The 1153433-nt window shown below is 42.9% G+C and overlaps 5 protein-coding genes and 1 pseudogene across 9 annotated transcripts; 3 read left to right on the top strand and 3 right to left on the bottom strand.

Annotated features, from left to right (window-relative positions):
• Window positions 1–109959: 109959 nt before the first annotated feature.
• LOC111172617 (cytochrome b-c1 complex subunit 8 pseudogene) lies at window positions 109960–110922 on the top strand (annotated as a pseudogene).
• Window positions 110923–205378: 94456 nt separating this feature from the next.
• SORCS3 (sortilin related VPS10 domain containing receptor 3) lies at window positions 205379–793177 on the bottom strand. Its single transcript, XM_022568819.3, has 27 exons — window positions 792527–793177; window positions 618623–618690; window positions 539458–539557; window positions 487343–487501; window positions 420296–420369; window positions 357381–357445; window positions 343870–343988; window positions 313514–313603; window positions 304520–304699; window positions 294789–294935; window positions 293144–293246; window positions 287609–287685; window positions 284622–284713; window positions 274015–274122; window positions 252135–252252; window positions 250993–251126; window positions 239980–240093; window positions 236589–236760; window positions 234097–234283; window positions 228948–229081; window positions 220569–220692; window positions 218828–218940; window positions 214958–215089; window positions 213113–213212; window positions 212030–212135; window positions 206329–206489; window positions 205379–205557 (listed from the first exon to the last, which is right to left on the bottom strand). The coding sequence occupies exons 1-27, from the start codon at window positions 793151–793153 to the stop codon at window positions 205493–205495; spliced, it is 3669 nt and encodes a 1222-aa protein (XP_022424527.1). The 5' UTR covers window positions 793154–793177; the 3' UTR covers window positions 205379–205492.
• A 176621-nt stretch (window positions 793178–969798) lies between these two features.
• On the bottom strand, window positions 969799–1081437 carry CFAP58 (cilia and flagella associated protein 58). Its single transcript, XM_022568821.3, has 18 exons — window positions 1081414–1081437; window positions 1075395–1075676; window positions 1073202–1073350; window positions 1070672–1070828; window positions 1069559–1069753; window positions 1067374–1067511; window positions 1065150–1065309; window positions 1061480–1061562; window positions 1057495–1057686; window positions 1045547–1045708; window positions 1044740–1044886; window positions 1038612–1038752; window positions 1037638–1037861; window positions 1035081–1035192; window positions 1032750–1032854; window positions 976965–977084; window positions 973997–974130; window positions 969799–970348 (listed from the first exon to the last, which is right to left on the bottom strand). Exons 1-18 carry the CDS (start codon window positions 1081420–1081422, stop codon window positions 970237–970239), a joined length of 2622 nt encoding a protein of 873 aa, XP_022424529.1. The 5' UTR covers window positions 1081423–1081437; the 3' UTR covers window positions 969799–970236.
• A 13979-nt stretch (window positions 1081438–1095416) lies between these two features.
• ITPRIP (inositol 1,4,5-trisphosphate receptor interacting protein) lies at window positions 1095417–1141544 on the top strand. Of its 5 annotated transcripts, XM_022568822.3 has the most exons (3): window positions 1095689–1096066; window positions 1116015–1120880; window positions 1127276–1141544. In XM_022568822.3, the coding sequence occupies exons 1-2, from the start codon at window positions 1095747–1095749 to the stop codon at window positions 1117696–1117698; spliced, it is 2004 nt and encodes a 667-aa protein (XP_022424530.1). In that variant the 5' UTR covers window positions 1095689–1095746; the 3' UTR covers window positions 1117699–1120880; window positions 1127276–1141544. The 5 variants fall into 5 exon arrangements, with proteins under 5 accessions (XP_022424531.1, XP_022424530.1, XP_022424533.1 ...); XM_022568823.3 differs by lacking the exons at window positions 1095689–1096066; window positions 1127276–1141544 and adding an exon at window positions 1095417–1095650 and having other exon boundaries at window positions 1116015–1119822; XM_022568825.3 differs by lacking the exons at window positions 1095689–1096066; window positions 1127276–1141544 and adding an exon at window positions 1104535–1104949 and having other exon boundaries at window positions 1116015–1119822.
• Window positions 1120879–1127269, top strand: LOC149747313 (late cornified envelope protein 6A-like). The gene is given in 2 exon segments (XM_089898152.1): window positions 1120879–1123034; window positions 1123037–1127269. Coding segments are annotated over 2 exon segments (249 nt in total). The 5' UTR covers window positions 1120879–1122985; the 3' UTR covers window positions 1123237–1127269.
• On the bottom strand, window positions 1131314–1149501 carry GSTO2 (glutathione S-transferase omega 2). The gene is made up of 6 exons (XM_022568831.3): window positions 1149285–1149501; window positions 1148908–1149016; window positions 1147018–1147240; window positions 1145966–1146067; window positions 1134557–1134663; window positions 1131314–1133120 (listed from the first exon to the last, which is right to left on the bottom strand). Exons 2-6 carry the CDS (start codon window positions 1148964–1148966, stop codon window positions 1132961–1132963), a joined length of 651 nt encoding a protein of 216 aa, XP_022424539.1. The 5' UTR covers window positions 1148967–1149016; window positions 1149285–1149501; the 3' UTR covers window positions 1131314–1132960.
• Window positions 1149502–1153433: the final 3932 nt, after the last annotated feature.

The following is a 1153433-nucleotide window of genomic DNA, read 5'->3' as shown; positions in this document are numbered from 1 at the left end:
ACAAGACAATTTTGCCCACTCTCACCACTCTTATTCAACATAGTTTTGGAAGTTTTAGCCACAGCAATCAAAGAAGAAAAAGAAATAAAAGGAACCCAAATTGGAAAAGAAGAAGTAAAGCTGTCACTGTTTGCAGATGACATGATACCATAAACAGAGAATCCTAAAGATGCTACCAGAAAACTACTAGAGCTAATCAATGAATTTGATAGAGTGGCAGGATACAAAATTAATGCACAGAAATCTCTTGCATTCCTATACACTAATGATGAAAAATCTGAAAATGAAATTAAGAAAACACTCCCATTTACCATTGCAACAAAAAGAATAAAATATCTAGGAATAAACCTACCTAAGGAGACAAAAGACCTGTATGCAGAAAATTATAAGACATTGATGAAAGAAATTAAAGATGATACAAATAGATGGAGAGATATACCATGTTCCTGGATTAGAAGAATCAACATTGTGAAAATGACTCTACTACCCAAAGCAATCTACAGATTCAATGCAATCCCTATCAAACTACCACTGGCATTTTTCACAGAACTAGAGCAAAGCATTTCACAATGTGTATGGAAACACAAAAGACCCCGAGTAGCCCAAGCAATCTTGAGAAAGAAAAACAGAGCTGGAGGAATCAGGCTCCCTGACTTCAGACTATACTACAAAGCTACAGTAATCAAGACAGTATGGTACTGGCACAAAAACAGAAATATAGATCAATGGAACAGGATAGAAAGCCCAGAGATAAACCCACACACACATGGTCACCTTATCTTTGATAAAGGAGGCAAGAATATACAGTGGAGAAAAGACAGCCTCTTTAATAAGTGGTGCTGGGAAAACTGGACAGCTACATGTAAAAGAATGAAATTAGAATACTCCCTAGCACCATACACAAAAATAAACTCCAAATGGATTAAAGACCTAAATGTAAGGCCAGACACCATCAAACTCTTAGAGGAAAACATAGGCAGAACACTCTATGACATAAATCACAGCAAGATCCTTTTTGACCCACCTCCTAGAGAAATGGAAATAAAAACAAAAATAAACAGGTGGGACCTAATGAAACTTCAAAGCTTTTGCACAGCAAAGGAAATCATAAACAAGACAAAAAGACAACCCTCAGAATGGGAGAAAATACTTGCAAATGAAGCAACTGACAAAGGATTAATCTCCAAAACATATAAGCAACTCATGCAGCTCAATATCAAAGAAACAAACAACCCAATCCAAAAATGGGCAGAAGACCTAAATAGACATTTCTCCAAAGAAGATATACAGATTGCCAACAAACACATGAAAGAATGCTCAACATCATTAATCATTAGAGAAATGCAAATCAAAACTACAATGAGATATCATCTCATACTGGTCAGCATGGCCATCATCAGAAAATCTAGAAACAATTAATGCTGGAGAGGGTGGGAGAAAAGCGAACCCTCTTGCACTGCTGGTGGGAATGTAAATTGATACAGCCACTAGGGAGAACAGTATGGAGGTTCCTTAAAAAACTACAAATAGAACTACCATATGACCCAGCAATCCCACTACTGGGCATATACCCTGAGAAAACCATAATTCAAATAGAATCATGTACCAAAATGTTCATCACATCTCTGTTTACAATAGCCAGGACATGGAAGCAACCTAAGTGTCCATCAACAGATGAATTGATAAAGACGATGTGGCACATATATACAATGGAATATTACTCAGCCATAAAAAGGAATGAAACGGAGTTATTTGTAGTGAGATGGATGGACCTAGAGGCTGTCATACAGAGTGATGTAAGTCAGAAAGAGAAAAACAAATACCGTATGCTAACACATATATATGGAATCTAAAAAAAAAAGAAAAGAAAATGGGCAGAAGAACCGAGGGGCAAGACGGGAATAAAGATGCAGACCTACTAGCGAAGGGACTTGAGGATACGGGGAAGGGTAAGGGTAAGCTGGGATAAAGTGAGAGAGTGGCATGGACATATATACACTACCAAACGTAAAATAGATAGCTAGTGGGAAGCAGCCGCATAGCACAGGGAGATCAGCTCGGTGCTTTGTGATCACCTAGAGGGGTGGGTTAGGGAGGGTGGGAGGGAGGGAGATGCAAGAGGGAAGAGATATGGGGACATACGTATCTGTATAACTGATTCACTTTGTTATAAAGCAGAAACTGACACACCATTGTAAAGCAATTATATTCTAATAACAATGTAAAAAAAAAAATCTCTTTGATGGACCAGTTTCCTTCCTGCCACAGGACCTTTGCATATAATATTGCTTTTACCCCTAGATGCCACTCACCTCCTTTATCTAATCAAACTTTGTTGTTTTTACTGACGTGGTGCAATAGGCAGTAGCCAGCATGACCTATGCTATACTTTACACACACCCCCAAAAACGAAATCAAACCTTAGTTTTATCAAGCTCTAGATCTAATTAATAATTTATAGAAAATACAGAGATAGACTAACTTGTTCTATAATTCCACAGGAATGTCCTCAGTCAAATCTAGACTGTAGGAAGCTCTATAAGATTCTCTACAGGAAATTATATAGAATTCAGGTCCTTTAACGTAAAATTTGCACGGGAAAAAGAAAACAGGGGAGGGACTGTTACAGAGCAAACTATATAATGACCATTAACCAAGTGCAGTGTGTACAGTCTTATTTGAATGAACCAACCATAAAAAAAGTCATTATCAAAATACTGAAAGATAACAGGTGTTGGAGAGGATGTGGAGAAATTAGAATCCTTGTACATTTTTGGTGGAAATGTAAAACGGTACAGCCTCTATGAAAACAGTATGGAGGTTTCTCAAGATATTAAAAATAGAACTACCATATGATCGAGCAATCCCACTCCTGGGCATATAACCAAAAGAACTGATGAGATATGTGCACTTCCATGTTTACTTCAGTGTTAGTCACAACAGCCAAGATATGGAAACAACCTCAGTGTCCATCAACAGGTGAATGGATAAAGCAAATATCATATATGCGCACAATGGAATATTATCAGCCTTGACAAAGAAGGAAATTCTGCAACATGTGACAATATGGATTAACCTGGAGGACAACACACTAACTGAAATAAGCCAGTCAAAGAAGGACACATACACATGATTCCACCTATATGAGATATCTAAACTAGTCAAACTCACAGAGATAGAGTGGAACGGTGGTTGCCAGGGATTTGGGGGAGGGGAAAATGGTGGGTTGCTATTCAACAGGTATAGTTTCTTTTTTTTTTTTTTTTTTTTGCGGTACGCGGGCCTCTCACTGTTGTGGTCTCTCCCGTTGCGGAGCACAGGCTCCGGACGCGCAGGCTCAGCGGCCATGGCTCACGGGCCCAGCCGCTCCGCGGCATGTGGGATCTTCCCAGACCGGGGCACGAACCCGTGTCCCCTGCATTGGCAGGCGGACTCTCAACCACTGCGCCACCAGGGAAGCCCCCTTGTTTTTTTTTTAAAAGCAATTTATCTTCCATTCTTTGTTAAAATTATTCTCAATAGCTTGTTTTCCCCCTTTTAATGGTAACTCTGTCAGACTAGCTCAAATTTTGCCCATTGTTTCAAGAAATGAAGCCATGATGTGGAATTGGAGCTGGCAGCATTGATGTCAGGACAGGTTCAAATGACAGCCATCACTTGAGTAAAAATTTATAGCTCTGCCTGTGCTGTGCGGTGCTCTGTGTTTCAGTTCAGGGCCGATAAGAGATTTATCAATGGAAGGTAACAAGATGTACGGGAATAGCAGGTAAGGTTTTGAAAGGCATTATGAACTAGAGTAAATCTTGAAACTTTGGGTTTAATCTTTGAAAGTTGGACTTCCAGGTATAATTACAGGTTAACACTTGACATATTGTGTAGGTGAAAAAAAGTAAGACACTGGGAAAGCATGTCTCTAATGAAGCCAAGAAGTTCCCATTACCTGATACATGCATGTAAGTACCTATGGGATCCAAAACAATACCATTACTAGGATGGCAATTAGCCACCAGCAATCAGGCAAGAAGTGGATCATGGGCTTTTTCAGGAAGGCACCCCCAGGTGTTCAGTTCCAGCCAGTGGTTGCCATGCTGAAACTCAGGTCTTTTGTGCACATTTTCTGAGACATTTTAAGAGCAGCCAAAAACTTAGATGATTATGTGAAATCTCCTGGTTACATAATGTTGGCAAATCGTTCAAATTTATGAAGTCTTTGTGGGCCAGTTCTATGTCTACCAAACAAAGCTAAACTACAGCCCTCATTCTGCCTGAAGCTATCATGTTTACAAACTCTGATCTACACCCATCCTTTTTTTTAATCTCTTTCCTCCTATTTTTTTTTTTTTCATATTTAACTTGGTTCAGGGCAAGCTGCAATATTTGTTCCTTGTTGAATTTATTTTCTTGGACCTTTACTGTTGTTCCAGATTTTTTTTCAATGCTGTTTTTGAATCCTTCTTCATTTTGTTTGTTAAATATTTTTCCACAGAGTATAAAATAATGAACATCAATGGGGAAAGAGCTGGTGGGGAGAAACTGTGGACTAATCTATAAGAGGTACTTTTTCTTGGGCAGATTAGAGTTTGGTGCTAATAAAACCCAGCTTAAAAGTTTCACTTTTATAATGAATTTTCAAAGAATAAACAATATGTCTTTCTAACCAGAGCTGAAAAGATTGTGAATCACCATGTATAACGTATACTTTTGACAAAATTAACCTAAGATGGTTACCTTAGTTTAATTGGTTAGCTAATGATGTTTACCGTAAGATGGCAACACAGATATCACTGATTTTAAATTTTGGCCTAACTGGTCATGTAAGTGAAACATTTGGAAGTAAATCTGGCAATGCCTTGGTGATTATTTATTGAGTCTGCAAGGCCACAATGATATAAAGCGGGAGACCCACAAATGCATGGGGAGACAGGATGTTAGGGAGAGTGGACTGGTCTGGGACTTGGAAATGAAGTTCCGGAAGTGAAGTTTCAGTGTCAGCTCTGCTGCCAACAAGGTGTAAAAACCTCTCTGCTCCTAGGTTAATTATTTATTTACTATTTATACCTTGCCTATTTCCAAAACAGACTGCAGGTGGCTTTCAATAAAAACCACTAATGTATCAGAACTCTTTTACGAGGTAATAACCCGACATTAAAAAAAAGAGATAGTTATAGCCGCAAATCTAAGCTAAGGGAATACACTGTAATGGAGCACGAAATGCTGCTAGGAGTTCTGTGGCTACAGAGTAAAGCAGGAAACAAGTTGTGCCACTGTTATAATCAATGGGTCTCAGTTTTGTTATTTACAAAATGGGTGGGAAATGAGAGTTAGATTAAATCACTTTTTAGGTCTTCTCCGACTGGGTTCAGATGTTTCTGTTACAATGTGATAAGCACATTTCTGAAAAGAATTCCTCACATTCTGCAGGATCAAGCACCAACAGCAGAAATTTGGAGTCAGGTGGCTCACTCATAACCTATGTAACTTTGTAACCAGAGAACAATAAGAATAAGTAACAATGCTAATGAAAATACTGGTAAAATTCTAAATAAAGAAAGAAAAACTATAATACTTGAAAGACTTTACCAAGAGCAGGTCTGAATGTGGGCTGATGTAACCCTGTGTAGGGAAAGGTTGAGACTATGTAGAGAGATGGTTCAAGGACAAAATACGCACAGATAAGGCAACATGTGCAATTAGAACTTCAAGATGATGCGTAAGGCCGACCTGAGTCAAGACAAAGAACATGGGGCTAGAAACAGAACGTGGTACCACATTCCTCAGAAGACTGCTCATGTACTTTGAGTTCAGTCAGAGAAGTATCTGTAAGTGGGAACTGATCACTCTCAGATGACCTGTGTTTCTATGAAGATGTGTTACAGTTTCTGTGTTGGACCAGACACAGCTGAAAGGTTCCATCAAACATAATATTGATTTGGCTGCCATTGTGTAGAGAAGGACTAAAAGGCTAGTCAGTTGTAACCAAAAAAAACCAAGAAAAGCTATAGGAGGAATATGGCTACAAGGAAATTATAATCTTAAATGATGATTGCGAGAAAGAATGTGGGATAATTTCGAAAAAGAATCATGAAAATGGCATTAGAAAATGGAGAAGAAAATTATCAATAAGTTCATGGTGGCTTGTGGCAGCAAACTGAATAAAGAAAACCTGTTTGGCCAAAAAAGAATTCATGAAAGCATTGAGAAAAATGGAAGGAGTTGTCCAACCATTCCCATTTTGGGAGAATAAAATTCCTTTAAACCAGTGTTTCTCAGACAGGGGCAATTTTGTTCCTCAAGGGGCATTTAGCAATGTCTGGAGATGTTTTTGGTTGTTGCAATTGGGGAGGTCCTATTGGCATATGATGGATAGAAGTCAGGTATGCAATGGAAGGACAGGCCCCTACAACACAGAGTTATCTGACCTGAAATGTTAATAGTGCTATGATTGAGAATCCCTACATTAAACAAAGATAGGGTCAATTTTTCAGTCTAGAATCACTGCTTTAAACATAACTAACAAGTTCTTCTTTTCTTGAGGCAATTTACCATGACCCATTCTGCTTCCCATGACCTAAGTGGAAGTTGTACAGGTTTTCTCCAGTCCCTTACGTGATGGCCTTGAGACCCATTTGCTCCCACCGACCTGATCCTTGGAGCCTTAAGATGAAGCTTGACTCAACCTTAATCCACATCCGATGTCTTTTAAAATGTTCCCATTTTAATTATTTTCTGCTCTTTTCTTTGCTTTAGTTCTTTGGACCCCTAACGGATTGGTGTTCTGACTTGTGGGGTAATGACCTTCTGATCCTGGTTATAACTTTTTCTCTTTCTTTAGTTTGACTCCTTTTCTGATGCCCTGAGTTTTACTGCTCTCAAACAGTATTCATCATGGTCAATTACATGGAAAAAAACGAATCAGAGCATTTTTAGTGTGCAGTCAAGTTTCTGAATATTGGACGGCCCCTCTGTGCTTCTCAGGGCACTGCCTTCATGCCAACTATAGTCTTCACTGCTAAAATTACTGAAATAGTCCTTAGATTACTAATACTTGTCTTGAAGGAGATGAAGTGAATCAGATGAAAACAAAAGAAGTAGAATCAAATGCCTTGCTTCTAAGAAAGCAGAAGAAGTATGCGCTTGTATTCACAAGAGGAAGAAGCTCTTGACACACACAGCTGACTTTGGCATCTCTTTCTTTCCTAGGATTTAGCACAAATGGCTGCAGGCTTGAAGTTTACTTAGCTTAGACTCTTCAGTTTGGAAATCAGTAGGGGAACTCAATCACACATTTTAGGATACCTTGTATGCCTATATTGGATCTGATTTGAATGGAACATTATTACAGGAAAATCTGCCCTTTGCCAGCTGTTTCAAATGCCAATGCCACCTGAGGCTTCTTCTATAAGGGAACATAACACCTTTTTCTGACATTTCCCCTCATGATTGACATTCACCAGAAATTTCTCCTTAGCCATTGGTTTCATTAACATTATTATTGCTTCTGGTTGGCACTCTGCTCTCTACATAATCCTGTAAAGATCAGATAGCATTTTGTTCCAAATATAAAATTCTTTCTCATACATGCATTCACCACACAAGAAGCCCACAGGAGCATGTGGACACAGCCTACTGTAGATCAAGTAGACTCCAAGAGAGTGTGTTCTCCCAAAACCCAGGCGGAGGGAGGTGTTTGCCGTGATAGTCTATACTCCTCACAAATGTTCCAGAACAGGGGAAAAAGAGGAAATGCTTTCATCTCTGTACCCTAAGTGTTCCTCATTCTGAGGACAATAAAGAGAGATTCATGGGTAGCACATCTACCCTACTCTAGGCTAAATGGAAAGCAGCATCACACAGTTAACTAAAAATTGTGTCTAGAAAGGTTCATTACAGCACAAGGAAAGAAAATTAGAGTAATTTCTTACCTGGTTTCTTAGCGTATGTGCATATGCGAGCGATTGCATGCAAGTCTGTATGCACACAGAAAAAGAATGCATCTCACTGTTTTTGCTCTTCACAGTGGGTCCTGAATTGCAGGATTTATGAGCTGTCAGAATTTCAGTAAGTGAGAATGTCATCCTACTTCTAATGATATATTTGATTAAACCATGCAGATATGTAATAGACATTCTTCAGGAGCTTATTGAGACCAGTCAGTACATAAAATGCCTTCTCTGCTGGTAACCAAGATTTACTAAATGCCTCCTATGTGTATCAGACACTCTGCCAAGGGTTCTACACGTGTTATTTTATTTAATTCTCTGGTGTCTTCGAATTATGTGTTCACCAAATCATTCCTTTTAAGAGAAATGTATTTTCCAGCACCCCTGAAGTTAGATCGGATCATGGGACTAAGTTATGGTCAAAAAAACGTGGGCAGGAGTAATGCATGCCATTTTCAGAGCTTACCCTTGAAAACTCTCACATGCTCCTTTGCATGTACACTCTCAATCTCCTTCTTTTCTCATTGGTTAGCTGGAGGGAGAGGATGCAGAGGAGGGTTTTTTTGGCTTATGAGAACCAGTGGATGAAGACAGCCTGGATTCCGTGGAGGAAAGCCACTCAGGAAGGCCGATGGTGACTATATGAACTGATAAATTTTCATGAGGAATACATAAAGTTAAACAATGCTAAGGGACTCAGATTTCATCGCTGTCACTGCAGAAGCTAGTATTATTTAGCCTGCCTTATACAGCAATCGTTAACTAGGAAAAGGGTGCTGCTGTAATATAAAATTTAAAGATGCAGTATTTGCCTTAAAAGTCTGGTGATACGTGGTAAATGAGACTGATAATAGAGGCTCAAAAGATGGGAACTCATGTCATTCGGTGGCAACGTATTTGGTATACCCTCACCCACAAAAGCGTAGACAGCCAACCACACGCCTTCTGAGCCAGCAGCTTCACTGGCAAGAATTAGAAGCATCAAACTGTTAGTGTATGTTGGATACTGTTGGCTGCTTTGACAAGGCATTGCAAGAAAGAGATGAACTCAGGAAAAACCTGGCTAGTTTTCAAGTAGCAATGAAAGGGAATAGAGAAAGTCAGAAAGGTAGGGCCTTATTTCTAGAAAAGCCATTTGCGTCTTGACACAAACAATAAAACACGGAATTTTAAAAAGGTTTTAAGGGTCAGTGACCTAACAAAACTTAGATGAGTAAAATGTCTAAAGACAACTATCAAATTAAATTACCAAATGTGGCTTCTCATTCAAGACTGACAGCTGTCATTATCTTGAGAGAGGAAAGCATAAGTTTGAGGAAACAACAAAATATGGCATATGTGAAATTAAATTTAGAACTTTCAATGGGGATGTTGGCATAAGGAAATAACTATAATCAAAAGATCATATACAGTGCTATGGGCTGAATTGTGTCTCCCTAAATTCATTTGTTGGCATCCTAACTTCTACTACCTCAGAATGTAACCTTATTTGATATAGGGTATATACAGAGGTAATCAAGTTAAACTAAGGTCCTTAGGGTGAGTCCTAATCCAATATGATGGGTGTTCTTATAGGAAGAGGACATCTTGTCACAGACTGGTACAGAAGGAAGACCATGTGAAGACACAGGGAGAAGACAGCAAAGTGAATCAGTGAATTCTCTGTGCTTTCCTTCTCTAATTTTCCAAATGGCAGCATCACTGTGGTTAGCCTGCCCCTGCTCTACCATTGTATATTAAGTGTGTGGGGAGGGAGGAAATAGCTTGTCTCTTTAAGTCATAGGTATTAGACCAAGAAGAGCCACGTCTAGTGAGATGGAGAAAGTAGCTCATTACCCAGAGATCCTGCTGGATGCAGTGTCTAGATAGAACTCTGGGGTGTCTCCTTTGGGTGGTGCTAAATATGTTCCATGCATGGGAAAAGCGTAGGTGAGACACTGCTCTGTACTATCCATACCTTTTCATTTCCTCTTGGGCACGTGGATAAACTACCTTTGCAAGTTGCCTTACAGGAGGTAAGGCAATGTGACTCAGGTGTGGTTAAGAAATGTCAGTATAATGACATGCTTCCTCCAATAATGGCCTCTAAAATCTCTTACAGAATCTCTCTCTCTCTCTTACAGAATTCCTCTGCTCTCTTCTCCTCTCCTCCCCTTCCCTCCTCCAATTTGGCTAGACAGGTGAAGGGATCCAGGGAAGAACTCCAAAGATATAGGGGAGCCCAGAATTCCTAGAGTAGATGAAAGGATCCCAGATCCCACAGTCCCTGCTTTACAAGGCTGCCAAGGAAACTGCCCAATCTAGAACATTCTCATTGGACTTTATGGGAGCCAGAATTAATTAACTCTAATTTGCTTAAGCCATGAAATTTTCAAGTTTACTTGTTATTGAAGCAGCTGGTATTACTAATCCTGACTCATGCACTTCCCAATAATCCAGAAAAATAACAATAGCAATAGCTTTTTGGAAGAGTCTCTCGAATATTACTAAATTGCTCAAGAGTATACAGTAAATAAGCCAGTATGTGGTGGGTTAATCAAGTCAAAGTGGTTTAGTTTTAGCCCCAGAATGAAAATTGAAGTAACTTTAATATTACTTCACTGTACAAACACATAGAATAGGGATCTTCCCGAACCAAGACAGATATATAAATTTGATCTGTCAATAGCGTATGCACAAACACACACACAGATACCCCAAACTTTAATTAAATTCTTTCTGCAACCATGTAATAAATTACAATGATTCAAATGAATTAAGAATGAGGGGAAATCACCAATGGCAGAAAAAAACAGGAATTGACCCTTATCCCTGCCAATTTATAGCAAGTATAATGGAGTCTGAACATGAGGAAAAAAAGGGGGGGATAAGTCACTGCAGTGTTAAGTGGCAGTTGCTATAGAATATGTCTGAATAGGAAAATTACTAACGAGGCAGTGTCAGTCTCAAACTAGCTATCCAAATGCCAAGTATAAGTGAAACAGTGCCACAGATCAGTGTGTCAGTGACAACACGAACACCAGTGACCAGACTTGCGGGACCACAAAAAGAGCTGAACGACTGAAGCGGGTTACCTGGAGATGGAAGCATTAGCCTCTCAGAGTTCACAACATGCATTAATATCCTAATGAAAAACCTAATCCCAAGCTACTTGCCTAGTGATTATTTCCCGGGATGACTAATCACAGACAGAATTAAGAAATGAAATACGTTAGAATTAGCGTCATTATGGACATCAAATTGTACTTGTCGAAGAAGGAAAAAGTAACAACCAGAAGCTATTTTTTTAACCAGGAGTTCTGCATAGATTTATTGACTACTTTTCTTTGAAGGTTAAAGTTATATTCAATTTTGCTGGCGATGTATTGTGATCAGACAGAATTGGATTTTTCCTTTCTATTCAGACATGATGAGGTGCTGAATACAGACATGAACAATAGACAGTGGGTAACAAATGGCCCCAAAGTCACAAGAGAGAAGAACCAGAGACCTATGACTCTAATTCCCATAGGTATTCAACAAAGCCTGATTTTGTCATGACACAGGGACTAGGGCTGTATGTATGGTCTCTGCATGCCCTGACAAGATAGCTCAGCTAATAAGATATTATTCTGATATCATGGCAATCTTTTAGTGTTCTGCTGAATCTTTTTCTCTCCCTCCCTCTCTTCCTTCCTTCTTAACAGATGTGGCCTACATTACAGTTGATCTTAAAAATACTTCAAATGATCAGAGGCACTGTGGACACTTTTTGTTTTGCAAAGATAACTCAAGGTTACCAGCGGGGAAGCGGGGGGGGGGGGGGGGGCGGGGGCAGGGAACAGTCAGGGAGTTTGGGATTGATATATACACACCACTGTATTTAAAATAGGTAACCAACAAGAACCTACTGTATAGCACAGGGAACTCTGCTCAATATTATGTAACAACCTAAATGGGAAAGAATTTGAAAAAGAATAGATACGTATATATATATATATATATATATATAACTGAGTCACTTTGCTGTACACCTGAAACTAACACAACACTGTTAATCAACTATACTCCAGTATAAAATTAAAAAAAATAAATCACATATGATTGCTTAAAAAAATCATCTTTCATATCATTCTAGGACAAGAGGACAAGGCACAGAAGCACTGGGAAAAATAACAAGGATATGCCCGCCCCAGCCAGTTCCCCTCAGTATCATCTTCCTCTCACTCTCATCCTCCATCCTCCCTTTCCTTCCTCTACTCGTCCCTAACATGTTATTTCTCCTCCCATTCTTTGTTCTTGTCGTGGTTCCAGCGGTACACCTAGGCAGTTTCTATTTCTTCCCATAAACTCCCAGTGAGCTAGCAGGAGATATTTTCCCCCTTGTTTGGATAAAGTTCTCTCAAAGCCCACAAACTAGGTCTTTTCTGACTTTAGAAAGTCCTTCCTACAGACACAGAAGATGTCTTCACCTATACCCAATGCTGTCTGCCTGGCACTGCAGAGGCAGCGAAGGTAGCAAAGATGGACTTTGTTTCACGCAAATCTGGGTTAAATCCCAAATCTGCCATAAATTTCCTGTCCTTAGACAAAGTTCTTCGTTCTGAATCTCCACCTACTCATCTACAAAACAAGGGTAATAACACCTATCTTTCAACTGAACAGCACATTACAGGTCTATATGTTATAGAATATGATACATAGGAATTGTCTAATTACAGATTGTGGCATACTGTAGGCACCCAGTAAATATTAGCATCTTAGCAGCCAAAACTTTCTTCTCAACCTTGCTATTAAGAGCCATCATACAGGTTTTTAAATTATTTCTCCCCATAACTTCTTAGCTCATCAGCTGGGGACTCTCCTCTCTGTGTTGCCTTAGATTTAGGTACAGGCTCTTGCACGCCCAGGAGAGTGGGTAAAAACAACTTCCTTCTGTTTGCCTGGCTAACAAGGATAAATGACTCTATCTCTGTGGTTTATGTTGAATGCTTGATAATGCATCACCAAGAGAAGCACTTAGCAAGAACACTCATAAATAAGGCTATGATGTTTATTCAAACTACTCTATTTGCAAAGCCAAGTATACAAATGAAAGATGAAAACAGAAAAAATGGGTCACTAAAATTAGCCTGCACTGTTTGTGAGGCAGATAATAATAATCCAGTGTGTTGTCTTTTAGAGCCTGTGCTCCAAGGAGCTTTAGTTACAGAAGAAAGATTTATTGAAAGAATTAGAAATGTATTCCATCTTAATGTGATATCTGCTGGTCTGGGAATACAAGTCACAGAGCTGTATTGCTAAAAGTGTACTCTTTGGAAGGTTCTTTGCCTCCCAAACCTTGATAGTTGAATATTACAGAAAGTCCAGCTATATTCCTTAATCATACACAAACACTGCATCTCTTTCCCTTAGCACTTTCACAATCATGTCCTACAGGAATGGAATAGAACTCAAGAGCTATTAACCATTAATAAGAGAGAAATAAAAGAGAATGACTGTCTGATCATGAAAGAGGAACCCAACTTAATCCATGTGGATCCAGAGCTGGATGGAGGACAAATGATTGAGGTACAAGAAGGCAGCTTTTGCCTCAACAGAAGAAAGGGAAGAAAAAAACCCCATAATATTAAGTACCCATTATGTGTGAACAGCTGTACTTAAAATTTTGAAATTTTATCTCATTCACGTGCCCTTAGAAGTTGCCATTTTACACTTGGGGAAAAAATTAAAGTATTTATGGGGTTTGCTGTGGCCACTCAGCTAGTGAACGGTGTAACTGACATTCATGTCAATCTGTGACTGACTCTAAGACTTACACTCTTCTCTTCCTACCATTCTATCTCTGTAAGCTCCAAGAACAATTTCACACCGAGAGCTGCTGAAAAATTCAATCAGTGAGTGAATGGGTGAAAAGCTCTTGATCACCAGAAATGGTGCCCAGAGCCTGCAGGAGCAGTGCTTGAAGAGAAGCCCCCAGCGGGAGGAGGCTGAACTTCTCCGGAAGCTTTCATATCTGTGTCCCGTGTTCGTCTCCTTTCTTGCTACTGTTGTTGTGGGTTAGGTCACGTGCACCTGTTTCAAACAGCAACACCAGCAGTTGCCTCTATTCTTCCTCATCGGTGGCTTGCTCAGTATTTTATAAACCTGACCACACTTAGTCCTTAACATTTTCCTGAAAGGTTGTTTTATTGTCCCGTTTTTCAGGTGAGGAAAATTAATTAAGAGAGGAAATGAAACACACAGGGAGGACATTTTAAAGCTGGGATTCTAATCTGGATGTATTTTATTCAGATGCAGGTCCAACACTTGGATCAAGATGTCAAAGACCTTAAAACACTTGGGAAAAAAAATTTTACAGTAGAAAAAAAATAATCCCTTCCACGTGAGCAATCTGCCTGACTCAAAATAATATCTTATATGAGTTAGCTTACAGGATGACGGGGCTGCTGAACCTGGCCTTGCTGGTTTTCCTGCCTGCCATTAGTTTTACACATTTTCCTATTGCTTAGCATCCCACAAGGGCTGTCCTTTTCCATTCGTCAGTTTGTCAAGGTTTCCCGGCTTCTATTGAGAAATATGACAGGGAGTTATCACCCTGCTTCTGTCCATCAAGCTAAAGAATTGATTAGAGCTGCTGGAGGAAAACAATGGACTTGTCTACTCTACACACATCCTTATCACCCTCCTGACCTTTGAGGGAATAGGTATCATTGTCACATGCAACTTCATTTAGATTGGGTTCCTTGATATATAAATGAATGCATAAACACAGGAATAAATAAACAAATAAGTAAATAAATCATCGGAACCTCAGAATATTTCCTTTGCTTCCATCCCCAAATGGGCATCAGTGAAAGGAAAGCCATGGAATGACTTTCACCTATGGAAACTTCTGCTTGATTCTCATATCCTCTAGGGTTGCAGGGAGAGGTGGTCTGATATCCTACACCTCGGGCTCAAGTAGAACTGTTTATAGGTGAACAGAAATTTTTAACAGACATGGCTCTTTTGGGGGGAGGTCTCATGGTCTCTTCTAACCCTCTTGCTGCCTTAATCTGTTTACAAGCCAAAAGCTCTGGGTATGGATATCTCATCTCTGATCTTCTTGTTTTGAAAAGAAAGAGTGGTCATAGGTTCAAATCTAGCAAAATTGTGCACCTGTAACATCTTTGTGACCACATATAAGGCGATCTTTACATCTTATTTGCCTTCAAGTTAGCTACTGACTTTCTGCATAGGAATGAGCTAGACCCTCTACTAGGTAAACTGGCTGTAATTAAAAGTGTCTTCACAGTTATTCCTACTGCCTGGTATGTCCACCTCCCCATCTCTCAGTCTGTGTGTCTTAGCTAGTAACTCAGAAGGAAAGAGATGGCACTCTCACAATGGAATAATTCAAGGAGAATTGACTAAAGAGACTATTTACAAATATGTGGGCAACGTTTAGCGAAATCACAGGAGGCAGTGATAATCTGCCCCACCTCTGTCACCATTTCTAGGTGAAAAGGGAGAAGGGAGGGAGTGGTCCTGAAAGCCAACTGGAGAGAGAGAGAGTGGAGAGGAAGTCTGTAAAAGAAGCTGGGATCTCTGGGAAGAAAGCTACCAAGTGCGATTTTAAAAGGAGAGGGAACACAAGTACCCAACTTCACACTCCTTCCCTCTGATCTCCTTGTGGAGCTCCTCATTGGACAAAGGCCATAGGAGGCTGGAAGGTAAAGGAGCTCATTAATGTGATCTAAACAGATCAGCCCCTTGCAGTAGAGAAGCAGAGGAAGAAGAGTGAATCTGGAGGGGCAAATACAATATTCACCCACACCTGGCCTTCAAATTATATCCAGCAGGCCCACATACACCATGGAACACTTCTAGCCCCTCTTTCCTTGGACTACTGCAACAAGAAAGAAATTTCTCCCCACTCTATTGCAGACCGATCATACATATTCTTACCCATTGCGTTTGTTTCATATATGGCTGATTTTCCCATTAGATTAGACACTCCTGGAAGGGCTGGGGCTACATCTAATCTCTTGGTCAGTCTAATGGAACGTGAAATAACCAAACTCCGTATATTTCTTTACCTCAAGTGTATAAATGAAATGTCAATGGACTTTAGCAAATTGCCTAAAGTTTCACAGTGAATGAAGTTGAGAAAACACTTAGATTTATTCCAGATTTTATGCATTTAGATTTTGTTGCTTCAGTTTGCAATTAGAACACCTTCCTTCCTTCCTCCCTCCCTCTCCTTCTCTCTCTCTCTTTTCTCTCCCTCTCTTACACACACACACACACACACACACATACACACAGGCTTAAATTTGGGCATCATGTCTCTGGGTTAAGATCATTTTTGGAAAGGCAGTGTTCATCTTCTATAAGGATTCACGTGGGAGAGGCGATATCCTGCATAAATGTAGCAGAAAATAATAATAACCTTAACCTGCCTTTTATTTTGAGTCTTCCTACCTTCTCGCTCCCTCTAAATCACCAAGTAATCAATCTGAAGCAGCAACAGGCAACACCATTAAAATTACAGATGTTTGGAGATGGAATTAGTCTACTCACTCGTTATTCTTGATTAACAGAAAATTATCCTGCTAACATTTACTGTGCTGTTCATTTGTTATTCGGAAGTGATTAGCCACAAATAACAGTTTAGAACCAGCCAGTTTTGTAGTTTCAGCCACAGCTGCAATTACCTCCCCAGTGCCTCTGCCTTCAGACACGCCTTCCTCACTTGAAAATATTGGGCTGCCAAAAAGTTCGTTCGGGTTTGTCCATACGATGTTATGAAAAACCCGAATGAACTTTTTGGCCAACCCAATAGCTCATGCCCTTCCTTCAACACTACCTCCCTCTCAGATATCAGCTTTTTTTTTTTTTTTTCCTCTCTCAACCATAGTGAAATTAGTGGCCCCAGTCACATTCACCCCATCCGTGAAGACCTGAAAACCATCAGGGAAGAATTTTAACTTTTTGCCCAAAGCTGGGAAATCTCGGGGCCCAGATGATTCTGTTTCCCAAATTCCCCATTAGCTGCATCAGCCTCCAATGCATTTCTCATTCATATTACTTTCCTCCAAGAAGGAACCTGAGGGTCTCAGGTCAGACAGTGACCTAGCCTCACTGTTAACCTCTGATATCTTCACCCTTTTTCCTTACTTCCTCTTTCTCTCATTTAAACACCTCCTTACCTGGACTTTCTTTTCTGTAGAAATCTACATTTTAACAAATTCTTACGGCTCTGGGGATGACCAGTGTTACCTTAGGCATTACCAGATTGTCCACCTTAAGTTCTCCCATTAAAATTTCCTTTTTTCTGTTTTTCATTCCCATAGGAAACCAGCTTCACCAGGCTGTTAATGAATGAATGAATTTGCCCTCAGGTGTTAACAACGACTTAAAATTGAACATTGGTGTTTGTCATCCGAGGATATCTACATTTTGTAATTCTCAGCAAAAACTGCCCATTATCAGCATTTCAGAAGCCTTTCTAAAATGCCTGGAACCCATGTCAGAGTTTCTCATATAACACATAGAGCGGAGTCTGAACCTAAGAATTGGCTCTTACTGGAATTTTAGGAATCTGTAACAAGACAATGAGGGATTGGTTGATTGACTGAGGTTCAGCTGGCCAACATAGTGCCCTTAAATTCATGGTTCTATCTCTAAGTCTGAATCTTTTGCCTACTTCTACAACTCAACCAATTTTTTAAAACTTGTTCCAAAAAAATCATCCAGTATGAGGGTGCTTATTCCTGTACCCTATTCCAAACTTCTGCATTAGAACCTGTAGAAATCTACATTTTAACAAATTCTTAAGAAAAACAAAAAACAAATTCTTATGACACACTAACACACACTCAAGTTTGAGAACTACTCGTTGTGTTGGGCAAAGCCAAGATCCAGACCTACCAGGTTTAGAAGCTGATTTGATTCAGGGTTTACTTATTCTTTCTTTTAGTTACCTTGCAGTGGATCATTGGCCCCAGACATCAAACTATATACTCCAATGAATCTTTGACTTAACCTAAAGAATATCTTTCTTTTTTCTTTTAAATAGGATACATTCAATGAATTGTTTGACATGACATTTACTATATGTCCAGACATGTTTTATTCATCTCACCATCTGATTTGTTGTGCATAAGGCACCATCTAGCATACATGACTACATAGCAAAGAATAAAATCAGATTCATTTCCCTCAGGGAGCTTGGAGTCAGGGAGAATGATATGAATTCAATTAACACAAGACAGAAGGTAATAAATGAAAATCAGAATCTAGAACAGGAATAAGCATAAGTGTATTCTAAAAGACCTCATATGAAGGAGATAGCAGATGAGTTGAACTTTGAAGAATGGGCTAGTTTACAACAGGCACTTAGGGCCCAAAAGCAGACAGACTGATGATAACCATTCATGCTGTTTCCCTCTTCCCAAGGGCCTTTCACACATCAGGTCCTTTGGGTGAATTCTTATTTATCCTCTAAAGCCTTGCTCTGGCTCCACTGACCCTATGAAGTCTCCTTGCTCCCCTCAGGGCTAAGCTCATCATCCCTCCTTTGTTCCTCTGCTTAGTTTGCAACTGCTGCTATGCTGAAAGCATCATGCTAATCTCTGTTGTAGGGAATGATTTATTTATATAACTGAATCCACACTAGATTGTGATCGACTTGGTAGCAGAAAACATGACATTCATCTTTGATTCATCTTTGAACATTTAGCAGACCACCTGGCATGTAGAAAGTGTACAATGCATGTTTGCTCATTTAACATTTACACTGTAGTAGTTAACAGCCAAAGTGACCAGTTTGTGTCCTGACTACAACCTGATATCAGTGTGACATTACTAAAGTTATTTAATCTTTCTGTGTCTGTTTCCTCATCAGTGAAATGGGAGAAAACAATTTTCTAATACATTACAGATACTATTTTTAAATAATAAACGCTGCTAGTATTGATATTTGGATAAAATGAGTTAATACAAGTGAAGTGTACAGGAGAGTCTGGTGCATTATAAGTGTTCAATAATTATTTACTGATAGTTTTATTAGTAGTAAAGTTGAATAGATTCTTCTTCCCTACATCACTATCCTTGGAATTCTGCTGACAAGTTGAGGTGTTTGGGCAGGTGGCTATAGCCGTGAATACATCTGTGACACCTTACTGTGATATAAGACTCCCATTCCCAGCACTTACCCTTTTATGGATATTGTCTTGCATCGTTACATGGCATTAGGCATCTTACAGACACTGACACAGACAACTCTGAGACATTTTTGCAAGTCACCCAATGAATCAGAGGAACAGACAAACCAGACTCCAGACTTTTAGGTCAAGGCCCCCCATTCCATACTAAGGATTGAGAGTCTGGCACATCAGGTCTTAACTTCTAAACCACATGCTTCCCAAGCAGATATGCCCATCATGTCAATTTCAACTTTCTACACTAATTGAGTTTCTCTCAGCCTGGGATATTGGGCAAGTTATTTTATGTTTCCTCTTCTGTTGCTGAAGAAAAGCTCTGAAGCAGTGGCTAGCTTGAGCTGTCTTGCAGAGGGCATTGTTGGTTCCACCAGTTTCAACCTCCAAAATTCTTTACCCTGGGTGGTTTTCCCCTACCTGGAGACATTTAGCAATATCTGGAGAGATGTTTGGTTATCACAGCTCAAGGATGCTACCGGTATCTACTGCGTAGAGCTCAGGGTTGCTATTAACCATCCTACATGTGCAGAACAGCCCTGACAGCAAATAATGATGCTGCCCAAAATATCAATTGTGCCATGGTTGACAAACTATGCTCTAGAGCCAGGTCACCACTTAAGCACGGCTTTAAAGAAATGGTATAAATTTTAAACATCCCATATGCTGGCTCAGTTTGGGGTAGTAAAACTCATGGGAAGAAAAGATTAAACAAAGTAGAAGGTGAAGATGATAAAAAGGGCAAAGAGACCTGCTTCTGACAATAGCACTGTCTCTATTTGGATGCTTTAAGCTTTCTACATCCCAGCAAACCAATTTACTACCTTTTTCTGGCAACAGATATGCTGCACAGTTATTTGGTTTCAATGGTAATGATACCCAGCAAGAACACTGAGCCTTAAGAGCAGCTTTGTGGATTCTGTGGTCTGACCCACTGCCCTTTAATAAGACTAAGTTCCCTTTGTGACTTCTCAGTTGGAGGAGATCGGGGTACTGGGAGCAAAAGCCTCGTTTGATTCATTTTACCCTTCAGTTTTCTTTAAAATTGCACACATCACAAAGGAGGGTCCCAGGTGAGAAGAAAAGAAGCAGGCATCAAATTGGATAAAATAATAAAGCAACTAGAGTCACAGCCTCTCTTCTCCCCAGCTACCTTCCTGCAATATTCACTTGGTTTTCTGTCTGTAAAGCAAAATCATGAGATGCTCCCTAAACCACTTCCAATTTAACATGCATGTCACACTTTACTAATTATTCATAATTTCAAAAAAGCTATCATATCTTTTTATAGGGAGGTTATTTCAGCCTTCTAATCCCAAAGTCAATGAGTTAGAGTTGTATGGATAAGTTATTTGTGTTCATGCATTGGTGCTTCAAAGGAATTTGTTAAGAAAAGACAGAATATTTTGTTCTCGCAGTTAATCCCTTCGCAATATTCCAAATTTATGATATTAAAGATTTACCCAGTTTAAAATCTTATCCAACCTAAAATGAGTTATTACTCCGCAGAGATATTTAAATTTGACTCTGGAATTTGTTTTTAATAGATAATTGAAGGTATGAGTTTCCATAAGTAAATTGTGATCTTTCCCTAGCAAGATATACAGTTGACCCTTGAACAACATGGGTTTGAACTGCACAGGTCCATTTATCCGTGGATTTCTTTCAAAAAATGAGTGTCACAGAACTACACAGTCAGCAACTGGCTGAATCCAGGGATGCAGAACTGAGGTTATGGAGGAACCTCGGATACCAAAGACCAACTGTGAAGTTACACCTAGATTTTTGACTGGGCAGAGAGTAGACACCCCTAACCCCCATGTTGTTCAAGGGTCAACTGTATTTTTTTCTTGTGACTTACCTGGTGCTCTATAATGCAATTTTATGGCTACATGTTGGAGTTTTGTTCTGCCAAAAGGTTTGCCGATCTTTACATGGATTTCCTTCCTACATAATCTTTTCCTGTGAGCCCAGTGGACTTTGAGGGTGACTGCAGGTACGGTATTTCCCATTTGCTCCTCAATCTCTTTCAAATCCCAGGACCGAAAGTCTGTGCTGCTGGGCACAGCCAGGGGCACAAGACAAACTACCCTGCAACACACCAATTAAAAAAGAAAAAGTCTGTCAAAGATATGGAGGCAAGCTCTCCTTACCAGTGATTTGCTTTTGGTTCAAAACCATATAAAGGGTGTCTCAGTTAAGAATTTTTGATGTACTCTAAGTAGAAAGCACAATCTCATGTTAACCTAATCAAAGAAATGGAAAATATTGGCTTCTTTAGAACAAGCCACCCTGTTAAAACTTAAACAGTTCATGTCATTCCTTTGCTCAAAATGATCCAATCCCTTTCTAATACTTTCAGATTAAAATAGGAGAGTTTATTATGATTATAAAATTGCACATCATCTAGCATACCATCCATCTCTCTGATCTCATCACCTATTCACCCTACTTCCTCCTTTACTCCATCCCATCCTTGAAAGTGGGCTCCTGAACTTGTCCTAGCTTGAAGCTCATTCCCTTCATGTCACTCCAATATCACCTTCTCACTGAGGCCTTAACTAGGCACCTAACCAAAATCGAACCTCCACCCATGACACTTCCTACCACACTTAATTTTCTCTTAGAATTTATCATTATCTACCACCCTGTAGATTTTAACCTTTTACCTTGTTTATTTTGTATTTCCCACATTTGCAATATAAACTTCAGAAGGGCAGGGATTTTCATTAATTTGTTTCACAGCTGCATCCACAGTGTCTAGAATAGTACCTAGGACACAGCAGATGCTCAGTAAGTAATTATTGAAATAAAGAATCAAGTTAAAATCAAGTTCCATGGAACTTAAAAGCAAGACATTAATCTGTGAGTCACAAAGGACTAGGAAGCTCTCAGGAACTTTGAAAGCTTCCCTTTATGGATTCATAGGTTCTCTTACATGATCTTCTTTTCCTCTTTCTGGGTCAGTTATCTCACCATCTCTGCAGCCTCATTTGCACTGATCCAGTGTGTGATCATTGAGCTGTCATTACCTCAGTTCCAGCAAAGAGCTCTACTAGACTCTCTGGACCTCCAAATTTCTGGAGGAGAGAATGTGATTGGCCAACATTGGCATAAGGTGCTCCCAGCCTCTCATGGGCAATTAATCACAGCCAAAGGAAAGGGGTCACATAAGGCAAAACAGGGCCACCAGGGGTTCACTGTTAAGGATGTGGGGGAGGGTTTATTTCTTAAATTTCAAGGTATTTTCAAAGCTCACATTTATACCCTTTCGTTACAATATAAAGATAAGCAGCAAATAAGGACAAGTTTAACAGAAAAGTAAGATGGTTCTCATTGCTCTGGCCTTGTTTAAACGAGTAGAACACTGTTCTGTGTTATGAGAAAAAATCAAATTCTGTGTAGACACACCCTGTGTGCTTACAGTCTGAAGGAACAATATTTATTACTGGCAACCAATTTTCAATGTCTTGAGAGAATGTCTTTCAACATTTTACGTGTGTGTCCTTTCTCCTTTAATTTTCAAAACTTCATGGATACCACCCCCATGGTATAGTCATAATTGTATTAGCCATTGAATGGAAAAATAAGTAATATGGAGGAAAAGTAATATCCTCCATTAGGCACTGTATCCTCAAACCCAGCAAGTGACAGGGACATTGAGTTCAGATGTCAAGACATGGGGTGACAAGGGGAAGAAAGAGTCTTAATGAAGCACAGCCCTGGAGGAAAGTAAGGATGATTCAGCTTGTCAGTGAATGAGGACAGGGATTCTACTTTCCAGGCTAAGCCAAAGGGCACAATTAGATAACCACAGCTGGATTGGAAAGCTCTTGTTATGAAATAGTAGACAATGAGATGAAAACATGGTTATTGGTCACCTTGGGGATGATTTTCAACATCAGACTAAGAGAAATTCAACTCAAAGTCAATGAGAGTTATTTATGGTTGTGGCTAAGGTGGGATTAGCCCTGAGTGGGAAGCAACCAACGACGTGGCCTTCAGCACCAACTCTCCCCAACCCACCCTCCTCTTTTCTCTCCACTTCCACCTGGACAAGGCTGATAAACATGGCCAGAGGCTGCCTTTAGGACAATGTGAAGGTAGGTCACTTACTGCTGGCCCTTCTACCAAGTCCACCAGGTTTGTAGTGGCCTTATACTGCCCAGGGGCCCCTCTGGGCACTTCCCACACCCCTGTGCTTTCTCACCAGTTGAACTCCAACCAAACTTATCTGTCCTGAAGCTTCCACTTGGCCTCAAACTTGCCTTCCTAAGACTGTAGTTAGTTAGATCAATAAAATGATTCAGTTAATGGCTACTAATGAATTCAAAACTGAAATCAAGGAAACAATCCCATTCACCATCTCCTCAAAAAGAATAAAATACCTAGGAATAAACCTACCTAGGGAAGCAAAAGACCTATACTCAGAAAACTATAAAATACTGATGAAAGAAATCAAAGATGACATAAACAGATAGGGAGATATACCATGTTCTTGGATTAGAAGAATCAATATTGTGAAAATGACTATACTACCCAAAGCAATCTACAGATTCAATGAAATCCCTATCAAATTACCAATGGCCTTTTTCACAGAATTAGAACAAAAAATTTTACAATTTGTATGGAAAGACAAAAGACCACAAATAGCCAAAGCAATCTTGAGAAAGAAGAATGGAGCTGGAGGAATCAGGCTTCCTGACTTCAGATTATACTGTGAAGCTACAGTCATCAAGCAGTATGGTACTGGCACAAAAACAGAAATATATATTAATGGATCAGGATAGAAAGCCCAGAGATAAACCCACGCACCTATGGTCACCTAATCTATGACAAAGGAGGCAAGGATATACAATGGAGAAAGAGAGTCCCTTCAGTAAGTGGTGCTGGGAAAACTGAACAACTACATGTAAAAAAATGAAATTAGAACACTCCCTAACACCATACACAAAAATAAACTCAAAATGGGCTAAAGACCTAAATGTAAGGCTGGATACTATAAAACTCTTAGAGGAAAACATAGACAGAACACTCCTTGACATAAATCACAGCAAGATCTTTTCTGACCCACCTCCTAGAGTAATGACAGCAAAACCAAAAATAAACAAATGGGACCTAATGAAACTTAAAAGCTTTTGTACAGCAAGGGAAACCATAAACAAAATGAAAAGATAACCCTCAGAATGGGAGAAAATATTTGCAAACAAAGCAACCGACAAGGGATTAATCTCCAAAACATACAAAGACCTCATGCAACTCAATATCAAAAAAATAAACAACCCAATCAAAAAATGGGTGGAAGATCAAATAGACATTTCTCCAAAGAAGACATACAGATGGCTAAAAAGCACAAGAAAAGATGCTCACATCACTAATTATTAGAGAAATGCAAATCCAAACTACAATGAGGTATCACCTCACACCAGTCAGAAAATCTACAAACAATAAATGCTGGAGAGGGTGTGGAGAAAATGGAGAACAGTATGGAGGTTCCCTATAAAACTAAAAATAGAGCTACCATATGATCCAGCAATCCCACTCCTGTGCATATATCCAGAGAAAACAATAATTCAAAAAGATACATGCACCCCAGTGTTCATTGCAGCGCTATTTACTATAGCCAAGACATGGAAGCAACCTAAATGTCCATTAACAGAGGAATGGATAAAGAAGATGTGGTATATATATACAATGGAATATTACTCAGCCATAAAAAAGAACAAAATAATGCCATTTGCAGCAACATGGATAAACCTAGAGATTGTCATACTGAGTGAAGTAAGTCAGATAGGAAATACAAATATCATATGGTATTGCTTACATGTGAAATCTAAAAAAAAAAAAAGGTACAAATGAACTTATCTACACAACAGAAATAGAGTTACAAATGTAGAAAACAAACTTATGGCTACCAGGGGGTAAGGGAAGGGAGGGAAAAAATGGGAGATTGGGATTGACATATACACGCTACTATATATAGAATAGGTAACTAATAAGGACCTACTGTAGAGCACAGGGAACTCTACTCAATACTCTGTAATAGCCTATATGGGAAAAGAATCTAAAAAACAGTGGGTATATGTATAACTGATTCACTTTGCTGTACACCTGAAACTAACACAAAGTTATAAATCAACTATACTCCAGGGTGGGGGTCCCCAACACGTGGGCCGTGGACCACTACCAGTCTGCAGCCTGTTGGGAACGGGCCTTACAACAGGAGGTGAGCGGCAGGCCAGTGAGCAAAGCTTCATCTGCTGCTCTCCATCGCTCGCATTACCGCCTGAAGCATGCCCCTCCCCTCCCCTGCGGTCCATGGAATAATTGTCTTCCATGAAACCGGTCCCTGGTGCCAAAAATGTTGGGGACTGCTGCTCCAGGGGACTTCCCTTGTGGTCCAGTGGATAAGACTCCATGCTTCCACTGCAGGGGGCCTGGGTTCTATCCCTGGTCGGGGAACTAAGATCCCACATGCCTCGCGGCTCTACCAAAAACAAAACAAAGCAAAACAACAACAGAAAAACCTTATACTCCAATAAAAATTAGAAAAAAATAAAATAAAGTTTAAAGAAACAACAATAAGAAAAAAAAGTGAGTGTTAGACCTCCCACACATTTAGACATTAGATGTCAGTTTTGATTCTGGTCATTGGAAGTAGTTCCTTTGCACAAATCCAAAGGGGTGATCCTAATAGTGAGAAATGCCAGACAGGGCAGGGGAAATAAGAGACGGCACCGCCTTTGAGTTCACCTGCAGCTGATCACAACTGGCATTCTCCTCATGCTGTACCCTCAGCTGGGAAATCTTTCCCACACCTGCCTCCCTATTAAAAACACTACCCTTTTTCAAAGGTCAACTAAAATGTCACCACCCTGAAATACCTTCCCCAGCCCCGCTTCATAAGCGAACACCTAATATTAACTGAGTGCTTGTTCCTCAGATCATCTTCCAGAAAACCATTCTCTTATCTCCAATTTACAAGGAAATCAAGGTTTAGAGTAGTCAAAGACTTATTCGAAGTTACACAACTAATAAGTGGTTAGAAACATGGGGTCAAAATGCTTAATGCAACCAGCTAATCCATTCAAATTATATTTATTCCTCCTCTGTGCCCCTGTAAGCATGTTGTTTGTATTTTTATTAAAATAAAAACTAGCACAGTCTACTCTGTACTATGGTAAAGTGTATACTCCACAGTCAGCCTCAATAAATTATGAACTCCTTGAGTTTAAGTGCCATAACTTATTCATCATTTTATCACCCGTAGCACCCGGTGAGTGCCTGATGAAAAGAATATGCTTAATAAATTTTATTCGAATTATAGAAAATAAGTGAAGAGAAAGTGTGACAAAAATGTCCTTAAAGTTATTTTTGCTTATATTTTTCCACTTTTACCTGGTGTGTGTGTGTGTGTGTGTGTGTGTGTGTGAAGTTCAAGGAAAATGTCAGCCTAAATTCACGTTGAATGCCTATGTTTTTGCCTCCTGTGAATGGTGTGGAGGTGGTAGATATAGCAGAAATGGGTACAGGAAGCCACTGCTATCATTTTATAGAGGAAAAAACCCACCAAATATCTATCGGCTATATCCATAGAACTCCCAGATAAAAAGGTAATGAAATTTCTAATGTGCATTCCTAACAGAATCCCCTGCACATTTATTATTTGGTATAAATTGTAAGGTGATTTTTTGTTTTTTAGCTTTCTCTCCCCTGGCTTCAGCTTTGAGATAAAAAGCATTTCATCCCTGGCTCTAGTAGCTCTCAGCAAGCTGTAGGGATTTTAGAGGAATTTTAGCTTCCCTTTCTTTTTCTTTAGTGGTAAGGACTAGACAGATACGTTTTTCATGATGGAAACACATCCTGATCCAGGATCAAGAGAGTGGTGCCCTTCTTCAAAACTCAGTGAAGGAAAATAATCTTGAAAGGATGTCTCAAGCCTTTCCTTGGTCCCAACTGCCAATCCAGACAGACATTCACTTTCTAAGATCAAACCCTGAGCCAGACACCATTTGGCAGCCTCTTGGCTGGATGCTAAGTTTATTCCACAACACCCTCAGCTGGAAAATTGTTCTGAATCATTTTCTAAAAGTATAACGGCCCCACTTCCACCAGGAGTTCTCTGACTCATCTCTCTTAAAAAGTATAGCAATACGCTTAGCACACTGTAGGTTTTCAGATGAGTCGTGGCCACACTTTATTTCTTTTAAGCAGGTAAACAATGCACCAAATGTGTGTCACCTTCCAGAGAAGCAAAATGGAGGCAAAATCCATTTTTTATTACTACTCACTCTGCCTCTGTCCAATTCAGGACCCACGCATCCTTGACTCCTATGTATCCCAGGGTAATAAGTAACACGGAGATCTTTCAGTGCACAGGATTGAAGGTAAAACAACTTGGATAAAGTCCTAGCTCTGCAATGCAGTAACTTGATAACATAAGACAGTTTCCTGACCTGAGTCTAGTTTTATAAAAGGCACACAATAGAGTCTGCCTCATGCAGTGGTTGTGGGGATTAAAAGCAATGATGCCAAAGAAGATATACAGATTGCCAACAAACACATGAAAGAATGCTCAACATCATTAATCATTAGAGAAATGCAAATCAAAACTACAATGAGATATCATCTCACACCAGTCAGAATGGCCATCATCAAAAAATCCAGAAACAATAAATGCTGCAGAGGGTGTGGAGAAAAGGGAACACTCCTGCACTGCTGGTGGGAATGTAAATTGATACAGCCACTGTGGAGAACAGTATGGAGGTTCCTTAAAAAACTACAAATAGAACTACCATATGACCCAGCAATCCCACTACTGGGCATATACCCTAAGAAAACCATAATTCAAAAAGAGTTATATACCAAAATGTTCATCGCAGCTCTATCTACAATAGCCAGGACATGGAAGCAACCTAAGTGTCCATCAACAGACGAATGGATAAAGAAGATGTGGCACATATATACAATGGAATATTACTCAGCCATAAAAAGGAAAGAAGCTGAGTTATTTGTAGTAAGGTGGGTGGACCTCGAGACTGTCATACAGAGTGAAGTAAGTCAGAAAGAGAAAAACAAATACCGTATGCTAATACATATATGTGGAATCTAAAAAAAAAAAAGAAAATGGTCAGAAGAACCTAGGGGCAAGACGGGAATAAAGATGCAGACCTACTAGAGAATGGACTTGAGGATACGGGGAGGGGAAGGGTAAGCTGGGACAAAGTGAGAGAGTGGCATGGACATATATACACTACCAAACGTAAAATAGATAGCTAGTGGGAAGCAGCCGCATAGCACAGGGAGATCAGCTGGGTGCTTTGTGACCACCTAAGGGGTGGGATAGGGAGTGTGGGAGGGAGGGAGATGCAAGAGGGAAGAGATATGGGGACATATGTATATGTATAACTGATTCACTTTGTTATAAGCAGAAACTGACACACCATTGTAAAGCAATTATACTCTAATAAAAATGTTAAAAAAAAAGAAAGATGGCCCTCACCAAGACAAAAAAAATAAAAAAAAAAAATAAAAAATAAATAAAAGCAATGATGACAATAAAGCGTTTAGCATAATACTTGTTATATAAGTTTGAGTTGTCTCATAGTGCTCTTTTTTTTTTATTATTGGAGTATAATTGCTTTACAATGTTGTGTTAGCTTCTGCTGTACAATGAAGTGAATCAACTATATGTATAAATATATCCCCTCCCTCTTGGACCTCCCTCCCACCACCACCCCCATCCCACCCATCCAGGTCATCACAGAGCACTGAGTTGAGCTTCCTATGCTTTATAGAAGGTTCCCGCTAGCTATCTATTTCACACATGGTAGTGTATATATGTCAGTCCTAATCTCCCATTTCGCCCCACCCTCCTCTTCCCCCCTCCCATTATAATAATCAAGTTTCTCCCACCAGTATGTCAAAGTGAAAAGGCAGAATGGACTGGATTCAAGTCCTCATTTTACTGCATAACAGACGTGTGGGCTCAGGCAAGTTTGCTAATATCTCAGTTTCTCATCCTCTCATCTCTAAAACTAGGCTAATAATAATAACCACTTCGTTGCGCAGTTGTAAGCATTAAGCACTAATGCAAGTAAAACCCTTAGCACAGAGTCTGACTACAGTAATGCCCTTAATAAATAGTAGCATTAAAATTTATTAATAGGAATAGGAGTATTATTATTATTTCTATTGTTATTATTAGTCAATTGTATGCTTTTGAAACAAGAATAGACTTCTCTGGAGCATCTTTGTCTGGCTTTCCTTAACCGTCCAAGTGGTTTCAGCCAATCCTGATGCTGAGCTCCTAAAGCAACAGATCAGGTGACATTATTTTCCCACTGGGAAAAACATGCCACTGTGTCAGCAGAGCGGTCAGCCATGCGGCTGAGAAGAATATTTTCATGGAAATTCATAACTGTGCTTCTCAGTCTTGACTTGTTCTCCCTCCTCCCTTCCTCTTTCTCTCTCTCTCACTCATTGGGTACATAGGTGTTCGTTATTAATAATAGGAACTTTGATCCTAGGTTTGCACAATCCCCATTTACCTTTCCTTCCAAGAGTTTAGTTTCTCTCCCTAACTGAGTCGTGTTGGCAAGAATAGACCCCCTACTCTGACTACAGCCCTGTGGTAGGCGCCTCTTGTTTGTTACATACCACTTAGAGAGAAAAGGGACATCTGTACTCATTCACTCTGCTCGCTCATCTTCTGTTTGCTCCTCAACAAGCAAATGTCTTATAACCCTCACTCCCAATGTGCGCACCCACATAGAATCCTCTTTCCTCAAATACCCTCTTTCCTGGAAGCTGTGACAACATGTTCTTCTGCTTTAGCTCCTGCCTCTTTGGCGGTTCCTTCTCGGTCTCTTTTGTGACCTCCTCTATCTCATCCTTATGGGAGATCCTCAAAGTTCTACTTTTCTCTTCATGAATGTATGCCTCCTCCAGGGTTCCTGGTCTCCATGAATAGGTTCACCCGTTTCCTCAAGCCGGTAATCTGGACTGCATCCTTAAAGTCTTATTCTTCTTAATCAAAAATGACCCCTCCCCCCACCAAAAAAAACACTTAAGTTCCATTGATTTTACAGTCTTATCATTTCTTGACTCCAGATACATTTCTTTTCCCTATTTCTATTGTCCTTGTTTGGGCCACCATATCACTTACTTGAATTACTACAAAAGCTTCTTTATTTCCTGCTATCGCTAAACTTGCTCCGCATTCTTCAAATTCATTTTCCATACTATAGCTAAGGTGATCTTCCTAGAATTTAAGTGTGATCGTGACAGCAACACTTAAGACCTATCAATGCTTGCCCTACCTCTCTAACCTTGATCTATCTCCAACCAACCCTCCATGCTCTCGCCATAACGATGATGTCAAGATCCCAGCATACATCTAGGATCTCCTGTTTCCATACACGCTATGTGCTCTTCTTTAAAAATCTCCTTTTCCTCACTTTCACACACAACATAACTAATTTCTCATTCTGTAAGTTTTGGCACAGAAGTTGCTTCCTCCAGAAAACCTAACCCATACATCCAAGTTTGGATATGGTAACTCTCCTATGTGCTCACTGCCTTGCCCCATGAGAGATTCATTGAAATTGTAATTGCCGACTTTGTGTTCTTCACTATACGATTATTCATGACCAACAGGCAAAGAGGACCTGCATCATTCATATTCATATATGTGCCCCCAGCACTGTCATTGGTTCCTGCTCAGTGATGGAGGGAAAGAGGGAAGGAAGAAAGGGAAATGGTAGAAGAAACCTAATTTGACCTCACGAATAGATGAAGGGAAGGATGCTGTTACAACTTCTCAGCACAGAATATCTCCAGAGAAATAACTCATTGGTATCTAGGTGAGTTTTATGCCTGGAAATTCACTGCTGTTTGGTCTCCTTTATCATGCCCATGTTTTACTTTTTGTTTCCTTCCTGTGTTTAATTGCCTACTGACTTCTTTACTCCAAACAAGTAAGTAGATTTGCAGTTGAATAAAGTTGAAATTTCAAGCATACCTGTAAACAACATTAAATGCCTTTCTGTTTACAGAAAATAACACAAACTTTTGCCCCTCACATTTTTTGTATTTTTTGTTGCTTTACTCAACACACTGACCAAACTCTGAACCACATGTTCCAATCATCCTGTCCTTGCATCTCAAAAAGCACTAACTCCTACCTGTTCAATTGCAATTACATCCTATCAGCATAAGTGTCCTAACTTTGAATCACTGTTTTTTCAGTCCCTAATTATAAAATGGAAGGAAAAAAAGAAACACATAACGCAAAGCCAACAACAAAATGAATTCGAATTCAGGCAACCTCCAGAAGTTAAAGATCATCATCAAAAAGATGATCGTCGACCCAAGTTAGTTACGTCAGTGTGCTTAACTGAAAAAGAGGTGATGGCTAATAATGACAATTCTGATGATGACAATGATGGTCATGACATGCATGACAAGGATAATCCATATTTTGTAAACTCCTATAGTATACCAGGCGGGTTGATAAGTCTTTTTACATAGATCATTTTATCTCATTATTATGATAAGCCCAAAGGAGAGATACTATTAGTATTACTACAATTTCTATCTTACAGGTAAGAAAACTGAGGTTTAAATTGTTAACTAATTTGCCAAAGATCTTGTAGTTAATCGATGGGCAGGCCAGATTTCAAATTCAGGCTATTAAACACAAAAGACCTTATGTTTAACCTCAGGCCAAGGAAATTCTATCCGTGTGAGCTTAATACTGGTGAAGCCTTAGCATTATCTCTTAGGTTTGCAGGGTTTAGCAGGCAGAATTACTTATTTCATATTTTGGTATTTTGCTCACTATTAGGATATATTATGAGACTTCATCACTAGGTTGGATCTGGGGAAGAAATTAGCAGTTTCCACTCATTGCCTTTCTTATTTCAAAAAATTAGAACTCTTCATTTAAAAACTCAAGCATAGTCTTTTTCAAAAGTATCTTTTCAGGTGCCCTGCATAACACATGATAAACATTAAGTGAGACTTCTGAAATATAAATACTTAGGTATAATTTAGTTTTACTTATAAATTCTTAATTTGTATTAGCAAAGTCAGAATTTCTCATCAGTCTTCTACAAATTATATAACCTCTTTATGTCTCCATATTCTGATTTGTATAATAACATTATCAAACTCATTGGGTTATTATAAATGTTTACAGATATAATTTAAGTAAAGCACAGTGCCTGGAATATAGTAGGTACTCAGTAAAAGCCAATCGTTGTTATCATTAGAGTTTACAGACTAGAAACTCCTTTTACAATTGACTCTACATAGACTCACTCTATAAGTTGGTTTCAAAGCTAGAAAGCAGCTTATTGATAAAATTCCTCTTGACGGCTTATCGTACATCTCAATGAACCACAGCCAAATTGTTTCCCTAGAAGATTTGTAAGTTTAAGTAAAGGGTAAGTCTGGCTTTGCTTTCCTAGTTTCTAATTAACTATAAAGGTCTACTTTTCCTGTTGCCTGCCTTGTTCATTCACCCACGTGGCAGAGAACAGAAAGCTACAAGTAGATAAGTTTCTACAGCAGCAGCATGAATTCCATGACAATTTTTTAAACTGTGTTTCTCATTCTTTTCTTTTTTCTTTTCCTTTTTTTCATGGCTTTTCTGCCATAGGGTACATGTCAATTTTCTATGCTTAGTGTGTATAGGACACAAATGCACACACACAAATACATAAGCATGGCTTTTGCCTATTTGGATGCTGTGTGAGAGCCAGAGTATGACCAGACTTCAACCTAGCTGGGTCCCAGCTTCAACTGTTTTCATCAGAAATTTTAATCTACAACCCTGGACTTCACTAGGTGATGCTTGGCTTCCTTGTCTCTCTGTCTCTACATAGATATGGGATGGTTACAAAAAGTCAGAAGCGCTGGCAGAGGTGGTAAGACTCACCGACATTCTTCTTCCAGCTAGGCAGGTTCTGTCACTATTTCTGGACGGTGTGCTGAAAGAGGAGGTGATATGTATCACTGCCAGGCTGACCCAATGGAAGCTCATGTTCAAACCTTCCCAGTATTGTTTTACCTGCAACATTGACAAAAGAGGCCATAAGTCCTGGATGGTGCCGCTCTGAGACGGAATGTTTAATCCAACTGGATACTTGAGTCACCACATGGAGAGCTGCTTGCAACTACAGTGGACTTGGTGTGCAAGATAAATACAGAAATAAATCTTTGATATGTTTATCCAATGATTTGGGGGATTTTTGTGGCCATGACATAAACCTATCCTCTCCTAACTAAAGTGAAGAATATCAGCCTTATAGTTTACAAATCCTGGAGCAAGAGAATGTTTCTCCCAATAGTTTTGGCAATGTCTTGGATAGGATTCTTTTTTTTTTTTTAGTAGAGAAAGAATACAGTTTTATTACTGTATGGGTATTAAACCAGAGTGTGATACACATCACAGGCAACCTACTAAGAGATCACAAAGACAGAAAGAAAGCTGCCCCTTTTATAAAGTCAAGCAGGTACAACCCATTACGTACATGTTTTCAAGGTAAACAGTAAGTAATCCTCAGGTCAGAGGACTTGATAGCACCATCTGTCACACAGTTCACCGTGAATTTTCCTGGTAATTGAGGTGACCATCTATGTTAGCTAATTAGCTTTATCCAGAGGAAAAACAAATTCTGATGCCTTTATGACAGAAAGTGGCTTTTACAGCTTGGAGTTCAGTGTTCACTGACGTTGGATAGGATTCTTATAGTCCCATTTGAGTCAAATGACCATTCCTGAACCATCACTGTGCCCACTGTGATTAACGTAACTGGCTAGTCCTATCCTATGTCATGACCTATAATCTAGATGGAGAAGAAAGGAGCAGAATATACCCAACATCATCATCTGGACTGAAAATGACCACTAGGGAATGATGGAGGAATGGCTCTCCAAAGTACACTGTATTTATACAGTGGGATGTTGATAGCTTCAGAGACTCATCTCTTGCTGACATGTAGTCATCTTGCTATAAAGACTGTTGTCCAGAGGAGTCACATTTGCTTCTCTCAAGTGCTTAAGTGGCAATTTGGCTTTTTACTTCTGTTGTCATCACTTTACGAAGAAAGTGAACCCACATGGTTGGGAGTAGAGAAAGCTGTGAAAACCTAAGAATTAGACCTGATCTTTTATTTCCTTCTATCAGCTCTATGCAGTGTCTCCCCTCCAATTCAATTCAACAAAGCCATACAGAAATGCTGAGGAGGCAGCCAGCGGGACAGAGTACGGGAACAATCTGCTTAGTCTAAGTGGGAACCTGGAACAAGGAGTAGTTCTGATTTTCAAAAGCAGGAAAAAATTGCTGGGGACGATGGCGGAAGAGTAAGACACGGAGATCACCTTCCTCCCCACAGATACACCAGAAATACATCTACACGTGGAACAACTCCTACAGAACACCTACTGAATGCTGGCAGAAGACCTCAGACCTCCCAAAAGGCAAGAAAGTCCCCACGTACCTGGGTAGGGCAAAAGAAAAAAGAATAAACAGAGACAAAGAATAGGGACGGGACCTGCACCAGTGGGAGGGAGCTGTGAAGGAGGAAAGGTTTGCACTCACTAGGAAGCCCCTTCGCGGGCGGAGACTGCGGGAGGCGGAGGGGGGAAGCTTCGGAGCCGCGGAGGAGAGCACAGCAACAGGGGTGCGGAGGGCAAAGCGGAGAGATTCCCGCACAGAGGATCGGTGCCGACCGGCACTCACCAGGCCGAGAGGCTTGTCTGCTCACCTGCCGGGGCGGGCGGGGCTGGGAGTTGAGGCTAGGCTTAGGTCGGAGCGCCGGGAGAGGACTGGGGTTGGTGGCGTGAACACAGCCGGAAGGGGTTAGTGCGCCACGGCTAGCCGGGAGGGAGTCCGGGGGAAAAGTCTGGAACTGCCGAAGACGCAAGAGACTTTTTCTTCCCTCTTTGTTTCCTGGTGCGCGAGGACAGGGGATTAAGAGCGCTGCTTAAAGGAGCTCCAGAGACGGGCGCGAGCCGCGGCAAAAAGCGCGGACCCCAGAGACGGGCATGGGATGCTAAGGCTGCTGCTTCAGCCACCGAAAAGCCTGTGTGCGAACACAGGTCCCTATCCACACCCCTCTTCCAGGGAGCCTGTGCAGCCCACCACTGCCAGGGTCCCGGGATCCAGGGACAACTCCCCCGGAAGAACGCACGGCGTGCCTCAGGCTGGTGCAACGTCATGCCGGCCTCTGCCGCCGCAGGCCCGCCCCGCACTCCGTGCCCCTCCCTCCCCCCAGCCTGAGTGACGCAGAGCCCCCGAATCAGCGGCTCCTTTAACCCTGTCCTGTCTGAGCGAAGAACAGACGCCCTCCGGTGACGTACACGCAGAGGCGGGGCCAAACCCAAAGCTGAGCCCCTGTGAGCCGTGAGAACAAAGAAGAGAAAGGGAAATCTCTCCCAGCAGCCTCAGGAGCAGCGGATTAAAGCTCCACAATCAATCTGATGTACCCTGCATCTGTGGGATACATGAATAGACACGCATCATTCCAAATTAAGGAGGTGGACTCTGAGAGGAAGATTTATGATTTTTTTCCCCATTTCCTCTTTTTCTGAGTGTGTATGTGTATGCTTCTGTGAGAGATTTTGTCTGTATAGCTTTGCTTCCACCATCTGTCCTAGGGTTCTATCCGTCCGTTTTTTTTTATTCTTGTTTTTTTTTAAATTTTTTTCTTAATAATTATATTTTAGTTTGATAACTTTATTTTATTTTACCTTTTTTCTTTCTTTCTTTCTTTCCCTCCTTCCCTCCTTTAGACAACGAATCATCCCAAATTGAGGAGGTGGACTTTGAAAGCAAGATTTATGATTTTTTCCCCTTTCCCTCTTTTTATGCTTCTGTGTGAGATTTTCTCTGTATAGCTTTGCTTCCACCATTTGGCCTAGGGTTCTATCCATCCATTTTGGTTTTTTTTTTTAAATTTTTTTTCTTTTTTTCTCTTAAAAATTACTTTTTTATTTCAATAACTTTATTATATTTTATCTTTATTTTATTTCACTTTATCTTCTTTCTTTCTTTTTTTCCTTCCCTCCTTCCATCCTCCCTCCCTCCTCCTTTCTTTCTTTCTTTCTTTTTTTTCTTTCTTTCTTTCTACTTCTACTAATTCTTTCTTTCTACTTTATCTCCCTTTTATTCTGAGCCGAGTGGATGAAAGGCTCTTGGTGCTGCAGCCAGAAGTCAGTGCTGTGCCTCTGAGGTGGGAGAGCCAACTTCAGGACACTGGTCCACAAGAGACCTCCCAGCTCCACATAATATCAAACAGGGAAAATCTCCCAGAGCTCTCCATCTCAACACCAGCACCCAGCTACACTCAACGACCATCAAGCTACAGTGCTGGATATCCGATGCCAAACAACTAGCAAGACAGGAACACAACCCCACCCATTAGCAGAAAGGCTGCCTAAAATCATAAAAAGTCCACAGGCACCCCAAAACACACCACCAGACGTGGACCTGCCCAACAGAAAGACGAGATCCAGCCTCATCCACTAGAACACAGGCACTAGTCCCCTCCACCAGGAAGCCTACATAACCCAGTGAACCAAACTTACCACTGGGGACAGACACCAAAAACAACGGCAACTACGAACCTGCAGCCTGCAAAAAGGAGACCCCAAACACAGTAAGATAAGCAAAATGAGAAGACAGAAAAACACACAGCAGATGAAGGAGCAAGATAAAAACCCACCAGACCTAACAAATGAAGAGGAAATAGGCAGTCTACCTGAAAAAGAATTCAGAATAATGATAGTAAAGATGATCCAGAATCTTGGAAATAGAATAGACAAAATGCAAGAAACATTTAACAAGGACCTAGAAGAACTAAAGAGGAAACAGACAACGATGAACAACACAATAAATGATATTAAAAATACTCTAGATGGGATCAATAGCAGAATAACTGAGGCAGAAGAATGGATAACTGACCTGGAAGATAAAATAGTGGAAATAACTACTGCAGAGCAGAATAAAGAAAAAGAATGAAAAGAACTGAGGACAGTCTCAGAGACCTCTGGGACAACATTAAACGCACCAACATTCAAATTATAGGGGTTCCAGAAGAAGAAGAGAAAAAGAAAGGGACTGAGAAAATATTTGAAGAGATTATAGTTGAAAACTTCCCTAATATGGGAAAGGAAATAGTTAATCAAGTCCAGGAAGCACAGAGAGTACCATACAGGATAAATCCAAGGAGAAATACACCAAGACACATATTAATCAAACTGTCAAAAATTAAATACAAAGAAAACATAGTAAAAGCAGCAAGGGAAAAACAACAAATAACACACAAGGGAATCCCCATAAGGTTAACAGCTGATCTTTCAGTAGAAACTCTGCAAGCCAGAAGGGAGTGGCAGGACATATTTAAAGTGATGAAGGAGAAAAACCTGCAACCAAGATTACTCTACCCAGCAAGGATCTCATTCAGACTTGATGGAGAAATTGAAAACTTTACAGACAAGCAAAAGCTCAGAGAGTTCAGCACCACCAAACCAGCTTTACAACAAATGCTAAAGGAACTTCGCTAGGCAAGAAACACAAGAGAAGGAAAAGACCTACAATAACGAACCCAAAACAATTAAGAAAATGGAAATAGGAACATACATATCGATAATTACCTTAAATGTAAATGGACTAAATGCTCCCACCAAAAGACACAGATTGGCTGAATGGATACAAAAACAAGACCCATGTATTTGCTGTCTAAAAGAGACCCACTTCAGACCTAGACACACATACAGACTGAAAGTAAGGGGGTGGAAAAAGATATTTCATGCAAATGGAAACCAAAAGAAAGCCGGAGTAGCAGTACTCATATCAGACAAAATAGACTTTAAAATAAAAACTATTCGAAGAGACAAAGAAGGACACTACATAATGATCAAGGGATCGATCTAAGAAGATATAACAATTGTAAATATTTATGCACCCAATGTAGGAGCACCTCAATACATAAGGCAAATACTAACAGCCATAAAAGGGGAAATCGACAGTAACACATTCATAGTAGGGGACTTTAACACCCCAATGGACAGATCATCCAAAATGAAAATAAATAACGAAACACAAGCTCTAAATGATACATGAAACGAGATGGACTTAATTGATATTTATAGGACATTCCATCCAAAAACAACAGAATACACATTCTTCTGAAGTGCTCATGGAACATTCTCCAGGATAGATCATATCTTGGGTCACAAATCAAGCCTTGGTAAATTTAAGAAAATTGAAATTGTATCAAGTATCTTTTCTGACCACAACGCTATGAGACTACATGTCAATTACAGGAAAAGATCTGTAAAAAGTACAAACACATGGAGGCTAAACAATACACTACTTAATAACGAAGTGATCACTGAAGAAATCAGAGAGGAAATCAAAAAATACCTAGAAACAAATGACAATGGAGACACGAAGACCCAAAATCTATGGGATTCAGCAAAAGCAGTTCTAAGAGGGAAGTTTATAGCAATACAATCCTACCTTAAGAAACAGGAAACATCTCAAATAAACAACCTAACTTTACACCTAAAGCAATTACAGAAAGAAGAACAAAAAAACCCCAAAGTTAGCAGAAGGAAAGAAATCATAAAAATCAGATCAGAAATAAATGAAAAAGAAATAAAGGAAATGATAGCAAAGATCAATAAATCTAAAAGCTGGTTCTTTGAGAAGATAAACCAAATTGATAAACCATTAGCCAGACTCATCAAGAAAAAAAGGGAGAAGACTCAAATCAATACAATTAGAAATGAAAAAGGAGAAGTAACAACCACTGCAGAAATACAAAAGATCATGAGAGATTACTACAAGCAACTCTACGCCAATAAAATGGACAACCTGGAAGAAATGGACAAATTCTTAGAAATGTACAACCTGCCAAGACTGAATCAGGAAGAAATAGAAAATATGAACAGACCAATCACAAGCACTGAAATTGAAACTGTGATTAAAAATCTTCCAACAAACAAAAGCCCAGGCCCAGATTCGGCTTCACAGGCGAATTCTATCAAACATTTAGAGAAGAGCTAACACCTATCCCTCTCAAACTCTTCCAGAATACAGCAGAGGGAGGAACACTCCCAAACTCATTCTACAAGGCCACCATCACCCTGATACCAAAACCAGACAAGGATGTCACAAAGAAAGAAAACTACAGGCCAATATCACTGATGAACATAGATGCAAAAATCCTCAACAAAATACTAGCAAACAGAATCCAACAGCACATTAAACGGATCATACATCATGATCAAGTGGGGTTTATTCCAGGAATGCAAGGATTCTTCAATATACGCAAATCAATCAACGTAATACACCATATTAACAAATTGAAGGAGGAAAACCATATGATCATCTCAATAGATGCAGAGAAAGCTTTTGACAAAATTCAACCCCCATTTATGATAAAAACCTTGCAGAAAGTAGGCATAGAGGGAACTTTCCTCAACATAATAAAGGCCATATATGACAAACCCACAGCCAACATTGTCCTCAATGGTGAAAAACTGAAACCATTTCCACTAAGATCAGGAACAAGACAAGGTTGCCCACTCTCACCACTCTCATTCAACATAGTTTTGGAAGTTTTAGCCACAGCAATCAGAGAAGAAAAGGAAATAAAAGGAATCCAAATTGGAAAAGAAGAAGTAAAGCTGTCACTGTTTGCAGATGACATGATACTATATACATAGAGAATCCTAAAGATCCTACCAGAAAACTCCTAGAGCTAATCAATGAATTTGGTAAAGTAGCAGGATACAAAATTAATGCACAGAAATCTCTGGCATTCCTATACGCTAATGATGAAAAATCTGAAAGTAAAATCAAGAAAACACTCCCATTTACCATTGCAACAAAAAGAATAAAATATCTAGGAATAAACCTACCTAAGGAGACAAAAGACCTGTATGCAGAAAATTATAAGACACTGATGAAAGAAATTAAAGATGATACAAATAGATGGAGAGATATACCATGTTCCTGGAGTGGAAGAATCAACATTATGAAAATGACTCTACTACCCAAAGCAATCTACAGATTCAATGCAATCCCTATCAAACTACCAATGGCATTTTTTACAGAACTAGAACAAAACATTTCACAATTTGTATGGAAACACAAAAGGCCCCGAATAGCCAAAGCAATCTTGAGAATGAAAAACGGAGCTGGAGGAATCAGGCTCCCTGACTTCAGACTATACTACAAAGCTACAGTAATCAAGACAGTATGGTACTGGCACGAAAGCAGAAAGATAGATCAATGGAACAGGATAGAAGCCCAGAGATAAACCCACGCACATATGGTCACCTTATCTTTGATAAAGGAGGCAGGAATGTACAGTGGAGAAAGGACAGCCTCTTCAATAAGTGGTGCTGGGAAAACTGGACAGCTACATGTAAAAGTATGAGATTAGATCACTCCCTAACACCATACACAAAAATAAGCTCAAAATGGATTAAAGACCTAAATGTAAGGCCAGAAACTATCAAACTCTTAGAGGAAAACCTAGGCAGAACACTCTATGACATAAATCACAGCAAGATCCTTTTTGACCCACCTCCTAGAGAAATGGAAGTAAAAACAAAAATAAACAAATGGGATCTAATGAAACTTCAAAGCTTTTACACAGCAAAGGAAACCATAAACAAGACCAAAAAACAACCCTCAGAGTGGGAGAAAATATTTGCAAATGAAGCAACTGACAAAGGATTAATCTCCAAAGTTTATAAGCAGCTCATGCAACTCAATAACAAAAAAACAAACAACCCAGTCCAACAATGGACAGAAGACCTAAATAGACATTTCTCCAAAGATATACAGTCTGCCAACAAACACATGAAAGAATGCTGAACATCATTAATCATTAGAGAAATGCAAATCAAAAGTACAATGAGATATCATCTCACACCAGTCAGAATAGCCATCATCAAAAAATCCAGAAACAATAAATGCTGCAGAGGGTGTACAGAAAAGGGAACCCTCTTGCACTGCTGGTGGGAATGTAAATTGGTACAGCCACTGTGGAGAACAGTATGGAGGTTCCTTAAAAAACTACAAATAGAACTACCATATGACCCAGCAATCCCACTACTGGGCATATACCCCAAGAAAACCATAATTCAAAAAGAGTCATGTACCAAAATGTTCATTGCAGCTCTATTTACAATAGCCTGGAGATGGAAACAACCTAAGTGTCCATCAACAGATGAATGGATAAAGAAGATGTGGCACAGATATACAATGGAATATTACTCAGCCATAAAAAGAAACGAAATTGAGCTATTTGTAATGAGGTGGATAGACCTAGAGTCTGTCATACAGAGTGAAGTAAGTCAGAAAGAGAAAGACAAATACCGTATGCTAACACATATATATGGAATTTAAGGGGGAAAAATGTCATGAAGAACCTGGGGGTAAGACAGGAATTAAGACACAGACCTACTAGAGAATGGACTTGAGGATATGGGGTGGGGGAAGGGTAAGCTGTGACAAAGTGAGAGAGAGGCATGGACATATATACACTACCAAATATAATGTAGATAGCTAGTGGGAAGGAGCCGCATAGCACAGGGAGATCAGGTTGGTGCTTTGTGACCACCTAGAGGGGTGGGATAGGGAGAGTGGGAGGGAGGGAGATGCAAGAGGGAAGAGATATGGGGACATATGTATATGTATAACTGATTCACTTTGTTATAAAGCAGAAACTAACACACCATTGTAAAGCAATTATACTCCAATAAAGATGTAAAAAAAAAAAAAAAAAAGAAGCAGGAAAAATTGAAAGGAAAAAGCAGCAGTCAGAATGGGTCTGGAATGATTATGAGGATGCCTATGGTTAGAAAAGAAATGAAATGGCATTCCAGCCTCAGAGACCAGCATGAAGAAAGAAGGGAAAATTTGTGTGGTCGCTGGGATGGTAAGGTATAGAGTCAACAGGCATGGTCCTAGCAGGAAACAAATGATAGGCTTGTTCAAAAGCAAAATTCAACCAAGGAAACTTAAGATTTAATTGACTTTATTCAACGATATCAAGAATCGGGCAGGATCCAATCCAGCAAACTGAAACGATCTCTAAGGAGTTATGCAAAATCAAAGGCTTTTATAGACAGAAGGGGGTAGAGCCAAGGAATAAGGAGATTACTTCATCTTTCTTTGGGGAGTGGAAGGGGTGTGTCAGGTAGGTTACCTCAGTACTGCTGACCAGGAAATTCCACACTGACTGGGTAAGGCTACATTCCTGGTAGAAGTTGAAATTTGCAATTAGGTTAGGTTTTAAGTATTGGTTTGCTGATGTGGGGCTCAGCACAAGTGTCTTCATTTGGGGCCTATTGTTTCTTTTATCAGGCTAAAAAGAATGACTGAAGAGAGTCTAATGGGGACTTTTGCAACGTATTTGGAAGGGTTACATGAAATTGTGGAACACACCATGGCAGCAATAGTAGGAAGCAGTTAAGACAGGAAGAGGCAAGGCGAACAAAACCTAGAGAAATGTATAGCTGTAGAGGAAGGCCACCTGACAGGAGTTTTGGCCTTTCATAGAGAAATGATCCCATTGCCAGCACAGCCTGGCAAAGACAGACGGCTCAGGGAATAATGACCCCAGCCTCCAGTACTCTGACTCTGGTATTTCTCTGCTGTCTCCCATTGGCCAAACACAGTGGGAAGCTCAGCTGGGATCCTCTGTGGAGATGAGCCTCCTGAGTCCCGGAGCAGGATAGACAAGATGGAGATGTGCAGGGATGAGAGCGAATTGCAGCACAGAAGAAGAGAAGGGTGGAGTTCGAGATGAGCCTGGAAAGGTAGTTTGCAGCAAGAAAACAGAAGGGGGCAACCTATTATGAAAAAGAGGCACCCTAGATTTTGATCACTCTGGAAAAAGTACAAGATATACATGGCACACAGTATTTCTGGAAAGCTCTCTTATAGGACTGTTCTCTCAAATATTACCAATTGTTATACGTTTAAAAAGACCCTGAAGTCAGATAATCTGTGGCAACATTAACACAAGTTAATTAGGTATTATAAGAAAGTTTCTTAGGTCTTTTAATACACTAATGTACACCATGAATGTGAAAAAGTGAAATATAATAATGTAGTATTTCCAAAATACATTTAAGCATTAAACTTTTAAAAACAGAACATCTCTTGGTAATACCTAGAGCTCAGTAGTGCCAACTGAGAAATTACAACTTGGCATAAACTTGCTTACTCTGTTGTGCTTTATGATATATTTTATACTTAACTATCTATCTTTTCAGTTATTTGAGGACAGGAAGGTGACTTCTAAACCTTTTCAATCTGAAGCACTTTGCATATTGCTAGGGGGTTGGAGATGGTGAGTAGAGAAGAGACCTCTATCTGAAAATGATTAAAGAGTCAAAGTGGAGAATTGAGACATGCAGGTAAGTCTGTAGTGTACGTAGGAGGGTCATGGAAGAACAGTGGTCGGGGAGGTGCATGGTACTTTTCAAAAGAGCAAGCCACAGGGAGGAATAAATTTGGGAATTAAAGTTGTACAGACCTTCAAAACGGCACGGAAGCCACACAGGGAGGAATTGTGGCCAGTTTGCCAAAGCTGTAAGCATTTCTATGGGACAGAGAACAAAGACATCCATGAGGATGAATAAAATTCATTCCCCCAAAAGCATGTCCCTTTTTAAGTCCCAGGCTCCTTCACCCGTGTTCATTTGTTTTTTATTCTAAACGTATATGAGTGTTGTGCTTAGGATCGATTTCCTGCAAAGCCACTTTAACTAGTGAAGATTCAACAGTCATGTTCCACTGATTGAAGGATGATGGAATAATTTATCAGTATATTACTCAATGATTCAATGAAAAAAAATATGTACGAAGTACCTACTATTTACACAGAATCATGTTGTCTAATCGCGTCCCCCATATTCTGGAAATGAAAAGAGTAAAATAGAGTCTGCACAATGCCAGAAAAGTTTCCAAATGAATGAACCAGGAAGGCAGAGAGGAGAGACACTGTTTGGAATACATACAGTTAGAACAGGACATACGTACCTTGTCTGCCTATGTCCCATGTGCAAAGCACAGACAGTGTACACACAGCCAGTAAATATCTGTCCTCTCACCACTTACCCTGTTCCAACCCCAGCTCAGGGAACCTGCTGTAGCCAATCAACAGCTTATCTGCAAGAGTCTGCGGGGTTCTAGAACTGCCATTCCAAGGGCTAAATGAGAATGCATTTGGATTACTGCAAAGAGTAACCTTGGGTTTGAAGGACCATTCTGTAATTTTCCGGGGGTAAGGGGATGGGGAGGATATTGCCTGGCGAGCATGCAAGTTTTAAACATCATGCCAATTTCACTAGAATTGCTTAGAACCTCAGCTCTGGTGAGGTGCGGATGAGAGCACTTCACACCGTTAACAGGAGAGGGGGCTTCTTTAGGAACTGCGCTGACCTTGAGATGACTGAAGGTTTGGAGTAAAAGTCTTGATGCAGTTCATCAAATTGGATTCAAATGAAAAGTCTAATGTAGCGCCACTTTAATATCACACAAAGAACTCGTCCCTGAATTCGGGGAAATAAAAGCAGGGGGCACATGTCAGACTCAGAAAGAGCCGGGGGTATAAGGGGTGGGGGGTGGAAAGGAGAGTGTTTTGTTCTCATTGTATTTATTTTTCTCCTTAATAGAGAATAGAAGGGGGATGGCTTGATGTCTGAGATAATGCAGTGTTTCCTCAATTCAGAGATGGTCATTTGTTCTTGTTTCAAATTTGAAAATCTTAAAAATTCAGGGTGAAATCTTATATTTTCTATAAGCTATGGAAGGTCAGAGTGGTGGCTGCCATTGCCTGGGCACGGACAAACTTGGTTGTAATTCCTTATGACGTGACTAGACCCCTTGACATTTCAGTCAACAAACTGTTTAAGGATCTTTTGGGAAGGAATATATTGTTGTTGGCTTTCCAACAAACGGTTATTGTCTAAAAACCTTCCATTGTCACTTTCTAGTAATGCACCAGTGCCAGAATTTACTGAACAGGTATTAGCAGCACAGAAAAATCTGGAAGACAATCATGGAGCACTGTTGATTAACACATTTAATGGCACAAAGAAGATATTGTGGAGAAAAAAATATGGATGTTGATGACTCTGAGTCAAAGAGTGATTCCTGGAGACTGACATAAAGCTGCAGAAAAAATGGACAGAATTGTACAATGAGCTAACTTTGCTACTGTTATTTGAAAGGTTTCAGGAAAAACTTGTTGATATCTAGAGAAGAAGAAATGTGTCTGAAGCATATACTGTTTAATGCTTTTGATAAAAAATGGGAAATTCAGCTCTTTAAGGCTATCTTACTGGCAATTTTAAGCTGTAGACCTGTTGAGAAACAATTTTATGTGTTTAGTTATTTCCTCAGTGAATAGGTCAGCAATCTATTATTTGTTGCGTGTCTCTTAGGGTGGCATGATCTGAATAATTAAGTCTTTACATCATAGAGCAGTAAAAACCTTTAAATCTATAGCTGACCCATGGGAACAATAATTTAAAATGTATAAAATGTCCCTGCCTTAGTTAAGAGTTTAAATGGATCATAATTTCACTTTTCATTGATGATTGCATCATTACCCACATAAATTCTTGTATATCCATGAGGAAATTGCTACTCTTCTCCAGCCCTTGGTTTCCTCATCTGCGCAATAAGGAAGGGAAGGGTTAACTTACTGGGCAATTTTAAGGTCATTTTATGCCTTGAATGTTTATGCTTTTCTTGTATTAAAATCGTTAACATTTTAGGCTGAGATTGGGTCATTGATCTTCTCTATCTATGTGAAAACTCCAACCTAGAGTGTATTTCTAGGTGCAGTGGAAAGAACAGCACAGCTAGATCCGGCATCTATGTGACCTAGGCCAATTACCAGTTCTGGGCCACAGTTTCCTCATCTGTAAGAGGAGGAACCATACGAAGGGTCCATGAAGCTCTACTATGATTTTTAAAAAACATAAGTTTAAGCACACAGAGGTTGGTGGAAAATTGGAGACAGACTCTCAGGATTTTTGGCTTACTCTTGTGGAAAATAACTCTAAAGTCAAATCTCAACTTATTTTCTAAGCAAACTTCAATTGTGGGATACACATAGTAAAATTTCTGCCGTTGTATTCGCTGCTGCCCTTTCAATGGCTATCCTCTTAGACTTCTCCTACCGTCTGCATCAATGAACTCATCCATTAGTAAATATACACCATGTGCCTATTTTATGCAAGGCATAATTTTAGGAGTTGGCTTTCCTAGCCTAAAGGGACCCAATCTGATCAATTTATTCAAACTAAGGTTAGGGACTCCTAGGAATCCTTGCTGGTTTCTCTCTGGGAAACAGTTAAAAACACAGATGACCCTGCTGGTAGTCTGACCTCTGCTCCCTCGGTGATTAACAATCCAATTAACAATGCTAGTTTAGTATTTAGTAGAGAATTACTTGCAGGTGCAAGTATTTGTGAAGATAATTATAAGCCGGATCGGTTTTTGCCTCCTCAGGAGTAATCATATATTTGTGCTTTTCAGTTTCTCTTGTGGGACCACTGAGGGCACAAAAATGTTACTTAAATTCCCAGGATACTTGAAGCCAACAAACAAAATGATTTTTAAAAAATACAGCACCCAAACTTTCTACTGTTTTCAGATCAAAGGAATATTTAGAAACTTCCTACATATTATCATTTTGCCACTTTTGATTTCTTCTTCTCCAGCCATATAAATATTCTAAGTTATATAACCCCATAAATACGATATTTCTACTTCCACTTTTGAGTTTAATCACTTAGTATTCATGTGGCACATAGGATTTGTAAATCGCTTCATAATAATTAACTTGTTGAAGAAAAACACAGATGGATATTTTGGTATTCAAATTATATTGAACCCTGGTATTTCCTTTAAATATGTATAAATATATATACCTATGACACCTATTATTGCCAAAATGTTTTATAATTATGAAAATTACAGTGATTTTTTTAAATCTGACTTTCTGTTTCTGTATTCCAAAACTCTTATCATTCTAATCTTCCAATTTTGGTGTATTTTGGAAAATAAAAAATTAATTCCTATTTATAAATCTCTTAGCATCGTGGAGATTGGTCTAAAGGCATTTTGATACAACTTTCCACCAAGGGGTTTAGACTTATCTGGCATTTAAGAAGACCCCCTTGAACAAATAAAGAATAAGCACATTATTTTTCCTAATGCTTTATTCCATTTTTACATTGCTGTATGTTCCTGTGGGTTATCTTTCCACATCTCTGAACCAGGCATTCCTGAACAGTTATAATGTTATATCTCCATCTGTGTCCGCCCCCTTCATCCTCCCTCTCCTTTAAATACAGATATCAGGGTAACTATTGTAAATCTCATAAAATTAAGTCAGTGACACTACAAATCTAATCATAAGAGAGCTTAGCTTAGAACAATAGAAAATAAATACCATTTTATGTTTGTTCAGTAGACATGTATAGTAGAACATGTACATACAAAAATGTTCATTAAAATCATTTAAAAATAAAGCAAAAATTAGTGATATGGATTATATATTTCAAAATAAAACTGGGACATCTGATCCAACCCCCAAAAATGGTTTGAGAGAGAAAAAAGGGAAAGAGAACATGAAATAATAACATTATAAATAATAAAGAAAATATGACGGCAGATACATAAGCTGTTTGAAAAATTATAAGTAAATACTGAATGATACTTTATAGTCTAGAAAATCTAGAGAATATATTGCAATAGTAGAAACCTGAATGGATATATGTAGAGATATCACAGAGATAGTTATAATTTTAGCACCCTCCATCAAAAGGAACTAGGCCCAGTTTGTTTTACTAGAGATTTGCAACACCCACCATAAGGATGACCTGATTTTTGTATTATTTAAAATTATATCAATAGTAACTGAGTAAAATTCATAAAGCACTTCAGTCAAAAATAAGCCTGAAAACAAACATATGAACATAGTAACATATGAATCTCTTTTAAGAAAAGTAAGTCTTGCAGACCCATGTTTTGATTTACATATTACTTATATATGTACAAGCTAAAAGTAGGTTAAAATTCCACATTAGTTATAGCTGTACTTTAAACCCTAAAACAAATGCACACAAATTAGATGCATACTTATAAAAAATGATAGAATATAGAATATATTTCTAGCCACCCAATGTCAACCATCACATTAAGTTAAATAAGTGGTATAGGATTTGATGGAGAAAAGGCCTATTTTTCTATTTTTAAGTGTCTAAGCTTAATAAAACCGATAATGAGTATGCCTGGTCATATACATATTTTTTAAAAGAATTACTAGTAAGTTCAAGGTTTGGTTTACAAGGTTTAGTTACAAATCATCAGAACTCAATTTTTCAAAAATCCTGCTAATGAGCAATCTTGCACTCTTCAAACACCAATTTTAATCAGGTACCATACAACAAATCTGCAGATATGCCAATTCACGTGAAAATAAATTAGCATTGTGGTACTTTGAAAGCAGGAATTAAATGGCTATTTTACTTTTATTGCTGGAATAGGAGTAGATAAAATCTTCATTACTTATTTATAGCATCATTTATTTTTACAAATTAATATACTGAGGCAAAGTCTACGTCTGTGCTTCTCATTTCTGGCTGCACTTTAGAAACATTTGTAAAGATTTTTTTTAAAGTTACTGATGTCCAAGCCCCAACTTTATGGATTCTGATTTACTTAATCTAGAGTTAGGCCCAAGACTGTATAGGAAGTGCTGGGGACTTCTGAGCCACACAATGTATATACATGCAACTTTAAGACATTATTAACTGCCGTGATTAAATTCTTCTGGGCTTGGTATGCCCATATTAATGTGTTCTTTAATAATGACCCAATTCTCACTTTTTTCTATCCCTTGTTGTCTGTACACCTTGTCATTTTCTGATCGAAACTTGGTGAGAATGCCGCCTTAAGCACAAAGGCAAAGTAGGACATTGGACCTGATATAAGTCCTCAGTTGTAGGGTGGTGACCCACATTTTCAAGATTATGCTTAGATGTGTATAATTTTAGAAGATCATCAAAATAGAACACAATATGGAAGTATCTTACGATGAGACTAAATCTACAGAATACGTGTGTCCTTGGGTTTCAGTTTGAGAAATATAGTTAGAAACCAATATAACATATAAATACATATGCAAATATTCTAGATAACTAATATAAAATTGAGTCCAACTGTACTTTAAAGAAGTGACATATAACGATTAATAAGGATTTTTTACTAGGAAAGTAAATATAGCTTACCATTAGCAAATCTATTAGTACAATTCACAGCACTAATGATTAAAAGAAAGGGAACACAAGACAATCCAAACAATATTAAAACTTTTTTGATGAAATTCACCCATTTTTAGTAAACTAGGAACAGAAAAAAACACTATTAACTTAATAATTTCTTCCTTAAATCTAGAGCAAACATCACATTTAACAGTGAAATGTTAAAGTCATTGGACTTTAAAATCAAGGACAATATTTTAATTGCCCAAAACTATTATTATTCAACAATAACAATCTTGTCGATGAAACAAAAGGTGAGATAATATTTTTGGAAATTAAGTAACAATATGTGTATTCTGCCAGTAATATTAACTATCACCCTGGAAAATCTAAGAGGATCACTTGAGAAATTCTGGGAATAATGAAAGTTTACTTTGGTAAGCTACCCAGATATAAAGGTAACACATGAAAATGAATAGTCTTTCCTTTATGCCAGTAATAACAAATCAGGGAGCATAATGGAAAAAAAGAGTTCTTATTCACAATAAAACAAGAGATATAAAATAACTAGACATCAGCCAAAGAAGTATTCAAGGTATTCAAAAGAATAAATTGTAATTCTAGTTTCTAGCCAAGATGAGGTTAACTGGAACTGGATTTATCCAATTGCCTTAGCCAGATAATAAAAACTGGAAAAAACAAATTGGACAAAGGTTTTCAAGTTTTGGAAAACAGGCAGTGCAGGATCCCCAGGAGAGGAACAGCAAATGAGGTAAGGCGTATAGTTGCCCCTCAGCTTACACCCAGAGAGTGTTTCTAGGCTGAGGTGCAGGAAAGAGGAACCTCAGTGACGACTGTTGATCTCCTTGAGTTCAGCACTGATGTTGCTTTTCCAAGGAAGCCAATACAGTAAGATTAATCATAAGAAAGAGTACCATGGAGGAGAGAGATGCAGAGAGAGAGAGAGAACCACATTCTGAGATATACAGATCCCCCACCTCCCACTTTCAAGTCTTCAGGTGAGTACCAGTCAGAGCATGTATATGAAGCAACTGCTCAAGGCTCAGAAAAGTACATTCAGTAAAAAGCAGGCAGAGAAATCTACAGCACTCACAAAGGGAGAGGAATAATTTGTGTTCCAACCAGCCATATTATCAAATTCTCAAAACACATTGGGCATTACGTAGAATACTCAGAAGAATACTCCCTCCCTATGAAGATATAATTAGTTCAAGACTATAGGTTGCTGTGATGCCACTATAAAAAGCTTAAAAGCAAACCTCATAAGTCATTCTCCAAATAGCTTGACTACATTCCAGAATAAACCTCAAAAATATTTGAATAAGTGCAAAAATAGCCAGGACCCAACAATGTAAAATTCATTATACCATCCATAAAAAATTACCAGGCATGAAAAGACGCAGGAGAATACAAGCCATAAACAGGAGAAAAATATACCAATGAAAACTGACCTAGAAATAACACATATGATAAAATTAATGCAGAAGCACATTAAAATAGTTACATAACTATATACTGTATATAAAAGAAGGTAAAGGACTATGTGAACAGGTTAAGGACATACATGAATATAAAATAAAATGTCCAAACTGAACTTCTGCAGATGAAAATACAATGTCAGAAATGACAAGTACATTGGAATAAGTGAAAAGCAAAGAAGAGAAGCACTGAAGAAGAAAAGATGAATGAACTTGCATACATAGCAATAGGAACTATCCAAAATAAAACACACAGAATAAAAAGACACTTAAAAATGGACAGGACAGGGCTTCCCTGGTGGCGCAGTGGTTGAGAGTCTGCCTGCCGATGCAGGGGACACGGGTTCGTGCCCCGGTCCGGGAAGATCCCACGTGCCACAGAGCGGCTGGGCCCGTGAGCCTGTGCATCCGGAGCCTGTGCTCCGCAACGGGAGAGGCCACAACAGTGAGAGGCCTGCGTACTGCAAAAAAAAAAAAAAAAAAAATGGACAGAACATCAATAAAGCGTGGGGCAATTTCAAGCATCCCAAAGTGTATAATTGACATCCAAGAGGGAGACCAGAAAAGGATTCGAAAATAAAATTTAATTCCAAAGTTTTCCCAAAACTGATAGAAAATATAAACTCACAGAATCAAGTTTAAGGAACTCCAAGCAAAAGAAACACGAAGAAAACTACACAAGGGAACTATACCAGGGAACATCATAATCTATTTGCTTTAAACCAGTAATGAAGAGAAAATCTTAATCAGATCCAGAGAAAAATGACACATATGTACTAAAGAACACAGATGCAAATGACAACACACTTCTCATTGGAAACAACGCAAGCCAGAAGACAGTAGAGAACAATTTTAAAGTTCTGCAGGAAAAGAAACAAAAAAACCTCTGAACCTAGAATTCTAAGAGTTCTATACCAAGGTGAATACATTTTCAGACATGCAAAAGCTTAAAGAATTTAACAGATTTTACTACAAGAAATATTAAAGGAACTCCTTAAGGCAAAAGAAAAGTGAAAGAGCACCAGAAATGGTAAATTTGTAACTATATCATTTCTCTCTTATTTTTACACAATATCATTAAATGTCTAAAGCAAAAATTGTGATAATGCATTGTTCGTTTTATAATAAATAAAAAAGTAAACGAAACCTAGACATCTGGTCTCAGAGAAAATGACATAGACTCATTTTTCCGTCCCAGATCCTGTCCTTTGCCCAACCACTTCAAGTAGCCCACTCCACCTGCACCAGCAGAGCAAGAACTTGCCAGAAAGGAATTCCATCCCCCAAATTCCTGCCAAAGTGGGAGTAGGTAGGCCTGCTCTACTTGCACTGGAAACAGCAGACGCCCAGTGTTTCCCATCCTTACACGTTGCGTCAGAAGGAGACAGAAGATTGACATCCCCTTGCCATCCACCTAAGAACAGAATATGACCCAGGACCAACATCTTCTGACATTCCCACCTCCAAAAGAAAGAGACTCAAGTAAGCACCTTCTGTCCCAGCAGTTGACACCAGCAGAGGTCCAGTGCAAATCTCATGAGCACTAGGCAGGCTGGAGGACTGACCCAAGAAAGCAGTCATTGAACCATAGGTGAGGCACCTCCTATCCCTCACCTGGCAGCACCTAGGCACAGGGAAGTGCACTTTGCCTCTGCAGGCAGCATCAGCTGGGATGGAGCAGAAGCCCCAGTGGCACCAGGTGAACAGAGCAGACCATGATAGCATTGCAAGATTTCAAAACCAAATTGTCATTGAAACAATAGATCACAAAAGTGGGACAGCACACCTGCTAAAGCTAAATGAGATTGCTTCTTGCTAAAACAGAAGATTTAAACAGGATTTAGAATCTCCTAACATAAACTCCAAAACGTCCAGGATTCAATTGAAAAATCATTCATCATAACCAGACATAAATGAGAAAAGTATATTCTGACTGTAATGGAAATAAATTAGAAATCAATAACAATACTGTCTGAAAAATCCATCAAATATGGAAACTAAATCAAATATCTCTATATATCCATTGAGTCAAAAAGGAAATTAAAATAGATGTTATTTTGAACTAAATGAAATTGAAAACACAACATATCAAAATTTGTGAGATGCAAGTAAAGAATTAGAGAAAATTTTATAACACTAATTGCCTATTGTATAAAGTAGGACTGCAAAGCAATGAGCTAATCTTCCACTTTAAGAAATTAGAGAAAATTAATCCCAAAGTAAGGAACACAACGATAAATTAAAGGTAAGAGCGGAAATAAATGAAAACAGAAAAACAGAGACAAATGAAAGAAACCAAAAGTATGTCTTTGAGAAAGATCAATACAGTGGATAAACTTAGATCCAGACTGATGAAGAATTAAAAAAAAAAAAAAAAAGACCGACAATACAAATTATCAATATCAACGTAAAAGTGAAAGGGGAGGGATATTACTAAAGAGCCTTAGGACATTGAAAGGATAATAAAACAATATTATAAATAACCTATGAGAATAAAATGACAAACTTAGATGAAATGGACAAATTCACTGAAAGATATAAACTACCAAAACTCAGTCAAGAAGAAATAAACTAATAGCCCTATACCTAGTAAATAAATTGAATTAATAGTTAAAAACCTTTCCACAATGAAAACGTTGGGCACAGATGGTGTCATTCTTGAATTGTAACAAATATTTAAGGAGAAAAAATGACAATCTAGATAAGTTATTCTCCAAACTAGAGTTTAAAACACTTTCCAACTCATTTAATGAGACCAGAATTATCCTGATATTACAAAGATATAAGAAAGCTGTATACAAACGCCCCTCATGAACGTAGACTCAATAATTCTCTTTTAAAATCTAGCAAATCAATTCCAACAATATATAAAAATTATAATACGCCATGACTAAGCGGGAGGCTATCCTGGGAAGGCAAGTTTGGTTTAATATACAATTCACCTTTATCACCAAGATAAAGAAATGCCATAGGATCATCTCAATAGATTCAGAAAGAAAATATTTGGCAAACTCCAACATTCATTCTGATAAAACTTCTCAGAAAACTAGGAATAAAGAGGACCTATCTCAACTTGATAGAATACATCTCCAAAAACTCTACAGCTAACATTATAACATTTAAAGACAATGTTTTCCTGCATGATCAAAAACAAGTCAAGAAATTAAGAGTAATAGAGCTTCAGAGAAGGCTGAATTCTCAATCCTATAAAGTCTCTGATACCAATATCAACACTCTAATAGCAACAGGAGATGAAGTTCAGAGCCTTTGACTCTAGGATTACCCTCAATCTGCAGGGTCTTCTGAAGCAGTTCTCTCTCTTTTGTTAAAAGACAGGAGACTCACTTTCCTTGAAGAATAAGGAGAGGCTTTATTTAGACAAGGTGCTTTATAATCCATCACTGATGGTAGAAGACAGCAAAAGTCTCAGAGAAGTGGCCATTCTAGGTTGAATGCAGTCATCCCTGGGTATCCGTGGGGGATTGGTTCTAGGACCCCTGCAGATACCAAAAGCCCCTTATATAAAATGGCATAGCATTCGCATATAACCTAAGCACATCCTCCCCTATATTTTAAACCATCTCTATGTTACTTATAATACCTAATAGGATGTAAATACTATGTAAATAATTGTTAATACAATTTAAATGCTATGTAAATCGTTTCAAGCATGTGTCAAATTTAAGTTTTGCTTTTTGGAACTTTCTGGAATTTTTTTTCCTACTATTTTTGATCTGTGGTTGGTTGACTCTGCAGGTGTGGAACCTGTGGATACAGAGGGCCAACTGTACACTACACCGGCAGGTGATATTCTATAGGAAAGTTCAGCAGATGCATTCTTTACCAAAGTAATAAGGAATGTGCTGATGAGAGGGGTGCCAGCATCACTGAGAATCGCACTGGTGGCAGAGCAGCTGGTATGATTCTGTTATAGAACTGGGCACCCTGATTGCAGTAGAACATGACAAAGTCCCCAAATAACAGAGGCTAGGTAGCAGTGCCTTACCATCTAAATCAAGTGGGTACAATGATCTCAGTAATCACCAATATCAGTGGCACAGAGGCCCAACCTACAAAGAGCTATGGAGATGATTAGAGAACATGGTATCCCTAGAGGCAACATAGATGGCCATCCAATGAGGATACTGCTTAATTTATACAATCCAATGAAATCAAGAATGGATGAACTTAAGGTTGAGGATGGACACACCAATAAAATAATATGATCCCTTAACCAGTGTCCAGCCCTGAGCCATTTTTCATACCCAGAACCCACAGAATGAAGAAGATATAGGATCTTTTTAAAGGTCTCTGAAATAGTGCTACAAGTTAATTCAGTAATAATTTCTCAGAGAACTTTTTGGTCAATTAGGTGAACATAGATAAAGAGAAATATTCAGGATTATGAGTATTAGACATATGGATTTTTAGACACATGATCTGAATTGACATTGATACCTATGACCTCCAGTCAGAGTGGGAGCATATGGGATGCAGGTAACAAATGAAGTTCTGGCCCAGGCCTGATTCACAATGGATCCCCTGTGTCCACACACAAACTTGGTTTTTCTTGGTCTCTAAAAGTATTTTTGGAATGGACATACTTGTAGTTGTCAGAATCCTAACATTGGTTTCTAGACTTAGGGTAAGAACTATTGTATTGGGGGTAGAGTAAATGGATACTTTGGAGATACGTCGCCACCCACTCACCCACCAAAAAAAGATAATAATTAAAAAACAATAAATAGTGTTAACAAACCAGGTTCATCTTACCGTATGCACAACAAGCCAAGACGCTGAGACGCTGAGGTTCGCAGCAAAAAAAAGGTTTATTGGCAAGGTAGCCAAGCGTAGAGAGGGGAGAACAACCTCAAATCTGCTTCCCGGAAGGCAAGTGGCTTGGAGTATTTATGGGCTAACGAATAAAGAAGCAGGGCGGTCTGAAGCGTGGGGAACGGGGGCGGCATGGGGAAAAGTGATTGGGAAAAGGTGTGGTAATTGTTCTGCGCAGGCCTAACTAAGCTACAGGGCTCTGCACATTCAAAAGGTCACCCAGAGGACACCGGCACATGCCCAGTTGAAGGGTCAGTGGTCCTATTCAGTATTAACCAGCTTAGCTTGAACCAGACGCAGCTGACTCCAAGTTCCTAGAAAACAACTCAGGCAAACATCTTATTGTTTAGACTACGGGCTACTTGGAGGACATGCAAATCTTAAAACAACCTTATTAGTGAAGCTGGTGAAGTGGATTTGTCTAATCATTTTGCACAGCTTCAAGAGGTGAAATGACACATACAGTGCCACCCTCAAATACATAAAGAAGGAAGTCAGTCCCTGTCATATCTTCATTTAATTCACCACTATGGCCCCCAAAATAACATATGGATCATAGGATGGGGAAAAATGTAACTGTAGAATTAAGCAAGTAGTAACTCCAGCTGAGATTGATCATTGCCACCTGCGTGTGGAATGTGGCCATGACCTGGTGCATCACAGCATAGCCTTCCGTGGTTGTCAACAAATCAGAGAACTACACACTGTTCAAAATGCACAAGGCATGCTACTAGACCCTGATAGACATTGAGTTTTTGAACACGAGACATCAAATGATGATACGGCCACAGCTGCCCATTATGAACTGAATTCTTTCAGACCAACCAAATCATAAGACTAGGTGGGCCAAGCAGCACTCTTGTAATAGGAAAGTGGCATAGATTTCCTAGAAATCTACAAAAATAAAACTAAATAAGTTCACAGGATATGAACTCAACATACAAAAATCATTTATTTCTATATACTAATAATGAACATGTGAAAACTGTAATTTAAAACATATTACCATTTATAATCACTCAAAATATGAACTAGTTGGGTATAAATCTAATAAAGCATGTATAGTACTTACATGGTGAAAACTAAAAAATATTGATGAAAGCTACCAAAGATAGCTTGGAAAGACATATTATATTTATGGAGAGACATTATATTTATGGATTGGAAGACTCAACCTAGAAAAGATGTTAAATTCTCCCCAAATTGATATGCAGGTTTAATGCAATTCCCATAAAAATATAAGCGATATTTTTATGGACATAAGATCATTCTAAAATATTTTTGGAAAGACAAAGGAGCTACAACAGCTAAAACAATTCTGGAGAAAAATGTAAATAAAGTGGGAGGACTCACTCTACCCAATTTCAGGACTTCTTATATAGCTACAGTAATCAAGACTGAAGAATTGGTGAACAGACACAGAGACATCAATAGACAGAATAGAGAACTAACAAATAGTGCCACACAGGTATGGTCACCTGATCTTCGACAAAGTTGCAAAACAATTCATTGAAAGAATGATAGTCTTTTGGCAAAAGTTATTAGAGCAATTGGAAATTCAATGATATGCTAATAGTAATAATAATAATAAATCCTAACTTAAACCTTACACTTTACCCAAAGATTAACTCAAAATGGATCATAGATTTAAATGTAGGATGTAGAATTATACAACTTTTAGAAGATCACATAGGAGAAAATCTTTAGGAATTAGGATTTGCTAGAGTTCTTAGACAAAGCACTGAAAACCCAATGTATAAAAGCAAAAAAAGCTAATTTGTACTTCATCAAAAGTTAAAACTACTGATTCACTTTGTTATAAAGCAGAAACTAACACACCATTGTAAAGCAATTATACCCCAATAAAGATGTTTAAAAAAAAAACAAAAAACAAAACAAAAAAAAAAAGTTAAAACTTTTGTTCTTATAAAAACCATGTTAAGAGAATGAAAAGACAAGTTACAGACTTGGAAAAAATATTTGCAAACCACATCTCTGACAATGGATTTATACCTAAAATATATAATGAACTCTCAAAATTCAACATAAAAATACAAATAGTTCCATTAGAAATGGGGCAAAAAATATGAAGACGATATATGGAGGCAAATAGGTACATGAAAAATTATTCAATGTCACTAACTATTAGGCAGATGCAAGTAAGAATATGTTGAAATATTGCTACATACATTTTAGAACAACACATATAAAAGAAACAAAACGTATAAAACATAGTGACAATACAAATGCTGATGCTAAGGAGGAGAAATTTAACCTCTTATAAACTGTTGGCGAGAATTTATGGTACCCCTATTCTAGAAAATATTTCGGCAGTTTCTAAATAATAATAATACTAATAAAACTAGCTAAACTAAACTAAATATACACTTACAAGATAACCCAGCAATCACACTTCTGGGCATTTGTCCTAGAGATGAAAACTTATTTCTGTACAAAAACCTGTACACTACTGTTCATAGAACTTTTATTTATAACAGAGTAAAACTGAAAATAACCAAAAAAATCCCTTAGGTGAATGGTTAACCCGTGGCTCATGTAATATGTAACACTACATGATTAAAATTAGCATGTAATATTACTCATCAATAAAAAAAGAATGAACACTTCATACATGCAAAAACTTATATGGATTTTAAAGGCACTATTGAGAGAAAAAAGTCAATCTCAAAGGTCACGTACTATATGAATACATCTACTTAACCATTCTCAAAATGACAAAATTACAGACGTGGAAAAAAGATTAGTGGTTGCCAGGGGTTAGGGCAACCCAACTATAAATTATATAGGAGCAGAGTGAGGGAGGTCACTGTGGCCATGGAATACTTCTGTATCTTTATTGCAGTGGTGGTTACACAAGACTGCACGTGATAAAACGACACTTGCATTATACCAATGTCACTTTCATGGTTTGGATATTGTGCTATAATTAGCTAAGATATAGTAACCATGGGGAGGAACTGGGTGAAGGATAGGTGGGGGCTTTCTTACTATTCTTCAACTTCCTGTGAATCTATAATTATTTCAAATAAAAAAGTTTTCAGAACTCAAACAGTGCTGGGTTTTTCCTCTGACATTGGAATTGAAACTGTTTGAGAACAAGTACGGTAGTTAAATTTTATGCTAGTTTGTATGAATAAAATGTTTCTTTTATAATAATAATAATAGAATAGGAATAATATTCTATTCTGGAATATAATAATATTATAATATTATTCTGGAATAATAATAATATTCTGGAATAATAGATAGGGTAGAGGGACCTTCACTCTACCAAATTCCATGGGAATGGACACAGAGTAGATTCACATTCACAAAATCATATGCAATCTGGGCCATAACTGAATGATGAGCGTTGAGTGCACTAGTAGGCAAAGTTGCTCAGTTTGAATTTTCTCTTAATGTTTGCCCTGGCTCCTTCATTACTAGGCTAATATAGGTGAGTCTGTGTATGTTCCATGCACATTTTTGGTGACCTCATATTCCAAAGTTGCTTAATCATTATCGTCTGTACAGACAGAGAGGTGTGCTGCTTAATTAAAGGCTCTTTCTTCTCATAAGTGGATACCGAGAGCAATATGTTAGCGTCGTCTACAGCCCAGATGGAGAACTGCTGCTCTCTCTTTCTGGGTGGTGTGGTTATAGAAAATATAGGGGAAAACGACAAAAAAACATGATGATGATTATGTATGACACTTATTTTCAGAAAAAATGAAATGTTATTTTTAACATCTTAAAATGGTGTCTTAAAAATAGAGCAGTATTGTGATGTATTGAGAATGAAGGCTCTTGAGATGGGCAGTTCAGGTTAAAATCTGCACTCTGCCAGTGACCAGCCCTATGACTTAGGACAACTTCTTTTACCTCTTTGTGACCCAGTGTAAAGAAATTGTAATGGATTCCTTTTTTACAGAGCAGTATGAATGTATTGAGGTAACAATATCAAAAAAATGTGAATATATTTGCCACATAGCAATTTCCCTATAAATGCTATTTTAAATATTTCTCACAATCAAAATCTACAATCATTCTCTTTTTCTCTTGCTCACAAAAGAAATGGGTTGTGTGTGTGTGTGTGTGTGTGTGTGTGTGTGTGCTTGCCATTTTATCCCATATGCCACTAATATAATTTCATTTTATTAACCAGAATCATTTCTGGCTATTCTAGGCATAACCACATGAATGTGATTTTTTCCAAGAAGACAGCACAGTGTAGAGCTAACAGAAAAGGAGTGAAGATTCCAGCTCTTGGAGGTTGACCCAATCATTTTTCTTGTCTGAGCCTCAGTTTCCTTATCTATGAAATGGAGTTTGTGGTAGCTGCTCTTCCTAAAGTCCATGGGTAGTGAAAAGCTCAAGCAATTCTATGGTGCTAAAGAATAAATACAACTTACAAAATGTGCCAAGGAGGCTGAAAATCCAGCTCTATCGTCTATGACTGTATGTCTCTATTCCGTCAATAGCCAAAGTAAAGGGACACATCACTAGCTATTTCAAGGTGGTCGGCCAGTTTCCTTGGTAGATTATTTCTCTGGCCTTGGACATTCTTCTGTTAGATGACAAAACAAAACAAAACAACAAACAAACAAACCCATAATCACCTTGTTTAAGGTGTGTGTATGATAATGATGCTGAATCATCTTAGCTGAATGAGTTATGGTTTGATCAGTCCCTGAAGTGAAACGTGGATCAGCTCTACCACCTCCTTTTCTTGGCCATGTATTGAAAAACAGTAAAAAAATAAAAAATAAAATAAAATAAAAAAACAAAAACAGTGGCTGCTCATTGGCTCATGATTGAATAATAAGAGACCATTGATTCAGAACCTGTTATAGACTAGGTGCTTATATACATGACCTCTAATTTTTACCACACCTCAAAGTTTTTTGAGAGTTCAAGGTGAAGTTCAAAGATGTTCAGAGACTCTTATCCCTATTCCTTTCCAGGGTTCAGGCTAACAGAGTATATACACATGGAACTGAGTGAAATAGGGATTAAAATACCAATTTTAATAAAAGTAATATTGGATTTGGAAAGTGTGGCTTTGTGCTGAGGCTAAAAGAGGCTTCTTATCCCTTCCTCCTAGATTCAAAAAAGCCAGACTTGCAGAGTGGAGCCAATCAGACTTAACCCTCAGTTGTAGACCGAAATGCTGAAGGAAATACTGGGTCTGCCTATTGTCAAGCTCCTTGGGCTTCAGGCACAAGACTAGGAGACTGCAAGAAAGAGACAAGTAGGTGCTTAACGTTTAAAGAAACTACTGGTTTATTGGGTGACAACTCACCTTCCCAGGGAAGGAGAAGGGAGCTATGAAAGAGTGACCATAAAGTGATGTCTCCAATACCTACCCTGCTCCTTCCTGGGTCAGGAAAAGAGGCTGAGAAACAGATATTTCGTCTCCTCTTTGGAAATATAAGGCGCTGAAGGGACGTGCAGTGAGATGATACATGACGTTCACTGGCAACATAAGTGGCTTCTATGGGCGGGGGGTGGGCAAAGTGCTTTATGGCACTCATTTCATTTAATCCTCCAAACAACCTACAAAGAGGGTGGTTGAATTACTGCAATTTAAATTTGAAGAAATTGTTCCTTGGAGAGGTGAAATGCTTAATACCTGCTTGCACTTCAACACTGGGCAAAGTTAGGATCCAAACTGGAATCTGAGTCTCCGTACATCACACTTCCCAAGCTCTATGAATGAGTGTATCCTGCCTGAAGATAACTCAGTTATCAGATATGGGGACCATCAGCACAGACCGATATACGGTTCCTAACGCACGCAATCACCGTGGGAACCTGGGTCTGGATTATAGGGACTGCTGCTAAGAAAGTCCAGGTAAACACAACTTCTCCTGATAACAGAGTGAGTTGAGCCTATTTTCTTGTATTATTTAGAGTTTTCTTCGAAGGTGCTTTGTATGTATATAACACATGCAATGTCTTTGTTTGGGCTGCTGTAACAAAGTACCATAGACTTGGTGGCTTATAAATAACCTAACTTTATTTCTGACAGTTCTGGAGGCTGGAGTCCAAAATCATGGTACCATCACGATCAGGTTGTAAAGGCTCTCTTCCGGGTAGCAAATAGTTGACTTATTGCATCCTCACATGGTGGAAACAGAGCTAACTAGCTTTCTGGCCTCTTCTTATCAGGCTACTAAGCCCACTCATGCAGGCTCCCCCCCACGATCTAATTACCTCCTAGAGGCCTCACCTCCAAAACCCATCACATTGGCATTGTGGCTTCAGCATGAATTTGGTGGGGGCAGTGGGACACAAATATTCAATCCACTGCATGAATAAATGCAGACACCCCTGAACCCAGTTCAGTCATAAAAATTTTTGTTTGTGCATGTATCTGAAAGAAGAAACAACATTTATAGATTAGTTTATATGCATTCTCCTGGTTCACACTTGGAACTTTTCTTCTGCCTCTGGGCCTGGTGTTCTGGGTATCTGGCAGGGATTCAGCTTCCTAATGGACTGACTTTCTATGACATACACAGCATTGAATGCAAGGTTTTATGAAAAGGAAGATAAAGATGGGGGAGAGAGGGAACAATTGTCTCATTAAACAGATGATAATTGCAATTATTCACCAAGAATTATGAATCACAGTTGAGGATTGCAGAGTCAACTGGGAAACAATTTGGCTATAAATACTCATATTAAGCAGCCTAATGAAATCTGCTTTGCTTTAGAAACTTCCACTCTTGTTTTCGTCAAGTGCTTTGTAGAAGTGCAAATCTTGATAAATTATTCCTGTCTCCAGCAATGCAGAAAAAAGAAGTAATGTTCTATAATAAGCATGTTGACGGTTGTGAGATCTTCTAATGGTAATAATATCACCTACAATTCAATTGCAAAGGGTTTTCAGGTTTCCCACTCAAAATCAATATTTCATGTGGTGCTCATGACGCCACATAATATCAGGCAAGGGAAATATGCCATTACAAATTTACAGCAAAGGAGAATGTATTATAGGAAGTCATAATGATTACCCCAAGGTCACACAGTCAGTTGCTAGAGCAGAATCTGGGTCTGATGGGAATTCCTGCCCCTAAATCATATTGCTTCTATTATCAGTTTCAACGCTTTTAGTTTCACATAACTGAAACTTGAATTCAAATGGACTTGAACAATAACAGAATTCATCAGTTTATGTACATAGTAAGTTCAAACGTAGATAGGGAGGTATGATGGTTGGTTGGTTGGTTGGTTTGATATAGTAGTTCAGAAATACTAACTGATTTTTCTCTATCTCTTCACTCTCTTTTTGTAACTTTTTTTTGTCTTAAGAACGGCTCACACTATGTCACAGCATAACTATTAACAGCTTCTGGGAGAGAAAGATAGCCACAAGAAAAGAGGAAAGAAAAAACAGTGTAGAGAGAAAGTTACAAACACAAGTCCTGGACTTAGTTCTGATGGGTCAATGTAATTTAAATGCACTTTCCATACCCAAGCGCTATGACTAAGGCAATACCATGTACTGATTAGTTTCAACTAGTGTTGATGTCCATTTTTTACCAATCACCAGGGCAAATAAACTACTGTTGATTGCATGAGAACAATCAGAGTCCAGTTCTGAAGTCAGCATAGCATAAATCCTACCCAAACGCAAACCACATAAGTGCTAAACAATGATGTGGGGAGATCATTCCTCAAAGGAAAATCTGACTGGTATTGAAAATGGAGGTGGGTGGAAATATGAGCTGGAAAGGTCACAAATGAATGTCTACTCTACCTCCAAATGTGCCAGTCATTGAACAAAAATGAGCAGAGCCTAGAGGCTGCTATACATAGATCGAGAACATGGAAGATACAGTCTATAGTTGGGGATTAAGAGGGTTGTAAATGTACATTAGTTCTCATATAAACGTGAGATTTGAAATGGGATGGAGAATGGGAATCCAGGCAAGAAGCAGTCTGAAATAAATCAATGAGGCCAGCGGTCTCATCTTTGGTGAGCTTTCATGTTCTACCTACACCCACTTTCTCATTTTGCTCCATTTTTGTGTCTCGGCTTTCTCCTAATATTAGATAGAAGTGGTAGTTAAAATGCTCACTGACAGGGCTTCCCTGGTGGCACAGTGGTTGAGAGTCCGCCTGCCGATGCACGGGACGCGGGTTCGTTCCCCGGTCCGGGAAGATCCCACATGCCGCGGAGCGGCTGGGCCCGTGAGCCATAGCCGCTGAGCCTGCACGTCCGGAGCCTGTGCTCCGCAACGGGAGAGGCCACAACAGTGAGAGGCCCGCATACTGCAAAAAAAAAAAAAAAAAAAAATGCCCACTGACAGTTGATCCAATCTAAATCCATCTAGCTGCAACCCCAGCTGTGTGACCTTATAAAAAGTATTTGACTTCTCTGGGCTTCCGTTTTCTCTTCTATATGATTAATGGTTTTATAAAATCAGACATAAAACACTTCATAATATTGAAGGTCCCTTCCAGTTTTAATATTCCAGTAATTCCCCTGCTCTAGAGATGGATTCATTTAGCTTGAACATTATATTTAATTCTGCATGTATGAGGGAGAAATGGAGGAAGAGTTGGGCTTGAAACCTCTATTTCTCATTTTATCGTACATTAAACGGACTTGCTCCAGTCGGGGGAAATTAAAAGACTCCTTGTGCTTTGAAATAGATCCTGTTTTCCTCCTTCCAGATGGTGGCAGGCAAAAGATTACATACCAATACATTTCCACTTTCCTATCTAAGCCTCAGTTTAGTTTTTGCCATAACATTTGGTAGCCTAACCTAAACAATGGCTGCTGTTTTAATTGAAAACTGCTTCAGGAATTATTCACTTTCAAAAACTCTTGGATTAACAATTTAATCACCATCTCCAACTCTGTATCTAAACTTTTGCTATTACTAATACTTCTTTAATAATTAGGATTTATATTTTTATCGTCTTAGGAATAGATTCCTAAAAGTGGCATCAACAGGTCAAAGAGGAAATAGATATGTTATATTGCTAGATATTGTCAAATTTCTGACCATAATAAGTATTGTACCATTTTGCATCATCATCAGCATAACCTCAAAAATAGAGTATTCTGGGCTTCCCTGGTGGCGCAGTGGTTGGGAGTCCGCCTGCCGATGCAGCGGACACGGGTTCGTGCCCCGGTCCGGGAAGATCCCACATGCCGCGGAGCGGCTGGGCCCGTGAGCCATGGCCGCTGAGCCTGCGCATCCGGAGCCTGTGCTCCGCAACGGGAGAGGCCACAAGAGTGAGAGGCCCGCGTACCGCAAAAAAAATAGAGTATTCTGGCAAACTTTAGAATTCTGGCCAATAGATGAGAAATTCCATCACACTGAAGTTTAATTTGCATTTCCTTTAGGTAAGTAAGGTTGAGCACAGTTTCCTGTGATTAGGAGTTATTTGCAGTTTGTTTTTTCCTATGAACTCTTTATTTCTTTAGCTCATCATCCTATGGGGTAAACTTTTCCTTTTGTCTTTTTAGAAGTTCTTTAAATATTAACTCTTATCTATGACAAAAGTTGCCAATGTTTGTTTTTTTTCACTACGTCATCTGTTTTTTTGCTTTGGTTATATGAATTTTTCTTGGAGGTATTTTTCATTATGATGAAATCAAATTTGCATTTATTTATTTAGAAGCTATTTTAAATAAGGTGCTGAGGGAATATCTCTCTGGGGAAGTGACATTAAGTCTGACAGACCTGAATGTAGGGTGACCAATCACCCAGGTTGACTCAGGACTAAGGTGTTTCTAGGGAGAGGGGATACTGAGTGCTAAAACTGGTACAGTCCCAGGCAAACGAGAATGAGTTGATCACTCTACGTAAAAGTTGAGCTGAGTTGATCACCTGGGGAAGCCAGCAAGGAGTGTTTGGGGGAGAGTGAACTTCAAGGACAAAGCTCTAAAGCAGAAAAAATCAAACACTTCCTAAGAAGTGCCATAAGAACACTGTAGAAGGAGCACAGGAGAGAGAAAGACAGTAGCCTAATTAGATGACTGGCTAGAAGGGCCAGATCATGCGAGATCATTACACCATGGGTGGAGTGGAGGTAACTTGCATTTATTCTAAAAGCTTTAATAAAATTAATTAAATTTAATTAATTAAATTTAATAAAATTTAATTAAAGCTGTCCTATTGACAGCTTTAATAAAAGAGTGGCATGATCCGCTCATGCCATTTGGAACTTGTTTATTGGTCACTGACTGAGTGTTGGCTTTGGTTCAGTTTTGAATCTCTGGACTCGAATCTTTCCATATGAGAGGCTTCTTCTCCTATACTGAACCTCTTCCTCCTCACTTCAACATGCAGAGCCAGGGCCCACACAGAGAGTGATGAAAAATCTTTGTTGGATAAACAAATGGCAGATGGATTGAAAAGTGGCCCACGCTCTCCTAACATCAATCCTATAAAGGGCCTTCTCCAGGGAAACAGCTGGTGGGAAAGCTTTTAAAGGCCAGAACAACACTCCAATGTAATACAGAGCCTTTAAATTTACATCACCTCCATTTTTCTATATCTTTTCTTAAGGCTCAAGGGGAAGTATTTATAGGTTTACCTGATACTGGATATTTCCCATTTTACTGAACATTTTGAACTTTAAGTGTAAAAATAAAATGCTTTAATTACTCTTTTTTTATTCCCTGTGTTTAACCACAGTCTGTCAAACCACTCCTTTTGATTCCTTAACAATATGTTAGGCAGATACCATAGCTTTACAATCACTTTAGGTTATTAGAAAAATCACTCAGCCAAGAAGGATTTAAGACTTCTGTCTCAAACACAATTCAATGGCAATTCCTCCCTCCCCTGCAATGGGCCTCACTATGAGTGGAACATGTGGTTTGATCTTGGACCCTCACATTCCAACACTTTAGAAGGATAGGGGTTAGCTGGTCTGGTTCTGGAATACTCCTCTCTCCTCCCACCTCTGTGTCCAGCCCCTCCATGCAGGGGGAGGGGACAGGAAGGAGCAGGAAAGAAGGAAGGGTGTCAGTGGTAGGAAGGTATCCATGGTCTTACCATGACTCAGCTAATTCCATTTGTTGCTGATGTAATATCCACCAATGCGGTGATATCTGCAAACATGCGAGTGGTTTCCTTGAGGCAGAAGTTGCATTTCACTCTGGCTCCTCCAATACTGAGGGTGCAGAGAGGAACAGCTGTATCTTGTTTCAGCTCTGAGATTTAGACACACCCACTCCTCTTTCTAGGTCAGTTGCCCCTGCCTTGGAAGCCAAGTAAGCCTCCTCACATTCCTTGCCTTTGCTCTATTCCAGATTTTTTCACTTCCCTTGAGGGCACGAGGGGCCTCAGAGATGTCGTTCCAAACCCTACAGGTGTAGGACTCTGGCACTCTCCCTGGCATTCATTCCTACCCAGATTCACTTGCTGACATCACCCAGGTTTTCCTATGGGAATCAACTCCTCCCACATCGTTGTGTAGCACCTATGTGCTTTGAGTTTGGGTAGGATTTGCTCTCTCTGCCTTAGAACTGAACTGTGATTGGTTTAAGTTAATTAACCTTTATTTAACTCTTTTCCATGAGAATTCAGCTGGGTGTGAGTCCCCATCCACTTCATACTAAGCACACTATCCAATAATGCCAACTTGCTCTATTGCTCTGGGTGACTCTACCTTCAAACATCTCCAGATGAGAAGCAATCCCTCATCTCTTTGGGAATTCTCCCCAACTCCAGGGAGAAAGTGTCAGGCTCTACCAAAAATTTAAAACTCATTTCTATTCCTTTCCACTGTCTTCAGAGTCTACAACTGAACAATCTACCACTATGGGAGTGAGATACCAGCGTGTTCTCATGTAGACATTCTACTCGTTCGTAGAGTTTGGAGCCCTCTCTCACTTTGGAGCCCTCTCTCACCTTCTCCATGGGGAAGAAAAGTATATTAGATGCTCTTTCCTTTCCCCAAGTAGGGGGCAGGTATGCATTAATAAATGATGGGAAGGAACAGGGTGCAAAGAGATGCGGTGACAGGAAGCACTAAGACAGATGCTGCTCATATGGCTCCTTCCAAGAACCGGAGAAAGGATTTCCACTCTGGGAGGATGTAGCCTGTGTGCACTCAGCCAGGTTAGCAGGGTGCAGGCTGGATTTCAGTCCTCATTACTCTCTTGGCTGTGCACATTTGAACAATAAAAAACCTACAACACCAAACAACTCTGGGCTGTAGTCCTGGCACTGCAGTGATAATCAGAGAGAACAGGGTTGGTTTGGCTATAGCCTAACAAATACTGGAGAATGGGTCTGGTCTCAGCTTGTATTTGCTCTGTGCCAGCTGTGTCATGAAAATGAGAGGCCAAGGAAAATTACCATCAAACTTCCACACTACTGGACATTGTGCTCAGTGACTTAGACTGTTGCTTGGAAAAATTGTTTTAAAATCATATCCAAGGGCAATTTGGAAAAGAAGCTATTGCTCATAATGATTGAGAGGAACTAGGCACCTAAAAAAAATTAAACTATAATTTAAGCCCCATATCTTTACCTAAAATACTCAAAATAGCAGGAACATGTTTCAGTTAAGACAACCAAACTCTGGAACCAAATATGAAATGAGGTGACAAAATCATGAAAAAAAATTAGCTTGCCTTCACCCTAATGAGAAATGTGATGTGACCAAATTCCCTTAATTTACTTTTTCTTTGGTTTGTTCATTTGAAAGAGTTTTCTATTTTCTTTTTCTTTTTAAACAGGACAAATGAGGGCTTCCCTGGTGGCGCAGTGGTTGAGAGTCTGCCTGCCGATGCAGGAGACACGGGTTCGTGCCCCAGTCCGGGAAGATCCCACATGCCGCGGAGCGGCTGGGCCAGTGAGCCATGGCCACTGAGCCTGCACGTCCGGAGCCTGTGCTCCGCAACGGGAGAGGCCACAACAGTGAGAGGCACGCGTACCGCAATAAATAAATAAATAAACAGGACAAATGAAAAACTACTCATATTCTTTATGCCAGAACACTCCCATCTTTGGATCCTCCATTTTTTACTTCTTTTTTTTCCCCATGTGTCCTCATTCTAAATAGCATTTTTCTTCCAGCTACAGGCCACTATTTTAATGGGTTTTAAATATATCTATACATTTGTATATAACTTTGTAAAATGCATGCATTTAGGGGATATTTTTAAACTTTAATTATTTTTATTTAAAAATATTTTATTTTTATATTTATATACTTAATTTCTATATTTTTCATTTTATATGTATTTTTAATGTTTATCATATAATAGAATTATTTCTATTTATTAGTTTTTTACTCTCAGCCCTGTTTTTAAGATAATTCACCTTTATTGTGTATGCATGACTGTGTGTATATGATTTTTTGCTTCTACTTGCCACAGAATATTCCACAGTTTGCATTCACCACACTACGATTGTCCTTTCTTTAAATGATGGATTGCTTCCAACGCTAAATATACTGATTCATATCTCCATATGAATCTGTATAAAACATGGATTGTTGTGTCATGGGATATCTGTACATTTAATTTCATGAAGTACTGCCATGATGCTCTCCAGAATGGCCACAGTGTTCTACACTCTCACCCCAGTGAATTATGGGCTCCCTACTTTTGCCAACAAATATTACCTTTACAACTGGCTTGCCTTGACTGCCTCAAGGGGATACACAGAAGACTGAATCTACTTAATGCAAATAGGCTTCACATAGTCTCAGACATCAGTGTGAAGAAACTGGGGTGGAGACAGCTGTAAGATGTGTGGATGCAGAGAGGATATTATAATTATTAATGAGGCTGATGAAAATCAGATAAGCTAAATAGATGGTTAGTTAACACTATGAAGAGGGCCTCATTCTCTTACTTTCTCTTTTCTTTTTCCACATTAAAAATAAATTTATTGGGCTTCCCTGGTGGCGCAGTTGTTGAGAGTCCGCCTGCTGATGCAGGGGACAAGGGTTCGTGCCCCGGTCCGGGAGGATCCCACATGCCGCGGAGCAGCTGGGCCCGTGAGCCATGGCCGCTGAGCCTGCGCGTCCGGAGCCTGTGCTCCACAATGGGAGAGGCCACAACAGTGAGAGGCCCGCGTACCACAAAATAAATAAATAAATAAATAAATTTATTGCAAATGTCTCAAATGATTATGGAAAAACACTTTTACGATGACATTAAAAAAGAAAAATAATTGGAAAAGTTGTTTTGTTTGTTCTATACACATGTGTCTTTACATAGTGCTTTTCATTTTTCATTATTGTGGTAAGGAAACACTTAGCATGCGATCTACCCTCTTAACCAATTGTTAAATGTACAGTATACTATTGTTAACTATAAACACAAATGTTGTACAGCAGATCTCTAGAACTTTTCATCTTGCATGACTGAAACTTCATATCCATTGAATAACATCTCCTGTTTCCCCATCCTCCAATCCCCGGCAATCACCCATTCCACTTTCTACTACTCTTTTATTCTCTTTTAAAACTATTTTTTGATTATCACAATTATATATGTTTATTACAGGCATCGGGAAACTGTAGACAAGTACAACAATGTCAAAGATAAAATTTTATACACTCTTCTTTATTCAGAGTCAATTAGTCTGTTCTATAATTTTAAAACATGTTTGAGATTTTATAGTATATTACATTTCCTACACTTTACCCAAAATATGTTTCAATTTTAAGCTGGTATAATTTGAACATTTTCTTCAAACATCATTTTAAAAAGTAACTTAGTTTGTCACATTGTATAGATAAATGCAGACTTCTTAATTTCAAAGTCACTTTTGGATTTATAATTTGAAGTTGTGGTGATGATTATAAATCCCTGAAATAGATAATTTACTATACTATATGTAAAAACAAAAAAGATTTTGGCCCCTCGTATCACTGCCTGATATCTCCCCTAGTCCAAAAATAAAGACAATTTCAATTCTTAACCTATATTCTAGCATTTCAGTTCAAATTACAGTTGATATCTAGGTGGATTTTTTTATTGCTTTCTCTAAAGAGAACATAATTTAAAATGAAACATCAGGAAATCATGGCAGGGTTAGGGGATGAATCTCTAAATTTCACCTTATAGCACTATTAGAAAAATAATGTTATTACAGAAGGTCCAGGGCAGTTGAAAGAAAGTAGAAGGACTACTGAAATTTTCCTTTGGCATTAGAAAGCGGAGAGGAATGTCAGCTTGTTTTAGTCTAAACTTCCCAATGAGAAAAATATATATAGCTTGGACAATTTTTTTTTAACTTTTTGGAGTTATAGGGGAGCTATCAAGAAGTCAAAAGTTTAGCGTCAACTTTTCAGAAAGCAGGGAAGCCCAGAATGGTGAGTCCAACATTCAGTACTACTTTTCTCTGAGGCATTTGCTGATTTAAAAGGCAGCAGCTGAGTAGCTAAAGATCTGAGCATAAAGTAAAAGCTAAAATGATTGGCAGTCTCACAGGTCTGGGGGCAAAATTGGAGTCCAGGAGCCATCAAAAATGAGGGGCTCTTACTTACAAATGAGAACTTTAATTGGGAACTTGAAAAGCTGCCTTGTAAACTTAAGTGTGAACCAGATATAGACCCGCTGCTGTAGGAGTGAAGTTCAGCTTTGAATCAGCTCAAATCCTGATTAAAGTAGCTCCTCTAGCAAAAGTCCTCCTTGGTCTTTTATCTCTAAGCTATGCAATGCCAAATATCTAGTATCCATTAAAAAAACAACAACAAAGAATATCAGTAAGAGTTCACTCGGGAAGCAGAAACCATACAATGCATTTCAGTAGAAATAATTTAAAATAAAGAGTTTTTCAATGGAAATTGAAAAACTGGAAGGCAGAAGGGAGGATATCAAAATGTCACAAAGGTAGCAAATATGGACACAGCCATCTCATTTACAACTGAACAGGAGAAAGAAGTTAGAAATATTTCAACAAATCTTAGAAGAGAGGTCCCTCAAAAATAAAAACCAAGACATTAAGGGAGGGGTTGCTTCTTCACTAGTAACCTCTCTGAGCTTGGCGGAGGATTCTTATGGGACCAAGACCAGACTTCTTAGGAGGTAATGATGCCTGGCCAGAGCTGGAGTCTCTGAGCAGTAATGTTAAGGCCGGTTCTTTGTTTGTCTGAAGAATTAGAAACTGGAACTAATTGCTGCTACTTAAACAAACACCTGCTCTGAGGTGAAGAAATTTAGGTATGATGATACTGATTGAAACAAGAAGCAAATCTGCAGGAAAAAGTCCCTTCTTCTCCCTCTAGGGTCCTGTATAGGCAGAGCCTAATCCCTTACTATCTCCCTCTAGGGTCCTGTATAGGCAGAGCCTAATGGGAAGTCAGTGGGCAAATCAGCAATGTTTTCTGCAGATTCCCTCCTCAGAGCAGAATACAGAATGGTGGACTTGAGGCTGAGAAATTATAGCCCAATAACTGCTATAACAAGTGTGTAAAAAACATGATTGACCAAGAGCAAGTGAAAAAGCAGACAATAGTATAGAACCAGAGGGGATCCAGATACTGGAGCTGTCAAACACTTATTTTAAAATAACTGTGATTTTTTAATTTTAAAATTACTGCTCAAGAATTTAAATGGAAAAATGGAGAGCATTTATGCAGATAACTGGCAACTATAAAACCAAATGAAATGGAAGCTAAAAAAGCATAATAACTGAAATTAAGAACTCAACGAAAGTTCAACTTCTGATTAGGAAGTAGAAGATTAAAGACATTTACTCTCACCAAACTGTCAAGAAATCAACAGAAAAAAAAAACTAGCACCTTTCTTTAGAGCCATTGAAGATCAGAGGGCAAAAAGAATCTAAAACACTGAAATCTGGAATGATAAACTCTTCCTAGGTGAACAAGACAAAGGACATTTTCATGCTTGGGGTGAGTTACTAATGTTGTGGAGGTGCAGGGGAAGGGAAAGTCTGTACCCAACTGAACTGTTGATGAACACATGTATTAACCTGTAGAATTTTAATCAAACACACGAAAGAATTCACTCTGCCGAGTAATTATCATACAAGGGAATTTTTTTGTTTGTTTGTTTGTTTTGTTTTTTTGGTGGGTGGGTAAGCAAATGTGAAGGCAAGACTAAAAAGTAGAAGTAGGGCTCTGACTCTTACCTCCAGAGCTGCAAATTCTCATAATCTCAAAGTCTTGCTGTCTTGCAGATTTACACTCTCACAATTTCACAGACTCAGAATCTCATGGTTTGGAAGTCTCACATTCCATGGTATTGCAATATTAAAGGTTCCAGGAATCTGTCTTATGGTCTGATGACCTCTAAACTTTGCAAATTCATGGTATCCAAATCTAGAAGTCTCACAGTTTCATAAAGACTCAAGTTCTAGAAGTCTAAGACTCTAGGAGTTTTACAGTTTTTAAATCTACCATACTTGAAGGCTCACAGTTTTGAGGTCTAGAAGGCTCTACTAGAGGGAGAAGTCTGAAACACATTCAAAGTATTTGAAGCCAGAGATGAAATTAGTCTTAACCAAACTGTAAACAAACCTCCTTCAAATTCAACTACTTTTAAAACTGTTTATAAATTATCAGCCTATGGCAATGCAAGTTGAGAGCTGGACTGATAGCAAAAAGAGATATACTTAGAACAAATATATACAGGATAAATAGAAAATTAATAGCAAAATGGTAAATTTAAACACAATTATATCAATAATTATGTTAAATGCAAATAGATTCATATAAAAAGCAGATTATCAGACCAGAGGAAAAACCAGCTACATGGGTAAAATTCTCAGACTGAACATAAAAGCAGAAAGCAGTACTTTCAATATGACAGCAGTTGAACGTGAATGAAAGAGAAAGATAAACCATGACAGTACTAAGTATAAGAAATTGGGCATATTTCAAGACAAGAAGTATTACCAGAGATAAAATGGATATTTCATAAATATAGAAGTGTCAATTGCTCAAGAAGGCATAACAAATCTAAATGTGTATGCACCAAGTAACAGAGCTTAAAATATGAAAAGTAAAAGTTGGAAAAACCAGTGAGAGAAACAGACAAATTTATAATTATAAATAGATCTGTAATATATTTTCCCTTGTAATTGATAGAACAATAACTCAATGAGAATATTGAAGTTTTGAACAAAACTATCAACTAAAATGAACTAACTGACATTCATAGATCACTACACCTAACTGCTAAAGAATAAACATACTTTTTGCATACACATGAAATATTCACCAATAAAGACCATGTAAAAAGAAACAAAGGAGCCATAAAACAAGTCTTAAATTTTTTCAAAGAACTGAACCTTTATACTGGACATTCTTTAATCACAGTGAAATTAAATTAGAAAACAATAACAGAAAGAACTCTGGAATATCTCCAATGCTGCAACAAAGCGACACAATTATAAATGATTCATCAATGAAAGAAGAAATAAAAAAGAAAATTGGAAAACACTTTGAATTGAGTAATAAAAACACAACATATCAAAATTTGTGAGATGCATTTGAAACAGTTCTTAGAGAAAAAATATAGTTTTAATGATTTTATCAGAAAATAGGAAAGAACTACACTCAACGATCCAAACTTTGACCTTAAGGAAGGAGAACAAAGATAAACTTAAATAAATGAAAGCAAATACATTTTAGAGCAGAAATCAATGAGACGAAAGGGAGACAAATACCAGATAAAATTAAAAAGCCAAGTTTTTTTTTTTTTTTTAAGGATGAATAAAATTGATACCCCGTAGCTACACTGGTCAACAAAAATGAGAAAACATGAGTTAGAATCAAGAATAGAAGATACAACATCACTACCCATCTTATAGCTATTTAAAGGAAAATTAGATTATATTAAGAATATTTTGCCAATAAGTTTGACAATTCAGATGAAATGAGAAAATTTATTTTTTTAAAACAACTATTGAGGTACAATGATATACCAAAAAAAAGCTGCACATAATTAATATATACAATTTGATGACTTTGAACATAGACAAACATGCGTGAAACCAACTCCAAAGCAAACTAATGAACATATCCGTCACCTCAAAAGTTTTCTTGTAGTTCTTTGGGTTTTTCGTTTCATTTTGTTTTCTTGTAGTTCTTTGGTTTGGTTTAGTTCGGTTGTTGTAAGAACACTTAACATGAGCTCTGCCCTTTTAACAAAAGTTTAAGTATTCAATACATTAACTACAGGCATTGCGCTGAGCAGCAGGTCTCTAGAACTTACTCATTTGCATAACTGAAACTTTATACCCATTCTGTCTTTTTGGCATATTTTGCTTAGAACTCCAGGCATTTGTTATAATGTTTTATGGCTCCTAATATACGGACAGAAATACTGAAACAGTAAACGTTTATTCATATTTGTTAACAATTTCTCATTTATCCCTAAGGCCAAGTACAAGTTTTGTCCCAAGAAAGCATTTATTAAAGATATGAACTGAGTACAAAGTGTTGAAATAGAAAGAAAATTAAATTTATAGACCTGGCATAAGGAAGATAGAGGAAGAGAGCTGACATTTTTTGAGATCCCACAAAATACCTGGCACTGGGCAAAGTGGTTGTGTACATTAAGTGTTTTGGAGTTTTATGAGGATTGAATGACAACTTACTTCCCACACCTAAAGGAGGAGTATATGCAATACCAATATACTTAAGTTGTAAAGTGCTTTGCAGTTGCTTCTATGCCTTTGATAGATGCCTATGCTTATTTTTCTGGTACTGCTTTCTCCCTCTAATAATGGAACAGTAACAGCATGGTGTAAATGGTATTAAAATAACCTTCTAAGACTTTCTTTCATCTGAATACAAATCCCCATATAGACGGGTGACATAACCTCTCTCTATCTCTACTACCTTCTTTGAAAACTATTACATTATAGAGTAGTCAGGAAAATTTGAGATAACATATGTAATGTGCTTTTTACAATGTCTGGCATCTAGAATATACTTAAAATGTTTCTTCTTATTATTATTATCATCATCATTATCATGATTATTAGAAGGAAAGCAGCAAAAGACACAGTGTTATCTGTAGCAAAGCTTGTGGTCTCTCAGGATATTAGTTTCCAAATCGGTAAAGAGAGTATCTTGACTTGGAATTCTTAACACCCGTATTGAGCTAAAGCTTGTTTATGTACCTGTTTATACACCATGTATATATCACTGGTTATTATCTGAAATGATACAATTCACATTTTAAATTTTCATTTTCATGTATCTGATTATCTTCAGGGTGTTTTGTCAGCTTGGGCTCAACATAGTAAAACTCTAGTAAAAATGATCGCGGGGGATAAATTAGGAGTATGGGGCTTCCCTGGTGGCGCAGTGGTTGAGAGTCCGCCTGCCGATGCAGGGGACACGGTTCGTGCCCCGGTCCGGGAAGATCCCACGTGCCATGGAGCGGCTGGGCCCATGAGCCATGGCCGCTGAGCCTGCGTGTCCGGAGCCTGTGCTCCGCAACAGGAGAGGCCACAACAGTGAGAGGCCCGCGTACCGCAAAAATAAATAAATAAATAAATAAATTAATTTATGATTTGTGCCTAACAAATATTTGTTCCCAACAAACTTCTGTGGAACGTGTGAGGACAGAGAAAAGGGCATGAAGATAGATAGATGGCTGGATTGAGTCAAAGCTTATACTTGGGGAGAAAAATTTCTCACCCAAATCTGTACTAAAAACTTTAAATAAGTTCCAGAGACTTCATAAAAAAAAGAAAAAAAGCATACAACCCCTGAATTAGTTTAAATAATATTGATCAAGTGGTTGGTTCAACTTAGGTTATTATTTTATACTACAAAATCTAGAATTCTACACACTGCATTAAAATCATTTACTTATTTCTTAGCTTTGTGGAAATAAAGGATTTCTCTTTCCTTCTAGCTTGGATCATGCTAAGTCAAGAAGCTTCAGAATGGTATTATACACAACTTTTAAAATAAGATGTTTTTTAAAAAAGAACTTAAAAATAACTTATTAGTAGTTATATTGTCTATGTTTGCTTTATCTTGGTCATTACATAATTTTCACTGGGGTCAGGACCATATATTCTTAATATTTTGACTAGAATATTATAGATAATTGGTAAATATATGCTGGAAAAACACTACAGAAAAAAGTGAAAGCTACAGATATTTTGATTTTTGAAAGCAGAACAGAGAGGATGTCTGAGGTTTGGGGGGAAAATGCACTTATTATTCCATTAAGATATACAGATAATAGGACCAGGCTAATCAAGAAAATCCAAGAATAATCATAACTGAGATTTCCAGTAACCAATAAAATCTGGTAGATCCAGAAAGTTGAGTCCAAGATAAATATCCAAGACAAGCAAGGCCAACTCTTCAGAAGTTCCCAGTATCCAGAAAGTCATAGAGTTAGCAAGCTAATTAATGTACATTAATTAATGTACAACCAAGGTATTATTTTTACTTTTGTTCATACTGTCTGCTGAGTGAAAGTATCTTGGGTCAACGAGTATTCATCCATGCATCCAACCACCCATTCATTTTTTGAATAAGTTTTTGCTGAATATATACCAAGGGATAGGAACTAGGTACCAGAGACCTAGGGGATGATAATGGAGATATATGACTGCCTTCAGGAGCTTAAAGGCTAGAAGAGAAATAAATCAATTAAATTATCAGTAACAGTAAACCATGATAGGGGCTAGATATGGATGAAAGAAGCATGCTACTTATTCTAGAGAGTATCGAAAAGGAGTCCTAGAGGAAGCTTTAGAACTCAGTTCTAAAAGATAAGCAGGAATTTTTTAGCTTAAGAGAAAATAGTGAGAAAATGTTTCAGATAGATGGAACAGCAGTGGATGACTTCAAGAAGATGATCAACAGCCTAAAGTGAAGGCTTTCTTTTATTTAGCAGTTAAAAGAGTACCTAAGGTCACCCCAAGACCCTTACCAAATGGAAATACTGATGCAGCTGGTAGAAGGCTATTTCACCTTCCTATTATTTATGATTAACAAGAAGTCAAGGAAGTTCATCATAAGCATGAACACTGACAGCAGCACTCTATCAATAAAGGCAAGTGAAAACATGTGAAATGATTAAATACCGCTGAGTACTCAAGTCAACTGAGAACTCAAGACAATTCGAAACAAATTTGGGGCATGTAAATAGGTTCTTTTATGTAAGAAGGATTATGGAACAAAAGAATCAAGGTACATAAAATTAAGCTCCAGGATAGGTGGCATTTATTTTGGATATGCTATATAATTGAGTGTCCTGATTTTTCTAACTGTCCAAGCCAATAGACACAATGGAGACAGCACTAACTGAGGCAGCCATAAATGTACTGGCTGCCAAAGATCCCCTGACTCCTTGAGTTTGTCTTCCTCAAACACATGGATCAGGAAAAAATACCTTATTCCAAGACATCTCACAATCCTATTGATTTCTGATGACAGCATCAGAACTCTATGAATCTACGCATTCTTATTCTCAGAGGCTCACAGCTACTCTTAGCCATTTGATAAAATAATCCAGTAACCCAAGACTTCTGCTTGCCTCAGAACTCTTCTGTTATCTCTGAAGACCTTCCTTGTAAACACAAGAATTATGGTATCATGTCAGGAATTATTTTCCCAGTCGGTTCAGAGTCAGCCTGTGCAGCTACCCAAACATTCTTCCATGCCTAGTTTGGGCTTAAACCTTTGTCTGGAGTTTCTCTGTTCTGAATGAGCCTGAACAAGGTGGTGTCAAATCCTGCAGCAGTGATAAGGACACCAGGCTCTTACATCTGGTTCTTCTCCGCACCACACTGAGGTATTGTGATGTTTGTTCCCTTCATTTCCAGCAGCTTCAGGTTAGCACGTATAAAATAAATATAATAGTACCTTGCAAGGATGTTGGAAGCTAGAAATTTAATATTTTTTATTAAAAATATTATTTTTAAGAATATTTTAAGGAGCTTAGAAAAAAGACATAAGCAAAAAATATTATTAATAATGAAAGTGAAGAGAGATGAAACTGTAAATAGCACAGCTCCTTTGAGAGGGCTAGCTCAAGCCCACCTCATTTAAATATATTTTTACCACTTATTTTCAGGGCATTGAATCAAACTAAATGCTCTTCTATTTATATAACACTGAAGATATTAAAACAATTCCACTACATCTGAAGATACCAAAGGACATTAATTAGTGCTACTTGACTACTTGACTACATGTAAAACGAAATGCTTTAGGGTACTGTGCTCCAGACTTTTTTTTTTTTGGTAAATGTATAATAGGCGTTAGTCTAAGAAAAAAGACATAGTTTTTGGCTTTTTAGCTTGCTTATTTGTTAAAAATTCATTTATTGTTTTAAATTCTCTGCTTCACTTGGAATCTTTTAGTCTATCTCTTCTAAGTGCCTCCCATTTATTGGTTACTGGACTATTACAACTATGATATTCTCATTTTGGATTTCCCACCCATAATCAAGGAAAGTTGTAACCTGTTCAGATTCTTCACATAAGATCCTCCTAATGTATTTATTTACCTCCAGTAATAATATTCAACTACTCCCACAAGTATCATTTACCTTAGAGGTAGAGGCATTGGAAGGTATTTGTGTAGATAACTCACTTTTAGAGTCTGGTTTAAAAAAATACAAGGAACTATCCACCCACATAGTCCATATAGGCGTAAGATATGGTAAAGACAAATTTGGTTAAGAACAGTGTACCAGATTTTCTAGGAATCTTGGCATATAATATGGAATTGACCTGTTTAATCAACCATCAAGTATTTTATGGGTGCCTGTTATAGGTACGGGACCATATTGAAAATTGTCGAAATTACAATAAATCACAAGACTTTGTCCTGGAAGTACCCATGATAAAGTAGAGAAAGAAACACACAAATATTTTTAAAGTTTTAAAAAAACAAAACAAAATAAAAAGCAAGAGACACAAGCCCACATTGCTTGTTCAAAGCAGAAAATTGGAAAAGATATTTCTTCCAATTCTGATCTCTGTGATTAAGAATGAACAACTGGGGCTCGCTTCAGCAGCACATATACTAAAACTGGAAGAATGAACAACTGGTATAGAAAATGCATATTTCTGAGCTTTTAATTTTTCTGCTGTTGTGTTTCCTTAGGCATCTTTTTCTGTAATTGTACAAAATTTATATTTAATTACCACCTATATGCTAATAATTACTAAATATATATATTTTAACCTATATATCAGTCATAACACCTAGCTTCATCTCTTACCAGTTGCATAATGCCAGGATAAAATGGGTGTATTTGGTGAATAAGTTATCTGTTACATAAATGAGTTAGCTGCCACTTCCCTCATAATTTTGCTGAACAAGAAAGAACAAGCTGGTGATTCAGAGGTAGGTATGGTATTTTGAGAAAGTACCTTAAAAAGCCAAGAAAGAAACTAAAGAAGGAGACAGATCTATGTCTCAACATGTGGTAAAAGCAGATTTCAACATATTCAAGAGAAAGTAAAATAGTAATCTATAGACAGAGACCATTAAAGGAAAGGATTCTGTTGAATCCACAACCACTCTCCACCTCTAGAGGAGACCCTCCAACACTAGCAGCCGTGTGGCTGACAGGGTCCTTGTGCTCCAGCTGGGTGTCAGGACTGAGCCTCGGAGACAGGAGAGCTGAGTTCAGGACATTGGACCACCAGAGACCTCCTGGCCCCACATAATATCAATCAGCAAGAGATCTCTCAGAGATCTCTGTCTCAACGCTAACACCCAGCTCCACTCAATGACCAGCAAGTTCCAGTGCTGGACACCTCATACCGAAAAACTAGCAAGACAGGAACACAACCCCACCCAATAGCAGAGAGGCTGCCTAAAATCATAATAAGTTCAAAGACACCCAAAAACACACCACTGGACTCGGTCCTGCCCACCAGAAAAACAAGATCCAGCCTCATCCACCAGAACACAGGCAACCATCCCCTCCACCAGAAAGCCTACACAAACCACTGAATCAACCTTACCCACTGGGGGCAGACAAGAAAAATAATGCAATCTACGAACTTGCAGCCTGAGAAAAGGAGAGCCCAAACACAGTAAGTTAAGCAAAATGAGAAGACAGAGAAACACACAGCAGATGAAGGAGCAAGGTAAAAACCCACTAGACAAAACAAATGAAGAGGAAATAGGCAGTCTACCTGAAAAAGAATTCAGAGTAATGATAGTAAAGATGATCCAAAATCTTGGAAATAGAATCGAGAAAATACAAGAAATGTTGAACAAGGACCTAGAAGAACTAAAGAGCAAACAAACAATGATGAACAACACAAGAAATGAAATTAAAAATTCTCTACAAGGAATCAATAGCAGAATAACTGAGGCAGAAGAACGGATAAGTGACCTGGAAGACAAAAGAATGGAAATAACTACTGCAGAGCAGAATAATGAAAAAAGAATGAAAAGAATTGAGGACTGTGTCAGAGACATCTGAGACAACATTAAATGCAACAACATTCGAATTATAGGGGTCCCAGAAGAAGAAGAGAAAAAGAAAGGGACTGAGAAAATATTTGAAGAGATTATAGTTGAAAACTTCCCTAATATGGGAAAGGAAATAGTCAAGTCCAAGAAGTATAGAGAGTCCCTTACAGGATAAATCGAAGGAGAAACACCCCAAGACACATATTAATCAAACTATCAAAAATTAAATACAAAGAAAAAATATTAAAAGCAGCAAGGGAAAAGCAACAAATAACATACAAGGGAATCCCGATAAGGTTAACAGCTGGTCTTTCAGCAGAAACTCTGCAGACCAAAAGGGAGTGGCAGGACATATTTAAAGTGATGAAAGGGAAAAAGCTACAACCAAGATTACTCTAACCAGCAAGGATCTCATTCAGATTCAACAGAGAAATTAAAATCTTTACAGACAAGCAAAAGCTCAGAGAATTCAGCACCACCAAACCAGCTCTAGAGCAAATGCTAAAGGAACTTTTCTAGGCAGGGAACACAAGAGAAGAAGAGACCTACAATAACAAACCCAAAGCAATTAAGAAGATGGTAGTAGGGACACACATATGGATAATTACCTTAAATGTAAATGGATTAAATGCTCCAACCAGAAGACATAGACTGGCTGAATGGATACAAAAACAAGACCCATATAAATGCTGTCTACAAGAGACCCACATCAGACCTAGGGACGCATACAGACCAAAAGTGAGGGGATGGAAAAAGACAGACCATGCAAATGGAAATCAAAAGAAAGTTGCAGTAGCAATTCTCATATCTGACCAAATAGACCTTAAAATAAAGACTATTACAAGAGACAAAGAAGGACACTACAGAATGATCAAGGGATCAATCCAAGAAGAAGATATAACAATTGTAAATATTTATGCACCCAACATAGGAGCACTTCAGTACATAAGGCAAGTGCTAACAGCCATAAAAGGGGAAATCAACAGTAACACAATAATAGTAGGTAACGTTAACACCCCACTTTCACCAATGGAGAGGTCAACCAAAATGAAAATAAATAAGGAAACACAAGCTTTAAATGACACATTAAACAAGATGGACTTAATTGATATTTATAGGACATTCCATCCAAAAACAACAGAATACACTTTCTTCTCAAGTGTTCATGGAACATTCTCCAGGATAGATTATATCATGGATCACAAATCAAGCCTTGGTAAATATAAGAAAACTGAAATCTTATCAAGTATTTTTTTCTGACAACAACACTGTGAGACTACATATCAATTACAGGAAAAAACCTGTCAAAAACTACAAACACATGGAGACTAGACCATATGCTACTAAATAACCAAGAGATCACTGAAGAAATCAAAGAGGAAATCAAAAAATACCTAGAAACAATTGAAAATGAAAACATGACAACCCTAAAACTATGGGATACAGCAAAAGCAGTTCTAAGAGGGAAGTTTATAGCATTACAATCCTACCTCAAGAAACAAGAAAAATCTCAAATAAACAATCTAACCTTAAACCTAAAGCAATCAGAGAAGGAAGAACAACAACAAAAACCCCAAAGTTAGCAGAAGGAAAGAAATCATAAAGATCAGACCGGAAATAAATGAAAAAGAAATGAAGGAAATGATAGCAAAGATCAATAAAACTAAAAGCTGGCTCTTTGAGAAGATAAACAAAATTGATAATCCATTAGCCAGACTCCTCAGGGAAAAAAGGGAGAAGACTCAACAGAATTAGAAATGAAAAAGGAGAAGTAACAACTGACACTACAGAAATACAAAGGATCATGAGAGATTACTACAAGCAACTATATGCCAATAAAATGGACAACCTGGAAGAAATGGACAAATTCTTAGAAAAGCACAATCTTCTGAGACTGAACCAGGAAGAAATAGAAAATATAAACAGACCAATCACAAGCACTGAAATTGAAACTGTGATTAAAAATCTTCCAACAAACAAATGTCCAGTAGCAGATGGCTCCACAGGCGAATTCTATCAAACATCCGGAGAAGAGCTAACACCCACCTCCTCAAACTCTTCCAAAATATAGCAGAGGGAGGAACACACTCAAACTCATTCTACGAGGCCACCATCACCCTGATACCAAAACCAGACAAAGATGTCACAAAAAAAGAAAACTACAGGCCAATATCACTGATGAACATAGATGTGAAAATCCTCAACAAAATAAGAGCAAACAGTATCCAGCAGCACATTAAAAGGATCATACACTGTGATCAAGTGGTGTTTATCCCAGGAATGCAAGAACTCTTCAATATACGTAAATCAATCAACGTGATACACCATATTAGCAAATTGAAGGAGAAAAACCATGATAATCTAAACAGATGCAGAAAAAGCTTTAGACAAAATTCTACACCAATCTATGATAAAAACTCTCCAGAAAGTAGGCATAGAGGGAAGTTACCTCAACATAATGAAGGCCATATATGACAAACCCAAAGCTAACATTGTTCTCAATGGTGAAAAACTGAAACCGTTTCCACTAAGATCAGGAAGAAGACAAGGTTGCCCACTCTCACCACTATTATTCAACATAGTTTTGGAAGTTTTAGCCATAGCCATCAGAGAGGAAGAAGAAATTAAAGGAATCTAAATTGGAAAAGAAGAAGTAAAGCTGTCACTGTTTGCAGATGACATGTTACTATACATAGAGAATCCTACAGATGCCACCAGAAAACTACTAGAGCTAATCAATGAATTTGGTAAAGTAGCAGGATACAAAATTAATGCACAGAAATCTCTTGCATTCCTATACACTAATGATAAAAAATCTGAAAGAGAAATTAAGGAAAGACTCCCATTTACCACTGCAACAAAAAGAATAAAGTATCTAGGAATAAAGCTACCTAAGGAGTCAAAAGACCTGTATGCAGAAAGCTATAAGACACTGATGAAAGAAATTAAAGATGATACAAACAGATGGAGAGATATACCACGCTCTTGGATTGGAAGAATCAACATTGTGAAAATAACTCTACTACCCAAAGCAATCTACAGATTCAATGCAATCCCTATCAAACTACCGCTGGCATTTTTCACAGAACCAGAACAAAACATTTCACAATTTGTATGGAAACACAAAAGACCCCGAATAGCCAAAGCAATCGTGAGAAACAAAAAAGGAGCTGGAGGAATCAGGCTCCCTGACTTCAGACTATACTATAAAGCTACAGTAATCAAGGCAATGTGGTACTGGCACAAAAACAGAAATATAGATCAATGGAACAGGATAGAAAGCCCAGAGATAAACCCACGCACACATGGGCACCTTATCTTTGATAAAGGAGGCAAGAATATACAATGGAGAAAGATAGCCTCTTCAATAAGTGGTGCTGGGAAAACTGGACAGCTACATGTAAAAGAATGAAATTAGAACACTCCCTAGCACCATACACAAAAATAAACTCAAAATGGATTAAAGACCTAAATGTAAGGCCAGATACCATAAAACTCTTAGAGGAAAACCTAGGCAGAACACTCTATGACATAAATCACAGCAAGGTCTTTTTTTGACCCACCTGCTAGAGAAATGGAAATGAAAACAAAAATAAACAAATGGGACCTAATGAAACTTAAAAGCTTTTGCACAGCAAAGGAAACCATAAATAAGACCAAAAGGCAGCCCTCAGAATGGGAGAAAATATTTGCAAATGAAGCAACTGACAAAAGATTAATCTCCAAAATTTACAAGCAGCTCACGCAGCTCAATATCAAAAGAACAAACAACCCAATCCAAAAATGGGCAGAAGACCTAAATAGACATTTCTCCAAAGAAGATATACAGATTGCCAACAAACACATGAAAGGATGCTCAACATCACTAATCATTAGAGCAATGCAAATCAAAACTACAATGAGGTATCACCTCACATCGGTCACAATGGCCATCTTTAAAAAATCTACATACAATAAATGCTGGAGAGGGTGTGGAGAAAAGGGAACCCTCTTGCACTGTTGGTGGGAATGTAAATTGATACAGCCACTACGGAGAACAGTATGGAGTTTCCTTGTAAAACTAAAAATAGAACTACCATACAACCCAGCAATCCTACTACTGGGCATATACCCTGATAAAACCATAATTCAAAAAGAGTCATGTACCATAATGTCCATTGCAGAACTATTTACAATAGCCAGGACATGGAACCAACCTAAGTGTCAATTGAAAGATGAATTGTTAAAGAAGATGTGGCACATATATACAATGGAATATTACTCAGTCATAAAAAGAAATGAGATTGAGTTATGTGTAGTGAGGTGGATAGACCTAGAGTCTGTCATACAGAGTGAAGTAAGTTAGAAAGAGAAAAACAAATACCGTATGCTAACATATTTATATGGAATCTAAAAGAAAAGAAAAAAAAGGTTCTGAAGAACCTAGGGGCAGGACAAGAATAAAGACGTAGACGTAGAGAATGAACTTAAGGATATGGGGAGGGGGAATGGTAAGCTGGGATGAAGTGAGTGAGTGGCATTGACATATATACACTACCAAATGTAAAATAGCTACCTTGTGGAGGCAACCACATAGCACAGGGTGACCAGCTTGGTGCTCTGTGACCACCTAGAGGGGTGGGATAGGGAGGGTGGGAGGGAGATGCAAGAGGGAGGGGATATGGGGATATATGTATACGTATAGCTGATTCACTTATATAGCAGATACTAACACAACAATGTAAAGCAATTATACTCCAATAAAAATGGAGTATAAAAGGGGGGGGTAGGGAGGACTGACTAAACTGAGATATTTAGTAGCTATTGTAAAATATATGTGCTAGTTTCCTTGTAGTAAAAAAAAAAAAAAATTGCCAGGGTAAGAGTGAAACCTCGCAGATAAAGACTGCACCTGTTTAAGCGATTTAAATCATTATCCTAATGGTGGAAACAAGCATCCTTGAGGAGACAGAAGAAAAGAGGGAGAGGTCCAGAGAAGCACAGTCCTATTCACAAATGTAGAGCGAGCAGAGAGGATCAAAGAGAAGATGCAAGAGAAATGACATTTGAGTAGCTAAGGGACACACTATGGGACTGGTCAACAAAAGGAAGGCCCGGTTTCTGGTAAATGGACACCACGGCTTTGGCTAATTTTTCCTCATTCTTGTTTCTCAGCTTACTCATTACCTCTCTGGAAAACCTGAGTTATTTGTTTCTTCAGTCAGAAGCCTGACTTTGTTCTCTTAGAAATTATCAGTAGAATGTAGTAGTTAAGGGGGTGGCCGTGGTACCCGATAATCCTCAGTTTTAATCTCAACATCATCATTTACAATTAAATGCGACTTTGGCTAAAATAAAACTGCTGCGCCTCAGTTTGTTTACCTGTAAAATGAGGTTAATAGTACTATAACATTAGTTCAAAATAAGGGCTAAACAAGGTAACACAATGAGCACAAATTGAACCCTTAGGAAAATGTCCGATAATTAATCATTGCTCAAGAAATGCCTACCATTGTTATGACTAGTCTTATAACTCATTTTCTTGTTCATATTCCTCATAGTAAGTTGATGAAGGCATCAGTTTAGATGTTCACTATTGCAGGGCTGCTGAAAACTTAGCAGGCATACCAATCCCTTGAGGATATTGTTAAGCGCAGATTCTGTTTCAGTAGAGGTAAGGTGGGATCTAAGCTTCTGTATTTCTAATAAGCTCTCAGGTGATGAACTGTCCATCTAGTTAAGATTAACAACACAGTAAAAACCAGAAGTACTTGGCAGCTAGGAATCCAGGTCCTGGAAGATTTGGCCAGCACTGCAATCCTCTACTCTCTTTTACTTTGGTTCCGTGAAATAACTTTACCTCTATTTGAAGATTCACTTCCTATTTCCACGCCTGAAATGAGTCCCATAGATACGTAAAGTCAGTGCCACTGGGAAAATAGAATATTGAATTAGTTTCTTGGCATAGTGGGTTTCCCAGACTCCTATTCCAGCATCTACTTAGTTCATCAGGCTGCCAGAGATGTAGGGAGAGACACTTTACTCTGTGAGGTGTAGCCAGCCTGATCTTCATCACTTCTGCTTCAGAGAATAAATGGAAAACTGAGCAGTGGCTGAAAAGCTGGTTCTCTATCAGGGAAGCAGGCACACCTGTTGGTCATACATGAGGACCTTTATATGGGCCATGAAAACTATTTAGTCTGAGGGTTCAAGGAACATCACTTGGCCTACAGGCCATATTTTTCCAGGTTCTTTTTTTTTTTTTTTTTTTGCGGTACGCGGGCCTCTCACTGTTGGGGCCCCTCCCGTTGCGGAGAACAGGCTCCGGACGCGCAAGCCCAGCAGCCACGGTTCACGGGCCCAGCCGCTCCGCGGCATGTGGGATCTTCCCGGACCGGGGCACGAACCCATGTCCCCTGCATCGGCAGGTGGACTCTCAACCACTGCACCACCAGGGAAGCCCCCAGGTTCTTATTTGATGGCTTGAGAGTATACTTTTCTTTCGGTGTTTGCTTTATGGGGCTAGGTAATACTGACTCTATAATGATCAGGTGTGCACAGTAACTTGCACAGATAGATAGTTAAACATGTCTGGTTGATTGCAATGGCAATATACTGTGCAGGAACAAGAGCGAGCATGGCTGCCTTTGCAAAAGTCCTTCCGGAGGGCTTCCTTGATTACTAACTATAATCCTTAGCATCTTCTTTCTCTAAATTCATATTACTAAAATAGTCAAAATAATTAAAATTTGGCATTTGATTACCATTTTTAATTTCTCACTGCTTTCTACTGTTTTCATTTTGTTGAAACCTGGTTTCCATGACTGTACTGTAACTCACTGAGTGAATAAAAGAGCCCTTGCCTGTCTTACCATCTATTAATGCGCTCAGCGCATTGCTGGACACCCAAAGCATTCAGTGAAGAGCTGCTGGAATTTGGAAATGAGTTATAACCTTCCTTCGGGACGTTGACAGCAACTACTTGATGAAGCAACTGAGACTGGACTCTTCAAACATTTTCTATCTTTAAGTTAAAATTAAAGCCTTTAGAGTATGGTACAAATACTGAATTGGACCAGCCTCCAAGGGAGCTTTTCCATTTAGGAAAATCCAGTTGCCTAAGGCTTCTTTCTCTAGGAATTTAAGACTCTTTCTTAACATATATGACAGATGATGATAAAGGAATTCTGTGGCTTTGAAAATGCCCTCTGAGAATTTAATAAAACATACTGGGTAAATTGCACGCTGCTTTTGTGTTTGCATGTGAGAAGGGGGAGAGAGAGAGACTCAGAGAGAAAGATAGAGACAGAAGGTAACAGAGGAGTTCACATGTGTGGACACTTCTTATACACACACACACAGACATATAATATATAAAATAATTATATATTTACATATGCATTATATATATAATATATATAACTCTTTCTTCAAGTCCAAAGGGACAGTATGCAAATGTATCGGTATGATTAATAGGTTAATTGATAGGAAGATTAACCCTGTACTTAGAGTACCAGTAAAACAGGAATATGAAATAAATGAGGAAAAGATGGAAACAATATGATATTTAATATTTTTAAGCATCAAAATTGTCCTGGAGAAGCTTAGGTCTACATTGGCCTTTCATCTAATTTTATGGTTTAGTTTTATCTTTGTTTTGAATTAGTTATGGCCCTATGCCTGAAGTTCTCAATAGAGTCCTGGGCAAACTAGGAATTGTAGGTTAGCAGATGCGAGTAATGAGAGGCATAAAAACCTGTTCAGGCCACGCACAAGGATTTTGCATCTTGGATCCAAACTTCTTAACTGATACTATCAAATGTGATATCATACAAATCATTTCACATTTTACAGTCTTATTTTTTTATCAGCAATTAAATAACAATACCAATACTGACCTCCTATATAACAGGAAAGATTTGAGACAAAAATAGGGTAGAAGTTGTCATAAAAATGATTTGAAAAAAAGTTTCTGTACAAACAAAAGCTCTTGGTTAGTGATGGGATGTAAGAGACTAGAGAAAGAGAGGAAATAAAAATAACTTTGTGATTTCCTACTTTAGTCATGGGAGGGGAGTAATGTCATTACACAGAACAAGACAGCAGACTCATTAGAGAGAATAGAGAGGATTGTGCTGGGCTGGAGGTGACAGGGAATACCCAAGTAATGTTCTGAACTTTACACAATAGGAATCTTACACATCTTCATTCCTAGAAAACAATCAATGTTTATACACTACTTCCATTGCATTGTAAAGCCTTCTGATGACAGAAACTATCTTAGATAAAAATTTTTGGCAGTTGTCCAGGGACAAGCTCTCAAAATCTGCAATATTTGCTTGAATCTGTCTATTTCCCATCACCTCAGATGCTAGTCCACTTTATCTTTCTTTCTTCTTGATTCACTGTCTGGGCATTGTGCTTGGGCCTCTGATTTAGACAAGAAAGCAGCCTAGTCCCCGTATCTAAAGGAGTTTCTGTCTATAGGGTCAAAAGATTTATATCAGTAAACATTTTTTACTGATATAAATAAACACTATTTTATAGTTTTTAGTAACAATTTTTATACTTTTTTTAGTAGCAATTTTTATACTTTCTAGTAACAAGTACTAAATGTATAGGACTATGAATTTTCCTCTGAATAAAATTTTGGCTGCTTATCATTTGGCTGCATTTTGAATCATATAATTTTGAATTTTAGTCTTGAGAAATCACATGGATCAACAAGCTCATTTTTAAAGAAAAAAATTAGGAAAACATAGCCAGAAAGTGACTTGGCAAACATTACAGAGTAGTTTCCAAAGTATATATACAATTATGCTTGGTGAAAATAAACCAGGAAAAAAAATCTTCTTTAAGCTGTCTTTTGACTATATTTTGCAGGATCTAATGTGTATGTAAATCTCTGAGATTATAGCCAACTTAATTTTTGCTATTTTCAAGGAAGTTCTTCCTTAACCAAATAACAATGAAAAATCAAGCAAATAAAAATGGAAAATTTCACCTTCATGATGTCCAAATGGATATTAATTTTGTAAATTCTAATAAAAGCCAAAATTTTTAAATTACCTGAATAATTATTCCACTTTCAAAATGATTTTGGCAGTATAGATCTAAGCCTTCCTATATTATATAAGGAAGGAAGCCTTGAACAATTTTAGTGCTTTAATTTCATTCCTTAAATATCAATTCTAAGGAGAAACTGCTGCCTAGTTATAAATTCACAGCTAGAAATTGGTACTGAAAAATCTTCAGCCACTCTATGATAATTCATTCCATTTTTGTTATATAATCATTATCACTATTATTGGCATGGTATTCAGGGTTTTCCCTTTGGAAAGCTTCAAGAAACCCAGAGACTAACTATGCAGAGTTTATATGCCCTTTACAAAGTCTACATTAGGTGTCTCATTCGGAAACTATGAACCAGATGAACAAAGTACAGGTTTAATTTTGTTTCATTAGATTGTGAAGAGACCAACATGAATTAATTAGTGTTAACTACAACACGCTTCACTAACATCCTGCCAACACAAAGATTTGCTACAGTGCCAAGATGAGAGACACGTTCAGGATGATAGGAGAGAAATGTAAGTGGGTTGGTGCAACTATTATTACATTTATTGCTGCAAGGAGTTCTAATTGATAGGGGATTTTGCATTTGGGGGGTAATAAGCTCTCTTAAGATCTGGGGCTAGACATTTAATTTAGTTTTGATGGCATCATTTTAAGTTAAATGGCTTAAAATTAATTATTAAGGCATATTTATTATGATTATTCATACAGAAAACAACATCGTAAAATGACAATTAGGAACTTTTGAAGGTAACCCAGCCACACAGTCCCTCATTGGGTTGAAGTGACCATGAATTGAGAAGAAGTCTCGGATACAGTAAGTGGCCATTTATGTGGTGAGGGAGAGGCTCTGTCCACCTCAGAGATATGGCGTTGCCTTCAGGTTATGGTTCTGGTCATTTAAGCTAGAGCACCTCTTGTTATTAAAACACCTGTTGTACAAATGATGCCTTTTCTCAACACTTTGAAGACTGATCTCACTTTATGTATTGCAACATAAATCACAGTAATGTTAGCAAATCAGTGGTAACGTTTTGTCCTCCGGGTTTCCTACAGAGCAAAATACACATACAGATGGAACAAAGGCACAATGCAAACTAGCTGCAGTGTTAAACAATGGATACTTATGGCACACACATAAAAAATTACACATTGCAGTGATTTCTAACGATTATCCTGTGCCTCATAACTATACCCACAAAGTAATGCAATTCAGCTCTAACCCCTGGCAAGCGCTCTCTGCTCTACTTCTAGGTGTCACTCAAAGGTTGCAGCAACTTAAACGGCAGAGAGAAGTTAAGCAGCCCTCTACACACACACATTCCATACACGTATACTATACACACAAAGCCTTTAAATATTTCCTGATAGTATTTGTCTAACACATACTCAACCCTTCAGAAAACAAGGGCGATCTCCATGGCTTGGAAATGATAGGGGGTTGGAGGTGACGTCCACATTTTAATGAGACAGTGAACAGAAAGAAATCTTCATACGGAGGAGTAACAGATAATAAGATCAGATGGGTGGGGTTCCGACCTTGAGTTACTTTGGTGGCAGATAGGAAGGCACCAATGCCTGAGGAATAACATGCATACTGTGATATTATGAAAATATTTTGTCTAATGTCTCATTCAGAGCACAGTCACCTTCTGGAAGAAATGAAGCTTTACTAAAAGCAAGGCATTGCCAAGACAGACCCGGCCTTCCAAGCACTGGTACATCCTAAGGTAAAATCTCCAAGAATTTTTCATCTAAGCTTCAGAGTAAATTTCTAAACCTGCTTTCCCTGAAGGAGGGTGACATGGAGCAAACTATTTTTATGAAGAACTAATTGCAGATTAATATGGTTTGTACATCACTAGAGAAAGAATTTGAAAAGATCTGGATTGGTGCTGCTTGGAAAATGGTAGGGGGCTTTCACCATCACATGATACCGTCACCACTGCCTTCCCTTTACAAGCCAAATATCAACACTGCAATTCTCAAAATTCTGTCCTTTGGGTGATGGCCGATTGTGTGAAACCATTTACACCCATGGATGCTAATAATAAAATGAGTCTTTAGTCCTAAGATCCTAAAAATTCTAAAAGATGAGATGACTGCCCCATGAGAAAAGAACTTTATCTTCATGACTGTGCACACTATAGAACATTTTAGAAAATGGGAAAACATTTTGTTTTTCTCCTTTAAAATTATGAAAATAATAACTATTTACAGATTTTAAATTCAGGGAAAAGTTAAAATATGTTTAAAAATAAATTTTCACAATACTTGTTCACTTTGTGTGCCAAAATTTTATTTATTTTTACTTTATTGGTTGGAGTAGTGGTTGCTGTTCTTTGCTGGCTTTTCTCCCCCAGGAAATGGGCAATATTAGGCAAGTATCACACATGTGATATTATCTTACCTCTGTCACTTAAAACTTTGACAAATTTCAAAATTTTATGTTGTTTCAGGACCTTCTTCTCCCTCAACTGATCATGTGTTAGAAAAATATATTTACTGCTTTTCTTTTTAATAAATGAAGGTTTCTATTCCTTACTATGTTTTTAGAACTGATGATGGAAGATGTTATGATTTTCAAAAGTGAATTAATTGGCTATTTACCTGTGGAACTACCCATTTTTGTTGTTGTTCCCCATAGAAACCCTCTCCTTGCAAGGTTAGTTCTTAGTGGAAAAGATATGTATTCTGCGAGTCTTGTAACTAGCTCCCTAACCAGATGAATAATGGTTAGAATTAGTACCCCCACGTGATTTGTAAGCACATTTCGCATCCTAGTCTTAAGATAGAAACTGACTTCCTCATGCAAAGTAAGTATCTGCTAGAATCAACTCATTTTCATTACCCATAAATAGCCTTATTAAAGGCAGAAAAGGGTTTTCCTATCCTCTGTGTGTGCAAATTATAAGCTGACAGAGTCAGGAAATGGATATGAATTCCCAGAATTGCCATGTGGAGGGCAGAGAGAGGACACAGTTCCCACGGCTGACGCTGGCCCCTTCGTTCTGGCTGTGCGCTTCCTTTGGCTGTTTGTGGTCACAAAGGGTCAGAAGCTGAAGTTAGCTTCTGAGTGTAATGTCTGTGCCTCTCTTACCACCGTTCACTCACCAAGACAAATGGGACCCAGTCAGGCTCACTGTATTCTGAACCCATTCCTGGTGGTTTGCATCACTTTGTTCTTTGACCGAAAGTGTAACTCTGAATATATATCTGTCAGGATACACTTCTACAGAGATGCTACAAATTTAACCCTAAATTTGGTACATGCTAGAAATAGAATTATGACATAAATTAAATAAATGCATTTTATGATGTTAAATCCTAATTTTCCCCCTTTAAGAAGAATCGTTGACTTGTCAGTCTGTAAGCAGTGTGTCTATGCCCTGAACTTCATGCCACTCAGATTGCTCTAAGTTTCTTCAACTACAAATCCTTAGTCCATAAGCCATTAATTTATACATGTCCTTCCCTTCTGTGTGTGCGTCTTTCTTTCTGTATTAGAAGCTCTTCTAGGATATGGATTCTATCCTGACTGCCATATGCCTTCTGATGCCCTAATCCTTCTTAACCCTCCCTGTCTTTCCCCCCACTTCACCTTATGAAAGATGTCTTTTTAAATTCATCCATTTTATAAGCATTAATAGATCTCCTCATTTATTCTGTTTTCTAATTACAGTGTTTGAAGTGTTTATTTGCTTATATAAATGAGAAATATAGAGGTATGGAATAATCTCATCTATGGCTGCATACAGGGTATTGAAGAAAAAGCTCAAATGGCCTTCCCTCTCTCTCTCTCTCTTTCTCTCTCTCTTAACTCCTGTGATTGTAGGTTCCATTTCTTTTGGAGTATTGGCCTCAGTGTCTTCTTAAAGATGATTTTCTCCATTCAGAAGGGGTAGATAGCCATCAGATGTTCAGCTTGGATGTCCTTAGAGCTTTGGACTCTAAAAGAGGAGAACATCTTTCCCAAAGCTCTTTCGTAACAGTCTTGGGGAGGCTACTGATTATCCTGGCCTGGGCTTATGTCCATCACTAAATTTAAAGGGCCCTAGATCAGACACACCAGAATCATATAAAATGATACCTATGTGATTTCTGAAAGAAAGGGTTCTATTCTAGGCAACACACTACACAAATGGACAAGTCATTATATTAGACATTGGGCATACAGAGGTGAAAGACATGCCTATAAGGAACTTGTAGCTAGTGAAGGAAGCAGACACAAGACAATTCTAGTTTGATGTGATAATTACTGAATATCCTTAAGCTCAGGGTGTTCTTGGAGCACAGATGAAGGCCAATCAGAGGAGTGTTACCTAAAGGATTCCTGGAGGAGCTAAATCTTGCAGGATGCTTAGGGGTTGGCAAATGAAGAAGACTGATGTGCATGTTGCAAATAACTGTACAAGCATGAGGACAACGTTAGACAAGAGGGCCTGCTGCAGTCTACGATCTGTAAGTAGTTCTGGTGACAAAGAGGAAGGTGCATGAGAGGGAGGACAGAGAAACTTGAAGATGCGTAGGTACAAAGGCTAGATCCTCAAGACTAAAATTTAAGACCATAAAAATGGCCTGTTATAGGAAAATATTAAAAGCTATAACATAATCATATTTATATATTAATAAATATAAGTCTAGGAACAGTAGGAAGAATGAGTGTGGAGATAGGGGAATGGAGGGCATGGAGAATTGTCAAAAGGCATCTGCACTGACCTCAGTGAAAGTCTAAAGGGAGGAGCAGCAGTGGGGAGGGTACCTGAACTGAAGAGCTTTGGAGGAGCTCAAAGGGATAAAACTGAGTGACAAACTGGATAGGTTGATAGAATACCTAAATTGATTTCAAGTTTTCTGATCTGGATGAAGAGAGGAATGACAGATTAGAATCAAGATATAGAAGGCTGTGGGAGGAATATTAATCCATTATTTATTGTAAGTCTACTCTACAAACCAGCTGGTCTTCCAGCATTACAGAATTTTAAGGATGATTTTCTGAAGGTAGTTGATATCTCATTTTTTCCTTAATCTTCTGAAGATTATGAAATTCAATATTATGACCCTCAAAAATCTCAGTTTGACTAGACCTAATCTAAAACTAAGACCTAAGCTAAAAGTAAGGTTAAGTCCAAAAAAATCAGTGCCACCTAAAATGGTGTGATCCGTTAAGTGGTCTGATTTTAATCCTGGGTCTGATGGAGAGGTTTGATTGAGAGATCCTGACAAAAAAGCTCCTGCAGGCATGACAGAAGCAAACTTGAGGCGCTGGCAGGAGAGACCATGCAGTTTAAGTTGGCTCACAGGCAAAGATACAGAAGGGCACCATTGATTTACAAAAGAAATTAGAAAAATGTGAAACAATCCACCTTTAGATTATGGATTCACTTGTTAATTCACTTGACCACCTTTAATATACATTTCTCTTTGCTTTCTTTGAAAACGCTTCTTCCTTTCCCAAAACTTCTCATCTCAAAGTTTTGGGTTTCTCAATGAAAAGTGAAAGACATGAACTTCTAATCTTCTTTAAGAAATAAACATGCTTGAAATAAATAATGCCAAGAGTTTGTTAAACTTTTCTTTCTCTCATTGTTTTTATCCCTGCCTCTCCTGCACTTCTCTCTCTCTCTCAATCCCTCTCTCAATCTTCTAGATCAAGATATTGGCTTTCTTTACATAATAAACAAACTGAAATCCTCATATTCTGACATCGTTCCTTGATATTCTACAGATAAAAACAGGTTGTATATCATGGAGCTGAGTTACCTCAAGGTAAGCAAGAAGAAAAGGAAAGATTTATAAGATAATAGATCATTGTCACTGATTTCTGCCCAGGAATCGCACAGTTCACGGAAAGTACCATGTGAGCTAAGGCTGCACAGATAAGGCTAATCTTCAGATGACATTCTCAGAGTGAAAACTAAGACCCCTAAGGCAAACCAGCATCCTCAGCACCCACGGTCTAAATAAAGTCTTCCTCTAGACTTCTGACTCTCTGGACCAGATTCTGACCTTGCTACTTCATTTATACTTAGCTCTTCTTGAGGTATCCACATGCTAGCTTCCTCAAACTGCCTCCCATTGATTATGTCAACTGGTTCCTTTCTTCTCACCATATTCTTTGGTCAAGGCCAGGCTCAGGGTTCACCCCCTTCAAGCAATGATCTCCAATCCATTGCATCCTATAATAAAAACTTCTCCAGTCAAATATACTTTGAGATTTTATAATGTAAAACCACATCTTTCTATGTACAGCTATTTGTCTACTGTTCTGCCTTATAGTTCTAGCTCATTCATTCCACAGCCGTTAAACTAAACACTTGCATATGCATACAAACTCTGTGTTGATTACAGATACATGTAAATGATATACGCTCCCAGATCTCAAGGAATTCTGAATAAACTGACAATGTCGATCCAGCAGGAGAAGTTCTAGCTGGAGATATTTAGAGGATGCTATGAGAACACAGAAGAGATGCATGGGCTTCAGACTGGGGAGGCAAGACAGGCTTTCCTGGAGGATATGGGGCCTCAGCTAAGTTTGTGAGCAACATGAAGAATTACCTGCTTGGGAGATATGGTGGGACTTCCCAGAAGACTTGAAACAGTCTGAGGTATTAGAGACATTTTGAGCAGGTTAGGATGTTTGTGCAGAAAATGCATGCAATCAGTGGTGGGAAACAGGCCAGAGAAAATCTCAAATAGAAGGTCTCAAATTTTGATATACATCAAAATCACATAGGGAATTTACAAAGGAAGAGATTTCTGTCCAGATCCAGGAAAGCTGATTCAGTGAGGCCCAGTAATCTACATGTTTAATAAACTCTTTTTACAAAGCATGAAGAGCAAATGCTAAGCAAAGACATTTGAAAGGGACCTTGAAAGATTCAGGGAGCTATTGAAGGGTCTTAAGTAGAAGAAGGACAAGGTCCACTTGTTGAGAAGAAGTTGCCTGTTTGGGGGCTGTTTAGAAGGCAGTTTCAGGAATACACTTATTACATTTATACACACAAGATTTATATTATATTGTTTTATTTTAATCCCCCAGAGCAGTGTTTCTAAAACACATCATACCATGATGATCTGGCATATTGACAAGTAAAAATTCCTGGGCTTCCTTCCTTACATACTAGATCAGAATCCCTGGAGTGGGACCCAGCAACCTATAGTTTAACAAGTTTCTCAAGTGAGTCTTATGTGCCACAAAGAGCAAAGTATCTCCAGAGCATCTCGGAGAAAACTGGGTCTGTACCTTTCGGACCAAACCTTTGGGTTGCCACGATGGGTTCTAATCTGAATGCATTCCAGCATCTCAAACACAGAATTCATAATATGCGGCATCAGCCCTAAAACAATATTTTGTCAGAACAGGAGTTTCTGGTATTTCCAAGAAGCACTTCCTATCTCCACAGCAGTTAAAAAACAAAACAAAAGGTCCTCATGCAAGCTTTTTAGGCTCACGCTGAAGGAACTGCAGCTTCTACAAGTCACGTGGAAATAACCACGTATTAAGATGTATCTTTAAAAAAAAGCTGCCAATACTTCTGCGAAGCTTAAGGAGCTCTTCCTTAAAAGAAATCAGGTAGGGCTTCCCTTGTGGCACAGTGGTTGAGAGTCCGCCTGCCGATGCAGGGGACACGGTTCGTGCCCTGGTCCGGAAAGATCCCACATGCCACGGAGCAGCTGGGCCTGTGAGCCATGGCCGCTGAGCCTGCGCGTCCGGAGCCTGTGCTCCGCAACGGGAGAGGCCACAACAGTGAGAGGCCCGAGTACCGCAAAAAAAAAAAAAAAAAAAAGAAAAGAAATCAGGTTATTCGTTTTGAATTAAAGTTAAGCACTTGGCTTAGTTCTCTTTCATTTTTCTTCTTGTAAATCTCCAACTAAATTAATTAAGCTGGTGTTTAAAGCTGGCAGCCAACCTGACACAGGAAGCCATGTGGCAAGCTGGGCGTCAGTGGTGAAATTAGAACAAAAGTTAGAATCAGCTGCGCGGAAGGAGCTGGCCTGCTTTTCTTCTGTCCCCTCCTCCACCCCTCAACATACACAGGACTAGCTGCCAAGACCTTCCTTGTTGGATGCCTTATCCCTGAGTCCCACAGCTGACTTTTTTTTTCCTGTTATATAAAACTTATGACAAACGCATGAGCAATAAAAAGGAAGCTTGGCCATTTTCCACTCAGAAGCCGAACAGCATGAACAGCTGCAGCTCATCTCATCATCCAAAACCAGATTAAGGCAGGGCCTCCAGGCCAATGACAGCAGAGACACCTGCCCGCATCACGAGGAGAGGTGGTCCTGAGCTGCCATTAACATCAGCTATGATGGCTAATTTCATGTGTCAACTTCTCCTGGACTAAGGGATGCCCACGGAGCTGGTAAAACATTTTTTCTGGGTGTGTCTGAGAGGGTGTTTCAGGAAGAGATTAGCATATGGATCAGTAGACTGAGAAAAGAAGATCCACATCACCGGCATCCATCAATAAACTGGATGGTGGGCATCGTCCAATTCATTGAGGGACTGAAGAGAATAACAAGGCAGAGGAAGGACACATTTGCTCTTGTTGCTTGGACTCGGACATCCATCCTTTTTTGGCCCTCAGACTTGGGCACTCCTCGTTCTTGGACCTTCAGGTTCGGACTGGGACTTATACTACCAGCTCTCCTGGTCTCAGGTCTTTGGACTTGGACTGAATTATACTACTTTTTTTTTTCTGATTCTCCAGTTCACACACAACAGATTGTGGGACTTCTTGGCCTCTATAATCAAGTGAGCCAATTCTTACAATAAATCTCATATATTTCTATGTATGGATATATCCCACTGGTTCCGTTTCTCTGAAAAACCTTGACTTACACACCAGGCACTAAAGCAAAAATGCAAATGTGCATTTCTCTTCCTTCCTACCTCCTCTCTTCCTCCCCATCTTCTTTCTTTCCTTCCTTCCTCTCACCCTCTTTTTTACCCTTCTGTCCTTCCTTCCTTTACCCCTTTCTTCCACTTCACTTAAATATTAATTGAGCACCTACCACAGGCTCGGCCCTGATCAATCAGTGGTGAAGAATACAGGCAAATGCCCTGCCCCCTTAGGGAGCTTGCATCCTAGTGGAGGAAACAGATCACACGCAATTAGAACAATTAATAAAGAAAATAAATATTGGGACACATCCTCTACCACAGAGGATAAGACAGGGGCACTAGACAGGGTGGAGATGGTGAGGAGTGCTTTGGAATTTAGATATGCGGCCTGAGAAGGAGCCTAGAGAGCTGGAGAAAGTGGTCCTGGAAGAAAGGCTCCTGGGATGGGGCTCCAAGAATTTGAGTGGAACTTATTTGTCTCTTGGAGATCACTGTCTCTATTCTTCGTCATTCCTTTCAATAAGAAATCACATTTTCGAAGAGTTCTAAGTAGAAATTTCACAGAGCTCTGTAAGGGAATCTCTGAAATGAAGAGGTTGCTTTCAAAGTGACTCATTTATCCTCTTTTCTTGTAAGTTTAAGACACGAGTAGCTTGAGTGCACACGGATCAAGGCACCTAACAAAAAACACCAGTGGAAAAGCACTCCGTGGGAGCAAAGCTGTTCCCCTACCTTAATTAACCTTCGTTCTAAGTTTGACATTCAGCCCACTTCCTCCTAGAGTCGGCTACCGAAAAGAGGAAGACATCTGCGGTAATTATATGGGCTCAGTTGTTTGAGTCCCTGAAATCTGTTTGACCTGAAGATTAAGGCAATTTAAAGCAAAATTTGTTTTGGTTCTGAAGCTTGGGGGTTGGGGGGGGGGGCTCAATGCTAAATTGTGGCAACTCTGAAATACCAGCTGGACCCTGGCAGGGCAGAAACGGGGACAAGCCTGGGCCGCTCTGATGTGTGCCTGTCTCCACAATGCGAGGTGATGTGATTTGACATCAATTAGCTGTTGTGCAAGAAAGTCATCACTTACCCCAGTTAGCGGTAACCATAGGGTATCATGCACCTCTTCAAACATGACAAGCAGCACACACGGCATTGCCTTTGTTGATGCTCATCAAGAATGGCAGGCCGTGAGTTACGGAGAGGTGCTGAAGAAGCAGAAAATGTGACTGGCCACAAACAGCATTGGGGAGGATAAAACCTCCTGATGTTTGGACCAGGTGAAATAACCAGGCAAACTCTAAGTGTATTATGGCCTCAAAGCATGAACTCAGAAGGTGTCTGTAAACATCCTGGACATCTCAGGGGACTCATTGGTCCAGGAAGAGGGAAGACGCTTCCCAGAAGAATCCCCAGGCTGAACTCTGTCTAGTAGAAAAGACTGACATGTTAGCTAACTTTCAGGGAACATGGAAGTTTGTAACCTTCCAATGTTTTTGAAAACAGAGCATTCTCCCAAACAAGAAACAGACAAAAACTTAAGTGTGACTTTGACGGCCATCATTTCACAATTTATAACTGTGTTTACTTATTTTAAAAATGACGATCCTCAGTGCATAAAAGGATGAACAGGCATCATAAAAAACGTTATTTCATCACACCTCTCACTGCCAGAACTGGTCTAAAACTCTGCTGCTTGATGCTTTGTGACAGCTTAGGAATTATTGGTGACTCCCATTTCCTATAAAAATCTCAAAAGTCCTCAACCCAGAATTTTATTCAATTCATACCTCCCTATGCAAACTTCTCTTTATGAAATCATGCTTTATAGTTCCACGGGTCCTCTTTTTTCCATGATCAAAAGACAGACAGAGGGCTTCCCTGGTGGCGCAGCGGTTGAGGGTCCACCTGCTGATGCAGGGGACGTGGATTTGTGCCCTGGTCCGGAAGGATCCCACATGCCGCGGAGCGGCTGGGCCCGTGAGCCATGGCCGCCGAGCCTGCGCGTCGGGAGCCTGTGCTCCGCAACGGGAGAGGCCACAACAGTGAGAGGCCGCGTACCACAAAAAAAAAAAAAAAAAAAAAAAAAAAAGACAAAGACAAAGAAAGATCCACAGGAAATATTTTAAGGTACAAAAGCCAAGTATAGAAAGATATATACCATACAATTCTGTTATTTTTTTTTCTAAACTACATGTTTATATACTCATTCAATTAAAGGAATGGACAGAAAAAATATAAGGCCGAATTAAAAGGAAAGTTTCCTTTTTTACCTTTTTTTCTTTTGTATACTTCAAAATTTGGGATTTTTTTACAATTAGCATATGTGTGCATGTATTCATGGCATAAACTTATATAGATGTATATCATTAACATGGAACATTAAAGTGCGGTAATGGTATCTCACAGTTCCATAAGATTCCACCAAAATCCCAGAGAACACAGGGGGAAAAGAAAGTGATTTACAAATCTAACCCAAACCAGTTTGTTGGTTTAAAATGATATAGATTAGTCAATGACACATCTTCCTCAGTTTCTTCAATATTTACAGGAAAATGTCAATCACTTCTTCCAACTAGGCTGAGAAATGAGATGTTTAACTGGAGTCAGACTGCAGCTGTGCCCAAACCCTAAATTCAAACTCAAAATCTCAGTTGATAGAAACAATATTTATGACCAATTGCCTGGAGGAAGTGCAAATCTGTCACCTCCTTCAATCAGCGTTTCCTAAGTGTGTCTTTTGGGACATATATCTACAAGATGTCCAGTGAAGAAAGAATTCTTTGGTCAATCAAGTTTGGCAAATTATTATGTATATTACCGTCCATTGATTCAGAATACAAAAGGGTGTACAAAAATATCTGAGAATTTGTGAAGTAGAGAAAAACGCATCAATTTATTAACCTAGAATTTTCCCAATCTATTTGGTAAGGAACCATTTTTACACAAAACCCAATGTAGTATACTCACGGCAATGTTGCTCCAGCTGCTCCCATATATGCTCCTAGGTTATACCTCCAAAACTTCTTACCCAATCCTGTTGTGTTGCCCAGCCTCCTGCTACTCTGTAGAACTGCAGTTACTGAACCGAAAGCCTTTTCAACACTATCACTTCATATCAATGCACTTTGAATCATGTTATTTTGATTAGTGAAAATTGTGAAAAATTTTGCTTACGTTAAAAATAAACTCACTAGGGCCTCCCTGGTGGCGCAGTGGTTGAGAGTCCGCCTGCCGATGCAGAGGACACGGGTTCGTGCCCCAGTCCGGGAGGATCCCACATGCCACGGAGCGGCTGGGCCCGTGAGCCATGGCCACTGAACCTGCGCGTCCGGAGCCTGTGCTCTGCAACGGGAGAGGCCACAACAGTGAGAGGCCCGTGTACCGCAAAAAAATAAAAATAAAAAATAAACTCACTAAGTTTTAGCTACTATTATGAACAAGCATAATGCTGAACTCCTTTCATGGACTATTCAACATAATCCTCAAAACAATCCTATGAGGCTATAGCGCTGTTGTTACAAATTAGTGATGAGCAGAAGAGCCTGAAGGGGTTTGGAGAGTCTTGCCCAAGACAACACAGTGAGGAAATGTCAGGTTGGTTTCAAACCCAAGCAGCGTGGCTCCTGGGCTCACATTTGTAACCATCCCATGAACTCGATGTCTAAAATAACCCATGATGAATAATTCTTGGTGTTTCTTTACTAGAAATAACTTGATTCCTAAACACTTTCGTTTTTGTTTTAATACTTTATTCACTATGTTGTATGAAATGGTTTTGTTTTCCTTTTCCCATTGATGCCCAAACAGCTCCATCCCTGGCTCAGCAGATGTGAAGAAGGCATGCATGTGGTAGACCAACCTTAGAGTGGCTCCATATGACATTTTTACTTATTTTCCTTTTGACTCATTTTGCGTCATTTTGCGTCTCATCAGTTTCAATTGTTTTGTATTGGTATGCTGTGCATATGTTATACAAATATAAGGTAGCATGGTAAAAACACAGTGCACCTCTGGCACTTCCTATACATTCCCTATCTGCCGCAGACCTTTTTTCTCCAGCTGCATCATCATAAAATATCATGATGAAAATGAGCCAGAATTGAGTTCCAGTCATAAACGTACCTTCTTTACTAGAGAGCTCTAAGCCTAGCTGGCTATTAGCATACAGTGCATTGCAGGGGAGAAGATTTGTCAGGAGTCCAGTTTGTCATCGACAGATAAGTTAAAGGTAGTTAATGTAAACTGCATTTCCAAAATTCATTCCACTTAGCATGGCTCAGGAAGGACCTTGAGACGGCAATCTAGAGATTGCTATGAGTGAGTAATGCGATGGCCACTTTCCATTTACATGAGCATTTCTCTCCAGAGAGCACTTTGCAGTTGTCCTATTTACTCTCCTCCTTGCTACACTTGTCCGGTTGTTCAGGTGTGTGAAAACTTGAGCAACCAGTAGTAGCAGCCCCCCAGAGCACAAGGCTTAAACTGTGCTGAGAGATCTGGTTCATACCAAGCTCGTGCAAGTACCTCTTGCCTTGTGTGGGAAAGGTGTCTATTTCAAAGATGGCTGACCATGTGAGGAGCTGATCTGATTCATCTGGGTGGCCGTATCCCAGCAACCGCATTGTCCATCAGTTTCAGTTATGGGGATGATGGAATCTAAGCTCAAACTTTGGGTTCAACTATTTAACCAGTTGTTTTGCAACAACAACAAAATCGATTTTTTTAAAGACTTGCAACAACAATAAAACTTCACTACAGAAAATGTTTAAAATATGGATATACAAAAAGAAAAAAATACATAGCACCAAAATTGTTCACTGGGCCATGGGAATGTGAATTATTTCCATACTTGGATACACACACGCACACACACACACACACACACACACACTAACTCACTCTACATATGCGTGTGTGTATGTATATATGTGTAGTTTCACAAATCAAGCCCCAGTAAGGATTCCAAACTTCCATTTAACTACCTGGTAGACTGTATTACCACTTACCATGATCTAGTTCCTCTTTTTGCAGGAAGATTTTACTTTCCTGACACCTTGAATTCAGTTTTGACTGTGTCACTTGCTTCAGCCAATAAAATACAAGGAAACAGATGTGAGATACCCCCTGTGTGGAAGTGTTAAGGGCTGGTGCATGAAAATAGACATGGCTTTTTTCCCCCAAAAGAATTAGGGTGGCATGTACTTTAAAGAACAGTGGAAACTATAGAAAATTTTAAAAAGGAAATATATATGAATTTCTGCCAGTTAACTATGCTAGACTGACTTCGTTGGTATAGATTCATCCTTTTCTCTATGCAGAAGTTTTACCTAGTTGTAGTCACACTGCTTTTGTAATTTTATATCACTCTCCCACTTATCATAACCTAATAAGAATTTTTTCATGCTATTATACTTTTTTCATAGCCAACATTTTTAATGGCTGCATAAACTCCTTTGATTGGTGATACTGTCATTTGTTAACCACTTCTCTACCTTGTACTTTCTAAATTTGCGTAGCTTTCTTGCTACGCAATAGAGCAGTGTCTCTATTGTTTCACCAATTGATGCTGTTTTTCAGGAGTTTTCTTCTCATATATTAGACTGCATTTTCACTTTCTCCCAGCTACTCCTTTTCTCTCATGCCCTTTCTGCCTCCTAACATAGCTTGGAATGCCCTATGACAAGCATTTGATTTGATTTTCCCCTTGTTACAAAGCACCTTCTAATCTGTCAGGAAAGCTCAGGCTTCCATCGCTTACCCCATGAGCTGAAGCCGAGGGAGGCATCAGTGATTGTCAAACACGTCATAAGCAGCATAAAGATGAGCCCAGAGGGCGTTAATTCAGAGAGAGGGAGAGAGGAAGAGAGACAGAGCAGGAGTAACTCCTGTGTAAAAGAGGGAAAGAGTGATGATAAAGGGAAGTGGAAGGGAAGCTTTGGTTTCTAGAAGAAACGTTCTGCCGTGAGAAATGCCTAGGAATAAAATTGACCTCCATGATGGATTATTACACGTTGATAAGAGAGACCAGGAAAACGGCATCGGTTAAACACCACTATCCATTCACTGCATTAATGAGACAGCTTTCAGAATTCACTTGTGTCAAGAGGGCTATCAATACCGGAGAAATCCAGAGGTACTGTGGCAGATTAGAACAGGATGAATATTTGCTAAGGGGATGAGGATTTCTCATTCTGTTTCTCATTTTCCGGCACACCACCATCAAAACTCAGCCATGCCCAGAAGTCTGAGAAATCCAGCCTCATGCTTGTAATGCTGCATGATAATTTCATTGTACTAAATGCGGAAAACACTGGTGGGTCATTCACTCTGGTCAGCTTTCAAAGCTAACTTGGCATTCTGGTGATACAAGCTCCACAAAGCTCTTGGAGTCAATACATTTTATTGCTCAAACAGATGTCCAAAGACCACAATGCTTTTGATTGGGAAGTTTTTTTGTTGTTGTTACTGTATTATATTAATAAACAATAGGCATTCATTTATTGTTACCCAACTAAAGCCCAAATTCTCTAATAGGTTCTTTATAACACTGTCTTACTGAGAAACCCCACTGGTCCCATGGTGTATGTTTTTGCTCAGGGCAACGAGTAATAAACAAGACTTTTTTCAACTACCATTGTGTTTAGGATGGGCTCTAGCTGGAGGGCATTGATACTATGGAGTTCTTTCTAGACTGAGTAGAGACAATTCTCCATGTGAACAAGAGTCACTTTTATTTTACAATAAATAGAGCATGACTTGGATGAGGAGTCCTTCAGCTTGAACACCATGTCCAGTACAATTAAGATATACTTGCTTCGTCCATCATGATTAAGAAGTTGGGTTCAGATTCACACTGTCAGATTTCAAATTCTGGCCCCGCTGCTTACTATTTTTCTAGTCCCTGAATCTCCCTTAGTTGTCTCATCCTAAGGCTTGGATAATATTAGTTCCATCCCCACACGGTTGCCATGACCACTGAAGAGATGATGGCCATAAAGGACCAAGCACAGTGCCTGGCACATTTCAGGTCTCAACAAATCTTCATCATTATTAACATCACCTTTTACCCATAATGAAATCATTTTGCATGAGGAAGTTTAAGTGCATAGAAGAGAGTGTTATTTTAAGGTCTTTAAAAAATGTCCAGCATGTAGTAGACATTCAATGAATATTTTTGAATGAATGGGTACAACTTATTTGGTAATTTTCTTTCCCTGTAAAGTTGAGCATCAGTGAAGTTATTAAAAAGTGAAAACATACTCGGTATATTCCAAGTTGCCTTTTGGTATATTATTATTTAATGTGAATAACCAAAATTTGGGGATTTACTTTTAACTTCAGGGTTTCTTTGTTTTTTAGCACGAGGGGTGTATCTGGAGTATTATCAACCACTGAATTTTTTAGAGTAATGATGTATGATCTAACAAATTTCTTTAAACTATATCGCTTTTGCTTAAAATTGGACAAACATTCACCCTGATGAGATGCTACAATCTTTTTTAAAGACGAAACTCCCGATACGATTTTTCACGGGTCTTACCAGTAGGTGGAATATTTTCACACAAGCCCACCCACTAAAGTATCACTTGTTTCTAAATAAAGGTATCATTTACGCTTTGAAAAGAATAGGTCCATCTATCATTCTTTTGAGGTTTAGGGAGGAAGATGCAAAAGCCAGCAAGATTCACCCTGGCAGCCATGATTTAGAACATATTGAAACAATCAAATTTGACGTTGTTAACAATTTATCTGGCTCAACCTTAATTCTGATGTACTGACAAGTGAAAATCTGGCAGAAACTCAGTGAACAAATTCCCTAATGTTTCAAGTATTCTGTGACACTTCCTTCCAAAATCCTTCAACTCAAGCCACACCCTAACTCTACCTTGGAACAATCTCTCACAGGCTTTCAACTTTGTTTTGTTATTGTCACGCAAGAATCAAGACAGGAGTTAAAAGGATTTAAATTGATCTATATGTCTTTGTGTTTGTACATATATATGTTTACTTTTTTTTTTCTGTCAGAAATATTCCTAGTAAAATCTCAGTGATGGATTTTTTAAATTTTTTGATTTATGCAATATCTTGGCTGAAATGCTGCTTTTGATTAATGCACGAAAAAAAAGTTCCCAACCAAATTAATCCACAGCAGCAGTTCTCAAACTTCTCTGTATATTAGAATAAACTAGTTCATTTTACAAGTTTGGAGGCTGAGGCTGCATCCCATTCCAATGAAACCTCTGAGAGTGAAAACTAATCACCCATATTTCTGAAGCCCCCTCCCAAGTTGGTTCTAGTGTGTAGCCAAGTTTGGGATCAGTGATCCAACCTGGTAACTCATAGCGTCGTATGTGGTAAATAGCACTGGTACTAGCACTGGGAGCTTGTCAGAAATGCCGAGGGCTGGGTCCCTTCCTAGACCTACTGATTCAGAATCTGATCTAGACCACTGCTTCCCAAACTTTAATGCGCCTTCCAGTATAACATTGGATTTCTTGTCAAAACGCAGATTTGAATTCAGTTGTTAAGTCATAGAGCCTAAGACTCTGCATTTCTAATAAGCTCTCAGAGGACACCCATGGTTCTGGTCCTAGACTAGTCTTTGAGAAGGATCTAGCTGGTAAAGTCTTTGAGTCATCTTCCTTGGGTCACAATCATCACAGCCTCCAATCTAACAAGGATAATAACAGCTATGGCTTTTAGGCAACTACCACATACCAGACTATGGGTTAAGAGCTTCTTTTTTATACAAGCTCTATGAGAAAGAATTATGATAATTTATATTTAAAAAATAAATTATGGTTCAGAGGGGTATAGTGTGGCTCAAAGCTGCTCAGCTACCTCTATATCAAGGGCTCTCAGACTTCAGAGTGATTATGAATCCCTCAATGTGCTCAGTACATACGTAAATTATAAACTGCTTCAGTGTGGTTGAGGTGAGGGGACTCAATAATCTATCATCACCCTCAGAGATGGTCTGAGTCCCTTCCTAAGTTTCAACTGATGACATACAGACAACAGGATAGGACTATAAAGTGATGCTCAATGAACATGCCAAACTAACCCTAAAGGACTTCTACTTACTGACACTTTATAAGTGTTGTACTTAAACTTGCAAGACATACGATTGAAATGAATTTTTCAAGAGATGGGCTTCTTAGGTTTCTAATAAATGTGGGGATACCATCATTGGGCTTACCACTCTGGGACGTTCAAAATAAGTGTAATACACAGCACGTTTATGAAAACCATATTTAGAGGAGACATATAAACTAACACAAGGTGGCATATGGTAGACGCCAAATGGGTGACAGAGGCAGTGCTCATGATGAAAGTAGCTACCACTTATTGAATAACTATTATGTGGCAGATGTTTTATATAAATTGCCTCATTCTATCACTACAATCAAAGTAAGGTTATAATTAATACTTCTATTTTACAGATAAGGAAAAGGAAGCTCAAGGCGTTATGAAATTTTCCCAAGGACTCACCAATATTAAAAGCCAAACTGGGATTCCAACCACAGCTCTGTGTGACCCCAAATGCAATTCTATTTCTAGAATACCTAGATACCTACACCATCCTACCTCCTCTGTATTCTTGGAGGTCGGTGAAGGAAAACATGCAGCAACAGAGCAAGGTTTGTGAGGAGATTTTTACATGAGCTGTTTTTATAAAGACTGCTGAGAATCTGATAAGCCGAGAAGGGGCAGGAAGAGAAATTGAACCAGGAAAAGAGATTGGTCAGGGAGCAGTATCAGGAAACAAAGGGCTGTTGAAGTTTGATAAGAAATGATTTGTTTGGGGAAGAAGTGTGGGGTGAAGTGCATAAGCTAAGAACGTTATAAAGGACCTTAACAATCCTCTCAGGGATACTGGTCTAAGGACAGTGTGGTCTGACAGAAGTTTTCAGGAGAGGGAGAGAAATGATAATCCTAGAGTTTTCATAACACGTGTAAGACCCCAGTGTACTGAATGGTTTGTAGGCTAAGGAAGGAAGGATTTTGTGAAGGACTCTAATAAGCCTCACTGAAGTTCCAAAGGAATAGTAAAACGAGCAGATTTGTGGATGGGGGCGGGGCAGAGGGGTTCCTTATGGAACCTGGAAACATAAAGCAGTGATGTCTTGACAGTTCCAAATTGCAGAGTTCTAAGGGATTTGGAATTTTCTCCAGGCAGTGGAAAGCCATTATGAAGATCAGTCTAGGAGAGACTGGAAACAGGAGGACTTCTCGGAAAACAATAAAGTTTTGATTTGAGGTGTTGAAAAGAAAGTATAAATAATAGGAACCAAGAATCTATAGGAGATCAGGAAACACAGGGTGACTGGAACGTTGGCATTCTGAGGAAATTCAGAATGATGAGAAGGTGGTAACGCCTGGAAGAATGTGAGTTGGTCATCTATTTACCCCTACTTAAAATCTGGACTTTGAAGTTATAGTGTAAAGGAAACAAATACCGAGTAGGATGCATTTTCCTTTCAAAAAACCCTTGGTGACAATAATAATAGCTTATGTCTATACACTTTGTTTTTTATTTATATGTTTTATTATTTTATTCAAAGGACTCTTAAATAAATTACCTAATTGAAATCTCACTTATCCATGAAGAAGTTAGGGTAGAAATTATCACCCACATTTTCTACGTCAGGAAAGCAAGGCAGAGAGAGGTTCAGTCATTTACTTGAGGCCACTCAGAGTATAAATGGCCAAGGCAGAACTGGTCCCGTGGTTGTGTTTCAAGTCCACGATCAGTCTCCTACAGCAAAGACAGCGAATCCTAGGCAGGAGAAAGCTGAGCTGAATGGGGATGAGCACATGGGTTTGTGTAGCAGTGCGTCATTCCTTGAATTAGTCCATAAAGCAGAAGACAATTCAATAAAAGTAGGCAATGACTTTGCACTTTGTCATTAGGCTTAAATTACAGAGGTACTTCTCATCAGTTTCCAGGAAAGCGAGAGAGCAAGAGGAATAAAAGTTGGTTAAAGGTGAGGGTTTTTTCTCTCTTTTTTGAAGTGCGTGTTATCTGTGTCTAAATGTGGAATGGGAGGCCGGTGGATTCTGCGCTGCAGAGGGAGAGGCGACCTCGGCGCTGCAGCGACCATGGGCCGCGAGTTTGGGCATCTGATGCGGGTGCGGCCTGTGATCACCTACAGCTTGTCGCCCTTGGAGCAGCGCGCCTTCCCGCACTGCTTCAGCAAGGGCATGCCCAACATGCTGCACCGCACTCAGGCGTGCATCCTTCGCGTCGTGCCGCCACTTGTAGTGTTTTATTTTGTCTACACATGGGGAACACAGGAGTTTGAGAAATCCAAGAGGAAGAATCCAGCTGCCTATGAAAATGACAAATGAACATCTCATCTGGATAATGGTCCCTTGTCTCTGAAAGACTCTTCTCTGGGAGAGGAGTCTACATTGTAGTGTCTCGAAGACACAATAAACTTATTAGAGGCCGCAAAAAAAAAAAAATGTGGAACTCTTTGCGTGAATCATTGACCCCTTAATTACTGAGTTCTAAAGCTATTCACCTGCCTGATGAGAAGAAGCCCACTCCAAATGAGGGCTCTTGGAGTCAACAACTCTCAGATACTGATCGTGACCCAAAGCAGGCATGGAGGTTATTTAAAGTTTCTCACACTCCAACTGGGCAGGGAGGTGATGAACCTTAAGATTGCCTATGCCTCTGCTTACATCCAACACTGCCTTTTGGAAGGAAACAAACAAATAAACAAAAACAATGAAATTCTGGAGACCTGGATATACCAGTCTATAAATTGTATATACCTTGAGCAAGTCATTTAACCACTTTGTGCCTCAGTTTCTTGTCTATCAACTGACAATAAAAGGCATTAATTTCTAAATCTGTTTACTGATTTAGTGCATGAATTGAAGACCTTACAATATGCCAAGGGTTGAGTTTAGTGCTGAAGATCCGCATGGGGTAACACAGGTTCTAGCCCAAATGAAACTTGGGGATTACCCAGAGAAATTAATAGTAAGTAAATAATTACAAAAATTAAGACCTCAATGTTTTAGTGAGGCTCTCTAGAATGAAGGGATTTCTAAACTTAAGACACAATATAAAAGCAATTAATTTTAAGGTCAGGGAAGAGAGCTAAGTCTTATTGAGAACCTACTATCTATTAGGTATTATGGTTAGATCTTCACATGCATTTTCTAATTTAATCTTCCCCTAAAACCACACATTATCTGCTATTATATGTGTTTTCCCATAAAGGAACAAAGGTCGGGGAAGTTCATTCAATCGCCAAAATTCAACATATTGTGGTGCCTAAGAACCCAAATTCTGGAGTTAGGTTATGTGAGTTCAAATCCCAGCTCTGCCTCTTATCATCTGTGAACTTGGGAAGTTATTTAACTTTCCCTTTATCTTAGTTATCTCATCCATAAGATGAGAATCATAATATTACCCAGATCATAGGGTTGTTGTGAGAATTAAATGAGTTCACTGTGCCTGGCCAAAAGGAAGTGTTACAGAAACATTAACTAACATATTATTCTTAACATTAGTTGGTTTGATAGTCAATTTCATGTGTCAACTTAGCTAGGTCATGCTGCCCATTTGTTTGGTATAACGTCAGTCTAGCTGTTGTTGCTGTGGAGGTATTACCATCCACATCAGTAGGTTTTCAATGAAGCAGTTTACTCTCCGTCATGTGGCTGGGCCTTATCCAATCAGCTGAAGGCTAAGGCAAAGACGGAGGTTTCCTAAAGGAGAAGGGTTTCAGCCACAAGACAGTAACATAGAAACTCTGCTTGATGTCAATCCCAAACTCCCAATGTATCTCTCTCCCCCACCTTTCCCCTTTGGTAACTATAAGTTTGGGATTGACATATACACACTCTTATATTTAAAACAGATAACCAACAAGGACCTACTATATAGCACAGGGAACTCTGCTCAATATTCTGTAATCACCAAAATGGGAAAAGAATTTGAAAAAGAATGGATAGATGTATATGTATAGCTGAATCACTTTGCTGTACACCTGAAACTAACACAACATTGTAAATCAACTATACTCCAATATGAAATGAAAATTTTAAAAAATAAAGCAATTTAAGGGGAAAAGAAAAAACCTGCTTGAGTTTCCAGCTTGCCTGGTCTGCCCTGTGGAATTTGGACTCAAGACTAGGTCACCTCTTCCCTGAATTTCCAGCCTGCTGGCTTACCATATGGGTTTTGGACTCATAAGCTCCCATAATAGGATGTATCCTATTGGTACTGTTTCTCTGAAGACTCTGACTAATACAGTTGATAAAGTCTGAACGTGAATCCAGCTCTGATTGCAAAGGTCAGTTCTTCATTTCAAAGTTCCTGTCGTTAAAAGCTGTTCAATCTGTACTGCTCTCTTTTACCAATTTGTTTTTTAAAAAACAAACAAGGATTTTGATGAGTTTTTACTGAAAAAGGCAGTGGCAATCAAGTCCAAAGAGACCTGACTACAGGTCTTTTCTCTTTGTTGTCCAGAATGTTCCTTCCCTGAGGGCTTTGTCCCGGTGAATGGGGCCACAGCTGACAAGTCACATTTCTTTCATAATAGAGAGAAAAGTTTAAAATGAGACTTTCATTAGTTTTTGCACTGCCCTAATTTCTTTTCTCCTTTGCTTTCACACCAGCTGCAGACTTTAATTAAACTGTGGCAAGTCTCCTAAACTTGGCGGGCTTTCCAGAGAAAACAAGGGCATCTCCTCCCAGGACAGATCTTTCCCGGAGTCCTCCAGCTTGCATTTATTTTCCCCAACTGTCTGGATTACTGGCTACAAACTTTGCCTGTCCTCATACCTTGTTTCCTCCCTTTTGTTCTCTCTCACTTCACAGATTTCACTAGAACTTCCTGAGCCATGTATTACTGCCATGACTAATTCTAAGTAATATTTCATGGCTGTAATTATGGTAAATTACTACACTGGTTTATCATTTTGACTCTTTAAAGCACCATTCATAGCCATAGGATAAAACTATCATATCTGTGTTTACGGATGAAATTAATCCACCCCTTTATTATAGGCAGTGATAAAATGAGAGTTGAAAAGGAAGCACAGTCTTATTAGGATGTAGACAATGACAAATATATCCTGGACCATCTCAAAATACTCCTGAGGGCTTCCCTGGTGGCGCAGTGGTTGACAGTCTGCCTGCCGATGCAGGGGACACGGGTTCGTGCCCCAGTCCGGGAGGATCCCACATGCCGCAGAGCGGCTGGGCCCGTGAGCCATGGCCGCTGAGCCTGCGCGTCCGGAGCCGGTGCTCCGCAACGGGAGAGGCTACAACAGTGAGAGCCCCGCGTACCGCAAAAAAAAAAAATACTCCTGAAACTCAGTGGCTATGTACCCTGGGCCCTGCTTTCTGCACCTGTTCTGTGATTATCAAACTGTGTAATACAGACAGCTGAAACTCACAAGTTAATTCATCATTGCTTATATGACAAGGTTATTTAAAAAACAGTATATTTATTTATGAGACCATTTCCTTCTGCAGAGATTCTTCTGCAAGCTGCATCACAGTACCCTTCCCACCTTGAAATAATATGAGACAGCTTACAGGAAAATTATAGAAAATGTTGATGTAAAGACAGTAACAACTGAATATATAAGGAGGGGTCAGGGACTGCACAAATGACAGGGGGAAGAAGTTGAGAATCAAAGACTATGGAGAAGAAATATGCACATATCTTTTGCTGAGGAAAGATAATACAGGGGAACAGCAGGAAACGGTACTGGGAAATAGCTGAAGACAAGGTTTTTAGACCAAAAGAGGTGATATCCAGAAGGTCCAGGAGAGCAAGCAAGAATCAAAAGAAACCTAAGATTATCCTCCTTCTAAAACCTAACCAGGATTCACCTATATAAAGAGCATTCTTTACCAAATAATAACCTCAGGCCATCTCAGTTAAGCACTAGATGTTAAGTACTTCAGCAAATATTTACAGAGAATCTACCACATGTCTGGTCCTCAACTAGGCACTGGAATGTAGCAGTGAACAAGAGAATTATGGAACTTGCCTGCAAGATGCTCACAGTTCAATTAGAAAGAGACACATTCAATAAATAATCTTTTGATAGTTTATTCTACTTAGAAGTGTTAGAAGTTCTATAAAGAAAAAATACAGGGTATTATGAGAGCACATCATGGGGCGGGGTTGTTTTAGCTAGCCAGAAAGCTCAAAGCAAACCTCCCTGAGGAAGTGATATTTTCAAACCTAAAAATGAGTAAGGCTTCACACAGGCTGTTCCCTCTGCCTGGAACTCCTCCCTTCCCTTGTGGCCAAGAGCCTAAGGGGGGAAAAGCCTGACCCTCAGAATGAAGAGTAGCATGCTTAGAGGACAGTGAGGGGGGAGGAAAGGGCCTGAGGTGAGGGGGTAGGGGGTGACTTAGGAAGACTGTGCCAGGGATTCACAGACCACATGAAGAATTTGAACTTTCTTATCAGAGCAAAGAGAAGTAACTTCAGCATTTCAAATGAAGGAACAACATGACTGGATTTGCATTTTTAAAAGATACCCTCTTACGAGAACAGGTCACGGGTAGAAGAGCAGGAACAGGGGCTATCGGAAGGTAACCTCAGCGACTGGTTTGTACTGAGAACACTCTATTTGGCAGGCATTGCGCTTGATGTATGCGAACTCACTTTGCCTCACTCTATGTGGCTGGGATTAATGGCTGGTTTTGTGGGCATGCTGCAAAGGACCAGCTCAGTCAGCAAGTGCCTGGCATGCGGAAGAGCCCTGCACTGGGGTTTTAAGGCTCTGTGTTGTCTGTTTTGAAATTCCTAATAATTTGATCATTGCATGATTGAAGATGTGGCTGGAACAATGGAGACTGCCCGGGGCTTAGTCCTGCCTCCTTTGCCCTCTCTGCCCCTCTCAGATGGGTTCTCAGCTGTCTGCTCCCAGTACCCTGGCACCCTGGGTCCTACCAGACCTCCCCACTCCATCCCTGCCCCATGACCACAGCCACTCTTTCCCCCAGGGAATGATGGGGTCATGTCGGCCTGAGAAGGCTTGCTTTCCACCATCGTCCTGTACCCGCAGCAGGGCCCTCCCCTCCACAAGAGTATAGGATGGAGCTCAGACACGTGTTGGCCATCCCTGCCCGCTGTCCAGGGCTGGCAGCACCACGGGGTGTTTCGCGGGTGACTTTTCAGGGATGAGCCCTTCACCTACCCCAGTCCAGGCACCAAGCACATTCTAGCACAGAGAATGAAAACTCTTGGAGGTCACCACTGGCCCGGGACTGGGTCGGCAGGCCCAGAGACAGGAGGTTGACTGGGACATGTTGCCTTGGTCTGGCAGCTGACTGACCTGCTGTCACCTGCCCTCACAGGGTGTGACCCTAGACCACCTGTGGAGTCTGCATGAGGATTTCCACCCCTGAGGGAGCATGACAGGAAATAGCAAAACCAAAAAACAAAAACACACAAAATAATGCCATGACAATTTAAGAGACAGACTGCAGAAGAAAGCTTTATATCTTAGTACCGTTAACGGCTTTATCCTGCTCTTTGAACAATGGTCTTTGAACTTCACTCTGCACTAAGTTACACAAATTAGGTAGCCAGTCTCACACATTATTGTTACCACATTTTCCAGATATGGAAATTAAATTCTGTGTGGACAGCCATGTGACACAAGGCAAGTTGTTTAAGCTCTCAGAGCTCAGGATCTCTTTGTTGTTGTTTGTTTTTTGTTCTCTTTTTACATCTTTATTGCAGTATAATTGCTTTACAATGGTGTGTTAGTTTCTGCTTTATAACAAAGTGAATCAGTTATACATATACATATGTTCCCATATCTCCTCCCTCTTGCGTCTCCCTCCCTCCCACCCTCCCTATCCCACCCATCCAGGTGGTCACAAGGCACCGAGCTGATCTCCCAGTGCTATGCGGCTGCTTCCCAATAGCTATCTATTTTACGTTTGGTAGTGTATATATGACCCTGCCACTCTCTCACTTTGTCACAGCTTACCCTTCCCCCTCCCCATATCCTCAAGTCCATTCTCTAGTAGGTCTGTGTCTTTATTCCCATCTTACACCTCAGTTCTTCACGACATTTTTTTTCTTTGATTCCATATATATGTGTTAGCATACGGTATTTGTCTTTCTCTTTCTGACTTACTTCGCTCTGTATGACAGAGTCTAGGTCCATCCACCTCACTACAAATAACTCCGTTTCATTCCCTTTTATGGCTGAGTAATATTCCATTGTATATATGTGCCACATCTTCTTTATCCATTCATCTGTCAGTGGACACTTAGGTTGCTTCCATGTCCTGGCTATTGTAAATAGAGCTGCAGTGAACATTTTGGTACATGACTCTTTGAATTACGGTTTTCTCAGGGTATATGCTCAGTAGTGGGATTGCTGGGTCGTATGGTAGTTCTATTTGTAGTTTTTTAAGGAACTTCCATGCTGTTCTCCATGGTGGCCGTACCAATTCACAATCCCACCAGCAGTGCAAGAGTGTTCCCTTTTCTTCACACCCTCTGCAGCATTTATTGTTTCTAGATTTTTTGATAATGGCCATTCTGACCGGTGTGAGATGATATCTCATTCTAGTCTTGATATGCATTTCTCTAATGATTAATGATGTTGAGCATTCTTTCATGTGTTCGTTGGCAATCTATATATCTTCTTTGGAGAAATGTCTATTTAGGTCTTCTGCCCATTTCTGGATTGGGTTGTTTGTTTATTTGTTATTGAGCTGCATGAGCTGCTTATAAATTTTGGAGATTAATCCTTTGTCAGTTGCTTCATTTGCAAATATTTTCTCCCATTCTGAGGGTTGTCTTTTGGTCTTGTTTATGGTTTCCTTTGCTGTGCAAAAGCCTTGAAGTTCCATTAGGTCCCATTTGTTTATTTTTGTTTTTATTTCCATTTCTCTAGGAGGTGGGTCAAAAAAAGATCTTGCTGTGATTTATGTCATAGAGTGTTCTGCTTATGTTTTCCTCTAAGAGTTTGATGGTGTCTGGCCTTACATTTAGGTCTTTAATCCATTTTGAGCTTATTTTTGTGTATGGTGTTAGGGAGTGTTCTAATTTCATTCTTTTACATGTACCTGTCCAGTTTTCCCAGCACCACTTATTGAAGAGGCTGTCCTTTCTCCACTGTACATTCCTGACTCCTTTGTCAAAGATAAGGTGACCATATGTGTGCAAGTTTATTTCTGAGCTTTCTATCCTGTTCCATTGATCAATATTTCTGTTTTTGTGCCAGTACCATACTGTCTTGATTACTGTAGCTTTGTAGTATAGTCTGAAGTCAGGGAGCCTGATTCCTCCAGCTCTGTTTTTCATTCTCAAGATTGCTTTGGCTATTCGGGGTCTTTTGTGTTTCCATACAAATTGTGACATTTTTTGTTCTAGTTCTATGAAAAATGCCAGCGGTAGTTTGATAGGGATTGCATTGAATCTGTAGATTGCTCTGGGTAGTAGAGTCATTTTCTCAATGTTGATTCTTCCAATCCAAGAACATGGTATATCTCTCCATATATTTGTATCATCTTTAATTTCTTTCATCAGTGTCTTATAATTTTCTGCATACAGTCTTTTGACTACTTAGGTAGGTTTATTCCTAGATATTTTATTCTTTTTGTTGCAATGGTAAATGGGAGTGTTTTCTTGATTTCACTTTCAGATTTTTCATCATTATTGTATAGGAATGCCAGAGATTTCTGCGCATTAATTTTGTATCCTGCTACTTTACTAAATTCATTGATTAGCTCTAGTAGTTTTCTGGTAGCATCTTTAGGATTCTCTATGTATAGTATCATGTCATCTGCAAACAGCGACAGCTTTACTTCTTCTTTTCTGATTTGGATTCCTTTTATTTCCTTTTCTTCTCTGATTGCTGTGGCTAAAACTTCCAAAACTATGTTGAATAAGAGTGGTGAGAGTGGGCAAACTTGTCTTGTTCCTGATCTTAGTGGAAATGGTTTCAGTTTTTCACCATTGAGGACAATGTTGGCTGTGGGTTTGTCATATATGGCCTTTATTATGTTGAGAAAAATTCCCTCTATGCCTACTTTCTTTAGGGTTTTTATCATAAATGGGTGTTGAATTTTTTTGAAAGCTTTCTCTGCATCTATTGAGATGATCATATGGTTTTTCTCCTTCAATTTGTTAATATGGTGTATCACGTTGATTGATTTGCATATATTGAAGAATCCTTGCATTCCTGGAATAAACCCCACTTGATCATGGTGTATGATCCTATTAATGTGCTGTTGGATTCTGTTTGCTAGTATTTTGTTGAGGATTTTTGCATCTATGTTAATCAGTGATATTGGCCTGTAGTTTTCTTTCTTTGTGACATCCTTGTCTGGTTTTGGTATCAGGGTGATGGTGGCCTTGTAGAATGAGTTTGGGAGTGTTCCTCCCTCTGTTATATTTTCAACGAGTTTGAGAAGGAAAGGTGTTAGCTCTTCTCTAAATGTTTGATAGAATTCGCCTGTGAAGCCATCTGGGCCTGGCCTTTTGTTTGTTGGAAGATTTTTAATCAGTTTCAATTTCAGTGCTTGTGAATTGTCTGTTCATATTTTCTATTTCTTCCTGATTCAGTTTTGGCAGGTTGTGCATTTCTAAGAATTGGTCCATTTCTTCCAGATTGTCCATTTTATTGGCATAGAGTTGCTTTTAGTAATCTCTCATGATCTTCTGTATTTCTGCAGTGTCAGTTGTTACTTCTCCTTTTTCATTTCTAATTCTATCGAGTCTTCTCCCTTTTTTTCTTGATGAGTCTGGCTAATGGTTTATCAATTTTGTTTATCTTCTCAAAGAACCAGCTTTTAGTTTTATTGATCTTTGCTATCATTTCCTTCATTACTTTTTCATTTATTTCTGATCTGATCTTTATGATTTCTTTCTTTCTGCTAACTTTGAGGTTTTTTTGTTCTTTCTCTAATTGCTTTAGGTGCAAGGTTAGGTTGTTTATTCGAGATGTTTCCTGTTTCTTAAGGTAGGATTGTATTGCTATAAACTTCCCTCTTAGAACTGCTTTTGCTGCATCCCATAGGTTTTGGGTCGTCGTGTCTCCATTGTCATTTGTTTCTAGGTATTTTTGATTTCCTCTTTGATTTCTTCAGTGATCACTTCGTTATTAAGTAGTGTATTGTTTAGCCTCCATGTAGTGTATTGCTTAGCCTCCATGTATTTGTAATTTTTACAGATCTTTTCCTGTAATTGATATCTAGTCTCATAGCATTGTGGTCGGAAAAGATACTTGATACAATTTCAATTTTCTTAAATTTACCAAGGCTTGATTTGTGACCCAAGATATGATCTATCCTGGAGAATGTTCCATGAGCACTTGAGAAAAATGTGTATTGTGTTGTTTTTGGGTGGAATGTCCTATGAATATCAATTAAGTCCATCTTGTTTAATGTATCACTTAAAGCTTGTGTTTCCTTATTTATTTTCATTTTGGATGATCTGTCCATTGGTGAAAGTGGGGTGTTAAAGTCCCCTAGTATGAATGTGTTACTGTCGATTTCCCCTTTTACGGCTGTTAGTATTTGCCTTATGTACTGAGGTGCTCCTATGTTGGGTGCATAAATATTTGCAATTGTTATATCTTCTTCTTGGACTGAGCCCTTGATCATTCTGTAGTGTCCTTCTTTGTGTCTTCTAATAGTCTTTATTTTAAAGTCTATTTTGTCTGATATGAGAATTGCTACTCCAGCTTTCTTTTGGTTTCCATTTGCATGGAGTATCTTGTTCCATCCCCTACTTTCAGTCTCTATGTGTCTCTAGGTCTGAAGTGGGTCTCTTGTAGACAGCATATATATGGGTCTTGTTTTTGTATCCATTCAGCCAGTCTGTGTCTTTCGGTGGGAGCATTTAATCCATTTACATTTCAGGTAATTATCGATATGTATGTTCCTATTCCCATGTTCTTAATTGTTTTGTGTTTGTTATTGTAGGTCTTTTCCTTCTATTGTGTTTCCTGCCTAGAGAAATTCCTTTAGCATTTATTGTAAAGCTGGTTTGGTGGTGCTGAACTCTCTGAGCTTTTGCTTGTCTGTAAGGATTTTAATTTCTCCATCAAATCTGAATGAGAACCTTGCTGGGTAGAGTAATCATGGTTGTAGGTTTTTCTCCTTCATCACTTTAAATATGTCCTGCCACTCCCTTCTGGCTTGCAGAGTTTCTGCTGAAAGATCAGCTGTTAACCTTATGGGGATTCCCTTGTGTGTTATTTGTTGTTTTTCCATTGCTGCTTTTAATATGCTTTCTTTGTACTTAATTTTTGATAGTTTGATTAATATGTGTCTTGGAGCATTTCTCCTTGGATTTATCCTGTATGGGACTCTCTGTGCTTCCTGGACTTGATTAACTATTTCCTTTCCCATATTAGGGAAGTTTTCAACTATAATCTCTTCAAATATTTTCTCAGTCCCCTTCTTTTCTCTTCTTCCTCTGCGACCCCTATAATTCGAATGTTGGTACGTTTAATGTTGTCCCAGAGGTCTCTGAGACTGTCCTCAGTTCTTTTCATTCTTTTTTCTTTATTCTGCTCTGCAGTAGTTATTTCCACTATTTTATCTTCCAGGTCACTTATCTGTTCTTCTGCCTTAGTTATTCTGCTATTGATCCCATCTAGAGTATTTTTAATTTCATTTATTGTGTTGTTCATCATTGCTTGTTTCATCTTTAGTTATTCTAGGTCCTTGTTAAATGTTTCTTGCATTTTGTCTATTCTATTTCCAAGAGTTTGGATCATCTTTACTATCATTATTCTGAATTCTTTTTCAGGTAGACTGCCTATTTCCTCTTCATTTGTTAGGTCTGGTGGGGTTTTTTTCGTTTTGTTCTCTTTGTTTGTTTTTGCGGTACGCGGGCCTCTCGCTGCTCTGGCCTCTCCCATTGCGGAGCAGAGGCTCTGGACGTGCAGGCCCAGCGGCCATGGCCCATGGGCCCTGCCGCTCCATGGCATGCGGGATCCTCCAGGACCAGGGCACAAACCTGCGTCCCCTGCATCAGCAGGCGGACTCCCAACCACTGTGCCACCAGGGAAGCCTGGTCTGGTGGGTTTTTATCTTTCTCCTTCATCTGCTGTGTGTTTTTCTGTCTTCTCATTTTGCTTATCTTACTGTGTTTGTGGTCTCCTTTTTGCAGGCTGCCGGTTCGTAGTTCCCGTTGTTTTTGGTGTCTGTCCCCAGTGGCTAAAGTTGGTTCAGTGGGTTGTGTAGACTTCCTAGTGGAGGGGACTAGTGCCTGTATTTTGGTGGATGAGGCTGGATCTTGTCTTTCTGGTGGGCAGGTCCACGTCTGGTGGTGTGTTTTGGGGTGTCTGTGGACTTATTATGATTTTAGGCAGCCTCTCTGCTAATGGGTGGGGTTGTGTTCCTGTCAGCTAGTTGTTTGGCATAGGGTGTCCAGCACTGTAGCTTGCTGGTCATTGAGTGAAGCTGTGTGCTGGTGTTGAGATGGAGATCTCTGGGAGATTTTCGCCGTTTGATATTATGTGGAGCTGGGAGGTCTCTTGTGGACCAGTGTCCTGAAGTTGGCTCTCCCACCTCAGAGGCACAGCACTGACTCCTGGCTGCAGCACCAAGATACTTTCATCCACACGGCTCAGAATAAAAGGGAGAAAAAGTAGAAAGAAAGGTGGAAAGAAAGAAAGAGTATAAATTAAAATAAAATTATTAAAGTAAAAAATAATTATTAAAAAAAAATTTTTTTAAAGAAAAAAACAAAACGGACGGATAGAACCCTAAGACAAATGGTGAAAGCAAAGCTATACAGACAAAATCTCACACAGAAGCATACACATATACACTCACAAAAAGAGGAAAAGGGGAAAAAATCATAGATCTTGCTCTCGAAGCCCACCTCCTCAATTCCGGATGATTCATTGTCTATTCATGTATTCCACAGATGCAGGGTACATCACATTGATTGTGGAGATTTAATCCGCTGCTCCTGAGGCCGCTGGGAGAGATTTCCCTTTCTCTTCCTTGTTCTCACGGCTCACAGGGGCTCAGCTTTGGGTTTGGCCCCGCCTCTGCGTGTCGGCGGAGGGCGTCTGTTCTTCGCTCAGACAGGACAGGGTTAAAGGAGCAGCTGACTCGGGGGCTCTGGCTCACTCAGGCCGGGGGGAGGGAGGGGTGCGGATGCGGGGCGGGCCTGCAGCGGCAGAGGCCACAGGGACGTTACACCAGCCTGAGGCGCGCCGTCCGTTCTCCCGGGTAAGTTGTCCCTGGGTCACAGGACCAGAGCTCAGGATCTTAATCACCATGTACAGCTCCCTTTTTAGACAGGATGTAGTTTTGGATATATTTATTTAGGGTTCTATTGAGGCAACTAGTGGAGATCTTGAGAAGGCAGAGAGGTGTGTGTGTGTGTGTGTGTGTGTGTGTGTGTGTAGTATATTTATGTGTATATATTTGCATATATACATATATATTTCAAATTTTTCTTGTGAGATAATTTAGAATTGTAACTCTATCATCTTTTTTATAGGTCAGAATTTCAAAAAAAGGGCATTTGATTGAGTCATGAATCTAAATTATGTCTCACAAGGAAATTCTGGGAGCCAATTCAGATGTCAAGGAATTGGGGGTTCTTTTTAATGGAAATGATCAGATAAATAATAAACACATTGAGCATGTATTATGTGACTGACCTAAATCTAGGCCCTTTACATGCGTTATCTCCATCTAAGACTAACCTTATTATAATTTATTGTTACCTTCACTTGACAGATAAATGTTCAAGTCCTAAAGAGGTAATTTGCTGGAGATAACACAGCTTCACTTGCAGAAATGAAGTCTGTGTGCACAGTTTGCAGGGGTATGAGGTGGAGTCCCTCTTCCCAGGTCACCTTTGGCGGAATGAGGGCATCTGAGTGTGGCACTGCTCAGAGAGTCCTCTGGGTCCAGAGCAAGTCCCCTGGTGAGTGGTACAGGCGGGTTCCCCAGTCCTCTCCAGGCACGGCCCTGGCCAAAAAATTGCTGGTTTTCCTCCTTACTCTGGATGAGCGTGATACGACTTTCCTTTCAAGAGCTGTGCTAAGGCTCCCCACCCCAGTACACTGACAAGGAGCCTTGTACTTCTCTGCCCTCATCTTGACCTCCCTCCATGTGACTAGGTAAACAAGCAAGAATAAACATAAAACAAGCAAACATATAAAACAAACACACAATATATATATCCTTAGTGCTTCTGGATTTGTAATAACTTCCCAAAAGACTTCATGGATAAAACAACTCAACTGGTAAGAATCATTCATTCCTGCATTCATTGATTTTGCTTTATATATTGATTATCAACTAGAGCCTGTTCTGGGTGTTGGGGATTACAGTGGGGAACAAAACAGGATTACAGTGGGGAAGAAAACATAACTCTTTCATGGACCTCATATTCTAGTTGGGAGGTGATATGATAATTAAATATATGTCTAACAGTGATAAATGCCATGGAAAAAAGCAAGCAGGTAAGTGCAAAAAGAAATGCAGGAGAGCCAGGCCAGGTGCTATTTTAACAGGGGGTCGGGAAAAGGCTATCTCTCTGATATATTTTGGGCAGAAATTTGAAAGTAGTGAAGGGCTAACTTACATACTTACCCAAGGAAAGAACATTCCAGGAAGTATTTCAGCAAGTGCAAAAGCCCTGAGGTTGAAGTTTGCTTATCATATGCAAGGAAGATAAAGGAGGCAGAGTGAACAGATGGGAGAAGAGAATGACGCCAGAGAAGTGATGGCACGGGAAGCAGGGAGATCACCTGATGCTTTGTAGGGCAAAGCAAGGACTTTGACTTTACTTGCATATGGGAAACGACCTGAAGGTTTTGAACAGGGTGGTCACATGATCTGACATTTTAACAGGCTCTTCCTGGCTGCTATGCTGGAAAGAGACTTTCCCAAGCTGGGAGGTGTTACCAGGCAGAAACAGGGTTTCCGGTTAAGAAGTGATGGTGATGATCCGCATGAGAAATGAAGGTGTCATGGCCCAGACTGGTGGTGATGGAGGTGATAAAAAGGAGTCAGCTCTAGATGTATTTTGAAGACAGAACCAATAGGATTTGCCAACGGACTGGCTGTGAAAAGTAGGAGAAGAAAAGATCATCCAAGATTTCTGGCCTGAGCCATCAGTGATGGGGAATGGAATGTGAGATCTCAGTTTTGGACGTGTTAACTTTGAGATGCCTATCAGATATCAAAAAGGAGGTGTTGAGTAGACAAGGTTATTTATAGTCTGTGGTTTAGAAGAGAGGTCCTGGCAAGAAATAAAAATGTCTCATCTTTAGAGTACTTATAGTATTTAAAGCTACGTCACTAAATGTACTTAGAAAGAAAATATAATTAAAATGTGAATAATATGTGTAATATACATTAGCTTAAGGAATCTTACATTATCTCTGCAAAGTAGGTGGTATTTATCTCATTTTACAAATGAGAAATGCAGCAAGGTCGAGTGACTTACCTAAATTAATTCAAGTAGGAAATGACAAAGTGGATCTCAAATCCAAGACCCCTGGTTTCAAACCACACTCCTTCAGTGTAAATGCATTGATCATTGTGTGCTCCGGACACCACAGCTTCTCCTAAGTACATGTTCTTTTCTCACCTGAGTTGGGAAGTGTTCTTAGGCACCAACCCCCTTATGTGCAAAACATTTGAGAGAGGCTGCTGAAGGGTAAGAACCATTGCTTTAACATCCTCAGCCCATCTCCTTTCACACTGAGTCCCCTGCCTTGCAAAGTACCCAGGAGGGACTGCGAGAAAGGCCACTGGAGCTGAATGATTTTGTTGCAGAAAGAAATGACCAAAGAGTTTTACGCACATCCCAAAGCTGAACCTCCCTAAAGTTTATAGCTGATGCTAAAAGGCCAGGCTTATCCTAGAGGCTGCTGTGAGTAACGGGATGCAGGACTGGTAGTAGAACACGTCTGACTCCCTGGAGGTGGTGCCATGTGTGGCAGGGCTGCTTCCAGCCCAGTCTCTCCAGCGGCGGCTCCCTTTGCTTCCTAACCTGGATTGCCTTGTGGGATTCTTGGGTTTGGTTGATTATACCTCTCTCTCTTTCTCCTGAATGCACCACTTTTTAGTGTTCACAGCTCTTAATTAATATAGACCTCTCTCCCTGAACAGCTGCTGGCATCTTTAGTGACATTATGGATTTTCTTTCTCAATTGCTCTGGAGCCACCCCGAGGCTATTAATTTGGGCTATTGGCCTTGGGTGATTTCAAAACCCATATTGATAATGCTGAGGCTGTGCTGGCTGCCTGCTACATGGGCTGTAAGTAAACAAGTGGTAGCCTTCTCTGTTATTTCTGCTGCAGCCTGAGTTTTCTGGGGTGCTCCCTGGGAGCCAAGCTAGGTCAGGTCACTGTTATAGGAATCCTGCTCCACAATTTGGAGCCAATATCTGGCTTTCACAATGGTAAAAATAACACTACTCATAATGACAATAATGATAAATTAACATATAGGCAGACCTCAGAGATTGTGGGGTCTGTTCTAGACCACCATGGTAAAGCAAATATTGCAATAAAGCAAGTCACATAAATTTTTTGGCTTCCCAGTGCATATAAAAGTTATGTTTACACCATACTGTAGTCTATTAAGTGTGCAATAGCTTTTTGTCTAAAGAGAATACATACTTTAATAAAAATTATTTCTAAAAAATGCCAAAACAATTAAAATAGTAACATCAAAGATCACTGATCACAGATCACCATAACAAATATAATAATAACGAACAAGTTTGAAATATCATGACAACTACCAAAATGTGACACAGAGACATGAAGTGAGCAAATGGTATTGGAAAAATGACTGGGATAGATATGCTAGACATAGGGCTGCCACAACTTTCAATTCATAAAAAAAATGCAGTAGCTGAGAAGTGCAATTAAGTGAAGAGCAATAAAATGAGCTATGTCTATAGTAAATGAACAATATTTTATTACTAATAATGTTAATTAGTATTGATTAATAATAAACCTACCTAAGGAGGTAAAAGACCTGTACTTGGAAAATTATAAGACACTGATGAAAAAAATTGAAGATGACACAAACAGATGGAAAGATATACCATGTTCATGGATTGCAAGAGTTAATATTGTTAAAATGACCATACTACCTAAGGCAATCTACAGATTCAATGCAATCCCTGTCAAAATACCAAGGGCATTTTTCACAGAGCTAGAACAAATAATTTTAAAATTGGTATGGAAACACAAAAGACTTCAAATAGACAAAACAAACTTAAGAAAGAACAGAGCTAGAGGAATGATGCTCCCTGGCTTCAGACTATATCACAAAGCTACAGTAATCAAAACAGTATGGTACTGGCACAAAAACAGACACACAGATCAATGGAACAGAATAGAGAGCCCAGAAATAAAAGCACACACTTATGGTCAATTAATCTGCCACAAAGAAGGAGAGAATACACAATGGAGAAAAGACAGTCTCTTCAATAAGTGGTGCTGGGAAAACTGGACAACTACATGTAAAAGAATGTTAAACATTCTCTAACACCATGTACAAAAATAAATTCAAAATGGATTAAAGACCTAAATGTAAGACCAGAAACCATAAAATTCCTAGAAGAAAACATAAGTGGAACACTCTTAGTCATAAATCATAGCAATATTATTTTGGATCTATCTCTTAAAGCAAAGGAAACAAAAGCAAAAATAAACAAATGGGACCTAATTAAACTTAAAAGCTTTTGCACAGCAAAGGAAACCAGGGACAAAATGAAAAGACAACCTACTGAATGGGAGAAAATATTTGCAAATGATATGACTGAGAAGGGGTTACTATCCAAAATATATAAATAGACAGCTCATACAATTAAAGGGCAAAAAGACAGCCTGATTAAGGAATGGGCAGAGGACCTAGATGGACATTTTTCCAGGGGGAACAGGTGGATGGCTGACAGACACATGAAAAGATCATCGATATCGTTAATCATCAGGTGTTAGTGAGGATGTGAAGAAAAGAAAACTTGTATATACTGTTGGTGGGAATGTAGATTGGTATAGCCACCATGGAAGGCAGTATGGAGGATTCTCAAAAAACTAAGAATAGAATTTCCATATGATCAAGCAATTCCACACCTGGGTATATATTTGAAAAAACAAAAACACTAATTTGAAAAAATATATGCATCCCAATGTTCATGGTGTCATTGTTTACAGTTGCCAGGATATGAAGGCAACCTAAATATCCATCAACATACACAACAGAATATTACTCAGCCATAAAAGGGAATGAAATTATGCCATTTGCAACAGCACGGAGGGACTTGAAGGATATTACGCTAAGTGGAATAAGTCAGAGAAAGACAAGTACTGTATGATATCACTTATATGTGGAATCTAAAAAATAAAACAAACTAATGAATATAACAAAAAAGAAACAGATTCACAGATATAGAGAACAAACTAGCGGTTACCGGTGGGGAGAGGGAAGTGGGGAGGGGCAGGATAGGGGTAGGGGATTAAGAGGTACAAATTATTATGTATAAAATAAATAAGCTACAAGGATATATTATATAACCCAGGGAATATAGCCAATATTTATAATAATATAAATGGAATATAAGCTTTAAAAATTGTGAATCACTATGTTGTATACCTTTAACTTACATAATATTGTACATTAACTATACCTCAATAAAAAAATTTATCATTAATAAATATTTTTGTTTTAACAATAAATAATTTAAATAAATGGGGCATCTGTTTCTATGATAATTCATTTATTAACTACTACGTGCGAGGCACTGTGCTAAGTAAGCAATATAATTTTTTCATTGAATCCTCATACTTTCTCTAGGAGAGTTTATTATTATCACCATTTTACAGGTGAGAAATCCCAAGTTAGAAAATTTATGCAATCTGCCCCATCACACAGTAACTGTCCAGGGCTCAAACCTGCATCTGTCCGAGTCCCAACCCAGTGCTCTTGGTTTCAGATGTTAGTCCTACAGATTGCCTGATTCCCAACCACTTGAAGGGACTAGTTAATATACAGATTATCACAATCCATTCTAGACCCATTCATCAGAAGTTCTGTGACAGACCCCAACATCTGCAGTAGTAACAAGCTCTCCAAATGATACTCACATATGGCCCAGTCTGGTAACCTCTGTGTAACTTCTTTGACCACCACATTTTTCAAAGTGTGGGCTCTTGGACAGGGCTGCTTGGCTATGAAGCCCAAGTTCATCACTTATTTGCTGTATATCATTAACCTAAACTCTGCCTCAGTTTTCTCATTTTTTCAAAGGAAGGATAGTAATGATACATACTCTTAACATGTTGATCAATACTCATGTTTTGAGCATTTAGTATGTGTCAGGCTGAGTGTGGCCAGGATAAGGTGAATTAACACATATGGTTTTCCACCAGTGCCAGGCACATAGTATTCATTTGTTAAATTTTTGTTGTCAGGGAATGGCTGGCGTGGAAGTTGACAAAGTGGAGACTGAAAAATCGGAAAGCAAGAAGTCAAAGCTACCCATGAACTCTCCCAAACAAATATAAGCATTTTGGTATATTTCTTTCCAAATATTTTCTATGATTGTATAATTTTTGCAACATCAAAGTCTTTCTGATGTATAATGCTACATTCTTCTTATTTCACCTAATATTTGTATCATAAGCTTTCCCCAGCTTTGAAAATTATTTAAACACATTATTTTATTGACAGTCACAATGTGGATGTGCCATAATTTACTAAAACAGCCTACTATTGTTTGACATTTCAGTGGTTTCAACTTCTCAGTCATTGTAAAAATGGTTGCACTGAACACGATAATGTGAAAATCTTTATCTACGTTTTTGATTAAAATATTTACTAGGAAAGCTTCCTCAAAATAAGGTTATCAGGTCCCACTTCTTTAATGCTATTGATATTCCCAACCTACTTTTCAAGGAGATGGTACCAATCCAAACTCCCAGCGGCAGTATATTAAAGGGCCCGATTAATGAAACCCTCCAGGAAACTTTCCTTTTACAAATGGTGAAAGGGTTGGGATCATCATAAAAGTTGAACTAGCAAATTTGAAATTAATGTACATTTACTGCATATTTGTCAATTATGAATTATATACATTAACCAGTCTACTTTGAATCCCATGTACAGAATTTGGGTTAGAAATAAATGACTGGAGAACTGGATAGAACAACCTCAAGTTCGTATATTTGGAGGACATCCAACTGACCTGATTTTTTGTGATTCTCTGCTAATCCCACTCTCTAATCCATTCACTTATTTCACAAATATTGAGCATCAACTAGATTCACATCTTGATTCAGTAAATAATTATTAGAATCATATTATGCGACATGACACCAACCAGATTCTAAGGTGATAAAGGGGCAAATAAGACAAATATGTCCTCAAGGAGCTTCTATTTCACTGGACAGGTAATTACAAGTATGATAAATGTTAGATAAGATAAAGGAAGGCTATCATGGAAGTATATGATAGGGATATCAAATCTATCTGGACTATGAAGGGCGAGTAGCAGTGGGTCAGTTGAAAAATAAAAGAGTATTACATGAAGAAGGAACAGCATATGCAAAGCAGTTGAAAAAGGAAGGTACATGATATACTTGAGGAACTGAAACACTTCCAATATGACTAGAGCACAGAGAAGAAGGGTGGAGAAAAGTGCTAGGTTTGGATGGAGAGGATGCTGGCATAGGTCAGACCTTGCAGGCCATTTGACACTCAACATGTTGGCTCAAGCACTGAAAATAACTGAACACTTAAAGGATTTTAAGAAAGGAATAAAATGATCAGAATTGTGTTTTCAAAAGACAACTCCAACTGCTATTTAGAGAATACACTGGAAAAGGAAAAGAGTGGAAGCCTAGTAGCCATTTATCAGGTTAATGCAATCCAGGAGACCAATGGTGGTGGTTTGAACCTCAGGGTGCCATAATGGTGATGGAAAGAAATGGGCAATCTTAATATTAATAACCATAAGCTCATTGCCATTTGAATACTTTGCACAGCCATGGAAAAGTTTATCTTCTGATCCCTTGTCCCTTGCTCAGTAAGGATAAAGGATTCCTGATCGCTATTAATTCTGTAAAATCTTTCTCCACATAAGATCTACAGTATAAAGTTTCTCCTGTCTTTCTTTCCCTTGGGTCAAGTAATCCTATTTCTGTGTAACTTAACTCTCAGGATACACCACTTCAAATTCTTTAAACAGTTGCTTAAAAACATTCTTTTAGGGGGTGGTGGGAGGAAAGCCCCAAAGCTTTGACAGGTGTGTATTTGTCATTTTCCTATGGCAAGATGCACTTATGGGATATTTTCCTTGGTTATTGTAGAAACACTGCATATATTTAATAACCTATTCCTGAAATGCTAGAATTTTACAGTTTATAAAGCAATATGTTTATTCCATTTGCTACAGTTTGATGAAAATATGATAGGACAGGAGAAAGATGTCTGCAAATGCATTTATTTCGAGGCATGAATACAAGTTTCCTATGTTGGGCAAAAGTGTAAAACCCAGAAGAGCCTCTTTTCTAGTTGTTTCTGCCATGAAGGTGGGGACAGACACTTCCACTGGCTTGAACTTCAATTCTTTGCTCCATTTCTGCTAATCACCTGATCTTACAAAAGAGAGAGGAAGGATTAAAGAGATACCCTCTGTGACTTTCTATAGCTCCTCAAAATAAAAGGGCTATATATATTCAATGCATTATGAATCTGATTGTGTTTGTATTCGTGATTTTTGCAAACACTGACTCAGTCCCAGAAGCTTCTTATTTTCTAATTCTTCACTAGGAGAGGAATCCAGTATTAACCCCACTAGCAAGACGTTTTTGTTCAATCAGGAGAAACCAGAGGCAGCCAGCCTTCTTTCATGGTTTATCTTCTCAACAGTCAATCCCTTTCTCTTTTACCAAGTTGACAATCTTTGCATTTTTTCTCTTATCTCAAGCGGACACGTCCCCACCTCTAGATGATTTCATAAAGTGACTGTGTATCCCTTAGTCCTTGCTATTTACTCTTCATGGTTTCCACCCAACAGATGGCTCTGCCCCTCTGTTAATTGGATTTTGGATTTGGGAATTAAGAGGGAAGGATGGTACCAAAAAAATCAAAGAGAACAATATCTTTCCAGCCATTTGCCTCAAGACCTTATACACCGATCTCTTTTTGTAGACTCCTCTATTGTATTCGATGTTGTCTGTTATGGTACCTTTGATGAAAGTGCCAGGCTGAGAGTGACATTCTGCCTAAGGATGTCAGGCGGCCCAGGGTAGCAGAAGGCTGCTTCCCATAATTTAATGAGATGCCTCAACCCTGATATGTAACTGCTTTTGCAGTCCTCAGACCTGCCTCCCATGATTTAAAATGATTATTAGATGGGTCCGCAACCAAGGTTATTTTGTCAGGCTCAAGGAAGATCCAAATGAGCCTCATGGCCCTGTTTCTTGACTCTTTACAGTCTTCAATGCTGAGCCATACAGGAAGATGGAGCAGCAGTGAGGCAGGGGTGCAGGGGGAATGAGAGCTGAGCTTCCCCAATATACCTGCCTTGAGCATGATCTACGCCTATAACGATGAGGGTGGGACAGAGCTCTGCAAACCTGCAGTCACTTGTGTCACCTCCCTAAAACTACAACTCCACTTGTTCAGCCTCCTGGGTGAAAGTGTTGCGTTTATTTATTTGTGATTTATAAAATTCCACCCTTGGAAAACTGCCGGCTTTGGGGAGCAAGCACCCAGCAGAAACCAGCCAGTTAAGTCACATAAAGACCAGTAGTATAGCCATCCTGCCTCTGTCAGCAGGAACTGACTTAATGGTTCCACTTCCTTCAGTAACAACAATCTACAAGGATAGGGCCTCCTCTGAGTCCAGAGAGGAGGGAGGTCAGGTTTTCTTCTCTTAAGATCCACAAATCCTCTTAGAATAACTCTGTGCTCTTTGTCCTCCTGAGACTTGATTCTCAACAGCCCAGAGAGAAATTCTATCGCTAAGAAGTCTGGGAAAAAGTCTCAGCAAAACCTCTTTAATGTAGAGCTTCCTGTGTCTGGCTTGGGGTGGTCCATGGGGCAGGTAAACACTCTCAAGCCCTTTACTGAATCCATGTCTTCTGTGTAAAGGATAAAAATTTTATACCTCCTTCCAATCCTTGTCTCAAGGACTTTAAAAGGGCAGTTCCCCTGGCCTCTTTAGCTGAGAAGATGAAGGAGCAGGGGAACCAGCTCCAATCAGGCAATTGGCTTTGCAGATGAAGGAAAATAGCAAAGCTCTTGCCAGAGGGAGGGTGGGGAGGGAATCTGTGACATTTTGAAACTGTGGTCTTGCCGTGCTCTTTGTTTAAAAGACACCGCACAAAAGTTGACCGGTGATAAGTCCCCTTTGTCCGTATTTTTTGTTAAGACTATAATTAGGGCTAAAGAATGATGATGACCTTAGATGACCCCTCTGCTCTCTGGTTCAGCCTCCTCCCCCTGCCTATTCCCTTTCACTCTCCTCTTCAAAGTAGAGACTGAGGGGATCAAGTATTCATTTATCATTTAGAGTCAGGTACACCATTAATTCAAATCTAGACTTTCTACCTTATTGCCTTTGTAATTGTAGGCGTCTCATTGACACATGGCGTGGGTCTGGTAATTAAAGAATGATGACTCTCTGTTTTTGCTGTTATAACTATGGATGCTACCTGCGCCTGGACTTCCTCATTTGTAAAACCGAGGTTAAAATTTTACCATATAGAACTAGTGTAAAGGTTAACTGAAATAATGCATTATGACTCTGCAACTTCCCTACAGCTGCATGGCGAGGTACCCATTCCATGGCCCTTCATGGAACCCTCTACCCCAATGAGAACTCTTTCCGGTTTTTATCACAGTTGTTGCGTACTTATGATCACAACCATGACACTAAGCTCCCTGAGGGCACAGGCTTCTATAACAAAAATACCATAGACTGGTATAGCTGGCTTTTCTGTTGGTAATGCAAGTACCTGACTTAAGCTTTGATTGCTGAGACATCCACTTCAAAGAGGCATCCACGTCAAAGAAGTCTATCTGAATAAACACATTGCCAGTCTCCACTAGATAAAGAGCCCCCCAACCCCTTCTTGGGCACCCCAGACTCCTTTGTTTTAGAGATCTTGATTGATCTCAATAATTGACTACTTGGGCCACTTGTTTTTCTCTTCCCAAGCTTTAAAGTCTTGCTCTTAGGTTTCAAACACACCAAAAAGAGTGAGCCTGTGAAACCCTAGGCACCCCACCCTCAATCCTAATAAAAGCAGAACCTCAGGCCCTCATACTCTCTTTCTCTACCTGTTACCTTGGTGTGTGCTCCCAGACGTGCATTATAAATTCCAGGACTTGCTAAGTAGTAAACATTTTTCCCCAGCCCAGTTTCCTGATGGTTATTGCTGAGGGCACTTGCAATCACAATAAGAACCACAAGGGCTGGACCAGCCATACTGGTAATCAACAGGCTGAGACCAGCACACAACTGGGTGGCTTAAACAGCAAAACATTTATTTCTCAGTTCTGGAGGCTGGAAAACCCAAGATCAAGGCACCAGCAGATCCAGTGTCTGGTGCCCACTTCCTAGTTTGCAGATGGACATTTCCTGGCAGACAGAAAAAGCTCTAGTCCCTTGGTCTCCTGATAAGGACACTAATCCCATTGTGGAGGCTCCATCCTCATGACCTAATCTAACCCTAATTACCTCCCAAACTCTCCACCTTCAAATACCACCACATTGTCGGTTAGGGCTTTAACATATGAATTTCAGGGGAAAGCCATTAAGTCTATAGCAGCAGGGAAATTTATACTTTTTAGACTGGACTCTCAGGGACCAACATAGCAAGTAACAAGCACTCAAAAATACATATTGAAGGTATACATGGAATGGAGAGGGACCAGTACATTTTTTGGCACTGATACAATCTGAATAAAAACATTAATGTCCTTCCTTCTACTGTTGCCCCAGGATACTCTATCAATATGCTCATGACAGAGCTTCTCAGACAGGGCTGAATTTCTGGTCTCTCACTTTCCCTTTCCCATAGTCATCAGACCTGATATGTGTCTTATTCCTAATAGGAAGCTAATAGCAGCTGGCTGTTTAGGTAAGGAAAGGAAAAAGCAGTTTCACAGCCACATTAGCACTAAATTGCTAATGACCAGCACAGTTTATTATATTTTCCCGTTTAGAGATATTTGCATTTTAATCAGTGCCTTAACCAAAGGATAGGTCTGTGAAGGTGGCTTTTCAGGGCTCAGCATTTATAAGCTGTATCTTTCTATATTATGAAGCAGTCGTAACCATCACCTACCCAACTATCCCCAAGACATTTAAGTTTGACATTATTTAGAAGCCAGAACACCCATAAGAAGTCTATAAGCATTCTCTTCTCTTCCTTCTTTGATCAAGAAGAAACCTGTTAACTACTCAGCCAGAAGAAGGAACGAAACTGTGCCATTTGCAGAGGCGTGGATGCACCTAGAGACTGTCATACAGAGTGAAGTCAGAAAGAGAAAGACAAATATTGTATATTAATGCATCTATGTGGAATCTAGAAAACTGGTACAGATGAACCTATTTGCAGGACAGAAATAGAGACACAGGCATAGAGAGCAAACGTACAGACACCCAGAGGGGAAAGAAGGGGTGGGATAAATTGGTAGATTGGGATTAACATATATACACTACTGTGTATAAAATAGATTACTAATGAGGACCTCCTGTATAGCACAGGGAGCTCCACTCAACACTCCGTGATGACCTAAATGGGGAGGACATCCGAAAAGGAGGGGATATGTGTATATGTATAGTTGATTCACTGTGGTGTACAGCAGAAGCTAACACATCATTGTAAAGCAACTATACTCCAATAAAAATTTTTTTAATAAAATTAAAAAAAGAAGAAACCTGTTACCAAGCTGTAGCACACCCCTGCCAACTTGAAATATATACCTATGAGACGTATTTGGACATTTGTCCATACAAGATGAGGGCCAGAGGAAGAGCTCTTCCTGTTCATTTTTTTCTTCAACTAAACACATGGCCCTCCCATGACCAGGGGAGCTACCAGACAGTGCCATCACTACAACCAGGAATATAAATACAGCCAGACTCAGAATCAGGCCACATCATCTGACAAGTAGCAGATTTATGTGACATAAGCACAGGACCATTGAAATCTAGACTTTCCTGGAAAAGCGTGGACATGGGATTCTCCTGTACTTATGTGTAGGTAAAGAAGCTGTCTTTACCTGACCAGATTAGCCCCTGGATAGACAAGTCTGGCTGTGTGCTACCAGCCCTACAGGGAGACTTAGGACACAAAGGCATGGTCCCATGTCAGCAAACATCTCAGCAAAGGCCATGTAACAAAGGGATGTTTTTGCCCCCAATAATGTTGAATAGGGAAAAGATAGTTTTAAAATCTTCTAGTGTAGTTTTATTTTTATAGTCAATAAAATGATTTGCCCAAGGTCATGCATCTTGTGGAGACAGAGAATTTTAAATGCTTTTTTAAAAATATATTTGATTACGGGCTTCCCTGGTGGCGCAGTGGTTGAGAGTCTGCCTGCTGATGCGGGGACGTGGGTTCGTGCCCCGGTCCAGGAAGATCCCACATGCCGCGGAGGGAAGATCCCACATGCTGCAGAGCGGCTAGGCCCGTGAGCCATGGCCACTGAGCCTGCTCATCTGGAGCCTGTGCTCCGCAACGGAAGAGGACACAACAGTGAGAGGCCCGTGTAACGCAAAAAAAAAATATATATATATATATATATATTTGATTACAAAAAATTGATGTGGTAAGCAGGGCAAAGCTATCACTTCCATTATATAGATAAGAAAATGAGGATCAGAGTGGCTTGGTCACACAGAATCTTCTGGTGGACCTAGCATAAGAACTCATAACCCTTATTCAGACGTAAGTGGGCTTTTTGTATTTTCTGTATTTGGTTGGTTATGTGTTTGTTTGGGGGTCTGATTTCATGCAAAATATACTCTTCCTTTTTTTTTTTTTTTTTTTTTGCGTTACACGGGCCTCTCACTGTTGTGTCCTCTCCCGTTGCGGAGCACAGGCCCCGGACGCGCAGGCTCAGCGGCCATGGCTCACGGGCCCAGCCGCTCCGCGGCATGTGGGATCCTCCTGGATTGGGGCACGAACCTGCGTCCCCTGCATCGGCAGGAGGACTGTCAACCACTGCACCACCAGGGAAGCCCCTACTCTTCCTTTCTGAAGGAAGTTCAGTGGATGAGCATGAGTCATGAACTGAGTCATCAGGGCATGTCCTCCTCTGCTTGGGCATTCCAGGTGTTGCTCTGGGCCTTGGAGTCCCCATCTTAAATACAGGGGCAGGTGGTAGGGGGTACACAATGTGGTTTCTAAGAAACTTTCCCACCTCCTCTAAAGAACTGCCACAAGCTTTGTTCATACTTATTGCCAGGCAATGCCCGAGCAGCAAAATCATACACAGATCTGTTCACAGTCCTCTAGTTGCTTTGAGGCCTGTTTCTTCTTCTCCATTTTCAGTGGAGAGGAAGAAAGTTGGCCATCACCATCACAGTTCTGGCTACCTAATACTGTTACCTTTACTTTTGCATCTGATGCTCACAGGCATCCTGTCAAGAAAGCAGCACAAACTCTATTGACCGAACTCACAATGCTTTAGCAAAACAATTTAGGATATGGATTCTCGAATGAGACACACAGGGGATCCAAGGGTCACTAACATCTGCGTTAAGTGGCCCGTAAGTAGTAATATTAGAGTAAAATTAGGGTGAGTATTCAAAAGCGAAGACCTAGGAAGATGAACTGCTCCTCCCAGCTGGCCAGGGCTGAGCTTGGCATGCTAGGACCACAGAGCAGTGAGTCCTAATGTAGGGGTAATGGGAGGATGGAAGAGAGCACATTCACTATTATAATTATTACTAGATCATAACTTAGTATTTATAGATAAATACTGTATTTTTTTTTTTTTTTTTTTTTTTTGCGGTACGCGGGCCTCTCACTGCTGTGGCCTCTCCCGTTGCGGAACACAGGCTCCGGACGCGTAGGCTCAGCGGCCATGGCTCACGGGCCCAGCGGCTCTGTGGCATGTGGGATCTTCCGGCACCGGGGCACGAACCCATGTCCCCTGCATCGGCAGGCGGACTCTCAGCCGCTGCGCCACCAGGGAAGCCCAATACTTTATTTTTTAATACACGAAAGAAGAACAATTCTGCCAAATGTTCATGGTTTCTGGGGAGACACTGCACAGACCAGACTGTGCAGAATGGGAGGTGTTTTCTACGTCTCTCAGGTGCAGATGTGGGTTCTCAAAACTGAGAAACCCAAGTGTAGCATTGCTGCCCAGGAACCTGCACAAGTCACCTAACCTCCCATGGCCTCAGTTTCCTCCCATTCGAAATGAAAACTTGCACTCCAGCATTGCAGAACAGAGCAGGGGTGGGACGAAGGGGGCAGAGGTGAAGGGCCAGGCGGTGGTAGGCATGGCTCACCTGCTGTCCCTCCCCCCATCCTGAGTCCCCATCCAGGGCTCTCACCGCCTTCACACCCATTCAAGACAATGAACCCTCTCTGCTTTTCCCTCTTCTTTAGGCTGGGCGTTTGCTTCTGACAGCTGCCCTGACAGAGGAGGCCCTGATAATTACTGCCTGATAATTACTGATAAGTACTGCCGTGGTACTTCTTCCCAAAAGGCCGGCACTAGGGCTGCCGGCTGCTGAGCCCTGACCTTGCTCTCTTAGCCTGAGCGTGTTTCCCCAGGCCTGGCTGAGAACAGCCCACCTCATCTCTGAGATATTGACCTTTTCCCAATGTCTCTTTGTTGGTTGCTGCTGTCCTTTCTAAAAGCTTCCTTTTGATGTTTGGCTCTAAGAGAAACGTAAACAAGAGGTAGATAAAGGTTAACTATACCCAATCAATGCTGCAGAGAGAGGCAGGGCTGGGAGGGATGTACTGAAAGGCCAAATGCAGGGAGGGCTCTCTTGACAATTTAACTGCATTCATTCTTTCCTCCTCATATGTTGTACTAAAAACAGAGCTTCCAGATGATACTCTTTTTCATCCTTTCCTCCTTATATGTTGAACTAATAACAGAGCTGCGTGATTTCTTTCATTTTAGCTACAGTGAGTTATTTTTTTTAATAGATGAGAAGAAAAACTGGCATGCAAATATGTATAGAATCATTTTCTTATTTTAAACTAACTTATTCTCAAACATACTCCTAGGTTGCCTACTTTCAATGGTATCCTAAGTTACTCTTCCAGCCCTTGAAATGTGCTCCCCCATCTCCTATCTCCTCTCCACCTCTGTTAAGCTGATCCAGCTAGGGAAGCCCAATTTCCCTGCTGGCCTCCCTGTGAAGAACTTCCTGAGGTCCCACCTGCAAGTCATGCCCCTTCCTCTGTCACAGCCACCTTATCACAGCTTCCTTAGTATCTGTGTTCTCAGATCAAGACTATCACCAAAACTCATGTGTGTGACAAACATGTTATTCAACAGTTGATGGGCAAGGAAAGTGAGGCCCAAAGGGATTATATGTATACAAAATATCACAAGATTTGGAGTTAGAAGTTAGTCTTAAGGTCTAATTTCGACTGTATTTTTCTACCATTTTATGTACTTCATTTAGTTTCTTATACAAACAACATGAGATGAACTGAAGTATAGGCTACTAGGATAGCCCATACCTTAGCTATACCTATTTTTTTTTTTAATTTTAAGAAAGAGAGAGAGAAAAGAAAGAAAGAAAGAAAGAAAGAAAGAAAAGGAAAAGGAGAAAGGGAAAGGAAGGGAGGAAGGAAGAAAGAAAGAGGGAGGGAGGCAGAAAGGGGAAGGAAGGGAGAGAGAGAGAGAGAGAAAGAAAGAAAAAGAAAGAAAGGAAGGAAGGAAGGAAGGAAAGAAAGAAAGAAAGAGAGGGGGAGAGAGAGAGGGAGAGGGGGAGGGAGGGAGGGAGGGAGGGAGGAAATGAAACTGAGCAGGACCCTGTAGTGCTCCTGGGCACAGAAGCCTTTCCGTGTCCCACCTTTCTTGTAGGGAGCAGACTCCAGCCTCCATGACCTCCCCTGAGCTCCAAAGGGCAGATTCAAACAGTTGCTAATCAGGGAAGGGAGGGGATGAGAGTCAAGCAGTCAAGAAACAATAGTGCAGCCTTGGGACAGGGTCCTGGTTCCACCTCAAGGGATACACATAATAATGTCTTTAAGCTCTTTATAGAATTAAAACCCAACAAATGGAAGTTGTCAGCATTCTTCATACCAGAGAAGACCACCTGAGGACAGATTAAAGGAACCAGAGAAGCTCATCAAGATTACCTGAGACCAGAAGAGAGGGGTGCAGGCCCTGCACACACCATAATATTGTCAGCAATCCCACCCGTGAACTATTGCTGTAAAACTCCTCACCAAATCCTCCGGGGTTGGGACATACAGCTTTTTGGGACAGAAGCCCAGTGTATCCCCTTTTCCTGGCAAAGCAATAAAGCTATTCTTTTCTACTTCACCCAAAACTCGGTCTCTGAGATTCAGTTCAGCACTAGTGCACAGAGGCCGAGCTTTCAGCATCAGGAGGAAGGAGGGAGGGAAACCCCATCCTGACAATGAATGAACCACTCACTGGCAGAATCCTATGGATGAAGACCAAACCTCTCTAACTGATTCTGATATTACTTTTTCATTATAATGATTTCTTTATCCTAACCCTTGTTTTCCACATCTCTGCCTCTTTATTACCCAGATTATAGCATTCCAAGAGTGAAAAATAAATATTCTCTTCTTTAAAGGAATCTGGTAGATAAAAACCTTGAATTGAAAAGGAAAACATAGGTGGTAATAGAAGGAATGTGACAACAACATCTATATCTAAATAATTCCTCCTTTATTATATTTTTATATGCTTGGGATTCCCAACATTTGATTTACCAGCTTCAAATTATAAAAACACCTATGTTGCAAACAATTAGGGCTACCTGGAAAGAAAAGCTGTGCTTTTTCTACCTTGCCCATTACAAAGTTTGCCCATCTCTCTGTGGCTTGCAAATAGCATAATGCTTGTCTAGAAACCTCACATCTCATGACACATGTACAGAATAAGGCTGTATTTGAGCAGAGATCCTGCAAACCAATAACTGAATGGTTCTTTCCAAAAGTGGAGAGAGAGAAGTCAAGGTCTCTGTTCCCTTCAGCATAGGAAAGGAGAGCAGAGGGTGCCAGCAACTGGGAACCAATCCATTTTGTGTTCAGCTCCATTTATATGCTACAGGAAGAGAAACAGCAAAATACTGTTGCATCAAAGAAAATTGCAGCAATTTTTAATTACACACTTAATCATCCTCTTCCAGAAGGGCGAGCAATCTTTCACGACATTTTTACTATTTGAAGGCAGCACTGAGTGAGCACAGGGCAGGATGTTGGGTTTATTAGATGTCACAGATAATTTCAACTGACACCAATGCGTTGATTCAAAGGACAAGAGCAGTTTAAGGGCTGTGAGTGCCAGACACTAAGGCGACATGCGATGCCCAGTCTCAGAATTTATTTTCCTTCATTTATCCACTCAGTTAATTTGCTACAACTAATCCTATGAGGTATAATTTTTTAAATATTAGAGATTTAGAGACAAAGGCCAGTATCTACTTCAAAAGAGCTCACAGTGTAATTATTGAAGAAAACGTATCGATAATAAGTTGAAATTTACTGAGATAAGAGCATTAATGGAGGCACAGGGCAGGGTGAGATTGTCCTGATCTGAGGCAAGTAATAATGAAGGTTTCTGGTTTCTCAGAAAGATTTAGAAGGCTTTAAGTAGGGTTTTGAGGGATAGATAGGAGTTTGGAACAGACAATATGGTCTTCTATGTTTGTTTGTATGTTTTCCCAAGAGCACATTTCAGAAGAGAAGGGGTGGCTTCCAGTTAGAGGAAAAAATACCTTCAAAAGCCTGTAGGTATTTGTTAAAAGGTAACATTTTACCTTTTATGGTAGGAATGACCAAAGGCATATGTAGTCTACAGATGTTGAATTACTTTCCATAGTTCTTTCAACATAGAACCTTTGTTTCTGTGATGCAATTGAATGCAATCAAGGTAACATATCAGGACAAAGCTGGAATTCTTGTAGTTGGCTTTGGTTTGACTCTTGAAATGTATTAACTTGTTAGAGTGCCTTAACCTTTTTGGAGTTCCTAGTCTGGCTATATTTTTTTAAATTGTGGCAAAATATATATAACATAAAATTTACCATCCTAACCCTTTTTAAATGCACAGTTTAGTGGCATTAAGTATATCTAAATTGTTGTGCTACCATCACCACCATCCACTGAACCCTTTTCATCTTGCAGAACTTAAACTCTACCTATTAAACAATAACTCCCCATTACCACCTCACTCAAGTCCCTGGCAACCACAATTCAATTCTACTTTCTGTCTCTATGAACTTGACGACTCTAAGTACCTCATATAATTGGAATCCTGCAACATTTGTTCTTTTGTGACTGACTCCTTTCACTTAGCACAATACCCTCAATATCCATGTCGTGGCACATGTCAGAATTTCCTTCCATCGTATGTACACACCATATTTTGTTTTTCCATCACCCAACCATGGATACTTGCACTGCTTTTACCTCTTCGCTATTGCAAATAATGCTGCTATAAAAATAGGTATAACAGGGACTTCCCTGGCGGCAGAGTGGTTGGGGGTCCACCTGTCAATGCAGGAGACACAGTTTGGAGCCCTGGTCCGGGAAGATCCCACATGTGTCAGAGCAGCTAAGCCCATGCACCACAACTACTGAGCCTGTGCACTGCAACTACTGAACCCCACGCACCAAAAGCCCGTTCTCCACAACAAGAGAAGCCACCGCAATGAGAAGCCCGCGCACCGCAACGAAGAGCAGCCCCCACTCGCCGCAACTAGAGAAAGCCTGTGCGCGGCAACAAAGACCCAATGCAGACATACACACATAAATAAATAAATGATGGGTATAACAAGTATCTCTTTGAGACCTTGCTTTCAATTCTTTTGAATATACACCCAGAAGTGTAATTGCTGGATCATATGGTTCTTTTTTCTTTAACAGTGAAACTTAGGATGTACCTAGGATATCTGACTCTGCCCTGTGGGGAAATGTCTTGGTACCCCAAGTCAGAAAACATAGGCTCTCACCAAATTTGTATCATTAACTTGCCACATAATTTTGAATAAGTCCCTTTACCTTGTTGGATCTTGGTTCCTGTGTTAAAAAGAAGTTGGACTATATATTATCTGAGTACATTTTAGCACTGGCACTCCATGGTTCTATACTTATGGTAGGTGTGTCTTCTCTCAGACGGCCGAAGAAACTAAACTTGGCTTATCCATTATGACATTGTGCACCCACGCTCTGCCTTCCTAGATAGGGTGGAATGGCAGGGATGGGGAGTGGTGTAGTTAGAAAAGCAAATCTAAACTTGCAACACTTAACCCACATGACATTACGTAGTCTGATTAGGAGCTACCATGTCCTAGTGACCCTTTGACAGTAGCAATCCAGCAATGGGGAGTGCAGCTTCTGGAACAAGACCGCCTGGGTTTGAGTCCTTGACTTCCACGTATTAGCTCTTCGACCTTAGGCAAGTTGTCAAGTTATCCTGTGCCTCAGTTTCCAAACTGTGAGAATAATATACACTCTATGGTATCGTTGTGTTAAATAAATAAAGCACCTAGAAAAGTGCCTGCCCCTTGCCTGTGATCTTCTCCTTGACCTTGCTCATGCTATTTCCTCCTCCTTAGTAAACTCTGCTTCTCTTTGCTTGGCAAATAGTAAGTGTTAGGAATCTGAATCCTGGAGCTCACGTTCTCTGCCCTCACCTTTATTTTAACCTCTATCTCTCATCCTCTTCTTCCCCTATATACCTCCCTCATTCCTCCCATCTTGCTCTACATTGTGTTTGTGTGTGTGTGTGTGTGTGTGTGTGTGTGTTTGTCTCATCACTTCTCCATTCAGTGTTTCCCATTCCTCCTGCCACCTTCCAGTCTTTCTTTCATTTTCTTTATCTTTCTTCTGGCTCCTACATCGAGATAAGCTCCTCTCTGTAGGTAAAGCATTCTAAGATTCTCAAATAAAATGAGGTCACAGATATAAGTTGCTAGCTCCCATAAAGGTCAAGGATACTTGTCTAGCCTTTCCAGGGACTCTCAATAAATACTAAACAACTTGGGTGGGTGCATAAACAAACACTTTCATACAGGAGTTGACTCTCCCTTTAGAGGTTAACAATGATGCTATCATTTGTTGAGGGTGTACAATTGTCAAGAACTATTCTAGACACTTAACAAATCTTAACCCATTTATGATACAAAAAAGTCATCCACGATTTACAGATCAGAAATCTGAGGTACAAAGAAGGTAATTAATTTGCCAAGTTCACATGGCTGAAAAGTGGCAGTGGTGAAGTTCAACTCAGGCAATCTAGTTCAAAACCCCACTCTCAACCATTCGCCCCCCAATTCCCACACAGGTCAACTCAAATCTCACTTTCCCCTGGAAGACAGTCTTGACTGCGTTAGTTCATGTGTCATATCCCACATGACAGAACGTAGCACCTACATTACAGAATGTTCTATATTCTTCATTCCTATGCAGCAGAAAGCATAAGCCACCAGAAAACATGAGATGTGGACCCAGGAGGGGAAAGTGTGTTTCAAGCTGCCATGTTCTAGCTGTTTGTCTTGGGTCAACTTAACTTCTCTGGGTCTAGTTTTCTGCCATAACAATATTCTTCTCTTGAAGTTCCTATGAAGGTCCAATGAAGAAACATAAAATAATTTCGTAATTTTAAGGCACTGTCCCAATATTTTTCATACCTCTCATTCTCTCTCTCTGTCTGTACCTAATTAGGTTATGTCTCAAATTCAGGGCAGTTCTTGTCTCTTCCTTTTTTCTCTCCCACAGCTTTCACAATTTTTCTTTGCTTATGACTTTTGCTAGGACATTGGTTGCTAAGCAGACTTGCTGAACGCTGAAACATTCGGGGTCCCAGTCTTTATTAACCTCCAAAGCTTTATTTCCCAGTGGACCCCCAGCCCAAAGACGACTCAGGAACCCAACAGGTCTTCTGGCCCTGGAGACTTGCCTGGCCTAGCACTCTGAGAGCATTACATTGGAGGTACAGAACACCATTTATATTAAAGTCACACTGATTTAGATTCTACTTAGTTACATCATTCAGACATGGTAAATGTGCTTCTAATTCAGAATGTTGCCTTGGGCAACATTGTGAACTTGGTAAGTTTCTCTTTCTTGTCTAAGCCTTGCACTCCTCTCCCCTCCAAATCTGCATGTAGAATTCCCATGATCGTTGGATCTTCTTTAGGGTAAATTAATCTTTTGATTTGTGTGTATGTGTGTGTTACCATAAAATGGAGGTTTATGTTTTATTTATTCCTAGTGCAGGTGAGCAGTTTAATTGAAGTCTTTGGATGACTATAATTTTGCGTAAGGCATTAGCTCCAACGGTGGAAGTGTTAGGCATTCCATTGGTGTTAGGATCATAGACGAAGGGAATTTGAGACAGATAAACATTTCAAAACTCATCAGAAAAAGTGGGAAACAGATTATGCCTCTTATACTTATCTGTAAGGCAAGTTCATTCTTGATTTAAACGTTGAGAAGTTCTGAATAATTATTTCTCTTGTGAACTTTCAAAATTTTTTCTATCCCAATAAAAGTGAGCTGATCCTAATTTGGAGTTCATTGCAATTTGAATAAAGTTTCTAAAGGTTATTATTTGAGTCTTCAGCTTGAAAAACAACACATCTAGTTGCCATGTGTTCACTAGAGTCAATTTCCTAAGACTTATTGAGCATCTCCTTAGCACAGTAGGTTATTTAAGCTGAAAAAGATATGAGTTGTCTCCCTCTAGATGCTTATGCGTATGCAGAACCGTTAAGAACAATGGGAACGGAGAAATCTGAGTTTAAGTTTTGGCAGTGAAACTTACTAGCTAAGACATTTTTTAACCTCTTGCACCTCAATTGCTTTCTCTGTAAAATAGGAATTTTAAGTCTAATATCCCAGATATCCTGTTTTATGAGTAACTTAAAATGAGACAATATAAGAAAGTGCAGGGCATATCATCGTCTCTCAAACAAATAACAGTTCTCTTTTTGTCTATAATATACTACAGATTATGATGGGTTTCATAACGTAAGTGCAAAGTACCACAAAAGTCTATGGGGAAGAGATTAATTCTGAGCAAGAGATGTCGTATTGTCAAGCTGTATCATTACATCCAATAGGACTCTTACATGTTACACTTTTTAAAAAATCTCAACTTTATTTTCTAGAGTCCATTAATCTCTCAATTTAAAATATGTAGAGAGTTTGGTTTTAGAAAAAATGTCTTCAAAGAACATAGTTTCCAATTCAGACTCTCCACCATGTCAGAGAATCTATGTTTGCCCAGGAAACGGAGTTTTTCTCACTCTGCCTTTTCTACCATCCTCTACCTCATTCCCTTTCTAAGCCGTATCCAGTCAACCTGATGGGATCCTTGGGCATTATTCCTAAGCCTTACTATGCATCTCCCACAATCAAAGCCTCTGCAATTTATAGGTTAGTCATGCTTCCATGCTTCAAACACACACACACACACACACACTGAGTTCTTAGTCACGTTTTTGGGTTTTTGTTGTTTGGGTTTTTTTGGGGTGGGGTGGGGAGGGTGGGCAGAGATCATTAATTCAAACTCCTGGACTCTCAGTTGATGTCTACTACTTGGAAGACAACGTAGATTACGTAATATTCCCTCACTCATTCCTTCTTGTGTTTTGGGCTTTTTTTAAAAATTGTTGTTGTTTTTTTGTTTCTGTTTTTCTTGTTACGTTTGGATTACACCCACCCTCACTGAATTCTCAAATACCCATGTTATGCTCTACACTGTTCAAACCTAACCAGGAACTTTCCATATTCTTTTCTCATTTTCAGATAAATGAATGGATGGCTGGTGGAAGCACACGGAGTCCATGCATCAGAAAGGAAACTTCCACAAAGCTTACATGGATTCTCAGAGCCAAAGCCACATTGCCAGAAAAGGCCCATCCTCATTCACATGCACACAAATGTTACTTTGTTCCTTACAATAAAGAAGTTAAGTGAACATTTGATTTCCCAGCAAATGCAAACATTCACCGGCCAACTCTGCATAAGGAGAGATCTAAGCATATGCAATGGACAGGCTTCCACTATTTTGAAAAGTTTCGTTTAGGCAGACCTGAATTCATACTTCTACCTGTGTACACTGAAGGACATGTGTGTCTGAAGTAGGGCAACGTTTTACTTCTGTCTCCAACTCCAGTGCTTACTACGACGCCTTGTATGTTTTGCTATCTTTTGTGACGATAGTTGTTTTTTGCACACAACACCTTGTACCAAGTAATTTAAAAAATGAGTTTCTACATTTTCCATTTTATTACTATTTACTATTTGATTAGTTATTGATTTACAAATAGATATGCATTACAGGATTTAAAAAAAAATCTTTCTTTGCCGCTTTGTATATTACTTGCGTCCGCCTGGCTTCCTGCCAATAAAACCATTGCGTATCATCATCTTACCTCCGACAGTCCCACCCAAGAAAAAGCAATAAAGTACGTAATTATACAGAGGGCTTGCTGTACATTTGCTTGGTGTATGTTGACCTTCTCTCTGTATTAGACCCTACATAGGGGCAGCTACCATGCAGTGGGTTTCATGTGACATCCTTGAGCCATAATGTTCTCCTCTATATAATGGAAATAACTATTCTGAACACTTAGGGTTAGAATGGAGGCTTAGGGAGAGTTTTTTTTTTTTTTTTAAGTCACACATTGCTATATAAATGTTAAATTTGTATCATGTTCTTTCCCAGCTTATTTTCACTTCATTTTGACAAACATATCTTTTTTGGAAAGGCAAGGTCCTGAAGACTTTTCAAATTCTGTTATGAATCCCTACAATGATATTCTATAGTCTTCATGGCCTAAAAAATAAAACATAATATGTAATTGCAGCCTAATGTATTTTTGGTTACAAACAAAGAAGTGATTTCAAGGAAGTTTAAGCAAATAAATATATTTCTGTACTTAGATGTTTAAGATCAAATGACTATCTCACAAAGCCCAAGGGCAAGGCATATTGCCGGCCTTAGCAAAAGACTAAAACAAGGAGTCAAAAAGATTTCATAAATGAAGCTGGAGAGGCCTCTCGGCTTCACGTTCAGAACTCTGCTCTCTGCTTCTCTCTGTGTGTCTGCTTCTCCATGACCATGGTGGAGAATAATGCCACACAGCTCCCAGATATATACAACTGCTGTTGAAGCAAACACACTTCAAAATTCCAAAGCGAGAAATTCTATTTCCACTTGGTTAAATTTCCACTTACGGCCCATGTCTATGGCTGCACCTGTTCATCCCTATTGGTAGATGGGGTGGGCTCAGGATGTGGTGGGACTGTTTTCCAAAGAAGATGGTTTCTATAAGTTGCACAGATACCTCAAAAGTTGCCTGGAACAATTACATTTTCTTCTATCATATTTTCTAATCACTTTACCTATCAGGAAGATTCTAAGTTTGTACAGAACCATGTATGATGGTCAATAAGCCATAAAGGAATATCCCTTCCTTAAGGTACCCCACAATCACCACAGTTCACATTGGTACTTGAGAAATATTTGGAAAGACACACTGACATGCACTATATACAGGAAAACCAGAGCAAAAATATAAATATATATTAAATATTTCATATGTTTATATATGAAATATACAAAAAATTATATGTAAATGATATTGTGTATGTTCATATAATATTAATTTTAACTTAAGCCAAGCTCTGAATGGAAGTAAACCATGAATTATACACAGATCAGTATGTTGGAAAGAGGCAGAAATGTCGATGTAAGTGTCCTTTGGGCCAGATGAAAAGGATAAGGGAAAACACAATGAATGACTATCAGGCTTTCCTACGGGCTATATTTGAGAAACCTCACCTACTATGTTTTATCATGAAAACTCCATAGACTGGGGAGCATTTAAGATGGCTGGAAGCTCTCTTATGAACATTCAAGATTGCTTCTACCTAGAAAAATGAGGAATTCTGACCTAAGGCAAAAGAGAAAGAAGGATTTGGAGAGAGGGCTGTTCTTTCTTAGATCACCCTTCCAAAGGGAATATGCACATTTCAGTGTTGCTATCCATTTTTATTGACTTGGGAATCTCTGTCATGGTGGATGTATGAGACTTAAAATGCTTACCACCATAACACATGCCTTAAAGATGCATTATTATTATTATTTTTTTTTTTTGTGGTATGCGGGCCTCTCACCACTGCGGCCTCTCCCGTTGTGGAGCACAGGCTCCGGATGCGCAGGCCCAGCAGCCACGGCTCACGGGCCCAGCCGCTCCGCGGCATGTGGGATCTTCGCGGACCGGGGCACGAACCTGTGTCCCCTGCATCGGCAGGCGGACTCCCAACCACTGCGCCACCAGGGAAGCCCTGCATTATTATTTTTTAACCAACATTAACGTTTAAAAACTGAATAAAACCTCTGCTCCACGATCTACCAGATTATCTCTCCGAACAAAAAAAAAGTGGAAGAACAAATCATCCAGCAAGATTCAGAGTCCAGGGGGATGCGTTTCACACTGTTTCTTTTGAGCCGGCATTTGCGTTTATACGCTTTCCTGCAGAGAGAGTTTGGGGAAGTAAGTTTTGCTCTAGGTTTTGTAGTTAACTCGTTGAGGACACTTCCGTTTCAGAAATGGGACAATGACCTGCAAATTAAATCAGATTTCTAGTTAATTGCCCTTGGATAGGATCCAGTTTGTGTAATATTGGCCTACCCAGTGTCTTTAAAAAGTGAAATTAATTGTCAACATTTAAAAAAATCTGGCCTTTTTATATTAGTATTTGGATTTCTGGCTTTATCTTAAAATTTCAAGAGATGTCTAATTTTACACAACATTTTGCTGAGCTGAGGAGAGGCTGCTGCTTCCTTTACTTTTCCTATGTTCTAGGTTTATCATAGTCTTGAGCCTCAATCGTCTCCTCGATTCTGAGGTTGCACACCAAGGTCATTTAATACAAGGCAAGGTATTCTGGCTCTTTTCCCAGGACTCTATTCAAAGATAGAACATCAAAGAAGGTATAAGTGACCATATATTTCAAGAAAAGTTAGACATAGCATGTCTGTGGAAATAAAGAACACTCTTCCATATGTATATATATGTAGGCAATGAAGTAATATAAGTGACCACTGTAAAATAAACCCAGTTGCTTCACCCATTTTTTAAAAAATACCAATAGGGACCACGTATTTGACTCATGGATTTATTAGATCTTTTCTATTTCAAACGCTCTATTATTCCACAGTAAATTCTGTTTGTTTTACTATTTTGACAGATGTAGCAAAATAATTTCTATGTGGGCTTATGAAAATGAACAGTGGAAGAAAAGATAATATTGTTCTATAAAGAGAGGAATACTAAACTAGAGATAGGAACCCAAGGCTCGAACTAAGATTTCCTAGATCGCAGCCCAGGACAATTTCTACTACTATTTCTACCATTTCTATTCTTTCTTAGACACATTAATCAACAGTAGGGGCATTACTGAGCTCTTTGGGTCTCCAAGCCTCTTTTCACTTAAGAAAAAAAAAAGTACAAATCTCTTAAACATCACAAGAATCTCCTTTTCCATTTTCTCAATGACTTTACATTTTGCGAAGATAGTGTATATATTTTTTTCCTCTCTTCTATGAGCATTTCTCAGATCTCTTTGGAAACTTCTCTCTTCTGAGCTCGTAGAGTGTTTACTTTCTACAAAACTACAAGTGAGTATTTTCTTAGTTTAACAATAGGATAGACTTGCTTCCCAAGACACACAGTAATTGTGTTTGGTGCAAAATTGCCTACTGCATTTTGACCATTAATGATTCGTGAAGTTTTCTAGTCTACTTGCAAATGCTGAGTTTTCTGTTTTCCAGTTTCTCCCTTTTCCAGCATGGAGAACTCCCTTGGGCAGAATACACAAGGGCTAGAAAGAGCAGAGGAGGGTAAATTTAAGGAGGGCAGTGTTTCAAGGAGTCTAAGGAAGACCCTCCAGAAAACATGCACCCACACAGGGCAGAACTAAGGCTCCGAATGGGGCTCCTTTATAAAAGGAAAACAATGCAAAGTTTAGTGCTATAGGAGTCAATCCTCCACTTCTTACTGTGTGTTTTAAAGTGAAGTTATGCTCTGTGAAACTATGTAGGAGTGTTTATGCTGTGAGAAACACTTGTTTAAAGAAATCCTGACCTATAGATTTGCTCTAGGTGATCTGATCACAGTTATTCGCCTTCCTCAAAGTACAACACTAAGAATTGCATTAACAAATGCAAAATAGCTAGATTCATATCTAAATCTGCTAAAAGTCTGCCTGCATTTAGAGGAAGTTAGCAAGGTCAAATGGAGCCCAGAGTCTTGGAGTTCCTAAATAATAGAAAATGTACATTATTCTCTTCTAGGAAGAGAAATTAGTACAAGAACTATGACTTCAATTACAAATTAAGTGGACAATTTCTGTTTTTTTAAAATAAACTTATCATCTAAATTAAGTGACTGATATGATGCTTCAAAAGCTATATGGAACAAAAAGAATGACTGTAATTATATGCAATATATTTAGTAGATAAAAACCCGTAGTAACAATAAAAGGAAACAGCCAGTTACTATCACTGGGGGTGACACTTCTCCCAATTCTGCACTCGGAAAATTGACAGTTAAGAATGTAGAACTAGGAGAGGGGGATCAAGATGCTGGAGTAGCAGGGCGTGGAGCTCACCTCCCCCCACAAACACATCAAAAATGCATCTACACGTGGAGCAATTCTCACAGGAAACTAACTGCAATCTGGCAGATCTCTTATGCAGCCAAAGGTGCAAGAAAGATCTTCAGATAATCAGGTCGGATGGAAAAGAAGGCATCAGGTCAGGTCTGGCACCCTTGGGAGGGATCTGTAAGAAACAGAAGGTCCACACATGTGGACCCTCACCTTGGGGAGGGGACGGATCGACTCACAATCTGGGCATCCCAGTCCGGGGATCCTGCACAGAGGAGATAAGCCCCCTTGCTTGCTGGGAAATCTGCTGAGACCAACGGAAGACCTGGAGAAGCCTAGACTCTTTGCAAGGAGTGCCCACATGCTGGCTCGCTAAGAATCGGGACAGAAAGAGCCATGCATTGGCCACTGCCTCTTCACCACACTTCCCAATCCTAAGGGGCAAATGCTCCAGCCCGACTCACTCCACACCACAGCCCGGCATGCGATCAGGGAAAAGATTTGGTCTAGCTGCACAGAGAGAGACAGGGACACCTGGGGTGTGATCCAGGCAGAACCGTGGAGACCACTGTCAGCACACACACAGGGGCAGCGGGTTGAGCTGGACAGATGCCATCAGTGCACACACCAGGCAGGCACCACCAGAACCCGGAGTGGCTAAGCACTGAATCACGAGCAGACAGGCCCTGGGAGAGGACTGAGTCTAGCTCCTCAGAGACAACCCGGAGGGCCTGGGGTATGATCCGGAGCCCATTGTCAGTGCATGCAGGCGGGTGGCGTGGGTCCAGCCACGGGAGACACTGTCAACGTGCACAGCAGGCGGCACCGCAAGAAGGCGCGGCAGCAGCGTAGAGCTGCATCTGGGGCGGACGGGTCCCAGGCAGCACTCAGCAATTCCTTTCCCAGTGAGAGCACCACAAAGCCACACCACAGCTGAGTGCTGGATCTGGGATGAACACGACAGAGAAAGGGAAGCAATCTTGGGCTGCTTCTAGGTGGAACTGCAGACACCTATACAGGCGGTACATAGGTTCACTGTGATGGCAAGGACCTCACTAGCTTCAGCAATCACCTCCCTTGCAGCAGGGCACGCACTCAAAGGCAATGAAGCCTGATTGAACCCGACCCTCAGGGCTTCTACTCCAACAACTTGGAGCAGACCCCACCCGCCACAGAGCAGTGACAAGCACAGAGTAAAGAGGAAGCCCCCCCTCCACATTCAGCAGAGGCACTAAACACTACAATACCAATTACACCCTCTATCAAAGGGATAACGGCCAGCACACAGGAAAGATACGGCAGGCATCCATACCAAAAACGGCCCTTGCACCAAAAATACTGGACACACACACAGTCTACACAGGGATGCTCCTACATAAAAACACCCCTTCAAGACCACAGTAGATAACTGTTTCTTCTAAATTCATAGAGACAGAGAAAGTTAAGTTTAAAAAAATTAAAGAAAAGCAGAGGAACTACTCCCAATTAAAAGAACTAGAGAAATCCCCTGAAAGAACAAATAATGAAACAGAGCCCACCAGTCTACAAGATCCCGAGTTCAAAGAGGAGGTAATAAAAATGCTAAAGGAATTGAGAAAGATTATCAATAGAAATGCAGATCACTGTAACAGGGAAATAGAAACTATAAAGATGAACCAATCAAAATTAGACAATTCAATTGCCAAGATGAAAACCAATCTAGTAACAATAGATAGCAGGCTAAATGACACAGATGAACAAATAAGTGATCTGAACAGTAGACAGGTAAATGAAAAAAAAAAAAAAGAAAGCAATATACAAGATACATGGGATAATATAAAGCGTGTCAACCTACATATAATAGGGGCTCCAGAAAGAGAAGAGAAGAAAGGGGATCAAAAATATATTTAATAAAATTATGGCTGAAAACCTAAAGAAAGAAACAGATATCCAATCTAGTTTTCTGTAATTAACAGTAATCTGTTGATGTTCTGACTACCTACCCTTTGTTACAAAACCCCTCTATATCCTAGCTCCCCCCTCACCATCTTGGAGCTGTTCTCTCAGGGTTACTTGAGATGCTGACTCCCGGGCTTGAAGTCCTAAAAATTCCCACCAAAGGGCTTCCCTGGTGGTGCAGTGGTTAAGAATCCACCTGCCAATGCAGGGGACGTGGGCTCGAGCCCTGGTCCGGGAGGATACCACATGCCGTGGAGCAACTAAGCCCATGCACTACAACTACTGAGCCTGCACTCTAGAGCCCGTGTGCCACAACTACTGAAGCCTGCGTGCCTAGAGCCCACGCTCCACAACAAGAAAAGCCACCACAATGAGAAGCCCACACACTGCAACAAAGAGTAGCCCTCGCTCACCACAACTAGAGAAAGCCCGCACACGGCAACAAAGACCCAATGCAACCATAAATAAATAAATTAATAAATTAATTAAAATATACATGTTAAAAAAATTTAAACAACAAAAAAATTCCCGCCAAAGAAAGAAAAGATATCCAGGTACAGGAAGGAAAGAGGGTCCCAAACAAGATGAACCCAGATAGTTCCACATCAAGACATGTCAAAATTAAAATGACAAAATTTAAAGAGAAGGTTCTAAAGGCAGCAAAAGAGTCAGTTACAAGGGAAACCCCATTAGGCTATCAGCCGATTTCTTATCAAAATACCCATGACATTTTTCACAGAACAAGAACAAATCTTAAAATTTGTATGGAACCACAAAAGACCCAGAATTGCCAAAGCAAACCTGAGAAAAAAGAATAAAATTGGAAGTATAACCCTCCAAGACTTCACATTATACTCCAAAGCTACAGTAATCAAAACAGTGTGGTATTGGCACAAAAACAGACCAGTGAAACAGAATAGAGAGCCCAGAAATAAGCCCACACACCTATGGTCAGTTAATATTCAACAAAGAAGTCAAGAATATACAATGGAGAAAAGGCAGTCTCTTCAGCAAGTGGTATTGGGAAACACTCCCTCACACCATACACAAAAATAAATTCAAAATGGCTTAAAGACTTAAATATAAGGCATGACACCATAAAACTCTTAGAAGAGAACATAGGCAAAACATTCTCTGACATAAATCACACCAATATTTTCTTAGGTCAGTCTCCCAAGGAAATAGAAATAAGGCAAAAATTTGAAAATGGACCTAATCGGGCTTCCCTGGTGGCGTAGTGGTTGAGAGTCCGCCTGCCAATGCAGGGGACACGGTTTCGTGCCCTGGTCTGGGAAGATCCCACATGCCGCGGAGCTGCTAGACCCGTGAGCCATGACTGCTGAGCCTGCACGTCCAGAGCCTGTGCTCCGCAACGGGAGAGGCCACAACAGTGAGAGGCCCACGTACCGCAAAAAAAAAAAAAAGGATCTAATCAAACTTATAAGCTTTTGCACAGCAAAGGAAATCATCAACAAAATGAAAAGACAACCTAGAGAATGGTAGAAAATGTTTTGCAAGGGATGCAACTGACAAGGGGTTAATATCAAAAATACACAAACAGCTCATATGACTTAATATTGAGAAAACAAACAACCCAAACAAAAAATAGGCAGAAGACCTAGATAGACATTTCTCCAAAGACATACAGATGGCCAAGAGGCACATGAAAAGATGTTCAACATCTCCAATTATGAGAGAAATGCAAATCAAAACCACAATGAGGGCCTTCCCTGGTGGCGCAGTGGTTGAGAGTCCGTCTGCCGATGCAGGGGACACGGGTTTGTGCCCTGGTCCAGGAAGATCCCACATGCCGCGGTGCGGCTGGGCCCGTGAGCCACGGCCGCTGAGTCTGCGCGTCCGGAGCCTGTGCTCCGCAACGGGAGAGGCCGCAACAGTGAGAGGCCCGCGTACCGCAAAAACAAAACAAAACAAAACACAATGAGGTATCACCTCACACTAGTCAGAATGGCTGTCACCAAAAAGTCTACAAATAAAAATGCTGGAGAGGCTGTGGAGAAAAGGAAACCCTCATATACTGTTGGTGGGAATGTAAATTGGTGCAGCCTCCATGGAAAAGAGTATGGAGGTTTTATTAAAAAACCAAAAATAGAGCTACCAATATGATCCAGTAATCCCAGTCCTGGGCATATATTTGGAAAAGATGAAAACTCTAATTCGAAAAGATAGAGGCACCCCAATATTCATAGCAGCACTATTTACAATAGCCAAGACATGGAAACAACCCAAGTGCCCATCAACAGACAACTGTCTTAAGAAGATGTGATATAGATATATATATATATATATACACACACACACACACACACTATGGAATATTACTCAACCTTAAAAATGAATGAAATATTGCCATTTGCAGCAATATGAATGAACCTAGAGAATATTATAATTAGTGAAGTAACTCACAGAAAGACAAATATTTTATGTTATCATTTACATGTAGAATCTAAAAAATAATACAATTAAATCTATATTCAAAACAGAAACAGACTCACAGACATAGAAAACAAATATGGTTACCATAGGGGAAAGGGAGGGGGAGGGATAAATTACAAGTCTAGGATTAACAAACTACTGTATATACGACAAACAACAAGGACCTACTGTATAGCACAGGAAACTATAGTCAATATCTTATAAAACCTATAATGGAAAATATTCTGAAAAAAATATATACTTATAACTGAATCACTTCGCCGCACATCTGAAGCTAACATAATACTGTAAATCAACTAAAACAAGAAGAATGTAGAATAATTTTTTTCAACATTCATGTAAAGGGAACAAGATAATAAAATTATTAGATAAAAAGTTAGAGAATGGGACATTCTGGCAGTTTCTAAGTACTGCTCCAGAAATCAAATACTCCACAGATGTATTTGATTTCTGTGGTTGCATAACAAATTACCACAAACTTAGTATTTTTTTTTTGGCTGCAAGGCACGGCTTGCAGGATCTTAGTTCCCCAACTGGGGACTGAACCCAGGCCCTTGGCAGTGAAAGCGCCAAGTCCTAACCACCAGACCGCCAGGGAATTCCCACAAAATTAGTATCTTAAAATGACACCCAATATACAACATAGGGTCTCCTAAGACTGCAATCAAGGTGTCAGCTGGGCTGCATTCCTTTGGAAGCTACCTGCAATTCATTGTCAGGTGACCTTTCATAGACCCTCTCACAACAGGGCAGCTTATTTCTTCAAAGACAGCAAAGGACTGGGGGAGGGGGGGGAATGGGGAGCTGCTGTTCAATGGTTTGTTTGGTTTTTTTGCGGTACGCGGGCCTCTCACTGCCGTGGCCTCTCCCGTTGCGGAGCACAGGCTCTGGACACGCAGGCTCAGCAGCCATGGCTCACGGGCTTAGCCACTCCGCGGCATGTGGGATCTTCCCGGACCGGAGCACGAACCCGTGTCCCCTGCATCGGCAGGCGGACTCTCAACAACTAGGCCACCAGGGAAGCCCTGTTCAATGGGTTTTGCTTTCAGTTTTGCAAGATGAAAAAGTTCTAGAGATCTGGTGCACGACAATGTGCATATAGTTAACGCTACTCAACTGTACACTTAAAATTGATTAAGATGGTGAATTTGCATATGTTTTTACCATGTTTTTTTTTTTTTTTTGCGGTACGCGGGCCTCTCACTGTTGTGGCCTCTCCCGTTGCGTAGCACAGGCTCCGGACGCGCAGGCCCAGCGGCCATGGCTCACAGGCCCAGCCGTTCCGCGGCATGTGGGATCTTCCCGGACCGGGGCACGCACCCGTGTCCCCTGCATCCGCAGGCGGACTCTCAACCACTGCACCACCAGGGAAGCCCCTACAATATTTTTTTAAATCTCCCCAAAACCGGAAACACAAACACCTTTAGATTTTGAGGATTCATATTGTAGAAGAGAGTTACTACCTACCTTTATTTGGCATCTGGGACTGTCAGCTCTTATCAGCCTGTGATGCAAAGGTGGCTCAGATCCCAAAATACTCTCAATGATGTTGACTCTGTAAGGAAGGCTGTGGCTCCTACATTTTAAACAGTCAGAAGCGCCAAGGTTTCCTGCTGAAGAGACTTCTCTGCTACTGACTGTTTCCAAGACGAGGTGAAGATGTCTTAGGCCGGCGCTGACACAATTTAGCACATATACGACTCACCTGGAGGCTTGTTACACTGCAGATTTCTATGCAGTAGGTCTGGGTGGGATCTGAGGTTCTACAAGATTCTATACCCTCCCAGGTGATATTGAGGCTGCTGGCTTAAGGACCACGCTTTGAGCAGTGAAAGCTTAAAGAAATTCAAATAATTATCAAAGGTTGAACTAACTATGCAGGATTTACCAATTTCATCTAATCATAAGAATCACCTGGTACTCTTGTTAATCTCAATACCTAGGCTTCTGCCCTGGGGATGATGCCTTAGTTGTTCTTTACTAGAAGTCTGGACTTTTTGTTTTAACCTCATGATTGTTATAATCAGTGAATTGGGGGAAATACTAACTAAATGATCTTTAAGGTGGATTTCAATAGTGACTTTCCCTAATGCTGCTTCTCTGTATTTCTCACAGGGGTAGCTATTGACTAGGTTTTCAGTGGATACCTATCTCCAGCTTTCTCTTGGTGTGTTGTTTCATCCCAGGGACATTCAAATTTCTACTAGAAGGATCACCCCCCTTTTATTTTTAACAACCAAAAATCAGCACCCAAAATGTGAACCCACTTTCACCATTTGATGGTTAAGTGATTTCATTCAGTGATATAATTTTATTTATATAACAACTCTGTGAGGTTTATATTATTTCCCTCGTGTGGATTAAAAAGTTGACGTTGATAGAAGCCAAGTGACTTGCTCAAGGTCACAAATGCAGGAAGTTGTGGGGCCAGGATTTCACTGTCATCTCAGTTCAAACCCTGGTCACTTAGACACCAGACACCTGATCACACACGGTGCCGTCTCCTGCGGTGTGCCTGTTAGGCATATCGCCTGCACCCTGTTCACATCCTCTCTTCTCTTCTTGACTTAATGTCTCCATCTACCTCGGCTTTACATCTCCTGCTCAGGACTTTCTGCTCTTACCTTTGCCTCTGCTCTCCCCAGGTCTTCCAGCCCTGAATGAACACAGCCCTGCTTCTGACCAGCACCGGGGTCAGAGTCACTCTTTCTAATCTCTCTCTGGCCTTTATGAACAACCACCTTCATCAGGGTCTGGACAGAAAGCCAAGTTGTGATGCAGTGAGGTTCCTGATGACAGGCTCCTCAGTACAGCAGTAAAATGTATTCCCTGAGCTAGTCTTCAACCAGAACCAGCTCTTCTGCACAGAGCCATGGGGTGGGCTTGGTGGGTGGGGAAATTAGCTCTCATAGGTGGTTAATAATGACTTTTGCTGACTTTTTTGTCTCTTTACCTCAATCATCGTTAGTACAAATTGCATTGTGATCATTAAGAGATATGAATTGAACACCTGCGTGACACTGTACAGGGTACTTGGAGTTGCAGGGCTGAGCACAAGTGGACATGGATGGTGTCCTCATGGAGCTTCTCATTCAATGAGGGAGATAATTGTAAATAAATAATCACAACATTCCATGTGTGATTACAAAGAGACACCAGGGTTGTTAAGGAAAGGAACATAGACGTTAAAATAAGGTCACAAACATGTGGTAGAAATCAGCAAAGATCTGGCCAGGTTAATCTCATTTTTCCTTTTATCCTTTTTAGTGGAGTTGTAATGTTTATAGACGTAAGAAGAGCTAACGTTTAGAGTCCTTACTGTGTCAAGTGGTTTCTTATTAGCACTTGATATGCTTTAACATATAATATCTCCACAGATACCATATGAGCCCTGTAAAATAGGTATTCCCATCCCACTTCAGTTTTCTCCTTTGTGACTTTTGGAAAGAATGCTTATGTAACCTGCCCATGGTCATACAGCTAGTGGGTAGTGGGTGATGAATTCCACACAAGTCTGCCTGACGCCAGTGCTCAAGTTTATAATAACTACGGATGACTTATTGCCTTAGCAAAACATGGTGGGTGTGGTGAGAATCAATGGGAATAGTCACAAGTTGTGTCATGCACTAGTAATTGGGCCCAGGATGGAGAGATGGTGGCAAGATGTAAGAACAATTAGGTAGACTAATAATTGGTTGAAGAAATAGACCCAAAGAGGATTCTTTGGTGGTTCACAAACAGGAATAAGGTTTATAATAGCTTGGCCCTGTCTAAAATATTTTGTCACTGGATCTAGGTGAACATATGAAAGGGGAGGGTTCATCATATTTGCGGATGAAAGCTGCTGAGAGGAGGCGTTAATATGTTGATTGACATAATCAGTATTCACAAAAATTCCCACCAACTGAAATGAAGGTCTGCATCTAATAATGTGAAATGTAATGCAAATATAAGTGAAGCCTTGCCTTTTGAGTTAGGGATATCAGCTGTATACAAACAGAATTGGGGAGATGACACTCAGTATTTTGATGTAAGGAATTTTGTGGAAAGGGGACTCAAGATGAGGCAACAGTAGAAGGTGACATGTAAAAACCTTAATGAGATCTGGGCTTCACTCTGAGATGTGTAGAATTTGGGGAAAAATGTAAAAAACAAAGGAGATAAGAGACATCATTGCTTTATCTGAGCTGACCGCTTATGGAAAAAGTTATTCCACATGCTTTTGTCACCTTATAGTGAGGTCACAAATGAACCAATCAGATCACTTAAAAGAGAGAAGCCAGGATGGTAAAAGCTTGGAAATAATTTCATATGAGGAGCAGTTACAACTTAAATGAATAAATAAAACTAGGTTGTTTAGGGTGGATAAGATTCAGGGAAATTGACAAGCTGTCTGTAGTATTTGGAGTCTCCTGGAAGAGGTGGCATGAGGTCAGGTTGGGGCTTGTGGTGGGGGTTATTGATAAGACCACTGGGCACAGTAAGAGAAAACCATGAGAGAATAATTGTTATTAGTCTCCATTTTACAGATGAGAAAACAGAGGTCTAGAAAGTTTCAGGAACTTTAGTCTGAGTCAAGGGCTTGTTGGATAAATCAGGAGAGACAGAAAGTAGGGTAGGTGAACATTTTTAGGTAGAACTTCCAAAAGCAATTCAGAAGTCAGTACAAATAGGTACTCGGGAACAAAAACAATTATAGGTAAAAGTGTATTGCTTTGACTTTAAACCAGCCACTCTGTTAAATGCTTTCCATACCTGGACTCATTTAACACTGCTAGCAATCCTTCTTCCATTTTAAAGATGAGAAGACTGAGGCTGGAGGAAATGAAGTAACTTGCTTATACAAAACAGAACTGAGACTCAGCCATATCCCGTCAGACTCCAGAGCCTATACTAAGAGCCAACCTTCTGTTGCTTCTAAGATAGTGTAGAACAGGAGAAAACCAAAGGGTTAGGGTAGGAGGGCAAGGGACATCAGGGCTAGGAAAAGAGAGGTGTTGGCTCAACAGGAGAAACTGGCAGACTTTAGTAAGGTATTGGGCTGAAGACACAGTGGTCTGGATGGGAAGTGATAATATGAGTAATCACAAGTCAGTAGAATAATCAAGAATGTGACAGTCCCTGGAAAGCAATGGCTACAACAAACTCCAGCTAATGTCAACCTTCCCTGGGGCTGGGTCTTTCACCACATCAAATCCTTCAGCAAATGCATCCAGCAGGACCTCTCAACCATGTGCTTTCAGGGCAATATCACTCCGCTTGAGTGGTGTTTTCACCTTCTTTTGCCTAGACGGGTTGTCTGCACTCAGTTGTTAATGGAAAAAAAAAAATCATTAATGACTAACATGATGCAAAGTGCTTCAAACAGCAATGCTACCATACCGATAGTGTATGGCACTGATATTGTAATTTGTATTGATGTCCTGCCGCTCTGCCCAAGCTTTACATGTTTTCTTTCTTGTGGACTTCGCACGTTTAACACAACAGACATTATCTTTCTCCCCAGGTGCTGGGGAAAGAAAAGTCGCCATGCATTCTGATGGTGGACTTAGTCCCGGGGATATTGAGGCTGGTGGGATATGAGCTGAGTCCTCAACATCAAAGACCAAGTCAGAGAGGAAAGCCCTAGACTAGACTCTGCTTCTCAAAGCCTTTATCTCCCCTGCGCCACCCCTCGCCACCCCAGCTCGCTGTCTCTGCTACTTAAGCCAGAGGAATCATTTTGCTTTCAAAAGTCTTCATCCAGAATGTCATAAGGCCACCTCTGAAATGGGGCAGGGGACTGTCGGTGGGAAAAGTATCCAGAGCCTCCCGTGATGGTTCCTGGCAGTGGAGATCTCTCTTGCCTAAGCAACAGCTTCTGTACGAGTTAATTTCTTGCTTCTCGGCATCTTGCTGTGCTCTGCCTTATTAAGAGGAATTTACTTTTCAATTTCCTGTAGTGATTTCAAATTTCCAAGGTTACTGCCACGCCTTACTTTATAGCAACAATTACACACCACTCGCTAAGGTCGTAAAGGGTTTGGAAATACATCCTCAGTGGACCTTTTACAGGTCTGATGCCACCAGCTTGCAACATTAACTTCCTCATTAGATACTGGAGTATGAGATCCTTAGACGTGGAGAAGGGGGAGAGAAGGAGCATAAAAAGAACAAGGAGAGGGCTCCCCTGGTGGCGCAGTGGTTGAGAGTCCGCCTGACGATGCAGGGGACACGGGTTCGTGCCCCGGTCCGGGAAGATCCCACATGCCGCGGAGCGGCTGGGCCCGTGAGCTATGGCCGCTGAGCCTGCGCGTCCGGAGCCTGTGCTCCGCAACGGGAGAGGCCACAACAGTGAGAGGCTCGCGTACCGCAAAAAAAAAAAAGAGCAAGGAGAGGTTTCTTTAAATATCCATCCTCAGGGAGTGTCTTCAGAGAGGGGATCACAGCGATGGTAACAACCAGTGGTCTTCCCTCGCAGAGAGCAGTTGCATGTTTGTAGGGGATCTGATTTCTTACCTCCAGCTTCTAATCACAGAGCCACATAACTCTCCTCACAAGGGTTGTTATTTTAAAGGTTTAACGTTTTTCAAGGGACTTTACTGTTGAGGCTCTTTTCATCTTCAGAGCCAGTTGGTAGGCGGGCCTGCATTGTGCTTATTTAATGGTACTCTAACAATTCCCTCAGGGCAGCATCTTGAAGAATCATACACTCTGCAAATGGGAGTTGGGGACAATGCTGTAGACCATTTTGTAAAGAGGGAAACTGATACTCAGAGAGGGTAATTCAGCTCACACATTATTATACTGTAAGTAAACGGGGAGAGATTTTCCTTATACTTTTATTGCCTATAAATCCCACAGTCACCATAAAGAGAAGAGTGATGCACTGATTCACCCACAGGTTACTTTTTTGTTTTGTTTTTCCACTTTATATCTTCTTTAATTCTGTTTGCCTTTGTAACACCCCAAATGTGGGGAATTTATGAGCAAAGTAAATCAGGAGTAAGCTATCTCTGGTTCTCGAAATATCAGTAATTTAATCTGTTTAAGTGCAAAACAAGATGTACAACCCCCATTTATGACAATAGTTGGGGAAAGGCCAAGGATTTTGAAGCGTTTATCAACAGCATCACCAAAATATGAGATGAGAAAATTACGCACAGAATTGTAACTTCCTATAGGCCTTGCCCAGGCAAGAGGATTGAGAGGAAAACGGCAGCCACCCCAGGTGATATGACTTGAAATTCCTCTATCTGTCTGTCTCATTCTTTATTATCAACCCTTAGCCTCAGTTTGGGTATGAAATAGTGGGTTTGTAGAAACATTTATTAGCAGGCAAATAAATTTGTATTTCACATGACTATTTTGTATATGAAAGAATATAATACTTTAGTTTCTCCCTCTAGCTATGATAGTAGTGGGGATATCCAGAAGGGTGAGTTGAATAAGCTGGGGAGCATATCAGTGAACTTCGTTTGAAAAAAGTCCCTTCTGGAATAGAAGAACACCTAGGAAACTTTGAGATCTAGATCCTGGTCAGAAACGTTGTCCAAAAATTCACTTATGTATTTATTCAGCAAACAGTTTGAGAGACATAGTAAATGTCTCAGTCTTTGCTTTCAGATGGGAAAATGCAGAAACCCAATGAGAATAGCAGTGAAAACTCAAATGGGGCACAATGATGGCCTACTAAGAAATTCAAGAAAAAAGTTAGGAGAAAAGAAGAGCAATGAACATCTGCTGAGCCCCTACTCTGTTCAAGGTGTTGAACTAGGTGCTTTAACATTGTAATATTTTCATTTAAGAAAGGATTTTAGGGCGTCCCTAGTGGCACAGTGGTTAAGAATCCACCTGCCAATACAGGGGACATGGGCTTGAGCCCTGCTCTGGAAGATCCCACATGCTGTGGAGCAACTAAACCCATGAGCCACAACTACTAAGACTGCACTCTAGGGCCCATGAGCCACAACTACTGAAGCCTGAGCAACTAGAGCCCATGCTCTGCAACAAGAGAAGCCACCACAATGAGAAGTGTGCACCACAACAAAGAGTAGCCCCTGCTCACTGCAACTACAGAAAGCCCACGCACGGCAACGAAGACCCAATGAAGCCAAAAATAAATAAATTTTAAAAATAAATTTATTAAAAAAAGGAGTTTAAACTCTGCATATTTTTTTAACATCTTTATTGGAGTATAATTGCTTTACAATGGTATGTTAGTTTCTGCTTTATAACAAAGTGAATCAGTTATACGTAGTGATATGTCCCCATATCTCTTCCCCCTCGCATCTCCCTCCCTCCCACACTCCCTATCCCACCCCTCTAGGTGGTCACAAAGCACCAACCTGATCTCCCTGTGCTATGCAGCTCCTTCCCACTAGCTATCTATTTTACGTTTGGTAGTGTATATATGTCCATGCCACTCTCTCACTTTGTCCCAACTTACCCTTCCCCCTCCCGGTATCCTCAAGTTCATTCTCTAGTAGGTCTGTGTGTTTATGCCCGTCTTGCCACTAGGTTCTTCATGACAATTTTTTTTTTTTTAGATTCCATATATATGTGTTAGCAATATTTGTTTTCCTCTTTCTGACTTACTTCACTCTGTATGACAGATTCTAGGTCCGTGAACCTCACTACAAATAACTCAATTTCATTTCTTGTTACAGCTGAGTAATATTCCATTGTATATATGTGCCACATCTTCTTTATCCATTCATCTGTTGATGGACACTTAGGTTGCTTCCATGTCCTAGCTATTGTAAATAGAGCTGCAATGAACACTGTGGTACATGACTCTTTTTGAATTATGGTTTTATCAGGGTATATGCCCAGTAATGGGATTGCTGGGTCGTATGGCAGTTCTATTTTTAGTTTTTTAAAGAACCTCCATACTGTTCTCCATGGTGGCTGTATCAATTTACATTCCCACCAACAGTGCAAGAGGGTTCCCTTTTCTCCACACGCTCTCCAGCATTTATTGTTTCTAGATTTTTTTGATGATGGCCATTCGGACTGGTGTGAGATGATATCTCATTGTACTTTTGATTTGCATTTCTCTAATGATTAATGATGTTGAGCATTCTTTCATGTGTTTGTTGGCAATCTGGATATCTTCTTTGGAGAAATGTCTATTTAAGTCTTCTGCCCATTTTTGGATTGGGTTGTTTGTTCTTTTGATATTGAGCTGCATGAGCTGCTTGTAAATTTTGGAGATTAATCCTTTGTCACTTGCTTCATTTGCAAATATTTTCTCCCATTCTGAGGGTTGTCTTTTGGTCTTGTTTATGGTTTCCTTTGCTGTGCAAAAGCTTTTAAGTTTCATTAGGTCTCATTTGTTTATTTTTGTTTTTATTTCCATTACTCTAGGAGGTGGGTCAGAAAGGATCTTGTTGTGATTTATGTCATCGAGTGTTCTGCCTATGTTTTCCTCTAAGAGTTTGATAGTGTCAGGCCTTACATTTAGGTCTTTAATCCATTTTGAGTTTATTTTTGTGTATGGTGTTAGGGAATGTTCTAATCTCATTCTTTTACATGTACCTGTCCAGTTTTCCCAGCACTACTTATTGAAGAGGCTGTCTCTTCTCCACTGTATATTCTTTCCTCCTTTATCAAAGATAAGGTGACCATATGTTCATGGGTTTATCTCTGGGCTTTCTATCCTGTTCCATTGATCTATATTTCTGTTTCTGTGCCAGTACCATACTTTCTTGATTACTGTAGCTTTGTAGTAGAGTCTGGGAGCCTGATTCCTCCAGCTCCATTTTTCTTTCTCAAGATTGCTTTGGCTATTCAGGGTCTTTTGTGTTTCCATACAAATTGTGAAACTTTTTGTTCTAGTTTGTGAAAAATGTCAGTGGTAGTTTGTTAGGGATTGCATTGAATCTGTAGATTGCTTTGGGTAGTAGAGTCATTTTCACAATGTTGATTCTTCCAATCCAAGAACATGGTATATCTCTCCATCTGTTTGTATCATCTTTAATTTCTTTCATCAGTTTCTTATAGTTTTCTGCATACAGGTCTTTTGTCTCCTTAGGTAGGTTTATTCCTAGATATTTTATTCTTTTTGTTGCAATGGTAAATGGGAGTGTTTTCTTAATTTCACTTTCAGATTTTTCATCATTAGTGTATAGGAATGCCAGAGACTTCTGTGCATTAATTTTGTATCCTGCTACTTTACCAAATTCATTGATTAGCTCTAGTAGTTTTCTGGTAGCATCTTTAGGATTCTCTATGTATAGTGTCATGTCATCTGCAAACAGTGACGTCTTTACTTCTTCTTTTCTGATTTGGATTCCTTATTTCTTTTTCTTCTCTGGTTGCTGTGACTAAAACTTCCAAAACTATGTTGAATAATAGTGGTGAGAGTGGGCAACCTTGTCTCATTCCTGATCTTAGTGGAAATGGTTTCAGTACTTCACCATTGAGGATAATGTTGGCTGTGGGTTTGTCATATATGGCCTTTATTATGTTGAGGAAAGTTCTCTCTATGCCTACTTTCTGGAGGGTTTTTATCATAAATGGGTGTTGAATTTTGTTGAAAGCTTTCTCTGCATCTATTGAGATGATCACATGGTTTTTCTCCATCAATTTGTTAATATGGTGTATCACGTTGATTGATTTGCATATATTGGAGAATTCTTGAATTCCTGGGATAAACCCCACTTGATCATGGTGTATGATCCTTTTAATGTGCTGTTGGATTCTGTTTGCTAGTATTTTGTTGAGGATTTAAACTCTGCATATGTTTTGACGCAGAAAAGTTTAATCACATTAAGTAACTTACCGAGGTCTCCCCTCCAGTAGGTGGGTCTGGGGTTGGAATGTAGGTTTGTCTGATTCCAAAGCCCAATACTTTTCACTTTCTGTATGAATTGTTTAATGGTACAAGATTTATATATTGGTGGGGTCTAATACAATCCCCAGAAGTGTTAAAATTATTTTTTATAAAGTCTGTCAGAGCAGTCTTATAGACTACGGGATGAGTTAAACCTAGTTCCAGATCAGGTAATCACTGAAATTATAGGGTAACATAACATAGGAGTTACCAGCGTGGGCTCTGAAATCCATCCCTGGATTTTGAACCCTACTTCAACCACTTAGGATAAAGACTGGGGAATCTGAGAGTTTAATAATGGGTTTTTTCACAAAGGTGTGGGAAATTTCCTGGGAACCAGAAAGAAAGACTTGGTATTTCCAGCAATTAACAATGCCAGGATCTGCTCCCTCGCCAAGACTGAAGAGGAAGAAGGAGGAGTCCACAGAGAGAGGAGAGCTGTGTGGGAAGGGCTGGCTGGCAGAAGATGTAGGTTTCAGTCAAGAGACACATCCATCCAAAAGGGACCCCACAACGTGGGAGCTGGAGAATAAATACGGCAACCTCACTCTCGCCCTTTCTTACAATTTCCTGATCCCTGTTGGCAAAATGGAAACGGAAGCCAGAAAGAAGGAATAGCATTCACAGAAGTTGGCCTCTCAAGTACTCCAGTAGGACAGGGAATAATAGAAAGTGAATCTAAAAACAAATACACATCTGTTGTATGGGTATGATAACAGTACCTACCCCTGAGAGCAGCTGCAAGGATCATGTGAATTAAAACATGTAAAATACTGAGATTGATCCTGATCCCATGATAAGCTCATCTATAAATCCAGAGTTGACGTGAACCGAGAATGACCTACTTCAGCAATTTCATTTGGCAAATGAGGATACAGAGGCCCCAACAGAGAAGTGACTTGCTCCAAGTTATACAGAGTGAAAGCATCAAGACTAAAACTCAGCTCTTCTGTCTAGTTGCTAGAGATTTACATCTGCAACGTGTCTACAGAAGAGAGGGCACAGACCCAATCTCAAGTCCAAAAAGGTGAACAAAATGTGCCTTATGATCTGCTGAGCTCAACTCTCCCTGAGACTTCCAGCAAAGTCCCTGCACTGGTCTGCATTCACAGAGAGGACTGTGGTTTCCTGGACTAGTTGGTGCAGGAGCTGCCCTGCATTTTTTTCTTATGGGTTTCTCTGCGTAAATAATAACCTACATGGTAAATTTCACAGGACCAATAAGCAAAGAGCAGAGACCTCCCTATTACAGGCCCAAGAGTTTAAAGAGCAGATCCCCTCTGGTCTGCAGTGGCTATGCCAGAAGAGGAAGCAGAGCCAGGATATTTTTAAAAAGGAGCCTCCTCTTCCTAGAAAACTGAAGACTATGCAGGGGCAAATTTAACCTCAGGCCCTTCGTGATAAGCTCGGCCAATTATATTTTGCCTAATCATACCAGTTTGCCTGGGATTGTCCTGGTTTTATCACAGCAAGTCCCTCAACCTGCAACAAACCTCCTCCCCAGTCCCATCCTGCCCTGCCCAGTCCAAGGCAAACCAGTATGGTCAGTCACATTAGATGATTTACAGGCTTCGGACCAGATAAGAGCCCTGTGCTTAGGTTCTTGCCTGGTGCGTAACTGCATCCTTTGGAATTTAAACAGTTGCATTTCTAAGCAGTAATCTGCATTTGCCTCTGGGAATTCTGATAAGCATATGCTAATAAATCAAAAAGTGGTCACAAGGACAGAAACAAAAACTAAGAGACAGCTTAAAAACAAAACAGAGAACAGATGATCTAACTACTTGTAATTCATAAAGCACTGAATTCCTGCAAGAGACTGCTTCTCAAAGCACATGTCAATCTAGTGAGCGTGGACTAGTGAAGGGGCCACCAGAAGACCAGGTGGGAAATACAGAGGATCTCAGACCCTCTACCGACTAGGGCCAGTGACATCAAGGAGTAGACACAGTTACTCAAGACACCCACTGTAGCATCTTGCAAGGAACGTAGGCTACTGTAATGTGCAATCCATCCTTGGGGAATTAATGAGTAAAGAATGAAGGAAAGGGCTTCCCTCGTGGCACAGTGGTTAAGAATCCACCTGCCAATGCAGGGTACATGGGTTTGAGCCCTGGTCCGGGAAGATCCCACAAGCCACAGAGCAACTAGGCCTGTGCACCACAGCTGCTGAGCCTGTGCTCTAGAGCCCGAGAGCCACAACTACTGAGCCCACACGCCTAGAGCCCATGCTCCACAACAAGAGAAGCCACGGCAATGAGAGGCCTGCACACCGAAACGAAGAGTGGCCCCCGCTCGCCGCAACTAGAGAAAGCCCGCGCGCAGCAACAAAGACCCAACGCAGCCAAAAATAAATAAATAAAATAAATAAATTTGTTAAAAAAAAAAAAAGATGAAGGAAAAAGAAAGATGCCTCAAATTCTACAAAATTTTGAGAAGGACCTTCACTGTCATAATTTGTAGATGTTTCTGAACTTGAATTTAAGTGGGTTTCCTTTGCTCTCCCCAGTTCTCATCCAGAGCTTTGTGCAACACACTGAATCAATGAAGTCTGTCAGGCAGAGCTGTGCACTCTAAGCCTTCAATGCCCAACATATGCTCAGTGAGCCTTGAATTATACTTGTGATGGGCAAAAAAATAAAAATAAAAAAATCAAATATAATCTGTAATGATCCCAGCCTTTTTCCTGTCTTGAATTAGGTAGTTTGGTCTGCTTGGTCTTCATTTTTCTAATTTTACCATATGAAAGAGAGCTCTGAGGTGCCGGATCAATCCTTGGAATATTTGCGGTGAAAAATTAAGTGAAAAGGCAGAAGGGTTGTGTTTTTTGGAGAGTGACTCAGTAGAAGAAAGAGTGACATGGGGAGTTTTTAGCGATATTAATGGGGCTATAATTCACCTGCATAATTTTCTAGAAATCTAAGTTAAAAAGTTGAATTTATGATTAATTTTGTTGCATGAACCGTGTTTATTTTTTTTAAAACATGGTACCATTATGGGATAGAAGCACGTGGTCATACATATTTAAGTTTAAGGTAATGCTCTGTATGACACTCTTTTACACGACTGATAGACTATGACAGGAAAATTGGCTATTCTGATATTTCAATATCAATGGATAGCAGCTGTTTACGTCAGTGAACACAACTTGACCTGACATATAGTCAAATCTATATAATGGCATATAATTCTGTTATACGTTCTGTTGACATTCTATCACCTAAAATTTTATATACAATTATTGTATTTTCAAGCAAGTCTACAGTATAAGCTAGTCTGGGTAATAAGAGCGTCTAATTAATTTAAAGTAAATTATGGCATTTTATTTAGTAGGAAGTACACAGGATTAAAAATCAGAAAGCCTGTAGAAATCCTAGCTAAGTTGCTGATTGGCTATGTGAGTTTGGGAACTTTGATCCATTGCTTTGATCATTACAATATCACAAGACTTGGGGGATCAGATTTGACCCCAAGTAAACCCATTGAGAAAAACCTCAGTGTTCCATACAAAGGAAAAGCTCTGCATTTCATGAATGAAAACTTGCTAAAGAATTAGGAAGATACAAAGTGTACCTACTATTAAGCGGACTCAACATTTAATCTTCCTGTTATCATTCAGAATGAACAAGGGCAGAGCAGGCCCCTCACACTGCAGTGGGGTGATTTGGTTCAGCCGTAGCTCTTCTATTTTTGGATTTGACCACCTAGGTGTTAAACATTTTTAATTTGCATTTAAATTTCCTCAAGGCTTACCCTTTACTGATTTAGAGATCATCTCCCATTGCCTTTCCCAGCTCCTCTGCACCTACTGATCCAATATTACTGGCCTCTGAATTCCCAGGTAGCAACCACTGCACGCAACCTCAGGCCAGACACACCGTAGCCTTATTTTTACCTTTAGTCTCAATGTGAACCAGCACTTAGGAACCCTGGCAGAGGACCTCAAATGGGAGCAGGATGGAGCGGTCCGTTCTGCACTAAATCATTAATTACAGGGTTTGTCTCTGCTACGGACCAGATGGAGTGAGTAGCCAGCAGGGAGCCTTAGCGGTGGGTGGAAGCACGTTCTGGTATTAGGTATTGGCTTCTTGAGCCTCGGTTTGCTCACCTATAATATGATGTAACTTCCTTGTACAGCTGTTTTTAAGACAGCCTGAGATCACTCATGTTCAGCGTTTAGTGGGAGGTACAAACTACTGGGTGTAAGACAGGCTGCCCAAGGATGTATTATACAACATGGGGAATGTAGACAGTATTTTAGAATAACTGTAAATGGAAAGTAGCCTTTACAAATTGTATAAAAATATTAATAAATTTCAATTAAAAAACATTTAGTACAGTGTGGTGCACAGAGTAAAGCACCAGGTGTGTAGGTTTACCTACTATTGATATTACTTTCTGACTCTCTAAATCAATTCAGTCTCCACCGTTACATAACTCTCAAAGAGCTGGACTCCTTTCCTTCATGGCTCTGGTACTGGCATGTAATTACAGCTTCATTATTGTGATGGTTTGCTTGGAATCTGACTCTCATCGGATCATCGCCTCGCGAGCACAGCATCCTTGTCTGCTTTTGCACAGTATCGCACCTCCAGCCACCAGCATGATGCCTGGCACGTTGTAGGTGCTCAAGGCATCTGCGTTAAGTAAATAAACAAATGACTCCATGGAATTTATACCAACGATCACTGAGACGCAGAAAAGAAGATCAGCGAAAGTCACTATGAACCACCTATAAGGGCGAATTTCCCCACCCACCAAGCCCACCACATGACTCTGCAGAAAACCTGGTTCTGGTTGAAGACCAGCTCAGGGAATACATTTTCCTGCTATTCTGAGGAGCCTGTCATCAGGAGCCTCACTGCATCACAGTTCGGCTTTCTGTCTAGCCCCAGATGAAGGTGGTTGTTCATAAAGGCCAGAGAGAGAGATTAGAAAGAGCGACCCTGACCCCAGTGCTGGTCAGAAGCAGGGCTGTGTTCATTCAGGGCTGGAAGACCTGGGGAGAGCAGAGGCAAAGGTAAGAGCAGAAAGTCCTGAGCAGGAGATGTAAAGCCGAGGTAGATGGAGACATTAAGTCAAGAAGAGAAGAGCAGAGGATGTGAAGGTTGTGCAGGGCTGTGACTCACGTGGGAGGAGGTGGCACCTCGGGTGATAAGGTGTCTGGTGTCTGAGTGACCCGGCTTCAGACTGAGGTGAGAGTCAAATCCTGACCCCACGACTGCCTGCATCTGTGTGACCTTGAGTGAGTCACTTGCCTTCTATCAACTTCAATTTTTTAATCCACACAATGAGGGAAATAATATGAAACTCACAGAGTTGTTATACAAATAAAATTATATCACTTAGCAAAATCACTTAACCATCAAACAATAAGAGTGGGTTCACATGTTGGGTGCTTATTCTTGGTTATTAAAAACACAAGGTGGGGCTACCCTGGTGGCGCAGTGGTTGAGAGTCCGCCTGCCGATGCAGGGGATGCGGGTTCGTGCCCCGGTCCGGGAAGATCCCACATGCCGCGGAGCGGCTGGGCCCGTGAGCCATGGCCGCTGAGCCTGAGCGTCCGGAGCCTGTGCTCTGCAACGGGAGAGGCCACAACAGTGAGAGGCCCGCGTACCGCAAAAAAAACAAAAAAAAAACAAGGGGGTGATTCCTTCTAGTAGAAATCTTATTTTTTGACTCTGAGACAAAAAAAAAAAAACAAAAAAAAAGGCAAAAGAAAAAGGCAAAATCTAACAACAAAAAAAAGTAGATATAAAATCAATAGCTAGCCCTGCGGGAAACAGAGAAATTACATTGTGGAAAGATCATGAAGATCATCTAGTTAGTGTTTTCCAAATTGGCCTGATCATAAGAATTTCCTTTTTAAACACACAGTTTCTGGACTTTTAGTGAGATCAACTAAGTCACAGTCTCCAGGGGAGGAACCTAGAAAGCTGGATTAATAAGAATACCAGGTGATTCTTAGAACCAAACAAAACTGGAAACCCTGTTCTAGCTTCATCTTTCCTCATTACTTGAAAGCCCTCAGGTGTGTTCCACCCACCAGAAGCAGCAGCATCTGGGGACTTGTTGGAAATTCAGAATCTCAGGTCCCAGCTCAGACCTACTGAATCAGAATCTGCATTTTAAGACGACCCCCCTTGATTCTTATGGTCACGAATATTTGAGAAGCACGGGTCCAAGGCATCCCGTCAACCCCTGGACACCTTCAGTGACAGAAAACACACTACCTCTCAGCAAAGCTATTTCCATCTCCTAGTACCTCTGACTGGAAAGGTAGGAGCCACCCCCTCCCCTGAGAAGTCTGCATCACTGACGACATTTAGGACCTCAGCCAAAGATGGCAACACAGACTGGGTGGCAGCTGACATTTCCAGGATACGTGACAACACTTGCTTTTTTTGTTTTGTTTTGTTTTTTCCTTCCTTTGCCTTTTATTATATGTTTCCAAAAACAACAAAAAGCAGTAAGAAGAGTGACATTTCTACAGTTTTGCAAATCACTTTAATGTTTGGCTAAACAGAAGACAGCTAGATTCTCATATCCGCTTCTGCATTTTTTTCTGCTGTGATATGTTGTTAGGTTGAAACATAAGAAAAAAATGGCCTCATACTGATATGTATTTAGAAAAGGAAGAATTATTTTAATAGCTTTTTGGATAATTGTGGCTATTCCTCTCTGATGCTACACCAGAACTAGAAAAGTGGTAGTTTATTAAAAACTACTTACAATGTGGAGCCTGATGCTATATTAGTGAACTTTTACTACTCTATTACAATCAACTAGTCTATCTTGCATTTTGGCGGCTCCTTTCATACCTCTGAATGGAAAAGACTGGATCACTGGGTTATGCACATATTCTAAATATTGATACATTTCATGAAAAATATCAAACAAATGACATTCATTAATATCACCACTGATCTCATCAGAAAAGTCTTTAAATTTTGTTAATCTTTTAAGGAGGGTGTTATTCTATCCCAGGTGCTGGAATAAGTTTAATTCTGAAGTTAATGATTCAAAGCAGTTATTGCCTGTATGACAACTAAGAGAAAATGCTCACTGGATTGAACAGATCTGAAAAAATATAGGACAAGGATTGACATACTCTGGCTTTGTTGTGATACTGCTGGAGAAACCTGCCATTTATTAAGTTTTTTCAATGAATGTTCATTGAACAACTACTATGTGCTGGGCCCTACCCTGGGTGATGGGTATTAGTGGTAAGACAAAGAAGACACAACATGACACTGACATTCTAATGAGGAAAGACAAACAAAAAACCCCGGCAAATAAACGGTAATATTAACCACGTAGAAAGTTAAAACAGGATGATGTGATAGAGAGTGACTGGGCTGCTCTTTTAGATCAAGCATAAAGGCAGGGGGCACTGAGGAGGTGACATTTAAACTGAGATATTGGCCAGAGGGGCCAGGTCTGCGAAGACTTGAGGTCATAACTTTTCGGGTCCTAAAGGCAGAAATAAGCTTGATGTCGTAGAAAAAAAAGAAAGAAGGCCAGTGTGGTTGAGATTCACGGGTTGCATGGGAAGGAGGGGAGAGAGTTAAGCAGAAGCCAGATTGAAGAGGGACTTATCAGTCTATAAGCCTTTCCATTACAAGGTCGTAAGAATTTCCTTTTACTCTAAATGCAACAAAATGTCATTGGAGGGTTTTAAACATGAGAGTGATGTGATACGACTTAGTTTAAAAGTTTCCCTGGAGAGCAGGTGTGGGATGAGGGAGGTAAGCTACTGGAGGTCAAGGAGCCAAGAGGAAATCCTCTAAAGCTACACTGACATCATTAAGCTCAGCTTCAGGAACCGAGACGAAAGAGAAGGCAACGAGGCAGGCACTAAGAAGTTATCAGTGAGCGAAGGAGCAAGGTGAACACAGCACGATGTACCGCAACATCTGATGGCGTGCATTTCACAGAAGCAGTGGTTTTGAAGGAGGACTAATGAAGTGGTTTAGAAGTGGCTGTCTTCGTGCTCTGAGGTTCTTGGGGTAACAGCAATGCCTCCCATGCTGCTCTCTCTAAAGGGGACCATTTGTAAAGGAATATCCAGATTTCTGTTAGGGCTGGAAGGGGAAGGAAAAGTGTAGAGGGAGGGCACGGTATAGGGTAGCTTACAGCTCATCGTAAGTCCAGAGGCACAATGGAAAGTTCTATGGGAAATCAGAACTAACTAGTCACAATAAAAAGGAGTATGAAGATGGGAGTCCCGTCAGTGAATAGTTTAGGTGTTGTGAGGGCCTAGGAGGATAGGGATATAAGGCGTGATTGGATTAACCCCAGAAATTTCTTAGGAGGAGGTAGTAACCAGGTCAAGCTGGACATCTACTATTTCCTGATGCTCAGGGGCGTGGCAAGCCAAGAGTGAGCTGAGTGCCCTTGAGGTCTGCTCTCTTTGGTGGCTGTGATGCTTCAGGCAGCCCAGAGAAGGGACATGGGGGCTGAGACTGAGGATCGTCTGAACTCTAAAAGAATTTGAAAAAGAGTGGATATGTGTGTGTGTATAACTGAATCACTGTGCTGCACACCTGAAACTAACACAACATGGTAAATCTACTATACTCCAGTGTAACATAAAACTTAAATTAAAAATAAATAAATAAAGCCCTGGGGGTTATGGCAGCACATGTCGCATGATTCACCATCTCTCCTCTCCAAGGCATACTCTTGGTGGGTGAGAAACTGGACAAAAATGAATGTGTGTCAAACTTCTTCACTGTAGAACCCTTTCTTCAAGTGAAAGTTGATGCAAAGGCCCAACCCAAAGAAGAGTCTAAATCAGATTTACTCCATGCTCTGGACCCAGAGGCTCCAAGAGAGCTTACTGGGTCCTCTGGGCTTACAGAGGCACGCTTTGTGCACTCCTAGAAAGTGCCACATCTAAACAAATTCCACATCTCAGTATCAGTGTTGGTATTATTCACACCATTCTGGCTAACGTCATGGCATATGTGGTAAAGCCTCACTAATTTTGAATAATGATGCTAATATGACTCAGTAACAAAACTAAATTACAGGCGTTTTGTTAACAAAATGCAATTTTATTACTCTCGAGTAGAGAGTGTTTTATAAACTGAGCTATAAATGGATATTATTAAGCTAAATGGAATAAGTTTATGTAAAATTATGGCTCACAATAGGCCTACATAATGTGGTGATGTATCACAAACATGTAAATCCTTTAGCATAAGAGAAATAATTGCTGTGGTTGAAAAATTGAAAGCAGAGCAAAGAGGGTCTTTAGTTTATTGAGTCCTTAGTTTCCAAAGCTACTACTTGTAGTTTTAATTTTTCCTTAAATATAAGACCCTGAGGAATCAACGATAAAATAATTATTTCAATATATACTTGAGACAAATGAACAGTACAGAATTGTTGAAAATCTCAATTGAAAATGGTGAGGGGTAAAGTACCGTCGTATATATAGGTCTAGGTCCTTGATGATACGCGAAAACAAGGACTGAGTTAAACAAGGTCAAATGATGTATATGGGTGCAGGACTCTTCAAAAATGTAATATGCCAAAGCAGAGCATCCCAAACTTTAATGTGCTTATGAATTGCTTGGGGATCATGTTAAAATCCAGATTCTGATTCCATAGGTCTGGGGTGGGACCTGGGATTCTGAATTTTCCATGTGATACCAGTACTGCAGGTCTGTGGACCACACTTGGAGTAAAAAAGTTCTTTAGTGCATTCAGACTTTGTGTGAGAAAGTTGAATGGATATAGTGGAACATTTTTGATTCTGCATATCTTTTATGGGAAGAGGGAGAAAAGTTCAAAGATCATTTTATTGCACATTTTTGTACATATGATTTACCTTTACTAAGTAGGATGATCCTTTAATTCCAGCCTCTTGTTTATTTTCTCATCTCACTTCCTCTAAGCACTTGGTAGGGGGGCCTTCCATTAGAGAGTATTAAGCACATTACATAGGGAAGTCAAGTACGGAATTCTATAACCTAAGTTCTTGGATGTTGGCATAGGGGTCCTGTAATTGCCTGGCTTAAAAACTTTTTTTGAATAGTGTATTTTCTTTAGGTAAATTTATTTCAATTCACTAGTGTTGTTTAATCAGTGACCTTGTTTAAACGTGCTTTCAGAAAATATGTTGTTTCACTTAAGAGTAAAGCCAGCCACTATGGAGAACAGTATGGAGATTCCTTAAAAAACTAAAAATAGAGCTACCATATGATCCAGCAATCCCACTCCTGGGCATATATCTAGAGAAAACCATACTTTGAAAAGATACGTGCACCCCAATGTTCACTGCAGTGCTATTTACAGTAGCCAAGACATGGAAACAACCTAAATGTCCATTGACAGATGAATGGATAAAGAAGATGTGGTACAAATATACAATGGCATATTACTCAGCCATAAAAAAGAATGAAATAATGCCATCAGTAGCAACATGGGTGGACCTAGAGATTATCATACTAAGTGAAGTAAGTCACCCAGAGAAAGACCAATATCATATGATATCACTTATATGTGGAATCTAAAATATGATACAATGAACTTATTTACAAAACAGAAACTGACACAGACTTAGAAAACAAACATATGGCTACCGGGGGAAATGGGAGAGGAGGGTTAAATTAGGAGGTTGGGATTGACATTTACACACTACTATACATAAAATAGATAATCAACAAGGACCTAGTGTAGAGCACAGGGAACTCTGCTTAATACTCTGTAATAACCTATATGGGAAAAGAATCTGAAAAAGAATAGATATATGTATAACTAAATAACTTTGTTATACACCTGAAACTAACACAACATTGTAAATCAAATAAACTCCAATATAAACAATAAATAAAAAAGAAAAAGTAAAGAGTAAAGCCAGCAACTGCTCTTCAGACTCACAGACTTATAGAATTTTAGGTTGAGCAGGTTATTAGAATGTGTATCATCTAAAACCCTGTTTTTCCTATAAGGAAATAGAGATGCTGGTTATAACTCACAGGAAGGCTTAGTTCCTTTATCTTTAGTCTTTCTTTGAAGTTTTAAAGGAAAACGTGAGCCTCAGCGCCCCTTGAATTTAAACTCAAATGTTGTTTATCTTGTGTACTTATGCTTATTAAAATAGTCATCAGATATTTGTAAGTGTAACAGTATAGAAACCACTTTGCTATTTTTCAGATCCTTAAAATATGTGCCTTGAACTGTGTTAGGATGAGCAGTTTAAAGGTGTAACATCCAACTGCTTCATCTTGGCTGTCCATGTTTATGTTTGGGGCCCATATGAACCTTTGTTCCCCAACAGATTTAACAGAATGGCCATCTCGCCCTAGAAAGAAATGTGTTTCGGGGAGCTGTAACGCAGGTTCAGGATCACAGGCTTACACAGCCTCTGATTATTGTCCATACAGGGTGCTGAACGGCCCCAGTAATCTGTGGAATATGCAAAAGGCATGCTCTTCAGCTCCAGCCATTTGCCACTTAGCCCCGGTGAGCTGGCTGGGCTCCAATTCAGGTAATTGCATCCTGTCTGCTCAAATTTCCTTTGCAATTTCAATCAGATCTGTTATCCTCCTTAGCATGGCTGCCCAGAATGATAGTTCAGGATTCCCTTGCAGCTGCTAAACAGCTTCTGTGTTCAACCCAAGAGGTGACTACATTTCAGTGGTGGGTAAAATGATTCCTTGTTATTCCTTTTCTGCATCACAGAGGCATTCTGAGGCTTAATTAAGATGTGTACAGCCTCCGAGGTGCAAGTTAGAGCAAAGATGGTAGACGTTCATTATTAAGCATTTTTAAAGAGTTCTGCACCTGCCTTCACCTCAAAGTGGAATCTGGGCATGATATGGTCCTTATACTATGATATCTGGTATAAATTTAGTAAGAAAATTATTGTCAGAAACTGGCATTGATTGAATTATACAATATGTTACCTCTTTTTAATCACTGTAAATGATCTGTAGTACTAATGAGGCAAACTTCTCACTTAAAACTGCATTAACGAACTTTTCATTGATGTTCCACATTACTAACTGCAGACACTGCAAAGGTATCAATCTATTTTGTCATCTTTTTCCATATGACTTTCTTTGCATGCACCTTGCTCATGAAAATATGCTGCATCAAAAACAAACGATCCCTGAATTTAGTGGCTTGAACAACCATCACTTTATTATATCTTATGATTTCCTTGATCAGGAATTTGGTAATAGCTTAACCGGGAAATTCTTCTGCCCCATGTGACGTTGACTAGGGTCGCCTGGTGGTCAGACTGCTCTGGAAGTCTAAGATAGCTTTGTTTACATGCTCAGTACTTGGTCAGAGTTCTCTAACTCTGACAAGGTTGGGCTCAGCTGAGTCCCTCTTCATTTAGTCTCTGGCCTCGTCATTGGTCTCTCCAGCAGGGAGTCCAACTACCTCATGAAGACCTGGGACTTGACAAGCCTGAGACAGAAGTTGCCAGTTCTCTTAAAGGCTGGACCTAGAAAAGGCACAGTATCACTTTAAATTTTACTTTCTTGGTCAAAGCTGTCAGAGGCCAAGCCAGGTTCAGGGGAGGGGAAAATAAGTCCACCTCTTAATGAGAAGAATGTAAACGAAGTATGAGCATCTTTAATCTACCACACTGACCACTTTATTAATGGTGCTCTTACCCATGGTAGTTTCAAAGAGATCTGCGTTTTCCCCAAGGACACCTCTACAATTAAACACCCAGACATTCAGACATAAAGATAGACTCGGTATCAACCTCTTGGCTTTAACAATGGCCTAAAAGACCTCTGGAAACATAGCCAGAGCAGGTATTTCCTCAGCATCAGCATCTGTAAGAGGTGCTAACCACAGCACTTCCTGTTTCTGCTCCTAAAGAACGCAGTACCACTCCCCCAAACCATCGTGTCAAATAAACTTGCAAATAGTTTTAATTGTTTCAAGTGTATTTACACATAGACTACTAAAAATAAAAACAAACCACACACACAGACACACACACAGACACACACACAAAACCTTACAGTGGAAATAGGTCAGCTATTACGCTTTCTATTTTGCTGCTGAGAAACTTGAAATAGAGAGAGAGGGAGGTGATTTGCTGAAAAGTCTCCAGGTAATGAGTAATGGGGCACTCAGTCCAGGACTCTATCTGCTTCACTCCAAATTCTTTCTCCCCATTAAGATTTGACTTGTAACCTAAAAATCCTTGATGAGGCTCAAGGTTTCTGACTTCACTACAGTGGAAATGTTTTTGCAAGAGAGCAAAGACGTTCTCAAGTTAAGATTCCCATTCTCATTGAGAAGCATCTAAGTGGGAACAAACAGCTGCTGCTGTGCCTACTTTATTCGCTTTTCTAAGTGTGGAGTAAGGGAGCCTCGTATGAGTGAAGAACGTACTGTTTGCTTCCTTTGGCCACATCACGGCCAAAGGTGCAAGACCATTCCAGTCCCCTGGGTTTTCTCTTCATAAGCAAAACGCATTGTCTGCATTATTCTTGCCCTTTTGTCTCATTCTGCTTATCCTTCTCAGTCTTGAGGAGTCAACTCAGTTCTCCCAACTGCTCTAAAAAGACTTCTCCCGCTCTTTCAGTCCACATTTTGCTCTTTCCCTTGAACTCAAAGAACTTCACCGTCCGGAGCATGTGTGATCAGAAATCAATCATATTCATTCTTTCACTCATTAAAGGTGACATTACTGGTAAGTGACAGAAACAGATCGTAAGCCCAGAACTAACTCCAAAAACAAGGCCTTGACCATTAGGCTATAACATCTTTGGACAATCGTATTATATGTATGCACTTCCATGTACGTGTATATGTGTGTGTATATAGTGAGGCAGGGAAATAAATGTATGGTGACATTTATCTTTCAAATGTCATGTGCAGCAAAAGAAAGACACCGTGAGGTTTTAGATAGGAGCAAAATAACTTCATCTGAAGTAAGAGTCCTGGCACTTGACACAGGCCTTACCAGGGGAATAGTGAGTAGTTTGGTTTAACATGAGAAAAGTGTAGGTGAGCGTGATGTGTAAGAATACAGCAGGACAAAGAAAATATGCTAAGAAGTTTAAATGTAGTCAGATAGTCACTGCTAAGTTTTTAAAGGTGTTTAATGTGGGTTGACAAGAGGAGGTGTGAACTTTTAGAGGACTGATCTGTCAGCCAGGGTAGCAGATGGACTGGAGTAGGACCCTGTGGGTAATATGAGTTAAGCCTTGCTCTTTTAATTCCTTCCAAAGGCAATTATGAGTCTACTGCAACAGTCCAAGTAAAGCAAAATAATAATAGTCTGACTTCATTATAAACCTAATCTTGGCCTGTTTGTTGATAGTTTTAAGAATGCAATTCTTGAAATGTTAAGTATTAATAATAACAATAGTAAGTGACATTTCTGTGATATTCTCCTTTCATTGGATCTTCACATATATTATCCGTTGTATTCTAAATAGACCACTGACCACACAAAGCTGAGGATCATAGACTAGCAATATGCTGAGGATATAGTTGCCATTCAAAATGTCTGGCTAACTTACTAACTAATCTATAAGCAGCTGTTCTCCCTCTGTTCTTGGAGCCATTCTCCATGGTGCGTCCACTCACGGTTATCAAAGCGTAACTAATAATCACAAAAATAATGATAATAATTTCAAGTAAGTTATTATTAATATTCAACATGAATCAAGCATTTTAAGCCCAATAATATAAGATATATATTATTATCCATAGTTTATACATAAAGAAACTGGGGCAGAGAAGGTTACATAATTATCCAGGCTTATATATCCATTAGGTATAGAGCTGGGATTCAAATGTAGGCACGATGACTCTAGAGCCTGTGTGTACTTAATCACCAACCTCCCAAATCTATCAATAGATTGTCTAGTCTTGGATCCTGAGTTTCTATGAAATAAGAGGTCTTTCACTAAGGGCTGAAAGAAGAAAAGCTATATTGTTATAAAAAATATTTCTAATCTAAATAGAGATATTCTGTGATGCATATCTATGTTTAGGATATAATTTAAGGACCATCTACCTTGCAAATCATGAGTTTAAACTTCATTGTATTCTACTAAGCTTAACATGTCTAAATGCACAAAGGGACCTTGAAAACCAGTACGTGGAAAGAATCCAAATTCCCTTATCCGAAATAAGACAGAATTTCTAAATCCCCAACAGGTTTCCTCCCTCCTAGCAGCTGGCTGCCAGGAACAGAGCGAGTTCACCACAGCCCTGCAGAAGATTTAATGGGGTAATTAAGAAGTGTGCTGAGGTTTTGGCCCGGGACTTGGTTCTGTTTTTGATCTGCAGACTTTGTGTTCGTGGAAGCCTTCAGGCAATCCACCATTTGTGCTTGGCAACGCCAGTGACACAAGTCAGTTCTTGGAATACAGTAAGGGACAACGGTAACGAGTGGGTAGCCAAGGTTTGGCAGCAACCTATGGAGGTTTGAGGGATGCTTTGGCTATGGTTAGTGCTCCTCTCAGATAACTCAGCAGCAAGTGGCACAGGAAAATGGAACTGCCGTTCCCCCAGTCTGCCCAGACTTTGCTTCCATTTTTTTTTGGCTCATTCTTTCTGCATCTATATGAAGACTCTCTTTTAGAAGAAAGCTTCACAGGATATTACTAATTTTATATAAGTGAGAAATGGTATCTTTAGAGTATGTGAATGTATGAGTGAGACAGATCATCTTTCAAATGTTGGAGAATCATTTGCATTTCCTTTTCCATGAACTATCTGTTTGTCCCATTAAGCAAAGATCCACAAACTTCTGTGGGGAGCTATGAAATGGGATCCCACTTAGGATGATTATGGAATTATAAATGCAAACAGCGATTTGTCAATGTCTAGCAAAAAATTTTAAGGGCTAATTCTCAACGATTCCACTCTTAAGTATGTATCTCACAGACAAACTCACATATGTGCAACATGACATACTAATAAGACCTTCATTGCAGCATTATAGGTAAAGTTAAGGTAGGAAACAACATATATATTCATTCATAGTAACTGGTTAAATAAACTATGGGACGAACATCTACTTCTAGCCATGATGGAGTAACTGGCATGAGCTAGCTCTCCACCCATAAATACTAAAAGGCTGGACAAAATATATGAGGCAACATTTTTCAGCACTGGATAATGGACTGTATAAGTTTGGGGTTCCTGACCGCAGGGAAACTAAAAAGGTGAGGTGCAAACTGTCCAGCCTTCTCCCTGGGGATAATTTCCTGACTATGTACAGAGAGTTGGAGTCTAAATAGGTCGTGGCAGTCCTTCTGAGTTGCAGAAGCAGAGATCAGAATTTGGAGAAGGTGAGATGACTGAAATCTACAGCATGGGGTGTCGGAGATGAAGAGGGAGCTATGCTCAGAGAGGGCTCCAAAGAATCTACACAAAAGCTACATATACATTTATACAGGCAAAGAACAACTGGGGATTGAAATGAAAACCAGTACTATTTACAAAAGCATAAAAGCTATGAAATACTTAGGTGTAAATATGTCAAATATGTACAACGTTTTTATTCTAAAAACCACAAAACATTATTGAAACAAATCAAAGAATACCCTAAAAAACAAAGATATACCACAATAATGGATTGGAAGGTTAATTTTGTTAAGATGTCAATTCTTCCATAACTGATAAATAGATTCAAAGCAATTCCAATCATGTAGAAGTGAACATGCTAAAATCTATACGGAAAAGCAAAGGAACAAAAATAGACCAAACAATTTTCATAAGGAAGGACAAAGTTGGAAGTTTCACACTATCTAGTTTCAAGATTATAATAAAGCTACAGTAATCAAGATATAGATTAAATGAACACATAAGAGTCCAGAAACAGACACATACATGTATGCTCAACTGATTTTTGACAAAGGAGCTAAGACAATTCAATTTAGAAATGACTTTGGAACAATTTGATATCCATATTAAAAAAAAATAAGAAAGAAAAGAAACTGAGTCCACAGCTCACACTAATATAAAATTTAACTCAAAGTGAATTAATTTTAAATATAAAACTTTTCACAATAACATAGGGGACAATGTTTGTTACTTTGTGTTAGACAAAAGATTTCTAAGATAAGACACAAAGAGCATAAGCCATAAGAGAAAAAAATGGATATATTATACATCATAAAAATTAAAATTAAAGCTCTTTGAAAGTCACTATGAAGAAGGTTAAAAGACAAGCCACAGACTGGGCAAAAAATATTTGAAAAAGCACATCTGTATCAAGTAGTGATACATGTAAATAACTATCACAACTCAATAGTAAACAAATAATCCAATTCAATTCAAGTGGGAAAGGGGAGTATTTTCAAAAAGTGGTGCCAAATCAACTGCATATCCATATGGGGGAGGAGAGGAAACTGACTGTTATATTTTACCAGGTGCAAAAATTAACTTGAAATGCGTCATAGACCTAAATGCAAAACCTAAATCTATAAAAAGCTTCTAGAAGAAAACATAAGGGAAAATCTTTGCAACCTAGAAGTAGGCAAAGATTTCTAAGCATATAAAAGAACAAACAAAACAATTTTAGCAGATTGGACTTCATCAAAATTAATATCCTTTGCTCTTTGTAAGACACTATGCCAGAGAGAATTATGTCCCAACCTCCAACAAAAAATCCCAATCCTAAATCCTCAGGATGACTGTGAATACACTACCTTACATGACAAAGGGAATTTTGCAGTTCCTAAATTAGGTTAACAATCAACAGATCTTAAAACAGGCAGATTATCCTGAATTTCTGCATAGACAAAGTGTAGTCCCATGAGCCGTTAAAAGCTGAAGAGCAAGGCAGAGGGAAAATCAGAGAAATTTGAAGAGCGAGAATGATTTAGTGTTGCTGGCCAGAAGATGGCTGGGGCCATGTGTCAAGGAAACAGGGACCTCAGTCCTACAACCACAAGAAACTGAATTCTGACAACCTTAGTGAACTTAGAAGCAGATTCTTCCCCAGAGCTTCTGGAGAGCTACACAGCCCTGTCAACACTTTGATGTTGAAAGACCCTCAGAGGAGACCCTCACAGCCACACAGTGCCAGACTTACAACCTACAGACCTGTGAGATAATAAATGGGTGATATTTTAAGTCATTCTATTTATGGTCATTTGTTACACAGAAATAGAAAATTAACACAGACACCATTAAGAAAATGAAAAGGCAAGCCACAGACACGGAGAAAATATTTGCAGCGCACATATTAAACAAAGGACTTGTATCAAGAATACATAAAGAACTCCTGCAATTACATAATAAGAAAACAAGCAACCCAATTTAAAATTTGAACAGACTATTTTACAGAGAGTTCATGAAAGAGAATACGTAAATGCCCAATGAAACCATGAAAACATGTTCAACATCATGACTCATTAAGATTCATATTAAACACATGTTTACCCATTAGAATGGCTACAACTTAAAAGACTAGCCATACCAAGAGTTGGAGATCATGATACAAGAGGACTAGGTATACATTACTTGTAGGAAAGTAAAAAAGTACACTTTGGAAAATGGTTTGGTAGTTTCTTAAAAAGGTAAACAGACACCTAACATGTGATCCCGCTATTCCATTCTCAGATATTTATCAAAGACAACTGAAAATATATGGCCGTACAAAAACTTGTATGCAAATATACATGGCAGATTTATTGATAATAGTCAAAACTAGGGAAGAAAACCTGAATGCCCATTGACAGGTGAACGGATTTGAATTTTGAAATTACGATATATCTATACAGTGGAATACGACTCTGCAATTAAAAAGTAATGGACTACTGATACATACAGCAAAATGGTTTAGTCTCAAAAGGGTGATGCTAAGTGAAGAAAGCCAGAAAAAAAAAAAAAAAGGAGTACGTCATGTAAGATTGTATTTACATGAAATTCTATGACATGCTAACAAATCTATAGCGACAGAAGCAGGTCAGTAGTTGCCTGGACATGGGGATGGAGGAAGAGAAGGATGATAAAGCTGCATGAGGAACTTTAGGCTGATGAAAATATTTATTAATTGTGATGATGGCTTCACAGGTATATACATACGTCAGACTTTATCATAATTGTACACTTCAAACATTTGCAATTATTGTACTTCAATTATGTCTCCATAAAGCAGTTTAAACCATCACATGGCCCACAAAGCACACCTTGCAGCCAGAGAGGCCTGGCTGTGGCCCAGCAGTTTGAATTCTCAGAATATGATAAAAGTCAGAAGGACACTGAGATAATCAGAATTTTGTCACAGAGTGATCCAAGTTGGGGTACCTCTGAGAAGCAGGTGGGGAAAGGGGCACCTCTTCTTCTCTGCCTGTGTGGATAATTTGAGGGAAATTAGCCTCCTAAAGAACTGTTGTGCTGTGGCCGATTCCCTCTACCCACCTTGTCCTGAGCCACTGAGCCTTAATCAGCTCACCAGGACTGGGCGCTGCAAAGCCATGGGGATTTCTCAAGTACAGGACTCAGTCCTTAGGCTTCTAGAAGACTATATCTGGGCCCCTGCTGTTATCAAGCATTGCCTTTGAGTTTGTTAGTGGTGGCTGATAAAATTAGCTAGAGCCACATCTCAGGGACTCCATTGGTTTAAAAGATAAAGGAAATTCCCTGAGGAATTTTCTAGCCAGCCCAGAGTAGCAAGAGGACTCTATCACATCTGGGAAAGAAAGAAAATTGCTCTAATCACGTCTTTTGAATTTTTTATGCCACAGCCTACTTAGAGGCCTTTGTATCTGCTATTGCTGCCTGGCAGGGCTAGTTGCCCAGCTCAGGGCTCTCATGAAGGCATAGCTGATTGCTGAGCGGAAACCTAGGCACTGCCAGTACCAAGGAGTATCTGCCCCTCCTGATAGAAGCACCACAGAAGAGCAAGCAGACCGACCTCCATCCCTCCTGCAGTATGCTTCAGGCCTGGCGCAGACAGCAGCCAGTTGCAGAGACTTCGACCCTTCCTCCACTAACACAGGATCAGTGTCAGCTGGGAAAACACAAGAGGACTTAATCTCTTCTCTGTCACTGGCAGCCGCATCAGCAGGTACCTCAGATAAGGGTCCTCATGTGACATCATTCCTGTTTGCCTCAAGACATCCTCCTCATGATCCTTATTCTCCAGAAAAAGCATCTCACTGCATCTTGAGGAGGATAAGTCATTTAACCTCTCAGTTCCTCGTTTTCCTGTTATTTACTCATTCATTTATTCAATAAATGGTTAATGGGTAACTGCTTTGTATAGGTCACTCAGGTATGATTGGTAGGTATCAAGACTAAAATCTAGAACCGCTAGAAACCAGAACAATGATTTCTTTATGTCATTAAAATCAGAAACGGTCATTTTTGAACCACTCTTATGCACCGTCTACCTGTGTTACAGACATGATTTCCTCCCTCACAATGCAAGTTAGATGTTATAGTAAGCATTTTACAGTTGGCAAAACAAGGGTTAAGGAATTCATCCAAGCTATATCAGCTTCATAATTTCAACACAAATGTAGAAATATCTCAGACCCATGCACCTTCCACTCTATCAGGCATCTCCGTCAGTTACTCAGCCTGTTTCAAGTGGTTTTAATACGGTGATGTTTCCTTATTTATAGCACTTCTGCAAACACGTTCACATTTTTTCTCTAGAACACTTACTGGAGCATTATAACAGTAAGGTGACACCTGGCCACACAGGCCTTTGGAGGATTCCCATGGTCCAGTTTTAGGTTCTTGGCTTTTAGGTTCAGAACTCGATTCTCCCCTTCATCAGAAACTAGTTTTCTAAATGCACAGGAACCTGATGTATGAATAAGATTTCTAATTCATTATTTAGAAGGCTAAGTAGGGCCAGAAAACAGAGAGGAATATTGACTATAATGACTCGTCCATTCCACAACTATCTATTGTATGCGAGGTGCCAGTGTGGTCCTAGACGGAGGGGATGAGACAGTACATGTGAGCAGCAGAGTCCCTGCTGTCACGGTGATTAGTGTCAGTCCTGATGAGTCAGATTGCTAGCTGAGAGGAAAACAGTTACACAGGCCCTGAGCCATTCAGCTTTGAGTAGGCGGAGTTTCAGGTGTCTAACAATTGAGAGCCAACTGTTGAATTTTCAGTTATTTTGTGAGCTGGTTGATGTCAAGTCGGTAGCTAAAAATCAGCCACGATGTCATGGAAATTGGCAAACTTCAAATCAGAGCGCCTCTTCCTCTCTCCATCAGAGCTGGTTGTTAAAGATTTACTGGCATTGGGCTTCCCTGGTGGTGCAGTGGTTGAGAATCTGCCTGCTAATGCAGGGGACACGGGTTCGAGCCCTGGTCTGGTAGGATCCCACATGCCGCGGAGCAACTAGGCCCGTGAGCCACAAATACTGAGCCTGAGCATCTGGAACCTGTGCTCCGCAACAAGAGAGGCCGTGATAGTGAGAGGCCCGCGCACCGCGATGAAGAGTGGCCCCTGCTCGCCACAACTAGAGAAAGCCCTCACACAGAAACGAAGACCCAACACAGCAAAAATAAATTAATTAATTAATAAACTCCTACCCCCAACACCTTCTTAAAATAAAAAAAAAGAATTGGAAGAAATCTTATAACTACACCAGCCACCTACAAATTCAAGAACTTGCTCAAATATTATTAAAAAAAAAAAAAGATTTACTGGCACATCATTGAGTAGAGGAGCAAAAGACTGGATACATAGACCAGAGAGAGACTGTGACTTCTTTGGATTCTAGAGCCTGTAGTGAAGTTTGAGGGTTATTCGAATACAGGTGGTAGTAAAAGTCTTGGGATAAATACACTAGCCTAGGGGAAAGTGATAAAAGCAGAAGATTGAGAAAAGAGCTTAAAACACACACACAACAACAACAAGGAATGGTTAGGGGAGAAGCAAAGAAAACACAAAAAGGCCCCAAAGAGATTTAAATGCATCAGGTTTGAAGTATCAGGAAGGAGCTTCACAAGGGAAAGTGTAATAAGACATTTCCAGAAGGAAGTGTTTCACTTTGCTATGTTAATCTTTTTAAATTATAGTCTAAAGTTAAGAAAGTGTCCAGGAATTTTGGTGGCTGGGGTGAGGTGAATCATTGATACCCTTGGGCAAAGCTCTTTCAAAGAGTAATGGGGAGTGAAGTTATTAGATGCATAAAAGTACAAAGTAGATGGGGATGGAAGTGCAAATAACAAGGATGATATACCAGAGAGCTCATGACTGGTGATGGGAAGCCCCTCCCTTCTGGGAAGGGGAGAGCTGGATATTCTTTTTCCAAGACTCACCTCTTGGACCCTCATTTTCTTTTCTTCATGCAGAAAATACTCTCTGTTAGCACATTCCTTCTTTACATGGAGGATGAAGAAAGCAACAGCTTTAGCTCTGCTAAGCAACCATACTCTCCTGAGATTGATGAGGCTCAAATCATTGAACCTGGAAGTTCAACTGTTTATCATTTAGGGTAGGTTTTTCTACAGATGGCTAATTTCATTTCCCGCATGTTGAATTCTTCCTAGCTCTCTGCTTGGAAGGTAATCTAAATTTCATGCTTAGGGAGTGCCTTGCTCTTACCCATGAACATATGCTCCAAGAGGGAATCATTTCTCTGCTCATTTTTAACTCATAAAAGATGCAGCAGGCTTGGGGCCGGGGAGGAAGAAGAGAATGACACTCACATTGTCTGTTTGGCAGTAACCGTCCCATCGCCATCTCAGAGGAGCTGCCTCATCTACATGTACACTGGGAGGGAGGGTCAGCTCTGCACCACGATATTCTACTAGCCAGGTCTCAGCTGGACGGGACTGGACAACCACTCAAAATCTGCACAGAGGGGCTTCCCTGGTGACGCAGTGGTTGGGGGTCCGCCTGCCAATGCAGGGGGCGCGGGTTCGTGCCCCGGTCTGGGAAGATCCCACATGCCATGAAGCGGCTGGGCCCGTGAGCCATGGCCGCTGAGCCTGTGCATCCGGAGCCTGTGCTCTGCAACGGGAGAGGCTGCAGCGGTGAGAGACCTGCGTACCGCAAAAAAAAAAAAAAAAAAAAAAAAAAAAATCTGCACAGAGACAGTGCCTTGCTGGCTCAAAAAGACAAGCTACAGTAATCAGATTCCCTCTGCCTGAAACTTCCCTCTAGGACCCTTAGCTTGAATCCTTGCAGTTGCAGGAGCATGGGCTGGAAAAGCAAGTAAAAATAGAGACGACTAATAGGCAGAGGAAATCAGAGATGAAAGACCATATGTTTCCTGAGAGACAGAGTAAGGTTACCACCGGGCCTCATAAGAACTGGATCTTAGAACAAAAAAGTCAGAAACCAAGAACAAAGTCAATCCAAAGATAATACACTCAAGACCTCAGTTCATGACAACGAAAGAGCCCTAATGAACGTACACGTGGATTTTACCCAAGACACTATCTCTTCATGATTGCAACTTGATGTCCTCAACAAACATTTATCAAACACCCACTCTATAGCAGACGTAGAAACTAACACTCTATCTTCACCGTCCTCAAATAGTTCTCAGAGTGGGAAAGAGAAAAGAAAACCCTGTGTTAAGGGTCCACTGCAAAAGGGAGAAAAGGAGAATTAGAAACAGCAGCTAAAGTCACGCAGTTTGGGGGTAGAGCATTTCTGCAATAACTGAAGGGCAGCTTGATTTTCCATCAGCAAACCAAGGGCAGCTCGGACTCCCATGTCTGACCACAGAGTACTTGCGGTTTATCTGGGTTTATAATCACTGGTTCATCACTTCAGACAGTGCACACATTTTAGCTCACTTGACAGACTGATTGGTTTCTATCTGCTACAGAGCCATCGTCTGTCCACTACCTCTGAGTTTTACCAAGAGGGATATATTGATTTGGCTTGGCTAATTCCTATAAAATGCAAACATATTTTTCTTCATCGAAAGCCCCAAACCAAGTCACAAAAATAACGCACAGACCAGAGGCACCCAGATTAGCATTTGATAAATGGAGGCTAAGGGGGATGCAGAATTATCTCATATAATCCTCAAATAGTACCATGAAGCACCTACTATTATTATTATTTGCACTTTGAGATGGAAAGAACTAAGGCTTAGTGATGTGAATTCACTTGCCAAAGTCACCAGCCAGAGGTGACAGGTAAGACCCAGGTCTATTTCTGTGGTCTTTATCAATACAAGGAGAGATCATGCAGAAGACCTCCTACCCAAATTAACCCAGACTGCTGGCAAGAGCAAGGCAATCAATAGTTTAAGTTACGCATTCGCCAATCACACTCACAGTAGTTATGGGCTTTGGGGAGGACAGCTGCAAAGAAAAACCTAGAAAAGGCTGGATTTCATTAAATAAACATAATGTATGAGTAGATACTCAACCTCTTTATAACGTTAGGGTCCCAGATGATATCTTCCATGCGCACACATAAAAATGTTTGTGTGTGTATGTACGTGTGAATATATATTCAGACCTATTGAAGCAAAAATATAGAAATCCACAGGTCTTATAACAACTATTGTCAGGAACGGTGAGTTGGTCCTACTTAATTAGCAATAATTGAACAAGGTAAGATGGCAGTGTTTTCTTTGGCAAATAGAGAATATTGGAAACTTTTAATTAGCAAGAAAATATCCCAAGTTGTGGGTCATACCTCCTCTCACCAGGCAAGGGCTCCCAAAAAACAGTTTGTGCAGTGATGAAAACCCAGAGTAAAATAAGGAAGCAGCTCTCTAGTCCTTGGGAGAGAAGCAGGGCCGCCTTTCAAAGTATTCACTTAGTGTCAACTGGAGGGAGGGGAGAGAAAAAATATATAAGCTTTCTATTCACACACCAGATGTTCCCACTAAACAATCACTTTCAAGAAAGCTCAGCTTGTGTGGATGATAATCATTCTTGAGATTGAGGGCTCAGAAGCTACAGAAGAAAATTCCTGGTAGAGGGAGGGCTACGATCTAAGGCCCGTTGCGGCAATAGGCCATGGTACTCTAGCCTTAGGGTTGGAGGTTCCACCCTGCTGTATATCTCATTGGCTACAAGCAACCCCCATTGCCCTCCCATCTCCCAAAAGTCCTCTGCTCTGGCTCACAGCTGCAGACTGGGCTGGGACACTTAGCTATTCATGGGATCTGATTTTTCTGCTCCTTGATCTTATATTGAGGAAGGCGTAGCTGTCTTATATCTGTAAGAAGCCTTTGAACACAGGGACGGGGATGTCTTGTTTTGTGATCTGACCACCATGGGATGGTGTCTTGGGTTGGGTTTTCTAGAAGCAGAGCCAGAGACAGGGATTTGGAGCATGCAATTTATTAAGAGTGTGCACTAAGGGAAAGCAGGAAGAAGGGTGGAAAGGGAGGAAAAGTCGAGCAAGGATGTGGCCTTGTTGAGTTTAGTTTTGACTTGATCTGCAGGGGGTTCTGAAGCATAAATTATACCACAGACTTGCCCCATCCAGGAGTGGGATTGGGGTGTTACTGCCAGGAGAGATGGGGACCCCTCTAGGGAAGGAGCAGCTGTGAGACATTAGCAGCCAGCACTCACAGAGGCTGGTGCTGGGCGACCTGCTGCAGTCAACGAAGTGCAAATACAGGCATAGGGAGAAGCCAGGAAATTGCTTTCATACTCAGCTTATTGTCGTAGCAGCTCTGAGCCAGTATATTAAATTCATTACAGGATGGAGCTTCTCGTTTGATACATATAATGGCCTGATAAGACAGGCAGGGCAGACATCATTTCTCTTCAGCACCGACTCCTATTTTATAGAGGAGGAAATGTGCCCAGATAGACTGAATCACCAGCCAAAGTCAACCGGATAATATGAGAAGAGCTAGAACTAGAATCTAGGACATCTGACTTCCAGTTCTGCGTCCTTTATGCTGCATCTCTCTGTCTCTTGCCCCTCTCACGGTAAAAGAGGAGAAAGGGAAAATGGTGATAGCAAGGTTATAAGTCATATAGTAAACACATGGGAAGCAGGGAAAGGGGAGGAGTATTGAGCTGGACTCACCAGGAAGGCTTGCTGAGGGAGCCACACCTGTGCTGGGTCTATTCCATGGTTAGGATTTAGATGGAGAGAGTCCGAGAGCTTCTCAGACTCAGGTAGGCCAGAGACTAGAACGGTCCTGGGTGCATCTGGGGTATGGCAGGTGGACCATTCTGTAAAGGGGCTAGATTTGTAGAAACGCTGTTCAGCTGTAGGTATGTGTTGGGAAGAGACAGCTCAGTCACTGCAGCTTGTCCTTCCTCTCTCCCATCCCCCACGGGGTCTTCTCTCCACATACCCACACCACACCCTTCTCTATCTTCTCAATTTGGTTGTTTCTGGTTGTGTGAACTCCCGAATAACTGGTCCTACATGGTAGAGAGTTGCATGGAATTGCTTTCCTCCAACAGATGAAGAGAAATAAAGCCCTTTAAACTCAAGATGCAGTTCCTATGAAGTAATGGTAGGATTTTATAAGATTAAGATGGTTTAGAAGAGGACAATGTATTAAAAAATGTCCCACTCATGGGCTTCCCAGCGTGGTGCAGTGGTTGAGAGTCCGCCTGCCGATGCAGGGGACACGGGTTCGTGTCCCGGTCCGGGAAGATCACACATGCCGTGGAGCGGCTGGGCCCGTGAGCCATGGCCGCTGAGCCTGCATGTCCGGAGCCTGCACTCTGCAACGGGAAAGGCCGCAACAGTGAGAGGCCCGCGTACCGCAAAAAAAAAAAAAAAAAAAAAAAAAAAGTCCCACTCTTGTCTCAAACACTCCTACCCGAGAGGTTAGCAAGAGTCTCATGGGAAAAGACAATAAGAAACAAGTTGCTACCTTCTTGTTCCTAAGACCTGGGCCACAAACCGTAAAGGCAGAATATTTTGAGAAACCTGAGTGATACATGTGTAGCCCAGCCTAGATATTTACGAAGCCTCTACACCAGCCTTCCCCTGTCCTGCAAGCTGCAGTGAAATCACAGGATATAATGGCTCGGTCTATTTCATGCAAACATAGACAACTACAAGAATGCATACAAAAGAAAACTCCCTTTTTTTTTGCTGAGGGACGGCCACACCATAGCAGCATAGTGATGCCAACGACCAACCAAGGAAGCTCAATCTGTGTCTTAAAATCTGAACAATCAGATCACTTTTCTTCTTCGAAGAGAAGTAGGGACAGGGGTATAATGGGAAACTTCTGGTCAATGATAGACCACTTGGCTAACTTAAGACACATGATAATAATAAAATTCATAGCATGCAGACCAGAAGAACAAACCCAAAGCAGGCAGCCCAGATTCATATTAGAGAGCCAAAGGGTCCCTGGCCTGGTAGGGTTTGATGGGGAAGAAAGAGTTGGGGGAAAGAAATGCATCATGGGGGCTGGCACTGGATGCTGAGAGCTCCCGCACAGATACTCTGCTTATCCCCACTTCTATCCTTCTACCTGCACCTTTGTTTATACCTTTTTTTAAGGAATGGGCCTTAGAGTGAGTTGAAATGATGACCCTCCAAAAGATATATCCACCCAGAACCTGTGAACGTGATGGGATTCTTAGTTGGAAAAGGGATCTTTGCAGATATAATTAAGGATCTTTGGATGAGATCATCCTGGATTAATCGGATGGACCCTAAATCCAACGACAAGTGTCCTTATAAGAGAGAAGGGAGAACACACAGAGAAGCCATGTGAAGATGGAGGGAGAGATGGGAGTGATGCAGATACAAGGCAAGGAACGCCAAGAATTGCCGGCTGCCACCAGAATCTAGGAGAGAGAGACAGGGAATGGATTCTACTTCAGGGCTTCCAGAAAGAGCTAAAACTCTGCCACACCCTGATTTTGGACTTCTGGCCCTAGAACTGTGAGGGAATACGTTTCTACTGTTCAAAGCCACCTGGTTTATGATAATCTGTTAGAGCAGCCCTGGGAGACGAATACAGCCTGTTAGGTGCTATTCCTTGGGAACACCCTTAGTAACAGCGGTGTGGTTGGATAGATGAACCACCAGGCTGCTCCCTGCCCAGGCACCTCAGCCATCAGGGAACAAACCTACCAACCAGCATTCTAACCTGCACCAAAACGTGGGCACTTCCATAGTCTCCTGGGGCCAGCAACCCTGCACAGAAGATTCTGCCTTTGGCCCATCAGGCAGCATCCCGGCTCAAAAACATCCCATTAAACCCGGCTCAAGCACATCTCAAGGCCCTCGGGAAATATGCTCAGATGACGGAGCTGTTCTCCTTTTTGGCAAAGATCTTTTATCAAGTAACACCGAGTGTATATTCAATCATTCTCATATCACAGTGAAGGGACAAACCCTGTAAGTGTGTTTGCTGAGTAAGAAAAAGAAAGCAGACGTGAAACGCAGCGGCTTGGTACTCCAGGGACTAGCTGGGGCTTTGAGCTTCCATGAATCTTAGCAGGAGCCAGTGAAATGTAACTCAGTCTTTTAAACTTCATGATATATATTCATGTCAATGGCTTTAAGATAAGGAAAAGGCTTTAGTGAAAAATGAAACTTCTGATGAATAACTTGGAGGACGCTGAATAATATACAAATATTTCTTTCTCCTCAGTCAGAGATGCCAAATCCTGCCGAGTTCTCAGCCCTGTCACGGCCATTCTTTTCTAAGAACAATTTGGGAGGAGGAAAGAAAAGAAACCTTGGCATTTGGGGAAGAAGGTTGGGGGCGGGTAGGGGAGAGGCCAGGAGAAAGAAGGGGAGGGGAAAAAAACTCAGCATGTCATAATTGAAAGACCTTAAAAGATGCAGGAAAATTGGCACATTGTCGATAATAACCATAATAGCAAAGTTAATGATAGGCTCCCGGAAGGACCTTGCTTGGTCTCAGATTTGTTATAAAGCAAAGGAGCCGTTCAACTGGCTGGCATGGCTGCGTTTAGCAATGCAGCATTCATCCTCCAACAGCCCACCAGCAACGTCACCGGTCAGGCCACTAGTCTCCTTCACTGTTCCAGCCCTCAGTTTGCCTCTACAAAATTGATACCTTGGCTCTTTTCTGCGACTCGACAAAAGAATAGGTGTAAACTTTCACGGGCCGGGGATTGGTTTAGTGGCTGTCTTTTCTAATTGTTTTTCATTGTTTCCTACACAAGGGAGGCGAGGCTGCTCTGGGTGGATGAACCGGCTGGAGTAGAGCCCCCATGGCCGAGGGGGCCGAGGAACACCTCTTGGGAGGTCTGAGCCTTTCTGTGCTGCCTCTTCCTTAGCAAGGAGTTCTGTGCCCTGTCATACAGGTGTCCTAGGAAAGCACAGAAGAAGGGTGGGGGGCAGGGGGAATGCTCATTTATGCCGAACCTATCATAAGCTCCATGCTTTCTATCTTATTTTCTTCATAAGACAAAGGAGGAAATTGAGGCTTGGGGAGATGAGAGACTCACCCGAGACCACACAGGGAGTAAATGCAGAAGTTGGAACTGAACCAAGATGTAAGCCCTGCAAAGGCTAAATCCTTCTGATAACATCATGATTCTGCCCCCAGAGGTGGAGGCAATGCCCTAGCTGAGTCCGGGGTGGGACGTGATCCCCGAATTCTGAGAGCTCAGAGTGGGACAGCCTTCACTTGAATGAAGGAAAGTTGCATGATACGCTGATAAACACTCATAAAAAATACTATAAATGAAAAATTGTTTAAAGAGCAGCCTACCTTCCAAAGCTGGTGGGGCTAGTTTGAACGTGCTCACCTTCTGTTTGACGTCTCACGTGGGTGGTCACATCCAGGTCCATGACTTCTGTAGTTCCAATTCTGAACCTCTAGCCGTCACCCTTTGTATCAGAGGGTCAGGTGGGTGCTAAAGCTCAGGGGAGAAATTTGGTCCAAGTTTCCCTTCTGTTTAAAATGTTTTCCAGCACCAGGCAATGCCTTCCTCAAGCTGAGTTCTTCACCTGACAGTTCACGCAGAATCTCTCACCGTGTTTGATGACCACTTAAAACCTTAATTGGTGTTGCTCAGTTCCAACGTTAACAATGGCAAATTACTTACAGATGGGATGTTGCCAGCAAAAGTGCTTGACAAAAAAGTTTCTCTGCTTTTGTGAAAGGAATAAGACAAAAGAGTAGTAGAGAGCGTCGTAAGAGCAATTTCTTTTGCCAAGAATCTTGAGTAATGATTTCCTGTATCTTTAATACTCATTGTGAAAGACCTAAGTAATGAGTTTCTTTTTCCATTTATAAAGACCAATAAACCATTCTCTAGCAGATGTTCTGCTACAAGTCTCTTGAAATTATTGTCCACCTTTGACCTATGAATGTTCTTATTTTAACTATGCTTAATAATCAGTATTGCAGAACAATCTCCTATGTTTTTTTTAAAGTTTATTAAAAAGGACTCTAATGAAATACCCTGAAATCCACTAGATCTGGAAAACCATTATAAACATTTGATGTGACCTTTACTTTCTTCTTTATTCTTTTCAACTATGAAATGAACACAAGCTCATCATAAACATTTGGAGTCATACAGAAAATACAATCCTGTGCAAATCAGGTCAACATTTTTCTAACTCTAAATCTCTGGGTTTTTTTGTTATTTCATAGTTGTCTTTCTAGCCCGTTTCCCACCATTCCCCCATTCCCATTCACCCTCCAGTTCTGCCACTGCCTCAACGTTTAGAGCTCTATCACTCTGCCAGAGAAAGAAAGGAAAGGAAGATGCTAGATGAAAAAAAAGTGTGAGCAAATTCCAACATTTTTAATGCCTAGTGTAAATGTCATTTCCTTTGCAAATTCTTCCTTAAATTTTACCACCATCCTTCCTCTGGGTGGAAGGATCATCCCTATACATCTCTCTGTTAACTGTCTCCAAATTATCAAAGCACTTTGTCCCCCAAAAAAGTGTGACAGAAAGTTGAGTACTTGCAGAATGTTCTACCAGGCCAGGAGAGGGGTCGTAGAGTCATATCTGAAATTCCAACCACCTAACATACTACCAGGCACTTAGTTTCTTAGTTCGTGCTCAATAAAGATTGAAAGAATAGTGATTTCAAAACTTCTCTGAAAGGTTATTGAAGTGGACATTCATTCTCTGTCCAGAATCCATTGTGGCTTCATAGCCAACCACTTATTTCCTGTGGTGGTGGTGGAGGGATCATTTTTCTCCTAGTGTATGTAATCTAAGTGGAACAGTAAATCCAAATGCCTCTACCCCCATCTGAAAAGCCAGAGAAATACAGCTTTATCCCCCCAGATAGTTATGCTCACCGTTTAGCTTTCTAAGGCTGTTATAACAAGTACCACAGATTGGGTGGCTTAAACAACAGAAATGTATTCTGTCACCATCCTGGAGGCTAGAAGTCAGAGATCAAAGTGTCGGCAGGGTTGGTTTCTTCTGAGGATTCTCTCCTTGGCTTCTAGATGACCATCTTCTCCTTATGACTTCACGTGGTCTTTCCTCTGTGGGTGTCTGCGCCCTACTTTCTTCTTATAAGGATATCAGTCAGATTGGATTAGCACCCACCCTAAACACCCCCCTTTAAAGGCCCTATTTCCTAATACAATGACATTCTGAGGTACTAGAGGTTAGGGCTTCAACACATGAATTTTGAGGGGACAGGATTCAGCCCATAATACTCACCGTACCATGCAGTGAGCGTGTGCCCTAAACTTTACCAGTTAGGAAATTTATCTGGAATTTTGCATCTTCAGTAACATGAGGATAGAAGAAATGATTGACATTCTTTCATTCGAGAAGTGTCCCCTGGTAAGATGCCATCTGCCCAGAAAACACTCCTGTGCTTCTTGATCCTTCTAGATCTGTCTTAGCTCCTGCTTCTTTCCAAGTTATGGTCTCCAAACTTGAGTTGATTCTGTGGGCTCCCGATAGCCTTCTTGTAAATTCCATTTTGCTGGAATTAGCCAAGATCAGTGTCTGTTTTCTGCAACCAAAATCCTAATTGATATAATATTTTAAATATCTTTTTAAAAACCATCCAAAGCTATGCTCACTGACCTCTGACTATGAAAGAGTTCACCACCCCAATGAGAGGCCTTCAAATCCTCCAAAGCTGATAGGCGATATCCGTAAAGAATTTTTAGGCTCAGAGAATTGGATTTCCATCTATGGGTAGGGGATTGAAAGGGAAAAAACAATTCAAAGGTAAATGTAACATGGACACATCTCTGATTTTATGTTCCCTCTGAATTTTACGTTAAGGTGACCCTACCTCCTGGTTTGCTTGAAACAGTCCTGTGTCATGCTTGTTTTCCCAGAGTAATTATTAATAGTGCTCCATTTACCCCCGACAGTGTCCCAGTTTGGATTAAAAAAAAGATGTGGTTACACTAAATTGTGTGTTTTGATCATTGATATAGTCCTACTGTCTAGAAAAGAGCCTGGTAGAGAGCAGGTTTTCAGTAAATATTTCTTGAATGAATGAATGAATGAAAAGGCTCTTCCCCCCATTCTCAGCTACAGGTGCCTACTTAGTCATTTGTTTTTCTTCTACTTGATGTCACTTGCTGCGTCTATATCACTGAGCCAAGAGGTTTTGGAAGGACAGCATCTTGCTATGGAAAGCTCCTAGACAGAAAGGAGACCCATGTTTGGAGACCTGCCATGTTCCTGTTAGCACCCATGGAAGCGGTGGCTGCCTCTTTAAAAGGTATACATTTCAAGGCAAGGTGTGAAGCCCACCTGTTGTTAGAAATCCTGCCAAGATCTGAGCTCGACTGGACTCGGAGCTTTTCCTCCCGCTACCTGCCCTCCCTATCGCCTGGATGAGGCTCCAACTTGATCAGTAGGCAACCAACATGCCACTAATCAGGAGGCACAGGCACAGCAGAGGGCGGTTAGCCCATGATGAGCGCACGCTGGCTAGAGCTGTCTTGTTACCATTATAAATAGATGAGAAATCTGGGGAGCATCTGTACTTTCCCCTCAGAGGAGAATCTGAAATTGACAGGTTGAAATAAGAATGTGTCCAGGAGAGCTCTGTAATTGACAAAGATTAACTTTATTTCTCTAGCCTCATCTCTCCCCTCTTCTTCCCCTTGACACACCACCCTCAGAATGTCCCAGCTGCCAATGGAAGAAGCCTAGCAATTCTCTAATTGAACCATAAGATTTTGGAAGGTCAGCAAAAGAAAACCATCCTGGCTTTCCAAGGACCAGGTGTGTTGTTTATGGAAACAATTATGTGCTTCCCAGCTGATTCTACCTAGAAACCGAGAAAGACAGATTAGTGACAAGAAAAGCAATTCTGTTGCGTCTCTGCTGCTTCTGCATGACCTCCTTTTTCTTCCCCTCTACCATGCTTGGACACATTTCTAACTGCAGCCGGTTCCTGAACATGGGCAGCGATAACCCTTTGCAAGGGAGAATAAGCAACAAGAGAGCCTGCCTTGTAGTTAGAAGCTTCTGGGACAGGCTCCAGGAAGGAGAAGTAGGGCCTTCCTGGTGGGGAGAAACCCCTGGGGCCCGGCAGCCTTTAGCACCTGGGATGCTTCGGCACAGACACCTCAGCAGCAGAAGTCTCTGTTCTTCAGGGAACAGACCACATACTTTCTCAGAAGCAGACCACTGAAGGCCCCACTTTATCTAGTTAATTTCCAATGGCGGCAAACAGCTCCGTTCTCCAGAGACTAAGCCATAATGACAGATGGCATGTGTGCCTGTCATGATCTATTTTCTTCTGTCTTTGCTGACATGTTGTAGAGAATGTGTCTTGTGCTCGCTCTCTGAAAGAGCTCTCCTTGAGCTGTGACCAGAGTTGAAGGCAAGAAACCATCTCCTTGGTACCTCCATCTACATAAAGGGTATATTTTTACAAATAATTGTTTTATCTGATTATTTTTCAATGTATGAAGATAAAGGAACTCAAGTCAGTGACCCTCAGAGAGGCTTTGAGGAACCCCATGACCTGGAAACGTACATCACAAAAACTTTGTATGAGAAGAGAGTGTATATAAGAAGCAAGTTATGTTATAAAGGAGCCAAAACCATAAACAAGCAAGGCTGAACTGTTTCTGTCCAGTAGCGTGGCTCTCTCCAGGGCATCGCCACGTTCAGCAAGGCTGAGCAGGGTTCAGGACCTGAGAGCCTCCAGTCTTTAATTTTATGAGGCGTTTCTGGTAGCCCTGATTACAAGTGTCCATTTCTTGCCCCCTCCACACGACCCAAGGAAAATTAGATCAGTTATATTAACAACAACAACGAAAAGCAATAAAGTAAGCAGTGACTTTTGGGAACAAGGTGTAAACAGTGGATTTTAACCAAAAATCTCTTCCAGATGGGGGAGACGTAATGTCAAGTAATTCTGAATTCTTTTTAGAACTTGAGGCCAGAAAGGACAGAGGAAAAGGATCTAGCACGATACTAGAGCTTCTCAGGTTCAATTCATTATTTGTCAAGGTCTAGTTATTTTGGGTTTATCCAAGTTATCGTATTTGATCTTGGTTCCAACACTGTGAGGTTGATGTCATTATATTCAATTTATAGATGGGAAACTGGACCCTGATGATGTCATTTTACCCCTCTGGGCCTCAGATAATTAAAAAAGCAGTGCACTCAAGTTTTATTGAGAATCTGAGTCTCCAAATAAATTGAACACTAGCAGAGGCTCTCTTTTGTTTTTCATATACGATGTCCCACTGGTTCCTCTCTGAATGAACCTGTATCTCATAATGATATACAGCCTGAAAACACAGAGGCAAAGAGCAATTTAACTCTGCTACTGTAAAGTTAGCAGTAATTAAACTAAGTTTAAGGGACAGCGAGAGGCAGTAGTACTTTGGGAGGTAATCGTTGGACTACACGGCCCCTCTGGCAGTACCACTGGACCAGACGAGAGAATTTGGCAGGATCTGCGATGTGAGTCAGGATGAGGCGTTCCCATTGCTTATGTTTGCTCTCTGGCCTTCTTCCCTCTGAACAAGGCCAAATGCTTTGAAAGGAGAGCAGCGCGGTGTGTGAAGCTGGGGTCTGGCAGCTGTCTGTTGAGCAGCCTTATTTCGGTCCAGTGAGGGGAGAATAGGCATCAGGCCGTGGGCAACTAGACCAGCGCATCAGCAGGGCAAGGGCACGCGGAGGGTCGTGAGCCACTGAATGATGAGCCTACTCGGGAAGTTAGCTTCTAACGCGTTCTGGACATGGTAAATACGGGGGCCATATTGCCATATCCATCAGGCTCTCGACTGACTCTCAATGATGGGCAGTCCAATCAGTTTTGCATTTGCTGGGGAGGTGCGTGGTAGAAAGAATACTGCCCTACAGTAAAGAGGACACGGATTCTACCTTCAGCTCTGCACTAATGTGCTGTGTAGCCTTAGGGAAATCACTTTCCTCTCTGAGTCTCAGTTTACCCCTCTACAGAAGAGAGTTCTCTCAAGTACTCCTAAGTACTAGTCATCTGTCTATAATTTTGGAATTGGCAGTATGCTTTTCACATCTCTGGAGATCAAACCTAGCCGGTAAGGCAGGCCATAAAGCGTTTTCCTTTTACAAATAAGGAAACTGTGGTCTAGAACGACTTGCTGAAAGCCAGAGGTCTCCTAATTCCTGGCTTAATAGTTATTCCAAGGCACAATCCATCACCACCCTGACTCATACTGTGATTTGTTTTAGGTAACTCAATCGGGCGACTCTCCCACAGTTGCAGCTGTTGCCCAGGAGGAAATGAGCAAATCCGGAAGCTGTTCTCACTTCTGTAGATTAACGTGCCTTGTATCACGGTAACAGGAGCCAGGGGAGGTGACTTTTACCTGTAACTCTCCCTGAACTATTTTAGTGGCAGACAGAGCAGTTATCCTTGAACTTTAGTACACGTGAGAGTCCTCAGAGAATCTGCTTATGATACTGAGAGCTGGGCTCTAGCCCCAGAATACTTCTGCAAGCTTACTTCTCCGGTCTAGAACTGCCTTAGAGAAGACAGTTCTGATGCAGACTGTCCTCAACACTGGGGAGAGACCCTGCAGAGAACTAGCTACAAAGGCAGTCACACCCTCTGCCGTCTGCTTTTGCCTCCCTTCTACTGAGAAATCTGACAGGCCTATGCTGGTGGTGGATACAGAGGCTATATTCATAGCATGACTTTGCCCAAATGAACCAACTGACTCACACCATTTTACCACTTTATTTCACTTTCTTCCTCTTTACTCTGGTGGAGCAATTTTATCAACCGGGACATAAAATGAACACGAGAAGAACTCAGATCTCATGGAAAGCAAAAACGAATTCTCCTTTGACTTGGGATAGGACTATTAGACACTTCACAGTATTGGGGAAGTTCAAAACCATTAAAAATCCCTTAAAGATGTCTAGGCGCTTTATGTTATAAACCACTGGAGTTCGACCCCAAAACTCACTGCTTCTTTTAGAGGTACCATGTGACATTCTCAATCTTTGAGGAAGGTACTTACATAATGTAAATTGTTTTAAAAGGTGAGTATAACTCAAGAAAAGTTATATCAAGAACAATACACAATTTTTAAATACATTCACAAATTGAAAGAAAACCACCTTTGTTTAATCCTATATCTTCAACTGAGTTCAGAAAATATGATTCCAGAGTAGTCAGTCAGTATCCAAAATATGGGAGCAAATTATTGACCAAAACTTCTGGTTTCTTGGGTTTCTGGGATCCATGGAAATTTATCACATATTTTGAACAATAAATAATTGAAACTCTAACTTGCAGCCCTCATTCTAGGCACTTAGTTCACATTCCGTTATCAGCTTATGTACAAGGCCGCCAGTTACACCTCCTTCCAAATTCCTTACTTGGTGTAGGAAAGAGATTTGTTGCTGGTTTGATGCATCAAACAGCATAAAAAAGGTTTAAAAAAAAGGATATATGTCATGTTTGTTTCCTCTCCTCTTTTCATTTCTCCTGTTGAAATCTTTAAGACCTGAGTTGGAGTCCCACCTCTACCACTCACTGGGAGCTTGTGTCGGACTCAAAGGCCTTGGGGTCACCAAGACTTCTCATTTGAGATGGGAAACTTGGATACTGATTCAAATGGGCCATCTAATGTAAGTTCCCCATGGGGGTCACAGAAACTGAGTAGGTAGAAGAGGTTGAACTATTGTTCTCAATTCTTCTTACCCTCCGTAGATTGGAATTATATATCCACACCTTTTGCCATGTAATTTAGTAATGCTTTGTACCAGAGTCTATTCCCCTGGCTCACTGATGTTGAACGTGGCCATATGGTTTTCTTTAGTTAATGGAACGTCAGTGACAGTAAATAGAGGGGCCATCTTGAGCCACGCCTTGGAGGATAGAGTATGCTGCTGGCCTCACCTGGAATTCTGTAATCCACCATGAAAATAACATGCCCTGGGTAGCTGCTGGTCTCAGAATGATGACAACTCGTGGAACAGACTTCAAACAGCTGAAGCCTGCATCCAAACTCCTAGCCCAGGAGAGCCTGGTCAGTCCCAACTGAGCTCACCCAAATCACAGCCGACCTGAAGACTCACAAGCAAAACATCAATATATGCTGTCATAAGCTAGTCGTTTTTTTTTTTTTTTTCTCTCACGGAGCATTATTGCAGCCATAGTCGAACAATACAACAGATCAAGACAACTGCCCAAAGAGAGAACTCTCAGCTAGGTATATAGCTTTGATGTACAAAAATACATTTATTTTCAACAATTTCAAAACCACTGTCTGTTTTTTTTTTTTACAGTAGAAATATTCAAATGGAACGATAAAACCAAGAACAGTATATGTACATATACTGTATATATAGATATGACTCATGCATTTGTATTCCAGTGTTTAGTACAAGTATTGCAATTGTCTGCCCCATTTAACCCTTGAAACGAAAAAGCAAGATCTTTAGAAATATTCCTAATTCTGATCTATGATGTAGCCAGTCCGATTTCTCAAGGTCACATTCTCTCAGGGTCTCACAAAGAAGGATGTGAACAATATCCCACAAAAATGAACAGGTAAAAAATTCAGCCTTTTCTCCCATATATATATATATATATACAGTATATCATTTTTATAAAACAAGTACGCTCAGGCTGATCCTGAAAAGAAAACAATGCTTACAGCATGGCTTAGAGTGACCCTCCTAAAAAGAACTGACACATGAACCGTGTGAACAGGCTGGGGTGCAGGAAAAGAGAACACTGGCTTTGAAAGTCACTCGCCCCAGATGCTAGAACTGCCTTCAGGGAACTGAAGGTAGACATCTGACTTTAAGGAAGTTGTGTACTTGTGTACATCTGACGAGCAAGCGGCACAGCTTTGCGAGAATCAACTTTGACTAAGATCGCTAAAGGCTACACCCCTCTGGGGCCTGCAGGGTTTGCAGGGTCACAGGATCCCACGAAGGCCAACTCCCTCCCACCTCTAACTTCTCCCAGGCTGAGGCACTCACTGGGCTTAACCTAGTGCCCAAGGGACTTTTCTGGGGTAAGAAGAGCCAGAGAATTCCCCATAAGCATTATTCAATTCCATGGAATCCAACTGGAAAACAGAACGTCATCTTTTTAGACCCACTGCCTGGCTTCTTTAGAGAAAACCTCAGGCCGATAGCTATCCTCAACCTCATCCTTTTGGAGGGGAAGCCTTGTTTCCCCATCTGGGTTTCAGTTTGAAGTCTGTAGTGGGCTTCCTCTGGCAACTTCTTTCACATCACTGATGGGACAAAAAAAACACCCAGGTTCTATGATGTCTCTCTCGTCCTTCCTTTGCTAGGCGTTTCAAAGAAGCCCTCCCCCCTCCCCCCTTTATATACAGAAATAGAAACCAGCGATGGCAGGGACACAGAGATGCAAGAGTTAAGTGTGACAGACAACTGGAGAGCATCCAGAACCCAGCGTCAAGCAGGCCTGGGGGTGGGTCAGCTCTGAAGGTGGGTGCATAAGCCAACAGACGCATCTTTCTTTTTTCTGTTTTCTTTTTTACTAAACATTAAATTATTTCTCAGGAAATAAAGAGCTACTTACATTGTAACTATATACAATAAGCCATCTGCAGCTTGCAATGGACATGCACGGGGCAGGGCCTCTTCCGACAGGTGTGCACGCTTCCTGCAGCTACGCTCACTCCCCACCAACCTTCCTCCTGCAGGCCTAACTGGGAAATGGTGTACGTTTTAGGTGCGTGCTGGGAGGGAGGAGGAGGCGGGTACTGGTGATTTGGGCTTGTGTCGGGGGGAGGATGGGAGGTTAGTGGAAAGCCAACCCAACTTAAAAAATAAAAAGAAAGAAAGACCGCAAGGAAAACAAGATTCCTCGCGCTATCAATGGCAGAATGAAGCAAGAAAGCCATGCGAAGATGCATCCTTTGCCCTTAGCACAAATACAGCCATTTGTTCTTTGTGTCTCATTTTAATCAGTTACGAATGCCTTCGCCTCCCAAAGCTCAGCGTCTGCCTGCTACTTATGACGGGGCCCTCGGTAAACAAGAGGTAAAAGAGACATTTTCAGTTTTCCATAATAAGAGTAATAGGAACCATCAAAAATAAAAAGTCAGAAAGATGGTTGACCACGTGGCTTGTTGGTATTAAACACTAGTACAGTTGGGGATCTCCTTTGTGCTTTCGCTGTTTGCAATGGTGGCAATGCCTCCTGCAGGGGAGAGAAGACAGAGGGAGGTAAGGATGTACCTGTCACAAGGGCGTGGGTCTGTGCTTTATTTATCGCTAAATACCAAGCCACCTTAATGTGTGCTTATGAAATAGGGCACCTGGGTAGTCGATCCTACCAGTTCACTGGCTTATCTTACCTATGTTTAACGTTTGCCATCTCCCACCCCAGCACACAAGGTAGGAGCAATACCTTGCCATCTTATACTCTGCTGATCACAATACTAATAGCCAACAGGTATTGAACACGTATTATGTGGCAGACACTGTGCTAATGATATATGTCATTTCATGATCACAACAATCTTAGAAGGCAGATGCTATTATTCCCATTTCACAGATGAGGAATATGAGGCACAGAGAGGTCCCAGAGCTAGACGATTGGTAGAGCAAGAAAATGAATCCAGGGCTATCTGATGGCAGAGTTCCTATTCACGTGATTATTGGGACGTATAATGCTTTTGCTTTATAGAAAAAATAAAGAGAAAGTCCAACAGTAATAGTTGGCCTCATCCCTCTCCCACTCAGACTCCAGCACTTTTGATCTTGATCTACTTCTAAGAGAAGAAAGTTCTGCCAATTTCAGGTGGTCAGAGGTGGCAGACACTTTAAAACATGATTATGTCGCTGTAGCCAACTGGTTTCTCCCCCGCCCTCCAGACTAGTCCTGCCTGAAGGACAGGCCACATGGGCTGGCTGACTCAGGGTCTGGAGGACAGAGGACTCAGGAGCCTGGTGACACCAGCACACATACCTATGACCCGGGTGTCCAGCTCTTTGTCCAGCAGTTCCTCGGGCTCGGTGAAGTCACTGAGTGTGATTTTGGGGGCGTTTTCACTTTGGCTCACTGACCCAATCATCTCCTGCTCCTTGTCGTGTTGGACTTGAGCATAGATGTTAATCCAGGGGATTTTCCTACATGGGGCAGAGCAAAATCAGATTACGATCACGGGGCATGCCCGACTGGGGCAACTGGGAAATCCTGGGTGTTAAGGTGGAGGAAGAAGCTATTTACAGGACCAATGTCAGGGAAAGGGGCTGGCCACCCAGATACTGTCCCCATGAGGCCAATGAACACAAGGAGAGACCCAGATGCCCAGGGGAGATGTAAGCCACAGAACTCCCGGAGACATGCACCTTCTTCTGAGGCACAAAACCAGCAGGTGTAAACAGAAGGGCAATGCTATCGACCAAGTGTGCACTAAAACCCTTAAAACATTTACCAGTTATTACATTTACAAAGGAGCTGGACTTTGAGACTCATGAGGTTGTATCATAGTGAAAAGACAGCTTTTTCTAAGTTTGTATCAGTTTCGTCGATTCACATTGGTTTTCTTTATGAATAGCCAAGAAATAAAAGACTTATGGCCATTGCTACCAGTTTTAGAACACCAGCCGTGGGCCAAGTATCTTAAATACTTCCATAGTCAGTTTCCTCATCTGTTCAATAGGAATGACAATAGCTTTCTTTCAGGATTGTGGAGAGGATTAAGGCAAGGGTTAAGAGAAGCTAAATAACTTCCTTCAAAGACACAAAGGAGGTTTGGAAACAAGGCATACAGACTTGAGGTAGGAGGAGCAGGTAGGTTCAAACTGAAATCTGCTTGGAGTATTCATCTCCTGACCCATCTGTGTTCCAGCTTCTGTAGCCTCCTTTGACTTCTTCTAATCCTGCACTTCTCAAACTTCAGTATGCTTATGCCTCACCAGGTTCTTGTTGAAATGCATTTGTTACTCTATAGGCCTGAACTGGATGGGTTGAAATTCTTCATTTCTGCCTAGTTCCCAGCTGGTACTGATGCTGCTGGTCTGAAACCCACACTTTTGAGCTTCAAGATTCTGATACATCAGACTTGTCCCCACCTTGGGGAGGAGGGGTGAATCAACTGTTCCCTCTGTAACACACCTCCTTCTACTCTTCTCGTGACGGTGTCCTTCTTGTCCTTCAGAATTTGGCTTACATGTCACTTCTGAGAGGCCTCTCCTGACCACCCACTCTCTCCCATCATAAATATGTAATTATGGGATGGTGTCTATGAAAGAAACGAATAGGGTGTTGGTTTAGGGTGATGGAATAGGCTATGTGTGTGGACTTGTTTTCTGTCTGTCTTTCTCTCCCACAAAAAGCCCCGTGTCTGCAAGGTCTATGTTTTCCATTTTCACTGCTCTACACTTAGTGCGGTGCTTGGCATGTGGTTTACGTTCAGTATTTGTCAAATAAATGAATAAATGACCTCAAAGCCTATGCTCTTTCTATTTTCATATATTATGTTCTCAAACAAAAAGACCACACTTTTATCTTAGAATTTTACAGGTAGAAGAGCCCTCTCTTACCTCATTAAATGATGGGGAAATTGGTCTGAAGTCCAGACATTTCATGAATCTGATTACTGGCATAGATGCTATTAAAACTTGAGACATCTGACACCTACCCCAAAACAGAACATTCTGTGCAGAATCACTCTGTTGACCTAGTGCCAACCAGTGGTATTTTCAAGCATCTACATTCCCTTCCCTACTCCAACCCCACAATGAGGTAGAATGTGAGGCATTTAATAAGGTCTTCCATAGCTAATTTGGAAGGAAAGATCCCAAAATATGTTTAAAACATGGACAGTTTCTACTTTTCATTTATGTCCAGTTTTCATGTTTTTAATGGCTGCTTTCCATACATTAAGGGAGGTGTCCTCCTGACTCCTACTGGTCTAAACCTGCTTACTATAATTTACAAGAACCTTAAGTGAAGAGATTCTATGTGAGGCAGCAAACCGCAGGCTCCTCTAAATGTGTGTAATTAAAATTTCATGCTGGCCCTTAATTTCTTCTTATCTAAATAGAAAGGCAGCCTAACGACTTAGATTTCTTCTAGTCATAAAAGTACATATTACTCATGAACGTTGGGATCAACTGTAATATTTATTAGGCGCTGGGGGCAGTCAAACCATTCCTGCTCACACAAGTCTGGGTACTTCAGAGCTGTAGCCAGAGGTCACTGCCTCCCCTTTCCTGCTTTTTCAATGATTGATACCTGTGAGGATTTGGATCCATTTGCCCTTATAAAGACTGTTCACTTTATTTTAATCTCTGAAAACGGGCATTTTTTTCAATATTTTTAATAGATGGTTGGAAGGGAATGAATTTTATGTCACAACTTGCAGCATTTAAACTTTTTTTCAAATTGCTTTTTATTTCTTAACACATCCACTTGTAGGACCGTTGAGACAATAAGTCAAGATTAAACCCCGCTTTTGCAGATAAGAAGGTGGGAAATGAGATTTAGAGGCACGTCTTGGGCTATACATTCATGTAAGTTTTAATAAGAGGAGTAGAGTAAGATGGATCAATCCAAGTCACCTATATAAATTTCAGGTTTTTTTGTTTTGATTTGTTTTGTTTTGTTTTTTGTGGTACGCGGGCCTCTCACTGTTGTGGCCTCTCCCGTTGCAGAGCACAGGCTCCGGACGCGCAGGCTCAGCGGCCATGGCTCACGGGCCCAGCCGCTCCGTGGCATGTGGGATCTTCCCGGACCGGGTCATGAACCCGTGTCCCCTGCATCGGCAGGCAGACTCTCAACCACTGCGCCACCATGGAAGCCCTAAATTTCAGTTTTTATTTGTTTGTTCCAACTATGATTAAGTATTAGAAGTCCGTGGGAGGAACTTAGAAAAAGCAAGGTAGGCTTCGCACTGTGATGAAAGCCTTACTGAAAAAAGGCTGGAAGAAATATAAAATTTCAAAACTTTTCTTGGATAATAAGAAAAAACAAACCTACAGTATAGAAAGAAGGTCTTGTTAGGAAGAGTTTTCAGAAAATAAAAGCCATCTCAAAATGATTTTTAATTATATTGACTAAGACATCACAAAATAGAAGTCACTATCCAAGAATAGGATCAAATGTGGTCACTAAACAGAGGAAGGAGAATAGAGTTACCGTGATCCCCAAGATTCCTTTAAATAATTCTATTCTTCCTCTATTAAGTGACTACTTGGGACACTGAGATTGTTTTCAGTGCCTGGCACACAGCAGGTGCTCAATAAATGTTTGCTGAATAAATTAATGGCTTAATGAATTAATGCTGGAGATGGCAGAGAGAAAGTTTTGGGGTTTGAAAACAGCACGGCCAGTGATCTGGAAACAGAAACAGAATTACCCTCTCCCTAGCCTGTGCCATCAAAGTGTTTACTAGTCAGCTGTAGCTATTTAAATTTGAATTAATTGAAGTTAAATAAAATTAAAAATTCAGTGTTTCCACCATACCAGTGGCTACTGTATTGGACAGTATAGATTATGGAATGTTTTCATCTTTGCAGAAAGTTCTGTTGGACAGAAATGAAAGAAGGAGAGGAGACTCTAGGAATCATGGATAAGAACCTGACCTTTACTTGTCAGCAAGCTATGCACCCTCCATATAGCCATCACTGGAGTTCCAGGTGGTGAGGAGGGAAAGGAGACCAAAGAAACAAAGGGAGATCCAAAAGGACCTCAGCCAAAGGGCTTGGGCACTGGGAGGAAAACTTCCAGAAAAGGTGACTAGAAAAGAAAAGGTAATTGATGATTGGTTACCCTTAATTGACTCAAGCCGTTTATCCAGTTTGACTAGTATTTGTTTCCTGTATCCTGATTCCCTGCCAGGGACACAGAAAGGGTCGGCTGATATTTGGGGACAACAGAGGTAGAATAATTCAGAGATGCCGTTAACTGGCATAGATTCAAGTATTAAAGTCTGCACATTAAGAGATGGCGACATTAGTAAGTTGACTGTCTATGGAGTTTAGCAACATTTACAAGAGAGCAGAAAACTTTCTAAGTCACAGGGCAGATCTTGTCTTAATTTGGAGACACCTGACACGAATACCTCTTTGCAGGACTTCTATTGGCCCTGGTCCTCAGCGAGCATGCAGGTCTAGGAACCAGAAGGTGATACATTTGGGTTAATTGATCTTCAAGTCCCAGCAACCACCAGGCTTCCCCACAACCAAATCCTTGAATGAACAAAAGTGTGCTTTGTGTGTAACTGAAGTACACCCATAAATGGGTGTTGCTTTGACCAGACTGTTCCTATACCGAATCTTTGCTCGCTCATTGGATATGAAGGCTTTTCCCCTTCTTCAAAGGGAACATGGCAGGTGGGTTGACCCATCTTGATCCAAGAGGATGTGAACTCACATAACTGGTCTATAAATTGAACAGAAAGGTAAACCCCACTCTGTCCTTCTAGTGGAGACTGTTTAAGAATTCCTGCTGTTTTGGCTAATGCTGAGATGTCTATTGAGTAAAACTGGTGTTTTTAAGCCTGAGAAATCCACTAGAGGAGAGCTGATGGGGGCTGGGGGCGGGGGAGGTAGAGTGAAGCACCTTTACCACTGATCTCTTCCAAAATCTAAAAGCATTACCTTCAGCGTCTAGAAAAATTCCCAGGACCAAGTTATACTTTCAAAACTCATCTGACAATAATTAATGATATTTTTACTTTACCCAGGCTTCCTATGAAGCACATTTCTATGCCACTGATATGTCTGAGCCCTACTATGTGCCAATTTGTAACAGAGAAGAAGCCTTTGGGAGGCATATTATTTATAGCAGCTTAGCTTTTGTGATTTTTTATTATGTACTAGATATAGATATTACTACCTTGAAAACATATAGCAAACCTACAAAGTATTATTGTTTTTCCATTTTACACATTAGGAAATGAGGGCTTAGAGAGGCAAATTCAATTGCCTAAGGTTGCAAATGTTGAAAGTTAAAATTGGGTCTGATTTTCGAGTTCATACTCTTAACCAGCATATCTCTTGGTAGATGTATTACATTATTCAAATAATGGTACAGAATTACTGATTTCAATTTCTTGTCTTTAATAAGTATCCTATTACATCACCCCGCCTCTGGCCTGCAAAAATAACTTTTGAATACCTCTGGGGTTTGGTTTTCCTGATCAATTTCCCTCTAGAAACAGGAAAAATAGGGAGGAGTATAAAATTGTATATTTTGGCATGCAAATTTAAACAGATGTTGGATATCAGCAATACAAGATAAGAAAATATGTGTGTGTGCATATATGCATAACCAGATTTCAGCTGCATTTTCTCCACTTAACCACCCTGAATGGGTGGTAAGCTGTAGAAAAAGATCTCTTAAATATTTGAGACATTACTTTAGAAACTTAGGTGAGGTTTGAAAACCCCTCAAACTTCTCTTGAAGAGAATTAACTGATTTCATAGGCTACCCCTCATTTTCCTAACTCAACATAATTATAAACTGGAGAGCGTTCAGATTCTTAAGCTCCTTTATTCCCTGACCCTAAACCATTCCTGTTCTTCGCCAATGCCGAGCAGAGCTTCAGGGACAGTTAAAATCACCTGTTTAGGATGAGTTTAGGAATGTCGGTTACAGGAGGAATCAGCTCCCATGAATCTAGCCCCACGATTAAAACTGAGTGATGGTAGCACATACCTTTTAAATTTGTAGATCAAAAACACAGCCAGGCCGACAAACACCACTGACAAGAGCATAAGCATGGCTGAGCTGCTGTGCCCAGCACTGGAGTCCACCAGTGGAGCTAGGAAGAAAAAACAGACTTGCTCACTTGGAAGCTATTAGCTAGAGGGAGTATCTGTTGGAGAAAGGAAGCCAGCTGGTCTCCATCCTTATATCCAGCCTCCAATTGTCCTGCATGCTATCTGGGCAGAGGAAGCTTGGCTTCAATGATGAGAATGGTACCCCTGATCTACAGCTTCTTAGGGATCTGCTCTGCCTGGGGAAACTTGCTGCTCCTTGTGTAAACTGTACACAGCTAAGGGGAGTAGGAATAGGGCTTGAATGTTCTGTCTCTTAGACAGCCCAGTTGCCTGTCAACATGATTATAGGTGGCCCATTGGGAACTCCGGATTAAACACTGATGGAGTGTTTCAATCTCTTCCCCTATACTGTTGTGGTAAAACACTGCTGGATGGGTACATTTGGAATCTCCTCATCTGAAAAGTTTTTATTAATTAGAAACGTTTAGCACATAGGCTTTCCCAGAGAGCCAGAGGTGGATGCCCAATGGGACGTGCCTTCTTTTATTCCTTTCACAAATCAACCACCTAGAGCTGGTCACTTTTTCTACTTAGAGTTACATACTATAAATCAAAGAGAGTTTTAAAGTTATTTGATCTAGTCTTCCAACCAAGATTCACTGAATCAGAGAATCCTAGAAATTAAGAGAGCCTGAGGACTACCTCATATAACCCCAACTGTTATAGATAAAAAACATAATTAAGTCCAAAGCCCAAAGAAATTGTAGGTTTTTCCCCAAGATCATCCAGGAATTCAATAGCAAAGCCGCTTCTAAGAAAGTCTTCTCGCCACCTTAACAGGAAGCCTCAAGAAAGATGTGATTAATCTTTCTTTGCCGTCATTACACAAAGCCATTTACAGGCATTTATGGAAAAGTGTTTGGTAACTATCTCCTCCCTTTTCTCTCCAGGATATCAGAGCACCATACTCATCCCCCGCCCCCAACCACCACCACCACGAATCCCAACAGGCACTCACCTAAAGTCAGCTGTGTGACGTACACAATGACTTGAATCCCTGGCTTCAGCTCAAACTGGACTAAATTTTGGTTTAGAGCGTTAAACAGCGTCTCTACAATCTGGGGAGGAGAAAAAGGGAGAGAGAGAGGCTGCATGGGAAGAAATGTCATGTGACGGTGCTCCCTCATGGAATAAGAAACCAGGGTCAATAGGCAAAAAAATGACCATGTTCACTCAGAGGGCAGGATTTTGGAACATTTTTATCCATTTGGCTCTCCCAGCCCCCTAGAGCCCTGTGAAGCCAAGGACACAGCTGGTATTATTCGCTTATACTGGAGAGGAGAGTGAAACAGAGAGAGGCGTGTCCACAGTCACCCAGTGAATTCGAGTTGACAACAGACATAGAGGTTACATTCAACTCCCAGTTCAGTGCCTTTTAAGCCTGTATAACTTTCCATAGAGAGACCTGTTGTGGGTCCCAATGAAAGAAAGTCAACTGACCAACCGTTAGTTCTTTAATCTGAACAAGCAATATTCACAGGGTAGAGAAGCCCCTGCCAGGATTAAAGCAGGTACATACACCCCAGCCCACTCCTCTGCTGTTTCCCTTTTAGAGACAATGGGAGGCAAACATTAAAGGAGAAGCTGCCTCCTTTTTAGGGATAATTCTTCCTCTTTACTTTTCCCCAGCAAGTCTCAGAACGCGTAACATTGATTTAATCACTGTGTAATTCCCACATGAAAGCTGAGGCAGACTGAGGCTGTTGTCCCTAACTCCTATCTCGCTGTACGCGCCTTAATATCACAGCTGCTATTCATCACCGTAATTACCTATTTATCTAAATGGATGGATATTATAGCTTCCAAATATAGTTCACACATGCCACTTGCTATTTCAGAGTAAAGAGGTCTTGTAAAAGTGATCTACGCATTGAGAAGCTGAATTTATATCTGGCCAATTTCAATATGCAGCCCTTCAATGAAAGGATCTGCTTCATTTTCCAGAGAAACTGACCATGATGGCACCTGTGCAGCTCGCAGAGGACTGTGGATGGATGGGGGGGATCGGGTGACGGCCAGGTGAGTAGCAGAGGGATGCGGAAGACATCTGTACAATGATTAACTCGTATGGGAGCAAATGTGTTTGATTCACGCTGATTTTTAGCAGCCTCCTTCTCACTTATTTCTACTTCTAACTTAGCATCACAGGAGCATGGAAGGGTAAAGCAAAGCACGGCCAGTTAAGACCCCAGCAAGGGCAGGAAGAGAAGGAGAACCATGGGACCACCACTGACTTCATTTCTAGGCTAGTACGCAGATCACAAGAACTCTATGCCATTTGATAAGGACAGTAAATCACGATCCCTTTTGGGAATGCTGCTTCCTTAGTCAAAGCAAGATGAGGCCATCCACCTCTTTCCAAAGACACATGTTTACAACCAGTTCATTTTCTTCCTAGAAGCAGAACTTCTATTGACTAGGATCTTTAAAGACAGGAAGCACATTTTCCCAGAAATAGATAGGGAAACTCAAATTCCTCTCTTCATCTCCCCCATCTCTTTTCCCCAGAGCAAGTCATTGGGTGGGAGACATGAGCAAGTTGCAGGAATGGCAACTGTCGGAATGAATGACTTCAGGGGTACTCTTCTTGCCTGTGTAGCTGAATGCTCCAGTGTTTATGCATTTGTGTTTATTCTAGGTAAGGCTGATTGCTCTCCAAAGCCCTGGGTGCTAGACAAAGAGTGACAGTCTGATGGACCCATAGGAAAGGGCTCATCTCATTTTTTGGCTGGAAATACTTTGTGTCCCCTCAGATTATGAGGTGGAGGCAAGTCTCCTACCAAGTTAGTTTTCTTTCACTTACTTGTTCCAGGTCGCCTTCATTGCCTTTCCTCCTCTCTGTCAAGTTCTTGGGGGGAAGGATGAAGAGCTCTGCGGAAGTGGGGAGGCCAGGGAACACGGCAACTAGGATCTGCTCTTCTGGGATGCTGGTTACCTGCAAAGATGTTTAGACCAAACAATGGGGTCCTGGAGGAGCCAGCCTTCCCCAAGTCAATAACAAGGATACGGACTATAAATTTTTTGAAATGCAGCATTTAAGGCACAGTTTCCCATATATATCCAGGCTTCTTTTCTGTTTTCCCCTCGAACTGCTAGGTAGAGAATTATTAGTTTTACTTCCTCCTCTGCTCTTATATACATTTGTACTGAAACTAAAATACTACTACAAATGATTTTCAAAGTACTGTTTGCTGGCAATATTGGCAAAAGCTCCTCCCATATTTTCCACTTTTCTGCACTAAGAGGACCAGAGCTTCGGCGAAAATATGAACAGACTGGCTGCAAATGAAGAATGAGAAGTTATAAACAAACATGGGAAAACGCAAATTAAAAAAAAAAAGAGCAAAGCTCTTGTTTTCACTTACTAAAGCAGGATTTTTTGTTAAGTTACAGTAGCTAATACTGGTGAGGCTTCAATTAAGAGGTTTCCTCAACTGTTGCTGGCAGCACTAAAAATTGATACATATTGCCAATTTGGTTTTCAAAAGACTTACTGGAAGGTCATAAAAATATTCAGACCCTTCATTCAGTAACTGTAACTTGGAGTGTTTGTCCTAAAGAAATGATCCAAACTATAGGAAAAGCCATATGGAGGAAGAAACTCTCAGAACATTATTTATGTCAGATAAATGGGAAAGACTCAAATATTCAAAAACGTTAAGAAAATAATGGTTATTCTACCATCAAGATGATAATTAGTGCAGTGAGGCAACGTGGAAAAACACCTAGTGCCAGCTGTATTCTGATCTATTACCTCACATTTCTTTGGCTACAACTCTATAAAAATAAAAAATATACATAAAAAATAAAACAAAGCACTAAAAGTTCTGTTAAGATGTTGAAGTAGTGAATGAATTTTTCTATTCCTGAGTGTTTAGGAAAAGGATTACATTGTTTTTGGATAAAAACTAAACGTAAGCTTCCGTCTGAAGGCTAATTCCTTAAGAAAACAAAACTCTGAGTTCTCCCATGTAAATAAAGAGTAGGCCTGTTCTTTCCTATGTGTCTCTGGGAGGTCTTTATATCCAGAACAAAACTTCTTCTGTCGATCCAAATACGATATATATAGTTTTTGACTTGGCTGAAACGCCTGCCTCCTCCAAGAAGTCTACCCTGACTATCTCGCCTGCAGTGAGCTGTTCCGTGTCAGTCTCTCGTCCCCAGCACCTCCAGATTACCATGAAAGGAACTTAGATTATGTCCACGGTAACATATGAGTATGTCTGTCTGCTACATTCTTTTCTCTGATAACTTCTTATTATATGTTTGTCCAGACATTCCAGGGGGGCGGGGGGCGAACTCTGTGGCTACCTCATTGTTCCAAGTGATGCCTGACCTGGAGGAAAGAATAGACACTGGATTGAATAGAACTGGAGGGGTTGTCTCCCGTTAGCTCAGCTCTGGTTCTAATTTGGAACTAGAGATTGGAGTTAACGCCTAGGAACGTGATGCAGGAAAGAGAGAGTGCCAACCTGCAGAGAACTAGCAAGCGGCAGTCAGAAGCCTGAAAAGCCCTCCAAAGTGGGGAGGCATCCCCGTGCAGCCTGAAGAGGCTTTGCCAGATGCCTCAGTTTCCTACTGGGAGGCAAGATGGCCTTATCCTAACCAGCCAGGGGTAGTAAGTCTCAGAGACCAGACTGAGGTCAGACAATCACCCAGTTGAGAGAAGGGGATGAGCCTATGAGTGCTGTGGCTGGTGTGACCCTGTGTCCCAGGGAAGAGTGGTCTCAGGGTGCATCACTTGGTTAGGGACCTTGCAGGGACCTAACTCCAGTCGTACAAAATCTCACACAATCCTGGATGTTTCACAGTCGAAGGTATACAAGACCAATTCCATTCTCATCCCTCTCTAGGAACAATCTCTTTATAAAAAGATGTGAGGTGAAGTTCTTCTTGTGGACAACTCCTCACAGGAATGCTCTCATATCATTCTCTTTTATTTGTGCTTCTTCCTTCCTGGCAGCTCCTTCTCCGCGTCCTTCCCTGGATCTTTCTCTTCTGCCTTGGGAAGCATCGGCATCCATCTCTGCCCTGGCCCCTCTCCCTCTCAGGGTGGGGTGGGGGGATCTAAAGAGCTCCACAGCCTCAGTTCCCACATTGCTACCTCCCACGGAAACCTCACTTGATCCCCAATCCATATCCTCAACTCTCTTGCTTATCTTCATCCAGTTGTTTCTCACGTGCTCCAAATTCACATAAAAGACCAAATGATTACTGTTCCCCAAGCATGTTTCTCCTACACAGTCACCATCTTGATCAATGGCAAGGAAAACCCTCTCCTTCCTACTCTTAAAATCGGAAAGTTTCTCCCTCCCTCTCATCCACACTGTATTTTATTAGTCACCAATTCTACTGCTCAACTGCCTAAGTAGCCTTTGAATCGTCCCTCTTCAGGATCATAGTAGTCTTTTAGCTGGTCATCTTTTGTGAAATCTCCCCCTACACTATTCACTTTCCCACCTCTGGAGCCCATCCTCTGTATTGCCACCAGAATGGATGTCTGAAACATAAATCTATTGCCAGAAATTTTTACCTATATTGGGTTGGCCAAAAAGTTCGTTCGGGTTTTCCTGTAACATCTGACGGAAAAAGCCAAACGAACTTTTTGGCCAACCCAATATAATAAAGAAAGAACACTTTCCAGAGCCTACGGGATGTATGTCAAACCCCTTTTGGCTTCTCACACCCTTTACAAACTGACCAATCCATCCCTGCTCAACGTCATTCACACCTGCCCTTATAACCTATAGATTGGCTACACTAAACTGTCATGTCCCAAATATACTGTGTTTTCCACGGAGCCTGGCTTTGCACACGCTGTTCATTCTACCTGAGAGACATCATTCTCTCTCTGTTAACTACTATTTATCCTTTAAAACAGAGTTCAAGTATCCCCTCCAAAGACTATTCTAACATTTCACAAGTATTTACTGAATCACAAATGTGTGCGAAGCCTGAACTTTCCTGGACAGAGTGAACTGCCCTTTTCTCTGTGCTCTTTTGAAATGCTGGCCATGCCTCTACCATAGAACTAGCTGCATATTAGACTTATCTCTACATTTGAATTGACCATGTTTTATTCGCTATTATAGTCCAGTGCCTAGGTGTGAGCAAAGGGTTAACAAAACCCTTTCAACTTTGTCTAAGGAAAATATGACCTCGGGCAAACTGTATAACCCCAGAGTCTGCTGCCATGCTCTGTTTCCTGACCTGCAGCCTTCTGATGGCCACATATGGTCAGTGGGAGTCTTGAAGTCTGAGTGGTTAAAAACCAACAACAAAAGCAAACAAACAAGCAAAAAAAACCCCAAACCTTGGTGGGCAAACAGCCAACTAAATGAATGATATTAGTAAAGACTCAATGAGTGGCCCAGCCATCATTTCATTAAAGGGGTCAATTTGCTGCCTTAGAAAAATTTAGGATTAAGATGGGGTCAATTTCCCATCCTTGAACACCAGATTGATTCTCTGTCTCTGTCTCTCTCCACCTAATCTCTCCATCTTTCCTTCCCATCCTTCACTTCCCCCCTTCTTCTTTTCTCTCTCTCTTTTTACAGAGAAATAATCTTTACTTAACTGCGGAATGGTGGTTTGCATCCATGAAAATGTATTCTGCACCACAGCATCTTGTTCTTTATTCATAAACATTTAAGCAAAGAAAAAGCCAACTTACTTTCACCAGAGCCCGCTTGATCACATTGGCAATATCTTGCCTCCACTCCGGAATGTCAGGATTGTGGTAATCCAGATTAGGAGAGAATGATAAGAGTTGGGACTGAAAGTATTCTGCAAGGAGAGAGCGTGTGTGAGTGAGGCTGAGAGAGGGTGTGATAGGCAAGGGGACTCCATGATCACTGTGCTTTAGGGAAAGGGCACAGTCTTTCATGTGGCCTGATCTCAAATTCCTTCCTTTCAGCCTGTCTCTTGGCTTCTAAAAAAAAGTGGCATTTGGTGACTGGAAGTAAATTTGCGCTCCTACCATTTTTGTTTGTTTTTAAAATCTTAAGGACTTCTTCTTGTAAATGAACATTATCTGAAATGCAAGAAAATTGTGAAACTCCAGAAGAAGGGGACTTTTGCTGCTGCAGGTGGTATCATGCAGTGGCAACAATAAAGCATTAATAAATGGGCTAGATTAGAATGAAGACTTTTCTTACCCTTCCCTTAGTTCCATGGACCCTGCCAGAAAAACTGCCTCAGGGGCTTAGAAAACAGGTCAGAACCCTGTATCTAGGGTGTGGGTAACATTCAGTTTCTCAATCTGATTGGTAGGTACACAGGTGTGTCCACTTTGTGATAATTCATGAAGCTAAAACACTTACGATCTGTGCACTTCTCTGTATTTAAAAAGAATTTTTTAAATTGAAGTATAGTTGATGTACAGTGTTGTGTTAATTTCTGCTGTACAGCAAAATGACTCAGTTGTATACATACCTTTTTATATTCTTTTCCATTATGGTTTATCCTAGGAGGTTGGATATAGTTCCCTGCGTTATACAGTAGGACCCTGTTGTTTATCCATTCTAAATGTAGTAGTTTGCATCTAATAACCCCAAACTCCCAGTTACATTCCAATAAAAATGTCTACTTAAAGTCTTCCAGGTGCCCGATGAGAGAGGCTGAGCCTCAAGTTTGCAGAGTTGTAGGAAAAGGCACTCACCTGGGGTGAGGTGGAAGAAATATAGACTGAGTCAGAGGATCACATACCTCACTCAGTACAACTTTCTGGAAAACCCTGGTATAGTGGCTGTTTTTAGGGTATGTGGGAGGTTTGTGGGATGGTGGTAGAAGCACAATTTGATTTAAAAGAAATTTAATAATTAAGAGTGGTTCTCCAGGACTGAGAACAGAATGGTGGCCCTATTTACCACTCTCCCGCCTTGCTCTGTCTTTCTATTCTCAGCCTTAGTCTCAGCCTTTGCAGCCAAAGATCAGAATCTCAAACAACAAAGAAAACACATTAGTTATGTGTAGTTCATCTCAGTACCTAAGCTGTGAGTTCTTCAAGAGCAGGGACCATGACTCCTCCAGCTTTTGAAATCACTGGTCCCCATCCTAACAAAGAATGGATGCCACATGTGTGTGAGAGATACCTTGGCAGGTCATCAGATCTAGATGCTTCTATGATAGTCTTTCCAGCTCAGCATTCCTTCAACTTATGATACATCTCTGTCTAATGAGACCATCAGGTTTTGATGCAGACACATCACAGAAGACAAGAAATGCCTGTCCGTGATCTGCTTCTCTAACAACCTCCGTATCTATTCAAGAACAAGGTAAGAAGTAGGTTTGGATACCTTTTGTGGACCTACCTAATTTTCCTATGCCCTGGGGCATTTCCAAAGCAGTCAGCGATTGCTGCTATGGTGTATGGAGGGGATTGGCTGGGCAGGAAGGGGCATCACGGGGCTTACCGTGAACTGCGATATCTTTTGTGTCCTGGATGAGGGCATTCCCAGCAGCCACCTGGACAGTGATGGTATTGGTTCCCTCTGCTAGGAATGTGAAGGAAATGCTGCTGTCCAAGGTGATGAGGGGCTAAAAGAGAGAAGCAGGAACACTTATTTAGTCCTTTATGGGATATCAGATTCCCTCCTTTCCTGTAAATCTCAGACTGTCACCAATCTGCATAGCATTTGCATATCCCCAAGGGATCCTAATTTGAAAAAGGAAAAAAAAATGCACAGCTTTCTGAAACTGTGATTGTATATCCAGTATCCAGGAAGAGCATTAATATACTTGAAATGCACTGTAAAATGTTAATTCTGAGAGATGAAGATAAGACTGGGCACCCTGGATTTTGCACGTCATTCTACTCCTTCTCCTGGGGCAAAGTAGAAGCATCTTTTGTAATCTATTCCCAGTGACTCTGGGAATAGGCGATCACTTTTCTCTTTTCCTCTAATATTCCGTGTCACTTATATTTTCATCCTGCATTCCATCGGGCTGTAAGATTTTTCAGAGAAGTGACCACATCTTACTTATTTTTGTATCAACCACCCTTGGCAAATTGTCTCACATCTAGCAGAATCCGTATATAACTTGGATGTATGGTCATATTATTGACATTTTGTTTGGTCATTATCTGTGTTTTCCACTGCAAGGCATTTCTAACAATTTAAATAAGTTGGAAAACATATAAACATGCATATCTGTGCTCACTTTTTAATCTTTTTTTCCTTTCTGTTTTCTTTCCTTGATCATAACAGACAGGGATTTGTCAAGGATAAAGAAAGAGAATAAGCATATTTTTTTTCTTGGGAATTAGGATCTTGATAGAAGCAGGTGCTTACTGGAGAGAAGAGAACGCAGATTCTGCGACTGAAGAGTCATTATTCAGTGATTATCTTGAAGCCAGTGCCCTCTCGAGTTATCTGGTGTTTGCAAGGTAAGACATATTAGTAGGAGGCTTCTCTAAGGCAGCTCGTGAACAGATGTCACAAGTGCAGATGAGCAGACCCCTCTCCTCTCTGTGTCTTAGGACGACAATAGGATAGAGTAATGATGTAGCCAGTTGGGGATGTGTAGAGTTTCCCTTTAAAATGTGGGTATCGGCCAGTGTTCACACAGCACACCCGTGCACCTGGACCCTGCAGAGGCTCAGAGAGGCAGCTATCAGACAGCGTCCCTCCTGCAAAACTGAAATTCCTCTCTAGCTCAGAATTTTCAACTGGGCCTCTGAAACAATAATTTGATTTCTTGGCTTTAATATTCTATTGCTCTATTTTATGACCAGGCTGATGGCTGGAGTTGGACAGGATTAGAGATATTGCCCTAAGCTTTCTGACACCCTTTCTTCTCTGCTTGCTAAATGAAAGAAAGAAGTGAGTACTGAAAGAGTTACACTCTTTATCTTAACTAAGGGTAAACCCCAGAGCCCAAGCATGCTTCTCCATACTTATGGCTCTGTGATGATATGCACAAGGGTACGGCCTTATTAATTAAACAACAAATGAGGTACAAGTAGGTTCTGTGATGAAAATCAACTCCCATGGGCCAAAAGTGGCTGTTTAGTGTCCTGTGTTGAGAAGGAAGCTGAAGTTAAGCTGGGCTCAGCATGGCAATGTCAGCCACTGACATGGAATAAAGGAAGAATGTGTGCCACTCAGTTACCACCTTTAGTATAACAAGAACAGAGACTTGATACTCTGGCTCTGTTACTATTTTAATGAATTACCTTGGGCAAAATTTGTCCCCACTGTGTGCCTTAGGTCTTTATCTTTTAAATTAAAGGTTTGGGTTAGAAGTTGTGAGGACTCATTCAGGAATCAGAACACATAGGATTGATGAATGGCTTCTGGCAAATTTTCTAGTTCCTACTAGTCAACTCATTATGACTTACCTGTCAGAATACCTTCAACTGCTTCAGTACCTAGGTCATATTCTTTGGAAGGAAAATGAGATACCTCTATATACCAAACACAATGGCTAAATTTTCTTTAAAAATAATAATATCAAATATTATTGAGGATGTGGAGCCACTGGAACTCTCATCCATTTTTGGTGGGATGTACAATGGTGCAACGATGTAGGAAAAAGTTCAGTTTTACAAGAAATTGTGATAATTTTTTCCAAAGTAGTTGTAACATTTTATATTTATGACTTAGCAATTGAAGTCCTGGGGATTTAGCCAAGATAAAAGAAAACATCCACAAAGAAAAGAAAATGTTTATAGCAGTACATTCATACTAGCCAAAAACTGAAAAGAACCTAGGAGAATTTATCAATAGGAAAATGAATAAACAAGTCATAGTATATGCATATAATGAACAGAAAAGAACAAATATTGATATACACAACAGTATGGATAAGTCCCCAAACCATAAGAAATGAAAGAAGCCTTATATGAAAGAATTCACATGATATGATTACATTAAAAGAAGTTCTAGGAAAGGCAAATCTAATTCATGATGAAAAAAATAGTGGCTGGTTCTGGGGGTTGGGGTGGGAATTGACTAGGGGCATGAGAGAACTTTTGGGAGTGATGCTAATACTATATGTCTTGATAGGAGTTTGGGTTACAGGTATATGCCTTTGTTAGAACTCAGGAGCTACACACTTCAGATCTGTACATTTCATTGTTGATACATTTCATCCCCCCCTGGGGGAAAAAGTATAAACAAATAAAGGACTCTAGCTAATGATTTGCCACCTAAAGCATTTAGGACAAGGCATGTAAGTGCCTGAAATAAATCAAAATTTAAGATCGGGTTGATGGCTGAATAGAGGGATGGACAGATAAATAGACATGATAAAACAAGCACAGTAGATGTTAATGATAGAATACAGATGGTGGGTATGTGAATGTTCACTTCAACTTTAGTTTGTGTTTGAAGTTTTTAATAATAAAATGTTGGGAGAGAAACAAAACAAAAAAGGAATAACTGATGTGGTGTTTTTTTGTTTGTTTGTTTGATCCCATGAATTGCTCTGACCATAACTGTATCACATTGTCCTTCCATTTTGGTTACTGCCCTCAGCTATCTCTAATCTCTTCCCAGCTCTCAGCCCCAGGATACTCTTCTCCACTAACGGTTGTCTCTTCAGGGAATCTGCACGACTATCATGTCATCTTCTTCAGCTTTCAGGGGTCTACACGGCCCCCGCTCTCCTTTCTCTGCACACTCGTCTTATCTTAGGCTTGGGTGATGGTGCTGTGCCAGACAATGATATCTCTTTCTGAGAGGAGTGGAATTCCTCCTGTCCCAGCAGATTTGGTCTCCTCTCTATCTGGCTGCTTTCCTAGAAGATCCAGGAACCAAACAAGGATGCACGTCTGCAGGACAAGGGAATGCCATCTGAGGTGGGAGGGAGCATGCCATCCCACCAGCCAGTCGGGGCTCTGAGCCACAGCAAACAAACTGTGTTGAATGCGAACACTTGGCCCCCAGGTAACAGGCCCCAGGCTTCCACCCTAGGGAAATGGCAGAAGCTAATTTTGTTTTCCAAATTGCTTTTGTTTTTCATCAGCTGTTGTGACATCATGGCTGATTTCACCTTCCTTGCAAAGCTGGAACACTCCACGGGATTCTTGAGTTCTTCACTGGCCACCCATGTCTAGTGCACAACACTAAATTAAATCAAGTATTTTAAGGTTCATTTACTAACTCTACCAGGCAAGCAGACACATTTATTAAGCCAGAACTCTGTTAATCCCAGCAAATTGGCCTGTTAGAGCCCCACAAATCCAACAGGCAGCCAACTGACTTCTCCGTGTTTTGTCCAAGCTGCAGGGCCAGCCCACAGCAAGGCTCATGTCCTACCTAGGCTGCAGGCTGCATCCCTGCCCACAGAGGATCCCTCATGTGCAACAGGTCATGTATTATCCACTAAGCCCAGCAAGCCATCAATGAAGCTCTGAGTAACTAGTTAGGAGATTCCCACGTGACTAATGGATCCGGGAGCTTCAGGGAAATGTCTGGATGCAGCCTACACCAGATTCCCAATACATAGTAAGTCAAGTTAATATCGAATATTATAAAATCCCCACAATTTAAATGTATACCTTGATAAAACCTTCCATTCCTAAATTGGACAGACTATGTAATCACTACACTTGCCTCACTTAAAACTTTAGAAGATTATATATGTAGAAAGTGCTTTACTTTATGAAGTGGAGAAGGCAAGATATATAATTGTGGATATGTTATGATGAGAACTACATGAGAGAAAAGTCTAAAATACCTAAAAAGAACAAAAATAAATAAAGTAAATAGTACCTAAATATGTGTTATGACTATGGGAGTATTTTGAAAATTTATAGTTTTGGGGAAAAAAAATTCCCTCAAACACACACACACACACACACACACACACACACACACACCTGTAAAAACTCTTCAAAAGTATCTCATTGTTGAAAATATCACTGTCCATGAATCTGGTCTATCTTCCATTATCCTATCCTAAATCTAAGTTTCTATGACAAACTAAAACACATCCGGTTATGTCATTCAAAGCCATTTGTCATCTATCCTCCCCAGTTTTAGTTTCTTATGCAATTTCTCCCCAGATGAATCCCTCTTTCATAGTGTCTGTCTACACAGAACACAAACAGGCCCAAAGCCTTACCAGTGGGCACAAATCCCTCCCCCTCCTCTCTGGCCTCAATTCTACCACTCCTTCAACGCCAGCTTAGGACCAGCTTCAAACACAACTTGCTCCAAGACCAAGAGGCCCTGCATCCATCACCCCCTAGGCTGCCTGGCTGGGCCAGTAATGTTACATTCCTATTACCATTCCTTACAGTATCTATTTTGGGATGTTAACCTCATCTTCTTGAATAGACTGTTTCTTAAGGGCAACAAATGGAATTTATACTGCTTTGTGTTCCTCATAAGATTTAGCACAAAATACACGTTCTCGAGAAAGATCCACGTAGCTACTGATACAATTTAGCATCTCCCGCTGACAGACTTGTAGGTATATGGGCCTATAGTTGGATTTCAGGAATGCTTGCTCTCTTCTCTCTATTCGTACATCATCCCACTTGCTCACCGATCATTGTGTGTGTGTGTTCATCTTGCCTTCTCATCAGGATTGTAATCTCCTTGAAGACAGAGACAAGATTGTAAGTGCTCTTCTATTCCTAAGGGCACCAAGCAGAGGGTTGGCTATAAAGGTTTGTGGGGAGTCAAGTGATTCTTATTGGGAGGTCGATTTAATTCAACCACCTGGGCAAACCTGTCCAATCCAGTTCACCTGGTCACAAGACATAGAAACAGACACACACATACACATACACAGGGGATCATTTCTCCTTCATCAGTGATGTTCTGATGATTAAATAATATATATGAAGAGCCCAGTGCAAGGCCAATGCTAGAAAGAAATGCTCAAAATTAGCATTAGCTCCTTTTACAGATCGGTTTGTTCATCAAAGGTAACCACATAGCTCCACACTCAGAGCACTCGCCAAGACACCCAAAGACACTCATTCATTTGCCAGGAAAATACAAAGCTCACTAGATCCATTTCTGGGCACTGTGGCCACATTGATGTGTTTCTGTCATGGTGCTTGCAAAAGCACTGAAGATGTAACTCTTTTAAATGGGTGGAATAACCATGCTTGAAGGTGGGAGAGAAATCTCTAGAACCACGTCAGATTTGCCACTGAGATGGAGATGCCATTGATGCAAAGGGTGAACACAACAGTGACTGGATGTGTTCTAAGCACTTAAGTGCCGTTCTTTACTTAAGCCTCAAAGCACTATTAGAGTGTAGTAGCTACCAGTCTTATTCTGACCTCACAATGAACAAAACTAAGGCGCAGAGAAATTACCTGATTCGACAAAAGGCATGCAGCAAGGAGAATCTGAGTCTGGATCCCAACCCAGGTTTGTCTCATTTCAAAACCACCCTGTTCCAATGCCTCTAATGTACTATCATTCTCTTGGTTTTGGGGGAAGAAAAAACCAACTAGTAAGACCTTTGAGATCTTGGGTATTTGTACAGCACTTTATGCTCAAGTTTATAGATGGAAATTCCTAACCTAAGAAGTACTTCAGGTCAATCTCAATTAAAAAAAATAAAACCATAATGCCATACTGCAATTTTAAAATTTCCCTCTCATAATATAGATTAGATAGATAGATGATAGATAGAAAGATATTTCAAATAATAACTCAATAATGTTCATGGATTAGATATTAGTATCCTTGATTTAGAGAAAACAACACTGAGCTTCAGATCAGGTAATTTGTTCAAAGTAACAGACAATTGTTAGAGAAACAGAAACTAGGCTCTCCAATCACTTTGTCCACTTCTCTGTTGATCAAATATTTATTAGACACTGTCTGGTATTTCAGGCCTTAGAATAAACACCCAAAGAAAAAGATGGTGCTATAGAGAAACACTGTCTTTGGTTCCTTGTGGTCTGTTGGGTAAATCATTGGGTTCATGATGGCCAAGAACTGCCCTCCCTACACACAGTTGTCTCCCAGTAAAGATCAACAGGTGAACAAACACTAACAGAAAAGAACTCCCTGGCTGGACAGCCCAAACCTCACATCCTCAGAGGTGAAATGAACTTAAAATCCTTCTCTTTCTGATGTTCTCCTCCTAGAAGATTTTCTCTTTTTCTTTCACCATGTATGTCTGCTGGTGTTGAAAGCAGAATTTTAGGGTCTGTGATCTCCAAACAGGGTGATGCAGAGAAAGCATCCTGGGGCTGGGGGGTACATGGTAGATGGGAATTAGGAGACCTGGGTTTAGGTCTGGCTCGACAGCTGAACAGCTGTTTGACCTTAGGATGCTCATCTCACACAGGGAGCTTCACTTCTCTAATATACTAAATGGGGAATCTCATTAACTAACCTCCTACCTATTGTCGTGGTGAATAATAACACCAGAAATGCAAAAGCATCATAGTCTATACTAAGAACTTGAAAGTATACGGCACAAATGATGCAAACAGGAAATTGTCCCTTGGGTCCATAAATCTAATTCAGTCTTTTATCAAACCATCCTAACAGTCAGTTTTTACACCAAAATAGAAAGCATCCATTTAGTGAGTAAACTAGTCTGTTCCAGGGAGATACATAGTATCTTACTTAGTTTTCACAAAAATCGAGATGATGCACACATTATTCTGTCCAGTTTGCTGTTGAGTGAATTAAATTTTAGGTCAAATCACTTGATTAAACTCACATAATAAACAGGTAGCAGTGCTAGAAACCTAACCCTTGTCTCTCTGACCCCAAGGTCCGTATTCTCTCGACCACATCACGCTACCACCCTGGAAAAGAGCAGGATTTACAACATTGTAAATCAACTATACTTCAATGAAATGTTTTTTTTAATTTAAAATAAGAGCAGGGATGAATCACCTCCCACTCTTACCCTGCAAAAGCTGAAGTTCTCTTCGGTCATCTCATAACAAACAAACAAAACTGGCATTATTCCATTCCTTTTTAAAAGGAATTACTACTACACCAGCAACTGAATATTTATTTCCCCCTTCTTTAGATATCCAGCATTTCTGAGTCTGATATATCTTTCATAAATTTTTTTTTTTAAAGTAAAGGTCTAAGATGAGCAGTACCAATCACATCAAGAATGACTAAAGAAAATGCAAAGACAAAAACAGGAAGAGCAAAAACCATGAAGCCCTTAAGCTGAGGAACCCTCAGCCAAACTGCTCTCAGCTTCTGTTGTACAAGTGTGGTTATTCTTGAAAAAGCTGCATCATCACCAGTTGCCAGGAGTAGGGAGTATCTGCAAAGTCCACAGTTTGGCCCTTAAGTCCCTTTCTTTGAGACTTGGCAACATCAGTACCATGCCTAAGAGGAAGAACGTCAGTACCTGGCCCTAACAGAACACCTAGTAGGTCTTGCTAAAGACGCTTTACGTGCGTTATTATCCCATTTGACTTTCGCTGCCCTGCATTTAGAGATCTAATTCACGTTTCACAGATGGTGTCACTTAATTTCAGAGATGCTAAATGACTTTCTTGATATTATACAGCAGGTGAGTAGAAAGGCTGGGATTAGAGCAAAATGGAACAACATCAATATTAGAAATATTGGTTAGAGGGGCAAGAACAACCAGGTTTGTACAGATTCTCCAAGTACCCTTTCTTCCTTAGGATTATTTGAACTTTCCCTATTATAACAATGAACTTGCTGTAGGAGGGTATGTCATATTCAATTACGTGGATTCATAGCTTCATTTAAGTATCCCCCATTGCCCACATCCCCCCTCTGCACCCCCCCCCACCCAACATCAACACAGAAGTTGGAACACGGGAACATTCAGTATAGACCTAAGCACACACCAATCGGAAAGGGCCAAACCTTTGTACTATTGCCGAACCACCAGAAATAGGTCAGGGTCCCCAGCTGGCTGGGCCACACAACGGCACTGATGTTGACCTCCTTGTTTCTTATGGCAACAAATGGAACTCGGAGATGAACATGCTCCACCGGACCTAAGGGAACAAGGAGAACAATGTCAGTGTTTCTATTCCTGGAATAAACAAACAATCACACTCCCAGATTCTTAATCTTAACCTCTGTTACCATCACCTATAATAAAACAAGGATTGCAAACCCACAGATGTTGAGAAGTATGTGTGTGTGTGTGTGTGTGTGTGTGTGTGTGTGTGTGTACTTGAAATGAAGTACCACGTATAATAGGGAACTCAAATCGGGCTTCAGATTTTTTCAGTGCCATCTGAATTTAATTTCCATCCAATGAGCCCAACCTCGAATGCTTATGAACCCCCAGCCCAAGGACAAAGCTAGTTTACTGGACACTTAGTCAATAAATAGGAAGATAAAGAGTGGTCTCTTGCATTTCTGCCGATTAGCCTGTATTGTGATTGGCGGTCAGTGCATTGTATGGAGGGCTCCGCCATTATCCTCAATTGTTAATTGGCCCCATCTTGTTCAACAATCGGCCATTGTGCCTGTCATCTGCAACACTCAGTGGGTATCATTCAGAGGCTCGCGAGGCTGTTTTATAGAAAGGAAAGAGCCCATCTCCCTAAATTGAAGGAGAAATAAGTGTCAGGTTCCCAAATAATAATTTAAAAAGCTGCTTGCCTAAAGGTGACCAAGCTTGTATTTTTTCTTCTTCCTCAGAAAACTGATGTAAGCAGTCTCAGGTTCTAAACTAGCGAGTAACAGAATAGATTGGAACCCACCCTATGCATACTAAGTGAGGATTTTAATTTAATTCATTTCCAAAATAACGTGAGAACAGGAAAACGCTGTTGGAAAATGTTAGTGTTATCAGCATTGCCTTTGTGGGTTAGATCGGTTATTTTTTAACTCTGTGGGATTTTCTCCCCCACCCTTACCCCTTTCTTTTTCCTTTTTGTTTTCTTTTTTTCCTACCTACTTCCTTTCCTCCCTTTCTTCCCGTCCTTATATCCTTCCTACTTAGCCAAATCCAATGAAAATCTTCTAATTATCTGTCCACACTAAGTCAGAGCACATTTCCCTGGTTTCCACCATGATAGTGTTGATGAGCTAAAGTGACTAAAGGTCACAGCTGTAGCAGGGACAGCTCTTTAGCCTGGGGGCCTTGAGTTCTTCTCATGGGTGGGACATTTTCCAGGCCACCCAGCCTTCACTATTGATGTCTTGGGTTATTTTGGAGACAGCTCAGTTTAAAGGGAAGAAAACAGATGGATACTCTTCACTTCTGCTCCTGTTTAATTTTAGATGTATGACCTTTTCCTCTATCTTACAGAACCTTGACTCTACACAGACTGTTATGCTGTGCCCTGCCTTCCTTACAGTAATAAGAACATATGAAAGTGATGTGTGGATGTTAAAGGTATCATATAATTAATTATGTGCTGACACTGTTTCCACCACCACCACTACCACTACCACCACATCGTCACTGTTCCTGTGTATCATCGTGTAGAAGTCCCTCTTGAGAGAGTGAGCGTTCTGAGTCTCACCGGGTGCCTCCTATGTCGTAAGTAAATTTATACTGGGATAAAAGGTGTTTGGACAGGGACTGATGTTTGGGTGAGGAGATCAGCCAGACTGGCTTGCCACCTCCCAGATGATATTTTCCTGAACAATCAACGAGTGAATCTGTGTATCTACAGCGTGAAAATATTCCTTGCCTACTGCCCTCCCACCTGACCCCAGACATACGGCCCCTCAAGATTTCTTTCAACAAATAATTTCAAACCTGTCACTTCAGATACACATTTGGCTGAAGCTTTAATTATTTTCAATGAGTAAATCTGTTTAATTATTTTTGTATGGTTTGACTGTTGGTGAGAATAAACACACACACACACACACACACGTGTGAGAAAATACCACCTACTTTTCATTGCTATACTTACTCATTCTTAGGAGTTTTTCTGGTTTATCTCTCTTTGTTGTTTGTGTGTTACTGATCATTGTGGAAGAGAATGAGGTAATGGGAAGGGGACCCTGGCCCGGTCATGTCCTAAGAGGGAGATAAGGAATCTGGGTCTTATTTTAACACCTCAGAGTTGTTCTTCGTGCCCAGATTCACATCCCTCATTCTTCTCCTGCTGGGAAAGGGGCCCCTTTTATGCTCAAAGTCAATGCTTCTTTTTTTTTAATTGAGGTATAGGTGATTTACAATATTGTGCTAGTTCCAGGTGTACAGCAAAGTGATTCGGTCATACACATACACATATATATAAATATTCTTTTTGCAATTCTTTTCTATTATAGGTTATTACAAGATATTGAATATAGTTCCCTGTGCTACACAATAAATCCTTGCTGCTTATTTGTTTTACACACAGTAGTGTGTATCTGTTAATCCCACGCTCCTAATTTATCCCTCACCCTCTTCCCCTTCGGTAACCGTAAGTCTATTTTCTATGTCTGTGAGTCTATTTCTGTTCTGTAAATAAGCTCATTTGTACTATTTTTTAGATAACGCTGCTGTCTTATCTCTCTCCCTCAAAACGCATGGAGCCCATTCCCCTGGCCAGCTCATGGGAACCCTGGGCTTTTCCACAGTTCAGTGATGTCGCTATGACTCGTGGCCCTAGACAGGCTTCTCAGCTTTCGGTCACTCAGAGGCTTCGGCTCAACCAGGGCTTACATTGTTGGGTACTTTGATACCCAAAATATAAAATGAGACCTCCTTCTCCCTAAATTCATGCCAAACACAAAAGGGGTGGGGCTTCCACGAATTAGAACACCGTCAAGCATGGCCACATATATGCCAGCTTCAGGACAAGTACATTTGGGTAAATATAATCTCAAGCAACAACATCAAACAGCTTTTCAGGGCAAAGAACCTGAGCCGGAAGCTCCAGACTTCAATCTACAGATAAACCAGGGATCGGGGAGAAGAGAGCTGAGGGATTCAGGAGGGAACATAGCAAACTCCTAAAATCTGCACCGTCAAAGAGTGCTCTTTCTGATAAAAATCTAATAATCTGTGCGAGATTGGTTATTATGGGCAGCTAACAACTACCTTTGTTAGCTAATGGCCCAAGATGAGGCCAAGAGCAGTTTCCACTACAATAACTGTCTGGTAAATGCAGCCACGATTGACTTGGAGGGAATTATGAGCACGAAAAAAGTTTCAAGGGACATTTCCTTCTTCACGCACGTAACCCACAGTATAAACCTGTTCCCTGCTCTTGTGTTTTTTTTTGCCACTGAAATACATTGGTCACTGTGTCTGGCAGGCAAGGCCCACTCTTGGCAGAATTAGGAACATGGGTGGGGCAGGTCGTTGGAATAGAGGAAAGAAAATGTTTTTTCTTTGTCTTCATTTTTAAATGCGGCAGAAGTGTCAGGTAGAAAGTGAATGGGAAGTACTTAGTAGTTACTAGAGCAGGTAACACTCATCGTGTGCCAAGCTGGGTGCTAAGTGGCATTTTGCACATGTGCAGAAAAACACTGATGTTGACCTGAGATCATCATCTTTAGAAAGACCTGTGGGCTGGACTGGCCCTTTGCCGGCATCTGGGAACTGGGCTCTGGGAGTGTTTCCAGTCAACAGTGAGCTGATAAGTTTGGTTCACTCTGCCTATTTTTTTTTTTTTTTTTTACCAATGATAGGGTTTATTTTGAAAAAATGCTTTCCTCGGGGAGACTGGAATTTTGGTATACCCTAGGCAGAGGATGGCTACTTGACCAGTCCCCAGTAAAAGCCACGGGCACTGAGTCTCCAATGAACTTCTCTGGTAAATAGCCCTTCATATGTGTTGCTACAACTCATTACTGGAGGAATTACGCATGTTTTATGTGACTCCGCGGGGGGAGGACTCTTGGAAGTTTGCACCTAGTTTCCTCCAGACTCTGTCCCCCTGGCCTTTTCCCTCTGCTGATCTCGACGTGTCTCCTTTCAGTGTAATAAATTATAGTCTGAAATATGACTATATGCTGACTCTTATGAGTCCTTCCAGCAAATCACTAAACCTGGGAGGGGATGTCTTGGGGACCCCTGACACATACACATAATCCAATTTGATTCTCATAGCCTTGCTATAATCTAAGTATCAAAGGTGAGGAAACAGGGGTTTGTAAAGACTAAGTTGACTGACAGTAGACATTTCACAAACGGATATGATCAGAATTCAAACACAGGTCTCCTTTGCTCTAAACTTGGCTCATAAACACCTTGCACACCACCCACCTGGGTTTCTGACCTGTTGCTTCTGACACAGAATTATTATTGTCGGTGTGGTGTGGTTATCACCCCTGGGGCTATTGGTGGCCCGTTTCTCACAGTACCTTCCCTCCCTCACCAGAATGTAAACTCTGCAAGGGCAGGGCCATCTCTGTATTGTTGCCTCCCAGTGCCTAGCAGAAGCCTTGCATATATTAAGAACTCAACAAATATTCATTGAATAAATTAGTGAATGATTGGGTGTGTTATTTGTGTTTCCTATTTATTGTTACAAGATCCCTGTGAAGCAAGGTGCCAGTTAGAATTAAGGCATTTTGAAACTGAAGTTCAGAAGACCCAAAGGAGAAATCATTTATCTCATGGTCATGTAGTGTGGCGTCTTTAAGGATATAACACATATAATCCAGGTCTTTCTCCATGCACTCCCCTCATCACTGCTGGTCCTTATGCTACTATTGTGACCAGAATGCTAGGAGACCAGCTAGGTCACTGTTTTCCAGGGACCTTTTTTTTTTGCGGTACGTGGGCCTCTCACTGTTTTGGCCTCTCCCGTTGCGGAGCACAGGCTCCGGACACACAGGCTCAGTGGCCATGGCTCACGGGCCCAGCCGCTCCGCGGCATGTGGGATCTTCCCGGACCGGGGCACGAACCCATGTCCCCTGCATCGGCAGGCGGACTCTCAACCACTGCGCCACCAGGGAAGCCCACATCTCAATCTTTTGATTGAGGTCATCATTCGGGGTAGTAGTCACACCAAATCTTGCTCGGCTTGGAATCCCGGGAAGTCTGAACAAAGGGAGTCGTCAACTGGGAAGAAAGTAAGAGAGGCGATGGCTCACGCTACTTACAAACCACGTGCAGGAAGAGGACAGCTGTGTCTGAGCCCAGGTTGTTCTCCGCATAGGCCGTCACCTGGAAGATCCCCGCACTCTTGTACACGTGCTTGATGCCGTCCTCGATGGGACTGAAGTTAGCATAGGACACTGCAATCCCATCCCCAAAGTCAAGCTGGATGTTTGTCCTTTGGAGATCACCCTGCAAGGTGGAATAGCAGTTGGCCTGGGCCCATTCACATGGTCCAGCCCGATTCCTATTTGATACTTGGTTCTGAGCTTCAGCATCACCCTCTGAGCCCCTAATCTCTCCCAGAGGGCTGAAACACCCTCGACACAATCACCAGACTCTATCTGCCGGGCACTATGAGGAGGCACTACGGACCTATTGCCCCTGTGTGCCCAAGCTTGGGGCAGCCTGATCTGGTTGACACCGGCAATTATGGATAAGGTAGGGCCGCTGTGAAGCTATGAACTGGGGAAGCCAAGGGCTTCCCTGGCTCCCTCATACACACTGTTCAATAATTTCTCTCCTGTGTCGTCATCATTGTTGTCGTCCTCATCATCGCGGTAGTAGTAACAGCTAATACTGATAAAGTTTCTTTTCAGTTCTAAGCAATTAATCCCCTCACAGCTCTATAATGTAGAGAGCATTACTGGACCCATTTCTAAAATGGGGACAAAAATAAATTAAGTAATTAGATCAAAGTCTTTGCAGCCGCTACTGGAAGAGCCAAGTTTTGAACCCAGGCAGTCTGGTGTCAATACTCTCAACCACCGTGCTACAACTATAACTGTCCCATTTTTTAGAATTTATTATTAGGTTCCAAGCATTACGCTAATCACATATTATATAATACCATCCTTAAAGTAACTCTGTGAGACAGGATGATTATTTCCATTCTACAGATGAATACTGCATACCAGCTGAAACTAGACCTGTGCTCTGTTGACCTCGGGTTTCCCTAAACCTGCCTAAGCTCCCTCTTCCCTAAAGCCTTTTTTGACCATCTCAGCTCACAGATATTCCTGCCTCTTGAGACGCTAAGAGCCCCCTGCGGAGGTGATGTCAGTGGTTCAGTTGCGTGCATCTTACCATCCCAAGTTGATCCTTAGCTTATTAAGGGCTGATACTGAACCCCATCCTTTCTTGTCCTTCTCCCCCTTGTACTGGGCCAACACTATGGACAAATTAAATTGAACCTGACCATAAGATAAGGATCCTGGATGAAAAAGAAGAGTTGGGTCTCTCTACTTATTGACAAAGATGGTTGATGGAATAAAAAGAGAAATACATCATTTTAGAATTATCTGCCCAGTGAATGTGCATTCACCACATTCTGTGCATTCTGTCTCTTCCCCCGTGGCAACCCAGATGTGAGTTGGTTGGTATCAAAATATTAATAGGTGCTACCCTGCCCCTCACACGATGTCAACTACCCTTGAGTTTATGAATATAAATTAAAGTGGAAATGAACTGAAGGCAATTCAAATGGATAAGATCATGGCTCTTCACATCTATTCAAGAGAAGTTTTTTATAGAGCTGGTCCTGGAAACTCCCTAGTGGGAATGTGATAATGACCTCCTCTGAATATTAAATTTCTTTAATTTAAGCACCCAGTGTGGATGAAGCCTAAAGAATCTGTCAGCCCGGGATAAGGAACCCTCACCGTCCTGTCCAGTGTGGGCCAGACTTTAAAGGTCTCTAAAGTATTCAGAGTTAGGGGGAAAACTCCTGGCCTGCTTTGGTCTCCTTCCAAACTCTCAAGAGCACACAGTAATTTGCATTTAAATTTAGATGGCTTTGTAAATCAGGCAAGCTTTCTTGCCCCAGCGCCTCAGAAAGGAGTGCCTGAAAAATTCCCTGGTTTGGAAGCATATAGGAAGCAAGAAGCATACAGCAGAGCTATTTCTACCCTGGAATGAACGAACGCAGTCTGATTTTACTGCCGAGATCACAGAAGACCCAAAAAGTGAACTAATGGAGCAGGTAGCTGATGGAAAATCAACTCATATGACATTCTTTATAAAAATAAGTTTAAAGGGTTAGAATCACTTCCCCCCACCCTCACACTCATACTTTCAAGACCCTTTGAAAGCCTTGTGGGCTTTTCTAATCTGTGGGATTAAGGGTTTAAAAAAAAAAAAAAAGGAAAAAATGTGAATTTCCTTCTTCCGGCAAAGTTTACAGCATACAATCTAATGAAAATAAACATTCCTCCAAAGATGCAGACCCTAAAGGGATACCTCAAAGAATATATTTAAATTTGCACCTGCCCAGAGACAAGGGGGCCCCACTTCTGTATTGTGGAATGAAGGGAACAGGGTCCCTAAATATCCCAAGACCTCTTTCACCCCTTCCATCTTCTCCCAGGAGTCTTCACTTCTCACCATTGACTTTGTTACAAGGACTGGTGGGAAAACGTGATCTTCTCTTCCCATCTGGAAGTGGGCAATGACCTGCTTGTGAGTTCTGACCTCACAGACGCAAGAGGGTCTCCCCTACCTCCTCCATGAGGATGATGAAGGTCGCATTGTGCCCCTGCTCTGCCACCAGGCGCCCATCGGTCGTCACCACGTGGAGGCCGTGAGGGGCTTTTCCGGGGCATATCTGGGCCTTGGCGGTGTACTTCTCCCTCAGTCCGTCTGTGCAGTTGTTGGACACGATCCGCCGGTACCTGAGAGGTATTGGCCATCGTCAGTGGCGGGGTCTGCGCCAGTGTGTGCACCCTCGCATGCGCACGTACGGCAGAGCATGCAGGAGAACAAGAGCGAGACAGAGATTCCGCACAGCTGCATCTAAAGGCTGAGTCCCAAAGACAACAGCCATTTAGGACGCTAAGCAAACGCTGAGAAACCGCTATCCCTCCATCTCAGAAAGAGCAGCTCCTTAAACATTATTATCGATCCTACCTGGTGAAACGCAGATCGCATCAGTGTCTAAACCAGGCAAGAAAAATCAATGTCTGACACACATGATACAGGAGGAGACAGACCCACTGGACTAGGGAAGCAAGGAAAGCAGGTGCTTCTCTCTGTGATGGAGAGACTTGTGCCTACCTCCCTGAGGCCAGAAAGCAGCTAGAAGATCAGCCTTCTGACTATGACTACTCAGGAAGCCTCTTCTGGTCTTCCCTCTACCCCCAGGACATCATCCCATCCCCTGATACCTAATAGCCCTTACTGTGGAGCCACTGGGCTCTTTTACAGCACATTTTCTCTCCTTGTTAATATTTCATTTCTCACTCATCACCAATGCCAGACTAGAAGCACAAGTTTGAAACTCCTATTTGATCCTGCTGTGGTAAAACTGCCTCAAAGAAGAAGCTTGCATGGGAAAACCTCCCCGTAAACATTGTGACCTTCTAGGTTAAAGGCATCTTTGCGCACAGTGATGACATGACATCTCGCTTGACCACTGACCCCAGCACGTGAAACCGAGAGCTTGCCCACAGCCCTGACCTGCACGACAGACTTTATTTCCAGGCACATCACTGTCTGTAAGGCTGCATAAAATCAATACTCTGGTAAAACCACATAAAATAAATGCGCCACAGACACCAACACCACCACCACCATCATCGCCATCATCACATCACATCTTTCACCCTGTGTGTCAGGAGTAATCAACCGGTCCATCCATGTTGCCTTTTTCTGGTGGCCTTGAGAGCAGGTGAAAGCAAATTCCTGATAAGTGATACCAGTCTTGCACTATCCCTGATATTTCCTCTCCCCCTGCCCCTCACATACTGCTGAATTACCAGCCCCACATCTCCATCCAGAGATCTCAGGAGGGTGTCAAGCAAATGTTATATGTAGTTATCGCCTCATAAGCAATTATAATATATCCTCTTATCGATATATCAGTATATTATTTTTAATTGTCAACTGAATTCATAATGGTTCTAGAGCTCCTCTGTCCAATAAGCTAGCCACTTTCCACCTGCGGTTACTGAGAACTTGGTTAGTGGTGTGTGTTGAAATGATAATATTTTGGACATACTGAGCTAAATAAAATATATTATCAAAATTAATTTCACTTTTTTAAAAAAACGTTTTCAGCGTGGCTATTTTAAAATGTTAAATTACATGTGTGGCTCGTATTATAGTTCTTTTGGTCAGCACTGGTCTATATAATCAAACTTTTCTAACCTATACTTTCTTGCTGAGCTTTAGTCATTTAGAAGATGCTGAGTTTTACCTATGATAGATATTTTGGTGGGTATCATGTCCTAATGCACACTTGATATCACCCAACTCTTCAGCCTCAACTGCCCAGCTGGTTGACAATTTGGACTAGAAGCCAACATTTAAGCAACCTGGAGATTCACTTGCTGTGAATCTTTTGAAAAAAATGAATAGTTTTTCCCTTTCATCTTCTTGATTTATTTGATGGCTACTTGGGGTTTTGGTACACCTAACTTGCTTAAACTTGGGTCTACCTACACATGTCACAGGATCATATGAGAAGCCCTAATGCAATTACCTTCCAGCTTATGTCCAGGTATGTTCTGGCTGGGAATTTGGTGGCGTAGCTCATCTTCTGTGCCCATTGTATTCCTCTTCCTCAAACTTCCTAGCACTTTAGTCTCTGACACCACATGTCTTTAAGTTTCATGCTGCTGGATCTGGATCTGAGTGGCTTAAGTCCCTAAGACCATTCATGTACGATAAAATGACATCAGCAGTGATTAAACCTCAGCTCAGATCCCAGGAATACCTCCCTAAGAACCAAATTTTTGGCTAAAAAATGTATGTTTCTCAGAGTATCTCAGACCACTCAATATACCTCTTCCATCATGTTTTTTCTTCCTCTGTAGACATCAGCTGGGTAGATAGTACTCCTACCACCATTTTACAACCAAGTAAGGTAAAAGTACTGAGCTGGTGAGTAACTTGTGTGAGATGTTAGAAGATCCATTGGAAGAGCTGAGACTGAATTCCAGAACACTTTAGTCCCTTGCTACTCAAAGATCAGTGCTAGGACCAGCAATGCTGACATCGCATGGGAGCTTGTCGAAATGAAGAATCTCAATGCCACTCTAGGTCTCCTAAATCAGAAGCTGTATTTTAACAAGATCCCCAGGTGATTCACAGCACATTAAATTTTAAAAAGCACTGTCTCAGACCACCAATCCACTTTCCAAAGCTGTTCTAGGTCATAGGAGTGGCAAAGGAAAGGGGAAGACAACAGGTCTCCAAGGAAAATTTTTTCAAGCATCTGAGTGAGTAAGTAATAAGTGAAAAAAGAGAGAAACATACATAACTTGACAAGTACAGAGAGTGTGCCTTGATCTTCTTAATCCAGGAGTTCCTAGGATGGGACTTTCGACTTTTCATTCTAAATTTTTGTCATCGGTCTACGAGAGCTTCGGTTCATCTATCACTAGAAAGCACTGTAGTATCTGCACACCACTAGGGTTAATTTATTTCCATTGGGGTCTGGAAAATAAGGTGGCATCGCCTTCCAAAAGAGAAGGTCTGATCAAATAATAGCTATGGTATTTCAGAGGCAAATAGCAAAAGGTACTGAAATCTGGGTAATCAGAAATCTCTCTTTTTTTTTTAACACCTTTATTGGAGTATAATTGCTTTACAATGGTGTGTTAGTTTCTGCTGTATAACAAAGTGAATCAGCTATATGTGTACATATGTGCCCATATGTCCTCCCTCTTGCGTCTCCCTCCCACCCTCCCTATCCCACCCCTCTAGAAATCTCTTTTGATGCTCCATAAAAGCTAGCTTCAGCTAAAGAACCCTTCAGCTTTCCTCAGAAGCCACCTGTTACAAACAAACTCTATCTACACTCCACCTTGCTTCAGTAGGAATCCTCCTTTGATCCCAACTTAGGGAAATAGGGAAACAGTGATTGGAGCTCCTTCAGGTATTTTACTTACCCAGTGCTGTTAAGGTAGCTTTGACCAAGGCTGCAGTCCTTTGACGGGGATGCTGGATTGTACCAGAAAGCTGGGACACACTGGCTTTCTCCATGTCTCTCATAGCCATAGTCACTGTCAAGAAAATAAATATTGCATACTGGTGTAGATGCACAAATGTGAAAATACCCACAGGCACACACAAACACATCCCTTTAACCATCCCCAAAGCTGCAACACATTCTTTAAATATTCCCAGTGGGGACAAATATTCATACCTTGAAAACGGATTTTCAGATTTGGAAATAATTCCAAAGTCATTCGGAGTTCAGTGTATAGAAGACATAATAGATTATCAGATGGAGGGTCCAGGCTTAAAAAAGTATGGATGTACATACTGTGGCAGGTACACTGGCTTGGGGTGGGTGTGAGGGATGCTGTAAGCTTAAAAGTATATTTTGGATCACAGTGGATTTACTGAAATAAGGAGATGACAACCGAGAAGATGACTTTAACGGTCAAGATTTATTTCTGTGTTCAGATTCCACATTTTATTCCAAAATGGAATTCATTGACCTCTCTTATTTTCATTTTTTCTGAAATTCTCTCTCAAACAAATATACACATTTGCATTCACATATACACAGTCATTCAAACTTTTCCCAACTATTTATAACAAGGTCCCTTGTTTCCTTTAGGAAAAAACAACACACACACACACACACACACACACACACACACACACAAAACCCCACAAAAACTATACTGTAGCTCTTCTCCACGTTTTTGTAAAAGCCTAGCCATAGTAAAATGAAGAAACAAAGTCTGGTATGATTTTCTGCTCCTTTCCTCCACATTCCAGAATGAGGAAGTCATCGACCATTGTAGGAGAGGCGCTCTCCCATCTGAAATGTAAATGGTGTTGCCTTACTTCTTGGACTTTTATAAAGCTCCCAGAAACGTAAATTCCAGGGTAGAAAAAGAGCAACAAAGTAGGCATTTTGTAACTCTTGTAACCAACCCCAGGTCATTGAAGGTGGCTTAAATTTGGGGGAGGAGTCATGCCTCCGAGTCAAGCACCCAAAGATGTCCTGAAACCCACAGACAGGGCAGAACAATCTGGACATTTGAATACTGATCCACTGAGTGTTAATAAAACATAAAACAACAGGAAAATCGCTCTCTCCAGATCCACCCCTCCTTTCGTTTTCTGCTCTCCTATTCTTTGAGCCAAGATTTAATTAAAGTCCAATGAAAATAGATGCAAATTGTCTATGTGGGTAACTAGGATAGCAATGAAAGGGAGACAGAAAGAAAAGTTTAATTCCACATTTATTACTCAGTATGTGCCTTGTCCTGTGAAGGAAGTGCCATAATCCTTATTCTCAAGGGGTTTTCAGTCTTTTGGAGAGAGGAAGACAACATGCCTCAAATCCAACAAAAGAACAGAGTAATAGAGTATCAAGCAGAACACGGTGTGATACAGGATGAAGCAGTACAGTTAAGAAGTACCAATTGACTGATGAGACTATATAAATTATCTTCTCGGTTTGACCCCACCCTACCTTGTCACCACCTTCCTCCAAACCAAACTCAGGCCAACATTTAACCCTCTTTGTCTTTGTCTGTGTGATGCCCGGGGCTTTTGTGTGTGTGTGTTTTTTTAAATATAAATTTATTTATTTTGGCTGCGTTGGGCCTTCGTTGCTGTGTGTGGGCTTTCTCTAGTTGTGGCGAGCGGGGGCTACACTTCGCTGCGGTGTGCAGGCTGCTCATTGCGGTGGCTTCTCTTGTTGTGGAGCACGGGCGTTAGGCATGCGGGCTTCAGTAGTTGTGGCACGCGGGCTCAGTAGTTGTGGCACACGGGCTCAGTAGTTGTGGCTCGCGGGCTCTAGAGCACAGGCTCAGTCGTTGTGGTGCACAGGCTCAGTTGCTCCGCGGCATGTGGGATCTTCCCGGTCCAGGGCTCAAACCCGTGTCCCCTGCATTGGCAGGTGGATTCTTAACCACTGCACCACCAGGGAAGTCCTGCCCCGGGCTTTTGAAGCACTCTACCTTTTTCTGTTTCAGGTGGTTTCCTATGTATCCTTCTTCAATATCTAGGTCTGATGAAGCCATTCTTGCTTCCCTGGACCAAACCTTTGTGGTCCTAGCATTTTAGAAACATCAAGGCTACAAAAGAGCAAACCCTTATGTTGGTTTTGTTCGGCAATATCAGAGTCTAGAATAGGACACTGAAGGTGCTGAATAAATATTTACTGGGTGAATGATACTCTAATTACATTTTTAAATGATTGCACAAATTATCCCATGGCATCTGGTCTATTTCTGCAGGGAGACTGTGAGCCCATGGTTGACTTCCCAGTGTGGACCACAGAGAGAATCCCAGGTGCTCAACAGATGCCTGTGGAGTGAGTGTGAGCTTGAGTCACTGCAAATCGCTACACGGAAAGGTGAAGGTCAAGACCAGCTTTGATACGGCGAGTTTAAATGAAACTGGAAGAAAAGGAGAAAGGGACATGTCTGTCAAGGTAATCTTTTGCCATGCCTCCCCTGATCAATGATTGGAGATCTTCCAGCCTGAGAGTTCATATGGACTCAATGTTGTGCCAGCTGGTAACTGCCCATGAGAGCCAACTTAAAATTCCAGGAATTTTGCAAGTTAGTTAATGGTTGTTAAACACAACTATTATTGAAAATTAAATTATACAAAATTTCAATTAAATAAATTATATTCAAAGGATAATAAAGACCGAAAACACAGAAGTTCCTCATTATTTTGCTGCATTATTATATGCAATAAATATTATATAGAAAATGTCATTGTACATCATTTTATTACTTATGCTCTTGAAGGCATTTATGTCTATGTTTCTATACAGTAAATACATTAGATGCATGTTGTATCTAATTCCTAATTCTGCATTCAGTGATGCCACGTTGGTAACCTGAAATCAGATACGGAGGGAATATTTATAGCAATCAGCAAACACTACTAATCAGGGCTTGTTTATTTGTTTCTTTGTTTCCAGGGAGCCGGCGGTTAAACATTTTCCAGTACAGCACTGAAGATCTGATTCCTAAGCATTGTTTATCTGCAGAAAGTTTTGGGCTGTGGTGTGTCTGCACTACTTCTAGAAAATTCCCTGCTTCCTTTATGAGGTAAATCTATTGAATGTCCTGTGAATCCTAAGAAATATTAGTAATCTCTGAAGGAAGGGCGTTCTCCTAGGCAGCTCTGGGAAGGAGAGAAATGTCTTATTTCTCCTTGCTAAATGTACACATCTTTAGCAGTTCTGTTCAGCTCTGCTACCTGTTAGTGATGTAGTAATTTAAAAAGGTGCATCACGGGCTTCCCTGGTGGCGCAGTGGTTGAGAGTCCGCCTGCCGAGGCAGGGGACACGGGTTCGTGCCCCGGTCCGGGAAGATCCCACGTGCCGCGGAGCGGCTGGGCCCGTGAGCCATGGCCGCTGAGCCTGCGCATCCGGCGCCTGTGCTCCGCAACGGGAGAGGCCACAACAGTGAGAGGCCCGCGTACCGCAAAAAAAAAAAAAGGTGCATCAGCCATGCTGCTTTGCCCCAAAGAGAAAAAGCACCTCATTAATATTTAATAACATTAATGGAAACATCACTGGCTGCCCCCAAGCTGTGAACTTCTTCATTAACTTCTGCTAAATGTATATTAAAATCTCTCATCCTGCCCAAGCTCCCTCCCAGCTCTGGAGTTTTTGCGATGTCAGCAAATAAGCAGTCCCAGCTGCTGCTCCAGCATCTTGAGGAAAGGTGGTTTTCTGTTGAATTGTGACATTTGGAGAGAATGTACCAGAAAGTTTGATTTGCCTCTGGGAAGTAAGCTACCACAGCTTCTGCAAACACACAGATAGTTTCCTTTAAGAAAAAAGCCACCTCTGTGCTTTTCTTGACTATAAAAGGGTTTAGAACTTCTAAAAGCTTATGGGAAAACTTGTCCATTTAGGACACATAGGGACCTATGTGTCCTCCAAGTCCCATCCAGGGAGAAGCCTCAGACAATCCAAAGAAGGAATAGACAAGAAAAAGTTCAGAAATCAAAAAGCTTCTGCATGTCAGAATAGGAAGGGACACCTGTATTCCTTGGGTTCAATCCCCTCAGTTGACAGATTGGGAAGAAGAAAAAGAGGAGAAATGACTTGTTAAAGATTGTACACACCTGATGATGTTAACCAAAGGTGATAATTGAGATTCCTGATAGCTGGTTCAGCATTAGTACAAGCCCATGAAACACCCATTTAATCGGCAGGGAGGGCCTAATGTCATTCTGAGCCTCTTGGAGCCATCCAAGAAGTCATGGTCTCTGCTGGCCCAGTGGTAGGGGGTATCCTACTCTCAGACTATGCACTACCCCATCACAGCCTCATCGACCCCCAGTTTCTCCATTTCCCCATTTGGGAGCTGAGGCTCTAGGGTGAGCGTTCCACAGGTGTCTCTGTCTCACTTTGGGAGACAGTAGAGCACGCTGGGTTTAGGATCAGATAGAGGTTTTTGGCAGCCACAGCATGAACACTCAGAAAAGAGAAGCAACCACAACAAAAACAATGGACTAATGTCATCATCATTTGCTAAGGCACAGTCTAAACGTAGCTATAGAGATAGAAAGATAATTATATCCAAACCATTTCAGAAATTGTTTGAAAAATCAAACAGTCATCACTCAAGTGTCTCTCCTAATCTAACCCCATGCTACCCATCTGGCCATACCCCTCTATTCATCAACAACCTTCACATATCTGCTTTCTTGGATGTGCTGCCCATTTTCCTCATACTTATTCAGCAGCAAGTCTATACAGCTCCATCACCACTTCCTGCAGGAAGCCTTCCATCATTACTCCAGTCCTCAGTGATCTCTTTGCTCTGACCATTCCTAGCACTTGCAGGTAGGACGAGTGCTGTCCCACAGAACTTTCTGTGATAATGGAAATGTTTTACATCTATGCTATCCAATATGGTAGCCACTTGCCACATGTGACTTTTGAGCACCCAAAACGTGGCTAGTGGAACTGAAGAAATGAATGTTTCATTGTATTTAATTTTTTTTTAATTTTTGAATTTAATTGAATTTTTTATACAGCAGGTCCTTATGAGTCATCCATTTTATACACATCAGTGTATACATGTCAATCCCAATCGCCCAATTCTTCATCCCCCCCCACCGCTTTCCCCCCTTGGTGTCTATATGTTTGTTATCTACATTTGTGTCTCAATTTCTGCCCTGCAAACCGGTTCATCTGTACCATTTTCCTAGGTTCCACATATATGCGCTAACATACGATATTTGTTTTTCTCTTTCTGACTTACTTCACTCTGTATGACAGTCTCTAGATGCATCCACGTCTCTACAAATGACCCAATTTCGTTCCTTTTTATGGCTGAGGAATATTCCATTGTACATATGTACCACATCTTCTTTATCCATTCATCTGTCGATGGGCTCATTGTATTTAATTTTAATGCAAATAACCACATGTGGCTAGTGGTTACTATACTGTACAGCACAGGTCTGGATCATGAAATTCAGCACCCAATTATACTCTATTTCCTGTCATCCCTCCTTTGCATCCAATACCTCTGGCTAATACATCTTCGATTTTTCTACAATGCCTAGTCTATAGAAAAAATATGCTTGATTGAGCCCTATATGCAGAATACTAAAGGTTGACTAGATTTCAGACGTGCCTGAATTTATGTACTACGGCACCCCAAATCTCTTCCCCTCGTTCTACACTGCCACTTGATAAACTCGCTCTGTGGATCTGGAGCCATACTGGACATGGAAGGTAAACACTAAGACATACTGAGACTTTGGGAATTCCCTGGTGGTCCAGTAGTTAGGACTCCATGCTTTCACTGCCAAGGGCCTGAGTTCAATACCTGGTTGGGGAACTAAGATCCTACAAGCTGCGAGGTGTGGACAAAAAAAAAAAAAAAAGACATACTGAGACTTGAGACTCTGAAGTAGCATATTATTATTTTGAATGAGTTACACTTAACCTCTCTTGTCTCGATTTCTTCATTTATAAAATGCCTATGATAACAGACTCTCCTTCCAAGAGCTGGTTGGGAAGATTAAGTAAGTTAATCCATCTAAAAAACTTGGCACATAGCAGGTGCTCAGCAAAATTACCGCTGTGTGAGTGGTTGGATGAAGGAGTAAGAAAGAGAATAATTTGGCATAATCTCTGGTCCAACTTGGTTTCTCACTGAACAAATGCATTTGGACCTCCCAGGGGGCAAGTACTTCCTAGGAACCCTCATAGGACTTCAGAGCAGCTCCCTTTTCTGGCTACCCAGTAGTTTCTGACAAATTTGCTTCTCATGGAGGATTTGCTCCTAGCCCCTCACCAGTGCCATGATGGAGGTTGCTACAGAGAGGCTCTGTACAGTAAACATAAGGCTGGGGGATTTATGAGGACTTTAAGTAGAAACATCAATATTTATGTAAAATTCATACTTGTTACTGACACCCGCTCTGGATGGAAAGGTGAAAGTTGCGAAATTCAATGGTGCTCTACAAGTAAAGGCATCTGAGAATCTATAAAGTCTTCCTTCTTAAGCAGAACGATACGGGCAGAAAATTCCTCTGTGAACCCAGGCTGCACTCCTTAACTTTTCCACCGGAATCAACGCATTTAATCCATCCTCCCCAGTCTCTACTCCCTGCTGTCTCTGAGACTTAAAAGTTGCCTGGACCAATCCAATGAACATGACCTGATTTGGCTTAGGGAAACAACTAGGTGGAATATGAATGGTTATCGCTTATACTAACCAAGCTGGGGTCTTCAGATTCCTTAGCTAACACTTCCTGGTAGGAAGGAACATTGAGAAGGAGACAGGGCTATGAAACTGTTGCCATACACGGATTTTTCAGCGTGAGCATTAAAGACAAACAAACAAACAATATTTGAGGGGAAAACTGTAATTTTTTTCCTTTTTTCTTTTTTTTTGCGGTACGCGGGCCTCTCACTGTTGTGGCCTCTCCCGTTGCAGAGCACAGGCTCCGGACGTGCAGGACCAGCGGCCATGGCTCACGGGCCCAGCCGCTCTGCGGTATGTGGGATCTTCCCGGACCGGGGCACGAACCCGCGTCTGCTACATCGGCAGGCAGACTCTCAACCACTGCGCCACCAGGGAAACCTGAAAAACTGTCTTTTTAACTGATACCTATGCTTATTGAAGTTGACTTAAAAATAAAACAAAGAAAAAAATTTTAAACACTCAGTCCCATTGTCCATGAAAACCACCATAACAACAACAAAAAATCTCAGGAATTTCAGAATCAAACTCTCTCTGCCATACTCAGAAGTAGTGCAAAAATACTTTTAGGTCACACGATTCTTCTGCTTTTGTTCTCAGATTATGACTACTAACCCAGCTTCAAGTCCTGTGTGTTTGTTAGTCCTAACTCAGACACAAGTGGTTCTATCTTCTTTTAAATATGAGGTATGATTGGCTACAGAGAGCCAAACATACCATGTCTTATATATCTCCCCTCAAAATTCTATAAAGTCCTCTTGTACACCATACACCTATGACATTCCTAGTACCAATGGCCAAAACTACTTTATTTGGCATTGGTTTAGAGTTAATGGAACATTCTATATTAAACCTCATCACCAGCAGTTAACTTAGATCATTTGAGGATGAGATCATTTTAGAATAAGCAAACTTGGGGACCCTATTTCTTCTGAAAAATAAAGTGTATCTAAAATAACAAAGATTTGTTTGATTTCTTGAGAAATGGCATGATATAGAGAAGAGATTGTGAAATTTAGCTAGACTTACATTTCATCCTCACCTCTTCCTCTCACTGCTAATGTGATTTCGGTCAAGTAACTTACATTCCAGATGCTAATTTTCTTCTCACTAAAATGTCATAGTAATGATACTGACATTACAGGGTGTTGGGTCCAGGTGGTACCTCTACCAATGCAAGTGTGAGAACCATAGAATACTTTGCAAGGGCTTCTCCCTCCACTTCTTTACTTATAGATGCATTCTGACAGCAGTTTTCCAAAGACAGGTTCAGAAATAGTTTAAGCAAAGCCATCGCCATTGAAATAAATGGATAACACCCAAAGGTTCAACTTTGAAGACAGTGCTTATTTGGATGTATAAGCTCTGATTTACTTGCTAACAATACCATGGGGACCACTTAACCCTGGGGCTCAAGATTAACAACAACTGCAGCATCAAAAGCTGTGTATACCATTAGGATAAATTCCTTATTCACATTAACGATGTATGTGAATTCATTTATTCCTCCCTAGGACCCAATGAGATACATGTTATATATTTGTATTTAATAGCCTAGGAGGTGAAGTCATAGATATTAAGTAAATTTCCCAAGGTCAAAAATTGAATATCAGAGCTGGGGTTTTTTCCCAGACTAGTAAATGTTAATGTAATTGCTGAAGAAAAAAATATTTACATTACGATTCCTACTCTTTCTCAATTGTAAGGCTTCCCAACAATGGGTGAGGGTCTAGTACAGTTCAGAGAGACACAGGAGAAAATGTAGCACGACATATGCAAAGACGATGCACCTCTATGGAGTCAGTCTGCGGAAGGACACAAGGAAGCCTGATATTCAGATTCTGCACATTCAGGTTGACATCAATATGTCATGTGCCATAATTCTGAGTGGCCTACTGTATCACTGCTATGACTATTTTTCTGGATTGTGGTTAATGATTAAAAATTATTCTTCCCAATTGTGAAAATATCCTTTGTTTCCAAAGGGTCAAACATGCTACAGATAGGACCCTGTCATTTAAATTCAATTCCATTTAGCACATCCCATTTGGACGATTCTTGCTGAAGTCCAGCTTTTCAAGGCATGAGTTCAGGGATGAAGAGCAGGTAGGGGGCAGTCATGGTAAACAAGTGGGCTTGCTGTTACCAGTTACAGTCTTAGTAGAAAGTGGGAAATGGAAGATGGCTTACAGAGCAAATCAAGAAACAGGCTGGATGAAATGAGGATGGAGGGGGTGAGGCTTCTGGGCAGGGCAGCTGTTCTGTACCCATTTGGACTTATTTCTGTTATTAGACACCAGATAAGCCCTAATGCAGCTCTGTCATTGTCCTGCCCCTTCCATGTCTACAGGCTGACACCCGAGCCCTTAGCTTTGGAATGGGTGATGAAAATATCTCAAATGAAGTTCAGTTTTTGACTGTGACACAGAGGAAGAATTCATCTAACTGGAATCAGCCTGGGATGACTCTGTGATCACCGATGGGATCACCCATTCCCAGGTTTGGGAAGGTTTTTGACTCTCCTAAAAGAAACAACCTTCAGGGCTTCCCTGGTGGCGCAGTGGTTGAGAGTCCACCTGCCGATGCAGAGGACACAGGTTTGTGCCCCGGTCCGGGAAGATCCCACATGCTGTGGAGCGGCTGGGCCCGTGAGCCATGGCCATTGAGCCTGCGCGTCCAGAGCCTGTGCTCCACAACGGGAGAGGCCACAACAGTGAGAGGCCCGCGTACCGCAAAAAAAAAAAAAAAAAAAAAAGAAACAACATTCAGAAACATCATATGACAGTTTAATGCTTACTTTGGGCTAGGCATGGAGGATGCAACAATAAGGAATGTCCAAAATTCCTGCACTCACACACTTCCATTCTACTGGGGAAAGATGGGCAATAACAAAGAAATCAAAAAACACAATCTCTCTATTTGTGATTAATACTAAGATGACAATTAAACAGGGTGATGTCCCAGAGAGTGCCAGGGTGTAGGTGAGATTAGATGGTCTCAGAAGGCATTTCTGAGGAGCTGCTACTTTTGCTGAGGCACGAGTGATCTAAAGTTGCCAGCCATGCTGAGATGTGGAAGAAATCCTTGTACCTGCTGTTTCCTTTGCTAGGAATGAGTCTGGGTTAATCAAAGTGTAGGAGATAGCAGTGTGGCTGCAAAATGGTGAATGAGGGGAGAACAGTAAGAAGTTAAGGAACAATGGCAACGGGTCAGTCATCTACAGTGGAGCAAAGGAAGAAGATTAGATTATATTTTAAGGAAGAAGGGGAGCCATTGGAGCGCTTCAAGTATAGGACTGATAAGATCTGACTTGGGTTTTTAAAATACAATTTTGGATAGATTTCAGGGTGACCAGAGCGGAAGCAGAGAGTGACTTAGTAAACTGCTGGAGTGATCCAGATTGCAGTGGTCACGGGTAGAGGTGCTTTGAGTTAGAACGTGTTTTGGAAATAGAGACTTTCAAGGACTTGTGGATGGCCTGGACCTGAGGGTAAGGGGAAAAATCAAGCTCTCCTGGGATTTTGACTTAAGCAACCGGGTGGATATCAGTGTGTTTTATTGAATTTGGAAAAACTGGTCTGGGATGGGGGGGGGTGGCTTAAGAAAAGTTGAAAAACTGCTTCCACTAGTGGGTGTTCGGGAAGAATTCTGCTTGGCCACACCAAGTTTGTAATCCCTATTAGCAATTCAAGGGAAGATGGATGCTGAGTAAATAGATGGACACAAATGTCCCCATCCAAGAGGAGAGACAGGCCAGAGATGGAGGTAAATATTTGGAAATTTGTGAGTCATTAGCTAATAGGTGAGAGTCAAAGTCATTCTTTGTGGTTGTCATTAGAGGGATGAAAAAAAGAAATGATGATAAGAGAGCTCATTTGGAAGAGCATAATTCTAGCTAACGTTTCTGGAGGTAACTGCCCAAGGTGGCAGCTCTCTGAGCTCTCTGTGCCCAGCCCCACCTCTCTGGGACTTTCCAGGACAGATGCTAACTGAAGATGGGAAGAAGTCCCCTTGGACATGCTGCTCTGATAGAACAGTGATCTTCCCTGTGAAATCGCCTCCTCCTGTCCTCCTTCCAGGGATGCAGACATCCCATCTGGCCAGGAACTGGGGCAGCGAGGCCCATAGGCCAGCAGACACACCTATCTCTTAGTCATGCCTTCCTCCCCAGCTTCATCTTCACCCTCATCCCCCCAACCAGTAAATGTCTAGCTGGAATTGGCAATGAGATGCCCAGGGACTCACCATTCAAAGTCCCAGTCGGCACAGATACAGGGTTCTGAGACCACCGTCCCTGAGGAGTCTTGGCCCAGGGCACACTGAGCTCCTGGCTTGCGTTTCTTGAATATTTTCCTTTCTCCCATGATGCAAGGCTCCCCCTTAGGAAGGAAATCCATAGTGAGAGAGGCAGAAAAACACAGAGATGGTGAAATAAACCAGCGTTAGCCTCTTCATTCTCTTTTCGTCACTCTATGTAGAAATCTCCCTCCCAGGAACCATTCAGGAGTTTCCAAGATTAAAAGGTTTATCTTTTACTACCCCGCAAGAGGAACACTATGGGAGGCTGGCCTATCACTGTCCCTCCACCCAACCTAGCCAGTGATGGCTGCTTCGCCTTGTTTCTTCTCCACCTCCACAGAGAATGCAAACACTCCAGGTCATCCTCACAGACCACCCGGCAATTGCCCGAATGGCGTCAGCAGAAACTCCAGCGGAAAAGAACCCACTTCTGGCATATTTTTCACATCATCTTCAGAGTAAAATTGAAGTGGACCCAGTAAGTTCCCTCCCTATGATAAACCACTGTGTCCAAGTCCTTATTCCTAGTCAAGGGCACAGAGAGGAGGATAACAATTTGTTGGTACAAATTATAAGGACCCAATAGTCCTGAAGAAAAAAGAAGTCTGCCTACGTTGCATAGCACTAAATACCTGCCTTGCTAGAGCCCCTCACCTCCGCCTCTCACCCCTTCTCTGTGGTCCTGTCCACAGCGCTCCTGGGTCCTGACTTCAGGCTGGTCTGAGAAATGCTCTCATGCTTCCCAGTAAGAGGTGAGATGATCACATCGTTGGTGGGGTCTCCTAGTTTTCTGGGCTTATTTCCACATGGGCAGCACTAAAATCCCAGGTTACCATTATCACCACTTCCCCAGGCTGCTCGGTGATTTCAACGAGTAGATCAGGATTCCAGGGTGCAAAAGGGTCCCAAAATATCACCTGCCCCTGCTAGACCTGGGTGTGTGGGTTCCAATCCCTCCCCCGAAACCCACCGTTATCCCCAGATGGCCCACGACTTTCCTCCTGCAAACAGGAAGGTCCGATAGGACCAAACAGGGCTTGCAGTGGCCCCTCTTCCTAGGAGACAGGACCACCTGCCCTGCACCGTACCTGATTGAGCAGGCGCCAGGTCTCATAATCCTCTTTGCTGCAGTGCCGGCTGAAGATAGATTTGTAGTCCACCTTCACCAACTGCCATTCCGAGTGGAGGCTGAAGTGGCCAAAAACTCTAAGTGTTCAGGGGACAAATGAGAAAGGCAAGCAGATAAAGCCCCATAGTCAGTCACAGCGTCTAGTCTAGTGCACCAAGACTGGAGGGAGAGAGGGCTGAACTGCAGCCTGGACTTTAATGATTCTTCTAAAGCCAGGTCTGTGAAGGCTACTGAGGGGAAGTCCACGGACCACACAACTACAGCCAATTGACAAGGTATTCACTGTGGGTGTAAAACCAACTTTTTTTTTTTTTTTTTTTTTGCAAAAGTAATATATGTGCTTTACAGGAAGCCTTTCAAATACAGAAAGGTATGGTGAAGGAAAAATCTTCCCCAATCATCTACAATCCTCTCCACAGGTAGACCTGCTCCTCGTATTTTCACATCTAGTCTTCTTCTCAAAGCAAGCACTACTGTTATAGCTACTGATGTCCACAGGCAGGGACTCAGTTTTCTCATCTGTAAAGTAAATTGTACGTGTGTATGTTGGGAGGGGTGGGTGTGGATTAGCTAATCTAAAGTATGACCTTGCCAATTCCAATATTCTGACTGAATCTAAGTGTGTTTTAGTTGAAATTCTCATTGCTTAATTCATGTGAATACCACCCTCTTTCCCCCTGCCCTGAAAAATCAGTCGTCTCATAAAAGGAACTCATATTTACGTATCGCAAAGAAGCACACTTTCTGCGCGACTTAATCAATACTGACCTTTTCAAAGTCCAGCAGTTGATAGCCCTATAAACATGAATGATCAATCATTTCTAGAAAAATAGAAAAAAAGACTGATCATCCATACTCCACTCAGGTGGCATGTCTTGTAATTACAATGCAAGGCATCTATCAGAGTGATGTAAAGGGGAGACCAGTCATGCCGGGAACCAAAACCCACTGAAGTCTTTCAAGGAATCGGACGGCTTCCATTCCAGCAAGAATTAATCATGCTCACAGCCCTGGATTCTCCTCTTCCCAAGTTCAAATATCCTCATAGTGACACCTAAGAGACTAACTCTCCTCAAGGTACATTTTCTTCTTCTATCTGAAAGATGAGGATGCTTTGGGAGGGGTGGAGCTAATTAAAATTGTGAAATGGAGAAAGAATTGTTTTGTAGATCACACAACTTAAAATACACCTTAGGAAATGATTTTTAATGTCCTATCATTTACTCGTTAAATAAAGCTTTTTAGAGCTTTGACTGAAAAAATAAAAAAGATTAAACAGACTTTGAGGGAGTGACTGTGGTTCCCTCCTTTAGTAAAATCATATGATCTTTGCATGCACCTTACCTCAGCCCTGAGTAGTAGGAACCAAGAGGCTAGAATACCCTGGACTGTGTGGCCAGTACTGCGTGGGATACCTGCCCTGACGTTCTCTCCGTTCTATTGCATTCTTGCTATGTTCATTGGTCTCCAAATCCAATACATCCATGCCAGGTCTACGCTAAGGTATTTCTCCCATTTAGTTCTGATTCAGTTCACGGAAAGGTCATGAGTCAGTCAACTTTTAATCTTTAACAAAACAGTTATCTCATAAAAAGTTTCTATTTAAGAGAGGAGAATAAGGTTAAAAGCTCATCAAGAAAAAATAGTGGGAGAAACCTTGATAAATGTCTTCTTCCCTCTCTATCCAGCCTATCCAAATCCTCCCACATTCGAATGTTACCTCCTCTAGAAAGTCTTCCCTGATTGGAGTACTCTGGGTAGCAGGATATTAGTGATGCTAAACAAAAAAACAAAACGCTCTACCTACTCCAAACAGTTTACAGTTATTTTATAGATCACAAAATACATCATGTCAGATGAATCCCATTCCTTTCTATGAAAGGATTACTAGGCAAACAGAAGAAGGAAATATGAGGTACATGATTTACCCAGATATCAACAAGGCATCTGATGGTCTGCTGTAGCAGTCTTGAAGAAAAGATGAAAAAACATGAGCCAGGTGCTAGTAAAATTATGTGGCTGAACAGTACCTAATTAAGGCATTAAAATCAACCAGGAGGGAGGGGTGAGTAGTCAGCTGCAAGGTTCTGCTGTCGGCTCTTTCTCGTTCATCATTTTTATTAATGACTTGACAACATGAAAATAATGGTCATCATTGGAATTTGCATTTTCTGATACACAAAGCTGGAAGAAACAGTCAATATGCTTGATGGCAGAATCAGGACCCAAAAAGGTCTTGACAGACTGAAGAGACAGGCTGAATTTAATAATATAGGACATAACAGGGAAGAGTATCAGGTCCCCCCCTGGCAACTACATAAGTACTGGATAAAAGAAATGGGGCTTGGTGCAGCTCAGGATACATAATAATAATTAACGATGATGATGCAGCTTAAGAATTTTTGTATACAATGTAATTAATATAAGTAAACACTTCAGAGAGACCAGAAATACTTAAGGTAATCTTAGAATGCATTAATGAATGCAGAATTTTGTATATTCTCTAGAACAAAAGAGGAAATATCCTGGTCTGTTTTACATTAACTACGTAACAAAGGAGAATTGTACTTAGTGTTGGATGTCACCATTCAAGAAGGATATATGTGAGTAGTACATGTAGGGGCTTTGGTGGTGGTAGTGGAGTTTGAATCTCCTGAAATTTGCAATAAAATATGCATTTACTGGCCTGTGTGTATTTACCTATGGAGACATTACGTATCTTTTTATCAGATTTTCAAAAGGGTTCACAGTTCCCAAAGTTTAAGGACCACTGAAAAAGAGAGGAATTCAGATGATGTACTGGATGAAATAGTGGCTCTCCAAAGAGACATGACCATGTTCCATTCCCTGTAACCTGTGAATGTGACCTTATTTGGAAAAAGGTCTTTGAAGTTGTGAGTTAAGGATCTGAAGATAAAGTCATCCTGGCCCTAAGTCCAATGAAAAGTATCCTTATAAGAGATACAAAGAAGAGAGACATACAGAGAGGAGAAGGCTATGTGAAGACAGAGGCAAAGCTGAGTTATGCAGAACAAGCCAAGGAACACCTGGAGCCATCAGAAGATGGAACAAGCATGGAACGAATTCTCCTTTAGTGCACTAGAGGGAGCGTGGTCCTGCTGCCACCTTGACCTTGGACTCTGGCCTCTAGAACTATGAGAGAATAAATTTCTGTTTTTTCAGCCACCCAGTTTGTGGTAATTTGTTACAGGAGGCACAAGAAATAATACAAATGGCGATATGATTTGAGACCACTTTTCATCTACCAATCCAAGCAAGGAGTGGTATAAAACTATGGCTGGTTAACCTGGGGATGACTTAGGAAGGGGCAGTGGAGGGAAGACCAATAAATGGGCACTCCAGGGAGATCTCTTGAGTATTAAAAAATAACAAAAAATAAAAGTGTAAAAGTTTACAAAATGTGAGAGATCTTTCTAATAGACAAAGTTGCCCACACAGGAAAGGAACGGCTCAGGAGTTAGTAAGCAGAGAACTTCAAGCTCAGGCTTAACCATTTCCCAGGGCTGATGTTAAAGAGGATGCTGGCATCACCCAAGTATGTGTGGTCTAACTGACCCTGAGCCTCTAAGGATGTCCATGTCGTTGGCCTTCCCGGCTTTTAGGGATATCTGTTTCTGATCTGAGGGCTCATTTCAGAACTGAACATAAAATAGAGGCTCATTCAGAACTTGTGGACTAACTTAGATTCTTCTCTTCTACAGTTCCCGCAGGTGCATTCCTTTCACCAGTATTTCTTTGGCTTCTAACCCAAATTTCCTTACACCATGTTTTCCAGGTCCTTCCCCAAGCTGTAAACTGATACACTGATATTTCCACTCAGGGGTTGGCTAGTATGCTCTCCCGTGGGGTCATTTTCCTGAGCCAGATGAAAAATTTTAAACATTTAATGTTAGGATTATGAGCTCTGTTCATTTTCTCACTGGATCCCAACTGAAATTCGTAGGGTAAAACCCCTTAGTAACTTTCAGACATTGAAGTACTCCCGTCTCTCCATCCACTCTCAGTTCATGGTGGGCCCCCTCCTATAGGGCATAAGTGACTCTGATGCAGGGTCTCTCTTTTGCAAAGATCTGGCTTCCCTAATTCTGTTCAATACTGGATTCATTCACTGCTCTTCTGATTGGAGCTCATGGAAGAAGAAGAAATGACAGAAACACAGCAAACTAAGTCGGAGATACAATAAGGACTAACTTAATTTCAAGCATTTCTCATCCCTTTTCATAACTACCCTTAGAACAGATGTTAAATTCACAACAGGATCTGCAGAAGTGAGAACCCTGCAGAGGAAGTCAGAGGGATTAGAAACCACATCCATCACTTTGAGGTGATAAACACTGACTAGATCCACCTGGTCCTGGATTGGAGCAAGAGAAAACCTAGACTGTTTCTAAATAATAATACAAGAAATCAACTTCCCAGATACAAGCCTCTCATCTCCTGGAAATGTTCCTCTAAGCTTATCACCAGTAAAGCAGGGGCAGCATATTCGTCCCACCTGTGGTAACATTTTGGGAAACAAAGTGACTCATAAACGAAGTGAATACAAAAACTCAAGATGGCTAGGGTGGAGGAACCAAAGATGTGGAACATCTCCAAAAGGATAATGTAATTCCCAAAACAGGTACTACTTCTTTTAGAAGGTCTTCTGTGACTGTTCCAATAATACTGAGCTCTCGTTCCTCAGAAACTCAAATGGTCCCGTTATCTCTAGACTAGAGGATCTCCACTGTCTGCATCAGAATCAACTAGAGAGCCTGTTAAATATAGATTGTCCCACACCCAGGCCTTCTAACGAGCAGTGTTGGCTGCCTGATCATTGCATATCTAATAACTCCCCAGGTGATGTTGATGTTGTTGTCTCCAGGACCACCTGTTAAGAAACACTGCTCTAGACCACTTATCCAGAATTTAATTTTCTTGTATTTTTGGTCAAATTTGTAGCAACCAATTAGAAAGCTTTGTAAGGCTGGGAATGTTCTTATACTTCTTTGGACCACATAAAGCTTTTCAACAATAGTTGCTTGACAAAGAATGGCTGATTACTGAGCACCAACGGAACAAGGCAATTTGAGAGGGTGGCTTCATTTTCAAGTCTTTGGCAAAAAAGCTAATTTCTAGTGTGTTCAAATTCACTGTCATCCACAGTCCCACTTCCTTGCAATTACCAAGATAAACTATTTTGACCTCCTTCTTCAGAAATGTATCCCCAGTCCCCCTTCTTAACTCAAAGCATATTTTCATCAACATAATCAAAACCCCAAGATAATGTATGTGAAAATCTTGAAAACTCCCAATTGACAATAAATATTCATTACCATCGCCATCATTCTCATTGCTGGGACCCCCACAGACTCATACCCAAGGCCCTGCTCATCAAGAGGTTTTGATAGGGTTGGCTCAAAATTCCTTTTGCAAGGTAAATACTAACCTAAAATGCACGGGCTTTGTCCTTTGTGTGTGTGTGTGTGACATCTCCTATAGAGCCTTGCAGAAAGTAGACACCTTATACATAAATACATACGACTGTCTGGAAACAGGTAGCCTACCCTTTAGTTCCCCTGAAAAAGTTACTCCCCCCCACAGAACAAAATAAATGAATTCTCAGAGCCATTTTTCACAATATGGATTTTCAGGAAAAATCTATTAAAATTTATTACTTCTGTTTTTATTTTCCTTTTTCCCTTGTCACCTGGATTTTTTTTTCATGAGAGTTTTTGGCTCCACTCCAGATTCACCTTCTTATTGGGCTTTACAAACCTGAGACCATCTCTCTCTTTCTATTAAACTCCTCTGTTGCTATCTGTCTGCACTGCTGATGTGACTCTGGTCACAAAGTGTCCTCTTGTGTGGTTGTTTAACTTTGAACATACAGGTGGTCTGGGCACGGTGGCAAAAGTAGTAGGCAAGGAACTAGAAGACTTGTCTTTTCCTAGTCCTTGTCTGCCACTAAATTAGCTAGGTGACCTTGAGCAAATCACTTCATCTCTCAAGCTTTCAGCTTCCTCACAGAAGATAATTTTTTTTTTTTGCGGTACATGGGCCTCTCACTGTTGTGGCCTCTCCAACTGCGGAGCACAGGCTCCGGACGCGCAGGCTCAGCAGCCACGGCTCACGGGCCCAGCCGCTCCATGGCATGTGGGATCCTCCCGGACCGGGGCACGAACCCGTGTCCCCTGCATCGGCAGGCAGACTCTCAACCACTGCGCCACCAGGGAAGCCCACAGAAGATAATTTTTAAGCAGTGACACGCGTACTGGAAGGATGGGATGCAAAAATAATCTAGGTGGAACATGGCTCCTTAAAGACGATTTCCAAGAGTTTATGTTCTTTCAATCCCTATGTCTACCTCCAGGTAGACAAGCTATCTGTCTCCTGGTGACCCCATACACAAAGGATTTATCAATTAGAGTCATTCATCTTTGTCTCCACTGGCACTTCTTTCATATAACAGATGCTCAATAAATAGTTCTGGGTTGATTAATGGGTAGAATTAATCTATCAAAACCATCCACTTCTTCCAAAATTGGGGTAATAGCTCTATCTACCCTTATTTCTGGGCCAAAGAACATGGCTGAGTTGTGTGTCCTTTGAGGTTTAGGAGGACTAAAACAATCCAGGAGAAATAGCAGCAGTTTCTCTACCCCTTGTCATCACGGTCTGTGCTAGGATTCCCACAAACAACTGTGATTTGCTGGGACCCTAAATAACACACCTTCTCTAATCCACCATCCAGACCTGAGTAAACCTTGTGGGTAGGGAAGTGATTAATTTGAGGGAGGGAGGTGGTTTACAAAAATAAAAGACTTCCTTAGAATTCCATCCACACAGAGGGATAGCTACTCATTAATTAAATGATTTCAAAGGGGATCTTCGTATATAATTGCTATAATTTAGGTGGAAACAATGCCACACTAAATGTAATTAGAGGAGCAGGCTACGTACAGATGTTTTCGTCTTTACAGGAGAGCAACTCTGGGTTACCTGATTCTCCCCTGCATAGTAACCTGGTTCTTTTTTTGACCTCCAAATACACCAACTTTTATATACAGTTATAAAAGCTGAAAGAAGTTTCAAGGAGACAGTGGTTGACCACAATCTTTCCGCGAGGAAAAGAACAAGAATTCATCACTAGGAAACCACTGGAAGTATGCAAAAGATATAACCAATAGTGCGTGGGGAGTTAGATTAGCAGGATGTCACTGCAGACTGACCTTTGAGGGAACATCTGGTGGAACTCCACTAGGATAATACTATGTTGTCATCAAGCTGCCCCAGGCCCTCCCCCTTCCCTTATCCTCCTCAGTCACTCCAGCACCAGCACCTTGAGCTCCTGTAACCCCCAACTCTCCCATCTCTGCCTGCCTGAAGAAAACCTTAAGAAAGAGAACAAGGCCAGAGTTGACTCTGCCGGTTTCTCCCTGACTTTCCTCTTTCTGTTACTGCCTCAACTGAATTCTCAGACGTCAGGCTAGAAACCTCTGCATTAGCAGAGACTCAGCCCTCAGTATGCCTTCTCTCTTAACCTCTAGCCTGACACTCAATCCTTTTCTTACACTTCTACAAAATCTCTCACATTCACCAACTCCACTTTTATGCCACTCCTATGCCCTGATACTAATAATGGCCACCACTGATGGCCACCACTGATAGCATATGCTTATCAGGTGCCAGAGACTCTGCTGAATGTTCCCCGGCTATTATCATCCCGAATCCTGCACACAAGGCCTGAGAATCTTAGGTGTAGCCTTTTCAGGTGAGGAAACTGAGGCCCTAGGGCCGCGTTCAAAGTCAAGATTGAGCTAGGCTTCAAACTGACATTCATGTGAGGCCTCCTCTGCTGGGGATGCCTTTCCCAACATCTGATCTTGTCCAACTCCTACCCATTCTGCAAGTCTGAAGTCAAGTAATATGCAGTAATTCTTGGAAAGGGGGAAAGGAAAAGGAAATCTTTTCAAATCTAAGTATTTTGTAGTGACCATTTTGATTTCTCTTTTAAAAAACAAAACTAAGCAGATGAGGTGGGGTTTTTTAAATTTATTTTTCTTATCATTTAAAATTTTTCATTGAACAGAGAGAATATCATCTCAATGGTATCAGCTCTTTGGAATTAGTCCAGCCTTTGTATGTGACCCAGTATGTAGTCAATTTAAAAAATATATTAAATGTTTTTTCAGAAAACATATTCTCTATTTGTTGTGTGGAGGGTTGCATATATATTCTCTTAAATCAAGCTTGCAATAGTGTCATTCATATCCAAAACCACACTAACTTTTGGACTGCCTGGTCTGTTGGTTTCTATGTGAAGTTTATTAAACTATTCCCCTATAACATTTCAAATCTTCCATTTCTCCTTGAGTTTTTGTATTATGCAATCATTGCACTATACAGGTTTTGAGATTTTTCTATCTTCTTGATGGATTATTCTTTTGGGTTTTAATTTAAATGCTAACTTTTCTACTATGTGCTCTGTGATCTTTCTTCCTTCTCCACTCCTTTCCTTCTTCGGAAGAAAAAATGATCTCTTTCCTCTGAATTTTTGTAGCATTTTTCCCCTATGTTTTGAGTGTCACCCTTAGCGCAGTGAAAGGTTACGCAGTGAACAGTTCTTGGAGCCAGGAGTCCAATTTAGGCGGCTGCTGCTAATGTTATAACACAGTTCTCAGCACCGCTTTCAACAAGGCTCTCATATCCCCACTTAAGCATTTTGTGACTCATTAGCCATCATTTGACTGCACAGTTTGGCACAGAGGTATGGGCACGGAGCGGGGGGGGCGGTCCCTTAGGCTGCTTGCATAGAAGGCAGAAAACACGATGAGATATATAAAACTGAAAGCACAGCTGGAGGAAGTAAGAAAAGAGAAATAGGCAGAGAAGATGTTACCTAGAGAGCTCCAATTATGGCCCAATTTGTCTCAAGGTCTAAAGCACTTACTATGTGGAGAATGATATACTTGAACCTGAACTATGACAATCTTCATTGGCTTGGCCTCTAGTTGGGAGTTCCTGGGCCGTGGAAAAGAGCAACAGAACTATTAAGTCTTAGTACTCAAGACTAAGGGTCCTTAGGGCTAAACCTTTGGCCCAACGCCTTCACCTGCTAGCTGGGGAAATCAAGCCCCAGGTAAAGTAGTGGTCTGCTCAAGAACACAAAGGACTAGAACCCAAGTCACCTGAACCCCAGTTTTTTCACCAACACTGACTGCTTTTCACGGGGATACCTTTGCAGCTTGCAGGTTGAGGCATGGTGCGCCACATGTGACAATAGTACCATGGGTAATTGCTGGAAGAAAGTGATCACATCCCAGGCTATGGTTAACCAGGGAAAGCTTCAGACAAGACCCACTTTCCACATTTTGCTGGCTTTTCCTTAAGGCTCCTGTGTCTAAAGAGAGCTCTGGGTTTTCCAAGCTCTAGCCTGCAACTCTGAAACTATAAATGTGTGCTACTAGGTTCTTCTAAGAGACGATTTTCTTTGATGTGCTAAGATCTGTCATTCCTCTGCACAGTCTAATGGGCAGAATGAGTCATCAGAATGACACAGACAATGATGTATTCTGGGTTCTAGGGAAATGAGCTCCCCTCCAGAGACAGCTTAGCTGCTCTCACCAAGCCCCTAAGGTGGGTGAAGGTCAGAGATACTAGGGTGACGGAATCTAAATTGGACTTCATGGATGGCCAGCAGGCTGGAGGGCAGGCACAGACCTTCAGTTCACAAATGAGGGGGACATCCCTCTGGGTACCAGGGAAGAGGGAGTCTCCCATTGGTCCAGGTGTTGCCTCCACATTGACATGTAGATAAACGTGCCCCAAATCAAAGGCTCTGCAATGACCCAGACTGGCTACTTGCAATTTCCCCTATCGACACATTGGATTTATTTCTCATTCTTCTAAGTAAACAATTAAACCAGCTGTGGATTCTGGTGAGTCACACACCATCTTCTCTGCCACCTCCGTCCAGGACTCAGAATTAGCCATTGCTAGGAAACCGCAAATCCCAACTCAATCCTTTTACTCCGCCTCAACTCCTTTCACTGGCTGGATGTCATTAATTTAAGAACAAATTATTAGAAACCTGAAAAACAGTTCTGAAATACCTGCAGATTTATGATGAAGTCATTTCACAAAAGGTCACAGGCAACCCTGCTATAATTAAATCTTTCATTAATTTTAAAAATACGCAATAACTTACGAATGCAGCATAAATTAACCAGATGACCTTGAAAAGATTATTTAGAGCACTGCTTCATCAGAAGCCACTATCTAGCAATTTCCTGAATTTTTATTTTATGAGTGGGATTTGTCTTTTTCCATTCTTGTCTTTGATTGGGTTCTAGTAGCCTGCTTATTTGAAATGATTTAGTATTAATTTACTCAGAGCATTAGTCAGCACTGGGGAGTGATGGTGGGTAGTTATGACTCTCCCTTCCTCTAGGTCGTGACCTCAAAGGTAGAGTAAATGTGACCCACACAATCATCTACACATACCTAAATGCAGCCTCTACTCTTTTGTTATCTGGAAGCTGCTTTTTATTTCATGAGTAAATTTTTATAAATGATTTCCCTTTTCTCTTTATAAAAAGAATGCATTCTCATAAAAAAACTGAAAACTAGGGCTTCCCTGGTGGTGCAGCGGTTGAGAGTCCGCCTGCCGATGCAGGGGACACGGGTTCGTGCCCCGGTCCGGGAAGATCCCACATGCCGTCGAGCGGCTGGGCCCGTGAGCCATGGCCGCTGAGCCTGCGCGTCCGGAGCCTGTGCCCCGCAACGGGAGAGGCCACAACGGTGAGAGGCCCACGTACCACAAAACAAAATTTTAAAAATAATAAATAAAAACTGAAAACTATAAATATCTATAGCTGAGAAAATAAAAACCCCACTGGAGGTAAACACTTTTAATATTTTGTGATATTCCCTTCCATTCACTGACAGTGTTCTTCTTTCTCAGACTAAGAGATAAGTAGTAATCAGAATCCACAGCCAGAGTTTAAATTTTTGGAAGTTACAGGTAACCCTGAAATCTTTCTCGCCTTGTCTGTCTCTCTCTCTCTCTCACAAACACACACACACACACACACACACACACACATACACACCACCACCACCACCACCACCATTAAAACTCAGTTGGATTATGGAAAAATATTCCATAAATATTAGAGCTGAAATAAACCTCATACAAAACTGACCTTTCTTCTGTAGGGTACAGAAGAGGCTGTAGAACATAGCAACTTCCCATCAGCAGAGACCTTGGCTATCCTGTATGTCTTAGCCCAGCTCCTGGAGCTCTTAGAACAATGCCTAACTTGTAGTGGGCACTCCATACATATTGTTGAATAAACAAATGATCAATGTTCTTGTAATAGCAACTTGACACATGTGGATTCCTGAGTCCTCCTTCAAGTGTTCCAACGGAGTTCAGCTCTCTCTGAAAGGCCTAGGCTCCCTTACACCTCCTTTGCCTCCATAGGCCCTTCCTCTCCACATCCAAGGAGGAAGCTGCTGAGGAGCGATTTCATATCAAAGCAGAAAGAGCAGTGTCCTGGAAAGGCCAGGCTTCGAGGCCAGCAGTAGCTGGTCTCCAGAAATTCAGGCCACGTCCTTGGCTTTCGGTGTGCATCCATGACACCTGACCGTTTTCCCATTAGGGTACAGAAGGGATTAGTAGTAAAGGAGGTCAGCGGCTGCAGGGGAATTGCACTGAGTGAAAGTGAGGCATGAACTAGACCTTAATAGAAATAGGCAGGGCATCAACAGCCAGGAGTCCTGCACGCAGAGCCTGTGTTAGTTACACGATATGATGTTGGGTGAGATGGTGAAAAGAGGCAGGGATTAAAAAAGGTTTGAAAATAAGTACCAGGAGAGAAGAAGGCAAGACTGAAAAAGAGACTAAAAGGCATTGGACCTGAAGAGGCAAAAGAAAGCAAGCTGATTTTTAAATGCACGGAAAGAAATCATTCAGTGTCCAAACAACTTTGACTCTTTTCTCAAAACTTAATAAGCTCCTTCAACGGGTTTGAAAGTTTAAAGTACACAACAATGGGAGTGTGGTCTGTGAACCTGTGAAAGATGAGGCAGGAGTTGGGTGATGAAGGAGAACCTAAGAGATGGAAACAAGAGGGAGAAGATGGATGTTCAAGATGGGATCTGAGAGAGGAGGAAATATCTGGGAGTCAAAAGAACTGTAAAAGAGCGGGGGAAGGACAGGCGCCTAGTTTTCCTCTGTCGTTATATTTCTCAGTCTCCTACTTTGTGTCAAATCCTGAACCAAGAGATAAAAAGAATCAGGAAAAAGATAAAATTCAGCCTCTTCTTTTAAATAGTTTTCAGTTCAGGCCAATAGTATTATTCACTCTCGATGTATCTGCTGAGCCCCAGTTACGCACAGGCCTCCATGTTCAGGGCTGCGGAGGGTGACAAATAAGACAGTTGCCAACCTCATGAATCCTTCAGACTAAAAAAGACCTCAACTGCATAAATGACCGATATGTAAAAGAGTTAGAACACAGTGCAAAAATAAAGGTGACAATGCCATTTCACCACGATCCAGCAATTCCATTTTTAGGTATGCAGCTCTAAGAACTTCTGTGTATGCATTTGGAGGCATATACAAAGATAGGACAATACTGTTTGTAATAGTGCAAAACTGGAAACAGGCTAGATGTCCATCGACAGGAGAATGGAGAAATAAGTTGTGCATATTCATGTCACGACATTATGCCACAGCATTATGTGTCTGGATCAGATGGATTTGCCCCAAGACAGATAATACTGAGTGACAGAAGCATGTAGAGGAATGACGGCATTTAGATAATTACACATTTAAAAATACACGAAGCAATACCACATATATTTCTATGGATAATTAAATATATCTGTGATCCAAACACTGAAGCTTAAGATAGGAATTTAATGAAAGAAAATAAGTAAGAGCTGGAGGAATTGTGGAGGGCTTCCTGAAGAGGTGTGACTTGTCTGTATGGTTAAAATAAGAAATGAGGAAACTTCCTAACTATTTCACATGATTTGTCTATTCAATATAGTCAGCACTCCATATCTGCCAGTTCCACATCCACAAATTCAATCAACCATGGAACAAAAACATTAAAAAAAAAATCCAGAAAGTTCCAAAAAGCAAAATTGAATTTGGCACACACTGGCAACCATTTACATAGCCTTTACACTGTTAAGTATTATAAGTAATCTAGAGATGATTTAAAGTATGTGGAAGGATGTTCAAAGTTTATATACAAATACTGTGCAATTTTATATAAATGACTTGAGCATCCATGAATTTTGGTATCCACAGGGGAGCAGGGCGTTTCCTGGAACCAATCCCCAGCGGATACCACGGACATCTATAAGACAGTGCAACTGAAGTAGTTTATGGATATGGATAAGTAGCACGGACAGTAGTTTGTGGAGAGTTTCTAAGTTTGTAGACATTGTGTCAACAATTCAAACGGTATTTATAACACAGCCACAAAAGATTAAACTCCATGTACCCTCTTGTTCAGAGTCAACAAACTATAGCCAGTGGGACAAATCTGGCCCAAGGCCTCTTTTGGATGGCCTACAAGCTAACGATGGTGTTTACATTTTCAATGGTTGGGGGGAAGTGAATGAAGGAACATATTTTATACCATGTGAAAATTGTATGAAATTCGCATTTCAGTGTCCATAAGTGAAGTTTCATTGGAACACACTAATGTCCACTCATTACATGTTGTCTATGGCTGCTTTCACACTAGATCAGGAGGGGCAAGTAGCTGCAGCAAAGACCCTGCAGCCAGCAAAGTCTAAAAATCTTTACAGAGACAGTCTGCTGACCCCTGCCCTAGCTGGCCAAAATTCTTCCCTGAAGGTGGCCCGTTTCTTGATCATTAGACTCTGGAGACTGCAAACATCTCGAATGTCACTCAGTGGAGGTTATTTCACTTAATTCTCACATTCACACGAGGAACCCCAAGCTCAGAGGGAAGGTAAGACCTCTAAGGTCACAGGGATACTAAGTGGCAGTCAGAGCACTGTCCCTGGACTGTGGACCTCCAAGACCTATGTTCTCAGCCATCACCCCATCCCACACAGCAATCCATGGGTCAAAATAAGCCTTTTCTTCCCAGCCTACTGCCAGCTGCCAGTACCTCCCAATATCATCCAAGCCCCCTATGTAGGCATGCATTCTGCTTTTGTGTTCCTTGGCCCCAACTCAGCGGGCCTCTGAATGGGATGGCAAGTCTGGTGACAACCTGAAGGACGTGAATCCAGCAGCCAGCCTGAGAGGCGATGATCTGGGAGTTTCACTGGATTTGCTGATTACTCGAATGACTTACTCTGGGCAAAGTAAAATCAGACTCTTCTGGCAAACAACAGAAAATTGAAAAACAGATCAATGGAAGCAGCACTGCTTCATTTCCAATGACTTTATCGGATGTAGTTACTAGAGGCTAAACAATGTATTTAAGCTCAGGGCTAGGTCTCTGTGTTGCTCCAGGGCTATATTTGAGAGCATGTCCACGGCTAAGCATGAGGTCACGGTCTCTTAAGTAGAAAGAAGGTCTTCACTTTTTTCAAACCTCCGCAGCTTTGGGGTTTGTATAATTTTCTAGGCAAAATGTGATCTCTCCCCCTTCCCTCTGGCTATTAGTTCTGCTGGCGGAACAATGGATCAGAGATTTATGCCAATTAGAATTGGATTTATACAGGGACTCAGCGAGGCAACTGGCCCTAGACAATTTGCTGAGAGCATCTCCGGCCCTTCTCATCTCTCACTCTCCCCTGTACAGGCCAGGCAAGTTCATATTCCTACCATTCCATGTTTGCTCACACTGTTCCCCCACCTAGAATACCTTTGCTCTTCCCTCTCTGCACAGACACAAAGCCCTACCTAGCTACTCTATTTTTAATCTCTTCTTTGATATCCATTGGCAACTACGATTTGTCCTACCCCCTTACCATTTACTTGTTTTGTAGTTCTTTCATGTGTTGGTCATATTTTTTCAGATAGACTGTGTTTGAATGGGTCTGCTGTGACTTCGTGTCTGGTAGCACAGCGGGTACCCATCAATACTTAGTGAATAACATCCCTGCCCCTCTTGCCCCAAACACCACAGTCCTTTATTGAGCAAACCTTGGAGGATTCTAGTATCTTTCTTCAAATTTCAGCTCTGAGCCTAAGGTTTGCAACTCACATTCCTTGCTCTCAGTTTTCCTCTTACTGAGTGTGTGAGCTGAGCACTTAATTTCTCTGAGCCCCAGTGCTCTCTGCCCAAGGACAATAATCTGATCTGCCTGATGGGGTTATTGCAAAATGTCAATGAAGTCAAGTTTGACAGACAGCTCAGCAAGGTACCTGACACAAAGGAAGGTACGGAACACACACAGGTTGGCTGCTGCCCACTCCTGGTAAGAATTTATCTATTCTCTTCCAGGGAAGCTGCACCCCTCCCTTTGGGGATTTGTTTCCCCCCTGGGAGGCTGCCAGGTTCTCCCTGGCCCCCGTGAAAGATCAGTTAAATCACAACCAATTGGTTAAAACACTTCATATCAAGAAAGAATGTCAAATGTGGCTTTGAGGCTGTAGGAAAGCAGTGTTTTTCCATCTGATGCCACATCTGAGCCAAGCAAAAAAGAGCTCTCCTAAAAGTGCTAATTTGGGGGCCAATAGTGGACCAAAGAGTCCCAAGGGCTCTAACAGCCGCAGGCACCTCGTCAGCTGGAGAGCCACTGCCTGAGACAGCAATAGGCCCTCCGGCTTGTCAGTCATCCAGCCCTGTTCTCAGCCTTAAGTAATAAGAACGGTCACATTTCACTGTGAATTGGACTAGACTAGATGGTTCCCGTCAAGGTTACCAGGGAGATGCTGAAATAATAACATTTGAAAAGACAGTGGAAAACAGGAATAAAAGCAAGCAAATCCCATGCCTGCAAGCTGGGAACTGCCTCTCCCACACAGATTCCCCTATAAAGCCACGGCGTTAGAAGTTTCCATGCTCCTGAGCTTTGGCCTCCGGGAGAACTGCACACTGGAGAGATTCTGCAGAAGGTGGAAGAAATAAGAAATCATTCCCAGGACGGTCCTCATTCTCTAGCTGCCCTTCTGCACCCACTGCCATTCCACCCCTGCTTCATCATCCCCTATACACACGTCTGCACACAGACACAGGCTGCTCTGATTCCTACCCAACTCCAGGCTCCCGTAACTTGCAACTATTGGATTCTGATCAGAGCACTTCAGCATCTCTGGGGATCTATAAGCAACTCCCTAAAATGCTAGAGCCATGGGCCAGAGAAGTCACTGTACGCACAATGGTGGTAAGATTATTGGGGACCGTAAGAGTCATGTGTTCATTCATTCATTTCTTCATTCAATCGCTTAATACATATATATGGTTAAATCCTCGGTGCTAGCACAAAACTGATGTACATGGCAGTCAAAAAACAAAATACACAAAGATCCTCCCTCATGGGAACTTAAAGTCAGTGTGTGTGTGTGTGTGTGTGTGTGTGTGTGCGTGTGTGTTGTTTATGTGCAAACACGTGTGTCTGCGTCTTAAGGTTAGATGAAGGGGGAGGGGAACCTTCTGAACCAATGGCCATTTTCATTAATATTTATTGCCTAAAGTGTTGTGAAGGAAAAAATACGTAGGGCTAAGGCTACATAGAGAGTGGGGCCGCAACTTGGTCTGGTGGGCTAAAGGAGGGTGTGCCAGAAAACTGATACTTAGGCTGACACTTGAAAGATACTTAGTTAGAAGCTTGGTTGTTCAAGTGGGGAGGGCAAGCACATTCCAGATGGATACACAGACAAAGACCCTGGGGCAGAAAGGCACCAGTAGATCAGAGAAGGGTGGTCAGAGCATGGGAGCCAGAAATGAGGTCCCAGACATGGACTCAGTGTAGATATTTATAGACCATTCAATGAGTTTGGACTTCATCCTAAAGTCAATGGAAAGCCCTCCACGCATTCTGAGAAGAGGAGTGGCGTTTCCATATTTCCAATTTCAAGAACCTCACTGTGGAAGTGAGTCAAATTCCTAAACATAACCTAAGACCCTTCATAGGCTCAACCCCTTAACCCCAGTCATGCTCTCTCATGGTTCTTTCCTTTGCTTTGAAGTCATTCATTCTTTCAACCAATGAGAAGTGATTTCCGACTACATGCCAACCCTCTTTTAGGCCCTGAGGTTATAGTGTTCAACAAAACTGTTTAAAATGTGTGCTTTCTTTGAGCTTATATTCTATTACCTACTAATTGGCTGTCCAATGGTGAACTGCTATTGAAACTTCCAGACTGACTCAGTTGTCACATTTCATACATGTGAAGTTTTCACTTCCCTCTACTTGTATCCTGGTTATATAACTAGGGATTCTTGATGATTGTGTATCTCGTCCCACGCACCCCCAACACACCAGACTGAGAGCTCCTTAAAGATAGATATAATTGTATTTACCTCTTTGATATTCCTTAAGAGGGTCTAAAACATATCAGAAGCTCATGAAATGTTTCTGAATGAATGTGTAGTAGTCAGGGCTCTCTAGAGAAACAGAATGAATAGGAGATAGAGACAAAGAGAGAGAGAGACTGACTATATGGAATTGGCTCACACAATTATGGGGGCTGACATGTCCCAAGACCTGCAGGGTGAGTCAACAAGCTGGAGATGCAGGAGGGCCAATGGTATAGTTCCAAGCTTGAGACCCAGGAAAAGTGGAAGTTCCAGTTGGAGTCAAAGGCAAGAAAAAGCCATGTCCCAGTTCAAATGCAGCCAGGCAAGAAGCATTCTCTCTTGCTCAGGGAAGAGTTAGCCTTTTAGTTCTAACCAGGCCTTCAACTGATTGGATGAGTTCCATCCACATTAGGGAGAACAATCTGCTTTACTGGGTCTACTGATTTAAATGCTAATCTTGTCCAAAAACACCTTCACAGAAGCATCCAGAATAACGTTTGACCAAGTATCTAGGCACGCCATGACCCAGTCAAGTTGACCCATAACATTAGCCATCACAATCTTATATATATTATATTCTCCAAATGAAGGTAACAAGGCAATAAAACCTTAGTGTGAATGAGCTACTAGCCCTTCTTTCTCCCTGACTTCAGTTGAACTACAGAGTCAGGGTTAACAGAAAGAGGCAGGATACAGAAATCCAATAGCCTACATCATAAATAAGTTTTTGGCTAAATGGCAATGTTAAGCAATCTTGTCCCCAAATGGACCTCCTGTCCTCGAAGTTCCTAAAGCATATATAAAATTATTTGAACTCCTGCTTTAGTCTTTGTCATTGCTATTCCATGTGAGAAAAGCAGTGGTCATCCTTAGTGGGCCACTTGGTTTTAACGTCCTTTTTAAACCGAAGACAGAGCCAGAAATTGCCTCTCGGCAATCATTCCAGGGCCTACACTTCTGGCTGTCTAAGGAGCCCTGGATCATTTTCATCCTAGAGAAACTCTGAATTAATAAAAAGTTAAAAATAGGGAGCTTGAATTGTTTACACTTGGTTGGATGATTGCTTCCAAATTCATCTTAATTCCATGAAGGACAAATACCTGTCTGCCTCAAATCCCATATAAGAAAATTATGCACTATTCTAGTTCCTGTTCTACTTACTAGCATTTAAAGAATCTTGATAAGCAAAGGAGAAGGGAGACAAAAACTCTGCCACACTCCTTGGAGTCTTATTGGGGAGGAAAGAAAAACAGAAGCAGTAGCTCATCTTTTCAGTAAATGGTTTAGCCCTGAGGTCAATCTCCCTCATATCCATGTGACCAGCTAAACCCCATCCAAAGCTGAGGAAAAAATATATATATTACCACTTACGATTAGATGAATACAGAATTTAAACTGTCGCTTTAAATTTGCTGGGGAACGCCAGGTCATGCAGAGATTGGTGTACATGCACTATTGTTCAAAGTGATGCCCAAGAGAAGCATGAAATGAGTTCAGAGAGGCCTCATACAAGAGAACACAGGATAAATCACAGTATGAGATAAGGAGAACACAGAATAAAAGGAGGACCAGTATGTCTCTTTGCTAAAACAACAGGGAAGACCTGACTTTAGGACCAAACATATCTTCACTGCCCAACCTTCTAGGGCCATGTCAGATTTGATTGTGATGAGCAGACATATTTGGCTTGATCCGTTCAAGTAGATTGCACAGCCTTCTTGAATGTGTGAACCTTCGCCTTACAGAACTTAGAACTCAATACTTGAAACTTCCTAGTGGCCGTATTGGAGGAAGTCCCAGAAAGGAGGAAGGTTTTCTTTTCATATCTAGTGATTAAGCAAAGGATGGGAAATCATTTGGAAAAGTCAGCTCATGGTCAGAGATCCTTATGAAAAAAGATGGCAGTATTCCTAGTATTCTGGGGTACGCTTCCTGGAATTCCTAAGAAAACATTTTAATCCCTTGGCAGAGTATTCTGGGTAACATGACAGAGTCATTTGTATGTCACATTTATTTAATGTATGCAGTCCACGAGGACAGGGGTTTCTTCTTGATTTGTTCATCTAGAATAGTAACTGGCACATAGGTACCACTAGTTTTGTTTAATAATATAACTTTTCGAAGGTCTTGCTGGGACCCTAGATCCTTGGGATTTCTCTCTCATTGTACCTCTGTTGTCTAAATCTCTCCATATATACATGTATATCTATGTGTACATATATACCTGTACATATGTCTATACACACAAACACTTGAATATATATTCACTATGCATATATATCTACATATTTATCAAATCATTTGTATTTTAGAAATGAAGTTTATGTTATGATACTGCCTTTGAACATCCAGAATTTGTATTTATACAACATATTGTTGCTGTGTCTCTACCAAATGATGAGGCTTTAGACTCTAAGCATTACTAACATACTATATCTTAATTACTGTCCATGGCTCAAACAGCTAAACTTGAATACAACAGTGTTAATTTAAGTCTTAATTAATAAAGTGACTTGACAGCAACAACAGAGTCCATTTAATTAGAAATTTAGATGGTAAGACAATTCTGTTTTGGAGGATATTTTAGGAGAACATAAAGAAATTGCTGGAAAAACTCAAATTAAAGCTGTACTTCCTGAGGAACAAATTCTACAAGAAACCCTTGTTTACACTGTACAACAGGACTGTCCAGAGAAGGTACGAATACAATATACCCCTTGGGAAGACTGTAGCAGCGCCTCATAGGGTTTGACATCATGTCTTTAAACTTCCAACGATAGAGCCTACGTGCCTAACACATGGATCATGCTCAAAAATGAGCGTTAAGTCTGTAAAAGACACAGTTCACACCCTTGAAGTTAGAGAGAAGGTTGTACAGGCAATTTGGAAAATTCAGAAAGAACTGAAGATAATTTAAAATCACTCTTCGTTGCACTTGTTCCAACTAATTTTAAAGACATTTTGTGAAGCCACCCAAATTTTCTGTTATGAACATTCTTTAAATAATGAGGACACTGGGAATCCTATAGACTCTTTTTACAGACATTTCCTATAGACATGGAACCCCTGTGTAGAGCTTCGGCTGAATTTCCTAGGACTGGACTTTTGTCCATTTGTTCTGGTTGTTTTCTCCAATTTGTGCACCATTTTCCATCATGGCTGGGTTCTTTCTGTCATTCTGAAAGCTCAGAGGAGTGGCTGGTCAGCCCTCTGGTTATGAGGATGGAAGTGGAGGGAAGAAGCATGGCAAAGTGGTCTGGGGCTAGATTACAACATTTGATCAAAACTGCGGAGCTGCGATTATAAAAGCTTTTTCAACTGATCATTCTGGGAAAAAAAAGTAAAGCATAGGAATTAGCCATTTGCCCTTGTATTTGCCTCCTCTGCAAAGCTCATCAGTCTCCTATCAGGAAAAAATTGATTCAAACTATAAAGAAATTAATGAACGCAAAGGTTAAGAGAAGAGCAGTGTCCCCTAGAGTAAGAAGATGACAGCATCCCCCCAAACTAGCCCAGGAGCATTCTATAAGCCTTTCTGTGACAAGTCCACAGTATAGCAAATTCCCCTTAATCTTGCCCAGCAGACTCCCTTCACTCTGTCCAGCAAATAATTAAAGTGTAAGATATTCCAGTCTCTTGGGAGTAGGGGAGGTGGAGAGCGGTGGGGCTTCGTATTGCTGGTGAAGGGTTCCCACAACTATTCCTCCTCACCCCCCTACCTACAGTAGTGCACACAAACACGCATAATCAACTTTTTAAGAATTCAACTATGATATAATTTTAGAAAACATCAAATTATTATCTTCTTTAATATTCAGAAAGTACTTTGGAGCTCTTCACAGCTTTAAGATCTCTATCTCTACCATCTATTCTCATCGTAAAGGAGTGTAGAAAAATTTTCACAGCAAATTAATCTGAAATGGAACAACAGCAAATCTCTGTGTGTGTGTGTATATCACAGACTCTAGGAGGTTCCCTTAAAACATTCCCTGTTTTCAGTAAGTTGGCTGTTTTGTTCCCTCTGTCCCCATCCCTTGTTCCTTACTAGACTGTTTTGGAAAGAGAGAAAACACATCAAAAGACTTAAGCTTTCTGTTTGCTTGGGTTTTGGATAAATGGAAATTTGTTACAATACTTTAATTTTATGAGAAACCTTAACTTTTCAATTGGAAGCCCAGCTTCTCTAATCCTGTCAGTAGCCTCTTGAATTGGTGGGTGTTGCATAAATATGTCCATCTTACAGATGAGGAAACTTTGGTCCAGAGACTGAAATGCTTTCGTGTAAGCCTCCCTGGGGAAAGTCCATGGCCTCCATGGAAATAGAACCCAGGTCTCCAGGCTCCTTTTGACCACAGACAAAGAAGTACTCACGTCATAATTTGGGTCTCCACGCCTGCCTCCACCAGAGCTCCGTCCACAAAAAGAGGAACCGAAGTGAAACCGTACTTGTTCCAGGAGTGGCCCTCGTCAAAACTCACCCTGGGTTGGAAACAAGTAGATGGAAGAGACAGCTGAAAATAAAGCCACACTATTTTGCAACCAGTTTTCAGGTGATTAAATTCTCCTCTGTATCTCCCTTTCTGGCAGTTTGGATTATCAATAGGTAATGTTAATCTTCAACATCTCCCTATATTATTATGAGATTTGATCAAAACTGCATTTCCTGGCCCAGGTACAGACAACACCAAGAGCTGCAGAAATAGTTCAACATCTCAGAATTGAAGGAAAAAAACCACCCAGGCAGGAGGGCTTAGTGGCTGGAGTGTCATTTTTCAAGTACTCAGAATGGAACCCGAGGTTCAATTTACAGCACAATCAATTCAGCCTCTGGAGTCTCTGACACAGATAAATTCAGTAGTGCGGGGTTTACCCTATGGGAGGGGAGGTGTGTGTCTTTCAGATCAAACCTTAAAAACAGCCATTTCCTATTTGTTCAGAATGGATGAAGTATCATTTTCCCTCTCCGATGCCACTTTAAGGGGCTTTTAGGGACGATCACTGAGCGTCTGATGTTCTGGGCAACACTGTTCCATCTTCCGACCAACAGTAAGAGGAAGGTCTGGCCCTTTGTGGGCACAGCATCTGAAACTCTTTAAAGGGATGCTGCTAGTGGAGAGGATTTGAGCAATCTTGAGCAGTTGCTTCCTTCCCTTTCTTGATATTATCGAGCTCCCTACTGCCCCTTGGTTTAACCGGAGGACAAAGCCCAAAGACCATCTCCTCTGAGAAGCTTTTCCCAACACTCCTCCTTCCCCAAGGCAGCTTTATTTGCTTCATTTTCTGTGATTCTTTTTTTTTTTTTTTTTTTTTTGCGGTATGCGGGCCTCTCACTGTTGTGGCCTCTCCCGTTGCGGAGCACAGGCTCCGGACGCGCAGGCTCAGCGGCCATGGCTCACGGGCCCAGCCGCTCCGCGGCATGTGGGATCTTCCCGGACCGGGGCACGAACCCGCGTCCCCTGCATCGGCAGGCGGACTCTCAACCACTGCGCCACCAGGGAAGCCCTGTGATTCTTCTGGCCTGGTTAATTCTTAATTTTTCTCTGACTCCACAACACAGGATACTGAGTTCAACTGTAGAAACTCTATTTTCCTACAACACCCAGGCCTTCACCTATCATAGTGCTGAGTGATGACTTCTTAACTTATCTTGAATCCCTCCATTCAACATTATAATCTTGGGAATTCAGGGGTCACATATGTCTTGTGCATTGTCTGACCACCCCCCATATCGCCTACATATCTTTATTACAATGCTTCTTACCTGATATTACATACATAGTTTCAAAAGATATGTCTGACTCTCCCACTGAACTGTGATCTTTTTGAGGTCAAAGACCATACTGTTCACTTTTGCATTCCTAAAATTAGCAGAAACACTGGCACATGGTGCTATATAATGTTAAATGAATATATGAATAAAAAAATAAGAAGTGATTAAGGAAACTCTTTTAATCCATCCAATAATTTTTCAAGCATTACTTACACTAGCATCCATGAATTGGATGTGAATCCCTGTCCCCATTACTAGTCAACTTACTCAGTCCATTCTCTGGATATTACTTGTCTCTCTATCTTATCCTCTCTTCCCAAATAAACCGATCTTAAAAATTAGAAAGTCAGGGCTTCTCTGGTGGCGCAGTGGTTGAGAGTCTGCCTGCCGATGCAGGGGACGCGGGTTCGTGCCCCGGTCTGGAAAGATCCCACATGCCGCGGAGCGGCTGGGCCTGTGAGCCATGGCCGCCGCAATGAGAGAGGCCACAGCAGTGAGAGGCCCGCATACCGCAAAAAAAAAAAAAAATTACAAAGTCAATCTCTTTACCCAGCTAGAAAAACTAGTCTCATGCAATAAGAAGTTTTGTATTTCTGGTATACTGAGGCCTACTTCTACAAACAAAAAGCAGGCAGAGGTTATAAAAGTTTTTATGAGTTCCTAAATTATCAGTATCTGTCTCGACTTTTTATGAACAACTTTACTGAGATATCTTTGACATACAAAAACTATATATATTTAAAGTGTATAACTTGATGCTTTGATATAGATAGATAGATAGGGATATAGTGAAACATTGGCCACAATGAAGCTGGTTTCTGAGGGGGTGGGAGTGGAGGGTGGGCAGGAGGAAGAAATGAGGAGATGTTGGTCAAAGGGTACAAAGTTTCAGTTATGCAAGATGAATGAGTTCTTGGAGATCTAATGTATAGCCCGATGATCTAATAATGTATAGACAAGTCAATATTGTCTTGACTTTTAAGGACTTGGCCATTTCAGCCTTTTTTTTTTTTTTTTTTTTTTTAATAGGCTGAAGGCTAAATAATCACTGAAGCTGAACCAGAGGAAGTCGGGCAGATCTGAACTGCTTCTCTTGGAAATGAGTTCCTCATTCAAAAGTGAAAACAAGAGCATAACTGGGGATGGACTTACCTTTCATGCAATGTACCCTCCTGGTTCCTAAAATAATTGTAGGTATTTCAAAGTATGTCATGGCCACTAACTAGTTAAGTCTGTCTGATAAATCCAGAGGGTACAAAAAGATATTTGTTTAGTTTTTGGTTTGTTTATTTTGATGACTTTGGATTGATTATTGTCTTGATAGGAAGAAGCCAAAGTGGTTGAAGACCTCCGTCCTTATCTCATTCTCAGAGTTTCCTTACTGATGAAGGTCAGTGATTAACATTAGCAGAAAAACTTGCAGTTGAGTGCCACCACATCCCAGGGAAGGAGGAGCCTTCATACCAGTGCCATTAACAGGGCAGAGAACAATCATCTTTACTTTATACATGAAGATAAGACACCACAAAGTAATAGAAACAGAGGGGCCATCACAGCCTTCTGAGCTCTGAGTTCTAAGACGTAAGCTCCAAAGAAAAACTGAGTCCAAGGTGGAGAGATAGGGTGTGGAAGATAAAAGCATGCTGTATGGACTGAATCCATATGGAAGGAGCAAAAGCATGGATTAGATGGAAGAATGGGATCAGCAAAAACACTAGGAAATGCCAACATCCAGGTGGAAAGGCTAGCATATACAATAACCAAAGTCTAAGGATGACATAAAATTAGCATAGGCCAGGGGACAGTTCTCCAGAGCCAGGGTGAGGAATGAATGCTGTGACTGTAATTTACAGTCAACGTACCACTAGGAAGCCCAGGTTCGTGCTATTCAGGTGACTTTCTGAGAACAGTAATTTCTAACACCCGAATATTTCATGCTGAGATAATTATTAAAACCAAAACAAAACTCCCAAAGAAACTCCAAAAAAATACATTATAAAATTTAATCTCTTGGGTATCAGAAACTTGGGTCTGTCATTTGTGAGAGCTATTCTTTCAGATGACTAGGAGTTTTTAGATGTTCTGAAGTAACTGTATTGAATGGTAACCCCACGGGACCCACCTTCTCCTCCTCTATTCAATAGCTTATTAATGGCCAAGACAAAGGAATAGGGAAGCCCTTATTAGGCCGACAGGTGAAATTGAAATTGATAAGACTGCCAGTACTCAGGGAGACAGGAGTAAAGTTACAATTGACTTCTAAATAGTGACAAGACAGGACTATAGAACGAAAAGAAAATAGAATTCACCTAGCAAATATTTATTGACATCTACCATGTGCCTGGTTGGCAGTGGCCACTGTTCTAGGGATATAGCAATGAACAAGAAAGGGAAGGCCCTAGCTTCAGTGGAACTTACATTCTAATTTGAGGAGACAAACAATATGGAGATAAATGGATACAAAAAAATATGTTAAAAATAATTGTCATGAAGACAGTTCAAATAGAGGGACATGATAGAGAGTGAGTGAAGCTACTTTGTATTGAAAATTTAAGAAAGTTCTCCTCTCTGAGGAGGTGACACTTCAACTGAGATTTGAATGATAGTAAGGAATTTGCTATGCAAAGATCAAGGTGAGAGCCATTCTGGAGGGCAAACCTGGTGTGAAATGAAGTTGCTGTATGGGAAGGACAGAAAGATGGTTGGTGGTTGTAGATTAGTGGGAAAGGGATTAACAGGAGGAAATGGAGTCAAGAAAGTAAGGCTGGGTCAGATTACAAAGGACCTTGTCCCCAGCTGAAATGGGAGAGATATGATTTGATTTAACCTTCACAAGATGGTTTCTTTGTGGAGAATGGATTGTCAGGCCCCAAAGTTGATGCAAGGAGATGAATCGGTGGGGGACACATGGCAATTATAAGAGACCAAGTAAGACAAGGGGCTTGGATAATGGTTTTAATAGTGGACATAGAAAGGGACGAAAGGTTGAGGATATTTTTACACGTAAAGTCAATAAGATTTTTAGGCTATTTTTCCAGATGAAGTCAATAGGATTTTGCTTGAACAAAAGAGAGAAGTCACAGACAACATGGTTTTGGGGGGTTAAGCAACTGGGAAAGGGAAATGTAAAGAACAGGAGAAGCAAAGCTTTTTATTTGTTTGTTTCTGTTTGGTCCACGTCAAGGTTGAGATGCTTTTTGGATTTCCGTGTTGTAACACTGTCAAGAGGACCTTTGGATGGATGGATCTGGATTTCTGGAGACAGATCAAAGCCAGGGATGTAGATTTGGCAGTCACTTATAGGAGAGGACCAACTTAAAGCAGAATGCTTCATTAAAATGAAAAAACAAAGAGCCCCACAGCCAGAGAAAGGAAAAAGAGTAACTAATGAGAAGCTCAAGCTGGGAAGAAAAAAAAAAAAAAAACTGAGGTGATTGTCAATCACAAGGTAAATATATTCCAGCAGTGTCCCTATTGTGATAATCAAAGGCACTGTGAGTCTAGCGTGTGTTCACAGACAGGTAGCATGAATAATAAAAGAAATTATCCTTCCACCAGGTCCTCAATAATATGTTCAGTTTCAATCATTGTAGAAAACTGACAATCAATGTGATTAAAAGTAAGAAAAGTTGTTCTAGAAACAGGTTATATGATCTGAAGATAGCTTAGGGGAAAGAAGAATAAGAGCTGAATCATTTACCATCACCTTTTAACTTTTTTAGTAAGAAAGCTTCCAAATAGTTCAACACACAAAAAGAATTCTATTGTTGCCTACTGAAAAGGGGTAACATCTGTGAATGAAATCAGAGAGAATGTGGATAGACGCATGAAAATATCAATTAAACAATACAGATAGAATAAGGTAAAAAAAGATTTCTCTTCTCATAATTGTTCTAAAAAGGAAAGTCAAATATTTGAACAAGAACGTAAGCTTCCAAGTACTTTGTCTTGTCCTCTGGTATATCCCAGCCCCTCTACTAGTGCTGGATAAATAGTACAGGCTCAATGAATATGTGAGAAATAAATGAACAAATGCATGCAATCTGTCTTGAATTGTGTATCTGATCATTTCCCAGAACTTAGAAAGCCTAGACAGAGCCATCTCTTGAGGTCCTTTATAGGTGTAGGGCTCTAAAAATCGCATGCATTTCTGGAGCTGACTTACTCTGCATAGGTCTGGGCAGCAGAACAAGGACTGATGGACAGAAATTACAAGTAGATTCGTTATTGCTCAGCACAAAACAATCTTCCTAACAACTAAAGCCAACATACAGGGTGGAAACTCATTCAAATTGGTCAGCTCTGTGCCGTCCTGGTGAAGTGGGGTGTCACTCTTAGGTGTCACAGAGGTACCTGCTGTAGTATGTGTGAAACTAGACTACTTGCCCCCCAAGACCCTTCCTTACTCCATGAATTGATGACTTTATAATATTGAGGTAAGAGCCACTAAAAGGAATAGAATCTTCCAAGAACAATCAGAGTCCTCCCCGGAACACTCTAGCACAGAAATAAGAGTTATAATGGCCAATGAGGATCAATGTTCCTCCTTTTGGTGGGGTGCACTGCTCTATTTTTTATTATCCCAACCGCATGAGGTGATGGCATTGGAGCCACACAGCAGTCCTTCAGAGTAGCACATGCACTTTTGCCTCTCAGAGGCACATATTGGCTGGAACTATTGTTTTCATGTGAATGTTTCTATGAACAGAATGCCAGTGTTCACCACCATTTACAGAAGAGCAAAGGAACAAGAACGGCCAGGTGATGCTGGTTTTAGTTTCCAAGAACCTCCCTTTGAAAGGAGACACTGACAGCTTCTCAGGGCTAAGCAAACAGTAGGACCCCAGTTTACCCTCCCATGAGTAGCTCTGTCTATTGTGAGTTTTCATTACAGCACTGCATTCCATGGGGCGCCATTGTTCATTTCACTCTAATGCTTCTAAGGTACAAAGGGTAATACTGGTAATACTGGGTGGAGGGCTTCCCTGAAATAGCACTTAGGCCCTAATCTCAATGCATCTAAATGTACACGGTCACAAATGGATGGGTTCATTTGTATGCTGTTTTGTCTTCATGCATATCTAGCTACCTATCACTTCAATTTATAGGAAACAGCATGCCTTGTTAGCCTAGCTAACGTTTCCCCAGCTTTTCAATTATGATTCTCATTTTCTCTGAAAGGCGATGTAGCTATTATTTAAATTCGAGAGCCACTATACCCTTGTGGGAGGGTGGGGAGGCCAGTATCTTTTTGCTATGCAAATATATATACATGTGTATATGCTGCCAAAATAAGTCGGTGAGTCTGAGACCTACTACAGAAAAGAACAATGAACTGATCACTTAACCTTTCTTCCACTTCAAATGAGCTCTGTGTTTACCCGGAGGGTTGTAACTTAATTAAAAGCTACTGGTGATGAAGAAACTGCATTTGAGTTTCACAAGCTTGCAATTCATAAGCCAGCCAGAGACAAAATCAGTCAAGAAGTTTATAAGGAAACATTGATGATAATGATAAGGTCAGGCCCCTACAGAACACTTACGTAGCCTCGAAAGATGAGTACAAAATGCACAGGGAGATCAGCTCGGTGCTTTGTGACCACCTAGAGGGGTGGGATAGGGAGGGTGGGAGGGAGATGCAAGAGGGAGGGGATATGGGGATATATGTATACATATAGCTGATTCACTTTGTTATACAGCAGAAACTAACACAACAATGTAAAGCAATTATACTCCAATAAAGATGTTTAAAAAATAATAAAATTAAAAAAAAAAAGAATTCCTGAATGAGTTAAGTGCCACTGTTGTTTGCTAGCACACACACTCAGTAGCTGGCACGTAACGGTCACAGGGACTATTTCGGAGAAGGGCATTCACAGACAGGCAAGTAAGCAGAAGTCATGGGTGGTATCTAAGTTCAGGGAAGCATTTGTAGCATTTATGATAAATGACAGCATCAACATCCTTTAAATGGAGAAAATTCTATTTCCAAAGCTTAGTTTGAAAAATCATCTCGAATCCTTTGTAAATTCAAGTAGGTGAACAAATGGAGGGTAGTATTATCATGACTATTATAAGAGGAAATTCAATGGGAGGCAGGTATTTTTCTGAGCTCAATAAATATTTTTTACCAACAAAAGAGATATTTCATGGAATAAGGGGAAACTCAAACTTTGTATTAATGCCTTTGAAAGGCAGGATTTGATCCTACTTACATATCCCTGAGTGAATATTGATTTTCCCAACTTGGATGGTTTCCCTCCAGAAATTCCTAGACAAGTACTCCTTCTAGAAGTGATCAGGCCTCTGGAGAGAAACCACTGCAGAACAGACTGAATGGTCAAGATGTAAGGATGCTAAGATTCGCCGAAGCCAAAACTTTCTCTATTCCTCTGCTCCATGCCAAATGTACTCTCCTCTCCTGTCACCAAAAAGAAATAACAACAATAGCAAACTCCTGTTTTCCTTAGGACAAGGCAACTTTTGTGTAAAAGTCTCTAAAATTCAACCATGAAGTGAGCGCTAAGTCCCTACCACATGAAGGAGAGAGAGCAGGAGGGTGACAGTCAAGGGGAAGATGGGATTGCCACCCTCTTCTCCCAGGACTTAAGGGGAGGAAATCCGCCAGCTGTATATGTCTGCAGGGCATCTATCAATTATGTCATTGAGATTTAGATAGAGGTGCTTAGAACACAGTGATAACGACTAAGGAATGTTACTTTTCTTGGTTAAAAAACTTGTCTTAAGAGTCAAGCTGCCCTCCCTGAGTGTATAAGTCCTACTCAGTCCTCAATAGAGAGAGCTCTTCTCACCACAGAGAGAGAGGTCTCGGTAGTAGAAGGAATTACCTACATAAAGGGAGGGTGGGAGGGAGGGAGACGCAAGAGGGAAGAGATATGGGAACATATGTATATGTATAACTGATTCACTTTGTTATAAAGCAGAAACTAACACACCATTGTAAAGCAATTATACTCCAATAAAGATGTAAAAAAAAAAAAAAAAGGAATTATCTACAGATTCAACCTGAACCCCTTAAACTGGCGTTTAAGTTCTTCTGGGCCTACCCACCATTACTTACTCACATGCTTGATTTCAACCACATACAGTCTTCTGAGTACTCCCTACATCTCCTGAATTCCAGGCTTGGTCAGAGTTTTCCCTTCCCTTGGCTTTCCTCCCATCACTTCTCCTACTCCTGGAATCCTTTTATCAAGGATCAGCCCTCACATCACCTGCTGCACAAAGACCCCCTCACACAACGGCGGGGGGGCTCTATCCGGCCTCAGGATTCCAGCAATGCACACAGTCAGCATCCTTTCGTAGACACTGCTTGGACTGTCTAAGTTCCTTATCTTGACTATGATCTCCCAGAGGACAGAGACCATGTGATAAGCCTCTGTGTACTCATTAAAGTATCTGGAAAATTGGCAGGTAAAAGAGAAGAGCATCCATGATAGAAGCCCAACTTGGTGCTGCAAGGTACTAGCTGTGTAGCTCTGAGCAAAGTATTTAGCATGTCTGCATTTTAATGCTATGATAAAAAGAGTACCCACAGGAAAATGCATAGGGTGGTTTCAAGAAGTAACTTAGGTAATTCATGGAAAGGGCCTAGAACAGTGCCTAGAATTTAATAATCCCTGAGTAAATGCTGACTATCATTACTATCAAGTAATTCCACTCTTCTGATACTACCCCAAAATTATAAAAGCAGTAGTAAAAGGATGATAAACAATTACATTAGGAACTTCTTCAAGCTCATGCTTGAGTTGGCAGGGCACTGTTTGTGTGTGTGTGTGTGTTTTGTTTTTGTTTTTTTTTCTACAAACGGCTTTAACTTAATAATTGGCCAAACTAAGAGAAACTTTAAATCCTTGCCAAGGTGGCTGAAGCTTGAATTTGGTACCTGGGGATCCTAAGCTGATTTTTTCTTTTCCTGATTACAAACTGATGCTTCTAAGTAAAACTCTTACTCTAAAAGGGTTAGTCTCCCAAAATCAAGGGCCTGGGAGTTATGCCAGCATCCATCTTCCAGCCCATGGTGAATCCCAACGACTGTATTCTAGATAGCATTCCCTCTACTACCAAACATTCACTCTTTCAGATGTTCATTCTGCTGAATTTGAAGCCTGAAATTCTTTCCCTTCAGGATATAAACATACACGATACTTATCCATCCTCTGCCAAAAACAAGAACATCATCATCACCGTTATAATCAGCATGACAATAATATATTCTCACTCAACTCTTCGTCTTCCCTGGAGGGTCTTACATATATACACTCAACTGCATTCCACAATCTGCTTTCTTGGGAAGGATTATCTACATCGTCTCTACTTTAGTTCATTCTTTATCATTCATTCATCTATTCATTCATCTATTGCACTCCACCTTTCAACCCCACCTCTCTTGTGAATCTACCCTAACAAAGATCACCAATGACCTCTGACATTGCTTAATTCTAGATTGTTTTTCACTCCGTAAAATCTATTCTGATTATAGAATTTGGTGCTATTGATCACCCCTTCCTTCAGCATCCATGAAAACACTTCTCCTGTGTTTTTATCTTTTTTGGCTATTTCTCCTTAGCCTCTCCTATAATTTCTTCCTCTGCTGTGCATGTTGGTATTCAACAGTATTCCACAGGAGTCCCTGTTTTCTCCTTTTTGTACCCACTTTCATGAGGCATGCAGCCTACTGACATGGCTTTAACTACCACCTAACGGCTAGTGACTCCAAATCTAAAGTGTGATCCCAGACCTCTCTCCTGACCTTCAGATGAATGTATCTGACAACTAGTCTCCATCTCTGCTTGAATGTTCCTAGATATCTCAACTTCAACTGGTCTAGAACTGAACTTAGTATTTGCTGCATGCACCTAACCCTCTTCTTAGAGCAATGTCCAGCTCCTGTATTTTGGATTGTTAATCTTGGCTGCTTGAACCTGAAGGCCCTTCCTGCTCATTTCTGGCTCATCTGATCACCCATTCCTACCACCCCACTGTATTCATTATACTTCCCCATCTAAATCATCTGGTCTGCTACTGTTACCAAAGAGCTGGATGATGTAATGTACATCAAATGGATGGATGGATAAAGAAATGGATGAAGAAATGGGTACAATGGGTAGAAAATCATGCAGAATAACTTGTCCCAACCTTTTCCACTAAAACGTTGCTCATTAATAGGGTAGGGAGCTGTCCTTACCACAAATGCCTGACTGGTAGAGGTGTGTGTTTCATGGCCACGAGGGCGCCACCCCAGTCTAGGAACCAGACATTGTACTCTTCATCAAAGATCTGGAACAACAACAACAATGACAATCATAGCAACGCCTTACATTTGCATAGTGCTTGACAGTTTACAAAGTTTTTCACATATATTGTTTCATCTAGATTCCGCCCCTGCCAACAACCCTATCAGGAAGTTTGGCAAGTAATGTCATCCCCATTTAATAGATGAGGAAATGGGCTTGTAGAGAACAAATAATTGTCCCTCGGCTACTCAAATGGCATTTCCAGGGCTCTTTCCCCTAGTACTGTGAGCCAGTGTGCCACAAGAGGTTCAGGCAACAAGACGCATGCTCAACTAGATAACTCAATGGAAAATATGACTTCAAAAACTTCCCCTCTTTTCATCTGAGTAACTGACTACTCAGCTTTCTCTTTCTCATCTTTTCAAATGAGACGTTTGCTAATTTATAAATGGTGTCTTATAAACATTTATAATGTTTATAAATTATCTATGAATTTAAAGGACAATTCCTTTTAGACCTGTAGACATTATGATCTACGTGATGACTGAGTTCTCAGACTTAGCCACCACCTCCTAAGTTCCCATGCAAGTTGGATGAAGACTTAAGTTTAGTGCTAGGGGATCCTCACTCTAAATGCTCACTGGGACACCATGCTTTCTCGGACCCAGAGTTACTGATTCTTTGGTTTATTTGTCCATTACCTATTCACCCATCCACTCACTCATTCACTCATTCAGTGATCCATCCATCCATCTACACAGGCATTTACTAGGCACCTACCAGGATGCAAGTCTCAGAGCCTTAGTTTAGACCTAACCCCACATATAGCAACACTTCTACAGTTTATGACTTTTAAGTCTCCAACCTAAGACAGGAAGAATATTTCTCCACCGGAGAACCAGTTCTCTCCTCTAGATCATCTAGATGAAAGTGGAATTGGAGACTTCCTCTAGCTCTTAACCACTAATGGTGGCTCTTAGAGCCTGGATGGAGAGGCTGGGGTGGTGGGTTAAGTGAGAGGTACTAGAAGGGGTAAGAACGTATAAGCAGACTTAAAAGGGAGAGAATAGGAGCGGTGTCTCCTATAAACACGCCCTAGGGAACACCACAGAGGAAAGTAAATGGACTCTCAGGCCTAAACCTTTCAATTGGTTTTATTTCTCATATTTGCCTTTAAATGCCCACACTAATGGTGAGCCTTAATGCACAAAAGACTTAAGGGATATTCATTTATATGTCAGATATAAACATAGACTCTGAGCCTGTAATGCTAGCTTTTCTCTCCAGAGCTCAAAGCCACGTAACAGAAACACTGGACTGAAGTCTGAAGGTAAGGACTACAAGAAGATTCTTGGCACTGAGGAGGAGAGAGAAGTTATTTTCCTCACACTTTCCTCTCTGTTGCATCATTCTGGCCACGGCTAACTCTTGCCCTGTCCAGCAATGTAGTGGAAGCTGGAATCCTAAGTTGTTTGGGAAAAGAGAAAAGAAAACCAAAGTGGTGACAACATAAGGAAAGAATGTAACCGTGGCCACCTGGCCAGGTGAGCTATTTCTTGTGTTGGAGGGACAATGGTTTGTCTGTTGGGAGCTTCTAGACCAGAAGAGTTTACATTCCAGTTGCTACCCCATTCGGCACTTGTAAGAGAGTATCTTATATTTTTAAGGTATGTTCTTATTTTATGTGTCTTTTCCTCATCCACTTGATTCCCTCGTGGGCAGGAATCTTAACTTATTCTTTGTTGTAGGCCTTACAGCAGTTAATATAGGACTTGTGTCTAGTAGGTCCTGGGTAATTTTTTTTCGACGGTGGTAGTAGTGACAGTGGTGGCAATGGGGGTGGCGATGATAATGTTGGTGATGGAGATGACAATCTTCACTAAGGGACCCAAACAGAAGCTTGTGCAAGTAGATTTCAGATGGTGGCTTCACCTTCATCGCTAAGACATTTAGTGCTCTTCGTCCTCCTCAGATAGAAACCTTCTCACCTTTAAGGCTTAGTAAAATGCCACCTCTTCTTGTGAAGCCTTTCCCAGTTTCCCCAAGGAGAATCAATTCCTCCCTCTTCTGGGCAAGCAAATAATGCCACTAAAATAACGCAATCGCTCTAAACTACAGTTAGTTATTTATGAACCTGTCTCCTCTGCTTAATTCTGAGCTCCACGAGGAAAGGGACTCCAAAGTATTCAACTGCCTCCTCAGGTTTATACTTGACACCCAGTTGACATTGTATAAATCTGTGTTGTCCAATATAGTAGCCACATGAGACAATTTAAATTTAAATTGATTAAAATAAAACATTCAGTTCCTCTGTCACACTAGCCACATTGCAAGTGTTCACTAGCCACATGGGACGGTATAGATGCAGAACATTTCCATCACTGTTCAAAGTTCTATTGGACAGTGCTGCAAGAAAAAGTTTGTAAAACTGAATTAATTTTTCATGTGGTCATGTAACTATTAAGCTGTCTCATACTTAATAAAACATGGGCCTACATAATACTGAAGCCATCACAGACTTCCACGGCTTTGCTGGTCTTAGCATTCTACCGCCTTCCTCTTGTAGATAAAGAAACAGACCCAGAAACGTAAAGACACCTACTTGCCAAGACCCCGTGGCACATTAATGATAGAAACTGTTTTATTGGCTGCATCTACTCACACCGGCACGGTAATTCGCATCTGGTGACTGTTCCATACATGTTGCTGAATGAAAGAATGAACAAATTGGGAAAATCCCAGTTTTTCTTATGCCCTGCCCAGCTCTTCCCATGTTACCCCATTGCCCATCTAATCTGCCAGCTACATTGACCAAATAGAAGAGCTGCTTCAGTTTTTTTGCACCCAAAAAGTCATAACAAGCCTGAGAATCTATAAGAAAGATGTTGGCAGAACTTGCCCTAAATGGCTCCTCCCTGCCCCCGAATCTCGCAGTTACCTGTCTCCATGTGTTGCCCCCATCGGAAGAGATGAACACACTGATATCAGTATATGAGAGCTCTGGACCAATGTTGCCTGAAACAGAAGCAGATCATTTGAAATTGTCAGGCGGTTTACAGATGACGTGTGCTTGGGGTTGGGTGAGGGGGTAGCAGAGGGTAAAGATTTTCCAAGTTATTTTTAGAATAGATTCATACAGTCAGTCTTTGATGCCGTATCAAAAACCCAGCAGGAAGATAACCTAACACGGGAAAAAAAATGAATAAATAAATAATATGACAGGGATGCATCTTTAAATGGTAACACTCAAAGACCAAATATGGATAAGCTTGGACCTCTTGAACTACTCATTCATACCATTAATCTCTTGAAAATTAATCCTGATGGTGGCAAAGAGAAGAGTAAACTATCATGCTGCCTCTAGGAACACCTTCCTCCTCATGTATAACTTTAGCCTATGAAAAACTGGTGTGTGTATGTGTGTATGAGTGTGTGAGTGTGTGTGTGTGTGTTTCCAAGTTAAACTTGCCAATATGTTTCTTGAGTGCCAGGCAGTTGAGTAGTCCATTAGTATAGACTATGTAACGAAAATTATCCAGTGCCCAAAAGAATATGACAATATTCAGCAGACCATGGCCATCCAGCATGGCAGGAGAAGTCACCTGGTTTATGCCCAGCCTGACTACACTTTATCCCTTCACACTGTTTCTTCCTCTCCCCTTCTTTTTCTTCCCCTTGTATTAATACTTCATCACCTTGTGGTTATGCTTATTAAAAACAAGAAAGTGGTCGGGCTTCCCTGGTGGCGCAGTGGTTGAGAGTCTGCCTGCCGATGCAGGGGACGCGGGTTCGTGCCCCGGTCCGGGAAGATCCCACATGCCGCAGAGCGGCTGGGCCCGTGAGCCATGGCCGCTGAGCCTGCGCCTCTGGAGCCTGTGCTCCGCAATGGGAGAGGCCACAACAGTGAGAGGCCCGCGTACCGCAAAAAAAAAAAAAAAAAAAAGAAAGTGGTTAAGATTTCCTAGTCTATCTATATTGCCCAAGTTTGCCCACACAGCCCCTGAGCCCAGAACAGTGCCCCAAACTTAGAAGTGAGTTGCTCAATAAATAACTGTGCAACAAATGAATGAGTAAAAAAATGAATGAATCATGTTCTGATGTTGATGTGCATTTGGGGGGGTCTTGAGAAGCAGGAAAAGTACCCTAAACATGTAAGAATTTACCACTGAGGCTGATATGTTTTCTTTAAAAATAGCATGAAGGGAATGTTAGCTCCCTTCACATCAGTAGCCAAATAAGAGCACAATAAAAATGCAATAATGAAAATGTTAATTGAGCTGCTGACATTTAATGCTTCAAGATGAGAATTTCAAGGCAGGCTACAGCTTGTCAAGCTCCCATCGGCATCAGGGAGCACACAGCTAGCCAACTTGTTTTGACACTCAGGCTTCCAAAAATACCTCTGGGGCTCAGGGCTCAGGCAGTCAGTATCAGTGGGGTGGGGACAGGCATGGTGAGCGGCTCTGAGGAGATGTGTCTGGAATTTGGAATTCAACTCTTCAGATCCAGGTTTTAGAAGACACAGATGAAGAAAGAAAAGAGGGACGGGGCAGAAAACGTCAACCTGAGTCTTTTAATGATGGCTGCCTGGGACATTGTGCTAAGAAGGGTCCTGAAGCCATATTTGGTTTCAACAGAATAGAGTTCGGTGATCTATTAGTAACGTCTACCAAGGGTGGTAGAGAGAGGGGGAAGCAGGTGTAAAGTCCCCCTAGAGCTGGAATCTGCCAGCCCTGTCATGGCTTCTTAGGCTCTGTCTCATCACCTCTTACCCTCTTCAGGAGCCGGTTCTGCCTACATCTTAAGCCTCTCTTTCAAAGCTTGACCCAGATTGATTTTGGAGGTGTGGTGGTGGTGAGAATCCAAGGCTCCCAATGAAGACTGTTTTGGAAGTATCTTGGGTCAATTGAAAGGATCCCTGAAACAAATGCTGCTGATCACAGGAACTAGAAAGACAGTTCCCAGAGGAAAGGACAGAGAAGAGGTGTCCAGGATGATTTGATCTTTGAACATGTTCAGTCCCTAAGTGGACCTGTGGGAAGGAAATCTCTGATAAGGGAGAGTCAGGGTTATGGCGTCAGAGAAGAAAGATCTGAAAAATGTGCCTCACTGGCTAAAGCAGAACTGGAGGGGGGCTTCCCAAGGTGGCCTCTAGCCAGATTGGAGGGAGAGGTAGCTGGTCCCCGCTGAAGTGATGTGATAGGAGGGAGAAATGGGGAGAGGGATGGAAAACGGGGAGCTCCTCTCAGCAACAGCTTAGCTTGGAAATCACAGAGGTGCCGCTGCCCTTTTGGGCATGTGTAAACAACACACTTTTAAGCCCTACGTCCTCCCAGGGCTACCTTTCTCTGCTCCTTAGTTAGATACGTGTAAAGGAAAGAAAGAAAGAGAGAGACAGACTGAGAGAGAGAGAGAGACCGAGAGAGAGAGAGAGAGAGAGAGAGAAGCTTTTAACATCCTCTGGGGTTAGAGATGCTTCTCTCACCACCACTGATGCCCACTCAGGGTGATTAAGTGCAGGGGGAAGCAGACAGTGCGCAAGCCACTGCAGGAAAGGAAAGCACCTCCATGGAGGGGACAACACAAGGGTACGAGCATTCAGAATGCATAGGAAGCATGGCAGGGAGCCTGGGGTAGCTGTGGAGCGGGCATGTGAAGAGGCTCAGGGCTAGGTCTGGCTGAATGGCTACTGGACAGACTAGACTTGGAGCCAGAGGTGTGAGTGAGGGCACAACACCTGCCCCCTGCCCTCCATCCTTCAGCTGTAAATCGAGGACAAGAGTAATCGCCTTTTCCACATCATAGGACCATTGTGCAATCAAGGCTAGGAAAGTGCTTTGCACACCTTAAGGCCCTGGGAGGATGTGAGGCCTCGACGACTAGCTTGAAACCACAGTGGTAAGGATAGTAAGAACCCTAGTGCTTCTTTTTTTTTTTTTTTGCGGTACGCGGGCCTCTCACTGCTGTGGCCTCTCTCGTTGCGGAGCACAGGCTCCGGACGCGCAGGCTCAGCGGCCATGGCTCACGGTCCCAGCCGCTCCACGGCATGTGGGATCTTCCCGGACCGGGGCACGAACCTGCGTCCCCTGCGTCGGCAGGCGTACTCTCAACCACTGCGCCACCAAGGAAGCCCAACCCTAGTGCTTCTCATGGCTAGAAGCAATTGGCAGTCTCTCCAGACTGGAATTCCATCTGCCTCGTGAGATGGGCTCAACAGGAGCCTCAAACAGGGACAGGACAGGGGATGTCCTGTCATCCCCACAGCTTCCGGGAGCCCTCATCTCAGTGAGAGGTGGGAGGACGCAGTGAGGAGTGGAGAGGAGAGAGGCCAGGATCACTGACACCTGAAGGCAGGTGAAATGCATGGATGTGGAAAAGGATCCTGGAGAGACAGGCTCCATTCAGGCCAATGAAGTCATCCTAGGATAACTTCATAATTATTCTCCCGATAGCGAACAGCCTTCCAGGGAGAGCTGGCAAGCAGGGTAAGGAGAAGCTGGGAATGAGAAGGCATGTGCCGGTGACCTAGCACTGGCTTTTCATCAGGATCTCGTCAGCTGTGTTATGGTCCTCTCAATGCAAAGCACCATACAAAGTTACAAGAGTGACAAAGGGAGAGAAAAGGAATTAGTAAATTCTCATGTATATGGACAAAAAAGTTTCAGAATCCAATCCTTAATGTCTATGTGTCTGTTAGTTTACAAAGACTTAGCACTAGAGTAATTTAGAGGCACGTGATGGTCTCAGGTAATAACAACCACAACTAACCTACCTGACTATGCTCTGAGCCCTCAGCGGGATCTTCCCTCTCTAATTCTTACAACACACTCACAAGGCAGGGAACAAAAAAAACCAAAAAACAACTTCATTTGCAGGTGAGGAAAATGAAGCTCTGAGGTTAAAGAACTAAGCCAAACTCATAAGGCTCGTAAGCGTCAGAGGTCAGCTTGGCAAGCAGGACTACAGGGTTCCTGAGTGCATTCATTCATTCCGTGGATGCAGAGTGAATGCATATTATTTATGGATCTCTTGAAGGAGATGTGCAAACCATACTCTCCTGGTGTAAGAAGAGCAGTTCTAAATTTCTGTAACATTAACAAGGATAATAGGTGACATGTATTGAGTATTCGATACGTCCTAGGCACTGTTCTGAACACTTGAAATCCATTGCTTCATTTAATACTCCAATTCCGTTATGTTGGTATTATCATTCCCACTTTGGCAATGAAAACACCAACGTTCAGAGTGGTTAAGGCACATAGAACAATGCCTGGCTATATAGTTAGCATTTATATTTATAACTGATTACTATTTTTCAGTGTTCCTTCCACTCCAGCCCAGGGTCTCCTATAGGCCTTGAGGAGAGGCAGAGAGCACAGCAGTCCCAGAGCTGGGAGGTCCAATGAGCATGGATGATGGCGTGTGGGGTTCACTCCCCCCAGCCAGGAGGACACCAATAGAGCCTGCCCTCATCTCTCACCGTCCTGGGCTCCCTGAAGCCAGCGGTGTTAAATATGGTGGCTCCAGTTCCTACCGGGTGGAGGGGAGTAGTCTGAGGTGTCAGAAGGCTATGCTAGCTGTCAACCCGATTCGAGTGGATGGTCGCTGGTGGTGTTCAAAAGTTCACACAGTTGGAGGCTTGGAGAAGGAAGTCACGTCTACGAGAGCAGTAACGCCAGCGGCTGGAGCTTCAGGTTGATGAGTGAAAACAGACTAAACCATCTCAGCAAGTTGCTGTGAATTTATCTGCTTTCATTAGAAAAATAGCTGCCTCATAGCAGAGCTCTAACTTCGAAGATTAGAGGCCTGCCTTGCTTTATGCCATCAACGTATTCCTGCAAAGGTGTGTGGAAATCAAATGCATGCTAAGCAGAGCACTTTCCCCCAGAGACTTTCATTTTCATCTCGGAGTTGTTTTATCTTCATTTCTGATAGACGTTCAGTGGACAGTGCATCCAACAATACAAACTGGAGTTTTTCTGCCCTTTCCCCCAGGCTCTCAGCCAAGCGGTTACTCATGTGTAAACAAACCTTTACACGCACCAGAGACCTCCTGATTAAAAACAGCTCTGGGGTGAAACCCTTGGTAAAGAATCCTCTGTGTAAAAAGAAAGCTACCCCAACTTATACTTGGTGAGCTAGGAAGTTCATATACCACGTTTTCTTAAAGTGAGAATTCCCTATTACAAACAACCTTTCTGATCTACCAGTTCACTTGGAGAGGAGCTCTGGCCTCTTGCTAAGCACAGGGTACTGCCCTGTGACCATGTGAGATGTTGCATTTACCAAAAGTTGCAAGTGTCTGGAGCTCTTTTACTGGGTTATTAGATTGGCCTTGGAGTCCCACAGATCTTGCCTATTTTCTGGGAAGAGTGCCCATAGCTTTTATCTGATGCTCAAATGATTCCACAGAGGTCGTAACATATTCCAGAAGCCCTCAGTGAGGAAGAAGCCCAGGGAATGTCTTCCTTACCTGTGGCCACCACGAGCCCTGGAGCCGTCTCCTTGCTGGAGATTCTCCCTGAGGAATACGGATTTTCAGAGATCTGCAAGTGTAGATGTAGGGAGCAGAAGGGCTAAAACAGAGGAGGAGAAAGTGGCTTCATTCCAGGAAGCTCCTGACATGCACCCCTGCCCCACAATATATGGGGCTCCCAGGTGTTCAGCTTCCAGAAACAGCAAGGATTGGATGTGAGCCACTCACTTAGTTTGGGGCACAAGTCGTCTCTCCCTGAACAGCTGATATGTTCACATCACAAGCTGCCCTGAGCACCATTCATAGGCCCCATCCTGTCCCTGTTCCTGTCACAACTGTAGGCTTCCCCTCTCTTCCTCACCCCTACCCCATCCATCAAGGTCCAGTTCATGGTCAGCCTGATGAAGCCTCCCAGACCATTCCTTCCCACAGGATGACACTGATCTCCCATCACTGACCTTGCCCATCATGCTCTGCTCCTTGGAGCCCTAACGGGCCACTGGGAGCGGTGAAGTGGGGAGGTTAAGTGAGAGCCTCAGGCCCTCTACCCTCTCCTTCAACCAGATGGTCCCTGTTCCTGCTTTATGTATTTGGTTCCTGTTTATAATTTTACTTTGAATTTTACTTAAAATGTTTGAAGCCATTATTTGAAACTCACAAGTTTGTGTTCTTTATTCATTTACTTATTTATCCCTTTTTGAGTTTCTTTAAAAGGATTAGGGATTTATAGACACCATATAATAAATAAAAATAAACGAATTGTGAAATCGGGGAAAGGAGAAAATTAGGTTAATAAGATGAATCCATGGGTAAGGTTTGTGGAAAAAAAATTCTTGCTGTGACCAGTTCTTGCATGTAGGCAGGCATCTGTCTCTGACCTTCCTAGGACCCCAAATCAGAAGCATGGAGCTGGACTGAAAACTACAAAAGAGGAAAGGCCCTGTTAATCCTATTTACCACTATATTCCCAGTTTTTAACATAATGTCTAGAATATTCAGTAAGTGGCAAAAGGCAACTTTTTTTGCAAAGGGGAAACATAACCATTTCTGGGACCTCAGAAAATTTTCTCAAATAGGTCCTCTTTAAGAGGGCACTGAGAGTTGTGAATTTCACTGTTAATTATCTGTCTTCCCTCCTCACGTGGAGCTGTACCTCCATGGTGCCTACCCCAATATTCCACACAGCTGGAACCCTGGGAATGCTGAGAGATTAACTCTGTCCCATGTGGACATACCAGCCTGACATTCCTTGGGCTTCCAAGGCAAACTTTGCTTACCTTGCCCACCATCAAGCACTTATCATCAAGCACTGTATCATACCAGCATCAGCTAATAGATATTTACCACTACTGAGCTCTGTCTGGGACCCTTGGGCACAGGCTCTTTCTCTTATGTTTCTTTATCTTCCTAGGAGTTGGAGCACATAGTATATTCTCAGTAAAGGTTTGTGGAATTCAACTGAACTTTCCATCCAAGTGATATGGCAGTCTGAGCCCACAGGTCAATGCCCTGGGACCTGTAGGACATCCCTGCTCAGCACCAGCCAAGATCCTAAGCCCTCCCTGATGGAAGAAAGCCCCCGTTGAAGCATCCCCAGGTAACCAGCCTGCCCTGTGGTCTCACATGAGACTGGGGGACTGACCAGCAGGCAGTGTACTGGGCTTCCTCTCAGGTCCACGTCTGGAGCTTGCAGGAGGCGCCAATCCCTGCCCTTGTTGTAAGTGATGTATGTCTTCACTTGGTCATCCACCTTCTTGTTTGCCAGGAATATCCCTTTGATACCTGCTACCTAGGAAAAAGGGCGAGAGATGGAGAACAATGTTGGGCCAAAATGCCTATAGTTTTGGAGAGGCCCTGGGAGAAGCCCCAGCATTTTCCACAGCATGTGGGGGTACAACAGAGGAAAAGAGGAGGAACATGGTGAGAAATGTCACGTGCCACGTGGTCTCCAAAAGAAGTTGAAGTTCATCTCTGCTCCTTCCGCCCCCACAAACCAGATGTCCCATCCCCCTGTTATTCATGTGCTTTGCCCTGGCCTCTGGACTTTGTTCAGAGGGCTTTATCCTTAGTTAACTATCAACACTCCCTCTGGGTGTGGGAGTGGTTGGTAACAACTGAAGGAGTTACTCCTTCTAGAGAACGTTTGGGATTAACAGATACAGGCTACTATATATAAAATAGATAAACAACAAAGACCTGCTGTGTAGCACAGGGAACTATATTCAGTATCTTGTAATAACCTATAACAGAAAAGAATCTGAAAAAGAACATATATATGTATATATACATACATATATATGTATAACTGAACCACTTTGCTGTACACTTAAAACATTGGAAATCAACTATACTTCAATAAAAATTTAAAATAAATAAATAAAACCAGAGAGCATGGGATTTTGCTCAGGAGGGGCTTGTTGACAGGTTTTCAAGGCATCAAGGTATAATCTGTAACGGGAGAAGTCCAGGTGCCCTGATTAATAGTGAGGTGGACATTTGGGGGCAGGTGACCCAGCTTGGCGACCTGGCCCCTGTCACTGGCTGTGCCACCAGCTCACTGGGTGACTTTGGATAATTCCCATATTATCTTGGGTCTCAGCCAATGGTCATTTTGAAAGAGCCCTTCCCTTCCTTTCTTTCCTCAGTCAGCTGGCAAAGGATACAACAGATAATGGAGAGCACTCTTGCCAGAGTTCCGATGTATTGGGATTTGCACGCCCTTGATATTCTGAAGGAAGACGAGTATCGCCACAAAACAAGTAGCCAGAGAATGAGGATATTTATGATCCAGAAGCGTTCGAGAGTAAGTGCAGATCTGACTCATTTTTATTTCTTCTATGCCTACATCTGGGCAATCAGAAGAGATATTTAGAATGACAGCAATCTATGTCAAGGAAACACTCCTTTGACTTCTGGTTCAAGTGCCAGGATTTTCCAAAGGAAAGGTAATTCAAATTGTTTAAATATATATAAATAAGAGGTAGAATGGCAGGTTTTCTGGATTACACTCAGATATCTCAAAATTTTAACTGTACTTATCCCCATTATTGGAGGGTCATCATGAATTGAGGTTTACTGCAGTTCTGAGAGGATGCCAGGGGGAACAAAAGGAAGGAATTTCACAGAAGTGAGTTCTTTTAATGACATAATTTACCTGATGAAATGAGAAGTGCTTTTCTTTTTTTTTAAGTAACCTGACTGGCCTTGAAAGAGAATAGAGAATGCCAACCCAAATACAAAACAACAAAGAACTACAAAAATGGACAGAGGATGTCAGGGGGAGAACAGTGTTATCTGGGAAGGACACCACCAGGGGAATTTGACAAAAGGCCAGTGATGGAACTGATTAGCTTCCTAATGTGAACAGAGGGTGGGTAAGGACAGAAGCCAAGGTGGGGAGAGGGGCAGTGTTGTCAGAGTTATGCCCTTCCCCAGAGGTACCCTCCCTGCCCTAGCTGCTTAAAGTCAGTGCCATTTCAGGAAGGCCGGCACCTTACACACTCAGCCAAGGGCTGTGAGGCCCTCAGATCACCTCGGTCTTTAAAACCAACTGCAAAGTTGTTTCTCTCCAACCCAATTACCAATAATTCCTCACAGAAAATGGAATCTGTGTTTCCTTAGAACCTTCTGCCTGATGGAGGCCCTTTGCTATTCTCTTTAGACACAGAGCTGGTGTCTTTTCTGATGGAGCACCAGATAATGATTCCATAGAACTCTTTCCCCTAAGCCAGCCGCCTGCCCCCAACAGGTACCCAGGGCCTTGATATCGAATTTCTAGAACATATATGGGTCAGAATCAGACTTCTGTCTGTCACCATCATCCCCTGCCTCCTAGCTCGATACATTCTAGCGTGAATTACTAGCCACTTAGCTGCTTCTTGTGTTCTCTGGATGAGCACGTTTGGAAAATATAATATGCCAATATTATATTACCATATTCCCACTAAGAACTCCACCACTCAGACGGCTATTTTCTGTGTGCCTCACATAGTCTGAGAGCAAAATCAGGAGAATGGAGACTGAAAATATATAGAAGGAGAGATTCTGAAGGAACCCATCTGCACCTCTGAAGGTGTTTCTCCTGTAGTTGCACCTAACGCCAAAGCAATCTCAGTCCTGTCTGCCTGTCTGGGGAAAAAAAAAAAAAAAAGATAAAACACTTCCCACTTGTATTTGGATTGTTCAAAGCCCTTACGTTATTGCTGAATTGCTTCTTGGCTTCATCTCTTGTGTAAATGGACTATAAATTTGGAGGGCACTTTGTTTTTTCTATATCTTAGGCCAATAGCTTTCAAACTTTTCGATTGCAATCCAAGTACGAAATACATTTCTGTTGGCCCCTAGCAGACTCATACCCATATATGCATGTATGTGTACACACACAGCTACATAGATATCTGACACAAAAGTTCCATGAAACACTACTTACCTTCACTACATGCAATGTAAAGGAACTGGGGAACGAAACACACATTTTAACTCTTCTCCATGCAAGGAGGTATTTGGAATCTGATCAACTTAAAAACATGCTTCTTCCCACTGTGGTTTGAAATCAGCAGCATAGCTGCTGCTGTTAGCCCCAAGAGTTCAAGGAGAAAGGCACCAGCTTGTAAGGTGGTCCCCAGAGAAGAGGGTAGTACAAGGCCCCAGGCCTGCATGGCCCACTTTCCCTCTGGGAATCAATTTGAGGCGCAAAGGGACACTGACAGCAGCCCCTTGGCAGAGCACTGAGTCCAGGTGGCATGATCATCTGACTCAGCCCATGCCCTCAGGACAAGGAAGCCAGGGCTCTGCTGAGAAAAGCAATTACCATGGTTTGCCTTGGGCTGTCCCTAGAGTTGGACCTGTTGTGAGGGGCTGATGAAGGTCAGTTGGGGAAAATGTCCCCACGGGGTCTATAAGTAGCCATCTGTCCAAAGAAGGGTAATGTAAGGTCATGATAAAGCAGTGGGTGGAGGGCAGGCACTAGGGACACAGAAAGCAATAAAACATCAATAAGATGAGCAAAGAGGCCAGAACACTAAGGGTGGCTCAGAGTTTCATTGTACGCATCCAGGTATCCTGAGCTCATGATAATTAGTCATTAGGAAATTTAAACGAAACTAATGAGGTGCCACTAGGACCCTAAAAGAATGTCCAAACACACGTGTGTGCACACACACACACAAAACTGATAATACCAACTGTTGTTAAAGATGTGAAGCAACTAGAACTCGCATACATCTCTGGTGGGGATACAAAATGATACTGCCACTTAAGAAATGGTTTGGTGGCTTTTTATAAACATACACTGAGATTCAATCTAGCAATTCTACTCCTATGTATTTACCCACGAGAAAGAAACACCTATGTTCACATAAATGTTTATAGAAATTTTATTCATGATCACACAGAACTGGAAGCACCTTGAATGACCTTCAACTGGTGAATGAATAAACAAACGAGGATACACCCAGGCAATACGGTATTACTCAGCAGTAGAAAGAAAGGAGCATCTCTTGATATTCAACAACATGCGTGAATCTCAATGTACTATGTGAAAGAGGCTAGGCTCAAAAGACTCCCTTTTTTGCATTCATATGAAAATGTAGAAAAAATAAAACAGGAGAGACAGAGCGAAATCAGATTGGTTTGCCAGTGACTTTTGGTGGGAGGAAGATGACTACAAAAGGGCCATAAGGGGCTTCCCTGGTGGTGCAGTGGTTGAGAGTCCGCCTGCCGATGCAGGGGCCACGGGTTCGTGCCCCAGTCTGGGAAGATCCCACATGCCTCGGAGCGGCTGGGCCCGTGAGCCGTGGCCGCTGAGCCTGCACGAACGGAGCGTGTGCTCCACAAGGGGAGAGGCCACAATAGTGAAAGGCCCGCGTACCGCAAAAAAAAAAAAAAAAAAAAAAAAAGGGCCATAAGAGGGAATGTCGTGAGACAATACCTTATATGTTCAATGTTCTATATCTCGATTATGGTGGTAGATGCACATACCTCTGTCAAAACTCATAGAACCAAAAAGAGTATGACCAAAAAGGGTAAATTTTACTGTACATAAATTATACCTCAATAAAAAAAATGAATGTGAAAAAAATGTATAATAGGAAGAGCCTGGGCTTTTTGGTCAAATTGACATGGGTTGGTTCAAACACAGCGTCACCCTTTACTAGCTGTGTGATCTGAGCCAAGTTACCAAACTCTCTGCACCTCTGTACTCTCATAGGCACAATAGGGAATGGTATCTCCCACAAGGAGTTATTGTAATAGATAAATAAGAAAGAGTATATATATCATTAAGGGTTGTGCTGTCCAATACCATAGCCACTAGCCACACAGGGCTACTGAGAACTTGAAATGGGGTCAGTGGGACTAAGAACTGACTTTTAATTTTATTTAATTTTAACCAATTTAAACTGAAATTAAAAAAAAAACTGATACCTGATCCAGTTATTGGCAAACTTTTAAGTATGCTTGGAATAACTTGGATATGTGAATCTACCTTTTCTACTGTAAATTTTATGAAATATAAATGCTGATTAAGCATTTCTGGTGAAAATTTAGCATATGAATTGAGATGCTTGAGAAGTGTAAAATATACCCAGGATACTGTAGACTTAGTATGACAAAAATTATAAAATGTCTCATTAGTAATTTTTCATACTGAGCATATACTTAAATGACAGTATTTTGGATATTTTGGTTAAATAAAATATAATATTACAATTAATTTCACCTGTTTCTTTTTACTTTTTCTCTTGATTTTAAAGTGCGCGTGCAGCTTGTTATATATTCACTCGACAATGTCAGTTTAAGGCATTACCTGGTATGCTGTTGTTAGTATTATACAGAGTTACAAGTTGGACGCTTGATCCAGGAAAATATTGAAGAAAATGCAGCAGCTCAGAGAATGTTTCTACAATATAACTGAAAGTGTTGCAAAGAACATTTGTTACCTGATTTACCAGCGGAGAACATCTAGGAAGAAATGCAGTTTATAGTTAGAGATGTGAAAAAACCACAATAGAGCTCTGTATGAAAAGAGTGTCATAAGAATAATGGTGAACACACATAATGAACTGCATTCATTGTCAACACCAGCCTTGTTTTGATGGAATGGCTCTGTTACCTTAAAGAAGAGATCACTATTTGGCCTTCAAGAATTATTTTCTCCCCTGATTATGTAATTACAGCCATGACAAGACTGCACTCTGATGAAGGGACTGGACAGAGCACAACAGACTCCCTCTTCAGCAGGAAACTGCTCCAACAGACCAGGAAATGAACAATGCCTCGCCTTAGATTTTAGGGAGTTGGGTGGGGTTGATCCCCTTGGTCTCCAAGGTCTCTCAGTGCCAAGACCTACAAGGTGTACTTCTCAAATAAATTCTCACTTTCTTTGTCCCCTTTCCAATGGCAAGAAGAGGCTTGAGAGGTCCATGTGGAAGACAAAATGACACAGTAGTAGCTTTAATCAGCTGTGGTCAGCTCAAGCCACCTCACATCTGTGTTAACTAAAGGCATCTCAGACATTTCAGACAAGGGCAAACAGATGTAACACCCTGTCACATTGTAATATAAAGCTTTACATTAACTTGGCATAGGCACTGCCTCGCGCATACAATTATCATTTGCTAGATGTAAGGGAAAACATAGAGAAATACCAGCCCAGAGAATAAATGCCCGACTCTTCAGTCAAGCTCTTTACTAGCATCTTCATAGCCTTTACCCCCACTATTCTCCAGGGTCATTCGACATTCTAGGAAAATGGACCTCTACTCATCAGACTCTGGTTCTCTTCTTATGCTGGACTTTACCAGGCATGCCTTTCTCCCATGCTCTAGCAGTTCATCATTTAAACCTACTCTTCTGCAAGTCTCCCCAAATTCATCAAGTTAGAATTAATTTTCCTCTTAGTGAACATGCAGGAATCGCACCTCTAATACAAGTCAGACTGTGATCACTACCCTACTAGAGTCACTCACGTCTTTCCAGGAGATTTTGCGTCTCATGCACCAGCCTCATCAGGCAAAATACATTTCATGAAAGTGTGTTACTTCAGCTGAATGGAACACGAAAGCTCACTGTTTCTTCCGGCTGTATTACTCAAGGGCATTCAGAGTCCACAAAAATTATAGTCTCTTTGCTAACTGGCCATATGGTACACAATCTCAGTTTCTGTGAGAATCTCCAGTGAAGAAGGTTAAAGTCTAATGACCCCTAGAGACCAATTAGATTGGGCTTAATCTCCAAATCACAGAATGTATACCCAGGTGCAAAGCAGCATCACCCTCTAAAAACCTGCAATATGGTCATGGTCTAGATAGTGTCAGGATATAATTTATTCCCTTGGTATTAAACGCCTTCTAGAATCTGAACCCCAACTACTTATTCAGCACTCATTCTTGTCCCTGACAACCATCTATTCTACGCAATTAGACTGGCTAGCTCACAGACTTACAAATCTACACTGCCTGTCCAACTCTTGGCTTATGCCATTCTTGACATTTGGAATGCCTTCCACTTCTTCACCTCCTCCTCCCCAGGGCAAAAGTACTGATAACCGGATTGGTAACATTGAGAAAAAGAACTGGTCTTTTACAGCACATCCCTAACTCAACTATTTTGGGGATCTGCCTGCAAAGATCACATCCTCTGCACCACAATGCTGTGGTGTTACAAAGACAGGCTTCCATGGGAGAGCTTTTTATTTTTTTTTTAACATCTTTATTGGAGTATAATTGCTTTACAATGGTGTGTTAGTTTCTGTTTTTATAACGAAGTGGATCAGCTATACATATACATATATCCCCATATCCCCTCCCTCATGCATCTCCCTCCCACCCTCCCTATCCCACCCCGCCTAGGTGGTCACAAAGCACCGAGCTGATCTCCCTGTGCTATGCAGCCGCTTCCCACTAGCTATCGATTTTACATTTGGTAGTGTATATACGTCCATGCCACTCTCTTATTTTGTCCCAGCTTACCCTTCCCTCTCCCCGTGTCCCATGGGAGAGCTTTTGATTCACTACTTCTGCCTGTGACTGGATGGATGAGTTCAATTCTGGGGAGCAGTATTAGCAAGACCATTTCCTCCTACATGCTTTTCAAAGCAATAAAGCTGACATTTGATCTCCTTTTGTCTCACCCTTTGCTTCTGTCTCAAATGGTTTCATTCTTCGGCAGGTAAAAGAGGAACTTTGTTTATTGACCCCTTCAAAGCCCAACAAACTAGACTGCAAGCTCCCTGAGGGTAAGAACCCTTATCTTTCCTGCTTTCCTCATGGTCTGGAACACAATGCAGGGGCATGATCAACCTTGATAAAAATGAATGGAGAACAAGGTCAACAGAATTGGTTTTAGGGAAGTTGCCTTGCCTAGTGTATCTTGCTTCTCTGTAGGTGCGATGACACCATGTATTTTTTTCCCCAAAAAAGACTGACTTCAGAAAGACAAAAAAAAATTATATGCATCTTGGCACATTCTTCATTTTGATTCATGCGTCACTTCAGATCAGAATGTCTCACTGTTCTAAATGACCAAGGAGTTTCAGGCACCCTGTTTTAGGAAAGGAACTGCACAGTGGCAAACTCACCCACCATATCAATAGAGTCAGAGAAACAGGAATTTCTCGGCTGAAAGGTCATCTGCGGCAATGTCCACCTCTCCTACTGGGCTCTGACCACAGGAGCATGAATAATCCTCTTACCTCTACAGGCTTACTTGTGCAAACAGGAATGGCCTCACTCCTGGGAACATTCATACAAACCTTCCCACAGATGTGATCTACTGCCCAATAACAAAGGTATATTTCTGCCTCCTGGTGTGATTAGAGGCATGAAAATGTAAGCTTCCCAAAGCCATTTACACTCCTAGTCATCTCTACTAGTCTTTACAACTTTAGGAAGAAATCTAGGTCATTTCCGAAGCTGGGACCTTGTTGCTAAGGGAATTATTTCAGCACTTGTCTACGTCCTAGAAAATCAGGGTATTTCTACCCTGACATTCACTTCTCTCCTTCTTTTTAATGTACCTGCATTCACCCCATGCCTTCTACCTAATAAAATAACTGGAATGGTATATGTTTCCACCACTCTTAGTAACTGAGCAGCCAACTTAGATACCAGAGTAGGGATGCGGGCACTCTGACATGCACTGCTCAGAAGAGACCACTGTCAAGCAGAAGGCCATGTGTTGATCTCTCTGCTCTGACAGCCACTCCCGCCCCTTGAAGAGGAAAACTCACGATGGAGTAGCTCAGCCATACCATCTGAGGCTACCGCCCACAACAGGCAACTTGTCCTGCTGTAAATGAATGACCTCCACCAGCACAGCCTGTGGGGTCTGACCACAAGTCACTAGTAAATGTTGGATAATGAGACACGCCTCCTTTGCTCAAATCAATCCATCTAGTTGAAGTGGTCAGTCAAGTTCTTTCACTGCGAAAGATCACACACTAGAGGTATAAACAAGCAGTGTATCATTAGGGTCACTGAAACAATTAGTTGTTCTTTTTTAAAAAATCTAGTCCCTAAATGGAATCACTTGGTTTCCTAGATAAATTATTCTTTAATTGGTGGTCACACTAAAAAAAATCAATATAAGTGGAAACTCAATAAAGGTGATCATATTAAAAAAAAGATGTGGGCTTCCCTGGTGGCGCAGTGGTTGAGAGTCCGCCTGCCGATGCAGGGGACACGGGTTCGTGCCCCGGTCCGGGAAGATCCCACATGCCGTGGAGCAGCTGGGCCTGTGAGCCATGGCCACTGAGCCTGCGCGTCCGGAGCCTGTGCTCCGGGAGAGGGAGAGGCCACAACAGTGAAAGGCCCGCGTACCGCAAAAAAAAAAAAAAAAAAGATGTAAGTCACGGCCAGTTCTTCTCTATGCACAGGTGTTGGCATCTGGCAGCATTTCAGGGAAACTCTCACTCCTACCACTGATATTTGCTTTCCTCTCCTATAAAGTTGTTCATAAAACATGATTTTCCAAATAATTTAAGGTATATAAATAGCACTAATCCCTCCACCCAGATCTCATAAAAAGAAGCACAGACTTGAAAAAAGTACTTAAGAGATCACTGAAGTCAAGTACCTTCACTTCTGGGCTGTAATCCTGCTCATACACATAAGACACTGACTTTAGCTCCCATTTGTTGAAGGCTTATTGAGTCAACCACCACACTAGATGCTTTACAAACATTATCCCTCATTCTCACAACAATCTCATTAGATCAATATTTTATCCCCATTTTACAGGTGAGGGAATTGAGAAGGTAAGTCCCTTTCCCAAAGTTACAACTGCTAAGTGTACAGCTGAGATCTGAATTCAGGACTATCTGACTCCAATGCTTGTGTTCATACTGTCAAAACTCATGAAATCTTGGCTACATACCTCATACAATTCAATAATGATGTTTCCCATCAGACCTCTGCTGCTCTTGATGTTCTCCATGGCCAGGGTGAAGTAGATCCCACGTGTGTCTGAGATGTAGAGGTTGTACGTGTCATTCTGGTTCCATTCCTGGACAGCTGCGAACACTTGGTTCTCATTGGTACTAATGATGTGCATGTCCTATAAGAAGATGGAAGGCCTGTAAGGCAGCAGATCTTCATACCTCCTTGCCCGTTGAGACCCAGAGTAATTACCATGACTTATGAAACGGCTGAGAAAAAGCTTGAGTTATAGGCAATGTTAAACAATTCTGTGTCAGGCCAAGGCTATAAATTATGAGCTTCATGATTTCTGTTACTTACTAAGTGACAGTAAGATGGGTATAAGGGGCTTTGGTGGGTGTGATTTTCCCTGGCTTCAAGGGATTTATCCACTTTCATTTTTTTTTTTTTAGATGTTGGGGGTAGGAGTTTATTAATTAATTCATTTATTTTTGCTGGGTTGGGTCTTCGTTTCTGTGCGAGGGCTTTCTCTAGTTGTGGCAAACGGGGGCCACTCTTCATCGTGGCGCATGGGCCTCTCACTGTCGCGCCCTCTCCCGTTGCGGAGCACAGGCTCCAGACGCACAGGCTCAGTAGTTGTGGCTCACGGGCCTGGTTGCTCCACGGCATGTGGGATCCTCCTAGACCAGGGCTCAAACCCGTGTCCCCTGCATTAACAGGCAGATTCTCAACCACTGCACCACCAGGGAAGCCCCCACTTTCATTTTTTATTTTTATAACAGAAAGTTGGTCTTTGCTAACGGAGACATACAACCTTGCAAGAGGAAACCCACACGTGCAAAAATGACAGGTCCTATCCCTTCATTAGATCTTCATTTATGATTCCAAACTTTTTAGGGTAACGGTTTTCACGCCTTTCTTTGGAATCTTCAGATGGGGATTGCAAGAAGGGTGGCACAGAGGCATAGCCGATGGGTGGAGCTCTGGGCTTCCAACTCTGCTGGAAACAGAGCAGCACTACTGAGATCTGTTATGTCCTGGAGTTCTGTGTAATATTTTAGGAGTAAAAGGTGAGGGGGGTTCTGCTGCTAATACAGTAATGTTTGAAAACCACAGATATACAGGTAAGGATACTCACTCTAGAATTTAGTGTTCTGGGTCATAATATAAGCTCTGCTATAAATCAGCTGTATGATATTGGATGCGTCAGTTTACCTGAGCTTCCATTTTCTCACTGAAAGAGTGAAGAGGTTGGGCTACTAATAAAAATAGCTAACATTTTGGCACATTCTAAGTCATCTAAATGTATTATTTCAATTTAAAAAATCCAATAATTCTACAATGGAGGTAGTATGATTATTCCTGTTTTACTGAGGAGTAAACTAAGGCACGCAGAGGTTTACCAACTTGCTTCAGGTTATGTAACTCGTTAAGTAGCCAAACCATGTTTTGACCTCTGTGATATGACTCTAACCTAATTGTTAGCTTCTAACTATTTGTATATACAGCCCCTAAATCAGAAGTTGCAAACCAATGACCCATGAAATGAATATGAAGCACAATTGTTTGGTTTGACCATAACCTCTATCAAATACCTGAAAATGTAGTATTTTAGGTAGAGTCAGCACTCATTGGAGTCTTAGCCCTACATACCTATGATCTGCCCTTATATATTACTGTTAACTTCTTGGTCCCTGAAGCCACTTTAGTTTGTATTCCTGGACTCGGTCATTTCTAAAATTAAATCTAATAGTTCAGAATTCAAAATCGTTTTTAAAAGCCAGTTTGCATATGTGGCTAGGCACTGTACAAAGATTACCACAAACTCAAGTCATTACCTAAGGAACTTACACTGTCAGGAAGAAATGTTAGCCTGGATAGATATCGGACTAAATAAAAGCAATTTTAAAAATGTATAACTATACAGGTGTATATGCCAAAGAATAATATCATCCCAGGAAAGCAAAAAGAGAGGCACCCTTGTCACTGTGGCCAAAAGCACTGGTAATAGGGACACAGGCAAGTGGAGTGACAGTAAGTAAATAACTAGGGTGGATCTAGCCTTCACCTTATTTGACAACCCTTCCCAGAAATGGTTTCAACAAAAAAAGGAGGCAGCAATGTTTCTAACGTCAGAACCATGCAGAGCTCCTCCATGCCAATTGTACAAAGAAGCAAACTCATCTGGACAGCTGGGAGGGGGCAAAGGTGAGAAAGTGAGCTCTGGATCTTTCATTGGAGATTCTCTGTCAGATCTCAGCCTCTAGCCTTGGACTCCCTAGGTCACCTTGACTGAGACCTCATTTGCTCATTTGTGCTTTCACACCTTGTAGAATTACAGGTTCCTGCTGAGGTGCCTGAAGGCTTACTCTTAAAAACCATGTGATGCGGCTTCCCTGGTGGCGCAGTGGTTGAGAGTCCGCCTGCCGATGCAGGGGACGGGGTTCGTGCCCCGGTCTGGGAAGATCCCACATGCCGCGGAGCGGCTGCGCCCGTGAGCCATGGCCGCTGAGCCTGCGCGTCCGGAGCCTGTGCTCCGCAACGGGAGAGGCCACAACAGTGAGAGGCCTGCGTACCGCAAAAAAAAACAACAAAACAAACCATGTGAGGAAATCATGTTGTGTGGGGTGGAATGAAAGCCCAAGAACCCAGTAGGAGGGGAAATAGCAGCTGCAGGAAATATGGATTTAATTCACTTTACCTGTTAAAAATGCAACAGAAATTCCTGGCTTTCCCCGGATGTTTTGGTCATAAAAATGAATGAGCTAAGTTATTTTAGACTAAACTAATGTAAAAGAAGTGAGGGGGGAAAAAACCAACTTAAAACACTGGGGCATGGTCAGCATTAGAGGCAGCCAGATTTGCTGTGAGTACATCTTAGTTTAGACCTGCACTGGGACTATGTTACCTGGTGAGCAGGTATTCCAGGCTCTAGGATGAGAGACTACTCTCTAGTATATAGAATTATGGGATGTCCACTTGAGAAATCCTTAATTTATCAAAGTCACTTAGCTAATAAATTATATTACTAAGATTTGAACCTAAGACTATCTGAATAAAGAGGCTAAACTCCTTACCAGTGGGGGTATAATTCGGTGTGTATCAAGGTGACCTGGAGATCCTAATAGCATGCAGACTCATGGGTCCCAATGCCTGAGATTCTGAGTCATTATGTCTGGTTGTGGAGCCTTAGATTCTGCCATCTGAGCAAGCCCTCCAGATGATTCTAGTGCACGCAATCTAGGGAATCACTTTTTGAAAAACTCTGAACTATGTGCCCTCTCTCCTAATAGGTCTTAGAGTTGAATAGGGGTCAGCCAATAATGAGAATATTAAGTCTTCCAGAACAAAGAGAAGCATCATTAGTTAAAAATGGTCCTATAGGAATCTGAATGACAATAAAGCTTATTTCTTTCATCTTGCTACCCTAATTTAACTCCAAAGCATGTGTCACTTCCTTATTAAAACAATTATAAATAACACTGCCCCTACATCCTCCCAATACAGTCACTAGGGAGAATCATGGTTGCTTTTTGAAAATCTAAACCTATGACTTCCTAGGTGAACAACAGTAAAAATACTTCCGTGTTATTGAAACATTTTCTTGTAATTCGGGCCTAATGTAACTTCATTCATTACAGAATCACCTATGTTATTACGCATTTGCCATGTGCCAAACACCATATATAAATACAGACGGGAACAAAACGTAGAACCTGACCTCAAGAATATGCCCATCTGGTGGTGGAGACATCACAGACTCAGGTGGCCTTTTGTGAACTTGACTAAGGACTACAATAGATGTACTGAAAACAGTGAACAAAGGCTTACAGGTGGGAGACAGGTGGAGTATTCAAGGGAATGTATGGAACTTGGAATAACCTGAAGGCAATATTCCTCTGAGGGAGGTGAGGATAGACAGTGGCCACGTCATAAGGGGTTCTGTATGGCACACCGAAGTTCTACCCTGAAAGGAAGTACAAAGCTGACACAAGATTTGAAGCAGGAGAAAGGGAGGATTAGAGCTGGTTAATTAATGCATAGATTTTGTTGAAGATGATCAAGTTCATTACATGATAATATCCAATGTGGAAGCATTGTGAAGAGTGGATTTAAACGGGGCAATGCTAGAAGGAAGGGAGAAGGCTCAAAAGGTCATCACAACCATCTAGGCAGTAATAACACAAGGGCCTGAACTGAAGAAGTAGATTCTCTATGAGAACTCTATGAAATGAAATTGTGAGATATTAAGGAGGTAGAATCTACAGCAGGGAGGACATATCTTGAATATCTCAGATACCTGAATAACAAAATTTTCTGCTTTTTATTTAGAGTATTCATTACAATCAAAATTAACAATCACTTCTATAATTATTTGTGTGATATCTGCCTCTCTCATTAGACTATAATGAGTTCTCAGATGGCAGACACTATGTCTCTCTTATTTGTCACTTTATTTTTAGTGCTTACCAGAGTATCTAGCACATGGTAGACATCCAACAATAGTTTACTGAGTAAATAAATGGAGTAAGTAAATAAAAGGAGGAGATATAAGGGCCAAAAGGTAGAGACTCTGAGCTCAGTTGTTAAACGGGTTCTTTAAGGGAATGTACCTCCAATAGGCAGTTAACGATATAGTTCAGAGTTTAATGGAGAGATATCTGCTGGGGCTGTGGATATAGGAGTCATCAGTGTGAAGAGAAGGGATGAGGTCACTCAGGAACCATGAAGAATGCAACGGGAATTTAGGAACATCACCACTTCAGGGATGGCAAGGGAAGGGGATCCAGAAAAGGAAACCAGGAGTAAAACATTGCCAAAGGGAAGAGTATCAAGGGTGGGTTTTTTTCCCCAACAGTGTCAGATGCTCCAGAGAGTTTAAAAAAAAAACACCAAAAGCTAAAGATGTAGAGACGTCTAATTGGATTTGGCATGCAGGTAGCCACTGGTTACAATGGCTAGCAGATTTGTTGTTGTTGTACGTGGGCCTCTCACTGTTGTGGCCTCTCCCGTTGCGGAGCACAGGTTCCGGACGCGCAGGCTCAGCAGCCATGGCTCACGGGCCCAGCTGCTCCGCGGCATGTGGGATCTTCCCGGACCGGGGCACGAACCCGCGTCCCCTGCATCGGCAGGCGGACTCTCAACCACTGCGCCACCAGGGAAGCCCCCAGCTAGCAGATTTTTAACAGGACAGTGGAGAGACGGATGTGGGAGAGCTGAGGGCAACTAGCAGTAGGTTCAAGAGTGAATAGAAAATGAGAAAAGAGGTTAAAACTACAGATAACTCTTTAAGAAGAGAGGCCATGACACAGCAAGGAAGGATAAATCAGTATTCGGGGAAATGTAAAAATTAAGGACAATTTTCCTAAGGAAATTAAGGAAAGGTTAACATTACTGTCATTATCATTGTAATAAATTGTCTAAAACATATTTCCCCCTGTTCTCTTTCGTTATTCAAAGTGGGATTAACCGTATTCTACTGTCAAAAACAAACCCAGACTCAGGTAAGGAGAGAGTTGATTGGAAAAGACTATTGGAATAGGGGGAACACTCCGATCAAAGTATCTGCAAGCACCTCAGGGTGAAGGCAGAAAAGAATTACTCGTATTGGGAGAAGTAAAGCAAGGCTAGAATGAACTGCGGGGAGTGGGGTAAGGAGTAGTTAAACAGGAAATTGTTTTCCTTAGGGTCAAGCGATTCTCTTAAGGAGAAAACCCAGACTTAAGTCTCGTCCAGTCAAATTAGCAGGCATTTTGTCCAGATTGGTCAATGGGGACAAACAGTTCAGTGAATCATTTATGAGACAAAGAACAGGAATCTGGTCTTGCCAGAGGTAAATACGGGGCACATTTAAGAGAAGGGGAGTTCTTTGCAGTAAGCCATATCCAGGAACACAAAAGGGTGGGGGGATTTCTTAAATGTTGCTGTTTCCAGGAGCTTGGGGCTCAAGTCAAGCTCAACGTTGTTACCGCCAAACTGAGCTCTGTACAGAAACAAACAAACCAACACGAAACAATTTTTTCTCTTGCAGAAATGACAGAGTAGCGAGTTAAGAACAAGTCCAGAATCTAAGAGGCAAGAGGAGGTCTTTGAGACTCAGAGGGGTCCAGTGAGGCAGAGCAAGAGCGGCCTGGGACACGACCCCACCCCACGAGGAACTCGCCCAATAGGCTAAGAGCGTCAGTAGTATTTCCCCTGGAACACAATCACTGCTTAGACTTGCCCAGCACTTTACACTTTACCAACAACGAGCCATTTGCTGCATCCTTACAACTTTGCCAGATGGAATGGTATTATGATGCCCATTCTACAGATGAGAAGACCTGGGCTCATAGATGAGCAGCAGGCAGAGCTGGAATGAAAGCCCTGGGTTTCTGATCTTGAGCTCCATCTCCTTTTCACCGAGGCTGCCATGGCTTCTGTCATTTCTCTCCAAGCTCTCCGCAGGTGCGTGCTTTACACGGCCATCGGCCTGAGACTCAGCGTCAGCCCAATGCCCAGGGGCTGGGTTATTGAGGACTCAGCACAAGGCTGCTGCTCTTAATAATGTTACTCTTTATTAATGGCCTTCATCTCCTTCCCTGCAAAACACTCTGAAGCCATGGAGTGCCCCAGGAGAGTGTATTCTGCACGGTCAGCTGGGAGTAGAGGTGGGAGGGCCGTGATGATGGGCAGATTTGCCGTGTTTCTGTTTCTAAGCAAGATGCCCAGCAGCAACTGCAGCACAACGTGGAACAGCAAAAACTTGCTTAAAAGCCATTTCCGGGGCTTCCCTGGTGGCGCAGTGGTTGAGAGTCCGCCTGACGATGCAGGGGACACGGGTTCGTGCCCCGGTCCGGGAAGAACCCACATGCCGCAGAGCGGCTGGGCCCGTGAGCCATGGCCGCTGGGCCTGCGCGTCCGGAGCCTGTGCTCCGCAACAGGAGAGGCCACAGCAGTGAGAGGCCCGCGTACCGCAAAAAAAAAAAAGCCATTTCCGTTTCTAAACGATGGAAATCACCAATCTCCCTCCACCCACTCCGTCCTCACCTCCTCGGCCCAGGCTATGAAAACCCGGCCAAGGCCGACGAATAAAGGGGATCGATAACCATCCAGCTATCTTCACGACAGCCCTCATGTTAATGAGAAGCTGTTCCGGATGAAGTTCTATCAGAGGGGCTGCACGGATGGTAGTCTACCACAGTAAACTGCCATGGGGTTGCTAATCAGTGATGGAGTGCTCTAGGGTTGTGACTGATGCCAGGCTTCATTTATCCCCACCTGCAGCCACATTGCCCAGGGCAGCAAATTGTTTGCTTTTCTGAGAAGTTTAAAAATACATGAAACAGGCATACATACAAGAGGCAAAATAGGCCCTACATGGAGAATGTGGTTTGGAAAGTTCCTGAAACTCTTTTCCTGGGCCAATACATGGAAATCACCAGGTTGCTGCTAAGGGTCATTCTCCTTTAGAAAGAACATGGTCACGAACTTCCTCATCTTCTGCAAGCAGGGATACCTCTTTCCTGCTTGGGTTTAGAATATCTGATGGGTACATCCTGCAAGCGTAGTCCTATACAATGGGCCTAGAAAGCCAATCACAGGGACATTAGAGAAAATGAGAAATTAATGCCCATGGCCTCTGAGGCTACTTCCCATGGTCCCTGCGAATCTCATCAGCCTCTCCACCTCTCTCTGTGCAACCCAGTCTCTCAATATAGTTTTCCAGTTTGTTAAATGAACCATACTCTCTCTCAAAATCGGGCCAGTATATGTATTTTCTACCAGCTTCCTGAACACTTGCTTGCAGGGTTAACTCCTTATCTGTCTTGAATCAACTTAAGCATCACTTTCTTTAGGAAACTCGTCTTCTCTACCCATATTTGGTGAGCTCCAACCATCATGTCACAATGGCCCTTGAACTTCTGTACCTATAATACTCCCTACACCCACAGTTGCTTGTTCAGTGTCTCTTCTCTACCAGAATACAAGCTCCATTAAGGCAGGGAACGTTTGTATCTTATTTACCACTCTAACCACAGAGCTTAGTTCAGTGCCTGGCACACAGTAAAAACTTAAATGGAAGAAAGAATAGATCGATGGGTGAATAAATGAAGGAACAAATGAATGAATGGGTATGTGCATGCTTATATGAATAGGTGAATGTATAAAAGCAACCAGGGGTGGGTGGTTATCCACCTTCTTATCCCATAATCCCTACTACCTCTGAACTCATTTCGCCTTTCATGATACGTTTCCTAGCACCAACTTAGAGATCCAAGTCTTTGTACCATTACATTTGATACATGTCCAACCTGAGACTTTGCTTCTTTGCAGCCTTAACAGGTGATGCAACTAAAGCCCTCCCACATTCATACCGAGGTTCTGTCTCCTCCCAGAAGCCATTGTTCACAGGGGATGAGGTCCACAGAGTACGTTTTATGATTTTCCAATACAGGAGTTAAAATGCCATGATTTGATATTAATTTTATAGTAAATTATTCCTTTTTAATTACTCATAGTGGCAGAAGGGAGTGGAAACACAGGCAGTGCATTTATATTTAGCACTGAAGGGTAGAGAAAAGCAAGAAAGCCATGAGACTAACCTGTCCGCATCTATCTATCTATCTATCTATCTATCTACCTATGGTTTCTGCCTGGACCATTCTAAGCCTGGCCCCTCTACTTGTCAATAAGGCCCTTGTGAAAGGGAGGGGCCCTCAGAAGAGATTGCAAAGCTAGTGTTCCTTTCACTACCAGTCCTGGGAAATGACCCAAGATTATATCGGATGTTTGAATCATAGGAAATCAAAGCTCTTGCCTGTGTACCCCGCTAAGAGGGGAACACAGAACCCAGATTCAGCGACATCAGCAGAGGCTAAACCCCACAGTGGTTAAGTGCGGCTGAATGCCAGCTGTCTCCCAGGCAGGGATCAAACCTTCTGCAGCCCAACAAGGCAGCCTCTCCCCACCCCTTTATCTGGCAGGACCCAGGGGAGCAGGTGGTGCGTACCTTGGGCAGCGAGTACTTGGGCAGCTTTATCTGAGTGAAGGCTTCTCTTCGGTAAGACACGTAGTAGCTGGCTCTTCCACCAGTTGTTACCTGTATCGTGGGGAAAACACAAAAGGTCACATGGGGCTACGGATCACGGCACAAGGTGGAAAGCAGTGGCCTCTCCATCCACAGCCACAGGAGGTTTGTAACAGCCTTTTAGGGAATATACTCCCTGTTGGCTTTGATCCTCCAACCCCACAGTGCCCTGAGTTGCTCCTGTGGCACAGCACTTAGACAGTAAGTGAGTAATTCCAACAGTCTTCCCCTGTGGCTGGCAATGTCGGTGAGAGCAGGGGCTCTGTACTCCGTCACGGTGTTCTGAATACATACACACTTAATAAATATTTTCAACTGAAAACAGAGAAGCTACTATGTCTGCTGTACCCATGATCTATATATTCTTTTTTTTTTCAACAGCTTTTCATCCACTGCAATGATGACATGATTGTCAAAGAAAATTTGTTTTGTATCTGAACAATTACTATTGCTCAAAGCCTTATTACTTTGAAATTAATTTCACTACCTCTCTGAGCACAATTATTTTCCTTCCTATTTACAAATCCACGCACTGAGCAGGTATTTACTCATTCTTTCCATGTGTTAGTTCATTAAAGGCATCAAAAGTCAGAGAAAGAACTCTGGATTTGAAAGTCAGAAATCTTATGTCTGAGTCTCAGTTCTACTAGCTCATGGCAGGGGGAGTCAACATCTGAATCCTCACTTGGCAACAGATGGATTCTTAGAGGAACCTGGAAACCACTCCAAGAAAGGGTCCCCTGGCCTGGGCTTGCTGGAAAGTCTCGCCAACATGGCATAGCCCTGCAGATGGCTGCTTTTGGCCCAATTATCCTAACTCAGGGGAAATTAATATTCACAGGAGAAGACAACATAGGCTGCTCAGAGAAAATAACAGGAGGACAGTAGCAACCAGGCTGCTGTGCTGAGGAAGCAATCACTGGAAGCCCAGGCTCCTGCTGAAGGTAGGCCAGTCCCCTGACCCTGGTCCAACCCTAGTGCCCACCCACAGCGGCTGCTGGGAGCAGGGGGCGTATAACTTCTCTACTGAAAGCCACCCATCGCTCCTCTCTCTAAGAGATGGCATTTCCCATGGCTCTCTCTTGACCTGCGCAGATTGCAAGCCCACAAAGCAGGCCCCACAAGCTGCCAGGTAGAACAGATGTTCAAGTCAGTGTGAAGGCAGAACCTTGGAAAAAACTTGGTGCAAAGTCTTAGGCTTTGAACCAAGAGGAGAGACTGGGTTCCCCCTGATGGTCACTGCTATCCTTACATCTCTATTTTCTAATTAGAATCATTCTTATCTTGTATTCCAAGACTTTTTTTTTTTTTATAAGACATCTGTTCTGAATCTATATTGTTCTGTGTTGGCTTAGAGATGGGGTGTTGACAGATTAAGACCAATGAGTTGATGAGAAGTCTTTTGTTTTTCTTTTTTAAATACATCTCAACTACATAGAATCAGATTAAAATATAACCCTTGGTTCTAAGCACAGTCACCATGAGTCCTGGCATGATCCTATTTGCTTCTTTAATTTGGTTTTATTTTTAATTATAAAACCAACACATATAAATGTACCTGCAAACCCAAGAACTAGGTCAGTAGTTTTTAAACTTCAGCATGCATCAGAATCGCCCAAAAAGCTTGTTAAAACTCAGACTGCTGGGCCCCACCCACAGAGCCTCTGATTCAATCAGTCCGGGATGAGGTCCAAGAATTGTCTTTTCTAATAAGTTCTAGATGATGCTGATGCTGCTGGTCTGGGGACCACACTTGGAGCAGCACAGAACAAGAACTTCAGTGCCAACTGACAAACACCTCTATGCCTCTGTGCTCCTCGCCTGTCCTGACCCATGCCTCCCTCTGAGATGTAGCCACTTCCCTGAATTTTGTGTTTACAGTGATAATAAAGTCTTTTTAAAATTAAGGTGAAATTCATACAACATCAAATTAACCATTTTAAACTGTACAATTCGGTGGCATTTAGAAACTTCACAATGTTGTATGACCACCACCTCTGACATAGTTCTAAATCATTTGCATCATCCCCACCCAAGAAGACCTTTTACCCAGTGATAAAGTTTTTAAACCCCCAAATATATCCTCTGGTCTCCCATCACGTGCTTGACAATCAGCTCTCCACAGAACATCCTGAAGTTCACCAACCTCACCCTTAGTGAATTAGACCCGTGTCAGAATCCCGTGACTAATGCTGGCCAGAGGTCAGCAATTAAAAGCAGCATTTCCCCCGAAGACCCAGCCACCTCCACAGGGAACAAGATGACGGCACCACCAGGCTTCTTATCAGCACCACAGAGCAAGGTAGGGCCCCCTGGGGTTTCTAACTTACCAAGGGCCAAAGGAGAACAGAGTGGTCCCCTTGATAGGGTCCTGCTGACCTGACTCTGGAACTCAGCCCAGCCATGCCTGTATGGCCCTGTGCAAGCACAGATTCTCTCTCTCTCTCTCTCTCTCTTTCTCACACACACACACACACACACACACGCGCGCGCACGCACACACAGAAGCTCACACACACAACCTGGGAGAGTTTCTGCTTAAATAAAACATGAAGATGGAATTACACTTCAGAACTACCATGGGATAATCTAAAATATTAAAGGGCTGCACGAAGGCCAAGGAGCCCAGAGGTTCCCCAGTACCTCTGATGCCACAGCATCCCCCAGCGACATCAAGCTGGCTCCTGCAGCCCTGCCTCTGTCCTGGCTGTCCACTCTCTGTACTGCAGAAAGCTCAGTGTAAGGCCCCGGAGTTCATGGAAGGGTTGTGGATGCCACCAATTCATTATAACTTCTCCCTCCTCTCATCTCCTGAATTTTGTTATTTCCATTTCCATTTCAACATTTACTCTTGTGGTGTACATATACCTATAATGATCCCTCCATGTCTTATTATAAGGGTGTAACTTCTTGATTACTAAGTAATGTTGGTCTCACGGCAGGCAATCAGTGGATGCATGATGATAAAAAAAATGATAAAACTGTCATCAACCGGGTTCATCTACCACGCTCCAGAACCTCCCTTACATAAATTATCTAGTTTAATCCCACTGACAACCCTGCAGAGTCTATAAGATATGGAATGACTTGCCCAAGATAAGACAAATATGAACCTAGTAAAGATTGGCTCTAAACCTGTTCTCCTCCTCCTGTGACTGAGGCAAATCCTCTATTCATCTTACTCATGTCAACAACTGTAACATTTCCTTAATTCCAACATCTTTAAGAAAATTTTTTTAAATCTCTGTAATTGGCTTGTGTGTATATGTTTGTGTTTCCTCATATTCCCAGAGAATCAGCCATGACATTGACACTGCATCTTAAAAATGATGTCTTCTTAGAAGAGAAGTGAGGTAATAAAAACAAGAGGAATAGTAATCACCATGCAGTGAGAAAACACATTACGTGGAAGATGCTACAGTAAGCAGTTTATAAACCATACTTCATTTGCACTTATATATATACATATATATACATATATATATATTCCTGACATGTAGAGGAAATATATATATATATATATATATATACTCTACAGGTCAGGACATTGAGGCTGAGAGAGGTCACTAATTTGCCCAGCATCATACAGCCTTTCATTGTCCCAGCCACTGTACAACTCCAGCCTATGCCTAAAAATTTACCTAGGAATGAGCACATCTCCAAAGCAGCAGGCATAGGGCAGGAAGTCAATACTTACTGACTGAACAATGAACTGTGATCCATTCGCTTAAACAGAGAGCCTCTGAGTTCGATGTTCTCCATTGTTTAGTGACTACACGGTGGCTGTAGAGAAGAACTCCATCCCTGCCCAGTCCCTGCTGGTCACAGGGACTTATCTCCAAATAGAAGTTCTAGCATATTCCCCCTTAGGAGCAGAGTCCTCCCAGTGCTGGAATGATACCAGCCTAGTGCCTTTGCTGCCCCTCTGCTATTATTTGTGTGGTCCTCTGGCAATCACACAAGGAAGGAATAAAGTTTAGCACCTATTAATCTATTTTAATGAACTTTTCTCTTCCTTACAAGCAAATTTGCTGGCACTGTAAATCCCAGAGATTATTACTACTTTCCCTTTCAGTGACACCTTTTATTTTACATTTGATGGATGTCATCCAATTATTTGCTCTGGGACCATCAGTCATGCTAAACACAGAATTAGCTGGGCCTCTTCCTTACTAATGACTGGCTCGTTAATCTGATTTTCTGGATTTCCATTTTACAGGTTTAATTGGGCTCCTGGCCAGTGAAAATGATTCCTTTGGACAAATACATTGGCCGTTAAACACATCTGTCTCCGCTGACTTGTTCCCACGCCTGCTGTAACCAAGTCTAAACTGACATCTCCTATATTTTTGTCACTTCTCCTTGCTTCTAGATGATGACTTGCCCTGCAGGAGAGAGAGAAATTTGCCCCCCAAAATGGAACCAGAGGGTGTTGAGTCATATTGAGCCTGCTTCTTCCATAGATAGAAGAGAACTTCTAATGTCTCTAGAATTCATAAGTGGGCACAGGTAATCTGAGAAGAGAAGCAGAAACTAATATTTTCGAATATCTATCATGTAACGAGTGCTTTAGATCCACAATACTATTCAATATCCACAATAATTATTACTGTTATTATTGTTAAAACTATTATTAGTACCCTACAAGGTAAAAGTATCGATAATATAATGTTTTTTGAGCATTTATTAAATACCAAGCACTATTCTTCTGTATGTACCAGCTTTCTGCTTTATGGTCAGAGGAGAAATTGAGGCATAGGGAACTTATACAACATACTCAAAGACACACAGCAAGTAACTGGTGGAGCTGGAATTTGAACCCAAGTTTATCCGACTGCAAAGTTTATGCTGGTCCCTCAGGCTATGTGAGGTTTCCAAACCTCTCTATGGAAGGGAATGGATCCCAGGTCCTTCAGTTCTCAATTTCCTGGATAAGATGCCCACCAACAAGGCAGATCTTTCTCTGGTAGGGTTCATGTCAATTTCCTAGCCCTGAGAAATCAATGCTCTGTTGTTACACAGGAGTGAATAGTGCTGATATTGGAATTGGTGAATAAGGGCTTCCCTGGTGGCACAGTGGTTGAGAGTCCGCCTGCCGATGCAGGGGACACAGGATCGTGCCCCGGTCCGGGAAGATCCCACATGCCGCGGAGCGGCTGGGCCCGTGAGCCATGGCCGCTGAGCCTGCGCGTCCGGAGACTGTGCTCCTTAATGGGAGAGGCCACAGCTAAATTCAGCTTACACAAGAGCTGCTGCCCTCATAGGAAGTGACATATAGAAGCTTTTCCAGCTAGAGGACCTTGCTGGGTGCAGTACGATGTGAAGAATCTGTCCAAGCCAAGAGAAATGACCATCTTTATAGGCATACGTTAGTTATTGCTCACGCAGCCCTTGCATTGTTTCCTCCTCCTTAAAAAACGAGAGGGAACAGCTGAGTGCTATGATGCACAATTAACTTTTCCAATTTCTTTGCTCATTAACTCTATTCAGATTATTTAAAATAAGTCTTGACGTTGTTAGGCCTTTCTCTTCCTCTCCACCTACATAATTCCTTTAAAGATCATATTTCTTCTTTAAGAACAAAGAAAAAGGCTTCCGACTACCGGGCCATAGGAGTCAATAAATAGCCATGGGTCTCATTAGGATGCAGCTTTAAGTGTCAGGATGGCTTCTACATGGCAGGTTATGTCGTCTCTGTCATCTTGAGTTCATTTTCTGAAAGCGCTCTGCTAAGGCACTACACTATGTGTCTGAATCAAACCTGTGTTCAGCATTTAGAACAAGACACCTATCAGCAAGCCATCTCCTCTGCTAGACTGTTTGATGCTGAATTTAGTGTTTGTCAAACTGGTGTTTGCTCGTTTTATGTCCTAGAGGCTCTGGGATATTAATGCAATATGCCTGTTTCTAGAAAGAGTGGATCTAATGCCTACCACAACACTCCTGCTGAGGCTGAACCTCTTTGAAACAGATTTGCCCATAAAATTTTTTATCGGGCCCCTAACATAGCCCCAAAATAGCTTTACCAAGAATAGATTTGGGATAAGATAGTTGATGTGAAGCCAATATTGCTCTCTCCCTCTTTGTATGAGGGATGTGTGTGTGTGCGCGCGCACGCGTGTGCTTGTAGGGCCGGTGTTGGAGGGAAGACGTGTACTGAGGTTGCCAGCGCACTATTGGCCAAAAAGTACTGACAAATCAACTTCCACTTTCACCAGTCCTGCCAAGAGGCTTCTTGGGGCCTTCACTGCCTATGGGGAATGCTAGTAAGGTAGAGAAAAGGTGATGAGTTAGAAAAGCATGGGACCAAGACCATGTCTAGATCTAGACCACACAAACAAGAAGAACCAGTAGGCCTGACTCTCTGAGGCTGTTTTTTCAAATATAATAAAGGAGCTGGGCTTGATAAGTTTCCAATTACATATTTTCAAAGAAGACTCTTCTGGTTTTTAAGCATTCTAGCACACTGGTTGGGATCCCAGACTTGTGTTTGAATTCTGCTTCTGCCATTTGCTGGTTTGGTGACCCTGAACAGGTAATTTAGCCTTCCCAATTTTTTCTTCTGGAAAATGGAGAGATTAAGGCTACCTAATGACACGTTATCATGAGGAATGAATCTACCATGGCATGTAGAGTTTTAGCCCTATACCTGACACGTCCTAAGTACTCAATGCATATTACCTGTCCCTGCTGAACTAGAGGCACAGATGCCTGTATCAGTCTAATATCTTAGAGGACTTAGGGTGACTGACCATGGCAACAGTTTATATGTAAACTGGAGGCTGTTCAGGAAGTGTCAGGGTTGCCACATGGGCTACCTGGTCAGAATCGACCAGGGATGGAACACTGAAATTCTTCTTGTTGCCCTCAGCAAGGATGACTTTGTAGAGAAGACCACCTATGGAGACCACAAAGTCAACGTGTTTTGTGCCAGAGATCTGACCATTAAGCAGCTGCAAGTCTCATCTTCGTGTTTTAGCTTTTACAATTTAAAAGGAAGGGAAGAAGTTCTCGGGATGCCCACTTGACCCTGCAAAATGGAAGTTCATTGTCTTTCCTCTGCTAGTTTTGTTGGGGGATAAAAAGGCAAAGAAAATAAGTGCAGCAATAAAAAAAGAACTGATATGGATTTGAATTGTCATCCTGGAGTATAAAATTTGGAAGCATTCGAATACTCCCAGTTAATATAATAACAGATAAAAAGCTAAAACAGAGACAGTCTATGTTGAGTTCTAGATCAGGATGCCAGAGCTTCACAGAAAAAGGAAACACTACCCATGGAAACCTTAAAGACAAATGTTAAAACTTCCTATCAAAACACCTCCCCTGCCTCCTCTTTCACAAATGTCCCCGTTTCTTGTGCACTGTGAGTTTAATATGGTTTTGTAAAAGACGAACTGAGAAAGGGCTAGAAAAGATATTGCAAGGAGTCAAGCTTATATAGCCTTCCTACACTTATGTAAGTTTTTCTCTTTGAGATATCACATAGCCTTTTTCCTTTATACAGGTAGACATTATGAGGTCAATTAATTGGCTGAAATCTTCCCAAGCCAGGCTCTGTCTTTTCTATAACATCCCAGAATTTCAGAAAACAAAAACTAAAGAGTGGGAAAGGAGAAGAAGGAAGAAAGGTAGAAAATCCCAGTATCTGTAATATCTGTGATTCTAGTTTCAGCTTGATCATGTACCAGACATGCAATTTTAGGCATTGTGACTAGTCTCTTGGAGTTCCAAGGTTATTTTTCTATGAAAACGGAACAAATAATAATTATCCTTCTCTTACAGAAAAGTAAATGAGATAAGATAATAAAATGCTTTCATGTTAACTATAAATTGCTTTACAAGTACAATGAGTAGGGTGTTATGATTGACCTGTATATGTACCCAGGAACCCAAAGATTTTAGAAGTATTCTCACTGACAAATTGCTGTAGAATGAATGTTTGTGTCCCCCGCAAAATTCGTATGTTGAAACGTAATCCCCAATATGATGGTATTTGGAGGTGGGGCTTTGGGGAGAAACTAGTGTTCTTATAAAAGAGACCCCAGAGAGCTCTCTCTTTTTCTAACATGTAAGGACATGGCAACAAGATAGCCGTCTATGAACCAGGAAGTGGACCCTTACCAGATACCAAATCTTCCTTAATCTTGGACTTGCCAGCCTCCAAACCTGTGAGAAATAAGCTTCTGCTTTTATAAACCACTCAGTCTATGGTTTTTATAGCAGCCTTAGTACAGAAATCAAGCTGATGATCCACATATGCCCACTCTATTGATTGTTTGGGGCATTGACATTTGCCATTGGGCCAGTAGCTATAGATAGTCTGTAGGGCTATAGCTATCTACAGACTGAAAGGTTAGAGGCAATACAGAATATGAGAAGAAAAGCAAGAAATGGATGGGCAGAGCTATAGATCAGATGTGTCTTCAGCCACATGGGATGAATGGCAGGTGCACATAGCTGCTTTGAGAATGACTAATTTTATTGATATGTGCAAGATAATTTAAAGATCCTAAAAGGGCAAGGAAAACAAAGCCATTAATTTTCTAGAGAAGCAGGAATGTTTCTTTGGGACATGGGATTTCCAGACAGACTTGGAGATACCTGGGCTGCTAGATATAACAAGAAAACTTTGCCAACATGGGATTTGCATGCCTCATTTTGGGACAGCAGTGCACGGATTTAAACCATCTGTCAAGCTGTTTCTCAGAAAACACTGCCACCTCCCCAAGAGAGCCATGAATATTTGTAAAATGCCAACTGCTACTCTGCTACTTCTTGGGGCTTCCCCATTGTACTCTCTGTGTCGTGCCTGTCCTGTCCTCCATCAGCAGAAGCGTCACTGTTGGAGAGTCAAACTCTGTGCTCACCACTTTGTATGCACTGTCTGCCCTCATGCACAATGACCTTGGAGGAGAGATACTATGCAGCCCCACTTTACTGATGAGTTAATTTACATGTATAAGGTCACTCAGCTCCAAAGTAGCAGAGCCTGGATTTGAACTTGGGTCTTTAAATTTTGACAATGTCCGCTACACCCTGCAACCCTGAAAAAACCTAAAGTATCTACTGCAGAGCCTTTCCAAAGAATAGCTCGTTTAAGACCAGTTACCTGGAGGGATTCACCCTGACACAAATCCCAGCATTAAGGAATTTCACACCAGCTTACATCAAAAGCTACCTCCTTGAAGAGTCCTCCCCCATCCCAATTTCCCAGCTGGAATTCAGCTTTTCATCCTCTGATTCTCAGGGCTCTTTGTCTGTAGCTCTCTCGTTGCACTTATCAGCCGCTGTCCTGAATTACTGGAAGAGGGAACATCTTAGGTCTCTTGTACTGTATTATCTTCGAGGGTAGACAATGTGTCCTGTTCCCAGTTAACCATCTCTTAGTATCCGGCACCCACGTCATAACTCATATTTGTATTCTACTTCATGCCATTAGTTTTCATTATTGGACTGAATCTCATTTGGTTGGAGCGCAAAGGAGGTCTAATGATATCCCCATGCTAGAATTCAGGGGCCGGAGGCCCAGACAGGCCACATTATGTCACCTTGCTACTAAAAGGTAAGGCTCAAAGCCAACCTCAGAACTTCTGACTTGAAGCCCAAGGCTCTTTTCAAATTGCCAGGCTGCTTCGGTCTGTGTTCACCAAGTTAAGATCAGAAAAACACAAAGTGGAGATAATTGCATGGATTTTTACAAGTGGGTCGTGATTTTACATCAAATACTCCTTTGAGTGGTTGGCAACACCACAGCATGGAAAACCAGGTCATGCTTTTCCTGTGGGAAACAAAGAAGCACATTACAAGATGTTCTTCCCCACCCACTGCCGAATCCACATATTAATTAAAGGTCTGGCCGAATTCACATCGTCCCTTGAACATTAATCACGTTTAGACATCTCATTAGGGATACTGGCCCCAATTCGACTATGTGTTACATTTATCAATCAATCAGCAAATACTTAGTCAGCACTTTTGTGCCCAGGCCGTGTCAGGTATCACAGGAGTCATGGGGCTGTGACCTCATGGAGTTCACCATTTCCCTGTAAAAACAAGCCAAACGTGTAAGGTGTACAAATGACAATACAAGATGAAGGCCAGTACTATGGTGCCCTGCGCAGGGCAAAGGATAAGAAATATAAAACAGAGAAACGCCCCAGCCCAGAACCACAATAGTTGACACAACTTATGATCTTTCTAGACTACAATAGAATCAGGACTTGGCACTGTGAAGTCCACACTCATCCTACCTCATTTTATAGATGAGGCGACTGAGACACAGAGATGGCAGGGTGACACAGCTGGCAAAGGGTTGGACTGGGATTTCAGCTCATGTGTGCCTAACTCCACACACACACTCACATAACTGCACACACACCTGGTAATAAGTAGTGAATAAACAGGTGTTATTTACACTCCCACTGCCTTAGGAGGAGAGGGGATTCTCATACTGAAGGACATCCTCTTCGCCGAATGGCATGATGGATTTGAGGATAGAAGACTGGAGAAACCGGGTCACGGCTGAACTATCTATCCTACACACCAAAGGGACACGTGGAGAGAAAAGGTGGGGATGGAGCTTGAAAGAAGAAAAAGATCACCAGCAGAGATGGAAAGGTAGCAGGATGGGAGATCCAAGTGTGTGGATCACTGGGGGTTGCTTGCTTCCAGAAGAGGCACTTTGGGGGAAGGGCAAGAAACAGTGGGCGTGTGTAGTAGGTTTTATTAAGAGTCTTTGCCATTCAGTATCTGACATAGACACTCTGCTTCATTTTCACTTGACATTTGCAATAAGAAAGCAATACTATACTGCTCAATAATCTTATTAAAATTTTATTTGTTTATCTCTGCAGAGGTGGTTCACATCAGGAACGTAGTTTTGCTTCAAGAAAACATCCAAGAGTTACAGCTGGGTTATGAGGGATTTTATCTTTCTGTACCTTTTGGGCTTACTGACTTAGTTCTTTGTTGTGAAAATCTGAAAAGAACTTCAGAACAGAAATCCAGACATGGATCCCAGCCCCCACCCCCAGCCCTACTGGCAATTACGACTCTGTAGGAAAAGCACTTAACTGCTCTTGCACCTCAGTTTCATCTAAAAACAGATAAGCACCCTCATATCATAAGGCCCAGCGTGCACCTGACACAAAGTAGGGGCTCAAAAATGTCACACCCCTGTGTTCCTCATCCCTTCACTTGCTGGGTCCTTGTCTCCTCAGCGTGAATGTCTTCTTTAAATCCTATCTCCTAAGGTTCTGTGCGGCCAGTTTCTTTTGTGGTCATTCAATGACTCCACAAACATGCTGTAAGCACTTACTTTGTGCTAAGCTTTCCACTCACTGCCCCTTACACAGTTCCTGACCCAGTTTGACTCAGGCAAACAAGAAAGTTTAAGTCATGACGCTTTCTCGTTTAAAGAGCAGAACAAGAGCAGAGATTGAGAAAGAAGGCTCTGGTGTCAGGCTGCCTAGGGCAAACTTCTGCTCTGGCTGTGTGATCTTTGGAAAATGACTTCACTGCTCTGTGCGTCTTCTGTGAAATGGTGGTAAGAGTTGGACTTACCTCATAGGCTGTCGTAACAATTAAATGCATTAATAATATGCCTAGCTCATACTAGCCACTCAACAAATGTCAGCTGATTCTTTATGTATAAAAAATTCTTTATGTATAAAGATTCTTTATGTATAAAGCTGATTCTTTATGTATAACTGATTCTCCAAGAACTTACAGATTATTCAATAAGACAGAAGATTAGCTAGGCGGTGAAAATTGTGGAGGAAGGCTGAGGACAACTCTTTAACCAAGAAAATGCCGAGAAACTTCTGTTTCTTACCCAGAAGAGGTATGTTCAATCCACTTCATAAGGACTCATATCAGATATTTCAGAGGAAGTAAGAAAGCCACTACTTCTACGCCTTCCCTCCCACATACACAAAGAACACCTAAGAAGCAGTTACACAGCGCCCTGAAATAATTAACACAATCGTATTAAGAGCCCTCGGATGATTTCTCCATACTGCAATCTGGAAGCGGTCGCCGCCTGGGGCAGGCAGTAAAACGGCAAGCATTTATTCTGGAGAACAAGACAGAAGGCCTTGGGTATGGCCCCCTCTCCACCCTAATTGCATTCAGTGGAATCGCCACCACACGCTATCACAAGGTGTGCATTCCTTCCGAAAACATTTTTCAGAGGAGAAAGTGGAAGCTATCTTGCCCGGCCTGGAGAAGTTCCAAGGCTAGAGGGAGAGAGGGGAAGTGTCTAATTTCATGCTCCCATTACACACAAGCTGGATTAGAAGGAAACAAGGGAGGAGGAGGGGAGAACGGCGATTAAAGAATCAGACAGTTTTAAAGTCCAAGAAACAGAGAGAGAGAAGAACCAATCAATTTCTTTTTTTTTTTTTTTTTTTTGCAACAGATGTTTTGCTTGCAGTTCCGAATGTAGGAAGGATGAAATAAGAGGAGGAAGAAAAAGAAAGAGCTTAAAGGGAAGGGAGTCAGGGAAGGAGAGAGGCAGGTTGGTAAACAGGAAGCGAATCCCAATGCTTTCCTCCTTCCCAGTGTCACCATGCTCTATTCTACCCACTGGGGACGGCAGGGTGTCCCTCTACCTTGTCCCACACCTGCAGGCATTTGTTCACCAGGAAGGCAGTGGTAATCAGGCCCATCCCTTAAGCGTCTTCATCCTATTCCTTTCATAATCAGCTTCTAAAGTTCTGTTTGTTGGATGTGGGGCTAACCAGACCAAGCACCTGAACAGCTGCTCGGGCCATGGAGCTATTCTCTTTGCCATTGATCACAAAGACAAAAATCAATCCCGGCTAAGGAGAAAGAAGTTAAAAACAAATTGCAGGAATTGATTTCTGTTCAGACCTTCTGACTCCCAGTTTAGGAAGAGGGTGCATGAATCTGCCTGTCATGAACATACTTCACGTGTCCCAGGCTCAAAAGCAAAATCTGGGTATATTATACACACACACACACACACACACACACACACACACACACACACACACATGCACACACACACTCAATTTTAACTTAATTTATGCTTTTATATTATTTTATTTTTGCCTCCCAATAACTATCAGAGATGAGAATCCATCTAAATCATGAGCTCCCATGAGAAGAGGGCTGGGTCTGTCTTGGGTTCACTATAAAATCTCCAAAGTGGGGCCCTATGCTTTGTGAATAGTAGTAACTCCGGAAAAATTTGAGGGACAGATGGAATCAATGAATGAATGAAGTCCCCTCCTTGCTATTATTGGCTCTTTCAGTTGTGCTTATTTCTGCATAGATTTCTCACAGTATGCAATTATTTTTCTTCTTTATTGCTTAGCTTATGTATTATCTCTCTCTCTCTCTCTCACTAGACTATAAACCCTCCCATGGCAGAAACTTTTAGATTTTGCTTTTTAATTTTTGATCTATTGCATTATCTCCATATTGAGCCCTCAGTAAATGGATGTGAAAGGAAATAAGGGAAGAATGATTCAGCAACTCTCCTGAGCAATTAGCTACATCCCAAATATCTTTTTTTTTAAAAATTCTGACATTAGAGAAATGAGTTGGGAAATACTTCCAAATAACAGTCCCCTCTACATGTCTGACTCAATGGACTGCCCCATAGAGTGAGCAGACTTATGGAATTTTAGCATGAGAAGGGAATTTCTGGAGTCATACAGCCCACTGCCTTCCAAACTGGATTCTATGGCCCACTGCCTTCCAAACTGGATTCTATTCTAGAATTCTACAGCAATGCTTTGAGAGTGTCCATAAAAAGGTAAAGAGGAGGCTGGGTGGGTGGGGGAGCTGATACAGTCCCTCACCCTTCTTAAACTAGATCCATTCCACCTGCATCTGTTTTACATATTGGAATTCCTTGAACAATGCTGCCTGAAAAGTGGTTCCCACTGTTAAGAGCAGTAACAACAACAAAAAGTTTGAAAGCTCTACTTGGATGCCATCCTTGCCTTTTGTGATAAGAAAACTGAGTTCCAGGGAGGAAAGTTAATTGCCCAAGGTCACAGTGAGTTACAGTGGTACCAGGCTTAAACGTAGGAATACTTGCCACCCCTCCCCCACCTGCCTACTCCATTCCATGGACACTGTCTCCTGCCATTAAAGGTCTCTCTTCTTTGGAGCACTGGCTAGTCCTGAAGTTGGACTCCTCAAGTTAATTCCCTTCTTTGGGAACTGGCTTGAGCCCTGCCTTCTCCAGGAAATGTCCTGATCATATCATGCCTCATGGGTCTCCCTCGCTCTGGAAAGAAGCCTCGCATATCTTAGGTGCTTTGAGCATCACTCATGGAGACTTGTCAGGCCATCCAGTCCTACCTCTACATCTAAACTGAACAAAAAATGAGGACAGACACTTTGTCAGTATTGTCTACCATTATATCCCTTTCATTAAGAACAGTAATAGGAGCATATTAAGTGCTCAATAAATGATTGTTGAATGAATGAATGAATGAATCAACCAATCAACAATTCTGTCTCAGACAGCCCAGGGTATATAGTAGGTGTTCAATCAAATCAACTTGATTGATTAGCCATGGCTCTGCCACTATTAATCTCCAAGAAGACCTTATTCTGGCTGACCATGAGGGCTTTCAAAAGTTTCTTGCAGAAATCCAAAATGTCTGTTTACCCCATTAGCTAGTGATGCAGTTAAAGGAAGAACAAGTAAAAATTTTAAAAGCTGAACCTCTGAAATGTATATTCTAGTTAGAATGGTAATGGGGAGAGAACTGCACGTAATAGTCTGCTTCTCAGTCAACAGCCCAACTGCCTTCATTATCAGCACTGTTGTTTTTACAACAATACAATTATCTTTAATAGGAGGCCCCAGAAAAGGGATCCTCCTGGGAGCTGCGCTTAGCAGAGTGGGTGTTGGGGACTTGCTGGAACTTGGAAGAGAATGATAACAGGGAGACCTGATCGGGTCATGATGCAACAGCTCTTCTGCATCCTGGAATGGGACACAAGAGATGCCATGCCCCGAAATACATCATGGAAATTGGATCAAGCACAGAGAGGTGTAAGGCAAGTGCAGAAGACTCGAGAAGAGTGGAGCTGGGGATGGTAATGATGATCAGCCATGCTGCCACTCACCCCCCTTGGCACCTTAGTGATGAGTGGTTGAATAATCCTCTTAGTGTATCTGAGGGACAACTCTCAGAGGTGCGGGCATGATTACATTGTACTGAATTCCATTAAGCCTTTCTTTGGTTAATGACTGAGCAAAAGCTTCTGATCTGAAACAAAACTGAAACAGATCCTGACAAACAGTTCACTGAGCAAGGAGTGCAGTGAGGCTTTCTTGCCCCGAATATCTACCAAGACAGGGAGAGCATCTGCCTTTTTCACTTTTACAGTCATCTGGAAAAGCTCTGGGAACACCAGCTATTCAGTGCTAATGTGAGGGTCTTCAGCTTGGGGAAATGAATGAGAAATGGGTCACTGTCTTCTTTCGTCATCCTTTATGAACCCAGGCAGCCCTGAGGTCAGATCCTCCTCATGCTGACATTTATTGAGCTATACAACAAAGGGTGATTCTCTAAAAGGTCCTGAAATTCAGTTTCCCCCTTTGAAAAATAAAGATGATGCTATGTACCACACTGAGATCCTATGAAGATAAAGTAGAATAAAAAAAATAGTAAGATGCACACATGCCAGATATAAATTTGACACTTAATAAATGTGAGGTCCTTTTCCAACAAAGACAACAATTCTTCCAATTTGCTGATGGGTGGGTAAAGATTGGTGGGGTGGCTAGGTGGAAAGAACATTCTGAAGAATCACTGCTTTGGAAATAGGAACTTGCAGATTTCCAAACAGCGGAAGAGATTTGAAAGTTGTGTGGCTGATCTCATGCCTTTGAGCTGAATACAGAAACGTTTGTGGTCCCTGGAAAGCATAACCACCTTCTAGACCAGAACGCCCAAGCTGCATCTAACAATATGAGGCCCCTGGATAACGAAACACTACGAGTGCCACTCTTCCTGTAAGATGCACTGCACAGGAGACATGCCACTACTGCCCACCATGCCCATGGAGACACTTAATTAACAAAAGCAGCCTTTCCTACTGAACCATGATAACACAGTCTTCTATGCAGCTATTACCAATTACTCAGAGGCGATACACAAAATGAGAAAAAAACAAAAAACAAAACTGACACCCCTAAAGCAGACATACCCATCCATGTACTACCAGAAAGGCAAATACTTAGGTTCCAATACGTAGCTAATTACAGAACAATTCTCTGAGATTAAGGGGAAACACTCCTTGCTATTTTGGCCTAGTAAGCAACAAGCATTATAACTTCCATGGAGCCTCAGCAGATCTCTTGGGAAGAAGCAAACAGGAATCATTTATTAGAGATAGACACAGCAAAGTTTTGAATAGAGTGAAGAGATCGCTATGCTGAAAGGATTGATGGACACCCTGTAAATACAGAGCCCCTCCCAGGAGTCACTCTGTCTCAGCAGGAGACACTGGGGAATCATCAGCATCTGGTCTGTAACTGATGTTCTGCTGTAGGAACAGACAGGAAGGATTGATCAGAGAGAGGGCAGGACGTGAGCAGAGAAAAGGAATGCAGTGAGGGCTCTGAGAGAATATTTTAAATTCTCAGAGAAAATACTTAAAAGGTGGGCAGAGGAAGAGGTACCTCCGTAGAAGAGGAAGAAGAAGAGACTGAAGAGGTAGGGAGAGGAGCTGGACTGCTCATTATCAAGGAGCGAAGGAGAGAGGCTGCTTCAAGGAGGAAGGAGCAGTCAGGAGATTCCAAAGCTGCAGACGGGTCCATGAATATCATTACTGAGTGGTGTTGTCGAGACACCATTCAAAGATATCTTTGATGAACTTGGCAAAGGTAATTTCAAGGAAGTAGCAGAGGCAGAAGTCAGTCTCAAGTGGGTTAAAGAGAGAAGGAAACGAGAAAATGGGATAATGAAGGTAGAGTGCTCTCAAGAAATTTGGTCGTGAATGAAAGATGGGTCATTTCTAGAGAGGAGTATGGGGTTCAAAGAAAGTTTTGTTGTTTTGTTTTAATTTAAGGATGGTAGATATTTTAAAATATTTAAACACTGATGGAAAGTCGGAAAGAGGGATGAATAAGCTTAAGGCAGAGGGGACAGAAGGATAAGCAATAAGCCAGGTCCCTGAAAAGTTAGAAGGCCTGGGAATGGGTGTTTGGATTGAGGAATTTTATCCAGGGGTGTGAGTGATTCTTTCTATTTGTCTTGTAGAGTCCACCCTATCTACAATCCTGGATGCATAGCAGGGACTCAAAGAGAGAGTCTTTCCAATTTGTCTTGAGTCGGGTTCCCCCCAGAATGAAGGCCTGAGACAAGGGCTTTTGTGCAGGTAGTTTATTTTCTCGGGGGGGGGGTTGTTTAGGTTTTGTTTGTTTAATTTTGAGAAATGTTTCTAGGGAACAGGAATGGTGGAACTAGGAAGCAGGAAACAAGGAGGAAGGGAAAGCCATCCCAAGGTGCATTACTGAACTGGTCATTATTATAAGCAACTGGGGCTCAGTTCTACTGGGGACCCTATGAAGATGATAAGGCTCAGAAGGCCCTCCTGACTCAGGAAAAGAGGAGTCCTTATCCACCGGCCCATGACTCCTATTGCTCAAATTGTCCCAGAGGATCTCAACAGCCTTGAAATTCAAGGTATGCATCCGCACCAGAATGACTGAGGGGTCTATCGTGAGCCTCCCCAAGTCCAGAAGCATGGGAAATGGGACACAGATGTTCAACACAAAGGTCAACTAAATATTATTACTTCATGATCAGATCACTATTTTGTGTTTATTCATGGAAGTATTTCAAATACTAACAACTTTTACATCAAGCCACTAATATCATTATAGGTGTAGAGACACAGCCCAGCTACATGCTATTTAAATACCTCCCACGAATATTGGGGTGCATGTATCTTTTCAAATTATGGTTTTCTCCAGATATATGCCCAGCAGTGGGATTGCCAGATCATATGGTAACTCTATTTTTAGTTTTTTAAGGAACCTCCATACTGTTCTCCATAGTGGCTATACCAATTTATAGTCCCACCAACAGTGTAGGAGGGTTCCCTTTTAGCCACACCCTCTCCAGCATTTATCGTTTGTACATGTTTGATGATGGCCATTCTGACCAGTGTGAGGTGATACCTCATTGTAGTTTTGATTTGTATTTCTCTAATAATTAGTGTTTATTTACAATAGTCAGGACATGGAAGCAACCTAAATGTCCATCGACAGAGGAATGGATAAAGAAGATGTGGTACATATATACAATGGAATATTACTCAGCCATAACAAAGGACAAAATAATGCCATTTGCAGTAACATGGATACACCTAGAGATCGTCATGAGTGAAGTCAGACACAGAAAGACAAATATCATATGATATTGCTTTGAGCTGAAGATTCCATTAGTGTGGAATCTAAAAACAAGGGTACAAATGAACTTATCTACACAACAGAAGTAGAGCCACGAATGTAGAAAACAAATCTATGGTTACCAGGGGATGAGGAGGGAGAGGGATAACTTGGGAGACTAGGATTGACATATACACACTACTATATATAAAATACATAACTAATAAGAACCTGCTGTACAGCAAAGGGAACTCTTCTCAGTACTCTGTAATGGCCTATATGGGAAACGCATCTAAAAAGGAGTGGATATATGTATATGTATAACTGATTCACTTTGCTGTGCACCTGAAACTAACACAACTTATAAATGAACTATAATCTGATGAACATTAAAGATAAATAAATAAAGACCTTCCATTAGTGCTGCCTGTTAAAAACACTTAAGATTTTGAAAGCGCTTCAAGGATATTCACCTGAAGATGTTTTTATTGTATTTCTTTTGAAGATCATCTCTGAAACTCTTTCATTTTTCTTTAAACTCCTGTGTTGTAAATGTGCCCCTAATGATGAAATTGCTATTTAACATTCAAAATCTCTCCCATTAAGGCCAAATTAACATCATTTAAAATATTGCCAAATAGCTTTTCTTCTAATAATTACACTCAATTTCTGCCTCAGGGCTTTTTTCTTTCAGAAAGATAACAATTTATTAGGGATACAGTAGCCACATCATCGAGGCTCTTCTACCTCTCATGTAGGTGCGTAAAACGGGCTCTTAAAGTATCAAAACCCAGGGCTCTGGGGACCAAGATGCTACAAGAAGGCACTCAAGAGTCTTGAAAGATATCTACAGCTATCTATACACAGATATGTGTATCATTAAAAGTTGGTTTCTTTGATAACCAACACTATGGAAGACATGTGGGACGATTTTATTATGCACATATGTCGATAAATGACTTGAAGCCATGAATAATTAAAGAATGAATTTGGGGGAAAGATTTAGTAATCTTTTATGTGATAGGCTTATAAAAACCCTTCAAAGAGAAGGTGCATACACAAAATACAGTGAGGCTGAGTTTTGCACGTGGATTAGTCTCTTGATTCTTGCATTTTATAGGGCTCCTAATTTTCAAAGCATTCCAAAGCCATTAGTAGTTTCAAAGCATTCCAAAGCCATTAGTAGTATCTCCCTTGATCCTCACAACAACCTTCCAATTTAGGCAGAGCAAGTAGCATGATTCCATTCTACAAAGATCAGGAAATTAAGAATGCAAGTGAATTGCCCAGTGTTCCCTGGCTGGCAGGGGGCAGGTTCCTAATTACAGCCCAGGTCTCTGAGTTCAGGGTTCTTTTCCCCACATCAGACCACTAGCTACTCGGATCATAAACTGCTTCAGAGCAGGGACAACGTCTTCCATCTCTAACATGCTCCATTGCACCTGGAGTATTTCTAGCGGCTCAACAAATATCTGTTAATTGATTACTTGTACTTGCTAATTGCTAATACTTCTAGAACATCTCCCAACGCACAAAAATAGTACAATGGTGCTATTTTTCTATGTTTATACACACAACTCCTAAAAACGAACAGCAACTTGTATCTAAACTACCCACTGGTTTCATTATACTACTGGAATCATCTGAGAACCACTCTTATGTATGGCATTGCTCCACCCTCAGATTTCCTTGCTGTAGAGGGGGCTTCTCTACACAACTTCACCAGGGGTCAAAAGGGGCATTACATAGCTGATGGTTCTGCACTGTTACTGATCTCCTTGTGGATATGAAGAAGTATCTGGCAAGGTTGGGATGGCCTCTTCCCTCCTTCAAATTTTCTGCTTTGTCCACCCCTCCAGAGTACTTTATTCGGATCTTAATTATAGATCTGTTTTTTTCTCTTATACTTTAGATACCTGAAGATAGGTCAGTATCATACTTGCTTTTTTTTTTTTTTTTTTAATTCAATTGCATGCGCAGTGAAACTGAAACCATACCACATTAAACGCCACCTCCTGTGCCAGAAGAGAGGAAAGGACCGGGCTTCATGTAGCTCAGGAAAGACATACAAATCTCTTGTGATAACTTGTTAGGGCTCTGCTCCTATTTCTTCAACACACTCCCTCATAGCCAGGGTATGAATCATATCACTGAAGGGATTTTACTGCTAACCACTGCTGAACTACCTATTCTCCAGAATAATCACTACAAAAGCTACTCCATAAGGAGAAAAGACAAGATTTCCAACCATCTTGGCTCAGGACACAGAAACCAACTTATCTCTCTCTCCCTCTGCCCCTACAGGAGAAAGCCGATTTCTCTTTTATCCATGTGGAACGGAGGCATTTCAGGCAGACACTTTCCCATTAAAACAAGGGCTCTTTTGGGAAGAATTAGCTCCTTTTGATTTTACTACAATACCCCAGGACCTGGGCCTCCTGCACAGAAAAGGCATTGACAGATTAACACATTTCACAGTTTTCTGTACATCTCCAGCTCAGCACCCCCAATAGCAGGAGATCAAACACTAGGTTCCCTAAGCAAAACCATCAAGATGGCTACCTTTACCTCTTTGTCAATGAAAAAGTAAAAGGTGAGGCAGAACTTTTGGGATCTGTCTAAATTATAGGAGCTGCATGAATAAGTCTATGGACCCTCCTACCACACAAGATACAGGATAAAAAATAATAACATCACGCCCAGAAAAAGGAAATTATGACTGGGCCTGGGAAGCTTTCCTTTAGAGGAACAAATGGGAGAGGGTGAATATTTTATGCAAAATTAATATCATGGGAAGCGCATTATGAAGAGGTTAGCTAGGTTCTTGGTTATTTAAGCTGCATTCTCAAATGCATATACGTTTGTACATAATGACTCACTGTGGGTAAATAATTATGCCTTAAATACATGCACCTCATTTGTAAATATGCAGAGAGAGGATATAAGCCTGGATGTCATCCGAATTCCTAGTGGTTCAGTTGTCCACACACACAAAAGCCTGACTTTGACCTATGCAGTCAGCAGTGCTATAAAAATGTCAGTGGTTTTCAAACCTTTCTTAGCAGCAGATTCCTTTTGTCAAATAAAAGTATTAAGGACGCTGATACACAGAGCAAACAAAAGCAGAATTATACTTTTTAAGGAGGGCTAAGGGTCCTGAACCCCCATTCTCTTCCATTTTTGTTAGCATCTGAGACAAGTTCCCTAAGAGCCAATGTAAGAGCCACCAAGAAAAACATCGGGCACAAAAGGGTAGCAAAGAGTGAGGGGATAGACTGGTCTCCTTTTCTGCGAGGTTTTGTCTTTTTCTCCCTTAGAGTTCTACCTCCTAGCACTAAAACAAAATATAAGATATCAATACTTTTAAAAGTTAGGAAATTTAAGTGGTAAATCCCTTAAAATTATGAAAAACCAAACACACCAAAGCCCCTTATGCCCATCCTGCTGTTATTTAGCTATTCAAATTGTAGGCATAGAAGTGATTAATCTGCTTTTGCAAGTCTCCCCTTTGAAAGTCAAACTATGGAAAAATGGCAAGACTTTCAGTGGCAGCATAATCCTCGGTGTCCAACTCTCCACAGGGACGTCACCCACAAAGGCTGGGCTGGACCCAAGCCCGGGTGCGCTATAGCTTTTCCCAAAACCATTCTTTGGCAGACTTCTAGCCAGGGTAGGAAGAAAACAACCTACCCTGATGCCCTAATATCTTGTTCAGATACAAATCTGTGGGTTTAAACAATGGAGGAGAAGCTACTGTTGGTCTGAGGGTTTTCTTCTCTTACAAAAGTCTTCTTTTTTTTTTTTTTTGCGGTACGCGGCCCTCTCACTGCTGTGGCCTCTCCCATTGCAGAGCACAGGCTCCGGATGCGCAGGCTCAGCGGCCACGGCTCACGGGTCTAGCCGCTCCGCGGCATGTGGGATCTTCCCAGACCAGGGCACGAACCCGCATCCCCTGCATTGGCAAGCGAACTCTCAACCACTGCGCCACCAGGGAAGCCCACAAAAGTCTTCTGAAGCAGCTTTATTTCCATGAACAGAATGAAAAATCCTTGCTCTTTCCTTGCTTCAGAGGTAGATATTCATCACTGCGTGCAAATCTTACCTTTTCCATAAAGCCTTTACTGATCCCCACTTCAATTTTCAAAACTCATACTCTCCAAAAAAATAAAATAAAAAAAAGACCCACACTGATTGCAGAAATGTATTTGAGATGGCATCCAATAATTTTTTTTAAAAAAAGGCAATTAACGGGCTTCCCCGGTGGCGCAGTGGTTGAGAGTCCGCCTGCCGATGCAGGGGACACGAGTTCATGACCCGGTCCGGGAAGATTCCACATGCCGCGGAGCGGCTGGGCCCGTGAGCCATGGCCGCTGAGCCTGCGCGTCCGGAGCCTGTGCTCCGCAACGGGAGAGGCCACGGCAGTGAGAGGCCCGTGTACCGCAAAAAAAAAAAAAAAAAAGGCAATTATCAAGCAAAAATATAAAAAAATATAAGAAAGGTGCCAAGTCATCAAAAATGGCCAGTGGTATAGGAGAAAGGAAGAAGAACAGCATAAAGCTTAATGCAGGGAAACTGCTAAAATTGACCCAAACAATCAGTTGTGAGCTTTTTAGCAACTGCAAAGAGGAAAACACAAAATTATCAGTATTCAGTTAAAGGAAATAGACAAGGTTTACCTCTTCAGGACAATTTTCTAATTTACTTTCCAGCCACTTCACTCCCTCCCATAATTACAGCTGTCCTTAGATAGAGGTTGTGATATATTGGGTTGGCCAAAAAGTTCCTTCGGGCTTTTCCAGAACAGAAAACCTGAACGAACTTTTTGGCCAACCCATACCATGGTCTCTCACTTCCCTCACTTTACCTATGTCTTCCCGTCTGCCTGCAGTGCCCTTTGTCCTTCACTTGTCTAACTGGTACTCACAGTCCTGCTGCCAGGAAACTTGTACTGACCCTCCTCCCAGGGCAGGGTGAAGAGCCCTTCCTCCTCAATCCAAGACCAATGCATGTTTTCCACAAATACAGCTCTCATCACACTCCATTGTAATTGCTTTGTTGTCTGTGTTCCCCACTAGGCTGAATGTATTTGAATACATTTAAATGAATGAATATAAAAAGGACACTGAATAATATAATGGATAATTCCTGGACAGCAGTTCTATAAAAATGCAGAGACATTCTACATATGGTAATTTCTTATACAGTGAGCAATTGCCAATTACCCTAAATTGTCTTATATTGTTAGTTGGAGAAACAAGACTCCCTTGCTTTAAAAAGATAACTAACTACACTCCCTGAGAATAAGGACGCATCTTATCTTCTCAGTTCAGTTCAGTTCAACAAACTTTTATTGAGTTCCAGTCATTATGCTAAGTGCAGGAAAAACTATGATGAATAAGACATAGTCCTGTCCCCTTAAAGTTTACAGACCTGGCTCGTGAAGCATAACACACACGGATAAGTAACCAGCAAAGGAGTTTGGTCTAATCCTGATTGACTGAGGATGTCAGGGAAGACTTCCTATAGGCGGCACTGTCTAAGTTGAATCTTAAAGGATGAGTTTATTTGATAAAGGAACATTCCAAGCCAGAAAAGAGAGTACAAGAAAGGCATATTAGGCAAGAAATGACATGGTGCAAAAACGACATGGTGTATGCATCGAGACTAAAATAGTTTATTTTTATTGAAGGGTAAAATATAAAAAGGAAGGTATATGGGGAACAGTGGTGGGAAAGGAATTCACATGAGGCTGATGCAGTAGGTAGGATCCAGATAGTAGAAGAGCTTGTAGGCAATGTTAAGGAAGTTGGATTTTAACCTATAGGTGACGAGAAGCCACTGAAGGCAAGGACACTGATTTCTATTTTAAATAAATTACTTTGGAGGTAGTGTTGTGAACAGATTGGAGGTATGCTGATCTGGGAGCAAGAAAATCAGTTAGCAAGTTATTGCAACATTTCAGAAAATACATGATAAGGGTTTATAAATGGTTTTAAATAGCCAAGTAATAATGGTGCTTCCCCCCTTTTCCTTTCATAAATCATCCTGGAGCAACAAGAAAAACACGAAAGAAAAATGCAAATTCTATACTTAAGGAAAACATAACCCTGAAACACTAAATGTGGAAAGGAAGCCAAAGGCAGTGAAGGACAAACAGGGTACAGACAGGCACCAGAGCAAAAATGCCTACAGCTACAAATCTTAGATCAAGCTAGAGACATAGAGTTCTCTAAAGAGGATATTTCCTAAGGAGTAAAACTAACAGCCTATTATTTGGAACCAAGGGAATGTGGCTCAGGAACCGGCAGTGGGAGCGTTTCCAGAATTCACTGGTGACAAGGAGAAGCTGGAGAGGCATGGCTGCTAGAGCACCGCTCAGGCAGTTTTACCTTATAAGAAGAATCCACTAACAGACTAATAATCTTTAGTTATATGGAACCTCACCGAGAACAAAGGGGGACTCTTGTTAAGCTGAAAGAGAGCCTTGATCAGAGCCCTGATCCCCAAGATGAACCTCCTCAAATAGTTCAGCCAGACGAGCTCATGTCGTTAAAAAATAAGTAATGATGAAAAATATAAAGAGAGAAGAAAACAGCACAAGAGTTACAAAATAATACAACAAAATAAAAGAGAGAAAGGAACAGGAAAAACAAAGAGCAGACATAGAACAAAAAATGTTTCCATGAACTAAATAAAAATTGTGACCACACTGCTACAAATAAAAATAACCCACATGATGTCATCACCTCTATAAAAGAAGAGGTCAAGCAGAAATACAAGAGCTCAGGGGAGATATGTTGAGACAACAAAAAGAGATAAAATATAAGCTGGCAAAGCTCATGAAAAAAGTTAAAAACAACAGCAGCAAAAAAGGCAAAGAGGAGCCTGGACACGGCTACATACTCATTCAAGGACAGTATGAGTAAAACTGTTTTTATAAATTTCATTTTGCTCAGGGAGTTAAACATGCTAGAAGAAAAAAAAGATGTCTCCCCTTTGTCTTTCTTGCCTGTTGTACACATCCTAATTGTCTTGAAGGAAGGGAGCCAAAACAATAAAACTAACGTATACAATAAATAAAATATACATTTCAAAATATATATCACAGAAACTTCTGAGAAATTAAAAAGGAAGAAGAAATTGAACCAATTGAATGAGACATATTCCATGGAAAAGAATCAACATAGTATTAACGACCACAAAACATACACTAATAAAGTAAATAGTATTCAAATATATGTGTGTGTGTGTGAATATATATATATATATATATATTTTTTAAAGGACTTTATGTATCAAGGGCGAAAATATATCAAGACATCTAAAAGGGAAAATATGAGACTAGCCAGACACAGTAACATTCAATAAGTTAAGGGAGCAAAGTTTTTATGGAAAGCAAATGACATCTTTTATACCTTAAAAGATGATATTAGGGCTTCCCTGGTGGCACAGTGGTTGAGAGTCCGCCTGCCGATGCAGGGGACACGGGTTCGTGCCCCGATCCGGGAAGATCCCGCATGCCGCGGAGTGGCTGGGCCCGTGAGCCATGGCCGCTGACCCTGCACGTCCAGAGCCTGTGCTCCGCAACGGGAGAGGCCACAACAGTGAGAGGCCCGCGTACCGCAAAAAAAAAAAAAAAGATGATATTAAAGCATAAAGGGGATAAACAAACATATTTTCAACATTCCGGAATTCACCTTTCTTGAAGACATTACTAAAGGACAAATTTCAGACAACCAAGAAACAAATGGGAAAACTATAGTAAAAGGACCACTGAATAAATTTACCTAAAACTAAAATCAAAATAAATGCAGGAATGATGCTTCAAGCAGAATATAAATGCTCCAAATGATTTAATTAACAAAACTGGGGTTGGATAGAAGGGAGAATGAAGGAGGTCATAAACACACACGCTATTTTTTTTTCTACTTGTCTTCAGCAGAGCTTAATAAAATATTTAAACTAACAGAATTATAGGAAAGCAAACACTAAGAGATAACATAACCAACCAAAACTGTGTAGTAGAGGAATTAAAGAGAGAGGGGAAGAAATAGAAAGGCATGGAAATGCACTAATTTTAAAATTGGTCACAAGAGGAAATCCATAGATTATACAAAAGTAGATGTCCTATGTTGTATAAAGTTATATTCATAAAGCTTGGTTAGAACAAATATTCAAAATCCTCAAACAAATACATATGCAGGAAAGCAAGGAAAACAGACCACATAATGATTTTTTTCTTAAAAAGAAGCAATTAAAACTAAAAACTAAGCATACACTGTCAGAACTAAGATATATTTGTCACATCAGTCAGTCAATCCTCAAACTCACCTATGAGAATGAAAAGACTCTGATTCAATATTGATGGGCAACCAACTTATATTTGCACCCACAGTATGTGTAGTTGTTTACCTGCAACCCACTGACATCCTTTATTTTATTTCTATTGTAGCCAATTGATAGTTGCAAATAACAGCATTTAATCTGTGTTTATTTGATGATTAATGAAATTCAATGTTTTTCTCAAGAGTATTGGCCTTTTGCATTTTTTGGAGCATTGCTATTCAACTGCTTCCCATCTCTTTCATAGTAAAAAAAAATCCTTAAAACAGTCTTCAAGGTCCTGTAGGATCTACCACCCTGTGCCTTCCTGATGTAATCTCTATATTCTCCAAGTGTCATTTACTACCTCCCTCATCTCCCTGAACTCTATATATTGGAGTGTCCTGTGGCTCAGTCTTTAGATGGTTTCTCTTCTCTAGCTACACTTACTCCCTCGGTGACTTCAATGCTGCAGTTCAAAAATATCAATATGCAGACACCCTTCCCATTTATATCTCCAGCCCCTACCTTCCCACCATTCCTGCTTCTAAACCCAGCCTCAAATTTCTAGCTGCCTACCCCACATCTGCATAAGGGGCACAAGGAAGTGCAGGGCACAACAGACCTAGCTCCACATTCCCCTCTGACTACGAACTTCTGTCACTCTCTCCCTGGTCATCACCCAACAAGGCCTTCCCAGGTCATCCTAAATAGCAATAACCACAGACACCCAACATTCAAGGCCCCTCATTTATTTTTATCCATAGCACTGCCATCACCTGCTATACTTTGTAGACAGATAAACAGACGATAGTAGAAGATAGATAAAAAGATACAAAGCAACATTTACAGAACATTGTTTTGGTGCTTTACGGGATTACAAATGTAATCCTCCTAGCAACCCATGAAGTAGGTACTATAATTATCCTCTTTTTATAGATGAGTCAAATGAGGCCTAGGTCAAGGTCATGCAGCTAAGTGTGGCAAACCAAGGTTGGAATAAATGCTGGCCATCAGGCTTCAAACTACAGGTCACTGACCACTACCCTTCACAACCTTTCATATCTATGTATGTGTGGATGTATACATATCACCTACATATTCTCCTGTCTCCCACTAGCATGTAAATGCCACAAAAGCAAGAACTTTGTTGTGTTCAATAGCTTAACCCCAGCACCTAAAACAGGGGGCTGCAATGTAGTAGGGGATCAATAAAACTTTACTGAATAATGGGAATGCATATCTCTTTCAAACAGAATAAAATTTGATGCTGATTAAAGAGAAAAACTTCTATTGGTTTCCAGCATAATAATTCTTTTAAAAAGGAGTATTTCAGAACAGTTAGAAAAAAATTCTGGACTTCTGCCTGCAGTTACGGAAAACTTTATGCAATACAAAGAAAAAGGAAACAAGAAAATTGAACATTTTAAATTCTAAGTCATGTTGCCCAGAAACAGTTCTGCTATGTTCATCATTTTATGCAGGATTAGCATTAAGAAAAGGGCAATCAGATCGGTAAATTCATAAGTCATCCCTGTGCTTCTACCTTAAAAACATTAAATAGAGAGAAAGCAACAATAAAGCCTTAAACTGGGGCCATAACAATGGGAATGGAATGAAAGGAAACACTTGAGAAATAAGGTGATATTAGCAGAGGCTGTGGATTCATTTAATTTGATGACATAGACTGGCTTCCAGGTTTCTACCTTGAATGACCTCGTAGAGGGCAGTGCCACCAATGTGTCAAGTTCATGGGGGACATGTCAATTACATTTAACCTGTGGAATATCTAAGTGAAGATATTGAGATGGCTGTTAGATATGTAGGTCTACCGTACATGATAGAGGTCACAGCACATTGACTTGAGAGTCATCAGAACATGGAGAAGATGCTCAAAATCATGAGATCTCCCAGAGGGTGAGGGGGCAGGGCAAAGATTAGAAGGTCAAAGGCAGAAAGCTGGGCAACACCAAGTGTAGTGCCTAGTACTGTATATTTTGCATTGTATGTGTTCAATAAATACTTATGAATAAGAAAATGGCAGTACCAATGACCTGCTAAGATTTAGAAAAAAAATCCTGAAATTCTGGCTGAGAAACAGTGATTATATAAGCACAAAGGTCTCTCTTTCACTCCCTCTTTCAAGCTCGTTTTTGCCTGGCTGGCTACTTTTCCTATATCATAGTAGAGCTCAAAAATCCATGAGGCTTCATATATGTATACATATGGCTGATTCACTTTGTTCTACAGCAGAAATTAACACAACATTGTAAAGCAATTATACTCCAATAATAATAAAAAAAAATTCACGCAACTGATTTGTAAAAAATAGTGACCGCTACATGCATAGTCAATCAATAAAACAAGTAGACATCGAGCACCCTTGATTTGCAAAGGCCAAGGTTCAGGGTAAAATGTGTGTATAAAATATTGCCCCTCTTCTCAGAGAGTGTAAAACACAGTTTGGAAAGAAGGAGAAAAATCCACTAAGACTTAAGTAACAATTCCTAATAGCCTATGGGCTAGAGGAACAGCAGGTAGTAAGAGCTCCAAAGATTCAGAGGAAGAGTCGTACCCAGATTGGAAGTTCAGAGAAGGTCTTATAGGGGAGATGGGGCTGATCTGGACTAAAAGACCAGGAGTGAGGCCGAGAAAGCCCTTTAGGTGTTTTCAGCTCTGAGCAAACTCAGGGAGATTCTGAAGTTCAAGGTTCCTATAGGAAGCAGTCTGGAAAACAACAGACCATAGAAGGGTGGAAAGGCAGAGGACAGGGGGATCAAGGTTGCCCTCAAATGCAAGTATGATGTAGCTCAGTAACATACATACACACACACACACACACACACACACACACACACACACACACACACACACACAAAGTCCATCACTCGACGGAGCATCTTCTTTTGTTTTCCCTCATTTTTGATCTATCTTGCACCTCCTTTCAGTGAAACTCAAAATCTAAAACGAGGCTTCCATTGCCTGCCTAAAAATATTAGTCCCCCAGTTTCTCTAGGAGTCACAGAGCTATTGGAGTGAAGGATTTGGGGCTTGGACATTTGAGGGGGTGGTCAGCACTGGAAAGGGAGGGGAAGATTTAGTGAGACCTCAATTTTCACAGAAAGAAGATCCTAGAGATGCTTAATTTCTTGGAGATTCTCATTCCCACATTAGATAAGTCACTTTGGACAGAAATAGAATGTGGCTTTGATAAATTACTTATCTCTAATTACTCATCTCTAATGAGATTTGATTCTAAGTAATCTCAAACTCCAGCCTAAGTCCTGGTCATTTCAAGACCCCTTTGGTATAATAAAAGGACAATTCAACTGAAGGATTCAGTGGGCCACTAAAGTTCCCTGTAAACAATAAGGACCCATAACATCTTCATCTTTCACCAGAAGTCTGGGATCTCCCCAGCGGACCGTGTACCGAAAGCACAGGAGGGACAGCACCCCAGCTCCGCATCTTCACAGCCTCTGGAGAGCCATCCTCATCCTCCCAGCCAGCAGTTGACTTCCCCCACGCATCCTCCCTCTACCATTGACTGCACATCTGGACTCACCTGGATGAAGATATATTCATCCTGGACAACCAGGGAACTGATGTCAATGGAGCGGGCAAAAGGCCCGCTCCGAGTAGTCTCAGCACATTCCTGGATCCTGCAGGTGAGGTAGTGAGCATCTGAAATGGGATGGCAGAGAGACACTTAGACACAAGGGGCAATGGCCATCAAACCTCTCAGCCCACAAAGCCCTACTTCCTGGGGTAAAACAACCAGGAGACTGCATTTTCTTGTCCAAAGAATTTGTAATAATTTTTTTAAGAAAAGGAATATCTAGTTCAGGAAAGGGAGTGAGGAAAGAGTTAATCTTATATCCTACCAGCCAAAGAGTAAATTGGTACAGATTTTTTTAATTTTATTTTTGTTAACATCTTTATTGGAGTATAATTGCTTTACAATGTTGTGTTACCTTCTGCTATATAACAAAGTGAATCAGCTCTATGTATACATATATCCCTATGTCCCCTCCCTCTTGCGACTCCCTCCCACCCTCCCTATCCCACTCCTCTAGATGATCACAAAGTACTGAGCTGATCTCCCTGTGCTATGCGGCTGCTTCCCACTAGCTAGCTATCTCACATCTGGTAGCGTCAATGTCACTCTCTCGCTTCGTCCCAGCTTACCCCTCCCCCTCCCCGTGTCCTCAAGTCCATTCTCTACATCTGTGTCTTTATTCCTGGTACAGATTTTTGAAGGAACAAATTTGAAATATCTATCAGAATTTTAAATGTACATATCTTTTTACCAGCAACTCTAATTCAAGGGACGTTTTCTAGAGAAATACTCATATATTTTCACAAAGAGGCAAGGGCAAAAATGTTCATTGTGGCATTATTCATAGCAGTGAAAAACCAGAAACTGGCTAAGTGTCCATGAATTAAAGAACATTTAGAAAAACAAACGTACACATATAACAAAGCACCATGTTGTGAACAGAAGAATTAGGTAGATACATATGCATCGTGTGCTGATTTCCCCAAGGTGCATTGTTCTGTGACCTTTTAAAAAATTATTTAGCAACATGTATGGCACAACCCAATTTATGAAAAAGACAAAAAAGAACAATGTCTTTATACATACAGGTTTGTGCCATAACTGCATAGGAAAAAAAGTTTTAAAGGACATCTCTATAAATTAGCTATGACTACTTTGGGGGAAAGGAATGGACTTAACGAGAGTGGAAGTGGGGCCTTGGCTTTTTATATTATATACGTCTTTCTTGTGTTTACAATAAGAATGTACTTACTTATTATAAGTAAAACCTGTATAATTACTTGTAAAATTTTCTAAAGATCTCAGCAGCTGAAGCTTCCTCAACCAACCCCCCAAAATTATGGCAGCAGCTGTAGCTGAATGAGAAATCCTCGAGTCTAAGCATTCTGATCATGACGACAGGGTCACCCGAGGAAGACGATCCATTCAGTTATTTGTTCCCCAAGGAAAAACCACAAGTGAATCTCTATAAAGAAACCTCTGTATACACTTGCTTTAAAAATGTATACTGTTTATTTAATGGTGTTTAAAAATAATAAATGGGTCCAAGTGAAAAATAGAGGTCATTTTAGGATTAAAAGCAGAGAAGTCTTTGTTATCATCTAAAATGACTTGCATTACTACATACATCTGATGCGCTTGCCCACTTAAATATGTGCACAGGTGTGAGTACGTTTTGGAGGCTACACTGGAAGGGGTGGTAAGCGGCAGAAATAAATAAAGGCAAAAGTTTAAATAAACAAAAATTTATAACAACTGAGTGTAAAACAAGGGTACTTTAAATTTTCCCTAATTATTGACCTTTAATTAATTTATTGATTGATTGATCCAGAAAGTATTTCTTGTGTGCATATAATGTATTGGGTATTATTTAAGCACCAGGAGTATGGCAGTGAATGAGACAGATTTTCTATTGTGAAAGGCCCTGCTGTCTGGGAAGGGGTTCACTCATAAAATTTATAGCTAGCTATTACACACATTTATTAATAAACAAAATGCTAATTTAACAAAGAAACATGTTTTGGTAGGAAATGAATTCATTATGTGCTATAGCCCTACTTTTCAAACGTCTGTATCTGGGCAAAGCCAATTTGCTTTGGTGCCCTTCATCCAGACGCGTCCAACACTGATCTCATTCTCTCCATCAGCAGTTTCGTCACCTGCCCAGTGGCTCAAGCCTCTTCGCTTTTCTTTCCTCCACATGCCATGCAATCCAGCTGGTTCCCAGCCTTGAAAAGTCTGCCTCTGAAGTGCTTCCAGCATCTCTCTTCTCTCCACGACCCCTGCCACTTGCCTGGAAAAGGCCTTCCCATCTGCGTTGCCTGCTGCGTCCATTTCACAACTGGTGCTCAGGTGCAGGATGGACTGGAAGCTGGGTGGACCCGAGGCAAGAAGCCAGCATCATCTCTCAAACCTAACCTCAGCTGAGCCTTCTCGGCTTCAAAATCACCCACAGTTCTGAGTGCCCGGGGACAAAGCCCAAATATTCTTCTGTAAAATAGAACGCCTTTTACAACTAGCCTAATGAAGTCAAATGTCTCAGGGGCCAGGCAAATAACGTATAAGAGGAAACTGAGCTGGAGTGAGATGACGAATGGCAGCGGGCACATGGTCTCAGTGTCAGGGATCACTGAGGAACAGCTGGGACTACAGGAAAATGGCCAACACTTGCATCTTTACAGGGAGCTGCTTCTCAGCATCAGTCATCACTGAGATGCAGGAATAAGATGTTCTGAGTTTCTACATAAAGCTAAGTGTCCCAGTTTTCTAAATGTGACATTTCCTAATGTTTATAAATTGACAGCTAATTTAAATTTAAAATATGGTGCAGGCCAAACAGTATTAGGCCAAACAAAACAAGCCTACAGTCCACCAGGAGCCATTCACTTTGTACCTCGACTCCGTAATTTGGTCCCTACCTACCTCTCCAGAGAATAGACTGTGCCCTGTCCCCACATTCCCTGACCTGTTAGCAAGACCACCTTGCTCCCCATTCTGCGAGTACCACCTGCCGACCCCTTCCTCTTTGTCTCTGTCCACAGAGAAAGCCGAGAATGGCCTGGCTTTCCGCTCCTGGCTGAGAGGCCAAGGGAAGGCAAGAAGCCCAGGCTGCGCTTTGGAGCACCAGGCATAGTACTGGTCCCACCCAGCCTGAGTGATTTGCTCCTAGCATAAAGCACTAAAACCCAGTGAAACGCTGCGGTGAAGACATGTAAAGAAACCACAAGGGTTGACTTGACAACCTGCTTCTTTCTCGCCAGAGGGTGTCTTGGAAAGCCCCTTGTACTGGTAATCAAAGGTGTGCACAGGAGGACATCTGCTTATCCCCAGCATGGGCTCATTTCTCCCCTGTCTATTTACTATTTACTCCCATACTTGGACACTTTGAAAAAAGAATCAAGTGTATTCGAGGCCACCCCATACAAAACCGAAACCTACCTAAACTGAGGCCCCTGGTAGATGAGCTACTGGGTCACACTCATCCTCCTTCTTGGCTCCCCTGCTGCTTGCCACTGCCCAGCATGGAACAAAAGGTCCACTTTAACAGGAAAGCAGCACTAAAACGCGTTTGGGAAATCCACTTAAAATTCAGGGGCCTTGCAGTCTTTAGCCGGACTCATATATCAGGAGTCTCAACGCTTTTAATTTTCTAAACACAGAGATACCCACTGCCTGGTGAGAACCCCAAATGAGGGTCTGGGGAGAGGTACATGTCAGGCAGGCCAGGCTACCAGGTGGAAGTGACCGAGGGTGTCACAGGGGACTGGGGGTGTCAAAGGTGAGCAGGAATCACCACTTCGCTCAAGCCTCCAACTTGCGAAAGGTCTTAACTTTGGACTTCGGGCATTATCTCCAAGTGGGGCTGAATACAGTCATAAGGATTCTATGACGAAACTGAGAGCGGGTACTTATCATGTAACATGAAATCCCCAAATAGGCTTCTAACAACTGCGGTCTTGTTCGTTTGTGTGTATGTGTGTTTTAAAAACACAAGATGCCTGATAAAAAGGAAGCAAAGCGGTCCAGATTTCTCAAGCATATTGTGGTGTGTGAGAGAAAGGCCTCTGAAGGTAGAAAGTGCTGAGTTCCAATCCTGAACTTGCTGATGGCCTTGGGCTAAGCAGCGGCTCCACTTTTCATCTGTGAGGTACAAGCAAAGTAGGTGTTTGCCTCTCAGGGCTGTCGTCAGGATCAAATAAGATTATGTATGAAAAAGGTTCGTACGTTGTTGAATACATTTTAAAGGATCAATAAATGCTAGTTCTTTTTTATCATGAAGAGAGAAGGAAGGAGATTTAACACTCAGCATCCTTCTTACGTACAATTAACAAGTAATGTTCTGTTTTATTGTGGAGGATCAAAAGATCATGATAGCACAGGTCCTACTAGTAAAGTCATACACTGGATTGACCTCACTGTTTACTTTCTCTAAATGCTATAGGTGTTCAGACAAGAAAAAGCACATCTGAGCTGGAATAATTAAGGAGGACTTGAAGGAGGAGACAGTGCTTGTGTTTAGCATGGATAGAGAAGTGTTCTGTGGGAGAAGGGAATTTCTAAAAAAGGGAGTGAAAACTGCATGTGGACGTTTAGGCAAGGAAAGCCCGCTGAAGGCACTATATAATTACACGATAATGGGCGGACATGGATTAATATTTATTCTAGAACTGCTATTTCCCATCCTTTCCTTCAAAACATGCTCAAACGGAAAACCAGAAAGACCAAACTGAATGAAGATCTCATTAGGATACCCTAATGGGAAAACAAGACGGGGATTCCCCAAATGGTTAAGTCACATCATCCTCATAATTAATATATTTCTTTTTTTTTTTTTTTTTTTGCGGTACACGGGCCTCTCACTGTTGTGGCCTCTCCTGTTGCGGAGCACAGGCTCCGGACGCACAGGCTCAGCGGCCATGGCTCACAGGCCCAGCCGCTCCGCGGCATGTGGGATCTTCCCGGACCGGGGCACGAACCCGTGTCCCCTGCATCGGCAGGCGGACTCTCAACCACTGCGCCACCAGGGAAGCCCAGTATATTTCTAAATATCGAATGTCTTTCTAATGTATTTCTGAGAGCTGGTGCGGTCACTTACAAAAACTAAAAGTCAAAAGCTTTGTTCCCTGTGAATAGAGAGATCTGCTCCATAACTTTATCAGGACCAGGCCCTATTTCAACTAGCTGTACTGCTAGCAAGACTTTAGGGAAGGTGGTACCATTGCACCACTGTGTCCAGCCTCATGCCCCCTCATCTTACAGATGGCGGACCAAGGGTCTCATTTGGTGAGAAAGGGTGACCTTAGACTGACGGATTAATTTCTTCTGTATTGGGTCAAGGTGTATAGAGAAGCTGCATGCATCAGACGCTCCCTGAGGTTCCAGAAAGCAGAGAACGTAAGACTGGTTCTTGCCGTCAGAAGAATCCCAGGCCAGTGATAGAGACGGGATATTCACAAGTGAACATGCCTTGGGATCTGTGCTGGATCAGAGAACTGAGGTATGTGGAAAGAGAACGAAGCAGATAACCCAACATCCTTAGTCTTATCTTCCTAAGAGGTTGCTTTTCCACCAGCAGTTTTGTAAGGCAAGCTTCTCATGCATCTATATCAATGAGTTTCACCATGAAGTCCAGCATTTCTCACTCTGTCAAACCTTTCCAAAAGGATCACCTCCTTAGAAACCTGGATAAAGTCTTAGTCATCTTTGTTTCTCTCCTGGCACTGCCTTTATAAAGCTTCAGTAAATGCAAGTTAAGCTGAAATGAATTACATTAAAAGCCGATACATTTGTGCTATATTCTGACCTGCAATTATGTTTTACCTTTAAGATTATTAAATATTCAAACTATCCTAAATGTCATGCCTCTTTGCCATCTCCGAGAAAAAAAGCTTTCCATGATTCGCTCAACTTCCATCCCTTTGGGTAATATTGTCAAAATTGAAAAAGTGAATTAAAACTGTGAACAAAAAGCAAATTCAGCTCTTCAGGTCTCTTCTTAGAGAAATACCCAGGAGCTATTTATTTTAAATAACAACATTGACTGTCAAATGCAAATAAGTGAAATCCAGCAGATTCCAAGAAACTCTGAAAAGTTATTTAGCTTCCAAAAGCCTCCTTTTCCTTGACTGGGGAGTGAGGCTAAACTATTTGTAGGCACAGGGCAAAACAAAGGATACTGACATTGTTCCAAATGCCTAACACAGCACCTGAGACAAGGTAGGTAATAAAAATCAGCAAAGCAAGAAAACGTAGCGACTATTCCTTCCTATTGTGCTTATGGATTTGCTCACAGGAGAAGTCTAGTGTCTTTTCCTTCTAGAAAAGAAGGGGAACCTGGCAGAGTTATAGACGTTTAGAAACCACAGCGATCCTGAATACCTTAGGATTCCTGATACTCCCCCGGGTTCTGGGATTTGAACCCAGGCGACCTGACACCAGAACCAGTGATCCTAATCGTTATGTACTTGAACCATGGAAGGAAAATCAGGCTGAGAATCAGACCAGAATCTACATTCTGGTTCAGTCCCTGTCACTGGCTGTCGACGTAACCTTGGGCAAACTGTTACACATTTTGGAGAGTGATACAGTTTGAAAATTTCTAATCCCTTCCAACCCTTTTTTAAAATTCTGAGGTCCTTTATCAAAAACAATCCTATATTCTCACTATATCAAGTAGATTTTAGTGTGCCTTGTCTAAAGGAACAGAAGGCTTGCAATCCTGTTGGTTTAGCTCCCCCTTAGCCTCTTCTTGGCCTCTGAGTTCTTAGAATACTGCTGGATCTCTGAGTTACACAGTTTACAACCATTGGACTAGTCAGGAACCCAAAGTTTTTTAAGAGCCATTATTCTATGTATCTAGAACCTACAGTTTAGACTTCAGGGCTAATAGTTTTGCCCATTTGATTACTAATGACTGCCTGGAATGCTCTGTTAAGATGTCCTGGGCTTTATCTTGGCTTAGTGAGAAAGTGCAGTAATTGATGAAGAGAGTTGATAATAGTACCAGGACAAGGAATGGTAGTATATGTGCTGTGGTTTTGATTCTAGAAATTTCAAGTCTAGATGTCTAAAAACTTATAGCTCATGTCGAGTTTCACTTATTACAGTGTCCTACAAGGCCCCCATATAGCTTATGCTTGAAAATTTCCAATAAACAGGAATCAACTACCTAACAGAGCAGTCTGCATCATTTTGGGGTCCTCTTAATTGTTCCTCCTTTGTTCATTGAACTGAAATCTGCCTCAGTTCATTGAACTGAATTCTGCCTCATTGAACTGAATTTCTGCCTCATTATTGTAGAGTAAATTTTACTCTACACTAAGATCTTTGTTATCCAACTGATGAAAAAAATTATAAAAATACCTCTTATATTTGTGTATTCAAACATGTGAAGCACTAGAAGATTCACAGAAAGTTTAAAAAAAAATTGTCCAGGGTCAAACAGGCTCTAATTGACAGAGTTAATTCTCCAACTTAACTCTTAGGGCACCAAGTTAATACTCTTTCTATTGACACTCAATGGTCTCTTTGATGGTGTGTGTGTGTGACTGAGTAACTGAGTGAAAGAGAGAGAGAGAGAGAGAGAGAGAGAGAGGGAGAGAGAACATGAATATGAATATAAATATTAATATTCACAGGGGACATTGAGACATTCAGAGAGAGATGATTTCCAGAAGAGAATGAGAGAAAAAGCCATTTGAATCCTGAATCTCATGGCAGAAACAGGTTTCACACTGTTATTAACCAAATTGGTTGGCTCTGCCCTGTTTAAACCATGCCAAGGCAAGAGATAATTCAATGGCTTTAGTTTAAGGAAGTCTGACTCCCAAAGGGGAGGACCAGGACTGGGGAAGAGTGGAGATTCTTACACCGAAACAAGAAAAGGGACTTGTTTATGCTGGGTTTGCTCCAGAGTGTGGGAGCCAGGTTTAGAGACAGGACTGTCAATGCCACACCACGCACTGAAGAGCCACACTCCATGCTGCTGCACCTGCAGCCCCTCAGTCTAGGGCAGTCCTGTGCAATGGATACACAATGGGAGCTACTAATGACCTTTTAAATTTCCCAGTAGCCATACTTAAAAGGTAAACAGAAAAGTGTACATTTAACATATTTGATTTAACCCCAAATATTATGATTTCATCATGTAACTAATATAAAAATTACTAAGGGGCTATTTTCCATCATTTTATTCATAGTAAGTCTTTGAAATCTGGTGTGTATTCCACACGTACGGCACACATCAATTTGGACATCACATCTCAAGTGCTCAATAACCACGTGTAACTGAATGGCTACCATATTGGACAGTACAAGTCTAGCATAACTTTCTCACTCTCCTTTTCTACCATCCCCTTGGGAAAATCCAACTCATCTCCCAAGATGAAACTTAACCACGGGCTCTTCAGTGCAGCCTTCAGTCGCTCCTCAGCGACTGGGCTACCCTGCCTTTTGGTTCGCACAGATAGCACTTTCTTCATGAGACAAAACAGAGTCCCCATGGCCGTTAGCACATTATATTGCATTAATAATCTGTGTACTTATCTGCCTCTGCTACTCAATGCTGATTGTGTCCTATTTACCCACACACCCTCCACAGCTTCGTGCAGTGCAGTGCTGATCAAAGCGGGGTCTACTGGCCAGCAGCATCAGCTGGGAGCTTGTCAGAAATACGGAAAGTGTTTTAAAAATCTCTCCAGGGCTTCCCTGGTGGCGCAGTGGTTGAGAGTCCGCCTGCCGATGCAGGAGACATGGGTTCGTGCCCCGGTACGGGAGGATCCCACATGCCGCGGAGCGGCTGGGCCCGTGAGCCGTGGCCGCTGAGCCTGCGCGTCCGGAGCCTGTGCTCCGCAACGGGAGAGGCCGCAGCAGTGAGAGGCCCGCGTACCGGAAAAAAAAAAAAAAGCTCTCCAGATGGTTCATTTGTATGTTAATGTTGGGAGAAGCTCAGATCTCGTGCAGTGGTTCTCAACCCCACATGTACTTCAAAATCGTTAGGACAATTTTATGCAGGGCAATGCCCATGACCTTCCCCTGAAGAATCTTCTTTCATTGATCTGTGGTGGGACCAGGTGAGTGTGTGTGTGTGTGTGTGTGTGTGTGTGTGTGTGTGTGTGTGGCAATTTTAATGCTAGGTTTTGAGAACCTCTTGTCTTCTACACATGGAAAGGGCTCTGTCACAGTGGAGTGAATTATGAGTGGGTCAATAAATAAAGATAACACAAATTTCTATATTTCTGCCATACTCTGGGAAGTACACAGAGCAACATTTAATTGTTTTTTCATAGGCATATCCTGTTTCCATCCCCGGAAGATCTTTACGAAGCTCATACTATTCCTGCTAATATTTAAGAAGTTCTCTCGTCCATGATTTTAGACATTTGAAAGTTATCGTGATGTGGGGAGCACTTTATAATGAATTATGACTTGCTGATTTTTGTTTCTTAGAAGGGAAAGAAAGACCCATTTGCTCTCTTTATACGTTCTTCTCACTTGCATTCCTGTGACAGCCCAGGTGCTACGGAACAGAGTAGTTCCCGACTCCAATACCAAGGCTCCTTGTTCATGCTTACGCAGGGTATAACTGTCCCCAAGCTGTGACTCCAGCACCACATGAGGTAAGGGATCCACACAGCAGTGTTCCTGAATAGCACCTGGATCAAAATCACACTGGGAGTGCGCTTAACAATATGGAGACTCCCAGGTCCTGTACCAGACCACCTAAACCAAAACCTCTGAGGTGGACCCCAGGAGTCTGTAGTGGAATCAGCTCACCAGAGGATGACCATGAATGCTACTGGTTGGGCAAAATGGCCATGAGAACTGTGATGCAGGCAGATGCAGAGAAATGGAATTTTACTGCTCAAGACCCCTTTGATGATAATTTTCAAATTAGCAAAAAATCTATAACACAGGGTAAAGGGTCTGAAATGGGCTGATTAAGGAATAGACTCTTGAACATGCCAGAAAAAGTGGAATAATGAAGGAAAATCTGAGGAAGGAAAAATAATTATCTAAGATCCATTATTTCTCCTGATTTAAGATTCTTAGAGAATTTTGTTATTGTTCTTTTAAACATATGAGTCACAGAACAAAAGGACTCAAAGGATCTAGGTATTACTTACTCCAAATATAGCAAATACTTGTGTTTACTTGTCATCTTTATATTTTCCTTGGTAAATGTTCTGTTCAAATTTTTCCTACTTTTTTTTTTTTTAATGGGGTTGTTTCTTATTCCTATGCTTTAAAGGTTCTTTATGTGTTCTGGCTATAAGTCCTCTGTTAGTTATATGATCTGCAAATAGTTTCTCCCACTGTCTTTATTGTACCTTCTGAAGAATAAAATTTTTAAATTTTGATGAAGTCCAATTTATGGATTCTTTATTTTATCAATTTTGCTCTTGGCGTCAATTTAGGGTCATAAAGATTTTCTCCTACAGTTTCTTCCAAAAGTTTTATAATTTTATGTTTTACATTTAGAAATGTGATCCATTTTGAGTTAGAGTTTGTATAACCTGTAAATCATAGGTTGAAGTTCGTTTTCCCCATATGGCTGCCCAATTTTTTCTAACGCCCTTTGTTAAAAACAATCATCCTCTCTCCACTGAATGTTTTGTATCCAACAACCCTGCTCTACTTACATATTTGTTCTAGCAGCTTTTTTTGTACATTCCTTGTGATATTCTACATGGAGAATCACGTCAACGAGCATAATGACAGTTTTATTTTTTTCCTTTGTAATCTATATGAATTGCATTTCATTTTTCTTCCTTTATTGCACTGACTAGGACTTTCAACATCATGTTGAAAAGGTGTGTTAAGAGTAAACATCCCATATATACACTAATATGTATAAAATGGATAACTAATAAGAAGCTGCTGTATAAAAAAATAAATTAAATAAAATTGAAAAATTCAAAAAAAAAAAAAAAAAGAAAGAAAGAGTAAACATCCCTGCCTTTTACCTGCCCTTGGGGGAAAGCGTTCAGTATCTCATCATTAAATATGATGTTAGTTGTGGGTCTCTTATACTTGTTCTTTATCAGGACTCTCCTCTATTTGTAGTGTGTTGAGAGTTTTGTGTTCTCGTTTTCATTCTATCCCTAGGCTATCTGTGTGAATTTGGGCAAATTCAAGTCCAAGCTACCACATCAAGGGAAAAAAAAGGAAATAGAATATATGTTGTGCCTTTTTGTGATGATCAGAAAGATAGAGATGTATGCGTATGTGTGAGTGTGTGAGTGTAAGAAAGCATTCACTACATACCAAAGAAGAAAGGAGTCATACATTTCATTAGGGTATGTAAAATAAAACATCCCTGGTTAGTTCAGTCTTGTTACGTGCACTTTCTAAATAAAGGGGGGTTAGAGCCAATTCACTAGGTTGAAAGAAGATACTTTGAAGTATTGAAAAACTCATTTTAAAAAACCTAAAAAAAGACATAGAATTAATATATATTTTAACCTAAGTGTGGCATATGACACTTATCCCTGTTATATTTCTGTCTGCTTTTTTCAATTCTTGACAATAGGCCAGGAACTTTTCTATGTGTTTTGCATTTTTAATCTCATAAAATTTCACAGCAGTTCTGTACCACAGACCTTATCCCAATGTGGACCAGAATTCTTGAACTTTCAGAAAGTAAGTTTGAGCTTTATGTAAGAAATTACCTTAAAAAAAAAAAAAAAAAAAAAGGAGCTGTCCAGCAGTAGAAAAGGATATGTCTTAAGCCTGAGCTCATGAAACCTGAGGACACACTATAAGAGATTCTGGGGGAAGGGATTCCTACACTATGTAGGAGGTCAGACAGGCATATAAAGTTTTCTCCAAGTCTAAAATATTACAACCACCACAGATCACATATACAGCTTAAAAATGTTGACATGACAAGCAAAGCCAAGGCAGGGGTTGTCCTGAAAACATGTCTGTGGGTCATCTTCTGAGAGCTGCTGTCTGCTCCCCTCCTGCTTTTCTGCTATGCTCCTTCAAACCCCTCCCTCCATCCCACTAGTCCTCTAATTTTCCACGTTTTTTTTTCTTAGCACTAAGAGTAACTTCGAATTTAGGCTTCACCATGCTTGACAATCAGTGAATTTGAATATGTGGCATTACCTCCCTAAAATATAACTCTTCTGTTAAAAAAAGAAAATGTAAAAATAGTGTGGGTCATCCCTCATCCCTGGCTGCATCAGAGAAAGAGAGAAAGAGAGAGAGAAAGAGAGAAAGAGAGAAAGAGAAGAAAGAGAAGAAAGAAAGAAAGAAAGAAAGGAAGGAAGGAAGGAAGGAAGGAAGGAAAGAAGGAAGGAAGGAAGGAAGGAAGGAAGGAAGGAGGAAGGAAGGAAGGAGGAAGGAAGGAACTCAGCAGAGTGCCAGGCATATAGTAACAAGTGTCATTTGCCTTCTAACTCTTTTAAAAATAAAAATAAAGCAAATAAAATATATTCCCCAAAGTGCATGTTTCTAGCATACATCTGAGTTTGGCCTCAAAAGCAGTAGATTTCCCATGGACAAAGCACAAGCACATCCGATACCTGCATCCAGGTCACAAAGAATCTCCTTCTGCTTGTACATTCAACCCATAACCCTATGAGGCGGGCAGGGCAAGGATGAGCATCCTCAGATAGTAGGAAGCCAGAGCACAGAGAGGTTAGGGGGTCTCATGGTCTCATGGCTAGTGGGTGGCAGGACCCAGGACCTCAACTCACAGTCCGGTGCTTTGAACTGCTGCACCCCTAGGTCACTATTATTTCCATGGATTATTTGGCTCTATTTGTGATCTAGTATATGCTAATTATATTTCCATATATTTTTCAGATTTCATATTTATCATCTATTTTCACATATTTAAGTTGATTTTATCTTTCTGGGACAGGGAAGAGCCCTATAGATACTTAAGTTGGTGCCAAATGATACTTTATCAGTCAAATTCTGTTCAAGATGTAGACAGGTGTACGATGTACAAAGGGGTCAATGTTTGAAGTCCTGGATTCCATGGCTGATGTGCGGGGACAGTAGAGGTCTGGCTCACCCCTGTATCTCCAGGGCTAAGAATCTTGCCTGACACACAGTAGGCCATCCCTAAATATTTGCTGAATGAATGAACAAACAACTCTGGAAATAGTTTGTCCAGTTACCTTTTTTTTTGTAATCTTGACTATATAAAGTTTATTTTCTTAAAGCTGGCATCGTCTCATTCACCACGTGAATGCAAAATACCACGATGAGCTACGGCCATCCCTATGTGAATTACACTGAAGATGCCAGGAAATTACTAACAGGAGCCTCAAAATTGGTCACATTAACTCCCATCTCCAGCAAATTCATTCCTGAGGGTTTATTTCAATGAAATGTCTCCCTTGGGACTGGAGGCCTCTCCCCGACTCTAGGAAATAAAATGCATATGGCAGTAAGGGAGCTCAGGGCTTTTCCTCTTCCCAAGCCATTAAAATGCAAATTGGGGGAGGAGGGAGAGCTGCAGGCAGATCTCCGGGGCCCAGCCTGATGGCCTCAGCGCTCACATCCATCAGCTGTCCGCGCTTCCATGTGCACCAAGTCCGCCTCTTTATCCAATCCGGACACCGACCTGGGGAAGGAGAGGAGAGGCAGAAGCTCAGTGACCACGAGGATGGCAGACAACAAAGTGGGGAACCATTCAGGGTTATTACTCAGCAAGCCACTTTCTCAAGATGGCCTGTCTTGCGCTGTGGGGACCCACAGAATATGGCGACTTGCAACCCCTGCAGGGTGGCTCTCTCTCTAGCAGCCGCCACCTATAATGGTCACAACTCATGTGTCTTGGAGCAGTGTCACGGAGTCAGTAACTCTCAAAAAAACATAAAGGAGCACAGAGTAATGTACTCCATAGTAAAGCTGGTCTAAACCTCTGTCCTCAACCCTTCCCCACCTCATACCTTCCACTTCCCCGGTCTTGTCACACCCGGTTATTTCCACCACTTCCTTCCCCTCTGCCCTCCCACTTGGGGTGTGCTACTCCCACGTTCTGCCCCTGAGGAAGGTGGTTTAGCCTCCGTTCTGGCTATCTGCTTCCAGACACTCCTACCCTCCTGAGTTTGGACCTATCTGCCCTTCCTTACCTCTGCCTCGTGAACAATAAATGTTTGGTGACAAACATTCAAAATCTGGTCTAACAGGGACACAATTCTGGTGATAGGAGTGGGAAACTTTAAAGGTTGATGGTCAATAGTCAGAAAAAGGAAGGCTGAGAATCCTGACGAACTAATTCCTGTGGGCCTCCAACCTCCCACACATAAAGTCCAGTCAGCTACCTCCTGCATGAGATATCCAGGCCAGCGTAAGACCCAGAAAGTCAGCTAAAAGAGGCAACACAGACATTAAAACATTCATGCACTAAAGGCATCACATAATCCACCCTCTCCAGCAAGCTTGGACTCACAGTCGTTTTACTTTTAAATTTCATTCTAAGATTGGTTTTCTGGTTTTACAGTCCTCAATAGGGAAGAGGCAGCAAGTTAGAAAGAAAAAGGAGAATTTAAAACAATGAGAATCAAGGTACCCAGATAGCAAGACAAATTGAAAACTTATGAAAAACAGACCGAAGAACTCAAAACCCAATCTTCTACATCATAAATCTACTACACTTCTTCTGATGCTGAGGCCATAGCTGTATAGCACGGTTCAGTATCTGACATCTCTGCTGAGGGGCTGAATGCAGAGAACGGGAAGCAGGAGGCTAATGATATCAGTTTACTCTAAGAAAATAGGGTTGCAAATGACCTATGTTAGGAAAAATGAAATGATTTTTATTTGTTAATGATTATTGTCTTGAATGGCTAAATTTCAGTTGCTTTAAAAGTTCATTTATGGAAAATACTTCTTTCCCCAAAAAATACTGAATAAAAGAAGTTTTACTCTAATGCTGTATTTTTTCCCAGTGATCACTGATACACTATCTTTTAATTTTTCCTCACCTCATTTGATGCCTAAGGTAAGGAGAACAGGTATCATTAGTTATATGTGACTGAATGGGAAACTGTGGCACAGAGAAATGGATATGTATCTAAGACGACACGGGGACTTAGGCCAGAACTAGAGAGACTGACTGACTGACTGAGACTTCTCCATCGAGAGCAGCTCCCAGCCTTCTTGGCTCTTCTCCCCTCTGCTTGCAATGTCCTTTAGATGCAACTCTCTCCCTGCCCCTTTCCTTCTCCAGCTACCTCTCCCCTTTCCTTCAATGCTCAGTTGGTCTCATCCCTCCAGCAGCCTATCCATCCCTCATCTCACTGAAGAACCTTTATCTGCTTCCATAGCATCCTAACCTTGGTGGTTCTCAAACTTGGCTGCTCACGAGAGCCACTGGGTGAGCTGTGAAACATCCAGATGCCTGGGCCCCTCCCCAAACCAATGAAATCAAAACTTTTGGGATAATCTCAAGGCATCCGCATTTTTTTTGTTGTTGTTTTGTTTGATATTTTTTGTTTTTGTGGTACGTGGGCCTCTCACTGCTGTGGCCTCTCCCGTTGTGGAGCACAGGCTCCAGACGCGCAGGCTCAGTGGCCATGGCTCACGGGCCCAGCCGCTCCACGGCATGTGGGATCCTCCCGGACCGGGGAACGAACCCGTGTCCCCTGCATCGGCAGGTGGACTCTCAACCACTGCACCAACAGGGAAGCCCCGCATTTTTTTAAATTTAAATTTATTTATTTATTATTTTGGCTGCATTGGGTCTTTGTTGCTGTGCACGGGCTTTCTCTAGTTGTGGCGAGCGGGAGCTACTCTTCGTTGCGGTGCACGGGCTTCTCTTGTTGCGGAGCATGGACTCTAGGCGCGCAGGCTTCAGGAGTTGTGGCTCACGGGCTGTGGAGTGCAGGCTCAGTAGTTGTGGTGCGCGGGCTTAGTTGCTCTGTGGCATGTAGGATTTTCCTGGACCAGGGCTCGAACCCGTGTCCCCTGCACTGGCAGGCGGATTCTTAACCACTGCGCCACCAGAGAAGCCCTGGCATCCGTAATTTTGAAAGCTCCCAGGTTATTTCCATGCACAGCCAAGTCTTAGAACCACTGCTTTGCATGACTCAATCACGTCGCATGTAATTGCACTTCTGTGAATTCTGTACTTGGATATAAACTTCAAAGAAGTAGGATTCTGTCTATTTATCTTTGAATCCTTGGCACCTAAGTGCCTAGTATATATTAGGTGCTACTGATATATTTACTGAATTAATGAACAATCCAATCTGCCCATGACAATGACAAAATTCCGATGTGAAACTCACTTGAGGTCAGACACACAGAAGGGACTATATGGACACCTCTGTTCCACAGCCTCCCTGCTTCTTTATAAGCAAGTTGGTATTCTTAGAACTAGAGGCCTCTCAGGTATTATTCTTCTATCCTCCCCCAAGGTCAATGGCAGGGTAGGATGGTCAGAACTGGAACCATAATGACAGTCTAACTACGGGCATCAAGCACTATGTTCTTTAACAAAAGAAAAGTCCTTGCCTCTTAGGAGCTTGAAACAAGGCAAACAACACCAATAAAACAAGCACAGAAACTGCTCCTTCATCCAGGATTGCTCACTCCTTTCCACCTATCTAAATCTTATGCACCTTTTAAGGTTAAAACCAAGAATCAGGTCCTCCTGGAAGTCTTCCTTGATTACTCTAGCTCTCCCACCTTTGAACTGCTAGAGAATCCAGAATCAAGACTGAACATCCTCCAGCACTTGTATTGTTATTAAGTTGTGTGTTTGTTTCTCTGGAGTTGGTCTTGGCTCCTGAGAGCGGACACCTGTGGTCATGGTTGGCTTAGCACCCCTACAACCCTTCCATCCTTTGCAGGACTGTTCAACCCAACTCACGCCATGTGCTTTGTCCAGGGTGGTCAGTCATAGGAGCCCATCCCTCTGATGCCCCAGGATGGCACATGATCCAGCGTGATCATGAGACATCTTGGCTGTGGTGGTCAGAACATGCCAGGACAGTTTAGAGGACTTCCTCAGGATTTCTCTAACTGAGCTGGCAGGAAAAAACTGCCTTTCCTCTCTGATCATCAAGTCAGAACTCTTGGGAGAAATGTTCCCTGATAGGAAGAATAGGTCTAGAGGAGCAGTGTAGCTACACATAGAAAAAGAAAAGAGAGTTGACATTGGGACAGGTAGTTTAACAGAGAGACGGGGCTACAAAGGGTGATAGGAAGATAGTGGGCAAGACAGAGATGAGACAGACACACAGGAAAGAGAGAGACAGACAGACAGAGATTCAGAAAGAAACGGACAGGGTAGACCAAAATGGCAACACAGGAGACCCCTGAGCTCCCTTCCTCCCATGGATACACCAAATGTACACGTGGATGTAAATTCCCTCTGAAAGAGATCCAGAAACTAGTTGAGTAACTTCTACACATCAAATGAATGAGAAAATACCCACACCGAAAAGGCTAAGGGTACAAAAGGCTAAGACACACTCGCACCATAAACCCCGCCCCTGGCACACGACCACACAATTGGAAGTGAACCATCAACTCTCATATTCTCCCTGAGGAGCAAAGGGTTTGGAGCCCCCATCTAGCACCCCAAATTTTAAGACTTGCAACAGAGGGACGGCCCCCAAAACACCTGACTCTAAAAGCCAGCGGGGCTTGTGTCCCCAAGACGATAGCAAACAAAGACGCAATTCTTAACGGGTGCACGAGCACTGATGCAGCTGTTGCCCCAGGGCTGAGTGCAGAGGGAGCAGGCAGAATCACCCATCTCCCCGTCTTTCCCTGCAAGTGTTATCTGAATACTATAACAGCTGCTGCCTGAGGGCCCGTCTTCTAATTTAGCAGGCTTCTAGAGACTGCATGTGAATCTCCCCAGACAGAGAAGGCCAACAAACATCCCTCCCACCTTCTGCCTCCGGTCCTCCCCAAGTTGCCAGTATCTCCCTGGAAGGAGCTCATACATGACTGCACCCCAGCTTTTAGGGCCGCCACCTATGCGATGGGTCCCCAGATTTCCTGGCTTTGACAGCCAGTGGAGCTGCCATTCATGAGTCCCATGGAACTGTAACAAACAAAGAAGCAGTTCTTAACCATCTATCTCCCTGAGGTTCAGCACAGAAGGAGCAGACAAAAAAACGCCCAGCTCCCCATCTTTCCCTGATAAAGGTTTTTATGTGGATACTTTAAAAGCTGCCACCTGGGGCTTCCGTGGTGGCGCAGTGGTTGAGAGTCCGCCTGCCGATGCAGGGGACATGGGTTCGTGTCCCGGGCCGGGAAGATCCCACGTGCCGTGGAGCGGCTGGGCCCGTGAGCCATGGCCGCTGAGCCTGCGCGTCCAGAGCCTGTGCTCCGCAATGGGAGAGGCCACAACGGTGAGAGGCCCGCAAAAAAAAAAAAAAAAGCTGCCACTGCCACCTGAGGCTTCTAATTTAGCAGGCACCTCGGGGCTGTGGTCCTCCTCAAAGACTGAGGAAGGTTGCAGACACTCCTCCCATCTTCTCCTTCCAGGCCACTCCAATAATAAAACCAAGTCACCAGTGTCTCCCTGAAAGGAGGTTGTATACATATCTGGCACCCCAGCTCTTGTGACAACTTCATGAAGGATGAGCCCCTGAAACATCTGGCTCTAATAACGAATGGGCCTTACATTCATGAGGCACAAGGACTGCAACAAACAAACAGTTATTATGGGCACAGGGGCACACCCACCCCTGCAGCTATATACCAACAGGAAGCACAGAGGGAGCAGGCAAAAATGTCATTGCCTTGTTTCTCCCTGGAAGGGGCTTAATTACATACTTTCTTAGCTGCTGCCTGAGGGTCCAGCTTCTCATCAGCCTGCATCTAGCTGCTGACTGCACTCCTCCCCCTGGATCACTGATAGGTCTTGGCACACCCTTAACTACTGGGAGCCACTAAGGACAAAGAAGGAGGCTTGGACAATCACAAAGGTTTGAGAGACAACTATGAGTTCGGTCAAGCTGATCAGTGAGGTTCATCTCCTACAGGAGATCACTCTGTCAATACTGGGAGACACATCTTGTGCTGTTCTATCTAATGCTCAGAGACCAACACAGACTCAAGAAAAATGAAGGAACAGACAAATACGTTACAAACAAAAGGACGAGATAAATGTCTAGAAACATAGCTTAATAAAATGGAGGTACGTTATTTATCTGGTAGGGTGTTCAAAGCAACTGTCACAAAGATGCCTACCAGGGTCAGGAGAGCAATGCATGAAGACAGTGAGAATTTCAACAAAGAGACAGAACTATGAAAAAGTACCAAACGGAAATCATAGAACTGAAGAAGAAAATAATTGAACTGAAAATTCAATACAGGGGGTCAACAAAAGATAGATGAATTGAAAGAAAGAATCAGTGAAGTCTAAGACAGGGAAGTGGAATTCATACAACTAGAGGTGCAAAAATGAAAAAAGAAAAAAAAGAGTGAAGATAGCTTAAGGGACTTACGGGACAACATCAAGTAGACTAATGTTCTCATTATAGGGGTCCAAGAAGGAGAAAAGGGAAAGGGATAGAAAACTTATTTGAGGAAATAACGGCTGAAAACTTCCCTAACTGGGGGAACGTAACAGACAGGCAGAACCAGGAAACATAGAAAGTTCCAGATAAGATGAATCTGAAGAGGACTCTACACAGATACATTGTAATTAATGTATATGACCAAACAGTATAATTAATGTATAGGACCAAAAGCTAAATACGAAGAGAGAATCACAAGAACAGAAAGAGAGAAACCATTTGTTACGTACAAGGGAACTCCCGTAAGGCTATCAGCACACTCTTCAGCAAAAGCTTAGCAGGCCAGAGGGCAGTGGGATGACATACTACAAGTACTGAAGGGAAAACAAAGAAAAAACCCGCCAACCAAGAACATTCTACCCAGCAAAGCTGTCTTTCAGAAGTGATAGAAAGATAAAGAGTTTTCTAGACAAATAAACACTCTAGGAGGTCATTACCACTAGATCAGCTTTACAAGAAATGTTAAACGGAGTTTTTCCAGCTGAAATTAAATAACACTAATTAATAACAGAAAAATATACAAAAGCATGAAATTCACTGGTAAAGGTAAAAATACAGTTACTTTCGGAATATGCTATTATTCTAATGGTGGTGGGTAAATCATTGATAAGTCTACTACGAAGGTTAAAAGACAAAAATATTAAAGTTATAACGACATTAATTTGTTAATGAATACACAATGTAAATGATGCAAATTGCGACATCAAAACATAAAATGCGAAAGGGGGGGTGCTTTTGTATGCGTTTGAAGCTATTAGCACAGACTGTTATAAATAGAAGATGTTTTATCTAAGCCTCACATTAACCACCAACCAAAAGCATATAGTAGGTACGCAAAAGAAAAAGAAAAAGGAATCCAAACTTTCCACTACAGAAAATCATCAAATCACAGAGGAAAAGAGCAAGAGATGAAGCAAGGAAAAACGGAATTACAGAACAAGAGAACATTTAACAAAATGGTAATGGTAAGTCTGACTATCAATAATTACTTCAAATGTCAAAAGACTAAATTCCCCAAACAAAAGACAAAGGATAGCTGAATGAATAAAGAAAACAAGACCTAACTATATGTGCCTCCAAAAGACTCACTTCAGCATTAAAAAAAACACACAGATTGAAAGTGAAGAAATTGAAAAATATATTGCATGCACATGGAAAGAAAAGCAGAAGAAGCTATTCTTATATCAGATGAAATAGACTTTAAGCCAAAAACTGTAAGAGACAAAGAAGGTCATTATATAATAAGAAAGGGGGCAATTCATCAAGAGGATATATTATTTGAAATATTTATGCCAATACAGGAGAACCTAAATATATAAAGCAAGTATTAAAAGATCTGAAGGAAGACATAGCAATACAATAATGTCAGGGGACTTCAATACCCCACTTTTACCAGTGGATGGATTGTTCAGACAGAAAGTCAAGAAGGAAACACTGGATTTAAGCTACACTTTAGACCATACGGACCTAACAGACATACAGTAGTCCCCCCTCTTATCCTCTTATCCTTTCACTTTCTGTGATTTGAGTTACTGGAGGTCAGTGTGATCCAAAAATATTAAATGAAAAATTCCAGAAATAAACAATTTTTAAGTGTTAAATTGCATGCTGTATGAATTGCATGATGAAACACTGCACTCGCTCCATCCCACCTTGGAAGTGAATCATCCCTTTGTCCAGCACACCTCGCCCATTACTCATTTAGTAGCTGCCTTGGTTACCAAAGTGATTGTCAAGACATCACAGTACTTGTGTTCAAATAACCCTTTTGTTAGTTAATAATGGCCCTAAAGTGCAAGCGTAGTGATGTTGGCGATTCAAATATGCCAAAGAAAAGCCATAAAATTCTTCCTTTAAGTGAAAAGGTGAAAGGTTTCAATTTAATAAAGGAAAGAAAAAAATGATATGCTGAGGTTCCTAAGATCTACAGGAAGAATGAACCTTCTATTTACGAAACTTTGAGGAAGGAAAAAAGAAATTCATGCTGGTTTTGCTGTTGCACTTCAAACTGCAAAAGTTATGGCTACAGCGCATGGTAAATGCTTAGTTAAGATGGGAAAGGCATTAAATTTGTACCACAAGATCTTTTGAGAGAAAGAAACCACATTCACACAACTTTTATTACAGTATTAGTTACAACTGTTCTGTTTTATTATCAGTTATTGTTGTTAATCTCTTACTGTGCATAATTTATAAATTAAACTTTATCATAGGTATGTATGCATAGGAGCAAAACATATTATAGAGGGGGTTCGGTACTATCCATGGTTTCAGGCATCTACTGGGAGTCTTAAAATGCATCCCCCATGGAAAAGGGGGAGCTACTGTATAGAGAACATTGTATCCAACAGCAGCAAAATCACATTCTTCTCAAGTGCACATGGAACATTCCACAGGATAGATCATATGTTAGGACTCAAAAAAGTCTGAATAAATTGTAAAACTATGAAATCATATCAAGCATCTTTTTCCAACCACAACGGTATGAAACTAGAAAGCAATTACAAGAAGAAAAGAGGAAATCCACGAATATATGGAGATGAAGCAACGTGCTCCTAAACGGCCAATAAATCAAGGAAGAAATCAAAAGAGGAATCAAAAAATATCTTGAGACAAATGAAAATGGAAGCACAACACAGCAAATCTTACAGGATGCATCAGAGACAGTCTAAGATGCAAATGCATGGCAATAAATGCCTACATTAAGAGAAAAAAGACCTCAAAATAAACAATCTAACTTTACACCTAGAGAAACTAACAAAAAAAGACTAAACTAACCCTAAAATTATTAGAAGGAAGTTAATAACAAAGATCAGAGCAGAAAGGAAAGAAACTGAGGCTAAAAAGACAATAGAAAAGATCAGTGAAACTAAGAGCTGTTTTTAAGTTAACCAAAATAGACTAATCTTTAGCTAGATTTACCAAGAAAAAGAAAGACTCAAACAAATAAAATTATAAATGAAAGAAGAGACATTATAACTGACACCACAAAAATGCAAAGACTTATAAGAGACTACTATGGACGGTTATAAGACAACATATTGGACAACACAGAAAAAATAGATAAATTCCTAGAAACATACAATCTACCAAGACTGAATCATGAAGAAACAGAAAATCTGAACAGACGAGTTACTAGTGAGAAGATTGAATCGATAATCAAAAACCTCCCAACAAAGAAAAGTTCAGGGCCAGATGGCTTCACTAGTGACTTTTAACAATCATTTAAAGAAGAACTAATACCAGTCTTTCACAAACTCTTCCAAAAAGTTAGAAGAGGAAGAAATACTTCCAAACCCATTTTACAAGGCCAGTGTTACCCTAATACCAAAGCCAGTAAAGGACACTACAAGAAAATTACAGATGATGCAAAGCTCCTCAACAAATGATGTAGCAAACTGAATTCAACAGTAGAGATCTTCCTCAACTCACGATGGGTTTATGTTCTGATGGACCCATGGAAAGTTGAAAATATCAAATTGAAATGCATTTAATACACCTAAGCTACTGAATATCACAGCTTAGCCTAGCCTACCTTAAATGTGCTCAGGACACTTACATTAGCCTACAGGTGGTCAACATCATCTAACACAAAGCCTGTCTTATAATGAAGTGTTTAATATCTCATTTAATTTATTGAATGCTGTACTGAAAATGTAAAACAGAATGGTTAAATGGGTACAGAATGGTTGTAAGTGTATTGGTTGTTTATCCTATTGGTTCTGTTTCTCTGGAGAGCCTTGATTAATACAACTTGCTTCTTAGTCCCGCTCCAACTTTGCAGTCCGTTTATCCACATAAGCCCATAACGCACCTTTGTGAGTGTGTCTGCAATATTTGTCTGCTTAGACCATCAACTACAAAAAGAATGGGTCTTATTAATATACAACCCATCAGACAGTGAGCTTCCTAAGGACAGAGACTTTAATTATTTTTCTCCAATATTTTCTACCACACACAACTCAGGACTAGGCATACCTTCAGACTAAATGATAAGGATAAGAGATTTGTACTTCAAAGCTGCTCTGTCCCTGGATCCAGAGGGAAAGAGATTAAGTTGCTCAGCTGGCCAGAGGTGGAGCAAAAGATGTTGAGGGCTGAGGGTAAGGAGAATACCCGTGCCCTTGTCTAGCTCACAGAGGAATGCCACTGCCCACTTTCTGCAGTACTGCTGGCATTAGCCTAGAGTTTCTCAACAAGGGCACTGTTGACATTTTGGACCAGATAATTCTTTATTGTGGGGGCTGCCCTATGCACTGTGGGATATTCAGCAGCAGCCCTGGGCTCTACTAGATGCAGTAGCATCCCTGCAGTTCTGACAACCAAAACTGTCTCCAGACGTTCGTTGCCTACTATCCCCTGGGGGCAAAACTGCCCCCGGTTGAGAACCACTGCCTTACCTGGACACACTTAGCTGATACCTGAACTCTGTGGCTTCCCTGCTAACAAGGCAGCAAATATAAGCAGGTGGAGATTTCACGTCCTCACCTATAGCCCTAACGCTGCTGAGATGCCCACGAACTCCGACTATTCTGGACCACACCATCTCACCAGAAAACTATCTGACACTTGCCAGGTGGAAGCAGTCAGGTCCCTGATCTTAAAGCCTCACGATGTCCCCACTTCTAAAAACCTAATGACTGGAGCGTGCACACAGATACAGCAAGCGAAGAAATACAATAAATATGCAGACATTTAGCGATTTGTTTGTTGTTATTGTGGGGGCGAAGCTGCAGGGCGTAAACTTGTGGAAATGTTTGGAAAAGCGCACGTGGTAATAATGATAAGTGTCAGTGGATACTGGGACCATTCACATGCCAGGTATTGTGTTTGGTGTTTTAATTCATTATCTTAATTAGTCCTCAAGGTACCATTCATCTAATTTTCATCTTCAGTAAAATGGGGATAATAAGAAAGATTAAGTTACATACCTCAAGTCACACGATAATAACAATTCACAGATACTGAGGGTACTTTATGTCAGGCACTATTTTAAATGTAAATGCTGATCTCATTTAATCCACATATCAATCCTATGGGTCTGGAATCATTCTTCTTCCATATTTTAAAAGGGCCCAACTAGGCATTGAAAGCTTAAGCAACTTGCCGAGAAAGTCCACAGCTAGGAAGCAGCAAAACTAGGGCCTGAACCAGACAGGTGGCCTTGAGTCAGGAGCTTAACCTCCCCTGTAAGCTGACTCTTCCAGCTGTTGAGAGGAGACACAGGCTTTAAACCCAGTCATTTCTCCCAGAGTTGAGGATCATAGCCATGGTGCCCCATTGCCTGCTCTCCCCATACATGTAACTCCATCAGCATTGTAGGAAATATAAATGTGTCGTGTATACATACTCTACATCTCAGAAAATTTTGGTTCTATTTTACATGAACTGGGAGTCACTCATACTGGTGATAATCAATAAGAAGAAAATGTTGGGAATAGAAAAAGGATGTTGGGCTGACGGTAGAAGAGTAGCAGATAGAAATTTTTGCAGAGAAACCTTAAGAAAGACAAATACCTTAAGAAAGAAAGACAAAGTTGAGGAAAGGAAAACTGGGGACTTGGGCTTGACTCCCTTTTAGGTCTCTGAGGATGGAACGAGCCAAGACATGTATAAGAAGGACTGTGAAACTGTCATGAGTCTATGGGAGGGGATGAGAGGCATGTCTGCTCAGATATGCCAAGCAGGTTAGTAAGCGCCCCTGACACCTCTTCCATCTCTAGCAGCCAAGTTCCTTCACATTTCCAGGACCAAAATGGGGCCAGGGTGGACCAGAGGATGAGAAACAACATTTAGTGCAGAACCAGCCGTGGCACAGGTCAAGCTCCCTGTGCTTAATGTTTGCAACAAAGGAAAAATGAATTTGCAAGCATCCCACTGAAATCACAGGAAAGGAACCTCCCTAAAAGTTTCTAGAAAGTATCAGATGGTAAAAAGAAATTGTATCAGTACATGTTATTACTAATGCAAAATGAAAACAAGTCATCGACAGTGCCTTTCTTTGGTAATGTTGTATTCCTGGCTTTAATTAAGTGACTATAAAACAAAATTTAATAGAACAAAACAGAGTTAAGGTGTCAAGAACAGATATGAATCTATGAAAGGCTTTATGAGTATTTTTAAATTCCTCAGTAGTGAATTCTTCTACCACAAGTTTCTTCTGAAACCTAACACCCATGACTGGAAAACAACTAATCTTTTCCAGTGGAGAACTAGTTGTGCAAACTCCCCATCACATTTTGCCCACATGCACCAATAAGGACTTTTAGTTTCCACATCTGTAAAATGGGACTATAATAGCACCTGCTTCATAGAGTCAGGGGGGTCAAATGAGCTAAGCAGTAAATACTTAGAACAGTGCCTGACACACAGAAAGCATTTTTTGCCTTTTAGGCATTATTATTTTTCATTTAAGGGACAGTATGAACTAGTCTGCTTTCCTGCCTGCCTTCTTCCCTCCCCTGTAACTTCCTTCTACGTTTGTTAAGTGCCTAATATAGTCACAGCATTGTTCTATGCACTGGATAAGAAAAGTTCTGCTACCAAGGAGCTCAGTTCAGGCACCTTTCTCACTCTCCAGACTGGTTTATCTCACAAATCCTGGGAACCCACCCTTGATAAGGGCTCCTGTAAGGCCCCATTCTCTCCTCTCCAGTGGATAAATCATTACACTGGATTGCAAGTGCTTTTTTTGTGTCCTTGACCTCACCAGCTTTTGCTGGTTCTTTTTTTTTTTTTTTTTTGATTTATCATCTTTTAAAATTATTTTTAGTTTATTATTATGGTTCTGGAAGTCAGAAGTGCAAAATCAGTCTCACTGGGCTAAAGGTGAGGTGTCCACAGGACTGGGTTGCTTTCTAGAGGTCCCAGGGGAGAATCCATTCCCCTGTCTTTTTCAGCTTCTAGACATTACCAGCACTCCTTGGCTCATGGCATTTTTCCATCTTCAAAGCCAACAACACTGGGCTGAGATCTTTGTATGTTGCCATCTCACTGGTCCTCTTGCTGGTTCTTATACCGACATTTCTTTCACAGTGAATAACAGACCATCAGTAAATAAGTGTCAAATGAATGATTACAGCACTTTCATTCAGGCATACAAACTTCCTAAAGCCCTGAGTAAGCCTTCAGCTCACGTCTGGGTCTCCAAGAGAACTTTTTTTATGCTCAAAAGCAGGGGTCCACAACCCCTGGCCCTCGGACCGATACGGTCCGCAGCCTGTGCCTGAACTATGCCCACACCGTCCCCGTCCGTGGAAAAATTGTCTTCCACGAAACCGGTCCCTGGTGCCAAAAACGGTTAGGGACCGCTGCTCAAAAGAGATCTCACTTTCCGGTCTATGTTCCAGATCATTTTTATCATGCAGATTGCTCAACTGGTGAGAAAAGGGGGGAGAGGGAAATCTATACAGACCTGAATAATGTGTGAAGTGGTTTCCTCCTGGGGATATTTCATTTCTTAACAATTACCAAGCTCAGCACCAGCCCACAAGAATCATGTGAAAGTCTGAGAGGAAGGAGAGGGATTATTCTCCAAAACTGAGAGCCTTCCTGAGTTCTGAGCAAGGACCAAGGACACAGGAAACACAAGGACAGAAGGAGCCATGGCCAAGCCTCCAAGGAAGAAACTGAAATTGGCTCTTGGAACAGCGCGCTCACAGATGTTACGATGGAAGTACCTGGAAAAGGTCAAGCAGCTTTCAAACTTATTTTCCAGCAACCGAACCCTCTGTTCAAACACGGTCTCCAAGTCCTAACACGTGTAACAGGTCAAACAGGAACTTATCAGAAACCGGGAACGGCTCACTCAGACACAACAGCGCCCAAGAGAGCTGGACACGGCAACTGTGAAACACCGTGATCTCTTTCTACCCCTTCACTTAGTAGATCAGAAAATTGAGCTTCACACAACTGTCCAAAGGCACACAGCTAGCTTGTGTCTAGAAGCCAGTTCTGAACTTCAGGCCAGCCTCTTCGTAGCACACGTGCCTGCCGTGAGGAAGTGGTGGGGCTAAACTGCTGTGTGCTTTTCTCTCCTTGTGGATGTGAATCCCGGAGCAAAACCTTCCCCAGAAATAAGAAAACTGGACATTGGGGTACGCATGAGAGAGGTAATGAGGGTAAAACACTGCTGAAGTCAAAGGACAATTGCTTGACAAACCGATTCGCTAGACTGTTAAATTTCAAAATAATTTTATCTCAACATGTTTCTCCAATTCACACCACAAACATTCTCCCCCTTGATGTCTTGGCTCAAACTGCCCCTCCACCTGGAATACTCCTTCTGTCCCAGTCTGCATATTCCCTGCTTATGGCCCAGCTCAATACCACTTTCCATGAAAGCTTCCTGACCCTGGCTGGACATTCTAATCCCATGGGGACCTTTCTAAAAATACTAAATGCCAATTCACAGATCCCGATTCCATAAATTCTGCTTTCATTGCTCTGGAGCAATAATCCCCTCACATTTTTTTTTTTTTTTTTTTTGGTGGTACGCGGGTCTCTCACTGTTGTGGCCTCTCCCCTTGCGGAGCACAGGCTCCGGACGCGCAGGCTCAGCGCCCATGGCTCACGGGCCCAGCCGCTCCGTGGCATGTAGGATCCTCCCAGACCGGGGCACGAACCCGTGTCCCCTGCACCCCTCAACCACTGTGCCACCAGGGAAGCCCCCCGCTCACATTTTATTTGCATCAGAATCTTTTTGTTAAAACACAGATGCTGGGCTCTACCCTCAGAGTTTTGGATTTGGGGGGTCTGGGGTGGGGCTCAAGAATTTGCATTCTTAGCAAACGCGTAAATGGTATGATGATAATGGTCAGGAATCACACTCTGAGGACCACTAGCCTGGAGTATAATCCAAGAATCAATAGCTTTTAGATGCTCCTGGGTGATAAGGGTGTACAGTCAGAGTTGAGAATCACTCATTAGAGCTCGGAAAGCAACCTTCACGAATCAAGCTGAAAAGCCTTTCCTTTTTATGTATCAGTCGGGTAGTTAAGAACGTGAACTCTGGAATCAGACGCTCTGAGTTAGTCTCAGCTGCGTCAGTTACTCACCGTGGGATCACAGGCAATTAACTCAACCTCTCCTTGCTGCATTTTTCTAATCTGCACACTGGGGAGATGATAATAGCACCCTTCTCATTGTTTTTATGAGAACTAAATGAACTAAATGCATATAAACATTTCTAATAGAGAGGGGCTTATAGCAACACTTAACTCTATATAATGCTTACTATTATAGCGCTCACATTATGTGCAACTAATACTTTTTAAGTGTAACAAGTATTTACTGAGCATCTAATGTACCAAAAATTTTATTATCATGTTTTTTTTTTTTTTTTGGCTGTGCCATGTGGCATCTGGGATCTTAGTTCCCCAACCAGGGATTGAACCTGAGCCCCCCTGCAGTAGCAGCATGGAGTCCTAACCATTGGACAACCCAGGAATTCCCCTTTTATTATTAATTTAATATGTTATCTCACTTAATCCTTAAACAAACTTTTGAAGTTGGTAGTATCATTCTTTTCTTCAGATGAGGAAATGAAAATTTTGAGATGGCAAATTGCCTAATCATAGGTACGGAGTGTGAGAGATGGAGCCTGGATTCAAACACGTTTGTTTTACTCCACCATCAATTATCTGTGTACCTGAATAGTTTTCTCTTTCTTTATTGTAGTGTCTTTAAAGACAGGTTCTAGATCGGATTAAATTATTTTTCCACTAGTGTCTAGAACTGTGCCTTGCTCTGTATTATTAAATATCTCTTGAATAGATGAATACACAAATGAGAGCAGTAATAACCCCAGCAATATGTTTAAGATAAATGTTGAAAATAGCTCTATAAAATGGTGAAACAGACTTCATTCATTCAATTAATCTCTACGCAATTAAGTAAATAAAGCCTTCATTTTCCATTATTATGCTGTTATTTTCACCATTTATCCTCAAAGCAATATTAGATCTGCCAAATACAGTCATCTGTGATTTTCTTGACAAATGCATGATCGTCCTGTGAAAATGCTAGGGCAGTGAAAACTCAGGGATCTTGTCCAGCTCAAATGAACATGGCTTCCGTGTCCTGGCTATTGTAAATAGAGCTGCAATGAGCACTGGGGTATATGACTCTTTTTGAATTATGATTTTCTCAGGGTATATGCCCAGTAGTAGGGGTGGGATAGTGAGGGTGGGAGGGAGATGCAAGAGGGAAGAGATATGGGGATATATGTAAATGTATAGCTGATTCACTTTGTTATACAGCAGCAACTAACACACCATTGTAAAGCAATTATACTCCAATAAAGATGTAAAAAAAAAAGTGAACACGGCTCCTCTAGTGGGCATTTTGGGAGCTCTCCTCCTAAATCACAGTAATACCCACCTCTGTCAACTGCGGGCCCCTCCCGATCCATAGATTTCTACGTGCAGACCCCCACGCCCGTGTCAGTACCATATGTCTCTGTCCCTTGTCTAAAGCTGATCAGACCAGGGCTAGACCCACAAGCCAAGCTGGGTCAAAGATATTTGTTTCCGGGGCTTTCGGATTGCTTTGAGAGGCTACAGCATGAGACACGGAGCAACTTGCCTTGGACACCTTTACCTGTTCTGCCAGAAAGAAGAGAGAAACAGAGATGGCAGATAGAAAGAAAGCACTCTGTGAGATTCTGGAATAGGGTCCTTTGTGAGATCTAAATGCATTCCTTTTCAGGGATTCTAATAATTGTTTCTCTCTCTCAATACTCTAGCTTAAGTTAGTTACTGTTTCTCGTACCACAGAATCACTACCAACATGCTCCCTAAAAGTTGCTCAGCATGTGCAGGGCCATTTCCTGACACTTGGATTAGCTACTATCCCTTCAGCACTCCGGTTCTCCCAGCAAATTAAAAGGGCTACTGACTACTATACCGGTGTTTCTCAAACTATGTTCTATGACCCACTAGTGGGTCATAAAATACATCTAGTGGATCACAACCCCAATTATTTTTTTATAAAACAATATGGAATGGAATACAAGATATAAGAGAGCATCTCGTGTGGTATACTATTTTTCATGGAACTTTAAGATATATAAAAAGACATAGGTTTATACAGGATCATAAGTATAGCATTTCCTACCAGGGAAGCAGTACTGAAGGAAGAAAGGAAGGAGGGAGGAAGGGGAGAAGGGAGGAACTACATGGTCTAATTTAATATAATATCTTTCTAAATCCTAGATGGCTAGAATGAAATTCAGCGGTCACATGAGCTATTTTCAAGACAAGGCATACGCACATCAAGAGGTCACTTGAAACTGCTGAGGAGTTTGAACTCAACTGAAGGATCTCAGTGAACCGTAGCCAACACCACACAACATGCTGGCAGTAGCAATTTGAGGCTGAGCTTTGGTCACTGGGGTTTTGTGATTGTGCTAATGTAGTGACAATCCATGAGGCTTTACCTAAATACAACTGAATAACTGGTCTGCTAGGAATACAGCCAGTAATCCCTTGGCAAGTACTTACTGAATACCCACTATGTGTCATCGCTTAGGGGACTGCCAGCCAGCCTACCGCATGGCCCATTTGTTTGCTGTATACATGAGGGCTATAGCTTAGCACAGTTCTAGTGAACAAGACCATATCACATGACACACCTTAAAAAAGGTTACTCATAGAAAACCTAATAATCCTATTAAACAGACCAAGTACACTGCCACATTTGTAAAGTGGTTGCAAAGAACCGGCAATGCCCTTGTTCCCAGCCATTAGATTTTGGAACGTCCATTCTCAGACCCTACTACCTATCTCCTGAGAGTACCTTTAATAGGTATTTATAAGGTAACACATAAAGGGAACTTCAAAGAACTTGCGGTGTTGTTGGAAAGTTGCAGTGGATCAGATGGGGTTTCACAGAGATGGAAAAACAAGGACCAGGCTAGAAGAAGGTGTGGGATTAGAAAGTCAGGAAGGAGAGAGGGATGCTATGGCCCACGGCACGATGGTGCAAATAGGCACGCTGTGGAGGAGAATACTGAACAGCAGTCATAAGAGACCACTTTGGAGACAGAATAAGAAAGAATCTGAAGGCAGTGACAAGCTGCTATGCCAGGAATTATGGACTGGTTCCCGCAAACTAAAATCTGCAACATTCCCTACATATTGGTTATACCATGGGACAAATGCTTCTCTTTCCGAAGGTATATTCCCTTTATTTCTTTAGAATTTAATTTGTATTAAAACAACCTTTATAAACTGTTTACTTACAAGAATCTATACTTTTAAAAATGTTGCTTTACCTTTACTTATTTAGTTTTGGTCTACGGGATGTGCTTAAATGATCACGGGTTGGAACAGGCGTGACTCCCCCAGTGGCAGCGCTTTGTGGAGAGACTCTCACTACCTCATTCACTGAGGGCCTGAGCCAATACCCATGGCCACTCAGGAGGGGTGAAACGCAAACTCAGAACAAAGGGAGTACCCACTGACCCGTCCCAAACCACCCAACTCTGCCATGTAAGAAGAGACGAGACAGGTGTTTGGCAAGAATTTTCATGAACACTTGGATGCAGAAGGAGCATCTTTCTGTCATCCCCAGGATCGCGTTGCAGGTCTCTTCTGGGCAGATGACCACGCTAACTAAACAGTTCATTCAACTTATTCACACACTGAGCACCGGCTAGGAGTCTGGTACGAAAAGATGATATGGGAGAGAAGATGCCAAAAGGAGTAAGATGAGGTTTCAGCTCCCTCCAGCAGCTCAGACTGACACAGGAAACGGAGGGAGGCAGGTGTTTATGAGAAAATGTGGCGCATGCTTTCAGAATGGAGTATTCTGCACAGAGGGCTGTGACAGCCCGCAAAGCGGTGGGTCTTTAAGTGAGTAGAAAGGAGGGGTACCTAGATGAGGCACAGGTTGTTCCTGCTGGCCCACAAGTGTAGCTCTTTGGCACCCAAGGCAAGCACTTCCCAACCGTTTCCTGTGTGTCCAGCATGGACCCCAGCAGTAAAATGAGGGTCAGGAGTCAGAGGCAGTGAAGGGGATGAAAAGTGGCATAGAACATAATTTGAGAGAGAAATAAGTTAATAAACGTATAGAGACCAGTTAAAGAAAAACAATTAGGAAGGAAGAAAAGTCTCACTGCCCCATATTTCCCAAGTTGGAGCTCAGGATGACACACTTCATGTTTATTGGGGTTGCACTGATCACACTGGGTATTATTTTTAACTCGTAATGTGTTATTAGGACAAGAACTTGTCTCTTCTATGTCCAGTGGTTGAGACAGGAACCAACGTTCAGTCCTAGATTCTAATTCTGGCTTCACACCTATTAGCTGTGTGACCTTGGGCCAGTTACTTAGCCTCTCTAAAACTCGAATTCTCTTAAAACAGCCGAAACTTCCCCATTTGGTCTTGATGAGGATGAAACGAAATGGCACAAGCACACATTTAGAGAATGTGCCCATTGGGTTCCAGGCATCTTACGGAGCTTGCACAGGCAGACATATGCACAGATGTGCACACACACGTACACTCATTTGAATACCTACTGACTGTGTAGAAAGTGTCTAAGGAAAATCTGCATTGGAGTGTAGGAGAAAGAGCACAGGGCTGGGGCGAAGACTTCAATTCTGGTCACAGTCTGGTCACTGACCAGCACTGTGGCTTTGAATACGTCACTTGAGGACTCTGGGCACAGTTCCTCTCTCTGCAAATTGCAGGGGTTGCCATGGCTGTGAGGCGGAAGCACCGGGATCCTCTCTACCGCCGCTCTCTGGCACTGGGTGACTCCACAGCTACAAACATGGAGACACGTGAGCTGCCTCTTTGCACTGGCAGCTCTTATGCCCCTGATGGTCAGGGCCCTTCCTGCTCCATCCTGCTCCGCCCCCTTCTCTGAGGCGGAGCGGGGCACCTTTCTAATCAACTAAGTGCATCCGAAGGCGGAGGGACCTCCTACTGGGGAGGTCCCTGAGGTGTCGCTCACCACCGGCAGGGTCCACACCCAGCTGGAGAGGGCTTTTCTGAACATCCTCGTGCCGCCAGAACCTGCCTGCCCTGCACCTCCATGGGGACCAGAAGATCAATCAGGGAGCAGACAAAGTCACTGCTGGGGACCAACGAGCTGGAGGGCTCCACACTCTCCGGTTTACAGAGCTGCTTCCCCTCAGCAGCCTCTAACCTCACTGCCTTAGTCCTGGGAGGAAGACATCATTGTTCCCATTCTACAGATGACCAAACTCCAAGCCAAAGTCGCTGAAGGTCACCAAGTGGACCTGGTGCTCGCCCCAGGTTCTGCTGACTCCAAGCCCAGAGCTCTCAGTGCTGTGGGCTTTCCCGGCCGCCCTGCACATCGGCCACGAGGCCGTATGTAATCAGATACAAGATTATGGGGTACCGACTGGAAGCGCTGGAGGAACTGAGAGTTAATTTAAAAAGACAAAGGGCACTAGGGAGACAGCTTGGGAGGATGTTTTGTAGACGTTCTAGAGAAGAAAGAGAAAGGAACCAGGTATACTTAGAGACCAAAATTGTGCAGAAGGGGGCGTGCTGCCCGGCAATTCTCATCAAGTTAATGGATGTTGCCAATTACTGTGGTAACATTTTTAATTGTATCTTAGCTCCGAAGAAAATAAAAACAGAATTTCTTAGTCTTTGCCTCAGGACTGCTAGGGGCACACATTCTGGTACACTACAGTAGCGTGGACATACCTGCCCAGAGTCTACAAAGACGGCCCACTTCATAGGAAAACCTTACTCACAGCTGTCCCAGACCTAACTGGGGTTGAAAGGAGTAGTTAGAAAAGAGGGTATCTGCTTTACGGGTCCATGTGTATAAATGGGTCCATGGGTATCTGCTTTATGGATTCCTCATTTGTACACATAGGAAACAGGCTGCAATCACGTGGGACCCTCATAAAGAAGGAGGTAACCACAGCATCCCCGATGATAATGTACCAATAACTAGTACATGCGTGCTATCTTTCGGCCCCTGGGATATGATGCATCGTGTGTGTGATCCTATTTAAGCCTCATAGTAATTGGTGTGGCTATTTGAATAATGCCTGCCTCCCCTCTAGACTGTAAGTTTCTTGGAGGGAGGGGGCCTTGCCTGCTTTGCCCACCATGGTGAATCCACTTCCTAGCACAAAGCTAGCACTTAATCATGTAGTTGAACCAATGATCAAAACTCCTAATTGTTGTCTGCATTTCACTAGCCAGGGACTACAGGCTCAGAGGAGCTAGGGACATGGCTTGTCTAAGACTTCACAGCTAATCAATGGCGGCTCTCGGATTCAAACCCAGGTCAGTTGGACTCGGCCCTGGAGCACATTCTGTGATGCACCATGGAGGCCTCCTTTCTCCCCTGGAGAAACAGGGAGGGAGGCAAGCAAACGACCAGTGCATGTTCATCAGCTACAGTGTGCCAGGCACCTTATTTCTTTATGTCATTTAATCCTAAGAAGAAACCTACGAAGTATTGCCCACAAATTGAAAATGCAGAAATGGTGGTCCTGAGAATTTAAGTGGCTTGCCCAAGGTTCCTCAGGTGGCAAAGGAGAAGAGAGAAGATTGAAATGATTCTGTAACTTAACCTTGACAGAGCTTCCCTTTACTTCATTCGTCCCATAGAGTGACACCGCACAGATCAAACTAACCCTAAAAACACAAGGCATGGAGGAGAGGAAAATAAAAGCGTATGGTCTCCTGTTCCTTCAAACAAATCTTTTAGGGACAACTTGGGGACAAACTGTGGCACAGGTAATTTTTCTCTGATGATCACCCCCACGCCCATCCCTGATCCCAGCTCCCCTTTCTGTACTTCTCTCTCCGTTTCCTACATTCAGTGGCCTCATGCTTCTCACCCTACACCTGTGCCAGGACCCAAGACAGTCCTCCACTTAGGCCTGCCCTTTCTGGATAATATTCTGGGCTCAAAATCAACCACCAGCAGCTCATGTCTATGCCCAGGCCCTCAGCCAATAGCAGCCAAGGAAAAGTAACCGAATGAATGAATGAAAAGATCTCCTTCAGTAACAAGCAAGGATATCTTGGGAGGGGCAGCAGAGTCACTGAATGTTAACCAGTTACCCTGACTACGCATAGACCAATCACTGAACACCTTCTGCCCAGCAGCCTCAATCTCTAAGCAGAGTATACATGAATGAAATACCCCCTTTCCTAGGCCTGGAAGTGAGCATGGCCTAAGCGCTCACAGATTTGCAAACATCCCAAGATCTCTGCACCTGAGACCTGGCATGAGAGCTCATGCCACATACCCAAGCTTCCCAGTTTAGGAAACTAGACCTGGTTGATCTGAGAATCGGCCATTTCAATTCACAGTCAGCACTGGTCCCTTGCTGCCTCTTCCTCTCCCTGACTTCTATCTTGTTCAGTACATTTCACTAGGAGGCAGTGACGCAAGCCCACTGTGCAGTCAGAGAGAGCTTGGTCTCTCGGATCCCAGCCCCACCACCAAGCTAAGTGACCTTGACACTCATCTGACCTCTCTGAGCCCCAGAATCTCCTTCTCTGAGAAGGGAATAACAACAATACTTACTTCTAAGTGTTGTGAGAATTAAAGTAGGTAGCAGTAGGACACTCCTAGGCTTAGGAATACTCAACACACGCCCCATTAGTGTTTCTGGTCTTCCCCATGGATCATCAGTCTTTGACCCCCACTACTGTCCTGAGTCCCCACACCCCTCTTTTACCTGCATAGACACTGCTGGAGGCACATCTCCTGGCTAAGAGGAGAAACATGTACAATCACCAGATTTTATCTACACGTAGAGCTGTTTCATCTACCCCCAGAAGAGGATTCCTCCTAAACCTGAGCACATTCCAGAGGCAAAATGTGAAGACTCCCAGGCCCCGGAAAACTGAGAGCAAGATGGGGACGCACAGACCTGGCACAGGGCAGCAGCATCTTCCAAGACGTTGCTCACACCTGCATCTGCCGGCCCGGAGAAGGGCTGCCCAGGGGAACAGCAAGAAGTCATGCCCTCTGGGACGATCACAATTAAACTGAACCAGATGCTCTGAAATCCTCTCCTGGGAGCCATTCCGCCTGGTCCAGGGCTAGAGCAACACCACTTAATAGGCCCTTTTTCATCTTTAATTTCTCTAATTCAGAAAGTTTACAAGATCAATTGCTAAGAGGGCTAATGTGAGGAGATGAGGCAGCAAGTTGCTCTGGGCCCAGAGTCAGCTAATTCCTTAGCTTCTAACTAGAGCCCACAGGGACTCACTTACATAAAGCCTGAGAACTTGCCTGGCTCAATCGCCCCTCCCATCTGCAAACCCCCTCTAAATAAAGAATTTGAATTGCAACCCAGCAAGAAAAGCATATCAAACTCAAGCCAGCCAGCACTTCCCAGGAATCTCAGGAAGATCTCGCTGGATACACTTATCCTTCAGCCCAGTGTAGGGCTCCTGAGCTCAGAGCCTGCCCTTCTCAGTCTTCGTATCGAGCATCCCAGGGACCTTGCATCTTCAAAGACTATCCGAGACAACGCGATATCACGATCAAGTCAATGGGTTCTCAGGCTGTGTGAGTCTAAATCCCATTTCTACCTCTTTCAAAGCCTTGGCTTCCTCATCTGTAAATGGGAGCAACAGTAGAGGTTTGCCGGCATATAACTAAATAATGCCAGTAACGTGCTTAGCGTGGTACCCGCGCTTGATAAATGCTAGCTATCATTCACTCTCCATTCTTCCTGGGCCACCTGGTGCCCGCACACTGTACTCATTCAAGGATGAAGTCAAAATGGACCAACACGGGCTTCCCTGGTGGCGCAGTGGTTGAGGGTCCGCCTGCCGATGCAGGGGACACGGGTTCGTGCCCCGGTCCGGGAGGATCCCACATGCCGCGGAGCGGCTGGGCCCGTGAGCCGTGGCCGCTGAGCCTGCGCGTCCGGAGCCTGTGCTCCGCAATGGGAGAGGCCGCAGCAGTGAGAGGCCCGCGTACCGCAAAAAAAAAAAAAAAAAAAAAAGACCAACACTATGAAGCACTCGTATTTCACAGGAAACACAGGACTATACTCAGACTTCATTTCAGCCAGTGTGCTAGTAGCTGCTGCGTCCCTAAGAGAAGTGACAGCCTTTGCATTTCTTTTATTATTTTCCCTATCTCCTTTATTCCTGTAATAAGTTAAAACCTCCTCTCCTCCACTCCCTCCCCACAGGAAGCCACATATAGGAACAATGCTGGCTGATGACAATTTTACCAAATGATTCCTGGAAACAGCATGGAGGAAGAAAAAAATGCCTCCCATCCGGAGGACATACATTCTCTGAATGGAAACACAAGGGGACTAGCTCATACCAATTGTTCAGGAGAATGCATCCTCCAGGACCCTTCATCTCCTTAACAGGACACTTGCCTCGCTTCCCCCATCACGTCTGCATATTCTCCTTAATTATGGCAGAATTAAACTGAACTTTTTCTGCACAACTAGCTCTGGGGGATTCCAGAAGGAAGTCTCAATTTGTGCACTTGCTGAGAATGAATTCTGCCTCATATAACTCCTGAAAAATTGCCATGTTTAAAGGGTTTGTTAATTTCCAATGAGCAAATGGCACATCAGATATCTTGTTTATTCAACAGATGCTCCTGAGCCAAACAAAAGGTTCTTGTTTAACAAACATGGAAACATCTTGTCAGCTTTGCCAAGATCATCCTGTTTAACTATCAAGGGAGGGTCTTGTGGTTTGTGGAAAACATGGGCTGCCTCCCTCCCATGCAGGGTTCTCCAAAGGGCTGCGGACAGTGGTTCCATTGAAAGAGGTGATGTGAAGCTCCTTGATCACAGGCTGGGAAGCGGCTCTTCGACAAAGGTCCTGGGATTTCTCCCTTTCTGTGAAGATGTCAGGTATTTCTGATTCAAGTCTATTTGATCCAGAAATCTCCTTCATGCTGAATCTAAAAATAGTCTTGAAGGAGATACCCATCTGAAACAGAGAGGTGGTATAAAACTGTAGACAAAATCTCAGCTTTGGAGAAAGCCTAGGTTGGATTCTGGCGCTGCCAGCTTAACCACTCCCCACCTCAGTTTCCTCTTCTGTGAAAGAGGGTCTGTTAATGACACGAAAGGCAAAGGTGATGACGACAGTCATAAATGGTCATACTGTTGATCCCAGTTACATTTCCAAGAATTTTTTTTTTGAGAGTGGGAATTCATTTTAATTCAACCAACGTTCATCAGACACCTACTAAAGTCAACGAACAAGGCACCACTGAGAATAGTAAGGAGAGTGAGGGATACACAAAGCCTAATAATTCAGTGGTCTGCCCTCCACAACCAGTCAAGGAAATAGTCGTAGAAACAATTAAGTCCAGGTAGCGTTGTCACATTAACTCCTTTCCTTTTTTTTTTAAGATCAATCAAAGTCTAAATTTTACTTTTAATTTATTTTCTTCTTTTTAAATTTTTATTAAAGAATAGTTGATTTACAGAGTTGTGTTAGTTTCAGGTGTACAGCAAAGTGAATCAGTTATACATATACATATATCCACTCTTTTTTTAGGTTCTTTTCCCATATAGGCCATTACAGAGTATTGAGGAGAGTTCCCAGTGCTATACAGCAGGTTCTTATTAGTTATGTATTTTTTGTTAACATCTTTATTGGAGTATAATTGCTTTACAATGTTGTGTTAGTTTCTGCCCTATAACAAAGTGAATCAGCTGTACGTATACATATGCCCCCATATCCCCTCCCTCTTTCGTCTCCGTCCCACCCTCCCTATCCCACCCCTCCAGGCGGTCACAAAGCACCGAGCTGATCTCCCTGTGCTATGCGGCTGCTTCCCACTAGCTATCTATTTTACGTTTGGTAATGTATATGTGTCCATGCCCCTCTCTCCCTTTGTCCCAGATTGCCCTTGCCCCTCCCTGTGTCCTCAAGTCCATTCTCTAGTAGGTCTGCGTCTTTATTCCCGTCCTGCCCCTAGGTTCTTCATGACCACTTTTTTTTAAAAAATTAGATTCCATATACATATGTTAGCATACGGTATTTGTTTTTCTCTTTCTGACTTACTTCACTCTGTATGACAGACTCTAGGTCTATCCACCTCACTACAAGTAACTCAATTTCATTTCTCTTCATGGCTGAGTAATATTCCACTGTATATATGTGCCACATCTTCTTTATCCATTCATCTGTCAGCGGACACTTAGGCTGCTTCCATGTCCTGGCTATTGTAAATAGAGCTGCAATGAACACTGTGGTACATGACTCCTTTTGAATTATGGTTTTCTCAGGGTATATGCCCAGTAGTGGGATTGCTGGGTCGTATGGTAGCTCTATCCTTAGTTTTTTAAGGAACCTCCATACTGTTCTCCATAGTGGCTGTATCAATTCACATTCCCACCAACAGTGCAAGAGGGTTCCCTTTTCTCCACACCCTGTCCAACATTTACTGTTTGTAGATTTTTTGATGATGGCTACTCTGACTGGTGTGAGGTGATACCTCATTGTAGTTTTGATTTGCATTTCTCTAATGATTAATGATGTTGAGCATTCTTTCATGTGTTTGTAGGCAATCTGTATATCTTCTTTGGAGAAATGTCTATTTAGGTCTTCTTCCCATTTTTGGATTGTATTGTTTGTTTTTTTCATATTGAGCTGCATGAGCTGCTTGTATATTTTGGAGATTAATCCTTTGTCAGTTGCTTCATTTGCAAATATCTTCTCCCATTCTGAGGGTTGTCTTTTCGATCTGTTTATGGTTTCCTTTGTTGTGCAAAAGCTTTTAAGTTTCATTAGGTCCCATTTGTTTATTTTTGTGTTTATTTCCATTTCTCTAGGAGGTGGGTCAGAAAGGATCTTGCTGTGATTTATGTCATAGGGTGTTCTGCCTGTGTTTTCCTCTAAGAGTTTGATAGTGTCTGGCCTTACATTTATGTCTTTAATCCATTTTGAGTTTATTTCTGTGTATGGTGTTGGGGAGTGTTCTAATTTCATTCTTTTACATGTAGCTGTGCACTTTTCCCAGCACCACTTATTGAAGAGGCTATCTTTTCTCCATTGTACATTCCTGCCTCCTTTATCAGACATAAGGTGACCATATGTGCGTGGGTTTATCTCTGGGCTTTCTATCCTGTTTCATTGTTCTATATTTCTGTTTTTGTGCCAGTACCATACTGTCTTGATTACTATAGCTTTGTATAGTCCGAAGTCAGGGGGCCTGATTCCTCCAGCTCCGTTTTTCTTTCTCAAGATTGCTTTGGCTAATTGGGGTCTTTTGTGTTTCCATACAAATTGTAAAATGTTTTGTTCTAGTTCTGTGAATAATGCAATTGGCAGTTTGATAGGGATTGCATTGAATCTGTAGGCTGCTTTGTGTAGCATACTCATTTTCACAATGTTGATGCTTCCAATCCAAGAACATGGTGCATCTCTCCATCTGTTTGTATCATCTTTAATTTCTTTCATCAGTGTCTTATAATTTTCTGCATACAGGTCATTTGTCTCCTTAGGTAGGTTTATTCCAAGGTATTTTATTCTTTTTGTTGCTATGGTAAATGGGAGCGTTTCCTTAATTTTTCTTTCAGATTTTTTGTCATTAGTGTATAGGAATGAAAGAGATTTCCGTGCATTAATTTTGTATCCTGCTACTTTACCAAATTCATTGATTAGCCCTAGTAGTTTTCTGGTGGCATCTTTAGGATTCCCCATTTATAGTATCATGTAATCTGTAAACAGTGACAGCTTTACTTCTTCTTTTCTGATTTGGATTCTTTTTATTTCTTTCTCTTCTCTGATTGCCATGGCTAGGACTTCCAAAACTATGTTGAATAATAGTGGTGAAAGTGGGCAAACTTGTCTCGTTCCTGATCTTAGAGGAAATGGTTTCAGTTTTTCACCATTGAGAACGATGCTGGCTGTGGGTCTGTCATATATGGCCTTTATTATGTTGAGGTAGGTTCCCTCTATGCCTACTTTCTGGAGAGGTTTTATCATAGATGGGTGTTGCACTTTGTCGAAAGCTTTTTCTGCATCTATTGAGATTACCATGTGAATTCTACCAAACATTTACAGAAGAGCTAACATCTATCCTTCTGAAACTCTTCCAAACTATAGTAGAGGGAGGAACACTCCCAAACTCATTCTACGAGGCCACCATCACCCTGATACCAAAACCAGACAAAGAAGTCACAAAAAAAGAAAACTACAGGCGAATATCACTGATGAACATAGATGCAGAAATCCTCAACAAAATACTAGCAAACACAATCCAACAGCAAGTTGAAAGGACCATACACCATGATCAGTTGGGGTTTATCCCAGGAATGTAAGGATTCTTCAATACATACAAATGAATCAATGTGATACACCATATGAACAAAATCAAGAAATTTTTAAATGGAACTGTACCCAGGGATGAATCTAAGAAGCAGAGAAAAGGTTGGGAAGGGCCTAATTCCCATGTCCTCCATTGTCTGGAAGGAGTAAATGTGGCATCTTTGATACTGTGATGGCTTGATGACTCTGGTCAGAAATGAAATCTAAACAGAAAATGGAGTTCTTCCAAGTCTCAAAACCCCAGCCTGATATCATAATAACTTTCAGAGAGTAAGCTAAGGATCTGGCTAGACTAGGAGGTAGGATGGGATGAGGGCAGCTGGGAAAGAAGGAAAGGAAAGAAGCCAGCTTGTCGGGAGCATACAAGGACACGTGCAGAGAGATGATGGTTGACCTCTGTCAAGTCCAACTGTGCAAAAGGATAAATCCATCTGCTGACGAGTGCAGCACAGAACAAAGTCTTAATTAAAGAGGGGTGGCATTTCAGAGCCTCCCTGCTGAGAAGTATCATGGAGAATTACCTTGAGACAGCATCTAACATGCTGAAAATTAATTTACTCCGCAGTTTAGGTGCTTTGTAGAGATGCAAAGTGAAGCTGACCCCAGCCGAGCGTGGCATTACCACGTACTGTCTGAATCAGTTGCAGATATTAACTGACCCGAACCTGTGAAAGGGCTGCAGAAGATCCCCCCACTCCACCCCAGGCACGGCTAATTACCTGACACATCTCCACAGCAACTCTGTAAGGTGGAGAACAGCATGATTACCATCATCAGGCTGATGAAGAAACTGAGGCTTAGAAAACTGGCCCCAAATATTAGAGCTTCTAAAGGAGGAGCTGAGATGTCTGTTTCAGGAAACATGTTCTTAACATCTCTGAAAATGTAAGAGAGAGTTCAGGCAGTTCCAAAAGTAAGGTAACTTGAGAAGATGGCCGAGTAGAAGGACGTGAACTCACTCCCTCTTGTGAAAGCACAGGAATCACAACTAACTGCTGGACAATCATCGACAGGAAGACACTGGAACTCACCAGAAAAGATACCCCACATCCAGAGACAAAGGAGAAGCCACAGTGAGATGGTAGGAGGGGCGCAATCACAATAAAACCAAATCCCGTGACCGCTGGGTGGGTGACTCACAAACTGGAGAACATTTATACCACAGAAGTCCACCCACTGGAGTGAAGGTTCTGAGCCCCACCTCAGGCTTCCCAACCTGGGAGTATGGCAATGGGCAGAGGAATTCCCAGAGAATCAGACTTTGAAGGCTAGTGGGATTTGATTGCAGGACTTTGACAGGACTGGGGGAAACAGAGACTCCACTCTTGGAGGGCATATACAAAGTAGCATGTGCATCAGGACCCAGGGGGAAGGAGCAGTGACCCCCATAGGAGATGGAGCCAGACGTACCTGCTAGAGTTGGAGGGTCTCCTCCAGAGGCAGGGGGTGGCTGTGGGTCACCATGGGGACAAGGACACTGGCAGCAGAAGTTCTGGGAAATATTCCTTGGCATGAGCCCTTCCAGAGTCTGCCATTATCCCCACCAAAGAGCCTGTATGCTCCTGTGCTGGGTTGCTTAGACCAAACAAACAACAGGGAGGGAACTCAGCCCCACCCATCAGCAGACAAGTGGATTAAAGTTTTACTGAGTTCTGCCAAACAGAGCAACATCCAGCTCTACCCACCACCAGTTCCTCCCATCAGGAAGCATGAACAGGCCTCTTAGATAGCTGCATCCACCAGAGGGCAGACAGCAGAAGCAAGAAGAACTACAGTCCTGCAGCCTGTGGAACAAAAACCACATTCACAGAAAAATAGACAAAATGAAAAGGAGAGGATGATGTACCAGATGAAGGAACAAGATAAAACCCCAGAAAAACAATTACATGAAGTGGAGATAGGGAACCTTCCAGAAAACGAATTCAGAATAATGATAGTGAAGATGATCCAGGACCTTGGAAAAAGAATGGAGGCAAAGATGGAGAAGATGCAAGAACTGTTTAACAAAGACCTAGAAGAATCAAAGAGCAAACAACTAGAAGAATTAAAGCGGAAACAAACAGAGATGAGCAATACAATAACTGAAATGAAAAACACACTACAAGGAATCAATAGCAGAATGACCAAGGCAGAAGAACGGATAAGTGACCTGAAAGACAGAATGGTAGAATTCACTGCCATGGAAGAGAATAAAGAAAAAAGAATGACAAGAAATGAACACAGCCTAAGAGACCTCTGGGACAACATTAAATGCAACAACATTCACATTACAGGGGTCCCAGAAGGGGAAAAGGGAGGGAAAGGACCTGAGAAAATATTTGAAGAGATTATAGGTGAGGACTTCCCTAAAATGGGAAAGGAAATAGTCACTCAAGTGCAGGAAGCACAGAGAGTCCCAGGCAGGATAAGCCCAAGGAGAAACATGCTGTGACACACAGTAATCAAATCGACAAAAACTAAAGACAAAGAAAAATTATTAAAAGCAACAAGGGAAAAAGGACAAATAACATACAAGGGAACTCCCATAAGGTTAACAGCTGATTTCTCCACAGAAACTCTACAAGCCAGAAGGGAGTGGCATGATATATTTAAAGTCATGAAAGGGAAGAATCTACAACCAAGACTACTCTATCCGGCAAGGATCTAATTCAGATTTGATGGAGAAATCAAAAGCTTTACAGAGCAGCAAAAGCTAAGAGAATTCAGCACCACCAAACCAGCTCTACAACAAATTCTAAAGGAACTTCTCTAAGTGGGAAACACAAGACAAGAAGATGGCCTACAAACAGAAACACAGAACAATTAAGAAAATGGTAATAGGAACATACATATCAATAATTACCTTAAATGTGAATGGATTAAATGCTCCAGCCAAAAGACTCAGGCTCGATGAATGGATACAAATACAAGATCCATATATATGCTGTCTACAAGAGACCCACTTCAGATGTAGGGACAAATACAGACTGAAAGTGAGGGTATGGAAAAAGATATTCCCTGCAAATGGAAATCAAAAGAAACTTGGAGTAACAATACTCATTTCAGATAAAATAGACTTTAAAATGAAGAATGTTACAAGAGACAAGGAAGGACACTACATAATGATCAACGGATCAATCCAAGAAGAAGATATAACAATTATAAATATATATGAACCCAACATAGGAGCACCCCAATACATAAGACAAATGCTAACAGCTATAAAAGAGGAAATCAACAGTAACATAGTAATAGTGGGGGAGTTTAACACCTCACTTATACCAATGGACAGATCATCCATACAGAAAATTAATAAGGAAACACAAGCTTTAAATGACACAAAAGACCAGATAGATTTCACTGATATTTACAGGACATTCCATCTGAAAACAACAGATTAAACTTTCTTCTCAAGTGCACATGGAACATTCTCCAGGATAGATCACATCTTGGGTCACAAATCAAGCCTCAGAAAACTGAAGAAAACTGAAGTCCTATCAAGCATCTTTTCCAACCACAAAGCTGTGAGATTAAATTACAGGGGAAAAAAATGTAAAAAACACAAATACATGGAGGCTAAACAATACATTATTAAATAACCAAGAGATCACTGAAGAAATGAAAGAGGAAATCAAAAATTACCTAGACACAACTGACAACAAAAACACGACGATCCAAAACCTATGGGACGCAGCAAAAGCAGTTCTAAGAGGGAAGTTTATAGCAATACACACCTACCTCAAGAAACAAGAAAAATCTCAAACAATCTAATCTTACACCTAAAGGAACCAGCAGAAGAAGAACAAACAAAACCCAAAGTTAGCAGAAGGAAAGAAATCATAAAGATCAGATCAGAAATAAATGAAATAGAAACAAAGAAAACAATAGCCAAAATCAACAAACCTAAAAGCTGGTTCTTTGAGAAGATAAACAAAATTAATAAACCTTTAGCCAGACTCATCAAGAAAAAGAGGGAAAGAACTCAAATCAACAAAATTAGAAATGAAAAAGGAGAAGTTACAATGGACACCACAGAAATACAAAGCATCATAAGAGACTACTACAAGCAAGTCTATAACAATAAAATGGACAACCTGGAAGAAATGGAAAAATTCTTAGAAAGGTATAACCTTCCAAGACTGAACCAGGAAGAAACAGAAAATATGAACAGACCAATCACAAGTAATGAAATTGAAACTGTGATTAAAAATCTTGCAACAAACAAAAGTCCAGGACCAGATGGCTTCACAGGTGAATTCTATCAAACATTTAGAGAAGAGCTAACACCCATCCTTCTCAAACTCTTCCAAAAAACTGCAGAGGAAGGAACACTCCCAAACACGTTCTACGAGGCCACCATCACGCTGATACCAAAACTAGACAGAGATACTACAAAAAAAGAAAACTACAGACCAATATCACTGATGAATATAGATGCAAAAACCCTCAACAAAATACTAGCAAACAGAATCCAACAACATATTAAAAGGATCATACACCATGATCAAGTGGGATTTATCCCAGGGATGCAAGGATTCTTCAATATGCGCAAATTAATCAATGTGATACACCATATTAACAAATTGAAGAATAAAAACCATATGATCATCTCAATAGATGCAGAAAAAGCTTGTGACAAAATTCATCACCGATTTATGACATTAACTCTCCAGGAAGTGGCCATAGTGGGAACTTACCTCAACAGGATAAAGGCAATATATGACAAACCCACAGCCAGCATCATTCTAAATGGTAAAAAACTGAAACCATTTCCTCTAAGATCAGGAACAAGACAAGGATATCCACTCTTGCCATTATTATTCAACATAGTTTTGGAAGTCCTAGCCACAGCAATCAGAGAAGAAAAAGAAATAAAAGGAACACAGATGGGAAAAGAAGTAAAACTGTCACTGCAGATGACATGATACATAGATGATGTGTACATGTGTGTACATGACACATATGTATGCACACATGGTACACATGTGTACATGAACCTGTATGTGCATGATACATACATGATGACACAAATAATCTTAAAGATGCCAGCAGAAAACTACTAGAGCTAATCAAAGAATTTGGTAAAGTTGCAGGATACAAAATTAACGCACAGAAAACTCTTGCATTCCTATACACCAACAATGAAGGATCAGAAAGAGAAATTAAGGAAACAATTCCATTCACCATTGCAACAGAAAGAATAAGATAACCTAGGAAGAAATCTACCTAAGGAGGTCAAAGACCTGTACTCAGAAAACTATAAGACACCTATGGAAGAAATTAAAGACAATACAAACAGATGGAGAGATATACCATGTTCTTGGATTGGAAGAATCAATATTGTGTAAATGACTATACTATCAAAAGCAATCTACAGCTTCAATGCAATCCCTATCAAATTACCGATGGCATTTTCTATATAACTAGAACAAAAAATCTTAAGATGTGTATGCAGACAAAAAAGACCCCAAAGAGCCAAAGCAATCTCAAGGGAAAAAAACAGAGCTGGAGGAATCAGAGTCCCTGACTTCAGACTATACTACAAAGCTACAGTAATCAAGACAGTATGGTACTGGCACAAAAACAGAAATATAGAACAATGGAACAGGAGAGAAGGTCCAGAGATAAACCCTTGCACCTGTGGTCACCTAATCTATGATGAAGGAGGCAAGAATATACAAAGGAGAAACGACAGTCTCTTCAATAACTAGTGCTGGGAAAACTGGACCACTACATGTAAAAGAATGAAATTAGAACACTTCCTAACACCATACACAAAAATTAACTCAAAACGGATTAAAGACATAAATGTAAGACCAGACACTATAAAATTCTTAGAGGAAAACATAGGAAGAACACTCTTTGACATAAATCACAGCAAAACCTTTTTTGACCCACTTCCTAGAGTAATGGAAATGAAAACAAAAATAAACAAATGGAACCTAATGAAACTTAAAAGCTTTTGCACAGCAACGGAAAATATAAATAAGATGAAAAGACAACCCTCAGAATGGGAGAAAATATTGGCAAACAAATCAATGGACAAAGCATTAATCTCCAAAATACATAAACAGCTTATGTAGCTCAATATTGAAAAACAAACAACCCAATCCAAAAATGGGCAGAAGACCTAAATAGACATTTCTCCAAAGAAGAAGCACAGATGCCCAAGAGGCACATGACAAGCTCCTCAACATCACTAATTATTAGAGAAATGCAAATCAAAACTACAATGAGGTATCACCTCACACCATTTAGAATGGGCATCATCCGAAAATCTACAAACAGTAAATGCTGGAGAGGGTGTGGAGAAAAGGGAACCCTCTTGCACTGTTTTTGGGAATGTAACTTGATACAGCCATGATGGAGAACAGTATGGAGGTTCCTTAAAAAACTAAAAATAGAACTATCATATGACCCAGCAATCCCACTACTAGGCATATACCCTGAGAAGACGATAATTCAAAAAGCGACATGTTTTGTCCACAATGTTCACTGCAGCACAATTTACAATAGTCAGGACATGGAAGCAACCTAAGTGTCCATCGACTGATGAATGGATAAAGATGTGGCACACATAGACAATGAAATATTCCTCACATAAAAAGGAATGAAATTGGGTCATTTGTAGAGACATGGATGGAGCTAGAGACTGTCATCCAGAGTGAAGTAAGTCAGAAAGAGAAAAGGAAATATCATATATTAATGCATATATGTGGAATCTAGAAAAATGGTACAGATGAACTGGTTTGCAATGCAGAAATAGAGACACAGATGTAGAGAATGAATGTATGGACACCAAGGGGGGAAAGTTTGGGGGGGGTGGTAGTGGGATGAACTGGGAGATTGGGGTTGACGTATATACACTAATATGTATAAAACAGATAACTAATAAGAACCTACTGTATTAAAAAAAAGTAAAATTCAAAAAAAAGAGAGAAAAATAAATACCGTATGGTAACACATATATATGGAATCTAGAAAAAAATGGTTCTGATGAACCTAGGGGCAGGACAGGAATAAAGACGCAGAGATAGAGAATGGACTTGAGGACACGGGGAAGAGGAAGGGGAAGCTGGGATGAAGTGAGAGAGTAGCACTGACATACATACACTACCAAATGTAAAACAGATAGCTAGTGGGAAGTAGCTGCATAGCACAGGGAGATCAGGTTGGTGCTTTGTGACCACCTAGAGGGGTGGAATAGGGAGGATGGGAGGGAGACGCAAGAGGGAGGGGATATGGGGATATATGTATACATATAGCTGACTCACTTTGTTATGCAGCAGAAACTAACACACCCTTGTAAAGCAATTATACTCCAATAAAGATGTAAAAAAAAAAAGTAAGGTAACTTTTGAGCAGAACTTTAGATTATTAAGTAGTTTGCCTGGAACTGCAATGCTCTGTTTCCATTGTCCTGGCAAAGGGAAGGCATGATTGAAGAGCCAGAGGTAAACAATCTCACAGCATGTATGCAGAGGGGTGATGGTGTAGAGTGTGGGTGGGGAACTGAGGATCAGTAGGTGAGTGTGAGTTTGGAAAGATGTTTCAGGTATTTGGTGTGAGAAGGCAGTCTATGCCATGCTAAAGGTTTTGGGATTTAATCTCTAGGCTAGCCAAGACATGGAAGCAATCCAAATGTCCATCGACAGATGAATGGATAAAGAAGATGTAGTATATTTATACAATGGAATATTACTCAGTCATAAAAAAGAATGGAATAGTGCCATTTGCAGCAACATGGATGGACTTAGAGATGATCATACTAAGTGAAGGAAGCCAGACAAAGACAAATATACGATATTACTTATATGTGGAATCTTTAAAAAAATGATACGAATGAACTTATATACAAAACAGAATTAGACCCACAGACAGAGAAAACAAACTTATGGTTACCAGAGGGGAAAGAGGGGGATAAATTAGGAGTTTGGGATTAACATACATACAATACTATATATAAAACAGATAATCAACAAGGATTTACTCTATAGCACAGGGAACTCTACTCAATATTTTGTAATAACCTATAAGGGAAAAGAATCTAAAAAAAAAGATATGTATGTATGCATTACTGAATCACTTTGCTGTACAACTGAAACCAACACAAGTTTGTAAATCAACTATACTTCAGTTTAAAAGATCTCTAGGCTAGTTTGTCTCAGTCTTGATTCCCTGAAAAATCTATGGTGATGCTGTTCACATAAGACACAACCAGGTGCGCATACCACAATTTTTAAAATGTCTCTAATAATCTTCAGTGAAATCCTGCCCAGCAATGATTTGTATTCACGGCATCTCTTTATGGTTTGTCCAAAAAGGCAGATTACTATGGGCAGTAAGAGAAAAAAGGATGGGGACACATTAGCTGTCACTCAGTTGATTTTTGTTGATTTAGGAATGCAAGTATGACATAATTTTACTGATGACCTTGAATTGCCTCAAATTTACCAAAAACAAAACAAAAAAAAATGGAGGAGCGATAACTCATCAACATCAATCTTTATTATTGGCCACAAAATTTTTGTGACACACTTCACATGTAATCATGACTCACCAGTGTCATTACACTTTTATTTAAAATTCTTTTATAGGTCTCTCTTGACTTCAACAGCAGTTTTTAACCAAAGGATAACATCATTTAGTCTGCATTTTAGGAAACTTACAAGGTGACATAAAGGATCAATTTAAGTGTAGCAAAACTGAAGGGAGAGAGGACAGAAGGGAAGCTGATCCAGGCAAAAGATGATGAGGATATGATTTTTTTAGAAGTCAGTAGGGATGAGAAAGATGCAGTTGAAAAAATATCTTGCAGGTGTCAATTTATGAATTGGCATGGGAATCAAGTGGGTGGGGATGGTTAAGAGAATGAAAGAAGGGAGTCCAGGGTGATCTGAGATTTCCAGGTTGGACAAGTAGATGGATGGTGAGATTGTTCAATGAGATCATCTGAGAACTCAAGAGGAATAATTTAACCAACTTGGGGGAAGGAGGAATGCAATATGTTCTGTCATGGAGAGTTTGGCTTTGAGGTCTATGAGAAATATCCCAGTAGAGCTATCCAGCAGTATCTGAGCAATATCAAGGTAGAGATGTCTAGTGGGGCATGGAGTGTGGGAAGTGTGAAATTCTGGAAAGAGTAGAGTAGGGGAAGGATTTGGTGATCTTCACAGGAACTAACAGTCATGATGATAATGGGTATGTTTTTCTGGGAAAATGAATCTTTTTAAAAGCAAACAAGAAAATGATGAGAACATCCTGGAAACACTGACATTTATGGGGTCCCCAAATCAAGAAGAGGCAAAGAAAATGCAACAATGGAATGGTCAGGGAGATAGAAAGAAAAACAGAAGAAAATCACAGGGGCCAAGGAAGGACAGAAACTCTGGAAGGAAGCAGGCACCAGTGCAAATACTGCTGAATCAGGTAGAAAGAGGAATGAAAAGAGATTCGACATTAAGAGTTCCCTGAGGATCATGGTCCAAGGAGTGGTGAGGCAGAGACGAGACTGAGTGGGTTTAGAGGTGGACTGAAGGTGAGGAAGCACATTCATTACACATAATTTCATAAAATACGGCAATGAAGAAAGGAGACAAATAGAGAAATCACTTGAGTGGAAAGAAGAACAGTTTTGTTTCTTTTTCCTTTTTTTTTTTCAGGAGGGAGAAGAATTAATGATGTCTTTAGGTGCAAGGGAGTAAACAGTTTGAAGACAGTGCACCCAGATAGTAACTGATGACACAAAACTCCTAAAAAGCTGGAAGAGACAGGATTAAAGGTGCAACTGAAATTTAGTTCACTAAGAAGGTACTGCTACTCTTCAACACAGCAGAGAAATACAGAAGAGAAAACGTTGCGGGGAGAGGGGCAAAGGAAAGTAGGAGGCGTTTATATGTTGTAGCCTCTAGTTTTTGGTGAGACAGAAGGCTCAATGATTGCTCAAAGTAAGGGACAGGGAAGGGTGGGAGGCTAAGGTGAGTGGTGAAGCTGTGGTAAAGGTTTAGACAAACCCAAATCAGGAAGAGGAGGACAGCCAATTAGAACACACTGTGGCAAAAGCAAGGGCTGTTTGGCTAATCAAATAAGAGGAGTGGAAGGATGCAGGTCGTGGCTGGTGTTGAGCTATTATGATTCTATTTGTTCAAGAATGACCAAATCAAGAGAATTAGAAATGAAAAAGGAGAAGTAACAATTGACACTGCCGAAATACAAAGGATCATGAGAGATTATTATAAGCAAGTATATACTAATAAAATGGACAACCTGGAAGAAATGGACAAATTCTTAGAAAAGCACAACCTTCTGAGACTGAACCAGGAAGAAATAGACAATATAAACAGACCAATCACAAGCACTGAAATTGAAACTGTGATTAAAAATCAATCACAAGCACTGAAATTGAAACTGTGATTAAAAATCTTCCAAAAAACAAAAGCCCAGGACCAGATGGCTTCACAGGCGAATTCTATGAAACATTTAGAGAAGAGATAAAATCTATCCTTCTCAAACTCTTCCAAAATATAGCTAAGGGAGGAACACTCCCAAACTCATTCTACAAGGCCACCATCACCCTGATACCAAAACCATACAAAGATGTCACAAAGTAAGAAAACTACAGGCCAATATCACTGATGAACATAGATGCAAAAATCCTCAACAAAACACGAGCAAACAGAATCCAACAGCACATTGAAAGGATCATACACCACGATCAAGTGGGGTTTATCCAAGGAATGCAGAAAAAGCTTCTGACAAAATTCAACACTCATTTATGACAAAAACCCTCCAGAAAGTAGGCACAGAGGGAACTTACCTCAACATAAAAAAGGCCATATATGACAAACCCACAGCCAACATCGTCCTCAATGCTGAAAACCTGAAAACATTTCCTCTAAGATCAGGAACAAGACAAGGTTGTCCACTCTCACCTATTATCCAACACAGTTTTGGAAGTTTTAGCCATGGCAATCAGAGAAGAAAAAGAAATAAAAGGAATCCAAATTGGAAAAGAAGAAGTAAAGCTGTCACTGTTTGCATTTGACGTCATACTATACATACAGAATCCTAAATATGCCACCAGAAAACTACTAGAGCTAATCAATGAATTTGGTAAAGTAGCAGGATACAAAATTAATGCACAGAAGTCTGTTGCATTCCTATACACTAATGATGAAAAATCTGAAAGTGAAATTAAGAAAACACTCCCATTTACTATTGCAACAAAAAGAATAAAATATCTAGGAATAAACCTACCTAAGGAGACAAAAGACCTATATGCAGAAAACTATAAGACACTGATGAAAGAAATTAAAGATGATACAAACAGATGGAAAGATATACCACGTTCTTGGATTGGAAGAATCAACACTGTGAAAATGACTATACTACCCAGAGCAATCTACAGATTCAATGCAATCCCTGTCAAACTACCACTGGCATTTTTCACAGAACTAGAACAAAAAATTTCACAATTTGTATGGAAACACAGAAGACCCTGAATAGCCAAAGCAATCTTGAGAAAGAAAAATGGAGCTGGAGGAATCAGGCTCCCTGACTTCAAACTATACTACAAAGCTACAGTAATCAAGAAAGTATGGTACTGGCACAAAAACAGAAATACAGATCAATGGAACAGGTTAGAAAGCCCAGAGATAAACCCACACACATTTGGTCACCTTATTTTTGATAAAGGAGGCAAGAATATACAATGGAGAAAAGACAGCCTCTTCAATAAGTGGTGCTGGGAAAACTGGACAAGTACATGTAAAAGAATGAAATTAGACCACTCCCTAACACCATACACAAAAATAAACTCAAAATGGATAAAGGCCTAAATGTAAGGCCAGACACTATCAACTTCTTAGAGGAAAACATAGGCAGAACACCCTATGACATAAATCACAGCAAGATCCTTTTTGACCCACCTCCTAGAGAAATGGAAATAAAAACAAAAATATACAAATGGGACCTAATGTGATTTAAAAGCTTTTGCACAGCAAAGGAAAACATAAACAAGACGAAAAGACAACTCTCAGAATGGGAGAAAATATTTGCAAACAAAACAACTGACAAAGGATTAATCTCCAAAATTTACAAGTAGCTCATGCAGCTCAATATCAAAGAAACAAACAACGCAATCCAAATATAGGCAGAAGACCTAAATAGACATTTCTCCAAAGAAGATATACAGATTGCCAACAAACACATGAAAGGATGTTCAACATCACTAATCATTAGAGAAATGCAAATCAAACCTACAATGAGGAATCACCTCACACCAGTCAGAATGGCCATCATCAAAGAATCTACAAACAATAAATGCTGCAGAGGGTGTGGAGAAAAGGGAACCCTCTTGCACTGTTGGTGGGAATGTAAATTGATACAGCCACTATGGAGAACAGTATGGAGGTTCCTTAAAAAACTAAAATTAGAACTACCATATGACCAAGCAATCACACTAGTGGGCATATACCCTAAGAAAACCATAATTCGAAAAGAGTCATGTACCACAATGTTCACTGCAGCTCTATTTACAATAGCCAGGACATGGAAGCAACCTAAGCGTCTATTGGCAGATGAATGGATAAAGAAGACGTGGCACATATATACAGTGGAATATTACTCAGCCATAAAAAGAAATGCAATTGAGTTTTTTGTAGTGAGGTGGATGGATTTAGAGTCTGTCATACAGAGTGAAGTAAGTCAGAAAGAGAAAAATGAATACCATATGCTAACACATATATATGGAATCTAAAAAAAAAAAGGAAAAAAAATGGTTCTGAAGAACCTAGGGGCAGGTCAGGAATAAAGACACAGAAATAGAGAATGGACTTGAGGACACGGGGCGGGGGAAGGGTAAGCTGGGATGAAGTGAGAGAGTGGCATAGACATATATACACTACTGAATGTAAAATAGGTAGCTAGCGGAAAGCAGCCACATAGCACAGGGAGATCAGCTGGGTGCTTTGTGACCACCTAGAGGGGTGGGATAGGGAGGGTGGGAGGGAGACGCAAGAGGAAGGAGATATGGGGACATATGTATATGTATAGCTGATTTACTTTGTTGTAAAGCAGAAACTAACATATCATTATAAAGCAATTATACTCCAATAAAGATGTTTAAAAAAAAAAAAGAATGGAGTGACATGCAGTGGTGCCTACCGAATGAATGGCAGACAATGATGACAAAGCTAATTAGGTCTCTAGGTGTAAGGATCCAAATGTGATGTCGTAAATCCACAACCCCACACCAGCTCTGCTCCTGACAAGGAAAAAGCAGCATTTTGCGGCCAGTGAGATGGCAGCCCCAGTCTGTCCTTGATTTATCTCCAACTCTTCCAAAACAAGCTCTTTCAATCTCTAAACCCAGAGCCTTCTCTCATCTATCTCCATTTCCTCAAGTCCACTGTTTCCTAGCAAGACCACAAATCTAGAATAGATCCTCCAAGCCCTCAACATTGGAGAAAAGACAGCCGAGGAATGGATGTTCACAGGGAAAGATTTCAGTGGGGACAGGAAGGAGGGAGAAGCTGCTTCTTAGTATTAATGCAGGTCTTTTGTGCAACATGGTGACAAAACGTCAGCCATGTATTGTTCCACCAGATGAGCCCCTGAATGAATATTAATTTTTAAAAACCTTTTCTGGGTATTAGCTTTTTATAAAGCACAATGTTTACCCAGGGGACCATCCATAACAGTAGTTAAACACCGTAACTCATTGTGTTTCTAGGGTCTTGGGAAATAGAAATCCTTTAAGTGCTTTTTCTCTGCTTCATGGGAGCTAGTTTTCAAAGTTTAAATTGTTTATATTTCACACTACTCACTTCCTAAATTCCATTTATAAATCAAAGTAGCTTTTGAGGAATTTGATGGGAGTGAAATGGATTAAGAATAAACATATATCTATGTATATATGTATATATATACATAGATATATATATATATATATTTGGTCATTTGAATTAATTGGATTTTTTTCTTTATTTTTACTTCTAACCACTTCCGTGAAGATACTTTGAGCCAGGTCTGGTGTCTTCAGCTTTGGCCTGGAGATCAGGTATGTTGCCAGAAAAGAACATGTTGTGATTGTCCTCTTAGATTACCAACTTCCCAACTCCAATGATATCATGTCTTCTGTGTTCTTTGGCATTGGAGTTGATCTGGCTAATGTCTCAGAGATCCAGGATGAAGAACAGTTCTTTCTACAATAACATCTTCTCATTCATAATCACTCAAATCCAGGCTCTAGAACTCACCTTGGGTATTTTATAACACTGATCTAAAAGTTTCTACCCCATCCAATTAGAATCAAAGGCTCTTGGTGCCAGAAGGGTTCTCAGAGGTCACTGTGTTACAGTTGGTTTTCAAACCAATTGGGAATGAATATATTTTCCCAAACTATTACAGACTGACATTTTTGTAAACGCAATAAAAATATCATAAAATGGGCTTCTCTGGTGGGGCAGTGGTTGAGAGTCCGCCCGCCAAGGCAGGGGACACGGGTTCGTGCCCGGGTCCGGGAAGATCCCGCATGCCGCGGAGCGGCTGGGCCCGTGAGCCATGGCTGCTGAGCCTGCGCGTCCGGAGCCTGTGCTCCGCAACGGGAGAGGCCACAACAGCTAGAGGCCCGCGTACCACAAAAAAAAAATCATAGAATGTCACACTGCTACAGAAGTTTCTAAAGATTCTCAATGGATGTACTTATTTATACTTATAACAAATCAGCAGCAGTTTGTGGACCAGCTCTGGTCCCTGGACTATACTTTGAGAAGCTATGATGCTGGTACAAATTTCTCATTCTTCATTCAGGTAAGGAAGCTGAAGTGTAAGGGGACAAGGCAATTAACCACAAACACATAATTTCTTAGCAGGAGAGTTAGATTAAGACTAGGATTCCTGATGCTAGCCACAACTACTGAATCTCCTCATATTCATTCACACTGAGATTAAGAAAGATGGACCCGTGCACAAAGACTCCTCAATACCTGCACCCTACATAGTTTGAGTTTAAGTATATTTGTGTATCTGACAAGGTCAGACTCCCTGTTACATATACACTATTAAGGCAGGCCTTCCAGACTCCCAGACTAAGCTGGGTCCCTCGGTTTTACCCTCACATCGCAATATTTACTCATCCTTCGTTGCTTTTACCACAGTTAGCAATTACATCTTTACCTGATTATTTCACTACCATCTGTTTTCCCTGCTGGGCTATAAGGACTAAGGGGGCAAAGACTATGTCTGTTTTGTCTACCATCATAGCCTGGTGCCTAGCACAGTGCCTGGCTCTGAGCAAATAATGAAAGAATTAATTTTGTTGAAAGAATTAAATAATGAGTGGAGAAGTAATGCTAGGGTAGCCCTCTGGGGCCACCTGCAGGCACTACGGGAGCTAGCAGGATGCCCAGTGCTGCCACCATGAGGACACCAGGACTGCCGCAGAGCTGAGCCTGGCTAAGTTTTCTCCATGGCAGCTTAGCTCCTCTGCCTAGCAACTTCTTCAGGCTTATTTCAAGGGGCCTTTTATCAATACGGCAGGCAGGTCTGTTCTCCCCTCCTCCCTTCTTCCTGATCTCCCTTCTTGCCTCCTAATTTCCTTTCTTCCTTCTTTCTTCCCTGTAATTATTTCTGTATATAACACTGTGTGAGGCAATGTATATAGAGATAAACTGTCTGGCAGGATCTCTGCCTAGAAGAAGTTTACATTATAGATGGGGGAAGAGAGAAGTGCAAATGATCGGTTGATAAAAATCAGCAAAGATAAACATTAAGACAACATGAGCTCCAGGAGTTTCAACTCCTCTGCCTGGATTTTAAGCCCTTCACAGTCAGATCCCATCCTACCTGGCCAAGGTGTACCCAGTGTACATCAGAAACCCCGACTTCCTCAGCACCTCCAAAACATCACACTTATTTCTGTCTTGGACCCTCTAGCTCCTGCTGCGGCCCTGGCTGAAACGTTCTCCTTCTTTTGGCTTTGCTAGCTCTCACCTTGCCGCCGTAGCTCAAATGCCGCCACCTGTGAGACCCACCCCACCCTCCAGTTTCTCGTGGCACAATTATCTGGATCACACAGGTGAACACTCAGGCATCTGACACCTCACGATCAGGTCTCCCAGCTGATCTCTGAAGGAAGCAACTGTGGCTGGTATATAGTCACAGTCCCCAGAGTACTTCCAGTCTGAAATTGTGAATGCTTCAATGGAAATACCTAGCAAGGCCAAAACAATCTAGTTTTAGGTGATTTTACTGGATCTACCATCACCTAGAATACGTAAAAGCAAACTCAGGGCAAAATGCACATAGGTGTCATTGGAAGACATCACAACTTATCTCAGAAGTGGCTGTACTTGTGTACTTGAGGTAATGTATGAAAGAGTTTTCCAAGACTCAGTTTGTCATTTATAAAATGGGGATAGTAAGGACAGCTGGGAATAATGGGAACGATATATAATTAAGGGTAACAGCGGCATGATATATGCAGTGCCGCGTCACTGTCTACACCATGATTCCCAGTGAGTCTCTTGACCTCTCTGGGCCTCAGTTTCCTTGTCCATAAGCTGAGTCTATTTTCTCAAGACTCCCTTCCCACTTTAATTGTCCAGGTGTCTCTTAGAAGCCAGTAATGTCTCTCCTGGGTTCCCAAGGTCAATAGCTGCTCCAGACACGGCTGCTGATTTCCTCTGAGCAGCCAGAAGGTTCTTATTCATTATGCAGCCCCATCAATCATCTGGAGTCCACAGGATATTTAATACGGAATCACTTAATTTAACAGTCATTTTGACATAAGAAACTGTTTTCTTAAAGCAAGAACTGGCTGTAAAACCTCAAGTGGTATTTTATGGCTGCCGTAAAATAAAATCATTCAGCAATTAGTGATTAACGACATACAACTGTAAGTTCCTCCATGGTCACCTCCCTGCTGCTGCGGCTTCTCTCAGGTCTCAGCAGTCACACCTGGAGTGACAAGCCTCTTTCTATAACCAGGGTAGATTTCTGAGCCTAAAAGACCTTTACCTCCATCAAAAAGTATCTGATGGAGCCTGGCACCATAGTGGGGCTGAATGAAAGCATCTAAATAGACACGTTCCATGGCCTGGGGGAAAGCTAGCAGTGGAGCTCCCTCAGACAAACCACCAAGGATGAGGTTCAGAACAAAAGAATAAAGTGTTGACTCCCTAGGTTTCGCTCTTTTTGCGGCAGGGTTTTTGTGAGAAAGGCTTGTAGAACCTGTGAGCTGACTCTCTCCTGCAGCCTCCTACCCATCGCACTGCCCTCCTTCACTGTACTTTTAGCCCTGACCCTCCCACTGCCAAAACACCGAACACCCTCTTGCTGAGCAGGACCCCTGCTGTGGCACCCTTCTCTGGCCTCTCCTCCCACAAACACCAAAAATTAAACTTGACAGTGTGGGCTTGCAACACAGAAATATCAGCCCCACTCTTTCCTCATTCATAACACTCACCCAAACATTATGGGACAGACTATTGGTGCTAATCCCATTTTACAAATGAAGAAACTGAGGCCCTGGGTGCCCAAGAACACACGGCTAATACGCAGCACAACCATGATTCCAACCTAGGCAGTCTGCAGCCAACCCCCTCGACCTCGGGCCACTGCATTGTTCTGCTTGCACGCTTGTTAAAAGATAATTGCAGTAACAGGTGTCATGGACAAAGCACATTACTTGACCCAGCATGAGCCCTCAATACATGATAATTTATGATTGTCAGCGTTACTTATTTTACAACGTTGTTTATGATTGCCTTGTTATTTACTGTGATTATTATCAAAACTCATTTCCCTCTTAGGAACAAGAACAGGATTGGGAGCAAACCTCTCTGGCCCCACTGTAGTGGATACAGTGGTGTGCTATCCAGACCCCACTCTCTTCCAGGCACTCACTCCCAGTGTTGGAAGTGTGACTAGCTGATGACTCCCAGCTGAGTCCCTCTCCGGAATTTCCCACAGCTGGTGATAGCACCTCACCAAGTTCACACTCTTCCCCAGTGGTAGCCCACAACTTAAGGACAGTCAGCGTGGAGGTAGGAAGGCTCAGTCCCTTGGCTCAAGGCTGGACATCTCTGAAGGGCCATCCCAGCTACACAGCTCTCGTGGGATCAGTCACTGCAAACTCCTTCCCAGCCGACTCCTTCCCTGGCCAACACTGCCCGCCTCACCCCTCAAAGGGGTGTTATTCCTGAGCTCCAGTAAACCCGCTGCACACAAATTCCTGTCTCAAAGTCTACTTACCAAGAGGGCACTGCCTACAACACCCACCCATGCCCCCAAAAAACAAGCAAATAAATACAAAAATGCACAGGGAATATTGCTTTAGTGTCTTTTTACACTGGGGGAAATTACACCTAAGTCCAGAGTATGGTTTTCCATTAAGTGTGTTAATATCATGCTGCATTTAAACACTCACTAAAAATTTTATTAGTAAAGTCTTTGAATCTGTGGTCACTATAACTTGTTGATTTAGTTCCAAGTAGAACTTGAGTTTTTAGATATTATAAAGACAGGAAACAACATTCTAGAATGGAAGAAGGATTTAGATTTATTTTCTATTCTTCAAGATGTTCTTTTTCTTTTTCAACTGTGAAGCACATTTTCTAGAAGTTCCTGAAGGTCCATCTACTCTTTCCAATATTTGCTGTCCCCAGTAATAGCCTTTTAATGGGCCACCTGGACCCCAGTTCTTCCTTCTATGATTTGCCCTTCATCTCACTGCAAGAATGACCTTCCTGATGGCTGGTCCCAAGTATGCCTATCACTGAGCAGAGCCTTTCAAGTGTATTAACTGCAAAATCTTCAACCTAGCATTTAAAGCTTCTAAGTTATCGTTTTAATCTTCTTTTCCAGCCTTACCGGCATCTCTTCTCTCATGAGCGTAGAACTTGAACTTCCCGATAGATTGAACTATTAACATTTTCTAAACACACCGCATGTTCTCCTACTTTGAGGCTCTTCTCCTGCTCCTTCCTCTGCCTGATATGCCACCATTATGTCACACCAGAAGGCCCATGAGCACAAACAGATGTCTGCCTATGGAAACTGAAACCATCTGTCAAGGCTCCTCTCAAATGCCACCTCCTCCATGAAGGCTTTACTGATGTCACCTCCCCTGGCCCCGCCATCTCAGGTGGTACCTCTCTTGTGGCACTTCACCAACTGTCCTTTGTATCAGACACTAGTCCATGTGTCACCATTTTCTTTGCCCTACTGTATCACTAGCTTTTGCTGCATAATAACCCATGCCAAAATGCAATGGCTTACAAACAGTTATTTATGCCATACATCCAGGGCCAGCTAGGGAATTAGCTTGTCTAGACTGGGCTCCATGGAAGACTCTGCTCCAAGCTAGGAATTGGGGCAGAGCTGGGCTGTGCAGAGGTACAGGTGTATGTGTGCCTCATGTTCCTCATTGTGGAGCCTGGAATGAGGGGGTCACAGCTACCATGGGATGGCAGAAGGAAAAGACGCATACCCCAACCAGGCAGGCACTTTAAAAGTTTCTGCTGTGTCACATCTGCTAAACTTTGTCAACACAAGTCAAAGGGATGAGCCCACAGCCAGGCTGAGAAAATACCTGCCACACACAGTCCAAAGGCACCGCAAAGTTCCACGGCAATGGGTTTGGAAGTACAATTTTATTACTTAAGAGATAATTAAGCATTGGAACAATAACCCACACCTACTGTCCTTTATGTCCCTTTGTAATAATACACTATTCACAGAGTAGGGACTCCAAACAGTCTCTTGAATAGAAATCCTTAGTAAGTACATCTAAATGGACATAGATAAAATCCATAACCTCATTTATGCCATAGGGTTAATAAAAACTAGAGGTATTATTTTAATAATGACTAACATCTATACAGCATTTTACAGTTACAAAGCATTTTAATAATGCCTTCCAGCTTTCAAAACACACTTAAATGTATTATCTCATTTAGCATGGAGTGTATGCATTTTTAAAAGATGCCTGGAGGTGGCAATGTCTTCACTGGTTGGAACTACTCTTTCACGGTGGATGTCAAGTACTGTGAAGAAAGGAGAGGGGTTTTGGTAAGGGGCCCCAGTCGGTACAACTCAAAGCACAACACCTAGGACCCCACTCACTTGCCTCCCTGGTTTTCAAAACCACTTCCTAGCCACCTCCTCTGGTTTCTAAAACCTACTGGGCAAAGAAATTACTGAGAGAGAGAGCTGAAATAGATTCCTGAAGCCAGGGTCTGCAGATTCAGATCAAGAGTTTCAGGCTGGGGCCCAAGAATTTGCGTTTTTAACGAGCACCTTGGGTCAATCCACCGCAGGTTTTCCCTTGTCCATCATCTGAGACACAAAATTCTCTCTATCAGGGGAGTGGACAGGATTTTCTCTCCTGCCACCACTTAATGTTGGAGATCAACACTCAGGCTACAAGTGGATCATTGACTCCTGGGATGAAAGCATTGGACCAAACCTTCAAGACCTTCTAGTCAGCTCTTTAAATTCTACAGACGAAGATGCAGAAAGCCACGGGAAGCCTATGAGTGCCCCAAGGCCTGACTGCTACTCCAGTGGCAGAAACACAATTAGCACCTGAAAGCCCTGACTCCTTCTCAGGCTCTTTTCACTACACCTCACAGGTCAGGGATTTTCTCTTCCTAACGTGCAGAGTTTCTCTTTGCTCTGGAAAATCCTAACAAATCTCACATTAAAATAATAAAAAAGAAAAACAAAGACAGAAAAGAACGAAAGGAGACATAGCATCACTCCCCCTATCATGTCATTCATGTTTCAAACCTCTTCTTCCACGGAAGTAGAAAATAGTCATAAAACCCAGCTCTATTTGTCCTATTTCACTGTTACTTCTTTAAGCGACACTTGTTAAATGTGGGGGAGGGGGGCTTAGAAATGTATGACGCAGGTTCCTGGACCTCTCATTCCCAGCATCACTCGGACAAGTGCATGGCCATCCCATTTTAAACCCTCCAGTGCTTCTGGCCCAGCTCCTTGGCAATTACTGCACACTTTGGTACCTTTTATAGATCAGACGGGTTCCAGGGTCCGACCTTTGCAACGCTTCAATCTCCTCGTATCCATCTGAAATGCTCAGTGGGCAGAGCAGGGACCCCCCCCACCCCCACCCCAGGGCTCTCTCTCTGCCTCTACTGTGCATGGTTCTGCCTGAATTACTTGACAGATTCTCTTCAACACCGTTAAGGGAAAAGGTTGGAGAATGTCTGAATATGACACAGCTGGCCAGTGGGGAGATGAAAAGGGGTGGGACATGGCCCTAATCCATCATTCAGGCTGTCTTTCCAAAGAGCAGATCTGAGTAAGAGGCCTAAGGGGGGGGGGGAATGAGTCCTGACTTGGGAGAATTTGAGGATTCTCGAAAGACAGTTTTTTCCCTCATTGTATTTGTAAGCAAAGGAGATCAAGGTAGTAATACACACGTCAACTGCTAGATTCAGATACAAACAAACATGTACATGGAAGGAAAACTGCTGCTTTTGAAAAGCAATTTGCTGACAGATGAAAAAGCCTAACTGCCTAACGGTATTTCCTGTTTTAAACATCCCTGTGAGAACAAAACAAGCTAGGGTGTAGTCACAACACCTGGGCTCAGTGCCATTTGCCACCAAGTAAATGAAGTGTTAATTTCCTCCAATCCAATCACCATAGTCTTTCACCCTCTCTCACACCTGGCTCTATAACTGATCACTTAACTTGTCAAAATCATTTCCACGTGAGTGTGGACATTTATCTTCTCACCAAAACATGGTGAGCCCCTTGACAGAGTAGAGGGTCATCAGGTAGTGTCCTCATTAGCACAATAGCTTAGGTTCTTTGGCAAGATTTTAGCCATTCAGTAAGCATCTACACTATGGAACTGGACATTTCAGGGTGATGCAAGCACTAAGGAAGGATAACTTGAAGACTCTTATACCAGTATGCAGCTTGTGTAAAATGAAAAGACCAGTCTAGATCAATGATTTTATAAACATTTTTGTTCGTTTCTTTAATGAATGGTCTTCTATCTTCAAAAGAAATCTTACGCGTAAGCCTGATATATAAAACATTAAGAAGCTGAGTAGTTCTGGCTGAAGCAAAAATGATGGGGCCAAGGACCTGATCACCTAGCACCCCTAAGGCTTCTCTGTGTAGCAGGTAGTGCCTGGGGCAATTTATCAGAAGCCCCACAGAACTTCTGAGAGCACTAGTGGAGAAATCACTAGACCAGATCATCTTTCAGGGTCCTTTCCACTCTAACTTTTCCATAATTCTCTACTATAAAAGAGAGTTTATCAATTCAGTGGAATATTCTGCCACTTGAAAATGATCATTATAAATACTAGGCCCAGATACAGAAAATTACTTAGGTTGGTTAAAAGTGAAAAAAAAAGACATAAATGCAGGGACATATTACAACCATAATTTGGTGAAAATTACTTTTATGTGTACAAAAATTAGAAGAGGACAAGAAAGAATAAAGTGTGTGTTAAAATGATTAAATCATCAGTTCAATAAAAATCTGTATCAATTAAGGTATAAACAGAAATGAATTATTTAAAAATATATACCAGGCATATATTTTTAAAAGTCCACAACTCCATAATTTTTCATTGGAGAATGAAACTTGAGATCAAGATACTTTAGAAGATCTGCATCTGTCTTGAGGAAAATCAGTAGCTTATCTATTGACAGAGAGTTGCACACAATGCACTTAAGCATCTCAAGGAAAGTGCCTAATGTTAATAAATCTTCATAAAACACGAATATCATGTCATTCCCCTGCACAAATATGAATGCCCTCCATTACCCAGAGAGACATGTCTAAACCACTCACCTGGTATTTGAAGCCCTTCACAGTCTGAATCTAGTCTATATCTCTAGCTTCATTTCTCATTGCCCCTCAGTGCAAATCCTATTTTCCTAGCACAGCGGTTCTCAATGGGGGGAGGGGGGTGCCTCTCAGAGAACATTTGGCAGTATCTGAAGATTAGACACATTTCTGTTCTTCACAACTAGAGGAGTACTGTGAGCATTTATGGAATAGAGGCCAGGAATCCAGCTAAACCTCTTACAATGCAGAGGATAATTATCCAGACCAAAATGTCAAAAATGCTGAGGCGGAAAAACCCTATTCTAGTAGATCTACTAACTGCTCTCCAAACATACTATGACTTCGGCTTTGTTCTAATCAGCTTCCCTTCCCAGGAAAACCTGTCTCCCTTTCTTACTTGCCAAGTCAACCCACTCTTCAAGGTTCTTCAATCCCATCTCCAAGAAGCCTTCACTTGGCATACCAGGCTAACCTGGGCCCTTCAGCTTCTGAGCAATCATGACATTTCTTCTAATATTCTTTTGGTGCTTGCCGTTTCTGGCCACACTCCCTTGGCAATCTGCGTGGATTTGTCTCAACATTTGCATCACGTCTGTAAAAGCACACAGGATCTGATTCAACACAATCTTTAGTTTATGGTTTTACGAATTTTATTAACATCAAGCTAGAAATATTTTTCTCTAAAAATAGCTTTAACATGTATAATAATAAGACATATGCTGATACTTGGAAAAACAGATCAGAAATACAAACACTGACTATTAGGTAATAAATGTGATTTGAATGTAGAGGGAAAAAAAGGATATGCAGACCTTGCTCACTTTCAAAGAGGTGCTAAGTGTTATCTGCCACCAAATTAATGAGGATGGTCATTTCTTCCAATTATCCTCTCATATTATAAGTTGTTTTACTATTAATTTTATATCTAATATTTATTAAGCACTTACTACTTGCCAGGCTAGAGGACTGACATTCAGCCAGGAGGCAATGGCAGGGTGTACTGATGCCCCATCAGTCAGAAAGGACACCAGCTGATTAAGTACAATTGCCCAATGTCATAAAGCTATTAAGGGCAAAGCTCTTCTCCTATGTAAATCCTCAACCCCCCACCCCCCGACAGGAATGAATCTCTAGCCATATCACACTCTCCTAGTCATTTAAAATTTCCTAAAACATGTATTTTCTTTATAATGTAAAGAATCTTAGGGCACCGGGATTTCCATGGTGGTCCAGTGGGTAAGACTCTGCACTCCCAATGCAAGGGGGCCAGGCTTCGATCCCTGGTCTGGGCATGCCGCAAATAAGAGTTTGCATGCCGCAACTAAGAGTCCACACGCTGCAACTAAAGATCCCGTATGCCGCAACTAAGACCCAGCGCGGCCTAAATAAATAAATAAATAAATTTTTAAAAATCAACATTTAAAAGAAAAACAGAAGAATCTTAGGGCACCAACTATATGTGCATGTAGGCAAATTACAAATACACCTCATGGCTATCCAATTCGGTCATGCCAATCTGAAGAAAGATGTTATGTACGAAATATCTTTACTTACAATAGCACCAAAAGTAACAATTCCTAGAAATAATATTAACTAGAAATGTGTAAGACTGGTATAAAGAAAACAATACAACTTTTACTGAGGAACAAAGAAATAGTGAAAAAGGAGAGACAAACCATATGGCCAAAAATGAAAACTGGATATCGAAACTATTCAGTTCTTGCCAAATGAATTTACAGCTTTGCTGCAATTCTAATCAAGAATCTAAATAGTTGCTTTATAGGGAGGGGGAAAGAGGGAAATTTTGAAAAATGACGAAGTTATTTCAAATTTATCTGGATGGGGCTTCCCTGGTGGCGCAGTGGTGGAGAGTCCGCCTGCCAATGCAGGGGACACGGGTTCGTGCCCCGGTCTGGGAAGATCCCACATGCCACGGAGCAGCTGGGTCCGTGAGCCATGGCCGCTGAGCCTGCGCGTCCGGAGCCTGTGCTCCGCAACGGGAGAGGCCACAACAGTGAGAGGCCCGCGTACCACACCCAGAAAAAATTTATCTGGACGGACAAATGAGTAAGATAAGTCAAGAATATTTGGAAAAAGAAGAAAAGGTTCTATTTTTGTTTTTTTGTTTTGTTATGTTTTGCAGGAGAGGAGACTTGCCCAGCCAGGCACTATGTTGTGTTATAAACAATAATTAAACACAGTCTGGTCTGGCTCAGGGCACAGAGGACTGACCAATCCAGCAGAATAAAGGCTGCTGACAAATGCTACCAACATCAACGGTCCCTAACTTCTGACCAGAGTTTCTCCTGCAGGAAACCATCAGAGGAAACAGTCAGAAATATGGGCACAGAATTAAGTGGGAAGATGTTCATTGGATTTTAATTACTTAAAAAAATAAAAATCCTATAAAATATCCATCAGTATGGATAAAATTATTAAATTATAAAAATGATTAAATTACAGTCACAAGAGGAAATAGACAACTATCAATATGAGATTTCTGAAGCATAATATAGGAGAATGCACAGTCTTTAATATATATAATATAATATATAATATATACATATTATATATACTGTTTAGTGAAGAAGCATTACAAATCAGAAAACTTCAGCTAACATTTACATGACCACAGGTTGAGGGCACGATTTAAACATAAAGTAATAGAAGACATTATAACAGGAAAAATAAAAAGATTTGATCATTTTTTTTAAGTAAAAAGTATGTTTGATATCATAAGGCAATTAAAATCCAAAGAACAAACTGGAGATGATATTGAAACAAAATGAGACCATATAAAAATGCCCATAATAAAGAAGAAGCAAAAACAGATGGTCACATAAAAGAAATACAATGGCTAATAAATATATGTCTGAACTCACCAGTCTGATAAGAAATGCAAATTAAAACAAGGAAAATCCATTTTTGCATATTAAACCAGATTACTTTTTTAAATTAAATTTTTATGAGGTGCAGTGAAATGGTATTTCACTAGTTGGAGTGCAAATTGGTATAAACTTTCCAGAGAACAATTTGGCATGCTAATATTTATATATATATGTAGTTTTGGTAGTCTATCCTTAAAAATTATAATAATCAGACCTTGAAAAGATAATTACTTAAAGGTTTTCAAAACAACATTCCACTGCCTTCCTTAATAGTAAAAGTGCAGAAGCAAGATCAATATAAAATAATAGTAGAGTGATTAAATTATTATATAGCCACCCATTAAGATACAATGTAAGTAATGCAAGTTTTAAATTATGTTTAGAGAGTGTAGAGAATGGTACAGGAAGATGTTCAAGTATGTTTTAAAAAGATACAAAATTTTATAAACAGCATGATCTCAATTGTAATAAAAACTTAAATATATTGAAAATTATACTATATTATAATAGGGGAAAAAGTCTATGAAGAAGTACTTGATTTTTTAAGTGGTGTTTTCTGGGCAGTGAAATTAGAAGGAATTATTTTCTTTTTATTTTCCTGCCTTTCCTTGAACGTATACAATAAGCTTGTATTGACTCTACAACCAGAACAAAAGTAGTTAAATTGTGTTTGTGTCTTTTAAAAATTATTTTTGTAGTTTTGGCATTGCCTCTCCCTCTTTTCCTACAAGCCTGAGACACTTCTACTCCAGGACTCTTCTTGGTGAGAAGTTCTCTGGAAAGTTTGCATTTCTTCTTAAGGTCTTCCCTGCTTTACACCCTGCTATGGACTGAATTGTGCCTGTCCGCCCCCGCCCGCCCCCCCCACCCCCCACCATTCATATGTTGAAGCTTTAACCCCCAAGGCAATGGTATCTGGAGATGAGACCTTTGGGAAGTAATTAGGTTTAGATAAAGTCATCACGGTGGAGTCCCCATGATCACATTAGCATCCTTATAAGAGGAAACACCAGAGAGCTAGCTTTTCCTCTCCACCATGTGAGGACACCTCAAAAAGGTGGCCATCTACAAGCCAAGAAGAGAGTCCTCTCCAGAAACCAACCATGCTGGCACCCTGAACTCATACTTCCAGCCTCCAGAAGTGGGAAAAAATACACTTCTACTGTTGATGCCACCCAGTCTGTGGCAGTTTGTAATGGCAGCCTAAGCAGATTAATATATACCCCTAACCCAACCTGGAGCAGAGCACCCTTAGATTTCCTCAACAAGAGAAAGGGTGATTCTGCATGCCTGCAACCCTGTATCCAATCGATGTGTTAAACAGCCTCTGAGCCTTCAGCTGGATGCTTTCTCCTTGGGCCACTCAGCTCAATATCCTTCTCTTTCTTCTCTCTCTAGGCCTCTCCCTGACCCTCCAATTCTCAGATTCCCTAGTCAAGGCTACTAAGCCCAGCTCACTACTATCAATGTATTCAATGTCCCCACTTCTTTATGTAGGGAACAAGCCCTAAATGGCAATCTGAGTTTCAGGAAGACTAGAGCAGTCAAAGTGCTTTACTCCACGTGGGCCTCTCCTGACCCCTCCTCAAAGGACAATAACCTCTGAAATCTCACCCACTGAGAACAATCAAATTTGCTCCCCTCTGAAAGTTTATTAGTGAGATTTGTCTGTCTCTGAGCTGAAGGACTACTTCTCATGTCCTTCACATAATCATCAGGGTGGAATAAGCATTTGGAAGCCATGTGTCTCTAATTCCAGAGAAACCGGCCAAGAAGCTGGGGAAAGAAGAAATGGTGTTTCCATTTGTATCTTGGAATTTTTCTTACACTGAATTAGGTGAGTGGTTGTGGCTATCTCTGAATTCTTTTTGACACACAGAAATCTTTCCAGATTTCCCAAGGCAGGGTCAAATATGATGCCTTCCCTTCACAGTAAAGAATTCACTTAAGTCTACAGCTACTTATGTCCCCTTATTTCCCCTCCTTTGTAGAACTCATCTATGCTAAGCATGATCACCACGTGAGTCCAACAGGTCTTGACTTCAACCAAAGAGGTGAGTGTTCTGTTTTCCTCAGTGCACTGGACTGACGACCACGTGTAGCTTTCGAACACTGCATTTGCTTTCGGCATTAAGGCAGCTCTTCCAAGGCCATGATGCAACCAGACATGCAGCATATGGGTGGCCCCCCTCAGCAAAGGAGAAACTGATTTCCGCTTGCAAGCTGAGCTTTCACATCTCCCCTCCTGACCCTGCATGTATTATTTTGAATGTAATGTATTTTTAAATTGCTACACCATTTAAAAAATGTAAGGGAAAGTTGAATTAAATATTATTTGTGGCATACCCTGGTTCGCAAAGAGCCTCTAAACCTGATTCCTTCCACGAGGTCGATGCCTAAATCCCATTATTTGAGATTGCAAATGACTGTGTTTGCAAAATTGTAGATGCACATTTAGATGCAGCTTCAAAAATTCACCCAATAATGTTAACTTTGTTTGAAAAGATCTTGACTTTCCAGGAAGCAATCTCAAATCATTCTGCCTGTTCCTTAACTCTGTCTCTGTCATGGATAATGTATTAATAGCCAAAGGGTGACTCGCCATGTAGTTCTTCTGGAACCACAGTTTAGGAGCCCATCCTTGAAGCAAAACAGAATCCATTCCAGAACAGGTGAGATCTACAGAGTTTAAACTGAAGTAAAGGTGTAAGAGGGTTCACCCAGCCACATTATCTCAAGGTAATCATGCCCCATTTTCACTTCCTGCTTCTCTGCCCTATTGGTCCACCCTCACAGCTGAGCTGGGTAAGTCTAGGACTCAGGTATTTGGGATTTTTGTAAGTGAAATGAGCACTTCTCTGAACAGGAATGTGCACACTTGGCTCATGTGTGTGCACACACACACACACACACACACACACACACACAGGCAATAAACATTATTCTCACAAAGCAAAATCCTGCCCATCAAAATGCAAAACAGAATAGAATAGAATGAAACAAGTTCAGAAAACCTCACTAAAAAACTTAGCAGCTAAAAACAGCAAATACTTATCATCTCACTGTTCCTGTGTGTCAGGAATCTGGGCATGACTCAACTGGGTGCCTCTGTCTCAGGGTCTCTCACAAGCCTTCAACAGATGAGCTGGCCAGGGCTGCAGACTCACCTGAAGGCTTGACTAGAGAAGGATCTGCCTCCAAGCTCACTCACGTGATTGTTGGCAGGATTCGGTTGTTCCTCACTGGAACCAAGCTGTTGGCCTGAGGCCCTTAGTTCCCCACTGACTACTGACTCTAGCCTCCCTCAGTTTCTTGTCACACGGGCCTCTCCATTGGGCAGCTCACAAAGCAATTACAAGAATGCACCTAAGAATGCACCTAAGACAAAAACCATTGTCCCTTGGTAGCCAAATCTCCGAAGTGACATCTTATCACCTGTGCCACATTCTAGTCACTAGAAGCTAGTCGCTAAATGCAGCCCAAACTCAAAGGGAGGGGACTATACAATGGCATGGTCTCCAGAAGACAGAGGTCATTGGGGGCCATTTCGGAAGCTGCCTGCCACAAGAATGAAGTAAGTATTAGCTATAAATACTCATACTTGCACAGGTGTGAATATACAATAGCACAAAATTGATATCTTTAATGACAGGTGTCAAAGATACTCAAATGAATATATTCTGAGGTTATTATTCTCCTTTCAGTGGTAATTAGAACAAAGTCATTAAACACTAACAATCACCAATTTCCCCTCCTACATGTTCTAAGGGATATACAGCAAACAAAGATTGATTTCCTGGGGGGTAGGGTGAGAGTGGTAGATGGTGAGGTAGAGGAGAGAGGGTAGGTCATTCTATATAAAAAAAGCTTATGATACTTGGGGAGGAAGGTGTGTGGGGATAGAGGGGTGCTCTGGAAGGGGATGTTCTGTGGACAATAAATCTCAGTGACTGAGAATAGTTTTAGAACCCATGGAAAGAGAAGGAAAAGTTGACAAGGTAACTACCATGACGATCAAGATCTTGGAGAGACAGATATGGGCAAAGGATAGTTTTAGAAAGACTCACTGTGTGGTGTGTGATATAATGCTTCTTTGCAACCCCCTTCAAGAAAATGTTTAGTAAAAACCTACATTGCTCTAAAATGCTTTCAGTGTTGAATTTGGGTCATACCACTTGAATGCGACACTCTGTTGAGACTGGGGAAAACATAAATTTTTATTTGGGCTACCTAGGACACTGGTCCAAGAAAACAATCCTAGATATTAAGGAAATATACATAAAATATTAACCAAACTGTTATTTATGATAGTGAAAAATATGAACATTTCCAATGTCCAATAAAAAGAGAGTAATACAGTATGTACCTTTACATAACGAAGAGTTGCATAGACAATTAAAATGATGGCTATAAAGATTTTATAATAACATAAAAATTGTTATAATAGCATATTAAGAGGGGAGAAGGGAGATTATACAAATTCACATGCAATATGTTTAGGCTACACATTAAAGAGCATAGGCACACAAAAAGAGACTGGGAAAAACAAGAACGATGAAAGATTGGAAAGGAAATATTGCAATGAAAGGGTTTTTTAGTCCATATCCTTCCTTTCTCCTTTAAAAGATATTTTCCTAGGATCTCCTATCTATACACACCAGGGAGGACACGTTTTGCTTTTCCGTTCTCCCTACCCTCCCTCATGACCTTTCTAAAAGAAGAGAAAAGAAGCTGCTGGCAGAGCCATCGCTAGAAATCTACAGTGAGTAAGCCGACCTTAATCAAAGGACAATAGAGCCCATCCCGACTGTCCCTACACACCAGCCACTCCAGCCTGCAACCAGGCATCACAACAGCTCAAAAGAGCTGTCCACAAGGGACTCTCTCCATGAGCCCCCTAAAGTGGGCTAATCTACAACTTGCTCTACATCTGTTGATTCTTATAGGGTTTTTAAAATCTAAAGACCAGTCTATTTTGCAACCCAAATACTCCGGAAAAGAGGTAAGAGTTTAAGTTCCTGGCACCTTAATGAGTATTACTTTATCAGAACACTCTCCTGCAGTGACAGCAAGGAAGAAGAAATGGACCCTGATCTTCCAGGAGAGAGAACAATTAAGGGGAAGTTAGTAAGGAAGAGACATAGGACACATTCTATCTCTCCTTCAAGATAAGGTACGACCAAATGCCATCAGGGATCAGAGGCACTTAGAGGCCAGTCCAGTTACACAGAGAACTCAGCAAGGCCTAGGATGCCTGTTCCCTCAATGGAAAAGAGGCCAGAAGAGGGTGAACACCTAGGAAGGGTGAGGGGCTGCAGAGGCAAAGCTGTGAACCGTCACAAGTATTCATATTGGATGTGCAGCGAAAACAGTCTTCCCACAGCAGAATGGGCCTGCCTGTTAAGTATCTTCCAATGGAGGAGTGGAAATACTATTCATTTGTAGCTCAGTAGGATATTAAAGCAAAAAACAAAAACAAAAATCCCCACTTTTTCCCTACAATAGCTCTGCCCAAGCAGAGACTAGAGAAAGATTACGTTAGGCTACTTAGCCACTCTTGTACTCTCCGTGCAAACTAAAATTGCTAAAACAGTTGGGGTGATGAATGCGAGCATAATCTGCCTGTTAACCAGGTATCAAATGAGTGAAAAGGTCGCATATAAACGAGTTTTCACGTCAGTCTGATTCTCAGGGCATGAGTTTGATGGCCCAGTCACTCCATGGTGTAAGATTCCTAGGTGACCTCTCTTGATGGCATTAGAACATCTGGAATTCATAAAGAAAATTGTATCTCTAGATGAAGCTTTCATGATTGATGCTAATGAATATTATGCCCCATGCCCTGTCTAACCCACAGGCACTGTGGGGCACTAAGGAGGAAATGGATCATGATAGCCCCTTATGATTCCCAATGCATTTTCACAGCCATTACATTGATCATCACTGTAGATGGTCGATTCTTCTCCAGCACACTTGGCAGAAATCTTTTCTGAATCACAGCGTTCTTCCCCCCAAGTCCCTTCTAGGTTGCTACTTTCCGCCACCTGAAGGCGACAAGGGAGAAGAAACCTAGCATTCGTGAAGGATCTATCCCTAGACATTTGAAAATCTCCAAATTATAGATAACAATATTTGGACAATATTTTGTCGGGTTAGCATGTTCACTCTATTTGTCTACATACCGCAAGATAAAAGTATTTTATTTCAATGTCTTGTTTTTGGCATGACTGCCCTGTCCCCAGTGCGTCCCCACCGTCCCTAATACCACTTCACCCTGCAGCAACCCTCCCAAAGAAGCAGCTGTAGGGCTTTGGGTTGTTGATTTGTTTTGTTTTTACCATGTCAGAAGAATTATGACTCCAGAAAGAGTGAGGACAATAAAGTTAGGTTGAGATGTGGATTCTTGGCAGTAAATTAGACCCATTCAATTGTTATCAGATGTCCACAGGTAAACAGTCTCACTGGGAATGGGATTCAAATTTGCGTCCCAGGAAAATGACAAATCACTTATGTGTCACAGTCTTCAGAACTACTGGTAAACATAGTATTTAAAGACATAACTTACAAATTATAAATCTGAAATTGCCAAGAGTCCAGTTCTGAAAGGATTATATCTGGTCCTTTCAAGAAGCATATGAAACTGACAAGAAGAATATTGTTCCCATCGCATAGATGCGGAAACCAGAGCTTGGAGAGGCGCTCTCTCAACCAAAGCTGTGCTCTACACCCTGAGAAATGCACACTTTGTCTTTCCTCAAGGAGGTGCCCTGTCGATATTTCCACTCCTAACCCATACAAGCCATGTCTCTCCAACATAAGGGCTTTCAACAGCCATGAATTCTGTCATTGGGGAAAATTAAAAAAAGGTCTGTGTAAAATGAGCTCTTCCTCTGCAACTCCTATGGCACCTAAAAGAATGATCACAGCAATTATACATCAGAAATGGAGAAGTGATAATACAAAAATGGAATTTTCAGCTACCACTTGGCTAGCCAGCACAGGCACTAACTTTTATATTTCCCCATGGGGGCGTATATGAAAGAAGCACAGAGTGGAGAAGAGGTGAAATACAATTGCCAGGACCTGGGGATTTATTCTTTCTGCTACACAAAGGAAGGGGGAAGGCAGACAGCAACTGGAACATTCTCTTCTGGCTCTTTGCAAAACAAAGGAAAATGCTGCTCTTCATCCACTTAACTTAATTTCCTTCAGAAACAATGACAAGTCTTATCCAGTCTACTGTACTTTCCTTCTCCGTCAACGTGACTTCCTAGTCGGCTAACTGCCTTACCATCTCAAGAGTTTGTTCCAGAAATAGCAGAGGGCTACTTTTTTCTTTTTGAGGGGCTTCTGAGTGTTGGCACACTGAGAAACTGGCAAAAAGCAAAAAGGCAGTAGTTATATAGCTAGAACATCAGAAAAACAAAGATTTCCTTTTTCCACCTTAGTCTATTGAAAAAAAATCTTAATACAATTCTAAATACGACCAAATAATCATTGTAATACTAGTTACAGACCAAGTAATAGTTGGTCTGAAAAGGGAAAAATAACTGGGCGTAGCCAAGGTATTGAGTCAAAAGCAGTGATCCCAATTCCCTTTTTCTCCCAGTGCTTTGTGTATAATACGACACGGTTGATTTTCACAGTGTGCTTCAGCAATCATTTTAATTCTGGACAAAGTTCTATAGGTGCAGAGGGGACTGGGTGAAAACGCTGCTTCCAAAGATGTTGGTATGGTTGTATAGACATACGGGGATACATATACCTACATGACCACCACCCACACACACACCACCCCCGCCTTGTGGAAGGCATAAATGGCCATCTTGTGACTTCTTAAGGGACTGACTAAGGTATTTAAAGTGAGACGTGGAAGAGGTACTACTTTCAAATACTGTTAATTTTTTTGTGCTTTTACTTAAGCACATAATTAAGCATATATACACCCTGGTGTGCGCTTCCTACATATATTTGGCCATCATTTCTGCCGAAATGCAAACGAGATACAACTAAGAAGCATTTCATAGAGCAAGGAAGAGTAAAAGGTAAAATTATACCCAACCAAGTTTACTTTGCTACAGCCAAGGTAACAACAGTACGCATGTATTAAAAAAATACCAATCAATAACAACACTTGCCCCTTGTACAAGAGTAAATCTGTTCTCCCTGATAAGACCAACTAAAATTTACAACATAATATATAGTTAATGAAGTATTTTTCAATTAAAAAAGAATGACATTTTCTGATTGGAGGAAGGGCTAATTCTTCATCTTAAACACATATTCACTCTTAAAAAAGTTTTTCAAAATGTGCTCCACAGAAGTGGCTCTGAAGGATTCGGGTGTGATGTGAGAAAGGGATTCTGGAGTGAAATGAGTTTGGGAATCAGTAACTTTGTGTTTGGCAGCTTCCCTCCCTCTGGGCTTCTCCAGAGTCTTCAGTACCCTAACGTGAATCCTGAGTCTCCAGGAGGGCAGAGTTAGAGAACCGTTACCTAAAATTATGTGACCACAGAAATGCCTTTGGAAGGAGAACCACTGTGTGGAACTAATGTTCTTCAGACTATGTTTTCGGAATACTGCTTTTAGAATAGGTTCATGAAATATCTACTATTTTCCAAAAAGAAGGGAGACTAGTACATAGCTAAGAGCACCCCATCATGACCTTCTCATGGAGCTCTCCAGCCCATAAATCACCAGGGATTATGCTACATGCAGAGTCTTTCTCAGGAAGTCTTAGTGGGGCCTGAGATTGTGCGCTTCTAACAAGTTCCCAGGTGATGTGGATGCTGCTGGTCTGTGAACCAAACTCTGAGTAGCAAAGGGCTAGGACACACATGACTTCAAGGGCTGAAGGTGTCCAGGAATTGTCCCGAGTGCTATGTTGTCTGATAATTCCTTATCCAAGAGGGTGGTGAGACTGAGGATGGGGCTTACCAGTAAAACCTGTTGGGTGTGATGCGTTCATGCATGAGTTGCCACCGTCTCCCGAAGTCCATGGAGCTGTAGAGCTGCAAAACAAGGAAGTGAGGAGAGCATAAGTATCAAGGGACACTGTTTAACCGAAATGCACGTGTCACCCTTCTGGAGATGAACATTCCAATCCATCAGAGCGCCTAATGCACTCAAGTAGGCATCCATTCTATCCAAATACATGGATATGACTGTGCCATGCTTATCATGGGGTCTTCTAATTCAATGTACATCCAATACATCAGCTTCATTCAGGAAATATTGCTGAACATTGGCACCATGAGTGAACTACGTTTTTTAAAGTCTCTTTTTTGTCCAGTAAATAACAGATATGTTTGTGTGCGGTCGTATATATATATACATACATATATATATATATATATACACACACACACATACATATAACTCAAAATAATCTAAAAGGTAGTTAAAGAGATATATTAGCATTTCGACTTTATAGATGAAGACATCAATGCTCAGTCCTACAAAGTGACTACAGCAGCCGTGTGGAAAACCAGGATGTCTATGCTGATTTAGCAGATGCCAGGTTTATACTACAACACATCAACTCCACCAACTCTCACAGTATTTATTCAGACCAGGCTCTTACTCCATGAGTAAGTACCAACTACTATGTGTGTCCAACTCTGCACATGGGAAAAATAGGTAAAACTACTCTGACCCTCAAATATACATACAGGTCCACCACATCAAACGGGAAAATGGGGCAAAGGCTAAGGCTCCAGGAGGTGAGAGATGGGAAAGATAAACTGGGGTAAAAATGGAACAGTGAGCCTTCCTGAAGAAATATATTTTGAGCTAGGCCTTTGGAAATAGGTGGTGTGGACCAGAGAGAAGGTGGATTGAGATTTTCCTGGGTGGAAGAGACAATGTGGAGAAAGGTGTTAATATGGCTAAGGTCTTGAGCTTGGCTCTGGGGGCGCTTCTAAGAGAAAGGAGGGATGTGATAACAGTTGCTGGCCAAAAGCAGGTGGAGGCTGTCTGTCTGTCTGTCTCCCTATTCATCCATCCATCTATCTATTTGCAGATGTTTTTATATCTCTCTGTATGTATATTTATATTGGAGAGGGGCTTGGGAGGAAGGAGAGGGTTTGTGAGGACCAGACCATCCCATATGGGAAGAATATATCCACATAATTTATTGCAAGAACTGAGTATTTCATGCAGGGTTTTAAGAAATAGATCACTTTCTTTCCCATGGCATATGCTGAGACTTAAGACAGATGTTTCTCAATTAAATATAGGAGAGACTTTGGTTGGTGCCTTCTATAACTCAAAGATATCAATCAGACTCTCTGTCGGCCCTGCTTCCAATCTGAGCAAACAGAACCCCAAATTCCTTCAAATAAAACCAGGAGAGGAAGACTGTGTCTTCCTCTGCTGCAAACTCTAGCAACAGGTCAGGCAAAAACCTTGAGGATCACACCGACCCCTGAATCCGCCAGGGAAATCGTCAGACCCTCCATCATGGAGGCTGCTTGTCGTGGCAGAATGCCACCCACCACAGCTCCTCCTCGGGCGTACTGCTGGGAGAAGCACGGCTCCTCTCATCCCATGCTCTTCCCAACAGAAACAACTAGAGCTCAGTGCCGATCTACTCATCCAAGCCTGTTCCACTTCCTGCCTCCCTGTCTCTGGTTTTGCTTTTTCAGCTTTTCAGTTTGACTGATGAGAGAAAAATCAAATTGAATTCTCTGCCTGGAGGCTGATTCAGATGAACAGAAAGAGCAGGCTCCTATTCATTAAGGGCCTTGGGTTAGCTACCTTGTCTCTCAATCTACAGTAAGTTGCTGAGTCTGAAATGAATTGTATTCTCCCACAAGCTGAATCTTTGCAGCCTCTCCATCCATCCATCCATTCATTCATTCATTCACTAAAAGTACATCAAACAACTACTATGCTTTAAGCACTGAACTAAGTGCAGGGATTACAAAGGTTAAAAATACCATGGATAGTAAAAGATAGAAATCCAGACAATTACACTGCCATGCATTATATGTCATAATATTAATACTGTTTATCTCTGCAATGGTAAGATTGTGGGCAATTGATATTTTCTTCTTCTTTCAGTTTTTGGGATTTTTAAAAAATTATTGTGAACATGTATTACTTTAGTAATTTAAAAAATGAAAGCTCTGACGCTGCAATAGAAACAAAGCACATAGGCAATCACTCAACAGAAAGTGCTAGAAGATTGTTTAATGGTATGAAAATGTTCATTATATATTATTTATTTAAAAATGTTACAAACCATGCATATATGGATGCTAATTTTATTTAAAGTATTGCATAACTTGAAATATATTAGAAGAGAATATGTCAAAACATTAGTAGTGGTTATCTCTGAATTGTGGAATGATGGGTAATTTATATACTTTTTAAAGCTTCCCATTATTTTTAGATTTCTTTACAATAGATATATATTATACTTCAATAGTAATAGTAGCCTATGGTTTATTCTATTTAAATTTATGTAACAATAATTTTCTTTTTATAATGTACATGTTATACTTATCTATCTTTTAAAAGACCAAGAATTAAACTTGCAATTTTTCCACTGGGGAACTGGAATTAGACAAAGCAACATGGGACCTTCCATAAAATGGTATTTCACAGAGGTTATTTTCATGGATAGCGGTGAATGAATCCTTCCTTGGACAGAAAACGTATTAGCTCACGCAGTGTTTATATAGTCCTGCATGGCTTCAACCCAAAGTGTTTCATGCAACATTAAAATAAAATGTATTTTCCAAACACTAAACATGTTTAAAACATTTCTTGTTTACACAAAGTTACACATGAGACGGTGTTCTCCTCCATATACTGCCTTATTATGCCCCCTCCCTTCAAGGATGTCGTTCTTGGACTTTTACCAAAGAACAATCCAGACCCCCTTCTCTCCCTTCTTCCACTATATGTCATGGTCTCATCTCTCTTAACAAGCACACACTCAGTAGTGACATGCACACGCAGCGCCCTAAATGAATCATTGGAACAGCTGGAAAATATGAAAGAGCACATTCTTTTCCTTATTGATTTAGTTATTCGTTCCTTAATTACATCAGCCTGCCAGGGAAAAGCATCTGATAGCTGAAAAACTAAAGAGGCAATTTAATCAATGTAATATTCCACAGGAAGAACAACACGTTGGATCTGGAAAGCTTAAGTTCAAAGAATAATACGACTGCATTAGGAGGTTATGGGTTGAACTATGCCCCACCCCCCAAAAAAAGATCTGTCTAAGTCCTGACCCCCAGTATCTCAGAATGTGGCCTTAATGCAATATGACTGATACTGTCATAAGGGGAAATTTGGACACACGGACAGACACAGAGGGGAGACAATGAGAAGACACCCAGAGAGAAGCCCATGTGAAGACAAAGAATTTTAGTGATGTATCTACAAGCCAAGGGATGCCAAAGACTTCTGGCGAATCACCAAAAGCTAAGAAGAATGGAAGCCTCCCCTATAGGTTTTAGAGGGAGCATGGTCCTGCTAACACCTTCATTTTAGACTTCTAGCCTCCAGAATGGTGGGACAATGGAATTCTATTGTTCCAAGTCATCCAGTTTGTGACACTTCGTTATAGCAGCCCTAGGAAACTAATACAGGCATCTTACGCTTGCTACCAGGAGTAATAATGACAGATCTGGCTACATTTTTCTGTGGTTTTCTTGTCTCCACTCCTAGGCATTTAGTTGTAAGGCCAGAAGTATTGTTTAGGGCCAGACTGTTGAATCTGTGGTTGAAAACCAAACTCTCATTTGCCTATATTTCTCTGTCCTGTGCCTTTTTACCACACCCCTAAGGATATTTTCTAAGAATAACTGTGAATTCATAAAGACCATATGGCAGTAACCAGACATAATCAGAAGGGGCAACAAACTATACATTTTATAGCAGCTTTTGGTATTCCAGCCAGATTCCCTAGAGCCAGCAGATCTCCCATGTAGAGGGAAGGATGGTTTGGAATACATTTATATAAAAGCTCTCCCCTGTAGGCGAATTCAAACTTAGTGTGTAACTGTCCTGATTTTTTGCTCAAAGCCCATGGAGTTTAGGTAGCATTCCACTGAACTATGGCCATGATGATCTTGGTCTTCAAAAAAAAATGAGACTGGTTTCTGCTCAAAATAAGGTCTCTGCACCTTTTTCCTTGGTAGCCACAGAGCAAGTGGGAGGGCTTGGCTGGTTTCTGCAAGGTTTCAGGAAGAATCCCCTGGGTTGTGGCAATATTAGTGGTAGGCAGGAGAGAAACCAGGTCACATAGCAACAAAGAGTCCTTTCCAACCTGTGCCTCTGGTTCCTTCCTCAGATGTTCTCCAAAGAACTCCTTTCTTGATAACGAGGGGAACCAATTGCATCCAAGGTCCCTCTAAGCTCTGGAGATGTAGACAAGAACTTCTGTCCTCAGTAACCATTTTCCTTTGCCCTTAGGAGTCATAAGGCATCTACACCATAAAGATATTTATAAAAAGACATAGACAGTCACCTAGTTATGCCATCGTATTGGAGATGGCAACATTTTTCTTCCCTTCTTGAAGGTTTCTAGCCACGAAGATTTTCTCTCTCTCAGATGGTTTACATCATCCATTCCTTCATTTAACAAATATTGATCAAATGTCTATTAAGAACCAAGCACTGTTCTGTGGGTTTAGGATACATCAGTAAACCAAAAAGACAAAAAGTCTCTGCTGTCAGGGATTTTACATTCTAGCGGAGATCAAGAACTCAAATGCCCTAAAGTTCACTGTGTGAATAAGTGAGGGAGGGATAAGAAAAGCAGTACCACTACTTGTATTCTTTAGACACAGGCTCATTTTGCTGGCACGTAATGCACTAAGGAAATTTCTTTGCTTATCCAAGAGGATTTTTCCCATTTTTATTGAAACACTTGATAAAAGGCTACCTTTTATTTTCCTGCTTTTAATAGAGACATGAGTTCAAAAAATGTTTCACTTTCCTCTTAACTCTAAGAAAAACACCATACAAGTCTGATAATGTTTGGCAGATGAAATTTCCCCACAATGCTGGGGAGAAGCAGGGAGTCCAGAGAGCTCATGCTCCATCGAAAAATGGGCTTAGCTGTTCCCTAGCTGGACAGGAGTGCTGAGCCAGTGTGGTCAGGCTTTAGAACACTGAAGAGAACCTGAAAATTCGGATTTTTTATGGGAAATCTCCATATTTTTCAATTTTGGCAAAACTTGAAAAATTCAAAACATACTGCAGGGCAAATAAGATGTGTCTTAATCCAGATGGCCAAGTGCTGCCTCAGGACCACCAGTTGGCGATCTGAATCCTAGCACAGACCTACAACTGCCCGCAGGAGACAGTGGGACTATCTGACCTTGAAGTAAGACTGCCAGATTTAGCCAATAAAAATACAGAATGGGAATTTGTATTTTCAGATAAAAAATAACCATTTTTTTGTGTAAGTGCATCCTGTGTAACAGAAGGGATATGCCTATATATATATATATATATATATATATATATATATTTTTTTTTTTTTGTGGTACACGGGCCTCTCACTGTTGTGGCCTCTCCCATTGCGGAGCACAGGCTCCGGATGCGCAGGCTCAGCGGCCATGGCTCACGGGCCCAGCCGCTCCGCGGCATGTGGGATCTTCCCGGACCAGGGCACGAACCCGTGTCCCCTGCATCGGCAGGCGGACTCCCAACCACTGTGCCACCAGGGAAGCCCGATATGCCTATATTTTTAAAACGTTGTTATTTACCTGAAATTCAGATTTAATTACATGCCCTATATTTTGTCTGGCAACGTTACCTTGAAGTCCCTCCCATTCCATCTCTAAAAGTCTGAATTATAAGGTGCAGCCCCTTATATTGGGCTTCTTTACTCTTTGACATTGGATGCCACCAAGTGAATAAAAGAATCTCCAAATTACTGTAAATACTTCCTGTAATCAATTCAGTCAAACCCCTTCACTCAATCTATTTAATGTTAATTGAGCACTAGCCTGTGCTAAGCTCACTACCAGGTATGATGATACAAAGGAGAAGAACACAAGGTTCCCTGATCTCTAGATGAGAAGACGGATGTGTCAACAGGTAAGTGCAACAGGACACAAGGAAGCCCCTGTCAACAGAGGCAGAGGAGGGCTAGGAGGATTCAAAGGAAGGAGTGGTCAGGTCTGCTGGGCTTGGCACTGGGCCAGGGACTGAGTCAGAATGGATGAAGAGGAGCTGGCCTGAAGGGTAAGTTCCCCCCAAAACACTGCAGCTAACAAAGGTGAAGATTTCTAGACATTAGAAAAGATGTTGGAAAAACAAACATTATCTCATCCTCCTACAAAGTACAACTCGTTTGGCCATGGATCAGTGTACACTGGTCTATAACTGTCACATCTCAAAGGAGGAAGAGCAGAGATGGAAAGGGGTCTGAATAAGGGCATGTAAAGGATTCAAGAGGAACAGGGCAAAACAGCTCTGCAAGAGCATAGGTGTGAGGATAAAATGAAGACTTAAAGGTGCGCCGTGAGAGTGAAGGCTATGAAAGCAGAGAGGGGTAAGGAGATACACACTTGTTTATCAAGTTTCAAAACATCCTCCCTTGAAACCTAAAAGAGGCAAGATTACAACAGCAAAAATGAACGACTACTTTTAAAAGCAAGTTCATAAAATTCATTACTCTAAGAAGTCGGTGAGAAAAGCACAGGATAGCCTATAACAGTTTAAGACTCAATGCTTCTCAAAGTTTTTTCATCAAAACATCTCTAACAGCCAAAGGGAATAAAGCATCCCACCAGGAATCTGGAGGTTTGACCTTTTAAGCAGTCTGAAATAAGGGCAAACATTTTCAAGTCTCTAATTTTCACCAGAAAATTCCAGGGTTGTTTTACAGTCTACTCTATATCTGTGCCTAGAATAAAAAAATAAATTTCTTCACAAATCTTCAAGTGAAATGGACCCTCCAGAAAGACACTCTATATCTATCATACTCTCTTTACACCACTGTCCCCGAGAGGTGCATTTTTGAGTCCCAATTTGAAGAGGGGGGAGTGACACCAAAAATGGCAGATGCATAATTAGGGACCAGATGCTACTGATGGGGGCGGCTCATTTAACTGTCTCAACTGTGTTTTCTGTAGGGTGACTACAAGCGGGGTTTGTGATCATTTCTTGGTGCCTATGACAACTGGAATCCTGGATTTGATATGAGGAGACACCCTTGCGCAGGGTTTTCATTTAATTTTATGACCAAGGGAGAGGAAAACATGTAGTTCTGGTGATACCATACTTGCAAGAAAGCAATTCCATTAGACCCTGTTTGCTAACATAGCAAGCCTTATTTTTGTCATGGCTTTTGTAGGATTCCTCAGGCTTATCCACCCGACTGGACCTCCAATTCAGAGGTCATACGTACATCTGAATAAGCAAAGACTTTTGTTTCCCAAGTCAGTGTTCTACTCCTTGCTAGAGGTGCTGGTGACTCTAAAGGCCCATTTGAGCACACAAAGCATAGACGATGCTTGCGCCCAGATGCCCCAATGCCCACCCCACAGTAAAGATGCTTTCTTCCAATCGGGCACACAGAAACTGGCTCATAAGGATGTTAGTGTCTACACTCTGTCAAAGGGGGGACACCGTGCTCATTCCCCACCTGCCTTTTCCTCCAGGATTCTCTCCATCCGCCTTATTTTCCAAGTTGCAGTCACACTAGCCTTCTTTAGCTTCTCAAACATGCCATGGACTCTCAAGTCCAAGGGCTTTTGCACACGCTGTCCTGTCTGCCTAAAATGCCCTTCCTCCACTCTGCACCTTCTCCCTCTTTCCATGCATGTACCCAACTGCTGCTCCTGTGTCAGGTCTCAGCAGAAACAGCCCTTCCTAGGGGAAGCTCTTTGGTCACCTCCTGCCCCAGACAGCACGAGGTCCACCTGCCATCTGCTCTCATGGCTCTCTATCCTCTTATTTCATAATATTCACCAAAATATGAAATTATATATTTGTGTAATTATATGACTGACGTCTGTCCTCCTTTCTAGATAGTAGGAATTGCCACTTTAATAGTCCCAGGTGTTTAACACAGTGCCAGGTCTGGAAGAATAGATGCTCAATAAATATGTCCTGAATGAATACACGATTATTCCATTTCAAGCCTTTCAAAGTTCTATTCCTTCCACCTGAAAGGCCTCCCTTCCCTTCCCAAACTTGTCTAAATTCTACCCTTCTTTCAATATTAGTTCAAATTGTCTCCTGTCCATGAAGCCACACTTGGTCAAAAAAGACAAGATTATAAAAGGAAAACTAAAGGACTACTTTTAAAAGCAAATTCATAAAAGAAGCTGGAGAGAAAGGAAGAGTATCCTATGAATAGTATCTCTTTTCTCGTAATTAACACCAAGTGTCCAACCAGACTCCAGTAACAGGTTTCTCTTATAAGCTCTCAAATTGCTTTTATTTAATTCATCCAGATTAATCCAGTGAATTAATCTGGTCACTTAATTCACTTATGCATCAAAACTTCAGGTAATCTCTTCAGATAGATTAGGGGCCCCTGGGTGAGAGAATCCCATCTGAAATCTTGACCCCTTAAAAGAAACTTCCACTGAGCTGCTCGACAACACAGAATCAGAGAATCATAAACTTTTATAGCTAAGAGTGTCCTTAGAGGTAATTTGGAAAATTCTTTTTACACATGGGGAATCTAAGGCTCAGAGAACCTAAGTGACTTGCCTAGTATCACACAGCTAGTTAATTGTGGAGCTAGAATTCAAACCCAGCGTCTTGATTCCCACCTCAATGCTCTTGTAATTGTGCTGTATTGTCGTTTTTTGTTAATTGCTTGATTCTAAAAGAAAAACAAGTTAATATAACCTCACAGGAATAATGGCTCATTTGGGTATACCACACATGAATAACACCGTGCCTTGAATCTCTTCAGCACTTTTATTTACAAATCATCTTCACAATTCATTTTATCCTCTTTCACGCTGAAGAGTATTTTCTGAGCTAACAGACACATGAGACAATCTTACAAACAATTCACATAGTATTTACCAAAATCCATTCTTTTGTCTCCACAGTCCTATTCTCTTGGCCATTTTCCTTTGCAATCAGATTCTATTCATTTTTATTCATTATGATTCAGAAGCATCTCATTTTAAGCAGTACCCTTTGAACACAAATGTTGGTATTCCTCCATAAGCTGACTTTGTTCTGACCCACACCTCTCCCCCTATACCCGTGTTCTCTCTCCTTCATGGTTTTGGTTTCACATCACCTCCTACTATTAATATCCACTTTATCACCTACTTTACTGGCTTTTCACTGCATTCAATTTGTCTTTAACTCTTTTCCAAGTTCAAATTTGTTTTTCTTTCCCCCAAAACATGAATCTAAAAGACATGGAAAGAACTTAATTTTTTTTTAGTTTTAGGTCATTTATTTAATGTAAATTACTATCTTTAAGTATCAAACAATAATACCTGCCTTTAATTTGGAAGAAATGAAGACTTTACTAGACCTACCGTATGAAACACCATTTGAAATATATCTCCAGGTGGACTATTTAAACATGCTCATGATTTTAGTATTAATACGTGACCAGAAACTCTAAAAATTCATTCAAACTCAAGACATTAAAGGGGAAAAAATAGTGTATACTTCAAAGTCTATTCTTTCAGAAAAATAAAAATAAAGACAAAAAGAAACTTACATTTATGGAGGATCTGCCCCTGACAGGTATTTCTGTATATAGTTTAACTGACTCAAAATAAACACTTTTTGATGGTTATTTCTGTCCACACTTCTTGGAGAAGAACACTGAGGACGTGCTCTAGATCCCAAAGCAAACTCCAAGACATCTGATTCCAAAACCAGAGTTCATTCCGAAATATCTGCTCCCATTGAAAAATGAGTGCTATCAAGGAAACAATCTGAATCGTAAGGGAGCTCAAACCATAATATCCTAGAAAGGTTGTCAAAACTTGAGGTTGTGGCACAGAAAGCCACAGGTTGTCAAAACTTGAGGTTGTGGTACAGGAGCAAAGAGGTTTATTACTGTTTTCAAACATGGGAAAAAGCTGTTCTGTGGAAGGACAATGAGACTTTCTCCTGCTGCATCAAAGGGCAGAGCAGGACCAAAAGGTGATCTAGACAGAAGTAAATGTTGTCTTGACATAAGAAATAATATTCTAATGGAAAGGACTCCCCAAGGCTGGAAGAAGCTTCCTTGCATGGCAACAAGTTCTCCAGGGAGTTACTAGATGTGCTTAAGTAGAGAATGGATGAGCACTTTGATTAAGGTGATACCATCAGGAAATTAAAGCGTCAGATAGGGTTTAAGCCAATGAGTTCTTAGGTACCTTTAGATACATGATCTTTGATTCTTAATCCAAGAGCAATAATCCTAGGAAGAGAACCCAAGAGAATATTCACTAATCATGCTCCCTAAACATTTGTAAAAGCTGGCAGAGGAATTTTTTTCAAAGGCACTCAAATGTTGTTGGAAAGGCCAGGACTCTGTGTGGCAGCTTTGATGGATTCATTCAGCCTCCCTGTATCTAAGACCTTTGCAAAAGGATTTTCAGCTCCTCCCTTCAAGAGCTAGAATTTATTTCTTCACCCCTTGTTTGGGCATCAGAATGCAGTAGAAGAATCCCAGTTCTGAGTGTAGTCCCTCAGAAGCCTTGGACACTTCCAATCTTTCAGAATGCTGTCACCCAGGGTGAACAAACCTTGGTTAGCCTGCTGGAGGATGAAAGACCACGTGGAAGAGAACCCAGCCTACAGCCATCTCAGACCATCATACAGCCAGCTGAGCTCTAACTAGAAAAGCGAGCCCAGACAAAATCAACACAGCTGCCAACCCAGCCACAGCTGACCACAGACACATGAATGAATCTAGCCGAGACCAGAAAAATCACCCAACTAATCCACAGAGTTGTGAGCAATAATTCAGGTTTACTGCTGTAAGCTTCTAAGTTTAGGGAGAGTTGGTTACACAGCATTAGCTAGCTGCTACACAGACCTTAGATACAAGTCTTGGCTCTACCACTGGCCTAGCTGAGCTGTTCTGAGGAAGACTTTAAGTTCTTCAATCTCAGTCTTCTTATCTAAGTATGATGAAGGGCTTTCTCCACAATAGTGGCTCTCAAACGTCAAAGTTTTTCAGATGTCTTGTTAAAAATGTATATTTCAGGCCCTCCTCTAGAAATTCTGATTTGGAGGGTCAAGAGTGGAGCCCAGAAATATGCATTTTGACAAGATATCAGATGATTCTAATGTAAATGCAGAGGAACCACACATGGAGAAACTCTGTTCTAGATCATTCTTATGGAAGCTTGGACATTTATAACTAAGCTCATCATCCTGTCTTCAGCCAATCTCTACCTTCATCACAGGTAGAGGATGCCCAGCTGAACATTTGGAGCTCCTTAGAGATGGGGGTGTCACAGACACTCTAAGGCCCAGTAGAGAAGAATGACTTGCCCTTAAGTCAGACAGACAGCTTTTCGCTCCTGGGAAACCCGCTCCTAGCTCCATCCCAGAAACCAGAACCTGGGAAAAGAAGATAGGCAGACTGCTTCCACTCAAAAAGATTCTGTCCAACTGCCAATGCTGGAACACGATTACATAGCAAACAGCATAGCCTCAGCTAAAATGCAGAGTAACAGCTGGACTGTGTTCCCTGAAAGTACAATGCATTTATTACACAGATAACTAGACTTCCCTCTAGATCCAAAAGTCATATGGTCTGTGCATTAAGCAAAGGGGACTTGCCACAGCCTAGCCAACCCTTGCCCAAAGCGCACAGAAAATGCTGATCCCTGGGTTCTAAAATGGGGTGAGGAGGGAGCTGGGGTGAAGCCAGGAAGACAGCAACTTCTCTGATGTTCTTCTGTTCTTGGCTTTAGTGACCCAAGTCAGTGGTTCTCAACTCTGCATCACAGTTACCTAAAAGTTTTAAACAATAGTGATAGCTGGGCCCCATCTTAGAAAACTTAAATCAGAATCTTTAGGAATAGCCTACTTGGGCATAGGTATTTTTAAAGGTCTCCAGGTAACTCTAGTGTGCAGAGAGGGTTGAATACTACTGGTCTAAAACAGAGGTTGGCAGACTATGATCCACCCTTTCTCATAAAGAAAGTTTGACTGGAACCTAGCCATACTCATTCGTTTAGAGTTGAGTGTTTCAACAGAGACCATATGGCTAGCAAAGCCTAAAATACTATTCAGTCCTTTACAGAAAGTTTGCCGACCACTGCCCTTAGGTACTGGTCTTTAGCATCGGTTAAGAGGTCCCAACAGAGGAATTTTATCCAGAATGCCTCCTAGCTTGGTTACACACCCTTTTTACCTATTTCTCCAACACCAGGAGCCCGCAAGTACATGATAATAATAATAACTAATGTCTAACGAGTACTTATTATACGTCAGGTACTAGATTAAGTGGTTTGCATCTTCGCCTTTAAACCCTACAACCACCCTGAGAGGAAATCTGGTTATCGTCATCTTACAGAATGGAAAACTGAGCTTTGGAGAGGACTAAGTTACTTGTCTGAAAACACAGAGTAAGTGCAGAGATCAGATTTAAATCAGGCTGTCTGATTCCATGGCCGATGTGCTCAATAACCACACAAGCCAAGATTCACAGCATGGAAACATGGAGCTTCTGAGCCAGACAGCAATGTGAGCTTGGGCAGGCTGCTTCCAGGGGCAGGGGTAGGGGAGTTCTAAGAATATCTACCATACAGAGCTGTGGTAAGATTAGGGGTAGCACGATGCCTACTAAAATGAAACTGTCTGGCAGACAAACTATTTTTTTGTCAGATTTTTCTTCTGGAGACACTCTTGACAATATTTCACTAATTATTTTCATCCATTTAATCACTCAGTAATTTAGTGAACACCTTACCTGAACCAGGCATGGTTCTATATTCTAAGGATACAGCAAAGAACAAGGTGCTAGAAAACACAGTTGTCAAAAAAATATGTGTATATATTTTAAAATATATTTCATTCACTTACTGCCCATTTCTCCCACTACCATGTACACTCCATGAACTGAGAGGTCAGCAGCCTTTTGTGCTTGGGAACAGTAGACAGATCCCAGCACAATGCTTGGGGGGCCACTGTAAATAATGAAACCACCAAAGAAAAGCACAAAAATACAAAAAAACATAGCACAAAGCAGACCATGAAAAAGACAGTTCTTTGTACCCTGAGAACTCAAACAAGAAGGCAGAGCATCGCCTTGTTCAATCTCTGCTGGGAACATGCACGTCAGGTGACTCAAATTTTTTGTCACTCAGCACATGTTTGCAAATGTCCACAAAAACTTTCTGAGTACTGATTTGGGGGTTATAAGTGAACTTTAGCGAGTAGGTAAATTCGCAAATACGGAATCCGCAAATAATGAGGATCAACTGTATAATGTCATGCAAAGATAACTACTAAGAAGATCAAAGCAGGATAAGGGGATAAAGCAAGAAAGGGGTACTATTTTTGTGAAGGCGCTCAGTGAAGACCTCTTTGAATAGCTAACATGTGAGCAGAAAACTGAATGAAATGAAAGAGCAGGTGATGTGAACATCTGAAAAGTGACCTAGGAGGGAAGAAGAGCAAAGGCAAGGACCCCGAAGTGGGAGTGTAGTGGCATCTTGGAGGAACACTACAGGCCAGTGTAGCTGGAGCAGTGCACAGTGAGAGAAGCTTTGGAAGATGAAGTTAGAGAGAAATCAGGGAGGACTTCATGTACAAGGCATATCTATCCTCGATAGGATGTGGGGTCTTCTATGCATGATGGAAGTGCATGGAGGCATCTGAAGATAAGTCTGCCACAATCTAATTTAAGTTTTAAAGATCACTTGCAGAAAGTAGGGGATCCACAGAGAAGGGATGATTGGGGTGGTCCAGGGAAAAGGGGGTTAGTCCAGGGAAAAGGGGTGGTGGCCTGCACTAGCCTATGAATGGTGGAGTTGGGAAGGTGGAGGGATTGGCAAAATGTTCTGGAGGTAATGCCAATAAGATTTGGTGATGGAAGGGCTGTGAGATCTGAGAGTAAAAGAGGCATCACAGACAACTCAAAGATTTTGGACTCTACCAACTGCGTAGTAGAGGAAGATGAGAGAAATGATCATATTCAGGATATGTTTTGCAGGTAGACATGACAAGATTTGCTGCTGTACTCGAGTCGAGTTTGAGAGAAGGAGACAATTCCAAGATGTTGAGCCTTTAGAAAGGGGTGTCATTTACTATAATTCAAATCTGGGAAAATTAAGAGTGGGTGAGGGTATCAAGAGGTACATGCATTAATTTATTCCTCTTTGGATTTTTATGTGTGTGTCTGTGTGTGTGTGAGTGAGACAGAGAGAGAGAGAGAGAGAGAAAGAGAAAAGAGAAAATTATAATTAAGTAATAGGTACTCATCAAATGTGTATAAATTACCTATCGTGTATGCTCTGCTAAGTACTAGGGATAGGCAGAAACAAAAGACAGCCGCCATGGAGGAGCCTGAAATCGAATGGCGGAAACAGACAAGTAAGCAGGTGATTATTTTATTATTTTCAATACAGGTTCTGAAGCCAGAGAACGTCAGGCAATGCCCAGTGCAACACAGAAAGAACACTGGAGTGAGATCCAAGCGCCCTAATCTGCAGAAACCCCAATTTCTCCAAAGAAAGACCTGAGGAAGAATGATTTTGCTGGTCTCATAAATACAGTCAAGAGTTTTCAGCACAGCTGTTGAATAAATCACTACTAGGTTCTCCTTGGGAAAAGGCTTCTGAGAAGGCCGGGCAGGCCAATAGCCGCCATGACATCAAGTGGCACACAAATGTCTCCTAGCTCAAAGGGTAGCCCTCAGCTCCCAGGACCGGCATCCCCACGTTCATTCATCCACCTGCTGAACTTGTCCATAGGTGTGCTTGCTGCTTTGAACGTGTAACCAAGAGCAACCCGGCAGGAGAGAGACACAAAACTCAAAGTCCTCAAGCAAGCGAAAAACCTCCGCGGACAAATGAAACACAACTTCCTCCAAGGTTTGAGCAAGGACAAAATAGCTCTCTTGAGGAAAAGCCCTGCTGAAGGAGGCAAGATACTTTTCCCTCTGAGTGTGTTTCTACCTTTCTCTCTGGTCTCAGCATTGACAGAGACCAAACTGAAAAATAAGACACAATCCTTTCCCTTAGACTCCACAGTATAGCTGGTAGAGACCAGCATTTTCAAAAAGAACTTACTGTAGAAATCCAAGAGGGAAATAAACAAAGAAAATATAAAACTATGAAACTGTTGCACTCACACAGCAGAGCTTCCTGACCTCACGATAGATAGATAATTACCAGGCACACAGGCCGTTTGTTACACATTCTGTCTGAAAGTTCTGCGTTCAGAAAAAGGCTCTGTTTAATGCTGAAGCAGGCAGCTCATACACACACACACATTTATACACACTCCTTGGCCGCCTCTTTTCTAGATATATGCCTGGAGTTTCTACTCTAGTCTGGGGGAGAATGTATACATATCAGGACTTTTGATGCTCCCCTGGGCGAACAAGGCAAAACTCAGATTCCTTCCAGCATATAACAGCCAAGACACGGGTTGGGTAAAGACCTGATGCCCCTCTTCTCCATTTCCCCTGCCCTTATTCCAACCTATTTCATGGAAACGTTGCATTTCAGGGCTGGCAGGGTCCCAAGAGATCAATGCTGGAGTCCCCTTTGAAGCCAGTAACCATGAGATGGGCTTATTACATCTTTGTCTGACAGGAAAGTGGCCCCTCAACCCTCCAATGGCGGCATTTCGTACTCAGAACAGTGAATGACAACCAACAGTCAAATGCATTCTCAGCTACATCAGTAGATACGAGAATGAGAAAGTGTGCGCAATCCCTTGAGGAAAATCAGGAAGACCACCCACAAAGTCACACGAGGGGCTATTCAATGCGCTCTCACCCAGAGGTCAGTTCTGGGCTACTGCCTATCACATAAGGAGTGTGAATCACCTATACATACAGATGCCCCCTTCTGCCATTTTGTTTTCTTTTTGATTTAACGTTATTCCACCAAGAACACGAAATTCCAGCAGTGTCCCCATGACGAAGTCAAACTACACAAGCCAACATAATTAGGGGAAAGGGAGGCTGGCTTCTCCTTGAAGTGGACACTTCCCAGCTCCTTGTCTGCCCAGGCAAGTGCATGGAAATCACTCTGCCTGTGAGCTCCTCCCCCCATTTCCAACTAGATTTTATGGTTTGCTAATTTCTTGCTATTTGTCCCCAACCCTCCCAGTTCTATCCCTGTCCAGCATTCATAATTTGGCCAGGAAACTTAGAATTTATTTTCGATTTCTTCCTCACTGCTTTGCTCAGCAGCTACAGAGATGCTTCCGACTGATTTTCCAACACCCCTACCGCCACTGTCCCCAGGCAAGGGCCAAAAGTCCCCCTTGGACCCATCATTTGGATGTGTTCACTCTCTGTGGCATGATTTATAGAAAGGCAGCCTCAATTATGATTTCCCTTACTCTCTGCATTGGTGAAATGCTGAAAATACAGAACTGCCAAGATGGCACGTTACACAGCCTCCAACGGAAACAGCTTTCTGCCGACAGCCCCAAGCACACACGCACAAAAAAGGCTGCAGCACCAAAAACAAAGACTCAATCCATCAGTGCCAATGACGGGAAGACCGGGGGCTGCTTTCCTCAGTCAGAAAAGTGGCCCCACCACCAATCTCCTCTCTCCAACCAACACTGGGAACTCTCTGCTCTTTCTTCTGGCTGCGAGCTTAGAGGCAGCCACTGATAGGGGCCAAGCAATTTCGGGAGTAGCAGCCAGCAGACAGGAATCAGGAGATTAAAATAATAAATCTGCATATGTGCTTCTATTTCTAGCCCTTGTTTACTCACAGTAATAATAATAAAAAAATTAAACCAGTAACTGAAATAAAAACAACTAGACCCATTTATCTACTGGCTTTGGTTTCACTTTTATTCTGTCGATTTGGAATTGGTGAGAACTCCAAAATAGTGTTTCACCCAACAGGAGAGTTTGTGGAAACAGCTTATCCCAGTGCTTTTCTTACCAGGAGTGAGCCTGGGATGGGGGCAGGGGGGAGAGGACTTTGATAAGTGTCACTGGTTGGTAAAACAACGAGCATATTAAATACAAGGTCACTCTTGGTCTACCTTCCCACAGACGCTCTAATCTTTTTTTTTTTTTTAAATCCTGTCTCTTCTAAAGTCTTTTTATTAGACTTAATGATCTTCATGGCATCTTAGAAATTGTTTTAAAAGCTCTATGTTTAGAGAAAGTTCTCAAGGGAATTAACTGTCATTTTGGCTTGTCCATTCTACTTGCCATCCACTTCACCACAGTCATCCTTGCAATGGCCTTTCTCCAACCTCCCAGGATGTCCAAAATGGTATTCTGCGTAAAATATCTAAGAGGTCATCTCTTGACAATTGGAATATGTTTTAGTGTCTTAATTATTTAAATTAAGAGTTTTATAATTAATAGACTTTATTTTTTGGAGCAGTTTTAGGTTACAGAAAAATGGGTGGAAAGTACAGGTACAGAATTCCCAGATAGCCTCTCTCTTCCCCACTATTATTAACATTTTGCAGTAGCTGGTACATTTGCTAGACTCAATAAGCTTATATTGGTACATTATTATTAACTAAAGTCCACTGTTTTTACTCTTTGTGTACATTCTGTGAGCCTTGACAAATGTAGAAGGAAGGATATGTATCCACCATCGACACACAACAGTTTCACTGCCCTTAGAAATCCTTTGTGCTCCACCTATCCATCGTTCCTTTCTCACTAGTCCCTGGAAACCACTGATCTTTTTACTGTCTCCATAGTTTTGCCTTTTCCAGAATTTCATATAGTTGGAATCACACATTACATAACTTATACAAATTGTCTTCTTTCACTTAGCATAAGCTTCATCCAGGTCTTTTCGTGGAGGAATTGTTTTTCATTTGTCTGTCTGTTTGTTTGTTTGTTGGAACTAGCAGCCTGTAAACACAGAGCTGGGACTAGTAGCTTGGAAATGTTAAAATGGCTCCCAACTTTCTCTTCTCTTAACTGTAAGCTTTAAAGCAGATCAGGGACACCATGAGAAACTAATCAAACAAAAGCCTGGTGCGTCCTAATATTGTTAAGGGCAAATCCACAGAGACATTTTTTTTTTTTTTTTTTGCGGTACGCGGGCCTCTCACTGTTGTGGCCTCTCCCGTTGTGGAGCAGAGGCTCCGGCCGTGCAGGCTCAGCGGCCATGTCTCACGGGCCCAGCCACTTCGTGGCATGTGGGATCCTCCCGGACTGGGGCACGAACCCGTGTCCCCTGCATCGGCAGGCAGACTCTCAACCACTGTGCCACCAGGGAAGCCCCACAAAGACATATTTTATATTATCCAGTGCGTGTTTATAGATATGTCAAGTGAGTCAACTGAAATTATCCCATCTCAGGGAATATTATTACAATTATTCATTATTAAAATGAGAATGTGTCAGAGTTCAGGTGGAAAAATAAAAGAGTGCTTGAGCTCTGTGAAACAGCACAGAAAGATGTTCATTCAATTGGTTGGTTAATTCTATTTTAGTGTACACACGTTAATGGATCAAGCACCAGCCAATGGGTGTTATCTGAGAATGTAGCAACGACAAGGCTTTGTGCAACGCACTTTGGACATGTGAATGTCTTGGACACATGCCCTGCACACTAGTCGCATATGATCTCCTGGGGGAGTGCGTTGCTTGCAATAATTAACTCCAATGTTAGACATTATATGCTGGGGCAATGGAGGTATAGAGGATGAGTGTCATAGGAGCTCAGACAAGGGAGGTGCTTTCTGAGTGGCTGATATGTGAGCTGGTAGCTCTTCAGGAAGGGCAGAAAGTCATACGTAAGCAAGAGTGCAGTAACAGGACAGCATAAGGAGGAAGAGGGCAATGGTGACAGTCAGGTGCCTCCCCTTTTTTGGTACAGGAGTCTCAACCTTGTAATCCAAGTCCAGCTTTTGTTACTCTGTGTGTGGGGTTTGGGGGGGAAGGGGGAGTTACTCTGCTTTATTTTTTTGTTAAAACAGCTTTTTAATGAGTTTGAATAGCTTTAGACAGGGCATGTCCACACCAATTTACTATAGTTATTTTTATGATCTGCCCATACTTAATGTGCATCTGAGATAAACCTGGGGTATAGGGTATGCAGAGAGAATCAGAGGGTGATACGCCTATGATACAAACTGTGTAAAGGTTGAATTCTGTGTTTAAAAACTTGAACTTCCCCCTGACAGCAAGGGAGAGCCATAAAGTTTGGGCAACTTCATTTGGAAGACACTGTCTTATATGGTCAATATTTATGAGGCCCTTGACTTAAAGGATTCTCATTTCATAAAGAGTAAATCCCATATCCGGGACATCCAATGACAGGTAAGTATGGGCAACCCCATGGATGACAATAGCAGGTCCAAGAAGCTTCCTGATGTAGCAGCAAGACCATGGAGGCAAGGTGTTTGAAACAAAACACTGGATTTTCCAAGTGAGCAGGTTTGGGCTCTGGTTAGGTCACTTGAGTTAAGTAAAGTCATAAAGTATTAGAGCTCTTAGGCCTTGACATTCAAATATAAGTTGCTGGTGCTTCTGCAAAATTCAGGGAAGAGAAAGAAAGAGAAAGAAATGCATTTCTATGGTAACCAGTCCCCTTCTGATATAGAACAGAAAGATCATCTGTCACTTTCGTCAGGGATAATGGGCTCCTGCATCAAGTTGATCTTTAATTTAGAAATAATTGCATTCCTTCATTTATTTGCTCTTTCACCCATTCAACAATGCCTATTGATGGTCTTCTACATGCTGGATATTGTTCTGGGTGATGCAAAAGTAACAAAGTTGATAAGACAGATTAATTCCAGCACGGTTATTATATACAATACAGGACTGGGCATCGTTGAGCAAGGTAGAATAAGTGCTTGACACAGGATATGGCACAAAGTACACACCTGATAAATAGCTACCCTTAGTATTAGATGAAAGGAAGAAGGAATGTCAAGCTTCAGAAGGAGTGTGGCCACTTTTTGTTAGATGACTAAAGGAAGCACTTGGAAAAGTGGCATCTGATCACGGAAGTACATTAGCATGTGGGTTGAAGAGGTAAGAGAAGGCGGGGAAAGTGGCAGAATAACAAGTGTTTACAGAGATGAACAAAACCCACATGTGTCTAGAACATGCAGGATATGAAGAGGAAAAGTAGAAATGGCAGGTGCAGTCTAGAACAGAAGACGCGAATACTAACTCGAAGTATGAGCAACGGAGAACAACTGATGATCCTTTCATGTGGGAACGACACACCACTTCCTGTAGAATATCACACACTGACTTCATGACACTCAACAGTTATCTTAATCTCTCTTCAGTTTTATTATCTGTAAAATGGGTAGAGATGATTTCTGAAGAATGATCACATATGTCATTCTGTAGGAATTTTAACTTGGTGTCAGTGCACAGGAAGCTTAGAAGGCAGAGACACAGAGGGACATCTGAAGAATTAGGAAGCCACTACAGGTGTTGTAAAATAAAGACAAAAACTGAGATGGTAACAGTGGAACTGGGAAGGAAGGGAAGACAATGACAGAACAGCAAGATACAATGATTTCAGCAAGGGTGACAGGGGAGAGGGGAAGTCCCAAGCTTACGTGACAAGAAGAATGGATGGGTCATTGGTAGAACTAGCAAAGACAAGAAAAAAATTAGGTTGGAGTTTAGCAGATGAGGTGGAAGATTTTAATAGTTCCTCAGTGCCCTCATGAACATAAGTTTAAGATAGAGAGAAACTGAGTTTAGAGTATGGAACTACAATTAGTCAAGGGAGAATCTGTATGAAGAGCTATGGCTTCTTCTACACTCTACCAGAGGAAGCAATTCAACTCAACTGTGTTGAGTCTGTATTAGATAATAACTGTAGGGGCTTCCCTGGTGGCACAGTGGTTGAGAATCTGCCTGCTAATGCAGGGGACACGGGTTCGAGCCCTGGTCTGGGAGGATCCCACATGCCGCGGAGCAACTAGGCCCACGAGCCACAACTACTGAGCCTGCGCATCTGGAGCCTGTGCTCCGCAACAAGAGAGGCTGCGATAGTGAGAGGCCCGCGCACCGCGATGAAGAGTGGCCCCCGCTTGCCACAACTAGAGAAAGCCCTCGCACAGAAACGAAGACCTAACACAGCAAAAATAAATTAATTAATAAACTCCTACCCCCAACATCTTAAAAAAAAAAAAGATAATAACTGTATATTCTGCTTTAAAATTAGAACAGATAAAAGAGGAAAATACAGCCTCACATGTAATAATCTTAAAATGTAGTTGAGAAAAATGCCAAATCTGTGTTCTACATAAGTCAACATAAAATATGTGTCTGTTGCTTTCCTTCTCTTTGCTTATTTGCACGTTTTTCAGTAACCCTGAAATTCCCTACAACCACTCATCCTCCAACTAGTTCATGAGATTTGGTGCGACTATTCCCCACTCTTACCTTGACATCAGGGTCAGCATGTGATCTAGACCTAAGCCAATTGCAATGGCCTTGGTGATTACTTTAGGGGGTGGGCGTGTAGCACAGTCAGAAGCAATTGGAGCCCACCCAAAGACTTTCTGTTAAAAGAGCCCTCTTTCCACCAGGGTCATGAGAGATTAGGACAGGGGCGTGCAGTTGCTGGCAGCCATCTTGCCACGCTGAGGGTAAAGTTTCCTTCTCGAGAACAAAGGTAAGTCAGAGAAAAAAAGAAGAGCTGGAAGACGTAGGAAAAGAGAGCACTGCCAGCATGTTGTGAGCTCTTAGACTCGATCACGCTTGAAGTCAGGTCTTCTCTTGAATGTCACACCTAATGGCCTACAATTCCCTTTTGCTTACACCGGCTTGAGAAGGGATTTTCCTAACCTCCAACCAAAACATCCCTTACTGTACACAACATATAACCATGGGTAACACTGAATCATACAGAAACGAAGTGCAGAGACAGGCTTGTGTTCTGTAGGCTATGTTAGCCAGGGAATACTTCTTGGAAGCTGGTTTACCGTGCTTTGGCTAATGGCATTTTTTAGGGCACTGCAGGGAGTATAAAAAGTGATCTCAGTGCAGCACCTGCTAATCAGGGGCCTCATGATTTCGTGCAGGAAACAGCTGCATGCCAAACTCAACAGAAGAGTGAACAAAGTTTAAGGAGATGAAGAGTGGAGCCTAACAGAGAAGGATCCATCCTTGTGAGACAAGCGAAATTAAGGAGGACTGTGGGTTTTCTCAAATGGAGCATTTACTGAGCAACATTCTATGTGCTAGAACTTCTCACATTTACTATCTCTGTAGTTCTGTTCTCAAGAGCAACAGTAATAATAATAATAATAAAAGCCCTAAAGCCCATGACTGCTTCCTCCAGTTTTTTCAGACTGAACTGTGCCATCTAAAAGTTCATGCTTTAACCAGTAAACTATACTACTAGAAACCTCTTATTGCCTGGTCGATCCAACCAGCCTTTCTGGTTAATTTATTCTCTTTCCTACCCCTGAATCTGCAAAGACTCTTTATTTGCCTGATACCAGTCAGAAGCAGGAAACTACCTTCTTACTGTGCTCATCCAAGGGAGGGCCTTTCTGCCACTGCCACCATGACTGCCTTTGTGGTGCGCCCCCCACCCTGCCTCTAGCTACCCACACCCCAAAGGTACAACCATTTCATGCAGAGACCAGCAGAAGAGCAGATGGCTCTCTCAAAAAAATTCCCTTCATTACAACAAACAACCTTGATAATTACCCAGAAGTGGCAGAAAAAATATCACTAGCACAAGAGAAGCAAGACTTCATCTTTAAATGAGATGTAACGGAGTTTCTAGCACTGCATCAAAGTCATTGTTAAAAATATTGTCCTCCAAATGAGAACCACTCTCCTGATTCCAAGAGTCAAATCAGTTCAAACACGTCTCTCCCCTGAGACAGTTTTCAAGATTATTAATAGTGTATGTGTTGTTTTGGGAAATGTTTTTTCCCCCTGCAACTCAAAATAACATTTATTTTGTGAGCTTTGAGCAGGCCATCTATCCATTCCCCACAGACACACTGAGGGGAGAGGAAAAGCAACTTTTGCCAGGGACAGCATGAAATTGGAGTGGCAGACAGGAACACCACTGCCTGCGGTCGTGGTCCACCTTCCTGACAACATGATAGAGCCCTCAGCAGCTTTCATCTTTTATGATAATAATATATATGAGGGAGCACAAAAAAAGTATGACTATTTGCAAAAATAGTTAAAATAATACAGCTATTTTTTGTTTTTCAGCAATTAGACTACAGACATGGTGCTAAGCTGACTTAGCTTTACAGTTTCTTCAGTGCTGTGTTTTAGTTTTTAAAAAAATCCTGTAATATTTTCTTCTTATAAAATATGTATGTAATATTTATAATATGTAACATATGAAATAAATGTAAGTTATGAAGCACAACACAAATACCTGTGATCCTACCACCAAAATTTTAAAAGTAGACCTCACCTATTGCATTGAACTATCTGTGTGCCCCCCCCGAACCCCAAAGGTAACACTCAGCAGAACTGGAGTTTTACTGTCCCCTTGATTTTCAAAATAATTCTATCCCATAAGTATGTAACTCTAAACACAATATTGTTAGGCAGTATTTCTTTCTGAAATTTAAAAATGGAGTCATACTGTATGAAGCCTATTTTGATGGGATTTTTTTTCCAGCCAGGATATTTTTCCAAGATCCATCCATGCATGTTGTTCAATGCAGTTTTAGTTTGTTAATTTTCATGGCTGAGTAATATTCCATTGTGTCAGTATAACACAGTTTAGTTGTCCATTTGCCTATCAATGGATACTTGAGTTACTTCCAGCTTTTATCCTATAACAGGAAATTATGTTCATATATTCATGCATGTGTCTCCTGGCAAGCACTTCCCCAGGGTTTACACCAGGAGTTGACTGTTCAACTGTAGGACTTGCATTTAGTTGGTGTCAAAGGTACTGCCAGCCTGTTTTCCAAAGTGGTTGTTCAAAGGTAAACTGCTACGGGGATGTACTAGGATTCCCACTGAACCTCAACCATCCTCACACTTGAAATGACTAGGCGCCTTAGTATTGCCAGTCTTGTGGGTATTAAATGGTATCTTATTGTCATACTAATTAGCATTGCATCAATTACTAATGAGGCCGAACATTTTTTTCAAGCTTATTTTCCACTAGTGTGTCCCCTTCAATGTTATGCATTGTCATGTATTCTGGCAAGTATTTTGTTAATTTGCCTCTGGTTCACTTACAAATTTGTAATATTTCTTTATGTAAAATAGATCCTTATCCTTGTATTGTCAACATCTTCTCCAAGTTTGTGGCTTATATTTTTACATTTTTGGTATCTTTAATGAAAAACTATTCCTCATTATTATGAACTTTAATTAATATAAGTTGAATGTATTCATTTTATGGTTAGCATTTTTGGGGTCTTAATTAAGAAACCCTTTCTTATCATAAGGTGTAAAATATAGCTTCTAGCATGTTCTTCTTAAAGGTTAATATTTTCTTTCACATTTAATTCTTAAATTCATCTGGCATTTTACTTTTGTGTATGTTAAGAAGTTCAGACCCAAATATATTTCTTTCCTCTGCATAGGCAATTATCCCAGAATAGTTCATTCTATGCCCACTGTTCTGTTATACCAACTCTGGTATTATTAATTTGCCATATGTTTTTGTATGACTCTTTTCTGAGCTCTCTATTCCCTACCAACTTGTCAATGTGCCCATGTTTGTATGTGTATGTATGTACGTGTGTGTGTGTGTGTGTGTGTGTGTGTACAAACTGAACAAGGGTACAGAATAAAACTATAATTTTCGATATTTGCTCCACTCCAGCCCAACAACGCACACTTTATTCCCCTTCGGGTGAATCTGGCTTATTCTTGGGTCTTTCCTGTCTTTCACGTATTAGAAAATCAACTTGATAAGTTCCTACAAGCATCTGTTGTTATTTTGATCAAACTGTATTAAAACAAAGCAACTGCAGAGAATTGACATTTTTACTCTACTGAGGCTTCTAGTAAGTATGCACGGTGTATTTTTCCATTTAGTTTGGTTTCCTTTAATGTATTTTTTTAAAGTTTTGAAGTTTCGGGGGGGTGGGGGTGGGGGGTGATGAATTGGGCGATTGGGATTGACATGTATACACTGATGTGTATAAAATTGATAACTAATAAGGGCCTGCTGTATAACAAAATGAATAAAATTAAATTAAAAAAAATTTTTTTTTAAAGTTTTGAAGTTTTCTCCATAAAGGTCTTGCACAACTTTATTCCTGTTGGAAAGTAAAACACAATTACACAATGTAAATTATGTTTTCAATTATGTTTCCGAACTGATTATTGCTGAGGAATAAAAATCCATTTGATATTGCTAAGCTTTATTAAGTTTAACGAACTGTCTGTAGTTTCTTTTGAGTCTTGTATGTAGAGAATCATATCAACAGAGGATAACTCTTTTTTCTTTTTCTTATCTTATTATGATGGTTAAGATTCCCAGTGCAACACTGACTCAAAGCTATAGTAGTAGGTATCTTTGTCTTACTCTTGATTTTAAAAGAAATGTTTTTAATATTTAACAATTTAAAATAATATCCATTGTATTGCTCATTGATAATCCTTATCATGTTGAGGAAGCACTCATCTTCCCCTCATTTGCTAAGGATTTTTGTTTATTTGTTCATTTTGTTTCTTGTTTTTGCTTTGTAAATCACGAATGGGTGTTGAATTCTATTCAAGAATTTTCATGAATCAATTGAGATGTTAATGTCGTTTTTCTCCTTAAACCTTTAATATAGTGAATTTCATTTTTACATTTTTTTTTAACATTTAATGATCTTGCATCCTAGAAATAAATGAAACTGTATCATAACATATTCCCTTTTGCACACACTGCTGGATTCAGTTTATCTCATTGGATCTTCACGTTATGAAGCAGGTGCTTTACAGTCTCCTTACAGAGTGTCATTTAATAGTGATGTGACCAAGGGTAAAGGTAGAACTTGACCTCAGGCCTGTCTGACCCCAAACTCCAAGATTTTAACCACCTGCCATAGCTCTCTGGATGCTTTGAAGTCAAAAACTCATGAGAGTGCCTCGACATACATTTGTATAGTGTCCACTAGTCTAGTTTTTTGCTCTTGAGACAGTAAGATCCAACAGGCTAATTTAATTAAACTTGACTGGTAGACCTTGAAAGTCAACCTTTTAGATGTGTGAGTATAAAGGGAGGAAAGGATGACTGAACTGCTGGCACTGACACACTCCAAGACCAGAGGGAAAGAGTGTAAGCGCAGACTAAAATGTCTCTTAGGTCTATTAGAGGGAGTGACTTGAAGTTTATCAGGTTACCATCTTAATGGGAGGGGAGGGACCTCCTCACCTCCTCTCCATCTAGATTTATGAATCTATCAAATCTATTTACCCAAGTCCACCTCCACATATTTCACACTTTCTCATCAGAACCTTTACCATTGTCAACCATTCAATATTTAACTTTAGACTGAAAAGATATTCACTGGGAAAAAAATGGCAAGCTCTCACCAAACCATCCAATGTCCAAAAGTTCATTCAGACTTCCCCTTAAGCATGGTTTTCCTTCACTTTGAACACAGATGTTTTTCTCAACCTACTCCAGTTTCTCTACATCCTTTTCTAAATTCAGTCACTAGAACCAAACATCACAGAGAACTTAAGTGAACAGGGGAGAACCTAGGCCTAGGGAGGCAAAAGTTTTGGGAAACTCAAGAATGGGTGTAATGTGGCTCCATCCCTTCTGTGCTGTTAAAATCCTGCCCACATTCAAGAGATCACATTCTAGATATTAATGGTATGCTGGAGACCCACAGTACTGGCTGGAGCCTCTGCTTTGGAATTTTGCTTCTCTCAAATATCACTGTCTTGATGAGACCTCTCCTGACCTCTCTAAGTTGTAACTCTCCCATCCTGGATCTCCCTATCCTTTCTTGTGTTATTTTCCTTATAGCACTTATGACAATAATTAACAACATATGTTATTATTAGACCAACTCTGACAGTAGTTAGCCAACTACAATTGGCCCTTGAACAATGCAGGTTTGAAATGCCCAGATCCACTTACACGCAGATATTTTTCAATAGTAAATACTACAGGGCTCCATGGTCAGTGGTTGGTTGAATCCATGGATACAGAGGAACCAAGGAAACAGAGGGCTGACTATAAATTATAGATGGATAACCCCCACGTTGTTCAAGGGTCAACTGTATATCAAGAGTTGACCAACTATATAAACCAACTACAATAATAAATGTCATAACACTTTATTTTTTTTAATTTTATATATATATATATATATATATATATTTTTTTTTTTTTTTTTTTTGCGATACGCGGGCCTCTCACTGCCGTGGCCTCCCCCGTTGCAGAGCACAGGCTCCGGACGCACAGGTCCAGCGGCCATGGCTCACGGGCCCAGCCGCTCCGCGGCATGTGGGACCTTCCCGGACCGGGGCACGAACCCACGTAGCCTGCATCGGCGGGCGGACTCTCAACCACTGCGCCACCAGGGAAGCCCTATAACACTTTATTTTTAATTTGACACACATGGCAAGTTTCATGATGGGAGAAATTTTTGCCTGGTTTTTGTTTGTCTGTTTATTCCTTAATGTACCCAGGTGCCTAGAGCACTGCCTGGGACATAGTCAGTGTGCCATGAATATTGATGGAAAGATGAAAGGAAACTGGAACGGAGGGATCCAAAGAACAACAGCAATCAGACTGTGGTATAGTCATCAGGCCAGATGTCCAAAATGTACAGTGTCAACTCTAAAGTAGGTTTATTTTCTCTCACTTGCCCTTCCCCCTTTTTCCAGCTACCACTCCTCCTCCTGAAATGAAGAAATCCTCTAACAGCATCTCATGCATGTACCAGTTCTGCTCATCCATCTCCGTACCTGTGTGGCCACCCTAGATGTTTTTTTGTGCCACTTCTCACCACAAAAGCTTTAGCCAACACTCTGTCTGGGCCAAGGCAGCCATAACCCCCAGCATCTCCCAGGAGACTCACCCTGACCCTAGCCTCCCCTTGTTGTTCTCTTAGAAGTGTTTAAACATCAGAAAAGTACCACAGAAAGAAAAAAAGAGAAAGTGTACTTCCAATAGAAAGATTTTTCATTTAAATGCACTTTATTGTGTGATGTATCCCTTTAATTAAAGTGTGTGTCTGGGTGCATCGGTTGGTATTACAGTGCAGTTCCTCATGCTTATTGAATGCAAGAGTAGCTGGGGCAATGCAGTGGAAACTCACACATTAGCTAGAGTACAGCTTAAAGCTATAGCTCCCTGATCTTTTGAGCTTCTAAGAGGCAGATAATCTTCAGGGTTAGCGGCCCAGTGTGATGAGATGCCCTCAACAAATTTACAGAGGTCTCGTATGAAAAAACAATGTTTTTTTCCAAAAACCTTGTTTGGCTTGTCTTGCTGTCTCACCCAGATTGCATCTTTCACCTCTAGAAGAAACACAGAACCAGGCAAAGGAAGGGCAGATGCTAGAAACTTTCCACCATCTTCAGAAGATCGTATAGGGAAGTAGAATTATTGACACTCCCTGCCATTTCGTGTTACTTTATGGTTTACAGAGAACTCCTCCTAAGTGGCTTGGGCAGTGTTACTACTTCCCATACTGATTTAGGAACTAAAAAGGTAAAGGACAAATGAGGTACCCAAGTTGCACAGAAAACAGCAGAGATGTGCCAGACCCATACCTCTGACTCCAAGGCCAGCGCTCTTTCCACCACCACAGAGCTGGCAATAAGGTCTCTGCTCTGATTCTGCCATGAGTTATGACCGACTTTAGAACAAATCCTGGAACCTCTCTGGGTTTTAGTCTCTTCATCTGTCAACAGAGGGGATATTTCAACATCCCTTTAATTCTTAAATTCCAATAGTCTCTTAAATATGCTTTCATAAGCTGAGAAATGGGAAACCAGAGAAGAAGGGGGTTTACTTCATGATCACTGGGGAGGATGGTTCGTTTTCTTCCTAGCGAGGGCCCTGTAACTCCATGAAAAAAAGGTAGCATTTCCTTCGGTATCACTCCTGTTTTTTTCTCAAACATACTGAGAAAAAAATGTCATCCTAACATATCAGATTGTTAAAAATCAATTATTAGTTAATAACCCCAACAGATCAACTGTTTTCATTTCCTCATGATCTCTGCCAGGTCTTTTTCAACATACATCTATACATTTCCACGCTGATATACCATCCCACTTCCATTTTCATAAGGAAGAAGGTCTAATCTTTCTGTTCTTCTTCTGAGCAAATATTGTACCTCCAGAATACTTCTTCTCTCCACCTTTATCGTGAGCTTCTTGAGGGCAGAGACCCTAAATAACACATCTTTGGATGTGCCTCGGCATTTATTGTTTACTGCTAGTAGCATTAAAAGCCTTAACAGACATTTATATTTATGTTCCTCTGCTTCTTGAATTTGTCCTTCCACAGTTAAAGCTCTGCTTTCTTTTCCAGATTCTCTTAATAAAATCAATTTCTCATTTTGGTTCTGGCCTTCACTAGTTCTCAGTATAGAGGCAAATCACATACTTCTCTATGACCTGTTTTTAATTCTTCAATTTCCAAATTAAAAAAAAAAAATAATCACCAACTCACCAGAAAATTGTGCAACAAAAAGCACACTGAAGCACTTAGCACAATATCTGGTATACAGCAGGGGCTCAATAAATATGTGTTAGACATGAGAATATAAAACAACATGTGTCTATGTTCATACTTCCCCTTAGAGTTCAAGGGGAAAAAAGAAGAAGAAAAAACTATGCAGCCAAACTTGACTCAATCCTACTTTCTCAAGACTACTCACCATTGCTCTGTCAGTAACTTTCAATAAGATGGACAGCATCCTCTAAAAACACGCTGGCTATGAAGTGCTCACCACCAGCCTCTTCTGATGACTCAAATGCAACAAAGACCGTAATTCAGATACCGAAGGACAGTTCAAAGCCACATCAGAGGGATAGATGCACCCATAATGATATTACAGCCTTCAAGTTTAGTCAGGTTAGAATATATTTCCTTGAACAGGACTGATGATGGGAAAAAAATATCCCTTCATGGGGAATTTCTACTAGACATCAGGGAAATGCAGACCTTTGTTCAAGAACTGATTATTCGGTATTTAGTATGTGCTGGGCACTAGGGATTCACAAAAGAAAAGACAAGTTGTCTTCTCCACAGTACTCACAGTCTGTACAAAAAAGGGGTGGTTATAATACAAAGTGGTAGATGCTAAGTGAAGGTGTGTCTGTGCAAAAACAGCAAGGAACCTGAGACCGCCTAGTAGAGATGAAAAAGGCTTGTCAGAGGTACTTGAGCTGAGTGAGAATTTGCCAAACAGAAACCAAACCGCGTAACCAGAATCATTCTTCAACAGCGATTTTTCTGTTCTTTCTTCCCCATTCCTCTCCAGCAACACCATTTCTTTTTCCCATCTTTTAGGCCAACCTTAAGTTTCTTCTTCTCAGTGACATAGCCAATCATCCCAGCCCAAAGAGATTTCTTCCCTCGAAGGAGATCTCCATTTGCCCGGATTTTCACCTGCTAACTTGATTTCAAATTTATGTCCTTCTACCTCCTGAGCTCTTTGAGTGCAAGGCCTGTGCCTGGGGTAGCTCAGCATTTTATATCCAGCACTAAAAACCCTGCCTGCTACCTAGTAAGCCCTTCTATAAATAGACAAGCAATGAACAATCATCCTGACAATTGTTCATGTCATGAATGGATCTTATGCCCTGATTCTGGGGGCTCAGCAAACATGGTCTGCAATTATGGCACTGAGAGTCAGGCAGGTGGTTTTGAATCCAGCTTCTGCTACTTCACTCACTGCCCCCATCCTCACAAACTCCCATTCAGACGCTCACCTTGGAAAGTTACTGATACTCTCTAGGCCTCCACTGCCTCATATCTGTTTCTTTCTTTCTTCGGAGGGGTGTAAGGGGTAGGTATAACAATGGTACTTTTCTAACAGTGTTATAAAAATTAAATGAGATTCCCAATGTAAAATTTTGATACAATGTCTGGAACACAACTATTAATACTACTGGCATCGCCTAGTACTGTTAATTACTGGTGTGTATATGTGTGTGTGTGTGTGTGTGTGTGTGTGTGTGTGTGTTTCACCTCTGATAGATGACCAAGACTCTGGAGAACAGAAATTATATTACATATTTCTTTGCATCTCTCATAACACCCAACACAGGCCTGTATAGAAAGTAATTCCTAATAAATATTAATTAACCAACTGGTTAAAAAGCAGGGGAGAAAATGGAGAGGTCAGGATTTGTCTTTCCAACTCCCTTCCTGCCTGACTGGCTCCACATGTGCAGCAGGGGCTCCCTCTCCTGCGACTTCAGCTGTTGGACGCTGCCCCTGGACCACTTCAGCTTTACTCCGGGAATTCATGGTGTGCTTGTTCCTTCAGGCTCAGGGGTTTAACATCTTCCGACTGCAGCTTCCTAATACTGCTGGCTCTCAGGGCCTTGTCATGCTCTGCTGCTCCCCTCAACCCTGCACACCCCTCTGAAAAGAGTCCCTTCACTCAGTTCGCATGGAATTCTAGCTAAGGCCAACCCTCTCCTCCGGGCCTGGATGCTGCCCGGTACAAGGTCAAATTGCATCCCCTCTCGGCACCATCCTGCTCTGGCGCCAGCCCCTCCCATCTTCCTGCACAGCCCAGGCTGTCAGGCGGCCCGCTGCACTGTGCCCGCTCTGATTTTACAGCCATCCACAGTCTCATAAAAATCAATGGAACAAAAACCCAGAGAATCCTTATCACACCTGAGAAATTTCCCATAACTGCCCTGAAATTGTCCTGGATTTCCTGTGGTAAAACTTAAAGAGATGGAAAAAAAAAAAAAGAAGAAAGAAGAGGGTTTGACATCCAGGTGTAAACAAGTGGTAATTCCTGTCTTTTCTGTGACTGGATGAGAAATGAAGTGTCCAGGAGGAGCTCAGGCTGTCTGAAGACAGAAATAACACCTAATGGGCCCCCTGTTCTGAGGGCTGCACTGTTTGCAGAAACATTTTCCAAACCCCAGCTCCCAAGTGCTCGGGAGGGAGCCCACAGCATCAATCAAAGCCTGGTCAGAAGAATCAGTGAGGGGGGACTGGCGCCCACCCTGAGCTCCTGTCTCCACACACTTGTGCTAGGATGCCAGGTAAGCAAAATTAATGACAAGTGGTTTGTACAGTTTCTGTAAACATATTAACACCTCGCTCTGCACATTTATCTGACATTAAGTGATTAACCAGTTGCATAAGCTAATATATACACGACTTGCACTCGTGCAATGCAAATTAGGCCCCATTTATCACAGAATCAGAGAATTTGGAGAAGGAAACAGTCCAAGGACATTCTCGTCCAACCTCCACACGTTGTAGGTGAGGAAACTAAAGCAGAGAAGGGGAGTGATGTGGCCACGGTGGGGAAAAGCAAGGGGTAAGAGCTCCTTTCTCCACTAAGTCCTTTTCCTGCTCTATTTTGCTATTTTCCACTCACAAGGGAAACAAGGTACCCACCTCTCCCAGATTCTTAAAGAGAATAAAAATTTGACTTTTTCTAACTTCCTTGAAGGCCAGAATAATAATAACTAACATTTTGTCAGCTTTCACTCTATGCCAGGCAGATGCTAAGATCTTCGCGGAGTAAATGACTAAATCCCCCGACATCACTATGAGATTGATGCCCTTGTTAGGAATTATAATAAAGACTGAGAGCAAGATTCCTGATCCTGGGTTCACATCCAGCTCCATGAAAGGGCTGCAGGACTTTTCTGTCCCTGCTTCTACATCTATGAAATGGGGATGATAATAGCATTTATCTCCTAGGGTGATTGTAAGATCAAGTCATAATCAAATAAAGCAGTTACCATGGTGCCTAAAACATAGTGAGCACCCTGTAAGATGTTCCCTATTTTCTTGTTAATTATATTCCATATTTTGTAGATAAAGGAAGAAAGGCAGAGAGATATTTTTTAAACGTGCTCAAAAGCACACACAGACTCACAGCTGCTAAAGGACAGAGCCGGGTTCCAGCCCAGGCTTTCTGATTCCAGCGCCAACATACCCTTTCACTGATGCTGTCCAGTAGAACGTTCCATGATGGTGGACGTGGGCTACAGGCATACTAGCCAATACGATATCAGCTGCATGTAGCTACTGAGCACGTGAAATGTGGCTACGGCAGCTGGGGAATGGGGTTTTTATCTTATTTATTTGTAATTAATTTAAGTTATAGCCCCACGTGACTAGTGGCTACTGTATCGGACAGCTCACCTCTTCACTCCCTTATTAATTTTGGAGTCTTTATACCCTAGCTCAGTACCTGACCTATGTATGGTAGGCACTCCAGTCACTCTCTAGGATACAAACCCTTATTCCCATCTTTCTGACACTAGTGTCTTCACAAGCCTGTCCTCTAACTAGGGTTATACAGCTAAGATGAACTCATAATGTCTGTAAAATGGATGAATAAATAAATGAACTGCCACCTTGTCTAGGTAGAAAACAGCTCCATGTGAAGCAGGGCGGGTCTCCTGGTCTCCCCTCCTCTGTCATAATGTAGACACCCCTTCCTCAGCCTGCAGACTTTCAGCTCTTGTCTGCTCTTAAGGAAAGACAAGTGGGCCAAACTCAGAGGCCGTAAAGATCCTGAATCCTGTCAACTGGTTCCCACCTGGCCATACAGCTGAGTGTCTGGAGGAGAATTTGGAATGCACTGATCTCTCATTTTGATTCTGGTGGACACATCCCCCCACGTGCCCAGGGAAGTTTCAAAAACCACTTAAAACACATCCCACTCTGGGACCTGAAAAATTAAGATGCCTCGGTATGGAGTCTGACCAGCCCCTGTTTGAATCCCAGTTCTGTCATTTCTAGCTCCAGTACATTGGGCCACATCAATACTCTAAAACTTGAGTTGCCTGATCTTTAAAATGGGAACAACAGGGCCCTTCTCCAAAGGGTTGAAAGAGACGCTGAGTATGAAGAGCTTAGTTCAATGCCCAATGTGTTGTACTTGTTCAGGAAACAATGTTCTGCTTCTCCCTGCACGGCTGGAGTCACCACAACTGCCTCCTCTAATTGGCCTGTCACTAACCCATCCTTCCTTTCAATGTTTTTCCCCTGAGGGCGTTTCTACAGGCAACTTTTCAAAGAAAAAGTGTATTCAAAAGGTGAACATAAAGCTGGACCTGATCCCATATTTTTGCATCAACTTTTCAAATGGGAAGTGCAATTTCAAGGAAGTTTTTGGATAATCACCATCACCATAAAAAGGCACTTAAGTGCCTCTTCACAAGTGGTGCTGAAGGAAGAGGACAAGACTACACAGTCCTGCCTCCAGGCACATTTCAAAGAATCACGTAGACACAATCTGTTCTTTTCAGAAAATTGCCGAACCTAATGGTTTTCTCAGCCCTTACCTCTCTAACAGCATTTGATTCTCAGTGAAACCTTGAACCTCTCTTCTTCCTATGGTGTTGCTCATTTATGGTCTTCTTCCTGCTTCAGGAACATTCTTCCTTTGTCTCCTTGGCTGGTGGCTGTTTATCTCTCTTCTTCCACTTACTGGCTGTGCAACCTCTGAAAACTTACCTAACCATCCTGAACCTTGATATCATTATTCATAAGATCAAGGTAATGATACCTACTTCATAAGGTTAGTTTGAAGATTATATAGGAGAAATAGGCTGCAACTAGATGGTACTCCATCTCCTGACAAATGTTTTGACATGCTAAATAAAATAAAACTCAGAATCTTAAATAGTTTCCCATCTTGGAAGGAAATTCCAGCATGTCAAAATCAAACTGAAAACTCAATACCAAAGTGGTAATCAGGGGCTGACTCAATCATGATCCACGGTGTTTTGTGAACTAAATATAGGCTCTGGGAACTGAGGGGTGGATTCTAAGATCTATCTAAGGAAAAGAGAAGTTTTTATGCCTTACAAGGTAAATAGCTGGAAAGAGCCCATATAGAAAATTTGCAGTGCTATCAGACATGACACAGAGCCTTGAAATATGTTAGCCAGTGTCTGCACAAGCAACAACAAATTGCCTTCTGATCAGAGTCTTGGATTAGGGTGCTGTGGGAATAGCCACCAAAAGAAAACAAAATCCCAGGCTAGCTATTGCTATGAATCTGGAGTTTGAATTCACATGACCTGCATGATGTGTGTGTGTATGTATGTGTGTGTTTGTGTGTGTGTGTGTATATATATATATATATATATATATATATATATGGCACATCCACTGATACTCCTAGGACTCAAACAGAAGCAAATGCAAAACTACCTACAGGGGACATTTTACAATACAGGGAACCCTATAAGAATGCAGAACAGAGAACTCCATGTGAAGATGAGCTAATACTTAAAACACACATATAACCCCCCCAACACATACACACACCACTATGATATTTGAAACAAATGAAACTGATAAATGAGTCAGAAAGAACCTAGAATATTAAAATTAGCATAAGTAAAACAGCATAAGGCTTAGTATATATTGGTTATTCAACAGTTCCTACTTCCCACTCTCTTTTCTTCTACACCTTAAATAATGGTTCCAAAATTCTGCCCTTGTCTCTGTGTGGGACATTGATTTTGGGTTTTCTTATATTTTATTCATTCATTCATTTAGCAGAGGAGCCCATGACCAGTACTGAGCTTTACGAAGACAGTCCTTTGTACTACCACCATATTGATTCATACACCATTGCAAAAAAAGGAATAAAAGACTCCAAGGCAATAATGGAGAACCAAGGGCCAAGCTAGAGGCAGGCAGTTCAAGAGAAAGGCAATCTATCTGCCTGCCACAACAGAGTAGCCATGTGGTTAAAAATTTTTAAAAAGTATGAGAAAAGGAGCTAGCAGTATAGAGAAGGGAGCCACTGAGGAATCTCCAGCTCCATTTGTGGACTCTAATGGGCTGGGTCCATGACTTGAACCCAAAGCTTAGGAGCATAAAGCATCCTTCTAAACTTCATGTGTGTGCTTTAAAGGCCAAGAGTTGGACCACTGGAGCATAAGCCCTCCTGCCTCCCCTATATATAACAGGTCTGTAGTTCAGGGTTTTCAGAAGTTGTCTCCTGGAGCAAGAGATATTCACCCTGGAGGGGACAAGAGTAATAGGGCAGGTGCTAAAGCTATGCCACCTATTTGAAGGGTTTTCATACGGAGAGAGAGAGGACTCGTAGGCTTCAGAAAAGAATGTCTGAATGAGGTGGTGCCAAAAGAGAAACTATTTCCAATAGATAGAAGACTAAAGAGGGTAGATTTCATTTTACTGTGATATGGCCTTAGCTAATAATTAGAATTCTCCAAAACCAGAATTGGCTGCTTGAGGAAATGAGCTCCCTGAAACTGGAAGTGTATAGACAGAAACTGTGTGGTTGCTGTCAGAGCTAATATACAAAGGATTTGGGAGTTGGACTAAAGACCCATCCAGCACACGAATTCTGTAAGAATAGCCTAAGAAGATAAAATGCAAAGAGATAAGGTTAAAGACGCAGACATCGAGAATGGACTTGAGGGCATGAGGAGTGGGAAGGGTAAGCTGGGACAAAGTGAGAGAGTGGCATGGACATATATACGCTACGAAATGTAAGATAGCTAGCTAGTGGGAAGCAGTCACATAGGACAGGAAGATCAGCTCGGTGCTTTGTGACCACCTAGAAGGGTGGGCTAGGGAGGGTGGGAGGGAGACGCAAGAGGGAGGGGATATGGGGATATATGTATACATATAGCTGATTCACTTTGTTACACAGCAGAAACACACCATTGTAAAGCAATTATATTCCAATAAACATGTTATATAAAAAAAGGCAGCAGCAAACACACTACAAAAATATTTACCAATGAGAATATATAAAATGAACTCCATACCTGGAAGTATTAATAAAAACAAAAAGAATTTAATTAAATAAATGATAATAAGTATTTTTTCCTCTTTCCCTTTTTCCATTTTCATAACAGAGGGTGAGTACTCACACACATAAGCAATCCAAAGGAACACCACCAAGTGACACTGGCACAATTGAAATGCTAAAAATGTCATAGTTCCCACATTGTCATCACTTTTCTCTTCTGTGTATATTTCCATGAGAAAGAGCTGGATCATCTAAGCACTGCTGTCTTCAACTCTGTGTTTGCAGAACATGGGCCCTGATGCATTGCAAATGGAGTGAGAATCCCTGCTTGTGACTTAATGAGGAAAGATAGCCCAGTCACAGCTGTCCTCACTCCATGTTAATCAAGGGCTGATGATTCTCTGCTGAGAAACTGTCCTCACTGATATATGGTCTTATTAGCCAACTATTACCCAGTCGGCCTAAGACCTCTGGCCTTTCTAATTTTGAGTTTGGACAAGTAGACATTAAGGAGACTGAAGGCTCAAAGAATATTGGGAGGTAACTTCACCCAAGAGAAAATATCCCCTGAAGTCCTAGAAAAGTTAAAATTCATGGTAGCAAAAGAAGAAATTTTTTAAAACACACACAAAAAGAAAACAGAAAAAAAAAACCTGCCAAGAAGGAGAGGGAAATCTGAGTTAGCTCATCCAATCAGAGGCCAAATAATATGAAGATCAGTGTCATCTGCTCAGCTGTGAGGCCTGACGGGGTAAAGCTGGTTTATGCCAAGCAGAGAGCTCACACTGAAGAGGGACTTAGCACAGCCAAGAATCCTTCACCCACAGAATTCTTACAACACACCAGTGAGCTGTCCGTCATGATTCTCACTCTACCTAAAATGAAGCAAATTCAGAGATGTTAAGCCATCCACTCCAGGTCACACATCTGGGAAAAAGGGAAGCATGGAATTATAAATCCAGGCCTTTTGAGTCCAAGTCCAATTCTCTCCAGAGCCTAATGCTATGCCCCTCAAGAGGGTCAACTTTCTGCTGCATATTAATTAACTATGAATTGTCCTCTAAAGCAGCAGTCCCCAACCTTTTTGGCACCAGGGACTGGTTTCATGGAAGACAATTTTTCCATGGACGGGTGTGGGGGGTTGGTGGTTATATGATGGTTCGGGTGGTAATGCGAGCAATGGGGAGCAGCAGATGAAGCTTCGCTCACTCGCCTGCTGCTCACCTCCTGCTGTGTGGCCTGGTTTCTAACATGCCATGGACGAGTACTGTTCTGTGGTGGGGGACTGGGGACTCCTGCTCTAAAGTGTTTCCTTAACTGAGCCTTTCTCCATAACCCACTGTCACCAAGTATGTAACAAGCACCTAACAAGTACCCCAGTGGGTTTCTTTCCTTGGTCGAACCTTCCTCATCCTTCAAAGTCCAGCTAACTCCCTCCCCCAAATTCTGTAGTCTCCAAAGACCTTTCCTCACTGGTAGTCTCAGAAAGTCATTAGTTTCTAAGGTTCCAATGTCCACATATGTGATTAACAAGAGTTCATTACTTTTTCTCTCTCATCAGACTGAGCTACCTCAGGGAAGGTCTGAGTCTGATTCATCACTATATCCACACAAGCACTGTACACAATTATTTAAACCTTTCAAGTCCTCAGTAAAGGTGTACAGAATGGAAAAGTAAGCTCCGGCATGAGGAAACTGGGGTCTTGCTACAGAGTCAAGGCATACATGTGAAACAGATACTGAAGAAAAGATTATCACATGCTGCACTGTGTGTCACAGATTTTAATTACTGTAGAGACAGTCCCTAAGGGACACTCCCCAGAAAACAAAAAGCATACATACACATCTCCCCTATCCTCAATCCCCAATGTGCTTGCTCCTTCTCCCAGAGATTGGAAGCATCCACAAAGGGCTGTTCCCTATGACTGTAAAGACAGGTCACTACCTGATCAAGACTGGATTTCTTAATTGGGATAAGATTATCGATGGAAAGCCCAAGTCTCAGACCAAGAGAAACAGAATTGGAGAGAAAAGTTCACATCCTAAATTCTGAAACAAATTGGGAAGTTGATGAAAGGCAAAGCTAAAGATCATCTTTAGGTTTTGAATAGTTTATGGTAAAGAAATAACTTACTCAAATAGCCTTTGTTATTTTAACACAGACATTTCCCAACCTCCAGATGAACTATGCTAACAAGAAAAAAAATAATTTTCAATCTTTGCATAAAAAAGCACAAATTATGTAGACTAACACCCAAAGGTCCCCCATTGGCTGACCTCAGGCTAACTTCTTTGCTACCTTCCATCATGCACCCTGTGCTCCAGCCAAACTAAACCACTTGCTAAACTTAACTATACCTCCCCTTTCTCCACCTTCACAAGGTTACTTAGGCTTTTTGCATTGTCTATAGTAGCTCCTCTGTGTGCTAATCTGACATTTTTTTCCAGGAACCATCCACCCAAAAAAGCCATGTTTTTCATCTTCCACACACCTGGCTGGATCTTCCTTCGCTAAAATCCTGAAGTACTTTTATCTCTCTAGTAGGATGTGAGGGCAGAAGTTTGTACTTACTTGACATTTTAAAGCCACATTTTAGTAGTAAGGATTTTTTTCTATTATTAATTCTTGTCTCTCGAAGTCCCTCTAATGGCTTCAAAACATCTTCTCTTACACTAGGTAATTTTCATACTCTTCTGAAACTAGTTAAAATAGTTCCATTTTACAGGTGAAGAGTTACAATAAGTGTACTCAGTCACAAAGGAGCAGAGTATGGTCAATCCTGGTAAGCCGTCTCTGCATTTGAGAAGAATGTGTATTCTGGTTCGTTGGGTGAAGTGTTCTACCAATATCAGTTAGATCAAGTTAGTTGACTGTGTTGTTCAATTCTACATCCTTACTGATTTTTCTTTCTACCTGTACTATAAACTACCAACAAAGAATCAAAAATTGAATTTTTTAAATACCATTTAAAAATCATATTTATGAAATGCTTAGGGATAAATCTGGCAAAAGAGGTTCAAGATCTATAAAATATTTATATAAAACATTGCTGAGTTAAAGAAAATCCAAATAAATAGAAATAATGGGTTCATGAATCAGAAGACTCAATATTTGTAAAATGTCAATTCTCCTCAAATTGATCTATAGACTTTATGTAATCTTAATAAAAATTCCAGAACCCTTTTTTGGAGGGTAGAAATTGACAAGCTGACTTTCAAATTTTATGGAAATGCAAAGTACCTAGAATGACCAAGACAACTTTGATAAGTAAGAACAACTTCAAGAGACCTACTCCCAAGACATTATAAAGCTACAATAATCAAGATAATGTGGCACTGGTGTCAAGATAGACAAATAAATGGTTGAAATGGAATAGAGTCCAGAAATATACCTGTATATATATGGACAATTGATTCTTGACAAAAGTGCAAAGGCAGTTCAATGGAGAAATAATGGTCTTTTCAATAAGTGGCATTGGACTAATTTGGCATCCACATGCGATAATAATAAACTTTGACTCATACCTCACACCATATGCAAATTAACTCAGAACAGATCCTAAGGCCTAAATATAAAACTTAAAACTATACAGCATCTAGAAAAGAGCAGAGGAGAAAATCTTTATAAACTTGACAGGCAAAGATTTCCTAGGCATGACACCAAAAGCATGATCCAAAAATAAATAACTGAAAAACTACCCTTCATCAAAATTACAAGAGTCTCTTCATTGAAAGACACTGTAAGGAGGATCAGAAGACAAGCTATGGTATGGGAGAAAAGTATCTGCAAAACATATATCTGATAAAGGACTTTTATCCAGAGTATAGAAGGACTCTTAACCCTCAATAATAAGACAAAAACAACCCAGTTTTTAAGAAGGACTCTTAACCCTCAATAATAGGACAAAACAACCCAATTTTTAAGTAGGCAAAATATTTGCTCAGAGACATCAACAAATAAATAATCCAGATAGCAAATAAGCATATGAAAAGATGCTCAAAACATCCTTAGTCACTAAGAGAATGAAAATTAAAATCACAATGAAAGGGGACCTTGAAGATGGCGGAAGAGTAAGACGCAGAGACTACCTTCCTTCCCACAGATACACCAGAAATACATCTACACGTGGAACAACTCCTACAGAACACCTACTGAAGGCTGGCAGAAGACTTCAGACCTCCCAAAAGGCAAGAAACTCCCCACGTACCTGGGTAGGGCAAAAGAAAAAACAGACAAAAGAATAAGGACGGCACCTGCACCAGTGGGAGGGAGCTGTGAAGGAGGAAAAGTTTCCACACACTAGGAAGCCCCTCCGTGGGCGGAGACTGCGGGAGGCGGAGGGGGAAGCTTCGGGACCGCGGAGTAGTGCACAGCGACGGGTGCGGAGGGCAAAGCGGGGAGATTCCCGCACAGAGGATCGGTGCCGACCGGCACTCACCAGCCCGAGAGGCTTGTCTGCTCACCCGCCGGGGCGGGCGGGGCTGCGAGCTGAGGCTCGGGTTTCGGTTTTGGACGGAGCGCAGGGAGAGGACTGGGGTTGGCGGCTTGAACATAGCCTGAAGGGGTTAGTGCACCACGACTAGCCAGGAGGGAGTTTGGGGAAAAGCCTGCACCTGCCAAAGAGGCAAGAGACTTTTTCTTCCCTCTTTGTTTCCTGGTGCGCGAGGAGAGGTGTTTAAGAGAGCTGCTTAAAGGAACTCCAGAGACGGGCGCGAGCCGCGGCTAAAAGCGCGAACCCCAGAGACGGGCGCGAGCCGCGGCTAAAAGCGCGGACCCCAGAGACGGGCGGGAGATGCTAAGGCTGCTGCTGCCGCCACCAAGGGGCCTGTGTGCGAGCACAGGTCACTCTCCACACCCCTCTTCCGCGGAGCCTGTGCAGCCCGCCACTGCCAGGTTCCCGGGATCCAGGGACAACTTACCCGGGAGAACGCACGGCGGGCCTCAGGCTGGTGCAACGTCACGCCGGCCTCTGCCGCAACGTCACGCCTCCTCTGACACCGCAGGCCCGCCCCGCACGCAGTGCCCCTCCTTCCCCCCCCCCGCACCCCCGGCCTGAGTGAGCTGGAGCCCCCGAATCAGCGGCTCCTTTAACCCCGTCCTGTCTGAGCAAAAAACAGACGCCCTCCAGCGACCTACACGCAGAGGCAGGGCCAAATCCAAAGCTGAGCTCCTGTGAGCTGTGAGAACAAAGGAGAGAAAGGGAAATCTCTCCCAGCAGCCTCAGAAGCAGCGGATTAAAGCTCCACAATCAACTTGATATACCCTGCATCTGTGGGATACCTGAATAGACAAGGAATGATCCCAAATTGAAGAGGTGGACTTTAGGAGCGAGATCTATGATTTTTTTCCCTTTTCCTCTTTTTGTGAATGTGTACGTGTATGCTTCTGTGTGAAATCTTGTCTGTATACTCTTGCTTCCACCATTTGTCCTAGGGCTCTATCCGTCCATGGTTTTTTTTTAAAATTTTTTTTCTTAATAATTAATTTTAATTGTAATAACTTTATTATACTTTACCTTCATTCTTTCTTTCTTTCTTTCATTCCTTCCTTCCCTCCTTTAGACAACGAATCACCCCAAATTGAGGAGGTGGTCTCTGAGAGCAAGATTTATGATTTTTCCCCCTTTACCTCTTTTTGTGAAGGTGTATGTGTATGCTTCTGTGTAAGATTTTCTCTGTATAGCTTTGCTTCCAACATTTGTCCTCAGGTTCCATCCGTCCCCTTTTTTTTTTCCTAAATATTTTTTAATTCAATAACTATATTATACTTTATTTTATTTTTTACTGTATCTTCTTTCTTTCTGTCTTTTTTCCTTCTTTCCCTCCTTCCTTCCTTCCTTCCTCCCTCCCTCCCTCCTTTCTTTCCTTCTTTGCTTCTTTCTTCCTTCCTTCCTTTCCTCCTTTCCTTCTTTCTTTCCTCATACTTCTACTAATTCTCTCTACTTTTTCTCAGTTTTATTCTGAGCCGTGTGGATGAAAGGCTCTTGGTGCTCCAGCCAGGAGTCAGGGCTCTGCCTCTGAGGTAGGAGAGCCAACTTCAGGACACTGGTCAACAAGAGACCTCCCAGCTCCACATAATATTAAACGGCGGAAATCTCCCAGAGATCTCCATCTTAACACCAGCACCCAGCTTCACTCAACGACCAGCAAGCCACAGTGCTGGACAACCTATGCCAAACAACTATCAAAACAGGAACACAACCCCACCCATTAGCAGAGAGGCTGCCTAAAATCATAATAAGGCCACAGACACCCCAAAACGCACCACCAGACATGAACCTGCCCACTAGAGAGACAAGATCCAGCCTCATCCACCACAACACAGGCACTAGTCCCCTCCACCAGGAAGCCTACACAACCCACTGAAACAACCTTAGCCACTGGAGACAGACATCAAAAACAACGGGAACTACGAACCTGCAGCCGGCAAAAAGGAGACCCCAAACACAGTAAGATAAGCAAAATGAGAAGACAGAAAAACACACAGCAGATGAGGGAGCAAGATAAAAATGCACCAGACCTAACAAATGAAGAGGAAATAGGCAGTCTACCTGAAAAAGAATTCAGAATAATGATAGTACGGATGATCCGAAATCTTGGAAGTAGAATGGACAAAATGCAAGAAACAGTTAACAAGGAACTAGAAGAAATAAAGATGAAACAAGCAACGATGAACAACGCAATAAATGAAATTAAAAGTACTCTAGATAGGATCAATAGCAGAATAACTGAGGCAGAAGAACGGATAAGTGACCTGGAAGATAAAATAGTGGAAATAACTACTGCAGAGCAGAATAAAGAAAAAAGAATGAAAAGAACTGAGGACAGTCTCAGAGACCTCTGGGACAACATTAAACGCACCAACATTCGAATTATAGGGGTTCCAGAAGAAGAAGAGAAAAAGAAAGGGACTGAGAAAATATTTGAAGAGATTATAGTTGAAAACTTCCCTAATATGGGAAAGGAAATAGTTAATCAAGTCCAGGAAGCACAGAGAGTCCCATACAGGATAAATACAAGGAGAAATACGCCAAGACACATATTAATCAAACTGTCAAAAATTAAATACAAAGAAAGCATATTAAAAGCAGCAAGGGAAAAACAACAAATAACACACAAGGGAATCCCCATAAGGTTAACAGCTGATCTCTCAGCAGAAACCCTACAAGCCAGAAGGGAGTGGCAGGACATACTGAAAGTGATGAAGGAGAAAAACCTGCAACCAAGACTACTCTACCCAGCAAGGATCTCATTTAGATTTGATGGAGAAATTAAAACCTTTACAGACAAGCAAAAGCTGAGAGAGTTCAGCACCACCAAACCAGCTTTACAACAAATGCTAAAGGAACTTCTCTAGACAAGAAACACAAGAGAAGGAAAAGACCTATAATAACTAACCCAAAACAATATAGAAAATGGGAATAGGAACATACATATCGATAATTACTTTAAATGTAAATGGACTAAATGCTCCCACCAAAAAACACAGATTGGCTGAATGGATACAAAAACAAGACCCTTATATATGCTGTCTACAAGAGACCCACTTCAGACCTAGAGACACATACAGACTGAAAGTAAGGGGGTGGAAAAAGATATTCCATGCAAATGGAAACCAAAAGAAAGCTGGAGTAGCAATTCTCATATCAGACAAAATAGACTTTAAAATAAGGACTATTAAAAGAGACAAAGAAGGACACTACATAATGATCAAGGGATCGATCCAAGAAGAAGATATAACAATTGTAAATATTTATGCACCCAACATAGGAGCACCTCAATACATAAGGCAAATACTAACAGCCATAAAAGGGGAGATCGACAGTAACACATTCATAGTAGGAGACTTTAACACCCCACTTTCACCCATGGACAGATCATCCAAAATGAAAATAAATAAGGAAACACAAGCTTTAAATGATACATTAAACAAGATGGACTTAATTGATATTTATAGGACACTCCATCCAAAAACAACAAAATACACATTTTTCTCAAGTGCTCATGGAACATTCTCCAGGACAGATCATATCTTCGGTCACAAATCAAGCCTTGGTAAATTTAAGAAAATTGAAATTGTATCAAGTATCTTTTCTGACCACAACGCCATGAGACTAGATATCAATTACAGGAAAAGATCTGTAAAAAATACAAACACATGGAGGCTAAACAATACACTACTTAACAATGAAGCGATCACTGAAGAAATCAAAGAGGAAATAAAAAAATACCTAGAAACAAATGACAATGGAGACACAACGACCCAAAACCTATGGGATGCAGCAAAAACAGTTCTAAGGGGGAAGTTTATAGCAATACAAGCCCACCTTAAGAAGCAGGAAACATCTCGAATAAACAACCTAACCTTGCACCTCAAGCAATTAGAGAAAGAAGAACAAAAAAATCCCAAAGCTAGCAGAAGGAAAGAAATCATAAAAATCAGATCAGAAATAAATGAAAAAGAAATGAAGGAAACGATAGCAAAGGTCAATAAAACTAAAAGCTGGTTCTTTGAGAAGATAAACAAAATAGATAAACCACTAGCCAGACTCATCAAGAAAAAAAGGGAGAAGACTCAAATCAATAGAATTAGAAATGAAAAAGGAGAAGTAACAACTGACACTGCAGAAATAAAAAAAATCATGAGAGATTACTACAAGCAACTCTATGCCAATAAAATGGACAATCTGGAAGAAATGGACAAATGCTTAGAAATGCACAACCTGCCAAGACTGAATCAGGAAGAAATAGAAAATATGAACTGACCAATCACAAGCACCGAAATTGAAACTGTGATTAAAAATCTTCCAACAAACAAAAGCCCAGGACCAGATGGCTTCACAGGTGAATTCTATCAAACGTTTAGAGAAAAGCTAACACCTCTCCTTCTCAAACTCTTCCAAAATATAGCAGAGGGAGGAACACTCCCAAATTCCTTCTACGAGGCCACCATCACCTTGATACCAAAACCAGACAAGGATGTCACAAAGAAAGAAAACTACAGGCCAATATCACTGATGAACATAGATGCAAAAATCCTCAACAAAATACTAGCAAACAGAATCCAACAGCACATTAAAAGGATCATACACGATGATCAAGTGGGGTTTATTCCAGGAATGCAAGGATTCTTCAATATACGCAAATCTATCAATGTGATAAACCATATTAACAAATTGAAGGAGAAAAACCATATGATCATCTCAATAGATGCAGAGAAAGCTTTCGACAAAATTCAACACCCATTTATGATAAAAACCCTCCAGAAAGTAGGCATAGAGGGAACTTTCCTCAACATAATAAAGGCCATATATGACAAGCCCACAGCAAACATCATCCTCAATGGTGAAAAACTGAAAGCATTTCCACTAAGATCAGGAACAAGACAAGTTTTCCCACTCTCACCACTCTTATTCAACATAGTTTTGGAAGTTTTAGCCACAGCAATCAGAGAAGAAAAGGAAATAAAAGGAATCCAAATCGGAAAAGAAGAAATAAAGCTGTCACTCTTTGCAGATGACATGATACTATACATAGAGAATCCTAAAGATGCTACCAGAAAACTACTAGAGCTCATCAATGAATTTGGTAAAGTAGCAGGATACAAAATTAATGCACAGAAATCTCTGGCATTCCTATATACTAATGATGAAAAATCTGAAAGTGAAATCAAGAAAACACTCCCATTTACCATTGCAACAAAAAGCATAAAATATCTAGGAATAAACCTACCTAAGGATACAAAAGACCTGTATGCAGAAAATTATAAGACACTGATGAAAGAAATTAAAGATGATACAAATAGATGGAGAGATATACTATGTTCTTGGATGGGAAGAATCAACATTGTGAAAATGACTCTACTACCCAAAGCAATCTACAGATTCAATGCAATCCCTATCAAACTACCAATGGCATTTTTCACAGAACTAGAACAAAAAATTTCGCAATTTGTATGGAAACACAAAAGACCCCGAATAGCCAAAGCAATCTTGAGAACGAAAAAAGGAGCTGGAGGAATCAGGCTCCCTGAATTCAGACTATACTACAAAGCTACAGTAATCAAGACAGTATGGTACTGGCACAAAAACAGAAATACAGATCAATGGAACAGGATAGAAAGCCCAGAGATAAACCCACGCACATATGGACACCTTATCTTTGATAAAGGTGGCAGGAATGTATAGTGGAGAAAGGACAGCCTCTTCAATGAGTGGTGCTGGGAAAACTGGACAGGTACATGTAGAAGTATGAGATTAGATCACTCCCTAACACCATACACAAAAATAAGCTCAAAATGGATTAAAGACCTAAATGTAAGGCCAGAAACTATCAAACTCTTAGAGGAAAACATAGGCAGAACACTCTATGACATAAATCACAGCAAGATCCTTTCTGACCCACCTCCTAGAGTAATGGAAATAAAAACAAAAATAAACAAATGGGACCTAATGAAACTTAAAAGCTTTTGCACAGCAAAGGAAACCATAATCAAGACCAAAAGACAACCCTCAGAATGGGAGAAAATATTTGCAAATGAAGCAACTGACAAAGGATTAATCTCCAAAATTTACAAGCAGCTCATGCAGCTCAATAACAAAAAAACAAACAACCCAATCCAAAAATGGGCAGAAGACCTAAATAGACATTTCTCCAAAGAAGATATACAGAATGCCAACAAACACATGAAAGAATGCTCAACATCATTAATCATTAGAGAAATGCAAATCAAAACTACAATGAGATATCATCTCACACCAGTCAGAATGGCCATCATCAAAAAATCTAGAAACAATAAATGCTGGAGAGGGTGTGGAGAAAAGGGAACACTTTTGCACTGCTGGTGGGAATGTGAATTGGTTCAGCCACTATGGAGAACAGTATGGAGGTTCCTTAAAAAACTACAAATAGAATTACCATATGACCCAGCAATCCCACTACTGGGCATATACCCTGAGAAAACCAAAATTCAAAAAGAGTCATGTACCAAAATGTTCACTGCAGCTCTATTTACAATAGCCCGGAGATGGAAACAACCTAAGTGCCCATCATCGGATGAATGGATAAAGAAGATGTGGCACATATATATAATGGAATATTACTCAGCCTTAAAAAGAAATGAAATTGAGCTATTTGTAATGAGATGGATAGACCTAGAGTCTGTCATACAGAGTGAAGTAAGTCAGAAAGAAAAAGACAAATACCGTATGCTAACACATATATATGGAATTTAAGGAAAAAAAATGTCATGAAGAACCTAGGGGTAAGACAGGAATAAAGACGCAGACCTACTGGAGAACGGACTTGAGGATATGGGGAGGGGGAAGGGTGAGCTTTGACAGGGCGAGAGAGAGTCATGGACATATACACACTAACAAACGTAGTAAGGTAGATAGCTAGGGGGAAGCAGCCGCAAGGCACAGGGATATTAGCTCGGTGCTTTGTGACAGCCTGGAGGGGTGGGATGGGGAGAGTGGGAGGGAGGGAGACGCAAGAGGGAAGACATATGGGAACATATGTATATGTATAACTGATTCACTTTGTTATAAAGCAGAAACTAACACACCATTGTAAAGCAATTATACCCCAATAAAGATGTTTAAAAAAAAAAAAGAAAAAAAAATAACAATGAAATATCACTATACACCTATTAGAAGGGTTAACATTTTTAAAAACAACTATAACAGATGGGAGTACGTCAAACTAAAAAGTTTTTGGAAAGCAAAGAAACTGTCAACAAAATGAAAAGGCAGCCTACTGAATGGGAGAAGATATTTGCAAATGATATATCTGATGAGGGTTTAATATCCACAATATACAAAGAACTCAAACAACTCAACATCAAAAAAACAAACAGGGCTTCCCTGGTGGTGCAGTGGTTGAGAGTCCGTCTGCTGATGCAGGGGACACGGGTTCATGCCCTGATCCGGGAGGATCCCACATGCCCCGGAGCGGCTGGGCCCATGAGCCATGGCCACTGAGCCTGCACGTCCGGAGCCTGTGCTCCGCAGCGGGAGAGGTCGCAACAGTGAGAGGCCCGCGTACTGCAAAAAAAACCGAAAACAAACAAACAAACAAAACCAACAACCTGATTTAAAAGTGGGCAGAGGACCTGAATATGCACTGCCCCAAAGAAGACATACAAATGGCCAACAGACACATGAAAAGATGTTCAACATCACTAAACATTAGGGGATTGCAAAACAAAATCACGAGATACCACCTCACTTGTCAGAATGCCTATTGTCAAAAAGACAACAAACAAAACGTGTTGGCAAGGATGTGGGGAAAAGGAAACCCTCACACACTGTTGGTGGGACTGTAAATTCATGCAGCCACTATGGAAAACAGTATGGAGGTTTCTTAAAATGTTAAAAATAGAACTGTCATATGATCTAGCTATTCCACTTAGGAGTTTTTACCCAAAGAAACAAAACCACCAACTTAAAAGATATATGCACTCTGATGTCCATTACAGTATTATGTACAATAGCCAAGCTATGTAAGCAACCTAAGTGTCCACTGATAGACGAATGGATAATGAAGATGTGGTACATATACATACATATATACAACAGAATATTTCTCAGCCATTAAAAAATGAAATATTGCCATTTGTAACAACATGGATGGATCTAGAAGGTATTATGCTAAGTGAAATAAGTCAGAGAAAGACAAACACTGCACATTCTCCACTTATATGTAAAATCTGAAAAACAAAACAAAGAAACAAACAAAATGAAAACAGACTCATAGATACAGACAACAAATGAATTAGTTGCCAAAGGGAGGGGGTGAGGGGGTTGGAGGTGGGCAAAATAACTGAAGGGGATTAAGAGGTACAAACCTCCGGTTATATAATAAATAAGTCACAGGGATGTAATATACAGCATAAGGAATATGGTCAATAATAATATAATAACTCTGCATGGGAACAGGTGGTTTCTAAACTTATCACGGTGATCATGTCATAACATATGCAAACCTCAACTCATTAAATCATTATGTAGTATACCTGAAACTAACAGAATATTGTATGTCAACTATATTTCAGTTTAATTAATTAATTAAAAACCAATTATAACAAGTGTGGATGAGGAGGGGAACAACTATAACTCTGATGTGCTGCTGCTGCTGGAAATGTAAAATGGCACAACCACCCTGGAAGACGGTTTGGCATGTTCTCAAAAATCTGAAGCTACATCCACCGTATGAGCCAATTATTGCACTATTAAGTATCTGTCCAAGAGACATAAAAGCACATGTCTATACAAAACCTTGTGCAGGAGTGGTCATAGCAGCTTTATGTGTAATAGCCAAAACCGAGATTAACCCATTAATAGGTGAATGGATAAATCAATTTTGGTATATCCATACAATGGACTACTCCCCAGGAAAAAAAATAATCATAAACTATTGATACACGCAACAACATGGATGGATCTCAAAATATTATGATAAGGGAAAAAAGCTGTGTAAAAACAGAGTACATAATGTTTAGTTCCTTTTATATAAAATTCTAGAGAATGTAAACTAATCTATAGTTACTGTGAACAAATGCCCAACTGTGAATGCTGTGAGGGGATGAAGAAGGGTGAGAGGAAGGAATTACAAAGGAGAACAAGGGGGTGATGGATACACTGACTTTCTCGACCCTAGCTATGAATGCATGGGCGCATTAGCGTCAAAACTTATCAAATCGGTACACTTTAATGTGTGCAGTTACTGAACATCAACTATACCTCAATAAAGTTGTTTATAAACATCTGCAGGCAACTCACAGTGACCTCAGTTTTATTTTAAACAATGTTTATGAGCACTTAATGCCAAGAGAATACCCTAACTCTTCTATACATATATCTTCAAGTGCTATAGAAAACATATTTGAAGCTAGGTCAGACCTTCTCCCTAAAATATGCTCTCATAACAATCTACAGTCTTATTTTGTCAGGTCTGGCATTTTCACCATAAACACCTTTGGGTCAAGCAATTTCACAGTACAACTAATTAGCCGTAATGCAATTTTGCCATAAAAGATAAAATAACTGGTCGACAATTTGGCTTCATTTCAGCATTGACACACTACTCCCATTTTTATATTGTTTAAATCTTAGGTCTCATAATGGTCTATACCGTGATGAGTAGACATGGTGGTCTGAAAATAGTGGATGATAACAATTCTGTTCGAAAATATGGTGGTAAGAAAACTTACTGGACGTATGAGACAAGAGAGTGCGACGCCAGACTGCACGCTATACTAGAAAATGATAACAAAGCAGTTTGCAAATCTTTCAGTAAGCCCAGTCACCCTCCCACCCGTCAAAGCCAAAAGTTTACCAAGCTATGGCAAATATAAAAGAGGCGGCTTGTACTTCACACCAGGCTTTGGGAGCTTTAATTATCCAGTCTTTGTCTGATTTAGATACAACGGCTCATTCGATCATGCCATCTTTACCAAATTTATCACACAACATAAGTTGGAGGCAAAAGAAGAAGAATCAAGCTCCTCCTACGCCCCCAAAAAGAAATGATTACATGATTCCTGATGAGTTTAAGTTTCTTGAAAATGGTAAAAAATTTTTGCTATTTGATAGTACAGAACATGATGTAGATAGAATTTTGGTAGTTGGCACGAACCTGGCTCTGATGATTTGGTGTAATATAAGAATTGGGCATGTAATGGAACATTTATATGAAGTCCAGATATGTTCTACCAGTTATATACATTACCTATAAGAAATAGCATCCTTCCTCTGTTTTCCTTCCAGGGAAATCTGAAGAGATTTACAGCAGATTTTTCTATATCGTGAAGAATCTACATCCAACATTAGATCCTGAATCCTTAATGATCGACTTTGAGAAACAAATTATCATAGGTTTCTCTAAGATATACCCGAATATGATGACAACTATCAATCTACACATATTTTAAATGTATTCATTTTTTTTTGTATTTTCATTTTTCACAATGAAATCTTTTTTTAAATGTTATTACTTTTCATGTCTCATGGTGTCCCTTTTAATGCCCCTCTTTTATTTTCATTATTTTATCTTTTACAGCAAAATTTTCCTCTGGCCAGTTAGTTATGCAGTGAAACTGCTTGCAATGAAACTGCTGTGGCAAAGATTCAATACCTAGAACCCTCTGCAGACTTATCACCATTGCCATCAATTACTCATTTGATCAATGCTTCTCTTTCTATGACCGCAGAGATAGTATCAGTATCCTTCATTCCCGCTTCTCTAGGTCCTGGTACACAGTAAGCGCTCAATAAGTACTTGTTGGATATAGTATTTTGACCTGGTGTCTGGGTGATAAAGAGCAGGTTGTTGATACTTGAAATTAAATACACTAAAAAATAAGAGATGGTTTCTGCTCTTTAAGCTTTTCTTCGTTTTCCCATTTATTTTGTCAATATTCATTTTAGAAAAATTTTTTTCAAGATTCTAAAACATGAATCTCTGTTAAAATTTGTTATAATTTGTCTGGTATCTGTCAGTAAGTTACTCGGGAGAAAAAAGACAAACGTCACAGCATACTTTTCAGTTATTTTTAATGATTAAGTTGTGATACCTGTAATGGTGATTAAATGAATAATATCAGCTTTTTACCTGATTAGTAAAGTGGCATTTTTCAGCATCAAAAAGGGAAAGAGACTGTATAAACCTAAGGGTAGACAGACTCTATCAAGCGTAATGATCTGCTAGTCAGACCTGAAAGCTCCCTTCCGGGGCTGGAGCCTCTGGGCTAGAAGGTTCCAGAGACCATCCATGCCTCAGATAAACACAGGACAGAGTAGATTCCTCAGCCACCTTTCAGAATCTTAATTATGAAACATTCAAGTCCAATATTAGTAAAATAATATTTGAATAGAGAAAAGTTAATCTATCTTTTCTTCCTCACTCATTCCCAGCTACCTATCATAAAGCTTCTGGATTACAATCCCTGGTATCTCTACCAAGCGCTTCAAGTTAAAAAGTCTCCGTTTTAAAGCTAATTCTTTTTTTTTTTTGCGGTACGCGGGCCTCTCACTGTTGTGGCCTCTCCCTTTGCAGAGCACAGGCTCAGCGACCGTGGCTCACGGGCCCAGCCGCTCCGCGGCATGTGGGATCTCCCCGGACCGGGGCACGAACCCATGTCCCCTGCATCGGCAGGCGGACTCTCAACCACTGCGCCACCAGGGAAGCCCAAGAAGTCTCTGTTTTAAAAAGCCTGTTTCAAGAACTTTCTCAGACAGACACTGCTGGCTGCTGCCTCTGGCACTCAAGAGCAGCCAAGGGAGGCATGGGGCAAAATGTCAAAAAAGCAGCCGCAGGGAAAAACAACCACAAAAGAAGGTCGTGTCCCCTCCATGTTACACCCTGGTGGCAATGCCTACTAGGGCCTCCCCTCTCCCGTTCAGTGTGCTTGAGAAACAAACACCTCCTGTGTCAGGAAAGAAATGTGCCATGGGCACAGCTCACGGCCTTAGATATTTTCGCAGGCAATCAGACTATGGGATCAATGGTGTCCTTTTGGCTTTTGCCACGTCGGGATTATCAGGCTCCCCTTCTTCCTGTGACTTCTATGCAGTCACCAAGTCTGCTTCTATTTTCAAATCCCTCTATAATTTTTTCCCCTTTCTTTTCAACTCCAAAATTATTATCTTAATTCAGGTCTTCCTTATCTCTTGCCCAGGGACAATTTAAGATCTTTGGATGTCCTAAACACTGAGATACATTTTGGTCTCTCTACCCCTCATGTACTTAAAAAATATAAAACCATACAATAAAAAGTTTTCCAGTACGCTGATATGAAAATAGCTTTTTTCTAGATTTTTCTTAAAAGTCGAGAAAGCTTTCTCTAGAAAGTCAGATTTGCACTGAGTTGTAAAAGATGAAGAGATAACTAGATAAAGAAGGAGAAAAGGACTCCGGGAGGGAAGTGTCTATGTCAAGGTATTCTGGGCTGAACCAAGAGGATACATTTCCCTGTTGCATGAGTGAACAAAGGGCTTGGGAAAAGGGCTAGAAAGTAAGACAGCATCCAAACTACGATGGTCTGTGTGCTGAGCTGACTTTATCTTCCAAGCTATGGGGAAGCCAATGACTAACTGTAAGAAGATGTATAACGCCTTCAGGTCATTCAAACCTCTTTCTGTGAGACCTACTGACATTTTCAAATGCAAAGAGAGAACAAAAATCAAGCACCAGAAACAAAATCAAACACACCAAATCTAGCTTACACAAGCAAACAGCCATGATTCTCAAAAATAAGTTTCTAGCAGAGATTTCTTTCAAACTGTTCCCCAGTGTTCTCCATCTTTTCTCTTGTGCCCTCCATGATTCCCTAACTTAACCCAGGGTCAAAGCCCTTGAGACCTTCCTGACCAGTCTCAGGGACTCTCATGAGGTTTCCATCCCAGGGATAAGCCTCACCCTCACTTCCTTAACCCCCCACCCAGCTTCATAGCACATCCTTCCTGGAGGCTGGTTCCATTCCACTTGCCTCAGAAGCAGTCATGCTACACAGAGGAGACTCTTACCCTTTCCTTACACAGGGCATTACAGACCCAAAGGGCAGTAAGACTTTCATCACTTAGCAACCTGGACATGCATTTATGTTATGGGCTAAACTGTATCCCCTCCAAATCCATATGTGGAATGCTAATCCCCAGTGCTTCAGAATGTGACTATATATGGAGATAAGGTTTTAAAGAGTTAAGTTAAAATGAGGTTATTAGGGTGGGCCCTAAAGCAATATGCTACATATAAGGAGAGGAAATTAGGACACAGAAACACACAGAGGGAAGACTCTGTGAAGTACAAAGAGAACAGCCATCTAGAAGCCAAGGAGAGAAGCCTCAGAAGAGACCAACCCTGCTGACACCTTGATCTCAGACTTCAAGCTTCCAAAACTGTGAGACCTTACATTTCTGCTGTTTAAGCCACCCAGTCTTACAGCAGACCTAGCAAACTAATACAATATGTGACAAGACGGGGAACAGGTTTGTGTTTATTTCCACCATAATTCCTCTTTGGGGGAACTCTTCTTATTTCACGACTGCATGGATCAATGTAAAGAGGAGTCATAAGTATGACCTAGATGGCCTGTATTTGGATCTGTGGATGCCTGGGCTTCCAAGAAGTAGGTGCAGATAAGTAGAGGATTTTGTCTGCTGTGGGACAGAAGGCCCACTGAAGCCAGGGGAAGGTCAGTGAGTGTGTTAGTTTCCTCTCGCTGCTGTAACAAATTACCACAAACTTAGTGGCTTAAGGCAACAGGAGTTTATTATTTTATAGTTTTGGAAGTCAGAAGTTCAAATGAGTCTCCTGGGGTTAAAATCAAGGTGTCAACAGTGTAACGGGGAAAAGCCAAATCTGACTAGATGTTGGATCTGTTCCTTTTACTTTAATCTTTGCTTCCCATTGCTTTTGTTCACTAAAAGGATACTGTCTCTACATAATGGCCTGCCTTGGGGAACCCTGCCTCTCTGCCTGAATGTTAAACCAAAGTGCCTTTGCTCAGGGAAACATCCGGACCCTGTCCACCTGTGGATGGCTGCAAGAAAGAAAGAAATTAACACATCCCCTCCCTGAGGCTGGCCATTCCAGGGGACATTTGCAAAACTTATGGCCTTTTTACTTTACTTCCTCATCTCCTCCCCCTCTCTGTGCTATAAAAGAAACTGGCATCCAAACCCTGATAAGATGGTTATTTAGAGACATTAGTCTCCCATCTTCTCGGCCTGCCGGCTTTCCGAATAAAGTTGTCTTCCTTGCCTCAACACCTCATCTCTGATTTATTGGCCTGTCGTGCGGCGAGCAAAGCGAGCTTGGACTGGGTAACGACAGGGCTTTCTTCCTTCTGGAGGCTTTGGAGGACAACCCATTTCCTTGCCTCTTCCAGCTTCTAGAGGCTTCCTGCATTCCTTGCCCCGTGGCCCCATCTGCAAAGAACATCATGCCAACATCTGCTTCTATTGTCACGTCTCCTTTTTAAACTCTTCTGCCTCCCTCTTATAAGAGCCCTTGTGATTACACTGGGCACACCTGGTAATTCAGGACACCCTTCGCATCTCAAGATCCTTACCTTCAGCACATCTGCCAAGCCCCTCTTGCCCTTTAGGGAAGGGTATTCACAGGTCTGAGGATTCAGAGGTGGACATCTTTGGGGGAGGGAGCATTTATTCAGATTATAACAGTGAGGAAAACTAGAGGGTGGCACAGTCCAGGAGGAACTTAGGAACACAGAAATGTCAAAGGAGGTGAAAATTTATATACTGTGGCCCCCGTCCTTGACCTCAGAAATCTTCCGCTACCACCACCAGTCATAAAATGCTTGTCATAGTTGGTTAGAGTTCCCCTAGGCGCAGACACTGAGACAAGAACTAAGTAGTTTATTTGGGAGATAGTATAGCAGTAGAGAAATTACAGCCAATGGAGAGCAGTTAATATACAGTATGTTATAAAGCCAGCTAACTCTCTCGGCAACTACAGTTTAATCCCATTGGGAAATTCTGGAAAAAAAAGTGTAAAACTCTTGGGAATTGTTCCACATGAGAAGCGAGGAAACCATGGTGTCGCTACACCAAATTTTGTTGGTCATTGGCTTGAGGGCTGCTCCCACATGTTAATTCCCTGGTACTTCTATAGAAATGGGTAAAGTAGCCTCTAGAGCAGGGGTCCCAAATGGCCCCCGACCCCCCCACCCCGGGTCGCACGGCACGTGGTGAGCGGCAGGCGATCGATCGAGTGAAGCTTCATGGGCTGCTCCCCATTGCTCCCCGTCGCTCACATTATGGCCTGAACCATCCTCCCCATCCCACCCCACCCCCCGTGGAAAAACTGTCTTCCATGAAAGCTGTCCCTGGTTCCAAAAAGGTTGGGGACCCCCTGCCCTAGAAGCTTTGGAGAAAGCCCGCCCGCAAAGAAATGCAAATCTTGCAATCAGATGTCAATGGGAGCATTTGTATTACAATGGGAATGCCAAATGGATATGGGCAGGACATCCTCCGTGTCTGCTAAAATTAGATTTCTCATGGAAATCAGTGACATGGCTGAGTTTTGCATCCTCATTGATGTGGGGCTGAAACAGTCCATAAATATGAGGTAACAGCTGACATCTGGACTGCACAGAGAATAAGCACCAACAGAAAGCGACTTCTGTGCTTGTCTTACACTTTATGCCTATAAACCGGTCACTACTGCAACCCATTCTACAGTCTCTTCCACTGAAAAACCAGCCCCGAACTCCTTGTTTTCCGGCCCCCCATTCAGGACTTCCGTAGCATCCCGTTTCCAGTATTTCCCTGGTCCAAAGTTAGTTTCCCCCTCCTCTCCCACTCCCACCACATTCGGCTTAGACAGAACAGCAATCTGCGGTGCTGCACATCTCTACTGCTCTTTTGAGTAGACAAAAATAAGACTGGATAGAGTTTCCCTCCACCTACTACTTCCTCCCTTGATTAAAAAAAGAAAATTAAAAAAGAAATTACAAAAATAAAATCCCCAACTGTTATTTTCTCCTTTCATTTCACTCCAAGTCCTCAGGCCTTCCCCTTCATTCTCAGCCATAAATCAGGCATTTCTGGAGTTTCCATGTCCAAATGCACAAGGACAATACGCATGTGGGTCCTTTTAAGTAAGAAATCAATGCTCTATAATTTAATTTTCTCCTCTCACATTAAACCTGCCATTCTCCACATAATTGGAGTGATAAATGCAGAGTCAGACTTCATCTTCCTGACTTTCATACCTATCGGTACTCCAAATGCAAACAATTGTGACATTCGACTTTATAAAAATTACCAAGCACACCAATTTCCCTTAATTAAACCATTTAAAAGTTGCTTTTGTTACATTTAATAAATGATATATTACACTGCAGTGAAACATGCAGCGATACAAATACTTCACAATGCTTCCAATTAAGACTCACTTCACTTACGCCAATTGACAACACAAGTGTTCCACACTTCATTCAGTTTGTGCATTTTAAATGAACTGGTTAGTGAGAAGGGTGCTTCTTTGCTAATGAGTTTTGTAATCAAGGCATCTATTTTAATTTCAAATTGGCTAGATTGGGGGAAATTGCTAGACTAAATGGCTGGTACTAATTAGGATTATAAAAGTATTCATCATGCCACGGAATTAACATGGGGGTCTGATTTTCCTGCATTTGCACACTGCTTGAGTTTTGGGGGAAAAAAATCTTGACAAATTGTCTTCTCTTTAGCAAATTGAACAAACACTATATCTGTTTTAGCCCTTCTTTTCATTTAAAGCATAATACATATTCACGGTTTGTAAATGAAGTTAAATGGTTTCAACTTCTATCTTCATTACCATGTTAAAAGATGTCTCCATAAACCTCCTTAAAAAACCCAGATTATAGCATTACCTATTTGAATGGCAAAGACTTGTTTAATCTACATGTTAACCCAAACACTGGAACAAATGGATGGGAAAAGTGTGCAAAACTGGATGAAACCCGAAAAAAACAACAACTGCTTTGTTGTTTATTTTCTTCCGTAGGCAGAATTACCTAGTCCTATGACCTATCATCAGGAAACAATGTGATGGCTTTCCTACTCAAGGTTCCAACTCGGCAAGTGCCATCGGCTGAGGGACTTGCTAGAAGAAACTAGATTCATCTGAAGGTCTGGCCTCTGTCCAGCTGATTTTGTCGTCTCACGAGTACCGTGTTCTCTGGGGTTAAGGTTCAATGTAAAGTGGCCTCTATGGAATTCTGCCCTGAGGCGGTGGAAAGTCTGTCCATCTACTAACCAGAGCGAGGTGTGGTGGTCATAGTGGGGGGGTCTCAGCCAGGCTTAGAGGAGCAGGCCAGGCCCCTCACTTTCTGGGTGACCTTGACCAGGTGGATATTGCCTTCAAGAATCATATGCTCACCTGTAACTTGGAAATAATAACACCCACTTTGCCGATTCCGATGCAGATTCAACGTAACCATGTATATGAAAGCACCCATCAGTGCCCATAGACAGGAGATACTTAATGACATGTATCTCCATTTCTGAGAAGCGCCTATATGTTCAACACCGAGTAACGAAACATGGGGAGTGTAAGAGTCACTAGGCGCAAACTCCAATTCATTGCGTATGTCTGCACCTCTTGGCCCCAGAGTATTTGTTTCCATTACAGCTGTCAAATCAAATAACCAAACGCTAATTCAATTTTAGGATATAGCCACAAATTTCATCTGAAAAATCACCAGAATAAAGGGCTTCCTTAACATCCATCTCTAGTGGGTTCTTCTAAATAATAAAACCTCTATCTATCACTGAGTTGTAAATAGTAACGATTGAGGTTATATCCAACAAGAATACTTTCTGTTAGGAGAAAAAAATAGTTCCTAGAGTTTCACAGTTCACAAGGGACCACAGTGAAAAGCAAAGCTAAAGAAAAGAGAAACGTCAGACTTGTTATATTCCTAGTTAGGGAAATTTTCCTCTACACCACATTGCCTCTTGAAAATGTAGTTTAATAGTGACTTGAGATGATTTTACCTAAATTGGCCTTATTCACACCTAAAACCTTTTTTAAGATCACTGCCTTATAACTGAACATAAGCTATGTTCAATAAGCTGTTCAAGGTAGATTACTTTTCAGAATTCTTTAATCATAAAATTAATCTGTAATGAAATAGTACAAAATTTAAAAAACAAATGTTATTAAGAAAACAAACATAATTCCATCATCTTAAGATAACTCAGGTAATGTTTGGGAATATTTCCTACCATTTAAAAATTTTTCTCCTTCCTTCCCTCTTTGCTTCCCTCCTTCCTTCATCGTATTTTATTTGTTACATACTTGTATTCAAAGAGCACTCGCTTATTTAATATGAATCATGTATGAATTTATATATACATATAATATATGCAATATGAGATATACATGTACTAAATAGATATTAATATGTATCCATGTTGCTACATGGTCATCATGACCACCATTTTAATGGCTGAATAATATTCTGGCCAATGTATATATCCTGATTTAAAGTCCCTTGGGGCTCCCCTGGTGGCACAGTGGTTGAGAGTCCGCCTGACGATGTGGGGGACACGGGTTCGTGCCCCGGTCCGGGAAGATCCCACATGCCGTGGAGCGGCTGGGCCCGTGAGCCACGGCCACTGGGCCTGAGCGTCCGGAGCCTGTGCTCCACAATGGGAGAGGCCACAACAGTGAGAGGCTCACGTACCGCAAAAAATAAATAAATAAGTAAAGTCCCTTAATATTGGGCATTTAGTAAATTTCTGTCCAGATTTTCCCATTATGAGTGACTTTGATAAACATTATTATGCTTAAATCTTTTTGGTATTATGCTGTTGGTGCAGTCTCAGAAGTGAAGTAACTGAATCATTGGATCAAATTTGTGAATATGTGTATGTCTTCTGATACATGTGGCCAAGAGGTTCACCAGGAAGGAAAACCCATTTGCAGACCATCAATACAGTTTCGTAATAACGAGTTTCCCCATAACTTTGCCAACATTGGGTATTTTTCTTATGGCACAGAAAGGAACACATATTTAAAAATACAACCTATTAAATTAATTTTAAATGAGCATCTTTTGAAAGCTTCCTTATGAATTCTCTGGATTAGTTAGACTTACTGAACATTAATGAATTCTTGCCTTTGGCTTAGACTAATTCTCTTATGTTAATATTTTTAGAAGTCTCCTTCTCTGTCATTTACCTCACTTGATATCTTCCAACCTTTCTTCCAAAGAATTCACCTTGTGTCTATTTCTTCACCAGTTTAGCCAGCATGAAATCATCCGCATGAAATTAAAAATGACCCAACTGATAGCAGTCCCACTGCGGGTGGAAGGTAGTGACTGAAAAAGTACACAAGGGGGATTCTGGGATTCGGGTCATGCTGTGTATCTTGATCGGGGTGCTGGTTCCATAGGTGTATTCAGTTTATGAAAATTCACTGAGCTCATGATATGTGCACTTTTCTGTATGTATAGAACACTTTGACTTAAAATGTTTAAAGACTGACCTGACTTTAAAAGGCCAGGTGCTATCACACCAGGGGGAGTGGTCAAGGTGGAGGCAAAGAATGGAGGGAGGATAGAAGGTGTGGCGAGGTCAGGTCGACTGGGTCGTAAGTCCAGAGAGGCTTGCAAAGGAAGCAATAAGCAGAAGAACTCCTAGTTCCAACTGGAAAACTGGAAACCTAGGGTCAGAATTAGGCAAAGGGATCAGAGTTAGGGACCCTGGGCAGCAGTGTGAGCACTAACGACCAGTGCATGGGTAAAGACAAGGTCACTCCATGTAGGAAGGGGTGGAGGAACACAGAGAAAATGGTTGCGTTCAACCAGAGGAGGCTGCATTGCGTGACCCCTTGCCCACCTGTAGCTGTAGTCACCTCTTTCACCAAAGTATTGCCACGCCTGAATTTCTACCCTGAGAGCATAACCGCTTTGGGAAAAGTGTTGTTGGGAAGAGGTACCTGCGTACCCTTCTTAATACATATATACGCTGCATCTTCCATTAATTATTTTAGCAAATGTTCTTTTCCCTGACAGAACTGTGGCAGGTTACCAAAAGGAACACATAGGAGGTAGCGGCAGAGAACTGAAGTCTGGGACACGATATAGAAAAAGCAGGCTTAGAAGGACAAAGGCCACCAGATCCATATTTTGCTGAAGGCTGTTCCTTTGAGCTAGCTTTCTCGCAAGCAATGTTGCAAAGCCTGGAGATTCTTACTGCACCACCACCACTGACTGCGAGCTAATGTTGTACATTAAACCAGTTTGGTCATTCAGAACTCAGCTCAAATAGGTTAATTCTAACATCTGAATAACACAGTGGCTGTGCCACCTTTTTGATACAAAATAGGGCCATTCTTGCTTGGCCCACTGTTTTTGTTTTCACCTTCAGGAAAGTGGCCTCATGGAAACTGGTGTTTCTATGGTGATGGAGATAACACATTTCTATTGTATTGATGAGACATCTGTAAGATCAGCGTGGGCTCCCCCTAGGTGAGTAGGCCTATGGATTTTTCTTTCTCTTAAATTATGCACATATGATTTTACAGGCACAGAAGAGGACCTAATGAAAATGCAATGTTTTTCTTAAAAAAGAAAAAAGGCACCCTTCAGTTCTAGTCTTATTCCATGGAAAATAAGCTTCAAAACCATGAGCATCCCTAGTCAATCCCCATCAGCTTTGTCCCCACCAGGTGGGGAGTCACGAAACCTGCTCCTGTCAGTGGCTGCTGAGGAACGTTACCATCACCTGCTAATCCTGGAGGCTCTGAGTGCAATTACATTTCTAATCTGAGGGTTTACATGAGAATATAAATGAAAGGAACAGCTTCATTTGTATCCAGCATTCTACAAGTACAAGGTTAAACTTCCCTTTGAATTTTCAGGCCCTCCACACACCAGATACACCCTAATTCACCAGTGTCCTGCTCGTGTGTGGTAGCACCAGGTAGGGTCCAATCAGGAAAACCTACCTGGAACCACTGCCATCTCCTCTGCTGCAGACCCTATTTTGCCAGTGATCCGACTAAAATTGCATCAGCTTCCTAACCAGCTTGTCACTCTGTTAGCTACTATTGAACTTCGCAGGTAGCCAGACATAAAACAAAACCAAAAACAACAACCAGAAAAGCCCCATAGTTGCATACCCACCTCCCTCCCTACTACCATAACAGCAACCCTTCATTATGTGTGCTAGTTTTTCAGAAAGTGGTTTTTACATTGAAATTATGGGCAATTCTAGACCAGTCTAGCCCAGAAGCATATGAAAAATAATAAGTCTGAAATCTCATTGAGATCCTCATCTCTGATGACTAAAGCAGCTAGATTTGTTAAAGTTTCATTTTGTCAGGAAGATAAATGATAACAGAGAGCTCTGCGATCCCACCTCTCAGGCAGAAAAACAGCTATTTTCAACTCTCCATCTCTGTGGAAGGCCCCCTGTCCAGGATGTATGCATCTGTAAATACATGAGCATGTGCCCATTTTTTTAAAAAAAACTATACTGAGTCTTTTGTCAAAATGAGGGATGTTTAAACACCCAGCTTTCTATAGCTATGAGAACAGCACCTATCTCTTAAGAGGACTGCAATGTCTTCAAAACCTATCTCAAAATCTTTCAAAAGTTCTCAGTTTCAATAAGATTATTGAACCATCCAGCTAATCCAAAACGTCTCAATGTTAGCTGTTTCGGTCACCAGCAAGGAAGTAGCCTGATGGGAGCAAGAGAGAATCCTGCTTCTTAAATAATGGGTAAATATACAGTTCTCCTAAGATGTTCTAGAGCTTTGGTTCAGAGAGGAGAGGAGAGGAGTAACTTTTATTATGTCCAACTGGTCAATCATAACCTATTATTTCTGCTATTTTTTTTAATCTCAAAGATTTTTTTATAAAACATCTCCAAGCTTCTTGTACCCAAGAAAGAATCTCTTGTTTTTACTAAGAACTGAGTCAGTGAATATTAAAATGCAAGATGGCAGGAGAATCTGTAAGGCAGAGGGGAGCTGCCATAGTCCTGTGGCAGGACTCACAGGATGGCCAGAATAGAAGGACTTGGTCAAAGGCCCAAGTCACACTGAGCAGGACACAGAAAGGACTTGGCTAGATCGAGACACAGCAGAATTGGAGAGGCACGATCCTTCAACAGGGTCAAGTGCAAGGTGCATTTGCCCCCACCTCCATACCCCTTCATAGCTTTGGAAGTTGGAAGGCTTGGATCACTTGCACCCCCCACCAGGCCCTGACCAGTACAAGCGAGCCATGTTTCCCAGGTGATTCACAACCTGCCATACAGCATCTCAAGGAACACAACGTCATGTGCAGCTTTCAACTTCTAGACACAATTTTGTTCTATCCAGAAGGTATTTCCTTAATTCTCCAGCAGTACCCTTACCGAGTAAGAACTCCTAGCAAGTCTCCTGCAGCTTTGGGGTAGCAATTTGGAAAGTAGAGCAATTGGATATTGTCCTTTTAAAATATCATTCAATTAGGTCTTTTGTAATACGTACAACTAAAGAGATAACCTTACCAATTCTAAAGAAATGGCTAGTGCATTTCATCAAAGGCACAATAATGGAAACATTGATTCACTCCTGGCCACAAACATCTCCCTTTGATGCTGCAGTTACCTTAATACTAGCACTTTTCATTTTCTCTAGAAGAAACCAGCACCTCAATACATGCACATCAGAGAAGGCAGCAGTCTGAAGTAAGACTGGTATATCAATCTCAACCACCCTTGCATCTTCACCTGCTGCTCCGTGGCATCCCTCTCTTTGACTCTAAACCAGTAAATTACCCTGAAATAAAGAAAAACTCTGCTGTAAACTGGATGCCTGGATGATGTTTTATGGCATCTCTACAAATGTTGCCAGGGGCATCATCGACCTCCTCACACCATTTATTTAAAAGAGTGGCAGGGCGCTGGTTAGAAACTTTATGGACCTGAAGAACACTCAGCCACTTCACACAAAAGATGCCGACAAGAAAGAGAAATTAAGGAAGAATACATCCGGAAATGTGCAGTGTGATTAGAAAAATCCAGCAGCTCCCACTGCCACATTTCCAAATATCTTTACCAAGTGAAAAAGCAACCACCGAGTAGGGAAGTATCTTGAATGCATTATATCCACAAGGGTACATCACAAGCAATGCCGTAGATGTTCTCAGTGCTGTGGAGTTGGAGAAAAGGAAGAGTCCTTCTATAGACACACAGGCATATTGCATTTGGTTTATTAACCTCTTGGCATGAGACGTCTGTTGCCTCTAACCTAGATTGTCTCTGCATAAGTAAAAACATGGGTTAAGGGTTCTGAGTTTCATCTAAATAAATTACCATGCCATTTAACATCCAAATGACTTTTTTTTCAATGCATCTTCAAAATTCCTAGCTATACTAAGCATCTAAACTCACAGACTATCTGACATTTGGCTAAGTCTTTCATACAATATCCACCTGATGTCATGAAAGAAATGTATTTGCAATGGCTTCTGCTCTGCAAATGTCATGTGGGTGTCCTTAGGGAATTGCATTTAGCACCTGGCGCCTACCATGAGGCTCTATTAATGAGAGATATAAAGGTTATGTTGAAATTATTGTTTAAAGGTGCTGACATCTCATACACACACGCACACACACACGCACATGCACACACACTCATTTACAAATTATATATTCAAATATATACTGAAGAGCAACTGTTTCAGGACTTAAGAGAGAACAGAAAGAAGAAGCTATTTCAACCAAGGTTATTCTGTAGATATCTCTACGCAATATAGTGTTCATAATTATCCATTTCCTTTCACTGATTGAAACATTGTTACACAATAGTTTGGCATCAAACACTGTATAAGGTTCTGGAGAAAGCAGGAAATACAAAGAAGAATTAAGTCTCTTAGGTATAAGTTGATCAGCTATAAAGGGCTCATTACCATAGCACCAATGCATTCATCCACTAATTCATTTGCCTAACAAATACTGATGATCAGTAAGTAGCAGGCACTGTCCTAGGGTCTGGCGCTACAACTCTGAGTGAAACCAGACACCGTCCTGCCTTCCTAGAGCTTGCAATCTAGTGAGAAATGCCAATGATGCCAAATTCACATCAGTCAATGGAAAATCTCAACCGTGACAGGTACCCTTGAAGGGAAGGGTGCATAGCCTTACGAGAAAGAACACCAAGGGGGATTTAACTTTATCAGGGAGCTTAGGGAAGACGTCCTGCAGAAGTGATGCTACATCTGAGATCTGACAGTGAGGAGGTGTACTTTAGGGAAGAAGATCCCAGGCCCAGGAAAGGGAGCAAGGGGGACAGCTGGGGCGGGGAGGGGACTGAAAGATGGCCATTGAAAGGGAAGTGCTAACAGTGAGTCAGGAGAGAGAAGGAGGGACCAGACCAAGTAGGTGCTAATAGAGCCTACTACGGAGGACTTTGGTCTTTTTTTCTGCGAGTAATGAGAAAATGCTGAAGGAGTTTAAGCAAAGGCATGAAAAGATCTTCATTTGGGAAATATATTGTTCAGGTGATAGTATGAACACATACTACAGGAAATATTAAGGATACCTCCTAGGTTTGCAACTAAATGAGTACAATTAGGGAATACTGGAAGAGAACCAACTATGCTGGGGGAAGGTCAAGAGTTCATCTTTAGAATATGTTGAATTGAGAAGCTTTTGAGATATACAGGAGACAAGGTCAAGTACACAGCCGGATGTATGGATCTGAAGCTCAAAGGGAAGGACTCATTGGGCTACTCTATCTTGGATGTACTTTTAGAAAATAATGAAATGGGGCTTCCCTGGTGGCGCAGTGGTTGAGAGTCCGCCTGCCGATGCAGGGGACACGGGTTCGTGCCCCGGTCCGGGAAGATCCCACATGCCGCGGAGCGGCTGGGCCCGTGAGCCATGGCCTCTGGGCCTGCGCGTCCGGGGCCTGTGCTCCGCAACGGGAGAGGCCACAACAGTGAGAGGCCCGCGTACCGCAAAAAAAATAAAATAAAAAAAATAATGAAATGGACATGTTTGAGGCTTCCCTCCCTCTGCTAAACTGAGAACAATAGTTATATTCCAATTCAAAGCAGCAGGTGTGATGGGATATTCCTAGACTTGGAGTCTGACAACAGCATCCAAGCCCTGGCTCCTCCAGCTAGTAGCTGTGTTTGAACAAGCAGCTTAGCTTTTCCGCACCTTTGTTTACCATAGTTCCATAAAATTATTATGCATATACATTTCCTACTTACAGCACAAGGTTGTTTTAAAGGTCAAATGAGTAAAATCATAGAGAAAACTACCTCAAGCCTGTGAAATGACAAATAACATTGTCAGTAAATGAAATATATCCGCCTGCATATTTTGTTATGAAAGCCTAGACAGGAAAGTCAGTCAGCTGCAGACACAGCCAGCGTGGCTGGAAGGATACAGTATCACCGAATCCCCTCCAACATTGGGATTGACTAAGCAAGTGCTTCTCACCGGGTGGTACCTGAGTGACAGGACATGAATGAAAGCGGTATTTGTTCACCTTTTGATCCAGACTGTAGGCCAGCACCCAGTCCTCTTGCTTGGGGTGAAAGAGCAGACTCTGGATATAGAAGGTGAGCCGGTATTTCTGATAGGTGGCCCCTTCATCTGAGCTGATCAATATGCTGCTCTCCATCTCAGGATCACTAAGAAGCATGATCTAAAGGGGAGAGGAGAAAATATAGACAGAGTTAGTAGGAGAGAATAAATACAAGAAAGTAAAGCATAAATATAAAGTCATCTGTATTTGTACATCACAGCACAGAAAGGGGCATCTGGGCCTCTAGATGAAATATTGATATTTTTCTAACCCAATTTAGTTCCTCATTGCTGAATTGAGCTAAAATACTGTTCAAGGTTAGGTCTGCATACAAACGAGGATTCATTTTTTTGAGGTCCTTCTTTTCTTTTATTTTTATTTATTTATGTTTTCTGCGGTACGCAGGCCTCTCACTGCTGTGGCCTCTCCCGTTGCGGAGCACAGGCTCCGGACGCGCAGGCCCAGAGGCCATGGCTCACGGGCCCAGCCGCTCCGCGGCATGTGGGATCTTCCCGGACCGGGGCACGAACCCGTGTCCCCTGCATCGGCAGGCGGACTCTCAACCACTGCGCCACCAGGGAAGCCCGAGGTCCTTCTTTTAAATACCTTCATTTTTGATTTTTGTACTTGTACTTTTAAGTACTGGAAGTTTATTCCCGTGGTCCTCTGTCCCCTGACCTTAGGAGCATCACACCTCTGCTTCCTCATCTTCCCTCAGTCAATTCTCCATGTCACTCTTCATCACGCTACTGCTCTTACTGCTCTTTAGTCATGAAAGAGATCCCACTGTTTTGTTCTTTCTAAACTGTTTTAGTGATGTAATTGATTTAAGTGGTTTCATGACCCTTTTGCTCTAGATGTTTTCCAAAGCACATATCCCCAAAGGCCTTTGGGACAAATACTGATGCTCAGGAAAGTTTGTCCTCCCCAAGCCAAATGGACAGAGCGGTGTAGTGAAAAGGCTTTGGCACCTGAAAGAGCACATTCAAGTATCAACACTTCTGTGTCATACTGTCACCTTGCAAAGCTACTTCACCTCTGGAGGCCTTGGTTTCCTCAACAAGAACTGGATCTGACAATCCAAGAACTGGCGTCGAATGCTTGGCATAGTACATATTTTTGACAAGTGATAGCTATGGTTACTATCGACCTCTCAGGATTTAAAAGCCCCTCCAGTCAGTGCAATTTGACTTCTACTCACAGGACCTCAGTGGCATTGGTCTCACTAAAGGTGTGAGTGATTTTCTAGTATTTAAATCCAATAAACACTGAGATACTCAGACCTAGCTGTCCCTTAGTTAAACACTTAGCAGTCTTTGTTACCACTGACAATTCCGTCCCTCTGGAAGCATTTTCTTCCAGGGGCTTCTGTAACACCGTACTTCTCTGGTTCTCCTTTCTACCTCTTTTGAATACTCAACTTTCTCTGATTACCCTTATAATATGGCTATTCCTCAACCCTCAGTTTTGACTTCCTTCTCTTTTCGCTCAACACACTGTTCCTCGGTGACCACTTCCACCCTCACTTTTATTTATTTTTCTCATTACCACCTTTCTGGAGACAACTCGTAAATTAAATGTCAATCTGAGGTCTCCTCTGACTTTCAGACTTGAAAACTCAGCTGCCTGGTGCCTTCTTCTATTTGGATGTCTCACAACACCTCACACTCAGCATGCCCCAGGATGTACCTCATCCAAGCCCTCTTCCCCCCCAGGGCTTCCTGGTTCAGCGAGTGTTTCCACCAACCACCCATCCCATGAGAAGCCGAATGCGCAACACCACCGCTAACTCTGTTTTTCCATTCACCTCCTATAATTAATTAGTCTCTAAGCTCTGCGTATGTTACCTACTCATTAACTCTAAAATCAGATCCATTCTCTCCCTGCCCATCGTGATTGCCTTAGTCCAAAATGTGACCATCTCTGTATTGGATTCCTGTAAGACACCCCTAGTCATTCTCACAGCTTCAACCAGTATCCCCTCCAATTCGCTTTGCACACTGTGGTCAGAATAATCTAAAACCATTCAGTGGCTTATCTTTGATCTTCCTATATTCTAAAATTCTTAAAATAGCCTAGTATGATCTGCCCCTTGTGTATGTGTTTGGTTCCATCAGCAACAAAGCCCTTTTGACCTTTATCACCCAGCTCCACCCAACTTCTTTGAATTTCCAATGTTTGCCCAGTGACTGAATGAGTTTATTTCCTCTTATAATTTGTCCTGTCTTGGGCTGTACTGCCACCAGTTATTAGGGCTACTGCTACACACAGTCTGCACCATGGGGTCCAAAGTACCGAGTAAAGTAAAAAAAAATTTCCATACCTTATAAAACTATTGAATACTAGGATTTTAAAAATTTACCCATAGTATATATTAGTATTATGAGGTAAGCTTTAAACAAATTCAATGCCTTTAACTGCTAAGATTCATAGTGATTTTCCTCTTTTATTCCTTTATAGCTTCCAAGACAAGTCTACTTTCTTTTTCTCAAATACTTGCTTTGGCTTCATTGAAATAAGTTATTACTAGTTATCAGCAAGTTTCTGAGAAATGGATGCAGTATGGTTTTTTTCTTTTTTTCCATTCATGTGTGAATAATCTAGGGGAAAAGCTCTTAGATGGGTTATTCATAGACAATAACTTTCTCCTCCCTTGGCACTGCGAAGGGTAGGGACTACTGGTAAAAGCACCCCTGCTGCCCTTGAAAAAATCTAAGAGGATGCACCCATGCTCCTTGCAGAGTCTGCAAGGACAAATATACAGGGAAAGAATGAAGCTATCATAACCACCTTCTCTTGCTTCCTGGCACATACCGATGAGCTACATAACAGGCAATGAAATCATTTCTCCCCTGGTGCAGAGAAATTAAACTGCTTATTTTATGCAGGTATAAAGAAGCTTCATGCCTATGATTTTAATTAGAAGGTAAGACCAACATCATAAATGAACTTTATTTTATATACCATGAGTTACAATATACTGAATAAGGGTTACCATCAAATATCTAGTGCCATGTACTCTCTTCGTCCAGCCCTGTTTCTTCCTGCACACACACTACACACTTGCATATACAAACACACTAAGCCACACACAAATGAGGCATATGTGTGTGCACACATACGCTTATACATATATCACTGTGGCACATATATGCATGCACACGTACAGAAATACACTTATATTTAAGGTCTATTGAGATTGTGTGTTGGTTTTAGGGTGCTTTTGTTGGCAAGAGGACATTTTTATTGCAACCTTTCTCTGACATTCTCATCAGAAATCCTTTTTTTTGCATATACCCTGAGAAAACCATAATTCAAAGAGTCGTGTACCACAATGTTCACTGCAGCACTATTTACAATAGCCAGGACGTGGGAGCAACCTAAGTGTCCATCCACAGATGAACGGATAAAGAAGGTATGGCACATATATACAATGGAATATTACTCAGCCATAAAAAGAAACGAAATTGAGTTATTTGTAGTGAGGTGGATGGACCTAGAGTCTGTTGTACAGAGTGAAGTAAGTCAGAAAGAGAAAAACAAATACCATATGCTAACACAGATATATGGAATCTAAAAAAAAAAAAATGATTCTGAAGAACCTAGGGGCAGGACAGGAATAAAGACGCAGACGTAAAAGACAAATACCGTATGCTAACACATGTATATGGAATTTAAGAAAAAAAAATGTCATGAGGAACCTAGGGGTAAGACAGGAATAAAGACACAGACCTACTACAGAATGGACTTGAGGATATCGGAAGGGGGAAGGGTAAGCTGTGACAAAGCGAGAGAGAGGCATGGACATATATACACTACCAAACGTAAGGTAGATAGCTAGTGGGAAGCAGCTGCATAGCACAGGGAGATCAGCTCGGTGCTTTGTGACCACCTAGAGGAGTGGGATAGGGAGGGTGGGAGGGAGACGCAAGAGGGAGGGGATATGGGGATATATGGGTACATATAGCTGATTCACTTTGTTGTACAGCAGAAACTAACACAACAATGTAAAGCAATTATACCTCAATAAAGATGTTAAAAAATATCCTTTTATACACTTTGATATCACTGGCAGTGTCTGTATTCAATCCTAGTGTCTGAGAAGAATGGAAGGAGGGACATAGAAACCTACATGTTTTGGATCCTAACCTGTGCTGGGCACTTAACAGGGTATTTTATCGAAACCTGAAACAAATTATGTGACATATCATTACTTGCATTTTACAGGTAAAGAAACTGAGGCTCAGAGGAGGAAAGCAACTTGCCTATTACCTCCTCTGATGGACTCAAATGCCACCACCTCCTGCCACACACACACTAACACTAATGCTTTTCTGGACCTTGAAATCTTAGCACTTTGTGCTTTACCAAGGGACAAGGGAATGTCAGAGAAGCAGCTCTTTATTCTTTTTTAAGCAACGCTAAGAAATCCACACACCAAAAGCAGTTTCAAGAAAGCCCCTTTCCTCCTCTAACTCATATCCACCTTTGGCCAAGAGGACATGAAGAATTAATGAATAGGAAACCAAAGGAGAAATAGAATGTTAGCGCTAAAAAAAAAAAGAAAAAGAAAAAGAGGGAACCATAATATTAACATAAATAGAATCAGAAAGCAAAGCCTCAGCAGAAGTTAAGCCTCAGGGTAAAATATGTATATTGTGTATGAATCTACATAACTACTTCAATAACTACATATACAAAGAAAATCATCCCATGTCCACCAAGATTGTTACTGGAAAGAAGGGATTTCAAAGGTAAATGCCTAAGAGGGCAAAGCAGGTAAACTAAGTGAGCAAAGCAGATAAAGCAAAACAAGGAGTAGTAAGAACTATGCCGAGGGGCTTCCCTGGTGGCACAGTGGTTGAGGGTCCGCCTGCCGATGCAGGGGACACGGGTTCGAGCCCTGATCCGAGAGGATCTCGCATGCCGCAGAGCAGCTGGGCCCGTGAGCCATGGCTGCTGAGCCTGCGCATCTGGAGCCTGTGCTCCGCAACGGGAGAGGCCACAACAGTGAGAGGCCTGCGTACCGCCAAAAAAAAAAAAAAAAAAACTATGCCAACATGGAAAGTATACACCTCTCCTTAAAACGTTTAAAATGAGATTGTTACAAAACAAATTTTACTCACATTCAATCTGTCTGTGGACTGAATTTATGAAATAGGAATGTGACTCTTGGCATAGTTATGACAGTTTGATCCTACAGACCCAAAGAAATTTACAACCCTTGCCTTTGAATCTTTAATTGCAGGGATATACATATAAAATTTATGGCAATACCTGTTAAGACACCTGTGAATTCTGCATTTATGTGATTTTGCTAATATAAACAGGGAAGGGTTCCCACTGGAGATTTTTTGTTTTGTTTTATTTTGCTTTTGCTTCAGTTTGCTTTGATTCTTTTTCTAGCTTGTCCTGACACAAGATCTGCAGTGGGTGTATGCACGTGCTGGAAGAGGAGAAGGGGGTCTTTCATTTCGGGTTGAACAGAGTTATTAATGCCATAGGCTCTGGGGGAAGGTGTCTTGAGTTCAAATCTTCAGTCTGCTACTTTATGTGTAAACGTGAGGATATTACCCAGTTTTTCCAATCAGTTATCTCACCTATGAAAAAAACAGATAATAATTATCTCTAACTCACAATGCTCTTGAGAGGATTAAATGAGATAATGATTAAAGAGCTTAGCACAGGGCCTTAATGGCTAAATAAACATGAACCTGGATCTATAAATCACCCAGGATAAGAGCACAACTGAAGTCAGAAGTGATGCCAAGCAGGTTGGAGATCTGGGGATTATTTGCCTCCCTCTTGGCTCCCTGAGTTTTGTAGGTAAAAACCAAAGGGATGGGTGGTGGGGGTAAAGGGGGAATGCTGTTCAATGTGTATAAAGCTTCAGGCCTGCAAGACGATCAAGTGCTAGAGATATGCTGTACAACTTGGTGCTTATAGTTAACAATACTGCACTGCGCAATTGCAAGAGTTTGGTAAGAGGGTAGCTCTCACGTTATACATTTTAGTGCCACAATTTTTAAAAAATGTGAAAGGATGAGGGAGAACAAAACTACAACTTACACTTATTTTACATTCCTAGTAACATTTTAAGAAAAACACACTCTATTAGCAAATAGCAACACCGCCAAAATGAACACCAATCAGTAGGTAATTGTCAATTCCCTAAATACCATTGCGCTTTGAATGACCACTCTCATCTCTTCAATGGGAGGCTCTGGCCCATGAAGGAATTAAACACACCACCGCCTTAGGGGTAAGAACCTCATACAACCTGTCTCTATGGATTTGGGCATTTATGGTACATGAATTGTCTGTATCTCAGATTAGAGATGGACAAGTTTTAGAGTTTATCAACATACAGATGGTACAATATCTTTTTTTTCTTTCTTTTTTTGGACCAGTAATTCTTTTTGTAGGAAATTCCTGGGAAACTTGAATAATGGTGGCCCTAATTTTAATGGCGGGTTGCAAATTACAAAAGACACAGATGTAAGTCAGGAATCAGGCAAGGCTTTGCTTCAGCAACTTAGATTTTCAGAAGCCTATAAGCTTATTTGTGTCTAAACCAGTCAAACTTAGTATTGAAGATGTCAAAATCCTCCCCAGAAATCTTTCCAGAATGCCCACCTTCCTGCTGCTGGGTGAGTCTTATAATACCCAAATTGTAAAACTAATGAATACGTTATTTATTCAGTTGCCATGCTCTGTTTCTCCTGTGTGCAATCTATAAAATGGGGTGAAAGCTATAGGTTTCTCAGTCTCTTACTCTGCCAGAATCCCAGAAACACAAAGGAAACAAATTGTAGTTCAATGCTTTGAAAACAGTCTCTGAATAGGAATAAGTAGATTTCCTCTGAATAGAAAAGCAGAAATGCTATAATTTACTGTATAATTGAGTCCTAATGGGAGACTCTTAGCACAGCTAGTGCTCAGTAAGAAATAACAATAATATCAATACAAGCTCACACAGAATATAAGAGATATTCTTTAGGCTGACCCCTAAACCTACTGACATAATCAATATGTTGTTGAATATTGACTTACACACAAATAAAGCCTGTTACAGATAAGGGTCTTAATCACAATATAACAATATACCAGTATTCGCTCCCCACCGCCCATCTATCTATTTATCTCTCTACCTAACATCTCCTCTTATATCAGAAGTTATACCTGGCAAGAAAGGGGGTTGCCCTCAGGGGACATTTAGCAATGTATGGAAACATTGTTTTCTATTGAGTTATAATTAACGTACAATATTATATTACTTTCAGGTGTACAGCATGCTGATTTGTATTTTTATACATTTTGACATGATCACTGTAATAAGACCAGATACCATCCTGTTACCAAACAAAGTTGTTACAATATTATTGACTACATTCTCTATGTGTACATTACATCCCCTATGACATTTATTTTATAGCTGGAACTTTGTACCTCTGATCCCCTTCACCTATTTCATCTAGTCCCCCTCCCTGGAGACATTTTAATTGTCACAACTAGGGTCAGGAAAGAGAGTAACTGGCATCTACTGGGTAAAGGCCAGTGATGCTGTTAAATAATTACAACGCACAGGACAGCACTGGACAACAAATAATTATCTAGCCCAAAATGTCGAAAGTGCTGCTACTGAGAAACCTTGTTACAATATTTGTGCGTTTATAAGTATATATATATATATATATATATATATATATATGTATGTATATATATATGTATACACACACATATATCTTGTTTTGGGAAAAATTTATAAACTACATATACATTTTTCAGGTAGAACATCAATTCATATTTATGTTTATATGCAAGTCCCTTTCACCCATTAGTATTTATACATGCCATTCTCATTACCAAGATTAGACTCCTCACCTTTCCACTCCAACCCATTTTATTAAGCATATTTCTACTTGTCCTTCAGAATTTAACTCAAGCATCACCAGTAAAGCAACAATCATTGAGGCCAATCAGGAAAAAAAAATATAAAAATCCCAAATCAACAACAACAAAAAACAACTCAATTAAAAAATGATCAAAGGACTTGAATAGACATTTTTCAAAAAAAATATATATATATAATATATATCTGGTGAGGATTTAGGGAAATTGGAACCCTTGTGCATTGTTGATGTGAATTCTAAATGGTGCAGCTGCTGTGAAAAACAGTATAGTAGTTCCTCAAAAAAAATGGAATTACATATGATCAAGCCTTTTCACTTGTGGATATATGCCGTAAAGAATTGAAAGCAGGATCTCAAAGAGATATTTGTACATCCATGTTCAAAACACCATTATTAACAATAGCCCAAGTGTGGAAGCAACCCAAGTGTCCACTGATGGAGGAATAAACAAAATGTGGTATACACATATAATGGAATATTATTCAGTCTTAAAAAGGAAAGGAATTCTGACACATGCTACAACATGGATTAAACGTAAAGACATTATGTTAAGTGAAATAAGCCAAAAGACAAACACTGTATGATTTCTATTAGAGTACCTAGACTAGTCAAATTCAGAAAGACAGAAAGTAGAAAAACAGCTGCCAGAAGCTGGGGGAAAACGGAGAATGAGGAGCTGCTGTTTAATGAGCATAGTTTCACCAGACGGAAAGAGCTCTGGAGTCTGGCTGCACAGCAACGTGAATGTACTTAACACTACTGAAATGTACGGCTAAAATGGTTAAGGTGGTAAACTATAGTTATGTGTATTTTACCACAATTTTAAAAAAAACGCAGAAAGAAAAATATAAAATTAGATATGAGGGCTTCCCTGGTGGCCCAGTGGTTGAGAGTCCGCCTGCCGATGCAGGGGACACGGGTTCGTGCCCCGGTCCGGGAAGATCCCACATGCCGCGGAGCGGCTGGGCCCGTGAGCCGTGGCCGCTGAGCCTGCGCTCCGCAACGGGAGAGCCCACAACAGTGAGAGGCCCGTGTACCAGGGGGGAAAAATAAAAATTAGATATGAGATGAGATAAAACAACTTGCTAAGAAAATCTGAAAACGAATCAGACGTATAAACACTATTTATTCAACCATTACTTACAGAGTCCTTACTTTATGCCAGGCTGTACTATAAAGACTAAGATAAGAGCAATAAGCAAACCAAATGAAAAACCCTGCCCTCAGAGAACTTGCATCCTAGTGAGGGGAGAACAGACAATACACAAACAAAGAGGTAAAGTACGTAGCTTATCAGATGATGACGAGTCCTTTAGATTAAAATAAATCAGGAAAGGAGGTAGGAAGTACTGAAGGGGAGGGTCTGAAATTTGAGTAGCAGGGTCAGGAAAGGCCTCACTGAGAAGGCGACATTTCAGAAAGGATGTAGGAGTCCACTGAGCTAGGACAGAGCGAAGGAAGTAGAGGGTTGAGCATGGGGGCAGTAGGTGATATGAGCACCCTGGCTTTATCCCAAGGGATGTGGAAAGCATTGGCGGGCTTCGAGCAAGGTGATGTAGGCTATGGCTTGTATTTTGATCCTTTAACTCCAGCTGAATAGAGCATTGTGGGAGGTGGGGGATAGCAGGTAAAGAATCAGAGAGACCAGTAAGAGGCCACTGAAACGATCCAGGTGGGACAGGCTGATGACGGAGTGCCGTCTCAGTTACTGAGATGTGGTCCATCTGTGGGGATAAAGGAAAAGTCAAAAAGGTCTGCTTACAGATGCGCTGTAGGGAGTAAGAGAAAGAGAGGGGTCTCATTAGAAAATAAAAAGGTTTATACCTGTATGTTCATTTCAGTGTTGTTTATCATGATCAAAACTTGGAAATAACTCAAATGGTCAGGTAGGTTTTTGGCCTGAACAAGTGGGAAAACAGAATTGCTTGTTTATGAGACAGGAAAGCTTACGGGAGGAGCAGATTGGGGGCTTTGGCAATGAGGAATATGATTTTGAAAAGGCCAGGTTTCAGGTGCCTAATAGACATCCAGAGGGGTTGATGAGTGGACAGTGGATAGAGTGGGCTGGCCTGCAGATAAGGTAAGATAAGACTTCAGTGTTTGAACAGCATTTAGACATGAATCTGGAGATCACAGAGACAGCAAATATAGATAGAAAGGAGTCTGAGAACTGGGCTCTAACACACTGTTTAAGGGTCAAAGATATAAGGAAGAACCAGAAATGAAGTGTGAGAAGGAGAAGGAAGACCCGGAGAGTGTGATGTCCTCAAAACTTTGAAACCAAGGAAAGAAAGTGTATCAGGAAAGAGAGTGTCCAACTGTGTCAAATGCAGTTGACAGTGCAGTAAGACGAGTTCTGGAGAACTGACCACTGAATCTAGCAATGCGGAGGATATTGGTGACCATGGCCAAGACAGTGGAGTGAAACATGCAGACAGTCAGTGTTGATGCAAGTATACATTGGCATGACTGTTCTGAAAGCAATGCAGCAAGATGGAACAAGATTCATACATATTCATACCTTTGACCCTGTAACTTCCCTTCTAGGAATCCGTCCAAGGAAACCATCAGGGACCCAATAAAAGACTTATGCACGTGTGTGTTCATCTCAGCATTATTTATAACACCAAAACATTGGAAGCAAACCAAACAGCTGATAGAATAATTAAATAGCGTAGAGGCTAAATCCACTCAGTGGAATATTATACAGCTATTAAGTATGAATTCAAATAGTTTTATGACACGAGAAAAATAATCATATGTGGAAGCCGTGCATGAAAAGCAGGCTGAAAACACATGAGGCATAATTTCAAATGTGTTAAAAATTGTTTCTATCTCATGCCCATATTTATGCACAAATGAACAACCTGAAGGAAAAATTCACTCCATGTTAACAGTAGGCGTTCCTGTGCAGCAAGATCATGAGTCATTTTCATTTTTTTTCTTACACTTTTCTATTTTTTCCCTATTATTCTGCTATTCTGCAATGGGCAGATATTACCTGCTCATAAAAATGAAATGTTTCTCTCTCTCTCACCACACCTACACACACTTTCCCATTAGCCCTTTCGAGAATCCCAACAGGATCATGCTGCCCATTGCCTGCCGGTGGCAAAGCTGGGAAGCTGGACAAGTATCTGTCCACACTGCATGCACTGCTCTGAGTGCAGGACAGGCATGGGTGAAGGCGGGGTAGCTACCGAGGGTACCTCACTGAGAAAGCAGCGAGAGCACCTCCCAGGCCAGGGAGCACTAGTCTTGACCTCCTCTCTAGCAGGAATCCTGGTTGTCCGCCCCACCCATGCTGCAAACCATCGGGCCTGCCTTGCACTGCACGATGGCTCTCCCCTGGCCCAGCTCTGATCATGATCATGGCATTTCCTCTCCGTCAGAAACTCCAGTACCCTCAACAGGTCATGAAAACCAAGTCTGGCACCTCAGACACTCCATAAGTGTGCCCCCACATTGTGCTCAGGCTTGATCTCTACAACCCAACCATATACCCTAGCCAAGCACTCCTCTAACATTCCTATCTTTGCTAGTGTTCCTCCTTGCCTAGAAAGCCTAGCGTTTTCCCTGGTCCATGCCTTCCTTCCAGGCCCTTTTTAATTCCCTCCCTTCCATGAAGCCTCTCAACTGCTCCAGGGGAACGACCTCTACCTTCCATGAACTCCATTGGCAAATTCGTGATCACACTGAACTATGGCTTCATGTTTAAAATATGTGAAAAGTTATAAACACTTTATATATTTTAACATATTAGTTAAACTTTGTTTCACTTGTATTCATCTCAATTTGCCACCCAGACGTTAAGTGTCTTAAAGACAGAGAGTGTCACTGATACCACATCCCCTGGTCTTTGCTGTGCTCAGTGAAGCACATACTCAATCAATATCTGATGTGTGGCTGAGTGAAGGTCGCTCAAGGGTTTCAAAGTTTGCTTGACCAAATGTTCACTGTATTGGATCTGTGGCTTACCAGGGCCCTGTCCAGAGAAGCCGGCTCCATCTCAGTAAGAGCAGTCAGCAAACCTTTATGTAAAGCAAGCACTGCCCACTGGCAGTCCAGGTATCACCAGCCCTACCTGTGGTAATTATCTCTTAGGGCAGTCTCTCTGTCAATCTAGTTCCTCTTTGTCAAAGTCTAATACAGATAAGTTAATAAACTGACGGCCATGTTATTTTTCTGCAAGATGTTCAACTCCAATATTTATAAGAAAGCAAGTCTAACCCTGGGAGAGAAGGAAAAAGAAGTCTCATAATTTTTTTTAAAAAACCTGAAATCTATAGGATTGGGTTGGAAGTCATTTTCATTACTTTTTTGTTTGTTTGTTTGTTTGTTTTTTGTGGTACGCGGGCCTCTCACTGCTGCGGCCTCTCCCGTTGTGGACCACAGGCTCCGGACGCACAGGCTTAGTGGCCACAGCTCACGGGCCCAGACGCTCCACGGCATGTGGGATCTTCCCGGACCGGGGCACGAATCCGTGTCCCCTGTATCGGCAGGCGGACTCTCAACCACTGCGCCACCAGGGAAGCCCCATTTTCATTACTTTTGTTGAATTATTTTTAATGTTTTCTTATGGTTTGACTTGAGGGTCTTTGGTTTATTTGTTTGGTCTCTGTCCATCTTAGGAGCACTAAAGAAAGATGCATGTACTCCTGAGATCAGATGGAGGGCGCTGAGACATAGGTTAGATGGGACGAAGGCGTAGGATTTGGTAACCAGGTGTACTGGGAAAGGTTGTGAGAAATATCAAACTAGCTGAATCAAGATCATCTACATTATTTGCTGTTTCAAGCATCCAACTTCCTACTGTGCACATGTGGGACCACAGTGGAAGCCCAGAGTTAAGAATCGCTGCTCAGAATCCTGAAATCAGAAAGGCAATGACTATATGAAGAGATAAAGAAAAAATGCTCACCAGCACGCATATTATCTACCACAAAAGAAACTTAATTTACAAGCATCTTGTTGAAGCTGTGGGGGAGGAAGATCCTGAAAAGATTCTAGCGCACAAGGGATGGTAAACGGAAATTAACTGCACTGTACCCATTATGACTAATTTAAGAATCGCAGATTGTCAGTGATACAGTATTTATTTAGTGTGCTAGCTTTAGTATTTCATTCAGTGAACATTATAAAAAAGAGACAAGGACTTTTATAAGTTCACCTGCTAATCCTATTTTTCCCATTGGACCTTGAATTCTTCATATGAGAAGGCCTCAACCTAGGCAATTTTCAAGGACTTAACCCTACTGGGATTAGCAATTTGGGAACAACTATTCTAGTCAGGAGAGGCAAGACAAGCAATAGGTTATCCCAAGGAAAACAATCAGGGGAGTAAATATGCTTGGAAGTGTCCTGTGTCCCGGCCTAGTTGGAAGAGACTATGCAGTGGAGAGCTTCATTAGCATAGGGAACAAGGTCACTACATTCTGGGAACATCTCCTGGCTCAATAAGAATGCTGAGCATGTGAATATGAGTTAGAGTTAGAGCTCAACTCCTCACTCCCCATCACCGCCCACACTTCCGAGGGGCAGGGATGGGCTCACATACAGCTACATGCTGGATGTGATCAACAGGGAGTCAGGCAACTTTCTGAGGCAGCAGCCCCTGGGGCCAACGGACCCCCTAAAAGCCAGGCTGTCCTAACCAGTGGTACCTCACAGTCCCGCACCAGTGCGGGAACCGTCCTAAGGAAAGGGAATGGTGGCACTGAGCCCATTCGGCCAGACCAGAGACATTTAGCTCCCAGAAAGAGTGAAAATGAAAAGGAACCAGACCCTGCAAGGAGCTGGGCAGACCCTTGATCTGTGCTTTCCACCCCCAGCTCAAGACACCTGCTGTGCATCCCTTCACCCTGAGCTGAACTTAATATCGAGGCCTTCGCGTGGCATTGCATTTTATATTTGGCCAAGTCCTTCCTCAGCTATTTTCCCCTCCATCCTCACTCCGCTCCTGAGGAAGGCAGAGCTGGCATTATTACCCACTGTATTAGTTCCCTGTGGCTGGAAACAAATTAGCACAAGCTTAATGGCTTAAAATAACGTGATTTTATTATTTTACAGTTCGGGATCTCAGAGGCCCAAATGGGTCTCACTGGGCTGAAGTCAAGGTGTCAGCAGGGTGGCATTCTTTTCTGGAGGCTCTAGGTGAGAATCCTTGCCTTTGCCAGCTTCTAGAGGCTACCCCCAGCTCCTTGGCTCCAAGCCCCCTTCCATCTTCAAAGCCAGCAATGGCCAGTCCAGTCTTTCTCATATCACATCCCTCTGACCCTTCTTCCCTCTTACGAACTGTTGACTAAAAAAAAAGCACAACCTAAAAGTTGAGAATTATGTTTATTTGACAGACTTGCTGAGGACTTAAGCCTGGGAGGCAGCCTCTCAGTTCAGAGGGACAGCTGTGAAAAGGTCAGGGAGGAGCCAGGATGTATAGGAGTTTATGCAACAAAAACCAGGCAGTCCAAACATTAAGAGATTACTGTTAGTTAAAGAAAAAGCAACATGAAAGGATGTTCAAGATCACTAATCATTAGAGAAATGCAAGTCAAAACTACAGTGAGGTATCACCTCACACCAGTCAGAATGGTCATCATCAAAAAATCTACAAACAAATAAACGCTGGAGTGGGTGTGGAGAAAAGGGAACCCTCTTGCACTGTTGGTGGGAATATAAATTGATAGAGCCACTCTGGAGAACAGTATGGAGGTTCCTTAAAAACTAAAAATAGAACTACCATATGACCCAGCAATCCCACTACTGGGCATATACCCAGAGAAAACCATAATTCAAAAAGAGTCATGTACCAAAATGTCCACTGCAGCTCTACTTACAACAGCCAGGACATGGAAGCAACCTAAGTGTCCATCAACAGATGAATGGATAAAGAAGATGTGGCACATATATACAGTGGAATATTACTCAGCCATAAAAAGAAACAAAACTGGGTCATTTGTAGAGATGTGGATAGACCTAGAGACCGTCATACAGAGTGAAGTAAGCCAGAAAGAGAAGAATAAATACCGTATGCTAACACATATATATGGAATCTAAAAAATTAAAAAAATGTTTCTGAAGAACCTAGGGGCAGGACAGGAATAAAGACACAGACATACAGAATGAACTTGAGGACACGGGGAGGGGGAAGCGCAAGCTGGGATGAAGTGAGAGCGTTATGAACTTATATACACTACCAAATGTAAAACAGATAGCCAGTGGGAAGCAGCCGCAGAGCACAGGGAGATCAGCTGGGTGCTTTGTGACCACCTAGAGGGGTGGGATAGGGAGGGTGGGAGGGAGACGCAAGAGGGAGGAGATATGCGGATACATTTATATATATAGCCGGTTCACTTTGTTGTAGAGCAGAACCTAACACACCATTGTAGAGCAATTATACTCTAATAAAGATATTTAAAAAAGAAAAGAAAAGAAAAAACAAACATCTCAAGTAAGTGAATTTAGCACTTTTCTATATATGGGAAGATACAAGAGTCTGGGTTCATTGAAATCATTCACTTGATATGCACCTGAACTACCTCGGGCCAGTATCCTGTTTTTCCCCAGCCTGAACCACCTCAGGGCACACAGCTGGGATTGGCTGCAGTGGCTCGACGACCACACACCCTTTGTTTACTGATGCAGCAGGCAACAGTCTCCGCCCACAGCACTTTGAAGGACGCTTGTGAACACAATGGCCCACCTGGAGAGTCCAGAGGGCTCCCCTAGCAATTGTGCCAGGCAGGTGCTCTCTGTAAGGATCGCCATCCTGTCAGTTTCCAGACAGGCAGGGGAGAGAAAGCCACAGTAAGAGCCAAACATTTTAAGGTCAGAGGATGAACAGCCTTAATTCCATCCAGAACCTGAATTCCCCCTTCACAGATTCCAGGGATTCGGATGTTTCCAGGAGGCCATAAATCTGCCTACCACACCCCATTCCAGAGGCAAGGAAATACCGAGCCTGCACCTGGTGACTTGCCGAGGTCACAGCTGGTCACCAAGGATGAAAACTGGGGCTCAAACTCAGAACTTGACCTTCCAAGTTGAGTGCCCTGTCCTTGCTGTGCTCTGTATTGGTGACACGGTGGAGGACAGTGAGAGGACGCAGCAAGGGAACAACAGAGTCAGTGCAAACACAGGAGCAGAAAAGAATCAAACAGAGCAGGGGAGACTTTTGTCCACCATTCTCCCCCTTTGGTTTCCATCCCTTCAGCTGCAAATTTGACCCCATTCTCCCCAAACAAAAGAGCCCCTGGCAGAATGTGTTTTTTTTTTCCTTTTGGGTTTTCAGGGTGTTGGTTTGTTTGGTGGTGCTTCCTCTCTTTCCCAACGTGACGCAGGATGGGAGGGGACAGAGAGGTGGCAATTTTGCCGGGGAGGTACTCTCTGTAATGATCCATCATCCTGCACCGGGCGGTCCCCAGACAGGCAGGGGAGAAAAAGCCACAATAACTGTCATAAACGGAGAAGAGGGTCTTCCAGGTAACAACGTAATGAGGAGCCCCAGCTGCCGCAGTCAGGGAGAGTGGGAAGAGGCAGGAGAGGAAAGACTGAAAGGGAGAGAGATGGAAGTGCCCAAAGGTTGCAGTTTTATATTTTGTGTGTGTTTGTGTGTTTTCTCTCCCCATTGCTCAAAGGAAGAAAGCACCACACACACTCTCACAAACTTTGTGTTGTTGTTAAGGATGGAGCAGCGCATTTGTCATAAAGGTCCACTGTCATCTCCGATTCCAAAGCTCGCAAAGGATCCACCCCTATGGTGATTTAGATTAATCGCTTCTCATTAAGAGCCAATAAACAAACTACACTGAGAGAGCTCCTCTCAGCCACAGCCCACTGTTGTGGCGTTTGATCGCCGAGAGGGAGAGCAGAGGCATACCAGAGAGTTGTCAAATGTAATTTATAGGTTTTTAAGATCTAATCATTCTCTATGATATTAGATTAAATGACAGTCTGTATTAAAGAGGAAATTACATTTCAGCTTGCTTTCTTCACTTTTCCCCACTTTCCTAGCTAGGGTTTTCAAAGAGCTCTAATCCCACAGCCAAGGGCCAGAAAACGCCCTTGACAATATACTTGAATAGGATCAGCCCAAGGACTTCCTTGCACCCAGAAGTCTGTCCAGAGAAGCGGGACTGAAACTGTGCACCTCAGATGGAACTTAAACCCACGTGCCAGGACTCGAACCCAGCCAGAACTCAGGTTGGCACTTGAACCCACGGTCTTTTAATTGAGATCACACACCTGGTCTCAGGACTTAATGAAGCTCAGGTTCTTTATGTTTCATTGCAGAAAGAATTCAGTGAGAGACAAAAGTGATAGGTAAGAAGTGGACTTACTTAGAGAGAAACACACTCTACAGACAGAGTGTGGGCCATCTCAGAAGGCAAAAGGCCCCGATACGGTGGTTAGTTTTTATGGGCTGGGTAATTCCACAGGCTAATGATTATTCCAATTATTTTGGGGAAGGGGGTGGAGATTTCCAGGAATTGGGCCACTGCCCACTTTTCGGCCTTTTATGATCAGCCTCGGAACTGTCATGGCGCTGTGTGGGTGAGTTACTTAGCTTATGCTGATGTATTACAATGAGCGTATAATGATGCCCAAGGTCCACTGGAAATCAGATCTTCCACCATCTTGGACATAGTTGGTTCTAACTAGTTTTTGTCATGTTCTATAGCTATGTCATTCTTTTAAAAGTTGTGCCCTGCCCCTTTCCCTCCTGTTTCAGGACCCGAGATAAATGGGAATATTCTCTTAGCTGAGCCCCCTCCATCCAGGAGCCCCACGAAACTGGCTCCCCTCACTCCCACCAGAGCTGTGCCATCTTACCCTCTGACGACCCTCACCACAGCTCCAGAGTATTTCTTTCGGTGTTTGTGGTGGTAGAGAGATCCCTTACAGAATCCCATCACATTTAGATTTGGAATCAAACACCCCTTGATTTTTCATTTAGTCATTCGGTCATGTGGCCAATCATTCGCTCACATTCTAGGATGCGCATGGGAGAAACAGGGTAAGACAAGATTCAAATCCCAACTCCATTTATTAGCTCATTTATTAGTTCCTTGACTTCAAAGCTTCAGTTTTTGCTCCACTGTGAAATCCAAAAGGAACACACCGCCCCACCACCATTAGAGGAGAAAGTAAGAAAGAGAACTATTGTTTGGAAACTTCTGACGCACGTTGGCAAACTCAAATGTTGGGGCTTTTCTTTCCCTTCTGTTCCCCACAGGGCTGAGAACAGTTATTCTCAATTAAGATGGTGACAAACACAGAGGATCAGTTTGAAGAAGGAGGCGAGTCACTCAGATTGCAGAGCTGAGATGTGGGAAGTAAAAAACATGTAAAGATTGATATCCACTGTTGTAGAAGGATGTATCTGGTCCCTAAAGCACAGGAAAGGAGCAGTGGGTCAGTCATCCAGTATCGTGCATGCTTGGGAAACAATGTCAGATTACAGAGAACAGACTCGTCAGCCTGGAGGTCACAGTCTCTCACTCACTGGTTCCAACAGAACTTTCCAACCCCATGTCCTCAGGGTGCCTAAACTCTTGAAGAGTCACCCAATTCACTCTTCCTCAAACATCTTACTTTGCCACCTCCAAGCCACTGCTAATCCCATTCTTCTTCCTGGAAAGCTCTTTTTACACTCTACACACCTAAACCCTATCTGTCCTTTAAGGCCAAACCCAACATCCTCTAAGAAAGCTCCGTGGATTCCTCCCTTTTCCCTCTGCAGTGCTTTTTAGAGCTATAACTACCTGCTTAAATTACAGTAAAACTGTAAGCTCTTTCACAGCAGGGAGAGTGCCCCCATCTTTTTATCCCCACACCCCCAAAGTCTGAGTGAGTGTCTTTCAGAGGGAGTTCAAAAGACCAACTGCTTGCTCTATGCCACCTGCCTTTGTGAACTCAGCCTGAAGGAGCAACCGCTGCATCCCCGCAGGACCACTGGATGTGGGAAAGGAGTCACGGCAGAGCCTCTAAATGGTTCCTAAGGCCTCTGCTCTCACTGCATTCATTGGCCAAAGCAAGTCATATGGCCACGCCTGCTCCCGCTAATGTGACGTATAGAATCCCCCCAGGGGGAGAACCCCAGGGGCAGGGTGGGGGGCAAGGAATATCTTGTACAAATAATACACCTGAATTCCACTCGCAGGTATATGCTCAAACAAATCCAAAACAAACACTCAAACAGATACATGTACATTCATGTTCACAGCGGCACTATTCAGAGAATGTAGCCAAAACATGTGGAGACAGTCCAAACATTCACCCGCAGCTGAATGGATAAGCAAACTCTGGGACGTATACATGGAACATTACACAGCCATAAAAAGGAACGAAGTGCTGATAATATGCCACAATATGGATGAACCTCAAAGACATTATGCTAAGTGAAAGAAGCTGGTCTCAAAAGGTCACATATTGCATAGGTCCATTTATATGAAACATCCAGAACAGGCCAGTCCATAGCAATAGGCAAGTTGGTGGTTTCCAGGGTCTGGGTAGGGAGGAACAGGAAGTGACAATTTAATGGTTACAGGGTTTTTGGGGGTGATGAAATGTGTCGGAACTAGAGAGAAGTGGTGGCTGTATAATATGGTAAATGTATTCAATGTCACTGAATTATTCACTTTAAAATGGTTACTTTTATGTTATGTGAATTTCACCTCACTAAAAATAAAATAAAAGAGCTATGGCCAGCACTGGCTGGCTCCAGCCTCCCCCGGCCATGCCAAGAAAAACTAGGATGACAATACTAAGCGGAAGATACTGGTAAGCGCAAAACTGACTCCCACCTGGCTTGTAAAGTGACCAGTCTAATAAACTCCTCTGCTTCATGAAAATTAATAACTAAAACAGGTCCCACAGACCACTACCATCAGGGAAGCCTAACCAGCTCTACTAACCTAACAGCCCCCTATTGGCTCATGAGTCTTGGCACTGGTCTATTTTCTTCCCAGTGATGTCCGACTCCAACTCAGGCTGGAGAATCTACATAAAGAACCCACATGACCTGCTGATGTAAGTGACAGTTCCCGGCAGATGACCCCTCCCAGGAACAAATCCCATTCTAATTGCCTCAAGCCTCCTCTTCCTATTCCTTAAAAATTAACATTACCAACAGGTTTAATGAACAAGCAGAGGCCCCTTCATGCCCAAGCACCATGCCTGAACGCTCTCATTTTAAAGGGCGGTGTGTACAGGCGCCTTCATACAGCTTCACGAAGCGTGTGTTATAAAACCGCCTCACCTATACGGCTTTCATATACCAGGGCAGTCCGTTCAATTCAGTCCCATAAAACCCTAGCAATATTTAAGTGTTAAAGGTGACTTTCACTATGATATTTATTATTGGGTAATGAAAAATGGGACGGATAGCCTTCAAACCTCCAGGCAATGGACTGAACCACGTCTCTTCTAAGCTTTTAATAATAGGATCACCATATTTCCTGGAAATAACACAAATCCCCAGAGTCCCTTTCGAGATTCTCTCTCGGCAGCATGAATTTTCTTGACAGTTTTTTGTGTTTGTTTGTTTTTTGTTTCGTAGAGACCAAATTCCGTTATCAGTCAGAGGAAACTCAGTTAGTTACATATCTGGATCTGCCTCTTCCATCAGACTGGACGTTTTTAGGACAATCTTGCCCTTCCCATATGACCAAGAGTTCTCTATGACTCTTGGTCTCCCCTTGTTGTAGACACCCCTACAGAACCCAATATAAAGTGCTAACCGAATACAGCGGGAATTCACTCCATGTCACCCTTCCCAACTCTGGACCCTCTTGGGTCCTGTGTCCTATTGCTATTATACCAGCTAGTATGCTTATTGCCATCTATTGCTCCGTACGTTTGTATCCTCAGCAGACTGTGACATCTCTGAGAACAGTGACTGTATCTGACTTATCTGTCTTTTCCCCGGCATTCAGCACAGTATCTGGTACGTTGCAGATGTTAATAGATGTGTCTGTGTGAAATAATAGTTAACTAACTCCGAGAAAACTATTAGAGAGCAGAATCATCCATCACAACTCTCTCAATATACAGTCGAGGGCACATGAGAGGTTCAGCGATCTTCTTAAAATCCCACAGTTATCAATGATATAATTGTTAGCCGATAGCGCCACCTTGGATAAGACCATCTGAATCCTCTGAAATGCCTGTTAAACTCTGCATCTTCCTAGGTCCCACCACAGACATACCGAATTGGGATTTCTGACTCAGAGACCAGAGCCCTGAATCGGCCTTAGGACAAGCACCGAGATTATTCTAATGTACGCACATGGGTCAGCACCTCACCTTTAGAGTGTTTACAGCAAGAAAAACTATTTTTCTCCAGTTCCTTGCAGAACAGAAGTAAACTGCTAGTGCCTGATAGCCCTCCATCAAGGAGGTGGCCGTGGAGGGTCTGAAGAACTCGCGTGAAGTAAAATGGAGCGTGAAATGCAGGTGCAGCCTTCACACGACGGGTCAGTGTCCCTGTACTCAATGGGAAATCAAGGGCTGCAGGAGAGAAGGATGTGGCCCCAGGGACAGAACAATCATAGCAAGGGAATCAGGACAACATTTGTTAATATCCTTCTCTGAATAGCCTTTAATCCCCACTACTCTGTCAGAGGTGAGGTCCCCAAATAGCCGTTTCGTAACTTTGCTAACTTCACACCAAGCTCCTAAAAGGTGTGTGTCTTTCCCCCTAAAGAGTCTACATTTTAGGCTTTCTAAACACCACCTATTTACAGAGTTGGAAAGAAATTAGCATCAACTGTGGAGCAATGAGCTGCTGCTTTCAGGGTGTACATTTAGTTTCTGGAATAGAAATGAGCAGGAATTAGCCATCCTCTCTCCTCATTAATAGGCAAGAGTTGCCATCCCTACTAGTTTACAACATGTTAACACAACCCGAGCTACTCCGTGGTCATCGTGCCTAGCTTAAGGTGACGTCAAAGGGAAACAAGTAAGTATTTGGTGTCACTGTGTATATGCATTTAGGCTACAGAGGCAAGCATGTATGTGGGGACGGAAACTGGAATCTGATCAGAATGGAGTAAGCACAGCTCTCAACTTAGTCCCAAGGTAAAACACGAGAGGACCTTCAGTCTTTGTTCCTGCCTCACGGTTTAATGCATACGCCAAGGATCGTGGACACCTAGACTAGGGCAATTTAAGACTAAGGGGAGAAAAGGTATGGCTCAGAGCAGTGCATTTCACACTTGAATATGCTCGTGGATCACCAAAGACCTTATTAAAATACAGATTCTGGTCTAATAGGTGTGGTGAGGGGTGTGAGATTCTGCACTTCTAACAGGCTCCTAAATTAAGCCAATGCTTCTGGGTCTCCAGCCCACACCTTGACTAGCAAGGACTTAGAGGAAGTAAGTATTCTGAGAAACAGCTGACGTAGTGCTGTCACCTGAAGGGCTTGTGGAACCGTAGATTGCTGCCCCCTCTACCACCACAGTGTGTGACTCTGGAATTCTGGGGTGGGTCTGGGAATTTGCATCTCTAACAAGTTCTCAAGTGATGCCGATGATACGGTTCAGGAACCACACTTGAGAACCACTGGCATAGCAGAAGAACACTGGACACGGAATCAAGCAGAAATGACTTCAAATCTCACTGTGGGGCTCACCTGCTCTGCTCTCTGAACCTGGTGTAAAAGCAGATAATAACTAATATCTATGGGTTGGTTCACTGGTTTGGGTGGGAGTTAAAATGAAAAGACGTACATAAAATATTTAGCCTAGTTTGTTAGGCCCTCGACAATGGGCAATTGTGAACTTCCTTCCTGTTGTCAAGATTAGCCAGAAGGAAGAATGGCTGAATTATAAGAATATCCTGGGATGTGGCTTCACGATATAAGGCATCACATCAAAAGCCAGCTTTGCCCAGAAGTCAAGATAATCATGAATCTGGGTATTGTGTCCGCTTTGCTTTGCCCACATCTGATCTTCCAGCTCTGACGTGTAGACTGCTAGGTAAAACTGATCGATCATTTATTTATTTAATTGAGTCTCACACCATGCAAGGCAGTGTGAAAGGTGCCTCTGAGACTGGGAATTGAGCAATATGGTTTCTACTGTCAAGAAATTTATCATCTTGCAGAGGACATTCAGTCCTAAGTAGTGTGAACTTGGCCTGTTATACGCGAGACATTTCATAGGGAACATGCAAGACAGAATATAAATACACTAAGTAGCATTAGTGAAGAGTAAGAAGGAAATTATCTGTAAATAGTAAAGATAACCAGAGAATGGAAATACTGCTGGCGCCCACTATAGATGCCCAAAGGGCTCTGTATAGGAATAACTATTCCTCTATAGACTACAAGGTCGAAAATGGAGGCTTTCTTCAAAAACACATTCAACTTCAGATACTCCTGTTACACGATCACTTTGCTGAAATCATTTATATTTAAGACCCAGCCTTTTAGTTATGAGATCACTGAGAGAACAGTATTTACATATAAGTCTGTGGATTTCAACTTTATATAAGAATCACCTGGAAATCTTGGTAGACCATTCACACCCCATGCTACATGCTCTGGAGATGCTGATTCTGGAGTTCTGAAGTAAGAACATAAACCTCCCAAGCCCCCTTTTCTTCCAAGACAGCACTTCTCCAGTCTGAGCTGAAGGAAAATATTGCTTTTCCCCAAGCACTGAAACTAGCCCTTGTATTCCAAATGGAAGTTTACAGCAGGTTTTCTCCAAAACCAATTTATAAAACATTTTTGTAACTAAACCAGATCTATAAAAACAGCTTTAAAATCACAATCACAATCATAATAGCTAATATTCCTTGCTCTTGCTATGTGCCAAGCTGTATGCTAAGAATTTTTTTCATGGGTCCTTCATTTAACCTGCACAAGGACTCTATGAGTTAACACTCTATTAACCAGTTTTCAGAGAAAGGTCCAGCAAGGTAAAGAAGCATACAAGGTCATACAGCTAGGAGGTACCACTGCAGGAACAAAAATCTGATATTTCTAACCCCCAAACTTACTATTGTATACTACGCTAAAATTAGCATTTTGGCTGGGGGGTGGTCAAAAAAGGCAATAGGCAGTATCTCATTGGCTGTGGGTAGTGATCACACATGGCTTCATTTCAGAAGGTGACATTTTGAAAATGACCTTGAATGGGATGGAAGGTTGATAGGAAATAGAGCAGAAGAGTGTTGCAAAGAGGGGCACAAAGGTGTAAAGGTGGGGAAACTCAGAGGAGTCCTGGTTTCTCTACTCTGCTTACTGTTACGCTCTATTTGCCCCACCTTCACCTTCTCTCTTGTTGCCCTGGCTTCAACCTCTGCATCTTACATTGATGCTTTCTGTGACTTAACCTGACACCTGTACAGGTGGGCTCATGCAGCTTAAACAAAACCTGCACACAAACTTGTGTATACGTTGGGAGTTTGGAATTGACATATACACACTACTATATATAAAATAGATAACCGATAAGGACCTACTGTACAGCACAGGGAACTCTGCTCAACATTCTGTAATAACCTAAATGGGAAAAGAATTTGAAAAGGAATAGATATATGTATAACGGAATCACTTTGCCGTATGCCTGAAATTAACACATTATAAATCAACTATTAGTCCAATATAAAATTAAAATTAAAAAAAAAAACAAATTAAACATGTAAATCGAATCTTATTCCTCCACTGACTCATTACCATTTCACTTCAAATTGATAATTCAATGTGCAATTTAAAGTTTCTCTCTTTTAGGTTCTCCACCAAGTAGCTAATGATCTGTGACTGAACAGTGAAATACACCAAGGCACTGACCAATAAGTTCACTATTTGCTCCACCCCTCCCTCCTCCATACACAGGATCTCAAAGCCCACCTATTTTACAATTTGAAATATTTATATTGTGGGTTTTCTTAAAGGGAACACGAATTTAAGCATGCACTTGTTTCTACTCAAAAAGCTGCAATGAACAAAGACCCAAAACCTAGACCAGGCCAGATGACTACTTTAAGGTTCTCTTTATTATATATGTATGTGGAAGGAAAATAGAATATATTAATGAAAGGTAGCAAGAAGTTCCAAGAGACAGCATCATATTTCCTGAGAAGTAGAAGGTGTAAGTCATACTTAACTTCGTTTCTTAATACTCTATACTTTGAACCCCTAAGAGAATGCCTATTCTGTTAAAATGTTTCACTTTCTTACTGGGAAAAATAATTCAGCTCATCTATCATTTTCCTGAACTGCCAATTCCAACTAAAAGCCTGACTTCCTGGGCTTGAACTACTTTCCAAACTATTTTGCTTTTCCTCTGGCATGTAAGCAAAAAAGCTCCTTCTACCATCCGTGTCTCCCCACTGACACCCAAACACAAACATAGTGTCTGTGGAAAACACAGCAATTTAAAGGCAAAGCGAACACTGCAATTTTTAATAAAGCCAGCTCTCAATTTTCTGCCTCTGGAGTGGGGCAGGGATTATGTATGCTCAAGGAACATATTGATATTTTAAACATGGAAGAAAAAAAAACAACTTGGCTTTTACTGTTAAAGCTTCGTTATTCATACTATGGAGAAGACCTGGAACGGTGTATAATTCCAAACGGTAACTAATCAAAGCATTTATTTTTTCTTTCTATCCTGGATGGTGGTCTTTTCTGCAACAAATTAGCTTGAATGAGCTTTGGCTACTGTTAGCGTGAATTTGCCTTCCTTGACAAAGTAAGTAATATTTAGTGGGTGGCTGGGAGGAATGAGGGTGGTGGCAAATGGGACAGGGAGAAGAGTGGCCTATAATTAAATACTTTGCATAGAGACACAACTATGAATAATCAACGCTAGGATAATGGAGTTGTCTATCCCATTTGTCAACTCCTAAGAGGCAAATCTGATTTTCATTCACTTCCTGTGTGTTCTTCCAATCGAGGTTTCTTTCATTAAAAGATCCTTCCTTTGGACCCATGAGGCATGTCAGGATCAAAGAAAAGGAAGGCACTGATAGATATCTAAGTGGAAAGTCAATAACATGAGGGCAGGGCTATATTTAGGGTTTTAACTACTGTGTCCCACCCCCACCCCCACACCCGCCTGACACCCTGAAGGTGTTGTGAAGTGAATGAATCCATATGTCAACCCTGTTCCCAGCTGTACCACTTCTCTCATGAGAATTTCCTCATTCCATTCCACTGACCTCCACACTGCTGCCCTTGCCCAGTTCTCTAGAATCACCTCCATACCCACCCAGCCTCTACACTTTTCATGCCCAACTGGATGCCATGTGATATCTAAGTCTGGCTTCCCAGATCCTTGATGTTGATTTCTTTATCTTGTGTGATGCACCCACATAACAATTTATTGGTAATGACCCACTGATTTGGTAAAGCCCTGATTTATGGGTTTTGCAGGCTGTCCTTTAGGACCTCTACCAGCACAGCAGAACCCTGGGGATGGACTTAAAAGGCTGAGGGGGAACACGGCTAAAGCCTGGGGAGGTAAGCAGGACCCAGAGGCACTCAAGACAGGGCCAGGCAGAGGTCAGTATCCTGAACTGGTCAGAGAGGTGGGCAATGTACACTTGGGAAAAGCATGCAGCTTAATTATGTGTTATTTGTTCCTTAAGGCCAAGCCCATTCTCAGTCCTGCTGGGAGTTCTCTATAAGGAGTCCTTTAAACATTCTCACTCATTTTTACAATGACAAAAATAGCTCTGGCGTCCAGACAAAAGCAGTTTTGTTTTTTGAATACTTATGCCCAAGGTCTTTAAAGACCGTAAAATGCAGTGCTGGGTCAGGAAATGGGTCTTGGTAAGCAAGCAAATGGAGAAGACAACTCTCTGAGTTGATGGGATTGATGTGTTACCGCACAGGTCAGCCTCACTGTCCATAAAAGGACAGCAGCACCTCTGTTCTAGGAGATCCTTTGGGCTTCTGGAATCGCTGAGCCTCCCTCGAGAGGAGAGAGAACGAAGCTCTTCTCTCTAAATCCCAGTATTTTCTGAGCCTTCCTCAGTCCCAGTAGGGTATGGGATTCTAAATGGTACCAGTCCTTCTTTCTAACACCCACAGAGAAGGGAAAAATTTCCCCAATCTGCATAAACTACAGCAGGCACGGACCTTACTGCTGGTCTCTGCCAGAGAACCTTTACTTTTCAAAGTGCACCTCTCTCCAACAGCCCTTCCTTGGTCAACCACATTCTCCCTCCGGGCAGGGGAAACAGAGGAACTCTCTATATGTGAGCAAAAGAAAAAGCAATGTAAAGAGAAAAGCAAATACCGTATGCTAACACATATATATGGAATCTAAAAAAAAAAAAAAAAAAAGATTCTGAAGAACCTAGGGGCAAGACAGGAATATAGACTCAGACGTAGAGAATGGACTTGAGGACACGGGGAGGGGGAAGGGTAAGCTGGGATGAAGTGAGAGAGTGGCATGGACATATATACACTACCGAATGTAAAACAGCTAGCCAGTGGGAAGCCGCCGCATAGCACAGGGAGATCAGCTGGGTGCTTTGTGACCACATAGAGGGGTGGGATAGGGAGGGTGGGAGGGAGGTGCATGAGGGAGGGGATATGGGGATATATGTATATGTATAGCTGATCCACTTTGTTATAAAAGCAGAAACTAACACACCACTGTGAAGCAATTATACTCCAATAAAGATGTTAAAGAGAAAGAAGTGATGTGGCTGTGAGGATGGGGGTAGTAGATTAGACTAGGTATCAATGCTAATCTTAACAGGCCACACCACGGCTTTTTCTGGAACATGAGCTGCCATCACTTCCCTCCATCACCCATGCCGGGCACGGCAAACAACCCCACCTTGCCACCCCCAGAGGTGAGTTTGGCTTCAGTGTAGACTCCTGTTCCCCACAATCCCTGTTCCTTCTACATCTGCCTTCCCTATCCCCAAACCAGCGGGACAGGCTGAAAGCTCAGAGGGAGTGAGGGCTCCTATTTCTCTAGGATGTAGAAATCCCACCAAGGAGGCATAAAACTATTAACTCCAGGTAAAGAGAAGCTGCTCTGATGCCTTTGCTCCCTTGGGCCACATGCAACTGGTTCTCCCGCAGAAGGAGAGGGGGAAGGATAATGGGCTGTGTGATTCCGGGACATGGGTGCACTCCCTGCCAGGGGAAACTGAGAAACAGTGGAGTCAGTAAGGCTACCGACCTGCAGCCAACCTCACCTCCCTCCAAGCAGGAGAGGGTCCCAGCGTTTACAAAGAGTTCTGAGTGCCCTCTCTCCGAGTCAAACCCCCTGGGGTGGTCTGACCACAACAAAGCACTTAGCGAATGATTTTGGTTTCTGCTGATAAAACAGAACCAGACTGGTTCCACTGCAACCATACATACCACTCAGACAGAAAGGGAGGGACAACGTGACCAGGCAGGGAGCAATGTGGCTAGAATTCACTGCGCTGCTTTGAAACAGGAGAGGAAGGGGAGCACAGAGAGGGGGCCCCAAAGGAAGAGACGGGAGACTGAACAGGAGAGCAGAAGGAACCAGCCTGGCAGTCCTGTGTTTGTGATTCTTCATTCTCAATCCCCTGTGGGCATCTTACACAGCCCCCCGCCCCCTCCGTAGCCAGTAGTATGTCAAGAAACTGTTGTCCCCACCATCAAACCTGTCACTTCCTGAGCACATGCGATATGCCAGCCATTGTGCGAAGCACTTTCATGGGCTACCTCATTTGATAACAACACCCTAGAGGATAAGCATTAATATTATTCCCATTTCACAGATAAGGATACTGAAGCTTTCAGGACTCAAACTACTCACTCAAAATAACACTGCTAATAAGTAGTAGAGCCTAGAATTCAGGTCTGCCTGAAGCCAGCGTGGGGGCTCTTAAAAACCACACCAGACCACTGCAAAACAGCAACCACCTAAGTCAAAGCCTATTCCCATAGCCCCCGAAAGGGTCGCCTACTCAACTTCCGCAACATGAATGAGGATTCACTGGCCTGAAGAAAAAGCACAGCATGGAGCAAACACACTTTTCTTTTGGGTGGGTGTATGTATGTGTGGTTAGTTTTTTGAAAAAATTGTGTGCTGCTAAATAGAGCAGCCATGAATCCCCTCTTAAATCAAGGTGCCTCCTTAACATTACAAAATAATTTAATGTAGACAATATATTGAAGTCAACATACACAGAGTTCACGGGTGAGTGTGCCTCTGTATTTACTTCCGACATAAACAGAAAGAACGTTTAGCAGCCACTCAGAAATCCACCATGTGTCCACTCTCTTCCAAAAGTAACCATTATCCTCTCTTCTATTAACATTCATTTCTTTTGACCATTTTTAAATGTTATATCAACGGAGCTACACTTGCTTGTATGGCTCCACATTCTATGAGATTAATCCATCTTGTTGCTTGCTTATAGCAGAAACATCTCTTTGCTGTAGAGTTTTCCATGGTATAAATATTCCATAACTTATTGGCCCATTTTCTATTAATGGACATTTGAGTTGCTTCCAGATGGCGGCTTTTATTGCTATGAACATTCCTTTACATGCCCTGTGGTGCACATATGCATGCATTTCTGTATGATATATACCTAAGAGTAGAATCGATGGGTCATAAGCTACGTATATGGTCAGGTTTAGTAGCTGTTGCCAGTTTTTCAAGGTGGTTATAACTGTTTCCATCCCTCTCAGCAGTGTACAAAAGTTCTAGTTACTTTACATCCTTGCCAACATTTGGTATTGTCTATTTCTCATTTTAGCTAATATGTTGGCTATATGAAGCATCTCAGAGTGGTTTCATCCTGCATTTCCTGATGACTAATAAAGTTGATCAAGTTTTCGTATGTTTATTGGAAATTTAGATATCTTCTTTGATGAAATGTCAGTTCAGGTCCTTTGCCCACTTTTCTATTATCAGTTTGTTTTAATGACTTATAGGCATTCTTTATATATTCCAGATATGAGTCCTCTGTAACATATATCTTACGAACATCTTTTCTTTTTTTTCTTTTCTTTTTTTTTTTTTTTTTTGGCGGTACGTGGGCCTCTCACTGTTGTGGCCTCTCCCATCGTGGAGCACAGGCTCCGGACGCGCAGGCTCAGCAGCCATGGCTCACGGGTCCAGCCGCTCCGCGGCATGTGGGATCTTCCCGGACCGGGGCACGAACCCGTGTCCCCTGCATCGGCAGGCGGACTCTCAACCACTGCGCCACCAGGGAAGCCCCGATCGTCTTTTCTTATTAAGTGACTTATCTTTTTACTCTTACAATGCTTTTGCTGAACAGAAGTTATTTAGTTACTTAAAGTTCAATTTATCAATATTTTCCTTTATGGTCAAAACTTTGTGTGGCCTAGTAAGAAATATTTGCCTATCTAGAAGCCATGAAGATAATCTCTTATGTTTTTGTTGGGGAGCTTCATGACTTTAACTTTCACATTTATATCTGTAATTCTTCAGGAATGGTTTTGTGTAGAAGTAAGATAGGAGTTAAACTTCTTTTTAAAAATAATAGGATATTCAATAAACCAAGTTACATTTTTTTAAAAGCACAGCCTCTGTATCACACCATTTCAATGTTACTTTTGTTATAAATTAAGCAAATATATATATATATATATATATATCTGTCTACTTCTAGGCTCCATTCCACTGGGCTATTTTTCTGTCTTTGTGCTAATACCATACTGTCTTAATTACTGCAGCTTTAAATAAGTCTTGATATCTGGTAGTGTAATTACTTCAGCTTATTTTATTTTTTTCAAGATTGTCTTATATACTTTTGGTCCATCACATTTTTCTATAAATTTTAGAATCAGCTTGTCAAATTCCACAGAAAAAGTACACTAGAATTTTTACTGGGCCTGTTTTGAATTAATAGATGAGTTTGGGAGAGAATTAGCCACATAAACATGGTTTTATTTTCAGTGTATTTAGGCCTTCTTTAATCTCTCTCAGCAATGTTTCGTAGTCTTCTGTATCAAGGCCTTGCTCGTTGTGTACAACTCTATTCATTACCTTATTACCTACATATTTATCAGGTATTATTTGATGCTATTATACCCAGAACCATTTTTATATTTTTTATTTGCTTATCATCACATAGAATTTTATATAAATATACAAAATATAGATATATGGTGTGTATATATATATATGCACATACATATTGTATCCAGTGACCTTGCCATATTCACTTATTAATTCTAGTGGTTTGTTTACATTTCCACATAGACAATTGCGTTATCATTTCCCTCCCTTCAATCTTTATACATTTGATTTCTTTCTTGTCTTTTCCACTGGATAGAACCTCCATTATAATGCTGAATAAAAGAGGTGATAGTGGGCATCCTATTCAATTCTCAATCTTAGGGGAAAAACATTCAAAATTTAACAATTAAGTGTGATGTTTGCTGTGGGTTTTTAAAAAATATATATTGGCCGTGCCCCTTGGTCCTGGTGGCGGCGGTGGGGGCCGAATGTCGTCCGGGACAGGCTCCCCTGGGCACTCCCCCATGGAGGAAGAGGCGTGCACGGCTGCAGCCCCGGACGCTCGCACTTCCCGCTGGACGGCGACGAAGGCGGTGGCCGCGCGTGCGGCGGGCCGGCCAGAGGCAAAATATATCATTGGCTGCTGCTTTGGGGGTTGAACGCCCTTCTGGGTGTCCATTGTTGTCCCCACATAGCGCGGAGGAACTTCTCTGCACTTCCAAGCAGATTCCGATTTGCCGCTGTGTCCATGGATATCCTGTTTTCAAACTATTTGAAGACTGCCTCATCCTGCCTCCAGCACCAGCAGTTTCTCTGTTCTTGATCAATGTGATTCACAGGAACTTTTAAAGTAACAAACGAAATGAGCCAGGGCAGTGGAAAATATGACTTTCATATTGGTCTGGGATTGGCTATGAGCTCCAGCATTTTCATTGGAGGGAGTTTCATTTTGGAAAAAAAGGCCTTCTGCGACTTGCCAGAAAAGGCTCCATGAGAGCAGGCCAAGGTGGCCATGCATATCTTAAAGAATGGTTGTGGTGGGCTGGACTGCTATCAACGGGAGCTGGCAAGGTGGCCAACTTTGCTGTGTGTGCCTTTGCACCAGCCACTGTAGTGACTCCGTTAGGGGCACTCAGTGTCCTAGTGAGTGCCATTCTTTCTTCATACTTTCTAAATGAAAGACTTAACCTTCATGGAAAAACTGGATGTTTGCTAAGTATTCTGGGATCTACAGTTATGGTTATTCATGCTCCAAAAGAAGAGGAGATTGAGACTTTAAATGAAATGTCTCACAAGCTAGGAGATCCAGGTTTTATGGTCTTTGCAACACTTGTGGTCACTGTATCCTTGATATTAATCTTTGTATATTTGTTTCATCACATTAAGGAAGTTCTCTTTTCCAGTTGGCTAAGAGTTATTGATATGAATGAGTACTGAGTGTTATCAAATATTTGTTCTGCATCAACTGAGATTATCATATGATCTTCTCCTTTATTGTGTAATTGTGGTAAATTACATTTCTTTTTTTTTTTTTAAGAAGATGTTGGGGGTAGGAGTTAATTAATTAATTAATTTTTGCTGTGTTGGGTCTTCGTTTCTGTGCAAGGGCTTTCTCTAGTTGTGGCAAAGTGGGGGCCACTCTTCATCGCAGTGCACGGGCCTGTCACTATCACGGCCTCTCTTGTTGCGGAGCACAGGCTCCAGACACGCAGGCTCAGTAGTTGTGGCTCCGGGCCTAGTTGCTCCGCGGCATGTGGGATCTTCCCAGACCAGGGCTCGAACCTGTGTCCCCTGCATTAGCAGGCAGATTCTCAACCACTGCGCCACCAGGGAAGCCCCGAATTACATTTCATTTTTAATACTAAAGTCACATTGCATTCCTGAAATAAGCCCAACTTGGGTATGATGTATTATCCTTTTTATATTTTGCTGGTTCAAATTAGTTAATACTTTATTAAGGATGTTTGCATCTATGTTGATGAGGGGAATTAATCTGTAATTTTTATTTCTTTTAATGTCATTCTCAGGTCTTGGTATCCAGGTTACGCTGCCCTCATAATGAGCTGGAGAAACTTCTGCCTTTTTCTATTCTCTGAAGAATTTCTCTAAGATTCCTGTTATTTTTTTTCCCAAACATTTGGAAGAATTCACTGGTGAGGCCTTCTGGGCCTGGTGACTTCTTGGTGGGAAGACTTTTCATCACAGATTCAGTTTCTCCAATAGACACTGGACTCCTGAAATTTTCTAGTATTCCAGAATATTTCAACAGTTTCTCTAGAAAACTATAGTATCTGACTCCTAGAAGTCCTCAGGAAATGCTCCAACCCATTCCACTGGTCAGATTCCCTCCACATTGGTCAGACTCTCCTTCACAGTCCAGATCTTTTATAGCTGGATCTCCTTGACTCTCATCCTATCTTGGCATTGCCTCTCTGATGAATACAAGATGTTTTTATCATTAAAAAAGAAAAGACAACCCCTGTCCTTGCAGCAGCGTGATTTATTGAGAATTTAACACAGCAGGATAACCTATTAAGACATAACATTGTGTCTTCTTTCTCAGTGCTCCAGATTCATCAGGTGTAACAAAAGCTAAGTCCCATTTCCCCACATAAACCTCCCTAGACAAGCAGCCAGGGCTTGGTTTCGAAGCACTGGACTCTCTTTTCCCCCAAAGGGGAAATCACATCACAGCTTTTTTGTTACTGTGTTTCAGAGCCTGAGCACGAAGAGAAAGAGGCTTGTACTTGGAAGCCAATGCTAAAATCATCTTTGCTTGTTTCTCCAAGGCCTAGACCAGTCCAGGGAAGTTAGCCAGATTGTCTAAGTTTTGGTGCTCTGGTTGAAAAGAGAAAAGTCCAAATCCTTAAAGTCTTATTCAATAACAGTAAGAAGAGCTGTTGCTCTCTTAGCCTGATCAGCAGCATTCGGAGCGGCAGAAACTCAAACAGGGGTGCCTGTGAGTACCGACTGTATATATATATATATAGCCTGTGAATGAAGTCAGTAGCCTTGAGAACCCTCAGGAAGAGATGCACAGCACCATCCAAAACAGAGGGAATAGAGATGGCTTCGGAGGGAGCCATGGCTGAACGGACCAAAAGGACACTTGTCAAGGGCCAAGTGTAGTGAAGACCGTCACCAAATGAGGTTAAAGATGTTCCCACTCTTCCCTGGGTTGTGTAAAGCCCAGCGTTTTTACATGACCCACGGGGGAGAGAGCCAGAAAGAATAACTGGTATGAAATAGATCAATAAGTCTAGCAATTAAGGACTCCAGCTCCCAACTTCTTTTTTCATTTTTCAATAAAAACAAATTTAAGAATTTTAAATGTGGTCTATCTTTTAATCTCTGAGTGTTGTGGAACTATGCTCGCATCTCTCTGCACTTTTTGGAACAGGGTCAGTGTGGCAACCGACCAGGAAATTAATTTTCTAAGTAGGTTTTGGTGAGGGTAGTCACTTCACAGAGCTTCAGAAATAGTTTGGCCTGCCTTGACCTCCCTCTCTCCCAGTGGTACTTCCACCCAGAGGACGGAAAATGTCCTCTAAACATCCAGCGTGTGGGCCCAATGGGACAGCCTTAAGGAAGTTCGGAAGAGTAGCGGCAGGAACGTGATGGATGGAGTTCAGACGGTTCACCTGCTTTGGGCACTTTTTTGGGTTATTTTCACTCAGTAATGGCTTATTAATTTCAGCTCAGTTGAAATGAATGTCAACCCAGTGCCACCCACTGTGTTGGGCACCAGGAAGCCTGGACAGATAATGCATGGTTCTGGCCCTGAGGGATTCAGTGTTTAGCAGGGGAGACAGAGACGTGAATGGCTGAGCTGCAGGGAGATTTATACTAGGAGAGGAGATACACGGAATGCTGTGAAAGCGCCAGGGAGGGAGTGATCCATTCCACCACAAATGTCCCCCTCCCCTTCCTCATCTCCCATCCCCCAGCAGAAGGTGCTAGACTCTGGATTCTGGCAGAGAATGCTGGGGAAAGATTATAAGCTATCACAGCTAGAAGCCATTAGTCCCGCTGCAATGACAGGAGAAGCCAGCAGAAGGCTGAACGCAGAAGGAGAGTCCAGGATGGGGCAGCCAAGCTCAGGTGCCATCTGGACCCGGAAAGCAGATCCGGGAAGCTGGGCTAAAACCTGAAGCAAAAGCCCTCTTGCTCAGTTAGCCCTCCACAGGCCGTGCCCAGGGAAAGGCTGACAGATGGCTGGGATCCAGCAACCCTGGAAATGCCTCCAACACCTGCACTATGGTCTCCCTCCAAGGCAGCAATGCTGTGCTCTGAGAGCATGCAAGACCTTGCACCAGGCACTGTGATGGGTACAAGAATGGGAAAACTCAGTCCAGACCCTGAAAGATCTAACCAAATTTCTATAGGCAGAAACATTAAAAGATGGTACACAAAGTGAAAAACGCCAGTCAACGTGCGAGGAAATACTGGGTGAGTTGACAGGTAAAGGTCTCTAGCAGGAGATGACTCCGCACGGGGCCCTGAAGATGGTCAGAATTCAAGTAAGTAGAAAGAGAACAGGGAGAAGAATTCCAAGAAGACACTATGAGCCCAAGCACAGGAGCTGCCAGGACAGGCGAAAGAGAACGTGGAGTGTCTGAATCCTACAAGAGTAGCAGAGTACAAGTTAGATGGGGCAGGAGGAAACATCTGGTGCAGGTGAGGGGGTAGCTTTAATCCCATGAGTTTGGCCTGAGTCCTGAAGGCAACGGGCAGTAGCTAGCAGATTTTTTTTTTTTCGGTACACGGGCCTCTCACTGTTGTGGCCTCTTCCGCTGCGGAGCACAGGCTCCGGACACGCAGGCTCAGCGGCCATGGCTCACGGGCCCAGCTGCGGATCTTCCCGGACCGGGGCGCGAACCCGTGTCCCCTGCATCGGCAGGCGGACTCTCAACCACTGCACCACCAGGGAAGCCCTGCTAGCAGATTCTGAGTGGGGTAGGGACTGCATAAAAGCAAATTATCTCACATAACACTTCTCCCTGAAAAACATCCCTCCCTGACCAATAAAGGCCACTCAACTGGAAGATGTCAAAGCACAGCCTAGTCTCAGATTATAAACTTACCTCCCAACTACTGAGAGCCATATCAGCTTCAGAAGGTTTGGTCTCTGCACCAAATTGATTTCCCAGTCAAAAATTTAAGGCACTACCAACAGTAGAGAAAGAGGCAAGCTGAGGTTAAATGGGTTCCCAAAGCACCAAAAGGAGGCCCTGGAGGCACAGAGAACACATTAAGCAGCAGCAAAATCAAAGGGTTAAGACTGGAGTCCAGACTCTGCCCATCAGTCACCCTCCACCAGGTCACGTGTCTGCCACTTGGCTGGCTTCCATCCCCACTGGTGCTCAAATGTGAACCGGTCCTCACTGCTGTGCCTTGTAATTAAAGGGAAGAGTACACACAAGCACTGCCAGAGGAGAGGGGTCAAACACGTGGGAAGCATCATTTGGAAGTGCCCAGTGGTGTGGCAAGGTGCGTGCAGCAGTGGGATTCTGCCGCCGCTTTGCTGAGTGACCTTCAATACACCCCCTGGAGGCGAGAGAGAACAGATTCGCCCATTCCTATTGAAGCAGGCATGGGGAGTGGGGCATCTGCCTGGAGCTTAGTGGAGGGCTGTCCACCCAAAACCCAAGCTTGACGTGGCTGGGATGAACTGGAGGAAAACATATCACAGGCACCGTCCATATTCAGAGAGTCAATGCTGCTTTGCCTCGTAGTAAGTGAAGGTGACATGAGCTTTCGGCCAAACAGAGAGAACTTAAACTGGCTTTTACAAAACACATATTCAGTGTTAGCAATCTCTTAGAATGGAACTTGAATTTTATAGTGAATGCCTGTAATAAATTTAATATTCAGCTTCCTGGCATTCAAATTAATACCCACTTTTTCTAGAATATGCTTAATTTCTAAAGCGAAATTCAGCTGCAACAGCGATGTGTAAACCACCGATCCACTTTGCAAACTCTATCTCATCTTCTAAGGCTTAGTCAAATGTGACCTCTGTTCCAAATCTTCCTACTAACCACTTATGGTCAACTTAATCACTCCCTCCTCTGTGTTACCAAAGCATTTGACACATACCTCTATTCTAATATGTTTCCCTGGTCAGAGACCAAGTCTTGTTCATCTTGATGACCCCTGTGCCTAGCACTGTGCTAACCACAGAGTAAATTTTTAATAAATACTTTCTGAATTGATGTCGAACAGGGTTTATTTGTTCTTAATCCTAGGTTCAACAACAAGAATCGCAAACATACTGTATTGTGGAATTTACCTTTGTTTGCCAAGACTTACATGTGCTCTTAAGCATAAGCCTGTCTCCTAGGATCTAGACCTATAAATCCAACTGCCTAAAAGCCTTCATACCTGGATGTTGTCAAACTCAACATGCCCCTACCAAACTGATTATCTTTTGCCCCAAATCTGTTCTTTCTCTGTAGTTCATCTATGTCTTACAAACATCCCCAACCTCCACTCATTTACCCAGCCACTCAACTGAAATCCCGAAAACCACCCTTAAATCTTTTGTATCCCAACATGCAAGCAAGCACTAAGTTGAGCTGATTCCACCTCTCTACCCCTTCTCAAAGCCTACCTCTTCGCCATCCTTCCACCGCTGCAGGAGTCCATGTCCTCTCATCCCTTGCCCAGAGCATCATGTCAGCCCCTAGGTTGCTGCTTGCTTTATTTCAGATATACAGTTCTATAACCTGGTTTTTGTTTTTTCTTATATGTGATGAACAGCTTTTAACATCAACAAACCTAATCTTCAATCACTACATAGTGATTGATATACCAACGTATTTTAATTGACTAATAAACCTCTCATGGTTGGGCATTCATGTGACTTCTAATCTTTTAAATAATCATTTAAAAAAGATAATAATTTTTATAATAAGGCAATGTCATACTGGACTCTGATGTCAGTCTCACCATCCTTCACCCTGTTCCCTGAGTGACCTTTCTAAGAAAGGTGCAATGGCTCCCCACTCCATATTCTGCTAAGAACAAAACAAACAAAGAAAAAAACACTCAACACCCTAGCCCAGAACAGGAGACCCTTACTCATGTGGCCCTTTACCACCTCTCTTTCGTCCTCTACCACCTCCTCACATGTGCTCTCACCCCACGCCCTGCAAAGCTCTTGGGGCTTCCTGAACATACCTTACTCTCTCACATGTCTAAGCCTTCACACATGTTATTTCCGCTGCCCGGAAAACCCTCCCCAACCCACCCCTGCCAAGAGTCCTCAGTAAACTCCTCCTGATGCACTGACTTGGCTTCAATATTAGGTTCACTGTGAGCCCTCCTGGCCCTGCCTGGTAGAATCAGCACCTCCTTCCTCTGTGACCCAGAGCATTTATCACCCTCCTGGACATGCCTCCATCAAAGCCAAAGTCCAGGACGCAAGACACACTGCAACATATTCGTTAGATAAATGCATTTATCTTTCCTCCAAATAGACCAGTGGCTCTTGATGCATTTAAAATGTGTCCAAGGTCAAAGAACTGATACTGTTGAGAAGGACAAAGAGAAGCTTGGACGGGTAAGCTCGGAACCACGTGCTAAACCACAAACACATATAGACTTCTCCCAGGGATGCTGGGCAGATCGTGAAAGTTTCCGAGTAAGGAGTGCCATGATCAAAGTGGTGATTCCTAAAAATAAATGACCCATTCTGACTGCTGTCGTTTTTTGAGAGGGTGGCTGGGGTAAGGGTCTGCTTCCTCACCACTTCCCCTCCCTCCCTCGCTTCCAGAGGCTGATGGTCCAAGACCCCAAGTACCCGCCCCAAAACTTCAGGGTAAACTCAGCACACATGAGTTCATATGCAAGCAGCTGGAGGACTAAAGAGAAAGCATCTTTATAGCTGCTCGAGAGGAGAGGATGGCTTGGAGTACTTGTAAGCATTTACAGTTGTCTGAGGTCCAGCTGCAGCAAGACAGGCTCTCCGGACAGCCACATCACGAAGCTGTTAGTGTTGAGGAAATCCTCTCTGAGAGATAACTTTTTACAACCTTGCGTCTGTGAGGCTGGTCCCCTCTGAGCTATCAGATGCCGGTGCTCTGTGATTTGGGATCGAGGCAGGGAGGCTGAGACCAGGAAGCCAGTACTTTATTATTCTAAGCCGACTTTCCAGAGCTAAGCTGCATGCTAAGATTCTGCTCTGACATCAACTCACTCCTCTCCAAAGGTCCAGAGTAGAGTCAGGAAATCTTCCATGCATATATCTGCTGTCACTACCCCCCAAGGATGATTAAAGTTTGGAGGTTCAGGCCAGCGACCACTTTGGATAATTGCATCCCATCTCTCTGCTACTCTTCTCCTGTGTCTGTCCTTCTTGTCTGGCCTGACTGTTTTGATCAGTCAAGTGCCTCTCCTCTTACCATCCCCCAACTAGGGAAAGGTACCCTATGAAAACGGGCTGCCCGTAGCCTGACAGTCCCAGTCAGGAACCCCGTGCCCAGGCCTGCCATGCACTCCGTGGCCTGGCCTCCTGCTATCTTCCCTTCTGGCTGGTCTTTCTGTTTGGGGCCTTTTCTCACCCTTTGGACTTTAGCACACCTTCTTTCTCCAACTTGGACCTTTTCCCTCTTTATTCAACCTCTTCTCAGACTCTCCTCTGATTTTGCTGCCCTTGCCTGCTCTGGGTACAAGATGGCCTTGGAGACCTTCTCCATGGCCATGTGCCCTTGGGCAGTTCCCCACCTGAGTCACCCTGGTCTGAAAGATTGACTTGGCCTCTTCTGGTCCCAGTGCCCTGGAGACTCTGGGTTTACTGGATGGACAACAAGAGCCTCAAAGCTCGCAGCTGTCAGTGTCCTTGGTCACCCGTCTGCCTAGGTCTGTCTGCACTGTGCAGCGTCTTTCTGTGTCACTTCACAGGAAGAGCGCTGGGCTTGAAGCCAGAAATCTGATGTCCATTAAGTGGCCGGGCAACCTTGAGTAAGTGAGAGCCCCCCCCTAGGAACTCAGTTTCTTCATCAGTTTAATGAGAGGCTTGAACCAGACAACCTTCAAGTCACCTACCAGAGCCACACCTCTCCAAACCAATCACTTGATGCCAGGGAGAGGGCCTGGGTGCCCAGCCAGGCTGAGTACATGGGCAGCTTCAACATGGGGTTACCCCTTGTTTGTAGGCACCGGTTGTCCTGACATCGGGGCAATGATAAGAGTAATAGTAATGGTATTTACTAACCGGACACCCGGACTCAGTCACTGGCCAACCATTTGCAAGCATTTTTCATTTAATCCTCCTATCAGCCTATGAGATGGGTACTAGCATTATCCTGATTACACAGACGAGGAAACGGAGGCTTAGAAATAGTTAACAATGGGGCTTCCCTGGTGGCGCAGGGGTTGAGAGTCCGCCTGGCGATGCAGGGGATACGGGTTCGCGCCCTGGTCTGGGAAGATCCCACATGCCGCGGAGCGGCTGGGCCCGTGAGCCATGGCTGCTGAGCCTGCACGTCCGGAGCCTGTGCTCTGCAGCGGGAGAGGCCACAACAGTGAGAGGCCCGCGTACAGCAAAAAAAAAAAAAAAAAAAAAAAAAAATAGTTAATAATGTTCCCAAGCTACCAGCTGCTAAGAGGTAGAGCCAGGATTTGCACAAAGTGGCTTCTTGCCCAAGTTGTAAGAGACCCCTGGGGACCCGGCCAGCCCCACCCTAGGGGGCTCCAGAGTGGGAATGCCAGAGCCGAGGCTGGTGCTCACCCCAGAGAACTACTGAATGCTCAGGCATTTTCCACAGGCGACAAACCGCCCCATCTTCCCTAGTCTACTGTCTGTCCGATATTGAAGGTAACTCGGCACCCCTGTGTTCCTCTGACTTCTCCTCTCCACAGTGAACATCTTCCACAACTTCTCAGCACAGGACCACGGCATTGTTGGACTGAAGGAAACACATCCCTCTGCATATCTACACTCCTTTTTTAGATATATAAAGAGCCATTTCCAGAAGGTCACCATGTCCATCTAAGCCGAGGGAGGCCAATATGACAGCATACTAAAAGCTTATGTTTCCAATTTGCGCAACCTGGGTCTGAAGCCTGGCCTGGCATCTCCATAGCTCGGAGACCTCTGTCTTTTTGCTTTGATGTGTTCTCTTTTTCTCCCCCCATGAGTGCCCGCAAACACTCTCACTCTCTCGTCTCCCTAGCGCTCCCGTAACATGGGGATAATAACAGTATTTACTTTATATATGTGTATATTTTAAAGCCTTTATTGAATTTGTTACAATATGACTTTTGTTTTATGTTTTGGTTTTTTGGCCCCGAGGCATGTGGGATCTTAACTCCCTGACCAGGGACCGAACCCATACCCCCTGCATTGGAAGGCGAAGTCTTATTAACCACTGGACCGCCAGGGAAGTTCCTAACTTTATATATTTTTGTAAGGAAAGTGTTCATGTAAAACCATGAGCATGGCACACAGTAAGTGCTCAACAAATCTCTTTCTTTCTGACACTCGTGCTGGACCTAGAACCCGGTCCTGACGTCTCGTCTAGCAGTTGCTGTCATAACTACAGTCTCTGAGGTCTTGGGGAAACTGCTTCTCTCCCAGCTCTCAGCCCCAAATGAAAGTCCCACTTAAATACCACCTCTGCCAGTGCAGGGTCCAAGCCTGAAGCGCCTGTGTGCTTCCTGGGCCTGGCGCAGAGCACCCACCCAACAGCAACGAGCTCCCCAGATGTGCGCTTTCGAGACAGATCATCTGTACACCACCAAGAGGGAGCAATGAATCCGGGTGTGCGTCTGCACAGATGGAGGTGGCGTTTCGTGGGGTTACAATGCCGGAGGGCTCCCTGGGGCTCTGGAGCCAGGCAGACCCGGATGCGAAGCCCTGTTCCAGCAGCTCTACGTGCCTAATGGGGCTTGGGTGATAATGGGGGGAAACTGGCTCTGCACATACTACCCAGGGCTGGCAACCATCACTTTTACTGTATTGTCCATTAAGTGAGATAGAAGCAATCAATGGATCGGTGAGAAGGCACACAAAGCAGGTGGCTGGATAGAGGGAGAAAAGGAAGGGATAGAGAGAGGACAATGCTTTTGTTGTTTTGGAAGTTGAACAGACTTTGCCTAATGCTGGTTTGAGGAAGGGGTAGATTCCTTTTCCCAGGATGAAAAAGTCAGCTATTAGAAATGGGCTACCTGGGAACTGGGAGGCATTGCTGAGCGGAGGGGAAGCCAAAGGGAGGTCCATGGAACTGGGGTCACACTGTTGAACCCCTACCCTGTGCGCTCTATATACATTATGTTATTTCATTCTTAAATTTGCTTTTTTAAATCCCATTGTGAGCCCCACTTACAGATGAGAAAGCTAAGGCTTAGAGAAGGGAAACTGTACACCCAAGGTCACACAGCCAGGCGCGGGGTGTGCTGTGAAGCCCTTCCCTCCTCATCATCACTCCTCGCTGGGCACCGCCGAGGAGCCAGGAACAGCGGGAAACTTTCTAAACTGAACCGCACTCTTTCCCATCTCTGGCAGCTGAGAGATATTCACATACATTTCTTGTACCTCCATCCCCTCTGGTTCATTTCTTTCCTCCGTTTGGTCATCATAAGACAGCCCGGCCATTGCTCAGGGTGAGACTCGGGCTGCAGAGGGACAGGGCTGTCTGTCCGCTCCTGTCCCCGGGGACCCTCCGCATGGGGCTGCCAACACCAAGCTGGGTCCCCATTTGTCACTGAGGTCAGTGTCTCACTCTGCATGGCTGGTTCTGACGCCAACGTGCGGCGACCGGGACTTGCTTGCTCCAAACCTGCCCTCGAGCCGTTTGGCGGCCCGAGGATCCCAGGATGCTCGCCCCTCATTACCCGGACATGCTCCGCAGCAGAGCGTGTGCTGAGCGCTGACGTCTGTCATTCTGACCTTGGGCTGGTAATGCGGGGACCGGCTGGGGGCGAGGCGTGCGTGGCAGTAGCAATCTCTCTGCTTGGTTGAGCTCACCAAGGAAGAAAAAAATAGTTGCTTCTTTCACTGGTGGTGGTGGTTTTTGTCACAAATATCTCTACTTCAGGGGCAGTGAGATCCATCTGCTGTATAACTTGTGCGTCAGAATATTAGGAAGAACGTATCGCTCTGGCTTCCCAGGCTCTTTGCAAAAATTGCCCTTGCCTGTGATGCTCAGAAAACACACCCAGAAGGTCTGGTGAGGGCAGGGCAGGGAGAAGAGATGGAACAGGATGCCTGATCCAGGCACCTCATTGGTCCAAGGGGCTCTCGTCAGTCAGCCTTTCTCATACGCAGCTCTCACGCTATCAGCCCCTAGCTCGGAAGCCTGCTATGGCTCCCCATGCCCTCTGCACTGAGTCATAACTCCATCCCTGAGCCTCGATGGGTCTACAGTATATAGCCCCTCCCATCTCTCTCTCGGCTTGCTGCTGCTAAACGCAATACGCCTATTAAGACCTCCAAACCCTCATTCTCCTATTGAGCTTGTCATTTCTATTCCCTCCTTCTCCAAATCGCAAGATTTCTTCCAAAGTCTACCCAATTTTTTGCCTCTATCTTTCACTGGCTCTGATTATGCCACAGGACAGCTTCTTTCTTCAAGCTTGGTGCAGTATTAACTCTTTCAGTTATTTCTAACGTTTGCACAATGCTCTTTGTTGAACATCTTCTAGACACACACAGATGCATGTGTGTGTGTGTATATAAAACCCCAAACCAAGAAAAATAAAATTAAAAAAATAGGTTAGGCAAACATAAATCATGAAGAAGTACAGTAAAGAGCTAATTCTTATTATTTCTCTTAAATGCCTGGATAATCTTACTGCAAATCATATCATTATTTTTTAAAAAATATGATATACTCAATGCAAACCCCAAAGGGCACTTTGGAGAGAAGCCAGGCTATAGGTTTATATTCTTCCCATTTTCAAATAAAATGCAAAAGAAAAAAAACTAGTGATCATTTTAATGAGCCTTTAAATAAATTCTTGGCTAGAGCACACTGCAGCAATTTACACAGGGGACCACATGCATATATTTGCCGAGAAAGGGACTTTGTGACTAAAGAGTGAATTTCCAAGAATTACTCTAGATTCCTTTCCTTTAAGTGATTAGTCTGAATTGAACCACACTTCATATCCACTCCATCACTGGGTCACACTTGCAAAGGCAAACTTGTAAACCAGTGTCTGCCCCTTCATTGATCCACCTCTCTTCCGACTTCTTAACTTTCCTTTGTTCTGATTTCTCAGGCCCTGATGAAGTCGGATACTTTCACTTTCGGGGGGGTTTCCTTTCTGGTTCTTTTTCTGAACATACCAAGAAGAAAAAGGTTTGAACTTGGAATCAGTAAATGAAGACGGTTTGGTCCAAGTTCTGTTCTTTTCCTTTTTTTCACTCCTTCCTCTCACACATTTCCCCCTAAACTCAACTTCCGAAAGACTGCTCTAGCCTCTCGGTAACTGTTAATTTACGAGGCAAGAAAAACGAGGTGGTTGTGAATTAACAAGAGTGGGACCATTTCTCTCCGTCAGCAGAATAGTCAATCTCTCTCAGGCAGTCAGCAGGTTTGGTTTTAAAAGAGAGGGAAGACGACTGGAAAAACGCAGGTGGCAGCATGCCCCCTCGACAGGGCAGGATGTGAGACTCTTTAAAAACCCAGGGTTCTGGGGTCTACATCCTCCTCAAGGAAGCTAAGAAGCAGGAGCCCAGCAGGGGAGGCCCAGCAGCCCTGTGGATGGCCTGCAGGGTCCCTGGATTCCAGGGTGTGGTCCTGAGGGCAGCTCCATATGAGGGGTCCCTTTCTGTAGCTGGTTTCCTGCAAGAAAATATGACGTTTCTCATTTTATCCTAATTATGGTCCCAGAAAGAGGGGATAGGTAAATGGTCGTTTATCCCCACTTTACAGCTTGAGAAACGGAGGCTCAGACAAGTTAAATGACTTTTCCAAAGCCCAACAGCTAATGAAGAGAAAGGTCTAAACCAGAAATCCTGATTCCTTCCCTGACACTCTGGCCCAGGCGACCTAGCCTCACTTCTTTGATAACCGTTTGCGCCTCGGGCGCGCTACTCAACCATTCTGTGCTTCCAACGTGCTCAAGGCAGTTTGGATTCCAGACCCTTGATTTCTCATCCAGGTTCATCTGAAATGGGATTCCAGCTGCAATATTGCTCAGACTTTGAGACCAGAGAGATGAGAAGCTATGGATGCTTGTATGAAGCCTACAGCTTATAACACACGCTCACTGAGATGGGCAGGGAGTACGTATTCCCAACTGTTCCCTACCTGCACCCACCCCCGTCCCCCAGTCCAGGTTCTCCACCAGATCCGTGTGCTCCAGCTGTCAACAGCCCATGGGCTGAACAGAGAACTCTGCACTAGGAGTCAGCAGACCCAGTTCCAGCACTGGCTCTGCTGCAAATGACTTCATGACCTCGGGCAAGCCCACAGGCGGTCTCTTCTGTTAAATGAGGGCCTGTCTAGACAGTCTCTGAGGGCCCTTTCATCCCCAACACGTGGTGAGTCTAAGAATTAAATATGAGTGAAGGTGAGTTACACGAGCACGTTAGACCAAGGTAAGTGACCATCAGCAACGGAATCTGAGCAGGTCGAACGGACCTCTCAGTGCCGAACCTTCGTCATCTGCAAATGGACTAATGATAGCACCAGCATCATAGAGTCGCCGGTGAAGTATTCAATGAGTTGATTCACATAAAGCATTTAGAATAATTTTTGGCACACAGTAAAAATTCTCAACAACTGCTAGCTGCTGCCCCTCCCCCTCCTCACCATTATTATTGTCATTCTTTTTTTTTTTTTTTTTTTTTTTTTTTTTGCGGTACGTGGGCCTCTCACTGCTGTGGCCTCTCCCGTTGCGGAGCACAGGCTCCGGACGCGCAGGCTCAGCGGCCATGGCTCACGGGCCCAGCCGCTCCGCGGCATGTGCTATCTTCCCGGACCGGGGCACGAATCCGTGTCCCCTGCATCGGCAGGCGGACTCTCAACCACTGTGCCACCAGGGAAGCCCTATTGTCATTCTTATTGTTTTCATAAACACTTGTTACCTTGGAAACAGAAATGAATATTCGCGCTAAGAGGGATTTCTCTTACGTGCTCTTTAAATATAGCTTATTGTGCACATTTTCTGAAGGAAGAAAGCGGGGTCCACAGAGATGAGGTGCCTGGTTGAGGCTGTAGGAAGTAGGTGGCCATGAAGGAAGAAGTGTGATGCAGCAGAGCTGGTCCCTTGCCTGCTACTGTGATACTTGGTGTCCTCACCCCCGGGTTGCCAGAACAGATGTAGATAGCATCTCTAGCTCCCCTTCCTGCTGGAGGAGGGCTGTGCACGCCTGGGTGAGCACAGTGATGCTCTTGGGAAGTTGCATCAGCTCATGCTGGTGGAACCCCTCAATTGTGCCATGGAGGATGCTGCAGTTCTGAGTTCCACCAGCAGAGACAGCAGCTTTCAGGGAACCACCCACCTTCTGAACAAGGAACTGGGACTTCAGAAGAGCTGGCCTGAATGGGAGGGCTTATCTGGCCAATGTGTGGCCATAAAACCAGGAGCTTTGGGGACCACCCCTTCCAAGGACTAGCCAACTGGCTATCCATTGAGCCCAAAGTCCACAGTTGCGCACGCATCACCATGTAGCCCTCTGAGAGGCACAGTCCAAATGGTGGTCATCCAGACCATCTAGGCTGGAAGGAGCCCCAAAAAGTGTAGGACCTACCCTTGCCACTGTACAAATAGGGAAATGGAGGCTCTGCAAGGGAGATGTCTTACTCAAGAATACCCCGTCACCCAGGGGCAGAAAACCAGGACCAGAAAGAAGATGTCTGCCGCCTTCTCCTACTCTAATGGTCTTACTCTGAACTGACACAAAAGGTCCCTCTGAATTGCAGAACCTTCTATGTGATTCCTCTGAGTCAAAGGGAGCATGCGAGCCATGCTCAGCTTAATTTATCTCACTCGGATCATAAAAGCATCACTGCAGGCCCCCAGCAAGAGCAGCTTCTAAATGTTATCCTTATTCTGTTGCCCCGAAAACCACGTTGCAAATACCGACTCTTCACCTGGAGACTGACTTACTACTCAGGTCATGGCACATGACACCAATTGGATACAAGGATTAAAGTAGATTTGGGACACCCTGCCAGGCCCCACACCCTGAATTCCACACCCTAGCCCATCTAAAACATTTCAAAATACGTAAGTTTCATGTGAAAATATGCAGAGAAAAATCTGTTAAGAAAATCAGGAACTGATGACAATGATGGTGTGGCTGTAATGAGCCCTTGTTCTCGCAGGGCGACAGTCATCTATCTGGAGCTTAGATTACAGAGCGGCTGCTGCAGTCCCCACCTGGCCAACATCTCTCATGGACATTACCTGCCTGGCCCTTGTCTGCATTTGCGATTGAGTCCCTAGGTCTATGCATGCAGCTGTTTTCTGTGTGCATCTCGTCTGCCCAAGTAGACTGCACATTTCTGAAAGCCGGAAACTCCCGTCCAAAATACTTTGCTCAGAGCTAGACACTTAACAGTTTAATAGCCTAAAATTACCTTTCCACATTCGTTTTTTGCTTTGCTTTAGTGTAAGAGATTTTAATATCTGTGAACTGAAAGTGTACTACCTTAGAGCTGACTTTCCCTGACCCCTCCAACGATCTCAGGAGACATGGTGAAGGAAAGCAGGGGTCCAAGATTTTAAGAGTCTGTGTTTTGTTTTGCTTAGAGGTTTTCCATTGTGTCAAAGATTGCTCAGGGTTATGCTGCTGTATTGAGAGACTGACACGGGAATAACCAACACCTGACCACACACACAATGCCTCTTAACAGCTTGACAAAGGCAGCCTGCTCATCGAAGAAATCTGACTGGTAATTCCCACTGTATTTCTGCAGGGTAGCCTGGAAGTAATTATCCTTCTCCCTGGTAAATCAGTTAGGAAAGGAGGATCTAACACTCCTCTCCTCCTCCAAAAAACTGCTAATCCTCTAACAGTAATGGGCAGAAAGCCCCAGGCAACAGAGTTACTACGAATAGAGAGATGAATGCACTCACCTGGTCTTTTTACCTGTGGCAGGGGCAGCCGAGCTGAGGCAGGTCAGAGTAGAGAGCATGCCCTGTGTGGTCAGACAGAGGTGGATGGACCACCTCAGACAGAGGTGGTCAGACAGAGGTGATCTAGCTACTTTAGAGAAAGCAAATGGCTCATCTGCCTGAGCCTCAATTTCTTCACCTGCCAAATGGGAACAAAACTACCAGGCTCAGGGGATTAAGAGTGAAACTCAGAGTATAGAAGTGAACTTAGCCTAGTGCCCAGAACTTATTAGGAGCTCAACTTTAAAAAGTCTTTATCCTCTTCTGATGTCAGCCCTTATGGTCCTCCCGCCCTCCTCCAACCCCACACAGGCGCACACACCTCTACCCTGCAGTAATTTGATCACATTCCCTGGCAGTCAGGACTTTTGTCTGCTCTCTGGCATTTCCAAAACACTCTTTCCAAATCTGCAGGTGTCAGCCGTTTTCGAGCCAGAGCAATTAGGCCATAACAGGCCTGCATTTCTCCATCCACTCAAAGATTTGCTCTTAAACAGATACCTGTGTCTAAGCTAAGCCCCTCCCTTGTTGAGGCACAAAGACTTCAGCCTGTTTGTACAAAGCACAGTGCTGGTAAATGCAGGCTTGACCTCGGCACATGCCATTCTGCATGGGCCTAGGGACAGAGCCAGCTGACGGTCATGAGTTCTAGGAACCCAGGGACGTTTATCTCCTGCAAAGGGAAGGGGAGGCTGTGAGCAGAGCCCTCCTCCAGAGGCGAGCCTCACATCCACATGGGGAACTAATGCAGTGCTCTTCGTGTTCAAAGTGCCAGACGCAGACATCACCCAGGCAATGGGCTAACTGGCCAGTGGCCAGAGAAAAGCAAACAGCAAGGGATGCAGAATCACATCAAATACAAGTGGGGCAGGTCAACGCCATTAAAATAACGCTGATGCCCCATACCTTAGGATGGTCTAGAACACTTCAACTCAAGTAGCACCCAGCACTTCATACCAATACTCTCATTTGGAAAAAAAACTAGTAGACACCACTAACCTAAATCTCAACTTCCTTGAGGGAGTCCAGCATTGCCAGATGTATCCTAATTTGTCCCCCAAATAAACCTCCTGGAAAGACTGTTGCAGACTCACCATTTATAAGTAAAACAAGCTTGGTGTGATTTACATAGAGGCTATTTCCTTATCTTGCCTGACTTCTAAAGTGCCTGGGATGACTGGCAATTATATAGATAAAGCTTCTAAAAGGAGTCTGAGCATAGTTAATGCTAACTAAGGTTATCACTGGTAGGAGACTGTATACATGTTAACCACTTCTACTTTCAACCTAATAGCTTATTAGCTATCTACATTTGGAGGTTTTATGTTCTCAAAAAAGTGTTAAGACGTCAACAATTAGCTTTGGGAACAACTATATAAATACAAGCACACGCTACTGTTTGGCTAGGGGTGACAGAACTCTGATGTACTCATAGCCTCCAAGGAAAGCAGTAGCCATCTGTTACATAAGTAACTCATTAGGTGAAAAGCAAGTGTTTCGACAAGATTAACTAAAAAATCTGCTGGAGACTACTTCCATTAGCTGGTTGATAAACATGGGCAGCTACCGATAATTTGAATGCTTTGAGAATCAAAAGAATCCTGCTTAATTCAAGCTCAGATGAGAATCCAGGTGACCAAAGGTTTAAACTCCAAGACATGTAAGCAGGACACTTAAAAAAAAAAGAAAAAAAGTTTCATTGCAAGGTCATAATGACCCAGAGCGCCAGACCAATAAAGAAACAAATAAGAGTGTTTTCATTTCCATCTAACTGTCAATTTGCCTGAGCGGCTTGAGAAGCGTAGTCTAGGGAACTTGACTATTCTAGTTAAGAGAAAGTCACCATGTAGAATATTTGTGTATCATCAGTACCCCAAGGCTCAGAATACAAGCAAAGACACCCAACACCAAAATGAAACCAAATCTAATTTCATCTCTCCTTGGATGATTCGGAAAGTCCTTCAGGAGCACACAGTCTCCTTATGAAATTAATGTCTATTGGTATTTCCAAAATAAATAAATAAACAAATCCATGATATTAGTCTATCTTTTGTCTGTCCCCTATCTGAGTGAAGAAAATGTCTGCACTTTTAACCTTCTGGGCGGCAGTGCCTCTTAAGGTGGGATTTAACTGTGTTTTGGTGGTGTTTCTCTGAAAAGGCATGCAAAACAGCCTAACTTTTGTCAACTGGGCAATAACTCCTGTGAGGAAGTGCTCCAGAGAGCCCATGGTCTGAACACCACCTCTGGGAAGGAGAAATGGAGGTGCACTTCTGCACCAGTGGGCTCCAAATCCCAGCTTTATGATCCTTCTAACCCTGGGTATCTGCCTTATCCTGCCCTTTGTCTCCCACACTACTGAGCACCTCTAGGTCATACTAAGAAGAGATAAAACAGTCAGGAGTGGAGAAAAATGGAAAAAAAGACTGAAAGAGATGTTATGAGTAGGAGTCCAATGGGAAACATACATGACAGATGACTACCAGAATGGATGCCAACAGGTGTGACCCTTCATGTGCGCCTTGGGAAAATCCTCATGAAGACAGCTGATCTATCACCTACATGAAGATGTGATTAATTCTGCTGTGGTCCAGATCAGTGCTAAAGGACATCTGCCATGTGTCAAATACCCCCTTCTTGCTTCTCCCAGAGTGCAGACACCCCCTATGATTCCACCTGACCCCAAGTCACTGTGTTGGGTGGGAAGAGCTTTAAGCTGGGAGTTAAAAACCAACTGCCCATCCTGCCGCTGACCAGCTGAGTGACATGGGTGGGACATCTGTCCTCTGTGGGCTTCAGCTTCCTTCCTAATGAAGGGAGAAGGCAGAGGAAGAGTGGAGATAGATCATGGCTGACTTGATTCAGTCAAGTTTTATCATGTGTCCATCATGGACGTGGCTTCAATTCAAGGCCACGAAGCAACTGCCTCAACCTCCCCGGTCAGGACTAGACCACGAGTTTTGAAGCACGGGGCTGTGGCTATACGGGAGGGAAAGGAGCAGAGCGTGGGCTGAAGCCAAGAAACCTACACTGAGCATCAGGAGCCCTGAGCTCTAATGGCTCCATTCCGTACTTGGCTTGGGAGCCTTTTCTGGCTTCAGTCTCCTCATCTGGGAATTAAGACTATTATAGATGACAGATTCTCAACCAAGGCTCCGTGGACATCTTGGGTCCAGAGGGGGGATTCAAGGTGTTCCTAAACACCTAAAAACTGTTTGCAAAAATTTTGGGGGCATGTGTCCAGAGGGAAGCTCTAGAGCTTTAATCACATTGGCAGAAGACTGCAGTTCAAAAACTACAAATAACTGCTTGTATCGATGAAATCTATGATCCCTTCCAGCTCTAACATTCAGTAATTCAAATAACAATATTGAAAAATGGGGAAATGACAACCCTTTGGGACACAGCATTTATTTTCTAAAACCATCCATCATCCCAGGCCCCCTCCTCCCAGGAGGTCTCGGTGACCAAAGTCTGACCTTATATGATTTCACCCATGTCCTGGCTGTTAAGTGAAGAGGAAAGACAGAAAAGAAGAGGCCAGCAGAGCCAGTGTGCTCCCCTGGGCCTCAGAAGGAGCTCTGGAGCAAGTGGAAGAATCCAGGGGCTGCCTATCCTTCCCTTGGAGGAAACCGACTCCCTCTTTACAAGGAGCTCTCTGAAAACAGCAGCAAAAAGGAGGCTATAGGAGGACTCGGCTCTGGAGTCAAGCAGACCCATTTTCAAATCCCAGATCTGTTGCTCACCATGTTATCTGTTACTGTCTGGCATTAGGCTAGAAAGTTACTTAATCTCCCTGAGCTTCAGTTTCTTCATCTGTAAAATGGGGACAGTAGTCATTTCTACCCCAGAGATTCATTGTGAGGATAAATGAGATAAGGTATGTAAAGCACACACCGCCATCCTTGGCTGAGAGGAACCCCTTACGTAGTTATATAGTTTTATTATTGTTATTGTTGTTGTTATTATTATTATTATTGCTACTAGGCAGTCGTTAGAATTCCAATGTCTGTGGTGTTCTTGGCATATAAAATAGGCATTCTGTAAGTGACTCCACGGCTACTGGTTTTTTTCCTTAACTCCTAGGCCTTGGCAGCCCTGCCACTCCGCAGGGAATGCCCAGGACCCATTGACCACCCCCTCTCACCTTTCTTTTGTTGGTGGGATTGACGTAGAGGTAACTGAGGACAGTCTTCAAGCCCACTTTGTCATTGAGCTTTTCATAGGTGGTGCCGTAATCCGTTGATCTGCAGGTAGGAGAGAAAGAAAGAAAGGGAGAGATTGTTTTACCAAATGGGGGACTGTGTTTCAAGGGGAGCCCAGCTCTCCCCCAACCTGCATCTTTGTTCCCAAATCACACGAGTGCTTAAAGGTGCTCTTCAGAGATAAAAGGCCCCATTAATTTGAGAAGAGCAATGAGACTGATGCAGCTGCCTACTACCTAAGCTCGCTGCCCTTTGCTCCCAGCCTTTCTCAGAGACCTACTTTCCCGCCCTCTGGGCGGCTGCGAGTGACAGGGGCTGCTGGGGAGCCAGGCCACCTGCCACAATCAGCCCTCTGTCCCCACGGGGCATTGCAGGGACCTTCTCCTGAGGTCCCTGGGTACAACCAACTTCACGCCCCTCCACTGAGCCTGAAGCCAAGGGCCCCTCAGAAGGGCAGGAAGCACTGTATCCAGGAGCTGTGGGGTCCAAAGGCCAAATCTGGCCGCACCCGGCAGAGTCTGAGGCTTTACATGGGAGCGATGGTGTGTCGGTTGAAGAGCCAGCGACACTGAACTGCTGCCCATAGCTCATCATCCCAACGATCCTGCTGGCCACCCGCCCCTCCTTTGGGCCTAATGTCCAGGGCTCTGACCTCATACCAAGACCACGAGTCAGGGCTCAGAGAACAAAGGCGGGCCAACCAAGCCACAGGCTCCTTCCTCTGCATCCCGCCTTTCCACAGAGCAGGAGGGACAGCGAGTACCCGACAACGGATTCAAGTAGCCGAAACCCCTGCTGCTCCCGCCTTGCTTCCCCACTCCCATCCCAGACACCTCCCTCCCTTTTCAGACCACCAGGAGCTTCAGGTCCTCACCCCCTTTCTGCCATCGCCTCCCTTGGCTAGACTCAGGAAACCTCTCCCACTGGAGCTTTAGAAGGCCACAGAGGCCCATTCATTCTCTCTACGGTGAAGTGACCTCATGGGTGCCTGCCTTCCGACGCCGGCCCTGTGTCCCCCTAGTAACTACCTGCCCCTATCTTTCCTTGGTCCTTTAGCCACCTCCTAACGCTAACCTGCTTCTGCCTTGGCCCACAGATTGGCTTTATAAGTCTAGCAGCCAAGCTCTGTGACGACCTTTAAGAACTGTCTCCACCCCCATCCAACCTGGCAAATTCCATGTCCCAGGCCCGGCTGAAATACCCACCCTTACCTCTGGTTAAGGCTTCACTGGTCCTCTCCCTGGTTGCCACTCATTTCTCCTCTGCACCAGAACAAAGTTCCCCATCTGTTGTACACCCAAGGCACACACTGTACATGCCCCTTTCATTTCCCCATATTGTCATGATGAGTTTCCTTATGTTCTGTTTCTCCAACCACAGTGTAAGTTCCTCAAGGACACGGAACTTCAGAGAACGCTATGGGGAGAGGAAAGAACATGAACTTGGGGCACAGCAAAATCTCTGGTTACTTCCTAGATGGGCAGCTCCCTGGTCACATGACCATGTGCAGGTTACTTCACCTGCTGGAGCCTCAAATTTCTTATTTGGAAAAATGGGGATAATTTAATCTCACAAGGCATTTCTGAGGATGCAAAAATACAACACATGGGAAACCTCCTAACAGGATGTAGGCATTCTGAAATGTCAAAAAATAAATAAAAATACAAAGGACGTTCACTTCTCCTTTCCCCAAACTGTACAGAACCAGGTCTTACACATCATGCGCGCTTGGCCCGTTTATTGAAAAAAAAAAAAAAATCAGTATTTCTAATCCGTCCCTAGGCTACAGGCCCCACACGGTCATCGGTTATGCTAACTTTAATACTTAGCACCCCCCCCCCCCCGCCGCCGCAAACTGACTTCTTATCTTCTGTCTCCTGTTTACCTTAGGCACTAGGACTCAATGCCAATCGGAGAAATCCTTGCCTTTATCTCTCGAACCCAGCTCAGTCCCCAAGTCTTAATGATTCTATCTCCTAAATAACTTAGAACCCCCGATCTTCCCATTCTCATTCCAACGCTGTGGCTCACACATCATCGTTTTTGCAACGATTCCCCAATTGGACGCTCTTCTTCAACCTTCTCCCCCTCCCACCAATCTCCATGCTGTCATTAGGTTATATATCAACCACACAGATCTGTCCACCTCACTCCGTGGTAGTAATTACCCACTGCCTGCACACAGTAAAGTTCTTTCTTCCAAGCTCAGTCTTGGAAAATCTGGTTATAACTTCCCTTACTAGACCTATTTCCAGCCACTTGCTCCTCTGCCCCTTGCTGTCCAGCCTCATTCAACTTCCCTGAATGTCCTACATTTTTGTGGCCTCCATTTCTGGCACATCATTCCCTTCTGCCTGAACTACCTCCAGCCTCTGTTTCCTCTACTTGGTAAACTTCTCTGCAATCTTCACACTCAACTCCAATACCACTCTCTTTCCAACTTTCTCACTGGGAAGTTAATCACCATTTCCTTTGTGTTCTCATACCACCTTGTACATATTTCTATTCTAGCATTTATCCTATTGTTGTCATCATGCTATTTTTATCCTGAGACTTTGCCCTTGACTATACCTTCCTAAGGGCAAAAGCCATTTCTTGTAACAGCCCAATGCCTTGCACCGTGCCTGGTACAAAGCAAGTACTGATGTTTGTATTGTTTTGCTTTGTCTTTATTTGCAAGAGTGAATGAACGACTGAACCTGTCCAAACCCACTCACAAGTTCCTGACCAACTGCTAACGTTTAGTGGTAGCTCAACAGACAGCCACACCTAGAAAACACACCTGATACTTCAGATACAACTTGCAGAATGGTAAGGTCTTTTAGTGCCAGGGAAAGATCTAGAACTAAGTTAAATGACACTAGAATTAAGGTGAAATGACCAATCACTCTGACCTCCTATCCTACCCAGGGCAGGGGAGAAGACACACCATAATCTCTACAGACTGTCAGCAGTGTATTTTTCTTAATACAAATAAAATATTTTATAGAACAAATTGCTTCTTGATTCTACACTCTTGAAGGCATAAAGATGGCACCGGGTGGGAAAAGAAAATTGAACTTGGAATCTGGAAATCTAGGGTCTAGAGTGATTCTGAAATGTACTCAAAGTGTCACCCTGGAAAGGTCAACTCTCTAATCCTGCTAAAGAAAGAATTACTCTGACGCTTGTTAAAATGGAAAGGCAGATTTCATTCAGGACTATTGCAGTAGGTACAAGGACCACAGCAGTGAGGTTTCGAAGTAGAGGAGGGAGATTGGACTCCACTCCAAGTACAACAAGGAAAAAGTGGGAATTTATAGCCAAAGAGAAGGGTGGGAGTCAGTGGATAGAACATTACTAAGAAGGTAGGGAAATTCTTTGCTAAGCCGACGCGACAGGATTCTCACTGAAGGCAGGTCAGGGTGGTCAGACGTCCCCTGGGGGATGGTGGAGGATGAGGAATTTGACCAGATATTGAGTATGATGAGATACTGCAAGGGGTTGGGGGGATCCTGGCTAAACTCACTTAGCAGAATTGTTGCTAAAAATGGGCTCTTTGAGGACATATCCGAGGACAGGGCCTGGCTGAAAAAGAGCTCGGAGGGTCCTGACTAGAGCTTGGTCAAGAAGAGAATCTTTGTCAAGCCCCATTCTATCATCAACACAACAGGTTTAACTCAGATTAATCATAAGGCCCCTTCTGGACTTGAAATCTTATTATCCCACCAGCACAGCGCTAAGCTGTTTCCAAAGAGCAACTTTTCCTCATGCTATATATAGCAAACATCTTACTTATAAGAGCTAAATTCTCAGGGCTCCCTGCATGACTGGTGTCACAACGAACTTCCTTCCCGCATCCAAATAACCCTCATCAAAGGCAGTGTACTTAGCATGACGCACAGTCTCTCTTCCTGCAAGCCGCACAACCGATTCCCACTGACTTTGCTGTCTTCCAAAAGTGGCTGCACAGGGTAAGGGCTTCCCAACAAAGGATACGCCACGGCTCAGCTTCCTCTGTTCCTTGGGCAGCTGCTGCTCATTCAGGCAAACAGAAACAAGTCTCACTCAAGTGAGGACACCTCAAGGAGCCACTGAGCCCTGGGACCAAAGGAGGCCTGGTCTCTGCCCTTTCCAGCATGGAGGCCACACACCGCGTTGACCACAGAGTTCTGTGGGCCCCTTTCACCTGGGGTGAGGGGCAGCTGGCAGAGAGGCCTCAGCACCACTGCCAGAGCCAGCTGTGCCTGCAGAAGTCGCTTTGACAGGAAAGCAGACCATCCTCCACCTTGTGACTCCAGACATCTACCGGCGGGGTCTCTTAGAGGAAGCAGGCTCATTTCCCCTAACTTAAAGCTAGTTTCCCAAATCTTGACATCCTGACGCTAAGCTCCTAACGCTGAAATGTCCTGAAAGCTGGAGACTTCACACACATGCATGGGGCACCCGCCATAGGCCGGGCACTATGCCAGTTACCATTTGGAATGGCTCAGAACACACAGCTAACCTGGCAGGCAGCATGTGAGAAGTGCCCAGCCACAGGGCTCCCAGCTTCTGTTCTGGGCTCAGATTCCTGCAGTTCCAGAAGGTTATTCCACTGCCGTGTGTGTGTGTGTGTGTGTGTGTGTGTGTGTGTGTGTGCACGTGTGCACATGTTTGTATCTCCCTCTCTCTTGCTCTTTGTCTTTCGTTACGAATTATTTCCAGAACACAGAAAAATACAAGATGCCCAGTCATATACCCACTACTAGATTTATATGTTGTTTAGGAACACAAATGCTTGACCATCTTTTGGAGTGTTTTCAGATTCACATAAATGTTATCATACAGGATATACATTCTGCAGCATGATTATTTTGTCCAACATTCAGTTTGGGGGGTTTTATCCATGTTGACACACCTAGCCATAATTCATTCATTTTAACTGCTGTAGAGCATTGTGGCTTACCAATAAACCACTGTCTATTTATCCTTTCAACCCCTGATAAATATTTTTGTCTTTTTCCTTTAAAATTTGCTATGATAAATGTTTCAATCGCCATTTGTACACGTGGCTTCTTGTGCATCTGTAAAGAAAAGTTTTTTCTAGAGAGACATCTTGATGTGCAATTACCACTCATACTCCATGCATAACTTCTTTGCTGGTATTTAACAAATTTTTCTCTAAGGAGGCCTTCAAAGAGACACTCCCTTAGTCCCCAGCTCCAGAAATTGGGTCCTTCTTTATTGCCAGGGCCTGAGTCCATAGCTCCTGACCTGTCTCGTCCCAGCTATCTCTGTCTCTGGAATCCTGAATTCCAGAGCATCTGAACCCAGAGAGCAGCTGGGGCCCTGAGTCCCGGCTTCACGAGTGCCGTGTCTGGTTTTCCCATTCACATCACTGTAGGTCACCTGCTCCATGGCTCCACTGCCTGCCCAAGGACCCGCTTGCTGTCGGGCTGGGCCTCCCAGCTGCCAAGCACTCACACTCCTCCCCAGGTGCCCGATGCTGACTGGTAGACAAGATGTGTCCATCCTCTTCAGCCTCCCAGCACTCCTAGTCTGAGCCCTTCAACTATTTAGAGCTCCTGTCCCATCCTGATAGGCCTCCAGAAGACTTCCGTGTGGGCCAGTACATTCCAGGAGGACCCCCTCAGCCTAACTTCCCATGGTAGTCACCCAAAGCCAGTCTCTCAACGACAGTTTCCAGGGTTGAGCTGTGAATACACTATACTTCCATCCGCCCAGCAAGCTCTCACTCCTCTAGTGAGCTTCTGCGGGAGCGGATGGTGGCAACAAGCATATGGCTTGCTATTTTAAAAGTGAAAGAACAGAAAAGAAAAACTTTTAGCCAACGCAGCCAAGTCAGCTTCCTGGTAGAGCTGAGCTGGGGCTCAACACCACCCCCCCTCGCTGCATCCCCAAAGCCACATTCCTGCCAGAGGTGAGAGGGCTCCAGAGGGCACTCTGCCAGTTCTCACCAGCCACCAGATGTGCAGGATAGGGGCGGGCACACTGCTCTCCTAGTCCCACCAGCTGCCTCCCCTTGTTTGCCACCTGTGCTCTCAGCCCCCCTCCTCCTTCCCTCTCCAAGCCTCGCCCCTGGGAAGGAACTGGGAAATTTCAAGTCTTTTACTCTTTGATTCTCTTATCAGTCTTTCATCTTCTCAGTGGACTCCCTTCTCTGTGATATTATTTAAATTAGCAAACAACCTCAGTCCTGATAGTTCCTTTTCCTGTTAGCAATTTTATTTTTGCTTTGCTCATTTCTTAACACATCTCTATCTGTTCTCTGTTATGGCATCCACCATGTGCCAGGGACTGGGCTTACCCCTCCTCCCTCCCCAGTAAGGGACACTTATGAGGAGCTACAAAGCTCAGGCAAGCAAATTGCTTTCTGTAGAAGGGCCACAGAGTAAATATTTTAGGTTTTGCCAATCTCTATCACAACTACTCAGCTCTGCCCTTGTAGCTCAAAAAAAGCCAAGCAGGATACACTAATGAATGGGTGTGCTGTGTTACAATAAAACCGTATTTACAAAAGCAGGCGGTGCACAATTGGGTGGCCAGGGCTGCTCTAGCAGACTACAGTATCAACCCCTACCATCCCCACCACCAGCCAGGCTCCCATCCCGCTTTGGTCTCTAAGACAACTTCCCAAGATTCTGGCCAAGGTCTCTGATACCCTAACTCACGCTTCCCTGTCTGGCTGCCATCAGGTCAAAGTGTCTGCCTAAGCCTGGCACTCAGGCCTTCTCAGGCCTTTGCCCCCGTTACCTCCCATCTTCCACTCTCCCAATGAGCTTACGGCTGGCAAGTGTCCAGATTTCCTCCTTTTTGACTCCCAGCTCTAGTACTAACTACATCTTAGAGACTTTTCCTACAACTTCAGCCCACACCGTCCTCTGCATTTATATCAACAGCGTTAGGAGTTCCCTATTTATTCTCTGAATACGCTTATGTGCTTTTTTTCTTTTCAGCAATGACTAAAAGCTCCTTAAAAGAAAAACAACAAATGAAATCTCTTTTGAATTGCTGAAAGTGCAGAGCACTAAGTAGAGAAAACAAGGAAGATGCGAGCAGGGCAAACACAACTATACCCAGTGCTGGATGAACTAGCCCTGTGAGCTCTTCACTTCTCTGAACAATAGGGGCGCTGTTGGGAGGACTCCACAGAGAATAGTGAGAAACATAGTCTAGCATCTGATAAACCCCCGTGCCATAAATGTGTGTGGTTGTCATTTTTACGACTACTCCAGATTGTATTTTTCTCAAGGACAATCACGTTGGGTTATTTTCCTTGATTTATAAACTCCTTCCGCTTAGGGGCTGAGGCACATGGACGCCCAATTAATCATTAAGGAATCTTTGGCCCCAGTTTCCAATGGATGCCATGAAAGTACAATACGGCCCAGCCGCCTGGGGAATCAAAAGGAAGAACCAAGCTTCCACGTGCCGGGCCCTGGAAAGCCTCCACCAGCCTTTCCCCCTGAGTGTGTTCCCCTGAGCTACACCAAGAATAGTCAACAATCAAAGACCAGAGGCAACAAGGGGCTCCAGTGTGTGGTGAACCACAGCCCCCTCCGAGGGCAGGGCAGGAGTTTCCACAGCATAGCTCCAGACCCATGGCTGCCCAGACAGTCTTTATGATCCAAATGGAGAAACCACTGACGCTCCCCTCTGGCCTGTTCCACTCCCCGTCTTAAGGCCAGCGCCTAAGGCCGCGTTAATTTGTATCTCTGCAATGGCAGAAGCCCAACCTGACCGCAAATAACCAGACAGAAAATTAATTTCAGACTCCAAGCCAAAAACGAGTGACTTAAATAGCTTCACTCTCCAAGTGGATAGCGGCCCCACCCTCTGCTTCAGAAAAACCACAGGCAGGCTGATGCCCAGGCAGAAGCTCACACAGCTCTCCGTCACCTCTTTGTGTCATCTGACTCCACGGCCGCATTATCTCGTCTCACAAAGAGAGACACAGGGATACAGAATAGGTAATGTTCTCCTGCCCCAGCTATCTGAATGAGAGCCATCACGGGGTCCAAGTGCAGAAAATTGAAGGTAACCTGACACTGGAGACCAGATCATGCAGAATTCATGGTTTATATCACATCAAATGTAGACCCACCAGCAGCACCATTCCAGCTCAGATCTAGGAGGGAAGGTTGGCATGCGTGGGGTGGAGCAAACGTTCAGATCCTTGGTCTTTGTTTCCCACTGAAGTGTGAACACTTCATTTCTCACTGAAGAATCTCAGTTAAGATGATAGGGTTGCTGGGTTGTTACGTTGAGGACTTAAAGTGACAAAAGATCTCAACCCTATCAGCCAAGAGGCCTGTTTGTGTCATACTGGGGAAGGGAGTTTCAAAGAAGTCCTCCAGAGAGAGGAGAGAGCACGAGCAGACCCTGAGAGGATGTGACATCCTATAATTCACTGCACCTTTGTTCACGTGAATATAGCGTATTTTACACAACATGCACACACACATACACACACTATACAACAGCATTAAGGAATCAGGTAGATATCAAGATTATTGACCTAGAAAAGTCTCGAAGACATTACTAAATGAAAAAGGCTACTGAATAATAATGCATTAAAGATACAAACAGTATACCCAAACAAAACAAAACAATATATTTCCATTAGGTTTGTAAGTGTGTACACCAGGGCATTGTAAAATTTCTAGAGGAAAACGCAAATACATGGTAATAGAAGTTACCTCTGAGTAGGGGCCCGGGGTGGGGTGGGTTGGCTAGAAGAACTTGAGTTTACTTGTAATGTTGCAATGCTTTCCAAACCAAAATATAGCCATGTATCACTCATGCGGTTAAAAATAATCACAATAAAGTGATTTGTTACTGTGCAGTTATGAGGCAGATCAGTAAATCAACACATCTGTAGAGGAGCTCTATTATAGGTAAGCATTTGCATTCGAAAAGACAACCCAACATAACCATAAGAGGATTTGTTTCAGAGTCATGCAGATTTGGTTTCAACTCCAGCCTGTGTAACCTTAGGCTAATTACATAAGTCTCCTGTTTCATATCTGCTCAGTGGAAATATAAATATCTCCTTCCTAGGATTACTGTGAAGCGTAAATGGCCCTAACACCACGCCGTTCACTTCACTGCCAGTTGCTGGGAGACCCCATGGTAGAACAATAATGTGATCATTGGAGGAGAAATTGTCCCACGCATCTCTGGGCAAACAGGAGGTGGGTTATAGTTACATAACCACCAGTGGGCAGGCCAAAGCCATCCCATCCCCACCAGATCAGCAGTCAGCTACCAAAAGGTACATGGGAAGTTGGAGGAGTTGCCACGCATAATCAGAGACAGCCTCCAGCAGGTGGCCAATACTAACAAATTCAAGTCTAGGGAAAACAGAATTCACTTTGTTCAGTAAGATTTCCTGGGGAAAAAAAATAATGAGGCACAAACTAGAAGGTTCTGGACAGTTTTAGCAAGGCATCTCTATCTGGGGAGTAGATGTTTACCATTTCCCTTCAAAATTAAATGCAGCCAGTTGGGTCCCTATGACATGCCAGAATTATATCTGTGCACATCCAGAAACCCCCAGGATAAAGTGCGTAGCTGCCTAATGGAGAGATGTAAACTGTTGGAGAGACTCCAGACCATCCCGCTACCCTAGAGAAGCTAAACTCTGTGCCCCATTTATTTGTAAATCTTTCTCTTCTCTGGGATAAACATAATACCTTGCATGTGGTAGGCACTCAAATCATTAATTAATTTATCAGTTAAAGCAAGTCGATTTCTCCCCTGAGCAACCAGCCCCGTAGAAAAGAGAGTGGCTTCTCCAGCTTCTATCCTCCTCCAAGAAGCCTCTCATCTTTCCTGCCTCTGGTTTCCTAGCGCTCAGCATCTGTGTCACTCTCAGGGAGCATCGTACCCGCTCTCTGGAGATGTACATCTCTTCTCTTCTGCTGTTGTTTTATGGCATTATTTAACTTTTTGTGCATGAGGCTTCTTTTTCCAGACAGAGTAAGTCCTCTGAGGTCAAGGAACTACCTTGTGTATCTCTCTTAGGCCCTAATGCATGCTGCATAATGCCATGTAGTTTGAATACTCAGGCTGAGCAAATGTGTCCCAGGGACTAAATAGTCACATTCAGATTCCCTTCCGCTTGGGAGAGGTTCTCCTGGGAGAGACTAACAACAAAGCAGATGTCCTTCAGGCAGAGCTGGTTCTATCGGTTATCTTACTGGTCATTTGGGGAAGAAACAAGACTAATGTATTCCAACACCGGATACCTCCCAGCCCAAGAAAGAACTGGAAACTCCCAGATACCCAGGAGTGAATTGCAGGTCTCCCATTTGAAGCTCTTATACCACAGCCACTCCATCTCCTTATGGGCCCAGAAATCTGAAATCTCATTTACCTCTTCCTCTAAAAGAATTATATGTTGGTTGCTATGCTCCCTGCACCATGCCGGCTACACAACATTACTTAAACAATTGCCTTCTTGGACACCACATTCTACACCCCAAACGCTCTTGACAACAGACCAGAGCTATAGGGCATGAAAACCAATCGCAGTTTTTTAAAGCTTTCCTTTGAAAGGCTAAGTAAGAAGAAGAAGCAATTAGCTAGAAGTTGGGTTTGTTCTCAAGTCACAGAGTATTTCTTAAACCATCATTTGGCCCTGAGAGAAATGCCCCTCTGAGACCTGAGGCATCACTCATCTGAAGCCCTGGTGCCATGGATTGGCTCAGTAGACTGGTGCCCATGGCCTTAGAGAAGATAAATGCCACACTCTGGGGTCTTTTTAAAAACTAAAAGGACTGAAAACTTACGGTAGAAATATCATAAAGTATAGAAAAGTATAATGTGCAACATAGACATCAATTATAGCCACGCTATACAGAGAAAAATCCACTTAACATTTTGGTACTTTTTTTTTTCTCTAATCTGTGTGCATGTGTATGTTTACAAAATTGGGGGTTGTTCTCTGCATACAGCTTGGTGTCCTACTTTTTCACTTAACATAATATTTTAAGCACCTCACCAGGTTGTTTAATATTCTTCCAGAATCGTTTTAAAAGCCTTACAGCATCCCAGTGTATAAATGTATCATAATTTACTTTAACTGCCTTCTCGGTCAGATGGTTGGTTTCTGGCCAAATTTTTATAGTAAATAACTGTAGTGTGTATTCTTCTACATAAATTTTGTATGCGTCTTTGTTTCCTTAAAGTACATCCATGTTAATGTAATTATTAGTTCAAAGGGTAAAAATTATCATTAATGTGGTAATTGTTACAAAATATTCTGCATGACGTAAATATTCTGGTCAATCTGCACTTCCACTAACAGTACATGGGAGCACCAGTTTCATTGCATACTGGCCAACACTGGGCATTAGTATTTTAAAATCTCCAAAAATAGGTGTGTTGGCACCAACGCATCATAAAAATATGAGACCCTAACTGTGTCTTTACACTGGAATACCATGTCTTTAACACAGGACCCCCTTGATACTTTTAAATATTATTGTGGACCCTAAGAGATTTAATTCATATGTTATATCCATCAGTCTGTACTGTATTAGAAATTGCATCTGATAAAATTTTACAATATTTATTCATTTACTTTAAAATAACAATAATAAAACATAAATACCATAATTTTATGATAAACAACTACAGTTTCCCAAACAAAAACAATTTAGTGAGAAAGTGTGGCTTTTATTTTTTTTACATTTTTTGCAAAGCTCCTTAATATCTGACTTAATGGAAGACAGTTGGATTCTCATATCAACGTCTGCATTTAATCATTATGACATCACATATGTCATGTAGCTTCTAGAAAACTCTACTGTACACTTGTGAGAGAATGAGAATAAAAAAGGGCAAATAACACTTATTATTATCAGAAAATATATTCATTAATCCCCTGATAGGGTTGTGGGCATTCCCCAGGGTTCCCAGGACCACACTTTGAGAACTGCTGCTCTATGTCAAACAACTGGGTCCCAGAGGACTGCAACTTACAAAGAGATCTTTTCAAATTGTAATTAAAGCTATGGACTTCCTGCAAATCTCTCACCTCAAACAGTCTTCTTCGCCAGACCCCATAAAGTTCAAATCCAGCCTTCTACGTAAAGCCTTCTCATCTACCTTGCCCTACGGTGATATTTCCTTTCTCTGATTCTTTACTACCTTTATATCACTGCAGCACAATTTGGCCTGTACCCTCTGATTTTCATTGCCTCTTTTCCCCGCCAAAACTATAAGCTTCTTGAGGTCGAGGATCAAGCCTGTGGCACACACTTGGCTCAATAACTGATTTCTCGGGAGAGTGCCAACCTAAGTCGCTGTGGCATTTAAGGAACTAACATTTGCGTAGTGCTTTACACGAAACACTTTCTCTTGAGATATTTCATTTAATTCTCGCGATGACCCTTTGACAAAGGTATTTTATCTTTGTCAGAAAAATGAGGAAATAGAGAGTCAGAAAGGTTAAGTGACTAAGTAAATGACAGTGCTGGAACTTGAACCCAGGTCAACGGATTCCGAATCCCGTGCGCTCTACTTCAATTCGTGGCTGTTTATTGGAAGCAGTGGTAACTAAGCATCTGTTTCTCAAAGTATCACATAGTAGAGATTTCACTGACTCATCCTTTCAGGGAATCTCTGAAGACATTTCCTACTAGGAGGTATTACAGGTATTAAAACGGAGAGCATTTGAAGTCAAAATTAGGCTAGAATTCCTGCTCTCCCACCTACTAGCAATATAACCCTGTGCACGTTGCCTTAGCTTTCTGGGACTCAGTTTTCCCACCTCTAATATAGGCATAATAATTGCTACCAGGCAGGGCTGTTGGGAGGACCCAACGAGAAAATCTACATAAAGCACAGTGCAAGAATCAGCTTAGTTCTTGGATACACTTTCATTTCTTCCTAAAGCCATTTAACCGCCATCCTTTATTTCCCCTCTGAAAAATGAGAAGGGCTGCATGAAATGATGACAGGCACTTCCTATAGCCTGAACAATCTACTGAACAGGAAAATATTTTATCCCAGACACCTGGGTCTGGGGTCTTTGGTAGAGAGAGGCTACAGAAGCCCAGGCCAAAAGTATCACTGGAAAGAAAGGACGGTGTCTTTATACTAAAAGACATTCACTGCCAATTCATGCGAGAGCCTGTAGAAGCCAGCCCCGCACAGCCCACCCCCCTCAACATACACAGACACTCCTCAGGCTCACATCCTCTCGGAGTCCCTGGAACTCAGTGCCTTTCCTGACACAGGCTGCTCCCATGGGGAAAGGCAGTGCTCAAGTGTGCAGGTCAAGATGCTGAGAAGAGCCAGACGCCTGGTTGGGAGCAGTACCTCCCAGCCCACCAACAAACACCAGGACTGGCAGCGACACAATGCGCTGACTGCCCCCAGGGGCTCGAACTTCAGCATTCAGCGAGGCCCACACGTCCTGGTCTACTGGGCTTCCAGAATCTTGTCGTTACAGACACTCCTTGTTTCCAACCCAAAACAATGCTTCACAGTTTGCTTACTCTCCTCTTTTGTAAAATGAGAGGGTTGGAATCAGTGATCTCAAAAGTCCCTGCCGTCTCCAACCTTCTGTGCATCTGACCAAGCTCCAAATGGCTTCTGGTTGCTTTCAAAATACAGATCAATGCTCTAGGGATGCAAATCTGTCATCACCAAGGGCTACTGAGGTCCTGAAAAAAAATTGCCTGGGCTTGGGCATGTCTCTGGAATAAGTGTTCAGCTTCCCAAAGGTCTACCAGCCTATGGATCACCTAATCTAGGCACCTATGGGAATGCTCTCAGAAAGTATCATACGGTCTTGGGGAGACAAGACCATTTCTCACTAAATAACTAAAAAGCATGGCATGAGTCAGTCCTGAAAGCCAAGGGACATGTCATTGTAAACACAGCACCTGAACCATCAGGAAATGATAGGCAAAATGACACAGCACATAGGTGAAACTTCGATAAGAGTCCCTCCTGGAGAGATTAGTGGGGAGGGAGAAGCTTAGGGAGAGGGACAGCAATTAGGAAAGGGGCTCAAGAGAACAATTAGATAAAACTCTGTGAGGACAAGGGCCCTACTAAGTCCCTAGTGTCCAGTCCCTGGCACTCAGTCACTATATTCAATGAATAAGTGAATAAAGGATAAATGAGTAGGAAGAAGTTAGACCAAATTCAATAGGATAGCAGTGTGGTTAAGTACACACATTTTGGAGTCATGGCGGCTTCAAAATCTGGCTCCACACCCCTTACTATGTGATTTTGGGCAGGTCACTTAACCTCTTTGAACTTAGGTTTTCTGATCTATAAAACAGGCAAAACTACCTAAACTAAGTACCTCACAGGGTTGTTTCAGAACTCAGTGAAGAACTCAATAAGAACTCAATGAGGAAATGCATGTAAAACATTTATCACAATTTCAGGCATATTATATACAGGTTCTTAAGGTGACGGCGATAATGATGATGAAAATGATGAAGATAACGATATTCATTAGCGCTAGAGGAGCTCAGAGGAGAGGAAGGGAGATTTCATTGAAGAGGTGAACTTTGAGGAAAAGGTGGAGTATTAGGAGCCCAAAGGAATACAAAGACCATGTTCAAAGGCTTGGAACATGAAACATGCAAGTATTTTCAGAAGAAAATTCGGAGATGGGCCCAGGCTGAAAGAAATGTTCATACACAGGCATAAAAGGGTGTAAGTTAAATAAGTAGAATAAGACTTTGTGGAGGGTCTTGAATATCTGCTGAAGAGCTTGAACTTAATCTTACAAGCAGTTGGGGCCCCCAAGGTTCTGGAATAGGGTAGGGACATGACAGAAGCCCATCTGGAAAGACTAATCGATTGCTGATGGATACGATGGGCTGGTGAAGCCTGTCCTTCTGGAGGTAGAAAGACTTACTAGGAATGCATCCACTAACCTGATGACATTGTGCTGTAAGAAATGAAAGAGGAGCAAAGAAGACGCACACTGTGTTTCCTGGACAGGGACAGAGAAGGAACAGGTAAAGACAACGTCAAGGTTCTAAGCCTGAGCGCCTAAGAGAATACTGTTACCATGGACAGAAGCAAGAGTAGAACTGACATCTCTGGAGCAGAGTATAAAGTGACCTTGAGAAAAAAGAAAAAACATCCTAGGCTGAGTTGCCTAAAATCAGAGCTTGATTCTGGGATTTGGAAGCTTGAGAATGATTGAGGGAGTGCTCTTAGGCCAAACCTAATGGAAGAGAGGAAGGCAAGATAGGGAAGGGGCATCAGACCAGCAAGGTTGTGGTTCCAGGTAAAGCTTGATCCACAGGGGGACTCTGGTGCAGAACTCTCACCACAGACTGAAGGCATTCTGAGGCAAAGGGCCAGGCTTTTGTGCCCCATACCAGCCAGTCCTTGGCCATCCCACAGGTGGGAAGGGGTGACCTCTGGAGGAAGTCATCACATTTCTTCCAGCAGCTGAAGGGTGGGTAAAGGGAAGGTTAACCTCAAGCTAACCTAAGGCTTACAGCACGTAACACTCAGCAAATGCCTTCTATCATTACTGTGACGGTTAGCATTGAGAAGATGGCAAGATGTCCAACATACTTGATGGATGAAAGAAAACAACACTGGGCAACTACAGTTCTCTGTACAACCTCTGACCGAGAGTATAATTCATTTCCCCTCCATGTTCTGACCTAATTTGTGTAAAAGCAGCAGAAAGTTAAGTAGTGGTCATACTCTGGATTTTCAACATCAGTCATACAATTCATCAGAGGTATAAGAGCGTGAAAGAAAAGCTAGGTGAGTCTTTCTAAAAGTGGAGGAAACATAGGCTGTTTCTATTGTAAACACTTGAATATGGATGGGAAGACCTCTGGGCCCCTAAAATTTACTGCAAGGTCATATATCCCGGCCTAGAACCATCTCTCCTGGATGGAGCCCATCTGCAAAGCTGCTCTAACACATCTAGAATTCTATATGGCTGGATTTTCCTTGTATATGGTAGGAACCTCCCTGAAAGGCTGTGTGTAAATTTAACATTAGATTTAATGTTCCAGGTAAGCTGAACTCTCTGTTTAAGAGCTGTATACTAAATCCTGTAGTAGAGAATCACCCCCAAATGTATATTTCCTCTGAAATATCAGATCGGTCTAACATAAAACATGCTTGCATTTTATAGGAAGCTGCTGTTTCATTCTTCGACCCAGAAATCAATCAAAAGACGTTTATTGAGCACCTATGGTGTAAAAGGTGCTATGCTAGATGCTGGAAAAATACAGTGTATCTTGGGAATAGTAAAAAGACATTCTGGCTGGAGAACAAAGTGAATGTAGGAGTAGGAGGGCTGGATATGCATTCCAGAGACTGTATGCACGGAGGAGCTAACTGCAGTAGCAAACATCACCAATGTGTCAGTGACTTAACACTATGTTAGTGTACTTCTCACGCCACAGTCCAATATGGACTAGCAGGGAGGTGAGGGGCAGGAAGGGGCTCTGGTTCCGTACCATGACTCAAAGAACTGAGCTCCTCTCATATCAGGGTTCTGCTATCTTCCAAATCTTAGGAATTCTCAATTGAACTGGTGGAAGGAGAAATGAGTGAGCATTGTTTTTACCATGTATGGAAGTGGCACCCATCACTCCTAGCCTCCTTCTATGGGCCAGAGTTCAGTCATATGGCTATATGTCAGTGAAAGAATGTAGTCTAATTGTTTGTCCTGGATGAAGATGAAACAGGCTTAGTGCATACAGGCACATCTCATTTTATTGTGCTTTGCTTTTTTGTGCTTGGCAGATAACTGGGTTTTTTACAAACTGGAGGGTCATGGCAACCCTGCATCGAGCAAGTCTATCGGCACCATTTTTCCAACAGCATTTGCTCACTTTGTGTTTCTGTGCCACATTTTGGTAATTCTCACAATATTTCAAACTTTTTCATTATCATTTTATCTGTTATGATGATCTGTGATCAGTGATCTTTCATGTTACTAATGCAAAAAAATTCTGACTAGCTGAAGGCTCAGATGATAGCATTTTTTGGCAATAAGGTATTTTTAATTAAGGTATGTACCTTGGTTCTTTTGATCATAATGCTACTGCACACTTAATATACTACAGTATAGTGTAAACATAACTTTTACATGAACTGGGAAACCAAAAAATGTGGATAACTCATTTTATTGCCATATTCATTTTACTGCAGTGGTCTGGAATCAAACCCATAATATCTTGCTGGTATGCCTGTTTCTATTCAGTCTCTGCCACGTGAACATGAGGTGAGATTTCAGAATTTTGAAGTTAGGATTTTGTCTTATACATAAAAGACTGACCAACTAATGCCTTCTTGCTTCCAAAAATATTCTGAGCTCACTTGAGACACATTCTACTCACCAAAAGAACAGGAATATACTTTGCTGATTACCTAGTCATTGGCAAATTATTTACACAGTGCCTATGACTTGTTTGACACTATTCTAAATACTCAAAACACCATGTTAATCGGTAAACGAACAAACAAACCATGTGTCAGGCACTTTCATTAAGACAGATATTTTTACTTTTATCCCAATATTTCAAATAAAGAAACCAGGATATTTCAACATCCTTTCATAATAAAACATTTTAAAAAAAACAACTCTTAACAAATTGGGTTTAGAAGGAATTCACCTCTACATAACACAGGCAAGCCCACATAACAAGCCCACAGCTAATGATATTATTAATTATTACTCAGTGGTAAAAAGTTGAAATCTTTTCCTCTAAGATCAGAAACAAGACAAGGATGCCCACTCTCACCACTCTTTTTCAACATAACCTTTGAAGTCCTAGCCAGAGCAATAATGCAAGAAGGAGAGATAACAGGCATACAAATTGGGGGAAAAAAAGAAGTAAAACTGTCTTTGTTTGCAGATGCCATAATCTTATATATAGGAAACACTAAAGACTCCATCAAAAACACCCAAAAAACAAAAAATCTGTTAGAACTAATAAGCAGCAGTAAAGTTGCAGAACACAAAATCAGCTGTTTCTATATACCAACAATGAACTATTAGAAAGAGAAATTAAGAAAACTATCCCATCAGAGTTGTATCAAAAAGAATAAAATACTTAAGAATAAATTTAATCAAGGAAGTGAGGATTAGGAACCAAGATGGCGGAGTAGAAGGACGCGCTCTCACTCCCTCTTCCGATAACACCAGAATCACAGCTAACTGCTGGACAATCATCGACAGGAAGACACTGGAACTCACCAGAAAAGATACCCCACATCCAGAGACAAAGGAGAAGCCACAATGAGACGGTACGAGGGGCGCAATCACAGTAAAATCAAATCCCCTAACTGGTGGGTGGGTGACTCACAGACTGGAGAACACTTATACCACAGAAGTCCACCCACTGGACTGAAGGTTCTGAGCCCCACGTCAGGCTTCCCAACCTGGGGGTCTGGCAACGGGAGAAGGCATTCCTAGAGAATCACACTTTGAAGGCTAGTGGGATTTGACTGCAGGACTTTGACAGGATTGGGGGAAACAGAGACTCCACTCTTGGAGGGCACATACAAAGTGGTGTGCGCATGGGGACCCAGGGGAAGGAGCAGTGACCCCAGGGGAGACTGAACCAGAACTACCTGCTAGTGTTGGAGGGTCTCCTGCAGAGGCGGGTGGTGGCTGTGGCTCACCGTGGGGACAAGGACACTGGCAGCAGAAGTTCTGGGAAGTACTCCTTGGCGCGAACCCTCCCTGAGTCCGCCATGAGGCCCACCAAAGAGCCCAGGTAGGCTCCAGTGTTGGGTCGCCTCAGGCCAAACAGCCCCACCCATCAACAGTCAAGCAGATTAAACTTTTACTGAGCTCTGCCCACCAGGGCAACAGCCAGCTCTACCCACCACCAGTCCCTCCCATCAGGGAACTTGCACAAGCCTCTTAGATAGCCTCATACACCAGAGGGCAGAGAGCAGAAGCAAGAAGAACTACAATCCTGGAGCCTGTGGAACAAAAACCACATTCACAGAAAGATAGACGAGATGAAAAGGCAGAGGGCTATGTACCAGATGAAGGAACAAAGTAAAACCCCAGAAACACAACTAAATGAAGTGGAGATAGGCAATCTTCCAGAAAAAGAATTCAGAATGATAGTGAAGATGATCCAGGACCTCGGAAAAACAATGGAGGCAAAGATCAAGAAGATGTAAGAAATGTTTAACAAAGACCTAGAAGAATTAAAGAACAAACAAATAGAGATGAACAATACAATAACTGAAATGAAAACTACACTAGAAGGAATCAATAGCAGAAGAACTGAGGTAGAAGAACGGATAAGTGACCTGGAACACAGAATGGTGGAATTCACTGCTGCAGAACAGAATAAAGAAAAGAGAATGAAAAGAAATGAAGACAGCCTAAGAGACCTCTGGGACAACATTAAATGCAACAACATTCGCATTATAGGGGTTCCAGAAGGAGAAGAGAGAGAGAAAGGACCTGAGAAAATATCTGAAGAGATTATAGTCGAAAACTTCCCTAACATGAGAAAGGAAATAGCCACGCAAGTTCAGGAAGTGCAGAGAGTCCCATACAGGATAAACCCAAGGAGGAACACACAGAGACACATAGTAATCAAACTGGCAAAAATTAAAGACAAAGAAAAATTATTGAAAGCAGCAGGGGAAAAACGACAAATAACATACAAGGGAACTCCCATGAGGTTAACTAGCTGATTTCTCAGCAGAAACTCTACAAGCCAGAAGGCAGTGGCATGATATACTTAAAGTGATGAAAGGGAGGAACCTACAACCAAGATTACTCTACCCAGCAAGGATCTCATTCAGATTCCATAGAGAAATCAAAAGCTTTACAGACAAGCAAAAGCTAAGAGAATTCAGCACCACCAAACCAGCTCTACAACAAATGCTAAAGGAAATTCTCTAAGTGGGAAACACAAGAGAACAAAAGAACCTACAAAAACAAACCCAAAACAATTAAGAAAATGGTCATAGGAACATACATATCGATAATTACCTTAAACGTGATGGATTAAATGTTCCAACCAAAAGACACAGGCTTGCTGAATGGATACAAAAACAAGACCCATATATATGCTGTCTACAAGAGACCCACTTCAGACCTAGGGACACATACAGACTGAAAGTGAGGGGATGGAAAAAGATATTCCATGCAAATGGAAATCAAAAAAAGTTGGAGTAGCAATACTCATATCAGATAAAATAGACTTTAAAATAAAGGATGCTACAAGAGACAAGGAAGGACACTACATAATGATCAAGGGATCAATCCAAGAAGATATAACATTTATAAATATATATGCACCCAATATAGGAGCACCTCAATACATATGGTGACTGCTAACAGCTCTAAAAGAGGAAATCGACAGTGACACAATAATAGTGGGGGACTTTAACGCCTCACTTACACCAATGGACAGATCATCCAAAATGAAAATAAATAAGGAAACAGAAGCTTTAAATGACACAATAGACCAGATAGATTGAATTGATATTTATAGGACATTCCATCCAAACACAGCAGATTACACTTTCTTCTCAAGTGCGCACGGAATATTCTCCAGGATAGATCACATCTTGGGTCAAAAAATCAAGCCTCAGTAAATTTAAGAAAATTGAAATCATATCAAGTACCTTTTCTGACCACAATGCTATGAGATTAGAAATCAATTACAGGGAAAAAAACGTAAAAAACACAAACACATGGAGGCTAAACAATACATGACTAAATAACCAAGAGATCACTGAAGAAATCAACGAGGAAATCAAAAAATAGCTAGAGACAAATGACAATGAAAACACGATGATCCAAAACCTATGGGATGCAGCAAAAGCAGTTCTAAGAGGGAAGTTTATAGCTATACAAGCCTACCTCAAGAAACAATAAAAATCTCAAATAAACAACCTACCCTTACACCTAAAGGAACTAGAGCAAGAAGAACAAACAAAACCCAAAGTTAGCAGAAGGAAAGAAATAAAGATCAGAGCAGAAATAAATGAAATAGAAACAAAGAAAACAATAGGAAGGATCAATAAAACTAAAACCTGGTTCTTTAAGAAGATAAACAAAATAGATAAAACATTAGCCAGACTCATCAAGAAAAAGAGGGAGAGGACTCAAATCAACAAAATTAGAAATGAAAAAAGAGAAGTTACAACAGACACTGCAGAAATACAAAGCATGCTAAGAGACTATTACAAGCAACTCTATGCCAATAAAATGGACAATCTGGAAGAAATGGACAAATGTTTAGAAAGGTATAACCTTCCAAGGCTGAATGAGGAAGAAATAGGAAATATGAACAGACCAATCACAAGTAATGAAACTGAAACTGTGATTAAAAATCTTCCAACAGGGTTTGCCTGGTGGTGCAGTGGTTGAGAGTCCACCTGCCGATACAGGGGACATGGGTTCATGCCCCGGTCTGGGAAGATCCCACATGCCGCAGAGCAGTTGGGCCCATTAGCCATGGCTGCTGCGCCTGTGCGTCCGGAGCCTGTGCTCCGCAGCGGGAGAGGCCACAACAGTGAGAGGCCCGCGTACCGCAAAAAAAAAAAAAAAACTTCCAACAAACAAAAGTCCAGGACCAGATGGCTTCACAGGTGAATTCTATCAAACATTTAGAGAAGAGCTAACAACCATCCTTCTCAAGCTCTTCCAAATAATTGCGGAGGAAGGAAGACTCCCAAACTCATTCTATGAAGTCACCATCACCCTGATACCAAAACCAGACAAAGATACTACAAGAAAAGATAATTACAGACCAATATCACTGATGAATACAGATGCAAAAATCCTCAACAAAGTACTAGCAAACAGAATCCAACAACACATTAAAAGGATCATACACCATGATCAAGTGGGATTTATCCGAGGGATGCAAAGATTCTTCAATATACGTAAATCAATCAATGTGATAAACCATACTAACAAACTGAAGAATAAAAACCATATGATCATCTCAATAGATGCAGGAAAAGCTTTTGACAAAATTCAACACCCTATTATGATAAAAACTCTCCAGAAAGTGGGCATAGAGGGAACCCACCTCAACATAATAAAGGCCATATATGACAAACCCACGGCAAACATCATTCTCAATGGTGAAAAACTGAAAGCATTTCCTCTAAGATCAGGAACAAGACAAGGACGTCCACTCTCACCACTATTATTCAACACAGTTTTGGAAGTCCTAGCCATGGCAATCAGAGAAGAAAAAGAAATAAAAGGAATACAAATTGGAAAAGAAGAAGTAAAACGGTCACTGTTTGCAGATGACATGATACTATACACAGAGAATCCTAAAGATTCCACCAGAAAACCACTAGAGCTAATCAATGAATTTGGTAAAGTAGCAGGATACAAAATTAATGCACAGAAATCTCTTGCATTCCTATATACTAATGATGAAAAATCTGAAAAAGAAATTAAGGAAACACTCCCATTTACAAAAGACAAAAGACTTGTATGCACAAAACTATTAAGACACTGATGAAAGAAATTAAAGATGATAACAACAGATGGAGAGATATACCATGATCTTGGATTGGAAGAATCAATATTGTGAAAATGACTATACTACCCAAAGCAATCTACAGATTCAATGCAATCCCTATCAAATTAGCAATGGCATTTTTTTACAGAGCTAGAACAAAAAATCTTAAAATTTGTACAGAGATACAAAAGACCCCAAATAGCCAAAGCAGTCTTGAGGGAAAAAAAACGGAGATGGAGGAATCAGACTACCTGACTTCAGACTATACTACAAAGCTACAGTAATGAAGACAATATGGTACTGGCACAAAGACAGAAACATAGATCAATGGAACAATATAGAAAGCCCAAAGATAAACCCATGTACCTATGGTCAACTAATCTATGACAAAGGAGGCAAGGATATACAGTGGAGAAAAAGCAGTATGTTCAATAAGTGGTGCTGGGAAAACTGGACAGCTACATGTAAAAGAAAGAAATTAGAACACTCCCTAACACCATACACAAAAATAAACTCAAAATGGATTAGAGACCTAAATGTAAGACCGGACACTATAAAACTCTTAGAGGAAAACATAGGAAGAACACCCTTTGACATAAATCACAGCAAGATCTTTTTTGATCCACCTCCTAGAGTAATGGAAATAAAATGGAAAAAAAATGGAAATAAAATGGAAAAAAAATAAACAAATGGGACCTAATGAAAGTTAAAAGCTTTTGCACAGCAAAGTAAACCATAAACAAGACGAAAAGACAACCCACAGAATGGGAGAAAATATTTGCAAACGAATCAACGGACAAAGGATTAATCTCCAAAATATATAAACAGCTCATGCAGCTCGATAGTAAAAAACAAACAACCCAATCCAAAAATGGGCAGAAGACCTAAACAGACATTTCTCCAAAGAAGACATACAGATGGCCAAGAAGCATATGAAAAGCTGCTCATCATCACTAATTATTAGAGAAATGAAAATCAAAACTACAGTGAGGTGTCACCTCACACCAGTCAGAATGGCTATCATCAAAAAAATCTACAAACAATAAACGCTGGAGAGGGTGTGGAGAAAAGGGAACCCTCTTGCACTGTTGGTGGGAATGTGAATTGATACAGCCACTATGGAGAACAGTATGGAGGTTCCTTAAAAAACTAAAAACAGAACTACCATACGACCCAGCATTCCCACTACTGGTCATACACCCTTAGAAAACCAAAATTCTAAAAGGGTCATGTACCACAATGTTCACTGCAGCTCTATTTACAATAGTCAGGACATGGAAGCAACCTAAGTGTCCATCAACAGATGAATGGATAAAGAAGATGTGGTGCATATATACAATGGAATGTTACTCAGCCATGAAAAGAAACGAAATTGAGCTATTTGTAGTGAGTTGGTTGGACATAGAGACTGTCATACAGAGTGAAGTAAGTCAGAAAGAGAAAAATAAATACCATATGTTAACACAAATATATGGCATCTAAAAAAAAAAAAGTGGTTCTGAAGAACCTAGGGGCATGACACGAATAAAGACATAGAGAATGGACTTGAGGGAACGGGGAGGGGGAAGGGTAAGCTGGGACGAAGTGAGAGAGTGGCATGGACATATATACACTACCAAATATAAAGTAGATAGCTAGTGGGAAGCAGCCACATTGCACAGGGAGATGAGCTCAGTGCTTTGTGACCACCTAGAAGGGTGGGATAGGGAGGGTGGGAGGGAGACGCAAGAGGGAGGAGATATGGGGATATATGTATATGTATAGCTGATTCACTTTGTTAGAAAGCAGAAACTAACACACCATTGTAAAGCAATTATACTCCAATAAAGATGTTAACAGAAAGAAAAAAAAAGCTGGAGGCATCACAGGTCCTGTTTTCAAACTATATTACAAAGTTATAGTAATCAAAACAGTATGGCATTGGCATAAAAACAGACACATATATCAATGAACATAATAAGAGAGTCCAGAAGCAAATACATGCATATATGGTCAATTAATTTTTGACAAAGGAACCAAGAATATACAATGGGGAAAAGGATAGTATCTTCAGTAAAAGGATAGTGCTGGGAAAATTGGATATCCACATGCAAAAGAATGAAACTGGACAATTAACTTACACCACATGCAAAAATCAACTCAAAATGGATTAAAGGCTTGAATGTAAGATCTGAAACCATAAAATTCCTAGAAGAAAGCATAGGAGGCAAGCTCCTTGACACTGGTCTTAGCAATGATTTTTTTTTTTAATTTGACACCAAAAGAAAAGGCAACAAAAGCAAAAATAAACAAATAGGACTGCCTCAACCAAAAAAACTTCTGCATAGAAAAAGAAACAATTTTTTTTTCACATCCACAAATGAAAAGGCAATCTATGGAATGGAAGAAACTGTATGCAAACCACATATTCAATAAGAGGTTAATATCCAAAATATATGATGAACCCATACAACGCAATAGCAAAAAAACAAATGACCCACTTAAAAGTGGGCAAAGAATCTGAAAAGACATTTTTCCAAACAAGACATACAAATAGCCAACAGATTTATGAAAAGGTGCTCAGCGTCACCAGTCATCAGGGAAACACAAATCAAACCACAATGAGATATCACCTCACACCTGTTAGGATGTCTATTATCTAAACAAAAATAAGAAATAAAAAAAATGCTGGTGAGGATATCGATAAAGGGGAACCCCCATACACTGCTGGTTGAAATGTAAACTGGAACAGCCATATGGAAAACAGTACAAAGTTTCCTTTAAAAATTAAAACTAGGGCTTCCCTGGTGGCGCAGTGGTTGAGAGTCCGCCTGCCGATGCAGGGGACACGGGTTTGTGCCCCGGTCTGGGAGGATCCCACATGCCGCGGAGTGGCTGGGCCCGTGAGCCATGGCTGCTGAGCCTGTGCGTCCGGAGCCTGTGCTCCGCAACGGGAGAGGCCACAACAGTGAGAGGCCCGCGTACTGCAAAAAATAAATAAATAAATAAAAATTAAAACTAGAAATACCATATCCAGCAATTCCACTTCTAGGTATATATCCAAAGGTAATAGAGGATCTCAAAGAGATATCTGTACTCCCATGTTCACTGCAGCATGATTCACAATAGCCAAGGTATAGAAACAACCTAAGTGTCTGTCAACGGATGAATGAATAAAGAAAATGTGACATACATACATATATATGTGTGTATATGTGTGTGTGTATATATATATATATACATTTATACATATATTTACACATATACAATGAAAAAATATTTAGCTTTAAATAAGAAAGAAATCCTGCCAATTGTGACAACATGGATGAAGCTGGAGGGTATTATGCTAAATGAAATAAACCAGTCAGAGAAAGATAAATATTGCATGGTATCGCTTATATGCGGAATCTAAAAAATTAAAAAGATTCAAACTCATAGAAACAGAGAGTAGAATAGTGGTTGCCAGGGGCTGTGTGGTGGAGGAAATAGCGAGAGGCTTGCAAAAGGACACACATTTTCAGTTCCAAGACTGAAAGACCTTAATGTTGAAGGAAGGAAGGAAAGAAGGAAGGAGGGAAGGAGGGAAGGAGGGAGCAAGGGAGAGAGAGAGAGAAGGAAGGGGGGAGGGAGGGGGGAGGGAGGGAGGAAGGAAGGAAGGAAGGAAGGAAGGAAGGAAGGAAGGAAGGAAGGAAGGAAGGAAGGAAGGAAGGGAGGGAGGGAGGGAGGAAGGAAGAAACTACTCTCAAAGAGACCAAGCGGCTTGCTGAAGTTCTCATCCGCTAAGTAGCGCAGTGGGTGTCTGAAATCATGTCTGCCTGACTTCAGAATGCAAGTCATACTTCTCTGAGCCAAAGAAACTGGCAGATGCCTTAAAGAGAGGCCATCGCAACCCAACCCTAAAATCAGCTTCTCAATGGTGCTAAGGAACAGATGTTTAACCAGGGAGATTTAGCCCTCTATTTTCCACCTCCATGAGAATAAACAGGCTGGACTGAGCGTGAGAAGTCAGGATGGACTGCAGATATCTGGATGTGTGCTCCCAAAGGCTGGCTGGCAAGCATGAGTTGAACTACCCCACTCAAAACGTGGTATCCTTTTGATTTGTTTTTCAACCATTGAAAAATGTGAAAGCTGTCCTTAGCACACAGGCTATACAAAACCAGGAGGTAGGCTGGGTTTGGCCCATGGGCCACCGTCTGCTGACCTCTGCCCTTGGCCCCTGCCTTCCTGCCCCCTCCCCACTAAGAGCTCCCTTACCCCATGCTGACCTAGCGGCACCGACACTCAGCTTACCTCCTAGGCCAGAATCTGCATTCACACTATGACTTATGCCTTCTCTGAGCTGTGCCTTGCCTGAACCACCCCAGTCCCAGGATACCATCCTGGCCTTTGTCCTTGGCGGCTGACATGCTCCTCCGAGTCACGGTAGATTTAGTAGTGGGAAAGCAAACGAAAGGGCTGCCAAACGTTGTGCTTCTTCATGCCTTCAAAAGATCTGCACTTTAAGGGAGGCCAAGCTGCAGCCTACCCCATGGACCAACATGCACGATGCCCAAGCTGGGCTTCTTCCAAAAAAGAACGGGAAGCATCCACCGCTTCACTTTCTTTGCCACAAGCCCAGTGAGGAAGCATGTGTCCTGTAAACGGGGGGAACTGACAACTCCAGCAGGGGAAATTGTGCACCAAACCCATCTGGCCAGTGCAATCTGGCCAGGCCCATGTGGCTAAACTCATGTTGCCTAAAGCAACAGTCTACATCCAGGTTGGAAAATGGCAGCAATAAGAAATCAATGGAACCCAGCCAGAGAGATGATTCTCAGCAAAAAAGACACACTGCATAAGGAGAACTGGGCGGGGAGGGGGGGGGAATATTTATATCCAGAGAAAGAGAGAGAGACATTATCTTCTTCTCCAACACATTTTTCTGAAGTTACAAGTCAACGGTTTCTATTTATTCCCACTGGAGGGAGAAACAAAAACCCTGAGAGTTATGAGCAGTTGTTTATTTATAATCCAAAAACTCCCCTCATACCATATGGTTGGGAAATTTACAGAAAGGCAACGCGAGAGGAAGCTGCCTGCTTAATTCAATGGTCTTGGCAAAGCAGGCAGAGAGAGCTTCCCAACCTCTTCCCCCGACACACGCGTAAGCTTGTATAGACGCGGCGGCATGCACGCAGAGAGCAGAGCGAGCCCTTTCGTTGCCAGCAAAGCCATAACGCAGTGTAGTGGGAATGAAATCAGCTGATAAGCCCAACTGAGGAAGCTGGACTCATTTCTCTATTCTAGCACAGGACAGAGACACAGAAACCGAGAAATAGCTGTAAAGGAGAGTGAGGGCTAAAAGACGTGGGAGCAACCAGTCTTCTGGACAAGTAAAGAGGATGCACAGCGCACGGGGGGGTTCTCAGGAAGGCAAAGTGCACACACTTTTGTTTAATCATTTTCCTCCTTGGCGTTAGTGGGAGATAAACAGGAATTTCTGATTCCATCTCTGCTGCCCAGCGTGCTTTACAGAAAGGCAATCGCTCACAGTTTGCACTGGTTGCTTTTATTTCCTCTGTGGTCTACTCTCCATTTTCAGACTGATGATAAACAGAAAGGAAGGAAAACACTGAAGTTAAAGACAATTAATGCAAATGAAAATAGTGTCCAGATATGAAAAGGGATTGAAAAGCGTGAAAAAAAAAATACAAATGACACGATGGGGCAAAGGGAAGTCCACCTCTTGGAGAAAATCGCCCCTGACACTTCTGTCCATGGGGCTCCATCCACTGAGTGTCCACAGCCCAGAGGACCGGCCCACACGACACTAGGGTTCCACACCCACTGCCCGCAGTATTAGCTACCTTTTAATATGCATACAACTGCTCCTCTGGTATGTCTCCCACTTCTAATTGGATGACTCCCAAAATTTATCCTGCTCCAGCCTCTCCTGTGAGCTCCAGTCTCACATTTCCAAATGTTGTGCAGTAAGCCATTGGCACTGCACTTCCAGGATGCTAAAGCCGAGCTCATCAACCCTCCCCCATAACAATGTTTCTCCTCCCCACTTCTTCCCCCCTCTCCTCTTCCATTCCCTCACTCTGTAACGGAACCAAACCCTCCCACCCTCCCAGGTCTGAAATCTTATAATCATCATGACTATTTCTCCTCGTCCCTCACCTCTAATCACCATCAAGTCATGTTAACTGTGCCTCAGAAATCCCTTTTGCATTGACCCTTCTCTCTGTCCTTCTGAACAATCCAAGTTTAACATGATGGGCTGCCTGGGCTGCTGTAATACTCCCCTAGCTTGCTGCCCCACCTCTGGACATCCTTCTCCTCAGCCCGGGGTTCACAGTGGTGTCGGATCTACCTTCCTAAGGCATAGCTATAAGCAGTCATTTTCCAGCACAAGAACCTTCATGGTTCCATGTTTGCCACAAAATATAATTCTGGTTCAATACCCGTCTGCGCCTTCCATCACCACTGCTCACCCCGACACCGGGGGCAGAGCACACAGTTGAATCTCAGTAATTCCCTGATGATGAAATAGCTGATGAATGAAGAATATGGAGGAGAGCGATGCTTTTTCTCTTTTCCTCTATGGCCACTTGGGAGAGATGCTGCTGTCGAGAGGACCTGTGGGCTTATAAAACTGAACTGATTTGACAGTTACAAGTGTGTAAAACAATGATAAGAAAGCAAAGGGAGGAAAGAAGAAAGGCGATTACACCAGACTTCATGACAAATAACAGGGAGGCAGCCTAGTCGGTAAGCAGCCCAAATAATTAAGAGCAAGGCCCAGAAAGGTCTGGGAATAAAACTGAAGGGCCTGGGCGAGTGAGGGAGAAGTAATTTATTGATGAGGCGTAGATATAGCTAAACAAGGAAATGAATTTGTGGGGGAGGAGTGTTGCAGGAAAGGGGGAGGGAACAGGTGCTGGAGAGAGGCATACATTTGCCAAAGGAGAAAAACCCCAGGTCCGTATCAGAATGGGTGAAGGAGCATCTCAGAAGAGAAGAAGGCTGACCAGATTAGTAAGTGTGACAGGGTTTGCCTGAGGAGGAAATAACTGGAGAAGCACAGAGCCGTTCATCCTGGCATGGAGATCGCCAGCTTCCTCTCAACATGCAGAGCAGGTACGGCAAGGAGTCATGAATACCTGGAAGGAAACGAGCCCTAATTCAAACAAACAGAATCTACAGAAGCACCTGTTAAAGGTCTCACACCAGGAGACTGGGCGGCCAAAATGGGACAAGGCATAAAAGTGGACAAGAGGGACAAAAGGTTTGTCACATGTCAGAGGCACTGAAAACAACCAGTACGTATCACTGCTAGAGTTCCAAAGCCAGGGAATCACACTACGAGTGACATCAAACTGGAGTGAACTGTGCGCTACCATGTTCTGACTGCCAAAGCTGACAAGGCAGACAGTGTGGGGATCAGATGGAAGAGGTCCTTGCCATCCGTCACTCTATACCCAGAATGAGGGTATGCTTTGTACACAGTGATGCCCAGAAAACTGACTCATTGCTTTTGGAGATTCTACTCCACAAGTGCCTACTGAGTGCCCTGCATTATGATGCTGTTGTATAAACACAAATCCAGCAAGTGTGAACCGTTGTCCCACTGCCCAAATCAACCACTGCAGGGGTGATAAAGCAAATAAAATCCCAGCTCTCATGAATCTCACTATCTAAAGTAGGAGATAAACAGTGAACCAGTATAATAATAAGTAAATTCAAAACCTGAAATCATGAAGCATGCTGCAGGAAATAAAGGGGGACTAGGAGAGAGACAAGCCGGGGGCAATGTATTCTAAGGGGAGGTGCCACTTAGGCTGGACCTGAAGTATAAAAGCATATGCAAAATGTGAAATAAAAAGCACTACAGTGCTTTGTAAAGGTCCTGTGGCAGGAAAGAGGCTGGCCAGCTTAAGGAATTAAAGAGGCAGTAAGGCTAGGGTATGGTGAGCAAGGGAGAGAGAGGCACGCAAGGGGTATACACCTGTGGCCCAGTCTCATGTTTCACACTGGGATGACACAAGATGGGAGAAAGTAACGAACATATCTTGCCTGCCTTCTATGTCTTCTATATGGGAGAGGTATTTTTCAACCTGTAGACGCTTACAGAGAGAATACAGTCAGTCATGCTGGAGGTGTTTTTACTGGTCTTGGTTTGGTAAGAATTTGTGGGTAAAACAATCTCATTTTGCACCTTCAGCCAAAATAACAATCCCAACTAGCCTGATGCCTCTTCCTAAACACAGCACTGAGCTGGTGCATTATTACTAAGCTTTTTTTGTTCACTTAAAATCTAGCTTCCTTAGCAACAGTGATGGACAGAAACCTGAATGGATATCTTAAACATCAAAAGGGAATTTTTTAAAGGGACACATCAACAACCCAGTACATATTTTTACAACATCAAACAATATAAAGTTGTAAAACTTAAATCAAGAATCTGCACAATATATTCACGCTGACACACAGTCTGCCTCTTCTTCCCGGGGGTCACAACCCTGTCTACAGAAGCACGTGTTTGACAAATAAGAATCAAAGAAGATGCAGGAATTCCATGAGCTTCTGTGTGTCTGGGATTTACATCTTGTCCTAGAAGATCCAGTAGCCAAATCATTACCTTTGGGGGTGACAGTGGTAGTGTGTAAAATGACTAAAAGAGCACAAACATGGAAGAAAGGAACCTGGGCTCTAATGTCAGCTTTGCCTCTAGACCAGCTGAATTAACCTTAGGTAAACATTCACCTCTTTGGACCTCAGTTTTTCAGGTATAAAAATAAGGAATAGGTACTTCTGATTCTGGACATGATGGAGTAACCAGGACTGAATCTAACCTTTCACATGAAATGACTAATTAATTAATTAATTATATCAAACAATTTCCATTTCAATGTCAAGTCATTGGACAACAGGCAACAAAAAACAGGGATCCCTGAGAGACAGGGAACAAATGAGATAAGCGTTACAATTGCCCCAGATCACTGCACGGAGAGGGTCTCCAGGCTACACGCAGGGTAAGATATTTATATAGAGCCCAGTGATCTCCCTGAGTTGGGGTGATGGAATGGGGAATCTGGGCAGGCAAAGGTGCCTAGAATTTGCAAGAAATGGTGCCGGAGAAGCTGCAGAAACAGAGAGAACTCTAGAGAAACGCAGAGGCCCCCCCTCAAGTCTTCAGCTGAGTGTTAATCAGTTCATGCAAGTGAAGAAACTACCGAAGGCTGGAGAAAGAATCCCCTGAAAGGATTAGAGGGAGCAATCCCAGAAGCTCACACAAGGTCAATAAGCATCACTGTGCCCATCAGCCAGAGTGGCAACCCTCATAAATCATGGGATATCTGGTAGAATACGTCAGAAAAGTTCTGCCTCAGTAGTGGGGCAGCATCAATCCTAAACAAAATGCTCTCCCGGTCCCACCTTATCAAGCTTAACATTAACACGTGAAAGAATTCAAACATTCCCAAGTGACTTAAGTGTGTCCCAGAGCAAGGCTCAACAGTACTCATAGGACTTTAAAAATATCTAGCAACCAAGAAGATAAAAATCTTAGTACCTGGCAGCAAATGAAAAATTATTTGGCACTGGGGCTTCCCTGGTGGCGCAGTGGTTGAGAGTCCGCCTGCCGATGCAGGGGACACGGGTTCGTGCCCTGGTCCGGGAAGATCCCACATGCCACGGAGCGGCTGGGCCCGTGAGCCATGGCCGCTGAGCCTGCGCGTCCGGAGCCTGTGCTCCGCAACGGGAGAGGCCGCAACAGTGAGAGGCCCGCGTACCGCAAAAAAAAAAATAATAAAAAAAATTATTTGGCATTGACGGAAGCAGAAAAATCACTCCCATAATGAGGAGAAAAATTAACCAATTTAACTACTAGTTCTTAACTATGGACGATTTTCCACCCTCTCCAATCTGGGAACATTAGCCAATGACTGGAGAAATTTCTAATTGTCAAGACTGAAGATGCTACTGGCATCTAGTGGGGGGAGGACAGGGGTTATGCTACAATACACAGGAAATCCTCCCCACAGCAAAACATTAGCCAATCCAAGATGTCACTATTACCACTGTTGGAAATCATATTCAAAACCATCTCAGAAATGATACAAGTGATAGAATTAATAAACAAGGACATTAAAACAGTTAATACAACTGTACTCTGTATGTTCAAGAAGCTAGAGGGAAAAGCGTATATGCTAATTATATACATGAAAAAAATAAAAAGGGGATACAAACCAAACTTTCAGAGAGAAAAACTATAATGGCTGAGCTAAAAGGTACACTAAATGGGATTCATGGCAAATTAGACACTGCAGAAGAAAAGGCGAGTGAAATTAAAACCATAATAACAGAAACTGTACACATGAAACACAAGAGAAAAATGGAAAAAAGGGATAGCACATCAGGGTGCTGCAGGACATCATGTGTAATTAAGAGTTCCTGAAGAGGGAGGGGAGAAAACATATTAGAAGGAACAATGGCTGAATATTTTCAAAATTTGATGAAAACTATAAAGCGACATCCAAGAAGCACAAAAAACCCGAAGGGTCACGCATAAAACAAAATCAAAGTACATCATAATCGAATTGCTTAACACCAGTAATAAAGACATAAGGAAAGAGAGAAAAAGGGTATGGCACACAGAGTGCAACAAAGATACGGATGTCAGCAGATATTTTGTTAGAAACAACATAAATGACAAGAAAGTTAAGCAACATTTTAAAAATACTGCATAGAAAAATAACAACAATTGATACCACATGGAAATCTGGATCTACACAAAGGAGTGAAGAGTATGGAAATGGTAACTACATGGATAAATATGTTCTTCTTATTTAAATACCTTTCATAGATCACTGATTGTTTAAAGCAAAAACAATAGCAATGTATTGTAAGGTTTACAACATTCGTAGAAATGAAATGCATGGCTACAGTGGCCCAAGGGCTGCTACATGGATAAATATGTTCTTCTTATTTAAATACCTTTCATAGATCACTGATTGTTTAAAGCAAAAACAATAGCAATGTACTGTAAGGTTTACAACATTCGTAGAAATGAAATGCATGGCTACAGTGGCCCAAGGGCTGGGAGGCGGAAATGGAAGTGCACTGGTGTTAGGTTCTTACACCGTATGTGAGGTCGCAAAATGTCACTTTGGATCTAGTCTGTGATAAGTTTTAAGATGTGTGCTATAAATGCAAAAGCAACAACTAAAATAACACAATTAAGGAGTCATATCTAATAAGCCAAAAAAAAGAAGGTAAAATGGAATAAAGAAAAATTCAATCCAAAGGAGGAAGGAAAAGAGGAAAAATGGGACAATAGAAAACAAAGAGTAAGATGACAGACTTAAATCCAAACACATCAATAACCACATTCAATGTAAGTGATCAAAGGCAAAGATTGTCAGATTGGATTAAAAAAAAGCAAGACCCAAGTATATAGCATCTACAGTACTTTAAATATAAAGACACAAATAGGTTAAAAGCAAATGATGGGGAAAATGATGGGAAAAGATGTACCAGTCAAAAGAAAGCTGGAGTGGCTATACTATTATCAGGAAAAGTAGGTTTCAGAGTAAAGAATATTACCATGGATTAAGAGGACAATTACGTCATGAAAAAGTAGTCAATCTGTCCAGAAGACATAACAATCCTAATGTTTATGCACCTCCTAATGGAATTTCAAAATACGTGAAGCATAATAATGCACAAGCAAGGCTAATATTCAAACATAATAATGTTAAAATAATGGAATTTGGTAAATTGCTGTTTCCCCAAGGCCCCTAAATATCCCCCAACCACCCCTGCTTCTCCCCCAGGTTCCTCCCACAATTCAGAAACTAAAAGAGTAACATCTGTACAGCATGGAGTTTCGTTACCCTGTTCCAGCCCTGTTGCCTCAGTCTACTCTGATTGATTGATACCTACTACTTAATATTTTAAATATAACCTCTGAGCTTAGATGAAGGTAATATCCAAATTTTCCGCCGTGTCTAAGGTTTTACCGTTTCATGTATTTAAGTTGACTCAACACAGAGAAAAGACTGAGGGCTGGAGGGGTGGTTGGAGCAAAGAAAGAATGGACAGTGGCCTTATTTTGCATTGGTGGTATGTGTAGAACACGTGTTTGTAGAAACATGGAAACAAGGGCCTCTTCCATTTCACATTTCTCACTGAACACCACAAGGTCTGATGCTCTGCAGGAAAATACAATTCAGCTCAACCCTTGGGATCAACGGGCGTATCAGTCTCTTGGCCCAACCATTCTGCCTGTCACTTTGCTCTGGTGGTAGCTAGGGATTTATGGGTCTGATTTCAACATTTAATTCTCAGTTTTATTCTCAGTAGCAGGGGAATAAAAGAGTAAAATTGTTTAAAAGAGGTTACGTGTTACAACTGTATGAGACTCTAAAAAGTGAAAGGAAGGGGAACGGTTTTACAATGCTCTCTAAAAGAAATCTATGATGTCTCAATGTTGCAAGCAAGAGGAAAAGAGATCCTGGGGGAAAGCACAGCTTCCAGGCCACCTTTGAAAAGAAGACCATAAACCCCAAACTCTTACTAGAACTCGCATTGGTCTCAGGCTGTCTCCATGGACTCACCTGTCCCCGTGTTGCTGGGAAGGTACAGGAGATAAGAGAGGTCACCTGGCTTGTACTAAATGTGCAAGCATCTGTACCTGCACACCCCTTGCAGATCTGGCCACTGTACACCATGACAGATGCAGTAAAGCTTAAAACATCTACAGAAGCATGAGTAAAACAAAGTAACAGAGATTCAGAAGACGTAAGCATGACTCTCAAAAGTGGCACCATTTGAAAACAATCCAGTTCAGACGGGATCTAGGTAACTTTATGGATGAGAGCTGCACGCCATCAACATCACCACTTGGAAATCCTGGGGCAGAGAGGATGCTGGGGTAAGCACCCAATCACCTGACCGGGAGTGGCAAGTCTAGTCCTTCCTGTCACTGGACTCTTGTCTAAGAGCTGCATTCTATGTCACAAGCCCACAGGAGCAAGTTAAACTCCTCATTGGAGCTTTTAAAGCCCTCTAACATCTATATCTTCCCACCTCCCTGTGTAACTACGTCTCTGATTATTCCTCTGCACTCCCTCTCCACGCCAGCAGGAATGAATGAGTCCAAGTGTCCCACAAAGCCATGTTCATTTCTGACCCAAGCTTTTGCTCATGCCAAACCTCCTTCTAGAATATCCTCCATGACTCCTCTCTGCCCAGCTCTTTCCTATTCATCCTTTCAGCCTTAGCTCAAGCTGCTCCCACCCAAATTCCCTTTCCCAACCACTCCAGCCCATAATGATTGTTTCTTATTCTGGAGTACTTTAGCATTTACAAACAGAAAAATATCTATGACATTTGTTCATAGAGGGTTTTAAATTTTCATATAATTACCACTTACGTGAATCTTTTATCTCCCAACTAAATCATAAATTCCTATAAAACAGACACTCTAAAATAAACTCTTTTCCCTACTATGTTTAGGGAGGTATTCATTAAATTACTTGCTGAATGAAGAAATTTTAATCTCTAGGATTACCCACATGTTCCCACCTAAATATTCTTTTTGGAAAACTCTGCTGTCAACCTGCACTGCAACTGAGCTCACAGACAGGAAAGTAAAAGGAAGTCATATATTAGAAATTCTGATCAGGCTACTCAAAAAGTTGGACCAAGAAGATGATGGGGAAAACTGGGAAGGAAAAAAAAAAAAAAAAAAAAAAAACTCAAAGCAAGCCTGAAGAGAAATATTTTCTCCACTATCTTATGAATTTTACATATTAATTTAAACATATAGCACAAAGGTAAACAGGTTCTATTTCACATGCCATTTCTGGCTGATACCTAGTTACTGTCCCGGGCTCTCACCTAAAGAAAGATTATAATTCTAAATCTATGTCTAGGGGAAATAAATAAACAAATAAATATATATATATATATATATATATATATATATATACACACATACATACATATATATATGTAGTATTTTGTGTACTTTATACATTATTGTATATAATGTATACTATACATATACATAAGTACATGTAACTTATTACTTATATGGCGTCAGGGCACATTCTGTGTAGGTGCCTATTCTGAACAAACAGAAATATATATAAAATTAAGTCCATAAAGTAAATGGAATGAATTCATCATTTATCCTTGTGACAAAGATATTCAAATTCAATTTCCAAGAATACTGAAAAGAGAGAAGTAGCACTTGAATAAGAATTTGGGGACCGCTGATGTGAATAAGGGGATCCAAATAGATTTTGCTGCCTCCATACAGGGATGACCAATCATTATGCATCATAATCCCCAAAATAAAAGCCTCCACCCCCACTCCATTATATAAAACCCTGGATCAAGTAACTCTTACTAGAAAAAAATAAAGATGTATTTAAAGACTACGGAACAGGGAGTCAAGAGACGTAAATGTCCTCACACAACTACTATTGGGTTGGCCAAAAAGTTCACTCGGGTTTAAGGCAACGTCATTAAAAACCCGAACAAACTTTTTGGCCAATCCAATATCTAGCTGGGAATCTGTGAGATCATCACCTAATATTTCTGGACTCTTAGTTTGCCAGTCTGTTAAACAAGAGGAATGGCTATGATGTCATTTCTGACTCAGAGCTTCTTGCTTTACTTTGAACATTACCAAATCACCTGTCACCAAGACTAGATATAACTACGTTTTCTCTTTTTTCTCTTTTCTAACTATTCTGTTGACATTGTGGCCTTTGCTGTTCCACTTCAGATCACGTGAATTAAGAGAAATTCTTGGCAATATTAAGAGAAAAGTAGAAATCCTAAAAATTGAAGTTATTTTGCACTAAGGTGCACTCAAAACTTGCCCAGGATACTGGGATATCCATCCTGTGTATGTTCTGTCTAGTTTGATGCGGTATCTGCTTTACGTCATACACTTCATGTAAGTAGGCTGACATGGGAGTGGAAGAGAAGTAGAAACAAACAAACTAAAAAATAATTTCTTGGTTATGCATTTTATATTTGAGGGAGAACCTTTTTCTCCTAAGCCTTAATACCCTGCAAGCATTTTAAAAGATAATGACCGTTAACTTTTTTTTCTAAGTCTAACAAAATTAAAATGCATTAAGATATACTTTAAAAGCCCTGCAGAGTACTGAAGACCATATTACCACCAGGACCACCTACACAGCAGTGTCTCTGGAATAGAAAGGAATGTCTATTGAACAGTTTTGAAGTGCTTCTTGGGCACTGGAAACACAAAAGTGTGTGTGCCCTCAGAAATCTAAGTCTCCCTGGCAGTGTAAACTGAAATCTGCTATCCTTGAGGTCTTTGTTTACCTGACCCTAATAAAGGTAACATTTTTGGTTCCAGAACATCCAGTAAAGAGACATTGTTGACAGGAGGCAGCAGTGCACTTGGCTTTGCCTATGAGCATCCATAAGGTGACGTGGAGACGATGCTTCCTGCATGGGTGAGCAGCAGTTCAGGCTCCTTTCACCACCCTGGCTTTAGAGAGAGTAGCATGTTCGCTGTATTCCCAGCCCCTGGCATGGTTCCTGGCACTTGGTGGATTCTTGGGAACTCTGTGTTAAAATACTGACTTGGAAATTTACTACTCGTCCACCCACAATTTCCTGACTTCCTACCAACTTTGATGAAGCAGAAGAAATGGAATGAGAAAGCAATCTACAAACAGGAAATGCAAGGGATGCTCTGGGCAAAGTAACTAGTGCAGGTCTACTATGATTAGTAGCAAGCATCGTGAAGGGATATGGAAGAAAGAAAAGCTAGAAAGGTATATGGAACCAGGTTCTGGAGAGCTCTGCTGATGTGCACCTTCTTTTTCCCCCAAATTGCTACCTATAGGAGTTCAATACTTCTTCGTGGAAATGTCTTATTTTCCTTACACCCAAATCGTCCATTAAGTGTGATGGACTTTGTATCCATGCTACTTCTCAAAAATGTCACCTCCTGTCTGTACCAATAGAACCTGGTCCTTCTTTTCTACGACCAACCTGTCACATACATCTCATACACTATTACCTGATTATTCTTCCTAACTTCTATTTCTAATCTGCCCACACCCAGCTCAAACCTTCAACAGCTCCCCAAAATCTGCTGACTGCTTCCTTAACCAGCTATCCAAAGTCCACTATCCTATCTCCTCCCTGAACTTTACAGTATTTTATTTAAAGGTCTCTGATAGAACATATTGATTTTTATATCACAGATACCAGATGTTGGATTGCTTTATATCACTTGTTACATCTTATTTATCTTTTCATCCCCTCCAGGGTAACCTAGCAGGTGGTAGTCCCTCCATGTTTGAGGAATGAATTAAATAATTAAGTGATCAAAGCACACTCGTGCTAAATATCTCTTCTCTTTTCTAAAGATCTGTAACACTTGTAGAATTGCAAACTGGAAGCTTGTGGGCTAAGTCCTCCTGAACATGTTTGATTTGGCCTGCCAAGAAGTATTTAAACATCTGAACTTGAGTAACTTCAGAGGGAATACAAATATTCCTGTTGACCACAGGCCCTGCCTCTCTCTATTACCTGTCCTGATTTACCCATTTGTTCTCCTCTGAATTTTTGATTCTGCAATCCTTGATTTCACGTTTATACACAAATGAATCATGACAATAACTGCATTTTATTGGGTATTCACTTGTGCCAGAACTTGTTCTAGGGACTTTTCACATCCATAAGGTGACATGGAGACGATTTTACACAATCTGATAGTCAACAGTAAGGGCCTGGTGTTGTGCATTTAAAGTTCAGTGGTGTTAGCGTTATCCCCAACTGGACAGTTGGATCTACAAAAGTAGAGAGGCTGGTCCCCTCCGTGGTTCACACACAGAAGGAAATGAAGGTGTAGTTACTGGCTGCCCAAAGGAAAGACTCCATGCCTTCTTTAAGAAGTTCAGGAAAGCTTGGGAAAGGTGGAGCATTGGTCTCAGGGGCCATGCTAACAAACCCACCTCCCACCTTCCTCAGAGGGAAAAAAGTTGAGTTGCCCCAGTCTGGCTCCCTAGTACTTAAGAAGCTCCGAGACAAAGATGCCCACCTCCTTTCAGAGCCTTGAAATGCTTAGCAGGATCACCAGTAAGGAATAAGACGTTCCCCATAGATTCCAGCCCCAGTTGGCTGTTTTCTGCAACATCCCTGCAAGACGTGACCCAAAGAACCATTTTTCTTAGCTCAGCCTCTCCACCAAGCTTTTTATGATGCTAATAAATGAGGTAAAATCTAAGGTTTTGCCTTTTAAAGTACATATTTCAGAGTTTTCTTTACCTTCCCTTCATTTACGATGAACCCCTCACAGTCTTCTCGTAGTCTTTGTGCAAAGGCAGTTAATTTTCTCACCTAATGACACTGTCTACAGAGAGAAGCCACCGTGTCTCCATTCACCAATAACCAGATGAATCATGTGTCTCTACGAAAGTGAAGTCATACCAAGCTGGTTTTTAACATTACTGAGGGGTGTCATTAAAACCTTGGACACTCTGTCTGCGATGGGCTCTGACAGACTGTGATTAATTAGGTCTCTCTTTCCCATAGACTCCCTCCCTGCCTCTGCTGTCAAACCCGCTCACCCCAAGGCGGAGACTCCTGGGCTCCCCAGACCCTGTGGCAACCGGCTTAAATGAGGTCCAGGAAACTTCCTCACACCCACTGCTCTGCTCTGGAGTAGAGAAAGGAAGCTCCTACTTTGTCTACTGAGAATGAACCAAGCAAATGGTGCAGCAACCTGTAACCTTAAAATGTGTGCCCTTCCTCCCCGTGATTCTGTGATGTTGCTTTCCTGGGGACCAGGATGCTTTCTTCTACCCTTCACTGCCCATCAGCGGCATTCTCTTTGAAGTGGAAGGGGCGGGGGCAAGAGGGGAAACATTGTGTGACAGTGAAATGGTGAATTTGCTTTCTTCTTCTAGTCCAAATGTTCACCAGCCTTTGGGTTATCTGCAAAGATTCTCTCGTCCCAGGCTGTGGCTGGGAGGGGGCAGTGGATGGGGAGTTTGGAACAGGCGCTATTCCAGGCAGCTATAGTATGGGACTGGCAGCACCAAATTCGAAAATTGTCCAAGGAAATATACAAATCACAATGTATCAATATGTTACAGACAAGGGAGTGGCCATCGGGATGCTTCTTCCCTAGATAGGTGGGTTGGGTCAAATCCATGAACACATTTCGCAGTGGGCTTTCTCTCTTCAGGCTTTGGTGTATCGATTTGTAAAATGGTTCTGTAGAATTCTACAGCTCTAGGAGGCCACGCTCTTCTCCCACCACAAACAGTGAGGCGGTATCTATCAGGATTTCCCTTCAAAACTAGCATTCTGAGGATACTTGCTTCATAAACTGATGCTCTGATAGTCATTTCTCCTTTCTCATTCCAAATACTAAGTTCTGCTCCAAAAGTGTCCGAAGCCAGGAGGTTTCTTTTGACCAAGGACGTAGTCACCCTTTCAATCGTGCATCAAAGCCAAACCAAAAAAAGTGACTTGGGAGCCACGTTTATAATAAATCTGGGCATTTCACAAGCAGTCAGATTGAGAATAAATCTCTCAATAAATCTCTGCATAGAAAGCGAGTCAGGTGGATCTCTATGCACAATTTGTTGTGAAAGAAAATTCATACTTTTTCCTCAACTCTCCAAACTAGAGTACTGATCAGTGACAGTGATCTGCTAAAACTCTTCAAAGGAGAATCTACAATTTTTTTTTTTTTTTTTTTTTTTTTTGGCGGTACGCAGGCCTCTCACTGTTGTGGCCTCTTCCATTGCGGAGCACAGGCTCCGGATGCGCAGGCTCAGCGGCCATGGCTCACGGGCCCAGCCGCTCCGTGGCATGTGGGATCTTCCCGGACCGGGGCACGAACCCTGTCCCCTGCATCGGCAGGAGGACTCTCAACCACTGCACCACCAGGGAAGCCCGAGAATCTACAATTTTTAAAGGGGAATCTACCTTCCAAAATTCACTGTGCATCTGTTGTGCATCACCTCTGCCTTCAGATCCCATTTGGAAATTTACTTTTTTCCCAGTGGGAAAGAGATGCCTGCTAACTGCTGAAGATGGAAAGAGCTTTTATCCCATTCAATATACATGAAAACCATATGAATCCCTTAAGCTAAGTAATGATGCTCTCATTTTACCAGTGAGAAAAACTGAGCCCAGACAGTGAGGTGGCTTGGCCAAGGTCATGTGGTGAGTTAGGGATGGAGGTGGATCTGGTATCCAAGCCTGCGGACATACTGCATTCCGTGGCCTTTCTGCTATGCTACTATGCTAGGTTTTTGAAGTCAGAAAGAGAAAAACAAGTATAGTACATGAACACATACATGTTGAATTTAGAAAAATGGTACAGATGAACCCACCTGCAAAGCAGAAATAGAGACACAGGCATAGAGAACAAACATATGGACACCAAGGGTCGGGGGGAGTGGGATGGACTGGGAGATTGGGATTAATGTATGCACACCACTATATATGAAGTAGATGGCTGGTGAGGCCCTACTGTATAGCCCAGGGGGAAAAAAAAAAAGAAGGTACAATCTATTTGCAGGACATATATTAAGTTAACCTTAAAAAATGCGTTCCATTATACATTAGGTGCAGACAAACACTGTTTGATTCCACTTATACGAGGTACCTAGGATAGTCAAATTCATAGAGTCAGAAAGTACATGGTAGATGCCAGGGGTCGGGGGGTGGGCTGGGGGGGTGGGGAGGGGGACTAGGGACTTAGTGTTTAATGGGGACGGAGTTTCAGTTTAGGAAGGTGAAAAATTCGGGAGATGGATGATGGTGGGAGTTGCACAACAGTGAGAATGTACTTAGTGCCACTGAACTGTACAGTTAAATATGGTTAAAATAGTGTGTTTTATATTATGTGACTTTTACCACAATAAAAAAAAAACTACTACACTTTTCTTCAGTAGAGCAAAGCTTCTGCCTTTATAGCTGTCAGTGTGTGTACTTAGCTATATTTAAATATAAGCAATTGAAAAAGTGAACACTGCCCGCCCTTCCATTCTTAATATGAAGTTCTTTAGTTTGTTAGTTTTTTTTTCTATTAAAAGAATTCTCTTTAATCAAGCAAAAAGGCTCAGACTCTGTCTGCATGTTGTAGGTTCCCTCCCAAGCTTGGTCTTTGCAACTGAATATTTCCATTTAAATGCACCATCAATTCAATCAAAACGTTAATATTCTGATTACAAAGTACTGCTCTCTGCATTTTTAACATTTTTCTTCCCACTTCTTTCCCCCAGCAAAGCACAGAGCTGGAGTTCACAAACAGGCAGGTCATTTTGGTTTAAAAGGGGACAGTTTACACACCACAATGCTACAGTAACTGATGAGCAGAAATATTTCCGCAGATTAAACTACAATCTATATGCACCCACCCACATTCAAATCACTTTTGTACTCTGCACACAGCTACGGCACAGTTGCTAAACCTTGGTGTGTGTTTGATGATCAAGGAGGACCAGCAAACTAGCAGCTATCCTTCTAAATCTGCATTAAAAATGGTTTCAGGGATGTGATTAAGAAGTGTAACTCTTTTTTCATTCTTTGCTGCATAAATGATGCTGAAGTTGGAGCAAATAAATAATCACAGTTTCAACTTCAAGGCATTATCCCTCAGACTACAGAGATTATATATTTTAACAAGTCAGATACAAAGAACCATGTCAGGAATTTTAGAATACTAATCTCTTTCTCCCCTGTATGGAGAGTGACAAACACGTGGTTTCGAAATCCAACTGTGGCTCACATCCTGACATTCCCACTGCAAAATGGACAGCACGTAATGGGAGATCCGCTTAGTAATGACCCCGTCAACATGAGGCACCTCCCTGCTTATCTGCACTATAATATTACAGAGCAAAGCAGGGAGGCCAGGCTGGGGGAAAGCAGGATTTCTAATACGGGGTTGGAGAATGTGCTTAAATGTTTTGAAGCAAGGCCTTCTCCCCACAGTGGGTGGGGGGTGGCGGTAGAAGGGGGAAGGCTGCTAGAGGCATTGGTGGAAGAGGCAACAACCAATGGGATAGGCGTCCCCGGGAGGAGGAAGCCCCTGACTCCAAAGTGCTTTTCCCACCTGCTCTGACAATTCTTTTAACACAAAGCAAAGGCTTTAATCCTGTAATTAGGCATCAAAGGCATGTATCCCTGAAAGGCAGACTACAGTGATAAACTCAATACCCGCTAGCAGATTTTGACAGAGGAAAGGGAAGGCAGAGAGCACACAGCAGCCGAAGGGGAGGACGAGAGGTCCTGCAGAGAAAAGGAGTGCTCAGGGAAGGAAGATAAACTTTGCTGTCTGATACTTGTGCACTGGGTGGCTGTAAGAAAAAGATAATGACAGCATGTGTTGGTAAGTCTCAAAGGTCTTTTACAATTCCCACCACATTTTATCTCAGCCATGGGTTCACTTAGGCCACCCGTGTCATTAAGTATCTAATAATGAAGTTGGGCTACAAAGAATGTAAGAAGAGAATGCAGGCTTGCTGTCCTTCCAGGAACTTACAGCCTGGCTGGGGAGGTGATATATAATTATTTAAAAGTAGAGATGAAAGTATGAGGAAGTGAATCCAGGGTGGCTTGGGCCCTGGGGAGAAGGATTTGAGCTGTGGACCCCTCACCTGCCCCAAGTGACCTGGCATCGCCCAGATTTACCACCACAGCCATTACTATCCCCAGAAAGGGGTGGCAGGTTAAAGTCACTGGACTTCAACACTCTTTTCTAGATGTTTCCACCCCTTGACCTTGCCCAGGGTCTCTGTAGAGTGCTGGGCAGATTCAGGACATTGTGTCAAGGGAGAGAGTGGACCCAATCTGCACTCCGCTAGGCAGGCTGTGAGCCTGTTCAGTGGAAGGGAGAAATTTTTCCGAGATACTGTCAAGTCACCTGAAGTCCTTTCTGAAAAATGGTAATTATATATGCATACACAAGTAAACATTTTTTAAATATAAATGTTATTACCGAAGAGACCTCTTTTTAAGAAAACTAACTTTATAACACAGAGGCTACAGAAGACTCTCAAAGTCATAATGTGAATGACACAATTACGTTTTGAAACTGGAAAATTGTAGGTAACGATAGAGCAAGGACATCCTGTGTGGTATCTGATTCCTTCCCAGGAGATTTTCTTCCTATCTCCCTGTATAATTAGCCTTCCTTTCCTATCTTGGCCTGTTTTCTGTCCCTCATGTGGCATTCCTTTATAAGGCCTTGCCTTGAAATTATTTGTATACACCTTTCTTTATTTGATCCTGAGCCCCTGGAAACTGTGGCCAGCTGCTTCTAACTTATTTATCCCCAGTGCCCAGGCCAGGTCCCTACACACAAGGCTTGAAGGAATAAATGACAATAAGCTAAATTAATAGTGGTGGGAAATTATATATATTGAACATCTTTATGGGTCAAATGCCTGTGCACTAACTACTGACTTAATCGTCATGAAAGGTATGATAAGACTGCTTCCCTTTTACAGATGAGGAAATAGGTTCTGAGGGATCAATACGATTGTCCAAGGTCACATAGATCACTGTGGTTTGGAAAGAAGTGTGGGTGGGCATTGAAAGATGCAGAAAGTGAAAAAGACAAAGGAATGAGGAGAGAGACATTTTAGGGTCAATAATAATGTGGGAACCTACAGGGCATGCTGGATAGTGGGGGAGTGGACTAGCTGAAGCAGAAGTTAGAGTTACTGAGAAATAGTAGATGTTATAATCAGAGCAGCTAGACCTGGACCAGGGTGTGGTGTGCATGTTACATGCCAGCACTCAACCACCATGCAGAGTTGTGTGGCATGTGGAGAAGGTATCCTTTTCATTCTACAGTCAATGAGGATCAGAGCCATGAAAAGCTCTATCCAAGCCTCCTAACCTCCAGCTCTTTCATATCAAACTGAGATATTATTATTTTGTAAAAGGATCTAAAGGTCTTTTGGGGTCTCTGGTATCATGCTCACAGAAACAGATGTTTAACTGACATACAATTTCTATACCTCTACAGATGAATTTGAAGGGTGCATAACTATAAAGTATTTTGAAACCTGACTTGCTTTGTTAGTTAGCTGCAAGAAAATGCAGAAACTCAAAGAGAAAGGATAACCTTATGAAAACAAGCACGACTCTCCAATAGACAGAAAAATCAAAGCAAGTAATTAACATCTGATGGTAACGTTATCCAGTACACACTGGTTACAATAGGAGATGACTACAGTCCTTAGAATTCAATGCCTTTCCAGAATGCTTCCTGCCCTTAGTGACTTATGGCAGTTGAAGTCCAGTCCCCCTTGGTCAGCAGGCTTTGCTGTTTTTCTTAAGAAATGTCAGGTCTTACCTGCTAGTGTTGGAGGGTCATCTGCAAAGGCGGGGGGGGGGGGGGTTGTGTCTCACCATGAGGACAAGGACACTGGCAGCAGAAGTTCTGGGAAGTACTCTTTGGAGTGAGCCCTCCCAGAGTCTGCCATTAGCCCCATCAAAGAGCCCAGGTAGGCTCCAGTGTTGGGTAGCCTCAGGCCAAACAACCAACAGGGAGGGAGCCCAGCCCCACCCATCAGCAGACAAGTGGATTAAAGTTTCACTGAGCTCTGCCCACCAGAGCAACAGCCAGCTCTACCCACCACCAGTCCCTCCCATCACGGAATTTGTACAAGTTTCTTAGATAGCCTCATCCAACAAGAGGGCAGACAGCAGAAGCAAGAAGAACTACAATCCTGCAGCCTGTGGAACAAAAGCCACATTCACAGAAAGACAGACAAGATGAAAAGGCAGAGGGCTATGTACCAGATGAAGGAACAAGATAAAACCCCAGAAAAACAACTAAATGAAGTGGAGATAGGTAACCTTCCAGAAAAAGAATTCAGAATAATGATAGTGAAGATGATCCAGGCCTCGGAAAAAGAATGGAGGCAAAGATAGAGATTTGCAAGAAATGTTTAACAAAGACCTAGAAGAATTAAAGAACAAACAAACAGAGATGAACAATACAATAACTGAAATGAAAACTAAAATAAACAAATGGAACCTAATGAAACTTAAAAGCTTTTGCAAAGCAAAGGAAACTACACACAGGATGAAAAGACAACCCTCAGATGGGAGAAAATATTTGCAAACAAATCAACGGACACAGGGTTAATCTCCAAAATATATAAACAGCTCATGCAGCTCAATATTAAAAAAAAAAAAAAACCCAATCCAAAAATGGGCAGAAGACCTAAAAGACATTTCTCTATTGTCTTCTCTATGATTCTATAGAGAATCAATGAATTTCGTAAAGTTGAAGGATATAAAATTAATACACAGAAATCTCTTGTATTCCTATACACTAATGATGAAAAATCTGAAAGAGAAATTAAGGAAACACTCCCATTTACCAATGCAACAAAAAGAATAAAATACCTAGGAATAAACCTACCTAGGGAGACAAAAGACTTGTATGCACAAAAGTATAAGACACTGATGAAAGAAATTAAAGATGATACAAACAGATGGAGAGATATACCATGTTCTTGGATTGGAAGAATTAATATTGTGAAAATGACGATACTACCCAAAGCAATCTACAGATTCAATGCAATCCCTATCAAATCACCAATGGCATTTTTTATAGAACTGGAACAAGAAATCTTAAAATTTGTATGGCGGCACCAAAGACCCCAAATAGCCAAAGCAGTCTTGAGGGAAAAAAACGGAGCTGGAGGAATCAGACTCCCTGACTTCAGACTATACTATAAAGCTACAGTAATCAAGACAATATGGCACTGGCACAAAAACAGAAATATAGATCAATGGAACAGGATGGAAAGCCCAGAGATAAACCCAGGCACCTATGGTCAACTAATCTATGATAAAGGAGGCAAGGATATGCAATGGAGAAAAGAAAGTCTCTTCAATAAGTGGTGCTGGGAAAACTGGACACCTACATGTAAAAGAATGAAATTAGAACACTCCCTAACACCATACACAAAAATAAACTCAAAATGGATTTGAGACCTAAATGTAAGACCGGACACTATGAAACTCTTTGAGGAATACATAGGAAGAACACTCTTTGACATAAATCACAGCAAGGTATTTTATGCAAGATCATTACCTCCTAGAGTAATGGAAATAAAAACAAAAATAAACAAATGGTATCTAATGAAACTTAAAAGCTTTTGCAAAGCAAAGGAAACAAACAGGACGAAAAGACAACCCTCAGAATGGGAGAAAATATTTGCAAATGAATCAATGGACAAATGATTAATTTCCAAAATATATAAACAGCTCATGCAGCTCAATATTAAAAAAAACAAACAACCCAATTCAAAAATGGGCAGAAGACCTAAATAGACATTTCTCCAAAGAAGACATACAGATGGCCAAGAAGCACATGAAAAGCTGCTCAACATCACTAATTATTAGAGAAATGCAAATCAAAACTACAATGAGGTATCACCTCACACCAGATAGAATGGGCATCATCAGAAAATCTACAAACAACAAATGCTGGAGAGGGTGTGGAGAAAAGGGAACCCTCTTGCACTGTTGGTGGGTATGTAAATTGATACAGCCACTATGGAGAACAGTATGGAGGTTCCTTAAAAAACTAAAAATAGAACTACCATATGACCCAGCAATCCCACTACTGGGCATATACCCAGAGAAAACCATAATTCAAAAAGACACATGCACCCTAATATTCATTGAAGCACTATTTACAATAGCCAGGTCATGGAAGCAACCTAAATGCCCATTGACAGACGAATGGATAAAGAAGATGTGGTACATATATACAGTGGAATATTACTCAGCCATAAAAATGAACAAAATTGGGTCATGTGTAGAGACATGGATGAATCTAGAGACTGTCATACAGAGTGAAGTAGTCAGAAAGAGAAAAAAAAATACTGTATATTAATGCATATATGTGGAGCCTAGCAAAATGGTACAGATGAATCGGTTTGCAGGGCAGAAGTTGAGACACAGATGTAGAGAACAAACATGTGGACACCAAGGGGGAAAGTGGTGAGGTGCAGGGGTGTGTGATGAACTGGGAGGTTGACATATATACACTAATACGTATAAAATGGATAACTAATAAGAACCTGCTCTATAAAAACATAAATGAAAGTAAAATTTTTTTTTAAAATGTCAGGTTTAACAACCACGGCAAAGTGAGAAATATGATTTGCTACTTACTGGCATTTGACCTTGATGCGTGGAGTAATACTAACTAGAAAGAAAAGACATGGTTCGAAAACTCCCAAATAAACTTGAGGAGCCTGTGGGCTTATGTTTGGCAGTGTTAGGTGAAAAACAGCCAGTTTCCTTTTGCCACGTGAGTCTATTTAGCCATTCTAAAGCTTTCCCATCAGTGATATGGTGTCTAGAGATTCAAAAACACTGTTATGTCCATTCTGAAGCTCTGCATTGACCATCAGCCTGGAACTTAATCAGACAGGCATGCAGGTTTTACAATTTAGAAACATTTCTAATATACACCATTGAGCTCATGAGATCATCTATTTTTTCATGGACATGGGCAGGCCAGTGACAATAACGAACTAGGAATTGCATTAGAGCAGCTGGGTCTCAGCCACAGTTTATAGACTCAAATGTCTTCAACACTTCAGAGCTGAACCTGAAATTTCAGAGGTTCACTGGAGGCAAACACTGATTTGAAACTTTAGCAGGTCAATGACTTCTAGTTAACAATAATTATCACTTTTTAAAGCATTTACTAAGTTCCAGGAACTATGCTAACCACTTTACAAACATTTATTAATGTAATTATCACAATTAATTTATAAGGTGGACCCTATCATCATGCCCCGTTTTGAAGATGGGAAAGTTGAAGATAAGAGGAGTAACTTGCCCAAGGTCACACTGATATTTAGTGGCAGAGCCAGGACTTAAATTCAAGATTGACTGTTCACGTAAACCACTATTGTGAAAGCAAAGCGCAAATAATGGTTTATCTGCCAAGATGGCACCCTTGACTCAATGCACATCCCAAAATAGAAGACAGGGTATAATTTTCTTGATTGGTCAAACATTCTTGACTTGAAAAAAAATCTACCTATTGGCAAACATTCATTGAGCATCTATTCCAAGCAAAGCACTGTGTATGGAGAAAGCTTGATCCTTGCCTTTGAAGAAGACAGTCTTTTAAGGATGATAAGACATGTGACTTGAGGGCTTAAGGTTAAGGAGGAATCAAGAAGATGGAAGACATCAGGTACTCAAACAAAAACTCAAATTCAGCAGACATAAGAGTGTGAGGAAATTGGAGAAAGAAGAGAATGTGGTCAGAGAGGGGAATTGCAGGGTTCATATTATTATAAGTAAGGTACTTCCAAACAATGATGAGGACCAAGATTTGGTAATGCTTCTGCATGGTTGAAAAAGAGAGCTCAGACTATGAAGTCAGAGTACTGAAGGTATCTTCTGATACGAATGGAGACATCACCACAGAGGTTATTAAAGGACATGATTAGGAGCACAGCTGTAAGCCTGGGACGTGGGAAGGAACACAGCTAGGTAGACTTGAGGTTAGCTTACAACCCAAAGGAACAGTAGGCAGGACAGTAGTTGCCCTCCGTTATGACACCTTCAGAGTTGGCATAGACGTAGCCACTCCTAATTTCACCCATCCCAATTACATATAAGGTTGGCTTTCATTTATTAAGAAAACTACCTCTTGGGAGTTCAGAAGGTCTCCACAGTTTGGATGCCCCAAAACTCTGGTGAACTAGCCAGTCCACAAAAATCAAAAATTATAGGTGACGAATATTCGAAAGGGACCAGTATACACAATCCAGGCGGCAATAAGACCTTTAACATGTTTCTCATAACAGAATAGCCCTCAGTGGCAGATATTCCCAACGCTGACCAAAACAGCAATGTGTGCTAGAGACGAGATAGCAAAGGGAAACGGACGCAAAGAGAAACTTAGCGGAATGTACGTGCCTCTCGGTGGCAGATCAGAATGGCAGCTACCTACGGCCAAACCAAGGACTACATGAAAATGCCTGGTATTTTGTCATTTATCGGAATTTGTCAGCATGACCAAATTCTCTCTCTCAAACAAAGAAGGAGGGTGTGAAGGAAGCAAACAAGATAAGCACACAGCATTCTCACCCGTATTAATGTGATTTCTTTGCATGGCCTTGCTCAGGACAAACTCCCATCACTGTGTTCATGTCACCATGGCAGTGAATTTTTTTTTTTTTTTTTTGCGGTACGCGGGCCTCTCACTGCTGTGGCCTCTCCCGTTGCGGAGCACAGGCTCCGGACGCGCAGGCTCAGCGGCCATGGCTCACGGGCCCAGCCGCTCTGCGGCATGTGGGATCTTCCCGGACCGGGGCGCGAACCCGTGTCCCCTACATCGGCAGGCGGACTCTCAACCACTGCGCCACCAGGGAAGCCCAGCAATGAATTTTTAATGCAAATCAACTGTCTAACAGTATTTGTATTACAATAATAACCTGCAAGAACTTGTTTAATATCAGAAGACTTAGTGGAACAGATAGATTAATAGCTGCATTGCAATATCCGTGGGATAGAAATTCAATTAGAAGCTGCAAGTAGAGCTGGAGAGAGGTGGTTATTGTTCAACACGTACCATAGGGCCCTTTGCCGGAGCACAGCTATTAGCCGAACTGGTTGAGAAATTCTGTTTTCCTTTATGGCAATCTGTTAGCTTGTATACAGTTAAATTAATAAAAACACCAAGCTGCCTCTGTGGTGGGAGAGTAGGATGAGGCCAAGGGCTAGTCGCATATTTTATAATTATGGATTAAGTGCATTAAGCCACGCAAATTAAAGACATGCCACAATTATAATAAAAATGAGAGACTGGGCTTCCCTGGTGGCGCAGTGGTTGAGAGTCCGCCTGCCGACGCAGGGGACGCGGGTTTGTGCCCTGGGCCGGGAAGATCCCACATGCCACGGAGCGGCTGGGCCCATGAGCCATGGCCGCTGAGCCTGCGCGTCCGGAGCCTGTGCTCCGCAACGGGAGAGCCCACAACAGTGAGAGGCACGCGTACGGCAAAAAAAAGAGAGTCTGTGCATCTGCAAACGGTGACTGTATGACTACTGCATCCAAAGGAGAGCGCTGGGGCCCTACCTCCAAAAGGCAATTGTTTCTGCTACAAAAAAAAAAAAAGGAGGAAATTACCTTTCACGCACACTCTCCTTCTAAATAGGCAGAACAGTACTTCTTCTAAAGACAGTCAAGTAAAAGTCACATGGGGCTGTTGACCGCCTCTGCTCTGCTCAGAACTGGGTCCCACTGCTCAGAACCTACACATTTCAGTGGGGAGCACTCTGGAGTGAACGAAGGTTGTCAAGTTCACTTAGGAATGAACAGATGCCCAGCAACTAAGGAAGAGCAGAAAACCAGGGGTCTTCTATCGCTGAGGGAAAGTAGTCCAGGGGACAAAGACATCCTGCACTGCACATTACTGCATTTCTGCCTCAGAAGCCCTCGCTACGTTTCCATTTTCTTCTAGTTTTGAAAACAGGAAGCAAAAGCCCTTCTTGTGAAAATGACACGTTGGCATCCCCTGCTCCCTGCTGAAGAGGGCACGGGTTCTTCAGATCTTTCTTTGCTCTTTTCTTACCACATTTATTGTGTGGGAGGATACTCAAGTATGTGTGTGTGTGTGCGCGCATGTGATCATAACCGCATTCTGCAAACAGAAGATCAATCCTTCGAGCCATAAGCTCTCAGTCATGGCAAATGAGGATGCTTTCAGCACATAACACAATTTTCCTTCTGCCGAGACTCCAGCATACTGTGCTTTTCAGAAAACAAACTTTTCAACCCATATTGTTTGTAATGGTGCATGGGAATGGGCGTGCGCGTGCACATATGGGCGAGCACATGAGACCCGCACAAGAAAATGGAGCTAAAGAAAGGAAGCTCATCAGAAACCCAAAAGGAGATGTATGTCAACACAAGAAGCTTTTACCTGCATCTCCTTTGTTATTCTTCCCCTGTTGCTGGGGTTCCCAAACGATGACTTGCGGACTAATCCCTTGGGACATTTGCAGACGTATGAGGATCCCTAGGTCCAATTTCACACTTACTAGAACAGGGTCCCTGGAGGATGGGAGCTGGAAGCTGGCATCTAGCAGGATTGTGGCCTGTCGTGGCCAGGTGATGCTGATGGGCACTCAGTTTGAGAACCAGTCCTCTCTTTTCTTGTCCAAGCCAAAGACCCCAACGTGCAGATAGATTCTCAAAAATGCTTAATCAGGAGTATCATCAGACACAATCCCCTCATTTTCCAGACAATGAAGCTGAAGTCCAGGAAGGAAAACCAACCTGCCAAAGGTCACACGGGAGTCACTGCTGGCACCAGGCCAGGCTGGTGACAATGCCTGCCATTTATAATTTAACATATAATTTAAGAGCACTTGGCCAATTATCATCACATGCGCTATTCACAGCATCTTATGAGTTTCACGTGGCAGTTATATTTCTATGACAGACGTGGGTATAGGGACTTGGAGTGGGATGTGGTTGACTAGGGTGTAAACTTGGAGTCCTTTATTCAGCCGCGTAGGCCAGTGTCTGGCTACGTGTGAATGATCTTACTTTGAATCAAATGTTCAGAGCGAGCAGAGCAGTCAGTGTGGGACAGGGCGGAAGTCACCTCCTCGCCTAAAGTACGACTGTGTTCCAATCGGTTAAGACTCTAATCAGAAATATGAGGCAAAGGAATAAAATAAAGACCTCTCAGCAGGGTCTGAGAGCACCAAGCAAGCATATCCCACAATCCAGACTCTGTGCACCCCCCCGGGGACTCCCTGCCCTCCCCGTTCAGGTTTCCAGGAAGCGCAGAAACAAGATCACCGTAGAGCTGTGTCTTAGGGGCAGGATCACCTGGGCCTCGGCTCACAAACACTGATAGAAAGGATCCCAGCAAGACGGCTCCAATAAAAATGGATCGAGGATTCAAAACCAATTACCAAAGTATCATCTCACTCAGATGGGCATGCTAAGAATAATTACCCTCTGTAAGAAAAATGTCTGTTGTAGACACATTGCAGAAGGCTGCATAATTAAATACAGCTGCCAGTTCTCAGTCATCTTTCTGGCGATTTGCATTTGAGGGTCCACCTGGATTGCCAGAAGCCCAGGGCCAACGTGCAGAGTAGGGTCAAAGAGCAGGGGCCTCACGTTTCTGAAGTGGCCGGACTCTAATGAGGCACTTCCGATGGGTCCCAGCTCTAAACATCAGCTTGCACCCCCAATTTAGTTAAGGGGACCCCATACGTAGACCGCATGCCTTTCCTCCTCCCTTCCTGGAAAGCTCTCCCCTGTCTCTTTGCCTAATTAAATCCTAGCCCTGCTGCAAGGCCAAATCCACGATGGAGCTGAGTTCTCTGTGCCTTCATTTCTTCATCTTCAAATGGGGATCAGGAGAGTAGTCACCTCTTCAGATTGGTGTGAGAATTTTAATCTACAAGTCATTTTCTTTTCTTCTTTTCAAATTTTTTATTGGAGTATAGCTGCTTTACAATGTTGTGTTAGTTTCTACTCTACAGCAAAGTGAATCAGCTATGTGTATACATAAATCCCCTCTTTTATGGATTTCCTTCCCATTTAGGTCACCACAGAGCATTGAGTAGAGTTCCCTGTGCTATACAGTAGGTTCTCATTAGCAGAAACAGAGTCACAGACGTAGAGAACAAACGTATGGATACCAAGGGGGAAAGAGGTGGGTGAGACGAATTGGGAGATTGGGATTGACACATATACACTCTTGATACTATGTGTAAAGTAAGTGTATTAATTTTCGAACAGTGCATGGCACCCAGTAATCTCTCAGTAGATACGACTGTTGCTTTATCCTCTGGCCCCTCTGGCCAGCACCGGCCTGTTTCTTCTCCAGTTGCTCCTCCCCTCAACTACACAGGGTCCCCGTGCGCATGTAGGGCTGTTTCTCCCACCGTGACCTCTGCTCACTCCTGTGCTTTGTGTCGGTCTCTAGGTTCCTTGAGGGCCGACAGCCTTAAATCCTTTGGCCTCTCACTAAAAGGATGCTCAGAAGACAGGCCAGCAACAGAGTCAGAATGATGCCTCATTGCAAGAGCCCTTCCAAGACAGACAACCAGGGGAGGTGAGAGGGGCAGTGGTTAGAGGAGACGGGTGTGGGACGGGCCTGCCTCATGTAAATCAAGCTGGGCAGAGCCCACGGGGTCACTCTCAACATAGCAGAGGCCATCTTCACTACGGCCAGCCTCTCCTTCACGTTGAACTCGTTTCTCCCTCCCTCCCTCCACTCCTCCAGTCACTCTTGGCCAGCCGCCCTATACCCTTTGCCGTCCCCAGGACCAAGGCAACCTAAACCCTCATGCTTTCCCCAGTACCCACCCCATCAAAGTCTCTCTCAAAACTTTCCCTCACACTGAGGTGCCAGGAGATGTCAGCCGCTGCAGGTATTACTTTTGTTTGAAATACAGTTTTTAATGAGAACAAAAATATTTATTAAATATAATAATGATCCATCAGTTTCATCAAGGGGCTGGCACATGGTGGGCCTTAACAAATACGTGTTGAATAAATGTGTGCACAAATGAATGAATGAATACATGGCTCCCACTCATTGCCACTTTCTAAAGGTGGCCCGATGCTTCCCTTTCCCAAGGATTTAGATTGGCCAAGAAGGACAGTTCCAGATGATAGGATCAGTATGGAAAAAATAAATGTTAACTGAATCGAGTGCTTTTGTTTACGTATGTTTTATCTGAAAGACAAACATAGGGTAAAGTGTGCACCATCCTTTGAGATCTGTTGGGACTTAGAACGTGCATCCACTGTGCATCAACCATAATAATAACAGAAATACTAACAATAAAAATACTAATGACAACCATCTAAAGCATTACGACAGCTCTTGTGATACGCCAGGCACTGTTACTCCAGGAAACAACTCTATGTAGTGGTTGCCATCATCATTATGCCCATTCTGCAGATGAGGGCGCCAAGGTACAACAACGGGAAATGTTTTGCAGCTCATAGTGACGAGGCCAGCAAGAGAACCAAGGCAGTCAGCACGACACAATATGTGCAGTGATCATGCTTCCTGAAATTCCTAGTCCTGAGTTCAAACATTTAATCTAACACATTCAAACACGACACATGGTGTGTTCTGCTTCGAGTTTGGGAAGAGATGTCTGGTGGCATTGCCTAGAGGGGTCCATCTGAGAGATGCCATCAGGAAATCAGAGCCAGGGGGAAAGATGGCTGGACTGGCTGGGGAAAGCCTGTCCTAGAAGCCATGGCCATGGACTAGCTAGATTAAAGGGGCCTATATCTGAACTGAAAGACACAAGTGAGGATCCCTGGCAAACTACACGAAGCACGGGAGATGGGGAGGTCCCATGAGAACACAGCTTTGCAACAGCATGAGATTCTGCTCCTACAGAGTCCACATTAGAAAGAGTAATATCAGACACGGCTCAGGAATTAGAATTTTGCTCATAATTTTGGAACTTCGCAATGTGGCATTTCTCAATGATGTGTTAGTATCACTGGTATGCTTTTAATTAATGGTCTCTAGCTGCACATGTTATTTATAAAGAGACATTTCCCCAAGAAAGCAGCCAAGACATTTTCCCTCAGTCAGAGAACAAACCCCTAAAGCACTCTGAAGTCAGAGTAAAGGAAGAAATGGATGGAATCACCTGGGCTGAGCCACGAGGCTCCTCAGCGATTAAAAACAACCCTATATGAAAAGATGAAGCAAGGATGGGGTGGGGGGGGGCGTGTTTCTAAGAGTCACACGGAGCCAGAGCCCTGCGTGCTAATGAACGCAGGGAAGCTCGGGTTGTAAAACCACGGAATACCACCCCTCATTAGTGCTGCACTTGATGGCTGTGGAAAAGGAGGAAAACGATCCACTTAAAAAGGGTCTTTAACATCGATGGGTCAATTTTGGCAATTACAGGATTTACGCGGCTATCTTTGCACCACATTGAAATGAGCCACGGCAACAGCGATCTTCACTCACTTGCTTAGCTGACGACCACGCAGCTCTCTGAAGGCTTCCGTCCTCATGATGTTTTAGGTCTCAGCTCAAAGGTCAACTCCTAGGCAGGGCTGGGACCAGCAGGAGATAGGCAAGCAGAGTGTCTAAGGCACGAAATGTAAGGAGGCCCATGCAGGGCCCTAAGGAGGGGTGCCTCCTTAAATAATGCACCCTGGGCAGCTCACCTGCCTCCTCTGTCCCACCCTAGTCCCAGCCCTGCTCGTAGGTGAGGTGACCCCTAACCATTCTAAGAAAAGTGCCACCTAGGGCTTCCCCGGTGGCGCAGTGGTTGAGAGTCTGCCTGCCAACGCAGGGGACACGGGTTCGTGCCCCGGTCCGGGAAGATTCCACATGCCGCGGAGCGGCTGGGCCCGTGAGCCATGGCCGCTGAGCCTGTGCGTCCGGAGCCTGTGCTCCGCAGCGGGAGAGGCCACAACAGTGAGAGGCCCGCGTACCGCAAAAAACAAAAAAAAAACAAGGATGTGAAAACCTCTGAAGAGAATGGTATGCAATGACTCTATAAACAACCAACAAAATCCTCCTAAACCCTTATTCTTCCTCCTGATATTATACTTTACAGAAAGAAACAGTCTTGTGGGTGCATGTTCAAAACTGAACTACTCCAAACGAGACTTGGGGGGGAAAAAAAGCACCTGAGTTAGTAAAGAGATATTCAAAAACTGTGAACTCCACAAGCATTAGAGCCACATTTTCCCAAACTGTTGACAGAAAAAAATGGAAATAATGAATGAACAACCCGCTTATAATAGGCACTTCTAGATTATTTCAATTAATGCTCACATTAACACTCTGAAATAAACGCTGTTTGCACTTTCCAGATGAGGACATTAATGTGAAGATTAAAGAGGTTACATACTCTGTCCATGACTTTACAGAGAATAACTGAGGCATCCAGTGTTCAAATGCAGCTTTCCGCAAACACCAAAACTACTCTTTCACGTGGCCTAACAAAGCATCTAGACTGATTTAACTTCAAGGACTCAAGGTTATAAACATAACAATTACTGACGGTCATGACTCTTCCCAACTCTGATTACTCTAAAGAATTCCTGGATCAATAAATCCAATAAGTCAGAGTAGTCAACACAATTAAATAATGTTTTTTGGAAATATATATCTTTTTACATATTTTAAATATCCATCCTGTTACTTTCCCACCATAATAGGTTTTTTTGGAGGTTTTTTTTATTGCGGTACAGTTGTTTTACAATATTGTGTTAGTTTCTACTGTACGGTGAGGTGACGTAGACTTACTAACTTCTGGTACGTAAACACCTAATAGCTCCCTTACCTTACTTAATCTGTGTCTTTCCTTCTTGATCAGACCTCTCTGCCTCAAGTACCTGACCTTGAACATTAAGTCAAACGTTAGGTCACTTCCTCAAAAGAGACTACCACAACTGTGTCCCTTTTCCCTCTCAGACCCTTTTTTAAACGCACTGTTCACTGTTTTGGCTGTATTTTAAATGTACTTCCTTGCTCCCTTCCTTTTCAAATTTCAGGGATAATGCATATGAGGTGTCAACCACAAGCTGATGAATATGGGACATGAACAGAGAACTACTGTCTGATCCCTACACATCTGCCTCCCATGAAGCCTCGTGACCAAGGACAGAAGCACTGCAGTCAGCCTCTGTGTGTGAAGCCCAGCCGTGCAGAGAAGGTGAAAGATGCATGAGCCTTCCATCCCTGGTGTGTTCTGAAACAGAGCCCGACTTTCGCTGTCAGGTGCATTGTGTTCAGCTTGTAGCTTCACTTTAGGGAAAAGAAAAAAGCCGTGTTCTTTCAAGGGCCTCTTGGAGAGAGGCTTTTCAGACTCAGCCAGATTTCTCCTGGGTGAGAGCCCGGAATTTGATCACCTCCATGTCTTCAGTTTCCCACTTCTTCTTTGGTTCAAAGGCAAAGGGTTTAGTCACAAGCCCCTAAGGACGGGACTCCCAAGACCTTTCAGGGCTGCCTGCCTTCCATCTGAAAGTGTGATGGTTTCAGTTTTGGTCCAGTATCTTGCCCCAACCAAGTGACATGAAGAAAGTCACTTCCCTTCTCTGAATCTCACTTTCCTCATCCTTACAACCTGGAGGGAAGGCTTGATGATACACGTTTCTCCTACTCGAAATGTCAGCAATCTACTTGAGAGAATGTGTGAAGGAAGAGCTCTACAAGGGGTTCAGTCAAGAACTGCTATCCAGGGAGTTGGGAATCTCATGTCCACCTGCCTGCCCTGGCTTCTGCCTGTAGATTCCCGCTGCCCACTTCCTGCTTCCCTCTCGTCGCACGGCTCCTATCGCGTGCCAAGCACAGCGCTTGGTGGTGAGAAAGAATGTTGTATAAGACAAACACACCCCTGCTCTCAGTGGATCTCTGTTTAGTGGGGAAGGTGGCACAGGAGTGAAATAACTAACTAACCCTTACATAAGCCATAAAATGAAATGACTTTAAGCTGTACAATAATTAGTGCCGTCAGACAATGAGAGAGGGACCACCTTGGAAACCTCTCTTAGAGAGGATGGCTGGGTAACACCTCTCTGGCGAAGAGATGCTTAGACTGAAGAAATAAAAAGTAAAGAACTAGGCTTGTGAAAAATGTGACTCGGGGCAGGAGGAGAATGAGAGTGTTCCAGACAGCTGTGAAGTCCCCAGGCACGAAAAAGCTTGCTTTGTTCTAAAGAGACTGAGAGAACACCAGATTGCCTTTGGTGATCTGGGGCGGCACGCACTATCACTCCACCATTTGCTCTTATGGGTCTAGATGAACTTGGTGCATTCACCTCGTCACTGATGCTTTAATCGTGGACAGTGCGGAGCAAACTGACGGGTCCAGTGATATTTCTGATGCAAAGATGTTGGGAGCACCCTGGTCCAGCCCTCACCGGCTGATGCCGTCCACCACAGCACACACCAAAGGGCCATGAAAGAAAGATAGTACCACCCAGTGAGATCCTTAGCTGGACCCTGAAAGGACTGACTTTGGCTTTGGTGCCAGTCTGTATGAAAAGATCAACGAGGTTTTACTTAGATGCCCGAGGCTGGACAGGTTCCTCTGTGGCTGCACCCATCCCGTGATTCCAGGGAGGCCATGCTCGCTAGGGCTCTGGGGCTGTGGGTGCAGTAACCCTAAGCTCTCCCCAACTCCTACAGATCCTTAGCCGAGGAAAATCTTTAAAAATTTTTTTTTCATCTTAATTTTTTTAATCTTCATCTTTTATAGACACGTAATAATTTCTGACATCCCTGAACAAGATAGCAAAGCCAGAACTCCACGTAACATTTCCATACACATGCAGCGTCTTGCTCAGCTCATACTATACCCAGCACTTCTCTACACATCTTGCCATCAGCACGTTTACATTAGAGATAATATGAGAAAGTACCTGTTCCTGGCGCACAGCAGCCATTCAGTATACCCTAACGAGTATGAAAACTGCCCCCAAGCACATACCACCCCCACTTATCCCCCAATCTCTTGGAAATTTTCATTTTGTCAACCCTGATGAAACAATCTGGCAACTGCCTCAAAATGGCCAGTGAATTTTGAAAACTGTGGCATTCTGTGTGTGCATTCTCAGTTTTGAGCTGGCTGGCTTTCAACACATTGCTGTCACTCCAAAATATGCATTTATCCCATCCTACACCATCTAACTGTGACAGAGGACAGGCTACAGAGCAGAAAACACTGCTACTGCAAAGCTGGTGACAGGAGCAGAAGGGGCACCAAGTACTAAGTGTCTATTGGGGGCTGCCTGGCACTCAGAGTCCCTGCAGGACCTGAGGCTGCTGGATCCAGCCAGGCTTTCAACAGACTCCCCGTATCAAGACCAGGGAAACCCAGGTGGACCTGGCTACCCCAAAGACATTTATTCAGCACATATGACAGAGCACACAGCCACGTGCTGTGGGTGATCTCAAGAAGCCACACGTGGTACAACCAAGTAGCAGGTAAGTGGGTAGAAGAGGAGATTCTAAGAGACTCAAAAGAAGGAAGAGAGAGAATTCTGGGCTAGGGTGCTCAAGAAAGTCTCCGGAAGAAAGTAGAACATATGTCCTGAAAGCAGTTAGGAGGAGAGAAGAGGGAATTCCAGAATGGCACGTGGCATAAGTAAAGGCTGTCGGGAAGTGAGGCAGTGGCCTGGCTAGAACAAAAATCTATGGAAGCATTTGCTCTGCTGGGAATCTCCTAGTTTTCATCTGTGAAATGGATACTAAGCTCTGAAGAGACAGGGTGGAAGCCACCCAAGAAACCACTCGAAGCTTCCAGTGGAGAAATTCCTTGATTATGAATAAGTCATGAGCTGTTCATCTGGGTTAAGAGCCTAAATCTACCTGTGTGAACTTTAGCAGATTACTCATTTTATTAAAAAACTCAGTTTCCCCATCTTCAAATAAGAAAAGCATAATAGTATCTACTTCGTAAGTTTTGGGGGAGGACTGGATGAGATAATTGAGCAGAAAACAAGCAGATGTCTCCCCAAAATGAATGTCACAGCTTATTCGACAATTTTTAGCACATGTTTCCCATCTAAGGGATGATGTGCTGCTTTGTAAGAATAGATTAAGAAGGTGAGAGCTCTTCGATCTTAAATAAAACTAAGAAGGAATGTGGTTTTTTAAAAATAAAGATTAGCAGATTTGATTATTTACAAAATGTAAAACTCCTACTATATGAAAAGCCAAACTATGATAACAGGAAAAAACAGAATGGGGGAAATATTGGTATCAGATTCAACAATGCTTTCAGTTTATATATCATACTAAAAAATGTATAAATGATAAGGAAAACAAGCCACCAACATATAAACATACAGAACGCATGAAAAGAAAAATACATGTAAGGAATTACAAGTAGGCAACAAAACAAAGAAAAAAAATGTTCCATTCACAATAATACAAAACCAGTAATAAAAAATTAAACAAAATTTCAATGATAATAGATCTTTAAAGCATTCATTAAATGACGGCACACTCCTGCTTAAAGCCTTTTAGGTGTATCCTACGTGCCCAAAGTAAAACCCAACGTCTTTTAAATGGCTGACCAGACACCCCAGGCGTGCCTCGTGCCATCTCCCACATCTCACAGACCTCTCCCCCTCACCCACTGGCTTACTCTGGCCCCTTGAAAAGGGAAGCTCCCACCCACCATAGGACCCTTGCACAGGGCTGCCTGGAATAGTTCCCCCTCTCTCCTCTCCAGCCCCTTAGCTCCCGGTTAATTCGGCCTCATCCTTCAGCCCAGCTATGGGCACTTCTCAGCTGGTATGGATTGCCTCGCATCTCCCACAAAGGTTCACACCTTCAGGTCCTCAGAATGCGACCTTATTTGGAAACAAGTTTGTCGCAGATGTAAATTAGTTAAGATGAGGTCATACGTGAATGGGGTGGGGTGAGCTAACCCAATATAACCCAATTTATAAAATAAAATAATCCAATTTATAATCTTATAAAAAGGGGAAATTTGGATGCAGATACACGGGCAGAAGGCCCTGTGGGCAGGAAGGCAGGGATGGGGTGATGCTTCCACAAGCCAAGGAGCATCAAAGATTGCCAGCCAATCACAGAAACTAGGGGAGAGGCATGGAACAGATTCTCCCTCACAGTCCTCAGAAGGAACCAACCCTGCCAACACGTTGATCTTAGACCTCCAGCCTCCAGAACTGTGAGGCAATAAAGTTCTGTGGTTTCAACCACTTAGTCTTTGGTATTTGTTACAGAGGCCCTAGGAAACGAATACACCCAGGAAAGCCCTCCACAATCCTCCCGCTGGGGGAGCTCCTGCCCTCTCACTGCCTCGTGGAGCCCACACTTTCTCTCACCCACTGTGGAGAGTCCTGGGTCCCTGAGCCTCCACACTGGAGGGAAGCAGAAAGGATGCTCCCCCTTCACCCGTGGGATCTAGCATGTGGGAACGCTCCACAAGTATCTACTGGCTGTGTCTGGGAAACATAGGAATAAGTCCTGGCAGGCAGGAGACTGGACTGGAGCCTTGAGGGATTAGGGCAAGAGGCAGAGCAGTCCAGAAACTGAAGCAAACACTCACAAAGCACACGTGCTGTGCGCCAGCACTCTTCCAAACACATTACCACCAGTAACTCCGGGCGTCTCTCAGCCTCCCAGTGAGGTAGGTACTGTCATCACTCCTACTCCAGAAATGATCAAGTGGGGCCCATAGAAGTCCCTGCCCAAAGCTCACAGCTGGCAAGTGGCAGAGCTGAAATTCGAACCCAGGCAGTATACACTAGAGTCTGTGCTTTTAACCTCTCTGTATAGTGATTCTCAAGAACCTATAGGCAAGCAGGTACAGGTAACAGGTAAGCTTCTGCTCGACAAGTCCCTCGGGGGTCATTAAGAGAATTGTGGAGGAGATGAGCCCTATTCCAAACCTTTACAGAAAGGAAGAGACTAGACCCTCCCGCGTTCCGACCCTTGAAGCTTCCATCACAGATCATGCCCTGGGTTGGAGGAGCCATGGGTATCATCCAGTAGGAATTTCCTGTAGTCTCCCTCCTCCACATGAGTCTTGCACCAAGGTCTCGCACGAAGAGCATTATAAATCTTAGACTGGTTGAAACTCCGATAACAACTGCCAACCTCAGTTAGGTCTTCCTCAGTGACTGTCTACAGTAGGATTAAGTGCACAGGCTCTAGTATCCAAGCGTCTGGATCCAAATTCCAGCTGTACTACCTACTGAGTGCATGGCCTTGGAAAAGTCATTTCAACTCTCTGGCCCTGAGGTTCCTCAGCTGTAAAATGGGGATGACAGCAGTCTTTACCTAACTGATTTTTCATAAGGCTGAGTAAAGACATATGTAAAGCACTTCAGTCAGTGCCTCACACATAGTTAGTGCTCAGTAAGTGTGAGCAACTACTATTATTTTTTTTTAACATCTTTATTGGAGTATAATTGCTTTACAATGGTGTTAGCTACTATTATTGATGTGATTGCTATTGTTTACATTTTATCAGTTCAGATGGGCCTGCGTATGCTCACTCAGCAGGGGACATGTATGTTCTTCTTGGAGACTGGGGATACATCATTTTCCAGAATCTCATTACCCAAGTCTTATTCCAATAATTTTACGATAATTTTAGGTATACTAGTGACCCTAAAGCATATAAATGCATATGTGCAGTATTCATATACCACACACATATATACACAGTGGAAAGTGTGATAACTTTTCTCTTTAAATTTCAGAGATTTCTTTCCCAACATAAGAGTTGCAGAAACGCACCTTTTCATAACCAACTGAGCAAGTATGCTGAGTCTTAAAATTTCTCCTCTAGAAGTCTATCCTAAGAAAATAATCTAAAATTCAGACAAAAACAAAGATTTATGTATCTATTCATGGCAACATTTTTAAATAGTGAAAAACGGTAAGACAATCTAAATCTCTAAAAATAGAGGAATGAATATAGTTAAGTAAATTACAGAACAGCAGTACAATACACGATTATGCAAACATTAAAATTATGTTTGTAAAATATTTTGAATAACATAGAAAAATGCTTAAATATTATATGAAAATAAGAAACAAAATTGTTTATACGACAGTCACAATTATGTAAAATTGTATAGGTAAAAAATGTATAGGCATATATATATATTGAAACTTAACAATGGTTTTAAACAGGATTAAGATGGTGGCTACTTTTTTATAGTACTCTTCATTTTTTATTAGTGAAATTATTGCATAAAAATTTAAATATGCAAAAAAAGAAAAAAACTTAGAAGCTTAGGAAGCTTATTGCTTCTTCCTTGCTGGCCAGACAAAATCCTATACAACATCTCAATTCTGATGTCCTAGAGAATTCAGGCAGGTGTGTTTAAAGGGAGTGCCAACAGAAGGTATCATAGTATCAGAGTAAATCAGAATTTGCTCCAATTCCAAATTCTTTCCAGTTTGCATTGTTACAATCCTGTCTTCCATATCCCCACAGCAAGGAATGAAATGGAATAATCTTAGGAAGTCGATCACTTCCTTTGTCCTCTGCCCGACGCTTCCAGAATGCTGAAGGTTGACCTCTGGGTACAGTAAGCCAGTAACGCACGCCTGGTTCCTGACGGCCCTTCACCAGGTCTGACTTGATGAGCTAGTCATCACACCTTAACTTCAGTGGTAGAGAATTCATGTTTATATACCTGAGAGCCAGTCAGAGATTCGGGGGGATGGCAAGGAAGTTTCTGGTTTCCCTCAGGCAAGTTTGAATTTCAGCTTCCTGCCTTCCTCATTCCTGACCCGTTAAATAACATTAGATCACTGGACTTTCTACAAAGGTAGGTAAACAAATATAGAAGCAAAGACACATATGGATAGACGGATGGATAGATAGATAGATAGAGGGTAGAGGTAAAAAGCAATAAGAATGTCACAACAGTCTCAGAACTGATCCTCCCTGCCTACAATTTTTTTCCCACACTAAATCACCCCTTCTAAACACATCTTTCCAAAACACAGCTATAACCCAAAAATTTGGTAATGGCTACATGATATACAAACAAGTAAATTCTGACATCAAAGACAAAGTGTTGGGGAAGAAAGTAAAAGTGTAGAGTTTTTGTATGTGATTGTTAAGTTGTTATCAGCTTAAAATAGGCTGTTAGAGCTCTAAAAAGTTTAATGCAAACTTCATGGTAACCACAAAGGAAAAAACCTAGAATGGAAACAAAAAGATAAAGACAAAATAATCAAAGTATATCACTACAAATAATTATCAAATAAGAAAAGAAGACAGCAAGAGAGGAAGAGAAGAACAAAAGAACTACAAAACAGACAGAAAACCATTATCAAAATGGCAAAAGTGACTCTTTACTTATCAATAGTTAACTTTAAATTTAAATGGATTAAACTCACCAACAAAAAGATATGCAGTAGCTGAATAAATTTTTTTTAAAAGTAAAGAAACAAGATCTAACCATATACTATCTACAAGAGATTGACTTTAGATTTAAGGACACATATAAGGTGAATGTGAAGGTATAGAAAAAGGTATTCCATGCAAATGATAACAAAAACAGAGCAGGGTGGCTAAATTTATATCAGTCAAAACTGTCACAAGAGAAGAAGAAGATCATTACATAATTACATAAAAGAGTCAATTCAACAGGAAGGTAAAAAAATTATAAATATATATGCACTCAACATCAGAGTGCCTAAATATATAAAGCCACATGAACAGGTCTGAAGGGATAAATAGATAGTAATGCAAAAATAGGACACAATTTCCAAAACCTACTTTCAATAACTGATAGATTATCCAGACAAAATCAGTAATGAAACAGCATACTTGAACTACACTATAGACCAAATGAAGCCAACAGACATACACAGAACATTCCACCCTACACCAGTGGAATGAAACAAGAAATCAATAAGAAAAGGAAAGCTGAAAAATTTGCAAATACATGAAAATTAAACAATCCACATTTAAACAACCAATGGGTCAATGAATAAAGCAAAATAGAGATTAGAACATGTCTCAAGATAAATGAAAACAAAACATATCAAAACTTATGGAATGAAGCAAAAGCAGCAGTAAGAGGGAAGTTTTTTTTATTATCTCTTCCTCCAAATGTTGAGTTATACCAGTATCCTTCCAATGAATCCTATATGGTGCCCAAGTGATGATTTCTGTTGCTTGCAACCAAAAATTACGAACAGAAAGACTTCCAAAGTCACCTGAAAACCATTCCCCATTTGTTGTGCTCTTTGATCTTCAGGAAGCCTAGCTTTCCAGCTAAAAACTCAACTTCATAGAGTTTATCTCAACACAACTCCATGGAGACCAGAACCTTATGACCATTCTCCTGTGGCACCATTATCTAAAATCAATGTTAATTGCCCAATTACCAAGCCTGATGCTGACAGAATGTAAGCTAATTAATTAGTGCCAGAGCTCATTCCAATTCCTAACGTTTATGGTTATCACTTATGAAGACGAGGGTGCAACTATGTATTTTTGCATGAATGACTGTGCTTGTCATTCTGAGCCAGCCATAGGGAAAATGGGCAAGAGGGCCAGGTGCTATACTGAGGGGAAGACTCCCCAAAATAAGTTTTCATGGACCTTTCAGAAATAAAAATGGCCATGAAGTCTCTTAGGTCAGTGGTTATATCAAAATCAAGTGGGGAGCTCTTTAAAACCATAAGTTCCTACATCTTGATCCCAGAAATTGATTCAGTAGGTTTGGAATAAGGCCCAGGAAACTCACTTTTCTTATATTTCCCTGATGAGTCTCATGATCCACCACAGTTGAAAATCACTTAGATAAATACCCAAGGAAATCCATTCCTGGTCCCCAAGGTAGTCCCTTGGCCATAGATCTCTTATGAAATATAACTGGTTGCTGAGCTGGAAAGGTCAGGAAAGACTGATTACTAATGTAAGCGCAAGAGCATGAAGCTGACGAGAACTGGGATACCTAGATCTGGGCACCAGATCTGAAATCACCAACCACCAACCTACTCAAGAAATCAGTTTATCCATCTGTAAAATGGAATGTTTAGTGACACAGGCCTCCCATTCCTCCTAGAAATATAGACATGCCATATTTCATGTGGGTAATGACTACAAATATTATACCAATTTAAGACATTCGTGCCACTGAAAGGAAAATCTTTTAAAAGATAAACTCTATGTATTGCCTTTTAATACCTGACTTTAGCTTTAACTTGGGCACAAACCATTTGGAAGCAAAAGTAAGCTGTGAAATATTTCCTTTATAAGTTCAGCGATTTCTGAAAAGAAACGTCACAGACATGTAACATTAAGAAGAGGCCTTTTTACCAGTTTATGGCTCCCCAAATAAAGTCCACATAGTGGTCTTCACGGGGAAGTTGCCAGAAGCCTCCTAATGGCATTTACAGTCTATGTCCAATAAAGTAATTGGCCACCAAAGGATGATAAAGTAACTATGAAAGCTTGACTACCTAATCTTTAGAATCATTATATATATATAAGCAGGAATGGAGTATGTAAAAATCCACTCTCCTATAAACTTGGAAATAGATAGGTTCTGTGTGAATTGAAATTTTTCCCTTTTTTTTTTGGCTTCAAACCACAATCCAGGGGCCCACCTATCATACTTTTACACATGTGGACATCTGGAAGGGAAATAAATTAAGGCTTTACCTTAGAGAGTCAGGAAATGCATCCATTTATAAATGTTATTTTAGAAGGAACTGTCTGATCCTGTTTACTTATTAACTTCATTAGAAGGCTAATGAATCCACTACTGAGAAAATGAGAGGGAACTCAGGGTGTGGAGAGGGATGGGCAGAATTTCACACCCCTTCTCCAAATGGTGGGGTTATTTGTGATTGTGATAAAATGGCACAGCATTTGGAAGGAAGGGAAAACAATATAAAATAACAATCAACAGACACCATCCATACGAAAGGATTGTGTTCTCTCAGCCACTGGACAAAAATCAAGATTTATACATGTCAGGGTGGAAGAAAAAAGACTAGGCCATAAAAAAGAAACCTCTTTCCCATAATAAATAGGAAAACATTAAATCTGTAAACCAGATCTGTTTCTCCAGTGTTCACGTTGCTCTATTCTCCAGCAAAGTAAGATGTCTGAGGTCTCGATATTTAGTGCAAACTCCTTTCTCATTCTATTTTTTGGGGGAGCAAAGGGTTTCATAGATTGAATGCTGCTCTTTATGTTTCATGAGTTGAAATTAGGTAGTTAGGACACTACTACTGGCTGACACCTGCCCATTGGCTACTATCCATCCGTGAACAAACAGCACGTTAGTTTTCCTTAAGGAGGGTGGACGTTCTCACAAGTGGGGCTGTTAGCTCCTAAAAGGTTATCTGTTGGGCACCATAAATCCTGTGTGTGTTCCCCGTTTGGTTTCCCAGGTTGGTAGCATCTGTGGACTTGGAGTTGAAAGGGATTTGAGATCACTTCATCGAAAACCTTTATAAGGAAACAGAAGGATGGCATGAGTAATTCGATTAATTAGCAACTGAGATGGGCCTAGAACACAAGCTTCCTCTGAGCTCAGTGGCTCCCATTCTTACCTGAAAATCAGAACCAACCACAGAGCTTTTAAAAGTATACATCCTGAGTAACACCCAGCCTTACCAAATTGGAATCTCTTGGTTAGGGGCCAGGACTCTAGATTTTTTTTAACAAAATCCACAAGTAATTCTGAGGCTACACCAAATCTGAGAAACATGGATGACTCCACCCTGCCTTCCATGTTAGTTCCTTGGGAAGAACAAAGCTCTTCAATGGGCTTACCTCCCCCAATTCTTGCGTTAAAAAGAAAATTTCCAGCAATGGATGAGGTAACTCAACACTGTGTTAGGGGAACTTAGATTGTGCTTGGCATCCTATACCCCAAGTCAGCTGCAGTTGATGTAGGAAAACCAGGAAATGTGTTAACCTTCCCCTCTTGCCAAGCACAGATGAGTGTCTAAAGGAGAAGACAAACAGATGGCCAACAAACACATGACAGGACGCTCAACATCACCAATCACTAGAGAAATGCAAATCAAAACTACAGTGACGTATCACCTCACACCGGTCAGAATGGCCATCATCAAAAAGTCTACAGACAATAAATGCTGGAGAGGGTGTGGAGAAAAGGGAACCCTCTTGCACTGTGGGTAGGAATGTAAATTGATACAGCCACTATGGAGAACAGTATGGAGGTTCCTTAAAAAACTAAAAATAGAACTACCATATGACCCAGCCATCCCACTACTGGGCATATAACCTGAGAAAACCATAATTCAAAAAGACACATGCACCCCAATGTTCAATGCAGCACTATTTACAATAGCCAGGACATGGAAGCAACCGAAATGTCCATCAACAGAGGAATGGATAAAGTAGATGTGGTACATATATACAATGGAATATTACTCAGCCATATAAAGGAATAATATTGAGTCATCTGTAGAGACGTGGATGAACCGAGAGACTGTCATACAGAGTGAAGTAAGTCAGAAAGAGAAAAACAAATATCGTATATTAACGTATATACGTGGAATCTAGAAAAATGGTGTAGGTCATTTTACTTGCAAAGCAGAAACAGAGACACAGACATAGAGAACAAACGTATGGGTACCAGGAGGAAGGGGCGGGTGGGATGAATTGGGAGATTGCGATTGACATATATACACTATTGATACTATGTATAAAATAGATAACTAATAAGAACCTACTGTATAGCACAGGGAACTCTACTCAATGCTCTGTGGTGACCTAAATGGGAAAGAGAGGATATATGTTTACGTATAGCTGACTCACTTTGCTGTACAGTAGAAACTAACACAACATTGTAAAGCAACTATACTCCAATAAAACTTAATTAAAAAAAAAAAAAAAGGAGAAGACTCCGGAACATTCTCTCAAAAGAAATGTGTCATTTCCAGGCACCACGTGCTTAGGACTCTAGCTATGCTCTGCACCCCACCCTCCTAAAGATACCAGCACAACTGTCCTCAGGAGGCTGGTAGAAGCTGCTGGGCTAGGAGGATATGAGCCTACGAACAAATAATAATTATTACATTAAGTACTAACTAGATAGTAGGCATTTTGCATTCCACGCATTATCTCACTGAAACCTCACAAAGCTTCCATGAGATAGGTCTTACTATCATCCCACTACATGGATAGGTGAACCAAAGCTTACAGAAATGAAAACACTGCTTAAGGTGGTACAGTTAGCAAGCAGTAGATCTGGGATTCACATGCAGGCAATCTGAATTCAGGACCCACTTCTTCAACCACTACACATACTCAATCCCATCTGTTACCAGGTGTTTCTGAGAATTATGGAAACTACTAGTTCTCATATGAAACAGTCTTTCCTCTGAAAAGTTTCACACCCTAATGGAGAAATAAGATGTTTTCTATTAAACAGCAAAACAAAATACATGAGACAAATTGATCATTTCTCTAATTCATTCCTAGAATTGCTCTGCATCGTCACGGAATGAGGTGTGATAATAATAAAAATATAAGTATTTCTACAGTCAGGCCACTCATCACAGAATGCGATGTGTTTTGCATATACATATATATATACTTGCATATGCCTGACATTGTTTCCTATATGCATTAATCTTACCTTTCAACTGAATTAAACATTCCTCGAGGATAGCAATCATGACATACTTATTCGGCATCACCCAGCAATGAGCACAGGACTGCTTACATAATGAATGCTCAGTTAATATCTGTTCATCTGAATGCTCTGTGACCAATTCAGGAGTTTTCACCAGATTTATTACCACTGAAAGCAAACAGACAAAGGCCCCAGTTCTAGAGGGAGGATTTCGCAGCCTGTACCTGCCCAGCCTTCGGGACCTCACATATGAAGAGCCTAGCGAATAGGATGGAAAGCTTTTAATTAACAGCCTAGAAAAAAAAAATGTCATTCCAATCTGCAGTTTTGTTTCCATTAATTCACTCAGATTCAGCAGGAATTCCACCAAGGAATTGGGGTGAACAGCTGTAGAGGGAGGGAAGCACATAAATAAATCATGAATGTCATTAAAATTTGTAAACTAATAACTCCTGGGAAGTCTTAGCAATTATTATCAGGGTTTTCTTGGCAAACAAAAAAATTAATAAATCCAAAGGTCTCCCAGAAAGGTCACTGAGAGAACAATTAGAGGAGGAAATAAATGGTCCAGACAACAGCTTGCAAACTAGATGAAAAGTTACAGGATTCCCCAGTGGCAGGGGGATAGACAACTCAATACATGGAAAGCAACAGGACAAGACGGGGCTGGGGCTGGGACTGCTTCGGGGCTATTCGTACTTCAGTTCAGTTCTTTTAGCCTTTATTTAGTGCAGCCCGAGTGCCGGGCAATGTAGATCCAGAAACAGGAAGAGCACGTGGTCCCTGCTCTCGAGAGGCTCCCAGGCTGGGAACAAATGAACAACACAGTGTAAAGATGAGACAGCAGTGGTAAGCAGAGGAGAGGTGCCCAATCCAGGGAGGAGGGTCGGGGAAGGTATCCAGGAGGATGTGACCAGGAAGTGGGACCCTAGCCAGGAACCCCTCGACCTAAAGCCCCCTTGCGCTGCAGGTCCTGAGGCCAGGCATACAGGAGCAGTGTCTGAGAAGCCTCGCTGCTTTTCCAAGAGCAGAATGTCTCCCACACTGCCAGGCTGCGGGTGGGTGAAATGGAGTAAGGTGGGGGGAGGGAACTGAGGTAATGTAGCAATGCAGGGGTACCACCCACTGTAAAGGATTCCTGGTTCCTCTTACACCAAGACAACTGCAAATTCATTTAGCTCTGTGAGGACCCCAATCCAGTAGAAATTCCAGGGGAAAGCTCACGTGGAGACATCGCACCCGATCAGAAGCTGGCCTCTCACGGACCTTTACTAAAGACTAGTGCTTGAGATGGACAGATGGAAGCTGGAGATTGCTTGCCAGCTCATCTACCTCCAGAAAATGAGACCTTAAAAACAATTTTTTTTTTTTTAAAGAAGATGTTGGGGGTAGGAGTTTATCAATTTATTTATTTATTTTTGCTACGTTGGGTCTTCGTTTCTGTGCGAGGGCTTTCTCTAGTTGCGGCAAGCGGGGGCCGCTCTTCATCGCGGTGCGTGGGCCTCTCACTATCGCGGCCTCTTGTTGCGGAGCACAGGCTCCAGACGCGCAGGCTCAGTAGTTGTGGCTCACGGGCCTAGCTGCTCCGCGGCATGTGGGATCCTCCCAGACCAGGGCTCGAACCCGTGTCCCCTGCATTGGCAGGCGGACTCTCAACCACTGCGCCACCAGGGAAGCCCAAAAACAATTTTTTAGGGGAGGGCAATGTGTTTGTTTATCAGTCTAAGTGTTAACGTTTAAGACATATAGAACCGAGTCCAAGAAGTGATCTGCCAGTCCCCGCCGTGACTTATGTTCTAAACTAAAGACTCAAAAACCTCAAGCAATGGATTAATCAACCTTTTCATAGGTACCACGTTAAAAGAAAAGTGGCGCCCTTGCTCCCAAATTAAGGACCGCGAATGCCACCGAACTCGGCAGAGATGCACATACCCATATGTGCAAGGGACATGAAGATGGCCCCAAAGCATGTGCCACATGCTGTTGCCGCAGAAATGAGAGAGGGCGTGACCCAGCCATTGAGCCCCATGGTGCCTGTACACCATATAACAGTGGCCTATTTGCAGCTGGGAATGGAGGAGACGCGAAGAAGAGGGCTATCTCTAAACAGACTCACAGACTTAGAGAACAGACTTGTGGTTGCCAAGGGGGAGGAGGGGTGGGAGAGGCGTGGAGTGGGATTTGGGATCAGCAGATGCAAACTATTATATGTAGAACAGATGAACAACAAGGACCTACCGTAGAGCACAGGTAACTATATTCAATATCCTGTGATTAACCATAATGGAAAAGAACATGAAAAAGGATGCATATATATGTATAACTGAGTCACTTTGCTGTACATTAGAATTTAACACAACATCATAAATCAACTATAATTCAATTTTAAAAAAGAAGAGGGCTGTCTCTATCCAGTTCCAGGGTTCCCATTTAGGGGATGTGTGAGTTTACGGAAGGAGATCAGGAACCAGCAGGAGCCAGGGCGCACTCTTAATCTCAGACTTCTGATCCAGGAAACTCAGGCAAACTGTCTTCCTCTCCCTGAACTCACATCCTTATCTCTGAAACAATAAGGTTCTGGGGCTCAAAGAGAACGTTTGCTATGATCCTTTCTCACCCTAAGTCTCTTTGACTCAACAGCCGTGATTATTTCAGATTAACCAAGAATCACAGTTCAAAGACTTAAAAGTTCTTGTGGTGCCTCTTCTATTTCTGTGGACAGATTTCCACACTCCTCCTTTCCTTTTAGACGATCAGAGTTTTAATATGGATCAGGTCAGCCTTTGACACTGCACACATTCCCAGTACCATAACATTATAAAATAACTGCCTTCCAGAACCGGTGGAATTTTTTCCCTCTTGTCCTTTGATGAAACAGATATGCATTTCTATGGTGAAAAAAGTTACCATCCCCCCCAAATGAACTGAAAATATGTGAGAGGTTACTAGACCTCCACTGGGCACTATGGTATCCACTAGCCATATTTAACTAACATTAAACACTCAAAATGTGGCTGGTCCAAACTGAGATATGCCCTTAAGTGTGAAATACACATTGGATTTCAAAGACTTACTACCAAAAAAAAAAACCTAAGGCAAAATAGCCCATTAATTATTTTTATTAATTGTCTATTGAAATGATAGTTCTATTTAACTCAAAGAAAAATTATTAATAAAATTAATCTCCACTGTTTCTTTTCACATTATTGACTGCTGGAAAATTATGTGGCTCCCATATATTTCTACTCAGACAGTGCTGGACTAGAAGAAATCCAAAAAAGAGGGGATATATGTTTACGTACAGCTGATTCACTTTGCTGTAAAGTAGAAACTAACACAACATTGTAAAGCAACTATACTCCAATAAAAATTAATTAAAAACAGAAAACAAAACAAAAAGGAGAAGACTCCGGAACATTCTCTCAATAGAAATGTATCATTTCCAGGCACCACGTGCTAAGGACTCTAGGTATGTTCTGCACCCCACCCTCATAAAGATATCAGCACAACTGTCCTCAGGAGGCTGGTAGAAGCCTCTTGTGGTGCCTCTTCTATTTCTGTGGACAGATTTCCACAGAGCATCCATCTCAATCGCAGAAGGAATGTTTCAACCTAGAAGTCGAAATCCCAGCCCAACCACTCTAGAGCAATTTTCCCACTCTGGGAATTTCTCCCTCTCCCACTTTCCATGTCATCCCATTCTCCTACCCATTAAAAAAAAAAGATCTCTTATTCTGAAGGAGTTCATAAATCCACTCTCACCCAACATCAGACACAGCACACAGGGTAGAATGAGCACAGACTCAGGAGTCAGTAGGATCCCCCTACTTGTTAGCTCCATGATCCAGGGCAAGTTGTTTAACCTCTGTAATGCTCAATGTTCCCATCTGTAAATTGGGGCCAGTGATATTCGACTCTCAAGTTTCTTGCAAAAGATAGAACAAGACAGCTCAGGTAAAGGAACTAGCAGAGAGAAGCAGCTCAATTACTCATGGATCATATGATGACAACTAACTCTCCTTGAGCATCTCCCACATGGGCGCTGCATGTCAGGCACTTTTCTAGGCAGTTTACATATTTTATTTCAGTGAAGACTCACAACTTTACGTGGTAGGTGCAAGTATAACCCTCACTGTACAGATAAGGAAATGGAGGCACAGAGAGGCAAAGAAACATGTTCAAGGTCACTTAGTGGCTCCGTGGAGGAGCGTGGACTTGAACCCAGGACATCAGTCCCAGAGCTTTCACTTTTAAATACTCTGAACAGGAGGCAACTGGTTGATGCTGAGCCTCCCAACCTTGACCCATCTCTCCTCCTTGGGTCAGGCTTCTATAAAATCTAACAGAGTCGGTCTCCAGTATCACTCTTGATGGATGGACAGCCTCCAGGCTTGACACACTATGGACTGAAAACACCCTGAAAGCGAAGCCCTGGGTCTTTTTAAAAAGTCAGTCCCCAACCTCATTAATTCTACAAGCTTGACATCCTATATGTAAAATGTCCTTTGACTAACGGATGCCAACAGACGGTTGCGCTAGGTGACCAATTTACGCAACCATCCTTGTGTGGGTGGAGAGAAAAAATTTTGACCACCTCCAGTATACTGGCACCTAGGAGTTCCAGAAAGAGGGTCACAAGGGCACACGCTACTGCTATACTATAGAATGCCTTTAAACAGTCTTTTGTCTATTTAGAAGTAGATAGCTTTTCAATTCTTAATTCAGTGAGACAAATAATTATGTCATACTGTAACCTGGCAGGGAGCATCATCTTATCATGACAGCTGTTGCTCCAGGCGCCTCTGCTGTACAGAAAATTGAAGAAGAATCACCAAATTCAATTTCAACTTGGCTAGGCATGTTGGACTGAATCACAAAAATGAAAGGGTGTGTGTTTAATTTAGCTTCTTTTCTCTGCTCACTGTATTAGTAAGGAAGACCATAGTGCTCTAGGCTCTACCTGTAAAATACATCATTAGCAATATAGAAAAGAGGACAAGGGCACAGATCTTTAGGGGATGAGTAGGGAAGACAATAAAAAGTGAGAAGTCACCCTGTGAGGCCCCAGGAAGTTGGATAATTCCCACAAAGTTTAAGAGCAGTCCCTTTCCTCAATCACACCCTCTGCAGGGGTTCCTAAGCTGGGCTTTATCAGACCTGTGAACCCTCTGAATCACGACACAAAAATACATCCACATAACATTTATCCAGAGGGAAAGCCTATAACAGCCACCAGTCGTTTTCAAATCCCTGAAAGGTCACACCATACATACTCTGTTATCGATAATCTATGCTCTGAGTAACTGCCTTTGATTTGACCCCTTCTGTGAACTCGATGAGTCCCCCCACCCTCCCTACCTGGTCCAACACCCAGCTGCTTCCCCTGCCTCCTTCCCGGGCCACCTTATCTCCTGCAGCCCAGCCTTGCCTGGACTTTGCCCTGTGCAAGGGGCATTTTTCCACTTTCCGTTTGCCAAATCGCATCCTGCCCATCATTCCAGCACCCAGCTCAGAGAATTTTTTCTACAAAAGAATGTCTTTGACTAGGTAGCCACTGCTATCCCAATTCTCCCCAATCAGCAGAAGGAACAACATTATAAATCACTCTTCTCCCCTCCCTATCCCCTGCCATCCCCCCAAAGATCTGTGCTAATTCCCAGATGGCGCAGAATACATCCCTTTGGTGCCCTACAATTTCCATCCCATGGATCCCTGCATTGGTGGATCTTTACAAACAAAACTATACAAACACACAGGGTTATAATAGTCATTAATTATTATAATTAACTGAGCACTTCCCACATGTGGGTAACTGTCCTAAATGTTTGTACATTTAATATTTCATTTAATCCTTGCAACCCATCCATGAATTTATTCATCAAGCAAACACTTATCAAGTACCTCCTGTGTGCCAGATGCCGTCCTAGGTGTTGAGGATACAGCACTGAATTAAAATGGAAAAATTATCTCTCACTACAAGCTTAGATGCTACTGGGTGTAAGTAGAATATAAATAAATCAATAAGTAAATATTTAGCAGCTAGAGGGTGACAGGTACTAAGGAGGAAAATGCAGCCAAGTGATGGAATGCCAAGTCCTCAGGCAAAGGCCTCACTGATGAGGTGAGCAGAGAGGAGGGAAGTGAGGGTGTGCCCTGCTCCCTGCAAGAAGAGAGCTCAGACCCAGGAAAGAGCTGAGTGTAAGGGCTCCGGGGAAGAGGCTGGCTGGTTCAAGTAACAGCAAGGACACTGTGTCTGGAGCAAAGGTAGGATCTGTACTATCTCCAATTTACATTCAGGGAAATTGAGACTTAAGAGAGTGAAGTAGGTTGAATGGCAGCCCCCGTTCCAAATATGTCCTAACCCCCAAAACCTGCAATGGGACCATCTTCGAAAAAGTGTCTTTGCAGATGTAAGGATCTGGAAATGAGAGCATCCTGGATTATCCGGCTGGGCCCTAACTCCAATGGCAAGTGTTCTTCTAAGGGACAGAAGGGGAGAAGACACAGACACAGAGAAGATGATAAAGGCAGAGAGTGGAGTAATGCAGCCCCAAGGAACACCGACAGACACCAGAAGCAGGAAGAGGCAACGAAGGGTTCCCCTTAGAGCCCCCAGAAGGAGGGTGGCCCTAAAGATGCCTTGATTTCAGACTTGTGGCCTCCAGACTGGGAGAGAATACATTTCTGCTGTTTGAAGCCACCCAGCCTGTGGTCCTTGATTACGGCAGCCCTGGGAAGCTGATCCAGAGAGGTTAGGTAAAGTGCCCAAAGCCACAGAGCTCTTTGGGTGGACAAGCTGTGATTTGAATCCCGGCAATGGGACATCAGGGTGCCCTTAGGGCCACCTGGCCATCTGCTGTCCTTGACACACACTAGCGAATACACTGGCTCTTATGACTGTGGGGCACACACTCTGTCACTTACGGGCATTAAGCACCTGGCTTCGGCCCCATGGTTTTGCCTGGTCCACCTTTAAAACTAGCAAACCTTTCCTATAACATGGGCTGCTCGGTACAGCTGTTTCCCATTGTAAGCGTGGGCTTTTCTGGTTTCATTATTTGCACCAAGCAGACAGCACTGGAGTCAGGCTTAAAGGCTCACCACCATATCCCTGTGACAGGGCCTCAGAGGATGGTTTCTGAGGCTCTAAGTCCCCAGGAGACCCACGTGAGTGGAAACAGGCATGCTTTCATCTACGGAAGGCACCTGGTTACTTATACCTCTGCCGGTTTTCACTGAGCAGCAAAATTAGGTTTTGGACATCCTGTGCAAATGGAGGCAGGCCTCCATCGATATGAGCAATTAACCCTAAATATTTAATAGATGCTGTGACTGCTCCCCTCCCTGGGAGAGAGGCTCTGGCTGATTCTCCGCAAACAGATCAGATGAAGAAGCAGCCAGGCATGCTGATACTCACGCCCCAGACCCCCCTGCTCCAAAACCCCAGCAGACCCTCAGGACTGGCGCTGGGATGAAGACACAGCCAAGTGAATGGCCCTTTGTGACAGTGTTCTCCCCAGTGTTTACAAGTGGCAGAGCAAATGGAATGGATACACAGCCCTCTTGAGGCCCATGGAGGTAATAAGCACAGAGCATGAAGCGCTGACTCAGAGTGGCTGATGAAACTTGCTGGTGCCCTGTGTGACTGCCAGCAGCGTGGCGGCGACCGTGAACTTGCATGTGAGGAGGTATATGGAAGAGTGAGTGCGCGGCGTCCCCTAGCCAGAGAGGCTGCGGGGTTCACGGCTTCGTGAAAGCCCTCTCTGACTTAATCCACCCACATCCTTCTCCCTGTCCCAGCCTTCCGTCAGGGCTGATTTATCCTGCAGGCACATGGACACAGAGCCTAGGGTTCACAAAAATGCTGTCATTTCTTTTAAAGCCACAAACAAAAAAAATGAATATTTTAGGCTGAAAACAAGTTTTAATATACAGTATTAATATATTTGTCTTTACACCAGTACAGTTGTAAAATATATTTTTTAATATTATTTTATGGATGAAGAAGCCCACGAAGGCTTGGGACCACAAACGTCATCACACGGGCCTGATTCCCACATGTATCTATTCCCAGAATCATGGGCTTCTCAAGAATCACAGCATCTTACAGGCACAAAGGACAAAAAACAGTCCTTGGGCCTAGACTCATGCCAAGGCCAGCATCCCTCCTACAGCACGTTCCCTTATCCACGGCCTCCACTTTCCCCAGGCATGCTCTGATCTCTCTACCCACATTTGTGTTTATCCAGTCAAAGGAGACGCTGCAGGAACGCAGAAGCAACCACAGTGCCAGGGAGAATATGTGACAGACCCCACGGGAGATAGCAGAGTGCTAAGGAATCTGCAGATGGAGGCCATCAGTGCCACCCAGGGCATTAAAGGGGGCATCCAGGAGGAGGACCATCTTCTGCTCCTTTCAGAACAAGCTCTCCAACTGCTTAGCTGGCATTCCTCACGTGAGCTGAACCCGAGTAGCCAGGTAAGAATCTCTAACCCACTTACCTCCAAAGTGAGCTCTCTGTCACGCTTCCCAGGTTGAAGTCATACAGCTTCGTCAGGATAAGTATAACCTGAGAGGGGGTGAGGAGGAGGGCAGGGGAGAAGAAGAAAAAGGAAGCCGGCTTTAGTTTGCGTAACAATGTACAGTCCATCTCAAATCACCCAGTGGAGGGCTTAGAATTTATCTGTGGAGTTGAGGGGTATTACAGGATCAAGCAAGGGGGAAAAATTATTAATTTAATGCTCCCCCGTAACTGGTAGCATTTATTTTAATCCCGACAATGCTTTGCTTTTGAAATAAAACATGTCAACAGGAATTAACTGGGTACTGACAGTTGTTTCTCCACATCTGTCCTCCTTCAAGGTCAGGCACAGGCCAGCTGGCTCTGTTCACACGTGTGGCCACCCAGAGATCAGAGGATGGGCTTGCTTTTGATCTGGAGATGACTTTGACTTACAGATGTAGACCTAAGAGGCTAAGAAAGAACTGGGCCTGATTCTGTGTCTACAGAGAGGTTCAAAGAGATTTTGTGTTCCCATCACAGGGCCTCAAAGCCATAAAAGCTTGAATGACAGGCAAGCCCAGCCCCCAACAGTCTCTGATGCCACCTGCCTTCTACCATGTCCCACCCATGGAGTAAGCAGGTCATTAGACTCCACTGGACTCCAGGACCACTTTCGTGACTCCAGTTGAAACTAAGAAGCCCAGAAGGAAAGCTGTATGTGTCAAAGAGCTGGACAGCCTGTAATAGGGTTAGCAGTTTTCTGAAATGATCTTCCATTGGCCAGGCTGGTCCCAGGCCCTTTTAACTTCTCCAGCTGGGAACCTGGACCTCAAACGTTTCCCTGCCTATGCCTCGTGCGCCCAGACAGTGGCTTAGGAACAACCCCATATCTACCAGGATGCTAAGCGCATGCACCTGAATCGATTTTAATCAAAACACAGGTGCCTAATATACAGTGTCTGCCTGCACGCATGATAAGCCAGTTACACATAATTGTGTTTATCTAAATTTAATGCACAACTCATTTCACTTTTCTCAGCTCCTTCGCCTTCCACAATTTAACTTCCTCCAGTTCATTTGCACAGCACCCATTAAACTCTTTCCGAGATAATGAATTTCTGCTACCAAGATGGGACTTTCCCATTCTAGGTAACCATTTAAGATTAAAGAAAAATAATCAGCCATTATATTGAACGTTTTTGTGGCATTTAACCGACGACAAAACACTCACTTTGAGATTTATTCTCATCCAGCACCCCATGGGGTCAGTCAGTACCATTTCCACCTCTTTTATGTAAGCTAAGAAAAAATTAGAGGCCAGGATAAGATCCATTATGGGTCAAAGAGAATCCCTGGAAAAGCTGACTTGCAACATTCAACTCCTCTGCAGGGCCATGACTGGAGGATTCTTACGTCTTCTCTCAGATTGTGTCCTGTGATGGGGAGTAGTAGGTTGGCAAGAAACAGCCAAGCAAAGAAGAACATCAATGACACGGCTATTTGTAGAACAGGAGAATAGGTACCAAGGCACCAAGCTACCTGTCCTATTAGCATAGCACAACTGCAAGGAGCGTGTATCCTTTGCAAAGCATTGTTCTCCATGGTCACTCAGTGGTCCGTGCCTCTCCCATTAATAGCGAGTTTCCTCATTTGTAAAATTCAGGGGCTAATGAAGACAAGACTTATCCAAACCTTCTCCAACCAAATAGCAATGTGCTGATAATTCCTATTTGTTAAATTAATACAAACACATACACATACATACACACCAGACTTCTCTTCATTTTACTTCTTTCATTGACGAAGTCATTCTTTCACAGTCCCTATGTAAAAACATGGGTGCCTATGTGCAGACCATCCCAAAATCTAGACAAAGAAACTCAAAGCTATGCTCTTCTAGAAACAGATCGGAACACCCATCTAGAATCTGCAGGAGCAACTAAGACGACTTCACTGTCTCCCAACATCAAGCCTTCAGGGACATCAAACAATCTCAAAAAAGTGCAAAGCCCACAAAGAAAGAAGCAAGAGATGTTGGGGGTTAGAGGTTACTTAACTGATTGCCTAACAAACAACTGGGTCTGGAAAACCCCTCAAAAATGCAGAGCCCTTCTCACGTGTCTGTGTCTCCTTACCCAGGGCTTGGATCACTCTCCTTCCTTCCATCTTCTCAAATCAAATCATCATTTTTGAGTCAATGAAAGATAATGGTGTTTCAGCAGTAAAGCATAGTCTTCAGAAGGGGATGGTGTTAATCTAGTCTATCACCTTCATTTTACAGATGAGGAAACTGAGACACAGAGAGAGGAGACGACTCAAGTTCAAGTCCCAACAATGTGTGGCCTTGACCAAGTGCCCAGGGCACAGTTCTTCCCATTCCATGAGCAAAGTTGGAGACTAACAGTCACTGGGGAGCCTGCTAAATGCAGATTCCCTGGCCCCATTCCCAGCAAGTTTGACTTGGTGGATCCTGGGGAGGGTCCAGAAACCTTCCTGTGGCTATTAGAGGATCACGCTTTGAGAAGGACTCCACCACACCATGATTCCTCTCCCAACTCCATGCGGCAGTGACACCGCCCTTCCACTATGGTGGAATCCTGATCTCTAAAAGCATCTTCGCCTTTAAATTGAGTGGACTTTACAAAGAAAGCAGGCCATAGGAGATGCATAAGGAAGATGTCTCCACAAAATCACCCCAACATTCCCCAGAGGAAAGGTCCAAACACTGAGAATTGGGGCTGGAAGCTACCTTTCCCCTGGAGCCAGCATAGAAGGACAATAATAAAGTTATGAAGACATGATCATGTAACCTTTAGCCTTAAGATATTCTGTGCCTAGCAAAGAAAACCAAGATTGAAAGAAAGCCTGTCAACCTCTGGCTTCTCTCACCATTCAGAGCCTTCCAAAGGCCACCAGAAAGAAGGGATTACCAGGGCAGAAAACTGAAAGCAGATGCACTAAGCCCACTAACAAGCCCTGGGCTGCTGGGCGAGGGCTCAGATCAGAACGAGAAGATGTGAGTGTGGCCAAAGAATCACCAGTGGATAGATGAGGCATGCAGGAAGGATGGAGGAGCTACCCTGGGAGCCACAGCAAAGCCTGACTTGACTCCTCTCCAGCAGATACCCCCAGATGAGGGTTGGCAGTCAAATTCAAAGAAGGAAAAGCAGGGACCAAACATTAATTGAACCCTTACTGTGTGCTAAATACTACACTGGGTGCTTCTCAGTCCTCACAACACACTTCTGAGACTGAGCAGATGTAATATAGCATCTGCATTTTACAGATGAGCAAAGTGAGTCCTAAGAGTTAAGCAATTTGCTCCCCAAAGCACACAACTAGCAAGAGACAGAGCCAGCATTCCCACCCAGGGCTATGAGACTCCACCATGCTTGTTCCGCTCTGATGCAATGCTCCTCCATTCGGCAAATGTTTATGTGAGCTTTTTGTGTGCAAGGCAATGAGCAGGCAAACTGAGAGGTGGGCACATCCTTGCTCTCAAGGAGTTTATCACTCAATCATGAATTCCACAAATATTTACTGAGCTCCTCTTATGTGAATTAGAAAGACATCTGCTAAACTCTGGGAATCGGGGAAAGATACAGAGCTCAAGGCCCAGGGGCGAAGGTAACTTTTGTTTTCTTTGTTCTTGGAGAAAGAAATAGGAAACAGAGATGTGTAATGAGGAAATAACTAGACAAACTGTTGGGAGATCCAGGTTTGTCAAATAAGCTTTGACAAAAAGTTTCTCTTTGACCAACAGGCTACAAATCCTAGGGGGATTTTAGACAGCAGGAGAAATGAAAATAAATTGGAATTATTCATGAGTAAATAGAAGTTCTCTCTTAATATAAGCTATACACATACAGGTGCACACACAGAGTAGTAAAGCCACATATATAAGAGCTCCTCTGTATAGGCCATATAACTGTAAATTGGCATCAGACATATTCTCTGGAAGAGCATTTGTTCATATATCTCTTATAGCTTTTATCAAACTGGATTAACGTGACTTCTCCATATGTCTGTCTTGTCTGTTAGATTGTGACCTCTTTGAGGTAAAAAATCAGGTCTCATTCAACTCTGCATCCCCAGTGCCTAGCACAACACCTGACACATGGCAGGTGCTATATAAGGTCCACTGAATGAATTATAAATGAATGACAGTAAAAGAAGGGATGAGAAGATAAGTGTATCTGAGAGGTGCAGATAATGTGAGATAAGAGTTGAAAGGAGGAAGCAATTAAGTCCAGAAAATGTGGTCGGCAAAGTCTTCATGAAGGAAAGATTACATGAGCCAAAACTTGAAGTATGAAGAATTTGGAGACAGAGAAATGGAGCTTTACTCCCTTGCCTGTCTGGTCTCTCTCTTTATCCCTCCCTCCCTCCCTGTCTTTTTTTCTTTCCTTCATATTTTAGCTGGACAAAAATAGATAGAAAAAAAGCAGGGCAGAAGGGTGCCATTTCAGTTACAAGAAACAGCACAGAGGTAGAGCAGAATGGGCCATTAGGGGCTAGAACAGTCATGTGCTCAGTGCAGTGTCAACACATGGGGACACCAACCACTTGGAGACACGGTCAGGCTGTGCCAAGGTGAGAAAGAAGGCACAAAGGACAATGGAATCGTGCAGGAAGGACAGAGGAAGCCCAGCCTGTAGTCAACTATGGACTGACAAAAAGTTTTATAAGCATGAAGAGGGTGATAATGAGGGACTATATTATAACAAGAGCCTTGCTATGTATAAACATATACCATATAATATTACTATATATTACATATATAATATCAATATGTTGTATATTAGATGACTATATTATAACAAAAGGCTTACTGTGTGTTCATATATATATCTATACACACACATATTATATGTATTATATATATATATTAAGGGACTGTATTGTAATAAGCGACTCATATAATTAGGTGACAATAAGGGACATGGCCGGCCTCTTACAAAATCCATTGGTGCCGCCCTTGCTGACCACCCACCTCCAATCTTCTTGTCCCCAGGCATCTAATGTCTTCTGCTGCCCCCAGATGCTCAGGCCAGCCCTCAGCCAACTGCCTGATCTTTAGACACACACAATGCCAAGTAACTAATGTCTTTATTTGTCACATCCCCTCTCCCGTTCATTCTTCTATTCCTGCCTTATGCCAAACACAGCATAGGATCCGTGGTGATAAAGTGATCAAAAGAGAAATGGCTCCTGTCTTCATGAAATGTATACTCTCCCTTAATGTATAATCTTCTTTAGGAAGATTTTACATTTCATGAAGACAGGACCCATTGGGTCCAGCCGTCTGCCTCCTGGATGGGGCTCGCCCGGCAGCATGGAAAGAACAGAGCACTTGCAACTAGAGGGCTGCACTCAAAACCCAATATCACCATATGCTACTGGGTGAGCCTGATCGACTTACTAACATTTTCAGTATCTGTTCCAGTTTCCTAAAATGGGGATAATGATTCTCCCTCCCCTGCCAGCCTCACAGGATTTTTGATTTGAATCAAATAAGGAAAGCTGACCTGCTTTAGAAGCTGCACTATGCAAATGTGAGTGATCAGTATGATAATTACCCTTCAGGAGACAAGGGTTGCAAGTCATCCTTATCTGATGGGGTGAGGGGGATTCAGATCCTAGCGTTGCTAAGCTCCTTCCGAAAAATACCCACCCATTCTAGACCCCAGCTGCAACACAGCAGGCTGCAAATCAGACCCAGTATGTTCACTGGGCTCCCGCACTCAGCTTCCGCTTTAGAAGCAAAGCAGAAAGCCCCGGGGGATTCCTGTCCTCTGAAAGGATAACGCATAATCTGAAAATTCATAAATCACTGGGACGCTCTAGCCCGTGAGCACATTCAGTGAAATGAGGGCCTTTAGTGCCTGTAAAATTTTACTCTGAAGGAAAATTACTTTAGTTCATTAAACCTTCCTGAAACCTTGGTACCTTTCAATCCATGGGGTTCTATGCATGTCCCCTCCAGGTCCCCCTCACCTCTCACCACCTCATTCCTGCCCCTACCTGATAGTTCTTTGTTTCCAGCCAATTGGAATATGGACGGTGGCCTTCTTTACCGAAAGTGATTCACAGTGGTAACGTAGTAAGGATGCTAAAACCTACTCCTCGGGAGTGTACACAAAAGTGCATTTTTCAGTCTCAGCAGAGTCTGAATTCTGGAGCCCTCCTCCCACTTCATGAGTCACTCCCCACCGGGAACAGAAACTGAATACTTACAGTCCACAGCCCAACTGACCCCCCAGTCGAACAATGTCTGGGCACCAACTGGGTATCCAGAACTGTGCTAGGTATATGCCAAGTTCAGAATAACATAAATGGTGCTCCCTGCCCACCGTGAGTTGACAATCTAGCTGAGAGGACAAGGAATTGTACAAGAAATATCATCTTTGTCATCTTGTTCCATTGCATGCAATTTCACAAACCGGTTATCCCGTTCCCTGTTTTTTTTAAAGGGCAGATCATCAACTCTGTGGTTCAAGATAGAACCTCAGCATGAGCCCTGAGTCCACCCTCATCCCACACTTAGCAAGACAAACATCAAGTCCTCTGAAATGTGTTGCAGTCCACTGGATCATCCTCATAATGTTTTCATTCATTCACTAAGCAAATATGTATGGAATGCTTCCTCGTGGCCAAGTGCTATGGATTCAGCAGTGAAGACAACAAACCAGCTTCTCTGCCCCCATAGAGTTTATATTCTGGCAAGGGAGATAAACAAACACATAAGTAGGTAAGTGACATAGTAGTCAGATGATGGTGGGTTAGATGATGGACATATCAGCACTTAGAGCAAGTGCTCGTATGCAGGCGTGGTCCAGGGCTATGCAGGCTGAAGCAGTATAGAAGGAGTCCAGGAAAGTTCTCTGTGAAAAACTGACACTCAAGCAAAACCCTGAATGAGGTAAGGGATGAAGCCATGTGGCTATCTGGGTAATAAACATTACAGGCAGAGAAAAAGGCAAATGCAAAGATCCTGAGGCAGGAATGTGCCTGACATATTCAAGTAACAGCAAGGAGCCCAATGAGGATGGAGCGGAGAGACAGGGAGAGTAGTAGGAGATAAGGTCCAGGAAATTTGGAGAAGCTTAGATCTTGCTGGGACTTGTGAAGGACTGGCTCTTACTGAGTGAGATGAGAAGCTACTAGAGGATTTTACTAGAGGACTTAAGTTTTCACAGGGTGCTTCTGGTTACTGTGTTGAGAGAGGCATCGAGGAGACAAAAGTGAATTAGGATCCTGTTTTAATCATCCAGGTGAAACATGGTACAGGGTAGACGAGAGCAACAGCCGTGGACAGGAAAAGAAACATGATCTGAAGATATTTTGAAGGTAGAGTCAAGAAGATTTGCTGACAAATTGGATATAGGGCGTGAAGGAAAGAGAATAGTCCAAAATGACCCTCAGAGTTTGGGACTAAGTAATTAGAAGCATAGAGTTGCCATTTTATGAGATGGAGACTGTAGGAGAAGGAGATTGGGAGGAAAGCTGAGAAGTTTAGCTTTGGACATTAAGTTTGAGATGCCTAAGAGAATTCAAGCAGAGAAGTCAAATAGCTGAATAAACAAGTCTGGAGTTCAGCGCAGAGAGTCTAGGCTAAAAAATCTCAATTGGGGAGTCATCAGTGATTAGATGGTATTTAAAGACATGAGACTAGGTTAGGTCACCAGGAGATGGAGTGTGGATAGAGTAGAGAGATAAGGATCAAAAGCTGGGGCGTTTCAGCACTGAGAGATCGGGGAATGAGAAGAAACCAGTATGTGCTTCAACCTCTCAGAACTGGCACAGTGAATGTCTGTGTCCTGTGCGAACACTCACCAAATGGTACTTACCACGGAGGAGTCTCTCAATAAGCATATGAACACAATGGCCTTCTGTTGAGGCCGGTAAGCCTTTCTCCCCAGATCCCCCTGTTTGTTCTGTGGGCTCCTGTGTATAGTGGCTACTGTGGCAGAGATGGAGGCTTTGCCTATGTTTGCCATGGACTTCCCCTCGCTAAGGCTGACATGGGCATCGTCACTGCAGTTCCCAATCTGCCAACCTCAGAAATCAGTGCTGAGCCTCAACATGGCACCTGGTGGCAAGTTGATTGCACTGTCCCCCTCCCATCACATAGAGGAAGCAATTTCTTCTCCTCGGACTTGCTTTCCTTGCCTGCGGTAAATACGCTAGAATCAAAATCTCTCCATTTCAGAGTGCCTTATTCACCGTCATGATATCCCACACAATTGCTTCTAACAAAGAAACTCATTTCACAGCAAATGAAGTGTTGTCATGGGCCTGTCCATAGAATTCACTGGTCTTCCCACAAACTACATCCGCCAGAAGCAGATGACCTGATACAATGATTGAATGGACTTCCGAAGATTCAATGACACATCTAGCTAGAAGCCGGCACTGCATGAGGTTGTGGTGCTGTCTTCTAGGATGTGGATTCCACTAGTAAATGGCCAAAATACAAAGGTCTGGGAATCAAGGGGCAAAAGTGGGAGCGCTCCTCTCATTATTCCTCGCAATAAGCCATCACAGAGTATTTTCTTCACATCCACACAGCTTTCGGCTCTGTTGATAAATCTTGGTTCGTAAGGAGAAAACACACCTGTTCCATTGAACTGGAAGCTGAAACTAATACCCAGCTATTCTGAGCCTCACATGCTACCACTGAACCAACAGGAAGAGAGGAGGCTACTTATGAATAGGGGATGGAAATGGACACTCAGAGTAGCTAAAAGGGTAGACTGTGATGTTTACTCTCGGCCCACTTTCCTGCCTAAGTATCATAGGTAACCAGGACCCTGAGAAGCGTATTTCTAAGACTCTCCTGTCATCTGGCTTCCAATTCTGCCAGTTGGGATGGGGTCACTCGGGGGACATGTGGCAAGGGAAAAGCTCCTCTCCTCACACTTTGTTTTTGAGTGACAAGACAACAGCAGCAACAGAGCCAGTGGTACCAACAGCAGCGGTGTTGGGTCTCAGTGAAATGAAGGGCTTGTGCAGCTCAGCACAGCCCCAGGAATCTGGGTGGGAGAGACCCTTGGCCTCTTGTACTGCCCTTCCTCCTCCTGGGCAGGGGGTAACAGTTTCTGCACTTACCAAATTTGAGCAACTATATTTTCTCCTCCTTGTTCCTCCAGCCTTGCCGGCACTCTTGTAAATCAGTTCCTGCATTCAACGTCTTTTCTTGAGAAATACCTAGTGTCAGGGACCCTCACTGACACAGAATGATCTGTGAGGTTAGAGGAAATTCAGGAGAGCATGTGTTCTGGAAGCCGAGCAGAGTATGGGTTTCAAGGAGGAAGGAGTGATTGGCTGTGTGAAATGCGGCAGGCAGTTCATGGACAAAAAAGATGAAGAATGGACCACTGGATTGAGCTACTAGATGACTGCAGAGACCTTCAAAATAGCTAGCTGACTTAATTTCTGGCGTTCACCCCTCTTCCATCCTTACACCAGAATGACCTTTCTAAAGCAGAGGCGGAATCCCGTTGCCTACTGCCAAACAATCTCTAGTGGCTTCAGGCCGCCTTTAAGATCAAATTCTTCAGCTTAACAGGGAGATCAGCTCGGTGCTTTGTGACCGCCTGGAGGGGTGGGATAGGGAGGGTGGGAGGGAGGGAGATGCAAGAGGGAAGAGATATGGGAACATATGTATATGTATAACTGATTCACTTTGTTATAAAGCAGAAACTAACACACCATTGTAAAGCAATTATATTCCAATAAAGATGTAAAAAAAAAAAAAATTCCTCAGCATAGCATAAAAGATCTTTCTCAACCAGGCCCCAGTTGACATTTTAACCCTCTTCTAGAGCCACTTTCCCAAAATAACATCTAAATTCTAGCCACACCAGAATACCCACGTTTCTCCTTGTTCCACGCTCCCACACTTTCACACAAGCTCTTTTCTCTCCTCTGAAAGCCCTTCTCCCACTCTCCACCTGAGGATCTCATTCTTTAAGGCCCAGCTCAAATACCGTCAATACTCTGGTGTCTTACCTGTCCTCCAAGACAGAATGGATCCCCCGTAATCCATGCTCCCCTACCTTGTTGCCCATACATCCAAGTATACTACTCACTAGATTGCACTATAATTTTCTCTTTGCATATGCATCTCCACCATGAGGGGATGTGCTCCTTCAGGACAGACCTCGTTTTTCTCATTATTATCCAAGAGTATTATCACACTCTTCATTAACATGCTGCCTATTAACTAACAGAGATATGACACATTCGATGAACTGAGAGTGTTGCCATAGGCGTTCAAAGGAGGAGAAGACGAGTCTGGGCTGGGCTGATCAAGTTGTCCTCATAAAGGATGAGAGGCACAAGTAAGGTCATAAGAGATGGGTGGGGAATGGAAATTCCCAGCCCTCTTCTTTCTGGAATATCTTTCACAGTTTTTCAAGGGTATTTTTTTTTTAGGTAAATTAGGAAGAAAGAATTCAAAATGGCTATGAAAGAACTTCAAGAATGTCCACAAGAGGCTAAGATAAAGGGAACACATGGGCAGGGAGGGAAGATGGTGAAAGCAACCTTCTTGTATGACTGCATTAAGTTTGCAAGAGTTGGTATTCTCTAGGGACGTCTAGAGAGGACAAAGATATATACCTATATCTGATGGGATACAGACTAAAGAAAACATTACACCTACAGACAAAAGCATGACTTGATTAAGTAATTTAGACAAGAGAAGAACAAACATAGAAAGGGCAGCGGTGGGGATGCTAATAGATGCTGAGCACCTACAAAGTGCCCAGCACTGTGCTTGGTGCTCTATGTGCATTACATAGGTAATGGACATAACCACAGTGAAGGGTAGATATCATTACCCACATTGTCCAGATGAGCGAACCGTCCAGGCCATGCAGCTAGGGAGAGGTAGGAGTCAGAACCCAAACACGGGCACATCTGTTCCCCCATGATCCAAGGAAGGGATCAGAGATACAGAATTTAACAGGTATTAGTAGCTCTATTTAAAATGGGGCCATTGTTAAGAAAGTACTTTGCAGAATGTGGTAGCTGAACAAGGCAAGTGGCAGACCAAGGAAATGAAAATGCAGTGTTGTTGAAACAAGGAGCTTGTGAAAAATGGCTGTTGAATAGTGGGAGGTTGTTCTGGTTTTGTGTAACGAGCCATTAAAAATGAATTAAAAATCCATTCACTCTCATTCCCTAAGGGACTGAAAATGAAAGAGACAGCCATCTCTTGGAAATGATTTAGGTAGCATGCAGCCCAGTAAGGGGGGGGGGTGTCAAATTAGCTCAGAATTCCCTGCCAGTGTCTGTACTACATGATGAGAGCTCACCAGAACCAGAGTTAATTAGCTCAAAGTATACCATTAACTAGGAGTCTGAGCTCATACCCTCCTATATGTCCATCATTCCTTCCATCCAACCACCACCAGCACCACCCTCATGAGGAGGCCAAGGACAGAAACAGGTGTGAGCAGATGAAAGATGAAACCATGGCTCCAAAGCCACTAGTGTGAAGCTTCCAGAGATACTCATCAACAGAGAGGCAAATATAAGCTATCTGTTACCTTAGTAATAGATCAAAAGCTCTAACCCAGACAGTCTTGGTGTGGAATCCAGGCTCTGCCACTTACTCTCTGTGTAACCTGAGGCAAGTGGCTAACCCTATGGAGCCTCCGTGTCCTTATCTGGAAAATGAGACCAGTATCACTCCCTTCACTGCATTGCTGTGAGGATTAGGCTTATGTGCCAGGCACATTCTCAGGCCTCGTCATATATTAGGTTCCTGCCATCCTGGTTTGTCTCTGAGCAAACCAGGTCATTTGCCCACCCAAGTAGGAAAATGCCATGTCCCAAGAGGGAGCACGTCACTTCTTTGGCGACGACAACTGGCAGCTCAGAAAATAAAGAGCAGCCTCACAAGGCCTCTCACTGATGTAGAGATGAAAGCCTAGAGTACTCCCTGAGCGCTGGTGCTTGCTTTGTGTGGACATGCATTGACAGCCTCAGCAACGGGAAGATCACAGGCTCATCAAGCCCATGTTGCCTGGTGTGCGATCCTACCCACTTGCCACTTTTCATTTCAGGGTCCGTCTCCACTGGACCTGCCTGTAGGCACGCATACTCCCCTTCCTTCCGCCACTCCTGTCAAGGGGCATCATTCCCTCTTAGGTCTCAGGAGCTGAAAGAGCTCTCAGCCAAACCATTGTAACTGCCGAACCAAGTGGATTTTCTAGGGATAAGCAGATATCCCCAGATAGGAGCTAGCTACCAGTGCAAGAGACCAAGAGCAGGGATTTGACTAGATTGTAAGATGCCTCAGGGCCACACAACGGTCTGTCCTATTTTTCACTACTATATCTTCAGCACCTGGGACAGTACCCAGCATGTCCCAGATTCCCTGTATACAAGGGTGGAGTGAATGACCCATCATCTAATCCTGTGATCTGGCATTTCTCACAACCTGTCTCCTATTCAACACTACAAATTACTACACAGTGTCTCTTATGGTCGATGCACCATGCTCATTGCTGTGGGGGATGGAGGGATGAAGGACACAATGTTCCTGACACTTTCAGTGCAACCAGAGAGATACACATTTATACGACTACCTTCAGTGAAAGCTGGAATCGCTCTGACTTACACCAGGTTGTAAGTCATTTCACCTATTGTCTCATGGGAATCTCACAGTAACCCAGCAAGGTTGACATATGATAGAAATGAGTGATTCCCTAACAGAGATGAAGTAGAGGATTACTCTCCATGAAAATTTTTATAAGAGGTACTATGTGAACTGGCTTATTTTTAGTAGGTGAAGAAGGCAACAACCTTTTCAGGCTAAGGATGCAGCATGAGAAGACACAATTAGGTTGAAATTGCCTGTCACGTTCCAGGCCTGGGGCGGGGGTCGGGGGTGGGGCTGGGGTCTGCAGAGGTTAGAGCTTCAGGTACATGGAGAAGGAGATGGAGACCCAGGCTGGGGTAAGACAGTGATGATTTTAACTACTAGGTGTGTAAGTTTCTATTGCTGATGTAACGGATTACTACAAATAAAGTGGCTTGAAACAACACAAATGTATTATCTTACAGCTTTGGAGATCAGAAGTCCAAAATGGGTTTCAAAGGCTAAAATCAAGGTGTCGGCAGGGCTGTATTCCTACATTCCTCCTGGAGGCTCTAGGGGAGGATCCGTTTCTTGCCTTTTCAAGCTTCTAGAGGCTGCGTGCATTCCTTGGCTCCTGGTCCCCCTCCATCTTCAAAGCCAGCAATGATTGGCTGAGTCTCACACTGCATCACTCTGACTCTTCTTCCTCCCTTTTTCCCATTTAAGGATCCTTCTGGTAACACTGGACCCAGCCAGGTAACCCAGGATAATCACTTTATCTTACACACAACTGATTACGACCTTATTTCCATCTACTATCTTATCTCCCCTTTTCTATGCAATCTAACATATTCACAGGTTCCAGGAATCAGGACATGGACATCTTTTGGGAGGACACTATTCTGCCTAGCACATCAGGTTAAAGAGCTTCAACTCTACTCAGTAAACAGCATAGAAATGTCTGCTGTGCTTGAGCAGGTGAATAATCAGGTGGCACCTGCATTTTGGAAACAAAACTGTCGGGTATGAAGGGTGGATCAGTGAAGATGAAAAACAGGGAGTCTGGTGAGAAGGATACTACAACGGTCCCAATATAAGAGATAAGAGATCTGAACTAAGATAATAGCCGTAGAGAAGGAAAGAAAGAAGGGGGGGTGGTGGGAGCCCTACGAAAACTGTTGCTAAAATTTTCAAATAGTGTATAACAGAAAAGCATGGAGTCAAAGAGGCCTCTGAGGTTTCCAAGGAAGTTAATGTGCTTCATTTTAATTCGAAGGCTTGGGCTTGAAATCCAGCTCCAACACTCGCAGGAGGACCATCTCATATGTTCCCACAGTCTAACCCTCATTTCATGCCCCAGCTTGGTGGAATGGGTTTTCAAGTTATTTCCCTGCATCTATGCATCCTCCCATTGTTGGAAACATGCTCGTGGCCAAATTGCTCCTTCTGCCCCATCTTGTTCTTGCCCATTTGCCTAGGGAACTGAAGGGTCTGTGTGTTACTTCCTGCCCAACTGCCTGAACTTCTGAGAATCTTCTTCGCTCAATTAACATTTCCTGGCCTCATTCACATTTCCGGTTACCTCTTGAGCCCCTTTAGCACACTGCTTGCTTGGATCTCACCTGTGGGCTGCCCAGAGAATTTGACCATGGCAGACGCATCCCAATACCAAACAGATGAAAGGCCATCCTGTTCATGAGGTGGGAAGTGGGGAGGGGGTGTCAATTTTAGTCTCAAGCTCAAGCTCGTGGACAAGCACTTGATCAAAACCCGGAGTTCTGGGGCTTCCCTGGTGGCGCAGTGGTTGAGAGTCCGCCTGCCGATGCAGGGGACATGGGTTCGTGCCCCGGTCCGGGAAGATCCCACATGCCACAGAGCGGCTGGGCCCGTGAGCCATGGCCACTGAGCCTGCGCGTCCGGAGCCTGTGCTCCGTAACGGGAGAGGCCACAACAGTGAGAGGCCCGCGTACCGCAAAAAAAACAAAAACAACCCAGAGTTCTGAATCATAGAGTAAAAGGATCATCTACTCAAGCAAGAGAGTACCCATAAATCCCAGACATTAGAGGTAGAAAATATTTAGGGTATGTTCAGGGCCATGCCAGACCCAGAGAAGAATTGCTCCCCTCTGGTCTTTTGCAGTTGCTAGCATTACTCTAGCAGCCAAACCACTAGAAAGTTATCTGGATTTTGCCTAAAATAACATAAGCCTGGACTTTGTCTCCACGTAACTCCTTGGAAAGGAGAACCTCCAGTGGCTGATGGTGGATGATTTAAGAGCCCTCTCTCGTGTAGCCTAGGACATCATAACAAAGAACACATAATTTATTTGTATTGATTCACTAGCACACATTTGATCATATCTACTTGTCCTTCCTTTGGCTAAGAATCCATGGCCATGGTCCCGAGAAATTTATCTCTCACAAAATATCTCCGTAAAAAATAAGTTCCTCACATACCTTAGCTTCAGCAAACGAGTCAGGTCAGGGAGACTTGCCAAGGAAAAGGGGAAGGGGAGCCTGCAGCCTCCTCGTGTGTTGACCCTGGTCTAAGCAATCTCCCTACCACAGACAAGGTGTGTGCTTGGACATTAAAGCTTCAGTTCTGGGACAGGGACTGTCAGATACAGAAACAGAAATTAGGGACAGATCAGATTCTTGTGCTAGAGGAATAAGGAGCACAGAGAAGCTGGTTGGATTCTGAGACAAGGAGTATAAAATAAGGAGCAGAAACACGGCATAAAAGTGCCCAGGTGTTCAGCACTGCTTTCCCTTAACCTTGAATGAAGGTTATTCATCCAAATAATCTTGTGCTGAGCATCTACTACGTATCTGGTTCTGCTGGAGAAGCTGGAAAAGGTTGCACATGGTTTTTTTTCTCCAGAGCCTCTCAATCTAATGGAAGGAGGGAAAGGCAAGTAAGCAAGTATTTTATTTAACGTGATTTCTAGTGTACTTACTGCACTAAGTCAAAAATTTTGTGACGCGTAATTCCATGGTGTAGTAGCTCCTCTCACTCCAGAATAAAGCAGAAGATCAAATCATGGGAAAAAATAAAGAGAAATGGCTTTCCATTTTAACAAGGCTGATCAACTTGGGTGAGCACAAGGAACTTTAAACTTGATGTTGAATGTGTTGAATGGATGCCTAGAAGGAAGCCATTTGCTTTAAATTGCTGTATCCCATTGTAGGATTTCTTCCTTAGCCTATTTAGTTGTCCTCAGCATTAATGAGATTGACTAGATAGCCCCAAAGAAACACAAATCCTCCCCTCTGTCCCCAACAACATGCATGTGTCCTTTTCTCCCTGCCAGCGTCCACCGACCCACCCTTCAAGCACCAGCTCAAGCCCCATCCCCAGCAGAGAGTCATCGCTCCTTACCCCAGTCCAAATTCATCTCTCCATTTATGGCCAACTTATTTCCCAGTATCTCCCATCCCACATGCTTATCTTACAGTTTGACCTTGACACTCTTCCTATTGAGTGGTAGACGGAGTTCATGTCCCTCCCTTTGAAAGCAGGCATATCTTTGTTACTATATTGACCAACAGTGCATAGGGGAAGTAGGGCCAAGTGACCTCCATGGTTAGCTGTGCACTCTTAGGATGGTTGCTCTCAAGGTGCCAGTGCCATGTGTGAGGATGCCCAAACCGGACCACAGTAGGGAAGACCGCATGCAGGGGCCACAGTGTTTCAGCTCACAGCCCAATTGAGGACCCACTGAAGCGTGAGCATCAGTCACCAGCTACGAGGGAAGACAGCTTCAGATGCCTTGCAGCCCCAGCTGTTGAGTCAGCCTCAGCTCTGAATCTTTCCAGCTGAGGTTTCAGACACGGTATACATAGTGCCCAGCCAAAATCCTCAACACACAGAATCATGAACATAATACAACGTTTTCCTTTTGTACTGCTAAATTTTGGGGTGGTTTGTTAGGCAGAAAAAGTACCCAGGACACCACTCACAGAGCACGTGCAGCATGTAAGGCTTACAGCCTTGATGCACATGGAATTATTTTTCTAATGACTTAATTTATGTAGATCTAATTTCCATAGATAGATGATTGTAAACTCCTTGAGAGAAGAGATTAAGAACCTATCAGACATCTTCCTACAGGTAGACTAAATACCACCTGCCCTAAAGAGTGTTTATCAAGAAACCACTCAGACCTGCCCCCTCCTTTTGGAACGCCACATCTCAAAGAGGGCACGATCATCCATTCGGCTGTCCAAACCAACCTACTATATCCTGCTATATTCCTCCCCACACCACACGCAAACCCACCCTGTTACTCTGCCCCTAATGTCCGTATCTCACCCTTCCGTGCATGGCTACCACTCCTTCCCAAGTTCAAATTCTCATCCTTTCTCATGAGCTCTATTGCCTCTACCTCCTTACTGGTCTCCCTGCCTCTAGTCGCACAAGTCCATCTTCCATAAGGGGCCAGGTTGCCTTCCTCACACGCAAATATGATCATGTAATTCCTCCAAATCCTCAGTGACTCCCTATTGCCTACAGGGTAGAATCTGAAGTGAGTGGCAAAGCACAAGGGCTTTCAACCTGGCCCCAGCCTAAGTCTCTAGGTCTCTATCCTCATTTCCTGTCACTAGCTCTTCACTTTGGGTTCTACTTTCTGTATTATTCATATGAACCACAGAACCGAGAAAATGATTTCAGTGACTTTTTTCAGTTCTCTCCCCAAATGATAGATACATAACCAGGGCATTCTGGCTTAATTTCTCTCTCTCCCTCTTTCTCTCAGTCCTCTTTCAGAACCCTGTCTAGGGTCTAGACCTGTGCTTTCCAATTACCACTACAGCCATTAGCTATGCAGGATTACTTAAATTTAAAAAATTAAGTACAATTAGTATTAATAGTTCAGTTCTTCAGTCATGCTAGCCACATTTCAAGCACTCAACAGTCACAGGTGGCCAGTGGCTACCATACTGCAAAGAGTGGATTATAGAACACCTCCATCATTGCACAAAGTTTTAGTAAACAGTGCTGGTCTAGAGATTCTCAGCTAAGAGTTGTTCTTCAAACATACTCTGTTCTCACTTGTCCCCTGCTTTTTCCTCACCCAGATTACTGGTATGGTGGAGAGCTAGATTCTCCATGCTTCCCAGAATCCATGCCCTCTCCCCCTGGGAACAATGTCCCTTTGGGGAAGCAGTTCTCCCCATAATGAGCCATGTGTTTCAGGTGGCATGGACCATGCATTGACCCATCCTCTTAGTTTAAGGAGTAGGCGCTATTTGGCCTAAGCCAATCATCCATCCCACCCCTATGGCACAGTGATTGGTTACGGGAAAAAAACATGTTACCTAACTGGAGCCAAAGAAATCCAACATGAGTCTTGCTAAGGCTTCTGGGAAACAGGACCTCTTCCTCCCTCAGGAAACATCATAACAAACCCAGTTCTTTCAATAATATAGAGTAAAGAGATGAGTTATAGAACGGCTACAGCCGTTTTGCTCTCTTGAAGGGAGCTCCTGAAGTTGCTGAAGGAAGACAAAGTGGAACCGAGGATGCAGCCAACATTGCACAAGCCAGTAGAAATACTAAGGGAACCTAAGTCCTTGATAATATCATTTGAGCTGCTGGATCAAGCCTGATCTGATGAAGCTATTAACCTTTTACGTTAGATCAGCCAATAAATCTTTTGTTTCAGCCCATACATGTGCTTAACTGTTAAACTTGAAATACTACTCCCATCTTGTAAGCCTCAAATCAAACTTATCTCCTCCATAAGGCCTACCAAGACTCTTCCAGACAGACTCTGTTACTCCTTCTTTTATATGTCCCTCCATGCATCCTAACATTACATCAATGCTTTACTGAATTGTAATACTGATATCTTATCTTCTTTCTACACCATGAAATATTTGAAAGCAAGTCTTGAGCCTCTTGATCTGTGTTATAAATAAACTAACTAAAATAACTAGCTAACTAGACCCTAACATAACCCTATCTGATACATAATAGATGCTGAAAATATCTGTTAATAAGTAAATATTTATCAGATAAACAGAAGTCTATTGATAAATTTCAGTTAATAACAATGGTCGTAGGAACAGAACTCAACATTCACATCCATGAGCACCTTTAATCCTCACAACAATCCCGTGACATGTAACTCCCATTACTGTCATTTCTTACAGGGATGAACCAGAGTCCTACAAAGATTAAATAACTAAGCAAAGTCCCACAACACATAAATGGCAGCGCCTGGTATGTTGTTTCCTCTGAAAAATCTGGCTACTCCCTCCCAAAGTTTTATATTCCACCTCCTTCCTGATTAAGGGTGTCAATTAACTCAGCAGTAACAGCACCACTGAAGTTCCCATGGCAGCTTGGCATGTACTAGAACCTCTGCTGGAATCTCCTCAAGGCTAAGTTAAAAGTAAACCCGACAAAATCCTCAAGAGAGAACCACAGAGTCAACCTCAAGCCACTCTTTATTCCAAGCTCAGAGGTCAAGGAAGACACAGGAACCTGCAGGTCTGGTTCCATAGCTGTTCAAGCAAGCTCAGCTCTTTGGGAGTGAGGACCGGACACTCCTTCCACAGACCCTGTCCGCCTCCCCGCTGTCCCAAAACCCGGGTCCACACCCACGCTTTGCATCACACCCCACCCTCAGTTTCTTATTCCAGGCCACCTACCTGGCAGGGCTCAGGCTCTGGTTTTCCTTCTAAAATTGGAACTTTGACTCAAGAGAGTAGGTTCCGTGTGGGTAGGAGGTGAACTGGGGAAAGGGAAGGGACACGCCTGCTATCACTGTCCAGGACACTGAAGGGTCCAAGTGGAGAGTATGTGGCTCCACTCCAAGGAGAAGTTAACCCAGAATCATAGCAGAGGGGTCATTCAACCAGCCGGCATGTGTCCAATATCTAAAATGTGTCATGTGCTTCTCAGGCATTGTAGGCATATGGGGGAGGGAGTCCACTGAGACAGGTGAGTGAGTAGACGGCTGGGAGCGGGAGAACGTATGGGGGTGGGTCAGAGAGACAGAGAGATGCAGATGTATATATGTGTGTGCGTGTGTGTGTGTGTGTGAGCACCTGTGTACAACATATAACACGGAAGGACCTCTCTAAATGTGGCGCACGGACCGCGTGAATCAGACTCGCCTGAAGAACTTAGACAAACACAGATTCTGGACCCCACTCTTTATACACTGAGCGTGGGAACTCTGGGAGCTGGGACTGGCCATCTGCATTTTACAGGCCATGCCCATGGCCAAGGCCGCACTGGGCTGAGTCTTTCAGAAATAACAAACCTCCTCCAGGCTTGGGAGCAAAGGACATATACTGCCCCCGAAGACAGGGAGCTGGGTGCACAAAGGTGGGTGCAGAAGTGCTCGCCGAAATCTGAGCAATGTGAAATCTTGGTTCCTGGGCTGAAGGCTCGGCTGCTCTGCAGCTCTGACAACTGGGTGCCCTCTAGGGTTGACCTGTGCCCAGAGGTGGCCTTCCCTGGGCAACTGCCTGGGAGCTGTAGGCTGTTACAAGGGCTCTGTTCCCACGCAGACCTGAATTATCTGCGGGAGCCTCCAGAGGAGGCCAGAGGGCACGACTGCCTCTGGGGAAATTGGATTTGTTTCTCGAACTCCAGTAACTCAAGACAATCAAGAACTACGTGAGCAGTCCTTCCAGAAGATACTGGGGGTCGGGGCCATGGGAGATACCAGAGTAGGGCCAAGGAGATGGGCGCTACACCGCCTCTTGTAATGACTCGCAACGTTTATTCCCAGCCAACCCAGAACAAGGAGGATGAACCTCCCACCTTAACGGCCTTTATGCATCTGAGATCTATGGTTCAGCCAGGAGCCTCCCTTTTTACATATGAGCCTCACTCAAATTCTCCAGTAGCCTCTAATTAATGCAGCTCTGAGCAGCGTGAGGTGCAGCACAAATAAGGCCCCACCCAAGGGTGGGACAGATGTGTCACACCAGATACCCAGTATGGCGGGATGCAGCCACGGGAGGCCTACAAGCCACCGCTGACCATACATTCCTGGGCTGCAGTGTGGACCCTCCCGAGTAGAGCTCACCTCCACCAGGCAGCCAATGCCTGCACGGGCCCCCCTGGATGCTGAGGAGGATGGAGCTCTCCGGATTAAGTCCTAGGCTCTCCCACAGCCAGTCTGGAGGAGGTAAGCCCGTCAGCACGACATAGCTGTACCCCAGCTCCTAAATCGGGGACTGGCACGAAAGAGGCATTCAACGAACAGGTGTTGGCTGAATGAAGGCAGGAGCAAAGTCACAGGTGGTTAATGAGCTCCTGGGATAGATTCTATTTAACGGAGAACAAATTATCCCAGAGACTAAATGTACAGTAGTCAAAGCCTAAAACACAGAAAGCAAATAGTCCTGGGTTCCAATCCCAGCACCACCACTTCCTGCACGTCCTTGGGCACGTTATTTAGTCCCCAGAGCCTCCTTTTCTGCCTCTGCACAAAGGCATGCGGACCCCATAGGGCTGCCATGCGGAACAAAGCAGAAAACTCTCAACCCAGAACCCAGCATCTACCATATAGAAAGAAGTTGGGCAGTGTTAGCTGGCATTAGAATTAACTCCAGAAAGCCCCAGTTCTCTAAAAAGGCAGAGGAGAGAAGCTATTCCAGAGAAACCCTCCAAGTTCAGTGCTGTTCTCCCTGTCATCCAGCGGAAGAAGCTCAGGCTCAGATAGGCTAAGAAACCTCCCCAGCTCACCCAGCGCAGAGCCAAGATGCAAGTCCACGTAGGACCTCAAGGCCATTGCTCTCTCCTCAACTCAGCGTGGTGTTTAAAAATCTCTGGTAGGCCTGGAAGGTGGCCTGAGCAGAAGCCAGGTCCTGCCTGGCCCCATGGGCACAGCTGAGAATCCACTAAGCTCACAAACTCCCTGCACTTGAGTGGACCTGGGGTCGCTGTCATTTCTGTACTGTGAAAACATGCTGTCAGGGAAAGAGCAAATGCAAGAACAAGAAAAACTACTAGCAAAGTAATGAAGCTTGGTTGTTTTTCCTTATATTGCAAAGGATAACCACTGTTGGTCCAAGACCAGAAGCCGTGCTTACAGGCACCAGAGAGAAATAGAGATGCCTGAAAGCAAACAACAGGTGGTGTATAAGGGAAGAACATCAAGTGCCCAGCAGACCATCTTCAGCAGAATTCGAGAAATGCACATTAACTCGTTTCTGAAATGCTGGGATACCATTTGAATTAGTGAAAATTAATTTTGGAGTTATGAAGTGTAAGAATATTCTAAAGAAATGGATATCCTCATATCCTCCTGGGAATACTGTATGCTGGCCCAGGCCTGCCAGAGAGCATTCTTGCCAAATGACGAAGCTATTTATGCCCATAAACCTGCTAATTCCACTTTGGGTAATATACTCTTATATTCCAAGGAACTCATTCAAAAAGAAAAAAGAAAAAAGCTACTTGTATGGAAATGTTCATAACAGTCACTGCTCTCCGTCACAGGAAAACAAAAAACAAAAAACAATCAACCTAAGTACCCAACAGCACAGACATACGCAAGCAATAAGTAGCATATTCTACGATGGATTCCACATTGTTACTACAAATTAAAAACTGAGGACTTTCCTGGTGGCGCAGTGGTTGGGAATCCGCCTGCCAATGCAGGGGACACGGGTTCGAGCCCTGGTCCAGGAAGATCCCACACGCCTCAGAGCAACGAAGCCCGTGCGTCACAACTACTGAGCCTGTGCTCTAGAGCCCACGGGCCACAACTACTGAGCCCGCGTGCCACAACTACTGAAGCCGGCGCACCTACAACCTGTGCTCTGCAACAGGAGAGGCCACCACAATGAGAAGCCCACGCACCGCAATGAAGAGCAGCCCCCGCTCGACACAACTAGAGAAAGTCCGCACGCAGCAACAAAGACCCAATGCGGCCAAAAATAAGTAAATTAATTAATTTTTAAAAAAACTGAAACTACATGGTCTATTTTAATACAGGCAGAAAATGTAGCAACATACTTAAGTTATAAATTAGACCAAAAAGTGTGTTCATGATTATAGCTATATGTAAATATGTATATCCACTGATAAGCTGGTGTTTGGTATTAATGACATTATATCCTATGAAGGGATATGCATAATGAAAAATTATTTTTGTTTTATGTATTGACTTAGCCTGAGACCTACCTAAAAAAATGTGTGTCTAATATGTAATTGTGGAAATGCCAACATATTCTCCTTTATATATGGCCAGGAGTGACAATCAGACAGAATAACATTTTTAAACAGATAATTAAGATCAAGATGAATCTACTTTGAATCTCAATTTCAAGTCTTTATTTATTTATAGTTAAGTGTGTCCAAGAATGTTATGCCCCAGGATCCCCAGTGACCGACTTCCCAGTTGTTCTTTGCTACTATGGTTAGCTATTATTAATCCCTATGGCTTAGCTGACATACTAGCAATAATCAGGTACACATATCCTTCTTCTATGAGTACTGTTTGTCTGTCCTGCCTCCTCTTTCAGACTGCAAGCTTTCTGTGAATAAGGACTGTGTCTTCCCTCTTCTTCCAAGTGTACCCACAGAGAGTATCTTATAAGTTCTCATTCACGGACTGGAGCTCAATTAGGATTTGATGATGAAGAGAAAGAGAAAAGGAAGAATCATAATTATCAACTGTATTTACAAGCTATAATGATGCTGGGAGACTTAAAACTAGGAGCTAAGTACAAATAACCAACTTGCTGTGCTTTATTTTGGCACATCTTGAAGCAAATAAAATGTTCTCCATATCCATGAATTAATAAGTAGCATCTAGTACATGCCCTAGTGATAGATAAATTAGACCCAATCCTGCCCTCCTCCAGAGTGTTTCACATTTAGTGAGTTACACACATGAACACACAACAGTAATCTAAAGAGAGTGTCTTTGATGGAGGTTATTTAGCAGGAGATGCTGTCAGTGAACAGAGGAGGGCAGTCAGGTCAGGCTTCCAGGAGGAGGAGTAATACCTGTGTTGAGTCTTAGAGGATGATTAAGGAGAGGAAGATGTGGAGAGAGGGGTTGGCAGAGGAATAGGAAGAGGGCAGAATTCCAGGCAAAGGGAAGAATACCTGCAAAGGCAGAGGCATGATGATCAAGAACAAACAGATCTCAAACACAGGGTTTGAGTTAGAGGCAGCTGAGGCTGGGTCATCACAAAAGCCTGATTTTTGAGGAGGGTCTCACTCAGTTATTTTGGGTAGTGTATATCCTTAGAATGGGAAAGGAGGGCAGGAAGATGAGAGGGAAGGAATACAGCAAGGGCAAGTGACCCATCTCACTGCAGCTAGGGAGAGAGGTGACTTTCCGAATACCATCTCCGACATAAAAGGAAAGCAGAATCCACTTCCCCAAGACACCACAAAACTCAAAACACCACCACTCCCACTGCAGTGAGGAACCAGCAACTTGGAAGCTATTCAGACAAGAGAGATTCTAGTGGAGTGTTACATGGTTAAGATGGCAGAGAGCGCACACCAATTTCTACCTGGTAAAGTTGCAAAGCTACTCTGGAATAGAGTGGGAAAAAAACATCTTGAGTTTTCCTAAACTACTTATAGAAACCAAGAAAGAAAAAAAATTGACTCCCCCAAATGTACCTTACCAGTGAGACAACTGTTTTCCTGCCAGAAGAAACAGCTTTTAGAATTTCCAAAATGTTCATGACAATGATAGAAGAAAAATACCTTCTCAACAAACCCATCAAAATGCTGTTGTCCTGGTAACTAATTTTGCTTCAGAGATGAATTATTCATCTTTAATGAAATTTCTCCCAACCCAGAGCATCTTCAGTGGAATATTCTCATTTACGGCCATCAGCTCCACCCATGGAGAGAGACCAACGGGTACAGAAAGGACCAATGTACCCAACCCCGAAGAGAGGAAAGCCTCCCTACTCCTGGGATGTGTGGTGTGCTCACACCCAATTTACCCTGGAAATGAGCTGATAAGGCCACAGAAATGGGATGCCTCAGGTTCAATCATTTGATAAATATTAATGAAGCCTCTTCTATGTTCCAGCCACTGAGCCAGGTGTGTACAATAAGAATATGTACATATATATTATATGTACAATATATACACATATGATATATAGCATATGTATATACAATATATATACATATATATTAGTACTTAAAATACGCTGTCCCTGTCAAAGAAATGAATATATAACTACAAATTGTAAAGATGTTCTCTGAATCAGAAAGAGGATATCTTTCACACTGAGGGGTCAGAAATGTTCTTTCTAAATGGTGAATGAATCATGAGAAGTATCTGGCCATCTGAAGAAGAAAAGAAGGAAAATCACTGCACTCACAGGGAACAGTGGTGAAGACCCTGAGGCTGAAAATACCTTGGAATAGGAACCCAAAAGAAAGTCAGTGAGGCTGGAGGGTGGCAGATAAATGTGAGATGGAGTTGGGAAGGTGGTGAAGCAGGCAGGGGCCTTGTAGGACCCAGAAAAAGAAAACTATCATAAGGATGATTTTGGAGCTAAACACCAAGGATTGGTGTCTTGGAGTTAGAGGTGGAGGAAACCATGTTCTATAGAAAAGAAAGAGACGGGCTCTTCTTTCTGTAGATACATACACACATACATAAAATTCAGATACCCACCACCCACCTATTACACCCTCATCAACAAGGAAATGGAGGCGGAACTGGCCCACGCTTCCTCCAAATACTACTCTGCTTATCAGAGGCTCTGCCTGCTCCCCTTTTCCAGCTGATTCCTGGGGAGCACTGCAGCGTTGCCCGGCTACCCCCTCACCCAGCCCCTGCTACAGACCACCCACTGGCCTGAGCTTCAGCTGGACCATCAAAGAGAGAAACCTGGTTCCAACCAGAACAGACTTTGTTGGAGGCTGGGTCTCTCGGGTCCCTATCTTTCCCATCCCACTGTACTAGTACCACCTCATCACTCACTGGAGTATTTCAACATTGGATGTTGTTATTATTTAAGAAAACAAAGCTTTTATTTTTGGAATTGCAAGCTGGGAGTGGAGACAGAAAGGAAATAATATTTGAGTCAGTGAGGTTTTGTTTATTTGCTATTTTAACTGAAATAATATAACAAAATCTAGGTCAGAGCTTTTTCTACTATTTTGACTGAATCAGTAAAAGAACTGCTAGAGCAAATAAAATCCTGGAATAACTATGGATGGGCCTAACTAGTCGGGAACTGAGCACTGGGCTATCTGCACCGTTTCCTTTCTTTAACAGGTAAATGCTATCTCTGGAAGCAGGACAACTCTCCAAGGGAAACTGGGAGTCTCCATCTACCCCTCACCCAACCCTTGAAGGTGTCACTGTCAGATTAATCCTTCCTGATGCACACCTCTCGGTGGGCAACTCCCTTGTTCTCAAGATATCAATGGCTTCTCTACCAACCAACTAAGGTCCAGAGCCCTTAGTTTAGAACACAAGGCCTTCTGATATCCAGCTCCACATCACCTCCCTGCACCGCTCCCCAAATGAACCTCTGGTCTCCCACCTGACTCCCTACTTCCAAGGCTCTTCCCAGGAGACGCTGTGCTTCGGTCATGCCAGGTCTCCCTCCTCCCCGTTCCATAAGGCTCAGCCTAACTCGCAGTCCCTCTCCAGGGATCCAGTGACTAGGACAGCAAGCACAGATCTGGGTGGATGCTGTGACTCCGCTTTTGAGCTGGGTGACCTCGGGCCAGTTACTGAACCCCCGTAAGCCTCAGTTTCTTCCTCTGTAGACCAAGCACGAGGCCCCTGCCTTTCCAGGCACTTGTGAGGAGTAAATGAGGCAAAGCATTATTTTTCCTTCATGCCTTATAGCAAAATCTCTCTCTTCTCAGAAACCAACCTCACCTCCCCCAGGCAGACTCTTTCCTCTTACACACGCATCTGTTACTACAATTATCATGTTGGTAGTAACTGCAGGTCTGACTCCCGTGCTGCTGGGGTCTCTCTGAGAACAGGCATTCTGGCTCTTCATCTTTGTATTCCCAGGAAATGAACAAATGAATGAATGTGTAAATCACCTGGCCCAGTTCCTAGGGCACAAAATATACCAATGCACAGTTTCCCCTCCTATATGGTATCTTAATATGTTGTCTTGTGTTGTAATTATTGTGTGCATGTCTTATCTTTTTCACTGGATTTTAAGTTCACTTGGAGCTACGGGCATGCCTTAGTCACTTTTAAATTTATTTTTTAAGACGCAGACCTACTAGAGAATGGACTTGAGGACTCGGGGAGGGGGAAGGGTAAGCTGGGACAAAGTGAGAGAGTGGCATGGACATATATACACTGCCAAATGTAAAACCGATAGCTAGTGGGAAGCAGCTGCACAGCACAGGATCAGCTCGGTGCTTTGTGACCACCTAGAGGGGTGGGATAGGGAGGGTGGGAGGGAGGGAGATGCAAGAGGGAGGAGATATGGGGATATACGTATATGTATAGCTGATTCACTTTGTTATAAAGCAGAAACTAACACACCATTGTAAAGCAATTATACTCCAATAAAGATGTTAAAAAAAAATAAAACAAATAAATAAATTTACTTTTTAAATTTACATACAGGATAATTAACTTATTTTGGTATACAGTTCTATGAGTTTTGACAAATGCATAAAGTTGTGTAGGTACCTTAGACATTTTTATTCCCCCTGGGTACTTTATCTCTCTATAAATGTTTACTGAATAAATGAATGAATCACTGAATGATGGAAACAATGAACAAATGCTTGCTGGGAAAGTTTCCACGATAGCCACCCAGATAGGTTTTGAGTCAAAGAAAATTCAAACAATGAGATTATAACTGCTGTAGCATTTTTCTGCAAAGCAATTTCTCAGTATCTACTGGAAAACTTTAAAAACCTGCTTATACCCTCCAGCCCAGTATTTCCACTTCCAAGACTATATCCAGAGTAAATAATCATATGCCCACAGTGATTTTGGCACCAGGAAGGACATAACAGCACTATTTATAGTAGCAAACCCTCCGAAACAACATATATACCCCACAATAGAGAAACGGTTAATTAAATGATGATACTTCCATATGATAAGATAAAATCATATCTCCACATCCTTATTTTATAATACTGAATACAACGCGTCATTGTATAGTGTCAAGTGTAAAATACAATCTATAAAACAGTATACGTAATACTAACAAATGTTTTCAAAATATGTATGTATATATGTATATTCTGCATAATGACAATGTTAAATTAAAATTTTTATACTAAGTATTAACCTAATTTTACAAAATTAATGTACATGTTGATATAATCAGCCGTGTGTGATAGGCGATTTTTATTTCCTCCATATGTTTTCAGACTTTCAAATTTCTTATGATAGATACTCCTATTTCTTTTGTAATCAGAAGACAGTTATAAAAATAGAGATGAAAGTCTTTTATTTCTGCTTTAGAAAACTCAAACCTTTATTTCATCTCTAGATGATTCAGTGGTGGCTAAATTTTAACATTCAAGATGTGGCATATGGCTCTGCTTATAGGAGAACATGCTTTCTGTCTGAAGCGTGTTCAGAAATAGCCCATCCCACTGGTGGGTGACACATTTCCTGCACACCTACGGGAAGCAGCCCCTGTCCCAGAGGCTGAGGCTTCAACAGTGGTTACATCAGGAGGAAGTCAGATAAAGGACACCGGGGAGACTCTGGGACTCACAGAGTAACTTCGCCTTCACCACTAACAGGACCACCACTTTCCTCAACCTCAAGTGCTTTATTCACTTCTGTATCCCAGCAGCCAGCAGACTAGCAGCCCCGCAACAGATAACCGGATAACCCTTATTACATCAGGATGGGCAAGACATGAGTGAGAGCTGGAAGGTGGAGGAGTGAGGATGTGCTCTGAAACTGTAAAGGAGCCCTGCTTTCTTGGAGAACACACGTGTGGCCAACTGCCTGCAGCAATGGCCCCAACTGTCACACCTCCCTGTGCCCAGGTTCCTTTCCAGTCGTAACTTGTAGCTTCTCCCATCAAGAGTCAGGGTCTGCTGCTCCAGCCTCTGCATCTGGGGTGGCTTGTGACTTGTCTTGCCCAACAAGAACATGGCAGAAGAAAGGCACTCCAGCCCTGGGCTCAGGCCTCCAGAGGCATCGCATGTTTCTACTTGCTCCTCTAGAATGTTGGCTAACCCCCATGAGAACACCCTGGGTTACCTGTCGCAGCATGAGACTCGTGGCCAGCCACCTGCCCAGGAGCAGAGCCACCCAGCTGACACAGGCATAACAGCAGATGCATGAGGAAGCCCGGCCAAGACCAGAACAGCTGACCAGCCCAACCTGCCAACTCACAGGATCCTAAACCAATTAAATGTTCTCTTAAGCCACTAAGTGCTGGTAGATGAACGACAAATGGACTTTCATTTCAGCTTTTAAGTCTCTATCTGTATATCTTAAAGATATTAAAAACTCAGCACAGTTAAAACTCAACTCAGGCACTCTCTCTCCCAGAACCTCTAGGAGTCTGTGATTGTCATGACTATCCTTCCCATTACATGTGACAAAAATCTAGAAGTCATCCTCAAATCCTTCCTTGCCCTCCCCACATTTTTCTATATCCAATGCACCATTAAGCTCTGTTGATTTTGCCACCTAAATACTTCTCAAATCCATTTATTTCTCTCAGTCTTTATCGCAAACACTTTTCCAAGTTACCATCAATCCATTTCTGCTGTATGACCTTTGACAAGTCACTTTACTTCTCTGAGCCTCTGTTTCCTTGACTGTAAAATGAAGATAATGCTAGTACCTGCTTCAGAGAGTTGCTGTGTAGATTAAATGAGATAATGTATCTAGATGCTTAATAGAAGATCTGGCATAAAGTAAGTGTTCAGTAAATGTTTATTTTCTTTAATAATACACCACGTGGTGCCCTTTTATGCTGGGCCTCAGTCTTTTCATCTACCGAGTGTTCCCACCATTTTGCTTATGTGAGGGCAACAGCAAACCATCTTCACCCATGCCTAATTCTCTCTCTTGCCTCCAGGCCTTACAAATGCTTTTTCCTCCAACTGGAATGTTCTATCCCACCATCTATTACCGGTGAACTCCTATTCATCCTTCAAAATCCCAGTTCATACACAGATCACAGCAAGATCTTTTTTGACCCACCTTCTACAGTAATAGAAAGAAAAACAAAACTAAACAAATGGGACCTAATGAAACTTAAAAGTTTTTGCACAGCAAAGGAAACCATAAACAAGATGAAAAGACAACCCTCGGAATGGGAGAAAATGTTTGCAAATGAATCAATGGACAAAGGATTAATCTCCAAAATATACAAACAGCTCAGGCAGCTCAATATAAAAAAAAAAAACCAACCCAATCAAAAAATGGGCAGAAGACCTAAATAGACATTTCTCTGAGAAGACATACAGATGGCCAAGAAGGACAATGAAAAGATGCTCAATATCACTAATTATTAGAGAAATGTACATCAAAACTACAATGAGGTATCACATCACAACAGTCAGAATGTCCATCATCAAAAAATCTACAAACGATAAATGCTGGAAAGGGTGTGGAGAAAAGGGAACCTTCTTGCACTGTTCGTGGGAATGTAAATTGATACAGCCACTATGGAGAACAGTATGGAGGTTCCTTAAAAAACTGAAAAGAATTACCATATGACCCAGCAATCTTACTACTGGACATATACCCAGAGAAAACCATAATTCAAAAGGACACATGCACCCCAATGTTCACCGTGGCACTATTTACAATAGCCAGGTCATGGAAGCAACCTAAATGCCCATGGACAGACGAATGGATAAAGAAGATGTGGTACATATATACAATGGAATATTACTCAGCCATAAAAAGAAATGAAATTGAGTTATTTGTAGTGGGGTGGATGGACCTAGAGACTGTCATACAGAGTGAAGTAAGTCAGAAAGAGAAAAACAAATATCATATATTACCGCATATATGTGGAATCTAGAAAAATGGTAGAGATGAACCTGTTTGCAAGGCAGAAATAGAGACACAGATGTAGAGAACAAACGTATGGACACCAAGGGGGGAAAGGAGAGGTGGGATGAACTGGGAGATTGGGATTGACACATATACACTACTGTGTATAAAACAGATAACTAATGAGAACCTATTGTATAGCACAGGGAGCTCCACTTCGCTGTACAGTATAAACTAACACAACACTATAAAACAACTATACCCCAATAAAAAAAGAAAACCTTATGTGAAATATATGTAAATTACCATTTATCTCATGAGATTCCACACATTTCTTAAGAATAAGTTCTTCTGAAATGAGAAAAAAAACCAAGTCATATTTTACCTCCATACTTTCCAGCTCTCCCTGAGCCCCCTGTACAGGGTTAGTCACTCCCTCCAATCAGTCCCTCTTATATGCTATCTCTGCATTTGATACATGCTTCTACTGAATTGCACATTATCATATCATTATCATTATTCATTTACACCCATCTTTACTTTACTGTTAGCTAGCTGAAGGCAGAGGCCATATCTTTACATCCTCATCACCTAAAATAGTGCCCAGCACACAGTATGTGCTAAGTAAATGCTTGTTGAATGGATAAATAAATAAATGAACATCCACTCTCACATCCTCCACCACCTCACAAAAGCAGAACATACCCTGAATCGACAGAACCAACTTCTTCTGCCTTGGGTGTCTTAGTTTTTTCAGTGCCAAAGTAACTGGCACCCATGTGGAAAATATTTGCTGTCACTCTCCCACCCAGATTCCAAATTCCAGTTCAAAGCCAAGTGCCTGTCTCCCTGCCAGGGCAGCCCACAGCTTTGCTGAGAATGTTTCCCTCAGCTCTCCTCTGTGCATAACCTTAGCTATATTATTTACTACCACGAACACCGTAATATGTATTTAAATATGCCATAAAGGTCAGACAACTGAGCCATACCCCTTCCTGGGAATCCATTTCACACCATGGCAGAGTCAGGCCTCCCAGCACTCACTCAAACCCATATTTGAAGGTAAATGATGAAGGTTTTTTTTTTCTCATGTGAGGATGACCTCATCATGCACCATATTCTATGGAGTAATAGCTATAAATCCTTCTGTTACATCCTGTTACAAGCTGAGAGAGCAGCAAGTGTTGGGAGCCACAGAATGATTTTAACTTCTGGGCTGTCACCCTCATATTCAGAAAGTTCAGCTATAAAAATCAACCTCAAGTTTAAGAAGAAAATGAGAGAAGAGTTGGAGAAAGCACATGGAGGACAGATGCTGCTTCCACACCACCAGCAACCAGAGATGCTCCAGATATGTGATTCTTAAACTTCCATCTCCTTCCTCGTCCAGACTAGGCAGCTCTTTGTGTCCTTGCCATGATGACTCCAGTTCCGTTCTCTTAAATTTAAAGGCTCAAAGAGCTCTTAGAGAAAACTATTAAATGACAGATACTTTCTCCACAGAAACATATATTTCACATAAAACTTTCTACTCAGTAGTAAGGCATTCATGGATTCCCTAAAGCCTCTCCATGGACCAAGAAACCCCCCAAAAGAATTTGTTCTACATTATCCCTCAGCTGAGACTGAAAGAATAAACAGTGGTAGGTTGAAGTCTCCAAACACAAAACAGAGTGACACACAACACACATACACACACACATCTCTCTCTCTCTCTCTCTCTCTCTCTCTCTCTCTCTTTGTGCAGGAAACTTAGTGAAAAGATTATTAGCGGGAGGTAGTTTCTTAAAAGCAACAGTCCAGATTTTCTGAAAATGCTGCCTGCGAATGCACATCATAGGAGATTTTCCCAGAGGCATTCAGAATACAAGAAGAATAAAAGGTGTGGGATATATGCTCTGTGGAACCTGCCCTAAAAGCTCCCAAGGTATAGGGCGTTTTCTAGAGTTTGTCAACATCCAACGTGGAGAGGGAAACCTAAGCTGGTCTCAACAGCTCCGAGCAAAGCTTAATCCCTTAGTTCTCTTCCATATGCTTTCATTACAAAAACCACAGCACACCAAAGACAATTTGGGGAAGAAAAGAAGGCAGCCATAAGCACACTAGCCTCTTACTATTTCTATCCTTATGTTCTTTTCTGAGTGGATGAAATGTACACCTTTGTAGAGACTTGTGATCAAGTGCATATAACATGTGAGCTACTTTTTCATTTACGCCTAACCTATCATAAATCTATTCCCACTTTGCCCTAAAATCTTTATAATGATCCTTATTGTTATCAGGGAACATACCTTATTATGCTTCCTTTGTTTAAAATGTGATTTTTTATGCATTTAGCATCTTTTCATTTTCCAACAAGTCCTTAGGATAAATTCCAAGGTGTGGTATTATTACTTAGTCAAAAGCCATGAACAATGTTGTAGCTTTGGGTACGTCCTACCATACTGCTCTCCAAAATAGTTGCTCTGATTTACAATGCCACCAGCAAGATTCCTCCAGTTTCACTGCCACTGAAGAGGGTTCTAGAGCTTGCAGCACCATTAGCCACATTTAGAGGCATCATGCAGCTATTACTTGAGTCTACTATTCATAATCCTACCGTTTTGCTTGTAACTAAGCTTCCCACCCCTCTATGCCTAGACTTACTCTCTGGGCACATAGAAAATTAACTCAGAGGAAACAGTCTAAAATGGTAGAAAGACCTAGTATGAGACTAAGTCATAAATACCTTGTTTAGATTCCTGACGCTGCTAATGACTAGCTTAGGAAGGATACTTGGCCTCTCTGTGCCTCAGTTCCCTCATCCGGAAGCTAAGGATAACTCGACCTACTTTACAGGAAGTTTAAAAGTGGCAAAAATGGGGCTTCCCTGGTGGCGCAGTGGTTGAGAGTCCGCCTGCCGATGCAGGGGACACGGGTTCGTGCCCCGGTCCGGGAAGATCCCACATGCCGCAGAGCAGGTGGGCCTGTGAGCCATGGCCGCCGAGCCTGCGCGTCCGGAGTCTGTGCTCCACAACGGGAGAGGCCACAACAGTGAGAGGCCCACGTACCGCAAAAAAAAAAAGTGGCAAAAATGTTCACAACATCTTTCCCAACCACCACTCCCATTCCATGCCCTTTGTAATACAGGCTGAGGTCATCTGTAGCAAGACAAGCAGGGTATCTGAGATAGAGGTTTTTTAAAAAGGTCTGAAATTTACTCATGAAAAAGAGAGAGGGGAAAAAAGGAAGAAAAGAATAACTGGTGAGAAGGAAGAAGGACCATGAGGAAGAGGAAGAAGTCTGTGCAAAAGGCTGTAGAGGGTGTGAAGAGGGGGACCCTGGGCTGCAGAGCAAAGAATGAAGGCCATGAGAAGGTTGGAGAGTGATGGGAATGGAGCATCAGCAAACAGGGAAGGGGATGGAGGAAGAAGGGGCGCTGTGCTCATTCATTGTATCAGGTCCATCCTTGTCACTCCCTGCCCCCAATTCCACCCTACGGAAGGAAGTGATTGTGACTGGTCTCTGTCTTAGAGCCTGCTCAGCTCCTATCACCCCTACTCCCTGTTGCCTCCAAGAGAAGTCTTACCTCCCTAGGGTGACTCGTTAGCCCCACGTCAAAATTCCTGAAATGGACCACAACTCACCTTCTGTATTAATGTCTCCTAGCCAAAACTATTGGGTTGGTCAAAAAGTTCATTCGGGTTCTCTCTCATTAAGATAGTATGGAAAAACCCGAACGAACTTTTTGGCCAACCCAATACTTTGAAACAACGTGGAACATTGAGATTTTCTGATTATCCCTTGCATTTTCCCCTTCTGAGCCTTTGCTCGTGTTCCTTTTTTTTTTTTTTTTTTTTTAATTTATGGCTGCTTTGGGTCTTCGTTGCTGCACGCGGGCTTTCTCTAGTTGCGGCAAGCAGGGGCTTCGCTGTGGTCTGCGGGTTTCTCATTGCGGTGGCTTCTCTTGTTGCAGCGCACGAGCTCTAGGCACGCGGGCTTCAGTAGTTGTGGCACACGGGCTCAGTAGTTGTGGCTCGCGGGCTCTAGAGCGCAGGCTTAGTAGTTGTGGCGCATGGGCTTAGCTGCTCCGCAGCATGTGGGATCTTCCCGGACCAGGGCTTGAACCCGTGTCTTCTGCATTGGCAGGTGGACTCTCAACCACTGCGCCACCAGGGGAGTCCCTCATGTTCCTTCTTGATATGGCTCCTCTTCCATGAAGCTTTCCCCAGATTTTCTCATTGGAATTACTCTCATCGTCCTCTGTGCTCTCAGGACAATTTTATTTCTCTCTCTTCTATGATCAAGTCACATTCTGGTTGTATTAGGTCTGTGTGTACATGTCTTTTTCCTTGTAATCAAGGGTAAGAAACTGAAGTGCAGGGACCAAGGTTTGTAGCCCCCTGGTGACTCACATAGAGGAGGTACTCATTGGGTGGGCTTATCGGAAAACTGAATTAGTTCCACGCAGCACCTGAGAACCAGCTAAGGGTGACACTCAGCATTTGTCTCCCCCTCTTTGTCTACTTATCTAAACACTGCTTATCTGAATGTATGAATAAATCAGTGCACAAATGAATGAATGAAACTTCAGAGTGTCTAGAGTCAGGCCTTTCCTAAGGGACACGAGCAGCTCACACCTACCAGTCAGTCCATTTCTCATAGAAATCAAGTAAGTTTGCCCAGTTCATATGATTTGGCCGCTATTCTGGTTTCAGGAAGTGATAACAGTTGTTCAAATCTTATCCTATCTCTACCAGGACTTTGTTAACATCTGAAGATTGAATATCAACTTTTAAAATAAATGCATTACTATCCCACTTTCCGTGATGCAGCTCATGGAAAGGGAGTACATCAAGCTGCATATTATGTTGTTAATTATGTGACACCAGTAGAGTCACTTCCTCTGTTGTCACCTCTGTATCGACATCTGTATAATGCACATAAGCATGCCCACCCTGCCCACTTCCAGAGCTATAAGAGTGTACAAAATGATGTAAGTGAGGCGACCTTACAAAAGTATCAGGTATGAAACTGGAGGAAGGAAAACTAACATTTACTTTGAGCCTTTCTTATGAAGCAAGGATCATGAAAGAAACTTTCAACAGCATGTTTCATCCTCTCTACAGTCCATATTACCAAGAGTTTATGTACATGAAGGGTGATTCTGAAAGAACTGAGTTCAAATCCTGATTCTGCCACTTAGCAGTTGTGTGGTCTTGCGCTAGGTCCCTTGACCTTTCATCACCTGTATCCTCATCTTTAAACTGAGAATGATGAAAATTCCTACCTTCCAGGTGCTTGTTAGGATCAAATGAGATGCTCCATGTGGGGGCAGGGGGTAAGCCGTGGAAACTGCAAAGCACTAAGCAATTTCAAGGTATCATTACTAAAATAGCAGAACCCTTTACCCTAACAAGGTAACCAGATAACTGGAGGTAAGTGGGTGATGTATACCCACCAACTTGGGAACTGACATCCCAAAGCAGTTGCTTGGCATTGATCTGGGTCATAGCATTGGATGGTAAACAATGACACAATGGTTCTTTCTGTAGAGTTTAAAACAGGCTTTAGCTAGGAGTTAGAGAAGATCTCTGTGACAGCAGTAAATTTAGTCAAGGAGGGAGACCTTGAGCCCTGGAGGAGACAGAGGACTCTCCAAAGTAGAGCTGGAGGAGAAGAGGATCGGGGAAAATATACTGCCTTTCAAGAAATCCAGAAACAAAAATGAGGTCGCTCACCTGCAGTAAGAGCTGGAGTGAGTAAATGAGCCTGGGGACTCACACAGGCACGTAAATGCATTCCTTATAAACAGCGACCCAGAGACACCCAGGAAGGGAGAGAGGTGTTAAGGTAGAGGGAGAACAGTGCCAGTAATGGGTAATGCAGAGGATTATAAAAAGTGCTTACTGCAGAGGTTTTCAAAGATAATTTAGCCCAGGAAATCTTTCTTTAAAAGAAATTGATGTGAAAATCCACATGCATTTTACTTGTGTAAAATAAGTAAAATCAAGGTGAAGTAGTTGAGGAGAGGTTTGGAGCCTGAATGTTCAACCCCACAGCTTCTCTGCTCCCCTTTATGTAGCTTCTGAGAGGAATCTGAGGCCCCCTAAGGGATGTGACAGCAGAATTAGAAGGCCATCGCCTGAATAAGGAATGAGATCTGTAACTACGACTGCCAACGCATTCCCCTTTCTTCCTTTTAGAACTGGAACCCCTCCTGCCACATTTTAGCCTTTATCCTGCTAGAAACTTCATTTCCCTGCTTGCCTTGCAGCTAGAGGTGATCATGAGACTAAGATTTTTATTTATTTGCCAAGGGAACGAGAGTGGAAGTGATGTGTGCGATTTCTGCGTCACTTCCTTAAAAAGAAATTGACTGCTCTCTTCCTCACCACCGTATGGTCATGACAGTAACTAGCTTCAACCACGTGGAAAAGACAAACTGAGAGGCCAGTAGAGCAACAAGATGGAAGGAGCCTGGGTCCCTAGATGATCTTGGGGAGCAGAGTCACCTCCCCTCCGTGGACCAACAACCAACACCTGGACATGGGAGAGAGAAATCTCTTGTTTGAGCCTCAGCACTCTGGATATCATGGTAACAGATGCCTATAACCTAACTAACCAGATCTGCAGGAGGGAAAGAGAAAGAGTGGGAAAAATTCAGCTTGGTGCCTCCTAAGCCCCTCCAAGATCTTCTCCGAGCACAGGACTCCCAGCCCTAACACCAGGATGGTGACCTCTTTGACCTTCAGAAGTTGTCAGCAGCTTTGAATGGTAGCAGATTCTGTTTATGCTCCATTTTTCAGGGAAAAGGATTCTGTAGATGCTCAGTAGATCCTGACAGGATCCTTAGACCAGACTATGACAATACAGAGTTCCTTTCCTCTCTTTGCTTTTGCTCAGGGCCTCAGAGCTGGAACTAGGATTTCACAGTCCTGCTTGCTTCTTCCTGACACTGCTTCTTCCGGGCTATTCCCAGGATGAGCCATTGCTTCCTGGGGGAAACCACAGCCTAGTATCTAGTTCTTTAAATCCCAAAGAGATCTATCAGCTCAGACTGGAAACTGCTAGCTCAATTCAAAGAACTATTACCAGATGTTGAGAAACCCTGTAAAGTTTTATCTCTGTTGAGGCTGTTTTTCAGTTTCTCTTCTTTTCTATTTTCTCATCTTGGATGATTCAATTTTAAAATAGAGGCAGAATAAGGAGATTTTAGGTCCTCCGTCCCCATCGCCTGACAGGCTCACCATCTCTTGGCTTCAGGGATCCAGAATCTTTGTGAAACCATTTTTAAATACTAGGTCATTACTGAAAATGATGATGTTGAGGTGTATAAAAGAAAGGTAATACCTTGGAATATAAGAGTAATCACTACATCTAATTACCAAGAAGAATGATTCACCCAAATATTTAAAATGTCTTTAAATATAATAAAGTGAAAGAGAGAATGTGAGCAATTGCTTAGTGAGCTGGCAATGGGAAGTAGATCTCAGAGAATACAATTCCCATTTTAGCATCAAAGAAGCCAGGATCTTTCAAAATCATTGTAAGTTCTATTCTTAACAGTGTTTAAACTTAAGACCTTCAGAAGTGGTAAAACTTTTGAATTTTTTAAGGGGATCTGAAGCTCACCCTTGCCATGTACCACAAGGACTCTGTAAGCTTCTACATATCTGTAAATTCATGTACAATTTTGGTATTAGAACTAACTGAATCCCTCAATTCTTTAGTTCCTCCTTTCAGGCTCTGCTTCAAAATAGACATGACCAGATGGAAGTTCTAAGATGTAAAAATTAGGTTCACAACAGATTTGTATCTTACCCTCAAAGATTCCCTCTGTGCTGCAAGACAATACATAATTCATTCATTCACACACTCGTGTTTACGGCAGCGTGAGTGACAGCATAAAAGGGATATTCATGCCGACAGAGTCGGGGGTGATAATTTTCACCCTCAGAATTACATTAAAAGGTAGGCATTTTTACTTTCATTTTACAAATGAGGAAATTATGGTTTGAAGAGGTTAATTTTTCCAAGGTCAAAATCAAAGATCTGTCAGGTTGCAGAGCTTGTCCACTGCCCTACATTGTCTCCCTCCACGGGAGTAGGGAAAGTGGAAAAAGAATAACACAACTTGCTGTGCCCTAACTGAATCTTCGTATGAGACAGGCCCTCTTCATTCCCCCATGGTTACAGATGAGGAAGTCTGGGAAGACAGGTTAAGTGACTTCCCAAGGTGACACCAACAAGTGGCCAAAATGAAATTTGAACCCAGGACATCTGGCTGTGCCCCTCACCACTACATTAAAACTGCCTTGATATGCTAAAGGAAGTGAAAAAGACACGAACGGGGGGGGGGGGGGGGGGGGCGGGGCAGGGGGAGAGGCAATAAAATAGTCACTAAGTTCTAAAATTAGGGGAAGGAGAAATCAGTCCTGGCTAGCTGAATCAGGGAATGCTTCACAGAAAAGGTGCTTTTTGAAACTAGAGGCATAAGGGGATGATTAGCCTAGCCATGAGGGGAACCAGGACTGCGGAAGGAAATTTATATGCTCCGGTTCTTTCAGTGAGTAACTCGGTCTAACCCCGAAGACCATAGTTTACAGTCCCTCTTGGTTTTGTACATTCATTGGGTTTAGACAAATGTGTAATGACCTGCATCCACCATTGTAGTGTCATACAGGATTCTTTCACTGCCCTAAAAATCTTTTGTTCTTCCCTCCTCCTTAACTCCGGGTAACTACTGATCTTTTTATTATCTCTAGTTTTGCCTTTTCCAAACCGCCATATAGTTGGAATCATACAGTATGTAGTGTTTTCAGACTGGTTATTTTCACTTAGTAATGTGCATTTTAGTTTCCTCTATGTCTTTTCATAGCTTGGTAGTTCATTTCCTCTTAATGCCAAATAATATTCCGTTGTATGGATGTACCACAGTTTGTTTCTCCATTTACCTCCTAAAGGACATCTTGGTTGCTTCCAAGTTTTGGCAATTACGAACAAAGCTGCTATAAACATCCATATGCAGGGTTCTGTGTGGACATATGTTTTGAACTCATTTGGTTAAATACCAAGAAGCACGATTGCTGGATTGTATGGTGAGAGTACGTTTAGTTTTGTAAAAAGCTGCCGAACTGTTTTCCGAAGTGGCTTTACCACTTTGCATCCCCACCAGCAATGAATGAGAGTTCCAGTTTCTCCACATCCTTGCCAGCATTTGATCTTGTCAGTGTTTTGGATTTCCGTCATTCTCATAGGTGTGTAGTGGTATCAAAGTTGCATTTTTAAAAAGAGCTTCCCTGTGATTCACATGCAGATGGCTCAAGGTTTTGAGAAACATGGAATTTATAGAAAAAGAAACCCTTACCATCTGCTTGCAGTTTCTTATATGAAGGTTACCAGGGCTGATACTCAACTGGTACAGCCACACCAGTTAAAATACTTACATACTTTCAGGTCCCTTAGTGAAAAAGCTATTGCTCCAAGCTCCCCATTTGTCCCACCATCCAGACATGCTGCTTAGACCTTCCAGCTTTTCTCACATCCTATACCTAAGTAACTAAGGTTTGGCATGAGAGGACCTCTAAGATCCCACTTCAGCTACAGCGAGGGTCCTTTCTGGTTGGGCAGAGTCCAGTCTTCCCTGGTTATTAAATATTTTGAATATCATCCATGGGATTGCCCCATGAGATTACGTACTGCTCCCCAAACTTTCCTGATGAGCATAAGCACCAGCTGAGCTTGGTAGAGAGCTGATAAGGCCTGGCCCTCAGAAATGCTGATTCAACAGATCTGAGTTGAGGCCCAGGAACCTACCTGTGTATGTGGGTTTTTTGGTTTTCTTTCTTAAAAACACCCCAGATGATTTCTTTTTTGCAATCTCCCAAGGTGATTCTTATCTTTTGGGAGAGTTTTACAATTAAAAGTGGGGAGGGGCATAGTTCCACCCAGGCTAGAAAAAGGCAACGAAGTCCAAAATGCATGGTCCTTGGAGGTAGAGACATTAGCTGGAGATATGAAATTCAAATCCTTGTCCCACCTTGCTTGCTGTGTGACTTTGGGCAATTAACTTTAACCTCTCTGAAGCTTAACCTCTCTGAAGCTACAGTTTGATATAAAGACTAGGTGAAATAAATGCATGTGGCACATAGGAATTAGTCAAATGATTACAGCCAATAATGTAGATATGCAACACATTTACAGACTCTCTATTTTTTCAAAAAATAAGGCTTGATTCAGAGCTTCTTCGGAGCAGCAAAATTGGCCAAGGTTGGCTTCGCAAACCACTCGGTTCCATCAAACCAATGACAGATGTGGCTCCTTTGATCTTATTTATCTGGTGGGCATCCAATCTACACCAATATTCATTGTTTAAAAAAAAAATGGGGGGAAAAAGCACTTTTAACTCCATTTTGAGTTAGAAAACATTTACCTCAATCATTGTCATTAGTCACTAAAGGTTTCATTTTATAGACCTCTTACCTAGGCTATTTATTCTTCTCTTTCTATTTTTTGCAGCAGCAAATATTCTTGGTCCAGCTCCTTGCTTCGTTCTAGACTGGGGAGAGAAAAAATGGGAAATGCCTCCTTTCAAGGAATTTTACCTCTTCTAAAAGCAGAATGATTCTGGGGAATCTCAGCCCATCCCATGTCATTAGGGATGGATGCCACCTTGTCATAAGTGCTAGGCTGCAAAGAGTAGAGAAATGGGCAGATAATGAAATTACCGAACACTCAAAGTGTCAGAGACTGACAGGCTGGGGCCATCCATCACCGATTATATGAGGCATTAACATGCTGCTTCCGTATCCAGCGACAAAGACAGCAACAAGAATAGTAAACATTCTGGAGTGGATCTGCACGAGAAACCAACAATTTAATGAACTGACAACCAGCCAATACCCTGAGAGGATGCCCTGCCTCTGCCCCTGAGTTTGTTTTACACCCAGGCACCTGCCCCTTGAATGATACAAAATGGCAATATTTCCTACTTCAATTCTACAGGCACCACCCACCTTCTTTGCAAGCTACATCTGTGTAACACCTGTGCTAAATGTATTTCTTTTTGGCTCTTCTTTTTACTAAAATTAATTGATTTTGAAATAAAACTTGGTATTACTACCAAAATGGAAAATCAGTATCACCTGCTATAAATGCAGAGTAATCATGAAAATAATTACAAAGCAGAGAAAACATGGCCATTAAAGTCTAGTCAATACCGTCCCCTGCTGTGGGCTCTGAGCCTGAAGCCTGCCCTTTCTTTGTTAAAATAGGAGATTATCAAGTGTTAGAAAGGTGTCAAAGACACACTAGCCCCAAACTGAGATTTTCTTCTTGATATCCTAAAGGGATTAAAAGCAAACTGAGAAAGGATTAATTATCTCACCAAATGAACCAATGTTACTTACTGCCACATCCATGTACTAGATGAACTCTTACAGGTCTCACACTTTGGGAAATACTGTTAACAGCTTTGGCTACAGAAAGCATAGCACTGTCAGGCTTTTCAGAAATACACAACAAACTATGGAAACCGCAGGCCCTACTAAATCCAAATCTGAGAAAACAACTGTGTTCCACCCTGGTAAAAGGTAGACAACTAATGGAATCACTCTTCAAGGACTTTTCAATGAAACATCTTAGAAGTGAAGATCTGGTCCTCCTTTTGATCCCACAAAGAAGGTTCAGCCAAAACCACACCACTGGGCTTCCCTGGTGGCGCAATGGTTGAGAGTCCGCCTGCCGATGCAGGGGACACGGTTTCGTGCCCCGGTCCGGGGGGATCCCACATGCCACGGAGCGGCTGGGCCCCTGAGCCATGGCTGCTGAGCCTGCGCGTCCGGAGCCTGTGCTCCGCAACGGGAGAGGCCACAACAGTGAGAGGCCCATGTACCGCAAAAACAAAACAAAACAAAACAAAAAAAACCACACCACTGCTCAGGATGGTTCCCAGTCCAAAGCAGGGCCAGGTCTGGCTGTTGGCCTGACTACTGGGCACGTAATTCTCATTTACAGATAAAACCAAAGTTGATAACTAGAGTCTTGAATCAGGAAGCCATGATCAAAGAGGGATCACAGTGCAGCTAGGACTTGGAATTAGTCAAATCCATAGTAATCAAATTAGTTTGCATCAAAGACTAAGCAGCACCATGGACAGCTCCTCACTGATAACACATGATAACTGGAGTTATTCAGTTCCCAGTAGAATTGGTCTTTTCTGACTCTCACCAAGTCTGAAATAATGGTTCCAACAGGAGAGCTACTGGCCCTTAGGGGGCATTTTGAAAATTTGGTGGGACAGGGCAATCCCGGATTGAGTGGACAGAGGCAGGAATCTGTGTTGTACCATGGAAAATCATCTCACATCCCTGGGTAGAAAAACCACCACCAGACATTCTTTTGGGGAAGAACCTGTTTGTCATTAACCAAGCCTAGAGCCTAAATTCATTTTATCTATAAGCAGAAAATATTTTTGCACAGTACTAATGGACTGAAAATTTTCTAGGTATACAGCTACCACATAGGTTGAGGGAGGACTGCCTTTTGTTTTATAAAGAACTTTATCAAATTACTCACCATTTTAAAAACAATATCACATAGTAATGGAAGCACCATTTACAGTGCTTGAATTTCCAATACCACACACCTGTGTCAGTCTGCTTTTGTAACTCTCACTCAGGGTAATTCTATGTACAGGAGTAAGCATCTAACGACTTCATTATACCTTCCAGCATAGTCACACCTTAGCATTCAGTGAAATACACCCTGTTTTGTTATGAATTACTCTCCATTTGTTTCTCCTTTATATTAGAGTTAGGGCATTATGTTGATTTTAATTGTGTTTGTAGGCAGGTTACATTTTCTCTGATTTTCATTGCAGCACTGTAAAGTGAGGGTTTCAAAATATTTGTTACAAAAGGGAAAACTAGGTCTGATATGCCTGAGAATGCTGTCCTCAGACATCAGGCCCACTGTGGTGTGTCATAATCACCTCCATATCCCCCACTGAGTCCATCGAGGGCCTTCCTTAGGGTCCTAATCCTCTCTAAGCCTTATGTGGATGTTGGGCTATGACATCCAGAAAGACAGTGTATTTGCCAGGGAATTCAACTCCAGCAAGGCCCTGTTACCACAGCAGTCTCCTTGTCCTGACAGCAAAACCTGAATAAGATAACGTAGGTATGTATTGTCTGCTGAAGTAACTTTCAACATCTTTTCCTCTTCAACTATGCTGGATAATAATCAATGACCAGCCCCCAACAGCCTCCTCTCTCTGTCTCTCTCTCTCTCTCTCTCTCTCCTCTCTCTCTCTCTCACACACACACACACACACACACACACACACACACACACACACACAATCTGCCTTGACACCCCTCCTTGAACTTTTGTTTAAATCCTTCTGATGGGGGCTCTTTTGGTCAACTTTCCCTGGATTCCTGCAGCTTTTTCTCCTCTGGGCTCCTGAAGGACTCTCCACCCCATACCACAGGCATCTGTTCTGAGCCCCAGAGCTCCCTTTATCACTATTTATCTTCCCATCTACAGCAGCCACTTGGGTTTTTATCACTTTGGCTTCATGATAGAAAACGTCCCAACCATCAACCCTTGGAGGAAAACCGGCGTTCTGGGCAATATCGCACACTTCCCTCCAGAGAGGTGATGAGCAACACATGTACACCGTTTCCCAAACCAAAAACCTGGACACAAAATCTGACAAAAATATGGGTATGAAGTCTGACAACAGAACAAAGTATCTGGAATCGTGATTGTTCCAGAAATTCAGGTATGAATGATCCTGATAGGGAGGTCTTAGAAGTCTTCAGACGGAGCTGCATATTACTTTCCTATGGCCTGGAAACTAAGGCGAGACAAAGGTCCAGTCCTTGCATTTCTAACACTCTGTGGGCATCTTCTTCAGCTTTGTCATCACTGACCTGCCTCACTCCACCCCTTAAATTTTGGTCACTGCCAGAGTTCCACCTTCAACCCTCCCTCTCTCTCCACATTCTCTTCCTGGGAAATTTAGTCCACTCTTACAGCTTCATTACCACCTAACTGCCGATGGATCCAAAAATTCCCTTTCCCATCCAGAACTCCTTCCTGATCTTCAGTCCTGTACATCCAACTGCCTCCTAGAAAACTCCAACCTTTTGAACTACTGGTACTTCAATCATAATATGTCAAAATCATACACGTCCTCCTTCCCTCCCCTCTGCTAAAGAAAATTCCTGTTCCTGTCTGTATTCCTGTCTGAGTTAATGGTGTCAGCAGGAACCTAAAAGCCATATTACTGATCTAATTCTTCCCTAAACTCATTCAACCACTGCTAAATCCTAACGCTACCTTTGCAATGATAACTTGTTATCACATCCTCTGTTCCCACAATTTCTGTCCAGGTGTTTACCATCTTTTACCTGGAATACTGTAATACCATGGACTTTAACTGATTCCTCTTCCTTCTCACAGCCTCCCACCCACCTCCCAACCTTCTAACAAGGATGTCCTAATAAAATATATTGTCAAAGCTCATACTTAGCTCTTCATCAAGCATTCAAAGGTCACCTGTGGTGCAGAATCCAAATTCCTAAACACAGCCCTCCATTACTGTTCCCTTTCAATCAGGAAAGACCAGAAGCACTTGAGTCAGGCAGACCTGAGACTGAATAACAGGTTCACAGATTACTGGCTCTGTGATCTTGGGCAAGAATGAGAGCGCAGACTCATTATTTTAATTACCTTAATTGTAGAGTCTGTGTTTATTGTACATAGAGTTCAACTCCCTATTCAGCCACTGTAGGTAAAAAAAAAATTCACCCATATGAGATGGGGTTATGGTATCTGACATTCAAGGTAACTCACTTCTAAAGTGATAGGAATCTCTTTTTCCTCAAAAATGGAGATAATAACAATGTTTATCATAAGTTTGTTGTGAGGATTAAAATGAGAAAAATGTAAGTAGATGTACATATATATTATGTAATACATATGTTTATGTATATACATGTTACATATATACACATATGCATTTCTATATAAATAGATTTATAAATACATCATATATACACATATGTATATACATTTTATTTACAAATATATTCCAGCACAAGTTCCAGGACTCCTCTCCTCATTTGCCCCAACATGATACTGACACAATGAAACTCCTTATTAAGAGATAAAACTTGGGAAATCAATGATCCAAAAATCATTCAGTCCCAAAGTAGGGACATAGCTATTGTGGAAGATCCAAGGAGCCCACAATCTACCTGAAGGTAGAAGAATTGAAAAAATATGATAATGCATGAACTACAGAAATGTAGGAGTTTAGAGAATGTAGGGTCATGTAAATCAGAGTCATTAAAAGTTTCACGAAGAAGGCTGCTTCTAGGGCTTCCCTGGTGGCGCAGTGGTTGAGATTCCGCCTGCCGATGCAGGGGACACAGGTTCGTGCCCCGGTCCGGGAAGATCCCACATGCCACGGAGCAGCTGGGCCCGTGAGCCATGGCCACTGAGCCTGCGTGTCCGGAGCCTGTGCTCCGCAAAGGGAGAGGCCACAGCAGTGAGAGGCCCGCGTACCGCAAAAAAAAAAAAGAAGGCTGCTTCTGAATAATCTTCTTTGGAAGGAAGTAATAAGTGTGAAGAAGAACTGTAGCCATCTTGGAACGAAGAATATTTAGAAGTTCACTTTCCAAAGCAGGAAATGTTGCAAAGACCATAGCGTTAAACATCCACTGCATTTCTTCTAACTACCAGGAACAGCACAAATGCTATGAGCAATCCAAGGGGAATAAAATACTCATTGCCTTCAAGGACCAAATGGTCTTCGGTAGTCATTAACATGCTTAACTAGTGAAGCAAAACAGAATGGGATGCAGTCAAAAAGAGGAACCAACCACATGCCACAGGAGGATGAGACTAGAGGTAGCGTCAAGCTGCACTGGATAAACAGGCAGCCCCAGGAGCGTGAGCTTGGAGGTCCCATCGTACGTTCTCCATCTTTTTCCCACCAAGCTCTATTGCCCAGATAACCCTAACAGGATAGGCCCATGATGTTTTAGGATAACTCTGACTTTCTTGGTCCCTGAGTTTTTAACTCAGACCAGAACCACCCCCAAAACATGAGCGTCTCGTTGCAGAAAATGTAGACACTTGTCCAGGCTTCTCTCTACACTTATGACTACGATCTATTCCCCCCACCTTCTTTCTGATTTGATTCCCAAACAGAAATATAACAACTCTAGTCTCAGCAAAAGATTTTAATTACTGGCTTTGTTATGGAAAGAGGTGTGGAAAATATAAACGTCTGTTGTGACCACAGCCACCAAAAGACTCCCAATTTGGAAAGATCTTCAGTTTTCCCAGAGTTTCAGAGAACTCCAGATGATCCACTAGGTATCAACGGAAGAGCTTATCTGCTTATGAATGAAGAGAGGGACTCAGGAGATGCTCTGGAGCCTGTGTGCCTGTGGCTGCTCCAGCTCCAGACCCTCTCAGAGCGGCATGGGCACCCCTCTAAGTCTTGCTGTGTCACCCAGGCACAGCAGCCAGAGTTCAGAGTCTTAGACACCAACACTCTCACGCTCCAAGTTGAAGGCCAAAGGGGTGGCTTTAGAGTCAGTCCCTGAGGAGCCTGAGTTTCAACTGAATGAGGTGCCTTCATCAAAAAGAATGTTCACAAAATGGCCACTCTGTATACCGTGGCTCACCACTGGGGGAGATCTCTCCTGAATGGTTCTGACCCTTAAACTCCTCTGAGCCTCTTTTAAGTCACCTGTTAAATGGAGACAATATCCTCCTGGCATAAAGGCAAGGGGCTGAATCAGATGGCTTCCTGAGGTATCTTCTAGTGCCAACTCACCTGCATAGCTACCAGGAAAAGGGAAGGCTGCAGTCTGACAAGGGACGGATTAAAGCTACGTTTGGACAGACACAGGTTTGTTTGCAAGGCTCTGAGTCCACATTGCTTCCAGGAGTCTACAGACATATGCAGAGTGACCAGTTAAAGAGGATCCACCTGCCCCAAGGCTCAGCCTTCTCACTCCACCACCAGCTTCCTCCTTGGTTCACCAAATCCTTTCTTAGCCTTTTTCAGACATACCTACCATTCCACTGGCCTTGCTTTGAATGGCTCATGCATGTTCTTTCTTTAGCTCTCAGTGCAACCTGAGTTGTATTCCCAGCTTTGGAAGGTTAGGGCTACCTCCAGGCTCTCCCAGCCCTACTTATTCATCTATGAGATGACTGGCCAAGAGAATGATGCTGTTTGTAGAGTATAAAATCAAGCAAGAAAAGAGTCTCCTGAGTTTCCATTTTTACGCAAACTAGGAATGTCATCTTAAGAAGGTCAAGTACTCATGGACCTCAACTTCCTCATCCTTAAAACAGGGCAGAGAGGGTTGAGTCTCATTCACTCAATAGAGATTGCACATACACTGTGCAAAGAGCCGTACTTGATTCTCCCAAAGGTAAATGCCTGAGTGCTAAGACTGCATTTTGCTTGTGTAAGTATTCCCCCATTAGCACTGGGAGTGGTATATAATAAGCATTCAGTAAAATACTTGCTAAAATGTTGATCACCAAGTCATAATCTCTGCCTTCAGAGATGTTCTACAAACATGGACACAAATAACCACCATAAAAGGTAGAAAGTCAGCACTAAGAGAGAGACAAGTAGTGAAACAGAGTTACGTCCTAAGAGGGAAAGTTGTTTTCATCTGGAACATCAGGGAAGGCTTCAGGTAGGAAGTGGCATATAAGCCACTAAATGGGTAAACCATTAGACTGCAGAGATAGGGAGGGCTGTGCCAACAAGGGAACAAGGTGGATCTTCCAATGGTAATCAGTCTATCTGGAGATTACAACTCAAGGCCATAGATTTTTTCTCTCCCTCCATCTTGAAAAGGATCTCTGTTCTTTTTTCTTTTCCTTTTCTCTGGACTTCTTTCCAGTATAGCTTACTTTCGGTTACCATTTCCTACCTCCCCATCCACTGCAAACTCCTACCGAGAAGCCGTTTGTTAATATCCTTCCTTTCTTTTTGTCCACCCGGACTTAATGGGCTTCTTTACGCACCGTACATTGTCTTTTCGGCACTGTTTTTGGTAATGTATAGGAACTGCTGCATTGTTATTAGTACTGTGTATGGTTCTCGGATATAGTCTGCACACTGGTCTTCTGCAGGAGAGAGAAGCAGTGTTATATGGAACCTGGACGGGCTCTCGCACTCCTATTCTGGGGAAAAAGCTTCTGTACAGGTGAGTTCCCGAGGAGAGTTATGGCAGCATTGGCACAGAATCCCGAGTCATGCCAAACCATTAAGAAGAGACAGCATAAGCGAGAAAGTCCCGAATTATCTGACAAAGTTGGCCATTGGGACAGCCAAGATTCCTACTAGCCAGAGGAAGACAGACAGAGGAAACATCGTCCCAAAAGTCACGCAGCCAGATATTCTTTACATGGAGGTGGCAGCAGAGGGCTCAGAGCAGGACAATCTAAAGTACTCACCTCCACTTACAGCTACACTTTCAAAGGGCAACCATTATTCCCTCAATGCTTATCAGGTTCTTATTCTGAATACTTATTGTGCTAAGAATGATTTCATTTGTTAATTACATCTTCTCAGCCATTCTGTTCTAGTTTTCACTTTTCCTATCAGAGAAATACGCCCTGGGAAGAGAGCCTCCCAGTTGTGATGCTATAACCCAGTAACATACTGCATGATCTAGGTTTTTTAAGAACAGCCCAGGGCAAGATGTGTTCATCTCTGCCCCGAGTAAAAAGATGAATAAGTCCTCGCCCTCCAGGAATCTGGTGTCCAATACAAGAGACAAGATGCCTTTTCAATAACTTGGGGCAGAATTCATAGACAGGCAGAGTCAGGTTGCTTCCCGGCTATCTGGTCAACCTTCCTCTATCGACTCAACACCAAAACTCTGGAGGATGCTTTCTGATTAGAGAGGCTTCTATTGAATCCGTAGGGCCAGGCATGCCTGAAAGAGGAAGCTGAGACATCAGGGAAGGGTTTAGGAAAGGGACTATAGAATTTCCCAGGTCTTGAACAAGATATGACCTGCAGATTTTTTTCAAGCTGAATTTGATCCAAAAGGGGCATATGCCATTCTGGTTGCCAAAGGCCTCACCACTTTTACTGCCTCCCACTTGGCCATTCCAAACATTTATATTACTTCTTTGACCCCTGATTCACAGGAAAGAAATTCTGACAGCCCCCAAGAAACACACCATCCACCCCACCCCTGCGGAAGAATAGTAGGAAAGAAGAGGCAGTGAGCCCAGCTGGTGTAAACAATGATGTCATTAGGAGGGATGTTTGAGCTTCTAATAAATGGCACATAACAAATTAGTGTGGTATAAATGCAATTTATGTGGACCATAATGTACTCAATGCATCCGCATAAATGAAGGTAAAATCGTACCTCACCTGACAGGTTCTAGTTCTTACTTATCATTAGAAGTGATAAATCCCACACAATGATGGGAGTTCCTTGAGACTCTTCACTCCTGGGTAGCTTTGGTTAGTCACACTCAAACCACAATTTACTCATCCTTCTGAAAGCAAACCTTGCCAGACATTATTAGATTTGAAAATCATTTTTTTAGCCTTAAGTGATTTTTGAGAAAGTAATACAAGCATATAGGAAAAGAAAAATCCAGAAGCACCAAAGGATTTTCTACAAACAGCTTTCCTGCCTCCCCTGTCTCTCAGTCAAGTCCTTCCCTAGTGGCAAATATTACTACAAATTTCTTGTGAGTCATCTCAGAAATCACCCTTGTAGACGTAAGGTACATATTTAGAAATCACTCTTATTTTTATACAAATGGAAGCATGCTATATAAAATGCACTGTGCTTTTTTCTTTAATTATACCATGGAGATCAGTCCTTATCAGTGTACGTAAATCTTCCTCACTCCTTTTAACAGCTGCATAATATTCTCTTTTGTGGATGCAGCATAATTAACCAGTTCCCAACTGATGGACATTATGGTTATTATTCCAGTCTTCTGTTCCCACAATGCAGCAATAAATGGTCTTTTGGCTCCATTTTCATTTTCTTTCAACACAGCTACTGCCCAATTCAATTTCCCGGCCTTCTTCACCCAGATTCAGGAACCTAGCCTGAGAGACAGAACACAGTCTCTGCGGAGCTGTGGTTCTCAGCAAAATGAAATAAAATAAAATCCTCCCTCCCTAGGGCCATCTGGAGGGAGCTGCTATGAGTAGAATCTGGAAGAATAATAAATCTCTCTTGACACGGGAGCTGGGAGGAGGCTGCCCAGGCCTCAGCGATGGGCTTCTCAGTTTGAGATGTCGACAGCTACACTGAAAGCAGAAAATGGAGCCATATAAATCTGTAATTGTAACCCCCATTCTCACACGCTGAGAGCTGCCTGCTTGTAGCTGGTTCTCATTACCTGCTTACAACTGTAATTTCTGTGTGGTCTTTTCCCCTACCCTGCAGTTTGCTGGAGATTCAGAGCTGTGGTAGTGGTGCTGGGCATTTTGAAAAGGAGAATGAAAAGGTACCAATTATGGAAAAGTGATTTCTTCTTTTGAATCCAACTGCTATGGACTTCACTGTCCCTCTTCAGGTGAGACCATCACAACCTTGTGTAGGAACAGATTGTTCCTGGAAAAAGAAATCCCACCTGCCCATCCTGTAAGAGCGTCAGATGGCTAGGCCGGATTGTAGCTGAGCTCAAAGTACTCACCAAGCTCAAACAAACAGACCAGCTCATCTTCCTCCCAGGATGCCTAGAGTATGTGTCCTAGCCATACTAGCCGAACGACTAGCCAAAGAAGGAGGCTAGTTGTTTTATTGCATGCGTTACAGAGCCCAAACAATGAAGAAAACATGTAATTGGCATAAACATGATTCACTGCAAAGGTGTTCATTATTCTGCAAAGTTCTCCCTCTACAGAGACCCCACATCGGTGAGCTCCATCAATAAGGCTATGTGATCAGAAGAGACAGCCTTATCCCCTACCAAGTTAATTGACAGGCGCTGTGGAAGCTGTGGACCACAACAGGTGAGCCGATTCCTAAAACCCCAAGGTGGGGGCCCTGTGTCCTCCGTTCTTTGCCTGTAACAACTATGGGAAGCCACCCAAGTGGCTTCAGCTCTGCAGGGGGCACTGAAAAGGGGAAATGGACTCTGCTGCCTTGGGACCCTGGAAGGTTCTGGGTGGTTTCTTAAAGGACTTCTTGGGTCAAACTTGAGTCCAGGATCAAGTGCCAGGCACCTAGCAGACCCTGCCGGACCCTACACACTTTTTCAATCCCAGCAGGTGGACCTTAGACCTTAGTGCCCTTTCCTATATCCTCTACTGTTGAGAGAAAGAAGAGTGGTTTTTCATCTTTGACTCCCCAGTAGTTGATATTTTGCTCCCCGGGAACAAAATAAACTTGCGCTGAATAAATGAATGAATGAATGCATGAGCTACTAACTCACTCTGTTAAATTATGATTCCCCAAGAACAACAGTTCTTTGAGGCAAGGAACTGAGGTGGTCCTTCCTTTGTATGCCCCAATGAGGATGCTCAATGCAGAGCCACAAGAGCAGCCACTGTCTCCAAGCAGTATCCTAAAATTAGGTATGTCAAATTCTGAGTTCACAAACACAGACCACCACGCACCACGGCGAATCACATGCAATACTGTGTATATGCTTCTGTGTGCAATTTTCTGCAAGAAGTTCCTTTGCTTCCATCAGATTCTCAAAGGGATCCATAGCCCCGAAGAGCTCACTGTTCACTGACTTAGAGAATCAGAAAGGCTGTGAACTGCAGCAGGCTCTTCTGCCCTGATGTGCAACAGGATGGAGCGGGGCGGGGGGCTGGGGGAGGGGCGGGGAGGCTGCAGGGGCGAGTTGTGCTGACTAACAAGCGTCACTGCTCCGCTTTACGGAAACAGATAAATCGCTGGGACTTAAAGAATCTCAGTCCCAGGAATGCTCTTGTGCTTGACAGCAAGCACATTTTTTTCCACCAAGTCAACATCTCCAGAAGGAGGAGCCAGGCCCTGTCGATCCAAGAAAAAGAAAAGAGGTTTGGAGCAAGATGCAAAAAAAATAAATAAAGCGCAATCCGCAAGCTGGGAAAACAGGCTCATCCTATAACGGTGCTAAACCACTTGATTCTGGAAGGGAGGACAAGAACAGGTGATGCGCCCTGTCAGCCCTGATCCCAGACGCTCTGCAGGGAGAAGGCCCCTTTCATCCCTGCCCACACAGTGGGATGGGGGGCTCGAAGGAGCTGAGCGCTGCCTCTCTCTGGGCACGAAGGAGCGCTGGGCTCTGGATTCGTTCAGCAGTGTTAGGGAAATATCACCTGGTGCGTGTCCTTCCACATTGTCCAGAAAACACCCCTCATCATAAAAGGCCCAGCTGAGTACCTGATTTTACAGGACTTTGCACTGCATTTAAACAGACCTGGTTCCTGCCGAACTCTAGAACGTGGTTTCTCATCCTCGGCCCTATTGACATTTGAGTCCGGATAATTCTTTATGGCAGGTGGCTGTCCTGTGCATTTAAGATGTGTAGCAGCATCCGTGGCATTTATTCAGTGGATGCCAGCAGCACTCTCCCCGCTAGTTGTAACAGCCCCAAATGTCTCCAGATTTTTCAAAAGCCCCCTGGAGAGCAAAACCGTGCCCAGTGAGAACTAATGCTCCCAGTGTGTGCTGGGGAACACCAGTTCTGAGGGATGTTAACAGCCATTACTTAGAGGAAAATAGGCTACTCTGGTCAAACACTTTGGGAAACACTGGATTAAACAAAGATAAACCAGGACTCCTCCCTGATGGCTTTCTCAGAGTCTGAAATAGATCAGGGTGCGTTGTGAGTCTCTAAGAGGGAACCATAATACCCAGCATTTTCCCAAAGGCATTTGGCAGAGGAATCCTTTTCTCAGAGGCTTTAGGATTAGTATTCCGGGAGATTTACTTTTAGAAACACTTCTGCAAGGCAAAATTGGAAATACACCTCTAAGGCAAACACATCCAAAGGAAGGGATGAAGAAGCTGAAGCTGCCGGGAGCAGCCTGTGCGCACACCACAACTTCCTGGGACACAATTTATCTCAGAACCCCAGACTTAACCATTAGACATTCATTTTTTTTGAGAACAGGTTTAGATTCTCAGGCTTCAAAAGTCCCCAATATTTTGGAAGCTATTAAAACATCCTCAGCTAACACTTTATAACCAGGGTAAGGTTATCAGAGAATTTCCCCATAGTGAGAGCTGGCTGGGTCTGATGGTCTGGGGAGAATGGGAAACCACAGAAGCACCTGGAGTAGAAAAGAGAGTAACACAGGAAAGAAAGTAAGGAAAGAGGACATCGAAACAAACCTCTCTTAATTCACTATTCTGGCCAGGGCTGCCTCTGATGTAATATTCACAACCTGCCCTTGTGGACTTTAAAAAGGTGGGAGACAGTAGGAAGGTTGTCTTGTAAGAGGCGTTAGAATTGTTCTCTGTAAAATAGATTTAAAGTAGTATTATTCTACTAAATAGACCTCATGGTAACTGCTACAGATTTCAAAGATCATACAAAATTAGAGCTAGAGAGGACCTTGAACCCTCTTCTCCTATTGTTTTTTAAACTTGTTTATCTACAAAAGTCATGTATTCAAAGCCCAAAACATAAAACACAAAATAATAATGATTCTCTTTTAGTATGACTGGTGTCCCTGCCAACACTTAACCCCTACCTCAACCTTCTTTGCAGCCCCTGAGGAACCTTCCAGAAACCCCAAGCTGCTCAGAGCACCATCTGAAACCCAGTTCCCCCATTTCATAGGCAGAGGAAACAGACGCAGACAGATGACCAGACTTGCCTGAGGTCCTAGCTTATGGGTAAGGGAGTCAGGAGGAGAACCCAGGCTCACACCAGGCTCTTAGCTCAGCGCCCCTCCCATCTCCCCGCGTGCTGAGCGTGTGCTAATCTGTAAGAGAGTGAGCTGCCTTGGAATGGAGTGGTCTCCCCGTCTCTGCAGGTATCCAAGAATAGGCTGATGACCACTTGTAAGGTCACTGCACTGATGAGAAAGATAAACTAGACGTCTTTGCAGTCTCTTATTAAATTCTCACTAGCACTGAGACGTCCTCCCTGTCATTAGCGACAGGATGCTCAAGGGAAGCCTCTTCTAGAGAAGTGACCCAGCCCCAGACAAACAGCCACCACAACCACTGCACATCCTGTCTGGTTCCCGAGCTTCTGCCTCCTCTTGATGGAAGCAGGCCAGCTGAAATGAACAGCGTGGGGCTCAGCGTGGGTGAGCGACGGTAGACGACGAGGTGACACATCCCGAAGCTAAGTCCGGGCTCAGTGTGTACCAGGCAGAAATATGACAGTAACTGTCAGTCACAGGAAATATCATAAGGGAGGTTTAAGATAATAAAGCTGTCTCGGAACTGGTAATACAGATGATCCGCACACAGGATGGCAGATCCCGCTCCAGATTACTGAGTGTGGAGGCATGTTTGTGAGTGCGTGTGTGGGTCCACATGCACACATACACCCGCACCCTACTCTCCACGTAGAAACAAAACTGGCACTGTGTCTGCAAAACTCAATAACTGTACCCTCATTCCATCTCATTTCCTTTTTCCGAAGAAGACTCTGCTGCACAAATGATGGCAGAGAAACGGGACAGACCCAGAGAACCCAGGAAAGGGGGGCAGGAAGATCTGCCCTGATGACGCCAAAACCCCACACAGCTATACATGCCCAGACCGGGCCTGACAATCAGCAGGAGGAAACGGGGGCGCCTAATGGACCCCACGCGTCATTTGCTGTTGCCTTTCCGGAAGGTAGGAAAGGACGTCTGATATTTGGCAATGAGTGAGGCACAGTGACATAGCTAAAAGTTCTTCTTGGTTGCAGCTTTCTATTATTGTTTTGTTTGCTCTGTGAGTTTTTCTTCTTTTTTCCCTTGGGGTGTGTGTGTGTGTGTGTGTGTGTGTGTGTGTGTGTGCACGCACATGCGTGTGACTTTTGTGTTTTCTCCAGGAGTCATGGTGCCCTCCTCTCACAAAGGCTGGCAGGTGGCTCAAAGCCATGTCATCCAACAGTCTCATGCCTCTGAAAGGCCCAGAATAAACCCAACCCCTCCTCATATGCTGCCTCTCTGCGAGGATCAAAGGAGGTGACTGAAGTGGAAGGACTCTGGAGCATAAGGCACTGTGACGCACATACCACACAGGAATGCACACCATTCTGTGGAGCAGGCAGCTGTGGTGCAGTGGAGCAAGTCCTGGCCTCAGCGTCACAAGAGGTTCGAACCCTAGCTCTTCCACTTACCAGCTGCGTGATATAAGCAAGCTACTTAACTTCTCTGGGATGCACTTGACCGTTGTGCAGATCACATGAGATATAAAGATAGGTACGAGCTATATAAAACATCCTGCAGATGTTAGAGATCAGTATTACCACTACACCTGCCTATAGAGCTCTCTACCCTCTGTAATCCCCATGGATACTCATTTTCTGTCCAAAACACATCTAGATTGGTACAACAGTGCTCTCCATTTATTGCTACTAATAGTGGTATGCATAGCTAAGAGAGCTACATAATATATCTAACAATTATATTACTCTCAATTATATTATATTAGGAAATATATATACAATTATATTATATTAGGAATATATACTATATATATTGAGAGTATATTATATATACTCTCAATTATATTATATTAGGAAATATATATACAATTATATTAGGAAACAGTATATTTCCTAGCAGCCCTGGTACCAGTCATAGCAATACTAGTCTATAGCTAGAATATTCTATATTCTATAGTGTGTTACTATTCTCTCCCTAAGAAGGCAGTGAGCTCCTAAGATCTTATTTGACACTTCTGTGTCCCCATAAGATAAGGATCACCCAGCAGACACTCAGCAAACGTTGGATGGCTGACAAAAGCCGCAGGAGACCCCTGGCTGATGCCATCTCAGCTGGCCACTGGCCTGGCCTCCTCTCAACGTAACCGTTTCAGAGCCTTCATGCAGCGCAGTCGAGCAGAGATCATTCTCATCTCCCGTCGCACCCAGAGATCCAGTTTCAAACCTCATTACCCCACAAGAGGAAAAGGTGCTTTTGGATCAGACGCCCCTCCAGATCCAAAGAAGGACAAGAACAAGAAGTGGGATCCTCATCTAACAAAATAGCTCCTTTGGAAAGAAGAGCAGTCACCCAGGGCTCATGCCTCTAGACCAAGCAGGCTCATTATGTCACCAAAGTCAGGACGAGGAGGCTTCGCAGAGAAGGGTTCAGTGCAGGGAAGGGGTGAGGACTCCGAGGGCTGGGCCTAAGGTTTATTAATAACTTCCCTCTCCATCTCTCTTCCTCTTCTCCCTCTCATCTCAGGGTGACCTCCACGAGTCACACCATGACAGAACATTTATTATTATTATAATTACAGTGATCATATTGATACATAACGCTCACAGATGCCTCTGAAGGTGTGACTTGCTAATTCTCCTGCATTTCCAATTCACAGCGTCCCGGAGCCAAAAATACTGCTCTATCAAACGACGCTCAGCTTTTTTTCTAATCTGCCTCTTTTCTCGGGGCAACTCTTTCCAATACTGACGCAGCTGATCCTTTGCACCACGCCCACCCCCTCAGCCCCCAACCCCACCCCTGCCTCCATCCTCCCTCCCACCACAGGCAAAACTGCACTGTGCTTAAGGCTAATATGCCGTCAAGACTTCCCCCGATGAACAACAGGTTAATGATGTGCACGTCTCCTTAAATAATCCATACTTCTAATAACCACGTTAGTCAGCACTTAACACCGCCCATCAACTGACGCGGGGTAGTGCAGGCGGAGGCTGGGGAGAGTGGAGACTCATGTGGCAAAGACGGGAAATGAAGAGGGACCTCACCTGACATCCTCTCTAATCAGAGTCACGGGGGAGACAGAAGCAGCTTCCAAACATGTTAAGCCAACAGCAGGAACCACTGTGCCATCTGGGAAAGGAGAGGGCAGGAGACCAGATGGAAGGCTCAGCATCTAAGGGTCAGAGGATCACTGGGCAAGAGAGAAGTTTTTTCCAAGATGCCACAATGTCTTTACAAGGCATCAAATGCACACCTCAGGGGCTGGCCACCTTCCCACTTCCTCCAGGGTGTTCCCCTGGATTAACAGTACCGGATGGGAAGGATCCTCTTATTCTCAACTGTTTCTCTCATATATTTTCATTTGCTCCTTGATGCAAATTCCCCCCCAACCTTTTTCGGTTGTGTATGTGTCTCCTCTAACTGGTTAGACATCACTAACCAGTGATGTGGTAAAGTGGTAAACTTTACCACTCAATTTCTACATTTGCAACAGCATGGATGGACCTAGAGAGGAATGCTTAGTGAAATAAGTCAGGCAAGAAAGACAAATACTCTATGTTATCACTTACATGTGGAATCTAAAAAATAAAACAAATGGGGCTTCCCTGGTGGTGCAGTGCTTGAGAGTCCGCCTGCCGATGCAGGGGACACGGGTTCGTGCCCTGGTCCGGGAGGATGCCACATGCCGCGGAGCGAGTGAGCCATGGCCGCTGAGCCTGCGTGTCCAGAGCCTGTGCTCCGCAAAGGGAGAGGACACAACAGTGAGAGGCCCGCGTACCGCAAAAATAAAAAATAAATAATAAAACAAATAAAACAAATGAATGTATATAAGAAAACAGAAACAGGCTCACAGAGAGAACAAACTGCTGGTTACCAGCAGGGAGAGGGAAGGGGGAGGGGCAAGACAGGGATATGGGATTCAGAGATGCAAACTACTGTGTATAAAATAAAGAAGCAACAAGGATATATTGTAGAGCACAGAGAAATATAGTCCTTACCTGTAATAACTTTAAATGGAGTATAATCTATAAAAATGTTGAATCACTATGTTGCACACCTGAAACTAATATAACATTGTAAATCAACTATAATTCAATAAAAATTTATTTTAATAAAATTTTTTTTTAAGAATTTCTGGATAGGAAACCATGGTTAAGTGTATAAGTTTCCTATGGCTGCTCTAACAAATGACCACAAATTTGTGGTTTAAAAACCACACAGATGTATTCCGTTATAGTCCTGAAAGTCAGAAGTCTGACATGGGTCTTGCAGGGCTGGTTCCTCCTGGGGGCTCCAGGGGAGAAGCCACTTCCCTGCCTATTTCAGCTTCTGGAAGCCAGCACCATTACTTGACTCGTGACCCCTTCCTCAAATCACTCCAGACTCTGACTTCCAGTGTCCTATCTCCTACTTCCTCTGATCTCTTGCCTCCCTGTGATGATATCAGGCTCCCCCAGACAATCCAGAATAATCTCCCCATCTCAAGATTCTTAACTCAATTACACCAACAAAAATCCCTTTCACCACGTAGGGTAACTTTAAGAGGTTCCAGAGATGCGGAAATGAACATCTTGGGAGGCTGCTATTCAGCTTGCCATACTCAAGAGTACCTAGAATGTGTCCCAGCTATAAAAGGATGCTGTGAAGCTAAGTAGAAAAGATGCTGTAAGAGTATCTAACGCGTGCTTGTAATGTAAGTGGCTGATGACGGTTAGGTCTCCTTATTATCTAACACAGTCAACTCATCTAACAGGTCTGAACACCTACTGTCCACCAGGAGCTTTGACGCAGGTTATCTCATTGCATGCTCACTGCAAACCCTGAGATGGATGTGGTCCTCTCTCTTCAGAGGATGAGAGAATACAGGCTCAGAGAATAAATAAATGACTTGTCCAAGGTTACACAGCTGACAAACGATAGAGCTGAGGTTAAGATCTAGATTTATCTGAATGGGCAAATAATAAATGTTCAACCAACACTGTTACCTAATCCATCATGTACCAAAGCGGGCTCTCGGTCAGAATCACCTTTGAAGCAGAGTAACAATACAGATTCCTGGGCCCACCCCTGGGGATTCCAACTCAGTATATACGAGGTGGGGTCTGGAAATACATCTTTCAACAAGCTAGATGTATAATGTGGATGCTTTGGGCAAATTTGTAAAACAGGAGCCTAATCTACCCCCAAAATGATATCAGCACCCTCCCTGCAGTCACAATGAGCTCTCATCTCTTTCAGATACAACTCCCCGCCACACACACACACACACACACACATACACACACACTTACGCACAAAATCAGATATGCAGAGTTTCTCAACAGCAGCGTGACTGACGTTTGGGGCCGGATAATTCTTTGTTCTGGGGGCTTGTCCTGCGTGTTGCAGGGTGTGTAACAGCATGCTTAGCCTCTACCCACTAGACAGCAGTGGCACTCTCTCCCCAGTTATGACAAATGTCTCCAGACATTTCTGGAAGACCTCTGGGAGGCAAAATTGCCCCTGGTTGGAAACCACTGAGCCTGGAGAGTGCGGGGGTGGCAGAGAGAATGGTCATGAAAGCAAAGTCATTGCCTGTGGAGACTTGCGGTCTCTGGTCAGCTCACACGCCTTGCTGAGCTAAAGCAAGTGAGGACGGGGCAAGGGGAAGTACAGCACCTGAGAATCAAGAATGTAGGGCTCTTGTCCCACCCACCTGCCCAGCGCTCATCACGCAGCCATCCTTGAGGGCAGCCACAGACTCACACACCCCATGTCAAATTTCCTAGTCTGGGTTTCAGTTTCTTATTTGCAAAATGAACAAGTTGAGTAAGAATATTTCTTCGGTCACCTTGAGTTCTGAATTCTTCAAAGGTGGGCCCATGTTCAACCAATTTTCCTAACTGTGAGAAGGCGGGGCTGGAGGGGAACTTGACCCTGGCTCCCAGGGGGAGGGCACAGCCTCAGATATCTGCAGCACCACAGCACCACTGTGACCTGGGCATGAGCAATGAACCAGAAACGGTCCCTACTCCCCACCACCCCGATTTCTCTCCCTCCTTGTAGGTTTTTCTTTCTCTCTGCCTCTCTGTCTCTATTGCCATATAAAAAGAGGAAATATGCAGGGCTTTGTGAGGCTTTACTTATTTTTTTCCCTTGCTGCTGAATAAGCCCAGGTGCTTTTATTTTTATTAAAGCTGATACCTTCAGTGAAGACAGTACAGAAAAGTTCTCTGAGTCCTGAGATATAAGATTATTACAATTTTGCCTGACCTAGGATCTCAGGGATGAGCTGAGACAGTGATCTTGGAGAGAGACCCAAGAACAGGCTGGCTCTCAGAGGCATTTGGATTCTGGACTGCCCTTTAAGAAAAGATAAAAAGACAACCCTCCTTGCAAACTATATTTGATGTAATTATTTGGCAAGGGTGTCCTACATGGAACACACTTAATTTCATTTCAAATTAATCTTATTTCACGAGCAGAGTGTGACCTGGGGGGAAAAAAAGCAGCCGCACAGCACAGGGAGATCAGCTCGGTGCTTTGTGACCACCTAGAGGGGTGGGATAGGGAGGGCGGGAGGGATGCTAAAGAGGGAGGAGATATGGGGATATGTGTGTGCATATGGCTGATTTACTTTGTTGTACGGCAGAAACTAACACAACATCGTGAAGCAATTATACTCCAACAAAGAGGTATGAAAACAAAAAAAGCAGCCAACAACAAAAATACCCAAATATTAAGCATAAATATCTTGTCCCATTTTCAAAAGGCCAATGCAACTGACTTTTAGATGAGGGCTTCATGCCAACGCCAACTACCCTTGCATTGTCTGGCAACATTCAAGCAGGCTGAGCAGAAAGAATACAAAATAGACAGGAGAATTCCCCAAGCTTGGGGAATGCTGGCACTCTATGGCCTGAAGGAAGACTTGAGGAAACAGCACAGAGCTCACTTCCTCCAGAAAATCTCCCCCCAACCACCTAGGACTCCCATGAACCCCTTCTTTCTATGCCTTGGTGCAACCCCATGACCCTCACATCCAGGCAAACTGTCACCTCGTACAGCCCACCCTGGCTCCCATACTCTGTCTCAGCATCCTTAGCACCTATAATACTTTGCCGAGCATAGTAGCTTATATGTCTGCTTCCCCTTCAGACTAGAATCTTCCAGAGGCAAGTACCAGGTTCAGTCACTCCAAGACCCTTAGCACACAACACCAGCAAGTGTTTAATATCTACTTACTTAATGAAAGAAAAGGGAAGAAAGATGGCCAGGAGGGAAAGCACTGCATGACCATGCACTTGCCGGGGTCAGAAGCCATGACGCATCTCTGCCTCTAGCTTCTTGCTGTTAAAGTGAGCACACCGGGCTTCCCTGGTGGCGCAGTGGTTGAGAGTCCACCTGCCGATGCAGGGGAAGTGTGTTCGTGCCCCGGTCTGGGAAGATCCCACATGCCACGGAGCAGCTAGGCCCGTGAACCATGCCCACTGAGCCTGCGCGTCCGGAGCCTGTGCTTCGCAACGGGAGAGGCCACAACAGTGAGAGGCCCGCATACCGCAAAAAAAAAAAAAAAAAAAAAGAGCACACCTTGTCTCCCAGCTAAGTAGCGACTCCTGGCTTCAGGGGCTGCTTCTTCTCATCTGTAGAATCCCACCACGCCACTCCCACCATGGTGCTAGCCCAGCACTGGAAACAGAAACACTGATGCTGTTCTCTCTTGGAAGACCTCAAGTACAGTGCTGCCAGGAGGGAGATAGTCTAAACACCACATCCAAGCCCGATGTAGCACTGAAGTCTGTCATTCTGCCTTCACAGAACTGGTCCCAGCTGCATTGTGTCTGCATTTCCTGACTGTCACCAGGAGCACACTGGCCACTGGCTTTCTAGTTCATGACTCTAGGAGCTGGACGTCTTTTCTCTGTGGCCCTGATCACTGCATACTTAACCTCAAGTGCTGATGGATGCCTCATCACGGATTGGGTGTCTGTCTGCCTGTAGCTCAGGGGGTGTCTCGCAAGCAAGAACCCCCTGACTTGCATGTATCTTTGTGTTCCTAACACCTAATCAAAGCCTGGAGCCTAACAGGGAAAGGAGTCACATTTATCGGCATTTCCATGCCTCAAGCATGATATGCTATGTGCTCTAGGCCTATTCTCTCATGCACTCCTCAAAGAGGAAGGGACTCTTTCTGTCCCCATTTTACAGGTGGAGAAACTGAGACTCAAAGAGTTTAAGTACATGCCCAAGGCCACAGCTTACAAAGAGCAAATCAGAGATTGAAACCCAGGTTTTCAATTCAAATTCCTATGTAGCTTCCAGTGTACCATACTTCATCCCAAGAGTGGACATTCCATAAATGCTTGCTGAGTTCAGCTGAAGTCCCAGAACACTCTAAAATGGACCACACACGCAGACCAGGCTCCTCACAGCTTACTGCTGCTTGTTAAAATTATTCTTAGCTAACAAGAAATAAATAGTCTCTGGAGTACAGTCCATTAGAACTACGTCCTTGGGAATTAGAACATAAAACAAGCCTAAATAGGAATGTCTCTGCTTGTTGGTGAAGTTCATAAAACCATAGAATCTCAGTGCTGAGCAGGACCTTGGAAATCACCTAGCTCAAGCCCATCCTTTTACAAAAAGGTACATGGAGGCACAGGTGGAAAATGACTTGCTCAAGGTCATAAGCACATCAAGATGTGGCAATGACAGGACCAGAATCCAGAATGGTCCCTCCTGGTTCCCTCTGTGCTCTGGGATCCCAGTTCTAAATGTCCTGGGTGTGATTCCTCACTGCCCACGGCCCTCAGAACCCAGGCTCGCAGATGGCTCTTGGTCAGCTCTCTCTTTGTTGTCAGGTGACCAGGATGCATGGCCACAGACAGAAGCTGCCACATCACCTCAGCATTTAGTCACCCACAAAAGCCATCTCATGGCTCGTCAGCTCCATGGCCAGAAATATTATCCTTAAATAATCAACACATAGCAGACACCCTTCAAGGGACAAGACTGTCTTCCCTTTTCCCAGGGATACAGTGATATCAGCACAGGTTGCAAAGAAAGAAGGAGCTGCTGCTCAGCCCCACCCCCTCAGAAACCTGGGGGTTAACAGCACAGCCTACAGGATCCAGCCATCAATTTCAGGAAGAGGAAGAGGAGGAGGATGAGAAGGAGGGGGAGGAGGGGAAGGGGAGGAAGGGGAGGAGGGAGAGGATGGGGAGGAGGAGGGGAGGGGGAGGGGAGAAGGGGAGGGGGAGGGGAGGAGGAGGGGGAGGAGGGGAGGAGGGGGAGGGGAGGAGGGGGAGGGGAGGAGGGGGAGGGGAGGAGGGGAGGGGGAGGGGGAGGGGAGGAGGGGGAGGGGAGGAGGGGGAGGGGAGGAGGGGGAGGGGAGGAGGGGGAGGGGAGGAGGGGGAGGGGAGGAGGGGGAGGAGGAGAGGGGAGAGGAGGAGAGCCCTTGTCCTGCTGTGACAGGGAAGGGCTAGGACAGTCTGTTTAGTCAAAAACAAAGGCTCATCTCCCACTGAGAGCAGTGAGAGCCAGGGTGGGGAGGGGGGTCGCAGAAGGGTGCGGTGATGTAAGAGTTTACACTTTACAGGAAGGCATATATCCCACCTTCTTCCAAAAGTGTTGGAGATGGTTTGTGAAATTAAACACCACAGACAATATCATATTTTATAAAGTAAAAATTTAAAGTGTCATCAAAAGCAATGCAAAAGGAACAGAGAATAGATATTTCCAGTTCTTGAGAAACAGCAGAAACCAGCATGGTTTGGTGTGTCTACCGTGAAGTGCGGACACTTTGTTGGGCAGCTCTCTTGACACTTCTTTCCCGTAGCCATCCTCTCAAATCTGTCTCAATCTCCCCATTTGATAAATGAGGAAACTGAGCTCAGAGAGGCTAAATTACTTGACCAGCAACACACAGCTGGTGTCGTCTCCCAATTCTGGGTCCCTGCTTCTCCCCGCTGCTGCCTCCTGCTCTGTATGCCCATCACTGTGTCAGCTGGCAGGGGTGTGCAGCTAAATGTTTAAACACAGGCTCACTGAAAGGAAAAATGAGAGCCCTGATTTATAGCATTCACCAATTTCCATAGCGTAAATATTGTCATCGTGGCCAACTTCAAACAACCCATGTGCATTAACCAGCTTACGAAATTCCCCAAAATGTAACCGCCAGCTCTCAGTCACTCGGCGGCAGCACATCACTGCTGCTGGGGAGCAACTGGAGGTTTCTAGGAACAGACCCTGCTTCAAGGAGCCCACAGCCTGATTAGGAGAATGTGGACAGACACAGACATAATGTTATGCAGGAGAATGGCATGCTGGGAAGAAAAGCTATGCTTCCGTAGCCTGGCGGGACTTGACCCCTGCCACCTCTCCAGCCTCACCTCCTTCCAGAAGCCTCTCCAGGCTCACACTTATACTCCTTGTTGCGGTGCGCGGGCTCCTCACTGCGGTGGCTTCTCTTGCTGCGGAGCACGGGCTCTAGGCGCACGGGCTTCAGCAGCTGTGGCTTGTGGACTCTAGAGCGCAGGCTCAGTAGTCGTGGCGCACAGGCTCTAGAGCGCAGGCTCAGTAGTCGTGGCGCATGGGCTTAGTTGCTCCGCAGCATGTGGGATCTTCCCGGACCAGGGCTCAAACCCGTGTCCCCTGCGTTGGCAGGCGGATTCTTAACCACCGCACCAACAGGGAAGTCCATGTGGTTCTCGAAAGTGCTGGATGTTTGGCACTGTACACGCATAAGGGACTCTGACAATCTTAGGTATCACTGTAGTGCCTGATGTATGGAGAACACAGGCCAAGCAATGCTTTAGCCTCACATCCACGTGCTCCTCTGACTTTTCTTCACTGCTGTTCTCAGAATTCATGCTCTTTGTCATTTTTTCTTTTTTATATGTCTCTCTTCTATTATTTAGCATCAAGCTCCCCTCAACATTCTTCCAGTGAAGTCTGAAGAGTACTAGGTAATTATGTTCTACTGTAAGCGTTCTACTGCTTAGCTACCTGCCCCTCCAATTCTCATCCTAAACGTCGCTGCTTCAGGAAAGCATTCCCTGCCTTTAGGTCTCCCTGTAAAACACTCCGACAGCCCCAAGATTCAAGTTACAACAGTTCATTATAATGTGATGTGATTTGTCCGTCCTCTGCCCAGGGATCCCAGGACCCCTTTACAGGGTCAGGGGCCAAGAGGTCACTCCCTGAGCCAAACCACATCCACTTTTGCACACGGGGGTCCCCGTTTCTCACATCAGTGGTGCTTATCAGGTAACTGCACCCACACAGAATTTGAGGGACAGGAAATCTTGGAATTGGAAGAGAAGTCATCTAACACGCTCTCTCAAGCTTTAAGGTGCACAGAAATCCCTGAGATAGTGCTAAATGCAAATTCCAGTTCAAAGATCAGGTGTGAGATTTTGCGTTTCTATCAAGCTCCCAGGTGCCACGGATGCTGCTGACCTTTGGACCACACGTGGAGCTACAAAGATCTCATAGATCTGCACTGACCACTAGGGTTCCCACCAGCCACGCTTGGACTATGGCCCGTCCTAAAATCTGCAGCAGAGTTCAAAGGCTTAGTAGGAAAAAAAAAAAAGAATGAAAAATATCTCAATAATTTTATGTTGATTACATGTTGAAATAACATTTTGGATATATTAGGTTAAGTAAAACAAATTATTAAAAGTAATTCCACCTGTTTTAACTATTCCTGATGGGATTACTAGAGAACTGTGCATTTCATATGGCGCTCACACTGAATTTCTATGGGACGGTGCTGTCACAGGTCCTCCCAGCGAACGCAGTAAACCCCACGAAGGCAGCACCCATGGAACTGCTTCTGTAACCTCATCAGAGGAGTCCCCCTCTCCTCCCATATCCAATAGAGTCCCACACTCCACTCTGGAAACACTAAGTTAATCAAAATTAACTCTATCCTTCTCTATCAGATTCCCCAGAAACTTTTTCTGGTTCCTGTGCTCTGTGAACTTCCAACGAAGGGTATAGTGTGCAGGGTTTCCCAGACTTACTTGGTCCCTCTTCAGAAGCACATGGCTTCAGACTTGTTTTTCAGACAAATTCCCAGGTCCCATCCCAAGCCTGTCAAATTAGAGTTTCTGGGAATGGGGTCCAGGAATCATTTTTTTAATAATCAGATGATTCTGATGACATTATCTTAGAATCACCGGAAAGTATTATTTGACTGCTGCTTGAATGCTCCTAGTGACAAGGAGCTCATCACCTCATAAGGCAGCCTGTTTCACTACTGGGCAGCTAATACTCTTGTAACTATCACTACACATTTGGTGATATTATTACCACCATTATCATGAACCCAAATGGCCCCCAAAAGAAGAGCCATCTGACCAAAGCTTGTAACTCTTAAGATCAAGACAGGACCGAGGGCTCACCAAGCTGAAACGCTTCATTTTACAGATAAGGAGCTGAGACACCAGAAGGGCAAGTCCTATCCTAGGTCACACACACAGACAGAAGCAGACATCAGACTCCAAGTCAGTGCTCACTGCTGACAGCCCTGCCTCAGACCCCAGCAGCTAAATACCCCTGTGGCTCTGACCAGACTTCCCAGACCTTCTGGAGGCTGGGCACCAATGCCTGGTGGACTTCCCTTAGCTCCAACCAGCTGCCTTGGAGACTCCCCGCACTTCCTTCAGGCATCAGATTGGAACCCTGGTAATGCCTCCCAGCCTCTTCCATCAGATGCTGAATCTTACACCCAGCCTCAGCAGGCATCTCACCACACCTGGGCACACTCCCCAGCACAAGGACCACGGCTAGCATCACTCCTAGGGGTAGGAATGTCCACAGAAGCACTCCAAATATCCCACCGGACACTTATGTTCTAAAACTGTTTCCAGAAATAGAAAGAGCCGGCAGCACCCTTGTGGGCACGGTGCCCGGGGCGGCCTTCAGAGCCAGCCCTGTGAACCGGCCTCACCCCAGCTCTCCCTCTGGCTATGCACCAGCAGCAGTGGAGGGCCCCAGAGTGGTGTCATTGCTCCCACTGTCCATGTTCTCCCCGGCGGCGTTGTAAAGAGCCCGCAGCCAGTGACACCCTCATTCCTGGTGAAGCCACAACTTTTCTCACACCCCCCTGAGAGATCCATTTCCTTAAGTGCAAGTAAGGTGGCGGTTCTTTGACCCTCTCTCCTGTCACCCAGGAAAACAGGAGAGGTGGGAGGCTTGGAAGATGGAGGGGAGGGAAGGAGGAGATGCGGCAGCAAGGAGGTGACAAAGTGAAGCTCAGTGTCAAGGTTTTGCAGGGTCCTCGGGGTGAGACACTCTCTCAGGCCGTGTGATTCTGTCTGCACAGTCAGTAGGACTCCACGAGCTGCCCCCGGCCCTCACCTCCTGTGTGCCCAGGTTCTTACACACTTGTTCACACGCTCTGTGCACTCGCATTTTGCCTCCACGTCAGGTCACTCCAGTGTCACTCAGGAACAGGAGGGCCTCCAATTAGGCAGTGAAGGAGATGCTTCTTGCATAGAAAATTGGATTGGAGGGAGCAAGGGCTGACCCCTGAAGCTCCTGAATAGCAAATTTCCCATCGGCGGAAGCTCAACAAGCACTGAATGATTAATAAGCACCACAAGAGAACTAAACACCGTCACCTTCAAGTGCCCTGATGGCTTATTACGTAGGTGCTCCGTTTGGAGGCCACGGATACCACACTGTGGAAAAAGACAAAAAATCAGACAAGCAAAAAGATTGCTTTTTCCTTCCTGTGTATCAAGAGCCCCCCTCCCCCTCTCACTTCCCCTGGCCCCATCTCAAGCACACCTTCTCTTTAAATATTCTTTGCATTATAAAATAGGATTTACAAATAGAAAAGGTAGGGTGCTGGGCTTTTTACTATAACACTCTCAGATTTTCTCAAAAACTGCCTGTCCTCCACCTCCTCACTACTGAACTCCAATCGGATGTGCCTACTTAGCTCCCCCAGAAGAAGGAAGAGAACCTACACTAAATGATTCGCAAACTGTAATGCACATAAGAATCAACTGGGGGGCTTCCCTGGTGGCGCAGTGGTTGAGAGTCTGCCTGCCGATGCAGGGGACACGGGTTCGTGCCCCGGTCCGGGAAGATCCCACATGCCACGGAGCGGCTGGGCCCGTGAGCCATGGCCGCTGAGCCTGTGCGTCCGGAGCCTGTGCTCCGCAACGGGAGAGGCCACAACAGTGAGAGGCCCGCGTACCCCAAAAAAAAAAAAAAAAAAAAAAAAGCACAGGCAGTCACGGTAAGTGACATAATGAGAGAACATGTCACGAAAAGCCAAGATGCACCTTTGGGACGGGTACAGAAAGGAGGTAGCCACTTTCGGGCAAATAATTCAAGTTACAATAGAGAGTTATGCTCTTTAGGTACTATGGCCCCACATCTTCTTGCGCCCCGTGTGCAGCATCTGCTCCTCCTTCTATCTATGACCTCCCCAAATCCTGTCCCATCATGGTCCCTACAGCACAGCGAGAGAAAGCTAAGATGAACGTGCAACTCACCACCGTGAAGGAAGACAGCCTCCTCCAACAGTCAGCTGTATGAAGGGCCCTTCCTATAATTGTTCATTCATTCACGGTTCATTTACCAACTGCGTGCCCAGCCCTGTGCTAGTGCTTGACATACAAGAGTGGGCAAGAGGACACAGCCCCAGCTCCTCCCACACGGCTCAGATGGGACACAGACAGGTAAAGAAACACTGTGAGTGCAATGTACTAGGACAGAGGTATGGAAGGATGCCACTTTCCTCGCTTCCCACAAAGCTCGTCTCACAGCTCCACACGTGGGAGTCAGGCTGTGGCTCCAACCCTGGGTCACGAAGGCAAATGTTGACCAGATCTAGTGAAAGCATCCATCCCACCAGCACTGTCCTGACCCAGTCTCAGCTCTTCTCACGGAAGCCACAGCAGTCAGACCACAGCCTCACCCTCTTCGTTCTCTCTAGCCTGATTTTACAGCTGTGGGGCTCCTGTCCCAGACTTCGTCTCACTCCCCTCTCCCATCTTGACTTTTTCCCGGGTCATTTCTCCTGAAAGCAGCAGGATAATTCCAGAAATTCCAGAAGATAAGGAGTTCTCCAGGAAACAAAGCAAATCTCTAACATCTCTGGCCTCAAAAGGGAAGTCAATGGCTGTGGATACCAGGATGTCCCCCACCCCAGGCCTGGATGAACCAGCATGGCATGGTGGCTGAAAGCACAGACTCTACAGCTATAATCCCTAAGTGGGAATCCCAGCTCTGACACTCACTAGCTGGGAGATGTTGAGCGACATATTTAATTTCTCAGTGGAAACAGTACTTAATTCACAACGTTACTGTGGAAATTAAATGAATTGATATCTATAGTGCACTTCGAATTACAGCTGGCACAGAGCAAAGGTCTTGGACGTTCTTTTTTAATTGGGGTATAGTTGCTTTACAATTTTGTGTTAGTTTCTGCTGTACAACAAAGTGAATCAGCCATATGTATACATATATCCCCTCCCTCTTGGATCTCCCTCCCACCACCACCCCCATCCCACCCATCTAGGTCACCACAGGGCACCGAGCTGAGCTCCCTGCGCTACACAGCAGGTTCCCACTAGCTATCTGTTTTACACATGGTAGTGTATATATGTCAATCCCAATCTCCCAATTCATCCCACCTCCCATTCCCCACCCCCCATGTCCACACTCCCGTTCTCTACGTCTGTGTCTCTATTCCTGTCCTGCAAATAGGTTCACCTGTACCATTTTTCTAGATTCCACATATATGTGTTAATATACGATATTTGTCTTTCTCTTTCTGACTTACTTCACTCTGTATGACAGACCCTGAGAAAACCACAATTCAAAAAGACGACACATGCACCCCAATGTTCATTGCATCACTACTTACAACAGCCAGGACATGGAAGCAACCTAAATGTCCATCGACAGATGAACGGAGGTTTTTGTTAAATAAAATAATTGTCCTTCTTTCTCCCCAACCAACAGCATGTATGAAAGTCATCCAGACTCTGTGTCAAGTCAGGTCACAACTCCCACCCTATGTCAATGTTGTTTAAAAAATAAAGAAGAAGAAGAAGAAGTATACACTGTGTGCAGAGGGTCAGTTAGAAGAAGGAACCACCACTGACTGAATGCCTGTTGGGCACCAGCCACTGGGGTGGGTATTCCCACATACATTATGTATCACTTAATCTCTCAACAGCCCTGAGACGTCAAAATCATTGTTCCAGTTTTACAGATCAGGAGACAGAGGTTCAGAAATTCCTCTGACCTATTTAGGAACTAGAGACTAGCTCCATGGCTATACAGTTTTGTAAGGGTCCATAAACCTCTTAACTTCTTCATATTGGTGTTTCTCTATTTACACAGAAAGATTAGGAGTCCATAAGAGAATGGGGTTTATGAGGAAGAGTAGAGCTGGGGAGACTGCTGTCCTCTCTGCTCGGATCTATGGAGAGAGAAACTGCAGGGGACAGAGGAAGTGTGGCTGAGGTAGGGAGAAAAGACTAGGTGCCATGGGGCTAGAAGGAACTAAAGGTGAAACTAGGGAGCCTAGGAAGAAGTCCCAGAGCTTCATGAGAGGAATTTCTGGCAGGGTCTCTGATTCTTGGTAGAGATTCAAACCTAACTCAATCTGGTTCTAGAGACCAGCCCACCACTTTTCCTGTTCTCTGTCAAAGGTAGACGTGAATAATCAATCACAGCACTCATGCCTTCAGGCCTGGAAAGAGTCTCAGCCAGGAAGCCCTGCCAATCAATCAGAGTTGACTACTAGATAAAATCTATTTGCCATCCCTTCTATTCACCATGCTGCCAAAAGGAGTTTAAGAAGCCCCCTGTCTTTAAAGTGTGGGTAATCTACTTACAGAACTGACTAGGACAGAGGAAACAAGTGAAAATATATACTCCTAGAAACTGCTAGGTGAATCCTGGTTTAAAATTTTGGACCAAAAAAACCAAAAAAAAGACAACCCCACTACAGTGGGCCAGGCAATGCAGTGCAATTAGCTGTGCTTTGAGAAACTAATAATTCATTGCTTTCTTAGCTTAAATTTCTAGATGCTTTATGATTTACAAAGTATCATCATTTTACCCTCAAAACTACCTCACCAGACAGGTGGGCACCTTGTAAATGTGTAAAACATTAAATTCTTAGTAGTTTTAGTGGTTCATAAAATTTTCAAGTAGGAAATCATTTTTGCAAGTAATGTCCTTTACAGTTCTCATGCCCCTCCTTTCTTTTTCCTATTTTATTGCACCAGCCAGAACCTCAGAGCCTTGCTCCTCAGTGTATGGTCTATGAACCAGCATCACTGGCCTCCCCTGGAAGCTAGCTAAAAGGGCAGAATCTTAGGCTCCATCTCAAACTTCTCAGAATCTGCATTTTAACATGATCCTCAAGTGATTCATATGCACATTAAAATGTGAGAAACATTGCTCTACTACCTACTGAAAAACAGAAATGTTGAAAGTTCTCCTTATTTTTGCTCTGACTGTAATGAGAATGTCTCTATTTTCATCATAACTTATGATGATTACTAGAAGTTTCTGACAGACATCCTGTATCAGTTAAATCAGAAAGCTCTATGTAAATATTAATAACTATGAAAAAATTAAGGTCTAGAGAAGTTGTATCTGCCACAAGATGACCCAGCTTGTAAGTAACAGATCAAGCACAAAAGTCCATACTTGTGCTGTCCCAGTGCTGACCCTCATCACAGGGAAAGATGGACTAATAACAAATTATTCACACCTAGCATGAGGTTCTGTCCATCAATACATATTTGTTGAATGAACAAATGAATGAATGTCATTGTGCTTTCTTTCACATAATAGGTGTGTTTCTGCATAGCTGAATGAACAGTAAGTCTGAGATCCTTGAATATTTGTGAACCACATGACTCAGTGTGCAAGAAGAAACTCTATTTTAAGGTACTCTGCACTAAATCCTCTCACAAAGAGGAAGAAAATAGCTTCCTTCATGAAAATGTACTCCCTGATAGATTTTAATCAACAAGTGTTGATTGGGTACAGCTGTGTGCCTGTAACTGTCTATGGGTCTAATAAGGATTCAGGAGACATAACACAGTGGTTCTCACATTTAACATGCATCAGAATCACCTGGAGGGCTTATTAAACCACAGATTGCTGGCCTAACCCTCATCCCCCCAAGTTTCTCATCTAGTCCGTCTGGAGTGTGGACCAAAATTTAGCATCTCTAATGAGTGCCAGGATGACGTTGATACAGCCAGTCCAGGGATCACACATGGAGAAGAGCTGACATACAATATCCTGCCTGCATCTAAGGCCAGTGGTTCTCACCTTGGCAGTACTTTTGAGTCACCTGGGAAGCTTTTAAAAATACTGATGACTGGTTCCTTCCAATGACCAGTTGAATCAGAATCTCTGGGGTAGAGGCTGGGTACCAGCATTTTTCGTACGTCCCCCAGGTATTTCTAATGTGAAGTCAGAATTTAGCTCCACTGAGCCTTAGAGCTAAGTTGGGGAGCAAGGGGTAAGACAGATATGAAATAAGAATTCCAGGGCAGCACACGCAGTGGTGTGCCAGAACCTGCCAGGACTGGGCGGAGAAAGCCAGATGTGCGGATCTCTTCCCAACACTGCATTCAGGGCCATCAATCCTCAAGCTTGAAATCAGCCACTGCAGGAGTATTTACACCACAAAAATTGGCAAGTGCTACAAATCAGTGCACCCCCGCCCATCCCCAGAGAACCAGTTATTAAACTTCTACTAGCAAACCACTGAATAGAAGGCGGATGTGACAGGTACCAAATAAACATTCAGACAAGAAGTAGCAGAGGAGAAGAGGAAGAAATCCCACTGGGCTGGAGTGGACATAGAGATCTTCATGGAGCTGGTGAGGTCTCCAAGATGGGCCATAAGGGATGGATGGGATCTGTATAGAAAGAAAGCCATCTGCCTGGGAGAAAACTAGGAGCTGTTGTTTGGAGGTGGGACAGGGCAAGGTACCTCAGGGCACAGTGAGGGGACTGAACATGCTCAGGAGAAAAATTCTTGTTGTAGAAGAGTGTTTCTCTGAAAATTTGACTTCAGAAGTTTAGAATTTCATATGATGGGTTTCCATAGAGAAGTGCATACATGCAGTAAAGGACCACATAGTGGCTAAACTTTCTGTAAGGATCCTGAAGACAAAAGCTGGCCATAGCATGACCACCCAACGCTACCAGTACTTCCCAGAGACTGCCTGGCTTTGTAACAAGTCCACAGTCACTGTGCCTAAGAGGCAACCTGGACAAGCCCATCACACCCCATTTTTCCCTTGGACGATACCAATCTGTTTGATCTCATCCACCTTCTCCCAGAAGCGGTTGGGGGAGAATTTGCATCTTCAAAATCCTGCTCTCATTCCCAAGGGGAGATGGCACCGTCAACATCCATCCAAGATCCTGGAGATGCAGTAAGAAGCGGCAGTATCTTAGTTTACTGGAAAACCAAGATGTCATATGAGGAAAAAAGAAAGTTGGAACTGGAGGGAAAGAGTTTTGTCTATCCCTCCATCCCCCAGAAGGTCAAAGACAGGCCGGCAGGAGCCATTTCTACATGCCTCCTCTGCTCAGAACTTCTGTCCTTGATGCTTCTTCACTCTTGCGACTAGAGAAGGAAGAGGCAATAAAAAGAAAAATAGCCATGAATATTTCATGCAGTGCCTCTGCTGACTTTTTAGTTCCCTGAACACCCATTAAAGTGCCACTGTAATAATGTCATTGTTTGCTCATCATTTTCTACCTGGCTCTTAGGGAGGAAAAAAACAGAAATAATAATTCCTGGCTCTGATTGGGAGGTCATAGGAAATCATCTACCGCTGGTACTAAGGCTTTTGAAGATCAAAGGGCTGAACAATCACACTTTCATTTATTTGGCACCATTCAAGTTGGTAGAATTCCAAAGACGTACATTTTTCAGATAAATGAAGCTTATCCTGAAGCGTTAGATTTGTTTTTGAATTTTAACCATTTCACATGCAAATAATTCCAGAACGGTACGGTACCTAGTTCCTGGTTTTCTTAGACAAAATACGTGAAGCAAAATGTACTTCAGAATCCTCATTGTAAACAGCCTGTATTTTTAGCATGCTCTAATACATGATGCCCCGGCTTACCCTCCCACTTCGGGCTGCTTGACCCCAAATTAATAGCCTCACACTGACGAGCTCTGTTTGCCTCTAGTGCCGATTCCCCACCCCCACTTACTTCCCAATTATAATTCATTGCTCTAAATTTGCTAGGAATCGGGAAACTTCACAACCAACATCATTATAATAGTATGTAAAAAGAGAGTTAATAGGCTCTGAACAAGGGCCAAAGGCAGTGTGGACTACATAAATTGTATGACCTTGAGCCATCTTGCCTTGGCATCTGTGAACCACGTTTATGTATTTATTCCTTCCTGAGGCACCCTGGATAGTAGGGTTTGCCTGAGAAGCAGTCCTTAGATAAATGTGTTATTGTTTAGTGATTTTTCATTAACATGTGTTCATACAGGTGTTTGCGGTTATTCCCTCAGCATACTTACATATATTGAGCACTGACTGCGTGCTAGGTGCTGTGTTGACAAAGGTACAGAATCCTCTCCACCGTGAGCTCAGTCTGGCAGGGAGATGCAGCCTACGTAGCCCCGCTGCTGCTCACCTTGTCAACCCACCCGAGTCTCCTGCTCAGCAGCTGTTTACCAACCACTGCAGCCTGCGCACATCAGGACCATTCCCTCCTCTGCGCCTTTGCACTTTGCTCTTTCCTCCCCTGGGACTCTCTTCCCGAGGATCTTTGCATGGTTGATTCCTTCTGTGCTTGCAGGTCTCACTCAGTGATCGCATCCCTGGCCACCCCACCTCCAGCTGCCTCCTGCCCCCTTCTGGTACATTACTGTGTTTTGTTTTCTTCATAGAACCCTCCATGATCTGACATAATCCTGCCCACTAACATCCTTTGTGTCTTTGTGAGCTCAAGGGCCTCCTCGTGTCAGCCAGCAGCCCCGCAGCCCCGGGTTGGCACCAGGCCCTCCACGGAGCACCTGCTGAATCAGCAAAGCTGCACAGATGGTTAGAATACAGCAGGGTAAGTTTTGTCTTGTTTTGTTTTTTAAATATATATATATATTTTTTTTTTTGATGTTGGGGGTAAGAGTTTTTATTTATTAATTTATTTATTTTTGCTGTGTTGCATCTTCGTTTCTGTGCTAGGGCTTTCTCTAGTTGCGGCAAGCAGGGGCCACTCTTCATCGCGGTGCGTGGGCCTCTCACTATCGCGGCCTCTCTTGTTGCAGAGCACAGGCTCCAGACGCGCAGGCTCAGTAGTTGTGGCTCACGGGCCCAGCTGATCCGCGGCATGTGGGATCCTCCCAGACCGGGGCTCGAACCCGTGTCCCCTGCATTAGCAGGCGGACTCTCAACCACTGCGCCACCAGGGAAGCCCAGCAGCAGGGTAAGTTTTGAGAAAGGAGAATGGAGAATACCTACCCAAGCCTGGGAGGAGAAAAAGAGATCTCAAAGGAGGGAAGATCTGAGTTGGCCTCAGCACGTGAGCAAGAAAGGTCCAAGGGTATTCCAAACAAAAAGGGACATTTAAGTAACATACCGAAAATATCTATTAAGATAACCTCTCCACAAAATCTCAGGATAGTGATTTAAATATCGCCCAAGAATCCTCTGCACTGCTGGACTGGCAGTAAGAAAGATGGAGCCCCTCTGCTGCCATCTCCCCACAGGTGAGGAGTTTCCCTCTGAAAACAAGCACACAAATACTTTGCACGTGGAGCCTGGAGTAGTCAGCTTGGGCTGCCATAACAAAGTCCCATGAACTGTGTGGCTTAAACAACACAAATGTATTGTCTCAGAGTTCTGGAGGCTAGAAGACCAAGATCAAGGTGTGGACAGGATTGATTCCATCTGAGGGCTGTGAGGGGGAATCTGTTCCATGCCTTGTTTCTGGTGGTTTGCTGGCAATCTTTGGTGTTCCTTGGCTTCATCACTCTGATCTCTCCTTTAACTTCACATGGAGTCCTCTCTCTGTATATCTGTCTGTGTCCAAAGTTCCCTTTTAATAAGGACACCGGTCATACTGGACTAGGGGCCCACCCTACTCCAGTACAACCTCACATTAACTAATCACATCGGCAATGACCCTATTTCCAAATAAGGTCACATTCTAAGGTGCTGGGGGTTTGGGCTTTAACATATGTATTTTAAGATACAATCCAACCCATGGCAGAGCCTCAGATTAGAAACCAGCTTCCCTAGCAGGGTCTGCTTCTACAGGGTAAAGACGTGTCTGGGGTCCACCAGGGGGCCCTGTAGAGGTAGATTAGCCTTGTCAGGCCACTAAGGGGGGAGCACAAAAACAACAGGCCCTTGGCTTCAAGAGGCATCCTGGAAGAAGGTCTGGAAGAGGGATGCGAGCCCCATTCGCACCCATGGAGCAACCACAGTCCCCCAAGTACGGGCTAGATCACCTTAACAGCTCAAAAGCCCCGTGAGGTCCTAGCTGTCATTTTAAAGGGATGAGGCCCAGGGCACTCAGGAAACAAGAGATCCCAGAGCCTGGACCTTGGACACAGGCTGTACAGCTGAGGAAATGGAAACTAAGTTCCCTCATCTGCAAAGTGAAAGGTTGGGCCCTTCCTGCTGTCCTGGTTCAAGGCTGTGGCATACTTTATACCTGGAAGCCCCCTGAGGAACATTTATCAGATAGCTGAATGAAGAAATAAATGAATGAATCCAAAGCCGTAAGGGTAAGGATAAGATGCAATAACCCTCACTGTGGTTAACTCAGATCGAAAAAAAAAAAGACCAGGAATGAATCTGGGTTAAAGATCATTGCCCTCTGGAAGTAGTTAAAATAGAATAATATCGTACCCACAGAAACAGAGCAGTGCAAACACACCCAGGGCCTAATTAGACTTCCGAATACATATGCACACAGGTCTAGCCGGAATTTTCTTTGCCTCAAAACACAGATCTCAGACCTTTTCTCCCCAACCAGGACCTATCAGTTGCCGGGGCTTAGTCTAAATCCATTCCTTAGTGTTCAGGCTCCCAAACAATCCAGTCCAAGACGCAATTATTTCTGCAGCCAAGAATTCAGTTTCCACGTCCCAGCCTAATGTGAGTTCTTCCCGCAAAGGACTGAGACGATACAACCAAGAATACAATCAAAGAGAAGGACAACCTGTAATCTTAACTTGCCCTTTGTACTTCAGACAACCGCCATCAGCATCAAGGCGGCAGGAAGAAAAACAACTACCGGGGCAGCAATCACAGGGACACCTGTGCAGGGAGACCTTGCCCACAGCACATGAAAGTCTCCCTTGACTGCCAGAGTTTAAGAGGAGAAATCTCTTCAGAATTGAGAACTCAAAAGAAACAAAAGGCAAGAGAAAGAAACGGGGAGAGAAAGTTCACGCACCCCTAAACTGAATTTCAAACCACCACCACAAAGCAAGAGCCAGCTCAGGAAAAGCAAGAAGAAAACCTATTACCCTGACAATAAACTGCAGCCTTGCAAACACCCAGGAACCCAGACGCACGGGTAGTGGAGCCGGAGCTGAAGGGCAAAAAAGAAGCACCATCTCCAAGAGCAAATGCAGCCAGAGAAAGTGGCCCCCGGGAGCCACAGCTCTGCCACTGCACCTGCCTGGTGTCTGAAGGACAAGCATTCCCAGCCCTGCATTGGAGAACTTTTGCAAATGAGATGAGAAGCAGCCTGCAGTGGGACTCGGGATGCTGGCAGGACAAGAGCTAATGGCAATTATTTAGTTTTAACAACTGGGTAATTGCTGACCAGACCAGCAGAGGCCAAAAGGCCAACGCCTCTGCTTTGCCAAGAAAACCTCTGGCAGACCCACCTGGACAGAGCAGGCACAAACTTTTGTGAGCGGCCATTGGGCTAAAACACCTTGACTTGGATAACAGCTTAGTGCTGGAGTGAGTTAGAGGTCTGAGGGTAAGAGTTGATCCTGAACATGGATACAGACCTTCCTGATTTAGGAGAAGACAAGGGACTATCTCAGGGGGGGGATCCTGAAAGCAGGTGGAACCGTAAGGAGGTCAAGGCCTTAGCACTGAGTCCCAGAAATCACAAATCTGAAAGTCAGGAAGGTTTCCCCAGGCACCAGCACAGGACATGAACGTCCAGACTCAGCCAATGCACCGCCAGCAGCTTGGGAAGTGAGGTACTTAAGCTCCTAAGGGATCTGTCTTGGAAGTATCACTCTGCCAGCTCTCAGAGGGCTGGTGCCATGTGAGGCCCACTCTGACTCACAGGAGCCCCCATTCTGTATGCTCACTCCAGCCTCCAACTCTTCACTCTGGCTTTCTCCACTCCCGGGATGCTTATTCCTGTTCCAGTCACACCCCACCTGGTACATCCCAAGTTCCCGCTTCCTCCACCCTTATCCACCAGGAAACCCTGTTTATGAAGAAGGTGCTGAATAAGCATCACCTGCCCTTCACAGTGATTTATCCCTGCTGAGTATGTTGAGCCCTCGATCAATTTCAAGCTCTAAGGGTACTTAGAGATCATCCAGTCCAACTTTATAGATAAAAATAAACCAAAGCCTTGTACACCAACTATATCTCAATTTTTAAAAAGAAATAAATAAATCCAAATAAATAAATAAATAAAACAAAGCCCAGGCAGGTTATCTGGCTATAGTCCAGACATTCCTTTGTTAATTTCAGTTTCACGTATGGGAATCTCATTTCTCTAATACGTTGTTATGTTTCTGAAAGACAAAGTTCTTATATTATTCTTTATGTTAGCCTTTTCTATAACCGCATAGTATTTTATTTTATTTATTTATTTATTTTTTTGCGGTACACGGACCTCTCACTGTTGCGGCCTCTCCCGTTGCGGAGCACAGGCTCCGGACGCGCAGGCTCAGCGCCCATGGCTCACGGGCCCAGCCGCTCCGCGGCAGGTGGGATCCTCCCGGACCAGGGCACGAACCCGCGTCCCCTGCATCGGCAGGAGGACTCTCAACCACCGCGCCACCAGGGAAGCCCGACCGCATAGTATTTCACATAAGAACACACAGAAGTAGATCCTTAACAAATACCTGCCCATCACTGGTCCCTCTCCTCTGTGGTCCACTGATGACCTAACTCCAATAATAGTATTGTGGGGCTCGGAGTGACCTCGACGTCTAACCACACTGAGATGAGGAGCCATATAACAACCTAATAACTTCATAGAAGAGCAAACCACTTTGGCTGTTATCCTACACATAGCAGGCAACAAGGAAGGGAAGAGGGGTTGGTCCCTAACCTGCATGCAGAGAGATCACCATTCAGCCCACATACACTAACAGGGTGCACGTGATTTGCCAGCTTTGTGTACGTAACAATACTTGAAAGTCGAAAAATACACAGTCCTTGCTCTTGACTTTCAATCTAAGGGGGAAGACAGACAGGAACACAGATCATTATGACTCCATGCGACAAGTGTGATGACAGAAAAGGCAAAGGAGTATCATTCTAGATCGTTAAATGAAGCTCCGTAGGTCTCTCAACTCACCAACATGTTCCCCATGAGCACAAAGTGACGGGCTTGACTCTTTGCCAAAGCCCACAGCATACCTCCGCCACTAGGTCTTCTTCTACACCATTCCCCTCACCCCAAATGTCCTCACTTCCCCCTGTAAATCTAACTCATCTCTGAAATTCAAGCTTCAGGTTGAATCCCAAACTTTAGAGCTCATCCAGGCTCTCCTTAACTACCTTACCACTTCCTTTCTGCAGCACTTATTTTGTCTCTTATACTATTTCTGGTTCAATTCTTATGTCCTTACTTAACTCTCATGCAATCTTATTATTGATCTAAATTTTAAATTCCTTAATGATGGGTCTCAAGTTCTCTCCTCCAGAAAATTCACATATGGGCAAGTCTCAGATACACACAGCAAGTGGTCAGTATATCTCCTTACAGAATGCATGCATGCATGCATGAATGAATGAATGAATGTGTCATATAACTAGTCAGGTTTCAATTGTTTATCAATAATTCCAAATAAATCTACCCTCTCGCTGTCTTCTCTCTTCCCTATTACACACTAACACAGAGAGACATGATACTATTTTGGGTCAACCAGAATGGGTTCACCTGGAATGCATTAGCCACAGATCTCTGCTAAGATTAGCCAGTTTATTTCCCAAGACACATGCCTTATTTGATTATAACCTTTTAGAAATATATATTTACTTTAAGGCAATTCCACGAATGTCTGAGTTGCTAGATTTCTGAAATGTTATTTCCAGTTATCTTCTAGTACTAAAATGAACTCGTTTACTTAGGTTATATGTGTGAGCTGTAAAACAATAATATTTACTATTCCAGATAAAATTCCCTAAAGTATTTTTAGAATCTTTACCATTTAAATTGCATGCTGCCGACCTACTAGAGAATGGACTTGAGGATACGGGAAGGGGGAAAGGTAAGCTGGGACAAAGTGAGAGAGTGGCATGGACATATATACACTACCAAATGTAAAATAGCTAGTGGGAAGCAGCCGCATAGCACAGGGAGATCAGCTCCGTGCTTTGTGTCCACCTACAGGGGTGGGATAGGGAGGGTGGGAGGGAGGGAGACGCAAGAGGGAAGAGATATGGGAACACATGTATATGTATAACTGATTCACTTTGTTATAAAGCAGAAACTAACACACCATTGTAAAGCAATTATACTCCAATAAAGATGTTAAAAAAAATTGCATGCTGCCAATTTTTCATCAGTTTCTTACCTTCTCAATCTGGGAACTATATTTTAATTCTGAGGTAATTCAATTTGCTAAATACTTTGTCATTTGTTCATATGATTAGAAATACACTTTTCCAAATATCGTATATTAACGCATATATGCGGAATCTAGAAAAATGGTACAGATGAACTGGTTTGCAAGGCAGAAACAGAGACACAGATGTAGAGAACAAGCATATGGACACCAAGGGGGGAAAGCAGGGGAGGGGGTACTGGTGGTGGTGGTATGAACTGGGAGATTGGGATTGACATACATATACCAATATGTATAAAATAGATAACTAATAAGAACCTGCTGTATAAAAAAATAAAATAAAATTCAAGAAAAAACAAGAATTTAGAAAAAAGAACCAGAAATACAGTTTTCAAGGGGTTAAACTCTCAAAAGAAAAAAAAGAAAAAAGATTAGCCAGGTTATTTCAATAGTACCTTTTCTAATTTAATTTTTTCTTTGGCATCCCCCTCCAACCTGCCCTGACTCCATCTGGACTTTTTTAGTGCTTGGGGAAAAGGAGAAAATGAGTAAATGAGCTGGCAGGAAAGAGGTATAATCCTGTGATTCAAATTGCCATCCTTCAATGAGTGGAATAAATTTTTATTGATGTTAACAAACAAGATGCCAATACATAGGCATGGAGGTCAGGACCTAGCCTGGTAGGGCCCCAGCAGAGACTGATCTCTGTAATCCGTCTTCATTCCTCTGTGAATATCCCAAGCTACAAGCAGTATGGATGGGAATCATTTCCTGGGTAAATGTCCATGTCCTAGCACAGGAAGAAAGGCCATGAGCCCAAACACTGATCTCAACCACCAAGCCCAGGGAAGCTTATCTACCTTACTATGTCTCTCTTGACTTCTCCCTTTACAGCACCTAAAACCAGAAATGCCAGGGGAAACGGTCCCCCCACCCACTATTTTGGACTCTATCTCTAAAATATACTGATAGGTGTAAGTACACAGCAAAAGTCCTTCCCTCTACAGGGTTACAGTCTAAGGCAGGCAATAATGCACAGAGGACCCAAACCTGCCACCTGGCCACACATCCAAATCACCTGGAGAGCTGGCTAACAACAGCTGGAGAGATTCTGACTCAGTAGGTCTTGGGTGGAATCTGACAATCTGATGTTTAACATGAGCCCCAGATGCTTCTGATGTAACCAACCCACAAGACAGACTGGTAAACAAATGGGAACACTGTATAACATGCTTTTGAGTCAGGCAGGTCTAGGTGGAAATATCAGCTCTACTATATACTGCAAACTAGGGCAGGTTATTTAACCTCTGGGTTACGAACAGCTTCTTCAGAAAGCTGTTGCAGGGCTTTAAGCACATAACACTCACAAAACTAGTAGTGAAGGGCCTGGCACACAGCAGGATTTTTATAAATAGAAACTGCCCACAAAGAGAGCCAGACGGTCTGGCCCAGTCCAAATTTCACTAAATCACATTAGGTCTATCAAATTCAAGCTCTGTATCAGGCCATAAGCATGATTTAATCATTTCATATACATAAATTCTCAATTAGAATAAAGTGTACTTGCGGTTTCTGAAAATATAGTTACCATAATGATAGCACAGAATTCCATTGCTACAGCCTTGGACTTTTAGGTCACTGATCTCTGAAGAATGTCATGGTAATGTTGCCTCATTCATAACATGGTGCTACAACATAAACCCCAAGGACAATGTCATACTAGAAAATAAGATGGACAAGGAAGTCCTTTGGAAAGTCTATTATATAGTAATAAAAGTTAGTATCTTTAAAGCCACATTTAGAACCACAGAGGGAAAAGCCATCAACAAAGTTACACATTATGATCATTCTTATACTTTTTTTATAAAGGTTAATCATTCATATAGTATTAGGAAATGGGTTCTTGATTAAAGCTAAGTGCTGCTATCAGCAAACACGTGCGTTCTTTCTATTCTTGCTTTTTACACACATTCTGTATTCAGTGTATCTTTGAGAAGTTAGCCTTAACAGAAAGGTGTGTGGGACTTTAGCACTTAAGTTCTCTTGACATAACTCAGCCCAATCACTCTACATGAATGTAGATCACTTTTCTACTTCTTGGCAAGAAAATTTACTGGTAAATATCATTTAACCTTTCTCAAACAGTGAAGGTGACCCTGGTTCCATCCATCAGATAGATTCCTCACTCTTAATTTAAAATATTAGACGGTGCCCTAAACCTTTTCTTGAGGGGAGACCCAAGCAAATCTTATTTGGATAGATTCCCCATGGCTATCTACAGTCAATTCCAGATTCTTATAAGATACCTAGCCAGGTACAGCATTTAATTAAAAGAAGGTCAGTCAATAGAGTGGACATACTCCTGCTTGAGCAGTTAATTACTACAAAGAGTTTAATAATTTATTTTTGGAGCCAAACTCCCAGTTTCCATGAAGGTTGTTTTTTTTTTTTTTTTTTTTTTTTCTTAAAATCCTCACTGAATTCCACCAGCAAATTCTTTCCAAGCTTGTTAAATACCCAGAGACAAACAGCTGTCTGTAGGCATTCAAGATAAATGGAAAATACATAACCTCTCTCTATTTTAAGTCCATAACTATCATAAACCCAAGAGTAACTTCATTATTATTTCACACTATGACCTATGATTTTTAATATGAAATATTCAGATGAGAGTAATTAATTCCATTTAAGGGAATCAAGTGCTGGTGAAAGAAAGTTATATTTCAATCACCGAGCAGATATAAGAACAATCACAATGGAACACACCTCATATCCTTGAGATCTTATTCTCAAAGAAATGGAAAAAGGATGCTAAATGAATCTGTGATCCAGCCAGAGAGCAGGCCCAGTCCACAGCTCAACTGAAATAATTTAAATGTGTCCTGGAGGTCCTTCCACTTTTTTTCAAACAAGGGTTACCCTCAGTGGTGATTCTCCATCCCCCTAAGTTTGACAACTATTGAGCCTTACTGAACGTTGCAACCCAAACACTGTTCCCACGATCTTCCTTTCCTAAACACTGAAAATTTCTTAAAATCCTGTGTTTAGCTGGAGCTTTTAGAGGAAACTAACCAAAAACCTAACTCCCTTAGTCCTTCCATTAGCATTTTTACATTTTTTAAGAGAGAGGATGAGGACTTAATTCAATTGAATAAAATCTGAAAGGTGAAATTCCAGTCTCTATATAAAGTCACTGCAGGAGAATATGAGAGAATATACTAGGGAAGGAGCTACCTTCACATCCCTCCTCATATCACACTATTTAAGAGGGAAGCCAAATAGCTGTAAATGCACTTTCCCTAAAATGGGATTCTTGTAGCTTGTTCTCACCCCACCCCAGGACATCATAGATGAAACGGATCCTGATTCTAGCCTCTCATTTCACAGTTGAAGAAGCGAAAGACCACAGCCATTTAATGATCTGCCCTAGATCACACAGCAAGCTACAGTCACATCTTATTCACTCTCTGTGCTTTACAAGGGTTTGGAGAAATGGATATACCCTACTTCTGCATCTACTTAACCTTTACATCCATTCAGTTGCCATGTTTTGTTTCACCTGGAAAACAGAAATCGCCTCCTAACTAGTCTCCCTGATTGCCTGGTAGCATAAGTCTTATAGGGTGCTGAGAGCCCTTGTCACTCAAACGTTTAGAGTCTCCACGTTTCAGAAGACACCAGTAATCTACAGGAATGTCTGTTGAGATTCACCCTATGTGGCCTTCCAACCCAGGATTGTTAACTTCCCATAACAGAAATTTCATAACCTCCGAAGAAAACTCATGTCATTACCAGGTATTCCTATTAGGACTTTATTCATTATTTTAAACCCACATCTGTCTCTCTATGGCTGCCACAGATTATCATGAGTTCTGCGATTGGATACCATATTAAGCAATCCTAATATTTCTTCTTTTTGACACTCTTACTACATCTGAAGGCTGCTATCATGTCTCTTCTCTGCCTTCTCTTTCTCTTTTCCATATTAATAATCCCCTGTTTCTTCAAACATCCCCTATATGACATGGTTTGAAGTCTGGTCATAGGGTTCTTCTCCTACATGTCCTCCAATTTGTCCATGTCCTAGCCACAAAAACAGGAGAACTATTCTAAACTAAAATATTACAAACACAATATTCCAAACTTAAATGTGCATAATACGAAGAAATCACCCCCATTCTCATTCTAGATTACACAACTATGACAGAGATTAAGGTTTCATGGGCTTTTTGGCTTATGATAACGGAGTTGACTCACAGTGAGCCGTGAGCATAGTGAATAGCGGCTTGTTTTTCAAGCCACTTAATAATATTTTACTCATGCGACTAATTCTCTGAAACATCTCCCTCATCTGATTTTGTACAGTTTAATTTTGGGATTTGTAGAACTTTACATTTATCCCTGCTACATTTTGTTCTGTTAGAGTTGGCCCAGATCTCTGGTCTATAAATATTATTTTATATCCTGTTTCTGTCTCAGTATTCAGTCTCTCCTGTCTTTATATTATTTGCACATTGGATGAATTTCCCATCGATATCTTCCCCAGCCCGAGGGAGATGATGCCTCTCTTAGGCAGAGTAGAGGGCGAGGCCAAGGACAGCAGCTTACAGCCCGCGACTGGGTGATCTCCAGGTTAACTTACAACCATGGTCAATATCCTTTGAGAATGGTTGTTTGACCAGCTTTTAATCCATTTTCCCTTGCATACAAACATAAATCCATACTAATTACAAACATATCACAAGAAAGTTGTTCAGATATGCTGCCGAGACCTGTTCTGCTTGTGTTATTTTTTTCTCACCTAATAGATTAGTGACTCTTATAAAAGAAGCAAAATTGATGCTGGCAATGGATTGCTTGCATCAAACCCTCACAGCACCCTAGTGATCATCACCTCCTCCTCATTATTTCAATATCCCTTCTAAAATCTTGCCCATGGTCATCTTCAAGCTCACTGCTCCAGAGTTGTGACATCCATCATCTGACATCTGTCTATCTCATTCTTGAAATTAGTCAGTCTTTAACAGTGATCTCCTAGGTAATGTTTTTCAGAGCCCTACTATAAAACTGCTCCGTGATGGAAGACGTAAATTTATTTAGATCAATATATATTCTATCAGTCTCTACATGCACCTTACTTGGCTCTTCTCATTTATCCATGTTCATTTACACATGTTCATTCTACACCGTTGAGTCCAAAGATCAATTTACCTTAACCCCAAAGGCAAAATTAAAGTGGAAACTGAGGTGCTCTGCTTTCTCCGTCATCCATCACTTCCTTGGTATCTTTGCCTTAATATTGACAAAAATCTCGCTCTTGCCCTTGTTTTTGTTTAACCGTAAAGTATTCTAAAATTTTGCCTTCCAAACTGTTCTTTTAGGTCAGCGCCACCCACTCGTTTATATTACACACACCTTGACTTTGAACACTTTTTCAAACATATTGCTTAAAAATCATGTCTGATGCTGATCAAGGCAAAATAAAGTTATATAGTCATGTAATAATTTAATTTTATCATTTGTTGATTTTCAAAGAACAATGCTCATTCTCATTGCTTTGCAAGGGATCTATAATTATTTCAGGCTCAGGAAATACCAATGAGGTTATGTTTTCAAAAAAAGAAAAGCCTTTCCATGTGGAAATCAAAGGAAGAAAATAGACAACATCAAACGTGTAAAAATAAGCAAAATAATATACAATGTACTAAATCCTATTTAAAATGAAAGCTAGGATAGCATAGTACTGAAGAGCACTGGCTTTGGGGTGAGGAAAGTTGAGTTTAAATGCTTTTGTTCAGCTCACACGAAGTGTGTAATCTTGAGATACTTACCTCTTCTTTCCAAGACTCCATCTCCCTCATTTGTGATATATGGATAATGCTAGTGCCTACTGCTTTGGGGGCAGCGAGGATTCAATGAAAAAGAGGAAATAATGTATTTGTTCAGTTACTGACACACATAAGAACTCACTAAACCCCACAGTATTTTATATGTTCCCATTTAAAAATCACTTTTAATATTGAATACTTGGGTGAAAGATTCCCCGATTTTTAAGGAGCATGAAATATGAGGTAGATATAAATAACTTAGGAGAAAAGAAACTAGGAAAACGGCTGACACAGAAGTCATAATCATGTTCAAATTGATAAAGCCATATCTCTGTCTGGTTCTGGCCTTGCACTGTAACCTCCTAAAGGGCAAGGTCCCTGAAATACACTTCTTTGTGACCACAGTGCACACACGCGCACACACACTCACACTCCCATAACTTGCACAGAGTGAAGTACATGGTAAGTGCTAAATAACCATGATTGACTGAGCAGTGATCTCCTCAGAGCTGGAAAACAAGAAGTAAATTCACAAGTCTCCAGGCAACACAAAAATCAATTGCAATAGATACGCTGTATACCCAGGTCCCCTTCTGGGAATTGCCCGGCCCACATAATGTGGTGGCCTCCTTGCACTCATGTTTTTGCTTCATGACCCTGCCCCTTTGGCCACAGCAGACTGGTTTAATGATGGACACCTAACCACCATTGGTGGACAGCTGGGAAAACTGGATGTTCTCTCCTGAGCATCTGTTAGGAATTTAGTTACACTCTTGGTGGAGATATGGAAGGAGGGTCTACAAACTCCTGCCCCTGAGGTCTTGGATTTACTTAATCTCCACCCTTTCTTCAAGTCTGATCATTTCCTGAAATGCCTACGATACTACAGCATCTTTCCAATGAATTTCATGTTCTTGTCTAAGTGAATTCCAGATGGTTTCTGTTGCCTTTAGTTTAAAAACGAAAACTGAACTAATACACTGAGGAAAATAAAGAGAAAGAACACCAGTTTCATCTTCAGCCTGGCCTTGCCTACGGCTACACATGCTTTTGACGGATACGAACAACCAACAGAAGATCTAATAGTTTACTATTTGCTAGAACACACTGAATGGAACTCAGTAAAGCTTGTTAGGAAAGAGATTATGGAATCATGTCAGCAAAATGTATCATCAAGATCCATAAGAGATTATAGACTTTAGAATCAGATCACATAAAATCAGAGAAAAGCCAGAATTTTCCAAGAGAGGTACTTTCTGAGAAGATTAATCAAAAGTACATGGCAAAAATAAGGGCCAACACTGGCTCAGTGCTTACTACGTGCTAACTGCTGCTCTAAGGCGTTTTCCATGCATAAACTCACTTAGCCCCTATGACAACCCTGTGACATGGAGGTACTAAAGATGAGGAAATTCAGGGACTGAGAGGTGAAGTACGTTCCCAAGGTTTCATGGCTAAAAAGTGGCAGATCGAGGCTTCAATCCCGGTGCTCTTAACAATGGACCGCAGGGCATCATGTAAGCTGACTGTGTCCCTCCAGGTGCCGGCATATTCGGTGCGGAAATGTAAAGGCGGAGAGAGGAAACTGGTTCACAGGAGTTGTTTGCCATTTTCCATGTGTACTTGTTCATTCATTCAGCAGGCGCTTACTGATGCCTCCTACATGCCAGGCACTGTAGTAGGTTCTGAGAACAGTCCCAGTGGCAACTCCCTTGTAGAACATGGTCCCAGGGTTACAGGATGTATGCACAGGGTATAGCACAGTAACTTATACTGAATAGGCATTCAATAATCTTTAAGAAACAACCTACACTCCACATATGGGAAGCATTTCTCGCCCCCTTACAATCTCCAGGTTAGGTCAGCACCCCTCACTGATGCTCCAGGAACCTTGTGTCTCTATCACAGACTTCCCGCAGTGCTTTGGAAGTATCTGTGTGTCTATTTAGACCCCTATAATATAAGCTACTTGCATATGTGACTGTGCTATTCATCTGCCTCACTAGGGCTGGGAAGAATCCCCAGCATACGGAAGTGCTCAGCAAATGTTTGTTGTATGAATGGACGCCTCAGTATGACCTATTACCTCTTCAGAAGCCCATCCTTTGAAAACAAAAGTCATGGCAGGACAAACACTGAGCAGCTGATCCACTGGCAGAGTTGGATTTGTCCGAAACTAGTTGTTCTCTTTTCTCCTGTCTTCTTTCTGACCAACTCTCCCCACTGGGAGCTGGCCAGCCAGATGACGGGTGCAGCTGAGCCACAGGACCATGGAGCAACATTCCCTGCAAATCACACCCATGGCACTGGCTTCCCTAGTTTAGGTCTTCAGCCACTTAGGGGGAAGTACCCCACTCAGTAGAGTAAGCATGGATTTGAATCCACAAAGACCTAGAGTTGAATCCCTGCGTCTCCACCCAGCAGCTGGGTAACTTTGAACAAGCAAATTTCTCTGAGCCTTGGTCTTCTCACTTTAATACTTGACTCACAGAATCATCTTGAGGATTAAATGGGGATCACACAAATGAAGGCACCAGAACACAGTAGAGATCAATAAATATGAATAGCCCATCCCTTGTTAATTTAGCATATGTCTTTTAAAAATATACACTGATCCTTTTAGATTTTTAGAGTCTACTTTTCTATCTCCTCCATCTTCATCTCTCTGAGTTGGTAGACCTTTCCATATAGGTGTGACAATAGGGAACCAGCTGGGAGACACAAATGATTGAAAAAGGAAAACCACATCATTAATTGAGGATGAGAGACCCATTAACTCAGTTTGCTGTAACATTTTGCATGGGAAACCTCCCTGAAACCTCCCAAGTCACAAAAATCAAAGGCTTGCGGTCATCTTCATTGTGCAAATGAAACACCGCTCTGCAAACCACAACTAATTTTATGTTTAACTTTTTTAAACAAACCGTAACAAATACTAAGTATAGCTAATCATTCCCTGATTCCTTTGGTATTCATTGTAATAGCACTAATAACGATAAACACATTTGGCATTAATGTGCATGTCATATGCATATACCAATTCCATTCAAATTTACCATTGATTAACGCCCGTGAAAAGGCAAAAGGCAAGGGGGACACTGCAGGAAGATGATTCTGAGGGTCTTTCCCTTCTCTATGTTCATGATGCATTCCGGGGGTGAAAACAGAGTCCAGATTCTGCAAACCTAGCATTAGAACACATTAGTGTGAGAGAAAATTAAGTTTGGGGGTTAAAGCCTGGGCTTGGAATCTGATCTGGTTTCATATCCTGGCTTTGCCCCTTATTCGCTAGTACACTGTTTTAGGCAAGTCACTCAGCGTCTCTAACCTTCAGGTCCTTCATCTGTAGCAGTGGAGGTAACATGCTCCTCACAGGACTGTTGTGAGGATTAATAAGAAAAAGCAAATATTTCACTATTCTCCGCAAATGGTTTGTGTTTTAATTTTAAAAATAGCATTATTATAATTGATAATGATCATCACTATTATAATAGAATATTTGCTATTACAAGCTAGGAAGCTCATTCAACAGGATGCACTGGCATAAGTAAACATCCCCCAAGCAGGCCCAGCATGTCAGGGGTCCAAGAGTGAGATAGGGAAGGCAAGGCAAAGATATGACTGTTTGTTTTCAGTTTTTGTTTTGGGTTTTTGTTTTTAACAAGACTGTTTTAGAGGTTTGAGTTTAGAGCGCAGAGGGATGATGGGTAAAGGGGAGAACTCTGGCCTGAGAAAGCTGCCCCATCACTCTCTTGCCAGCCACCGTGCACAAGCCCTTCAAGCTTCTAAGAGCTGACTCCTTCATCTGTAACATGGAGACGAAAATATCCATCTCACAGTGGTGTGAGGATCAGATGAGGTGATGAAATGGGAAGTGCTGAAAGCATCGTGATCAGAGTTTATAACTATTATTATTGGCATCATTATCATCATGATTGATTACCATCATCACCATGAATGAACAAAGGTTTAGGGACGCCCATTCTGAAATCCTTTCCTTGGAGCGCTAGCCTTAATCTTATGCTGAATAAAGGAAGCTTTTCATTGTCCTGTTCCTAACCTGTCTTCCAAGCCTCCACATCTACATCTGTACAGACCAGGCAGACTTTCTGTGTCTCCCAGCCCCAGCCCGCTACCTCACCAAAGCATGCTCATGTGTGCAAAGGGGCTTAGGACAGCACGGGGATGGCTCTCCCAGGGAAGTAGAACTCAATCCGCTGCTGTCCTGAGAGCCCACTCTCAGTAACATAGACTTATTGAAAAGAACGCCTTGGGCACAGTTATAAGGCACCCACCTCCTGCTGGCCTCCCCCACCCCCATGGTGATGCCTCTGGTCAAGGAACACCAGCACAAGGTGAATGCCTCTCACAGCACATCTGCTACCCCTCCTCCTACTACATCATTCAAGCATTAAGCTTAACCTCCCCTCCCCCAGACCAGGAGTCCCTTGAGTAGAGAGATCATTTGAAGAAAAAGGCTTTTCCATTCCCAACACTGATTATTTAATTTAAAAAATTTTTTTTTAAAAATCGAAAGAAAACAAGGATTGGCGAGGTTGTGGAGGGATTGGAACACTTGTACACTGTTGGTTTTTTTTGTTATTGTTGTTTTCTTTTTTTTTTTTGCGGTACGTGGGCCTCTCACTGCTGTGGCCTCTCCCATTGTGGAGCGCGGGCTCAGCGGCCATGGCTCACAGGCCCAGCCGCTCCGCGGCACGTGGGATCTTCCCGGACCGGTGCGTGAACCCGCGTCCCCTGCATCGGCAGGCGGACTCTCAACCACTGCGCCACCAGGGAAGCCCTCTTGTTGTTTCTTAACACCTTTATTGGGGTATAATTGCTTTACAAGGGTGTGTTAGTTTCTGCTTTATAGCAAAGTGAATCAGCTATACATATGCATATATCCCCATATCTCTAACACTTGTACACTGTCAACGGGAGTGTAAAGTGGTGCAAAAATAATAATAATAAAAATAAAATAAAATGAAGTGGTGCAGCCTCCGTGGAAAACAGTATGGAGATTCTTCAAAAAATTACCATGAAAGTACCATATGACTCAGCAATCCCACTTCCGGGTTTACAGCCAAAAGAATTAAATCAGGATCTCAAAAACCAGGATCTGCACTCCCATATTCATTACAGCATTACTCACAATAGCCAAGACATGGAAATCACCCAAACATCCAATGGCAGATGAAGGGATAAAGACAATGTGTATATACATGTAGTGGAATGTTATTAGGCCTTTAAAAATAAGGAACTCCCACCATTTGCAACACAACAAGAATGGACCTGGAAGACATTATGCTAAGTGAAATAAGTCAGTCACAGAGGAAAAATATTGCATGATTCCTCCTACATGAGGCACCTCAAACAGTCAAACATACAGAAGTAGACAACTGAATGGGGGTTACCAAGGGATGGGGGAAGAATATATGGGGAGCTGTATTTTAATGAGTTTAAAGTTACAGTTCCACAGGAGGAGTAAGTTCCAGAGTTCTGCGATGCAACATGGTACCTGTAGTTAAAAATATAGTACCCTGCACTTAAAAATGTAAGAGAGCAGAACTCATGTTGTATTCTCACAAAACAAAACAAACCCCAAAGAGATGCAAGAAAACCTTTGGAGGTGATGAATATCTTTATTGGATTGTCGTGGTGTGCCATGAGTATATACATATGTCCAAACTCACCAAATTGTATAAACTAATTATGTGCAGTACATTGTATGCCAATTACATATACCTCAATAAAGCTGGGGAGGAAAAGAAACACACCAAAATGCTACTATTGGTTACCAAAGGAAGGTGGGATTGGATAAGAGTATATATGTGGTGGAGGCTAAACAACACACTACTTAATAACCAAGAGATCACTGAAGAAATCAAAGAGGAAATCAAAAAATACCTAGAAACAAGTGACAATGAAAACACGATGACCCAAAACCTATGGGATGCAGCAAAAACAGTTCTAAGTGGGAACTTTATAGCAATACAATCCTACCTTAAAAAACAAGAATCGTCTCAAAGAAACAACCTAACCTTACACCTAAAGCAATTAGAGAAAGAAGAACAAAAAAACCCCAAGGTTAGGAGAAGGAAAGAAATCATAAAGATCAGATCAGAAATAAATGAAAAAGGAATGAAGGAAACGATAGCAAAGATCAGTAAAACTAAAAGCTGGTTCTTTGAGAAAATAAACAAAATTGATAAACCATTAGCTAGACTTATCAAGAAAAAAAGGGAGAGGACTCAAATCAATAGAATTCGAAATGAAAAAGGACAAGTAACAACTGACACTGCAGAAATGCAAAGGATCATGAGAGATTACTACAAGCAACTATATGCCAATAAAACGGACAACCTGGAAGAAATGGACAAACACTTAGAAATGCACAACCTTCCGAGACTGAACCAGGAAGAAATAGAAACTACGAACAGACCAATCACAAGCACTGAAATTGAAACTGTGATTAAAAATCTTCCAATAAACAAAAGCCCAGGACCAGATGGCTTCAAAGGCAAATTCCATCAAACATTTAGAGAAGAGCTAACACCTACCCTTCTCAAACTCTTCCAAGATATAGCAGAGGGAGGAACACTCCCAAACTCATTCTACAAGGCCACCATCACCCTGATACCAAAACCAGAAAAAGATGTCACAAAGAAAGGAAACTACAGGCAAATATCACTGATGAACATAGATGCAAAAATCCTCAACAAAATACTAGCAAACAGAATCCAACAGCACATTAAAAGGATCATACACCATGATCAAGTGGGGTTTATCCCAGGAATGCAAGGATTCTTCAATATACACAAATCAATCAACGTGATACACCATAGTAACAAACTGAAGGAGAAAAACCATATGATCATCTCAATAGATCCAGAAAAAGCTTTTGACAAAATTCAACACCCATTTACGATAAAAATCTTCCAGAAAGTAGGCATAGAGGGAACATTCCTCAACATAGTAAAGGCCATAAATGACAAACCCACAGCCAACACCGTGCTCAATGGTGAAAAACTGAAACCATTTCCACTAAGATCAGGAACAAGACAAGGCTGCCCACTCTCACCACTCTTACTCAACATAGTTTTGGAAGTTTTAGCCAGAGCAATCAGAGAAGAAAAAGAAATAAAAGGAATTCAAATCGGAAAAGAAGAAGTTAAGCTGTCACAGTTTGCAGATGACATGATACTATACATAGAGAATCCTAAAGATGCTACCAGAAAACTACTAGGACTAATTGATGAGTTTGGTAAAGTAGCAGGATACAAAATTAGTGCACAGAAATCTATGGCATTCCTATACACTAATGATGAAAAATCTGAAAGTGAAATTAAGAAAACACTCCCATTTACCATTGCAAGAAAAAGAATAAAATATCTAGGAATAAACTTACCTAAGGAGACAAAAGAACTGTATGCAGAAAACTATAAGACACTGATGAAAGAAATTAAAGATGATACAAACAGATGGAGAGATATACCATGTTCTTGGATTGGAAGAATCCACATTGTGAAAATGACTCTACTACCCAAAGAAATCTACAGATTCAATGCAATCCCTATCAAACTACCAATGGCATTTTTCACAGAACTAGAACAAAAAATTTCACAATTTGTATGAAAACACAAAAGACCCCAAATAGCCATAGCAATCTTGAGAAAGAAAACCGGAGCTGGAGGAATCAGGCTCCATGACTTCAGACTATACTACAAAGCTACAGTAATCAAGACAGTATGGTACTGGCACAGAAACAGAAAGATAGATCAATGGAACAGGATAGAAAGCCCAGAGGTAAACCCACGCACATATGGTCACCTTATCTTTGATAAAGGAGGCAAGAATATACAGTGGAGAAAAGACAGCCTCTTCAATAAGTGGTGTTGGGAAAACTGGACAGCTACATGTAAAAGAATGAAATTAGAACACTCCCTAACACCATACACAAAATAAACTCAAAATGGATTAAAGACCTAAATGTAAGGCTGGACACTATCAAACTCTTAGAGGAAAACATAGGCAGGACACTCTATGACATAAATCACAGCAAGGTCCTTTTTGACCCACCTCCTAGAGAAATGGAAATAAAAACAAAAATAAACAAATGGGACCTAATGAAACTTCAAAGCCTTTGCACAGCAAAGGAAACCATAAACAAGACAAAAAGACAACCCTCAGAATGGGAGAAAATATTTGCAAATGAAGCAACTGACAAAGGATTAATCTCCAAAATTTACAAGCAGCTCATGCAGCTCAATATTAAAAAAACAAACAACCCAATCCAAAAATGGGCAGAAGACCTAAATAGACATTTCTCCAAAGAAGATATACAGATTGCCAACATTCACATGAAAGAATGCTCAACATCATTAATCATTAGAGAAATGCAAATCAAAACTACAATGAGATATCATCTCACACCAGTCAGAATGGTCATCATCAAAAAATCTACAAACAATAAATGCTGGAGAGGGTGTGGAGAAAAGGGAACCCTCTTGCACTGTTGGCGGGAATGTAAATTGATACAGCCACTATGGAGAACAGTACGGAGGTTCCTTAAAAAACTACAAATAGAACTACCATATGACGCAGCAATCCCACTACTGGGCATATACCCTGAGAAAACCATAATTCAAAAAGAGTCATGTACCAAAATATTCACTGCAGCCCTATTTACAATAGCCAGGACATGGAAGCAACCTAAGTGTCCAGATGAATGGATAAAGAAGATGTGGCACATATATACAATGGAATATTACTCAGCCATAAAAAGGAACAAAACTGAGTTATTTGTAGTGAGGTGATGGACCTACAGACTATCATACAGAGTGAAGTAAGTCAGAAAGAGAAAAACAAATACCGTATGCTAACACATATATATGGAATCTAAAAACAAAAAAAAGGTCATGGGTCATGAAGAACCTAGGGGCAAGATGGGAATAAAGACACAGACCTACTAGAGAATGGACCTGAGGATACAGGGAGGGAGAAGGGTAAGCTGGGACAAAGTGAGAGAGTGGAATGGACATATATACACTACCAAACGTAAAATAGATAGCTAGTGCGAAGCAGCCGCACAGCACAGGGAGATCAGCTCTGTGCTCTGTGACCACCTAGAAGGGTGGGATAGGGAGGGTGGGAGGGAGGGAGATGCAAGAGGGAAGAGATATGGGAACATATGTATATGTGTAACTGATTCACTTTGTTATAAAGCAGAAGCTAACACACCATTGTAAAGCAATTATACTCCAATAAAGATGTTAAAAAAAAAAGAGTATATGTGGGGGGGGTTATTAACATTCTCTTTATAATAATTTAAATTTTTAATTGAAAACATATTTTAACCACAAAAATGATAATGACTAAAATTTTCCCAAATTTGGCAAAAGACACAAACCTAAAGATTCAAAAAACTTAGCGAATCCTAAACAGGATAATTCCAAAGAAACCCATACCAAGACTTATCACAAACTTCTGAAACCTAAAGACAAAGAAAAAGATCTAGCAATCTGCAAGAGAGAAACAATACCTTACAGACAAGGGAAAAATCAATTTTAAAGACAGTGGATTTCTCATGAGAAGTGAGTGACACCAGGAAGAAGTGGCATGATATTTTCTAAGAACTGAAAAAAAAAATACTGTCAACCCCAAATTCTCTATCCAACAAAAATTTCCTTCAGGAATGAAAGGGTAAATCAAAACATTCTCAAATGAAAGAAAACTAAGAAAAATTTTTTACCAGCAGACCTATACCAAAAGAATGGCTAAAGGAAGCTCTTGAAACAGAAAAAAAAAAAAAAAAAAAAAAAAGATCAAAGAAGGAACCCTGGAAAATAAGGAAGGAAAACAGAACACCAGAATGGAGCACAGGAGAAAGGCGATCACATTGGTACTGCATAGCTTGCACACCAGAAATGCACGATGAAATCAGTAGATACTAGGATGACTGTCAATGCAAGTGGCCCTTCTGTTTCCTCTATTCCTACAAAATACACTGTTTTCCCCCATTTAACAGACTCTCATCTTTTAAATGCTCCAAAAGTGCTCTTGCCCTGCCCAACTGGGCTTCATGAATTTGTTAAATGATGAGCACATCCAGCTACTTCTTTTTCTTTCAAATTTATTTTACTGAAGTATATTTGATCTACAGTGTTGTTAGTTTCTGGTATACAGCAAAGTGATTCAGTTATACATATATATGTGTGTGTGTATATATGTGTGTGTGTGTGTGTGTGTATATACATAAAACATAGCTCGCATCTTCTAATCCCAACCTCCCACTCCGTCCCTCCCCCACTCTCCTTCCCCCATGGCAACCAAAAGTCTGTTCTCTATGTCTGTGAGTCTGTTTATACTTCATAGATAAGTTCATCTGTGTCATATATTAGACATATGATTTGTATGGTACTTGTCTGTCCCTTTCTGACTTACTTCACTTAGTATGATAATATCTAGGTCCATCCATGTTGTTGCAAATGGCATTATTTCACTCTTTTTTATGGCTGAGTAATATTCCACTGTATATATGTACAACATCAGCTTTATCCATTCCTCTGTCCATGGACATTTAGGTTGTTTCTATGTCTTGGCTGTTGTAAATAGTGCTGCTATGAACATAGGGGTTGCATGTATCTTTTCAAATTATAGTTTTCTCCAGATATATGCCCAGGAGTGGGATTGCTATATCCAGCTACTTCCATTTGCTATCCTTATATCCAACAGTACTCCTGGCCCTATTTGCCAAGCACCCCAATACAAGGTCAGTCCCTGAGGCATAGGCTGCTTTCATCCTGGCCCCCACTGTTTCTTCCTACAGACTATGAAGAGGACACTTTCAGCACAAAGAACTGTACTCTTCAGGGAATTCCAAATTTTGTTAAGAAAAAGAAAAGTTGTGTGGAAAAGGGGCATCTCTTCCCTTCCCGTTAGCCCTTACTCTCCCTCCTCCTTCTTTTTGGAATCCCAGAGGCTGACCTTGCCATATAAAAAGGCCTCCTATAATGTGACTGAGGCTCCACTTTTCCTCCATGAAATACAGAGGGAGAAGGAGAGGCAGCAAACACTGGAAACTCCATCTCCCTTGGCTTCAGTGTATTTTGATCACCATCTGATTCCGATAATTTCCACTCGAGAAGCCTTCATTATTTGACTCAGTGATATATGCGTGAGGAGAAAGAGTCCCACAAATTTCTAGGACTACATACTACAGGCAGATTTGGGGAAGGAATCTGTTATAATTAATGTTGACCCTTTCAGTTTTATGTCATGCAAATATTGCCAATTTGCTTTTGTTAGTATGTGTTGCAAAATTTTTAAATACATACCTTTTTGTATTTTTTGATCATGCTAAGAAAGAAATTCTATATACAAATTAAAGCAAATACTTTCCATCTTATACAAAGTAATACTGACTACTATTTTCTGGTCCAAGCCTTTCCTCTTCACCATTAAACACTCTGTATCTCCTCACATACTCCCTAAAGAAAGGAGGTACCAAGTAAAATGTTCTTTGATAGTTGGGTAAACACAGAACCTACAAATTACCATCTAGAAATCCTGGAGTCCTGTACAGGTGGGTGAATTCCCTGTCTTATTTTGATTGGCTTTTTAATGGAAATACAGTCAAAGGAGAGAAATGGGTGTAGCAGAATGTGGGGGAAAGGTATGATCTCACCTATTCTAATAAAATGGCAGCAGTGACTCAAAATCCCTCCAGAGGCACTGGGAGCCTTCAGAATCGGATGCCTGAGGAGAGGGCCTCAACTGAAGAGCACCTATGGCTGAACTCCAGGAAGCACTGTCCTTCCCCTGTTGCAGGAACCACTTTGAGAGCCCTACTCCATGAGGTATGGACACAGCACCTGTCTAAGGTGCCTTGCCTCTTTGGTGTTGGAGACTGATAAAAGGCTTTTCATCTGCCCAGAGTGCTTTTAGTTCTCCCAAAAGAAGCAGATTCAGGAAAACCTGGAACTGAGCAATTTGGTCAGAGTCATCAGAGAGTTGAAGCCAGTAATACAAACAGGCCTAAGAATTTGCCCTGGCATGGTAAGCTTCTATGTGACCATGGCAGAAAAACTCAGAAAAATTCAATCCATTTGCCTGAACTACTTTGAAAACCCCTGCTGACCCTCTACAAACACAGCTTCTGCTTCACCTGAATCAGGACTTTGGAGAAGAAAAATCAAGATGGTCTTTTCACTTGTCCCCAGTGTCTTGATATCTCTCAGATACAAAGGATCCCAGTCAACGTGGTCCCATGACAGCTGGTGGCTGAAATTAAAGTGTTTATGCCTGCACTGAGCATGAACTACTGGATGTGGACGTTCTGTGTGTTTACAAGTCTGGATCCAGCCATGGCCAATAGCTCCCTCATATTTCTAATGACCTGCAGAGTGTCAGATGTGTGAATGGCCAGCAGAGCCCACCAGACAACTCTGAGACACGCACCTCTGTGGTGTGTATCTTGGGTTCCCCTCGCTTTGCTCTGGCCACCACCATTGGGAGGGAGAAATAGGAGAGTCAGCTGAATAGGCTGTGAGTCTCTACAGGAACATGAATGGTGTCAAGAAACGTCCCCTGTTATCTTCAGCCCTTGGGTTTTGGGTTGTGAGTCTTAGGGAAAGAAGTGAAGTTACTGTCACTGCTGAACCATGGACTTTACTCCATATAAACCCAAATTTGCAGAAAGTAAGAAATTTCCTGGACTGTGACATGAAAGCTATTTCACTTTTCAATGCCTCTGATGGCTTCCATCTATATACACACAAATGTGTCTGTCTCAGAGCCTTTGCATCCACTCTTCTGCCCTGGGGTCCCAAGAGACAGTGAAGATGTGGAACCCGTGAAGATCTGTCACAAAGAAGCTACAAATACTGCAATTTGGGCACAGTCTCCTCAAGAAGACATGTAAAGCCTGACCAGAAAGAAAGAACAAGTGGGAGAAAACTACTGCCTCATATATTCCCAAGTTCTCAGATACGAACAGGTATTTACAAGAGGCTACGTCCATGAACTGCTGCTTCAAGAACAGTTCCTGATGAACCTGTTTCTGGAGACTGTCTGGGCTGGATCAGTGTCAAATGTCATAAATGTGTGGGTGAGTTGTGAACAAAGAAAACGTCATCACGTTAAAAGCCTGAACACCAAGCAAGAAAGATGACAAATACCTGAAGAAAGTTTCCAATTGAAAAAGTCGAAAGAGAGGACTCAGAGATGGGAACATTTTGAAAGAAAAAGAAAAAGTTCACTTGCAAAGAGTACAGCTTTTTGTTGTACAAAACAGTCTTCAGAAGACCTCATTCCTCAAGAGAGAATAGAACAACCATTTAATCGAATAAACCGCAAAATCATCAAGGTCATAAAAAATTACTATAATGGCATAGCTCTTTTGAGATGCCAAAAATAAAATGCAAAAACATGAACGATGAATTCATCCATGTCAATTTAAAATATATTTCTAAATCTTGATAGAACAAAGCATCACTGCACTCTCTAGAACACAGCCCTCACATGCAACCAAACACGTGTGTACATGTACATGTATGTGTGCCAGGATATCCCTGCCAGCCCGGGTACAGGCATGCCCCACTTAGAGCATGTTCTTTTTTTTTTTTTTTTTTTGCGGTATGAGGGCCTCTCACTGCTGTGGCCTCTCCCGTTGCGGAGCACAGGCTCCGGACACGCAAGCTCAGCAGCCATGGCCCACAGGCTCAGCCGCTCCGCGGCATGTGGGATCTTCCCAGACTGGGGCACAAACCCGTGTCCCCTGCATCGGCAGGCGGACTCTCAACCACTGCGCCACCAGGGAAGCCCTAGAGCACGTTCTTTACACCTGGGTGTTTACTTCTCTCAGGAAGACACTGGAACATTATGAAGAAAACAACACGAACAAGAAATAGCTTTGTTTTTCACAAGCTCATGCCAGTCCCATGGCCTTATTCCTTTTCCTCCTTCTATGTTTGAAGTTAGACCCCAACCACCAGGCTTTCTGAGCTCCACGCAATCAATTCACAAGAGGGTCTGGCTGAGGGCAAATGACTGGCCGTATTCAGCGATGACCCTCAGAGGCCCGAGGCCCAGGAACTCAAGCATTCAAAAATTAGGTCGACAAATTTAGTCCTGTCACAGGAGGACAATTAAGAAGGTTGGCTGGTTTGTTTCATAAGTGGATTCCTGGGCAGCCCAAGTATGACAGCTGTTTAACACCAGCCCAAGGGGATGAGCCCAGATGAAAAGGAAAAAGAGCTCAACCAAGCCTCATTCTGCTACTAAAAGGAAGAAGCAGAGAGAGAGAGACATGCATTTGACTTCACTTTGAGCTACTACTGTATCGTGTTTGGAGGACTGTATTTTTCCTTGGGGGAGGGGGTGGCCAGATTAGAGGGAAAGAGGTTGCACTTTGAAAGAAAAGAAAACGAGTTATTAGTGAACAAGTCAGAACTGGTTTCAAGAAACCCGTGGCCTGGCTGGAGTCCGTGGCATGTGTAATAACTGTGTCCCAAACAGAAATCCTTATCGGGACGCTCATCCCCAAAGCCGACTTCAGTTGCTGCCTTTTCATCTCAGCAGCCACCAACAGGCCAGAAGCTCAGCTGCAGCTTTCATTAATTTCCACCATCACCTCTGATCTTGACGCTTTAGCCAGGAAGGGAGTCAAGGGCTCTGTCATTTTCATAGGTCATTTTCAATTACAAGGGCCAGTTTCCTTGAATCCTACAGTGGGGCAGAGCGGCTCGGGGAGCAAGCTTCCTTCTCTCCCAAAGAAACAAAGGGATTGGTAAAAAAAAAAAAGAAAGAAAAGAAAAATCAGATGGTGAGAGCTCATGAATACCCCACCTCTGGCTCCAGCCAGAAATAAACATGAAAAATAATGAAAGCCCCGAAAGTGAACAGCTAAGGGTGCATCTCCGGCTGCATTCGGGGGCAGCTCTCAAAAGCCACCTGGAGTTTCCTGAATCCCAAGTAATAACTTTCAAACTATCTCCTAAGCCAATTTTTTGAGAGCCCTGAAGAGCTGGCATAAGTGCCAAGAACAATGCAGTGGCACAGCTTCTATGGAGCAGCCGGGCCCCCTGCCCACCACCGACATTCACCAAGCAGGAGAGCACCGTGAAAGACGAGTTGCAGGGGGACAGCCCCCTCTGGGAGCTCTTCTCTTTCCTGATGTTCTCCGCCAACTCTTAAATTTGTACACTACACTTTCTGGGGAAAGGCTTTTTAAACTGACTACCTTAAATGGGAGATTCCTTTATGAACTATAAAAAAATGTTTTAAGAAAGAGAAATCTAACTCGCCAGGCATATTAATAATAAGTTAGTAACAGGCCCTGCATACGTGTTATCTCATTTAACACTCCCATCACATGGACAAGGTCAGTGTTGTTTTTATCTCTGGTGGTTGGAGAGGTTAAATCATTCTAGTCAAGGTCATAAAGCTCAAAAGTACCTGAGCTGGAATTAAACCCAGCTAGCTCCATCCAAAGCCTTGCAGACGCACTTTTCACTGCAGGACGTGGTCTCTCCTGTCAAGGGGTCCTGAGCAGTGTCAGTAGAGGCGATGGACAGGGATATCAGAGGTGAACCCTTCCGCCCACATGTGGACCCTCATGTGTCATTCTCACAGTGATGGTCACCAAAGCCAACACTGCCTGCCTGAGGCTGCAACCCACACACTCAGCAATGGATCTTCCTGGGGTACTATGTGCAGGCACAGGGTCTTCTGTGTCGTGTCTACTTAATAATTGCTTCTTAGGGAGAAATGCGTATTCTGCCCCCCTGAAGCTCTGCCAATCTACTTGGTAAGATAAGACCAACACCAGCTCTCAACTGAATTACAAAGAAGCAGTTTGTCTTCAGTGCTTCAGCTTTTTCCACTTTCTCTGCCCTTTGCCTCCTTTTGTCTCCTCTTCACCTCCACAGGCTGCAGGCTACACTCACTATTGTAACTGCTCCTAGAGCTCGAAGAAAAGACCACTGACCAATTCGCACTACGTGTACAGAACTACAGATGCCCATCCTTACAATAAACAAGTATATTTCTAATGATAAAAATTACCATTGCATGCTGGACCAGGAAATAAGATATATGTCTAGGGAAGAGATCTTTCTAGCATCCCTAAAAACAAACCACAGAAGTAAATAATATTTTTTCCACACTTCAGATTAAGCCAACCCAACACATACATATTCACACGTGCACAGACACACGCAGAGACGTGAACTTAAACACAGTAATGTCTCTACTCCAACTCAATCCAATTATTATATGCTGAGAGCCTACCATTATGGTGAGAGCCATGAGAGCGGGTCGCCAAGATAAGCAAGACACTAGGACGCTTAAGAAGCTTATAATCTGTCTGGGGACAGACATGCACCTAAAGACATAATCGAGGGAACATCATAGCACCAGTCCTTTGGTTTTGAGGAGATGCTAAAAAAAAAAAGAGAGAGAGAGAGAGCAGCCCCATGTAAATGGGGTTAGGTTTGCAAACTCGCTCAAAAGAGCGGGGGCCCCCCTCTTCCTACCCCACCACAAAACGGGGATTGAGGAAATAAAAATTGAAACCTTTGAACCTTACAGCAAAGCACCAAATCTGGTGCTTCCCAAGAGAAACTGACAGGGAAACACTGCAAAGCTGCTTTATTGAAATGCATAAACTGTTGGGATTATTTGAAGGCAAGTCTCAGATCTCCATATTTATTAAGCCTAAATTAATGCCTGACACAAAAAATGTGCAAGAGATCTGCTGAATGAATGAACGAGTTATAGAAATTAGGGAGGCATCAGATCCAGTTCCTTGGCATCGAGCTGGGTGGCCTTATACAGGCCACTCAGCCCTCTGCATCTCTGCTGAGGAGACAGCAGTGCCAGCCCTCCCCACCTCTGAAGCCTCCTGGGAGCATCAGAGGAGCTCATGGACTCCAGAGCATTTTCAGAAGCATAAAGCATTCTGCAGGTTCAAGGGTTGTTATTATTCTTTTGCAGATGCCCATGACAGTCGCAGCCGTTCTTGTAGGGAAATTGAATTCATCCCCGATTAATGAGCCTGTTTACTGCAGGCTGACTGTAGCCTGACTTGCCCCTACTCTGGCTCTGGGGCTCCCTCCTCCACTGTTTGCTGCTCAGGCCCTCAACCTTCAGACACTAGAGCCAGAAACAGGGCCTGGAGGAGGCTCTCCTTCTCCTCTGCAGCCTCCGCCTGCATGGGGTCCATCACCCCTACCCCTGTACCCGCCTCCATTCTGGATACACCAGGCTGTACCCAGAATGCCTACACAAAGCTCCCCAGCTAAACAGCCCTGCTGGATGTCAGAGGACTGCTGTGACCCTCCTTCCTTGCCAGTCCTGCCCATAAGCATAGCTATTTATTTTCAGGGAAGTGGTGAGATATCTCTGCCCTACAATATGCACATTTTAGCCCAAGATAAAGGCTTCTAAACAGTGGCCAACAGCAGCATGTATGTAAAAGCAGAGGTTGATCCAAGTTAAGGAGACTGAGATGGGAGTTCATCTTTCTAGTGATTTGATACCCCCGCTTCCCTTTGGAGGCCAGCAGAGGCACTTGGCACTTGGCATGTTTAACTTCCTGCAGCGGAGCCTGGTTCTGTGTGTTCCTGTCTCGTAGGCATCTATCATCATCTTTAAAAGCGGTGTCGTCCTGGAGTGATTCGCCTTTCAAATACAAGCGCCACAGTTTAGGAACATCGTGGCCAGAGAGGACAGAGAGCACTGATGTAACAATGGCCTTCACCTCATGTTTCTCTGTGCCTCTCTTTGTACCCATAACGGCTGCTATTAAGCCTCTGAGCTAGCACAATTCTGATAAAGAAAACAATACCCTGTTTTATTACAAATGTGTCAGACCCCTATGTGGAGTCCCTTTTTGCTCTCTTTTTATATGGTGGGGTCCTTATCCAATAAGCACTCAAGATGGGTTTACTGAGGGACAATTAAACACCAAATCAGCAGGAGTAACATAAGGCGGTGTCCTGACCTCCTGGTACATACACCAGAGCAAGCTAGGATTTCTTGAGCACTTGTTGTAACTACTTAAGAGTATTATGCTTATAATCTCATTTAAACCTCCTTAAAACCCTGTGAGATATTCCCCAATGTTGAAGAAACAATTTTAGAGAATTTAACTAATGCGCCCAAGTTAGTGGAAGGGCTGCGATTTGAATTCAGGCCTCTGACTTCTGAGGTCAGAATCAATAAATGACCAACATGAAACAACCAGGAAATTCTGAAGGGCTAAATAGTGCTGGCTGGTGTTTTCCCCTTCATTTGTTCTCATTCATTCTTTTTTACAGTATCTACTGAGCATCTTCAGAGTGCCAGGTACATTCTAGACAGAGGAATCAGTGCCCCTGCCCTTCAGTAATTCATAGTTCAGCCAATCTTTATGGGCTTAGTGACCTGGGCAGGTCTGTGGAAGGGGGCAGACTCCAGGGTAAGGCTTGGAAAAATACAAAGGTGTAAGGGATCACAGAGGAAGCCAAGTCCCAGAGCCTGGAACGTGGATGAAAGGTGACAGGAAAACTGAGGCTCCCAACATCAGGGTGGAGGAGGAGTCAGGGATTAGGCAGACTTTTCTGGAAAAATCCTGAGCAGTGACTCCTGGGAAGGAGAGGATTTAGACCCCAAGCCCTGCTCTTTCTCCCCAAAACAACAGGATTCAGTAAATGAAGATGCAGACTAAGAAGACACATCAATTTGCATCTCTGCCTCTAGCTGGGACCCAAGAAAACCCTTTGAAAAGGTCACCATGATACTCCCATGGACCATTTATTATGCTGCATCCCAGAGGAGACGCCATCTGTGGCAGATGTGAATATATGGAGTGTGATGGTGTTTTCCCCAGCCCCCTCCAGGCCTCTTCACCATGCAGTCAGCTGAACAGGAGTCAAGGGGATGAGGGGGACCAAGGGGTGTGACACGCCAGATAACCAGACAGCTCCCAGCTGCCTTGGGAACACATTCTCTCACTCAAACCCCACCCAGTCCCTGCCATCCCGATCACGATAAATGCACTCCATGTCCAACTCAGCCACGGCCCCTTGGCACTAGGGTCATCCACTGGGTAGAATGGAAAGCCTGGCCTCACCACGTTTTTCAGTCTGGAAGGGATATTAGCGACTGTCCAGCAAAATGCCTGAAGGGCAGCTGAGCAAAACACAGTAAAGTGGGAGGCAGAGGGGTGTGGGCACCTGTAGAGTTATGACCCAGCTCGTCATCAGCTGGTCCTGGACTCAGACTCTCCTGGCACCCAATCCGTCTGGATTTCTCCATTTACCACAAAGCACTTCCCCCCCTGACAACCTACCAAACGTCAACACTCCAGAATGCAAGAGATGCAACATGGCCGTCTAGAAGGGACGCAGAGGGTCAGGTTCTAGCTCAGCTCTGTCTCTTCCTAGCTATGGAGGCTTGGCCTAAACACATCTTCCCTGAGCCTGAGTTTCCTGATCTGTAAAATGCCAACCAAAACAGGACTTCCTTCACAGGGCTATCCAGGAGGGCAAAAGAGATAATCCAAGTAAAGCCCTCAGAACAACGTCTGGCCGATAGGACAGGGCCATCTCACATGCCTCCAAATCTACTCTTCTCAGACTGCAAATCTTCACCTGACATGAATTTCAACTCTTAGAATCTTATTCACTCTTCTGTTAGCAGAGACAACAAAAAGAAATCCAAGATTTGCCGAGCACCAAGTCTGAACAAGGACCAGTTCTAAGTGATGTTCATGAGTTATACAGTCCTCACGAAACGCGACAGAGTAGCTATTTACTGCTCCATTTTACTGATGAGGGAGCTGAGGTTCAGTGAGAGTAACACATTCCCCAAGGTCCACATAGCCTGTCACTGGCGGACTGGGAAGTCACCGTGTTCTTTGCCTTTGTTTTCTCTCTCTCAAAGTGCTGTGCCCAGAATGAGTCACCTCATTCCAGGTATGATAGAACCAGCGCCTGGTTCTATCACAGGCTCTATAGTTCCCATTCATGCAACTTGACACGTACTGAACTTGACACAATATCTTCTGAAATATGAGTAGTCAAACCTCCTCCTCCTGCCCTTGTGCAGTTGTTTCACTTTTTTAATGCAAGGTTAAAACCCAGCATACGACCCTACTAACCATAATTTTAAGTTAAATTAAGTTCATAAGTTCATTTTCCAAGTCTGAACTAATCATTTTGGATCCGAACCTTTTTATCCAACATATCCATTTTCTCTCCCATCTTTCTTTGTCATTGATTAAAGGAAATGTTAACAATGCAGGATCAACAATAGAACCTCCTGGCTCTAGAAACCTGTCTCTGGCTTAAGAATGCTTCATTAAAAAGTGCTCTGGAGACTGGATATAGCTCCTTGTGCTATACAGTAGGACCTTGTTGTTTATTCTAAATGTAATAGTTTGCATCTGCTAACCCCAAACTCCCAGTCCATCCCTCTCCCTCCCCCTTGGCAACCACAAGTCTGTTCTCTGTCTATGAGTCTGTTTCTGCTTTGTAGATAGGTTCAACTGGTCCGTATTTTAGACTCCACATATAACCATAATGTAAAGAATGTGTATATGTGTATAACTGAGTCACTTAGCTGTACAGCAGAAATTAGCACAACATTGTAAATCAACTATACTTCAATTTAAAAAAATAAAATTAAAAAAAAAAGTACTCTGAGCATATCATTCCATGAATAACTGATCCAGCCCAAAGCCCTCTGCCTTGAGCCCAGGGTTACCCTGAGGAGCTTTCCAACGCCTCGCTGGAATCAGGACACACCATGCCTACTGCAAAGAAGGAAAGCGGTTAGCGGAAAAAGCCTTGCTCCTTTCTTAGCACGTGGTGATTCCTAGTGATTACTATTTGCTTTCCAAGGTTACACAAACCATCTTTTTTTTTTTTTTTTTAATTTATTTGTGGCTGCATTGGGTTTTCGTTGCTGTGTGTGGGCTTTCTCTAGTTGCGGCGAGCGGGGCCTACTCTTTGTTGCGGTGCGTGGGCTTCTCATCACGGTGGCTTCTCTTCTTGTGGAGCACGGGCTCTAGGCGCACGGGCTACAGTAGTTGCAGCACGTGGGCTCAGTAGTTGCGGCTCACGGGCTGAGTTGTTCTGCGGCATGTGGGATCTTCCTGGACCAGGGCTCAAATCTGTGTCTCCTGCATTCTTTTTTTTTTTTTTTTTTCTGTACACGTGCCTCTCACTGTTGTGGCCTCTCTCGTTGTGGAGCACAGGCTCCGGACGCGCAGGCTCAGCGGCCATGGCTCACGGGCCCAGCCGCTCTGCGGCATGCGGGATCCTCCCAGACCGGGGCACGAACCCTCGTCCCCTGCATCGGCAGGCGGACTCCCAACCACTGCGCCACCAGGGAAGCCCCTAGCAGGCGGATTCTTAACCACTGCACCACCAGGGAAGTCCCACAAACCATCTTTTAAATACTCAATTTTAGAGTCTTGCCCAGGAGTTTAAACTAGCACATGAATTTCTAAACTACCTCATACAGACTATTTTGAAAATAGGAATAATTGCTTGTCTCCAACCTTCTGGAACACTCCCACTCTGCAATGATTTCCTCAAACATCACCACCAATACTATATTACACCAAAGTTTGACATCTAACCTGGGATGGGATCTCTCGAGATCGAGAGAGTTGAGCTCATTTAAAGCAGATGGAGTTATATTCTAACCAGGTCACCAGGGCTTGGCGGTCCACTCTTAACATTCCTGATCTACGCCCAGCTTGTGACCTGCAGGACTCACCTCCCATTGAGGCTGGACATCCACCGTCACTTGCTAAGCTCAGACAAGCTGGAGCTAGGAAAGATCATCCAGATACTAGGATTTTCCAGGGCTTATATTGAGATGTTCTTTGAGACTACAGGCCTCAAGAGAGCCCCACCACAAAAATCAGTCCTTGATTTCTGGTAGGACAGGTATAAAAGGCTTCCTGCCTTAGGTAGGATTGATCACCATATGAAGGTCCTCATGTGCAGTGTAATATATCCCCAAACTCAAGCGTCTTTGACCTGATTTGACCTAGTCTGACCCCTCATACTGCTCTAACCTGGTTCCCAAATCCTTTCCTGGCTTCAACCATCCTCCTATCATCATCTCAGGCATACACAGGCTCCCTGAATCCAGATCCACCATAAACAGAGTGAATTCTCAGCCTCACCTAGGTTTTCTCAGCCCTGTAATAGAACTCAGTCCCCTCAAACTTTCACTGCTCAAGTCTTAGAACAGCACTACAAGTGCAAGGGCATGGCCAAAGTTGAGACCTAAGCAAGGTTTAAACTCGAGAGTTTGCTTCCTCTTTCGGAGGTAAAATGAAAACTAAAAGCTGCACCCTGACTTTTAAAATCACCCAGAAGCCTTTGACTCAGAAATTCTATTCCTAAGCATTTTATCTTAAGGAAGTAATTAAGGATGGTAAAAAGAGCCACGTGAACAAAATTTGTGAAACAAATGTCCAAAAACGGGGGACTAATTAAAAAAGAACAAAGTGCCAGTACAACCACAAATGGAAGGAGACAGACAGATGACAGATAAGGATAAATACATGATATATAAGGATACACATATGCTCTAAGGATTATGATAACAGCACATTTAATTGCATAAAAAAGGGTTCATGATATACTGTGAAGGGAAATAATAGTTTACAGAACAATAGGCACGTAAGATCCAACTAGTTTTAAAAAGATATAGAAACAGACATAGATGATGATTGGATAGACAGATGGAAAGGGGGGGAGGGACGATATTGGAGGGATAGACAAAATGATATTAATGGTGGTTATTTCTGATAGTGGGTTTTCAAGCAATATATGTGTGCTTTTCTATTTTTTCCACATTTTCTGCAAAAACACACTGGACATTTATTTTGAAATCAATAAAAATTAATAAAAATCAATCAGTGTAGTTATGATACAACCTCTCACTTCAAGGATATAATCCATTCTCCATTCATTCATGTAGCAAGTAAGATCCAAACGCCTACACGTGAAAGGCTCTGTGCCCCATGCTCCAAAGGATCAAAAGAATGAGACATGACCCTCGTCCCTGAATCATTTACACTTTCGATGGAGAGACAACAGTGAACACAAACACCTATGACAAAAGATACTATAAACAGCCGGTGCCACGTGAACGTGTGGACGATGAGTACTGGAGCTCAGAGGGCCAGCGGGGAATTGAGCAGAACCCTTAAAATGGGTGGAATTTCAATAGGTGGAGATGGTGTGGGAGGGGGATGACCAACCCATCCTAGTTCACCCAGGACTCCACCAGCTTGAGCACTGAAAGTCCCGCATCCCAGGAATCCCGAGCCCCAGGTGAACAGGGACAACTGGTCACCCGCACTGGGGGGTGCTCTCTGGAGGAGAAAGGGATCAGGCAAAGCTTGCTCAGCAGAGGAAAGGCAGTCCACCTGAGGAAATGTGAATAGGAACCAAGCTGCGGATGGCTCCAAAGTCTAGCCAGAGGGGAGGAATTTAACCAAGTGGCAACACAGAGCTATTGAAGATTTTAGAGGAAGAGCAATTTTGGAATAATAATCGGGCAGTAATCTACCTGGCAAACTAGAGGAGAGAAGGAATCAAGGTGAGATCCCAGAGAGGTGCCCAAGGGAGAGTCCCTCTTGGGGGAAGTGTGTGGCAGAAATGGCACTAATGCCATTTACATGCAAACATGCAAAATAGTTGAGCGAGGAGAAGCTCCGTATTGCTCCTGAAGTTCTAAAGTTCACATCAGATTCCACAACTCTTAATGCACACGTAGGCTGTCATCCCCACCCACCACCTCACCATACTTGCCAAAAGCAAGAGTTCAGATGAGTAAGCATGGTTTTAATTCCCCGCAAGAACAGACTGTCTAACAAAGTAAAACACCGCCTGCCAGCAAGTGTCTTCAGAGTCATGATGAAACACCAGGCACAAGTGCTCAGGAGAAGACCAGACTATGTGTTCCTCAGAGTGTCCCCAAGAGGGAGTTGCTCTCCTGAGCACAGGACAGTAACCCAGTGCAGGAGTTCCTGGAACTGGGGGCCACTGAACACTGAGGGAGGTAAATTTGCCTCTGCGGGCTTTAACTGCCAGGCTTGATTACTTTAAAGACCTCTCTGAGCAGAGAGCGCGAGCGCAGCTGGCTGATTACCCTTCTGACACAGTCTTACACACAAGACGGGGAAAGCGAGATCTGTTGTCAGACGTGGCTTCCCCAGCCCTAAAACATGAAGATCCGGTGTCATTTGTTTCCCTCACCCCAACACACATACAAACACACTCCTCCAATCTCAGTATGCGTGTAATTCCCAGGGTTCCTTGTTGCCAACAAGGTTACCTTCATGCAGAGACAGGGAGAGGACCCAACTGATTTCAATCATCTTGAAATAATAAAAACACCCTGTTTTATCTGTGTGTAGTGTGTTTACCTTTTCCCCTGCCCTTTACATCCAGTGTCTTTTATCCTCACAGCAATGCTGGAGGCAGGTATAAAATGATCCCACTGTCCCCATTTAATGGAGAAGGACACAGAGAAACGGAGAGGTGAAGCGATTTAGCCTAAGATCAGACAGTGATGCATAATAATGTCTTTCCCTGTGTTGCATCCACCATCATTCTCCACAACCTCCCCCGTTGTGGAAAGGGCCTGAGTCAAGGAGTAAGGAAGTAAAGGGATGTAGGTCCAGCCTCTAATTACTTACATTCAGTTCCACTGACAAAACCTAAAGGCCTAAATTAACCCAACCCACATGTGAGCACATATACACTAGACACTCTGGTACAAAGGGCACGCAAAACCAAGGAATACTTACAACGATGAAGAAATAAAAGAATAGGGATTTAAAGAAAGATACTCTTCTAGACCTGAGCTGTTAAGTACGGTAGCCATTAGCCATGTGTAATAACTGAGCACGAGAAATGTGTCTAGTCAGCACTGAGATGGGCTGCAGGTGTCAAAAACACACCAGATTTCAAAGATTTAGTGTGGAAAAAACAATAAAAAATCATTAATATTTTATATTGATTACATGTTGAAATGATAATATTTTGGATATGTTGGGTAAAATTAATTACTAAAATTAATTTCACCTGTTTTTCTTTTTTACTTTTTTAACCTGGCTATTAGAAATTTTTAAATTACACATGTGGCTCACATTATATTTCTACTGGACAGTGCTGTTGCAGACAGTTTTCTTCTTTATTTTTATGGAACAAAACCGGAATTTCCTGCTTTTCCAATTCCTAAGAGCATGTAAACAGATGTTTCCCGATGGCATATTCCTGACATTGTCCCCACTTTACTGGACCTCTCCCAGCTCCTCTGGCCTACTTTGTCCAACACGGTGACCTTCTCAGAAATCATCTGAGTTTCCTTTTGTCACGGTCTTTGCCAAAACTGCCACACACAACACCTCAAAGCAGGAGTCCATTCATAAAGTGTTCCTCCCTTGGTGTGCTCCGTATTCCTTTCCTAGAGTAGAAGTCATTGGGGCAGGGGCAGGGCACAATCAGATGTGTCAGACTCTAATTATACTTCAGAGGCACGTCCCAAACTTCTTCCACGGTAACAAAATTCAATGTCCCAAGGCTTTATGAGTCTTAAATTTTATCAGACTGCCCGGCTCTGGCCTTTTTTCCTGCTGAAATCACTTCCAGCCGATGGCGTGACTATCCCACAAGCACAATAGGCAGGTGGTGTCCACAAGGGCCTCCTAATTGTCACTGTCCCTGGGTCTGGTATTTGATCATCAGATAGAAGATGCTCATAAGCAAAGGCAGCAACTGAAAGGGAGGAAGAGAAAGACACCTGGAGCTCCTTCACCAACACCCAGTGGAGGGGACCAGATCACAGACAGCAGGCAACAAGGCAGTGTCAGTGACAGACTGGAAAGGGAGAAAGATGCTCTGGGCAAGGGAAAGGGATAGGAGAATAGAGAGGAACCTGAGCGAGGTCGACACAGAACCTCTCTTTCCTTTTGTTCCACCGGGTGATGCCACTTTTAAGGCTAGAGCGTTAAATACTTCCTTTCTGGTGGGGAAGGGGATTCGAATGATGATCCCTCTTCCAATAGCAGGATAACCCTTCAAGCACTTTCCCTCTTCCTGTAGTCACCACAAATGCAAGGCCAACTGACATCTAAAGCACTAAGGATGACCCTCTAAATAAAATGGCAATGGTCCACCATGGAGGGGGGACCTAGGGAATCTGGTTCCACTGACCTGAGACTCAAACTCAGAGGACTCAGGTGAGATTAGGAAACCTCTCTGCCGCCCAAAATATTGCAGAGTCACCAAATATCAAAGGCCTGGGAGGAAGGAAGATGATTTCTTGTCTCCCAAAGGACTGCCCGGACATGGCTATGGTTTGCTCTTCCCGGTCCCCTGATCTTTTCTCTTGTTTCGGTTCAATTCTCATGGTTCAACATTCAAAAATCAATCAGTATAAGGGACTTCCCTGGCGGTGCAGTGGTTAAGAATCCACCTGCCAATGCAGGGAACACGGGTTTGTGCCCTGGTCCGGGAAGATCCCACATGCCGTGGAGCAACTAAGCCCGTGTGCCACAACTACGGAGCCTGTGCTCTAGAGCCTGTGAGCCACTACCACTGAAGCCCACAAGCCACAGCTACTGAAGCCCGTGAGCCACAACTACTGAACGCAGGTGCCGCAGCTACTGAAGCCCGTGTGCCTAGAGCCCAAGCTCCACAACAAGAGAAGCCACCGCAACGAGAAGCCTCCGTGCTGCAACGAAGAGCAGCCCTCGCTCGCCGCAACTAGAGAAAGCCCGCACGCAGCAACAAAGACCCAACACAGCCAAAAATAAAATAAATTTTTTATAAAAGCAATCAATATAAGCCATTGCATGAATAGACTAAAGAAGAAAAATCCCATGACCATATCAATCAATCAACGCAGAAAAGGCAATCCACAAAATCCAGCACCCATTCATGATAAAAACTCTCGGCAAACTAGAAACAAGAGGACTTTCCTCCATTTGATGAAAAAAAGAATCTACCCCCAAAACCTACAGCTAACTTGAGGCACAAGCTAAAAAACAGAGAGAGAAGTATCCCAGGGAAAGGGACAAAGAGTGAAAGTGTATGTTTTTTCTCAGGTTTGGGGAAGCCTGCCAGAGGCTGAGGAGGTTGGGGCTCCTTCCTGGATACCAGCACGCTGCATGCAATTGACGCGTAGTGCTGGGAGGGGGCTAAGATGAGAAAAGGTGACATAACACTTCCCTGGACACCCGCCCATCACACATCCCACACCCTTCCTCTGTTTTTTTTCTCCACAGCACTTACCCCTTTCTAACATGCTGTACAACTTGTTTACTTTCTATTTGGCTATCATCCACTAAAAGGTAAACTCCATGGGGCCAGGGTTTTTGCTGTTTTAGTAACTGCTATATTGTCAGCACACGGTGTTTGTTTATTTTCATGGAATGAATGAACCAGTTTGGGCCTTCAGGTATTTTAGGTTACTCAGGCACCAAGAACACTGTGAAAGTGTTGGGCTGGGAACAGCAGGGCAAAAGACACCCTTCAGCTGTGGGCATCTTCTCAGAGACAGGAATGCTTACTACTACGCCACAGAAGCTTTCTCCGCTTCCTGCACCCCTAGACCCACTGGCCAAGGTCTGGGATTGCTACCTGGCTCACCTGGGACAAAGAGGACATCACATCTCTCCTCAGCCTCTGTAGCCCTCCCCAAACCTGGAGTGGCTTTTACTGAGCCAAAAGAACCATACGTGAGGATGGCCTAGAAAACTGCATCGTGCGAATGTTTTCATTCAGCAGCAAAATCGTTTGATTCTGCTCAAGCTTATCTTTGCAAGGGCAACCAAAGCCAGCTTGACAGAGGGCTGTTAAACAGACTAATTAGGAACTCATTTGCAGAAGTGGTGCGGCAGAGTGGGGGAGAGTTAAGCGACTAGGACTGGATCCTGGCATAGTTACGTAGTACTTGCTGTGTGACGTCTGACAGGACAAGTAACCTCTCTGAACCTCCACTTCCTCGTCTTTAATAGAGGGGCAAAATAATGGTATCTCACAAGCTGTTATCTGGCTTTAAGGAGACAATGCATAGGAAAAGTGCTTCGTGAAGTGGGAAGTACTTCGAAAATCTGTTTGTTTCTACTACTTTATGATTGTTATTATTGGAAGAACCACAAGAGTAAGAACGAGGGGGAACTTAGCTGTTGGAGATGCAGTACAGGGAGAACAAAAAGCTAACCATGAACGGCCACGTGGCTATTTGAACCACACCACAGGCCCATCATGAGAAGCATGGGAAAGCCAAAAAAGATTCCCTTCACATCTCGTCTAAGCACAGAACTCACAGGGCAGCACCTGAGCTCAAACACCCCAGTCTCTGAACTGTCCAGTGTCCCAGAGCCAGATATGGAGGCCCAGCCTTGGCAGAGATTCTCTGAGCTCAGTAGCCCACGATGCTTCCAAAAACCCTTCCAGCGCAACTCCACACCATCCCTGGGGCTGGTCCTCACCTTGGATCCCCATTCCCGGAGAAACGCCGAGGTGAGCAGGAGATCCAGCTTGGTGCTGGGGAACTGCCCAAGGCTAACACTAGCCTGGGTCATGTCGCACCCTACAAAGTGAGCGCGGCCCGAGATGGACGGCCATGTGAGGGGCAGCTTACCAGAGCCATTAAAAACACAGACTTCAGGTGAGAAAGGCCCGTGTTAAATTCTGGCCTCTGCACAGCTACCCAATTAGGTCACTTTGAGTTACAGGCTTGACTCTCTGAGCCTCAGTTTCTCCTGTGAAGACGGTAAAAAGCACTTAGCTCTTCCCATGGTGCCTGATCCATGGTAAGCCACACGTGTTCACTCACAGACTGCCCAGGTTCAAAACCCAGACAGAATACTTAGCGGATATATGACACCGGGCAACTTAGCAATTTCTCTGCGCTTCTGTTTTCTCAATTATCAAATGTGGACGAAAGAACTTATTTTTTAGGCACGTTATGAGGATTAAAGCAGTTAATCCATGAAAAGTGCTCAGGACAGTGCCCAGCATAGCGTAAGCGCCCAACAGTGATAGCTAATATTTGTTTAATAAAAATAAATAATAATAATAGTAATTACTGCTGAAGGGCCTTGAAATGCAGGCTATCCAGTTAACATCTCATTCTCAAAGCAGTCCTACCCCAGCCCGTACCTCTAGCGCATAATAGGAAATTAATAAACATTTTCAGGGAATGATCCTGGAAACCTCCATCTAATCTCCCCGCATTGTTGTGTTCCATCTACTCATAAATTCTGTTTCTTGGCCAATAGAGGCAGAAAGTAGGAACCCATGTTACCGTCACCTTGTCCTTGTGGTTCACATGCTGCCTTTTTGTGGTGATGTCACTGACTTCTTCATTGACTTCTTATGAAAGGGAGACTCGGCTGTCATGGGCATTCTCCAAAGGAGCTGGTCTGGAGGAAGCTGCTATGAGCGCAAGAAAGGGCAGCCACAGCTGATCCAGTTCGGGTCAACTCATTGCTCTGACTGGGGTGGGTGACGTTACTTGGTCTGAAGATGAGCATAAACCTCATGCATCTGCTGTTTGCTCCGGCTCAATGCTCTTCCTCTCTTCATTCAGGCTTTTCTCAGTTATCACCTCCCAAGAGACACCCTCCGAAACATCTCCCCTAACATTCTGCGTCCGCTATCCTGCTTTGCTTCTCTTCATAGAATTTTACGTGACATTTGCTCATTAGTTTATCATCTGCCCCCTTCCCAAGGGAAAGGCAGGGAGACTGGCCTGTTTTGTCCTCTATTGAGCCTAGAACAGTGCCTGACACATACATAGGCGGTGCTCAAGAAATATTTGATCAGTGAATGAATGAAGCAAAGGTCCCCTGGCGGAGGTGACCGCCAGCAGGCTGGGCAGATTGCAGAATTGACACCCTTCTGCCAAATGACTTCTTTCAAGCCCAGGAGGATGGGCTGGGCTGGGCTGTAGGGCAAAGGGAACCTGCAAACCCAGGTCCCAACCCAGTTCTTTCTGATGGATGGTAAGACTCTGACTGCCTTTCATCTGGAAAACACACTCAGTGACATTCCATCATTCCATTAGAAAGTTAAAGAGTTGCAACAAAATTAATTTGCTTATCACCAGGGAAATTAATATGTCTGCAAATAAATTCTACCCCTGCAGCCCAGTTTCAGGTGGTTGATACATCTGATGTGTTGGCAGCAGCAAGAACAAAGAGGAGAGTGCTGGGAAAACTAGCTTCTAGCTGGATGGAAAGATTCAGCAAAGGTAAAAAAAATTTTTTAAAAACAAAAACAGGGCTTCCCTGGTGGCGCAGTGGTTGAGAGTCCGCCTGCCGATGCAGGGGACACGGGTTCGTGCCCCGGTGCGGGAAGATCCCACATGCCACGGAGCGGCTGGGCCCGTGAGCCATGGCTGCTGAGCCTGCGCGTCCGGAGCCTGTGCTGCGCAACGGGAGAGGCCCGCATCCCGCAAAAAAAAAAAAAAAAAAAGGAAAAAAAAGGAAGGAGGTGACTTAGGAAAGCAGCCAGGGAGAAAAGAGTGAGAGACTGGAGGTCTAGACAGAATTGCTCTCAAATCCAAAGCGAAAGTGAGGAGCCAGGCCAGACAAGATGGGACAGAGAAGGACAATGGGTGGGGTGAGCCCACTGCACTCTAATGAGCCTCCATCATGGTGATGCGATGGGATGGGCAAGTCCTCTTGCCACTTTCCCTTTTGTAATATTACTGTTTCCCTGGAATCACTAGCAATTAAAGGGCTTCATGATTGCCTGAGGGACAAGAGTAAAGAATGAGCTGGAAAGGGCATCCTATTCCATCCGGGAGAAATATAATCCCAAGGAAAGAGAGATTAAAACATGGCTACTAAAGGAAACCCAAGTCACGTCAGAGGCAAAACAACTGACGATGGAGTTTTAAAAAAAAATGGTCAGTCCAAAGCTAGCAAGTTTGGAGGGATTTACAGAAAAGCAGAAGTCAGAATCAAGCTCCCTTTCTCCCTAGCCCAGAATCCAAGCATGAATTTTTGCTGGCTGTATGCACCACACAAGTTATCATAAGCAATTTAGCAACCAGTCAAGCAAAGATAAATGGACTTACTCTTCCTTTTTTACTAAATTCTTCAGCCTAACATCTTTCACTGCACAATGCTTCACATGGACAATAGGGAATCTCCCTTACTTTGCTACCTTGAGTCTCCTGGGAAGAAGGGGACCAGGGCGTGGGCTGGTAAACTTCTATGCTTAAGTGCAAGGCTATGGTGGCACGCAATGCCATCAGGAAGACTGCACCAGGTGACGCTGGCACAGTCCATATTCATTCACAGCTGCGGGCGGGTTTATCCAGGGCACCAATTATCTAATTGCTGCTAATGTTCCCTGTGTACTCAGACGGGGCCTGACTCACAAGAAGGGGATAATAATGGGAAATATATTTCCATTTGAAAATCCACGAGTAAGCAGCAAGAGCCCTGTTTATTAAAATTTAGATGCAGATAAACAATGAGTATAGTTGCAGGAAAAATTGCAGGGTTTCCACAGTTACAGAAGAACCAGCCCTTTTGTCAACACTCCATTGTTCTATTTATACCTTGGGAGATATTACACGGAGTTTCTATAAATACAATGGAAACTCATTCATCTCAACCCCTCTCACGTGGAAAGGCTCAACCTTCTCAGCAATAAAGGAACAGCCTCCTGAGTGTATCCCGCGTTAGGCCTCAAGACTGTCATAGGTGAATCCTTCCGAATATAAGGGATAAAGCAGAACAGGTTTGGATTGCGCTGGGCAGGGGGAGGGGAAGCAACAGGCATTCTGTTCTGGTCTCTGAAATAGACATGAAGCAGATACATCCTCACCAGCTCTCAGCCCTGGAGTGTTAAGAATCTCAATGATTAAAAGCAGAGGAAACAAACTGGCCAAGGCATCTCGACCCCTGCTCGGGATGGGAGCTCATCAGTGACACTCATTTTTACATTTTTTTTTTAATGTGACTGTCCTCCTCTGTGACTATTAGGACCCTCTCTCCTATTATACTACAAACCTTCATCGTGGCAATCTCGAAATCTACTTCTTTGATCCTCCCACCCCCAAAGTACCCAGCACTACACTTTGTACCGCCCTGTGTTAATCAGAGAGAGTCTGGTTCAGTGAAGGTCTTCTGATCCCAAACAGCCCAAAGAAACACCCCTATAGCAGAATGTAATTGTGCTGTCCCCACATACAATTAATATTTATAAGAATATCACATTTTTAAGTGTTTTACCATGTGGCAGGCACTGTGTGAATTACTTTCCAAACAAAAATCTAATCATCTCTCCAGCTAAGTGAGGCCGTCCCATTACTCTTTTTTTAAACACTAAAACAGGAAGCAATAAGGTACATCGCCTAGACACACAGCGAGTAAGTACCAGGGCCAGGACTTGAACCCAGAGCTATCTAAAACCAGGATATATGCTCTTAGCCACTACATCATGCAATTTTTCTGCTTCTTAGATCCAACCTCACACTGCTCCTTTTTGTGGATAAGCCCCTGAGCGGCCTGTCCTTATGCCATGGCTCAGACAGGTCTTCCTTCTATTAACTCATTACTTTCACCGCTGCACACATACACACACACACACAGCTTTAGTCTCTCTCTCCATAATTCCTCGTTTACAATAGCTGACCCTCCATCCACAGCAATTTTCCATGTGCCCACACTAATCTGTCTCATGTTCAGGGAAAATAATCATTTTATATGAGAGATATAGTAGATATATATATACACATACATATATATAAAAATAAAATGCATATACGTATGTATGTGTGTCAGTTTCTTGTCAGTGTCTCCCCACAGGTCAGGTAAAATTATCTGCAGGGAAACGGGACCACCCCAGAAATGGGGCCCCGACGTATATGCTACACGCTTCGCCAGCTGATACACCATATGCTGCAGTGGAACCAGAATCATTAAAGGGATTTACACGTACAGAATTTTAATACAAGGGGCATCCTTCAGTGGTCTATCTCTCTAGAAACTCTAGTCCCTGAACATTTCACAAGTTTCAGAGCGAAAGTAGAAGCTGAAGCAAGAAGTAATGGCAGAGAGGGTCTCCAGGGAGCGAAGGAAACACTTTATAGTTCACTCATGAGCAAGACAGCAGCTATGTCAAAAGGTAGGGCAGGGGTTTGGGGAGCCAGCTGGCGGCTCATCCAGAAATCTGTGCCCTGTTCATTGGAGGGAGATTTGCCTTCATGGTCTTATTTTGCAGATGGTAGGGAAAGTTCCAGCCTTTTGATTTGGGCCCAGCACCCCTACAGATAGAGGAGATGGCCAATTATGAGTTCAAATACCAGTGGTCCTGAAAAAGTCATATTCCCAAAAGTTCTCTCCTTCACTTACTGAATTATTCATGCATCCATTTAACAAATTATTCAACACCTGCTCGACTAGACACTGGACCAGCTCAAACAAGTACATGCTCCCTAAACAGAGTTTTGCTTAACCAACCTGCTGGATTAACTGATGTTCTCCATTGCTTCTGCTGCCCATCTCGTGCAACTCCTACCAATTGAGTCACATGTTATTCCACCCAAGCATTGCTTCTCCCAGCAGCTGAGGTATGTGTTCGCAAGAGCTAACTGTGTTTTGTTCTCAAACCTATGTATAGTTGTCATACTTGTTATTATAAGTATATTATTTAAATAGTATGTAAAACAACAGAAAATAGTACAAAAAATCCATGTTTCCATAAATACTTACCTGAATGTTTTGCAAGACTTGATAACCATGAATCACTTAAAAAACTACAGTTTAATTACGTGTGAGCAGGAAAAGAATAAAATACTGGGTGTGAGGAAGAATCTACCGTCTTTGAATGGCTTTCCCAATGTCTTCTTACTTCATGAAAAACAAAAATCAGAAACTGGAAATTATAAATAATGTATTACAGGTATTATTTTAAAGAGAAAGATGATCTAGAGCTCTAATCAGCAGAATATGGAAAGAAAAGACAGAGCTTACCTATATCAAAAAACGGGTCAATGGACACACATCTCTCAGTTTTCAGTTCAAATAATATATTCAGAATATGTATGTACATTATTTTTTGTGATTCCCCCAAATGCCAGGCAAATTTTTCAGTTACCGGCAACTGGTCTCCCTTGTAAGATACAAACAACCACAATCCGGTGAGTCATGGGCTGTTATAGACGCATGAGGAGTTGGGGAGGGAGAGGGGGAAGGCGGAGCATCTCAACCAGGCTTATGGTGAGGAGGAAGGAAAGAGGAAAAGGAAAAAAACCTTCAGGGAGAAGGAACATATGTGTATAGTCTTGAAGAAACATATGTGTATAGTCTTGAAGAAGAAGAAAGAGGTAGGAAGGCAAAGTAGGAAGAACAAAGAGAAATTCCGAGCACACAGCGCAGCATCTATGAAGGCACGTGGTGCACTTGTGGGTCTCCAAATGAGTTGGTACGGCTGGAACCCTGAACAAATGGTGGTGAAGGTGATTCCTTCCACGATGATTTGCACACTTGTTGTTTGCCAGGCACCATACTAGGATCTGCACTCATAGGACATACTTACTGTCTTGCTGCTCTATGGAGAAGTGGGTCCATAACACTGTACAAAGCTTTTTCATACACACTCTCCAGAAAGCCGATCCTCAGAAGGTTGGAACTGGGTCCGCCTCTGCTTTGGTATCCCCACCACCATCTCCACCCTACCTCTAGCTTGCAACCCAATGCAGGGCACAAAGTTATTTCTCAGGAAGTATAATGAAAATGAACTGAGACAGGCTATCAGATCTGATCGACAACAAATTCACACCAGCCGAAAGGACCCGGAGTTGAAAATAACCATGTTATTTTCCTTCCTGTTGGTGCTATTTCTTTCTAAACTGAAATGCTTATCCAACCACCCAAATGCCACTGAAATAGGCGGTAGATGAGATTATCTGATACACCTCTACACCCTCCAACAAACTTCCTAGTAATCACAGTGGTTGCTATTTTGTCCAGCTGGTTGCTGACAACGTTTCAAAACGAATCCTCCTACACTCTTATTTTTACCCTCAACTAGCTGAATTTAATGGTATAGGTTCAGAGCCCAGATGGAGTTGAAAATCTCTTTAATTTCTTTCAGAAGTGAGCTTTGGTAGGAAGTAGCTCCATCAGGCTACTCTTAAACAGTTTGTTTTCACTCTCTGTCTGCCCCGGCCCCCAGCCCTTATTTAATCTAAGCTACTATTCCATTGGCTTTCTCGAGAGTTCAGCTTCTAAATAAAGAGACCAAAACTTCCCTTGGTCTTTGGGATGACCTTTGTTTTAAAAGGTCAGGAAAATCTAAACGCGTGTAAAATCAATCAACATGAAGTCTTCTCTCCTTTAACATTAATGAACTGGATCACCTGAAGGTAAGCTTGGTAAGCATTTTGTTTACCAGTACATCCCCAATGCCGAGCAAAAGATACGGCGAGAAGTAGGGGCTCAGTAAAGAGAAACTGGATGAATGGAAATCCTCACAACAGCCTGGCAGGGTGAGCAAGGTGGATGTTCTTCCAGTTGAGGATAGACTCATTAAGGTTAAGTAGTTTGCTTAGGGTCACTTGGGACTCCATCAACATTTGTCTAGTGCCGTTTTACTAGACCACATACCAGCATGAACCAGCATGTGGCAGCAATAGAACAGGAAGACTTTGCTTCTGTAGAGCTAAGATCAGGCCCCCAAGTCCAGTCCAAGGTCCACTGCTCTTAAGATGGACATGCAGACAGTAGAAAAGTGGTGTTCATGGAAACACCACTTAAAACTGAATCCTGTAACAGAGCTCTGCAGGAAAAGGGAAGGGAGCATGATGGAGGCTGCAGAAACATTGTGAAAACACAGTGTGTTTCCGCTGTGCCCAGGCAGGGGAGTCCACGTAGACTCCGGAAGACTGTGTACACGAAGTATCTGCAAACAACTGTCCAGGGGCCAAACCTGACCCTTCATCTGCTTTTGTAAATAAAGTTTTATTGGAGCAAAGGCCCACCCATTCATGTAAATATTGTATATGGCGGCTTTCACACTACAACAGCAAAGTCAAGTAGTTCACCCTATAGCCTCCAAAACCAAAAATCTTTACTCTCTGCCTTTTTACAGAAAAAGTTTGCCAACTCCTGGTGTAGACTCACGAAGTGATAACATAAGAATCCACAAGCAGCAGAAATGAAATAAAGTACTACTGGTGTTCAAAGAGCTGGAGGGATCTCTTTCATACCCAATACCAAAAAAAATCCACAAAACCAATTACCTCAGCCCTTGATACCCTGATACTTAGAAGCCTCTTGTCAATAACATCTACTCTTGCCTGAACTTCTGAATCAGACACCTACTCCCTTCACACCATACTATATTTAGGATTAGCAATCAGTGGAAAAGCTATAGAAAACAAACTTTTTTTTACTGTATTTTAAAAGAAAAGTGCACACTGAATGTACTGCTACAATAAATGGGAACTCAGCATGCCTTGTAAAATGGTCTAGATCTCATTAAATGATTTCTTGGCTATTATCCTTTGGGCTCACCAATGGATCTGAATAGACTCTCCAGTGAAAGTGGAATGTTTAAGACGCTACTCTTTTGAAAGGAAATAGCATATTGGAATCAGAAAAGACGAAGACAGTTGTTAGGAAAACCGATTTCAAATTAAGAGCGCCATTTTCTATCTTTAGGTTTTGACACTGATATTCCCTTGCAAATCTCTTAACCCTCGCTATGTCTTACTTTCTTACAAGTACCAAATGGAGAAAATCATATCCATCTCCTACCTCTTATCTGCCTCCTCCTAACCAGGGACTTGGAAGGATGTATAAGACAGCATCCTTTCATTCATTCACTGTGAGCTTTTTAAAAGACCTTTGCAGGTAAATCCTAAACACTGTTACGTGTATGCTCTCCAAGCCCAGGTTGTTTTCAAGGGAGGTGGAACTCAGCAAATAAGAACATGGCAGAGTAGAACAAAAGCCAGGGATTCAAGGGCAAACGACCTATTAACTCGTCTCCCACCTTATTCACGTATGGCAACGCAAGATGAAAACTCTCTGTGGATTAAATTCTGGTAAATTCTAAGAGGGGAACTGCAACATCTTCATCCTCCAAAGGCTAAGCAACTGTTGCTTTCTATCAGGATGAATAACTTTTTCTAGAAATTGGGATGGAAAGTCAAAGAGTTAAATCACTTTCTCCAGCCTTAAAGAGCTTGAGTTGCGGTTGGCCGTGAGATCCAATAGGGCCTTGTCTCTGATAGTCACATCTTTTGCTGCAGTCCAGGCTAAGACGAAGTCCCTGCTGTTACTCTAGGCATGGGGCTGATAGTGTGGAACGGAGAGCTCCTAAGGCCACAGGACCACAGAGTCCTACCTCAAGACAGCCAGCATTAGCTGGTATCACCTTGATCTGAACTTCTCCCTCTCCCTCCCTCTCTCCCCCATCTGTGTGTGTGTGTGTGTTTGTGTGTGTGTGTGTGTGTGTGTGTGTGTCTGGTCTGGCCAACACCCCTTCCTTTTGGAAACTCTTCCTTTCACTCTATTTTATTCTGATAAGGCTGTCCATCAGAGAGTCTGACTCCTCAACCTGACCGATAACTTGGTCCAGAAGTGGGGTGGACACATGAACCAAGCAGGGGCAACTTTTTCATAAACAAAAATAAGAAAGGAGAGGAGGACAAAGAGGGGAAGGAGAAAAGAGACTGACTCTCCTTTAGTCAATGCAAGTTCTAAGCTTCCATCTTTACCACCACATGAAGAGTGCCTCCTGGAAAACGAAGCTGACAATGAGGAAAGCAGACTTGGAAGTGGAGAGAGGAAAAGACAGACTCAATCACACTGAGCCTCTAGATCCAGCCACAACTGAAGGCCACATCTACGCAGGACCCCTTAGTTAAGGTTTAGTTACATTTTTTGTTTGGTTAAATGTTTTGGCTTAAACTAATTTGAGTTTACTTTCTGTCACTTGCACCCAAAGCTTCCTGACCAGTACAGTGAATGCCTATCTCAGGCCATCCCATTTACTTTCACAAAGTGATCAAGGGATAGAATGTAGATGGCTCAGGGCAAACCACCCCACCGCAAAATCACAGCTCTACATCTGCCCAACCACTGATGCGTCTGAAGCAGTGCTTTGACTTTGTTCTGTTCTGTGGCATGTTATGTTCGCAATTTTTCAACAGCCTCTTGAATGGGTATCTAATAAACTTTTACTTAGAACTGGGTGAGAAAATAATTCGTAAGTATCTCAGAATATATTACTTCTAGAATAAAGCTCACTTTGTATCCAGAAGCAATTACCCTAATGAGTAACAGTAAATCATTCATTCTTTAAAATCACGTGTATTTTTTAAATCTATTAGCTTTTATTATTTTCTGACAATCAAGAATTTCCTGATTATCTTTGTTATCTATTTTTCCTGATTATAACTTTTTAATACTTTCTTAAAACCTTTAAACTGATGTGAAAGACGCCCATATTAAAGACCTCTTCTCCTCCTCCCACCTGATATCCACAAGCACCCTGCCTTCCAGAAAAACTGGTCCACTTCATCCCAGACTATCACATTCCTGTTTCTTCGAATCTGAACAGGCAGTTCTCTTGACCCACTCATCTTCCTTTCACTCATCTAGAGATCTCAATACTAGCTTCTCTTCAAGGGTCGGTCAGGTCCCATCTCACCTTTGAAACAGTACTAGACATCCTAGCTCAGTTAACTCTCTCCTCTCTGAGTTTGTACCTGTTTGCTATTTGATATATAATTGGTAGAATACTGGTCCATATTCAGGATTGGTTCTACAGCCTTGAGGAGGCTCCTGAGTAAAAGATTTCCCTATACACCACCATGATCTTCCTTCAGGAGCTCTGCACACATGTCCAGTGGTGGTGATGATGATGGTGATGACACAGTGATGATGACCAGGCAATCAGAGACTAAAGCTAAAGCCCAAAGTATTCAGTCTGTGAGAAGTTGGTGGTCCAGGCTTTTATCCTTTTATACCTATACCCTTGGGCCTTTTCTATGCAAAGGGGTCCCAGGAACCAGTGATTCAGGCACTCAAGAAGCAAATTGATTCTAAGGAGCAAGATGGATCACATCTGCTTACAATGACCCAACGTTTTCTCACTGAACCTCAAACACTTAGAGTTCATAGGGTCCTAGAATACCCTTCCTTTTCCCATACCCTTCATCCAAGGGCTACCTAGCCTCTAGACCCTTCTGTTGTGAGAATACAGGGACCTATGCTGCTTCCTTGACCCCTCCATCCCACAGTGACCCAACCTTCTCCAAAATCATACTAAAGGGAAAGCTTTCATGGCTCATCATGGATAACCGATTACATGCTTCCCTGTGTTATTTCACTGTCTTCTCATCGCCTCAACTAGACTGCAGGTTCCCCAGGGCAGGGACAATTCTTTGCACAGCTTGGTATCCTTCCCTTTGTCCGGTCCAGAGTCACACAGGGACACACATTCAATAGGCATTTGTTCGATGAGGAGTCTAATTAGATTCCCTTACAGTGAAATCACTCCTCTTTCTTCCTAAAAGGCTTGTATTTAACTTGTGAGGGCTGATACACAGGTGTGTGTATGTGTACCTGTGCTAAACAGAATGACCAGCAATAGGCTGAACCATGGGAGTGACAGTGAAAGGCCTGTTGACTATCAAAAGCAAAACAAAACCCTAAAAATTATCACCCAGCAACTTGCACAAACGGAATTTGTTTTGTGCTCAAAGTGATGTATGGAAGCATACACAGGCTGTGTGGACACAACTTTGAGATGCCCTGTGGGTTGTTATTTGTAGAAAGAGACTGAAAGGAAATTTCCTACAAAGCAGGAAACCTAGGTCTTAGATCCCAGTCTGATCACTGGTCCAGTATGACTTTGCATACGCCAGGAAGCTCTGACCCTCAGATTTTCATCTTTAAAATGGGGCTACTAATGCCTGCCCTCCTCCACAAGAGTGTTGTGCAAAGGAAAGGAGGAAGTGCCTTGAGAAAACAAAAGTGCTACATAATGGACTTGCATGGTCATGGGATGCTCCAATTAACTGGTCCTCATGAAAACCTCCTCCCCCGAACTCGAGGTAACAGTGCACAAAACCCTTTAAAAGTTGCCCTCCATTAAAGCACAACGGAGGCAGGCAGCAGGCAGCATCGGGTGTACTGGGTTTTAATTGTGGGTGACGGAATTAAACTACAGGCAGAATCATGAATATGCTGCATGGCATCATTTAACTAGACCCTTCACTTAGATGCACTAATGGGGCTATAGATCAACTACTATGTCACAGAGAGTGTCCTGGATGCATTTTAAAATTAACTATTCATAGAGGATCCTTTTTGATGCTTATTCACATGTTGGCGGCTTAACACCCGGCGATGCACCTGTTCTCTTTGAAGAGCCCCCTTGTCGTGTAAAGCCTGAAACACCTGTGAACATTTTAACCGGCTTGGGTAGCAGCCCTGTGATCATCTGGCAACATGCTCGGATCAAAGCCCACATCCCAAAACTACGAAGGAAGAAAACACGGCTTATCCTGGAATCAGCACATAGGCGAAGCCCACCACCAGGAAAAGTTCTCTGTGACCTAAAAACAAATGGCCAACAAGACCTAGGCAATCTGGCCGAAACAAACTTTTACCCAGTAGGACATCAGGGCACCAGACTCTTTCCTTGTCCAAATCTATATCTGATAGTCAATCTCTCCTGAGAAATCAGCGCTTGGTTGTGTGCTAAGGAGAGGGGTGCTCCTGTAATCTCTCATCAAGCTGCACCTAGCCTTCGATTCGATTCAACAACTGATGGCTCAGCCCCTATTGTGTGTTCAAACCCGTGTGAGTCTAGGGTCATGTGTTTAAATGGTATAACGGGTGTTTGAACAAGGATATTCACTGAAGCTCTGTTTACTATATTTAAAATCTGGAAACATGGATATCCACTAACGGATATCTTCTTAAATAAACTTTAGTGCAGCCATTCAATGGAGTATTATGCACAAACAAAAAAGAATGAAATAGGACTTCCCTGGTGGCACAGTGGTTAAGAATCCCCCTGCCAATACAGGGGTCACGGGTTCAAGCCCTGATCTAGGAAGATCCCACATGCCACGGAGCAACTAAGCCCGCGAGCCACAACTACTGAGCCTACACGCCACAACTACTGAAGCCCGTGCGCCTAGAGCCTGTGCCCTGCAACAAGAGAAGCCACCACAATGAGAAGCCTGTGCACTGCAATGAAGAGTAGCCCCCGCTCACTGCAACTAGAGAAAGCCCATGCACAGCAGCGAAGACCCAACGCAGCGAAAAATAAATAAATGTATTAATTAAAAAAAAAAGAATGAAGTAGATTTATATGTAAGGATCTGCAAAGATATTCTATTAGAAGTGAACAAAGGCAATACACAGTAGAATGTACAATAGGATCTTATTCTATATATATATACACACACATATATATATACATGCATGTGGACACACATATATCACTATAACTCTGTATGCATATGATCATACATGTATAGAAGAAAGCTGAGGGCCACATGTCCTAAATACATATCACTATGTATAGTGATGGGTATTAACTACATTTATTGTGGTGATCATTTCACAATATAAACAAATATCAAATCATTATGTTGTACACCCGAAACTAATATACAGTTGACCTTTGAACAATAAGGGGGTTAATCTGGGTTCAGTCAGTCCTCTCTGTCAACGGTTCCTCTTCATCCTTGGATTCAACCAATCACAGACTGTGTAGTACTGTAGTACTGAACAGTATCTGCAGATAAGTGGACCCGGGGAAGTTCAAACCCTCATTGTTCGAGGGCCAGTGTAACGTTATATGTCAATTATATCTCAATTTTGTTAAACGGTGTACTAGACCCTCTTCCCTTTAGCATCATAACCATTCCCACTGGTAACCATCACCTAAGCTCCCTAACGCCCCAGCAAATAAGAAACCACAAATACACTCTGAGGGACACACACACGCGTGCACACACGCACACATTTGGAAGACTGAAAGGGCAGGTGTGAATGATAATGCCTTCCCTCTTCCCTCTACTGGGTTTACAACACTTCTTTTCCTCATTAATTCCTCACTAACAGATTGAATTTGTTCAAGCTCTTCCTAAAAGTGAAAATATCTTTGGGAAGGTCCTGCAGAGAGCATATGATTTCTAGTAAAACTTTAAAAAGAACCACAATGATAAAATTCCATTAAACAAAGCTGATCTGAATGTCCCAGACCACTTCTTATAAGGAAGTTTGACGTGACTCACCAGGAGGGCTTCCTTCATAGCTCGAAGGCATTCCTACTTTCATGGAAATTTAGTGAGCTCTGTTGATGACTGCATATTCAGTATTTTCCCAAAATACAGAAAAGTTCCTTGAACTTTTATAGCTATGTAGTTTATAAAATTTTAAAGCTAATAAAATAAAAGCTACATTTACGGAGGACCTACTGTTTTTCAAGCATTACACTAGGCACTTATATCAATGACCTCATTTACTTATCACAAGACAGAGGTGTCTTAGGTGCAGAACCTAGGTCTCTGAAAACTGAGATTTGCATGCAGGAGGGTTTTTGTGGGGGAGTAGGGGGGAGGCTCAAGGTAAACACTCATGGGGAAGTGAAGGCTGTAGGACCAGGCAGAGGGAAATGAAGTCTCCCTCTCCGTGAGGGCAGAGGGATGATGCAGCCACAACAGAGGTCTCAGCCCACCCATGAGAGCTCTGGAATTATCCGGCCTTACATCAAGATAGCCAGGCCGTTACACCTTTGACATGGACACAGGCTGCCTCCAGGGAGTGGGCATGACCTTGAGCTAGGCAGCGCTCTTAGGCTGAGGGCCATTCCTAGGAAGGACTCAGCCGCCAACACTCCCAGCAGCTGCGGGGATGAAGGCTTATCCCGAAAGGGTAGATCTTCACGATGCAGCACAGCACCTAATGCACGTGCGATGATAAAATCCATGTTCCAGAAATGAGGGCACAGCAACAGAGAAATTAAGTCACTAGCCAAAGGTAAGCTGAGAGGCAGGACTCCTTCCTCCGAAACTCCTTCCCTAATGCCACGCTGCCTCCTCAAACGGAGTACCTATCCACTTGGGGCATCCGCCTCAGAGAAGGGTAGTTTCTGGTCTACATCTCACCCTTCAAATTTGGACTTCTAGGCTGATAAGCATATCCATTTGCCCACCAAGAGGAAAGGGAGAAAAGAATTCTTGAATCTGATGGTAAAAGGAATCTATCAAGCAGAAGACATCTGTCACAAACACAGGAGAGGGGCTTTGAGAACAAACACACAGGTAACTAAGGCTCTGTTGCTTTGTAGTCACTTTGGCTATCTTGTGCCTGGCACAGAAACTCTGCTCATCCTACTTATACCGTGGGTCTTACTGAAAGAGGTTTGGTTTCAAATGGATGCTTAAAAATCCATTTATTCTACTCCATGTCTACTCTCCAGGTCCTATAATAAACTATCAAAATTAGAAGCCATATATGATAAATTGGATCACAGAGGAATGCACATTTTGGCACATGGAAGAAAAGAAAAAGAGGGAGGAGAGAAGAAAGGTGACTAAAAGAATCTCCTCTGTGCATAAGGCATCAAATCTCAGCTGAATCGATTTAGTTATTCTTAAAGGTTCAGTTTCCCCTGTTGTTAAATGGAGAACAAAGATACACAAGCCTCAGGGGGTCAGTGTGAAGATTCAGCAAGATTGTGAACATTCCGTGCTTAGCGCTGGGAATATACAGCATGAGCACCTACTAAACGTCAGCTCTTGGTTATCACTGTCAGGTCTGTCACCGCCATCATCAGTACTCTCCCAACAGCCAACTGCAGCAGGAAAAGTCAGAATGAACCAAAGTGCAGTACGTAAGTTCGGTTTTTCTGAACTTCCTGGGAAGTATGTTGGCTTAAAATGACTCTGCTTTCCTATCTTTAGAGATGCCTCCCCAAAATGGCAAGTCCTTCTCAAAATTTCCCACCCTCTCTTGCGTTTCACAGCTCGTGGTGTGGCCGGCTGAAATGACAGAAGCTCACCCTCACTGCCTGTGCGTAAACCTCACACACTCGGCGAGGGCGTAGTCACTTCCCACCTGTGCACTGGAGCTCAGCCGACCTGCCTTTGCTTCCTGGCTTCATGAGTTAAGGATAAGGCAGGAATGAATTGGTGTTTTCTCTTCTGATGGAAAAAGCAAGGGTCCTGGATCTGCCAGCCCCACAGAGACTATCTTATGGTTGTTAAAACTATTTGTGGGGCTTCCCTGGTGGCGCAGTGGTTGAGAGTCCGCCTGCCGATGCAGGGAACGTGGGTTCGTGCCCCAGTCCGGGATGATCCCACATGCCGCGGAGCGGCTGGGTCCGTGAGCCATGGCCGCTGAGCCTGCGCGTCCAGAGCCTGTGCTCCACAACGGGAAAGGCCACAACAGTGAGAGGCCCTCGTACCGCAAAAAAACAAAACAAAACAACTATTTGTGAATCCCCTAAGAATAGCAAGCCTTGAAGCCTAGGTGGCTCGGAGAGGGTTCATTGCATGAGGAATACCCGTGGGGTAGACCAGTGTTTCTAAGTGGGTGGCCCCCAGGTGATCTCCATCTAAATCACCCTGGTAGCTTGTTTAAAATGCAGATTTCCAGGACCCAGTCAGAATCTTTGGGGTGGAGGTGGGAAGCTACCTATTTAAACAGATTTCAAGATGATTCTGATTCACCTACAGTTTGAAGGCCCCTAGAACACAGTCATGCTTTTCTTTACAGCCTACATCACCAGACTTGGTCATCATGATTGTTTTTAACTTCCCTAATCCCTGCCTCCATATGTCCCAAAGATTTACTCAGTAGTCAGCAAATCCTTATTTTACACTTGAGAATGTGTAGTCTATTAACGTCCCTGGGGTTTCCTGATCCATGGAGAGAGGTTCTATTTTCTCAGGTAAAGTGTAAGCTTGACAAGAACAAGAACGATGACTCATTCAACAAATATGAGGCATCCAAAAAACAAAAAAACGAAACAAAAAAATGGGGCATCCAAATATGGGTGCCCATCCCTCTACAGGTGCCATAAGGTATAAAAAAGTCTAGCCATGGGCCAACCTTTCAGGAGTTCATTGTGTATACACACAAAACTCCATCCATGGTGTGCCCTAAGGCCTCAGAGACACTTTGCATCAAAAGCTACCCTTGACCCCTGAAGCACCTGTAATCCAGACCTGGGGCTGAAGGCCAATGCCCAGGTTTCTTTTCTCTGCTGCTGTGGACACAGACGTACCCCCCCTGCCATTCACCTTTCCCTCTGTTCTTTCCCCCCAAGGCCTCCCATGTCCTCTACTCCCCCGCTCTTCCTCAAATGATGAGAGAGGCAGATGAAGGCTCAATTCCTTCTCTAGATCCATGTTGAGATGGTCCCATCTCAGAAAGATTGCCAGGTTGCTAAAAGACACCAGCCGCAAAAGCCAGTACCCAATCACCTGCCCTTAAATCAAGCCCGGATCAATTCGGAAATATCTTCATGTGTCCACACCGCACGGTGAGAAGTCAGACACTTGTCCCAAGTGGGAGGTCAAGTATAAAACAGAAGTTCAACACACACCATAGACCATTTAATTCGCAAAAATGGGCACACATGGAAACATCACAAGTCGTGCAGTGCAGACATACATCGTGAAGGATAGAGCAGCCAACTACTGTTACTGTAGCATCTACTCCATGTCTTAAGCAAAAGGAACAGAGATGTTACAAGGGAGAGGAGGAAAACCATGGGTGAGTGTTGTCCCAAAACCAAGGTCAAATGCTCCAGACCAGACAAGGAAGAGGAAAACTAAATGGCCCAAGTGGGGAGGGGGATGAATCAGGAAACACTTCCTAGAGGATGTGATGTAAAGCCAGTCCTGCTTTTTTTCTCTTTTATTGGTACTGATCCCGCAGAGCCTTCTCTAGTTCTCTTTCTTTTAATAATATTTTTTTGAGTTTTCCAAACCCACACAAAACAACTTCTTCCAACCCTCCCACTCTGGTCATTTTCACTCCTCCCACTACCACTCCCATCATAGCCTGGCTGCTACTACAGTGGGTCAGTCCTAGTCTGACAGGTCCAGGGGTCCCCCTGTCACTGCGGATGGAATTCCTCCATTTGGTTGCTATGACACAATGGAGCTAGGACTCTCCTGCCTTGTTACCATGGAATCCTTCCTTCTCCATCCTTTACCGCACGTCAGGAGGGCACAGCACTGCAGGATAAGCTGCCCACAGGCTGCTGGCCAAGCCCATCCCCCTGGACACTGTCCTAAAGGACACAGTGGTCGAAGCCAGCTGCAGTCACACAGCTGAACGAAGGCAGTCTGCAGAGAGTTTTCCAGCGGACCCCTCAAAAGATTAACTGCGTAGAAACAGCCTTTTAAGATCTGTATCTGAAAAACAAAGTGCTCGCAACACATGTGGTGCTCTCTTTCGTGAAGGAACCATGGAGTCATTGGTAACATAGGGGTACCCTTAGCACAATCTTGCCTGGCCCTGAGAGGCACAGTCAGGGGTCAGCAGTACCTGTTTGGAGCGCGGATCACTGGGAAACACCTGTTGCCCACCCACTACCCCGGAACCCAAGACCTTGCCTTCGCTCAGTGTTCTCAGGATGATGAACAGGGGCAGAAGGAGGGACATGAAAGAAGAAAAGGCTTATCTCTGTACAGTGAGAAAAAATAAAGCTTCCTGTTGCACAGACGCGCACAGCTGTGAATTAACATCCTGGGTTACATGAGGATCTGTCCAGCTCTGATGAGGGCAAAGCACCCCAGACAAGGTAACACGAGACCTGGGTTCTAATCCTGCCTCAACCCTGTGATTTGGGCAAAGAATTTCTTCTTCGTGAATCTCCCTCCTCATCCAAAAAGCATGGGGCCCTGAGCAGATCATCTCCCCAGGCCGCACCCAAGTAGCCAGACTTCACTATTAGTGGGGGCTCCGGGGATGGGACTTCTGAGCCTGCCCTCCTCAGGGGAGCAAAGCAGCAGAAATCAGGCTACCAAGGACTGGATCCTCAAATCCACACCCCATGCCCTGCCCCCAAGGAGTCCCAGGGTCCAGAGAAGGGCTTCATCACCAAGAACAGGCCCTTGTGGGTACTGCCCCCACCCCGGGAGTAGATATATTTATAAGGGAATCTCCCACCTGCAGGCAAAGGATAAAAGATACTCCAGCCCCTCCTCGAAGTGCCAAAACTCAGAGCTGAGCCAGGCACTGTAGCTACTCCTCAACAAACATCCTACATACTTTCCAAAGAGCCTTTCCATTGGCTAGACAGCAACCAAACTGAAGAAGTCCAAAGAAACTTACCTGAAAACTAAAACATGCAGAAGGAGAGAACATGATGGTGCCACACAGTGGAGGTATCTGCTCCAAATTTAACTAATGCAGCTACAGACAAGGTGGGAAGATACAGTTTGCAGAGGAATCAATCCCCACATCCCTTCTTCTCTGTTCAACACATCTAGGGAGTCCTGACCTGGAATTCCTCTTCTCCAGGCCTTCACTGACCGCACATGCCTCACGCTGCAGCCCATCCACAAATGGCACTGGGCTGGGGAGGGCGGGTACAATGGTGAACCAGCTACCAAGGCCCTTGCCTTACAGGTGTTATCATCCAGTGGGGGAGACTGACAAAAGAGAAAGGAATTAAATTCCAAGTCGTAATAAACCCTTGTGAGAGGAAACAGCGTGTTATAATAAACAAAATAATTCTCTAGGGGAAAGGAGAGTTAGGGCAGGTCTCTCTGATGAGGTGACATTTAAGCTGAGATATGAAGAATGATATGGGGCCAGTCTCATGAACAGTGAGAAGATGGGAGTGTCCAGGAAGAGCCAACAGCACGTGCAAAGGCCCTGAGGCATGAATGGTTAAAGACATAATTCAAGGAACTTCCAATCTGGATGAAGAGACAGATATGCAAACAAACAGCCACAATTTCATAAGGTAACAGAGAACAAAGTGAGCAGAACCAAAGTGAGCAGAGAAAGAGCTGCTGAAAGCCAAGTTGGCCAGGAGCTGGCTGATCAGGAGGGCTTCTCGGAGGAGGAGGTATCTGAGCTGAATCTTGAAGGATGAGTGGATTTTGCCAAGGCAGGAGAAACGCAGAATGTACAAAGGGCTCGAGGTGTGAGGGACGTAGAGCTTTCCTGAACCACAGGCAGTTCCATTTACCTGGAGCCTCAGGTGGGAGGAAAGGAGTGACGGAAGGTGAAGCAAGAAACAGATAAAGGGTTCAAATCATGAAGGGCCTTGTGTGCCAAGGCAAGAAGAAGCAAGAAGGGGAACCAGAACTTGAGTCCCCTAAATGGGTGGAGCAACAGAATATTAACTGGGTAACAGGTCACTCCCAGCTATGCTCAGAACGCACGGCCCCTCTGCATGGCACATCCTCGCTTCCCCCGCACGCCTGCCTACCTGGAGGGGAGGGGGCTCATCTCCCAAGGGTCACACAGCACCTGCCCTGGTGCGTTTCCTCGTTGCAGGGGACCCAGGGCCCTGCTGCCAAGGGCCAGCCTTGTCGGGGAGGTGGCGGAGGTCAGCACGCGGAGGGGCAGAAGCCCGTGGGTGTGGAACAGCAGGTACCCAAGGATGCGTCAGAACCCCACCCACACCAGCTCTCTCAAAAAGGCTGGTACGGTGGGGGGGGAATTCAAGAGAGACGGAGAACAAGAGAGGAGAGGGAAGGAGAGAGGAAGGAAAGAGGACAGAGAGGAGGAGAGACAGCAGAAACAGGAGGACGGGAGCTGAGGCTGCCCTACACACGCCCCAGGGTGGGAAAGCTCCAGGCACCGCTGGCTGATTCTTTCAAGAAGAAAACAGAAGCGGTCCCCACCACTGTGCTCCTGCCACTGGGAACTGCAGTGTGGTCTCTCCACACACACTGCTACTCTCCCTGCCCACGGCCTGCTGGCAGGCGCCTGACTCTACACGCTCTGATTCACAACGCCCTCTGCATCCGCCAAGCACGCAGCTTCTGTGCCACAGCCGAGTCCTCCCCCAACTCCCCCCCAACACACACACACACAGCCTCTGCCTGGGCAGCTCCCCTTGCCCCTCCTGCCCCAGCCTCCATAGGCCCCCACTTCTTCCAAGGCCTCTCTGACCATTTCTGGGACTGTCCTAGGGGATCCAGACCCTGCTTCTAAAGGGCTCAATTGGTTAAGATTCCCAGACAAAATACAGTAGTTAAATATGAATTTCAGATAAACAACAAATTGATTTGTACTTTCATTTGCTAAATCTGGCAATGCCATGACTGACGGTTCAGGTATGCAAACCCTCTTGCTTTTGCTCCAAATTCCTCTCTGAAACTACAGGTGATGGTGATAGCTAACATTTTTGAGCTGTTATGTACCAGGCACTGTGCAAAAAGAAGCACGTGCCTTATTGCATCACATCCTCACAACAACCCTATGAGATCAGTATTATTATTATCTCCATTTTTCAGGTGAAGAAGCTGAGGCTTAGAGCTTGTCTGAGGGCACACAGCTAGGAAGTGGGAGCTAAGACTGGACCCACCAGAATCAGACTTCAGAGCCTGTGCCCTAAGCTCCCCACCACCCTCTCGAGACACACAGTGGATCAGGGGCTATCAGTGAGCCAAAGAGTTCTGATGTTCAAATTATTACGTCTCAGTTTGAAACCACTGGCCCACAGAATCCCGAGAGGCTTCTCCTCCCACATCCTACTCCCGTGGGGTACCCACTCACTCCATCCCAGGGCCCTCTCCTGGCCCTCGCTCGCAGTGCATAGCCACACTCAGGGGAGGACTTCACATCAGTCATTTACCCCTTAATGTGTATTTATGTTTGGCGTGACTTCTACCAGACATTTGAGCTTGGAGTTGTCTCATACAAAGTAATAAAGATCTTCACCATTAAAGGAAGCCCAGTCACTGGTGAGCATTTGGGATTGGGAAAGGGGTTTCCCATTCACCCAACCAGTCCCTATCTGGAGGCAGCAGGAAGAGGTAAGGGACCCAGAGACCTTCCAAGTGTCACAGGTACTACCTCATTCCCCAGCCCAGACTGGCTGGATGATTTTTGAAAAGGCTAAGTCACGTGTTCTCATTGAGGGAGCTTACTGTCCAGCTGGGGAGGAGAGACCATCTTGGTGGAGGGAGGATTTTAGGCAGGGCTGGATGGATGAATGAGTGGGTAGGTGGGAAGGTGGAGGATGGATGGAGAATGGATGAATGGAGGAATGGGTAGGTGGATGGACACGTGGATGGGTGAGTGGCTATATGGAGAATGAATGGATGAATGGATGGATGGGTGGGTGGATGGATAAGTAGATGCATGGATGTTTGGACGGATGGAGAACCTGAAGGGGGTTGGTTTGTGATTCTTAGACCACTGACCACATGGGGCTCCTGCTGGGAGGCTGGGTCTTTTCCATCATGTACAGTGAAAGGTTTAAACACAAGGAGAGAGGAGAAAGGGGTGAAAACGGGATAACTAGGCAGGGGTAAGGAGGCAAGAAGCAAGGCAAGAAAACAAAGGGGAGAAGGGAGAGCTGGGTGGCATTTTGAATTCATCTGGCTCCTTCCCAAGGTTCTTGAACCTTCCAAGCTGTTATACCAGAGTACAGATGGCCCTGTGGGGACCACAGCTTTTCACCTCTGCAATTTACCCAGTGTGGGTGTTCTAGACCTCACGACGATTGGGTATTCGTCACTGTATTTACCCAGGAGCCTGGAGCAGGGGGTGGGTAAGGCTGGCGTCTCCGCAGTCTGAGTCTGCAGCAGTTCGCAGCTCTTTCACCATCTCCTGCACGCCCCCTCCGAACCCCAAGGGAGTCACTACTGCTACTCTTGCCCCCTGAAGAAGCTGAGACCTGGAGAGCATGCCTACAGAGCCCCTTATCACCTCCAGGGAAACCAGACCCTCGCTCAGAGCCTTCCTTCCAGAGAGACAGTGGTGCCCCCTCCCTGACTCCATTCACTACAGAGAAGCTGACAAAGTGGGTCTACAAGAGAACTCAGAGCCCAAGGTCCCTCAGGAGATGTCCTGTGCTACTGCCCTGCTTGCTCTTGCCTCCTTCCACCCCACATGCATTCACCTCCCACCAGAGTTTGCTTCTCCCTGACACTTCTTCCCCCTACCCCAGGGCAGCAGGACCTCACTGACCCCAGGAGATAAGGAGCAAAGGGTCAGGCAAGAGGGGTGTCGGCCAATCCCAAAGAGGCCGAAAAGTCAGCAGAGAAACCCACCAGAGGAGAAACAAAACCAACCCCACCTCAACTCCAGTGGATCCCACGGGGGGCGGTGCCACCTCTTAGAGGACATGTGGAAGAGGGAGGGGAGAATACTACTGACATTGACTTGGTGGGCTGGAAGCAGGGACGCTAAGTCTAGCCACGCACACAGTCTGGTACCCCAAAGGGCAATGTGTCCCCTATTTTAAGAATACTGCTTAGAGCCGCACCTAATTTCCAGGCGTGTAGAGGTTTCCGTAAGGGCTCAGGGGTACGGGAGGCAGCAGGCTAAAGAACCGTAATGCTGTAAATAAAGTTTTCTTCGCGCGACCTGTCCAGGAGCCCTCACCCTCCTCCCCAGGGCAGCCTGCGGGCAGGATGCATTCACCGTATCAGCCCCGCTAGGCGTCCTTTCTTGAGGGCTGGACCCAAGTTCCATGCAGGAAGGGTCCCTATGCCTGGAATTAAAATATTAGACCTGAAAGCACTTCTAAAATCACAGCTGGCCTGCCGAACACACACACAACATTCAGGTGTTCTTCAGACTCGCATGGACTCCTCACATCAACCCTGCAAGGTAGTTACACCGTTAGCTCCTTTCTCCGGGAAAGTGAGACTAAGGCAGTGAGACTAAGGAACGGGCCCAAGTTCACCGAGCTGCTACGTGGAGGAGTCCAGGCCACACAGCCCCAGGGCTTGGCCTCAGATTCATTCATTCAGCAAATATATACTAGGCACCAAACAGAATTTTTTCCAAGTAAATAAACTGCTTCCTGGAGAGGCCATTTCTTTTCACAGCTCAGGAGATAACGGGGGGCAGCGAGCTGGCGATCACAAAGTGCTTCTGCCACCTTGCCTCGCTAAGCCCCCCCACCTCTACCAGCCTCCTCCACTGCACTTCATGGGGGCTGGAAACAACAGGCACATCTGTTTTCATGGAGCTTGCATTCTCATGAGGAGGGAGACGAAACATAAGTTGGTAAAACATAATATGCAAGACAGGTACCAGGAGGAAAACTAGAGCAGGGAAGGAAGGTGAATGGGAGAGGTGCACAATTTTAGACTGCGTGGCAAGGGCAGGCCTCACTGAGAAGGACTTTTAAGCAAAAACCAGAAGGAGGCAAGAGAATGACCCATGTAGCTAGCTGGGGAGAGAGCATTCCCGAGAGCAGAACGGTCAGTGCAAAGGCCCCTGAGGCAAGAGCTTTGCTGATGTGTTGGGGAACAGAGAACCCAGCTCCCAAGCAAACCAGGGGAGAGTAAACCAGACGTTAAGGTGAGGGCCGTAACAAGGACCAGCCATGTGGCCTTGTCTCTGACCGAACCCTGCACGATGCATGAGAAAACTAGGCTCAGAGAAAGCTGGTGATTTGTTAAAAGCCACACAGAGCTAGAGTTCAATCCAAGGCCCTGACACAAATTCAACCCTAATGGTTCCTCCCACTGAGCAGAGACCCCAGGGCCTTCTCCTCCTGCCACGGCCTCTTCAACCTGGTAACCCCATCCCTTTCCAGTTTCAAACACCTACAGTAAATTGACGCAAAAAGGCAAGCTTGGTGGTATTCGGTGGGAGGGATGGGAACTGGGGCTCCCTCACCAGCCCCACCCTGCAGTCAGGGGGATCACCAGAGATACAGGGAAGGGATAGGGAGCCAGGTGCTAGGAACCCTCTGGCGAGGTGAGCTTTCTGTCTCCTTGGGCTGTAAAGAGAAACCACCTCTCCAGAAAGGGGTTTTGTTGGAGAAAATCCACCCGCTGGTTCAGGAGCCTCTCGCCATGCCTGTGCTGCAAAGACCCAACTCCTGTTTCCCATTTTATTTCATTTTATTTTTATTTATTTATTTTTTAACTTGTGCGTGGTTCTTTTTTTTTTAACATCTTTATTGGAGTATAATTGCTTTACAATGTTGTGTTAGTTTCTGCTGTATAACAAAGTGAATCAGCTATACTTATACATATGTTCCCATATCTCCTCCCTCTTGAGTCTCCCTCCTTCCCACCCTCCCTATCCCACCCCTCTAGGTGGACACAAAGCACCAAGCTGATCTCCCTGTGCTATGTGGCTCCTTCCCACTAGCTATCTATTTTACATTTGGTGGTGTATATATGTCAATGCCACTCTCTCACTTCATCCCAGCTTACCCTTCCCCTCCCCGTGTCCTCAAGTCCATTCTCTACATCTGCATCTTTATTCCTGTCCTGCCCCTAGGTTCTTCAGAACCTTTTTTTTTTTTTTAAGATTCCGTATATATGTGCTAGCATACGGTATTTGTTTTTCTCTTTCTGACTTACTTCACTCTGTATGACAGACTCTACGTCCATCCACCTCACACCCCACGGGGTGCAGCATGTGTCACATCCACATGTGAGCCGGCTTCCTCCCTCAAGAGAGGGGGGATCCATCCAAGGTGGGGATGTCCCAGGAAAGTTGGCTATTTTCCCTTTTCCAGAAGGCTTTCTGGAACTCTCCACAAAGGGAAGGTGGAGAAATGGGATGCTGCGCTCGAAAGCCCTGGGAAGGACTCTGCAGGAAAGGGAAGAAGGTCTTAGCTGACAAGGCAAAAGCCTGTGCTTAGAGGGCCATCCCAGCCCCCAGAGAAAGTTCCAGAAGGGTTTGAAACAGGACTGTTCTACCCATAAGTCATTTATTTAGATGAGGAAAAAGTGGACTTGGTGTGAAAGGATCCAACTGACAGCACAGCGCTCCAGGAGATGATTAGGAAAGGAAAATGTGAGCCTGGGCCCAGTCACTCTACTGCCTGAGTATGCTTCCTTCTCTACTACTCACCTGAAGGTGTTCTGACACAAGTTAGTCATGTAAAGAACGCACCTGGCAAAAGGGCACCCTCCTACACTGTTGATGGGAATGTAAATGAGTGCAGCCACTATGGGAAACAGTACGGATACTCCTTAAAAAACTAAAATCAGAACTACCATATGATCCAGAAATTCCAATCCTGGGTATACATCTGGAGAAAACAAAAACCTAATTCAAAAACATACATGCACCCCAATGTTCACAGCAGTGCTATTTACAATAGCCAGGACATGAAAGTAACCCAAGTGCCCATCAACAGATGACTAGATTAAGATGTGATATAAATACACACATATATATACATATGTACACACACAAACACAATGGAATATTATTCAGCCATAAAAAAGTGAAATATTGCCATTTGCAGCAATGTGGATGGACCTAGAGAATATTTTACTTAGTGAACTGAGACAGACAGACGAATGCTATATCATTTATAAGTGGAATCTAAAAAATAATACAAATAGATGTATATACAAAACAGAAACAGACCTAGAAAACGAACTTATGGTTACCAAAGGGGAGAGGAAGGGGGAGGATGGACAAATCAGGGGTATGGGATTAACAGATACAAACTACTATACATAAAATAGATAAGCGACAAGCATTTACCGTATAGCACAGGGAATTGTACCCAATATCTTACAATAACCTATAATGAACATAATCTGGAAAAGGAAGAAAGGAAGGAAGGAAGGGAGGGAGGGAGGGAGGGAGGGAGGAAAAAGCAGCAGCTGGCAATGCTCCTGATGCACAGTAAGTACTAAATAAATGGTAGATCCTTCCTTTCTCTTTCAAGATGGGTGAGGTTCTCACCAACCGTAGTTGCCCCAAATAGGCCACCCCAGCAGCTTTCCCTTCCCTCTCCACAAGCAAGAGAACCCAGCTCTCATCTCATTTAATTTCTGCCTTAGAAGGAAATTGAAAGACATAGTCCAAGGTCCTCCACACACCCCTCCACAGCTGCCCGGTAAGAGCCCCAAGACTCTGCTAAGCACTTCTTCCCCCAGGCAAAGTTCCTCCTTATGGTGCCAGAAAAGCAGCCTCCTTGCAATTTCTCATCTCCAGCCTAACTTCTGCCCGCTAAGGCTCTAAAGAACAATTGTTTCCTTCTCTGCATAGAAGCCCTTCAAGTATTTAGTGCTCCCATCCTTCAAGTTTTCTCTTCCCCAGGTTAAACAAACCTAATATTTTTAAGAGTTTATTTTACAAGAAGATTCCAGTGCCCTTCCCCGGCCTGGTCTCTCAGCAAATGATGTTCTCATTTATCTTGGTTGCCTGGACCTGAAGGCAGCACTGTAGACAAGGCCCAGCAATAACAATCACACACACTAACGCTGATAGAGTATTTACTGTGCACCAGGTACATGCAAGAGCTTTACTCGTATGAGCTCATTTACCAGCTGCCTTGGCAGCTCTGAACTCTGCGTCTGGAACTCATTCATGTGCACTAGGTCTAGTCCACCCAACCAGTCAACCACAAATAAGGGGAGTCACCTCTCTTTGACAAGGCATACCATTCCTAAAGCTCCATGCCACAGTCACACATTACCACCTAAGGGTAGAATGTAGGAAGACGTGAAATGCTGAGGTCCTTCCTTGCTTGTTCTCAAAGTACTTATTCTCAAGGGGTCTATGCTCAGTTAAGAGATTTAATTTTGGCATCTTCACAATTTTCTATTTTAAGATCATGCACGTGTATATCTACCATTGACATCAATTCTATTGCTCCTAGAATGTTCCTCGGAAGTGAGAGTGCCTATTGCTTTAAACAAATGTCTGGTCATGCACCATCCCTCTTACTTGAAAATGTTGCATAAGAGAGAAAAATGTAGAAAATCTCCGTGGTGGGAGCATCAGTAATTTCAGTGGTCCTCTTCACTAAGCACGCACGCGCACACACGCACACACTGAATGGTTTGTTTCTAGGAACAGGGAGTGGATGGTGCGGAATCATCCACACTTTCTCCAGAAGGTCACACTCAGAGACAACTGGCCGCTCTTAGGAAACTGGCTGTAGCCCTGGAGTCGCCTGTACCAAGCAAGATGATGACAATGGCCTCATTCCCACCACATTCACCCATTGTGCCAACCCATCGTGGCCGTCCCTGGGGACCAGTGTTATTTCATGTTTCAGTAATGATGATGGCCCAGGAGCCCTTACGCAGGCAACTTCTCAGCCCAAACCTCAGCCTCTTGCTCAACAAACTTTCCTGCCATGTAACAAACATGCCAGGTCCCTGGGGAAGCAGTGACAGGTTGGCTAACAGGAGAGGAACGTCTCGAATATATTAAAACACTGCAAAACATGTTTGCATTAGTCTTTCAAGGTGTAAAAAAACCCTTCTTTATTCTGTTTCTTCTTCAGTGCTTTGTTGTGGTTGTTTTCACCTTAAATGGGACCATCCTAATTCAGTCAGGACTAGAAAACCAAACAATAGCCTCAGGATAGACTCGGAAAAAGAGAAAGCAAAACCCACAGGAGAATCCAGCCAGCTGCAGGGTGCTCGGGCAGCAGAGCAGCCGCACGGTGTGCAAACAGCCCTAGGTCTGGCCCGTGACAGAGACCTCGGACCCCAGGAGATGAGCTTGGCTTGTGGCCACAAAAGATGGACTTGTCTGGAGTGAGAAGGGTGGCTGCAGCCTTCACTCCAGCCTGAAGCTTGCTCACCCCTCTTACTCTGTGTGTACCACTGACTGTTGAGTGGCCATTATTTGCAGAGAGCTGACACTAAGACACCAAGGAGGCACCAGCCATGTCCCTTCATCTCATGCCCCAGCCACTGTGATCTGAGTGACCCAGGTCAACTGGCATTATGTAATGGGCATCTCAAAAGCTGAATTAAAATAAGAGGTAGCCCAGAGCAAGGGGCCACATGTGATCTGGATGGAGGAGAAAAGGTGGTACACACCACCATTCTCCACTAGAAAGAGAATGAGATTAAGTTGGAGTCCAAGATTAAGATCAAGACTGAGAAAGAGACAGAAAGAAAAGAATCAGGTATGGAGAGACACAGGAAAGACACAATGCCCCAGGCCCATAGGAAGACTGTGTAATAACTGTTCTCTTCCTTACAGGTCTTCCTTTTTGTTTGCTGTCCCTCCTGGTTCCCAAAAGACCTGGATTCTCACCCAGCCTCTAGCCTTCATTAGCCATGTGACCTATTGATCATAACTTCCCTCAGTTCTCACAGGGCCTGGAACATAGGAGGCATCCAAGAGATTCTTGTACTCTCCTTTGTATCATCCTTCTTCATGTCCTTCTCTCTTGTCTCTCTTATTCTTACTCACGTTCATCATTATTACTCCCTTCTATATATTAGTTTTTACTTTTTACATACACTCAGAGACAATCATCAAATGTTAGACTTGAAAAAGAGATTTTTTATCCCTAATCTGATAAAAGGTATCTATAACTACCTACAGCAAACACAGTGATTCATCATGAAATATTGAATGCTTTCCCCTTAAACTCAGAAATAAGAGAAAGATGTCAGCTATCACCGTTTCTATTCAACACTTTGTAGAGGTTATAACTTATGTAATAAGACAAGAAAGTGAATTAGAGGATGTAAATAAAGGAAAAAAACACCCTCCCATTATTCACAGTTGATATAATGGTATGAAACGAAAATCTGAAAGAATCTAAAGATAATACTACCAACCAGCAATTAAAAAATAAAAATTTTTTAAATTCCCACTTAAAATAGCATCAAATTCCTGGGAATAAATCTATCTGAAGATTTCCAGTACCAGAAAACTGTGGAACACTGCTGAAAGAAATTAAGGAAAACCAAATAATGTCAATTTTCCCCCAAATGACCAATTGATATAAGGTAATCCTAGCCAAAAATCCTAGCAGGCTTGAAAAAGAGATTTTTTTCCCACTTGGGTGGAAATTGGCAAGTTGATTCTAAAATGTATTTGGGAATGCAAAGGGCCAAGAGCCAAGAAGAAAACAAAAAACATTGACAAATTTAAATTGCCAAATACTAAGATGGACTATAAAGCTACCGTATGAAGACAATGTGGCAATGGTGTTAGGATAGAAAAAGAGGCCAAGAGAACCAAATAGAGAATTTACAAACAGACATACACAAATAAAGACACCTGATTTGCAACAAATCTGTCTCTTTCTCAGTCTGTATCTCATATATTTTCCATAAATGATGTTAGGTCACTTGGAGTTCTATATGAGAAAAGGAAATGAACTTGACCCCCTTCTTACATTACTCAGCACATTAAAAAAAAAAGAAAAGCAATTCCAGATGGATTATGGGCCTAAAGGTGAAAGTTAAAACAGTAAAACTTGTGAAAGAAAACATAGGCTAATATATCTTCCTGACACAGGAACAGGCAAAGGTTTTATAACCTTAAAAAAACTGACAAATTGTACTTCATTAAAATTAAGAGCATCCCTTTAAAAAAAAATACCATTAACAGAATACCAAAGCATGCCACGAACTAGAAGATATTCTAAAATAAATATATCCGACAACGAACTTAAATCCAGGATATGAAGAACTCCTACAAATCCATTTTAAAAAGACAATTTAACACAAAATGGACAAAATATCTGAACAGGCATTTCACTGAAGAGGAAATCCAAATGGCCATTAAGCATAATAAAACTGGTCAACATCTGTCAGTCATCAACTTTAAAACCACATGAGCTATACACCACTACACAGGGCTCAGCAAAGAAGTGGCACAAATGCAAATCAAATATTGCTGGAAGGAGTGTAACTGGTATAACCACTTTGGGAAGTTGTTCAGTAATATCTACTAAAGTCTGTTATATGATCCAGTTATTCTGGTCTTGGGTATATGCTCAAGAGAAATGAGTGCACATATCCACCAAAAAAAAAAAATGTACAAGAATGTTCATATAGTCAAAAAATGGAAACAATCAGATGTCCATCAATTCTAGAATGGATAAATAATGTGGGTGTATTCCTACACTGTGACACTACACGCAAATTTTAAAAAATAATAATGCTATATATGTCAATAGGGATAGATTTCACAGACATAAAGTTAAGTGAAGAAAAAAAGAACATACTATACATATCAGTTATATATTGCTGTGTAATGCATTATGCCAAAACCTAGTGGCTTAAAATAACATACATTTATTGTCTCAGCTCTGTGGGTCAGGAATCCAGGTGTAGCTTCGCTGGGTCCTCCAGCTCAACGTTGCTCACAAGACTCTAATCAAGCTCTCAGTCAGACTATGGTGATGTCAAGCCTCAGCTGGGAGAGTATCTGCTTCCAGGCTCACTTATATGGGCTGTTGGGCAGATAGCCTCAGTTCTTCACTGGCTGCTGCCCAGCGGGCAGCTCACAACATGGCAGCTGGCGTCATCAGAGCAAAGAAGAGCCAGAGAGACTGCAAGCTAAATGCAAGTCACAGCCTTGAGTAACCTAATCTTGGAAGTGCCATCCCATCAATCCTGCCATATCCTGTTCATCAGAAGCAGGTTTCAGGGTCCAGTCCACACTCAAGGGGAGGATATTACACAAAGCCATGATCATCAGGAGGCAGAGATGATTGGAAGCCGTCTTACAGGCTGCCCACCACACATTATTCCACTTATGTGAATGTCAAGAACAGACACACCTTGACAGAAAACAAAATTATCGATTACTTCCAGGGGGAGAGGCTATCGATGAGAAGGGAGAATGAAGGAGCTGTCTGGGATGCTATAAATGTTCTGTATCTTCATCTCATTTAGGTGGTGGGGTAACATCAGTGTAATCACACATAAAAAAAATTCATTGAGATACTATTCAAATCTGTTCACACTGGTGTACGTGTATATATATATATATATATATAATGTTAAAAAGGTTCTAGTAGCCCCTATCTTCTCCCTTTCTATATCTAAGGATATAAAAAGATGAACTGAGTTCCTGCAGTTCAGAGAGCTAGTTTTGAGGGACAATCCTGGCTAGCCTCTCCCATCCGGTCAGTGTGTGTGCGTGTCAACTCACACATCCCTCTGGCTGAATTTTCCCTCTGGCAGTACCATGTGAAGAGAACTGTTTGCTCTCGGAGGCAAGGCTGCACCTGTTTCATTTGCTCTTACAGCACTGAGGTCAGGGTAACACTTGGGAAAATATCTCTGTTCCGTGACAACGCTCTCAGAAAGCAGTTCCATATCAGGAGTTACACTTCCTGTGTCCCCTTCACCTATGGCACCTGCAAATGATGAGCAATAAAAATGCCAACTATTCTGATCCTTCAAATTCAAAATTTGAGAAAATCTATTATAGATGTGATCTGGGTTACAGCCAAAGTTTTGCACTGATCTCAGAAAGTACTTATTTAACAAGTTACTGGGGAAAAACATAAAGATACATTCGGCCCACTTAATTAGAGTTAACTTTGACAAGAATGACATCATAATAAGATGTTCGAGATGTATCTCACTGAATCCGAACCCCAACACTATGAAGTAGGTACCAAGTCTCATGCCAATATTGTAAATGAAGACATTACACATAGAGAATATAAGTAAATCGCCCAAGACCATGTAGCTAGTAAGAGGCCCAACTGAGATGAGGCCGAAGCCATGTCTATGTCGCTCCCAAGTCTGTGATCTTAACTATAAAATAATTCATTACATGACTCTTCATGCATGACCTTTAAAAAAGCCACTTGGTGGTTCTGTATGTGCCAGTCATAAATGGTTCTGAGAGGATCAAGGGCACAGGTCCAGAAGGGCCACGTTAGCGGCTACAATGACACACTCTAGATCCTAGAAAGAACAAGCTTGGATTGTAAATGCACCTCATATGGCTTACTAACACCGTACACATTGTGCACCTGCGTGCATACACACACACAGGCCTGTCACAGTAAAAGTATCATAGCAGAGCTCCAACCAATAAGGTCCTCAGCCGAGATGGGCAACCTCAACTTAGGAGACCAAATAGAGAGCTGTCTACTCTAAGTCCCAGGGGTACAATGAAGGGGCCTTGACTCAGGCACCAAACACTCCTGACAGCTCAGCAAGGTGGCACAAATGGAGAGAAGTGAGCTTCCTTAGACCCATCCATCTCCCAGGTGAGGCACCAGGACAGCAGCACCCGGAAGTGGTCCGTAGCAAAGCACCTACAGCTCTCTGCAAAGAACTAAGCTAATCAGTGATACAGACTTGGACCAATTTTACTAAGAGAATATGTGGCCAGATCACGTGACTACGACCTGCAGTCACAATCGGCGTGAGCCGTGCAAACCACAACAGAAAACAAGCCGCTGAGCTAAACATGATCGGCCACTTCCTTGGGGGTGTCTCCTTTTGTTCATTTGTTACTTGTCCATTCATTTATCAGCCACGGTTTAATAACAGAAGTCTAAAAGAGAATATTTTTTCACTGTGCAAAATCTAGCCATAATTTGTTTTTCCTATTCAAAAAAGGGCCACTGCGCCTTTATTTCTGCTGCGGATGTTTGAGCCTGATCCTTGGGCAGAGCAAGGATTTTTTTACATCAGAGGAGAATGTCTTCTCTCTCTTGAGATTACTGTCTAGAGACAGAGAAGGGGGTAGGGGGGACTTGGTAGGAAGAATCAGGATCAAGGGAGGAGGGCTGGCAGGAAGATCTCAGAAGAAGGGAGCAGACAGATGCGGAAGTGCGGGTGCAGGAAGATGGGGGCACGGCAGAGGAAAGCAGCCCAGCAGGGGAGCTGAGGCAGGTGGAAGCATTTACGAGCCCAGGGCCTCGTGTGTTTCAGGGCACACCTACTACATGCAGAGCCGCGTCCCAAAGTTAATACACGAACGTAAGTCAGTTTCCACTCACACTCCGACACCTCCTCACTGAAGCACCATGCATTCACTGTACATCTACCACAGCTTTCACGATTTCTATTTTATTTACTTAATAACTGTCTCCAACACACACACATGCACACACACACACACACACAACTGTAAGCCTCATGACAGCACAGGCTACAGCTTCTGCCTCTAAGTCTCAGCTCTGCCTTTTCCAACTGTGGAATCTGCGTCATATTACTGAGCCTCTCTGATCCAATAGTTGACGGAGATATTGTGAGGATCAAACGAGCAATACATATAGAATACAGCAGAGGACTCATTAAATTTAAACAAGTTCGGAGTCCAGAGTCCACATGCCACCACAGCTCTTCCTCTTTATCCTAGATGAGGTTTATTCTGGCAACCCATGGTTAGACTCTCCATTCAAGAATCCAAACAGAAAAACCCCACATCCTGCCATCACATGGTATTTTATTGGAATTTCATCCCTCCGGGCAGTCTCAATTCTCTTCTCTCCTCTCCCCCTGTCCTGCCTGATGCTATGATGCCACAATCCAGTCTCTGTGACTCTGGGACTGTTTCCATGGTGATGAGCAGTGATGTCATAAAGGGGCGATTGTTACAGGGTTGAATGAAATCTGGCACCAGATGCACCCTGCCTCCTTATATTAAGGGGGGGTAGGAGACAAGCCCTGTGGGATAATCTCAGAAAATGGGAAACCAAATCACCCAAGGGATGGCAAGGGATGACCTGAGGGAGAGAAAGTTCCAATCCCTTACACACATTAGCAGCCCCATATGGAAAAGAATGGATTGAACAGGCCTCACCAGGACAAGAATCATTTTTCATCGAAGGAAGTCAAAGGAACGAACAAGAGGCAGTGACTACGGGCGACTCCACCTTCTAGTCTAGGAAGACCCGAGCAGACAGTGGCTTCATCCACCAAAGTCCAATGTACGAACTGTTTGTTGAATAAAAAGCCACGGACTCTTCCTTACCAGAGCCTTAGATTGCCATGTGCGTCTGATTGCTCCAAAGACAGACCACTGTGATTGTGGGCCCAGCATTGTTACTCGTTACATTTTATACTAACAAGTCTTACCAGAAAAATAGCAGCCACCCCCAGCTTAATTCCTCGAGGAACTCAAACCACCTTGTTAAGAAAATTCTCAGAGATTTTACACTAAGGAGCATCCCACAATGCTGTCTGCCATCTCTAGGTTCTGCAAAAGTCAGCCCGGCCTTGTCTGCACAGTTGGAGAAATGAGAGCTTTACCCAGATGAGCAATGCTTGGAAGTACAGAAGCACCTGTTGCACTGGGAAGGCCTGGTCAGGGTGCTCACTGTCAAGGCCAGTTCCTTCTCTGTCCATCCCTCGAAACTGCAGATTCAGTGACTGACACAATTTCGAGTGCCAAGGATCAGGTCCTTCTCAATAAAAGGTTTCCCTTGGTCACACAGGAGGCTCTGGGAGCCAGTGCTTTAGACACTGCAGAGTCCGTTTTTATTTGTCTAGGCAGCTGGCAAGTTTGGTCCACAGCAGTAACTAAATACGTGTGCAGTGTCGCGTGTGCAGTGTGCGTGTACTTTTACGGCCTTCATCATTATTTATGAACCAACTTCAAAGGGAAGTCACTTCCATCCAGGAAACTTGACATATGTTTTTCTATATCCACACATGCATATAGATGATATAACTGTGCTTTCTTATTATTCTGGAGAGCAGGAGACAATGTTTTCCAGATGTCACTATGGGCAGCACCGAGCCGGCTACCTTGTCTCAGAGAAAGTCAAACGGCCTGAAGGCCCCATTCCCAGGCCACTCTCCAGTCCCCAAACATAATCTCTCATGCCTCCTGAGCTTGGCCATGCTGTTCTCTTGCCCAAGAATGTCCCCCACCCCCTTCCTACCCTCACAGCCCCTTCAACCATAAGATCTGGGTTCTGGTCCAATGGCCCAGATCCTCCTCTCTGAATGCTTCCTTCCAAGAAGGAGTCCCTCCCTCCTTCAGGGTCCATCTCCTCCACTACAGTGGGGGGCTTTTTGAGGGCAGGGATCATTCCTTATTCATACCGTATACTGGGTTGGAGCACATGCCCCAGCCTCTGCAACAGACATATGCCAAGGTGAATGATGGAACAGAAGCCAAGATCCTTGGGGGGACTTCCCTGGCGGTCCAGCAGTTAAGACTCCGCACTTCCAATGCAGGGGGCGCGGGTTCGATCCCTGGTCAGGAGACTAAGACCCCATATGCCATGCAGCACAGCCAATAAAAAAGAAGAAGCCAAGATCCTTGGACTCTGCAAATCTTCACTGCCAACTTCAACTGTTGCAAAATAAAAGTCAGTTTTTAAAATTGAGTTTTGGTGACTCAAGTGACTAATTTTATGGACAAAGCTCCCTTTATAAGATCAAAGAGGAGCAGTGTGATCCAGTGAGAAGGCCTGGGACTCTGGAGCCCTAAACGCTGGCTGTGAGACACTGAGCAAATGGTTTATCCTCTGAGAGCTCCAATTTTCTCATCTATAAAGACAGAGAAGGATGGAAGCCTGGGCTCAAAGTCCAGCTCTAACATTCTAACTCATTGAAGCAGCATGTGGCATTTCCACATCCTGTAACAGGAGAGTGTTATATTCCAAGGATGATTCCTCAAGCCACTTTGCTGCCCTCCTGGGTGGATGTTGTCTCTCTCTCCCTGAAAGTCCTCCCTCCTGGTTAGTGCTCACAATGCACTGCAGGCTGGGGACCAATGACAATTCCCCAGGAAGGGCAGACCATAAAGACAAATAGAACCACTGCCCCTGTTACTGCCACGTCACCGGAAGAGAGTCGGGCCCCACAACTTCCCGAACACCTCTGAGCCTAACCTTGGCCAGGCCTCCGGCACCAGCTAAGTTCTCCCCAGGTCTTGCCTGAGCGGGGCTAGTTCCATTATTTTGCAAACGCACCTCTGTGTACCTGTATATTCTGTCACTCTCCTTGTCCATGACAAATGTCTGGCATAAAAATTACCTTCAGAAATGCGTTAAGGAGAACGCTGGAGGCTGGTGGAGATGTTCTTCATTACCGTGCATCAGAAAAATAAAAGGAGACAAGAGGAGCGGGGGGCGCCAGGTGAAGGAAAAAACTGGTGGTTCATTCACCAGCAGCATGCATGTGTTGTAAGTCTATCCCAGTTGCTCAGCAACCAAGAAAAAGTATTTCAGAGAGCAAGGGGCTAATTGGATAAATGAATTAATTAGACATTTCCGGAGTCAGTGCCATAAATGACAACAGGCTTCGGTGGCCAGTTCTCTGCTAGTAAAGAGTCTTCAAATTTAGGGAGCTGGGGAGGGTGGGAATCAGGTAACAATGTGTCAGAGGGGCCAGTGATGGAGGGAACCCCAGTCCTGGGGGAGAAGTTGAACTAAATGGCCTTTGAGGTCTCTTTCGACTCTAATATTTGATCAGTTTTGCTCTGCAGGGTAGGGAGGGGGGAAAAAAAGGAGTAAGTCTCCACTCCAGCAGTCTGAGGGTAACTTAATAACCTGCTTTCCCACACCATCCTGTGGGGTTTCCCTTTGCTGTGTTTAAAGGAAGCAGGTTCCCATGAAAGCCGATAGGTGCAGTTGTTAGGGAGTTTGTGCGGGAAATGAGATGTTTTGTTGGTGGTTGCCTTTTCCCTTGCTCTGCTTTGCTTCCTCCCGATGGCTTCCTTTAATTACAGCAGAACCCCACTGGTTGCTCTAATGATGGAGAGGCCCGCTCCTGCACAGAGCTCATGGTAGAGAGGAGGGCGCGGGCAAAAGGCACTACTGGTGGGAAGGGAACAGACCCAGAGCAAGAAGGGAGGGTGGCCAGCAGCTGCCTGAGCCCATCTCTCAGCCCTGAATATTCACCAGCCCGTCTCCTCCTCCCAGCTCCAGGGGCCCCTGCAGTGAGAGCAGAGGTGAGAAAACGGTTAGGCATGGGGTTGGAAAAAACAGAAGAGAGCAACAAACTGCAAGTCTCAACACTTGCTCAGATACTGAAGAAGAGAATTCAGCTGTCTGAGGAACAGGGCAATGGGAAGGGCATTGTTTAATGGTTACAGAATTTCTGCTTGGACAATGAAAAATCTTTGGGAACAGCGGTGATGGGTGCACAACAGCACGGAATGTAACCAAAGCCACTTAAAAATGTTTTAAAGGGCAAATGCTCTGTTATACATATTTTTAAATAAATAGGTAGATAAAATTTAAGGTGAAAAAACAGAATAGAGCTCTCCCCAATTCCCCATCTCCTTAACCAAAGAAAATCCACTATGAGAAGCATTTGACCAACACAGAGATAGAAGCTATCCTTCAGTAAGAGCCCTTTGTTCTCACCTCACAGGAGTTTTTTGAGGCTCAGTTATGGGTGAGAAAGAAAAAAAGCATCTCCGGCCAGGAATGGTGCCAGCCTCCCTCCCCCGAATGCCGGCCCTGAAGGTGGAAAAGTTAGACGAGTAGTACAGGCTATGATTTCCAGGGTCCCCATCCCTAAAATGCCTTTTCCAAACCATTGCCAACAGAGGTGGAAGATTTTCATTCACCATTAGGAGGTCAAATTTAAAATGTATTTCTCAGAAGAAGACATACAAATGGCCAAACGGATACATGAAAAAATGCTCAACATGGCTAATCATCAGGGAAATGCAAATCAGACCCACAATGAGGTATCACCTGTTAGAATGCCTATTAGACATATAAAGACAAGAAATAACAGGTTGTTGGCAAGGATGTGAAGAAAAGAGAAGGCTTGCGAACTGCTGCTGGGAATGTAAAATGGTACTACCATTACGGAAAATAGTATGGAAGCTCCTCACAAACATAAAAATAGAACTACCGCAGGATCCAGCAATCCCACTTCTGGGTATATATCGTAAAGAAATAAAACCAGGATCTCAGATATCTGCGGTCCCATGTTCAGTGCAGCATGATTTGCAATAGCTAAGATACAGAATCAATCTAAATGTCTATCAATGGATGAATGGATAAAGAAAATGAGGCATTTATATATAACAAAATAATTATTCAGCCTTAAAAAAAATAAATCCTGTCATTTGCAACCTGCAGGACATTATGCTAAGTAAAATAAGGCAGGCAGAGAAAGAAAGACCATATGCTCTCACTTATACGTGAGTTGACTTAAAAAGTCAAACTCATAGAAGCAGAGGGTAGAATGGTGGTTGCTGGGGGCTAGGAGGTGGGAGAAATGAGGAGATATTGGCCAAAGGGTACAAAGTTTTGGTTATGTAGGAAGAGTAAATTCTGGAGATCTAATGTACAGCATGGTGAGTATAGCTAATAATACTACAGTGTATACTTGAAATTTGCTAGTAGGATAGGTCTTAAATCTTCTCACCACATAAAAACAGTAACTATGTGAAGTTAATTAGCATGATTGTAGCAATCACTTCACTATGTATACATATAGCAAAATATCACACTGTGTACCTTAAATATGTACCATCTTTATTTGTCGATTATACCCTCCATAAAGCTGGAAAAAAATCAAATAAAATGCAAGGACCTCAGGAAAAGGAACTGAAGAAGTAAAGGACTGCTATCAGAGCGTTTTCCCAGACCAGGAAGAGTGAGAAAAGTGGAGGACACTGGGCAGAGGGGAGGATAAGAGCCAGGATGCTCTTCCCTGCATCCCTTTCTTTTCTTATTTTGCTTTAGCAAACACTGGCCCAGTCTCCATGGCTGAGAGCTGACACAGCCTCCAGGGTGTTTTAGATCTCCTACTGACCCTGGAAATTTCATCCTCTACCCAAGTGTTAACCCATGGGTGGCCCTGCTTTAATTGCTAAAATTCACAAGAAACAATGGATCTTACCCAGCTCACAAGGAATTCAGGATAGACTTGCTGGAAGCAGGATAAACTCTCTCTAGGAAAACTGAAACCTGTTTTCAGGAAACCACCTTAGTAATTTAAAACAAGAAGTGGAGCCCCATGAGACAGAGCCATGCAGCAGATGGACACAAGTGCTTTCGTTTGTTTCAGAGTCACCTGCTGTTTTTTAAAGATGCTCATCCCTACCTTCTCACCATCTCCACCCCCTTCAGGGGAAATTTAAATAGGGCTGGATCTGAGATTAAAGAGAAAGGGAAGGCTATTGGTAAGTCTTAGCTTACACCTCTGCCCATTATGGGATCCTTTCCCACTGTGCAGGGCTCTTCTCTGCTGGAGCATTTCATGAGTCCCTCCACCCCTAACCCTGGGGAAGGGAAATGGCAGCTTCCTCCTCCCCTTAAAACACACATCTTTGCAGTGGGGAAAACAGCTCTCAGGAAGTAGACCTACTAGGAGGTAGACCAAGTTAATCTTCAGGACCTCTTATCACCTGATAATTATTCTCCATTTTCAAGCACACACCATGCCAAGCATTTCAAATTCCCCAAATCCTCACAACAGCTGTGCAAAATAAGGATTATAATCCTGGTTTTATAGAAGAGAAAGCTGGGTTTCAGAAAAGTAACTTGCCCAGGGAAGAGCTGGTCAGTGGTGGAGCTAAGAAGTCTGGTCCATCTACCCAAGCACTACTCTACCACCTAAAGCACCCCAGCTTCTCTCTCTCCACAAGTCATCTAATTTATTCATTCTGCCCAAGGCTCCCTACTGGGAGAAAAAGCTCTAGACTGCATTGAGAACTTAATGGAAAACTAAAGAACATCAAGGTGTTACAAAAGAGCACTGGACTAGAAGTCAGAGAGATGGACATTGGTGTGGGCCCTTCCACTATCTTGGTGAATTTAAGCATTCCACAGTCTCTCTTGGCTATATTTTTCAAATCTGGAGAAGGATGTGGTTAGATCATTATGTGTTCTTTCCAGCTCTAAAAATACTGTGTCTGAATTATTTATATTTTAAGAGGATCTTGGAGAGAACAATGTTTAACCCGAAGGAATGACTCTTGAATTGTGAAGTTTCTGCTCCCCCCCCCGCAAAAAAAAAAATTGAGCACAGAATCCTTTCTGCTGCCCCCCAAAATCACAGCACGAGAATGAGCAACTTTTCCTATGATTTGGTAACAACAGCATTCCCTTACACATGTCTGGAAATGTATAGTTTGTAATGCCCTTTCAAATAAATGATTTCATTTTGATCCTTGCAACTAATATACAGATGAGAAAACGTGAATCTCAGATGTTGACTGATTTGGACCATTTCATAAAGCTGATAGATGATGATGTGGAGGCTGGCCTTCCAGTTTCAGTTTAGTCACAACCAAAAGGGATGCTCCTATGTGTACCTTGCTGTTGGATTCAGAGTCCTCTTGCAGCATGAGCCCGTTCATACGACCACTAAGCTATCACCATCATCATCCCCAATAATTTGTTTTGAGGCCGTAACAGACACTAAGTAATGGCTGTTGAAATATCTAATAAAGGATGCTAGTACTGTTTCAACACATACACCTGAAAACCTGCCAACTCCGTCAACAGGTCAAATCAGCTCTGCTTAGAGGTGTGTGCACATAATACTCACGTGTGCACATGCATGACCTCCCTATTTACTCTCCTCATCTCAGCTCGTGAAAAAGGCCCACTGATGAGTCCTTTTTTTCCCAGACAATTCTTTCAGCATTCCTCAGTCTGGACTACAAAGAGGCTTGGCTGAGGCAGGGGATTGTCAAGGAACCACAGTGCTTCTCTACGGCCTGCCTGTGTTCAGTTACAGGGTGTGACAGCGGTGTTTCACACAATATTATCAACTCTGCCTCCTAACTCCATTTCTTTAAAAATTCATAAGTATGCACAAAAGAAAACACAAAACAAAACCAGAAGAGGGAAAAGGCAATCTTGAAAACTATTTGACTGCGGAAGAGTATGTTCCTGCAGGCATAGTAGGTATTAATAATTCAACAAAACATTACAGTAATTACTATACTTTGCAAGATCACAACAGTGCACTTTCGCCCAACTCCTACCAGCCTCCCTGAAACAGCCATTAATAAATAAAACACAATTCCCTATATTAAATTTGTTGTTTAAAAGCTAAATATTTTATCAGCACTAATGTATTTTAAATACTCAGTCAAGACCAAGAAAATCCCTTACCCCACATTTCTCCCCCCTTTAAGTGAAATCCCATCTTCCCCGCTAGAGCAGAAATTGACTTCAACTCTACCAAGAATACACTGAGTGTTAGGGCTTGAAGGCCCTCGTGGAAGGATCTGAGGACCACTCGGCTCGAACACTCTGCTGGAATCTGATCAGGCTGTTGGAAAGAGAATGAGAAGGGAGAAGGAAAAAGAGTGGAAGATTAATTCTTTTGGACCATGAATCTGACCTACTTCAATCGGCTCCAGGAAAAGAAGCCATGAATTGTAAAGAGAGGTGAGTGGCGGGAAACCACCAAAAAGACACAATTAAGTATAGCCCTGAGCATGTATGAGGTTAATGATCTTGAAATATAAGGGAGCCTCCCTTTACACTGTAGTCATGGTCCCACAAATTTGCTACATCCAGTCTATCAAATTCTGTTGCTTTTATCTGCTGTATCAGCTTTTGCTGCACAAGTGCTGCAGACCACTCGGATCTCAATCATTTACTGTCACAACAATCGTTTGTTCTCATACGTATACAGGGCAGCTGTGGGTTGGCTGCTCACAGCTGGGCTCAGTTGGGCAGTTCCGCTGCCCATGGCTGGGCTGGGCTGGGCTGATCTAGGCTGGGCTTGGCTGGGAGTGGCTACATACGACTTGTCTCTAGTTCTCTACCCAGGACTGGTGGGCTAGCCTGGGCACGTTTTTCTCATGGCTACTGCAGAGCTGCAAGCCAGCATGTAGATACACAATGCCTTCTGATAACTAAGCTTAGAAGTGGCACTCCTGCTATTGGGCAAAACAAGTCACAAGGCCAAACCCAAGGTAGGAGATGGGGAAGAATGCCCCACCCAGAGAGAAAGGGCACTACAAAAGCCCAATATAAGGGAGTTAGAGAGGGGAGTGAGGGACTATACAGAGGAGGCAACAACACAACCAAGCACGCCCACTGAATAGCTAGCTCTTCAGTGGGCTCCTCCTCACCATCTACACTGCCACCACCCAAGCCACCATCCTCTTTAGCCATGGCAACACTCTGGTCTCCTAGAACCCAGCCTTTTCTCCCTCCAAACCACAGGCGGGTCAAATTTAATTATATGACTCTCCGACTTTAAACTTTCCCGAGGCTAACCCCTTTGCTCATAGGGCAAAGAATAAACTCCTTCCCAGGGGCCCATATGGCCCTGCTTGGTCTAACCCATGCCTGCCTGTCTAGCTTCATCTCTCACCAGCCCCTAGCCACAAACCTTCTGCTCCAGCCACTCTGTCCTTCTTTCTGTCCCTTCCCGAAACCTTGCTCCCTCATGCCACAGAAGCTGTGTGCCCTGAACACTCTGCCCGTTCCTCTTCACCTAATTGACCTTGCTCATCTGCCTCTGCCTCTCTGCCCTCTCCAAGTTAATGTCGCTGGTGTAACCTTTGAGAGTATCACGAACCTCTCCTTCAGAGCGCACCATTATGTACTCTGAGCCCAGCAGCACCTGGCACATAGACGGCACCCCACAAATACCTGTTGAATATCCGATGACATTTTTTAAAGCTATTTTAAATTTTTTAAATAAAAGGTAGCCAAGACTACCTCATCTGGTTGAGTTATATATTAAAGGTATTCAGGTAAAGGTCTATGGCAGATTGCTCCAGAGAGCATTTATTTAATCTCCCACACTGTACTGCTGATTTTGAATAAATCTGGTTTTAACGAATGAGGTTCCCGTAGAGGGTTAGGCCTCACCAATGGGAACAAAGCCACGGTGTCCCATGCTAGGCATATCCTTTCCCCACCCTCATCAGTCCCCTGAGGGGGAAGCCACACATCATCCAAAAACAGCATGTGATGCAAAACCAGCAAATACTCTAAGAACTTCAAAGACCCAAGGGTAATTTTTTTGACCTTGGATTTCTATGTCCACATGAACCAATTTATTTTAGACATGTCAACAATGAAAATAAAAATTTTAGACATGTCAACAATGAAAATAAAAAGTATCACTCAAGCACTGGGTGACCGTATAATGTACCATCTAAGGCAGGAACTTTTGAGAGTTAAAAGGAACCTAGCAATATTTATGTCAGGAAACAGGAATAAGCCAGGACATTACCCTGCACTCTCTGAAAAAGAATACTTGAGGATCTACCACAGAAAAATGAAACTCAGCCCAAAAGAGCGGAATGGAATCCCAGAAACAGAGGCACTGATCCAGGGGTAAAATAAATAGAAATATCAAGATGACAATAGGGAAGCAGGCCTAGAAGGAAATCAGTACAAATTAGAATATCCACTAAAAATACAATTAAGAAGCTGGACTATCTTAGTGCTATGATGAACAAAACAGAAGTTTGTCTTCCTGTGAGGAAGATAAAATAATTAGAAACTCAAGGAAAAACAAAAGCAGACCAAGAAAAATAGTCCAAATTAATAGGGCAGAATTCTGAGCAACGGTCAGAGCATAAAATAATCGATTTGACCTCAAAGCTCAGAACACTTCTCATCAAGTGACACGGATTTAGTCATGAGGATTACATCTATTTCTAACCATGCTACTGGATTTTTTTGTGGATAATAAAACAACCATAATATTGTAAACATTTTATTGGTTTCCATTTACTGTGGTCTTGATTACATTCAATGTATTTCCTAAGAACACTCAAATTCAGCACATATTTTACATGATCTCACATTGTTCTTTGCAGTATTAGTCTAATAATGTGATTTCCACACACAAGACTATAAGCTTTTTGGGTATCCAGTCGGCATCATAGGCCTCACCAATAGGAACAAAGCCACGGTGCACTCTTTTACACATTCTGCATCACTAGGCATATAGTAGATGCTCCCCAAACACTTCATATTGTCTGAAAGGAATAAGGCAGAGCAATCAATACAGGTCAAGTCCTGAAACAAATGTTGTTGTTTTTTTTTAAACATCAAATTACACTCCCATCTGAGACTTTCATTATATCAGATGTGACTTGAAATAAATTGTACATCATGCCTGGAATAAGAATCTCGAGTTTTTTAACACCACGGTTTGTGCACTAATGATAGTGTTTCATTTGTGCTGGGAGAAGGCAAAAGAAACACGTGGTCTCAAATCTGCCATGGAAGGACCTCCAGCTACTCAAGGAATAAAGGAGAAGTAACGTGAACTAATACCGTGAGTTCATATCGCCCCCTGCTCATATGGCTCCTGTTCACAGCACTTTGAAAAGCACTCTTTTCAAAAGACTGACAGGTGCAGTAGCTCGTTATTTAACTGTGACATAAGGGGAGCAAATAGAATTGTCCCCATTTCACACGTAAAGAAATGACTGGCGTAATACCATATCTAGCTTGTGGTGAGATGGGCCTGAATCCAGAGTTGCATAAGTGACTCTTTCATTTTATAGGTGAGGAAACTGAACCCCAGAAAATCCAAATAACTTACTTAGCATCACAGTAAGCAAAACAAATTACTGAATGAATGAATGAATGAATGAAAGTAAGTACATCTGCATTGGATAAGACCAAATTTATACGTGCTTGAAAAAAGCATTCTCCAGTATTTGTTAATTATAGTTCTAGACCCCTTCCTTACTAATGAGCCCATTAAAATTTTTTTTACTCGCAGACATAATAAGCCACTATACCTGGAAGGGTCTTCTTTCTCTTACACCTAAGAAATATGTGACTTGCTGAAAAGAGGGAATGTAAACCAGGAGGCCATCTACACATCCCCACTCCCAGGCCAGTATTCTTTCCAACCTCTCGTGATGCCCCTCACTAAGGATATCTCAGGAGGGAAGGCACCAACTATAAGCTCAGCTGCTTCCTGCCAAAACCTTGACAAAGTCTAAGAAAAAAAGAATCACACCTTATTCTTAGGTGAGAGACTGTCCGTCAGCAGGTAGAGGTCCAAATTTGAGGGAGACGATGTACTGTGAAGACCAAGCACATGCCCTGGGATGGGGAGGAGCTCTTTAGCTCTGAGAAATGACCGTGAAAACTAATTTGGGTGTGTGTCCCCTCCTCAAAGCCCCCATGCCATATTCGTGCCACTCAATATAACCTGAGCTCCTTCCTTCTGGAAGGTGCCAACCCAACAGGAAGACCCTCTCACAACTGGGGTCAGTGACTCCATTTCCCTCTCTGTACCCAGTATGTACCATGGTAGGGCCTGATGCAGAATTTTTAAAGAGATGAGGGAAATTCCTGATTTGGTGTGATGGATAATTTTATGTGTTAACTTGACTGTGCCACGGAGCGTCCAGAAATTTGGTCAAACATTATACTAAGTGTGTCTGTGAAGGGGTTTCTGGGTGAGTTTAACATACGAATTGGTAGGCTGAGTAAAGCAGATTGCCCTCCCAATGTGGGTGGGCCTCATTCAACCCACTGAAGGCCTGAATAGAGCACAAAGGAAGAGTAAGAAGTTATTCTTTCTCTCTGCCTGTCTTTAAGTTGGTTGGTTGAATCCCCAGACATGGAACTTCACATACTGGAGGGCCAACTGTAAAGTCATACACAGATTTTTGACTGTGTGGAGGGCCATGTCCCTAACCCCACGTTGTTGAAGGGTCAAGCGTAGTTTAGTTGGTAGGTGATCCCAGGTGATACTGACTGTGGGGTAGAGAAAGGAGATAGGGATGGGAAGGTAGCCAATAAAGCAAGCAAGTTACCACCTTAGGCAACTGGGGCTTAATCCCACTGGTGGCTCTGGAAGATGGTGTAGAAAGCAAGCTTCAGAGTTACCCCACCCCAAAGGGCAAGGGAGCTGGGGTATTTATCCACCAGCTTCCAACAGTCATTGTCAAGTGGCTGCTTCCTACTCCTTGACGGAAATCAATTCCCTGATGCTTCCAGCCTGCACCTGTGTAATCGAAGAAAGCCCCAGTGGGCACAGTCCCTGGTGCTGGTGGTTAGAAGTCAGGCCAGATTGCAGACAGATGGCAAGTGCAGAGGGCATGTGGGCAGGGTACCAACATATCCACTACAAAAGGACAGACACTCAACCTACCCCATTTCCTGCCTAGACGATAATGAGAACTAACATTTTTTAACCAGCGTAATAGCCTACTATGCTAACCCCTTCAGAGTATTATCTGTAAGATTCACAGCATCCCAGTATTATCCTCATTTTACAGCCAGTGAAACTAAGGCTCAGAGACTTGTTTGAAATCACTGTTGCTTGGGGGCCTTCCCATATCAGAAAAAAAAAGTCTGAGTTTTGAGAAATCTTCCAGTGAAAAGTTTGCTTTCAAGCACAGATAACACTGAAAGCAACACAGTTACATGAGCAACTCTTTTGCCTCTAAAGATTCTTTCCTCTACCTGCCTCCACCCTGGTAAACAAGCTTCTCTGTATCTCCAGTACCATGGCCTCAAAACTCTTCACGTGACGAGTTCCCCCAGTACGTGTAATCACATTCAGATATGGCAGCTTGAGCAACTGAAAAAAATGTTCAACTCCGTAATTGTTCTCCGTCTCCCACTGAGAACAGATTTTAAAAAGAAAAAGCTCATTTCTTACGCAGCAGTGTACTCTTTAACCTGATTCTACCCATCTGGAAGAGAAACTGCTTACCTCACATAGATGCCAAAAAGGCTTAGAGATGACTGAGTCAGGTACACGGGACCTGGGAACGGGTGCGAGGCCATTGTGATGTCCCAGGGATGCAGACCCTAGGCCTGGAGGCAGCAAGAAGCAGCCAGATTCTTCCCCATTCCCAAGACACGCATTCTTTACCCAGGCAGTTTTAAGTATTTAAGAAAGTACTTATGTCATTCAACTCAATAAGCTCATGTTAACTGACCACGATGCCCAAGAAAGTGAGGGAGCCCAAAGGCAGAAAATGCAGAAGAGATGGAAGACCCAAGCCTGAGCATCACTCCTGGCTGCATTTACTTCTGGAGTCTTCGTTGAGTCATTTATGGGTTGAATGGACAGCAGAATGGCTGTATTTGTACAAAACATCCATTTCCTTTTTTCTGCGGGAAGGGGCTGAATGATCAGTCCCCCAGGACTCAACTGCGCGGTTGCTAATCAATTGTTCATCTATGGGTCACCAGACCAGCCCTCACACAATGAACCTGCAGGCTACTACCGCTCTTCTTCACTCCCTTGGAACAATTCCTCATGCAGTATTTGTTTCATTATTTCATCCTATTTATTTTCACTTCTTTCCCAGGGCAACACTCCCTCTAGTGTCTGTGTAGGGATCTCAGGTTCCACTCGAAGTGCACAGGGTACAGGCAAAAAGGGTACAGGCAGGTACAAACCTGTACCTCGATGGTTGTGGATTATTACAAAATATTCATGGGTTTGGCCAATATGATAATTCTGGGAAAGAGGCTGCAGATATTATGCAGAGAGCTCCAGCCACGGGTATCCCCATTTCATGCCAGGCACAAAGCAGAGGTAGGAGATGGAAAGGAGAAACAAACCTTGAACACCAAGGTCCATCCCATGACTTGGATGAAATGAGTCTTTGGCACTCCAGGCTTTTCTTGTCCACCAGTCCCAGCAGCCCTGTGTTCTCCTATTTTCTATGAAAGCTACACATTTCACTCACTTCCTTCAAGAAGTCTTCCATGATTAGCTGTGAGGTATAATCATGGGTGCCCAAGCCAAGAGAAGCTACTCTTCATCTTTCTGGATGCCTTTCTCAAAACTCCACTCAATAAAAGCCCTGAAAAAATGTTCCACTTATTAGCTATCTGTTAGTATAATCGTTAACCTGACTCTAAGCACCTGCTTCTAACCATTTCTATTACAAATTCTAAGTATGAGTTTCAAGCAGCCAGGTCCCCAGCCACTCACACTTCTCTCTTTCACTGTTTTCCCTTAGCATGACACAGAAGGCAGACACACAAAGACTCGTCTGAGTCAGGACATGCACTATGGGAGGTGACTGAAATGAGCATCTCACTGAGAACTGGGTTGTAGCCAAGGGCTTTGCGATCAGCTCATTAGGAAACTTGGGGCAAGTACCTCCTTCCTCTGCTTCCGTGTTTCCATCTGCAAATGAAGAGAAAACCCCTTCTAGTATAAGAATAACAACTAAACTAACTAAAATATCTGGAGGACTAACTACAGGTCAGGCATTTCTTTTAAACACTTTGCTATGTACAATATCTTATTTAAACCTTAAAATAGCCCAGTGTGAGAGGTACTATTATTATCACTCCCTTTTGTAGGTGAAAAACTAGACAAGAGAGGGTGACAACTTGCCCAATGTCACACAGCTATTGAGAGACAGAGGCAGGCACCACAATTTAAAAATGGGCAGGAAAAAAAAAAAATGGGCAGGAGAACCGAATAGACATTTCTCCAAAGAAGACAGGCAGATGGCCAATGGGCACATGAGAAGATGCTCAACATCACTAATCATTAGGGAAATGCAAATCAAAAACACAATGAGGTATCACCTCACACCTGTCAGAGCGGCTGTCATCAAAAAGACAACAAATACTACACTGTTGTTGGGAATGTAAATTGGTGCAGCCACCGTGGAAAACAATATGGAGCTTCCTGAAAAAACTAAAAATAGAGCTATCATATGACCCAGAAATCTCACTCCTGGGTATAGATCCAAAAAAACCCAAAAACACTAATTCGAAAAGATACATGCACCCCAATGTTCACAGCAGCATTATTTGTAATTGCTAAGACATGGAAGCAACCTAAGTGTCCATCAACAGGTGAGTGGATAAAGAAGATGTGGTCTATATACATACACAATGAAATACTACTCAGCCATAAAGAAGAATGAAATTTTGCCATTTGCAGCAACATGGATGGACTTAGAGGGTATTATGCTAGGTGAAGTAAGTCAGAGAAAGACAAATGGTGTATGACATCACTTATATGTGGAATCTAAAAATATATAACAAATTAGTAAATATAACAAAAAAGAAGCAGACTCACAGATATAGAGAACAAACTAGTGGCTCCCAGTGGGGAGAGGGAAGTGGGGAGGGGCAATATAGGGGTAGGGGAGTAAGAGGTACAAACTATTAGGTATAAAATAAGCTACAAGGATATACTGTTCAACACAGGGAAGGTAGCCAATATTTTATAATAACTATTAATGGAGGATAACCTTTAAAAACTGTGAATCACAATATTGTATACCTGTAACCTATATAATACTGTACAGCAACTATATTTCAAATTTTTTAAGACTAAATTAAACTTAAAAAAACAAAAGAGAGAGAGAGAGAGGAGGAGAGAGAGAGACAGAGGCAGGATTCGAACCCAGGCATCCAGCTCCAGAACCCTTGCTCCTGTTTACTATATGGCTTTGTTTCTTGTTCCCAGTCTACCTCTGTTCCTAATATATCCTGAAGAGGATGGCATTCATGATGAAAACCCTTCACAAGTATGAATTCACACAAGTCATACAATCATACCCAGGGTAAATAACCTACAACCTAACAAGATCCTTGATGACCCTATATAACTATGTCCAGCTTTTCCCCTAAACTAGGTTCTCTTCCAGCACAGGCCAAGTACCAGGCCCCTGCGTAGCAATGGGCACAGATTTGCTCACCAACAGCCCTAAACGGCTAGCTCCGGGTCCTCTCACCCCAACCCAGTAGGAATGGTTTCCTCTGCTCCCCAGCAAGGAGTTAATAGCAGAAAGCTATCTGTGCAATCCTGAAGTTCTTAGGCTCCAGTACTTTTTGGAAATTTACTATAGTATGTTTATTAGCATACTATAAAGAACAGCATTTCCATAAATAATTTTTTTTTTTTTTTTTTTTTACCGGTACGCGGGCCTCTCACTGTTGTGGCCTCTCCCGTTGCGGGGCACATGCTCCGGATGCGCAGGCTCAGCGGCCATGGCTCATGGGCCCAGCCGCTCCGCGGCACGTGGGATCTTCCCGGACCGGGGCATGAACCCGTGTCCCCTGCATCGGCAGGCGGACTCTCAACCACTGCGCCACCAGGGAAGTCCTCCATAAATAATTAAAGCCAAACTACACTGATCAAAATAAATGAGCGAAAATGTTCCTGATGATGCAACCAGGCTTGGTTCACTCACTGACTCAACAAGGTGACTCACAAAAGGCCCCCATTAACAACAGTTAGTAAGATACAGATTGTACATATAAGCAGCTGGTGCTTACTGTCTGCAGCCACTGGGTGGGTAGGCAGGATGGCCATAGGACAGAGTCAGGAAACAGGAGGGAGGAACCTATTCCTAAGCCTCTCTGGCTAGCCTTGTGTATATTCATACTAGGTCTCACTCTATCCTACCTATAAAATGGGCAGCACCCTACCTCACTGGAATGAAAATGAGTCCTCTTAGAAGGAAAATGGTCTGTGAAAGCAAGGGAAAGGAGAAAACCAGGAGTGCACAGGGGATGGCTACAGAGAGAAAGACCAGGAGAGAGTCCACGCTACAGGGTACCATGTTTCTGTCTGAGCCTCATACCCTTCATCTCTATGCTGAATGACGTGATGAAAACAATTCCCAAGTTCACTTCCAGCCTTGACATTCTGTCGGTCTAAGATGCTTATAGCATCTCCCACAGTGATCCCCTCTCCTCTGAGCTCATAGCCTGAAACGACCACTTGACAATTAACCACACATCACCCCGTGATATCTGTCTTGTTGTCATGTGTTATTTAACTTTACAGAAGAGCAGCCTTATACCCAAAGCATATTAGAAGGACCTTGAGGCAAATGCTGTCTTATCCTTCTTTGTCTCGCCCTCCATCACAGCCCTACCAACCCCACAGTCCCCAAAACACTGCCACACACATAGTGAACACTTGGCAAATGGCTGAATATCTTATGTGAGTCCATGTGATCTCTGAAGCACATGAGGAAGAAGCCAGGATTGTTGACTCGTCCCTATTTCCATCCTCTTACTAAGTGGGGTAGAGATGCCTCTACATCTTATGTTAAAAGTTGTATATAAAATAATAAGTCAGGTGTTTAAACTCAGTGCTATGAAGAGACAGTGTCAGCCATCCTCCCCGGGCAGCTAGGGCACTGTCCAGTTCCCAGGATCAGCTCAGCAAGTATGCACTGAGCTACGTGCCAAGCACCAGGCCACAGGTCACAAGGCACACATGAGAAAAGCAGAACTCACAGCAGGTGTGGGGGTGAGATGCTGCTGTAAGCATTTTATCCCTCATCCCTCACCTTCAAAACACTCATAAAATAACCCAGTGCAAACTAAACATAATCAAATGTGTGGTACAGGCTGTAAATTCTATAAACAGTTAGGAGAAAGAAAAATAAATGCTTCTAAGAAAGGTTCTATAGAGAAGCATGTTTGAATCTTAAACTGAGCCATGAGTAATGGGTGCATCTCAATAGAGGAAGAGGGGTATCCTGAGTGGAGGAGACCTTAAGAGCAAAGGCCTGAGTCAAGAAGGGGTCTGGGACAACGAAGGGGCTGCCTTGGCTAGAGTGAAGGGGCCCATCAGGGAACAGTCAGATGCAGAGTTGGAGAAGCAGATCCAGGACATACGCAGTGAAGAGCCTTGAGTGGCAGGCTAAAGGACTCTGGAGTTTAATTCAAGAGACTAAAGGTACTCAAGAGAGAACGAAGACGTCCTGGGTGAAATGCTCCTGATTATAGGACCTGTCAAGTTATGAACAACCTGAGAAAGGAATCATCGCTATCCCAAGGGACAAGGGTTTTCAATCCCTCCATAGCCTCTGCTCAGTGAGACTTGGGACTCACTCATTCACCAACTTGGTCAAACACAGTTGAGTTTCTCTACTGTGTGTAAAGCAGAGCTCTCTCATCTCCACTCTGCCAACAAAGTCAGAGCAGCATCCAGACCCTTCTCTCAGTAACCCACCACAACAGGGGGCTGACCATGCTTAGCTGAAGGCCATCCACCCCATAGTGCCACTGCTGCTTACCCAAAGTGGCCCGCCAGGCACTGGCATGCTACACTTTCTACCTCCAACTTCACAAGACCTCTTTTCCCCCAAACTTGTTGAAAATTCATCCTTTGACATTTTCTCCTCATACGGAAGTGTCTCAAGCCAGCCAAGAGGCCAAAGGAAGCAGGAAATCAACAGGCGAGTCCAGCCCCCAGGCCTTGGTGTACCTGGCCTTGGATAAACCCTCCAGACACACCCTCCTGTTTCAGCCATCCAGCTTCGTCACACCTCTCTGCTCCCTAGAGGACGATCACCAGGTTCCAAAGTGTCCCCAGTTACAGGAGGATTTACACAGCCGAGGAAAGAGCAGTTCTCCCTTCTGCCCCCGCTCCCTCCTCAGCCTTCCCACCACACAACTCCCTTCCCTTAAATCCAACACAATCTGAGAAGCCACTTCCCGCATTCCTTCTCTGCCAACTACAAAGCGAGTTCCAACCGCTGCATTTCTGCCATCATTAACTTGGGCCTCCCAATTAAGGAGTTTGCAACTTCGGCTTACCTTGGAAATCACTGCAGGATCTGAGAAGCAAATCAGTCCCTGTAACCGGGCCATCAGAGAAAAGGCAGAGCAGACAAACAGCCGACGTGCGGCCCCTCCACTCACCACCCCCGGGCCGCAGACAAACAGCCGGTGTGCGGCCCCTCCACTCACCACCCCCGGCCTACGGTGACCAGGCGTAGTTACTGCTGTTATGTCCCCCTGCATTTCCCAGCTACATCTCCACGGAGATGGCTCCCCTTGTAATATTAATTAAAACCAGATTCTTTTTGGCAAACCCCTGAAGAACAGCTTCTGTGGCAGGCTTTATTTTTTTTTTAACATCTTTATTGGAGTATAATTGCTTTACAAGGGTGTGTTAGTTTCTGCTTTATAACAAGGTGAATCAGCTATACATATACATATATCCCCATATCTCCCCCCTCTTGCGTCTCCCTCCCACCCTCCCTATCCCACCCCTCTAGGTGGTCACAAAGCACCAAGCTGATCTCCCTGTGCTATGTGGCCGCTTCCCACTAGCTAGCTATTTTACAGTTGGTAGTATATGTAAGTCCATGCCACTCTCTCAGTTCGTCCCAGCTTCATCCCTTCCCCCTCCCTGTGTCCTCAAGTCCATTCTCTACGTCTGTGTTGTTATTCCTGTCCTGCCCCTAGGTTCTTCAGAGCCTTTTTTTTTTTTTTAGATTCCATATATATGTGTTAGCATATGGTATTTGTTTTTCTCTTTCTGACTTACTTCACTCTGTATGACAGACTCTAGGTTCCACCCACCTCACTACAAATAACTCAATTTCGTTTCTTTTTATGGCTGAGTAATATTCCATTGTATATATATGCCACATCTTCTTTATCCATCCATCTGTCGATGGACACTTAGGTTGCTTCCATGTCCTGGCTATTATAAATAGTACTGCAATGAACTTTGTGGTACATGACTCTTTTTGAATTATGGTTTTCTCAGGGTATATGCCCAGTAGTGGGATTGCTGGGTCGTATGGTAGTTCTATTTTTAGTCTTTTAAGGAACCTCCATGCTGTTCTCCATAGTGGCTGTATCAATTTACATTCGCACCAACAGTGCAAGAGGGTTCCCTTTTCTCCACACCCTCTCCAGCATTTATTGTTTGTAGATTTTTTGATGATGGCCATTCTGACCAGTGTGAGATGATATCTCATTGTAGTTTTGATTTGCATTTCTCTAATGATTAGTGATGTTGAGCATCCTTTCATGTGTTCATTGACAATCTGTATATCTTCTTTGGAGAAATGTCTATTTAGGTCTTCTCCCCATTTCTGGATTGGGTTGTTTATTTTTTTGATATTGAGCTTGTGGCAGGCTTCTTTATTAAGCCTCTGAGAAGGCAAAATGCATTAAGATATCGTGACACGGGGACTGAGAGCGGGGACGAGAAGGTTAGACAACCCAGCCAAAAGCTATTTGAAAAATCTGTTTGGGAGCCACAATTAGATGCTCAGTGAGTGAAACACAATTAATCTGATCAAATCTGTCACTATTTTGCACATTAAGAGTAAATATTTTAGAACACCGTCCAGCTGAATTAGTTAAGGGTATGAAATCGTGCCTGGGAGAGTCTGCGTTCCCCCTGCTAGCAGGGTAAGGATGCCGGGTTATCAGCATCTCCCTGTTTCTCTTCACCAAGGTGCAGAGTTGGGCACATGAATTGAATATTATCTGGCAAGTCCTTCCAGCCAGACACACTGCAGGGGTAGCAGCCTGCAAATCGCTGTCTCTGGGAATGAGCTGCAGGAAAGGCATCGGGGATCAATCTACGGGAGGGTGCAGCACTCTCACCTCAGCACCAGAACAGGGGATCCCCATCAAGGCTTACAATGCCGAGGGGGCCTGGAAAGTGGGCTGTTGTCTTCACAGCTTTCCACTCTCCAGAGCCATTTGCCAACTCACTGACCAAGCAAGGAGGCGCCTTTCTTCTTTTGAAGGAGAAGAGCAGAATGATGTGTTTTTCTGTGTCCCTGTCAGCCACAGGGTCTGGACTCCCTTTGGGTGTTTGTGAAACACTCTCTAGCCCATCAATCACCAGGATCTCAGCTGGAGACAACCAGAGAGAAAGGCAAATCGCTCTTCCAGAATACAGGCTCCAATCAGCCCCCGTGGCCCAACGGATAAGACAGAGTACAGGCTCCAAACTCAAGCCCACTCACCTCTCCCCCGAAACACCTGGCAGGGCAAGAAAGGTCAGAGGGGGACCCAGACTCCATCCCCTCCTGGCTCAAGCCTGCTGGGCGCCTCCCCCATTGCCCTCCAAGCTATCCCACCCCACTCCTGGGACCAAAGTGAATATGTGACTCAAGCCTAGAATGAGACTCTCAGCCCCTGGGCACATGCTGGGCACATAGTGTGGGGTGGAGGTGCTTCCCTTGCATGTCCACTTCCTTATGCCTGAACGCAAACGGCCAGAGTGGAGCTCAATTTTCCATTATACGGGGTAACTGGAAACTCTCCCCAAAAAGGACCTCACGCCAGGAATGAGGTCCACCAGAGGCACTTGGAGGGACAGCGGGAAGCCTCACAATGTGTTAACAATTAAACTGGTGGCCTTCCCAGAGAAGGACATGTTTTAACACCCTTTATGTCAGAAGGGAAGATGGAATTCTCTTTTCATGTCAAAAGAGCTTGGTGCAAGGACCCATGTTCTCTGCCTTGGGGACATCTCCTACCACTTTGAAACCAACGATAAAGGGAACTTCCAGAAGGAACATCAGCTGCATCGCTCCTCACCCTGGCTTTATTTTTATTTACTTATTATCTTTTGCGGTACGCGGGCCTCTCACTGTTGTGGCCTCTCCCATTGCGGAGCACAGGCTCCGGACGCACAGGCTCAGCGGCCATGGCTCATGGTCCCAGCCGCTCCGCGGCACGTGGGATCTTCCCGGACCGGGGCATGAACCCATGTCCCCTGCATCGGCAGGCGGACTCTCAACCACTGCGCCACCAGGAAGCCCCCTGGCTTTATTTTAACAGCGCCTTCTTTTGCTGTCCTCAGGAAAGGAGGAGGGGAGAAAGAAACCAACTGGGTGATGTTGCAGAAACTGGTTTCCTAGCTCCTCCCCCAGGATTGTTTCCTTAAAGGCAGGCCCATGTTAACCTGTTTCCTCGTCTTCCTCAGAGCAGCACAGACGTACACTCAAAGAAGCCCTTCTGGCTGGAATTGCCTGTGAAGCATCATCAAAAGAGGCAGGTCCAGCCCGAAAGCTAAAGAGGCAGTAACTCTCTGGACCAGAGCGCGTAGACACCACGGGGTCCCTGCACTCACCTGTACTGCCTTGTCCTTTGCTTGGACAGTGAGACTGGCCATAAGCACGACCAATGAAGCCCTGAGGAGCTACTAATGAACTGCCCAAATCGCATCACTGTCACTAAGGACTCCAAGGCCAACTGATCCACTCCTCAGGCCCTCTGCACCCCCTTTTAACTGAAGAGCCACTTCCCTGGGGGGTATAGGGCTAAACTTGCCCCCTCACTTCCTCTGCTGTATAACCGCCTTGAAGATGGGCAGAGAAAGCCAGGCACATTTAATTACTACTTGCAGAAAGCACTCTTTAACGTCCCATCTTCGGGGAATTTGTCAACACACGAAAATGATCCTTAAAATAAAAGCAGAAACATAAAAAAACCCTTTAGACAGAGTGAATTTATATTGTCCAAATGTGGCAGTGTTAAAATCACAGATATGTGAAGATATCACCTCCTCCTTCTCCTAGGGGTACATTTACTTCGACACATCCTGTCCATCCTCCTCATGGAGTAAGAACACGAACAAAATAACACACATACACACAATTCCTCACTACCAAACTAAGAGGAAGTTGAGAATCACAGTCCCTGCGGTCAGAGAATTACCTGTCTCTCTCTCTCTCCACACACACACACACACACACACACACACACACACACACACACACAGTCCTTCCGGGACTTGTAAGTCCTCAATCACCCATCCCTCCAAATGCACACGTTGCCCACCGCCCAAGTCCAGAGCCGTCCACTGCGAAGCTATGGGGGGCCTTCACTGGAGGCAGGTAGAGTCAGCCACCACGCTGCTGGTAAGCTGCACTGCCCAAATGCTTCCAACCCAGGCTGGGCTGCCTGCGTCGTGCTGTGTGTCAGTAAGAACCAGGAAATCTGTGCTCGGTATTGCTGATGTGCTGCTCTCTGCGGACTTCTGGCTTTCCTGTTATTCACCACTCACCCCCGTGACACCCCCCAGGCCCTGTTAAAATAAGGCCAAAATTTCCCAGGGAAATCTTTAATGTCAGTCATGAAGAGAAATATAAAGGGAGCGGGGGCTGTGCTTTCCCATCAAATGAGTTCCCCAAAGCTGCCAGTACAGACATCTGTCATCCTCCAGACTCTGCCCAGTGCCGGGCTCTGATCTGATCCTCAGAGCCAGAGATGAGGAAAGGATTTTTGCAGGACTGGCTGAAGTGGGGGCCGAGGAAGGCAGGGGAGTGGAGTAAATCGTCGGAGGCCGTCCCCTCTCTTCCCCGAGGGCCATCCCCCGCGGATCCTGGGCTGGACTGCACGCGCTGGCTGCCAGCTGGGGGGTAGGGTGGGGAGCTCCTCCGGCCCGAGCTGCGGGCTGCGCAGACGGTACTCTGCGCCCGGTGCCTGGCCGCGGGCGCCGGAGCCGCCGGCGTGGACTCCAGGGCGCCACCTCTCGAACAGCAGCTTCCAGGTTAACCTGGCAGCGGAGAGAGAGGCGTGGAGAGGTGCACAGAAAGCACCGGGACCCAACTCCACTTGGCGAGTTTGTCGTTGCAGGACTCAGCGGCCGGGGCAAGTATTTTGCTCAGCGACTTACGTGTGCTTGTGCATGCGTGAGAACGAGGGGTGCAGGATGGGTGTTGAATTTCACTTCACACTTTAAACTTTTTTTTCTGCCCCTCCTATAGCTTTTCGGGTCAGCTGCCTGGGTTTTTTATTCTTTTTTATTCTTAACATCTTTATTGGAATATAATTGCTTTACAGTGTTGTTAGTTTCTCCTGTATAACTAACGAAGTGAATCAGCTGTGTGCTGCCTGGGTTTTGAAGGGGGAATTAGTGTTGCCTGAAGGCCCAGCCTCCCCTAAGGCTGGGAGAAAGTGCGCCTGGAGTCCGAGGCAGCATCCTAGCCCGGCGGGCAGGAGTACCAGAGTCCGAGTGGCCTCAGCCTCCTGGCTTTCCTTCGCGTGATTGGAGGGGAAAGGGGGGAAGCCCGGGCAGTCGCAGAAACCCGTCAGTCTATCCAGCGGTTCTTTCCCCAAATCAATCTGTGTCCTCACCCAAGAATTCACACACACCCACGACAGGAAAACTGACTCTCCAAGCCAAGTACCAGAGAAAGTGGGCACTGATCCCGTAAAGGACCTCTTCTTCCTCTCCCCTCCGGGCGGCCCCAATCCTAGGGTCTCCGGTAAACAAAAGCACTGGCTGTCTTACAACAAACTCCACTAACCTGTTGGGGTGTGGGGAAAGAGGGATGAACCAGTCTGTCTAAAAGTCGAGGAGCCCCCCTGCCCCTGCCTCCACCTAGACCCAAAGCAACTATCTTCCCAGCGTTCCCGCCCCCCCCCCCCATTTTCCCTCGCTTTCGGCAGAGAGATCCGCCGCCGGGTGGGTACTCACGCTGCTGTTGTGTCCCGACCAGTGCACCATGGCTTGGTTGTGGGCCGAGTCCCCGGTCAGCGCGAACGAGGTGCCGGGTAGCCGGAGCTCTTCGGCCGCCGACCCCCCAGCCCGTGGTGCCTTCACCTCCTCCCGGAGACCCTTGGCCAGAGACCGGCTTCCTTTGGAACCATCGGCTAAGACAGTAGCCTGGGTGTCTCCGCGTTCCAGGGCACTGGGGGACTGCGCCCGGCGACTCCTCCTTGTACCGCCAGGCTTGCCAGGAGCCGAGATGCCCCGTCCCCACTGCGCGCCTGCCGGCAACAGCCCTCCGGCTTCTCCCTGCTTCTTTCTGCTGCTGCCTCCGCCTGGCTGGGGCAGTGGCTCTGGTCCCGGCCGGCGCCCCAGTGCGGCGCCTCTCCGTACTCTCGCCAGACCCTCCGGCCACTGGCTTGCCACTGCCCGCAGCGAGAGAGGAGGCAGCGCCGGGGACCGCGAAGCCAGAGCCGCGAGGCGCCCAGGACCGCCCGTTGCGTCCCAAGTGATCTCGGCGCCGGCCAGGACCCACGTTGACAGGAGCAGGAGCCCAGTCCGGGCGAAGGGCGCCCGGGGCCAGCCTGCGGGGCGCTCCGTGCGCGCCGCCTCCATCCCGCTGCGGCTGCCGCGGCTCGGGCTGCCGAGTGTGTGGCGCCCGCCCGAGGTGCGGGTCGGCGTGGGGGGTGTGCAGGCGCCGGTAAGCAAGCAAGCGAGTGTGTGTCGGGGGAGAGCGGAGGGGGCGGCCGGGAAGGAGGTGGCTCGGCCTGGTGCGCCTTGCTGGTCCTCTCCACTCTTCCCTCCCGGCTCTTGATGGCTTGCTGTCTCCTCCACGGGGCGATTCCAAAACCCGAGAAAAATCAATAAATGCCCCTTCGGTGCTTTTTTTTTTTCTTAAAACAAGATTCCCGCAAAATCTTTCCCACCGAGCTCCTCCAGAAATTTTTTCAGAAGGAGTATTCAAAGGGAATACGAAAATCCTCTTTTAAAATATGAAAATGAAGCCCAATCCAGGAGGAGTGGCTGGCGACGGACCCCAATCCAGGGTTTCTCTAAAACCCAGCCTCCAGCCTGCTCCCAGCGAAGAGTTAGGAGCCGCTTCTGGCCGCGTTTAGGGGGTTACCGTCCGGGCCTTTTGTGGGGGTGGGAGATGGCGCGCAGGGAGGGTTGGGGGGCCTCGAGGGAGGAGGAGGAGGGTTAAGTGTTTTCAGCGCCAACTCCTCGGGTTGGGGAGCCAAAGGGGAGCCCGGAGCCTTCGCGCAGGAACGCAGTTGGCGGAAGGCGAGCGCGGGATGGACTGGGGGACTCCGCTCCCAGGTCCCTGGCCTGTCCCTTCCGCACCCCCCCCCCACCCACCGCGTGCCTCCGCCCGGTGCGGGGGCTCGGGGAGTGCATGCGTGCGCGTGCGTGAGGAGGGGGCGAGGGGTGCGCCCGAGGCTGGCGGGCCAGCGGGCGCCCAGGGTGGGGGTACCTGGCTGAGCCAAGGGTGCCTGGGTGTGCGGGGGCGCGCAGCTCTGTGCGTGTGCGTTTGCACACGCGTATGTGTGTGTGTTAGTGTGAACGACGGGATGTGAAGCAGGGAGGGGTGCGCTTGGGCTGTGGGCGAGCATGGATCAGGCACGGGCTGTGTTTGCATTTCCAGGAACCTGCGAGTCGTCTGAAAGGCAATATTGAGAGCGAGGCCAGGCAGGCGGTTCTGCACAGCCCGCTCCTCCTGGCGCCCCGCGCACCCATAGTCCCCCAGCGCTAGCGGACGTAACCGGATTGTTCCCGGAGCCTCCCGAGGGGCTAGAGGATAGAACTAGGAGGCGCCGGCCCCGGAGCTGAGGAAAAAGAGTAGCCGAGAGGGGTCTCTCCCACCGGGAGGATCTAGCCCCCATCTTTCGCCTGCGATCTTGAGGTCGCTCCCTCATCTCCGTAGATTAATCTCTGAAAGGGCTCAGTTCGTTCAAAGTGTCAGGCTGCCACTTGAAGGTCTCCGGCCCAGCGCCACGCAGGCCTGATGAACAGTTCGCACTGTGCCCTGCTGCAAAAGCGGAGCCAGAGTGCGTGGAACTCAGCCTGGGCTGGGACCGTTCGTGCCCATAGGAAAAGGAAAACTTTGGGTGAGCTGGAGAGAGGAAGCTAAACCCAAAGACAACCTCGAGATGTAGTTTACAGCCCGCCCCCCCCCCCCCCCCGGCAAAGAGGACAGGCAAGTAGTGCGGCCGCCGCCGCTGCCACCGCGGAGCTCCCGGGATTTCTAGGGGTTGAAAAGGCCTAGGCGCGTGGAGCTGGAGTAAGGACTGCTAAGAAAGGAGTAGGTTGGAGGAAGGGAGCTTGGAGAGAGTGAAGGCCTCCTCTCCTGGATTAGACAGAAGAGTTCTCTTGTGGGAGATGGTTAAAGCAGAGGGAGAGGGAGGGAAATGCAAGGAGAGGGAAGAAAAGAAAGGTGGAGCGAAGGTTTAAGGCGGGGCAGGTGGGGGGGGCAAAGGGGGAGCTAGAGAAAGAGAAAAGGGAGCGGGAGACCAGCCGGGAGATAATGAAGTGGTGGAGAGAAGGCGAGATATTGGTGCAAAAAGAAAGGGGAGAGCAAAGAAGAGGCAAACGAGCGCCAGGGGAGGGCCTAGAGGGATGCGGGAAGCAGAGGAGGTGCCTGGGAATCTGAGCCTGCCAAGGAGGTAGACCACCTGCGGTTCCCAGGAGCCCCACCCTCGTGAACTTGCTTTTCCACTCGCCCGGAGAAAAGTTCCAGCGCTGAAGGCTGAGGTGGGCGCGGGATCAGACGCTAGAAGGGAGCCGGCCATCCGCGGGTTCCCAGCGCCCCTGCCGGGGAAGGCCCGGCGCTGCAGCCCAAGCTGAAGCTCAGGGCTTGGGGAGGGATGCGAAGCCTCCACTCGGCTTGGGCTCTGAGCAGAGCTGGTAGATGCCAGAGTATAAGGTCTGGGTCTGGACCCTTAGGCAGGGCTCCCGGACGGGAGGCTCATACAGCCGGGGAAGGTACGGCCTCCTAAGCCCCAAGCCCACAGTGGAGGTATGGTGTCCAAGCTCCCTGCAGACCCCCAGAGGGCAGTTGTCTGCAAGAGCAAGGCTGGGGTCTCCCTTCTCTCTCTCCCACTTGCAGGAAGCCCTACCCAGACAGAGCTCACGGAAAGGTCGGATCCTAGAGATGGACTTATGGATATGTGGCTATAAAATATTTGTTTGGGAAAAAAATGGATGAAAGACTCTAGGTGCAACATTTTCACGTAGTTTCCTGCACCAGTTACCCCTCTTAGCTTTTTCCATCCATTAGCACATCCTCCTGCTATCTTCAGTCTCGATTTTCTGCAATCTGTCTTCAGGTGACTCATCAAAGGCCTGTCCCAACAAACACCGCCAGTGGCTCCCTGAGACAGTGGGCCCAACAGCTTCTGCCTCCTGCATTTGTAAACGTGTTCCATTTGGAAAGATCTCCCTTGGTCTACATGTCATCAGGGTCTCCTGGGTTCTCCCTGACCATCCTTAGTCAAGTTCACCAGCCTCTCTTCTTTCTTCCACATCCTAAATTCGGAGCCCCAACCTCTGTGCAATCCTCTGTGCCTGGCTCTCATCCTACCTTTTCTCCATGAGTAAACCCCATGTTCTCACCCGTTTCTGTGCTTCTTCAACTATCACCTCTTGCTGGTGACTCCTGAATCTACAACCCCACTGTGTCCTCTCTTGTGAGCTTCACATCCGAATTCCCCATTGCATATCCCTGTTGAAAGCCATCCGCATCAAGTTCTAAAAACCATCCTCCAACACCTCAGTTAGGCAGACTAGACATTTAACATGCAACCTTAAGTCCTCCCTCTTTTAATCCCCACATCCAGGAAAATCAGTGTCAAGTCCTATTTAAAAAGCGTTTTTACCTGTCCTCTCCTGTCTATTCCCAGCGTCACTGCCTTACAACTGACCCTCATCATCTCTGGTCTAGGGCTTTGCTATAGATGCCTATCTTCAGTTCTTTGCTTCTCCAAGCCGACTTCCCCATTGTCCACCTGCGCTGTCCAGTAGAAATATAATGTGAGCCACGTAGGTAATTTAAAATTTTCTAGTAGCCTCATTTTAAAAAGTAAAAAGAAACTAATGAAATTAATGTTCATAATATACTTTACGGAACTGAATATATCCAAAATATTTTCATTTCAACTTGTAATCAACATAAAAATTATTGAAGTATTTTTACATATTTTTGTACTAAGTCTTCAAAATCCAGTGTGTATTTTACACTTACAGCGCATCTCAATTCGGACTAGCTACATTTCAAGTGCTCAATAAGGTGACTCATGGCTATTGCTTTAGACAGCACAGCTCCATGCTGTTGGCAAAAAGAGCCTTTTAAACACAAGGAAGATTATGTCGTGGACTGCCCTCCTCAAAACTCTTCATTACCAACTATTGTCCATGAACTCCAAACTTTTCAGAATGGTGTCCAAGATTCCATGCACTCTCACCTCCATGAACTTGCTTACTGTATTTCTTAAGCCTGTAATCTGTCCTCTGACACAATTTCCATTCTGGTCTGATTTAAATGCTAGCTCTTCCAAGAATCCTGCCCCCACTATCCCATAGTACCTGACACTGTATCCATTATTATCACCACCACGGTCGTCATCGTCTTCATTATCATCATCACCAAATTCTTTGTCTTCCTGCTCTAAGACGGGAGCTGTCCAATATTGATGTAGAATTTAAAAGAGAGGGCTAGGGCTAGAATGGGCTCCCATTTCCTTTGCTGGCATAATGCCTACTTCAACTGGGAAAGGCAGGTTGAGAGCTAAGATTAGCCTTCACCCAGTCCCAGTGGGGAGAGCAAAGAAGGCCTCACTGAGAATGCATTTTCCCTCTGGGTTTCTATGCCTGTTACAAACAACTGGAGAAAAATGTCACCTTAATATGGCTTCTTTCAGTTTTTATTTTTTTTAACCATCACAGTGAAATAATGCTTGGGGAAACTTTACTTTTTCTCCCTGATATCACAAACACACGTGTGCACGTGCACACACACTCTTCCAATCCGTTAATAATCTAATAGGTATCTTGCCATCAGCACCCATAGCCGGCACGTACAGGGAAGCATTCCAATTATGCCTGTTTCTCATATTTTATAACATGTTCAGCAGTCGTATGAGGCTCTAAAGACAAATTCCTCATAAAACTTAGAGCCAGGAAAAAACTGGATTTCTCCTGTGAAGCTGACATCCTATCTTAAAGACTTTCTTAAAACTGGCTGTGTCTTCTCACGTTGTCTTGACAGTCAAGCTGAGTACCACATTCACTTGCTGTAACAGTCTTCAGAAGATCTTTACCCTCTGCTCCCCTTTTACTAAATACTGTTTGTTTTTATTGTTTGATACTCTTTAGTCATACTATGTCTGTGCATCGTTGATAAACCACTTCATATCCTTTTTAGAACTAAATAGGAAATTAATTAATTGATTAACATCAAAACAACAGTCCACATTGTAACTCTCTGAATTTCTACAGAGGCAAATGATTATAAAACAAAACCTGAAATGCAGACGAAAGCAGAAGACCACTGAAATCAGGACTTCCTACTACTGTGTGTTCATGAAAGCAAGAAGTGTCCATTTGCTGAATGCTGTATCCTCAGCACCTGGCCCAGTTTCTGGCACAGCACTGACCCTCAATAAATGTGCAATCAAAGATGAAACAGGTGAATGTAAATAATAATACTTCTCCTGCAACTGCTAACCATCTGTTCTTTTTAACATACGTACACTTTCTAAAGAAGCAAAAGCTCTAATATTTGATTGATGCTATTCCCTACCACAGGTGACCATCTGCCCAGCAGTCTCCGGTGTAGGCAGTAACATTAAGAATCTTGCCCAAAAAGGCACCAAAGAATTTATGATGAGGAAAAGTGGAGGAGAAAGAAGAAAAGCGGAGGAGAGAAGGCAAGAAAGAACAACCTGAAAACTGACGTTTAGCAAGGGCTTTCTTTACGTCAGGCTCTAAGTCTTCTATGCCCACTGCTTCATTTAATTCTGACAAAGTAGGTTTTCTTGGTTCCAATCAATACACTGAGAAGCAGAAATGTATACAGGTGAAGCAGTGATGAGGAGGCGATCGTGGTGATGATAATGATGAGTGTCAACATATACTGAGCGGTAACTCTGGACCAGATGTGTGGTAACGACCCATCGGCATTCCAGCAGAATGATTAAGAGTTCGACTTGGGAACTAAATTTCTGTATTCACATTCCAACCATACCAACCACCAACTGTGTGATCTCAGACAAACTACTTAACCTCTCTGCACTTCTATTCCTCATCTGTAAATAGGGATGGTGAAAAGCCTTACTGATAGGGTGATAGAGAAGGTTCGACGAGTTAATGTACATAAAGCAGTTGAACGAAGTATGGTACCAATAAATTGCTATATGAGTTTGGCTATAAATGTTCCCCCTCTCCTTAACAGTCTTGTGGAGGCCAGCACTTTGTGCCCATTTTACAGATGAGGAAACGCTGATTCAGAGAGGTTGGGTTGCACAGCTTGTGAGCGACAGAACCAGGGGTTTGAATCCAGATCTGTCTGACATTAGAGCTAAGCTCTCGCACAGTGCTCTATACTGTCTTCCTGCCCTGGATCACATAACATGTCCTAGACAATATTTGTATTCAGGTCTATCTGGTTCTAAAGCCAGTGTTCTTTCCGCTGCATCACCTGTCTTCCCACCCAAGCACACACCATGAGGACTAACGCTGGTAGTCGGTACTCATTGGGCATATGGCTCCCACAACATGCCTAGCAGTTTGAGAAGAGACTGGTGATTTAGGTGGGGGCATCCTTGTCTTTAAATGGCACCCCCTAGTAAGGAAGAGAAAATTGTGGTCAGTGAATTCCAGGCCTGCATACAAGCAGCAAATTCAGGCTTGAAGAAGTAAAGTCAACAGTGGAAAATGAACAACCTCCACGAAAGCACATACTCATTAAGCTACTGAAAGTCATCAGCAACTTTGTCAACATTTTCCTCACACTCGTGTCTCCAAAAGAAAACCAGGGCAAAAAAATCTAATGAGGTGAATGCAATGGGAAAATAAGGTTTGGAGGAAAACAGGATTTTGTTTTATTCTTCTCCCTATTGCTCTAAAAGCAATGCTGCATTTCTTAAAGAAAAGGTGGTCTCTTCAAGACAGTATGGAAAATGAAAGCTGCCAACTGAGACCCTTGACTTTGGTGAGAGGATGAGCCAGGAGAACAAACAGATGAGCCTGAGAAAGGGCAGCTTGAGAGGTTGGAGGGTAATCCATAGAGTGTGGCATCACGGAAGCAAGGGAGCGTTTTACAAAGGAGGAGTGGGCAGTGTTGCCAGATGCTCCTGGGTCAGCGCACAAGTCCCCAGGCTCAGAACAGGCTGCATCCTGCTGGATCTCAAATACAATCCTCAGACAAGAGGACAAGGACGAGGACACTTGCTTCCACATCAGCCTCTTGCCCAAGTTCTGACCTCACCACAAAGACCAGAAATGTATTTTGTTAAGGCAAGTGTGTTAATCCAGGTCTTACAAGAAGCAGATGCCACAACAGGATTAGACCTACAAGAAATGGATGAAGGTAAATGCCCTGTAAGGGGGAATGAGAGGGAGCCAGGAGTGGGGGCTGGGAAAGCCATCAGCCCAAGATGTATGTCTGACTCTTGTGGAGGAAAGAGGGAAAGGAGGAAGGAAAGGTGAGTGAACGAATCTTTGATAACTGTTCATTCTGAGAAAGTCTGGCAAGACAGGGGGGAGTCCTTGAGCCAAAGTCACTCCTTAAGTAGTTCTCTAGCTCCCAGAAGCAGGCCTGCCATGGTATCCCTGCCACACTTGGTCGTGGCTGGGAGCAGCCTGTGGAAAGCATGGCCTGGGCACTAACATGGTGATGGATTTCAGAGTGCCATTGCTGGGGCATTGGTCAATTAGGCATTATTCAGTTTTTCCATTTTAAAAGGTATTCTAACATCATCCCCATAGGATGGTTTTCAGAGGTAAATGAATAATATATGTGAAACTTAACCTAGTGCCTGATGAACCTAACAGATCCTTCCTAAATGCTTGTCAAATGAATAAAAGAGTCATGGAATGAGTGAACAGAAGACAGAAAGGAGATTTGAGCAATTTAATTAGAATATCTTATGGTAGAAAAGCAGAGGATTTTCTAGGAGAGGTGGAGATGAGGACATGAGAGGATTTAAAATGTAGTCTTGGTTTTCCCAGGGTTAGCTGAGAAATTTTAACAAGTCTCATGATTATGACAGAAGAAAGAAAACCCACTTCACTGAGTTTGAGGATTAAAGGAGAGAATGTGCCAGGAAGCACCAAACTTAACAGGGTGACACAAAAGGAAAGGCATGGCCTGCTGTTGTAGTTGACATCAATATAGTTACAGATCTCATCTCTTTAGACTGGACCCAAGCCAACCCCCAGTTCTGATTTCTGGAACCCAGGACATGCTTAGAGAGCCTTTGTTGCATCCAGCCTCCCTTTTCTTTTCCCATGACTCCTAGCTCTGTGCTTCCCCAGCAAAGTTTATACAGAGGGAGCATCTAATTCATCCTTCAATGTTGATGTCTTAATGCACCCTTCCCAGGAGTACAATATTTGCATTTAAAAAGACACCACCAGGGGCTTCCCTGGTGGCGCAGTGGTTGAGAGTCCGCCTGCCAATGCAGGGGACACGGGTTCGAGCCCTGGTCTGGGAGGATCCCACATGCCGTGGAGCAACTAAGCCTGTAAGCCACAACTACTGAGCCTGCGCGTCTGGAGCCTGTGCTCCGCAACAAGAGAGGCCGCAACAGTGAGAGGCCCGCGCACCGCGATGAAGAGTGGCCCCCGCTTGCCACAACTAGAGAAAGCCCTCGCACAGAAACGAAGACCCAACACAGCCAAAAATAAATAAATTTAAAAAAAAAGACACCACCAGATGCTTACCAAGTTTAACAAGGGGAATAGACAACCATGGGAAACTCCAGGCAGCAGTGACAATGAGACAGATCCTAGCAGAGCTGACCTGTCCCCCAGGGGTACCATTGGTGGGTTAAGGCCCAGATAGCAGAGAAGAAAATAGGACTGGGGGCGGGGGGTGGAATGGAAAAGCAAAGAGAAGACGAAGGAAGAGTTAGAGAAGGAGAGAGAGAAAAGGTGCCTGGGTGGTGGCAGTGGGAACATTGGGGAGAAGACAGAAAAAGACAAGACAGATAAGCTTTCAGGTACTGGAGATGGGACATGATTTCCAGGGAGACTGCAGAGGCCAGTGGGCAAACAATGATTCTGGATCCAAGCAGAGCAGAGTTCAGATCCTGGCTCTGCCGTACTAGGTGTGTGACTTTGGGGAAAGTGCGCAACCCCTCTGAGCTTTGGCTTGCCCATCTGTGAAATGAGATATCAGTAGCTCCTTTCTCAATGCGTTTTTTGAGGATCCAATGAGATGTCTGAATAGTGCCTGACACATAATAAGCACTTAATAAATTACTATTAGACCCTCTTTACCTCTTCTCTCTAATTCCTCCCTCCATCCCCCCAAAACATATATTCCATCTGCCCGGTGATGATGCCTGGATTTCCCTCATGAGAAGTCAAAGCTTTTATCCCCCATGGTGAGACTGCAGAATTAGAGAGCAAATAATCTCATGCAAAAGGCCTCAGCGGCTGACCTCAATGCTGTGACTCTGAACGATGGTATGCAACCCCTCCTCATTTAATCTTTTCAGAGTCCTGGGAGGTGGTCAGATCCACACAATGATGCTCAGAGAGCTTAAACGCACCCTCCAAAGCTAAGAATAGGGTTGGGTTGGGAGATTTTCTAAGAGCATGTTTGGATACAAGTGAAGCAAGTTAAGAAGTCTGGGTGGAGAAACCAGGGGGAAGGGCTCACAGGGTGAGAAGAGCCAGAGAGAGATGAGGCTGCTGCTCAGAGGAAGCACCCCACCTGGGAGAAGGGAGGGAAACCCTCAAGGATGGCCCGAGGCCACTTTAGCTGCTGCCAGAGGAGAAGGTACTGTATGGTGGATGTGCCTGTGGCCCTCCCGCCCCCATACTCAGGGGTCATGACCCTTTCACTCATCCCCTAGTCAGAATCAGGAGCAGTGCAGCTGGCGGATCTTAGGAAATTGTTCAAGGGTGGCAGAGAGAGCAAAGCTGGAGCTAAATATAGCCTCGAAACAAACATGCGGTTTACAACCCAGCACGGGCCTGAGAGAGACTGCGTCTGAGGTCGCAGGAACCGGAGCCTCCTGCTGTTATCCACACAGGGCGTTCAGGCGCCAATGCAAGAAGCCGAGAAGCCGCGCTGCTTCTGCTTCCAGGGGGCCCAGGCTCCCTCCCACCGCAGGATCTTTGCCTGTGCTGTTCCTCCCTTCCCTGCTTGCCTAACTCACTCTCCATCTCCCTCCAGATCCTAGGTCTAGCTTCACCTGCTTCAGGGAGCCTCCCCTGACCTCGAGCCCCTTCCCCTATCATTAGCGTGACCATGGGCCCCAGTTCAGGACACTCTCCCAGGCTAATTACTAATAGCACCGCTGTTCACTCTTCGAAGTGTCCCAGTTTGAGCAATAAATTATGTAGTCATCCACCCTACCTATCATATGTTCTCCCAGGACTCTACGCCTCTTCTTTAAAGCATTATTACAGTTGAATTTATATTGTGTTTGTATAGAGATTCAATTAATGCCTCTCTCCTCCAGAATACTGTAAACCCCATCAGCAAAGGGATCAGACCTATTTTTTAGTTATACTTTTAATTTTGAGATAATTGTAGATTCCCTTGCAGTTGTAAGAAGTAACACAAAGGGATCCCAGTTCCTCCCAGTGGTAACATCTTACAGAAGCACAATGCAACATCACCAGCATATTGACACTGAAACAGTCAAGTTGCAGAATATTTCTGTCACCACAAGGATCCTCATGTTGCTGTTTGATAGCCACCCCCGCTTCCATCCTGTCTCCCAACCTCTCCTTAACCCCTGGCAACCACTAATCTGTTCTTGATTACTATAGCTTTGTCATTTCAAGAATGTTACATAAATGGAATCCGATTGGGATTGGCTTTTCTTGGCCTAATTCTGTGGAGATTCATCCAGGTTGTTATTTGTATCAATAGTTTATTATTTTATATTGCTGAGTTATATTCTATGGAATGGATGTATCATAATTTGTTTAACCTATTGAGGGACATCTGAGTTTTCTCCAGGTTTTAGCTATAATGACCAAGCTGCCGTCAACATTCACGGACAGGTTTTTCTGTGAATGGAAGTCTTCTTTTCTCTGGGATAAATGCCTAGAAGTACAATTTCTCAGTCCTACAGTAGTTGCATGTTTAGGTTTTTTAGCAAACTGCCAAATTGTTTTCCAACATTGGAAATGTCGTTTTCCAGCATGTACTGCTTTACATTCCCACCAGCAATGTCTGAGTGATCCAGTTTCTCTGGATCTTCTCCAGCAATTAGTGTTCTCGCTAGTTTTTACTTTAGCCATTCTGGTGGGGCTGCAATGTAATCACATTGTGGCCTTAATTTGCATTTCCCTAATGGTAATGTTGTTGAACATCTTTTCATGCCCTATTTGTCATCTATATATCCACTCAGGTGAAATGTCTCTTCATGTCTTTGGCCCATTTTCTAATTAGATTGGTTTGTTTTTCTGTTGAGTTTTGAGAGTTATTTGTGTATTCTAGATATTAGTCTTTGTTGGATATGTAGTTTGAAAATATGTTCTTCCGATCTATGGCTTGTTTTCTCATCCTCTAAACAAGATCTTTCACAGAGCAGAATTTTTCAATTGTGAAGAAGTCCAATTTATCAATTTTTCTTTTATGGATCATACTTTTGATGTCATTAGCACTTTTTGCCTAGCCTTGGATCCCGAAGATTTTCTCCTATGATTTTTTCTAAAAGTTTTATAGTTTACATTTAAACCCATGATCCATTTTTTAAATGTATTTTATTCAAGTATAGTTGATTTACAATGTTGTGTTGGTTTCTGCTGTACAGCAAAGTGATTCAGTTATACGTATATACACATTCTTTTACATATTCTTTTCCATTATGGTTTATCCCAGGATACTGAATATAGTTCCCTATGCTATACAGTAGGACCTTGTTGTTTATCCATTCTATATATAATAGTTTGCATCTGCTAATCCCAAACTCCTGATCCATCCCTATCCCACTTCCTCTCCCCCTTGACAATCACAAGTCCGTTCTCTATGTCTGTGTGTCTGTTTTGTAGATAAGCTCATTTGTGTCATATTTTAGATTCTTCATATAAGTGCCGTGATCCATTTTTATTTAATCTTTGTATAAGGTATGATACAAGTTGAGATTCACTTTATGGCTATAGATATCCAATTGCTCCAGCATCATATGTTGAAAAGCTACCTTTCCTCCACTGAATTACTTTTGTACCTCCATCAAAAACAAGTTGGGCTTATTTGTGTGGGTCTATGTCTGAGTTCTCAGTTCTATTCAATTGATCAATCAAATGTGCCTATCCCTCTGCCAGTACCACACAGACTTCCTTATTATAGCTATATATTGTCTTGAAATCAGGCAGACTGATTTCTTCCACTTTATTCCTCTTTTCAAAATTGTTTTAACTATTTTGATATAAACTTTTGTCTTTTGATATAAATTTTAGAATAATCTTACCTATATTTATAAAAAAAATCTTGCTGGGATTTTGATAGAAATTTGTATTGAACATACAAATGTTCTCAGTTTGGGGAGAACTGACTTCTTTAATATGTTGAGTCTTCCAATTCATGAACACAGTTTGTCTCTTCAATTATTTATGTCTCCTTTGATTTCTTTTATCAGCATTTTGTTGTTCTTAGCATATAATTCCAGTACGTTTTGTTAGACTTATACCTAAATATTTCTTTTCTGAGTTATTATAAACAGTATAATATATATATGTGTGTGTGTGTATATATACATATATATGTATATACATATATATATATATATACACATATATATATATATATATATATATATATATATATATATATACATGGCTGTGCCATGCAGCTTGCAGGATCTTAGTTCCTGGACCAGGGATTGAGCCCAGGCCATGGCAGTGAAGACACCAAGTCCTAACCACTGGACTCCAAGGAACTCCCTCAACAGTATTTTCACATTTTAGTGCCCATAAGTTCATTGCTAGCATATAGAAATACAATTAATTTTTGTATCTTTACTTGAATCCTGTGTACTTGCTGAACTCACTTATTCCAGGATTATTTTTGTAGATACCTTGGGATTTTCTATGTAAATAATCATGTTGTATGCAAATACAGACAGTTTTATTTCTTCCTTTCCAGTCCATAATGCCTTTTATTTTCTTTTCTTGCCTTATTGCACAGGAATGAACTTCCAGAACTGTGCTAAATAAAAATGGTAAGAGTATACATCCTTGCCTTGTTTCTGATCTTAGGGGGAAAGCATTCAGAATTTCACCATTAAGAAAAATTTTACCTGTTGGTTTTTTGTAGTGCTCTTTGTCAAATAGAGAAAGGTCTCCTCTATTCCTGTTATTCTGAGTATTTAATCACAAATAGGTGTTAAATTTTGTTAAATGCTTTTTCTGCATTGATACGATCAGTTGATTTTTCCTCTTTAACCTACTGATATCGATTGATATCCTCATATTAAACCAGTCTTACAAGCCTGCAATAAACCCCACTTGGTCATAGTATATAATTCATTTTGTATATTGCTGAATTGTATTTGCTAATATTTTGTTAAAGATTTTTGTGTCTATAATCATGAATGATATTGGTCTGTGGTTTTCTTTTTTTTTTTTTTTTTTTCAGTACTCCCTAGTTTTGGTATCAGGATAATACTCACTGAATAAAATGAACTGGGAAATGTTCCCTCTTCTTCTATTTTCTGGAAGACAATACGTAGAATTGGTCTTAATTCTTCTTTAAACTTGACAGAATTCTCCAGTGAAATCTTCTGTGCTTGGAAATTTCTTTTGGGGGAGTTTTTGAAATTATGAATTTAATTTCTGTAATAGTTATAGAGCTATTAAAATTATCTATTTCATATTGGGTAAGTTGTGGTAGTTGGTGTTTTTCAAAACATCAGTCTATTTTGTCTAGATTGTCAAATTTGTATGGGTAGAATTGTTAGTAGTATCCCTTTATTATCCTTTGATGTCTGCAGAATCAGTAGTGATATCCCCCATTCCTAATATTGCTAACTTCTTTTCACTTTGTCAGTCTTGCTAGAAGTTTGTCAATTTTATTGCTCTTTTCAAAGGAACCAGTCTTTGTTTCACCGATTTTCTCATTTTTTTATTCTGTTTTCAGTTTCATTGATTTCTGCTATTTTCTTTATTATTTTCTTCCTTCTGCTTGCTTTGGGTTTACCTGCTCTTCTTTTTTCTAGGTTCTTGAGGTGGGAGCTTAAATTATTGACTTGAATCTTTTCCTCTTATCTAATATATGGATTTAGTGCTATAAATTCCCCTCTCAGCACTAGTTTAACTGCATCCCACAAATTGTGATATATGTTTTATTTTCATTCAGTTCAATATTTTTAAATTTTTCTTGAAACTTCCTCTTTGACCCATGGATTATTTGTTCTTCGTTTTCAAGTATCTGGAGAGTTCCTATTATTTTTCTGTTATTGATTTCTAGTGTGATTCCATTGTGCTCTGAGAACACATTCTGTTATTCTGTATGGTTTCAAGTTTTTTTAAATGTTGTGGTCTATTTTATAGTCCAGGATATTGTCTGTCTTATCTATATTCTGTGGTTCTTTGAAAACAAAGCATATTGTACCATGTTCTATAACTACTAGATCCTGTTGGCTGATGGTGTTGTTGAGTTATTACATGTCCTTACTGATTTTCTATCTAGCTGATCTATCAATTGTCAAGAGAGGGGTCATGAAGTCTCTAACTCTAATTGTGATTTCTCCCTTTAGTTCTATCAGGTTTTGCTTCACATATTTTGCAGCTCTGTTGTTTGATACTTACACATTTAAGACTGCAATATCTTCTTGATAGATTGACCCTTTTGTCATTATATAATGCCTGTCTCTGGTAATTTTCTTTGTTCTGAATTCTACTTTATTTGCAATTAATACAGCTAGTCTTGCATTCTTTTGATTAATATTTTCATGATATATCTTTTTCTATCCTTTAATGGTTATATTTGAAGTGAGTTTCTTGTAGATAGCATGTAGAAGGCTCATGACTGCTAATCCATTCTGCTAAACTCTGTCTTTTATTTTATATATTTAGACCATTTACATTAATGAGATTAGTGATATGTTAGAATTTAAGCCTGCCATTTTATTTTTTGTTTCTGCTTGATCTCTCTGTTTTTCATTTACCTGTTTGGTTTTTCCTGCTGCCTGTGGGTTACTTGAACATTTTTTAAATTCCAGTTTGATTTTATTTATAGTATTCTTTAATGTGTCTCTGTATGGCTTTTTTAGTGGTTGCTCTAGGTATGGCATTAAATGTACATAACTTATCACAGCTGGCTAGCTTTTCATTTTACCAGTTTGAGTAAGGTATAGAAATCTTATTTCTCTTTATGTCTCTTTACCCTCCCCACTTAAAATTGTCTTAAATATTTTCTATACTTACATTTAGAACCATATCAGGCAGTGTTATAATTTTTGCTTCAACCATTAAAGAAAATTTAGAAAACTCAAGAGGAGAAGGAAAGCCTATTTTTTCAGCAGTGTTTTTTCCTGCCATGTTCTTTCTTCATTCCTGGTGTTCCAGAGTTCCTTCTTTTATCATTTTCTTTCTTTTTAGAGTACTTCCTATAGTTATTCATTTAGAGTAGGTTTCCTGGTAACAAATCCTGTTAGTTTTTCTTCATCTGAGAATGACTTCATTTCCCCTTCATTCTTGAAGGATAGTTTCACTGGTTATGGGTTTCTAGGTTGACATTTATTCACTTTCAGCACTTGAAAAAAATGCCATGTCACTTCTTTCTGACTTCCATGGTTTCTGATGAGAAATCCATTGTCATTTAAATTGTTTTTCCCCTATAGGTAATGTGTCGTTTCTCGCTTGCTGCTTTTCAAGACTCTTCTTTGTCTTCAATTTTCAGACATTTGATCGTGATGTGTCTTGCTGTGGATTTCGTTCTTTGTTTTTTTAACATCTTTATTGGAGTATAATTCCTTTACAATGGTGTGTCAGTTTCTGCTTTATAACAAAGTGAATCAGTTATACATATACATATTTTCCCATATCTCTTCCCTCTTGCATCTCCCTCCCTCCCACCCTCCCTATCCCACCCCTCTAGGTGGTCACAAAGCACTGAGCTGATCTCCCTGTGCTATGCGGCTGCTTCCCACTAGCTATCTGTTTTACGTTTGGTAGTGTATATATGTCCATGCCACTCTCTCAGTTTGTCACAGCTTACCCTTCCCCCTCCCCATATCCTCAAGTCCATTCTCTAGTAGGTCTGTGTCTTTATTCCCATCTTGCCTCTAGGTTCTTCATGACTTTTTTTTTTTCTTCTTAGATTCCATACATTATGTGTTTTGCTGTGGATTTCTCTGTGTTTATTTCTGATTGTTCACTCAGCTTCTTGCATATGTAGGTATTTCTTTTGCCAAATTTGAGAAGTTTTCAGCCATCATCTCTGTGAGTACTTTTCGACCCCTGTCTCTTTTTCTCCTCTCCTTCTGTGAGTCACAGGACATGAATATTAGATCTTTTGTTAGAGTCTCACAAGCCCCTGAGACTTTGTTCATTTTTCTTTCAGTCTGTTTTCTCCCTGCTCTCAGATTGGGTAATTTCTATTGTTCTAGCTTTAAGTTCAATGATTCTTTCCTCAGTCCATTCTATTCTGCTGTTGAATTTATCCTTTGAGGTGTTCTGTTTTTGTTTTATCAGTTATTATGTTTTTCAGTTCTAAAATTCCCATTTGTTTCTTCATTACGTCTTCTGTTTCCTTGCTGAAACTTTCTGTATTTTTGAACATGTTTATAATGGCTGTTGAAGTACTTTTCCAATGACCGCTTTACAGTCTCTGTCAGATAATTTCAACCTCTCTGTCATCTCAGTGCTGGCATCTACTGATTATCTTCTTACATTCACTTTGAGATTTCCTGGTTCTTAGTGTGACAAGTGGTTTCTTTAATTGAAATCTGGATATCATGAACATTATGTTATGAGACTCTGAATCTTATTTGAACCTGTTTTAACTGGCTTCTTCTAATACAGCTCTGGCAGGAGAAGGGGAAGGGGTGCCATTTTGTTACTGCCAGGTGAGGGTATGAGTCTACATTCCCTACTTGGCCTCCATTGACATCTGGGGGATGTGGGGCTGGGCAAAGTTTTGAGTTCCCTGTCTCCACCAAACCCCCACTGATACCTCTCTGGCTAGGAGGGGTAGGACTGTAACTCATTACTGCTTCACTGTGGCCTCCACTGACACAAAAGGGTGGAGGTGGGAAGTGGCTTCATTACTCCTGGGCAGAGGTGAAAGTCCTGAGTCTCCACTAGTCCTCCTCTGACACCACTCCAGCAGGGAGGGGCAAGGGTGCCTTATTCCTGCTGGGTAGGGGTAGAAGTGGCTTCTACTGACAATACAGGTAGGGATGGGGGGAGCCCCATTACCACCTGGAGCAGATGAAAGTTTTAGCTTCCTACTTGGCCTTCTCTAACACAACTGCAGCCGGGTCTTGGAGTACCTTGTTACAACCACAAGAGGGTGCAAGTCTACGCTCCTCAGTCAGCCTTTGCAGTCTGGGTGGAAGTGAAGCCAGTTTTTTTCAGTGGTGTTTGGCTAGAGCAGTCATTTTAGACTGACTTTTTGTCATTGTCTAAAAGTTCTCTGTCTTGCCAAGCTTCCCCTTTCCTGGGCCCTTGGCTAGAAAGAGGAGGATTTTTTATTGTCTTTGCCTATTGGCATTTCCAGGCTGCTGGTTTCTTCATCTCCAGGTCTGGGACACATAAGGCAAGAAGAAGAACCAGGGATCTCACCTCTGTGTCATTCCTTGGGTCCAGAGGTCCCTGATCTGCCTTCTTTCCACGTTTCAGAGTCTTATTACGTTTGTTTTACATACAATGTCAGGGTTTTTTGTTGTACATAGCAGGAAGAAAAGTACAGCTACTCCGTCTTCCCAGAAGCTGATCATACCTAGTTTTATTCAGCATTATACGTTCAACATCAAACTCAGTTCCTAGTACAGAGTAGTATATCTTCAGTGAATGTATGTATACAACCAAATCCAAATTCTCCAGGTTTTAAGTAAGCCCTTCATCCTACATGTGAACTTTTCGGTGGGTCTACACTTTCCCAGGCTATAAAGGGGCCTCCGAGAAGTAGATGCCCTTTCATTTTCTGTACCAAGTGCGTCCCTGAAGGGTTATGTATCGTAAAATTGAGACAATCATAGAACCAACCTTACAGGTTACGGTAAGGATTAAATAAGGGATCCACATAAGCACTAACAAATGCCTCTGTCAAATTATAAGCTCTCAATAAATACTATTACTGTGCAAAAAAAAAAAAAAAAAAAAGAACCCTGAATTTGTATCAGTTGGATTGCATTTCTCACTGATGTGCCTTATCATTTTAAAGGTGATGTCATTTTGTTTCTGATTTATTTTCAACCTGACAGTGGTCCCCAAAGCTTAGTTTCTCAGCCTCCCTCTCAGCCTTTGTGACAAGCCATTGGTAATCTACAAATGGACTGACGGTCAGTGCAGCCAAGGGTTTTTAGAATTCACTGAATTCTGGTGTTCCTTCTTTTGTCCAGCCCTTACATCACCCCTAATTGTTCCATTTGATAGACTCACATATTGGTTTCTTTAAATTCTGCATGTTTGGAGTTGAGCATAATTAGCTCTTACATTCACATGCTGCCCTTTACAGAGTTTTTCCACTGGATCATTATAGGTGGCACAGTTACAATAATACCCATTGTTTCCGTTGATAATAATTGTCATCATATTAACAGTAGCCGCTGCTTATGGGGCATTTATTACATCCAGTCCCTTTTTTTCAGAGCTTTACCAGCATTTTCTCAATTTATCCTCATGAAAGAACAGGGATATAGGCCCTCTTGCCATCCCCACTTTTCAAATGAGAAAACTGAGGTTTAGAGAGTTAAGCAACTTGCCTACGGTTATAGAGCTCCTAGGTGCTGGGGCCAGCATTCCAGCCCAGGCCTGTATGAGGCCCAGCCCAGGGGCTCTTTCCTGAGAAGTGAGGGCCACCTTCTTTAGCAGTCACAGCCATCACACAAATCAGTGATGTTTGCCCAGAGGGCCCCTTTCCCAGAGGGAAAGCAGTTTAAATCCTGAGCAAACCTGACTTATAGAAATCAAAAATTCTAACAGGCTAACAGGAGGAAGTCTGAGTTCTGCTTAATTGACCCGGTATAATTATTTCCACTGAATTGTTCTACATCTGGGGATGGGTACTTACTAAGCAGACTTGCCCAGTGGTTCCCATCAGCACCTGCTTTAGTCTGGAGGAAGTTAATTGCATGGAAAGTTCTCATCTAAATCACTGAGTTTCTTACTCCCAACAATGCCTGACACACACACACACACACACACACACACACACACAGTCCTGTGCCAAAAGGGTTTTGTTAGAAGATAGATTTGTCCTTTACCTCAGATGCTGCCTCTGAATGACACAGCTCAACCCATTTTGAGGTTCTCAGTGGCACAGTTACTCCAAACAGCCTGACCAGGGCCCTCTGCATTGCAGACAGGAGACGGCAATGAGCAATACAATCTCTAGACCACCCAGGCCAAGGACACACCCCCTTCCCCACCACCAAAAGGCACGAACCAGATATAGTATACAGGGAAAATGTGCTTGGCCAAAGTTGCCTTTCTCCTCTTTGTAAACACAAGAAGATAAATTACAGCTTCTGTTAGTAACATCATTACTTGAATTAAAATTTAGGGGGTTGGAAAAGCCAATTCTGAATGTCAGATTTCCAGTGATGTTTGTTAAGCCTAGGAGAATAGAAATATAGTCCCGTAAATAACTAGCATATTATAACTGGAGCAGCGCGTGTGTTGTGATCACTTAGAGTTGGCATAGCAATTACATGATAACCAGGATTGCATTCTCTGCCCTCCCTGGCCTCTGTCCTCATTTCACACCCAGGTAACAATTACACGCGTAAGACTATGGTGGCTCTCCCACCCCCACCCCCACCCACTCCCCATCCGAGTAATAGTCAACCTCCAAGGCCCTTCTCAAACTGTTCCTTCAGCCCTCTCCTGAACGCTCTGTCCCACAGAAATCCTCCCATTCTAATCAGCCACTGTACTTGTTTTCTGCACCAGGCATTTTCCTCCTTAATTGGGCTGATTTCAGCTTTGTACCACAGTCTGTCATATACAGCCCTCTAATTGTGTCGTGCCTCCCTAACAAGATTATAAGCTCTTGGGAGGCATCGAATGTGTCATATTGAAAGAACAGACATTTACAGCTGGGGGGATCTCAGAGACTATATTGCAGAAGAGAAAACAGGTCACAGAGCTGTTTGGGGGCTGAGCTAGGAGCAGAGTTCAATAATTCTAACTCATACTTCAATGTGGTTCCAACCTTGCACTGGATTGGTGGCAGGTTTTGGATGAATTCTAATCAAGTATCACCTTGGTCAAGTATGAGGGAGAGGGTGTTAGGGAGAACTTTCCTTAGACCACTTCACGCTCCATCCCAGGGGGCTTGTCCCATTGAATGGGGTGGGAGAAGGCAGGTTAAGTGGAGAGCTAAGGAGAGACATCCAGAACGTGTGCTGTGGCTGACAGACTAGCCAGCTGCTGTCATTTGGGCTGGGGGCAGGGGGTACTCTCTGAAGGACAATAAGAAAGGCCAGGCTGGCCCAGCTTCCCTGTAGCCCTCTGATATGGCAAGAGACAGGGCTTCTATTGCAGAAGTTTCTCCAGCTCCCCCACTTCTTTCCCACCCTAGATGTCTTAGCTCAGGTTCCCCAGAAGCAGACTCTGAGTGGTTTTTACAGGTGATGCTCCCAGAGAACTGGGAAAAACAGGAGAAAGGGGAAGAAGCCAAGAAAGGGATCAAGTTCATGAAAAATCCTACAGAGGGTACATTCACCCTGATCCTGGAGGGATGCTCATGAGTCTAAGTCACCCCTGGGAGTTATCGCAACCAGAGGACAGGGGGCTGGGCCTTCATAGTCCCAACCTGCAGTCATTGGCTGAGGACGCCCTGGGGGGACATAAGTTCCCAGGTCCTCCTTTCTTCTCCTATGATTGGGTAGAGTGAGCTCCAGGTGCCCAAGGGCAGGTCTTTGAAAAGGAGCCACAGGGACTTCCCTGGTGGTCCAGTAGTTAAGAATCTGCCTTCCTATGCGGAGAATGCGGGTTTGATCCCTGGTCGGGGAACTAGAATCCCCCATGCCTCGGGGCAACTAAGCCCATGCGACACAACTCGAGAGCTGCCATGAAAGATCCCGAGTGCCCCGCGTGGCACATCTAAGACCCGACACAGCCAAAAATAAATAAATAAATATTTAAAAAAAAAAAAAAAAAGGGAGCCATAGGCACTACTAAGAGCTCAAGGACACTAAATGGGGGACATAAATGGTAAAAGGGGATCTGAAGCCATCAAAGCAAAGCACCAACGTTGTCACTAACGCTAGGACATTTTAATCTAGTCAACAAGCAGCTTGGAAACTTAACAGACAAGTATCCGTGGCCTTTGTTTTCTGGTTTCATAAAGGGGTGACCAGAGGTGGTAGGAAGTAGACAAGGTTTCCGTGGGGAGAAGACCCTCAGGGCACAATAAAGGAATGTGGTGGTTTAAGGGGGATGTCTTCCTGCTCAACACTCTGAAATATTCTCTCACCACACTTAGTACACACAGCAAAGTGGGAATCACTAGGAAGGCTGGCTCAGGGACTGCCAGAAGCTTCCCCAGGTGGCATTTACCTTGGTGCCTCAGGGAGTGGTGGAGGATACTATTTAAGAATGCACATTGGGGGCTTGCCTGGTGGCGCAGTGGTTGCGAATCTGCCTGCCAATGCAGGGGACACGGGTTCGAGCCCTGGTCTGGGAGGATCCCACATGCCGCGGAGCAACTAGGCCCGTGAGCCACCACTACTGAGCCTGCGCGTCTGGAGCCTGTGCTCCGCAACAAGAGAGGCCGCGATAGTGAGAGGCCCGCGCACCGTGATGAAGAGTGGCCCCCGCTTGCCACAACTAGAGAAAGCCCTCGCACAGAAACGAAGACCCAACACAGCAAAAATAAAGAAATTAATAAACTCCTACCCCCAACAAGAACAAAAAAAAGAATGCACATTGGAACCCAACCCTATAGCTAACCAACTACAAGTCCCCGGACAAATTATTTAACATCTGTAAGACTCAGTTTCATCATCTGTAAAATGGGGAATTAAAAGAACTGTCTCATGGATTTGTTGTGAGGAATAAGTGTGTGTGTGTGTGTGTGTGTGTGTGTGTGTGAGAGAGAGAGCGAGAGCGAGAGCGAGAGCGAGAGAGAGAGAGAGAGAGAGAGAGAGAGAGAGAGAGAGAGAGATGGCAATGCTACTGAACATAGTAAGTGCTTGTGGCAGGTTATACTTTTCCAAAGAAAGCCACAATATTATTTCCCATTGCACACATGCTCTTTAGAACTTTGGCATTTTCTCATCAAAGGGGCAGTCTGTTTCCTCTCCCTTTGAATCTGGGTGAGTCTGTGACTCTCTTGTAACAAATAGCAGGCAGTTGGAAGTGACATGACTTCCAAGGCTAGATCAGATCAACTATTCTTCAGTAAACAAAATAAATTTTTTCAAAAAGTTGATAGAGCTTCCACCTGGTTCACTGAGAACCCTGCTTTTGGAGCACTGGGAATGCCATATTGTGAGGAAGCCCTGAGCAGCTCACAAGGAGAGAACACGTGGAGAGGTCCACAGTCGACATGAAAAGAGAGAGATGCCAGCCAACCCCCAATTGCTCCCGTCATTGTCCAAATACAGCCCAAGCCAGAAGTGTTCAGCTAAATCTTCCCAAATTCCTGATCCACAGAAACAGTGGGAAACAATAAAATGATTGTTCTTGATTCAAGCCACTAAGTGGTGATTTATTACAACAGGTAACTGAAAAGGTGCCTCATAAATGCTAGGTCTTGACATTGCTAGGATGTCATCCACAGCCTCGCAGGTTCTGAAATATGGTTTTCTTTTATTCTACTGAAAATGAATCAGTGTCTCGAGGATGGACCCTCACCAATCGAGGTCACAGAGGACTGATGCGCCGCCCAGAATGCCAATTTACTATCATCACAGAACTGCAAGGGGGTTAAACATTCTGTCCTCAGACCAGATTATTTCCTTCATGTAAGAAATTTACTTTGGAAAATAGAGTATAATCAGGTTGCCTAGCCAGCATGAAGTGAGAATAAGGGAAAGTAGTTGTCTGACTCAAATTATTTTGATGGTATCAGGTCAGGGGAAGCACATTGTGTTCATCTCCCTGGACCCACCAGCTGCCACAACCCAACAGCCCAGACCTTGAGCCAAGACATCATCTCCTTCAAGAGGCCCTTGGATGGACACTGATGGCATTTGTCCATCTGATTTTCTTTTTTCCATATTCAGTACAGACAATTCCCCTTGTGATTGGTATGGTATTTCTTTAGTCCAGAAGATATTAAGACTGTTCTATGGAAGACTTACATTTCATAATGTTCTATGAAAAATAAAATCGTCATATAAGTTCAAAAAATACTACATTCAGCAAACTTAAAAAGGGTTCATTACTACAGGATTTCTCAGAACACTGACTCTGCAAATCATGATGCAAACCACCCAGAGGAAGATCTAATAAGACAATGAATTCTCCCCCCCACACATATCTCCCCCACCCCCAGCTCACAGTCTGCTGAATGCTGTTTTCAAGATAGTTTCCATCAAATCACATTCTGTACCAGGAACCATTCTGACTACTTAAGTTGTCTTCATATACGACGTTTCTGGCCTGTTAAGCTGATTTTGTAATTTAACTCTCAGAAGATTTACCTCAGTTTCCTTCCGTCCAAGTTCTCTTGGAGGGTATAGGTCTTCCACCCTTAAGGAGCTCTGGAGTAGAGAGGTGGGGAAGAGGTCATGCATACTGTAAAGTAGGTGCAGTGCTAGGACAGAGATCCAGCATGTTGTGACGCCTTTTAAAAGGGGCAGCATTGGGCTTCCCTGGTTGCGCAGTGGTTGAGAGTCCGCCTGCCGATGCAGGGGACACGGGTTCGTGCCCCAGTCCAGGAAGATCCTACATGACGCGGAGCGGCTGGGCCCGTGAGCCATGGCCGCTGAGCCTGCGCATCCGGAGCCTGTGCTCCACAATGGGAGAGGCCATGAACAGTGAGAGGCCCGCGTACCGCAAAAAAAAAAAAAAAGGGTCAGCATTTAAGGGGAGCTTTGAAGATAGGAGTTTGACAGGAGTTCAACAAGCAAAGTTGAAAAAAAGGCACCTCAGGCTAAAGGACCAGGGTAAGCAAGAGGCCTGGAGAGCAGCAGGAAGTTGGGAGGAGAACATGATGATCGAGGGATGAAGTTGGCAACACAGGAGGAGTCTAAAAATCCATATTAAAGAAACCAGACATTAAATGAAGGTGCAGGGACGCAGAAATAGACTGAGAAAGAGTGAGCGTAGCCAGATTAGCCCCAGGAGCTGGGAAAAGGACTCTGAAGCTAGTGTACACAATGCACGGAGAAAGCAGAATACAGGAGGGCGCTAAGGAAGTTACTACAAAGTCCCACAGGAATGTCAGCCGATACTCAGAAATATGTGGTGGCTCCGTCATCTCCTTTATACTCCGTGAAACAGGAGACAGACTATTAGAACAGCTGCTGTAAAGAAAAAAAATACGGAGCTCTGTGCTTGGGGCTCTTTGAAAAATCATCACCAGATCATTTCAGGCATGCAACTTCACACAATGACAAAACAAAGAGAAAGCTCTCCTTGATGAGAGCATGGAAGCAAACCACACGAATCCAGCCCTGCAGATAGGAGAATGGGATTCATCACAGCTCTCAACACAGGAACACATGAGGGTACAGCCAGACATCCCCAAAGCTAATACAAAATGGTTGATGTCTCGTCTCTGAATCAGTACTCTGCTCTGAACGCTCTCCCACGTCGCCAGAGGATATTGAGCTCTGTAATCCTATGGGGCTTCCTTTTAGTGCTGTTCAGAAGTCCCAGGGTTCTTGTACGTCCTAAACTTTCAAAGGAAAATCCTTGTCTTCAATCCTCACAGTTACAACTAGGTGATCCTGGTTTAAGCTAGTCTGGTCATCTGAGGGGGCAGACTCAAGGCAGAGCCCAGCAGTCTCCCAACACAGTGAGCAAGGGCACAGCATTCAAACTCCCAAGCTTCTGCAAGCCACCTCACGGCAGTCCCAAAGTGGGGAGTTAGTCTCTTCCCCTCACAGGACCCACAGAAGCCAGTTGTCACATAAGCTTGAAGAATCTCAACTCTACTTCCCCTCCAGCTGCCTGCCTCTGCCTCTCCCCTCAGAAAGCCCTGATCCAGTCTGAGTCACAAACTTAAATACCTAAGAGGTCCAGCAGGTGATGCAAATGAGCGGTACCTGCCAGGTGGAAGATGATAAATGGAAACTGACTGTCAAGTCTGGGTGAGGAAGACAAGAGGGAGTGGTAGGGACTGTGGCTGACCACCCTTGCCTTCTGAAGGGGACAGGGTCATTGCTGGCCCTTAAAATGCAGAGCCAATATTGACTGGGCACACAGTTTTCTGGGAAAAGCTTGAAATCTGGGTTTGTAGATAGAACCTCTCCATTTAAAAATTTTAACAACAGACTTAAAAATCCGTATTGATACTGCTCAGATCATCACAGACACATCTCTTCACTGGCTTCAGCCCTGGGCCAATTGTGTGAGGCACAACTGGTCTCAGAAAGCCTGAGCTTTTGAAAACAAAGGAAAAGTCGGCTGCAGTCTCGCAGCACAAAAGCTCCTGGGGCAAACGAACTCAGATTTTTGTCTATGTTTTACGTTCTCGGGTAGTTTCTTGGCAGCTATGGTTGGGGGTTATAACCACAATATAAAGCACAAACTGAAATCTCAATAAGGAACTCAGCCACAACTGCGTTACAGAGCAGCCCGGGGTCTGGAAGTGGGTCTACGGGGGCCATGATGGCCCAAGGCTTCCTGAAGGAGCAATGACTATGGGCAGGGCTGAGATTCAGTTAGGACACACTAGTTTGGTTTTGCCAGCTGTTAAAATACTGAAATACAGGATTCTATCACTGGCTAAACTCTCGCTATCCGATGCCCAGAAGCCAAAAAGATTTAGACAATTCGGTACTCCCTCATTATCTGAACTCAGTGTCTAAACTCACACACTGTCCTAACTTGGTACCCACACTAAGTACTCAGAGCTGCAGCCTCATTCTCTCGGGCTTACGGACAAGGTGACTATGCCCACACATGGTGGATGGAAAAGAATGCAGGGTCTAGTGATACCACTGAGCAGCTCTCCCATAGGGTAGCCCTAGGTAGGTGAGGGGCCAACCAATGAAATCTTCCACAGAATGATGGAAGGGTCAGCTACTGTGATCTGCCCTCGAGTTTACTGAGAACAACTCCTGGTCCCTCCAAATATGACCCTGTTAATGCTCTCCTTTTGGTCTCATGCCATGCCTGGGGCTCAGGAGCCTTCTGGAAGGCAGTCTGTGGTTTCAACAGTCCAGATACACCACACGGCAGGCAGCAATCCTAGGAAATAGCAAGCAGGACCCATCTGTTCCGGGGGCCACTGATAGCAGTCTCTTCTCTTTCTCCCCCTACATTTCCAGTGTGAAGGAGAATCGCCACCTTCCCCACTGCTTCTCCAAGATTTTGTCTACACCAGCGAATCACCTCATTTTCTATTAGCAATTTCCTTTGCAAAACCCCTACTTCCTCCTACTCTTCGGTCCTCTTTGCCCGTGGTTGTCCCCTGTCCAGAATCAGAAAGTATGAGTTTTCCTTTCCTCTAAGCAGAAAGGCTTCAAATCCTCTTACTATGGCAAAGAAGTGAATCAAGAATAAAGCTGTTACTTTTCCACATGAAAACAGCCTCAATCTTCATATCTATCTTGCACCAGGTCATGCGTCACTCATTTGTCCCTTTGGTCTCAGATGTATTTCTCTCCTTTGCCCTGAAAACTACATTTCCCAGACTTCCTTGCTAGCTGCCTTCTGGTTTAGCCAATGAGAGACAATGTTGGCAGATGGGTGGGCAGATGAGAGGGAGAAGTCAGGGTACTTCTTCCCCCTTCTTCCCCTCTGCTTTGACCGGCATCTCCTCTGTGGTCCCAGGTCATGTCAGGCAGTCTATTGTAGATTCAGATCCTACTGAGTTGTTCTAGCTCCAGTTCTCTGGCTCTGGTCACATTATGTCCTCCATTTATTCCCTATGCCTTAGAGTTTGTAGAGGTTTCCTGCTTTCCTGATTAACCCTGTTAATCTCTGGGTTGCCTCATGGTCCTGTTTGACTCTTCAGCTCTCCCAACACCTTTGTAATCAATTCTTCATATTAAATTCCTTCTGTTGGACTACCTAGTATGTACTCTGTTTCTGTAACTGGACACTGGCTGTCTCAGATCACCTCATCACTAGAGCACCAGCCTTTATACTCCTATTCTTGGTTGCACCATAGAGGGTAGTATCAAACTACAGAGAACTGGGCAGCAATGCATTAATATATTGTCCTTGAGACCCCAACTCTCTACCAAGGCCACCACAAGCTAGGGAGCCTATCTTTTCTAATGTATATAGTAGTCCTGTTGTAACAAATTTTCTTTTAGTTAAAAGTGAGAAATCTTTTGTTTAAATGGCAGGTGATAGGAAGTGTTGCATTTGCTTCCAGGAAAGTCATAAAATGAAAAATGAACGCATATATTCTGGGGGGAAAAAATGGTCAAATACTAAAAAAAAAAAAAAAATTGGTCAAACACTAAAATGCAATTCAAGTCCTTTATCATTCATGAATGTATAGGTTGACCTAAAGGTCTTAATCCTGAGATATTCCTCCACTTGGAGATTAAAACTAATCTTTTTTTCAGACTAAGTTTTTTGTTGTTATTTCTCTTTGTCATATACAATCACTGGCAGGAAAAAAATGAGACTAATTAGCTACTTCAAAAAGTATCTAATTGAAAAACTTGTCATGATTATGTGTTATTTTTACCTACCCATCAACCTTCCCTAATTCTTCTGATAATGATACTCATGCCTTCCTCTGGAGGAAGTGCCAGTACCTCACTCTCCCACTGCCCTTATGTAGAGCTCTCTGGGGAGTCACCAATCAGCACTGGTCAGGCCAATCAGCATCAATGCTCATGGCAAGGTGACTGATTGGCTCACGAATGGGCACATGACCTAATCCAAGCCAATAAGGTCAAACAGAGCTAACCCTGGGACTTTTACTTGAGCAATCAAGAAAGAAGAATTTTCTTTTTCTTACAGCTTAGAGCTGTGAAGATGCAAGCCTGGAGTTCCCACTTGGAGGGAGACTCCCTCTGAGTAAAATCAGAGAGAAATGCACTGAAGAGAAATGGACAGAGAGAATCCAGGTCCTGATGGCATAATTTGCATCTCTTTATACAGCTATCTGAAGTTCATCTGCTGTGGAAATATATATATTTAATTTGTTTTTGTTTTTAAAATTCTGATGTCATTTATCGGCACAAAAATTATTCAGATACGACATGGTGTCTAGACATGGCTACAATATATGCTTTGTGCATTTTGTTAAATATTTCCTTTGCTCATAACTCCCAACATGTCCTAGACCTTCCTCTCTGTGTTTAGCACCTCCATGACAACATTTCTGTATTCCAAGAGCATAAACATAGAGCATTGCTGTGAACACAGAACATTCAGATCTCACTGAAAACATCCCATATGTGTGTGTGTGTGTGATTTAAGAAAGTTTGCATTGGGTTTCTATCCCTTGTAACCAAGAGTTCTGACTAATATACCTATAACAAGTAAGACGTTATGTTGGGCACTGTGGAGGATCTCAAGATGAGCAAGCTCTCAGGTAGCTGAGAGAGGAAAGAGGTGGTTTCCTTACTTGAAGCCAATGATATAATGGGAACAGGAGGTAGAAAGCACAACTGCTCTACTTCTATTTTGCCTCCATCATTTCAGGAAAAGTAATCATCATATGAAGAGTGTAGAACAAATGCTTTCTCAGGGCTTGGAAATCTGACATAAATGAGGAGACAGAAGAAAGCTCTTCACTGCCTTGAATGAGTCCAAACTGCTTGTCCCAACTGAGCCACACTGAAGTGTACTTACAGGACTTAAAGATGAGAATGCCAAGCCACAGGGGATACTCTTTGAAGGAGTGTGGGGAATTCAAAAATAGTCTGGATTGTTTTTAATGTATTTTATTATTTACAGTCCAGTGAGTTGTATTTAATCCTTGGGAAATTAAAGCAGTTGTTTTTTGAACACATTAGAAAAATGTTTTCATTTTTTAAATTAAATGTTCTTTAAAGGAACTAATTAGTCCCTTTTTTTTTTTTAGTCCCAGCAATTGTAGATGACAAAGAGAAACAACAATAACAAAAAACGTAGTCTGAAAAATAAAATTTTTAATCTCCAAGTTGAGGGATATGTCAAGATTAAGACCTTTAAGTCCAACCTATACATTCAGGAATGATCAGGAATTTGAATTGGATAGAATTTGACTAATTTCTTTTCCTCCAAAACAACAGCATGAGTTCAAAAAGAACAAGGTAAACCAAACCACTCCAATCTCCATTCATTAATAAAATTATAAGGTGAGCATAAAAGGGAATGTGACAGGGCTTCCCTGGTGGCGCAGTGGTTGAGAGTCCGCCCGCCGATGCAGGGGACACGGGTTTGTGCCCTGGTCCGGGAAGATCCCACATGCCGCGGAGCGGCTGGGCCCGTGAGCCATGGCCTCTGAGCCTGCGCGTCCGGAGCCTGTGCTCTGCAATGGGAGAGGCCACAACAGTGAGAGGCCCGCGTACCGCAAAAAAAAAAAAAAAAAAGGGAATGTGACAGACATAATGTATCCAAATGGTAAAGTGATTGGCAGTCTTTTTCCTTGTTTTTGAAAATTCTTATTTTCAAATGGAGAAACAAGCCACAGGGTAGTACAGCTAAGATGATTAATTGATCAGAGCTAAAGAGTGTTTGATCAATGGAGTAATGAAACCTGGAGGGTGGTTTCCAAGGGAGTGCTATAAGGCTCTATCCTACTTAAAATGATTTATCAGTGATTTTGACACTTATTGATTTTGAAATCATATAAACCTGGGAGAGACTTGTTGATGAAATCAGGACTTTAAAGATCATTACAGACTATAATAATTTATCTTAAAAGCAACAAGATGATTTTTAATAAAAATGTAAAGTCCTACATTCAGGTTAGGAAAAAAAAAAATTACACAAGTACAGAAAGGAGAAGACCTGGCTTAACTGCATCTCATTCAAAACAGATGAGGTGTTTCACTTGACCACACAGTACAATATGATGTCATCAGTATGGATGATAATGGAGAAGGATATTTCCTGACATGGGGAAAATGCATGTAACATTTTCTTAAGTGGATAAAAACCAATTTATAAGACACACAGGTGAAAACGGTTATTAATAGAAAAAAGATTCAAAAGGTAGCCGTAGTTAACTCTCAGTGGTGGTAATACAGGTGACCTTATTTTCTTCTTTGTGTGGTTTCTATTTTGCACATTTGCTGCAATTACTTTTTATAATAAAAATTTCATTTTATCTCAATACAGATCAAAAGTGTGACATGGCTGATAAAAACAACACAAATGCAGTTTTAGGCTGCATTCATAGAATTATATTTTCTAGAAAAGAGACACTGATCAATTCACCATGCTCTGTACCGGGATAGCCATATCTGGGATAATGGTGCCATGTCTTAGGGACATTCTGACAAGTTGGACTGCATATCAGTGTTAGGAAGGATGTGCATGATCTGAAGATGAAAGAAACTGGTAATTATGGCCTGAAAAGGAAAAAATAGAAACACATTTGCTTTCTTTTATATATTAAGTGTTCTCATATGGAAGGGACAGTACATTTGTGATGGATTACAGGCGACCACAAACACGTTGACACTTACCCCAATGATACATGGGAGTCTATGTCCCCTCCCTTTGAAGGTGGATAATCTCTGTGACTGCTTTGATCAACAGAACATAGAGGAAGCGACACTATGACAGTTTCCAGGCCCAGGACTTAACAGACTGGCAGCTTCCACTTCCTGTCTTCTGGGGAAGTCAGTGGCCTTGCAAGAAGCATGCCTACACCATGATCACCATGCTGTGAGGAAGCCCAAGCTAGCTATGCGAGAGGCAATGTACAGAGAGAGATGTCTGACCCATCCCCAGCTGATCCACTCATCCCAGCACAGACACCAGCCCTGTGATGTTTTTTTTTTTTTTTTTTTTGCAGTACGCGGGCCTCTCACTGTTGTGGCGTCTCCTGTTGTGGAGCACAGGCTCCGGACGCACAGGCTCAGCGGCCATGGCTCACGGGCCTAGCCACTCCATGGCACGTGGGATCTTCCCAGACTGGGACACGAACCCGCGCCCCCTGCATCGGCAGGCGGAATCTCAACCAGTGAGTCATCAGGGAAGCCCAAGCAGGTTCTTATTAGTCATCAATTTTATACACATCAATGTATATATGTCAATCCCAATCGCCCAATTCATCACACCACCACCCCCACCCCCCTGGTGCTTTCTCCCCTTGGTGTCCATACATTTGTTCTCTACATCTGCGTCTCAATTTCTGCCCTGCGAACCAGTTCACCTGTACCATTTTTCTAGGTTCCACATATATGCGTTAATATACAATATTTCTCTTTCTGACTTACTTCACTCTGTAACACAGTCTCTAGATTCATCCACATCTCATCAAATGACCCAATTTCGTTCCTTTTTATGGCTGAGTAATATTCCGTTGTATATATGTACCACATCTTCTTTATCCATTCATCTGTCGATGGGCGTTTAGGTGGCTTCCATGACCTGGCTATTGTAAATAGTGCTGCAGTGAACAGTGGGGTGCATGTGTCTTTTTGAATTATGGTTTTCTCTGGGTATATGCCCAGTAGTGGGATTGCTGGGTCATATGGTAGTTCTATTTGTAGTTTTTTAAGGAACCTCCATACTGTTCTCCATAGCAGCTTATCAATTTACATTCCCACCAACAGTGCAAGAGGGTTCCCTTTCCTCCACACCCTCTCCAGCATTTATTGTTCGTAGATTTTCTGATGATGCCCATTCTAACTGGTGTGAGGTGATACCTCATTGTAGTTTTGATTTGCATTTCTCTAATGATTAGTGATGTTGAGCAGGTTTTCACGTGCTTTTCGGCCACCTGTATGTCTTCTTTGGAGAAATGTCTATTTAGGTCTTCTGCCCATTTTTGGATTGGGTTGTTTGTTTCTTTAATATTGAGCTGCATGAGCTGTTTATATATTTTGGAGATTAATCCTTTGTTCATTGATTCGTTTGCAAATATTTTCTCCCATTTTGAGGGCTGTCTTTTCGTCTTGTTTATGCTTTCCTTTGCTGTGCAAAAGCTTTTAAGTTTCAATAGGTCCCATTTGTTTATTTTTATTTCCATTACTCTAGGAGGTGGATCAAAAAATATCTTGCTGTGATTTATGTCAAAGAGTGTTCTTCCTATGCCTTCCTCAAAGAGTTTTATAATCTCTGGTCTTACATTTAGGTCTCTAATCCATTTTGAGTTTATTTTTGTGTACGGTGTTAGGGAGTGTTCTAATTTCATTCTTCTACATGTAGCGGTCCAGTTTTCCCAGCACCACTTATTGAAGAGACTGTCTTTTCTCCATTGTATATCCTTGCCTCCTTTGTTATAGATTGGTTGACCATAGGTGCGTGTGTTTATCTCTGGGCTTTCTATCTTGTTCCATTGATCTATGTTTCTGTTTTTGTGCTAGTACCATATTGTCTTGATTACTGTAGCTTTGTAATATAGTCTGAAGTCAGGGAGCCAGATTCCTCCAGCTCCGTTTTTTTCCCTCAATACTGTTTTTGCTATTTGGGGTCTTTTGTGTCTCCATATAAATTTGAAGATTTTTGTTCTAGTTCTGTAAAAAAAAAAATGCCATTGGTAATTTGATAGGGATTGCATTGAATCTGTAGATTGCTTTGGGTAGTATAGTCATTTTCACAATGTTGATTCTTCCAATCCAAGAACATGGTATATCTCTCCATCTGTTGGTATCATCTTCAGTTTCTTTCATCAGTGTCTTATAGTTTTCTGCATACAGGTCTTTTGTCTCCCTAGGTAGGTTTATTCCTACGTATTTTATTCTTTTCATTGCAGTGGTAAATGGGAGTGTTTCCTTAATTTCTCTTCAGATTTTTCATCATTAGTGTACAGGAATGCAAGAGATTTCTGTGCATTAATTTTGTATCCTGCAACTTTACCAAATTCATTGATTAGCTCTAGTAGATTTCTGGTGGCATCTTTAGGATTCTCTGTGTATAGTATCATGTCATCTGCAAACAGTGACAGTGTTACTTCTTCTTTTCCAATTTGTATTCCTTTTATTTCTTTTTCTTCTCTGATTCCCGTGGCTAGGACTTCCAAAACTATGTTGAATAATAGTGGTGAGAGTGGACATCCTTGTCTTTCCTGATCTTAGAGGAAATGCTTTCAGTTTTTCACCATTGAGAATGATGTTTGCTGTGGGTTTGTCATATATGGCCTTTATTATGTTGAGGTAGGTTCCCTCTACGCCTACTTTCTGGAGGGTTTTTATCATAAATTGGTGTTGAATTTTGTCAAAAGCTTTTTCTGCATCTATTGAGATGATCATATGGTTTTTCTCCTTCAAATTGTTACTATGGTGTATCACATTGATTGATTTGCATATATTGAAGAATCCTTGCATCCCTGGGATAAATCCGACTTGATCATGGTGTATGATCCTTTTGATGTGTTGTTGGATTCTGTTTGCTAGTATTTTGTTGAGGATTTTTGTATCTATATTCATCAGTGATATTGGTCTGTAATTTTATTTTTTTGTAGTATCCTTGTCTGGTTTTGGTATCAGGGTGATGGTGGCCTCACAGAATGAGTTTGGGAGTGTTCCTTCCTCCGCAATTTTAACAAATTGTTATTTTAAGTTACTGTGTTTGGTGATAGTTTGTTACAGAATAATAAAAAATTGGAACACTTGTTACATCTAGCTTGACCTTCATATAACATTCAGTAGGGTACTATGGAGGGGTTTTGAGCAAGAGAAGACCTTAGTGCCCTTTATGACCAGTACTCTAATGATACAGGGTAGGATGGAGGGGTGAGCGGTACCAGAGACAAGTTCAGGATGACAACTCAAAGCTTTGTAATAAGCTGCCAGAGAACTCTACCTGTAAGGCAAAACCAAACAAGAAAGGTAACAAAAGTTGGCTCCATCCTCAGGGATTCCCACATGGACAGGGCATCATAAGCAGGAACAGGGGATGAAAGCACTGCAGGGGGTGGTCTTTACTAGTGAGCTGAGATTACAGTCCCTTGGTAGTACCTAAGCTGAGAAAAGTGGTGGGGAACGTCTCCCTACTTTGCCAATAGCTGGTCATCCTGGTTTTCTGCTGCTTCTCTTGGTACCACCTTTGTTGCTGTTTTCTCCATCTCTCTCCCCCTTCTCTGTTGGACCCTGCTTTTCCCCCCACTTCCCTCTTGGCATGAGTCTCCAGGATATCAGATTCAGAGTTGAGGGGCCTCCTCTGCTCCACGCATGGAGTGAACTCCACTACAAGAAATCTGAGTTCATGCCTGGGAGGGGTGAAAAGAATCCATTCCTCCACAGCATCCCAGACTTAGAAATCCAAAAAAAAAACAGAATACCGGATATAATGTTATAAGTCATAATTCTAATTATTACTTTAAAATGTGTATCTCAGAAATAACTAAAATAATAATAATAATTAGCAAATTGAGACTGATACTGAGCTTTTATGAATAAACCAATCAAACTAAGCTTGGTTAGTCCATGCTTTAAGATTCCTTAAGATAGGGTTTCCCTGATGGCGCAGTGGTTCAGAATCTGCCTGCCAATGCAGGGGACACGGGTTCAAGCCCTGGTCTGGGACGATCCCACGTGCCACGGAGCAACTGGGCCTGTGAGCCACAATTACTGAGCCTGCGCATCTGGAGCCTGTGCTCCGCAACAACAGAGGGCGCGATAGTGAGAGGCCTGCGCACCGCAATGAAGAGTGACCCCCGCTTGCCACAACTAGAGAAAGCCCATGCACAGAAACGAAGACCCAACATAGCCACAAATAAATAAATACATTAAAAAAAAAAGATTCCTTAAGATAATATCTCTACTTTCTCCTTTTCCTTCATTAAAAAATGAAACAAAACCAAAAACATTTCACAGAGCGATACCAAGCGACCATTAGCTGATGCAGTATCTCTAGGATTATTTCTAGAGGTAAAACTTCATGGTTGTGGACAAAGAATTGTTGCCTGCCATTTCGTAAACAATCAATGTTGCTCTCCATCAAGCCATCAGCCACTGCAGCTGCCCAACCATGCACCTTGAGGGGAATTCAGGATAGAGAAAGACAGGATACTGGCCCAAAATAGTAAAGATGCATATCAAAGGAATAATGTCAAGGAGCCCAGATTCTTGCATCTTCCCATACATAGAAAAGCACTAAAATTATTAACTTGAGACTCTGTTTTTTGTGATTAGCAATAAACTTTGATGTTCGACTACAAAAAAAAAAAAAAAACAACCAGAATGTTTTCTAACATTTCTCCAGAAATGTATTAACTGTATATACTCACGTATCTCTAAGACAAATCCTCCCAGAAAACTCACCACAAGAGGATGGTGTATTTCACCACTATCTCTAATAGTATATCATCCAAGAAGCAGCATCTACTTTAGCTATAGGTCTACCAGGAACCATCCGTATAGAGTTGGCAGAAATTACTTACCCTTGACTTTTCTCATCTGCAAAAGGCAGTCTTCGGGTTGGATAATCAGGGGACACTCCCTTCCTTAGTTTTTCCTTCCACGATTTTCTTGCATAGTATCTCCACTTGTTTCACTCCAAGAGTTTATCACAATGTGTAAAATGTCTTTATTTGCTCCTCCATTGACTTCTGCTCCATAGGCGGCAAGTTTGTGAGGCCAGAGACTCTGACCTTGCTCATTACTGTTTCACCAGCACATCATCCAGTACCTGACACAGTGAAGACATTCAAATAATATTCATTAAATAAATGAATAACTGGGGCTTTATTGTATTGCACTGTATTTTACTGTGCTTATCTTTGAGTCTAGGATTCATTTACTGGATACATACTTGGGAAACTTTCACACACAGAGGAAAAGGAGAAATAATGAAACTGCAAGAAGCCAATTATCAAAATTTCAAAGTTTGGGCTTGATACATATTCACAAATAACTAGGGAACAGAAGCAGCATGGTGGATTAAAAATAAACCACTTTCACGTGATTAATGTTGCTGTCTTTCCAAAGGTTGTGATTTAGTCTCTTTCGGCAGGACGTCACCGAGCAGGGAAGAATAAGAAAACTGTGGTGATTGGGCAAAATAAAATATAACAAAGTTACAGTTCTTCTGAGGGCTGGGTGTTTGCGTTCTATGGATTCATATGTAAAATCAGATTCTGAGCAGATGAAAGGATTGTACAATAAGTCAGCTTGAAAAGAGAGACAAGCATATGTGCCCCGCACACCCCCACCCCCGGGGAAACAACTGGGCCTTTAGCAGGCGCCAGGATTTAGGAAAACTTGGGAGGGGGATGGGGGAAGGGAAGGAGCCTTCAGTCTCTGTGCCACTTTCCAGCTCAACAGTAAGTGCATTTCTGTAGGCAGATTACACCTACGAGGAGCCACGTAGCTCAAGATAAAGATTTCCATGTGGTGATGCAATTAGGACCCCTCTGCAGAGGCGCCAGCAAAGAGCCAGTAACCTAGGAAGATGCTTGGAAGCAGCCTGAAGAAAGGAAAGTTTGGTGGGAGGAAGGAGACAGAATGTCTTTGGCTAAAAGCAAGTTGCTGTCATTGTCCCTGATGATGATGTTGCTTTATTATCCCTGGGCTCTCTGAGCCATGGGCACAGATGACAGAGGGCTGGGTCTCTTGGCTTAATCATCTAGCACTAGAAGAGGAACGCTCCCCTCTCCCACTCCATCTGGTTTTAAGACCCCACCTGATTTTCCTTCACACCTCATGTCTCTTCTGCTTGATCCCCTTGCTGCAAATACGAGGGTCTCTCTTCCAGCCTCTAAGACGCCCCTGAACACAAGGTAAGTTTCTCCCTGTTTCCCCTAGTCCTCAGATCTAGTGTCTGAAGGACAGCTTGTTTGGTGCTTTACAATGGACTAAACACACCCACGTACTGTGTCTCACTTGGTCATCACAACAATCCTTTGAGGAACCCAATGAGGATAAAGAAAAAGCATTAATAACTGCTAGGTGTTAACAACTCTGGAGCTCGGCACAGCTGAGCTTGCATCCTGCTCTCTCACTTCCTAGCTGTGTGACTTCAGCAAGTTACTTAACCTTTCTGTGCCTCAGTCTCCTGATCTCAGCCTGACTTTCAGCCCAGGAGGTGAAATGGAGTTCGCTTAAGAGCTTAGCTCTGGAGCCTGACTGCCCAGGTAGAATTTTTGCCACTGGCCAGACAGGCCTTGGGCAAGTTACTTAACCTTTCTGTGCCTCAGTGTCTACATCTGGAAACTGAGGATAATGATATCGCCAACTCAGAGGTTTCTGTGAGGATGAAAGAAGTAAACACATGTGAAGCACTCTGAAGAAAACCTGACATACTGTAATCATTACATAAGTTTTATTCTTAGTCTTACTAGTCTTCAAAAAATATATTTTTGTCCTGCAACTAAAAGTAACACATCAACATTGCAGAAATCTTAGGGGACCTCTAGCTTGCTATTTATACGTAATATTTTTTAATAAGAGTCTTAGTGAGCATTGCTCCAAAATATTCAGCCAGTGCCTCCTCCCGTGGCCCCATCCCCCTCTGTCCAGGCTGTCCTAATCACTGAGCTGGAACACAGAGGTACCAACACAGGGGCAGGGGAGCATTCCTCCACCAACCACTTTCCGCTACCCCGATGACAACCACAGAAGCAAACAACCAAGAGAGAACATGATTCAAATTAAGGTCAGAAGTTTCTTCTTTGGAGCTGGTGGCTTGTTCATTTTACATGAGTTTTTGTTGCTTGGTGGTCATTTTAATTGTCCTGTCTGCCCTGCTCTCCCTCTGGCAAGTGACCACTCACTTTCAGAATCTAGGAAGATGACAAAGTTCCCGTAATTGTGCTGACCTGGAAAAAGAGGGAAAAAATAAACATCCAGACGTTTCCAGGAGAGGGAAGGAGATGTGCTCTCCATGGTCTCCCCTCCTGTGGCCTCCCTGACCACACCAGAGAAGCCGCCTAACCTCCTCGATCCAACAAGATGCCAGGCTGCCTTCCCAAAGGCCAGATGTGGCCTCACGGTACTTCCAGGAACACCCCTTTGAGCTACATGGGGATGTTTTTCTTAAGTAGGTCAGGTATGGCGGAATCATATAATTTAATATCTATCCCAGAAGTTTCCAAGTGAAAGGGGGCACAGTTACCAATAACATCAGGAAGGCGGGCAAAGGCTAGGATGGGTGGTCACCCTGGAGGGCCCCACCAGCTTCAGTCCCAGGTCCCACATGTACAACTGCTTTGTAGCTGGAGGTCTCCCCACGAGAGCGCTAATTCTCAGAGCCAGATCCCCTTTGGAATTCAGGTTGCCCCACCATAGTCTCTTCTCCAGACTTTTTCGTGCAATATACAATGTTCTGACTACAGTAGAAGAAGCAAATATTCATCCAAAACAGAAAAGATGTTCATGCTTCTTCACTAGAGAAGGAAGAAACCTCATTCCATACCAAGCCCACAGGCCGCACGGGCTTCACCAATATTTGTTGGATGAATGGTATTAAATTCGAGTAGTTCTCAAGAAAATAAAATAGATAATATTGATTAAGTGCTTTCTCTCTGACAGGCACAAAGCTAAATGCTTCACACATCTGATCTCATTTGATGCTCCTAATAACCCCAGGAGAAGAGATGTCCCCAATAACAGATGAGGAAATAGAGGCTTAGAAAAGTTGAATAATTATCCAAGGTCACCGAGGTGGTAAGTGGCAGTGCTAAGACTCAAATCCAAGTCTTTCTACCACCAAAATCCACTCTTTTAACCACTATTAAAAACAATAAAGGTAATGATAATAATAAAAAACACTGTGTGCTAGGCACACTAAGCATTTTACATCTATAAAAGTATATGTGCATATATTATTGCTAGACATTAGTATTATTATGCCCATCCTGCAGGTGAAGAGAATGAGGCACAGAGAGGCTAAGTGACATGCCCAATGTCACACAGCTCTTAACGTACCTGAGCTGAGACACAAACCCAAGCAGTCCAGCTTGAGAGGCCCTATCCTCCACCACCCTTACTGTCTACCCACCTTGCTACTCTATTACTGATCATGACCCAAGACAACATTTTTTTTTTTTTTTTTTGCGGTACGCGGGTCTCTCACTGTTGTGGCCTCTCCCATTGCGGAGCACAGGCTCCAGACGCACAGGCTCAGCGGCCATGGCTCACAGGCCCAGCCGCTCCACGGCATGTGGGATCTTCCCAGACTGGGGCACGAACCCGTGTCCCCTGCATCGGCAGGCGGACTCTCAACCACTGCGCCACCAGGGAAGCCCCAAGACAACATTTTTGGTGGGAACTTTTCTCTGGCAGGACTTTGATAAAATAAAGACCCAGGCAGACACTTTCAATCAATGTAAAAACCTGTATTATATTATTATTTATTTGGCCCAGGGCTTCCTAGGAACTGTCAGGGACACAGCAGAAGACACATGCCTTTGCCCTCCAGAACCTTCAAGTCCATTCCAGGCTGAGATTCCATAAGTAGTAAGTATTTACCGAATCCTAACTGGACACTAGCACTGTGCTAGGTCCTTGTGTGTCCCCTGCTTTCTTTGATCTGCACAACCATCCTGGGGTTTTATAGGGACCCATCCTACTCATTTTATAGGTAAAGAAACAATGACTTCCACGAGAGAAAGAGATCCCTTAGCTGTTGGCCCTAGCTCCACCTGGCCAGGAATTCTCCCAGGCCCATCCTCAGATCAATCAGCTTCACACACTTAATTTTTTTCTCAATATGCAGTGCTCATACACACACATATATGTATACATGCATGTACAAAAAGCCTAGCTACTTGAGAACTAAATATAGAACTGATTGCTGGGTTCAGTGTTTATTCTAATCCATGCAGGTTCATAAAATCCACTTTAGACCCAAATAAGGCTGACTCACATATGTAAAAGAAAATCAGTTCGTATTGACAAGCTCCATAAAACCTGCTGCAAATACTTAGGTAGAAAGATACAGCAAAGGCATTTATGACCTTCCCCAAACGTCTCACTGGCAGTGGTCTGGAGGAGGTTCAGAGAGGGCTGAAAACCCAGAAAGTGTCAGGCTCAAGTAATCTACGAAGGTAAGATGTCCTAATTACTAAATGAACAGGGCAATCTGAGAATATTGGATTCAAATGGATTTTCCTGTGTTTGCAAACCACTGCAAAGCATGCCATAAATAAGGCTTATGTTATGTTTAGAGGGCCAGACTCATGAATATACACATACACCATAGGGGACCAGAGGCTGTGCCTTTATGCCTGAAATGTCCCAGCAATTGTTGATATTTCTGAGTGCAAACACTATCCCCTGGTGCCACCCGGGCTCCTCAGTCATTAAACATCACCTGCTATCCCTCCAGCACCTCTTCCTTGCCCTGCCCCGTAGTGTGCATTGGCAGGAGATAAGAATGGAAATGTGGTTCCTGCTCTCAAGAAACTTAACCATGTGACCCCCATGGATCATTCAAAGAAGAAATTAGTTGGGATCTGTTTGTGAACGGGCATGAAAGCCCACTGGAAATGACTCAGGGAAAAAGGAGATTTGTTGTCAAGAACAGCATCTTGAGGAACCCAGGTTGGGGGAGCAGAGCTGGGCTCCTGTCCATCTCTCCTTTCTGGAACCCCAGGTCTCACTCTCTCATCTCTCTTTTTGAGGCTTCTCTCCCCTCGTCTTTCTCTGTCCACCAGCCCCCTCTGCATGCACACAGCCAGCCGTGTATAGAATGGGCAGGGCTCTTGATTAGGCAACTAAACCTGCTGCAAAGGAATGAAGAGACTTCCCAAAGGCTAAGAAACACTCAGAGCCACTCAAAGTCATGGCTTCCAAGGGGAGGACTTGCCGCTTTGGGGACTCCTTGCTGCATTGGCTATACCCCCAGGGAAGAAGGAGGTTGGCTTATTTTGCATGGACTTTGAAGCTGGTCCCCTGAATCTGATTCTCTCTTGGGAGAAGGACTGTCTGCAATGAGGCCACTTTCCAAAGAGAGGTCATAATGAAACCGAGCAGGACCCTGTGGGGCTCCTGGGCATGGAAGCCTTTCTGTGTCCCCCATTTCTTGATTGTAGGAAATAGGCTTCAGTCTCCATGACCTTCCCTGTGTTCCAAAGGGTAGGTTCAAACAGTTGCTGATCAGGGAAGGAAGGGAATGCAGAAGCAAGGGAGGGGCAGTCAGGAGACAATAGTGAAGCCTTGGGACAGAATCCTGGTTCCGCCTCAAGGGATTCACATAGCAATATCTTTGAGCTCTTCTGCAGAACTAAAACCCCCAACAAATGGAAGGTGTTACCTACTTGATGAAGCATTCCTCATTCCAGTTAGAAGGTCACAGTTGGATAACCTCAAGAATCACAGAAGCTCTTCAGGAGACCACCTGAGGCCAGATTAAAGGAGTGCAGGCCCTGCACACACCCTGATCCCTGTCAGCAACCCCACCCTTGAACCACTGTTATAAAACTCCTCACCAAATCCTCTCTGGCTGGACACAGAGTTCTGAGGGCACAAGCCCACTGTGTCCCCCTTTGCCTGGCAAAGCAATAAAGCTATTCTTTTCTACTTCACTCAAAACTCTGTCTCTAAGATTTGATTTAGCACCAGTGCACAGAGGCCAAGTTTTCAGCATCAATAACTTGCAGAGATTCCCCACATATGTGGAGGTCACAGCTCCAGGAGCTGTGCCTCCTGGGACACAGAGAAGAGGAAAGGGCCTCCCCAGGGCCTATGTCCCTGAGCCTGCAGGAGAGAGCACAGCCATTTCACGGCTGCTCCAAGCCAGAACTTACTGACCTGCCATATCCTCCGCTCTACCAGCATTAACGGAGAGCCTGCAGCAAGTCTATGCTTAGCACAAGGGGACCCAGAATCAGGAAGCAAAGTCACCAACCTCTAAGAGCCTGAATCCTACCAAAGAGGACAGACATGCCCATAACCAACCATAATAAAAGGCAAAGGTGGAACATGCCTCTAATGAAAGGAGGAAACTAGTCTTCATTAAAAGACAACTCTGTGCAGGCATTCTTCCTGAAAGACCAAGGGGTATCCAGGGCTCAGAGAAGCTAAGAAACTTGTCTACAGTTGCACTGTTAGTTGCAGGATTGGACCCTGCTCTTTCCATGATGCTAGGAGCCTTCCTCCTAGAATAGTGCATTGCCCGAGAGAGGTGCAGAGGGCTTGGAGAACGCAGAGGAGAAAAAGGGAGGAGATGTGGCTGCGCTGGGGAGATCTCCACCAGCCATGCTGGGAGCTTTATTACGTAAAATTAAATTGCTATTCTACTTTTGCAGTCCACAATGTGAGGGGTGGGGGAACAGACTTTAGATGATTTGCTTGAAGCAGGCACAGAGACTGACGATGAAGACAGACCTAAGAAGTACCAGAACCCCAAAATAGCACTAAATGAGGCCACTTAGTATGAAGCAACCAGACCCACACACCCCAGCCAGCCCTATTTTGCAATGTTACGTGGTAATTAGTGTTCCTAATGATACCTCTGGGTTATCAAGAAATGGATACATTACCTTGCCATGTTGTCTAAGTGAATGGAATGTGCAGTCAGAACTCTATAGTTTCTGCATCTGTCTTAGGCTAGTGGTGTGATCTTGAAAAAGTCAGTGAACCCCTCTGGACCTCAATCATCTCACTGACGAAATGAGAGTTGTGGGAATTCTAAGTCTTTCATTGCAAACAAAGAGATCCTGGAGATAGAAACTATTCCCACCCATCCCACTTCAAAAGTCCCAGCAGCCCTTGTGGGGGGCAGCCACATTCTCTCTCTGGACCATCCAATTCATATATGGTTGTTTATGCCAAAGGCACCATCTTGCTTCCTCTCTCTGCTCATTTCCCTAAAAGTGCTCTTCTTCACGGCAGCTCCACTTCTGCCCAGGTTGTCACTGGGGATAACATGACCATATTCATTTTAAAATCTGGGTCAAAAAAAAAAAAAAAAGTAAAGAGAGTGCAATAGCTTTGGGCTTCCCTGGTGGTGCAGTGGTTGAGAGTCCGCCTGCCGATGCAGGGGACACAGGTTCGTGCCCCGGTCCGGGAAGATCCCACATGCCGCCGAGCGGCTGGGCCCGTGAGCCATGGCCACTAAGTCTGCGCATCCGGAGCCTGTGCTCCGCAACGGGAGAGGCCACAGCAGGGAGAGGCCTGCGTACTGCAAAAAAAAAAAAAAAAAAATCAGGGTCACTTTGCTACTTATGGAAAAGGAAAATGATATTAATATAGCAGAATTCTTTTTTACTTAGGATTTTTAAGAGCACAAGTCACACTGTTTAGATGCTAAGCTACATTTGCCATCCATAGGCAGCGCAGGTACCTTAATCTCCACAATAAAAATGTGTTGCAGACAAACCATCAACACCCCAAGCTTGTACACTGGAGGATGCCAAGGCTGAATGCAGGCCTGGACAAGCTGTCTCTGCTCTGCTGGAAGCCTTGACAGGGCTGAGGGTTTGAGGCACATTTCTATCGCCCTTCTAACGTCAAGGGTCAGAGCCAGTCTAGATCAGAGAAGGTGACTTGACGCCTTCAGCCCCCAATTCCATCAAAGTCCAGCTACAGCATTAGAGGTCCAGTCCTGGAAGCCTTGTTCTTTAACTTCCAGAGCACCCTGTTTAAAACCAAATACCCTCGGGGGAGATAAGACCTTAATCCCTGGATGGTAGATAAATTTTATCTGAACTACCAACTTGGATCAATTGGTAATGACCGCCTGGGGCACTCTACTGAGAAAGAGTCTTAAACTGCTCCCCAGGGTGATATTCAAAATATTTAACAACCCGCCAATCAGCTCTTCCAGGGCCCCTGCTGGTTTGTATGGCAACTCCTCAGTTGCTGGGTCAGCATGGGGAGGTCCAAGGGAGTTATCCCAGCAGCAGTTATTTGCCAACTGATGCAGACGTTTAGACCACCTGATTACATGCAGAGTCTCAGCTCTGGCTGTCCCTTGGGTTCATGGGAACTGGGCAATAGATTAGCAGTGTCAGCCTTCCATGGAGGCAACGGAGAACATAGCAGCTTGTCAAGCATTTTCTCTCCCTGCCTGCAAACTTTACCTTCTAAAGAATCCACATTGTCCTTGGTAGGTCATGGGACCAGAAACTCCTGTGCTGTAGGCACTGTGAATTTTGACTGGATGCAAACAGAGAGGGTGAACCTCAGATGTATTCATACTGGATGTGGGTGCATTGATTTGTTTTCCATTGTCGGTAAACTTCTGTTGATGTGAAACCAGAACACTCACTGGTAATTGTGCTGGGATTTACCTTAGCTAAAAATGATAGAACTGCTTCTATTCAGCAGCAATTAAAATTATGGGTAGGATCAAGACTGTTGGCCTGACACAGATGGTGACACAGACTATAGGAGCCCTGGAAGGTGGTCAAGTTCTCCTGGCCTTCCTTGGGTGCTTCCTAATTGGAAGCTATTGCTAAAAATCTTAGGTAGAGGGCCACCCAGGGTTATGTTGCATGCGGGACACCTGGCCTGGCACGTAGAGCAGATTACTCTCCAGCCTTCGAGGACATCTGGGGACAGGGGTCTAAGTCTCTTGCATACGTCAGTGTGCATCAGAAACACCTGGGACTGTGTTTAAATAGAGATTCATGGGCCAGAAACAAAAGTTTCTAGCTCAGCAGAGATCTGCATTTTAACAACTTTCCCAATTGACTCTGTTGCAGGCTGTGCAGCACATTTAGAGAAACCTTAGTCAGTGGGAATGAGAGCCTGAGAGCCTTCTGAGGGAGATGGAAACCAACATTAAAATGGAGGAAAACAATGCAAAGGGGACATGGGGCAGCCTACGTAAACCCCACCCACTCTGGCCTTCCTGATGGGTGGCCAGATCCTGCCTTCATCAGAATAATGAATGAGGCTCATTTACTGATGCAGTGTGACAAGGACTGGCAGCACATTCACTGCTTCAAAACGCACGGCAGCTCACACCCAGATGGTGGGCACTCGCACCATCATTCTCATTTTTTTTTTTGTATTTTATTTTAACATGTTTATTGGACTATAATTGCTTAAAATTGCTGTATTAGTTGCTGCTGTATAACAAAGTGAATCAGCTATATGTATACATATATCCCCATATGCCCTACCTCTTGTGTCTCCCTCCCACCCTCCCTATCCTACCTCTCTAGGTGGTCACAAAGCACCGAGCTGATCTCCCTGTGCCATGAGGCTGCTTCCCACTAGCTATCTGTTTTACATTTGGTAGTGTATATATGTCCATGCCACTCTCTCACTTCGTCCCAGCTTACCCTTCCCCCTCCTCGTGTCCTCAAGTCAATTCTCTACGTCTGTGTCTTTATTCCTGTCCTGCCCCTATGTTCTTCAGAACCTTTTTTTTTTAGATTCCATATATATGTGTTAGCATATGGTATTTGTTTTTCTCTTTCTGACCTACTTCACTCTGTATGACAGACTCTAGGTTCATCCACCTCACTACAAATAACTCAATTTCATTTATCTTTATGGCTGAGTAGTATTCCATTATATATATATGCCACATCATCTTTATCCATTCATCTGTCAGTGGATACTTAGGTTGCTTCCATGTCCTGGCTACTGTGAATAGTGCTGCAATGAACATTGTGGTACTTGACTTGTTTTTAATTATGTTTTTTTCAGGGTATATGTTCAGTAGTGGGATTTCTGGGTCATCTGGTAGTTGTATTTTTAGTTTTTTAAGGAACCTCCATACGGTTCTCCATAGTGGCTGTATCAATTTATATTCCCACCAACAGTGCAGGAGGGTTCCCTTTTCTCCACACCCTCTCCAGCATTTATTGTTTGTAGATTTTTTGATGATGGCCATTCTGACTGCTGTGAGGTGATTCCTCATTGTAGTTTTGATTTGCATTTCCCTGATGATTAGTGATGTTGAGCATTCTTTCATGTGAATGTTGGCAATCTGTATATCTTCTTTGGAGAAATGTCTCTTTAGGTCTTCTGCCCATTTTTGGATTGGGTTGTTTGTTTTTTTGATATTGAACTGTATGAGCTGCTTGTATATTCTGGAGATTAATCCTTTGTTAGTTCCTTCTTTTGCAAATATCTTCTCCCATTCTGAGGGTTGTCTTTTCGTCTTGTGTACGGTTTCCTTTGTTGTGCAAAAACTTTTAAGTTTCATTAGGTCCCATTTATTTATTTTTGTTTTTATTTCCATTACTTTAGGAGGTGGATCAAAAAAGATCTTGCTGTGATTTATGTCATAGAGTGTTCTGCCTATGTTTTCCTCTAAGAGTTTTATAGTGCCCAGTCTTACATTTAGGTGTCTAATCCATTTTGGGTTTATTTTTGTGTATGGTGTTAGGGAATGCTCTAATTTCATTCTTTTACATGTAGCTGTCCAGTTTTCCCAGGACCACTTATCGAAGAGGCTGTCTTTTCTCCATTGTATATTCTTGCCTCCTTTATCAAAGATAAGGTGACCATAGGTGCGTGGGTATAGCTCAGGGCTTTCTATCCTGTTCCATTGATCTATCTTTCTGTTTCTGTGCCAGTACCATACTGTCTTGATTACTGTAGCTTTGTAGTACAGTCTGAAGTCAGGGAGCCTGATTCCTCCAGCTCCGGTTTTCTTTCTCAAGATTGCTTTGGCTACTTGGGGTCTTTTGTGTTTCCATACAAATTGTGAAATTTTTTGTTCTAGTTCTGTGAAAAATGCCATTGGTAGTTTGATAGGGATTGCATTGGATCTGTAGATTTCTTTGGGTAGTAGAGTCATTTTCACAATGTTGATTCTTCCAATCCAAAAACATGGTATATTTCTCCATCTGTTTGTATCATCTTTAATTTCTTTCATCAGTGTCTTATAGTTTTCTGCATACAGGTCTTTTGTCTCCCTAGGTAGGTTTATTCCTAGATATTTTATTATTTTCGTTGCAGTGGTAAATGGGAGTGTTTCCTTAATTTCTTTTTCAGATTTTTCATCATTATTGTATAGGAATGCAAGAGATTTCTGTGCATTAATTTTGTATCCTGCTACTTTACCAAATTCATCAATTAGTCCTAGTAGTTTTCTGGTAGCATCTTTAGGATTCTCTATGTATAGTATCATGTCATCTGCAAACAGTGACAGCTTTACTTCTTCCTTTCCTATTTGGATTCCTTTTATTTCTTTTTCGCCTCTGATTGCTGTAGCTAAAACTTCCAAAACTATGTTGAATAAGAGTGGTGAGAGTGGGCAACCTTGTCTTGTTCCTGATCTTAGTGGAAATGGTTTCAATTTTTCACCATTGAGGATGATGTCGGCTGTGGGTTTGTCATATTTGGCCTTTATTATGTTGAGGTAGTTTCCCTCTACGCCTACTTTCTGGAGGGTTTTTATCATAAATTGGTGTTGAATTTTGTCAAAAGCTTTCTCTGCATCTATTGAGATGATGATATGGTTTTTCTCCTTCAGTTTGTTACTATGGTGTATCACATTGATTGATTTGCATATATTGAAGAATCCTTGCATTCCTGGGATAAACCCCACTTGATCGTGGTGTATGATCCTTTTAAAGTGCTGTTGGTTTCTGTTTGCTAGTATTTTGTTGAGGATTTTTGCATCTATGTTCATCAGTGATATTGGCCTGTAGTTTTCTTTTTGTGTGTGACATCTTGGTCTGGTTTTGGTATCAGGGTGATGGTGGCCTTGTAGAATGAGTTTGGGAGTGTTCCTCCCTCTGCTATATCTTGGAAGAGTTTGAGAAGGGTAGGTGTTAGCTTTTCTCTAAATGTCTGATAGAATTTGCCTGTGAAGCCATCTGGTGCTGGGCTTTTGTTTGTTGGAAGATTTTTAATCACAGTTTCAATTTCAGTGTTTGTGATTGGTCTGTTTAAATTTTCTGTTTCTTCCTGGTTCAGTCTCAGAAGGTTGTGCTTTTCTAAGAATTTGTCCATTTCTTCCAGGTTGTCCATTTTATTGGCATAGAGTTGCTTGTAGTAATCTCTCATGATCCTTTGTATTTCTGCAGTGTCAATTGTTACTTCCTCTTTTTCATTTCTAATTCTGTTGATTTGAGTCTTCTCCCTTTTTTTCTTGATGAGTCTGGCTAATGGTTTATCAATTTTGTTTATCTTCTCAAAGAACCAGCCTTTAGTTTTACTGATCTTTGCTATTGTTTCCTTCATTTCTTTTTCATTTATTTCTGCTCTGATCTTTATAATTTCTTTCCTTCTGCTAACTTTGGGTTTTGTTTTTCTTCTTTCTCTAATTGCTTTAGGTGTAAGGTTAGCTTGTTTATTTGAGACGTTTCTTGTTTCTTGAGGTAGGATTTTATTGCTATAAACTTCCCTCTTATAACTGCTTTTGCTGCATCCCATAGGTTTTGGGCCATCGTGTTTTCATTGTCCTTTGTTTCTAGGTATTTTCTGATTTCCTCTTTGATTTCTTCAGTGATTTCCTCAGTGATTTCTTCAGTGATCTCTTGGTTATTTAGTAGTGTATTGTTTGGTGGTGCTGAATTCTCTTAGCTTTTGCTTGTCTGTAAAGGTTTTAATGTCTCTGTCAAATCTGAATGAGATCCTTGCTGAATAGAGTAATCTTGGTTGTAGGTTTTTCCCTTTCATCACTTTAAATATGTCCTGTCACTCCCTTCTGGCTTGCAGAGTTTCTGCTGAAAGATCAGCTATTAACCTTATGGGGATTCCCTTGTATGTTATTTGTTGTTTTTCCCTTGCTGCATTTTTAAAAATAAATTTATTTATTTATTTACTTTTGGGCTGTTTTGGGTCTTTGTTGCTGGTGGGCTTTCTCTAGTTGCGGAGAGAGGGGGCTACTCTTCCCTGTTGTGCACGAGCTTCTCATTGCAGCGGCCTCTCTTGTTGCGCAGCACGGGGTCTAGGCCCGCAGGCTTCAGTAGTTGTGGCGCACGGGCTCAGTAGTTGTGGTTCGCAGGCTCTAGGGCACAGGCTCAGTAGTTGTGTGGCATGGGCTTAGTTGCTCCGTGGCATGTGGGATCTTCCTGGACCAGGGCTCGAACCCATGTCCCCTGCATTGGCAGGCTGATTCTTAACCACTGCACAACCAGGGAAGTCCCTCCCTTGCTGCTTTTAATGTTTTCTTTGTATTTAATTTTTGATAGTTTGATTAATATGTGTCTTGGCATGTTTCTCCTTGGATTTATCCTGTATGGGACTCTCTGTGCTTCCTGGACTTGATTGACTATTTCCTTTCCCATATTAGGGAAGTTTTCAACTATAATCTCTTCAAGTATTTTCTCAGTCCCTTTATTTTTCTCTTCGTCTTCTGGGACCCCTATAATTCAAATGTTGATGCATTTAATGTTGTCCCAGAGGTCTCTGAGACTGTCCTCAATTCTTTTCATTCTTTTTTCTTTATTCCACTCTGTGGTAGTTATTTCCACTCTTTTATCTTCTAGGTCATTTATCTGTTCTTCTGCCTCAATTATTCTGCTATTGATTCCTTCTAGAGAATTTTTAATTTCATTTACTTTGTTGTTCATCATTGTTCATTTGCTCTTTAGTTCTTCTAGGTCCTTGTTAAACGTTTCTTGTATTTTCTCCATTCTATTTCCAAGATTTGGGATTATCTTTACTATCATTACTCTGAATTCTTTTTCAGGTAGACTGCCTATGTCCTCTTCATTTGTTTGGTCTGGTGTGTGTTTACCTTGCTCCTTCATCTGCTGTGTATTCCTCTGTCTTCTCATTTTGCTTAACTTACTGTGTTTGGGGTCTCCTTTTTGCAGGCTGCAGGTTCGTAGTTCCTGTTGTTTTTGGCATCTGCCCCCAGTGGGTAAGGTTGGTTCAGTGGCTTGTGTAGGCTTCCTGGTGGAGGGGACTTGTGTCTGTGTTCTGGTGGATGAGGCTGGATCTTGTCTTTCTTGTGCACAGGACCACATCCGGTGATGTGTTTTGGGGTGTCTGTAAACTTAGTATGATTTTAGGCCGCCTCTCTAATGGTTGGGGTTGTGTTCCTGTCTTGCTAGTTGTTTGGCACGGGCTGTCCAGCACTGGAGCTTGCTGGTCATTTAGTGGAGCTGGGCCTTAGTGTTGAGATGGAGGTCTCTGGGAGAGCTCTCACCGATTGATATTACATGGGGCCAGGAGGTCTCTGGTGGTCCAATGTCCTAAACTTGGCTCTCCCACCTCAGAGGCTCAGGCCTGACACCCGGCCAGAGCACCAAGACCCTGTTAGCCACATGGCTCACTTTGTCGGCAGAGATGGCCTAGAAGTAATGACACCGCAGGAGCTGTTAGCACAGCCAGTTCCTGATCTTGGACCCAGGAGCCAACATGAAAGAGCTTCCAATGGCCAGAGCTGGAACAACCTGCTAGTGCTGGAGGGTCTCCTGTAGAGATGTGGGGTGGCTGTGGCTCACCTCAGGGACTCGGACACTGGCAGCAGAACTTCTGGGAAGTACCCATCACTCTCATTTTTAGGTGAAGAAACTGAGGTCCAGGGCCACCCAACTTGAAGGTGGTGAAACCAGGACTCGAAACCAGACAGCCTGTCTCCGGAGCCCAGATACTCATGGCCCACCTGGGCTGCCGACGTACAAGAACAATTCTGATATACCCAAGACAGTAGCCTACAAGATCCTCGTAGACTAGCTAGAATATAAATACAACTATCAACTTTTCTCAGTTTATAATGACTATTACTGGGAGAAAACAGAGCAGAAACTAAACCTGACAGGAGCTAAAACTGCACATGATAAATTTCATTGTAACTAAAATACAACTAAAGAATCTTATCTCCTTGACAAAATTTAGATTTGCAAAAATTGAACCTGAGAAAACTGGACCTGAAAAGAATAAAATTGTTATGGTGAGAGCCAAAATTTGAAATGGTCCAAAAAAAAAAAAAAATAACTGAATGCTAAATCAAGTATTTATTTATTGTACAATATATATGGAATAGAATTTCTCATAATATCAATAAAATGGAAATGAAAGCCAAACAATTTTTTAGATGCCATCAGATAGCAAAAGATGATCAAGACGTTAAATTTACTTAATGGATTTTGCTCCATAAAGTCATATTTTGACAAAAATTAATGGTTTTTTAATTCCAATCAAAATTATCTTATTTATAAACATGGAATCAAAATGTCCTTAGGGGGTCCAAATAGCAAGAAGAAGCTCTCAGTCAGTCACACTAGGCTATCTTTATAAATGGTGCCCATCACTTGAGCAGCCACCCTCCTTCACAGTCAGGATTTACAGAATAATGAGGACACAAAATCCTGTGCCTGTTGGTGGAGGAGGGCATGTCCCCCACATTCCACTAGCAACACTCCCCTTCCAGGGGAACCCCAGATGAGAATCACTGCTGAACTGACATCCTTTTCTTGACGTAAGTACACAACATTCCCCATGAGGGCAGGAAGAAGACGTTTGAGAAGCACTGCTTTAAATATTGAGACCTTCCCCTACCTCCTGGCATCTCTCTACCCTACCCTCCCTGCCCTGAGTATTTAAACACAGGTGCCCTGCTCCCCAGCTATTGCTCTGGCCTACACAGTCACCATCGCTCATCTGGACTGCTGCTATAACCTCACCCGGCATCCTGTTTTCACCCTTGCCTCCGTACAATCATTCTTTCTTCTGTAGCTGGAGAGATCTCTCAAAAACATAAGTCAAATTATGTTCCTCTGCTTAAAGTCATTCAAATGGTTCCCTGTTGCACTTAGAGTCAAGCATAAAATCTTTATCCTGGTTTACAAAACCCTTTACATTCTGACCCTGACTACTTCACCAGATACATCTGTGTCTCCCACCCATCTCTCACCTCACTCTTCCCGCACCGCCTGCCTTTCTTTGGTTCTGGTTAATCCCCACATCGGATTCTTTGCATTGGCAGCTTTCCTCTACCTAGAGCACTCTGTCCACTGAAAGATCCTGGCTGGCTCCTTCTCGACTTTCAGGTCTCAGCTTAAATGTCATGTCCTCAGAGAGACCTTTTCTGATCCCCATCCCCAACCCAAGAAACCAATCACTACCATTTCATCCTATTTTAATTATCTTCATTCACACCACATCTCCTATTTTGAGTTGTATGTTCATTTCTTCTCTGACCCTTCCATTATATGGTTAGGCTCCATAAGGGCCAGGACTGATTTTATCTTGTTCACTAAAGGTAAGCACCCAATATATATCTGTGGACATGATAAATGGATAGATGGATGAATGAATGAGTAAATGAACAAAGGAAGTACCTTAAGGCTGCTGAAATTTTAGGAGCCAGTGTGCTGGGAATATCAAAGAGAAATGAAGGTAAGGTGATCTTCCTTCTCTGAACTCAAATCCCTTGCCAAAATCCCCCGTTCCCTTAGGAAACCTGACCTATCGTCCTCTGAGCTTCTATAGCAGTAAGTTACATTTACAACTAACCCTTCGTTCCAGAATGAAAGCACCTCCATCACCATATTGCATCATCTTCCATATGATATTGCTCTGCCCCACGGCCCCGGATTAGATCTCCCCAACTAGAGTAAATTCCCTGCAGGTTTGGACTATATTTTTTGTGACCTTCAGATCCTAGTGGGCACCCAATAAATATTTCATAAACCAGAGGAGTTCAGGGTTGGAAGTGACCTTAGAGATCACCTTCTGGAAACTCCTGTATGGAGGTAAGAGAGCTGAGACCAAGAGACATGAAGTGACTTGCCCAAGGTTGTGTGGCCAGCCAGACACAGGACAGCTCCTCAAACCTCGGTGTCCTGTTTCCCAGGCCAGTACTTTTCCCCTGTGTCAGTGGAGGCCTTGTTAGGAATACAGATTCCTGGGTGCCGCCTCAGATCTGGGACAGGGCCCCAGGATCAGGTGCCCAAAGTGACCGTGGCAGCTGTGGCTCCAGGCGTCCAAAGATGGTGCTGTTCGTGTAACTTAACGTGAGGCGTGACTGTGTGAAAGCTCCAACGTTCAGGAGCTCTTGAGGTACAAAACAGCAGTTTCATTTGGTTTGACTTAATAACAGTCTCTAAAAAAAAGTGTCAATTGTGACCAAGGAAAAGACCCAGAAAGGAGATGATAGCTAGCTGAAAAAAAAATTTTTTTTGCAAGTCTGAGAAGGAGGAGAATAAATAGACTCTGAAATGGAAATTTCAGGAAGACAGGGAGAGCTTCCTTTCCTGGACCAAAAGCTGCCTTGAGGTGCCAGGGAGGGTGTGGGTATCACTGGCCATAGCAAGTCCTCATCCCTGAAAAGGTCGTAAACAGTAAAGGAAGTCTTCAAAGGTTGTGTTTATTGAGGGGTTTCTCTTGCCAAGGACCCCTTTAGGCCCTTTATGTAGACCACCTTGTCCTCACGACAGTCTCACTGGGTCTGTACTGTCATCTTTCCCGTTTCACAGATGAGGAAACCAAGACAGGGAGGGGGCAAGGAACTAGCCCAAGGTTGAGGACAGGAAGTGACGGAGACCCTGCTCTCACGCACTGCACGATTTTTTTCTTTTTTGCGGTACGCAGGCCTCTCACTGCTGTGGCCTCTCCCGTTGCGGAGCACAGGCTCCGGACAAGCAGGCTCAGTGGCCATGGCTCACGGGCCCAGCCGCTCCGTGGCATGTGGGATCTTCCCGGACCAGGGCATGAACCCGTGTCCCCTGCATCGGCAGGCGGACTCTCAACCACTGCGCCACCAGGGAAGCCCCCACTGCACTATTTTGAAGATGGTCCAGGGAAGGTCAGATGACCATTCAGCACGGACTTTGGAAAACCACTTACAGCATGGAATGGATAGTAGAATAAAAGACCTTTGAGGAAACTTCTGGGCCTGGAGTTTTAGGATTCCAGGATTCCAGGATTCTGAGTGTGGTGTTCCAGTAAAGGAGGTCTCACCACAGTGTCTTTTTCCCCAAACACTCTCCTCTCAGCCCTCCTCCTCCTGCCTACTGGCCAGGTACACACTGTTGCTGGGGGAATGTACGGGGGTGGGTCCAGGACTTCGGGGTTATGAGCTCCTGTTTATTATACACCTGCTATGCCCCGGGCCCGCTACAGGAAACGCGGTGTCTTACAAACTCCTCTGAACACCGCCGAAGCCGGTATACCTCCCATCCCAGCACCATTTTACAGACAAGGAGACTAAGTTACAGGAGAGGGGCCTGGCCTTAGCTGGTCAGTGACAGAGCCAGGATGGGAACCCGGGTCTGTCTGATTCCAGAAACTTGTGCTCTTTTCACAAAACCACAGAACGCCCATGAAATGCGGCTGCAGGAAACAGCCGTCTCTTCCCTGTTCTCCGTGTTAACATGGCCTGAGAGCTGAGGGGCGCTAAATGGGAGGGAAGGAGTCTTTAAATTCTTGGTCCTGACTGCAAATGGCACGTGCCTCCTGCAGCCTCAGGTCCCCGCATCAGAGAAGCTGGCAACCCCGATACGCTTATCCCAGGCGGTGCCAGGTATATGCCCCACGGCACCCGAAGGCAGGAGGCAGGATAAGGAACGTGCCTTTTCCAACTCTAATTGATCAGCAAACTTGATCACTAGAGTCTGTCGAGACTGTCTGACAACAACAACAAGTAAAAGGAAGTCGGGGTGCTCGTTAAGCATTTAAAATCCAGCCCTGGCCCAGCCCCTGCCAAACTGTTCTTCTCTTCATGTGAGGTCAGGGGGAGCACGTGCGGAGCTGTCAGCTCCCCCGCTGCTGGCTGAGAAATGCTTCCCCCCAGGGCTCAGCTCAGGAAGCCACTACCTCCCCAGCCTCCCAGCTCTGGTTTCTGCCACGCGGGGACAGATGCTGCTTCCTTTACTTGCTTTATGATGATATCATTTACCTTGCGGGTTCCTTTGGCTGGCTTTTGTTTGATATGCTACAGCGGTTCTCAATTAGACTCTCCTCCACCATCTGCTGATGTGAACTATGGCGTTCACGACAGCAGCGACACACGGGCTCCTTCCACTCTTTACTCAGAGCCAACGAGAAGGGATGCAGAGCCTGGCTCCAGACGAGTCGCTGCTTCCCCACTGCGTGGAGACCAGAGATGACAGAGATGGTGAGGGTCTGAGTTTACTATCAGATGAGAGAAGACACCCCAGTTCTGAGGCCAATTCACCAACTCCAGCTCAAGAGCCCCTCTCCAGCTGAGCCCTTCCTGACAAACCCAGGATCACCCCATCCACCTTTCTGAATGTCTGTCTAGCAAGGGCCGGGGCTGAGGAATCTCAGCTTTGCCCGTGGACCTGAGGGCAGCAGCCTACATGGGGTTGACAGGCCCAACATTTGAGCTGTTTTTCGCAAACTATGTTTTTCAGAAGGTTCATTAACAGATGTTCAATTTAAGCGCCCATTGATCAAATAAAATGAAACAATTCTGCCCCCAGGTGTTTACCCAAGAGAAATAAAAATTTATGTCCACAGAAGCCCTTGTACACAAATCTCCATAGCAGTTTTATTCTTAACCACCTAAAACTGGAAATAACCCAAATGTCCGTCAGCTGGTGGGTGGATTAACAAACAATGATACATCCATACCAGGGACCACTACTTGGCCATAAACGAACTGCCAACGCACACAACATGATTGAACCTCAAAAAGCATTATGCTAAGGGGAGGAAACCAAAGACACAAAAGACTACTTACTGTAGATTCTATTTATATGAATTTCTAGAAAAGGCAAAACTGCAGTTATAGAAAAACAGACCACTGGTTGCCAAGGGTTGGGAGTTGGGGAAACAGATTGACTATAAAGGGTCATAAGAGACCTTCAGGGGTTGATGGAAATGTCCTATATCTTGATTGTACTGTTGGTTACTAAGTATATACATTTGTCAAAACTCACTGAACTACACTCTTAAAATGAATGAATTTTATTGTATGTAAACCATACTTCAAGAAGACTATTTTTTTCAATTAAACAGGTTGTTTGTAAACTTTAAGTTTTTTTAAAAGTCTTCTTTTAAAGACTTTTCAGAGCTTTTATTGTGTTGATGTGCATTTTAAATCTTCAAGGGAGAGATGTAAATATCCAAGGTTTTTCAAATTCACTTGACAAAAGATTTAATCAAAAGTCTTACAGAGCACCAGTTAAAATCTTGAGGACACAGGTAGAGAAAATTGCACTAGAGAATTACTGATCTGGATAAAGCATTGCCCTCTCTTCACCGTCATCTTTAAAAACTCAAACCCCCTTAAGGAAAGGAAGTACGTTCAGCGGGACCTCTTTGTGGGAGTCCTGGTTGAGTAGGCAATTTCCTGCAGATTGGAGGGCCAGGTAGAGCAGGACCTCTTTGTGGGAGTCCTGGTTGAGTAGGCAATTTCCTGCAGATTGGAGGGCCAGGTACAGCGGGACCTCTTTGTGGGAGTCCTGGTTGAGTAGGCAATTTCCTGCAGATTGGAGGGCCAGGTACAGCGGGACCTCTTTGTGGGAGTCCTGGTTGAGTAGGCAATTTCCTGCAGATTGGAGGGCCAGGTACAGCGGGACCTCTTTGTGGGAGTCCTGGTTGAGGAAGAGGGTGCTGAGTGGGGAAGCAGGAGCCGGAAGCCTGACTGGGCTCCCTGGACGCTGTGGCCATTCATCCATCCATCCGTCATTCATCCTGTGAGGCACTCTGCTGCGTGCCAGAGAAACAGTCATGTAAGGTGCCCGCCCTCCACTAGCTCACAGCCTTGCCACTTCCGTTAAGAGCTGCCTGTCCCTGAGTCCCAGTGCCCGTGGGACCTTCTTGTGTGGCTTCTAATTGCCTTTTCCTAGCAGGAAAGGAGGATGCACATTCCTGCCTACCTTCCAAACAGAGTGGTCACCAGCTCTAACCAGCAGGTCATCCCAAGCTCACAGATCATCAGAAGGCATTTAGCACCGGCCCCAGAAAGTTCTGGCAGACGGCAGTAAAGGGAGAGAGTCGTCCACCTCACTGCATCTCAAGCCACATGCAAATTCTTCCTACCCCTCGATTAGCCTGCCTGTTGCACTGAGTCAGGGAGAAGCAGACAAGAGAGAGCATCGTGGAGAGAGCTGCATAGAACATGCCCACTCTGTTAAGTGTATGAGCCCTGGTCCAGCAAGCTCTTCTCTCGCTGCCTGTTTCCCTTCTGCCTTTCCCCGGTCTCCCCAACGTGGCCACCCAGCTCCTGTTCAGAAATAGCCATCTCCAGGGAAGCAGAGCACAGACCCAAGATTGGGACCCTAGTCTGCTCTTTCTAGAAACAGCTCCTAATTGCTGCACTGTACTGTTAATTTCCCTCCCCACCCTCACCTAGGAAAGAAGGCAGACACAGGGCTGTAACAGGCTCTCCTCACCCGGCTTGTCATCCAACCACAAAAAAATCCCTAAGCCTCCAAGGCTTAAGAGACCGAAGTGCCCGGGAGATGGAACCAGAATTGGCAACACACGACTGCCCTGATCTGCAGCTCCCCTGAGTGCTCAAGGTTTAAAGAGTGCGCCCAGAGCCCCAGGAATACACTCTGGAAGGGAAAAGAATCTTGGAAACACACTGTGTTGAAGGGAATTTGTTAGATGTTTTGACTGCCCGTCACTTTCTATACTGGGTTCTTGGAGAGAGCGCGTCACCTCCTCTACAGGAGCCCAAACAGTCATGCACACTCCACCAAGCTCCGGGCTACAGGATCTTGCATAGGTGACCCCGGCTCCACCGTGAGATGCACCCATACCAGACCTCACCCAGGAGCTGGGACCACAAGGACTCCAGAATGGCACTGGGACATCCAGTTTCCAGCAGCAGGGTAAACCCCATGGCCTCCTGTGTCCAGCACAGATGGCTCTGTCCTCACCAGTCTGGCCAAGACTCTGAAAACAACAGGCCTCCAAGTTTTCCTGGAGTCACTGGTTTTCCAAGGCTGATCCTGGAGTCTTCCTACAATTCCCCCCTTAATATCCTTTGAGTAACTTCCATTGCTACTACATGATTGATACACTGTGTGTGTGCAACACACATTGCCTCTATAAACTAGCAGTTGTCAGACTTTTTGTTCTCAGGACCCCTTCACACTTTAAAAATTAAGGACCCTCAAGAGCTTTTGTTTATGCTGGTTACATCTGATACTTACTGTATCAGAAATTAAAAGTGAGACATTTAAAATAATAATGAAGTCATTACACCTTAAGATAAATTCATAACAGTGTTAATATAAATTAGGTATTTTATAAAAACTAACTATATTTTTCAGAAAAAAATCAGTGAAATGAATGGCATTGTTTCATGTGTTTGCAGGTCTCATTAATGGCCGGCTTCATAGAAGACAGCTGAAATCATCTATCTGCTTCTCCCTTCAATCTGTTTTTTTCTATAAATTTATTTATTCATTTATTTATTTTTGACTGTGTTGAGCCTTTGTTGCTGTGTTGGGGCTTTTCTCTAGTTGCAGCGAGCTGGGGCTACTCTTTGTTGCGGTGCGCGGGCTTCTCACTGCAGTGGCTTCTCTTGTTGCGGAGCACAGGCTCCAGATGCGCAGGCTTCAGTAGTTGTGGCACGTGGGCTCAGTAGTTGTGGCTCACGGGCTCTAGAGCGCAGGCTCGGTAGTTGTGGCGCACGGCCTTAGTTGCTCCGCAGCATGTGGGATCCTCCCGGACCGGGGTACAAACCCGTGTCCCCTGCATTGGCAGGCGGACTCTCAACCACTGCACCACCAGGGAAGTCCCAGATCTGTTTTGATATCGCATGTCATGTAGACTTTGGAAAACTCCATTGTCCATTCATGACAGAGATTTAAAAAGACAAATGCCTCAGTGTTATTATAAAAACACATGTGAGCTCACGTACCCCCTAAAAGGGGCTCAGAAACCCATGGGAGTTCCCAGGGCACACTTTGAGAATCACTAGTCTAAGCCTTTCAGATTTTCTTATGGGATTGATTGGCTGACTAAGGATCCGCACTTGACCTTGTGAGGGAAATGACCATGGCCCTCTGGCATTGGTGGGAAGAGTGGGAGAGGCAGCAGCAAACCATTTGGACTGAAAGCAGAGCAATTGCTACCACCTCCCCAATAAGAACACACATTCGATGAGGGCAGGTGTGGACTCTGTTTTGTTCACTGCTCTGTCCCCAGATGGAAGAACCCCTAGTAGGCACTCAATAAATATGCGTTGAATGAATGAATAAAATAAATGCATGTGTGTATGTATTTCAAGGAACCTATTAAAAAAAATTTTAAGGAAGAAAGAAAACAGAAAAGCCTCGATGCTTTAGGTGATAAACCTCATCCCCTAGGAACACTCCGCTTTCCAGAATAACAACTAGACAGGGAGCACCTTGATGGCCGATTCTGTGACTCATCTGTGTTTCCCTAGCACCTCACAGGAGCCCACCACCTCACAGGCATTCAGGGTAGTTGCATAAATGACCACACAGTGGAGAGGTAACATTCGGGTAGGCCAGGTGTCTGCTGTGCATATCCTGTCACTGTAACACTTTTCACGGTCATCTCCTAGAGGCGGATTCCTCAAAACCATAGCATCTGTGAGGAGGCCAAGGAGTTATCTAGTCCAGTCATTTTCAACTTCTTTCTTCATGACAGAATCGTTATTTCAAAAGGCATTTTCCACCATGCACCACAGGAGAAGTGGGGTTGCTTCAGACGAGGCAGAGCTCCATGGAATCGACCTCTTCCTCTGCCCCTTTGCCGCCCCCTCCATCCCACCACCATGTAAGCCCCCATCCCAGGAGCAGTCATCGGCTACTGCCCGGCCTGGACACGCCCAGGAGAGTTAAGAGTCTTGGCAGCTCCGAGCCCCAGCTTCCAGATGGGATAAAGCTCCACCTCATTCCAGTCCCTGGGCTCTGTGAGCCACACCCCTGGGTCCTGTTTTGCTTCTTCAGCCAGTTTGACGAAGGTTTTTGTCACTTGCAACCAAAGCAGCCTTAATAAAGTTAGCCGATCTGTGTGGACACTCTCACATTCGCCCCCGTGAGCGCTGCTGGGAGCCCGTGGGCCTACGATGGAGAGGCAGCAGCAATAAAAACTCACGACCGACCGTGTAGCTGACCAGCACGTTCCCAGCCTGTAGGGCAGGGGTCCTAGCCCTAAATGAAATCAAAGTTAACCCCCTTAGCTCTCTTCCAGCAAAAAAAAAAAAAAAAAAAAAAAAAAAAGAGGTGGAGGGGAAAAGAATAACTCTTTCATTCTGGGCAAGATCTAAATGCAATTATAACTTAGTACATCCATGAGGAAACTGACAAGAGCCAATCCTTTGCACGAGGCATGCTCTGATTTCATGCCGACAAATTATTTTTTAAAGGGCATTAATATCACAAGCTGATGACTTTTAGCCCTGAGCAAATGATGCATTTTAATGTTTCTTTACACATAGCTCTCAGCCCAAGTGAAGCTGTCTTGGCAAAGCATTAGCAAACATTTACATTTCAAAACTCAACAGAAGTGTTGTTAGGTTTTTCTTTCTTTTTCTTTTCATATAGGCTTGCACAGATAACTCATGTTTCACGTGGTAAGTGGTGTACAGCATTCCGTTTCTAACCCCTGGCATACCTTTAGAAGATAGTGGCTCCTGGTTTTCAGGTCTACAATCTAAAGATTGATTTTTTGAAAGGGAGAAGGAAATACAGTGGCATCATCAAACACTATTTCCTTTGTTGAAGGCAGGCTCTTTTTGAAATGGCAGTGTATTTTCAGATTCCTTTATTCCTCAGCACAGGCGAAGGCACCAGACATCTGGTGCTTTCTCCTGAGGGTCAGAGCAGGATCCTCAAAGAGCAAACAAAGGAGCAAACAAAGTCCAGTGGTTAGTGTTTATCTTTCCAGATGGAGCCAAAGCAAAAATGACAGTGAACCCGGGGGTGGGTGAGAATTAGAATCAATGACGGGCAGAGGCTCATTTTCCTTTTTAATAGACACAACTTGGTTAAGAGTCACAAAATTAGAAGTCTTGAGTGTGCAGTCGGTATCTGATGCATTTTCAGTCATCTTACGGTACAGTCTATGTTCTAGACCAAAGTGCCCCCTACTGTATGAGTCTGAGCACGCAAACTCTGCAGGCAGAGAGGTATGGGTTCAAATCCCAGCTCAGCCACTCCCTGGCAGTGAAACCTTATACAAGTGACTTGCCCTCTAGAAGCTTCAGTTTCTCCATCTGTAAAATGGGAATAAGAAGGCTGCCCACCTCATTGAGATACTGTGTTAAAAGCAAATGTGATGATTCACGTGACAAGGTCCACAGAGGGCTTTCTCACTGTACACACACATTGTTCCTTCCCAAAAGAACCTTCCTGCCCACGCTACTCCACCACCTCCATTTCTTACATTTACTCTCCTCCCAAGACTGGCTGTGTGCCCCCTCGTCTCAAACCTTACAACCTCCTTCAATAACCTTGCAGGCTAATCATTCAGAGAAACAAGATAATTAAAACAACCAGTGTGCTAAAACGGGATTTCAGGGATGGTTGTACAACAGTCTACAGTTACTAAGACTCGCTGAATTGTACATGCACAGTGAGTGAGTTTTATGGTAGTGAATTAGACGTCAGTAAAAATAAACAACCAGGCCAGGAAAGTTAGCAAGGTTCCAAAAGGTTAGCTGACAAAGATTAACAAATGGTTTGAAATGGCCCCCATCTGTCTGAGAGTTGTGATGGGACTCAAACATTCTCAACTCCTCATGTCCTTTAAATAAAGGGGGCCACCTGACATGCACACTTCTCTCCCTTCACCCCTCGGCTTTGTGCCTAATGTTGGGACAGCTGATGGTGAGTCTTTGAGGCAGGAGTCCCACCTCCTCCCCCACCCCCTAGAGGAAATGTGCTACCGGGCTCTCTGCCCACCTTTCCTTCCCCAGGTGACACTGATTGGAAGGAACTCAATGAATATGAATGGCACTGGGGAGAAGCTTACCAGGAAACCCAGAGCCAGGAGCGATCTTGTTACTGAGCTGGGGGAAGGCTTGTGAAAGAAAACACAATCCATTCTACCTAATGTTCACTCACCCTGACAGCTCATCTCTCCTACATACTCATTCCCCCAAATATTTACCTATCTCGCTTCCTCTCTGGGTACACAATGGGCCCTAACCAGCTTTAACGCAGAAGACATTCTCCTGAAAAAGGTCTTTTGTGGTGATGTGTGCACTCTGTTATTTTGGGAGCGGCAGACATCTGGACAGGGCTACAGGATGGCTATTTAGAGTCCCCAGGGCATCCTTCAGGTGCAAAATGCTCTGCTCCCTCTTCATTCTCCATCTCTGTCCCACTGAGGTGGGCACGATGCAGCCCGCATCGAGGTGACCATAAAAGGAGGGAGAGGACAGCCCCCCCAGGTGCCTGCAGAGGACCAGTTTTTTCACCCCTTTAGAAGCTACCAGTGGCTCTCCTTTCTCCTCTGGAGCCCCTACCCCAGTCTCTGCTCCCTGAACGAAACTGCACCTTGGACTCCACTTCCCACTTCCCAGAGCTTTGCTCCTTGCTCACATCCTACCAAGTGTTCTCAGGATAAACAAAGTACAATTTCTGACTGTGGTTTTCCCAACAAATTTAACATAAGGCAAAGGAAAAACACAAGGAGTATCCCCATAACAACCCAGGAGGGACTTCCCTGGTAGCGCAGGGGTTAAGAATCCGCCTGCCAATGCAGGGGACACGGGTTCGATCCCTGGTCCGGGAAGATCTTACATGCCATGGAGCAACTAAGCCTGTGTGCCACAACTACTGAGCCTGCGCTCTAGAGCCCGCGAGCCACAACTACTGAAGTCCGCGCTCCTAGAGCCCAACAAGAGAAGCCACCGCAATGAGAAGCCCACGCACTGCCAAAGAAGAGTAGCCCTGACTCACCGCAACTAGAGAGAACCAGTGCGCAGCAACAAAAGCCCCCAAAATTAATTAATTAATTTATTTATTTATTGAAAACAAAAAACAACCCAGAAAAGGAGCTGAGATGGACAGATTGGAATCACCCTTGCTGCGGTAGGGCCAGCTTTGGGCCAGCACCATCGATGTGGATGGTCAAGATAATTAAGTGAGAGCCATTCAGGGCCCAGCCTCCCACAGGGACCTTGATTTTATCTCTTACCCACATATATTAAGGAAGGAAGGCCAGCAGACTTCTGCAGAATGGAGAGCAACAGAGAATCCACCAAGGACAGGACAGCAGACACACAAGATGAGTCCGGGCAGCCCACGGACGTGTCCTACCTGCTGACTGGATAGGTTTTGGTGGGGTCTGGTTTAAGGATGCCCTAACACGCCCATATCCAGATAATCTCCCATCCCATTTTCTTTTTAGGGTTTTTCTGCCTGAACAGAACAATCCTGTACCTTGGTTTTCTGAAGCCACTCTGCAAATCTCAGGGCCCAGAAAGAACTTCTGGCTTCCTCCTTTCAGGCCTCAGGTGTCCTCACACCCTGCTCTTTTGAAGCACATGCAGGTCCAGTGCTTTCAGCATCTACCTGAGCTAGAATTCACCACCACGCAAGAGGATCCCTCATCCATCAGAAGCTGTTTTGTTGGCCGTCCAAAATGAATCAGATGCAGATGCAAAGCTTAGTTTCCTTACCCCTCATCAAATGCCTACACGTTAGATTATTCTGCCCCAGAAGGGCCAGTCTGAGAAGAGAAAGGACCTTGCTAACGCTGCCCACAGAAAGGATCCCAGGAAGGTTTCCCTAGTTTTCTCTGTCTAAACTTTCTTTCCCTGGGGGACTCCCCTATCAATCTACACCCACCTGCTTAGACCTCTGTCTGGCAGCCCTCTCCTCTCTCCAGCCAGGCCTCTCCTCTCAATAAAACTCCTCGCTCATGGGTTTCCCTGGTGGCGCAGTGGTTGAGAGTCCGCCTGCCGATGCAGGGGACACGGGTTCGTGCCCCGGTCCGCGAAGATCCCCCATGCCGCGGAGTGGCTGGGCCCGTGAGCCATGGCCGCTGAGCCTGCGCATCCGGAGCCTGTGCTCCGCAACGGGAGAGGCCGCAACAGTGAGAGGCCCGCGTACCGCAAAAACAAAAAACAAAAACAACCCTCGCTCAACCTCCTGATCATCAGGTCATGATGAGATGTAGCCCCTAGTGAGCCCCTCTGACCAGGTCTGTCCTGCCTTTACCGACACCCCAGCCCCCATTCCCTGCACCACCACCACCCAGAACCCTCTGATCAGGGGGCGTGGCAGCCCTCACCGGAATCCCAGGGTCCAGCCATACACCCCCTTCTTTCTCCTTACTGGTGAAAATCCCCACCTGGATCTGGGCATTTAGCTCCCACCCCGGTTTGTGAAGGCGCCAATCACTCTGTTCATCAAGTGCCCCTCCCACAGACCTCACTAGCCAATCCAGCTGCGCAGCTCCACAAATGCCCAGTGGCATCTCTGCACACGCCCCAGGGCCGGAAAACAGCACCGATCCCGCCCAACTCAGCCCTCCCACGGCCCTTCTTCTCAATAGGTCTCACCCCCACCCACCCAGGGTCCAGACCCAGACCCGAGTGTCATCCTCGACTCCCGACCCTCGCTCACCCACCATGGTGACTCTCCACCAGTGGGTCCTCCTGGTCCTGACTCCAAAAGAGGTCCCGAGTCCACATGCTCTTTCTTCTCCACCCTAGTGTCTCTGAAATCGGCAACAGCCACTCTGATGTGTCCACGCTCTGCTCCAGCGTCTGTTCCTGCAGAGCAGCCGGATTGTGGAACAGGGCACACCACTCCCTCCCTGGCTGGAAAGTCCCCCGCGACTCCCACGGCAGCCTCCCTCCCATGATCCACGTGGTCCCGCTAACCCTCAGCCCACCTTTCAGACTTAACGTCCTACCGCACACTCGGTGAACGACTGATTGAACAAATGCCTACTTCACATACGTTACTCTCCATCCTCCTTTGCTTCTTAAGGAGAAATTGAAACATTCCCAGGGCGCCTCACTGTGGTTCTATCACCTACGCCACCCAGCAGCGTTTGCCCACCTCTCCAGACAAAGTAAAAACTAGGGGCATCACCTCCGCTGTCCAGTCACAGTGTTCTACCTGGGGCTTAAGCTTTACCTTCCAACAACATCCCTTCTAAGTTCACACTATTTTCTAATTGTGTCCCTATTCGCTACCCAGCAGAAAACGCAGAAAAGTTAAGGCACGCGGAAGTAATGGAAACTCTTTGGTGCCCCCCTGTGGTCACGGATAGTTAGCCGGCTGAGATGTGCCCAGAAGAATGCTGGCTTTTTTCTGCTGCTTTCGAAGGTAGAGAAGGCTGCTTTGGGGACTCTGCAAAGGAGAGCCTGAGGTTGCAGAGGGAAGTATTTCCAGGCGCCAATCCTAGCGATATACATCTACCATCCACAGGGGGAGGAATCCAGATCGAAATGCTTTCCAGCCAAGTGCTCTGGGTCTCCGATTCCTGTTTGCTAATATAGGTGTAATAAAATCCCTGCCCAACCATCCTAGTGAGCGCGCAGTGAAGCTACCACGAGATCAATCACCTGCACTTTTTTTGGCAGGTGTGTGTGTATATATGTGTGTGTGTACAGACATGTCTATATGTTCCAGTACTCGATCTTGATACATTCTAAAATGCTTCTCCTGCCCCAGCATACTTGCCTATTCATATGAGCTCTGTGATCACCAAATGAGTCAGGCAGGATGGAGTGGAGGATGTAGTTGAGATAACGTGTGTCTGACAAAGAGGTGCCCATATGCCACTCGTCATACAAAAAAGTCCTGGAGAAAATGTCAGTAACAAGGCATTGCAAGTGGTGAAGCAGAAAGGTGGGCGTGTGTTGTTGTTGTCCTGGGGAAATTCAAGGGCAGATGCTGGGTTCTGACATTTGCAAAGGCACAGGAGCCCAGGTGGAAAGCCAAGTATCTCTGATTAAGAAAAGTAACCCTAATCTCCTGTGTTTCCAGCCCGTTTAGAGTCCCTACCTTCAAAATATTCATCTTTGCACCCCTGGAGCCTATTAAAGTGTTTGACACCAAACAGGTACTTAAGAAGGAGGTAGTGCATGAATGAGTGAGTGAATGAAGGAATCAATGAATTTGATTTTGAGGAAATAGGTGCAACATCTACAAGCCTCTAGCTCTGAAGCTCCTTACTTTCTAGTCCTACCGGAGCCCCGGAAGACCCTGTTCTTGTCCCCTGTAAGCCTGAGCTTTTTCATCTCTCTTATTTTGAGTAAAGTGGGAAAGGGTGTGGCTCATTTTGTCATGATTGCCTGAAGTCTTTAAATCCCTCTCTCTGCACAGCTAATTTTGCACTGTCTTCCCATCACATTGCCTTAGTCTGCGTAAAGAAAATCTGCCTAATTAGAACAGTAAAAATGGATAACTTTTTTCCTCCAGACCAATAGTTCTTAACCCTGGCTGAACATTAGAATAAGCTGAGAAGCTTGTGTACTTACACACACACACACACACACACACCAATCCCTGGGCCCCATCCTAGACCAATTATATTGAAATCTCTAGGGGTCAGAGCTTGGGCATCAGTATTTTTCCAAAGCTCCCCACTTGCATCCAGGGTTAAGAATCACTGCAATGAATGAGCCAGCCCTTGCCCAGAGAGCACAGACTCACCAATGATGCAGGATGCAACGGCAGGCTTTAATGTTACCTTCCTAGCACCCTGAGACCCAGGCCAGGAAGAAAGGGAGGATCCCGAGCCTAGGGCTGGTACAGAGATCCAGTTCTCACCCCTCCCCGGGCACCAATCTTGTTGATGGCCAAGAGGGGGATGGGACCCCAAGGGACTAGATCTGCCTTGTCCAGCTTAGAAATTTAGGAGTAGGTTCCAGCAGGTGTGATGGCATCAGCACAGGCTCCAGTGTGGCCCTGCCAGCTTAGGGTGGCCTGCAAAGACAGCCATGGTCACGGTGAAGGCAGAGGGAGGTCTCCTTTTTATGGGACTAACTGGATGGAAACTGGGCTTTCAATGCAAATAACCTGGCATTCAGGGGTTGCTGCATGAGGAACCCACTAGTCATTTAAAATCATGTTTTCCACAGCCAGTCACATATTTCAAACACAGCACATGAACCTCAGTTCAACCTGCTGCATTGTAATTTCTTGTAATTTAGGGCCTCTGGGCCTCAACTAATTTAAGGGATGATCTGGTGATGAAAAGGAGACCATCTTCTTACAAAAATGTCATTAGCCTAAGGGACTACTTCCCAAATTTGGAGCACAGTTGAGACTTTCCAAATCTTACCTACACTTTCGGGGTCTTTTAAAGTTATGCACCTGAGCCATAAGAAAATAAAGTCTGTCTACTAAGTAGCAAATCATGGTGGTATCCATCTCTTCTATTCTCCACTAGACCATTTGTTCATTTAACGTCTCTGTGCTCTTAAACATTAGACGGCCGCCTTTGAAACCATGGCATAAACATAGCACGATTCATCCCTTTGCCATGTTCAAACAGTGATTTGACCACGTTCCGCTGGCTCTCAGTGAGAACAAAAGTCATCGGATCATCAATAAGCCCCACGCTGAGATCAGAAGTCCCACCCCAGGCACAGGGTACCAAACGTTTGTCGCAGATGGATGGGAGCATTGCCAGGCTGGCCCTTCTGCATCTGATGGAAACAGGGGGGAGAAGGCCATGTTTTAGGGCTCCCTGCAGGCAGCTCTGACCAGCAGGCCAGGAAACTGGAGGTGCTGACTCAAGGGGACAGAAAGCAGAGTGACATTCACCTTGATTGCATCACCTAGATCCAAGCAGGTACTCTGAGCTGGTCACCCTGGGGTGCCCCACACAGGGCGGAGGCCTTCAGAGGAACTTGTGTCCATAATGGAAGGGAAGTTACGGCAGCTAACCCTAGCTTTCCAAGGGCTCATCCCTGGGAGCTGCTGCCTGTGAAATAGCCCATGTATTCAAAGGCCCTGACTTTCCCTTGCTTCACCCTCAACCCTCATGCTCACCACTTGCCCCTCTGTCCTCAACAAGTGCCTGCCACATGGAGAACACTCAGTAACTATTTATAATGAAATTCCTAAAGAGCAAACAAGAAAGCCTCCATTAAAAAGCTAACCCGTAAGGTAAGAGGACAAAATCCAGAATAGATCCTCCTCTTTTTTCAGAACTTGTGTTCAGAACTCTTCCATTCATTGTAAGTGCTCGTTCCTAGACACCACTGCCTTGATGGGGCTTTTCCTGCCCCCTCCAGAGTGAAGAAAAGAAAACAGAAGGTGCTGTTGGAAGGAGTCTGAGATTCTTAAACGAATTCCATTCTTTGGTAGAAGAGAGAATTGAAAGGCAGAGAATTAGAGAAACCTACACAGAGAAGGCTTTCAATAAATGTTGGTTCGGTGAATAACGGAACAGTTCTGTTGCACAGAACACGCCAAGAGCTCCCCGTCCAGTGCCCTGTCCATACTAGCACCCTGCAGGGAAGCAGCCTTCCTACTCAGATGCTTGGGTCCTTTGAGCCTACAGGTTTCCACTGGAGCCCACTCCTAAGTGCCATCCCGGCTTGATGAGGCAACGTTTCCGGTCAGCCGGGGAGACACCTGAATGTAACGTTGTCTGTGGGGAACCGAGGCACTCTGGCACTTGAAGCAAAGGGAAACAATCTCAGGATTGGCCTGTGCTGAGTGAGGCGTGAAAGAATGGGCTGCTGGAGGGGGTGGGCAGGGGTTATCCCCAGCCGTCCTCCAGTGCTGACTACCTGCGTGACAGTGGATACGTTAGGTCACTTCTTCCCACAGACACAGTCTGCAGTAGGGTCTCCCAAAGTATGCTCGCCAGAACACTCCCTGTGGGCCGTGTAATGCTGTCCCGTAAAAGTGTTCTGGGAAACGCTGCTTCTTCCACACTGGTCTTTCACAGTGAAAGAGAGCTACAGTGCATCTTGGCGGCGTAAGGCTCTGAGCATTCCTGCAGCAGGGGAACGTGTTTCACTCAGTATTGTCGACCCGTGTTTGACCATGCAACCTTTTTTCCTGGGAGCATCTCAAGGGCAACTAGTTGGGCGAATGCTAGGGTCTAGAGGTGGTTCTCAACCAGGGGCAATGTTGCCCCCAAGGAACGTTTAGCGGCGTCTGCAGACATTTTGGTTTGTCACAACTGGAGGTGTGTGTGGGGGGGGGTTGCTAATGGCATCCAATGAGCTGAGGCCAGGGATAAACACCCCACCATACCTAGGACAGCCTTCTACAACTAAGAATTGCCCAGTCCAAAATATCAATAGTGCCAAGACTGAGAATCCATGGTCTATAGCCATTTCTGCATTTTCTCACCATTCACTCTCTTGTTCATCTCTGGTAACCAGTCCAGCTCTGCCTCCCTTGGTTCACCCACATGCCATCCTACTACCCACCCCAGAGCCCTTTCTCATGTCTCATCCCACTTGATCTTTCGCAGCACTTAGCGTTGATGAGCTCCATGTCGTTCTTGAAACTCTTTCCTTAGTTTCTAGGACCTTCCTCCTGGTTCTTCGTCAGCCTCTAGGGCTTTCCTCCCCTCGTCCCTCCATGTAACCAAGGATCCACCAAGGATCTTCCTCCAGCCCTCTTCTCTTATGGTTCTTTCATCTTTCCCTAGATGACCACATCTCAATGACCACAGAAGCCAATGACAGCTTCTATGTGGCAAGCTTCCGGGGGAACAGGGATACAGAGATGGATAGGAGATGGTTTCTGCTTTGTTAGAACTAATTTAGAATGGAAAAAATGTTTATTTGTTCAATAAAGTACCTACTAAGTGTCCACTGTGTGCCAGGCACAAAAATAGGCATGGTCCCTGACCACATGAAATTTACTCTAGTGGGAGATAGAACCAAATAATCACATGGACAAATGTTAAATTGCTTCTGAGGTAAGTGATAAGAGGTACCTGGTAAAAAGTTCCTACAACAGGGAGATGGAACCTGGTGAGTTTTTCAGCAGAAGTTCAGACAACATGGCACTTGAATTAAGATCTGAGGAATGAATGGAGATGCTGATGAAGAGATGACTCAGTGTTCCAGGCAGTGAAAACAACTTGCACCAATGCTCTGAAGCAAGGAGGCATATGATGGACCTGAGTGCTGGACCCAGGGGCGTAATGAGGCGAGTCATGCCAGGTGAGGTCAGCAAGATCCAGACTCTGAAGGGCCTTGCAGGTCTTGTAAAGGCAGTTTGGGATTTTATTCTCAGAGTAATTGGAGGCCTTTAGGGTTTTATTGAGGAGAAGTGGGAAGGTAAGGTGACATAATCAGACCTATTTTTAGAAAAGATTACTATACTCCTTGGAGAATGGATTGAAAGGGCCACAATGATGTGGGCTGACCCAGACAAAGGTACCATTTATATAACCATAGAGTAGAGCTGGGAATTGGGATCTTATGTCATCACTAAAGATGAAAATCACATGTAATTAATATTATCCTCAAAAATCCCTTATTAACCATTAAAAGTCAGTAGAGTGACATCTTCCAATAAATCCAACCCAGTCAGTATTGGAATATGTCACCAATTCTTTGATAGGACCCCAGATGATGTAATTACCTGTGTTTAGGGACACTATTATAGATAAGAAATAGCTAGAGACATAGATGATAAAAAGATAGAGAGATAGACAGGCGGATAATCTTCAACCACAGGATTGACAGCCAGAATGGAGAGATGCCCACATTCCTGGAAGCCTGCAGACACTGAGCCTGAACAGGGAATGGCAGATCCACACCTCTGACCTCACACCCACTCGAGGGCAGAGTGTATTAGTCTGCTCAGGCTGCTGTAACAAAATGCTACACAGATTGAGTGATTTAAATAACAGAAATTTATTTTCTCAAAGTTCTGGAGGCTGGAAGTCTAAAATCAAGGTGTTGGCAGGTTTGGTTTCTCCTGAGGTCTCTCCTTTGGCTTGCAGATGTCTGCCTAATTTCCTCTTCTTATCAGGACACCAGTTAGACTGGATGAGAGCCCACCCTAAAAGCCTCATTTTAACTTAATCACTTCTTTAAAGACCCTATCTCAAAATACAGTCACATTCCAAGATGCTGGGGATTAGGGCTTCAACATATGAATGGGGGGGGCAGGTAAAATCTTTCTTCCCCCCTTTCCCCTTCCCTCTCCATCTCTCTCTCCATCTATCTCTCTCTCTCTTTCTCTCTCTCTCTCTCTCTCTGTCTCTCTCTGTCTCTCCCTCTCTCTCTCTCTTCAGCAGGTTTAGTTGAGTTTCCATTAGGTCAATGCACACACCATCAACACGAGATGCTTCAGCACAAGATCTATGCTGAGTAGATGGCAGGTACAGTAAATATGTCAAGCTCAGAGGATAGTGAGCTCATGGAGAGCTGAGACATTCCGCTGGCAGGCAAGAAGGGAGCGGGGCACTTCTGAGAGCACCTTTGGACAGATACCTGGGAAAGGAGTAGACATCTTAACAGAGGGCACAGGGCAAAGAGAAGCACGAATCCTGAAGTGGTCAAGATGTGCCCAGATGTGTGCTGAGCAGCTAGAGCGGCTGAAGGTGGCAGAGGGTTCACGCCATGGAAGCAAGAGAGTGAGGAGAGCTAGCGGGCTGGAAGTCAGCTTAAGTCAGAGCTTGGAGGAACAAGAGCTCTAGAACAATGAATATGGACTTTACCCTGTAGATGTTGTAAAGCCAATCAAAACTTTAGAGTCTAGGAATGGCACAGTAAGGGAGGGGAGGGGCCCGCTTAATGCAAGAGATCAATCAAAAAGATAGCATAGGGTTGCAAATAGCTAGAGACTTGGGGGTGACATAAGACTTCCCGCAATATCCTGCTCAAAGTCAAGGTCAAAAAGAGTTACTATGATCTCAGTCTGAATACCCTCCCCCCAAATACCAGAACCATCACATGACTCACCAGCTTCAAGCCACTAATCAAAGTACAAAAACCAACATCACGCCAACAAAAATCAATTTGTCTTTTGCCCTTTGCTTTACAAATGATCTAGATTTTCCGAGTGCAGTAGAAGAAATAAGGTAACTTTTCCAATAAGATTATTTCATGCAAGAAACAGTCTCCTTTTCAATAAAGTTTTAAATCATTCTCCCTGGTTTCTGAATTAAGCTACTCTCCAAAGATATATAAATATCAGGTAGCAGTTTTATTTCCTGTGAGTGGGGAGCTTTCGTTTAACAAGGAGGAGAGAGGCAGGGTGATGGGCTTTTGGAGATGAAGAAAGGTCTATTAGATCATCTCGGCCATCTCGCTGGGCCTGCTCAAGATTGCCCCCAGCTCCAACGGCATACTCACTGCTGCTCAGGCTAGTCCAGTTTTCAATGATTTAAGGGTAATATATTAAAGGCTCATGACCAGCTATGAACAGGTGCTTCTTTCTGAGACACTAACGAAGCCTTGGCTGTAATTTTAGATGCATGCTTATCCCACCAGAGGTCGGGGGACACCTTGCTGTCCTTCAGGCTGTATCACGCCAGGGCCGTGGCAGTCACACCCATCTGGACTGTAGTCACCCTCCAAGAAAAAGTACAAATGCCATGTTCATTTATCAACACTCAAAAGCAACCACGAGCTGTATGCATTCTTACTACCCATAGCAGTCAGTATAGATGGGTTTCAAAAGGAACAGAATGGCCCTAATTTTTATACAAGGTGGGTTGCACACTGCAAGAAGCTGGTCTTGGGATGGCAGGGTGGAGTGGGGCAGACCTAGTCACCTCTTCCTCTTCCCCAGCAGGAGTGCAAATTATCTCCACTGAGTTCCGGGACTGATCCACCTCAGGACTGGGGACTCCAGAACTAGGAATATCCTAAATCTCATGCACTGTCGCTCCACCTTAGGCCCATAGGATCAAAATGCTCTGAGTACATTTTAACCATTTGAAAGTCTTGGTGGCATGGTCCAGGCTTAGAAATAGACGGGCAGATGAAAAGAAATGGGGTGACTCAACCAACAGACTAGAGGCCATCACCAGTCTCTAAACAAGTCTTTAGAACTATAATAATCATCACTAAATTTAGCAAGCATTTACTACGCTCCAGACGCACACATAATTTCTCCTTTTAAGGTACATTCTTGGGTCCTGACTATTCTTCTTCTTATTTTACAGCTAGGGTAACTGAGGTTTAGAGCAGTTAATTCACCCACCCTTATTTTCGTATCTGTCTTCCCCACTCATTTAATCAGCACTGTTGGGGCCCCTCATAGACTTGCTGTCATTACTCTTCACTTGGGTCATTGTGGCATTGGCATCCCTTGATGTGCACACACACAAAAGCCTGGGATCCCTGATGTGGGATTCATTTACTACAGGAGATACTAAAAGTCACATCTCTTATTAATTCCAACAATGTCTTCTTTAATTATAACTCCAAGAGAAATTTCTTCCAGCCTTAGTACCTAATATAGCTGCATGTCTACTGAGGTCTGTTTTGACCTTCAGGCATTACAAAAAAATATAAGCAATGGTATTTCCCTTTTTGCATTTGCAAATAGGGAACTCTGGGACACATTTCTATCCCACCTCTGTTAAAGTGTGTAAGACATTAAGCCATATATTGGGGATAATAATATTACTCCTGGTTTTGTCTTCTTTCTTCTTTCATTCTTGTCCCCTCTGCCCTCTTTCCTCACTTAAAATTATTTTTCTCTCCTTGGCACTATATGCACTTTTATAAGTCACCACAAGCAATTCTTAAAGTGAGATGAGATATAAATATATTTTAAAACCAAAAGATCTGGAGGTGTGTATGTCCTGTGAAAATGCAAAACTTCATCCAGCTTTATACTTATGAATTAGTTTGTGAAGAAGCAAAAATGGTGGAGTAAGTAGCTCTAAGAGCCCATCCCTCTACAGAAACATCAAACAATCAAGAAAAGATGTCTAACTCAACTTGTCAGAACTCTGAAAAACACTCCAAAGTTTATAGCAAACAAGTCAACTCTGAATCAAGAAAAGGAGACTTTAAAAGTGTAGGAAAGCTTTGTGACCTGTTGGTTGCCCTGACCTCTTCAGCTTGGCAGCGAGTGGTCGTGAAGACATTAACCCGTATTCCTGTTATGGGACCCTGACCCCTGGTTCTGAGGCAAGAGAACAGGCCTTATTCACAAGTAACCATGTTGGTTCCAACCTACCTGGGAGCTACCTGAAGACTCAGGCAAGGTGTATGTCTTTGTTTAGCCTATCTTGGAACCACTCAGGGTGGAAAACACAGTGGGTATTCCTCAAAAACATTGTAAGGTAAATGAAAACCCTGTAGATCCCTGAGGCATATACTAGAGTGCCTAAAGCCCAGGAAGAAATGCTAGGGAGAGAGTTTCTTTGAGAAATTCAGGTCAAAAGCTCCTATGGGGCTTCCCTGGTGGCGCAGTGGTTGAGAGTCTGCCTGCTGATGCAGGAGACATGGGTTCGTGCCCCAGTTTGGGAGGATCCCACATACCGCAGAGCGAATGGCCTCATGAGCCAAGGCCGCTGATCCTGTGTGTCCGGAGGCTTGCTCCGCAACGGGAGAGGCCACAACAGTGAGAGGCCCGCGTACCGCAAAAAAAAAAAAAAGCTCCTATGTATAGAGGCCACTTACCCATGTAAGAAAGCCACACAAATGCCCAGGGTAGAATGTGTGCTCAGAAAAGACCTGTGAAGACCCTAAGCTTTGCCCTCGGGATGATCTCTAAGCTTCCTGTAGGCAGGAATTGAAGGCTAAGGCAAAATATTTAAACGACTTGATTAAGAATTGAAGGAGTTCCCCAGTATAGAGCCCAATCTCCAAAGATTGGAAGAGATTTTAAAATTTGATCCTTCTGGGGTTTTTTCTTTTTCTTCTCTCTCTGTCTCTCTCTTTCCCTCTCTCTCTCTTTCTTCCTTCCCCTCCCTCTGACTCTTGGTATTCAAGGAAATCTTTCTCAAAACAACTAGCTGAATGCAAGCAAAAGGAACAGAAACTTCAGAGACCACACGTAACAAAAAATACAGACTGCAAAAATAGTTTAGAAAAATTGCTAAACCAATAACTAGAGTCTACAGCAAGCAGTAGAAAGAGGATGAATTTGATTACAGAGTTCCTACAATACTGAAAGGTCCAGTTTCCAACACAAAAATTAGGAAGCATGAAAAGAAATAAGCAAGCATGGCCCATTCACAAAAATAAATAAATAAAAATAATGGAAACTGCTCCTGAAGAAGCACAGACATTGGAATTACTAGACAAAGACTTTAAATCAACTGTGTTAAAAATGTTCAAAGAGCTAAAGGAAGTCAGGAGAATTATGTATGAACATATAGAATATATCAATAAAGAGACAGACATTATTAAAAGGTGCTAAGCAAATTCTGAATTGCAAATATAACTGAAACCAAAAACTTACTAGAGGGTTTTAATAATAGATTTTAGCAAACAAAAGAAAAAAAAAATCATTGAACTTGAAGATACGTCAATTGAAATTTTCCAGTCTGAGGAGTAGGGAAAAAAGAACGCAGAACAATGAACAGAGCCTAACAGATCTGTGGAAAACATAAGTGTAACAACATACACAATCAAAACAGCATGTTTTGGGCACAAAAACAGATATATGGATCAATGGAACAGACTAGAGAGCCCAGAAATAAACCCACACACCTACAGTCAATCAGTCTTCAGCAAAGGAGGCAAGAATATCCAATGGAGAAAAGACAGTCTCTTCACCAACGGGTGCTGGGAAAGGGGGACAGTATCATGTAAATCAATGAAGTTAGAACACACCCTCATACCATACACAAAGATAAACTCAAAATGGATTAAAGACTCAAGTATAAGACATGACACCATAGAACTCCTAGAAGAGAGCATAGGCAAAACATTCTCTGACATAAATTGTAGCAATGGTCAGTCTCCCAAGGCAAAAGCAATAAAATCAAAAAGAAACAAATGGGGCTTAATCAAACTTATAAGCTTCTGCACAGCAAAGGAAACCATAAACAAAACAAAGGACAACCTACAAAATGGGAGAAAATATTTGCAAACGATGAGACCAACAAGATCTTAATTTCCAAAATATACAAACAGCTCATACAGCTCTTTCTCTCTCTATATGTGTGTGTGTGTGTGTACATATATATATATATATATAACTTTTTTATATATATAAAACTCAATCATAAAAATGGGCAGAAGACCTAAAAAGACATTTCTCCGAAGACATACAGATGACCAACAGGCACATAAAAAAGGTGCTCAACATTGCTAATTACTAGAGAAATGCAAATCAAAACTACAATGAGGTATCACCTCACACTGGTCAGAATGGCCATCATCAAAAAGTCTACAAATAATAAATGCTGGAGGGGGTGTGGAGAAAAGGGAACCCTCCTACACTGTTGGTGGGAATGTAAATTGGTGCAGCCACTAGGGAAAACAGTATAGAGGTTCCTGAAAAAACTAAAAATGGAGTTATCATATGATCCAGCAATCTCACTCCTGGACATATACCTGGAAAAGAGGAAAACTCTAATTCAAAAAGATGCATGCATCTCAATGTTCATAGCAGCACTATTTACAATAGCCAAGACATGAATAAAGATGTGGTGTATATACACACACACACACATATATATACACACACACACACACACACACACATATACATACATACACATTGGAATACTACTCAGCCATAAATAAAGAATGAAAGATGCCATTTGTAGCAACATGGATAGATCTAGAGATTATCATACTAAGCCAAGTCAGAAAGAGAAAGACAAATTCCATATGATATCACTTACATGTGGAACCTAAAATACAGCATATCTACAAAACAGACTCAAAGACATAGAGAACAGATTTGTGGTTGCCAAGCGGAAGGGGGGTGGGGGAGGGAAGGATTGGGAGTTTGGGATTAGCAGATGCAAACTATTATATACAGTATGGATAAACAAGGTCCTACTGTGTAGCACAGGGAACTATATTCAATATCCTGTGATAAACTATAATGGAAAAGACTATATATATGTGTATATATGTGTATATATGTGTATATATATATATATGAATCACTTTGCTGTACTGCAGAAATTAACACAACATTGTAAATCAACTATAGCTCAATAAATTATTTTTTAAATGCTGCTGCGACAACTAGATATCCAAATGTAAAAGAAGGAAGTTGGGTCCCTGTCTCATATCATATACAGAAATTACTCAAAATGTATCAACAACCTAAAACTCTTAAAAGAAAATTTAGGGATAAATCTTAAAGACCTTGGATTTAGAAACGAATTCCTATATATAACGACAAAAGCATGAACAACAAAAGAAAAGATAGATTGGACTTCGTCAAAATTTTATAACTTTGTGCCTCAAAGTACATTATCAAGAAAGTGAAAAAACAATATACAGAATAGGAAAAAATATTTGCAAATTATGTATCTGATAGCTGTCTAGTATCCAGAATAGATAAAGAACTCTTCAGAGCTCAATAACAAAAAGACAAACAACTCAATTAAAAAGTGGGCAAAAGACTTGAATAGACATTTCTCCAGAGAATATATACAGATGAGCAGCAACAAACACATGAAAGGATGATCAACATCATTAGTCATTAGGGAAATATGAACCACAATGAGATACCACTTCACACCCACTAGGATGGTTGTTAAAAGAAAAAAACCAGGGCTTCCCTGGTGGCGCAGTGGTTGAGAGTCCGCCTGCTGATGCAGGGGACACGGGTTCGTGCCCCAGTCCCGGAGGATCCCACATGCCGCGGAGCGGCTGGGCCCCTGAGCCATGGCCGCTGAGCCTGCGCGTCCGGAGCCTGTGCTCAACAACGGGAGAGGCCACAACAGTGAGAGGCCCACGTACCGCAAACAAACAAAAAATAACCCTGGAAAATCAGTGTTGGTGAAGGTATGGAAAAGCTGGAACCCAAAACAATTTAGTGGCTCCTCAAAAAGTTAATTAGAGCTACAATATAAACGAGCAATTCCACTACAAATTTGGATATATATGTTTGGTATAGATCCAAAATAATTGAAAACAAATATATGTACACACATGTTCATAACAGCACTAGTTCACAACACACAAAATGTAGAACCCCAAATGTTCTTCAATGGATGAATGCATAAAAAATTGTGACATATGTAGACAATGAAATATTATTGAGCCATATAGAGGAATGAAGTACTGACACCTGCTACAACAAGGATGAACCTAGGAAACATTATGCTAAGCCAAAGAAGCCAGACAAAATATCACATCTTGTATGATTCCATTTATATGAAATATCCAGAATAAGTAAATCCATAGAAACAGAAGGCAGATTGGTAGTTGCCAGGGGCTGGGAGGGACAGGGAGATGGAGGTTAACTGCTTTCTTTTGGGGGTGATGAAAATATTTTAGAACTACAAAGAGATGGTGGTTGCACAACACTGTAAGTGTACTAAATTCCACTGAATTATTCACTTTAAAATGGTTAATTTTATCTTATATGCATTTCACCTCAATTAAAAAGAAAAAGCAAACCAGATAAACCAATTCTTAAATTTTTAAAATGTATTCAAAAGACAAAGCTTCCTGAAGGTAGAAATCAAGTCTCACTCACCTTTACGTGCCCTCACCGCCTTGATCTTTAGCACAACCTAGCACATGAAGACAATGGACGGTATTTACCTGGATGAATAAATAATCTGAAGAAAAGCTATATATAAACTTTGGAGACTTAGAAGTTCCAAAATACCTTCCTTACTTTCATCCATCCTTTTAAGTTTGTTTAAATGTTTCCTTAGATTTTCTTTTTCCAACCAAAGCAATACTCCCTAGTTGCTACAAGCCAACAACAGAGGTAAACAAAGAATTTCCACCACCTGCTCACCCCACACCCCAACCCTGCAGCCTCTGTACTCTCACAAACACGGGTTCCCGGTATTAACAGATTAACAATCTTGGGTGTATCTTATACTGTCCCTTTCATGCTTATTCAAATATCTCCCGAATGATGCATGCAACTCATCTTTCAGTTATAATCTTGGTATTAGTATTCCGAGAGTGAATTACTCCTGTGTGCTTTTATTCCTTCCTCTCCTCCCCCAGATGATGGGGGCCAAGAGAAAATGATCAGCAGGCATCTTCCCAGGTCAAAGGCATGACATTTCAACTGCTCCGTGCATTGTCTAACGACGCAACGTGGGAGTTTGATTTGAAACTTTAAATGAGAAAGCTTAAGTAGGTGAGACATTTGGCAACAACCATTCTCCCACCCCTAATATATGCTATTCATTGTTTTATAACCATCCCCCCTTATCAGCAGAGACCGTCTGCCTCCCAACATGGATTTTATCCAGGATTATTCTTACTTTTCTCAATTCACAGGTAGCATTTCATCACCTCCTAATATTTACTTATTTACAGTCAGCCCTCTCTATCCACAGGTTTTGCATCTGCTGATTCAACTAACCACTGATGTAAAGTATTTGGGGGAAAAAAAAGTCCAGAAAGTTCCAAAAAGCAAAACTTTAATTTTCCATAAGCCAGCAACTATGTACATTGTATTAGGTATTATAAGTAATCTTATAGTAGAGGTGGTTTAAAGTATACCGGAGGATGTGCACAGGTTATATGCAAACACTACACCACTTTATACAAGGGACTTGAACATCCATGGATTTTGTTATCTGCTGGGGTCCTGGAACCAATCCCCATGGATATCGACGGACAACTGTATTTACTTATTTTGCTTACTGTCTGCCCCTCCCCCCACTAGCATGTTACCTCTATAGGGCAGAGATTTTGGTCTGTTCTGTTCATTGACATATGCCCAGCACCTAGAATACTGCCTGGCACATAACAGGTGATCATATAAGAACATATCATAAAAGAATATTCATATATAAAAAATTTTACGAGATCTCCCCTTTTAGGACCTCTTGTAAAGGTCACTTCCCTCTAGAAAATGTTAAGGGTATAAATCTGGAATATTTCCTCTTCTCTCCTCTCCTTCCTGGTTCCCCAGGAAGATTACAGCTAAATAAGGGAGAGTGGAAAGTTGACAAATTCAAAAGGTTCTAGCTTGCCTAAAGCTACCAGTTTCTCACCTCTCTGTTTCCCCAGTGAAGCTTAGCGATAATAGACCCTCCTTGTGTATCATCCTAAGAGACTTGATAAGCCCCTCTACATAATCTTGCTGGGTCTTTAGTCCAGCCTTTTGGAGAGACAGAGAATGAGGTATCACCCTGTCACAGAAAGACATCTGGGAGGCTTCCGAGTGACGTGAGGGAACTGATGTCAGAATCCACAGCTCCAGCTGCTCAGGACTGTCGTCGATGCCAGCAAGAAGCATCCCCTCTCCCTCATGAGGTCGTGTTTAAAAACCCTAATTCAGTGTCCTATATTTCTACCACAGCAAGCATGTCCCCCCACACCTATTTTGGGACCAACAGAGTACAAAAGCAGAGGCTCAAGGTTTTTTCAAGAAGTACTGGTTGATTGGCAATTTTGTTGAACGTCTTTCCTTTTGCGTTTGTCTGGTGTTTTCTCATGATCAGACTGAGGTTAGGCATTTCTGGCAAAAATACCGAAGTGATATTTTTCCACAGAAATGAAGTTGTGTCCTCAGCACCATACTCTTTGAAAGTATCAAGGTCATAAAAGGCACACATACACACACACACACTCTAAAACAAGTGATTTTCTACTTATACCGTATAACTTTCACACCATCAAGCCATACTCAACATTTCCGTAGTATTTGTGAAGTTGGAATCAAGTCATTGTCAATTGAGGGTGGTAAAAAATAAAGGACTTCCAACAAACCCCCGTCTACTACATCTCATTCATTCAGTAAATATGTGTTGGAAACCTGAGCATCAGGCACTGCAGAGCAATGGGGAGTGACTCATTTCCAGTCCTCCTTTTACAACACAGAGTAAGTGAACTCTCTTTGATGAGCCTGGACCCCATCCCATGACTCATCCGGTGGCCTAGTTTAGTTTCCACCCACAGGATGTGTATACAGCCATGGACATGCAGAAAGCAGAGGTTAGGATCAAGGTGAGAGACATTTTAAAGGAATGAGAAAAAGATAATTAATCGGATATGGAAGTATCTAAAAGGAAAGAATCATGGAGTCCATCCTCTGTTCCTGTTTCTAAGTACCAAGGCCAGATTCTAACAAGAGCTTTAGGTCTTACGTCAAGGAGGCCTTTTTCACCAACTCTCTTAATCCATTCAGGCTGCTATAACAAAACTAACATAGACTGGGTATCTTATAAACAGCAGAAATGTATTTCTCACAGTTCTGGAGGCTGGAAGTCTGGCATCAGGGTGCTGGCATGGTCAGGTTCTATGTCTGCTGAGAGCCTGCTTCCATAAACAGCCATCTTCCCAATGTAACCTCACGTGGTGGAAGGGGTGGGGAGCTTTCTCAGGCCTCTCTTATAAGGGCACTAATCCCACTCACTGGGGCTCTGCCCTTATGACCTAATCACCTCCTAAAGGCCCCACCTCTTAATACCATCACCCTGGGGTTAGGATTTCAACATAGGAATTTTGAAAAAATCAGACCACAGCACTGACCAACCTCAGTCCCTATTTCCTCTTCTAGTAAATTAAATCCTGGGCTCATCCTTACAGGTGGAAATGAAAAATAGGAATGATTTGGGTCCAACCTGACATGAACTTGACTTCTGAGGTTCCAGACTGCTATAGGGGAATGGAATGAGGAACACATCAGCTTTGGGAACAGACCCAAGGACCCAGGGAAAGTTTTCAGACCCCACCTCTCTTTATAGGTATAATGAGATAACCATGGTGTTTCAGAGGCCACTGACCACAGCCCTGGGTCCCCGCTTCTCTCACTGCCCCCCCACCAGGCTGTTCAGGCAGCTGTGCTGGAAAGGTGATGAGTCAGCGGCACTCAGAGCCGCCTTCCCTGAACGTTCAGAGGAGCTGTTTTTCATTTAGTCCCTTAAATGTCTCTCAGCGTGAGTGAGATGCAGCCAACTATCTTGTTGCCCAACACGTCAGGAAAGGCGGCTGTCCCACATCTGCTCAGCCCATATTTTTAATTGCTTAATAGTAGTGAGTGGGCTTCCCTCCTCCTCTCCCCCAGCAAAGCAGCGTGGGGGGCTTTGACATTCAGGGCCTGGTGTGTGGGCAGGAAACGCAGATGAGGCTGGGAAAATGTCAACCTCCTACAGCTTCTCTCCCAATTAATCACAGCACCATATGACAGGGCACACCTCCGAGGAGGAACACTGGGCTGGCAGTGGGGAGAGCTCCCTCCAGCTCCAGCCTCGCTACCAAATTAGCCGCATGAGCAGCGCACCCTCTGGGAGCCTCGAGTTCCTACTTGTTTGAACCTTTTTAAAAGGAATGGGGGGGCTTCCCTGGTGGCGCAGTGGTTGAGAGTCCGCCTGCCGATGCAGGGGACACGGGTTCGTGCCCCGGTCCAGGAGGATCCCACATGCCACGGAGCGGCTGGGCCCGTGAGCCATGGCCACTGAGCCTGCGCGCGTCCGGAGCAACGGGAGAGGCCACAGCAGTGAGAGGCCCGCGCACCGCAAAAGAAAAAAAAAAAAAAAAAGGAATGGGAATTGGAGAAAAGGATCTTTAGGGGATGGTCCCATGGGCTAGTGATTAAGAGCTCCGGCTCGGGATTCAGACCACCTGGATCCATGTCTGACTCCACCACCTGCCAATAATGGGATCCCAAGTCAGTGATTTGAGTTATCTGGGCCACAGTTCCCCAGCTACAAAACGAGCATCGTAGTAGGACCCACACAGCGAGGAGGTTGAAAGGACTGAGAACTGAGCGTAGCATGAAGTGTGCTTCATAAATGTTGATGGCTATTATTATTCCGATTCTAGTCATCTAAGTCAACTGACTGTATTTAAAGTTCCAAGGGAAGTATTTTCAAAGATGAATGCGACGTGGAATTTGCCCCCAGATACTCAGTCTTATGGGGAAGACAAACATATGCTTAAAACGTGTGAGGGTTGGAGGAGGTGGGCTGCCTGTAAGAGGTAGTGCCACGTGCCGGGGGCTGTGCCGAGCATTCTCCCCCTTGACCCACGCAGCCGCCCAAATGAGGTCGAACCCGTTTTATAAAATGGGAAGCAATCTCAGAGAAGCTACATAATTTACCTTAGATCACACAGCTTCTATGTGTCAAAGACAGGATTCAAAGTCAAGTCTTAAGTCACTGCTCTTCAACTCTGCGTCTTTGGGGAACTGGGTGGACATTTGGCGAACGCTTCACAGAGGAAGTAGCATCTGAGCAGACTAAGCCTCCACATTTTTTTATTATGGAAAGGCAGGATTTCTGGGGCATGTCCCAGGAATGCTTCTTAGCTATACAGGTAAGTTCTCTGTAACATCTCTGAGCCCCAGTTTCTTCATTTTCTGAATAATAATAGTGCCCACCACAGAGCTCATGGAAGGAGTAAGTGAGCTTATACCTGTAAAACTCTTAACAGTTCTGGAACACGGCAAGCACTTAATAGATGTTAATTTGCCATCATCGTTGTCATCTTTATCATCATCATTGTCATCTGTGCTCAGTTCCCCTTCAGCTGACAGGACCACCCACCGATAAAAAGGGAACCTCTGTGTTCACAAGGGCTCTCAAGACCATTTCCCAGCCTGAAACGGACAATCAATCGTTTGTTCCTTAGGTTAAGAATCTGTCCTATGCCTAGGTCTTCCTGCAAACATGAGGAATGAATCACACATGCAATCCTTAGTGCTTTGAGAAAGGAGTCCATGCCCTGGGAAGGCTGAACTAGGAGAGTGAGGCAGAAGCAGACAAGAGAAAGGCCCCTACAAATGGGGACTGCTAGAAACTAGGGAGGGGGTCGAGCTAGATGCTGCCTCCTTCGAAATTCCACCAAGGGCTCCCTTGGTTAGAAAATCTGCCAAGAGGCTGAGCCCCCTCCCCCGCCCAGCCTCCGGCAGGGACGGTATATGAGCTGGGCCCTCATTAGCATGTGCCACCAGAGGACAGAGGGGTGAGTGATGGCTCCTCCAGAACAGAGGCGTGTTTGATGTAGGCTTGTCAGCCCCACCATCCTTCACCGGTACCTGGGGCCAAGATTCATATCCTTTGTCAGAGGCTCATCTAACACCCTGAGCTGGCCTCCACTGGGGTCTAATTTGTATACCCTCTCCCTGAGAATGGCAGGCAATCTTTCAGGGCCCGGAAACGGGGGGGAGGAGGGGGGACACGCAACAATGGTCCATTTTTCCGGGGAATATCTTAGGCCCTGGAGTCAGGATAAACTAAGAAGAGGGGAAACGGATAGAAGGACTCAGAAGGAATGCATTAACCACAGCTTTTTACCCTTAGATCACCCGCCCTCCCTCCCCCAGCCCTACCTCAGGTTTTCCAGGGAATATCACCTGGAATAGTGGTATATTATTCAGTATCAGCTCAAGGTACTAGTCCGTGGCAATAGGCATCTGCTCGCCAAGAGAAAACAATGCCGTGACGCGCCGAGATCAGGTTCATGCGAGAAGTAACAGCCGCAGACCAAGACGAAGCAGTTGGACTGTTTTAGTCGGAAGCCTCATTTGTCTTCCACTTGGGTTGCCATGTCTTTAAGTGAATTTGTGAAGTACCTATGATGTGCTGGGCAGAGGGCTGGGGGTTGGGAGATAGGCAAAGCTGTGGCCAAGTCTCCGCTCCAGGAGCTCCCAGTCTGGACCCCGTGGGTATAAGCCTGCCAAGGACAGCAACTAGGTCTTGGGGTGGCTCCCTCTGCCCTGTGGCTTCCACAGTGCCCGACACACAGTAGATCCTCAATGGCGCCTCTTCAGTGCTAAATTTCAGTAACATTTTCCCCACAAAAATGACGCAGAAACCAACAGGAATAAAGTCTTATATTCTTTTCTCTCATTTAATTCACTGCAGGGGAAGAGTGTTTTCCTCATTTTCCATTAAGCCTGGACAGTAAAGATGCAACAAAAATTGACACCACGCACTCAGGCAACTTCACCATGCATTCTGTGTGATACTGATGGAAAGAATTCTGGGCTGGAGGCCATGAGTTAACGCTGGCTCTGCCCTAAGGTCCCCATGAAGGTCCCTAAGGTAACTGGGAACCCCCTGGACCACTCTGAGCCTGGACCATGTAGGACCAGCTCTTCTGCCTGATCTATCAGAATACAAGGCAGAAGGGGCTCAAAGATGCTTTCATGTGGGGTCTCTCAGCTGGGTCTGTGGGTTCTGCTCTCAAAGCCTAAAGCTGAGGAAACAAAATGGTGGACCCAGATGTAGCAGTTTGGCCCCCATGAGGTATTAAAGAAAATGGAATTTCCAACACTGAAAAATTCGGAGAAGTTTTTACGTTTTAAACTCTGAATTTCCAGCTGCTCTTGAAAACTCGAAAATCTGACACCACCAGACCAGAAGCTCAGCATGAAAGCAGTCTTTTGTAGTTGAAGTACGGCTGCATCCTGTAGACTGGGCCTGTGCTCTGCAGGTCACCACAGTTCTCGCTGCAATCAGCTTTCCTGTTTTAAGCCATCCCCTGGACCCTGCAGGCGTCTGAATGGGTAATAAGCCTGAGCAGGTTAACCTGTGGTGCAAGACAGCAGGAGCCCAACACCACCTAGGAATTTACACTTATAGGCACAAGTTGACCCCCAAGAATTCAGAGGAAAGGGAGTTCTAGAATGTTGGGAAGGGCAGGGGAGGTGGTCAAGGAAAGGAGGGAGAGAGGGATGTGTGTGGTCCTACGTGGTGTCCATGTGTAAGTCATTCTGGCCAGACTGGGGGCCTGTGCGGGGGAGCTGGTGGGAGGACTAGACTGGGAATGGTAAGTTGAGCCCATAATGTGGAACAAAGGACGTGAATGCCAAGTAATATTATTCTCAGCCTTTCATGCCAAGAACTCCAGATATAATGTGGGGTTTAGGTGCTAAGGCTGCCAAGCTCACCCTACACACACTTCCACCCCACCTTCACGACAAGAGTCAAGGTCGGAGGCTCGGCCTTGGGAAATACACAGCTAAGTACAAAGTTCTGAAAACCCCCCTCCAACTTCACAAACTCCTCACTCTGTAGGTTTCCTAAACCAGCCAGAGGCATCCCACCAAGACCCAGTGGCAGCAGGGGGCAAACTTGTAGGTTGAATCCTCCCAAAGCACTTCAGGGGAAAGAATAGGAGAAAGAGAGAAGGGAAAAACTCCTCCTTTCAGCTTCATTAGAGCTCTTGCTTAACTGAGCTAAAAATAAAACGAATCGCTTTTGCTATTCTAATGTGAAAAATCAGTTTTTAAAGGATCGAGATTCTCTCCCTGGCTGGAGAAATCATTGAATCGGGAATAGACTGTCTGCCAATGAATTATGAATATAGTAATCAAGTCTTCTTGGAAGGCCAAAGTCTTGGTTACAAATGGGCGCTATAATTAGAAATATGCTGAAACTGCCTAAAGCAGACCACCCCCCTGCAACTTTGTCTTTTTTTAAAGAGGGAAGAGGCATGGACTGCTCCCTTCCAGGTATCTGGCTTGTCCTCAAGCAATTCCTGCTTCTCAGCATTGAAGGAGACATCTACACAGAAGAATGTAGGAACGCCACCTGCCCACCACCACCGAAAAGCCCCACCAACCTCCCCCAACAGTAGCTGTGAAAATGCTTCAATTATCTTCGTTCACGACCTGGAATTCCACAAATTAAAAATATTCCGGGACAGCAATCAGCCTCTTTTCAAATCCAAGAGAGCAGGGCTCAGTCATCTACACCTTAGTGGGTTATCAGTTCGATTCAGTCCTTTCATTTGAACAAACAGTTGAGCCGACAGGATTGGGAGCTGCAGGAGATGGGGCATGCATGTCAGGGAGGAAAATGAGAAGAGAAGGGCAACACTGAAAGGTGGGGTTCAAGGGAAAAGGAGGATGAGTAGGGCTGCCTCCTACCTCCAAGCCCGCAACCAGGAAGGAGAAGAGGTACCGCCACAAAACTTAGACAACGAGAAAAGCCAATCGAGATCAACAGAGCCAATAATAACAATAACATCCCCTCAAAAATGTATCACAATTGAGAAGGCGTTACCTTACCTCATTTTCCTGAGGATAGAAGCAAAAAAAAGGTGGCTGGGAGTTGCTATCTTCCCGCAAATCCTTTACCTTTGGCTTGGCCTCTAGAGATGAGATCAGTTCTAACCAGAAAGCTCCCTGAACAGGAGCTGCTTCCAAGAACTTACTTATCCCAGCCCTGGAGCGGCCAGTTGGGGGAGGGAGGTCAGGGCTCTGCTTTTCTCTGAGCCCGGGATTGAAGGTAAACCCAACTGCTCAGTCCCTTGCCCCTTGCTAAGTACAAACATATGGGCTTAATCGGTGGTTCTCAGCCCTGATTGCACATTAGATTCACCTGGGAGATTTTCAACGTTGATGCCCAAGTCATATCCCAGACCGATTAAGTGTAATATCAAGGAGTGGCTCCAGGCATCACTGTTTGTTAAAGATTTCCAATGATTGTAATATGCAGTCATGGCTGAGAACCACTGACTTTTTAAATAACCATTTATTTCTTTTTTCTTTTTTTTTTTAGACTTTTTATTTATATTGGAGCAGAGTTAACAATCTTGTGTTAGTTTCAGGTGTATGGCAGAGTGACTCAGTTACACGTATACATGTATCTATTCTTTTTCAAATTCACTTCCCATCTAGGCCATTACATATTACTGAGCAGAGTTCCCTGTGCTATACAGTAGGTCCTTGTTGGTTATCCGTTTTAAATATAGCAGTGTGTACATGTCAATCCCAAACTCTCTAACTATCCCTTCCCCCCACCCTTCCCCCCACCCCCCAGTAACCATAAGTTCATTCTCTAAGTCTGTGAGTCTGTTCTGTATAACCATCTTTTAAAATCAAAGTATAGTTCATTTACAATGTTGTGTTAGTTTCAGGTATATAGCAAAGTGATTCAGTTATATATACAATATATATTCTTTCTCAGATTCTTTCCCATTATAGGTTATTACAAGATATTGAATATAGTTCCCTGTGCTATACATTAGGTCCTTGTTGGTTATCTATTTTATATATAGTAGTGTGTCTATATTAGTTCCAAATTTGTGTCTATGTTAATTCCAAACTCCTAATTTGTCTCTCTCCCCTCCCCCCCATCCCCTTTGGTAACCATAAATTTGTTTTCTCTGTCTGTGAGTCTATTTCTGCTTTGTAAATAAGTTCATTTGAACCATTTTTTTTTTTTAGATTCCACTTATATGTGGAATCATATATTTGTCTTTCTCTGTCTGGCTTACTTCACTTAGTATGATAATCTCTAGGTCCATCCAAGTTGCTGCAAATGGCATTATTTCATTCTTTCTTATGGCTGAGTAATATCCCACTGTGTATATATACCACAACTTCTTTATCCACTCACCTGTTGATGGACACTTAGGCTGCTTCCATGTCTTGGCTATTGCAAATAGAGCTGCTATGAACATTGGGGTGCATGCATCTTTTCGAATTAGAGTTTTGTCTGGAGATATGCCCAGGAGTGGGATTGCTGGATCATATGGTAACTCTATTTTTAGTTTTTTGAGGAACCTCCATACTGTTTTCCATAGAGGCTGCAGCAATTTACGTTCCCACCAACGGTGCAGGAGGGGAGAACCACTGACTTCTTCATTCCCATCCATCACCTGTTCTCCATTTTCCTGCCCCTCCTCTCACTTCCCAGACCCAGACTGAGGGGCTTCTCTAGCACGAGAGGTTCTGGAGGCAGCGATGCCTCCATCTCCCAGGGTGGGCACCAGGTTTTGGAGCATCTCTGTGTAGCACCCAACTTCTCCACACACCCAAAATCATTCCATTAGAAGAGACCTTAAGGCACATCTTACTCAGGGTAGCAGATAGGATTCATCCTTAACCCAACTCTGTTGGAGCAGAAGTGGATCTTTAGGGTACTATATTGAGAAAACCCTTCTCAAGAGGACATGTCCAAGCTCAGTGGGAAAGCATACCATCTTCAACCATCAATAACAGCCAAGGAAGCAGGAGAGGGAAATGGGGGTACAGAAGCCTTAGCATCTGTCAAGCCTAAAACAAATTCCTTATCTGGCTTTGGTAAAAGAGACCCAGAGAAAGGAAGTAACATGCCCATTAACCAGTTCAAGAAATCAGCAAGTTCGCTTGAAAGGTTTTGTCTGTGTCTAATACTGTAGAACCTTGCTACTCAAATCAAGGTCCGTAGACCATCGGGTTCGGCATCTAACAAGATGGGAACTGGTTAGAAATGCAGAATCTCAGGCTCCACATAAGACTACCTGGATTCAAGCCTGCATTTTATAACTAGTTCCCCGGGGATTCAGCTTCACAATGAATTTTGAAAAGTCCTGCTAGGGAGTAGAGAGAAGATGGGAAGGAATAACAGTGGCTCAGCCACAGTCCAGATGAAGTATACCAAAAAAAAAAAAAAAAAAGTCAAGCAAAGAACAATGCTAACTACTACAAGAGAACAAAAACACTGCTGAGCTCACCAAGAGGACAGACCCACGTAAGCACAAAAACACAGAAGGCTGCAGAGAGAAGGGAGCCTTCGGGTTGAGTGACACAGTATGGGTGGAGTTTAAATTGGCAGCAAGGGCCCCTGTCACTCTGGCAGAATTCCCCTCATCTCTGGGAGCCCTCTGTCTCTTGCCTTCTCCCCTTCCATAGCTCCGGATGTAGATCAATTGTTTCTGGTGGGAGCCTTCTCTTCTCAACAGGCTTGGGAGCTCCTTGAAGCCAGGGATGGGATCTTTCCCCTGTCCCACCTCCTGCACACATCCACACAGGACCAGGCTCAGAAGGACCACTCCAACCCTTCTGAATGATTGAACGAACAAGAAAGGACCGAAGCCAGGTCTGTAATAACAGAGAGCCCAGCTCCATGCTGCCCCTGTCCATCACCACCTCCCCAAATTGACCCAGTGGGTCCTAGGTTGGTGCCCCAAATTATCCAACTATGACTTTAGAAAACTTAATCTAGAATCCCAACCCTCACCCAGGTCTGGTTTGGCTGCTAATAAGTTGGGGTCCCTTTATTCTGGAAAAAACCCTCTCTTGGCTCTGTGGTCCCAACGTTCAAAGCTGAACCACAGAGAGAGAGAAGCAGAGAATAAGGCTTGAAGAGAGGGGGTGGGAGCCCTGCCTGAGGTTTTATGGAGCAGAGATAACAGTCACTCTGCAGGGTCAGTTCTCCTTAGTCAAGATGTTCCCTCTTATACAGCAGGCTTCAAAGGCCCTGGCCAGCCAGTCTACCTCCAGCCCACCCCACAAAGTTAATGTATGTGGAAGTACTTTGTAGAGAGTAAAGAGATGTGTAGTATAAAGTATTATCATAGCTGTATGATGAGAAAACCTCCAATAGAATCTTAGAGTCATGGATATTTTCCATACCTTTATTCTTTCACAGTCTTGCCTTTGTGAACCCTGCAAAAAAGGAGAGTGCAGGCTCTGGGGTGATACTACCTGTGTTTGGATCCTGACTCTGACACTTTTCGTTATTTAACTAAATAACTAAAGCAGGTTATTTAACTTCTTATCAGTAAAACGGAGATAGTAATAGTAATAACACCTACATCAAAAGGGTGTTCTTGGGATTAAAAGAGCTAATGCATATGTGAGTTCTTCGTACATACTACACATTCAGTAAAACTTAGCAATTAGTTTCTGCCTTTGGGTCCTGCCCACCTTACCTTCCAGGGTCCATCTCACTACACACGTCTCCCCTAGACCTGTGAATGTGGCCCCTGGATGCCCAGTTTATCCCACGGACATCACCCAGGCCTGGTCTAAGCTAGGATCTCATGTTTCAAAGAAAGTAGTGCCCTCTGACACTTGACTCTTTACACCTACCATGCTCTTAGGGTATATTCTCAATAAACTTGCAAGTGTTTGATAATCTAATTTAATCTGGAAAGAAAGAATGCATTTTAAAATCAGAAAATGAGATAAGTAACTACTGTATAGCACAGGGAACTCTTCTCAATACTGTGTAATGACCTATATGGGAAAAGAATCTAAAAAAGAGTGGATACGCGTATATGTATAACTGATTCACTTTGCTGCACAGCAGGAACTAACACAACATTGTAAATCAACTATACCCCAATAAAATTTCTTTCAAAAACTCAGAAAGACCTCCATTTGAATTCCAGTTCCTCCACTTACTTGCTATGAATCCTTGGACAAAGTTCTTAAACTGTGTGGTACTCAGTCTTTCCACTTAAAATAGAATTACAGCAGTTGTCTCCTAGGAATATTATTAAGATTAAATGAGCCACTGAGCGTCAAGTACCTGGAACACAACAGACACTCAGTAAATGGAAGCCAATTGTATAATGACTTTTCAGTTTTCTTTTTTTTTCTTTTTTTAATTGGGGTATAGTCGTCTTACAATGTTGTGTTAGTTTCTACTATACAACTAAGTGGAGTCCCCTGTGCTATACAGCAGGTTCTTATTAGTTATCTATTTTATGCATGTTAGTGTTTATATGTCAATCCCGATCATTTTCTTTTAAGGGTTTTCAATCTCCTTCAACCACGAGTGAACATGTTTTGCTGCAGTGCCTTGCAAATAATTTTGGGGAGCAAAATATTCTCTTCAAAATAAATCAAACAGATTAAATCGGCCCCATCATCCCCTTCTCTCCTGAAGGATCCCCTGAGACACTGCCTCTGAACCCTTAGAAAACTATCAGTACAGGATGAATTGGAAGACCTGAATTCTACTATCTGTTACGCCAGGGAGACTTTTGACAAGTTACTTCTACTCTCTGAGTCTCAACTCTCTCATGGTTAAAATGGAGAGCTTGCGGTATGTAATCACTAATGACCCTCTGACTTCTATAACTCAAGGAGGACTCTGGTTACTGGATCTGATTATTGGTTTTCCTGTCTTTCCCCCATGCCTACCCCAATCTACTATGCTGAATAACTATTTGTTGGTACTCTGTGAGAGAGCTATATCGCCATCCCTAGGGTACAACTGCTTCTATCAAATGAAGCAAAATCATCCTGTGTGGCCTTGCTCCACACCTGGGCACCTGCATGTGGCAGAATGTCACATACAACCATCAAACTGAGAATAAACCAACGGTCCTGGGAGTGAGGCTGTGGCTTTGGCCAGAGGGTGAAAGTAGCAAAAAAGTGACATATCTACCTTAGTCCGAAGACCCTGAAGGATCCTCCAAACTGGGAAGTCAGGAGCTGGAGGTCCACGGGATCTTAAAGACCACACTGTTTCTTATTAAAACATCCTTCACCTCAGGACTACCTATTATAAAAGAAGACGAATGTTTACCAATTACCTGGAGACTTTAATTAGTGTCCAGAGAGTGTATTACCTAGTGGGCAAGTTGGCCAATGTTGAGTGAATGATAAGAAATTGAGAAGGAGGCATGAGAAAGCAAATTCTAAAGGAGAGGGCAGAGAAGGGAAAGAGGGTGGTGGAGGCCTGGCCCAAGACTTCAGGAGTTCAAGGAGTCAAGTGTAGGTATGGGCAATACGAATGCCAGAATAAAGCCAAAGACCTTGTCCTTCCAGCAAAGGCTATCTGTCAAGATCTTCAGGCAAGGCAGAATGAGGCTTCATGAGAGGTTGAAAGTAAGGCTGTAATTGTGAAAATACAGATAAGGCATGGTGTATAAAAAGAGTCCCCAAATACTTTCAGATCCTATCTTTAATGTATACAAAAAAGAGTATAACTCTCAGAAATGATAGTAGAATCAAGTGAAAAAACACATTTTAGAGTCCTTTGAAAACAATGAAATGTCTCATAAACATAAGATGCTACTTATTAAGGTATTGGACCCAATCAGTGCTTGTGATCAGCATCAAGGACAGATGACAGCGGAGCTAACTGCCTTCCAGGTCTTCCTTGAGCTCCCAGGTCTTCCGGGATAGGACTTAACCTTGAAATGAATCTTACAATTCATTTGTCAGGATAGGCCCAAATTGCCTAAAATGCATACTCAACATATGTGTCATGCAGCATATATGCAATGTTTTCCCAGTAAACGAGTAGCTAGGCTGGGAAGCTTACCTAGTGGATTGCATGGAGTTAATTCCTCAATGTCCCCTTGGAGCTGAGGCAGGAACCTTGGAACACACCAGGAGAAGATGATCTAGAGCAGAGGTCAGCAAAATTCTTCTGTAAGAGCCAGACAGTAAATATTTTGGGCTTTGCAGGCCATACAATTTCTGTTGCAATGACTTAACTCTGTTGTTGTAATGCAAAAGCATTGATAGTCAATTTCTAAACAAATGAGTGTCACCATGTTCTAATAAAACTTTATTTACGAAAAAAGATGATGGGATGGATTTGTCCCATAGGCTGTGGTTTACTGACCTCTGATCTAGAGGGCCACTTGTAAATCATTTTAGGCAGAACTGGGTAATGTTTTACTAATATGCACCCAATTTGGTGGTATATAACAGATATTTTAAATGTGTGAGTCATCCTTTCATTATCCTGAACCTCAACTTTGGCCTTTATTCCAGATATCCCTTTTGGGAGAGCTCAGGTAGTCCTAGCTAACAAGCAGAGAATGTAGAAAAGATCAAGAAAGAAAAAAAGGTAAAAAAAAAGTTTAACGGTTATGAAAGATTAATAGAGAACTATGGGCATAGGAGTCTTAGAGTTGGCCTTGCCAGAGACATAGTCCTTCAACTGGTAGACATATTTCCCTAAAAATTAATAAGAGTGGACCACTGAGAACTGAATGACAGGGGGAAACCATGATTGCAGCAGAAGCAGGCTTAGATAAATACAAGGAGATGCTCCAAATCAATTAGGCATTGACTTTATGCTAGCACCAGCACTGGGAGTTTTGCCTGTGTTATTGTGTTTCATCCCCACCGTCCCCCTCCAATAGAATATTACTTCTACTAAAGCATGAGCGGTCTCAGAGGCAGAGAAATGATGTCCCTTGCCCAAGGACGTGCTGCTAACGAGTGGGGACACCAAGATGACAATAGAGAACAATTTAACATCAGAGCCCATGCTCCCCTCCCCCACTCTCTGTCTGCCTTGGACTCCAAAGCCTGAGTCTCTTAGGGAAGCTGAGCGTTTGTTCCTATGAGGCTCAGGTCCAGAGAATGGAACCTCTCCTCTCCAACCCCTTCCCATTTCAACCGGGCCACCCTGGCCTGTCTCCAACTCTCTCCAGAGGCTTCTCTCTGCAGCTACCCAAACTGGGAATGACTGGGAACCACTCTCCCACCCTGAAGACCCTCTCTCTCCCTTACATGCAGGTGATCCCTTGACCTTCATTAGTCCCCTGGACAGGGCAAGGCTCAGCAAAAGTGGGCACTGAGGGGAGCGGGCCTGGGGCAGAGGAGGCTATCTGAGGACTTGGGGGCTCCCAGAGTTATCCTCCACTGCCCTCCCCGCTCAAAGAGGGCCTGGATGGCAGCTGGATTTCAAATTGCATATGAAATCCACCCCTCAGTGCTGCCAAGTGCAGGGAGGGCGGGGGGAATGTTTTAAAGTAAAGCTATAATATGCCTGCAATAAAAGTTTATTGGCTTTTATATACATTCTCAATTATGAGGGGAGATATTTCAGCAGCTCAGAGGGTGCCATGGAGGAAAACCAATTCCCAGCACCACTTTTTCAAGGTGAGAATCTGCCTTCCCCATATGGTCCATAACTGGGAGTTTTTCCCATTTAAAGGGGACTGCGGCAAGCTCTGTGTCTCCTTCATTCCTCACTGGGGTTTGGAATGATTCCTCAAATCTTCTGAATGAAGAGTTTCAAGGTATAGCTTTGCACTGGAGATGAGTGGTGAATGTTTATACCCCAAACCTTGGAAGAGTCCAAAGTTACAGCAACAGAGAGGTAAAGAGATGAGGAATTCCAGAGTGTTCCAGGAGCTCAGAGCTGGGGGCAGGGGTGTGAAAAGAAAGTTTGTGTCCTCAAGTTGTGAGCTCTGGGAAATAAATGGAGGCTGAATCAAAATGTTGATATCCTAAACAAGGACCTTAAGGGGCCATGTTCCCATGAGATGGCCAGGAACCTAAGAGAAAGTATAAATAAGACTCTCCCAGGGTGCCTAGGAAACGGGTACAACTGGGGATCTAGAGAGAATGCTTGGCCACCTCGAAGCACAGGAGATGCCTTCAGAGATTCAGGTGAAGGGGCAGAAATGAGGTGGTGGCCAAGATAAGGGAAAAGCACTTGAGGGAGGCTGGTGCAAAGGCAAATGACCCTGGTGTGGGACCAGAAGGAGAGCAGCCTGCTCTTCCAAGCTGCCCTCTCACACTACCCAGAGATGGGAGATTCTCTTTGTCCTCCGCAGGAAACTGATTGCAGCTGAGACGCCCTTGGGATTTGACACAGACCTGTGGGGCCCCATGGCGCTCACTGGCTAATGGGCATCATGTCAAACCTCATTAACAGAAACATGCCTGATTTCAAACTCGTGATCAAGTGGACACAGACAAGACTTGAACTGACATGTGAGCTTTCAGTGAAAAGAGTTTGTTCCACAAATCAAGAGTGTGAGAGAATTATGGGCAAGAGGGATAATTAACCTACTTGGGGAAAATCAGGTGATTTCAAGAACTTGGAAAGACATTAGCGCCTCTCTCTTTGCATCCAAATAAATGATAGCTATCTCCCTGCATCAGAGGCCCAGCAGACCCTCTGCCCCATAACACTTCCGTCAGTCACTAATAGGTGTTGTTGCCTGTGCTTAAAATAGCAATAGTAACTCTCCCCTTCTTTCAGGGTCCAGCTCAAATCACCCTTCTCCTGCCCCTGCATGAGGCTTTCTAGGACTTCTCAGTCCAACAACTTGCCCTAAAGCATCCGGAGTCTAAGTCACCTAGGTGCCACTTATGGGTTATCTTGAAATACAAGTTCCTCTGTCCATGCCCAAGTCGTACAGCCCTAACTGGACCAGAAGTACCAGGAGACTAAAAGGGAGTCTTTATGGCAATTTGACCTGTTAAGTCACCAAGAACTCTGTGTTGGCTAATTGAAAGGGAAGTGTGCTTTTCTAGCAAAATCTTTATATATGGATACTATGAAATATTAGGAAGCAATTAAAAAGGATAAGTTGGAGCCATATATATTGATTGACCTAGGAAGATATCCATTTCACTGTTAGTGGAAAAAAATTATTGTAGGGTTATGCAAATTGTGTGATCTCATTGTTGAAGAAAAAATTTTTTTTAATATTTTATAAACATTTAAATACATTTTGAGTGAATGTAGAGAAAAGGAAGGAAAGATATACACCAAACTGTTAATGTTTGTTTGGGGGGATGGAGGTGGGGATGGAGGAAGGAGTTGGCTCTTCCTTTGTGGTCTCCATATCATTTGGCTTGTTGAAACAAGCATGCGTTACTTTTCACCCTGGGGGTGGGTGGATCAGTAAGCATTACAAATAATGCAAAGTCCAGCTATGTCAGACTTGCTCTAACCCAGACAGCATTACCTCTTTCCCATGAGGCTTAACCGCCAAGCTCAGCACGGGAAGGGGCCTGGCAGATCATCTGTCACTCCTGCCATGCCATGTGGCATCCACGCACAGCCTCCCTGGGGAGCTTAAACACAGCCCCCTGTGCCTGCTCACCTCTGAGGTTCCAGCCCCATCACTCGCTTCTCCTTGAAGTAGCCGTGAGTGGCCCTCTGTTTCTTCTGTCCCAGAGAGCCCTGCCTGAAACAGCAGACAGCACTTGAGAACTAGATATTGTCTGTTTCTCCTTCCAGGTCCACTCTCCACCCCCATCTTAGTGTCCCTAGAGGCTGGCATCCACGGACATCAATAAGATTCCCTTACTGCAGGCTACCCTGGTGGCACAGTGGTTGACAGTCTGCCTGCCGATGCAGGGGACACGGGTTCGTGCCCCAGTCTGGGAAGATCCCACGTGCCGCGGAGCAGCTGGGCCTGTGAGCCATGGCCGCTGAGCCTGCGCGTCCGGAGCCTGTGCTCCGCGACGGGAGAGGCCACAACGGTGAGAGGCCCGCGTACCGCAAAAAAAAAAAAAAAAAAAAAAAAGATACCCTTACTGGGTTGGGTTCAGCCAACAGGAGGATCAAGGGACCAGAGAGTGGGAGGAGAGAGAGGTCAGGCTCTTCATTCCCCCAGCTCTCTCACAGCCCAGCCCCAGGCGGGCAAAAGCTGTGTTCCTCTGTGGAAAACCACTGCTGCTGCTGGGCACCCCTTCCGCAGCCTTCCTGGGGTGTGGTAAGGTGCTTCACGTCTCAGGTGGGAGGCCAGTGTGGTAATAGTTTCTTACTGTGACTAATCCCAAGATATTTCGCATCCCTGGTCCCCTCAAACATGCCTACACTTGGGAACAGTCCCTTTATTAAGCTCTCTTCAATCCCCTCTATGAATGTACCATCTGTTTCCTGCCAGGACCCTGAGCAGCTTCCCCAGGCTCTGCCACTGGCAAAGGGCTCTGAGGCGCTCCAGCAGAGAGCCAGGGCTGTATCAAACACTGCCTATGCTGCGAGAAGCCTCTCCCAGCCAGAGACGGGCGCAGCCTGGAAACACCTCTCTCAGGCAGGCTGTCCAGCCTGAACCCGGGGAGCTATAACAGGCACAGACGTGCAGCCTGGGTCTCTCACCCACTAGCCATGGAGAGGCGGTACACAAGGCCAGCTCGCCTCCTTGCCGGCCATTTGAACAGAGGAATCAGCAAACTAAGAGAGATGGAAATCTCCACGTCCCCGCGCAGGCCAGGTTACAATCAGAGGGTGCTGTGGAGCCAGGTGCTGCAGTCCGCTAGCTCCCATGGCAAAGTCATGCTCCTGGGCCTCTCACCTGGCCGGTGTCCATCAGGCAAGGAACAGGGGGAGAACAGATGCAAACAAGCCATGTAAAAATACACCCATTGCAGACTTCATTAAATGTGTGGGAGCGTTCTTAGTTCCTGGGGCAGTGACAGGACCTCAGGATCTCAAGGGGCACAAGCGAAAGGGCAGCTAAAGTAAAACTCAATATGAAAACAACAGCAATAATGACAAATATAGATATCCGATACCAAAAATAACTGTTCATATTCAAATCCTAATTTGACCTACCACTAACCTACCTAGTTATTCATCCAGCTGAGCAAGGATGAGCTGGGGCCTCTGTACCAGCGCCCTTCCACCATCCAGAGCCCATCGTTCAATCTGTGTGTGCTGTTAACCCATGAACTCCAGGAGATGTGAGGGGGACCCATCTCAGGCCCACTTCTAGACAAAGCAGGAGGCTAAAGTCAAGTGGGGCCTGAAGGTCAGGCACAGACACCAACAGACAAGCAAACAACCCCTCCACCATCACCCACCACCCACCCACCCACTTTCTTGGCAGCAAGAAAGCAAAGATGTTCTAGACCCAGGTATAGAACAGCCAGGAAAACAAAGGACAGGTTTTCATATCCATAAAGGCCTATGTTCTACCTTTAGTTTAGTGAGAACTCTGATTGAATGTTATAGAAGTCAAGTTTAAACTGGCTTAAGCAGAAAAGGGGACTGATGGACTCGTATAACTGAAGTCCAGGGATGAGTCAGGCATGGCTGGATCTAGGTGCTCAGTGGATGTCACCAGGAATGTCTAGCTCTCTGCCTCTCAGATCTGCTTTCCTTGGTGGGATTTGATTCTCATTATTCATGGGTGGCCCCCTGCAGCTCCAGGCTGATACTCGTTATTAAGCAGGTACAATATATGCAAGTTCCCAAAGGAGTCTTCGATTTGAGTTTCAGTGGTATGACCTGTGTCCCTTGCCCACCTGTAACCAGTCCTGTGGCTCGGAGAATGGAATGCTCTGACTGGTCAGGTCCAGGTCATGTGCTCACCCCTGAGTCTTGGAAGTAGAGTCGTCTGGCGTATAGTAGGCATTCAAAAACCATGTTGAATGCATGAAGGCATGAATGAGGGAAATCAATGAATGGCCCAGAGGTGTGAAAATTCACGGTACCCTGGGGGACAGGGAGTTGGTTACTGTGGGTGAAAGAATGCGATGGGAAAGCCAAGAATGAACAGACAGTATCTGATGTGGTAGCCACGGTCAAGGTACTCCGCCAACTAGACTACAAGCCACAGGACGCATGGAGAAGCCCAGATGAGCTGTCTACCCTCTGGAGCTTACAACCTGCTAGGAGTCATGTTACAACCACCTACATGTTATAACAAGGAAAATGTGATGGGCCCTATAGGAGCAAGGGGGTGTCTTCCCACTTGGGGAAGGAGGAGGGCTTCAGGGACCTTTCAGTGGGGGCGTCTGTATTCTATTTGGAGTTGGTGAGTGGGAATAGTTTAGACAGGTGGAAAAGAATGAGGGCTTCAGGCAGAAAGGCTGCTCGGGAAGATGGGGGCTAGGGTGGTAGGTCTGATAGAGTACAGGTCTGGGAGAGGGGGCGCCTAGGAAGGGGCTGTAAATGGGTTCAGAGGCCCCGGGGGAAGGCTGAGGCTTCTGGCCAAGGGTTTAGAGCTTTACTCTTTGGGCTGTGGGGCACTGCAGTGGCTTCTTGAGCCAGTTAGTCTCAGTCACCACCTTAGAAATAGCATCTGTCTTATCTTGGGGCATCTCAACTCAAATTCATGGTTTTAAGGAATTGACAGGATCTCTCTTCCCAACAGGTTGCTGCCGTAGGTGTGGATGATTCTTCTCTGCGGGGCAGCATCTTCAGGCTGCAAATCGCCTCCCTGACTTTCAACCATTTCCAGCAACAAAGGCGTAGCTCATCTTAGAGAGCCACGTTTCTTGGCACGCGTGATAAACTGAACTTTAAACTGATTATTGAAATTTACCAGCTGTTAATCCAGTGGCTGCAGTGAAGCCCCATTCTCTCCACTGTTTAATCTTTACTTACAATGACAGAATTCATATGTTCTCTCTCAGCAGCCCCCGCCATGCCTTCTCCAGACCTCTTCTGCAGTCACTCCACACAGCAAATACATTCACATAATCTCCTCTCTCCCTTTCCTTTTCCTTCTCCCTCTCCATCTCTCATCTCCTATCTCTATCTCTATCATCTCTATCCCTATCTCTATCTCTGTCCCTAAATGAGGCATATCTGGAAATTACTGGCCAAAGAAAGCAAGGAAATCAAAGGGGAAAATTCTGTGCAGGGGAAAAGCATGGATTCTTGAGGATCTTTGCCCACCCTGCTGGGGAGTGGTCCAGTAGGCTCAGATGAGCAATCTTAGCTGGCCATCTGGGTTGGGCCCCTCAGCAGTGGTGAGTCTTGTCAAGGGCTTCCTCGGGGCTACCTGGGAGCATCACTGGAGTGGGTGGTATGCCCCTCCCCCAATAAGCAGCTTTACTGCAGGTCTGGAGCTCACAGATGCCAGGGCTGGTACTCAGTTGGCCAAGTCAGAGCTGCCCCTCTGTCCCCACACCAGACGAACCACAAGCACAGAGGCTCTCGTGTGATTTTCTAGAGCAGAGGCTCCAGAAAGGACCTAAGGGGGTTAGTGCCTCCCTCGTGTCCATCCTGCTGGGCTAAGGCTTTGTCCTCTGGGAACAACATCAAGACCAGTGTTACTCCGTATATGGCGCTTTCTTCATCTTCTTCCCAGAAATGAAGTTATCACGCAGAGTGGAATGGGGAGAATTGACATAGACAAGGAAGCTGATCCCCGGGCCTAGGGTTCCTTCTGGCAGTGGAATGAGGGTGGGCTGCCTGCTTATCTTCCTTTGTCAAACTTGATCCATTTGATCCATCCATTCTCCTCAGCACTAGGCTCTCTTCACTCAGATGGTCCCCAGGATGAATTCTCAGCCAGGTTCAAAGCATGTCCCTGGGTGGTATCTGCTTCCATCCATCCATCCTTCCATCAACGGCCTGTGGAGTGTTGCAGGCTGATGACATCCAGAGCCCTGTGCTTGACTCTGGGTGGGAGGGAGGGGGCATGACACAGAAGAAGGATTCCTTTCCCTGAGAGCTTCTAACTCATTAGACAGACAGACGCAGTCACCACAAACCTCCCAGATGGCAAGTAAATTACAACCAAGGGCAGGTGCCAAGCAGTCTTAAGGAAGGTTCCCAGATACTGACGTGTGACACCTCTGCTTACATCTCATCCACCAGACACGAATGCATCTGCCTTGACCTGGGTCAGCTGGGCTAGAGCAGGGGGGGTGGAGGTAGGGGATTCAAGAAGGCTTCATAGGACACCCAGACGAGGCAAATGCGTGCATGCATGAGTGTATGCGCACGCGTGTGCTTGAGTGTGTGAGTACGTGTGCCTCTTCAGACGGGCCTTTGCCGGCAGTGTCAAGCCACAGGATTGTCCCTGCCTCCCTTTTAAGTGCCCTTCTCCCTCTTTCCTCAGCACCCGCTGTCCCCTCTCCACTCCCCTCATCCTCCCCCCTCTCTCCCCTCCCCTTTCACTTTGGGAAGTAATTAACAAGGCAGGACTACCTGCCCTTGCAGTCACACCACCCCAAACGAGGTGCTGGTTTGGGGCCCTCCCTAAGCAGTTTTGTTTGTTTGTTTGTTTACATCTTTATTGGAGTATAATTGCTTTACAATGGTGTGTTAGTTTCTGCTTTATAACAAAGTGGTTATACATATACATATGTTCCCATATCTCCTCCCTCTTGCGTCTCCCTCCCTCCCACCTTCCCTATCCCTCCCCTCTAGGTGGTCACAAAGCACCGAGCTGATCTCCCTGTGCTATGCAGCTGCTTCCCACTAGCTATCTATTTTACATTTGGTAGTGTGTATATGTCCATGCCACTCTCTCACTTTGTCACAGCTCACCCTTCCCCCTCCCCATATCCTCAAGTCCATTCTCTAGTAGGTCTGTGTCTTTATTGCCATCTTACCCCCAGGTTCTTCATGACTTTGTTTTTTCCTTAGATTCCATATATATGTGTTAGCATACGGTATTTGTCTTTCTCTTTCTGACTTACTTCACTCTGTATGACAGACCCTAGGTCCATCCACCTCATTACAAATAGCTCAATTTCGTTTCTTTTTATGGCTGAGTAATATTCCATTGTATATATGTGCCACATCTTCTTTATCCATTCAACCAATGATGGACACTTAGGTTGTCTCCATCTCCGGGCTATCGTAAATAGAGCTGCAATGAACATTTTGGTACATGACTCTTTTTGAATTATGGTCTTCTCAGGGTATATGCCCAGTAGTGGGTTGCTGGGTCATATGGTAGTTCTGTTTGTAGTTTTTTAAGGAACCTCCATACTGTTCTCCATAGTGGCTGTACCAATTCACATTCCCACCAGCAGTGCAAGAGTGTTCCCTTTTCTCCACACCCTCTCCAGCACTTATTGTTTCTAGATTTTTTGATGATGGCCATTCTGACCAGTGTGAGATGATATCTCATTGTAGTTTTGATTTGCATTTCTCTAATGATTAATGATGTTGAGCATTCTTTCATGTGTTTGTTGGCAATCTGTATATCTTCTTTGGAGAAATGTCTATTAGACAAAAAAATTTCACAATTTGTATGGAAACACAAAAGACCCCAAAGACCCCAAATAGCCAAAGCAATCTTGAGAATGAAACATGGAACTGGAGGAATCAGGCTCCCTGACTTCAGACTATATTACAAAGCTACAGTAATCAAGACAGTATGGTACTGGCACAAAAACAGAAATATAGAACAATGGAACAGGATAGAAAGCCCAGAGATAAACCCACGCACATATGGTCACCTTATGTCTGATAAAGGAGGCAGGAATGTACAGTGGAGAAAGGACAGCCTCTTCAATAAGTGGTGCTGGGAAAACTGGACAGGTACATGTAAAAGTATGAGATTAGAACAGTCCCTAACACCATACACAAAAATAAGCTCAAAATGGATTAAAGACCTAAATGTAAGGCCAGAAACTATCAAACTCTTAGAGGAAAACATAGGCAGAACACTCTATGACGTAAATCACAGCAAGATCCTTTTTGACCCACCACCTAGAGTAATGGAAATAAAAACAAAAATAAACAAATGGGACCTAGTGAAACTTCAAAGCTTTTGCACAGCAAAGGAAACCATAAACAAGACCAAAAGACAACCCTCAGAATGGGAGAAAATATTTGCAAATGAAGCAACTGACAAAGGATTAATCTCCAAACTCTATAAGCAGCTCATGCAGCTCAATAACAAAAAAACAAACAACCCAATCCAAAAATGGGCAGAAGACCTAAGCAGTTTTTAAGAAAGCGATCTAAGCTGAATCGAGTATCCTTCCCCGCCTCAGATTTTAGCAATGGAGTAATTTCTCTGGAAAATAATGGTAATGAAAAATGGCCTCCAATCATCCAAAGCCTATTTCCATGAATAATTCAGGAGCAAATGCTCTAGGGCTCCTTACCTGCTTGGTCACAGCACCCCTCCTCCACCCCCACCCCTCTCTCACTCCCAGGTGCTTCTTAATTCCCCCCCCCAAAAGACTGTAAGTCTCTGCACACTGAAGTACCCAGAAACTTGGTCACCTGGAAATGCCAGTTAACATAACTGCCGGTATATGCAGAACCCGCACCATGAGCCCGACACTGGGCTAAGCCTGTTGTGTTCATTCCCTCATGTCATTCTCTCAGGATCTGGTATTATCTACTTTTTACAGATGATGAAGAAGAAGCTCAGAAATCGAAAGAAATTATCCCAAGGTCATATAACTAGAAAGTGATGGAGGAAGGTTTCAAGTCCAGGAGATGCCAGAGCCTGGGCCCTCTGCCAGCACTCCGGTGCTGAGTGCTGTCGGCCATCTACACAGGGGGGCGGGGCCTTGCTAGGCAGCGGTCCAGACCACTCCTCTCCTCGTGCCCACCCTCAACTCTGAAACAGGAGAGAGCTCTTTCAGCTCATTTCAGTGCTTTAGGGTTTGCACTGAATCGTTCCTCCTCCTGGGAAGTTTCTGGACTCCCCAGTTTATAGCATTGGCTTCCTGCAAGATCTGTTTGATGGACAGAAACCTGGGAAACATTTTCGAGCCCTCTGGCATCTAGGGGCAGGCTTTGCCTTATCTCGACTCCAGCTCCTTGGAGGAAACTTTTCCAAAGTTTTATGTGTAGGTGAAAGCAGCCTCAGTACCCACAATCCCCTCCCTCATCTTCCCATCACCATAGCAACTTATGTCCCATCATCACCAAGAGGAGAGATGGAAGGAGCAAGCTTGCAAACAGGACTTTTAGCTTCCTGATCTAAGTTATTTGTACATGGATCTGCTCTGTTTCTTTAACTTTTCCCAGTGAGATTGGGCACATGGTCCCTGCTCTACACTCAGCACGGAGAAGGGACCCAAGTTGGCCAAGACCCCACCAACAGACAAAGCCCAGACACCCACTAGTGGGAGAATAAAGAAGGCACATTGACTCTGTCCATCCCAGTCATGAGTGGGCTCTGATCAGCTCCACGGCAGAGCCAGCCAGTGGACTCCCAGTATCCATCCCCCTTTCTTCCTTAGAAACAGAATCCTGAGACTGATTCCTACACACTGTCTCCAGGAATAAAGCCTACATGTCCTGGCCTCCCTAGGCAGGTGGGTTCTGACCACATGAAATGGAGCAGAAGTGTGTGGGAAACTTCTAGGAAGTCTTCCTTTTCCTTCCCTTCTTCCCATTTTCTGCCCATACTCAGATGTGATGGCAGTAAAGGATCCGAGCTACTGCCAAACCAGCAGGAGGGTCCCTGACCTCATTCATCTCTTGCCCTCCTCCCACCTGCTGGCTCTTCACACTGGCCAGACCCACCTGGAAGACAGAGGACTTGAGCTGACTGGTCCTTAGTTGTCAGCCTCTGGGGCTCAGGTAGGGAACCTCCAACCAAGGCAGGCATGACCCCAAAAGACCCCACACCCACTTCTCCCTTAGGCAGAATCCAAATAGCTCATACCTTCCTGCCAGAACTCCCACCCTTTAAACCCACCTCAGCATTCCCAGCTGAAAACATCTGAGACTGCATCCAATTTGTATACAGACCATTATTTGTACTTGCTAATTTCTTTTTGTTTTCTTTTTTTTTCATTGTGATAAAATATAGCTTACATAAAATTTACCATTTTAACTAGTTTTAAGTGCATAGTTCAGGGGCATTAAGTATGTTGACAAGGTTGTGCAACCATCACCACTATCCATCTCTAGAACTTTGTCATTATTTTAACTGAAACTCTATACCCATTTAACAATAGCTCCTCCCTCTAGGAGCTGGCAACCACTATTCTACTTTCTGCCTCAATGAGTTTGATGACTCTAGGTACCTCACATCAGTGGAATCCTTCAATATTTGTCCTTTTGTGACTAGCTTATTTCACTTAGCATAATGTCTTCAAGGTTCATACATCTTATAGCATGTATCAGAATTTCCTTTTTTAAGACATATTTCATTGTATGTATAACCACATTTTCTTTATGTGTTCATTCATAGATGGACATTTGGGATGCTTCCACCTTTTGGCTATTGTGAATAATGCTGCTATGAACATGGGTGTATAATATCTGTTTGACTCCCTGCTTTCAATTATTTGGGATGTATACCCAGAAGTGGGATTCTGGGCCATACAATAATTCTGTGTTTAATTTTTTGAGGAGCCACCATATGGTTTTTCCACTGTGGTTTTACCGTTTTACATTTCTACCATGGCTGACTTGTTTATCATCATTCTTTTCACAGCATTTTATGTGCCTGTATGTTGTTTCTCCACCCAGACGGTCGGTACCTCCAGGACAAGGACCACACCTTCTCTTGCCTATGGTTTTGACAGCAATAACTATTTATGGGGGACCAGTGGTAGAAAGACACCAAGCATATTAACAAAGACGACCAAGGTTCTTTCCTAGATCTCAGGAAATCAAGATTTTCAACCTAGAAAAAAAAAAAACAGCCAAGAAAATAAATGCAGCGACAGGGGCTATAACACAGAAACAACATGCTAATTCCCACAGGGATACTTAAGGAAGTCTTCCCAGTAAAGATGGTATTTGCGTTGAGCCATGAAAGATGAGAAGAATGTCTACAGCCAGCACTGAGACAGGGAACTCTGGGTGAGGGAAACAGAGAAAAGGTACGGCAGTGTGAAAGCCTCTGGTGTGTTTAGGGGCCAGCAGCAGCTCAGGGAGGACAGCACCCTCGACGCAAGGGCAATCAACTAAGAAGCAAAGTTGGTGGGGTAAGTTGGGGCCAGGAATGAAAACCTTATGAGTTGCTGTGCTGAAGAGTTTTGGCTTTATTTGGGAGGCGGTGAGGAACCACTTAATGTTTTTGAGCTGGAGGTGTCATGATCAGAGCTCTGTCTTAATAAGGAAAGCAACAGCAATGTGAGCATGAATTAGGAGGCAGGAGATCAGACGCAGGAAGCCAAGTCCAAAGGCCACTGCAAGTTTGTCTTTACGATATTATGAACCTTGAAAGTGATGCTAAGCACGGAGTGGGTCTGTGTTTGGCACTCTGGTAGGAGAGCTCTGTGCAGGGTGCCCTGTAGAATGCGAGCTCATCCTTTCCAAACTGAGGGAGCCCACCGTCTGCTACCTTCTTCAGCCTTGCTCAGTTTACATGTGGTGTAGACTCCAAGTCAAGAATCACTTGGCCTTCTGCGGGGCCCACAGAGGCAGAGGTGAAATGATCCCATTGCAGAGGCTTGGGATGGCCGGCTGGGGCGGGGCATAGATGGACAACATGGCAGACACACAGGGCACGCCTGGTAGGAAGAGCTAAGTGAAGGCCAAGTCAGGATCTCTACTGGGCTCCAGAGCCTGAGAACACTACGGGTCTCTGCCCCCCCCTCCACCTCGAGTGCCAGTGAGATGAGCAGTGAGCAGGTGGGCAAGCAACATCACCGTGGAAACCATGCAGACCTGACAACTCCTGTACTTTGATGCTTTGAGAGAGCCCCCATACTACCCCATATCAGTTTGGGCAAGGCGGAAAGAAGAGAAACTAATCGTCCAGATCAGACAACGTAAAGTATGCTTTTCCACTCATCAGAATGCAGACTCAGCTATGGGAAACAACACCTTGTGTAACTGTGGGGGAAATGTGCTGCTCTTCAAAGAAGCTCAATTTCTTTTTTCCTCCCACAAAAGCTGTCATCATTCGGGTCTTAATGGCAGCAGACTTGGTACAGAGAAGAAGATGTCTGGGAAACTTTTACACCTCCTCCACCTCCATTCAGTCTTCCATTTGGGGGATAACCAACCACTTCAAGTCATTTCTCAATGTTCCATTCTTTCTAAAACGCCCATGTCATCCTTTAAAAACAACTAACGCCTCAAGGCCTTCTATGTTTTTCAGCCTATATTTTAGATGAACAGTTGTATTAAACAACTGTTGCTAAGGAATGAACACCCCCCAAATCCCACTGGCACCCAACGGTAGGCATTTACGTTTCACTCAGCAGGTTGGCTGGGGCAACTCTGCTTCACGTGTTTCTCATCCTCATCCCGGGGTCAGGGGTGAGTCAAGTGATGGTCACAGGAAAAGAAGGCAAGTCGACTGCACCAGCGCATCCCAAGCCTCTGCTTGCACCATGTCCCCTAGCACCCCACTGGCCAAAGCAAGTCCAGTGGCCAAACCCAGCATCGAAAAGCAGGGACGTGTAATCCATCTTTTTGAGAGGGACTGCAAAGTGATAAGGCAAGGGGCATGGCTATAAAGAGGGGTAACCCCATCCCCATAATAAGTGAAGTATCTGCTATTCACCAAGCCCCACATTTGCTGAGCTTCCACTACATGCAAGGAGGCACCATGGGATATCAAGTTGAATTCCATCCAGTCTTCGCCCTCCAGGAATTTACAACCCAATAAAAGAAACAAGTAAGTCCATAAAGTGGTAACATTGGAATATGAAGCAAAGAGCCTGGGGAGGAAGTGACATATCCTGTCTGCAAAAGTCAAGGAATACTTTGCAGGAGAGGGAACATCTTAGGTACAAGAATGATTTTGATGGGTAAAAAAGGAAAGGACCCTTAGCTCTCCAGCCAAGAGCAAGAAATCCAAGATCAATGATGATGCCTAATATTGTGTTCTTTTATATTGTAAACTGCTTTCATAGTACTGGATACTAAGGGTGCAGGGGGGCTGGGTTCCCAGCATGACAGTGCTGAAGAGGATTTGAGAGGTCACCTAATCCAAGCCTGTATCAGGACCCCCAAACTCTCCTAAGCCCTGGGGACCCAAAGATGAAGAAGACACCGTTTCCTGCCTTCAGATCAGGCCGTCCCTAAAACTCTCAGAACAGGTGAGAGATGTTTGCACGTGCATGCAGGTGCATGGCTTATGACTGTGGGAGATCAGTAGAACCAGTTTGCAACACCAAAACCACACGAAACAAGGACAGCATTAATGCGGAAGCTTCCAGGACAACAGAAATGCTGAGAAGCTTCAGGTCAAGGTCCACACTTTGCACCTTTCCCTGGAAGAAGATCTGAATTCTCTGTAGGCATCTGGAGTCGAATTTCTTGTGAAGCCCCCAGGCTCACAAGTTTGGGTGAACTCTGATTATCTTCTCAGAACTTGGAAATTAGCAGCAAGATTGCCTCTTCAGACCCATCTGTTCTCAGTTACACTGAGGAAACCAAGGCTGCCTAGTAGCCTTCTCTTGCTGACGATCTGAACTAACAAATGCTCAAGATCATCTAGAGGTTAATGCAGCAGGAATTCTCACTGTGGAGTGTAGGGATGGTCATGAGTAAGTCTGTAATGACATATAAAATGTGTGTTTTCATGACTACAATTTTGGAGTAAGAATTCATAGCTTTCATCAGTCTATATTCTCAGTACAACTATGACCACTTCCAAAAAGTTAAAAATATTTGATCCACTCCTTCCTTCACTTATTCAACAAATACTGATGCTGACAATTCAGAGACCAGGTATTCAGCCCTGGGAATACAAGCAAGATAAGACGCCACGCCAGCCTTCAGGCAGGACAACCCATATATCAGCTTGCTCTTCCAAGAAACCTATTAGACAGGTCAGCAGAACTTGAAACCCTTTCAAAACATGGGCCCATCTCGTCTCCCAACATTATTCCTAATGATTCCCCACATCCCTCCCCTCCCCCACACCACTCTGTCCCTGTCTCCTTCCCTTCCCGCTTTCCACAGATATTTAAGAAGCACCTCCTTTGAGCCTGGCCCTGTATCTTTTTTTTTTTTTTTTGACGATTAACTTAATTTTTTTTAAACATCTTTATTGGAGTAGAACTGCCTTACATTGTTCTGTTAGTTTCTGCTGTATAACAAAGTGAATCAGCTCTATGTATACGTATATCCCCATATCTCCTCCCTCATGCGTCTCCCTCCCACCCTTCCTATCCCACCCCGCTAGGTGGACACAAAGCACCGAGCTGATCTCCCTGTGCTATGGGGCTGCTTCCCACTAGCTATCTCTTTTACACCTGGTGGTGTATACATGTCCATGCCACTCTCTCACTTCGTCCCAGCTTACCCTTCCCCCTCCCCGTGTCCTCAAGTCCATTCTCTACATCTGCGTCTTTATTCCTGTCCTGTGGGGCTGTATCTTTTTTAATTGCTGGAACCATGCATTGGACTGAACCAATGTGAGGCAATTCATCTCTGTGACAAAAAAAAAAAAATCAAAGATCTCTCCTCCCCTCTCCCCTGCCACCCTGCCCTGCCCCAGTCAGGGAAAGCTTTGTTTTCTCCTTGAAGAAGCCATAATGAAGACTCCCCCTATGTCTATGGTTTATGGAAGAAGAACATTAGAGAATTGCCATGGTTACAGGCCCCATGCTGCCTCCATCTGAGGACCCGAGGGAGCTGAAGGAAAGTGCCCAGCAGCAGCTCCTGGGGCCGCTCAGCCTGGAATCATCATCAAAAAAGAATGTTTACATCAGAGGAGAAACTGCTCCTCAAATAGCAAAGGAAAAACGCCAGCCTTGATGAGATTGTTACACAGAATCTTGGCTGGGTTGTTTCTCCCTCATTCCCCCTTCCCACTGCTGCATTATTATTTAAGGTTGTATTAAATCAGGCAAAGGGAACAGATGACAAAATGCAACTTAGTATCGGCAGCTCTGGCAGGATGCTCGGGCTCAGTGCCAGCCCCGCATCTCGTCCTCTTCATCTTCAGCTGCAGTAGCCTCGGCCACCAGCATCACCATCTCCCTGCAGCCCAGAGTCTACCGCACCGACCTGACTCCATCTCCCTGGGGGCTCAGGGACTTGAGTAGACCATCCTGATTCTGAAATAGAACCAGCGTAGGCTAGAACGAGGCAACCAGCAACCTAATCCAGCTCTGTTTCTTATTAACTGTTTGTCCTTGGGCAGGTGTCTTCGACTCTCTGAACTATGATTTCCCTTCCTTTAAAACAAGGGCATAGGTAACCATCCTGAAAGTAAAGCAGTGGAGTAGTGTTGCTAAGGGTCAGGTCCTCTCATGCCTCGGTTCCCTCACCTACAAAACAGGAACGATGATAGCACTCACAACAAGGAGGATAAACACTGTGTCACTCAGAAGTGGGTGTGGCCATGAGGATGCTCCGTCAATGGGCCCTGTCATCCCTATGGCTACATCACACAGCACGTTGTTCTGAGTGTCTCCATTCTTTCAGAGAGCCCGGAGATGGATGCATTTCTGCAATAAGGGGTGTTGCTCGGGCTGCCAGATGGCAGGAGAGGCTGTTGACATTATAACAGAATGGTTTTGCACCCCTCTTTCTTCCTCCCTCTTCCCTACCCCAGCCCCTCCCTCTGAAGGAACGCATGGATATGGGGTTACTATGTGGCACTCATCCGGAAGGGCTTAACCTGAGCTGGGGTGGGAGGTGTGAGTGGCCCCCGGGGTTGCCGGGAAGGATCCCTTGGTGGCAATCTGAGGGTAGGAAGCCTGGATTTCCTCACTCCCAGCTTCTGGAGGCAGAGATGTCTTGGGAGGGTTCCTTGAAGAGGGAAAGCAGGAGCTGAGAGGTCCCAGTGGAGGAAGCCACAGCTGAAGGTGAGGAAACCAGACCGCGTTTGTTAATGACAATGGACTCACTCAGGACTGAGTGCACTGTCTGTGCTAAGCGAGCACCAAGCCTGCCTGAACTCACCGCAGCCCCACACGCCCTCTGAGGCACACTCTGTCCTGTCCCCACTGCGCAGGTGAAGAGACTATGGCGTCCCAGCCTCCTACCTGAGCGCACACAGCTTCCACGTGGCCGAGCCCGGCTTTGACCGGGATGGCCTGGGCTTCTCCACCCCGTAGGGAAAGAGCTGTGGGTGGCATACAAGTGCCGTGGGCCTCGAACCCCAAACCCTCTGGTCTTCCTCATCACTCGGTTCTCTGCTGTCTTGTTGGTATCCCTGAGAACTTGAAAAGGTGTTACTTGGAAATCCAGCCTTCATCACCTGTGCAGACACCCAGAAGGAGAATTTGGAAGTCGAAAGGTAGCTGCGGGTGTGTGAGGCCAGCAGTCCCATTCCCACGCTGAGATGCTTCACCAGAGATAGCCTTGGAAAACCCAGACTTTAGTTCTTCCAGCAGAGGGGATTCCTTCACACAGGCCCCTGGGTATATTAGCTGGTTTAACCCATCAGTTTAAGCGGCACTGTGCCAGCCCAGAGGGCGTGCAGGAGGAAGCTGCCTCATTCCCTGTGCCAGGAGCTCTCCTAAGTACTTTACACGCATTATGCCTTCGTCCTCACCACTACCTGATGAGATAAATACTGACGTTGTTCCCACTGGATGGATGGAAAAGGAGCCTCAGAGAGGTTAAGCGCCCTCTTCAAGTTCCCGAAGTGGAAAGTGACAGAACCCAGCGCTGCCCAGATCCAGACTCCAAATCCCATTCTCTGTGCCCAGTGGATCCCCGCTCAAGGCAGAAAGTGAAAAGAACTGTCAAAAAGGCACCAGGCAGGTTTGTCTAACCCCAGACCTAATGGCTCTTGGCCATGAAGACAAATTCCCTCTCCTCAAGGAAGTCCAGCCTCATTGGAGGGAGAGGACAGCTACCAAAGCCAGCTAAGGAGCAATGGGAGAAGGTCCATGGTGAGGGATGGAGGCAAGCGTGTCGACACCTAGAGACGAGAGATCCCTGAGGGCTTCTGGGAGGAGGTGAGCTGAGAGGAGGGACTCAACAGAGCAGAGGGGAACCAACCCAAGCAAAAGCAGAGAGATGGGGACATGTATGGAAGGGGCAGAGGGAAGAGCAGAAAGGTCAGTAGGGCACCCTGGGAGAGGAGCTGGAGGAAGCCCCTGCAGTGGGCTGTAAAGAGCGGCACGATGTCTCAGAGTTGATGTGTGACAGACTTCAGGGTCAAGAGCGAACCGTGGGGCTGAGCCCTTGACTCCCCACTTGTCCCAAGGAGGGGCTCTGGAAAATGGGACAATGTGATTTAGGGAAGTCCAAGGCCTCGTGCCCCATCCACGTCTAGCCCCCCTCTCAGGAGGAAAAGCAATTTTCCATCTTAATGTATCCGAGTCCCAAACCTGCTGACCTGTGAAAAACTCCTCGTAGTGATTTATTTGTCTCCTCTTGCTAAAACAACTGCCTCATTATTTTAAGCCACAAACACGCCAAAAGCATGAGCTCCCTTAAGGGGTCAAACTGGGCCTGCGATGGGAACCAGAAAAAGCCCAGGGAGGCATTGTTTGGCAGGGCTGCTATAGCACTCTGGGGCCACAAGAAACCCTTTAGAGACCCTAGTTCACAAGGGATTTGGCCAGGTGGTGCCAGATCAAGAGATAGTCTCAGCTCATGCAACAACCAGTAAAATAATCCCGGGAAGCCTCAATTTACCTAAGGATGAAACCAGGGCACCTGTGCCATGACAGATATCATAGAAGAGTTTTCATGGAGTCCATAGCGGACTCAGCTGTAGTCAGGGACAGTCTTATACTTCAAAATACCCTGCTTATTCTCAGATAGCAACAGAAATAATAATATCCCCAATACCCCTACTCCACCCCCATTTCCTCCTTTGCTGGAAAAGGATGGGTGTCAGAGACTGGTCACCAAATATTTTCCTATACTGACTGCACATACTATTTTCAGAGTGGACATGCTCTCTTCTCAATTACAGGGATGGTTTAAGGAAGGCACTGTCTTTATACTTATTGTTGATCCCCTCTGGGATCTGGCACGGACTGGCACAGGGTGGAAACTCAAACAAAAGGTGTTTAACCAGCTGATCGTAGAGGCAGAAAGGGCCTGTGGGTGAGAAAACTCTGTCTGCTGGACTGGCCAGGTAAAGACTGGCTCAGTGTATACTGAGGACGTGGCCCGCCCATTGCCCACACACCCAGGGGATAGATGGATGGATGGATGGATGGATGGATGGATGGATGGATGGATTCGATGGATGAATACACGGATAAGATGACCTAATCCTGAGGAGATTTCTCTGGCCCCTTGGTCCCTTCAAACTAACTCTGAAATTTGATTCTTTTCCCCCCTCCACGGGCTTAGTTATTCCAGCCAGGCTGCACCCAAAGCCTGAAGGGGCAGACTGATTTGTTTTCTCGCTTGCCTATGTTATGTAAGTTAATAATACAAAAACAACGCGATGTCACGTCCCAAACAGTTCTGCTGATGCTGTCAGCCTCCTAATTATTACCATTGCCCAGCAGGCCCTCAGCAGCCTGTCCCCCTGAGAGTACCCTGAGCCCCCAACAGGTCACGCCAGGCCTGGTGCAGCCTGCATCGAGCCCCAGCCGATGACTTCCTCTCTTGCCCACCCGGAGACACAAACACTTATGACAAGTTCAGTGTGAGGCAATTCAGTGCCATCACATTCCCAAAAATGTGGTTATTAACGTCATGTTGGAAAATAGGCTATGTCTTTGAGGAAACACCGGGACGGTCCTTCTAGAGTTTCCTTCCAAAACCTTAAATCTGCCCCACCCAAGTCCCATCCCTGAGTCCTCAGCCCTCACTGGTCGGTTCCCTCCTCTGACGTCTACAAGCTTCTGTTTACTCTGTGGGGAAGGTGAAACTGTCTCTTCCCCTCAACCTCGTATTTCAACCTCAGCCCATCAGAAAAAGACATCTTTTACTAGTTTCTCCCCAAAGGACATTCTACCAAACACCTGACCAGTCTTCCTCAAAACTGTCAAGGTCATCAGAACAACACAAGTCTGAGAAGCTGTCACAAGCAAGAGGTGCCAAAGGGGACATGAAGGCTAAATGTAATGAGGTATCTTGGATGGGATCCTGGATCAGAAAAAGGACAGTAAGCCAAAACTAAGGGAATCTGAATGAAGTGTGGATTTTAGTTAATAATCAAGTACAGATATCAGTCATTGCATAGGGCAAACATACAATAATAATGTAAGATTTTAATAATAGGGCAAACTGGGTGTGGGGTATTCAGGAAGTCGCTCTTACTATCTTTAAGATTTTTCTGTACATCTAAAAGTGTTCTAAAATTAAAAGTTTATTTTTAAAAAGCTAATGGAAAGATTTGGGTCCCAAACCCCACCTCACCCCCTGAACCCATAGTATATATACCCCCCAGGAGAGAACATGTTCAGATACTGTCACACCCTGCCGTGCAGTGCCCCAGCAAGTTCAAGTTCCTTAAAGGCAAGGGCCAAGTCTTCTCTTTCTCTTACTGCATGGATAGATTTGTAACCCAGAGCCAGGCATGTAGTAGGTGCTTAATAAATACCTGGTGATTGTTTAAAATACCTAACTACCTCAGAAAGCTTGGGAGGTGAGAGGGGATGGTGAATGCTGCCCAATTTTGCATTTAACTATAATATGTATTTTCCACAAAGAAATCAAATGACTCTAATGAGTTAAGTGAGGCAGATCACTGCAACTTCACAATTAGCTGACCTGCACAAATAACAAGTCATTCTTAATACTTAGTACGGTGCTCCTAATACACCAGGTGTTGTTAAACGATCTCATTGAATCCCCAGAACAATTCTAAGTAGTAGGCAGTTATAGTTGTTATAATCCCCAGTTTATAGATGAGGAAACTGGAGCTTAGTAAGATTATAGGTCAAGGTCATATGTTAGTAACTGGTGGAGTTAGACTTTAATCCAGGTAGAGCAGTCTGACTCTGAATTTACCCTAAGCCAATGCATTCTCCTTGTGTTAACTACCCACCAATCTGTGTTACTCATTTCAACCTGTTTCTCAACAAGGTCTGTGGGTTCCATGTTCAAATGACTTCACATTCTCCATAAGTAGGTCAAAATAAACAAGCACGTCTAAAAGTCTGTCTCCAGACTGACAGAGAGGGGCTGCCCAGAGCTTCCCAAAGAGCAGCTTCTCCACAGCAGGTGGCCTGTCTTCCATCTGCCACGATGCTCTTGGTTTTGGTCCTGGCTCTGCCATCTGGTGGCTGGGCTCCACCTCCACAGCCCATACAGCACCCTCATTTCTCCCCTACACAAGGAGAGGGTTGGACTAACTGATCTCTGAGGTCCTTTCCAGCTGGAGGTCCTTCCCAGACACAAACGGAGCCCCCGAGGGGCAGCACTGCCTGTGTCAGAACCTGCAGGGAGGGGCGGGTACATATGGATCGGCGTCTGGGGAGAGGGCCCTGCTTTTGTCTTTTCACTCCAAATAATCCCAGCTTAAATCCTCAAAGGCCCAGTTCCATCATCTCTGAGACTCCGGGGCCCAGATCTCAACCAATGCCTGGAGCTGATTTCAGGTCCCACACGATCACTTGGAGCAGGGATAGTCCTGGCCTCTAGTATAGGAATTTCCCTGAATTTCCCTGGAATTTCCCAGGACCCCTTGTTTGCGCCTCCACCCATTCCCGCCAGTGAGCGCACTGACTGTCAGGCTACAATTAGAAACACAGGTAGCAGGTGACAGCCAGAGCAGCACCCAATCCCTTCTCAACAACCCCTGCAGACACCTGCCCAGAACCTCCTGTAGCTGCAGCTGGTGGCGGCTTCTGCAGCAAGGAACAGAGTCAAGATGACCAGGCTCGCCGTCCAGACAGCCCAAGGCCCCTGCTTTCCTTCCGGCTCCATCTGGCCTCTAGAAGAAGCCCAGGAAGGGATATCCATACCTTGCCCCTCCCAGTTACTCCTGAAATTTCAAAATACCTTTAAAAGAATGTGGTCATGTAATTAGAGCATCAGGCTTGAGCTCCAGAGACCTGGACTCCAGTCCCACCTTCGGAACTAACAAGCTGTGGGGCTTTAGGCTTGTCAGTCATCTTCGCTGGGACTCAATTTCCTCATAAACTTAATCCCACAATTAATTATATAATTAATTGTATTAATACCTGAACCGCTTACCCTATAATGATGATACAAGAATTCAGTTAGAAAATAGACAACAGCCTTTTCTATTTAAGGAGAACTTAACTTCATGCCAGATCCTGAGCTAAAGCCTTTTACTTTCATCGAACACTAAGCGTTTTAGGCACAACAAATTACTGCCGCCTGAGCTGCTGCAAACACGATCCATTTGTTCATTTCTAGTACCGCAGGTCAGAAGTCCAAACACAGTGTTGCCAGGTGTGACACACCTGGCACACCTGGCGATTCTGCTCCGGGAATCATAGGTTGAAATGCAGGTGTCAAGCAGAATGCATTCCTTTTGGGTGCCTCTGAGGAAAACAATCCACTGTCAAATAGTTCCTTTCTTGCTGGCTGTCAGTTAGCAGCTGTCCTCAGCTCCTAGAGGCTGACATCATTCCCTGCCAGGCGGCTCCCTCCATCTTTAAGCCACTCGTGGAAAACTTCTCATGCTTGAATCTCTGACCTCGTTTCATATCTCTGACCTTCCCACTCTCTGACTTCTAGATCCAGGCTTAAAGGGCTTGTGTGATTAGGTCAACGCACCCCGATCATCTCCCTATCTTAAACTCAACTGATTTGAGACCTTACTAACATTTGCAAAGCCACTTCACAGGCATAGCTAGATTAGTGTTTGAATAATTGGGAAAAGGTACCTGTATCCTAGGGGTCAGGAATCTTGAGACGATCTTAGAATTCTTCCTACCACAGAGTTTTTGGCTATTCCAAATAAAGCCGCTATGAAAATTGTATAAACAAACAACAAAACTAAGCATTTTACATACATCCAAACCAGGTCGACCTGCGATAGAGTCACTTGCATGTCCTAACCCTCAGTCATGGACGCACTGAATGGGGCTGAACCACTTCTCATGCTGCTGAACCAAAAGGCAGAAAAGGGGGTTCAAGCACAGGCTGGGGCAATTGACTCGGGGCGGGGACTGATCCAAAGGGAAACTGGGTGGCTGCTCCACAGTGGGGCTAGAGAAGTTATGTCTGGAACACCAGGGACTCACTAGGTACCTTTGGTACTCTTTCGTCTAATAATCCTGGTTAATGGATTATTAATGGCTAAAGGCAGCAATCTAATAGACTTAGATCTCACAGGAATGAAGCCTTGGGACACCCACCAGAAGAACTCCACCCAGAAGGAGCCCACCCTGTCAGCAGCATGCCTTTCTGAACTTCTTTCCTTCTATTTCTGAGGGAAATATCCACCCACGGCAATCCCACCCAGATGCTCTTTTTTGTTTTGTTTTAAATCGCAGGGACATTGTAATACACAGACTTTTAAAATTGAATCACAGAATCTCCAGGTTGGCAGTCACTTCAGAAATAATTCAGTTCAGCGGTGTCTAGAGCAGTCAAACTCATAGGGACGGGAAGTATTTAGAATGGTGGCTGCCAGGAGCTGGGGGAGGGGGAATGGGTTTTGCAAGATGAAAAGAGCTCTGGAGATTGGTTGCACAACAATGTGGGTTAACTTAATGTCTCTGAACTTAAAAAAAAAGGCTAAAATGGTAAATTTTATGTTATGTGGGGTTCTTTTTAATTGTGGTAAATTTTTTTAAATTTAAAAAATAATTTACAATTAAAAAAAAAATTCAGTTCAAACCCTCACCACCACCAATGTTTAACCCCACTCTACAGCATTCTTTCCAAAAGGTCTTTTCCATCAACACCACTGACACCCCATCTAGGTGTGCTGTGAACTGGGTATGCTGGGAGGGGGCCCTGGGGGAGGGGGAGACTGGGCAGGAAGCAGGGGGAAACAGGATATGGTCCTTGCCCTCTGTAACTGTGTGCTGGGGAAACAGTAGAGGCTCACATTTTTTTTGTGTGTTTGTCGGGGTTTTTTTTTAACATCTTTATTGGAGTATAATTGCTTTACAAGGGTGTGTTAGTTTCTGCTTTATAACAAAGTGAATCAGCTATACATATACATATATCCACATATCTCTTCCCTCTTGCGTCTCCCTCCCACCCTCCCTATCCCACCCCTCTAGGTGGTCACAAAGCACCGAGCTGATCTCCCTGTGCTATGTGGCTGCTTCCCGCTAGCTATCTATTTTACATTTGGTAGTTTATATAAGTCCATGCCACTCTCTCACTTCGTCCCAGTTTACCTTTCTCCCTCCCCAGAGGCTCACATTTTAAACACACTTGCATAGACTCTGGGCCAGCCCTTGCCCCTCCCCTGCTCTGTCCTCTGTAACAGAAGACCTTGGAGGAGCCTTTCCCAGGCTGTTGTGTCAGCTGGCTTCCTGCTGGGTTAGCCCAATGGGAAGCATTAGTAGGAGACTGGAGGGCAGGAGGAAGGGAGAAGCCAGAGTATCTTCCCTTCCTTCTCTATGGGAGAAAGTGTCTATGGCAACAGATGCTTTCCTAACTGGCTCCTACTCCCATCAGAAACCCCTGCCCCATGGCTCCAGTTTCTACCAGGTGATAACCCTGCCTCCACTCCTGGGCTCTGGTAATACCACCTCTTCCCCTTGACCCCCCAGCCTAGCGGGGACAACTACATCCTGTGGTGCTAATCTCTGGGTTGCCTCATCTTCCCTTTTAGTTTGAGGCTCTTCCATCACGTTGCACTAAACGTCCAGCATTGTAAAAACTCACAGTGTCTGTTTTCCTGGTTGGACCCTGTCTCCTGAACACCAGCTTCTCTGGTTATGTCAGCATCTCAGGCCTGGAAGGCAAAGCATCTTTGGTCCATTGCTCTTTGTGCAGTTAATCAATGGGGCTGTGCTCCAGAGGAGGAACCTATAGACCCCCAGTGGCTAAGGAAGGAGCTCAAGGGTCTTGTGGTCCCAGGGACTTGAACTGCCAATCCAAGAGGTCCCCACCTGTGGCTCAGGCTCTCCACTGCTGTCGGACCTACCCATCCTCTGCAATGGCCAAATGTGCTCAGGGACCACTGAGAGCTGGGAGAACCTGCCCAGGACCTGAGAGCTGTGGTGCCCTTGGTGGAAGAGGGGTCTGGAGCAGTTCAGGAAGCCAAGCACCCCTCCCCACTCCCCCCAGTGGAGACATGTAAACCCTCATCAGGTGTTCAGGGGTTCTGCAGAGCAGCATTGGGGGTCAGGGGTCATTCCCTTCTAATCAAGAGTGATCTTGTTCATAGACCTGCATTGCCCACAATGGTGGCCAATAGCCACATATGGCTTTTTCTCATTTAAATTAATAAAAATTAAATAAAATTTAAAATGGTTCTTCGGTTGCACAAGGCCTATATTTCAAGTGCTCACCTTGTGGCCAGTGGCTACCATATTGGACAGCACAGATGTAGAACATTTCCATCTATGGGGCAGCACAAAACTGTCTATCAACAGAGAAAGAAATGGAACCTGCATAATACAAATTAACCAGTTACATGTTAACAACCAAACACTCTCCCAGCTATGTGTCCGACCAAGGATGATGGCACTTTTGTGCAGAAATGGCTTTTAGCTAGACTAGCTGAGGGTTCAGGCAGAGTGGAAGAGGCAGAGAGATTATTTTCTAACGCCTCTTCCAAAGATGCATGCAATAAGAGTTGATGGGATTCCTGTAAGTATGCAAACCCACCAGAGCAAGGAGTTTTTATAAATGAAAGGAAGATATTTACTTAAATGGGCAAGAAAAGAAACATGTTTACTCTTTACTTGGTTCTTTTAAAAGAAAAGAAACAAAAGAGCAGCAGTCGAGTCTATTTAACTACAGTGCAGGCTTAGCAGCCAGGACTCCGAAGGCAATGCTGCAGAGAGAGAAGGAAATATGATATTTAACCTGTCTGCTCTGACAAGAAAATTAAAGACAATTGAGCATGGCATTAAGCCTGGAGAAACAGGGATGGTTCTTTTGCATGATACGTTCTCTTGCTGCAGCTCCAAGCTAGAAGGAAACAGCTCTATTTCCAGCTCATTCAAAATCTACATTCTGGGTGGAATAGGGAGGGTGGGAGGGAGAAGCAAGAGGGAGGAGATATGGGGATGTATGTATATGTATAGCTGATTCACTTTGTTATACAGCAGAAACTAACACACCATTGTAAAGCAATTATACGCCAATAAAGACGTTAAAAATATATATATATAATATTAAGAAGACTGTAAAATAATTTTCTATATCACATTAATAAATAAATGTCTCTTTTTTTTTTTTTTGCCTGTGCAGTGAATATTTATTACAAGTTTTTATATATCATGCCTGTTCTTTGCTAGTGCACCCCAGTATGCTTTTAGGGAACTATGATATACCCCTTGGATACAGCAGGGAGGGCTGTTGATCAATACTGAATTATTACCCCTTTGGCTACCAAAAAAAAAAAAATCTACATTCTAACTGGGGTGGGAATGGAGGGAGGTGTCCAGGGGGCCAGAGGGATAAAGAGGGGGGTTACTTGCTAACCCTTAGAAAGTTGACACTTTCATTACAAACCAAAAGTGTCAGAAAGCTACAGGGATATTGTCCTAACCTGGAGAGAAAAAGCTGCATTCCCCAAGAAGTGGGTCTCACTAGCAATTTCCTGGGCTCTACCTCCTGATTCAGTAGGTCTTGGGATGGGGCCCAAGAAATTTCATTTCAATAAGTTCTCAGGTGTTGCCGATGCTGCCGGTGGAAGCCACACTGTGAGAAACACTCCTCTAAAGAGAAGCTCCACACAGGGCAGCCCAAGGGAGGGTCGTGTTCCCTACTGTCCACTCAGGGCCGCGTCTACGTGAGCAGAATGGCTTGCACTGGTTAAGGTTTTTTTAACGTTACAGTAAAATATTATTTGTCTTGATTACTGAGGTTTTGGTGCCTCCTTGCTTGAATTTTGCACCCGAGGTGAGTACCTGACTCTCCTTACTCTAGTCCGGGCCCTGGTTGCAAGATTGGCGCCAGGATCCCCATCTTCCATCTGAGGCTCAGAGATGTGGAGTGATTTGCCCAAGATCACACAGTAAGTGCAGACCCAGGACTCAAACCCAGGACTTTTGACTCCCAAATCTATGACTCTTTCCGCTAAACCCCAGTTCCCCTGATTAACACCCTCTGGTACCCCTGTTTTCCCACTCCTCCTGTGACCCCTTCAAACAGGTTGGCAGAGCCTGGCCTCCCCCATGACAGTCCCCCAGACCACCATGCACGCAGGAAGCTGTGCTGTCCTCTGTCTGCCAACATCCTCAGTCCACACCAGAAAGCTTTTCTTTTGTCTGTTAGGTGTCCAGCTGAAAAATGGCAATTCACCTATTGAATCAGAACAAACAACTCCTTGAACCAAGGAAAGGTCATCTGTAACATTCATTTGAAATTTACCACGGACCGGGCACTCTACCCACATCATCTCATTCCATCTTTAGGTCAAATCTGGGGAAGGAGGTATTGCTAGCCTCTCCATTTCACAAATGAGAAATGTCTGGTACAGAAAGGTATGTCTGCCCAAAGTCACAAAAGCAGTAAAGGGAAGATACAGGATTCCAACCTGGACAGCCTGCTTCCAGAGGCTGTATCCACCACCGTTGCACTGCACATCAGAGGAGAGAGGAAGGTCCTAGATCCAGCAGATCCCTACGGTGTCTATAATCTCTTCTTTTAGCCAAAAACTGATTGCACACCTACTACGTGTGGGCATCAAATAAGATTTAAAGATTCTTACGTTCCAGCCGTGCAGGATTTTACATATGTACCACTTCCAGGCACACAGAGAGGCTGGTCCTTCATGGATAATGCCCAGATCATTTTTCTTTCAAAAAGAACATAAAAAAAAAAAACAAAACCACAACACATTTTTAGCAAGAAAGAAGATGCCAGAGGTAATTGCTTTGCAAATTACTGTAAGTTATAAATGGATCAATGATTTTCTCCCAAGTTGGAAGCAACCGTAATTAGCAATATGCAAATCCCACCCAGAGCCCTTTGCTGCCCACAGTGAAGTGAGAGGCACCCTCAGCAGCCATCGACATTCACTCCAAGGAGCCCAAGGGGATACTCACTGAATGGGGTTTGCAGGCTGAAAAATGAAAGAGGGTGGAGAGGAGCAGAGGAAGCCTGTTCCTGCCGGAGCTGGGGGCCAGGTGCTCCTCAGAGCGCTTCCAGCAAAAGTCCTGCCTCTGTGCCCAGCTCGGCCTGAGTGGGGATAGCAAAGGAGGATCTGTTTTGGATGTGAACTTCCTTCCACACTGCACAGTGACGATGGGAGGAGAGCAGGAAAACGGTCAGGATTTAATTTCTAAATGAAGCTGAAATGTCTGTCGCCTGAAGGAAGAAGTCAGCCTGGGCGAGAGAAAAGAGCACTGGCCCAGGAGTCCAGAAGCCTGGGTAGCAGTCCAAGCTAGAGCCTTGAGCCCTTGAGTTAGCCACCTGGCCTCTTAGGCACTCAAGTCTTCATTTGTAAAAGGACTGGGTTGTACAAGGTGTTCTTTAGAATTCCTTCATTCATTTATTCATTCACTACAAGCATTCACTCTGCCTCCTCTGTGCCAGGCACTGTGCCAAGCACTAGGAACAGGAACCCAAATAAAACTTGTCCCCACCACCAGGAGCTCTCAGTTTGCCAAGGGTAAAGGATGGGTCATCAGACCACCTTAAAGACATGCACTAAGCAACCCAGTAAACATGTGAGCAGGTTCATCTCAAGGAAACCGGGAAGGCTCCTTGGAAGAGGTAACATTTGAGCTGGACCTCAAAGAATGGTTCTATACTTCAGTTCCAAGCAATTCACTTGAGACTCCATCTGCAGTCACAGAAGGTTGAAGGCAGTGCTTCTTGTGCTTTTATGAACACATGAATCACTGGGGAGTATTTATAAAATGTGCAGTCCTGGGGTCCATCTCCCACAGATTCTGTTCAATCCATCTGAAACTAGCATGGAGAATCTGCATTTTAACAAGCTCACCAGGGATTCTGGGGCAGTTGGTCTATGGACCACATTCTGAGAAAGAACTGGTTTAACCCTTCTTGATTCTATATGTACTATTATGAAAGGGAAGCAGGACTTCCCTAGTGGTGCAGTGGTTAAGAATCCGCCTGCCAATGAAGGGGACATGGATTCGATCCCTGGTCTGGGAAGATCCCACATGCCGCAGAGCACCTAAGCCCGTGTACCACAACTACTGAGCCTGCGCTCTAGAGCCCATGAGCCACAACTACTGAGCCCGCCTGCCACAACCACTGAAGCCCGTGAGCCTAGAGCCTGTACTCCGCAATAAGAGAAGCCACCGCAAGGAGAAGCCCACGCACCGCAATGAAGACCCAACGCCGCCAAAAAGAAATACATAAATTTATTTAAAAAAAAAAAAAGGAAAGGAAACAAAAACTCCAAAGGGCTGTTTTCAGACACTTGACATTTGAAAACAATTCCCCAAACTTCTACATAGGTGTCCCCTCCCAAGAAGCAAACCAACAGCTGCTGCCACAACACTAGTGCCACCAAGAGGACACAAAGAACTTCAGAGCTGAAGCCCCGTATTCCAGTCATTCCCGGCAGAGGGCCAGTGGCTCAGCGTCTGTTCGAGAGGCGCCTAAGACACAGGCTGGGAAGGTGTCCCCAGGCTGTTCCTTCGATTCTGTTCTCCTGATCCCTCCCCGCTGATTAATGACTGGCTCTATGACCCAGAGGCACCTCGTTTTCCTCCCTCCAGTTTCTTCCTTCTGTTTCTCCCACCTCTGTCAAAAAGGGGATCTTCATCTAGCTCCAGCCAGGGAAGCAGAAGGTGAGGTGGGCACTTTTATTTTTTGGATGGATGGATGAATTTCATCTCTGTGTTTCTTTTATTTTTTTTAACATCTTTATTGGAGTATAATTGCTTTACAGTGGCGTGTTAGTTTCTGGTTTATAACAAAGTGAATCAGCTATACATATACATATAGCCCCATATCTCCTCCCTCTTGCGTCTCCCTCTCACCCTCCATATCCCACCCCTCTAGGTGGTCACAAAGCACCGAGCTGATCTCCCTGTGCTATGCGGCTGCTTCCCACTAGCTATCGGTTTTACAGTCGGTAGTGTATATATGTCCATGTCACTCTCTCACTTCGTCCCAGCTTACCCTTCCCCCTCCCCATGTCCTCAAGTCCATTCTCTACGTCTACGTCTTTATGAGGAGGGCACTTTTATGGTAGAGAAAGTCATTCTGTCCTGACTGGAATGCTCATCCTTCAGTTCTTCACCTGAACAGTCAGGGAGGCCTCAGCCGAAATGTCACTTCTTCAGAGACGCCTTCCCCTGCCAGCCCACCTGCCAGCCCCACTCCTGCCTGATCCGTCTAACCACCCACCGTCTAGTCTAGCATCTCTGGGACAGCCCTTTAAATGGTGGTCCCCAATCCATCATGCCTCCAGCTATCTGTACCTTACACAGTCAAATTCCCTTGAATCTAAGCTGGTCCTGTGACTTGTTTCAGCCAAAGAATGTGACAGAGGTGATGCTGTGCCTTAAGAAGGCCTGGCAACTTCCACTTTTGTGCTTGTGGAAGGCTGGAGCCCTTGTGTAAGAAGTCCAGCTCTGCTCCTAAAAGCCTAGGTGGAGAAGCCGCATGCAGAGGGAGATACCCTGAGACCACACGCAGGTTGAGGGAGGGGATCTGATCTGGCTAATGCCATACACTGCCAACCTGCCGGACGAATGTAGTCACATAGGGACCATCAGTAAGGTTAGCAAAAGAACCACCCTGCCGAGTTCAACCCTGATGGTAGAACTGTGAGCAAATTGAATAATTTTTGCTCTAAACCGTGGAGTTTTAGGACGGCATATCATGCTACAATAGACGCCTGATACCAAATCTCTCTGTTTCAGTATCTTTATACCATCTATCACAAATAAACAAGCAAGTCTGCCTCTAAAAGGTAAGCTCCATGAGGGCAGGGTCTGTCTGCATATTGTATCCCCACCACCTAGAGCCTTGCCCAGCACAGAGCAGGAGCCCCCTAGTGTTGATGGATGAGTTCACCATTGCTCTTCTGCACGTCAGGCGGGATCAGGAGAAAATGTAAGACAATAATCCAATGCCCGGCAGCCTCTCTACCAGAGCCAGAGTCAGAAAGACAAGTTGATTTTCCATTAGCAAACTTCACACTAATCAAAGCAAACTTTAAAGGAAAAAGAAAACAGCTAGTGAGGATTTTATGCTTGTTCAGAGGCGCCCTAAACACCTGGCATACAAGCGGCAAGCACGGCAGTTCCCTGGGGTTGCGGGAAGCAGCAGCCGAGACCAAATGGAGCCGGCGCCAATCTTTGCGGGTCCGGAGCCAACAGCTGGCCTTCTGCGCCCCCCTCATGCCGCTGCACACAGAGCATGCCCGCCCCGAGTGATGACACTTCCCAAGCAGATCCTCGGCTGCTACCTCCTGCAGAGCACAGCCAGCTGCCGCTGCCAAAGGAAGCCATGGATCCCCTCTGGGGAGGGCAAGCAGGCTAAATATGGGACAAAGGGAAGCTGTGTGCAAAGAGGCTTCCTGGCTGCTTTTTGCACAGGCAGCCCCCCTGACACCAAGCCCTTTCCTCCCCCTTGCACGCTTCTCTGCCCTTTTTGTCCTTCTCTGTGTTTGCAGAGGCCTGGGGACCCTTCTCTATGTGTAGCAGCTGGTTGCTAGAAATGCAAAGAAGTGTACAAGAGTACTATCCGCCAGGATCCCCGGAGCCCCCATATCAGTTGGCATCGGGATTTTTGAGGGGACCTAGTCAACCCCCTTATCTTTATCCCTTGCTAAGTTTCCTCGTCTTCTCTTTGATGGAGGTTCTCTCTGCGCTCTTGTGAGGGTTAAATTAGACAATGCATTTAAAGCAGCAGTTCTCACCCACTGCTGTGCATCAGAACCCTTTGGAGGACGTGTTCAAACACAGCTTCCTGGGTCTCATCCCAGAGTTTCAGTAGGTCAGGCATGAGACCCAAGAACTTGCAGTTGTAGCAGTTTCCCAGGCGATACTCATGCTGCTGGCCCAGGGACCCCACTCTGAGAACAACTGACTGAACAGAGTAGACATATAAATATGAACATCTGTATCCACACGCATAGACTCAAGGAGCTCAGGTTTTTCTCGCGGAATCACACCTCTGGATCCTTTGCCCAGGAAGTAACTCCATTGCTCATCAGTGAAGGACGAGTGTTAGGTGGAGGTGGACTCTTAGGGCTGGGCGAGTGTTGGTGGATGGACCAGGATTGAGAGAACATCCTCCCAGACTCTAAGATCCGTGGGCCTCCTGCATCAGAATCACAGAAACTCAGGCCCCCAGACCTCACTCCAGACCTGCAGAATCAGAATCTGTGAAGGGGAGATCTACGACTCTACTTAAACACGATCGCAGGTCAGATTTATATACACTTGAGATATTTCCTAGGGTGTCTCAAGTCCCATCAAAAATGCAAGAGGTGGGGGAAGGGGGAGGCCAGCAGTTAGCATTTCATGGGGACAGAGTTTCAGTTGGGGAAGATGAAAAAGTTCTGGAGATGGATGATGGCAATGGTTGCCGAGCAACGTGAATGTATTTAAAGCCACGGTACTGTACACTTAAAAATGGTTAAAATGGTAAGTTTTGTGTTACGTATATTGTACCACAATAAAAAAAAAAACCTATTAAGGAGATTTTAAAAAATCAATGTGACAAGTTTAATTACAAATTACCTTGACAAAGTTGTCATAATGTATTGGATGGAGAGCAGAAAGACAAAAGAAATCATGTTTTGAGGTAACCCTGCCCAGGTGAATGGCTGGTCTTATTTTAATAACAGACACTTCTGAATGCAGCAAAAGTATCTTCAGGATAAACAGGAGGCAATATTCCTGGTGAATATCCAACCCCCTTTGCTCCTCTTCCGGGGTCCCCAGGCAATATTCTGAACTACGATTGGGGCTTTCTCAAGCACTGCTCCCCACTCACCCCAGAAGGCAATGTCCCCTGCAGGTGCATGAGGCCGGAGAGGCCTTTTGCTGTAAAGTTCCACATCAGCACTCCACTACGGGTGTCGGTCCCCTGGGAACAGAGTCCTGTTTGGCCACAGCAAATCCATATCCCCAAACCTCAAACCTTGGCCAATACGAAAAGGTGAAGTTCTAAACCTGCAAAGCTGAGGATGCAGACGACCCCTAGAGGGTCACGAAATTCCAGGAGGCCCAGAATGGGTAGTAAGTTGTCCACTCCATCCACCGTCTTCCCCCCAACACACACCTGTTTATAATGAAAATATAAGTTAAACCTGGGAAATTGCTCTCATTTTGCCCAGGAACGAAAGAAGCATTATCGGCTTATGCTTTCTAAGTTCGTCACACGGATCTGTCAAGTCCCACTTTAAACTCACCTCCTCAGCAAAATCATGGCTGAATTCTCCAAACCCTACTCATCTCCCCCTCTCTCTTCTAAATGAATACTGAACCCGAATCAAGGATGTGGCATTTGGGACTTCCCTGGTGGCGCAATGGTTAAGAATCCGCCTGCCAGTGCCTGGGACACAGGTTCGATCCCTGGTACGGGAAGATCCCACACGTCGCGGAGCAACTAAGCCTGTGTGCCACAACTACTGAGCCTGCGCTCTAGAGACCACAAGCCACAACTACTGAGCCCACATGCCACAACTACTGAAGCCCACGCGCCTAGAGCCCATGCTCCGCAACAAGAGAAGCCACAGCAATGAAAAGCACGCACACCACAATGAAGAGTAGCCCCGGCTCGCCGCAACTAGAGAGAGCCTGCGTGCAGCAACAAAGACCCAACACAGCCAAAAATAAATAAATAAAATAAATAAATTTAAAAATTAAAAAAAAAATGATATGGCATTTAATTATACATGGCCCTGTGTCTTGTCCTGGCATAAATACCTTGATAGGATGCAAAAGGTGTGGGTTTTGTAGCCAGAAAGATTTAGGTTTGAAGCTAGTCCTGCCAGCCCCTGGCTGTCTAACTTTGATTCTGAGCCTCAGAATCTGCATCTGTGCTTAGAATTTAAGATACTCAGTCCAGGTAAAGAACTAAGAAGGTGAGAGAACAGCTGCAAGAGTGCCCAGCATTGTGTAGCACACAACAGAAACTCTCTGAACACTACTGCACTTCCAGAAGGCGAGGAACACAGTCTCCTCCCTTTCCCCCAAAGCCATGGTTCTCAACCCTGGCTGCATATTGGAGTCTGTTGCATAGCTTTACATGCCCAGAGATCCTGGGAAGGAGCGAGTATCTATTCTTTTAAAGCTCCCCTAGCCACTTCCCTAGAGCAAACAGCACAATACTGAGATCAACAAATGTTCAAGAAGGACTTAATAAATCGATTGAGATGCAGAGTTCGGCGATCAATATGACTGACAAGAAGGGGCTATCCCTTGCAGTTTCCATTTTAACAGTGTTACTGTTAGTTTCCATGTTAACAGTGAGAAAACCCCACAGAATATTAGACAACTTCAGATGAGCATTAACTGTGCTGTCAAACACTTGGTCTTAAGGCCAAGGATCCCAACAATGTCTTTGTTAATTATTCACATTCGACAGCAGTGTCTCTTCAAGTACTGAGACCCTTATTAGGAAAATAACCATCTTCTCCAAGACATACTTCGTTTGCTGCAGCAGTGAAAAATAAAAGGGTCATGAAAGAACTTTGGGAGGAAGAGCTGAGGGGCCCAGTGGTGTATAAGCAGGGAGCTGGATGGTTACTAAATTGACCCCTGAGTCATGTAATTAGAGAACAGGGGGGGAAATCTCATAAACTACAAAAATCATTAGCAGAGAAAGAAAGAAAAGGGAGGGCTGAAGGTAGAGGTACTGGCTGCCAATAGAAGGCTGCTCTGAAAGAGGTGGGCACTGCCGCTTGAGCAGGTTCTGGGGGTCACTGCAGGCATTTGAGAGGCATGACAAAGGACCCAAGAGCTGGCCGGCCCCATGCATCCACCCAGGGTCTCCATGAGAATAGACAAGAGATTGAAATGCTCAGGGCATTTAAATGGCCATGGCCTCTGTCTTCCAATACTTAGGCTCAGGGTTATGTGACAGTCCACATTGCAGGCACAGAGGTGTGCAGAGGTGACCCTGACCATGCATGGATGTGAGGGGTCCTTTGCGATCTGGAGAGTAGTCAAGGTGGGACTCAGAAGGAAGCCGAGGACACAGATGGGCCCAGTCCCCAGCTAGCTAGCCCTGCCTGATGCCTGCTCCCCAAATCCCAGCTCCCACTAGGATACTCCAAGCCTAGATCCTGCTTTTGACCCAAGTAGATGAGCGCTGACTCATGCCGTATCCCATGACCTCAGGAGGAATTTGTTCCCTTTGACTTGATTCATTCAGCTAACACATGCTGTGCTCCGACTGTGGGTCAGTGAACAGGGATGCACAGACACAGAGGACAATGTCTGATGAAGGAATGAATGGTAAATATCAATAACAACAATAATAACTAGCATTTATTAAACCCATGGAATATGCACTGTGCTAAATGCCATATATTATTGTGTCCTTAAACAACTCATGAACGAGATAGCATGATTCCAGTTTTACACACCAGGAAAGTTTTAACAGCCAGGCCATATAGCCAGGAATTGGTGGAGTTCAAATTTAAGTTCACATCTGCCTGCCCCAGCATGTGAAGAGCTCAAAGCCAAATTGAACAAACTAACTGTACAAGATAATGTGGTGAAAGAACTAGAACACTGCAGACACCCAGCATGGGTTGGGGAGTGGGGGGCAGAGGAAGGAGAGATCAGGGGCAGGAGAGGCCAAGATGCCCGGCAGTAGGGCAAGGTGGGGTTCCAAGAGCCTGGTGGGTTCCTGCTCAGAAGAACCCATCCATGCCTGGCCAGCAGTATTTTAAGTTTTGACTTTGACTGCCTTTAGATGTGGAATGTGTACCATTCCCTAATATCTTACCACAGTCCTCTGCCCAACTCCTGTAGACATTCAATCTGGGGATCCCAGGAAAAGATTATGAGCCCCTAGGGCTTTCCTGGTGGCACAGTGTTTGGGCATCTGCCCGCCAGTGCAGGGGACACGGGTTTGAGCTCTGGTCTGGGAAGATCCCACATGCCATGGAGCAACTAAGCCCGTGCACCACAACTACTGAGCGTGCACTCTAGAGCCCACGAGCCACAACTGCTGAAGCCCACGCGCCTAGAGCCCGTGCTCCGCAACAAGAGAAGCCACCGCAGTGAGAAGCCTGCGCACCGATACAAAGAGTAGCCCCGCGCACAGCAACGAAGACCTAATGCAGCCATAAATAAATAAATAAATAAAATCTATTTTTAAAAAAAAAGATTATGGGCCCCTAAAGGAGAGCAAACCCCATGGTGAAATTATATTACAGCATTCTGCTTTGTTTTAAAAATACAAAGGGACTACTTTTTCTTTATCTATTAGATGTGTGTGTATGTGTGCACACGCCCATATGTGTGTATATGTAAACTTTTGCCTAAACATGAGACTCAAGCACGAGATGTGCAGTTTTCCCTTCTCCTTCAAAGCATTTAGGCACATAACTTATAGGATGCAGTGGCCTCGGGCTACCTTGATTAAGAACAATGGTCATAATTTATTAGAATCCTTTATTAGTACCCTTTAGAAAAGAAAAATCTATCACATGACCATTGCCAGGGATTTAAAATCCTTTGTAGAATTTTCTCAAGGATCCTTCAGAACACCTACCCATATGCTTCCTTGGGGAGGAGAGAAGGAATAGAATTGCATGTAGTACCAAAGGAACTGCACATACCATGGCCTGTCTCATCTAGAATGCGAATGGGAGAGTGTCAAGCAGCCATACAGTGTCAATCTGGGGTGGAAAAAAGGATGGAAACATGTTTTAGAAGACACAATCACTTCTCTGGACCGTTCTCGACTCAGACCAGACCTCAGTCAGAACTGTCAGCGTCTGCAAGTAGGACAGCACCTGAGCTTCAGGCAAGGATTGAGAAAAAGATGTAGGAAGAGATTCTAGGACATGTTTACATCATATACCCTAGTCTGCTGAAGACTTCAAAACATCAGTAATCCCAGGAGATACCCAAATCCCACACCCAAAACCAAAGTCCTATGCTGTCTGGGTTCACTATTAACCTTAGCCAGTTAATTCCTTCAATAGCATCACAGGTCATTTAAACAGTAGAAAGTTCCATCATGTGGCAGAGGAACTGGGGAATGGAAGGGAATAAAAACGTGCTCATTGACAGGAAAGCTGGAACCAAACTAGGTCTGCTGGAGACTCCTGCTTTCGGGGAACATCAGTGTATTTACAATGCCTCTCACAGATTGTTCTGGAAAACCTCTCTCTTCCATGATATGCTAGATTATGCATTTGTTCTCAGACTAGATCTTCCAAGTTCCCTGATGCCCCATTCAGATAAATCTTCTTGAGCCTGGGGAACCAAGTCCTTCATCAACATCTTCTCATAGAGTGTACTGCGTAACTGTTCACAGGGGAGATTTTTAAGCTACAAAGTCAAAGCAGTCAGTAGCTGCAATTATATGTGTGTGCGTATGTACGTGTGTACATGTGTGTTAGAATACACGCACACATGTGTGTATATATACGTATATATACACATATATATAGCAAACAGCTCTACATACGTATATATACAACAAATAGCTTATAAATACGTATTTGCTTAGGTGCATAGGTAGATAGACAGACAAACAGATACAATCAGATGAACGGGAAGCAGGAGAGAGCATGGTCCCATCTTGAAGCTAGGCTGTATCAACACTGGAACTCAACATACTTTGGAATGTTTGAAGAATTGGTGATTCAATTTAGGAGGTCATTATAAAGACTGAGAAAGCCTCCTGGCAGCGAACTTCCTAAGCGAAGAGGGATATAAGGAAAAATGACCCAATATCAAGTCCTCAAGGTGAGAGATGAGGCCTAATTCTGCTGATAATATAGAATCTGTCACTTGGCCCTGTTCTTGCCTGACCCTTATGCTGTATCATTTGGGCCTATTAGCTAATTTATATCGGCTAACATTACAGAGCATTAATACATACACGGAGTTTTGCATGCATTAGCTCATTTAGCCTTTAAACAATCGTGAGTCAGGGACTGTTTTACTACGATTTCACACAGGAAGGTGTTGAAGCTCAAAGAAGGAAAGAACTTTCTCTAGCATAGACGGCTACTGAATGGGAGAGTTAGCTTTTAAATTCCAGTCAGTTTGAACCCATTGCCCAGATTCTAACCTCACACTACCTGATCCCCTGGGGAGAGAGGACCTTAAATAAACATTGAAAAGCCCGATGCCAGACTACTCTTCAAGGCAGCAGCTGCCGACAGGATGGCTTTGGGGGTGCACAGAGAGGAGACAGCAATTCCCTCCAACTGTACCCCAGTCCGCCATGCATGAGCACCTCCAAAGTTCCCCAGGGCATCAGTCATGCCTCAGTGGGAGGGCATGTGTTCATGCAGGGAGACTGTGGTGTCCCATGGGAGATGGGGGTAGAGGTGGCAAGCAGGGGCAGTGCCCTGTGGACACGGCAACGTCCAGCAGAGACGCACACACGGTTAGCCCAGGGGCAGCAGCACCCAGCAGAAACCTGCAGCAGCTGACCAAGCTCGCTTGTGAGCTCTCACGGGACACCCCAGCGCACACCAGGAACACCTGGGGGGCTTTTGGCAAGGATCAGGGTCCTGCATTAGCAGGAGGGGGTGCAAGCTAGGAAAGATAGGAGATTACTGATGACATGACCCGCCTTAAACCTCATGCTGCAATGGCCTGAGGAAACGCGTATTAAATGCATGTGAGAGAGAGAGAAAAAGAACCATCTGATGTCCATCATGACTTTTTTTTGACTGACCATGATTTCTTTCAAACCAAAAGCCCAAGTTAGATGGCAAAAAAAGTTTTTAATAAAATTTGCATCAAAATGAGGGCAATAGTTTCAGTTACCCCATGCCACCTTCACCCTAAATTGTCCTCCATATTGATGAGAATTGTCACCTTAAGTTTTTCCAAGGGTTCCTACCAGCCCTGACCATCCAGGGAAGTATCTACTGGGGCTCCAAGAGAAGAACTCACACCCCATATCCCTCAAGCCAATGGGAGTATGTACCCACATTCACCTACACACACATCCATAGGTGCCCATACAACATAGACCTGCCTGTACACGCAGAGTTGACAAGATTGGGTTAAGGGCTTGGCCTTGCTTTTCCGCAGCAGATGTCATGTGAAAAAATGGTGGCCTGGTTGTGCCCTGTGGCTTCGGCAATCAGGCTGCGAAGGCTAATTAGTCAGTCTGAGCTCCGTGGGGGAAATGCTGACAGACTCAATAAGCAGCAAGTGCTAGGCTCCAGAGGGCGGGGGAGAGTCGGGGCGGAGAGGGGAGGCTGGCCTCACGTAAAAGCAAAGGGCAGCAGGTCCAGGGGCAGGAGAAGGGCACACGGGTGCTCTCCAAAGAGCCCTTTACCTGCTGACCTCTTCAAGCTGAATTCCAGAGATAGTTTTCGAGGCCTTACCAAGCACCAGGCACTGTGCTCGTGCTTTCCCCAGACACCCATGGCTTTGGAAGGGGAGTGGGTGGTGGTGACAGGCAGCTGATGCCAAAGGTCACAGGGCTTTGCAGGATGTGCACAACATACCACCATCTAAACAGCCACCAACCGAGCATAAGGAAACCCTGAAACAAACAAAAACTGTCCCTTCCCCTAGTGATCAGGTGCGATGTACACTGAGTTATACAAAGAATAAAATGTTCCTTTTTCATCTCCTTTAATATATCTTTCTTTTGATGTGTCAGTGACTCAGGACATCACAGAAGCCTACCGGTTGTGAAAAACTGATCTAGTTTTGCTTTTTTATTTGCGGTACGTGGGCCTCTCACTGCTGCGGCCTCTCCCGTTGCGGAGCACAGGCTCCGGACGCGCAGGCTCAGCGGCCATGGCTCATGGGCCCAGCCGCTCCGCGGCATGTGGGATCTTCCCGGACCGAGGCACGAACCCGCGTCCCCTGCACTGGCAGGCGGACTCTCAACCACTGCGCCACCAGGGAAGCCCTGATTTAGTTTTAATAGATATATTTGCACACTTTCTGGACATTGGTGGAAACATTAAATGATAGTGGTTTCTGAGTATTTCTGAAGATTAAAATTCATAAAGCTTGGGTGAGCTTTTATTTCATTGGCATACCTTTATTTCACTTATTTCCTTGCGTATCTTCCAAATTGAAAGATATACTGCAGGCAGTGAAATTCAGGTCTGGAAACTGCCCCTAGGGAAAGTCTCACAGGGGTGTTGGGGCAGGCCTGGGTGATAGACGGCTCCCTGGAGGACCAGGTGCCTTCCTGCTCCGACAGCACTGAAGGCCGTAGTCAAGATGAGGAGTAGAAAGTAAGGGGCTGTGGAATTCTCCCATCCAACAGGCAGTTATCATGCCAGGCGACTGCTCTGGGCACTGGGAACACAACCGGGAATAGAAGAGTCAAACGTCGTTTGGAGTAAGAGAACTGATGCAAATTCAGACTCTTGGGTGAGTAAACTAAGCTACAAGGATATATTGTACAGCACGGGGAATATAGCCAATATTTTATAATAACTATAAGTGGAGTATAACCTTTAAAATTGGGAATCACTATATTGTACACCTGTAACATATAATACGACACATCAACTATACTTCAATTTTTTTAAATAGGTGAGAATTAAAAGGTATGTAGAATAGTGCCTGGGATATATAAGCACTCTGTAAATATTAGCTTTTATTAACAACAATAATACAAATAAGAAGATACAGAACTGATGGTTCACTGAATGGTTTTTGCTAAATGTTCAATATGTGAATGTCAGTTACCTTTCCTGTGGCCTCCTCTCTCTGTCCCCAGCCGGGTGACAGAAGGGGGCTGAGAACACACTGAATGTTAGTGACTATGTGCATCCAATCTCTGACTTCACTACAAACCGAAGAAACCAATGATTTTGAACTTCCTTTGGCTTTTGTACCCGTTGTCCCTGAGAAGAGCTGAATGGTGCCTTGCACCTGAGTTCCCCAAGCACATGAGGCCAAATGCAGGGGTTTCATCAGCATTTCATTTTGATTATCACCCTCGGTAACCAGATCGTAGCCTTTATTCCCCCCCCCCACCTTGGATGGGGCAGAAGTAGGTCTCCTTACAGGATAAAACTAAACAAATAAATGAAGTAGAAAGGGCGGGGATTGGGGATCTGCACGCTGTCCCCAGACAGAAACGGGACTGGCTCCACCAGAGGTGGATATTAAGTAAAAGGTTCAGCCCTGGAGAGCACAGAGGGAAGGGAAGAGAAGAGGGGTGCTTACCGCAGCTCCCGCTAACTGCCCTCACCCTGCCCTCCATGCTGGCCTTCAGCTGAGAGGAGGGGGACCCATTCTTACAAAGGAGCAACACAAAGGAGCCAGTTGATGAGCTGAGGGGAACAGATGTCTTGATTTCCTCCCTGGGCTCCTTAACGCTGCTTTCAGCTTAATTAGCCGATTGTGCTCCCCTCACACCTGGATGGGATTCTGGATGGGAATCTGGAGGGCTGAGCAAACACCCACTGGATGCCCTCGCCACCCTCCAGGCTCTGTCTGAACCACAGGAGGCCGGCCCCCAACCAGACCTCTCCTAGGATGCTTCCGCCAATGTCTCAAGACACCCTTAACCACTTGTTTTCCTGTCTATCACAATCTCCATCTGCACAATAGGACCCACTTCAAAGGGTTATTGTGATAATTAACTGAGGTCACAGACACTGGATACTCAGCACAGACTGGCCCATGGTGAGGGCTCGTCCTACCATTCATCTCACTTTCCCTTCTCACTCAGAAATTAGAAACCCCAACATATTTCTGACCAGTAAGACAAACCAATTAGAAGGTACCAACTTGTGAATCCCTATTTAGGTAGGCTTCTTACAACACCTCAAGGTTTAGGAAAATCTCAGACCCCTGGAAGTTCATTGATTTACACAAGGAAATCAATATAATCAAGGAAAATTAGAGCAAATTCAGGATTATTTTTTAAGACCAGTGTGGTTCTCATCCCTGACTGTATATATATATATATTTTTTTGTAGTACGCGGGCCTCTCGCTGTAGTGGCCTCTCCCATTGCGTAGCACAGGCTCCGGATGTTCAGGCTCAGCGGCCATGGCTCATGGGCCCAGCCGCTCCGTGGCATGTGGGATCTTCCCGGACCGGGGCACGAACCCGTGTCCCCTGCATCGGCAGGTGGACTCTCAACCACTGCGCCACCAGGGAAGCCCCTGACTGTATTTTAAAATCACTCAAAGAGCATTTTTTTAAAAAAAGACAAATTTCCCAAGCCTCATCCCTGAGATTCTTAAGAATTAGTCAGTGATGGTGTCACTAATATTTCTTGTATTAAAACGTTAATTTTTTTAGAGCAGTTTAAGTTTTTCAGCAAAATTGAGGAGAAGGTACAGAGATTCCCCATGTACCCTCTGAATCCACACACGCATAGCCTCTCCCATTATCAACATCGCCCACTAGAGAGGTACATTTGTTACAAAGGATGAACCTATATTGACACATCATAATCACCCAAAGTCCATAGTTTACACTATGGTTCATTCTATGGGTTTGGACAAATGTATGATGACAAGTCTCCAGCATTATGATATCATACAGGGTATTTTCACTGCCTTAAAACTTCTCTGTGCTCCACCTAAGCATCACCCCCCATCCCTCCTGGCAGCCACTGATCTTTTTACAGTCTCCACTGTTTTGCCTTTTCCAGAATGTCATACACTTGGAATCACACAGTCTGTAGCCTTTTCAGACTGGCGTCTCTCACACAGTGATATGCATTCAAGTTTCGTCCATGTCCTTTCATGGCGTGATAGCTCATTTCTGGAGGCACCACAGTTTATTTATCCATTTACCTACTGAAGGTCATCTTGGTTGCTTCTAAGTTTTGGCAATTACGAATAAAGCTGCTATAAACATCCATGTGTGGAATTCTGTGGGGACATAAGTTTTCAACTCCTTTGGGTAAACACCAAAGAGAACAATTGCTAGATAATATGGTAAGAGTGTGTTTAGTTTTTTATAAGAAGCCCTCAAATTGTCATCCAGAGCTGCTACACCATTTTGCACTCCCACCGTCAGTGAGTGAGAATTCCTTTTGCTCTACATCCTTGCCAGCATTTGGTATTGTCAGTGTGGGTTTGGGCCATGCTAATAGGTATGCAGTGGTATTTCTTTGTTTTGTTTTTTAATTAATTAATTAATTAATTAATTTATGGCTGTGTTGTGTCTTCGTTTCTATGCGAGGGCCTCCTCTAGCTGTCGCAAGCGGGGGCCACTCTTCATCGCGGTGCGCGGGCCCCTCACCATCGCGGCCTCTCTTGTTGCGGAGCACAGGCTCCAGACGTGCAGGCTCAGTAATTGTGGCTCACGGGCCCAGTTGCTCCGCGCCACGTGGGATCCAGGGCTCGAACCCATGTCCCCTGCATCAGCAGGCAGACTCTCAACCACTGCGCCACCAGGTAAGCCCCTCTTTGTTGTTTTATTCTGTATTTCTCTGATGACATATAATGTGCGACATCTTTTCGTATGTTTATTTGCCATCTGTATATCTTCTTTGGTGAGGTGTCAAGGTCTTTGGATCATTTTGAAATCAGTCTGTTTATTTTCTTATTGTTGAGTTTTAAGAGTTCTTTGCATATTTTAGATACAGGTCCTTGGTCAGATGTGTCTTTTGCAAATATTTTTTCCCAGTCTGTGGCTTGTATTCTCCCACTCTTGACATTGTCTTTCACAGAGCACAAGCTTTTAATTTTAATGAAGTTTAGCTTAGCAATTATTTCCTTCATGGATCATGCCCTTGGTGTTGTATCTAAGAAGGCATACTCAAGGTCATCTAAGTTTTCTCCTATTTTATCTTCTAGGAGTTTATAGTTTTGCATTTTACATTTAGGTCTGTAATCCATTTTGAGTTAATTTTTCTGAAAGGTAAGCATCAGATTCATTTTTCTGCCCACAGGAGTCCAGTTGTTCAGCACCATTTGTTGAAAAACTATCTTTACTCCACTGTATTGCCTTTACTTCTTTGTCAAAGATCAATTGACTATATGTGAGTCCATTTCTGGGGTCTTCATTCTGTTCTACTGATCTATTTGTCTATTCTCTCATCAATACCACACTGCCTTGATTCTTGTAGCATTATAGTAAGTGCTGAAGTCAGGTAGTGTCAGTTCTCCAACTTTGTTCTTCTTCTTCAATATTGTGTTGCCTCTCCATATAAACTTTAAATCAGTTTGTCAATATCCACAAAATAACTTGCTGGGATTTTGGCTGGTATTGCATTGAATTTATAGATCAATTCGGGGAGAACTGGCATCTTGACAATATTGACTCTTCCTATCCATGAACGTGAAATAGTTCTCCATTTCTTTAGTTCTTCTTTGATTTTGTTCATCAGAGTTTTCCTCATATAAATCTTGTACATATTAGATTTATGCCTAAATATTTCATTTTTCAGGGTGCTAATGTAAATGACGTCGTGCTTTTAATTTCAAGTTCCGATTGTTCAATGTGGCATATAGGAAATCAATTGACTTTTGTATGTTAACTTTATGTCCTATGATCTTGCTATAAACACTTGTTAGTTTCAGGAGGTTTTGGTCAGATTTTCTACATAGACAATCATGTCATCTGCAAACAAAGACAGTTTTATTTCTTCCTTCCCAATCTGTATAACTTTCATTTCCTTTTCTTAGCTTACTATATTAGCTAGTATTTCCAGTATGATGTTGAAAAGGAGTGTTGAGGAGGGACATTCTTTGCCTTGTACCTGATGTTACTGGGAACACCTCAAGTTTCTCACCATTAAGTATGATGTTAACTGTAGATTTCTTCTAGATAATCTTTATCAAGTTAGGAAAGTTCCCCTCTATTCCTAGTTTACTGAGAATTTTTATCAGACATAGATATTGTATTTTGCCAAATGCTTTTTCTGCATCTATTGATATAATCATGTGATCTTTTTTAGTCTTTTGATATGATGGATTGCATTAATTGATTTTTGAATGTTGAACCAGCCTTGCATACCTGGGATAAATCCACTTGGTCACAATGTATAATTCTCCTTATACATTGTTGGATTCTATTGGCTAATATTTTGTTGAAGATATTTGCATCTATGTTCATGAGAAATAACGGTCTGTAGTTTTCTTTTCTTGTAATGTCTTTGTCTAGTTTTGGTATTAGGGTAATTAATGCCTGCCTCACAGGATGGGTTGGGAAGTATTACCTCTGCTTCTCCTCCGACAGAGATTGTAGAGAGTTGGTATAACTCCTTCCTTAGTGGAATTCACTAGCGAACCCACCTGAGCCCAGTGCTTCTATTTTGGAAGGTTATTAATTACTGGTTCAAATTCTTTAATAGATAGGCACCTATTCAGATTGTCTATTTCTTCTGGTGTGAGTTTTGGCAAATGGTGCCTATCTTGGAATTGGTCCATTTTATGTAAGTTATCAAATTTGGGGGCATAGATTGTTCATTGCTTTGTTATCTCTTTAATGTCCATGGGATCTGTAGTGATATTCCCTCTTTCATTTCTGATATTAGTAATTTGTGCCCTCTCTCTTTTTTTCTTAGTTAGCCCAACTAGAGGCTTATCAATTTTATTGACCTTTTCAAAGAACCATCTTTTGGTTTCATTGATTTTCTGCATTGACTTCCTGTTTTCCATTCCATTGATTTCTACTCTAATTCTTATTCTTTCTTCTGCTTACTTTGGATTAAACTTTCTCTTCTTTTTCCAGTTTCCTAGAAATTCAGATTTCCTAGAATCGCATATAATGATAGATTCTGCTCTTTCTTCTTTTCTCATATATGCACTCAATTCTATAAGTTTCCCTCTAAGTACTTCTCTCATTGAATTCCACAAATTTTGTTAGGGCTGTGTTTTTGTTTTCATCTGGTTCAAAAATTTTTAAGTTTCTCTTAAGACTTCTACTATGACCCATGTGTTACTTAAAAGTGTGTTGTTTAATCTCCATGTACTTTGGGATTTTCTGTTTCTCTTTCTGTTGATTTCTAGCTTAACGCCAATGTGTTCTGAGAGCAGACATTGTATAGTTTCTATTCTTTTAAATGTGTCAAGGTTTTGTTTTATGGCCCAGAATGTGGTCTGTCTTGGTGAATGTTCTGTATGAGTTTGAAAAGAATCTGTATTCTGTTATTGTTGGATGAAGTAGTATATATATACTATCCAGTTGATTGAAAGTTCTGTTGAAATCAACTATGTCTTTACTAATTTTCTGCCTGCTAGATCTGTCCATTTCTTATAGAGGAGTGTTGAAGTCTCCAACTATGATAGTGGATTTATCTATTTCTCTTTGCAGTGCTATGAGTTTTTGCCTCATGTGGTTTGATGCTCTGTTGTTAAGTTATGAAGCAATTATTAAGGAGTGTTGTACCTTCTTAGAGAAATGATTTATTTATCATTATGTAATGCCTTCCTTTATCCCTGATAAGTTTCCTTGGTTTGAAATTTGCTCTAAGATTAAAATAACTACTCCTGCTTTCTTCAGATTAGTGTTAGCATGGTATATTTTTCTCCATCTATTTATTTTTAATATACATGTGTCTTTATATTGAAAATAGGTTTCTTATAGACAATATACAGTTTGCCTTGTTTTCTTGATCCACTCTGACAATCTCTGTCTTTTAATTGGTGCATTTAGACTACTGTTATTCAAAGTGATTATTGTATAGTTGGATTAATACCTATCACATTTGTTACTGTTTTCTATTCGTTGCCCTTTTTCTTTGATCCTATTTTCGTCTTCTGCTCTTTTTTTTGTATTTTGTGGTTTTGAACCGAGAATTTTATATGATTCCATTTTCTCTTTTTATTAACAAATTGGTTATACTCACTTGTGTTTTTGAAAACCTTCAATGGTCATTTTTTGCCAACTTTTTTTCTGCCAATTCAGGTTGTCTCTCTGTTCTTCTTTCACCAAGTCCATTCCATGAAAGCCACTTTCTGCTCTCGTTGGGCCATGCTGGGTTATCAGTTACTTAGTTAACAACTTTATTTTGCACTTAGATCTAGGTACATGGTGATCCCTGCCTTCAGGAGTTGATAATCACAATCACCATTTACTGAGCACTTATTATGTGCCAGTCACTGTCCTAGGTGTTCTTAACTACTTCAAGACAGGGGCGTTACTATTCCAGTTTCAGAGATTTGCTGCAAATATATCCCTTATTCTACGTTGTTACCATAGTTTTTCCCAAAAGAAATTAGGACAGTCCAAGGTCTGAGTTGGGATCTAAACCCTGATGTCTCCTATTCTTGGCAAGTTAGAAACCTGGCTTTCTTCACTCTGATTTCCTCCCAAGTTCATTTTTTGACCCATGAAGGGGGAGTCATTTGTCTTCAGCACTAGCAAGTACACGTTGTGATTTTTAATTGAATTAATTTTTTTTAATTTTAAAAATTTAGAGCAGAGGCATTTGGGGACAAGCATTGAAAAGGATGACTTCACCCCTTCTGAGCATTCTGATATAATCTTAGCTGTAATGATAATATTGTAGTAAAATCATAGGGGGCACCAAACATTTGGAGGCACCCTGTCCACATCTAATTCAATCAGTAATGACCATCTTGCCCAAGTTATCTGCCACTTCTGGGAATTTGAAATGGAAACTTTGAGATTCAGCCGCCAATGGGAGCAGATTAGAAGTGGAGTTTAGCTGAATCACACTAATGAAGAAGCAATAACGCAAGGTCAGGGAATTCTGCTGCTGCTCTTGTCCTGGGGGTAGCCCGGTTCCCACCTTTCCTGTGACTTAACTGTCCAGATTTTAGTTGGATTCCAGCAGGCCCATAGCCTTAGAATATTCTTCCCCTTACTTAACTCCAGGGGACTTCCATTCCTAGCAAATATATGACCTCAAAGATAAATCGATTTTGCCTAAACAAATAAAAGGTACCACCTTCATGAAAATATGATAGATGTTCTCTCCTGAGCTTCATATCATACACTGACTATAATCAAACACTCAGGCAGGTGGGTGTGGAGCTCCCACCACGCATTTCACCCTGTGCCAGAGCTTGTGACTTAGGGTGAAGAAGGGACAGGACTCAAGAGGGTGGCAAGCTTATCCTATTCATCACGGAGGTGAGAGGACAGGAGAGAGAAGCAGGGAGCCTGGCTTATGCCCAAAGGGAACAAGAAGAAAGGAAATGGAGAGGCTTTTGTTCCATGTTTGCTCCTTTTGCTGCCAGCTCTCTGGCTGCCACAAAGACGGGCTGGGTTGTCTCCCAGGCTGAGCACTTCTCTGAGAGCTGGGAAAGAGAATAAAGCTACGGCCAAACTCACACATTTGCCAAGCCAATAAACCGCAGTTCATGAGCTCATCCAAGGAAAATGATCACGAACGAAAAACTGTACAAGATATGAAAGTAGTTTTTTCTTTAGGAATCAAAACTTATAAAAGTTTTATGTATCTGTATATAGAGTGAGTGTGTGCATGTGTGCATGTGCTTTTGGAGAATAACTGGAAAGAAAAGCACAGTGACAGAGAAAGCCACTTCCTAGGTGTCCTTGAGTAAGTTATTTAACCTCTTTGAGCCTCAATTTCTTCATCCATAAAAGTTTTAAAAGGTAATATCTACACCACATGGTCATTGTGAGGATTAAATGAGCTAATATATAATGCCTGGTATATAGTAAGCACTCAATTAGTAATAAATATTCTCTTTAAGTTTGGTTGGATTTGGGAGTCCTATCAGTTCTTACAATAAGATCCTTCCTAATCCCTTGCTGCCTGGATAGAATTGAAAGTTCCACCAGCATTACAGTTAGCCCTCCACTCTTTTTCCTTTTCCAATGACAAATTTAATTTTCAAAGCCAACACTGAGATGGTTAAGAAACAGACCTGGATACACCTGAAACTATCACAACATTGTAAATCAATTAGACTTCAAATTTTAAAAAAAAGGAAGAAATAGACCTGAAAATAATAGAAAGTAACAAAAACTCACTGTGACTCAATGGTTTAACTAGTTCATTTTCAAGGAAGATATTAAAAGTGGCTTGGAAACTATGAGCAAATAAAACTAACCCTTCTTCTACCTAGAGAAAGCAATCAAAACTATTAAATGATGAGTAAAGGCTGACCCATACACTGGAAGAGAGATAAAGCAAAAGATAAAGATGGATTTGGGGGCAAAAACACACAGAGTAGAATCTGTCAGGCAGTTTTAATTTTTTAAGTCCCCTGGTCATTGGTCCACCACCAAAAATGTCCTACATTTAGTTTCCTAAATTACCATCAGGTAAACTGGTGAAATAATCCAGGATGGTCCATGATGAGGGTAGGTTAGCCCTCCACTCTTAAAACAGAAAGGCTACAGCATTCCGGAATAATTTCTTCTCTCTTACAGGAAAGTTGTTCAAGGAGAGTGGTGGAAAAGGAAGCACCAGGGAATAGCCGCTGCTCCTCTCAGCACTGAGCGTCCTTTGCCTCTCCTGCCCTGTCTCCTATCAAATCCCAGATTAGTCGATGTGGCTAGAGCAGAGGCTATACTCAGTCTGCATAAGAAGAGCCTAAACTCAGGTCACACAAGAATTTTTGTCTGACCAATTCAGGGTTTCATATTTTAATACAGACAATATTTAAAAATCACATTTTCCATTTTAAAAAGTTCAGGTTTCTGGTCCCTCTTGAAGAGCCAGAAATCAGGCCACACTGGACCCCCCTTCACCTGTGTCAGCAGCGGGCTGGCACTCGGTAGCAACTGCCTCTTTCAGTCGGGGTGAGAAGTCTTCAGTTTGCCACAGTCCTCACCTTTCCCTTTTCTTTATCTTCACTTACATCGCTTGCCTGGCCCATGGGCATCTGCAACATCTGGTCTAGAGCCACATACTTAGCTACTTTCCCAGTCAAATCCTGACCCTCCGTCGGTCCCTTATTCTGTAAGAAGACAAAGAACATAGGTCCCACGGGGTTCCATGAAGTCCTTAAAATGGTGCCCTGAGAAGAGGCCAGGACAGTTTTGCCCTCCAGACTCTGTCCCCCAAAAGAAAAAGGGCCCTGGGCTGGGAGCCTGGCACTAGGGGTGTGTAAATTCCTCCTCCCCCAGGTCACCTCCATGGACTCCCGTTTCTCCTCCTGTGACGTGGGAAGACTGGAGGAGAGGGACGCAGAGGCTCCCTTTGGCACTAACTCGGCATCACACAGAGTCAGCAAGCATCTGGTTTGGCAGGGGAAAGAGCAGCATGATGACCCCCGGGGCCTCAGTCCTTGTTCAGAGCTAATCCTGCCCTCCCTGTCCTGTTAGAGGCAGGCTGAGCTGAACACTCCCAGCTGCTGGAGCCCCAGCACTTAGAGGGAGGTGAGCCAGACACCTTTGTTTCGTGCTGCCACGGTTCACTCACAACCCGTGAGTGAGGTGTCAGAGAGGCACCGCGGGTGGGTGTCAGAGAAAGGGGAGTTCCTGGCTAGAGCTGGGAAAGCAGTAAAAACTTGAAGCAGAGAAAAAAAAACATTAAAAACAGGAGGGATAGGGGAAAATAAAAGGAGAAGAGAGAGAGGCGCCTTGTTAAACAGCTGTATAATTCTGGACTAAAAAAAAATAAAATCCTGGGGGATGAGAGTGCTAAAGAGGGTCATCAACTCATGTAGACTTTTCTGGAGCCACCCAGCTCCTTGAGGCATTTATAGCCCTGGCTTCCCCCACCCGCAGCCCCACCCTCCAAGAACGTGCTCTGTCTGCCAGCTCTCCTTCCCCCTCTTAACCCCTCTGAGCCCTGGCTGCTTCCAAAGGAGCCCTCAGTTCTGTAAGCCGTTTTCTTAGATTGCATCTCACGTAAAATGTTCCGCTAGAATAATTGTGTTTTCATTTCACCGACCAAGAGAAAAGACTTGAGATGCTTTGAAAAAGCAGTCAAGCCCAGGCAGTTTTAATAGGCTGGCAGGAGGAATAATAAGAGTACTTTAAGACTGATTTTAAACAAAGTAGAAGCTCCAGAGAGACAGAGAAAATGACAGAGAGAGAGAGAGAGAGAGAGAGAGATGGAGAGTGAGAGAACACAACCACAGAGGAGTGGGTTTTGGAGCATCCCTCTCAAACTCTGGTACCTTGAAATCCAAGGCAGGCTCTAGGAAAATGAGTGGCCACAACCAGAATCTCCTCTGTCAACAATATCCCTCAAGCAAGCTCTGGCTGGGATACTATCCCTACAGCTGGTGCCTTGGATGGATGACTCTGACGAACAGCCCTCAGCCTTGTGCTTGCTGGCCTATGGGTGACATTTGGGGAGACCTGAACAGGCATGAAGTCCCTGGCCTTTCAGGAAATCCCACTAGGGCTCCCACCCATTCAGATGCTGCATGACCCAAGGTCACCTGGTGATGAGACGCCAGAGTGTTCCCAGCCAAAGGTTTAACTCCTTTAAACTTGAGTTCTGGAACTTCCTTGGGGTGGGGGTGAAGTTGAAGGGAGTAGTCCTCACCATTGGTAATAAAAGACAACTCTTCCCCCATCACTACAGAAGTTGCCTCCTAACTGGCTTTCTGCCCTGCACACTTGGCCCCCATCCCTGGTCCGTTCTCACTGCAGCCACATATTCTCACCTGGGAAACTTGAACCTGATACTGTCAGGGGAGGACCTTATCTGCTGAAAACACTTTAGCGACTTCCCATATTTCAGAATAAGAATGAAATCCTTAATGTGGCCTGAGGGGGTGACTGTATACTCTGTCACCCAAACCAAGACAGTGTTGGGAGGAAAGGGAGACCCTATTCCTAATTTTCTACAGAAACAGAAGCAAACCAGGACTGTCCAAAGCAAACTGAGGTGTATGGTCACCATCCATACAGTCCCTGCATGTTCTGGCCCCAATCTCTCTCCAGCTCAGCCTGAGCTACCTTCCTGCTTTGCTCTACATTCTAGCCATGCTGGCCTTCTTTCACTCCCTGGAAAAACCTCGTGCCCTTTCCTACCACAGGACCTTTGCATGTGCTGAACCCTCTACCTGGAATCCCTTTGGCCATCCCCTTTAACCGAGTAACTTCAGCTCATCGCCCATATCTCAGCTTAAACAGTACCTGGAAGAGAGGCTTCCCCTGACCTCCTCCCCCACCCACAGCCAGCCTGGGCCAAATCCTTCCATTACATGTTCCCAAAGAGACACGTTCTTTCCTTTAGATCATCTATCTCCCTTTGTGGTTATTTGCTCATTTGTTTAATAAACTGATTGCTGTCGATTTACCTCATCAGATTCCACAAGGGCAAGGACTGAGTGTGTTCTGCTCACAGTATACCCTAGGCAGCCAGCACAGTGCCTGGAACACAGTAGGTGCTCAATAACTCCATGATGAATTAACAAGGATAGGCTCAAGTCCTTTCTAGAAAATTCAGGGAAACTCACTTTGTGTCCAGCCCCAAGCTCTGGACCAACTATACATCAGGTCCTCATGTGCCCTCACCTTGCCTGTCCCAGAGCACCCACCCCTCTCCTTGCTCCTCCATCCCACGTGGTCTCACACAGTCTGGGCCACCAAATGGAGCACTGGGTTGTGTCCTGCTTTGGAACATTCTTGAATAGATTCATGGGTAGCCATTGGGTCTCCCAATCAATGTAGGCTAAGAGCACGAGCCTCAGAGATGAAGGGACTCTCTGAGTTCAGAGCCAACTCTCCACCTGAGTGGCTCTTGATTTTTTCTTCAGGCTTTAGCTCAGTGATTAAGAGCACATATCAGAAGACGCACGGCCTGGGTTCCAGTCCTGGCTCCAGCATTCATTAGCCGGGTGGCCTTGGACAAGTTGCTTTACATTTCTGTGTCCTCTTCTGTGAAATGGGGGTGGGAATTGTACTACCCTTGCTGAGTTTTAAGATGAGACGAGTTTATGTGTAAAGCCTTTAGAACAGGCGGTGTTCTAAATGACACGTACTAATGTGCAATAAGCAATGCTATTATTACCAGGAACACGCTAGCAGTAATTCTGGGGGCGAGGGTAAAATCTCAAAAAGACTCCAAGTTATTTAAGTACATATCCCTTGGGAGATGCCTCTCCCAGTCTCCCCCGTACGCCGTCATGGAAACTACTGACCTAGTGACTGCAGTCCAGTTAGTGCAGAGGCCCCTCCTATATTTTCCCTGACTTTGCTCCCATAGCTCCAGGGTCAGAGAAATCACCACCTCCTGAGACAGACCAATCTCATCAGACACAGCTTTAGTCCTTTATTCATTCAACAAACATTCTGCAAAGGTCTAAAGACTGCGGAAGTCCCTAAAGGTCAGAACCTTGTCTCTCTTGTCCACTAATGTACGCCCAGTGCCTGACATGGTCCTGACACATAGGGAGTTCCCAGTAAACATTTTTTGACTGATTGACTACTTTTTTTTTGCCAGGCACTAATCTAGGCACATGGGGACAAGATGATGAGTAAAAGAGACAGAGCCTCTGCCCCATGGGGCTTATGATCTAGCTGGAGAGATACAGATATTAAGAGGCCATTACGTTATAGTATGCCAAGGGCGGGTGGAAATACAGGGTGCTATGAGAGCATGGAGGAGGAGCCACTAAACCAGACTCAGGGAACCAGGGAAGGCTGCCTGGAGGAAGAGACATTTAATCTTTAACCCTTGGACTTGAAGGATGAGAAAGTCATCCAAGAGAAGCTGAGGTAGGGGAAGGATGCTACAGACAGAGGGAGCAGCGCTGTGGAAGCTCAGTGGCAAGAGGAAATGTGATATGCAAGGAATTGAAAGGGATCTGGGGAACTGGGTGGCTGCAGACAAGGAAGAGAGTGTTTGCAGGGAGCTTGGTGAGGGGGCCAGACTGATCATGCAGCCTGAAGCCACACCAAGGCATGTGGACTTTGTCCTAAAGCAGCGGAAAGCACTTCCCAGATATTTACTAAGCAACTTCTGTGTGTCAAGACTGGATGAGACATTGGGAATACGGAGGGAAGCAAGTGAGATGCAATGCTTGCCCTCATGGACTTTACAATTTTGTGCAGGGACCAGACACGAACCCAGTAATAACTGAACAAATCAACATATCATCATGAAGGGAGATGAGCAATCCGAAACAGCCTGCCCAGATCTTTCCGTGATGATGGATATAGGTGGACACGGCACAGGCACATGTGGCTGCCATGCACTTAGAATGTGACTAATGTGACTGAAGAACCGAATGTTTAATTTTATCTAATTTCTATTATCTTAAATGCAAATTTAAATAGCCACAGGTGACTAGTAGCTACCGCATTGGACAGCATAGAAAAGAATGGACTCGGTTCTGAGAGCACATAACACAGGAACCTTGTCTCACTGGCATGATCAGAGTAGGAGTCCTAAGTAAGTGACACGAGTTAGGATCTCAATTATGAGGTGGCAGATACTGTCCACTGGCTTATCCCCAAACTCCTAATATACAGTGGAAAGAACACTAAAACCAGACTACACAAGTCTTGGATTCTAGCCCCAGCTCAGGGACTTACAAGCCAGGCAACATGTTACTCAAGTCCCTGATTTACTCAGGGCCTCAGTTTCCTCATCTGTAAAGTGGGAATCTCTGTTCTACCTAATTTGCAGAACTGTTATGAGGATCAAACTAAAGCATGTATACAAAAAACGTTGAAAACTATAAATACTACTTGAACGTAAGATATGATTTTAATATCTCTTTTGCTCATTGCAAAAGAAATACACACCCATTGTAGAAAATTTGGAAACTGTAGAAAGATTTAAAGGTGAGAAAAACTTGTAAATGACATACTTTAGCTGACCATTCATTTTTTTGGCATGTGTGTGCGTATATGTAATTTTTTAAAACACACACGGGGCATACTTACATGCTGTTTCGTAGTCTGCTTTTTCCCCTTAGCAATGTATCATGACTCTTACCCCAAGTCATTAGAAAGTTTTCTACAACATGGTTTTTAATGGCTGCAAAGTGTTCCATAAACTGTTGTCATTTTACCTTCAGAGCCCATTACTTCCTTCATTAGCAGGTGGAAAGCGAGTGAAGGGAAGCCCCCAATGGCTTCCTCCACCATGGAGCTGGCACTGGTCCCAAGGACACTGCCAGCACATTCAAATGCCACAGCGCCCAGTTCCTGGAAGCCAGTGCCTTGATACCCCTGAACAAACCAAATTATGAACGAGGAAGCCTCCCAGGCTCAGCTGATCCCACCCGGAGCTGCAGTACTCGCTTCCCCAGGCCCTGGAATCAAGCCAAGCCCAGATTCACCAGTAATTTCCCATCGGCACTTGGCACCCAGCGCTGTGTGGTGGAATTCCCCAGGGGTGACCCTCAAGCTCCCTCGCCAGTCCACCCCTACGCCGGGCTATTTAGGGAAGTTTCCTTTCGTTGTCACCGATGAGCTTCACTGGGCTTCCATGTTTTCAGAGTTCAGGTGGCCCTGGACCCTCCGAGCGGCACTCCTGCTGAATTGGTGGCACTTCTGTGCCACCTGAAACATGATTCAAGAAAAACTACCAGAGCCTCCCCTCCATCTGTCTCTGGAAATGGTCTTTGGGCTCAGACCGTTTGCCAGCGACACTCCATCTCCACAACTACCTCGGCTATTTTGTCTTTATCTGTCTGGAACACTGAAGGGGAAGCAGCAGATAACGCCGTTATTTAAGTGACTCGTTCAGCTTCAACATTTTTGCACCTCAGAGTGCAAAATACCCCACTGCTGCCCTGGCCTTTCCTGGGGCACCAGCCCCTGCACTGTCTTTAGGTTTTGAGCATGACGAAGGAGGGCCACCAATGAAACGGCTTCATCATAGCCTGCATAGAGATGCAGTCTCATCCCTGCATCCGTAGGAATGCAGGGATGAGACTGAACCCTAGCCACAGTTAGAACTGCCTCTTCACGTGCGTCCTGACCCCCAGGTGGCCCCATGCCTGAAAGGTCAAGAAAAGCAAGTGTCAGCCAGGATGTTAAGCTACCTGCTCCCTACCCACGTATCTTTTTACACACCTCCTTTATACACATACTGTACACTCCATGAGAGAGAAAGATGCCACCGTGTGCCCCCTGCCTTCAGGGAGATAAAACATCAAAAGACAATGAACGAAACCAGGCAGTACATGCCAGGTTAATAATAACAGCTGGTGATACTGAGCTCTTGCTGTGTGCCACACATTCCACTAAGCACTTTGTCACATTCTCTTATTTACTGCCCCCAGCTACCCTAGGAGGTGGACATGATCAGCCTCGTTTTTCAGATGAGGACAATGAACTATGGTGAGAGATTAGACAACTTGCCCCACGCCACACAAGCAGTGCTTGCGGCCAGAGCTTTCTGCTTCGTAAGCAAGACGCCACTGTTTCCAAAGGGAGCAGTTAATCGGCAGAAGAGAGGGGGCCCTGCACCACTTGCTAATAAAGCCGGTCCACTGGCGGGTTCAAGGACCAGAAACTGATCCAAAGAACACAGGGCAGGCCCCGTGGGTGGTGGGCACAGCTCCTCGGGGCTCTGCTCCTTCTCTAGACACACATCCGTACGTATCGTGCCCAAGGCGTGGTCCTTTCACTACCCTCTCCTGCCCTCCCTCAAGAGGAAGGCTTTCTCTCCCTCCCTCCTTCCCTCCTTCCTTCCTTCCTTCCTTCCTTGCTTGCTTGCTTGCTTGCTTTCTTCTCCCTTCAAAATGAGACTCCATTTCTTCCACTCAAGGACTGGGCCAAAGCCAGAGGAATACCAGCCACATGGGCCTGGGGAGGGTCTAAGTCATTGCTCAGAGGATCCCGAAACAGATATGCCCTGAGAGGTCCTATGAGTTTAAGGTAAGGAAGAGAGCAAGAAGAGCCTACAACAGCACAGGACAAGCCACCTCGGACCTTAGACCCACAATGAGAGACTTGGGGCCAAGATAGGAAAGAGATCCGGCTTAGGTTGCCAGCCCCCAAGCAGGCTCTGAGACAAGGCTCTGGGAGGCGACTCAGAAGTAGTAGTAGGGGCTGGGAAACTGAGGCAGAAGAGAAAGGAAGTGAATACAGGGCGTGTTAATAGGAACTTTACCACTGGGGGCAACTGGGGCCAAATTGCACAGGGAACTCCTGGAGACAATGCAGAACAAACCTCAGAGCTGTCCCACCCTAGGGGTTAGGGAACTGGGGTATTAGCCCATCAGCGCCTTCACATGAATAACTGAGGGTTGGTCCCACGGGAGATAACTCCAAGCATGTCAGCCCACCCCACCTGCTCAGGCTAAGCACGCTCCTCCTACAGCTAGAGGAAGCCCCCAAGCAGACAGTCACAGGTGCTTGCAGAAGAAAGCTCTGGCTAGGTATGCCTGGGACGTGTGAGCAGGCACCAACAAGGTCAGAGCCAGAGCAAACAGTAACTGAAAGGAAAAGAAGTGTAAGGACACAGTGCAAGTCCTCAAGACAGAAAGGGCACAGAGCACTGTGAGCTCCCAGTGCAGCCTGGCTGGCGACCACATGACACAAGCACAGGCAGGGCTGGGGGCTTCAAGGGTCAAGGTTGGGCTGATGGGGAAGCAGCTCTGGTGCACAAGTCACTCAGGCACTCTGCCCCGCGTGGACCTGCTCTGTGGCCCCTTCCGTGTCCTAAGGGTGAGCTGGGGCCAGAAATCAGGAAATGGAAGGGCGCCCTGCCAAGCCTTGGTCCCCTTGTCACCATCTAGCTTCTCTCCTTTCCCCACTCTACTCCTCAGGGCATGGGTAGCCAAGCACTTGATCCCTGGCTTGGGGGCAGGGTGATTTTGCTGAGATGATACCTCCTCTCTTGCAGCCCAGACCTACAGCCTGACCCTGTGACAGTGGCCCCAGAACTGTCACTCTACAAATAATTATGGTCAGGGTGACAGGTGCAGAAGCCAACATGAGAATCTGAGACAGACATCTGTAATTTCATATTCGGGAAAACCCAGACCTTTAAACAGAAGTGCTGTTTCAATTTTCTCACCCCATTCTTCTTTAACCTCAGACTGAGGGAGGAATAAACCCTGTTTGATTTGTAGACTGAAGTCTTGAAAGAGCCAGCTTGTCCTTTTTTAAATTTATATTTTTCCTTTTGCTTGAGGTGGACACCAGGGGCCCATATGGGAACGTGGTACCTTTGTCAGATGGCTCAAAATGCCAGAAGTTACTATAGAGAATGTCAGGCCACCAATCCATCTTTCCTGCTAATCCAAAAGTCAAATAAGTCCATGGAGAGCTTTTTTTCCTAGAATTTCAGGCTCCCCGGGGACTAATTTCTCTGAAATCTGCACTAAACTAATAGCACCATAAAAGGCCCACTGTGAGATGTAATTAGTTTGCAGGACTTTCCTATAAAAATAATAAAAGACTGCCAAAGGCAGTTTCCAAATGTCAATTATCTTTGTGTTGCTTGAGTTGAATGGAGGTCAGTCCCAGAATTCCATTTTATAGGCATATTAATCAAAACTGGGCCTGCCCTACGCGTCTGACCCCATTGGCTGTCAGAGGAGTCATGGGCTCCACCTTATGCCTGGTTGCCTAAAGGGTGCTCTGCACTCCTCTTTTCCCAGGAGGATACAGGCCCTTCACCACAGTGAATGCAGAGCTGGAAGCTCTTCGAGGCAGAATGAAATGAAGAAAAGTTACACCCTGAGCATAAAAAAAGAAGAGAGTAAGTTAGGCTGTGTGTTTAGAGACTAGGTGAGACAGGGCCCCTGTCCCCGAGGAGCTGGAGAAGTAGTTATGACTTTCGGTTATATTTGACCAAAAACAAGCTTAAACTAGCTTAAGCCAAAGTGAAAAGTTTAGTTGGCTAACATAACTGGGAATTTTAAAGTTGTCTGGGTCCAAGGGCTCAAACAGTGTCAACTCATTGGTGAGAGGATGTTCTCACCTACCTTTGTGTGCGTGTGTGTGTCTGTGTGTGTGTGTCTGTGTCCTTCTCCCTCTCCCTTAACCTCTCCCCCTCCCTCTTCCTCTCTCCCTATGTCTATCTCTGCACTGCTGGTCCCTGCTCTCAGACAAGCTCTCTGCCACATGGCCAGCAAGAAGACATCAGGCTGCCCCTGTTGTCCATCTTCCCCATTGAGCTACCTCAGTATAAAGAGATGTTTTCTCCTAGTGTTCATATATCAATTCCAGGAATAACTCTGATTACCACAGTTTGGATCACATGCCCACCCCTGGACCAATCGCTGTATCTAAGGGGTTGCAAGAATATGATTTGCTCAGACTGGGTCATATGTGGCTATAGTATCTAGAGAGAGAGGGCATACATACAGCATCTTTAACAGTTAACCACAGCACATTGAGTAGGGGGTTCCCCCAAGGACAGGATGCTGGCAAACAAAATCCCGCCCACCCAGAGAAAGTTATCCAAATTCAAAATGCACTCTACTGGGTAAATTAAGGTGTCTTCATTCCAAATAATCCATTAATCTAACCATCTCTCCTTTCTTCCACCCATCCATCCACCCACCTGTTAGGGAAACGTTGACAGAAACCGCCCGCCTAGGCCAGGCATGATGATAGCCACTTGCGTAAGTTGTCTCGCAACAAGAGGTTCCGATAAGGAACGTGGTGCTGCCACCGAAAACTAACCGGGAGAATCCGGGAGGGGCCAGAAGGAGGAAGGAGACGCCAGTCCATATGTCCTACCAACCTCCCAGAATCTTTCTCACTGGAATCCGTCTTGGCTGAGAGACGTGTATGCCACCAGGAAGGACCCCAAGTCAGACCAAACACGGGCCAAGCAAGATGATTGACCAGAGACAACCCGGAAACTAACCTCATAACCATAAAACCTGAGACTGCGAGCCACGTGGAAGAGCGGTTCTCCTGGGTTCCTTTACGCTGCTGCTCTCCACCTGAGCACCCCTTCCCAATAAAGTCTCTTGCTTTGTCAGTATGTGTGTCTCCTCGGACAATTCACTTCTGAGTGTTATCAAGAGCCCACTCTCAGGCCCTGGAGGGGTCCCCCTTCATGCAACACATCCATCCTTTCATCCACCCATGCATCTATCTATCCATCCATGTATCTGGCCAAAGAGTTGGTTTTACGGGAACAGGATCTTCCCCTTCTTGCCCCTGCTCAAAATGAAATCTGAATACAATTACTCTTGTAGGACCTTAAGTTTCTAAAAGAATGAATTATCATCAAGCCCCAGAGTCTATAAGTCTCAATAAGGAGGCATAAAAATGTATGGAAGGCATCAGCAGATGAATGGATAAAGAAGATGTGGCACACATATACAATGGAATATTACTCAGCCATAAAAAGGAATGAAATTGAGTTATTTGTAGTGAGGTGGCTGGACCTAGAGTTTGTCATACAGAGTGAAGTAAGTCAGAAAGAGAAAAACAAATACCGTATGCTAACACATATGTATGGAATCTAAAAAAATTTTTTAAATGGTCATGAAGAACCTAGAGGCAAGACAGGAATAAAGATGCAGACCTACTAGAGAATGGACTTGAGGATATGGGGCGGGGGAAGGGTAAGCTGGGACAAAGTGAGAGAGTGGCATGGACATATATACACTACCAAATGTAAAATAGCTAGCTAGTGGGAAGCAGCCGTATAGCACAGGGAGATCAGCTCCGTGCTTTGTCACCACCTAGAGGGGTGAGATAGGGAGGGAGGGAGGGAGGGAGACGCAAGAGGGAAGAGATATGGGGACATACGTATATGTATAACTGATTCACTTTGTTATAAAGCAGAAACTGACACACCATTGTAAAGCAATTATACTCCAATAAAGATGTTAAAAAAAAAAATGTATGGAAGGGACGTCCCTGGTGGTGCAGTGGTTAAGAATCTGCCTGCCAATGCAGGGGGCACAGTTTCAAGCCCTGGTCCGGGAAGATCCCACATGCCGCTGAGCAACTAAGCCTGTGCACCACAACTACTGAGCCTGCGCTCTAGAGCCCGCGCACCTAGAGCCCGTGCTCCACAACAAGAGAAGCCAACACAATGAGAAGCCTGAACACCGCAACAAAGTGTAGCCCCCTCTCGCCGCAACTAGAGAAAGCCCGTGCGCAGCAATGAAGAGCCAACGCGGCAAAAAAAAAAGAAATGTATGGAAGGTTATGCATCAAAATATTAACAATGGTTATCTCTAAATGGTGTGTGTGGCTCTTTTTTCTTTATATCATGTTTTCTAATCTTTCTGTAATAAAAATGTATTGCTTGTGTAATTTTAAAAAGGAAAAAAATCATGATAAAAACCTCTCAATCTCATTACTCTGATTCTATACATACCAAGCAACATTTTTGGGACTTAAACTGGTTTCCCAAGTCAACTTTGCTACTAAAGAGAGAACAGGTTGACCATCCTGTTGAAAGACAATAGCTATGTCTTTCAATAATAATAATGCTGCTCAACCACGCTAGCCTATCACGTCTTTCCTGAGTCTTGGGCTGCTCGTGAGATGCTGGCCCAACAGCCAGTTTCTTCTTAGCAGAACCTGAAAGCCCTGGAGGATAAAAGTGTTTTTGCCTTCTCACAATAGCCCTGTCGTGGCTGGCCACATTTGTGCCAGCCACAGGGCCATTACTCATTAGCAGCTAAGTAAAAGCCAGTACATATTCTATCATCCACATGACGGGGTGGTCTCCTGATACCATCAGTGACTGTCCACACTGAGTATGAAAGGGATGTGTCCTTCCTGGGAACAGCGGCAGAAATGTTCCAGCTGGGGCTGGGGGCTGCATAAAGAGTTATTTCTATGTTGGGAATAAAAGTGGAAATTATTAGACCTTTGAAATAGCTTAAACTTAGACTGTAATATTTCAAATAGGATCAAAGTGCCTGGGTATAGTACAGTACTTTTCATGGAGTCCTTTGTCACACAGATATGGAAATACACATATATGTCAGTCAAAAGTATTTTAAACTCTTATACCCAGACTCATGTTAGAGGAGGTAGGATTACCGATCAAATAAGGAATACAATTTCTAGAGGATGTTGATGCTTCTCAGATGGGAAACTGTTAAATGATTGAACACCAAGCTTCATAATATTCACATGGACCCTGAATCTGATATATTTCCAAAGAAAAACAGCTATCAATCACAAATAAGCTAACATTTCCTATTCATCTCCTATGATTTATATATATTATTTCGAGTAGTCCTTTTACAACAATCCTACACATTTTAGAAGGTAGGAAATCAATTAATAAAACTAGTAACTGGAAGAACCAGAGTTTAACCCAAGTCTATCTGGACTCCATCCCATACTTCCTTCCGTGACCCCATGTGTCCTTCTCAGCAATGCCCCAAGTGTGTCTGCAGGTAGCATGCCCATTTGTAGGCATCACATGTGTGATAAGCTTGTGCAACGCTCGGGTACCACATTTTCTGCATCAACTATATTAATATACAGGCAGTGGAAAGGAATGCCAAGTGAGACAAAGGAAAATAGAAGGTAGAGTTAACTCCGAAAGTGTAAAATCAATTTAACTCCAAGAATCCTTCTACTGTATAGAAAGTAGTGGCTGAGCAGTGGGTTCTGGACAAACCTGGCCATTTCTGGCTTAAATACAACCTCTTCAGAGGAAATTTCCTGAAGCGTCAGGTAGGCATAATTCTAAAATGTAACGCTAAACATCACTAGGGAAATAAACCCTGTGGTTATAAATCCCATAAGGAAAGAGTAAAAACGTCTTTGACTAAATAACAGCAATGACATACCAATGTTCCAGAAAGACAAACATAAACATAAGTTGCTGCCTACTTTAAAAAAGAAGAAGCGGTGACAAATTGACTCTCGCTACTTTGCCGAGTCCTTCCTACTAGTGCTTGGAAAGTTACAGGGCCCCAGGGCCTGTTCTCAGATGCTGTTTCTGGGAGGGCGCTGGCCAAACCGGGTTTATTTCTTCTAACGCCCAGACTGAGTCAAGTACAAATCTTTCTTTAGAGGTTTACAGAAAACAAAACTGGCTTATTTAGAGTACAGCTTTTTTGTTGTTGTTCTTAACAACAACAAGAGGCTTTGGATACACGCTTGGGTTTATGAAGGATAAATCCTGTTTAAATCTATAGAAGTTAAAAAGATGTGTGATGGCTCTTTGGAGAACAAAGCAGTGCCGGTGTCAAACTGTACTGAGCGATGTTCTTTGCTGTTGTGAGATATTGATAAATCTCCAGGTCTTCAACAAGGGGAGGTGAGAATAGGAAACTCATTTCAAATCATATCTCAGGTAGGCATCTGAGCCAAAATAAGATAAAAGTCATTAACTTTTTTTTCCTATTAAGCCACCAAGCACAAGTGGAATAGTTCTCTCCTTTTCTTATTTGATCCTAAAACCTGGTAAGGACAAGAGCCAAGATTCCTGTTCCAAATCTTCAGAGAACTGCACAAAATTGTTTTCCTTCTTCCTTAGCAAAATCAACAAGGTGTGAACAAAACTGTCATTTGACATGTTAATTAATACAGGGAGATTAATTAGGTGCTACAAGCATTCCTTTCTCATTGCAAACATCACTGATGCCAAGGAGATTAATGTCTCCATCACTGTTAGGGTAATAGCCCACCTTATGGATGGGTGTGCTCTACCTGTCTTGATTTGGTAACACAATGTCCCAAATTAATTTCTGAATGGTTTCCCCAGGCCTCCTCATGGATGAAAAGAATCAGAGAGGCCAAAGGCATCCTCAGGCAAATCTTCACATCTGTGATCATAAACAGCCTTAGACCAAACCACTTAATTGTCTGTAACAACATAAATATGGGTAACACCAGGAGGGCGGCCAAAGTGGACCCTGCAACTCAGGGCAAAGCTGGAACAATCTCTGATGGTAACAAACTAGACAGCTAGCACTTGAGGATTTAACCACCTAAACTAAAAACCCCACTGCCCTCAGTCTACATATGATCCCACAACAAAAAAGTTGAGACACCATCTTTCGCAGGCTGTGTTTAGACGAGATTATACAAATGATTTATACTACACCTGGCTTTCATTTCAAGCCCAGGCTGCTCAATCAGAAAACAAAACCCAGGCATGCCGTTTGCCTAGTAATAAGCATGCTGCTCCTTTCCCTGGATCATTCCCCCACTGCCCTTACCCCTCTCTCTCTCCATCTAATACAAAACACAAGCTGCTGGTGGTCCAGTTACCTTCTCCCATCACCCAATTTTCTCCCTACCTCTCTGTCCACTTCTCACCATCCCCAGTAGCTTGCATACTTGAAGTCAGGCACTGTAGTCTTTGCTTCCCGTATTTTTTTAATTTGGAGCTTTCATGTGTCTTTCTGTGTAACCAGTCATAAAGTATGATTACTTCTTTGAGTAGAACTACCATTCCATCAAGTTTATTAGTTCTTCAGGAAAACAGGGTCTCATAATATTTGAGTTGGGAGTGCTTCTTCCAACGCGTCTGCTCTGAGCTTTCGCCAGTGCACACATTCTCTGATAGCCCAATACATGATCTTCCCCACTTTGCTTTAACACTTCAGATGGAAAGAAGGTCACGGTATTTGAGGCAACCTGTTGGACTGACAGACTACAAACATGTGTAGATCATTCTGCCTTCCATTTGCTGGAGGTTATCCCTTACAACCTGGAATACATCAACTCCCCTTCTAACTTAGCAACCCCTCAAATAGCTAGAGAGAGCAATTTCATCCCTCCCAGCAAGAGTGTTGGGCTCAAACAGCTACAGTAGTCAAAAGTCACAGTAGGTAGGCTATGTGGGACTCTGGGGAACCAGAGAGCAGCTCATCCAAGGGGACAAGCAATGACTTGGCCCCATGCGACCTTGTCATAGATAAATGAAGATCCAATGCTGCCAGAGCTCTCAAATCTCCAAGTGAAGCATGAGATCTGGATTTGTATTTGAAATTTTCCAGTTTTTGAAAGTTGACAACTAAATCAGAAAATAATTTTAAATATCATGTAAGCCAAATGAAACACCTCTGCCAGCCGATCCAAACCACAAAACACAAGCTGAAATTCACTTCTCTAAAACCTTCTCTTCTCAGCAGCCATGGCTCACGGGCCCAGCCGCTCCGCGGCACGTGGGATCTTCCGGGACCGGGGCACGAACCCACGTCTCCTGCATCGGCAGGAGGACTCTCAACCACTGCACCACCAGAGAAGCCCCTCATTGTGTCTTTTGCAAGCCTACCTACTCCTCTCATTGCTTCTCATGATGTCAGCAACTGTGTGGATGACCCACACAACGTGCTGGGCTCTTGTTCCTTGAGATCCTCACTTCCCACAACTTTTTCTCCCTTCCACCTCAAGTCACCATCCAATTATTTCACTTACAATTAATTATTCCAATTATTTATAGTCTTGAAATCTTGATTTTGAATATTCTGCTTCCTATTCTTGCAGATAATATGCTCTAGAGTAACCAATGCCACAGTTTTCCAACATCACTGAGCCCTTCAAAACTTAGGCTCTGCTACTTTGTCACTATTCATCTCTTTTCTTCCTTCCCCACCTTGTGTGGCTTAGATTTCATGGCCTACAATTACTATTGTTTCCCTGCAAACACTCTCATCTCCCTTGAACCCTCCCTTTCTACTGTAATGGACTGGCAAGTCTCCTAGTGTGAGTATGCTCCCTTTTTACCAGCCTTTCTCACCCCTTGCCTTCTAATTTTAACTCATGGCTTGTTTCATAAATAACTGAGAATGTAGAAGCCATAATCTCCCCACCAACAAATTTAGAAATCTACTTGGAGCTTTGCCTATCTTCACTTCCCTCCCATTAAGAGGTGAGAAGTGTCCCCACTTTTATAGAATGTCAACCTCTCTTCTTGAGTTCTGGATCTCATCTCCTCACTTTCTCAAGAATGTGCTGTTTCAGCAAGTTTTATTAGATCTCTCCTGCATCATTGGTCTGTCCTACTCTATGGGATCGTCCTCATAGGAGGACGAGGGAGGGAGGGAGGGAGGGAGGAAACATTCTTTCTTCCAGTAAAAAGCCAGTTAATAAATGGAGAAGGAATGACAGAATAAGAAAACCACCATTTGGCAAAATACAATAACTGCTGTTGATTCAGGAAAGAATCATCATTAGTGCTAAAACTAGTGGGTAAAGTTTAAGGAGGAAAGGATTTTGACATAGTCTCAAATTATTTACCTACTAGATATTTATTAGTTTCAATGGGTTGGGGAATAAATTTACAGTGGAGAAACATGGCAATACCACCTTAAGCAAAATATTAAACTTATAATCAGAAGGGGAATGACCATCTAGCTCCTGGTATGATGCAGGGAGAAGAACTCAGCATCATCTCTGTGATATTTCTGCCAAAATTGTATGACCTAATGTAACCACAACACTGAAAAAAATCAAATTGAGTTTAAAAAATAACTTTCAGTGCCATGAAATACAAAGAAAGACTCATGATCCATTCCAGATGTAAAGGGTCTAAAGATATACAACAACTGAATGTAAGATATGGTATTGGATTTTCATTTTCTATAAAGAACATAAATGGGATAAGGTGTAAAATCTCAATAAAGTCTCTGATTAGAAAATACTATTATAGAGTGCTAATTTTCTGAGGTTGATTTTATTAGAGTTATGTAACCGGGTTCCTTGTCCTTAGGAAATACACTCTGAAGCATTTAGGAGTTAAGAAGCATCATCTCTACAATTTACTCTTAAATGGGTTCAGAAAACAAAAGGTAAATGAATAAAGCCAATGTAGCAAAATGATAGCAGTTGGTTCATCTGGGTGAAGCCTATCAATGAACTCTTTGTACTATTCTTGCACCTTTTCTGTAAGTCTAAAAATGAGTTTAAATTTTTAAAAATTTTTGAATAAGACTCTAAGGTAATTCACAAGGAATTTAACTATCTACCAAAACAAACCTGCACACTCATTAAAGGAAGACAACAAAACCTAGACACTCAACAGTGTGATACTCACAATATCTCACATCCAATAGAAAATTACCAGATTTTTAAAGATGCAGGAAAATGTGACCCAAACCAGAAGAAAGTTCAGTCAGTAGAAATAGCTATAAATTACAGAGATGATGTAATTAGTAGATAGGGATTTCAAAACAGCTATGGTAAAAACAAAAACAGCTCATGTACGTAAAGAATCCATGAACATAAAGAGGAGAGAGATGGAAGATACAAAAGCAACCAAATGAAACTTCTAAAGGTGAAAAATATAATACCTGAAATAAGAAATTTACTGAATGGTGGTTAACCACAGAGTAAACACTGCACAAGGAAATATTAGTGAAACTTTAAGACATAGCAATAGAAACTATCCAAAGTTTCCATTTCAAAGAATCACAAAACAAAAAAAAGACTGAAAATTAAGAGAAATCAATGCCTGTAAGTTACTATCAAACTGTCCAACATTTAAGTAATAGAAATCCCAGAAAGAGAGTGCACAAAAAATTTTGAAAAAATAATGGTCAATTTTTTTCCCCAAATTTTATGGAAACTATAAGCCTATATACCCCCAAATCTCAATGACTCCCAAGCAGGATAAACATTAAAAAAAATCACACCAAAGTATCATAATAAAATTCCCAAAATCAGTTCTAAAGACAAATTTTGTAAAGTAAAAGACAAATTATATTCAGGTGAACAAAGATAAGAATATTTGGAGGCTCATAATCAGAAATATTATATACCAGAAAACACAAAAGAAAGCAGCAGGGGCTTCCGGGAAGATGGCGGAAGAGTAAGACATGGAGATCACCTTCCTCCCCACAGATACACCAGAAATACATCTACACGTGGAACAACTCCTACAGAACACCTACTGAATGCTGGCAAAAGACCTCAGACCTCCCAAAAGGCAAGAAAGTCCCCACGTACCTGGGTAGGGCAAAAGAAAAAAGAATAAACAGAGACAAAAGGATAAGGACGGGACCTGCACCAGTGGGAGGGAGCTGTGAAGGAGGAAAGGTTTGCACTCACTAGGAAGCCCCTTCGCGGGCGGAGACTGCGGGAGGCGGAGGGGGAAAGCTTCGGAGCCGCGCAGGAGAGCACAGCAACAAGGGTGTGGAGGGCAAAGCGGAGAGATTCCCGCACAGAGGATCGGTGCCGACCGGCACTCACCAGGCCGAGAGGCTTGTCTGCTCACCTGACGGGGCGGGCGGGGCTGGGCGCTGAGGCTCGGGCTTCGGTCGGAGCGCAGGGAGAGGACTGGGGTTGGCGGCGTGAACACAGCCTGCAGGGGTTAGTGCACCACGGCTAGCCGGGAGGGAGTCCGGGAAAAAGTCTGGAGCTGCCGAAGAGGCAAGAGACTTTTTCTTCTCTCTTTGTTTCCTGGTGCGCGAGGAGAGGGGATTAAAGGAGCTCCAGAGACGGGCGCAAGCCACGGCTAAAAGCGCGGACCCCAGAGACGGGTAAGATGCTAAGGCTGCTGCTGCCGCCACCAGGAGGCCTGTGTGCAAGCACAGGTCACTATCCACACCTCCCCTCCCGGGAGCCTGTGCAGCCCGCCACTGCCAGGGTCCCGGGATCCAGGGACAACTTCCCTGGGAGAACGCACGGCTCGCCTCAGGCTGGTGCAAATTCACGCCACCTCTGACGCTGCAGGCTCGCCCCGCACTCCCTGCCCCTCCCTTCCCCCAGCCTGAGTGAGCCAGAGCCCCCGAAGCAGCTGCTCCTTTAACCCCGTCCTGTCTGAGCGAAGAACAGACGCCCTCCGGCGACCTACACGCAGAGGCGGGGCCTAATCCAAAGCTGAGCCCCGGGAGCTGTGAGAACAAAGAAGAGAAAGGGAAACCTCTCCCAGCAGCCTCAGGAGCAGCGGATTAAAGCTCCACAATCAATCTGATGTACCCTGCATCTGTGGAATACCTGAATAGACAACGAATCATCCCAAATTGAGGAGGTGGACTCTGAGAGGAAGGTTTATGGTTTTTTCCCCTTTTCCTCTTTTTGTGAGTGTATGTGTATGCTTCTGTGTGAGATTTTGTCTGTATAGCTTTGCTTCCACCATTTGTCCTAGGGTTCTATCCATCCGTTTTTTGTTTTTTTGTTTGTTTTTCTTAATAATTATTTTTTATTTTAATAACTTTATTTTATTTTACCTTTATTTTATTTTACTTTATCTTCTTTCTTTCTTTCCTTCCCTCCTTTAGACAACGAATCATCCCAAATTGAGGAGGTGGACTTTGAGAGCAAGATTTATGATTTTTTCCCCCTTTTCCTCTTTTTGTGAGTGTGTATATGTATGCTTCTGTGTGAGATTTTGTCTGTATAGGTTTGCTTCCACCATTACTCATAGGGTTCTATCCATCCGTTTTTTTAAAAAAATTTTTTTCTTAATATTTTTTATTTTAATAACTTTATTTTATTTTATTTTACTTTATCTTCTTTCTTTCTTTCTATTTTTCCTTCCTTCCCTCCTTCCTTCCTTCCTTCCTCCCTCCCTCCCTCCTTTCTGTCTTTCTTTCATTCTTTCTTTCTACTTCTACTAATCCTTTCTTTCTACTTTTTCTCCCTTTTATTCTGAGCCGTGTGGATGAAAGGCTCTTGGTGCTGCAGCCAGGAGTCAGTGCTGTGCCTCTCAGGTGGGAGAGCCAACTTCAGGACACTGGTACACAAGACACCTCCCAGCTCCACATAATATCAAATGGTGAAAATCTCCCGGAGATCTCCATCTCAACACCAGCAGCCAGCTTCACTCAACGACCAGCAAGCTACAGTGCTGGAAACCCTATGCCACACAACTAGCAAGACAGGAACACAACCCCACCCATTAGCAGAAAGGCTGCCTAAAATCATAATAAGTCCACAGACACCCCAAAACACACCAACAGACGTGGACTTGCCCACCAGAAAGACAAGATCCAGCCTCATCCACCAGAACACAGGCACTAGTCCCCTCTACCAGGAAGCCTACACAACCCACTGAACCAACCTTAGCCACTGGGGACAGACACCAAAAACAACGGGAACTACAAACCTGCAGCCTGCAAAAAGGAGACCCCAAACACAGTAAGATAAGCAAAATGAGAAGACAAAAAAACACACAGCAGTTGAAGGAGCAAGATAAAACCCCACCAGACCTAACAAATGAAGAGGAAATAGGCAGTCTACCTGAAAAAGAATTCAGAATAATGATAGTAAAGATGATCCAAAATCTTGGAAATAGAATAGACAAAATGCAAGAAACATTTAACAAGGATCTAGAAGAACTAAAGATCTATGAACAACACAATAAATGAAATTAAAAATACTCTAGATGGGATCAAGAGCAGAATAACTGAGGCAGAAGAACGGATAAGTGACCTGGAAGATAAAATAGTGGAAATAACAACTGCAGAGCAGAATAAAGAAAAAAGAATAAAAAGAACTGAGGATAGTCTCAGAAACCTCTGGGACAACACTAAACGCACCAACATTCGAATTGTAGGGGTTCCAGAAGAAGAAGGGAAAAAGAAAGGGACTGAGAAAATATTTGAAGAGATTATAGTTGAAAACTTCCCTAATATGGGAAAGGAAATAGTTAATCAAGTCCAGGAAGCACAGAGAGTCCCATACAGGATAAATCCAAGGAGAAATAGGCCAAGACACATATTAATCAAACTGTCAAAAATTAAATACGAAGAAAACATATTAAAAGCAGCAAGGGAAAAACAACAAATAACACACAAGGGAATCCCCATAAGGTTAACAGCTAACCTTTCAGCAGAAACTCTGCAAGCCAGAAGGGACTGGGCAGGACATATTTAAAGTGATGAAGGAGAAAAACCTGCAACCAAGATTACTCTACCCAGCAAGGATCTCATTCAGATTTGATGGAGAAATTAAAACCTTTACAGACAAGCAAAAGCTGAGAGAGTTCAGCACCACAAAACCAGCATTACAACAAATGCTAAAGGAACTTCTCTAGGCAAGAAACACAAGAGAAGGAAAAGACCTATAATAAAGAACCCAAAACAATTAAGAAAATGGGAATAGGAGCATACATATCGATAATTACCTTAAAAGTAAATGGACTAAATGTTCCCACCAAAAGACACAGATTGGCTGAATGGATACAAAAACAAGACCCATATATATGGTGTCTACAAGAGACCCACTTCAGACCTAGTGACACATAGAGACTGAAAGTAAGGGGATGGAAAAAGATACTCCATGCAAATGGAAACCAAAAGAAAGCTGGAGTAGCAATTCTCATATCAGACAAAATAGACTTTAAAATAAAGACTATTAGAAGAGATAAAGAAGGACACTACATAATGATCAAGGGATCGATCCAAGAAGAAGATATAACAATTGTAAATATTTATGCACCCAACATAGGAGCACCTCAATACATAAGGCAAATACTAACAGCCATAAAAGGGGAAATCGACAGTAACACATTCATAGTAGGGGACTTTAACACCCCACTTTCACCAATGGACAGATCATACAAAATGAAAACCCTGAGAAAACCATAATTTAAAAAGAGTCATGTACCAAAATGTTCACTGCAGCTCTATTTACAATAGCCAGGAGATGGAAGCAACCTAAGTGTCCATCATCGCATGAATGGATAATGAAGATGTGGCACATATATACAATGGAATATTACTCAGCCATAAAAAGAAACGAAATTGAGTTATTTGTAGTGAGGTGGATGGACCTAGAGTCTGTCATACAGAGTGAAGCAAGTCAGAAAGAGAAAGACAAATACCATATGCTAACACATATATATGGAATCTAAGAAAAAATAATGTCATGCAGAACCTAGGGGTAAGATGGGAATAAAGACACAGACCTACTAGAGAATGGACTTGAGGATATGGGGAGGGGAAAGGGTAAGCTGTGACAAAATGAGAGAGTGGCATGGACATATATACACTACCAAGTGTAAAATAGATAGCTAGTGGGAAGCAGCCGCATAGCACAGGGAGATCATCTCGGTGCTTTGTGACCACCTAGAGGGGTGGGATGGGGAGGGTGGGAGGGAGGGAGACGCAAGAGGGAAGAGATATGGGAATATATGTATATATATAACTGATTCACTTTGTTATAAAGCAGAAACTAACACACCATTGTAAAGCAATTGTACTCCAATAATGATGAAAAAAAAAGAAAACAAGGACACAAACATATACTGTTCATGAATGTTCATTGCAGCATTATTCGCAACAGGTAAAAGGTGGAAACAATTCAAGTTCCCACCAAGAGATGAATGTGTAAACAAAATGTAGTATATGCATACTATTGAATATTATTCATCCATAAAATGAAGCTCTGAAGCATGCTAACAACATGGATGACTTTTCAAAACATCAAGCTAAATGCAATAAGCCAGACACAAAAGGACAATATTGTATGATTCCACAAATATAAAATACTCTAAAATAGACAAGTTAGTAGAGCTGGACGGTAGATTGGGGGTTACCAGGGATGGGGGGAAGGAGGGAAATGGAGAGTTATTGCTTAATGGGTACAGAGTTTCTGCTTTAATTGATGAAATAGTTTTAGAAATAGATAGGAGTGATGGTTGCACAATATTGGAAATGTAATTAATGCCACTGATTTGTACACTTAAAATGGTTTAAATGAAGTGTTATATTTTATATATGTTTTAACAAAATAAAACCCAAAAGCTACAGGGATGACATGGTCTGAAAAAATATATATAATAATAAATAAATAAATATGTATCCAACCTAGGAGCACCTCAATACATAAGGCAACTGCTAACAGCTATAAAAGAGGAAATCCACAGTAACACAATAATACTGGGGGACGTTAACACCTCACTTACACCAATGGACAGATCTTCCAAACAGAAAATTAATAAGGAAACATAAGCTTTAAATGACACAATAGACCAGATAGATTTAATTGATATTTATGGTACATTCCACCCAAAAACAGGAGATTACACTTTCTTCTCAAGTGCGCATGGAACATTCTCCCGGATAGGTCACATCTTGGGTCACAAATCAAGCCTCAGTAAATTTAAGAAAATTGAAATCATATCAAGCATCATTTCTGACCACAATGCTATGAGATTAGAAATCAATTACAGGGGAAAAAACTGTAAAAAACACAAACACATGGAGGCTAAACAATACGTTACTAAATAACCAAGAGATCACTGAAGAAATCAAAGAGGAAATCAAAAAATACCTAGAGACAAATGACAATGAAAACACGAGGATCCAAAACCTATGCGATGCAGTAAAAGCAGTTCTAAGAGGGAACTTTATAGCTATACAAGCCTACCTCAAGAAACAAGAAAAATCTCAAATAAACAACCTAACCTTACATCTAAAGGAACTAGAGAAAGAAGAACAAACAAAACCCAGAGTTAGCAGAAGGAAAGAAATCATAAAGATCAGAGCAGAAATAAATGAAATAGAAACAAAGAAAACAATAGCAAAGATCAATAAAACTAAAAGCTGGTTCTCTGAGAAGATGAAGCAAAATTGATAAACCATTAGCCAGACTCATCAAGAAAAATAGGGAGGGGAATCAAATCAATAAAATTAGAAATGAAAAAGGAGAAGTTACAACAGAAACTGCAGAAATACAAAGCATCCTAAGAGACTACTACAAGCAAGTCTATAACAATAAAATGGACAACATGGAAGAAATGGACAAATTCTTAGAAGGGTATAATCTTCCACAACTGAACCAGGAAGAAATAGAAAATATAAACAGACCAATCACAATCACTGAAATTGAAACTGTGATTAAAAATCTTCCAACAAACAAAAGTCCAGGAACAGATGGCTTCACAGGTGAATTGTATCAGACATTTAGAGAAAAGTTAACACCCATCCTTCTCAAACTCTTCCAAAACATTGCAGAGGAAGGAACACTCCCAAACTCATTCTACGAGGCCACCATCACCCTGATACCAAAACCAAAGATACTACAAAAAAAGAAAATTACAGACCAATATCACTGATAATATAGATGCAAAAATCCTCAACAAAATACTAGCAAACAGAATCCAACAACACATTAAAAGGATCATACACCATGATCAGGTGGGATTTATCCCAGGGATGCAAGGATTCTTCAATATACACAAATCAATCAATGTGATAAACCATATTAACAAATTGAAGAATAAAAACCATACGATCATCTCAATAAATGCAGAAAAAGCTTTGGACAAAATTCAACACATATTTATGATAAAAACTCTCCAGGAAGTGGGCGTAGAGGGAACCTACCTCAACATAATAAAGGCCATATATGACAAACCCATGGCAAACATCATTCTCAATGGCGAAAAACTGAAAGCATTTCCTCTAAGATCGAGAACAAGACAAGGATGTCCACTCTTACCACTATTATTCAACATAGTTTTGGAAATCTTAGCCACGGCAATCAGAGAAGAAAAAGAAATAAAAGGAATACAAATGGGAAAAGAAGAAGTAAAACTGTCACTGTTTGCAGATGACATGATACTATACACAGAGAATCCTATACATGCCAACAGAAAACTACTAGAGCTGATCAATGAATTTGGTAAAGTTGCAGGATACAAAATTAATGCACAGAAATCTCTTGCATTCCTATACACTAATGATGAAAAATCTGAAAGAGAAATTAAGCAAACACTCCCATTTACCATTGCAACAAAAAGAATAAAATACATAGAAATAAACCTACCTAAGGAGCCAAAAGACCCGTATGCAGAAAACTATAAGACACTGATGAAAGAAATTAAAGATTATACCAACAGATGGACAGATATACCATGTTCTTGGATTGGAAGAATCAATATTGTGAAAATGAGTATACTACCCAAAGCAATCTACAGATTCAATGCAATCCCTATCAAATTACCAATGGCATTTTTTTACAGAACTAGAACAAAAATCTTAAAATTTGTATGGAGACACAAAAGACCCTGAATAGCCAAAGCAGTCTTGAGGGAAAAAAACAGAGCTGGAGGAGTCAGACTCCCTGACTTCAGACTATATTACAAAGCTACAGTAATCAAGACAATATGGTACTGGCACAAAAGAGAAATATAAATCAAAGGAACAGATTAGAAAGCCTAGAGATAAACCCATGTGCCTATGGTCAACTAATCTATGACAAAGGAGGCAAGGATATACAATGGAGAAAAGACAGTCTCTTCAATAAGCAGCGCTGGGGAAGCTGAACAGCTACATGTAAAAGAATGAAATTAGAACACTCCCTAACACCATACACAAAAATAAACTCAAAATGGATTAGAGACCTAAATCTAAGACCGGACACTATATAACTCTTAGAGGAAAACATAGGAGGAACACTCTTTGACATAAATCACAGCAAGATCTTTTTTGATCCACCTCCTAGAGTAATGGAAATAAAAACAAAAATAAACAAATGGGACCTAATGGAACTTAAAAGCTTTTGCACAGCAAAGGAAACCATAAACAAGACGAAAAGACAACCCTCAGAATGGGAGAAAATATTTGTAAATGAATCAACGGACAAAGGATTAATCTCCAAAATATATAAACAGCTCATGCAGCTCAATATTAAAAAACAAACAACCCAATCCAAAAATGGGCAGAAGACCTAAATAGACATTTCTCCAAAGAAGATATACAGATTGCCAACATACACATGAAAGAATGCTCAACATCACTAATCATTAGAGAAATGCAAATCAAAACTACGAGGTATCACCTCACACCAGTTAGAATGGGTATCATCAGAAAATCACAAACAACAAACGCTGGAGAGGGTGTGAAGAAAAGGGAGCCCTCTTGCATTGTTGGTGGAAATGTAAATTGATACAGCCACTATGGAGAACAGTATGGAGGTTCCTTAAAAAACTAAAAATAGAATTACCATATGACCCAGCAATCCCACTACTGGGCATATACCCAGAGAAAACCATAATTTAAAAAGACACATGCGGGCTTCCCTGGTGGTGCAGTGGTTGAGAGTCCGCCTGCCAGTACAGGGGTCGCGGGTTCGTGCCCCGGTCCGGGAGGGTCCCACATGTCGCGGAACAGCTGGGCCCGTGGGCCGTGACTGTTGGGCCTGCACGTCCGGAGCCTGTGCTCCGCAGCGGGAGAGGCCACAGCAGTGGGAGGCCCGTGTTCTGCAAAAAAAAAAAAACAAAAAACACGTGCACCCCAGTGTTCATTGCAGCACTATTTACAATAGCCAGGTCATGGAAGCACCCTAAATGCCCATTGACAGACGAATGGATAAAGAAGTTGTGGTATATATACAATGGGATATTACTCAGCCATAAAAAGCAATGAAATTGGGTCATTTGTAGAGACGGGAATGAATCTAGAGACTGTCATACAGAGTGAAGTAAGTCAGAAAGAGAAAAACAAATATTGTATATTAACGCATATATGTGGAACTTAGAAAAATGGTACAGGTGAACCGGTTTGCAGGGCAGAAATTGAGACACAGATGTAGAGAACAAACGTAGGGACACCAAGGGGGGAAAGTGGAAGGCGGGTTGGTGGTGGTGTGATGAATTGGGATATTGGGATTGACATACATACACTAATATGCATAAAATGGACAACTAATATGAACCTTCTGTATAAAAAAATAAATTTCAAAAAAAAAAACCCAAAAAACAAAATACAAGATGAAACATAAAATCCAAATAACCCTATATCTATTTAAAACCTTCCCACAAGAAAAATTGTAATTTCAGGTAACTTTAGTGGAAAATTATATCATGTATTTAAAGAAGAAATAATACCAATCCTACACAAAGTATTTCAGGAAATAGTGGAGAAGGATCATTTCCCAATTCAGCTTGTGAGGCCAGCAAAACCTTGAAACCAAAACCAGACAAAAATACTATAAGAAAAGAAAACTACAGACCAATAACCCTGATGAACATAGCTGTAAAAGTCTTTAACAGAAAGTTAGCAAATCTAATTCAACAACATATAATAATGATAATATGTATAAAAATGACCAAGTGGGGTCTATGCAAAGAATACAAAGTTGGTTGAACATTTGAAAGTCAAGGTAATTCACCATGTTAACAAAACAAATGAGAAAAAAAATATGATTAACTCAATACATGCAGAAAAGGCATTGATGAAACAGTATCTATGCATGATTAAAAACTTAGTAAACAGGCAATAGAGGGGAGCTTCCTCAACCTAATAAAAGGCAACTATGAAAATCCTGCCACTAACATCATACCTCATGATAAAAGACTCAAACCTTCCTCCTAACGTCAAGAACAAAGCACCACTTTAACAATTATTTGAAGTCCTAGCCAGTGCAAGTATGGTGATTACGAACAAAGAAACAAATAATAAAAAGCATACTGATTGGAAACAAAGAAAAACTGTCTTTATTTGTAGAAAACATGTTTATGTTTACAGAAAATCCTAAGTAATTCCAAAAAGCTGTAAAATAAATGAATTTAGCAACGTCATCAGATACAAAATATACAAAAATCAGTTGTATTTCCATATACTAATAACAAACGGAAAATAAGAGGTAAAATACCATTTACAATAACATCAGAAATTGCAAAATACTTAGGCAAAAATTTAACAGAATATGTGCAATATCTGTACACTGAAAACTATAAAATGTTGCTGAGAAAAAAATTTTAAATCTAAATAAATGGGGATATGTGCCATGTTCATGGATTAAAAACCTCAATTTTGTCAAAATGACAGTTCTTCCCAAATTGATCTCTAGATTCAGTGCAATCCCAACCAAATTTCCAGCAGGCTTTTTTGTAGAAATTGATAAGCTGATTCTAAGCTGTATATAAATATGGATAAAACCTAGAACAATTAAAAGATTTCTATAGAAGAAGAAAAAAGTTGAAGACCTTGTACCATTAAATTTCAAGACAAAGTTATTGTCATCAAAATAGATAGGTATAGAGTTACAGAACAGAACAAAGTCCATAAATAGAACTGTTCAAACAAAGTCAACTGATTTTCTATAAATAGGCCAAGGTAATTCACTGGAAAATGACAGTCTTTTCAGCAAATGGTGCTGAACAACTGGATATCCATATGGAACAAAAATGAACCTCTAACCTCACACCACACATAAAATTAACTCTAAATGAACCATAAATATAACATAAAAACTAAAATGATAATAAAACTTCTAGATGAAAACAGATATAAAATTACAATTTCAGAGTAGGCAAAAATTACTTAGGACAAGAAAAGTACAAACTACATAAGAAAAATAAGGATAAATTGGACCTCAGTAAAATTTAAAAGGTCTGCTCTTCAAAATACACTATTAAGAAAATGAAAAGGTAAGCCAGAAGCCAAGTGGAAATGTTTGCAATGAATATATCTGACAAAGGTTTTGTATCCAGAAGGCACAAAGAACGTTTACAACCTAATAAAAAGATTTTTTAAATGGTCAAAAGGTCTGAAGACACTTCACATATGAATGACAGAAAGCACATGAAAAAAATGTTTAACAGGGCTTCCCTGGTGGCGCAGTGGTTGAGAGTCCACCTGCCGATGCAGGGGACGCGGGTTCGTGCGTCCGGTCCGGGAGGATCCCACATGCCGCGGAGCGGCTGGGCCCGTGAGCCATGGCCGCTGAGCCTGCGCGTCCGGAGCCTGTGCTCCGCAATGGGAGAGGCCACAACAGTGTGAGGCCCGCGTACCGCAAAAAAAAAAAAAAAAAAAAAAAAATGTTTAACATTATTAGTCATCGGGGAATACAAATTTAAACCACAATGAGATATCGCTATATATCCAATAGAATGGCTTAAAAAAATACTGACAATACTGAATACTGAAAAAGATTAGAGTAATTGGAATTCACACACATTGTTGGTAGGAATGTAAAATGGTCCAAAAGTTTGGCAGTTTCTCATCAAATTAAATGTATACATACCCCTTGAATTGATCCAACAATTCCATTCCTGGAAATGATAATATCTGTCTACATAAAGACTTGTAAATGAACATTCATAGCAACTTTATTCCTAATAGCTAAACACTGGAAACAACCTGAATTCCCATCAACAGGTAAACCAATAGACAAATTGTGTTGTCGATATAATGGCATATTACTCAGCAATAAAAATGAATTAATTACTGATATAAACAACAACATTGGTGAATCTCAAAAAAACATTAAACTACATGAAAAAAAGCCAGGTGCAAAAGAGTGCCTACTGTATGATTCCATTTATATGAAATCTAAGAAAGACATAACTAATAAAAGATGAAAAACAGATCCATTGTTGCTTAGGCTGGATGGGGGCTGTGAATATTGACTGCCAAGGGGCATAATGGCATTCTTGGCGGTGGTGGAGGGCAGGGGTTGCAGTTGTGGTAGTGATTGTGGTAGTGGTTACTTGGGCATATGCATTTGTCAAAACTTACCAAACTGTACACTTAAAATCCATGCTTTCATTATATGTGAATTATATCTCAATTACTTCTTTGATTTTTAAAAAACAAAATATATCTATATATACTTATTTTAAATGTCTAGAAAGATACACTCAAAATTATAAAACAGTAGTATTTCAAAGGTGATATACAAAATATTTAACAATTGGGAATTACAAGCACCAACCAGTCAGAACAGATGGTGGGTATGAACAATTGGTACAGCGGATGAGACGTGCATTAGCCCAGGAGAACAATAGTTATCAATAGATGGTGGGATTATTGATGTCCTCTTTCTTTTTGCTTATTGGTATTTTCTAATTTTCTATCTGTAGTTCAATCAGGTACTTTAAAATAGGGAAAAAATCTATTTTTAATTATAAAAAAGAAAAATCGTACCCTGTTGACATCACATTTCATACTGTTATAAAATTCTAATGGATCTCAAAACCCTAATGGAACTTTTAAATAATAGGTATGAGAAATGGTATACTAAAACAGCATTGAATTAGAAGTTAAAAATGGATAATGCCATAAAAATACTTCCTATCTACTACAAAGAAAATACTGATATATATATATATATATATATATATTTTTTTTTTTTTTTTTTTTTTTTTTGGTACGCGGGCCTCTCACTGTTGTGGCCTCTCCCGTTGCGGAGCACAGGCTCCGGATGCGCAGGCTCAGTGGCCATGGCTCACGGGCCCAGCCGCTCCGCGGCATGTGGGATCTTCCCGGACCGGGACACAAACCCGTGCCCCTGCATCGGTAGGCAGACTCTCAACCACTGCGCCACCAGGGAAGCCCATGAGATATATTTTTTAACTATTTTACTATTTTAAAATGCCCTCCCTTTGCTTCTATTACAACTAGGTCTCCATACAACTGATTATGTTTAAGACAGAGAATATCTTTCCTCAAATTGTCTGGGCTCTGAAATGCCATTCTGCTCTAAAGTCATGATACACTATTTTCTGATGGGTATCTTGGCCTAGGTCAAACTTCAGAATCTGGTTGAGCAAGCCGGGAAATCAAACAATAATTATCAACCCTGGATAAATTTTTATAGCAAAATTACAGCCCATGACAAGGAGAGTTGCTGCCATCTCCTCCTAGCATGACAACCTCCATCCCTACATCTTATCACAGCAACAAACCTTTGCTCTGAGCAACTTCTTCAGAGGTAAGCACAATAAAAACCTGGCCTAAGAGCAGTCGCTGAGAAGCTATGATCAGCAAATAATGACCAGGGAGTCCCCTTTATCATGTGTCTCTCTATCAACAGAGAAACCATACCAGCTCCCCATCAGCCCAGTTGAGAGTCAATGGCTGGTTTAGCAACAGGACTCCTTTCTGAAACGCTCAAAACCCTGGGGTAAAATGATGCTACTGTATAATCTCCTAATGTTGCTTTACAATGCAGCTCAAATATGTGATTTTAAAAGCACCTTAAACCCACCGTGAGTTCACAGTTACCTTTAATGATCTGCAAATCTCAGTGTTTTTAATAGCTCATTTTTGTACTGTGGCTACAGTGGCAACACCTGCACCTAAATAGTTATTGCTTTTAATACCCTGGGCTGTCAGGATGTGCAGTAAATGAGAGGCAGCAGCAGTATCTTCCACCTTTTCTAAGCCTTAATCTACTCTTCCTCCGTTTGAACATAAGTGTATTGAGTTGATAGAGCTGCTGCGTCAGCTCCCAGAGCCTGTGCGATCTCGGCTCATGGGACCAAGATCAGAGGTCATCAGCAGAGGCTGACCACCCTTCTCCATGACATGGAGAGAAACAAGAAGAAAATGGTAGCTAGAGGCCACCAGGGTCTTTCCCTCTGGAAGCTCCAACTCCTGAAAGTGAAGGATCTGTCCCCAGATCACAGTTATAAGAAAAATATACAGAAGTTTTCATGAGGTCTCCAATATGGCATTTCTGCAAGATACTAAACTATAAATTGCATTAGCAAATCTAGCTTCATCCAGACATTTTAATGTCACTCACCCACTAAACAAGGATAAGAATCATCTTTACAGTTGATATAATAAAGTATTATATAACAACTTTGATTCTCAAATTTCAAAACATAAGGTATCTCTTATGTAATAATAATAGCAGGTATTTATTGAGCAATTACTATGGGCCTGACATTGTTCTAAGCTTACATACATTAACTCATTTAATCCTCAAAACAACTCAATTGTTATGACGAGCCAGGATTTGAACCTGGCATCTGTCTCCAGAGTCTTTGCCATACTGCAATAGATCAAGAATCACAGACCCCATTTCTCTAGAGAAGTGAACCTCTTACAAAGCCACCCAAGGGCTCAGAAGGAAGTTAGCTATGACTATACTTCAAAATGTTCCTGAATGGATGGGAAACCCTCCAGTGCTGCACATGTCATAACTGTCTTGCCTCACCTTACCTGTAAAAGTCTTCTGTCTAAACAGAATGTGGTTGGCTCTGAGGGAATACAGCATCAGTGATTTTCAAAACTGGAAATGGCCCCATTGTGATTCTTCAGGTTTAAGGTTTTCTAAGCAAATTCTCTTGTGCATATAACCATTCTCATGCTCCCGCATGGTACACAAATTGCTGATGGTCACACCTCACCACAGGGTCACCAGCTACACTGGAGGTTGATTTCCATCTGCAGCTCTCAACTGTGATCATGTGAGAGAAGCAACAGAGGATGACACTGCCTGACTCAGTTCCCCCAGCCCTTAACCACTTCTGCTTCCAACAGTCAGCAACCGCTGTCTCTTTGAGAGCTGGTTTGCCTACAGGGAAGACCAGAAAGACCCTTCCAGAGCAGTCCTTGGCCAGTGACTGGAAGCATGGGGGATATAAATATCCCAGTTCCCTCACCCTGATGGGGACAACTCTGAGATGTGATTACATTGTCTCCAGAGCTCCCTGAAAGGTCCAGCCAAAGTCTCCCACCATGGAACTTGACATTGAGCCTTAGGTTGGTCTCCTTCCCTTCCCTGTCCTACTTTCCCAACTCTTAGGATGTTTCCTGGGATCATTTCAGAATCAATCACTTTCATGGCCATCATTGCATTGGGTCTGCTTCTGGCGGTGAACTGAGAGGGACAGCGGAATATGATTTTAGATCCCTCTAAACTCCCACCTCTCTGGATAATCTAAACAAACATCTTGGGGCCATTAAGTCTCCTGCTCTTCTCAATGGGAACCTCAGTTCTGCAGCACAAATGGAATGATCTACTTATACTGGCCTTACTTATCCATAAGCTACTTACTCCTCAATTATTTTTAAAAAATTACAGAGGTCAAGTTATTGGGAGGGAGATGGCCAGAGTGTCCCACATAATATTACTGACTGAACACTTTAAACAAGGGAACTTTGAACTGATGCCCACATAACTGTGGCTTCAATACAAAGAAAATACAATGGATTCAGTGGCTCAAAATGCTGGCCTGCAGCCTGGAAGGCAAACAGATCTCTGTCCCATGTAACTCTTTTCTCCAAGTGTGAGGTCTAGAAAGGATAGACCTTCAATGGATACCAGCCCAAACCCCTCATTTTACAGTCCTGGTTCCTCTGAATCACATCCTTGGGTTAAACATTTCTCACAGTAGTTTTAAACTTTAATTATGTACTCTACCAAAGCAAAGATCAAAATCTCTACAAAAGTTCTTTTTATTTTTTATGATGAAGCATTTATTAGTATGTCTCTTTGGAATAGATTTTCATACCCCAGGCCTGAAAAGAACTTCCACATAGAAATCACTCTCAGAACACTTTTTAAATACTCGAGAGTGTGTCCTTCTTTCTCATCTCATCAATGACTTGTTAATGAGGAATAATTATAATAGATTCTTATTAATAAGAATGCATTGCATTTCAAAAAATTTTTTTAAAAATATAAAACCTATGCACCGATGTCTATAATAGACATTAGGATCCAAACTTTCATCCATACAGAGTATCTAGATGTGGTGCATTTCAAAATAAATCAATGTGGTAGTAACAAAAGATCTGCTTCATGGAATGGGTTGGCCTAATTGAACAGATATAATTACACTCTGTTAATATCCATGTGGACTATGTAGAATGTCATCACTCTTATATGTACATGACTATAATAGTTCTGCATTTCTTTCCATCCTGGAATCTGAGGACTGATTTCCCTAAATGTCTGTGATCCAAGGGATTTCAAAGAGATTCCTCCAAAATGTTCCAGAGTGAATTTCGTGAGCTGTTCAACTGGACCCAGCCAGCAGCTCGGAGTTAGGACTTCATCTTGGATGACTTGCTGAGGGGAAATCCACCCCCCGTAAAACGAGGGCCAGTTAGTTTGGCCATTGAGAAGGCATTCTCCATGCCTATTCTGTCCTTGTTCCTATAAGAGAGGAGGTGAAAGTTAACTTCCTTACCATCTTTTTCCTCTTCTATGATAGTTCTTAGGGTGAACTAGCCACTGAAAACTGCTTTGATCAAAGCTTCCAGTTTGAGACAAGGTGGTGGTTTAAATCTAATTAGGTGTTACTGATAACACATAGAATTAGGGAAAGACACAATTAAATGTGCTTTCCTAATGTTGCTCTAAATACGGACAGAAGGCCTCATAATAGCTCAGACCCTGTGGACTGGAGGCTCCTGACTTGTAATCATCTTCCTATTTTATAAAGCATTTGTTTAGTTCCAAAGATCAGTCAGAAGAATCTTTCTCTTGGCTCAATTATAATGACTAATTCATCATTTATCAACTTTTATAATCCAAAGTTTCAGTGGAAACATAAATATTTATCACACACACAAGGTATCTTCATCAAACTTGGACATTTATAAAATACAAATTTTCCTATAACTTTAGATGAGCAGCAGTTATTATTAGAAATAGTTTAAGATACGAGAAAAGCTGGGAAAGATAAATAAGATGGTACATTTGGCAATAGATAAAGGAAGTTCTAATCTAAAATCTACAATGTATCTTCTATGCAGATCTTCTTTAAATACACACACACACACACACACACACACACACACACACACACACACATTCAGGTTTCCTGCAGAGGTATCTTAAATTTATAAAAATTACCTATTGAATAATTAGGGTCTTATGGAAAACATCTTTGGAGTCCCTTTTTAAAAATAAAAACTGAGCAAACTACTAAGACTAAAACCAATTAGATTTGGCTAATAGAAGTGATTTACTTCAGGGAAGAGAATTCTACCTTTTGCAAAAGAATCTGAATTGTACTGCAGACTCTAGACCAGCCTGGAGGTCCAGAGTAGGGGAGTCAAGGGCAGGTGGGTAGGGGTGCAGGTCAGGACTGGAGCATGATAAAAACAGGGTTTGAGAAAAGTGAAAAAAAAAAAGGCAAAAAGGTAAAAATGATATGAGTTGCTATTTTATAAAGAGTATGTGTGAGAATAGCCACAGAGATTATTCTAAATTATTCCATTTGAAAAGAACCTGCAGAAAGTTTGCTAATCAATCCAGCTGTCCCTTAGCAGAACTGATTTCATTATTATAAAAGCCGTCCTCCATAAACAGGACAAAAGCTTTAGCCTTGAGTGGGTCCAGCAAAGAAGATTCCTTCAAGTACCCTGACAATTTGTCTACCTCCTGACTGTTGCTAGCTGCAGGCAGTGCCCCCCTCTCCCTGCCCTCTCTCGCCTTAAATAACCTAAAATTTCCTCTCTGAAGGAACTTAAGCTTAATGCTTCTGGCCTGATCTAAGTTGACTAATGGGAATAATGTCTCCTTTATATGATCTTTTTAATGCATTTATAGACCATCTTAATGACTCCCTTCAGCCTTCTTCCTTCCAGTCTAAACCATCTCAGCACTTTTGTTCTTGCCTGGGCATATTTTCCTTCAGCTCCTTAATCTTTTTTTCTTCTTTTCCCTGTTCTCCCATGAACTCATAACTCTCTGTCTCCCTCCAGTTTATGGATCCCAACTAAATGGAACGACCAAATGATGCCCTAGCCAGGTCAGACTGGCCACAAGGAATGAGGATTCAAGGCAAAGGCAGAGTCTAGAGCAGTGCTATCTGATAGAACTTTCCATGATGGTGGAAAAGCTCTGTATCTGAGCTGCCCAATGCGGCATCCACTAGCCACACATGGCTACTAAGTAGGTGAAATGTGACTAGTGCAATTAAGGAACTAAATTTCTAATTTGATTGAATTGCAATTCACTTTAATTTAAATAGCCACAAGTGGCATACTGCCCGGGGGCAGTGCAATTCTAGTGGATGGGCCATTGGGAGGGAATGAGCTATCAGAGGGGTGTCCCTCTGTCAGCATGCTCCCTGTGTCCAAAAAACTGTGTGTGCCTGGCCGGGGGATCAATAAGGTCAATGGAAACTAGGCCAAATCCCAGGGCCAAGGCAGGTGAGTTAATTAGCTCTAGGAAGGCAATTAACTGTTTAGCCAAGCCAGCTGTTTATAACTGTTTCAACTGGACCACTGGTCTCCAAAATGGAGTGTGTGAACTCTACAAGATGAGTGGGATGACCTGTTGGCAAGTGGCAAGAAGATATTAGAGATTCAATATTTTATCTTTGAAAATTAAAAACCTTTCTTTACTAATAATTACTCACAAAGTGACAATAGTATTTGTGTGTACTTTATAAATTAAAATATATTGGAGGTAAAAAACTATTCCAAAATAGTTTTTTAATTTTAAAAACGATATGCGTATATATTAGGGGGGCTGCAAGTTCAAAATTGTTTTACTGATAAGAGTGCACACTCAGAAAGTCTGAAGGCCACAGAGCTAGACAACTGCCTCACGTGGAAACTAGACATGACATTTGATAAGCACAACTTTGGTGCCCTAAAAGAAAACTAGTGTTTCTACTCCAACATTCATTCAATTCACATCATTAACATCGGTGGTTCTCAAACATCAGTGTGCATGGAATTCACCTAGAGAGCAATTAAACTGCAGATTTTTGAGGCCCATCCAGAACCTGCTGAATCCAAATATCTGGAAATGGGGCCTAGGAACCTGCATGTTTAATAAATCTCACCAGTGATTCTGCATCAGACAGTTGCTAGACCCACACATTGAGCCAGACCCATCTAGATTAGCTATAGTTTTTAGCAATATTTTAGTCTACCAAGGAACTGGCATCTAAATGTGGAATGGGGGAATATTCTGATATACAAAAAGGATAGATTTTTACTGGCAAATGAATTCGCATCCAGCTACTTTAAGTAGCTGTTTGCCACTAATGGATTATTGATGCATGCGTTCAAACCCTGTTTCACCATGTCCTTGAAACGCCCATGTGGATGAAATACCAAGCCTGACTTTCAACTCACAATGTGAGCCTCTACAGAATGAACAAGATGATTTGGGCAATGCACACAGCCAAGGTTCAAACCTGCTGATTCATCTGGGCCCACTCACTCACCCCAGGATTAGGCAAACAATAACAAAGTGAAGAGAACATTTACTCTTCAACATGTACGCATCCTGAAACCCAAAATATTCACCTGATATCTGCATTATCATCTCCTAGAAGAATGCTCATGCTGATACCCTACAGCAGATACTGAAGTCAGGTACTAGACACAGAAATGATTCAGAGACAGTTTATCTAAAACATAGGTGAAAATTACTTGTGAACTGCTCATAATTACAGTGGTTTTAAGTGTGAATATGCTTCAGCCCATACAAGGCTAATCGTGAACCTCCTCTGCAGACATAGTTATGGAATGATTATCTCCAAACCGTGAGAACCGTGTGGGGGAAAAAATCACACTAGGTTTCCTCTGCTCCACACAAGGTCCACCAGTGAGCTGATATTAATGAATCCCTGTTAGGGTCCTAAGGAGGGGTCTCAGTTTCAAAGGAGACACCCGTCTTGCTCTAACACCAGCCCACTGAGGGACCTGTAGAAAGTAATTTGCTCACCCCTGACTTAGTTTACCCCAGTGAAGTCTGTGACTCCGTGACTGTCTTCAATTATTTTCTTATCAGCAGTTAATAGGCACAACAGAACTAGAACATTTGACTAATTCTTACTTCTGAATGTATTCTTTACGTTTCTGAGCAAGGTATTTCTTCTTTAAGTTCAGCAGTTCATTGCTAAGTTTCTCGATCTCATACTTATATTCTTGGCTCTGCGATTCATACATATTCAGTTCTGAAGACAAAACCTAGCGTGACAGATAAAGCAGCATTAACAGAAGATGCGCAGTGAGACAATATCCTTTTCTGAAAAATCTTTTTAATCCGCGGCCACTTACCTCAGTGAGGCTAGAGATACAAAACCATGCCCAGGTTTAACAGTTAATCCGCACACTTCTACCAGTTCAAGGTCTGTATCTGGGTAAAAATATGATGGAGGTCTGAAGACTCATAATCCAGTGGCAAACAATGGAACCTCATTCCCCTGCTTTAAAGGAGAACTATCAGGCACAAGCAAACAGGCTCACATATGAATGGTGTAATGTGGTTCAAGAATACTGTGAGTGGAAACAGAAAAATCCCAGACATACAGCATAAAATTGCTTTTAAAGCCTTTTTTTAATAAAGCATTCAGAAAAGTCATTGCAAGGGAGCATGATTCATCTGAGGATTATTGTAAAAATTACTCAGAATCATCCTGCCCCCACCACCACTCAGTAGGTATTCAATTTATATGTTTTCCAAGGCTGTTGTTCTGCTGAATGTCAATCACCTCTTTACTGTGCCCTTTGGGACTATTCACAGGTTCTCTCTTTATCCCAGCACTGGGACTTACCTCTAAGAAGCAGGGGGCTATGATATCTGCAGGGAGAGTGTACTGCATGCGAGGGGCTCTAACAGGAAGCCTAATTACCTGCCTCTTGCACTGTGTGTTCAGCAGATGCTACTGGTTTCAGGCTGGACAGGGAAAGAGGGAATTTACTCACCTAAACGGATGTGTAGAGCACACTAAAATGAGGGGTACCCCAACAAAAACCAAGGGGAAAAAAGGGAGGCTACTGTCCTAAGGGGCATGCAATAGATTTGATTTGGTTTTCGTCTAGTTCTGCATTTTTAAAAAATTTGCATAAAAGGCAGATGTTTATCTTTCGAGTGTTCGTCTGCTTCTGAACTATTTCCTCTTAACTGCTGTGAAAAGGATTCTGACGATGTTATCATGAGCTAAAGAATATGCTTTTCATGTTGGAAGAAAAACTGTCTTCAGCCATAAAAAGAAATAAAATTGAGTTATTTGTAGTGAGGTGGATGGACCTAGAGTCTGTCATACAGAGTGAAGTAAGTCAGAAAGAGAAAAACAAATACCGTATGCTAACACATATATATGGAATCTAAAAAAAAAAAAAGGTTCTCATGAACCTAGGGGCAGGACAGGAATAAAGATGCAGACGTAGAGAATGGACTTGAGGACACGGGAGGGGGAAGGTTAAGTTGGAATGAAGCGAGAGAGTAGCACTGACATATACAAACTACCAAACGTAAAATAGATAGCTAGTGGGAAGCAACCGCATAGCACAGGGAGATCAGCTGGGTGCTTTGTGACCACCTAGAGGGGTGGGATAGGGAGGGTGGGAGGGAGACGCAAGAGGGAGGAGATATGGGGATATATGTATATGTATAGCTGATTCACTTTGTTATACAGCAGAAATTAACACACCATTGTAAAGCAATTTTACTCCAATAAAGATGTTAAAAAAAAAATAGTTAAACTCTTAGGAGCAAAGACCTTGTTTCCAAACAATGAATGTGGAATTTCCTAAAAGAGCCCAGATAATGAGGACAAACTGGCGGACAGGCTTGGTATTATCCACCCCTGAATCTTCCACCAGGGGTCACATGTCATTCAGAGCAAAAATCTGGATATCCTCAGATAAAGGCTTAAAGTAACAAAAGTCTGCTATGAACCACTGAATACAATCCAGCGCTAAGTATGCCTATCTGAGAGTAGTGTAAAGACATGGGCTTTTCTAATTTACACCCACCCCTGAGAAAATAAGTTTTTATTTTATTTGATATATTCAATTGTTTAAAGGGATGAAAATAATCAAAAGATTATGCCTCCTACAAATCTCAAATTATGTCTCAGGATACTCATGTAAAATGAATGCTTAACAGTGATAAGTTGAAAATTAATGCTGTCATTACGTTTCTGTTTCATCTGCCCTTTTTAAGTAAAAGGATGCGATTTTACAACATTGTATTTGTGAAAGGATTAGCAGCGTGGCGTCTATTTTACCCCAGGCAGAAAGGCAATGATTATTACCATCACTGCACAGAAAAGTGCCAGAATTCGGCTGCCATGCGCTACATTCTGTGCATGTGTGTGTATAAGGCTTCCCTAACGTGCCAAGAATATCTAAGTACTTTTTAGGAGGTAAAGCTGAGGATATAGTGGGAACATGCAGTTTTTGAGAAAACTTTAAAAAGGCGCATATAATACTAAAACATTCCATCTCCCCAGCTAATGTTCTTATGTCACTTAGAAGGGAACTTACACTAACAGAATCCTAAAATGATTTTACTTCCCTTTCATGGCTTCTTATTTCATAGATGGTCATGAAGCAAGGTTCCTGGGGACTGGGGAGTAGCCTGTGTTTTGTGTACATGTATTTCAGGCGGAATGAATAGTAAAAACCTGCTTTGACACAATGATCTGCTTCAGTGGGCAGTGGTGTTAAAATATTCCCTCTGTTCTTTCCCACCATCCGAATCCTCTAAATCATCTTGAGATAATCTATACAAACCTTGTCCCCCAAATTTCTATCCCATTGCCATCATCCTCTCCCCAGCTCTTTGTCCACTTGTTCATCTCCCTGTTTTGTGGGAGTCTATTAGCTTAGGAGCAGAGGGGTAGCTTTAAGGCTTGCCCTGTGCCTCCCAGGACTGGAACACTAAAAAAGCTGATACCAAAGGAGGACAGCATTTGGGAGACTGGCTCCTTGTACTGAGGCAGTAGACTTGTCCACGGGTATTCCCCAGAGTGTGTCTGTCCTTCAGCCAGGAAGGAGCAGAGGCTACCACTTACTTTAAGCTGCTTGGTCTTCTCCCGCAGCGTGTGGCGGTAGATCTGTAGCTGCTCTGCAGCCTCAGGCCCAGGCTGCCGGGCCAGGATGTGCTTTAGTTCCACATACAGTTTCTCCTTTTCCTGGTGGAGAGTATAACCACAAATGGAGATAAATAACCACATCAAGACAAGGGTAGCGCCTTTAACAGCATGGTCAGGATGATTTGGGATCATCCTAAGGTCCTTCCCAGCTCCACACTGATTACATTCACACGTAGATTCATTCAATCAAGCATCAAGCCACATAGGGACCCGGCACTGCCCACCAGCAGGCCGGCAGCAGCCTTGCAACCCCCAGGTTGTGTGGCAAACCACGTGGGAAGCCTACCCTGCCCTCCAGGGGACTTGCAACAACTGCATGAGGAATGGCCTCCCAGCCAGCCTGGCCAGGGGCCAGCTCCACCTACCGACATGCCCACAGTAGTCAGCCCTGCCACAACAGAAGGACACATGCAGTCCACAAAGGGGGTACCACTAGAGCATACAGCTCTGGTGACCAGAAGGGAGTGTGTTGCTGGGCCCTAAAGGATATCTCCTACATAAGGCAACTTCCCCAAGATTGGAAAATGTAATTGATGTACCTAACACATAGAAATGAACACAGAGAATTGGGCAAAATGAGGAGACAGAGTAATATATTACAAATGAAGGAACAAGACATAACCTCAGAAAAAGAACTAAAAGAAGTGGAGATAAGCAATCTATCCAACAAAGGGCTCAAGGTAATAATCATAAAGATGCTCACTGAACTTGGGAGAAGAATGTATGAACACAGTAAGAATTTCAACGAAGAGTTAGAGAATATAAAGAAGAACCAAACACAGCTAAAGAATACAATAACTGAAATTAACAATACACTAGAAGGAATCAACAGTAGATTAGATGGTACAGAGGAACTATAAACCAGAAGATAGAGTAGTGGAAATTACAAAGCTGAACAGAAAAAAGAATTAAAAAAAAAATAAGGATAGTTTAAGAGACCTCTGGTATAACATCAAGTGTACTAACATTTGCATTATAGGGATCCCAGAAGGAGAAGAGAGAGAGAAAGGGGCACAGAAAATATCTGAAGAAATAATAGCTGAAAACTTCCCTAACCTTGGAAAGATAAGACATCCAGGTCCAGGAAGCACAGAGAGTAGTCTCAAACAGAATCAACCCAAAGAAGACCACACCAAGACACACTGTAATTAAAATGGCAAGAATTAAAGATAAAGAGAGAATATTAAAAAAGCAAGAGAAAAACAACTAGTTACATACATGGGAATTCCCATAAGACTATCAGCTGGCTTTTCAGAAGAAACTGTGCAGGCCAGAAGGGAGTGACACAATATATTCAAAGCGATGAAAGGAAAAAACTTACAGCCCCAAATTCTCTACCCCGCAAGGTTATCATTTAGATTTGAAGGAGAGATAAAGAGTTTTACAGATAAGCAAAAGCTAAAAGAGTTTAGCACCATTAAACGGGCTTTAAAAGAAATGTTAAAGGAATTTTTCTAGGTGAAAAAGAAAAGGATACAACTAGAAATATGAAAATTATGAAAGGAAAGATCTCACCGGTAAAGCTAAACATACAGTGAAGGTAGTAAGTCAACAATGTATAAAGCTAGAGGAAGGCTGTAAGCTAAAAGTAGTAAAATCATCTATATCACAATATGTAGTTAAGAGACACACAAAACAAAATGATGTAAAATATGACATCAAAAACATTAACCGTGGTAGGTGGGGAATGAAAATGTAGGCTGATTAGAATGCATTCAAACTTAAGAGATCAGCAACTTAAAATAATCACATATATATATCACATATATATATAAATATATAATAATAGATACACACAAAAAGCAAAAGGCATTCAACCGTAACACTACAGACAGTCATCAAATCACACCGGAAGAGAGCAAAAGAAAAAGAAAGGAACAAAAAACTTTGAAAAAGAAATTAACAAAATATCAATAATTAAATGTAAATGGACTAACTGCTCCAATCAAAAGACATAGAGTAGCTGAATGAATACAAAAACAAAACCCAAATGTACGCTGCCTACAAGAGACTCACTTCAGATCGAAAGACACACACAGACTGAAAGTTAGGGGATAGAAAAGAAATAATAAAGATCAGAGAAGAAATAAATGAAATAGAGAAATAATAAAGAATCAGAGCAAGGACACCCATCTGCTGGTTCACCTGTTGGTTGCCCCAGAGGGTATCCATGGGCAGTGTAATGGGAGTGTTGTCCAGCCATCATATGATGCTGTCAGATATGCCAGACAGATGTTGCTCAACATCACAAGGCAGGCAGATGATAACCTCGCAGAAGGGTCCACAGCGATAAGTTGCCATGGCAGTGCACTATGGTCAGCTTTTCCTGCTTATATTCTCTCACCCTGAAGTTTCCCTGTTATCTGGTTCTTTCATTCATGGTCACGTGGGGGGGGGGGGGGGCGTGGCAAGTGGTGTAACTGGAAGTGGAGATTGCATCAGCCAGAAATGCAGGAAGTGCATCACTGGAAGTGGAAACGTCATCAAAGCATAACAGGGCGGGGCTAGGGTTGGGGTTAACCTCACCAAAGGGAGTGAGCAGGGCCACCTTTGAAGAGAGAGAGAGAGGACCCAAATAAACAAAAAATCAGAAATGAAAGAAAAGTTACAACCAACACCACCAAAATACAAAGGATCATAAGAGATTACTACGAGCAATTAGACGCCAGTAAAATGGACAACCTAGAAGAAATGGATAAATTCCTAGAAACATACAATCTCCAAAACTGAATCATGACAGAAGAAATAGAAAATATGAACAGACCAATTAATGAAATTTAATCGGTAATAAAAAATATCTAACAAAGTCCAAGATCAGATGGCTTCACAGGTGAATTCTACCAAACATTTAAAGAAAAGTTGATACTTATTACTATCAAGCTGCTCCCAAAATCTGTGGAAGAAGGAACTTTTTTTTTTAATTTTTAAATTTTATTTATGTTTTTATACAGCAGGTTCTTATTAGTCATCAATTTTATACACATCAGTGTATACATGTCAATCCCAATCACCCAACTCAGCACACCACCATCCCCACCCCCCTGTGGCTTTCCCCCCTTGGTGTCCATACGTTTGTTCTCTACATCTGTGTCTCAACTTCTGCCCTGCAAACCGGTTCATCTGTACCGTTTTTCTAGGTTCCACATATACGTGTTAATATACGATATTTGTTTTTCTCCTTCTGACTTACTTCACTCTGTATGACAGTCTCTAGATCCATCCATGTCTCTACAAATGACCCAATTTTGTTCCTTTTAATGGCTGAGTAATATTCCATTGTATATATGAACTATATTTTCTTTATCCATTCATCTGTCAATGGGCATTTAGGTGGCTTCTATGGCCTGGCTATTGTAAATAGTGCTGCAATGAAAATTGGGGTGCATGTGTCGTTTTGAATTATGGTCTTCTCTGGGTATATGCCCAGTAGTGGGATTGCTGGATAATATGGTAATTCTATTTTTAGTTTTCTAAGGAACCTCCATACTGTTCTCCATAGTGGCTGTATCAATTTACATTCCCACCAACAGTGCAAGAGGATTCCCTTTTCTCCACACCCTCTCCAGCATTTGTTGTTTGTACATTTTCTGATGATGCCCATTTTAACTGGTATGAGGTGATACATCATTGTAGTTTTGATTTGCATTTCTCTAATAATTAGTGATGTTGAGCAGCTTTTCACGTGCTCCTCGGCCATCTGTATGTCTTCTTTGGAGAAATGTCTATTTAGGTCTTCTGCCCATTTTTGGATTGGGTTGTTTGTTTCTTTAATATTGAGCTGCATGAGCTGTTTATATATTTTGGAGGTTAATACTTTGTCCATTGATTTGTTTGCAAATATTTTCTCCCATTCTGAGGGTTATCTTTTCGTCTTGTTTATAGCTTCCTTTGCTGTGCAAAAGCTTTTAAGTTTCATTAGGTCCCATTTGTTTATTTTTGTTTTTATTTCCATTACTCCAGGAGGTGGATCAAAAAAGATCTTGCTGTAATTTATGTCAAACAGTGTTCTTCCTATGCTTTCCTCAAAGAGTTTTATAAACTCTGGTCTTACATTTAGGTCTCTAATCCATTTTGAGTTTATTTTTGTGTATGGTGTTAGGGAGTGTTCTAATTTCATTCTTTTACATGCAACTGTCCAGTTTTCCCACCACCACTTATTGAAGAGACTGTCTTTGCTCCATTGCATACCCTTGCCTCCTTTGTCATAGATTAGTTGATCATAGGTGTGTGGGTTTATCTCTAGGCTTTCTATCTTGCTCCATGGATCTATGATTCTGTTTTTGGGCCAGTACCATATTGTCTTGATTAGTGTAGCACTGTAGTATAGTCTGAAGTCATGGAGTCTGATTCCTCCAGCTCCTTTTTTTTCCCTCAAGACTGCTTTGGCTATTCGGGGTCTTTTGTGTCTCCATACAAATTTTAAGATTTTTTGTTCTAGTTCCGTAAAAAATGCCATTGGTAATTTGATAGGGATTGCATTGAATCTGTAGATTGCTTTGGGTGGTATACTCATTTTCACAATATTGAATTTTCCAATCCAAGAACATGGTATATCTCTCCATCCGTTTGTATCATCTTTAATTTCTTTCATCAGTGTCTTATAGTTTTCTGTATACAGGTCTTTTGGCTCCTTAGGTAGGTTTATTTCTAGGTATTTTATTCTTTTTGTTGCAATGGTAAATGGGAGTGTTTGCTTAATTTCTCTTTCAGATTTTTCATCATTAGTGTATAGGAATGCAAGAGATTTCTGTGCATTAATTTTGTATCCTGCAACTTTACCAAATTCATTGATTAGCTCTAGTAGTTTTCTGGTGGCATTTTTAGGATTCTCTATGTATAGTATCATGTCATCTGCAAACAGTGACTGCTTTACTTCTTCTTTTCCAATTTGTATTCCTTCTATTTCTTTTTCTTCTCTGATTGCCGTGGCTAGGACTTCCAAAACTATGTTGAATAATAGTGGTGAGAGTGGACATCCTTGTCTTTCCTGATCTTAGAGGAAATGCTTTCAGTTTTTCACCATTGAGAATGATGTTTGCTGTGGGTTTGTCATATATGGCCTTTATTATGTTGAGGTAGGTTCCCTCTACGCCCACTTCCTGCATAATTTTTATCATAAATGGGTGTTGGATTTTGTCAAAAGCTTTTTCTGCATCTATTGAGATGATCGTATGGTTTTTATTCTTCAATTTGTTAATATTGTGTATTACATTGATCGATTTGCGTATATTGAAGAATCCTTGCATCCCTGGGATAAATCCCACCTGATCATGGTCTATGATCCTTTTAATATGTTGCTGGATTCTCTTTGCTAGTATTTTGTAGAGGATTTTTGCGTCTATATTCATCAGTGATATTGGTCTGTAATTTTCTTTTTTGTAGTATCTTTGTCTGATTTTGGTATCGGAGTGATGGTGGCCTTGTAGAATGAGTTTGGGAATGTTCCTTCCTCTGCAATATTTTGGAAGAGTTTGAGAAGGATGGGTGTTAGCTCTTCTCTAAATGTTTGACAGAATTCACCTGTGAAGCCATCTGGTCCTGGACTTTTGTTTGTTGCAAGATTTTTAATCACAGTTTCAATTTCATTACTTGTGATTGGTCTGTTCGTATTTTCTATTTCTTCCTGGTTCAGTCTTGGAAGGTTATACCTTTCTAAGAATTTGTTCATTTATTTCAGGTTGTCCATTTTATTGGCATAGAGTTGCTTTAGTAGTCTCTTACGATGCTTTGTATTCTGCGGTGTCTGTTGTAACTTCTCCTTTTTCATTTCTAATTTTATTGATTTGAGTCCCCTCCCTCTTTTTCGTGATGAGTCTGGCTAGTGGTTTATCAATTTTGTTTATCTTCTTCTTTAGTTTTATTGATCTTTGCTATTGTTTTCTTTGTTTCTATTTCATTTATTTCTGCTCTGATCTTTATGATTTCTTTCCTTCCACTAACTTTGGGTTTTGTTTGTCCTTCTTTCTCTAGTTCCTTTAGGTGTAAGGTTAGATTGTTTATTTGAGATTTTTCTTGTTTCTTGAGGTAGGTTTGTATTGCTGTAAACTTCCCTCTTAGAACTGCTCTTGCTGCATCCCATACATTTTGGATAGCGGCCTTTTCATTGTCATTTGTCTCTAGGTGTTTTTTGATTTCCTCTTTGATTTCTTCAGTGATCTCTCGGTTATTTAGTAACATACTGTTTAGCCTCCATGTGTTTGTGTTTTCTACATTTTTTTCCCTTGTAATTCATTCGTAATCTCATAGTGTTGTGGTCAGAAAAGATGCTTGATATGGTATCAATTTTCTTAAATTTACTGAGTCTTGATTTGTGACCCAAGATGTGACCCATCTGGAGAGTGTTCCGTGCACACTTGGGAAGAAAGTGTAATCTGCTCTTTTGGATGGAATGTCCTATAAATATCAATTAAATGTATCTGGTCTGTTGTGTCATTTAAAGCTTGGGCTTCTTTAGTAATTTTCTGTTTGGATGATCTGTCCATTGGTGTAAGTGAGGTGTTAAGGTCCCCCAGTATTACTCTGTTACTGTGGATTTCCTCTTTTACAGCTGTTAGCAGTTGCCTTATGTAATGAGGTGCTCCTATGTTGGGTGCATATATATTTATAATTGTTATATCTTCTTCTTGGATTGATCCCTTGATCATTATGTAGTGTCCTTCCTTGTCTCTTGTAATATTCTTTATTTTAAAGTCTATTTTATCTGATATGAGTATTGCTACTCCAGCTATCTTTTGACTTACATTTGCATGGAATATCTTTTTCCATCCCCTCACTTTCAGTCTGAATGTGTCCCTAGGTCTGAAGTGGGTCTCTTGTAGACAGCATACATGTGGGTCTTGTTTTTGTGTCCATTCAGCAAGCCTGTGTCTTTTGGTTGGAGCATTTAATCCATTCACATTTAAGGTAATTATCGATAAGTATGTTTCTATTCCCATTTTCTTAATTGTTTTGGGTTTGTTTTTGTAGGTCCTTTTCTTCTCTTGTGTTTCCCACTTAGAGAAGTTCCTTTAGCATTTGTTGTAGAGCTGGTTTGGTGGTGCTGAATTCTCTTAGCTTTTGCTTGTCTGTAAAGCTTTTGATTTCTCCATCAAATCTGAATGAGATCCTTGCTGGGTAGAGTAATCTTGGTTGTAGGTTCTTCCCTTTCATCACTTTAAGTATATCATGCCACTCCCTTCTGGCTTGTAGAGTTTCTGCTGAGAAATCAGCTATTAACCTTATGGGAGTTCCCTTGTATGTTATTTTTCGTTTTTCCCTTGCTGCTTTCCATAATTTTTCTTTGTCTTTAATTTTTGCCAATTTGATTACTGTGTGTTTCTCCTTGGGTTTATCCTGTATGGGACTCTCTGAGCTTCCTGGACTTGGGCGGCTATTTCCTTTCCCATGTTAGGGAAGTTTTCGACAATAATCTTTTCAAATATTTTCTCTGGTCCTTGCTCTCTCTCTTCTCCTTCTGGAACCCCTATAATGCGAATGTTGTTGCGTTTAATGTTGTCCCAGAGGTCTCTTAGGCTGTCTTCATTTCTTTTCATTCTTTTTTCTTCACTCTGTTCCACAGAAGTGAATTCCAGCATTCTGTCTTTCAGGTCACTTATCCGTTTTTCTGCCTCAGTTATTCTACTATTGATTCCTTCTACTGTAGTTTTCATTTCAGTTATTGTATTGTTCATCTCCGTTTGTTTGTTCTTTAATTCTTCTAGGTATTTTTTAAACATTTCTTGCATCTTCTCGATCTTTGCCTCCATTCTTTTTCCAGGGTCCTGGATCATCTTCACTATCATTATTCTGAATTCTTTTTCTGGAAGGTTGCCTATCTCCACTTCATTTAGTTGTTTTTCTGGGGTTTTATCTTGTTCCTTCATCTGGTACACAGCCCTCCTGCCTTTTCATCTTGTCTTTCTTTCTGTGAATGTGGTTTTTGTTCCACAGGCTGCAGGACTGTAGTCCTTCTTGTTTCTGCTGTCTGCCCTCTGGTGGATAAGGCTATCTAAGAGGCTTGTTTAAGTTTCCTGATGGGAGGGACTGGTGGTAGGTAGAGCTGGCTGTTGCTCTGGTGGGCAGAACTCAGTAAAACTTTAATCCGCTTGACTGTTGATGGGTGGGGCTGGGTTCCCTCCCTGTTGGTTGTTTGGCCTGAGACAACCCAACACTGGAGCCCACCTGGGCTCTTTGGTGGGGCTAATGACAGACTCTGGGAGGGCTCACGCCAAGGAGTACCTCCCAGAACTTCTGTTGCCAGTGTCCTTGTCCCCATGGTGAGCCACAGCCACCCCCCGCCTCTGCAGGAAATCCTCCAACACTAGCAGGTAGGTCTGGTTCAGTCTCCCCTGGGGTCACTGCTCCTTCCCCTGGGTCCTGATGCACACACTACTTTGTGTGTGCCCTCCAAGAGTAGAGTCTCTGTTTTCCCCAATCCTGTCGAAGTTCTGCAATCAATTCCCACTAGGCTTCAAAGTCTGACTCTTTAGGAATTCCTCCTCCCGCTGCCGGACCCCCATGTTGGGAAGCATGACATGGGGCTCAGAACCTTCACTCCAGTGGGTGGACTTCTGTGGTATAAGTGTTCTCCAGTCTGTGAGTCACCCACCCAGCAGTTATGGGATTTGATTTTACTGTGATTGTGCCCCTCCTACCATCTCATTGTGGCTTCTACTTTGTCTTTGGACGTGGGCTATCTTTTTTGGTGAGTTCCAGTGTCTTCCTGTGGATGACTGTCCAGCAGTTAGTTGTTATTCTGGTGTTATCGGAAGAGGGAGTGAGAGCACGTCCTTCTACTACACCATCTTGGTTCCTCGAGGAAGGAACACTTCTGAACTCATTCTACAAGGCCAGCATCACCTTGATACCATGATCAAGTGGGATTTATCCCAGGGATACAAAGATGGTTCATTATGCACAAATCAATCGATGTGATACACCACATTAACAAATTGTAGAATAAAAATCATATGATCTTTTCAATAATGCAGAAAAAGCTTTTGACATTCAACATCTGTTTATTACAAAAACCTCAACAAAGTGAATATGGTGGGAATATACCTCAACATCATAAAGGCCATAAGTGACAAACCCAAAGCAAACTTGATGAAAAGCTGAAAGCATTTCCTCTAAGATCAGAAACAAGACAAGGATGCCCACTCTTGCCACTTTTATTCATCATAGTATTGGAAGTCCTAGCTACAGCAATTAGACAAGAAAAAGAAGTAAAAGAACTCCAAATTGGAAAGGAAGAAGTAAAACTTGACTGTTTGCAGATGACATGATACTACATATATAGAAAACCCTTAAGATGCTACCAAAAAACTATTAGAACTAATAAAGAAATTCAGTAAAGTTGTAGGGTACAAAATTAATATACAGAAATATGCTGCATGTCTATACACTAATAACAAACTATCAGAAAGAGAAATTAAGGAAACAATCCCATTTAGAATGGCATCAAGAAGAATAATATACCTAGGAATAAGTCTAGGAATAAGTCTAACCAAAGAGGTTAAAGGCTTATACTCTGAAAACTATACGACACTGATGAAAGAAAATGAAGGTGGCACAAACAAATGGAAGGATATATCATACTCATAGATTGAAAGAATTAATATTGTTAAAATGACCATACTTCCCCAGGCAATCAACAGATTCAATGCAATCTCTATCAAAATACCAAAGGCATTCTTCATAGAACTAGAACAAATAATTTTAAATATTTGTATGGAAACACAAAAGACCCCCAACAGCTAAAACAATCTTGAGAAAGAAGAACAAAGCTGGAGGTATTATGCTCCCTGATTTCAAACTATGCTGCAAAACTGCAATAATCAAAACAATATGGTACTGGCACAAAAACAGACACATAAATCAATGGAACAGAATTGCGATCCCAGATATAAACCCATGTTTATATGGTCAATTAATCTATGACAAAGGAGGCAAAAATATACAATGGGGAGAAGACAGCCTCTTCAATAAATAGTGTGGGGAAAATTGGACAGGCACATGCAAAAGAATCAAACTAAACTCATTTATCGGACTTCCCTGGTGGTGCAGTGGTTGAGAATCCGTCTGCCAACGCAGGGGACACAGGTTTGAGCCCCGGTCCAGGAGGGGCCCACATGCTGCGGAGCAACTAAGCCCATGTGCCGCAACTACTGAGCCTGCACTCTATAGCCCACGAGCCACAACTACTGAAGCCCATGCTCCACAACAAGAGAAGCCACCGCAATAAGAAGCCCATGCACTGCAATGAAGAGTAGCCACTGCTCACCACAACTAGAGAAAGCCCACACGCAGCAACGAAGACCCAATGCAGCCAAAAATAAATAAATTTAAAATATTAAAAAATAAGAACATAGAAAAAATTGTATGCTTACCCACATAAAAAATAAATTAAAAATAAATGATTTTTTTAAAAAGTTGAAAAAAAAACAACGAATTTATCACACCATATACAAAAATAAACTAAAATGGATTAAAGACTTAAATGCAAGGCCTGAAGCCATAAAAACTCCTAGAAGGAAACATAGGCAGTAAACTCTTTGACATCAGTCTTTACAATATCTTTTTGGATCTGTTTCCTCAGGCAAGGGCTACAAAACCAAAACAAAAAAACAAATAGAACATGTATAAAACTAAAAAGCTTTTGCACAGAGAAGGAAACTATCAACAAAATGAAAAGGCAACCTACTCAATGGGAGAAGAGATTTGCAAACAATATAATCAGCAAGGGGTTCATATCCAAAATATACAAAGAACTCATACAACTCAAATCAAAAAAAACCCCAAACAACTCTATTAAAAAGCAGAGGACCTGAACAGGCATTTTTCCAAAAACGACATACAGACGGCCAACAGACATATGATAAGATGCTCAACGTAACAAATCATCAGGGAAATGCAAACCAAAACCACAATGAGATACCACCTCACACCTATCAGAATGGTTAACATCAAAAAAGACTATAAAAAGTGTTGGTGAGTTTGTGGAGAAAAGGGAGTACTTGTGCACTGTAGTGGGACTGTAAATTGGTGTGGCCAATTTGTAAGTTGGAAAAGAGTGTGGAGGTTCCTCAAAAAGTTAAAAATAGAACTACCATATGATCCAGGAATTTCACTTATGGGTTTTTGCCTGAAGAAAACAAAACACTAATTCAAAAAGATATATGCACACCAATGTTCATTGCTGCATTATTTATGATAGCCAAGATATGGAAGCAACCTAAGTGTCCATTGATAGACGATGGATAAAGAATATGTAGTATATGTATACAAAGTGATATTACTCAGCCATAAAAAATTGAAATCTTGCAATATGCAACAACATGGATGGATCTAGACGGTATTATGCTTTGTGAAATAAGCCAGATAGAGAAAGACAAATACCGTATGATCTCACTTAAATGTAGAATCTAAAAAACAAAATAAAACAGACTCAGATACAAAGAACAAATAGGTGCTTGCCAGAGGGGAGGCAGGTAGGGGGAGGAAGAAATAGCTGAAGGGGATTAAGAGGTATGAACCACCAGTTATAAAATAAATAAGCCATGGGGATATAACATCAGCATAAGGAAAACGGTCAATAATATTGTAATACCTTTGTGTGGGGACAGATGATTACTAAACTTAGTGTTGTGATCATTTCATAATATATGTAAATGTCAAATCACTATGTAGTACACCTGAAACTAACACAATATTCTACATCAATCATATTTCAACTTTAAAAAGTTGTGATATCCCAACCCTGATCAAGGGCCCAGGATGTGCTAGCATTTGGATACAAATAATAAGACAAATGAGGAAGAGACAGTCCCTCTCTTCCTAAACTTATGTCACATGACTGAGAGACAAGGATGGTGACAGAAGATTTCTACAAAGTGTTGTGGCCAGTAAAAGCAGGGAGTGACTAACTGTTTGGAGGAGTTGGGGGAGAGTTCACAAAAATGTCACTTAAACTGTCCCTTGAAGAATGAGTAGGAGTTTTCCCCAAGCAGAGGGAGAAAAGAAGAGCTTTTTAGGCCAAGGTTCAGTGATGAGAACAGGAGAGAGGTGAGTCCAGCTCAGCAGGTACATACACTAGGCAGGTACACGGAGAGAAAATGCTGGGTGCGTAGGTTGGCACATGCGATGTGGTTTAGGACCACATCCTTTAAGCAACTGGGAGCCAAGGATGAGCCATGCCTGGGTTTGTCTTCAGAGGAATAACTCCAGCAGGAAAGCAGAGAACAGAATGAGGGGACTGCTCAGGGGACCAGTACAAGCAGAAGATGAAGAAAGCTGGACCCAAGGCCGCTAGGATGGAAAGTAGGTAGATGTGAAGACATTTCTGAGGCAGAATCAGGGAGATTTGGTGAATGACCAGACAAGGGAGGAAGGAAGGAACAGGAGCCCAGAGGACTTCAAGGTTGCTACTGTGGACACCTCGGGGGGTGGAGGTGTTGGCATTGGAGGCAGACAGGCTAGGAGAGGGGAGGATATAGGGAGAGGGGAAGGGAACTGTTACTGCATTCTCTGCTGATGATCAGTGGGTTCCTGAAATGTTAAGCTTGAGGCCCTGTGGGACTATCTAGAAGAGGAGTTGAAAATAAGGTCTCAGACTTGAGAATTGAGGAGCATGCTGGAACTAGAGGTAGATCACATCCAGAGCCATGGGAGTGGATCTGTCTACTGGGATGGCTTACAGGGAGGGCCAAGGCAACCCGATTTTTGAGAAAACCAGCATATAAGGGGTAGGTAAGTATGAGAGACCCAGACAAAGAGGGAGAGGGAGAATAATTTACCCCAAACCAAGAAAAGGGAGACGTTTAAAAAGGAAGGAAAGATTTGAATCATCAGTGACATCAAAGGGGTTAAAGAGAAGAAACAGGAGAAGGACTGAAAACAGCCTCTGGGGTGGGCTGTGAGGACAAAACAACCTTGATCAAAAAGGCTGGAGTAACGTGTGGGGGTAAAGGTCACAGAGACTGAAGAACAAGTCAGAAGTAAAAAAGAAGTGAGTCTTTTAAGAAACATGGCATGAGAAGAACTGAGATCTGGAACTGATTTGAGGGAGTAGGTAAAAATCCAGGCAACCTAACATATACAAATTTGTAGAACTAAAAGAAAGGACTTCCTAGGATCCCAAAGCAAATCATAATTCTATGACTTATTTAAACCAATAAGCAATACAGAATTCCCATTTCTACCCTGAAGTTTAATTGCTTGTAATGTATTTTCAGATCCTTGAACTAAAGATACTACACATGAGCCAAGATTTATTTCTAAGGCATCTCAATTCTGGATTCCCATTTCTCTGAACTGCAGTCACCTGAACAAGCACTGATAAAGACTAGCGTGTCGGGCTTCCCTGGTGGCACAGTGGTTAAGAATCTGCCTGCCGGTACAGGGGACATGGGTTTGAGCCCTGGTCTGGGAAGATCCCACATGCCGCGGAGCAACTAAGCCTGTGAGCCACAACTACTGAGCCTGCACTCTAGAGCCCATGAGCCACAACTACTGAGCCCGTGTACCACAACTACTGAAGCCCATGTGCCTAGAGCCTGTGCTCCGCAACAAGAGATGCCACCGCAATGAGAAGCCCGTGCACTGCGATGAAGAGCAGCCCCCGCTTGCCACAACTAGAGAAAGCCCATGCACAGCAAAGACCCAACACAGTCAAAAATAAATAAAATAAATGTATAAAAATAAAAAACAAAAAAGACTAGTGTGTCTACTCACTTGTCTCTGTACTTTTACATTTACTTCCTTAAGGTAATTAATTATGTTTAAGGAAAAATATATAAGTAAATGCCCTCTCATTAAATAAACATCCAACCAACTGGAAACTAATTTTTTCCTAGAGCTAACTAATCTTACCATTGTCATCAAATAATCTGTTTTTGCCAGAGAACATAAATGTCATCTAAAAAGTAGGTAAAAGAAAATTCATTAACCAGTCATTGTTACCATTTGTTTTAGTTTTCCCTAGTCGAATTACAGAAAATTTATAACAAATAACATGGCTCTACTTTCAAAAGAGTGTATGCAAATTAAAAATTAGTCAGATGGGATAAGCTTCTGGAGAAACAAATATCAAGATAATACTCACGAGAGGACCTTCAAGATGGCGGAGGAGTAAGACATGGAGATCACCTTCCTCCCCACAAATACATCAAAAATACATCTACATGTGGAACAACTCCTACAGAACACCTACTGAACACTGGCAGAAGACCTCAGACTTCCCAAAAGGCAAGAAACTCCCCACGTACCTGGGTAGGGCAAAAGAAAAAAGGAAAAACAGAGACAAAAGAATAGGGACAGGACCTGCACCTCTGGGAGGGAGCTGTGAAGGAGGAAAAGTTTCCACACACTAGGAAGCCCCTTCACTGGCAGAGATGGGGGGTAGCGGGGGTGGGGGTGGGGCAAAGCTATGGAGTGATGGAGGAGAGCGCAACAGGAGAGCAGAGGGCAAAGCGGAGAGATTCCCACACAGAGGATCGGTGCCGACCAGCACTCATCAGCCTGAGAAGCTTGTCTGTTCACCCGCCGGGGTGGGTGGGGGCTGGGAGCTGAGGCTCGGGCTTCAGAGGTCAGATCCCAGGGAGAGGACTGGGGTTGGCTCCGTGAACACAGCCTGAAGAGGGCTAGTGCGCCACAGCTAGCTGGAAGGGAGTCTGGGAAAAAGTCTGGACCTGCCTAAGAGGCAAGAGACCACTGTTTCGGAGTGCATAAGGAGAGGGAATTCAGAGCACTGCCTAAACAAGCTACAGAGACGGGCGTGAGCCACAGCTATCAGTGTGGACGCCAGAGACGGGCACGAAACGCTAAGGCTGCTGCTGCAGCCACCAACAAGCCTGTGTGCAAGCACAGGTCACTATCCACACCTCCCCTCCTGGGAGCCTGTGCAGCCCGCCACTGCCAGGGTCCCGTGATCCAGGAGCAACTTCCACGGGAGAACACATAGCGCATATCAGGCTGGTGCAACGTCATGCCAGCCTCTGCCGCCGCAAGCTCGCCCTGCATACCATACCCCCTCCCTCCCCCCAGCCTGAGTGAGCCAGAACCCCCTAAGCAGCTGCTCCTTTAACCCCCTCCTGTCTGAGTGAAGCACAGACGCCAGAGGGCGACCTACACAGAGGAGGGGCCGAAACCAAAGCCGAATCCCCAGGAGCTGTGCAAACAAGGAAGAGAAAGGGAAATCTCTCCCAGCAGCCTCAGGAGCAGCAGATTAAATATCCACAATCAACTTGATGTACCCTGCGTCTGTGGAATACCTGAATAGACAACGAGTCATCCCAAAACTGAGGTGGTGGACTTCGGGAGCAACTGTAGACTTGGGGTTTGCTTTCTGCGTCTAATTGGTTTCTAGTTTTATGTTTATCTTAGTTTAGTATTTAGAGATTATCATTGGTAGGTCTGTTTACTGATTTGGTTGCTCTCTTCCTTTTATATATATATATAAAAAATATGCTTATATATATATATACTTTTTCCTTTTTCTCATTTTGTGATTCTGTGTATGTTTCTTTCTGATTTTGTCTGTATACGTTTGTTTTTACCATTTGTCCTAGGGTTCTGTCTGTCCAGGTTTTTTAGTATAGTTTTTAGCGCTTGTTATCATTGGTAGATGTGTTTATTGGTTTGGTTGCTCCCTTTTTTTATTACTTTTTTATTTTCATAATATATATATATTTTTAATAACTTTATTTTATTATTTTCTTTCTTTCTTTCTTTCTTTTCTTTTCTCCCTTTTCTTCTGAGCCATGTAGCTGACAGGGTCTTGGTGCTCCAGCTGATGTCAGGCCTGAGCCTCTGAGGTGGGAGAGCTGAGTTCATGACATTGGTCCACCAGAGACCTCCCGGTCCCTCATAATTACAGTCAACAAGAGCTCTCCCAGAGACTTCCGTCTCAACGCTAAGACCCAGCTCCACTCAACAACCAGCAAGCTCCAGTGCTCGACACTCCATGCTAAACTAGCAAGACAGGAAAACAACCCCAACCATTACCAGACAGGCTGCCTAAAATCATAATAAGTTCACAGAAACCCCAAAATACACAACCGGACATAGTCTTGCCCACCAGATAGACAAGATCCAGCCTCATCCACCAGAACACAGGCACCAGTCCCCCTCCACCAGGAAGCCTACACAATCCACTGAACCAAACTTACCCACTGCGGGCAGACACCAAATACAATGGGAACTAGGGACCTGCAGCCTGAGAAAAGGAGACCACAAACACAGTAAGTTAAGCAAAATGAGAAGACAGAGAAATACATAGCACATGAAGGAGCAAGGTAAAAACCCACCAGACCAAACAAATGAAGAGGAAATAGGCAGTGTCCCTGAAAAAGAATGCAGAGTAATGATAGTAAACATGATCCAAAATCTTGGAAACAGAATGGAGAAAATACAAGAAACATTTAACAAGGACCTAGAAGAACTAAAGAGCAAACAATGATGAACAACAAAGTAAATGAAATTAAAAATTCTCTAGAAGGAATCTATAGCAGAATAACTGAGGCAGAAGAATGGATAAGTGACCTGGAAGATAAAATAGTGGAAATAACTACCTCAGAGTAGAATAAAGAAAAAAGAATGAAAAGAATTGAGGACAGTCTCAGAGACAGCTGGGACAACATTAAACGCACCAACATTTGAATTACAGGGGTCCCAGAAGAAGAACAGAAAAAGAAAGGGACTGAGAAAATATATGAAGCGATTATAGTTGAAAACTTCCCTATTATGGGAAAGGAAGTAGTCAATCAAGTCCAGGAAGCGCAGAGAGTCCCATAAAGAATAAATCCAACGAGATACACGCCATGACACATATTAATCAAACTATCAAAAATTAAATACAAAGAAAAAATATTAAAAGTAGCAAGGGAAAAGCAACAAATAATATACAAGGGAATCCCCATAAGGTTAACAACTGATCTTTCAGCAGAAACTCTACAAGCCAGAAGGGACTGGCAGGACATATTTAAAGTGATGAAAGGGAAAAACCTACAACCAAGATTACTCTACCCAAAAGGATCTCATTCAGATTCGATGGAGAAATTAAAACCTTTACAGACAGGCAAAAGCTAAGAGAAATCAGCACCACCAAACCAGCTCTACAACAAATGCTAAAGGAACTTCCTTAGGCAGGAAACACAAGAGAAGGAAAAGACCTACAATAACAAACCCAAAACAATTAAGAAAATGGTCATAGGAACATACATATCAATAATTACCTTAAATGTAAATGGATTAAATGCTCCAACCAAAAGACATACACTGGCTGAATGGATACAAAAACAAGACCCATATATATGCTGTCTAAAAGAGACCCACTTCAGACCTAGGGACACATACAGACTGAAAGTGAGGGGATGGAAACAGATATTCCACGCCAATGGAAACCAAAAGAAAGGTGGAGTAGCAATTTTCATATCAGACAAAATAGACTTTAAAATAAAGACTATTACAAGAGACAAAGAAGGACAGTACAGAATGATCAAGGGATAAATCCAAGAAGAAGATATAACAATTGTAAATATTTATGCACCCAACATAGGAGCACCTCAATACATAAGCCAAATGCTAACAGCCATAAAAGAGGAAATCGACAGCAACACAATAATAGTAGGGGACTATAACACCCCACTTTCACCGATGGACAGATCATCCAAAATGAAAATAAATAAGGAAACACAAGCTTTAAATGATACATTAAACAAGATGGACTTAACTGATATTTATAGGACATTCCATCCAAAAACAACAGAATACACTTTCTTCTCAAGTGCTCATGGAACATTCTCCAGGATAGATCATATTTTGGGTCACAAACCAAGCCTTGGTAAATTTAAGAAAACTGAAATCATATCAAGTATCTTTTCTGACCACAAAGCTATAAGACTAGATATCAATTACAGGAAAACAAACTGTAAAAAATACAAACCCACGGAGGCTACACAATACGCTACTAAATAACCAAGAGATCAATGATGACATCAAAGAGGAAATCAAAAAATAGCTAGAAACAAATGACAATGAAAACAAACACAACTACCCAAAACCTACAGGATGCAGCAAAAGCAGTTCTAAGGGGGAAGTTTATGGCAATACAAGCCTACCTCAAGAAAAAAGAAAAATCTCAAATAAACAATCTAACCTTACAACAAAGGTAATTAGGGAAAGAGGAAGAACAACAACAACAAAAAAAACCCCAAAGTTAGCAGAAGGAAAGAAATCATATAGATCAGATCAGAAATAAATGAAAAAGAAATGTAGGAAATGATAGCAAAGATCAATAAAACTAAAAGCTGGTTTTTGAGAAAATACACAAAATTGATAAACCGTTAGACAGACTCATCAAGAAAAAAAGGGAGAAGACTCAAATTAACAAAATTAGAAATGAAAAAGAAGTAACAACTGACACTGCAGAAATACAAAGGATCATGAGAGATTACTACAAGCAGCTATATTCCAATAAAATGGACAACCTGGAAGAAATGGACAAATTCTTAGAAAAGCACAACCTTCCAAAACTGAACTAGGAAGAAACAGAAAATATAAACAGACCAATCCCAATCACTGAAAATGAAACTGTGATTAAAAATCTTCCAACAAACAAAAGCCCAGGAACAGATGGCTTTACAGAGTTAACACCTATCCTTCTCAAACTCTTCCAAAATATAGCAGAGGGAAGAACACTCCCAAACTCATTCTACGAGGCCACCATCACCCTGATACCAAAACCAGACAAGATGTCACAAAGAAAGAAAACTACAGGCCAATATCACTGATTAACATAGATGCAAAAATCCTCAACCAAATACTAGCAAAGAGAATCCAACAACACATTAAAAGGATCATACACCATGATCAAGTGGGGTTTATCCCAGGGATGCAAGGATTCTTCGATATGCGCAAATTGATCAATGTGATACACCATATTAACAAATTGAAGAATATAAACCATATGATCATCTCAATAGATACAGAAAAATCTTTGGACAAAATTTAACAACCATTTATGAGAAAAACTCTGCAGGAAGTGGGCATAGAGGGAACCTACCTCAACATTATAGAGGCCATATACAACAAGCCCACAGCAAACATCATTCTCAATGGTGAAAAGACAAGGTTGTCCACTCTCACCACTATTATTCAACATAGTCTTGGAAGTCCTAGCCACAGCAATCAGAAAAGAAAAAGAAATAAAAGGAACACAAATTGGAAAAGAAGAAGTAAAACTGTCACTGTTTGCAGATGACAGGATACTATACATATAGAATCCTAAAGATGCCACCAGAAAACTACTAGAGCTAACCAATGAATTTGGTAAAGTTGCAGGATACAAAATTAATGCACAGAAATCTCTTGCATTCCTATACACTAATGATGAAAAATCTGAAAGAGAAATTAAGGAAACACTCCCATTTACCACTGCTACAAAAAGAATAAAATACCTAGGAATAAACCTACCTAAGGAGACAAAAGACCTGTATGCAGAAAACTATAAGACACTGATAAAAGAAATTAAAGATGATACCAACAGATGGAGAGATATACCATGTTCTTGGATTGGAAGAATCAATATTGTGAAAATGAGTGTACTACCCAAAGCAATCTACAGATTCAATGCAATACCTATCAAATTACCAATGGCATTTTTTATGGAACTAGAACAAAAAATCTTAAAATTTGTATAGAGACACAAAAGACCCTGAATAGCCAAAGCAGTCTTGAGGGAAAAAAACGGAGCTGGAGGAATCAGACGCCATGACTTCAGGCTATACTACAAAGCTACAGTAATCAAGACAATATGGTACTGGCACAAAAACAGAAACATAGATCAAAGGAACAGGATAGAAAGCCCAGAGATAAACCCATGCACCTATGGTCAACTAATCTATGACAAAGGAGGCAAGGATATACAATGGAGAAAAGACAGTCTCTTCAATAGGTAGTGCTGGGAAAACCGGACAGCTACATGTAAAGGAATGAAATTAGAACACTCCCTAACACTATACACAAAAATAAACTCAAAATGGATTAGAGACCTAAATGTAAGTCCTGACACTATAAAACTCTTAGAGGAAAACATAGGAATAACACTCTTTGACATAAATCACAGCAAGATCTTTTTTGATCTACCTCCTAGAGTAATGGAAATAAAAACAAAAATAAACAAATGGGACCTAATGAAACTTAAAAGCTTTTGCAAAGCAAAGGAAACTACAAACAAGATGAAAAGACAACCCTCAGAATGGGAGAAAATATTTGCAAATGAATCAATGGACAAAGGATTAATCTCCAAAATATATAAACAGCTCATGCAGCTCAATATTTTAAAAACAAACAACCCAATCAAAAAATGGGCAGAAGACCTAAATAGACGTTTCTCCAAAGAAGAAATACATACGGCCAAGAAGCACATGAAAAGCTGCTCAGCATCACTAATTAATAGGGAAATGCAAATCAAAACTACAATGAGGCATCAACTCACACCAGTTAGAATGGGCATCATCAGAAACAACAAATGCTGGAGAGGGTGTGGAGAAAAGGGCACCCTCCTACACTGTTGGTGGGAATGTAAATTGATACAGCCACTATGGAGAACAGTATGGAAGCTCCTTAAAAAACTAAAAATAGAACTAACATACGACCCAGCAATCCCACTACTGGGCATATACCCTGAGAAAACCATAATTCAAAAAGAGTCATGTACCACAATATTCATTGCAGCTCTATTTACAATAGGCAGAACATGGAAGCAACCTAAGTGTCCATCGACAGATGAATGGATAAAGAAGATGTGGCACATATATACAATGGAATATTTCTCAGCCATAAAAAGAAATGAAATTGAGTTATTTGTACTGAGGTGGATGGACCTAGAGTCTGCCATACAGAGTGAAGTAAGTCAGAAAGAGAAAAACAAATACTGTATGCTAACACATATATATATGGAATCTTAAAAAAAAAAAAAAGGTTCTGAAGAACATAGGGGCAGGTCAGGAATAAACACACAGACGTAGAGAATGGATTTGAGGACATGGGAAAGGGGACGGGTAAGCTGGGATGAAGTGAGAGAGTGGAATGGACATATATACACCACCAAATGTAAAATAGATAGCTAGTGGGAAGCACCCGCATAGCACAGGGAGATCAACTCGGTGCTTTGTGACCACCTAGAGGGGTGGGATAGGGAGGGTGGGAGGGAGACGCAAGAGAGAGGGGATATGGGGATATATGTATACGTATAGCTGATTCACTTTGTTATACAGCAGAAACTAACACACCATTGTCAAGCAATTATACTCCAATAAAGATGTTAAAAAATAATAATAATACTCACCATTTAAGAAATAATTCCAGAAATGACACGGAAACCCAAAAGTCCATGCAAAAGAAGAAAACTTGGACAAATAGAATTCCAAAGTGGTGATTCTCCTTTACTGTACAACACCTCCTGTCACATCTTACAATATAATGTTCCCAGTAAATGGATGTAGCAAGCAATGAGAAAGATATCAGGAAGTGAGTTTATTTTCTCTCGCCACTTAATGCCTGCTCTGTTGGAAAAATAACACTTCTGACAAGGCTTCAAGATTCAATTTGGAGAGGGTAATAAATATGTGGGGAAGCCCATGAAACTGTTTTGTCCATTTCTGTCATCTCATCTTTCTCTATACCCAGGGTACGAGTTGTACTTGAAAAGTAAAGAATCTCCCAATGATGAGGAGGAAGCATCTGGTTTGGGATACGATAATGTCTTAAACCGAAAAGGCCATCTTTCTCCGAGAACCACTCAATGTTTCACAGGCATAATTCTTTTCAATTGCTCCTGGTAGAGAGGGAGGAAAGAGTCACAGAAAAGACTGGAAGAAGCAAATCTCTTTACCTCATCTCACAGATAAGAATCCCAAGGTCAACAGGAATGAACGATGCGTCCAATTCTTCGACAAGCCAAAAACCTTGTCATGATATACTCAAGGATCACTTTTCCCATGCAACACCTCCTCTGGGGCTTGAAGATGTGTTACAACCCTGAAAGAATCTGGATCAAATTGAGCTACATAATTCCTAAAGGCTACACGGTAACATCAATAGAAGAATGGAGTCAGGTTCAAAGCCAGGTGAGAGGGTATCAGAGGTAAGAGCCCAACTCAGCTCCCACTTCTGCTGACCCACTCCATCTGAATGAGCCTTGCCGTGTCCTCTAACAGGACATGCAATCTCCATATACAGACAGAGTGGACAATGTTGCCACTTATCCTGTCTTCTTCTGTAACTTCCTGGAGTTTTATCAAGGCTATAAAATGAATTGAAATGGATTTATTCTAGAGAATAACTGAGTGAACAGTCAGGGCCCACAAGTGTGGAGGGGAAAATGAAGAAACTGAGTGAATGACCATGAAAACTGCCTGAGTATTCAAAGTCAAAAAGTTCTTAGGGTGAAATAACCCAGAAGAAGTGATGCATGTGCATTCATGGTGGATGGAAAGAATACCAAATGAAACTTCAGGGATGAAGACAGTGGGAGAGGAAATGCACTGGCAGGCTTCAACATGCGTGAACTTGGGTCTATGCTTACAATAAAAAACCTAGCTTTTGATAAAAGCAAAGTGAAAGCTGGTCAGCATTAACATTCTACCCGTGTGTATCACACAGATTTGTATTTGGGGAGAATGTGCTAGTAATTTAGATAAACATGGAGTGTTTGATGGATTGAAGGTCTTAAGTACGATTGTTTTCCAATTTAGTTCTCTCCTAACCCTCTACAAGGGCCAACTAAGCTCTTCAAACATTGTGCAATGGTGTGTATAATAACCCCATTTAGAGACAAAGCATGCAATTCTATTATAAAGAGAATCTAATGCAACAGAGACTCGTTAGCTGTCCGACGTATATCGTCTCCATAAGCCAGCAGTGGCAGAACCAGCTGCCTTGTAATACATATCCTGTCCTTCTTCACTAAGCTGCATCCATTTCTTTTTAAACCAAGTCAATTAATTTGTCACTGGGTTAGAAGAACCATATGTCAATGAAATATCATAAGAAAATCACAAATAGTTTATTATTTCCCCACCAACAAAAGATAGCATCTTCAGGTCGGCACTTCTTTATTTATTCAGAGTTTGTGCATAATGCACATCAATATTACTTTGTAGCATGCCTCACTCTTTAAATTATTTTATGAACAGTTGTACTGGGCTATTAACACCAAAAGACAAGCCCTCTCTTTGGCTGAGCATAGCATTAACCTTACTACGTCCATCCTTGAAATGACGTTCTCTTCCTAGACAGCCCAGTCTCTCAGTTGGACAGACTGTCAGACATGGTTATGGATTCTTTTGCTGCAAGAGACTCTGCCAAGTTATGCTGGATAACAGCACGGCTCATTGTCAATATTGGCTGAGTACATTGGTAAAAAATTAATTACAGTATTAGCTTCAAATAATGCTGTCATTACATGGTAACAGTCTGTAACCCCATATTGGAAGCTCCAGATATGGAACCACTCAGACTTTAGGTATTTGTATTTAATCTGACAGTAAATTAAAAGTCTACATTCTGAACAGTCTATGCAAATAAGAGTCAGTGTTATTCTGGGTACAATTCAGAGGAAGAAATTGAGTTGTTCACAGAACTCCTTTCCCCACTGAGCTACAATTTTATATTCACTGTCTGTTTCTATTCTGTGTCTTCTGATTTGCCTCTTCAGCTGAAAACAGAAGGTAGTTCACATTCAATGTGCACCCTAACACTCTTCTTCCTCAGCTCACCTACTTGAGGCAATAACTGACTAAGAGGAACTAATTTATTCTGTTTTAATCTGAATCTGAGCTTGGCAAATGACAATGCATTGATTCTGCTCACCCTGGATGCATCAATTTGCTTGCACGAGCATTAGGAATAATTACCTCACCCTGTGGGCTAACTACCTCATGTGAAACAGGCAGCTTTCCTCCTGATCTAAATACACACACTTACCTACACCCGCCAGGGTGAAAGTCACCCACTCAGATGCTTGGATATCACACACTCTAAGGAGAGAGACACCATCTTGCCTTCACTCTTGCTCACCTAATGGGTTCAAGATGAAGTTGATTTTCTTTTTAAATCCCATAACCACTACTTCTGAGAAAGCCTACTTCACAGGATATACAAAAAATCTCGTTTCCAAAATGTCAACAGATGCCATATGTGTTACTTCAGTATTGAATCTTTATGAGTCCATTCTTTCTCTCCAATTGAATTATGAGCCTTTAAGGTCAGAACCACAATGGATCATTCCATAGCTCCCTTGCAGCTACTATTGTTCTCTACTCATCCTAGGTGCTCAGTAATTTTGTTGCTTGCAATTATGTTGTCAGCAAACTATGTCCATCATACTTTAGTAGGACACATCAATAGAGGTAAGATATATTTATGTTGAACTTTTAGTTGAATTAGACCATTGGGTACAATCTTCCTGTTAACAGAGCTTGTATATAATTCACCCCAGTGAGCCAGTACCATAAGTTTCACAGATTTGAGCTAAACTTTTTCATTGTGTATACTGTTTATAACTGAGGAAGTCACTTGATCTTTTAGTTATATGTTTATAGTGGTTTTCTGATAGTTCAGGTTGTTTCAAATGCCTTTTTTAATTCAAATGTATTCACTTAATTGGCTCTGAAAACTCTACTTGTATGTGCACATACATACTGATACATGTAAGTATGAAAATGCAAGCATAACTCTTAAACTATAGTCCTCAACTAAATAATATGCTGGCTTTTTCAACAGCCTCCTTAAACACAGAAATTCTAATTGCACACATAACTCTTTTCCATAATTAAAAATAAATGTAATACACTTTTGCCTCTTTGCTTGGTTTTAGTCTTTTTCTATCCTCCCACCCCCATCCACAATTCTTAACAATAGACTAAAGACAAAAGACTAAGATTTAAATGTTTAAACAAAATTGCTTCCCTCTCTCTATAAAGCCGACTCCTGAACATTGCCTAGCTTATCTAGGAATGCCTGTTTTCATTAGTAGGAAAATAAATTAGAAACTGTGTAAACATATTACATTTCTATCTAGCTTTAGAAAAGGAAAAAATAACAGCTGATACCTTGGGGCTTTCTTGTTTATTAGCTTTATAACAAAAATGTCAGCTAGACTGAACTCTGGACCTATCTTGTTTATGATGTAATGAAGTAGTAAAGGCCCCTGGAGAGGATGGGAGACGCTGGATTTGGGGATAAAACAGAATTATACAGCTGACTTCCTTATGAGCATGGAACTACTTGGTTACACCGTGGTTCTAGGCTTCAGATGTAGACGATTAAGTGTTTTATGAGGCATATGAGAAATCTGCATGCACTAACCTTCACCATTTTTGTGACAATAGAAAATACTTCTGGCGCTTTCTGATATAAGCAACACAAACTTTCTTTTTTCTTCTTTTTTTTAACACAAACTTTCTTGAGAGATCTTTTCACAAGGGATTTTATTTCCAAATGCAAGTATATGTTTATGAAGTCCTGTACAAAGCATATAATTGTCTAGAGGAGCCTGAACTTCATTACCATGACTGTTGGCTTGTTTTACCTTTGTACCTTATCTAGCAACTTAATGTATATGAAGAATTTGCACATGTTAAATAATGATAGTGTTGAGTTTAAGCTTGTAATGAAACAGGTCTAGAAAACTGCAAGTCAACTAAGTTTTTATTTAGTACCAATACCATGCATGTGATTGTCCCAGTTTCATACATACAAAGACAAGTAAGATAAAAAACTTCAAGGAGCTTACTATTCAGTTGAGGAAAAACAAATAGTAAGTCATAGAGCAAGACAGAGTAACGCCAGGTCCACAGAGAGGTGGTAGGAGTGGTGTGCAGTGTGTGAGTAGGTTCAGAGGTAGAGATGAGAGCCATTGGTGGGCCATAGAGAGGCAAACAGTTCATTTAGATCTTCATGGGAGTATTAGTAGCAGCAATAATATTTGTATTCATGAATTAGAAAAGGGCCTCACTATCAAAGGACAAATTTAATAGCTAAAGCCACTTGAAGTCAATCCACTTGAAATGTGATCATTTTTCACAGTAAATAATAAGGAAAAAAGTTTGAATGAGATTTTTTTCCTTGAAAAACTCATCTAAAACTCATAAAAAGAAGTTTATCTTGTCTTACTTAAATTTTTATATTTTAATTGTAGTAATATACTACTTACTAGAACAAAAAATCAATTTAAATTGGTTTCTTAACACAACTAACATTATTTTATAGTACAATTTGACTTCATATATCTGACTTTTGCAATACACCATTTTCTTAAATTTTTATTATTTAACAACCACACAAAAGAATATCTATACCATATGCAACTACAAAGCATAATAACAAAATGAATGCTTGTGATTAATCCATCCCCCAACTTATGAAATAGAACATTATCAATACCTAAATCTGGATACCCCTTTCTCTGTCCCATCCCTGTGCCTACACAACTGTCACCATTAGCCAAGGTAAGCACCATTCTGAATCCCATTATCATCATTCCCTAGATTTTTTCATATAGTTTTATCATATACCTATTATTTAATTTTGCTTTGCTTTGAGCTTTATAAAAATATATCCAAGTGTACCTACTTTTCTTTGACTTGCTTGTTTTATTCACCATGATGATTCTAGATTTACTGATGTCATTTTATGTTTCTGCTCATGTAGTTCACTTGATATTCTATTGGATGAGAATTCTACAGTTTACTCATTCTCCGGTTGGTGGGCATTTGGATTGTTTCTAGGGCTTTGTTTTTACCAGCAATGTTGCTATGAACATTCTCGTGCATGTTCCCTAGCTCACAAGTACAAGTCTTCCCAGCATGTAGACCTAAAAGTGGAATTGCTGCATCTTAAAGATACATGAATGTTCAACTTTGTAAGACAATGTAAAATTATTTTCCAAAGTGTTGTATAAAAGCTGATCTGCATCTTTGCCATTACTTGGTGTTGTCAGGCATTCCTCAGCTAAGCCATACCCATACTCCTGATTCACTGAAATTACAAAATAATGTATATTGTGTTAAGCCGTGAAATTGGTGGTAATTTATAACAGAGCAATAGATAAACAAACAACTTTCATCCCTCTAGAAACTGCAAAATTGTGCCTCAGTGAGGTTGTATATTTCATTTCTCTGCTTATAAAATAAGGTTGAACATTTTTTTTCAAGTTCATTCATCATTCATGTTTCCTCTTCTGAGAAATGCCTATTCACATACATCATTTTCCTGTTTTTCTACTGAGTTGTCTTTTTCTTGTTGACTTGAAATTCTTTATATATTCTGATAGATAAAGATATATAAAGTTTGTGACTTGCTTTCTTTGACTTTTTTTGAGGAGCATTCTTAATTTTAATGTAGTAAGATTTACCCATAATTCCTTTCATGGTTAATGCTTTTTGTATCTTAGTTAAGTACTCAGACCCATTATTTTTAAAAGACTTCCTTCAGCAGAAATATTCAAAGCTCTCATCAATTTCCCCCAAATCCCCTCTTAATCCTTTGATATTTAAAACATTCTTTTTTGAGGTACCTATACTTTACTTGTTCAATTTTCTCTTTTTCCACCGGATGCTGATTTGTCATTGCCTTTGTATATGATTCCATCATTTTTCTAATATCACTTGTGTTGACTTCATGAGACCTGACATCTTTTGCAAAGTTTGCATTTTCACTTTACAACTGCTTTGCATTGTATTTGCACTTCCTGTTGGGTATTAATAACATTGGACAATCCTACTGAAAAATGAGACCAACAATGTCAAGATGGGCAGGAGTCAGTCACATGATGCTGGTTAGGAGGCCTGAGTAGTAATAGTCATATAAATGTCAAGCTCATTATTGAACATATTTATATTATGACAACATACACTTTCCTGCACAATGTCACAATTTGGGATAAGTGGACAAAAGAAAACTTGAAAAAGAGTATCAGAAGCAGTAGCAGCAGCTCTCATTTATAGAACAGGTATTATGGATGTGCCAGGCATGATGCTAAGCTCAACACATGTGTTATTTCAATAACTCATCACAACAAACCTGAGAACTGATGGTTATTATTCCTGTTTTCCAGATGAGGACGTCGCAGCTCTGAAGTGTCAGTGCCTTAGCCAAATGAAACAACTAGAAAGTGGAAGAACCAAGATCTGAACCTATATTAAATAGAACATTTCAAAGACTGAGATATATCCATTTTGCTCTTATGTAACACGTGTACTGCTTCTTACAGCAAGTGGAGAGTAAAAGAAGAGAAAAATACAAACAAAGATATAAAGGTAAGGAGTGAGAACACAGAAGGCTGCAGACTTACTAGACTAGAAAGGAGGATTGCGTGTGTCTTGAGTAACAGGCGGATGAATTTGTTTTCAACATAACAGGCAGTAGAAACCAATGAGGGTTTCTTGGTGGATAATATATTATTACTGTAGTAATAATATTAATATATTCTTATATATTGTATATATGTACTACTCTAATAAATTATTTACAAGATATTGAATATGTATAAAATAGAACATTTTAAAGACTGAGATTAATATATATATATGTATGCATGTATGTATGTATAAATCCTAATATTTTCTTCCAACACTCAGTGGATTGTCTTAAGTGCCCCACTTTGAAGAACACAGGTCTAAGAGAGTAGAAATGAGAACCTAAATCAAGATAGTGGCTGGGAGCAAAAATATAAGGTTAGAAACAGATGCAAGAGCATGTGGAGATGGAATTTACATGACTCAGCAACTGACATGGTGGGAAGAGGATGGTGGAGTCAGACATGGCTCTGGTATTTGAAGCCTCTTGGTACCTGGAAAAGCCGCCACACCATCAACGTGCACACACAAGCCAAGGACAGAGCTGGCTTCAGGAAGATGGCGAGTTCAATTTTAAGGGGTGAGTCAATAGGACATCCTTTTGACCAACAAGTATTAAGAAATATGAATCCAAATACAGGAGAGTCTAGATTAGCCACCAGGACTGTATCTACATAAAGGTGAAAATTGAAGCCTTAATAAAGAACAAGATCCTCAAGGGAGAAAGCAGTAAAAGCAATATTCAAAGATATGCCTTGGAGATTGGTTACCATTTAGGGAAGAAGAAAAGAAGAAAAAGAGCCAAGAAAGAAGAGAGAAGGGACAGTCAGCAAGGGAGGAGAATCAGCACACTTGTGAGCCCTGAGATAAAGGCAGAAGAAAGTGTAGAATGTGTTTGACAGTATCAAATATGGTTGAGGTCAACAAGGACAAGGGTTGAAACCAATCCACTCATTGTTTACTCGTCTATTTAAAAGTAAATTCCAATAGCCAAGACATGGAAGCAACCTAAATGTCCATCGACAGATGAATGGATAAAGATGTGGTGTGTATACACACAGACACAGACACAGACACACACACACACACACACACACACACACACACACACACACTGGAATATTACTCAGCCATAAAAAAGAATAAAATGATGCCATTTTCAGCAACATGGATGGACCTAGAGATTATCATACTAAGTGAAGTAAATCAGACAGAGAAAGACAAATACCATATGATATTGCTTATGTGTGAAATCTAAAAAACATGATACAAATGAACTTACATACAAAACAGTAATGGACTCACAGACATAGAAAACAAACTTATGGTTACCAAATGGGAAAGGAGGGAGAGGGATAAATTAGGAGTTTGGGATTAACATATACACACTACTATATATAAAATAAATCACCAACAAGGACCTACTGTGTAGCACAGAGAACTAGACTCAATATTTTGTAATAACCTATAAGGGAAAAGAATCTGAAAAAGATAGATAGGTAGATAGATATATATGTGTAACTGAATCACTTTGCTGTATATCTGAAACACATTGTAAATCAATTTAAAATATTAAAAATAATAATAATAAATAAATAAACATACATTTGTTTGACACCCATTCGCCCAACCACTCGTCTACCTGTCCCTTCAACATGTGCTCATGGATACCCCAGGCGCTGTGCTACACTCCAGTGGCGTGCCCACTGCCGCTGTGATTGTGCTCATCGTCACCAGCTACCGTTTTAAGCAACTGCTCTATGCCAGTCACTTTTCACAACTTATATCCGATCCTCATAACAATTCTTTCAGTGAGTAGATATCTTCACCTTACAGATGGGGAAATAGGTTAAGTAGGTGACCAAGCTCACTAGTGCTACAGCTATGAAGCTAACCTAATTCCAAAAGACCATACTCGTCCTTGTAGACTGTGTGGTTCTCAAGCGATTTAGGGTCTATGAGAGAGACAGAGAAGTGACTCCGCAATGTGTTGTGATAAGAGCAATTCTGGACAGGCACAAATGATACCGTAAGAATCAGAGAAAGACAACCCTAAAAAGGAAGGCCCCTGAGATTCCATAACTAATATTGGTCCATCATTTCCCAAGGGCTCAAGGGGTTCATCTGCAAAGGCTGCCTGGCTGGGTCCATATGTTTCTTTCCCCTGGATCTCTCTCTCTCTGGGACCCTTGCATCTTGGTGACTTGTTCAGGGGTGGCTGAACTAGGCTGCATGAGTATTGGGGTTCTAGAGAGAGACAGCCTAGGGGGATGCTTTAATCAAGCACATATTTTTTGGTCCTAAAAGTGGCTCCCTCCTCAGGCCCTGTCTAAATTGTCTAAATTAGAAGGAGATCCCAAGGCTTCCTATACTCTTCTCCTTAAAGCCTGGGGTAAAGAGGTCAGACAACGAACTTCCAGCTTCCTCTCACTGAGGTAGGAGATACAAGGAAAATTCTAGAACCATAAAAAAATTAATTAGGCCTATCATATGAATGATCCGTTGGGGATTAATAGGAAAAGGCAGGATGATTCCAATTATTCATAAAATAGTAATTATAATAGCTAACACTTATTGAGCACATACCACAAGATCTGAAAAACACTTTACAGACATTATCTATGTGGTCCTCATATATCAACTCCATTTCACAGATGAGGAAACTGGGGCTCAGTGAGGCTAAGTAACCTGCACAAGATCACACACCTATGAATTACAGAGACAGGATTCTAATCCAGGCCAGTGTGACTCCAGACCTGGACCAGCACATTCTTGGCTTCTTCCAGTCTGTTGTCAAACTCCCTCCACCACTCCCAGCCAAACCAGAGGGAGTGAGGGATCAGGGGAGAACAGAGCAGCTGTGTAGCTGTTCATCGACAGTGATAACTGCTGCATAAAAAACCCTACACAACGAAGTTACTAAAACACGCAACGTGGCCAATGACAGGTAGCTCAGGGAAATCTTGCTAACTTGGAAAACTCTTCAGAAAGTGCATAGCTTTGCGTAAGCCAAATTCAATTTTAAAACAAGAAATACTCTGATGGAATTACATACTCAAGTTGAAATAACTCCAAGTAACTTAGATTTTGTGATTAAACCTAAAAAGCTTCCAAGCAAAAATAGATCCATGACATCACAGGATGGGCTCAGAGTAGAGAGCACTCCATCTTTACTCTGCTCCCCTTCATGTTTCCTGTGAGCCCATCATGCTAAGTCGTTGTCACTCCCTGATCCACCAGACTCTTTTAAGCTTTCTTGCCTTTGTACCGGCCACTCGTTTCTCCAGCAAGCCCTTTCCCTACTCCCACCTCCACCCTTGGTCAAACACCTTCTCATCCTTCAAGACCTTGCTCAACCTTGTTAGGAGTAACTTCCGTAGGAGGACTTTCCAATTTCCTCCAATTAACTGCCTCCTTGGCGTTATCACAGTGTTGTTTAACCTTGGGTTGATTTACTCATATTCTTCAGTTCATGATACATTATTCATCACTGGTCCATCTTTAAATTTATACATGGTATAAATAACACTACAATAACCATCTTCAGTACAACATTTATACACAACTGACTTATTTTCTCTGAATTAATTTCTTAAAAAGTACAAATTCTGAGTCAGAGTTTGCACATTATAAGACCTTTAATACATACTACCAACGTCACTTCTAGAAAGTTTACATCAATTCAAACTCCACCTACAGTATACAAAAGTATCTATTACCCCATACATTCTCAGTAAGACTAGGTATAATCAATCTTTTGTCAACTTCGCTAATCTGATAGGAAAAAGGATAGTTATTCTTTTAATTTTCATTCCTCTGATTACTAATAATGTTAATCATACTGTTATATGTTTATTAGCTATTCATATTTCTTCCTTTGTGAATTACTTGCTTATGGTCTCTATCAAATTATTCATTGAGGTGATCATCTTTTCCAAATTGATTTGTAAAAGTTCTTTATATACTAAACATATTGATCCTTTCTCTGCCGTATTTGTTGCAAATGTTTTTTCTTTTTTTGCCCTTCCGTTGTTAAAGTATTTTCTGCTATACTGATGATGTTTCAAACTCTTTATGTAGACAAAGCTATCACTCTTTTCTTTTGTGATTTCTGCCTTTGACATTACACTTAGAAAGTTCTTCCCCAACCTCTAGGTACATAATCTAGAGGGATGTCCATCTATGTGTACAAGGAGACTTGTACAAGAAAACCCACTGAAATAGGTTTACAGTAGTGAAAGTTTGGGGGAAAAACTAAATATGCATTGTAAAAAAATAAACATAGTAAAAATATAAATATACTAGATAAATATGGTGAAATATACAACAAAATTACCTGTAGCATCTATGTGTATCTTCATGAATATTTCTCAAAATATAATGTTGATTCTTCAGAACCTTTTTTTTTTTTTTTTTAGATTCCACGTATATGTGTTAGCATATGGTATTTGTTTTTCTCTTTCTGACTTACTTCACTCTGTATGACAGGGGCAGGACAGGAATAAAGACACAGACGTAGAGAATGGACTTGAGGACACAGGGAGGAGCAAGGGTAATGTGGGACAAAGGGAGAGAGTGGCATGGACATATATGCACTACCAAATGTAAAATAGCTAGCTAGTGGGAAGCAGCCGCATAGCACAGGGAGATCAGCTCGGTGCTTTGTGACCACCTAGAGGGGTGGGATAGGGAGGGTGGGAAGGAGACGCAAGAGGGAGGAGATATGGGGATATATGTATATGTATAGCTGATTCACTTTGTTATACAGCAGAAACTAACACACCATTGTAAAGCAATTATACTCCAATAAAGATGTTAAGAATATATATATAATGTTGAGTAGGGAAAAAAGAACAAAATGAATAATACCTGTACTATATTACCACGTGTATAAATATAAGTAATTCTCTATGTTGTTTGTAAATGCATCAATTTGCAGTAAAAGCATAAAAACATACTGAAGGAATAAACATCAAATTCATACAGTGGTTGCCTCTAGGAAAGGCAGGGAAAAAAATCAGACTTTAAAGGGGTACAAAGACGCATTTACCCGATCTGAAAGATCTACTCTATTTTTTAATCAAAAACAAACACGCATCCCAGCCTCACCACCAACCACCATAAAAACCCCAACCAAGTTTCCTGCCCCTGCTCTTTCTCAAGCAATTTTTGGATGTGCTTGACAGCCACTCTTATCTCCCCAGAAAGCCTCACTGTTTTGAGTAATAAACCTTTTATAATAACCCTCTTTAAAAAATGTGACAAAACATTAGTCTTTACCATTCTGGATGGGTAGTGAGTTCTTTTGTTTTATTACACTCTATTTTTCTGCGCTAACATTTTTCCCCAAATGAAAAAAAGGGGGGCTTACCCCACCTTCCAAGAATATATAGAAATTCACTTTTCTTTTATTCTATAACATGTGCAATATTTCTTAAAATTTAGGATATAAAGTATGACTCGAATGAATGAATGAATCAACAAAAATGAGTGAGTGAATGAATGAATGAAAAGAATGAATAAATAAGTCATCTAAATGACTAAATAATTCTCTGCCACTCAAATTCAGACTATATAAACATACTCAGCAAATCAGAAAGAATATAACAGCCAAGCTGATATTCCAGTAATTGTGGCCATAAGACAGATCTATGCCAGTCACTATGGTAGCCACTCGGCATATGTGGCTTATCAAGCACTTGAAATGTGGGTAGTCTGAATTGATACGTGCTGTAAATGTGGAATACATACTTGATACTCTAGACTTAGCATCCCCAAAATGTAAAACATCACAATGATAACTTTTAAACTTCATTTTATGTTAAAATGATATTGTGGATAAATATTTGGATAAAGAGTGAACAATGCACACTATTAAAATTCATCTCACCCGATTCTTTTTCCCTTGTTATCGGGACTACTAGAAAATTTACAGTTACAGATATCGCTCACATTACATTTTTACTGGACAGCAATGAAACAGAAAAACAATGTTGTTTTAAATCTAAAATTACAGAAGAAGATAACATGCTCACTTTTCACATTTGCCTAATCTGAATACAAATCAACCACATCTTTATATAAATAATGGCATGAAACTAGATGAAAAAATATGAGGTCATTTTGCTGCACAGCCGCCAACTTGGAAAATTAGACCTTATGCAAATTGTTCTACAAAACACTTAATAAAATTTTAAGGAAGTGGAAAATTTTGTATTAAGTTTTGTGATACAAAATAGATTCATTTGCAAAAGAAGACCATAAGGTGAGAAGGTAACATGAAAAACAACAGCCATAACAAAATGACATTTTGTTGTCAGTCTTCTAATGTTTCTGTTGTCCCGTGGATCGTCACTGTATCAGCACATGTTATTTCAATGGTCATGGGGTTACTCTCTTTTTACTGTGGTCTGTTCTTGACTGGAAAGTGATGATTCTAGTGCAGCCCTATTGATACTAAGACCTATGTGGTCCAGTCACAGAGAAGGACCATGGTCAAAGAAAGCTACTAAAAAAAGTAATTTCAGACTAACTTCAGTACTTCCTTGGTATCAACTACTATAAAGGGGCTATATTATCTACATCAGTTCTTAAAATCCTCCTTCCCTCATAATCTGCAGCTATTCCCACATCCTTGACTTCGTAATTCCTAGAAAAACTTCGTTCATGTGCTGCCCGTCTATCCATCCTTCACTGTTACAATGATTATGTATCTCAAAAGCCAAGAGAACTACTCAGATAAGGACAGACACCTCCCTCCAAGTGCAGAGGAGGGCCTGACAGTGAGAGGGCAAAGCCAGAAGCCTCTCAAACAGGCAGAAAAAAGGAAAGGCTGTGGGGAAAAAAAAATTAAGTTTATATTTGGTGTCGTGTCCAAACCAGTCAAAGCTATTCTAAGGGTCAACATGAGTAAGTAAACATCTGAAAAAATCAGATTTTATAAAGAAAAGGTGAAGGGTGGTACAAAAATGTGCCTTCAGTCATTTTTTACTTAGAATAAATTCAGGATGTATCAGACCTTGCAGAATGGAAGGATTTCACAAGTCAGAGAGCATCTGTAATAGTCTATGTTAAAGACGAATCGAGACTTCTCCAAATACATGCCATTGGGAGACATAATGATTTTCAGAAATGACACTAAGGGATGCTTCAATAACAAGGAAATTTTCATAAACAAATTCAGGAAATAGAGTCTGATATACCACTATAGGCACTGGCTTTTTTTGTTGTTGTTGTTGCTGTTATCCAGTTGAAATAGTATACCTGAAATTCCATAGCCAGTTTAATATGAATGCCATTAATCCAAGAGCAGGCTTTAAAATGCTCCAGCTCCATGTTCCCCTCTCTGAATGCAGACTCCTAACCTATTATTTCTCTCACTCCTTCACTCCCTGCCCTCCCTGGGACCTACAGTCATTCAACCTTCCCGCTCCACTCAGCCCACTGGCCTCCTCCTGGCTTTACTGTTTTGCTTCCCCAACTCCTACCCCACAGTCAAATACTTCCAAGTGCCCTCTACACTCTCAACTCCCTCCTCCTCAACCTTCTGTCACGCCTGCCGTGCACACTCTCAGTACGACCTCTGTCCGACTGTCCAGTTTCTCAGCTCCCAGGCCGCCAGTGCTGCTGGAGGGAACTGCAGAACAGACGTGCGGAGTGGGGCCATTACTGAGTCCAGCTGTGCACGGTGACATGTTCCCTCCCTCTCCTCAGCAATCCTCACTTTCATGACTTGTGAACACCCAGATGTCACCTCCTCAGCAGCCTCTCCCGACCTCCTTCCTCGGGACTCCAATTTCACCTTGGTCACACTCCCTCTCAGCAGATGACTTGATCTGAACACACAGAGGTGTCTTAAGAGGCCCCAATCTTCATCATAAGACATCAGTGCTAATAAAGGCCCTCTTCCTTCCTGTCCATGTTGAATGAAGAGCTGGACACCTTCATCCTCTCTCCCAGTACGTGTGGATGAATAAACATATGTAGACATACACCCACGCACAGAAAATCACACATACTACACCGCCCCCCCACACATATCATGCCTACCTTGAATCTCCTCCTCTCCTTCTTCTGGGCTTACTGTCTGCACTCATGCCTGACATTCACATTAATCTCACCCTTTCTCTCTAAAATGTTTACCAAGGATTGAAAGAGCACGTGTCACTCCATTACACTCAGGGATGCAACGAAAAGGGACAGAGGTCTTGCATGGTTTATTCTATGTTTCTAAATTCTTTGAATCTTTTGTAACAGTTTATATGTATGTTTTTGAATTTTTTATAATAGTTTACATGTATGTTTTAAAAAACTTTTTCCCCAATCCTTCACAGCCAAATGTCTTACACAAGTAACCCAAGTCTACCTCCTCCATTCTCTCACCGTCTCTTCCCTTCTGGGCCCCTGGTGGCCAGGCTTCTGTGCCCAACAACCTCTCAGAACTGGACTCTAAAAGGGCATCAGTGGGCGGCTTCCTTGTGGTCACATCCTCCCCTCTGTCCTACTCTTGGAAGATGCCAACAGTGATGACCTACCCACCTCTTTGAAACTCTGTCCTCTCTCGGCCTCTACGAGATGCCTTCTGAGTTCCATTGAAAAACTGGACACATTTCACTGAAAGATCCTGCAAGCAATCAAAGGAGCTTTCCCTTTCCTTCTCCTAAAATCAAAGGAAGTAACAGGAGCTGCAGAATGGGAGCCTCTAGATGCATGTATGTGTGTTTGCTTATGAAATGTCATCCTCTGAACAGCACACTACACACCCTCACACAACCTTCTCCACTGCCTCTACTTTGGGGGAAAGCCAAAGATGATAAGGCCACACCAAAGTTTCCATAACCCTCAGCACTGCCAAGAGGACTTCTTGTCAACCATCCTCTCCATATGCCTCCCCCAAGGGCCACAGGGCTGGGTCCTCCCTTCCTGAGCTCCTTTGCTCAGCTTCCCTCCACTCCACCTCTGTCCATTACCTCTCTCTTGTGAGGAAGGAGCAAAGGTAATGTCCTCCTTGAACAGGGTTTTGAGAAATGAAGAGAGGTTCAGCATGGGGACAAGGCAAGGAAGGACATTCTCCGTGGGGAATTTCATTTTCAAAGACAGAAAAGAGAAGTCTGCACGTAGAAAACCACCATTAGATAAACGTTTTGGGTGCACATTAGAAACCAGTGAGCGTTGAGTATTCAATGAGGTCGTGTAGGTGGGAGGATTTTGCAAACTCTAACTTGCTGGGCAAATGTTAGATACTTCTCTTGTCATCTATCTCACAGAGTTGTTGGAGACCAAATGAGACAATATATGGAAAACGGCTTTGTCAACTGGAAAAAACACTTACAAATTGTAATTAGTATGTGATGTTTTGCCTCTAGGTAGATTAAGAATCAGGCCATGGCAATACTGAAGAAAATTAAAATACTGGCTAATTTCTTTTAAATCTGCATTCCTGGAGCAGTTTATAACCTGAGACTTCTAATTAATTTCTATCTTCTCAACTCTTTTCAGATGAATTGATTGCAGTAAACTTCAAACTCTATTAACAACGGAGTCAAGTTCCCGGTGACTTCTAGATTACCAAACTTTGGATTTGAGGCCCGAAAGTCATCGTTTGTGCCCGGGCCACAATAACAAGGCCAGCCCATTTTCTCTTGTGACTATTACCTTCCTTTCAATTTCCTTGGGCATCATAACATCATGATTCTACTGCAGTAGCCTCCTGGCCATTCACTCAATCTTTAGCCTCTCTGATTACAATCCATCCTTCCTACAGATGCTCAAAAAAATCAACATTATTTTTGTTATTCCAACTAATTTTTTAAAATATCGATATTATAAACAAAGTGATGAGTCAGGAAACAAAAACAAATTGAATAATTATTGGAAAGGAAGAAGAAAATCATCACTTCTTAGAGAAGGTATGATTATATACCTAAAAAGCCCAGAAAATATACTGAGAAGCTATTTAGTGTGGTGGGTTGGATACAAATAAGCATGCAAAAATCAACAGCTTCCCAATATGCCAGCAGTAACCACCTGGAATACATAGTGAGGGAAAGATTTCTTCCACTCTAACTGCCAGTGCCCACCAGAGGCACAGTTAGGAAGAGTGAAAGTGGGGAGGAAAGAATTACTGGAGTCCCTCGTTTTTCTGTAATGATAACTGCAGCCCTTATGTGACATGGGGTTTCTTTCCTGTTTTATTTTCACCTTCTGTTCAAGATTTAGAGTCTCATGGTCCAAGTTTCAGCCTGGGCAGCTCTGTATGTGGGTGGGGAGGTGGGAAAATGGTGGGAGAGTAGGAGCAGGGTGGGTGTGATGTAGTTAACAGGCCCCAAGGCAGTGATCCGCTGCACCAACCTGGCAGTTGTCACTGACAGGATGGAAAACTGAAAGCCACCTTTGACTCTTCTCCTTTGTCCTGCACAGACGTTCAATTGCCAAGTCCTATAAATTGATCCTTTTAAAGATTTCATGCATTTGCTCCTTTCTCCTCAACCCTAGTACCTGTCCCTTGCCAATATCCTCAGTAACTTGGGCCTAAGTTACAACCATCTCTTAATGGCTCCTTCAGCCCCAGTCCCTGACTGGGGACTTTCTGTCTTTCCTTCTCATCTCTTTTACTGTGTCACACCCCTGACTGGTTAATATCCTATAGAAAGTAGGCCTGGCAGGCCAACCAACCTGGGCTAGAATACGGGGTTCACCTCTCACACCAGACTGAATGGGTTTGAGCCCCAAGTCTGCCACTGGTTAGCTCTGTGACCTTGACCATATTGCTTGATCGCTCTGAGCCTCAGTTTCCTTGTTTGTAAAATTGGCCTAATGCATAGTCACAGGAATTATTGTGAGGATTAAAAATAATACATAAAATACAGGACCCATCATAGGACTGGACACACAATAATACAACGGGCATTCAAAACCCATCACTGTTGCCATGAGAATTGTGGTCGTTATCATGATTAGAGTCCATAGTTGTCTGCTGGAGCACGTTTAATGCTGGTACTTGGTCTCTAAGACCATATAATTGGTCCCCACCCAACTTATCCAAGGCACTCCCCAACACAAATTAGCCAGTTATGCATCCCTGCTATTCAGTCCCATCTCCACACCCCAAATGTACTCACCCCTATCCCAGAACTTTGACTCTCCATCTTCCCTCGGCCTAAAGTGCCCTTTGCACTTGTTTCCAAATATGCCTCCTTCGGGAACTCCTTCCATTACCCCACCCTTGTGTCTCCACAGTGCCTTTTCCACCCCAGAAGCACCAACATCACACGCAGTGTGAGCTCTTACCACCCCGCATGTCCAGCTCTGTCGTGGGCAGTTTGAATGAGTTACCTCATTTCATCCTCACAACAGCACGAACAACCAGGTACTATTACTCTCGCCACTTTACAACTGGAGTCACTGGGGCTGTGAGAGGGTGAGTTGTTTACCCAAGGTCACAAAGTCAGCCACTGGTAAAACGAGGACTCAAAAACTAGGTCTGCACTCTCAACCACTATCCCATCCTTCCTCAACTCATATTTTTAGGTAATGGCTGGATGAGTCACCTTAACACATCAAAGTCCAGCCCAATCACATCTTCTTTGCCCTTGAGGGAGCCAGTTCTTATTACTCTCCCCTGCTCTTACCCCTTGGCACTTACAGCTGTTTTAAACAGCAAACACCATACTATATACAGCCCTAGACAGCATCTATACTGCATAACAGGGCGCTCACTTTTGTCAGTATCCAGTATAATGTGATTATGCATAATTGGGTATCCTTCACTAAGTGGAACCATAAAGTAATGATCTGGATTTTCACACGCTGCTCACAGAGACCAGTCTCATTTTTTCCCAGATATACCTCAGGAATCTTCTCAGATAGAAATGTCTTGCAGGTAAGGATCACGTCCTGCATTTCTTTGTGTCTCACAAACTTCTGCAGATATTAGAGATACCCCAAAACACCTTTTGGCTCATAATTGGTCTTCCAAGCAGGCTTTCTTAACTGGGGTGGCAGGGTGGGGTGAGGTGGGGGGGAAAGGGCAGGTCCCTGGAGGTATGCAGGACAAAAGGATCCAAGATGGAATGACCTTCTGTTACTATGTCAGAGCAGAGAGCACACCTGGGTCCCTGTACACATTGGGAAAAATGTTTCCAGTTGTCAGAAGCCTGAAGCAAACTGGATTTGATGGCATCAATATAATGCTTAATATGCTACATATTTGGCATCTGTTCCAGAGAAGACTGTGTGTCAGGAACTCAGAAGAGGTCTCCTGGGCATATAGGCAGCTCCCGGTCTGTCTCCTACACATTAAGTATACTCAGGGTAGGGAATACACATTTTTAAATGCATGAAACATGAGCCAGACTTGACACCGATCTATCAGAGCTGCTTTAAGGATAATAAAATCAGTGCTGCCATTATAAGGAGAGGGAACTTGATGACCAACTGGAGATTTCTTCCAATCTAAACGATTCTATAAATTCCCCTAAAATCATAAATAAAAAACAGATTAAGGATTCAGTAGGTGTCTGAACTACAAATACAAATTAATTTCTGCTCCAGCTGCAGTTTTTTCTCATCCTTGTGAGAAGCACCTCTAACTCTGAGATATTTCTGGGTGAAACATAGCAGCTAAAAATAGGACTCCCCCAGGTTATCGTTGGCAACTACCTTCTTCTAATTTCACAAGTAAATCTGCATCTTGAAATGAACTGAATTGAATCTTGCTGCTGTCCAGAAACATTTATCACTGGAAATCTGTTTCGTTTAGGGGGTAAGATATAATTATGCACAGATTCAATAAGAACCTAAATGTTCCATTGAGAAATTCTTTATTGAGAATGTTTTGTTTGAACTCTAAGTAATCTATTTAGTTCCATTTTCAGTTACTAGCCATATTACTGCTATCTGTTTTTGCATTAAAAATATCCTGTTTAAACACTGCTCTCACAAAAAAAAAAAAACTTGAATAGTTTCTGACACCAAAACCCCACGTTATTCTGCTTATCATTTGGTTTTGTGAAACTCTATTCAAACTGGCCCTTATAAAATAATTTTTTAAACATCCCCTCATCTATTAGAGCTCAATAACCAGAAATCAAAAGAAAATAGTGAATAACATTTTTAAAAGGTTAATTTATCAACTTACATATTTTTGGTTCACATATTTGCTCTTATTCAATATGAAGTCAAAGACCAAAATAGAAATAAACAAGTGGATTATGGGTCATGTTTCCAAATGCATATCCCTAAGGAAATGTGCTCAGTTATGACATCACAGCTGTTTCTCCTATAAAAAGAACTATGTCCTTCAGCAAACTATAATTTCCCAAATAAAGAGAATAAAAGATTAAAGAAAAGAAAAACATGCCAGCAACAAAATCCAAGGAGAGCGACCAGATGCCAAGCATATTAAAATACCATATCTGACAAAGGATTAAAAAAAAGAGATCTTATACCACTTGAATGCTTAAGTGCAAAGTACTTCCCCTCAGATCCACAGAAGAAAGGAGACTGTGGTATTACTGTTGCAATAATGGCTGCATGTCTCACGATCTTAGTCCTCTTCCACATTCACTCTGGGCTTGGCCATGTTACTTGCTTTGGTCAATGGAACATTAGCAAGCATGACACAAATGGAGGCTCAAAAAGCACTTGCATGTTGGGGCTTGTCCTTTCTTGCTGCTCTTGGAAACCCTGAGACTGACATCAGGAGAATAAACCTGGGCTAGCCTAGTGGACACATGTGGTCTGTCACTCCCATCACTCCAGCCAAGTGCCAGCACCAGCACCATACATGTGAATTACACACCGTCTAAGTCAACCAGCCCCTAGCAGCCTGCCAGCTGCCTGCAGAAATACAAGTGAGTCCAGACAAGCCCAATAGAAAAACTGGCTGGCTGAGCCCAGCCTAAATGGCCAACTGATAGGATCAAAATCTAATAAATGACTTTGTTTTAAGCCACTACGTTTTGGATTGGTTTGTTATACAGCAAAAGCTATCTGATACCAATGTCATCTCAGAACCTATTTCATGAGCACACCAGTTAATGCTCCAGTCACCACAGAGAGAACGTGAGAGGCTTCCCTAAGAATGTGTGGGTCTATGTAATTATTCCCAAAAGTGAGTTTGCCTATGAAATGCTGAGTTGTTATACTAAGCCATTTATAAGCTACTAGTTTGGGAATCCTTCTAAAATCTACATCCAATGGGCAATCTATGATAATAGCAGCTAACATTCATTCAGTGCAAGCATGAGGCTGTGTGCTTGATACAAATGATCTTGATTAATCTACACAAAAACCTCATATGAAAGGTATTATTATAATCTGTATTTTACAAATCAAGAACTGAGGCTTAGGGAAGTAAAGTAACTTGGTTGGGGTCACACAGTATTATGAGTAACCTTGGACTCACACATCTGATTTGCTCAAGAGTCTGAGCTCTTAATCACTATGCTTTTCTATCTGATATCACCCACACCATCTGCCATGAAAGGCTTCTCTTGTCCATTGGGCTGGATAATTGTTGGGACCAAGAGATTTCATCTCTCTCTCATCCATCTCTCTCTCTCTCTCTCTCTCTCTCAAGATACAGAGGATTTAGGGTGGACGGTGGACATGGTGGATCTTGCCCTGGCCTGCTGACCTCTGACACAGAAACTGGAAGAGCAAGAGAGCTTCAGCACAGGGGCAGGAGCTACTTAACATATGACGACCTGGCCCACCAGCAATAAGTGGCCCAGGTTTCAGGCTGTGACCAATCAGATGAGCAATGACTCCCTTTCTGGTCTTGGGGGGATTAGGGTGGGGAGGGCAAGGAGTCTTGGAAGGGGCTGGAGAAATGGGTGGGAAGTTGGGCAGAAGTTCCTTTCTTCTCGTAGGTATAGAAGGTGTTCCCATGAGGAGGGGGAAGAGCCTCCGTATCTACCTCAGACTTACTGTCTGTCTGTTCTTTGATAATGAAACCTCTGGAATCAGGCCTGCTTTGCCCTGGATTTCTGACACTTTAAAATGCCCCAACCCTAACTCAATACTGAGATGAAAATAGGGGTGAGGAGAAGGAAGTCGATCAAGACAGCCCCTTTCAAAACCACTTGTTTCAAGTCACATAACATGAACAAAACCCTTCCTAACCAAATCAAAGGTCTAGCCCACCAGTCAGCTGTGGGAATGCTATGGGTACAAAGGGGGAATGAGGGGGGTGGGAGGAATTGGGAGATTGGGATTGACATATATACACTATTGATACTATATATAAAATAGGTAACTAATGAGAACATACTGTATAGTACAGGGAACTCTACTTAACGCACTGGGGTGACCTAAATGGGAAGGAAATCCAAAACAGAGGGGATATATGTATATGTATAGCTGCTTCATCTTGCTGTACAGTAGAAACTAACACAACATTGTATAGTAACTATACTCCAATAAAAATTAATTTAAAAAAAGAAAGGAATGCACAAAAAAATAAGAGAATGCCATTTCAAAAAATAACATCCTACATCTCCAAAGGCAAGAAAGAAGGACAAGGGAAAAAGAGAGGTCCCCAAAACTAAAAAGTAAAATTGGCTTTACGCTACACATTGTGCTCTTTCATTACAAACCAAAGAATATTTGTTTGGAAACATACAGAGTTTCCCAATCCCCAGTCGAACATTTGGGAATGACTGAGATACAATACATGGAAGGCACTTTGATAATGTGCCCATCAGACACTAATGGTTGCTGTGGTGCTCTAAGATCATGAGTGAGGTGCCACCCTCTCTAAGCGCTCACACTGAGGCTGACTAAGACAGACCAGGTGGATAGAGGTATATGGTGCCCCGCAGGCAGCCCACACGGATGTGTGTGCATCTCTGTGTTGGGCCAGCATTAGCAGCTTGTTTTCTGAACAACCCATCTCCAATTGCTCCTTCCATCCTCCCTGACATGGAAGAGCATGTGCAGGACAGCAGGAATCCTCTGGGATTCCTGGAAGAGGTGGCAGGGTAGCAGCAGCCCACCAGGAACATGCTGGGGAAGAAGCCACCGCCACCAGTCCCAACACATTATATATTCTCTGGTGAGGACAGCAAGGCTCTCCAGGAGGTAATCCCCCTCACCTCATTCTTCTTCCCTTTGATTTTAGACCAGAACAAAAGCCTGCAGATGGGCTTCTAGTCAACAGCTTCAGCTTACACTGTGCCTTTCAGTCCCTCTGTCTCTCTAGGGAGGGAACATCTTCAACCACTTCAGCTCTGTTTGGGGAGCATGGTCACTTAGCTATCCTCGAACACAGTGGTTGGTGTCCATCACACCACCAGCAACCGGGACATGATGTTAGAATTCACCTTCCATTATCTTAAGGCAGTGCATTAATAATTGTATAATTACTTTGGAATTTGGGAGAGAAAGTGGTCATGGAAATGGGGTGCTTAGTGGCTTTATAGGGAGGCACGACAGAACAGTGGTGGGAGGCTCTGTTCTGGATTTCAGTGACAAAGGTTTCAAAGAGGAGGCAGGAAACCCTTCCTATAAAAGGCCAGACAGTAAGTCCTATGGACTTTGTGGGCCACACAGTCTGTCACAACTACTCAACTCTGCTGTTGCAACATAAAAGGAGTCGTGTACAACAGATGAGTGGATAAGCGTGGCTGGGCACCAAGAAAGCTTGATTTGTGGACACTGAAATTTGAATTTCATATCATTTTTACGTGTCACAAGATATTATTCTTTTGATTTTTTTCTAATCCCTTAAATATATAAATACTATCCTTACTGTGGGCCATATAAAAACAGGCAGTGAGCCAGATATGGCCCACTGCAGGCCATAGCTTACTAAACCCTGGTTTATAATTGTAGCTCTGAAATTTCTTAGCCATAAAATCTTGGGCAGGTTTTGTTTCCAAGCCTCAGTTTCCTCCTCTGTAAAATGGAAACAATAACAGCCTCAACCTCAACTGGGTTTCCTATGGATACAATGAAAGCAAAATGTTTTCGCACAGAGTTGCTGCGCGTGCTCGCAGCAGGCAGTAAGTGTGAGCTGTTACTGTCATTTTCCTCCACTCTTCAAAACGCTCCGCAGCTTCTGCCAAATGCATCCAGGCTACTATCAAATAGGATCAAGGATCCTCATGCCTCTATTAACAAAGAAACATTCCAGACTTTTCATACTAACATCAGTAGCCTTCAAGAGTTTATGGGGTCCTAAAACATGCCTCAAACCCTGGGTGCACTCATTTGTCAGTTTCCTCCCAGATCTCAGTCCTTGGAATTCAAGAGCTGAGGACCGAAGTGTCAGGTTAGTATGCTCCAACCCAGAAATACAGTCATCCCTTGGTATCCATGGGAGGTTGGTTCCAGGACCCCACACAGATACCAAAATCCACGGATGCTCAATTCCCTTATATAAAATGCCACAGTATTTGCACCTAACCTACACACATCCTTCCATATACTTTAGTCTCTAGATTACTTATAACACCTAATACAATGTGAATGCTACGTAAATAGTTGCCAACATGTGGCAAATTCAACTTTCGCTTTTTGGAACTTTCTGGAATTTTAAAAAATATTTTTGATCTGCAGTCGGTTGAATCCATGGATATGGAACCCACAAATATGGAGGAGGAGCTATAACAATATTTCTTGAGCACTGGCCAATTCTCAAAGCCCCCTGGCATCTGCTAAGTGCTCTATGCAGTTCTTTCCCTTCATCTTCACAACAACAAAAGGATGCTGACAAGACGATGAGCTCCAAGTTTCAGAGAAGGAGGCCAAAGTATAAGAAGATTAGATAACTAGGCAAGGCCATGCATGTAGTAACCAAGAGTCGTGGGGTTCCTTCTTGCTTTGGAGCTAAGAAAGGGGCCTCAGTGCTTCTCTGTCTGAACCAGTATCCTGAATGCCTAGGGATTTTGTTATAATGCTGGTTATGATTTATTAAGGCCCGGGGAGGTCCTGAGATTCTGCATTTCTAAAAAGCTGTCAGGTGATGCCAATGCCACTGGTCCTAGGACCACGCTTAGAGTGACAAGGCTCTAGATGCAGTGAGAAATGAGACCTTTTCCCATTAATGACCAACGTGGTCTGCAGATGAATCAAATCAGTGACCTAGTTTTCCATGGAGCCAGACTGCCACAGTTAGACTCAAAACTCCACCAAATGCCAGACATGTGGCCTTGGGGACAAGTCTCTAAACTTTTCTGTGCCTCATGTTTCCTGCCTGTGAAGGGAAAGATAATAGCTCTTATCTCATTGGGGTGCGACAATGATTAAATGACATAATACATACACAAAGCATTTAGAACAAGGTCTAACCCTTTGTAAACATTCAATAAATGTAAGACAACCAGAAGATCAAGAAAAATGAAGATCTTACCAAAGGATTATCTAAAAATGTGCTCTATGAGGTTTGCTCTCCCTGCACAGCTAATAATTTGCACAGATCCATCCAAACCCTCTTATCATTCAAGCCATTTTACAGTTAAGTAAACCAACTTGCATCCAGTCATAAAATTAAATTAGAGAGAAAGTTCACCTTGAAAGGGCAGGACCCAGATGCCAAGAAGCAGCAGCTTTCCATACTACTCAGCCATAAAAAGAAATGAAATTGAGTTATTTGTAGTGAGGCGGATGGACCTACAGTCTGTCATACAGAGTGAAGTAAGTCAGAAAGAGAAAAACAAATACCGTATGCTAACACATATATATGGAATCTAAAAAAAAAAAGGTTCTGAAGAACCTAGGGGCAGGACAGGGATAAAGACACAGACCTAGAGAATGGACTTGAGGACATGGGGCGGGGGGGAGGGAAAGCTGGGACAAAGTGAGAGAGTGGCATTGACACATATACACTACCAAATGTAAAATAGGTAACTAGTGGGAAGCAGCCGCATAGCACAGGGAGATCAGCTCCGTGTGGGATAGGGAGGGTGGGAGGGAGACACAAGAGGGAGGGGACATGGGGATATATGTATACATATAGCTCATTCACTTTGTTATATAGCAGAAACTAACACAACATTGTAAACCACAGTAAATTCCAGGCTCCTGCAAAGTTAGAAGTTAATAACACAAATGCAGAGGCAACAGGAACAATAATTCCCATAACGTCTCAGAGCTCAAAGACAGAACTCAAATGACTGTGGGACACATCACTTATTGAAGGACCACCGTTCTTGCAACATTTAATCAGTCACTAAATAAATATTTGCGAGGGATGAAATAATCATTGCGATAGACATGGGAACTGCCTTTGTGAAGCTTATGGTCTAGCAGGAAAGCCACTAAGCACACAATTGCAAGTATTTCATTAATTACAAGTGTGACAGTGGTAGGAAAGCAAAGTCAAGGTATGGGAACGTGTACCAAGAAACCTAACCTAGAGACCTAAGAGGGACCCCTGAGGAGCGAGCATTTAGTCTCAGGTCTAAAGGGTGAACAGGAGTTGCCCAGGCAAAAAGCCTGTCCATCTTTACTGAGCACTTATTACATGCCTGGTTCTGTATCAGGCACTGGGGTTAGAAGGATTAATTAACAAATGCCTTTCCTCAAAGAACTCAGTCTATTGGGGGCAAATAAACTTCCATTACATCTGCTGCTGGGAAATAATAGGGGCTCTTCAGCACCATGTAACAGATTAAACAATCATTTAAAAAATGTTCTGATACTAAGAATTCCACCAAAAATCTTCCTAATTGCAAAATGTTCTGTTGTGAGTTTAGAGAACTTCTCTAATAATTTAATAAAACAGATGAAATTGAGAAACTGTCAAACCCCGTGGAGCACCCGGTGTTTCACCAAGATACCAAGGCTTGCTTGTCAGCAGATGCGCAAGCTCTGGAAGAAAACTCACAGCAGGCCCAGGGCAGCCCAACCATCCAAAAGAAAGGTGAAATGAGAAACTGGACAAAGGGGAGTGAAGCAGGATATTAAACTTTGGAGACCTGGAAAAAAAAAGCTTTTTGGTTAATAATATTAACAATCATCACCATAATGTTAATGATAACTAAACACTCTGATCAACCTGTATGTGCACTTCCACTCAATTCTGTGGGTGGGTACTTATTGTCCCAGTTTATGGATGAGAAAACTAGGGATTAGAATAAACAAGAAATTTCTGTTTATGGCATTATGGCATACTAAATAACCTGAAAACTAAAGTCCACAAAGCATTAGACTTGCTCAACAAAACAACACATTCTTTTAATCACAAAATGGAGCTTGCAAGTAGTTTGATCCTCAAATGTCAAAATCAAAGGGTGAACTGCGTATTAGAGCAGTAAATAGGAACTGCAGCTCTCCCTTGGGGGCTGACTGGGACAAATGGCTGGACTCGCTGAACAAGGGGCTTGCAGTTTAACGGCCATAAGAGGATAAAAGATGAGGTACTGAGCCTGCGTGAAGTGGGTAGATAGTACTGAGACTCCTCCACATAGAGTTAGGAACTTAAAAGAGTTACAGCCTCAGTGTAAAGAGACAACAAAGAGAAATTCACCCACTGGGAAAGGAAGACCACAAGGAAATCCAACTATCTCTCCTGGGTTCTGCATGGGGAAAAAAATGCCTACCCTGAGAATTTGTATCCATGGGTCTTCTATCATAAGAGTTTAGAGTTCTAATATACATCAACCAGGTAGTCTAGAAAGCCCCAAAATGAGAATTTAACATAAAAAATTATCCTAAGCAAGTGATATCTCTTACAGCATCCGACAGAAACAAATGAAAGGACATACCCTTAACCTGGACCATTTCCAAGTTCCATAAATAAAGCCTTTCTGAAAATGAGTTCATAATCCAAAATCCAACACAAATGGAAAAAGTCCACCATGAATGAAAGTCAGCAGTCACAGTAAACAATAGGAAAGACCTCCAAGACCTTCAAATAATAGAACAATCAGATAAAGACTCTAAAATAAATGTTTCAATTAATTGAAGACATAAAGAAAGGAATAAAAACATAAAAGATCAAGATACTATCAACAAAGATCAGTCATATGTGAAAAAGAATCTCTAGAAAATAAAAATTAAATTATTGAAAATAAAATCTCGATGGATTGGCTATTAGCAGATAAGCACACCTCAAGAGAGACTTAGTGAACAAGAAGATAAAGCTGAGAAAATGTAACACAATAAATAAAGAGAAGAAAAATATCAAAGAGGTCAGTAGACAAGAAAAAAAGAATGGGAAGAAGTCCAACATACATCTAATAAGAGTTCCAGAAGGAGTGAAAATAGAAAGATAAAGGAGAGATTATTCAAAGACACAGTGTTAAAAAAAGAGACAAAAGGCCCAAAATGCAGTCACTTGCGTTAAGCCCACATCAACAAACTGAGACTTAATGCCTAACCCAATTGCAATCTCAGCCTTTCCGAGAAATGTAATCTCAACTGGTCAGTCTGAAATTACCCAGTCAGCACTGGTCGTTCCTGGTCAGTGAGGAAATCTGCCTGACAGACCCCTGCTGTACCCCAAAGGAAGGTGACCTTGCCTGAGACAACTCACTCTTTGCTAGTAACTTCCTTGTCCTGCCCCCTTCTGCCTATAAAAGTTTTCCATTTTGTACAGCTCTTTAGAGTTCCTTTCTAATTGCTAGATGGAATGTTGCCCAATTCATGAATTGTTGGAAAAATCCAATAATATCTTTAAAATTTACTCAGTTGAATTTTATTTTTTAACAACAGGAATCCTCAGATTCAGGAAACACAGTGAGTCCTAAGCATAGTAATTAAAACTAAATTCATACCAAATGCATTGTGCTGAAATTCCAGAACATGAAGGACAAAGAGAAACTCTAACAATCAAACAAAGAAAGGGCAGGATACTTAAAAAGGAGCAATAATAATTAGACTGACAGCAGACTCCCCAATAACATCATTAAAAGCTAACACAGAGGACTAACATCTTCAAAGTACAAGTAGGAAACGGTTTCAACTTAACCATTTACAAGGCCAAAATAAGTACATTTTCAGACAAGCAAAAGAGAGTGTTAGTCATTGAAAAATTTGTCATTTTAAGAACTATGAAAGGATGCACTTCAAGAAGAAGGAAATGGAACCTAGAGGTAAGAAGCTGGAGAGGTGAAGAAACAGAAAACAAAAGAACTGGTAAATATTCTGGTGAATCTGAATAAATAATTCATAGACTCTACAGAATACTGATGATGATGACTAATACTGGGAAGACTGTAGGAGGTAATTGGAGTTAAAACATTCCAAGTCCCTGCACCGTTTGAGAGAAGGATAAGGATATTGATCGACTTTACATTTGTTTAGACTTGATGTCAACTATGCATGTTAAATTTTTAAGGAACTCAGAGAGAGACAGAATTACACTGAGCGGTGGTACTATTCAGCAAAAATAAATAAATACACCAGGAAAAGGAGAATAGGGAGTAATGAGGAGAGAGAAGTGAGTGGTGGAGGGAAAAAGAGGGAATAAAGAAAACTCAGTCCAACAGAAAGCAGGAACACACTATTTTTGAGCATTAAAAAAAAAAATCAGGGTAAATAATAGAAAATAAGAAGTAGAAATAACCCTAAAATTATCAATAAATATAAATAGACTAAACACACAAGTCAAAAAACAAAAATATCAGATTAGGTTTGTTTTTTTATTACAAGAGACTCACTGAAATATAAGGACACCAAAAGTTTAAAAGTACAGAAAAATGATGCAAAAAAAACTGGTAAAGCTATATTAATATCACACAATTTTACAAGTAAAAGCATTAAGGATTAAGGAGGGTTCTTGCATAATATTAAAGGAACAATTCAACAGGAAGAAGTATTAACTATAACCTTTTCCTCACCTTGTGAACATAATCTAAAATGTACTTAAGGCCAAAAACTACAAGGAAAAATAGACAAATCTCCAAACTTTTTTTCTGTAATTAGGTAGACAAAATAATTAGGAAAGGTATAGATTTGGACAATGCAATTAACAAGGTTGGTCTGACGAACATCATATAGACTCCCGAATCTTTAACATTTGGAGAATACATATCTTTTTCAAGCACCTAGGCATTGGTTATAAAAACTGACTATCAGCAGAAGCAAGAAGAACTACAATCCTGCAGCCTGTGGAACAAAAACCACATTCACAGAAAGATAGACAAGATGAAAAGGCAGAGGGCTATGTACCAGATGAAGGAACAAGATAAAACCCCAGAAAAACAACTAAATGAAGTGGAGATAGGCAACCTTCCAGAAAAAGAATTCAGAATAATGATAGTGAAGACGATCCAGGACCTCGAAAAATGAATGGAGGCAAAGATCGAGAAGATGCAAGAAAGGTTTAACAAAGATCTAGAAGAATTAAAGAACAAACAAACAGAGATGAACAACACAATAACTGAAATGAAAAATACACTGGAAGGAATCAATAGCAGAATAAGTAAGGCAGAAGAACGGATAAGTGACCCAGAAGACAGAATGGCGGAATTCACTGCTGCGGAACAGAATAAAGAAAAAAGAATGAAAAGAAATGAAGACAGCCTAAGAGACCTCTGGGACAACATTAAACACAACAACATTCACATGATACAGGTCCCAGAAGGAGAAGAGAGAGAGAAAGGACCGGAGAAAATATTTGAAGAGATTATAGTCAAAAACTTCCCTAACATAGGAAAGGAAATAGCCACCCAAGTCCAGGAAGCTCAGAGAGTCCCATACAGGATGAACCCAAGGAGAAACACACAGAGACACACAGTAATCAAATTGGCAAAAATTAAAGACAAAGAAAAATTATGGAAAGCAGCAAGGGAAAAACGAAAAATAACATACAAGGGAACTCCCATAAGGTTAACAGCTGATTTCTCAGCAGAAACTCTACAAGCCAGAAGGGAGTGGCATGATATACTTAAAGTAATGAAAGGGAAGAACCTACAACCAAGATTACTCTACCCGGCAAGGATCTCATTCAGACTCAATGGAGAAATCAAAAGCTTTACAGACAAGCAAAAGCTAAGAGAATTCAGCACCACCAAACCAGCTCTACAACAAATGCTAAAGGAACTTCTCTAAGTGGGAAACACAAGAGAAGAAAAGGACCTACAAAAACAAACCCAAAACAATTAAGAAAATGGTCATAGGAATATACATATAGATAATTACCTTAAATGTGAATGAATTAAATGCTCCAACCAAAAGACACAGGCTTGCTGACTGGATATAAAAACAAGACCCATATATATGCTGTCTACAAGAGACCCACTTCAGACCTAGGGACACATTCAGACTGAAAGTGAGGGGATGGAAAAAGATATTCCATGCAAATGTAAGTCAAAAGATAGCTGGAGTAGCAATACTCATATCAGATAAAATAGACTTTAAAATAAAGAATGTTACAAGAGACAAGGAAGGACACTACATAATGATCAAGGGATCAATCCAAGAAGAAGATATAACAATTATAAATATATATGCATCCAACATAGGAGCACCTCAATACATAAGGCAACTGCTAACAGCTATAAGACAGGAAATCCACAGTAACACAGTAATACTGGGGGACCTTAACACCTCACTTACACCAATGGACAGATCATCCAAACAGAAAATTAATAAAGAAACACAAGCTTTAAATGACACAACAGACCAAATAGAGTTTACTGATATTTATAGGACATTCCATCCAAAAACAGCAGATTACACTTTCTTCTCAAGTGCGCACGGAACATTCTCCCGGATAAGTCACATCTTGGGTCACAAATCAAGCCTCAGTAAATTTAAGAAAACTGAAATCATATCAAGCATCTTTTCTGACCACAGTGCTATGAGATTAGAAATCAATTACAGGGAAAAAAACGTAAAAAACACTAACACGTGGAAGCTAAACAACATATTACTAAATAACCAAGAGATCACTGAAGAAATCAAAGAGGAAATCAAAAAATACCTAGAGACAAATGACAATGAAAACGCCACAATCCAAAACCTATGAGATGCAGCAAAAGCAGTTCTAAGAGGGAAGTTTAGAGCTATACAAGCCTACCTCAGGAAACAAGAAAAATCTCCAACAATCTAACCTTAAACCTAAAGGAACTAGAGAAAGAAGAAAAAAACAAAATCCAAAGTTAGCAGAAGGAAAGAAATCATAAATATCAGAGCAGAAATAAATGAAATAGAAACAAAGAAAACAATAGCAAAGATCAATAAAACTAAAAGCTGGTTAAAAAATAAATAAATAAAACTGACTATTTAGCTGGTCACAAAACAAGTCTCAATGAATTCCAAAGAATCAGTATAATACAGATCACAATGCAAAAAGTGAGAAATCAATAACTAAAGGATAACTTAAATAACTATATTTTAGAAATTTAAATTTGTACTTTTAATTATCATAGGAGAAACAGTGGATATTTTTTAAGACTTACTCTCAAAATAGAAATATAATTTTGAAAATAGAAAATATTTAGGACTAGATGAAAATGAAGATACCACGTTTCAAAACCTGCAGGAAGAAATGAAAGTTTTTCAAGGACATTTTGTACCTGTAAATGCTTAGTTATATTAGAAAAGTAGGCTGAACATTAATGAGCTGAGCACCAACCTTAACCAGGTAGAAAAAGAACAGAATGAACCCAATGTATGGTTAATATTATGGGCTTTGGAATTAGAAATAATAAGAATAATTGGTCATTTATTTGCCAAGCATAATGCTAAGCTCTTTCAATCCTCCTTTCAACATGCCTTTTATTTTTAACATTTTGCCAACTTTATTTCATCGATCCTCCATCTCCATAACCATGTGTCTCCGATCCCTTCCCCCTTTCTTCATTTCTTTGCTGGAAAATTCTAAAATAAACCCCAGACTATGTATCATTTCATTTGTAAATACTTCAATACATCTCTCTTATAAAAAGGCTTTTTCTTTTTTTTTTTTACAAAACATAACCATAACACTCCTACTACACCTTATATAATCAACACTAATTTCTTAATGTCATCCAACACACATCCCATGTTCAGATTTCACTGACTGTAGAGAAAACAACGAACAGAGACACAGACCTTCCATGAGGCCAGCCACACGGAGGGCCCAGGCAAAAGAGGGAGCTACTGTTGTTGGTACATGATAAACGGTGACCGAGGACATTGAGGTGTCATGCTTTCCCCGTGTGGGGATTGAACGAGAGTGATGAAACCTGAGACTATGACTGAGGGCAGCTAAAATGAAGGGGGATAAATGAATTCTTTTGGCACAATTACGTGCTAGTTTCTGTGCTGCCTGTAGAGTGAAGCCATGCTCTTCCTTTCACTGAATTACTCAGTTTTGTAGGGAGCTACTGAAGTTAAATGGTCACACTACTGGGGACAAGTAGCCTTATATTCTAGAATTCTCTACCTAGTGCTGGTTAATTTTATTACCCGGGAGAATCACAGGCTTTCCCCACACTAGAGTGCCCTCAGAAATCAGGGATATGGGCCAGGAGCAAAGTATAGGAGCTCTCTCCCCACATCTGGGGAGTTAGGACCCAGGCAGCCCAGGAGCATCTGTGTGAGTGCACGAAATAGGACAATGTATGATGTCAAAGATGGAGATCCTGAGCCATTAGTCTTGCACACTCTTAATGTCCCAACAACATCCCTTTTCATAGGTTCTATATTGTCCCATAATACAGATCAAGAACCTCAGGTGCAGAGAAGTTAACCTCACACAGCTACAGATTGGCAGAGGCAGGATTCCAACCCAGGCCACCTAACACCAGAGTTTATATTCTTTATCCACACCAAGCTCCTGAGGTTCATCTTCCTCATCCGCTGATTGGGGATGACAACCCCCAACCCCCGAACTGTGAAGAGGAATTGAGACAAGGAGATAAAGCCACCAGCACAGTATCTGGCACGATGATGATAATGGTGATGAAGGAAATGATGGTGGTGACAACTGGCACTTGCAAAGATACAGGCCCACAAGGCTGCTACCATTGTTAATTGCTCCAGAATAACTTACTGCATAAAATCCTCAAAAAGATACCTTTCCTTCCATTTCACTCTCACAAACCTTCAAGAGGACATTTGCGCTCTATGTGAAAGCTAGTTTTCAAAGTCAAAATCATGGCATTTCACATTATATGAAGATATGAAGAAAAGTATTTAAAAGAATCTAACGAATAAAACTGCAGAGCAGCGGGGAGCTCACATTACCCAATGCAGTAAGTGTAGCCTTGAACTTAATTTTCTAGAATTCTTGAAATATCAGTGATGGCAGCATAAAAGACCAATTAATCAGATTGTTTGTTCTCTGTGTGTGAGTCCCTGTTGCCATCTACAGTTAAAAATGGGGCATGCAACACTGCCAAATAACTAATTCTGAAAACATTGTCCTGGAGATGATGGTGCTAAGAAAATATACTTGTTCAATGAGTACAGACAATGGAAATGCTACCTGAAGGAGCAGCTCTTTTTCAACCACCTCTTCTGTCTTGCTGATGAGACGCTTCTGCAGGGTATGAATTTTCTGTATCAGCTCAAAGGTACTGGGGTCACTGGCCTACTCAAGGGGAGCAAAATAAAGTAGCTGAAATTATCAGTTTCAAAGCACTGAGGTCCCTATGTAAAATAATTATTGTTCTGTTAAAATCTATCGCAAAGATGCAGACCCAATACAGAAAGAATCAGAACCAAAAAAATAAAAAGTACAACAGATGAGACACTCATCAAAACAGACTGATGTTTGGCTCTAGTTAGCCAATAAATGGAAAGTGAGTATGTTTATTCCACCAGGGGAAATAATAACAACAGCGGCAATAACGGTAGCTCCTGGGCCAGGTACCTGGTTCTCTGCCGCCATCTGGACACTATGCTAAGTGTTTTTCATACATTATCAAATTTTAGTCACATGACAGCCCTACTAGACAGTATTATCTTCCCCTTTTACAGATAAGGCAACTGAGGCTCAGAGGAGGTCATTTACACACACCGATGAAGGTCAGAGCTGGATTCAAGCCCAGATATGCCTGGCTCCAAAGCCTGGGCTTCTTAATTACTATGCTCTGAGGTTTTCCCTACCATCATTTCTGTTTCCATAGGAATGAGACAGGGTTCCCTAATTCATTCGGTTTCAGGATTCTCCTTTCATAACTGTCAACAAAGAAGATTCATTACAGCCTATGATGGGGAAAGTTTCTAGGATGTGGACATCTGCTAATAATTGGCAGCAGAACAGGACCATGGCATTTAGCTCTCAAATGGCATTATCAATCCGTAAGGCTCTGATGCGCCTTCAGTAGCTATCTGTGTACAATTCAAACAAGATCTACAGTTACATATTGATAATTTGTCCTCTAGACGTTGAACCAAAGCTTTACTTTCAACTGTACTGACATTCTGAATTAATCTAGCAGCTAAATATTTTCAACTACCTCCCAGAGTCTCTATTTTCTAATTTTTTTAATAGACATTGACATGGAATTGGAAACTTTAAAGATCTGCTTGAAAACACATGGAATAAACTAATGTGACAGTAACTGAATTTAAAATTTTCAGCTCCTTAGAAAAAGTATAGATACACGTATATGTATAACTGAATCACTTTGCTGTACACCTGAAACTAACACAACATTGTTAATCAACTGGACTCCAATTTAAAAAAAAAAAGTTGTTCAACAACCAAAGCTACCACAAAAATAAATAAATTAATTTAATTTAATTAAATTTTCAGCTCCACTTCCCCAAATGCATCCATGTTATTGTTATTTAGTAAGCTACTCCACTCTTGGCATTTGAAGAGGAATAAATGAGGGTCCAAAAGAGGTGGGGGGAGATATTCCATTGACTATGACTTTGCTTAAGAAATACTAAGCAGTGCCAACCGATATCCATATTTTGGAAGTAGATTTGGCACACATTCACTTGGCAAGACTGGATGTCGTTAAAACTCAGGCCTCATGTTTACATAACAATTTATAATGCATTATCCTTAATGCTTTCTTCATTTAAAGGAAAAAGTGAAAATAGAAAACAAAAACCTACTTGGCTGTTTTCCCCCTTGCCCTGCTCTTTCTTATATCCCATACTTCTATTCTCCCAACACCCTAATTGTTCACTTAGTCAAAGCCCCTTCTGGCACCCACATTGCTGGGTACAACTAAAGGAGATGGGCATCTTTTTCTTGAATAAGCAGAGCTTGTCTGTTACTGTTATCTGCTGGTGGAAATGTCTATCAGGAGGTCATAAAATAAAATATGAGGTTTATTATCCGTCACCTACCAATGGGACTTTGGCTGTGTTCCCAGATCCTAAAAGGAGGAGTTTGACTAACACAATGCTAGTTTTTGAAAAGAGGGCAAGTTCACAAAAGCCCTATTTTCTTTGGGAAATAAAAGGGTGCAAAGGCCAATTGAAAGATGGCGAAGACGCTGGTAGCCAGCGCAGCTGAAGGCAATTAACCATCCAAGGCAAACAGGTAGCCGCAAAAGAGCTGGTTGACCAAAAACTGCTTAAACAACAACAAAAAATAACAACAATCAACGTCAACTGGTGAGGCCAGTTCACAGCTTTCACTGGGTCTTCTTTAGGCAGAAAGGATTTTGTCCAAGACTTTTAAAAGCAAAACCCAAATCTGGAACAATCCAATTTACATTTGATCTAGCCTTGGATTTTAGGTGACAATGGCAGAGCATTAAATAAAAACATGCTTCTTATTGTGCTTTAGGTAAGAAGACAAGCAGGTTAGAAGGAGGTTTGGGGGTGGGAGGAAGGCTCCCCCGAATGTTACCTCGAGCTTTCTCCATCTGTGCACATTCATGGGGTTCTCCAGTTCCTCCTCCAGGGCTCGGCATCTTGTCCTCTCCTTCAAGAATTCCCTTTGCGTGTGAAAAAGCTCCTGCCTGAATAAGACAAACTTTCTTTTGCAAAGAAGTTCTGCACCCATTTGAATATCCTTTATGTGCCCACTACATCTTATACAAAAAGCTGGGATCAGAGAGATGTCAGGACCACTGAGACCAGCCTCCTAATCCGCGCAAGACACAGATGATGTCAATTCCTGCAGAGTGCAGACTTCAGCTTTAGCTTTACAAAAAAAGTGCCAGAGCTTCAGAATTATGATTCTGGATACCCGAGGAATTTTAGAAGTATATGGAAAGAAGAGGGAGGAGGTAAATTATGAGGATTTCAATATATTGTTCAATGTGTCTAAATGTCTCCTACAGTAGCAGAAGAAAACAAGCCACATTCCACCATGAGGTATGGCATCTGAATGCAAGAGACTGAGGCTCAGGTGAGAACCTGACATCAATTAGGGCAGTGCATCACCACCCTGATGGCATACGGGAATCACCTGGGGAACTTTAACAACATACCTTTGCCTGGACCCAACCCCCAAAGGGATTCTGCTTTAACTGGTCTAGCATGCAGCTTGGGTTTCATAGATTTTTTAAGTCCTGCTGGTAATTCTAATGTGCAGCCAGCATTGAAAAACACCAAATTAGAAGTGATCTTTTCTCTCATGTTCCGCAACTACACAGATGGCTGAAAAAGTCCCGAAGGGCTAGCTCTGGCTCAAACATACTTCTAAAATCTGTAGGAATCTCTAGTTAATAGGTAACGTGCTACAGCCATCCACAGTATCCAGTGAGCTGGCTGCCACCCTACTGAAACAGAAGCTCTGCTGGGAGGTGGAGAAGAGGCAAGCACTCGCGTTGACACGGGCAAGAGGATATTATTATCTGTCCTCATCTGCTGAGTGTGAGCAATTACTAATACTAAGCCATGTCTTTTACTTAATTGCTTCATTTAAACCAATAATACAACTTCCCCTCATTAGCAAGACAAACCATTAGAATTAACTGCATAATGTTCACTCAACAGGGAGCTCAAGCTGCTTAGAATTAAAACCATATTTTTAACACTACGATTTTCTAGAGTGTCATCAACAGCAAAGGGCAAGAGTATTAGCTACTATTATCGATGACTTCTTTTGTACCAGACTCTGTGCTAGGCATATTACGGTCCTTTTCGTGTTTAATTTTAACTGCAAGCCTTAAGCTCAGATAAGTGATTTGCCCAAGGTCACACAGCTTGTAGGTGACAAGTCTGAGATTGGAATTCATGCCTGCTTGCCTCCAATATTTTTATTGTCTTCCCATTATAAAGAAAGGTAAAATCTATTATCAACAAACCAGCAATGTTGACTGAGAATGGGTAGAATTTGGTCCTTTGCGTATATAATAAAAATAACACATGGCTGGCAAGTTTAGTGATGGTCCTGGAGATCATTCAATAGCTACTTAGAATGAACCCATTTGTCTCCAAAATGTCAATGGTAGCATCTCTGGATAGTAAACTTATGAGAGATTTTCTAATCACGTCTTCATAATTTTTCTGCATGCCCCATGTTTTCTACAATGTATCTGTACTACTTTCATCGTCTGAAATATGAGCAACTCTTTAAAAGAAAAAATAGAGTATTGATCTGTCCAAGATGGTGGCAACTTCCCTTGCTCTTCCTGAACATATTCACTGCATTTAAATATCAAAACTATCTAATTCAATTAATTTAAGAAGTAGATCCAAACTGTGTCCTTGTCCCAAGGTGGCCAAGGATACTGTTCATCTACCAGTCTGTGGAGAGTAAGATAGCTACTGTGAAAACACCAGACCTATTATGTGGTTTCCTGCAATTGCCTATATGAAATATGGTGATGTTTTCCCAAAGGGAAAGTAGATCTTGTATAATGTAAGATTTAAAGCAAAGAGAAGGCACACTAAGCTCAAATGAAAGCCGCAGAAGATAAATCAAGAGTGAGATGCAAAATCTGGCCGCCTTCTAAGGAAACAGTTTTCAAACAGTGTAAAATTAAATGTTTCCCCTCTTTTCATTCTGCATGTAATTCCAAGAAAAAGACGTGCAGACGTTACCAGGATTCAATTTAAATATTGATGCTCCATTTCTTGCATACTGCCTTATTAAAGAAATTCTAAAAAGCTCACTGGGGGAATTTTTTTCTGAGTTGTAACTAGTTTGTGGTTATGATTTGACTTGAAATTTCTTTTTCTAAATCCAGAATAAAGTTTTCAAAAAATCCTTTTGCACTTGCTTATGTTCCCCTGAAAGGAAACCAGTTCATTTTTTGTGACATAGAATGGGCACGATATAGATTCTGGATTATGGAAAAGTTGTTCTCATTATCTGCTAATCATTTCAACATAAAAAAAATTATTTTTATGCAACTTGATGAAGACCTTCAATGACCAACAGGAGGAACACAAGGTCATTTCAGGAGCTCCCCACAGAGTGCTGTGTGCTCAGCTCCCAGGGGGTCTTCTATTACCTGAGTTCATCAACATTAGCCACACTCCTGGCAAGAATCCCCTTTTCCCAGCGAAGCTTCTTGATCTCAAGTTTGAGGATTCTCATGTCCTCCAACCTCTGGTTGTACTGGCTCTCGCCTTTATTCAGCACGGACTGCTGGATCTTGATCTTCTCGTAGAGCAAAGCCAACTCATCATTGCGCCGGACTAGCTGTGACCCAAGGATATCTCTCTCGCTGATGACCTAGAAAGGTAGGGAAGGGCACGGCCACCAGGGGACAAAAAGTCCCACGTTTCATCGTGGCAGCAGCATTCAGTCTGTCAATGAACACCCATCCAATGGCCACATGTGCTAGGCACCCATTGGGTGAGGCCCTGGAAATAGCCTGCTAGACAACCAACACTGGACTCCTCCCATGAGAGTTGGCAGCCTTGTTGGAAAGAGTACAACAAATAATCCATAATAATAATAATACAATAATCCTTGGCCCATGCCTGTTTGCTTGGTTGGTTTTCTCCAACACATTTTAAGTGTTTAAATTTGAATGCCTTTAGGGTGAGCTAACTCTTGCCAAGTTCTACTATTCCTTACTGTCTTGCATTAGCCAATGTCTCTTTTTCTTAACCTGCCAGATCTCTGAAAGCATTTAAGTTTCTAACCCCCAAATTATGTAATTATTCACTGTAATTATACACGGGCAATTATATTATGCTGGAATGTAAGCTCCCTGAGGACAGGGACCTTATTTTCTTGTTGGTCAGTGTATTCCCCAGAGCCTAGAGGAGTGGCTGACACATAGTAAGTGCTCATAAATAGGAGCTGAATAAATGAATGAATATTTCATAATTAATCAACAGAAGGTGGGCCTCTGGGGCTGTTCTTCTGATAGACTGAAGGGAAGAGCTTAGAAAAGAATGAGGCTTTGTGAAGAGTTGCATCAAACAGTTGTGTCTGCTGATAAGGTCTGCAGGTCTGGTGAGGAGATGTTCTTACCTGGTCTAACTCCTTCTTCTGTCTCAGCCTCTCCCCATCAGCCTCGGCAATGATTCGCAGGAGTTTTCTCTCTTCGGCTTCCTGCTTTTCAATGAAGTGTTTGGTCTCCAATGCTTGTTGTCTCAGCTTCTGCAGCTCAGCCTGACAAAGAGTGAAAGACCAATTTCGCTCTGTAACAGCACAAACCAGGACGGCAGGGCCCAGATTTAGATGGACAGTGTGCTTCTTATACTTCCCTGTGATGTTTCATTTAGCATGGTTTGATCATCCTCACAAGCAAAGCAAGCTTCATACACACACACACACACACACACACACACACAGCCTGTAAAGAAACAACAGTGCACATTAAGGTGATCATGTTTTATTCTATGAGTTGTGCCCTTGAGGGATTTCCATGATTTTTCTACATAAGTATAGCAGGGACCTCATTGGTATTCAGCAGCAGTTCTCTTACCAGCTAAACATGGGGAAAATTCACAAACAGTACAGAGAAGGATGTGGGGAGCAGCATGGTGGGGGGTTGGGTGAGGGCAGCTCTGTATGTACCAGCTCCTATAACAGTCCTAACACCACCAGCATATCAACTGCAGAGATAAAGCCTATTACAAGCAACACTTAAATTAATAAAGATAGCAACCAAGGGTCTATCATATAAAACATCTTGATGGAACAGAAGAGATGTTATAGTATAAAAAGATATATAGATCCTACTCTTAAGACGATTACAATCTAGATGAGAAGATAAGATATATAAGTATTATGCAAATATTAACAAGTCCAGGCAATAATGTTCCAGGATCTTTATTATCACACAGACAGTGAATTGATGCTACAGGAGGTCAGAGGACTGCAGTTGTTAGCAAGGCTTCCTGGGAGAACTCAGATCTTGAGGCTCCTGAGGCTACATGGAAATCCTAAGAGTGATGGGGAAAGCATGCTATGAACTGGTAATTTTCAGAAGGAAAATTCCCCTCATCAAAGGACACATTTGCTTCAATTCCACAAGTATATTTATGGCTTACAATATCCCTGGCATGATATTAGGTATTTTGCCTCAGTACTCTTATCCCCATTTCACAAATGCAATTACAGAGACAAAGAAAAGCAAATCAACTTGACCAAGGTCACACAGCTAATAAGTAGCAGAGTTGAAATTCCATCCTAGATCTTTTGATTCCAAAGCTTTTGCCCCCTTTGCTATCACCACACAATAGTTCCAAGTCAAATACAGAAAATGAGTAAGACGTGAGGGATTCACCACCCATCGAAGATGACAAATATAACCAACTACACTACGGTGTGGAAATGCTCTCTACTGTGTGAAGAAGGACATGGGAGAACAGGAAAGAGTTCATATTTCTTCCTGGGGTTTAGAGGGAAAAATCAGGTTTTCGCAGTTGACAGTTATTTCTAAAATGGAGAGGTATGTGCTGGGGAGAGAGCAGTCAATGGTCAGGCTTGTGTGAACAAAGGCATGTAAACTATAAAGTACCTGGTGTGTTGACCAGACAGCAGAGCATCCAATGTGGCTGAGTTAGAGTATTAGGTAGGAAATAGCAGGAGGTAAGGCTGGTAAAACAGCTGAGCCAACCTGAGAAGGGCCCTGTATGCCATGTACTGTGGACAGTATGCAATGGGGAGCCACAAAGTTAATCATATTAAAGGAAAGAAGAATAAGTCTTCAAGAGCTTCCAAGCCCATACAGGAAGGACAGGTGGTATCACACCCAGGTCAACGCAAGAAGGAAAAATGCAGGAAGAATTCTGCTTTCACCCATGCCTGAAATCACAAGGGAGATGACAAGACAATATTAAGGCTCCAACTTTTTGGACTTCCCTGGTGGTCCAGTGGCTAAGACTCCACGCTCCCAATGCAAGGGATCTGGGCTCAATCCCTGGTCTAGGAACTAGATCCCACATGCCGCAACTAAGAGTTTGCAAGCTGCAACTAAAGATCTCACATGCCATAACTAAAAGATCCCATGTGCCGCAACTAAGACCTGGCACAGCCAAATAAATAAATATTTTTTTTAAAAAAAGGCTCCAACTTTTCAATGGCCTGCAGGTCAACAAGTGAAAATGAAAAAGTAATAATTTTCTCCTTCAAGAAAGTATTGGGTCCCCCACCTCCATCCACCCAGAAATGTCATTGGGATGATAGAACACCGAATATTTGCCAAGTGAGTGCCTGCGAACCAACCCAACTCTAGTTGCAGCCTGCCTCTAATCCATGAAGACCAAGAGTCATTAATTCCATAGCTCAGACTTATCCAAACAGTACAAGATACTATGCACCTAGCAAAAGACCTGTAATGTCACAAACTAAATGCAGCTAGCTACTATAAAACCCAGAGTTTCCTTTATGACGTTTTGTTTGTTCATTCATGAAATATATTTTGGTCCAGGGATAAGCAAAAGGAAATACTTAGTGAGAAAAGATCTGGTCTAGTATTTACCACTTTGGGGGATTGCCTGTTAGGAAAGAGAGTGAAGAACCAGCCTTTCTACTTCTATAATCATTTAAGGTGACAGCAAAGACAGCAATAAAATACCCGTTTGGCTCATGCTTTCTTTAATAAAACTTTTATTTTCCCAGATGTGTGACATTCACTTCCCTGTTCCTAAGTGCCAAGAGCTGATCAGAATCCATCAGCAGAACAAAATGAAATGGCTGTTATATTAAAATGCAATCAATGGTGTGTAGAAGTATCTGTCTGAAATGTAAAACCATTCATGTGTTTGGCATTGCTGGGTGTTTTTTTTCATAATATATCAAAATTCTGAGTGGTCTCCTTATGTCATAAATTTACGGGCTGTAAACAAGATGTGCCATTAGACGTTGGCAGCAAATGTTAACATCAACAAAATACCTTAGGTCTAATGCATTTAGCAGCTGTAAATCTGAGCTGTCTCATCCAGGAAAGATGGTAACAACTACTGTGCACACAAAAGCTCATCAAGTAATGTTCTAGGTGGGACCCAAGGTATGAAGTTGTAAAACAATGGCAGGACACACTCTTTAGTCACTGCCTCTACAATTTTACAGTTTTGTGACAGGTGTTTACAGAATATATATCATCCAATCTTGCTGCAGGCATAAGTCATATCTCAAGAATCATACTTGAGGGAGTTTCACCCATTCATACAGGATCCCAACATTCACTGGGTTTCACAGAAACCATCTGTTTATTTCTAGCAGAACAAATAGGACCACCTAAAGTCTTCTGGCCATGAGAATAATTAGGCTTTCTCTCTGTCTCCCCCACTCTCCTCTGACAGTTCCCATCCGTGTCACTCTAGAGAGTCAACTAAGTACAGGGATATGGTGCCCTGAAGCCAGTTGCTAATGTGATGCTGAGCTCTGGACATAGAGAATTTGCTGCTGAATTATTCACCAAGAGTCAAAGTGCTGTCAGATTGATGTGGGATGATTGGGAGGTGACAAACAGAATCGAGAGCTTGTTAGGACTGGAAGGCAGACACTCCACATGAGACGGCCCCTTTAGTGCTGATGAAACAAGATGGGGACACAATGGGCAGATGAACGCAGATGCAGCAACATCTACAAAGATCTACTGACATTCTGTCATAACCATCATGTGCTGACAATGTCTAGAATCCTGAGGAGTCAGGAGAGCCTGGTAGCAACTGAAAAGGAAAAAGAAACATGGAAGAAGCAAGACTTTTCTTTTGAGGGGGATGAATGAGGATGGGGATGACCTATTACGGACGATTGTTTGTCTGTCGAGTTGGAGAAGCAGTAAATTGGGTTGTCCTGTCAAAAGGCATCTCATGGTCTACCAAAGAGGCTAGGGCCTGCCCTTCCGGGAGGGCTTATGTAGCCACATAGCTTTGTAGAACCCATAATAATAAACTACATGTCTCTCATGGAGCAAAGTTACTAGAAAATCTGCCCTCCCCTCCAGGGTTTTGGTTCGCGAACCTCAGATGCATGAAATCCAGAGACCTCTGTAAACGTGATTCATCTTTGAGGCCAAAAAAGTCAAGAGGCTAAATGAAACTCAACATTCAAGCTGTCACATTTTTCTAAAGAATGTCAAATGGGCTTAAGGATAGGCCAAAGTTATCCAGTCAAAGCACCATTGCAAGTTCCCCTTGGATAACCTCAAATAATAAATCAAGGAGGCAGCCTTTTTCTGTTCCTAATTCTTGCCTTAATGGGAAAACCTGAGGAAAAGGCATCCTAGTTTCACAGCAAGTCCAAAGCAACCATCTTCCTATAATCGATGACCCAAAGCTATCCAGACCTAGGATTCCTCATTTAGAGCAGACTCTCTAGAGCAGAAGCCCTTTAATCATCTCTCTTATTCACAAGCTGCCAACTCTGCTGGCCCAGGACCAAAAAACAGGACCCTATTATCCTTTATTTTATTATGATGCTTCTTTGGAGCTATGTGTGTAGATGTCTAATGATGGAGGGTGTAATTGAAACCAATATTAACCAAAGTCAAACTAAGGAATCAGGAGTAATTGCTTTTTTGCATAGGACATTACTTATTCTAAAGCAGGATTTTGTCTACCTTGGACCCCATTATGCAGCAATAGTTAATCTTTTGAGAAGAGCATTACTTGGGAAAGTAAGAGATGAGGATCAATGTCATCCCCTGAAACGAAGAGATGATGTACCAAGTCAAGTTACACTGAAGCCTTGCTAACGTGGGTCCATGAGGCCTGTGGGTGAAGCAACGTTTACAATAAGATTCTTCTGATTCAGCCCATAATAAATAAACCCCATCCCACTATAGACTCCAGGGTGGTACAGAAACATACTACCTTCTATAAAACTGTTTTCAAACAAGGAAAATAAGGACAAAGACACAGGATATTTTCAAATTTTAGAAAATATATTTATGTTTCTTTATATGTAAATAAACTTTAGTACAGAATTTTCTGTTTTTTTCTGTCATGAACTAGAGTGGGGAGATGACAGTTTTAGGTAAATAAATCAATTAACATATCTCTATTGTAAAGGCACTTTTGTTACATTTTAATCTTTCTCATACCTCATGTATCTTAATTTAATGTAGTAGTTCTGTTTCCATGAAGACCTATCATTAAGTTGACAAAACCTATTATTAAACTGAGAGTGCATAGGTCAATCTATGGCATCATGGAATCAAGGAAATTTGGCATTAAACCTGTCCAACACGAGATACACGTTTTCAAGACAGGAACTATCTCTGAAGTTAATTATATGCAGAAACTGAGGTAACCAGTCTCATTGTTTGTAGAAAGTTCCTGCAAGTGGCTCATAAACATATGCAAAAAATAAAAGTGGCATCATTCTCTTAGAAGTTCCTTTTTTAATTCTTCTGTCAAATGGATTAGAAGGGAAATCTACTGGATTGGATAGGAAAAGGGAAATACATTAGGTTTCGTGAATGTGTACAGTAAAACATGTAGTTCAAGGATTTGATATGGTATAATTATTTGGCATGTATTTTGGGGAAGAGTCTTTATATTATATTAGTAGACATAGAATGTTCTAAATTAGTAGATTTAAAAGTATATATCTTAGTAATACGTGTGAATACAAAGGTGATTCCCTAGAGGAGTGACTGCAAAGTTCTTAGATTCACAGAAGTAAGGGGAACAATGAACCTAGTTGAGGGCAAATCAAGTGAGGACAAAGCTTGACACCTGGTAGTTAATGATGCTGAGGGCAGCAAAGGCACATGCACATGAAGTAAACAAGTATTAGGACAGAGGGACAAAGGGTCCTGCCAGCATTGCCTTATAGAAGCCCCAGGGAGGAGTTTGGGAGGGTTGAGTACAGGCAAAGTGCTGGACTTGGGCTGTAAATGCAAAGAGATTGTGGTCAGCCTGAAAGTTCCAGGACTTCCTGGGACCTGCTAAGTTCTCTTGCACTGATGCCATGATAGCCATCACAGGTAAACTAGGTGCTCTGCATCTCCACCGGCCCCTCCCCATTCTACCTGAGAGCACTCCTCTAGGGAAGACTGACCTGGAGGTGGTGGAGGTCATCCTCCAGGTGCTTTGGTTGTTTTTCCTGCCCCCTTACTCCCCTCCATGAGCATGGAGCCTGGCCCCAATAGGTCTAATAGATTGACTATCGGTTCATTGCTTTTATTATAAGGTCTGTACCTTCAACGTTTCCTTCTCCTTTTCTATGTGCTGTTGTTCCAGATGTAGCTTCACAAGTGCTGACTCCTTGGCTGAGATTTCTTCTTTCAATTGATCTACCTGATGAGTCATAATCTTTAATTTTCTATTCATTTCCGTTATTTCATCCTAACAGAATAAAAGGAGCAATGTTTGAAAGTGAATTAAATAGACATCACCATGCCTATGGAAGTTCAAAACACATTCAAGAGCTTTTAAGGGAGACTCACTCAAAACAATGGTCTCGACTGGGCTATTCCTTTGTATCTTGTGCCCATCAACCTCAAAGTGCTTTATAGCATTAACTCTCCAAATATTCTCATGAGATAAAGTATACATAATGAATATGTCATACACACACACACACACACACACACACACACACACACACACTTACTTTATTCTTCACTGTACAAGAGAGGAATTGGAATCACAACAAGCATTTTTAACTAAAAGATTACAAAGCAAAGCTCTGCAATTAAATGACAAGTGTATACTGCTCCCCTCTGAGTCATGGTAGCTATTAGCAGTTTTAAAAATTAGAAAGAGGAGAATGGCAATTCTACATAATAATTAAAACCAGCACCATGATCTTCGCATCCAATCAAGTTTCGTTATTTCCATTTCAAACAATCTGACAGTTCTGCATAAACTGATCTTCTCTTTCAGGTGAATTCCACGATATTTCTTTCTGCATCTATTTTAAATCCTGCCATTAGGATAACAGAAACTGCTTTAAACCCAGGATGGGGAAGAATCAAAATGTAAAGACATAAATATATTCTTTACCTGAGCTTCAACCAGATTTTTGCTATACAGATTCCTGTCTGACCGCACAGCTTCATACAGGTTCTGTTGCTGTTTTAATTTAGTCTCTGATTCAGCGATTTTTTTCCTGTAGTCAAAAATCTCCATTTCACGGACTTTTATGCCTTCCATGTTCATGAGGACCTGGAGGAGAAAGAAGTAATAAAGATGGTTGAATAGCCCATCTGTGGTTATCGGTTCAGGACAAACAGAGATTTTTTCATCGAAGGGTAGCTCGTAGAAATGCCAGCAATCAGAAAATGTGACTGTGGCTATAATCACTGCAGTACAACACAGACATTCAGCCCAGCTGATGAGGGGCAAACATATACTTTATCTATGCCGGCGTTCTGCTCAAGCATGAAGGCTTAGCGCAGCTATTCTGTGATCACAAGAGGGAAAAGAAAGTAAAGAAATTCCTTCAATTCTGAAAACCTCTCTTGACCACCCCACCCACCAAAAAAGGAAAGAAATAAAAAGAAGCACAGGCTTAAACAGATCTTAACACAAAGCACTAGGAAGGATAAGAGATAACTTAGCTGTTTGGCCATACTCATGGCTTTATAAGGTTGACCACGAGAAAGAAAAGTGGCCTTTGAACACTGATAGCGATCATAACACTGTCTTGCCAATGTCAAACTCACTCCATCAGGGAAACCCAAAGGACTTCATAAAAATATGTGTTCTATTGTGCATGAAACACTTCTAGGCACGATGAGATGCAAGAATTACTGCCTCGGGACTTCCCTGGTGGCGCAGTGGTTAAGAATCCACCTGCCAATGCAGGGGACACGGGTTCAATCCCTGGTCCAGGAAGATCCCACATGCTGCGGAGCAATTAAGCCCGTGCGCCACAACTACTCAGCACGTGTGCCACAACTACTGAAGCCCACGTGCTTAGAGCCTGTGCTCTGCAACAAGAGAAGCCACTGCAATAGGAAGCCCGTGCACCGCAACGAAGAGTAGCCCCTGCCCATTGCAACTAGAGAAAGCCCACGTGCAGCAATGAAGACCCAACACAGCCAAAAATTAAAAAAAAAAAAAAAAGAATAACTGCCTCCTTTTTGCGAGTATGAAGAACTGAGGCCGGAAATTCTACCATGAGCCTATACCTCTCAACAAGCAATCCATACAGTAGAAATAAGGTAATCATGACCCTCAGCTGCAATGGCCACAGAAATTGATTTTCTAAGGACAAGCTTCTTCAAAAATTCCTTAAGAAAAAAAAAATTTAGCAGGAAGACTGATTAAATCAATGGAGCTTATGATCTAACAACAGTTAGAACACACAGGAGAAAATTCTTAAGAATATTTCACTGCATTTCAGTGGAGTTCTCTTAATTAATGATTACAGTTGAAAGAAATAAGCAGAGCAATATGACAGAGAAGGAAAGAAGGGTTTCCTCTAAAGAAGAGGCACTTTACCTAGAACCTAAAGGTCAAAAAGGACTTAGGCCTTTTGCCATGCCGATACTGTGAATCAGGTGCGGACTATCTGTGAGCATCATGTTCCCAAACCACTGCACGAGGGAATTCTCTTACTCCACTTGTGGAGTTAGTATTCCAGAAAATATACTTCAAGAAACCCTCTTCTAATGTTTTCCCATTACAGTTAATGATGGCTGGTGTTTAATGTATTTTCCTTTATATCGTTAAATAAACACCTTTCAAAGTTTTCTTAGGCTTATATTTAAGGAGGGATGGGATTAAATTTTAGTAAATGTCTTTTTAGCATATATTATTTTGCACTACATTATTGGGTCTACTGATTTAATATACTTAGTAATAAATATTTCCTTTTACAAGTATTTTATTTCTTTATACATAGTCCCATGTGCCACAGTTCTACATAAATGCATAAATGGAAAATATACCTTTATTTTCTTTTCCTTATTTACTTGGACCTTCCTTCTCCCTTCAACCCACATCAATCCCTCATTGATACATAAAGTAACCAGGTTAATAATCTACTATGTGTTCTTCCAAATTTTCTTTGAATTCTGCATATTCTATTTAGGTCTACTAATGTCATCATTATAACATCATCATAACAATAGCTAATATTTCTCAGGTACTTTCTATATACCAAGAATTTTACATGTATTAACTCATTTCATCTTCACAAAAGTCCTATGAGATGTGCATTATCATCATCCCACTTTCACAAACAAGGAAACTGAACTCAAAAGAAGTAATATAGTTCATAGCTGTTCAACTAGTGAATATACAGATACAGGGATTTGTTTGTTTTCCTTTTGCTTTTTGAGTTTGGTCTTTATTTTTTAGCAAAATGGGATCCTCTTATATACCTTTATGCACCTTGATTTTTATCACTTAATAATACTTCGTGGAAATCAGGTGGATTAGCTCTAATTCATTCTCTTTGAAGGGGACATAATGCACTACAGTGTGGATGAACCATCATATACTCAGCTCCTCCCCTCTGATGGGCATTCACTTGGTTTCCACTTTTTTGCCTCTCTGAGCCATGCTGCAATAAACATTTTATACATGTGTCCCTATGCACTTGTCCTTTTACTTCTATTGAGATGGATTCCCAGGAGTGGAATATCTGGCTCAAAAGACATATATATTTTTAACTTTAATAGATATTGCTAGATTGCTTTCCAAAATGGCTGTAACACTTTACATTTCCATACCGCCAGCAATAGTTTTCTTAATAGAAAACTATCCTTGCAGTTGCAGGATAAACCCTCTTTGGTCATACTGGATGATTCTTTTAATGTACTGTTGAATTTGGTTTGCTAGAATTTAGGATGCTGCATACCTATTCATAAGTGACCTAAGTCTAAAGCTTTCTTTTTGTTTCTATTTCAATATCAAGATTTCTGCTAGTTTCATAGAGTGAGCAGAGTACCCTTCTGTTCACTCATTCATCCACTCACCTACTTATTCATTCACTCACTGAACATGCATTGAGGACCCATCTATGACAGGCACTGTAAAAGCGCTAGTGATGTAAAGAAGAATAAGATGCATTCCCTACCCTCAAGTTCACCTCTAGTGAGTGACTCCACCATAAAATGGATAATCAAGGAATGGATACAACCAATAACCTGAGATACGCATAGGGTGCTATGACAGAATTAAACACTGGGAGGTTAATAGGATGGTCATTCACATCTTATCTAAGAAGTTAATATTTGGTATTTACATAATTTGTGAGAACCACCTCTTCCTTCTTGTTCCTCAATCACCCCAGCCAAGGACTCACCCCAAGCTCTCTCCTCGGCCTGGAGTCTTTGTTCATTATCACAGCAGAAGGCAGGAGTTACGTCAGTATAGTAATGCCAATCAATATTACCCCAAAGAATATACAGTACATTTTTCTAAATTCACACACACACACAAATTTATATAGCCTGAGAATTATCTGATTCTTAAAAGTTTGAAGGAACTCAATTCTAAAATAATTAGGTCCCCAGTGACAGTGCTGGAGCTAATTCTCTCTCAGCCTTTTTGGTGGCTTCCATGGTTATTAATCTTTCTATGGTTTCTACTTCTCCTTGAGTCAAGCCTCAATGTGTGTACATATTTTCAAGAAAATTATCTGTTTCAACCAATCTTTTAAATTTATGCAACCACAGTTGTACAAAGTATTTTTATATGATTTTGCTGTTTTATTATTATTAATTGCTATCACTCACTTTGTGTGGAAAGAAAATGGCCCAAGGTAAGAATGTATACAGACTCCGTGATGAATGGCTTGCATCATTGGTTGGGGGGCTGGAACAAAATTAGAAAATCTGAGAAGAGGAGGTCTGGAGAAGAGGCACATGGACAGATCTGAAATGAAAAGAAACCCCACTCCTTCCTCCATCATTTTTTTTGATCTGTACCTTTAGAATCCTTAAAAATGAGTAGCAGGTGGCCTTTTAATGTACTACCACTAGGAACTAAAATGTATAAGTTAAGAACAAATGTGAAACCTAAATAAGGTATCCATTCCTGGATCTGTTACTTGTTTGATTTTTTAAAAGAAAGGGACTATCTCAGCCCAAAATTTAGCCTTTCTATGGACATGACCACCCTTGTTGGGGTCAGTGAAATGAATAGATTGAAAATACTTTGAAGAGCGTCATCAGCATTCAGAATATCAAGCAGCACATCAGAGAAAAGAAAAAAAATTACTTGTTCAATCACTTCGGGAGATATTACAGCAAGAATAATCCTTCGCACAGACAGAATCATGCTCCAGAGAAAGGATGCAGACAAGGACATTTCTTTTTTGGGCACCCAGCTAGCAGGGTCCATCTTTCTGCAAACAACAATGCACAAAATCAAACTTGCTTCCGGATTCTTAAAGCTGGGAGTAATAGGAACCCATCATGATACCAAGAAGATCAAGGGTATTTCATTTAAATGACAATGAAAATTGTAAAAGTATTGAAACAAAGGGAAAAGACAATTCACAAAGCAATTCAGTTCTAAGTGTTGGGGCTCAATTTGTTTTGATGGAAATCATTCAAACCAATGTCACACAGAGGTTCAAATCCTGAAAATTCATAAAATATGTGGAGTGTTAAATAGAGGCAAAACCCTTAATCAGCATAATGTCCCCAGTTTCAAAGGATATATCAGAGAATGTAGAATGCCAGCTATGGGGCTGGAGCTTAATTAATTGATTACACTTTAGATACCTCAAACCAACTCATGAGCTAAATCACAACCAAATATAGAAAGTTTTATTATAGCCAGAGGGTTGGAGATCCTAGCACGTGGAGGCCTGCTTCAGAGTGCACTATCACAGTACAATCTCAGTTTATAACCTACTACCTTTTCTTTTTCTGTTAAAACAAGCTGCCAATAGAAACGAGTGAGATAAAAATCAATAACGCGTGCTGGAAATCTGCAGCCATAGTCAAAACGTCATATGGACTTAGGCAGGATGAGAAAGTGGGCCATTGAATTCAGAATCCTCTAACTTGCATTTGATGAAATATCAGTACAATAAACTCAAATAAGTTTTTCTGACTTGATATCAATGGTTTCAATGCTGACAACGCCTTTACCTCCATAATGAAACTGGAAAACTCACTCTCAAAAAAAAACAAAGAAAAAAAACTATATGCCCAGGCATGTGAAATTTTAAGTCTTCTCTGTTTTTCTTGCTTTCTTATTTTATCCTCTATCTCAAATTTAGAGAGGCATATCTATTTTTCTATCTGCTTTTAGTAACATGTTATGGTACAAAATGAGGGATATAATATCTGCCTCGGAGGGCTATTATGAGGATATAAGCGAGAAAAAATATATTTATGCCATCATAGAAGTACCAGGCATATCATAATTTAATCATTTAATAAATGTTAATAGATTATCATGATAGGTTAACATTATGTGATATTATATAATATTAGCACTTAACAAATCAATTTGATTTTTTCTATGGATCAAATCCTGTTCTCCTGCGGGGAAATAGTGATCCACAGTATACTTCTTTTATTATAACACGAAAAGGTTAAAATTTGTGTATGTCCCCTTGAAGGCTCTCTCCAGGGTTCTACCCTATTAAAGACGCTCTGTATAAAAAACTTCAAATTAATATTGAAGAAACAGAAGTTTCATTTTATGATGAAGTACGTATTCAGTGAACAATATCTCTTTGATCAACTTTTGCTATCCTCACTTACTTCCAAGTCCTTGCAAGCACATTATTATTCATTTCTTGGAAACTCTGTCTAGAAGAGCTTTGCCTGACACTGTTATAGGCAAATAAACAGACAGCTAAGAAACCCGTAGGTAGGGATTCATTGTGAAAAACGCTTTTTGGCATATAAGCTGTCTGTTATATAAGCTGTTATATTTTGGCATATAACCAAAAACAAATTAATTAAAAAAAAAAAAAACTAAAGACGTCTTTCCTTGGCTTACAGATAATTAAAGCCAAGCGAGAAACAAATGCTGGTCTTTTCCTGTGGTAACCATGTCACAAGTAGTTACATACGGCATCAAGTACCTCCCCCTGCATCGCACGCCTCTGCTTTGAGAACTGACTTGGTGCTGCTGGTGTGTGGGTTCTGCGCAGGCCTCCCTGGTGGCCCGGCCTCCCTTCGTTAGCTCCGGGGCACTGAAACTACGGGAAAACAGGAGCAGGTGGTCCAGAGTGGGCAGTGACCTAGGAGAGGGCTGACAGTTTTTACTTTTAGACAAGTAAGCAATGAAAAAGTGTTCATGACTGTTCCCTTTGCAGAACTCTCCCTTCAGGTTCGAACTTGGAACTTGCTCGCTTTGGTCATGTATTTTATGCCCTTAAAGGGTTTGTACTTCTCTCCATACATATCCAGACGATTCACCCTGAGTCCAGAAATGGCCAGCTGCTGGACCTTAAACTGCAGGTTAATCGTGGGGTTCTCATCGGGTTTCGAAGCTCCAGCCTGGGAGGTGATAGCCAGAAGAAAAAGGAGGGGTCCTAAAATGAGCCAAATGCATAATGTGCAAAATGTTCCCCGGATTTAATAATTAACTGGAAATGATTTTACCTAGAATTTATAAAAGTCTACAAAAGAAGTAAATATGGTGGACCACAACTTCTGATGCCATTCCTGGTGCCTCTCAATTTACCTGAATAATAAAATTTACAGTGCAGCAGAGGAAAACCCATGAAGATAAGACAGGAATAAAGACACAGACCTACTAGAGAATGGACTTGAAGATAGGGGAGGGGGAAGGGTAAGCTGTGACAGAGCGAGAGAGAGGCATGGACATATATACACCACCAAACGTAAGGTAGATAGCTAGTGGGAAGCAGCCGCATAGCACAGGGAGATCAGCTCGGTGCTTTGTGACCACCTAGAGGGGTGGGATAGAGAGGGTGGGAGGCAGACACAAGAGATATGGGAACATATGTATATGTACAACTTATTCACTTTGTTATAAAGCAGAAACTAACACACCGTTGTAAAGCAATTATACTCCAATAAAGATGTAAAAAAAAAAAAAAGCGCTGCAACATTGTAGTAGATTGTTTTACGGTTCCGTGAATATTCGCTCCTAGCACCTCTTGCCCTTGCTTTTGAGGGTGGGCCTGGACATGTAACTTGCCATAGTCAATGGGGTGTCAGAGAACATTTGGCTAGTAGAGAATCGTGAAATGTGCTTGCATGGTTGGGTCTGTCCTTGGCGTTCCTTTCTTTCTCCATGAGAATACCATGTATTCTGGAGGATGAGAAACATGTAGAGCAAATCTGGACCCAACCCACAGCCCAGGCCAAGCCCAGGCAAGCTCAGCCTACAACAGCTGACGCAAGTCAACTGCAGGTGTGTAAGCGAGCAATAAGTGCTTGTTTTTGCATGCCAGTGAGATTTGGTGTTTATTTATTATGCAACAATATTGTGGCACATGTTGACTGAGACAAACACATAAAGAAAGGGTTTGGGATTCTGAGCCATCCAATTCTGGCACAAAAACAGGATCTTCTTTCTCATTTGCAAATGCCAAGTTAAATTAATAAAATGTAATGTAGGGCTTTCAGCATCTTAGATGTCACTTTTTTTTCTCTAAATGAAAAGAGCTAGAAAGCGAATGTTGACACTGTTTTTGCAGCCCAGAAGGAAGAGGACATCAGGCCAGAAGTCACTCACAGCTAAAATTGCCAAAGATAATTTAGATAGCATTGTCCATTATGGCAACCTATTTCAAATGAATTTAAAGGAAGGCAGACCCATAGTGATAAATAGATTACTGAAGAAGAATTTAATATAGATACCTAAAGTTAAATCTTTGACTAGTTGATTCAGATGTCTAATTATGCTTTCCATACACTCTTTCAAAATATATTTGAGTACCTATTTAGTGAATAAGTAACACGAAGAGCTCAAAATTGAAGGAGACTTGCCCTTAAGGAAACTTGTAAGTAGCATGAGGCAGACACAGAAATGCAAAGACGGTAATAACATCAGATTTCTTCAACTGCCAGAGAGGGGAACCAAGTACAGATGGGTTAGAAAACATTTTTAATAAAGCTCCTTGGGAAACGTAGGATTTTATTGGTCCCTGACTGAAAGGCAAAGTTTTTTTTTAATATTTTTTCTTTCTTTTGGTCAAGATACTAAAGTAATACATATTCACTTCAGAAAATTGGAAAAATACAAAAAGCACAAAAGAGGGAAATTAAAACAATCTGTATCCCTACCACTCAGCGATAAGTAGTATTCACATGGTGGTGTGTTACCTTCCACTCTTCTTCCTTTTTTAAAAAAAAAGGCAAGTAAGCTTCTGCTTTTTCTTCTTGCCTAATTCTCAGAGAGTACTTTTCTGCATCACTGTGTGTGAAACAATACACACACAACTTTCTCCCAGAGCAAGTCTCTGTAAGATTCTCCTGTCACTGATTTTGCCTGACACATGCTCAATCCGCATGTACAGTTCTTTCTTCATTTCCAGAAAATATGTTCCGTTACATCTTTGACTTGGGGCTCAGTTCCTCCATCAGAGACCAACAATCTGTAGATTGGTTTATATTCCCTGTCCTTCTTATCTCTTATCTTCTCTTCAATCATTTTTATCTTTTCCTTCCACCTGCATTCTAGGAGAACTACTCAAGTTTGCACTCCACTATTTTCCACATCAATTCTGTTCTTTACTAACTTCAATGTGGATTTTAAATCTGCTATTGCTTGCTTTTGTTTGGTTTGGGGTTTGTGTGTATTTTAGTCTCTTTACAACTGTTCCTTATTTTATCCATCACTTCCTTTCTGTTTCATCTCTGCTTTATCATAGAGGTAATGTCATCTTGGACTTATAACCCAGATGATAGCCCTCTGTCCTGTCAGGGTCACTGTGTTCTTAACCACAACAGAACATCTAGAATCTTCATTCTGTGTGCTAGGAAGACCAACATCCCACCTAGTATCTCCAAAAATTCTTAGAGGAATTATATTTCTCCTATTCACTGTGGCTTTGATTTCCTGTTTCCATAGAATTCCGGATTCTCAATTGGCACTTTTCTCTGGCACATACTGTCCCTTTTCTGAGATTTGTTACCTCACATCCCTCACCACCCCATCCCTGACCCCACAAAGCACAATCCAGCCACTGGGTTGATGCAGCAGACTGTCACCAAAGGTTTCAGGTACAGAGCACAGTAAAGAACTTAAAACCAACCTTCGGACATCCCATTCTTAGCAATTCCTTGGTCATTCCTGCTCTGAGAACTGGTCATCTCTTCCAGAAGAGCCCAGCCTACTGCCTCGCAGTTGGTGTTGTCTGCTCTTCTCTCTCATCCTCTCCTATCTCCCCCCATTTCCTGCTCACCACCACCCCTCCCCTTCTCAATTGCAAGCAAATTCAAGGGACTGTGAGTTGAGGTCCAGGTAGATTTTCCTCAATTCACCTCTATTGGCTTTAAAGTTCTCATCCAGTCTCTTTCTTCTATTTTAGCATCAGGCTTTATTTTGGCCTTAGTGTTTGAGACTGTTAAGACTTTTCATCTATGTCTGTACCTTATTGACATTTAACAAGAAGTTGAAAATAGTTACATTCAAATGCCACTTTGAACAAAAATTCTGGGCTGTTCATCAACAAATTTATTTATTTATTTACTTGCTTATTTATGAGATGTTTCATAGCATTTACTATCTGCCAGAGATCATTCTAAATGCTTTATAGATATTACCTCATTTAATCCTCACCACCACCCCATCTGCACACAGATGAAAGTTAGGTCAAACCATATTAATAACTTTGCATTTTGTTTTTATCAGATTCATACTGGGACCATGTTCCCCATTTAAAAAATATTTTTCAAAAACATGATTTTAATGGTACATAGCAAATTTGCACAATTTATTTTGAAGAATATTCTTTTATAAAAATCTTTGCATTATTGTTTTTTCATATATTCAGTTTTTACAAAAGAAATTGCTGGGTCAAAAGGATAAACTTGGAACAACTCACTTTAGAAGTAGATCAAAATATCAGTTTCATGACATCTTCCCCACCCCTGGTATTATTCCTCAACTCCCTATAAACAGAATGCACGAAAGGGAACTTTCTGTTTCTGGGAATGAGGTGTGTGTGTGTGTGTGTGTGTGTGTGTGTGTGTGTGTGTGTGTGTGTGAGACAGTAAAGAAAGAAAGAAATATGGGAAGGTGTTAAAAAGACATATATGTTTCTAATAAGAAGTCCAGAGGTGACACAAGTTGCTGTAGCAACTGATATATGCTGTCAGGGGTTAAGTAAGAGAGAAAAATTATAGTCGATAAAGAACATTTTAAGAACTCGTGCTTAAATTGTTTAGGTAAGACATTATGTAACCTTGTGCAGTTAAGCATCAGAAACTGTGAAAAACTGTTACCAGCAAAACTTGGTACCAGTATCTCTCCTTTACAATGAAACAGAGAGAAATATACAATCCTATGTTAAAATCAGTGGCAGTATTCTTTTTATCACTCATCATCTATCTATTTGTTCAACAAACACTTTTTCAGCACCTACTATTTACCAGCATGCTGAAAATGAAAAAAAGAATGAGATAAAGTCCTTGCTCCCAAGAACTCACTATAAAGTAGGGAAGACAAAGGTACAAATAATTACACTAGAAGATGATAAGTGCCATTCCAGAGACATCAACAAACCAATAAAGTAGGAAGTGACTAGTTCTGCCTAGGGAGTCAAAACAGGCTTGACCCCAGAAATGAGCATGTGAGCTGGGTATTGAATAAGAATTTTCTATGCAGAGAAGGGAAGAAAGGCCTTTCCAGGGAGAACGAAGAGCTTAGACTCTGTTGCATAAGTCAGAATATACCAATGGCTGTGTCTTGCATGGGTTACAGGTATGTACCAAAATACAGGTATGTACCACCCACAGGATGGCCAGGTGGGACCTGGGCAGCTAGCATCCCTGGGTTAGTCCCCTCCAGCCCTGCACATTCTCATCTCTCTCATTCCCATATACTGTAGATACAGAATTTTCTATGATACTGTGATGCAAAGAATGTTAGGAAGCACTGCCCCAGGTTGATGAGAGATGACAGAGGTTTGTAAGGCTGGGAGTAATAATAAGATCAGGTTGGAATTTTTAACAACTTGATGGCAGACAGGAGTGGAGAAAAACTGACTCTTGGGAAGGAGAAGTAGGAGGCTGCAACAGATTATATGTTCAGATATGCTGGCTGTCTCACCAGGTAGGGCCCCTCCCTTAGTAGGATCACACTCCTGCTTGGGGATACCAGGCTTAATCATGTAACTTGCTTTGATCAATGAAATATGAGTGGACAGACCCTGTACCCTTCCCTTGCCAGCAGAAGTTCTGAGAGCATATCAAAGGTCCACTATTACACTGTTTTCCCTCTGTAAGAGGCCAGCACATCCCAACAGAGTCAGTCTGAAATAAACAGGACATGAAGCAGGCCTACAGCTGACTCTCAAAGACCAATAATGTGAGTAAAACATAGATCCCTGTTGCTATAAACTACTGAGACTTGAGGATTATTTGTTACAACTTAATCTGACTGATACAGAGGCTAACAAGGTCAGCCAAGATAGAGAATATGAGTGCCTGAACTGACAGCTAGTCCTCTCAGAGTCAGTAAATCAATCAGTGGAGGTTCTTAAATGATAAAGTCGCAAGAGAAATATGCTGTTTTACAATGGCTCCCAATCAGGGGTACGAGGATCCCTGGGGGTCTTTTACAAGGAAGATATGTCCTGCCAGGGCTGGACTGACCATATGCATTTGTGCTCCTCCAAGCTTACACTCTGCAAATATCTGCTCAGCATCTATTTACTCTAAATGGGAAGTAGCTGATTTCCTAGCAGAGCTTATTTCCCACTATCTTAAATCTGCATGTGAACCACAAGCTGAAATCTGAATAATTCATCTTTGCAACAGTGTGTGGCAATCAGAAACGTGACAATCAGAAAGAATGTGCCGGTGCTCGACCCACACCATGGAGGAGTGGCTTACCTTTTGGGTAAGGTCACTGGCTTCACTGATGTACCGATCTCGCTCCTTTTCCAGTTGAAAGATAATCTTTCTCTGCTTCTGAGCCTCTTCTTTATAGTTCTGGATTTCTTCCTCCAGGTTTCTCTTGGCTTGTTCATGGAGCTTTACCAGGTCTATCTGTTTCTGGGTTGCACTGACCGCCTTAAGCATATTCTAAAAATAAGGACAACACACCAGCCCCATTACTCAAAATGTTGGGAGATTTTTGGTTAAATGTACTCCCTGTCTTAATCCTAAAATAATTAGATGCATTGTTTGGGAGATGAATAAAATAATCATATTTTTTACAGCTTATTTAGAGCACAGAGCACTATAGACATACATATAAATGCACTAAGAGACAACATCCCCAGGAAGTGGGCACTATATCGCTCCCGTATTAGGGGTAGGAAACTGAGAATGAGAAGTTAAGCTACTTGCCTACAAGTTCATACAACAGTGGAGTTAGGATTTGAATCCAGAGCTAGCTGACCCCAAAGCCAACCTCTGTCCCAGCTCTTGCCTTTTTCTTGTGAAGTTAGAACAGCTGAATCTAATCATGTAACACAGGCTTTGACTACAAAATAAAATAAAACCAACTTATTAAAAATACAGATACCCAGAATTAACATACACTCCAACAATATCACTCAGAAGAATAGAAAACAGGTGTTAAAACAAAAACTTGTATGTGAATGTTCATAGTATCACTATTCACAAAAGCCAAAAAGGGAAAATAACCCAAATGTCCATCAACTGATGACTAAATAAACAACATGTGCTACATCCACACAATGGAATGTTATTCAACCATAAAAAGGAATGAAGGGCTTCCCTGGTGGCCCAGTGGTTAAGAATCCGCCTGCCAATGCAGGGGACACGGGTTCGAGCCCTGGTCCAGGAAGATCCCACATGCCGCGGAGGAACTAAGCCCGTGAGCCACAACTACTGAATCCCGCGTGCTACGACTACTGAAGCCCGCGCGCCTAGAGCCCATGCTCTGCAACAAGAGAAGCCACCACGATGAGAAGCCCGTGCACCGCAACGAAGAGTAGCCCCTGCTCGCTGCAACTAGAGAAAGCCTGTGCACAGCAAGAAAGACCCAATGCAGCCAAAAATAAATAAATAAAAATTTAAAAAAAAAGGAATGAAGTACACGATACAACATGGTTTTAGCTTGAAGGCATTATTCTGAGTGAAAGATGCCAGACATAAAAAGTCACATATTGTATGATTCCAGTTATATAAATATGCAGAATGGTCAAATCCACAGAAACAGAAACCAGATTCATAATTTCCAAGGGTGGGAGGAGGGGAAAGTGGGGAGTGACCACCTCGCAGGTACTCACAGGTACAGGGTTTCCTTTTGGCGTGATGGAAATGTTGTGCAACTAGACTCATGATGTTTGCACAACACTGTGAATGTACTAAATGCCACTAATGGCAAATTTTGTTTTGTATGTATTTTACAACAGTAAAAAAGAATTAACCCGTTTTTTTAAAAAACACAGATGTCCCAACTCCAGAGACTCTGATTCAGTGGAGCTGTTATGCACCTAAATTTTTTTAAAAAGCTGCCCTGGTGGTTTCTGATTCTATCATGGAAATGCCTCGGGTTGGCTGCCCAAGGAGCCAGGTTGTTCCTCTGGAACACAGAGTTAATAGAGTGCAACTCTGGCAGCCACGCTCATGATGGAGCAGAGCTTGTCTGCTTCTCTAGCCACAGCTGAATGGACCCAGTGACTTTTGAAATAGGGCCTCCAGATTTTTGTAACTCAGTAGAAGATGTAAACTTGGGAGCTGCTGGTGATAGCTTTTTTCTGCCATATGGACAGGGAAACAGAGAGAGACGATCTTCACTAAAAGACAGAAATGAAGCAAAAACTCAGCTGGAAGTCTAGTGGTGGAGGTAGAGAGCTTTCTGTGCATCCCAAGAGTGTTAGGCCAGGTTCCTAGCTGTTCCTGAGGCCCAGCTGTATCCTTGGGTTCCATGAGGTGCCTCATAATTCCTTCACAAATCTCTAACCAATACAGACCTTCAGCCAGGTCTGAAAACCACTGGCATAAACAGGTTAAAAAAAAATGAACGTTAAACCTTGGTCGGACGACAATGTAGAAGATGGAAAAGGTCAACTTTACTTTCAAGTATTGAATTAAACATTTGCTCTATGAAAGATAAAGCCACTTCAACATGACACTGAAAGAACCAAATATATTAACATTGCCGCCTGTCAAAACTATGTCACTCACTCACTCAATGGTGGCATTTCAAGTCAGTGGGGAAAGAATGTATTATCAGTAAAGGTTGACTGCATACCTGCAGAGGGGCAGGTGCTGTGCCAGGCATTAAGGATGCAACGGCCCGGGAAAAAAAAAAGTTAAAAAAGTACCCTGCCCTAAAGAAGGAGTTGACGTAGTCAGATCAAACAAAATAAGTATAAAATTAATGTGTTAGGTGTCCTATTGTGGCAGAAAACCTATAGGTTGTTTATCAGAATATAGAAAATATAAATGGATTAAATATTGTATGTGTTACAAATAAATTTAAAAATCTAAAGCCAACATTATTTACATATATAAATTTATAGAATAAAGAAACAGTTACTAGGATTATGCAAAAAAAATTGATGACTTTCTTAAGCAGTGCTCAGCATGTAAAGATATCTAATCTTATACTATTTCCTGAGATTCCCTAAATAGTCTACTTTAAGCTAGAGGGTAATCTATTCAATACTTTGTTAACATTTATTCAATTCTGGGAAACTTAAAGAAGTAATAAAAATTCGGAATGAACAAATATAGGCTGTATCTACTTTGATGAGATGAAGCTATCTTGGCCAAAAGCCATCAGGCTGTCTGCTCCGGAAGCAGCCTGCCCACTCTACACCTGGCCCATCGCTTTTTCCTCCCTGGAGGAAATCCTTGAGCAGGAATGTTTACCCTAAATCCTTGAAAGTAGTTAATCTCCTAAGAGTGACTGTCAATCAAAGGAATCCTCTGGAAGGGGCAAGGAGGGGAAAGGGGTAGTGGTCTGCCTTGAATGGAGGATTTCCAGGCCTCAAGCTCCCCCAACCCCTCCCTCAGCTTTGGACCATATTGAGCTCAAAGACTAGGAAAAATAAGGGCCAAAGACAGAAATGAAAACCTACAACACTCCTGAAAAGATGGTGGAAAGGTTAGAGACTCTTTATATGGCCAACCAGCCATCCTTCAAACACCTAGAAGTTAAATTTTATTAGCACTCACTTGTATTTTCTGGATTAGCACAAGTTGCAGATTATAGATATTAAAATCAGAAATTCTGGACTTCCCTGGTGACGCAGTGGTTAAGAATCCGCCTGCCAATGCAGGGGACACGAGTTTGAGCCCTGGTCCAGGAAAATCCCACATGCTGCGGAGCAACTAAGCCCGTGCGCCACAACTACTGAGCCTGCACTCTAGAGCCCGCGAGCCACGACTACTGAGCCTACGTGCCACAACTACTGAAGCCCGCGTGCCTAGAGCCCGTGCTCCGCAACAAGAGAAGCCCCCGCACCGCAACCAAGAGCAGCCCCTCCCCGCTTGCCGCAATTAGAGAAAGCCCACGTGCAGCAACGAAGACCCAATGCAGCCAAAAATCAATCAATCAATAAATGTATTAAAATCAGAAATTTTGATCAACTGCTAAGATGCCAAATAACACACCAGCAATAAAAACAGAAACCACAAGACACCCTGAAATCCCCTGCTGGTTTATATGATAATTCTCCGAAGTCCCTTTGTGCTCACAGGTGATAATGCGGTTTCAATTCACAGCCAGTGAATGGTGGAATGTGGATAGCTGCTTAGAGGAAAATTGAGCACTATTATTAATTCGAATCTACTTTTGTTTGCCTCAGAGTTTTCTCTCCCCTGCAACCAGTTATAGGCAGATATTATAGCACTAAAGAAAGACATTTATTTACCAGTGTTAGTGTAACAAACTCACCTTATTCAATAGGTCCCTTTCTCTCAGAAGCTCATCCATTGCTTTCTTATCAAGTTCTGCTTGTTTCTTAGAAGCCTCCACCTCTACATCACCAGGGAGAAAAACAATAATAAATATAAAGAAAACCTAAGAAAGAATCTGCCAAAGCCAAAGTGACATAAAAACTGCTTTATAGGGGCTTCCCTGGTGGCGCAGTGGTTGAGAGTCTGCCTGCCGATGCAGGGGACACGGGTTCGTGCCTCTGTAGCTATAAAACTACTTTTCGTTGAGTGTTCCGTGATCTTCATTATAACTCAGTGAGGTAGGTCTTCCTGTCCCTGAGGCTTAAAGGCCTATATGCCAAGGGTGCACAGCCAAGAGGTGGCAGGGCTGAGATTGGGAGTTTGGTCTCTCTGACTTCAAAAAGTCCTTGCTCTTTTTAAATCTTTTTTATTATACAAGTAATTAGAAATACAGGAAGAAATTGGAAATAAAAATAAACAGAAGGGAAAATTTTCTAAATCAGAATCTACTTAGGATTTTGATGTGTCTCTTTTCTGACTTTTTCCTATGCAAATATACATGTGTATATAAATATGAATCTTTAGACACCACATACACCAAGAGGGAATCATACCACACATACAGTTTTGTAACTTGTTTTATAATTAACATAAAATAAATACCTCTCTATATTATAAATGTATATCTACATCAGAATTTCTAATGACTTCATATTTCACTGTATAAAAATGTATAATTTATTTAGCCAATCCCCATCTTAACATTTAAGTTGCTTCTCCTTTTTTAATTTTTTTGCAATTATAAGCAATAATCCTATGAAAGTTCCTGTTCATTTGTTCCTCTAGGAGAGGAAGTCCTGGATCAAAAGTGATTTTCTTTTTAAAGACATTTCTCCCCTACTGCCGAATTCTCTCCAAAAATTAATAGCAGTTTAAATCCACACCCAAACCACCACTGTTACTATCATTCTCTTTGATCTTTGACAACCTGATAGATTTTTCTAAACCAGTATGTCCATATTTAATTTACGTTTCTTTGACTAGTAGTGAAGTAGACTACTTTTCCTGTTTAATAATCATTTATTTGTTTTTCTGTTTTTCAAATTGCCCACACTGGCTCTTTGCTCACTTTTCTCATGAGTTGTTTACCTTTTTGTGAATTGGTAAGAGCTCCTTATATATAATAAGGATACTAACTCTTTGGCAATATTTTAGACAATTTGCCTTCATATATAGTCTTTTGCTGCTAAAAAAAAATTACCTTTAATTTCATTAAATCTCTGCATTTTGGCTTTATTGTTCCTACATTTGACCTTAACTTTTTTCCCAAAAAGTAGTTTATTGTCATACTACCATTTTCTTAATAATCCATACTGCACACTGGTATGAAATGACACCTTTATCTTAGATGATAATCGTGGGTCTTTTTGTGGCCTTTCTGATCTCCATTGATCTGTTTATTCAGGCATTTTCACTAAACTATTTGATTACTGAAGTGTTATAATACATTTAAACACCTGGTAAGGCAAATGCTCCCTTCTCACTCTTCTTTTCCAGAATTTTATAGCTATGGTCACAAGTGTATTCTTCTGGAGGAAACTTAGAATCAGTTTTCAAGTCCCAAGCAACATAACTCACTGAAACTTTTTTTGGAAGTATTAAATGTGTAGATTAATTTGGACAGATTTATATCTTTATCATATCGAGTTTTCTCATCCAGAAACTTGGTGTATCTGTCCATTTTTCAAGTCTTCTTTTATACCCCTCAAAAGAATTCTGTAGTGTTTTATATATATATGTCTTACAGATATCTCGGTAACTTTATTCATAGATATTTTGTTACTTTAGTTGCTATTGTGAAAGGGGGGGTTTTCCATCATATATTGTAACTGGTTCTTTGTAGGAAAGAAAGCTATTGATATCCATATATTTATTTTATAACCTGCACCTTGTTGAACTCTTGTTAGTTCTGGCAATTTTTCAGTTCATTTCTTGGATTTTGTGGTAGGAAATCATAACATATGTGGTAGGAAATCATGCTCCTAACCATTATGTCACTCTTTGATAGGGCACATCAAAAGGAAGTGCTCCGTAAGAAGAAATAATGATGTTAACGATATCTGTAAAATAACCAGAAGAGAAAGCACGATGACTTCTGTAAACATGATTTAGGGATGAAGGATTGGGTTCAATACTTAATGGATAAAATTTTTTTTCAAAGCTTAGAACTATCACCAGCAAAAATACAGAAATTTTAATATGGAGTGTTTTATGAAATTCACTAAGCCAGTTACAAAACATGCTCTACTAGTTCTATTTTTTTTTTCATATCCGTCATTGAAGACATTAGATTGTAAACTCATGCTAGACTGTAAGCATCCTGAGGGCAGGAACCTCCATGCACCCGATGCCTAGCATAATGCCTGCACATAGCGTGTACTCAATTTATTGAATGAATAAATGAATGGAGAAATTATCAATATCAGCTGCAACTGTGCCTCAGTAAAAGATTATCTCCGATGTCTTAGGAGGAAAAATATCCACACTTCTCAAAGACGTGACAAATATTTCTAATAATCTTATCTAGACATTTATATTTTACTTAACTTTTAGGGAGTCACTGTACATTTTTATGCTTCTATGTATGTTATCTCAGTCAGTAATTTACAGCTGAGGTCAATGAGGTGTTCCTACCCCACATTTTCTGGTGCAGTCAGAATTCAAACCCTGATCCTCTGTCTCCAAGTCTCTGAGCTGTTTCTACCACACCATATTTAACTAGCATATCCTATTTTTAATTATATTCTTTTTCAGAATGAGATAGTATTCTCTTACTACTTTTATAAGTGGTAATATATCTGGATAACAATAGATGGCTTTTTTTTTTTTTGGCCGCACTGCACGGCATGCATCCCCGACCAGGGATCGAACCCACACCCCCTGCAGTGGATGCACAGAGTCTTAACCACTGGACCGCCAGGAAAGTCCCAATAGATGACATTTAGTAAGCACTTACTGTGTGCTAGGTACTGTCCCAAGAGCTTTCTATATATTAGCCATTTCATCCCCAACAGCTAAATGTGATAGAGGTGGGATCTGAACCCAGGTAGATTTGACTCGAGAGTTTGTATCCTTAATGATGTTTCTGTACTACACAGCCTCCTGTGGCACTTAAATTTTCCCTCCACAGGTCAATGTGATAGTTGGCTAAAACAAGTGTTTGCCATATGGTAAAGTACTAACAGAAGAAAGGAGTTAGAAGCCATTAATTTTTGTCTCACTGATTCTGGGTATACTATTGTCTCAAATACTGCTCATGCGGAATATTCATTTGAATTTATCCCACATCTTCAGTGAAAAAAGAAGACTGAAGGAAAAGACATGTAGAACCCAGACCTAAGATTATAGATGCTATTTACTCCATTGACAAATACTGAAAAATACTTTGGGCTCAGTATAACCTGTTGAAGAGTTTTTTAAGGTAAGAAAGTTCAAGGTATTCAAAACCATGTCTCCTCCATATTATCTACTTACCAGTTTGAATGTTATTTTACTGAATTCACTTGGCATGGTTTGTGTTTGCATGCATGGAGTTGCCAAATGACATTGGTTACCAATGAAACGCTCATAAACTAATGAAACAAAGCACAAAATGATTCTTGGCTTACCTCTCTCTAATCCCAAGATCTGATTTTTCAGGGTTTCCTTGTGCTGTTCCACTTCTCCCTTTTGACCTTCAATGTGGTGCAATTTCTTATGGATTTGTTCTCTGATTTTGTTGAGCTTCCCAATGTCAAGGCGCATCTGATGGACTTCTTCCTCTTTGGCCTATGATTAGTGAGAGAGGATTAACCAGGGACACTCAGTCAATAAAGAGCCAGTGACTGGATGATGGTAAACTCACAACCAATAAAAGGACACTGTTCCTATGTCAGTGTAAAGCTGTTCTGTGGGATTAAATCAAAACACACACTGTTTGGTTTTTGAGAGAAATCGAAAAAGTCTATATAAGCCATAATACAATATATGGCTATATGAGCTAAAAACATTGAAAAGACTGATTAAACCTGATACCTCAAGATATCATGGAATTGTTGAATCAAACAAGATAAGAACACTGAGTTGTATCATAAATGTGTGAAATTTGTGTACAAATGCTGTAGTGATTAGCAACTTTCATAGAATCACAAAGTGATCTCTCTTGGAGGTTATTAACATGCTATAAAATATTGAGTCTTTTGGATCCACATGTCCACTGTAGTGCAATTACATATGTTAGAAAAGGGGCCCTCCTTCCTCAGAGTATGTTAGTCAATGACTGTATATATGGACAGGGTAGCATTAATAAGCAAGTCTACACGATGTCAAAAGGTATCAAAACAGCAATTGCAGGAAAGTAAAGCACCAGATTTTTGTCTATGGATTTCAAGTTTTATGAATTTTTTTAAAATTCATTTTTTAAAAAATGTGCCATTCTTAGAAATGACTGGGAAAGCAACTAGTGATTCTTCTGCAAATAAAGAGTAGCAATTATTCCCAGTTCTTGACAATGAAGAGGCTGCACTTAGCTGGGCACGTTATCCTCAGATCATTGCTAGAAGCAGAATCCCATAGGTTTAGGATCTGATAACAAAAATATTCCATCTTTCAAGGTGCCCCATGCATGTCATCAAAGGAGAGAATTATTGGCCTAAGTATTTTTCCTTTAATTTCACCTTAGGGGCCAATACATTATTTTGCCTTCAGTAGTCGTTTCATTTCTGCTTTAACTTGGAGCATTCTCATAAAGAATGGTTTTGAGTCAAACATTTCTGGACTGCTTAAATGTTCCTCAGCCTCAGATCCTACCAGGTCCAAATTAGTTCATCTAAGTCCCCTTTCAATTAAAACAATAAGATGTTCTAATTCAGTAGTTATTAATCCAGACCCCATGGTTAGAAAAATTAATCCAGACCCCATGGTTAGACTTCAGAAAAATCCTGTAAACCTCTAAGACTGCATGCAAAACAAGACACAAGATGTGCAAATAAGTGTGCGTGCGTGTGTATGTGCACGCACACACACGCTTTCATCAGATTCTCAGAAGGTGCTGTGATGCAAAAACTGTTAAGATTTACTACTCGAATCAATGTATTTTCCTGATTAGTCACTCATTTTATGCCCAGTATTCTAACATAACTAGAGTAGGGCTTATGGATTTTTCAGAATTGGTGATAAACTTAAAGCCGCTCTGCTAAGCATGTAGGCAGACAATATGTATCCAAGTATAAAACGGTTATCTAAACTTAATTTGCAAGCACTCTTCAATCAGGGCAGGGGGAATAGGAGACCTATCTTGAAATTTACATTGGACAGAAGTGAAAATCATGATTCTGTAGTCCTCAGCGTAGATATCAAATAGTACCAGTCCGTCCCCCACCCCTCTCACTCCATACAAGTAGAGAAATACAATCTCACTTCTTTGCCACTCACATGTGTAAATGGTTTGGATGGCTGTATATATGGACAGGTGGACAGGGTAGCATTAATAAGCAAGTCTACACGATGTCAAAAGGTATCAAAACAGCAATTGCAGGAAAGTAAAGCACCAGATTTTTGTCTACGGATTTCAAGTTACTTGCAAGGCTAAATTACAGAGGTGAGCACCTGAGCTCACTTTGGAAAGTATTTGCACAGTCATATGATTAACCAGCAGCTTAGCAATGTTATAAGAATGGAAGTTATCAAACTGCTTCTGGGCATAAAGCAATCACTGTAGGTTTACACCTGCCTCTGAAGGACCAAGGCTAATCCAGGTTATCCAACCAAAGGCTAGGACACCATCAGCCAATTCATATTAACAGGGAATGAAGGAGGGCATGCTAGGGAACAGATAGGTCACTTGGTGTTTACTTTGAGCTCCAACGCCTTCTGCTGGTTTTCCTGGGATAGCTGCTCACAGATCAAACTACGTTGTTCGTTTTCTTGCTGAAGTTTAGCATTTCTTGTCTGAAGCTGCTCCAGCTCCTTTGCAGCTCTCTCATTCAGTATCTGAAAGATGCAGAACGAGCTGGTCAATGCTTCTGAATCTGATTACAGTAGCTGCACATCCACGCAGGAGGCCATGCAGACCTCCTGGGACAAGCACGGCAACCACACTTTTTTTGTCTTCGCAGAAATTGTTCTTTCTCCCCAGTGAAAGCATGAAGGCACTCAAATATGATGAATGTTAAATGGCTGGGGGAAATGATGCCTTCTAATGAATAACACAGAGAACATAATTTTTTTTTCTGGGCACCTTGGGAAGTCTTGTTCACAGGTGGTGGATAAATATTTTAATGCCTGTTTGCCATTTGGCAGGCTTAGCATACACAACAATTGCTATAATCATTGCAGATGAGCTAGAGATCCGAACAAGCTTTATCGGCTGTGGGGCTCAGAAGCTGTACCTTCAGAAGCAAATCCTGCATTAGCATGCCTACAACATTTTCGTGAACAGAACCATTCACTCACACCAACACAAAACAATTACCCTTCATCCAACTTAAGTCAAAACTGTGGAGTAGTAGTGGAATGATTTCTACCTCCCTGACTTCAGTGTCAGTTGGATTTTCCCCTTCCCAACTTGACTATTCAGAGAAGACAAGGTTTTATAAAAACAGAGGATTATATTTTGGGAAGTCATTTCTATTGGGAAAATATTAGGGAGATGGAGGGATATCAAAAAAAAGAGAGAAGATGGCTTAGCAGACACTTACTCCAATATATAACTTCCACTCAAGCAAAAGTTAAACACAGAAAGAATCTATCCAACTTCCCATCAATAGGGACTAAATAAAATTTTCCATGGGTCCTGGATGTTGCCAAACAAAGTACTATAGTTTTAACGTGATAACCAAAAACCTCTCAAATTTCAGGCTCAAAGAAAGCCACATGTTTTTTTCATGGATGTTGCACACTGCATATTATCTATTTGATTTCTGGCTTTATATAAAATTAATAAAGCAATTGACAAATGTGTTCTACGATCTAATTTTTTAAGTAGAAAAATGATGTATGGCTTAAAAATACTTTGGAAACTTCCTAAGAGAACATATTTTCAAGAAATGACTGTTTTCAATTAGATGAAATGGTTCTTCTTTAAGAAATTAGAAAAGACAGACTAGCATTTGTGTTACCTTAAACTGTTATTACAGAGGAAATGTTTTTTAAATATTTAAAACGCATAAAGACAGTGTGTGGTTTCCCAAACTTCAAACTTAAAATTAAACCTGTTGAATATAAATCATGCTATATTCACAGGCTGGAATGCTTAGAGCGATGAGAGTGAATGGTCTTCTGAGCTCTGTCCAACAGAACTTCCTGCGATGAACTAAATGTTCTCTATGTGCACTATCCAATACGGTATCTACTAGCCCCATGTAGCTATGGAGCACTTGAAATGGTGCTGGTGCAACTGAGGGACTGAATTTTTAATTTTATTTAATTTCAAATAATTTAAATGTAAATAGCTGTATGTGGCTAGTGGCTACCATATTGGATACTGTGGTTCTATAACTATGTGGCAACAACATAAGTGAATCTCAAAAACAGGATATTAGGAGAAAGATATTAGACACAAAAGAGTACATCCTGTATAATTTAATTTCTGTAAAGTACAAAAGCAGGCAAAACTAACCTCTGCTTAGAATTCAGAAGAGCGCTGACCTCTGGGGAGAGAGTGACTGGGAAGGGGCACGAGGAGCCTCCCGGGGTGCTATTTCTCAGGCTGGGCGCGGGTAACCAAGACGTGTTCAAGGGGAGAAAATTCATCAAGCTGTATACTTGTGACTTATACACTTTTCTACGTGTATGTTACACATCAATAAAAGGATAAAAAGAGATTAACCTGTTGGAGCATGGCAGGAGGGGGCTGGGGGGATAGAGCATATCTACCTATAAGAGCCATTCAAAGACCAAACACAGTACAGTGCTACGTGCTGTGTTACCAACATCCACCAACTTCTGCAGTGAAGGGAGTTTGCTGCTTTCCAAAGAAAATTCAAAAATCCCCGTTCTTGTCTGGCCAGGCCCCGTGGTGCAGCCCTGCCCAGCCCACCTTCTGCTCCTTCAGCTGCTGCTCCAGCTTCTGAAGCTCCTCCTTGCTCTTCTGCACGTACTCCTGCAGGGCCTTGATTTCTGTCTGCCTGCTGTCCATGTCCGTCTGAATCTGCTTGAGCTCTTTCTCTAGTTTTTCCTTCTTCCGAGTCTCCCGCAAAGCTTCGTTCTGATGTTGCTGGATTTCTTGTTGGAACTACAGGCACGGAAAGGACGATGGGGGTTGGGGTGCGGGAGATGAGCCCCTCAGGACGGGTCTCAACCAGCCGAACTTCTCTCGCTCTCAGATATTTTCAGGGCAATGACTCTGAAGTAGTATTTCTCCTGTAGGAGAGTCATCTTTGAACTTCAATGTTCAAACTTTTCAAGAATATTCTGTATTATTTTTCAGAGCCTTGGCACCAAACAGCCACCCTGATGGTGGGAACAAATCCACAAAGAAAGGTATAAAATCCAGTTAAATACTGGAAGCCCAGAATTCTAGGGAAGTCAAACATGGAAAGAATTCATCTAACTCTCCATCAATAGAAACTAAATAAAATGTAGCCAGCTACCCTAAATATGAAAGTGTATTTTCCATGAGTCCTGGATATTGCTAAACAAAGTACTACAGTTTTATCATGACAGCCAAATTCTATGAAAAGTCCTTCTCTTATCTCATGATCAAAGGAGTCTCCTGTTTTTCTCCTCAAGCCTGCGCTTGTATACCATCTATTTGACTTCTGGCTTTATAGAAAAGTATTCAGAAGGATTCAGCTAGATGACTTCCTTACACAGGAGAAAGGCCAGGGAAACTGCTTTCACCATCCCCAGATGCAGGGCGCCCTGGCTGTCACAGGGGACACGTTCTTGGGCCAGAAATGTAAGCAGTGCCCTATCTTGGTAACTTCTCAGAGAATGACTCAGGTAAAACTGCTCTTGCAAAAACAAACCAGAGAAACAAGCAAAACAATGGATGCTTCATTTGGTGACCAGGCCGGGGGCAAGGGGGGGTGGGGGGGAGGGAGGGTCGTAAATCTGAGAAAGGAACAAGACCGGAAGGGAGCCTGGAGAAGGACAAGACCTCCTTCTGGAAGGTAATGGCCCTTGTCTTGCTCTCCGTGTCAGAGCAGACCTGACTGATGGTCTGCTCTGCCTCTTCCCTGGACCGCTCCATTTCTTGTTGCTGTTCAGTGGTCTGAGCTAAGGCCTCTCGTAATTTCACCACTTCTGACAAGAGTTGGTCTCGCTCCTTTGTCACTTCTTCTTTGAACTTCAGCAAATCTCGGATACTAAAAAAGAAGAACACGGGCGTCAGACAAAATGGCCATCTGCTCAGGGAGCCTTCTTATCATCCTCTGAGCTCGTTTTCATGGGAAAGACTTACAGTCAAGGATCAACACTATTCAGGTGTGAAAGAGAAAGATCTTTATGCCCTGACGTGGGAGCTGTTTCTGAGGGGTTTTTTGTTGTTTTTTTTGTGGGTTTTTTTGCAGTACGCAGGCCTCTCACTGTTGTGGCCTCTCCTGTTGTGGAGCACGGGCTCCGGACGCGCAGGATCAGTGGCCATGGCTCACGGGCCCAGCCGCTCCACGGCATGTGGGATTTTCCCAGACCGGGGCACGAACCCACGTCCCCTGCATCGGCAGGTGGACTCCCAACCACTGCGCCACCAGGGAAACCCTGTTTCTGAGTTTTTAACTGAAAAAGAGGATGTTCCAATAATAATATGCATAATATGACCCCTTTTCTTATTTTTAAGCAATTACAGTCTGTGTGTGTGTGTGTGCGTGTGTGTACTATAGGCATTTTTATAGAAGTCCAGAAAAATAGGCATCAAATTGATAACTGGTTATCTCTGAGGAGTGAAATTTAGGGTGGAAGAGTTGGGGGGGCTGATTTCTACTCCTTGCTTTCCACACCCCTGTAGTATTCATTCTGAAAGTGGAAAAACTATGTCTGATAAGACCTGTGCAGCAGAATTCATCTAGAACAAGGCAGCTACTTTAGAGCTGAGAAAGCAGAGAACTTGCATTTGAGACACTTGCAGCTGACAGACATCAAATGACTGTGGGAAACACAGTAATTCGATAATATGTATTGACCAACTCTTTTGATATAATTGTTTAATTAAGAACTTTCAAAACCGCAAACTCTTCTCCATAAACAAGACCTTAAATTCTAAGGTTACTGTAAAGACAGACAGCTACACCTAAGCGCACTGCTGAATTGGATGGCTTCATCAGTTCTCCTCATCATGTTCTGATTTTCATGAAAACTCCTCCTAACCAAATCAGTTCCCTCACGATGCTCTTCAACAGCTGTTCTTCAATAGTTGCTCTGATCGTGCATGACTTCTTCAATAAGAAAATAGAGTCCATTATTATGAACACCACATCTGCTGTTTATTTTACCTATTCAACATTCGATAAACGTATCTAGAAAGTATAAGAAACCTAGACAGCAGGTAGATTTAGTTAAGGATGCCTAAGGAAGTGTATGCTCATTCCTTGCTCATTAATTAATGCAAGGTTTTGCATGCCCTACAGAGTGCTAGATTCCTGGAGGAAAGGTAAAGATAGATGTCTTCCCTCAAGGAGTTTACAGCTTAATGGGCAGAGAAGCTCAAATAATTTCAGTACCATGTGATCAGTGCCATACTTGAGGGAGATGTTGGGTCCTATGGAAACAGGGAACACAATGACTCTTCTGCCTGGTCACTGGGTCTGAGGCTTGGGAGGAGGTTGGAACAGAGATGCTGACGGTGATAAAGTTAAGATGGTGTTTAAGATAGGTCTTGAAGGATGAATAGTTGTTTACTGAGTGGAGAAGGGAAGAAAAAGGATCCCTGGCATAGAAAACAGTATGTCCAAAGACATGGAGGCATGAGCAAGCATGGTGCTGCTGGACGTGAGTCTCGCAAGGCTGACGGGGGCAGATCTACAAAGAGTTCTGCAAGACATGTTCAAGACTTTGGGCTTTATCCTTAGGAAATGGGTAGCTGTCGAAGGTGCATATGCTGGAGATGGAAGCATGTAGCTACATGTTTTAGAAGAATAAGTCTGGTATGGAAGATGGTAAAGAGGGGAGATGTCTCCTCAAAGGCAGGGAGAACAGTTAGGAGTCTACTGCCAAATCCAGCAGAGAACAGGGGAGCCGCTGCTGATAGGAGGAGGGGAAGAATGAAGTGATGTTTAGAAGACTGAGTCAACCAGACGAAACGTTAAGGGATGAAGGAGTAACAAGTGTGAAGAGCAACTGTTTTCTGGCCTAGAATCTGAGGTGGTAGGAAGGATAGTGATATGGCTAATCATGGGGCAGGGGGTGTATGGGAGGGGCTGGGAATCTGGGTAGAAAGTCAGCCATTCCACACAAGTTTGAGAGAAATAAAGTTAAAATCTTTACTCATTTTAAAACTGTAGCACTGATTTTATAGAGCCAGAAGTTTGATATAACCATGAATTAGAAGCTCTTGGGCATGGAGAAACGGAGTATTAAAAAGAAAAAAATGGCAATAGATAGAAACCTGTCTCTGGGAACCCAACAAAGTAGAGTCTTGTATTCGCAAAGAACATTCAAGATGGTACCGGCAAGCCCCAGGCTGTCTGTTGAAGGAGGCCTCTGCAAAAGCAAGTTCAACATGAATCAAGACGGCTATGACCTACTTGCTATCCTGGTCCATGGAGAGTCCAGACCCTTGCTCGACTAGTTTGCTTAGGTTCACTATTTCCTCTTTCAGGGCAAGAATCGTCTCCTTTGCCTTCTGCTCTTTGCCATAGGCTGAGTCCACCATCTTCCAAGCCTTTTCAATTTCCTAGGTGGGTCATGGGATATCAGTGAGAAAAACCAAACTAGGTTCCCGATGCAAGCTAAATTGAATAACTAGAATAATAAAACAACTACATTATAGAAGCTATTTATGGGGAAAGAAGATCACATGTTATACACTATGTATTAAATGTATATCGATTTACTGCATTGTTCAACATGAGTTAGTCAATACTGAAAAGCAGTTTTAAAGGGGATACTGGCAAAGGCTATTTTCTCTTGGGTAGGTAAATGTGGCCACAGGGCTCACATACTACAGGGGCTGCTATAACTAATGGTATTATTTCTAGTAAAGACGTTAAGATAGGTTTACAAAATCGAAAATGAAAGCTTATGTGCTTTCCAAGTCCAGATATTTTATAGGAAAAAAAAAAAAAGCTTTATCACATAAGGAATGCTCTTAGATCCAAGTCCTAAATTTGAAGTTCTTGATAGGTTCCATATTAAAAATATATTTTGCGCTCAGGCCCCAAGTGAGCTCCTGGATGGCAAGGTGAACTTTAGAGCCATCCATAGAAATGAGGTCTTGGCTGTCACCTAATTGTACACAACAGCCTTGATAATTCCCATTTCCAGAAACCCAAGCCCAGGCCTTCTCATCAAATGCTTATAGGGGAAAAACAAAACTATTCTGAATACAAAGTGGAATATTAACAGAAATACTTAAAAGTGAATTACAGCCATTCGAGTACACGGACGAAGGACAGTAAATGTTGCAACAGCCTTGAGTTTTGCCCTGCCACTTAATTTTCTTGCAAAATTTCATCAAGTGAAATGTGAGTCCTTTTATACAGGTAAGAATCTATATGCTTGAGGTGAAAATATTATTTTATGTTGACAAGGAATAAAATGAGTGGAAGAAATTATTTAATTAAATAAATTCATGCTATTACATTACAGAGAGAGAGAGATGATTCTTGGGTAACTGCAGCACATAATTTAGTGATTCAAAACAAAATGTCAGTTTAAGGGGTATGTTTTTCTGTAGCAACCATATGTACTATTTTTGGCAAAACAAATGAAGGATATTTAAATGAAATATGATTATATGAAATCTTGTCCAAAGCAAATTCACCAATTATATTTTAATCTATTCATGACTTCCATTTCCAGTTTTTTAATTTACAATAAAAAGTGGGGTCTTTTCTCATCATAACATGATTTAAAGCCTTCTTATATTGGTATTTTGCAAGGAGAAGAAGAAAATAACAATAGAGAGAAAAAGACACTAAAAACAGTTCCTAAGAAAACAGGTAAGTTACATTTTGCACTAGTCTTGGAACTTCATTAGAATTGGGGTATGTTTAATTGCATGATATCAAGGGAATTATCTAAAAAAATTGCAAATTATTTCTCAGCACTAGGGTTTCAATTATAAATTAAAATATCTTAACCTCTTAACACCCTGCAATCTACAAGGAACATTTGTGTTTTACCTTCAAAATAATGCAACACACTTGAGGATGAAAAAAATAAAGTGTAAATAAAAACCATACTTCCTCAATATCCCTCCCAGACTGAATCCCTGTTCTCGCATTATGAGGAAATGGGACGATCAAGGCAGAAGCAAAGGGGCGATAAGAGGAAAGATCATGAAAACTACCATCTGGAAATTCTCAAGGTAACCTCTCCTAAAACATTGGAAAACGTAGAAACATGAAAAGATCTTTTACAAGATATCATCATAAAATATTTAATTACTTATCTTGGGTCAAACAAGACATACTGATATTCCTAATACTATACTTACTTATGGCCAATTGTTTTTGTGAACACAGTATTTCTTAGAAACCAAGCCAGTAAGGTTCTACCTTATTTTCTGCATTGTGAAATTCACTCAAGCTAATTAAGTTCTTTGAAAATTAACATTATTCCCTAGGCTTAATGAATATATAAATCATGTAAATTTTTATTTAATAACTCTTTTACTACCAGCCTAGAGCTGCCAGTATAATGAAAGGATGATGTTTTAAGTACAGGATGCATTTATGAAAGCTCGCCATCGGTTCCATTTCTAGAAGATCACTGACCTTCTTCAGGGATGTGATGGTGGTCTGATCATCCCGAGAGAGCTTCAGGGCAGTGGCGACCTTCGCAGAATTAACCACGATCTCCGCATTCAGCTCTCTGCACTTGGCCATCAGACGCTTTTCATTGTCATAAGACTTTTTCATGACAGCATGAAGCTTCTCATATTCAACCCTAAATCTCTCCAAACTTTTGTCCCCTGTAAGTTCGCTGAGAACCTCCTGAAAATCCCTTTCTATTTCTTCATACGCAGTTTCCTCCATCACTAGTTTTTCACTCTTTTCCTGTTCAAAAGGGCAAAGACGGGAGTGAAGATTGAAATATTTACCCCATCACTATTCAGGAATGACTTATTATTCGTGAATAAAAGACCTCCATACAAGCAAAGATTGAAATATTTACCCCATCACTATTCAGGACTGACTTATTATTCGTGAATAAAAGACCTTCGTACAAGCAAAATAAAAGCCACTAACAAGCAGACGATTTAAAGCTATATGATGGGAATGCTCCTTGTTCATCCCAATACCTGTATATATGTATACGTAGCACTGGGATAGTAATATTTTCTACCACATAGTGTTAAGGATTAGATTAAATGGGATAATTCATGTTAAACACTTAGCCAAGTGCCCGGCAAAACAGCAGGTACTCAATAAATTTTGAGAGCTATTATGATTATTCCAAGCCTGCTTCTTACTGCCCCCAGGACTGCAGATGGAAGCCACGGTATGTTGAGGTCAGACATAATATAGATACCATGAAACCACACTTACAGTGGAACCCATCCAGAACATGGAATATTCTCTTTAAAAATATTCCATCATTTTTACCCCTTAAAAAATTAGCCTAGGTCATCTCCACAGGAATTTTGAAACGCCCCCTGGGCAATGGTCATGGGCCTTCACATTTGCTTTCCATGATTAGCTGGGCAGCAAATTATTTAAAATGTAAGCCCAAACATACAGATGTAATTCAAGCAAGTCTGACTACGACTTAGATGATAACCCAGGACTATATGGTTATATATGAATTCTTATTTCCCTAGTGTTACGGTTGAACTGTGTCACCTAGAAAGATATGTTGAAGTCCTAACCCCTAGTAACTGTGAATGTGACCTTATTTGGAAATAGAGTCATTACATATACAATTAGTTAAGTTAAGGTCATACTGGAGTAGGGTGGGTCCTAATACCATGTGACTGGTGTCTTTATAAAAAGGCAGAAAATTTAATCTCCTGGCGGTCCAGTGGTTAAGACTCCGAGCTCCCAATGCAGGGGGCACAGGTTCGATCCCTGGTCAGGGAATTAAGATCCCACATGCCGCGCAGCCAAAAAAAAAAAAAGAAAAAGAGAAATGTATACATATATCAAATCATTACGTCGTACACCTAAAACTAATACAATGTTACATGTCAATTATAACTCAATTAAGAAAGGGTGTAAAAAAAAAAAAAAGAAAGGGTGTGGCATTTGGATACATACACACCCTACCCCCCACACGAGAACTCCATGTGACCAGTGAAGGGAGACATTAGGCTGGTATAGCTGCAAGCCAAGGAAAGTTAAGGGTTGCTGGCTACCACCAAAAGCTAGGAAGAAGCAAGGAAAGATTTTACTCAGTCTCAGAGCATGGCTCTGCGGACACCTTGATTTCAGACTTCGTGGCCTCCAGAACTGTGAAATAATAAATTTATGCTGTTAAGCCATCCAGTTTGTGGCACTATGTTACAGATGCCCTACTTCAAACTACATACAGCACAATAATAATAAAAAAAGAATGAGTATGGTTAATATATTTACTCAGAAAATATTGATTGAACATCTGCTGTATGTAAGTTGGAATGATGGAGGCTGGAGGAGATATCAAAGTAAGGACTACACGGCCTTCCCATAGGAAATATATACATGAAGAGCTGATGCAGTATGTGGGCAGAAAACGGAAGTATAGAATTTGATACCTGCCATAAAATGGATTCAGAGTTCTACAAGAACCTATAGGAAGATGGAATTACTCCCAGCAGCAAGAATTAAAGCAAATTCCATAAAGGAAGTGGCATTTAAGAAGGCACAAAAGGGAGACTGGAGTTTTCACAGGTAGATGTAAAGAGAAAGGGCATTCCTGTCCCATGGCAAAGCTTCATCAAAGGCTCAGGGACAAGCAGGTATCTAGGATTTGAGATTGGTTAAGAAGCTCAAGTTAGCTTAAAGTACAAGAAATATGACAGGGAAAAGGAAGGAGACTAGACAGAGAGTTAGGGACAGACTGGAGACCTCAAATGGCATTCTAGGGAATACAGAGAAAATTATTCTGGAAGCCACAGGTAATCACTTAGCCTTTTGAGCAAAGAAATGATAAGGTTTGAAAGGTCTTATTTATGTTTGCGACATTATGCTTTGATATTCTACACTAAAAAGGACTTTAACATAAAAACTCTATTGCTAACACTGTTGGTGGGAATGTAAATTGATACAGCCACTATGGAGAACAGCATGGAGGTTCCTTAAAAAAACTAAAAATAGAGCTACCATATGATCCAGCAATTCCACTCCTGGGCATATATCCAAAGAAAACCAGAATTTGAAAAGATACATGCACCCCAGTGTTCACTACAGCACTAGTTACAGCAGCCAGGACATGCTTCCACAACCTAAATGTCCATCAACAGAGGAATGGATAAACAAGATGTGGTACATATATATAATGGAATACCACTCAGCCATAAAAAAAATGAAATAATGCCATTTGCAACAACATGGAGGTACCTGGAGACTATCAGACTGAGTTAAGTCAGACAGAGAAAGACAAATACCATCTGATAGCACTTACATGTGGGATCTAAAAGAACGGTACAAATGAACCTATTTACAAAACAGAAATAGAGTCACAGATGTAGAAAACAAACTTATGGTTACCAGAGGGGAAAGAGGGTGGGGAGGGATAAATTGGGAGATTGGGATTGACATATACACACTACTATATATAAAATAGATAACTAATAAGGACCTACTGTATAGCACAGGGAACTCTACTCAATACTCTGTAATGACCTATATGGGAAAAGAATCTAAAAAGAGTGGATATATGTATAACTGACTCACTTTGCTGTACACCCAAAACTAACACAACATTGTAAATCAACTATACTCCAATAAAAATTAATTAAAACAAACGAGAACAAAAAGCAAAAAAAAAAAAAATTCTACTGCTAATCAAAGAAATTAACTGAGACAATCTCTAATCCCAATAATAAAGTAAAATTCAAACTCACCCTGAAGATTTTGGGTAAGTAGTCTAGTTTACCTTCTGCTTTGACAAGCCTGCCTTGCCCAACATGGAGAAAGTCTACATATTCTTGCTTTTCAAAAACACTTGTACTGGGGCTTCCCTGGTGGTGCAGAGCTTAAGAATCCACCTGCCAATGCAGGGGACACAGGTTCAATCCCTGGTCCGGGAAGATCCCACATGCCGCAGAGCAACTGAGCCCGTGTACCACAACTACTGAGCCTGCGCTCTAGAGCCCAAGAGCCACAACTACTGAGCCCACGTGCTGCAGCTACTGAAGCCCATGTGCCTAGAGCCCATGCTCTGTAACAAGAGAAGCCATGGCAATAAGAAGCCAGTGGACCGCAAGGAAGAGTAGCTCGCGCTCCGCACAACTAGAGAAAGCCCGCGTGCAGCAACGAAGACCCAATGCAGCCAGAATAAATAAATACAATAAATTTATTTTAAAAAAAAACACTTGTACTCTTGACTACACTTCTAAATATGATATGCGAACAAAACAGAGTCCACATCTTAAAACAGATGTGGAATCACAAGCATATCTATATAACATTTTGTATAACAGCATTAGTACTAACGTTAAACTCAACACAGGTTTTCTTCCTGACTAAAAAGCAGATTATCGCGAAGATCACAATACAGCGATTCCACAAAGGAGGAAAAATCATATTAAGGAATGGTGCTGCTGCTCTGTACTTTCCCCTTGTTGATGCTAAACATGAACACACACAAACATTTATCACAGCAATGTTCTAGGTTCCATCCCTGTAAACGGTATTAATGTCAACACTTGATCACTAGCCTAACGATTTGTTCACAGGAAAGGTTTTCCCTGTACACTTGGCACTTAGCACAGGAATGGAAAAATATCAAAGAAAGAAAAGTTTTAAAGAAACTTTTACGAACAGAAGAGATTTGTTTATGTTGCCATTTTAAAATATACTGCTATTAAAAGCAAAGCAAAAATAATCTCTTAGCTGTGACCAATAACCAGTTGGTATCTACACTGTTACAGCATATAATGCTATCTAATTCAGAAGCATGATTTCAACATGAATTGATCAGAAGGGAACTGTGATGCTCCTTCATACGATACCTATCTACTGAGTGTTTACGATTAGCCAGGCAATGTTCTAGGTGCTGGGAGTACCAATTAGTGAAGAGAAGGAAAAGGAAAAAGGAAAAGAGAGCTGCAGTGAAAAATGAGACCAGCGTGGAAATGCCAACTTATGAAAGCAGAAGTGAGGAAAACTTGGCTGAGGTCAATTGAAAATAAAAGAAATGAAGGAATGACAGGAGATTGTGAAAGGGAAGAGAGACTGGGAAATAACTAGTTTATAGCATTTGTATCTGGGGCTTACATAGGGTAAATGAAGAAGAATGAAATACACAAAGATGACTAGTGGGGGAGAAAAGGAGAAAATACTCAAAAGGAAACAACGGAAAAATTCAAGGAGAACTAGAAGGAACAGGAGGAGGAAATGGGAAGAAAAGAGACATGAATGAGTGTGGGCACCAGAAATAAGAAGTGTGGCTGCAGGATGGACGCAAGAGAGAGATGCCAGTGATGGAGCCTGGGGAGGGAGGAAGATGGAGAGTATGAGAGGGATTGTATGATAAGGAGAGAGTGGTTGATCACAGGAAGATGGAGTTTGCAAGGGGGGGACTAGATGTGGAGGAGATGGAATGATGAGGGGATGTGAATGGTGTAGAGGAGACCAGAGAAGGAACTGGAACAGGAGTGGGGGCATGATGGTGGTGAGAGAAGCTGGCACCAGGGCTGGCTTCATGGGTGTGTGAACTATTCAGTTGCACGGGGCTCTTTGCTCAGAAGTGCCCTACCCTTGGTTTAATGCTCTGCTGAAATTCTTAATAATTTTTTTAACAAGAGGCTCTGCATTTTCATCTTTCCTTGAGCCCCACAAACTGCGTAGCTGATCCTGTCTGGGACTGACCATGTGAAAAATAATATGGGGAAGGACTCTGATGGGGTGATGAAGGATTTGCATTAGGGCCATAATGGAGGAGGACTGTGACTGGCAAGTAATGACAGGGACCTGAGGTTGTCCAGGTTATAAATGAGGGTGCTAATGGACAGGCAAGGGGTCACTAAAGGGTTGCAGAAATAACCTCTCATCAGTGAGACTCAAGTTGGGGTGCGCTACAAAGTGGGGAAGTGAATGGAGGACTTAAGATAGTAAAAGAGTGGTCAGTGACAACACAGGGCGGTGGCGATGGGCTAAGCTTCATGAAGATGTGTCATAGCAGGCGATCAGATGATAGGGAATCGTGGCATGACAGGTGGTCAAGGGTCAGTGAACAGGAGTGACACTGGGTATTTATGAAGCCTTCTTCAGGTCCTCCCAGTCAGCTAGACATCAATATTTCTGTGTGTATCTCTCTTGTGGTATCACCTTATGGCTCAAAATCTAGGGGTGGGGGCCTGTCATGCGTGAGTGTGGAAACTTATGAATTTCCTACGGCACTTAGCACCGCGCCAGTTTAACAGGGTGGTGTGTGTGTGCAGGGGACGGTTTCCACCCAATGGAAGGAGGGGCAAGAGATAATGGAGCCAGAGCCAACAGGAAAGGGGGAGGGGGATGAGGCTGCGGCTGGGGACAGGATGTTGACTGGGGGAATATTCGGAATCATTGGATGTGACAAGGGATAGTAGAAGTGAGACGACGGGGAGGGGTCGAACGAGACGCGACAGAAAGAGGGGCGCTGACTTCTGACCTCGGCCATCCTGACGCACTCTGCGGGTCGCCTCAGAAGCCGCTGTGGAGATCGCGCAAGCTGGGCCGGAGTCTGAGGAAGGGGCTGTGCACCGCCCCCAGGGTCTAAAACGCCGCCACGTTATTTCTATCCCCTGCAGGGGGCGGAAACCCGCCGTTCGGCGCGTCCTCCGGTCTCCGAGCAACCGCCATGCCCTCTGGAGGCACTAGCGAATGTTCGAAAGGGGTGGAGCCTCCGAGGCCGGCGCCTGGGCGGTGTTCCTCAGAGTCGCACGCAAATATCCCGTAAAGGGTGGGGCCAGGGAGATGAGGGGCGGTGCCTCTGGGCCGCTGGGAGGAGTCCCAGGGTGTGCGCAGAAGTTAGAAACACCCGAGAGGGGAGAGGCAAGGCACGACCCAGAAGCAGATAACGGAGTACCAAGGGCTGACGATTAGAAGGAGATGTGGATCAGAGGGTTCTGGATGAAGGAATGACTGGCAGCCTCCCTCTGCCCCCTGTCACAAAATGACTCGGCCACGGGAACAGGAAATAATCCCAGTTCGAGTCAATTCCAAACCTTACGACGCAGCTACTGTATGCAGGACACGGGGAAAACTAAGGTAGAGAAAACACAGACCCTGCCCCCAAAGGGTTCAGCCACTAGTGGTTAGGAAAATAGGGTGCAGAGGTCGAGGTACCCTGGAAAAACAACGTATGTGGAGCCACATCGTGAAAATCTGCCTGTATCTGGGGGTCATGTCTAAAGACCCTTTCTCCTCCCTTTCCTTCTCCCTCTCCCTCCTCCTCCACCCCGTTTAGACTTCAGGTGCAGGGTTGGAGTAATTAAACTCTTTAAAGATGCCTCTCTGGTATTCTTTTTTCTCATTTTCCTCACCCCTACTCCCATGCTTCATCCTCAGCCCCCATAGGAATTCATGCTACTGTGCTTGGATATATATTTTTGAAAAATATATAGCATTTTCCATAAGTGCATTTTTTAAAATTGTAGTAATGGTATTGGACTTTAGGGATCATCTTGTTTTCTACTGTTTTCACTCAACATTCTTTTTAAGGCTCTACCCCTGTTTCAGTTGTAATCCCAGTAATCCCAGCTAATTATTGCTGCATAGCTTTCCGTGTCAGACATCCACACCTTTTACTTCCAGCCTCCAAGTGCTGGATACCAAGGCTGACTCCACCTCTCCAATACCACAAACAATGCAGCCATGGTCATCCTTGGCAGTGGTCCTTCATGGGCCTGTGTACAAACTCCTCTGAAATATATGCCTATGAGTCAAATTGTTAAAACCATAGGAGATGCACAGGGCCATCAAATTCAACTTGTCCTGCACAATGACATCCAGCCAGAGGGCCAGTGGGGGCAGAAAAACAGACCCTACCCCCTTGCCCATGTCATGTGCCCTGCTGGAGGAAGACATGTCCTTTCGTTCCCACAAAAGCTTTGTCCCTTAGTCAAGCCATGAACCTACAGGCTGTGACCATCCAGAGGGTATGCATTCTTCAAATTCACACTGTGGTTGACGGTATTTTCCCATGGCATAAAGTTACCTAGTAGCCTGGTGGAAGCCCTGGGTACTTGACTTCACCAAGTACTGCCAGATGGCACACCAGAACTGCTGCACTGCACCACGCTCCAGCATGTATTATAAGGGTTTCTGTACCCGACTCCCATCCTTGCCAGCATGTGGTAGTTTATGTATTCATAAACAGTCAGGTAGTGTTTACTAAGAGCCAGATACTGTTCTCAGTGCCCTACAAATACTGACTCATCTGATTAGCCAATTTTTAAATTTCTGTCAGTATCATGGAAGTCGTGTCAACACATTTTTGTTTTAATTTGCATTTCTCCGACTATGAGTGAAATTGAGCATTTCTTCATACATTCATAAGACACTTGGGGTCCCCTTCTGTGAATTGTCTATTTATAGCCTTTGTCTATTTCTCTATTGCTCTTTTTCTTTTTAGTTTGCAAAAGGTCTTTGTAAAGTCTAGATATTAATCTTTCAAAGACTGGACACGTTGCTTGTGATGTCCCTTGTAGAACAATAATCTTTAATTTTATAGCCCTTCATCTTTTTATGCTTTTTTAGTATAATTTATTAAGTTCCTCTCAACCCCAAGGTCATAAAGGTATTCTCTATCATTTTCTTCTGTTAGCTTAGTAATTGTACATTTTCACATTTGGTTCTGTAATCCTGGAGTTCACCTTTGTATGTGGTGTGAGATAAGGATCCAATTTTATTTTTCTCAATGGAGTGAGCCCATTTTTCAACATCTCTGTTCCCAAATATAAATGGATCTGTTCCGGGCTCTCTGGTTTAGTCCTGTGCCAGTTCCACAGGGTTTTATTACTATGGTTTTGTAGCCAGTCATCGTGGTTAAAGGGCAGAACTCTCATCCCTGCGCTGTCAAAATTGCATTGGCTCTTCATAAATCTTTATTATCCCATATAATTTTCAGGATGTTTTCCAGGTTCCTCATGAGAAATATTAATTGGAACTTCATTGAATTTATGAATTAATTTGGGGAAAATTAACATTTGTACAATATCTCATTCATGAACAGAGACTGTATATCTGGGACAAACAGAACAAAAATATGACTGAGGCATAATGTGCAGGAAAATGGTGAACGAGATGGCAGATGAAGCTGGAGAAGCAGGTTGAACCAAACTTTAAGCCAAGCTAATAGAAACGAGGTGAAGATGGAGCAGGAAACACGACTCAGGCTGCTTTGTGTGTTTACAGAAAATTTGATTATACACCGGGACCAGCTTGTGGGACCACCATGATCCAGAGAGACTCCATAACACTCCTGAAGGTACATGGCCATAAAGAAAGACCTAGAGGGCCCTGGCCACGCATATCTTCTACTGGTGTCAATTGTGGGGCTATGTGTCTCCCCATTTCCTAAGGGACGTTTCACAAGTGGATGACTGCCAGGGTGACAGCAGTTCAGTCCAGAAAACACTTTAGCAGGCACAAGGTTGGCCACAGGAACCACAAAGGTGACTAAAGCAGAGTCACTCCCCTTTGCGTTCACAATCTGGCTTTGGGGAAAAGAGAGAAAGGAAAATCTACAATTAATTCTAACATGATGTGATAGTATTATTTACAACAGGCCCTCTTGACAGCAAGCACTACGGGTGGCTCAGGGAATCTAGACTCTGATTCCTGAGAGTATTACTTATGATGTGGGGACAGAAAGACGGAACATGGGAAATCAGGGAACCATTGGAGGTAGAAAGGAACGTGACATGTTCGACTCACAGGAAAGAGATGCATGTGGACATCAACAAGGCTGGATGAGTGAATGAGAGGATGGGCGCCTGGACAAATTAGTTTATGCTGATGCCAGAAAATGCTTCATTTCCAGTTTTCTAGATTATGGAAGAAGACTGCCCATCACCCTGCTCCCCTTTGTTGTTGTAATGAAAAGGAGCACTAGGTGGCATCATACTACCAAAAGTCCTCACCTTCTTGAGCCTTTGGGAGAAACACTCTCCAGATTGGGTCAGCCCCTATTTCGACAAATAAGAGTGCTTCTATCTCATTTCTCATTACACCCACTTAATTTATTTACTGAGCACCTACTATATGCCCAGCCCTCTCCTGCACGCTGTGGAGACTATAAAGGATTTGAAACCGATCGGGGCCCTGTGGGGCTCCCGGGCACGGAGGCCTTTTTGTCCCCCATTTCTAGTAGGCAAGACTCTAGCCTCCATGACCTTCCCTGAGTTCCAAAGGGCAGATTTGAACAGTTGCTAATCCAGGGAGAAGCAGCCAGGAAACCACCTGTGGCCAGATTAAAGGGACCAAAAAAGCTCATCAAGATTAGGAGACCCGACCACCTGAGACCCTGCACACACGCTAATCTTGTCAGCAACCCCACCCTTGGGAAGTATTGTCATAAAACTCCTCATCAAATCCTCCTGGGTTGGGACATATAGTTTTTCGAGGCAGGAACCCGCTGTGTCTCCCCTTGCCTGGCAAAGTAATATAGCTCTCCTTTTCTACTTCACCCAAAACTCTGTCTCCAAGATTTGATTCTGCGCTGGTGGTACAGAGGAGCTGAGCTTTTGGCATCAGAGTCAAAAGGCTCTCCCCACTAAAGGGTCATAAAGAGAAGCAAAAGATACTTGCCACCCCTCCTCCACACACAAACACATTTTAAACAGTCCGAGGCAGGATGCCTGAGCACTGAAGTGAGGATGTTAAGACATAATATCTTGTGTAATCTGGCCCCGTTAGCCTTCTGGTGCCTTCTCCCACTACTCACTCCTTGCCACAATGGCTTCTTTCAATTCCTTGTATATGTCATGTTCTTCCCTGCTGCTTGGCATTCACAAAGGCTGATCTCTCTGTCTGGAATACTCGACCCTCCCTCTTCACCTGACTAACTCCCATCCATCCACCCTTCAGATCTCACTTCCTCAGGGGACCCTCCTGACCTGCCCCCAACACCAGACTACCTTTTCAAGTACCACGAATTCTGCTTCTTGGATCATCCCACATGGTAATTAATTATGTATTCACGGAAATGGTGGTTTCATATCTGTCCTTGTTGTCGAACCCAAGTTTGTGTGCCCGATGCACAGTGAAGCCAAACAAACTGAAACGTCGGAGTTTGGAGTAGAGAAAGGTTTATTGCAAGGGTCCAGCAAAGAGAGCCGCCAGCTTATGCTCAAAAAGCCGGAATGGGGACGTGGGGGGGGGGGTGGGGGGAGGGAGGAAAAGTATAGGCAAAATTTGGGGTGTGGGCTACAGGGTGTGACCATCTTCTGATTGGTTGGCGGTGAGGTAACAAAGGTGGTGTTCCTGGGATCTCAGTCATCAGCCTTCAGGTTCCAACCAGTCTGGGTTCCTCCTGCTTATGTTCAGCCAGAAGTTACCAGCCTCCACCTGGGTGGAGGCCCTAGTTCATATAGAAGCACTCAGAGATACATTGTTATGTACATCCTTTGTTGGGATATACATTATTGTTTCTTCTTTGTTTCTGCATTCCCTCCATCCCCTACTTAGTAACTGTTTGAATCTGCCCTTTGGAACTCAGGGAAGGCCTAGGAGGCTGAAGCCTTTTTCCTACAAATAAGAAACAGGAGACAGGAAAGGCTTTTGTACCCAGGAGGGCCCCATAGCATCCTGCTCCGTTTCATCTTTTCTACCAGCCTGCCAAACAACAAGAGAACAAGGATCACTTTTTCTCTAGTTCAGCCCTGTCTCCACTGGTGTTACAGGCTGAACTGGGTCCTCCTAAAATTCTTATGTTGAAGCCCGAACCCTCAGTACCTCAGAATGTGACTGTATTTGGAACTAAGGCCTTTAAAGAGGTAAATAAGTACAAATGAGGCCATTAGGGTGGGCCCTAATCCAAATCTGACTCCTGTTCTTATAAGAAAAGGAAATTTGGACACACAAAGAGATACCAGAGATGTGGGCACACAGGTGAAAGGCACAGGGAGAAGAAGGCCATCTGCAAGCCAAGCGGAGAGGAGAAACCAAACCCTCCGACACCTTGCTCTGGGATGTCCAGCCTCCAGAGCTGTAAGCAAATAAAGGTCTGTTGTTTAAGCTACTCAGTCTATGGTTCTTTATTATGGCAGCCCCAGCAAACTAATACAAACGACCATCACTCCTCTACGGTACATAACTATTAAGTGAGTGACTACTGAACGAGTTCTGAAATAAGGAAGACCTGTGAAGGATGGTATTAGAAGGGAAAGGTACATGGTAGACGAGGGTCTTGAACTTGACCTTAAATGATATATGAGTTAGATACATGGAAGAAAAGAGAAGGAATCTCAAGTGTGGGAAACAGCACTGGGCAGATACCAAGGCAAGAATGCAAAAATCCTGCTACAGGGAGGGTGGGGTCCCTATCAGGGACCAGTGGACACGTGTTGATATGAGGGTCTGGGTGAATGGTGGAGCCTTTGGAAGAATGACAGAGAAGTAGCTACAAACTCAAGGACCAGGGAGAGCCAAGGACACACCCATTCGTTCTGCCAGATAACTTTAATATATGATCATGATCTGTAATACATATGCAAAGCTCCTGGTTTAAACCTGGATATAAGTGCCTCTTTTTTAGCTTCCTTAGGACTTATAAGCTATGTGCTGTGACTCAGTAATAAAAACAGCATTTTCTGTACACAGTGCTCACCTCTTCAACAGCATCCAGTGAGGCTGTGAAGTGAAACTCCAGAAAAGCAGAAACGCTGACATGCGGCTCTACATGGAAATTCCAGCCTGCAATGCAAAACAACTGTGCTCTAAAAGAAACCTATGCCTCTAATGGATCAGAGAGGTCCTAGAAGGAATTTGGGGGGAGTCAAATAAATGAACAAGGAGGGGAATTCACAGGCTCAAGAGAGGAAGGGAGGGTTGGGGGAGGGGCTCCCTTGGTTGTTGATGCCTCTTCACATCCTGGTTGCAGTCCCTGAGCGGGTCCAGTAACACCTGCTCTCTTGGGTTCTGCCAGATATTTTGCATCCTCCTAACAAATTCACCATATTTGTTTAAGCAGCAAGTTTGCACTCTTTATCCCCCCCACGCCCACCCCTCAAAAAAAAAAAAAAACCAAAGACAAAATAAGACAAACACGGGTCCTGTTTGCATAGGCATTGTGATATCATTGGATTTAGTATCCATGAAATCTAAACACTGCATTTGGGACCCCAAAACAACATGGGAAACGCTGCTCCAGTCGTCATAGCTAACACTTCTCCTACAGGCTGTCGGGAAGGTTAAAAAACCACGTGCTGCCGAAAATTGTTATCATTCATCAGCTGACCCCACGCTCACCTTAAATGACAGAACGAAGTCCCAGCTGCCTAGTGCTCTCCAAAACTGTTTGGGCTATATTTTATTCCTTTAATCTGCTCCTTTTCCAGCCTGCTGCAGACCTAACTTAGCAGAACATTTGCTGAGCGTTTGACATCGATTCCCAAAGGGTCTCCATACAAACTCCCCTCTTGATACCAGAGGAGGCAACAAAGCTCGGGCAGATTTATTAGGCAGATTGAAAGGTCAGGTATGAGGTGGAAGCAGGCAATCTGCCACTGCAGGCGATCGATCTTACTAGAAGGAGACAGTGTCACAACCCAGTCGTCTTAACTGCCTTGAATTTTATTGGCTTAACAGCAACTGCACCTCTCCCCCTTGGTCAGATTCCTTCTGGGTATGACTGGATAGGCTAGCTTATTCAGTGGGTGCTTCTTGCCCAAGAGGCCAGGCCAAGGTTGCAGTCTGATGTCCTACAAATCAACCAACTAACCGGTTAGCTTGGTTAAAAAGACTGAATAGATCCACACAACCTGTTCCTACTACAAATAAACAAACAAATAAATAAATTGACTAAATAAATGAGTGAAGAAGTAAATAAGTGAATAAATAGAATTTTTAATAGTCACGTTAAGAGAGGGAATTGTAGGCACACACACACAAAAAATCAAAGCACAAATCCTTTCGATGATGGGCCAATTCTCTTGTTTCTATTGAATTCTATCTGCTGAAAACACCATATTGTCAAATACCTCTAGTCTTTACATATGCTGGTGCCTTGTCTGGAATATCCTATATTTCCTTTGTCCAGTGAGCTTTTTTAAGACTCAACTCAATGTCACCTCCTCCAGGAAGTCTTCCCCTGTTTGGCACACCTTCTCTGTATTACTAGACAATCTGAGCATCCCTCTACCAATGCACTGTATTATAAACGTGTGTTTATTTCTAGGTCTCCCCCACCAGACTGGAAAGACCACTCTTTTCTTTAATACATCTATGGTGCTGAACCATAAGAGACACTCAAAACAGGAAGTTTGGTAAAGGAAGGGAGGAAGGAAAATGGAAAGAAAGAAGGAAGGAAGGAAGAGAGGGAGGGAGGAAGGAAGGAAAAATACAATTAGTTTGTGCACTCAGGCACACAGCAATTACTCTTGGGATTGATTAGTGACTAGCTAAAAGCTATTGGAACACAAACATTTAAGATTCTAAGGTAGTTAAATGAAATCATCTCCAAGTATACACTAGGTCCTCAAACAGAAGTATTAAGTATTACTATAAAATGCATGTATCTCATTTCTCTTTCCATCTTTGATGCAAGTGCCAAAGAACCAAGTCTTTTTTTTTTACCCACAGGGTTGCGTGCACAGTAGGTACTCAATAAAAATTACGATTTGCTTCTCATAACAGCGAAGATAAGCATCTGTAAAGTGAAACTCTTTGCTATCTTAAAGGAATAAACTCTTTTCTACCCTGTAGATAGGTTACTTTATTTCCATATCTGCTGCCAGGTCTACCGAAAAACAAAAAAGTTATTTTTGTTATAATTTGTTATTTTCAATAAGAAAAAAATGTCTGCTGAGCATCTACTGTGAACAGGTGTTCTCTGAGGCAATGCAAAGGAGGCAAAAAGCCTCGAAGCCTCCCCCTCCAAGCCCGCCACACAAGCTTGAAACCCAGTTTAAGATAAACGGGACAATTCAAACATCCAGGATGGTAGAGACCAGCCTAAAATACCATTGTATTTTAGAATCTAGCACCGTAATATGCAAACTATTTCTATAAAGGACCAGATTAAGAAACATTTTGGGCTTCACAGGACACACAGTCTCTGTAGCAGCTATTTGACTCTGCCATAAGCACAAAGCAGCCACATAAATGAATGGGCTTGGTTGTGGTCCAAGAAAACCTTATTTACAGAAACAGGTGGCGCTCTGGAGTTGGCCTGCCAGCCAGAGTTGCCAACTCCTGATTTAGCACAATGCCTGGCATATAATAGGTGCTCATATATTAAATGAATGAATGAGTGAATGAACAAATGAGGGAATGAAGATTTTCCTAAGGTAATGGCATAGTGATTTGTCTTAAAGCCCCCCGTGTACCATCATTAGACATTAAGTACAAGGAGAGAAATGAATACCTCCTGAACAGAAATAAGCTCGATAGGAATTATCTAACAGTCTTTCCACTCTCCAAATAGTGTGTGTGGATGGAAACTTAGCAAGTACAAACCACTAACAGCTTTCATAACAGAGATGTAAACTAGAAGAGTAGTTTAAAGAAGAATATTTTTCAAATTGTGGATCATGACTCATGAGTAAGTTGTGGCCTGCGTTTTTTTTTCCAAAAAGGATAAGAGATGCAAAGAGAAAAAGAAGAGGGAATACGCCAAGGTCTATCACATGTAGTAAGCATAAGGATTGTTTCTAAGGATTGTTTCACTTACAATGTACTTGTATGTGAGAGTATATTGGGTTCTGGGGTAGAACGTATTTTCAAAGAAGTTTGAAAAATGTTCTAACTATTATAATCTCATTGTTGGGGAAATTCAGTGTATTTGTACATTTGAAGGGGATTTACTTCAACATAGCATAGTAGTTGAAGGCAAGATTCTGGAGCCAAAGTTCCTGGTTCAAATCCTGACTCTGCCGCTTATTAACTGTGTGACCTTGGGCAAGTTACTTCACCTCTCTGGGCCTCAGTTTCTTTACCTGTTAAATGGGAATGCTAATGATCCTATTACATGGGGTTATTATGAGAATTAAACAAATTGTCGTATGTAAAGGGCTTAGAGCAATACCTAACACGTAGTATAGGTTTTAGCTATTATTATGCTGTCACTAACCAATAATGTGAACTTGAGTATGTGACCTAACTTCTGTGGGTTTCATTTTTGTTGGTAAAAAGTCTCCAAAGGCCTTGCTGGCACCAACATTCCAAGAAGGGGTGGGAGGTGGTTTCCCAACACAAACCTGGAGGAAAGAAATAGCCAAATGCAAATCATCCATCCTGTAAAATGGACACCTTTGAGGTCTCAGCAAAGCAGCCTGTTCCAAAGATAAAACCCCATAAGCCAACTTGTTATTATCTCTCTAAATTGCATGCAAAGGTGAATTCAGGATGGTGAGGGATTGACCAAATTAAGGGAAATGCTCTTTTTTTCCATCCATCAGACCCTTCATGACCAGCATTGGCTTCCTGTCTCTCCCATTGCCATGTATTTTATTCCATATACTGGGATAACCACAGCTGGGGTGAACAGGAAATCTGTCCCCATGTTTGTTTGGTTTTTTTGTTTCCAACATTCCTGACTGTGAAGTACACTGTGAGGCTGTCCTGCAGTTGGTCTGGCGTTGGTCACAAGTCACCTTTCACTGTGGAATTTGAAGTCACGTCTAGCACCAAAGATCATGAAAAAAAATTCCATTTACTTTCACACACACACACACACACACACACACACACAAGAAGCCAACAGAAAAATAGGTGAAGTTATTACTGATTATTTACAAATAAATAAAAATGGTCAGTAATAATGTTCTGTTCGGCCTCATTTGTACTGATAATTAAAGAAATGCACATCAAGACATTGAGATATCTTTTTTCACCTATAAAAGAAGCAAACTAATTAAAGTTAGGAAACAGCCAATGCAGAAAAGGATGTGGGGAAATAAGCATTCTCATGCACTTATGAGAGTCTAAATTGGTGAAACTTCTCTGGAGGACAATTTTGCCATAAATAGCAAAAGAGTAAATATGCATAACCTTTGACCAGCCCTGAAACTATGAAGGCATTGAACTAAAGCAGCCTATATATAGACTTCTCCTCTGAGGAAAATAAAGTCCTATTTGTTTAATTTCTTGTAGGCTTAGACACACATAAAATTATAGTCAGGTATTCTATTCCTTGCAACCTAACACATTCCGAATTGATAAATCTGAAAAGAAGAGGGGTGGGGGTAAAAGAGGACATTCTTATCTTGCACTAATTTTAACATGAAGCCTTCTAGTATTTTCCTATTGAGCATGATATTGGCTTTGGAACTGAATTTCTCTCTTCACTTTTATCATACTACAGAAGTGTTGATCTATATTTGTATGATGAATTTTTTCTAATAGCTCTAATCTATGGTGATGATATCTCAGTTTTTCTTTTTTGATCTATTTGTGATGTAATATTCTTCTGATGTGCTACTGTGATTCTGTGTCAATATTTTATTTAGGATTGCGAAAACTATATTCATAAATGAGATTAGTGTGTTACTTTATTTTCCCCTTTTTAATGAGTTATTTTTATTGTATTTTTGACTGATATATTACTACTGACTTAAGAAAAAAAGAATTCCACCCATTGAGGGTTTTTTAAATGTAAATCACTAAACTTTTTATTTCTACATAGTGTATTCGTACTTTTTCAAATTTGCCTATTTTTTCATAGTGCTATGTTCTATCATTCTGTCTCTGTAATTATGTTGAAGGTAACTATTTTACAGTCTTTTTCAAATTGTTCTACTGCCTCAAGTTCTTAAGGGGCTAATCTCCTGTTTATTACTGATCCAGTCCCGCATGTGGTTCATTGCCTAGTTGGGTGTTTAATTCTTATTATAAACTCATCTCCAATGCAAGTTGTTTTATCTGTTAGAGATCAGAAAAAACAACTGTGCTTTGCATCTGCTTCTGACAGGACTGAGGGGATTCCTCACTTTGGAACCAGCTTTTATATTCTTTCTTGACTTCAGGATTCCCTGGACACATGGGTAATATAGATTGGGACCTCACACCTAAGCATGACAGAGGCAGACTAGTGGTTTCGGTTCCTACAGCACACATTTTTTAATTCATTCAAAGCCCCCAGACAAACCACAAACTTCCTTGCTGTGGCACTCCTAAGATCCTTCCCAGGGTGTCGGCTTTAGGCAGGGGTCTCAAGTTCAGATCTCTGCTTTTCTAGAATACAGGGCTTGAGTTGGTACCAACCCCAGTCCTCAGCCATTTGTGTTTATATTCATGTCAAATACCCCTATTTGTCTTTGAGTTCCTTCTTCCTGTCTCACACCTAGCTATCCCCCTTTCTTTCTTTCAATTGTTGATTTTTTTTTCAGCATTTCTGTGTTCAGCAGAGGTTCCCTGAATTCCCTTCATGTTCCCAGAAGTTGAATCTTTGTACTTTCCTATCTTTTAAAAACCCTTTCTAGGGCTTCCCTGGTGGCACAGTGGTTGAGAGTTCGCCTGCCGATGCAGGGGACATGGGTTCGTACCCTGGTCTGGGAAGATCCCACGTGCCACGGAGCGGCTGGACCCGTGAGCCATGGCCACTGAGCCTGCGTGTCCGGAGCCTGTGCTCCACAACGGGAGAAGCCACAACAGTGAGAGGCCTGCGTACCGCAAAAACAAAACAAAACAAAACAAAAACAAACAAACAAGAAAAACCCTTTCTAGAATAAGCACAGGGTGCTTGGCAGGTGGGGGGTGTGTGTCTAAATCAGGAGTGCGGGTTCAAGGAAGACTTCCTAGAGGAGAAATCACCTATTCAGCAGACCTTAAGACTGAGCACACATTAGCCAGGCAAAGAAAATGTGTGTGCATCAGGGGTGACAGGTTGGATGAAGAGGTGGGGTGAAGGTTGCAGGCAGGAAGATAGAGCCCATGTGAACATCCAAGGGGGGAAAACAAACCTCATATCACATTCTGAGAAGCACAAGTTCCAAGAACTACAAGAAGTTTGGTGTGGAAAATGGAATGAGATACGCGCTTGAGGAGATAAGTAGGGGCCAGTTCATGAACGGCCATGGGCCTGGTTAGGACAGTGGACCTTGTGCTGAGAACAGAGTGGAGCTGAAGCTGACCATCAGGTCATGGAGAGTGAAATCACCAGGTATGAAAGAAAAACAAAAGTAATAGATGTTGCTTGTATAAGCAAATATACACAGCCAGTTAGAAAATGCTAAAACAACTTTGCACACAGGACAATCCCAGAGGGCATTCAAGCACGAACCTTGGCGTTCCACCATGCATAACCCTGACTTTTAGGCATGCTAATGGTGCTCAGTCCAGGGTCCCCACCTCCCAGGTATTTCCCCCACCTGCTTTGGGGTAGGTGGGTGAATACCCCACCTATCCAACTAGCAGACGTTTTGGAAATACATCGCCCTTTCAAGAATGTTTGCCCAGATCACCCTATTCCCTACCCCTCCCCACCAGCCCCCAAAACTCTGCCATAACTGTCCCTGATGTAAGGAAAGAGCTGTGCGCAGCTGCAGAAGCTTGAAAACAAGAGTAACCTGGGCCAAGGGCCAGGGGGTCTATTTTTAGAACTTGTTCTCATTGCCTGTTTATCTTTCAGACTCAGCCTAATGTCTTCCAGGCGACTGTTAAAGCTATTTGGCTGGCTTGCCGAGGAGAGGAAGAAGGTGATCTAAAACCAAACTGCAGTGGCAATGGTGATAATCATTCGGACAGTGTGTTCTCATAATTGCCCCCAATGTACCCTCAATGCCGTTTGATTCCCGCTAGGTAGGATTTATTCAAGCCCTTCCCAGCCACTTTTACTAGCTGTGGAATTTGGCCAGGTCACAAAGAGAAGATAATAGGTTATGGATTTCATAACCCATCAAGTATGACCAGGGTGCTGCTGTCCCTCCTGGCCTTGTTCCTCGGGTCTAAAATAGGGGTCTAACATCCCAACTGTAAACAGGCTTCAGACAGTAAAGCGCCCTCTATAGATAAAAGCATTTAGTCATGACTCTCCTTTGTGCCTGGTTACTCAGGAAAAGATAACGATGCATTCATTTATCATAGCATTTGGTGAGTTATTTTAATCCACTCAAGCGGCAAAAGAGAAAAGGGCCGGCGTTGTGTCTCGATTTATATTTCCCTCCAGAGAACAAAATAGGTGGCCCCTGGAATTCCACAGCTTGTAAAACGCGCCGCGGAAAACGCTTGTAGGCGTGCTGGAACTTAACCCCTTCCTTTCCGCCGGCCCAGAACGACTTTTAAGGGCGCCTTCCCCCGATTCCCTGTCCATTCGCCCTAGATTACTCCAGTGGCCAGATTCCGTCTCGCCCGATCACCCTCCAGTTCTGCTGCCCCCTCTGCAGTTTCTGGGGTGGTCGATGGGCAGACCTCCGCGGCGGACCCTGGGTCCAGCCCCTCCTAACCCTCATGGTCCACCTTAAGGAGCCTCCGCGGTCGGGAGTAGAGGCGGGTGTTTTGTTCTTATAAGGAGGAAAAGTTTCTTTGACATCCAGGAAATGAGTAAGTCTGAAGCCCTTTAGAGCCTGTTGATGGGGGCCAGAAGGCGGGAGCCGGCCGGGGTATCGCCGTGGCCGTCCCTCTAATTACCGGGCCGGACGCTCAGCCGCAGCCGCCGCCGCCGCCAGACAGCGGATTCGGGGCTCCCGGGACCCGCGAGCGCAGCCGGGTCTCTCCGGAGCCGGAGAGCGGGGACCAAAGCTGAACGTAAGTACTGGGCCCGCGGCCGCGAGGCTCTGCGTCTTCCCCGGGCATCTCGAGTGCTGGAAGGAAGAAGAGGGACCAGGCGGAGCTGCGCCGGAGATGGAGGAGGATTGGAGCGGGGTTCCCGCCCGGCCCTCCCAGGTCTGGGCTGACTTGGGGAACCCGGTTACGAGCAAAAGCGGGGATGCTGTCCTCTCCCTCCTCGCGCCGCGCGGGGTCCTGCGTCCCAGCCTCTCCGCTCGGGCCTCTCCCGGGCCGCGGAGACCCCAGTGGGCGCTTCGTTGCAGCCCCGCGCAGCTGGCAGCTCCTCCTTCGCGCGCACCGAGCCGCGGTGCCGGAAGCGGGACCAAGTTGCTGTGTCTACCGCCCCGAAGATCCGTTACTTTCGACCTTGCGAGCAGAGTGCTAGAGCTGAAAGAGTGAGTGGTCGAGTCGTCCTGCTCCTTCGCTCCCTTCCCTCCTTCCTTCTCTTCCTGGAAGAGTAGGTGTGAAGCTTGTTTTTTCTCGGTTTAACGTAGTGAAGCTATGAGGTTGCTGGAGCCGATTAAAGCCCCCGCCGCTTCCTCTTTCGGGCCTATTAGTGGAAGAGACCCCACGCCGTGCAGAACTTTCTCTTGGTGCTGCAGCTAGTCTGCCACCTGACCTCTGATAGCATCCCCAGACCCCTTCCCAGAGTTTCCAACTTCCTGGCTGCCGGGTGGAGGGACTCAGACTCCCCAGGGCTGGGCTTCCCATTCAAAATGCTCTTTCTCTTTAAAAACAAAAATGCTGCCTCCCAGAAAGGGAAAATATTTTACTGAACCTTTCAGGGACCACGCTTTGACTTTTGCTCCTCTGACTGGTATGAGCACCACCCCTCCCTCCCCTCCCCCCCCCCAAAAAAAAAACAAAACTAGAAGAGTACCAGCCACTGGCAGATCCTGGACCCTATCCTTTTGGATCTAAATCGGTTTCAGAGTCCTGTTCTTTTTTTCTTTGTTCCTCTTTTGGGTTTGACCCAGGGCCCTTCCCTTTTACAAACCAGTTCTACCCCGGAGAGGCTGCCAGGTAAAGTACATCTGTGCTGGGTGCAGTCACAGGTCCAAGTCAGCCTGGACAATGGCCTGGTAGACAGGTAGAATTGCTGCCATTCACCTCTTATTAATAACGCAGTAGGCTGTGCTTTTGAATCCTCATTCCAGCCTACGTGCCTAAGTGGCTTTCATTGTTTGCTAATTCCCTGTGTGTGCTGCTGCTCTCGGCCATTCTGCCCTCATATTTTCCACTGTGGGTAACCATAAAGTGGTTAGACTGACTCTCCACTGGAAAGGCTTTTGTTCAAGTGCCATCCTCTAGCTCCGCAATTTTCAAAGATGCAGCAGTTTCAAGCTCCAGCTTTCGGGTGGCAAGGATCTGAACTTTTATCCTCATGCCATCAGCCCAGAAGTTGTCACCTTACCAAGAACACCTCCTGGCTCCTGCAGTGCCCATGAGGGAAACGAAGATGAGGATGTGTGGGTGAACTTTTTATCTGAGGGCAAGAAAGGGGAGGAACTTCTGGTAGAGACCTCTGGCAAAATTGCCCACCTGAGAAGGTGTCATCTGGGAGGAACCTGGTTTTGTATTTTTTCCTTCTTGGACCCCCTGGGGTCAATAAAGAGAAAGAAGATGGGGGATTCTGTCTGAGGGAAAGGGTGCACATCTGGGTGGGGGTCTGGAGTGCACAGCCCTGTTGTCACTTGTCCGCAGGAGAGAGGATGGAATGCCATGGAGGGTCTGGAAGGTGCTTCTTGTGAGGGAGAAGGGAATGAACTGGCAGTATTTCCCCCAGGTTTGAGAAGCCTAGGGGGACTGGGCTCTGGCCTTCAGGAATCTCCAACATTGTCACTTGAGAAGAGGAGACTTGCTCTTTCTGGCCTCAGAGACTCACTGGGTGGGAGAAGCAGGAGGCAGATCTTATTTACTTAGAAGTAAGGGGGAACTTGCCGACAACTAGAGCTCCTCAGTAGGTAAGGTGCTGCCATCATGTCAGCAGACACGTGACCATCAACAATTACGAAGAAGGTCCCCTCAGAGTCCAAGACACCGTGGCTCCATGTTTGGGGTGCAGAGTCCCCTCAATAGGAGGGCAGCCCCTGGGGGATCCTGGGGAAGGCTTTACCCCCCGAGCGTCCTGAGGGAGGGGCAAGTGCTCCAGGTGTGCTGGGCACCTGAGGAGCAGAACCGTACTTGTGGCTGGGGCTAATCTTGTCTTGCTGCGAAGGGGGACATAGCCATGAGAGTGCCGAGAGCTGATAATAATAACCTCCAAGGCTGCTGCAAGCCTCTTCCATCCCTTGCATGAATTAGAATAAGGTGCTTCCTCTTGGCAAGAGGATGTCACCCTGGTGCCATTTAGAAAAAGGGGCCTCATCTGGGTGGACAGAGCCAAGTTACATAGCTGGGCAGGCAGCATGCGAGCTGGATTCATCCTCACCACCCCGCAGCCGGGTGTTCTTGAGCAGTGTACCACCCATACAACTGTACACAGCAGCCCTGATAACCAGCAATTAGTGAGGGCTTACCATTTGCCAGGCTTTTTTTTTCCAAAACCACTTTGTCTGTATTAACTCATTTAATCTTCTCAGTAGCCCAGTGACATAGGTATTGGTATCCCCATTTTATAGTCAAGGAAACTAAGGCACAGAGAAGTAAAGTATTCAGAATGTTCCAGTCACTGAGCATTCACAGAGCAAGAAGCAGGTTAAGCTTCAAAAGCTAGTTTGGTTGGGGGGCCCTCATGAAAAAGAGAGAAGGGCGGTTGCTCTTTTTCTTTGTCAAAGGAAGTAGTACCTGCTCTCAGCTCAGATGGAAAAAAGACGTAAAACTCACCTGGCAGCCAAAAGAAAGGAAAGAAAGAGGCAGGCCTGGCCTCGGGGGCTGATGGAGTGGCCTGGCCCAAGCCTCAGAAGGCTTTCCTTCTTAATCGCTAGGCAGTATGAGGTCGCAAATCCAGTTTGGGGCCTGGCATGAGGGTGATGAGTACGTGCTGCCTGGGTGTGGTGCAGACGAAAGGCACCACGCAGGCCCCCTGAGCTAGGCAGAGAACGCCTGTCGGAGTGGACGATGGGAGAAGTATCTGAACACGCTGTCCTGACACTTCCAAGCCCCACAGGCCCCATCCCCGTCCGGTGCCGTTCACGTGCAAACGCCCTTCCCAAGCTCGTCCAGGAAGACTTTCCAAAACTCCATTTCACAGCTCCATATATATGGTCATTTATTTTTCACACTATACATTTCAGCACTTAATTAGGTGCAACAGAGGGTTTTACTACGTACTGTCTATATTTTAAACAAAATAGGCTTCTCAGCTAATGGGAAAGTCACGATGTCTCCTGGAAAGGGTCGGCTGGTGCCTAGCTGATTTCCCAGAAGGGTGGTGTTTACCTGCAGTCATGTCACCTGTCCCAGAATCTGGCTCTTAGCTGTGCCCTCTAGAAACCCCATCTCCACAGTTTTCAGAACGGTTTGGACTTGGGCTGCTAAGTCATCTCAAGAGAGCTCCCCGAAGTGAGTGTACAAATAAAATTGCTAGTGTATTAACTTGCAAGGAGACTTTGTGACTATCGTGCAGCCTGAATGATACCTGCTTCTTGCGTCCTGGGCAAGGCACATGGGAAACCAAAGATCAGAAGGCAGCTTCTGCTCGGCAAAGCTGGATTCAGATCAGGGGAGGGAGAGGGCAGGGGGAGTGATGGTCCAATAGCATGGGCTCTGTTCACTTCTGTGGCTCCCTCACCAGTGGAGAGATACCTGCCAGGTAGACTAGCACTCCTGTATGCTATGTGTATCTCCTTGGCCAGTCCCTCAAAGGCAGTGTACCGGTAGGATTTCTCCCTGTCCTCTTTCATAATTTAGCAGTTTTTATTTTATTTACTTATTTCATTTAGTGCTTTTCTAAGCATTAGCTCCCGACTACATTGAGTTGCTTTTGCATAAGTTAAATAACTACTATAAAATTTCAGGGTTGTAGGTTCAGGCCACAGGGGTAAATGCTGCACGCAAATCAAGGGGGTGGTCAGGTGACCTGGATGGGTCAACAAGAAGTCAAGCAGAGCAAAGAAACATGGTCCCTAGTCAACACGGATGCTCAAGAAGTGGAAGGCCCAGGGCTGGCCACTTACTGCAGCCCCCGTGTGAGCATGGGCGTGGTGAAGCAGTCCTAAGTGCTTTGCTTTGGCTGCCTTAGCCACCTGGCCTGCCCAGCTGGCCTCTTTGGATTTAAAGGGCTCTCCTTGGTCTCTGTCCAGGCCCCCTCGTGGCTCATCTTTAGAAAGCCACAGCCTCCAGGTGCCACAGAGCCAAGGAGGTATGACTCACATGGGCTTTGGAGTAGGGAAGGCTTGGGTCCAGTCCTGGCTCCACTGCTCAGGAGTTGGGCAAGTGTGTTGAGTACTCCAAGCCTCAGCCCTGTCATGGGTAAAATGTGGATAACCCCTCCTAGGGCCTGCTTACAAACACTGAGCACAGTGCCTGGTGCACACCAGTATCTGGCTCGTATGAGCTTTTAAAGACAGTAGAGGTCAATGGGGGATCTACATTCTCTGCCAGATTGGGACCCTCACTTCCCCCATTAGTGCCACTGCTCCCTCCTCTGAGGTCTGGGCAAACGGCAAGGCCACAGGGACCCAGATTATCCCAGATGGTAAGAAGGAGATCATTGGTGCCCTTGCGTGGGGTTCATTCAGAGCTGAGGATAAAGCTGCCCATCCCAACCTTTTGACTGACACTTGAAGAGGGAAAGTCAGGTTTGAGGCATGGCCTAAACAGGCATCCAGAGGGGAGAGAAAGGTGAGAACGTTTTCTGGGACAGGAAGAGCATCATTTAGTTGTGCCCAAGAGGTGTATAGGATCCTCCTGAGCAGTTTGGGACCTGTGACGTTTTCCTGTAGAAAGCGCATCCCCCTCCATCCACATGGCCCACCCCATGACATCAGCAGAATGGAATACCACACAGGTGATATCACTGTTGCCCAAGGCAACACCTCCACCTTAGGTCAGGCTGGGGGGGCGGGGAACAGGAGCCACCCAACTGTAAGGCACGTTGAGGAGGGAAGGAGCTCAGAAGGCCTTACATCCACAGGTATGTTTCTTAGAGGATGGGCCAGGGGAAGAGGGCGGGGCTGCAGGCCACAGGTCTGGGCTGTGAGCCAGTTGGTGGAAGGCCTTGGATTTGCCCCGAGGGAGCAGAGCACAGCTGTCAGCATGCTATCGTGTTTAGTTCTCTGAACTGCAACTGGGGCAAAAGCATGACTCCTGAGGGGCTTCTGGTGGCTTCCATGGCTCTGGGTCTCCCTTCTACAGCCTGAATCAATCCGTGAAGGGCGTAGGGCAAGAGCGGGCCAGAGCAGTGATGGGGAGATCAGAGAGGTGCTTTCCCTTCTTCACCAACCCCCACTCCCCCAAAGGAAAGTGAGAAACAAGGCTGCCCACGTCCTTCCTGTGGGGGCTGACTTAAGAGAGAACCTTCATTCATTGATGGAGCGAGTATCTACTTATTGTGCACCTACGATGTGCCAGGGCCCTTGCTGGGGCTCCTGTGGCCTCAGAGCTTGCGGATCAAATGCACTCAGAGGAGGAATGTCCGGAATCCACTGCCTCAGGCATAGGTACCAGCTGGAAATAGAAGCAAAGTCTCAGAGTCCACCTCTCACCCAGCTCTGGCATTCCCTGTGGGATTCTAGGTGGGCTAAATGAGACCTGTGGAATCCCTTCCTCCCCAGCAGTTTATGTAGGAATTTGAGGGTATTTGAGATGTACCAGAGATTTGGTGAGTGGTGTTAGAGAGGACAGCCGTGTTCACAGTGTCCTGCCTAAGGACAGAATCCCACAAAGTCTGAGTGTCAAAGGTGAGAAGACAACAGGCAGAACACCAACCCCAGGTCCCCTCCTGCTCTGTGATATTGACAGACAGGGCTCAGTTTCCCTGTCTGTTTAATGGGGACAGTAATGGCCAGTACCAGGTCATATTCAGAGCACTTTGAGATCCTCTGATGGAAGTCCCAAGAAAAAAATTCAAAGCCCACAACGTTTAACTGGCTCACTTCCAGGTGAATAACACAATGGGGCACTCTGCTGCCCAGGAGGAGGGGCTCCGCTTGAAGCCCAACCGGACTTTCTCCCTCCAGGTTATTTTCCTGCAGCAGATGCAGGAGAGTCTCCTACCAACCTGCATCAAACCAAAGGGAGGGCGTTATCATTTTGGCCCTGCTGGTTGGTGCAAAGCCACGTGCTCCTAGGAACCTGTTTCAATAGCCTTCTTAGTAGCAGTCAGGGGACCTGCCTGGAGTTCTTGAAAAGGTCCTTTGTTTGCTGAGACTTTGTTTCAGAGTCACTGAGGAGGCAGGCATGCCTGGGCTGGAGGGGAAGAGAGTGGGGATGCCTGGGTCCCACCCCCGTGTGCTGCCCTGGAGGCCCCCATGCATCCATGCCTCTTCCTCCTGATGCCTCACCCCCAAACCCACCACCCAGGGTTAGAAGAGACCTCACTCCTTTTTCCTAATCCACTGCAGAGGAGGCTTCCCCAGGAAAAGCCATCTCCGATATCCCAGGCCACACTCCCAGAATCTCTGGGTGGAAGGAACATCATAGGTTCATTAAGTTTGACTCCCTGCTTCATGCCCATATTTCACCTAAATTGTCACCTGCTTTTCCCTAAACAGTGCAGGGAAGGAAAGCCCACAGGTGCATGACTGATGTTTCACGGGTCACTGAGCAACATGGTGTCATGGGAAGATCGGAGGCTTGAAAGTTGGGCAGTCCTGGGTTCAAATCCTGGCTCTGTGATGTTGCGTGGATGGCCTCCCCTCTCTGTGCCTCAGTTTCCTTATGAGAATAGTGACTCCTTCAGAGGTTTATTGTGAGGATGACACAGCAATGTAAAGCATTTTGCACAGTGTTTAAATCTCAATAAACGTAGTGCATTGGTTGCTATTTACTAAACCTTCCCCTGGGTGTCAGGGCCATGCGGCTCGTCTGGTATTCTCCAGAAAGGGGGAGTTGCTCGTCACTCTACCAAGGGTTGCTCCTCTGCTTCTTCTCTTACCTGATTTGCATCAAACCCTGTCATCCTCCATTTATCGTCCATTTCTACAAGGGTCTCAAGCGAGGATGTGGGTGTCAAGGAGAGATGCAGCTGGGGGTCAGATAACTTGTGTCAGAGTTCATTCCTGGGTCATTATGGTGGTCAGCGCTGGTGGTGAATCAGTCAGCCTGCAATTAGCTGAAGGCTGTCCAGAGCTAAAGTGGCTGTGGTCTGTCTCCAGGGGTGTGTCTGGGTTTTTGCTCACATTTCCCGAGTCGTTTACCACTGTTAGTGCTTTGCTTTTCTAACGGCAGGGTGCCTCCCAGAAAAAAAACTTAGAAGTTACTTCATCCAGGATGCCCTACTCCATTCCCATCTCAAATTCCTGCTCCTGGGAGTAAAGGCAGTGAGGTTCTTTTCCCAGTCCTGACTTCATTCATTCATTCAGCAAGCAAGCAAGCAAGCATCCATGGAGCGCCTGCACCTTTAATGCCAGCCATCAGAGACCAACACTGGTTTCTCCTTCTACCTGCGGTAGAGGAGCTTTCAGTGTCGCTGCCAGATGGGCAGGAGGGAGCTGTGAACTTCCCAGGTGCCAAACTTCCTGCTCTCCCTCTGTGGCAGCCCCTGGGGGCCTTTAGAAGAAAACGGGGAGGTAGAGGAGACAACTTCACCCTGTCCCCAGTCTTCTGGAGTTGCTGCAGGGATACAGGCCACCCCCCTCTGCCCAGAGGAGTCCCTAAGATGCACCCGGCAGGATTTAACAAATCAAAACAGAGACCTGGCCTTGTCACCAATACCAATGCCAATAACAATGTCCTTTACAGAGCACGACCATGTGACTGCCATGCCATGAAGTAGGTGCTATTGTCACAGCAGGTGGGAGAACCAGGATTCAATTCTGGGCCTCTGATTCCAGAGTTTGGCCCCTTTGCTACTAAGCCTCTACAAAGTGTTAAGCTCTTCTGGGCTGAAGAGCTTTGAGCTATTTCTTTCTGGGCGGCCTTGGGAGGGGAGTATAATATGTCCAGGTGAACTCAGCAGTATCAGTGGCTGCTTGCGCCCTACACCAGCCTGACCTGTGTGTTGGTTCTGGGACACCTACTGTGTGCCATGTGCAGCCTCGAGCAGAAGCCAGGACAGAGCATGGGCATCCTCACAACCTCATCACTCCATCCCTGTGGCTGGAAAACCACGTGGTTGTAGGTCGTTGTTTTGTGTAGTTTACAGGGAGGGTGACTGTGTTCATAGATGATTCTGGGGGTCATTTTTCTGACAGTTCCTGGCCTTACAGCCTAGGCCCGCAGCTTCCCCTGGCGGAGGAGGACTGGTTTGCTCCGAGGACCGATGCAGTTCTGGAGGGAGGACAGGCAGGCTGCCTGCTTTGTTTTCAGCCCAGGTCCCTGGAGCAGAGAGCACAGCCAAGAGGCCAGACACAACTCTTAAGTTTTTTACAGCTGTGTTGGCCTCCCACTTGCCTTTGTGTCTCTTGCTGTTCCCCTTTATTAAGATGAAAGGGGTCTTTAGATCTTTGCAGTCACAGAGCATGACTCGTGTGTGTGTGTGTGTGTGTGTGTGTGCAGGAGGCCCAGAGCACTTCCCTTCTTCCCCATCTCTCTCCCCCTCTCTCAGCCCAGCTGGGGCCCAGGCATTGTGTCAGGTACACCCAAGCCTCAGGGACCAGGGTGGGAACGCAGCCTGGGACTTCACCGTGTAGGGGCCAGCATCCCTCTAAGCCAGCACGTGAGTAACAGGAGTAAGAGGCACTGGGTGGGGAGGGAGGGAGTGGGGGACCTGGCTGTTCTGTGGCCACAGAAAAGCCCCCGGGGCCCATCCCCCCACGCCCATGCCGGAGACGCCGGGGTGTTTTCCTGAGCTGGGCTCTGTTTGTTCCCATCCAGGGCTCACAGGGAAGGAGGCTGCTGGGCACCGACAGGCTATTTGATCCCATCCATCCCCAGCTGAGCTCTGAGCGGGTGGCCGAGCGAGGGCCCTGTCTTCCCTTTGTTGTCCTTCGTATTTACTCTCGGCTTCCTGCTCCACCCCCTAAGTCCCTCCCCTAAGCCCGCGAGTTTGCCGGCGGCGCGTCGGGAGCCTGCTTCCCCCGTCCCCTGCTGCAGACTGCCCTCCCTGCCCCGTGGCAAAAGTGGGGTTTGTCCTGAGTATTTGCTGCTGTGCTTGGAGGCCTGGGGTGTAGAAAACGCAGGGTGAAGGGCGAGACAGCGGACAAGTTTGGGAGCCCTGGCCTGGCTGCCCTGAGGTGGGTGTGCCTCTTCCCTCTGGGCAACCGCTCTTGTGAGTGACATGGGGCCCATGGGCAGAGGGGAACTTACAAGAAACACTAGTTCAAGCCACGCCAACGTCTGACAGTCGTGAGGGCTGCTTCGCTGTGGGAAATGGTTAGCCCTGCGCTCGTATTGTTAAAACGCACCCTGTGACTTCAGGTCTAGAAACCTGATGAGGGAATTGGGGGTCAAGGGAGGCCCTTGGGTGCACGCTTGCTGTAGGAAATGCATCCTTCCTAAGAATGGAAGTGTTTATAGAGGCCGTCTTTAGAAAGCGGGTGTCTCCCATGTGCAGTGTGTGAGCTGGCGGGTCCCCAAGGTCGCCCGCCCTGTCCTTAGCACACTAAGCAGGCAGCCCTGCATTTGGTCTCTGCCAGGCGCTCTGCAGAGCGTCAAGGCAAACAGGCCCACCTTGACCCAAGAGGAGCCCAACCAAGGAAGGCAGTGGGATAAGACCAGATCTCAGGCAAGCAGCTTGCTGTGATGAAAGAATAGCCTGGGGTCCACCGGGCAGACAGCAGGGTCTGGAGCCTTGGGCCTGGCATGGTGTCTGGCTCTCCTCTGCTCTCTTCCTACATGTGTGACCTTGAGCAATTGCTCAACCTCTCATCGCCTCGGGCTCCTGCCTGGGAAATGGGGCTGCTGCACAGGTGAAATGAGCTAAGAATAAAGGCTTGAGGAGCAAGTGTTTGTTGGGTCCCTGCTAGGGGCGCATCTATGGAGACACCATCTACACGAGGCACCAGACACCAGCCTGCACTCAGAGGGGCTTAATAAATAGGCCATCTCCCTCCCCTTGTTCTTCTACCCCTTTCAAGAAAGGATTTGTCTCAGAAGTTGGGGGAGGGAGGGATCTGGAAGAATCTTGGCAGCAGTTTCTGAAATGGGCTGGCTGTGAGGACCATTGGGTAGGGTTAGGCGTGGACATTGCAGGGAATGGTGGGAAAGTAAGTCTAGGAGGTGTTCAGAAGACAGTAGATAATCTGAAGCGGCCTGGGCAGGAGGGGAGTGACCTGAGAGGTCCCCTGAGGCTGGTTGAGACCAGGCCCTGAACATCAGACTGAACTAAAGCTCAGGCCTGTGTCTCATGCACACAAGAACTCCCTGAAGTGGGGCAGGGAGACCTCCAGGGCCAGGGCTACCTGAGGTGTCTGGGAATTAGGGAGAGCTTAGAGGAGCTGATTCCAAAGGACCACACCAGGCCAGAAGGGAGAGTCCCATTGGCGTGGAAGCCCCAGGCTTTGGTGCACAGCGATGGCTGCGGCAGCTGGGGATGTTGGAGGTGCCCAGCAGAAATGGGAATGTCAGTGGCCAAACTGGGAGGGGAGGGGGGTACATTGTGCTTTGAGACTGCATTGGCCTCCTGGGACTGCCATAACCAAAGACCACAAACGCGGTGCCTTAAAACAATAGGAATCTACTATCTCATAGCTCGGGAGGCCAAAAGTCTGAAATCAGCGTACTCGAAGGACCACACTCCCTCCAAACGCTCTAAGGAAGAATCCTCTCTTGCCTGTCCCAGCTTCCTGTGGCTCCAGACCTTCCTGGGCTGTGGAGTATCACTCCATCCTCTGCCTCTGTCTTCCATCACCTTCTCCTCTTTGTCTGTTCTCTCCTTTTCTGTCTCTTTATAAGGACACTTGTCATTGAATTTAGGGTAATCCAGAACTGTCTCATCTCAAGAGCCTTCATTTAACTACATCCGTAAAGATCCTTCTTCCAAATAAAGTCCCATCCACAGGGTCCAAGTATTAGCACATGGGCTTGTCTTTTCGAGGGCTGCCATTCGACCCACTGCAGTGACTGCCAGAGGAGCCCTGGGGAATATGGATGAAAGGGGGGGAGGTGTGGGCCCTGACTCAGGGCTGCCAGGGGAGCCTTTCCTTATCTCTGTGACCTGCAGGCCTCCTTGTCATCCCTTAGCCTCTGAGACCCCAGGCCGCAGTCTGTCTGTCTGTCCTAAGATGCTGTGATTTTCCATGACTCCCTGTGGGTCAGGGCCTCTGCTGTGGGGAAGTCAGGCAGCATGGCTTGGAGGAAGGATGCCCTGTCCTTCCTGGGAGATTGATGGCTTCCCTGCCTTTTCCATCCCTTGCCCACCAAGGGACATGCATGGGCTATGATAGAGGAGCGGAAACAGGAAGGATGTGGGCTCTCCCACCCACGTGGCTGGAGTCCAGCCCACTGTCCTTCCTGCACCTGGGCTGGCTGGCTGCATGACCCCAGTCCAGAGGATGGGTTTGGCATCCTGGTGACTTTTTTGGAAACGCCTCCCTCTTCCGAGAGTGGGCCTCAAGGAAACCTCACACTTTGGCGGGTATGACTGGGCATCCTCTGTGAGTCTGGCCAGTGTGGCCATGTGCGGCGACAGCAGAGCTCATGTCAGTGGAAAGGCCACTCTCCTCGCAGTGTGCACTTTCCCACGGGCCCATCAGTAGGTCCACCTCTCTGGCATGGGGGCGGGGTCTGTGCTCTCCCCCTCATTCTGCCCTGCTCCCCAACCTCCATCAGGGCCCAGTCTTGACCCTTGGGGTTTCCCCAGGTTAGGGAGGGCTGGTGGGGGTCCAGCTCTCAGTGCTAGGGACCACAGGCCTTGGTGCACACCCATTAGGCCACATGGTCTCTCTCTTTCCTTCCAGTCCCTAGAGAGGCTGTGGGGAAGGCACGTATAAGCCCCTAGCACAGGCTGGTTAGGATTATTCTGAGGGTGGCTGCCAGGGCCGACTGGGAGACACTGGGATAGAGTCAGCCCTGGACTTGGGGTGAAAAGTCAAGCCGGGGGGTATTTTGGGGAGTCCTGGATGCAGAGGTGCTAGCAGGTGGTGGTATGAGGGGGAAGAGTGAGGCGAGCCCCGGGGTCACGGGCTGCCTTGAGGGATGCTTGGTGGGGAGTGGGGGGCAGCAGTGGGCAGGGAGAGGAGGTGGGTGAGGGGCAGCAGGCTCTGGGTGGCCCACTGACATATTTTATTTGGCTCACATGAGTTTTAAAGAATTTTTGAAAGAGTAGAAGACATTGTAAACTTGGGATTTTTGATAAAATCCAGATTTCTGGCTTCTCTTGGGGGAAACAAAAAAGATTATGCCATTTTGGGTGCATAGAACCGCAGTACGGTAGCTCCCCCTAGAGAGGGGCTGTTCGGCCCAGTTGTCTGGCGTCGGCCGCCAAGCACATCTGCGGTGGGGAAGTGTCCCCTCTCCACGCCCCTACTCCAGGCATGTCTCCCACCGCCACTCCTGCCCCCAGGAAGGGGAAAGGAGATAAGGGAAGGAGCCCAGTGGCCCTGAGGGTGGCAGGTCCCAGGAAGGTGACACAGGCTGGAGGCCATGACAGAGGTCCTGCCCAGTGGGAGGGGTGGAAGGTGATGGAGGAGGTCACTGCAAAGGCACTGAGAAGAGGAGGCCCTGGGGCCCCAGAACCACACCCTTTCTACCCACTTGCTCAATTAATTTTTGTTGGTCCCCTTCCTTCCTCCTTCCTCACTTCCTCTCCTTGCCCGCCCCTCCCTCTCTGCCCACGCCTGAGGCCGGCCCGCTCCCACCCCCCTGAACTGCCTCCCCCGTCACTGTGTGGGACGCAGGTGAAGAGAGTGGCTCTCTGGCCTTGCCCCTGCTGGGCCTCTCTCCTCTCCAGCAGGGAAGCCCCATCCTGTAAGGGTGGCAGACAGTGGCTGCAGAGCTGCCCTTCTGGAACCCTCTGTGCCGAGCCTGTCTGTCCCCTGGCCCTGAGGCAACGAGGAAGGAGCGTGTGGAGACCCATCACTCGCACAGCCGGCCATCTCCTCCCAAGTATGGGATAAGCCAACTCCCACTGACACACTAGGCACCTGCAGGTGTCCAGCCTCATGCCTGGTGCTTGGAGGGGGCCCTTGCTGGCACCGTGGGTGGAAAGGCAGGGACCCATGGGTAAACCAACGCAGTAAAGAGCAGGAAGGCAGCCTGACCCGCAGGAGTTTGGAGAAGGGCAGGTCCCCTGGAGGAGGGGTCCCTGAGCTGGGCCTGAACGGCGGTTGTTGTTGAACAGCAGGAAAGCTGGTCAGACTCCAGCACGCGGCCTGGGCTCTGCCAGAGAGAAGTGTGGAATCGGGGATGAGACAGGCGGGACCAAGGAGGGGCGCCTCACCAGGGCTCAGACGAACTGCTCCTGGGGCCCACACTCCAAACCAAGACTCAGGGTCAAACTCTGTGCTCTGCATTCAACCTCTCTTTTCTTTTCCTTCTTTTTTTTTTTTTGTCTGCGTGGCATGTGGGATCTTAGTTCCCCAACCAGGGATGGAAACCACGCCCCCTGCGTTGGAAGCGCGGAGTCTTAACCCCTGGACCTCCAGGAAGTCCCCTCAGTCTCTCTTTTCTTACAGTCCTGTGTCTCCAAGGCCTGGGAGACTTGGGGGACAGTCAACCTGATGATTTTGGTGGTTGCCACTGACAGTGATGCCAGGAAGGTGGCAGGGCTCACTCAGTTTCCCATCAGCCCCTGGGGGATGGAGGTGGAACAGAGAGGGGAGCAGACTCCGTCTCAAACTGCAGTCCAGGGAATCTTAGAGGCCACCCAGTGCACCTCCCTGACCATCAGTCTCTTCCCAAGGTAGGGGTGTTGCAACTACCTAACCGGTGTTCTGAAAATTAAATGACAAAACACACGCAGAGTAATTAGCTTCCTATCAGCTGTTAATGAAAACATCACCTTTCACTAAACCTCTCCTGCCTGTGAGGGTCTACAGCGTGATGTCCAGCCTGCCTGGACCACTTTCACCTTCACCCATCTCTCAGTCAAGTGTGTCTCCTCGTTACGCCTCGGTAAAATGGGGCTTAGATTAGTACCACTCTAAACTCTGACTTGCTTAAATTTGGGGATTTATTTCCCCCAAACAACATGTATGTCATTAGCCAGGACTGTGAAACTCTAGCACAAGGCCAAGCACACGGGAGGCGTTCAGCCCAAACTTATCAACGGTTTGGGTTTCCCTTAGCCCCTTCTTTCTCAGGACACCCAGAACCTAAGCAATGGGAAAGGGACTCAAGTCACCCAACGGGGCCTGGGCTACAAGTGCCCTCCCCTGCCATCAGCGCACCTCCTTATTCCATTTCGTAAGGACGCATCACCTCTCCTTTTGGCTCTGAAGATGACGCCAGGGCCTGAGCTACTTTTGCTGTGGTAATTAGCAGAGCTAATTGCATCTGACAGTCTGGGCATGGGGCAAACCCTTGGCGAGCTCCAGGATCTGGGCTGCAGTTTCACTGGAGCCCCACCCCCCTCCTCCCTGGAGGCCTGCCTGGTGTGGGAAGGGGTGTTTCGCAAGCTGGAGTGGGCATTAGAACCACCTGGAGGTGCTGGCCCCGCCCCTGGAATTTCTGATCAGCAGGTCTGGGACGGCACCTGAAAATTTGCTCGTCTAACAAGTCCCCAGGTGATATTGGTGATGATGAACCGCGACCACATTTGGAGAACCACTGTCCCGGGGGGCTGCCGGGCTGCTGGGAAGGGCGCCCCCGCTGCTGAGGCCACGGTCAGCCAGCCCCGGGAGGGGGCTGGCGGGTGACAGGGCAGAGGGGGGTGTTGATGAACACGTTGTGGGGCTGGACACAGGCTCCTGCTGGTCTCAGTTTGTTGTAAGAATTGTCTGGAAGGAAGGGGCATGGATGTGGAGCCAAGCAGATGGGCACAGGGAAGGCCTACAGACAAGGAGGGGTCCCCAAAAGAACGGCAATGAAACTCTCTGCGATGTTGTAGCCTATTGCTCATTCTGTCCTGTGAGGGTACTTGGTGGCCGTCTGCCTCCCACGTGGATTGTGGTGTTTCTACTGCTGAGGATCATGGCACGCTCATCTTCGTGGGCCCTGTGGCACCCAGCATGTTTCTTGCACACTGTAGGTGCTCTGTAGACATAACACAGTGGAGAGAACTTGGGCTTTGGCGGAGGCAGTCAGAGCAGGCTTTCTCAGCCCAGCTCTGCCTTTTCTAGTTGTGGGGCTAGAAAATTACTTCTCCTGGGTTATGGTTAACCCACCTGTGAAACAGGAGTGACACCCACCACCTAGAAGGTTACAGGGCTCGCTGTGTGCAGTGCCCAGCACATCCTAGTGAGGGCTTGATAAACGTTAGTGTATCACTATTAGCCAACTTTTTTTATTTTTTTCCAGCCGCGCTGTGTGGCATGTGGGATTTTAGTTCCCTGACCAGGGATGGAACCTGTGCCCTCTGCACTGAGAGAACAGGGTCTTAACCACTGAACCGCCAGAGAAGTCCCACTGTTAGCCAGCTCTCAGTGGCATTTATTGGATTAAACTGTGGTGGGTGTGCTATAGGGGTCTGGGGGCCGTGGGAATGAGGGACCCATGGAAGGGAGGGGCCATCTTGGATTTCTCCCCCAGGGTCTCGGGCTTCCGGCCAAGCTCAGAGTTAAGGGCCTGAGTAACGCATTGGTCTGGGCCCACCACCTGCAGCCCTGTGACCCTGGCCCTTTGCCAGGCTAAGTTTAACCATGACTTGCATGGGCCACTACGCTCTGTGGGCCGGGGCAGGGGTGGAGAGGAACTCAGAAGGTTTCCTGCCTGCTTCCGGCCAAGCAGACCAACAAAAGCCCTCCAAGTGGCCCAGGTTTGTTTTCAAAGCCAAACCCAACTGGATGTCTCAGACTGCATGTATGGGGCAGCCTTGTAGAGGTGAGAGCTTTGGGCCAAGGCAGAAGTGGACATACTTGAACTTGGGGGAAAGGGTCCCTTTGGTGAGTAGTGTGTGTGTGTGTGTGTGTGCGTGTGTGTGCGCGTGTGTACGCGTGCATGCATCTATCCACGGTTTTGTGAGAGGCTCTCAACTACTGTCCTGTCCCTGTGGTCTCCAAAAGTCCAAACGTCCAGATTCTCTCCCCTCATTCTTCTGACCCCCGCAGCCCCTAGGGCAGTGTTCTTGTGACTTGGTTTGGGGAGGGGAAGTAGTGGAGGCTTCTAACCCAGCCCCACATCGTGGGCACTGAGCAGCCACTGCCCTGTTCACCATCACTGAGGTGCCGCAGGCAGAGCCAGCCTGCACAGTGGGTACCAGGAGCAAAATGACAGCTGGGATCCCATCCCATCCATGGGAGGGTGGAGGCGGTTCAAGCTGGGAGTGAGTCAGAGAGAACTCCACCTCCAGGAGGACCCAAGGCTCCGAAGGCTTCTCCCCATTTGCTTGGGGGCAGGGTGGAAGGAGTGTCGTGCCAAGGAACAGCGGTCCCAGGGGAACATTTTGTGCTTTCGGAGCACTTTTGAGCATGTGTTCCTCCAGGCCCATGGGAGTTGGGCAGGGCTGGTGTGCTTGACAGGTGAGAAAATAGGCCCATGGAGGCCAAGGGGGAAGAAGCTGGTATTGTAAGGTGCTGACCCTATGCCGGGCACTGTGCTCAGCACCTGAGATGGATGGTCTCGCTTAGCCTCCCCTTCCTATGAAGGAGGGCCTGCTGTTAGTGCCATCTCACAGGTACAGCAGTGGAGCCCCAGGGAAGCCAAGTGACTCACCCAAGACCCCTCAGCAAGGAGCGGTCGCGGTTCAAACCTGGACCTGTCTGCTTCTACAGCCTGGGCTCCTTCCTGTTTCCCTTGTGCTCCTGTTGAGTCTTGTTGGTAACCCTGCTGTTGCAGTGTTCCTGTGGCTGCCTGCTTCCTGCCCAAGTCCCTTGTAGGGGCATCTCTGTGGCCCACTGCATCGCAAACCCCTGCAGGCAAGTTCATCTGCTATTCCCATCCCATCACAGCTACCCTTTTATAAGAAAACTTGCTCAGGGGCAAGCATTTTGCTGAGTGCTTTCTATGCATTATCTCCTTTACAACAGCAGGTATAATTATTCCCATTTTACAGATGAGAGACTGAGGTTCTGAGAACTTGAATGATTTGTCCAAGGTCACATATCCAGTAGGTACACATGCTGGGTGCTAAGTCGGTCCGTCTCCTTCAGAGTCCATCCTCTTAGCCCCTCATGCACTGTGTCAATTGCTCCAGTTGGTTAGGAGTTTTGAACTTTGCCTGCCCCAGTACAGCCCATCATCTTCCAGCAGACATGAGGACATATACAGGTAGCCCTGTGGAAGCTGTTGGGTAGAGAGGAGGGGGACTTCCCAGTCACAGGACGTGGTGATGGCACCCCTCCCCAGCTGGTAGCATCCTACCCTAAGTTGGCGTGGAAACTGACCTCTGGAATCAGGTGCTGCCAAAGACTTTTGCTGTGACTTGTCAGGGCCCGCTGTGCCCAAATGTGGCTGCCTACAGTACAGAGGCCCGGAAGGGCCTCAAAACCCCCAAATTATCTTCTAACTGGCTGCTGCCTAGTATCCTACTATTAGTACTCCATACCTTTATCCTAAAACTCTGACCCACGTTTATCAGCCGGCCTTACAGTTTTATCTTGGACCACCCTGGCCAAACTGTCCACTGCTATTTGTCTAACGTAGAATCTGGGGCTGACCTGTTTCTTCAATTATCCAGCAAGCCGCTTCTTGTCTTGGGGAAGAGAAGCTGGCTGGCTGCCCCCGTTCTTTTTCCTCACCCCACCTCCCTTCCACTCTGAGACTTCCTCCACTTTCTCCTGTCGTCCATTTCCTCCTCTAGTAGAAATACGTAAGGGCTTCAGAGTTCACCTCAGAGGCCTGAACGTGTCTGCACACTGAACGCTGCTGCTGCTGGACCTCCCTCCTCCCTGCCAAGCCTTTTGGTTCCCACTGACAGGGTGGGATCACATCTGAGCAGGAGGCTTTGCTCAAGTGTGGCAACTCAGGCCATCTATTGGGTTGGCCAGAGAGTTCGTTCGGGTTTTTCCGTAACGTTGGAAAAACCTGAACAAACTTTCTGGCCAAACCGGTACATCCTGGCACTGCTGGGTAGAACCCACACAGGTGCTCTTACCTAATGACAGATACCTGCCTCTTGGCACCATTAGGGTAAGAACCAGAACAGGTGGCTTTCAGGGTGCAAATTCAAGGTCAGGGAATGGGGTGTATTGGCATATATTGGGGGGGTGGGCTCTTGGTTCTCCAACAATGACCTCCTTTGGCCATTTGCTCTCCTAGCTGAGGTCCCTGGCAGGAAGCAAGTGGGGCAAATGTGGAAAAGGCCAACTGTTACTTCCCAAGATTCCAGCCAGGGAGAAGAGGGTATAATATAAGACTTACCATGTGAGTCTGCTTCTCAGACTTTAATGTGGATGATATTAAAATGCAGATTCTGGTTCAATAGGTCTGGGGTGGGGCAGAGATTCTGCACTTCTTTTTTTAAATAAATTTATTTTATTTATCTATTTTGGCTGCGTTGGGTCTTTGTTGCTGCGCGTTGGCTTTCTCTAGTTGTGGTGTGCAGGGGCTACTCTTTGTTGCGGTGCGCGGGCTTCTCATTGTGGTGGCTTCTCTTGTTGCGGAGCATGGGCTCTAGGCACACGGGCTTCAGTAGTTGTGGCATGCGGGATCAGTAGTTGTGGCACACAGACCGTAGAGCACAGGCTCAGTAGTTGTGGCACATGGGCTTAGTTGCTCTGCGGCATGTGGGATCTTCCCGGACTAGGGCTTGAACCCATGTCCCCCGCACTGGCAGGCGGATTCTTAACCACTGTGCCACCAGGGAAGCCCCGAGATTCTGCACTTCTAACCAACTCCCAGAAGATGCTGCAGCTGCAGTCTGAATAGCAAATACTGTGTTGTAAGAGGTTAGTCCTTCCCCAGAAGTCACCTGAGAGCTAAAAATCCATTTATCCTGGAGGAATGGTGTGTCTCCTTTCACAATTAAGAAGTCAGATTTAAAGTTCAGAAGACTCGCGAGAGGAAAGCCAGTGATTCAGTCACTCTGGTTGTCTCCTAGACTGTTCTGGGAAAAGACCCAGGAGTAGCCAGGAGATCAATGTCTGAATTTGGGGTGGAGCCTTCCAGATCAGAAGGAGAGGTTTACAGTGGGGAAAGATAAGGGCTCAAGACTGCTTCACTTACTGTTCAATGAACGTATGCTGTGCACCATTCACTGTGCTGTGTAGGCAGTTTGCATGGATCAACACATCCATCAACACGATGACCCTCTGGGTGCTCTGGCTTTCCTTTTGTACAGTAAGGAAACTGGGGCTCAGAGGGGTGAGTTAACATGCCCAAGGTCACACAGCTACCCAGTGAGCGACAGGGCTGGCTTTGGAACCCAACCCTCCTGTTCTTAACCACTAGGCTATACTGTACTGAGGAAACAAGCATTCACTGGAAGGCATTCACTGGGTGGGGGGGATGTCTTATACAGGACTATTTTGGTTTCAAGTGTTGGAAAACAACTCAAGCTGACTTAAATAAAAAGGGAATGTATCGGGAGTTCTCTGGTGGCCTGGTGGGATTCCACTGCCACGGCTCAGGTTCAATCCCTGGTCGGGGAACCGAGATCCCACAAGCCATGTGGTGCCACCAAAAAAAAAAAAAAAAAAGAATGTATTGATTTATATGACTACGAAGCCCAGAGGTAATGGCTTCAGGCACAGCTGGGTCCAGGGCATATGCTTTCCTCCATGTTGGCATCTTTCTCATCCCCTCTTTGAGGCAGCCAGAGAGCCACCAGCAGGTGTACTCCTGTCCCCTCAGCAACCCTAGGCAACCCTTTCTCCCCACCGGTCCCAACAAATCCTACCGCTGTCTCCCAGTGGCCAGCATAGGGTCATAAGCTCACCCTGAAACAACCACTGTGGCTGGTGAGGAGGATCATGAAGTAGCCGTGGGCCTGGGTTACCTGCTCAGCCCTCCCCACCCAGACCATAAGGGCTGGGAGTAGAAAAGGTTTGGTTCCCAGGGAAAGTGGGGAGCTGCTGCCAGAAAGAGGGCTGTCTGGGCGGACCGAAACAGGTCCACCACTGCGGTTGCGTAGCCAGGATGGCTGCTGTGCGACTTCGGGGTTCTTGTTCCCGAGGCTAGGCGGGGCGTGGGGACGGGGAAGAACCATAGGGCGTCCGTCCACCAGCTCGGCGGGGCGGAGGTCGGTGGGAGGGAACCATGAGGGAAGAAGCGGCACCGAGGGGAGCCCAGTGTGACCGTCGGCCTCTCTCTCCCTGTTCCCAGGAAAGCTGCAGCCATGGCGCTGGGGCTCTTCCGGGTGTGCCTTGTGGTGGTGACGGCCATCATCAACCACCCGCTGCTGTTCCCGCGAGAGAACGCCACGGTCCCCGAGAACGAGGAAGAGATCATCCGCCAGATGCGGGCGCACCAGGAGAAGCTGCAGCTGGAGCAGCTGCGCCTGGAGGAGGAGGTGGCGCGGCTGGCGGCCGAGAAGGAGGCCGAGAAGGAGGCGCTGGAGCGCTTAGCGGAGGAGGGCCAGCAGCAGAACGAGAGCCGCGCCGCCTGGGACCTGTGGAGCACCCTCTGCATGATCCTCTTCCTGGTGATCGAGGTGTGGAGGCAGGACCACCAGGACGCGCCCTCACCCGAGTGCCTGGGCGCCGACGAGGACGAGCTGCCCGGCCTGGAGGGCGCCCCCCTCCGGGGTCTCACCCTGCCCAACAAGGCCACGCTCGACCACTTTTACGAACGCTGCATACGGGGGGCCCCGGCCGATGCCCCCCGCACCCGGGAGTTTGTGGAAGGCTTCGTGGATGATTTGCTGGAAGCCCTGAGGAGCCTGTGCAGCCGGGACACGGACATGGAGGTGGAGGACTTCATCGGCGTGGACAGCATGTACGAGAACTGGCAGGTGAACAAGCCGCTGCTGTGCGACCTCTTTGTGCCCTTCATGCCGCCGGAGCCCTACCGCTTCCACCCAGAGCTCTGGTGCTCCAGCCGCTCGGTGCCCTTGGATCGCCAGGGCTACGGCCAGATCAAGGTGGTCCGGGCCGACGACGACACGCTGGGCTGTATCTGCGGCAAGACCAAACTCGGGGAAGACATGCTGTGTCTCCTCCACGGCAAGAACAACGTGGTGCGGCCAGGTAGTGAGGCCAAAGACCCGCTGTGCGTCGGAGACTCCCCATACCTGGACACGATGCGAGTCCTGAAGTGGTTCCAGACGGCCCTCACCAGAGCCTGGCACCGCATCAACCACAAGTACGAGTTCGACCTGGCCTTTGGCCAGCTGGACACCCCGGGGTCCCTCAAGATCAGGTTCCGCTCGGGGAAGTTCATGCCCTTCAACCTGATTCCTGTGATCCAGTATGATGACTCCGACCTGTACTTGGTCTCCCATCTTACCAGGGAGCCCTGTGGGGGGACCCCGCCATCCAGCACAGATTGGCTCCTGTCCTTCGCTGTCTATGAGCGCCACTTCCTTAGGATGACCTCGAAGGCGCTGCCCGAGGGCGCCTGCCACCTCAGCTGCTTGCAGATTGCCTCCTTCCTGCTCTCCAAACAGAGCCGCCTGACCGGCCCCAGCAGGCTCAGCAACTACCACCTGAAGACCGCCCTGCTACACCTCCTGCTTGCCCGGCGGCCAGCCGCCTGGAAGGCTGAGCAGCTCGATGCTCGTCTGCACGAGCTGCTCTGCTTCCTGGAGAAGAGCCTGCTGGAGAAGAAGCTCCATCACTTTTTCATCGGCAATTGCAAGGTGCCCGAGGCCATGGGGCTCCCTGAGGCCATACGCAGGGCTGAGCCTCTCAACCTCTTCCGGCCCTTCGTCCTGCAGCGAAGTCTCTACCGGAAGACAGTGGACTCCTTCTATGAGATGCTCAAGAATGCCCCAGCGCTCATTAGCGAGTATTCCCTCCATATTCCCTCAGACCATGGCAGCCTGCCCTCAAAAGCTGTCATCTTGTAGAGCATCCACGACCCAGAGGTCCAGGACACAAGGCATCCTACATGTCCACACCCCTGGGGGCATGTGCAGGCCCTGTCCTGGGAAAACGACAGGCTTTGTAGGGCGCCGTGGCTCAGCCTGCCGGGGGAGCCAGACCCTATAGCACAGAGGAAACAGAATTCCAAGCCAAAGCTGGTTTGCTTTCATGCCGTTGGGGCTTGCTGGTGAAGCTGTTGTCTGGGTTTGGGGACTGATCCTTCGCAGCTTACTTTTGGATCACCACCAATGGCCAAGATGATGACAGAACTCTATGGACGCTGAGTTACACACAATGCAAACATCGATTTGGGTGTGATTCTTTTCATATCCCAGGTCCAGTCGTTACTTGAATATCAACAAAAGATCTACAGGAATGCTAACAGGGACCCGTGTTAAGACCTTGCACCCTGATTTCCGGTAACCCTTGACCCCAGGCATCTGCAACCAAGCAGTGGGCACCAGTGTGGGAATTTGCAGTGTTCCATCCACAGCCTGCACAGTAGGGGTCCCCACTGTGGCTGCCATTTTTATACTATTTAGAGAAAAGCCCTAGAGATATTCAAGGCCCCAGGTGGCTAATGTCTCTGTTACACAGAAGTGGGTACTTGGTGGCAGACAGAAGTTTAAGCTGGCCGTTGTTTCAGCTACACATCTCACTCAGGGTGCACCCCCTTTTCTCTGCCCCTTCTCCCAGGATGCTATGTCCTGAACCCTGTGGGTGCCACATACTACGCTGGGTACAGGCATGGTATGTGGGCCCCTCACCCTCGTTATTCTCTCCACAGCTGGTCTCTCTGGCCACCAGTATGTTGAGAGGTGGGGGGCACCGAAGATAGACGATGAGAGAGAAAGAGGAGCACAGGGTCACTGGGGCAAAGGGCAGAGCCTGTTACCTGGGGTCTGGTTTGCAGTCTGGCCTCTGATGCCCAGTTCAGAGAAGGTCATAGAGCTGAGAGGTGAGGGATGCTGTAGCCCTGAGTTTTCCTCAGGGTTCCAATCCTAGAGCAGGGCGTGCCTGGAAACAAGATTGCTGTGGAAACCCAGCTCCACATGCAGGCCCCAAAATCCCCTTGGCTGTTCATTCCAGTGGGGCTCCCTCACTGCACAGAGCCCTCCCTTCTGGATGGGCCTTCCTGGCCACACAGATGACCAATACCCTAAGAGCCTGACAGAGGCTTGGCTGACTGGGACACGTAAGGACAGACTACAAGCACAGCCCTCAGACCTCAGAGAGGCCACCTTGGCACTGCTGGGCTGCGATCCCTGGGCAGGCACCAGAGCCGGCGGTCAGAGCTGGCCTCGGTCTCCAGGCCTGGTTCAGAGGGACTGGGAAGCCACTCCCTCCTCCAATTATGGCTTCACTTGCCCTTTGGGAGCTCCCCTCTTGGCATTGCCTCAGTAACCTTTGCAGAGGGCCAAGGTGAAGCAAGAATGAGTTCTCCTTCCCCAGCACTCTCCTTCCATGGTTGAAACTGGCCGTGCCTCCCAGACACGTACCCAATTCCTCAGGGGTGTTGGGCTCACCATGAACTGAAGAAAGGATCCTGTCTCTTCCCCAGGAGTGCTCTCACCTAGCCTCAGAGTGTTCTAGAAGACAGACAGTTTGCCTGACAGGGTTAATTCACAGTAGGAGGCTCAGCTGTTATGGGGCATCGAAGCCCATAGGAAGCTGTAGGAAGCTTCCTTCCATGTGAGCTGGGGTTAGACTGGGCAGCACCTGGGTCTGCCCCTCCCCAGGCCCACATGGTCTCCAACAGTAACCCCAAAGCCCCATTTGCAGTTTGGGGGAATTTCCTTATTTATTGTCACCCATGCCTTGCCTTTCCCATCCTCATCTGGTGTGCTTTGAGGAGACCCCAGCAACCAAGGAGCAGCCTCCAGAAGCCAAGACCAAGCCTGAGTCTCCGTCGGCTTCCCCTTTGCTTCCAGAAGAAAATTCACTGAGAGCTTACCTTCCGGCCTCTTGTTTATACAGAGACAACAACTCAGCGGGGAAATGGGGATCTTTTATGCACCAAAGCTGCTTCTGAAGCAGAGGGCAGCGGGACTCTTGGCGTTTCATGCTGCCTTATTTATGTTAAAGGAAGAATTAAATTCTTGCAAGGAGTAGAAACTGGTCACAGTGTTTGTTTTTAACTTCAGGAAATCTGTGAGCTTCCCAGGGCAGAGCTGAGGAGGGGGTGGATTTCCTATTGACACACGGAAGCTTTCACTCCCTTTTTATTCTTACGCTTTCAGGAAATTTAAAAAATAGCAAAACAGAATATTTCTGGCCCATCTTTGAGGCAGCCTGCAGAGTTCCAGAAAGGGCCTTTGAAAGCAGGCTATATAGGGTGGATTCCAACACAAAACCTTATTTCACAGAGCTGATGTGTGCAAAGAATGTGGGCCCTGGGAGTAATGTGAAGCTTTTGGCTTGAAGAAAAGAGAATGTCTTTTAAACAGAAGAGTTCTAGACCTTTAGGTCACTTAGGCCTTTCCAGTGAGGACAACTTTCTCCGAGGGATCTCTTTCCTTCCCGAGGATGCTTGACAGGACCCAGCATCTGCTCACTTGCTGTACCAAATGCCCCAGGACTTTTGCTGCACCTCTTGACAAGCGAAGTGAGCAGGCCTGGCCTGAAGCCACAAGGTCGGTTAGGTTGAACGAGGGCCCCTCCTCCTCAAAAGCCCCAGTCCCTCTCTCTGCCTTGTCAAAGCACAGCCTGGCAGTCCAGTGGTTAGTACTCTGCACTACCACTGCAGGGGGGCACGGGTTCAATCCCTCGTTCAGGAACTAAGATCCTGCAGGCCATGATGCATGACCAAAAAAAAAAAAAAGCACAGCCTGGGTTGAGAACGTGGTTTGTAATCAAACCAGCCAGCACTGGTTTGTTTGTAATCACGGGTGTCCGTCAGAGTCCCATGGAGAGCTAGGGCAGGTGCCCAGCCCCCACCTTGAACCTGCCCGGCAGCCAGGTGAGGCTCTATCGCTAAAGCGCCCGCAAGTGACTGATAACACCCCTGGCTGAGGATGGCTCTTCACTTCCTTCCCAGATGGAAAGGGAAAGAAAAGCCAAGTGGACTGCTTTACCTACAAAACTGTTGGGAGAAAGGCCTGGTAGAAGCCGACGAGCCTGCTTGGGATCTGTGGCCCAAGCGGCATCTGCCACACCGCAGACATCCGTGAGTACACCCACACTTCCACTAGTGGTAGGAGAAGCAGAGAGGGGATGGGGGAGGCAAAGCTGGTGAGCACTCCCTTCTAGCAGGTCACGCATGGGTGTCACCGGGGCACAGGTTCCTGGGCCACACTGCAGACTTCAGTGGAATCTCTAGGAGTCAGGTACAGGAATCTGCTTTCTGCCGAGTTTCCCAGGTGATGCTGGAAGCCCAAGAACCCCTGATACTGGAGGATTAGGGAAGGCCTCACGGTAGGGCGCTGCCAGATACTGTTTCTAAAAGATGGGCAGGACTGACCAGGCAAAGCATTTCAGCCAGAACCATGGAGTGAGGGCAGGAAAGCACCGTAGACGTAGGCAACATTTAAGTAGCACGTACTGTGTACCAAGCACCCTTCCAGAGTGGGGTTGGTGGCAGCTGTAGCAGCAGGGAGTGACTGTCCTGGAAGTTCTAACTTAAGTCTCCCGGCAGACTGGGATTCAGAACATCCTCATGCCCTGTCTGGTCTCCGCCTCATGGGATAGAGCAGGAAAGTTGTTTGGTTTGACCACAAGCAGAGAGCCAAGAGCCATGCAGTAACGGAAGTGTGGGCCTTCGGCTCACCTCACCACGGCCCCCCACTTTGCCCTCCCCGGACTCGCCCCCTCCCTCTACCCTGGGGGGACATCTTTCAAAGTTAACATTTTTCCTTGCCATCCAAAGATAGCTTGTTTTTCTAACTTGTGTGTCTGTTCTTTTTAAAAACAAAACCAATACAGTCATGATAAAAAAATTCAACCACAGAAAAATTAAGTAACAGATAAAAGCTCCCACTCCTGAATTCTCAGCCCATTCCCCCGTTAATCAGTAGGAAGTATCTTGTTTATCCTTCCAAAATGTTTCTATATATGTACGTATCACGTGCGTGACTGCATCCCTTTAGTTCTTTTTTACATAAATTGCACCATACCATCTAACTTTTCTTGGACATCTTTTTGGAACATTTGGCTCTACCTTATTGTTTAAAATAGCTGCTTGCTATCTCCCTGTGTGATAGATGTACCTTAATTTACCCACCCTCCCCTGAGGGACACTTAAGGTGTCTCCACTTTTTTGGCTGTTTAAACAACACTGCAGTGAACATCTCTGTGTGTAAAACCTGCTTTGAAGTGATCCTCTCCTGGTAATCGCTATATTCTGTACTCACCAACTTGCTGTATATGGATTCACCACCAAGCATCTTAACATAAAAATAAGAGTAATCCCTTTATTCTGGGATTTATTCAATCATCATGACTCTGGAGTGAGGAAAAGCCATTTTTAACCAAGTACTGAACAACACAGCTTGTGTTCCACCCTGGGTCAGATGCTATGTGGGGAACAGAAATATAAGACAAGGGGAGGGCTCTGTCCCCAGTGAACGGGATCTATTAGGAAGACAAGACCAATGGCCACAAAATAAGCCAGAGAACAATGAAGACTGGTAAGTAATTGAAAGGGAAACGATGTGGCTCTGAGGCCTGCATGGCGACAGGGGTGTGTGAGCTGCCGGATCAGCTTTGGGATTGAGCTGTAAGTTTCTGCGTCATGCATACACCCTTCATACCGCCATTCATCCAATCATATATTCATGTATTTGCCCCTTCACAAAATACTTGGTGAGTGGCTATCACTTTCTATATGTCAGGCACTGTGCCAGCTCCTAGGAAAACAAAGTTCAAGTGAGACACTTTGTCCTTATACACAGGAAAATGTGAAGAGCCTCCCCAAAGAAAAATCAACACGATTGTCGTTCTGTCACCAAATGCCTGTGTTAAATTCATCTGAGCCCAGGGCTGGCTTATTTCCTCCTGCACAATGTAGAACCCTGCTTTAGAGGTGAGAGTGGCATTTTCTATCCCTTTGGTGTTCCTCTACAGCCCCAGAAAGAAAACAAAATAAAACTGTCAACAACAAACTCTCTCCCAGCAAAATGGAACCACATAAACCTCAGAGGTGTTCAAAGGTATTGCTTCTTTTTTTGAGGGGAAAAGTTTAGGTCATAAAAGTGCAAGATGAGAGGCCTCCAGACTCCTCCGGGATAAGTGGTCCACACGTCTTCCTCTAGGCTTCCACGGGCTAGCCAGGAGATGTCCCAGCAGAAGCGGCAATCTCAGGAGACTCCAAGTGCTCTCAGATGCCCGCTCCCCAAGGCCCAACTCCTTCCCTGGTTTCCTGCTCTGCTCCTTGCCCTCCCTGCGCAGGAGGCTGTGGTTCTGGTTCCCAAAGGCCCCGGGATCAGAGCCAGGCTGGCTCTCGGAGGGCCCACCAGAGGGCTCGCCAGAAGCCCCACTGCCTCAGGGGTGGCACAACCTACCACATCAAAGAGGAGGAGTGTTAAGGTGACCGGCCCAGAGGAGGGGGCGCGAGGACAGCTGCTCCTGCCCCAGCCCGTTCCCTGGGAAGCTCAGGCCCCTCCCTCTCATTTGGGCTGGGAAACACCTCCTGTCGCCCCTCTACTTAGAAGGCGGGAACTCTGCCGAGCTGCACTTCCGTGACTGTCTTCCGCCCACCCCTTCAGCTCAGCACCAGCACAGCGGCTCTGGAGCTGCGGCTGCTGGCTGCTGTGAACTCTTGAGGTTTCTGCTCAGACGCGCCGAGACCTAGGCAGGTGGAGGCTGCCCCTCCTTCTTTCCTCCTAAGAGAGCTGAGACTGACATCTGAGTTCTCAGCATCCTCACATCCGTTGACCTGTGTCACCCCCTGATCCTAGCACTGAAGGCTTCAATGTAATAAACATATGTTGAAAACCTTAAAAAAAAAAGTGTGAGATGAGATTTTCAGGACGGGGGCGGGGTCGGGAGTTGGGAAGAATTCAGTCCTTTCTATTTCTTTAAAACCCACCGATCAGTAAGGTTTCTCTTAGGGTAACTTTGTTTAAAATAGAAATAGAAAGCAAAGACCCACTTCCTGCCACTTCTCGCAAGGCACCCTTGGGCCTGTCTTCCCAACTGGCCAGAGATGACTCACACAGCCACCCCCGGCCTCATTGCTCACCTATTCCTGCAGAGAACTGAGCTGTGTTAGACCAAAGTCTCCTGGGACAGTGGTTGGGCCTCCAAAGGCGGATATTGGCCTTGGGTCTCTCCCAAAAGGCATGGCTAGTGCTGAGTCAGCCCCCCAGGAGTTGAACTTCAGGTCAGCCCCGAGATCTCCCAGCCAGAGATGAGGAATCAGCCCATACATACTCCGCGATTGCTGATACCCCAGGAATCAGGGCCAACGGATGCAGCAGCAGGAACCTTAAGTGGAGCCAGATTCAGGGCCAGGGAGGTTGGTGGCGTTCGGCCCTCTTGATAGCCACAGCTTCCACCAGAACGATTCCTAAGAAGCTCCCTCCACACATCTGTTTCCTCCTTGCAGCATTTTGTAATCAGCCAGGAATAGAAGCTACTGAAGCGCCACCCATCCAGGACAAGACAAGACCTCAAGCAGCAAGATTGCTCAGCCTGAGTGTCCAATGACCCAGAGAGAGACAAGGAAGGGAGGTCCCCCTGCCCCATCTCCATGTGCCCACTCAAACTGGAAGCCCAGTGTGAAATTCTGCCCATGAGGGACCCAGACCTCTCCCATGACAAAACCGTGCAAAGGCCAATGAGACTGAGATTCCAGACAGTGCAGATGGCACAGGGGCTAAGAACTTGGACTCTGTTCAAATCCCAGCTGTGCCACCGTCCTGCTTAGCAAGTCACATAATTTCTGTGAGTCATGGCTTTGCCTCGTTTCTTCTCCTGTAAAATGGGAATAATGCTGCCCACCTCATACAGCCATTGAGAAGACTGAGTGTAAAGGGCACCTGTGAAGCACTTAGCTTAGGGCTTGATGAATAATAAACAACAAAAACAGCAGTTGTTGGGACTTCCTTGGTGGCGCAGTGGTTAAGAATCTGCCTGCCAGTGCAGCGGACATGGGTTCGAGCCCTGGTCCGGGAAGATCCCACATGCCGCGGAGCAACTAAGCCCGTGCACCACAACTACTGAGCCTGCGTCCTAGAGCCTGTGAGCCACAACTACTGAGTCTGCATGCCACAACTACTGAAGCCTGTGCGCCTAGAAGCCTGTGCTCCGCAACAAAAGAAGTCACAACGAGAAGCCCGCACACCACAAGGAAGAGTAGCCCCCACTCGCCTCAACTGGAGAAAGCCCGCGCAGCAATGAAGACCCAACACAGCCAATAATTAATTAATTAATTTTTAAAAAAAGGTAGCGATTATTACCCTTGCTCTTTTTTAAAAAATTTTCTCCCATGTTTTAACATTTATTTATTTATCTATTATTTTTATTTATTTTATTTTGGCTGCACCGGGTCTTCGTTGTGGCATGCGGACTTCTTAGTTGTGGCACATGGGACCTAGTTCCCCAATCAGGGATCGAACCTGGGCCCCCTACATTGGGAGTGTGGAGTCTTACCCACTGGACCACCAGGGAGGTCTCTACCCTTGCTCTTAGGAGGGCCCCTTACAGCCAAACTCCTACTTCGTGGTTCTCCCACTGATAGTGAGGCTGTCCCTCTAGTACCTCCTCTGCCACACTCAATCACACATTAGTCTGTCTTCCCTGGGGGCTCCTTTAGCACACAGTGTGGGACCTGCAGGACCTCCACACCTACCTTAGGGCCAGGCAAATGCTCAGGAAATGTCTGTGCACCTAACCAAAGGGGGTCTGCAGCACTGGCCCCAGTTTGAGGGAATAGGAAGGGGTATCTTTCCTTGGCCCCTCTGCCCCCTCTGCTTTCCTGGTCCTTTTGCAGAACAGCTAGTGCTTAGATCAGCAGTTACCATAGCAACAATAGAGCCAGAGAGAGGGTACCAGGCAGGGCATCCCTGCTTCTCGGGAGACCAGGTGCCTCTTCTGGACAGCAAATAGGGGAAACTACTGTGACGGCTGCCTCATAACAATGAGCTCCCTGGAAGGGGTCCAGGTTTCTATGTCATCCATATACCCCTTATTTCATCCAATCACGTATTTGCCCCTTCACAAAACACTGAGTGGCTGTCACTGCTATACGACAGGCACTGTGCCAGCTGCTAGGAAAACAAAGTTCAAGTGAGACACTGTTCCTGCCTCGAGAGAGCTCCCAGTCTAGAGAGGGAAGCAGAAGGGGAAGGCCGGGGAGGGCAGGAGGCAGAGGGGTATGTATGTGTGAGGTTGGAGCAGAGGAGTGCAGAGGTTAAGAGCAGGGCCTCTGGAGTCGACTGCTTGCATTCAAACCCCGGCTCTGCCTATTACTCGCCATGTGACATCTGGGCACTTTACTGCATCTCTAAGCCTTAGTTTACCCATCTGTAAAATGGGGGTAATTAGCACTTACCTCAAAGGCTGTGAGGTATCACTAGTATATGTAAAGTATTGCCTGACATATGGCAAGCACTCAGTAAACAGAAGGCTTTCTATTGTTCTGACTCTACCCCTGGTTCCCTCCTCCACACAGCCAAAGCCAGTTTTAGATTAGAGCTTCCTCCAGTGCTTCCTCAGCAGAGCCCCAGCTAACTCTTACCCCAGCTTCCAGGCTTAGCAGCCCCCACTGCCCCTGCACCTGGGAAGTCTGTGTGTACCCCACCCCCTGCTGCCAGCAGATTATCAGAACAGTGTCCCAGATAAAGTCCCCAAAGGGAGTCTTTCTGTTTAGCACATGAATGGCCAAGTACCGCTTATTTCAGGATGGAATTTTAAAAATACCTCTTGCTCTGATCATTTATAGGGTTCCTCAGTATTCATCCTGGTACTTTCCTCCTTTGGCAGAAATGCCCAGAAACACACACACACACACACACACACACACACCTTTGAGAGATTTTCTAAACCTCTGAGTATAATCCAAATATTCCACAGCTTTGGAAGTATACACCCAGATTTAGCAAAGGCCACCCCTGCTAACAGACATCCTTGCTCCCCAGGCCCCCAGTCTTGTGCTACCAGGAGAGGGGTGCCACGCTCAGACTCCCCTGCGTGGGCAGCACAGAGCCTGCCTCAGTTGCTTTTTCCTCCTTGGCTGACGGGCCCGTGAATGGCTCTCTCCTGCTTGCTCTCCGCCAGGGAGCTGACCGTTGCTGTTCAACCACACCCTCTGAGGAAGGCTGTCTGCTACTAAGTGGGCTGGGGACTCTTGCTGTCTGCGAGGGGATTCTTGCTTGTGGTGGATCTTTGGGAGGAAATGACAGGGCAACGTATCCTACAGTTCTTGTTGGGAGCATGTGTGTAATCGTCCTTTCCGTGAGCAGCACGGTTCCAGGTGGGTTTGTGTTCCATGCAGCATCCAAGCTGCCCGGTATCTGGGCAGGCCTGCAGGCATTTCAGATCCCTAACGCTTTAACCCTCGTGAGATGATAACATCCTCTGAGAGGGCAGAGAAGCTGAATTCTTTTTTTTTTTTTTTTGCAGTACGCGCGGGCCTCTCACTGTCGTGGCCTCTCCCGTTGCGGAGCACAGGCTCCGGATGCGCAGGCTCAGCGGCCATGGCTCACGGGCCCAGCCGCTCCGCGGCATGTGGGATCTTCCCGGACCGGGGCACGAACCCGTGTCCCCTGCATCGGCAGGCGGGCTCTCAACCACTGCGCCAACAGAGAAGCCCCGTGAGAAGCTGAATTCTGAGTACTCCTCCGTAACACAGGAGAGGGTATTTATTTTACCATCATCAGCAACATGGCAAGATTCCAAGATTCACAATATTAAACTAGGCTTGGGATGCACGGAATGGGGGTAGGGGAAGGAATAATAGTCCCAGCTTCAAAGGGTTCACAGGTCATTTGAGTCTAAACCTGCACACACGAAGCAACCAGAAAACAACTCCAAACCATGCATCAAGCTGTGTGCAACGCAGGACATCTTGTTCCACAAAGCGTTGGGAGAATGAATGCAGAGTTCCTGTCTAGTCATCCTCAGAAGCCTTGCCATGATTATAGTGTTGTTGGCCACTCACTGAGCATTTCCCTGGAAGGCGCTAAGTCCTTATACGGATGACCCCATTACTTTTCAACGACCCTGTGAAACAGGTCCTTAGTCGTTCCATGTTACAGAGAAGAAGCTAAGGCTCAGCGTGATTAAGCATCTTGCCCATGGAACTTAATGAGCGGCAGAGCTAGAATCTGAACCTGGTACACCCGACCACACAGCCCTCTGCTTATCCTCTATGGTACACCACCTCTCTGCCCAAAGAAAAATTCTTGTCTGAATTTTGCAAGAGAAAAAGCTGGTTGAAGAAAAACACGAGGAGGCTGCTCTGAGGAAGATTCGAGAGTGGAGGAAACAGCACTTGCAAAGGCTCAAGAGCCTGGCACAAGCCATATGTGAGCAAAATGTTTGCAAAGACCAAATGCCCAGGCTTCCAGGGACTCACAGGGGTGGATGAATGGGAAGTGGGGCTCCTGGGTGCACCCAGTGCTCAGTGTGTGTGTAAGGTGGGGAAGGGGCTGGAAGCTAATCAGTGAGAAGCTCCTCGGGCTGGATATCTAATTGTCTGTGTAGATTTTTGGTAATAAATGGAACCAGGCTGACATAAACCACAGGGGAGCCTAAGGCAGAGCAGCAATGTTTCCCCTCCATCAGGATGATCATTGACTTTGACAAAGGAAATGTGGACCAGGTGGGATGTGAGGTAAGAAGTTACGGGAGAGACACCCCACCACAGCCCTCACCACCAAAGCTCCGAGGAGCAATGTGGAGGTACCCAAGGGCAGTTCCTGCAGCAGTGAAGATGCTCCACCTTGGACCTGACCATTTGTTGATAGGTTTAATCCACTCTAACACAGCCACTCTGCTGTCTGAGATCAGAGAAGTTTACAGCTAGAAGGGAACTCAAGTACCATTTACTCAGCATCCCCAGCACCCATCACGACCACTGCCAGCTGTCCTGGCCATCCCAACCCACCCACACTGTGCCAGGATGTAACTGGGCTCAGCCCAGATGCGCTCCAGTCCAGAACCACCAAGGAAAGGAGTCCCCACGACCGCCTCTAGTCATCAGTTCTGATGTTATCATCATCTATGACGAGAAGGCTCTTTCAATGCTGTGGTTTAAACCGTCTTTCTCTTTTTCTAATAGAAGACAGATTTCACCTTAAATCCATAGTTGAACATGCTTTTATAAGATATTCTCCAGGGGCTTCCCTGGTGGCGCAGTGGTTGAGAATCTGCCTGCCAATGCAGGGGACATGGGTTCGAGCCCTGGTCCAGGAAGATCCCACATGCCACGGAGCAACTAAGTCCATGTGCCACAACTACTGAGCCCATGTGCCGCAACTACTGAAATGTGCCCTAAAGCCCGTGCTCTGCAACAAGAGAAGCCACCGCAATGAGAAGCCCGTGCACCGCAACAAAGAGTAGCCCCCGCTCGCCGCAACTAGAGAAAGCCCGCGTGCAGCAACGAAGACCCAACTCAGCCAAAAATTAATTAATTAATTAATTAAAAAAAAAAAAAAAAAAGACTTGGCCATCCAGGACCTTTAAAAAAAAAAAAAAAAAAAGATATTCTCCAATTGTTGAAAGTGGTTATCTCCGAGATATGGGATGATGGAAGACCTCCTGTTTCCCTTTCACTGATTTTTTTTTAACCCTGATGTAATTTTTTAAAACACCCACCCATAAAAGAAGTAGTTGTTTTGAAAGCTCCTCATGGAGCCTTATTTAATTGCCTCTTTTCTCCAGGTTAAATGCTTCTAGTTTCATCCAGAGGTTGACAATTCAAATTCCTCTGTGGCTGACAGGTGACATAAAGGAAGGATAAGGAAGGAGTGTAAGGCAGTGCAGGTGACCCTTGCCAACTGCACAGAGCACGCCTGGCTGAAAGGCTTTCAATCCCAAATTGGGCTGTGGGCCGCCAGCCTGCAAACTTTCCATGAACACTCTTCTCCATCCTTTATTTCCTGGTTCTCCAAGCTTTCTGAATTAGCATGTGGAGCCCCAGAAGAGAACATCTTTGGTTCTGGCCATCCAGAAACAGGCCTTTATTTGTTGAGTCAACAGCAGTCTCAGTCCCATGCCAAACACTGGCCAGCACACAGGATTTACATCTGCAAAGATGATCAATCCCTGAGTCCCAGGAGAGGCCACAGAAGCCAAGCAAGGATCCTAGGGAAATGTGACTCACAGACCTCATTCTGTGTTGGCTCGGGTGCCATGGCAGCAGAGCGCCCCATCCTGAGTAGATGGTACAGAGACTGCCCCACCAAGTGGCGCCTGTTCTGGCAGACCCGCTACTTCCCCAAGCAGGCTTGCTCTGTCCAACTGGCACGGAGTCACACTGGTAAGTATTTACATGAGTCAAAATCCACCCAGAGGCAGCAGATGGCCAGGCCAGGCCAGGCTGAGACATGAGGAGAGAGGGGCTGGTTTGGGCTGAGTCAGAGGCAGGAGCAGCAGACAGCTCTTCCACGGGCACTGACAAGTCCAAACATCACTCCTGCCGCTGCCTGGTCTCAGCATGGCTGGAGGCTGGGAAAAAATCCCACGTGGACAGAGCAAATGATCACGGGTTGATCCTGAGACCCTGAGAGAAAATGGCATTGTACGGAGCTGTCCCACTCCTAAGGCACCTGCTGGCACACCTGGCCATCCTTTGGGGCTCCTTATCGTCTTCAGTGGTGGGCATTGTTGGACGGAACCAGCCGAGGTGCCATATCCAGCCAAGAGAAGCATTCCCGTAAACTGGTGCAGCCACTATGGAGAACAAACGGAGGTTCCTTCAAAAACTAAATATAGGGGCTTCCCTGGTGGCACAGTGGTTGAGAATCCGCCTGCCAATGCAGGGACACGGGTTCGATCCCCGGTCCAGGAAGATCCCACATGCCACGGAGCAACTAAGCCCATGCACCAGAACTACTGAGCCTGTACTCTAGAGCCCATGAGTCACAACTACTGAGCCCATGTGCCACAAGTACTGAAGCCTGTGCGCCTAGAGCCCGTGCTCCGCAACAAGAGAAGCCATGACAATGAGAAGCCCGTGCACTGCAACGAAGAGTAGCCCCCACTCGCCACAAATAGAGGAAGCCCGCATGCAGCAACGAAGACCCAACACAGCCAAAAATAAATAAATTAAATAAATTTAAAAAAAATAGAGTCACCATATGATCCAGCAATCCCACTCCTGAGCATTTATCTTGGAAAAACAAAAACTCTAATTTGAAAAGATACATGCACCCCAATGTTCAGAGCAGCACTATTTATAATAGCGAAGACATGGAAGCAACCTAAGTGTCCATCAACAGAGGAATGGATAAAGAAGATACACACACACACACACACACACACACACACACACACACACAGGAATATTATTCAGCCATAAAAAAGAACGAAATATCGCCATTTGCAGCAACATGGATGGACCTACAGATTATCATACTAAGTGAAGTCAGACAAAGACAAATATCATATGATACCACTTATATGTAGAATCTAAAAATATGGTACAAATGAACTTAATTACAAAACAGAAACAGACTCACAGACATAGAAGACAAACTTATGGTTACCAAAGGGGAAAGTGAGGAGGAGGGATAAATTAGGAGTTTGGGATTAACAGACACTACTCTATATAAAAGAGATAAACAACAAGGACCTACCATACAGCACAGGGAACTGTATTCAATAACTTATAATAACTTATAAAGGAAAAGAATCTGAAAAAGGATATATATGTATATTTATAAAACAGAATCACTTTGCTCTACACTTGAAACTAACACAATACTGTACATCAACTACACTTCAAGAAAAAAAAAAGCTCCTGAAACTAATAAACAACTATAGCAAGGTTGCAGGATACAAGGTTAATGTACAAAGCCAATTGTTTTCCTACATATTATCAAGGAATAATTGGATTTTGATCTTAAAAGCGAAACATCATTTATTTTGGCACAAATCAAGGCAGGGGGCGTGGAAAATTAAAAAAAAAAACAAAAAAACCCCACAAACAGACGCACAGACGTAGAAAACAAACTTATGGTTACCAAAGGGGAAAGGAGGGGTTTGGGATTAACAGATACACACTACTCTATATAAAACTGATAAACAACAAGAAGCTACTGCATAGAACAGAGAAGTATATTTAATATCTTGTAATAAACTATAATGGAAAAGTATCTGAAAAAGAATATATACATGTAGACCTGAATCACTTTGCTGTACACCTGAAATGAACACAACGCTGTAAACCAACTATACTTCAATTAAAAATAATTTTTTTAAAAAGAGAAGCATTCCCACTGCAAGACAAGCAGCTCCAAAGCTCTACGTTTAAAATCTCAACCAAGATGAGTGGAGAGATTAGGGGCTCCTGTGTCTTTGTCATCTTTGTCATCTTTATCACCCACACAGCCCAGGCTTGGTACACAACAGGCAACCAGAGGCATGTGTTGGGATGAATTGAAAGCGTCTGTGACGCAAATCCAACAGAATGACCTTTACCTCTGACTGGGTTTGGGATGTGTGTCCTTTTTTAAGGCAGGATGTTGGCTATAGAACATTTTGTGAGCCATCCTGAGCCCTGACAGCACCGGTGATATTCTGATGTCGGTAGTCCAGGGTGATAATGGGTGTTTAATTTCCTGCTTTGGAATTCTTTCAGTCACAGGACCCTCGGTGCCTCCCGGGCCCACAGCCAAAGTTTGAGGGAGAATGAAACTCATGCACACCCACAGGGACTGCAGCTTTCATTTGCCAAATGGAGAGTATTTGGACTGCAAGCATTTTCTTCCCTCTCGACTCTCTCACCAGGAAGTCGTGGAGGGTGCCATCTGTAGTGACAAGCACCAGTGATGGGGCGGCCTTGAACCTCAACATCAACACCAACAACCTGGAGGTCAAACCGGGTCGATAACCATGGAACTGGGAGGCACACAGGCTCTCAAAATGTCCCTGGACAATCTAGCACTGAGATTTCTAGAGAATCATTGGATGCTGTGGGCTAGAGGAGCCATACAAATGATTATCAGAAATGATTCTGTCTCCATGTTTATTGGGAACCGCAAAAAAAATGAACGGAGATTGACCGCCCCACCAAAACAAGTGCTGATGGAGAATCACGACATGCTTGGGAATTCTGGGTGGTGAATGGGTGGACTGCAAGGCTCAGCAACTTAGCCCATGGTCAAAGGCATCGGGGTTGTTCTGAAAATAGAGATTCAAGAAGCCGAGGAAGATGTTCTTATCTATGAGAAGAGCACATACTGTGGGGTCCTGCTTCATGGCTGCGATCCAGAGCCGGAGCGCGGGGGTGTGGTTCACACAGCTGCAGGACAGGAGAGAATCGTTAGCACAGCTAAAGGGCAAAAGGGAGCATGGATCACTTTTTAGACTTACAAGCTACAAGAAATGGATTTACTGGGGCAATAAAGTTATCTCAGTTACCTTACTATCAACTGAGCATAATCACTTACTGGAGGAAAATCTAATTCTTGGAATGGCTGTGCGTGCTTTAGAATTGCAAAGGTTGTTGCTTTTAACCCTGCGGTTAAAATGCTTGCGGACTGAGTGCTCTGGGGAAATAAGGTATCTGTGCTTCACTGTTTGCCAACAAAAAGACAACCCCCTGAAAGACACATCCTTCTGTCATTCTCAGATTTTACTTTAGGAGGCTTGAAAAAAATAAAGACAAGTAGTTTCCAAAAGCACTTTTTTTGGAAAGCAATGAGTAAAACAATCATTAAACCTTGAAATAATGGAGCTGACTGGGTCCTTTCCAAGACCGATCAGGATGTTTAGGTCTAGGGTCTGCAAAGTGACTTGCCCAGGCAATACACTTGTTAGTGTAAAATCCAGGAGAAGAGGTGAGGGCTCCTAATATATGGTTCAACACTCTGCTCCCAGAAGAGACAGGTTTTTGTAAAGTTTATGGTGTGACATAGTTTTAAATATCCAAGTTTGTTCTATCTGAACTTCCCTAAGTGGGACGCACAGGAGATGCCTCCTGGGAAGACTCAAGTATGTGCATTATGAAGGAGACGCAGTTCTACCTCGGCAGGACTGGATTCCCAAACACCAGGGTGGCCGGCACCCACCATGCAACCGGCTGGCGTGAGAGCAGAGCCAGCACAAGTTCAACCTCTCCTGTGAGCATCGTGGGAACAAAGCACATGTTCTGCCCAGGGCTCCTATGAAGCCTCCCTGAGTCTACCAGGTCATTTCTTCTACCTTAAACATCCCTACACTTCCATGGCGTATGGCTGGCCATTTTGTTTGTTTGTATAACATCAAGCATATATTACTTTAAAAATCATTTATTTTTTGAAGGGTCTGCGTTTCTGGGGAAAGATTCCTTGGGGAACAAAGGTGTGTGGGATCCGCTGGGTGACACAGCAGGACCAGGTGGAGGGCCACCGAGGAAGCTGCAGACAAGGCGCCAAAACCCTGTGACTGAGACCCTTCCCCTGCTTCTGTGTTCACCACCGGCCTGTGCTGGGTGGGTGTTGAGGACAGCAGGCTCTGTAGCATGGCAGGAGGCTTTCGGACACAGTCTTATCAGCAGAAATATGGGTAAAGTTTGGGTCCACAGTTAGTGGCATAAGAGCACAGATGCATTTTGAACAAGGAAACACATAGTTTAAAACCCGACTGTGTTTCACATTCACATGTGTCACATGTCCAGAGAAGGACAAATGGCACACAGACCATTTCAAGCACTAGGGCGACCCTAGGAATCCACAACCACACAGTTAAATGTCTTACTCAGCTATTCCATATACATCCAGCCGCTCAAACCAAGGCCAAAAGAGGTAATCAATCATGGATATACAGTCTCCACCGAAGAAGACTGTGTTCTGATAGCCAAGAATCTGAAAGTTTAAACAGAGCAAAAGCAAGTTAATTTACCTATATACTAATGTATTTATAGACACTAAGTACAAATATCAAGTTAATTCCCAAAGAAGGAGAACCAAGACTTTGATTCTCCTTCCATTTTGTTAGGTGAATGCGTCTTCCCTTTTCCTGAGTTTTCTTCCACCTCCTTTAGGGTCATACTCCTGGCATGCTCAGTCCTGCCCTCCTTTCAACCCTGGGGCATTCGTGCAGCTCATCTGACTGGAGGATTTTGAAGGACAGCCCAGCCCAGCCACTCCTTCTCAGCCTAGAACAGGTTCCTCCCTGTGCTAAGCTTTCGAGGGATGAGCTCAGCCCCTGGAGAGGGGGCCCTGCCCCTGACCATCACTGCCTGTTACTGGGAGGGAGGGGCCACATTAGGAACCCCACTTGTTGCAGTTGTGACTCCCATTCTCCAGGGTCCACTTTATCTGTAATAAAGGGGATACCACAGTCTCCACACATCTTCCTCTTCTGCCTTGTTTCTCAATCAACTCAAAACTAAGGCAGGGAAGAGCAGGGCTATCTAATGGGCTCGCTCAAATCCCAACACTCTCTTTCTATCATATTTTCTTTGTTTATTTGAGCTCTTTGAACTTCACATGCATTGGCCACCCAACACTATCAACTTTTTAAATTAAAATCAAATTTCGCATTCCCAAATGAGACAAATCAACCTGGATAGATGAATCATCAAGAAAACAGATAAACTCTTGACAGAGAGATAGCCAAAGACAGTGGCGGGGGGAAAGGTACTTGAGAATTTAAAAAGCAACAGTGCTTAGCAGAGGTTTTGCTGGGCCAGGTCTTCCCACAGAGAAAAGTATGACGCTAGTTACCTAGTTAAATCAAGCAAAAGACTCTCTTTGACCCACGAAAAGCATAATCAACTAAATACTTCCCCATAGGTGTAGATCTAGATTACTGTGTCCTTATTTCTCAGGCTTGATTCTTCGTACTCCAGGACAGCTTGTTGCCTCTATGATGTAGTCTAGGGCTGAAGTTAAGAATGAGTTCTGGGGACTTCCCTGGTAGTGCAGTGGTTAAGAATCTGCCTGCCAATGCAGGGGACACGGGTTCAAGCTCTGGTCCAGGAAGACCCCACATGCCGCAGAGCAACTAAGCCCGTGCTCCACAACTACTGAGCCTGCGCTCTAAAGCCCACGAGCCACAACTACTGAGCCCACATGCCACAACTACTGAATCCCGCGTGCCTAGAGCCGTGCTCCGCAACAAGAGAAGCCACCGCAATGAGAAGCCGCAACGAAGAGTAGCCCTGGCTCGCTGCAACTAGAGAAAGCCCATGCGCAGCAACGAAGACCCAATGCAGCCAAAAATAAATAAATAAATAAATGTACAAAAAAAAAAAAAGAATGAGTTCTGGTACCAGCAGACCTGGTCCTACCTTGGGCTCTACCTCTCATTCAATATGGAACCCAGGGCAACTTACCCACCTCCTCCTCCAAGCCTCATTTTTCTCATCTGTATAATGGTGGTAATGTTTGTGCCCTCCTCAGAGGTTATGGTGAGGAGTGACGGAATCATGCATGAATATACATGAGCTCTCGTGATCAGAAAGCACAGAGACCCCCCCCCCCCAGAGGTTACATCTACAGAAAGCAAATCCTTCCCCAACAGAAAAGATCAATGGGATCCTCCACCTGCCACCCTTCTCAGAGGAGAAAGCAAATCTTGGTGCCCTGAAGTCTATGTCTTCATTACCTCCCAGTATGGCATAGAGGAGACCCCCTGACTACTGCCCTGAAAGTCTGAAAACATGTTAGGTGGCATCGCTTTGTTCAAAGAAACTCACAAGATGGTACTAAAGCGGAAGAATCTGGCCAATGAAAACTCAAAACAGGGGCTATTTTCAGTCATGTGTAAATAAGTCCTGATTTACAGGGGAAAGGAACAAATTATTCAGTTTTTATGGATTCCAGAAAGCCCCAAACCTTCTTTATGTTCAGAAACAGATAGTAATCACCCAAACTTTTACCACTGGCTTTGAAACGTATACCTCCAGCTTCTTGTTGGCCTTTCATGGCACAAATGAGAACTGAATCTAAACTGATGGACTCTGGAACTTCTATGTAACTCTTCTGCTTTACATAGCAGAGGTACTCTTGAGAAAGTCCTTGTCAAAACAGACCACATACGGACATTTACTAGAACCCATGATGAGTCCCTTGGTAAAGTGATGAGATATTTTGAAAATGCATAGCTGCTTAGTAATTGACGTTTATTTAGTGTATATTTTTCAAGCTTTTCATTTACTCAGAGTAGGAGTCTGCCTTTGAATATATATGATCTTACAGGTACAATCAATTTTTATATAAACACTCATAAAGCAGTTTAAGCCTTATCAAGGTGCTTGGTACAATAAAAAGTCAAGATAAGCATATGGATGAAATGAATGAGGCATCAATTGTCTTCTGCCAGCCTCTCCCTCGCCCCTGCAGTACATTCACACGTTCCCTCGGACTTTCTTTAATCCAAGTGTGACATCAAAATTCCTTGGAGTTCTTGATACAGCTGTAGATTCTTGAGCCCTGCCTCAGACAGGCATTTCTCCACCAGATTTCATATAGAGCAAGTCTAAAAATCCCAATAGAGAAGCAGTCTTCCTATAAACCAGCACAAAGTGCTGGCTCCCCTACAGACACATTGCAGTAACCCAGGAGCACAACCTGGCCAGGCCTCCTTGGAGGTTTATTACCGTTAGGATCTTCAATAGGAGAGCTCCCTCCTCTGCAAACCTGAGACTTTCCGGACATGTGAAATGACTTGTCCCCTTAGAATCACAGAACTTCAGTACTGGAAGGGCCACTGGGATTCTTCTAGTGTGACTCCCCTTCCATTTTTCCATTTATTTATACCATGCTCATTATTACACAAAGGATTAGAGTTGCAGTGTACAAAAACGTGTACACTAAAATATTAAATATGAAAAACAATACCATGCTAAGATCAGGGAAAGTAAAAGCTAGAACAGAAGGTCAAAATAAGGAAGGAAACCGGTCTCAAGACATCAAGCCAAGGCTCCTGCAGAGTTCTTTAATAAATAAAGCTTTGGATTTGACTTGAGTTTCCTGGCAGTTCAAGTGGAGAGGAAAACATGCTGGTGAGCTGATTCTTGTCTTCTGCGTGGAAGCACAAGAGACTCTCGCTTACAGAGGAGGAAACTCCAACCCAGGGAAGTAAAGAGGGCTCTCTGGTTAGTGCCAGAGCTGAGACAAAAACACCATTCTCCTAAGTCCCAGACTAGCGTCAACCCTGTGTCATTCAACTTCAGATATGTATGTATGATGACTCTAATCACAGAGGCTTCCCCAAGTCTCTTGTGAATTCTTTGCCTGTTCTTAAAATTTATGTAGCAGCAAAAAGCTTAGAATCAGCAAACTCTGAAAGCCTCTTTCCCTCTACATCCAAGGACTGGCTCAGCTCTGAGCGACCCTGTGAGAACTTCCCCCTCAATTTTCCTCTTTCTCAGTCTCTCTGTCAGGGGCTCTGCCAGAGCAGCTAACTAACCAAGAGGTGTGACACAATCATGGCAAAGGAGCTTTTCAAAATTCTCTCCTTCCTGTTTCATTCCATGGATAAGAAGGTCTTCAGGCAACTTGACTCAAAAGAGTTCTTCTGTGTTCTCAGTTTAAACTAAGTCCCTTGTTTACAGCCAATTATCTGCTCTGACAAATTTTCAGATACTCAGAAGTAAAAATAAACCGACCGTCATAATGTCCAATGTCTTATCGTTCCTAAGTGTTCTGTCATCAGAAACAAAACAGGAAGCTGTGGTTATCTCGACCCACTTAGCAGTGCTTATGTTAATATCCAATGTCATTAAAAAAAACTGTTTTGAGTTATTCCTGTCACCCACCTGCCACATATAATGATATTGGCCATTCTTAATGTTGAATAGCTTTTCTCATGACGGACTCCCTCACTCTCAGAACTATTGTCCTTGGTATCGTCAAGCAAGGCAAGATGGCCTGCTTAGAGAAGACACTTTTCCACCAAGGCCCTAGACATCCCCACAAGGCCATGCATGGCCTGGGGAGGGAACTGAGCCTCTAGCTTCAAGCCCTCAGCCTTCCTTAAAGTGTTCACACATCTTCAATTCAGGTTAAGAATTGAGATATTTTAGGGAAAGCCATTTGATGCTCTGGAATAGTAGAAAACTCTATTTTTAAAACTTTTCTGTTCTCCACTTCACTGAAAAATGACTACAGATCCTTTTCTTGATTTTAGATGTGACAAGGGGTTAGGAGTGAACATGCAAATCAAGAGGGAGGGACTGCTTGATGAGACGTGAGTATCGCTACTTCCACCCCAAACTTGAAAAGCCTGGAAGGGCCACTCATCTACTGCGAAGGCCTCTTGGGCTCCCCCAGGTGGACGAAAGGAGGTTCGTGCTAGAGCGCACGTAGAAGGAAGAAGCGTGCGGCGTGGGGCTCTCACTCGTGGCCATCGTGGTGAGGCTCACTGGCCGTGGCTTCCCCGCCAGGAGGTTCAACAAGGAGGAAAAGGAAATCTGCAGAATTTTTTTAAGGAGGAAGATTGTAAAGAGAAGCAAAGCCCAGACTTCCTCAAACCAGGCATTCTAAAAAGCTTCAGACTACAATCTTGGACTCTCAAGTGCAGCTTCAATAACTGCACTTTAGACCTTGACTTGGCCACCTGCCCTACACGTGGTCATTTACACCACAGCCGACAAATCCTGGACCTCTAACCAGGACAGCTTGGTGGCTCTCAGCGGGTGCTGCTGTCCTGGTTGGAGGAGGAAGAAAGAGGTTTTTCTTGATGGAAATAGTTCTTAAGAAGCAGACCCGGGACTTCTCTGGTGGCACAGTGGTTAAGAATCTGCCTGCCAACGCAGGGGACACGGGTTCGAGCCCTGGTCCGGGAAGATCCCACATGCCGCGGAGCAACTGAGCCCGTGTACCATAACTACTGAGCCCGCGTGCCACAACTACTGAAGCCCGCGTGCCTAGAGCCCGTGCTCTGCAACAAGAGAAGCCACCGCAGTGAGAAGCCCACGCACCGCAATGAAGAGTAGCCCCCGCTCGCCGCAACTAGAGAAAGCCCCCATGCAGCAACAAAGACCCAGTGCAGCCATAAATAAGTAAATAAATAAATAATAAATTTAAAAAATAAAATAGCAATTTATTAAAAAAAAAAAAATGAAGCAGACCCCCCTCCCCCAATAAAATACACAAAGCCACTTGCCGGTACATCAGCAATGCAGGCCCTTATCCAGAAGCAGAAGCAAAGTACTCAACTCCAGGGCAGAAATCTTTTAAGTTCATATAAGACAAGGGGGAGATTCTCAAGATTTCAAATTTCAGGTCCCTGCTACACTGACATACTATAGCTGAGGCTGAGCTAACGAAGATGAACTGATTCCCTTTAAAACAAACCAAGGGTATAGGACAAACTTAGAGTATAAATAAAGCCACTTCTCTAGAAAGAAGCCTGAGAAGTAGGGTCTGTGCAGAACACGCCCCTCCTACTGACCACCACTTACAACCTGGAGCTCCCTGTGAAGATTCGGAATGCAACCTGTCAACATTTGAGGGGATCAAAGGACCACCCTGAAAATTCTATCCTGGAATCCTTTTCACGGGCTTAATTCTTTTGTCAAAATATATTTGTAAGATAGTAGGGGGGAAAAGCTAGTTGGGTAAGTCTTGACAAGTCAAATATTTTTAAAGTGATGGGTGGTGGATGAAAATATAAATGAATATCAAATCTCTGAAGGAGGAGAGGATTTCCTATGTATAAAAGTATCAGAAGAAATCACAACAGGAAAGACTTATAGAACAATAATGTTATATTTATATATGTACAAAACAAAGACAAAAAGTTAAAACAAAACCAAAAAATGTGCCTTAGAAACAGGCCAATATCCTTTATAGATAAGGAACTCTAAAAAAAATAAATCAACAAGGAAAATCAGTAAGACCTTGACAAACAGATGGGTAGTAGACCATTTTCATAAATAAAACACGAAGAGATGGAATACTTTGGGGGAAAATCTACCACCTCACTAGCAATCAAAGAAATATACATTAAATCAACGATGAGAAACTACTGTTTCTCAAAACAGGCAAATATCTTTTTAAATGAAATCTCCCAACAGTGAAAAGGGGATGATACAAAGGGCATTTTCCATACACTGAGGGTGGGGGTATACAGCACATGTCTTGGAGGAAGCAATTTAGCAACATCCAGCTCCAGCCTCTAAAGTGGTCATACCCTTTGATCTGGTAACTCCATTCCTGGAAGTGCAGCCTAGGACATATTCTAAAATAGAGAAAAGGATTTTTATGCAAAGAAGCTGCTGTTCCTGGCAGCATCATTCACAACAGTAAGCAACTGAAACAAACTAAATAACTCTAATGAGTGTTGCTGGATAAATAACTATGGCTTATACATATGGCAAATTATGCAGAATGAAAAGTGATTTTTTTCCATCTTTAATAATTACACATCTAATAGAGAAATGCATTCTCATTATTTAAAAAAAATTCAAACACAGAAAGCAGTATAAAAGGTAAAGACTCTCCCTTCCTATCCCTGCTCTTAACCACTTTTCTTTCCCACCCCAGTGCTAATCCCCTTCCCAGTAGCAGTCACCAGTGGGAGTCTGATGTGTGTCTCTCCAGACATTTTTCCAGGCGTTTATTTACATGTATATATATATATGCATATATAGTTAAGTTTTGTTTTCTTCTACAAAATTGGATCATATCACTTGTATTACTGTGTAATTCATTTAATATTTCTAGGCAATCTTTTCATCTCAGAACACATGGATCTACCTCATTCTTTTTTTTAATAAATTTTTAAAATTCTATTTATTTTATTTTTGGCTGCGTTAGGTCTTTGTTGCTGTGCGCGGGCTTCTCATTGCGGTGGCTTCTGTTGTTGCAGAGCACAGGCTCTAGGCACGCAGGCTTCAGCAGTTGTGGCTTGTGGGCTCTAGAGCACAGGCTCAGTAGTTGTGGCGCACGGGCTTAGTTGCTCTGTGGCTTGTGGTATCTTCCCGGACCAGGGCTGGAACCCGTGGCCCCTGCATTGGCAGGCGGATTCTTAACCAGGGAAGCCCTCATTTAACCATTCCCTATCTAATGTACATTAAGGTTTATAATTTTTCACCATAACAAATAAGGCTGCTCTAATAAACACCCTTATACCCATAAATAAGCATTTATAGAGTTTATTAAAATATGGGAAAAATCCTTATGTCATAATGGTAACCAAGTTCTACATACAGTACAATTTCAACTACATAATAATATACATAAGAAAAGGAGAGAAAAAAATAATAACAGTGGTTGTTTCTGGGTAGTGGGATTATGAATTTCTTTTCTTAGTTTCTATATTTTTCTGTATTTTCCACACTTTCTCTAATGAACAAGTATTACTTTATAATCAAAGATGAGTAAAATTAATTTTTAAATAACAAGAAGAACTATTATTCTATTGTTTACATGGTGGGAGAAGGTATAGAGGAAGTTTCTTAAAAGAAATACAGCAAATACTAGTTTACCTAGAAAGCAGCTGTCAGAATTGGACAATGAATTAAGTTACTAAACTAGCAGCACTAAAACTGCTCAGGTAGCCACGGTGACTAGAAGATAACCAGTTCCCTAGTGTGGAGGAATGGTGATTACAACCAAAAAATGGCACATAGGTGGACATGCTGAATTAGCTAACAAATCCAAGAGAACTGACAACATATGTCTGAGCCAAAATCTCATAAATGAATGTTCACAGCAACACAATTCATAAGAACCAAAAAGTGGAAACAACCCAGGTATCCATCAACTGATGTGTGGATAAACAAGGTTGGTGTATCCATACAATGAAATACTACTAAGCCATGAAAAGGAGTAAAGGATGAAACTTGAAAACATTACACTAAGTAAAAGAAGCACATGGAAGGCTAACGTTAAATGATTCCATGTATATGAAATGTCCAAAACAGGTAAATCCATAGAGAAAGAAAGTAAATTAGTAGTTGCCTATAACTGGGAGGGTTGGGAAGAGATGGGGAGTGACTGTAATCTGGCTGAATCCTGTCCTTCACTGCACTTGGACTTGATTGGACTACTTCCATAATGAAAACATGTAGAATGAAGGCACTGCCACCCGAAAAAAGAACAGCTGAGAGGTTCTGCCAACATTCCAATCCGCAAAGATAAAAGAAAGATGGGATCAGGTGCTATTTGGAAATGAAAGTCAGTAATAAAGATTAAAAAACTAAAGCTTAAAAAAATTACGTTGCTGAGATTAATGATTCAGTAAAGACTAGCAAATTGGATTGAAGACAGAACGTGTGGTTAGAGAAGGGCAGCCCAGCAGTTTTTAAAACTCGGGAAAATGTTCAGAACAGGAAAGCAAGAGGGGAGCCTGCTGGTTAGAAAGAAAAACAGCAGTAATGTATCTCAAAGAATTGTAAAAATGACATAGAAAAATATGGTTATATAACAAGCACAATAAACCTTTAATTTCGATGAAACTTTTTTTTAAAGAAAAATTTCAAAGTCAAACAGGGCATTTATTTCAAAAGAAGAAAATGTCAGTGTAAGGCTGCAAAAGTTAAACTGAGCCGTTTGCTTGAGGATAACGTGGCTCTGGTCTCTTAAGTCTGGTCTCTTAAGTTGTTTATCACTCAGAAAGCCCAAGGATATTTAAAATATTTTCAACTCACAGAAAATCCTGATTGTACAAAACCATGGGAAAAAATTGTACACGTCATCTCTATTAATAGAGAGGGGCCATCTCTATTAGAATTATTCGGACAAGTTTCAATTTCACTAGAATCTCCTAGAGTCAATACACTGGTATTGAGAGGAATTAATCAAATAATTCAAGCTCAGTGGGCATGTTTCAGATTCTGATACTGCCTTTGTTGTAGTTATAATTCCTGCTAACATTTTAGGGGACAAAAGGTACATTCAAATCTGGTAGAACAATGCTGAATATTCAGTGGTCCTTAAACCAGCCCTGGTTTAGGTAGCTTTCACTGATGCTATTTATTAGATCTGACAGGGTTGTTGGCAAGATTAAATGAGAGGATGTATTCAAAGCACCTGTAGCATCATGCCTGGCACAAAAATACAGGTTCACTTCCCCTGGAAGAACCCAGCTAAAGAACTGTGCCTCCGTCATAATATTATACGTTTCTTTATCAATCTGTAATTTTCAAAGTTCATCCATCATCCAAACACAGAGTAGGAGGAACACAGTTCAAAATGTGTTTTTAATTATCTCTGAGTTTAAAGGGTTTTGTTTCCCAGCTCCTTTCCCTGGCCCAGCAATTAACTGTAAAAAGATAACCAGACATGATAAAATCAGTTCAGCTGATCTTTGAAATAAAGACCTTAAACATTCTCTATGGGCAAGAGCTTTCAAACTTCTTTTTGAAAGCAGAGGTCCCCCTCCCTCTCCAAATTCGAGCTTATTGGATGTCTTGTTAAATCCGGTGATAAGAGCAGGGCTGGTGTGGCTGAAGCAGGATCTGGAACCACCCACCAGACCTCCCCTACTCAGTGGTCCCTCTGTAGAACCCAGAAACTCTCTGTTTTAAAACACTCCCTCAACCTATAAATGTGGAAACCAAGGCACAGAGAGGTCCAGAACCTTACCAAAGGTTCTGTAATCTAGTAAAGCCAAGTCTAGGATCCAAGAGTCTACCTCATCCTAGTTGCCTCCTTGGAGTCAAGACCACAGTCTGTGTTCTCAGGACCAAAGGCTGACATTTCTTTTCTTTTTTTTTTTTTTTTTTTGTGCGGTACGCGGGCCTCTCACTGCTGTGGCCTCTCCTGTTGCGGAGCACAGGCTCCGGATGCGCAGGCTCAGCGGCCATGGCTCACAGGCCCAGCTGCTCCGCAGCAATGTGGGATCTTCCTGGACCGGGGCACGAACCTGTGTCCCCTGCTTCGGCAGGCGGACTCTCAACCACTGTGCCACTAGGGAAGCCCCAAGGCTGACATTTCTTACACATGACTATTCATCATCCAGAAATACTGCAACTGTATAAATCTAAGATAGGCAGATGGCCTTGTAAATAAACTGAACTGCTTCCACTTAACAAAGGTCAGATGGAAGCATATTAGTAATCAGCCTTCCCTTTAGGGGATAAAAACAGCATTCTCTGGCTGCCAAAAGAATTACAACCCACCCATAGGGGGAATTTATCAGCTTCTGGAACAAAGATAAAGGAAGTCAAAGAACCGCCTTCCAGGTTATTCTAGATGTACAGGGTAAGTAGCCCTATTACTGCTGGATTTTTTTTTTGGCCTCGCCACAGGGCTGGTGGGATCTTAGTTCCTCAACCAGGGATTCAACCCAGGCCCTCAGCAGTGAGAGTGCAGAGTCCTAACCACTAGACCACTGGACCACCAGGGAATTCCCCATTACTGCCAGATTAATGGAGGATCTGATAACAGTCATTGCTCCTTGCTTACCAATAGACACTTTCCCCTTCTTTCTTGATTATAGAACTCTGATTTTATGCAAGGTGTTCCCAGCTAAAAGACTAAATTTCCCAGCCTCCCCTGCAGATACTTATGACTCTACAACTAAGTTCTGGCCAATGAGATTTAAGTAGTCATGGGGTAGGACTTTCAGGAAAGCCTTTAAAGTAGTATGGCCTTTTGCCTTTTTTTTCCTTTCTGTTGTCCTTTCTGTGACCTGGGACTTGGATGTGATGGCTGCAGTTCTAGCAGCTATCTTGTTATTTTGAGTATACAAGCCTTGCACCAAAAATAACAGAACAGGAAGAGAGAAAAGGCCTCAGTCCCTGGTAACTTCATGAAGAAGGCATCAAAACAGCCCTGTACTACCTTACCTGTGTGTGTGTGTGTGTGTGTGTGTGAAAGAATAAATCCTTAAAGGACAAATATACAGTGGTTAGGTCCCTTTTACTAGCAGCTAAACACAATCTCTAACCAACATAGACCTTGGACTCAGTGGCAGAAGCTAGAGGATCCGTGCAGAGATACTTAAGGAATGTGGTGATTCTGGGAAAGGAAGAAATTCATCACATGCCCTCCCTCACTCCTTGCCAGATTTTCAAGAAAAGTTCCAGAGCAGGTTAGCAGAGGGCAAGTACCCACAAGTTAAAATCAGATGCCTAGTAACTGAACTTATCAAAGTCTGGCAGGAAAAGAATAAATCTGTGAAAGTGGAGGGTGCCAGGGTGACCAGGGTGGGGACCTGCATCACTTCTTCCACTGCATCTGGCCAGGAGGGGGACCCGTTTTGTACCTCTTCCAGGTTGCAGAACTCCTGACGCAGGGCTAGCTTCAGATCAGCGCATTCTCTCCCACATCTCAATGCTATCAGACACTCCTTGGTCAAATGTGGGACCTGATAAGAGGACACAGGTTCTTAGTGGAGAAGTCTGAGGGCTCCTGCTCTGCCTAAAAATGCAGCCAGAGCTTTGTCACTCCAGCTGAACAGGCCAACACCCACAGCCAGGCTCCCCAGCTCCCTCTGAGGGCCACCTCTGTGGCTTCAGGAATCCACTTGTCACAGCACCCTGGTAAACAAGGTGTTTTAGAGGGGGCTCTCCGGTGTCCCTTACTTGGTCAGCTATTTCCATGCTGTACAGTCTTGGGTAGGGCACTTACCCTCTCTAAGCCTCAATGTTCTCATCTGAGGAAGGAGCAATAATAATACCCACTTTAAAGGGCAGTGGTGAGGATTCAACGAGTTAACCTTTATAAGGTGGTTAGAACAGCGCTTGGCACATCACAAGTGCTCAACAGACATCAGCTATGAATATCACTGAGTTATTTTTGTTTCTTTTCAAAGAGAACTGTCTTAAAATTTCTCCATCATATTCTCTCCCACTATCAACAGGTGCCCCCTTTTCTCTCTTCTACACATTTCCTGGGTGGTTGGCACTTTTGTTCCCCATAAAGGCCAATCTCCTTCTGTGCATTACCTGTTTTCACATCCCAATTTTTTTTTTTTTTTTAACCTGGGATCTTGGAAATGGTTCCTTTAAAGTACCACCAGTTTTCAATTCTTTCAATATTCCTGTCTCAAGTTACACAGTCATAACCATGCCATAACCGTAACTCTTGAGACTGCTAGTTCAAATGGAAAAGTACCTATCAGCTAAGCCTTTAACCTTTAATATCAGAGGTTACAGCTTTACTATAATTCCACACGAGTTATCCTCCTAAGGCACACATATGTATTAAAACATATCAATTTAACCAACGATTTGACTTTTAAAATGGATTGGAGTTTGGGAAAGACATACAAAGTAAAACAGAGTGTAAGTGGCTTTTAAAAAAAATTGGATATACCTTATAGAATAGGTCCAATAACATCTTTTGGCGAGCTCGCTCATAAGAGTCACATGGATACAGCTTCCTTCCAGGATAAGCGTCATCCAGGTACTCACAAGCAATGACAGATTCATAGATCAGTTGACATTTGCTGTTCTCCAGGACAGGAATTTTGCCAAAAGGGTGCTTTGTAAAGTACCATTCAGGCTTGTTTCTCAGGTTAATGTTGATAACTTCATGTCTTGCAAAGCAAAGGGAAAACAGGACAGAACAAAAATGAAAGGCTTAGGCAGGCAGACACTCATCTTGAAAGCAGAAGCAATCAATCCATAAAATTAAAATTTGCAATGAGTTTTTTTAAAATTTAGGTTTGTACAAAGAAAAATACGTAACAACATCGTCTTCATTCCTGCAGTAAGATGTGCTAGATGTTTTCGATGCCTTATCCCATTAGCTCCTCATGATTCCCCAGTGAATCGGGGAATCATGATGAGCAGCAACGGAGGGGAGGCAAAGAAAACATTTAACACAGCCCCTGTGAGAAATAAGCCTCCCTGTGGTTGAATCTCCTGCCCAATATCACCCACTAAGAAGTGGTACAGCCGAGATGGGAGGCCAGGCAGTCTGACTCAGAGCTCACAAGCTTAACCATGGCACCACAGATTTCAGTACATTTTAAAGTTTGAAAGTACAAATCTGATATCTGGAGACATTCTTCGTTTGCCACAACTGGAGGGAGGGGGATTCTACTGCCATCTAAGGGGTAGAGGCCAGGGATGCCGTTAGACATCCAGCAGTGCACAGGACAGCTCCTCCCTCACCAAACACACAGAGAAAAGAACTATCCAGCTCCGAATGTCAACAGTGCCAAGGGTGAGAAACCCTGCCCCCAGGAAGTATTTACATCAGTTCCTAAGCTGCCACTTCATCACTGGGGGCAAAACATCAATTGTTATTTTTCTTAAAAAAAAAGGTAACCTTAAGGCCAAGTAGAATTGAGCAAGAGGGAAGAACCTGGAAATATAAGCCATAGAAACTCCACAGAGCAGAATTACATAATTTTCTTTAAAACATCTCTGTATTAGTCTCTGCATCTCTTTAACATGAATCCGAAACTCCCGAACTACCGATTCTCCGAGGCCAGAGTCAAGAGGCTGGAGTAACACTTCTCAACACCTTGGCTTTGAGCCGGTCCATCCAGCCGTCCACATTCCAGCAAAGTTGCTCTGCCTTCCAAATCCAGATGTCCTTTGCAGGAGCTCATCGTGCAAAATGCCTTCTGGACGGGTGTGTACCTATTATCAGGTGTGTGGGAAACTTCAGGACACCTCTTTGATAGCAGTTCCTTCTATTTCACCGTTTGGAACTATTTGTTCATTCATTCAAAAAATAGTTTTAAGCACCTACTACGTGCCAGGCTCTCTTCTGGCCCATGAATAAGAGAGACAAGTCCCTACCTTCAAGAACTTACATTTGTGTGTGTGTTTCTATGTGTGTTGGGGGAGGGGCTGGGAGATGTAAAGGAAAGACGGATAAACAAATAAGAAAACATTGCAAGCGCAATGAAGAGAACAGAATTGACCTGAAGACACCTGGGGTGGGGTGGGGTTTACACTGGACAGAGCAGTCAGAGAAGGCCCCGGTAGCCTCCGTGGTGCCTTTCTTCACAAGCTCTAGGGGAGGAACCAGCTCACCGAGCCATCATTCAGTTTACTCTGAGCTGTCCTAAAAGTCTCCTGCACAGGCCTGTCTCTGCATTTCAGGACGGCACTCTCAAGAACCTGTCCTTTGCTAACCGTTTATTGACTTTGCCTCAGAAGAAAGGCACAGAGAGCCTCTGAAATCTGACCAGGGCTCCCCAGATATCAGACGTTCCCACGCGCCTACGGGGGCCCCCCTGCTTCTCACCTGATGCCTTTGGCCTGGAGGACCAGGCGCGTCCTGTGCGCGTAGGGGCAGAACCTCATGCTGTAGAGGCGGATCAGGCCCTCTGGGACAGGCCCTGGGGGGGCGCTCCCTGCGGGCGGAGGGGGATACAGGGAGGCAGATTAGCCCAGAGGGGAGAGGGGCCCGCTCGCCTCCCCAGGACCCCAAGAGGGCCACGGGTGCTCTGTCTCCCATGTCCCAGAGAAGACACCTTTTTTTTGCACGTGCCTTTTGTGCGGAGGAACCCTGTCCCTCCTCGCTACGCTGGTGTGGAGGCCAAGGCCGGCAGCCACCTCACCAGAGCCAACATCCAGCCATGGGGCGCCCCCAGCCCGCGGACAGCTGTCAAGAGGACTCACCTTTCCCCAAGGTCCTGGTCGCATCGTCAGTCACGCTCTCCTGGAGTCTGCGCAGCGACCAAGACTCACAGTTGTGGCCGTGTGGCTTGCTGCCGCCACTGCAGGCTCCAAGGACAGCAGCGCTCCGGCTCTCCCCTTTTGCCCCATATTCAGTTTTGGAGCAACAGGGCAGTGGCGAGGTAGAGGGGGAGTGATCCAGGATGGCAGCTAGGATTATTCAACCTGCAGAGACATAGCCCCAGATTCGGAAGCCGTAGCAGGAGTGGGGAAAGAACAAAAAGCAAAAAAAACAAACAACAGAAAACAAACAAAAAACACCTGAAGAGTACACCTTGCTTTGAACTCACAACGTCCTGTGCCATCTCTTCTCTGCATCAAGAATCCGTGAAGAATGGGCATTTAAACTCCACTTATTTCAAAGGAGTTTAATAAAAAATTGACCAGGGTAACGCTAACGTTTTCTTTCCCATTCTAAACCCTCCCTCTTGTGTATCTAAGACAATTGGCCATACCGTGTGTATAATGAGTACTTTATTTTAAAATAAGGCCGAACTTTTTCATGATCTAGCAGATAAGAAGAAAAACGTATTAGTGTTAAGATCTTGCACGACCCTAAAAGTGTCTCCTTAAATTTTGTGTCCTCATTGCCTCACCGTAGTTCTGGCCATATTTATGAGATTTTACCCAAACTATGAAAAACTGGTGATGAACAGAAACAAGATACCTAGAGGCAAAGACAAATTTGTGAGCTCTTTCCAACTCCCAGTATAAATTTCAGAGAAGACCCTTTTTAATTACCAAGGACACGTTGCGAACAGCCAGCAATACAGGGGCCACTTGGATAGCACGCCCATCTACATGAGATAAAGGAGGTAGCTATCTTTTGCTCTGACCTTAAGAAGCTGAGATTCTAAAATTTAGCAGGTGGAAATACAATTCTTTTAATTTTTACAGGATAGAGCTGAAATGGGAATTGCTTGTAAATGCATTTTATGGGGTTGACAGGTAAAGAAGGAAATAAAAGTATTATGTTTCACTCACAGTGACTAAATGATTTCCATGGGTTACCTTATTTGATTCTCACAACCACTCAGTCAGCTATTATTATTATTCCTATTTTACAAGTTAGAAAATAATCTCAGAAAAATAGGAAATGCCCTGGTGGTCCAGTGGTTAGGACTCGGTGCTTCCACTGCCAGGGGCCCAGGTTCTAACCCTGGTCAGGGAACTAGGATCCCGCAAGCTGCGCAGCATGGCCAAAAAAAAAAAAAAAGAAAAAGAAAATTATTTGCCCAAAGTGACCAGTTAGTAGGGTTGAAGAACTTTAAAAGTCCGAAGTCTGGCTCATTGACTTGGCCTCTAAAGCTGGCAACAGTGTGGAAAGGACATGAATCCCAAAAAAGATATAGTACATAATAGCTGCTCAACAAATGTTAGCTGCATCTAAATATCTTTTATTAAAGTACCAGAACCTAATTATGTAGCTTATGAACAGGGACCTTTTGGTCTTTGGAATTCCAACCTATCCAGAAATTCTTGGCTAACTGTGTTTACATTTTTTTCTGCTGAATAAGAATCTTTGAAAATCTTCAGAATAGTCACTCGACTACATTCTTTGCTAAGTTACTCAGAGTGATTTTATGTAAGATATGGTAAGTTGTCACTTTCTAAGAACTGGGGAATGGCAAAATGTATGAATAAATGTCCTCTGGAAAGAAAATGCATATATGCCACCAAGAAGCCTAGCATTGGAAAAGACAAACTGGTTCTTGACTTGCCATGCTGGCAGTTCTGCATCTGGAAGACAGAGGAAGTAATAAGATAACTACTCTTCTGGAGCTACTTTTGATCAAAAAGTACAAACTGGAGGGTAAAATAGGAACAATCAACATAACCATGTCATGTGAGAGCTTCTGGTAGACAAGGAGCTGCCTCCTGATCAGACAAATATAACGCTCACATAGAGAAAGTATATTTCAAATAGTTGAGAGAAAATATAAACAGATTCTAAAAGGAAAGGCCGTATGAGGAATGTGAAATTCTCAAAAATCAAAATAAATTATACTAACATGGATTAGGTGCTTTATGTGTATTAACTCATTTAATCCTTAAAAGAGTCCTCTAAGGGTTGTATTCTTGCTTCAGTAACATGAGGCTAGCAAGGTTAGGTCACTTGTCCAAAGCCTCACATCTAGTAAGAGGTGCAAAGGGTACTATGAAGCCTGGAAGTTTGACTCCAGGGGCAGCACTCTAACCAGGATCTTAATCTATACGAGAGATGGGAAAACTTTTTCTGTAAAGGCCAAGACGGTAAATGTTTTAGGCTTCTCAAGCCATCTTGTCTCAACTACTCAACTCTATCCTTGTAGGGTGAAAACAGCCATAGATAATATATAAATAAATGGGTGTGGCTGTGTTCCAATAAAACATTACTTATGAACGTTGAATTTGAACTTCATATATATTTTAATAGGCTTTGTTTTTTAGAGAAGTTTTAGGTTCACAGCAAAATTTAGCCGGATATATAGAGGTTTCCCACTAACCTCTGACCCCCACATGTGCACAGCCTCCCTGACTACTGAGCATCCTGCATCAGGGTGGGAGGGACATTTCTTACCATTGAGGAGTTCCACGTAATTTTCACATGTCACAAATCATAATTCTTCACTTGATGCTTTTTTGCAACCATTCTTAGTTCTTGAACTGTGCAATAATGAGCAGTGGGCTGGACTCGGCCCACTGGCTTTAGTTTGCCCATCCCTGGTATACACTGACAATGACTGGATTAGCAATAGCTAAACTAAGGATTCCATTTGTAAAGTAAAAGGTTCCTGGCTCCACCTTTCTACCATGCCAGAAGAGAATGTATTTTCATGTTGTGTCTCCTCATTCCCACCTTTTCAAGAAAAGCAACTCCGAGAGTTGGAAAATACTGTTTATTAAAAGTATGGCTGACCCTTAACAACTAGGGGTTTCAAGGTGCTGGTCCACCACACAGAAGGAAATCCAAGTATAACTTTACAGTCAGCCCTCCGCATCCGTGGTCTTGCACCTGCAGATTCAACCAACTGCAGATCATATAGTACTGCGGTACATAGTGAAAAAAATCTACGCATAAGTGGACCCTTGCAGTTCAAACCCATGTTGTTCAAGGGTCAGTTGTATACCTGTATATGGGAAGTCACATTCTGAGATGATGCAAATCTATTTGATGTAGTCAGGGGAGAATGGACAAAGGGATGGCAAGTTCTTCCTCTGAATGGAAGCAATATTATGTCAATATAGTGTCACTGGGCACTATATTCAAACCCTGGCTTTGGCACTTAGGCAAGCTATCTAACCTCTTTGACCATCAACTTCCTCACCTGTAAAATGAGAACACTAAGCGCCTACTTGAAGGGTTTTGATGTAGCGAATGAAATTGTTCAGGTGGCCGTCCTCAGTACAGTAAGAGTTTAGTGTACTTCAAAATTAATGATTAATACTAGTGAATAAGGACACATTTTTAATAGCATAGTGCATTCTGATTTTATATCCAAAAAGATAAAGTGCACTGCAATTCGGCTTTGCCAAGCACATTAGAATTAAAATTCAACTCAGAATGCTTATTTCATCAGTTACCAGTTTAATACCAATTGAATGGGTTGAATGCTGCAGGCTACCTTTCAGTAATGTGGTTTTTAATCTTACCACTGAACACTATGGTTTCCCTAGAAAGATTTTAATTATGACCTTTAAACTTAACCCTATTTCCTCTCTAAAACTCAGTAAGTACCTCTTTGAAACCCTCTTTGCAAATGTTCCTTGTATATCATGTTTACACCTCTATTATACTGAGTCATTCAAGAAATAAATGGTAATAAGGCTATATTAAACCTACTCCAAATTGGTTTCCAGCTACCTGAAATATGACGGCATCTGTTTTGAAAATGGGGAGAACTTCAGTCCTGGGTGATGATGACTTAAGCCTTCTAGGAAAAAAGTGCCACCACATTAATAATAATCTCTTCACTCTATTTACCTGAGCCTCTGTTTTGAGGAGAGGAAGTGGGGTTTGCATTTTGCAATTAAAAAAAATTTTTTTTTGTCATACCAATCTCTGATAGTGGCAGAACCTGGAGGACATTCCTCTTAGTATTTCAGAAGCCT

Source organism: Delphinapterus leucas, chromosome 16 (assembly GCF_059928025.1).
Source record: "Delphinapterus leucas isolate spDelLeu-1000000601 "Yukka" chromosome 16, BTC_Dleu_Yukka2, whole genome shotgun sequence".
NCBI classification, from domain to species: Eukaryota; Metazoa; Chordata; class Mammalia; order Artiodactyla; family Monodontidae; genus Delphinapterus; species Delphinapterus leucas.
The sequence above is the reverse complement of the archived record's forward strand: the minus strand, read 5'-3'. Positions and strand labels throughout refer to the sequence as shown.

Bases quoted from the DNA above. Each gene is read 5' to 3' on its own strand.
- SORCS3 (XM_022568819.3), bottom strand. From the start codon at position 793,153: ATGGAGGCGGCGCGCACGGAGCGCCCCGCAGGCTGGCCCCGGGCGCCC. The intron at 539,558-618,622 runs GTAAGTGGGTTA...TCCTACCTGCAG, and splicing joins ACAGAGAGCTCACTTTGGAG to ATCAACGGATTACGGCACCA. The intron at 294,936-304,519 runs GTATGTAGCCAA...CCTTTTTCCTAG, and splicing joins TCATTATTGAATTGTATGAG to GTAGCAGGTATCAAAGGGAT.
- CFAP58 (XM_022568821.3), bottom strand. The intron at 1,035,193-1,037,637 runs GTAATAGAAGAC...TGTCTTATTCAG, and splicing joins GCTAATGTTGATGAACTCAG to GCAGGAGCTTTTTCACACGC. The intron at 977,085-1,032,749 runs GTAGCATTTCCA...ACTCTCCACCAG, and splicing joins AAAAAGAGCTGCTCCTTCAG to GAAAAGGAGAAACTGTATGT.
- ITPRIP (XM_022568822.3), top strand. From the start codon at position 1,095,747: ATGGAGGAGGATTGGAGCGGGGTTCCCGCCCGGCCCTCCCAGGTCTGG. The intron at 1,096,067-1,116,014 runs GTGAGTGGTCGA...CCCTGTTCCCAG, and splicing joins AGAGTGCTAGAGCTGAAAGA to GAAAGCTGCAGCCATGGCGC.
- GSTO2 (XM_022568831.3), bottom strand. From the start codon at position 1,148,966: ATGAGGTTCTGCCCCTACGCGCACAGGACGCGCCTGGTCCTCCAGGCC. The intron at 1,134,664-1,145,965 runs GTACAAAACGGG...TTAAACTTTCAG, and splicing joins AGTTCTGCAACCTGGAAGAG to ATTCTTGGCTATCAGAACAC. The intron at 1,133,121-1,134,556 runs GTAAGACATTTA...CCTGTCCTGCAG, and splicing joins GATGTATATGGAATAGCTGA to CTGTGTGAACCACACCCCCG.